Here is a 1153433-nt window from a genome sequence, read left to right on the forward strand (position 1 = left end):
GCCTGCCTGCCGGGAGCCCACCCCAGTGGTACTATCGTGTGAGGCAGCCTGAAAGCGCCTCTCTAACCTGTTGTGCCCGTGGAGCTGCACCTGGGGTCAGGTGAGTGCCCGCCGATGTGCGGTGATTCTGGAAGGAGTGCTCCTCGTGTAGTCTGTTCAAGGCCCTAGTCTCGGGAAGAGCGAGACTCTCGCGGCGGCCATTTTGAGGTCAGGCGCCTCGTCCAATCCCCTGTCAGGGATTATCGGTGGCCATCTTGGAGTCGGGCAATGTGCCGGAAAGCCACCAAGCATTGGTGAATGCAACTGTAAGAGTCAACAAACATTGGCGAACACAACTAGAAAAGTCAACAAGCCGTGGCGAGTTCAACTAGAAAAGTCAACAAGCATTGGCGTATGCATCTAGAAAAGTCAACAAGCCTTGGCGAATCCACCCGGAGAAGTCAACAAGCATTGGCAAATGCAACTGGAATAGTCAACAAGCCTTGGCGAATACAACTGAGCAAACCAACAAGCATTGGCGAATACCACTGGACAGCTCAACAAGACTTTACAAAGACAACTGGAAAATAGAGACTACCCTCGAGTGATCAATCGAAAAGGGTCTCACGATGTCAGGGTCGCCGTAGACGCGCAGCCGTCAGGCGAGCACCAAACCCGGTCCCATGGGTGTGCTAGGAGTGTCGTTTCTGCGCCCCCCAGAACCTCTCACTCTCGAGTCTGGTGGGGGTATGGGCCTCCGGTGGCAAGAATGGCTAGAGGACTTCACGGACTTCATGAAGGGGTCCTACGTGACCGATGCAGGACAGCAATTGATCTCTCTACGGAACCTAGTAGGCAAAGAAGTCGGCCAGATCATAAAAGAATTGTCAGCAGCGGCTGCGGCCTCGTATGCTGATGTCTGTGAGGCACTCAATTGCAAGTTTCTACACAAAAAGAATGTTGGCTATCAGCGATACACGTTCAACCTGGCATCACAGGAGAAAGAAGAACCGATGAGTGTATTCATTACACGTCTGAGACGCTTAGCACGATACTGTGACTTTGATTCTTTCTCCACAGAGGATGCGCTCAGACTGAGAATTATTGAAGGCTGCCTATCAGAATAATTGCGACGCAAGCTGCTAAAAAAGAGTTATTCACTAGATGAAATTGAAGAAATGACGCGAGTGAACGATCAGGCTGATGAGCATGCGAAGAAAATGGAGGCCGGGCGAAGTGAGAAACGTGAGCAAGCTTTCAGACTTCAGTCTCGACAGACACATAGACACTCCCCACTACATGCTCGCTCCTCCAGAACCAAAAAGCAGCACCACCTTAGATGCCCAGCTTCGGGGCTTTGTCTGGTCTGAGACCCTTTTCGACAGGATTGCCTTATATGCGGACGACGTCCTCTTCTTCCTCACGGATTTGCGTCGCTCAGGGCCCCGAGTGTTAGAAATCATGCGCATATTTGGAGAGGTCTCGGGTCTCTACTTGAATTTAGGCAAGTCCACCCTTTGGGTACTGGGAGGTACGGCGGAGATAGACCCCTGGGCGAGGGAATTGCAACATGCAACTGACGGTTTGAAATATTTAGGGGTGTTCCTTTCTGAATCCACCCGTGTTACATGGGAGCGCAATATTGTGCCCGTATGGGATAAAGTTCAGGAGGATATCAAGACTTGGTCCCGAATGCCCCTCACCATCTTTGGTAGGTCAGCGATATTTAAGATGGTAGCTCTTCCACGCCTTTTGTACCAGCTACAGAATTACCCTCATCCTATTCCTCCCCAGTGGTTTCGGCAGGTTAATTCTGCCTTGAGTCGCTTTCTGTGGGTGGGAGGCGCGGCTCGAGTGGCGCTAAAGACATGTTTCCTTTCCACGTATTGTGGGGGCTTGGCCACCCCGGATCTGTTATCTTATTATCAGGCCTCGCAGCTGCTCGTACTCAATGAGTGGTGGTATGGCGACAGAGGGGACCCGACATATGCCCTGGAGCGCTCCTTGATGGGTGATCATACATTACACACGATTCTCTACTCGGCCCGGCTGCGGCGGCAGTTGCCGTGCGTTACGAAAGTGGTCTTTGCGGTGTGGCGACAGGCATTACGTCGTATGGGTTGGTGGGGTAGACTAACAGCTGAGACACCACTATGGCATAATGGTCAACTTCCCGGACTGATGACGCTCACCGGGTTTGATGGCTGGGAAGCCATTGGTATAGCAATGTTGGGACATGTCATGTCCGGTACTACTCTTAAGTCCTTTCAGGAACTCAGTACTGAGTTCAATATGCCCCAAACCCAGTTCTTTCGCTACTTACAATTCCGACACGCGCTTACACCAAACATTGCGGACCTGGACTCACTCCCGGAATTTAGCCCCATTGAAGCGAAGGTGTTCATGGGAGACCTTGGTACTAAGAAGATCTCTCGCATCTACCAGTCGATGGTGACCCACTGCTCTTCCACCCTGCTCCCTCTGAAAGCGGCCTGGGAGGTTGACGTCGGTCCTCTGGATGAGGATGACTGGAGGGAAGCCCTAGAGTCCCCGCGCGGAACTGCAATAGCGATGCGGCTTCGCCTGATACAATTTAAATATCTCCATAGGTCTTATTATACCCAAGAGCGACTCTGGAGGGCGGGACTGATTAGCTCCTCGGAATGTCTGCGGTGTGGTGCGGCTGTGGGTACGCTGATACATACTGTGTGGTCATGCCCTCGACTGATTGGATTCTGGAGGGGCGTATGGAATTGTTTGCCTGAGGTTTTGGGTTGGGACCTCCCACGCACTCACCGTCTGGGCTTACTCCACATACTCGAAGGAGTCGGTGGGAACATATACAAGCGCCACCTGTTGCTACTGGGTCTGGTGGTGGCCAAGAGAGACCTAGCCAGAGCATGGAAAGGAGTCCGAGCCCCCCCACTGTGTGCATGGAAGGCTGCCCTGGATTATTATATGGGACTGGAGCGGCCTGTTTTTGAAGCGAGAGGCTGCCCCCGTAAGCATTTTAAGATCTGGAAGAGGTGGGCGGAATATAGGGGGTTGCCACTTGATCCCCCTGAAGCGAATGAGGAGGAATTATAGACGGAGGTTCTGAGAGGGCCTCATTCCTGTGTCATGCCTCACGACAGCTGACGACTGTGTTTTCTTTCTACACGTGCATAGGGTTAGGGAGGGATAAGGGGTGGGTAGTGGGGTAGTTGGGCCTTTTGGGATGTTGGGAGGGATGGGGTGAAGGGAAGGGTAGCCTGCTTTGCTTTATTCTTATTTTACTTAGCATCGCAACGACGAATATACAATGTGTTACAATGCTTGGTGGCACTCTCCTGATTGTGGGGAACCACATTTGTTGCTCTGCATCCCTTCAAATAAATAATAAAATTGTGTTGTGGAAAAAGCAGCACCACCCCTCAAGTCGTCGGCGCAGAGGTTCAAGTTGCACCAAGAAAAGATCGGAGAGCCAACTCAAGTGCTACAGATGTGGCTATGATTTCCCACACGCAGACACATGCCCGGCTCTAGGTCAAAGGTGCCGGAACTGTGGAAGGGACAACCATTTTGAAAGTGTGTGTGGAACCCCCCATAATGAGGAGCAACGAGAACACACCAGGCAGTTTTGTCCCTCAAGTAGTCGCCAACATGCCAGAGCGGTGCAACATCGACAAGACTCGTCTACTGGGTCATCACATTCCAGCTGTCACTCCCGCCGGACATACCGATCTCGCCGGTCCTCATCAAGAGAGTCCAGATCGCTGTCACCCATCTCACAAGACAGTGACGAATATATATGTTTTGTAGCGGATCCTGACCGCCTAAAGGAATATCCACGGCTTGACATCAAAATTGGCTCTCACCACGCTAAGTTTGTGCTGGATAGCGGAGCCTCCCTCAATTATATACCTGTGGCTGAATACCAAAGAATGAGGACACCACCCAACTTGATCAATGCCCATGTGCGAGTATACACGTGGATGTCCAAGAAGCAACTTCCCTGTTTTGGGAAGTTTACGACGGATCTGACGTATCAAGATCGCACCATCCAAGCCTACATCCATGTAATTGATGGGCCTCAAGCTGACTGCCTCTTAAGTCTGCCTACAGCGGAGCGACTGAGACTTGTCGACATACTCTACAAAATCGATGAGAAACTCAACATCACTCAAAAATTTCCCAAGCTTTTCCAAGGTCTTGGAAAAATGACAAATTGTCAAATTCGGCTTCATATCAATGAATGAATCACGCCGGTGGCCCAACATCACAGGAAGATCCCGTTCCATTTGCAACGAGCTGTGGAAAAAGAGCTCCGGGACCTACTCGAAGCTGATATCATCGAGAGAACAGATGGACCGACGCCGTGGGTCTCTCCATCGTAGTAGTCCCTAAGAAAGGAGAGACTGACAGAGTCCATCTGTGCGTCGACATGAGAGCGCCTAACACCGCCATAGAGAGGGAGAGGCACCCAGGCCCCCACATTAGTGACATGATCGCGTCACTCAACGGAGCGAAAATATTCTCAAAATTGGACCTTAACAAAGGATACCATCAACTGGAGTTGCATGAGCGATCCCGATATATCATGATATTTTCAACCCATCTGGGGCTCTTCAGGTACAAAAGACTCAGTTTTGGTGTGTCCTCGGCCGCTGAAATCTTTCAGGAAGCAATTCGGGAAACAATCCATCATATTCCCAATGTCCTGAGCTATAGTGACGACATCTTGGTGTATGGGGCCACCACTCAAGAGCACGACACAGCGCTGGACCGGGTCTGCCATGCCTTGATGGAAGCCAACCTCACACTCAACCAGGACAAATGTGAATTTCATAAACCAACGCTGAAATTCTTCGGCCATGTCTTTTCTGGAATGGGCATGAGACCTGATCCCGACAAAGTAGCTGCCCTGAATGATACCCCAAGCCGGTGTGATGTGGGGGACGTGAGCTCTTTTCTGGGCATGGCCAGTTATTGTGCAAGATACATGCAGGACTATGCCACGATAAGCTACCCCCAGAGAACTCTCACCAAACAGGGGCAGCCATTTCAGTGCTCATCACAGTGTGAACACGCATTCAGAGACATCAAGAAGGCAGTGGAGTCTGCCGAAAACATGGCATACTTTAACCCAAAGAGAAAGACAGAAATAACAGTGGACGCCAGCCCTGTGGGACTAGGAGCCATACTGGCGCAATATGACGGAAACGATAACCAACGCCACATCATAGCGTATGCTAGTCGGAGCTTAACAGACACGGAGAGAGCGTACTCGCAACCCAAAAAAGAAAGTCTGGCCGTAGTCTGGGCCTGCGAACATTTCCACATTTTCATATTTGGGAAGCATTTTACTCTGGTCACGGATCATCAAGCCTTGACTACCATCTTTGGAAACCCCCGGGCTAAGATGCCACTCCGGATAGAGAGGTGGGGCCTTCCATTACAGGAGTACACTTACACCATTGTGCATAAGCCGGGGAAGGCGGCAAACGCTGCCGACTACATGTCAAGACACCCAAACCTGACCAGTAAGTCCAAACAGTCGATTGCGGTCGAGTACATACATTTCGTGGTGGCTCAGGCCAGACCCCCTGCTGTCCCGCTTGAAGCGATTTGCGAAGCCACTCGCTCAGATGATACTCTGCAAGAAGTCAAACGCCGCATACAAACCAGTAGTTGGCGACACATAGAAGTCAAGGGACTAGGGGCTCAGATCGACACCCAAGAGATGTCTGCATTCAAGCACGTCCACGATGAACTATCAATAGCGGCCAATGGTCTAGTCCTAAGAGACAGTCGAATAGTAATTCCGAAACAACTAAGGCAAGGGGTCATCAACCTAGCGCATGAGGGTCACCGGGGCATTGTAGCCACAAAAAGAGCACTGCGAGAGCGGGTCTGGTTTCTGACGTTGGATCTAATGGTTGAGCTAACACTGAAGGACTGCCCACAATGCCAACTTGTGAGCCATCCAGATCCTCCTGTACCACTGCAAATGTCTCCACTGACGGATGGCGTTTGGCAACAAGTTGCGGTTGATTTCTTTGGGCCGTTCAAGTCGGGACAATACGTCCTTGTTATTATGGACGAATACTCTCGATTCCCGATTGCACAACTCATCACGTCCACCAAGGCATCCAGCACCATACCAGTCCTTGATGAAGTCTTCGCCGCTTGGGGCATCCCACAGGTGGTAAAATCTGACAACGGACCCCCATTTAACAGCCAGGACTTTGCCGATTTTGCTCGCCACCTAAATTTCAAACATCGCAAAATCACGCCACTCTGGCCGCAGGCCAACGGAATGGTGGAACGGTTTATGGCCACAGTCAAAAAAAACATTCAACAAGCGGAGCTTACTCAAAAGAATACACAAACATCGCTCAATGAAGTATTAAGGGCGTATCGAAACATGCCTCACTCCACCACAGGCAAGTGTCCGGCCACTCTCATGCTGGGTAGGCCGGTACGCACCAGACTGCCCATGATGAACTCACCTGAGGGTGCCGTGTATCCTGACTCCGATCATGAAGAAATTGCTGCCGTGGACAGAATAAAGAAAGAGAAGATGAAGGGCTATGCAGATGAGCGCAGGAAAGCCTCCCCTGTTGCGATTCATGAAGGGGACTGGGTGCTGGTACGGCAAGAGCAACAGAGAAAGACTGACTGCAGGTACCATGAGACTCCACTGAAGGTCATGAAACAGAAAGGAACCATGATCACCGCCGAAACAGATGGTAGAAGAGTCACCAGGAACGTGACGCACTTCAGGAAGTGCAGTCCCAGTGTAAGAGGACTATTGACTGAACCGGTCTCTGAGGATAACGGAGCTGAGACACCTTCCAGTAGTAATCAAGTGTCGGTGCTGACCCCTGATGGGCGAGAACCTGGTAATCCTGACCTTCAGTTGCGCCCCAGGCGGACCATTAGAAAACCATCATGCCTTATTGAACAACTGTAAGTGAGATATTCAGCGACGCGAAAGAAAAGGAGCTGATGTAACGTTGTGTATTTGTTTTTTCTTTACAGAGGGGGAAGATGTAATGATGCAAAATGCATGGGGCACTAGGACCTGCCCGGGGACAGGACAGAGGTGGGCGGAAAGGGAGGAGTCGGGGAACAAGTTAGTTAGTTAGTTAGCCCATGCAGTGGGAGGAGGGCAGGCGCAAGATAAAGGACGTTCCACAGTTCCCGCCGAGTCTGTGTCGTATGTGCCCACCAAGACACTACAGCGATCAAGCGCAGCGAGCGATGCGCTTAATGAGCATGGTGAGGAAAGCCATATGGCGCCTCTGCTCATAAGCGCGCGACCGCGCACATGCACTCAAGCTCTAGGCCGGCCATGGCAGCATTTTTTTAAGCCCTCACTAAAAGTCTCGCCAAACCAGCGCATGCGCTGGGTCAGGTGAGACCTAAAAACACAGATGGCAGCTGTGCACGTTCACAAGCTCGTGAACGCAAGCAGTAGGCCAGCAAAAGCCTCTGGTGGCACTTTTAAAAGCCACTTACTAAATGTCTTGAAGAGACAATGCATGCACTGTCTCAAGTGAGACCTAAAAAGGGCCCCCATTGGTTTTGGTGTCACTGGGGTTTGAAGCTTCTCCACTAGCCAATGAAATACTTTGCTCCAAAAAGCAAACAGTACTGGGCAAGTAAAGGTTATATGAAGCTAATCCCCCATGTCTGCCTCACATCAAAAACATGTTCCAGATAAAGTTGGGAACATGCTTTGGAGTTTGGCTGGTGTACAATATAGTACCAATTTCGCATAGAAAGCCATCCTCTTGAAATTCCTCCCCCCCCGGCCTTCTAGGCCCATAGATTATAAGTATTCCAAGTTGAGGGTTCTATCCTGCAACCAATAAAAGACGCAATGTTCTCTAAGGCAGCTTGCTCCACCTTGGGATTCAGTTGTTTCAACAGAGCACCATACCATTTACCAAATCCAACTTGCCAAGAAAATGTTTCTTCACTTCAATGGAGTGAATCACAGATGGATCTCGGAGCTTCTGAGAGGGCAACCTCATTGGTGCCATTTTGAATGAGTGGCTCAGACTAGGTTTGTAGATGGTGAACAATTAAATGCTGAAAAAAGAGTGAGTTTTGGTTGGGTTCTGCCAAGACTGGGCCAAGTACATTATCCAATCATGGGCACAGGATATACATGGCACCTCACCACCACAGTTCCTCTGAACATTTCTGAGACTAGAAGAGAAAACTCTGTCTCATTTGTTTTTAATAATTTTTGGTCAATTGTGTGTATTACATTTTTCTTGAATTTTCTCAATTGTTTTGGATATTTTATTGTATTTATTGTATTGTACTGTAGTGTTAACATTCACGTTTTTCATACAGTTTGAACTTAAACCTGGTCAATTGCCTACTACTTGCATAATAGCTAGCAGTTGTTCAGCAGAGTTTCTCATTGAACTGTTTTGCGACTTACGAGATTGTGTTTATTAAGTTGTTGGGGGTATCCTAAAAATCCAGTTTCTGGTAGTCAGGGCCGATGTGAGCTTAGAGTGTTGGTGCTTGTAAGCTATCCAGCCCCTTAACCCTTTTGTACTGGCTCCTCGAAGTTGCTCAGTTTTCACTCAATTACCCTGAGCCAACTGCTAAGAGGTCGCTTGGGCACCCTCACAGACCTTTGTCCGGCCCATAAATGACCCCCAACGAACCCCCGGAGATAATAAGATTATCCAAACTTAAGGTAGTGCTCGGCCATACTTTGTCGGTTCTGAGACATCCTCAGCCAGCTGTCAGATAGTTCTCAAGGACAAACAGCCGACCATCAGAAACTCAGCTGGTACAAGGAATTCCCACTCACCATCATTTGACCATCAGTCCTGCTCTGCTAGTACTAATGGTCTCCTAAATCCCCTCTTCTAAGCCTCTGACTTTCCATAGGCACCCCCTCAACCTACTCTCAGCCACCATTATCCCTCTTCTGGTGGTCGTGACCCCAGAGCTTCTTAGCTGGCATGGTGAGACCTTTATCTAACCATTAGAAGCTCTTAACTAGCTTAGGGCACAGAAACACAATGAGGACCTGGTTTCAGAAGAGTTGGCTTCTGGAATTCTTGATAGGTCATTCAATGATCCCCGGACTTATTGGTTATGGTATTGCTAACTTCAAGGCGTGGCTTATCATTTAAAATATGGTAGTCCAGCAATGGGTAGTGAGTGCCCAGCCTTCCAGCTTATGCACCTTAACACTTAATCCGATTCTACCACTGCGCTTCCACATGGCCTTTTCTTTTTGTCCCTCATTTCCCATTCGGACCCCTTTTCCATTTGCAAGGGGTTACTCCAGTCCCTTCCTCTTGGCCCTCTCTTATGGCTCGATTCACCATGTCAACATAGCTGCCAAGTTCACTTCACAGTTGAAAGGGTTCTGAGAACTTCGTTTGTGTCTTTACCTGATTAAGCCTTCCATTGACTCTTTCCACCTCCACTTCCGGGAGGTGGAGCCTCGCGTTGCTTCTATGAGATATCTTCATGCTTTCTCTAGTACTAGTCTTCCTGCCCCGGTTCCACAAACCGACGGTGACGACTCCTTTTGAGGGTATGTACTCCCTTCCTTGAGGCTCTCGTTCGGCGCATTGCCCAGTTCCCATTGGCCGGGGAGGGGGGGCGCTCTTCCCTCTGCCGTGTTCCCCTGCTGCTCCCCTTCTTCTCCCAAGGGGTTCCTCTACTTTCCTCCGCCCCAGTTTATGGCGCTGTTTACATGCCAGTTCCGGGAAGGGTTAGCTTACGGCAGCCCGGCCGTAATCATTTTAGGCTGCACTCCTTGTTTTCCATGCCGGGTGTTCATTTACCTGCCGTGTGCACAGCCCATGCCCGGCTGGGACCTCCAGGTACCCCACCCACTAGGTTCTGATAACCGACATATGCTCCTACCGACCTAGCACCACCTCCTAGGTCTCCCCACAATATGCTGTACGCCCCACCGTGTGCAGCACTGCAGGGGTAGCTCCTTGTCCCCATCCTTTTTTGGGTTACGGCGCTCCGCCTAGCCATTTTCTCTCCTCATTGCTACTGTCACTGGACACTCCCTTCTGCCAGGCGTAGGAGAGACTCCATGGGTCCACTGCTGCTTAGTCCTCACTTCAATGTTAATAATGGAACCATTTAAACAGATGCTGAATCCTTCTCATCATGCTTCACCTGGGGAAAAGTGTGACATCCCTGACACTGTCTAAATTATTTTAAATGTTTCTTTGCCCATCATCTGAGACATTGCAAGGTAAAAGGACACTGTTAGAAATGGGAATTTCTGGCTGGCTGAGGCTTGCGCCAAAGCCAGGCAAAAACCACCACTCTAGTCAGGGCAAGGAAGTTACCCGCCAAGATAACCTCTGCTCACCCCCTTGGTAGCTTGGCACGAGCAGTCAGGCTTATTTCAGAGGCGATGTGTAAAGCGTTTGCGTGCGCACCCAGCAACAACACCCAAGGCCCACCACAAAGGAAAACTCCACACAAGGGTATATATAAAAAATAGTCTTTGTATTATACCACAAACATTAGATAATAAACATGTACTTGACAATGTACCAACAGGCACGGGCAGAATTTTAAAGGGGATATGTACAGGACAGGACCACATGGACCACTGTCAGGAATAAACACTTTTAGAATTAGCACGTAGAACATATAATAACTGTAGTACCAAATTTGCACATATAGCACACAACCAGTACTCACTGGTAACAGGTAAACACCACCTACGCAATCCTAGAACACTAGGTAAATATCACGCAGGGCACCATGACCTCACTAGCATCACTCTTCTAGGGCAAACAACCTCCTAGGCATAAAAACACATATTTAGAGGCATGGGCAAAAGCATTGCATCAATCACATTAGGCAGGAAATCACATCTGCGCAAAACACATAGGGCCAAACATGTACCCCCCGCAAGGGCACAACACAAGAACTGTCCCCCAGGCCAACTGGCCTCCCTGGGGCTGAAACGCCCTGTGTCCCAAATGTCAGGGCAGGCTGCGCAGGCAGCCAAAGAGAAATGCGCAAAGCCTAATCGTAGCAGCTGCCCACTAAGTGCTGGGCAGCTGAAATCACCAATGGGGCCAAAAACATGTGGGAGCCGCGTGGGCTCGAGAAACAACAACTGGGGCCTCAGGAGCCTCTCGAGCTATAAATAACAAATTTGCCCCAATGACATGTCCCTCCTAGGCTCGAAGAAGGAATGCCCTTGGTCGTTGGAGTCCCTCTCGGGGGACTCGAAGGAAAAATAGGCCACCACGAGCCTCTCAGGACTCTTCACAATGGGGCCTCGCAATCGGTGGGGTCCCGCTCGGAGGACTCAAAAACACTTTCAATGCCTGTGATCCTGGTGGGGTCTAAATAAAACAAATATGCCGCCTTTGGAGCCTCTCGGGGCTCGTCACACAAATATGCCCCCTGAGCCCCTCTGGGCTCGTGGAAGCAACCTGGCTGGAGCCCCTCCTCTGGGGGACTCAAGAACAAAAGTGCTCCGGAGCCTCTGCGGCTCCCAAGCACCAAGTGTCGCACCAGTAATGTGCCCCGACGCCCCCCTCACCTGGAAATGGTGCCCGGAGCCCTCGGGGGCTTTGCTTCTCTCCGTGCTCCCTCCTGCCCTGTCACTCACCAGCTTCTCCGCTCCTAGAGGCAGCGACGGCGGGGGCGGCAGGTCCTCCTCGGAGCTGTGGCGGGGGCAGGCACGGCCCTGTGCTTCGCGCCCCTCCTTCTTTTTTAGTAGGCTGCCGACTCCTCTGCGAGACACAGCTCGGTCTCAATGGGGAGCGTCCTTCGTTGATGACGCGGCGGGAGGCTCGGCCGGCTGGACCAATCCCAGCGCGGCCTTCTGGTGACGTTGGTGGCTGCTTCCTCTCGGCCCGGTGCTGTGGCGGTGATCTCTGGGCAACACGAGGGGTAGGCTCCCTCTATTAATTATCGATAAATGCCGGCAGGGTCCCTGGCGAGGGGGGCACTGGTCAGGGGTCAATCAAGGGTGGTAAACACGACAACATGCGGCGTGGGCAGGCGCGAAAGTGCAATAAAAGCGCTACCAAGTGCTTAGGGGCAAAATCAAGCGCTCCCAGGCGCTAGTGTAAAATAAAGTGTTCTCAAGCGCTAGGGGACAAAATAAAGCGCTCCCAGGAGCTAGTGGCCCAAAAGTCAACAAAAGTCTTTTCAGGAGGTGGGGGGCAAGGCTGGGCCTGCCAGGGGCCAGGTCACATGGTCCTCCTAGTCAGGGAGGCAATCCCCAGTGGCGGTCCTCCTGGCGCCCAGCAGCAGCCCCCCTCAGGAAAAGGATCCAGGAAGAGAACAACTTGTAAGGGGACACAGCCCCTTTTTACACAGTGAAAACCTTTGTCTGGGTGCAGGGTGGGAGAGAAACCAGTCGCAGCTGGTTTTGGAGCAGTCTTGATGTGCTCAGCCACCCTTCCTATTCACCAGTTAGGCTAGGGTCATCAGTCGCACCACAGGGGGTGGAGCCAGCATTGTGTGGGGAAAGCCCAGCCCTATTCAGGTTCCAGGTGCACCCCTCCCTCACATCAGCATGCTAATCTCTCCACTCACCACCGGGGCAGACCCATCCAGACTCTAGCGGCCACATGCATCAATCTAGGATTTTGCATTTCCTAAATAGCGAAAATTAAGGAATCGCTATTTAGGAAATGCAAAATCCTATGCATCAAGAAATCCTAAAAGTTTTTAGGATTTCTTGATTTTCGGAAATTGCGATTCCTTAATTGCGAATCGCAATTAAGGAATGGCATTACATTGATTCCTATGGGCCTAGAGGCCCATAGGAATCAATGCCGTTTTGCATTTTTTTTTTTTTGCACTCGCAATTTGTTGATGCATTGCAAGGGTGCAGAGGGGGGTCCAAAGGACCCCCCCCCCTGCACCCCTGAAATGTATTTTAAAGTGCATGTTTCACACACACATGTCCTAAGGACATGTGTGTCTGTAACATGCAAGTTTAAAAAATGAATTTTTTGCTTTTTTAACAATTTTCGCAAATTAACACGAGGGTCAACCTCGTGTTAATTTGCACTTCCTATTTCAAAATTCGCAATTTTAAAAAAAATGATGCATTGCATTTAAGGAATCGCACAAATGCGATTCCTTAATTGCATTCGCATTTTTAAGAAATGCAAAAAATAGCGAATTTTGACAATCTGTTTCATGCATCCCAAAAACGTATTTAGGAAGTGCAAATGGCCGAATTTACCGATTCGCACCGTTTGCACTTCCTAAATAGGTTGATGCATGTGGGGGCTAGAGCCTGGCTCACCAGCCAGCTCCAGCCAATCACACGCCAGCACACTCACTGCACACGCACACCCATGTCTAGAAGTGGCACTTCCACACTAGACACATTCACGCCGCACACATCATTGCGCAGCATTCAATCTCACGAGTTCGCACATACCAAACTCGAGCCTGCACTCTCCACGCATCAGGAACTAACACGGTCACATACATTCCCCATGCATTCCTATGGGAGGGCAGGCCAGCCTCACTACACGCACGCACTTTACCCTGGGACACAGGGAAAAAGTGCGCCAAGCCAGAAATCACGAACGCCAGGTCGCCTTCAAAAGCAAAAAGTTCAGGGGTGAACCAGCCAAAAAGGCCCGGGTCCAACAGACACTATACAACTATCTGTCCTTGGGTAGTCCCATACTTTGAATACATATGCCCAAAAATACTGCTATTCTCCATGGTCAACTACACAGACTTGACTTTGTGGATCTGCACATTATGCACATTAGCCTTCTACTCCCACCATTTCTGAGCTGAAAACTGTACACCACAGGAACGGATATCAGCAGTCCACCCTGAACATTCCATGTCAACTGTTTGATAAGTGTTCATATGACAGTACATCTTAGCCAACTCCCCCCTTCTCTGTCCTCCTTTTCACTTAGGTTTTGAGCGCCACCTTGAGTGCGTGCGTCGAGGGTGAGTCAGCCATTTGTGCTCCAGACAATATGCAAAAGCACCTAAATGATTTTTGTTTTGTCAATCCATATAGCCATACCAGAGTATTAAAATATTACAACCACATGTGGCACTAATTCAAAGGAGTGCATGTGGACACATATACTAAATCTTTTCTTATAACACTTGTCTCTTCACAGGGACGACGCTGAACAGCAGAATTCTTCAATGGATGCATCAACCTATTAGTTGGTTATATCCTGTCCTCCACCGCCACACTTGGTATGGTAGTATAATTCACACACCCACACCATCTCACATTTCATTTGGTCCTGAAGAAAGCCACAGCACCTCTACGGAGGGCATCTAGGCTGAAACATGTTTACCTATTGACCACTTTTGAGACCATGTTAGGTTGAATTTTCCAGCCATGGCCCACATATATAGTTTTTAATCCTGACCCCTGGGTGTGCCATTAAAACTAATCTTTAACACACCAGGTAGTCAGTTTTATTTTCTCTGTCACTTTCATCACATACTCCCTACTCACCCAGCTCATCTGAAGGTTTTAGGATACCTCCCTACCATCACAAACAAAACATCTCTGAGCTCTTCCCTCACAATGAAGGGGTTGTAGCCCGTACTGCCACCATTGGAGAATCCCAACGATGAAGCATGCCACCTATGGTGGGTGAGGGAATTTGTCCTTTAAAAAGGGCCCTCCTTGCACTCCACTGTCACTAGTCCGACCCAGGGTGGCTTTGTTGTGTTGCCATCCTACTCTCCCTGCCATCTGCCACTTTCTTTCTAACTGCCTGTTCTGAAATGAAGAAGATGTTATCCATGAATTTAAAATACCCACAGCGGGGGCATGGCCATGCAAGATGGCCGATCGGACGTGACCCGCATCGGCTCCGTCCTCTCAAGGTTCGCGTGGGCATTTCTACAGCCCTAATGTAGCCTAAACACAAATCAACAGGTGTTCCTAACAGCGGGGGCAAAAATGATTCAAGTTGAATCTGCAAAAATCGGCCCCGGACGGAGCTGACAACAGCCTGTGGAGACGAGGGGCGAAGCACAACATGGCGGTGTGCTGCCGCATAGACTGAATCAGAGTCGCAGATCGGGAGTAAGGACAGCTTCGCGGGCACCACACTGCTACCCGACCCCCTGCATTGCTGCCTGCTCGAGTGGAGAGGACGCTGAAAGGAAGATGCCCACGGCTCCACTTATCGTCGAGAGGCTCAGCGCGGAGGGCAGCGGCAGTGAGTCTTGCAACGATCCAGTGCAGATATGAGGCTTCTGACTCACTGGAGGTAGGCAGGGGCCCCTGCCTCCTATTCTATGCCCAACTTACCCGCAGGAGGTGGCTGAATGACATGGGGGGCCAGTGAGGCAGCACAAGTGTAGCAGGGAGCCCTCCCTTAATATTGCCTGACTTCAACATGGCGGACTCAGGCCTACAAATCAGTTTTGATATGCCCACGCCACTGACACACGCCTAATTTTTACTTGCCACCCAGCGCAAGCACAGATGTAAAAAGATATTGGAGGTCATGGGGCAGTTCGCCTCCACCTGGACACCAGGGAGTGTCTGACCCTAAGATGTCCGCCACAGATGGGTCTTCCTCACAAGCACTCTCTCCCCCTGTGGGGAAGTGGGATCTAGCAGTTGTCTACGGGGCCGCAGGGTCCTTTTAGAGAGTGATTACAGCGGCACGAGAGACACATTCAGAAGAAGGCAGGGAGTCTCTGGATGCGCCGTTCCTTTTAGAGACTGCATATATGCCAACCCCAAGCTGTATAATTATTTTACGCCTGCGCAGAAGACTCAAGCCCAGGAGAAAGAGTCCTCCAATTCAGTCATGGCCCTAACCAAAGAAGACCTGCTCATCTCTTTGAGGGACTTTAAAGCAGAACTCCGCACTGAACTTAAAGGAGACCTGCAGGCCTCCATGGGTCAATTGAAATCCGCACTCTCCAAAACAATGACCTCTCTGCAACAAGACGTGGACTCCATCGGTATGCGACTGTTACATACGGAGTCCCAAACCCAGGAGCTCGATAAACAAACGACGACCTCGGAAGAGAAGGTACAATTTATACATTCGCAAGTCCAACTGGGCATGTGGAACAATGAGGACCTGGAAAACAGGTCCAGATGCAAAAATATTCGCATCAGGGACCTAGAAGAGGGGGCGGAAGGTACGGATTAAGAGGCATTCTGGGAAGGCCTTTTTGCGGAAATACCTGGCCCTAAAAGTTTGAAAATCAAAATTGAAAGGGTGCAAAGGGTGGGTCTGGCTCTACCGGGCGAGCGACGTCACACTCAAGATGTCCTTGTCAAACTTCACTCCTACAAGGTCAAAGAAGCTATCCTACAAGAATCCAGAAAGAAGGAATCTATCACCTTTCAAGGATTTCGATGTGTCCTATTCCAAGATTTGGCACCGGCAATCCTGCAGAGACGGAAATCTTGCAGGCCTCTCACGGGGAAGCTCCGACAAGTCCAAATAAGGTATCGATGGACTCATCCCTTTGGGCTACCGTTTGAATATAAAAACAGACAAGGTTGCGTTACAGAGCTCAAAGAAGGTATGGAGCTCCTCAAGATTCCAATACCAGACAAGGAGGCGTCTAGCTCGCAGTCAGGCAGAAATGCCCCCTCTCGGTCCCATTCCACAAAATGGGAAACAATCACTAAAGTAGGTTCATCCAGGTCCTGATTTACGGACAGCTGAGGGAAAGAAAGGTTTGCCTGGAAATAGACACTCACAAGGAGGCCAGATACTTGTGGATGTGCAGGAAAGGACCCACGCCACGTGCGAAGATCAAAGGACAGGAGGATAACGATATGAGCAAACTTTAACCTACATCAGCCCACAGGCCACCTTTACGACACTGTACTCAGAACTGCATGGAACTTTAAGGTCGCTTGACAAGAGGCGACGCATAGCCTACGGCTAACAGGAGAGTAAAGGAACCGGGAAAGGGTATGATGTACCCCACATTTCCCAGCATGGGTCGTGAAACGCACAGCATAGACTCCCAACCCGACTGAATGAGGTTACGTTGGATATAGCTACTGAGACAGCAAGGGGACGGGCAAGGGCCGGAACCCGGCTTGCCGCTCTTCACGAGAACTGGTGTAACAGCAGGACATGTAAGGGTCCTGCGGACACACACTGTTAATTGTTTTCGTTATGTTTTAAATTCCAAGGGAGGGGAGGCTTGGTGGAGAAGCAGAGGGAGAGGGGGGGTTGAGACACTAAAACGCCACAGGGAGATCCATGATGCCAGAGGAGCACACCCATTGGTAGTGGTAATGGGCAGGGAGGGAAGCTATGTACTATAGAGAGGGGGGCATATGGCGGAGGGGCGGACATACCCCATAGAATGATATCCATCACTACGTGGAATGTGAAGGCCCGGAACTCCCCAAACAAGTGGCAGAAAATTTGGAAGTAGCTGGAGGATCACCAATTCGAAGTGGTGGCGCTCCAAGAGATAATCTTAAAAGGTCGGAAGAGTTGAGGCTTAGACACAAAAACGAATTACTTATATACAGGTCATCCGTCAAAACAAAGCATAATGGGGTAGCATTAATGTTTCACAACAACATTAAATTCCAGACTGAAGGCATCCAGATGGACAAAGACAGACGGGTTGTAATGGTAAAAAGGAAGCTCAGGGGCAGATCTGTGGCATTTGTTTCGGCCTATGTCCCTAATTCAGGACATGCACATTTGTGAATTCACTCCTGAACATGGTGAGCAGATTTGCTGAGGGTCACATAATTGTAATGGGGGACTTTATCCTCACTTGGCACCCTACAGATGATAGTTCTGAGCTCCACCAAAGATTACACGTACTACTCACATGCTCATCAAACTTACTCCAGACTCGACTACATCTTTCTGTCCCAGGACTTACAGGGCACCCTCCAGGAAGCTCAGGTCCTTCCTATCTCTCTTTTGGACCATAGTTCAGTGACGGCGGGCTTGAACTGGGGTGGAAGGATGCAGGGATTCACAAAATGGTATTTTCCAGCCTCACTGACGCGGGACAAGTTGCGCCGTGACAAACTACAACTTGCAATTAAAGACTTCTTCCATACTAACGACTCGTGTAACACATCTCCCCAGAACAATTGAGATGCCTTTAAGGCTGTCATTCCGGGGAAGTGTATAGTAATGGTATCAGCGCTGAATAAGGAAAGAACAAAGGAGCGGGAAGACCTGGATGAGGCATTGTCCCAAGTGGAAAGGGAATACAAACAGAACCCCCTTCATAGCCTTAAGCGGCAGCTGAGTTCCCTCAAAGGGAAACTGGGGGAACCTACACGAACAGAGCTGAATTCACCCTTCTCATCTCCGCCGGAGTGCTTATGCACAGGGGATTAAGGTGGACATGAATCTGGCGAGACAGCTTAGGGAAAAAAGGACAATGGAGTTCATTGGAGGAATTCACAAAGAGGGGGGGTTAGAATTAGATGACAGGGGGAAAGCCTCTCTGTTTGATGCTTTTTACCAAGATCTCTATAGAGCGATGCCCTCTGACAGTACTGCACAGATCGACTACTTAGACACCCCAATCTCTGAGGAGGAAGTGTGACTCGCAATTGCAGTGCTTAAACCCCATAAGTCCCCGGGGATGGATGGACTGCAGCCCTCTTTTACAAGACGTACACACCCAAATTACTGCCTCATCGGACAACCCTATTTAACGGCATAGCAACGAGACAGGTGGTCACTCCCACCATGGCAGAGGCTCTCATCACGGTAATTCCAAAGCTGGGGAAGAACCCACAACATTGCGCCTCATATAGGCCGATAGCTCTCCTAAACGGCCATTTTAGCTACCCGGTTAGAAACTTTACTCCCCGACATTATCCACCAGGACCAGTCCAGTTTTATAAAAGGGAGACAGACGCATGTTAAAATCCGCAGGACGCTCCATCTTGTCGTAAAACCAACAAGTTTAAGATTCCAGCGATAGTGTTAGGGTTGGACGCGGAGAAGACCTTCAACAGGGTGGATAGGCATTTTCTGTTTCTCATCCTGGAGAGGTTTGGCTTTGGGGATACGTTTTTATGAATGGTACGAGCCAATCACTTAAGCCTGCACTCTAGAGTTCAGGTTAATGGGGTAAGCTTGGCATTCTTTGAGCTGGGATGGGGATCGAGGCAGAGGTGCCCTCTGTCCCCATTGCTGTTCGCTCTGAGTATCGAGCCGCTGGTGGCCAAACTTAGAGCAAATCTAGACATTCCAGGGATTAGGTTTGGGGGTGCTGAGCATAAGGTGTCACTATTTATGGATGACATCCTGTTCACCTTCATGGCTCCTCGAACATCCCTCCAAGCACTACAACCAGAGTTAAAACATTTGAGGGAGTGGCAGGTTTCCGGGTCAACTTCTCTAAATCTTCGATCCTTAACCTAACATAATCAGAGGGGAAGAGGCTCCTACTACAGAAGGAATCTTCATTCGCATGGGCTAAGGACAGCTTGTTTTACTTGGGATTTCTGATTACCCCATGTATAGCTGGACTATTCTGGGGGAACTTCCCTCCCCTACTTAGACAGGTAAAACAGTACTTACAGCGATGGAAACCCCTGTTCATTTCGTGGCTGGGCAGAATTCATGCAGTCAAAATGACCCTCCTCCCTAAACTGCTCTATCTGTTCCAGGCACACCCAATAGAAATAGATAAAGTTTATTTAAAAGGGATATGGTCTCTGATACTCTGCTACATATGGCAGGGTGGTAGGGCGCGGTTACCCTTCCACGTGTTAAGGAGGCCGAGAGAGGAGGGAGGGGTGGCTCTACCAGACATCGAGCTTTATTATAAGGCAGCACAGTTGAGGGTTATCACCAAATGATCCATGCGGGAATCGGATAAGCACTGGCTTCACATGGATCGGGCTATTGTGGGCAGGACAATTTAAGATGTGTTGTGGAAAGCCAAAAAGGAAAGGCCGGCTAATGCATACCTTAGCACTCCTACCAGAACCACGCTTAGGACTTAGGACGAGGTAAATAGGAGCAGGGGCTGGACCTCTTTTCCATCTCCATATACACCTATACACTTTAACCCGGACTTTCCCCCAGCACTAACGGAAGGGCCATTCGATGCTTGGCGAAAGGGAGGATGTAGGATGCTTTCCGATTTATTCCACAACTATGCCAGTCAACAGGATTTTGGGGTACCGCCCTCAGAGCACTTTCACTACCTGCAACTTAAACATTGGACACTACACCCACAGGTTAGAGATGCGGCAACTAGAGACCTGACCCCGATATAAAAATTAGTGCAGAAAGCTAGTTCGACCAAGGGCACAATCACTTTTTAATGCAAGCTACTGGTTTCTACTACGATCGCACCACAGCCTCAAATCAAATCTATATGGGAACAGACCCTAGGATGGGAGACTACCGACAGGGAATGGAAACACCTATGGTCAGACATAGCTAAATTCAACCATTCCCTCGACTTGAGAGAGGCACATTACAAAATCTTTTTCGACTGGTACCTAGTACCAGCCAAACTTAGGAAAATGTTCCCCCTCACCTCAGATCTGGGCTGGAGGGGGTGCGGGGTGCAGGGTCCTCTGGGATTTTCACCACATTTGGTGGGACTGCCCAACAATCAGACCATACTGGAAAGAAATCCTGGCCCAAATGAAAACATTACTCCAAATGAAAGATATGTTAGGCTACCCTGTCCCGAACTCCATAGAGGCTTTCTTACTGGGCCTTAGAGATACCACAATAGAATACCAAATGAAGGCGGACAAGGTAATTATGTGGGCATGTTTGGGAGTGGCTAAAAATGCGATATTGGCTAATTGGAAGAAAACAGAAGCACCCATACTGGCCCAATGGCATTCTCGCCTATGGAAAATACTCACAATGACTTACGTTGTAGCAGGGGAGGGGAGGGGCTGCTTCTCCACCACAGGGAGGGGGGAGGAGAGAGGGGAGGAGGGGTTGGGAGTTGGGATTCTTAGATAGTTGTATTTTCTTTTTTTTTTCTCTTGATGATTGACTCGGCTTCAAGGGCTTTTGATGAGCCGCACTGGTCGCTCATTCCAAAACGGTAAAAACACTGTGTCAGAATTAGAAATGCATAGCTATCAGAATGTCGAGATGGCTACTAGCCCAGAATGTTTGCAACTGTGTTTATATATAAATGCTAATAAACAGACATTTGACAAAAAAACAGAAATACCCACAGCATCTTTATAGTTAACAGCCAAACAGAGGAGAGATGTGCACCAGAGACAACTGTTGTAACCAGATCAGGGCTTTTTCACCTATCTTCCCCATAGGCCAAATCTATGTGATCGGGCATATTACTTTATCTCCCATTGCCACTGATACCATTGTCTGCCAACTTTGAGAGCAGCCTGAGACAAGGTGAATTCCTTTATTACCTACCACATAAACTAACTGCACCGGTTCTTTAAGTGGACTGACCATTCTAGTGGGAGATTACCAGTACTCTCTCATTAGAAATATCAAACTGGACCATATTGCTGCTGGGAGGCCCTTTTTCATGATTCTTTAAGTCACAGAGACCACTTCGTTAATTGAAGGTAAGAGAGCATGTGTCCCATATTGATCAGGATATTCAATACTTGTTTCTATGCTGATAGTTGTGACTTCAGTGCTTCCTTGACTCTCGTAGGTTTGTTGCTGTAGCAATCAAGGCCTAGCTCATGGGGGTATTATGAACATTGAGCCAAATACAGAATAAATATATCATTACTCACAATAATGATGACTTCAAGCCAAGGTTACCACTTAAATAGCTCTTTAAAAATATCTTAGAAACATCATGTGGTATGAACAATGGAAGTAGCAGCAAGTCTCTTGCCCTAGATGGTCCACAAATGTTGTGGGCAATACCTTTAGGGTTGAGGTCCAGTCCTCTGGTTCACAGATTGGTTCTGTCCTGCGCGCGTTGACACAAAGACACCTTCTTTGGGTTCAAAACTCTACAGCTTTCGGGATTATGAAGCACTGACCAGATAATGTTATGTAAATGGGATCAACAGTCCTGGATGCAGGGTGAGTCCTTCTTGGGTGTGTTAATTTGAATAACTCCACTTCAAACAATAAACTTCTAATTCCTGCCCTGTTGGGCAGTGTTCGTAGCATGGGCCTCTGTGATCCAGTGAGTGAGTTCTAAATCCCGAGATGAAGAGAAAAGAATTGTGGTGGACTTCTGCACGGGGGCAACCACAATCACAATGCAGGCATTACAACGCAGTGACTTTACAACAACACCATTACAACGTATGTACCTTTACAATGCACGACTTTACAACGCATGATTGATTAAGGTGTGTGTTCTGGTGAGTTTAGAAATATTACATTTTTAACATTTTATGATTTTTTTTAACTTATGGTTTTTTGGTATTGATAAAATATTTCTTTTAAATGGAAAAACTTAAGCCACTGGGTATGAGATGTAAGGGATTTAGGGGTATTGGGTGGGGAAGTGTATTAATACTCAGGTATTAACTTTAATATCTGAGGACTCATTTATAAAAAATAAATAATGTACAGAATGGGTTGTAACAACCCTATAGGCACGGGATGTGAGGGTTTTAGGGGTATTGGGTGGGGAAGTGTATTAATACTCGGGTATTATTTTTATATAATATACATGTGTATCAATTTTTGCCAGGTAAGTAATTTGTTTTTAGTATTTAAAATTAATCATTTAAAAAAACAGGGTTGTAACATAACCCTTCAGCTACAGGATGTGAGGGATTTAGGGGTATTTGGTGGGGAAGTGTATTAATACTTAGGTACTAATTTTAATAGCAAATGAATAATTTATAACGAATAAATACAAAAATTATGTAAGTATTGAAAACTAATAATTTGTTAAAAATAGGTTGCAACCACTGATCCCTGTAAGGTGCGCTCGCACCTCTGCCCTCCCAAGCAAATAGTGCTGTGTGTAAAGTGCGCACACACAGCACATCCTGGGAGAGCATTTATGCGTTGAAAGGAAGAAAATGCTCCTGCACTTGCTGCCTTTCTTTTCTAACTAGAGCGCGGGTGCGGGCTTATTATGGGCCTTTTGAAACTATTTCTGTTAACCACAGCGCCCGTCAAGGGCTGCATTTAACATAAATACTTTCAAAAGGCAAACAATCAGCCCCACAGCCACGCTCTATTTAGAAAACAAATGCAGCAAGTCTACAAACACCAGGTGTGCTTTCATAATCATCTGAAAGCACACGTTTGTGCTTTAAACTTGATGCATTTGTTTTCTAAATAGAGCGCAGCTGTGGGGTTGATTGTTTACCTTTTGAAAGTATTTATGGCAAATGCAGCCCTTGACGGGCGCTGTGATTAACATAAGTACTTTCAAAAGGCACACAATCAGCCCCACAGCCACGCTGTAAGAAAATAAATGCATCAAGCTTAGAAGCACAATGTGTGCTTTCAGATGATCCTGAAAGCACACATTGAGTTTGTAGACTAGCTGCATTTCTTTTCTTAATGCAGCATTGCTGTGGGGCTGATTGTGGGCCTTTTGAAATAATTTATGTTAATCACAGCATTTGTCGTGGCTGCATTTAACATAAATTCTTTCGAAAGGCAAACCATCAGCCCTGCATTTAAAAAAGAAATGCAGCAAGTTTTATATAGTGCTAACTCAACCCAAAAGTATTGGAGCACTTTAAATGGCTTATTATTATTATTATTTTTTGGTATGCATGAGGAGATTAAATGATTTGCCCAGAATCACAAGATGTGAAGCTGACCCGAGACTCAAAACTCATCTCCTAAGTCGACAGCTCGAGCATTAAGCCACAACCTCTACCTCAAGAGTGGAAGCATTTTCAATATTATATACAACTTTATGCAACACTCAACCATTGGTATATTGTTGATGTGAGGAGTTTCCCTGAGTCTCGTAGACGTGAGGAATTTCCCGTAGCTCCGTGAAAAGTGACGCTGTAAGTGTCCATAAGGAAAAGGGAGTTCTAAAGTTTACTAGCTCTCAAGATTTTAACAAGAACAGGCCGGCAATATAAAAGTAACATACAGATTTTAAACAGCATAAAAAATTAGAAAGATCATTATAGAAGATTTTGAAAAGGAAATACATCTAATAGAGGATTCTCTGAGTGAGCGGGGAATCTCCCGATTCTAGCAGATGTGGGGGACTGTGAGTTGATACTATGCTATGCAGACCGATAGAACAGGCACACAAAAAATTCAAATGAAATAAGGAGTTGACTTATGGTAACCATACAGTGCCAGTAAGAGAGAGCTAAATGTTGTCTTGAAAAAGATGGAAAAATAATAGAACCATCGTTGTTGCATAATCTGTGGAACAAGCTCATCCTGCAGACAAAAGATAATACAGTGTATCCTGGAGTAGCTAGAGAAGTGTTCTGATTGGATATGCTTTTTATGACAAAGTGTATTGTCTTTGTGTTTCTCTCTAATATCTGAATTTGTGTTGGTGCAATGAATGTTATATGTATATGAATTTTATACCTGTACTATTGTGATGTTTATGGGGTTTTTATGATATTGTGATTCATGTGATGTTTTAAACAAAATACAATATTTTTATTTTTGACCTATTAATGTTGTTCATGTAATTGTTAGGTTCTACCATATGGGCTACATTAGTTGTGGCGAGATGGTGTAATGCAGGGGTGACATAAAAAAAATGTATTTTGTGCGTGCCCAAGCATTGCACTGAGTGATCTGATATAATTCTCCACCAAGGGATAATTCTTTCTACCTAACAATCAACCATTGACAAAGCTGATAGCTTTGGATTCTTGTAGGTGTAATGTTACTTGTATTATATATCTGGATGCAATGATAGCAGAAGCAAAATATCAGTCGATTGGCACACTTTGCTAAGCACAGATTTTTAGCTTAATTGCTTTTAAGTCACACCCTTACTTGCATCGGCCATTGAGAGACCCCCTAGTTTTTTCATCCTACTTGAAGCCCTGGTGAACACACGCGTTCGGGATTTTGGCACACATAGCCTTGGCTGCAGTGCACAGACACCTTACTCTGCCACGCACAGAGGAAACAAATTAGAGGGAACATTGGTTGCAACACAATCCTTTAGGCACTGGTTGTGAGGGATTTAGGGGTATTGGGTGGAGACACGTATTAATACTGAGGTATTCATTTTAATACCGGAGTATTAATTTATACAGATTAATACTTACATTTGTAAAATATTTAGAAAAAAACAAACCTATGTACATATTAGATCAAAATGCAAATAATTAAAAGTTAACAAAGGAAGAAAAAAAAACCTAAAAGTTTATTTAAAATTGTAAAAATATGTTACTAACAGTTACATATAAACAAGAGATATAATAAACAATAATACATATTAAAAACACTTTTACAAAATATGTAAAAATAAAATAAAATAAAGAAATATATGAATTTAAAAAAAAATGTTTGATAAATTTTGTATGGTACAAGTATTTTTTTATATTTAGAATACATTTTTCCCACATTTTCCCATTGTATTCAATTGAAAAAATTTTCCTTTTTTAATTTTTACTGTGTGCCTTGATGTATGCAATTGTGTGTCTTTCTACAGTCGGTGGAGCATTGCGGTCAAGATCGGATGCAAGGGAGTGCTGCGGTCCGGTTAGCACTTTTAATTTCTCAATTTAGAGTTGTTGGTGGCCAACTTTTTTGTGAAGGGAGAGGAGGGAGGTAGTTGTAAGGTAGTTAGTATAAAAGTCGATGTTATGTATGATTTAACCCACTTTTCAAACTATGCATGCAGGTTAACTATTAAAGGTAAGTCATCATTGGCTCATGAATGCATTATTATGTGAAAGAACATTGTTAAACACAGATCTCGTTGATTAGTACATTGTTGTGTCCCGTTTTTTTTTTTTTTTTAGCTCAGTCACTGTTGATTTGTTGTGCATTGTGATGTCAAGGTGCATTATTAAAGCTCTGCCATTGGTTCGTGCTTTGTGATGTCAAGACTTGTTTTTAAAGTTGGGTCATCAGGTCGTGGATTTTGATGTAATAGCTCATCATTCAAACTTACCACGATTGGTCATTGTATTGTGATATTATAGCTTGGTATTAAAGAAGTGCTATCATTGTTTAGTTCATTGTGATGTTCGACTTCATTAATAAAACTCTGACAACATTAATCAATGCATTGTGATATACTAGCCTATATTGAAAGCTATGCCATCAGTGGTTGTCGCACTGTGAGGTCCTCGGTAAACTCAGATCTCGCCAGAAATCTTCATTGCTAATGTTATGTTAATGTATTAGTAGAGTGCAGAATTGCAATGTAAGTGCATGTTCGGTGAGTTTCTTGTTACTGACTAAAACACTACTAAAGTTAGCACACAGATGAAAGTTGAAACCTGGCAAGGCAAACCAAAGACAAGTGTAGAGGAAAGATGAATGAAACAAGGATTGGCATAGCCAATAGGTCTCGCCTTTGGGACCTTATAAGTGTTTAGCCATGCAACAGTTAATGTTGTTGCAGTAAGGATATTGTGCTGCATAACTAAATACTTATAAGGTCCCAAAGTCAAGACCGATTGGGTATATCAATGCTTGTTTCATTTGATACTGTAGTTCACTGTCTGATATGTAATCTTCAACTAAGGATGTTTTTTGTATTTTTTGCCAATATGCCTGTGAAAAGCGGAAAAAACATCCTTGAATTTAGGTTTTCGGATATAATTTAATAATGGTATTAATCATACATAATTCAAAATCAATAATCACTTTTCTAGGACTTTTATTTAGAGTTTCAGTTTTTGTCACTGACATAAAGTCTGTGTAAGTTGAAGCTTGCTTATCAGGCAGCAAACTGTACACTAAAGGAAGAGTGGTGTTATTAATGTTGACATGAATAGTGTATATTTGGCTGAAGGAATTGGGGGTAGACTTAAGGGTACTATCCATCATCCAAATATCACTATTCTCCAGTTTAACAAGGTTATGGGGGTGTTAAAAACTAGTATTAATTTTTGAGGATTTTTGTTATCATGCAAAAAGAAAGATTCATTAGTAAAGGTTACTGTTAATTCTTCAGGGATGTTAATTTTTGAGTAGTTTTGAGGTGTTACACGTTGTGGGTTACTTGCCTGTTTTTGTCTCTGTATAATACAACATAGATTAGGAACTGTAGGCATACAACTTGTTACATACATAGGTATGTTTTGGGAAACCTCCCTCAAAAATGAACCACAACGTTCATTGGAGGTAAAGGGTTTTCATTTGTTCAATATTCTGTCGAACTTCATCCTCCATTGCAGAGGCAGAGTGGTTATGCTCTGTAGTGTTTTTTTTGCAGTGTCACCAAGAGTAACTGCTCTGCCTGTGCAATGGGATGCAAAATACTGCACACACCTCCAATGACTTCTGGGCTCAGTTAATCTCTCCATACAATGAAGGTAGCCACTGTAACTCAGTAGGCTGTTTCTCCTGCTGGATTTGATATAGCTTGCCTTATTTCTTGATGCCATTCTTTATCTGTATGTACAAAGAAGAAAAAGATTAAAAAATGTGTTATTGATTTGGTATATAAATGTATTTTAAATATTATCCTGCAAGGGAAAATGTTTAAAAATTACTTATTTGACAGTGTACAATTCTTTTTGATAACAAAGGTCATATTTCATAGGCATTGTTGTTTGCACTCAAATGTATTTTAACTTGACACCTGTGAAAAGAAGGTTACTATTGGTAATCATTGAGTTTTTGTCAAATGTTACCTTAAATGGGTTTCCTGTGGTGTGAACAGCAGCTTCTGAAGGTGAAGGATTGTTTTTCTGACTTTTTTGAGGATGTGTGCCTCTATTTAGGTGGTGTGCTATGGGTTTATCTTTAGAGACAGAAAAAGATGCAAACATGTGTTACTGATTTTGTATATAAATGTGTTTTTTAAATTACCCTACAAGGGAACATGTTTTCAAATTAGTTATTTACAGTCTACAATTCTTTTTGATAACAAAGGTTACACTCATTAGGCAATGCTACCTTTGCATTCAAAAGTATTTTAAAAGGACTCCTGTAAAACAATTTTTTTTATTATTGGTGCTAATTGAGGTTTTTTCCCGAATTTTACTTTAAATGGGTTTTCCTGCTGTGTGAACAGCAACTTCTGAAGGTGATGGATTGGTTGTCTGTTTTTTGGGGGGATGTGTTCCACCAGACATGTCGTGTGTTATGGGTTGATCTGTGGAGATGCTAAGAAGACATGGATGTATACTTTTATTTCCACTTTTTTTTACGGATGTGTGATTTGCATTACACCTGTAAAATAGGCAATGTCTTTGTTATGGTTAGTTTTTACTCACTTCATTTACTGTGACACATGCTTTTATTCTGTTTAGGTTAGATGTGCGTAGGAGAGATCTTACATTTCCCTTTATATATTGCTGCAGATTTTTATGTCATTTTTATCTGTTGAGCTCTTACAATATTCCTAAACATGTGGGAATGTTGGATTTCTGTTCTGCTGTGGTATTGGAACCTTTTAATTCAAAGTTCGCGCTATATAAAACTTTATAAATAAAATAAATAAATAAAAGTAGAAATTCAAAGTTCTGTTAAAGAAAGGGTAAGGTGAGTATTATTTATTGTTCATACTTTTGTTTTTATATTTAAGTACAGTTGTACACATTCTTTGAGAACAGCACCCAGAGGAGTACTAATACGTTTCTGAGAAAAACACCTGTCAGAAAAGGCATAGTAATTTAGCTCCCCCACCACTATCCAGCACCTTCCCTGAGGCAAACACCTGTCAGAGTAGGAATAATAATTGTACCCCCACCAATATCCAGCACCTTCCCTGAGAAAATCACCTGTCAAAGTTTAAATAGTTATTTTGCCCCCATCATGATCTAATACCTTTTTGCATTACGTTCCGGATGAGATGAGACATGACACGGAGCGAATGAGGTGACGAGACGCTGCAGCATCCACAGAGGCAGTTGCGGGGCGGAGTCCGGTGTTCGCCCGGTAACCCAGAACTGCTGTGTGCCGCTCTAACAGCCGGAGCTCAGGCAAGTGAGGGAGTGGGGATGTGGTCAGTTCTGTCGCTCTTCCTGCCGTTTACTCGGAGGCGGCCGGCGTTAGGCCAGTGCGGCATGAGCATCGGCAAGGAACGCCATTCCCCTCTCCTGTGCTCTCCTGTGCTCCTAAACTCCTCACTGCTGTCCACTTCGTTCTTCCCTGCCCTCTCACCCCACGTACCCCTATTCCTTTAGAATTCCCCACTCTGGGGGGGGGGGGTCACTTTCGTATGTCTGCTCACACAGCAGGGTGAGCCGGGAAGCAGCAGCACCAACTAGTATAACCAGTATACAAATACAGTAACAAAACAGTGATAACCCCAGCAGGAGGCTGGGGTAACCACAAATCACCAATTAAACAAAAAGGAATATTAAACGAAAGTAAAGGGAGTCAAAAGGAGGAATTAAAAGGTTCGAATCAAGTGTGAAGGACCACGGAGGACTGGGTTGGGCTATGTGAACTGGTTCTACATCCCTCCTCCTTTCTCAGCCCCAACTGGACCTAGCTAGCCCAGCCCAAAACCCCTGGGAAGCAGCAGTTTAATCCTGCACCACCTGATCTCAAGAGTGTGGCAACTTCTACTCGGCGGCCGTGGAGAGCTGCACCAGGTAGACTGCGGAGGAGGCCTGGAAGTAGTTCAGGCACAGCCTGCGGCACACTTAGTGGTCCCACTCACCAATGTTTCCACCTAGCCTGGCAGCTCGTCACATCAGGATTTAACTGGTCTAATCACAAAGTGGCACAGCAGGCCTTCAGAAGGTGATCAAAAGACTCTTTTCATAAGCCTTAGGGCTCCCCAAGCCGGGATAGCCCAGGACTTCAGCAGAGCAGGCGCTGAGGGTTGTAGCCCGCAGTACAAACCTACGGGAATTCTAGCTACCAACCATATTATGCATTCCAGGAAACAGAAGGGTCCGGCAGCCCCACTCAAGAAAAGGAAGCAGAGGGCTGACTGCGTGAAACCCACAGCAGTATCTGACCAGATACTCGATTTGACATTGAATACACCATCGAGCAGCATGGGAACTAACTCCAACCCTCGCATCTTGGAAGCCAGCTCCACGGGCCACAAGATCACCCATTTTCAACCAGAAATCATGTCCAAATTTGCTTATCTGAAAAACGCAGGCTCCGCCATCTTTTCCAGCAATATGAACATCAAGGGACTACCTATCACCCTGAGCCCAACAGTGATTGTCAGTAAGGAGGGCTCCAATGTTAAATCCCCATCCCATAATTTGGCAACTTACCCAGGCACAAGTGACCTTTTAGAACCTGCTGAGTAAGATAGGGTCCTGTTTCACAAAGACACAGGGGTGGCTCCCTCCCCCCTGGGCAGTTCAGAGGCTCCAATTCCGGATGCACACCCCAAAACTTGGAGCACAGTAGGATTACCACAAGAGCCGACCACACTTCCAAATAAATTTACAATCAGTTCAGATAGTGAGGCTACTCTCACCAATTTGCTGATAGGGAACTGCACGCAGCCCTTATTCAATTCATCTATGGGCGGAGAAGATACCCACCACTGCTCTGTCAGCTTGGAAAAAGAGGCAGAGGCAAAGAAGTGGGATTCCTATTGCAAGAAAGATAGCTCTGATACAACAATTAAGCCATCAAAGGATCTAACAGTGCATTCACTACTACCCAGGGACAGCTGTGGTGGTAGTAACAATCCGCAAGGGCTCATAGCAGCCGACAACCTTGAGTCTATCCCCAAACTCTTACCAGACCAGAAAATGGAGGATGCCAACCGTAAGGGGAAATGAGCAAAAAAGAGAAAAGGTTGAAATAAGATCCGACCTACAAGACAAGAATTGGTGCACTATCCACTTTTTAACACCCAAACTCGTGTAGACTCGATTGGACACAAGGACCTGAATCAGCCCAGCGAGTCAGCAAAGGAAATGGACGACTCAACTCTTACTCCTAATCAGGTTAAAAAGCAACTGAGTGCAATCTCACCACCTATTGAGGCAAAGGCATAGATCCTGCCGCTACAACAATAAGGATCCCCCCTGAGGCCCCCGCAAATACCCAATGGCAAGTTTTGGATTCCATACCTCTGCGCCAAGCGGTGGGGCGAAATAGCACCTGGACAACAGACCCACTTGCCATGAATATCAGATCGGTTAGACATGAAACAACCCACCTCGAAGAACCTGCACAAGCCAGTGTGTCCCACACTACGCCTGTCACAGCTTTAAGGAGCGCAAAAGAACCCTGTGTCGCATTTCCTCCACCCCCTCCAACTGTAAATCCTGTTCTAGACTCCAATATGCCTGTGGGAAGCACATCTATGCAATCGGGCGGTGGCAACTCTGGGCCTACCTAGAGCAACCTTTGTGTGGGCAGATCCTCCCTTGGAATGCAGTCTAATAAACCACACTTTCCCTGAGCCAGGGAACAGCCTATCTGCAAATACACCCTTATACAAAGTCAGTACAGGCATCCATCATCTGTATATATATTATTCTATCCAGAGTACAAGTCTAAAGGCAGTTTCGAAATCCTAAATTGAGGGAACATTCTGAAGTTAATACAAGCAACAGGCCTGATGGAAGAAGTCACATCCCATGGGATGCTCTCCATTGAGTTCATCGCACCAGGGTTAGGACAGTCCAATGAATCCACTAAAGTTACCTGGTGATCAGCGGAGTTAGCAAATAAGATACTGAGACACACGGACATCTTTAACCAGTGGGGCATTTCCCTCATCCCCGTGAAGGAACCAGGCTAACCTCACATCCTTGTTACCACACTAGACATGGCGAGTTCAAGAGCGCTGCCAACGCCAGTCAATTTGGTCTTGAGGAGCGCCCTAAGCAAAAACCCCTGTCTCCAGCCTAAGGAACCTAAGTGGTGGCCGCAACATTCAATCTGTGGAGTTGACACCTGGTCATGGTTGCCGGGGACTTTGAACTCAACTCGACTGCTACGGTGCCAAAGCAACGGCAACTATGACCTCGCAGGAAGCCCACTTAAGATATGTTCCTGGAATATCAACAGCCTAGCAAATGAACTGAGTGACCAGGGTACTGTATCCTACTTACGTTCCTTTGAAATAATTCTACTGCGGGATGAGGAGGGGCAAGATGGCCGCTGCAACGTTGTGCTGAGAGGTCGCATCCTCTCCCTCTCCCGCAGTATACGAATGGATTGATGAATAAGATGCTGTGCTACCCACGAAAATACCTCTGATGGAGATCGGACGATGGTGGTATAGAGGGATACATGAATTTGTGCATATAAAGAAGCAAGCACTTCGGATTGGGTTGGTCTGGATCTGGGTGAAGAGAGAAGCTGCAAGATTCCTTGACAGACAACTCATGGCGCCTAAAGGACCCACCCGTGCTGCAAATCAAGATAAGGCGGGCGAGAAAGGTAAAAAGGTACCGGACCCTCCAGCAGCGAAGATAGGAGCAGCTGTTATCCCAAAAATAGATACTCCCGCAGGGAAGAACCTCGGGGCGATTAAGAAAACATTTCCCCCCCCTCCGCCGGAGAAAGGGAAGAAGGGAGACACACGGAAACCGAGCGCGGTTGCTAAAAATGGCAATGGACATACAGCGGAGCCACGCAGTGTGCATAAGGCTAATCCCGGGAAAGGAGATGAAAACAGGAGTCGGGATGCAGGAATGGGGCAACCTACCATGACAGAGATTTTATCGGCGAAGATCCCCGAGCAGCCTGATCCACCTCTCGAAACTGACGTCGCTGCCACAGTGGCCTCGGGAAACGTCCTCGAGGACGCAACGGACGGCGAAGGCACAGAGAGTCTGGTTGCTAAGCAACGATCTGATCCGGCGCTGAAGGAGAATCAGAAGAGCACTGCAGAAGCGCTGGTACATGCAGCAGGCGAAGTTCACGCTAGAGATGAGCGACTGAACGGGACTAGAGCTGGAGGTAACGGGGGGCTCGGAGGGTCCCTACTCACTGACATGGGGAATATGGGAGATACTACCGCTGACATGCTGGGAGCTCTAATGCTTGTTGAGGAAGAGATGAATGCTTCTAGGAAAGTGGCCGGCACCTGGGGCAGCAGGGACAGCCTAGCAATTCAGGACTACTCAGTGGAAGCAGTCACCAGCAAGCACCCCCTGGGAGGAGGGGACTGTACCTCTATAGAAGGAGAAGGAGAGTTTTATTCAGTAAATGAGGACTCGGGATCAGCGCTCTCATCAGAGTCTAACTCAGAGGAGGATGACCAGGAAGGAACTGAGTCAGGCATTAGTACATCGGGGAAAGAATCCACCACGAAGAAAAGGCACGCAAAATCAAGGAGACAGAACCCTGATTCACCCAGACATCCTGAGAAGCGACTACTGTGGGATTACTCTGCGACCTCGCAAATATACCAGGAGGATGACAATGCCCGTACTAGTGCTGGGGGCACGGCAGCTGGGCCTCCCCCTCTTCAACGGGATCCTTTTCATACCTTGTTTACCACCCTTAAACAGATGCAAAGCGAAGCAAGGGCAGAAAGCCGCAGAGCGAGGCAGGCCTCAAAGAAAATTCAGAGCAGTTTGAGGAAGGTTAATAAACTATACGATGAACAAGTGGACCGAGTAACGGAGGTTGAGGAGCGCACCGGCAAACTGGAAGATGATGTCGGGAGCTGGCAATCATTTAAATCGGAGCAGGAGAAGATGGCTGAGGATATGCGCTGCAAGATGGAGGATTTTGAAAATAGGCAGAGGAGGAACAACGTTAGACTGTTGGGTGTGGCTGAAGGGTCAGAAGGGCAGGATGCTAGACAGTTTGTGATAAATCTCTTGAAGGGGGCCTTCCTAGAATCCCAGTGGCAGTGGGAAAAAGAAATACAAAGGGCGCATAGGTTCCCATTTACAATGAAGAAAGCCCGGGGCACAGGAGGAGCAGGGAGTGAAGGCCAGGGAAACCATCCGAGGGCGATATTAGTGAATGTTGGGAACTTCTTGCTCAGAGAAGAGATTATGAGTAAGGCAAGGCCAGACAACAGGAGGACATTCGAAGGCACCACTTTCTTTGCCAGACCTGACTTCTGTCATGTCACCGTAGAGAGGAGATGGAAGTTAAGGCAGATGATTGCTCCTTTCCAGGCACTGGGCTTGGAAGCATATTTGTTGTACCCTGCTAGGCTTAAAGTAGTTGTGAGGGGGAAAACCTGGATGTTTACTTCTGAAATCAAAGCCGAGTTATTCTTGGAAGAAATGAGGAAGCAGAAGGGGGGATAAGAGTCATGGGTACTTGCACACATAATATTGCCACCTGAATACGGAGAAAGGGGATAGGGGTAAAGGGCGGCACAGCTTAGTTACTGCACTTAGCGGGAGAGGGATGCGGCTAGCGCAACCTAAGGCGGGCACACATAGGTCTGCTGACCTATTTGCCTGTAAAGGGGAGGGGGGAGGGGGGCAGGGCAGGGGAGGAGGGGGGTGGGTTCAGGGGTGGGGGGAGATAAACAGCAACAATTTTTCTTCTATAAGATTTGGCACATTGTTAATCACTTAGAACATAAGGGATGTACTCAAACTGGTTTGATGATACTAAATAATGTTTATCTCTGGTTATATCTACCAATGCTAGCGATATGGCGTGCAGGATAGCATCAATTAATGTGTGTGGTCTCAATGAGATGAGTAAGAGGATGAGAGTTGCAGCGTATTTAAAAACTATGCGTCTAGATTTGATATGTCTTCAAGAGACCCATATAGAACTGAGTAAGACATATCTCCTGGAGCAATTAGGGCTCAACGTGTTAGCAAGCACTAAACAGGGGACTAGGACTAGAGGGGTAGCAGTCTTGGGCAGACGAAGGGATGTGACTGTAGGGAAGAAGAAGGAAGATCAATGGGGTAGGTGGGTCATTCTGGAATTATATTTTAGGGGTCAGAAATTAACCCTTGTTACAATCTATGGGTCCACGGAAGACGATCCAGATGTATTTCAGTTCCTTGATACAGAGCTAGCTCAGTGGCCTGAGCCCATAGTGTGCTGTGGGGATTTTAACATACATGATCTAGAGAGCTCATTTGCACATCCAGGTGGGTTATACCGGGGTAGGAAGAGGAAAGTATACAGGGCATTAGCTGCTATGGTTTCACACAATGCCCTGGTGGATCCATGGGTAAAACGACATCCCCATTTAGATGGAAGCACTTTCTTCTCCGCCCCACATAAAGTAATGGTTAGACTTGATTACTTTTTGATCTCTAATTCTTTACTTCCTGGGTCTCAAGTGGAGAAGCTTCCTAGGGTGATATCAGATCACAGCCCGGTGATTCTCACTCTTAAAATTAACCAAACACCAAGAATACCCTCACAATGGACTTTCGAGAGAGGCTTGCTAAAGGATCCTGAATACAGGGAGCATATGACACCCTGGATCAAATGTTTCTGGGACATCAATAGGGGGACAGCAGCTCCAGGAGTGGTTTGGGACACTTTCAAGGCCGGAGTACGGGGAGAAACAATGAGTTTTGTTTTGGGAAGGCAAAAGAGAGAAAGAGATAAGAGAGAGCTGGCTGGGCAGAGACTATTAAGAGAGGAAGGAAATCTAAGCAGGGCCATAGCACGAAATTTACCTCTAGAAGAGCATTTGCTTAAAATCATAGCTTTGAAAGTCGAAGCGGTGGAAGGACTGGCTAGGCAAGCCGCAGATAACTTCCTAACAAAGAAGGAAAAGACGTATGAACTCAGCGAGAGAGTAGGGCGAGTTCTGGCAATTAGAACCAGGCAGAGAGCGGCCGCAGCTGGAATAAAAGAAATTAGGGATGCACAGGGGAATCTGGTTGTGGATCCTAATTTAATAAGGGAAGTTTTTAGAAAGTTCTACTCAGATTTGTATACCCCAGAGGATCCAGTGAGCTTGCTAGAGGTCGAAAAATATCTAAGGAATGTCTCTCCACCGACAATGTCCGAAGAAGATAGGGAGATATTAGACAGACCCTTACAGTTGGAAGAACTTATTGGGGCCCTCGGTAGCTTACCAGTAGGTAAAGCAGCAGGGCCAGACCAAATCCCGCTTGAATTTTATCAAGTATTTAAAAATGTACTTTTGGCAGATATGTTCTTAATAATGCATCAAGCGCAAACAGGAGAATCCAGCCCGGATTCTTGGGGAGGGGCTGATATAATTGTAATCTTAAAAAAGGGGAAGCCGCCAGAAGTACCAGGGTCTTATAGACCAATTACATTGATGAATTCTGATGTCAAAATATACTCAAAAATTTTAGCAAAGAGACTTGCAGGGATCATCGAGCAGTTGGTAACCCCTATACAGCATGGATTCATACCTGGTAAAGGGACAACACAGCATGTTAGGACCGTTGTTACTATGTTCGACACTGCAGGGGTCCTAGGGGATCCTGTCGCAGCACTCTTCTTAGACGCTGAGAAGGCTTTCGACAGGGTCTCCTGGGACTACCTCTGGCAGGTTATGAGGTGGTGTGGGATGGGGGAGACATTTATAAAAGCTATACAGACTCTTTACATCACCCCAACTGCTAGAATTAGAGTGAATGGAGGGCTGTCAGCTGCAGTAAAAATTGCTAGGGGGACCAGGCAGGGATGCCCCTCTTCACCCCTCCTTTTTGCGTTATATCTTGAACCGCTACTGCGGCGATTCGAAGCTAATTCGGAGATCCCACCAATGAGGGTAAACAGCTGCATGGTGAAGACCCTAGCTTATGCAGACGATGTAGCTATACTAACCCCGAACCCCACTCTAGCTATAAAGGAGGTAGAAGCAGAGGCCCAGGTGTTTGGACAGATATCGGGGTACAGTCTAAATAGATCTAAAACGCAGATCATAAAAAATATATATGCTATTTGCGATGATAATAGGGTGGTTAACTCTGCAGTGTATTTAGGGGTCTTACTAACGGCGGACCTGGATACGGTCGTAGAAAGGAACTTGACTCCACTGATCGCCAAGGTTAAGGGAGACCTGGAGAGGATGAACAATCTCCATCTTTCAGGTGTACTAACGTGATTAAAATGTTGATTTTGCCCAAATTCCAATATTTTTTTCGTTCTATCCCCTTGGTTTTTGAAGCTAAATGGTTTAATTTGTTAGAGAATGTACTGAACAGGTTTATATGGGCACATGGGAAGACCAGGCGGGCCTACAGATATATGTCTCTCCCGAGAGAGAGAGGGGGATGGGGGGCCCCTGATTTTAGGCTGTATCAAATGGCTGCAGCATTACAGTATAAGCAGGGGTTAATTGGGGGTAGGGGACTTGACACAAGGGTAACGACCATGTCCACGGAAGTCTACTCTGTAGTAATGGGGGTAGAGGCAGAAAACAACTTCTTAAATAGAGTTGAGTTTGGATATCACAAAAGGACCAGATTCAAGACTGTAGTGGCAGCACTCAGGATCTGAAATGCCTTCCTAAAAAAGGCGGGGTTGGGAAGATATAATAGGTACGTCAGGCTTTATAAGAATAAATCCTTCCCTGCGGAAGTATTTGCTGACTTGACAATGGCGGGATGGGCACAAAAAGGCATAATACAGATTGGGGATTTAATGGATGAGGAGGGGATAGTCCAGTTTGTAGATCTCACCCTCAAGTATGGTATTGAAAGAAAGGATTTTTTTAAATACCTACAGGTAAGGAGCTTTCTTTGTCGTAAGCAGGGTGGTAGTATGGGGTTTAACAGTAATGAAATTTTGGAGAAGGTAAAACTAGGAGGGGACTGTACAATTAGATTCTTTTATGCATGTCTTACAAAAGGGAAGATCGACGATATGAATAAAGTAAGTAATAAGTGGGTTGAAAAACTGGGGGGGAGCCTGGAAGCTTCCAGGAATCCTTGGACATGGGTCGTACCATCTTGTGCTCGGGTCCCCTGCAATCTCAGCACTACAAGACTTTATTCTCACTGTACTACACCCCCGCTAGAATAGCTAAGTGGGGAGGCTCCACTGGTATCACTTGCCCCCGATGTAATGCAGTGGATGCAGATATTATTCATATGTTTGCTACCTGCCCCCAGGTTTACACTTTGATTAAAAACGTAGAAGATTTTCTTGGGGGCACACTTGGAATACGAATACAACTGACACCTATGAGGATTTTGTTCGGGAGAGATAAGCAGGATGGACCTGCTCACAAGGAATTTGTGTTTATGGCCACTGCAGTGCTGAGGTTGACAATAGCAAGAGCATGGCTAGATAAGATTCCCCCAGGAATGCAAACTTGGCTGGCAAATTTATTAGCTAGCTACAACCTTGAGAAAGCAATTTATGCATGCAAGGGGAAAAGAGGAAGAATGCTAGGCTTAAGAATCTGGGAATCAATAGCGAAGTGGAAAGAGAACATGGCACTGCAGGACAACGTAATATAACATGTAGTATAGGTTCTATCAAATCTTAAGCTATATATATGTTGTGAAAATGTATCTCAATCTTACTTTTTTATTTCTTTTCCCCTTTTCTTCTTTTTCTCTTTCTCTTCGCTATTTAACTTATACTTTATTCTCGTTTATTGTTTAATCTCAAACCAGATAAGGTAAATTATGAATGTAAAGATGTTTGGGCAATGTACAATGTATAAATATCTAATACAATGTGTATACTGCGAAAAAAGTAAAAAATAAAATATATTAAAAAAATTTTTTTAAAAATGAAATAATTCTACTGCAAGAGACATGGCTTCAGAAGCTACACCACCTAGAAGGGTTCAAAATCCATCACACTCCTGCAACCAAATTAAAGACCCTTGGCCATAGCAGCGGCGGTCTACCAATCTACATATCGGCCACCAGTACAATCTACTCTAGGGCTCACGCAAGTGATACCCCAGGGCTTCAGGTAGTAGGCACCTCACTTAGAACCCCCAACGGCCAGTCAAGGAGTCTAACCTTGATGAATGTTTATATCTGCCCAAACTCAGTTCTAGGTTAGCACTAACTGAGGAGCTGACTTCAATGGTACTAAATGTGAGATCTGGAAGTCCCAATATAGACATTCTCAGGAGACTTGAACATGTGGCTGATGTCCGATCTTTATCCCAATGAATAACGCAGCCGCAGGAAGGCAACTGGGCCATACCACCGCAGAATCACCCCAGGTGGGGCTAAGTGGACACAAGGGGACAAGCCCTTCAAGGCAATTTGGAACATCTCGGTCTAAGAGCCCTTAAAGGCCGTTTTCATCCTGACAAGCCACCTGGTCTCTTAAACTTAACCAAAAATGGGGCCTCCCTGATTAATTACTTGTTTACCAGCCTCCCTTTACTGAATCAAATCTCCACATTTGGATTTGGCAACAAAATGGACAGTGATCACCGTCCCTAAGAGCTCTCCCACAACAAAAGGCTGCTGCAACATGATACGGCAGCGGACCAAGACTTTGAAATTCATACCATTAACTTAAAACGTATTAAGTGCACCGCCAAAAATCTCCTGACCTTGGCGATAGAAACCAACCACTTACTTGTTAACATCTGGGGGACAGAGGGAGGCCCACTTGCCAACTCGTCAACATTCTCAGAAAATTTGGCAGCCCAGTTGGCAAGACCAATACAGAGCACGCAAGTGAATGGGCCCTCACAAGTGAACTTCTCTGCTCCTGCAATACAATCCACAAAACAAAGTATAAACTGATTGTGGTGAAAACTCAAAATAACACCAATGGATTAAAAAATAATAAGCAAATTAAGAGAGGATCGTAGACAATTGAAAGTGGCAAAATGTGAACATAGAAGGAACACCTGGAACTCATTCTGGGCCAAACTACTATACGATATAAGGACCAGCAACTCTGCTATGTGCTGGCGCACTATAAACAGCTTAGGGGGCGTGCCTCCCAAGGTAGCTTCCTCCAGTGCCTTTGAGTCAGAGAGGTACCTCTTTCTACATGACCATTTCAATGACCTTCCATTGTCAGACTGGAACTGTGTGCAGATTAATGACCCTGCGGGTAGCACGGTCTGGGAGGTTCAAATCACTACTCACGACAAATCATCCCTTAGGTTCTCTTTTACAGAGCCATCAATCTAAAAGCAAATTGCAATGGGACGCAAGGACGGGGCCCCCGGCCCAGGTGGAATACCATCAGCCCTTTACTCAACTAGCCCTGCTTTACTTATCTATCTTAGAAAAGAGCTCCATCCTGGACTCATGGCGGGGATCGACTCTCGCTCCGATTTTCAAAGGCGGCGACAAAAGATCTCCAGGGAACTATCGCTTGATCGCCTTAATTGACAATGAAGCAAAGTATTTTGCAGGCGTACATCTGGACTCCCTACAATCATGGGCTGAGTCAAATTCAATCATTCCACCAAACCAGACAGGATTCACAAACAACACCGGTACATCGGTAAATCTTATCACACTTTCTTTCTTAATCGACCAGGCCGAATCCAATATTAGTCCCGTATACATGGGCTTCATAGATTACAAATCTGCCTTTGACAGGGTCAACAGAAGGAATCTGTGGCAAAAACTCTCCCTGCTCAACATTCCAAACAGCCTACTCAGGGCCTTGCAGCTTTTGCATCATGACACATGGGTCAGGATCAAGAATGGGGACGGTTCACGTCTGTCACAACCCATAGTAACAACACAAGGCCTTAAGCACGGCTGTGTCCTTGCTCCTATGCTTTTCAACCTACTTTTGTCTGACCTCTCTGCAGTTCTTGACTCAGTCAATTCACATCCACCCAATCTGAGCGGCCTCCATTTATCCAACCTACTTTCTGCCGACGACCTGGTTCTTCTCAGCCATACAAAGATTGGTTTACAACGTCACCTGGACTCAACCACCACATACTCCAATAGAAATGGCTTACGGATAAATAAAAAGAAAAACAAAATCCTTGCGGTCCGCACAACTGGGACCAAAAAGCTGGTATGGTCCCTACATTAGGAAAGAATAGAAGCAACCAGATGCCACAAGTATCTAGGCGTCCTCTTCAACAACAACGGTAGGTACGCGAACCAGCTGGCAGAACAAAAAACGAAAGGTATTGCACTGTCTTTTGCACGTAGATCCATCTACAAAAGACTAAATGGCCCTACATGTGCTCCAATCCTCCAGGTGGCCCAGGCAAAGGTTATCCCAACCCTAACATATGGCTGTGAGGCTCTGAAACAGCATGCAACTAGACAAAGTAGTCGCAAAAATTTACAGGACGATCTTCCAGCTTCCCTCTGACACGTCACCAGCACAAATTAGACTGGAATTTGGCATCTGTAGACAGGCACTGGCCATATAGTGGCCTTCCTAATAAGCTGCCACAAGCTCAGGGCATCTAACGAAGGCACTCTGGCCCACAATTTATAGATCCACTTGAATACAAGCCGCAGGTCGGTGGTTATTATTACCGGTCCCGAACCCCCAGTTCTGTCATCTTGAGGCACCTTTGGGACCTACATGCCAGCCAACACGAATTCAAGAGGTTAGCAAAAATCTGTGCAAATCGACTTTCCTCATTAGAAGACAGTGCCAGCCTCTCTATAGGGAACCACGGTTGGATGACTACGCACCTATTCACAACTGAAACGTCAACGCTACCTAATGATCACTTTTAACAAACGTGTTAAGCTTCAGTTTTTAATGTTGAGAATGGGGGTGATCCCTCCTATCGTGTCACTTCCGAAAATGGAAAAGAGACTGTGACTAGGAAATGTGTCGGCTCTGCAGCCAACACAAGGAGGACATAACACATGTGATATGCCTGTGTCCTAATCTCTTAGAAGATAGAAGGGCCCTGCTATGTAGGGGTTGGATTGCAAAAGACATAAAATCTTGCAGAGGAGTGGTTCTTGCTTGTTTGACTCCTTGAATACTACCCTGAACCATGCCTTGGTCAGATTTATGGATCGCTTCACTAAGAACCTAGAGGAGGCGAGATGAGTGCACGATGGACAGACAGGCAACCTGTCTCCTCACCTTCACTGAGTCTATCGCCTCTGGTCATTGACCAACAGACATGCTCTAGACTTACTATTAATGCATGGCACAAGAAGAGTTTATTTGTCTATACTTTTTTTTTACATAACCTCTCCCCATTACTCTCTTCTTTAATTGAATATCATCTACAGACTATCATGGACTGTAAATCAGGCAATAGAGGCTTCTTTGTCATAATGATTATTTTTTAATTCCCAACTGTTTAAGCTCAAACTTAATGATGTTCTTAACTTCACGTCAAAGTCAGTACCTAATGACATAATGAGGTTTTTAACTTTATTGTCAAAGTTAAGCACTTACAAATGAATCTCTGTCATCGTATACTGTTGCAAAGATTTTTAACAAATCACATCATAAAGTAACCTTTCTATCTAGCACCTTCCCTGAGGCAAACATCTGTCAGAGTAGGAATAGTAATTTTACCCTCAACTCCTATCCAGCACCTTCCCTGAGGCAAACACCTGCTGGAGTTTAAATAGTAATTTGCCCCCCCACCACTATCGAGCGGTATGTTACCTTTATAACGCAACTTTTACAACGCACTACCATTACAACGAAACTTTTACAACGCATAAACTATTACAATGCATGTATTTACAACGCATGTTTTTACAACGTAGGTACCTTTACAACGCATACCATTACAACGTAAGTATTGGTAAGTATATAATTATAATTAAAATGTTATATGTTTGGGTTTTTTTAAGGGGTATTTTTAGGGTTCAGGGTCAGTTTTGGGTTTTTGAGTAAAAGGGTATTTTTAGGGTTCAGGGTAAGTTTTGGGTTTTTGAGTAAAGGGGTATTTTTAGGGTTCAGGGTCAGTTTTGGGTTTTTGGGTAAAGGGGTATTTTTAGGGTTCAGGGTCAGTTTTAGGTTTTTGAGTAAAGGGGTATTTTTAGGGTTCAGGGTCAGTTTTGGGTTTTTGGGTAAAGGGGTATTTTTAGGGTTCAGGGTCAGTTTTGGGTTTTTGGGTAAAGGGGTATTTTTAGGGTTCAGGGTCAGTTTTAGGTTTTTGGGTAAAGGGGTATTTTTAGGGTTCAGGGTCAGTTTTGGGTTTTTGGGTAAAGGGGTATTTTTAGGGTTCAGGGTCAGTTTTGGGTTTTTGGGTAAAGGGGTATTTTTAGGGTTCAGGGTCAGTTTTGGGTTTTTGGGTAAAGGGGTACAGGGTAAAAATAAAGTAAAATTAAATTTAAATTAAATTAATTTAATTAAATTAAATTACATTACATTAAATTACATTACATTAAATTATATTAATTTAAATTAATTTACAATTAAAAAATTAATATATACTTACCAATACTTACGTTGTAATGGTATGCGTTGTAAAGGTACCTGCGTTGTAAAAACATGCGTTGTAAATACATGCGTTGTAATAGTATTTGCGTTGTAAAAATTTTGTTGTAAAGGTATGCGTTGTAAAAGTATGCGTTATAACGTCATACATCCCTATCGAGCACCTTCCCTGAGGCAAACACCTGTCAGAGTAAGAACAGTAATTTTACCCCGACCACTATCCAGCACCTTCCCCGAGGCAAACACCTGTGAAGTTGGATTGGTAATTTTGACCCCTCCCAACACTATCCAGCACCTCCCTTGAGACAAACACCTGTAGGAGTAGGAATAGCAATTTTGTCTCTCTTTACTATCCAAAGCAAACACAAGGAGATGATGGACAGAGCAATGAAACTTTTCAGACACCCATCCCCTGAAACCATTCCCAGGATGCTTGTTTCTGGTCCAGGGAAGACCTGGCCTGGCAGTTCGGGCTAGATTGTTCCCATGGGAAACAGGGTCAAGACTGATTTGCATATGGCTGGGTCTAAACTGGAATGGCATGGCGTACAAAAAAGACAATTGATTTAACCCAGGTCTGTGACTGGGGGCGAATGCTTGATTAATTCAGCATCAATGGCTGCTGGTGACATTTGAGAGTGGTGAGGCGTAAAAGAATTGTTGTACAGCACTGTAGCGCACGAGCGTAGCAAGCAAGCCTGAACCACCTACAAGGGTTTGGGGGGGGTTCTTACCCCAAGAAAATGTTGAAAAAAGAATGGGCAAATGGTGCATTTTCAAGCACATTTGAGAAAACAGGTTAATAAAACAATTGTGAATCTGTTTTAACAAAGACAGTGACTGGCAAAACTGTCTATTTCTTGTTCTGCTGACATCCTAATTACATGACCCACGCCCCTTTGGGAGACCCCCCAGATTTTTCATCCCATCTAAAGCCCTGGACACAGGTTCCCAGTTCATGAAAGATTCAGGGGCATCGTTTCTATTATTGCAGTGGTGCCAGGGGCCCAAAGCTGTGAGGGATCACTGCTCTTCAAATATAGAACTTATACACTACTGAACAGCTGACCGTTGTTCCATTTCCAATGCTTGGATTCAAGCGGATGTCACTGGTGCAACATCACGGAGCAGGGGCATGCCAGCGAAATCTATGGTTTCTGTAGAGTTCTATACAAATGCTGAGCCCTTGTAACCTTACTCCTATGGATTTTCCTCCTTAAAGGAAATTCGCTCTTATGCATTAGCACATCTATGAAAAGAGGAATCTACATAGGTTGTGGCAACTAGTGTTTAAAAATGTTCTTCATAACAATTTTTTCAAGTGAAGAAAACCATAACCACACAACTTCTCAAAAATGCAGGTGCTCCGGGCTCTTTCCTAGCAAGGGCTGAATGCCGATGTTTCCATGGTTGCAAGCGAAGTTGGGTGCCAAACTCAATGTAAAATGTTTTAAAAAATAAAAGAAAAAAATATTGAAGGAACTAATTGTATGGTTTGCCTGTGAGGCCGTTTGCTGACAGCAGCCCAATTCCATGGCTTAGGCACACCACTAACATCGATTTATTTGAGGTGCACATTTATCAGTGCAAATAATTGTGGTAAATTAATTGTGCATCTTTTTCATTATCCTCATGGGGTGTCCAACGCATTTGTAGTTCTCACTCGCAAACGTCATACTTCAGAACATCCGCGAAAATCATTTCCCCATCCATTGGTCACACTAACATTCGGGGATAAATACGCTCAGTTTGCATATTTTTCACAGTCATAAGTATATTTTTCAGATGGAAATACCTGCACAGCAGATGCACAACATGTCTGCCACATGCTTTGGGAATTGGGTGACTATAAGCCAATTTCTCATCTGAGTGCCCACCTTTTAATACAATCAGTGGCTTGCACTTTCTCTAAAAATGACCACATGCCTAACAATATATTTTTTAAGCTGATGGGTGAAAAATAGACCTTTTTCCTAACTCTAAATCAATATGGGTCTCCTTTAAAAGCATTTGAAACATATATTAAGAGCGCATGCTTATTGATGTTTTTAGAGCCGACCCTGCTATGCAAATGTAAGCGCTTGCAGAACCAACTGTACACTGTGAGATGCAATATAAAACAATGCAATTCAAATGCATAACCAAGACATAATATATTTAGGGGTCATTATTTGTTTCTGCATGTCAGGCATTTTGTTTTAGTGTGTGTCTGTGTGTGCGTATGGCTAGCCCTTTTCATTTATGTCAGAGTCTGTGTGTTGTGTATACGTCTGAATATCTTGTTTGTGTGTGGGCATCTTTTAAATTGTTTCTCTATAGGGCTTCTGTGTGTAGATTTGTGTGCCTGCATGCCTCTCATTGGGTAAGTTTGTGTGTGTGTGTGTGAGACTGTCTGCATGTCTGAGTTTTCGTCTTTGTGTGTGCATCTGTGTGTGTCTATATCCGCATATGTATGTCTGCCTGCTGTCGCATGTATAAAGACTTGGCCATATTATGGAAAACTGGCAGCTGTAATGTTACATATTTCGTTAGAAACACAATGCAGACTCAGTGTTAGCTTTAGGAAGCTTATTTCTTTATTTATCGCTATCGCAGAAAGAGCGGCGGGTGTCTTACAAGTATCACGCTCCGATCCGCTCTACACATGCGCATTGCGCCGCTCGGGCATGCGCACCACTACCCGCGGTCCCGTCCTTGCGTGTCGCGTCATCACGCGCTCGCCAAGGACTAGACCACAACACTACATATCTCCCTCTTTTTAATACAAACAGCAAATATGCTAAGAGTCCACAGTTTCAACAACCCCCCAATTCAATGTCTCTGAAACGAGCAGGTAAGACCACCGCTCTCCCAGCACGTGTACGCCTTACCGGGGTAGAAGCTTCTCGGCCACCATTTCTCACCGGGCTCAGCATTCCGTTCCTCATCTGACTCAGTTCATTTTCCTGGGGTGTCAAGTCCTTTCCAACCCTCTCTTCCTCTACCCTCGGAGCTTCCAGATCTTCTCCTTCTGCATACACATGTCCTTCCTCTTGGCTTTCCCTTTCTTCCATCTTTATCTCTTCTGTGCCTCTCAATCCTTGATCTTGTTGATTTTTTTCTTTTTCCTCAGGCCACTGTAGAATCTTATTGATTTTAGCCATGCGGTCTTGGGACCACACATTTCCATCGCTAAGCAACGCAGCTCTGTCATACACTTCCTCCACTCGCATGGGTGGGCTGTACTTGCTTTCTCCTTTCCTTTTTAGCACCGCCAACTTGACTCTCACCCATTCCCCTTCTTCCAAAGCTGCTTCCTTCACATTTCTTCTCCAGTTATAGTGTTCAGTATATACTTTTTGGGCTCTCTCGAGATTGTGCTGGACTACAGCAGGTGACCACTTGCTGGTGACAGTCTTCTCTCTCCAGACCACATTGTCCTTCGTGAACGAGTGCCTGCCCCTTAGGATCTGGAAAGGACTGTAGCCTGTAGAGGTGGGGGTAATCCTATACGCCCACAACATGCTTTGGACTTCCTTCTCCCAATCCGTCAGGTTGCTTCTTCCTTAGGGTCTGGAGTGATGACATAAAGGGCCCACCTCTCAATACCTCCAACTCTGATTGTAATGATTACACAGAGTATTGAAGTGATTAAGCGGGGGGGAAGGGAATTAGGAAGGGAACAGCTGGGAAGGAGATCTGAAAAGGAAAAGTTACTCACAAACAAAAATACACGCACTTTCCTTTGCACAAAGATGTAAACTAGGACATCAGATTCTGTCCTTCTATCAGGAACTAGCTTAAGAGCTTCGTGGCTTGCGTTTATTCAGACAATCAGACTCTTAGTTGACCTTTCTTAGATCCGCTATATAGTGGCGATAATACTTCACTTCAGTATCAACTGCTCAAAGGCATAAGCGGCAGAATTTGGTTTAGGACTTTCTATGACTAGGTTTTCAATCACCTAAATAATCATGGAACTACTTATAGAACAAGAATCACACTCGCGAATATGAAAATGAGCTGGAGAAAACATGCATAGAATTTCTACTCAACAAGATTCACACTTGTGAATAAGGTAATGATCTTGAGAATCAAAACGAATGTTCTTAATAATTCACTGAAATGTTTTTAACAAGATTCGCAATCTTACCTGTAGAGTAGGACCTACTCTACTTCTGAATCTGGGTTAGTGACAGGTAATCCCCAAAAGCTAGCCTCACCGGGAGCCGATCAAGAAAAGAAGCCTCAGCAGATTCTAAACTCCTCCTGCAGCTCAGCGAGCGTTGTAGCAGTCTTCAGGCACCCAGCACTCTCCACCGATCAAAAGAAGAAGGCTGGCCTCACCGACAAACGGAGCCCCAAGATCCTCTTCCTCCTTCACCAAAAGATGCTGAATAGTGAACACGGGGAACAGGGCGCAGCCGCTGACGTCATCGTAGGCACGCCCATGCCAAATCTCACGCATCTCGCGTGACATGCCAAATCTCATGCATCTCGTGTGAGATGCCAATTCCCACTCATCTCGCGTGCGATGCCAAATCTCACATATCCTGAGTAGGAAAAAGGTTAGTAAAGAGAACAAACATACTAGGACAAAAGAACATGCATCTTTAAACATTTTCGCCGCCACAATCCTCCAGGGGCTACTCTATGACTTTTACCACATAAAGGTTGATCGCACAGTAACAGGCGTATGTGCCTACAGGATGGGGCGGGCCCTAGACCGCAAGCCGCCCGAGTCCTGACAGTACTTCCCCCTCCCCGAAGCGGTCTAGGACGCGGCTTCAAAGGATTTTGAAGATGGAAGAGTCGTATCAAACGAGAAGCATGCACATTTTCAGCTGGTTCCCAAGAATCATTTTCAGGCCCATATCCCTTCCAGGAAATGAGATACCATAATTTAGCACCTCTGCGTTTGGAATCCAAAATTCTTTGTACTTCATACTCCCAGTTCCCATGAACCAGTAGAGGTGCTGGTCTTTTAGACGTAGTTTGCCCAGCAGGTTTTAAAAGAGAGGTATGAAATACAGGGTGAATTCGCAAAGTCGTGGGTAAAAGTAGTTTGTACGTTACTGGATTAACCTGACGAATCACTGAATATGGTCCTATGAACTTTGGATGGAACATGTTTCTTTGTTTAAAGACAAAGTTTTTTGTGGATAGCCACACTTTGTCTCCAGGAACATACTGGGGACCAGATCGATGATGCTTATCAAATTGTTCTTTGTATTTTTCTTTACTTTGCAAAAGTCGTTTGTGGATCTGTTGATGAACGTTCTGCATGAATTGAACAGTGTCCTGAACAGCTGGTGTATTACACTGTATATTGGGTAGAGTTAAAGGAATGGTGTTAGGCACGTAACCATACAACCCTTCAAAGGGAGTGGACCCAGTAGACGAATGAGGTCATGTGTTGTAAACCACTTCTGCCATCCATAACAAATCCAGCCAAGACCTCTTGGTGTCAGAGACATAACATCTTAGATATTGTTTCAAAGTTTGATTTATACGTTCAGTTTGACCGTCAGTTTGTGGATGGTAACTAGTTGACATGTTTGATGAAATTTTTTAACTGCGACACCATTGTTGCCAGAACTTAGATGAAAACTGAGATTCACGATCAAACAGCAGTACAGATGGTAAACCATGCAAACGGACAATGTTTTGTAAGAATATCTGTGCTAAGTGTCCTGCAGTTGGCAATTGTTTGCATGCGATAAAATGAGCATATTTTGTTAAACTGTCTATGACTACCAAAATAACTGAATGTTGATTTACTTGTGGCAGTCCAACAATAAAATCCAACGAAATATGATCCCATGGTTTAGTGGGCGTAGGTAGAACTTGTAACAAACCTTTTGGTTTGCTATGATCGGTTTTAAACCGTGCACAGGTTTCACAGTCTCGAGCCATATCGTAGACATCTTGTTTAATTGTTGGCCACCAAAATAATTTTTTAAGTTTTTCCATAGTCTTCTTTGGTCCAGGATGTCCTGCCAACGGGAGGGAGTGTAACCAACTGAACGCTGTTTCTTGTAATTTCTTAGTGGGTAGATACACTTGTTTTCCATGGAATGGTATTCCTTCCTTGATGGATTGGGTTGTATCTTGTGTTAACCATTGTGCCCATAACGAAGGAGGAACATTTTCATGGAGATCATCAAGGAACTGATCTGCTGTCAAAACACAGATTACTTTGTCGGAATTGATTATAGCTTGAGGAATCCCTTCACATCTGTGTAATGAGGAATCTTTTCTGGAAAGCGCATCAGCTTTTTTGTTATCTTGTCCTGGATGATAGGTCACAATAAAGTCATATTCAACGAAGAACATCATCCACCGTAATTGACGTGGAGTTAATATTCTTGCAGAACTCATAAATTGTAAGGTTCTGTGGTCTGTGTAAACAGTCACTGTGAATCGTGCCCCCAAAAGATAATGCCTCCATTCTTTGAAAGCGTCATGTATGGCAAGCAGTTCCTTTTCAGCTATAGTATAATTCTGCTCAGCTGGATTTAGCTTTCTTGACATGTAAGCCACAGGATGCATTTGACCAGTGTTTTGTTTCTTTGAGAGAGGATGGCACCAATAGCTACATCCAAGGCATCGTCTTCGATAATAAAGGGTTCACGAACATCTGGATGCATCAAAATCGGAGCTGCTGTAAAGGCTTGCTTCAATGTGTGAAATGCGTTATTGGCTTCAGGAGTCCACTCAAATTTTACCTTCTTTCGTAGCAACCGAGTGATTGGTGCCACTACAGCAGAGAAATGGTCTATGAAGCGACGATAAAAATGTGCAAATCCTAAAAAACATTGTACATCACGAACTGAGTTTGGAATAGGCCATTCTGCAACTGCTTCTATCTTTCTGTCAGTCATTTTCATGCCAGTAGGTGTAAGAAGAACTCCCAAAAATTCAACTTCAAAACCATGAAAATCGCATTTAGACAATTTGAAATAAAGGTTGTATGTTTGTAATGTACCCAACACCTTCTTAACGTGACCTTCATGACTAGCTATGGAGTCAGAATAGATCAAAATGTCATCTATATAAACGATGACGAAAAGGTCTAGATATTCCCGTAATACATTGATTTAAAAAAAACTGGAACGCACCTGGAGCGTTACAAAGCCCGAAAGGCATGACCAAATACTCAAACAGGCCATATCTGGTTTTAAACGCCGTTTTCCATTCGTCACCATTACGAATGCGCACCAAATGATACGTACCTCGAAGATCTAATTTGGTGTAGATCACAGCGGTCTTCACCTGGTCCAAAAGAACTGGGATCAATGGAAGGGGGTACTTGTTCTTTATTGTGATCTTATTCAATGCTCTATAATCAATACATGTTCTTAATTCCCCATGTGCCTTAGGAATAAAAAACAACAGAGAGGCCGCAGGTGACTTAGATGGGCGTATAAATCCGTTTTCCAAGTACTGATCAAGATATTGTCTCAAATGTTGGTTTTCTTTTTCTGATAATGCATATATCCGACAGTTAGGCACACATGAACCAGGCACAAGATCAATTTGACAGTCGTATGACCGATGAGGAGGGAGGGTCGCTGCTTTTGCTTCACTGAAGACTTCTTTAAATTCCTCATAGGAAGTTGGTAGCACGGTTTCTTTCTCTTCCGCGGTTGCAATTTGTCCCATCGTAGATTCTTTGGTCTTTAAACATGTGGAGTGACAATATTGAGAAAGAAAAACAAGTTCCCTTTTTTGCCAATCTATTAAAGGGTTATGCAAGCAAAGCCAAGGCATTCCCAAAATAAAGCCATATTGTGGGGCTTGGATTACATCGAAATAAACTTCCTCTTTATGCTGTTGGTTATTTGCATCTTTGCAGAACATATGAATTGTAGAGGTTTGCATGGTAACAGGGCCTCCAGACAACATTTTGCCATCTACTGCTTGCACAATTTCTGGAGTGACCTTTTTCTCACAAGCAATTTGTAACCGTTGAGTTGTTTCAAAATCTACGAAATTCCCTGTTGCGCCTGAGTCTATTAGGACTTCCATTTGGTATTATTTTGACGTCAACTGAATTTGTACTGCCAAACGGAAGTGAGCTTTGTAGTTGGATACACAGGAATTTATTGAGGGGAAGGCGATGGTTCCCAAGAGATCCCCTTCTAAACATCTTGGGCACAATAGTTTTCCCGACGTTTGCTCAGTTGCAGTCACAGCCACAGACTTGTTAGCACTCACAGTCTTACCTTTAGGTTTTTATTGTGCAATCTTTCACGAAATATCCCTTTCGACCACAATATGTAGTGTAGTTCCTATTATCCCAATAGGCTCTGCGCATTGGAATAATATCTTCAATAGTATAGACGTAGGACTGTGGTTAACTAGGTCTTCTACTGACGATATTAGACTTAAAGTTATGTGTGCCAGCTAGCTCAGAGTTCACTAGAAACTTTCTCGAATAGGCAAGGAGGAGTTTAACCTCCCTGGATAGACAAGAAGGGATTTAGTTTCTGACAACCATAGAACATGACAACTTTGCTCTCCCCTAATCAAGAGTATATCTCTAGAGTTGTGTGAAAACAAAAGACAACTATTTTACTTAGTCAGTACGTGCATTCTTAGTTTCACCAGTTTGTAGAGAAATAAGAGATGGGCGTGGTTCAATAAAAAGATGTTATTTATTGATCAGTCTCTTTTCTCATACAAGAGAAATGAATCGCTAATATTGCAATACTTATAGTTAAGTAAAGTGCATACAGTAAAAACAGAATTATAAAATAATACTGTAAAAGCATTTATATGGTTTCTTAGCCATATGATACTTAAAATGGATAAAAGATATACATACATATATACATTGACTAATCGTTCTCAACTGGTGCTTCTAACTACGCCTACCCCGGTGTACCTGACCTAAGCCTAATACTTGGGCGGGAGTAAATAAGTAGCAGTTTAAGTTAAGTTCGTTTTGCCAAGAATCTGACTCAAGAATTCTCTGTAAGGGGTTAGTCAGTTCAGTACCTGGGATTTAGAAGGCTGGAGGGTTGGTATCTCTGTCTCAGGACTCGATATCCCAGTTACCCGCGAGGGCGGCTGGAAACGCCGGAGGCTGGATTTCTCGGCAGGAGAAAAGGCAGCGTCTCTCTCAGCGTGTCAAAAGGGAGGGGCAGCGTCCGTGGGCTTTTCTGCATCAGCTGGGCTCTCCGGCAAGTAGCGCTGCTCCAAGCTCGTCACCACCGTGTCTTAGCTTAGGGCAGCGTCGGTATATTTATACCTGAAAGGTGCGGTGTTTGACGTAAGGATGGACATAAGACGTCAGCAAGAATGTCATAAGGACTGGTCGTTCTTACATTCTTTGCAGGAGTTCTCGAGCGAAATCAAAACAATGGCTGCGGGGATTTCCCAGGTCTGCTGGAGGTTTGATTTGTTTTGAGAACTCGGTGTGCTTTCTAGGGGGCTGGAGGGATAGTGCTTGCTTAATGTGACAGCATGCGCTATGACCTAATCTGAAAACGGGTTTCTGTGCCGGTGTATGGACATTAGGGAATTAATAACCGGACAAGGGTCAGAAATAGGAGTATCAATATAGGTACCTAGATAAACACACTACAAATAAAGACATTGGCCATTTTTACATCTATTATCTTTTTCATCTTTTGACAATGGTTGCCTAAGAGTCCCGATTTCCATTGGTTCTGTAGTTGTTTCTGAATTATTAAGTTGATTTCTGAGTTTACTGTCAAACTTCCAACTTGACTTATCATATTTTTTCTTGTCAGTTCTTCTTTCGGACAATCTATGATCCAGACGTAAAGTTAGATTGACTAACTCAGAACAAGTAGTTGGTTGAGGATCGATTTGCGCAAGAACGTCTTTCAGATCATCTTTTAACCCTTGATACAAGAGTGCTGCCCTCTTTTCTTCAGGCCACGAGGTTTCTGCAATTAACCTATTGAAATATGACAAATAGGATATAAGGTCTCTATTCCCTTGTCGTAGCTTTAATAGTTCGCGATCTGCGGACAGAGTCACTGTTCGCCTGTCAAAGATTTTTTCAAACTCTTCAACAAATCGCCGCCAATTGTACAACAGAGGACTGTCTTGTCGAACCAACGGAACCGCCCAATTGGCAGCATCCCCCGAAAGATAAGAGATTAAGAAGGCTATCCTGGATTGGGGGTCAGGAAAGGCAGCTGGTCTACAAGTAAAATGCAACTCGATTTGAGTTAAAAAAAATTGCACTTTGGAGGGGTCTCCGGAAAAGCGTTCAGGTGGTGCTAAAGGGATTTGAGGTGGAACAGTTACAGAAATATTCGTGGAAGACGTTGTTTCTATATTCTGAGTATCAGGAGGAAGCGGAGTACTTAATTGCTGTATCCTATCTACTTTATCAGTGAGCATTGCAGTGGCATTCCTAGCTTCAGTTAAATCTGTTTGCATCTGAACAATAACCCTCATTAAATCATCCATGGTGGCCATTATGTCAAAACTCTCAGACCGGGAGGAATATTATTTGTGGGCTCACTATTCTGTCAGGTTGCTTCTTCCTCAGGGTCTGGAGTGATGACATAAAGGGCCCACCTCTCAATACCTCCAACTCTGATTGTAATGATTACACAGAGTATTGAAGTGATTAAGCGGGGGGAAAGGGAATTAGGAAGGGAACAGCTGGGAAGGAGATCTGAAAAGGAAAAGTTACTCACAAACAAAAATACATGCACTTTCCTTTGCACAAAGATGTAAACTAGGACATCAGATTCTGTCCTTCTATCAGGAACTAGCTTAAGAGCTTCGTGGCTTGCGTTTATTCAGACAATCAGACTCTTAGTTGACCTTTCTTAGATCCGCTATATAGTGGCGATAATACTTCACTTCAGTATCAACTGCTCAAAGGCATAAGCGGCAGAATTTGGTTTAGGACTTTCTATGACTAAGTTTTCAATCACCTAAACAATCATGGAACTACTTATAGAACAAGAATCACACTCGCGAATATGAAAATGAGCTAGAGAAAACATGCATAGAATTTCTACTCAACAAGATTCACACTTGTGAATAAGGTAATGATCTTGAGAATCAAAACGAATGTTCTTAATAATTCACTGAAATGTTTTTAACAAGATTCGCAATCTTACCTGTAGAGTAGGACCTACTCCACTTCTGAATCTGGGTTAGTGACAGGTAATCCCCCAGAAGCTAGCCTCACCGGGAGCCGATCAAGAAGAGAAGCCTCAGCAGATTCTAAACTCCTCCTGCAGCTCAGCGAGCGTTGTAGCAGTCTTCAGGCACCCAGCACTCTCCACCGATCAAAAGAAGAAGGCTGGCCTCACCGAGAAACGGAGCCCCAAGATCCTCTTCCTCCTTCACCAAAAGATGCTGAATAGTGAGCACGGGGAACTGGGCGCGGCCGCTGACGTCATCGTAGGAACGCCCATGCCAAATCTCACGCATCTCGCGTGACATGCCAAATCTCACGCATCTCGCGTGAGATGCCAATTCCCACTCATCTCGCGTGAGATGCCAAATCTCACACATCCTGAGTAGGAAAAAGGTTAGTAAAGAGAACAAACATACAAGGACAAAAGAACATGCATCTTTAAACATTTTCGCCACCACAATCCTCCAGGGTCTACTCTATGACTTTTACCACATAAAGGTTGATCGCACAGGAACAGGCGTATGTGCTTACAGGATGGGGCGGGCCCTAGCCCGCAAGCCGCCCTAGTCCTGACACAATCCTTTCCTTTCATGATGGCAGCTTGTATGGATCCCATGAGGACTCTATTAAATCTCTCCACCTGTCCATTGCTCGCCGGGTGGTACACTGATGTGTGTTTCACTTTGATTCCATTCCTTTCCGCATACTTGGTCCATTTCTCCGATGTGAACTGTGGACCATTGTCACTGAGGATCGTCCTCGGGATTCCTTCTCTCAGGAACACTGAGGTGAGAAACTTGATGATTGTGTCAGTGTCCATCTCTTCCTGCACGTGTATTTCTCGCCACTTGGAATACTTGTCCACCAAAACACACAAGTATTTTGGCATACCTTGGTTATCCAACACCGGTCCCAGAATGTCAACCGATACATCCTCCCACGGGTTGCGCGGTTGGTCAAATCTTCCCAGCGCAGGTCTCAATGGCTTCAATATCTTGTCTGCTCCTTGGCACTGGTCACAGTCCCTCACGTGCCTTTCCACTTGACTGTCCAGTCCCGGCCACCAATACATTTGCTTCACACGCAATTTTGTTTTTACGATGCCAAGATGTCCGTCATGTAGCTGGCACAGCAGGAGCGGGATCAGTTTCTTGGGAGGCACCACTTTGACGCCTCTATATAAGAAGATTCCAGAATCCCTCAATAACAGTTCATCCCTTACTTCGTAGAATTTCCGGAGAACTCCCTTCATCCTCCTTTTCTCTGGCCAACCACCAAGGACGCATTCTTTGACCTCCTTCATGTCTTTATCCTCCTCATACGTCTGCACCCATTCTTGCTTGCTGATTACTCTTTCAGAATCTTCCATCACAGCTATCATCTCTTCATTCTCCAATGACAAACTGGGCGCCTCTTCTATGGCCGAGGCTCGACTAAGGTAGTCAGCCACCTTGTTGCGTGTCCCCGGTATGTACTCCACGTCAAACCTATATTCCAGTAGCTTCAGCGTCATTTTGGCTATGCGTGGGGTGGCAGTTGCATGCCCACTCGAGGTGAGTACTTTGACCAACGGTTTGTGGTCCGTTTGCAGCTGAAATCTCGTGCCCCACAGGAACTGTCTAAACTTCCCCATGGCCCATACCACCGCCCGCATTTCCTTCTCAATCACACTGAACTTTTGTTCTGTAGGGGATAACGCTCTGGATGCGAAGCTAAGAGTCTCCACGGAGCCATCTTCTCTCTCTTGTGCAAGAACTGCTCCTAGTCCCTTTTCACAGGCATCAGTGGTCAGTATGGTCTGTCCAAGGGGATCATGTCCATGCAACGGCACCGCCTGGCTTATGTCCTTCTTTAACACTTCGAATTCCTTCTGTGCTTCTTCATCCCAGTGGAATGTCGTCTTGTTTCTTATGAGCTGTCTCAATTGATGTGTTTTAGTAGCAAAGTGCTGAATGAATTTACTATAGTATTCGGCCATCCCTAGGAAGGATCTCACTTCCTCCTTGCTGACGGGGGCTCTGGCATCACAGATCGCCTTCACATTTTCTCTTTTAGGGGTGATTCCATGCCCTCCAATTTTGTGACCTAGGTAGGTGATGGATGTCATTCCTAGTCGACATTTGTTCCATTCGGCTGTCAAGCTCTTCTCCTGTAGCATGCTCAGTACTTTGTTCAGTTTCCGGTCGTGGTCTTCATGGTCCAGTCCCATCACCAATATGTCGTCCTGGAAATATTGGATGCCGTCCACGTCCTTGAACACACGGTGCATCAGCTTTTGGAACACCGCCGCAGCCGATGCCAGCCCAAAGGGCATTCTGCAAAATTGATAGCATCCAAACGGTGTTATGAAGGACGTGAATTTTCGGCTAGATGGATGCAAGTCTATCTGATGATAAGCGGAGGCTAGGTCAATGGTGGAGAACCGCTTCACTCCCCTTGTTCTGGCTAGCATTTCTTCAATCCTGGGCAACGGGAATTTCTCCACAATCAGGCATTTATTTAACTCTCGCAGGTCCACACACAAACGCACCTTGCCGTTGGGTTTTCGTACTACGACTAAGGGAGATAGCCATTCCGAGCTGTCTATGGGCTCAATTATCCCTTGTTCTTCCAACCTGCATAGTTCTTGTTGCACCGCTTCCCTTGCAGCTATGGGCACGTTCCGGACCTTGTGGGACACTGGGCGAGAGTTTTCCTTGAGCAGGATTTTGTGCGTGAATTTCTCCAGTTTCCCGACTTTACCTCCAAAGACCTTTGGAAATTCTCTCCTCATTTTCTCCAGATTCGGCCAGCACTCACAGTCTGTTAGCAGTATTTGTCCTCTGCCTCCTGGGTCTAGCTTAATCCCTAGGTCTCCTTGATCTCTCCATCCCAACACGGATGGGCCCTTCTCCGCCACATACAGTTTGCAGTCCGCCGTTCTTCCCCTGAATTCAAACTTCAGGATCCGGTAACCCACCATGGGGATCGGGGTGTCGGTATATGATTCCGGCGGAATGTCTGGTGGTACCAAATTGGGACCCAGGCTGGGTCTGAACTCTTCCTCCCATACAGATCTTTGGACTAGAGTGTATGGGGAGCCTGAGTCTATTGCAACCCTAATCTTCACTCCTCCAATCAGCATGTCAGCCGTGGTTTACTTGAGCGTCTGTTGTCTATTCCTAGCACTTGTTCCTCGATGCACAGCACTAGGTCGTCTTCTTCCAGTTCTTCTTCTTCTCCTTCCGGCCGGTCTTGTGTCACATATTTCACGACCGTCTTCTTGCCCTTCCTGCGCCATACCTTCTCATAGTGACCTATTAGGCCACAGAACATGCATTTCGCCCGGAATGCTGGGCAACGTTTATCTTGGGCCGCGTGGTTCATACTTCCGCACCTGTAACACGTGGATTTGTTCTCCGGGGACAGTTTCCATGTTTGACCTGACTTTCCTGACCATCTGTTGGTTCCTTTATTATCTCCGGCCGTCATTCTGTTTCGTCCTGTATACTCTGCATCGTCCACCTTGTTCACCATGGGCCTGCGTGCGTTCTCCCTTTTAGCTGCGTCGGCACATCGCTTCGACAGTTCCACTTTCTTTACCATCGCTATTACCTCCTTCAGCGTCGCCTCTCCATGCGCCCACAACTTGTCCTGCAACGTCCTATTGGTGGTGTGCATCACGATTTGGTCCTTTATGAAGCCGTCTTGTAGTGCCCCATACTTGCATGTAATCGCCAACCTTCTTAACGCCGCAACGTAGTCGTCAATTGATTCTCCCACTTCTTGCTTCTTCTGCTGGAAGTTAAAACGATCAATGGAGACGCACACTGCAGGTCGGTAGTGATTATCGAGATCTTCTAGGGCATGCCGGAAAACTTCATCATCCGCCGCTGGTCTAGTCGTGGGCACTAGGTTCGTGAAAATTCTTATCCCTTCCGGACCCAGATTATGTAAGAGTATCCTTCTTCTCCTCACGCTGGGAAAGGGTTCTCCATTTTCATCCTCTAAAGCTTCTAGATAGTTCTTAAAGTATTCCCTCCAGTCTTCCCATTTCATCTGGGGTTCCCCTGGTTTGGGCAGAAACGGAATCGGCGCCGTAAGGGAAGATGCTTGTGTACTCATCTTGGCCTGTTCCTCCGTTTCCCCTCCTTGATTTCTAGGGCTCCCTGGCGCGCTTTCGTCCCCGCCTTGTGCCGTGTTGGTTCGGGGTTTTCTTTCTCCCCCTTCTCTTCTCTCTCCCCATTCCGCCAGGGCCTCAGTAGGGTGTATCTACCCTCTTACCGTGCTTCCTTTCCTTGTTCACCTCAGTTCCTGCCCTGGTGCACGTGGTGGGGGGGCGTCTCACGTCCTTGCGCCTCTGCCGCACTCTTCCTGTGACTCTCTGCCTGTGTGCTTCTTTGCCTTTTTCCTTTCCTGGTGCACTGCAGTCTTCTTCCAATGTCTGCTGCTCCTCTGTGTGCTTTTTCAGTCTTCGTGAAGCAGCTTGTGCTTCTTGTGGGAATATCCGGAACTCCTCACCACTGTAATGTTACTTATTTCGTTAGAAACACAATGCAGACTCAGTGTTAGCTTTATTTATCGCTATCGCAGAAAGAGCGCCGGGCGTCTTACAAGTATTGCGCTCCGATGCGCTCTACACATGCGCATTGCGCCACTCGCGCATGCGCACCACTACCCGCGGTCCCGTCCTTGCATGTCGCGTCATCACGCGCTCGCCAAGGACTAGACCGCAACACTACAGCAGCCATAACCTTATAAACTTTTTTCGTCTTGCATGGCCTTGATCACGGCTCACTTCACATATGTTTATGTGACTGTGCATGTTTTATGCCGGTGTATCTGCATGTGCCGGGTACCAGTGGCTGGGAACAGCATAGGGCTGTGGTGAAAAGAGGATTCACAAACAACAGCTGCCAGGCTCACCACACCACGCTGTACATCTGTTGTGACTGGCCATTTACACATAATCTGAGACTGTGCAGTTGTTTCCTGAACATTAATGCGGTAAAATGCGAGTCTTAGAAGGCGGGCTTTTTTCTGGGGAGTTGTTAATGCAGGCAAATTCAAGGCACGCTTTAAATTAAAAACATGGAGTGTGTGCTACATGTAAGTAGCATGCGCAGGAGCACTTGCATTCTGCTGATCTTTGTTTTTTATAAGATTTGCACATTTGCTGTTTCCTACTAAACACTTTTAAATTTAAGTGTGCAAGTTCCAGGGACAAAAATGTAAATGCTTGCAATAATCCATGCATAACCTCGCCCGACAAAGACCATGAACATCGTAGGGTTTGAAGGGAGGAGGTAAGGCATAAAAGGAATTAGACATGCCCGATCATACACTCAAACTTGGCATCTAATTACACGAGTACAGACGACTGATGGCGTGCCAGAGAGAGCTGCTGCTCCAAGCTGTGTGACGTGAGAGTACCGGGCCTAGCTGTGCTAGCAAGTGAGTTATCTTCCTTCTCTCTCTGTACAGAAGCTGCTGTCTGAACCGATTCAAAGAGGACTCTCCGGAAGCCAAGAGTGACCAGCCCTCTAAAGCGTAAATCTTGTGACAAGCGAGCCCCAGAGATGAACAGGCAGATTAAGGTTGAGGCCGGCAAGACGGGGGTGGGGGGAACAGGGGGGGTTGCTGGGGCATGCTTTCACGCGGGTGTGGGTGGGAGCGGAACAGAAATCAAAATAACATTTAAAACTTACCTTCCTTAGTCCTGCTGCTTCCTCCGGGTCACGCGCCATCTCCTCAGCTCCTACTGCTCCCGGCAGTCCTGCACCTAGGTAGCCTCCCTCCCGCTTCCCTAAACTCACTGTGATTGGAGGCGGGCGGCGCCCAGCCGGGTGCCTGCAGGCCAGGGTGCCATTTTCTCTATGCCGGCTGCAGCCTCATAGAGAAAAAGAGAGAGCGTGCAACTGAGCATGACTGGTTTAGCCAGCCCTGGGGCCGAACAAACAGTCAGGACGAATGACAGTGGACTAGCCACACCCCCCTGCACTCAAGCAGGAACGCACACCCTCCCGCCCCCAACCAGGCACTCCAGGGACTTCTGCTTTCTCGCTGTGCGAGAGCTAGCTGAAACGTGAAATGGTAGTTTTACCATTTCAGGTTTCTGCTTCTCGCACGGCGAGAAAGTAGTGGGGCGATGCCCCACGCCCCAATGGAGGAGCCGCCACTGTTCAGCATTCCGTCCATCATCTGTTCTTTTTGGATTTGTTGCCCTAAGTGGGAAGGGTATGTCCAGACTCGTTGCTCGTTGCTATGCTGCAAAAACAGCCCTGTAACAAAAACGGCCCCCAGGGGCCCAAAACTGGCCCCCACCCATGCGGCCCACCGGGGGATTGCCCGGTGCCCACTATGGCCAGTCCGGTCCTGTAGCCTGCTAATGAGGGGTGTTACCCTGAAACCGGTCCCAGAATGCTTGTTTTTGGCCCAGGGAAGACCTGGCCTGCCAGTTCAGGCTGGATTGTTCCCATGGGGAACAGGGTCAAGACTGATTTGCAGATGTCTGGGTCTAAACTGGAATGGCGTCACGTGGAAAAAAAATAGATGGATTCAACCCACATTTGTGACTGGAGGTGAATGTATGTTTAATTCAGCATTCCTTCATCATCTGTTCCTTTTGCATCTCTTAACTATCCTGCACCTTCACTGAGGCAAACACCTGTCGGAGATGGAACCGTAATTTTGCCCCCCCCCCCCTTAACTATCCAGCACCTTTCCTGAGGTAAACAGTGAGCAGTAACTTTCTAAATGACAGCCCCTGGCATAGTACTATTGGTCATTTTTAATACCACCTCAGTAATTTAGTTCATCTAATTTTTTCAAAAAGAAAAAATGAAAATAACTTTTATAATGCTAATCAATTTTCATAGCATAGACTTACTTTTGCTATGAGTCTTTGCCATTGCTCACACCTTTACCAGCCCCTAAACCATTCATCACCAGCTGAACAGACATGGAATACTTGAAGCGATCTGACACAAAGTCGGCCTCTTGGAGAAATGCACTCTAGTTCAGCACTGCAGGTCCCAATTAGCTACATTCTATGTGTGCTTCTTTACATCTCACAATGGCACTCAGATAAGGGATGCTAGTATTAAAGTCCATCCCAGCAGATCTCCCAACCACTTCTCTTATCTGCTCAGAACCATGAACTGTAAACAAAATATCAGCTTGGACAACCCAGTGCAGTATCCATATAAATGTTACATGAGCATATGAAATACCACAAAAAGACAAGCCCAGTTGCTCAAAGCTGCAAGCATACCAAAAAGCTGTGAGGTGCACGATGGCCTCTTAACATAATATCCACACCTCAGTGGTCATCACACACAACATGGAATAACTTCTCATATAGGATCAAAAACAAAGATGGCATGCTGTTAGCTGACAAACTCTTCCAATCACTGCCAGCCCTTTTAGACTGATAGGCTTGTATAGAAGCCCTTCTATTCCACTCTGGGTAGAATGTGTGCACGTGATGGGGCAGTTGTAGGAGGGCCAGTCCAGTAAGTGAGAGGAAAGTTAGCACCTGATATGCTTTATTTTCTTCATTGAATACAATATGCATCTATATCTCAAGTTTGTTGGGTATTTTACAGAGTTCTGTCAGAAAAAAAATACAATGTCTGATTATGAGTCAGGTGACGGTGCTGCAGAGGCAACATTCACATCGGAATTTGAGGCATATTTGGATGCAACATCTACGTCACAGGCAGACTCCTTGCCAGAGCCACCTATTAAAAAAGCAACTTTAAGGACAGGGTAGAAAATCAGTTATTTTGTTTTTTGAGTGCCCAATTATTTATTGTCCCATGATTCAGAGTTAAGTGCAAGCATGATTTCTTGACATTTTTGGAGTGCTCCTTAAAGTATTTAGAAAAATAGTTTGCTGTTTTAGAGAGCCATTACTTGTCGGCATTAGAACCATGCTGCTTAAGAGAAACTCTCACGTTTCAGCAGCTCTGCAAAGTTTCTGATGCAGTTCATTTGACCCGTCATCTGGAACTGTAATACTTATTTAACAAATACAGTATAATTGCTCCTGCTTTGGAAGCTGTGACAGGCACCAACTTGCCATGTGCGCAGAAATTGCTGAATGTTTTGTCAAAGTTGCCTTGCAATGGTCCCAACATAAAAACAACCATGTCATTTATTCTTAGCTTGCCAGGCAGCAATGCACCTACTGAGAAGACTTGTTCTCAATTGAAGTTCACCTGGACTGACACACGAAATAGGTGTGATGTTGAGCTTGTTATGGCGGAATTGCAGATCCAGGTGAACATGAAACATTTGTGCGCAGACTTTTATCAGTTTTCTCTTAGGAACAGACAACTTCTGAAGTGTTAGTTCAGATAAAAAGTACAACTTCAAAAACCAGCACTAAAACTAATATTGCTACTGCTTGTGAGTCCATGTACTAGCAATCATATTAAGAGGGCAAAATCCTCTAACTGTCACGTACATCAGTGGTCAGATTTTGTTTTGTGTGCTGTACTACAATTTAACCTATTACAAACTTATTTTGACTTGTACTTATGTTGGTTGTCTAAGTATTTATATACTATTGCACAGCCTCCTCTGATGTGTCTGTAATGTTTACCTTCTGTCCTGAATTTTTGTCCCTAATTTTGACACTTTGTCTTGATTTATTACACTCACCGTCCTGAATTTCCACCCAAGCCAGTTGGTAACCCTACTCTATGCCACTGCTCTCCACCGTGCACCACTATACTCTATCCTGCACCACTCCACCCTACTCTTAAATAATCTACTCTACACCACTACACTCTATAACACTGCCCCAGTCCACTCTATGCCACTTCACGCTATGCACTCTATTCCACTCTGCACCATTCTACTCCACTCTGTGGCACTCCACTCTACGCCACTGCAATCTACTCTGCATCGCTCTACTCTATCCCACTGCACTCTACGCTACTCTGTCACTACAGTCTACACCAGTGCACTCTACACAACTCTACTCTGCACCACTGTACTTTATGCCTCTTCACTCTAGGCCACTCTACCCCATTCTACTACACTACACTAAATGACACTTCATGCCTCGAATCTCCACTCTATGATGCTCTACTCCATTAAACTCTGCTCCACTGACACTCTACTCCACTCTATGCCACGCCACTCTACAGCACTCTACTCCACTGTCGTTTTACGGCACTACTCCACTCTATGCAACTCCCTCTATGCTACTTCATGGCACTTTACTCCACTCTATTCTATGACACACTTCTGCACTCCACTCCACTCTACACCACCCCACTATATGGTGCTCTATGCCACTCTACTCAGTGTCACTCAACTCTGCAATACTGTACTCCACTCTATGACATCTACTCTGCTCTACACCACTCTACTCTGCAACACTCTAATCTGCAACACTCTATGACCCTGCACTATACAACTCTGCACTTTGTGACCCTGCTCTCTGACACTCTATTCTGCATGACTGCACTCTATGCACGCTACTCTGCGCCACTCAACTCTACGCCACTCTACTGTACTACACCACTGCACTCTACACCGGTGCACTCTACTCCACTGCAATCTACTCTATTGTACACCTCTACACTCTACCCTGCAACAGTCCACTCTATGCCTCTTCACTCTATGCAATCTCTCCACTCTGCACCATTCTACTCCACTACACAAAGTAGTGCATTGCCATTCATTGCGTTACTTTTGATTACAATGCAACTCAAATCATGATTTACATTATATTGTAAATCCAAAGACAACACACTGCAACGCAAGTCCGATGCAGAGTGTTTGTAAACCTGGCCTGTGTGTGTGTTGCTTGAATGAGAGAAGCTCTGTGGAAGACAGTGGCGCAGCATCTTGTGTGTGTTTCTACCAGGAGAGGTTCTCAATAGGATATCTGTCCATTGATTTATGTAGTGCCTCGTACCTCTTGCAAGACGCTGCAGTGCAATGTCAGACTGGAAGCAAGCTAGCCGTGCAGCAGTTCTTGGTTGGACGCGGGTTGAGTTGCAGTGTTGGTGTACGGAAGCTGTTTGGTGTAGTGCATGAGTGATCACAGTAGTGTCAGGACCCATGTTTTACCATCTTTTCTCTTGACGTGTTTTGCGCACACTTGTTGGTTTCATAATGACAGTTGTGTACATTTTGCTTCTCATAAATGCAGGTGGTGCTTCCCCAGGCAAATATGAGACGCGTGGAAGGAGTATGTGCATAGTCATTTCCACACAAGTTCATGAGTTAGAGCTGCCAGTAAGCTTCTAATTCTTGTACTCTGACCCTGCAGTCCATTTGTGTAAATTAGTCATAATATCATGGTTTGCTAAAATGAAGCTGCTTCCGTGGCAGCAAGAGGAAGTTAAACTTGTCTGCTGTGATGTCAACGCAAATGTAAGTACTAGTGATCTCCCTTTCAGGGGTTCCAGCACGTTCTCTTCTAAGTAAGATGCTCACTTCTTTCTCCTGTTTCTAACTCATTTAAAAACAGTTGAAGTGGGACTCTGCTGCGACTGCTCAGCAGTGTATTCACTCCTATGTCTGACTGGAGTCATGCAAATATCAGGCTGCACAGAAGTAGGCCGCCCACCCAGTGTACTGAAATCAAGCTTCTCCCTACTTTATACGGTTCTTTAGGTCTTCCTAACCCAGAGGAGGGTTAGGGCATCGTTTACAGACAGCAAATACAAACTAGAGGTATTAAACGATAAAATGTTAAAAGCTGAGGCGAGACATATAGCAGCGGCGCAGAAACAAATATGTTACTGAGAAAGCCAATGAGAAGCAAGGAATAGGTTGTCTTTGAAGATAGGTAACTGGGGCCGATGAGGGCCAAACAGACAAGGTTCGAGGCTGAGAGGGATATGAGTCCATCCAGTGTCCAGTAGATGTTTCTTCAATTCCGTTTTAAACAGTGCCAAGGAGGTGGCAGTGCCTAGGTCCAACAGGAGGCATTCTAGGGTTTAGGCAAAGTACTGCATGTCGCCCTGTTCATGGTGGATGATTTTTTAATTTTCTAAATTTGAGGTGAAGGATCGCTGGTCTTGTCAGATTTCTTGTAGTTGCTGAACGAGCCAGTTTGGAGTCTAAACAGGAAGGGTATTCTGACTGCAAACCCTTGTATGTTGTGCAGGCAGTGTTGATTGTGCTGTGGGCCTCCATCGGTAGCAAATTGAGAGGCTTGAGAATGGGACCTTTTTCCAACAAGGAGGCTGTCTGCAGTGTGAAGGATCGCTTTCAAAGGAAAGTCTTAGAGGATCAGGAAAAAGCGCTGCAATATTTAACTCTAGATATGATCAGTGCTTGAACCAAGTGTTGTGGGACGGATCTAGGAGGGACATGCCTGATGTTTCTTATGGGGTATAAGAAAGAGGGAGCTACATTTAGCAGTAGCTTTGATGTGGGTATGATGGCTTTGGGGGTAACACGGAGGGGTATATTTTCTAAAATGTCCCGCATTGCAGCTCAACAACCAAAGTTGTTGCATTGTGTTAAAAAGAGAGGACATACCTACAGAGATATGGCGCTGTCCTGCTCTCTCCTTGTGTTGGCACACAATAATATAAACCAACTAATAAGGCTGTCAGCGCCATGTAAAACTTTTGCACCTTAGTGCAAAAGGGTTTGTGTGTGATATCTTGCTTAGGTTTTTATTTTATTGGAAGGATACAATTTCAGTGTAAAATACTATTATTAAACTGACTTTTAAATTTTGTATATTTGCTGTACAGTGCAGTACACATGCGAAGCCAGAAAAGATTGGAGAAATAAAAACATTTCTCCTCAATAACGCCAATGTCAAAACCACATTATTTTTTAGAGGCAAAACCAAGTCTACTTTTTTTAAGAGATTGTTTTTTGTGTCAGAAATCATGGGTAGTTGCATGGGAATCCCAATGTATCCTCCATGCCCCTTGATGCTAAGTAGTAATAACAAAAAAACAGTTGTAGGCACTGCTTTGTATTACTTTGGGCAACTTTCCAGCACAAAACAAGTTTTGAACTGGAAAGTAAATTTCAAATAAACATGTTGTGCCCACTTGCATCACTTTTGTGATGCAAAGCCAGGGTAAAAGTTTAGTAAATATACCCTCTAGAGTCCCTCGTTTTTCAAGCTATAGTGGTGGTACTCCACTGTTAGAGAATGAGGAATTCCATTTTTTTTGCATTAAGTTTCAGTTTCATGAGACACATCCAGTTTAGTATATCGCCATTGACAGTGTATTTTGGCCTGAAGATTTAGGGTCTTCAGTCTTGAGGTAGAGCTTTGTGTCGTCCACTTACTGGTGGAAGGCAGCGCCTAGTATCTGATGAAATTCCCCAGTGGTTCCACATGTAGGTTATAGAGGACTGGAGCTCGAACGGAGCCTGGGACACTAAAGGACAATGGGAGCGGGAAGGGAGCAGAGTCTGCAATCCACACTTGTTGGGAACAATTTCAGAGGTATGAGTGGAACAAGCTTCGTGTAGAGCTTTTGCATCCAATGCATTTTTCAAGGAGAGATATAAGGATGTCAGGGTGAAGGGTTTTAAAAGCATATGCCACATTCTTAGACTAGTGGGTAGGATTTGTCATTGCCAAGAGTTGGAAGAGAGTCATCCACATTCCTAAACGTCAGTCTTAATTAGATCAATATCCAAATTTGTAAATGGACAAAAACTCAAACCCTTTTTAAGCACTTATCCATCTCTACATCAACATCTATCATTGTTTCTTCCTGGTCCATGACCTCGTTCTTATCCTTGCCCTGTCTCCTGATTGATCCCTTTGATTTTTTCCCTCTTCTGGTCTTTCTCCTCGACCTGCACGTGCATTTGTCCTCATATTGCCTATCCTGATGCAACTTATTTCTTCTAAAAAAACTATTTCTACCTTGTTCAAATGTACCTCCACCTGGGTCCTAATTACTTTTGCTGTCACTCGAGGGTACACTGGATGAGCCAGTGCTGACTGTATCAGATGGTTGCCCTATGTTTCTGTTTTTTTATTGTTATTTACTAAGTTATCAAATGTCCTTGCAAAAGTGAATACCCTACCACCTACATAGTCATTGTCATCTCGTTTTAACTTTTGTGTCTTGCGTATTTTTATATAATCCTAAAGTCGAGTCAGGATCACTTGAAGGATTTCGTAGTTCTTCTTTGTAGGGTCTGGTAGGTTCATGTCTGATTTCTTTCTCAACTTCCTTAATCTCTTTCTGTAGTTTGCTAACCTTTCTGTGTTAATGATCAGTATTTCCATTAAGTTCATAGAATTGTTGATTAACTCTTTCTCCCACCTTATTAAAAGATCTTCCCCGAGAACGTCGTAGGTGGGGAAGATTTGGGCACGGAGCCCCCTCGGGATCCTGTTGAGTTTCATGTATTGTTTAAGAGTGACTGCATCCCACCATTTTGATTGTTCACTCATTTTAAGTAATTCTAACTTCTTAAACTTATCTTTAAGTCCCTCATTTCTCGTAGACCTATTTGAAATTGGAGTTCCAGTACTTTAATTCTAAAAAAGGTCCACCACTATCTTCTCTCTATCTTGTAATTCAGACATTGCTAAGTTTCTTTGACCTAATCCTAATTTTTATCCTTGGTGGTGCTGCCTAGCCATACAACATCAAAATAAAAAGAAGGCTATGGATAGGTTTAACAGGCACACTCTACCACATTGGTTATTAGAAAGGTTAAAGGTATTTAATTATTCGGAGTCCATATATCTCTGGTGCTTCAGGAGGAGAAGGAGCCATCCATTCCTTCTCAGATGGACAGAGTCCAGAAAACCAGAATCACAATGTCCCCAAGCACACAGAAACTCCAAACTGGGGTCGTGGTTTCAGAAGTCTTTTTTTATTCAATCATCTTAGACACACCCCGTCACCAACACATGTTTCGTCTTGTGCTGTATGAATCACAACAGACTTCTTCAGGGCAAAGCATCTAGAACAAAAGTTGATTTTATTTAGGAGGAGTCTCATCTATCATTTTATATAACCATCACCTGGGTCAGCTGACCCTAAAGTTTCACCAAGTTAAGGTTGGAAGAGCTAAATATCTATTTCCAGTGAGAAGTTATTGTGCATCGGGTGCCTTATTTTTGTGAAATGTGATTTTACCATGCTGAAAAATGTGCACTATTACATGAGGGATGATGGCATGCATCTCTATTCCCTATTCATGCCAAGTATAGGTTTGTGGATAGTGAGTTGGTGGTGGGAAGAGAATTTGCCTCATACTCACTCAGTCAAAGTATGACCAAGCAATGATAGGATCTAATATAAGAGCTGCTATTGTGAAATGAGTAATTCTGTATGGAGTAATAAATGCTTGAGTATGTGAGCATATTAACAAAATATAGGCCGCTCATGATAAGAAGTGAGTAACCGACTTCTTACCATACGAATGTAAATCCTTATCGTAAATCCAGGGAAGTAAGGCTATCTGCAAGGAAAACCATTAGATCGATATGAATATCAATGCACTGTGGCGCCACGTGGGTACGCAGATATAAGAAATGAATTGCGTTAAATGTGGGTGTTGTGACAAATAAGAGGCACTTAAGGCTCTGAATACCAGATAGTGCGTTATTGGAGTGCCGAAATAGGCACTAACATTGAGATTTCATGAGGATGTCCTGCCAGCAGAACACAGGTAAATATGCCGATACAGCGCATCCACAATGTTTGGGATGCCATGTATATGGGGGGGCCGGGGGGGGGGGTTGCCGCTCTATATGAGAAACATAACACCCCTGGTGTGGGCGTTGTGACAAATAAGGCCATATGTGGCTCTAAATAACAAGTAATTGGTGGGCGCAACCTATGAGATTACATAAGGTAGCCTTGCAAGCAGAACACATGTGAAACCGCCGATACAGGGCAACCATAACGCTTTACCTGCCATGTATCAGGGTGTGTGCTGCTCTATAAAGAGATAATTGATGTGCAGACGTATTTGCAAAAAGTAAAATTCTCGGCAAGTGCCGCTACACACAGATAAACTATGCTTGGGTGCAGGTAGGAACTGTACTGGAATCAGACGTGAAAGTATATCACAACCTGCCCATGCAATCTGATGAAATGCTCGTAGTGTGTACTTACTTATTGGAGAGTTTAACCATGGATGTCATCCATTCGGGTGGGTCCACAGAGTACGCAAGACCGGCGGGTGTGTGCCCACCATTGCTCTCCAAAATAAATGGTGTGGAAATAGATGACTCCCTCCACAATATGAAGTACTATCCTATAATACGGCAGCAGCCATCTTAGAGTTCCAAGCAAACCTGGGGGCATATTAGCAAGAACCTCGTTAAAATGATCGCCGTTTTAGCGGCAGGAAACTGCCGCTAAAACGGCGATAATGGGCTTGCTAATATGCGTTATAGAATACCAATAGAAGCCCAGGTTAGATGTGCAGGAGATCTAACCTGGGCTTCTATTGGAATTCTATGACACATATTAGCAAGCCCATTATCGCCATTTTAGCGGCAGTTTCCTGTTGCTAAAATGGCGATAATTTTAATGAGGTTCTTGCTAATATGCCCCTAAGTGTGTTGCTCAATAAGAAAGTATGCCCTCAGGACAGTGTTGGAAAATTAGGTTAAGGGATATGGTGGATACTCTAAATTAGAGTTCCGCCCAATGGCAACCTCCTGCTTCTTGAAATAATAAATATTAACTTTTAATAAGAGCGACCTATAACAAGAATGGACCTCCATACAATAAATATGAAGAGCTTAGTTCGGCTTAAATTTGGATGGCGGGTCCAAAAGTGTCTAGATTATCAAAAATACAAGTTAGAATGTAGTGTGCCTGTTTTCTCAATGGTACATGATCTCCAGCGGCGAGTAGTGCCTGTCTGAAGTCATGTAGCTTCTAGCGACATTCCTAGAAGGCCTCTCTTTTAATTGAATCAGAATTACTTGGCAAGATGGGTTGACAGCGGTTGGCTAAACAAGAGATCAACATTCTTAGAAAATAGTGGTGCAATTAATCTGTTTGCTTTAGAAAATATATGTATTTTTGAATTTAAAGGATGCATGGCATGCATTAAAAGAAATGAGGGGGGCAGAGGGGGGGGACAGGCTAAGTGAATCTAACAATCAAATTATTTGGGTCATCCATTCCCTGTGTGAATAAGAGAGATGAAGGGTGTCTAGTCATCCAATAGTACAAATATTACATTACATTTCTGCATTATCTAGAAGGTGGATGTCAACATTGTGTTAATATCAGTTCCATTAACCGTGATCAAAATGAGAAGGCATTTCTTCATTTTTTGGTACATATGTAAGGACAAAACACCAAGAGTTACATGAGATGATGTCAAATACAGCACAAATGGAAAAGCAAATTCATATTCAAATTCATACATTGCAAAGCTCGTCAGAGCCTGCTTGATTCTACTACAGGCATTGAAAAGGTTCTACATGGTTAGTTCACAGCAGTTTTATAAATAAAGGGACACAATAGTATTCGGTTACCTAATGTGTTGATATGTTATATGGTCCTTCCTTCTGTTCATTCTGGGCAGGGTGTTATTAATCACCTAAGAAGTAGTGTAATTCTCGGTTGATGTTCAATCCCTGATCTACTGCTTTGAGGTGCAATATCCATATTGCTTCCTGTCGTCTCAACTGCAGTTCTTGATTCCCACCCCTTTCATTATGGGGAACTATTTCAAGACCATGAAATTGAAATGTCCTGTACTGTGTCTGTTTATCACATATGAGCGTATGAGAAGCAAAAGGGGAACTTGGGATCTTCCTGTTTCACTGCTCTCAGGTGTTCATTATCCTATTCTTCATCATTCTGATCATACTGCCCACATATATCTTACCACATTTACATATTAAAACATATACAACAAAGCGTGTATTGCAATTGATGTTTTGGGTGATGTGGAATATGCGACTGTTGTTGTAATTGAAACACGTAGTAACTTTAGCAAATCTACAGATTGAGAATTGTCCACAATTGAAAAAACCTGCGTTGTGTTAGCCAATTATGTTTAGTCGTTGTACCTGAATAGCTCAGACTGATAAGCCCCTTAAGTGTTTGTCCTCTTGGAAATGTGATGTTAGCATTCCTATTGGTATATTGTGCAAGAATCTTATCTTTCCTCAATAGGTGCCAATGTCTATTCAATATCTTACTGATATTGCCAGTGTTACTATCATAAAGGAGTATTGGTCTTATCATCTCCTTTTTTTTGTTGTCTGTCTCAGGTTTCGTGTGAGCCAATGTCTTAACTCTCTCCAGTTTGACAGCCCTAATGCTAGTTTTCTTGATTGTTTTTTTGTCATATTCTCTGATCAGGAATCTCTGTTTGATGTCTGCCAGATTCTTAGAGAACTCATTGTCTGCACTGCAATTTCTCCTGGCCCTCACCATTTCACCGTAGGGTATTTGTTGTAGTTGGTGTATTGGGTGGGCACTACTTGCATGTAGTATTGCGTTGCAGGATGTGTCTTCTCTAAACATCCTACTTAGCATTTTTGATTCATAGGAATCCGAACCCAAGCTCAAAGGTGCATAAGTATCTGTTTTTGTTGCAGTGATTGTTCAGTTGCAGTGATACATGTAAATTAAGCATTTTGGTGGGAAGTAAAAGTTTGGTGACAGATCTAAAATGTTCTGATTTCAATAAGCCTGTACCTGTCTTTTTATGAGAATTTGAATATGGCCATTTGAAGGAGCTCTGGTACTTTTCCTGTTTGGAACAAGGCATTGATATATTGAATCCAGTGGGTGCAAGCTTTGGATACTGGAATAATATTGTCTACTGTGTAGGACGATTTGGTATCAGATACAACTTTATTTCCGTCCTGAAAGGTGACAATACAAAGGAGTTCCATTCACAAAGTAGTTTTCTGTAATGTTGGGCTCAGATAATTTCCGGTGCCAGTAAAGTTCTTTACTCAGTGTGACAATCTTGTTGCCAACGTATTTAGCAAATTACGCACCCCTGAAATTTGGTATGCTAGAGTACAGGATTGTTTTATTAAAACCTGGACCAATTCCTTGAGAAGACTTCTGGTAGACTTAAATATGTTTTAGGTGGTTCTCTTAGATCTATAGAGGATTGTTTTGTAGGTGAGCCTTGAGGCTCAGAGCAGACCAAGCGTGGACTGGAGGAAATATCCTAAGTTTATGTACTCCTTCTACGCTCAGCCACTATTCACACCTGACTTTGTGCATTAAGTTGGTTAAAGTACCAGTGAGAGGGTTTTCTTGAAGGTTTAACCTTGAGTGCTGAGAGGGCTAAGATATTTAGGATATTACTAAGATTCTTATTGTAATGATGAACTATAGATGCGTGGTCTCTAAATGTCACCGTAGTAACCGTAAGAGATACCAAAAAAGCATTGACATCGTGACCTTCCAAGAGATGCTAACAGCATCAGCCAGTGAGGGTGTCAACCATTTTTCCACCCAGGCCACTATACAAGTAAGGGCTGGCTCTGGTGAAGAATAGTGTAGCCTGTAGGAAGATGGGTGAAAATGACAGGTTGAAAAGCTGGTTTAAACAGGCTTAAGTGACTGCCAGAAGATCTAAATCTTGCTGCTAAAGAATAGTAAATAAGGCAGAAATGTTGTTAGTGGCAGATCTGCACTTTAGAAGGGCACAGTTTATTGATTTGAGTGGTAGTATGTTAAACAGGGGGAGATGCATGTAGTGGGGAGGTTGTTTATATTTGCTGGTGTATGGTAACTCTGTTTTCTATTCCTGATACTGTGTAGAATTTGTTGAGCTGTGAGTGGTGGAGATGTGGGGAGGATGGCAGCGCTATCAGAGAACTTAATTACCCCATATTTCAAACCGTGATATTTGTGCCAATGAGGGTCTCTGGGTATTTGGTTGCTGTGTTTCTTATGAGGTGTTTGGATGCACTTTTAAAGAGACCAAGAAGGTCATTTATTTCAAATGTACTGTTGCCATAATTCTTTTTTTTCAGTGAGTATTCAAATCTTTATCTTTGGGAAGGAGACATGATGATATGATGTCATATGATGACTGCTCAGCCAGGAGTGGGGTGACACGTCACTAGGTCTGAGTGTGGAGATTCCGGTAACGTCTTCCGGGTGGTGGGAAGTATAAAAGGTAAATGTGGCAGGGCATCACAATTTCTGAAGGATAAGACAATGTTAGTAAAGAAACAAATCGGAAAAAGTGATGCTGTGGGTGTGGCCTGCCAAAAGGCGAGGATGGTGCCTTGGTGTTGACCTCCTGTCGTTGCCCCTGTCCCAGCCCCTGCACAGCCAAAAGAGCACCTATGTTGGTTAATATAAGGGGGAAGGGGAGGTTATATACTGTGTCGCAGAACGAATTGCATCCTCATTGTTAGATTCGCCACTCACAGAAAACAGTGGACATTTTGCTGTACCCAAACAGGAGCTCTCTCACCAAATTATAGACTGACTGATTCCCACAGAATTCCTACATTTAATATAGAGCTCACCTGAATCCATACAAAGGTTAGGCCAACATTGATGACTTTGGCTTGATATACTATAAGCAATAGCCAACATGAATGATACAAGTATCCTGGCAACACCACTCTTAGCTTTGCAGGAACACATGAAAGACATTCCAGTAAATATCAGGAAATTCCCCACAATTACATTACTGTTGCAAAGAAAAGGGTGGCAATCTATTTGTGACAGAGAACTACAAAATGGCTGCGTGATGCAGCATTTTGTAAGGAACAATTGAATGCCTACTGGAAGCTGATACCAATCAAATCTAGGCCCAATCATATTTGGGAGCCACTAAGAGCTTATCTTCTACAGCAGTCAGCTGAGGAACCCCTTGCGACAACTGACCAAGCATCATTAGAATAGTTATAATGCATCCATTGGATGAATTGTGAATGTCTGCCCATTTCTTGACTGATTTCCATAGGGGCTAAATGGGTCTGATAACAGGGATCCAACTGGACCGCAGTTTACCTGTGTGGTACACATAACCAGGGCGAATTTACAACGTGCAATAGAGTTTGTTACTGTGTTGGCACCCTGTTCTCAAGTGCATATGTGTAGTGACTGTTCCTGACACGTTAATTTCAACTCGCTGTTACAATTTCCCTGGATCAAAAAGTTGATTAAAAGAAAAAAAGGACAGCTTGGTTAGAACCTGGTATCAGATGGGGTACATGTGTCTGAGATTGGATGGACTACTTTTCGGCTTAATATTCAGGAAGCCATGGAGGAAGAGCTATACTGTTTTGTCCCTGTAAAGCGCTCTGATACCCTAAGGGGTCAAGTTTGTGCTCTATAAAACACTAAAATGGCTAAAACAGGTGTGGGGGAGGGAGGCTAAGGTCTTGTGAGATGCCATCCCCAAAACATGTTGGAGATACAGGGAGATCCTAAAACTTTACAGAATGATAAGTATCTCCAGATAGTGGAGTTTGGCGCCAAAAAGAAATTCCATAGATCACTGGGAGTCAGTATGCCCTTAGTCGTGCTCTGACTTGTCAGGAGAATGATGCTAAGAAAAGACCAGGGTGGCAACCCAAGATAAGTGAATGAGCTGTAAAGAACTGAAATGCATTAGTGTTGATACCATCAATAGGACAGCGCCAATTTCTCAGGATGGGTGTCTGCTGTCTGTGAACTCACTGCTGACACCTGGATCACCCGAAAGCGAGCCCAACCTGTGTAATCAATAAGCCTGTGACAATTTTATTCACGAAAGTCTTGTTGTATGCATGGTATTCATAAGATCACCTTTGATCTAACATCCTCCAAGGGTTTAGTGTAGCAACGCTATGCAGCTGGCTGTGTCGCCTGCAGGGCAACATTAGAGGGGACAGATCTTATTGTTGCTTCTCTGCTAGATAGTAAGGGCAGTGTGTCCCAAAAGGATTTTCCCAGGTACAGAGGGCTCCCACCTCACCAATGCAATTTAATTATTGAAAACAGAAAAAAATTGTTTTGAAAGTTTTCTTACACCGCTGTAAGGCGCAGTCACAGGGCAATCCTAAATATTTATACAACAAAAATAGTCTCCATGTATTAGAACTTGGAGACAAAAGGGAATTCCTATGTTCAGTGGGAGTCATTACAGCAGGGCCTCAGATGACATGACAGTGCTCTTTAATTCCTTTAAGGGACTGATGGAGTCCTGAAAAACTGAGGAGCCTGGCCTCGGTCTCACTCATGACACAAAAGAAAGAGGTGGCAACCCACGTTAACTGAATGAGCTGTAAATAAGTGAATTATATTGGTGTTGATACCACCAACAGGACAGCTCCAGCTTTGTTAGGATGGATGCACCTGTTTGTGAACCCACCACTGCCACCGGGATGGCCCGTTAGAAAACCCAACAAGTGTAATCAATAAACTTGTGACACAATTTTATCCAGAACAGAGAAGTCTGTGGCATTTGTTGTGACACTTTCATGGTATTTTTAAGATCACACAAGCTTTCACATTCTCCAGAGCTAGGGATAGCAATTCTATAATTTTTCGTAGGAGCAGGCATATTGACAGCGAGTGCAAAAAGCGCATAGTCCCACATAATCACACGATTATAGAATAGTATATGGAAATAAGAAGCAACTCCTCAGAGACAAAGGAAGCTCTCTAATTAGAGTGGGAGGAGACATTTACACACGTTTTAAAAAAGGTCGCAAAACTGGATGCCCTCCCTAGCCCTGCTAGAAGCTGTAGTGTCACGCTCCAGTTGTTACGCGTTAGCGTGATGACGTGGAGCGCGGCTGCCATTTTGTGGGCGCATAGAGCGCCGATTTCGAAGCGACCCGGACGCGTTTCCCGGCGCTCTTCTCTGCATAGAGAATAAATGCACTCTTTGACCCCATTCAGTGTGTGCCTCTATATTGGGACATGCCTTCCCCATTACAGTGGCGACGAGGCTGGGAGCTGAGCAGGAAGCAACACCAGGACCCGCTGAAGAGCAGAGAAGGAGGCCACGAGGAACAGTGATAAGGTGGACAGAGCACAACAGGAGAGCGCAGCAGAGGACTCGCAACAACAGGCAAGCAACCGCATGAGAAGCAGTCAAGAGCAGGGGGGAGCTTGCACACCTTTTAAGAAAGAAGGGAGACACCCAATTCCAAACTAAGGGCAGAAGTGGGACCCCAGGGAACAAATATACCCAGCACACCATAGAAATAAAGGATTGTGCCGAAGAGGGAAGTAAGCCACAGAGATGCACCATCCACGACGGAGGGAACCGACGTCCCACCAGGCGCAGCGTCACCCAACTGAAGCACCTACTAGGTAGCCAGGGCCCTGGCGGAACAAGCGCAGCACGGACAGGAGGGTGCTTCGGAGCCCCAACAAGATCAACCGCACCACAGGAGCACAAGCGCACCAGGCAGTCCACGGGGGAGAAGAGACAGCACCAGATAGATGGGCAGAAATGTGTGCGCAGGCGTCTTCGCTTACAACTCCAATCTCGTTCCTACCCAAACCGGGCGAGCCCCTGATGAAGTGGTAGGACTGGAGAGAATACTTTATGAACTACTTGGAAGCTCTAGAGGATGAGAGTGGAGAAGCATTTCCCAGCCAGAGGAGGAAGAGAATCTTGCTCCACAACTTAGGCCCGGAAGGAATCAGGGTCTTCCAGATCTGGTACCCGCGCAACGGCAGGCCGCTGACGACGATGTGTTTCGGCACGCGATAGAAAACCTAAACAACCATTACAGACAGGCAGTGTGCACGTCTATAGACAGATACAATTTCCAGCAGAGGAAACAAGCGACGGGGGAGTCCATCGATGACTACGTGGAGTCATTGAGGAAACTAGCGATCACGTGCAAATTTGGGGCCTTGCATGACGAGTTTATCAAAGACCAGATAGTTATGCACACGACTAACACAGCGATCCAGGACAAGCTATGGGTGAATGGGGATGCTACCCTGAAGGAGGTCATAGCTATGGTGAAAAAGGCCGAGCTATCCAAAAGATGTGCGGATGCCACAAAGAGAGAGAACACCGCGAGGCCCATGGTCAACAGAGTTGTTGAAGCGGAACTACCGGAAAGGGGCAAAAAGACGGTGACAGAAGGGAAAGTGCAAGGAAAATGGACTCCACATCCCACCCAGGCGAAGATACCAAACAAGGACGGCACCAACACGTCCTACAGATGCGGGAGCCCATCCCATCTGGCATATGATAAACGTTGCCCCGCCTTCCGGGCGAAATGCATGTATTGCGGAATTGTAGGACACTTTGAAAAGGTGTGTCGTTGCAAAATGAAAAAGCCGACAGTTAAGTACATAGCGCAAGATGTGGGAGCTGACGAAGATAGGAAAGATGAAGACGACAATGTACTGTGCGTCGAAGAACAAGTGCTGGGCATTGACTGCAGGCGCTCCAGGAAACCACAATGTGACATGGTCATAGGAGGGTTACGGTCAAGATGGTAGGGGACTCTGGTTCTCCGTACACTATTGTACAACAGACAGTGTGGAGTGAAAGTTTTGAACCCAGCCTGGGATCACACCTTGAGCCTCCAGACATACGTCCCGTCACGTTTACGGGCGAACCCATTCCGATGGGCGGATATCGAGTCATAAAGTTTGTGTTTAAAGAACGCAGTGCCGAGTGCAAACTATATGTGGCTGAGAAGGGTCCCTCGGTGCTAGGATGGATCAACCAAGGCGACTTGGGCATACAATTGAACCCAGGAGGGGACAGGCAAGTCCTGATGACCAGCACTGAGCATCAACCAAACTTCACAAAAATGAAAAGCGAGTTCCCAAAGGTGTTTGGAGGAAAGGTCGGGAGACTAACGAAATTCACGCACAGAATTGATCTTAAGGAGAACGTCACACCAGTGGCTCACAAGGTGAGGAATATACCCATAGCGATCAGAGAAGCGGTGCAACAAGAGCTGCAGAGATTTGAAGACAACGGGATCATTGTACCGATAAACTGCTCAGAATGGTTGGCCCCGTCGGTGGTGGCGACGAAACCCAACGGCAAGGTTTGCCTGTGCGTGGACTTACGGGAGCTGAACAAATGCATAATCGTGGAGAAGTTCCTGTTACAGAGGAGTGAGGAAATGCTAGCAAAAACAAAGGGGATAAAGTGGTTCTCCACCATTGATCTCACGTCTGCATACCACCAGATAGCACTGCATCACACGAGCTGAAAACTGACATCTTTTATCATGCCATTCGGATGTTACCAGTTCCACCGGATGCCATTCGGCCTGGAGGCAGCAGCGGCGGTGTTCCAAATACTGATGCACAAATTATTTAGAGACATCGAGGGAGTACAATATTTCCAAGACGACATCTTGGTGATGGGCAAGGATAAAACTGACCACGATAGGAAGCTAGCGAGAGTGCTGCAAGTACTGGAAAGAAATGGCCTGACAGCGGAATGGGATAAGTGCCGGTTCGGAATGGAGTCAGTGACCTACTTAGGACACGAGATAGGCGAGCAACGCATCACGCCCAAACACGCTAATGTCAAGGCGATATGTGAAGCACCCGCACCGAAGAACAAGGAGAAAGTAAGATCATTCTTAGGGATGGCCGAATATTACAGTAAGTTCGTACAGCACTTCGCCACCAAGACACACCACCTGAGGCTGCTCATACGAGACAAAACAGCCTTTGAATGGACAGGAGAGGCACAAAGAGAATTTGAGAGAATTAAGGAAGACATCAGCAAAGCAGCCCCTCTACAAGGGTATGATCCACAAGGACAATCCATATTGACCACAGACGCGAGCGAACAAGGACTAGGGGCAGTCCTCATGTAAGAAAGGAAGAATGGAGAGATGGCGACCGTCAGCTTTGTGTCCAGGTCATTGTCACCAACAGAACTGAAATTCAGCATAATAGAAAAAGAGATGCTGGTGGCAGTGTGGGCCATGGGGAAATTCTGCCAATTTTGTATGGGGCACGAGGTTCCTACTCAAGACAGACCACAAACCCCTGGTCAAAGTACTCACGTCCCATGGCCATGCAAGCGCTACACCCCGGATCGCCAAGATGACGCTGAAGTTGCTAGATTACAGATACGATGTCGAGTACATCCCGGGAACTGAAAACAAGGTGGCAGACTATCTCAGCCGAGCTTCAGCGATGGAGGAAGCACCCACTGGCACTGACGAGGACGAAGTCAGAGTAGCTTTTGCAGAAGACCCGGAGAGAGTGATAAGCGGTCAGAAATGGAAACAGGCGTATGACAACGACACAGATATCAAAGAAATCAAAAGCTTCCTACTGCAAGGATGGCCGGAGAAAAGACACCTGAAGGCGGAACTCAGAAAATTCTTTGAGGTGCGGGTTGGAATTGTCCATTGGAGACCAGGGGACATTCCTGTTCAGAGGGGACAAAGTAGTCCCTCCAGCGTCACTAATACCACATTTGCTAGCGGTGTTGCATGAAGGGCACTTAGGCATCGTGAAGACGAAGTTGAGAACCAAGCAAGCATACTGGTGGCCAGCAATGGACATCCAGATCGAGAGACAAGTACGCGAATGTGACCAGTGCCAAAGAGCGGATAAATCTCAGACCTTACTACGGCTGTCGCTGGGGAAGTGCGCCAACCCTACCAACCCTTGGGAGGATTTGTCTATAGACATTCTCGGGCCAGTACTGGATGCACAGGGAACCCCGAAGTATGTGTGTGTTCTCATTGATCGATTTTCAAAATTGCCAGAGATAGATATGCAGGAGGAGATGGACACAGAAACAGTTCTTAGATTCCTGACTGCCACTTTCCTTAGGGAAGGTATCCCCCGCTCCATTCTGAGCGATAATGGGCCTCAATTTACATCGGAAAAGTGGTATCAGCACATGGCACGGAATGGCATCAAGGTGAAACACATGTCGGTCTACCACCCAGCAGGCAATGGACTATCCGAAAGGTTTTACCGTGTCATAATGGGTTCCATACAGGCAGCCATAGCGATGGGCAAAGACTGGGAAAAGGAAGTATGGAGTATGCTGTGGGCCTACCCCATTACGCCTGTTAGTACTGGATACAGTCCATTCCAAATTCTGAGGGGACGTGATCCTTTCACCAAAGATAATCTGGCGTGGAAGGAGAAGACGGTCACAAGCAAATGGTCGCCGGCAGTGGTTCAACACAATCTAGAGAGAGCACAGAGAATATACACTGAGCACTACAATAAGAGGCGAAATGTGAAGGATACCAGGTTGGAAAAAGGAGAGTGGGTACGAGTCAAACTGGCCCAGTTGAGAAGAAAAGGAGAGAGCAAATATAGCTTGCCCATGTAAGTACAGGAGGTGTATGACAGAGCGGCATTGCTGAGCGACGGAAATGTGTGGTCAGAGGATCGCATGGCAAAGTGCAACAAGATACTACAGTGGTCCCGAGAGGATGGATCCCAGACACCAGAGAACCAAAGTTCACCCACTGACAGTCAATCACCGTGCGAAGGGGGGAAAGAGATGGGTGCAGAAAGAAGTGGAGTCGATAAGGAAGAGGAAGACAACCCCATTGCAGAGGAACATCCGGAGAAGACAGACAGGACTCCTGAGGTGGGGAGTACCATGGGAACAGGAAGGAGACAGGCGAACACGGCAGAGGACAGTGAGAAGGGCCTCATCTCTACTCCGGTAAGGCGTACACGTGCAGGAAGAAACATAGTGAGACCTGCCAAATACCGAGACTATGAGATGGGTGAAGTGAAGTAACTTTTGCCATGGAGACCTAGAGACTAATTGTATGTTTGTTGTTGTTATAAAGAAGGGAGATATGTATTGTCGCGCTCCAGTTGTTACGCGTGAGCGTGATGACGTGGAGCACGGCAGCCATTTTGTGAGCGCATATAGTGCCGATTTCAGAGCGATCTGGACTCGTTTCCCGGCGCTCTTCTGTGCATAGAGAATAAATACACTCTTTGACCCCATACAGTGTGTGTTTCTATATTGGGATATACCTTCCCCATTACAGAAGCAGACTCAATTGTGATGATCACCAGTCAACTGCACACCCCGCGTCACCTAAAAGTGGAAGATGGCTGTGGAAATGGCATGAGCCGCACTACAGTTATTTGAATTAGGGTATTTTATACAGTGTCATGCAGTAACTTCACAACGCTATGTACTGAGCAAGAGATATGGCAGTTAGATTCTAATAAGATGCGAGGTTGAACCACTAACTGATGTTCTTAAGAAGCTTCACAGTGATAGTCTGAATTTCAATAAATTAACTGATAAGTTCTGTTTTGAGGCGTTTCGTGAAGCTCAGGTGGTATCGTTCTGCTTGAGTAAGATTCCTGGCATTCCAAAGACTAGGGTCTAGATTTACAGCGATGTGATGCTGCACAATGCAGCGAGACAACTTGCTGCTCTACGCCACATGAAGAGGGTAAGAATGCGCCATACCTGCTAAGATATGTGGCTTTTTTGCTCTCTCCCTGCTCTGGGTCACATAGGGCAACCTAGCATCCGCACATTCACTCTTGCATTACGCTGTTCATATCCTATTGGCCTGCCTTCAGGGAGTGATATTTTTATCTATATAAATACAGAAACCATAACGCCTGATGCACAATATTGCTTCCAGAACACTTGAAGCCGGTTAAGCCATTCTATGTGCTGTATTTCTATGTTTGCACATTCACTCAAAACAAAATAGGGAAATATTGAATTTCTCAATTTGAACAATAGCTGTGAAAAATATTGCAGGATGCCTTCCATCCTAATTACTATAGAATAATGCCATTTTCCTAACCCAAGAATACTGTATGTCTGAAAATGTTGTTCGTTCTGTGATTTATACATATATATATATATATATATATATATATATATATATATATATATATATATATATACACTAAAAAACCATAGGTTTCATGGACTTTATAGTTAGTTGGACATTTGACTCATATAAAACCAGATAAATTTGCCTGTTATAGTTAGTTGAGCTAACTATAACTTGTGGGCCGCGATGCACTGCTGATGATGTCACATATTACATCACTCATGACATGGTCAGTGACATCACTGAGGACATCACTGATGACATCTCAAATGACATCACTCATGACATCATCCAGTGAATGTGTGTTTCTGTAAAGTTTAAATATTTTTCATATATATCTATACCAAGGTGTATTGAAGAATGAATGCATTTACACGTGCCTGAAGGGATTATTTAGTAGGTCTGTGACTGACTGTATAAGTGAGTGATTGAACGTGTCTTACTGAATGCATGATTTAGTGACTAAACTGTGTGAAAATCTCTATTAGTCTCTCAGTTGCTTTGTAAGCAACTGCATGGGTTGCTGAATAGCTACATGAGTGTCTATATGGGTTATTGATTTGTTGTCTGAGTATCTGTATGGGTCCCTGAGTGTCTGTGTGGCTGGGTGGTTGGGTGTATGAGCCTGTAAACAGATGTCAGAGTGGGTGATTCACTGGTTGTATGGATTCAAAAGTGCATCTGGGAAGGGCTGTATGGGTGAGTTACTGTGTGTATGGGTGTGTTGATGAGTGAATGAATGTCTCAGTGGTATATCTACATACGTTTTAAGGCACTATATGTGAGTGTTGGAGTATATAAATGACTATATGTGAGAGTAAGTTATGAAGAGTGGCTGTATAAATAAGTGTCTGCTTCTATAAGTGATTGTATAAGACAGTAAATATGTGTTAGTATCTGTATAAATAAGTGATGTGGTATGTCTATAAATAACGGAGTTAGTGTGAATAACTGTATACATGAGTAAATGGGTATGTGATTGATTCTTTGCATTACTGACTAGGTGTGTGAGTAACTCTGTGGATGAATGGCGGAGTGTGACTGCATGTATGGATGTATGAGTGCATATTATAGTTCTGTATTGATGAGTAACTACGTGTATAAGTGACTGGATGTGTGTGTAGACCTAGGAAATAGTGAGTGGTATGTAGTATATGGCATTCTTGTGTGTATGGTTTCAAAAATAGTAGACTACATTTTAAAATGGGTGTATCAAAGTTTATATTAGGGCATCAGTATGTGTATCAGATTATCACATGGTAGATGTCATGAGTGATGTCATCAGTGATGTCATTTGAGATGTCATCAGTGATGTCACTGACCATGTCATGAGTGATGTAATATGTGATATCATCAGCAGTGCGGGTGCGTGAGTTATAGTTAGCTCAACTAACTATAACAGGCAAATTTCTCTGGTTTTATATGAGTCAAATGTCCAATTAACTATAACGTCTCTGAAACCTATGTTTTTTTAGTGAATTTCAAAGGTTTTTTAAATGCTAATTCCTAACTATAACGTCAGTAAAACCTATGTTTTTTTCAGTGAATTTCAATGGTTTTTTAAATGTTAATTTCATATTTTAATGTTATAAAACTTATATTTTTTCTATTTTTTTGTAATGTTTTGGAACTCTATTATCCTTCTTTTTTTTTACTTAAAAATTATGTAATGTTTTATGTCTTCCCCCAAAAAGTATGAATATCTATTTTTTTTTTTGTTGAGAAAACTGCAGTTCCATTCCGGTAGTGTACCAAGTTCCACCACCACGCGAATCCTATCCGCCATATTACTAAACTCATAAATGATGTGCATTTCGTATCCAACGGATTCGTGGCATTGCGTCCTGTGTATCATCATATACATATGAGGTCGCGCCAGCATCTACTTTGGTATACGACGGGTACGCAGTACCAAGCCACGCGTTACGTCATGTACATATGGGGTCGCGCCCGCTGCGCGTTGCGTATGCAACGAGTGCACGCTGCTAGGCCTGGTGTTACATCATAGACATATGGTATTGCGCCGGGTACTCCATTCCCTCATTTTTTTTTTAGGTCTCAAAACAATATCTAAATATTTTTAAAGTGTATATGAGAGCAAGCGATAGTCTAAAATATTATAAACATTTATATATTTCTAACTGTAATAAACTTATACTATGATGAATATATTTTCTCAAAATCACGTCGGGTGCGGCCTCCTTCCGCCCTCGATGAGCACTTGCCATGTGACAAAAAAAAAGCATTTGATTACGTCATAACATTTCCCATTGTAACAGTTGGAGGACCCCACCCATTTTAGTCATTCTCTCTACAGCGTTTGATGAGACACACCCCTTCTGCTTAGAGAGCTTTTTTGAAAGCTTTTTTTGCTATGTACACATATCTTATACTAAACACAACATGCAACAATCATCTTGATCAATATTCATGGTCTGTACATTACCCTTCCACGTGTGCACATTATTGTGCTGCCTTTCGGTCTGGGTATTGGTGGCTCGAAGGGGTATCAGAGTAATGTGTACATTTGTGTTGCTGTATGCTCTGTTGTCATGCTTTACCAGTGTAGTAGTGTGTCATATGTGAGGCTTTCAGATTCACGTTTGACATTCATTGCTTGACTGTAATGAGCGTTATCACTATTTATGACGTAGCCTCACTGCTGATCCTCCATCCGAGCACATTCACATGTGTGCGCTTCGCAATAGCAACACTTTCAATAATACCGCACACCATTTCCATGCGTGTCTGCGCATATCCACAAGCTTGACAACGACATGTGATGTTGTCCATTCAATGTTTTTGAACAGCATCTCATTAGCGATAGTTGCCGCCCTCCCGGTACATGCTAAATTAATGTAAATTGTGCATTCTGCGACGTCAAAACTGCAACAGAAACACACATAACTACACTTCCGGGCCAGGCAAGGACTGAACAACGCCCAGGTCCCCGGAACAATTATTCACACCCCTACGCTGGCCTGGCATGCGCAAGCCCAGCCCACTTTGGGTACATATAAATAGGATAACAATGACGCCACATGTCCCAGTTCTTCTACACTGCCTCAGGTGATATGGCTGCATCCACCTCTCATATCACAATGCGCAATAAAAATAAGGGATCCATGAGGTGTACACCATCCTGGCAATCAACACTGGACATGAGTTGTGAACCCTACTGGACGTTGTGTTTCGAAAGGGATCCATGAGGTGTACACCATCCTGCAATCAACACTGCACATGAATTGTGAACACTGCTGGCCGTCATGTTTGTACACACAACAATGACAACAGGTGAGCAGTGGGGACTGGGTGCACAGGGGCTACAATTGAGCGCGGTACTGTGGGAGGGGTGGGGTGCATCAGCCTGGGTGCGCTGGTGTGAACAAGCGATGTTGCCATGCGTAATGATGTGATCTCTGACTTCATTCAGTCACATCTCTGTCTCATTTTAAGGACCTGCTGGACCGTACTGTAGGCCTGAGCCAGCGGGCAGCGCTGCCATACAGAGACGTGGTGCTGGCTTTTGGGGCACTGTAGTGAGCTGATTACTAAGTGTACATGCACACAGGCTTGCGCCACTGCATTACACATGCACATTATGCTTCTAGCATGTGCTCTGTTCCTTTTTATGTGAACGTTGGAATAACATATTATTTTTTAATCTTGTGTATTCTCGTGCATTCCAACTCCTCTTTGAACCACGATTACCACTAACAGTTGGTAGATCGTACTTCAAAAAGGAAGGATGCACTCAACTGGTGTTCTCTATTAAGCTTGAAATAAACCTTCATTTACCTCCAGACGTTTCCACCATTATATTATTTCTCCCTTTTCAGACACTGAATGGTTGCGCCAAAATGGGGGGAGCGGTTTGCTCACCCCGTGATGATGCCCTGGGCATTCTGACGCCTTCCATCGAGGTATCAAGATACCGTCCCTGGCTGGAGACCTACTGTGCCACCCTAGAGAGGCACCCCGGAGTCGGAGCTTGCACCGGCACGTCGTTGGACACACCGGTGGTGGCAGGTGAGCAGTGAAACCTCGGTGCGTAGCAGCTACAATTGAGTACAGTGCGAGGGAAGGGGCTGGGGGGCAGCAGCCTGGGTGCACAGGTGCAGGCAAGCGATGTTGCCATAGATAATAATGTAATCGCTGGCCTCATTTATATCTGTTTCATTTTAAGGACTTGCTGCACCGCACTTTCTACGGACCCCAGCGTCCTAGAAGCCCAAAATCAAAAAATATAAATCCTACCAGAGTTTGGATGACAGTTCAATGAGCCGACGACCCTGGGATGAGTAGAAACAGTTTCACGAAGAAACCGGCTCTTCCTAAGTATAGGTGAGTGCTGCCTTCTTTTTACCTTCTTCTGCTCGTCGTCAACTTTATGTACTGAAGAGGCAGACAGCTGTGGATCCTATAACTAGATTTATTGCAGGAAAACAAGCCAGCTTAAACAGCCACCAAAAGGAGCAGACAGCAAGGCAACCGTCTTTTCCAGCACCGTGTACAAACTCCCCAAGATTCCCCTCATGACAGCCCTACATTCCTACATTACATGTTTACATTCTACTAGCATTACATGCTAACATTCAACTATGACTTATATTAGAATACTACACCGAGCACATGACTTTACAGCAATGAGCTCATGGCTTTATCCATGAGTCTTGAGACCGGTTGGGTTGAGTAGTTTGCTTCCGACTCCCTATATTGTATAAACGCAAACTAACACTACTTCCACAGGTATGCTACAGCACCCAGAGCCCATCACTTTACAGCAATCAGCTTGGTTTGATCCCCGAGTCTTTACACCGGTAGGCGTGAGTACTTCACTTCTGGTATGGTATAAACTCACGGTAGCGGTCAGTAGTTCGCTTCCCACTCCCTGTATGGTATAAACGCCGACTAACACTACTTGTGCACGTATGCTACAAAGACCAGAGCACATCACTTTACAGCAACAAGCTCACGATTTAGGCTCTCAGTTTTATACCTGAGTGTAGCAGCACCTCATCACCATTTCACTCTGAGCAACACCGCAATTTCAGACCGGTAGGAGTGACTACTTCGCTTTGCACTCCCCCACAGAGGTTACAGTGCTCCTATCATCCTCTTTCCTCCTCTCTTAGCCCTTTGTTCCAATGAAATTACAAAATGGCGGCAAACACTTCCTAGTTGCAAACGCTTGCAGCGCTCGCAACCAATAAGAAGCAAGCTCTTGCTTGGCAGAATTCCCAAACATCGATATCTGTAAATTTCGATATTTCTCCAAAACAACTGAACGGATTTACACCAAATAAATAAAAGCGTGCTTTCTAGACCGAGACCCTTCTCCCTGCCAAGTGTGGGATAATTCCGTTCACCCGTTCGACCTGCAGCCTTGTCTAAAGTTTCTATGGGAATTGCATGGAGAAAACACGTTTTGGGGCCCCCCTTTTTTCTCAGCCTCCCCTTAACGAATCACCCCCAAACTTTCAACATAGGAGCTGACATGAACACGGAATTAGTTTGGAACATTTCATGAAGATTCATCAAACGACACCAAAGTTATAAGCAAAACAAGAAATGCTCTTCCTATGGAAACTTGGTCCTAACTATATATATATTCACTGAAAAAACCATAGGTTATAGACCATATATAGTTAGGAATTAGCATTTAAAAAACCTTATTTTACTCACACAAAACCATTGAAATTCCATATATAGTTAGTTGCACTAACTATATATCGCGCACCTGCAATCCACTGCTGATGATGTCACATATTACATCATTCATGACATGGTCAGTGACATCACTGATGACATCACTGATGACATCTCAAATGACATCACTGATGACATCACTGATGACATCTCATTTGACATCAATGACCACATCACTGATGATATCATTCATGTGACAATACAATGCATCTCCTCACATTTTAATATAACCTCTGTTTCACCCAGTGTTAAATACAGAATATAATTTTTGAAACCATTGACACACCAATACTAGTTACTACATACGCACTCACTGATTCCTACGTCTACACACACCTTCACTCATTCACCCATACTATCATTCATACATACAATCACTCATCTTTACAACACTATCATATGCACTCATACACCTATACAGACACTCACAGTCTGCCACTCATCCATGGAGTTACTCACACACCTAGTCAGTCCTGTAAAGAATCAATGACACTTCCATTTTCTTGTCTATACAGTTAAACATAGAGCACCTTACATTTTCAAACATATACTAACACATACTTACCTTGTTATACAATCATTGATACAAGTACACATTGATCTGCACAGAGTCACACACCTCCCAGCCAGCCACACACACACTCAGTCTCCCATACAAATACTTGGACAATCAATCAGTAACCCATATAGTTAATCATATAGCTACTGATCAAAACATGCAGCAGTTTACAGAACAACAGACATAATGATGCACAAATTAAGACACTTTAGTCACTAACCCATGCACTCAGTGAGACACATTTAATCACTCACTCATGCATTCAGTCATGCACCTACTAAATCCTTTGTCCAGACACTTATACTTCCACTCATTCTTCAATATGTAAGACACATTTTAACTTTACAGAAACATACAGTCACTGGATGTTGTCATCAGTGATGTCATCAGTGATGTCATTTGAGATGTCATCAGTGATGTCATCAGTGATGTCACTGACCATGTCATGAATGATGTAATATGTGACATCATCAGCAGTGGATTGCAGGTGCGCGATATATAGTTAGTGCAACTAACTATATATGGAATTTCAATGGTTTTGTGTGAGTAAAATAAGGTTTTTTAAATGCTAATTCCTAACTATATATGGTCTATAACCTATGGTTTTTTCAGTGAATTTTCAAGGTTTTGTAAATGCTAATTCCTAACTATATATGGTCTATAACCTATGGTTTTTTCAGTGAATTTCAATGGTTTTTTAATAGCAAATATCATAAGCTGTCGAATGTCAAGTACGTGGTAAGTGAAAACATTTTCGTGTTTATGCACACTGATCTGCTTTGAATGGTGCCCCCCCCCCTCATTTCTATTAGGAGTACTCTCTCTTTGCAGATAGTGAAAGGTAGTTAACGCAGGTCTTTGCCCCCATTGTAATCCGTCGTGCCTGCTTCTCTCTCCATTTGATTCATTGTTATCCAAGTATTTACTGTTTTAGAATTAGTTCTCTTTGGTTCATTCTCTATTTACAAACAAACACAGAGTCGCAATACTCTGTTTAGTCTTTGCAGATAACGAAAAATCGTGTAAAAAAAAAGAAAAAGAATCGAGCAAAATCAGTAGGCCACTAATGGGATCTCTTTTTGACCTCGCAAAAATAGAAACATTAGGAACAACCCCTCATGACAAATACAAAACTAGTGAGATGAACTGAACTCCACACAATGATGGCTGCAAAACAGCTCGGCTCCGCCACCCACCCCGCCCAAAATAACGATAAAGAACGGCTGCCATGATTGGTTGCGGAATGACCACGACGGAGCTACGAAATGGTGCTGCTCTCATGCTAACCCCAGCTTCAGTCTGAAACATCCAGAAACACTGTAGACTACCAATTCGATCAGTTCCGGTAGCGCCCCAATGTAACCCGGTAGAGAAGAACTAGCCCTCCCCTCTTTGACTGATGGTTCTTGTTGCCTGTCCCTTCTGTTGTCATTTAACAGAACTATTTAGCCTGCTGAAAGGGGTTGTGTTCCGACCGCTGGTTGGTGGAGACATTTTGACTATATTCTGTACCTGCGTTGTCGCGTAATGCGTCATATGACGCGCCGCGTTAGCGCATCCGGAAGTCATCCGGGGCGCGCAGCGCGTAACGTAAGCATAACAAGTCATGTGACTTGTTAATAAAACTTTTCATTGGTTCATTTTACTTTTCTTATTGTAATGATGAAAGGCTTGATCATATGACCTAAAAATTACGCTTTTCATTACTTCCGAACATTATTTTTTCTTAAATATATGTTATAATGTTCCAGGCTAATGTACTTTCCCGGAAATTTTACAACTGTCCTGCAAGTAAAATATATTCTTTTTTCGAGAAAAAGAGCGTTTCTTCGTCCCATGACGGAGCCGTTGAGCAAAAGAGGGTCGACCTGCTGTCTTAGTCGCCGATACGCCTGAATATGAGATTCTTATCGATCACTTTATGTTGCAGGAATAGAAAACACAACAGCCCTTGACCATTTATCTTTACTGCGTTCCTTCGTATTATACCTTTTACCCTTCATGTAATTGGTCTGCTTTATTTCACTTGCCTTTTAATGATTCTAAAACAGTGACTATTATTAAAAACTTTACCAATGTATATACTACTACCATGTTTTCTTTTAAAAACCTTTATTGTGAAAATTTCATTATACAAATACGAGCCTATAACCACGTGGGCCGGCCACGGAGCAAACTGTAATCGTATATGATGAATAGACATTTACACTGTAGAGGAACGTAACGGGCGGGCCATTAGGTTGCAAGAACTAAGGTGTCTAACAGTTACGGAATCGGTGGACGTACATTTTATAATTAAAATACGACAGGGCCAGTTACAATAAAATTATCTAGATATACATTTGCGGGCAAGTACCATGGGTGACGTTAATTCGAACTTTCAACAGTACAGTAATCAATAACACATCAGAACTTAATATCAATAGGGATGTCGAAATATTCAATCAATTCTCGTCCCCGCCCGCCATGTGCTTCAAAACTGCATACGTATCTCGTGATTTCAAGGTTCTGCAACCAGTACACAACAAGGAGTTACGAGTCCCATTTATTCTGGCGCCATTTTGGGCGAGGACGGGCAGGTCCAGGATATAGTCAAAATGTCTCTACCAACCATCGACTATGATGATGTTCATATGCTGTATTTATTAGAGTAACACTCAGATGTCCACATGAAATAAATTTGCCACAATCTAAACATGTCATTTTAATCTTTCCAAAGTTCTTCTAAATATTTGGGACCGTTTCCCTTGCCTCTGAAGCTCTCAGTGCCACTTCTTTGATGAATGTACTAGCAGGTCAGGGGTTCTCCTCCAAATCTCTCTTTTATGCAGCACTATAATTAATTGTTGCCACCTCTCCATATGACGATGCATGGTATAGTTACCACAACTATATTTTTTTTCGGTTCCTCTAGAGAGTTCATCGTGGCAGATGAAGCGTGTAACGTACCGGGCATTTACCTTTTTTTGCATGTACAGGAAAGGAAAAAAAAATCGAGCGTCCGAGTTCTAAGGTGTCCCAGGGCCATTTTAGTGGACCAGGCCCAAATCCAAAGAACAGGCCGCCATTTTGAGAGTCCTGTTGCAGCCGCCTGTCGCTGTAGCATCAAGAGCAGCCGAAACTCAGCTGAATGGCAACTGAAACGGTAAAGGGGCGCCCCACTACAGCAGACGAGCCAGGCCCAAATCCAAAGAACTGCTATCTCACAGGCTAATGGGGCGACCCACGCCGAGTTTCAGCATTGTAGGATGACCACACAAGTACAGCAACTTGCTAGACATCACCTCGGTGCCATCCGGATCTCGGCGCCCCACTGCAGATGAAGTGCCTCTCAACTATGAAACCACCACGGTGACATCCGGATCTTGGCGCGTTGTGCTGCCTTCGGCCTATTCGCACATCGGTCCGCTACTGACGCCATCTCACAGGCTAATGGGGTGACCCACGCCGAGTTTCAGCATTGTAGGATGACCACAGCAACTTGCTAGACATCACCTCAGTGCCATCCGAATCTTGGCATCTCAACGCCTAGTGGTATCTTCCATACAAAAAATATTGTTACGCTGCCTTTGGCCCCATTCGCACACCAGTCCGCAACTTAGACATCACCTCGGTGCCATCCGGATCTTGGCATCTCAGCGCCTTGTGGTGTCAGTCAGAAAATATTGTTGTGCTGCCTTCGGCCTATTCGCAAATCCAAAGAACTGCTATCTCACAGGCTAATGGGGCGACCCACGCCGAGTTTCAGCATTGTAGGATGACCACACAAGTACAGCAACTTGCTAGACATCACCTCGGTGCCATCCGGATCTCGGCGCCCCACTGCAGATGAAGTGCCTCTCAACTATGAAACCACCACGGTGACATCCGGATCTTGGCGCGTTGTGCTGCCTTCGGCCTATTCGCACATCGGTCCGCTACTGACGCCATCTCACAGGCTAATGGGGTGACCCACGCCGAGTTTCAGCATTGTAGGATGACCACACCAACTTGCTAGACATCACCTCAGTGCCATCCGAATCTTGGCATCTCAACGCCTAGTGGTATCTTCCATACAAAAAATATTGTTACGCTGCCTTTGGCCCCATTCGCACACCAGTCCGCAACTTAGACATCACCTCGGTGCCATCCGGATCTTGGCATCTCAGCGCCTTGTGGTGTCAGTCAGAAAATATTGTTGTGCTGCCTTCGGCCTATTCGCACATCGGTCCGCTACTGACGCCATCTCACAGGCCAACGGGGCGCCCCACGCCGACTTTCAGCATTGTAGGATGGCCACACCAGTACCACAACTTGCAAGACACCACCTCGGTGCCATCCGGATCTTGGCATCTCAGCGCCTTGTGGTCTCTTCTACACCGGAAATATAGTAGAAAATATTGTTGCGCTGCCTTTAGCCCCATTCACACATCAGTCCGCTACTGACACCATCTCACAGGCCAACGGGGCGCCCCACGCCGACTTTCAACATTGTAGGATGGCCACAGAAGTGCGACAACTTACTAGACACCACCTCGGTGCCATCCGGATCTTGGCGCGTTGTGCTGCCTTCGGCCTATTCGCACATCGGTCCGCTACTGACGCAAACTCACAGGCCAACGGGGCGCCCCACGCCGACTTTCAGCATTGTAGGATGGCCACACCAGTGCGGCAACTTCCTACACACCACCTCGGTGCCATCCGGATCTTCGCGCGTAGTGAAGCTGCAGCAGCTGCAAATAAGCTTCAGACAGTGTTACAACCGCTGCTCAGAACTCTCAACTATGACACCACCTCGATGCCATCCGGATCTTGGCGCGTTGTGTTGCCTTCGGCCTATTCGCACATCGGTCCGCTACTGACACCGCCTCACGTGCCAACGTATTTTCTCCACATTTTATACCCTATGCCGCATAACAGGTCATGTGACTTCTTTATTAAACTTTTCATTGGTTCATTTTACTTTTGGTTTCCTAATGATGGAAGGCTTGATCATATGACCTAAAAACAACACTTTTCATTGGATGAAAACTTTTTTTTCCCCCCAAACGATGAAAGCCCCACCTTGTTTCTGGATGTTTCAGACTGAAGCTGGCGTCACCATGAGAGCACCACCATCTCGTAGCTCCGTCGTGGTCATTCCGCGAGCAATCATGGCAGCCGCTCCCCACCAGAAGCCTGCAGGAGTCGGGGCCCCCAAAACTTTTGATGAATTCTCAAGGCGGAGGGGACGCTTTCGAGAATGGGGTCCAAGACCTAGCAGACAAGCGTCCGATTTCCAAGGTGTCCCAGGGCCATTTCAGTGGACCAGGCCCAAAAAGGAAACAGCCTGCCGCCATTTTGAGAGTCCTGTGGCAGCCGCCTATCGCTGCACCGCAAGAGTGGGCGCAACTCAGCTGAATGGCGGATTTTGACACAGTGGACCAAAAGCGGACGGAATGGCAACTGAAACGGTAAAGGGGCGCCCCACTACAACAGATGACACTCCACCTGGAGAGGCCCGTTCACGCCGCCTCCCCCGGGGCGCCCCACGCCGTTATTCGGAGCAGCATTGTAGGATACCAAAACCAGTGCGGCAACTTACTGGACATCACCTTGGTGCCATCGTTCTGCTGCCTTGGAACTATTCGCACAACAGTTTGCTACTGATGACCCACCCCCCGCGACGCCCCACGCCGTTATTTGCTGGGTGGCAACTTACTAGACATCACTTTTGTGTCATCTAGATTTCGGCGCGTTCTGCTGCCTTGGAACTATTCGCACAACAGTTTGCTACTGATCACCCACCCCCCGCGACGCCCCACGCCGGAAATCTGGACGTTGTGCTGCGTTGGGACTATTCGCACAGCCGACCGCTACTTCGTTGTTTTTCTCTAAAAATGTTTATATGTTATTACTATTTTTGTTTTCTTGTATATATTTATAAATTATTAAAGTTTTATAATCTTACTACTTTGTCGGAGTGCTATATATTTTTAATGTGACACATAATTGTAAAAACTTTGATGTACAAAGAGTCATCCCTGGAATCTTCCGCTTCACGCTCGGTCCCCTCCCCAATCACAATACAGGATGGTTTTCAGATAATAGCAACGCTTCTGCTGTGACGGATCTCATCGAGTGTGGGCCTTGATCTACTATAACTCCTTTGAAGACGGGTGATTCTTTACAGCTGTGGCCATAAACTACATCTGCAGGGCTAGCTGATAGCCTAGGACCGGCCTGGACAATCGGACACAGAGGAAAAGGAGTGTCAGAGGGTGCGGTAGTGAATAGGGCGAAAGGGAGGTGTCGGGCGGGCACAGGGTGTGATTCTCAGGGAAGAACAGCGCAGATGGGGGGAGGTTTATTACCCATGCATAAAACAGAGAGCGGGGGTGACCACTGCCTGGGGGAGATGCTTGCGAGGGTGGGGAGCCCTGGTAAGGATCGACAGCGTTCACAGAGTGGATCTGGTCAAGGCATCTAAAATGGCTGCCGTGCACGACAAAAGTGTGGCATTTGAAAAAAGACAAGATGGCGCACACAATGTTTTTCAACAATTCCTGATTTCCTTCGAATCGAACGTTAACAGACGTTGGGACATATTACCAAAGTTAAGCGATATTTATCCCTAACGATGCATTGCAAAGATTTTTTTACCGTCAGAAATTATCGCAGATAAACCTTGCTATTATCAAGGTTTATCGCAAATACGATAAAAAACGAGCGCAATGCATTAATGTCGCTGAAAACTCCGCGATATTCATGCATTACCGAGCTAATGCTCTTAGCCATGTTATCCACCTCCCATTGGATAACATGGCTAAGAACTGCTCAGGGCAGCTGTTACTTTTTGGAGATATTCGCGCTTATCTCGAATATTTCCAAAAGTTGATAATAGGAGATAGCGATGTTAGCGACTGTTTCCAGTCGCTAACATCTTGGCATGCCCACTTTGCATGTCATTAGTGATAAATATCACTCACATGCAAAGTGGGACCCAAGATGGTCGCTATCTCCTACTAGCCGTCGCTAACTGGTGTTAGCAACAGCTAGGTAATACAGATATAATTTTATCTCCGCGAAGCGGAGCGCTGTTACAGATATATATCTTGTTTTTGAACGTTAATTTCTCAAAATGCACTGAAGCACATATATTGAGACATAGCAAAGGCACATCGGGCTACCAGTCCCTAATATTTTACCAAGTTTCGTGCAAATCCATTCAGCCGTTCGATTATTATTATTATTTTTTTTTTTTGCCCCGCGGGGCCCTTTTAAAACCTCCACATCAAACCTAGGGGGTCAGCGAGGATCTACTATGCCCCCTTATGGTCATCAGCCGTTCGATTATTATTATTATTTTTTTTTTTGCCCCGCGGGGCCCTTTTAAAACCTCCACATCAAACCTAGGGGGTCAGCGAGGATCTACTATGCCCCCTTATGGTCATTTGCCCCTTCGCTTTGGCCTCCTCTTGTCTCTCGATCCTACCGAGAGACAAGATGGCGGCCGCTACGTACTGTTTGGAATGTTTACAGACACCGGAGAGCCAATCAGCTTCGCTTCGCAAAGCTCCGTAACGCGAAAAGTACGCGAAGCGGTGCGCTGTTACAGATATATATCTTTTTTTGAACGTTAATTTCTCAAAATCCACTGAAGCACATATATTGAGACCTAGCAAAGGCACATCGGGCTACCAGTCCCTACAATTTTGCCAAGTTTCGTGCAAATCCATTCAGCCGTTCGATTATTATTATTATTATTTTTTTTTGCCCCGCGGGGCCCTTTTAAAACCTCCACATCAAACCTAGGGGGTCAGCGAGGATCTACTATGCCCCCTTATAGTTATTTCCCCCTTTGTTTTGACCTCCTCTTGTCTCTCGATCCTACCGAGAGACAAGATGGCGGCCGCTACGGACTGTTTGGAATGTTGACAGACGCCGGAGAACCAATCAGCTTCGCTTCACAAAGCTCCGTTGCGCGAAAAGTACGCGTCCTGGGCCGCTGCCCAGTCCGCTGTTACAGATATATATCTTTTTTTAAACGTTAATTTCTCAAAATCCACTGGAGCACATATATTGAGACCTACAAAAGGCACATCGGGCTACCAGTCCCTACAATTTTGCCAAGTTTCGTGCAAATCCATTCAGCCGTTCGGGCTAAAAGTGAGGCCAACCGCCCTATGGAAAACTCAATGTTAAAAACACGTTTTGGGACCCCCCTTTTTTCTCGACCCCCCCTGGACGAAACCCCCCCCAATTTTCAGGGGCTGCTCAGAAACAAAATGTGCCATTTTCCTGAAAATTTCAGCCAATTCCGTCCACAAACGCCAAAGTTATTAGACATAGAATTTTCAAAAAACCCATAGAGAAAAAATCCTAACTATATATACCTACTGGCGACCGCCAGTAGGTAATATACACACACACACGCACATATATATATATATATATATATATAAATATATATATACACACACACACGCACATATATATATATATATAAATATATATATATATATATATATATATATATATATATATATATATATATATATATATATATATATATATATATAAAAATATATATATATTTTTAGTCCAAGGACGCGGCACTCCAGACGGGTATTTATTCAAAGCTTAGATTATTAACACTTCAGCTCGACCAATGCGTTTCAGCCTACCTCGGCTTTGTTCACGGTAAGTGAGCCAACCTTTGTGTTTACTTTATATCTCATGTCTGCCATAATGGGGCATTATGGGATATGTAGTGTTCTTATAATCATATATTGTATTTACAATTTATCAGACGTTTATCACTTTTTCGCTTTTTAACTTGTAAACATTGCAACTAAGCTTTGAATAAATACCTAGTCTGGAGTGCTGCGTCCTTGGACTAAAATTGTTGTTTGGGCCATGATCCGGCCCCTACGCTGAGCACCGGTAGTTGAGCGCATTGCGGTCCTAGGGTCACATTGTTGGAGAAATTAGAAGAGACTTGAATGCGTCCGCTCCATTGCGAGGAGAGTTGCAGCAAAAAGAAAATCACCGAAAGGTTGAGCGCCGAATGACGGAGTCGGAGGATGCCGCCAAAGTCGGGAGTCTCCCGGGAGGTGAGTGGCAACGGCAGCGATAAACAGCGATAAACAGTAGCAGTGGAGCGATACAGTTTGAAAGAGCTTACAAGTACAACCGATCCGTATACACTACGGCGGTTCACAAGCTCTACAAACAGTGACTGGGAGAAATTTAATTTCGTAACACTCTGAGGCTCGAAGGAGTGAGATAATCAGACATCACATTGACAAAAGTTAACGAGGCAATTCTAAACACAGCATGGAGGCGCGGGCAGCCAAAAGTGCTGGAAAGGCAGCTAATCTCTTGAAACCACCAGGAGACACAGCGAATGAGACATTGAGTGGAAGTAATGCAGCAGCTCCACAACCAAATACCCTGAAGCAACTATTTAATCAGGCAGAAAGAATGTATAAAAAAGAAATAAATAAAAGCTGGGAAATTATCGCTCTGGAAAAGTATATAGAAATCAGACGTATACCAGGAGGATTAAGGATTTTTACAATGCCCACGCACCCCGATACTAAAAAAGACCTAATTGATGAATGGGTGGAAAACAATGTGGAATGTTCATTGAACATGATGCGCATATTAATAAAGCATGCAAAAAAAGACATTGGAGAAATCACTATTAAAATCAATGAAATAGAAGACATGATTAAACACCAGACAAACAAGGAGGAAATAACCAAGCTTTAAAAGGAAATGGATGCAGGACTAGACAAATATGAAACAGAGTTGAAGGAGCGCAAACAAAGAAAATATATAAGAGATGAAAGGGATTGTGCCCAAGGCAGAATCCTGACGTTTGCCAAACGTTTTCACAATTTGAAAAAGAATTTTCCGTACCAACAACCAACAGGTACACCAGCAAGTACAAGTTAATCTGAAGTCAGCGAAAATTAAATGACGGACAGAACAAATGCACCATGCGATTTTTTAGAAGAAGTGCGGCTTATGAATCTGGACAAAACAATGTCCCGAGGAAGAGGCCGCGCAATGAACTCCAATCAAAACCGAGGAAGAGGAAAACAAACAACGGCACAGAAAAACCAGAAGAGCAAAAAGAAAGAAGATATTACCCTCTAAGAAGCCGCAAATAGAAAATCTCATCATAAACCTGTCTGGACATGTGCTAACAAAGGAAGAAACATCCCTCCTCAACAAAGGTCTCTCATTTTGTCCGGAAAAGCACTTTGACCAAACACAGGTCAGGATTGATCTGTACAAATACATACGAAAGTTGAAACTAGCAAAAACCCATGCTTGTCAAGCAACAAAAACACCAGAAACAATGAGCGATACCCAAATGAGTCAGAATGTCAATTGGACAATAGAGGAAATACCAGATCTTCAAAACATCTTTGGGCTTATGAAAGACTCAAATACAGAGGACATAACAGAAACACAATTGATAGAACAGTTAGATGTAAGAACTGACAAAAGAGTAGGAAGTGGCCTAAAACAGAAATCAAGATTCTGTCCAATACTTTCCCCAGGTAAAAAATTTGATTTATTCTCTGAAGCAATCCTGGAAGATATTGAAAAAATCTCTAACATACGGAATGTATCCAGAAGAGAAAATCTGACAAAAAAAGAAAGAGAAGCCATCAAATCTTTAAAAGAAGATGCACAATTAAACCTGCTGATAAGGGGGGCAACATAGTCCTGATGGACACCCAGGACTATGTCAATGAAGCCTTGCGCCAATTAAATGATGAAAAAAAACTACTGTAAATTGGACAGCAATCCCCTCAACAAAATGACACTGCAATTAAATGGGTTTTTACAGGAATGGCACGAAAAGGGATTACTAAATGACGATGAACTCAAAGTTTTTATCAAAAGATTTCACAGTAATCCCTACAATTTATTTCCTACCCAAAATCCATAAAACATTGATTGATCCACCGGGTAGACCCACTGTTTCTTCATGTGACAGTCTCTACGAAAATGTCTCACAATACGCTGACATCTATTTAGCCCCAACTGCTAAAAATATGAGCTTGTATATTAAAGGCACGGGAGACTTTCTCAGAATTTTGAATAACATCATATGAAATTTTTGTTGGTAACGATTGACGTAGTGTCTTTGTACACATCTATGAGACATGAAATCGGCCTGAACGCTTGTAACCACTTCCTCAAATAACGTAACATCAGTGAACTCCAACATACATACATGCTTCTTGAGATGATCAAATTGTGTCTCACCAATAATGTGTTCCTGTTCAATCGCCAACTGTACAAACAAGAATGTGGCACAGCAATGGGCATCTCTTTTTCACCGAATTACGCGAATATAGCAATGGGCTGGTGGGAGAAGACAATCGCCTGGGATCCAGCTAACCAAACGGACCTAGACAAAATAATTCTATGGGTCCGGTACATAGATGACTTGTTTTTAATCTGGAACGGAACACTGCAGGATTATAATCTCTATTTTCTCAAACTCTGTCAGAATAAAGTGGGTTTGGATTTCACGTATGCCACAAGCAAAAAAGAAATAGACTTTTGGGACTTGAAAGTTTATATTGAGAATAAAAGAATTCATTCGATGCTATTTCGAAAGAAAACATCAACGAACAGCATATTACATGGCACGAGCTTCCATCCAGAACCACTGATTGCTAGTATACCTTACGGCAAATTTATTCGCATGAAGCGAAATTGCTCACAGGAAAATGATGCTGAAGACAAAATAGAGGAAACCATGACCAGATTGAAGACAAGAGGCTATAATGAAAGAAGCCTAAAGAAAAGCAAAAGGCGAGCTGCACAAAAATCGAGAACTGAACTATTCAATCCAAAGACTAAAAAACAGAAAGAAGTACAAGACCCCCCACGGTTCATAACAACATACAACAAAGAAAGCGGCCTCATTGCTACAAAAATCAGAAAGTATTGGCATCTCATATCGAATGATCCAGACATCATAAAAATGCTGGGAGATGCTCCAATGATCAGCTACAGAAAAACGGACTCATTACAAGACCAACTAGTGAAAAGTCATTTCAAGGGAAAAGACACAAAAGAAAGAAGCAATTGGTTGACTGATCAACAAAAAGGCTTTAAAAAATGCAACATGTGCAAGGCCTGCAAGATCGGACAGAACAAAAACAGCATCAAAGAACCTAATGGCAAAATGATGACAAAACAAGAAAGAATAACATGCACATCCACATATGTGGTGTGCATCATTGAATGTGAGCGCAAAATGCAGTACATCGGGAGCGTCACATGTATGCTGAAAAAGAGAATATTGGAACATATAAGGGCAGTGAAAAATAAAGATATGTCATATGCCACAGCCAAACATATGGCATCCTGTAAAAACAGCAATTAGAAAGCTATGACATACTACGGAATCTTCATCGTAACACCGGATGAAAGAGGAGGAGACAGACGGAAAAAACGGAGACAAACAGAATCACGTCTAATCATCAGACTCAAAACCAAGGCGCCAAGGGGGATGCACAACAACGAGGAGCTCTATGTACATCTTGAGTGATAATGGCACGGCAACACTGGGAAAGACCTGAAGTACAACATCAAACATTCTGTCCTTAATAAAATATAACCAACTTAACCTGGTCTCTCATATTAGGGTACTATACCCCAAAAAGACTGTTAAATCTAGAACTGGTAGAAGAATCGAAAAGGAAAAGATATCCATCTGAATGATGTTATGATCCAACGCAATACGTCTCACTAATTGAGAGTAATATTAGAAGTGTAAATCACCAGCAACAAATTAGAAATAGCAAAAAAATAAAATACAATAAGAAAGAGAGATGGCCTATAAGAAAATGACTAAACCTTTGGTATGGTCACATTAATATAATGCCAAAAAATTACAATGATACCGGGACTAGAGACTTAATGACTGGCTTGGTAATTGGTTAGTCCAGCATGCAACATGAGAGCTGACATAATGTTGTTTTTCAATTGAAGCTGCCAAACGTGTGTATATATAAAAATGGGTACTATACCCTCAAGTAAGCGCGTAAACTTGCTGCCAAGTATCTTTGCAATGTTTACAAGTTAAAAAGCGAAAAAGTGCTACAGGTTTGATAAATTGTAAATACAATGTATGATTATAAGAACACTACATATCCCATAATGCCCCATTACGGCAGACATGATATATAAAGTAAAAACAAAGGATGGCTCATTTACCGTGACCAAAGCAGAGGTAGGCGTTTCAGCCTACCTCAGCTTTCCGCGTCCTTCTGAAGCCGCCATTACTTTTCCACACGGGGACCTGCTAATATGTAGCCCCCCGTGGGGAAAAGCAATCTGCTTTGCATTTTGAAAGAGTGAGCAGGTTTCCCTGTTCTCTCTTTCAAAATCCAAACCAAGGGGCATATTAGCAACAACCTCGTTAAAATTATCGCCATTTTACCGGCAGGAAACTGCCGCTAAAACGCCGATAATGGGCTTGCTAATATGCATTATAGAATTCCAATAGAAGCCCAGGTTAGATGTCCTGCACATCTAACCTGGGCTTCTATTGGAATTCTATAACGCATATTATCAAGCCCATTATCGCCGTTTTAGCGGCAGTCTGTGCCGCTAAAGGAGCGATAATTTTAACACCGTCCTTGTAAATATGCCCCTAAATTTTGGAATGTCGACAATCCCGTCTTCCATTTAAGTAGCCACAAAGTATTTAGTGAAGTGCACACTGTGAAACATGTAGTAGCTGTGTGTGATTGGGATCGATAAAGAATTGCGCATTGTTGAGTACAGAGTAGGCAAATTGTACATGGGGTTTTGTAACACCAGTGGCTATTGCTCGCGCCCTTTCTTGAGGTTAATTCGAAGAGTTGTGTACTTCTTTTGCTCCTAATGTACACAGTGTTCTGTTTTCTCTGTTTGCTTTCTCCTCTGTCACGTAGAGTACTTTTGGTAAATATGACGGTTTCTGTACAGCCAACACCTTTGAACTCTACCCCCAACCTGCTTACTGCCTGTTACCATAGTAACAGTTCATGGAACACGTAATTGAGCACACAGGTCACAAGTTCAGTACACAATTTTGCTAATCCAAACAGCAAGTGTGCTTGACTTTTAAAAAATTTCTATAGAAACGGTTAATTGCAGCTACAGCCTCTGGTAAAGAGCTGGTAAAGAGTTAGCCCAGGTATTACACTTCTAGTTATAAACATCATTCTTTTCTTAGTAAAACTTTGAGCCCCGTCAGTTACTCTTTTACAAATTAAGGGGTATAATTTTAACTGCTTCCTTGTAAATATGGTATTGTGTTAAAGTCACATGTGAATTGGGCGAGGAAGTGTACAGAGACGTTTTGTAGTCTAGGAGATGGCCACCTTCCCGAGAATTATTTACTAATTGTTCGAGGCAACTTAAGTCCGGGAATTGTTATGCTCAGGATCTTTATTTTAATATGCAGGGTGTGCCTCGGCAGTCTCTGAAGCCTCGGTGGTGCTAGGCAGTGCCTTATTTGTTTTGTAATCACACGGACAGTACTTATGTTGTTATAAAGTGAAACACTCATAGAACTCTTGTAGTTGTATAATTACTCAGGATTTATGTGCCTAAGAGTTTCTTACATTATTTTTTGTAGGTGCACTGTAATTTTAAATAGTTTTTATTTTTAAATCTTCTCTAAGCAGATGATTATCACACTAAATAATAGTCAAATGTTGTCAGAAGAAGAAGACATATACACTCAGTTTATTTTTTATTATCCTTTATTAAAACAGAAATAAATAAATAGAAATGTAACATTAATAGAACAATATTATAAACAAAACGTGAGATGGACTCCAGTGGCAAAGGTCAATCAAACAAGGGCCACCTCGCAATGGGTGGGTGTATACCAGGATATTATTGGAATACACCTTCTTTGTTAAAATACCCCTCACACACCAAAAGGGCCCTTGGTGTCATGCTTCATCATCGGGGTCTTCCCGTCCCGCTGCGGGGCGGGGCAGTGCTGCGACAAGCGGATACGCCGGAGCACCTTTAGATGGAAGTGCTATGTGTATGGAGTGAGTGTCAGTGGGGTCAGGAGTGAAATATAGGTGAAACGTTAAAAAATACCTGGCCTAGTGGAAAAAAGATATTTATTAAACACTGGCTGGTATTGTTAAAAGAAAAGTGAAGCGGAGAGGTGGAGCTGATTAATGGGCTCTCTCTCCTATGTGGGTCAACATGTTTCGAGGCGCTCGGCCTCTTCGTCAGGACCTTAGGGGAGATCCCCCTGTCACTCACTAGTGTTTCCTCCACAAAGGTAGAAAAGGTGTATATACAAAAAAAGTGAAAAAGGAACTATGTGTGTAAATACAATTAATAATTACAACACTACTATGCTACCACACTGATAATGTAGTATGCCTGCAAGATAAGAAAACCAGTTTAATAATAGCGCCGATCCCAGTATGCGCTTAACTCTATATCACCTGTAAGGGAAAAGAGACATACACACACAGATATACCGGTATGCAAAAGAGGGATCTAGCATGAATGGTGAAGAAAAACATCATCAGACACACATAGTCACACACACAGAATAAGTAATGGGGGATGTGAATAGCCAGGGAATCAAATACATACTTTTCACTGGAGGAAGTAATGCCTCATGAGTCAGCTTTAGACTGAAGGGTATAGTGGGGTCCCAACTGCAGGAGGGAAAAGATGGGGGTATTGTAAGTTCTATCCCATTAGTAGTATCTCTAAGTACAGGCATTGCTGGGATATACAGGTCTATCCTCTTAGAACCGGCTACGCCGTACTTACTGAGCCCCTTGCACGCTTGTGCTTCCTCCTTCGTCAGCTGCTTCCGTGGTTGTGAGGGAGGAAGGGAGCGGCGAGTATTTATATGCTTAGATAATTGGATAATTAATCAATTACATCAGGCAAAACCCGCCGAAACTTTAAGTGCCAAACAGGTTGGTAAAGAGCTGTTAGTTTAGTCGAGCTGATAAAGGCTTCAGACTATTATTATAAGGAAAATACAGTCATGTATAAGACTGTCATTTTTCTAAAAGCGGGTCATTTGTTCTTGTAAAAAACAAACAAAAGGAGGGGACAGGTGGTAAACCCTATGGGGTGAAGAGGAAAAACAATAGGGCCATACACCTATTTGCAAAGAAATTATTCATGTTGGGTTGGCTGTCAGTGGCTGTCTCACAAGCAGCAGAATCTAGGTATTCAAATGAGCCCAAGGAATATCGTCATTCAAGCCTGTGCGATGTGTCCCCAGACGGTACACCCAACGTTGCTCTTTCGATAGAAGGTCTCTATCATTGGGAAAGGCTTCTATGACGGTCCATTTAAGGTCATGGACACTGTGTCCAACAGTAGCAAAATGTGTAGACATTTTCGTGGTAGTCTTATTGCAACGGACGTTGCTACGGTGTTCGCCCATTCGGATCTTCACGGGTCTGCTGGTCATTCCCACATATTCCATGTGGCACGGACATGTGATTAGGTACACCACATTCCGAGTGTTACAGTTAGTGAAGGCTCGCTGTACCCATGTAGATTTGTTAGAAAAAGTGATGTTTCTACTCTTCTGCGTGTATTGGCAAGATACACACGAACCACAGGGGTGGTGCCCGCTTACACCCGCTATCCTGGGGGGTTCACTCTCTCTTGTAGCTTTTGGTCTGGTATGAACTAGAAGATCTTTCAGGTTCATTCCTCTCCTATGCGCAAACATAGGTTTAGGAAAATTCAATTTACCACATGATAACACTCTCCAATGTTTGTTCACGATCTTTGTGATCTGGTTGGAGTTAGTGTTATAAGTTGTCACGCAAATTGGGCGAGGATCGGGTTCTTTCCTATCGGTATCCTCCAAAAGCGCTTCCCTGTTGTTATTCCGTGCACGTTTGAGGCCTTTCCGAACTATGTTCTTGGGGTATTGCCTGTTCAAGAGTTTGACCTCCAAATCTGCCGCCTGTGTTTTGAATTCCTCAATGTTGCTACAGTTCCGACGTAGTCGGAGGAATTGCCCGTATGGGAGATTCTCCCGCAGGTGGCGTGGATGGAAGCTGCTGTACAGGAGCAGACTGTTCTTTGCTGTAGGCTTAAAGTGAGTGCTCGTTACAAGTTTACCGTCTTTCGGGTAGATGTTTAAATCCAAAAACACCAAATTTTCATTGGAAACCGTGTGTGTAAATTTCAGGAACTGGTCTTGTTGGTTCAGCCAGGTCATGAACTGGACAACAGAGTCTTGGTTACCCCTCCAGATGACGAAAATGTCATCTATATACCTCTTCCATGTTAATACCTGGTGTCTATAGGGATTGCTCTGTCCCAGGATTTTTGTCGATTCCAGGTGGTGGACATAGAGGCCAGCAAGGCTCGGCGCACAGGTGCTGCCCATGCTGGTTCCATGTCTTTGGAGGTAGTAGGTGTCCTCGTATTGGAAGAAGTTCTTTGTGAGGGACAAAGAGATACACTCCAAGACCACTTGTCTAGGGGTTTGGTAATCCCATGTTGTAGAGAAAAGTACTTCCTCTATTATCTCTAACGTTTCTTTGTGTGGGAGGCTTGTATAAAGGCTCTCCACGTCGAGTCCCAATAAGAGATCATGTTCTGGGTCAAAAGGAACGTCTTTTATCAATTGGAGGACTGCCTTAGTGTCTCTGAGATAGGTGTCGGTTTTTTGGACAATTGGCCGAAGGAATGCGTCTGCAAACTTCGATAGTGGTTCCAAGAGTGAGTTAATACCGGACACTATCGGGCGCCCAGGTGGATAGGGGGCGTCTTTGTGAATCTTGGGGATAGTGTAAAAGTATGGTATTTTCGGTTTATCTTGGACCAGAAACTCACTCTCTTTCCTAGTGAGCCAGTCATTAGCTCTGGCTTCTTCGATCATGATTTGGATCGCTATCCTTACTTCCTCAGATGGATCATCTCTTAGTTCTTGATAGTTACGTTCATCTTCCAGCAGTTTCCTGCACTCCCTGTCATAGTTGCAGTGAGATTGTACAACCGTGGCCCCACCCTTATCGGCTGGTTTGATCACTATAGTCAGGTTATTTGCAAGTTCTTGTAGTGCTGTTTGTTCTAGCCTGGAAGTATTCCAAAAGGAGATCTTATCACCCGTGGGTAACTTGTCAAGATCTTCCATTACTGCTTTCTCGAAGGTTAGCAGTTCGACAGGGATAGTTGAGTCTAGTGGGGTGAAAGTCGACTTTTTCTTTAACCCTGTATCCGACTGCTCGGTGCTCTCTTTGGTGGAATCTTGAAAAAAAGCTCGGAGTTTAAGTTTTCGCATGAACTTCTTCATCTCCAGGCAGATTTTAAATTTGTCCATTCTGTTTGTAGGGACAAAACCTAGACCTTTTGATAAAACATTCGTCTGGGCCTCTGTTAAAGCCTGATCTGATAGGTTCACTACTAAGTTCCCCGACTGGTGGAGGCTGTTTGGCTCCGGGTCGATACACCGGGTGTGGTCTCCGGTGGTTGGTTCCAATGAACTTGGGTTCCTTTTCGATTTCTTCCCCTTCTGGGGCCTCGGCGCTGGCCTAAAAAAGGCTGCTGTCCATAGTAATTGAATTGGGGAGTTTGTGGGTCCCAAGGTTGGAAGGGATGGCCCATGAAGGGTGGTACTGGTTGGTATTGCATGTAACCTGGGGGGGCCTGGTATGGCATCCAACCTCTTCCACCCCTTGGGAATTGTCCTCTAAAGGAGGGCTTCCCTCTGTTGGAACCTTGATTACTACTTCTACTGGAGTTAGAGCTATTTGAGCTAGTATCAGAAAAGGTAGTGTCTTGATCAGTGTTTTGATTCTTTGACACATAGTCTTTCTTGATGTATGGGTAGATCCGCTCATGTGTGAACTCCTCTGTGTCTTTCTTATGTTTTTTAGATTTGCTTTTTTTCAGAGTGAGTTCGAACTCAGTCATTTCTTGATTAAGTTCCTCCAGTCGTTTTTTCAGGGCAGTAGGGGATAGGTAGCTCTTGATTTTAACTTCCAATTTAGAAATTTCAATTTTGAGTTCCTGGGTCAGCTTGGTTGCTGTCTTTACAATAAGGACTAACCAATCCCTGGTGCAACGCCAGCTGATCAGGGACCAGTCTCTTTTAAATTCGAGGTCATGGGTGAAGATGAAAGGTTCGTTCTTGACTATCAACCCCGCTGGGGCTGTCTTGGATTTCAGATATTCTGACATGAACAGACCGTGTAGGGCCGTCTTGATCTGGGTCCTCCTGAGCACTGCCAGTTCATCCCAGTCACTGTCATTTCCGCAAGGTTCTGTGTTGCTTAGTCCCTCAAACGGGCGGAGCGTGGCTAGAATCCTATCGACTTCCTCATCGTCAAAGGTAAGGCCTCCCGCATCCTCCATGGTGGATGGCTACTTAGAACGAGTGTGTGGTGACTATGTGTGAGTCTTAGCTGTGATGTGCGTGCAAATAAAGAAAATGAAAATAAACACAAGGCAGCCTACTACGGTGCTATGTGTAGGTCCAGAACTACTGGTGTCTCGATGGATTCGAGAGAAAAAAAAAAAGGGACTCCCACAGCTGCACGCTGTCTGAAGAACAGGGAAATCAAAAGGGGGGAGTGAAGAGGTGGTGCCGATGGGCACCGAGGTGGGCACGTCCTCCTCTTAACAGGGATAAAGGTCAATCAAACAAGGGCCACCTCGCAATGGGTGGGTGTATACCAGGATATTATTGGAATACACCTTCTTTGTTAAAATACCCCTCACACACCAAAAGGGCTCCAGTGGCAGCAGCATAGGTAAACTGCAAAACAAAAATGAAATATAAGTATGTGTGCTATGTCGAAGAGGTAAAAAAAGCTAGTTCGAATTAAAGGATCATTGTGAAAATGGAAGGGAGGGTGGTGGGTGCAAGTGAGAAGGGGAGGGAGAGTTAAAAGTAGAGAGGCAGGAGGAGATAAAGCATCGGCTTATTGCACTCTGTCTTTAGTGTTCGCTGTTCGTCATTCGTTTGTCTAGGACGCAGGGATCTGCGAGATAGTGTGGTTTAAGAAGCCCTTACAATTAAATACATGAAGCCAGAGATCGCCGTTGTTTGATAATATGCTCCTACATTATTACTTACTGGAAAATCGCTTGTATGCACCTCTGCACCCAGAGTGCTGCACCCCAGTCCCTACCCCGCAATGTGCTCAATTGTAGGTCTTGCACACTGAGGCTTCACAGCTCACCAGCTACCACTGGTGTGTCCCACAACGTGTTGCTGCAAGCTCCGAGTCCGGGATACATTTGTATGGAAGAGCAGGTGTCCACAATGGAACGGTGTCTTGATACTGCCATGAAAGGTGTTAGAATGCTCAGGGTATCATTGCAGGTGAGAATTCCCACTCAGCACCTCTCAGCCAATTAATTAATTTCTGTAAAGAGAGAAGTAATTTAATGGTGGAAACGTTTGCAGGTAAATTAATGTTTATTTTATACTTGGTAGAAAATAGGTAGTATAGATGCAAAGCTGAATTCAAGTTGTGAACCCTGCTGTCCACAGTGTAGATCGAAGGCAGTAGTCAGCACAGACATTGAGGAATGCTTTTTGTAAGATCCTTTAACAAAATCTGAAGACATAGTACAGTTGTCTCTGCATTAAATAAACCAAGGCTGAATTTCATGCTGTCTGTAGTGTAGATCCGAAGCTGATTTCAAGTTGTCAACCCTGCTGTCCGCAGTGTAGATCGAAGGCAGTAGTCAGCACAGATATGGACGAATGCTTTTTGTCACTTATTTTAACAAAATTTGAAGACATACAGTACAATTCTATGTTAGGACCGGAGGCTCCGATTATGCTTCTCATTTTCTTTACTGAAAATTTCTCAGCAGCCAATCATAAAAAGTAAAACAAAATACACACTACAATACACATAAACACTAGAGGGTGTCACATGACAACCATAGACTAGACCCCTATTTAAGGCACATTAGAGATTACTACAGCCTCTTTCTTTGCTGCTCCACAGCCAGTTAAGTGCATTACTTTATTCATATTGCTTTGTATTTCATTGCGCTTTCTTTACAGTTTGTACTTATATGCTTTGGCTTTAAATCGCCTTTCTCACCTGTTTATGCAATGTTTGCTGTTCTGTATCAGCTGTTCGTGCTCTGGCAATTGCTCCTGCTGTGAGCCTCTAGCACTGTTAGCGCGCTTGACTGCTTTTTTCCCGTTGCGCTGCTGTCACTCTGCTTGGCATGGTTTGATTGATTTGTCTTGCAGCTCTGATTTCCGTTATGCCGCCTGTTCCCTTTGTGACCCCTAGTGCTGTTAGTGCGCTCGGTTATTTCTACTGTCACACTGCTGCCGCAATTGTCGGCATTTTGTCTTCTTTCTTTCGCGCTGATCGCGCGCTTTTGTTGTTTTTCTGCCAGTTTTGGGATATCTGTGGGAGCCCTGTTCGCCTCCCTGACCGGGCGCAGTGTGCCCGTGTTGTTGCGGTGGAGCGGGAAACGAGGGTGAGGACGCGCGTCGTTCCAACGCTTAGTCTTCTTTTTGGCATTACTACCTGGTCATTCCGCGCCATTTTGTTTACCCGATTTCTTCAGTTTTCGAGTTTAAATGAGCGCAGGGGCCGCTCTGAACATTGCTCTTCACCCATTAGTGTATGCCAACCCTCAATTGACGCTCAGGTCTACATTTTAGAGACTTTGGCTGTATACTACTGCATAGGCATTGCCTAGAGTGGTGTTATTAGGCAAGCCCTCCCCCCACATTCAATTATTACTGCACACAGTTGGTCTTGCATCCTTGTGTTGCTGTGGCTTGCCTGGAGTTCGCCACTCCCCCTTGTTGTATCACTGTCAGTCCACAATGTTTACAATGTCTTTTTTTTCGGCGCAGACAGTGCATATTTGCTCCCATTTTTCTCCTCTGGTGAGTTTATCAGTCACTTATACGTGGCATTATGTCTGACTATTACTTTGATGAGGAATACTTTGAGGAGGGCCCCTCTGGGTCTTTGGAGCATGAACTACTTGAGGCTCTTAATGTGGGAGTCCAGCACTCTGTAAATAAGGCCATGGTCAGGGCTACTGAACCCTTAAAACGGCATTTGTGTAACTATGTCCTGCAACAGAGCTGGCTTCCCGGGTCTTCGTCCCGTTCTACATCTGGCGGAAAAGGTTCCACTGTCTCCGGACTTTGGCTCTTCCACCAGTGATACTTTTTCTAGCTCGCCTCACATAGATGATGGTAATACTTTCTCTGATACGACATCTGAGCCGGAGGCTTCCCCTCCCCCAGCTAAGAAGCAACACAAGGAACGTTTTGTTGATGCTCCTTCCCATCCAAATCTGCTTGATTTTGATCCCAGTGCCATTGTCCACCCTAACTCCTCCTAATGGCTTCCCCCTACTGAGGTTGCAGAGTATGTGCAGTCGCATCTGCGTCAAGCCTTTGATAAGGATGTCAGAGCACGGTTGTGCTCGGAATGCCCAATACCAGATTTGGGGGACAAAGTGGCGGACACCCCAGAGGTGGATCCATCCATGCTTACCTATTTAAAGAAATACAAAAAGGATCCTAACACAAGGAATCGATCGTGCATAGAAGTCCTGTCAAGATATGCTACTTGATTTAACCGGTCCCCTTACAAAATGTTGGACTTGAGGTTCAAATCTAAAACCTCTGGGCAAATCATCAATCCTGATGATCTAATCGGATGGGCCCAGCGCGCCATCTGTCAATTGGGCAATGTTAATTGTGCCATGTCCTGCGAGCGTCGCCGCTCTATTCTTTTGAAACTCGACCCTAAGTTGGCAGAGTTATCTACCTCGGAGTCAGGCCCCTTAGCACAAGGTCTTCTCTTCGTGCAGCCTTTTCTGAAGGAACTGACTAAATTTGTTGCTACTTTCAGTGGCCCTTACAAGGCGCAGGATTCCCTAAAGCATTTTTATTTTGCCGGGCCGAACTACAATGGGGGCGATTGTTCGGCCGCGGTTACCAGCAAGGCGCCCAGCGGGGTTATAACTCCCACGGTGGAAAGTGTCAGGACTCCAACTCCTTCTCCTCCTTCTATCCAACCCGTAGATCCCGCAATAATAACAGGAAAAGACGCTATGGTGGTAATCAGGGAGGTCAACGTGATGCCGCAACTTCAGGTGAGTCTGATTCCTTTTTCAGACGTTGAATTGGGGGCCGAATCCAGTATTTTCTCAACAATTGGCAAAAGATCTCGCAGGATGCGTGGATCCTGAATTCGGTGCAGCGTTACAAAATAGAGTTTTTTAATTCCCCCTCTCAGCCTCTCCGTCCGCTTCAGATGCTTTTTTCCCTTCAAGATCAAATGTTCATTTCCAGCGAGATCGAGTCTCTGCTTTAGAAAAGGGCCATAGTGCAGACGTCTCGTCATCCTCAGGGTTTTGTCAGCAACGTCTTCCTGGTTCAGAAGAAGTGGGGTGGATCCAGGTTTGTTTTAAATCTCAAGGAGTTCAATGGATGGGTTGTATAGCGTCACTTCAAGATTGAAGGGATCCATCTTCTGCGCGATCTTCTTCAGGAGGGGAACTGGATGGTTCACCTGGATCTGAAAGATGCGTATCTGTCAGTGCCCATTTACAAACCTCATCGTCGTTTTCTTCAATTCCAGTGGCAGGGAGTTTGGTATGAGTACAAAGTCCTTCCTTTCGGCCTCTCGTCAGCACCTTGCTGCTTCACGAAACTTCTGAGGCCTGTGGTCGAACTTCTTCGAGCCCGGGGCGTCCGCCTCAAAATTTATGTGGATGACATTCTCATCATGGGTCAATGTCCTTGTCTTGTGTTGCAACATCTTACTTGGACCATGGATCTCTTGCAGACTCTGGGTTTCCTGGTCAATCCACAGACGTCTGTGTTGGTTCTGTCTCAGTCTGTCGAGTTCCTGGGCTTTCTTGTCAATTCCCTCACTTGTCAACTCCTCTTGCCCACTCAGAAGATCAGATCTATCAAGAGAGAGTTGAGGTTGATTTTGCACAAGCAGATTGTGTCCTTGAGGTCTGTAGCCCAGATCGCCGGCTTCTTAGCTTCATCTATCTAAGCGATCTTCCAGGGTCCCCTTTATCACCGAGCACTTCAGCGGCTCCAGCTACGCCATCTCCAGAAAGGCCTCAAGTATTCCGATCAGATTCCCCTCACAGAGGAGGTGAGGTGGGAGATGTTGTGGTGGCTAGAACATATGGAGTCATGGAACGGTTGAGCCCTATTCGGTACCACTCCAGAGGTGGTGATCGAATCCGATGCCAGTCGGTGGGGTTGGGGAGCCCGTTGCGGCCAAGTGTCCACGGGCGGCCGTGGGTCTCAGGAGGAATTGAATCTCCACATCAATTGCCTGGATCTTCTGGCGGGTTCTTTTGCGATTCGCTGCCTCTCGCCCAGTCAGACGAATTGTTGCATTCTTCTCCGCATGGACAATGTGTCAGCACTTCGTTATGTGATCAAATTGGGCGGGACACGGTCTCAACTTTTAGCGGAGATTGCCATGGATGTTTGGTATTTTTCCCTTCAGAACAAACTGTTTGTAGTGGCGGAGTATCTTCCGGGGTGCAACAACCAGGTTGCCGATTGGCATTCCCGTCATCTTCGGGACTTCAGCGATTTGAAGGCTTCACCCTCGAGTGTTCCGGTTGTGGAACCAGACATGGGGCCGTTGTCGGATCGATCTTTTTGCCTCCCGTCTCAACAAATAGATCCCAGTCTTTTTCAGTAGGCGTCTGGATCCGGAGTCTCTAGCCACGGATGCGTTTCTTCAGGTGTGGCCTCCATCTCCAACTCTGTGTTATGCGTTTCCTCCATTTGTAATGATTCCCAGGGTCTTGGCCTGGACCAAATGTTATCAGTCGGCATTGATTCTGATCACTCCTCTCTGGAGGGCTCAATCATGGTTCCTAGTACTTCTGGAAATGTTATGCGCGGTTCCGATCCTTCTTCCCCAGTGGTGGAATATGTTGCTGGATCGTCTCAAATCCCCTCATCCATTGGTGACATCAGGCCAACTCATGCTGGTCGCTTGGCGAATTTCGGGGATCGCTGGAAAATCCCAGGCTTTTCGCGAGACGCTACCAAATTTATCAGTGAAGCTTGGTCGCCCAACATACACAAGCGTTATTCTACAGCCTGGAAACAATGGTGTGATTGGTGCTTTCAACGGGAGGTGGATCCCACTAGAGCGGATGTCTCCTTGTTAGTGAACTTTCTTGTGTCCTTGGCTGCTTCGGGTCTTGCCTATCTCACTGTCAATGATTTCCGGTCACCCATCTCAGCGGGCCATGTGGCAGTTGATGGCAAACCAATTGGGGGAACATCCTTTACTATGTAAATTACTCAGAGGTATCCAGCTGGTAAAACCACCTTGTTCTAAGTATTCTGAGCTTTAGGATGTCTCTTCTGTCTTACGTTTCTTGGACGCCTGGCCGGCTAATCAATTTCTGTCTCGTAAACAACTTTCGGCCAAGCTAGCTATGTTGCTTTGTCTCGTATCCTGCAAGCGAGTTTACGATATCCGCGCTCTGGATCTAGCGGGTCGTAGATTTTCTCCAGAGAGTGTTACCTTTTTAATCACCAGACGCACTAAATGTAACACCTCTTCTGTCATTTATCCTGTGTTTCCTGATAATCCTAAACTGTGTGTGGTACAATGTATCCGGAATTATGAGGTAAGTACTGCAGGCTTTTGCCAGGATATGGGGGGTCAATTACTGATCGCTCTGCAGAAAAAATTTTGCCCAGTCACCCCAGCTACCTTAGCAAGATGGGTGCGTTGGCTCATGGGTGAAGCTGGTATTGATGTTTCCAGATTTGGTGCTCATTCTGCTCGTAGTGCTATGGAATCCAAGGACTTTTCTGTAGGAGTCAGTTTATTGGACTTTATGAATGCAGCTGACTGGTCCTCTGACTCTACATTTAAAACTTTTTATTATTAACCTATTGTAAATATTGCATCAGTTGTGGTGGCGCAGCTTTAAACTAGCATAAGCGGAGACTCCGGTCCTGACATAGAATTCAAAATTTGCAAACATATGTGACAAGAATTTTCAATTCTATTAAGGACACAGAGGCGAGGATTATCCCACCCATAATTCAGTATTGTAATTTCTGATTTGCATTTTTTGTATACTGCAATGTATGCTTATGCTTTTTTTGCCCTTCCCTTATCTTATATCTCTTCCTGGGAGTGTGGTATTACGGCTTTGTCTTTCAATTTCAGGTTCTGATTGCAAGTAAAGTTTGCTGAATTTTCCACCTTTGAAGTAGTTCTTCGAGGTCTCTCCATGAGGAAGCTGTTCCGTTGAAGCTGACTTCAAGTCTATTGTTTGCTGCCCGTTGGCCTGTGGATTTCATTACGAAGAATTGGTTCTTCTTTCATGCTGTTGCCAGATATCAAAGCGATACAAAAGGGGATGATGGACGGAGCGTTTGAGCAAACCAAACACTCACCCCCAGATAACTGATCTGGGTTTAATCCATCACCATTCTTTAGCTCACTCCTCCACCCCAGTTCAGACATGGCCATATGCAAATCAGTCTGACCCTGTGCCTCATGGGAACAGTCCAGCCCGAACTGCCAAAGCCATGTCTTCCCTGGACCGGAAACAAGCATCCTGGGACTGGTTTCTGGCATTTCAGCCGTCATCAGCCAGGCTAGCTTGAATCCAGTGGCAAAGTGAGCAAGGGACTCACGTCTGAGCATACCCTGCCAACTTAGGGCAAACAAAGCGATACAAAAGGGGGTGATGGACGGAGCGTTTGAGCAAATCAAACACTCACCCCGAGTCAACTGATCTGGGTTTAATCCATCACTATTCTTTAGCTCACTCCCCCACCCCAGTTCAGACATGGCCATATGCAAATCAGTCTGACCCTGTGCCTCATGGGAACAGTCCAGCCCGAACTGCCATGTCTTCCCTGGACCGGAAACAAGCATCCTGGGACCGGTTTCTGGCATGTCAGCCGTCATCAGCCAGGCTAGCTTGAATCCAGTGGCAAAGTGAGCAAGGGACTCACGTCTGAGCATATCCTGCCAACTTAGGGCGAACAAAGCCCTAAAAATGTCTTAATGTAATTATATCTTACTTTACTTTTTTAAATTTAGAAATTCACTGAAAGAAAAAAAGCCACCAAAACCACGGAAATTCACCAGTTATAGTTATCTCAGGTGACTATAACTTGTGCCCTAAAGTAACTATTACTCGTGCCCTCGCCATGCACTGCTGATTATCTAATGTAATACATCAATCATGACATGTTCTATGACATTATTGATAACATCACTGCAACATTAAAAATGACATCCTTGATGACACTGTGCATGGCAGGGGGCGAGAGTTATAGTTAGTTTAGGGCACAAGTATGGATACTTTTCAGATGTAAAATAGTCCATAGTGTATTTCAATGAAAGCAGGAAGATTTACTGAAAGCACTGGCGTAGCTAGAGGGGGGCGGTCCGCCCCAGGCGGCACTGTTTTGGGAGCGGCGGCCGCGCGGCACTGGTGGCCGTTGCGGCTGTCTTTATAATTTATTTGGGGATACGCACTGACACTACTGTCAGTCATTACAGTAGTGTCAGTGTCCCCAAATAAATTATGAAGGCCGCCGCAACGGGCCACCAGTGCTTGCGAGCGTTGTACTAAATGGGGAATGAAAGGTTCTTTTCCGGCACTGAATTCATTATAATAAAACTGGAGAACCGATGGTGTGTTCTGAGGCTCCGTGTTCGTTTCAGCACGCGCAGGCCTTAGGGTGAATGGTGACTCATGGGAATGTGTATAGGCATGTACCAAGATAAAGGGAGAGTGGGGGTATACTGCGGGGGTAAAAAGAAGTGCGTCCTAGACAGGGACAAATGCAACACGATTATCAAAGCATGATTATTTTACACATGGCCGTTTTCCCTTTGGAAATAAAGAAACGTCAAATACACATTGTGTCCTGCGCACATCGAAGCCACTGTGGCGAGGCTATTTTATCACAAATATGCATGCAATGAAAGACTAGTCTCTAACTCCACAATCTTTACACAGACCGTGCAATGCTATGATGTACAGCTCTGTAGTACATCGTTCTGGTGGAAATACTCGTCTTGCAGAGTAGGGACTCATCAGGTATTTAATTGCCCAGTTATATTTTATTTTTACTTAATTATTACAAATGTAAGTAGGAGGCGCACTACATTTCCTAATATTTTGGATTGTGCGTGAAGAGGAATTGAGGTCCAAGTTTGTAAAAACAGGAATGTTTGTTTAGTTACATCATGCTAAATAACGTTTTAATTGTGGACATTTATCATACACACTAGAAACTGAATTGTCACCAAATACTGGTTATAATTTTGGAGCATATCTCACGTAGTTAAGTGAATAAGTATTTAATACCAATCGCTTTATGATACCTAATCAGGCAGTGGCCAGTCCTGGCACTACACGCGCGGTCATGGAGTGGATCGGATAGATTTGGCACTGCGTGATTTGGCATCAAGGGAGAGCAAGGAAGGATGTGTGGATTGGAACTGCAGGCACCAGAGTGAAGGGAAATGTAGGGGCGTGTTGTGTCACTGCCTTACAGTAGGGTGAGGTGGACATGCCAGGCAATGCGGCTTAAGGGGGACAAGGGAGATGTGTTCCATAAACTGCTGCATGCCCTGGATGTAGGGAGAGCAAGATTGGTGTGTTCTGACACCCCCTAAAGTGAAGGGTGGGGAGATGTGCTCTCGTGCTGACACGGAATGGATTGGTGTCAAGGGTGTTAAGGGAGATGTGCTCTGCCCGCATCGTGTCATGGAAACATGGGGGCATGTTCTTATTTGGCATACACCGCTTTATTTTCCATTTCTGTGTTTGATTTCCGGTGCCTTTCCGCTGCGGCTCTGCATCCCGATGGGTGGGGTGGGTTGGGGCACCACACCTCATGCACAGTATGCTGGCCGATAGCACCTGCAGTGGTCCGTGTTTGAAGTGGGCCTCATTTGTGCGCCCATTAAACATCATGTTGCAGGTCCTCTCACATTTTGTCCCCTACTCTATCAGGGTGTCAAACATAGACCCAGGAGAGCAGGATGCATGTCAGATGACCCCTGGCTAGGCAAATATTTTATTTTAGATTACTTGTGGCTAAACGTGTATTATGGGAACTTCCAGAAAAACGGGCAAGGATCCAACCGTCCTGGACACATTTTGGACACCTCTAAATCCATCGCGCCAGAGTGGCTGTTTTCGAAAATGCCCTTTTCGTGCTCATTGAGCCGAGGGGCCTAGCTTCCGGTAGTGCCTGGGGCCCAGAGACCTGAGGAGCCCTCTACATCATGGTTAATCCTGTATTTTTTCATTCAAACATTTTGGGAAGGGGGTCATTCCCTTTCTTGCCCCAGGCCCCATGACACACTGACTACGAGGCTGATTCAGCCCTTTATTTCTTAAGGGAAATCCTGCATTCCTCACTCCCACCTCCTCCTGAGGCACTCTGGGCAGCATCCTTGGCACAGCGACAACGAGAGCCATATGTCATTATTACACATACGACCACTAGCCGGCCTCAACACTTTGTATAGGTGCAGCGCCGAGGATGGGACTACACAGAGCCTGACGTGCACAATTCAAAACCTTTTTGAAGAGGTTGGCACCTGAGTGTCCGTCATACTTTGGCTGTGTCATGGTGAGCCTGCTGCAAATAATGCTGCCCTGCCAGGTTACTGCAATTTCTCAATACATGGAAAACAAAGGAATTAAAACAAACACTGGGTCCCTAAGTGATGGTAGCAGGATTTTCAGAATGCTGACGTGGAGCACCTAAATGAGAATGGCGTGAGAACTTGCACATTCACTCACTCATCCTCCTATACTCCTCTGAGTGAGTTAAGCACTCCATACCTGCCAACTTGCAGACCAATCTCACTGTGTGAATAGGGGGCAGGGCCTTGAAGGGGGCTCCTGCCAAGAAATACCTACAAGGCAATTTTTAACCCACTCTGCACCCAAGCCTTCCCCCCCCCCCAAAAAAAAAGGTTGTTGACATTGGCGCTGATGGCCTGGGGTGTTTTCACACTCCTTAATTGATGTCTGCAGTTCAAAGCCTCCGAAAACGAGCTGAAAGACACTATTTCCAGTGGTTTTCAGCTAGTTTTCCCAGCCAACGTGTGATATTGGCTCCTCACCAGGAGACAGTTTGATGCTAGCCAATGTTGTGTGTCATACGGTGGCACCTTGTGAGTTGGCAGGTATGGCACTCGTTCTAGAGATCTGTCTTTAAGCTACATACCACTCACACCTTAAGTGTACATGTTCTGTGGGCGATGAAAGCTTGTACAACTCTGCCCTGCTGGATCTGTTCTACAGGAAATGGAAGACTGCACTTTCTGCCTTCTGTGAAAGAGAGACGCTTGTTTTGCAACTGCCATCCTTTCCTTGTTATGTGAGGCAGTGAAGCTTGCACTGCAGTTGCTTTATTTGTGTTGTCCTGTGATGGGAAAAGCTGGTGCTGATGCTAGTGAGCACATCACATTTGTGCAGGTCCCTACTGCTTTAATGGAGGGACTATGATTTTTGGTCATTTAATGTCAGCTGTAAATGATGGATCTCCGAACAGTGTCATGTATGTGCATTATTGCATTGTGCTGAGGGGATTACTAGGTAATTGTTCACGCAGCTCTCCGATGGATGTCACATGCGGTTTTTATGAGTCCCCAGATAGATCATGCAGTCTGTGTGTTCTCCTTTGTACTGCCGGTCACCGGTGTATTCAACTGTGTAGCCTTGGACAGTGTCATGTAGGTGCATGTAACTTGCATGATCGAGGTAACTATTAGCGGCAATACTACGTGTCTCTCTGACCTCTTTCAAGTGCTCGCCATCCTTTTTCCCTAGCACCCCCCACCCCCTAACAGGGGCGGCAACCTGAGGGATAGCCCCGGGCGCCACAAGCTCTAGCTACGCCTCTGACTGAAAGTAAGAATTATATGAGAGTGAACCATACAGGGTGACAGAGAAATGATTTTGTGGGCAGTCAGACCCAAAGCCAATTCTATATATATCTTGTGAAGAATTTGTTTGTACAATAGATATCCATATAGCTACGCTGTCAGTCCTGGCCTAAAAAACCACTATCATTGTATTTCAATAGAAAGGTTAATATCGAAAGGTTTGGTTGACTACAAGTTCACCAGAGGAGGGCCGTGTGCACATAGAGCATCCAGCAAAAATATGTTTATTGAGAAAACATAAGTTGTGTTGGCAATTTGTGCCAGACGAGTATAAAGGAGAGTAAGTACATTAGCAGTAGGAGGTGGCCTGTGCCAGCCCGTGCTGAGAGGCTCTGCAGACCCCCAGCTGCACACCAGGAATCGCAGCTGCCGCTGATTGGAGTTCATTTAAAAAAGTTTGCCGACGTTAGCGTAACGTGCCTTTTGACACGCGAAAAGGCGCACTGAGAGAGCTCTCTAGAACCCTTCCCCCCCCCCCCCCTCCACCCCCTCTGAGGAGTGTTTTCAACGCCCACCCCTTCCTTCAAACAGTTCGGAGACTTTCTACCCGATTTGCCAAAGGAAAGAAAATTACCTCAACAAATGGGATGCTTGGATGTGCTTGGCAAGAAATTACGTACCTCCTGCAAATAAAGGTAGAATTTTAGTTAGCCTAAAGTACAAGAGAGGCCTTTCGAGAACCCTTTCAGTATAGACTCCGTTTTGAAAAGAAGTGTGAAGTTTTGAGTTTGTGTCAAGTATGGGATGCTTATAAAAAAATGCATCACAGGTATTTTGGGGTTTATTTTGGGCACTGAAGTGCCAAAATGAGTAATTTTTTATTGTTTATTGAAGTTAAAGTTCGGTTTGTAAGAGTTACTCAGCTTAAGGCAACATTTTTATGGAAATTGTAACTTACATTAGAATGGACAATTTTCTGTTATCACTTTGCACGTGTGTAGACACTTTGTGTGCGCTGTGACTCATCATTTGTTGATGAGCAGGATTATGAGCTACTTTTTGAGGTCTATTTCTATAACCCCACATCTGAATTATGCCCTTTTTAGGTCTCAGCTCTAGACAGTTCATATGCATCGTGGGCTTACAGGCTGCCCATAGGCTTCCCATTACCTCCTCGTCCGTCTTCCCGGCCCATTCCTGTCTGCTCCCCAGAAACCCTATACCCAGCAGAGTTTTAACACTTCCCCAAATATGGCGCCACCTATCAGTTGATTATAAAGGGGGAAGTGCTTCACATAACATCCTGTTCGTATTTTTCTTTGACTCCGTCAGATTTCTTTGCCTAGCAGAGCGGTTGGTTGGGTGAGTATTTTCCCCCTTATTTATTATTATTTTTTACTTGCAACCTGCTGTAGCAGCCGCTTTTATGCATTTATTCCATTGTGAAGCCTGCTCTAGCGGCAGTTTGTTAACTCTGTTTTGCTGTGCTCGCTTCGGCGGCACGTCTTCTTGTTTGGGACTTTGCTGTGTTTGCGCTTACACGCACCCAGCTTCAGCGGGTGTTCCCGCTTCTTTACTCACTTTGTGCTCAGCCTGCCCTGGCGGTTGCTTCTCATTGCTGGTGCCTTCGCACCCTGCTTTAGTGGGTGCGGGCCCTCTGCTGCTGGGTTGCGGCGCTGAGCGTCCTCTGTTCCTGTTTGGTGCCTCCCCTAGGGTGTTTCCCGTCTGTCTGGCTCGTATTTGAGCTGCCACACACTTCTGGGTTACGCAAGAGGTCGGGTGTCTCTGGACTTTGTTTCTTTTTAAACGGGTCCTGTTCAGTTGCAGTCCAGACCACTGCGTGATTGCATGACTGCTCCTGACCTGGATTGTTCTCTGTTCTTTTGCTGCCATCGAGCAAGGTGCTTCTTGCTATGCTGCCCCTAGTATGGAAGCCCTGCGCCTCGTTATTAATGAGGCTGTTGCTGCTGCTTTCCGGTCTCGGGAGGCGAATGGCCCTCCTGCTAAGGCGCCTCGTGGTGGTCTGAGTCAGCCTGGTCCCTTGGCTGATGATGTGAGCCCGGAGAGGAGGATTGTGTGCGTGGTCGATTTGTCCAGGGGGCGGATCTCTCTGAATGGTTTGGCCAGGTCAGGGGCAATCTGGGTTTCACTTCTCCTGTTCTGGATGTCCTGGAGGATGACTTTTTTTACTCCGTATCACCAGCCTGATCCTGAGTCTTTGCTCTTACAAGGCGCAGTGAGCAAGGTACTTACCCATGAGTGGAAGGATGCTGATAAGTCCTTTTTTTCGCCCGCATTTTGAGTAAGCGGTATCCGTTGGAGTTGTTTTCTGCTGAATTCCCTCAGTCCGTCAAGGTTGACAATTTAATGGCTCTTCTTTCAACGCAGTGCTTGGTTCTGTCGGATGATGCCCTTCCTTCTGACGCTGTTGCTAAGCGGGTGGAAGAGGCCGTTAAGCGTTCTTACACCGCTTCCAAATTTGCTGCCCAGGCTACAACCTACTCAAACTGTACGGTCCAGTCACTGCTAAAGGATTTCCAGGCCCTGGCTCTTCTGTTGCAGTAGGGGGAAGATGCCTCCTCTTTGTTGGCTCTTATGGAACTGCAGGTGCGATATCTCTCTGACATTTCCTTTGATAATTTGTGTGCGGGGGCGGCAGCTTCTGGGGCTTCCATTGGTGCTCGTCGTCATATCTGGATGCGGTCTTAGAAGGCAGAGTCTTCTCAGAAGTCGGTCCTGCTTAAATTACCTTTTGTGGGTTCCAAGGTGTTTGGACACCAGCTGGAGGACTAATTCAAGTAATCGGCTGAGAATTGTACGCCTGTGGCTCCTGTTTGCCCTTCTTCTCGGGGGCGTGGGTTTCGATATTGCTGTGCTTTTTGCTTTCCTTCTGCCAGGGGTGCTCCACAGCCCTTTCTTGGCAGGTTTCGTGGCCAGGGGGCCCCTGGTGGTGCCAAGTCCCAAGCCCAGTCCAGTGTTTCTGCCTCCGCTCTTTCTCCAAAGCAATAACTGTCTGCCTGGAGGTTCCCTTCACTTCTTTGTACATCAATGGTTGAGTCATCTGGATGCCTGGGCGGTGCAGACGGTGTTCTGAGGTTACCTGATCGAGTATTTCTCTCCACCCCCTCCAATCTTCCGGGAGACTTCTCTACCTCGTCATCCTCTGAGGTGGGCACCCTTGCTGGAGGGCATGCGGCTTCTCTTGGAGAAGGCGGCTATTGTGAAGGTTCCTCCTCTGGAACGCGGCCTGGGTTGTTATTCCATCCTCTTTCTGGTTTCCAAAAGGATACAGCAGACCTGCGGCCTGGTTTGGATGTGAAGAGGGTCCATTTCTACATACCTCATCGTCCTTTTAAAATGGTGACTTTGCTGTTTATCCTGCATCTGGTGCTGCCGGGGTGCTTTCTTTCCTCCCTGGACTTTATGGATGCCTATCTGCATGTGCCTATCTATCCTGCAGATCAGCGGTTTCTCCATTTTGTGGTCAACTCCTGACACTTTCAGTTCAGGGTGCTTTTGTACTGTCTTTCATCGGTGCCAAGGGTTTTCCCGAAGCTCTTGGCCCCTCTGGTGGGTACTCTCCATTCCAGGGGTCTTCAAGTTTTTCTCTACCTTGATAATTAGTTGATTGTTTCTCCTTCTTTCTCTCAGGATCAGTCGGATGTGGACCAGGTCTGTCGTCTTCTGGAGTCCTATGGGTTCCTCATCAATCACAGGTAGTTCTCCCTGATGCCCTCCCAGACTCTAAAGTTTCTGGGGGCTCTCTTCCGGATGGACCTGGGGCTAGTGTTCCTATCCCAGGAGAGGCAGTTGACTTTGTTCAGGCACCTTTCCTGGGTTCTGTCTCAGTCCCGGGTGTCTGCCTGGCTCTGTTTACGGAGATAGGGGAAGATGGCTTCCACTCTGCATCTCCTCCCTTGGGCTCGTCTCCATTTGTATCCCCTCCTGCATCATGTTCTGGACAACTGGGATATGGCCTCTCAGGACTACGACACTCTTATTCCTGTTACACGAGGGATTCGGGCTGCTCTCCAATGGTGGATGTCCCCTCAGTCTCTTTCCCGGGGTTTCAACCTTCTTCCTTCTCAGGCTGTGGTAGTGTTGTCAACCGATGCCAGTGCTGTGGGTTGGGGTGCGGTTCTTGGTGTCTCCAAGACTCAGGGTCGGTGGTCCTGGTTTGAGGCTCTCCAGTCATCGAACTGGAAGGAATTTAGGACGGTTTGGTTGGCCCTCACGTGGTTTGCTCCTCTGCTTCCGGGCCGGGCTGTCTCTTTTTAGACCGACAACCAGGTTGTTCCTGCTTATGTGAATCAGCAGGGGGCATGTGCCTGGAGGATAGGTCTTTGGGCCAAGCAGAATCTCCTTTCTCTGATGGCGGTCTATTTTCCAGGGAAGGAGAATGGGCCTGCGGACTCTCTGAGCATGGTGTTTCCTTCCGCGGTGACCGTGTGTCTTTCCCCTCTTGTGTTCGAACAGATTCTCCTCCGGTTTGGCCTTCCTTGGCTGGATCTCTTTGCCTTGGACGATCCGGCCCTTCTTCCTCATTTTTGCAGCCTCTTTCCTTCTCAGCTGGCCTAGGTGATCGGTCCCTGGGGCTCCTGTTTGCCTTCCCACCCTTTGCCCTGATCTCCTGGGTCCGCCGAAAGATTCGGTTGGATCAGGCGGAGGTTCTTCTGGTGGTGCCGGAGTAGTCCCGGCGACCTTGCTTTCCCCTTCTTCTAGCCTTGTCAGTGTGCCCCCATGGCAGTTTCCCCTGTGTCCCTCCCCTCTGCAGGCTCCTCTTCTCCGCATTTCCTCTCTGCGCCACCTTCGGCTGGGGTTTGGCACTTGAGAGGTTAGGTTTGTTGGACCAGGGTTGTTCTCTCGAAGTGGCCCAATGCATCCAATTGTCTCGTAGGCCTTCCACCCAGAAGTCTTATGACCGACATTGGAAGCACTTTTCCTACTGGTGCTTGGGTAAGGGTATTTCTTCTCCTCCTGTGCTGCTGTATGGGTCCTGGACTTTTTGCGTAATGGGTTTGTCCTGGGGCTGACTGTCTCCACTCTCCGTGCTCAGTAGGCTGCCATTCTTGCCTTTAGGGGTTCTTCTATGACTTCTGTTCCCTCTTTGGTGGCTCGGCTTTTGCAGAGTTTTTTGATTCAGCATCCTATTTTACGCTCTCCTGTCCCGGCCTGGGATCTTCCACTGGTTCTGCAGTCCTTGACTGGGCCGCCTTTTAAGCCTTTGCTCTCTGTGGACCGTACGTTCCTTTAGGCTAAAGTTCTCTTTTTGGTGGCTGTTTCCTCTAGGCGGCGGGTTGGTGAGCTTGGTGCTTTGATGGCTTCCCCCCTTTTTTGCGCTTTTGCTCTGACAAGATGATTCTTCGTCCTAGTCACTTTTTTCTGCCAAAGATTTTTTCTTCTTTCCATTGTCAGGAGGATATTGTCCTTCCTGTTTTTTTCCGGACCCCTCCTCCTGGAAGAGGTAGTTCTGCATTCTTTGGATGTGTTGAGGGCTCTCTGCATCTATCTGGATTGGACCAGTGCTTTTTGGTAGGTTGATTCCCTGTTTGTTACCTAAGGGCTCTCTGGGAAGGGCTTCGTCCACCCTGACTCGTTGGGTGAAGTGTGCTGTTATTTTGACTTATGAGTCTGCTCACTGTCCTCTCCCTTCTTCTGTCCAGGGTAGGTCCACCCGGGGTGTCTCCTCCTCCTCGGCAATGTTTAAAGGTGCCTCCTTGCGTGACATTTGTAATGCTGCCTCGTGGGCCTCTCCCCATATCTTTGTTTACCATTACTGTCTTCAGTTGGGGATGGCGGCCTTGGCGCTCATGTTTTGTCTGCTGTACATGGTTTGTGATTTGTACTGCTTTCGTTGTGATTAAATGGACCTGTTTACTGCCTTTCCTGGTCTTTTTTCTTACAATCACAGTGCGCTTGGGTATGGGCTCACTGTTAAGGAATGGGACGGGATGCCAGATGAGGAGGTAATGCCCGGATACTCACCGGTAATCTTCATTATTTTAAGTCCTGGTCTTTCCATTCCATTCCTGAGCCCTTCCCTCCCTCCCTGTTTTTTCATTTTAGGTGACTGTTTTGATTTCTGGGTTTCTTTGGTATTCTCAGGATGTTATTTGACCCACTTTCTCCTTTATGCTCACCAGCTAGGTGGCGCCATATTGGGGGAAGTGTTAAAACTCTGCTGGGTATAGGGTTTCCTGGGGAGCTGACAAGCTGCTCACTGTTAAGGGATGGAACGGGAAGACCAGGATTCGGAGAAATGAAGATTACCGGTGAGAAACCGGGCATTTGCTGGCACCATTGTCACTCCATTTTGCGTACTCCTCCTTTGTCAAGGGCTTGCATACCTCATGCCTCTTCCGTTGTTTAGACCTACCTGTGCGCACTGCCCAACTACAGTTCAACATACACAGCAGACCTTTTAGGGCACTGTTATGGGACACATATTTCATTTTTGGGAAATGGGTGACCGGTCGTGTGGTTAGGAGCAAACTATCCTTCATCCTTGAGGGTCAGCAGCGTGCGCCTCTTGTTGAACTCTGTATTTGGTAGCTACAAAGCAGTCCAAATAGTTTTATAGGGAATCATGCATGACTAGACATAATATTCCATTGCACAGATGTCACTGTTGGCCTTTGTAACAGCCTTGGCACATATTGTTAAGATGACTTACCAGTCATATTTTGTGTGTGTGCGCACAAGCACATATCAAATAAAATGCCAGCAATTTTATTAATGTCCTTCAATAAACCTCCCTATCCTGGTGTCTTTCTTGGCATGTAAATATGAAAATAAGCCGGTGAGGAGTAGTGACTCTGCATTCGTTGTATGTGTGCCTGGGAAGAGTACAGTACAAGGAGGGAGTAGTACTGTGGAGTGCAATTTTGGTTAGGACATGTACTGGGTATGTATGCCTGAGATCAATAAATTACATGAGAGATGTAGTGTTGTATGTCTTTGCGCATGCGCAGGGAAAGCATGTGATGGGTGTATGTGTGCTTCCATGAAGTAAAATACTTTAAAGGTGAAGTGTTGTGCAGCGCGCATAGTGAGGGTGTGTTCTGTCACTGTGTGTGTTTGTAAAGAGCACACCCTGATTAAATATAGAAAAGCTTCAGTGCTGAACAACGTGTAGAAAGAGTGTTTGTGTGGAATGTATGTGTAAGGGTACAATATTTTAAGGAACAGTGCTGAAAAGAGAGTGTGCTGTGGAGATGCACTGAATAAATGTGCCTGCAATGGTACATTACATGGAGGAGCCTGGGTTCCATTTTGAGAAGCCCAGGCCTGCCTAGTGAAGACATGAGGAGATGAATCCCCCAGCAAGATTTGTGTATTGTCGCATTCCTGTGAGCTGTGTAGCGACACGCTGGAGGGAAAATGAAGAGAGACCCTTAACAGTGCAAAAGACTGCTCTTTCATTTAGTGATAGATCACAAGGAAGGGGCCTAAACACATCTCCAGAAGAGAGATGGGGCAGATAAGGGAATCAAAGAGTAGGGCTGGGTGCCTGGAATTAACCTTTTGAGGCACATTTGACTGTGGCTGACATCCAGTTATATACTCTGGTCACTCTCATGAATTGTGTTGTAGACAATCGGCTTTGGGGTCATGCCTGCTGTGACAGATGTCTTTCAAGAAGAAAAAAGAAAAGGAGACAGGCTCACTGCAAAAGAAACAGAATCCCAACATAAACTTCAAAGACCCAGACCCTAAATCACATTTGGTGTCCGGAAAAGTACTAAAAGAAGGGGATGTTGAGCCCCAAAAAATATATTATCAGCCAAGCAGCCAGACGGGCAATGTAAGAAGGGGAAGCTCTGCAAGACTTCTGCCTCTGATCGGAACTGGGGACCAAAGGCTTCTACTTTCCACCCATGTACCATCCATGGTATGCCCCATTTTCTTTACTCACAAAGTAAAGATATTCACATATAGGCTTTCTTAAACATGTAATTTAAACACTGGTCCTTTGTCAAACATATATATAGTGTAGTATTTTATTGGTCATTGATTGGAAGTGCACCACTTATGAGAAAATTAAAAAAAGTTACTTACCTTTGGAACAATGTTTCTACTGGATGCTATGTGTTCCGTCAAATTTCTAACCCTATGAATATCTTTAGGCACCAGACAAGGTCTCATAATATTTTCCTCAGCAACTACTTTCCAACACTGATAGATGGCATCATGCCGCTTTGCCCATCCAGGAAGTGAGAACACCATCCTATAAACAACATTGGTGGCATTGGTTCCTTACATTTTTGTCAATATTCAAGCGAGGCATGCACTGAGGAACAGAAAGACATTAGACCCTAGTGCTACAACATTAACAGTGGAATCTTCTAAGGAACATCACTAACTAAGATGGGGAAAAGTGAGGGTGGTAATAAATCTGCCGAAGGATGCAGTTTTCACCAGAAATAAAGTTACCAAAAGCAAGTATTTTTTTTTCCTGATAGATACTTCTTTCCACAAGTTCCTCACTTTATGAATAAGTCCCATAGCAGCTGTTCAAGGAAATCCTTAACACTATCCTTTGTTAGGTAACCATCACTCCATGCCTCAGCAGTCAGGCATTAATGTGAACCAAGTGGATGTCCAGCAAATACCAGCCAATGGACATTCCTGATGAGACCAGAAGTTGGCATGTGTGCATAAATGCCAGTGGAGGGATCTTTTTTGGACAAATTATTGCAGATCATAAGACAAAGAGTGATCTACATCAAACAGTCCGGTTGGTCTGTTCTTTGCCTTTTCTGGTTCCAGTGGTACAGAAGAAAAGCTGCCACATGATCTGACTTTGTTCGATAAACAGCTCGCCTGGGGTCTTGCCTCTGTAGACTGTCCTCTTCCTTGAAAGAATGAGGAATTGGGAAGAACGATGGTAGAGTTATAGAATGGTCCCATGTAGAAAGCAGAAAACACTTTCGGTAGAAAGGATGGACAAGTGCAAAGAACCAGTTTGGGTTATATCAGTAAATGGTACCTGAATCGACAGGGCCTGCAACTTCCTGCCCCTGCTAGCAGAAGTACTCAATACTAGGAAGACTATTTTTAGTCTTAAGGATTAAGACCCACTGTGAAACAACTAGAGGTTTGTGCTAAAACAAATATACTAAACCTTTTAAAAAAATTGAACTACTTGAGGGGATCTGAACAAAGAAGGCTGATATGGAAGACACAAAAATGCTGCCAAATAACCTTTGACTGTGGAAAGTGCTAACGAATGTCAAGCAAGGGAAGGGGCAAAGCACAGTGTGTCAGAGGAAAAAGTCAAAATGGTTTAGATATGCAGCCTTGAATCAAGAATCAGCTTTATTCTGGCGAACTGCATGGACAGACTTGGTAGTTGGCTTTCGAGCAGCTAAAATGAAATTCACTACCTATGGTGGTAATCAAAAGGCTTCAGATAAATCTCCATGCATAAAGACAAAGTGTTTTAATTTTTTGGGTGCATGGCATGCCCACTCTGCTGTGAAAGTAGATCTGTTCTGCTTAGAAAGGGAAAAGGAGGCCAAATACTTAGATCTACCAGACCAGTGAATCAAACGCCCCTCTGGCAGTCTGGGTAATCAGCTAATTGTGATCCTAACACACTTTTTGTACAATCCTTGAGTTAGAAATGGGATTATTAGTTGGAGGGGTGATGATCCACATCAAAGAATAATCACAATCCTTTTGGGATGAACCACAAAATTCACTAAATAAACCTGAGCTTAAACCTTTGGTAGCTTGGAACAAAAGCAGTCAGGCTTAACTTAGAAGTAATGAGTAATGTATTTATGCAGTATTGAAACAATAACACAAGAAGAATCCCAAACCAATTTAGAAAAATAGAAGATATTTTAATAAATAAAATTACACCAAAACGACAAAAATTGAATTAGTAGAACTGGAGTTATGAGTTAAGAAGCTAGTCACACGGGATTGGGACAAAATAACAAGTTGAGGCTGACTACAATGGAGTGCAGGCCAGACAGGTCCAGGTCCGTCTCACTGGAAGTTAGACCATCTGACTTTGATGGGAAGACAGTAGAGCGTTGCTCTGTATTATTCTGCGTCACACTGTGCTGGATACAGCAAGACTTTCAACTGGCAGCAGCTATGCGGTTCTGCTGCAGGCCTGATGAAGCTGCCAATCAGTAGATGCCCAGTGCTGTGATGCAAGGCTCTGCGTTGATTCCTGTGAAATCTCCAAACAGGAGCTGTGTAGTGTTGTGATGTGAGGCCCTGCGTCACTCTGCACTGGAACTGGTGAAGCCGTCGCTAAGGAGCTGGGTGGTGCTTTGATGCAAAGTCCTGCTGCACTCTGCACCGTTCTCATCAGATCTGGGGAAACCATCAGTTAAGCAGAGTGAAATTCCCTCTGCCTCCAGCCAAAGGTCCAAGACCTTGAGGACAGTACTCTGGCTTAGGACGCACAAGCACAGAGACCAGCAGGGAGGACCAGGTGAGGTCAAGTGAGATCTGGTCAGCTCGAAAGCAGGAAAGGCCTCTGGAAGCTTGTGTCCCTGTAGCCCAAAAAGCAGGTCAGGCAACTGAGGCTTGCAGTCAGCTCTGGTATCCTTGGTTCAAGGAAAGCAGTTCCAGTCTTCCATCTTCAGACATCAGGGCCATCCTTCTCATGAATCTGCTCAGATCCAAGAGTGGTCTAATGAGAGGTTCTGGGTTGCCAGTTTTATGCCCAGTGCCGGCCTGTAGGTGGGGAACACCCCCTTTGTCTAACCCTAAACTGATTCTGGTCAGTCTTTCCCTATCCTCTGGTTTTGGCTCCTCCCTGGTTAGTTAAACCAAGGGCAGGCAAGCCCAGGTTTGAGCCGCATTTGCCAGTGACAGGGTAGGTATCTTTTTAAGTCAGGAGGGGCTGGGTACAGTCCTCAGTCTACCCTTCGAAGCTCAGAAAGGGCTGGGTGCAACCCCTCCAGGCCATCCTGCTCAGGAGAGGAACACCCTTTGCATACCCAAAGCCCTTTTGCCACAGTGTTGGAGCAATACACACAACAGCAAAGGAGAGTCATTAATAGTCATGTGAACCTGGACACTGGCACGCAGGGACATTTGGCTTAGAAAGTTGGCCTTTTTCTGCCTAAATGTGGCAATTCCAAAATAGTAATTTAAAGTCCAAATTTACCACTAAAGAAGATTTAAAATTATGCTTTAAATGAGTGGGAAAAGTAACTCTCTAGCTGTTCCTAAACTTGAGTTAACACTTATTAAATGTAATAAGGTAAAACAGTGTTAGGCAATGAGAGTGCTAGCCTTGCTGCAGTAAAAACAACTTTGGAGGTTTTTCACTGCCAGGACATGTAAAACATTGTGGGAGGGATGGGTGGAATACGAAGCTAGGAGGCTTAAGTAGTTTGTCAATGATGAGATTTGTATTATAGTAGGTGGTCACTATATATGAGAGAGTCCGGTATATGTTGGTGGGATGTTAATGGGAAGTAGCGTTTTCTGGTCTTCTTCTTCTCTGGGGTGTAGGTATGGTTGAGCTGAAGTGTCTGTCGGCCCCCAGGAGCTCAAGAGAAAACAAAGAGGATGGTAAGTATGATGCCTTATAGGGTAGGGCAGAGGAAAGTAGAAGGCCGTCACCACACCCGGGTGTAAGGAACTAAAAGATATTTGGCACGAATGGCCGACAGGTCCTCAGTATTTGGTCTCACTCCGCAGTTAGGTGGAATAGTACGCTTGTCTCTTAGGACTAATTGCGGGACAACAATGCAGGGTAATAGCGCGTGATAGGGACGTTGCAAAGTAAAGGAGGTCTCTGAAGGGGAAAAGGGTGCTGGTGCTTATGGGAAGTCTATGTACAGTGCCCTGTGGTTCCCGTTCCTACCAACCCACTCTCCCTCCTCCATCAATGTCCGTCCCGCTTCCCGTATTCGCTAAGCGGTGCCCCGTGTATGGGTTCACTCACCGTCCCAGCCGTAACTCTCCTGAGTTACGGCGGCGTTTGCGTCCTCCTGGGGGAAAGATGTCCACCACTCCTCCCACCATTCTTTGGCGTCTTCTGCTTCTTCGGTGGAATTCCCGATCTCCCCGGCTTCTCACGGCGTCTTCTGTAGTTCTGACCTCTCGAATCCTCATGGTCTCTCCTCCTCTCTTCCGGACTCCGTGACGTCACCACGTTCTCCATCTGGTTCCTCCTTTTCTTCTTGCCCATTCGATCAGGATTGGTCAGTGCCTCTTGGACCTCCCCCGATTTCCTGCAATAGAGAGGACCCATACCAAGAGTTACCCGGGTAGCCGGCTGGCCGGTCCCTAACCCAGGTGATTTCCTCCGTAATCCTACATAGGGTTTCCTCGCTTGTGGCATCCCTATCAGGTCCTTTCCGACAAAAATAAAAATATACTTTTCATATTATTTAAATGTCATTCCCTCTGAACTGTAATGGCCTACCTCAGTGGTAACTTATCGGTATTATAAAAGAAGATTTAGGCCTGGCAACATTTTTTGCCAGGTCGAAATTTCAGTTTGAAATTCCACACAGAGGCTGTAGGGGCAGGCCTGTACACGTGGTTTGCAGTGCTATGTTAGTCAGTGCCACAGCCCACACTAGTAGCTTTAAATTTACATATCCTGGGTACATGTAGTACCATATATTAGGGATCTATAAGTAAATTAAAGTTACCAGTCAGTTGTGTACCATTTTTACAATGTTTTGGAAGAGAGAAATCAAACACTTTACCTCTGGTTAGCAGGATTAAAGTGCACAGTCCTAAAGCCAAGAAAAATGAGTTGAGCAAAAATTGGGTAGCGTCTGCAAAAATCTGGATGAATACCACACAAAAGATGGTCATTTCCAACAGGTGCCTCTCAATCCCAACATAAATCAGTGAGAACTACTGCACCTCATGGGAGTTCAACTCTCTAAGACAGAAACACCTAAAAAGACCATCAGCATTGGCATGGCCAGTCCCAGGGTGATGTTCCACCGTAACGTTTAGTCCATGTAATGAGATGGACCCCCTCAACAGTTTTGCATTCTTATGCACATCTGCATCAACCACCTGAGGGGTCTGCGTTCTGCCTGAACTCAGAAGCGAGTACCAGACAAGTACAGTGTCAACTTCTTCAGAGCCCAGACCACTGCAAAGGCTTCCCTTTCAGTTGCACTCTACCTCTGTTCCCTGGGAAGTTGCATCCTCCTGATGTAGGCTACATGTTGGTGCATGACCTCATTTTTTAGCTGTGACAGCACAGCCCCAAAGATATGCTCTGAAGCATCTGTCTACACCACATATTCTTTGGAGAAGCCGGGTGATTTTGAGCACTAATGCTGTGCACTTGGCTTCCTTCAGGGAGTCAATCGCTTTCTGGCACACCTCTGTCCAGAACACCTTTTTGGGCTGCTTCTTTAAAGTCAGCAAAGTTAAGGGAGCAACAATGGTACCATACCCCTTAACAAATCACCTGTAGTAACCAGTGAGGCCTAAGAAGACTGTTATCTCCATCTGGGGCTTGGGTGGCTCGCAAGCCAGGATGGTCTGTATCGTGGGCTGGAGCTGCCGCACCTTTCCTCTACTGACTTGGTAGCCCAAGTGCACAACTGATCCCTACCCTATCTGACACTTACTACCCTTGATAGGCCTGCCCTTTGCAGGGCTTGAAGCAGTGGCGTAGCTAGAGCTTTTGCCGCCTGGGGAGATCCTTGAGTTTGCCGCCCAGTGACGGCCATGCAGGTAAGAGCGGCGGTGGTGACCGACAATGACGAGGGGAGGGAGAAGACATACCTTGCGCTCACTGCCGCCCCCAAAAAAGAGGCACCAGGGGCGGACCTCCCCCTCCTAGCTACACGACTGGCCTGAAGCACTTCCTGGAGGTGGTTCAGGTGGCCATACCAGCTGGAGCTGAAGACAGTAGTATCATCTACTAAAGCACCACTGAAGTCCTCCAGGCCAGCATAGACCAGGTTGACAAACCTCTGGAAGGTGGGGGTTATTCCTTAATCCAAAAGGCATCACTCTAAATTGAAAGTGGCCCTCTGGGGTGGAGAATGACTACCTCTCATTGTCCCCCTCAGATAAAGGAATCTACTAGTACCCTGATGGCAGATCAAAGGTTCTCAAGAACTTGGAAGTTTCCATTTCACCTCTGGGGATGGAGTGAGCGTAAGTCATGGTGACTGAATTGAAACCCCTGTAATCCACACACAACCTCGTTTCTGGAGTGGTGCCAGTGGGGCAACTTTGGGTAATAATTCTAGCGGACTGGACTAGGGACCACAGGAGAGCTCAATCACCTCAAATCTAGCATCTTGGAAGCATCATCCTTGATGCCAACTCTTACCTTGTCAGACAGCCGGCGGTCATGACGTCCACCAGGTAGGTGACCTCCTCTTTCCATTACTTCACCTCATAGGGCCTAGCCCACCGGTCCCTTAAGGCCCGATGGTTGACATACTCCAGCACCCACACCTTTTGGCCAGGCAGAAACTCCACCAGAGTGGCTTTCTGGTTGTAACAGTGTTTCATATATTCCTGGCTTGCCTCCAGGGTCTTAATGACCAGTTTCCAGAGGCGCTTCATTTGAGACAGGAAAGCCAAGATGTAGCTCACCACATCATGGGAGCTTTCTTGGGAATTCGTTCTCAGCCCTTTTTTACACTGCGGAGAGGTCTGCACATAGGGTGTCCTAACGGAGGTTGAAAGGAACTGAATATAACTTTTTTTGGTGGTACCTCCCCATAAGCAAAAAGAAGGCATGGCAGGAGGATGTCCAACTTCTGCCTACCAGGTTCGGTCAGGCCCATAAACACACATTGAAGGGTTTTATTGAATATTTCAACAAACCCATTGATCTAGAGGTGTTAGAGTGTGGAGACCCTATACTTATGGACTTCATTTAGGCAGACAAGAAGTTAGTTCCCCTGTCAGAAACATCCTTCTTGGGGAAACCAACCTGGGTAAACATCCCCATCAGTGCCCTGGCCATTGCAGGTGCAGTCCCTGACCTCAGGGTTATAGCATGGTGTATCAAGACCAGAATGAACTCAGGGAAGTAACATTTGATTAAAAAATCTACTTGTCCATGGAACGGGACATTTCATATATCAACTTGTCCTGTAAAAAAAAAAAATCCACTTGTCCCTTTGGTGCCATGCAGTGAGGTGACAAATTATGGAAGCGTTTCTCCTTATATCAGATCTCTGAACATAGCCTTTCCGATTATGACAAGAGATATATTATATTACAGTTTAGGTTTTAGCAATGCCATATTTTTTCCACTTTCTGCAAATCTGCATGCAGGGAGCTGGAAGTAGCAGGAGGCTGTAGTTCTAGGATTGGGATGCTCTTTGAGTCTGCACACACCTACAAACGTACATGTTTAAGGGTTTTCAGCAACTATTCTCAAATCTCTTAGCAAACTCTTTTCTTCCAATATATTCACACACTAAGAAAGGTATGAAACTTACTCTTGACAAGGACAGAGTGGAACTTTATTCAGGGTGGGGAAAAGGGTTGTAGGGAAAGTGAATTTGCACAGGCATGTGAAAATGCACTTCACACTTTTTTACAGGAGTACTCTTTCCAGACCTATTTCTGTAATTTCTTGTGAAAGTCATAAATCTGCAGTAATCAAAAGACATATAATACTGGTGCATTTTTGTAAGGTTCTTTTAACGATTGGGCCGCTAATTCAGTCTGGTGTTAATCAAGACCTTTTGATTTTATTCATCCACAGGACTGTTTTTCTTCTGCCCACTACAGCCAAGGGCAGTGGGTCGGCCTGCTTTAGCCATTGGCTAAATTTGCTGTGAGTGACACCATTCTGCTCTTTCACAAGGAGCACACCCACACACAAAGTAGTTTCTTACAGTGCCAAGGACTACTGTGGCACGGTGTACTTTTTGAGAACAAAAAGTATTTTTGCTTTTTGTCCATGTTTTTGTTATATTAGTGAGGCTCTGGCAGCTTCCCCAACCATGCAGTTTTGTAAAAACTGTCAAAACAAAACACACATTGACAAGCCACAAGGCTGGCAACCATTACCAGACATTGGTTAGGACAATGCTTGTTTATTTTCATGTTTCCCGTAATCTTGTAAAAATTTGTTTTACACTGGTTCACCATTATTTAGCTTTTTTGGAAATACTGGCATGTAGCAAACACTTTTTACTAAGTGATACTTCAAAGAAATGGTACTTAAAATTGCACAATAGTTTTGCAAAACGATTTCTTTCAAGTTGCATATTTTTACATGTACATTTTATTTAGAAAGCAATCATCAATCTTTCTTTCAAGCTTCTGGAAGTATTTGCATCTAATCGGAGAGTTTTCTGGCAGCATTATAAGCAGCTTCAAATTGTTACATTTTGCAAATGTGTATACACATTTTATACTGGAATTAATACAAGCTGAGCTTAAAACATTTCCTCAGAGCGCTCACCCTACTAATAAAAGTTATGCATTAACGAACCATATATAGCCGTTTGACATGCACATAAAGATCTTAATCTAACCTTAGCTGTAGGCAATTCTCTTTCGCATGTCCATCATGTGGTACTCTCAATTGGCAACCAAAGGTTTTGTGCTGCTGGGGTTTGGGCTTACTTGTCCAAAGGACAAGATAAGCTTAAAAACATGTTGCCCTTGACACCAAACAATATGTCCTGGAAGATCGGGCAAATGGAATTCCACACCCCTGTGAACCTGTTGCCTAGGGGTTCTTGGTGTTTAGAGGCCCAACAATGTCGATGTCCAGCCCCTCACAGGATGTTCCCACCAAAGGGAATAGAAGTATCTGGGACTTTGTGCTTTACCCCAGACTTCCCACTTGCCTGGCAGGTCATGCAAGATATACTTACTGCAGTAGACTGCCTCTTCATCCGGAGTCAATAAAAGGGGTGACAGGTGCATCAAAGCTTTTGGCCTGCCCCAGATGTCCTACAAGGGGGATATCATGAGCTAACTCCAGTATGAAGGCCCTGTAGTGCTGGGCGACCACCAACATACAGGTTGCTCTAGACTCGGTGGCTCTAGGCTCTCTATACAGTAGACTATTCTCACAGTAGATAAGGTAATCACCAGAGGTGCCTCCATTTTCCAGGGCCTTGGCCTGTCGCCATAGGCCCTCAAGAGTAGGGAACTCCCTATGTGCAAACCTAGGCTTGGGATGGCCAACCTTTAGTCTGCCACCCGACCAACTCATGTAGGTCCCCCAAGGCAGCAATGTATTCCCCTGTTGGTTCTGGGTATCACTCTCAGGATCAGCCTCTTCCCTCAACTTGGAAATATCTGGAGGTAATTTCACACACACCCTGCCCTTCCTCTTCTTGGCAGGTACCTGGGCCTGACGGACTGCCATGAACGATGTGGTCAGGCAATCGCAGCATCTGCAGTTGAGACCTGAACCTCAGCTCCTTCCAGATGGTATGCTCTAGGCCATTCCCTAACAGACAGTCAACAGGCATGGTTGGATTCACAGCTACCTTTAAGGAACCGTTTTCTTCATTTGGTTATGGGGCAGTTTTCTTCTGTAAGTCACCACAGAAATGATCTAGATGTACGTCATGTTGAGAATGTGACGACCAGATGTCCATCAAAGACCATCATATTATCTATATTTGGTGTCTTGGATCCGACCATCGCGTCGTCACCTGTGACTCCTGTCAGAAAATGCATCTCAAGGTACTGAAAGAGCACAAGGCCAAGATACTTCTATGTAATACACTTAACCAACCCCGTTAGGATCGCTATGTTTCATTAGTCAAACCTTCAGCTCAATGCACCAATGTATCAAAATAATAGTTATAGAATTTACATTGCGTAGTAAATCAAAGCATTTCACTCAACCGCAAACATGAATTGGCAAATTCATTTTTTTTTTAAACGTTTTATTCAAGTTGCATTATAACAATAAAGATCTACATATGCTTTACACAATCATGATGTCGTTATTGTACAGTCACTTATTATACAATTCTACTTTCATACATAGGATCTACTTACCATTACATGTCTTCATCCGCATCACTATCTACTTCTGGGGGCAAACAGATGTTTCCTCTATGTTCATTCCACCCTCCCCACACCCTAGCCCATGTGCGGGGCATTTCCTATTTATGAACGCAGTCTTTTTCGCCACCATGGCCATATCCATGTCCCTATACCACTGCATTATTGTCGGCACCGTTCCTACACCCCATTTCTGTGCTATATTTAGTTTAGCTATTATTTTGCCAGTTGTGGCCCAAAGGTGTTCAGCATGGGTGAGATCTGTCGGGCCCCAGACATTAAGAATGCAGCACTGAGGTTCAAGAGAGACCCTTTTCTTGGTGACGTCCGCTATTATGTCTACCACTCCCTCCCAGTATGGTATCAGCGCGGGACATTCCCATAAGGTGTGATAATAAGTAACTATTTCCCCACAGAGACACAGACAGCTCGAGTCAGGGGCCCTTCCCATCTTGTGTAGTACCGTCCTAGTGTAATAGGTCCTGTGTAATATTTTAAACTGTATCAAACGCAGTCTGGAGGAGATTGCTACTTCTTTGGGGGATGCTTGGACCTTGCGCCAGTCACGGTCGTCCATGTGTGGGGAGGGCCGTTTCTATCGCATGTTTGACTTGTAAATATCTAAACCTTTCGCTAGGAGCCATTGAGTACTGTTCTTGCAGGTGGGTGAAGCTGACAACCTTCCCGTTCTGCCAGAGATCTCCCAGCCCGGAGATATGAATTGGCAAATTCAACAAATTGATAGTTAGAAACTTTTTCCAGCAAGGCACTCCGAAACTGTTCCCTCCACAGAAGACGCAGCCTTCAAGCTGTTCCAGGTGCTTTATCCTGAGTCCCTATAAAGTGTTCATGATGCTGAGGATACAGGATGCTGAAGTAGGCTCAACGAGTCAAGGATGCTTTGATGTGATGTGGTCGACAGGGGTCTTCTTGCACCTGTGCTCCTCAGTCCACGAAGGTGATGAGAGAGTTCTGTGCACAGGTTTCAATGCCCCACGAGGTCCTCACCGGTCTGGTTGAAGTCAAGTTGCTACTGGTCTGCCAGTCGTCCGGTGTTGCAGTCACAGCCAAATTCTTCTCCTGACTGTAGCTTGCCTTTTGGGCGACCATGCTGCACTCAGATGACTCTCCTGGATCCAGCAGACTCTGGTTCAAAGTCTGAAATTGGGTCCTGGTGCTGCACAATGGCTGGGAGTGGTGATCTGGGAATCTGGGGTGCCCCTCGCCCTTAGCAGGCTTCTTCAGCTGTTGTGTCCTTATGCTGTGAACAAGAGACCAGTTGGCTGGCCCTCGAGGCTCTTTCTTTTGGCTAGTATCTGAAGACAACTTCTCCTTGAGCAGGACACTGGAGGTACAGTCCTCTTTCTTTGCTAGCCACCAGATGCTGCCTGTCTTCTCCGGGAACTTGAGGAGCAGGGTGGTCCTTTTTCCAGTCCAGTTAAGATCTAAGTTCTGGGTGACAGTGGTGCCCTATTTATGCCCAGAAAATTCCTTCAGTGTAGGATGTGGTTAGTAGCCAATGGGATACCAGGTTCCCTCCCACCTGGTCACCACTTCCTGCAAAGTGTGGCATCTGGACATTCCATCCAAGGATGTGTAATTCTGCCCAATGCAATGTGGAATGACCTCTCTCTTGGCACATGGAGCTCCCCAGCCCAATCTAAATGTGTGGCTACCAAGGGGGCTACATGGCCATGGAAAACCAGGTTTACAACTGGCTTCCCTGTCCCTAGTGCCAGGTTGACAACTAAAGTGGCAACTTCTAAAGTTGCACTTTGCCCACCAGTGACATTAAATTCGATATAGCCAGCACTGATTCTTTTGATCCCTTACAGTACCAATTTTAGTAGTCCCGTTCAGAAGTTAACAGGGCTGAGGTGGCAGCCTGTAATTCTGTACTTGCCTATAGGGCTCCTGGACTTTACACAGTAAAATTGACGATTTAGGGTTTTTACTACTGAAACATGTAAAAAAAACAGATTCCGCTTTTTAACTTACAGCACCCTGACTTAGGGTTCGTTCAGCCTACCTAAGGTGGTCATTTACATAAATAAAAATTGGATGTTTAGGCTTTGGCCTTAGCTTAAATGGCAAAGTCGGATTAGCAGTTTAAAACTGCCCTTCCAGTCTGCAGTGGCAGACTCAGAGCCATGTTTTACCTTATCCTACTCATGGTGGCACAACAAGTGCTGCAGTCCCTGGGGGACACTCTTAGCTTACAGGCTCTGGGTACTGCTAGTACCATATTTAGGGACTCAGAAGTAAGTTAAGCGTTGCCAATTGGGGACAAGCCACCGCATGCACCATTTTAAGGGTCAGGGCACATGCACTGTGTCCGGTTTAACAGGGCTCATGGCATTTCAGAACCATTGCCCCAGTACCTAGTAGCCAGAATGGCGCACATGGTTTAGGTAAACCTTCAAAAGCTTGTTTCCTTACGCGACGACTGACTTATCAAGGCCAGTCAGCTGCAGATGGTGTCTTGCCACTTGCAGACAACAACCCAGTAGTTGTTCAACCTGGGCTTTTTGATCAACAAGCCAAAGTCTCACCCTGTGCCCTCGTAACGCATCATGTTGCTATGGTCAGTACTGGACACCACATTGAGTCAAGCCTATCCTCTTCCTAAGAGGATTCATGACATCCAGTCTATGACTCTGATGTTTGCAGGATGAAGAGATCAACATCCTAAAACGTTATTTTCAATCACAAAGATTTTATAAAGTACATCTCAGTACATGCATACACATATAACAACATAAAAGTGTAATTTAAAATATCAGAGTTTCCTTCTTGGTAATGGTAAGAGTAAGGTAAGTTTATTATGCATAGTTAATTAAAACCAATACAAACATTTTGCATTAAAAAATTTAAAAAGTATAATAGAAAAGTTTGATCATTTATGGTCAACATCATTCTTTTTTTTTTTTTTAAACACTCAGTAGAGGACCCAAAGTGAATATTTAGCAGTCTTTTCCCGGGGTCAGGTCAGCATGCACCCTTGGCAACCTAGGGGCCGTTAGCTTGTTGGTTGTATTGATGATCGTCAATTTTTGGATTTTGTGCAGTCTTTGCTCTATTATTGCCAGGAACTTAACGTATGTGCAGTTCAGTTTAGTATTTGCAGGATTCAAGCAGGCGAGCACCGCTTGCCTTCGTGTGCTAGTCCCTAACTGCTTGAACTGGTCCTTTAAGAGCTGTTGGCGGGCTTGTCGAAGCTCTTCGCAAAGGCAGGTCATGTGGAGTATGTCTTCCTTTTCTAGGTTGCAGAGCGGACAGGCTTCGTGGCTGTTGCTCCTGAGCCATGGTGGAAGGTGCTCTCTGCTGGGCAGCACCCCTAGTCTGTGTTTCAAGAACTTCAGTTTTATGGTTTTTGAGTAGCCTGGCTGAAGTATGCTTGTGGTGTCAGTGTTTTATACGTGTTTAATGTCATCCATGCATGGTTTCTTTTTGCAAAGGCCGCCTTGTCCTCTAGTAAGGAAAGATTTTTAATGTTTTTCCAGACTAGTTTTTTTAACGGGTTATGCCCAAGTTGCATGTCCCAGAGTGCAAATGCTTTGACGGTCCCCAATGCTGCCTTCAGGTAGGAGCGTGCCTGAGATGCGTCCCTGCTTTGTATGTCATGCCACAACAGTGAGTTTAGTGTGTCGGTTGTGGCAGAGCGGAGTTTGTGGCAGCAAATGATGTAAGCTCCCTGTCTAGCTAGGCTCTGTTTTAACAAGCCAAACTCCAGCCTTAGTTGCGCGGGCGAGGTGTATGGCAGGAGCGAGAACATTGTTCTATAAGCTTTTGCCTGGATAGTGTCTAGGTTCCTGGAATCTCTTCCTCGTAGTGCCTCGCTGCCGTAGGAATGGGTGGGCAAGTAACAGTTGACAAGCGTGTACAGCTTTACTTTATAGGGTAATGTCTGATTAAATACACATAATCACATATATACTTAGAGGTACCAAAGATAAACTGTTTATTTCATTACAAGTAGATAAATAATTAAAAAGAAGGAGCAAGGCAATACTAAAAGGACATGCATCCATTAAAAAAAGCAAAACAAGGATATCACACAATACACTTCGATCGTCTAATCCATAGGGCCATCAGACATTTGGCTTTACCAAATACCATGATTCTCCTTGTATCTGTGCTAACTATTCTGAGCACTTCCAGATAGTGTCTACGACCAATGCACCTCCATAGCGAGATAATCCACTTGGTCCTCAAGTTTTTGTAATGGGGGCATGTAGGAGGCTGGCTTAGTATATGGTGCACACTTATTTAAATGATGCACCTTACACTAATCCAGACATCTCATATGGTGATTTCAGTGATCTTAGATAACCATGGTAGTTGTGGAGAGCAGCCTTCAGGTTTATCTTGAAGGAGTGTTAAGCAGCTTGTTTCAACAGTTTAATCATGTAGTGTAGGTCAATGAAAATGAAAAACACAGTGTTTATGTACAAATACTTCTATTTATTACACAACTCTCACTAACACATTGTTATATCTCCTACCAGGATATTACAATACTTAAATTGCAATAAGTTAAGTAGCACAAAATACAGTGGTCTCCATGGGGTAGACTAAACCATATAATAGGAAAGTGGAATGCAACTGCAAAGGAGGATGGGACTTGGACCAGAAGACCCAGAGGTGCCGGGGATACAAGGAAGCACCCAAGATAAGTACCCAATAACCCCACGGAGGCTGTGTGCAGAATGGGAACACAGCAGCGTGCCCAATGGAAGTAAATGGAGAAGTCATGGTTGCAGTTTTGCAGAAGACCCCTACCCAGAGGACCCTGAAGAAATCTCTTGAGGACAGAAGGTTGGAGAGCCACTCCACCCAAGAATGCCCCAGAGACCAGATTTACCTACACCAGGTGAGCCAGCTGCATAGGGGTGAAGAGATGTCGGAAACTTCCATAGGAGACAATGGAAGACTGGAAGAAAAGTGCCTCTAGAGAAGAAGGTAAAGAAGTCCAGTGGAATCAAAGGGTGGATTCTGGAAGTGATGAACCTGCAAGCAGAGAGGACAGAGTCTGTGCCACTTAAAGATGACTAGGAGGCACGGAAGAGCATTGCCCACCGATGTCGGGTGGTTCAGACAAGTTGATGGTGACCATGTCACTGCAGCTTTGAGGACCAGGCGGCGCTGAGGTAGACCAGGAGCCGTGCACAAGCTGCCCCACATCTGGTGTTGGTGACCCTGGAGGGTTGGTGTCTGGCAGGAGCACCAACAAGCCTTGGTAGCCGCAACTTGCATGGAGAATGAAGAAAAAGCAACGTTGTGACCAGAGAGGTCCAAGGGACTCACCACAAGCAAGGAGAGTCAGAGCAGGCTCCGAGCAAGCAGGGGAGCACAATGAAGCGGGAGAAGACTTTCCAGAGAACCCAAAGGCCAAAGGCAAAGAAGTCACAAGAGAACCTTGAGCAGCACGCCAAAAAGGAAGGCCCATTGTGCAGAGGATGCGGTGAGGATGTTGTACTTGACAGGAAGAGATGCTGGAGCTTCTTGCACAGGGGTCCACTCCCAGAGGTTCCGATGAGGGATATTGGCCTCAAAACTGCAGAGAGGACAGGTCAGGCCTTGAGGGAGTTGCAGAACCACCACCTGTGTTGCTTAGCCTCCGGCAGTTCGTGGATGTCAGGAGAAGCAGACCGGTCAGTTTCATTGCGGAGCCTCCAGATGCAGGGGAGTGACTCCTTCACTCCAAGGGACATTGCTTCGGGTGTCCTTGATGCCCACAGGTCTGTTGAAGATCCTGGAAGAAGCACAGACACAGGCGACCAAAAAGACGTCTAGAACAGCGAGACCAGGTGCAGCAGTAGTCTTCCTTGGCGCAGTCTCGGTTCCAGGCGAAGTCCAAGTGTCCAGACGTTCAGAAAGTGACGTTACAAGCTTGAGTCTTGTCCCATGATGAATCTGAAGAGCCACCCACAGGCAAGCCCTTATGTACCCTAGGGAAAGGGTTGGAGTTAGAACAACTCAGGGGTCCCTCCCAGAGGAAGGGCTGGACAGAGGGGAGGATACTCACATGTCCTTTGTCCAGATTCACACCAGAGCGGGAGCCAAGGGCTCCCTGAACTGGCTCAAACTGGAGTATGAAAGCAGGGCACCAAATATGCCCTTCAAAGCAGTCTGGTGGCACTGGCAAGCGCCCCCACCCAAGCCCAATACACTAAGTCCAGCTTGGGAGAGGGTCACACCTCCCTGTGTCAGAAAACCAATTGTTTTACCTTCCCCTGCATGAGCTTGGCTCAGCAACAGGAGGGAAGAATCGTGTCTGTGGTCAGCAGCAGTACTATCTTGCTGTCAGACCCTGAAAGGATGTTACCGAGTACAAGGGGTTACCCCAAGGGAGCCACCCAGTACATGGGATCAAACTTCCAACACTGGAATCGGTGTTTAGGTATGGTTCAAACATGTTTGATACCAAATATGACAGGTTTCGGTGAGCCACTATATAATTAGACATCTAGTATTGACTGATGTCAACTATATGCATTTAAATGGCTAACTGCACTAACAACGCCTGGAGAATCGACGTTGGGGTTTGTAGAGGTGCCCTGCTCATGCAGGGGCACCCTCACACTTATAACTAAGGACCCTGCCCTCAGGACTGAAGAACCAGCCATAGGGGCAACATATGTTTTAAGTTCAGAGACCTAAGATATAAGGAAAGATATCAAGCACCAACTCACACAGGCTGCAATGGCAGGCCTGTAGTCACAGTTTAAGTGGACTCTCATGGGTGGCACAATACATGCCCATAAGAAACCCTTGGTGTACCTATGCCCTGGGTACCCCAGTACCATATACTAGGGACTTTCAAGGGTACGACAGTAGCCAATTTTGAATGTACAAAAGTACTTACCATGGTCAATTTAGGGAGAAAGGACAGTGACAGGGGTCCTGATTAGTAGGATCCCAGTCAGACTAGGTCAAAATCACATTGACACCAGGCAAAAAGTGGGGGTAACCATGCTAGAAGGAGCCTACTTACAGGGCAAAAAAAGAATAAATGGACCAGGGATTTAGGACCTCCTATGCATGCTGGACACATATCTTCAAGGGGAGCTTGGCTTTGCCATCTACTCTGGAACACCTTGGTGGGGAATGGCCTATCTAAATTGAAGGAACAAGGGGTGACAGGAGCTGCGCTTGGCTGGATTAAGTCCTTCCTCACGGAGAGGTGTTTCCAGGTCAGATTGGGTGATTACTACTCCAGGGAGATTGAGTTGGGCCAGGGCGTACCGCAGGGTTCGTCCCTGAGCCCAACTCTATTTAACATCTATGTCTCCCCCCTGGCAGCCATCGTGGAGGGGTATGGTCTCCGCCTGGTGTCCTACGCCGACGACACGCAGCTGGTCATCTCCCTATCGCGCGCGCCCGGACTTGCGGCAGACATCTTCAGGAACTGCATGAATGACCTTGCTGCCTGGATGTCTGCCAACTGTTTAAAGTTAAACGGGAGCAAGACCGAGGTGCTCGTGGTGGGGGGAGTGCCGTCTGCGTGGTCGTCGGCGTGGTGGCCACCGTGTCTGGGGGAGGTTCCTGCTCCCGGCCGCGAGGCCAGAAACCTTGGCGTATGGTTGGATAAGGACCTCACCTTTGGCCCACATGTCGGTCGAGTGGCAGGGATCTGTTTCGGTGTTCTGAGAGCTCTCAGGAAAGTATTAGATCTGCTTCCCACTCCTGCTCGTCAGACACTGGTGCATGCCCTGGTTACCTCCCGACTCGATTATGGGAATCTGCTCTACCTGGGGGCCTCAGGCAGGGTCCTCGGCCGCCTGCAGGTTCTACAAAACGCAGCGGCGCGGCTGGTCCTCAGACTCCCCAGGAGGTCATCCGCCAAACTGGCCTTGCGGGCGCTTCATTGGCTCCCCATAGAGAGGAGAGTGGAGTTTAAGGCTCTTGCCACTTGCCATCGTATCCTGAGTGGCAAAGCACCTCTCCCGCTCCAGAGCCTTATAGCCCATTATGAGCCTGCACGCAGTCTCCGGTCTTCGCAGACCGGGCTGTTAAAAGTCCCAAGAATATTTAAAGCTCGCATGGGAGGCAGATCTTTCAGATACCTTGCTCCCAAGCGCTGGAACAATCTGCCACTGGAACTTCGGTTGGAACCCTGCGAAGTCCAGTTTAGAAAAAAACTTAAAACGCACCTGTTTCAGTAGATAGCCTGGTTGGGAGGAGGGGGGGACAGCCACACCACTTGCCATAGCGCGGAGACACGCCAGTGGCGTAATCAGGCGCTTAATAAATGTCCAATAATAATAATAATAATAATAATTTGTGGGACAATGTCATTCTTAACCATCCCAGTTACCTGGCAGCATTTGTTAGCGCTGTAGCGCGACTTTTAGCGCTAGTGCGCTCGTATTTTAAAAATTGCACAAAAATTGTTATTCTGTTTATTTTAACTTGCACTCACTGTCTGGACATTATTTTCTGCTGTTACCCGCCCTGGTCCATCGCGGCTGGTGCCGTTTGTGTGGAGGGTGAGGCGAGCCGCCATCTTGGGTGGAGCTGGACCGGATTCAGCGGTCTAGTTCTCCCGGGAGGCAGGCCTTAAAACACTTCCTTGCCCTGGGCTACTCGAGTACGCTCGGCTGGTGGCAGAAGCCCGGCCCTCGAGGAACCTCGGACTTGCTTTCTTAACCATCCCAGTTACCTGGCAGCATTTGTTAGCGCTGTAGCGCGACTTTTAGCGCTAGTGCGCTCGTATTTTAAAAATTGCACAAAAATTGTTATTCAGTTTATTTTAACTTGCACTCACTGTCTGGACATTATTTTCTGCTGTTACCCGCCCTGGTCCATCGCGGCTGGTGCCGTTTGTGTGGAGGGTGAGGCGAGCCGCCATCTTGGGTGGAGCTGGACCGGATTCAGCGGTCTAGTTCTCCCGGGAGGCAGGCCTTATAAACCATGTGCATACAGGAGCGCAGCGGACGAGCGCAGCGGGCGCGACGAATGCGCGCCGAAGTCGCGCACAAGTCAAGCCCGTCTGCGCCCGTCCGCGGCAGTCCGGGGCCTGGGGCCACAACCCCTGGACCAAACATCTTTTACTCCTCCTCTACCTTGCTGTCACTTAGACCCCCAGACAGCGCTGGCTTCGCCCCGCCCGCCCATACCTTAAAACGTGCGGCCACCTATGGCATTCTGAAGCCCGAATATATCCATTCCAAAATTCCAAATTACTGCCCTACTCTGCCCGCTGTTACTACTCATAACTCTGCGACAACGCTTAAATGCCTATACTTAAATACTAGGTCTATGGTCAAACACCATCTTGACATTTTCCTCCTGCTTCAGACCGACCAGCCAGACTTCTTATTTCTTTCTGAAACCTGGCTCAACGAAGGTTCCCTGCCTGACATCCTAGCCGCTGTCCCCTCAAATTATTACATCCTGCACGCTGACAGACCCGCCGGCAAAAGAGGCGGAGGTGTCGCTGCGATTATTCGCAGCTCTTATCAAGTCTCCTCCTTACCATCTTTAGACTTGACAGGATGTGATAACCTGCTTTTTAAATTGAACACTGATCTAGGTTCTTTACTTTTGATCCTTCTATACCGTCCCCCTCAAACTGCGCCTACGTTTATTACATCCTTTTCTGAACAGCTTGCATCCCTGATCATCTCTCACGGTAAAATTGCATTATTAGGAGACTTCAATCTATGGCTGGACTCCACTGAGTCTGATCCTCAGGCAGCCAGTCTTAAAGAAATGTTATTGGATATGAACCTTATTCAACACATTCATCTTCCTACCCACAATAAAGGGCACAGCTTAGACCAAATCTGGTCCCAAAACATTCCTCTTGCTATCAACTCCATCATGCCCTGCATCTGGTCGGACCATTATCTGATCAACTTCACCATCATCATAGTAAGCAGCAGAAAGCCCCAGCCTCAGTCAGGAGGTAAAACTAGATTGTGGAAGAATGTCAACATTCCCACCTTTATTGAATCCTTATCTTCCTCCCCTCCCTCATCCGACCAGGACATTGATAAAATGGAAGAAGCTTTCTCAGGCTGGTTACTTCAGGCAGCTGACGATCATGCCCCCTGCACTAACTTTTCTCGCTCCCGCCCCAATGACGCACATAAGTGGTTTACACATGCTCTGAAAAACTCTAAGCTTAAGGTCCGTCAACTGGAGCGTAAATGGCGTACCGCCTATGCAGAGCAAGACAAGGATAATTACCGTAAAGCTCGCAGGGACTACCGCAAGCTCATCCTAAAACACAAAACTGAATATTTCTCTGAAAAAATACTCAAAGCGAACAATAAATCTAGAGAACTATTCAATATAGTGGAAAATCTTACTACAAGTGATAGAACCTCCCTTTTGATAACCCCCACCCAGGAACTTTGCAACTCTCTCAATTCTTTCTTTTCTGATAAAATCTGCACCATCAAACAGAGCATCTCCACTACTCTGCCATCCCCTCTGTTTTCCGATGTCTTTCACAATCCTGCTACCTTGGTTTCATACCCTCCTATTGATAATGATATTCTATCCAAGCTTTTTACCAAAGTTAAATCAGGATCCCCTGACGACATCTGCCCCCCCTTCATTCTGAAAGAAGTGGGCACCCTCATCCCTGAGGGTATACTTCCCTTGCTGAATGGATCACTCACCCAAGGGAAAGTTCCAAGTAATTTTAAAAAAGCCCTACTCATTCCCCTTTTAAAAAAGATAGGAGCCAACCCATCAGATCCACTTAACTATAGGCCCATCTCTCTGTTGCCTTACTGCGCCAAACTTCTGGAATCCCATGTCTGTGACTGCATCTCCGCTTTCCTGGAGAAATCTGAGTATCTTGCACCCAACCAGGCCGGCTTCCGCCCTTGCCACTCAACCGAAGCAGTCATTCTTTCGGTGCAAAATTCTTTGAGACGGAACGCGGACGAGGGGATCCACCAGGCTTTGGTGTTACTGGATCTTTCCGCTGCGTTCGACACGGTCGACTACACCATCTTGGTCGACCGTGTCGAGCAGGCTGGCCTCAGAGGCCTGGCTCTGAGTTGGGTCCGCTCGTTTATCTCCGGCCGAACTCAATCGGTCAGACTGGGTACCTTTGCGGCCCCTACCATATCCACCAACTGCGGAGTGCCTCAAGGCTCATCGCTGTCCCCTTTACTTTTTAATTTATACTTGCGCCCTCTTCTGTTCTCTCTTAGAAATGCCAATGTAACCATCTTCAACTATGCTGATGATTTGCAGCTCATCTTCCCCCTTAACACCAAGGACTCAGTGGTAGAATTTCAGAACACCATGTCCCACATTCTGAGTTGGATGAGCTGCAATCATCTAAAACTCAACCCAGGAAAGACCGAATTGGTCTTGCCGGGACAGAGTATACATAGTTGGAACCCTAGCTTTTGGCCCTCCTGTATGGGTGCCCCTCCGATTAAATCATCATCGGTAAAAAGTTTGGGCATCCATATTAGTGAAGATCTTTCCTTGAAGAAACAGGTGGGGTCAGTTGTTTCTGCCAGTTTTTTTCAGCTGAAAAAAATTAACAAAATTGCACGCTTTTTTTCCTTTTCCGCCCTTACTCAGATTGTCATCGCTTTGGTTTTATCCAGACTGGATTTTTCCAACAGTCTTTACCTTGGGCTCCCAAAGGGAGAGCTCAAACGCCTCCAGCTGGTTCAGAACCAGGCAGCCAGACTTCTTCTGAACATCCCCAGAAGGCAATCAGTTAGATCTGGCCTGAAACAATTACACTGGCTGCCGGTGGAACAACGTGTGGCCTTCAAGACGGGCTGCATTTTATTTAAATCCCTGCAAGATACTGGCCCCCAATTCGTCAGGAACCTATTCCATAAATACAATCCTTCCCGACACCTCCGGTCCACCCATAAATCTCTGCTGACTGTGCCGTCATACAAGAGGAAACGTCTCGGAGGCAGCTGCTTTGACCATCTTGCAGCTGCCTTCTGGAACTCCCTCCCCCTTCATCTTAAACTAAGTGACAACCTCCTCAGTTTTAGACATCTTTTGAAGACCTGGCTCTTCTCTCAGGCACACCCTTGAGCTGGCCTGCTCTATCAAATTGCTGACGCGTCCTGTTCCCTTCTATAGCGCCATGAAGCCTTCGGGCGTACGAGCGCTCAACAAATACCTGTTAACATTAACATTAACATTAACAATAGTATCTTCAAATTGGGGGACGACTTTAAAGACTATGAAATGCTGAGTAGGCAATCCTATTGCATTGGAAACATTCTTCATCATAATGAATTCCCAGTAAACTTCTTTGACCCTGTCTCTTGTGATATGGGACACTTTCTCTGGGTCAGTACAATAGGTTTCCAACCCCAATTTCCTCAGGAGTACCCTGAGGAAAGAAAATGAAGAGCTTTAGCTAACCCTGGGAGATATCATGAGGTTCATAAGTCCCGCTCGGTATGGGGCAAGCTCTTCAGTAGACCACAATTGATGCCAAACATTAGGAGCCTACACTTCATTTTGAACACAGGGAGATGCTGGACAGTCCGCGCTGAAACTTTTCAGACAGTCACAGATCTGGGTTGAATCCATCATCGTTCTTTATCTCACTTCGCCACCCCAGTTCAGACACAGCTATATGCACATCAGTCTTGACCCTGAGCCTCATGGGAACAGTCCAGCCCAAACTGCCAAGCCATGTCTTCCCTGGACCGGAAACCAGCAACCTGGGACCGTTTCAGGCTAACAGCCCTCATCAGCCAGGCTAACTTGAATCAAATGGCAAAGTGAGCAGGGTACCCTCGTCTGGGCATACCCTGCCAACTTAGGGCGAACAAAGCAAACATAAGGAGATGATAGACGGAGCACTAAAACTTTTCAGACACTCACCCCCCAGTCACAGATTTGGGTTGAATCCATCATTGTTCTTTAGCTCACTTCGCCACCCCAGTTCAGACACATCTATATGCAAATCAGTCTTGACCCTGTGCCTCATGGGAACACTCCAGCCCGAACTGCCAAGCCATGTCTTCCCTGGACTGGAAACAAACATCCTGAAACCGGTTTCAGGCTAACAGCCCTCATCAGCCAGGCTAGCTTGAATCCAGTGGCAAAGTGAGCAAGGGACCCATGTCTGGGCATACCCTGCCAACTTAGGGCGAACAAAGCAAACACAAGGATATGATGGACGGAGCGCTGAAACTTTTCAGACACTCACCCCCAATCACAGATCTGGGTTGAATCCATCATTGTTTTTTTAGCTCACTTCGCCACCCCAGTTCAGACACAGCTATATGCAAATCAGTCTTGACCCTGTGCCTGACGGGAACAAAGCAAACACAAGGAGATGATGGATGGATGGAGCGCTGAAACTTTCCAGACACTCACCCCCAGTCACAGATCTGGGTTGAATCCATCATCATTATTTAGCTCACTTCGCCACCTCAGTTCAGACCCAGCGATATATCAAATCAGTCTTGACCCTGTGCCTCATGGGAGCAGTCCAGCCCAAACTGCCAAGCCAGGTTTTTCCTGAACCGAAAACGAGCATCCTGGGCCCGGTTTCGGGCTAACAGACCTCATCAGCCAGGCTAGCTTGAATCTAGTGGAAAAGTGAGCAGGGACCCATGTCTGGGCATACCCTTCCAACTTAGGGCGAACAAAGCAAACACAAGGAGATTGTGGACGGAGCGCTGAAACTTATTAGACACTCTCCCAGGCCCAGATCTCTGTACTGGGGTGAATGTATGACATTGTTCTGCATCCTGTCCATCAATTGTTATTTTTGCATTTGTCACCCCGAGTGGGACGGGTATGCCCAGACATGGGTTCTGTGCTCACCATGCCACTGGAGTCAAGCTATCCTAGCTGATGAGGGCTGAAAGCCCAAAATTGGTCCTAGGATGCTTGTTTTCAGTCCAGGGAGGACCTGGCCTGGCAGTTCGGGCTGGACTGTTCCCATTGGGTGCAGGGGCAAAACTTATTTGCATATGGCTGGGTCCAAACTGGAATGGCATGGCATGGTGAGCAAAAAAACGATGGACTTAGGACCAGATCTCTGTACTGGGGTGAATGTATGACATTGTTCTGCATTCTGTCGATCAATTGTTATTTTTGCATTTGTCACCCCAAGTGGGACTGGTATGCCCAGACGTGGGTCCCACTCTCTCCATGCCACTGGAGTCAAGCTATCCTGGCTGATGAGGGCTGAAAGCCTGAAACCAGTCCTAGGATGCCTGTTTCCAGTCCAGTAAGGACCTGGCCCGGCAGTTCGGGCTGGACTGTTCCCATTCGGCGCAGGGTCAAGGCTGATATGCATATGGCTGGGTCCAAACTGGAATGGCATGGTGAACATAAGAACGACAATTTAGGCCCAGATCACCATACTGGGGTGAATGTACGACATTGTTCTGCATTCTGTCCATCAATTGGTATTTTTGCATTTGTCACCCCAAGTGGGACTGGTATGCCCAGACGTGGGTCCCACTCTCTCCATGCCACTGGAGTCAAGCTATCCTGGCTGATGAGGGCTGAAAGCCTGAAACCAGTCCTAGGATGCCTGTTTCCAGTCCAGGGAGGACCTGGCCTGGCAGTTCGGTCTGGACTGTTCCCACTGGGTGCAGGGTCAAGACTGATATGCATATGGCTGGGTCCAAACTGGAATGGCATGGTGAACAAAAAAACGATGATTTAGGCCCAGATCTCTGTACTGGGGTGAATGTATGACATTATTCTGTCCATCAATTGTTATTTTTGCATTTGTCACCCGAGTGGGACGGGTATGCCTAGACGTGGGTCCCGTTCTCTCCATGCCACTGGAGTCAAGCTATCCTGGCTGATGAGGGCTGAAAGCCCGGAACTGGTCCAAGGATGCTTGTTTCCAGTCCAGGGAGGACCTGGCCGGGCAGTTCGGGCTGGACTGTTCCTACTGGGCGCAGGGTCAAGACTGATATGCATATGGCTGGGTCCAAACTGGAATGGCATGGTGAACAATAAAACGATGACTTAGGCCCAGATCTCTGTACTGGGGTGAATGTATGACATTGTTCTGCATTCTGTCCATCAATTGTTATTTTTTCATTTGTCACCCCGAGTGGGACGGGTATGCCCAGACGTGGGTCCCGTTCTCTCCATGCCACTGGAGTCAAGCTATCCTGGCTGATGAGGGCTGAAAGCCTGAAACGGATCCTAGGATGCTTGTTTCCAGTCTAGGGAGGACCTGGCCTGGCAGTTCGGGCTGGACTGTTACCACTGGGCGCAGGGTCAAGACTGATATGCATATGACTGGGTCCAAACTGGAATGGCATGGTGAGCAATAAAACGATGACTTAGGCCCAGATCTCTGTACTGGGGTGAATGTATGACATTGTTCTGCATTCTGTCCATCAATTGTTATTTTTTCATTTGTCACCCCGAGTGGGACGGGTATGCCCAGACGTGGGTCCCGTTCTCTCCATGCCACTGGAGTCAAGCTATCCTGGCTGATGAGGGCTGAAAGCCTGAAACGGATCCTAGGATGCTTGTTTCCAGTCTAGGGAGACTGTTACCACTGGGCGCAGGGTCAAAACTGATATGCATATGGCTGGGTCCAAACTGGTATGGCATGGTGAGCAAAAAACAATGGATTTAAGCCCAAATCTCTGTACAGGGGTGAATGTATGACATTGTTCGGCATTCTGTCCATCAGTTGTTCTTTTTGCACTCCATTTTGGGTAATCTTTCTTTGGGCCAGGTCAAGGAAAATTGGAATCAGAGGGGAGCTTGCCGGCAGATTAAGAAAGGATCCTACAAAGCATTGTTCAGTCACAGAAAGGCAATTAATATTCCCACTACCTCACAATTCTGCTCCATAGATGACTGAGCTTGGAGCTTTGGTATTATACAATTCTATTACTGGAGACACTTTTCCTGTCACAGTTCTTTTGTGGATCTTGGTTATGAGGGAGATTTGCTGAATAAGTGAGAGATGTGCTGACTGTGAGCAAAAGAATGATGCATTTAACCCAGATCTTTTGACTGGGGGGGTATGTTTTGATTTGTTCAACATTCCGTCCATCAATTGTGTGTCTTTTGCTTTCTCAAGGGACCTAGCACAAGTTTGGAGTGAAGTGTATCCCTAAATAATCAAATGTGGAAACTAATTCAATAGGCAGATCCCCAACAGACGTACATCTCTTGGGTGCCTTCAGGGTACCATTGAAGAAGACCATGGGCCTCATTTATGAGAAATTACGCATCGCTGCGTGAAAGCAGCGATGCGTCACTTCTCAGTGCGCACTCCTTGCGACATTCCTGATGTGTCATATTTAATGTATGATGCATCATGTCGCAAGGAGTTGCAGATACGTCAGTATTTCCGAAGTATCTGTGAGCGCAAAAGTGACGCATTGCTGAAGTGTGTCACAAAAGTGACGCAACTCCAGCAATGCGCCCTTTCACATGGGGCAAGCCCCATGTGAAAGGGCCTGCGTCAGTCTTACGCCTGCTGTGAGGCAGGTGCAAGATTTTGACTGTTAACCTGGCTCTCTCTGCAGTGTTCAATGTTCACAGTGTTTTTTTCATTTGTGCCGGACTGCCCGGCAACACACACACTGACGTCACACACACAGACCTCTGTTGTTGACTTACAGTACAGTCAGGTTACAGGAGGGAGCACTAGGGTTAGTGTCCTTCCATTGCTGGTGCTCTGCAGCAGTTTCAAGAAGTTCTTGGAGTTTCTTGTTGCGCAAATGGCTGAAATTTCTGATATTTATATCTTTCCCTCGTCTGCATTGCATGATTTTTGCTCGCGAGAAAGTGTCACTCGTCGTTGAAATGTCACTCATAATTTCACTGAAATTATAAAAATGTCACTCATGGCAATCTGAAACCTTGGCAGCTATGTATTCCTCCCAGCCAGTATCACAATAGAGGGTCTTGGTGTTGGCAGAATGGGTCATCCTGGCTAAAGGGGCGAAGCGGTCATCTACCACACTTGCACTTCAAAGGCACTGGCCCAGCTCACATACAAAGGACTTCACACTAGACTATTGTGCCCCAGACAGACTGGGCCCAGGCCAGGGAGGCTGGAAATTACTGACACTGATGGAGCGAGGTGGTAAAAACAAAATTTTGTGTACCCCTCTCAAAATCAATGTTCCATAACGTTAACATTTACTAATGGAATGTTTTGTGAACTAATCAACCATAGTATAAGATGCATACATTTATTACACACGGGAGTACTAATTTTGCCTGCATGTTGCAATAAAATTAACTAATATGTATTGGTATCGGGTTGTGAATTAATGCACAGCCTGGATATAAACAAACGCAGCTTAAATGTGCTTATTGTACACGTTTTGTGCTAAGAAGTGGTCGGAAATGTAAGTATAAAACGCATATGTGTGGCTTATTTCATAGGTAACAACTAATGGGGAAACATTAGTATGGTGGGAGGTAAACAGAAGGGTTTTATTTCCATATTTAACATGAATTTGTGTTTGTTTCTATGATAGTTCCAAAAGTGGCCTCTGAGGCCCGTATGAAAGATGGCTGCCCGGGTAAACTGTGAGCAAAAGCTGGACAGCGCAGGCGCGCCAAAAGCCTGCAAGTCAGAGTCAACTGCCTGTGCTTGAGGAGGTTCAAGGCTACCTTGCCCGGAACTTAGGATGGGGGCCAAACATGGACGCTTGAATGTTGTGATCATGGGAAAAGGTCCTGATGTTGCCACTCAAGGAAATGGCTAGGCCAAAGACTGTCCTAAAACAAAGCCCCTTTATTTTTCTGCTGAATCGTTGAGAAAATGATGTTGTAATGGTGAGGAGATGCTCACCCACCCCGAATTTGTCCAATCAGAATCCAAATAAGTAATAGAAGATACAATTTAGATAGATTAAGTTAGGAAATTAGTGTATAAAAACCCCAGGTTTCGTCTAAAGGGGGTCGCTCTTTCGATTTCTACACAAAGTGCTGCCAGACTGAAGATTGACTCCTGGATGTAAGAACTTTTACAATTATTTTGTTTGCTTTACAGGACTGAAGGATAAGATGAGGGTGTTAGTTAGGGATGTTAGGAGAGAATGAATTTGGAACTATCTGTTCTTTGCTAAACTTTTAACTGATTTCTAAAATAAGCGATTTTTCCTGAGCTCTAAATAAAATGATCATTTTTGAAATAAAGTTTAAGATTTACTGAATAAAGAATTGAAATAATGCATAAATGTCAACATAATAACGTTTTGCTTTTAATAAAATTGGGAAAATGGAATTTTAAAAGCTGGTCTTGTGATTTTCTTACGCCTAATTTTCTTTCTAGCAGATCCATTGCCACTATGGTGGTGCGTCTGAATAATTAAATGTTTGAATAAAACCATAGTAAAGTGTAATAATCTGTAGGTGTAAATAATAACTGACTTAGATAAGTTTTAGACACTCCACCAAATGTTACAGCATTTCTCCATTGCGATTCATCAAAAGCCTTGAAGCCAAGTGTAAGTGAACATAGTAAATGTGCAGTGTTATGGGCCCCACTGACCAATGATTGTGTGTTCAAAGGGTTTCAGGGAAATGGTGAGTACTGATTAGAAATGATTTTTGGAGCCGTGCTATAGCAGTTATATCTTGGTAGCAGAGTAGTGGTTGCTAAGGAAATTAGATAGGGTTATGTATAAAGTATTATATACAATTTGATGTATAAGATTAATGACTAACATCTGTTGAGTTCGTATTACGTTATATGTAGTTCTGAAAAAGCTTCCAAGTATTGTGTGAAGCTAGTGCCTCTGTCTGCAGGCAGAGGAAGTGTGGCAAGTAAAGTCGCACAGTGCATTTGGTCTGTTTCAAAAGAGGAGTATCGTCGAATACTGCGGTGATATCGTCGTATATCATTGTCTAGGGACCTTAGGTGTGAGAGGATAAATGTATAGTGAGGACAGTCTATGAAATCTTAGCCTTCAAGCACAGGGATCATTGCGTATTCTGATTAAAACTTATTGCTGAGAGAGTAATAGAACTTAACCCGAGCTTGATTGAAGGGTAAAGGGAGTGGCGTCTCTCTTTTGCTAACAATAGAGGAATTCTGTGGTGGGTTAGATAGAAGCGCTGCCTACTGGTAAAACAGAATTCATGTATATATGAATAGGGTTTTCCGTATGAACGTGTGTAAATAAAATTGCAATACGCGTTCTGGTGAAACTCTGGGATTGTCTCTAAGGAGGTGGAAAGAATCTCTGTATGTGCTTTCCTGGAGAAACGAGTTCGTTATTGCCTGATAGAAGGGTAAAATAGGGTAGTGCTATTTTATTAACGAGTCTAAAAATTCTGAGGAGATAAGCGTTGTCTACTCCGGTTACAGAATATTTGTGTGATTGAAAAATCTATCACTTTATTAGCGAAACAGGCAAATGGTATTGTTTTGTGTAAGTTACTAACGGATTTTGTAAAATACCTTGTAAATACGGCTTCTTGAAAAAAAAACTGTATAGGAGGGGGTCAGTCGGCGCTGCAGAAGCCGGAGCGCTGGTGACATCAAAAGTGTCGCGCTGGGATTGGTCCACATGACCGAGACAGAGTAGGAGCTGATTGGTTCATCACAAAAAGCAGCAAAAGCTATTGGTTAAGCATTATAGTGACGTATCGTGTTCTAATTGGTACATTAGTGCGAACCGCGCTGTGATAGGTTGGTGTTACGGAAACAGCAATAGAGTAGTGCGCGATCTTTTGAAAGCAGGGCATTTATTGAAAATGTCATATTACTATTATGATGATGACAAGAAGAAACCTTCATGGTTTAAAAGGCTGAAGAACATGTTTGTAAAAGACAAAGAGGTAGTTACGAGAGAGGGAAAAATACTTCCTTCACCGAAAACACCTGCTTCTTATATGATAACGAAATATGGTTCCCATACGTGTGTTTGGTTGGAGAATTGGGTACAGTATACCAAGGATGATGGTGTGTTAGCCTTTCCAGAAGGAGGTTCATTTGATTTGGCAATTTTGCGAAATTTAAGAGACAAAATGATGAAACTTGAACCGAGACCTAGACCAACTCAGTTTGAAGCATTGGTTGAATGGGAAGATGAGATGCATCACATGGAGAGTGAGAGGTTGAGCAGGCATATCAGACCAAGATGTAGAGGTCGAGATTTATGGGGAGAAACACATGAGGCTAGAATGCGGAGATGGAGGAATGGAAGTATGTGTGATGGCATGTATCCAGTTAGATTGGTAGAAGAATATGAGGGACGGAAATGCACAGAAAAGAAAAAGAATGTTGAGTCAAGGAATCAAGGTTATGGTGAAAGCGAATCAGAGGATGCTGTATTACAAGAAATATTAAATAGGAGACCGCCACCATATCAACCAAGTTCTTTATGGACTACCCCGAATGCTCCAATAGCAGAAGAAAGAGTTAATGAGACGCCAAGACAACCATCAAATTTCCGAGATTTCCCTGAGAGAGTAGAAACAAGATATGTCCCGAGTACACCGATAGGAGAAGCTAGGATTACAGGTACTCCTGTACAGAGTAATGACTCACATAAAATTGTGCTAAGTGCTGAAAGACGAAATGATGTTCAGACAAATATGTCTGATTATGAACGTTCTGCACATGAACTGATTCAAAACCTTACTAAAAATATGGAAGCTGTAACTGTCCCAGTAACAATAGGACCTGTAATACCAGTGTTTGAGAATTAAAGAATAAAAGAGCTGAGTTTACCAATTCCATTACAACAAGGTTTGCAGAAAGCAAAAGGGAGCATTTATCCTGATTTGTCAGAAATAAGGCGGAATACAAATGTAAATCCACCAGGAATTGACCTTTAATCAAAGTTTGTCATGCAGATATCCAACAGGAGCAGAATCTGACTCTGCAACCCCAGAGAGTACTGTAGACAAAATAGATCTAACGCAAACACCTGTAGGATCATCAGATAAAGAATTGAGTGAATGGATTACAAATTTAAAATTAAAAGAGCAGGAATCAAACGTGCTGGATGTGGCAAAATTAAAAGTAGATATGGAAGAATTAATAATTGGACGATTGGGACAGACAGATTAAAAACATACCAGGATGATGAGCTCATGTTTTTATGTAAAAGCATAACATGGAGAGCTAAGACAATGCATGATCAGCTAGAAGAGGTGGCAAGTGAATGTGGAATAGAATTTTTTCAAAAATAAAATCATTGCAGAAGACTTATAGATTAGATTTTGTAGAAAGAGACATTGAAAACATGAATACTGCTGGAAGACTAGTTCAGATAAAAGATCTGATTGTGCTGTAGCGCAAATGGGGTGATGTAGGTAAATGGAGAGTCAAGTGGGCAAAGAAGAAAGAAGAAATTAGTGACAAATCCACCTTAGCTTTTCCGATCAGAGAAAAAGAAACTGTGGCAACTGAATTCCCTATGAGAGAAATTCCTGGAGGAGGATATGTACATGTTCCTTGGAGTAGGCAAGATATATTGTCATTTACAAATGAATTCCCCAGATTGAGAGAAAAACCAGTAGAGTGGTATCGACAAGTAGACAGATTTGTAAAAGTGTCAAAAGTACTATGGATCGATTTGGATGGGTTGTTCGACATAGTGGTGCCAACAGATTTATGGACAGAATGTAAAATATCTGTGGATTGGCCTAGAGAGGAGTATCCTAGAGACAAGATAACAGGAGCTCCATCACCAGATGTGATGAGAAAGTATGAACAGGTGATAGTGTGGTTGAAAAACAAAATACCTCCAAAAGAAACTGATTGGATAAAATAGACAGGACTACACAAGAGCCGAAAGAAACTGTGCATTCATTTTATGAAAGATTGTTGTTAGTTTTCAAACAGTATAGTGGTTATGAGGAACTAAATGAAAAGGATATGAGCCACTTTGTGTATAGGTTTCTGTATGGATTAAGACAGATATGATTAGACACAGTATGATGGATTGGCAGTCATGCTCAGTAGATAAGGTACTGAGACAGGCAAAATATTGCAGTGCAGAAATTGATGCAAAACAGAAAAAGTTGAAAGAGAAAGCCATGTGGGCACAAGTAAAAGTAGCAGAACAACAGGTAGGACAAATGGAGAGTAAAAATGTAGGGGATCAAAGTAGTTTTAAAGGCAAACCTAAATTAGTAGGGAATATTGATGAATTGAAAAAGAAAATGCCATGTTTCAATTGCGGCAAGGTAGGGCATTGGAAACGAGAGTGTAAATGTCCGCCTAGACTTAATGGGGAACATACGTCATTGAATCCGCAGGTGCAGTTTGAGGTAAATCAGCAGCAACTGCAACAGCAGCAGATAGCAAATCAGCAAAGTCAGGTGCCGCAACCGCCACTGCCATACAGTGAGAATCATCAGAGATACAGTGCAGAGACAGGATTCAGCGGAGGTGAGCAGGTAAAAAGACCGCAAAGAGTAAATGTGTGTCCACAATATTGGTTGCAAGAGGAGAATGGCAGTGAGCCGGATGAAAGTTTCTGACGGTGCCTGAGGGAGGAAGAAGAGTGTATGCTTGGAGCCACTCTTGAGGTAGATCAGTCAGGTCCATTTGTGATCGGAAAAGTGAATGATGTGGAAATAACTTTCCTAGTGGACACTGGTGCTACCCGTTCTACTGTTAGATCAGTGGAAATTCAAAATCTTCCTCTCTTGGGTAAGACAATCCAGGTTATAGGTGTAGCTAATAGGCAAATAAATACTCCTTTGACAAAACCAGTTGAAATAGAGATTGGGACATACAAAGATATGCATCGATTTGTGGTGTGCGATAGCAGTCCAGTTCATTTGCTAGGCAGAGATACACTGTGCAAGATGAACTGTGCCATATACTGTTCACCAGATGGCATAGAATTGCAAACTCCAGATGAAGATACTTTGTATAAACTAACAATGCTCATGATTGAAGCAGAGCAGGATAAACTGTTTCCTGTTTTTGACAAAGTGAAAACTCCTGCTGAATTGAAAGAGGCAGTGAAAGAGAAAGTGTGGGATTTCACTGGTAAAGATATAGGGTTGATGAAAGGGGTTGATCCTGTGAAAGTTACAGTAAAAGAAGGTGCAAGTTACCCAAATATACCTCAGTATAAAATGACTGCAGAAGTAATTTAAGGAATAACTCCAGTAATTGACAAAATGATTGAGCAGGGAATTTTAAGAGAAATAGATAGCAGTCCTTGCAATTCACTATGGGATGGAAAAAGCCAAACGGAACATTTAGAATTGTGCAGGACCTGAGAAAGGTTAACAAAATTGTTGTCCCATGTTGTCAATTTGTTCCGAATCCAGCAGTGATTTTGTACCAAATACCTCATGATGCAGAATGGTACACTGTGATTTATCTGTGCAATGCGTTCTTTCCTGTTCCGTTGCATCCAGAAAGCCAACCAATGTTTGCGTTCCGTTTCCAAAATCATATCCTGGCATGGTGTAGAATTCCGCAAGGGTACACTGAAAGTCCATCGATTTTTAATCAGTTGCTAATGAAATCACTAGAAAATTTGAGCATACCTGGAGAGTCTGTGTTAGTACAGTACATTGATGATCTTTTACTTGCACCGAAAACAAAGGATGCATGTGTAACTGATACAGTGGCATTGTTAAATCATTTGGCTGAGGAGGGACATAAAGTGTCTCCATCAAAATTACAGTTTTGTCAAAAAGAAGTACAATACTTAGGTCCCAAGATTGCTAAGGGAATCAGACAGGTCACAATTGAGAGAATTAAAATGATACAAGGAATGCAGCCACCTAAAACCCAAAGACAGGTAAGAATGTTCCTGGGAATGGTAGGCTATTGTAGACAGTGGATAAGTGGATTTTCATTGATTGCAAAACCATTGCAGAGATTGACAAAAGCAGATATCAGAGACCACATTGTTCTGACCAAAACAGAGATGGAAGCATTTGAGCAGCTGAAAACTAAATTGTGTGAAGCACCAGCTTTGGGAATGCCTGATTACGAGAAATAATTTGAACCGTACTGTAGTGAGCGAGAAGGATGCGCTTTGTCAGTATTGATCCAAAGACATGGAAGAATGAGAAAACCAATTGCGTATTTCTCAGCTGTTTTGGACCCTGTTGCAAAGGCTTTGCCAGGTTGTTTGAAAGCAGTAGCAGCAACCAGTGTAAGTCTGGAGCAAAGTGAAGGAATTGTGATGGGATTTCCTGTGAGGGTGTATGTACCTCATTCTGTGGAGATTCTCCTCACTAGAGCAAAGACACAGTACATGACTAACAGCAGAATGACCCGTTATGAGAAAATAATTTTGGGAGCTGAGAATGTGACTGTTGCCAGATGTGTGAATGTCAACCCATCGACGTTGCTACCTGATACCATTGAGGCAGAAGTGAAAGGTTAGCTTGATCACAAGTGTTTGGATGTTTTGGAGTATTGTACAAAGCCTCGTCCAGACATTAAAGATGAACCTTTACTTGAATCAGATTTTGTAATGTTTGTGGATGGATCATGCTTGAGAATAGAGAGTGGTGTTCTAAGTGCTGCATATGCTGTCTGTACAGTAGCAGAAGTGTTGGAAGCATCTTGTCTGAAAGGAATTCATTCTGCTCAAATAGCGGAATTGATTGCTTTGATACGAGCATGTGAATTGGGAAAAGAGGTGAAAGTAACCATAGTGACTGATAGTCAATATGGTTATGGAGTTGTTCATGATTATGGACAGCTCTGGTCCCAAAGAGGCCATTTGACCTCTGCAGGAACACCTATTCGGAACGCTGAATTTGTGAAAACTCTGATAGATGTGATTCAGTTACCTGAAAAATTGGCTGTGGTAAAATGTTCTGCACATAAAAAGGGTGAAGATTATATCACTTGTGGAAATGGTTATGCGGATGCAATTGCGAAACACTGTGCAAAGAATGAAATTTCAATCAATCGAGAAATAATTGAAGAACATGTTCCGAGTCCTTTAATGCTAACCACTGTAGTTGAGACTTGGCAGGAAGTGAAACAGATGCAGGAAGAGGCAGAAGCAGAGGAAAAAGATATCTGGTTAAAATCAGGATGCAGACAAAGGGAGGAAGATGAAATGTGGGTTTACAAAGATGAAAGACCAGTAATGCCCGATAGCATGATCTCAGATATGGCCCGAATGTACCATAGTCAGGCCCACATTGGAAGAGATTCTATGATTCGTCTCTTTAGACAGACTTGGTATAATCCTAAATTTAGAATGATTGCTGAAAGCCTGTGTCAAAGATGCTTAGTCTGCCAACAATTTAATCCAAACAGAAGAACTGTTGTAAGTTTGGGAACCATAGGACGGGAGGGTGGTCCATTTACAAGAGTTCAGATGGATTTCGTTGAGCTCCCTCCATGCAACAGACTCAGATATGTTCTTGTGATAATCTGTTTGTTCTCTCGATGGGTGGAAGCTTTCCCCTCGCGAAAAAACGATGGATTAACTGTTGCTAAACTGTTCTTGCGTGAGATAATACCACGATTCGGGTTTCCGGTGACGATTGAGTCGGACCGAGGCCCACATTTTCAAAATGAACTTATGCAGATGATCTGTGAAGCTCTGGACATTCGCCAGAAGCTGCATTGTGCTTACAGACCTGAGGCTTCAGGAGTGATAGAGCAGGTGAATGGAACAATTAAAAACAGAATTGCAAAAATGTGTTTAGCAACAGGACTAAAGTGGCCTGATGCCTTGCCACTTGTCTTAATGACACTGAGAAGTATACCTGACAGAAAAACTGGATTAAGTCCACATGAGATTTTGATGGGCAGGGTGATGAGACAGGCCTACGTACCAGTTGATAAGTTGTTGACAATTAATGATGACATCATACTGGATTACTGCAAAAATCTGTCTGATGTGGTAACTTCTGTGCTCCACCATGTGGGAACTGAATCAAATTCCAAAGAGAAAAATCCAGCTCATGATCTAGTCCCTGGGGACTGGGTATGAGTGAAAGTCCACCGCAGAAGGAATTGCTTGGTACCAAGGTGGCAAAGACCACGTCAAGTTATCTTGGTCAGTACTACTGCAGTTAAGTGTGCTGGACTGAAAAGGTGGGTTCATGCTAGTCACAGCATCCATGTGCCTGTACCTGAATACCCATACTACTGTGAAAGTACAACTGACTCTGATTTTGAAGCTGAACCCAAAAAGAATCCAGATACTGAAGATCGACAGGAACGTCGACATCTGGAAGAATCAGAAGCCAGTTCCTCGTCTGAAGGTGAAGGTGAAAGGGAGATTGTGGAAATACCAGATTCAGAAGATTAACCTGAAGATCGAGAATCGGTAAAGACAGACACCAGAAAAGACGCAAAAGAAAGTGAAGAGAAAGCTGTTGAAAAAGAGAATACTGAAAAGCAAACTGAGAACTCTGAAAGCAGGAACAGAAATCCTGAGACTGGGGAAGAGGAAGTAACTAATGATAAGGATGAGATTCCAAGTACCAGTAATGAAGGTGTTCCTAACAGAGTGACAGAAAAGAAAGCTGAATCTGATGAAGACAAAGACATTGTGAAAATCATAATCAATGATACAGTTGAAGATACTGAAAGTGAAACTGATGAGAGTGCAGATGAAACTCCATTAAGAAAAAGCCCAACAAAAAGAGCTTGGAGAGTGGAGCATAACACAGTAGAGCCAAAGACAAAGAAAGTCTGCAAATGAGATAATTGGCCTAAAGGAGCTGGTGAATTGAGATTCAAAATGGTAAACAAAACAAAAGAACAAGAAGAGCAAGTAAACAAAATTACTAGCCAGAACGAAACACTGGGAAAGAAAATAGAGACTATACAAAGGCCAAAAAGAGTAAGACGTCCAAATCAGAGGTACAAATCACCTGAGTGGACATATATTGTCCTACCACCAATTATTGAGGTTAATAGCAGTCAAGAAAATTTGTACAACCCAAAACCACTTGGAAAAAGTGAGTAAAGAAGTCAACTAAGAAATAGAAGATAGGTGCTCAAAGATATGATATTATAGTAAAAGTCTGAAGTCCTGTGAGACGGATATTGTAAATATAGAAGAGGTCGGAGTTGACAAAAGGTCGAAGAGAACTTGTTAGAAAACTCTAATTATAGTATAATCTAGAATAGAATTGACACAAGGTCGAAGAAAACTTGTTAGTGTACTGAGTGATGTGCAACCTGTAAGTGACATAAGATCGAAGAAACAGTGTTAGAGAAAAATGACGATGAACAACCATAAAACGAACTGTTCTATTTTTAGAAAATGGTGTAGATGTTTTACAATATGTATGGCATTGTTGATAGTATTGTGGGTAATTTTAGCTATTGTAATTCCTTTTCAAAGCAATTTAACAAAATTAAAACCGAATGTGAGTTCAAAAAAGCCAAGTGAGAAAGGGAAAATTCATGAGACTCATGTGTACAACCCAGAGTTGCATCAAGACAGATCTATCAGTGACTTTACTAAAAATACCTTTTCAAAGTTGTTGCTTGAGTACATTAAAACTATGAATGTTGATGACTGTTGTGTTTGTGTAAAATTGCCAGCATCAGTGTCAGAAGGGGTGACATATCACCACCTTCCTCTTACATATGGAGTAACTTGTAGTGTAATTGCAAGTTTGTTTTATAAGACTGGGAAATTGGAATATCATTATTCCAATGTAGATGAAATATTTGCAAAATTAAAAATTGATGGTACGTTGAATAAAAGAAAACCTGCAAAAGAAATGGGAGAGTATTTTTTAGAATTAGATGAATTGACACATGAATATGCTTTTAATAATAACTTGACATGTAAAATGAGAATTGAGGAGAAGGTTTTTCTAAATATGGTTGAGGAAAGAAGAATTGCTTACAAACTAAATGAGAAAATGAAAAATGCAAAATCAAAATATTTTACATTTGATGATGAGGATATTGTGGATAAGAATGTGAATGTAGCTATTAATATAGATTCTCCAATGTTAGGAACATTTTGTATTAGAAGAGACAATTCAATGTATGACAATTATTTTGTGGGTGCAAGTCAATGTCAAGACACCTATAGAATTATAGGGGGTTGGGGATTTAAAGAAGGAGATGATCCTGTTTTTCCTGGTATTTATTTTATTTGTGGGAATAGAGCTTATTATAGGTTACCAGACCATTGGTACGGGACACGTTATGTGGGTTTGGTCTTTCCGAAAATTTTTCATGTAGATAGAAGCACTAATGGAAAGCATGAGATAGGTAAAGTTCAAAGTCGGAAAAGAAGAGAGAGTGTGTTAGAAATAATAGGTGATGTATTTGGAGCACTGATACCAGCAGTGGGAATTTCGTTTAATGCAAATAGAATAAGAAAATTGTCCACAATAGTTGATCGATTATCAACAGACACAGCAGGAGGATTCCTGATGGTAAATACTGAAATGGTTGCTATGAGAGCTATGGTTATGCAAAATTGACTTGCCCTTGATATAATTTTAGCAAAAGAGGGAGGAGTCTGTGGGATTTTGAAGGTGCAACATTGTTGTACTTATATCCCAGATAAAAGTCAGAATATTGAAAAGTATATTATAAATATTACAGATTTGCATAAAGAAATTGAACCACTGGAGGTTGAAGGTGTCCTTGAAAGGCTGGGTAAAAGTTTCTCAGCAATTAAGCACTGGTTCCAAGAAATAGGTAGTTCAATTATAGGTAAAATACTAATACAGATAACAATCTTAGTGATAATAATTTTTGTGATAAGATTATGCTGTATATACAAAGGTAGAAGAGATTTTAGAAAGTCAATAAGAAAAAGGAATGAAGAACAGCAGGCAAGAATGAGAGAAAAGAATGAAATAGAAATGGAAGAAATAAGAGAAAAGATTTTCAAAGACTCAAAGGAGAAAGAAACTAAAGTGTAGATGACATTAAACAGAAGAATTCGTAACATGTTCTGCTAAATTTTCCAAATTTTTTAGAGATATTTGGTGATAAAATCACCAGATGAGGGAATTGATGGAGCGAGGGGGTAAAAACAAAATTTTGTGTACCCCTCGCAAAGTCAATGTTCCATAACGTTAACATTTACTGATGGAATGTTTTGTGAACTAATCAACCATAGTATAAGATGCATACATTTATTACACACAGGAGTACTAATTTTGCCTGCATGTTGCAATAAAATGAACTAATATGTATTGTTATCGGGTTGTGAATTAATGCACAGCCTGGATATAAACAAACGCAGCTTAAATGTGCTTATTGAACACGTTTTGTGCTAAGAAGTGGTCGGAAATGTAAGTATAAAACGCATACGTGTGGCTTATTTGCTAGGTAACAACTAATGGGGAAACATTAGTATGGTGGGAGGTAAACAGAAGGGTTTTATTTCCATATTTAACATGAATTTGTGTTTCTTTCTATGATAGTTCCAAAAGTGGCCTCTGAGACCTGTATGAAAGATGGCTGCCCGGTAAACTGTGAGCAAAAGCTGGACAGCGCAGGCGCGCCAAAAGCCTGCAAGTCAGAGTGAACTGCCTGTGCTCGAGGAGGTTCAAGGCTACCTTGCCCGGAACTTAGGATGGGTGCCAAACATGGACGCTTGAATGTTGTGATCATGGGAAAAGGTCCTGATGTTGCCACTCAAGGAAATGGCTAGGCCAAAGACTGTCCTAAAACAAAGCCCCTTTATTTTTCTGCTGAATCGTTGAGAAAATGATGTTGTAATGGTGAGGAGATGCTCACCCACCCCGAATTTGTCCAATCAGAATCCATATAAGTAATAGAAGATACAATTTAGATAGATTAAGTTAGGAAATTAGTGTATAAAAACCCCAGGTTTCGTCTAAAGGGGGTCGCTCTTTCGATTTCTACACAAAGTGCTGCCAGACTGAAGATTGACTCCTGGATGTAAGAACTTTTACAATTATTTTGTTTGCTTTACAGGACTGAAGGATAAGATGAGGGTGTTAGTTAGGGATGTTAGGAGAGAATGAATTTGGAACTATCTGTTCTTTGCTAAACTTTTAACTGATTTCTAAAATAAGCGATTTTTCCTGAGCTCTAAATAAAATGATAATTTTTTTAATAAAGTTTAAGATTTACTGAATAAAGAATTGAAATAATGCATAAATGTCAGACATAATAAAGTTTTGCTTTTAATAAAATTGGGAAAATGGAATTTTAAAAGCTGGTCTTGTGATTTTCCTACGCCTAATTTTCTTTCTAGCAGATCCATTGCCACTATGGTGGTGCGTCTGAATAATTAAATGTTTGAATAAAACCATGGTAAAGTGTAATAATCTGTAGGTGTAAATAATAACTGACTTAGATAAGTTTTAGACACTCCACCAAATGTTACAGCATTTCTCCATTGCGATTCACCAAAATCCTTGAAGCCAAGTGTAAGTGAACAGAGTAAATGTGCAGTGTTATGGGCCCCACTGACCAATGATTGTGTGTTCAAAGGGTTTCAGGGAAATGGTGAGTACTGATTAGAAATTATTTTTGGAGCCGCGCTGTAGCAACACCACTCTAGGGGGAAACTCTAGTAGCTTCTCCAACTGCAAAGTGGGCACCAGATATAACAAGCATTTACAATGCAACGGTTTCGCTTTTGCCAAAGTTAGAGCTATTGGCATTGTAAATGACAACATTTTTATTCATGTGTTGGTTTTGAAAACAGATAAATAAATGGCATTGTCATTTACAATGCCAATAGCTTAATCTCTCACAAAAGCGAGACCTATTGCATTTGCACCCACACACACAGACTCACACACACATAGACTCACACACAGAGACTCACACACAGAGAGCCCCCCACACAGAGCCACACACACACAGTGCCCCCACACACACACAGCGCCCCCCCACACACACACAGAGCCCCCCACACACACAGAGCCCCCCCACACACACAGAGCCGCCCACACACACGCACAGAGAGCCCCCCACACACATGCACAGAGAGCCCCCCCCCACACACACACACACAGAGAGCCCCCCACACACATGCACAGAGAGCCCCCCCACACACACACACAGAGAGCCACACACACACACACACACACGCAGAGAGAGCCACACAAACACACACAGAGAGCCCCACACACACACAGAGCCCCACACACAGAGAGAGCCCCCCACACACACAGAGAGCCCCCCACACAGAGAGCCCCCCACACACACAGAGCCCCCCACACACACAGAGCCCCACACACACACACTGAGACTACTCCACCACACCAATAAATTTCAATTCAAAGCATTATGCATTCACACTATCTACACTGCTGTTTTGCAGTATAAGGCGTTTCAACATGGTAATGCTCTTCATTCCTCTGTAGGAAACAACAATCACAGGATGTAAACAATGCCCATGTTCAAACAAACCCATTTCAGGTTCCTGTGTCCTATAAAATATGGTTTTGCAAAGTTCCTTTCCAGGAACTTGGATGCGAGAGATCTCCACAGCAAGACATTAGTATTTAAGAGATCTGTCAATCTTCCTTTCATGTTCTCAAGCCCCTCCAACCATGTGGTCTCCACAACTCCTCTGCATGGACCTCCGTACTCTTGATCTACAAAGTTCTGGTCCGGTCGTCGAGCAGAACACTGGCCAACACAATTCAACTCCAGGCTGCAATGCTTCAAAATCCCCAGCACTAACTAGTTCCTGCACAGCACTGCTGCACTCACCACAGAAGTCCCTGTGCTCTGCCGACGCTCTGATGCGGCAACTCCTCTCTGTTGGCGACCTCCCGCCACTCCGGCCCAGAGGCCCGCACAGCCGCCGGAGGAGCTGCATGACCCCCCCTTCCCCTCCGGCGGACACCAGCCCAAATACAGCCGTGGGCTGCCGGTAGGAGAGGGGGGGTGGGCAGAGGATCGGGTGCAAGCGAGCTCCGCACTGCTGCACTCACCACAGAAGTCCCCGGTCACCGCCGTGCTCAGCCGACGCTCTGATGCGGCAACTCCTCTCTGTTGGCGACCTCCGGCCCAGAGGCCCGCACAGCCGCCGGAGGAGCTGCATGACCCCCCTTCCCCTCCGGCGGACACCAGCCCAAATACGGCCGTGGGGTGCCGGTAGGAGGGGGGGAGGGGGCAGAGGATCGGGTGCAAGCGAGCTCCGCACTGCTGCACTCACCACATAAGTCCTCGGTCACCGCCGTGCTCAGTCGATGCTCTGATGCGGCAACTCCTTTCTGTTGGCGACCTCCCGTCACTCCGGCCCAGAGGCCCGCACAGCCGCCGGAGGAGCTGCATGACCCCCCTTCCCCTCCGGCGGACACCAGCCCAAATACGGCCGTGGGGTGCCGGTAGGAGAGGGGGGGTGCAGACTCACCGCGATAGCAGCTCCGGCCAGCAATGTCCTGACGGCCGATTTTGATGCTGTGGAGACTCTGGTGTTCCGCGGCTGTGTGGTTTGTGCCTCTCAGAAGGAAGAAGGGAGCCATAAGGATGCCGCCGAAGACAGTTTCCTGGGGAGAATGGAACATCTCGAGCATCGGCTCAGCCCCAGCTCCATTAAAAAATGGCGTCCGCAAACATGAGGCAAAAAAAAAAAAAGTAAACACCCACAATGGGCCCACCTCTTCGTGACGGCAAAAAAAGGGGCGGGATGAGTAAAAATGGCAGGAACGCCCACGAATCTGCTCCGGCAATGACGGACAGATCTCTCTTCCAATGGCTAGCCTCCATTTATGGAGCTAGCCAATGGAAGAGAAGGCGGGACAAAGGGCCATACTAGTAAAAACATAAGATTTCGCCTGCTTGAACGCTGCTGCGCAGCGGACGCCAGGCGAAACCTAAAAATGGGACTCTCAGATCCACTCTTCAGTACACTCCTGGACCTGTGGATACTACAGAAGAAGGACAACCTGCTGCTTAAAGCCTGCCCCGCTTGCAGAAAAGGAAGACTGCACCTTCACCTTTAATCCCAAGCTAAAATGACTCCAAGGGTCAGCTGACTGACCTCCTTTTCTGAACTACAGGGATACAACAACCTCCAGAGACTCCTCTGCAACTGCCCAGCTGGCCTGCTGCAACTGGACCTGCAACCTAGCCTGCCTGAGTCCTGCTGATCCCCTGCTGGAGTGACATTTCCGAACCCCAAAAGGTGCCTCCCAGGTCCTGGACTCTTGGCATGGAAGCAGTTGAGCTCTTCCTTGAACAAAGGAAGAAATCATGAGGTTTTGGGCTCTTTGCGACTGTAAAAAGGCCAATTCGCGCCAAGATGTTGCTGCCAAACAGGCCACGAACACGAAGCTCCAGTGAACCCAATTAACTCAAGCCAATCAATCAAAATTCCTTTTTTTTGGTCACTGGTGTGGCCATAAAAGTACACTGAATAGATCACAGCAAAACATATCAGATTAAAAAGTACATCACAGATAAAAACAAGCAAATGTGTAGACAAAGCCAAAGATACAGCAACTGATATTAAAAGTTAAACAGACAAAAACCTGCCAAAACTACATAGTTTCTCCTTTTAACTGTGCATTTTAAGAAGGAGCAGATATTGAACAGTTAAAGTGGCAATTCAATAGCTGCAGGTATTCAAGGGCAGCCATAGAAGTCCTCAGGCCCCAATTTATGACAATGGGAAGCAGGATTAGCTCACTAAAGTCCTGGTAAAATGTGCAAAAAAAGACAAAGTGTAACAGGTTTTGAGGTGACACTTCGTCACACGGACAAGTTGTAATACTGGCTATCTCGATTTGGCCCAAGGGAAAACACAAAAGCCATCTCATGAAACCTAAATGGAAATGCGAGAGAAGCATTTTCCTCCAAGAAGAGTCAATCCAGCCCAGGTAAGGAGCATTCCCAGGGATACATGAAGGGTGGCATGCTCTCTAACTGTAATTTTAAGGAGTTTGTTCATCTCTCTGGTGATTTGCCTATTTTTTTTAAATAATGACTTGACTCTGGCCAGATCTTGCAATGCGAGATCTGCACTTTGACCCGACATGACCACCAAAGCTAATCTCCAGCAACAACCATCCTCAAATGCCCGACAGAGTCATTGCTCTACAGCAACGACTGTCTGTGACGACCCGCGGCTACAGCAAAGGCCATCCATGACATTTTACCTGCTCTTTGCCGGCTTGTCCACCGCAAACAGAACTCTTCGAGTAGATTTTAGGAGGTACCTTTTCAGTGGGACTAACCTGGTCTGTTTATCCGGCCCATGCTGCATCATGATCGGCCTGTACTTATTACTTTCACCCGGTCTAGCACGACTAGATAACTAAAAGTGGTACTTTGTGCTTATAGGCACTATACTTACCTTCAATCTTTGAAATTTCAAGTCGCAGATTCAACTGATTAATACAATTTACTCTTTTTATAAATTGGTGTGTGGTTTTTCTTCTGTTGTGTTTTCACTTTTTGAATGCTTTGGGAAAAAAAACTTTATTTAACCTTTTTTTTGATTTGTAATACAGAATAAACGAGAGGGGTGAGATGGGATTAAAGGCATTGAAGCATTTGGCTATACATACCCAACAACAAATACAAAATCATGAGTGCAGTTTAGTAATATGGGGGAGGGGAACCAGAAAAAACCATAGTGTGGAGCTAAGTAGGAGAAGAAAAGAAAAAAAGATTTTATTAATGCTTTTGTGCCAAGCACAGTTTAAATTTGGGACTGTTGTGGTTCACCCGGAACATGGATTGTGGCTGACTTGAGAAGCGTTCACACCAGTCTCAATCAATAACTCACATTTTCACATCACCCATGCACGCTGGCACATGAGGGCACACCACTACAATGGAGATCAGCAAGCCTGCATCAAGAATTTAGGGGGGGCTGCAGCAGATTTACAATGGTGGTGTGTGGACAGCAAGCGTTCTCAAGAACAGCTGGAATGCTCATCTGGAAGAGCTGGAGATAAGAGGGATCCAGAAGAACAAATGTTACACAACAATCTGTTGGAATTGTGGGCAATGTGTCGGTCTCTCAGGGTCTTCCTCCCGTCCCTTCCCACTCAGCCAGTCCAGATCTTCACAAACAATGCAACCATGATGACGTACATCAACAAACAGTGAGGAGTGCAGCCATCTCCTCTCTGGTTCTGGGCTCAGGACAATCAGATTTGTGTGGTAGCAAATCATACGGCAATAGTATTCAGTGTGAAATACAACAGCCTCAGCAGGCCTCATCTTACCGATCGTAAGTTACTTCTCCATCAAGAACTAATCCAGGACATTTTCCAGTTGTAGGGGACTCCTCAGATGGACCGCTTTGCCTCTCTTGAGCATGCTCACTGCTCGAAATTCCAATGCAGGGATCAATGGGGGACTTGTTTCACTTTAAAATGGAGCGTGCCATTTCACTACACGTTTGCTCCCATACCTTTGATTCCACGCATGTTAAGGAAGATTCGCCTCAACCAGGCCTAAGTAATTATTGATTGCCATGGACTGGCCATGCAGCTTGTGGTATCCAGACCTCATTCACCTCTCCTTGAGACCTCTGCTCATTCTCCCTCACAAGGTAGATCTTCTCTTGAAGTCGCAAAGAAAGGTTCTATAACCCATCCTTTGGAGCCTCCACTTGCATGCCTGGAGATTGAGTGGGGCAACTGGAGTATTTTTATTTTACCCCCTGAAGTGATAGACTTCGCTTTGTTTTCACAATAACACTCCACCAAAACGGATTCTGGCAGATGTACCCAATATGTTAAATGGTGTGCAGACAACTTCATAGATCTTCTTCAGGCTCACTTATCAGGCATCCTCCATTTCGCCCTTTGAACAGCCCGGCTAGGCAGCGTGGGTGTTAAAGGTTGTCAGTCTTATCAGAGTTTTTAAGCCTACCCCATCAACCACCAATCAATCAGGGAATTGTAAGCATGCTACTCACCCGTGAGGGTCTCAAGGTGCTGGGGGGATGGTATGCAGCTTCACTCAGCCGAAGAGCCAGATCCTGAGTGTCTTCCTGAAGATGTTCAGAGAGGAGGGGCGTCTGAAGTTGATTGGGAGTTCGTTCCAGGTCTTGGCCGTGATGTAGGAGAAAGCCCTTCCGTCTGTTCTGGCTCTGCAGATGTGCGGGGTTTCAGCGAGGTCGGTAGATCTGAGGTTACTTTTGGGTACGTGGAAGGAGATTCTATCTTTGAGGTATTGGAGTCAATCAATCAATTATTCAATCAATCATTTGTAAAGCGCACTACATACCTGCAAGGGTCTCAAGGTGCTGGGGAGGGGGGGCGGCGCTACTGACCAAACAGCCAGGTCTTGGGTCTGTTGTAGGCTCAGTGGGAGGGTGTTCCATGTCTTGGCGACGAGGTGGGAGAAGGATCTCCTGCCGGTGTTTGTTCTTCGGATGCGTGGTCCGGTGGCGATTGAGAGGTCGGCGGAGCGTAGCTGGCGGTTGGGAATGTAGAAGGAGAGCTGTCGGTTGAGGTAGGCTGGGCCGGTCTTGTGGAGTGCTTTGTGTTCATGGATGAGGAGCTTGATGGATATCCTCTTGTTGACGGGGAGCCAGTGCATGTTTCTCAAGTGGGGGGGTGATGTGGCCATGCCGTGGTATGTCGAGGATCAGTCGTGCCGTGGCGTTTTGGATACGTTGTAGTTTGATAAGCTTGGTCGGGGCTCCCGCATAGAGGGCGTTTCCGTAGTCGAGTCTGCTGCTGACAAGGGCCTGGGTGACTGTCTTTCCTGTATCTGTCGGGATCCATCTGCAGATATTGCGGAGCATGCGGAGGGTGTTGAAGCAGGAGGAGGAGATGGCATTGAGTTGCTTGGTCATTGAGAGCGTTGAGTTGAGGATGATTCCCAGGTTGCGTGCATGGTCGGTGGGTGTCGGGGTTGCCCCCAGTGCCGTCGGCCACCAGGAGTCGTCCCAGGCTGAAGGGTTGGAGCCGAGGATGAGCACCTCCGTCTTGTCCGAGTTCAGCTTCAAGAGGTGTGGCGCCGCCGCCAGGGCGACTGACGCTGGAATCTGGGGACCACGGTTCGATCCCCGGCTCCGGCGGCAGGCTAGCCCAGCACCATGTGACTCTGGGCAATAGCTTGCTTAATCTTCCCGACGGCCCCCAGCGCCTAGAGACCCTTACGGGTGATTGTGCGCTTTACAAATGTGGACTTTACTTTACGGCTGATCTTCTTCCCGTCGACGACGGCCTTCATTCCTTCGTGGAGGTTGGCTTTGGCGGTGATGGGGTCCTTGGTGAGGGAGAGGATCAGTTGAGTGTCGTCGGCGTAGGAGAGTATGTTGAAGTTGTGCTGTCAGGCGACGTAGGCGAGCGGGGCCATGTAAATGTTGAACAGTGTCGGGCTGAGGGAGGATCCCTGGGGTACACCGCAGATGATCTCGGAGGCTTTGGAACAGAATGGGGGAGGCGGACGCTCTGGGTTCTGCCGGAAAGGGAGGAGGTGGTCCATTCCAGAGCCTTGTCTCGGATCCCTGCGGCGTGGAGGCGTGCGCAATGAGTGAGGTGGCAGACGGTGTCGAAGGCGGTGGAGAGGTCTAGGAGGATGAGTGCTGTGGTCTCACCGTTGTCAAGCAGGGTCCTGATGTCGTCGGTGGCGGCGATGAGGGCAGTCTCGGTGCTGTGGTTGATGCGGAATCCTGACTGGGAAGGGTCCAGGATTCTGTTTTCTTCGAGGTATCGGGTTAGCTGTCTGTTGACGAATTTCTTGATGACCTTGGCCGGGAAGGGGAGCAGAGAGATGGGCCGGAAGTTCTTGAGGTCTCTTGGGTCTGCCTTAGGTTTTTTGAGTAGGGCGTTGATCTCGGCGTGTTTCCAGCACTCTGGGAAGGTCACGGTCTCGAGGGAGAGATTGATGACGTTGTGCAGGTGGGGTGTGATGGAGCTGCTTGCTTTGTTGGAGACGTGGTGCGGGAATGGGTATGATGGAGAGCCGGAGTGGTCTTGATGGTGTCATCGATGCTCACGCTGGCCCAGGCTAGGAGGGGGTCGTGGTCGATGGTGTGCAGAGGGTCTGTTGTGTACTTGTCTGTTGGGGCTGTCTGGGTGTTGAAGCTGTCGTGGATGTCTGCTATCTTGCGGTGGAAGAAGATGGCGAGGGAGTCGTACAGGGCTTGCGATGGCGGGATGTCGTTGGTCTTGGAGCTGGGGTTGGAGAGTTCCTTCACGATGTTGAAGAGCTCCTTGCTATTGTGTGAGTTGTTGAGGCGGTCTTTGAAGGAGGTCCTCTTGGCTTCCCTGATGAGGTGGTGGTGGTTGCGGATGGCGTCCTTGTGTGCTGCGTGGCTGTCCGGAGTTTGTTCACTGTGCCATTCCATGTCTAGTTTCCGGCAGGCTTGCTTGGAGGCAAGGAGTTCTGGGGTGAACCAGCTGGCCCTCTTGCTGGTGTCTCTGTGGGGGGGTTTCTTCAGCGGGGCAAGGGTGTTGGCACAGTCCTCGATCCAGCGTCAGAGGCTGTGGGCAGCGTCGTCGGTGTTGGAGGGTTCGGTGGGTGGCCTGAGAGCGAGGTTTGCATGTAGTTGGTCTTCGGTGATTTTGCACCAGAAGCGGCGGGTGATCTGTTGGGTGCGGTGGTGTGTGGTGGGTTTTTGGAAGGCGAAGTGGATGCAGCGGTGGTCGGTCCAGAGGAGTTCGGTGGTGTGCCTGACGAAGACGTGCAGGCGTGAGGAGCAGACGGGATCGAGCGTGGGCGTTGTGACGAGTTGCTTCAGTCCGAGGTTGGCGAGGTTATCGATCCGAGTTGTGGAGTTGTTGTCATTGTTGTTCTCAAGGTGAAAGTTCAGGTCTCTGAGGAGGATGTAGTTGGTGGAGGTCAGGTCGTGCGTGCTGATGAAGTCGGCGATTGAGTCGCTGAACTGGGGAGGGGGTCGGGGGTCGGTAGACAAGGGTGCCTCTGAGGGTGGGGTTAGGGTCTGTGTGGATCTGGAAGTGCATGTGTTCAGCAGGCTGAGAGACACTGGGACAGCAAGGGGTACAGAAGGAAAAACCGGGCAGAGACACGGGGCAGCGAGGGGTAGAGAAGGAAAAACTGGTACAGAAGGAAAAACTGGGCTGAGAGACATGTGGACAGCGAGGGGAAAAGAGGGAGGAAAACGGGCACAGACCACGAACAGGCAGCGGGGGAAGACAGAACAACAGCAGTCACAGACACAACAGTGAAATACAGGCAATACAATAAAACAATAAAGCGGAAGATGAAGAAACCTAGGGTTGTGGAGGTATTTGGAGGCATTTGAAGGCGTAGGTAAGTATCTTGAAGGTTATTCTCTTCTTGAATGGGAACCAGTGGAGGTCTCGCAGGTGTTGGGTGATATGGTCTTGTCGAGAGATGCCGAGGATGAGTCCAACTGCGGTGTTCTATATGGTCTGCAGTTTGTGGATCAGAGACTTGTTGGTTCCCGCATAGAGAGCGTTTCCGTAGTCTAGTCTGTTGGTTATGACTGCGTGGGTGACTTTTTTATTCAGAGGGGATCCATTTGAAGGTCTTGCGAAGGATGAGGAGGGTGTTGAAGCAGGTGGAGGCGAAGACGTTGACCTGCCGGGTCATGGAGAGGTAGGAGTCGAGTACGATGCTGAGGTTCCAGGCATGGCCAGTGGGGGTGGTTGGGCTGCTGAGGGTGCTGTCCCACCAGGTGCTGTCCCAGGTGGTGTGGGAGGGTCAACGGACGAGGACCTCCGTCTTCTCCAAGTTGAGCTTCAGGCAGCTGCTGCACATCCAGGATGCAACGTCCTTCATACCTTCCTGGAAGCCCATCACGTCACATTGTTTTAGTATTCCTCAAGGTTATCACAAACTATAACCCTCCAATGCCCTTTATTATGGCACAATGGATCTCAATTTGGTTCTTCCCTAACAAATGTTTTCCCTGTTTGAACCATTACAAAGTTGTCCTTCACGATTGTTAATGTTCAAGATTACCTTCTTAATTGCAATCCCGTCAGCTAGACAGGTAAGTGTAAAACTTTATTCTGACAGCCAAGTCTTCTGCCTTAACGAAGTCATGAAGAGTACCTCAGATAAATATTTGCAAGGTAGAACTTGGTCGTCCATTCATACTTTTGGGAAACACTATTGCATAGATTCCAAAGTGAGGAGGGATAGCAACTTTGCACATTCTGTTCTTCGAGTTTCGAGAAAAAGAGTTAGCAACTGTAACTTGTTCATCTTACAGCAGCTGTCAACACCACAGAGTTCGTGCTTACATGCAAATCTTTGGGCTCTAAGAAGATAGTTGGCAAGAGTCTAGTCCTCGAAATAAGCATTTACCTTCTGTCTAGCCACCTAAATAATTTCCAGAGTTTGAAGGCTGAGACAGCGCTGAAGGCACTCTAAAAGTAGAGCTGGGGAGACATCTAAATCGGCGTAAAAGATAACTGGGCAGAAGTCTTAGGTAGTAGTGACTTCAGTTGAACCGGCACAAAGACTAGAGCCTGTGGAGTCAGCTGAGAGCTGCTAGAATCACAGAAACTGGAGGATCTAGCCTGCCACTGAGAGCGAGAAGGAACCTGGGGAGAGGAGGGATGTTGTCAGCCCTGAAGACATGTAGCCCACAGCCTGTCAAAAGTCCTCTCTGGTGACTTGTTGGCCCATGGAGTCAGAAGCTACAGTTTAAGTTTGTTAAGTAGCAGAGGCTTAAAAGAGAATGAGAAGAAGACTGGTGTTTGGGACAGTATTGTTGACTCTGAACTGTCCCAGGAACTTGACACTTTCCTTGAGAAAGAGGAGTAATTCTACTTTCTGTGGTTACTGCTTATGTTTCTTGTGGGAGGACCACTTTTGAACCCTCTTAGGGTCAGCCAGAAATAGAATGGCTTCCAAGCACCCTGATGACCTTTGGGTGCATAGGAGTGCAGGTGTCGCAGACCTTGGTGAGCTTCAGGACACATTCGTATGTCGGGAAATGTGACATGTACATCTTTTTTGGATATCGTCAACTGAGTTTGTACTTCAATTACTTAGGAGTATCAATCAGATCTTCTGACTCTTTTTTATAACATTATTTCTTGAGAGTACAGCTTAACTATGTTAATGCAATCCATTTAGCAAAGAGTCCCTACTCCCAGTACTGATGCCTCCCAAGATGTCACCATGTGATTGGATTTATTTTCTAGGACAGCATGGCATTCAACAAGTACCAAATACTTTGATGAACAAAACGCCAGGCGTGTTGTCATTTCTAAATATTGTTGGTTTGGGAATAAAGTTTCAAATGTATTTTGGCAATAAAACTCAACTGATGAGCCCCATGGCCCCTGCTGCATCTAACTTCATCTGTGATAAGAGTGCTTTTGTGATAAGTGGGTAGGCAAATCAGGTGAATGTGACCCCCTGGTGACCAGATTTAGTGGATAAAGCCAGTGAATCCTGTCAATGAATCCCAGGGAAGGGCAAACCACATAAGGGTAAGAACCTATGAATCAACCTGGATGAGCCTAGGGCCAGATCCCATCATCCCTCTTGGGAAGACCTCCTAATACCACTCCAACTTTCAGACATTAAATCTAGTATTACCTCCCACACTCAAGAACCTACATTAACAAGGCCTCTTTGAATTCTCTCACCAGGCCCTACTCCATTGTTGTGAAGAAAAGGTGCATCTAAACAATCCCAGAGGGGAAGCCCCAGCATTCAATATCTGTAGGACAGAAGACTTAGGCTTCTTAGCGCAAAGATGGACACTGTTCCTTTTTTCATGTTATCTTTAGGAGCTGGCTGCCAGCATGCAGGGAAGCACCCTACATCATTCTGTCCTCATTAAAACAATCAGTTGTAATTAAACAAAATAATACACAGAAGTATGCTTACGAAATGCATGCTGTCACCTGGGGGGATGGGGTAGAACACTGGCACAGAAGAAGACACTTAAATGTGTACTGGAAACACAGGCATGAAGCTGGAGCAGAAACAAGCAGCTATTGTAACTGGAATATGTGTATTCAGGGATTGGAGACACTGGATCCAGATGAAAGATAACAGGGCAAGAGACAGACGCAGACTCACACATTTACTAAGTCAGAACACACTGTTGTGTAGTCAGTAAGAACTGCATGTTTGTGGACGACAAACTTATGGATGGTGCAAGACTGATTCTGTGCACCCCCGCAGGATATGTAGTCCTTTAGACCAGCTAGCTCACAGTGCAATCATAAGCACCCCCCTAAACCTAGACAGCGAGAGAACAGTTCCGGCAAGCACTCAAAATTACAACCCTGTTCACTCAGGAACCGTGGTGACAGACCTAGAACCTTTTGCTCATACACTTGTGCTCTCTTTTGCTCAAATAAATATACAAAGAATACACAAAGGAACGTTTTCAATGTTTATTGAACCTAAGTGATTCTAGTATAGAATATAGGTGCTGCTATGATCAATAGCCATTATCAAAAATGGGGTGACCCAAAATGGTCCTGGACCTGGGTACAATTCGTTATCAAAGACAGTGGTCCTAGACCTTGATTTAAAATAGAATTAACCAAGCTTACAATCCTAATTTACCTCATTCTTTGAGCTCCTGCTTTGATCGCTCATGATACTTAAGTATAAACATGAATTTTAGAGAATGCAACAACCAAGAACAAAAACCGATTTAGAAAACAATGGGTTTAATTTCCACAGTCTCAGAGCAGTAAATTGTAATTCATTTACTTATAGACACATGTGGTACATAGGGAAGGTTACCCCAGAGGGCGTGCAAGAAAGTGGTGATCAAGTGATGACAGAAAGCAGTGGGAAAGGTGAGGGTAGGTGTTTTCTTAGAAGACTGGTCAACCGATCTCAGTACAATTTCAAACTTGGCCACATTTCAATTTTCAAACAATATTTTACATTTTCCTGGGCAATAGAATTACAACATCAATTTTTGACAGGTATTCGCAATAGGGGAGATTGTGGTCCAAGTGTAGAGTTAAGGGGCGTCGATGTTTCGACCCGACTTAATGCTCTAGGGTTAGTGGGACCTCAGCTGGCAGGTCTTCTTCAGGACGGGAGGGCAACCCAGTACCATGGTTGAGTCAGATTCATGTGCCTAGATATAAACAGTAGTATGTCAAGGTTGTGCAAAGGGTGAACACGCAATCAACAAGACTAATTGGTTCACCGCAGTGTAGGACTTACCCATTTGTAGATTAGGATAAGGGAAGAAATCAATTTGGCTCCAGTGGTCAGTGGCCTTATTGCAATTGATGCGTCAAAATCTGTAGATAGAGAAGCTGACATTAATGTTTTGGTTGCTTTTGTTATTTTTGCATTAGTCACTCAAAGTGGGACTGGTATGCCCAGATGTGGGTCCCATTCTCTCCATGGCACTGGAGTCAAGCTATCCTGGCTGATGAGGGCTGAAAGCCTGAAACCGGTCCTAGGATGCCTGTTTCTAGTCCAGGGAGGACCTGGCCTGGCAGTTCGGTCTGGACTGTTCCCACTGGGCGCAGGGTCAAGACTGATATGCATATGGCTGGGTCCAAACTGGAATGGCATGGTGAACAAAAAAACAATGATTTAGGCCCAGATCTCTGTACTGGGGCACCCGCTAACTGCGGGATACACTACTCTCTGCACACATTTGTATGCATGAAAGATCAAGTAACATTGGGCCATGAAAATGTACGCATTTGGTAATGGAAGATAGGACACTTTATTCATTCTGAATTTTGTTAAGTACAATCATGTCGCATTTGTCTTAGTATATGCCGCCGTTCTAGATATATATGATATACTATGGGATCATCAAGTGGCCGTTACTAATGATTATTTATGTTGCCACACATGTATAGGCAAGTATACATGTATAATAAGTGATGTACGTTGTTACCCATTTTGCATTATTTGGACCGCATCACACTGCACTATGATGTATATGCAGCAGTTTTGTGATATGCGTAATGCTGAGAATTGGATTATCAAGTGGCCGCCCATTATAATGATTACTACTCGTACTAACTAGTATCATATACTTGTATTATAAGTATTGACAATGCAAGATGTCACCTTCATGTAACTGACTAAATACACTGTTGTAATTGGAATGATAAACACATAGTTTTTTAATATAAGGTGCCATTTTGAAGACTTCCATATACATAGAATGGCCGTGTGACTTATATAAGTATTGACAATAGTACATGTATAATAAGTATTGACATTATTTGACCTATCAAATACACTGTTGAATCTGTTGCACATAATTATAACCACACCACACTTCACTATAATTGACGCGGAGTGCCCTTTGTGATACGCGCAACACCAATATGGTCTGTAACTATAACGGTTCTTCCTCACGCATAAATTGCTCAAGCGAGATAACTCTTCCCATTACGGTGAAGTCTTTCTTCACACGTTTTGACCGGAGTGCTGTGCACGCAAGCGGGGCGCTTTTTAAACGTCCTCGCTACCGGGCGCTTTTACTGCCGGTTTCTGATCACGTACATAAGACGTCAGAATGCGGGATAAGCCCGCACACAGCAGCTTTCTTTTTGATTAATGACAGATGCTCGTTCTGAGACACCCTTCTTACTTGGGCCTCTCTCTTTTTCAGCAGTGGCTACGGAAGCACAATAAGAAGCTACAGTTCACTATAGGGTAAGTCCATACCCCCTAGGCACTCTTGTAATTATATCAGTATGCTCCCTAACTACCTACTTTTAACCACAGTCCCTCTCATCTTAGATGAGGACATTGTCCATGTAATCACTTAAGAGAGACCTTGAAGCCACATAGAAGCCCCTACATGCCTATGAGGGGGTAAGTGCACACCACCTTGTCTGCACTATTATAGAATTGACCGTAACAACCAAAACATTAATGTCAGCTCCTCTATCTACAGATGAGGACGCATCTATTGCAATAAGGCCACTGACCACTGGAGCCAAATTGATTTCTTCCCTTATCCTAATCTACAAATGGGTAAATCCTACACTGCGGTGAACCAATTAGTCTTGTTGATTGCGTGTTCACCCTGTGCACAACCTTGATATAGTACCATTTATATCTAGGCACATGAATCTGACTCAACCTCGGTACTGGGTTGCCCTCCCGTCCTGAAGGAGACCCGCCAGCTGAGGTCCCACTAACCCTAGAGCATTAAGTCGGGTCGAAACGTCGACGCCCCCTAACTCTACACTTGGACCACGATCTCCCCTATTGCGAATATGTGGCAAAAATTGATGTAATTCTATTGCCCAGGAAAATTTAAAATATTGTTTGAAAATTTAAATGTGGCCAAGTTTGAAATTGTACTGAGATCGGATGACCAGTCTTTTAAGAAAACACCTACCCTCACCTTTCCCACTGCTTTTTGTCATCACTTGATCACCACTTTCTTGCACGCCCTCTGGTGTAATCTCCCCTATGTACCACATGTGTCTATAAGTAAATGAATTACAATTTACTGCTCTGAGACTGGGGAAATTAAACCCATTGTTTTCTAAATCCGTTTTTGTTCTTGGTTGTGCCATGATCAATAGGCAGAAGAAGACAAAAGTTATAATTAGTGTCAGGTTAGTGAACTGAACGAACAGTTCTACTATCTTGCTGAGACAACGTATATATGCAAGCATATGTGATAATATAACAATCTAGCATACTCCTACTGCCTGTCTAGGGTGTAAGTGTATGTTCTGCCAAGAAACCCCCTACTGGATGATCCAATCACTTTACCTGGTGGGTAAGAATGTAGGACCCTGTCTTGGTCACTGTAGGAAAGTCACATCTGCTTTCATGATTACCCCCAGTTATTTTGCTTGGTGTCAGTGCATTCTTGACCTAGTCTGCTGGGATCATGCAAATTAGGACCCCGGCAACTGTGCTTTCTCTCCTAAATTCAGCAAACCTCCCACATAACTAAGATCCACAAAAGAACTGTGTCAGGAAAAGTGTCTCCAGCACTAGAAATTTATAATACCAAATCCCTAGGCTCAGTCATCTATGGAGCAGAATTGTGGGGTAATGGGAATATTGATTGCCTTTCAGTGACTGAACAACAGTTTGTAGGTTCTTTTCTTAATCTGCTGGCAAGCTCCCCTCTGATTCCAATTTTTCTCGACCTGGCCTAAAGAAAGATTGCCCAAAATGGAGTGTAGGCTCCTAATTTTTGGGCATCAATTGTGGTCTACTAAAGCGCTTGCCCTATACAGAGTAGGACTTATGAACCTCATGGTATCTCCAAGGGTTAACAAAAGCTCTTGATTTAGTTCCCTCAGGGTAGTCCTGAGGAAATTTGGGTTGGCAACCAATTGGACTGACCCGGAGAAGATGTCCCAGATCACAAGAGACCAGGTCAAAGAAGTTTACTGGGGTTTAATTTTGGGGAATATTGTTTCCATTGCTAAGGGATTGCCTACTCTGCAGTTCATAGTCTTTAAAGGCCTCCCCCAATTTGAAAACACTATCAATGAGATTGTCCCGGATATTGTTCCTTCAATTTAGATACGTCACTCCTCAACAAGGTGTTCTGGAGTAGATGGCAAGGCCAAGCTCCCTTTGACGATATGTGCCCAGCATGCAAAGAAGATCCTGAATACCTGGCCCATTTAGTCTTTTTTTTGCCCTGTAGGAAGGTAGGATCCTTCTAACATCGTTACCCTCCACTTTTTGTCTGGTGTCAATGTGATTTTGACCTAGTCTGATTGGGATCCTACTAGTCAGGACCCCGGACACTGTGTTTTCTCCCTAAAGTGACCATGGTAAGTACTTTTGAACTTTCACAATTGGCTACTGGTGTACCCTAGTAAGTCCCTAGTATATGGTACAAAGGTACCCAGGGCATAGGTACACCAGTGGTCTCCCAAGGGCTGCAGCATTTTTTTTGCCACCCATGGGAGTCCACGTAAACTGTGATTATAGGCTTGCCGTTGCAGCCTGTGTGTGTTGGCGCTTGCACCTCTCACAACTGATGTTTCCTTATATCTGAGGTTACTGCACTTAAAACCTAGAAGTCACCCCTATGGCAGGCTCTTCAGTCATGATGGCAGGGTGCTTGGTTACAAGTGTGAGGGTGCCCCTCCATGAGCAGGACATGCCTACATACTCCAGAGACATTTCTCCAGGCATTGCAAGTGCAGTCAGCCATTTTTAGATATATAGTGGACATCAGTCTTTACAAGATGTCTAACTATATAGTGGCTGCACCAAACCCGGTCATGTTTGGTATCAAAGATGTTGGAATAATACCCCAACAGAGATTCCAGTGTTGGAAATATGATCTCTTGCACTGGGTGGCTCCTTAGGGGACCCCCTGTACCCCCGGTAACAGCCTTTCAGGGTCTGCAAGCAAGCTAGTGCTGCTGCCAACCACAGGCACAATTTTGCCCTCCTGCTGCTGAGCCAGGATCGAGCAGGGAAAGATAGGAAAATAGGTTTTCTGTCACATGGAGGTGAGATCACCTCCCAGACAGGACTTAGTGTATTGGGCTAGGGTGGGGGCCCTTGCCAGCGCCACCAGACTGCTTTAAAGGCACATTTGGTGCCCTCCTTGCATCCTCCAGTTTGAGCCTCTCCAGGGAGCCCTTTGCTCCCACTCTGGCATGAAACAAGACAAAGGACATGTGAGTATCCTCCCCTCCATCCAGCCCCTTCTCCGGAAGGGACCCCTGAGTTGTTCCAACCCTTTTCTTAGGATACTTCAGGGCTTACTTGTCGGTGGTTCCTTAGATTCGTCATGGGACAAGACTTAAGCCTGAAACTACGTTGTTCTTCATCCGTCTGGACACTTGGACTTCGACTGGAAACTAGACTGCACCAAGGAAGACTCCATGATACTCTGGCCTTCCTGTTCTTCAAGCCTTCTTTGCCGTCTGTGTTTCTACCTATTCCAGGTTCTTTTAAAGACCGACGGGCATCAAGGATACCCAAAGAAATCTCCCTTGGAGTGAAGAAGTCACATCTGCAGGTACTGGAACAAAGCTGATGGGTCTGCTGCTCCTGTTGTCCTACGGACTTCCTGAGGCTCAGCAACACAGGTGGTGGTTCTGAATCTCCCTTGAGATCTGACCTGTCCTCTCTGCAATTTTGAGGCCAGTATCCCTCGTTGGAACCACTGGAACCAAACCGCTGTGTACCGTGTTAACGTGCTGTTGCCCAGGCCTGTTGGCTCTGCAATCCAGAGATCTTCAGGCTATAAGAAGCTCCAACCTCCAGCACCTCTTCCCTCCAAGATCAGGGTCCTCGCCACATGCTCTGCACCCTGGGCCTTCATACTAGGTGAGCTGCTCAAGGTCCTCTTGCGACTCCTGTGCCTTCGGCCTGTGAGTCCTCCTGAGGGTCTTCTCTTGCTTCAGTGGGTTCCCCTGCTGCTCGGGCCTGCTCTGATTCTTCTATTGTTGACGAGTCCCTTGGACCTTGCTGGTCACAACGTTGCTTCTCTTTCATCTTCCACACCAGTTGTGGCTACCAAGGCTTGTTGGTGCTCCCGACAGACACCAACCTAGTCACCGTCATCTGAAATGGGACAGCTCGTACACGGCTCCTGGTCTTCCTCCACATCGACTGGTCCTCACAGCTGCAGCGACAAGGTCCCCATTGACTCTTCAGAACCTCCAGACATCATTGGGCTTTGTGTATCAGTGCCTCCTGGTCACCTCAGCGTGCCATAGACTCTGTCCTCTCTACTTGCAAGTTCTTCACTTCCAGAATCCACCCTTTTCATTTCAACCCGCTCCTTCATAGTCTGCTCCATTGGCATCTTCGTCAAAATCGTCAATTGTTGTCTACAGCAGGTGTCAACGACACTTTACCCCATGCACCTGGCTTCCCTGTGTAGGTAACCTGGTTCCCATGGCATCCAAGGATAGGGTGGCTCTCCAACCTTCTGCCTTCCAAAGGGATTCTTCAAGATCCTTTGGGAAGGGTCCTTCTTCAAAACTGCAACTGCGACTTCTCCATTGACTTCAATTGGCCATGTGGCTGTGTTTCCACTCTGTACACAGCCTTCGTAGGGTTCCTGGGTACTTACCTTTGGTGGTTGCTTGTGTCCTGGCTCTTCTGGGATTTCTGGTCTAAGTCCTATTCTCCTTTGTAATTAGCATTTCACTTTCTTATTATATAGTTTGGTCTCCCCCTGGAGAGCACTGTATTTTGTGCTACTTACTGGATTGCTTTTGAAGAATTCTTTGGTATTGTGTTAATATCTCCGGGTAGGAGACATTACTAATGTGATAGTGATATTGTGTTGTAATAAATGGACTTACTTTTGCTAATCACTTTGTGGTTTCTTTCCATCTAACTTACACTACAGATTAAACTGGTAAAACAATCTGCTTACCACTCCTTCAAAATAAGCCTGAAGGCTTCTCTCCATGGCTACCACAAACATGACACCCCTCAGGGCGATATCAGTCAGCTACTGGGCGAAAGCTTCAGCAGTAGGAACCTCTCGAAGACCGAAAAAGTGCCTAATCGGAAGCAAATATTTATATATAGAAAAAGGCAACCTTGACTAAGGCTGAGATTGTGATCAGGCTGCCATAGTTTGTATTTTACAGATAGCTGTGTCGCCATATGGACATAAATACCAAACACCTTTGCACATTGCACTTGAAGGCCTTATACACAATGCCAAGGCAATAAGATAGTGTTCTTGTGAAGTTTATTCATGTTAACAAGGTTGGTGTTTCCAAGAAAGTAACGAGAGTCACAAATGCAAATGTGTGTAGTGACAAAGTGAATGCAACTCTAGGAAAGATCTGTTTACTTGTAAAAATGACAACACTTCCTACTAGGTCTAACTGGGACACATGACACCCACTACTGGTACATAAGTCGGCATAGAAGCTATCTGATGCAAACAAATTATATCACTAAAAATGCAACAGCATATTAAAGAAAATGCAAAAAATGATGTCAAAAGAATGATAAAATAGCTTAAAATCAGGTACACCTGATGTTTGGAGGCCAAAAGCATAAAGAAAGCCAATATGTCTTACAAATTAAAACAATAAAATTTGGGATAATTGAAAAGGAATTTAGCAGGTGAAAACAGGACGAATTAAACAAATTTCCGCCACACGGAAGAGACAGATGTTTACATGTTCCGAGTAGTAGTCGAAAGAGTTCTGTTCCCAGTGTCTGCAGACAATGATCCCAGAGGCACATATCGGAGCAAGCTGATATAGCAAATATGTTCCAATCCACCCCCACAGCAACTGCCGCAGGAGTGAAAACAGCCAATTAGTGTCCATCAAGACAGAGCCAAGATCCAATCCACCAGGTGCGGAGGCAACCCAGGGAGGCTCATTGAACACGGCCAGGGGAAATGGAATTCTCAAGGGACAGCTGCGCAAATGGGCCTTCAGCTAGTGCAAGTATGTCCGTAGGGTCAACCAGTTGCGACCCCAAACTCAAGTCACACTCGTAAGTGCACAAGAACCAGCGGAACACAGGCAGCAGGCAATGTAGCCATACAGGCTGGAATGACAGTAACCAATGCTCATCCAGTTCTCAAAGCAAAGGTGCACCAAAGCAATGCACCATGCAGTCATGGCACAACAAGATGTGAGGCAGTGCCAGCTCCATTTGTTCTCAACCTGGAACATCCATGGCAGAGCAAAAATATTAGAAGCAATAAGGCCACATCTTTTTGAAATAATAAGGCTTTCAACTCAGGGCGTCAAAACGAACATTGGTAAGATTAATTGAAGGCCATGGATCGGAGGGGAGCTGAATGATCAGATCAAAGTGCCATCACACACCTGGTAGGGTGTTGTTAGAAATGGGTTTTCTGTTTGGCTAGGGTATGCACCTCAGCTAGGCAGAATCCACCACTCTAGTCAGGATAAGGGGATTAAACGTCAAAAATAAGCCCTGCTCACCCACTTGGCACGAGCAGTCAGGCTTATCTCAGTGTGTAAAGCATTTGCACATAACCAGCAGTAATACAATGAAAAAACTACAAAATGACCACACCAGTTTTAGAAAAATATCCAATATTTATGTGTTACACAAAACCAATACGATAAAAATCCAACATACAGTGATCAAAGTACAAATAATGCAAAATCAGGCTATATATAATATTCATTGAAGTCCATAGCTTAGTTCCAGGCTATCATGGCGTCGTGACAAACAAATCCAACAGTTCGGGATGGTCACGGCGTCGTAGGCCAGCTATGGTGTTGGGGAGACCTGTAAAACAATACCTTTGGAAATTCAGGGTGTCGGAGAGCAGGGCTGCGGGATAAGCAGGGCAGTGTTTGTTGCAGTGCTAACAGGTCAAGGTGCAAACAGCGATGTCGACCTTGCTGAAGCGCTGTTGTCGGTAGACCCAAGGCTCGGCGTGAGATGGTGTGCGGGGCCCACAGGTCGCTGTGCAAGCAGGGGCGTCGGTTGACAATCTGGAGTTGATGGCGCTGGCATCGGTGGGCAAAAAGCTGGGGTTGTAAGAGAGGGCGGTACGTCAAGTAACCTACAAGCAGTGCCCCCAAACCATGGTGCAGGCAGCGATGGTGATGTCAGCTTGGAGCATAGTCATCGGTGAGATCAGGGGTGCGTTGCAAAGTGGGACGGTGCTCCATAACCGGTTTCCACAGATCACAGTGCAGGCAGCAGTGTCGGTGATGGCATAGCGGATACCAAGACGGCGGTGTGGAGCGAGGCAGTGTGGAGCCCACAGGTCACGGTGCAAGCAGCGGCTCGGTGGCAGCATTGGAAGGTGTAGTCAGTGAGATTAGGGTTCCAGTGCGAAGTGTGGCGGTGCCTTGAGGTCATGGAGCCGGCAGCGGCGTCATTAACAGTGTTGGGTTACCTTTTCTCTTCTGTGGCAGCTGAAACATCCAGTTACAGAAGCTGGTACCCATAAGATGTTGAAGTCTTTGATTTCCCTGAAATTTCCAACAGGAGGCAGGCTCTACTTCAAGCCCTTGGAGATTTGGTATGCTTACTGGGCATATACAAGATCCGACTGACTCGCAGACGTAAACTAAACTTCTAGAGGTGGCACTACTACTGGCCAAAAGACGCATAGCCCTGCGATGGGGGAGCAGACGCACACCACAGTGCAAAGACTGGATTACAGACATGGCATACTGCAAGGAGAGACTGGAAACGTACCCGGAGGAACTACCACAAGCCTCCAGACCTAGTGACTTCTGGGATCCATTTTTACAATACCTCAGATCCACACAAACGGATGACTGAATATGCACAATAGTATGCACACGTAATTCACAATGTATGGGCTTCTATATTCAAATATGTTGTGGAGGACAGAGCTGAAAAGGCTGGGTGTGGCAGAATGTAAATACTGAGGACTATGTTTACTAAGGTTGTATCAAGGCAAATTACTGAGATGTAGTGGTGTACAAAAGATTACTTACATGTGAAATAGTGCTGTTTAAACATGTGAACAAGAGATTGTTATGCACGGATGTTGCAAATTACTTGTATATAGGCTGTGGAACGCTGTGTTCCTTAACTGACCAGAATAAATAAAAATAAAAAAGAAGCAGCAACTGCAGGCCAACCCAGCAAAGCGGAAGTACCTCCCTCCTGGCAGGTTCCTTAGTCCAGCAGTAATATAAAGTTATGGGATCAGGGCCCCACTATTTATAGCACATTTTCCTTTGAAGTTGGTACAAACAAGGGGGCATATTACCAAGGGCCATTATCGCCACTTTAGCAGGACTTTTTCCCGCTAAAGCGGCGATAATTTTATCGCCCTATTACCAAGCTGTCGCTAACACCAGTTAGCGACAGCTTGTAGGCGATGGCGGGCATTTTGGGGCCCGCTTTGCATGTCAGCGATGATTATCGCTAATGACATGCAAAGTGGGCGTGCCAAAATGTCAGCGACTGAAAACAGTCGCTGCAATCGCTATCGCCTATGATCAACACAGGCGTTGTTTTGGAAATATTCGCGCTAAGCGCGAATTTATCCAAAAGCTAACGCCTGCCCTGACCAGTTCTTAGCCATGTTATCCAATGAGAGGTGGATAACATGGCTAAGAGCATTGTCACGGTAATGCCTGAATATCGCTGTATTGACAGCGATATTCACACATTACGCCTGTTTTTTATCGCTCCTGAGATAAACCTTGCTAATAGCAAAGTATCTCAGCGATAAAAACAGGTGAAGGGCGGCGATAGAAATATTCCCGCTAAGCCAACACAGCGATAATTATCGCTAGTTGTTGGTAATATGCCCCAAAGTTCCTCTGGTACACAAACCAGTTCATCCTGGCTCAGGCCAGGTTCACCACAGGAGGCGGAGACAGCTTTGTGAGAGGCAGCCACAACCCATTCAGGTTGTAGCCACAACTCCTCCCACTACTCTAAATGCAGCCAGGTCTATTCAGACTAGCTATGAGTCACCCAGGAACCTCCCCCTGTTGTGTCTGTCTAGGTTGAATGCACATCCCCCTGCTCCCATCACTCTAAACCCAGACAGGGAATACACAAAAGGCAGAGGCACACATGGTTAGACAAGAAAATGCCCACTTTCTAAACGTGGTATTTTCAAACACATAATATAAAAATCATCATTACTAAAAGATATATTTACAAATCCTGAGTTCAGGCATACTAAACTCAATTTTTATATCAGCTCCCACTGGCAAGCTACCTTGGTAAAGTGTTACCAAGCAACGTCCATGTTAACCTAAGGGAGAGAGCCTTTCAACAGTGAATACAAAATACAGAGTAGTTCACTCTTACGACATACAGAAATACACCACTACATGCCCTACCTTTTAAATACACTGCACCCTGCCCATGGGGCTACCTTGGATCTACCTTAGGGGGGACTTAGTTGTACGAACAGGAAATAGAGGGGCCTGGCAAGTAGGGGCACTTGCCAGGTCGACATGGCAGTTAAACACTGCACGCAGACACTGCAGTGGCAGGTCTGGGAACCCCTTTCAGTCTCTGTATGGGGTACTCTGCTGCTTTCCGGCTCCATACAGTAAGGCACTTCATCTCACTTTATTTACTTTGATTTAACATGGTCTTAGTGACAGTCTTCACCAGAATCTGGCTGGCCGAGGGAGCAGATGAGTTAACGCGCACCTCCCTTACGTTCCGCTCAGCCATCCTGAAATTTCTCTGCGGTTTTGGATACATTTTAGGCTTGACACATCACTTCCATTGGCCCTCTCAGCCATCCTGAACACATTCAGATGCTGTGGGTGCCATTAATTAACCACACCGGACCCACATTGAACATGAAACTTTATAAAGCACGATGGCCTCATTCCTTACCTACAGGTGACAGAAGAGGGTAGGTCCCAGGCGAATATACCACAAGGTCCACGTGAGTTAACATTTTTGTTGTAAGGTGCTTTTATATTTCATGATTTAGGACCTGTTCTCCATACTCACTGGTACTTTTTGGTTTGTACCAGTTTTCTTTGTCCACGGCTAGACACGGTCATCTGCCTCACCTAAAGGGTGTTTCTCTCTTGATTATTGAGTAAGTCTACCCTTTAAAAAAAAATATATATATACTTATTGCCACGGATGCATGAGAACTCTGTTGGTATTATAGGCATGATTAACTATATCCAATTGTTTTACAGCACTGTAGTGAGAAATGATCATGGTTCCTACTGTTATGTCTGTTACGAAGGGAGTGTTTTTAACTACAATTGTTTTGCATTTGATTTTTTGGGATAAGAATTACTCTCAATGTTTCTAGTTGCTCCAATTGGGCAGTACTATGTACCCTTAGGACTAAATGTGAGACAGACTTTTGAGCAGTTGACTGAAGATTCCTCATGGTCACTTTTAGGTGGAATCAGCTTCTTTGCACCGCAGCAGGTGCAGTATTAACCGTTTAAGTGGGTACCCTACATTCACCTTTTTGGGCCCCATGCTCTTATTTTATAGGGTAAGTACCAGCATGGTCCTGATGAAATGCCACTGACCCTCCTGGCATACTAGGCATGAAACATGTCAACCTTATTCTACACACCCCATAGCAATTAAGGTACATCATCACCTTAGATAGCTCTGCAATTTAAATGTGTCAAGGGGCTGTCACTCCATTAAAATATCTTGATTCCCTTGGACTCTTTTAAATCACCTTATCACCACCCTACATCACCCCCTCTCTTGGATTCATCATCCAGCCTTATGTTATCCAACAACCTACCCTGACATTTGTTTTTGTCTAATGCCCAAACTAACCCTCCCTTCCAACTGGGATCTGATGAGTTATGCTTATTTTTGCACAGGATACAGTCTATTGTATCCTCATTGTTTGGTATTAACTTCTGCCAGTTCTCAAATACTGTAAGAGTAGGAACCTGTGGTGGGTCCAAATCTTTTATCTTGGTCAGGTGAAAGCACATTGTCTCTTGCACAGTCTAGTTCAGGAAAACCATTTGCTGTGTTATTAAACAGTTCGGGCTGGACTGTTCCCATGAGTCACAGGGTCAAGACTGATTTGTATATGGCCAGGTCTAAACTGGGGTGGCATGGTGAGCAAAAGAATGATGGATTTAACCCAGATCTCTTGACAGGGCGGGGTGAATGTTTTGATTTGTTCTGCATTCCGTCCATCAATTGTGTATTTTGTGTTATTAAACAGGCCATAAAGAAAAACGCTGTTCCCTGAACTTGCCAATTTTTAATCCCCCAGATAGATTTTACATCTACTGTATTGTTCCAAAAGTTGAAACCCTGTACATAGATCTGGGAAATGAAAGAAGCAGAGTGAATCAGCTTGGTGTCAGTTAACATATTTTTTTTTGCAGGTGACGGTGCAAACCTATAATAACAAGCTTTTGATTGGTCAGGTGTGCGATTCCACTGAAAAGAGTGTTTAGGTCACACGCTTTGCGTCATGGGAATGCTCAATACAGTAGATCTGAGATGGTTATAGTGACAAGGCAGTGATCAAGGCTAATCATATTATGAAATGTACTTATGTACTCTGAGATATATGTTAAAGGCAATAGGCCTTCATGTGTATTCTTACTACACTGTTCTAATGACTACATGCAGATATTAAATCAGACGTTATTGCAAGAATATGCCTGCCTCATTCAGGCGGCAATATGTATTGCTTTTTTGTACTTTAAATCATTTAATTTATTTTGCACATGTGTTGAGTGTCTATGCGTGCGTGTGTTTTGCTGTGGGTGGATTTGTGTGGAAATGCAAGAATGAATGTGTGGTGAGTGCATAGATGAAAAAGTACACGAATAAGTGCATGCATCAGTAATTTAGTGCCTAGACTCACTTTCAGGAATGACCCCGATTGACGGGCATTCACAATGCTTGTTACCAACAACTTATTCACTCACAGTCTTCATTTAAAACATACTCGGGGATGGGGGATACACCGATAAGGCTTCAGGAAACACAGTGACTCTGGGACAAAGAACTCTACAGACACCCTTCAGTGCACATTTCTAATGTCAGGTGACTGCCCACGTGTACATTTTTTGCCTAAAGACTGGAAGCTACAGACATGAACACCAATGCTAATTCAAAAGACAATAACTTACATACTGGGACAGGAATACCCAAATCCTTGGAGAAAAAGACATCAAATAAGGGCCAATCCAGAATTTGTGAGCTGTTCGGAGCCTTGTACAGACACTACACTAAGTAGAATAGCTTATAGCACAGTCTGAGTCATTTTTTTTAAGTAGGCAGATGTTTTCAGGGTTTGTTAGTTTAATGGTAAGGCTGAATCAAGCTCGGTGATATGTTTTGAGTGGCAGGTGGCAGCGACCAGCTGGGGCACCACATGATGTACCCTTTAAGGTGGACAGCGTGCTTTCAGGAGGCCAGTCAACAGCAAGCTCTGGTTTATTCCGTGCTGTGCTATGACCTGCAGCTACTGCCGGAGTCCAAGCAAGGGTGTATTTATTTTTTAATTTCAACCTCCTCAATCGTCGCATCATCTTTTTCAATTGGGTACGCTACAGTGTGTCTGGAATCTGAAACTCAGATCCCATCAGAGTCGCCGTGAAAGGTACTCCAGGGGCACCATCCTGCTTCACAACCAGCTAGCCCTGAGTCTGAAGTCCAGGAGAAAACGCACAACCGCGACTCCTCCTGTCCCCTCTCCCGCCCCCATCATTGCACCTCGCTGTTCCACCCCTAATGTCCAAAGCCCATGTGTTTGGAAGACAGGATCCGCCAAATTCAACCTCATCTGGGCAGGACTAAACTGGGAACCAAAAGTAGCCTAAAAATGTGCAGTACACAGCCCCCGTCGCACCCAAAGAGCAGCGAATGTGGCATCACTGCCTTCTGGAAAATGGTGATACCAAAGGGGATGATGGAAGGAGCGTTGGAGCAAATCAAACACTCACCCCCAGTCAACTGAGCTGGGTTTAATCCATCATCATTCTTTAGCTCACTCCACCACCCCAGTTCAAACATAGCCATATGCAAATCAGTCTGACCCTGTGCCTCATGGGAACAGTCCAGCCCGAACTGCCAAGCCATGTCTTCCCTGGACCGGAAACAAGCATCCTGGGACCGGTTTCTGGCTAATCAGCTGTCATCAGCCAGGCTATCTTGAATCCAGTGGTAAAGTGAGCAAGGGACCCATGTCTGGTCATACCATGCTTAGGGCGAACAAAGCGATACCAAAGGGGATGATGGACGGAGCGTTGGAGCAAATCAAACACTCAACCCCAGTCAACTGATCTGGGTTTAATCCATCATCAATCTTTAGGTCACTCCACCACCCCAGTTCAGACATGGCCATATGCAAATCAGTCTGACCCTGTGTCTCATGGGAACAGTCCAGCCCGAACTGCCAAGCCATGTCTTCCCTGGGCCGGAAACAAGCATCCTGGGACCGGTTTCTGGCTAATCAGCCTTCATCAGTCAGGCTAGCTTGAATCCAGTGGTAAAGTGAGCGTGGTGAGCAAAAGAACGATGGATTAAACCCAGATCTGAGACTGGGGGTGAATGTTTTGCCAATGTGCAACATTCCGTCCATCATCTTGTGCGTTTTGCTGTTCGCCCTATGTGGGAAGGGTATGCCCAGACGTGGGTCCCGTGCTCACTATGTCACTAGAGTCAAGCTATCCTGGCTGATGACGGCTGCTAGCCCATCATGGCCATGTCTGAACTGGGGTAGCGTGGTGAGCAAAATAACAATGGATTAAACCCAGATCTGGACTGTTATGTTATGTTATGTTATAACAGATTTCTAGAGCGCACTGTCACCAAAGGTTTCCTGGCGCTGATTGGACTGGAGAAGAGGGGAAGATCAGGGAGGGAGGGAAATTTAGTGGGGAAAGAGTAAAGTTTTTAGGGATTTCCTGAAAGAAAGAAGGGAACAAGATGACTTAAGTGCAAGAGGGAGAGAGTTCCATAGCTTGGGGGCTAGACAGGAAAAACTGCGGCCGCCCGATCTCGAGAGTTTAAAACGAGGGATGACAAGGAGCGAAAGATGAGTGGATCTCAAGGTGCGAGGGGGACAGTAAGGAGTGATGAGAGACTTGAGGAACGCGGGGGCAGGACCAGTGAGAGCCTTAAACACCAGACAGTGAACCTTGAAGGTGATTCTTTCGCTCACTGGAAGCCAGTGAAGGTGACGTAGAAGAAGTTGAGCAGACTGCCATTTAGGAGTTTTGAAGATCAGCCGGGCTGCTTGATTTTGGACGATCTGCAACCTTGACAATAAAGTTTTAGGGAGACCGTAGTAGATGGAATTTGAGAAGTCCAGCCTGGACAGCACCAGGGCTATCAGCACTTGCAGCAAGGCTTCAGATGAAAGGAGGTGAGCGACTTCGCCGATTCCTGTAGAGTTGGAACATACAGGAGGATGTTACTGCGCTCACCTGTGCCTTGAGAGTGAGCCCGGAGTCAATCAAGACTCCGAGACTCTTCACACATCCAGCAGGGGAAGGTGGTGTTCCCAGCTCAATCGGCCAGTACTGAGGGCCCCAGAGCAGGGCGCTTCTCCCCGGAAGGAGGAGCTCAGTCTTGCTCGGATTGAGCTTAAGTTGGTTTTGATTCATCCAGAGCTGGATATGTGTCATGACAGCCTGGAAATTAATGGCAGCATCAGGGGAAGAGAGGGGAAAAATAATCTGCAAATCATCCGCATAATTGAATACGGTGATGTCCCATTTACCCAGGGAGTGAAGGAGGGGTTGGAGATACAAATTAAAAAGGAGAGGGGACAAAGAGGATCCTTGGGGGACTCCGCAAGAAGAAGGAACGCTGGTGGCGCAGAAAGGGCCCAAGCTGACTGCCTGGGACCTTTCCTCGAGGAAGGATTTGACCCAGGATAGGGCGGGCCCACAGATTCCGGCGGATTCGACACGGTGGATTAAGATGTTATGGTCCACCGTGTCGAAAGCCGCCGAAAGATCGAGTAGCACCAATGCCTGGGGTTGTCCTCTGTCCTCGCTGCATCTGAGATTGTCCAATACAGCGAGAATCACGGCCTCGGTCGAGTGAGCTGGTCTAAACCCGGCCTGATTGGATGCCAGGTACCCGGACTCCTCGATGAAGTTTGAGAGGCAAGTCGTGACATGAGCCTCAAGGATTTTGGATAGGAAGGGTAAGAGGGAAATGGGACGGTAATTAGCTAGGACTGCTGGATCGGCGCCAGGCTTTTTTTAGAAGAGGCACCAGTGTGGCCTCTTTGAATGACCTGGGGACGGTGCCCGAGTTGAGAGAGGAGTTGAGTAAAGGAAGGATGCAGTGGGGAAGGGTATGGCAGATATCACGAAGCACGGAGGGAGGGCAGCAGTCCCTGGGAGATCCGGATTTCACACGGACAGCCAGTCTGGCGAGAGATTCAGGATTGAGCGCCGGGAGATGAGAGAAAGTAAGTGTGTTGACACGGGGGGGTTCGGATGTGACGAGAAGGGGCGAGTGAGGGATAGAGTTCTTGATGGAGGTAATTTTATCAATAAAGAAAAGATTATGGGCAGTGCAGGATTCCAAGGAAGGGGGTGGAGTCGGGAGTGTCCTGGCGTCTGATGTCGATTCGCCGAGGACTTTAAAGATCTCCTTGGATCTGTTAGGAGCTGTTAGGATCCTGTTGGAAATAAAAGTAGTTTTGGTGGTAATGATAGCGGTTTTGTAGGCTTTGCGTGCGGACACGTAAGCTTCTCTGTCGGGGGCATGGTAGTGGCGCCGCCATCTGCGCTCCAATCGGCGCAGCTCCAGATGCTGTTGCTTTAGAATGGAGTTATACCATTTGTGGGATTTATTGAGATGGGTGCGAGAATAGCAAATGGTGGGTGCACAAATGTCGCTGGCCATCGTTAACCAGTGAGAGATATTGGCGTCCAAGATGTTGATGTCGATGTCTGAGGACTCGGGGGGTAGGGGCTGGGATTTAGCAAGTAGGGAGAGGAAGGCAGGCGAGTCAAGAGACTTCCAGTTCCGTGCAGACCCTCCAGGCCGGGAGGGAGGCCTGACCAGGCCCGTTATAAGGATGGAGGACTCAATCAGTAGGTGGTCAGACCAGACACAGGGGGAAATAGTCAGGTCAAGGAGTGATATGCCCTGAGTCCAGATGTGGTCTAGGATGTTGCCCCCGATGTGAGTGGGAGAGGCGACATGCTGCGTCAGGTTGAGGCTGGAAAGTGCCTCAAACAATTCGGTGGCATGAGAGCCGGCATCAGCATGGTTGAACCAATAATTGAAGTCGCCGAATATGGCCACACGGGCTGAAGAGGTCATGAGGGCAGTGAGCTGCTCACAAAAGGTGACAGGAAACAGAGGCATCGGGGTAGGGGGGCGATATAAGACAATAAGGGTCAGGGCCCCAGCTACGGTTGGCAGGCTAATTACCAAGTTTTCAGCATCAGGGAGACAAAAGGATGAAGACTTGATGAAAGGAAGGTCTTTCCGAATGATTGCTGCAACCCCACCGCCACGGCGGCCATGCGGTCGGTTGGCATTCAACAGGTAATAATTGGGGGGTAAGGCAGCCAAAATATCGGGAAGGGAAAGGTCGGACAGCCAGGTTTCGGTGAGCAACAGGATGTCTGGGTTTTCCGCGGTCAGTAGGAGAAAGATATCAGTGTGATGTTGGGGAAGAGATCGGGTATTGAGGTAAAATATACGAATACGAGTTTCTGGTGGCGCAGGAAGTGGCTCAGGTACACGAATGAGTCTAGGAGTGACAGTGTCGGCCGCGATGCCAAGGGAAGTCAGGCGGTCCCAGGTTGTAGATGGAAGGGCACTGGGAGGCTGCTGATGATTTTTAAGTGCGGCGGATGAATATGCCAATGGTTGGGCAGCATTCCAGGGCCCTGGGCCCGTCTGGGCGCGGACGGGCGCAGACGGGCTTGCCTTAGGCGCGCCTTCGGCGCGCAAACGGCGCGCCCGCTGCGCCCGTCCGCTGCGCGTACGGTAGAAGCACATGCTTTAGGCAAAGGTAGGAGGCGTGGCCAGTTGCAGTGGGCGTGGCCGGGGGGAGCGGCCGCTGGAGGCGGCGAGCAGGAGCTCCTATGGCCGCTGCAGCGTCACCTTGGGCTGCGCGGCGCTGACAGAGCAGGGAGAGTCCCTGAGGACAGGTAGGCAGAGGTTAAAATGAGCGCGAGCGAGCGCTGTAAAAATGATAGTTAAATTTAACAATGGGGGATAGCTCAGGTCTAGGACTCCCGCGGAAGGCAGGGGAGTTGTCCGATCCAATAACAGTGAGCTAGCAATCAGCTCCTTAAAAGACTCTGGTGGGCGTAGCCTGTTGCGATGGGCGTGGCCAGGGAGGCGCGAGCGAGCGCTGTGAGAAAAAAGATGTAGTATTTTAAAAGAAATGAGGGCTTACTCAAGTCTGTCTGTTACTCCCGCGGAAGGCAGGGGAGTTAGTCCAATCCAATTGTGCTTGAGCTACCAGTCAGCTCCTAAAAAAAGCTTAGGTGGGCGTGGCCTGTTGCGGTGGGCGTGGCCAGGGAAGCGCGAGCGAGCGCAATAGAAGAGAAAGTGTAATTTTTAAAAAAAGAGGGTTTGCTCAGGTCTATTACTCCCGCGGAAGGCAGGGGAGTTTGTCCAGTCTAAATGTGTTTGAGCTACCAGTCAGCTCCTTATGAGGCTCAGATGGGCGTGGCCAGTTGCAGTGGGCGTGGCCGGGGGGAGCGGCCGCTGGAGGCGGCGAGCAGGAGCTCCTATGGCCGCTGCAGCGTCACCTTGGGCTGCGCGGCGCTGACAGAGCAGGGAGAGTCCCTGAGGACAGGTAGGCAGAGGTTAAAATGAGCGCGAGCGAGTGCTGTAAAAATGATAGTTAAATTTAACAATGGGGGATAGCTCAGGTCTAGGACTCCCGCGGAAGGCAGGGGAGTTGTCCGATCCAATGGGGGTGAATGTTTTTTTTTGTCCTCATTCACCTTAGAAAGGAAGATAAAGCAGGGAGTCCATTATTTCTTCCCTTATTTTTGAGATGGGATACTGACCATTAAAGGGCATACTGAAATAGACACCCACCCTTCTGCAGCTTTCTCTCTCACAGGGTGTGAACACCGGAACTGCCTTAACCCCTTCCATGCTGATGACGGCCCCCGGCCCTTGTGTGGATTCCAACCATGTCTGTAATAAATTCCAGAATGCTTTCTTTTTTGACTTTTTACCGGATAGATCCATCCTGGACATATACATGAGAGTCTCCAACCATTCTGCATGTTGAGGTGGCACATTGCTCACCCACTTTCGGCATATCTCTCTCCTGGCTAGGAGAATTGCATAAAACATATCTCTAATACTGCTCGTGTATTCCTCCATAAGTCCAAAAAGGAAGAGGCTTACCTTTGTATGGCGACAAAATACCTGATATTGTCGTTTCCACTCTACTCCAGAATTCACCAATCGCGGGACATTGATAAAATATATGTACATCCGAGGCATCTTTAAGCCCGCATTTTGCACAACTGGATAAACTTCCCTTACCCATTTTTGATAACTTCTCCGGTGATATGTACGCCCTGTGGAGTGAAAACAGGTGGTTCCTTCTTAAAAACGCAGGTTTTACTATTTGGTAAAGTGTGCACATAGATACTTGCAGGTGTTTTGCAGCTTCTCTCGCGGCAAGTGATCTCCCCACAGATCTTCGGCTACGGTGAATTCTCCGTCCATAATGTCCTGTATATGTCAGTACCATAGTGCTACTTCCTTTTTTCCTGGTGATTTAGTTACCAGTTGGTATTATATGGAATTTCCCATTCCTAATGGCAAATTTTTACTTTGCTACCAACTTTTTAATTCCTGGTATTTAAATTTGGAGAGAGTCCCCGCCATCATCCCATTTAAGACGTGCCAAGATAATAGTTTACCTTCTAATGTCAAGTCGTCCCAGATTTCAATACCAGCGGTATTGATTGGTGTTGCCATTTTGTCCTTGAGACATTCTGGGGTACCTGGTGATTCCCAGATGGGGGCAAAGAATGAGTAATAATCCAATTTCATAAGGCGTCTAATCTGATACCATATTCTTGCTATTGGCTGTAGCACTTTCAGTTTAACTTTTTTTTTTATTTGGGGTCACCGAACTTAAAAAGAAAACCTTCTAAACCTATTTGGCACTCCTTTAGCATGGCTGTATACCTTTGACCTAACATGGACATATCCAGAATTTTTATAAGCATTCTAGAATTCTTTAATTGGAAAGCCCAAGTACAGTATTGCATGTCAGGCAGGGCTAAGCCTCCCTTTTCCCTTCTCAGATGCAGTTTTTCCCAAGAGATTCTAACACCTTTATTAGCCCAGATAAACAAATTTATATCTTTTTGTATTTTTTGTATGGTTGTTTTTTTGAAATGGAGAGGAATGGAATTAAACAAAAAAGGTGAATTTTGGTAGAATAGACATATTAACTAAACTAACTCTACCTAAGATGGTTAATGGCAGATGTGTCCAACTCTTCATTAATTTAGCAGCTTCCTTAACCACTCTTTTTAAATTGTTCTCTGCAATGGATTTGATTTTATCTTGAGATATCTGATACCTAGATATCTTATCTCTTTTTTATCGAGGAATTATTTCCTGCAAGGTTCCATACCATTACCTCTGTCTTGCTTTCGTTCACGGAGTACCCCGACATTTCTCCAAATGTTGTTGCTATATTTAAAATTACTGGTAAGGCTCTATCCAGATCAGAAAAGTAGACCCCAAGGTCATCCGCATATAGCGCAACTTTCCTGACCCAGTCTCCCTGTTGAAATGGTGGAATGGCAATTGTATGTCTAATTTTAGAAGCAAAAGGCTCCATGTAAAAATTATACAATAGGGGGGAGAGCGGGCAGCCCTGTCTCGTACCTCTAAAATTTTTAAATGGCGCGGATAATCTTTCGTTTACTAGGACCCTTGCTACTGGTTCTTCGTAGATTAACTTGATTGCTCTGCAAAAAATATCTCCCAAATTATATCTCTCTAGTACTGCGAATATATAAGACCATCTCACCTTATCAAATGCTTTAGATGCATCTAATGTGATTATAGCTAAAGGGGCCTTGAAGGATATTGCAAAATCGATTGCGCCTATAAGCTCATACGTGAGTTTGTGTAGGTATCTTTCCCTTACAAAACCTCTCTGATCTTCCTGGATGACACTACTTGCAAATTTTGATAGTCTATTTGCTAAGATTTTTGTGAACATTTTTTAATCCGAGTTTAAAAGAGAGATTGGTCTATACGACTCACATATTGTTGGATCTTTTTCCGGTTTTAAAATAAGGGACACTGTAGCCTCACTCCATGAGCTGCTCACAAAAGGTGACAGGAAACAGAGGCATCGGGGTAGGGGGGCGATATAAGACAATAAGGGTCAGGGCCCCAGCTACGGTTGGCAGGCTAATTACCAAGTTTTCAGCATCAGGGAGACAAAAGGATGAAGACTTGATGAAAGGAAGGTCTTTCCGAATGATTGCTGCAACCCCACCGCCACGGCGGCCATGCGGTCGGTTGGCATTCAACAGGTAATAATTGGGGGGTAAGGCAGCCAAAATATCGGGAAGGGAAAGGTCGGACAGCCAGGTTTCGGTGAGCAACAGGATGTCTGGGTTTTCCGCGGTCAGTAGGAGAAAGATATCAGTGTGATGTTGGGGAAGAGATCGGGTATTGAGGTAAAATATACGAATACGAGTTTCTGGTGGCGCAGGAAGTGGCTCAGGTACACGAATGAGTCTAGGAGTGACAGTGTCGGCCGCGATGCCAAGGGAAGTCAGGCGGTCCCAGGTTGTAGATGGAAGGGCACTGGGAGGCTGCTGATGATTTTTAAGTGCGGCGGATGAATATGCCAATGGTTGGGCAGCATTCCAGGGCCCTGGGCCCGTCTGGGCGCGGACGGGCGCAGACGGGCTTGCCTTAGGCGCGCCTTCGGCGCGCAAACGGCGCGCCCGCTGCGCCCGTCCGCTGCGCGTACGGTAGAAGCACATGCTTTAGGCAAAGGTAGAAGGCGTGGTCAGTTGCAGTGGGCGTGGCCGGGGGGAGCGGCCGCTGGAGGCGGCGAGCAGGAGCTCCTATGGCCGCTGCAGCGTCACCTTGGGCTGCGCGGCGCTGACAGAGCAGGGAGAGTCCCTGAGGACAGGTAGGCAGAGGTTAAAATGAGCGCGAGCGAGCGCTGTAAAAATGATAGTTAAATTTAACAATGGGGGATAGCTCAGGTCTAGGACTCCCGCGGAAGGCAGGGGAGTTGTCCGATCCAATAACAGTGAGCTAGCAATCAGCTCCTTAAAAGACTCTGGTGGGCGTAGCCTGTTGCGATGGGCGTGGCCAGGGAGGCGCGAGCGAGCGCTGTGAGAAAAAAGATGTAGTATTTTAAAAGAAATGAGGGCTTACTCAAGTCTGTCTGTTACTCCCGCGGAAGGCAGGGGAGTTAGTCCAATCCAATTGTGCTTGAGCTACCAGTCAGCTCCTAAAAAAAGCTTAGGTGGGCGTGGCCTGTTGCGGTGGGCGTGGCCAGGGAAGCGCGAGCGAGCGCAATAGAAGAGAAAGTGTAATTTTTAAAAAAAGAGGGTTTGCTCAGGTCTATTACTCCCGCGGAAGGCAGGGGAGTTTGTCCAGTCTAAATGTGTTTGAGCTACCAGTCAGCTCCTTATGAGGCTCAGATGGGCGTGGCCAGTTGCAGTGGGCGTGGCCGGGGGGAGCGGCCGCTGGAGGCGGCGAGCAGGAGCTCCTATGGCCGCTGCAGCGTCACCTTGGGCTGCGCGGCGCTGACAGAGCAGGGAGAGTCCCTGAGGACAGGTAGGCAGAGGTTAAAATGAGCGCGAGCGAGTGCTGTAAAAATGATAGTTAAATTTAACAATGGGGGATAGCTCAGGTCTAGGACTCCCGCGGAAGGCAGGGGAGTTGTCCGATCCAATGGGGGTGAATGTTTTTTTTTGTCCTCATTCACCTTAGAAAGGAAGATAAAGCAGGGAGTCCATTATTTCTTCCCTTATTTTTGAGATGGGATACTGACCATTAAAGGGCATACTGAAATAGACACCCACCCTTCTGCAGCTTTCTCTCTCACAGGGTGTGAACACCGGAACTGCCTTAACCCCTTCCATGCTGATGACGGCCCCCGGCCCTTGTGTGGATTCCAACCATGTCTGTAATAAATTCCAGAATGCTTTCTTTTTTGACTTTTTACCGGATAGATCCATCCTGGACATATACATGAGAGTCTCCAACCATTCTGCATGTTGAGGTGGCACATTGCTCACCCACTTTCGGCATATCTCTCTCCTGGCTAGGAGAATTGCATAAAACATATCTCTAATACTGCTCGTGTATTCCTCCATAAGTCCAAAAAGGAAGAGGCTTACCTTTGTATGGCGACAAAATACCTGATATTGTCGTTTCCACTCTACTCCAGAATTCACCAATCGCGGGACATTGATAAAATATATGTACATCCGAGGCATCTTTAAGCCCGCATTTTGCACAACTGGATAAACTTCCCTTACCCATTTTTGATAACTTCTCCGGTGATATGTACGCCCTGTGGAGTGAAAACAGGTGGTTCCTTCTTAAAAACGCAGGTTTTACTATTTGGTAAAGTGTGCACATAGATACTTGCAGGTGTTTTGCAGCTTCTCTCGCGGCAAGTGATCTCCCCACAGATCTTCGGCTACGGTGAATTCTCCGTCCATAATGTCCTGTATATGTCAGTACCATAGTGCTACTTCCTTTTTTCCTGGTGATTTAGTTACCAGTTGGTATTATATGGAATTTCCCATTCCTAATGGCAAATTTTTACTTTGCTACCAACTTTTTAATTGCTGGTATTTAAATTTGGAGAGAGTCCCCGCCATCATCCCATTTAAGACGTGCCAAGATAATAGTTTACCTTCTAATGTCAAGTCGTCCCAGATTTCAATACCAGCGGTATTGATTGGTGTTGCCATTTTGTCCTTGAGACATTCTGGGGTACCTGGTGATTCCCAGATGGGGGCAAAGAATGAGTAATAATCCAATTTCATAAGGCGTCTAATCTGATACCATATTCTTGCTATTGGCTGTAGCACTTTCAGTTTAACTTTTTTTTTTATATGGGGTCACCGAACTTAAAAAGAAAACCTTCTAAACCTATTTGGCACTCCTTTAGCATGGCTGTATACCTTTGACCTAACATGGACATATCCAGAATTTTTATAAGCATTCTAGAATTCTTTAATTGGAAAGCCCAAGTACAGTATTGCATGTCAGGCAGGGCTAAGCCTCCCTTTTCCCTTCTCAGACGCAGTTTTTCCCAAGAGATTCTAACACCTTTATTAGCCCAGATAAACAAATTTATATCTTTTTGTATGGTTGTTTTTTTGAAATGGAGAGGAATGGAATGAAACAAAAAAGGTGAATTTTGGTAGAATAGACATATTAACTAAACTAACTCTACCTAAGATGGTTAATGGCAGATGTGTCCAACTCTTCATTAATTTAGCAGCTTCCTTAACCACTCTTTTTAAATTGTTCTCTGCAATGGATTTGATTTTATCTTGAGATATCCTGATACCTAGATATCTTATCTCTTTTTTATCGAGGAATTATTTCCTGCAAGGTTCCATACCATTACCTCTGTCTTGCTTTCGTTCACGGAGTACCCCGACATTTCTCCAAATGTTGTTGCTATATTTAAAATTACTGGTAAGGCTCTATCCAGATCAGAAAAGTAGACCCCAAGGTCATCCGCATATAGCGCAACTTTCCTGACCCAGTCTCCCTGTTGAAATGGTGGAATGGCAATTGTATGTCTAATTTTAGAAGCAAAAGGCTCCATGTAAAAATTATACAATAGGGGGGAGAGCGGGCAGCCCTGTCTCGTACCTCTAAAATTTTTAAATGGCGCGGATAATCTTTCGTTTACTAGGACCCTTGCTACTGGTTCTTCGTAGATTAACTTGATTGCTCTGCAAAAAATATCTCCCAAATTATATCTCTCTAGTACTGCGAATATATAAGACCATCTCACCTTATCAAATGCTTTAGATGCATCTAATGTGATTATAGCTAAAGGGGCCTTGAAGGATATTGCAAAATCGATTGCGCCTATAAGCTCATACGTGAGTTTGTGTAGGTATCTTTCCCTTACAAAACCTCTCTGATCTTCCTGGATGACACTACTTGCAAATTTTGATAGTCTATTTGCTAAGATTTTTGTGAACATTTTTTAATCCGAGTTTAAAAGAGAGATTGGTCTATACGACTCACATATTGTTGGATCTTTTTCCGGTTTTAAAATAAGGGACACTGTAGCCTCACTCCATGACTTTGGTAGTTTTTTACCCTGGCCTAATATTTCATTCATTACCTCTGTCAACAAGGGAGACACTGCCTCTATTAAGATTTTATATAGCTGGTTAAGATGGCATTAGCAACTTCCTCCTGTGTAATTTCTTGATTGAGGCTATTTTGTTGATTGACATCTATGGGCTTTGCGCATTCATTTACTTAATCTTTTCCCTCCTTATATAGATTCCCCAAAAATTCTTTAAAGGCTTCATTAATCTCCGCTTCACTACTCAATAAATTGCCGGATTGCGCTCTGACTTTAATTCTATTCTTTGTTCGCTCTGTCTTAGCTTTCCAGGCAAGGAGTTTGCCAGCTCCCTCCCCGTATTCAAAATGAGTTAGTTTGCTAGCATCCCACCTTTTTTTTATCCGTACTTTGAGGGTCTCTGATAGTTGGTTCTTCATTAGTACCTGCTCTTTTTCTAACTCTGTTTTTCTCTTCTAAGTCTGTACTTTTAATTTCCTTATCTATTCTCTTCAACTCCTCCTCTAGTTGTGATACTTCTTTTTTATATATTTCTATAATGTAATCGATGTAATCTTGCCCCTTATAAAAGCTTTTAAAGTATCCCACACTATTCCATTCGAGACTGTATCTCTATTGATCTTGATGAATTGTATGACATCTTCTTTAAGATTTTCCATTATTTCGCTATTGGTTCTAATCGTGCGATCTAATGTCCACCTTCTCTCTGTGCCTTTACTACTATCTTTCAATGTTAGCAGAACTGCTGAATGGTCAGATAGGTGAGCTGCTTTATATTCTATATTCAAAATATGTTCTCTAAAACACCAATCTACCAGAAAATAATCAATTCTGGACCTGCTCCCATATTTCTTATTCTGAAAAGACATGCCGTGAGTAGTACCTGCCCTTTCCCTCCAAAGGTCGCACAATGTATATTGGGCCATCATCTCTTTTAACAAGTTACGAGATTTAGGGGTTGGAGTTCTTCTAGATTTATCTAAATTAGGGTTTAGTACGACATTAAAGTCCCCTCCCATAATTATGGGATCGGGGAAATCCAAAAGGTTAGCAAAAAGATTTGTTAGGGGCTCGCAATCATCGTAATTTGGGCCATAGTAACCAACAAGTGTCAATGGCCTGTCGTTTACCTTAATTTTTGCTATAATCCATCTTCCCCCTTTATCTACTCTAGTTTCTGTTATCCATGTTTTTGCATGTTTTTTCACTATTACTGCAACTCCTCTTATATTACAACTCTGGTTTGTACAGAAAACTTGTTCTACCCAACTTTGTTTTTCAAAAAGGACTACACATTCTTTTTTTAACAAATGAGTCTTCTGCAGAAATAAGATGTGTGCCGGGGAGTCTTAAGTATTGGATAAATGTATCTCTTCGCCCCTTTACTCATAGACCATTAACATTCCAGGTTAAGATCTGAATAGCCATATCTTTCTTACGCTTACTAAAACTGAGGATCTTGAGGATTTTTATTTTATTTTTTCCTGAATGCTCCCCACCCTGTGCCCCCTCATTCCACCTCCCCCCACCCTTCTTACCCAGGGGAACCCACCCCTGCTTCTTCTCCTTGGACACGGTGTTAGTCCAAGTTAGGCTTGGCTCTGGATACTCTCCGCCCTATTTCTAACATCTTTACATAATCTATATGTTGTCAAATGAAAGTCAAATGAATGTCCACCTATCCTTCTATTCGAAAAAGGGCTTTCTTTAGCTTCCCCCACCACCTTTTATGCTTTCCAAAAGATCGTCTGCTTCCTTTATACTCCTGACCATTTGCATCTTGTTATTATGCTTAATGCGTAGTGACACCGGAAACTTTAATTGTACATTGGCCCGACTTTCTTAACACTTTAGCCGCGGCCGTTTTTTCGCGGCGGTTCCGCGGAGTGGCGGTGCCGCGTTGGCCGTTCGCAACACCAGCAAGGTAGTGCTCGCGACGGCCAACGGCAGCAGTTAAAGGGTTAAAATCGTCAATGCGCTTCCCAAGCTCACATTGTCTATCTAACGTTGCTCTCCATAGATCAGACCGTATTTCAAAAGAGAAATCCGGGCCTTTGAAAGACTTAAATTTCAGTGCAGATAAAAAAAATTCTTTAATTGAGTATGTCTGAAAGTTTATGAGGATTTTTCTTGGTTTCGTTCTTCCCAGATTTTTCCTGAAGGGGTCTCTGTGTATTCTCTGTATGCTTTAATGATGACTTCCTCACTTTCCTCTATATCAAGGACCGATTTTATAAGGGCTACCACAAATGTTTATAGATCCTCCTTTTCTTTACCTTCAGGCACATTTAATAGTCTCAGATTATTTTTCCTAGAGTTATTCTCAAGTTGTTCAACTTTTTCCTGCAAACCTTGTTCATCCTTACGGAGCACCTGGATTTCCGCTCTGCTTCTGGCGAGATCTTTTTTTAGATCCTCCACTGTACTTTCAAGGGCTTCTGTCCTGTTTGATAACAAATCTAATTTATTTTCCAGATTTTCGCAGAACCCCCGAATTTCCCACTGATTAGCCTCCGATACTTAGAAACCCCACCGAATTTCAGTGTCAAGTTCCCCATCATTGTCTCCAGAGATATAGCAATTGGGCCAACTGTGTCCCTAACTCCGGGGGTGATTGTGATTGTATCTGATATGTTGGCAGCTTGGGTATTATCCACAATGTTTCCCCCACATCCTTCATTCTCCACCTCGCCCTTATCCTGTATGCCCTGGGAGTCTCAAATACGACCCTCTGTACCTCCATTAAGCCCACTAAGCCCATTAGGCTCATTAACTTGACCTCCACTCTCCATACTGGGGGGGTCTGGAATCTACTGCGTCCTCAATGACACCCTCCCCCTGTTGTTTTCTTCTTCTTTAGTTAAGGGGGCCTTTTTAGACTAAGAATAGGCGGCTGTACCTTGAAAAATGAGCGTAGAGAGGGAGTAACTTTAAGCTTGGGGTCTAGAGGCACAGCTTTCTTTTTCTGTTTTCTACCTCTTTTTTTTTAAAATTCCAGCCTTATTCTCTTCCTAGGGGGGGGGGGTATCCTCTTCGTTGTTTCTTGCACTGCTTCTTCAAAAGTTAGAGTGCTAATGGGGGACCACGATTTATTACTTGTATTTTTATTTTCACTTTCACCTCCTCCAAGTAACACCCCTCGCTTCCCTCGTTGGGCTCATCTACTATTCCCCGAATAGCAGCTCTTAAATCTCCCGGACTTGCGGTGCATGTACTGCCCCTGCCTCCGTTCACCCGGAGGTAACCTCTTGCTGCTGCCCTGTGGCTCTTCCTGAGCTCCAGGGCGACTATGGTGCAGCGCGGGCCGGTGGAAACAGGCAGGTAGGCAGGAGTTAGGAGCTGCTGGGCAGGCTTATTTTCATCCACCTGACATATCGAAGAAGCGGCCTCCGGGGTGGGGGCGTCCATTTTTTAGCATTTAGAATTAAATCTGATTAGAATTTGGTAGACATAGATCCCTCGGCGTCCTTACGCATAGCAGGCGGCAGAGCACTTCACAGAGCCGTGGACGACGCGTTCACTCGGACGTCATGTTCTCCCACCTGACATTCATCTGGGCAGGACTGAACTGGGAACCAAAAGTAGCCTAAAAAAGTGCAGTACACAGCCCCCGTCGCACCCAAAGAGCAGCGAATGTGGCATCACTGCCTTCTGGAAAATGGTGATACCAAAGGGGATGATGGACGGAGCGTGGGAACCAATCAAACACTCACCCCCAGTGAATGTTTTGCCAATGTGCAACATTCTGTCCATCATCTTGTCTGTTTCGGGAAAATGGTGGCACACATCTTTTTACCAACCCTGGTCATTCTACAGTCCTCGTTAATCATTTAAAGTGCACTATAATAAGAACTTTGGGGTTATTTACAAGCCCCTTGCGCTGCCGGTACGTCTCTAAATTCCCATATTAAAAGTGACGCACTGGCGGCGCGAGGGGCTTGTAAATAAATAAGCCCCTTTGTTTTAACGTGTCCATTTTTATATGCATTAGAAGAAAATATTCGAGGCCTCTTTTCGAAAAAAATATATATTCAAGATAGGAAAGCAGCATTTTAAGTTTTGTGGTTCAACTAGAAGCCCGTGCGGCGCTCGCAATTTTTTTCTAAGAAAGCTGTAACCCTTGTAGTGGGCACTTTGAGCTTGGCACCTCTGGTGATGGCGACCCGGCTCCCGGAATTGAGCACAACAGCTCTCTTTACCAACATTTCTAACACTTTCGTATTGAATCAAAGCCTGATTTTTTTTTTGCCCACCCCCCTTTATAAAAATAGTTACACATATTTACTGAGCACAATAACCGTCATTTACCTTTAAATCTTTTCTCTTTGTCGTGGGCCAGTTTGGCAGCGATGGCCAGGCCAATGCCCGACGAGCAGCCCGTCACCAGCATCGCTTTCTGCACCATCTTCCCTCTCCAGACAGTTAGGTGTTTAGCCAAAGAACCCTGTCCAGGTCCAATCCTCCTTAGCATATGTGCCTGCCTTACACAGTAAGGGTTTTAGCCGCCGCTTTGCTGAGTCTGCGCATCTAAAACCTCCCAGCTCGAGATATGATGCGATTAAAGGCAGATAATCTCTTCAGACAGGGAGGTCGAGTATGTAAGAGCAGTGATATTATCAGGAGCGGGGTCGCACTACAGCCCCCGGTAATTCCCATGCAGTTGAATGTTTAATGAACAAGCGGCACTGAAAGCGATCGTGAAAGCGATCTCTATTGTAAAAAAACCAAAAAAAACACACCCACGAGTGGTGCGCGCAAGCGCGCCACAGCATAACATGTGTTTTCAATTATCGCACCCGTGTCTGGGCATGATAATTGAAACCACATGACCGTTGGTGCGAGTAATAGACACCAATAGGCCTGGGGCGGAGCAACGCGCCTGCCTCTGGCCTATAGCGTGCAGTCTTTTATAAAAAGACGCACGCAAAGGCCAATTGCATTGCACAAAAGGAAAAGCACAAGCATGTGGATTTCTAGGTCAGTGCTGAAACCCCATTTTTCAGGTACTAAATGACTTTTCCTATAAGTCAGAAAAGTCATCAAAGTTGATGAAATAGCCAGAATCTGTCCAGTCTATCCTTGGCAGCTCAGCAGGTTGTTTTGGAATTGATAAAGACTCCATCTGTGGTACAGTGACATAGACCTCAGGGTTTCAAATTGAAATCTGTGTTTCTGTACTTGTTGACTGTACAGCTGTTGTTTTCACAACAGGCACAAGACATACTTTGTTGTTGTTTACTGTTGTCTCTTGTTGAAGGGAGTACTGCCTCCCCTCGCACTTTAAATTCATTGCTGCGACGGACGCGCAGCAGATTAGACGCTGGTAGTGTTTCTTTGTTAATGCTCTGTGCCTGACACAAATTAATTTGGGCGCTCACTCGGATGCTTTTAGTGTGAGAATTCTGTTGCTTTCGCTTTTTAACTTTTAATAAATACCTGACCCTTAGCGCTCTCTTTAGCTATCTTGGTTTTGTACTGTGAATATTGCTGAATTATTGCCTGCCTTTTGAAACGACTGTGTCCTACTACCCTAGTTCTGTTATTTGTTACTTTACACCTACCGCTGCTGCTCCGCTAATCTGTCCCTCGTTGAGCCGCTTTCCTGTCCACCACAGCTTGTGCTGATTGCGTGGAGAAAGCGTAGGCTCACTTCCGCTTCCGTTCTGTTACGGTTAGCGGTCTAGTTTCTGCCTCCCCTCGCACTTTAAATTCAATGCTGCGATGGACGCGCAGCGGATGCGCGCAACGGGCGCGCCAAAGGCAAGCTAGTCTGAGCCCGTCCGTGGCCAGGAGCCAGGACCCCTGGTGCAAAAGTACGCTACACCAAGGAAGACCTGGTCAACTTGAAATGTTTGTCCCTTGGAACTGCCCTACCAGTCTCTGTTGGTAAGCAGCTGTTAGCTGAAAATATTCTCTCTACAGATTCTGCACAGACCTGCTTGGAGACCCCTTTGGGTTAGAATGTTGCTCTACTAAATACTAGATCTCTCACCAAGCATAGTCTAGAAAACTTTACACTCCTGCATGAGACAGAGCTGGACTTTTTAGCTCTGTCAGAGACCTGGCTAGATGATATGTCTGGACCTGATCTAGTTGCCTCTCTCCCTCCTGTGTTTACTGCCTGGACCTACAATCGCCAAGGGAACACAAGAGGTGGAGGGGTCGCCCTTCTCTGTCGCAGGACATTGATTTCTGAGAGAATAGTGGAAGAAAGCCCAGATGGGGCAGAGGTCCAAGGGATTAGACTTGGTCTCACTGCCTCATGCCTGATAGTGTTAGTGGTCTATGGCCCCCCCCCCGTCCCTCCCCCCTATTTAACGATCTGTTTTTTGAAATAATGAGCGATCTTCTCTCACGATATCAACATATCCTGGTTCTTGGCGACTTCAATTATCATTGGGAGCTGACCCCAAGAGAGGGTGTGGCCGCTATGTTTGACGAAGCCATGACCACGTTAGGGTTACTCCACATCGTGGAGTCCACTACACATGAGAAGGGTCATACCCTGGATCTCATTTGGACTACTTCCACGACTAACCTCCAGGCCAACTGTACGCCATGTAGCTGGTCCGATCATTCATTGATCACAGTCTCCTCCTCCCGATCGACAGTCACATCACACAGGTGGCGGAGGGGTGGAAAGCACTTCGGAATTGGCGCAAATTAGAGGCTACCAATTTGATGGAAGCTTTGAGTAGGACATCCATTCCCAGTCCTGTGTCTGAGGACCTAGATTCAGACGTTGAAGCTTTTTTACATCGTCTTAGGATAGCGATTGATGAAGCTACCCTCCTTCGGAGGGTCAGGATCATGCATGGCTCTTCTGGGGCCCCATGGTATACACCTGGGCTGAGAGGGGAGAAGCAAGTTCTCCGTCAAGCCGAGCAACTATGGTGGAAAACTTCTAACCTAGAAGCCAAGGAGAGTTTCAAAGCCAAACTGGCTCATTATAAAGCCTCCCTTATTAGAACTAAGGCTGCCTATTATGAAGCGAGTATCAGTGAGGCAAGTGACATTCAAAAAGAGACCTTCACTGTACTCAGAGTGCTGAGTAGGCCAACGGTGCAAAAACCAGCCTTCAAACAAGCTGACTGTGATAATATACGGAGCTTCTTCCTAACCAAAGTCAAAGACATAGTTAAGGCTATCAATAATACGCACATCTCCCATTGCCTATCCCCGCCCTGTCTATACTTGGCGGAAGAGGAGCCGTCTGACTGTTTGGGCTTCTCTCTATCTCAACTTCCTGTGCTTGAATCACATGACCTGGCCCGCTTAGTGGCTAAAGTGAAATCTGGGTCACCTGAGGACTTGTGTCCTCCTAAGGTGTTCAAGATGATCATTCCCCTGGTCGAGGCTGAAGTGTTGTCGGTCTTGAATTCATCTCTGACGTCTGGAACAGTGCCCCAGAAATTTAATGAAGCGATAGTTTTCCCACTGCTGAAAAAAGTGGGGGCAGATACTAGGAACCTGAAAAACTATCGCCCCATTTCCCAACTACCGTTTCTGGCTAAGGTACTTGAACAGCATGTCCTGAGAGCCCTCTGACTATACACCGAACAACATAACCTGCTGCACTAGCGGCAAGCTGGGTTCAGGGACACAACAGCACAGAGTTAGTTATGCTCTCAGTCTTGGATGATCTTCGACTGGCAGCTGACAAGAAGACCAACTCAGCCTTAATCCTACTTGATCTCTCAGCCGCCTTTGATACGGTGAACCACGGGCAGCTATTAGCTCGCCTGCGGCGGCTTGGAGTCACTGGGATGGCCCTCCAGTGGTTCACCTCTTTTTTGGAGGATCGTCAGCAGAAGGTCCAATTAGGAGATTTTATGTCTAAACAGAGCAGCCTTCGTGGGGGTTCCGCAGGGCTCTGCACTGTCACCTCTGCTCTTTAACATTCCAACCCTTGATTGAGGCCCTAGCAAAGGCAGACTGCCAGGTGTTTAACTACGCCGATGATACTCAGCTAATTGTCCGTGTTGACAACTCCGGTGACTCACAGAAGAACATCCAGAATATCCTTCGGTTCACCATGAATTGGATGACTTCCAACTCCTTAAAGGTGAACCCTGATAAGACAGAAGTTCTGGTACTCTCTCCAGCCTCCTCTTCCTGGTCCAGTCTTTTCTGGCCCCAAGAGCTTGGCACTACTCCAACGCCAGTGCTGAAAAGCTTGGGCATTAAATTGGACTTGACTATGAAGACCCAGGAGTCAGCTGATGTGGGAAGCTGCATCAGGTTGATGCGCCAGCTCCGGAAACAATCGATTTTATTGTCCTCCACCACTATGCAGTCGGTGGTGACTGCTCCAATACTATCTCGGCTGGATTATGGCAATGCAGTCTACATTGGTCTGCCTGGCACTCTTCTGAGGAAGCTCCAGGTGGTGATGAATGACGCTGCCAGGCTGATATTGAAACTGCCCCGCAGAGCACATGCCACTCCCTTGCTGCGTCAACTGCATTGGCTGTCTATTAAACAAAGGATCACTTTTAAGGGTTTGTGTATTGCACACAAATCCCTGTTTGGTGCAGCCCCTAAATACATCAAGGACCGTTTGAAGCCTTATGTACCGGCCCGTCAGCTTCGTTCATCACAGGCTAGTCTCCTTGCCTGTCCCCATGTCAGTATGGCAACTTTTGGTGGCAGAGCCTTTTCAGTCTGTGTCCCCCAGATGTGGAATAAGCTACCAGATGACATGCACAAGGAAGATAGACTGTTTCCATTTAGGAAAAGGCTTAAGACGATGCGGTTTTTAGAGGCATTTGATTAGGTCCATTAGGTTCATCGTCAGGCTTCAGAGGCACAACGGAACGCTGACGGCCGCTCTATGACACATCGCTTAGAGACCTTTTGGTGATTAGCGCTCTACAAATGTAATAAATAAATAAAATAAATTCATGTGTAATTAAAGCTTCCATCTGAATCTCCTGTATGGCAGTGAGAGGAGACTGGTAGCTACCCGGGTGTTCACACGGTTTACTGTTGAGAATCGGCCATAGTGCGGTTTGATCAGATGATTGGAGACAAACTGTCTCAATATCTGGCAAGGGGCGAAAGAAGTACAGTTTGTCTACCTTCAAAAGCCAGGACATGCACTCTATAAGATGGCCCAAATTCTTTCTTGTCCAGTCTTTTCTCTGACCAGATCCCCAATTTTTGGGATCCAGCCTGACCTTGCCAGAACTACCTACACATCTCCAGTGATGGTGCATTTTACTTGGACATTGCTTTGTTAGACCCCAAAGTCATTCAGTTCCTGTAAAACAGCCAAATGTTCACTGATGTCAAATGGTGTTTCCTCTGCCACTGTGCTGGCATTGGCATGGTCTGGGGCTTGCATCTTAACCCCTAACAGGATCTTATAAGGAGTCCGACCACCAAGGGATTTTGTTGGCATATTGTTTAAAGCTCTCTGGACCCCATATAGGTGAGGAACCCAACTGTGACCAGAGCCTAAGACCCTTGCTGTTTAGGTCTCCTGTTAGTCCCAGTTTTTCTTCTCCTCCTCCGTGTTTCCCTCTGGATGGTATGGCGATGAGAAATGCAGGGTTACACCCAAACTTCCTCTAGCCTTTATAAGCCTGAGAACTAAACGCCGGACCCAAATTTAGAGTGTAGTGTGCCAACTGCGTATGTCCTGATGACGACTCGCAAATCCTTTATAACAGCTCGGGCGTCAGCCGATTACTGTTGCCAGAATGAAAGGAATCGAGAACAAGAATCCACTGCTACCAAGATATACGTTTAACCCCCTTCTGAAGATAGGGGCCGAAATAGTCCAAATATAGACAAGCTAATGGCTTTCTTGAAATTAGTAGAGGAATCCGAGGTGAACGCACCACGGTGGAACCCCTCCTCTGCTTGCAGAAGTCGTACCTGAGCACAAAGTCCTTGGTTTGTTTTTAAAGACCTGGCCACCAATAGCATTGTTGCAGTAATGAAATTGTAGCAACTACCCCTTTGTGTGCAGAATCCAGACCGTTATGTGCAGCTAGAATTAGCCCTAGTCTGTCCTCCACTCCTGGAATCTGAGCATCTGGTGTATTTTGTGCATCTGATTTATAGTTCTTGAGTGGAAAGCCTTTCGGCAGGTTTTGTTGCACGCAGCATTGATGGCCACCATTAGGTCTCTGTCTATTCTCATACTTGAACAAGTGATTTTAACAACTGCATCAATGTGAACTGATGCCTTTGTGGCTTCATCAGCCAGTGAATTCCCTGCAAGGTGAACGCCAACACATTGAGCATTCAATGTATGAATGAAATGAGCCCATGGCAAACATTCTTTCAGCTCCACACCTGTTCCCAAAGCAACTTGTGCTTCACTCTGCAGACTTTTGAATCCCTGAATCCATTCTGGCTTTAAAAACTAAGGTAACTCACTATATGACTGCACATAATAATACGAATCACACACTGTAATCGTGAGAAATCTAGCATCCGTATTGTGTAATGCCAGTACCTGAGCCTTTAGTTCTGCCAGCTGTGCTGTTTAATCATTCACTGACTGCGTGTAGGTCTTCTCCGGATGGAAAGCTCCATCATGTATACGCCCTTTCACATATTTGCGATTTGTCTCTTCGGCAGGGTGAGTAGAACCATCAGTATAATTGAAGTAGTCATAGCTATCTAGAAGAGAATATTCCAGTTCGGACTGCATAAGTGCTGGTCTTTGCATTGCAGGGTCAAATCTGTAATCTATATCTGTTGCAATGAGGGAGTTTGCCCATTGTATCCATCATGTATGTAGAGCTTTAGCATTCAGAGTGCTTGCTCCGGTAGCCTCCTCTAAGGTACTGCTTTCACAACAATAATGCGCTTCCCTTGAGCCAGGGCACCCTTTCTCACTACAGTAGTCTGTACCGCTGTCGGTATTTTTTCCAGTAGTTGCAAAACGCGTTTCTGCATTGGTGTATAAATAGGGCTCCCGGTTTTATGGTATTTATTTTTTTAGCACTTCCGTCTGTATTTATCCATATTTATTTTTTGCCCACGTTAGCTGTATTTATCCATATTTATTTTGTGTTTTGCAGATACATGAAGTGGTAAAACTGTACATTTCCATATTTATTTAACTGATAGACACGCACACATACTTTGATGTCTGTCTGTTTTAGTTCTTTCAGCTGCCGCATATTATATAGCAAAACATCCACTGGTAAATATTAGCATTATACTACAAATGTATGTGGACACATGGCATTATTAATGAAATTGCATCTTTTTTTTAAATTTCCCGTGCTGTCCATCTGTTGGCATATAGTTCACGAAAGGCAGCACAAACTGACTTAAAAGAATCCCAATTTTCTGTATTTATCCACCTTTAAAAATAAATGGAGACAGAAAACACACTGTTTTCTGTCTGTATTTATCTGTAAAAATTCGTAAAAATTGCAAACTAGGAGCCTTATGTATAAATGCGATTTATATGTAATTGGTACTATATTACCTTAATTGAACGTGACATATTTATAATGTTTACACGTGTTACTAATTCCTATAACTAATGACACTGGATTTACCACTAACCTTTTGTTCCAGAGCAGCACGCTGCCTCGCTGAAAGTGCTTCAAATGTTGAGGGGTAGTAAGCGGTATAAAAATAAAGTTACAATTTTATTTATGAACAGGGAACTACTGGATTTTGTAGGGTATGCTTCAGAAACATAATTTGGAGAATGTCTAAGGAGGAATTTGTATTTTAGTTTATTATATATCATACCTGTTTAGTGTCCTTTTCATAATGTCACTTCCTATAGAGCAAAACAAGGCCTGCCTTGCTTCATTCTGCTTTTATATTATTAAAATAAGTTATGATATAGTGCCTCATTCCCCTGTTTTATTCCCAACACTGTAAATAACAAGAATTAACCTATTTAATGGTACTGTTTACCAGAATATTGGGTCGGTCTTGCTGAAATTCAAACTCGTAACAGTGGCTTTCGGAAGCAAGCTTTAATCTAATCGATGCATTACAAATTCAGCCATGGACTTCAAGTGAGAGTCTATATGTAAAGAGGGATCAAATGAGAGATCCAGCGATTTCGTCATAATTACTATTTTATGGGTGACCGTAATATCTGCCGAAAACACTTTTCCATGCATCGTATGCATTAGAAGTGTGTGTATATATTAACTGGGAAAAATAACCAAAGGTTAAAGGGGCATTATAGGTAGGTGAAATGTCAGTTAAAACATTCCATTTAAAATTAAGAAAACCACTGAAATTCACCGGTTATAGTTATTTCAAATAACTAGAACTTGTGCCCCCGCCATGCTGTCAACAATGTACTTCAGATGTTGCAGTGTTATCAATATCATAGAACGTCATGAGTGACGTAACATGTGAGGTAATTAGCAGAGCATTATATATATATATATATATATATTTTTTAGTTTTTTTTTTAGTGGGTTTATTTAACTTTCACACATTTACCATGCGTGGGTTAAGGTATGCTTGGTTAAAGAATCTGCTTGGTAAAGGATGTGTGGAAAAGGCATGTATGATAAAGGCATGTCATGTAATGTCATACATTCATAACTGAAAGCGAGGTGCATAAATCAGTTTCAAGTATACATTTCATGTCAATTTCTGAGCGTTTAATGAGTTTATTTGTGCCTATTGGAGAGTGAAATTTGTGTAGCCCATTTTGAGGGAATTGATGCAAACGTCAAATGCATCTAAGAGCAGTTTCTGCACTGCATTGATTACCAATCAAACTGAGGTAATTCAGACTTCGCCCTGGGGTTTAACATATACTTTGAAGACTTGAGCGCAAGATGAATCATGGGGTACTTTGTATGGCATGGGGGGACAGCTACATCTGTGCATTCCTGATGGAAGGCCATAAACTGGGGGCTCAAGGGAAACTGTAGACCTCTGACTCTGAGGGGCCTTCCTGGGGTGGATATGAGAGGGTGGAATTGGCACCTGCAATCCAAGAGGCAGGGTCTTGGCCACACTAAAGATATTGATGAAGCTATCCAGAATAGGATGGCAGACAGGACAACATTTAGAGAGGGCCTGTGTATTTAAAAGGTGGCATTTTAAACTGACCTCATCTTTATAGGCCATTGTGGGTATACCTACTGGGGCTCTGCCTTCAGGAGTTAAGACACTTTTGGGATTGGAACCATACTATGCTGGTTCGACACTCTGACATCGACAAGAGGAACCATTAGGGCACAATTGACTGCAACTGGATTATCTGCAGACTTGTGGCGGCCTGGGGCTTCTCGTGCTCCAGGAAGGAGATATCAATTGGTGGATTTTGGCAGGATGTTGCTGGCTTACAGCTGATTGCCAACTATCATGGCCCGGGTCCCTATGCACTCTGCAAGGGACGGTTGGCTGGCCTCCTGTACATGAGATCCTAGGGACAGAAAGGATCTCCCCGTTTCCACAAGATCGTAAGGACCGTGCAGGGTACGGCAGTAATGGGTAGACATGATCGCAGCTCGGACAAGGACCGCCCTGACCTACGCCATAATCACACTGTGCAGAGGAGAGAACTTGAAAACATCAGCAGCCCACCTGGGGTGCTAGAGCATGAGAAGTGCTAGGGAAGTTTGCCGAGTCCAAGGAACCTGTGCTTGCAACCGGAAATCTGTGCTAGCTGACACTCTTTAGCATGTGGTGTCCGAAGGGTGTTGGGGGAATTTGCAGAATCTGCAGGACCCAAGCTGGAAGCCTAGAGTCTCTCCAACCTCCAGATCAGGAGGACAACAGTGCCTGACATTGCGGCCTCTGTCCGAGGACGCCAGCTCTCTCCCTGGACCCACACCACAAGGTACTTTACTGTTAAGAATATCATGACTGGACCTGAGGAGTCTCTTGTGCCTTGTGTGCACCCACAGCTGGCTGGCTGCCTGGAGCAACTGCAGCTCACACCCCCACTGGAAGGGAGGCATTTCTTAAATTTGGAAACACAACAGCTTCCGGTGTCACAGTCTTTTGCCTATGGGGTGGGGGTATGGGGAATAGTGATTCCCCCACTCCTGAAGGTGTCGCTGGGTTCCTGAAGGCCTAATCTGGAGAGACGAAACCAAGTAACTGTATCCTTCCGCTTTAGGTGGTACTGACAATCAAACCAAAGTGTCACCATTAGGAGCAAAGTGTATCATTGGCTGGTGTGGCTTGGGTAGCTGGGTCATGAGGCAAAGTCAAAACCATTGATTTCCTGCCCATTACAACTGTATGGGTTATGCAATGTTGGGAATGTCATGTTCTATGCCAATGTGTTAGCGGGAAAGTGCAATACCTCTGAACAGTCTGCATATGTTTCTGTCGCTTCTGATGTGGATCATGATCACCTCAGTGAAGTACACACATAGGTTTATGTTGCTTATGAGGCTGAGGGGATATATGGGCAGTTGAATACCTATGACTAGTACATATATATTCCTGCCGTTCTGCTGCTAAAGGGAGAGTTTGACAATACCCTCTTGGTGACCTACGGTACCTTGATCCAATGTCTTGTTAATTTTTCTTGATATTTTTCTGTTTTGTTGTCGATTCTTCCCTACAAAACTTGGAGCACCTTCCGTATCAATTCAGACCCAACGACAGAAGAAAAAAAAAAAGAATCTGAAGATGGCAACCACAGGTGGGAGTTTCCAGAGGAAGCACAGCGACGTCACAAGGGGACACCAAATGGTGGTACGTTGACATCCACCAACAGAAGAAAACCAAGCATTGGCATAACCAATAGGTCTCGCTTTTGCAACCTTAAGTGTTTATTTTGAAGTTTTGGCTATATTGTAGAGTATTGTGGCTGATGTGTTTTATGTTGCGTGCATGCGTTGCCATTGAAAGCAAAGCAACGCATGAACATTTTTGGCAGAAAAACTGAACCGATTTCAAGAGGTCTCATCCTATGAAGCGCATGTGCCCAGCGTAGGTGAGACCTAAAAAATGGTACAATACTATAATTCCTGACCCAACCACTAGATGGCAGAATAATACACAACATGTGAATCCAGAAAAGATTCATGCTGTAAAACTGTAAAGCATATATCCAATGTGTATGTCGTTTTGATGTCAATGTGTGTGTAATACAAAGACCAGTGTTTTAAACATACAGTATGGAGTCTTTTGTAGTGACTCAAGTGTGTTGTGAGGGTAGTGTTGTGCTAATAATTTACACTTTGACCCTGAGGATAAGCTTGACTGCTCTGTGCCAAGCTACCCAAGGGTGAGCACAGGTTATCGGACCAGTGTATTGGACTCATCCCATCTAGGACGGGGGATTATGTCTGGCTTCGACACATCCAAAACAGCAAGAAACCGCTAGGTAGAACACATATGCTGTCAGTGGCAGGCTCCTTAAAAATAATTTGCCCTTAGCTTTTAGGTTAATTGGTTGGGAAAGAATCATTCTCTATATCTGTTCAGAAATCTCTAACAACTATTTAATTTAAGTGGATGTCAAATCAACGCAGACTTCTTTATCGATGCAGGTTTCTTTAGAGGGTAATGTGTGTTTGCTAGGGCCTTGTACTAGATAACAAACTTTTAAAGCTAGCGTGATAACATCCTATTATGCAAAATATATGTTAGAAATCAATACAATCTAACCATTATTCACAGTCGAACATAAAAGATCGTCACTGTGTGGTAGCAAGGGCCGAGCTCTTCTTACTATTACTTTGGTCAGCGCCCTGTTTTGTTGAGTCTTGTTTGACTACCCATGCAAGTGTCTAAAGTGGACTGATGCACTAAAAGGTGGCGAGAAGTAAAGTAACTTATGCAGTTTAATACTGTTTTGGAACAGCACATAGTGACTGAAATAAAACCCCAAGTGCGATATTTCTTTTCTTGGCAGCTGGAGGAAGCTGGTCAAAGGAGGGGCTGGATTAAGAGAGGGCTTTTTTGGGTAGCATGCCTTCCCTTGGGAAGGAGTTAAAGAACGTATTGGCACCCAACCTGAAAACAAGTTTCTACAGACCTGGCTTTGTACCTTGCAGTCAGTTCAAGCAACACGTAGCCACTCATCTTCATGAACCATAATTCTCTTTTCATATCATCCCACTAAGGTCTGTAGCCCAAGAGGGAAGATTACTTGTAAAAATGAAAGGCAGTGCACACAAGTAGTTAATTAGGACGCCAGACACTGAAGGCTTGGAGATGGGATAAAGACTTATTTCAGTAGTCGTAGGTAACAAAAATGCCAACAGATGGAGGAAATAGAATACGGACTCCTCAAGAAGCCTTGGAGCGAAAGGAAAATAGTAAAATAGTAGAGATAATTCAGATGGAGGAGCAGAAAATTGGGACAAAATAGGAACGTACAACAAGAAGTATTACCCACAACTGGTAAAATCGAATGATTTATTGATGTACATGCCATCTTTTAGAACAAGTACAATGCCCACGAGATAAACATATTGACTGAATATCTAGCTTGTATTCTGCTGAGGCATGGAGACGACTGGGGGGCACATACATTTTTCGGTAGCCTACGAACAATACTTGTTGCAACATGTTACACTCAACTTTATGAATCTGAGCCAAGTCTACACTCTGAGGCTTTGTCTTGTGCTACCTATTTTTGTGACCCGTCTTGGTTTTCTGATCCCATTGAATTAACGTGGGAAAATGTTACATCATTTTATTTGCACAGCTCTGAAAAATAAAATACGCCTAGTACCCTGGTTAAATGTCACGTCTGTTCTTGAATAGCTTCAGTGTCTTAAAGCCAAAGCCATGAATGCAACGTGGTCAGTTTACAGTTCGCATATTTTGCAGCAAGAGGAAAAAAAAACGTTCAAAGTTTTTGAGAACATATATACAACACATCTACTGTTGTACAGTTTGAAACAGTGGAATTATTATGTAGCTTCCACACCTTTGTGCTGTTAAACGAAGAACACTTTAGTAAAAGGTGCACTGGCTTTGCCTGTTATTCGTCCACGATCCACTTTACCCTTAAATGCATAAAGCATGTGTCGTGAAAATTTTACTTCGATTAAATAAGGAGAAAACAATTAAGTAGACTAACAGAGTAGCAAAAGGTAAATGTAACATGCATTGGTTGCATACAAACGTGGCTTAATCCAATAGAAAACGCTTACAAGGACTAAAAGGCGGAATATCGTTTGACTGAACTATCCAACTGCTTCCCGGGATGCAATGCTTAGCCGTTCGTCTTGCGCACATGTGCCAAAAATGCCGTAGACAAACTAGTTTCTAATAATCTGATTTGCTTTCTATTGGCAAATGATAAACGTCTAGAAAAGTACTGTAAAAAAGCAGGTTTTCCTTATTTGAATAACTGACGACCAACGCTTCACCATCAAACATAAAAAATAAGGCTCATCACATCCTTGTTTCCAATTAAACTTTAACCCTTGCACAATTGAACTTCCCCTTCTGCATTGTAAAACACGTTCGGGAATCCCACTTCCTGGGCAGCATTTCTTTAATTGTCAATCTAAAAAAATTTCTAAATCCAAAAATGGAGGAAAGAGACGGTTTCATAGAGGAACTTTAAAACTATGCTGAAAAAACAGAAAACTAACAATTTAAGGGCTCTGTTCACCAAAATATATCTCAGGGGAATATTGATTCTAACCCCTCCAGATAAATACTGGGTGGGGCTTCAGCATCCCACTAAACTGCAGCTTACTATACGAGTCCGCCTCCATTTAGAAAGCGTCAAATAAGAGGTGTCATCTTTGAATTGCATTGTCCGAAAAGAAAAATGTTTAAGTGGCAAAAAAAAAAAATGTAGCAAAAATAATTAGAAGGCGGGGTTAAACGAGTATTATTCTGGAAACACCCAAGAGCTATCTTAGTTGCCATTTACTACGTTCCACGGCATCTTGGTAAGGGCCCAACTATACTACAGCATTCTGAAGTCGCACGCCCTGCTTCACATGGTTTGAGCCCATCTAATAACATTTGAGTCTTGACTAAACCTCTTTTGCGATTCAGAAAGGGCTTACCCAATCTCAAAGGTTTCTTGGTTTCATTCCAAATTGCAATCAAGAAAGAACATGAAAGTGGTGTTGCCGTCTAATTGCGATTAGTTATTAGATGTGTTGTTCACTAACCTTTAAAACGTTAGCAACTTCTCCAAGGAGGTAGTATCAAATTCACAAAGAGGAATCTGTCCCTGTTGTACCACTTCTGCTTTGGGAATCCTGTCAGGTGGTCTTGAGGGGAGCAGGCAACAGTCAATGGGCCCCCTGCCTGCCTGCCCCACCGATGTCTTCTCCAATGGGAATATTTTCTTCTTTGCAATGCAAACACGGTATGTTCCTTGAAGGCAGCGTCCCCAGCCAATCAGCAGGGATTACATATAGCGACCAGTCTAATACTCATTAGGCAGGTCATTCAGCAAATATCCTTTAGAACATAAGCCCTCTCTAACAGAAAGCAGTAAACCTCCAGGCAATTCGATGCTCCTGGATATTCAAACAGGCTGATCCAGTTTCCAAGTATTTGAGTATTTCTTGTATAGACATCAGTGCTTTGCTTCCACAGCGCAGCCCATGGGCTTTTCATAAAGGAATATTGCGGAATACATAACTGGAATGATTGGAGATGTGAGAGGGAGAGAAACATGCTTACAATTGATAGCTCCTTCACATATCAAAATCTCACAGGAATCAGTAGATTCCTAAACTAGAACAATCTGTGCCAGAAAACCGCAGGGAGAAACTGCAACAAAAGCCACAACAGCTCCCATATTTCTTCAATACTTAAGCAACTTTTTCTCTGTGTGTCTCGTGAAAGCACGGATAAAAATCAAAAGGTGACACTGCGATAAACCAAACTGCATAGGCCTTAATCTCAGTCAGGCACTGATAAAAATAAACACGTTAACAACCAAACCTCCATTACACAAACAAGATTTAACAGGATTCCTTGGTGGAGAAAGAGCATCTAGTTTTTAACATTACAGAGATGTTAAAATCCTTGAATAGAAAAATATCAAATACCGAAAAGTAACTGACACTGATAGCACACTGTCATTGACAAAAAACATACATTCTTAAATTCAGATGAAGGCAATAGGACAGTGCAAATAGCCCAAAGCTCATCAAATTGTGATAATCTAACAATTCTCCGACATTTAAGTACATAAACAATGTCAGCACACAAAGTAAGAGACAAAATCGAATCTTAACACCAGCACAAAAGTGGCACTCTAGTCTCTCCCCCTAACTCCCCGCCACCCATCCCATCCCTTCCCATTCTGGCACAAACATCTAACACCAGAGCCCAATCAAAACGACAAATATAAGCTAAAGGGACACACATTCCACTCCCTACTCAATGCCGTTATGCCCCACCACCTCGGATAATCCTACCTTGGCAAAATTAAATAAAACCTACGAGGACACGCCAAAAATCATATGCCCAAAATCAGTCAAGCAGGCAGGATCAACATCAGATTAGTTGTGAAGTACTTTACTAATTTCAATAATACCTCTGCCTACTCCAAACAAACATTTAATCCAGGTACAGAAAATAGCTGAAGAGCTGGGCTATGGTTGATTCATTAAGAAGATAAACTCTCCTAAGAGTTTGGTTAATAACAAAATAGTGTGGGAGGAAAAGTAGCTGTCATTCACTCAGAAGACCTTCCTATTATTTACTACTGTACCAACTCTGGATATATTATCTCTTAACACGTTTCCTCTCAATCTGGCTTTCGTATGCACATACTTAATACAAATAGGTGTCTGGCATTCCGTCAGAGGACACCTTCAACTGCACAATGGGTGAAGGTTTCTTGAGCTCATTCCCCTACATCATGACCCATAGAACATTCAGAACCCTAAAGTCAGCATAAAAATCAAAACAGGATGCTCTGACTAGATTAGAAACTGGCCCTTTCAGAAATATTAAACTGGATTTGCCAAACTATTCACTTCCACCTCCTCACAAATCAAAAAGCTATTTCCACTTATAACCAGCGTACACTTGAGTCACGAACTAAGAGCTTAACAAAGTAGTCCGGCACAAACTGTAAAAACCAATAAAACAATATATGGTACTCCCTTGAATCACCGAAATTAGAAACCAAGATGGTAAAACAATGGTTGTAAGGAACAGGATCAAATCATAGATGGTATAAGATAAACTGGCATGTACTCTTTTCAATAGAAGATACCACACAGCATTTGAAGTGCAAATTCCAACTCCTCAAAATAATTTTCGATCAGAACTGAGACCGGAAAGAGGTCATTGACTGGGCCTATATTACAGAGAAGGTCACAAAAGGTCTGTTAGCATTCTTGATGGAAAAGAAAGGATTAACAAATATAAAAACACTACAAAACTAAGACCCCAGGCAACGTCTTTAAAAGACTTTGTTGAATTAAGTAGGGTTGGGTCTATAACTGTAACAGGAATCAAAGCACTGTCCTTTACAGGACTCTCAGAGTATCTTTATGTCAAAAGAGGATCCAAGCCCTTTGACAAACTACCACTGACATCGCAAATGGATGCTTCTTTAAAAGAAAAAAAATTCTTACATCAGCAAAAGAACAGTGTTGTGTAAGCAAATTTACTCCTCATCCACAACAGCAAACCAAAAGGGTGCACAGAGTAGGTCAAAAGGGGGTCACTCTCTCAGATGGCTTGAGTGCAACTAGTGTCCATGAAAACAGGGCAGTAGCAAAAGAGAGAAGAGCTAATTTCTCAATTTCTATGTCTTGAGTATATGGAGAGAGCAGAGATATGCCCCATTCTCACCTCAACGGCGATAAAGTTGCTTAAGACAAGGACATTTAAAAAAAAAAGGAACCAAGTAGCCGTCATCTGGGCAGCACCCGGTCTTGTTTGTGAAGGACGTTTGCACTACACAACAAATCCTACTGTTGTGTAAGGTGTATTGGAACTCTAACGATATGTTCTGACTTCTCTGACGCTATGATTTAAAGATCACAATTTCTTTCCAAATAGGGAGACGGAAAGAATAAAAACCAGACCCGAGCCACAAGAGGAGTAAGGAAAATGAACCCTGTAGCTCCTCCAGCCCTGAAGATTTGCTTGTCCTGCAAAACTACACCTATGTGTGCTCCACCTTTTCATAGCTAGTCCTGTTCCTACTCGAGGCCATGTCTCAATCCTGATATATATATATATATTCCTACACAATGACTAACACTCAGTCAGGTTAGTCCAGCCACACTTTCCCTCACATCAGAAAAAAAACAACAGCGTGGCACCAGGTCCAAGTGCTAAGTAAATTTAATTGTTGCATGTTACAAAGGTCTCAGCAACACCCCACAAGGAAAAGCCGATGTGTATATATAGTGACTTAACAGAGCATCACTCTACATCTGGGTGCATTACTGTAATTTCTAGAGAACTATACTCCCAAATCACCACCAAACAGTTCTGTGAGAACATGCCCTGTGAAATTAAAATGCTAATTTCAACATGCCAGAGTAAAAAAGGTTTACCTTTATACGCTCTGTTGCCGTACTATTTTCATTGTCCTCTTATTCCACAGCAGTCTGATGGCTACTCATGATATTTTTCAATATTCAATAGCTCAGTTTTCCAACTATTGGACCTATTTGGTAACTTGCAAACACAACAAGATGATGGGCGGAGTGCTGAAACGTTTCAACCACTCACCCCCAGTCAAGAGATATGGGTTTAATCCATCGTTCTTTTGTGCACTATGACATCCCAGTTTGTGCTGCCGATTTTGACGGACTCTCTGGGTGTGTTCTCTTGTCCTCTGCGTTCAATAGTTAATCAAAGCTATAAAATAGTGAAATGGGGTCTCAAATTCATGTAGGGTAACAATCATGAACTCTACTGTGACCCTGCAACATGGAGCACAGAAGTCATCTAGGTCACCAACTTTATTATTGTCATCTCGGACCTTTTAACATAATTATACAAGGAGACACTTTGCAGGCTCGAACCCTGAAACTTATAGTATCTAAACATTATTGAGGAAACAGATTGCATCAGCAGAAGTTTGCACGAAAATACATTGATTAGCAAACTTGGACAGACTGAAGCCAGAATATAACAACCATAACTCTGGAGATGATTTCTCTTAATAGCTTAGTTTGTCAACTACCAAAGCTAGCTGCAGAGATTTTGCCCAGTTGGTGCAATCACCCAAGGGGATACCTTATGTCAAGATGGTTTACACAAGACAGCCTTTTGGTTAGCCAGGATCATTCTCGGGGACCACTCTAGTTAGGACATTGAAATGCTCTACCAGATGAGACAAACAGATGCTTTTAGTACAATTCTATATTTTGTATCTGCCTGTTCCATAAATTCACACAGCAGACCCCACTGGTCAAGGATTTTGGATATGATGACTAACGATTAACGAGACACCTGAATGGACTCCCAAATGATTTCATGATATCAGTTGTTACACTCTTGCTGATGAGATTGACACCTTTTGTCTTAAAAGAAGAAATGTGCTGTCATGAAGGCCTTACAGTATTGGATTATGGCATAGCAATGGTTCCAGTTAGGCATACTACCCATTGCCGTAATAGTAATCCACCAGTGCATATACACTTCAAAGGAAATCGGTGCATTCCTACAATTTGCAAATGAGGACTTTATCAGGGTAAAGACCAGGTTCTCAACAAAATATTTGTGTAAAACTACAAGACCCCCCATGTCCCTAGAGATATGGGAAGAACCCCACTAATATCCCTCCATCCCACCCACACAGTGCTCCAGTATGTGGCACAGCTAATGGTTTATTCATTGCAGCTGTTCTCCAGCAGCTGACCTCAAGCAGCTAGCCTGGGATACAGAATGAATCATGACGGTCATATCAAAGCTGGATAGAAAGTACTGTTCTTGTCTTGAACCTGACTGTAACAAAGCAAAGTAGATGACCACAATCAGCAAAACAAAAATGCATGCATGGCTACATCAGACAATGGAACAATATGCTTTGGCCTAAAATATATTTTTTCATATTGAGGAGAAGTAAAATACTGTCCAAACCATCCTTTTAAAAATGGATACCTGATTCGTGTCCACTTTTAAAAACAATTTGACATCTCAAATATACTCTTTTCCACTTAATTGGATGCTTATACCAGTACTATTTTGTGATATTCCCTCTCATCTTGTTTTTTTTCTTCTTCCAATCTTTTCATGCTCACATTCCGAATCCTTCTTTCCTAAATACATCCCCACTTCTACGCTTAGGCCAACGTTTCTAATTACATTTTCCTTCTAAATACTCAACACTTCCAACACCGTTGCCCAAGCTCCAAATTTGACTCTTCCAAAATAGTCTATTCTGCTTTATGGTGCAACATACATTTTGTAACAGAGGTGCAAGACTATACTTCCCTACCTTTTATCAGAGTGGGTGATTGAAGGCCATCAATGGGTGCTTAAACAAAGTTTAGGTGCTCAGAAAGAAGGTGCTTGGTTATTGTTTTCTCAGACTGCTTGAGGTGCTGATAAACAAACAGTCAGGAGGCTGAACAACAACCTCCCTCTTTACTTCTGAGAAATGGTTCCCATCCCACTTATGTCTTTGTTACCAGGAAATAGTGACTTCTTAATGCCCCCTCCCCTTATGCAAACGATTACAAGTGTGATTACAAGTGTGAAGTAACATAACATTCTTAATTTAGGTGCATTCAGATTTCCGAATAATTCCTGTGGCTAAAATATGCCATTTGAGTTCTTGCAGGTACAATATGCAGGCGTGTTAATTCACAGCTATGAATGAGGTAATGTATGTACACAAATGTTCAGAAAAGTGACTGCACCAATGAGTTTCAAAAACACGTATTTCCACTCCAGTACACCGTTAGTATTTTAAGTTCATGAGTTATTCTAAGGTATGCTTCATGCACTGATTGTTAAAGTTGTAAAATAGATAAACTGCGTGTATATTTGCAAAAGTTTAAATAAAGTGTAATGAAAAAAAACCAAAAATAAATATTGCTAAAGAAGTTAAAAAAAATATAGGTGCGCAGCAACTGCTTGAGCTTTTACTTTCAGCAAACGGCAATGCGCAATTCTCTCATATCCCTAAAAGCACTCATGCCGGAGGGAGTCCCGCCGCCAGGCCTCCACCCTTCAATGAAGGAGGGCGCTGCAGAGAACATCAACAACTACTTCTCTTGCTGCAGGAAGTCCTCACTCAAAATAGATGCTTGGTGGTAGTGGCATGAGTCCTCTAGAAAAGGTTGAGCTAAACTGGAAAAAAAAACACGCAAAACAGAACTTGCCTATGTGTGTACGCATGTAAAACAAAATGTACAAGGCCTCTGCTCAGGTCAACTGACTGTTGATCTCGAGCCCTACTGCACCAGGAAAGTGTTTATGCAAAACTCATGATTCAAGGTGCAGCTCTTCTCAGACTCTACCCGGTGATTTCCAAATCTTTCCTAATGGGAACAGTAAATTTACATGCATGCGAGTTATGGGTTACATTCCATTTCTTTTGTTTCTCTTTAACTCTTGGAACATCAGGCGCAGTGTGTCACTTCTGTATGCAAACTGTTAACATAGCCTTGGAAAACTATCGCCTTTAGGGGAAGCTTGAGGAACTCAAGTGAAACTTTCTCCAGGGCGAACACAGGAATGTAAACCCTACATGCATTCTGAGATGGCATCGTAAAAAAACACTCAAATTAGCCACTTTTGCAACCATAGAAAATATATCAGTTCAGCATTAGCAATCTTCAGTAGTAACAGAGGAAGAGAATACATCCACATGATCTAATCGGTCTACCATTTTCAAGACTTACAGCGGAGGCAGTGACTTAGTAGATACAGAGAAGAGACGTATGAACATTAGGAAACCGTCCTGGAATCGATGGTAGAACCAAAAGCTGCAAGGAAGGTCTGCAGGTTTGATTAGGGTGATAGACAGTCATTTTGCTGCTGGAAATAGCGAAAACCCCGAATGTTCATCAACACATTTTACTGGAGCCACCATGTTTCAGAAATTACAGAGACCAGTGCATGATATTGGGTTGAAAATGTCCAGGAACTGAAAGAGAAGCACATCAATTATGCTAGCCCTAAAGTTACCAACAGGCAAAGAAACAAGGGAGGATGTGTGTATCTTTATGCTGATCTGAAAACAAACACCTGCAATTCAGCCTCATTCAAAATCTATGCGGCGAGTATGTTCTGAAAAGTGTTGGAACGGCACTGCAGTTCCTACGGTCTTCTGTCAAGGGGACAACAAACACAAAACAACACGCCTGACTAATTGAACAGGTCTTAATCCAGATTACAAGGCCCAAAACACATAAACGAACCCTTCTTCAAGTATAGGTTAGATGACACCACGAGTTAATGCACAGGTAAACATGTATTCACTGATAAATTCTTTTGAAACTAAAGCAGGAAAACAATTTATTAAGAACTAGTTTTGCATAATTCTACGTAGAAAGAGTGCAATCCCTGATCCTGGACATCTTGCGATTTGTTTTCTGAGGAGGCTCCAAAAATCTTCATAAAAGACTCTTGGTATAACCATTGTCCACAGACACGATCAACTTCAACACAAAGTAAACCCTGTGAAAGAGAAGAGCGCTTTGAGCAGAGGTGTAGTGAAACCAGTCCAATCTCGTGCATTTAGCATGATGCATAACATTTCTCCAAGGCAGTGACGAGGGTACAATTGCTGTAACCAATGGTATCCTTGATACAATACAAACTTCTGATCCAAGTTCAAGGCCACCTTGTAAAGGTGAAACCAGGCAGAATTATTTCGCAGTGCACAGGACTTATGACCTTCAGGCAATATTGTCCATTTGAGGGGCATTTGGTGCGGAGAATTCAGGGATATGCAGTAGTAACTCCTCGTTATGCTCACAGTACTTTCTTGTGCGCTCCAGTCGTAACAATGTAATTTCCTATGGCAGTGCCTATTCAGAGTCAACAAAATAGAAAACAGCCTCATCCAAAAGCACTGGCTGTGACACGTGGATGAGGGAGCATAGAAAATGTAAATGAAAGGCCATCTCCACCACTGTAAAATTTCCTTTTATCAGATAAATAGAACGTTGCCCTGACCTCAGGTGAATGTAAAAGTAAGAAATAATCCCAATCTTGTTGTCAGGAATGATTTTTTTTAATGAAAAAAAATAAACACCGTTCTTGGTGAAAATGGAACACGACCCCCGCGCGCGCCAAGAATCCCCTTTCACGAAATAATGACGATTTAGCCCCTCTACAGTAATCTCAAGGTTTCTCAGCAACTAAACGTGACTGGCCGAGACCGGATGTGCAGTCTAAAAACACGCAATCCGAAACTCCTTTTTTTGAGCTCCCAAACATGCCTTTACAACTGCATAGGAATTCCAACTCCAGTCCTATAGATTTACCTGTACTGAAACTCTGTAAATGCAGGACAGGTTGTTGATCCTATATTTCACCATAAAAGGGTCTAAGTAGGAATGGACAGGTGCTTGGAATCGGGATCCATTTTCACCAGGAACAACTTTTCTGCTTAAAAGCACAACCCGAAAACGAGTTTGGGGCGTTTCTGCTATATTCATAATAGAGGGCCCCCAGGTTCCTACACTTTGCGTGGCTGCAGGCACAACCGGGAGAAGCTATCTTTTAAAACTCATAAAAATGACGTCAGTATTGATGTGAAGAAAAACTGAGATCATCTCGCTGCAGGCATTCTAAAAGGTCGGGGTATGGTTAGGCGAGGCTGTACTTCTTTGTGCAATGTAACATCCGTTCCTCAGTCGCCATTTTGGGACCAGGCACCAGACAGATCCGAGGTGCTGTCTTTGGAACAAGTGGAGCTCCGGTCCATTAAGTAAGAGTGACGAAGAGCTTCGAAAGCCGATATCCGTTTGTGAGGGTTAAAGGTCAGCATGTCCTGCAAAACAGAGAAACACGTGTCAGATTATTCATCTCTTAAATATATTTCCTGTAGCAGGTATCATTAAAAACGCCTCATACCAGTTTACGGCAGAACAAGATCATCAATGGGTTAAATACTCCCACTTGGAGTCACACGTTTTAATGACAGCATGAGAGTGAAGCCTGACTAACTCCGAGTGACTTTCGTCTTCCCATCCACCCACTGAGCCACCTATCCTTTTAGCCATGCTCATCCACTCATCAATCCCTTAATTCAGTCTTTCACCCATCTCTCCATTCATTCATTCATTCATTTCACCCTTCTATCCACCCACCCACATCCTTACACTCATTAAACCATCTGTTCACCCTCCATTACAACCTTACTTCCATTCATCCTTTCGGCCTTATATCAACCACCCATAATACACCCATTTATCCACCCAGCCAGCATACAATCAGTCCAGGCCCACACTTCCATCAATGTATCCATCCATCCATTAATCGACATATTTAATATATCCACCTTTCAATCCATTCATTCATCCATCCATCCATCCATCCATCCTCTCATCCATCCGTCGATCCATCAACTTCCATCAAACCAAGCATTTATTAACCTTCCACCCATCTATTCGCCCAAATGCTCTTTCTTCCAACTTCCTTCTACCGAGTCATCATTTTACCCTCCAATCTATTCCCTCAATCCATCCTTTCATCCAAAACCTATCCATCCTTTCTCCCAAACCGTCCTTTGAGCATTTGTCCGCCCTTTTCTTCCTTTCTTTCTTCTTACCCTTAATTTTTTTTACCCTTTGTGGATTTCAAACTCTATTCCTTCCTTGTTTCTTTATTCCTCCATGATTCCGTTTCACCACTCCTTATATTATTTTATCCTTCACTACCGTATCAACTCTTTATTTGCCTCTCTTCAAAGGCAACCCATCTTTAGATGCTAGAGTGGCGAGTTCATGATGACAGAGGAAACCCTTCACATATCTGTTAAGGAAAGCCAAACATCCCAGGTATGGAAGGCGTGTTGAACATAATTCGACAGGCAGTGGGCAGCCTCTCGTAAATAATTCTGGGATACAGGTAAACCTGCTTGTATCCCAGAACTATAATCCTTGCGAGAGATGGGAAAAGTCTCTTGAGAAAAGCAAACTAAACATGGAAGGGAGGCACACGTTTCCTGGGCCTCACAAATTTCTATGTTTATATCTATTCTCCCCATCTATTTCGACGGCATGGAACCATCTAGCTTCATTAACAATGGTCAACCTTATTGGATTATAAACTTTGGAGAGTGAAAACAAATTACTAGTCTAATAACATTTAGAAGTCCAAATACAAATACATGAAATTTCCAACACTACTACCCACTTTTTCTTGTTTAGTTCCTCCTTCCACACACATGTATGCTGGATAGGCCATCTTTGTTAAAATTTTGGCCTATGGACTGCTCGCGCCACTTACCATCCACCATCTCGGTGGAAATTCCAACCAATTTATTCTGTAACAATTTTGTAGCGCATGAGGCGGCAAAAGCTCACTAGATTAATACGGTTGTCCATTTTGTGGTTTTGATTTATCAATTATTGTCCATTTCCTTGCTTCTTCATTGTTTGTTTTTTCCCTTTATGTATTTTATTTATTTGGTATTGATAACCTATTAAACAACTGGCTAGCGATCGGAATTTCCCAGTTTTATTTATGTCATATTCAAACTATTAGCTATTATATTACTACATACCCTCACGTATTGCTAGTATATGTACTTTAAAGCTTGAGAATGTTGTATTACAACAAGTGATTCTATGATGGGATGCATTATGTTTTTATCAGATTATACGTCTTTGGCCGAAGTACACGCATCAACATACAGCATCAGTGATAAACGTATGAGCTTCTTACCAGAAGTAACTGAGCACCCGTCTTGTCAATTTCTGGCACAAACTTTTCTACAGGTTGAAATGCTCGTGGCATAAAGGCACATCGTGGTAAATTCACATCTGCTGGCCAATCCTCCTCTGGCGGCAATCCAATCATACTGCAGGGAAGGGGGTGGGGAGAAAGACATCAAGGTGTCATTGTCTGCTCAGATACTACTTTACAAGAGAAAATGGGACTATAGATGAAAAAGTACAGACCCTTCTGCAGTACCGCCTCACCGCTCTTACCTGCACAGGCCGCTGAGGAGTACTGGTGGACAGCAGAGTGTGCAATCATGGAGGGCGTATGCCAGGATACCAATAACGTACTACACCTTCAGCCCACCACATCCATGCTCCAGGTCCTCAGTCCTTGAGCTGGACCCATGGACCCATATTGAACACCTTGTTCAAAACTGGAGCAAGCAACATCCAGCAAAGGTCTTTAATAACAATAACTTCAGCTCCAGACCGGAATTTAATCCAAATCCCTTCTAGCCCAATCTCCCCAAAGTGGGCTCTGGGTAAACTAGACTCCATTTGGTTTTGGAACACACAATCTGTCACCAGACTAGGGCTGAGAAAGAGCTTCACAGATGCCTTTGCAAATCAGTGCATATCCAGAAAACACAGGGTGGCATGCTGATAGTAAGGCTGGCACATTGTTCCATGGGTTGTGTACCTACTTACTCCTTTGGAATGCATTGTCACTTCGATTCATCAGATTAAAAATATGGAGGAAATGATGTGCAGTATGGCCTTGCATTATTAAACATTAAGACTGCAGCTTGCGATACATTTTTTGGTCAGCAAAACCGTATAAACATGGTTTAAGGATCAGATTTGAGGATACTTCGTAACTTCACTAGAACATGGATGTCAACTGCAATTGTTTTTTGTACTTTGATAGAGAATTACTAAATGTCAAAAGTGAACGTCCCCCCTACAAAGTCTGCATACTTGTAGCTCCTGATTTTTTTGGGGTTGAAATATTTTTGGTATGGGGTGTGTAATGTGTACCTATCATTGGGGAATATTAGCTTTGTACATGACAGAAAGAATGGACAAAATGTAAACGGCAATTAAATAATAATACTAGTATAAACCAGATATACATATAAATAGTTATAAAACACCTACGTACAGACTTGTCAATGACATTTATGTAAGTAATTAATGCGGACACTACGGCAGAATTCATTTTTTCTTGGTTAAATATCGTGGTCCCTTCTCACAGAATTTAGCAGTCCCCTGAAAAATGTTGACACAATCAGCATCTCTTTTCTTGAGTTGTATTTAGATTTTCACTGCCCAAAAACTGGCAAGTGTTGGGACGCTTTTAATGTTGAGCGTGGGGAGATGGAGTGGAGAGGAAATGTGTAAACCACAAAGTGTAAAAATTCAGGAATGAAAGCGAACTGATTTCACATTCTTCTATACAAATGGATCTCCAATTACAATGCATGAAGTAAGGATAATAAATACAGGTAAACATTCACAATCTAACTCCTGAATGGAGTATTATTTACACTGCAGCTAGCAAAAACAAACTATTTGTCTGTGCATACATTTTTAATATAATGCTGCTAAGACCTGCTTCCAGAAGATGTGTTCCACTACAAATTCGTTTTTGTGGAGTTTTAAATGAATGAGATCCAGACTTCCTTTTACGCGGAAAAAAACCTAGTCGAAAATCCAACAATCAAAAAGTTACCAAAAAATAAATAGTCCCAGGGCAGTTTATTCCTGTCGGAAAAATCAAAAGATTTGGAGTGTTTTCTCACCTGGATGCTGCAGCTTTTTTTTTGCATAACTCACTGTATTGCGGCCATTTCCCTTAAACAGGATAATTATTCAGGAGAGAGAAGTAATGAAGTTGAGCAAAAAATGTCAACAGGTCTATATCAGCTGCCTCGCTGTCGCTTCAAGGGTGCCTGAGAAGCCGTGTTTGCAGAGCCGTGAGTAATGTGAACACTCTCCCGTTCTGTGGCCCGAAGGTGTGGGTGTGTGCCTTGAAGAGGGGGCCGAGGTGGGGTACATAGAGCCTTCTTTTGTTTAAGTTAAATAAACATCTATTTATATGCATATAAGTACACATTTCAATTTCATGGAATGGTTTGCCAAATATCTATTTCTATAAGAATTGTCATCGTTGAATCTTGGCTCACCCGATAAACTAATCAAGGTGATTATGGCATTTATATATGAAAGCTATCTTGCAGGGGGAAATATTGAAGAGAGTTACTACTTTGATACAATCCAATTCTTTTTTTAATGCCCATTCTGTTCCCTGGAGAATGCCTCGCGGCCTAACAGTTCTTTCTCCTCCCATCTTCATGCGCTGTTATCCTACTAGGAGGGCAGCCAATAAACACATGGTAAAATAAGTAAAAATAAATAAATAAAAAGATGAAAAGGAAATCTTCAGATGCTCGTAACACTCGGTTTGCAGCTTCTGATGTTGTACATGATGTGCTCAGTACTGCTATCCAGAGTTTGGTTTGGAGCATTACAAGTTGTTTCTTTTCAGAGTCCAAGATTGATGTGTGACGTATTACTCATGACAAGAAACCAATACAGCACAAGGACTTAGCCTCCACCTCAAGAGGCTTTGGTGTTTTCCTCCCTCATATCTGCGACCTGGCGATGTGCTCCGAAACCGCTCTGCTGCACCTCAAATAAAGTCTACGGACAGCCAAATCCTGTAGTGGGGGTTGATTCCCGACAACGTGTGCTGCATGTGGCCAGAAACTGATAAACACAAGCTACAAAATGGCGTCTGCCCAACAATGAGCCACTGAAGAAACATATGGTTAGGTGGCATAGCTTTTCATCATAATCGGTTTCCATCAACTAAAAAGTCCCCACAAAAGAGAAGGCCAGAATGCAGCTCACCAGCTGTCTAAAATCAAAATGGCAGCCACCATACCCAATGAGTAAAACCATAGGAGTATTTCTGTAATCCCTCAAAACTTGACATAAGGCCTGATTCAGTGTTACCTGCGTTAGGCTTGGCTCTCTGAATTATTATTATTTTTTTTTTTTAAGTACTTCTAAATCTCTCCACCATCCTATCCTTTTAGCAAGAACTGTGATATCGGTGGCAGCAGATACAGACACCATGATACACCGGAACAATACAGGAGCTTTTATTTACTTAACCTTACAGCGATAAGGGTCTACACAACTACAATTATCACTTGTAAATAAGAGCTTCTATGACACAGTTCTCTAAGTCGCAACACACTAAATCTACGCTAACTCGTCACAGAGAAGAGTGAGAGACACCTGCCTGTTCTCATTTTCTCCAAAGCAGGGTCGATAAGCACATACACCCTTGGCAATAAGGAAATCTATCAGGGTGTGCCTCACCTTTAGGAGACTCACAACAACTTGCATTTAGTCCAATATGTCAGATACCAAACTATAACTGTGTGCGGATAACACTTCTCTTGGAGCTTACTAATTTGACACTGGTGTCTTGACTGTTGTACTGAGTCTGAGAACCAAGAGTGGTGAGGACCCATGCAGGCTAATAGGATCATAGTCATGTTGGATGCTCTGAATGTCTCCAAAACTGTTGGAATCAACAGCATTAGGCGGATTGCATAAGCAAATATCCTGTAACAGCTTATCAACAGGGCATTTCCCAGGGACTGATGTTGGTAATGGCTTGATGTGGATGACAGGCATTTCAAGAAGATATGAAAAGATGTATTTGTGGTATACCCTAGAGATGGAAGATTGTGCCTTTCAGCCACGAGTGCAGTATTGTCTGCTCATCTAAATATGTATTTCTACTCCTTAGACATGTTCTGCAGGTTTCCAGATATTTTTGTGTGTATGACACAGTTCCTCCCTGTTTGTTGAGGCAAAACATTCCTGTTGTATTGTCAGTTAGTATCTGGATTATCGTGTTTTGCATTGGGCTCTACGCCGCTTTCAATGCTGGGAAAAAGTTTTCAGTTCATATAGTTGATGTGCATGGTTGCCTCTTGTGCGAATAACCAACCCCTTCTTATGAGGGAACTCCATGGTGCTCACCATCCTAGGAGTGATGCATCGGTTATAATGGCTTGAGGAAGGGATGCTCCTAAACATGTTGTCTGCATCCAACATCTAATTTCCCTGCTTGCCCCACTAGATCCTCAAACTTTCCTGCAGCTTGTGACCACTGGTTATTGGAACAGTCCCTGAACCGGCCTCATGTGTATTCTTGTGTTTGGAAATGAGGTGAACATAAGGTGCCATCATCCCCAATTTCATTCTTTCCACTGTGTCCGAGATCATCAATGAAACCTACAACAGAAGCAGAATGTTGTTCAATACAATCATGCACTGCATGAACCATATGCTGGTCCTATATTGTTCTTACTCCAGAGAAAATTGCTATCCACCTCTTCTTTCAGTCTCTCCCTCACAGTCAGTCTCTCTGTCAGTCAGTCAGTCTCTCTCTGTCAGTCAGTCTCTCTCTGTCAGTCAGTCTCTCTCGGTCAGTCAGTCAGTCTCTCTCGGTCAGTCTTTTATTTAAATGTTGTCTCTCTCTCAGTCAGTTTCTCTCTTTCTGTTAGTCATTCATTCTCTTTCCTTGTCAGTCAGTCTCTCTCTCTGGCAGAGTTTGTGGCTCTGAGACATTTTTCGGCTCCGAAGATTTTTTCAGTTCCGAATGTTTGTCCTTGGTATGTTTCAACATTGAGAGTTTTGGCATCGCGGCTGTCTTTGGTGTCGACGAAGGGCGTGACACATCTTTGGTCTTGTGCTTCGGTGCCGAAGGTGACTTTTCGTCACCGCAATGGGGCTGGCTCGAACCGGAGCCGGAAGGCTTGTCTTTATGTTTCATAGCCGGGCCCGAGGGCGGGGCGTCTGAGGCATGTTGCTGGTGTCGACCCAAGGACCAGGGTGTTACCGGAGCCTTAGGTTTGTGTTCGAGGTTTCGGTACTCACGGACCGCTGAGCCGGGGTGATTGTCTCCTCTTCGACGTCGGAGACGGAGATGCCTTCTTCATAACATTTTTTGCTCCGGCTGGACATTGGGATCTGCTCCGAAGATGTCTGGAATCGAGCTGCTTCCGCAAGACATTTCGTGACGTCAAGCCCGACAGTCACGGAGGGTTTTCTTCTACCTGAACGATGCACAGGCCTTGCAGTTGTTGTCTTCGTACTCTGGGGAGAGGCAGAGATTACAAACCTTGTGCAAGTCCGTGTGTGGGAACCTAGCACCCTACCCGGGGCATTTTATGAAAGGAGTCCTTTCCATTGACTGCAGGTGTGGTCAGAGCGGATAGGCCCAACAACCCGCGGCAAAGCTCGAGGTCGAGGAGTTTGTTTTTAAAGATGTGAGTCGAAAGGGAAACGCGATCAAGACAATACCGTAGAGTAGAGAGGGATTGCGCATCGAAGCGGGGTTTGAAACAGACACCGACCCGGAGCGCAGCAAATCACATCAGAACCCGATGGCGAAAAAAAAATAAATCAATCTAGAGATGGAGTTGATGTCCATGCGCACTATCGTCCTAAGTGACTCCAAAGACTTCTTCCAAGACAAAAACAAAGTGCAAACATCCGAGCCCAACACCAGATGGCGATCTATGCACAAGTATACGATCTACAGCTCATATGCCTCGAACAACTTCTTCCCAAATGAGTCCAGCCTCTTTGATTCCCTATCCGGGGGAACAGTAGCGAAAGCGCCTTGGGAGGGGGAGGCTTGGACCACCAAGCTCTCAGGGGTAGGGTGCTGGGACAATAGCAGCGGGCCATCATCCTTTTCAAGGAGCCCCTGTGTGGGGTTTGGACCAGGTACCTAAACGGACATCAGTGAGGGCGTCATTGAATGGGAGCAAGGGTTCTGACATGGAGAATCCTGCTTGCAGCACCTCCGTCAAGAGATTAGTCTTCAATGCCAAAGTGGGCAATTTAAGGCCAAGGACCTCAGCCGCCTTAAGTACCACCATTGCATAGAAAGCTCCCTCCTTCTTAGCCACAGTAGGGGGAGAAGCAGGGCAGCATCTGGATAAGTATCCAGGCTGCTGGCCTCACCCGGGTCCTCATACCAGTCCACATACTGTTCATCATAGCGCTGGTATTCTAAAGGGTCCAGCTACCCCTCCCAGTCTCCCCTGCAGGGCTCCCATTAGCGTTGGAGTTGGCATCGGGCAATGCCCCTATAGCTCCTTGACATCTCGGCGATGACAATAGTGGCATCGGATTCTGGGAAGGCCGAGATAGCTCAACCGCCGATGGTCCGAATCCAGAGATGGATCAGTGGGGCCCCATCAGAGCCTCCGGAGTGGAACCAGAAGGGGCACCCTGACTCTGCGGGGCCAGCAGGTACGTTGTCGTACCACCCAAAAATGCTCTGATCTGGGAGGCAGGGCTCCCATCAGCGTTGGAGTCGGCATCAGGCATTGCCCCTATAGCTCCTTGTCAACTCGGCTCTGACAATAGTGGCACAGGGAGCATCTGCTTCTGGGAAGGCAGAGATAGCTCAACCGTCGACGGTCTGAATCCAGAGATGGATCAGTGGGGCCTCATCGGAGCATCCGGAGTGAAACCAGAAAGGGGCCCCCCTGACCCTGCGTGGCCAGCAGGTGCGTTGTCGGACCACCCAAAAATGAGGCGCAAGGCCTAATAGAATGCTCTTAAGTGGGCGGGGGCCGCACCAGCCTTCCAAAACTCGGGAAGGCACAGAGTCAGCCCAGGTGCCCGTTTTGGAGAACAAAGCCTAGAGCACCAAGGCTCCCTCGTCTCCTCAGCGGACAGAACAGTAGTAGGAGAAAGCTTCACTTCTTACTCTTCTTCCTATGCTTCTTACCTGAATGTTCCAATGACTTTGAACGGGACGAAGATGACTCCGGGCTCCGCAAATGATCCCGGGACCTTTCCCTTGACCGGAATCTCGACTTCCATGGAGTCATATGTCGGGTCGCTAGCAGCTTCAGGGACCACTCCCTCAAAGCCTTCAGAGCCATGTCCTGGCAATTGGAGCACACCTTGGTGTCATGGTTGCGCTCTAAACATCAAAGGCACACGAGGTGTGGGTCCATCACAGACATCAGCCTGTGACAGGCGCCACAGGGCTTAAAACCCAACTTGCGCAAACACATCTCGACAAACCAGGAGGTAAACCTAAAAAAAAGTCAACTAAATGTAAAAAAAAAAGACCTGTCAAAAAGTGAAAGGGGGTGGCTATCATCTGGATCAGCGCTGGCTGGCATGAAAAGAAAATAACTGATGTTGCGATCAGCGCCACCTATGGGCACACAGGGGTAAATGCATTTTTAATTACATGTTCCAAAATCTTTGCCTACTCCTTTCCTCTGATCCCTCTTCTCCCAAATGTCCTCAGGAAGATGAAGCCCGAACCCATCAAGATAATACTCATAGCCCCAACCTAGCGCACCAGCATTGGTTCACGGAACTTCTCATCCTCTCACAGGAGCATCACATTCAACTCAAGCCGATCCCATCTCTACTCATGATGAGCCAGGGACAAGTACTGTACACAGTCCCCAAGTCTCTTCTGTTATCAGCATGACTCCTGAGTTCAACGAATTTGGACATCTGAACATTCCATCCGATTGCAGGGACATAATAGCAGAGCAAGGGACCACAGCACTAACAAGACATATATCGCCTAAAGTATTAAAGGTTTTGCATTCGGTGCCACAGAGCTAATGTACATCCCATCTCCTCTTCACCAGAAGAGATGTTACCTTACCTTCTACACCTTGCTCGACAAGGCAGTCGCCTCAGACACACACAATGGCAAAGAGGTTACCCAGCCACAGGGACTGTAAAACCTGACCCGGCCACAATCTCATTGGAGCGCCAAGCGGTTCTGGCGTCACTGGCCAGAGACCAGCCAAATAAGGACAATGCATGATCCCACTGGGCATAGCATCTGTTGGTAACTGAGGAGCTGGCCTGGCGGGGTTGGGGGAAACTGGGGCCACAATATGCACCCTCTACTCCCATTGGCTGGGAACCTGTGGACTTGTTCTACCTCAGACTTGACCTTGTTAGTTCTATGTTTTCGCATTTAGTTAGTTTTGTTTCTGTGGGGGAGCAGTACTCCGCTTTGATGTTGGAGGGAGAAAATGTAGATATACTCTTGCAGGCCTCGAGAGAGGGGGGAAGCAGGCGGGGAACCTCAGTCTCCACAACAGATGAGAACAGCAGAGCACTGCCCTTCTAGATAGAAGACATGAATTGCCAACCAGGTTAAGGTCCTTCCACTGAACATGAAGGGCCTCAACAATCTAATCAAACGCCGAGCAATACTGTCTTATCTCGAACACTCTGGGGCCGACATATGCTTACTCCGGGAGAACCTCCTTCTGGCTAGGGATTGGCATAGAATTTGTTCCAGTTTCTTCCCTCATCAGTTTTTTTCTTCCACATCCACCAAAACTGCGGGGGTAGCTATACTAAAAGCCAAGTCTTTCAGAGGCAGGGTAGGTCCCAGGGGGGCGGAATTGAAGGGTAAACAGTGTTTATAGGAGACCTATCTTTTGTGCTGGGTTCCATATACACTCCCAATACAGGACAAGAACAATTCATCCACTCAGCGGTGTAGAAGGTAATGGCGTCTCAGGAACAGCGGATACTCCTTGGTGCGGATCTCAAGCTGGTATTGGATATTGATAAAGATTGAACTGCACATCGATACGGCCAAATGGGGGCTCTGTCCAAGGGAGAGGTCAAGTGGCTTAGAGAGATCGGGTTGCTTCATCTTTGGAGGAAATTCCATCCGCACGTACTTGAGTATACCCGTTTCTCTCATGCACACAAAATTAATGCACAACTCAACTATTTTTTATGGACCAGGGACTGACAATCTCACGGTGGCCACCGACATAGAGCCGGCGGCTTTGGCGGATCATGATGCAGTTACCCTTACTATGGATTTCCCTCCGATGGAGAGATCCACTAGAACATGACGGCTTCGGGAGACCCTGGTACAATTGCCTGAGGTCATATTACACGTTGCAAGAGAAATACAAACAATCCTAAACTTCAATGACACCTCGGAGACCTCCATTCCTCCAGACACTCTGGGAGGCCCTAAAGGCCGTAGCGAGGGGCAAGCTCATAGCTATTTCGGCAGCAGATAACAAGGCCCCCCGAAAAAAGGAAGGTCAGTAGATAAGCCGGGTCAAAGAGCTACACAGTTGAACTGGGGCTTAGAGAGTATGGCACCAACTACACGCTGTGTGCATGAAACTTGTAGGATTAGATTTAAAAAGGGCTGAATACGCTGCCCTCCGGCTAAAATATTTCTTTGACATATAGGGGGATAAATCTGGACATCTATTAGCTAACACGCCAACCGCCCAATGGCAGCAAGCAGGAGTCAATTCCCTGCAGAGGGTAAGGAAGTGCTAGATGATAAATCTATTGCCTCAACATTGAGATTTTGATGCAGACTTTTACTCAGGACAAGACCTAGGGCCACAATGCACCGCTTCATATGTGCAATTAGTGAATACGACCAGACTCACTCTACTACAGGCTGCTTCACTAGACTCCACTATTAAATTGGAAGAGGTAATTTAGGCGATAAACCATCAGAAGCCTTTAAAATCCCCAGGGGCCTGATGAATTTTTGGCTACCTTTTACAAAACCTTTTACCAGCTCTTAGCCCCTATTCTATTCTCACTAGGTTGCTCAACTCATTCTCAGGCCTGGGATCCATCCAGTCTTCCAACCTGACGGCATCCATCGTGATCATTCTGAAACCTGTAAAGGAAAGACAGCACTGCAGCTCTTAGCAACCAATATCTCTTTTGAAAGTGGATTTTAAGCTCTTTACAGGCATACTTGCGGCAAGGCTGGGTCGCCAGATGCTGTGTATTATCGACCCAGACCAGGCTGATACACCAATTCAATGTGATAATACAAATTCATACTGCACTTAATAGATAAAGCTAATTATTCAGACGATAAGACCCTGCTGCTTACGGTTGACGCCCTGAAGGCATTTGATTGCATGCACTGGCAGTACCTGGAAGAGACTATTTCCCGATTTGGATTTGGCAATAGTTTTCGAGCTGTATAGCTCACCTACAGCAACAGTAAGGTTCAATGGCGTAACATCATCGTCCTTCCCCAGCAACAGAGGCACCAGGTAGGGGTGTCCCTTGTTGTTCCTGTTTGCCCTTTACATGGAGCCCATGGCTCAGCGGATTAGAGACAACCCTAAAATTACTGGAATTATCTTTTTGGGGGTGGGCGGGGAGGGTGGTGGAGAATTACACTATTAGTCGATGACGTCTTAGTTTCCCTGGTTAACCCCAGCACTGCTCTCCCTGCCTTTTAAGATGAATTGTTCACTTTTATCTCTGCATCGGGATTCCGAGTCAATGTCAATAATTCAGAGGCCTCACCCTATCAATACCCTGTACTTACTTGGCCCGCCTTAAGACCCAATTTCCTATACAGTGGGCCCACACATCAATTTCGTACCTGGGGATCCAACTCACCCCCACAATTCGCCAAACCGCTACCCTAAACTTCAATTCCTTACTTCGCCGGATCAGGGAGACTTAAATATCTGGGAACGCCACCGCCTCTCTTGGCTTGGGCGAGTCGCTGCTCTCAAAATGATTGTTTTAAAAAGAGTTCTGTACCACCTCCAGACGATACCAGTCACGCTCGAATGGGATGAACTCTCTGCTACACCTCAAATGCGCAGGGAGTCGAGTTACCTACCTCCGGACGGAGGGGTTTGAGGGTGTCCAGTCTTCACTACTATTTTCACTACTATTTTCAATCGGCACAGCTGCGCTACCTACTGGGGTTGAGCAGAGACCAATTGTAAAGACACTGGTTGTTCCAAGACAGGGCGATAGCAGGACTTCCCTTGTGGAAGTTACCCTTCCTCAAGAAAGCTCGTTAGCCAAAGAGTTTGCAAGTGTCCCCCATTACTAAAACGATCATGGAGGATTGGGATCAGGTAGCGACTGGATGGGTCCTCACTTCATTCCCCTACCCCGAAACACCCTTATTCGACATTGCTGATTTATCCCCGGGGTTGCAGCAAGGGGCATTCGAAGTCTGGCGACAGACCCAATGCAGCGCTGCAGGCCACTTCTTTGATATAGAAGGGATAATCCCATTTCCCCAATTGCAACAACAATATAACTTGCAAGGTACCAAAAGAATGCATTATTTACAGCTAAGACACTGGCTCTTATACTCTTCTAATCTCCCTGCGGTGGGCAGAGAGTTAACACCTAATGAAAAATGGTTGGTGACCAAAGTACCGATAAAAGGTTCATTTCCAAGTTGTATGCCTTTCCACGCCAGCCTACCTAATCACTGAGCATCCCCAGCCAGAGAAGGTGTGAGAGGGAGCTGGGGAGAATGTTAACCCCAAAGAAATGAGGAGAGATCAATTACAGCGTGAGGCACACAACTTGTAACATGGCAAGTATAGAGACCGTCACCCGCAGCCACTTACTGGGGCAATCTAGAGCAAAGCCCAAACTGCTGGGCACCTTGCTTCATTTGTTGTGGGACTGCCCCCGATTAACAGACAATTGTACTAAACTCCTAGACAACACAGATCTACATTTCGACGCACAAATACCCAAATTCTCCACATAAATACCCAAATTCTGATGAAGAGAGTGATTCTACAGATGATTCTGATTCCGAAATAGAAGGTGAAAGGAATCCAGATTCTGAAGATCGACAGAGAGGTCGACATCTGGAAGATCTGCAAGTGAATAAAGACTTGAATAAAGAAGATTTGGGAATCATTGAAATAGACTCTGAAAGTGATGAAGATCTGATTAAAAGAAATTCAGCAGAAGAGTCTGTCAAGAAAGTGAATGGAGTAGAGAATATTGAAAATTTTGAAGACAGAGAAGCTGAATCAATTGAAATTTCTGACCAGGAGAATATCGAAAAGCAGAGGATAAGCTCTGGAAGAAGGAACAAGAAATCAGAAACTGGGAAGTTGAAGGTAATTGAAGAAGAGGAGGAGAACGAATTGCCAAGTACCAGTGATGGAAGACAGAGTAAAGTTCCTAACGGAGTGAAATTGCTGAGTAGAAAAAGTCCTGTGTCAAGGATCGAAATTTCTGACAGTGATTCTGGAGAAAGTGATGTGAATGATGAAGATGGAAAGGTAAAGAAAATATCTTGGAAGTCAGAAACAAATGTTTCAGAACCAAAAAGAAAGATTTTGAGAAAAAGTGATTTGTGGCCAAGTGGAAGTGGAAAATTGAGAGTCAGGATAATTAAAAATTCTAAGGAGCAGGTGGATGAAATCACTAGTCAAAAAGAGCCTGAAAAGAAAGCTGAAAAAGGGAGGAAAATAGGAGCAGTGTCTAGAAAATCTAAGAGAGTTGTGAAGCCAAATCAGAAATATAGGTCTCCTGAATGGACTTATCTGATAATTCCTCCTGTTATTGAGATTAATAGTAGCAGTCAGGAAGATGAAATTGAAGAAATTAGTGACAATGATTGAAGTACTGATTCATTAAATTGGGTTTTTTCTTTTTATTATTTGGCAAAAGGCCGAAGAAATTATGTTAGGTGACACAAGGTCGAAGAAAACTTGTTTAGCTGTGTAATTGTTTGTGACATAAGGTCGAAGATACATTGTTAGGGTTAAGTTTAAAAAAAAAAAAAAAAAAATCTTTTAAAAGGGGGGTGTACATTTTTACATTTTAGAAATTAATATTTTAAAATAATTTTTGTTTCTTTTTATCTTCTACGACAAAGTTTGAAAAAAAAAATGCCTTACGTTATGGAACAGAGTACTTCGAAATGTTCTATATTCAAGAGATGCTGTAAGATGACTCTGGTGTGTGTGTTCGTGTTAATTCTGCTCTGGTTAGTTTTAGCTGTTGTTATTCCTTTTGAAATCAACAAAAATTTACACAGTCAATATGACAAGCAAAGCTTCAAATAGTCAAAACAAACATAGTGCAACAAGCAAAGTTATTGATCACAACCCTGAAATTCATCAGGACAAATCTATTAGTGATTTTTCAAGCAATACATTCGCAAGGCTTTTAGGAGAATATGTTAAAGTAATGGACGCTAAAGACTGCTATGTTTGTGTAAAGTTACCTGCTTCTGTTTCTGAGGGAGTAACATATAATATGCTTCCTCTTACATATGGGATAACATGTAGTGTGTTAGCTAGTTTGTTCTATCAGACTGGACGTTTAGAATACTATTATTCAAATTTTGATGAAATTTTTGCGAACTTAAAAATTGAGAGTGTTTTGAATAAACATAAGAAAGCCAAACAGATGAGGGAATTTTTCTTAGTAACTAACGAACTCACATATGAGTATGCTTATAAGAATAATCTAACTTGTAAACTAAGTACTGAAGGAAAGAATTTCCTGAACCTAGTTGAGGAGAGGAGAGCAATTTATAAAAGGAACGAATTAGTCAAGCAGACTAAGGGGTCGATTAGGATGGCGGTTTTTCCGCATCCTCCGGGCCGGCGGAAGTGTCCGCCGGCCTGGAGGATGCGGAAAAACCGCGGCGGAGACTCCAAAGACCCACCGCCAAATTAGGATGGCTGGTGGGTCTGATAATCTGTCCGCCGCTTTTCCGCCGCGGTCGGAAGGCGACCGCGGCGGAAAAGCACTAACATGTCTGGCGATGTCTATCAGACACCGCCAGGCATATTAGGATGTCTGAAAATATATGCTTTTCCGCGGCGACTTTACCGCCGTGGAAAAGCATACGGACCTTCACTTCGGGGGCCCGTTGCGGGCCCCCTGGGTGAAGGTGGGGTGGGGGGTGCACATGGGGGGTACCTATGGTACCCCCCTGCATTTGCGTGCACAATGCAGCAGGCACCGCGCGGTGCCTGCCGCTTTGTGCACGCAAATGCTGTGCATGGATTTTTTACATTGCGGCGGATGCAGCTTGAAGCTGCACCCGCCGCAATGTTAGAGATGGAGGATGTGACCGCCACACTGGCGGTCACATCCTAATTTGATCGGAGGGAACGCCGCAGCCCATGCGGACGTTCCCTCCTCCTCAGGGGTCGCGGACGGACTCAAGTCCGTCCGCGATCCTAATCGACCCCTAAATCTAGATTCTGGCAAAAAGAAGATGAGAAGCTTAATGGCAAAACTTTTGATAATGTTGCAATTCACATAGATAAACCAGTTAGTGGTAAGCTTTGTATTAGAAGAGATAATACACTTTTTGATAATTATTTCGTGGGTGCTAGTAATTGTGAAGACACTTATCAGATTATGGGAGGTTGGGGATTCAAAGGTGGCAAGGATCCAATTTTTCCTGGGATCTATTTTATTTGTGGTGACAAGGCTTATTATAATCTCCCAGATCACTGGTATGGGACTTGTTTTGTTGGAATTGTTTTTCCAAAGATATTTCATGTTGACAGAAATACAGAAGGACTGTTCAAAATTAATAATCATGTAAATAGATATAAAAGAGAAAGTTTCACAGAAATTTTAGGAGATATTTTTGAAGCAGTAATACCCATAGTAGGTATAACCTTGAATGCAGGGAAAATTAGAAAATTATCCACTATTGTTGATAGATTGTCCACTGATACAGCAGATGGTTTCCAATTAGTGAATGTTGAAGTCTTTGCGATAAGAACTATGGAGATGCAGGATCGCCTTGCTTTAGATATACTTCTAGCAAAAGAGGGAGGAGTTTGTGGCATTTTACATGTACAACATTGTTGTACCTACATACCTGACGAAAGTAAGAATATTGATATGTACATTAAGAATATTACAGAAATGCATTCAGAGATAGTTCCATTAGAAGAGGAAGATTTCTAAGAGCGACTTTCAAAAAGGTTTCAAGCTATAAAAACCTGGTTTCAAGAAATAGGTGGTTCAGTTCTTGGCAAGATTTTAACACCTTTGATTGTGATCATATTTATAATAGTTCTAACAAAAATTGGTTGTTTATTACACAAGAGAAAGAAACAAATGAAAGAAAAGAAGAGAATTTATAAATTAAAAAAGGAAGAAGAAAATGAAATAGAATTACAAGAATTACATAGGGCTCGATATGATAATTGCAGAGATTTTGCAGAAACGAATTTTTAGAATACTAACTCAAGTGAATTTGAATCATTTTCTATTTAGTTTAAATTTTCTAAAATTTGGGTGTGGTGTGGTGATTTGTTAATCACCAGATGAGGGAGTTGATGGAGCGAGATAGAGAATAACTTTTTATTCCAACTCGTGAAGTCATACTTCCATAAAATAAAATAATCTTATTAATGATTTGTGATGTATTCGTACTAAATCAACTTAGATTAAACTTTTACACGTGGGAAAACTAACACATGTGCTCATAAATGTGCATTACTGTTGCATCTTTTTGTTCGTGCAAAAATAATAAATTAATTTTGTCGTTTTGTCATGTCATAACTAACTGCAGCTGAATTTTAAAAGTGGCATGTGCTTATTTTGCCCTCCTTGTCTATGTGATGTCATTCTACTCTCTATAGGTGCATAAGGATTTCGTGGAATAATGAAGACTGGTAGATATAAAATGCTGCTTTATGCTAGGTAACATTAGACTAATGGGTGGGTTAAATAATTAGCAAACAAAGGGTGGAAACAGAATGAATAATATTTCTTTCATTAATTATTTTCTTGTGTTTGTTTATACATTAGAGAAATTAAGTTGACTGCTTTGGGCCTAGTTCACTCGAGTTGACTAAAAAGATGAATTTATTTTCTGAACGAAGCCTGAGATGTCCTTTCTAAAGTTTTCCATCGAAGTAACATTTGTTGAACTGCGATGAGGCTCTGACATTATTCTGGTCGGACGTGGCCAAGGTCAGGAACCGGCAGAAGGAACATTTGATAACTTGGCATCCGAGGAAGTGAAATGAAACCAGTGAAAAACTATGGCAAAATTGTTGCAAGCAAAGGAAGCCTCGGAGCACGTACAGTAGAGACAATGGAGTCTAAGAAAGTGACGGAACTGATGTTTTGAAATTATGGGGTGACATGTCACTTGTCACTCATGAGCCAATGGGACATCGACTTTTGCAGAAAGTTTTACTTTTACTTAGATTAGCTTAGCGCAGAAAGGTATAAAGACCCATGCCCCGTGGATGGGTCATGCTGCTGCTTTCTAACCTTTGGGTGAGGGTGTCGTGCTGTCGGACTTTACTTGGAGCACGTAAGATACTCTAAAGACTTTATTTCATTTCCATTTATTTTAGCTAATTTAGGGACTTCGGTTTTGAGAAAATGCTAAACTTATAATTCTTTGCAAATAAACAAATCTATATGATGCTTTTGAATATGCTTACAATGATTCTAATAAAAATGCATAAATAAAATCATATACTTATAATTCAAATAAATAGCTAATAAAATCTTACTTTTGAAAACAAGCTGGTCTTGTCATTTCGGGAGTGCAGGTTATCATTAGCTAGATGCCATCGCCATGGTGGCCAATTAAATAGTTAGGTTTTGTTTGAGTAATGTTCTTATTTTCCGCGGATGAATATAAATGTATATAAGTAGTATATAAAGTTTAATTAGGCCACATGATTCAGTTGGTCAAAATATGTCAGGTTTTATTAATGGGTCCATGTTTTTAAGTAGTGATTTTTAGTGTGAGTGGTGAAGTTAGGTAGCGTAGTTTATGACATATTTCCTATAGACCGCTGGATCACCTCCTACATGATTTTGGGTCTTCCCAATCTCCAACTGTCCCGCTCAAATCCTGTAAGGGGAGGCAAATGGGACTAGCACTGTGGGCGGCACTCCAGAACCTTTTTGCCCATTGGGGTTCCGGACACATACCCACCTATCAGGGGTGGCCTCATAGAATATGGTATATCTTAGGGATGGAGAGGATTGCTTCCTCCCTAGCCGCTTGCAGAGTTTCATTTGGGGAGATATGGTGCCCATTTTTCACACTCCTATCCACAGAATTTTGAGAGCTCACTTGTCCCAAATATCTGCGCATTCTCAGATTACCCCCCCTGGCAATGAGAGACATTTAAACACCTAATGCTTAACTCCATGTGCTGCCAACACACTTTGTCCTTGGTTAGTGAGTACTGGAGGGGGTGGTGGTGGGGGGGCGGGTTGGGTATATGTTAGGGGGATTGTTTACCGTTACTGATTTTAATATTCGAAACAAGTTCACATACACAGCGCTGCAACGCTCCTTTTCTGGTCTTCCTGCTACGCACAAGTGAGTACAAAGTTTTAAACCATAAGTATTTGAGGTCAGTATGTGCAGCCTTGTTGTTCCCCACTTGAGGTAAAGCATTGTGGTTTTGTCTGTATTTGAACCATTCTTCCCCTCGGCTTGTCTGGAAGGCCTTTAGGGCCAAAAGGACGGTCTTCAGATGCAACACAGATATGTCTTTTACCGCTCCTTCGGCGCTCCATAAGACCCCAATGTTAAATTTTCCTATGTGCGTGCACCACCCTGTTTGGGATGGGTTTGTTTTGACGGTTACTGAGGGAATTGGTTGTTAGAAACTTCTGTCCACTGTGATGTTCTTTGTGTTTCACTACTCCCTTTGCACCTTTTCTGTGACAACCACCAGAACCTTCCAACTCCAGGTTTCCTTTAACCATTGACATCGTAGCCATTCCATGAAATGTCCTCAAGTGTTATCTGCCATGGTGTATTTGGGTTAACTAAGGAGCATGATGGCATTTTTTTGTACCGTGTGTCCTTACTGTCAGAGGCTGTGCCTTCTGGTAAAAGTGAGATTGCTCTCTCAGTGCCAGAATTCTCTTGGTAACTGAGAGTGCCTTTACCTTCCTGGAAGTTAGCCTTGATCCCAAAGAGATTTTCTTTTTCTAGGATACTGGGAATGATTTCTTCAGGTTCAGGGGAAAACCCCAATCTGTGCAGTGTATCTGTGATTGTGTTTATGTTCTCATGGCACTGCCTGAACGATTTTGGCTTTACCAGCCAATCCTCTAGGTAAGGTTGTACATAGATCCCCTGCCTCCTCAATAAGACTGACTGTTGTCAAACTTTCCTCAAGAGTCCTGGTCCGCTGACGTACCTAGCTTTTATGTCGCCGTCCTGCATGTTTGACAACTGAGTTGGTCCTCCATTGCTCCCTAGTGGGCAAATATTTACCTTTACAGGTGCAATCCTTCGGGCCCCTAAATATAGGAATGAATGTATGTGTGCATAAGTGTATTCAGGTTAGTAACATCACAAATAGTGAATCACAACTGGATTCTAACTGCATGGCTACGCATCTCCTTGGTCTGGACGACGGCCAACTGACCTTTTACCGGACAGGTATACCCCAGGTAATTTTATTTTTCTTATCAGATCGCTAGCAATATCTAGAGCACCCTAAAGCAGGCGGAGGCCATCCAGATGTACCATCATTTTGGATGAGAGACTTGATGACGAAACAGATCACAAAACATGGATGAGAATCCCTATAAAACTAAGTGATTTAATTTTGGAGCACACTGGGACAGAATAGGGTTATCTCTTTATCCCTCTGAAAATCAGAGCTCCTCATTTGCTAAGTTTCATTGATTATTATCTGGGAGAAAATCTTCCCTTCAAACTCTCCCATTCCTACGTATTGCTTAGTTTTGTTGTGTGCCATATGCTTACGAATAGGAGTGTTTGTTTAACATCAAATGCGTGTACATCAATTCAACGGTGTGGTTGACATTAAATGGTAAGACCAACTTTCGGACAAATCTCACATTTGTCTGTAGTAAAACCACTCTTTATGATCCTTGGAAATACCAGTCCGCTACTGATTAAGGCTGCAACTGACTGACCCTATTTAAGGATGCAATTGCCACTAAAAAGACTGCTTTCTGTGTACGGTACTTCTCTGCATATCAGTGTAAAGACTTAAAATGGTGACCCGTGAAATGCATAAAGACAATGTTTAAATCCCACACAGTAGCTTGATACTAGAAAGAAAAATTTTAAGTTCTTCCATACACACTTTAAAAAACTTTAAAAAGTGATAAGCTCCAACTGTTTTGAAGGTAAGCTGCAACAGAGCCAAATGTACCATTATGGACGCACAAGCGAAGCCCGAGCGTTGTCACGTTGATACGTATTTAATATGTTTTGAACAGATGCCTGAATATGGTCGTCATGTTAATAAATACAGCAGTTAACCAATTGTTTCCACTGTGCAATGTAACAGGCTCTGCTGGTTTGAATGTGCACTATGCATGTGTTAAGCAGTACCATGCGAGAAGACCACAAGTGCAAAAATCACTAGATTCCGAAATATGGATTTTATTGAGGCTGACTGGCAGTTTGTGACGTGAATGCAGTGATATTTTCAATATTCCACTTTTGGTGTGGTTAATTACTGTAAATTACACAAAATAACAAGTCAAAATTAAGTGGTTTGTGTGAAAAAGTGCACACTTACTGCTTGCAAATCAGTCAAGATGTTAATTAGAATCAAATACGGCTGATTATCAGATGAGCCAGCAGCTATTTAGGAAATCTGAAACTAGATCAATTTGGTCTGGAGGACTGAGGTTCATAATAATATATTATGCCTAGGTGAAGAGATATTTGTGACAGGCTTTGAGAATGAATTGTTGCTGCTTCTCAGTCTGCAAAGGATCATAAAGCCAAGTCAATCATTCACCAGCAATACTTGTGTATAAATGAGCACAATTCAAGACATTTGCCAATCTATCATGAAGTGGTCGTTCCAGGTAAATCCACCCCACAGGGATGCTCTCAGAGGTCTTCAAGAAACCAAAAGCTGCACCCAGAGATCTGGGAACCTTTCTCACTGTGGTACACCAAGGTCACGATTCGGTCTAGAAAAAGACAGACCACGTTCATATTTTGTGGAAGGGTAGCCAGGAGAAAATCCGCCCTCTCTAAATGAGCACTGCTCCATTGCTTACATTTGCAAAATAGCACCAAAAATAAACCACAAAACTTCGAGAACAACGTTCTCTTAACCCCTTCCGCGCTCATGACGAGCTCAGCTCGTCATGAGTGACGACGCTCGTACGCTCATGACGAGCTGAGCTCGTCATGTAACGCGTTTTTTTTAATAACGCAGCGCACAGCGGGAAAACCGCTAGTGCGCATGCGGTTAAAAGACAAGACCAAGTGGGGTAGCTCTGTTCTAATGCACAGTATGTATGGCGAAAAAAGAAACTCTGTATCACTATAAGAATCGTGGGTACCAGCTATCAAGCATCATGGTGGAGAGGTGAAACGGGCCTGCTTTTCAGCCGCAGGACCTGGACGCCTTACAAACATTGACTTCTTCCGCACATTCTAGATGAAAACATAAGATTATCTATCCAACTGCTAAGGCTTAGCTGAAAGTAGTCCATGCACCAGTGCAATGATCAAATACATGTGGATAAAATACATTAATGAATGGTTGCTAAAGATTTTGCAACGGTCAAGTAAAAGTCCAGGCCTCGCCCTTGTAAGATGGCACAGTAGGACCTAAGCAGCGCATTTATGAATACATCACCAAGATACTGCAGTTTTGTATGGAAAAGTGTGTTAGACCATGTTAACTTTGTGTTCACTATTTATTACACGAGGTTAGCCGTATCTACTTCTAGAAATTAGGGAGGTATGACACGTGAAACCACAGACTCAAGAGAGTGTACTCTCACTGCAAGTGCATGGTAATTTCCAAATGAACGATTGGTGAACCCCACTGTGCACTTACTACACTGTAACATTTTCCAAACATTATTCAGAGTGACTTACTCAAAAATCTTGCCCAACTGGTCCACCTCGGAGTTCCCGCAGAATAGAGGTCTGAAAAGGCGAAGGGAAAAATCACTTTAGATAATCAATACATTAAGCTCGTTCCACAAACCTCCAAAAACTGATTCACATCAAAATACAAAAATACACTAAAGCCGCAATTGAGGAATAGGATCCATCAATTGCGCCTTGAATGTAAATGCGCATGTAGGTGCCTGGCAGTTTCCCTAGTACAGTCATCATCTCATGGTAGTTCCCCCCCAAACATTTGTATGGTTAACAGCAGACCACATTTCCAACATCCAATATCTGGTGGGAATTATTTATTCAGAGGCGGTATAAGAAATAAGCAAAATGAGGATACACAATAAAACAAATGCATTTTTTAGGGAATACAACGAGTAGTGGAGGAGGACTTAGTGGGTTTATGTGTTAAAGATGGACCAGGTTACTCAATGCATTTGCTTCGGAATGGGCTTGGCACATGGCCTGTCTATCTCCTTGATGTGCTTGGCTCAGCACAAAAATGAGGCTTAAACAGTTGAGGATTTGACTGCGTATGGTAATGCGGCCTGGCCCAGTGTCACCAGGTGGAGCACAGCAGATAGTATGCTACAGTGGTTTGTTTTTACCCCTACATCCTCTTAGTTTCCTGCTTATCAAGTACACCAGTTACCATGCAACAAGTAGCCAAGGAGGTTGAAGGCGTGTGGAGGCTGGTAGGGGATCGAGGCCCCAATCAAAACAACTCCAACCTAAGGTTAAAGAACAGCCCTGTAAAACTGCATCAGATTCACAGGAGGTGCCCAGAGCTATGTTTACTTTACACATGAGAAAAGGCTCACGTGGTTGCCTTGCCGGCAACCTCGAGCAAGAAATCAACTCTCAAAACCCACAGGTGTTTCTAAAGCATTAATTGCATGCATGGCTAAGCTTAAAAGGAGTGCAGAAAGGTGTAGCAGCCAGCACACCGGCATGGAGGCAACAAGTGACGTTTCATGAATTAAGGCCGTTGTTTTTAACAAAATGAGTCCCTTTTAAGTAATGTTGACGTATCCACTAAAGAGCAATCATTATCGAACATAATAAACACATCTCTGTGAAGTCAGCTAAAGCAATACATACTTATATGTGCAGAAAATGCTTGTAAAAATATCTGTTTTTAATCTTCAACCATAAAATCTCCTTTAAAAAAATGTTCAGGCACCAAAACAGCCGAAATGTTATGCTTTCCCAAATCAGCTGGAGCTCGAAAACTGGGTAACACTGAAACAAAATAAAAATATCTGAAACGGCTAGTGATATGTGACTTAAAATACCCCCGTGCACTCTGCTTAAGCACCAAATGATTTAAAAATGAATAACTATCTCTCCTGCCTGACACCTATTTGGTATCTTAAAAAAAACAAACGTTCATTTCAAAGACCCAGAATAAACAATCCTTTACGGACATCAATCATGCAAACGCAGAATGAGTTATTAAAAGAGGAATGTGTCCTATGAGGAAGTACCAAGAGCCCCCCTGATCTAGGTTCACTAGGTCAATTAAGCAAAATCACTGAAGTCAAGCTGGACTCCCTGGTATCGTTCTGCAGGGTGCACTACTTTTGAATTTGTTTAGAACTTCCAATAACAAGGCAAAATAAAGTTCTCTCTCCCAGGGAACCGCAAAGGTTTTGTCCATCATAAAGCAGACACTGAGTTGTCTGAGAGTCAAAGATATCTATTGAAGGGCAACCTCGTCTGAGGCATATCACTTTAAACATGTTTATGTGTTGAGATGCCTCACTCGCAATAAGCATTACGTAATCTGCTGTACATGTACCGCCATGTTTTGCGCTCCTTGGACGTGCATACCAGAGACCACCACAATTCGGTGCCAAGGTTTACACTACCACAGTTCGATGATAAGCTGGTCCTTGTTAAAGTACAATCTTGAGAAAGTGTTACGTACATGTACACAGACACTTTCCTTAAATGGCCTGAAGTTAGGCCTTGCCAATGACCAAGGGAACCAGCAAAATGCATGATGCAAGGAGACCTTGCTTCATTGACTGAGAATCCCACAGAGGGCAACAGGGAGACTTGTATGAAGATGGTCCAGAACTGACCGCAGTGATATTACTTTAATCAGCCAAATCTCAAGATAAGGAATATGGTTTCCCTGACCCGCAAAGGTGGGTCACAGCCACCACTTTTGTAAACACCCAAGGGGGCAACATGAGGCCAAACTGCAGGGCAGCAAACCGGAAGTGCTTCTATTCTACTGGGAACCAAAGAACAGTCGGTGGGACAGCAGGATGGTACCTGAAAGCATGCTTCCTGCCAGTCCAGGGCAGAGGATCAGGGCCATAGTCCAAAGGAAAGTGTTCCATAACCAAAGATCTTGAATCGGTCTGAGCCAACAAAGTTTCTTTGGTAACAAGTAGAAGGAATGGCATCCTGTGCCCTTCTCGGGGACTTTCCAGGACCCTTTGCTTAACAGTGACTGTATTTCCTGTGCAAGCATTAAAGACATGCTGGTCTGAAGTCTGAGTAAAATTCGAAGGACATGAGCATGTGTGGGGGACGAGGTACAATAGGACTGGGTGCTCATAACTATAGTGAACAACTTGCAGAACCCTTTGTTTCGAGGTAACTGCAAACCAGACAGGCAGAAAAAAAGTATACTGTGATTAGCTGCAGTTGCAGAGACGAGGAAGAAGATGAATGCTATCCCTGATGCTGGCTACAGTCTCTGATACTGCTATGTCTTCTGGGACCCGAAAGGGCTGTCTGAGGCGCTGCACAGGCTGCCCTAGTTGAGAAACATTGCCTCGTGAGGATTTTCTGAAATTACAATATTGTTGGTGGGATGCATGCCCTGGCGACAACAAGCCCAATGAATGGGCCGTGAAACCAGGACAAAGTGCTTTATCGCCAAAAAGCCCTCGAGCCGTCAAAAACCACCTCCATAAAGAATGCCTGCTTGTACCCAGAAAATCCTGTAGCAAGTTCATGCGCAATGTCGATCACATGCATGTGCCCTGGGTATGACCCATGCAACAGGTTGCATCCAGAATGGCTCACAATATATACTTCGCTGCATCCGGACCATCTCTGTGAATGTATTTCTGAACTCTTCTGGAATTATCAGTAAGATTTTGCGGTCCATATCCCACAGGTCGTGCTCATACGAGTGCTAGCACACAAACCGCATTCAGGGACATCAATGCCAAACTAGGAGAGGTCAAAATTCTTACCAAATGGGGCATTCAGCTTCAATTCCCTTTCCTGTGATATACACAATGGTTGACCTTGCTGGTGGCAGCCTGACCCACCAATCTTTTAGGTGTTCGAAGATGGGTCCCCAAGAGCAGTTCTAGGATGCCTCGCTACAGGGTGACTCATCATCAGGCTAAGCACTGCTTGGACCAGGTCTTCATTAAGGTTTCATTCAGCGCATCATTAACTGCTTCAGCGCTACCGCGTTTACCTGCTGTGCGCTGAGAAAGGAGTAAATGGCTTGTTTGTGACAAAGCCAGCTCGTCATGAGCGCAGGGCAGGTAACGCCCATGACGAGCTGGCTTTGTCATTAGCGTCGAAGTGGTTAAGAGGAGTAGGGGCTCTCAAGATGCATGATTTCATGGAGTAAATTCGCATTTGTTTCAACCATGGGCGACTAAAGACCAAGCACTTCTGCAGTTCTTCGGACAACCACTGCAAAAGAGGTACTCCCCTCTACAGAGGCGCTAGCGGGGAGTCCACTCTATCTCAGGGGATGTATACGAACATAAGCATTTTGTAACTCAAGATACAAGCCATCATTGGTATAATGAGGAGGGAGTACATTTTATGAAGCAAAGCTTCGCATATTTTGCGGCTTGCCGAAATCAAGAACCTCGTTTATGTGTAATAAGGTAACAAAAATGTGTGTTTTACTAACCTTTATTTTGTTTAGGCAAAGTTCCCGAAGCTTGCCTATGTGTATTTCTAATGAATTAATCCGTGTCCCTAAAAAAAATGGCCGCCGCTTGTATTTTAGTTACTGCGCATGCGTCAGCCACACTCACGTGTCCTGACGCGTCTGCAGAAGTGGAGGGAAAGTTATGCGCATGCGTAATTCATAGCTGTGCTTATCATGTGGTACTGCTCGTGCCACTGCTCTTGTGTCCGTGTCAATGTAGCTAACATTTAAATGAAATAAGTTTATTTCTTGATGATGAGTTAAAAGTACAAACCCTGTGATGTGTTTTCATAATGACATTATTATGTATTAATTTGTTTTCGCTTACTTTTCATGTACCGCGGGAAATGGGGGTCTGAGTGAGAGGAGAGCCATATTGGAGGTCCCTTCTGCGCCTGTGCGACATTCGGCAGCACGAGGGACCTTGACTGATGGAACATAGCCAGTTGGCAGTGATGGGCGAGATGCTCCTGAGAAAGTCACCTCTGCCCTGCAAGAACAGCGAATGTGGCTCCTTATATGATACATTGTAATATTGCGCTACTGTTTGCCGTGTAACTTCTCATGGGAACCCCAAACCTGCTAGGCGGTACCCAAATATGTTAATGAAGGCTTCAAATCGTGTAATGTGATTGGTGTGTTACCCAAACCCTACCTTAGGACCAATCGAAATCGAGGGATTCTGACACTTTGCAACATTGGGGGGTGGTACACTGTCCCCAAACTGTATATCTACCCTGGGTTCACCTAGTGAACCGTCCGACTTGTCTGGTTTAGCTGACCTGTCACTGACCCAACGCACTCAATAGGTGACTGAAGATACAGAGCGCTGCGGAGCACTCTGTCCGAATTTGACCATAGACTAAGGTTCTACTGAACCTTAAAGTGCTGGCAAGGCACTTAGCTGGGAGTTCGCTAACCCAATCGGGGTCTTGATCGATAGCTGCAGAGCGGGTGGAGCGCAGGCGTTGCTTCCGAACTGTGGGTTCCGGTCGTGTCCTGAAGAGGGTCCTGTCCTGAGGGTTTGCTGTCCTGTCCTGAGGGTCCTGTCCTGATTCGTTTTTCCGAGGGTATCCTGTCCTGTCCTGGGTGTCCATTCTGCACCTGCTGTCCTTTGAGGGGTATCCTTCCTTGAGAGTTTCCTGTCCTTAACTGACCCGTGGCCAGGGTTTGGTTTCCACACCTTTCTAGGTAAATATTGCTCTGAACCTCTTGAAATTCTTGCACCTTCTGAATTTCTAACTTTTGCTTTAATAAAGTTCAACATTGCATATGTGATATTTTCCATGCCTTTCCGCAACTATTGAAAGTCATTTATATTTTCCCTAAAGTTTATTCCTATGTCTTCTCATTTGTTAGAAATTATATTTTGCATAGCAGTGTGTCATTTCCTGATATGGTCTAGAACTTCGTTGCCTAGATTGTTCAAAGGCCCCCTCACCTTAAGTGAAGCGTGTTATTCATTATAAACTCTCCTATAGTCACTCACACTTAGGTATCCCTGTTTAGATAATACTGACTTGCATAGTATCTTTTCTCATTACATTTTATTAGTACTTTGATGATTACTCTGTCATTATTTCTTTACGCTTATGTGATTTACGTTATCTTGGTTATTGATTGCCTTGTTTTATTGTACCTCATGCAAGAAAATATTGAACTTTAGATAAACATTTTAAAACTTCCAGTTGTCCGTGGTCATTTAAACAGTATTTGAATGTTATTGGTTGGGTTTGTATTTTGCTGCCTTTCTTTTACAGCTAGCTCCCTGATTCATTGTGGTCATTAGGCACCCGCATCGGTGGATGGTAAGTCGGGTGCACCGAAAATTGGTAGCAGGGAACACACACATAGCTCAACCTGGTAGAGCTCGTGAAGTCACCCGATCGATGTATATGGTGATTTGGAAAGTATATGGGCCCTGAAGCCGGAAACGGCGAAAACTATTGGCCGGGTGGCCTCGCGCGCTCTATCAGTTTTCTGGTAGCTAGAGGATGGTTAGGGACTAGTTGAGAGTAAGGCAGGATTAGTTGGACTAGTTAAGTCGGAAGCTGCTTTTATATTAATGCTGCTATAAGAGTAGCTGTTCTAAGAGACCTGATCAATCTCTTGTGAATACGCACGAATAATATCTTGTAAAAATAATTCATGAATTACTGTATTGCCATTATTCTTGTTCTTATATTGTTATATGTACTAATCCATGCAATTGTCAATCGTTTAGTTAAGTGTTGTCCGAACTCCCCGGGGAATTGAAAGGGCAAGTGGTGAATAGAATCCATTGTCCTGAGGTCACAGGTTCGAGGAAAGTTAGGTGCAGGTTAGGATAACCGGGAAGCACTAACTAGGGTTTTCTGAATACATGTGTGAATAAATGACAGTAACGGGGTTCATTGGCAAAATTCCCATAGTGGCATAACCTAGTAAGGGGGCAGGTTCCTCGGAGCTAGCGTGAAAGCAGAGGGGTCCGCTGAGAAACCTTAAACTCGGAATATATCCCGGAAAGAAGTGGATGAGTTTAGGGGAATAACAGGTTCACCGATGCTAGAGTGAAGGGTAGGCGGAAGAGATCTGCCCGCAGCGAGTGAAAAGTAAATGGAAGTAGTTTACTTGCAGTAAAAGAATTCTTTCTCTGTCTAGACACTTGAGCACTGTGGCGAATGTGTATTTGTTGTAAAATAACCAAGCACTGAGCACTTTAAAAGAAAGAAAGTTTCCGTTACCTTGTGAAGGGAGGGAGTCAGTCGCGAAGCGCCTCTGACGTCACTCTGTGCCGCGCTGGGATTGGTAGAAGCAGCGGGCGGGTAGCGGAGCTGAAATTGTAAAGGAGGGGTGAGCGCCGGAGCGTGGGAACTGTCTCACGAAGGGGCCGCGCACCCATTGGCGGAGCTTATTTTGTGTCGCGCACCCATTGGTTGCACGAATTTTCTGAAGCGCGTTCTGATTGGAGGTAGTTTGTAAACAAAGTTAGCGCAGAAGTCGTATGTGGCACTCGCGGACTACAGAGACTCGACCTGATCCAAGGCATTTAGGGTTTGAAAGGGATCAGTGGAAGGCTAACAGATACGATATTATGTACGGAACCAAGAGAAAAATGTCCCTTGTAAGTAAGGTGAAAAATTATTTTAAAACGGACAAACCGATTAAATCTAGAGAAGGTGTTCTTGTCCCAGCACCCAATACTCCCGCCTCATTCATGATGTTTGACCGAGGGTACAATACCTGTGTGTGGCTGGAGAATTGGGTGAAATACACAAAAGATGACGGAGTATTGGCTTTTCCGTTAGATGGTACTTTCAATGGTAGGATCTTATTTAATTTAAGAACCCGAATGAATGAACTGCATCCCAGACCAAGACTAACGCAGTATGAGGCATTAGAGGAATGGGAGATTGAGGCTTTTGAAAGAGAAAGACCCCGAATGGACAAGGGTTTGACCAAGTGGTACCCCAGGCAGAAACAGGAGTCCAGGGATAAAAGGATGAAACAGTGGAGACAGAGCATGATTGTTGAGGGTCTGTTTCCCATGATGCCGGCATGTCATAACATTGGAGCGGGTGAGAAAAGTACTGAAAAATGTAAGCATTGGGGGGCCCTGGGGGATTCAGATGATGAATTAATAGATGACATCTGTACCAGAAGTCCGCCACCTTACAATGAGGGAACCCGACCTTCCAGTGTAGGAGATGTTCCCCGACGCCACTTCCTAAAGGAAGAAGACAGGTCCCTGGGACTGGGAGGGGGTGGTCAAGTATTGCCCTATCCTGAAAAACCCGAGCCAACGGAAACAAGGGATATATATCCCAAAATGCCCGCAAGCCAGGAAGAAAAATATTCACGTACGAAAACCTTTTTTCCCAGACCCTTGTATGAAAACGAAGAGAAACCATCGAATTCAGGACTGCCTTTTGTTCAACCTCCATATGGGGAAGAGCGCAGGTCCTTTAATACTGGAACTTTATTCCCGAAACCTAATTATGGGGGAGGACCAAGTGAAACGCATCCTACTGCCCCGAGTTTTACTCCTCCATTGACCCCACAGATATTACATGACACAACTTTAAGAAGGGTACTAGTGGAAAAGGAGCAAGAGGCTCTAGCTAGAAAAAGAACAGAAATAATTCAGAAAATTTCCCAGTTAAATACCAGTCCTGAGGCATTGACTATTCCAGTAACTATTGGACCGGTGGTCCCGTTATACGGAAATGGTCAGGGAAATCCGATTACTCCAGTTATGACCCCAGTCATGGCAACCCCGAGACAGGAACCGATCATCATAGATGATCAGTCCAGTGAGTGCGAGTCTGAAGTTGCGTTTTTGGAATTACCAAACAAACAGACTGGAAAGGGAATACAGCAGAGGTATAACCCTTTTAATACAAAGGAAATTAAATTAGAGACAGCAACAGGTACTAGGAATGTCTCTCTGGTAACTCCGGATGAAATTGAGAGTTGGAGTCGTGAATTAGAGAAGCAGACTCCGCAAACAAAACCTTTAGACCTCTACAAGCTGAGGGTCGAAATAGAAGAATTAATGGCAGGAAATGTGGGGTTGGATCGATTGAATACCTACTCTGAGGAAGAATTGTCGTTCATATGTAAAAGCTTTACAAGGAACACCAGAGTGCTCCATGAAAAACTAACCGAAACAGCAGTTAGCATGGGGGTAGATATCTCAAAATCCAAGCCCTTACAGAAACCGTACAGAGCAGACTTCTCAGACAAAGATATAGAACACCTGAATGTGGCAGGGAAGAAGTTGCAGATTAAAGAATTAATGGGGGTACTGCAGAAATGGGGAGATGTGGAAAAATGGAGAAGCAGGTGGGCGAAAAAGAGGGAAGAGGTTCGCTCCCGACAAGTGACTCCCGAGTTTGCTTTAAGAGAGGTAGAAAAACCTGAGCAGTTATGCCCCATGCGCGAAGTTCCAGGAGGGAAATATGTGCATGTCCCCTGGTCTAGGCAGGATATTGTGTCCTTCACGAACGATTTTCCAAAATTACGAGAGAAACCAGTTGACTGGTACAGGCAGGTGGAGAGGTTCGTGAAGGTACAGAAATGTCTGTGGAAAGACCTGGATGGGTTTTTCGACATTGTGGTTCCAGTAGATTTATGGACCCAGTGTAAAATAAACATAGACTGGCCGAGTGAGGAGTACCCCAGAAACAAGGAAACTGGAGAGCCATCGAAGGATGTCATGCGAAAATATGAGCAGGTAATTCAGCACTTGAAAGAAAAGGTGCCCGCAAAAGAAACTGATTGGACAAAAATAGATAGAACAACACAAGAAAGGGACGAGACAGTGCACTCCTTCTATGAGAGGTTATTGCAGGTATTTAAAACATACAGTGGTATTGATAACATCGACCTGAAGGATATGACGCACTTTATTTACAGGTTTGTAAATGGTTTAAGACCTGAAATTTGTCAGTGGATAAAAGACAATAAAATCTGTTGGCATACTAAGAAAATGGATGAGGTCCTGCGGTACGCTAAGTACTGCGAGGACGAGATGGCAGAAAAGAAAAAGGCCCTTAAGGAGAAGGTTATGTGGGCTCAGGTGAAGCTCGCAGAACAACAGGAAAAACAATTGAGTAACATGGTTAAAAATGCTGAGAACAAAGGTCCTGGGGGAGGGGGTGGAGGAAAGCCCCGGCCCAAATTTAGCAGGGAAGAGGCTATGAAAAAATTTCCCTGCCATCAGTGCGGCGAAATTGGACACTGGCGAAACGAGTGTCCCCAATTAGTCGATGTTAATGAGAAAACTCCTGATTTAACTCCACAGACGCAGAAAGAAAGACCAAGAAAGACTCAACCCCAGGTAAAAACAGTTCAGGTGCCTCGAGCACCCAAGCAGGTATACAGGGGAAGACAGGCAGAAAATGAAGAGATAGAGGTTTGGGAAAGCGGGGAGAACAGAAATACAGCAACTTCGCAGTATCTGCTAAATGATACCTTCCTTTGTAACGATCAGGACTGACGGGGCCTGAGAGGGGAGGACGAGGAGTGCGTACTTGGCGCTTCCTTGCCGGTAGACCAGTCTGGACCATATATTGAAGGAAAGGTTGACGGAAATGATGTCACCTTCCTGTTGGACACTGGCGCTACCCGTTCTACTGTAAGAACAGTGGACGTTCCAAACCTACCCCTCTCGGGAGAAAATATCCAAGTAGTAGGTGTATCTAATCAATTGATTAGTACTCCTGTTACCGAACCAATGGAGATTTCAATTGGAAATTTTAAACAGATGCATAGATTTGTCGTCTGTGACACCAGTCCAGTGAATCTACTGGGACGTGATTTGCTGTGCAAAATGAACTGTACCATCTTTTGCACACCAAAAGGTGTTGAAATACAGACCCCAGATGAAGACGGCATTTATAAATTATTGTTGCTTAGACCTGACTCAGAAATTAAAAGATTGACTCTGCAGGACTTGCCCCAAGAACTCCAGGAAGCCGTAAAGCCAGAAGTGTGGGATTTCACTGGAAAAGATGTGGGTTTGATGAAAGATGTGGACCCCATACAAATAGCCATCAAGGACAATGCAGTATATCCTAACACTAGGCCCTACCGAATGAATGCTGAAGTGAAAGCAGGTGTCACTCTGGAAATACAAAAATTATTGGAAGGAAACATCATACAGGAAGTGATGAGCAGCCCATGCAACTCACCGATTATGGGCATCAAAAAGCCTAGTGGCAAGTATAGGGTAGTGCAGGACCTAAGAAAGGTTAACAAAATTGTAGTTCCTTGCTGCCCTATTGTCCCAAACCCTGCAGTGATATTGTACCAGATTCCTTGGGATGCTGAATGGTTCACTGTGATTGATTTGTGTCATGCATTCTTTTCGATACCCCTGCACCCCGACAGCAAATTTCTTTTCTCATTTGCTTTCGAGGGTCACGTGTATTGTTGGAACAGGGTCCCTCAGGGGTATACAGAGAGCCCCTCTATCTTTAATCAGATCTTGAAAAAATGTCTAGAGACTTTGACCTTACCTGGGAACTCTGTGTTAGTGCAGTAGATAGACGACCTTCTACTGGCGTCTAAAAGTCACCGGGACTGTGTAGTTGACACCATTGCCCTCCTAAATCATCTGTGTGAGAAAGGGCATAAAGTAGCCCCTGACAAACTACAGTTTTGTGCGAAATCTGTAAAATATCTGGGACACCAAATAGAAAAGGGTGTCAGAAAAGTCACATCAGAAAGAGTGAGAATAATTCAAAAAATGCAGTTGCCCCGTACTCAAAAAGAGGTCAGAATGTTCCTGGGTGTATTAGGGTACTGCAGGCAGTGGATTCTGGGATTTGCAGCCTTAGCCAGGCCCTTGATAAAAATGACCACGAGAGGAATGCCAGATGTTGTACAGTGGGACGATGAAAGTCTAATGGCTTTCACAAGACTGAAAAACTGTCTGTGTACAGCCCCTGCGTTGGGAATGCCAGATTATTCCAAAGAGTTTGCCCTTTTCTGTGACACTCGCGATAATTGCGCATTGTCTGTCCTGACTCAAGAACATGGCACGACCAGAAGGCCTGTGGCTTATTTCTCTGCCACACTGGACCCAGTAGCTGCTGGGTTACCAGGCTGTCTGAAAGCAGTAGCTGCTACCTGTGCAAGTTTGGAACAGAGTGAGTCCATTGTCATGGGACATCCTGTGACCGTGTATGTTTCACATAGAGTGGTAATTCTATTGACCAGAACTAAAACACAGTATCTCACCCCTAGTCGGCTGACTAAATACGAGAGGATTCTTGTGGGTGCAGCAAATGTAAGCATTGTTAGGTGCGGTATTCTGAACCCTGCCACCTTACTCCCCGACCCCTTGGAAATGGAAGGTGGGGATGATGATGAACATGATTGTATTGACCTGACAGAGTTCAGTACTAAGCCACGCCCAGACATAAAAGAAGTACCATTGCCTGAGCATGATAAAGAACTATTTGTGGATGGTTCCTGTCTAAGACATGAATTAGGAGGCTTGAGTGCTGCTTATGCAGTAGTGTCTTTCACAAAAATTGAACAAGCAGGTTACCTATATAACATCAAGTCTGCACAAGTAGCCGAATTGATAGCCATGATAATGGCTTGCAAAATTGGGAAGGACTTACGCATAACAGTGTATACTGACAGTCAGTACTGTTATGGCGTTGTGCATGACTTTGGCCAATTATGGCTACAGAGGGAATTCATGACTTCCTCAGGTACTCCCATTCGGAATGCAAAAGTTGTTCATGACCTTTTAGAGGCCATCCAGTTGCCCAAAGAACTGGCAGTGGTAAAATGTACCGCTCATCAAAGGAGCATGGACAGAGTATCACTGGGAAACGATTATGCTGATCGAGTGGCTCAATGGTGTGCCAAAGATCGGTATATTGTAAATCCAAAACGAGGGGGGCCAGGAACCAGCTGCCAGCTTCAGGTGTTTGAGGAAGTGCCTACATGGGATGAGGTGAGAGAGTGGCAGGAGTCGGCTCCTTGGCAAGAAAGAGAGAAATGGAAGGAGGATGGATGTAGACCGAGACGTGTGGATGGTGTCATCTTGGGCCCAACTGGTATGCCTGTGTTACCCCGACACTTGCTTGGCACAATGGCAAGATTAATACATGAAGGATCACACATTGGTAGGGATGCCATGATTCTGGTATTTCAACAGACTTGGTACAGTAAAAAGTTCAGGAAGGTAGCAGAGTCCCTTTGCCAGAGGTGCCTGTCCTGTCAACAGATGAACCCAGGCAAGAGGACAATGGTTGAACTGAGCAAGATTGGGAGATCAGGGGGTCCCTTTATAAAAATACAGATTGATTTCATCACCATGCCCCGTTGTGAAGGGAAACGATATGTCCTTGTCATTGTTTGCGTATTTTCAAAATGGGTAGAAGCTTACCCTACTCCTCAAAGTGACGCACTGACAGTAGCGAAGTGTTTACTAAAAGAACTGATACCTAGGTTCGGAATACCATGCATTATTGAATCAGATAAGGGTGGACATTTCCAGAATGACATACTGGCTGAACTCTGTAAGGCCTTTGGAATAAGGCAGAAACTCCATTGTGCATACCACCCAGAGGCTTCTGGAATAGTGGAACTGATGAAGCAAAGCTTCGCATATTTTGCGGCTTGCCGAAATCAAGAACCTCGTTTATGTGTAATAAGGTAACAAAAATGTGTGTTTTACTAACCTTTATTTTGTTTAGGCAAAGTTCCCGAAGCTTGCCTATGTGTATTTCTAATGAATTAATCCGTGTCCCTAAAAAAAATGGCCGCCGCTTGTATTTTAGTTACTGCGCATGCGTCAGCCACACTCACGTGTCCTGACGCGTCTGCAGAAGTGGAGGGAAAGTTATGCGCATGCGTAATTCATAGCTGTGCTTATCATGTGGTACTGCTCGTGCCACTGCTCTTGTGTCCGTGTCAATGTAGCTAACATTTAAATGCAATAAGTGTATTTCTTGATGATGAGTTAAAAGTACAAACCCTGTGATGTGTTTTCATAATGACATTATTATGTATTAATTTGTTTTCGCTTACTTTTCATGTACCGCGGGAAATGGGGGTCTGAGTGAGAGGAGAGCCATATTGGAGGTCCCTTCTGCGCCTGTGCGACATTCGGCAGCACGAGGGACCTTGACTGATGGAACATAGCCAGTTGGCAGTGATGGGCGAGATGCTCCTGAGAAAGTCACCTCTGCCCTGCAAGAACAGCGAATGTGGCTCCTTATATGATACATTGTAATATTGCGCTACTGTTTGCCGTGTAACTTCTCATGGGAACCCCAAACCTGCTAGGCGGTACCCAAATATGTTAATGAAGGCTTCAAATCGTGTAATGTGATTGGTGTGTTACCCAAACCCTACCTTAGGACCAATCGAAATCGAGGGATTCTGACACTTTGCAACATTGGGGGGTGGTACACTGTCCCCAAACTGTATATCTACCCTGGGTTCACCTAGTGAACCGTCCGACTTGTCTGGTTTAGCTGACCTGTCACTGACCCAACGCACTCAATAGGTGACTGAAGATACAGAGCGCTGCGGAGCACTCTGTCCGAATTTGACCATAGACTAAGGTTCTACTGAACCTTAAAGTGCTGGCAAGGCACTTAGCTGGGAGTTCGCTAACCCAATCGGGGTCTTGATCGATAGCTGCAGAGCGGGTGGAGCGCAGGCGTTGCTTCCGAACTGTGGGTTTCGGTCGTGTCCTGAAGAGGGTCCTGTCCTGAGGGTTTGCTGTCCTGTCCTGAGGGTCCTGTCCTGATTCGTTTTTCCGAGGGTATCCTGTCCTGTCCTGGGTGTCCATTCTGCACCTGCTGTCCTTTGAGGGGTATCCTTCCTTGAGGGTTTCTTGTCCTTAACTGACCCGTGGCCAGGGTTTGGTTTCCACACCTTTCTAGGTAAATATTGCTCTGAACCTCTTGAAATTCTTGCACCTTCTGAATTTCTAACTTTTGCTTTAATAAAGTTCAACATTGCATATGTGATATTTTCCATGCCTTTCCGCAACTATTGAAAGTCATTTATATTTTCCCTGAAGTTTATTCCTATGTCTTCTCATTTGTTAGAAATTATATTTTGCATAGCAGTGTGTCATTTCCTGATATGGTCTAGAACTTCGTTGCCTAGATTGTTCAAAGGCCCCCTCACCTTAAGTGAAGCGTGTTATTCATTATAAACTCTCCTATAGTCACTCACACTTAGGTATCCCTGTTTAGATAATACTGACTTGCATAGTATCTTTTCTCATTACATTTTATTAGTACTTTGATGATTACTCTGTCATTATTTCTTTACGCTTATGTGATTTACGTTATCTTGGTTATTGATTGCCTTGTTTTATTGTACCTCATGCAAGAAAATATTGAACTTTAGATAAACATTTTAAAACTTCCAGTTGTCCGTGGTCATTTAAACAGTATTTGAATGTTATTGGTTGGGTTTGTATTTTGCTGCCTTTCTTTTACAGCTAGCTCCCTGATTCATTGTGGTCATTAGGCACCCGCATCGGTGGATGGTAAGTCGGGTGCACCGAAAATTGGTAGCAGGGAACACACACATAGCTCAACCTGGTAGAGCTCGTGAAGTCACCCGATCGATGTATATGGTGATTTGGAAAGTATATGGGCCCTGAAGCCGGAAACGGCGAAAACTATTGGCCGGGTGGCCTCGCGCGCTCTATCAGTTTTCTGGTAGCTAGAGGATGGTTAGGGACTAGTTGAGAGTAAGGCAGGATTAGTTGGACTAGTTAAGTCGGAAGCTGCTATTATATTAATGCTGCTATAAGAGTAGCTGTTCTAAGAGACCTGATCAATCTCTTGTGAATACGCACGAATAATATCTTGTAAAAATAATTCATGAATTACTGTATTGCCATTATTCTTGTTCTTATATTGTTATATGTACTAATCCATGCAATTGTCAATCGTTTAGTTAAGTGTTGTCCGAACTCCCCGGGGAATTGAAAGGGCAAGTGGTGAATAGAATCCATTGTCCTGAGGTCACAGGTTCGAGGAAAGTTAGGTGCAGGTTAGGATAACCGGGAAGCACTAACTAGGGTTTTCTGAATACATGTGTGAATAAATGACAGTAACGGGGTTCATTGGCAAAATTCCCATAGTGGCATAACCTAGTAAGGGTCACATCGGAAGAGTAGCAGGTTCCTCGGAGCTAGCGTGAAAGCAGAGGGGTCCGCTGAGAAACCTTAAACTCGGAATATATCCCGGAAAGAAGTGGATGAGTTTAGGGGAATAACAGGTTCACCGATGCTAGAGTGAAGGGTAGGCGGAAGAGATCTGCCCGCAGCGAGTGAAAAGTAAATGGAAGTAGTTTACTTGCAGTAAAAGAATTCTTTCTCTGTCTAGACACTTGAGCACTGTGGCGAATGTGTATTTGTTGTAAAATAACCAAGCACTGAGCACTTTAAAAGAAAGAAAGTTTCCGTTACCTTGTGAAGGGAGGGAGTCAGTCGCGAAGCGCCTCTGACGTCACTCTGTGCCGCGCTGGGATTGGTAGAAGCAGCGGGCGGGTAGCGGAGCTGAAATTGTAAAGGAGGGGTGAGCGCCGGAGCGTGGGAACTGTCTCACGAAGGGGCCGCGCACCCATTGGCGGAGCTTATTTTGTGTCGCGCACCCATTGGTTGCACGAATTTTCTGAAGCGCGTTCTGATTGGAGGTAGTTTGTAAACAAAGTTAGTGCAGAAGTCGTATGTGGCACTCGCGGACTACAGAGACTCGACCTGATCCAAGGCATTTAGGGTTTGAAAGGGATCAGTGGAAGGCTAACAGATACGATATTATGTACGGAACCAAGAGAAAAATGTCCCTTGTAAGTAAGGTGAAAAATTATTTTAAAACGGACAAACCGATTAAATCTAGAGAAGGTGTTCTTGTCCCAGCACCCAATACTCCCGCCTCATTCATGATGTTTGACCGAGGGTACAATACCTGTGTGTGGCTGGAGAATTGGGTGAAATACACAAAAGATGACGGAGTATTGGCTTTTCCGTTAGATGGTACTTTCAATGGTAGGATCTTATTTAATTTAAGAACCCGAATGAATGAACTGCATCCCAGACCAAGACTAACGCAGTATGAGGCATTAGAGGAATGGGAGATTGAGGCTTTTGAAAGAGAAAGACCCCGAATGGACAAGGGTTTGACCAAGTGGTACCCCAGGCAGAAACAGGAGTCCAGGGATAAAAGGATGAAACAGTGGAGACAGAGCATGATTGTTGAGGGTCTGTTTCCCATGATGCCGGCATGTCATAACATTGGAGCGGGTGAGAAAAGTACTGAAAAATGTAAGCATTGGGGGGCCCTGGGGGATTCAGATGATGAATTAATAGATGACATCTGTACCAGAAGTCCGCCACCTTACAATGAGGGAACCCGACCTTCCAGTGTAGGAGATGTTCCCCGACGCCACTTCCTAAAGGAAGAAGACAGGTCCCTGGGACTGGGAGGGGGTGGTCAAGTATTGCCCTATCCTGAAAAACCCGAGCCAACGGAAACAAGGGATATATATCCCAAAATGCCCGCAAGCCAGGAAGAAAAATATTCACGTACGAAAACCTTTTTTCCCAGACCCTTGTATGAAAACGAAGAGAAACCATCGAATTCAGGACTGCCTTTTGTTCAACCTCCATATGGGGAAGAGCGCAGGTCCTTTAATACTGGAACTTTATTCCCGAAACCTAATTATGGGGGAGGACCAAGTGAAACGCATCCTACTGCCCCGAGTTTTACTCCTCCATTGACCCCACAGATATTACATGACACAACTTTAAGAAGGGTACTAGTGGAAAAGGAGCAAGAGGCTCTAGCTAGACAAAGAACAGAAATAATTCAGAAAATTTCCCAGTTAAATACCAGTCCTGAGGCATTGACTATTCCAGTAACTATTGGACCGGTGGTCCCGTTATACGGAAATGGTCAGGGAAATCCGATTACTCCAGTTATGACCCCAGTCATGGCAACCCCGAGACAGGAACCGATCATCATAGATGATCAGTCCAGTGAGTGCGAGTCTGAAGTTGCGTTTTTGGAATTACCAAACAAACAGACTGGAAAGGGAATACAGCAGAGGTATAACCCTTTTAATACAAAGGAAATTAAATTAGAGACAGCAACAGGTACTAGGAATGTCTCTCTGGTAACTCCGGATGAAATTGAGAGTTGGAGTCGTGAATTAGAGAAGCAGACTCCGCAAACAAAACCTTTAGACCTCTACAAGCTGAGGGTCGAAATAGAAGAATTAATGGCAGGAAATGTGGGGTTGGATCGATTGAATACCTACTCTGAGGAAGAATTGTCGTTCATATGTAAAAGCTTTACAAGGAACACCAGAGTGCTCCATGAAAAACTAACCGAAACAGCAGTTAGCATGGGGGTAGATATCTCAAAATCCAAGCCCTTACAGAAACCGTACAGAGCAGACTTCTCAGACAAAGATATAGAACACCTGAATGTGGCAGGGAAGAAGTTGCAGATTAAAGAATTAATGGGGGTACTGCAGAAATGGGGAGATGTGGAAAAATGGAGAAGCAGGTGGGCGAAAAAGAGGGAAGAGGTTCGCTCCCGACAAGTGACTCCCGAGTTTGCTTTAAGAGAGGTAGAAAAACCTGAGCAGTTATGCCCCATGCGCGAAGTTCCAGGAGGGAAATATGTGCATGTCCCCTGGTCTAGGCAGGATATTGTGTCCTTCACGAACGATTTTCCAAAATTACGAGAGAAACCAGTTGACTGGTACAGGCAGGTGGAGAGGTTCGTGAAGGTACAGAAATGTCTGTGGAAAGACCTGGATGGGTTTTTCGACATTGTGGTTCCAGTAGATTTATGGACCCAGTGTAAAATAAACATAGACTGGCCGAGTGAGGAGTACCCCAGAAACAAGGAAACTGGAGAGCCATCGAAGGATGTCATGCGAAAATATGAGCAGGTAATTCAGCACTTGAAAGAAAAGGTGCCCGCAAAAGAAACTGATTGGACAAAAATAGATAGAACAACACAAGAAAGGGACGAGACAGTGCACTCCTTCTATGAGAGGTTATTGCAGGTATTTAAAACATACAGTGGTATTGATAACATCGACCTGAAGGATATGACGCACTTTATTTACAGGTTTGTAAATGGTTTAAGACCTGAAATTTGTCAGTGGATAAAAGACAATAAAATCTGTTGGCATACTAAGAAAATGGATGAGGTCCTGCGGTACGCTAAGTACTGCGAGGACGAGATGGCAGAAAAGAAAAAGGCCCTTAAGGAGAAGGTTATGTGGGCTCAGGTGAAGCTCGCAGAACAACAGGAAAAACAATTGAGTAACATGGTTAAAAATGCTGAGAACAAAGGTCCTGGGGGAGGGGGTGGAGGAAAGCCCCGGCCCAAATTTAGCAGGGAAGAGGCTATGAAAAAATTTCCCTGCCATCAGTGCGGCGAAATTGGACACTGGCGAAACGAGTGTCCCCAATTAGTCGATGTTAATGAGAAAACTCCTGATTTAACTCCACAGACGCAGAAAGAAAGACCAAGAAAGACTCAACCCCAGGTAAAAACAGTTCAGGTGCCTCGAGCACCCAAGCAGGTATACAGGGGAAGACAGGCAGAAAATGAAGAGATAGAGGTTTGGGAAAGCGGGGAGAACAGAAATACAGCAACTTCGCAGTATCTGCTAAATGATACCTTCCTTTGTAACGATCAGGACTGACGGGGCCTGAGAGGGGAGGACGAGGAGTGCGTACTTGGCGCTTCCTTGCCGGTAGACCAGTCTGGACCATATATTGAAGGAAAGGTTGACGGAAATGATGTCACCTTCCTGTTGGACACTGGCGCTACCCGTTCTACTGTAAGAACAGTGGACGTTCCAAACCTACCCCTCTCGGGAGAAAATATCCAAGTAGTAGGTGTATCTAATCAATTGATTAGTACTCCTGTTACCGAACCAATGGAGATTTCAATTGGAAATTTTAAACAGATGCATAGATTTGTCGTCTGTGACACCAGTCCAGTGAATCTACTGGGACGTGATTTGCTGTGCAAAATGAACTGTACCATCTTTTGCACACCAAAAGGTGTTGAAATACAGACCCCAGATGAAGACGGCATTTATAAATTATTGTTGCTTAGACCTGACTCAGAAATTAAAAGATTGACTCTGCAGGACTTGCCCCAAGAACTCCAGGAAGCCGTAAAGCCAGAAGTGTGGGATTTCACTGGAAAAGATGCGGGTTTGATGAAAGATGTGGACCCCATACAAATAGCTATCAAGGACAATGCAGTATATCCTAACACTAGGCCCTACCGAATGAATGCTGAAGTGAAAGCAGGTGTCACTCTGGAAATACAAAAATTATTGGAAGGAAACATCATACAGGAAGTGATGAGCAGCCCATGCAACTCACCGATTATGGGCATCAAAAAGCCTAGTGGCAAGTATAGGGTAGTGCAGGACCTAAGAAAGGTTAACAAAATTGTAGTTCCTTGCTGCCCTATTGTCCCAAACCCTGCAGTGATATTGTACCAGATTCCTTGGGATGCTGAATGGTTCACTGTGATTGATTTGTGTCATGCATTCTTTTCGATACCCCTGCACCCCGACAGCAAATTTCTTTTCTCATTTGCTTTCGAGGGTCACGTGTATTGTTGGAACAGGGTCCCTCAGGGGTATACAGAGAGCCCCTCTATCTTTAATCAGATCTTGAAAAAATGTCTAGAGACTTTGACCTTACCTGGGAACTCTGTGTTAGTGCAGTACATAGACGACCTTCTACTGGCGTCTAAAAGTCACCGGGACTGTGTAGTTGACACCATTGCCCTCCTAAATCATCTGTGTGAGAAAGGGCATAAAGTAGCCCCTGACAAACTACAGTTTTGTGCGAAATCTGTAAAATATCTGGGACACCAAATAGAAAAGGGTGTCAGAAAAGTCACATCAGAAAGAGTGAGAATAATTCAAAAAATGCAGTTGCCCCGTACTCAAAAAGAGGTCAGAATGTTCCTGGGTGTATTAGGGTACTGCAGGCAGTGGATTCTGGGATTTGCAGCCTTAGCCAGGCCCTTGATAAAAATGACCACGAGAGGAATGCCAGATGTTGTACAGTGGGACGATGAAAGTCTAATGGCTTTCACAAGACTGAAAAACTGTCTGTGTACAGCCCCTGCGTTGGGAATGCCAGATTATTCCAAAGAGTTTGCCCTTTTCTGTGACACTCGCGATAATTGCGCATTGTCTGTCCTGACTCAAGAACATGGCACGACCAGAAGGCCTGTGGCTTATTTCTCTGCCACACTGGACCCAGTAGCTGCTGGGTTACCAGGCTGTCTGAAAGCAGTAGCTGCTACCTGTGCAAGTTTGGAACAGAGTGAGTCCATTGTCATGGGACATCCTGTGACCGTGTATGTTTCACATGGAGTGGTAATTCTATTGACCAGAACTAAAACACAGTATCTCACCCCTAGTCGGCTGACTAAATACGAGAGGATTCTTGTGGGTGCAGCAAATGTAAGCATTGTTAGGTGCGGTATTCTGAACCCTGCCACCTTACTCCCCGACCCCTTGGAAATGGAAGGTGGGGATGATGATGAACATGATTGTATTGACCTGACAGAGTTCAGTACTAAGCCACGCCCAGACATAAAAGAAGTACCATTGCCTGAGCATGATAAAGAACTATTTGTGGATGGTTCCTGTCTAAGACATGAATTAGGAGGCTTGAGTGCTGCTTATGCAGTAGTGTCTTTCACAAAAATTGAACAAGCAGGTTACCTATATAACATCAAGTCTGCACAAGTAGCCGAATTGATAGCCATGATAATGGCTTGCAAAATTGGGAAGGACTTACGCATAACAGTGTATACTGACAGTCAGTACTGTTATGGCGTTGTGCATGACTTTGGCCAATTATGGCTACAGAGGGAATTCATGACTTCCTCAGGTACTCCCATTCGGAATGCAAAAGTTGTTCATGACCTTTTAGAGGCCATCCAGTTGCACAAAGAACTGGCAGTGGTAAAATGTACCGCTCATCAAAGGAGCATGGACAGAGTATCACTGGGAAACGATTATGCTGATCGAGTGGCTCAATGGTGTGCCAAAGATCGGTATATTGTAAATCCAAAACGAGGGGGGCCAGGAACCAGCTGCCAGCTTCAGGTGTTTGAGGAAGTGCCTACATGGGATGAGGTGAGAGAGTGGCAGGAGTCGGCTCCTTGGCAAGAAAGAGAGAAATGGAAGGAGGATGGATGTAGACCGAGACGTGTGGATGGTGTCATCTTGGGCCCAACTGGTATGCCTGTGTTACCCCGACACTTGCTTGGCACAATGGCTAGATTAATACATGAAGGATCACACATTGGTAGGGATGCCATGATTCTGGTATTTCAACAGACTTGGTACAGTAAAAAGTTCAGGAAGGTAGCAGAGTCCCTTTGCCAGAGGTGCCTGTCCTGTCAACAGATGAACCCAGGCAAGAGGACAATGGTTGAACTGAGCAAGATTGGGAGATCAGGGGGTCCCTTTATAAAAATACAGATTGATTTCATCACCATGCCCCGTTGTGAAGGGAAACGATATGTCCTTGTCATTGTTTGCGTATTTTCAAAATGGGTAGAAGCTTACCCTACTCCTCAAAGTGACGCACTGACAGTAGCGAAGTGTTTACTAAAAGAACTGATACCTAGGTTCGGAATACCATGCATTATTGAATCAGATAAGGGTGGACATTTCCAGAATGACATACTGGCTGAACTCTGTAAGGCCTTTGGAATAAGGCAGAAACTCCATTGTGCATACCACCCAGAGGCTTCTGGAATAGTGGAACAAGTAAATGGAACTATCAAAAACAGACTAGCAAAGCTGACAGATGCTACTGGCATGACCTGGGTGAAGGCCCTGCCCCTGGTCCTGATGGGACTGAGAAGTGTTCCAGACCGCAAGACAGGCCTAAGTCCCCATGAAATCATTATGGGAAGAGTGATGAGACAAGCATGGGTGCCAGGAAGCAAACTGTTGAGTATTACTGATGATTTGGTGCTTGAATACTGCAGAAGATTGGGTGACCAAGTGCGTTCTATCTCTCGCCAGATTGGAGACGACGGCATCCTCAATCCAACGACTCCTCTCCACAGCTTGGTTCCAGGAGATTGGGTCAAAATAAAGAAGCACACTCGATCAAGCTGTCTGGCACCAAGGTGGGGAAAGAAACGCCAAGTAATCCTGGTGACAACCACTGCAGTGAAGGTCGCAGGTGTTCCTCAGTGGATCCACGCTGGACACACCCAGAAGGTATTGCCAGACAGAGGATTTGAAGAAGAAGGGCAACCAGCAGAGGACCCTGAAGGAGCCAGACCGGAAGCAACTGACAACGAGCAGCCCAGCACCAGTCAGGTTGCAGGAACAGCAGACGTTGGCCCAGGAGTAGTTGACTACGAACTGCCAAGAATCCAGCCTGCTGAAGAGGTCCAGGAAACTGAGCCAGGAGTAGCTGAAGACGAGCTGCCAAGCATATGGCCAGAAGAATGGATACCGATGATTGATCTGACTGAAGATCCTATCAGAACAAGAGAACGACTTAGTGAAGGTAGAGAGTGGACTAGTCAGGAAAAGCAAGGCACAGGCGAAGAACCTCAGCCGCTTGAGATTCAAATCAAAACTGAGGAAGGAGAAGGTCAGACAGGGACAGAGCAGGTATTTGATACACCACCGCGCACACCTGATGCAGATAAGGGAGAGACTAGAAAAAGAGTGATAGTTCGAGCAGAAGAAAATCAAGAGATCGAAGTGCTTGAACAGGATCAGAGAGGGTTAGAAGAACGGGTTCAGGAAACAGAAACAGAAATAAAGACAATCGAAAGCCAAAAACAAAATATTCCTGAACAAGACCAGATTAGCAACCAGGCAGAAGAATTTGATGCTAGCCCTGGAACTAGCCAGATAGAGGAAATAGAAGAAGAAAGTGGAGGAGAATTGCCACAAGATAAAGAGAACAAGAGAATAAGAAAAGAAAGTGAAGTCCAAGTACCGACTAAGAGACTAAAGAAAAGAAACAACCTTGAGCCTAGGTTTGTAAAAAGATTGAGACTAAGGATAAAGACAGTGGAAGAAAAACGTGCAGAAGCAAGAAGAAGTGCTCGAATAGCAGAGCAAGAAGAAGACTCTTCCAAAAGAAGGAGTGAGCGAATAAAAAGACAAAACAAAAAGTACAAATCTCCTGAATGGACACTGGTTTTGGAAGAACTTGAAGATCTTGATATAACTGACGTGAGCGACGGAGAACCTGTCCCAGAGTACTCAGCTGAAGAGGAAGACGAACCACCGTGAATTTGCACAAAGTAAGCTAGTTGTGTAAAAAGCCAAAAAGAGGGGTTTGAGAACACTCCTTCTGAGCTAAAATGTCTGATTCAACAGTGAATGGTAGACCTAGTTGCAGCCGTTTTAAGACGTGTTGCAAGGTGTGTATAAGTAGTGTAGTAGTACTGATAGTTATCTGGATAGGATTAACAATTTTCATTCCCTTTGCTGTAAGTAAAGATACTAACATTGTCCCTACTGAAGTTGTAAATACTGACAATGAGGAGCTAACAACACAGAGTGTAGAAAGACATGAAAGAGCATTGAGACAAACTAAACGAGACTTAGAAGCATCAGATGAGGGAGGACTACATTATCATGGAATGAAGAACAGGACACATTTAAATGTTTTCGCAAATTTGTTAATACACTATGTAGAGACTATGGAAATTGAAGATTGCTATGTCTGCATGAAGCTACCTACTTCTGTGGCTGAAGGCGTGACATACCATCATCTGCCATTGACATATGGAATTTCCTGTAGCATTTTAGCTAGTTTATTTTACAAAAGGGGACCGTTACAGTATTATTACTCTAACAATGACGTGATTTTTTCTGAACTTCCAATACGTGGGAACTTGAATCCTGTACATACCAAAACTGACACCATAAGATATATGGGAGACTACTTTCTGACTATAGGGAACATTGACATAGCAGACGCACACAGAGATAACTTGACTTGTTCTTTGCGTGAGCAGGAAAAGATGTTCCTGAACATGGCAGAGAAAAGGAGAATTAAAATTCAGAAGAAGGCTAATGACGAAAGTCAGAAAAAGCCAAAGTGGGCAGAAAACATGGAAGGCACCTCATCTGGTGGAGCGGGTCCTGCTCTGTTGCTGGATTTTGAAAAGAAAGGCAAGCTATGTCTTCACCGCGAGAAGACTAGCTATTATAATAATGTTTTCATTGGTTCCAGTGAATGCGAACATAATTACAAGGTAATTGGAGGTTGGGGTTTCAAAAATGGGTCAGAGCCTGTGTTTCCTGGAATTTATTACATTTGTGGGGACAAGGCTTATTTCAAATTGCCGGATCACTGGTATGGGAGCTGCTACTTTGGCATTGTTTTCCCGAAAATATACCATGTGAATGGAAAAGCTGGAAGCAATGAAGATACTAATGGCTTAGTGCGTAGTAAAAGAGAAAGTATAGGTGAAATTATGGGTAGTATTTTCAGTGCACTGATACCTGGAGTGGGAGTGGTTCTGAATACTCACAGAATTTGCAAATTGTCTACTATAGTAGATGTGCTGTCTACTGAAACAGCTCATGGATTTCTGCTGGTCAATACCGAAATGGTTGCGATCAGATCAATGGTTTTACAAAATCGACTTGCTCTTGACACCTTATTAGCGAAAGAGGGCGGAGTCTGCCGGATGTTGAAGGCGCAACATTGTTGCACTTATATTCCGGATAAAAGTGTACAGATCAAAAGATATGTGAAAAACATTACTAATTTGGCAAAGGAACTCAAACCACTCGAGGTTGATAGTGCCTGGAAGAGACTGGTAGATGGTCTCTCAAATGTAGGTCATTGGCTTGCTAGCATAGGTAAAAGCTTATTATTCAAAATTCTGATGCCAATTGGTATTATAGGTCTTATTATACTTTCCATTTTCTTATGCTGTAAATACCGCAAGCGCACCAAAAGGCACGAGGTAAATGCAAGAGGAGTGAAACGAAGTGTGGATGAGATGGAATTAGAGGAAGTGAATGATCAGATATACAAAAAGGTGAAGACTTCTCACCCTGCTAAAACTGAAAGAGAAAAGTTAGAACGGTTGCTGGAAGAAATAGAACTTTATAAAGTGTGAAAGAAAGTTGGCATCTGGTTCCATTATAATTTGTGATGATAGTAGATATCATCAAAGAGGGGATTGATGAAGCAAAGCTTCGCATATTTTGCGGCTTGCCGAAATCAAGAACCTCGTTTATGTGTAATAAGGTAACAAAAATGTGTGTTTTACTAACCTTTATTTTGTTTAGGCAAAGTTCCCGAAGCTTGCCTATGTGTATTTCTAATGAATTAATCCGTGTCCCTAAAAAAAATGGCCGCCGCTTGTATTTTAGTTACTGCGCATGCGTCAGCCACACTCACGTGTCCTGACGCGTCTGCAGAAGTGGAGGGAAAGTTATGCGCATGCGTAATTCATAGCTGTGCTTATCATGTGGTACTGCTCGTGCCACTGCTCTTGTGTCCGTGTCAATGTAGCTAACATTTAAATGCAATAAGTTTATTTCTTGATGATGAGTTAAAAGTACAAACCCTGTGATGTGTTTTCATAATGACATTATTATGTATTAATTTGTTTTCGCTTACTTTTCATGTACCGCGGGAAATGGGGGTCTGAGTGAGAGGAGAGCCATATTGGAGGTCCCTTCTGCGCCTGTGCGACATTCGGCAGCACGAGGGACCTTGACTGATGGAACATAGCCAGTTGGCAGTGATGGGCGAGATGCTCCTGAGAAAGTCACCTCTGCCCTGCAAGAACAGCGAATGTGGCTCCTTATATGATACATTGTAATATTGCGCTACTGTTTGCCGTGTAACTTCTCATGGGAACCCCAAACCTGCTAGGCGGTACCCAAATATGTTAATGAAGGCTTCAAATCGTGTAATGTGATTGGTGTGTTACCCAAACCCTACCTTAGGACCAATCGAAATCGAGGGATTCTGACACTTTGCAACATTGGGGGGTGGTACACTGTCCCCAAACTGTATATCTACCCTGGGTTCACCTAGTGAACCGTCCGACTTGTCTGGTTTAGCTGACCTGTCACTGACCCAACGCACTCAATAGGTGACTGAAGATACAGAGCGCTGCGGAGCACTCTGTCCGAATTTGACCATAGACTAAGGTTCTACTGAACCTTAAAGTGCTGGCAAGGCACTTAGCTGGGAGTTCGCTAACCCAATCGGGGTCTTGATCGATAGCTGCAGAGCGGGTGGAGCGCAGGCGTTGCTTCCGAACTGTGGGTTCCGGTCGTGTCCTGAAGAGGGTCCTGTCCTGAGGGTTTGCTGTCCTGTCCTGAGGGTCCTGTCCTGATTCGTTTTTCCGAGGGTATCCTGTCCTGTCCTGGGTGTCCATTCTGCACCTGCTGTCCTTTGAGGGGTATCCTTCCTTGAGGGTTTCCTGTCCTTAACTGACCCGTGGCCAGGGTTTGGTTTCCACACCTTTCTAGGTAAATATTGCTCTGAACCTCTTGAAATTCTTGCACCTTCTGAATTTCTAACTTTTGCTTTAATAAAGTTCAACATTGCATATGTGATATTTTCCATGCCTTTCCGCAACTATTGAAAGTCATTTATATTTTCCCTAAAGTTTATTCCTATGTCTTCTCATTTGTTAGAAATTATATTTTGCATAGCAGTGTGTCATTTCCTGATATGGTCTAGAACTTCGTTGCCTAGATTGTTCAAAGGCCCCCTCACCTTAAGTGAAGCGTGTTATTCATTATAAACTCTCCTATAGTCACTCACACTTAGGTATCCCTGTTTAGATAATACTGACTTGCATAGTATCTTTTCTCATTACATTTTATTAGTACTTTGATGATTACTCTGTCATTATTTCTTTACGCTTATGTGATTTACGTTATCTTGGTTATTGATTGCCTTGTTTTATTGTACCTCATGCAAGAAAATATTGAACTTTAGATAAACATTTTAAAACTTCCAGTTGTCCGTGGTCATTTAAACAGTATTTGAATGTTATTGGTTGGGTTTGTATTTTGCTGCCTTTCTTTTACAGCTAGCTCCCTGATTCATTGTGGTCATTAGGCACCCGCATCGGTGGATGGTAAGTCGGGTGCACCGAAAATTGGTAGCAGGGAACACACACATAGCTCAACCTGGTAGAGCTCGTGAAGTCACCCGATCGATGTATATGGTGATTTGGAAAGTATATGGGCCCTGAAGCCGGAAACGGCGAAAACTATTGGCCGGGTGGCCTCGCGCGCTCTATCACATTATCCACCACCTCTTCCTCATTATCATTATCATGCAAAATCTTTTGAAGACCCTACACAGCATCTGAATCGGATTCAAAAGAGGAATGGAGCCTTCGGTACCACTGGTGTCAATGTAGCAGTACTGCCTTGGTTTCCTCCCACAAAAAAGTTAGCACTTTTGCTAATTCGTAACTAGACATCAGCCAGGATTGGGCTCACGATGGGTGCAGATACTGAACTGGCGCCTGTGGAGCCAATAACATCAGTGGGACTTGTTTGGCCTTCAGTGCAGGTGGTCAAGTTATGACTGGCACCAGCTGGGTGAGCATGCATAGGCCCAACAGGGGCAAGCCACACTGCTGGAAGTCTGACTGTGGGCACCCGTGGATTCATGTGACCCAAAATCGTTCAAAACTGTTGCAGCATGGCCTCTTTAAAGGTTTAAACGTGCGGTAAGGCTCACGATAGCCCATGAAACTCTGGGCGCATCGGTACCAGTGGAGGAAAAAGCTCCGAGCTGGGTCATTAGGGCAAAGTTGGGTCCCTCGAGAGCAGGCTGTGTAACGTCCCCAAAGAGTGGGTGCGGCAGAAAGGAGAAGAATACAGTTTAGACTTCTTTCGTTTGTGACAATACTTGTCTTTTGACTTTGTCTTTAAACTATCAAAGGGAAAGTGACTTGAAGAGGGGCCTAGAGTGGGACCCCATCCGGGACTAAAAGTGGAAGCTGCCCACAGAACTTGCACGCAACCTTGTCTTGTTTAGTCTGCTCAGCAATGTGGGGGGTTGAATTACATGATACACTGTTGAAAAATAAATATTTTGGGGTTGGAAAACTCAGAACAAAGGTGGAGAGCACAGCTCCAGATCCCTGTTGAAAGCTACAGAAGAAGCCAGCACTCAGAGGTGGCGCCAGTATATAGATCAGTGAAATCATTTTAAGATGGGGGACTGATGTCACAGTGTCCGGTGCTGCTATCTGTCATCGCGCAAGAGTAATTGTTTGAAATGTTCCTGATCCAGTCTACCACCTGGTGGAATACAAAAGGTGAGGAATTGCAGATAGAAGTATCCATCAGAATACTTAAAGCAGGGTTTCTATCTGGGAGGCAATCTTCCAGGATCTCCGTAAAGGAAGTGTCTTATTTGGAGTATTCATGTTTTAGTCGGTCTATAACCTGACCTGCACAGTCATTTAAATTAAATCTAGTCCTCTTGAGTGCATAGCTGCTTGACCAACTCAAATAGTTAATTAATTGCGTAAAGGATCAAGATAGCCTGGTTGATGAGGGTTATGAACCCGAAACCGGTCCCAGGACGTTTATTTCCGGTCCAGGGAAGATATGGCTTGGCAGTTCGGGCTGGACTGTTCCCATGAGGCACATTGTCAGACTGATTTGCATATGGCCATGTCTGAACTGGGGTGGCGGAGTGAGCTAAAGAATGATGATGGATTAAACCCAGATCAGTTGACTGGGGGTGAGTGCTTGCAATGTTAAACACTCCTTTGAACATCCCCTTTGGTTTTGCTTTGTTTGCCTGAAGTTGGCAGGGTATGCCCAGACATGGGTCCCTTGCTCACTTTGCCACTGGATTCAAGGTAGCCTGGCTGATGAGGGTTATGAACCTGAAACCGGTCCCAGGATGCTAGTTTCCAGTACAGGGAAGATATGGCTTGGCAGTTCGGGCTGGACTGTTTCCATGAGGCACAGGGTCAGACTGATCTGCATATGGCAATGTCTGAACTGGGGTGGCGGAGTGAGCTAAAGAATGATGATGGATTAAACCCAGATAAGTTGACTGGGGGTGAGTGCTTGCAATGTTCAACACACCGTCCATCATCCCCTGTGGTTTTGTAGATGATCTACCACCATGAAGCCTAAACTTTTCTGGAGGAATCTTGATCTAACAACAGTTTCCTTGAGAAATTAGAGGTTTCAATCTGTGGGTTGACAGACCACATCAAAACATGCAAAGTCTAGGCTTCCAAGAGGAATTGGATGACCTTAAGAACCATGTCAGCCGTACCTTGAATCTTCTTTTCGCCCAAAATCTTGAATCGGCAAACCTAGTAGTGAAACCCTAAATAGTCAGCTGACTATTTCTTTACCATCCACTTGGCTAAACTAACATATAAACTCAAAACTAATCTCAGCAACAACATACCCCATCCCAACCAGACTCTTCAGATATTGAATCACCGAGGAGCTTGAACCAACTCATAGCACAAGCAAAACCCCTAGAATATATAGCATTTCACACCACAGAAGTTAAAAATCAAGGTTTACAGGAACAAGCTTTAGGGGGAAACAATACCACAAATCATCAAAAATAATAATAAAAAAGGACAGAGATACAAACTGCATCCTTAAAGCAATTAGTCTAAGGAAATATTCATAAGTGTGTTATTTAAAAGCTCCGAAAAGCAACCTTTGTGCAACTTCACATCACTATGAAGATCTCCTCAATTTCATTCACATAAAATCACCAAGAGGCTATTTCAAACTCACCAAATCAGTCCCTCTATCGTCCCATTCCGCCACTGATGCTCCATACTGCTTTCACTTTATTACTACCTCTAGAGTCTGCCAATTTTAGCTTAGTCAACAAGAAAAGGATTCCAATGCATGGACGAACCTCTGCTCAAGCTCAGGTCTCAAACAACTCCCTCTCTCTAGTGTGTTGGTCACATCAAACATTAAAAAACACCTTTCCATAATCTAGCATCATACCAGGATCCCTGACATGTACTATCCTCACGCTGCTCTTGAAATAAAATATCCTTTACTTCATACTCCTACTCTGTCCCATCTGTAAGCGCCCCTTCCCCTGTCCTCTCCAAGTTCACGGAGACGGAAGTGACAAGAGAACAAAATGGTTACTTACCAGTAGAAGTAGTTTTGCAGGTGAAATAATTGTTTTTGTGATGTTCGCCAAGTTGACCTTTTAGTTCCTTACCTCTCATTGAATGTTGTCCTACACATAGGCATAGCAACTCTCTACTTTTATGTTTTTTCTACTGCCCTCTTGCTTATGAGACTGTAGAATACTTTTCATAGTGCAACTTGTCTTCCTTATTCCGAACCTTTATTTTATTGTTGATTGTTTGTTTAGTAGTTCTATGGATTAACCAGGTTGGATTAGATTTAGTATCCATCTGTTGGAGAAGATTTTCTTGCCTTTTCGGAGGAATCCTCCCTCCTACTGGTGATTTATGTAGGAGGGATTCTGCTCCAAAGTCCTTTGCTGGACTATCCACCCCCAACTGGAGAGGTTCCCTTGCCTCATGGCCTCTCTCAAAATGCGCGCTGCGAGGGTGAGACATACTGCTACTGCAGTGGTGTAGTTGATTGACCACTTTGCAACATGAAGGATGCTTACGATGTTAAAGGTTGCATCCCTCCTTTCTGGGTTTTCTCTTCCGGAGGGCCATTCACCGCAAAAGGCACTTTGTATTGTAAAGACCCCTTTGCCGTCTCATCATTCTTTTTGATGCACTGCAATGCTTCATCCACTGTGTTTCCGAAGAGACTGTCCCCAGAGAAGGGCATGTTGATTACTGAGGCCTGTACCTTTTGTTTAAATCCTGGCACCCTCAGACAGGCGTGTCTCCTTAGTGTTACGGCTGCACACAGATGTCTTCTGACAGTATTTGCCACATCAAGTGTGGACTTGAGTCCAGTATTGCCAATATTTTTGCCCTCTTGGACCACTTGCCCTTATTTTGTATTCTTCTGCTAGAGGCTTTATGAGGCCTTCGATCTTGTCCCATTGTTTCGAAGTGCAATGGATTTTGTAATACAGCACTGCTCCGCCTCTGACCTATTCATCTTTGGTCCCACAATGTCCATCTGCTTTCTCTCCTGGTCATAAGGGGGCCTGTTCAGATGAGGGTATATGTATTCTTGCCCACAGTAACGATGGATTAAACCCAGATCTGTGACTTGGGGTGAGTGTTTTGCCAATGTGCAACATTCCGTCCATCATCTTGTGTGTTTTGCTGTCGCCCTATGTGGGAAGGGTATGCTCAGACGTGGGCCCCGTGCTCACTACGCTACTGGAGTCAAGCTATCCTGGCGGATGATGGCTGATAGCCAGAAACCGGTCCTAGGATGCTTGATTCCGGTCCAGGGAAGACATGGCCTGGCAGTTCGGGCTGGACTGTTCCCATGGGGCACAGGGTCAAGACTGATTTGCATGTGGCCATGTCTGAACTGGGGTGGCATGGTGAGCAAAATAACGATGGATTAAACCCAGATCTGTGACTGGGGGTGAATGTTTTGCCAATGTGCAACATTCCGTCCATCATCTTGTCTGTTTTGCTGTTCATCCTATGTGGGAAGGGTATGCCCAGATGTGGGTCCCGTGCTCACTACGCCACTGGAGTCAAGCTATCCTGGCTGATGATGGCTGATAGCCAGAAACCGGTCCTAGGATGCTTGATTCCGGTCCAGGGAAGACATGGCCTGGCAGTTCGGGCTAGACTGTTCCCATGAACATCATTGGCATCAAGACCTCCTTGACAGAAGGCGCTGTATCCCTCCTGTGCTCCTGATCGCCTTTTGGCATCGCGGCTAGTTCAGACGGTTTGCCTCCTACAGTGTCTTTTTGCTTGGACCTGTGGGGCTCGTTTGACTTTGCCTCCCTTTGATCATCAAACGTTTCAATGTTGAATGCTTTGAGTCCAAGGACAGTGGCTTAGTCGCTTAGCGCTCATGGTGGGCTACCAGCGTTTCTTTGTTTCGGTGTTCTCTCTGCCTCAATTACTTCAACGTTGAGACTTTCTCCTTGGGCCACCTTGGCATCCTCCTGTGTTTTGGTGTTGCTTAATAACCCCAAGTCCTTGACCAATTTCTGCATTCTCTATGACAAGGCTGTGGCATAGCGTGGCCACCTGTGGTTTTCTATTGCCTTAAGAGTGTTCAGCTAAAGCTCAGCACATGCGGTGCACCCTTCTGACCTGTGACCCTTTCTGAGGCAAAAATTTCAGACATCGCGGGTGTCCTTTTGTGCATATTTTTGGGAGCATTTGGCGAAGAATCTAATTCTAATTCCTTGATGTCTTTTCAGTTTTCTTCGGTGCTTTGCCTTCCTTCAACATCTGACTTTAATCCAGCTACAAGCCCTCTGGTCTTTGTTTTCTTCTTCGAAGTCTTGATTGTTTTGGCAAAACCTTTTGCTCTTCAGCTCTCAGCTGAACTTGCAGACCCAAAGGTGGAAAAAGGTATCCGATATATGGGGACTACGTCAAGGTGCTTCTGGGTCATACATCTGACGTACTTCAAGGAGGCATGTAAACAGACAAACATGCACAGCATGGGAAAAGGTTTGTGCTGTAAAACTACAAGGCCACGTGTAAGTCAACAAGTTTCTTGTGGAGTATCACACTGGATTCAGATTTTTGAGGTTCAGCAAATCAGTGCTTTCCTGCAGCATGGAGGAGAGACCTCTTTCCAGGAACAACCAGACCATATATACTTCGATCTAGCTGTTTTTGATAGAGACTAGCATATTATTCTAATGGAAAGTTGGAAAAATTGACAACATGGCTAGGCCAACTCTCTTGTGAATCCAATAGCTGCTGACCAACTTCAATCAAACAAAGAATTGTGTCAGGTCATTTGTCCACACAGCATGTATCCTTTGACAAGCACCAAGGTTAATCAAACAAGCGACTTTTTTTTTTATAAATCTCTAGGTTGTGTGCAATTACTAGACATAATTCAATGGACTTCCAAATGTATGTGGATGGGACACAAATCTACCTCTAGCTAGATGAACTTGACAACCAATTCACGAACTAGAAATGTTAAATCAAGTGCTTTATTGAATTAAAGAGACATTTCACTGCACGAACGGGGTCAAATGTATATACTGTAGCAAGGAGCATATTTGAAGTAAGGAACCTGTAGATACTCAGACTCTGAACATTTGCTTGCTCCACAAAACAATTTAGTAGTTAAAACGTATTAACTTTAACCTTCCTTACTCTAAAACAATTCTACTGGTACAACAGGACTAATGCAACATCATTTACATTAGAGTCCCCAGAAAACTCAATGCCAGTTACAAATACTACAGAAACAGGCAGCTAAAATGTGCAGAAACTTCTGCAAGTGCAACAGCAAATATGTCCTGACACCAATTCCCCTGGTTTCCAGCTATTTCTAGGATCAAATTCAAGGCACTCTAAAAGGGCCTCAAAGCGTACTTGGGGAAATGCTGTAAATACTTACAGGAGGTAGAACCTCACCACACAAGTACCAGGAACCTCAACTCAGCACCTGCCCATCTGATCAAACAAAAGTATCAGAAACATAAGAGGTTAGAACCTAAGTGCTCAAGGACATGGACGGTGTATTGCCCAAAGGTTTGGGTATTGCTTAAATAATTTCACAACATTTCACAGTATATTAAGCCAGGATTTGTTTCCTCACACGCTTCTATAAGAGACTGTAGAGTAACTGGGGTCAACCCTGTCACTGCTCTCTTTCTGTATACGCTCCTGTTAAGACGGGAATGTCCCCAGAGTTGTAAATGAGTGAGTACTCATCAAGAGTGCATGTGAAACTGGTATCCTGACTATTTGACACGCTAACCAGGCTTACCTAGCATGGGCACAGGGGTCTCGGACAGTCCATGGTGAGGCCCAGGACCTGTTCTGTGACCTAGAGCTGCCATCGTAACAAGTTTTTGTGAATCATTATTTGACAAGAGGCTTTTTCAGTGTCAGAGTAGATTGAGGTCTACGGATACCACTCATTTAAATTTCTTCTTTAGTGTGCTAGTGCCGAAGAAGCCCACCTGCTGAAGATTCAGCCCAGAGACAGCAACTCTTGTAACTAAGCACACAAACTGCATTCTAACTAAAAGGCCACAGGGGACGAAGACTAACACTGGTTCACAGGCCTGCTGTGCTGATCCCAGCCAGTTTCCCATGACTGGAGTGAGGCTCTGTTGGCAGCATCTCCCTACTGAAGTTGCAGCTACAGGATTGGGTTCACCAAGCATACTACCAGCACCACCAGAGCGATCTCTCCAATGAGCACGTAAAGAAGGTCATGTGAAACTGAAAGACTGCATGCTGGGGAGATCACTACCCTGAAAGAGTATCTATACTGAGAGTATGGTATCTATTTTTTTGCTCCAAGATAAAGGTACTTTTTTTAAACTAAAAAATAGTACTGGGCTAGGAATTACCTTTTTTGGGCATTCGGTTGACTATCGAGTTCTGAGCACCTGGTCCGCACACTACCTACCTGAGAGGCCCAATTGCTCACCCTCCCTACATTGAGAATCAAGTACAGAAAGTCTGTACTTTTCCCAGTTTGCAAAGCCATGGCAAGAAGAACCCCAGGACATCAGAGTCCAACTACCTCAACCACCTCTATTGTGGACCAGAAGGTCAGACCCTTCCCTTTGTCTCATAGTGGTGTAATAGTGAGGTTCTCACCTGTAAAATATATGTGGACAACACTCGGATGCTAACTGACCTTAGTAGTACCACATAAGACAGTGCTAGAATGTAGGAAGCTGGCTATGTCGATACTATACCAAAGTAAAGTATATGGGAACACAGAGTCCAGTGGATTCACAAAGGTAGGCAGAGGTAAAAGTAGATAATACCTTACCATCCTGTTGTGGTAGTGTGGGCATGTAGTAATGCTTTATCAGAGGGTAGAATTAAGCATTTATTGAACACACTCCAACAAGAAAGGATTTCACACACCCAAAGACTGAACTCAGACCAATTGTTTTGTATAAAAATATTTATTTGTTGTATTTTATTTTTAGAACCAAGCCAGACTTGTTGCAGTTAAGTAAAATAGTACTTTTCCGATATAATACAGTTGAATGCGATTACAGGTAGGTCAAATGTTCAGAAACAGTTGAAATTACTTTTCAGTTACTTTGTATTTACTTTGTGATTATTTTAGATCATTTTTCAGATTCTTTTTTCTACTCAGTGTGATATGCCTAGTTCTGTAGTAGGGGATCTCTGTGTATAGTCATAATCTAGTGAATAGTCCCGCCCATATGCGTGGACCCCGGAGCAATCAAAAATAATCTCTTACAGTGTCAAAAAATGCAGAAATGCATAGACACTTAAGAGAGAATTTAAAGACAGATAATGCAGCCAAAAAGGCTACACTGTCCAGTACTTCAACTAGAAATTCCACCACAAAATCCACAAAACAGCAAAGCCTGTACAGATTTCCCTTGCTTAACAGCAAAATCCCTCAGGAATGATAGAGAGAAGAACCTGGACAGACAAGCCCCATAGGCTGCCATTATGTGGCTTAAATAGGATACAGTGCCTTTAAGGAACCTTCCAGAACCTTCTCCCAGTATCCCAGAATGCATAGCAGGTCCAACTTAGTTTCAGTTCTTTTTTCCGGCTCCTGCAAGCAGGACCCTGGAGCATTGAGCTCTCCCTTTTCAAGGGTTTTGTTGGTGTTTTTACACTAAATTCGATTTTTGGTGCTTTCAAAGTGCTTTAGTGACTTTCTTCTTGGGTTCCTGCACTCTTTTATTGTCCATAATGCCAGCATTATTTGACAAATCCCCGGAGTGCTCAACGAAGAAGGCCAAGTCAGACCCCCATGAGGTCTGTATCCTCTGCCTTCCCTCTTCCCACATCCCTGAGGAGTCTGTGATCTGTAGAGGCTTCTCTGGAAGGACCCTGAAGGACAGGCGTAAAATCAGACTTCAGGGACTTGAAGAAAGAAGATTGAAGGCACGAGGTGGGTCAGGAGGGGCTCCTTCTGCCCATGCTGAGGCCTCTGGGGGGCTCCCCAGGGGCAGGAAGTCCAGCCCGCGCCCAAGATCTCCGTCTGGGTCAGTTGCGCTGACCACGACGTCGAGGGGAAGGTCCACGGCCAGTTCCCGGTCTCCCCAGGGCTCTGGGTTGAGAAAACGTCGCCCGTCGACGTCGAGGGACGTGTTCCGGCCGCCGTCGAAGCCGGTGTCGATCTCCTCGTCGTCGCCGTCGGCGTCGAGTGGTCGACATCGGAGGACCCGGCGTCGGCGCTCGCCGTCGAGGCGACACCGTCGTTCGCCGTCGAGGACATCGTCGTCGAGGCCGCCGTCGAGACGGAAGAAGTCTCCGGCGCGGAAGACATCGAGACATTCAAAGAGATCGACGTCGAAACGTTCCAAGAGGTCGACGTCGAGACGATCCAGGTCGACGTCGAGACGTCCGAAGAGGTCGAGGTCGCCGTCGAGGCACCATCGCCCGTCGTCGAGATTCCGTGGCTCGTCCATCTGGTCGGGGTCGACGTCGAGACGTCGACATCGTTCGACGTCGAGGAGTGAGAGGCGGTCGACGCCGAAGGGCCGTTCGACGTCTAGGGACCCAGGCTCGCCGTCTGGGCACCGATCTTCGGCGTCAGGAGGTCGAAAAGACAGGCCCAGGACTGTGGGGGGCTCCCCACATTCCGGACAGGATGATGGCTCACCGGGAACGGCGTATTCCGAGGTATATACCCCGAAGAAGCCTTCAGCGCCTCCTTCACTGCCTCCTTTGCCAAGGGGTCCGCCTCCGAAGGCTCCGACCCCCCCTGCATTGCCTGCTCGACCGGCTCCGCAGGCCCCGCTTCCAGTGACTCCCCCACCCCCGGTTCCACCGCGGGCGGTGTCGATGCCCAAGTTTCCGACGCCGCCGAAGAAGACTCCTAAGTCGAAGCCGAAGCCTCGGACTCCGGAACCGGGGAGGCCGGCGGACCGTCCCAGGCCCAAGAGATCGAGGTCTCGCTCGGGGAGACGGGACAAGTCCAGGAGTGGCCGCGGATCTTCATCGAGATCCAGGCATCGCCATAGGAGGCGTCGGTCCAGGTCACGCTCATCTGGGACCCGTTCTTACTCGCCCACGCTGTCTGATTCGCCGGAGACTAGGGTGTCCCCGATCGACGATATCGGCACATTCCAAGAGGTTCTCCTGCGCGGAGCGGCGAAGTTGGGGATCAAAGTTGAAGCACCTACGCCTTCGACTTCTGTCATCTTTGAGACGTTACACAAGAAACACCTGTCTCGCCCCCTACTGCCTCTGGTGCCGGGGCTCCTCGAGCCGGCTGAACAGCTTTTCCTGACGCCGGCGGTTGTGAAGTCTGCGCCTTCCAGGCTCCTCAAGAAATACAGAGCTCCGGACTCGGACCCAGCCTTCTTGAGAAAGGACCCGGCGCCGGATTCGGTCATTGTGACGGCGGCCCGGAAGCTTCATGCCACCTCCCCTGCGTCCACGGTGCCTCCGGACAAGGAGCCGCTGGATCGACTCTGCTGGGCGAAAAGCGTGTGGTACATCCTCCTCGTCAATGAAGGCTGCCAGTGACTCGGCTTTGTTGGGACGATACGACCGTGCACTGTGGGACTCAATGGAGCAGTTTGCGGACCTCGTTCCTCGAGACCGCAAAGAGGACTTCATGGAGATCGTCCAGGAGGGGATGCTGGTCTCTAACCAGGCCATTAGCGCCGCGGCGGATATTTCCTTGCTGTCTGCGCACGGATACTGCCACGGGATTAACCAGAGGCGCCATGCTTGGCTCCAGTTGACGTCTCTTAAGCCAGAAGCACAACAACGTGTGGCTAATCTCCCGTTTTCCGGAGATACCCTCTTCGGAAAACACGCGGATGACGAGATGGCCAGGATGAAGGCCGAGGCGGAGACCCTGACGGCGGTGGGCTTGGAGAAGCCCAAGGAGAAGAAACCCTACCGCCAGTTCCAACGGCGGTTCGGGTCGCAGGGTCGTGGAAGAGGGCAGTCTGCCGGACAACATCAGCAGCAGCAACAGCAGCAGCAGTACAGACGGCCCTTCCAGAAACGCCAGGGGGGGTAGAGGTAGACAGCAGTCCTCTACCGCTTCCAAGGGCCCGGCCGGGCCTCGACCCTGAGCTGTTACTTCCCCCTCGTCCGTTACCCGCTCCGGTGGGGGGAAGCGTTCAATTTTTTCTGGCAGAGTGGAGAAAAATTACTCAGGACAAGTGGGTGCTGAATATTGTTTGCAATGGATACAGTCTGCGTTTCACCAGCCCTCCTCCATCGATTCCTCCCGTCAGCTCGCAGTATCAACTGCGCGAGCTTCAGGCGGAGGCAGACATTCTGCTAAGGAAAAGGGCGATAGAAGACGTACCTCTGTCTCAAAGAGGAAGAGGTCTTTACTCTCGGTTCTTTCTTGTCCGCAAGAAGGACAAAAACGAGTTCAGGCCCATTCTGGATTTGCGACATGCAAACAAGTGGATTCGCAGAGAAAAGTTTTGCATGCTGTCGTTGCATCAAATCTACCCTCAGCTGCAACGAGGAGATTGGATGTGTGCCATAGATCTACAGGACGCATACTTCCACGTGCCCATTGCATGCAAACACAGGAAGTTTCTGCGTTTTCAAGTCGGCACCAATCACTATCAGTACACGGTGCTGCCCTTCGGACTGAAGTCTGCACCCAGGACATTCTCGAAATGCATGGCAGTGGTAGCGGCACACCTGCGGAAGAACAAGGTGTTTGTCTACCCGTACCTGGATGATTGGTTGATCAATGCCTCCTCCTTCTCGGAAGCTCAAGCACACTTCCAGAAGACGTGCGTTCTCTTGAACAAGCTGGGGTTGCACATCAACATGTCAAAGTCGGTCCCGATTCCGGTCCAGTGCATCCAGTACTTGGGAGCCTCCATCAATACACTGTCGGCAAGCGTGTCTCCTTCGGAAGAGCGACGTTTATCACTCCTTCGGAAGGCTCAGGCTCTCATGTCTACTCCGTCCACGACGGTGAGGACGGTGTCTTCTCTGCTGGGATCGATGGCCTCGTGTATCTTCCTGACGCCACATGCGCGGCTGCACATGAGACCGCTACAGGAGTGCTTGGAGGATCAATGGGACCAGAGGAGAGGATCTTGGGACGACAAGATACGACTGTCTCTGCATGCTCTTCAGTCTTTGAAGTGGTGGTACTCGAAGGAGAATCTCCTCAGAGGGGTTCCCTTCCACAAGGACATTCCCACACAGACTATCGTGACGGATGCTTCTCTCCAGGGTTGGGGAGCGCACTCCGGAGACCTACAAATTCAAGGGACGTGGTCCCAGATGGAGGCCACGTACCACATCAATTTCCTGGAACTCAGGGCTGTGCACTTGGCACTGAAGGCTTTTCACCCGTCCTTTCAGACCAACTCTCTGCTTGTTCAGACGGACAACACGACAACGATGTATCACCTCAACAAGCAGGGGGGCTCGAGATCGCGCACTCTGTCGCAGGAGGCGCAGGCGATCTGGCACTGGCTTCTGGCTCGAGGACTGTCTATAACGGCCACCCATCTGCCAGGTGTGCAGAATGTTCAGGCAGACGAACTGAGAAGACTCATTCAAGAAAACCACGAATGGGTCTTAAACGACGAAGTACTAGGAGAAGTCTTCGCAAGGTGGGGAACTCCAGACGTGGATCTGTTCGCCACCGCCGACAACAGCAAATGCCGAGGCTTCGCCTCCAGGTACTACCAGCAGGGGACGCTGGGGAACGCGTTATGGATCAACTGGTCGAACAGCTTTCTGTATGCTTTTCCACCAATTCCCCTGATTCCGGCGGTTCTCATCAAGCTGTCCCAGTCCAGGGCGCGGATGATCCTGGTTGCCCCGGAATGGCCCAGACAGTGGTGGTTCACGGACCTGCTTCACCGCTCTCTCCTTCCTCACATGAAGCCGCCGTGCAGGCCGGACCTTCTCACGAAGTTCGGGGGGCGGATGGTACACCCCAACCTCTCGTCTTTGAGTTTGGCGGCATGGCTCCTGAAATAGTGCAATATGGCCATCTGAATCTCCCAGAAGATTCTATGGACATACTGAAGGAGGCTAAGCGACCTTCCACTAGGACTTCTTATGCTTACAAGTGGAAGAGGTTTTGCATCTGGTGCAAGTCTAAGAACTATGACCCTACGACATGCAAGGAAGATGTCATCCTTCCGTATCTGCTGCATCTGGCGCAGTCGGGCCTTAATGTCCATTCCATTAAGGTTCATCTGGCTGCTTTGACTGCCTACAGGAAAGGCCCTTCACAGACTTCCTTCTTCCAGATCCCTGTGATCAAAGATTTTTTGGAAGGCTTGAAGAAAGTGTTCCCTCCTGTCAGGCTTCCTTCGCCTTCGTGGGACTTGAATGTGGTGCTGTCCAGATTGATGAAGGAGCCTTTTGAACCCATTCATAAGGCTTCGTTGCAGCACCTGTCCTGGAAGGCGGCGTTCCTCGTGGCCATTACATCGGCCCGCAGGGTGAGTGAGATTCAGGCATTGTGTTGCCAAGAACCTTATACTGTGTTTCATGCTGCTAAGGTTGTTATGCGTACTCACCCTAAATTTCTTCCCAAGGTTGTTACTGATTTTCATATCAATCAGACTATCACTTTGCCTACGTTCTTTCAGAATCCGCAGCGGAAAGGTCTTTACATTCCCTGGATGTGAGGAGGGTGCTGAAGTTTTATCTTGATAAGACTAAAGATATTCGTAGGTCAGACCAATTGTTCATTAATTATGGCTCAGTCAGGACAGGTCTTGCTACCTCTAAGCAGTCCATCTGGAGGTGGATTGTGTCCTGCATACAATTGTGTTACTGCAAAGCTAATAAGACCTTAGGGGGTAAGCCTAAGGCTCATTCCACCAGAGGCAAAGCTGCTACGACAGCTATGCTTCGTAATGTTCCCTTTGCAGAGATCTGCAAGGCGGCCACTTGGAAGTCGGTCCATACCTTTGCTAAGCATTACTGCCTGGACACTGATGCCAGGGCAGACGCTCAGGTTGGGCAGGCTTCGCTGCGGAATTTGTTCGCACAATAGTGGCGTGATTTTCATATTCTCCACCGTCGCTTGATGTGGGGATGGGCTTGCCATTCTATTCACTAGATTATGACTATACACAGAGATCCCCTACTACAGAAGGAGTAGTTTCTGTCCTGTAACTCCAGTTCTGTAGTAGGGGTATCTCTGTTATAGTCATAAGCGCCCTCCCTCCTCCCCGGTGGAGATTTGTTCAGGTACATAATGCTACAGGTCTGGCGTTGTTTACGCCTTCAAAAAGAACTGAAACTAAGTTGGACCTGCTATGCATTCTGGGATACTGGGAGAAGGTTCTGGAAGGTTCCTTAAAGGCACAGTATCCTATTTAAGCCACATAATGGCAGCCTATGGGGCGTGTCTGTCCAGGTTCTTCTCTCTATCATTCCTGAGGGATTTTGCTGTTAAGCAAGGGAAATCTGTACAGGCTTTGCTGTTTTGTGGATTTTGTGGTGGAATTTCTAGTTGAAGTACTGGACAGTGTAGCCTTTTTGGCTGCATTATCTGTCTTTAAATTCTCTCTTAAGTGTCTATGCATTTCTGCATTTTTTGACACTGTAAGAGATTATTTTTGAATGCTCCGGGGTCCACGTATATGGGCGGGACTATTCACTAGATTATGACTATAACAGAGATACCCCTACTACAGAACTGGAGTTACAGGACAGAAACTACTCCATATCACATTGGGGCATTTCCTAGATAAAAGGTAAGTAGATCAGTGTTAGTAAATACACGGTTTTTGAGGTTTTCATACAATCTCCAACTCCACACACCTTTTTTTCACACAAAACCAGTCAATGCAATCCTATGGGAGGAAATGAAGATATTGGTTTAAAGGGAAGTATTTGGTTATGGAAGTTGGGTTTCTGGGGTTAGAACCAGAGTTCCCCAGGGTCAAGGATGCACTCAAAGAACACCCTCAAAGGCACTAGGGTGGCTGGGTGCAGAGTGCTGAGGCCCAATGTTATCCAATGGGGGATAGGGAGCCTCCGTTTGGTGGCTGCTCACGGGCACACCACTTGCATTTGAGAGCACAGCACCTAGGATTTAAGCTCAGCGCAAAGGGGTATCCAAGATAGCATGAGAGGCATCCAAAGCTGAACTGGGGCGGCCGGGTGCAGGGTGTTGGATCGACGTCTGGAGCCATATTGGTTTCAATGGGGAAGCTCCGGTCAGAACAAACATTTAAAGCTCGTGAACGAAGATCTTCTGGAGGCAACCACCAGTTGGAGAGGTAAGTTGGGATGTCGCGGGATGCCGAGACACCGTCTATTGGGCCACCTAAGGCCATGGGGCATCGGATGCCAGGGTTTCTGTTTTTTGTGTCCGGTTTTCCTTACCGGCTTTGGTCGCGGTCAGGAGGGCCCTCCAGAAAGGGGCTGCAGGTGTCGTCAGGTAGACTCGAGGTAGGTCAGGGATCTCAGGTCAGCATCACCGTGGAGACCTTCTCGTGGTGTTGGGCCACTTGAACTCTGTCTTTTGGCGTCAGGTGCAGACTCGCGGATTTGGCCGGAGCCAGAGTCCGTTTGTGAGCAAATCTGGTGCTCACAGGAGACAAAGTCTTTTTCGTGAAGGCAGGGCAGGTCCTCTGGGTTCTGAGGAGCTGCTGGCTGCAGGATGTGCTGGGATTTGGCTAGAGCAGGTTGAGGTCAGGACAGGCCAGTAGGGCTGAGGCCAAGTCAGTTGGTGTCCTCCTCTTCTTCCTTTAGCACAGCTCTTCAGTCCTTCTTCTGCTTGTCTGAGGAGGTTAGGTTCAGGGTAGCCCCAAATACTACATTTAGGGGAGTTTCAGGTAGGTCCAGGTCGGGACCAATTAGTCCCTTCATTGGGGTAGGTACACCCCCCTATTAGGCCACCCTCCAGTGGGAGGGGGCATAAACTCACTTTGGTTGGCTGGCTCCTCCCATCTTCAAGATGGCGTGGACTGAGAGTTGTGCTTCGCCTCGCCTCCCCCACCTGAGGAGTGGGGTTGTCAAAGGTAGGCACACCTCTCCTCCTATTCGGGTTTTCCTGCTGATTCTCCCACCCAAAGTGGGGGTCGCCACCAGTGGTGGCCAGTTGCTGGGAGCAGCATGCCCATCCTGGAGGAGGAGGATTGGCAGAGACCCAGGATGTGGTTTGTTTCAGGACCCCGAGAGCTGCAGGATCTTAACCCTTGGGTCAAGAAACATGTCTGGTGATGGCAGCTGGTGAGAAGCCACTCAACCAGGACACTAGTGTTAGGTAGTTTATCAGGGGGCATCTGTAAGATGCCCTCAGAGCTTTTAGGTCAGAGTAAGCTACTGGCCCAATCCATAGTGAAAACTAGGCTCCAGCAATCCATGACAAAATACCCATGTTTCACTAAAAAAGACCTCCAGAAAATCAAGGAAGCACAAACAGGGCCAATCGTACAACGTATGATACAAGATTAAAAAAACAAGCGTCACTTAAAAGATGGGAATGACAGTGGCTACTTAACAAATGCAAGCACAGAGTCCTGAGCCTAACGGGCAAAGCACTAATTAGCAGAGCACAAAATACCCATTTGACCTTTTTTCATACTATCAATCAGTCGGATGTAGATGCTTCATTCAAGAGCAAAAACACTGGCCGTCCCAGAACTGCACCTAAAAAATAAAATTTTAAGAAAAATCCTTGAGAGTAGCAGAAGCCAAACTATGGAACCATCTGTGAATAACCTTCAAAAATAGACTTAAAGCAGCATCTGATGCAAATCTTAATCATGGGACAACAGTCCCAATGTCATTCATACCAGTCACTGATTCCATTGTCTTAGGAGGATGTATATGCTTATTTTTATACATCAGTTTTCCTGAATTATTAGTTGTGTGCTTTATTTTGGTGCTAAGTGAATATGCTTAACTTGTCAATATTTTTTGGTATTTTAAAGTTGTGGTGCCTTGAAGCAGGAAAGCGTACATTAGCGCGAATTATAGATATTAAACAATTGGCCTCTAGTCTTAGATCTGAATCGACCACATGTGGTTGAGGAAACCTCTGAAAAATGTACAATTCAGACATGCTTTTAACTTAACTTCCACTGGGTTGATTGAGAGGGGCAGGTAGATTTTGAATACGGATCCTAATATTTTTTTATCGGAATCTAATATTCCCCTCCTCCTTTCTTTATTTGCATTCTGAACAAGCTTCTGCCCTCTGAGTTTTTAGAGCAGCTATACTCAGTGCTTTACAAATTCAAAAACAATAAATTAATAGTGGTATTCCTGTTAAAAATGGGTTTCTGGTTGACTAAGGCATGCACCCAAGTCAGGCAGAACCTGCCACTCTAGTCAAGGTAAGGCAAATACACACCAAGATAACCCGTGCTCACCCCCCAGTAGCTTGCGCAGAGCAGGCAAGCTTATCTACAGAGGCAAATGTGTAAGGAAAGGTGCCTGCATGCGCGCTATGCTGGTCTCTATTTAAGCGTGCTGCGCTTAATACAATTTTAAAATTACCGCTTTTCTATTTTTGTTGTTTTCATTTCCCCTTGATTTTAATAACAGAATTGTTGTGCCCACATTCTTGCACTTTAAATCGTGCCCTCACCGCGTTTAGTGCGGAGTTTGCTGTCTTTTGTGCTGCCTTCTCGTGGCACTTGGCCGCCATCTTGGGGGTGGTCACTGCCTGAACGCGCCATTTGCCTGAGCGCTCTAGCGCTTTCCAGGAGCACAGGTGAGCTGGTACTTAAAGCTCACATTGCTCGCGCAGCGGTGACGCGCAGCGGTAGCGCCTGACTCGCGCCGGAGTCGAGCCAGAGTCTGCCCGTCTGCGCCCGTCCGCGCTAAGGACGCGCGGGGCGTCGCGGGTTTCTCCTGGCATTTCCCTCTGAGTGGTAGGATGATCGTCTACTCCAGTGCCTTGCTTCGGGCAATTGGGGATTCTCTCCCGCAGTGCTCCTTTGCACCGTGCCACCCAATGTGTGGCCCTTATCAGTGTGCCTGTAAGAGGTGGTCGTTGGACCTGCCAGTAGGTATTCGTGACTCGGACACCCCCATCGTTCCACGAGCACACTCTGGCGTGCCCTCGGCGACTAGAGGCTTGGTGCATGGTCTACGAATCCTAAATCTTAATACCAGATCTCTGGTAAAACACCACCTGTCCATCGCAGATCTGATCTTGGATGAGCTGCCAGATCTGTTTGCCATTACTGAAACCTGGCTTCAGGACACTGATGATGCCATAGTCAATCTAGCCTGTCCTCCTGGCTATTCATGTTTCACATGTAATCGCCGGTCTAGAGGTGGAGGCATCGCCTTAGTTATCAAATCTACTTTCGCATGCACCTGGACGACACTGCAGATTGCTGGATGCGAAAGCGCGCTGTTTAAGATTATCATCAATCCCCAGTTTTCGCTGTCAGGGATGGTCGTTTATCGCCCCCCAGGCAGCGATGTTGCCTTTAGGGGCGCCTTTCCGGAGGCGGTGAGCACGCTGGCTAGTGGCTGCGCTAACTTTTCGATCTTAGGGGACCTTAACCTCCATTTCGACAGGCTAGAGACCATGGCCATCAGTGGTTTTCTGGCCGACTTAGAGGCCCTGCAGTTGACCCTACTGGTCTCCCAACCTACTCACTCGGCTGGTCACACTTTGGATCCGTTTTTTACAAACCTAACGGATGTCCAAATTGCGGCAGTTTCTCCTGTGGCATGGACTGACCACTTTTTAGTGTCCGTCTGGCTACCCCTTCCTGTTACCCCTACTATTCCACCTTCTAAGTGGATTCCTCGGCGCCACTGGAACAAGCTTAGGCTAGAGTACCTTCATCACATCATGGCCGACGAGCCCTTAGGCCCCCTGCTTAATGCTACCTCGGGCTATGACCTGTTTTGTAGCTGGATTACTAAGGCGCTTGACACCCTGGTACCTATCATCTCCAGTAAATCCAGTTCCCGGCAGGCTAGCCCTTGGTATGACAGTGCTCTTAGCGCCTTGAAGGCCTCCTGTAGACGGGCAGAAAGGGAGTGGCGCAAGACGTATGACGCCGTCAAAAAAACTGCATATTTGGCTTCTGTTAAGCTCTACCACCGAGCCATATGCAGAACCCGGGCGGCGTTCTATGCGGCAGAATTCCGCAGCAGCCTCAATCCTTCCAAGACCATCTTTAAAACTATAAAAGATCTGATGGCAAAGAGAGCTGCCCTGCAGGTGGATAGTTCCATCTCCCACTGTGAAACCCTAGCCGCTTTCTTCTTGGACAAAGTTAAGAACATCTACCAGTCGTTTCCAAGTACGACGCTACCCGTGACCCCCTCGAGGGGCCCCAGTAGCTGTCCATCGCTGCACTCTCTCCCTATCCTTTCCGACGAGGAGTTTGCCAAGTGGGCACAGCGAGTCAAATCCGGCTCGCCGGCAGACCCGCTAAGATCTGCCCTTTTCAGGGATGTTGCTTTCCAGGGCCGCACGATAGTGTGGTCACTGATCAATCTTTCACTGACCTCGGGCCTTGTTCCCGCCAAGTGGAAGCAAGCGGTGGTTTCCCCGATCCTAAAAAAACATCTCTGGATCCTTTAAAACCAGAAAACTACCGCCCTATTTCTTTGCTTCCCTGGCCGGCCACAGTTATGGAGGCCCATGTAAATCTGGCCCTCGCGGAGCACATGACCCGAGCCAATGTCCTCGATCCCAAGCAGAATGGGTTCCGTGCTGGTCACAGCACGGAGACGGCCCTTCTGGCAATGGTTGAACACCTGCGGATTGTGTTGGATGCAGGTCAAACGGCAGCGCCTATTCTATTAGATCTTAGCGCTGCCTTCGACACCGTGTCCCATCGCATCCTTCTACACCGTTTAGAGGACATTGGCATCTGTGGTTCGGCTCTGCAATGGTTCCACTCCTTCCTCAGTGATCGCTCCTTCTGCGTTGCCACCCCTCCTTTTCAGTCCAAGTACCATCCTTTGGACCTGGGGGTTCCCCAGGGCTCCTCGCTGAGTCCCACGCTTTTCAACCTGTACGTGCAGCCGCTGGCTGAGGTCGCCAGGCAGTGGGGCCTAACCATGGTCTCTTATGCCGACGACACTCAGCTAGCGGTTACGATCAGCGGGGATGCCGAGCAGGATGCCCCCAGGTTCTGAAACGGGCTGAGAGAGGTGGCCAGCTGGATGAATAACAACTGTCTCCAGCTGAACGCGAAAAAAACGGAGGTGATGATCGTTGGAAGAGATGCGGACCGCTGGGGGGACACTTGGTGGCCACCTGAACTGGGGCCGGCCCCTACACCAGTCTTGGAACTTAGGAATCTGGGAGTGTGGCTTGACCACACATTAAGCTTTGTGACCCATAACAAGAAAGTGGCGGCAGGTTGCTTTGGGGTCCTCCGCGGGCTAAGACCGGTGCTTAAATTCTTTGACGCCCCGACAAGACAGCTGGTCATCCAAGCGATGATTAGCTCCCGGTTGGACTACGCTAGTTCACTCCTTTTAGGAGCAAACCAAGCTGAGATTCTTCATCTACAACGGGTACAGAATGCAGCGGCGAGGGCGGTGGTCGGTTTGCCTCGGACCTGTCCCACCTCTAATACTCTTCGGTCCTTGCACTGGCTTCCGATCAAAAATAGAATTCATTTTAAGGCTCTTAGCCTGGTCTTTAAAATTCTACAAAAGTCGGCACCAGAGATACTTAACAAACTGGTCTCTCCCTATGTTCCAACTCGCCCACTAAGATCTCTTGGTCAATCCCTAGTGGTTGTCCCACGTTTCAGACTCAGCCGGATGGGCGGACGCTCCTTTCGAGTGAGAGCCGCGACTCTCTGGAACGCGCTTCCCTCAGAAATCCGCCTCTTAGATGATCTACTAACTTTTCGTAGGGCTCTGAAAACTTTTTTGTTTTAATTTTTGGTTTCAATCACTCCTGTTTTTTCTTTGTTTCTGGTTTTTAGTGTTGTGTTGTGTCCACCTTTCCCTGCGCCAGGACGCTCCTTCGCTGGAGCATCTGTGCGCATTAAAAATGATCATAACATAACATAACATAAGGCGTTTGGCAACACACTCCCACAGAAACACAATGATTACACAACAAAAAAGAGACTCCAAAAGGGGTATATAAAATATATATTTCTATATTATAAACCCATTAAGGCCAAAACAATAGGAATCACATATGTAGAGCAATAAAAGAAAGGTTTATAGGTTACAAATTACGTGAGTCATACGCATACTTTTTGGAGGTATGTGAATATCACTTTTAAATAGATGGTACTTTCCAAGGTATGCCATTTTAACGTTTTCCATTAGGTTCAACCAATAAATATTACATAAGCATCCCTTAAAATGCATGTGCACCGGTACTAAGATAAATCACTGTGCTGAACAGCCCTTCCTATCCGAGGGTAGTAAAACAGCAGAAATCACAACAGCTACGAATGGGGCAGTACTTCCCCGCAGTTCTGTGGTCCCCAGGACAGTGTTCTAAAGGAGGGAGTGTTGGTGAAAGCACTCCCGCCTCCTGGGCTATGAGCAGCCTCTTTCAGTTGCGTTTCATAGCGTTCAGCCAACATATGGGGGCTGTGGCGGACTGACAAAGTGACAAGGGTTCCTCTCCGGCACTAGGGCAGGAAAAGCCTAGGGACTCTGGGACCTTTTTTACGGCAAGACAAGGTCGTAGCTGCTTCCACAGACTTCAAGAGCGGTGTCCTCTCCTTGGCGCTGCAGCTCTCAAGTGTGAGGGGGGAGGAGACCTTTGGAGAGGGCAGCAATGATGCCTATAGGGAGAGGGTACCTCAGCACTACACCTGTCTCAAAGATGTTGCATGTTGTGGTTTCCCTTGCTGGGGGGATGCCCCGGAGGAAAACACACCCTGCTGTCTATGCAGTAGAAAGTGATTGACACGTACTGTTTTTTGAGCCAAGATCTCAGTGGTTCCTCAGCGCTACGGTCAGCATAGGATGCGGAAACACATGCTGCTCTCTATGACATAAGAACTCAACACACGCAGTCTGTGAAGCATGGAGTAATCAATCCCAGCTCCTGGGTAGAACACACTACTTCCGTACTCACCTGTGACGGAGTCCCACGGCAGAGGTATTCCGGTGAAATCTTTTATGGCCCTGAGATTGCAAGAACATGGGGCAAGCCAACAAGCCCTTGGGGAACACTTGCGGGGGAGGCAGGGCAGGGGCACAAAGAGAGCAGCAAGCACCAGGCCAGCACCTTTAGGTCAGGTAGAAAAGTGGCAGTCCCCCCTGCAACCCAGCAAAGCAGTCAATAAAATGGTGGCCCTCCTGGCAGCATACCAGTCCTCTGTCAATGTAAACATGTAGAGCAAGCAGCATCTGGTTACATGTCCCACGCAGTATCTGAAGATACGGGGTTAGAGCACCAGTACATATGCTCAAAAAATGTCTGATGTAGGGTGTGACTTCAAAGGAACCCTTAGAAGTGCACACAGATCCCTTTCATACCAGCCCTGGCTCCAGACGATCAGTAGGGAGTAAATCAGTCCTTTGTGTGAGGCCAGGACACAGCCTATTCAAAGTTAAATCAGAACCACCTTTCCCTCTCCCAGTCCAGGAAGACTATCAGTATACAGATGAATGCAGATGTATCCCCTGTCACACCCAGCCCGTCCTGTGGCTGTCTAGAAAGTATGCACAAAGTGTAGCTTTCACCCAGCCCAGACGTGTACTGGAGACAGGCTGCAATGCACACAGAGTTATAAGCACAGAGAAATACCTACTTCTAAAAGTGGTATTTCTAAAATATTAATGTGAAATCCAACTACAAGACAAAGTAGGATTTATCACTACTGCTCTATACATACCAAACATGGCAGCGCCACTTATTTTCTGATCGGGAATTATCACTTAAACTATATAAGGGAATGCTAGCTTATGAGAGGAGTAGGTTTCACAGCAATGAAAAGCTATATAGGCTGTTTGTCACTAACAGAACATGCCAAACATAAAGGTACATGTCCTTCCTTTTACTCGCACAGCACCCTGCCTATAGGGCTACCTATGGCCTACCTTAGGGGTGACCTATCTGTAATAAAAGGGGAGTTTAAGGCTTGGCAAGTAGATTTAAATGGCAAAACACACAAGATGATGGACGGAATGTTGCACAATGGCAAAACATTCACCCCCAGTCACAGATCTGGTTTTAATCCATCGTTATTTTGCTCACCAAGCCACCCCAGTTCAGACATGCCATATGCAAATCAGCCTTGACCCTGTGCCTCATGGGAACAGTCCAGCCCGAACTGCCAACCCATGTCTTTCCTGGACCGGAATCAAGCATCCTAGGACCGGTTTCTGGCTATCAGCCGTCTTCAGCCAGGATAGCTTGACTCCAGTGGCCTAGTGAGCAAGGGACCCACGTCTCGGCATACCCTTCCCACATAGGGTGAACAGCAAAAAAAACATGATGGACAGAATATTGCACAATGGCAAAACATGAACCCCCCCCCCCAGTCACAGATCTGGGTTTAATCCATCGTTATTTTGCTCACCAAGCCACCCCAGTTCAGACATGGCCATATGCAAATCAGTCTTGACCCTGTGCCTCATGGGAACAGTCCAGCCCGAACTGCCTGGCCATGTCTTTCCTGGACCGGAATCAAGCATCAAGATTTAAATGTCATGTCAAAGTAGCAGTAAACTTTGCAAACAGGCCCTGCAGTGGCAGGCCTGAGACAGGTTTAAAGGCTACTTCAGTAGGTGGCACATGCAGTGCTGGAGGCCCACTAATAGGATTTAATTAACTGGCCCTGGGTATATGATATTCCACTTTACAAGGGACTTACAAGTAAACCAAATACGCCAAGCAGTAGTGCCCCGAGTCCTACCATCAACAGAAAGAAAGTCCGAAAAATAGGAGGAGGAAGTCAAGACGTTTAGGGACAACCCTGTAGAATGAGCCAGGTCCAACAATTACACACCCATGGAAGCCTCTGCAGTAGGGCTTTTCATGGGGCCAATGTCCGTGAAAAGGACTGAATCACGGGAGTTAAGGGTATTTGCTGGATGCTTTTGCCGAGCATGCAGCAACATGCTTGCAGTCCTCACAGCCTACGTCTTCATTACTTTGGGTTTCAGTATCAGGGTATTGTTGTTGTGTCAGTACAGACCCTTATTTTAGCACTCAGGATCAAACAGAAGGCAGTTACTCATAAATCACCAGCACTTGCATCATAAAAGTGAAGCTCTTGGAAACAAACAAGCAAATGAGGGTAGAATTCCTCTAAAACAATGTACTTTGCATCCAAGACACTATTAGCCAGGGTAGATAAAAAGCGTCTTCATGGTTGAATGCAGTGTGACGTAGGAGTGTAAAGACTGGTGGGTATAAGACTTGGATTCATATGTACCCCAGCATCCTTTTGCGCTTTGGGCTTGGAGTATGATATCTAAAGGCAGAGTAAGCTGTGCTTGGATTCAAGTCTGTGAGCTCCACGCTGCATGCATATATTTAGGCAAAGCAACAGGGCACAAGTCGGGGCTACACGCAAGTGGATGGCATCCACGTTGGGCCCCACTGAAAAATATGCTTCATTCGTCCCGGTGTAATTTGCAAACACAGAGACACATTCAGCAGCGCCTTCACCTTGTGGTCTGCTTTCAATCCACAACAACATGCTGGGGGGAAGGGGGCTTTCTTGTTTCGGAGTTCTGACTCCTGCTGGGCCCATAACAAAGGCCGAATTTGAGGGGTCATCAGGTCTCCTTTTGTTCAAGTCTCCTGGCTGGCAGCAGTCAGGAGCCTCTCACCTAGAAGCAAATGCAGCAGAGGGGAAACAAAAGCTCCCACCGTGTTAGCACTTCACACATACTTTAAAGAGGCAGCTTTTCACTTTGTTCAGACTCTGTTTAGGAGATATGCATGCACTGTAAGAAGTCAGATGTGTTGGTCTTTCCCAGTATTTACACAAAATAAATAGCATCTATATAGTGCTTTACTACCCTGAGGAGGAGCTGTAATAATTTAAACATCAATATTTTTTCTTGTAAAGCACTATGGGTAGAGGAAGTTTGCACTGGCAAAAGCCAGCATTGTTTTATGTGTAGCTTACAAAAGTGTGAATCTTCTGCCTAAATCAGGAGGGTTTGCATGTATACTTGAATTGTGCTCCAATGTACTCTTGACAGACATGTTAAACATATATGTGAGGACTTAAGATCTGATGTCACTTCTTGTGATGCCACTTCCTGTGATATCACGCATTGTGATGTCACACGCCGTGATGTCACACGCCGTGATCTTCCGTGCCGTGATCACACTTACATACTGATTAACTAGGTTAGTCCCCCACTTCTGGTTTTTAGGACCTGTGCCCTGCAAAGCAGGATAATGTATGTTTTTAGGACCTGTGCCCTGCAAAGCAGGATAATGTATCTGTTGTTGTAAAGTACAAAGACCGCTTTTACCAGCTTACTCAATTTTTCCACAAGGCCATCTCGGGGAGATTCGTGCTGTTAGACTTCTGTGGTCTTCCCCACTACTCTCTGCCATAAAGCACTTCTCAAGTTTAAAACCAGAGTCGATAATTTAAGACACCTAAAAGAGGGATCATTTCATGAGGAACTAATAGTGTTTAAAAAATGCAATTTAAGCATAAAACGAACGCTAACAAATAACATTAAAAGACGAGATGGAAATGGCTTCGCTGCTTCAAAATCTACCCTGTGCGGAATGCAGAACAAGCAGATAAGAACACGAGGCTGAGACCAGTAACCTTGGGCTGCTGTCAGAGAGCGGATAACAGAGCCTAGAGATCAGTCCCTGCACAGAGAGGTGTGGGTCTCCCTCATTCTTTCCAGTTAGCGCCCTGCTTTTATTCACTGCACAGAAGGAGGAATATCTGTGTGCCACCACCTGCTAAAACGCCCTTCGCCGAAAGAGTCAAAAATGCTAATTTGGTCTCCCCCTCAATTGTGGGGAGAAAAAACCGCCTTATGGCTGTCGTAGAAGCTCAAATCTTCTCAAAGAAACACAAAGCTGCGCGGCCAATCAAGTCTGACAAACTCCTTCTACACCATGCATGGATTTCCTCCTTTTATTCCAAGTACTCCTGTTCCTTCTGTGACAGGTCCTCAATTCTTTAGACAATTAGTTTTGTCTCTGCCTCTTCTGCTGGGAGGTACTGGCATACATCCACTAATTGTATTCATAAATATTTTCTTAAACCCTACCAGAGAAAAATCTTCTGTTAGTCGCCACTCCTATGATGACATGCTCGATTCGGACCTCTTTATTCTCTTTAAGAACATCACGTTTCAATCATGTTTTTTTTGGGGTTCTCGGTTCAGATTTTCCAACTCTTTTTTTAGGCTTTGAGCTTTAAAGCACTTACGTTGTTGGTTTTCTACTTGAGAATTGTTTGCAATCGTTCTCTCTCTTTTTGGAAAATTGCGGCGATTTTCGAACGCACGTTGTTCGGTGGCAGTGCTGGGGTGGCCAAAAGACCTAGAAAATATACTTGTGGCTGGTGTTGCCGTTGTGATTGTCTAGTGATTCAGGACAATGCAACCACGGGTTACTTTACAGTAATTAAATTGAGCAATATATAGGTTTATATTTGCCATTGCGACCAAAAATGTTGTAGAGTTTTGTATGAGGAAAGCTTTGCAACTGCTGGATGTCCTCACACACTTTCCAATATTTAGCTCGCTAGTATCAACCAGACAGTAAAGTAGGTGATATGTCAGAAAGTATTCATTTCAAAACTAAAAGAAAAGGTCACGCCCTCAGCAATGACTGTCGGGGGTAAAAAGAGGCAGAGGCCACAGAAAAGTGAAGTCCCAGGTATCCTCAGTCTGGACAATGCATGATACTAACCGACTGAGTGTCAGGCTGTCAGTTGTACTCGGTGCACACTGGGGGATACCCAGAGACAAACCCTTTCCTAGGCCTCTTGCAGTAGACATAAATAACCTGAAAAATAGCAAACATTTGACAAAGTTTTGCTTTTAGGGAAACAATACTCGATAACTTTAATTTGCCTTGTGGAAATCACTTGTTAAAGCCACCCTGACTTCTCTGCCACCCCACCGCAAAAACTGCCCCCAAAAGGCGCTGGAAGGAAGGTATGAGTCAGGGGAAATTCCCCAGGACCGGCAGTGATTGTGTGAACAATGGAATTCTTGCTCAGAAATGCGATCAAGGCCCTGTGCTGGGGCCAAGTGCACCGCGCGGCCCTGCTGGCAGCGCACTGGGATTTAAATAGCCTGTTGGGGGCACCCAAGGTGATCGGGCGGAGAGGCAGCTGTACTGGCGGGGGCGCCGTCGGTCTGTCCGAGAGACAGCTCCAGTACTTTGGAGTCTATTCAGCAACAGCGTTCGCCCAACAGGCCTTTCTGTGCAGCTGGGGTTCTGCGAAGAAACCCCCTCCACCCATGGCTGTACAAAATATCACTGCACGGCCTTCTCGTTCTTTCTATGGATGATAACCATACCATTTCTACTACGTTGAAACGTCACAGCTAGGATGCACAGCTCTGTAGGCCTTGGTTACAGGTGAGTCGCGGAAATCTCTTATAAAAGGATAAAGATTAAAGATGTACTTTTATGACATTACACCTGAACGCTGTATAATACTATTAGCCTGTCAGATATGTCTACAGTGAGGCTTTTGACCCAGGCATGCCATACGAAGTGCCGGTTGGAAGCAAAGGGGAGGGCTCGCTATAAAGTTGAGAGGTGAGTGGAAGGTGGTGTGGAGATCAAGGGTGAATGAAGGTCAAGCCCTGGATGAATGGGGAAAATTCAGCAACACATCCTTTTTACGCTGAATTCCCAGAATAAAAAAAAACAACCTAAAATCAAGTCCTTTTTCCCACCAATGTAACTGTTACCTTTAAAAAGTAAATAAAACACAATTCTTAAAAGCTGGCCGGCTGGCGCAATCTTTTTCCTTCTTTGCTAACCACCCTCCATACGCTTAAAGTGGAAGACACGCCCATGTTATTTTGTTACTTTACTTTAATGCACTGGCATGAAGGCCCAACACGAGTGTTGTGGGCCCCCTTCCGGCTCACTTTACAAATGGGTCATCCACTGTTGTGTAATTGTATGGTGAGGAGAATTATATAAATAACTAGCTGTGCACGATGAGACCAAACGCTTCATAAAAGTTGAGCGCCTTACCGAGGAATATTGTCATGCTTAACAGGATCTTGTCACAGCACCAACATATAGAATACTATAATAACGTGTATAGAGCGTCGGGGTGGGGGGGGGTACTCCCCTGGCAACCACCAAGTGGAGGAGAGGTCTACCTTCACTTAACGAATCAATGAATGAGACACCAAATTGATTTGCCACATTTTTTTCCAGAGTTGGGGTTACTTTTCTACTTTGACATGGAACCATAACGTGCACCATAGTAGACACTGTGCGCAGTGTACACCCCCCCCCCACTGCCCATAATTCAGATCCAATGCAGAATACAAACCCCATGGACACATTTGTGCACATATATTGTATAGATAGATTCCGAGGATTATGATCAACCTGGTCCAACATTCTTTAACAGGAGGTTCAAGTTTCCATGTGTAAGTACCATTGTACACAATTTTGCAAAACAATTAACAAAATCTTCACTTTCCCGTTAAAATAGAGGCTCTTCGAGCAATAGTAGGCTATGGCTGTGCCACAAAGAACGATATATAGTTTCCCACCCATCCTCCAAATTAACATAGTGACAAAATATACTAACATAACAGAGTGAAATCTGATTCCCAAAGGGTACCCCCCCCCCACTTACTTCAAGAGCTGGGCTGTCATTTAACAAAATAATGCATTCTGTGTATTGTAGATTTGGTTGCATCATGTGAACTAATTAGAAATAACACACGCGTTGCCAACGATTTGTAACTGTAAAGTCCAGAACTGGAAACACTGATGAGATGCTGTGAGGTGGCTACTATAGATTTAAGGGCTACAGAAACCAGTAAACAACGAATCAAGAACTCCAAAAGCCAATGCCAGACAAATCAATTGCAGGAGCCATCAGATTCACTTCAAAATAATGTTTCAGCAACAGGTACTCACTTCCGCCGGAACATCTCTGCAAATATACAGCCCACACTCCACATGTCCACTGGGGTTGCATATGTTGCCTGGAGCAGTACTTCAGGTGCTCTGTACCACAGAGTGACCACCTGCAAAGTAATATTGACAGTAAATCACAGGTAGGAAGCACACCAGTCAACATTACAAAGCAACATTTCCTCTCCTCAAACATCCTGATGTTGAAAGGCTAACAAGCCTCTGTTTCTCCAACTGCCCGGTAGATGTGTCCAGAATCCACTTACTTCATGACAATTAAAACCTCTTTGAGGGTTAGCTACTGTCGAAGTGAATGGTCACCTGTTGTGGGAGGCTACTTAGTTACAGTAAACAAAACAAAAAACACACAGCTTTTAAATTGTTGACAATAAATGCTATGGTATCAAAAAGAGTATGGAAGCATTAGCAAAAGTGAAACCTTTATAATCGCTTAAGAAAATAAATCTCGGGAAATATATCAGAATAAGAAAAAGAAGACTAGCTGGGTCCCTTGTGTAGGAAGCTGGCTCTGTATATACTATAGCAAAGTAAGGTAGTGTGCACAGAGTCCAGTGGCTCCCCAAAGGTAGGCAGAGGCTAACGTAGGTAATACCTTAGTCTCTATTTGTGGTAGTGTGGGCGAGCAGTAAGGCTTTATCACAGAGTAGTGTTAAGCATTTATTTTACACACTCAGGCAAGAAATTATGTCACACATTCAAACACTGAACTCAGACCAATTTGTTTGTATACAAATATTATTTAGTTGTATTTTATTTTCTAGAACCAATCCAGGCATGGTACAGGTAAGTATAATAGTACTTTGCAAGAATAATGCAGTTAAATGCAGTTGAATGCAATTGGATTGGTTACAGGTAAGTCATTTGTTCATAAAACTGTTGGAATTACTTTTTATTTACTATTGAGTAAGAAAGGGGCTGCAGGCATCGGTGGAGACTTGAGGTAGGTCAGGGGTCACCAGATACCTGGTCAGGATCGCCGGGGAGACCTCCTCGTGGTGTTGGGCCACTCAAACTCAGGCGGTGGGCATTGGGTGCAGACTTGCGGATTCGGTCGGAGCCAGAGTCAGTGGGTAAGCAAATCCGGTGCTCACGGAAGACAAAGTCTGGTTGGAGAAGGCAGGACAGGTCCTCTGGGTTCTTGGGGGCTGCTGGCTGTAGGACACACCTGGATTTCGCTGTAGCAGGTTGTGGTCGGGACAGGCCGGTAGGGCTGGGGCCAAGTCAGTTGGTGTCCTCCTCTTCTTCCTTCAGCACAGCTCTTTGGTCCTTATTCTTGATTCTTCGTCTCTGAGGAGGCAAGGTTCAGGGTTGCCCCTAGACAACTAAATTTAGGAGAGTTACAGGTAGGTACAGTTTGGGATCAATGTGTCCCTTTCTTGGGGTGGGTACAACCCCCCTTCTCCACCCTCCAGTGGTAGGGGGGCATAAGCCTTGCTCTGGTTGGCCGGGTCCCCCCATCTTCAAGATGGAAGGGACTGAGAGTTGTGCTTCACCTCGCCTTCTACACCTGAGGGGTGGGGTTGGCAAAGGTAGGCACACCTCTCCTCCTAACTTGGTTTTCCCGCCGATTCTCCTGGCCAAAGTGGGGGTCAGAACCGGTGGGGGCCAGTTGCTGGGAGCAGTAAATGGCTGGGGTAGCACACAAAGGTGGCAGGCCTTTGAAGCTACCCCTTTGTGGACCCAGCCCATCCTGGGGTAGGAGGCTTGGCACCTTGTCCCAGGATGTGCTTTGTTTCAGGACCCCGAGAGTAGCAGGCTCTCGGCCCAGGGGTCTAGAAGCATGTCTGGTGGTGGCAGCTGGCGAGCAGCCACCCAGCCAGGACACTAGAGATAGGTCGTTTTTCAGGGGGCATCTCTGAGTTGCCCTCTGACTTCATTTATCATTAAATCCCACACTGGCATCAGTGCGGCTTTAATGTACTGAGAAGTTTGATATCAAACTTTCCAGTTTTCAGAAAAGTAAGGTGCTGTGGAATTCGTACTGACAAACTCCCATACCATATACTCTTTATGGCTTTACTGCACTTGCAATGTCTAAGAATAGACTTAGACACTCTAGGGGTACAGGGTGCATGCACCTGTACCCTCACCACTGATATAGTGCACCCAGCTAGAGGGATGGCTTACCTATGCCAGGGCAGGGCAAATATGTCACTGAGCAGCTGGAAAGCAGTAGTATAAAATGGGGGATGGACAGAAGTAGTGGGATAGGTTCATGATCGTTTTAACTGAAAATATTCCATGCAAATTTGAAGATAGCTCTCATCCCACGATCCTTCCGAAAATAGTCAATTTGCTTATACGTGCATATCCTTGGAGGGTGATGTCATGTCTTGCCCTCTTATATGTTCTTGGTCACACCTGCTTTTCTTCTAGATGTCTTGGAATGATGTGTACAGAATGTTATCCATGTCACAAGGTGGGAGACTAGAACTGGACAAAAGGATTGGGAGGTCGAGTAGGAAGTGGTCCTGCTCTTGGTGGATCAACTCTTCTGTAGTTGCATAAACTGAGTCTCTGACTCCGCTCTACAAGGTTTGTTTTCACACCCACAGGTGACACGAATCAACTTAGTTCAATGCACCAATGCCTGAATGTGAAAGACCTGTTTTTGTAGCCCCGCAAAAAATTCACCCAATACAGAGTTGAAGTGACATCAATGCTTTTGGGTTACTAACAGCCCCTAAACAGGTATCCAGGGACACCGTGGTGATTGGAAACACAATATACACAGTGTACTTCTCAATACCACACACAAAACTGCACTAAGAAAAAAAGGCACTTTAACTAAAAGGTACATTTATTTCAGCAGTTGCACCCTGTTACTTAGCACAGCAAAAACACACACAGAATATATATAATTAAAACAGCAAACAGGAAGTTACAAATAAAAAGATTTCAATTAAAAGTTCTATGTTGGTTAAAATGTTATCTAAAGAACTCAACACCCTAAACCCTACTTCACTGCACAATGCTTGAAGATCATAGAGTAGAATAACTTGTATGTAGATTTTCAGAACATTGCATACTTGTCTATAGCCAAGCGCTATGATATTAATAGACAGGAAGGCTGTGTTGCCTGCGTAAGGCAAACGCATCACATCAGCATCATTTCCTCAAGGACTCGGGCTCGATATCAGCTTTCACTAGAAAGTGCGATACAGCAGCATCTCTGTTAGGCAAGATCTTCTCTGGCATTAACTTGCATGATAATCTGGGGTGAAGGACCTCTCCTGACAAGTGGTCAAGTGGCAGTCCTTTTAAACTATTCCCTATCTAAGATGGAATTTCCCATATCACCGTAGGAATGGCTGGTATAACCAATGAGCTTCAAGATGCATTTTGTAAACAAATAAGTTAAAAATACGACAATTCAGACTACATTGTGTTAGCTATTCTTCTTGTCTGATTTGAAATAGAGATAACAAGGCACTTGTTCCGGACTGATGTCACATCAAGTGTCTTGTTCATGCCTATGTATTAGTGACTTGGCATTTTCACAGGTTCTTGGAAAGATAAGGACAGACGACATCTGCGTCAAACACGACATGTTGATGATTCTGCAAAAATAGTCGTAGTCTACTTCCAATGGAGTCAGGCCTTAAAGTATTTAAGTCATCTCTCTTCCCTTTGATGGGAACAGGCTACGTCTTAGATGAAGCTTTTTCTTGGGAGCTGCAGGTTAGTAAACTCACACCAAATTGCATTCTATTGCTCAAAACTTTATACAAGGTGCTTCCTATCATGCCATTAGGATCTCAAACTCATTCAATAAAACAATAAAACTCTTGCAAATCTACTACTTAACTCTTTGTACTTGGTATTTTCCAAGTACCTTCTATCAAATTTCATTTGATCTGAACAAATGCCAATCTGCTCATCTTTTAGCCTGGCACCGGCACATTTTCTGAAAGTTCTCTGTAACCTGCATGCTTGCTGGATAATTTGTGAAGGGGGGCTGATCCTCCTGTTCTCGCCAAACTGACCCCAAAAACCTCAACCGTCTACTTTCCAACTTGAAAACCGAATCCTGTTTTCTCTTATTCTGAAGGGCCTTCATGTACACAAGGATGTGACTCAGATTGTAACACCTTTCTAGGGACTGGTAATCATTTTTTATATTAGTTTTGACATAAAATATTAACCCTGCTTAGAAGTGTGTACCTGGATATAAACTGGGTTTCTGTTTTTTGTGTGTTGGAAAAGTCACATTGGGGCGGGAGCTTTCCCATAGTTGAAGCCTGGTGATCAGCGACATGATGTACACTATGGAGATATCCTCTTCTAGCAACTGTGCTTGCTCGGGTGTTAGGACTGGTATTCATCGGTGTCAGAGGGGAGTAGAGCTTCAGCTGTGTAGAGAGCCACATAAAAATTGTGGCTTGTCATGCCATATCACAAGAATTGAAATGTGTTGTTTGCGAGATAAATTTCTTCCGGATAACCACATTCAGTGTGTCCCACAACATCTGGACAGTCGTGTCTGGAGTATCATTGAGACTGAGGAAATCTGCTAGGCAGCGGTTAAACTTGTCGGCTACCATGTGGTGTTTCAGTAAGTTATTGGTAAGCCTCTACAACGCATGAGAGTGTCTGTATGGGGCATTTGCAGCGCTATTATAATGGGCGAGTGATCAGAAAGGGGCAACGCTTCAATGTTGATGCATATAGTCTTTGCGTGCTTGTGCGTAGAACCCCCCAAAAAGTGCAGCCTAGCATACGTCTGCCTGAGGTGAAATAAATAGTGTAGTAGCATTTTGTGGGGTGAAAGTCTCACTATATATCCACCAGCCCTATGTCCTTCATCTATTTGAGGATCCTCTTCTTTAGTGCCCCAGTAAGCCCCATCCTGAGTGCGAATCTATCCAGGTCAGTTTCCATAACTATGTTAAAGGTCCCATCCAATCAGTACGTCCCTATCAGGGGAAGGCATAACTTATGTGAGAGCAGATTTAAGGAACATCTCCTAATTCTTGGTTGAAGCTAATATGGTGGCCAGGGTTTGGGTGGTGGGTCCAATCAGGACGCAAGGTGCCAATAGTCATTCTGGTATGTCCAAGAGTGCGTCTAGAAGTTTGCTGTTGAATTTATTAGCCAGTATGATTGCTACATTCCCGACTTTGGGAACCCTGAGGAGAAAAACGGCCTGGAGAACCAGAGAGATTGCAGTCTCGACCAGTCTCATTTGATGTGTTTCCTGAAGCAAACATTTGTCACAATCTGTGTCACGCAAAAAGAAGAGCACAGTCACATGCTTGGCTGGAGCTTTGAGGCCTCTCACATTAAAACTTATGTTTTTCACCACTGCAAGATTGGAGAGGTATGTTGGCACCCCCAGACTGACCTAAGAAGCAGTGTGTTCCCGTGTGCAGGTTTAGGCGTGGAAATGGTAACTCTTGTTGACAGTCCTTAATCAACATTTCCCCCCCCCCCCCCCCCCCACCCAACATCAACAACAATGAACTTCATTCATTCGGAAGGGAAGTTCACCCTGCCTATATTGGCACCACCTAGGCACGCTGACAACAGTTACTTTTCGCGACTTTCTATGCCAGAACCACAGTCAAGAAGTACACTGACCACTAGTTGGAAAACTTGGGCCCTAAAATGTGAAAGCTGTGTGCCTAGAAATCCGTTCGCAGAGCAGGGAGGATAGGTGGGTCAGTAAGGAATCTGCAGCTAGATAGAGTTTTTACTTGATGAGGCGTTACCAAAGGTAAGTAACTTGTTCATTTGATAGAGACCTTTAGCTGCAGATTCCTTACCTTAGAATAGAAACACAAGCAATACCTCCCAGGACGTGGGTCTGCAGACCAATTTCACACGAGGAAGTCCTGCAGGACCTAATGGGCAAAGCCCATCCCTATGGACCGGACAGTCCAGACAGTAGTGTTTGATAAACATGTGCAGAGAAGCCCACGTTGCTGCCTGGAAGATGTCCACGTCTGGAACAGCGCGAGCTACCGCAGTTTTCGCAGCTTTAGCTCTGGCGGAATGAGCATACAAACCCTCAGGGGGGTTGCATTTTAGCCAATGTGCAGCAGATTTTGTTTCAGAGTACGATCCATCATGAGATGGTCCTTTTCTGTATGAACTGTCCCTTCTTCAATCAAACATACCCCACGAAGAGGTGGTCATCCACCCAGAAAGGGAATACATTTCTGTACAACATGCCACAAATGTTGTTCAACTACAGGCATAAATCGTCTTGGAGGAGGCACGCCTGGCTGCCAAGATAATGTCACAGACTTCGGGAGGAAGGTTGAAAGCTGTTAACTGTCACTGCTCAATCTACACGCAAGAAGGTGGAGCGTTGACAGGTTCGGGTGGAGAACCCACCCCTACTGATGTGACAGGAGACAGTCCTGAAGGGGCAGCAGTATCCGAGGATCGATGGCCATGCTCAACAGCCCAGGTAACCAGACTCTTCATGCCCAATCCAGAACCACAAGGATGACTTGGCTGCAGTTGTTCCTGATCTTCTTGAGAACACTGGGCAGGAGTGTTGTAGGCGGAAGGGAGGCCTGAGCTCAACTCTAGACAAAAAGCGTCTCGGAGAGCCACTGTGAAAACTCCAGCGCGAAGAACTGCTGACATTGCACTTTGTCATCATGGATGACCAGATATAACCTTGGCTCTCCTCACTGCTGAAAGAGACCTAGCTCCACTTCCATATGGAGACGCCATTCGTTATCTGCGAGGAATCTTTGGATGATTTCATCCGCTCTGGCGTTTGAAGAACCCACCAAATGTTGAACCACCAGGGATATGCCCTGATGTTCCAGCAATGTGCAAAGATGCAGGGCCTCTTGACCAAGGGTCTACGACCCCATGACGCTGCAGAATCAAGTGGTGGGGGTGTTGTCCGTGAACACCTTCACCCCCCTTCCCTGGATGGAAGTTAAAAAGCTTTCAATGTCAATCGGATCGCTCGTAGCTCCAACAGGTTGATGTGGGGGTCCAGATTCCAGAGTCCTCTGATCTCCACCTCTCCCAGATGGCCACCCCATCCCAGGAGTGGATCATCTGTCCCTAATGTGAGATCTTGTTGGGGAATGGAGAGGGGTCTGCTGCTGACCCAAACGTGGTTCGCTAACCACCACTACAGATCTTTCGCAGTGCCCTCCGGGATCTGGACCATGCTGGAGAAATTTCCCCATATGTTGCACCCACTGGAACTTCAGGCCCCAATGCAGAGCCCGCATATGCCAGCAGGCATGTGTCACCAGCAGGATGCAAGAGGCCATGAGGCCCAGCAGCCTCCGAGTGTCTCACAGAAATCCAGGATAGCGGCTGAAACATCGGCAGGATAGCCTGAATATTCGGGACTAGCGGTGTGGCATGAGAGGCACAAACTTCATTGAGTCTAGAACAGCTCAAATGAAAGGGAGCAACTGAGAGGGAGTCAGGTGTGACTTCGGCACACTGACAGTGAACCCCAGAGAATGCAGGAGGTCCGCCATAGTCTGGAGGTGGGACACAGTCTAGGGCGAGCCCGCCTTCATCAGCCAGTTGTTGAGAAAGGGGAAGACTGGCACCCCCGATCTCTGCAGATGAGCTGCAACCACTGCCATCACCTTGGTGAACACCCGAGGGGCGCTAGTGAGGTCAAAGGGGAGCACAGCAAACTGAAAGTGCCCATGGCCCATTGTGAACCACTGGTAAATAGGACGGGAACATGAAAATATGCTTCCTGCAAGTCCAACGCTCCCATCCAGTCTCCTGGGTCCAGCGCAGATAGGACCTGAGAAAGAGTGAGCATTTTGGAAGATGTTGAGGGAGTGCAGGTCTAGGATAGGAATATGGCCTCCATCCTTCTTGGGCACCAGAAAGTAGCGGGAATAACAAGCACAACCCACCTCTGGGGTCTGCACTCTTTATATGGCTCCTTTAGACAAAAGAGCCATCACTTCCCAGCGGAGAAGAGATGGGTGGTCCTTTGTCAGCATGTCGTATGTAGGTGGCATTGAAGGAGTGGCAGTCTCGAAGGGGAAGGCGCAGCCTTTTCGGACAATATACAAATCCCACCTGTCTGATGTTATGGACTGCCAGTGGGGCAATTGTTAGCAAATCCTGTCACCCACTGGGTCTCATGATGGTAAACGTACAGACTAGGAGTGTTTGGAGCCTGTAGCTGCAGGGGGGTGGGGGGACTGAACCGACTGCTGGCCACCCGACCAACAGGGCCGGTAGGTACCATGGCCACACAGACTGGAAAGCTTTCGCACCGTGATGGCTGGGTGGATAAGGGCACAGTAGTACGCCCCTTATGTGGATGCATTGAGGGGGGTGAGGGGCCATGGAAAGGCCCAAACACCTGGTTGTGGCCCTCCTGTCCTTACAGCACTCCAGGGCCGAATCCGCCTTGTCTCCAAAAAGACCGGAGTCATCAAAGGCCATATCCATGAGTGAAGTCTGGACGTCTCCAAAAACCCAGTAGTTCTCAACCAGGTGTGGCATCGCAGCGCCACTGTCGACAAAACCGCTCTGCCTAGTGAGTCAGGGGTGTCTAGTCTATATCTAATGGTGAACTTAGCTGCATCCGTCCTGTCGGCAACAGCTTGGAAGAGCACTGCCTGGGGCTCCTCTGGGACCGTTGGCAGCAACTGCAATACCGTATCCCACAGAGCATGGCAATAGTGGCCCAAAAGTCATGCAGTGATCACCGATCGCAATACCAGGCTGGAGGAAGAAAACATTTTCTTGCCTAAATTGTTAAGCCTCTTGGATTTCAGTTTTGGCAGGGTAGTTGGGAATGCGCCTGGATTTACATGTGAAGTGGAGAGTTGGACTACCAAGCTCTCCGCAGTAGGATATTCCATGAGGAATTTAGGGTCCCCTGGAGCAGGACATCAGTAAGTGTTTTGTTGAATAGGAGAAGTAGTTCGGAAGGGGATACTCCCGGGCTGAAGTACTTCAGTCAAGATATCAGCCTTGACTGCCACCATGGGCAAACTAAGGTTCAGATCTCAGGCTGCCCTCCACACCACCTTAGCGAATGAAACTCCCTCCTCTGTAGTCTCAGTAGGGGAAGAAAACATGCCAGTATCTGGAGAAGTGTCCAGTCCACTAGCTTCACTATGATCCAGGACAACAATGTGCAATCATCCGGACCCAACACTAGGCGGCGATCTATGCACAGATATGAATATCAGCAGCCCTACATGCCAAGAACAGATGCATACTGCTAAGTAGCATATTCCTTACATCCCCTGCCACAGAGCCGGAGGGGTGTCCTCAGGTACCGACTTGGGCTAAGACTCATGGAAGAATGGGAGAGGACCTCTGGGCTCTGAAGAATCCCAGCCTTATGGATCCTTGGACTGGTGTTGGGATCATCTGTTCTTGGCATGTAGGGCTGCTGATATTCATATCGCCCACCCGCCTCCCCGGTGCCTGTCGCAGCTGCAGCATTCACTCTTTGCATGGACATCTCTTACTGTACTATACTCCATCTCTGCCACAATGGCGAAAAACAATCTGGGGATGGAGAGAATGCCCATGCGCACTGTAGTCCAAGGGAGGAGCCACCTATCTCGTGATACTTCGAAGACTCTTCCAGGACAACAATGTGCAATCATCCGGACCCAACACTAGGCGGCGATCTATGCACAGATATGAATTCAGCAGCCCACATGCCTCGAACATGAGGATGGTGGTGCCAGGAGCGTCAGTCCACATGGCACGACTGGGGTGGATCCCTGAGGCCCACCTGGCTCCGATGGTGTGGATCCAGTAGGGGCCCCTCCCAAACCCGTGGGGCCTTAAGGCGTGCCAGAGGGACCGGGCCACTCAAATACGAGTCCCATGGCCTCATAAAAGTCTCGAAGTTGAGCGGAGGGGCGCTCCACCTACTGGAAACATCGGGAGGCCCAGAGACTGCCCAGGCACTGGCACACCTCTGGACAGAGGCCTTTAGTGATGCTCCATCATCAGCCGACGGACAAGATGAAGTTGGAGCATGCCGAGACTTACCGGAATGGCTAAACGACTTGGAGTGCGAAGACTACCTCGGACTCTGCAAACGCTCTCAGGATCTTCCTCTCGATGGGGACCTCGAGCATCGCACGTCGAGCTGTCAGGAGTTTGGGGGATCGCTTCCTCAAGGCCTTCGCATTAATGCTGTGTCAGTCGGGACAGACCTTCGGGTCATGGTCTCGTCGAAGCACTAGAGGCAAACAATGTGTAGGTCCGTCACAGACATCTGTCGGTGACCGGCACAGCAAGGCTGAGAGCCAGCCTTCTTTGATGATATTTCGGCCACAACAGGAGGTAAGACTTCAAAAAAGACTGACAAAACGTCGAAAAAAGCTTAGCCAAAAGTGACTAAGGGGTAACTCTTCCTGGATCTGCGCTGACTGGCGCGGAAAGAAAAGAATGGATGTCTGCGTGCGTAGGTGGCACCTATAAAGGCACCCCGAACATCACTTCCAAAGCGGCCGCCGCTAAGTGGCGCCAAACGACGCCACCTACCAGCACGGAGGTACTGCTCACGAAAAAAAGTCAGGATCCAGCCTGACAGCTCGGGGATACATCTATGGTAAGGAATCTGCTGTTAGGGGACTATCAGATTATTTCTTCTTGCAGTGCTTCTCTCTAGTTTTTACTAAAGAGAAGACCTGTGCTCCAAGAGTTCTGTTTTCCTTATGTCAGTGTGCCATAAGATGCCCTACTCTCTGCACTTGGTGGCATATTTCCTTTTGAGAGATAATTCAAATCTAATGACTTCACTTGCCCAATTCTAGCTTTGCAAGGAGTTGACAGCACTGAGATTGTGGTTACAAAGTAATATCTGCTTGGAACACAGTGCACGTATTCCCTGAGCAGTGGCCCTCACTTCATAGCTAATACTACATAAGAGCGGGCATGGTTTCTTGCAGAGTTGCTAGTTTAAATCGACCATAGTGCTTCAATATCTGTTTCTAATGCCCTGTGACATCTCAAATTCAACGCGTTTGAAATAAACACCATCTTCCACCTTAAAACGCACCCTTTCATGGTCTATGTAAGAATGCAGCATACCACTCAGAAAGTTCACATTTAAACGGAAGAAAGGAGAAAAGAGGAGGCTGGCCTTACAATTTAAGTACCTCACCTGATTATTAGATTAAAGGAAAGCATGACTTCTACATCCGACTCCCTCTCTCAGGGTGAATCTAGGTCATTGCTGGCCAATGACTTCTATTCCCTCCACTTTGGTTCCTAATGGGAGCAATTGAGCCCAACTTCCTCCTTCCCCGACAAATAACTTCACTGTGGTTGCTGTGCCTCTCACCTTACTTTGTATCTTCTTTTCAGATTTAGATTTCTTTCCCTGACTAATCTCTCCGCTCTGTTTCTGTGGCTCTCACAAGTTACAGCTCTCAAACATTCTCATCTACGGCTATATGTTTATTTAGGTTTGGTGTCTACCTGACAAGTTGCCTTTGTTTCTATACAGCCTATTACAAGGGAACTCGGAAACAGCTTCTGAAACCGCTTACATTCAACACCAACTGACTTCCTTTGTGTGCTGTGAGTGAAAGCACGCTTATTTTATGTAATGTGCCAGCACAGTAGTTTTGCCTCCTACAGGCTGCCTGGCTACGCTGAAGGGGGACAGATGCACAAGTTACTTACCTTCGGTAACAATATATCTGTAAGAAACAGTAGTTAGTGTTAGATTCCTTACCTTTGAATATCCCCAGGCATCAGACTGGATCCGGAAAGTTTTGCGTAGCAGTACCCTTGGGCGTCGGTAGGCGTCGTCTGCGGCTCTGCGTCCGTCTTCGTCGTGATCGCCGGGATGACGTCGGAGTACTTAGACGCCGTCCTCGTGCGCTGACGTCAGTTCTTGTACATAGCTTTCCGCGCCAGGAACGCAGAGCCATGCCAGATACCGACACTGGTGCCAAAAAATCTAGGGCCCTGAAAGGGAGATACCTTAACCCTAGATATTGGTTAACAGAACGGGGAGGATGGGTGGGGCAGTAAGGAATCTAACACTAACTACTGTTTCTTACAGATATATCGTTACCTAAGGTAAGTAACTTGTGCATCTGAAAGAAACAGGTTAGTGTTAGATTCCTTACCATAGAATAGATACCCCAGCAATACCAACCCCGGTGGTGGGTCTGCAAACAAAGATCACACCAGAAAGTCCTGGAGAACGGAACGGCCGAAAAAGCCATCTCTCCGGACTTGGCTGTCCAGGCAGTAGTGTCTAGCAAATGTGTGCAGCGAGGCCCACGTAACTGCCTGACAGATGTCCTGCAAGGGGGCTCCCCGACCCAGGGCAGTAGTAGCCGCCGTGGCCCGAGTGGAATGGGCCCTGTTATGTTATGTTATGTTAATATGATTTTTAAAGCACACGAATACCCGAAGGTGTCTTGGCGCTGGACCCAAGTAGCCATGACAGAAGGAGAAGAAAAGAGCATAGATTCAATGGATTTAATTAAACAACCAGGTTTTCAGACTTTTTCTGAAGGTAATGAGGGAGTTGGCTGCTCGAATATCAACTGGGAGAGTGTTCCAGAGTTTAGCTGTACTGTAGCTTATACTTCGGCCTCCCCAGTTTGTCGTACGAATTTTAGGTACCAGCATCAACCTGGCGTTAGTAGACCTTAAACATCTACCTTGGTGGTACCATGCGAACAAACTTTTTAGTGGCTCAGGCCCAATATTGTTCAAAGCCTTTAAACTTGATACGCTGAGTTACTGGTAACCAGTGGAGTTTCCTTATGTCATCTGAAACAGATTGATATTTTGGTACATCCAGCAAAAGCCTAACAGCGGCATTCTGTACCATTTGTAGTTTTTTCAAATGTTGCTTCTGTAACCCAGGATAAAGGCCATTGCAATAATCTAATTTCGATAGCACTAACATTGTTACCATCATCCTCCTAAGGTCTGAAGGGATGAAGGGTATAATCTTCCTCCATTTACTTATCGGGTAAAAAGCAGCTGACACTGTGGCGTTATTTTGATGAGAAAAGGTAAGTTTGTTATCGATCAACACTCCGAGATTCTTTGCCTTTTCTACCGGCTTCAGGAGTTCACTGATATCCACCGGCCACCATAAGTCATCCCATGTGGCTCGGAGGTTGCCAAAGATAACTACCTCAGTTTTATCCGAGTTCAGTTTAAGGCAATGCCTACCCATCCAATGACTGACTTCCCTCATTGTAATTGTGAAGCCGGTGGAGCTTGATCTTTATGCACCTCTATGACAATCTGAGTGTCATCTGCATATGATGTCAGATTGAAGCAGAATTTTTTAACCAAAGGGGCCAATTCAGACACATACCTGTTTAACAACGATGGGCTGAACGATTACCCCTGAGGGACCCCACATGGGAGTACGTAAGGGGCAGCTTGAAACTGATCTAGGGTCACAGTCTGTTTCCTATTTTTTTTAAATGATGCTATTAAAGAGAGAGCGGACTTCTCTACTCCTATTTTTCCCAGACGCTGTATCAGTGTGTCATGATGCACAGTATCAAAGGCAGCCGACAAATCGAGGAGAATCAGAACAGCCATACCTCCATGGTCCATTGCTGCTCTGATCTCCTTGGTAGCCTTGATTAGTGCCGTTTCCGTACAGTGCCCTGAACGGAACCCAAATTGAGAAGAGTCAAGTAGTTCCTTTTCTTGAATGAACTGTGTAAGCTGGTTGTTCATTATTTTTTCAGCTATTTTCCCCGGGAAAGGTAGCCTAGCAATTGGCCGATAATTGTTTGTTACATTTATATCCAGGTTCGCCTTCTTTATCAAAGGGAGAATATGGCTGTGTCCTTCCAAATGGCCGGGAATGAGCCTGATAGGAACATATTATTGAAAATATTAGTCAGTAGGAGACTCCTTTGCTATACTTTTTAATACTACAGGGGGGCAGGGATCCAAAGGGGAGCACGATTTTATTTTTTGAATACGTTTTTCCACAAGCTCACTATGCACCTGTGTGAATTTAAAAACATAATTCTCTTCACTTTTGGAGGTAGGTAAAAATATGATTGGTAGTTTGGGGATGGTGGAAAAATTATTATAAATGTCATAAACTTTATTCCTGAAAGTAGTTGCAATGTTATCACAAAGAACTTGACTGCTTCCCACTATTGATTTATTTGATATGACCGTTAGTTTTTCTACCACCCCAAATAATTCTTTAGTTGAATTTTTGGCTTGTTCAATTTGTTGGGTAAAGTAAGTCGTTTTTTTCTTAATCATAAGGGATTTGTAATTGGCTAGTGCATATTTGTAAAACAATCAAGACCCACTCCCTCGGCGTACGACCAAATCAGTGACTAGAGGGGGGGTGTTCCAAACGTCCTACTCCCTACCACTCTCTTACCAATATTGTAAGAGACAATATGCACTGTTCTCCGCCAATGTATAAAAACCTGTTCTCCAGGGCAACACACCAGAACCAACACATAAGGTGTACCCGAATCCCGGGATTTACCACTGTATCCACACCCAACGTTGGACACTGCTCTTGTTAGAGCAAAAAATGTGAAAGACGCAAGTGACACCTCACGGAAACACCACCGTCGGGGTAACTGGTATCAAATTTCCAGACAGGCCCCTGTCTCATCATCGGTTGTCACATGCGTCTTAAAGAAAAATAAGATGAAAGGAAAGAAGTGTCCAAAACAACACACATATATAGTGACAAACTAGTGAAGGTGCAGAAATATCTGCTAGTGACCAACACATATAAACAAAGTGAAAATAAAGTAACAAAGTGCATAAAAACACACACCCAATCAACCGTCCCTTACCCAACTTTATTCATAGGGCGGAGATGGTGTGCTTGTATAAAAAAGGGGGCTGGTAGTTAATCATATCTACCACAACCTCCTGCCAGTGCCGACATGTTTCACTGCTATGTTATATTAAAGCAGTTTCTTCAGGGCTGCACTCTGGGAATGTCACTTCACTGTCTTGGACACTAGTTCTATAGTGTGCAAAGGAAGGCCGAGGAAAGGCGCCTTCCGAGCACGGCACGATTTGATAATGGAGCAATAAGGCACAGACTTACGTGAGAAGTGCTGATTGCCCTTATAGATACAGGAGCGGCCGGTATGAATGGCCTGGCTGCCCTTTGCACACTATAGAACTAGTGTCCAAGACAGTGAAGTGACATTCCCAGAGTGCAGCCCTGAAGAAACTGCTTTAATATAACATAGCAGTGAAACATGTCGGCACTGGCAGGAGGTTGTGGTAGATATGATTAACTACCAGCCCCCTTTTTTATACAAGCACACCATCTCCGCCCTATGAATAAAGTTGGGTAAGGGACGGTTGATTGGGTGTGTGTTTTTATGCACTTTGTTACTTTATTTTCACTTTGTTTATATGTGTTGGTCACTAGCAGATATTTCTGCACCTTCACTAGTTTGTCACTATATATGTGTGTTGTTTTGGACACTTCTTTCCTTTCATCTTATTTTTCTTTAAGACGCATGTGACAACCGATGATGAGACAGGGGCCTGTCTGGAAATTTGATACCAGTTACCCCGACGGTGGTGTTTCCGTGAGGTGTCACTTGCGTCTTTCACATTTTTTGCTCTAACAAGAGCAGTGTCCAACGTTGAGTGTGGATACAGTGGTAAATCCCGGGATTCGGGTACACCTTATGTGTTGGTTCTGGTGTGTTGCCCTGGAGAACAGGTTTTTATACATTGGCGGAGAACAGTGCATATTGTCTCTTACAATATTGGTAAGAGAGTGGTAGGGAGTAGGACGTTTGGAACACCCCCCCTCTAGTCACTGATTTGGTCGTACGCCGAGGGAGTGGGTCTTGATTGTTTTGTTGACTTTGAGTGGAGGGCGACCCGCTCCAGCATCCCTCTGTGCTCCTTTAATTGTTTTAGTGCATATTTGTAACCATGTTTATCTTCAGCCTCATATTTTATTCTCCAGTGCCTTTCTAACTTGCGACAATTTTGTTTTTCTAGTGTCAGAGCTTCAGTAAACCATGGGGCTCACGGTCGAGTGTGATTCCTGTTATTCTTTTTCCGTTGGTACTATAGCCTTGAAGGCATCATTAAACCAATTGGTATATTCCTCTGCAGCCTGATTTACTTGAATATTCATGATTGGCCGCGTGTGCTCCAATTGAAATTTTAATGTGCTGTTGTTTATCTTATTCCATGCTTTGTACGTGCTTTGCTGCATTTTATCAACCCGAGCTTCAGGGACAGTTTTAGCTGGGTAGTTAAATGTGATTAAGAAATGGTCTGACCAAACGATAGGTAAAATTTCCTTCACTGTTAAACCTGGTACTATAGAAAATACCCCATCGAGAGTATGGCCCGCCTCATGAGTGGGCCTTTTTACTATCTGTGTCAAACCCAACATACTCTAGGTTTCTATTAGAGTAGTTGTGTCCTTATCTGACATCTCAAGATGTAAATTAAAATCACCCAAGATGGTGAATGTCTTTGTAGTGAAACATGATTCTAAAAGTAAATCTAATTTTGCAGTAAAACTAGCTCTTGACCCGGTAGGGCAGTATACCAACGTGCCCTTAAAGGTATTTCGGGGATTCAGTTCTATTTGAAAATTGATCCCCTCATATTGAGTGTCTGATGCTTGGGAAAAAGTACCTTTAAAGTGATCACGGTAAATTACTGCTAGTCCTCCACCTCTCTTAATATGTCTATCCAATCTAGATAAGACAAATCACAGAGGGACAGCCACCACGAAATCTGGGTGTGATGTTGGATCTGCCCATGTTTCCGTGAGAAGTAGCACATCCAATTTATGTTGTAAAATAATGTCTGCTATTTCATATTTATGTTTCCCTTGAGACCTAACATTAATCAGGCCCCAGTGTGTTTCTGTGCTTTTTTTTCTCGTACTGATCTGCTTAGCTTTTAGGCCAACCCAACAGGAGGTTCCTTTTTCGCCAAGGAGTAACAGATCTTGATGCACAACATGACCCACCGAGAGATGGTCTGTTTGTGCACCGCCCGTCCCTTCTTCGCGCTCTTGTAACCAACAAAGAGCTGGTCGTCCACCCGGAACTGGCGTGTGCGGTTAAGATAAAAAGAGAGCGCACGTTTTGGGTCCAGACGGTGGAGCCTCTCTTCCTCTTTCGAGGGATGCGGAGGCGGAAAGAAGGTGGGCAAGGTGATGGACTGCCCAATATCAAAGGCCGTAACCACCTTGGCAGGAAAGAAGGACGAGTTCTCAAGACAACTTTGTCCGGATGGACAGAGAGGAAAGGAGGCTTAGAAGATAGAGCCTGGAGCTCACTCACTCTCCTGGCAGAGGTGATGGCAACCAGGAATGTAGTCTTAAGAGACAGAAGACGTAGAGGGCAATTGTGAAGGGGCTTGAAAGGAGCGCACATCAAATAGGTAAGAACAAGGTTAAAGTCCCACTAAGACATCACGAAAGGAACAGGAGGAAACATGTGCATGATGCCTTTCAAGAATCTATTTACAATCCGGGACTTGAAAAGAGAAGGCTGATCAGGAAGCCTCAAGAAAGCAGAAATGGCAGAGAGGTAGCCTTTGATATTGCCCAGAGCAGAGCCCTGAGCCCAGAGAGAAAGAAGAAAGAGGAGAACCTCTGAAAGTGGGGCAGAAAGTGGATCCACAGCCTTTGCTGTGCACCATGCCACACATTTGTTCCACCTGTAGGTGTATACCGATTTTGTGGAGGGACGTCTGGCTGCCAGAATCACATCACAGACTTCAGGAGGCAAGTCAAATGGCCTCAACTGCCACGGCTCAATCTCCACGCATGTAGGTGGAGACTGGACAGGTTCGGGTGGAGGACCGTCTCCTGCTGCTGCGACAGAAGGTCCTCCTGAAGAGGCAGATGAATCGGGGGATCGACTGACATGCTGAGTAGCTCGGGATACCAGTATCTTCGTGCCCAGTCCGGAGCCACAAGGATGACTTGGGCCCGGTCTCACCTGATCTTCTTCAGCACTCTGGGCAGAAGTGGTATAGGCGGAAAGGCGTACAACAGACCGCAGCTCCACTCGCGACGAAAAGCGTCTCCGAGCGAGTGCCGTCTTGGAAATTCCAACGCGCAGAACTGATGACATTGCGCGTTCTCTTGGCGGTGGCGAATAGATCTAACCAAGGCTCTCCCCACTGCTGAAAGAGGCCTTGCGCCACGTCCGAGTTCAGACGCCATTCGTGATCCATCATGGACCGACGGCTGAGTTTGTCCGCCCTGGCATTCAGGGATCCTGCCAGGTGTTGAACCACCAGGGTAATGCCCTGACGTTCCAGCCACTGCCAGAGGCGAAAGCCCCTGAAAAATGGTCCACAACCCCACCCCGCCCTGTTTGTTGCAGTACCACATGGCGGTGGTGTTGTCCTGCACTACACTGCCCCGGACAGAGGGGAGGAATGCTTTCAGTGCAAGTCGGATCGCCCGCAGCTCCAGAAGGTTGATATGGAGCCGGGACTCCGCCGGAGACCAGAGGCCTCTGATCTCCGCCTCTCCCATGTGGCCACCCCATCCCAGGAGGGACGCATCCGTCACTACTAGGTGCTCCGGTTGGGGTAGGGAGAGGGATCTGCCGCTGACCCAATCGCGGTTCGAGAGCCACCACTGCAATTGTCTCACAGTGCCCTCCGAGATCTGAACGTGGTCAGACAGATTGCCCTGATGCTGGGCCCACTGAAACTTTAGGTCCCACTGCAGAGCTCGCATCCGCTACCTGGCCTGATGCACCAGAAGTATGCAGGAGGTCATCAGCCCCAGAAGCCGCAGCATCAACCTGACCGAGACTCGGGATAAAGGCTGAAAGATCGGAATCAGAGCCTGAATATCCCGAACCCGCTGTTCGGGAGGATAAACCCGAAACTGCGCCGAATCCAGAACCGGTCCACTGAAGAGGAGCTTCTGAGAAGGGCACAGGTGCGACTTCGGCACATTGATGGAGAACCCCAGCAGGTGCAGGAGGTTGGCCATAGTCTGGAGGTGGCGGACGACTGTCTGGGGCGAGCCCGCCTTCGACAACCAGTCGTCGAGATAGGGGGAAGACTGAGACCCCTGATCTGCGCAGATGAGCTGCGACCACCACCATCACATTCGTGAACACCCGAGAGGCGCTGGTAAGGCCAAAGGGGAGCACGGTAAACTGAAAGTGCTTGTGGCCTCCCGTGAACCGCAGGTAACGCCGGTGGGACGGCAGGACGGGGATATGGCAATAAGCGTCCTACAAGTCCAACGCTACCATCCAGTCTCCAGGGTCTAGGGCAGCTAAGACCGGAGCTAAAGTCAGCATCTTGAACTTCTCCTTCCGGAGGAAGCCATTGACGCCCCGGAGGTCCAAGATAGGGGGTAGGCCTCCTTTGCCCTTCTTGGGTACCAGAAAGTAGTGGGAGTAGCAACCACGTCCTACTTCTGGCCCAGGAACGCGCTCAATGGCCCCCTTGGCCAAAGGGGCCATAACTTCCTCCTGCAGAAGTTGCAAGTGATCCCCCGACATGCGGTGGTACTGCGGTGGCATGGCTGGAGGGGTCGCCTCGAAGGGGAGGGAGTAGCCCCTTCGGATGATTTGCAGCACCCACTTGTCAGACGTGATGGCACGCCAATGGAGGTGATGGTGGACCCTGCCCCCTACTGGCGTCGTATGGGCCTGAAAGCTCGGACTAGGAAGGCTTTGAGGCAGATGCTGTGGGAGCGGTGTGGACTGACCTGGCTGCTGTCCCCCGGCACCGCCACGGCAGTTACTACGTCCGCGTTGAGGTTGGTTCTGCAGCCTGTGGCTGGCTGGACCTGTGGGGGGAACCCCTCCCGTGGCCACGAAAGGGGCGAAAAGCAGAAGTTTGCTGACGCTGGCCCGACAGGCCCAAGGACTTGGCCGTGGCCCTGGAGTCCTTGAAACGCTCTAGCACCGTCTGCTTTCTCGCCAAAAAGGCGACGGCCATCAAAGGGCATGTCCATGAGCGTGGCCTGGACATCCCCCGAAAAGTTGGCAGACCTCAGCCAGGCGTGATGGCGAACCACCACCGTCGTCGTAATCGCCCTACCCAGCGAGTCTGTGGTATCGAGTCCACACCGAATGGAATGGCGTGCTGCATCCCGTCCCTCTGCTAGGGCCTGGGTAAGCTTTGCCTGGACCTCCACCGGGCACTGCGGCAGCACTTCCGCAACCGTATCTCACAAAGAGTGGGTGTAACGGCCCAAAAGGCAGGCGGTGTTGACAGAACCCAACCCCAAACTCAGTGAGGAGAACAGTTTCTTCCCAAACTGATCGTACCTTTTGGATTCCCGATCCGGAGGAGCGGTCGGAAATGCGGTCTGGGATGTAGAGGCCTGGATCACCAGACTCTCGGGGGTGGGGTGGGTGGACAGAAAGCAGGGGTCGCCCGGAGCCGGGCGGTGGCGTCGGGCCATGTTCCGATCTACAGGGAGGCCTGTAGAGGGCTTGGACCAAGTGCCCAACAGAACGTCAGTGAGTGCTTCATTGAACGGCAGCAGAGGCTCCGAGGAGCTTGCCTGCGATTTGAGCACCTCAGTGAGGAGATTAGCCCTGACGGCCGCAACAGGGAGCTCAAGAGCCAAGGCCTTGGCCGCCCTGGTCAACACCATGCTGTAAGCAGCACCCTCCTCCAAAGCCACGGAGGGAGGAGAGATGAATCCAGTGTCAGGCGAAGTGTCTAGACCACTGGCCTCCCCCAGCTCATCTGCCCAGTCCTGGCTCAACTGGCACTGCTGTGCCAGAGGGTCCTAAGACCCCTCCCAGTTCTTCCCTTCATCCGTGTCCTGAAATTCAGGCAAAAATGACGGAGCCAGGTCATAGATGAATTGCTCACCCATCGACGGCGCCGAGTGACGCCGCACCAGCGTCGGACCCGGAAGGGGGCTGAACCCGGGGCCGGCGTTCGACCCGGAATGGGGCTGAACCTGGGGCCGGCGTCGTCTGAAGACGGCGCCGGGAGCGACACCATGGGGGTCGTCACCAGCAGAGGGGTCGTGAGGTCGACCGGTGACGGCCCGGATCCAGGCCTGGATCCTGTGGGGCCCTGCGGCGTCAGGACCAAAGTCGACGACGGCGCCGGGGCCGGAGACCCCCAACGTCACCGGGGCCGGAGCCTCCGGCCCGCAAGGGGCCCCAGTCGAGATTGCCGGGCCTGAAGGCGACCCGGTAACCCTCGATGGAGGAAAGTGAGTTCTCATGGCAATGAGGAAATCACGAATCTCCTCTGGCGTCGCTTGCAGGCCATGGTCCGGAGGGTATGAGGCTGGAGGCGGCGTCTGCGGCTCTGGCGGAGCCGCGCGGGCGGTGTCACCTGAGACCTCAGTCGCGTCGTGCGAGCGGGGAGGGGAGTCCGAAGAGCGATGTCGTCTCTTGGACTTTTTCTTAGAGTGCCTCGACTTACTGGAGGACTTGGAGCCCGACTAGTGATGGCGATGACTCGACGAGCGATGACTGCGGCTCCCCGACCGGTCCCTCTACCTCCTCTTCGACCGGGTCCTCGAGCAGCGCAGAGCCGACTGCCGGATCTCGAGCAGCTTGCGGGACTGCTACCGCCTAGCCTTCGAGGTTAAGGCCCGGCAGTCGGGGCACGACTTGTCGTCGTGGTCGGCCCGAGGCAGTAAAGGCACAGACGGTGGTGGTCGGTCACCGACATCATGCGGTGACAGGCCTCACAGGGTTTGAAGCCCGGCATCCCTATCGGCACCAGGAGTCAATGTCGACTCGAAAAAGATGATCAAAAGAGATCAAAAAGTTGGTCAAAAAGGAACCAGAGTACTGCTCTTTCCGGATCTGCGCTTGCTGGCGTGGAAAAAAGAAGAACGGACGTCAGCGCACGAGGGCGGCGTCTAAGTACTCCGACGACGTCATCCCGGCGATCACGACGCCGACGACTGACGCGGAGCCGCAGACAACGCCTACCGACGCGCAAGGGTACTGCTAAGCAAAACTTTCCAGATCCAGTCTCACTCCTGGGAATATTCTAAGGTAAGGAATCTAACACTAACCGGTTTCTTTCAGATTCAGAGAATCAATAATAGAATCAGAAATCAAATAAGGTAGCAGTAGAGTGAAGTTGGTGAGGGGCAGAGTGAAGAATATGGGCCTAATGAAGCTAGAATAGTTTCAGTGTGAAGGCATACCGGGTGCAAACCAGAGAGATCACCTCTCTCTACCCCAGTTTCTACAGTCTGGCATTTCAGCCTTCACCTGGTTAATCAACATCTTTACCTGCAAATCAAGGCACGAAGAGCGGTGCAGCAGGAAGGAATGTCCTAGGATATTAGACACGGCCCTAAATATAGCTAAGTATGCCACCATCAAGAAGGGCGAGGGATCAGTGTTTGAGGAGGGGCCCTCCACCGCTCTAAGATGGCTGCCCCCTGTTTATGTGCTAATGTAAGCTGGATCTTTGTACTCCAATCAGACAGCCACATCAGCTGAAGAGAGCTAGGGAAGGGTGTAATCTCAATATTACCATATACGTTTGGTTATTACACACCTTTGGTAAGTCAACTGCCTCATGCACCACTGCCTGAGTAGTCAGCACTCTTATCGGGGCTCTGAAGATAGGAGTGCCTGCGAGTGTCTGCTTTCCCTCTACCAGGCCACCACTATAGCATTGAGCATGGGAAATCCCTTACCCCCTGTTCTACAGTTTTTTTCCACAGATCCCATGCAGCGCCTCTTTCTAAGATTTATACTTATCCTTGGCCCACTCCCATTCTCCTCTCCTGCAATAACTGGTTTTGAAGAGCAGTAACTGCAGGCCACCTGCTCGCTCTTCTTGTGCGTCCGCTTTCTTTCACCACTTACCATGGACTCCCCTGCATCTCTGCCAGCCACCTCAATGATCCTTTTACTCCCTCTTAGCTGACCCACCACCCACATATATTTTGCTTCAAGCCCAAGCATCTCTGGATATCACTCTACCCTAGCCGTATATTTCTGGATCTGTTTATACCAAAACCTAACCCAACAGAATCCATCGTACAGGTTTCCTATGTTTTGGTGACTTTTCCAACTGCAATGTCTGCTGTTTTCTAATTCCAAAAACAGCTATCGAGTTACAGTAACGGTGAACTTGCAGCCATCTTGGCCTCATAGATCTCTCTTCTTCCATGGCTTTAAACTCTACTGCTGTTGTTTCTAGACCTGTACAGGATAACGGAAAAAATGCTTCAGATGATGCAGTGACTCAGAGCATTGTTGGATCCACTGGAGGGTCTTGTTAGAGACACGCCAAAAATTTGCAGCCAGTGGTGGATCACTGTATTAAGCCCCTCACTCTAAGCTCGGAGTAATACTAGGATCAGTATCCAAGATTTATTTTAATGGTGCTCTTCTGAAATTTCTCAGCATGCACGTTTCACCAGCTAAGACCTGGTAAAAAGTGCACTAGAAAGAGGTAGGAAACAGAGTAATTGTGAGGAAATTAGGTGAAGTAACACCTATTCCACCCATTACCACACATTCCGAACTTGGAATTTGGAACACTGCAGTAAATTACGGGTATCGGTACTTTCCAAGGCGATATTACTACATGGTTAATTCCAGGAGATATGGAATGAAAACTAAAATGACCTCAAAAGTCTGAAAAATTGAATTCTTCAGCACTTAAAAAGTCAGACTTTGAAGGTTAATGAATGATAGAGTTGTTTCGATTGGCTATCATTCCAGGTCTTGCTTAACTGGCAGAGCCAGCTAGAATACCTAGGTGTGATGCAAATCTAGAAGAGTCCCGTGCTGGCAGTCGCATGCAACAAACAGGACAAGGACAGTACTGACCATCTGCACACAGTTTTCCAAACAAATAGCATTGATAATTGTGACTAAAGCTTACTTACCACAGGAGTGAGAGCCATCTGACAGCTGTAGATTCGAGCCAGCCCAAAGTCCGCCAGCTTCACTTGCCCGCTGCTGGTAACCAGGATATTCTCTGGCTTCAGATCACGATGCACAATGCAGTTTGAGTGCAGAAAATCCAGACCGCTGAGGAACTGCCTCATTAGATCCTGGCCAATAAGAAATCAGATTCAGGTGGTTACATTTGTGCATGTTGGGAGGCTGGTGTAGGGGTTAATACAGTACACGTGTAAGACAGTCTGTGGTACTTCTATGTAGACAGACAGGAAGCATCTTGACCATATGTTTAACATAGGTGAAGTTAGGAACATGGCACAGGAGATTTCATGATTTGTAACAGGCATAGCATCAGGAGACAATGCAAAGTACAATACAAGAATAAGTGCAGTGAGCAAAAGCTGCGAAGCACCACTAGTTTACAAATGTCACCTTTGGGAAGGGTAGGCTGGTTTTCATATCAGGCCTATGATGAAGGTCCAAAGGAGTGTGCCAATAAGGGAGGGCGTGTAAAGCAGGTGTCTGCACTGGACTGTTTGCAGCTCACTGGCAACTGATTGTTTGGAGAAAGCCCGTCTCTATGGACCTCAATGCTATTAGGTTTTCAAAGATTTCCATTCATCCCTTGTCAACTTGGAATAGCCAAGTAGTACAGTTATGTTTTTCCACTGAATTCTCATAATGTTACACTTACATTGAAAGTAGAAAAAAATGGAGAAGTACTAGAATACAAAGATTAAATTGGGACTGCCTGACCCATTTACAGCCGACTAGGGACTTCGTAACATATCTGTGTCGTCCAAAAAAGTACCCTAAAAAAAACTCGGAATCCTACACTGCTCAAAAGCGGTCTGATTCAATTTAAAGCTAAAGGGTTCGATTGGCTGATATGTGAAGATCGCCAACATGGACACCAGCTCAGCATCAAACCATTTTTGTTCCGTCGATTAGAAGTCTGGGGCACTCTGTTGCTTGCCTCGAAACCCTGCTCCAGTTCTAGCAATCTAGGGGTATTTTGTGCCCACTCCCAAACGTGTGTGTGGAGCACTAGCACCATGGGAATTAGTATGGCAGCTGTCTAGCTCCCACATGCACAGGAGGGAGCCAATCGGGGTACACGTGATAAATAGTCAAAAGACATCTAGAAGAAAATCAAGTAATGATAATATATTTTCGAGTAATCTGTGCCCATCAAAATAGAGGCTGCACCAAAAGCACTATTTGGTCTTCTCCAAGTTGAGATTCAATGCATGCACTTTTACTGGAATCGTACCAGTATACTACCTCCAAGAGTCAGGCGGGTTCCAATATTTACTGCTGCCTGCAGATGTGCCTGAGCCACCAAAGCATTGTAGGGCGAGAGGAGGGTCTACAGGAAGATTCTACAGCAAGCAAATTAGTTGGCCCATTCAGAGTCTGTAGCCTACTCCTTGGGAGGCACAAGCCCACGTCCACACACAGCAGCCAGCTTAGTCATAATCTCCACTTGCTTTCTTAATGGCAGGAGCCTTCCCATCAGGCCCCCGGCAACCCTCTTTGATTTACTGGCAACCTACTAATGGAAGCGTTACTTAAGGCAGATTACATTTGCCACACCTCCCCCTAGAGGTGGGGTCAGGTGAGACTCATGCGTGTGCATTGGGTTGTTGAAGTAACGCTTTAGGTATGTGGAAAGCAACCCAATGTCTACCCCTCAGCTTGGCTGCAGAGCTCGCCCGTTCAACCTTTCCGAGGCTGCAGACCAAGCAACTCTTTCTGCTGCACACTGAGAGAATGAGGTGTTCCCCAGCACCACCTATTATGTTGAGAAAAGACAGAGTTTATCTCTTGTGATTCTACAGGAGGTGCACCACATGTGAGAGAACTTCTGGTTACTAAACCACAAGCCCAGGGTCTGATGTTTTGGAGGAGAAACCACAGAAAAAGGGATAATATAGCCAAAAGCAAAAGCAGCCCCACATGGACCGCGCATCAGAAAAGTAGACTTCGGGTGATAAATTATAGGGTAAGCTATTTTGCCTATAAAGGTATATATATTTTTTTCCTCTTCAAGCTTTACTTGTGCCATTCTTTTCACCTAGTCTTCTAAGGGTTTTTCAGCGGTCAGCAAAGGACTACCTCAGTAAAAGAAAATGCAGCAAAGTGCAATGCGGAGCTCAGGAAGTCTGTGGTCAGAGAGAAACGGTTCAGATCCGCTGTATTTGAGCAGGGCTTCCTTTTTTGGGGGCGAGACATTTTAGCAGCTTCCTGTAGAGCATCCCTCGAGGGTGCTATTTAAAGATGCCATACAAGACATAAGAGGATCCTTGAGAACAGGCATTCTGTATCCCAAAAGCAGGTTTGAGGGGAGGATAGGATAACTGAATGAGGAATAAGTTGAGATAAGGGAGCAGCAATAGTGAGAAAGGTTAAAACTGAGAGAAATAGAAAGCAAGGAAGTGGATTTGCAGATATAAGGGGGGGTTCCGGTTGGATCCTAGGTGAAATGGACTGAAAAAAAGGTGAGGTGACATCCGGATAGAGTAAAAATGCTTTGAGCTTTCATATTCATTGCACGGCACATTGTAATGCCAAACATTTTTTGTAACCGAAGAATTGTGCGGCACGCACAGCGGCACATCTGTGATCACCACTGCAGAGAAATCTCCCCAACCCCACACAGAATAAATTAGTTAGTTCGCAAGAACAGTTCTGCAGCTTGAAACGCTTTTAGCTTCATAAGCTGTGAATTCATCATCCTAACCATTGGAAACATAGGTCTAGCTCTAAAAATAAAAGTTTTACTTTGGGACGTTGCGCATAGGTGGGCCTGCATGATCCCTCAATGACAACCATAGCACGCAATGCCCCAGTACACGACCACCCTATTAAGAATATTTTTCCATAGGTCTGCAAGATAGATGTAGTGTTCGAACTATTGAATGTTACTTCTGTAATACATGACTCCACTACACATGGGTTATATGCAATTCAAGAGGATTGTTCAGCTGTAGGACTATTGTTGCAGATAACTAACCAGTTTGATTTGTGAATAAACGTATGACGTGCCTTGCTTAAAACAGCAGTATCTACCCATATAGTGGAGTGTGTGCAGACCGAGTAGTGGCGAACAAATGATTTACCACTGTTTGTCATACAACCTTTTCTCTCCACGAAAGAACACCCACGTAGCAGTGTTTTCAGAAAGTATGTGTTGATGACCTAATGGCAGACGCATACATGTAATTCAGGGAAGCATCCCCAACATAAGTTATAAGAGATCCTCTCTTTTTTGTAGAATAAATGCTTGGACGTAATTCTATGTTTTTGGTGCCAAAGGGGAGCAAAGCGCTGTCACACCATTGCATTTGTTTACTTTGACTGCAATTTCCGCAGACAGACAGACAAAACTGTTGAGCAATTGAGTAGTTGGGTCTAGAAAAAAGCTCCGTAGATGAATAGTCTAATTTATGTGGAAACTAGAAACCACTTTGGGAATTAACTCTATCCTTGGGTACCTGTAAATAATGATAGAGAACCCTAAACACTTTTACAACACAACTTTAAATAATGTGATCACTAATGTATCCTTAACGTAATGTACTTTAATGTTACCTGAGCACTGTTTCAAACAAGGGCATCGCAAAACTATAGCAAAACAAAATAACATTCCAGGTTAGAGCAAAAGATGGATCTTTAATGGTGGCACATACCCACTTGGCTCACTTTAACAAAGTGGTATTCTGAACAATGATCCATTTTTAGCACCCCTTGTGTACACCGATACAGCTAACATGCGCTTCGCATGAACCATAATTAAGACAGTTGTCCATAAACGAACAAGCTAATTATAACTATCGTCAGGAGGGTGGGGTTGATAACCATCATTCATACAACTTGAAACTAAATGTTTCCATTTCACTGTGAAACACATTTGTACTGCATGCCTTTTAACTTGTTTGAATATTGTCAGACTTGCCTGGTAAATTAAGGTCCAGACTCAAACTTCAGAAACCAAGCTGCGATGTTGACTCTTGGGTTCTTTGTGCCAAATTTGGACTTCATGCATGGAAACGAGGTGTAGAAGTAATGATGATATTGCATTCTAGTGCCGATGCCAGATCATGGTACTCAAGTCCATTGTGGCACTCCTAGAATCATTATTGAGCACGAGTACCTGCACTAGTTGATTTCCAAGGATGTAGCTATTATTGAGAGGAAGCAGAGGCAAACGTCCTGCTCCATCTCGCAAAATTTTGCATACTCAAGGGTCTGGGGATGAATGTACCTGGTTGTGAAGTCTCAGCATTCAGCATTTACGCTGCACTCCAATAGGCCTCTGTATGTTGTCCTCCACTGTGTACAGATGTATTCTATGACTATGTGATCTAACTCCTAATTGATAGAAACGCTCTACATTCTTCTCAAGATATCTGCTATCAAATGCTGTTCAGCTTATTTAACAAGAGCCACTAAGAAATATGGTTGTGATGTGCCCAAAGTCAAACCTTTATGACAACCTTGATGGAAAGTATGACTTGGTGGCAACCTGTTTGTTTAGACAAAACATCATAGTTGTTTGGTATGTTTGAATCTGAACCACCAGGCCTAATTTTTGAAAAAGGAAAGTCTTCACTGCCAAGAAATTAATACATTTGACGGCCTTTTCTGAAATCCAATGATTCCGCACTCTGTTCTCCTAAGGATTGCCCCCAATCCCATGTGAAGCATCCGCCATTATCTACATAATTGGAACAGTACGTTTGAATAGTTTCTTTTCATGATCTCCTGTATCCATCACTTTAGAGCTTTTTAGATTGATGTAACCAAAGACCTTTGTAATTTACTAAAATTATTTGTATGCTATAAAGGCTGCGAGCCAGCCCTCCTGTTTCCCAGGTCGCTGTGGTCACTTACATTTTTCTGCCAATCACCACAGCCTACAGCATATGTCAATAGGTGAGCCCACTTTAGATACTGGCTCCTTCACAAGTATGATGAAGGTCCAGTAGCTCCAAAACAAAGCTTTGCAAAAACCATGACAAAACGAAACCACTGACAGCTAAAACGCTGGCAGCCAACACTAGACGTATTAGCTTTTCCAATGCTTGTTCCAACAGGAGGTTGACAACCAGGTGATGCTCTTAGTTCCACGAAGATCATGCCAGTTGGTATTGACTTGCAAGTCATTCCTGCATAGGGCACAAGTTAATCAAGCATGAGATGTTAGATGACGGTCTGATGACATCATAACTAACAATTTCATAACTACTCAATGTCCGAGACAGTGACATCAAGAATGCTTGAATATGCAATGGTTGGATTCTCAGCAGGGAACATATGGCCTTTGCTAGGACAGCATTGAGGTCTGCCCTTAGAAAACTCTTAGCTGATATGGTCTAAGCCTTTATTTTCTTCAGCTTGGCCGTGAACCCCCAATTGTATATCAATATTATCAACTAGTTTATTCCATGTTGGCATTATTATAACAAGTTTCCTTTTACCATCAAGTAATCCAATTGCGGGTACACATGTATGGATTTTCTCCTTTCTACTACACCACAACCTATTTTTATCTTTACTTGGGGCTGGCTTTATCCCAAAAAAACCTTGAACTGGGAATGATACAATACGCCACAAAGCGGAGATACTTCTGGTGCATGTGATGCCTGGGAAGTTGAAATGGGTGTTTTCTGTGACCCATTAGTGTTAAGAAAGCCTCCTGTTCCAACCTTTACTTCCTGCATCATTGTCCTCTTGAATTTCTGTGTCTTGATTTGAAGTCTGAACAACAAGTCTTGGCTTTAATGTTAAGCCCACTTTTTGAATGAGGAAGTGCACATCATATACTCAAAGGCGGCTTTTCTTGTATGGAGCTTTGTTCACAAGCCCTTTAAGTGGTAATGACTGTATCAAAAGGTCCACAGTGGACACAGTCAATATTTAAAGTTTTTAGTTCTCACAATACAGTAATACCTTATTAAGAGGGGGAATCTCTGGCAACATTAACAACGGAATGTTGTTGTAGTTACTTCTACAACCCTCTGATACCACAGCGATTACACATTTTACATACTAATACCACACCTGTCCCATCTACAGTAGTTTAAGACAACATAACATTACACTTTCACAACAATGTTATAGACCTATTTAGTAAAATTCCATAGAGAAATACAATTTATACTACAGGAAGTATCAGAAGTCCTAATGTCAAGTTAGGTGAGTAAAGTCTTGTATCCACACGGATAACCTTCTTTGTCCAGTCCTTTTTCTGGACTTATACATTTTTTTTGGGTAGAATTGCTTCTGTTCCCCAATAAATGCTCCATCGCCATTCACTGCAATCTTTTCAGCCCCAAAAACATATTTTGGCACTAGCATCACCTTACCTTTGCTCTACACATTACCCATCATTCAACTCGACTCTGTATTTTTCCCATTCGCTCTATTACCAACGGTCTAGAAAATCTTACCAACCACGTGATCAAACTTTTACTAAATTTCTCCACCCCTTGAAGATTCAAACCACGACACTTTCCGTTCTTCCACTTATTAAATATTTCCTTGTTGATCAGCAAAAGTGGATTTAAATCAGCTTAAGCTTTTCTTTTCATCTTTATCTCACAGTGGTGTGATACACATTTAAACAAATCATCAGCTTTCTTTCAACCCCAACAGCAACTACAAACCCTACTTTAAAACCCTGCTCCATCTTACCATTTACCCATTATTAGAAAGAGGCTATACTGACGTGAATATTTTCTAAACTGTGATTTCAACGAAATTCCCCTATCTCGCTGGAAACAAACAGCATTCCATTATCAGTAACATTTCTTTGGCAAACCTCTCGCAACTACTTCTCTTTGAAACATCATGACTCATGGTATTTACTTGGTTAATGAACTGGACTTCCTGCCCGGTCAAACAATCAAATGCCACAGTTTCCTTCTGCAGACCTCTGATATCACAGGGACAAAAGAATTGCACATACTAATAGTACAATGTACATAACGTAACATGAAGAGACTCGTCGTAGATCTTTTACCGTTGTGAAATACACTGGTCTGAGGTAGTTTGTTCCTGTATTTGTGGGAATTCCTCAGTTTCACCAATACTTGTGTGGTGATTTGAAGGCTACAGGTATTGATGCTTACAAATTCTCTTGAATCATGTTTTCTGCTCATTTCCCTTCCACGAAAGAGCGACTTTGCTGGGTTGACTGTTGCCAGGGTGTTGTTGGCGGAATAGCCCATTTCTTGGTGCAGTGAATATAACTGTTGTTGACAGGGTTGGCAGCAGTTCACCTCTTAGGAAAGAAACTCTACAGTGCTCTGGCTGCCCAGTTTACCCTTTTAATTTTTTTAATATTTATAAACTTGCTGTCCCACAAATCCAGTGGAATGTGAATGTTGGACTGTAATTTTTTTTTTTTATCCAGATACCTTAATGCTTGTGCAGGAAAGATCTTGTACTCTACTATCACGGTCCTCAACTTCCAGATAAGATTTCAGCATGTCCTTGACACTGCTGTACATTCTTGGTCAATTTATTTGGCTCCCTTTTTATACTCCTCTGGAAGGTTTTGCAGCACCTCCTCTATTTACTCCCTTTGTTGGTGCTCATAACTGCTTCCGATTGCAGAGGAATTAGAAATGCATCTTTCATTAGGGTGCTACAAGTAGACTTATTTTTTTGCCCACCACATCCAGTTGTTTCATTTCTGTATCCGGAGGTGGTTCCTTAGTTAAAGAATCATTAGATATATTTTCTTTCAGTTGTCACTGTGAAAGAATATTGCTCAACAGGACTCATAATATATATAGCATTGGCAGCTGCTGTCAATTGAAACCGGTAGGGCGGCGGGGGTAGGGTTTGGGAAATTAAAAAAATAGTAACATTCACTAACCTGCAGCTCTATTCCACTCCAGCTGCCGGCCGCCTTGTTTCTCCTGCTCTTCTCGTCCAGAAGTGGATGGGCCTGAAAGCACAGGTTCCCCACCCAATCCAGATGCTGCTCTCTAGCATGAGAGCGCCAGGATTGGTCTGAGTGGCCTGGTTTGCTGCTCAGACTGTGCCTGGGAGCCTGTGGCGTTTCTACAACCCGGCTGTTCAACACAGCTAGTATGGAGAAACATACGTTTGTATGTCTATTTGGCCAGTCGAAGACGGCCGGTCAAACTGACATGCACACTTAGAAGTCCACAGTGCTCCTCTCTGCCATGGCCAGGACCTGCCCCTACCACTCTATCTGTGACGGACGTAAGCAGCTTAGACAGAGATAAATAAAACGATAATAACAATGTTTTATTATCGTTTTATTTATCATCTGCTGGCAGTGAAGCGATGCTCCTCCTAGACTAGTCAATTTGTTGCGGAACCTTGAACTAATTGCAATACAATTTCTGTGAGTGGATTCTTATTGAAATTGAAAATTAAAAAATTTTCCGTAGAAAACGATAAGGAAAAGTCTACCACTCTATCATGATGTGTTAATCCAATATGGCGGATTTTTCAAAATGGCTGCCCATTATTTGAGATATAGGGTATAACTGTTTATATGCCCATGTGTGGTATCATTTTATATGATTTTAGGGACGGGAAAGTGAAAAATAACATCAAAATTGTTTCTGATGACCATAAAATCAAATAATCGCGGAATATGTCAGATAGACAAAGTTTGTATAATTTTTTCGTTGACTTATATAAAAGTGTGAAGGAACGTAAATATTACAGTTAACTTTTGAAATAAAAAGTTTGCTATTGTTTGTGTTTTGTAACTTTGTTGTTATTTGTTTTTTTGTTAATCAAAAATGTTGTATTTATGTGTTACAGGTTCTTGCGAGTTGCTGTGAAATACAGTGAAAATGGACGTAGAAAAGTGTTTCATTTGTGATGTGGTGTTTCAAAAAGATGACGATGTATCTGTACTCACTGAAAGGGGAGTGACTGGAATTCAAAAAACATGCAAGGAGAGAAAAATATCTAAGTTTTATGTTTGTGTTGGGCAGAAAGTTCACAAGAAATGTAGAGCGCGTTTTGTTAACTTGAAAACTCCGTTCCATGAGAAAGAATCAGATCCCACAACTCCTCGTGTTCTACGGTCGTGTGAAACCCCGTCTTAATGACCGTTGAAAATGTTCCAGTTGGAGTCACAGTGGCGATAATGCCCATCTTCTGTTACCTTACGAAAAGAGATCCTGTTCTTCTTCATGTGTGCCTTGAACCTCATCGGGCAATAGGAATCTCACAAGTGGATGTTGTTAATCAGTGTGGTTTATATTGCAGCACTTTCTTCTATTGGTCTTTCTATTGCCTGTGCTCTCCCCTCAAATTATACCATCCTAAGGAAAGACCGAGTCGGGGGCAGAGGTGGAAGAGTGGCCCTAATAGTGGATAAGGCTGTGGGGTGCTCTTCCTTCCCTGTGGAGAATATCGCAGGATGTGAAGCTTTAGGTTTTGCACTTAGTCTTTCTGCTTCCCAGTCATGTACTGGGCTTCTCGTTTACAGACCACCGGGGCCTATTGGTTCCTTTTTCGAAGATTTGCAGGCGGCCCTTTCTGTACCTTGTATGCGATCAGCGCACTGTATGTTGTTGGGCGATTTAAACTTACATATGGACTCGATATCGGACGCTGACGCATCCAAACTGCGGGATATTACCGCTCTGTTGGGGCTTGCCCCTTTTATTGATAGTCCTACCCACGTTAAAGGCCACACGCTAGATCTTATTTTTTCTACGGTGCCGATAGTGGTGTCTTTGCCGCTCCCAGTCCTTTGGTCCGATCATTTTTTAATAACTTTGCCATTTCATACGAGGTTAGCACCAGCTATAGAACACAGAAGGATGTGGTTCATCAGTCTAGAGCGTTTCATCTAGTGACAGCAGACATGCTATCGGACGCTCTTTGCCAACATCCGTGTAAACTTACTGGGAACCTAGAGGTAGATCTGATGTTGTTCCAGAAATGGTTGCAAACTAGACTCGAGGAACTAGCTCCTGGGAAGTCAACCAGAAGAGCCCCGCACCATGATTCTGCCCCTTGGTTTTCCTCTTCACTGCGGGAACTGCGCCAAGGCTGCAAAAAAGCGGAAAGACTCTGGCGTCGTAATTACGACCCAGTGGAGAAACTAAAATATCGTGATGCCATAAAACAATACCACAAACACATCTCCATAGCTAAAAAGGAATATCTTGAGCACAGAATAGACCGGGCGGACAACACGAGTAGGGAATTGTTCAGGATTGTGAAGGAGTTTGTTGATCCGGCTGCAGGTGCCCTCTCACACTCTCATACAGAAGAGTGGATAGGGCAGCTGGCTGATTTCTTTGTCACAAAGATCAAAACCATCCAGGATTCGTTCCTGCCCGTGGATTCTGCTACGGATGTGGACGATTTAGGTCGTAGATGGAACCCGGAAGCTTCTTTAGAAACAGAGCCCAGACCTACACTATCGGTCTTTCCGCCGATGTCCTGTGCAACATCGCTGGAGCTACTGTCCCGGCTCCAATTTGGCTCACCCTTGGACGCTTGTCCTGCGAGGTGTCTGGGCAGGGTGGCATCGGCAGTAAACAGCTTGCTGAACCCCCTGCTGAATTTATCGTTGAGCTCAGGAGTGGTGCCCAGGGAATGGAAACACGCACTGATTCTGCCGCTGATCAAAAAACCTCTGTTCGATCCTTTGCTGCCGGCCAACTATAGACCGATCTCCCTTCTCCCTGCTCTGGCGAAGGTGGTTGAGAAGCATGTTCAGCATATACTTACCACCTTTATCGAGAATAACAACGCTCTCCATGATTCTCTTTTTTTATTTTTTTTTTATTTTTATTGAGCATGATCTGTAGTAGTCAAGCAAGAACATATTTTATACAAAAGAGAATACATTCTTAATAATACAATACCTCCGTAGAATTTTAACAAACAAAATACAAAAAAGAAAAAAGAAAGAAAAAGAAAAACAGAAAGAAAAATAAAAAGAGAGAAGGAAACAGAAGAGACAGAGAGAAAAAAAAGAAAGAAAAAAAAAAAAAGGGGCCAATTATAAATTATACATTTTTTCCCCATTTTCTTAGCATGTAGGCCCTTGTCAACCCTTATCGTATCAGGGGGAGGATCTTACATTGTAGTACCAGTTCGAAATTGGGGCCCAGATCTGAGTACCCCGAGCTCTTGTTTTCCTACCCCTTGTGCGATATATAGCCATCTCCTGCTTGTAGATGGCAAGAAATCGACCGAGCCACATCTGAAAGGTGGGAACATTAGAATCTTTCCAGCATGCCGCCAGAAGAATGTGGAAAACGGCAGTACCCAAAAATACAATTCTCTGTTCCTCTACGCTATGACCTAAGGATTCATCGTGACCCAGAAGATATAATGTGGCGGAGGATCTGAGGTTCCGTCCAAAAACTTGAGTCCAGAATCCTTCGATCGTTGTCTGTAAGTTATTTAGTTTCGAACATTCAGAAAACATATGAATCAAATTAGCTTGTCCCTGTCTACATCTGGGGCATCTGTCATCTACTCGCATACCCCAGGTGAACAGTTTAGCCGGAGTAAAATAAAGGTTATAGATGGTTTTAAAGTATTGTGCTTTAAGGTTAGGTGCTAAAAATAAAGTTGTGTAAAGAGTTATACTGTTATTAATATCTACATTAGAATTACCAAGTTTTTGTGCCCAGGACCTCTCAACACTTTCTAGATCATCCTTAGAGGATTGAGAAAATAAATCATATAGAGTACCTATTTTGGTATCTAGTTTCCCTATAACAGAAAAAAAGTTAAAACTATCTAAATTAACAATGGCTTTAGAGTTACGAATGTTGGTATAAACTTGAAAGTATTTTAAGTGATCTGTGGTTGGTATATCAAATCTCTGCTGTAGTCTCTCAAAGGATGGAGCAACGTTCTGTCCAAAAAAATGACCAAGTGTATATATACCTGAATTTTCCCATCTCCTAGAGACAGTGTCTTTTAGAGATGATGATATAATCTCACTATGCCAGAGAGAGATATACCTTGTTATTTTAGGTATGCCTAACTGTTTGGAAGCAAGTTTCCACACTTTCCATACATCTTCAATTACTTTAAACTTTGTTTTCTTATAATAAGATGCTTCAAGCTGTTTCAACAGTAATCCTCGGCATTTATCTCCTAGTCCAAGTTCAAAAATAGAGGGGATGTAGGCGTCTGTGATAGGTGAATTGAGAGGTTTTAATTTGAAAAGCAAGCCCATTTGTTGAAGTAGTGTAGCCCAAAGATAGAATGTCAGATTCGGGATTGCTAGGCCACCTCTATTCGGGGGAAGAGTTAAAGCTGGTAATGCTCTCCTTATCTTACCGTAATTCCAAATGAATTTAGATATTGTTGAATCCAGGATTTTTATAATGGTGTAGTCAGCCATCAATGGGATAGCTCGGAATAGATAAAGTATTCGAGGAAATATACTCATTTTAATATAGTTAGCCCTACCTATTATTGTGAGGTGTAGGTTATCTACCCTCTTCAAATCTGTTTTTATTGAATTGATCAAGGGATCGTAGTTGAGCTGATTAATTTCTTTTATTTCCGGAGAGATATTTACCCCTAGATATATTGCATTTTTCACTTTATAGGGACTGTCATATGTGATATTATTTGTACATATTACCATGGTTTTATCTCTATTAAGTGAATAACCAGAATGGAGTCCAAAATTTTGAGTTAATTGTTCTATTTCAGCTACTGCATCTGCTGGTTTGGTTGTGATGACAGCGATATCGTCGGCATAAGCCAATATTTTAGTAGAGTATGGACCCACATTTACTGGTTGGATTTGGGGAGAATTAAGAAGCTTTAAGATTAAGGGATTGATTACTAAGGCAAATAGTATCGGGGAACAAGGGCAACCCTGCCTAGTACCTATTTGTACCTCGACATACTCTGACTCAAAACCCTCAATTGATAATTTAGCCTTAGGATTAATATATAAGGCTTTCAAGGCTTTAATAAAGCCGGGACCAAAGTTATTAAATTTCATAATTTCCCATAAAAAACGCCAAGACAGTCGGTCAAACGCTTTTTCAGCATCTAATAGGACCATCGACATCTCTCCCCCTGTGGCGCCCATGATGTCGAATAGGGCAATGACTCTACGAGTATGATCAGTTGTTCCCCTCCCTGGGATAAAGCCGTGTTGCCACGGGGATACGAGATGTTTGATGACTCCCCTTAGACGGTTTGCAAGTATCTTTGAGTAAAGCTTTGAGTCTGAGTTTATGAGTGATATTGGTCTATATGAAGAGGGAAGATGAGAGGGTTTGCCTTTTTTCGGAAATATCACTATGTTTGTGTATTTCCATGAATCAGGTGTATCTGAATGATATTGTACCCCTAGAAACAGATCTAGTAGGTAAGGTAGTATCTGTTTGCCCAACAGTTTATACAGCTCTAATGGAATCTTGTCGGGCCCAGCCGCCTTCCCGTTAGCTAGATCTGATAATGCGTTTTCTAATTCCTCCATTGTAATCTCTTTCTCCAGTTCTTCTCTATCAACTCTGTCAAGTATTCTAGGTATTTCTGATTCCGGTACCCACTCTCTAAGGAAAGTGTTCATATCTCTTGTAGATAGATGTTCATTCTCTTTTTGGTATAGTTTTTGATAATATCTCCTAAACACTTCTGCGATGTCTTGAGGGGTAGTGTATTGTTGACCATCATATTCGATATTTTTTATTCTATTATAGGTTTGTTTTTGTCTGGTTTTAAGAGCTAATTGTTTCCCTACTTTTTCTCCTGCCTCATAAATTCTAGCTCTATTCGCTTGATAAATTTCTGCCACTTTTTGGGTTAATGAACTATTAATTTCTGTTTTTAGAATCAGTAATTTTTGTAATATATCGAAGGTTGATTTTCCTTGCTGAATTTGTTTGGCATGTTCTATTTCCAAATTGATTAGTTCTGTATTTAGTTGCTCATTAGTACGATCCTGAGTTTTCTTATAATTTGCCACGTATGCAATCGTCTCTCCCCTGATTGCTGCCTTAAAACAGTCCCATACACTAAATCTGGGTGCACTGTATTGATTATTATCAAAGAAGGATTGAGCAAATAATATGATATGATTAATGTAGTCTGGGTTGGTAAGAAGCTTTCGGTCAAATGACCATTGAGTGTTGGGTCTATTAAAACTACCCAGCTCAAAGGTTAGTGTTAATGCATTGTGATCAGAGATGGTTTTGGGGGATTTAGTTATATTTATTAAAGCTGTCTTGTGTAATGATGTCATAATATAATCTAACCGGGCATATTTGTTATGAGGGTACGAGTAATAAGTATAGCCGTTTGCGTTATGCTTAAGCATATCCCAGACATCCAATAAATCATGACTGTCCATCAGATGAGAAACTGCCTTATATACTTTGGGTTTACGGCCACTATAATTCTGCGGGAGTCGGTTATTTACTAATTTTTCGATATTTATATTGAAGTCTCCACACAGAATTAGTGGGCCGGCCCAAGAGGCCAGTTCTAGTTCTAGCTCAGTGAAGATCTGTGGATCGTCCAGGTTTGAACCATAAAGTGAGCAAATGGTTATATCCGACTCCATTTGAACCACAGCCCACCTGCCTTGTTTGTCAACTAATCGGCGTCTGGGATTCCCTAATCCTGGTCTAGCCAAGATTGCGACCCCTCGTGTTTTAGTTGTTTGTGTTGTTGCTGCTAGCAAATTAAACCCGGGAATTTTTAACAGATTTTTATCGCAGCCAGCTATGTGAGTTTCCTGAATACACAGGATGTCTACAGGATCTTGGCGCAGTAATTGAAAAAGTTGGGCCCTTTTACTCCCATCATTAAGACCTGCTATATTCCAGCATCGCAATTTTACTCTCCCCATTTAAAATATAAACCAATTAAACCCGTGCCATCTCTATAATTTATTTTAGCCCAACACCATGAATTGACATTCCTCTCCCAATTTAGGTTAATCATAATATAACATAAATTACTTCGGTTGCTCACAAACACAGAAAATTCTTCACAATTTCTGATACTACAAATCACTCTACAGATCACACTCTTTTTTTCATTTTTTTCCCCTTCCCTTTTACCCTCCCCCTCCCCCTCCCACTCCCTCCAACTCCCTACAACCCACCCCCCCTCCCCCCACAATGTGAGGCAATTAGACTCTATAAGAGTCTTTTGGTGATGGAGAGACACTCCCAAGCCAGGTTCAGATTCAAAATAGACACATTAAAGACAAGAGAAAAAGAAAGAGAGATAATAATGAAAGAAAGATGAGAATAAGAGAAATTACATATATATAGTTTCGAAATAGACCCATACACTTTCTATATTCCACTAGATTAGCCACCAATGAATATCAGACTTCTCTATTTCCTCTTCCCCCCCCCCCCTTAATATCTACTCAGAGAGTCATCTATTCTCATATTTTCACTAGCATGTCATTAAGTGAGGCTATCTAGGAATTCTTTGGCTTTGATGTCAGAGGTAAAGTATTTAGTCTGGCCATTGTAAATAACTTTCAGTGTAGCTGGGTTATTTAAGTAGACTTGTGCTCTTTTCTCCATGAAGGGTTTGATGAGTTGTCGCAGACGCCACCTCCTTTCCACCGTCGTGTGGCAAAAATCAGGTCTTACAAAATAAGAAATGGTGTCTCTGGTCCTGCGGGCTTCTGGCCTGGCTTTTTCTGAGATGGCCTGTCGGAGGAGGAAATTTCCAAAAAATACAAGGACAGCTCGTGGATAACTCCCCTGCTTGCTAGTGGGTTTCAGGGTAAATGGAGTCCTATATCTCACAAAAAAGAGAGTTTCCCAAGGACCAGAAAGGACTGGGTCAATAGGTTATATCAAAGAAAAGATTCCTTTCTGGGTACTTATTTCACAAGGTGACCATGAGGCCTATCCGTAGCAATTGGCTGTATTTGGCATTTACAATTGACAAATTCAAGAGGTCAAAATTTAAGTCTCCACACTAGGTTATTTGTACTTTTTACTCAAAGTTTATTTTATAGAAATTCATATTTAGGCATTCATTTTAAATACACTTTATAATTTAACACTGTGGTCCTCTGGTACAAATATATATCTAATGGCTAACAATTCCGTATTACGGTTATCTAACACAGAGTCACCACTTTGTAGTATGCATTCAAAATTTAAAATACAATAATACAACAAATTAATAAAAAAACATTTTATCACAGTTTAAAATGGTCCAAAGAGTCGACGCGTTTCGGTGCGTTTATTTATACTGAATGCACCTTCATCAGGACAGAATGAGTTAAAAACAGGTTTACATCTTCTTTTTTAAATTTAAGAAAAAGATCGTCCTTCAAGTAATTTTCTGGGGCGTATTGTTCTTTGGTTGGTCTGGTAGCACGTGTTTATCAATTCACGGCCGTCAGTGATTTATATTTGATTATTAAGAACATGTGATCACTAAAACGGGATAAATGGTGTCTTCTCCAGGTGGCGTATTTTTCTTAAGGTATATACTCCCCTCTTATGTGGTCTCCCGACAATACTCGATTATATGAATCCTGTCAGTTTTAAAGGCTTTTTTGCTCATTAAGTTGGTGGTCTTGACGGTTCTAGAGATTGTTGTCGCTGCCCTCGCTTGCCAACCTCGCTCCTTTTATTTGATTCTTAAGAGCTTTAATCTGGCTAGTGCTTCCTTCGTGTGGCTGGCGTCCGCTTCACTGGAGATGACCTTGTGAAATAAGTACCCAGAAAGGAATCTTTTCTTTGATATAAATGGAGTCCTATGCACTCGTTGTACTTCGAGCTCCCAGTCCCATGAAGAGAGTTCTGGAAGAGTGTCTTTAAAGAGTTGAATGATGAAAGCTCGGATATCGGAACCTTCAATATTTTCTGGTATCCCAAGTACGCGCAGGTTGTTACGCCGTAAACGATTTTCCATGTCCTCGAGCTTCCATCTGACATCACTTAGTTCTGCCTCATGAGAATCGACTTTCTCTTGTGTGACTGTGGCCTCTGCCTCATTAAGAACTATTCGTTCTTCCATCTCCGTCATTCTAGTATGGTCCTCATCAGAAAAAAATGGGACGGCAACAATAACCAATCAGTAGAGGGTTTTCAATATCCAATCCCGAACTGACCAATCAGAGAATGACTTGTATATGAACGCTATGGAGCGGTGCTACTGAGATTCCCAAACAACCTTGCAGCTGTTAAATAGTGTTGCAACGTTAGCTATTTTAAGTGAGTTAAATTGAACAATTTTCGGTGAAAGTCACACATACCAGTTTTGAGAAGGAAGCAGTTGCTGCTCTTTTAGATTCTCGCAACGCAGGACATGTTGGCTTCGTGGTACACCCTGTCGTTCCTATGCTCTTGTTTAATTAAATTGTTTAATGGGTGAGGTACTTGTCTCGGTGTATGATCGTCTAGAAGAGAGACCCCAGCAGCAGCCACGAAATAACTACAACCCTTGGGTACTTAGCTGTGTAGGAATGTATGCCACCCTCCCAGCGGTGCCTATTTATAAAGAAAACTACATTTCACGAGGCCGTCACCTTTAATGAGGGTAAGCTTCTTCTTGGAACCAAAATTAGTCTTTATTCGCGTGTTTACGTTTTATGTGTCATACAAGTCTGTTCTGCTGCATGCTTTTCCTGAGTGCGCCGCGCGTGCCCCTCTTTTGGTCTGTTGCTGCCAGCTGGAAGGGAACAGATTAATTATTGATGTGTTAGGCACACCTGCGAACAATTTAAAGTGCACAGGGGATTAAGGCTCTAAATCTGTTTGTCATCATTTTAGCACCCTCTACCCCCTGCAAACTTTCTCTCAGGCATGTTTTCATTTAAATGTTTTTGAGGCCATTGAAAAGAGAGCTTTAAGATTTCACTGTGGTGAGAATTTGTGAACAGAATGTGCAGCAGGCAGCCTTCCAGGGCGCCTGTAAAGTAAGAAAAGTGGTCGATTGGTCCTAAGAAATAGACCGAAGTATCATAGGGAATATCTTGCTTCAAAAAACAATTAAAACTCATGGTGCTGTTTAAAACGCGCAATAGACTATTCGGAAAGTCTTACAGGATGTTGTATGGGTGTGGTAACTTCAGTAGAAAAGGTAGTCAGGATTCCTCTAAAGCAAGTGGGGTGTACATGGCCATTAAGTTCTACTGACATACAGAATACACTTTAATTGGGCATGACGTGTAGTGACACTTCTATCATTCATGCTGAACATATATTCTATACATACTCCCTATGGCTTTGGTTCAGCCTCCTTCTGCTTGTGGCTTCTTTGGTTCAAGAACCTTCAGACATTGGCTTGAAATATTATCAGACACATCTTGGATCAGCCACAGGAGTATTTTTGTTTCATCTTCTGTATGAGGGACTATTTTACACCTGATACATATATTATGTTACAAAAAACCTCACAGGTGTAAGGTGGCGCTCTTGAGCACTCCTATATGCAGAATAATTTTGCAGACAATTCAATCAAAGTAATCCAATGGAAAGAAACAAAGTTTTATTCATGAAAGATTAAGCTATTGACATTGTAAATGACAATGCCATTTATTTATCTGTTTTCAAAACCAACACATAAATAAACAATTTGTCATTTACAATGCTAATAGCTCTAACTTTGGCAAAGGCGAAACCGTTGCATTGTAAATGCTTGTTACCAATAGTCTTGCCGTTGACGAGGGCATGACCGGCGGAAATAGCAGATCTAAAACAATTACTAGATCTGTAACTGAGTCCCCTTTCAAATTGTTCAACAAGGAAGTTGGTTATGTCAACAATAGGGGCCTCCAAGGGATCCAGGTCCCTCTCCAAGCACTAACGTACCCAAAGTTTCCAGATCCTTTTGTATCTGTAATGTGTCCCTGGTGCCCAAGATTCTTCGAGGAGAGTTGCAGCTGTTGCAGTGGAGAAGTGTGGCTCAATGGTTAGAGTGGCAGACCCTGATGCAGAGGTCTAGCCCGGGACCAGGGTTCAATTCCCCGCCTCGGCGGGTCTTGGGCTAAAAAATTCCACGGACCTGATAATTCTCGCCTCGGTGCCTATTCCAATCATGGAGTCCCACTCTGCAACTCTGGGCAATAGCTTGCTTAATCTCCACAACGGCCCCCACAACGCTAAGGATGCCTGGCCTCCACCTTGGGGGGTGCCCAGGAGTGGACACCTCACAGGGAAAGCCAGGATGGGTTCCACAGCGGTATTCGTACAAGCGCCTTGAGACCCTTGCGGGTGAGTAGTGCGCTATACAAGTATCAATTTACATTTACATTTACAGCTGTCTCCGAAAGGCCTGAGATTTCGTTAGATCCCCTGACACTTTCCAGGCAAGAAGGGATAAACTCCTGTTCTGAATTAGGGGATGAATTAGACCGCCTATGTCTGGAAGAGGTCCCCTAGGGAAGAAATCAAAAAAGAAAGACTCCAAGTCAGTTCTAGGACGGTCGGGAACCAGGCCTGGGAAGGCCAAAAGGGGGGTTATCAATAGAAGGAAACACTGTTCCTGTGTCACTTTCTGAAGGACCCTCTGAATCCTGGTGCTAGGGGGAAAAGCATACCCTCGGATTCCTTTCCAAGATTGAAGGAAGACGTTGACTGCCAGAGCACCCGGGTCGGGCATCCAGCTGAAGTAATTCTCGAGTTAGGAGGTCAGTCTGCTCGCGAATAAGTCTATCTCCAAGGGCCCCCAGATCTTGTTCAGGGTATTGAAAACTGAAAGATCCAGTTTCCAATCGCTGTAATCTAGGAGGAATCTCGAGTTCCAATCCGCAGAGATGTTTGCCTCTCCTGGAAGGTATTCCGCTCTGAAAAAGAGCTTCTGCTTCTTGGCTAGATCTGAGAGGTCCGCAGATTTCGTGACGCCCAAGCGGTTGATATAAGCCAATGCTGACATGTTGTCCATTTTTAAGATGAAAGATCTCCCTTGAAGGGAATATCTGAAACTCATAAGGGCGTAGAGACCGGCGGTTCATTCCAGGTAGTTTATGTGGTGGAGAGATTCTTCCCGAGACCACAGACCCCCAGTGTTTTGTTTCAGTAGACCGGCACCCCACCCATCTGATTCCAAAGTAAATTCTGGAACTGAGCCAAAGATAGCCTTCCCATTCCAAGTGTCTAGGTTGTTCAGCCACCAGTTTAATTCCGAACGAGCCTCTTGGTCTAGGCAGATCCGATCTCCGTACTAAAGTCCGGATCTTAGGGCTCTCGCTTTGGTCCTCTGAAGGGCTCGGTAATTGAGGGGTCCGGGAAAGATGGCTTGGATGGAAGACGAGAGAAGGCCTAGGAGTCTGGCCAAGTCTCTGAGGGACAGGTCCTGACGTTTGAGAATGTACCTTATTTCATTTTTGATTTTGGAAATATTCTTCGAGGGAAAAAGAAGAAGACAACGAACTGTGTCTACGGTGAAACCTAGAAATTCCAAAGACCTTGAGGGAATCAGGCACGACATCAATTTGTTTATGATAAAGCCTAGACTCTCTAGGAGGTTTATCGTAAAGGTCAGATCTTTGATTAGTTAAGAGGAATCTTGGGCCATAATAAGGATATCGTCCAGGTAAATGATTAGACTAATGCCTCTTGACCTCAGGTAAGAGACGACGGCCCTCATCACCTTGGTGAAGCACCCGACCCCCTACCTGGCAATGCTGTAAAAGACTTCATCCCCTTGCTCCTCCCTCTTTGGACCAAAATCATCAACAGCTCCCTTCAACAAGGTCTCATTCCAGACTCCCTCAAGGTGGGGCAAGTCACGCCTATACTCAAGAAACCTACAGCTGATCCGTCTGACCTAAACAATTACCGTCCCATCACCAATATCCCCACCCTGGCCAAACTGCTGGAGAAATGTGTCCAACTCCAACTAACAAAACACATTGACAAATTTGACCTCCTCAACCCTCATCAATCAGGCTTCCGAGCGAAAAATAGCACGGAAACAGCTATGACACACATAATTGAGGACGCCCTCCAAATCCTTGATCGCAATGAGTCTTGCCTCCTCATCTTTCTTGACCTCTCTTCAGCATTTGACACGGTCAAACATGAGAACTTGCTGGAGCTGCTAAGCACTAGAATGGGTCTATCGGGAACTGTTCTCAAATGGTTTTCGTCCTTCCTTCATAACCGGTCTCAGAAGTTCAAGATCGACAATGTGCTATCTACACCTGTGCCTGCAGATCTAGGTGTTCCACAAGGATCCTCCCTCTCCCCCACACTGTTAAACCTCGTCATGGAACCGCTCGCCACCTTGCTCCAAGCATCCAATGTTCAATTCCATATGTACGCCGACGACACACAACTTTACCTAAAGCTACAATCCCCGGAAGATATCAAACATCTGAATTCCACACTTATTAACACTCAATCTTGGCTGGCCGATAATCACCTCAAACTAAATGCTCTGAAAACTGAGTTCCTACTCATCTCACCCCCGGCGAAAATTTCCACCACCCAAACCTGGCTCAATAACCTAACAGCACTCAATGTCCAACCTACCATCGTGGATTCGGTGAAATCCCTTGGCATCACACTCGACGCCAAGCTCAACATGCAGCAGCACGTCAGCAAAGCCACAAAAGGAGCTAATTTCCAAATCAATACACTGAGGAAACTTAAACCCTTCCTCCCTGCCAAAGACTTCCAAACTGCTGTACAAACTTTAGTCATCCCTCGAATAGACTACGGAATTGTGGCCCTCAGCGGACTCCCGCTATCCACAACAGCACCCCTAAGAGCCTCCTTGAACGCTGCCGCAAGACTCATTACTGGCTCAAGAAAACATTCACATATATCCCCAGACTTAAAGTCTCTAAAATGGCTGCCTTTTGAAGCCAGAATACAGCTAAAAATTGCAGTTATGACACACGCGGCCGTGCACCACAATGCACCCAACTACCTCGCTCAAAAGTTGTCTATATCAGGAGGTTCGAGATCCAATAGAAGTACAAAAAATCTACTCCTGAAACCCCGTAGATTCCGGAAAGAGAAAACATACAAGCGCTCCTTCTCAGGAATGGCACCCAGGATCTGGAATGCGCTCCCTCCTGAAACCAGGCTTATCTCCTCCACTGCACTCTTCAAGAAAGAGGTGAAAACCATCCTTCTGGCCAAGATCTCCTGAACTTTATAGGTGCTGGATCAGAGACTCTGCATCGCTTTGTATCACTGTTCACCTGTCCTTTGGCACTATACTCCTACTTGATGGTGACACTACTACGATACTCTCTTACTACCGACAAATATATGATACACTTTGGTTGATTGAATCACCCTCCCGATGCCCCCACCCAGTGTTCTCTCTATCCTAAGAAATTGGTATAAGCCATCCACACATCCAAGGTTTACCTGAACCCTTCTGTAGTGGGATCAATGACTTGTGCCGTCTTATATTACTTGTTTACCTGATTGTATATTGATATGTTTTCTGTACGTTATTATTATCCTACTATGTTAGTGACTATTATATTGCTCCCATTATCTCTGTTCATTCCTGCTGCCCCTACACCTGTCTCTGTGAAGCGCTCTGATATCTGTAAGGATCTTGTTTGCGCTATATAAAACTTTGAATAAATAGTGTTGAAGGTGTTTACTGATCTTGAGAGTTTGCGTACAACACCCTGAACCTTATGTAGCGCTGATTGTGCTTTGCGCCCGTCTCTTGATGTCTCTTCTCGATGTGATGCAATGGCCTGAAGGACTGTATCCATTACCGTGGAGAGTGTGGCATCTGGTTGGTGTGTAGAGCTCCGTTGGGCTGCCCGAGTTACATTGATATGTTCTTGACCCCCCAGGGCGATCGACGTTGAATAGTCCCATGTAAGCCCCTGGGCTCTCTTCTTTCGGATGAACTAAGAACTATCATACGAAAGAAGAGAGCTCTCCATGATTCTCAATCGGGTTTCCGTGCTAATTATAGCACGGAGACAGCCCTCGTGGAAGTGACCGACGCCATCATGGAGACGCTCGATCGAGGGGGAAAGGCGATGTTGGTCATGTTGGACCTGTCGGCGGCTTTCGACACCGTCCCTCATGAGGGTCTCCTTTTAAGACTCAAGGAGATCGGACTACGGGGGACGGTGTTGGATTGGTTTCGATCCTTTCTATCGGGCCGCCGACAGGTGATCTGGGCTCCACCGTTATCCGCGGAAATGCCATCGCTAGAGGTTGGGGTTCCCCAAGGATCCATCTTGAGCCCCACCATTTTTAACATCTATATGGCTCCTCTGGCGATGGTAGCGGAGGCATACGGGGCCCGGGTCATCTCATACGCTGATGACACCCAGCTCTTATTTACGTGCAGCAAGGGTGAGGTCTTTGACAGCGGCAGGATCACAGACTGTCTGAGTTCAGTCTTTGCGTGGTTCCATCAGCACAGCCTGAAATGCAACTCGGACAAGTCCGAGTTGCTTTTCTTTGGCTGTGCTCCCGATCCGAGTTGGAAGTTGTGGTGGCCCCAGGACATGTTTCCTCCTGAAAGGCCATCCTCCCAAGTGAAAAATCTGGGAGTGGTAATTGATGATGACCTATCCTTCCGACCCCATATCGTAGGGCTTGCTGGGAAATGCTTCGGCATTCTTAAAATGCTGAGGAAATTTCTCCCTCTGCTCTCCCTGCAATACCGAAAGACTGTAGTTCAGGCGCTAATAGGGTCTCGGTTAGATTATGCAAACGCGCTTTTTGCAGGTCTGCCGAAATACCTTGTGGCCAGACTGCAGATCGTTCAAAACTCGGCGGCTAGGGCCATATTTGGCCTGCCAAGGAGAGCCAGTGCTTCTCTGCTGTTAAACAGGTTGCACTGGCTACCTATTTCCAAAAGAATTAGGTTTAAAATCCTCACGTTGGCGTTCAAAGCCCTCCACTCTGTTGGCCCTAACTACATCAGAAAGCGTATCGCTTTCTATGTACCACGGAGGATGCTGAGGTCAGCCGACCTGGCTAAAGTGGAGGTACCCACTGTCAGACGAGTTCAGATGGGAGGACGGTCATTCCGATTTATGGCTGCATGCCTTTGGAATGAACTCCCCCTTTCCCTCCGCAAAGCTAACAACCTCCTAGCTTTTAGGAAGGATCTGAAGACCATGCTCTTTTCTGTGTAACCACTGCGACGGTAGCGTTGTTGCCTCTGTGTTTTTTGGACTTCAGGCCCCTTTGCCAAAGCGCCGGGACACCCTCTGGGGTAGCCGTGCGCTCTAAAAATACGGCCTTAACATAACATAACAATCCATTATTATTACATACTGTAAGTGAAGCAAATGTTTTATTTTGCCCAAGGTGTGTTTTCTGCATTTTGGTGATGAAAGTCTTAGTCAGCTTTTCGACTTCAGTATAATATGCCTTTTGGTTTCAAATTTGTATGCTCCTTATTCCCCTTTCAATATAGACTGGTCATAATTCAAAGTCATTTAGTTTTGAGATCTGTGATAGCGGTGTATTTGTCTTTTACCCAGGAGGGCAGCTTTTGTTTTGAATTTATATAAACCTTTTCTTTTACATCATCATGTGTTCTAATGCAAAGATAGCACTGGAGGAGTTGTAATCTAAGTTGTTCTACTGCAAACATTGTTTAGATAGAGGCACTGTAGGTTTTGCTTTTTTAAATCATTTATACATTGTCCTTTAGTACATCTATTCTCAGGAAATGCCTCCTCTGCTCGTTTGGAAAAGAGTGCTTCGATAGAGTCAGAGTCAAAACCAATATCTTGCATAGTGGGCAGGATACATAATTTCAGAATGCACTGAACTTCAAAATGTTGATTTTTTGCTCATAAAAAAGCAAATGTTTGTTAGTCATCTCTGCTGGCTTAAAACTATGTAGATGTTGAAATAACGCAAGTAAAATTGCTTTATAAAACAACTAACCACCTAAATATGGTGAAGACAGGCAATTTTCCTCTGGTGAGTTCAAGAGTAACTTGTATCAGATTTGCTATTACGAGATTTCTCGTCACCTTTTGAGGAAGCAGACACCAACATTAGGACTTCAAGACAGAGTGGGCTGTCCACAAACAAGTTGAAGTGGAAAAGAAACAAGTGTTTCAAAAAAAGAAGACCCCACACCCTACAATAAAGCACTACTAGGCAAGAACATCCCTTTCTTAAAGCCCCAGATTTCAGGATTCAGAAAAAGGGAGTGGTTGGGAAGGTAAACTCATAAGAACAAGTTACATACCTTTGGTAATGCTCTTTTCAGTAGATACTCCGACCGCAGAATCCTCCATTTGAATATTCCCCGAGCATCACACTGAACCTGGAAAATCTACAGCAGTATCCATGCAGATCAGCAGGCGAAATCATGTGGCTCCGTACAGAAGTCACTCCAGTCTGGATGTGACGTGTGGAGTCCCATATAAGCCCCATCCATGCATACTGACATCTGTTACTTTTGAACTTTTTACATGGAAAAGAGTCCCGTTCAAAAAACGGGGGGATGGGAGGGTGGATGAAGAATCTGCGGTTAGAGTATCAACCAGAAAGTGTTACTAAAGTAACTTGTTCTTCCGCAGACTCCTCACGTTTTGAATAGATACCAAAGCAGTACCTCCCAGGTGGTTGGTTTGTGAATTGGCTCAAACCAAAAATTCCTACAGGGCTGAAAGGACAACATGCGACTGATGGGCCTTGTTGTCTAGGCAGTAGTGCTTCACGAGTGACGACTATGTAGCAGTCTGGCAAATATCCAGAGCAGGCACTCCATGAGACAACACAATGGTAGCATCGTTGGCTTTTGTATAATGAACCCATTAACCTTCTAAAGGATTCTTCTTGGACAACACACAGCATATTTGAATGCAAGAGATTGTCCGCTTATGCAGTGCTTCGCCCTTTTTTGCTCCAGCGAATGGCACAAAGAGTTGATTGTCCACACAATGTTCTCTGGTACGACCAATGTAAAATCTATCAGCTCTTATAGGATCCAGCCAATGGATTATTTCGTCCTTATTTAGAGGTGTGGGTGGTGCAAAGACTATCAGTAGAGTAAGATTTTGCCTTGCTCACTGTGCCACTGGATTCAACCTAGCCTGGCTGAAGAAGGGTGACATACCCTGAAACCGGTCCCAGGATGCTTGTTTCCGGTCCAGGGAGGACCTGGCCTCACAGTTCGGTCTGGACTGCTCCCATGAGGCACAGGGTCAAGACTGATTTGCATATGGCTGGGCCCACCTGGGGTGGCGTAGTGGGCAAATGAACGATGGACTTAACCCAGATCTTTTGACTGGGGGAGAATGCTTGCATTGTCAGCATTGCGTCCATCATTTGTTTGCTGTATACACAACGTGAAACAAGGTCACCGCTTTCGGGAGGAAGGAGGGCCTCCTTATCAGGACCGGTTTGGCTGAGTAAAACAAGGTGTATGGCAGGTTGATGGAAAAGGCTTGTAGCTCACCCACCCACAACAGCAATGATGTTATGGCCAAAAGGCATACTATACTGTCTTGAGGGTCAGGAACCTTAGGGGACAGCTATGCAGCAGTTCAAAAGGAGTGCGCATGAGGAAAGTACTGAGGCATAATGAATGGAGACGATGGAAACATATGTTGTAAACCTTTAGAGAATCGCATTACAACAGGGTACTCACTGAAACAAAGAAGGCTGATTTGGCATTCACAATAAAGACTAAAGAACTGACCAGAACCCTTTATATGTGCCCAATGTAAGGCATTGCTGGGTTAAAGATAATGCAAAGACCACCACTTCAGACAGTGTGAGTGAAGTGGGTGGATCTGGAGGATACCACTCAAACACAAGTTCATGCCAATGGTAGTCTCATACAGACTTTGTTGAGGGACCTGGTGCCACGATGACACTGACAATTTCAGTCGGATGCTCAAAAGCCTGAGGTGGAGACTTTGCCGGTGCACATGCAAGACCCTGTCCTCTAGCTGTGTCAGAAGATCTTCCTGAAGAGGCAGCCTGATAGGAGGGCAGATGCTCAAGCCCAGGAGTTCTGGTCAACACTCTGCTTGCCCAGTCAAGAGCCCTTAGGATGACTTTGCCTGCTAATCTTCTTCAGAACTCGGGTCAGGAGAGGTATAGGTGAAAGTCATACAGAATTCCAGAGTACCCCACTAGAAGGAAAATATCCCAGAGACACTACTTGGAAACTCCAGACCAGTGGAGTAGCACCAGCCACTCCTGGTATTCCAGCCACTTCCAGAGGCATAAAGCCTCCAGGCACCTCCTCCACCCCCCTGGTCCTTGTTGTAGTAGTACCACATGGCAGTGGTGTTGCCGTGAGCACTTGGACCAGTTTCGTCATATGGATGATAGGAAAGCTTCAATACCAAGAGGATGGCCTGCAGCTCCAGAATATTCATGTGGAGTCTGGCCTGTACTGGAGACAAGATGTCTACGAACTCCACCTCTCCTAGATGCCCTTGCTAACTCACAAGTGATGCACTAGTCACAAGTGTGAACTCTGGGTGGGTAGAGAGAGGAATCTGCTGCATACTCAATTGCGGTTCCGCAACCACCACTACAGATAGTTTGCACATAATCTGGAGGCAATCGGAGAGAGCCCCCTGATGTTTATGCCACCGAGACGTCAGATCCTACTAAAGAGATTGCTTATGCCACCTGGTGTGCCTATTTTAACCTCGATTGTAAAGCTAAGATCTCTAGGAGGCGTCATGCAAAAGTGGGGGTAGCAATTCTCCTTACCAACAGGCTGGTAGAAGTATGTATATCACAGAGACACCTCTGACCTTTATCTGGCAGTCATCCTATTTCATTCCAGCGGGGATTTAGGTTCTTCTCCCCTTTTATTGGTAAACGCCTATATTCCATACATCCTATGATCCACTTTTGAATAAGGTCTCCGCATTCACTAACAATACTTTAAAAAATGAGCACCCCCCCCCCATATTTTACTAGTAGGTGATAGATGATTTAATTACAAAATCTCCAATCTTGCTCGGTCTCAATTAGGTGACGTTGAAAAAGAGGCGGCTTTACACATCCCTCCAAGTTAAGATGGAAGCTTTTAGCTGACCAACTGAGAAACGACAATTGTTTAACTGCTAATAGATTACTCTCGAACTTCCAGTCACAGTATATCTTCACACCAGTCACTGTCTGTATATGGTTGGGCAATTGCATCCCCAGAATCATATGGGTCATTATCAGAATGTGTTCCGAATAATGCATTTAGTATGTACGCTCTTCCATGTGGCAATAGCAGTGTAATGGAATCTGATGGAAAACCCAAAAGCTGCCGCCCAGATGGATCAGGGAGGGAATCAGATGTGTTTGTAGCAGCGATGACTTGGAATGCCCAATTGGTTGCACTCATCATCCAGTGTTGATTCTCCATAGTCCAGCGTAGGCTGCAGCACGAAAGTCGCAGTCAACATCGAAGCCAAAACGGAGCTGTAGTAGGTCAAGAGGGTCCAACTGTCATTGTGATTAGACCCCTCCACACTGAAGTGGATTGGCTTCCAGAGCGAGACAAAGAACGTTGTTGCCCTTGCACCTTCTCTGGAGTTTGAGAATGGCATGAAGGGTCCAGAGTCCCGCTTCAACTTTTTAGGTTTGTTCTCAGACTTACCCAGAGACTTCAATTGTGATGAAAATCGGTCACAGGGACAACTTCGGGAGCAGCACTTTCCCTTCAACCTAGTGTGGCCCCGGCACAGAGTTTTCTGGTGCTTGGCGATGTAGAGTTTGTCTTTGAGTTACCGGATGGCCTTGGGACTCATCAAGGCGCAGTCGTTGAAGGTCTTGGAGTCATGTTATAACCCCAGACACCACAGGCAAGCCTGATTGGGATCGGTCACATACATTTGCTTGCAACTGACCCTACAAGGTTTGAACCCTGTAGTTTTAGGGGGTGACATTTTCTCAGAATAAGATTTAAAAAGTGAATAATCTACGGTTAGAAGTATCTATCAGAAAATAAGATACATAAAGTGCAGATAGAAAAGGAAGCCTTACCAGGAAAGCAGAGAGAGAAGAGCCAGAGAGATGCATTAATGATTATAACTTGACTGCCATTCTAAAGAACATCTAGGAGGTAACAAAGGCGCAGACATAAGAGTAAATACATAGAACAGAGATACAGGCCCCCTGTAAACTCTAACTACCAGGGTAACTTAACACTTTGCAAACTGAATGGTATGCAATGTTTAGTTGATGGGTGTCATAACATACAAAAGAGCTATATACATAAATTATTGGATTCTACATTTTCCAGTATATGAACTGCCAGATGTACAATTTCTTTTTTAATTAATAGGGCATTTTGTAATGAAGGCGGTGAGTAGTGCAAGATTCAAATCGTGTTCATTTTCCAGAACAGCAGCAGAAATGGATTGTTGGTTGTCAGCCTGATTAAGCCGTAAGATCACTTAGGCCACAAAGAAAGTGAAAGCATGAATGATTCATAAACCTTATTAAGAATGTGAACTGACAATTTACGCCTCAAAAATTCTTGTTCAGTACTTCTATGGGTGCACATAAAAAAAACACATTGATTTACCGTGGAGCAAATGTAATTCAGCCTGCAATTCTAGGTCCAAAACATCTAGAATTTTAGACTAACAGGAAGGCTCATCTTGTGTGAAATGATCTTCAGTTGTTGATCCAAATAGTGATTCTTTTCTTCCTGTGGCTAGGTTACACAACCCTATAGTTGCATAGAATTATCTTACTAAGTTTCCTGCAGCAAGGAATAAATCCTGTCCACTTTCGCCATATGAGACATTCTCAAAGCATATGCAAGTGCATAAAGATGCTTTGCTTGCTTTCCTTTTTGCTCTCTTTAAGGTTTTGAATCCTGATCTTACTTGCCTTAACAGCAGGACAAAGACCATAGGAAAGAATTGTTACGGCATCACTTCCACATGCTAGGGTTCAAAGTTTTTTTAAGAATTGTTGGCCCTCGCCGGTTCCAGTAGCTTTGATATTTTTCCAGATAACACATACAAAACAGCTTGTTCCGAGACTGAAGAACAGCAGGTGTGGTCGCACCATGCAGAATCATCTGCTTCCATCTTTTTTCAGGAAATCTTTTTTAGAAACATATCAATGTTTATTTACACATTTTATTATTAAGGACGTTGTGGTACAAGTACTGTTATCCCTTTTGCTGTTCTCACTCGCAGTAAGTAGCATACGAAGCCCCTCAGATTCTCATTTCCAATGGTTGTGTTTTTACAACTCAGTTTAAGCTCCTTGCTCTCATACTGAACAGTATTACCAACCCCCGAAGGTCTTCTGCAAGAATATTCAGATGGTGCAATGTGCGGGTACTTTCAAACCACGGTGAGACTGATGGCCACCTCACATCCTCTGGTATTAGCAGCCTTCACTGGGTCGCAGCAACAAGTTCCACTAGCATTGTTGCCTCTGTTGGTGCAATTAGCTATGAGATTTGGTTATTGAGATTACTCCTATCCTTTCTTTGCTCATTACTATCCCATCCTCCTAGTATGTGACAAGTTCCCATGTGCTCCCCCTAATTCAATAGTATGCATTCCTTAAGGGTTGGTCCACCACAATCCTACAGTTGAAGCCACTGCAAACATTAAAGGGAGGGAGGGCCGAACAACGACTTATGTGTGATGCGGGCAAGCAGAGGTCTTCAAACTGGGGGGCGGGCCCCCCTAGGGGGGCCTCGAGTGATCCCAGGGGGGGGGGGGGGGCGCCAGGCTGTGCCCAAAAGAAGCATTATGCTCACAGCAGTGCTTTGTTTTAAGCATGGAAGAAAACGAGCAGCTGTAGCCTCTCTGTAATGTGCCAGCACTAACAGTTTTTTTCATGTATATCAGGCTGGGAGAAGGTGTCAAAAGGGAAGGGACTCCAAGTATTCTTCTACACCCCCACCCCCATTTCTATTAATCAGACTGTAGGTATTTGTACACATAGTAAGGCTTGCCTGACCACAATAGTATGTTTGGCAATCATGTATTTGGTTGCATTTTTTAAAACACTAAGAGGATTTAACTGGAATGTTTAAATAGATCTCCTGTTTAAATAAATTGAGACATATTTAAACAGTACCAATTTAATGGAATTATTGTGAAACATTCTGAGGCAGGGGGGGCCGATCAATTAGATTTGTTCACTGGGGGGGGCGTGGCGTTAAAAAGTTTGAAGACCACTGAGGGCAAGTAACATAGGGGGCAAGACCAGATGTGAAGTGAGTACATGACCTGGCAAGCAGGAGATGTGGCACAAAGGACCCGCCGACGTCCGCTGACAAAGGGACTCTCAGCAGCGAGGATTCAAGCCAAGACAAACAGGTGCAGGAAACCAATTAAGGAGAATCAAGCCCCAGAATTAGAACATGGAAAGATTGCTGCATGGGGATGGAGCGGCATGCTGCTCCTTGCCTATGCTACATGCGCTTTACTACTCTGGACAGTTGTCAGTGGTGACTGGATTTACAATAAATGTATTTACACAGTAATACTTAACACGGTTATGTTGCTCTAAAATGCTTTTTCAAAAAGTTCATACTTGTAGTACAATTGAATTGCATGGTGATACATATTAGAGCAATGCCAGTGCTAAATAAGTAATAGCAATGAAGCATATCCTCACAGTATACGGGTAAAGCACACTCTACGGGAAAACAGTCTTTCTTCCCCAACACATACATACACACATTACTGCATTTTGCAAGCGTCCTTTCAACACAAACAGGAGCAGCATGGTGGTTGGGCACAAACACTGACACAGTGGAAGCCTCCCTCGCACATAATATACAGAAATGGCAACAGTAGTGCAGGTCTACCCCCGGGCAGAATAGGTGCACTATAAGAAACCGCACTACAATTAAAAAGTCCAATCAGGAATACCTGGAATCTGGGCAATACCTGTGCAGAGTAGCTCAGAGCAGTTAGTTACCCCAGGAGATCAATCACAGTGGCCAGCTCCACCATGAACAGAATGCAACACTTGGAGGCTTTCACACCCAGTGCTGCAAATCACATCGAATGAGAAAAACACACCAAAACTGCAGAGCCTTAGGTTTTGTTATGAGATAAAGTTTGAAAACGTGTAGATATTTTGATGGTTTTGCCCAAGCTTGAAATAGCATTCTTTAAAAAATAAACTTTTTGTACAATAAACATTTGCAACGTAAATCTATGTGTAGCAGGGATGGCCAATCAAAGAGGTTGGTCAATTGGCGATGGTTGTCACAATGCTGTATGATTTTGATGAATATTACTAAATTGTTACCTTAATAGTATCCTGAGGCAACCCTGGAGCTGGTGCTTTATCCAGGTAGGTCTTCAGGTCCTGATCCACATGCTCAAACACCAACGTCACCTTGGTTTCTCGGTCTGTTCGGGCTGTGGCACAAACATCCATTAACCTACGAGAGTTAAAGGGAGAAGTCACTAACAGCATCCGGCAGGTAGCAACAAGTGGTAATTTAAGAGCGCTAATATACTTTTGAAGTTTGAAACCGATAGATTTACTTATTTGGCTCAAGCAGGGACATTCCAAGCTGAAATGTCATACAAAAGGGCAGAGTTGGCACATAGCATAATAGCAGTTTCAAGGAAAAACAGAAATCAGAGCATTTGGTTGAGGCATTGTACTTAGATGCTTGTTTGTGATGAGTGATCAGCTAAACAAATAAAACATATAGACAGGTTACTAAGTATAGTTTCACTTTACAGTCTAAAAATAATGTTAGTCTTTCAGCATGCTTTCACAGTGTTCTCATGATGTGATGCTTCAAGCTGGTTTTAAACTCCAAGTGTGGATCAGGCACGTTCTTATTGGTTCTTATTGGTGTTAAAAGTGCATTCTGGCACGCAGATCAAAAATTCATGGTGGCTGTGTAGCAGGTCATAATGTTGGCAAGATACTGCTAAAAAATGCCATGAACAACTTTGAAAAACTTTTCTAGAGCATGTAAATGGCCGTGTTTTTAGCTAAGTCACCCAACTTCAGGGCAAAAGGGAATGCTAGGGGCTAGTCTGGGCAAGTTGAACAAGATCCTGGTAGCAAATGTTACCACATTATCCGGTATGAAGAAATAATACTGATCAAGAACTTTAGAAGGCTGTTGCAATAACGAATTTGTTATGTGTTAGAAAATTAATTATTGCCCTAGTGCTGTGAAATGGGAAATATGGTTGTATTTTCTATATGTTGGCTAACTGTTACCGGGCTGCAGTGGTATTAATGCATTCCTCCTTATGAATTTAAAGGGTGAAAGTATTCCTGTATTTCTAGTGAAGGAGACAAAGGTCAGAATGTCATGTGGGAAGTGAATAGAGGTAGGTTAGTAGGTGGAAGCAGAGGAGAAATAAAAGTAGAGGAACTTTTTAGAAGAAGTCAGTATGAAGGCCCTGAGACCCATCTATAGGCAAATTGCAGCGAACTTTATCCAGCCCCCAGCCTACCCAAAATCACCAGATAAGAAGGCCAAAGTAGTACAAAATGGAAAAAAGGCCTACTGTGAACAATACGAATACACAATGTTTTTTGGGCAAGCACATTGCATTCCATGGTTAGCTTTCTTGTCAGTCTCATTTCCTTGTTTCTTATTGTTCGATTTCCTTCCTCTTCTTGTGTTAATCCCTTCCTTGGAGCATAGCTCCTTTACCATCCTTTTGACTGGATGACTAGTGTCCTTTCATTTTTTACAATCAGGAAACCCGTTTTTCACGAGAGTGTAGGTGTTCAATCCTTACCCCCAAGAAATATTGGGAATCTGAGTGCCTAACCATTTTATTTATTTTTTAAATATAAATGGCACTCAGGGCTCTGTACTTTAGAATCCTAGAAATCCAAGGGGAAATGGGGTACATTATGCAGAGCTCTCACTTTCACCAGTAAATTTCACTTTAAATATTACAGTTGGTGTCAGGCTCTCTTGAATCTTCCTCTGCCTCTCCCTTCAACCCATCCTCACTCTTAATCACTCGACTTGTATTGAGTTTTAATTACGCTTGTGGCTCCACTTGCTGAAAGACCAAAAATGTATGTGGTGCACTATGCATGCAACTCTGGTATACGGGCCCTCGTGTAATAAACAGGATTTAGATTGCATAGAAATAATTTACAGTGTTGAATGACCATAGTAGCTTTATAAAGTAACTTATCTAATAGTAGGATAGTTAAATTGTGCTGCAAACAAGTTACTACTCTTGTACGTTTTAAGATTCTTATTAATAGATCGAGACTGCGGGACTAAATAGCCTTCTGGTTGCAAAAGTCCTACTCTCAGCTTACCAGATCTCACAGTGACCTTAAAGCCCGTTCATTGTGGACGTCTGGTTGCTTACTTCTTATTCGATAGCTTGCCTGGCCCATTTAGTTGGCCCATCTAGTCAACCCACTGCATGGCTCTTAATATCTATGATACCCATGCTTTGCGAGTAATTTCAAGGCCCGGTTCTTGAGTAGAAAAAAACTTCATACTTTTTCAAAACAGAAGGCTTACTCCCTCATCTTTCCTCATTGGGGCATAAGATATTCAATCCATGTTCTCGCTTCTCAGTCACACTGACATGATAGTGCAGGGAAAGTGCCATGCCAGATTTCCCTGCCCATCAAAAGATAACTAAAGTACCTCCATAATATATCATTTTACCAGGCAAGAACACCTCACCATGGGACTCAAACTGGTGACCTTGGAATAATGATCGACAGCTAACTGGACATGATGACAGCACAAGCAAACACCATCACTGCATTCTGCTTCCACACTCTAAAGATATTGAAGAAGATCTTCAAATGACTCCCAAATGACACTAGAAAAACTGTCCTGCGCACTCTAGTTACCAGCAAGTTGGGCTATGGTAACCCCCCCTGGGCCAGGATCACCTAGCAACTCACTAGAAGTCTACAGACCATCCAGAACTCGGCAGCCAGACACATCCTGAACCTCCCACACAGAACTCACATCACACCACACCGGAGGGAACAACACTGGCTCCTTATGCACAAACACACTAAATTCACACTCCTCACACACATTCAAGGCACTACACAACTCCGGCCCGACGTTCCTGAACAGTCTCATCTCCTTCCACCTACCATCCAGACACCTCAGTGCCGCAGGACTGCAACTCACATACATCTTACACAAAACCGGATTGGGAGGACGGGTATTCTTACATCGCCCATAAAACATACAACAACCTCCCACTCCACATCAGAGCAGCCTCCTCTCTTCTTAAATTCATCAAGTAGCTGAAGACCTGGCTTTTCAATTAACCAACCTACCATAGGCAGAGCTAAGCACACACATTTGCTCAGTGCCAGTATACTCTTGCAGGAGATAGGGCACTTTATAAATGCACCTAACATATGTCATTGTGCTTAGGTTTTCTAGAACGCTCATACACCTCAGGTTTCCTGACTCAGACTAAAGCTAGCATAACAAGAGGAGGAGTATAGATAGTTATGCTTTAATAACTATCTATACCCCAGTGCACCCTCCTGGGTGAGTTGTGCCTATACAAATACACGTAACATAATGTAACAAAAGAAAACAGGTCTTGAATCTGTTTTAGTTGGAAGTGAGCTGCAGTCAAGAAACATGCAAGTAGCAAAAACAGAAGATCAAGCACCCTTTTGCTACTTACAGATGTAAAGGGTACTGAGCTTATCAATGAAAGCAGTACCTAAAACTCACACGGGACGCAAGGGCCCGCTGGTCTTTGAGTAATTGATGTGCTGTACTGTAAACGGATAGGAAGTCGAAAAGTCAAAGTGTACATTGAAATAGGGCAGGTATCCAATGGAGGACAGCAAGCACATGAGATGCACGGACAAAGTGATAGGCAACATGCATTAACCAGGCAGCAGCATTTTGAACCATCTCCAGCTGGTTCATGAGATAATTTGGAAGCCCGTGCAAAGAGCATTCCTCTAGGTAAACTGAAATTCAACCATCGAGTACACAGCCAAATCATTCGGTGCCTTTGCCCCCTCCAAGGACTAAGGATCAGAAGGATCATGCACAAAACGAGGAGTTAATAAACATCTCGTTGCAGTATTTTACTTTGAGGACGAAACAATTTTGAAACCTAAATTGGCAAAGGACAGAGAAAAACACAGAGAAAAAACAAGCATTAGAAATGCAATAGGTCTCGCAGCATTAGAGTTAGTGCTTTTAGAATTGTTAATGGGTTTAGCATGAGGGTGAGGGTGAGTGAGGGTGAGGGTGAGTGAGTGTGAGTGTGGGTGAGTGGGGGTGAGTGTGAGTGGGGGTGAGTGTGGGTGAGTGTGGGTGAGGGTGAGGGATTGAGGGTGAGGGGTTGAGGGTGAGTGAGGGTGAGGGGTTGAGGGTGAGTGAGGGTGAGGGGTTGAGGGTGAATGAGGGTGAGGGAGGGTGAGGGGTTGAGGGGTTGAGGGTGAGTGGGGGTGAGTGAGGGTGAGGGGTTGAAGGTGAGTGAGGGTGAAGGTGAGTGAGGGTGAGTGAGGGTGAGTGTGGGTGAGTGTGGGTGAGTGTGGGTGAGTGTGGGTGAGTGTGGGTGAGGGGTTGAGGGTGAGGGGTTGAGGGTGAGGGGTTGAGGGTGGGTGAGGGGTTGAGGGTGAGTGAGGGGTTGAGGGTGAGTGAGGGTGAGGGTGAGTGAGGGTGAGGGGTTGAGGGTGAGGGGTTGAGGGTGAGTGGGGGTGAGTGAGGGTGAGGGGTTGAGGGTGAGTGAGGGTGAGGGGTTGAGGGTGAGTGAGGGTGAAGGTGAGTGTGGGTGAGTGTGGGTGAGTGTGGGTGAGTGTGGGTGAGGGATTGAGGGTGAGGGGTTGAGGGTGAGGGGTTGAGGGTGGGTGAGGGGTTGAGGGTGAGTGAGGGTGAGGGTGAGTGAGGGTGAGGGGTTGAGGGTGAGTGGGGGTGAGTGAGGGTGAGGGGTTGAGGGTGAGTGAGGGTGAGGGGTTGAGGGTGAGTGAGGATGAGGGGTTGAGGGTGGGTGAGGGTGAGTGTGAGTGAGGGTGAGTGAGGGTGAGTGAAGGTGAGTGAAGGTGGGTGAGGGTGAGGGGTTGAGGGTCTTGAATATTAATATAGATATACCTGTTTGTGTGTATATTTTGCACTACTGCTGTACTTGAAATCAATCGTTTTATGTATTGATCAATTGACAAATGTATTACAAAATCTGCAGAATGTAAGGGGTTGAGGCAACACACTGGGTTATAAGGGGTGACTATTATTTACACTTCGCTGTGTTGAAAGTATATAAATAAGATACTAGGACAAACATTTTATTTTTATGTGTTTATATTTGGTATAATTCAGATTTTTTAAATTCATTCTGGGTAAACTCGAGGCATATTCGAGTATTTGCGTGTTATAAACTTGGATATATTACTTTACTTAGAGCACTGCCATGATGAGTGAGTTTAGAGGTATTCGCGGCGCTAGTCCTTTTTTAGTTTCCGCTCTAAAGTTGGGATTGTGTGCCCCGGTTTAAGTCTAGTTGGTCCGCCCTCTATTTCTAAGCCCTGATATGGCGCGAGAGACAAACGCCTAAACGCAAACTTTTACTCTGGATTGTTGACGGGAGGGAATCCTCTTACCGTGTGATCCTTCCCCGTTGGATTTAATCTTCTACCCAGCAGTGACTTGAGTTGCGCTGACTGTGTAGAGCCCATTGAAAAAATGTGATCGACTCGGGACGCTTTAAATCAGACGGTCCCATTATTCGGTAAGGATTGGTAATATACGAATGACACGCTGTGTGTTATTCTTACGGGTTAATTTAGCTTTGATAGACGTGTAAGTTCCTTGTTTGGTTTAATGAGTATACTTCAATTATTCTTTACAGAAGATCGAGGAGGCGGAGAGTTGAGGCAGGCAGGCAGGCATGGGAGGAGAGGAGGAGGGGGGAGGAGAGTAGGGGAGGCACGGCCTAGCGGCCGTGCAATCAAGTAGTGAGGGGGCGGAGTTGTGGGAAGGCTGAGAGAGAGAGTAGGCGGCTGGGGGCATGTGCACGCGCATTTAAGCTCAATGCGCATGCGCATTGAGCTTAAATTTATCGTGCACTGCAAGGAATCGCCACGATTCCTTGGAGTGTGGATAAAGAGTAGATGAGCCCCTATAGTCTCGCTTGCTCGATGCGCATGCGCATCGACAGGCGAGACCTAAAAAGCACAGGGGTCTGTGGAGATTAATGCACAGGAGGCAGCTGACAAAGACCCTATAGTTGATGGGATCAAGACCCACTGGCAAGTCATGTAGTATAAGAGTGATGATACCACTGACGCCAGAGGCCATTTAAGGCTGCCCAAAACCGACTCCAAGGCTGACTGAGAAGAAGACGGGCCAAAGCACACCAATCTCAGACTAACAGAACTGCAGTGCAAATACGTCTGCCTTAGTGCAAAGACAGCGGGCAGAAAGGGCATGGGTGACTATTTCATAGCTCAACCAGACCAACAAATGGCTTAGCCGCAGGTGGGAATTAGGAATCTGTTGACCAAAAGTAGGCATCTGTGCAAGTGGCCATAGTCTGCTTTAATATGTGGGTGATGTAAAAGGACTGTTGTGTGGCAAGAAATGTCAAAATACGCATAGAGTGAGGGTCAATCGGGGAGGGGGGTTTAAGAACGGAAGAGCCGAAGCAGAACGTTTTGAAAAATTTGAAAAAAAAACAGAAAATTAGAGGGCAACCACAGGAGGAAAGACAGCAGGCAGTGGTACAAAAAGGTGATTTAATTTGCCGACGAGTTTCAGACCTAAACTTTAAAACCTTCTGAAATATTCGTCCATAGTTATCAAATGATGGAGTCAATGCTGTGGCAAAGGGCAGTTGCATTAAAGAGTTTGCTAAATAACTGGATAGAGTCCTTCTATTTGTGTGGAAACTTTAATCATATTATTTTCTTCGACTGATATTTAATGTTGTCTATCGCAGGGATCCCAATACCGATGTAATGGTGAAAACGTCTTAGCTCTGTGCCACCCATGTCACAGGGGCACACATTAAGAAAAATCGCATTCTGTGAGCATGACATAAGAGATCAAGCTCTCACGAGACACAGGAAATGAGACAAAAGCCCTCTCTCACATGGCAAACAGTTCGAACTCATTTCTCACGCATGCCATGCATCATTCACATACCAGAGCTGCAGCATTCATGGGCTGGCTTACTCCTCACTCCTGGGCTCAACTCACAGCGACTGCCCGACCGCCTCGCTCTGTGCCTTGATGTGGTTTAAAGATCCGAAAAGCCATGGGAGACATCCCTGCCTTTTGCGCTCTGCTTCGGGAAGTCGTCCACTTGCATTTATACACACACAGACCTTTGGACTTTCTTTCTAGTGCTCGTCAGTGTCCCATTTGTTATGCAGAAACTACACTCTCCGTGCAGCCTTTCCCTTTGGTTGCCGCTGGCAAGGGCGCCCTGTAAGCTCTCGATCGGAAACATACATAAATGGAAAATAAATGGGCTGTCACACCGCACTCCAGAAGAGGAGGAATCACACCGCACATCCAAACACCAGCAAAAGTGTTACCCACTGCCCCTATAGCAGCCGCACTTTTGATAACGAAGGCACCTGATCTCTTGGCACTGATGGAGAATGGTGTCCTGTCCTGATAACGAAGGCACCTGATCTCTTGGCACTGATGGAGAATGGTGTCCTGTCCTGATAACGAAGGCACCTGATCTATTGGCACTGATGGAGAATGGTGTCCTAAATTCACAAATGTTGGTGGTTTTTTCACAATTTTTGTAACGCTCCGCACTAGATCCAGAATAGAATGCTTCAGATTCTAGAGGTTCCAATGGCTCAAAGATCTGACCCTAAGGTACACAAAAAGAGCTGCTAAACCCCTCAGTCATTCTGAAAAGCCCCAAGCACAATCCAATTCAGGCAGAAGTACAAGCACTAAATGGAGAGGGCCATGTCCTTTCGCCTCAACCCACCGTGGCAGCTAGTCTGATCACGTGTAAATGGAATTCCTCATCCTATGGCGTAGCCTTCTTATGGATGTCTAGGTTAGTTCCAGCAACGCAGAAGATATCTTGATGCCTATGCATCCAGACTATAATGAGTTCTCGAAGGAGATGCCCTACTGCAGCCAACATTCCCCCTCCAGGTTTCGTTGAGTGAAAGTTCTCCAGCCATAATCTTACCCATCCAGCTTTGACGCGCTCTCGCTTCAACTATGCCAACTCTGCCCCAATCCCACCAGTGCACATCTGCCAGATGGCATATCCTGACCATAGTTGAGATCCTACAATATCATCCAATCTGAGGAATGAGACTCGGAGTTCAGTTTCTGTAATGCCCCAGCTCCAACTGCCTCCTGTTAAAGCATCGCCTCAAGGCATATCACACAGTGGCACAACTCCAACATCACCATCTTCTTTGGCAGCCTTGAGAGGGTGAAGAAAACTGCTCTCCTTCACGCATCCGTACTCCCATAGGAGGAAGGATTCCGAAGCTTCATCACACCAGTGTCTCCAAGGTCCTGCTTCATGAGCTAACTTTTTTTCACTAAGATTAATCTACTTTGTTTCACCACTGCGACTATGTACGGTGCTGGTACTATACCATACTGAGATTAAGAGAACGGTTCAGATAGAGATTATATTTCAATGTTTATAAAACAGGTATTTTCCAAAAGGCCAACTTATCCGTTATAGGCTTATGGAGGTAGGCTCAAGATGCCACAAAATAATGCTTATTTAACAGCCAAAATTAATATTCACAATCTTAACATTAAAATAATGAAAGCATGGAGTATAAAGGCCCATTAGACCAGTTAATGCAGGGCAAATGTATAGAACCCAACTTAACATGTGGGTCTGTGCAATTACAACCTTCACCATGATGCAAGATGGAATTAAGTTACAAAGGCAACACTTTCCAAAAATCCTGTTCACATCCATGATTGACCACAAACATTTGAAAAACAGCACACACAAACAACTAATTCTTGGTTTATCCTAAAGTATGATCTGCTAGTAAACATGCTCTTCATAAAGACGATCTCATTTTCAATTGTACTTCACATTATCGCTTCCTGGAGCTGAGGCTGACAATAGGTCCCCACTCTGACCTTTCACGCCGTATGCCGTTTGGAGCAGCAGAGCACAGGTAGCTGCTTAGCCGTAATCTTTTTCAGCCTCTCCATACTCCGCATATTGACACTCCCAGTTACGCTCCATTCAAGCTTGACCACTTATCTCCAGTTAAAGGGCATCGCTAGTATCTTAATTGTCACCATCTAATATCTTCGCAGCTAAAATTTAGTAAATTTGATCACATTACAGAACGAATTCTGTTTGTTTATTGACTACAAAAAAATTCTCCCGGCAAGTGATTTCCACATCTTGATAAATGTCTTTTTTAATACTGTAGCCTACTGATTTTTCGATTCCAGTTCTTCTGGCAGTCCTTCCAATCTCATCATACACCCTGGCCTATGCCCTCTTTTTCTACCATTCAGGATTTAATACTACTTTAGGTCCTAGGGATTTTTAGAGTGGTACGTTTGCCATAAAATGCCCGCTTAGCACTTATTAGAGAGAAATCTTTCAAATCACCACGCAACCACAAGATCCATAATTTGGGGAAGGGAAAGAAGGGTCTCAAATGTGATTTTGCATGTGGAGACCTTTTTCTTATAAGGAATTGGAATAAAATTTCAAAGTTGTGTCATCAGCACAACAATCCCATACGTATTAGTATATTAAGCTGACTAGAGAATCCTATCACCTATTGCAATGTATTGTACTGTATTGAATTGCCTTTATATAGCGCTTACTACCCCTGACAAGGCGTCAAAGTGCTTTTTCAGCAAGTAGCACTCTACTCCGGAACCCATAAAGGATTAGTGGTGAATTAGTATAGTGAAAATATGAAAGTAATTTGAGTGGAGGATATGTTAGTCAGTTATTTGGATTGAGAAGGATAGTGGAGGGATAGAGAAGGGAAAAAGGTTTGCATTTATATAGCACTTGTTACCCCTGATGGGGTTTTGAAGCACTTTTTTTGGCAAGTAGCATGCTACTCAGGAACCAATAAAGGATTAGTGTTGAAAATTAGTATAGCAACAAAATTAAGTAATTTGACTGGTGGATATGTATGGAAAGCAGGCGGATATGTATACGATACCCCAATAGGCGGCACTTGATCTCTACCACCTTCATCCCTACCTTCTCCTGGATGGAGCATGAACACAGTACTGCTACACCCGATTTCTTCTGTATCATAGAGAAGAAGAACTTTTGAGGGAAGGCTCTAGACTTAAGTCTACTCCAATCCCTGCGTAATAGGTGAGTTTCCTGTAAAAGACATATGTCTGCCTGTGTGGGTTCGAGGTAGGACAATAGCGCTTTCCTCTTGACCAGATTATTCAGGCCCTTAAAATTGAGGGTTAGTACCCTCAAGTTCTTAGTGAATATGGTCATAACGAGGAACAGGGAGATTCCTTGATAGGCCAGTAAGCCCCCCCCCGAACCCCTGCGTAGCAAAGCACAGACTAAGGATGGTAAAATGTGACAATATGTTCAATGGCACCCGTGAACAATCCCCAGACCCAAACAACAAGAAAAACAAAGTCCCTGATGTGGAGATGCAGAACAGCCTGTCATCTCGTTACCAATGGTAAAGTTCCTACATGGCAAATCCCTGCAAAGCTGTGCTATCTCGTGGACTTGTCTGGGTGCTTAGCGGTTATGTGAGACCCCCGAGCTTCAGTCAGGGTGAACAACAGGAATTCTGAGAGTTTTCCAATATGTTGCGGTACGCAACAGGGCTGACCCTGCTCTCTCCTCTTATTCGCTTTATATTGAGCAGTTTGTGCAGAAACTGTGGGACTCATCAGAGGTGGGGGGGTAAACTTTGGAGGCGAGGAACACCTGATCAGCCTGTACGCTGATGACATCTTAGTTTCCTTGGAAGACCCATGGTCTGCTCTCCCGAGCTTCTTTCAGGGGGTCGAGGGATTTGGAGCGGTGTCCGGCCTTTAGATTAATATTTCTAAATCACAAGCACTGAGCCTGACGGTGCACAGAACTATGCAGGAACAATTCACGGGGCTGTTCTTGAGCCGCTGGAGGTCAAGCATCTGTTACGTGGGCATTCAGCTCTCACCAATCCAAGAGACTGTGGCGCTTAATTACAAAGAATTGGTTGATAGAGTGAAATCGGACATGCTTCGCTGGCAGCCTTATTTGCTATCTTGGCTAGGTCGGGTGGCAGCCCTAAAAAGGACAGCTCCACTATATATATATATATTCCTGCCCCTTTGGCCTCCACCTGGGGCAATTCAATCTCTGCAGAAGGCCTTTCAGGCCTTCGTCTGGGCGAATCGGCGTCCCTGGATGAAACAGATCTATTCATTTGCAAGCTAAAGTCTTGTCATCACCTCACACAGACAGCCCAGTCTATTTCTCTATTCTGCATCCTAAGCCTCTCCCAGCCTGATCCCAGACTCAACAAAAACAGCATTCAACATACCCAAGTCAGGAAATCAACGCTCGATTTTAAGTCAAGACAAATTTTGGCTTGCATCTGTTCTACAATGCCTTATGAAGTTCTAAGCTGCAACCTGTTCTGGATACCAGCCTCATACTAGATCCTATTGTAGTCTGTGTTTTGTGCCTACATTGAACTAAGACAGCTATGGTCGGAGTGGATAAGCGTTGTATGTCTTATAGATGCTAGTCTTTCAGCTCCTGTGATCCTACTCTATATACTGATGGCACTTGACACCATATAACATAATTCTCCTTAACCACTGTCGTTCAGTTGAAGGAGTCAGATGAAACTGTACCATGGTATGAGTCTTATCTACTGACTTTGACAATGAAAGTCAATGCGCTGGCCCATTAAAGTCCAACCACCCCAATCCTTTTAACCTACAGAGCTGTGCAAGGATCTACTCTACTTGCATCAAAGTCTGCTTGTGCTTGCTTTCTGGGCATGCAGAGAGCTTCAGGTCTGAAGTTTCACAAACACACCATTTTTGATTAATGTCCATTTTCTGACGTGCCTATCTAAATTTAGCGATAAACTGAACTCTATCCAAACTTGGGTTAATTCAAATATGCTCTGCTTCAACAGTCTAAAAACAGGTGTTCTTCAAAATTAGATTCTCCAGAGCAATTTCTCCCTTACAGCCTTCCTGAAAAACTTTGTTACGGACACCGTCAACTCTGACAAGATGGAAGTACTGGTCTTTGCCAACAAGACCTCCCCATTGGTTTCCACCAGGTGGCCATCAGAGCTAGGGCTAAAACCCACACCCACTCAAGAAATCTATGGAGCATCGTAGATGACACGCTCAACAGGACGCCTCAAGTCAACGCAGTATGCATCTCCTGCATCCACACCTTACGCATGCTCCGAAGATCTTCAAATGGTTGCCTCAGAACACCAGACGGACCGTCACACAAGCACTCCTCACCAGCAGGCTGGACTACGGCAATACTCTATGCCAGAATTAATCTTCAAACAACTCCTACACAGACTCCAGACCATCCAGAACGCATCACAAGACTCATCTTCGACCTCCCACGACTCACCCACATCACACCACACCTCCGGAAGCTTCACTGGCTCCCTATTCACAAGCGTAGATAATTCAAATTTCTCACACACACATACAAAGCCCTACACAACACAGGACCAAAATACCTGAAAAGCTGCACACACTTTCACCAACCCACCAGACATGTATGCTCAGCCTTAGTTTTACACACACCCTGCATCTGCAAAAGCAAAACTGGAGGTCACTCATTCTCCTACATGGCACCCTAGACATGGAACGACTTCCTTCAACACATCAGAGTCTCCTCCTCAGTTATTTAGTTTCACAAGCAGCTTAAGACCGGGCTCTTCATATAAGCACCTTGGGACCACACATCTACACACCTTGCCCAAGCACCGGGATATCACGTCAGGTGATTAGTGAGCTATACAAATCAACCAGCATAACATATCCCTCAGATTCTCCATTCTGATTTTTTTCTAAGTAGAATACCATATCCAGAAATGTTTTCAACCTATTCATCTTAAGACTCTAGGAAGGGTGGTGCACCAATTTACTGAGTGACATCATTTTTATTATTCTGAACAACACAGATGGAACCCTGAACGTGACATTCCTTTGATTCATAATTTCATTCAAAATTTGTGAATATTTTTTCACCTTTTCCCTGCCCAGAGTGGAGAAGGCAGATGTCGGTTTCTGACTCGCATTCAGAGTGTCCATGGAGTTGGGGCCGGCTCTAGGGCGGTGCGATCGCACCGGGCGCTGACTTGGGGTGAGGGCGTAGTGTTCATCGTTTTAAAGGACCTGATGCCGTGTACATTGTCCCAGCAATATTCAGCCATTAATAAAAATGACAACTCCGGTGACTAATTTCATCCTGGAGAGAGACCGGAGCTTTGTCTAGTGAACGTTTTGACTCATCATAGCACAGAGGGTTAATATGCCTGCTGCAAATAACGTGTCCCTGGCCTTTCACATCACAAAGTGCATATATAATATAAATATGTCAGTGGGTTACTGCTTTCATCAGAGATCCTTTTGTTACTTGCATTTTTTTAAGTTAAAATCCTGATATAGAGCAGTGAGCTATTAACTTCCATCAAAGAGCTGCATGCAGACTGCAAGGAACATATTAGAGCTGTATATTTTTTGCCCAATCTTTCGTTATCCTAATATTGCAAAAGGGGTACTTTCGGGTAGAAATCAATTCTTATTATTAGAGACAACCCCTAACAATGGAGCTACATTTTAAATTCTAAAGTTGTGCTTTTCCAGACCAAAGACTCTTAAATTATACGACCTACCAGTATGGATGAAATGTGACTCCTACTCCTTGTAGGCCTCTGTCTTATGTAACATGTCCTATACACTGATTTACACATGTAAGATTGTCTCTGTGCAATGCATGTGTGATGTAAAGTGTTCTAACCTCTTATACTGGTATGAGTGGTGCCATAAAACTAATTAATCTAAGAGAAAGTGGTTATAGAGAATTGAGGGGCACTGTCAAATGGTGGTACTGAGGGAATCCGTGGCGGAGGAGGTCATTGGGAGGAGGAAGGGGGGGCAACCAACAAACACTGCTGCACAGGGGGCCACCAGTGCTAAAGCTGGCCCTGCATGAAGTCTAGGAGTCAAGAAGGAGACCGGTTCTGTCAGCCCATAGGAAACCAAAGGTCACCAGGGAGACGAAGGCTATGCATTCCATGTTGTTGCATAAGCAGAAACCATACAGATCACTGACTTGCTCCACGAGTCTGCCCCATAGCATAGATGAATAACAGTGTCAACAACGCTTAGACATAAGGCATTCAAACAGTCAATCCTCCTGCTATTGGCCAATGCACAGCGGCAAGTGACACCTACATGAAACTGAAGCAAGAGCTGGTAATCTACATTTTTCTTCTAACATGGTACCAAAGCTTGAAAAAATTAATGTTAAACATTTACTTTTCCACCTGTACTGTAGAGGATATAGACTCTGGCCACGAGTTTAGTACTTCCATTGCTGCTACGTCGCCTTCAGGATGCCATCATGTGCCCGTCTATGACTTTGTCAAGAGGGCGGTGGCCGATGAGGTTGGTACAGGGCAGAAACATCTAGTTCAGTGTCAGCAGATTCGGGGTCAGTGATTCCACCCATACTCTTCAAGGAGTTAGGCTCCGTTTGGCATAGGGGTTCTGTGACTATTCTGGTATAAATATGGTAACTCAAGAACGCCTGCTTTTATGGGTGCTGTTTTGAGAGTCTTCGAAGAGGAGGAAGCTGTGGGAAGAAGAATCCTCCTCTCTGTAAAAGTTTTCTGATCGAAACAATATCGTCCTACAGATTCCTCATCACCCTCATGCCTCTAAACTGTTATGTGGGCATATTTATCCTTTGATATTGGCTTTTTCCGGTTCTTTCAGTTGTTGGCTCGGTCTTTTGTCCTGGAAAGCTAAGTGGAACAGAGGCGTTTCTTTATTATCCTGGGGCAATCAGTGGTTTGTGCTGTATCCATGGTGAGTACCGTTATTCACCATTAATGTCCCTGGGCCACATGGGCTTAGGCACTCCAGTTGGATTAGCAATTGCTCACTTTAGGCACTTCACTCCACAGTAGCAGATACGCTGAAAAGTCAGGCCATACACTAGTCACAGCAATTTAAGAATTCCGGTTCAGCCATAATGTAGCACTTCACAGCACACTAACTTAAATGTCCAGTTAGGGCTGTTCCTTTAAAATAAATTAATATTTATTTACACTTCACTAAATCAGGGTAGAAGAAATAGGGTTATACACAAAAGTAAAAAAAGAAAAGAAAACTAAAAAAATTAAAATTTAAAAACACACACAGTTGTATCACGGTTCCAGGATGCACCATCACAACCCACAGCTTTTGTACTATTTATACCATAGATTTCCCAGAACCGTTGGCCTTATTGCTGGCGTTACCTACCGGGGGTAGCACGGCAGCCTTCGCAATTCAACTAACTACCACAATGCCACTATGAAAAAAGGCATGAGTATCTACTACCCTTCTAATTAGGACCCCGGAAAAATGTTGAACATATAGGGACAAGGGGAACCCTGGTGTCCTCCTTTTTGCCCTATTTGTTGTTTTTAATATTACCCCAGATTGACATAATGACATTTTCATATGTCGATTGAGAAGTAATTTTAACTCACTCTCCCTTTCATTGCAAATTCTCCCACTAAGTGCTCCATACTGAGAGCCCCTTCACACCGGCGTAGCTAGGGGGGGGCGAGGGGGGCGGACCGCCCCAGGCGGCACTGTTTTGGAGGCGGCACTTGTGGCCCGTTGCGCCGGGTTTTATAATTTATTTGGGGGCATTCACTGTCTGACACTTTGTCAGTCAGTGTCCCCAGCCCCCAAATAAATTATAATTGTGGCGGCAAACTCACCTTCTTTCAACTGCTGCCTGCAGTGTACGCACGTAGCACGCATGATTGGGAGCTGCAGTGTCACCGCGATGTGCGCAGCTTCCGGCAGGCAGGCTTGAGGGACGGGTATGATGTTAATGTGCGCGTTAGTGAGGTGTGATGAAAACACCCAAAACAGCGGCTGGCCTGGCATAAGAGTTACGCCACTTTCAATGCCCGATCTCTATGGGATACTTATTAGGGCAGTGCAGCAAAAGGGCGCCATTTCAAGATTAGTTGCAGTGCACTCACTGCTTGCAATACCACGGGCAGTACATACCGCGGGTGAGACGGGCCTCTCAGGCTCACCCGACCCTCACCAGCACAGTGACCGGCTAACTTAGACTCGCCATGGGCAGCCTGTAGCGGAGGAAGCTGCTCGCCGCTGGCTTTCAGCTGCTGCTTATCTAGTTAATCCTCCCAGCGGCGCGGATCTACTCGTGAATCAATGCTGGTGTGATTTGAGATGGGCGGGCACGGATCATAGAGGTGAGTGCTGGCATTTTTCCAGCTTCACATAAGCCCAGATCAAAACTTGTTGTAATCAATCAAGCCCACTGTCGGGCCTTCCCACAGGCTTTCTTCAATTGAGAAAGAACAACATGACAATTCATATTATTATCCGAACAGCAGCCCCCACACACAGATCTGGTGGTACCTCGCCTTCCTTTTTAGGTCTCGTGACCTATCAATGCGCATGCGCATGGAGAGAAGCGAGACTATAGGGCTTTAAACAAAGTTTAACTAACTGTGGCGATTTGGTGCTGTGCCCGTGCGCTTTTAGGTCAATGCGCAAGCGCATTGACCTAAAATGCGCGTGCACATCACCAAATCGCCATCTGTTCCCAAAGCCACACTCCTCCCACACCTTTGAAGTGAAGCTTAGCTTCACTTCAAAGGCCCCGGCTGCTTCACACCCTCATGCCGCTCTCCCCGCTCCGCCCCCTCCCCTGCCTGTGTGTCTCCCCTTCGGTCTCTTAAGTTGTTGTGTGCAATCTCAACAATGACCTGGACCTATTGTCTGTTTTAGTTATGTTTTTGTGGGTAACAAAGTTGCTGTTTCATAGATGAGTCTGTAAACATATAGTCTGTTCATTAGACCAGTTTTCATTCTTGTGAGAATCAGTACCGCTTCATATGCATCTCCAGTCTGGTTGCAAAGAGCACTGCCAGGAACCAATCATAGCAGCGTTAGTGTGATTTTAGTGCATCAAACTACTATAGCACTTAATTGCGTAAAAATGTTTATTTCTAAAGGTTTTTTTTGTTAACAGTTTTACATCCTAATATTGCACGTCATCTAATAACCCTCTTCACACTATTATGAATCCAGAGCAGGAGAGTCTGGCCTGGATTCCCTCTTGCCTTAACTTCTTTCCCTGCATGCCTCCTCTCTCTGGCTATAGCCTACTCTGTTTAACGTAATCATTTAATGTATTTATCCAAATTGCCAACGCGTAATTTCATGAGCCTCATCCTTGCCGCCTTTGAACCCCTATCCGTATGATCATTATTCTTGTTTGTCGTCCTGCCCTTTGCTTAGTCACTATACCTGTCTTCTGTTTCATGCTCCCCCTCTGCCCTTTCTGTCCTGAGAGCAGTTTACTTGGCAGTGGAAGACGGTACTTGAAGGTAATCAGCAGAAGTCCTTCCCAAGCTGCCCTCGTGTCCTTGTCATTCCTCTCTCTACCTGTACTGGAGCTCGAAGCCATCTCCTCTGCGTTCGGCTCCGTTCTGATTACCTCTGAGTCCTCCACATCACCTGTTCTTTCACTTTCGCTTTCTCGTTATATGCCCATATACATCTCCCCTCACACTCACCCTCACTCACCCTCACCCTCACTCACCCTCACCCTCGCTCACCCTCACCCTCGCTCACCCTCACCCTCACCCTCACTCACCCTCAACCCCTCACCCTCACTCACCCTCACTCACCCTCAACCCCTCACCCTCACTCACCCTCACCCTCACTCACCCTCACCCTCACTCACCCTCAACCCCTCACTCACCCTCATTCACCCTCACCCTCACCCTCAACCCCTCACCCTCACTCACCCTCAACCCCTCACCCTCACTCACCCTCACCCTCACTCACCCTCACCCTCACTCACCCTCACTCACCCTCACCCTCACTCTCACCCTCACTCACCCTCAACCCCTCACCCTCACTCACCCTCACCCTCACTCACCCTCACCCTCAACCCCTCACCCTCACTCACCCTCAACCCCTCACCCTCACTCACCCTCAACCCCTCACTCACCCTCAACCCCTCACTCACCCTCACTCTCACTCACCCTCAACCCCTCACCCTCACTCACCCTCACTCACCCTCACTCACCCTTAACCCCTCACCCTCACTCACCCTCACCCTCACTCACCCTCAACCCCTCACCCTCTCCCTCACCCTCACTCACCCTCACCCTCACTCACCCTCACCCTCACTCACCCTCAACCCCTCACCCTCACTCACCCTCAACCCCTCACCCTCAACCCCTCACTCACCCTCAACCCCTCACCCTCACCCTCACTCACCCTCACTCACCCTCACTCACCCTCACCCTCACTCCCCCTCAACCCCTCACCCTCACTCCCCCTCACCCTCACTCACCCTCAACCCCTCACCCTCTCCCTCACTCACCCTCACCCTCACCCTCACTCACCCTCACCCTCACTCACCCTCAACCCCTCACCCTCACTCACCCTCAACCCCTCACCCTCAACCCCTCACTCACCCTCACCCTCACTCACCCTCACCCTCACTCACCCTCACTCACCCTCAACCCCTCACCCTCACTCACCCTCACCCTCACTCACCCTCACTCTCACTCACTCACCCTCACCCTCACTCACCCTCACTCACCCTCAACCCCTCACCCTACCTCACCCTCAACCCCTCACCCTCAACCTCTCACTCACCCTCACTCACCCTCAACCCCTCACCCTCACCCACCCTCACCCACCCTCACCCTCACTCACCCTCAACCCCTCACCCTCACTCACCCTCACCCTCCCTCAACCCCTCACCCTCACTCACCCTCAACCCCTCACCCTCACCCTCACTCACCCTCACCCTCAACCCCCTCACCCTCACTCACCCTCAACCCCTCACCCTCACTCACGCTCAACCCCTCACCCTCAACCCCTCACCCTCACTCACCCTCACAACACATATTGTGTTACAATAGGTGTCACATTTGCGAAAGATAAAACTATTGGCATTGTAAATAACAAAGCTATTAATTTCGCTATTTTCAAAACAAGCACATAAATAAAAAATGTGTCCTTTACAATACCAATAGCTCAAACTTTCCTAATGCGAGACCTATTGCATTGCTGTGCTTCTCTCCCCTGCTGCACTCTCCTGCTCTCTAGAGATGTGGCCTAACGACCAGAGCTGCCATCTAAGTCACGTAAATACAAAGCATGTTGCATTCCAAATGCTATAGGTGTCACATTCGCGAAAGTTATAACTATTGGCATTGTAAATGACAAAGCCATCAATTTAGCAATTTTAAAAACCAACAAATAAATAAAATATGTCATTTACAAGACCAATAACGCCAACTTTTCTATTGCGAGACCTATTGCATTTCCAATGCTTGTTTTAAATGTTGGCATCCAATGCACCCCAGACAGTTATTGTTATGCACTAGTGGTGCACAAATTCCAGACGGAAACGGGTAGTTTAGTTCTTTTTACCGAGCTGCCCTAGGCTATCCCAGTCTCTAATCTTAAATGATGTTGGCAGGATGTTTCCCCCCCTGTGTCGCAATTACCTAAATGCTGATTCCGCCCTACCCCCATAACATCATTTCGGTCCCAGGCAGCTGGTCTGACTCAGAGCAGATCGTTATCTCTGAGGCCAGTCCACTCTGCAGGAAAAGAGTGAGAAGCTGCAGTGGACAGTATAAGTGGCAAAATGTGATGGATTCAGGCACTCTGAAGACTGTGTTGTATTTTTAGCTATAGTAATGGAAAACTCACAGGCACGCAAATCATAGTCCCTGCTTTGATTTACTCACGAGGAAGTGCCACTCGAAGTGTCACACAATGAAAACATATAAATATCACACATAAGCAATTATAAATATTGGCAGCTATGTAAAGTTGTATGTAAGAATCGTGTCTAGGCCCTTTGCAAAATGTTACAATGAGAACAGAAGGCTGGTATTTTTCTCGGAGGTGGGAGACAGATGCAGGAAGGTAAGGGTTAGGGTTGTGAGGGTAGTTTCAATAACAAGCTGACCCATGCTATAAAATGTGCTTTTTAGGCTAGCGTGTGGTCATGAACAGATCATTCTGAGCAGCAGCAGTGCCTGCCAGCCTGCAGTTACACAGTGTGTCTCTGGTTTGTACACTTATATTTCTGGTGCCGTGCAGCAGTTCTAAGATGTTCTTAGAGTTTCTCATTGCTCAAATGGGTAGGATCTCTGATATTTAATATGTGCCTCTCATCTTGATTGCTTGATTTTTGCCCGCAAGATAGTGTCACTCATGGATGTTGGAATGTCACTCATAATTACTTTGGAATTATGAAAAATGTCACATTGCAATCTGAAACCATGGCAGCTATGGTTGTGTGGTGCGCTGCGCGAGTCAGGCAGTCTCTCCTGGGCAATGTCAACCTCCCGCGCAATGTCAACCTCCCGGGCAAAGACACTGGCTAATGCTGGGACGAGCCACATGGCCCTGAGTCCTGCTGAGCTCAGCTGCCGCCCGCGGTGCGCATCGAGCGGGTGGCATTTCAAAGGTTTCTGAACTACGCGACATCCTGGGACTCGGAGCCAGCCTCTAACTATTCGACCCTGTCCCGGTGCTCGTGGGGATCTTGAGGAATGGATTGATTCAAGATTCCCACCACCGACGCACCACAGTCATACAAATCCATGTTAGCAAAGATGTGTTGTCTTATAGTGAACGTTAAGTCGTCAGTTTGTTCTTCACGCTACAATATTTGATTTAAGAATTGCACTGCATATGTGGCGGTGCAGGTGCTGGAGAGAGCCGCAATTAAATGTCACAAATGTAAGTGTTAGTATGGTGGCAGTCTGTGTGTTCTCCTTTGTACTGCCGTTCACCGGTGTATTTAACTGTGTAGCCTTGGACCGTGTCATGTATGTGCATGCAACTTGCATGATCGAGGTAATTATTAGCGGCGATACTACGTGTCTCTTGGTCCTTTTTCCCCAGCCCCCTGCCCCCCTCCCCAGGGGCGGCAATCTGAAGGGTAGCCCCGGGCGCCACAAGCTCTAGCTACGCCCCTGCGCCCTTCATCCTTCAAATTAAGGAATGGTGAAGGAGACGCAGCCTGATGCTGAAGTAAGCCATCTAAGTTGGTGGGTGAGGGCTTGCATCCATTAGTTATTTATTTTTTAATTGAAATTCCATAGTATTAGGGCTTTCGAGAGGGTGGTCGGAAAATATCTTGCAACCAAACTGAGTAGCTCCATTGTCCTAACTGGACGGGCAGTAGTTACTCCTACCTATATCCACAGTGTCTTTGTAGCAGTTAGCTCAGACTATGGAGAGTAAACTGTGTCTCATCTTCACCTCCAAGTTTTTGTATTCAGTCTTCTCAATTTCTCAGGTTTACTGATCCCTTTACTCCCAGCCAGACAAGTGGCCAGAGGCTCAGGGCTGAATGTGTCTATGTATCTAAATAAGTCCTGGTCTGGTTCAACCTGCCTCATATTGCTCTGCTTTACTTACTACTGTACTGGGTGCCTTGCGGATTTTCTGCAAATGCAAAACCATCCAAGGCCCACTAGTAGGCATCCATACCCACTGCACGGACAAACATGACGCCTTTCAAATTCAACAAACACAACATCCTCCTGAACCTCAAGCAACAAGCTTGAATCCCCCACTAGCAGCTGTAAATAACTAAAATAACTGTTTGCTTTGCATCTGTGAACCAATATGTTTGGTGGTGGTTAGGTATGCCTAGGGAAGGACTGTTTAAGTATGTTGTACACAGGGGTTTCAACATGTTCAAGATTTGAATCTGTATTAGGCAATATGGTTGATTTATTGGATGCTGCTTCTTGCTGCACCCTGCCTAGGCATTTTTAGCAGAGCTGTACAGACTGCTTGCGATCCAAACAATACACGCTAGAAAATTTAAACCAAGAATTACAATGATTGTTTCAGAGTAGAGTCAATTAGAGTGGAGGGGTGCAGTGTAGTGTAGAGAGTAGTGGTACAGTACAGTGGCATAGGGTAGAATGGTGCTGCATGGAGTGCAGTGGCATAAAGTGCAGTGGTACAGTACAAAGTACAGTGTAAAAGAGTGCAGTGGTGTATAGCAGAGTGGCTTAGAGTGCAGAGGCGCACAGTAGACTGGTGCAGAGCAAAGTAACAGAGCAGTGGTGCAGAGTGGCGTAGAGAGCAGTGGTGTAAAGGGCAGTAGTGTAGAGTACAGTGGTGCAGAGCAGAAGAGTGGCATATAGTGCACGGCTTAGAGTGCAGTGGTGTACACTGCAGAATTGTAGAGTAGATTATTTCAGAGTAGAACGAAGTGGTGTGGAGTGGTGCAGGGTAGAGTATAGTGGCATAGATTATGGTGGCGTAGAGTGCATTGGCATAGAGTGAATTTTGGAGAGACGAAGAAGTGTAGAGTTGTCTAGACGAGTAGGATATAGTGCCAAAGAGTGCACTGTCATAGAATACAGTGGAGCAGAGTAGATTTGAGAGGTGTACAGTGGGGTGGGCAGAGTGTACCAGAGAAAGGTGGAGTGGCATAAAGTGGAGTATGCAAGGTGTGGTAGCACACTGCCATTACAGACAACACATCTTAATTGAAATGATCACTACATTTGCACAGACATATAGTTTTACTGATAAAAGCATACAGCGCACAAACAATGTGTGAAAATGTCATCACCTAGTGTATTGATTTGTTTTGATCTTTTCAAATATTTCTTTCCACCACACTTCAGAGTTACCAATACATTTCTGTCTTTTGTGCTTTAATTCAGATATATTCTGAAATATCTCCACACTTTATTTACAGACATTTACATTTTGGAGAGTGCCAGAAAAAATAACATCCTACAGCCTTCCTACAGGACACCTCCAGTAGCCGGCATGATTGCTACATAAATCCTCTCACTTAGAAACCACAAAAAGAAAGTTAAACACCAAGCTCACTCAGAAGGCAGAGCCTTACATTTGACCTCGGTGTTTGAATGCATAGAAATGTGACAAGATTAGAACAAGATTTAAAGGCCTGTTCACCAGTGGAAGGATACAGTAAACAAGATGTGCTCTACGGGAGGGACTAAATCAAGCAGGACAGCCTAAAACAAATAAAACCAGCAAATAGAAACGAAGCAAATGTGACTTACAAACCACAAAGCCAATTGTAAGCAATGGGCGGAATACATTACCAGGAAGCTTAACAGATTTCCCCAAGTTGTCTTTAGCAAATCAGACAGATACGCTGGCTGGTAGGCTTCAACCTAAAAACAGCACAGAAGGAATGGAACTCCCACAAACTCCCAACTGGGACAGCACATACTTGCTCCCTTTTTCTAAAAGGCACAAATGCATGAATCAGCAGAGTAAGGGAGGCCCCATCACGCATCTAACACTTTTTATACATAACTTTCTATCTGATTCAATTCTCATTTAAGCCTTTTATTAGCCCCAGCATGTTCACACTATAGTACTTCTCTGCCTGCTTGCTTTTGATTCTATTAAGAAAAAGAAGGGGTTCGGCCCATCAGTTGCAACCTAGACTAGGCCCCTTACATTTTATAAACAAAAACAATGTCTAGGCGCCAAATTCTATATCCACAATCTAACATAAAGGACCAAACATTTCCTTTTAAATGACCCTTCTGATTTATTTCACTTTTATTCAGTAATAATCTCAAATTTTCTTAGAATATTTCTTCACATGTCTTTTTGAAGGGCAAACTTTTTTTGCAGTTAGACTGTACATTTCAAAACACATTTAGACAGCAAAATCCATATGACCACATATAATACCAAACAAAAACAACATTTTTTACAACTTGAGAACAGAATGAAAAATGAACCAGTCCTACATATAAACAGAATGCCACCTGGTGGAAATGTCATTTGGTTGGTAATGCAATATTCCTGCCGGTGTAAGCTACTGGGGATCACTAACCATAAATGTATTATGCTAATGAAGCAAGCACCCTGCCATATCTCCCTGCTAGTGCCTGTTAACTGCAAATATTTATCCCTCAGATGCTGGGTCAACGCGTTTCAAACCCTCGGTAATTATTGGTGTCCTCCTCAGGACCGGGACCTGGTCAGTTATTCAAATCTCCTCAGGAGTCTGTGGAAATTCCTCGTTGAAAACCACATGTATTCAATCCCCAAGTTTCAATGGTATGGTACAGTTTTTCTGTTTCAATTAATGGGACAACAAAGCTTGGCTGAGCACGAGACAACTGAATCGCGCTGATGCCGGAGACATACAGGCACAGGGTATATAACCAACATGCCCAGAGTTTAAAGAAAAGTGAAAGCTTCAGTCACATTAATTGAAACAGAAAAACGGTATCATACCATTGAAATTTGGGGATTGAATGCACGTGGTTTCTTATGCACGTGCCTTGACAACAGACTACAGTACACATGTGATCTGGGTAAGGTCATGGTGTATCAGCTAGTGTATACGCTGCCACAATACTCTCCTGTTTTTTCTGTCGTGCTTTTGGCACACTTGGTACCTCAGTGTGGTCCTAAGTTGTTGATGGCTCACTTAACGGCTGGTGTTAAAAAATATTACCCAACACTTCCCCTGTTCCCTCACTGTACCCCCACCTCCCTCACTCTACCCATCTCCCTTCTGTGCCCTCAACTGAGAGTTTCGTTTAAGTCACCTGTATTATTATGATAGGCATTATTACTATAGCCTTTTTATTGCTTTTACATAACATTGCTACTTATGCCTTGATTTTTAGGTCGAGTCTACTAGACAGCAGTTGTGCGGTCTGTTGCGTAGCATATTGTGGCTTACCAAGTACACAGAAGGGCTTGGAGCCCGCCCATGCTTATTAGTTGTTGGCTTTCCTTCTTATTCATGCTCCTTCTTTTCAAATTTGTTTGCCCCTCCCACAGAACTTTGCCTCTTTACAATCTCTTTGACTGGCTGACACTGGTGCTTAAACTTGATTTTCAAGCACTACTTTCTTTTGTGTGAAGCACTTCATTACAGTGCGTTTGTTTTGAGCCGTCTCTCCCACTGTACTGTGTTGCTTTGTTACCCAACTGCTTCCATCCACCCTCTTGGGATCATTTATGTGCTTCTCCTCATTGACCCCCCCACCTGTACCCTTAGAGTTGCTTTATTACCAACCCCGGTGTTGCTTTCGCTCTTGTCCCTCTCTCTGTTGTGTTTGCATCCCTAAGTCAACAGCAGTCGCAATCTCACTGGTGAAGTACTTGCATAGGAGTCTAACGGAGAGGATGAGGCAGTTGATGATGAAGAAACAGCGGACAGTGCCTACTCCAAGGCTAACATAGTTTGTGCAACAGGCGCTGTGGCCTTATGGATGAACTACGATGAGAGATATGTGAAGAGCAATTAAGAGGGGACGGAAATTGTGAAAACTACCACAAGTTGTTCTGTCCAAGCTGGGGGGGTAAAGGGAATTTGTCCTTCAAGGGGTAAATCAATGCAATCACCTCCGCATGTTTCTACATGATAAAAACTATCAGGAAAATTCTTCCCTTCATCCCTCACATCCACTAACCGGCAGAAGAACTCCTAGCCTTAGCCCATGGTTCTGCCTCCATAAATAACAATGTAGCAGACATCCTCAGAGCAGAAGACTTGCTAAGGATCTCAACTGCAGTAGGAACTGTAGGTACCCCACTGCACCGCCCTAGACAGGCCAAGCTTGCTAGCACACAGGGATTCCGGGTAGCTATCCTAAATACCTGCTCCCTGCAGAAGCACAACTTGGAAGTCTTCTCACTCCTCCAGGATAACTCAATAGATATCCTGGGGGTCACGGAAACCTGGCTCGAGGATTCCTCCACACCAGACATAGTAGCAGCCCTGCCCCTGGACTACGCGGCCTTATGGCACAATAGACAGGGAAATACGAGAGGTGGGTTGGTAGCAATTTTGTACAACCGACAATTGGGGATAGAAACGATTGCCACCGAAAACATCGAGGGTGCAGATATTTTGGGAGCCAAGATCTCTCTCAAGACAACTTGTCTTGCCCTAGCTGTGGTCTACCGCCCCTATACCTCCCACAAATTCATTGAACTCTTTACCGAATTAGTGGCTGATCTTCACTCCCGATATCAATGCATCACGGTGATACGGGATTTCAACCTACACTGGGACCGGGTTCCCAGAGACATGTATGCAAAACAACTGAAGATGCATTAGCTATCCTGGAATTTACCCAACTTGTTAATGCACCCACCCATGACAAGGGTCACACTCTTGACCTAGTCTAGACCACCCACCCCTCAGCTAGTCTGGTAGGCATCAGCCATTGCGCCTGGTCTGATCAGCCCGGGCGCCCCCACCCCCAGAATGGAAAGTTCTGCGAGGGCGGAAGAAAATAAAGGAATGTGACCTTGTGGGGACCCTACATAATTGAGCCACAGGAAGGCCAGTACAAGGTAATCTCGACCAGGAAAATGAATCTCTCTCGATTAGGTTGAGGAATGCCATTGATAAAGTCGTCCCGCCACGCAGGAAAAGAGTAACGTACAAAGGCAAAGGGGCCCCCTGGTTCAATGAGACCTTGCAAAGGTTGAAACAATCACTGGGCCAATTGGAGAGAGCCGGGCGCAAAGCTTACGATCCAGGTGCTCTCTCTGAATACAAAGCCATGTTCGCTACCTACAAAAAGCCATCATAGACAGGAAGGCAGACTACTATGAATCAAGGATTCTGGCTGCCGACAAACAGAAGGAGACTGTTTGGATCCTAATGGAGCCGAGACAGTCACAAGAACAGAAACATCCAGCTCGCCCCGAAGACAGTAACAAGTTTCAGTCTTATTTATTACAAAGAGTCACTGACCTCCTGTTGGTCATTCACCATATGCCCGCTGTTCATATCCCTCCAGTGGGTGCTCCCAAACTGCTCGTCTATGACAAACCCCTCTCCGCCATTCCAAAATTAAACCATGACTCTCCGAGCCTTCTACTGGCCTGCACCAAATCAGGGTCGCCAGCGGACCCCTGACCACCTAGGGTATTCCGCAGGGCACTCCCCAGGTTGGAGAGCGAGGTCCTGAACCTACTAAATCAGTCCCTCGACACAGGGGGTAGCATTTCAATGGCTGGCGTCCTTCCTTTCAGATCGATCTCAAAGGATCCAACTTGCTGCTAAGATATATGATGCGGGTGAGCTATCGTGCAGTGTCCCACAGGATCAGCACTGTCCCCTCTTGTTTTTAAAACTTACCTCCAGCCCTTGGTGACCGCACTGTCTTGTATGGAGTGCCAGATCTTAAACTACGCGGATGACACTCAAATTCTCATCTAGATTGACAACTCCACTACGGCACATGCTCAGTTGCAGAATGTCCTAAAATTCACAGTCAACTGGATGACAGCCAACTACCTCAAAATCAACACCGATAAAACAGAGGTCCTGGCCATCACCATGAATGCTAATCCTTGGAGTGACCTCTTTTGGCCACAAGAACTTGTCCTACTCCTGAGTCCGCACCAGCTGTGAAGAGTTTGGGTATAAAAATAGATGTGAAACTCTCTATGTCCCACCAGGTCTCGACCGTGGTGGGGACATGCGTGGGCCTGCTGAGATTGCTGCGGAAACTGGTCCCCCTCCTCTCATTCACGGCACTCCGTGTGGCAGTATCAGCTCTGATTATCTCCCGCCTAGACTACGGGAACTCTCTATATGTGGGCCTCCCGGAAAAACTGCTGACTGAACTCCAGGTAGTCATGAAGGACCCTGCCAGACTGGTTTTCAGGCTCCCAAGGCGAGCCTATGCCACCCCTCTATTGCAGCAGTAGGCAGAGAACCAGATTCAAGGGGCTATGTATAGCCCACAAAGCCATCCATGGTCTGGCCCCAGCATATATTAAGGAACGCCTGGTAAATTATATTCCGGGACGGTTCCTCCGGTCCACTGGTGCTAGCTTGCTGGCCTGCCCCGCTTCTCAACCTCCTCCATAGGGGACAAAGCCTTCTCTACTATGATCTCCCAACTCTGGAATGAGCTGCTGGCAGGGCTTCGTAAAGAGCCCACTCTCCTCCGATTTAGGAAAAGATTAAAAACCCTCCTTTTTACCGAAGCCTGGGGCACAATCTAGGCCAAATCGGGTGCACACTCTCAAAGGTGCCAAGGTTGGGCTCTCTCTCCAAGCGCTTAGAGACCAGTAGGTGATAATGCGCTATAGAAATCCCAATTAACATTAACATCCCACGAGAACTCCAGAAAATAGTGGTAACAGCCCTGATCCTGTCTAGAATAGATTAATGTAGTGGGCTGTTCCTTAACATACAGTCACGCCTCCTCAACAAAATGCAGGTCCTCCAAAGTGCAGCAGCTCGCCTAGTGCTTGCCATCCCAAAACATAAATCAGTGGCTCATGCCCTCCCAATATTACACTGGCTACCAGTTAAAAGAAGGATATAATTCAAGGCCCTCTGAATCGCCTTTAAAGCACTACATGGCCTTGGCCCCGACTACCTAGCGCAAACAAGTTCAAGTGGTATATTCCATAGAGGCAGCTCAGCTCTGCAACCTCCGCAAATCTGATAATCCCCATGGCCAAAACGGCCTCTTGGGGAAGGGGAGGGGGGAATGGGTTAATGCAGGCACATCCAGATTGTGGAACTCCCTCCCACTGGCACTTAAAGGCAGAACACAACTTTCTGGCATTTCGTAAACTTTTAAAAACTCAGCTCTTTAACAACTAGCTCCATTACAATATCCTAAATACCCTCTCTGGCTAGCCTATCAATGGGAGCTGCCACGCCGAGACACCTCTGGGTATCAGCGCGTTACAAATCTACATTTCATATCGAATTTTATAGGAGAGTGAGGGGCAAAGATCAGATCAAGGGTATGTCCGCCCATGTGCATGAGGCAGGTTATTAGTTGGTTAAGTTTAATATCCTTTAGGGAATAGATTAGTGTTCTAGTCATTGTTTCTTCAGGCCTGCCATACAAATAATGAACTCACCCAAAACAATTAAGTGGGAACATCTCAACCATAGAGGAGCAAGAAAATTGGCAATACAAAATATCTACAGGTGGGAGGGGAGTTATATCAGAAAATACCTGTAATGGCAAGAAAACTAGACATTTTAATAGAAAAGCAAAGTTGCATAGCTAAAAGGATCTAGGGCCAGATCCAGTATGTTAATCGATCTTCAAACAATAATGACCAGTCTGCCACCCAGCCAATTACAGGTGGGCACGTGAAAGGCTATATAGACTGCTTGGCAGGCCACAAACAAAAGTCGGGGCTGAAAACCTCAACTATCGAAGTCTCTGCGATGAATGTTTATAGGTAAAAAGATTGAAAATTTTAGCAGCATGTTCAACAAACAATCATTCATTTTTTGAGGCAGAGTGAAAATAGGCAAGACCTGGTAGTGTTTGCATCAACTGGCTGGTGTGACAAAGAATTATGAGTAAAACAGGTAGGTAAGATGGGGAGACTACAAGTATAGTGTGCATGCCCCGAATTATTATAACAAGCTTTTTAGTTTGGACATAGAGGATAGAGACAACATGGCAAGAGGTGGTCGCCGACAGGATGCAGCCAGGCTTACCTTTGGTGTGCCAGCTGCACTTGTCAGGGTGCCCAGCAGCTTTACAAGGCTGGTGCATGGAATGGAGGGGAAGTTGGCATGATCAAGAGTTTCTAGCAAAGCACTGCAGAAAGAGGATGATAGCCAACCAAATACAAACGTGGCCCACTAGCTCCTCTTGTCGGTGCCGAGCTCCTTAACCACAGCACTGAACCTACACTATAGGAGCCAAGAATAATAAAATAATTAAGTCAGCAGCAAGACTTTCTTCATTAACATGTTCTACCACTACAAACATATGCAGGTAATGGGTAATCTGGGAGTTTCCAGAGGTGCTTCATTCTTCAGGGTCGCATTATCGATAGAAATTCTTCAGCCCGCCACGCAAAAATCTCCTACATCATATGTACCTCAACAAATGAGCAAGATATCCATTTGCATCCTAAGACTACAATGGCCATCACAATGAGCACCAACTTGCATCACTTGCAGTGGGACTCCAGCTGTTTACCAGACAAGGAGGTGGGCTCGGACAGGTGGACTCTCGACTGCGCTGCTTGAGCTTTGGCTGGAGCAGCGCAGTGAGACAGCAGGGTCAGAGACTGCACACTTCCCACAACTCCATCGATTGCCCAGTGCTGGCACAGGACTGTTAGTTTCAAAACTGTGCAAGGCAGGTAGCCGGTCTGCCTCAAGCAGACGTGCTGAATGATTCTTGGAGGCGTCCAACAGAGACGAGGGCGGATTTTGGTGTATATATGGGATTCTAAGGCTTCTTCTGGCAGCCCTAACCAGAGTCAGCTCAGATGAAAGTCTTCTCAGGTATTTTCTTTCTTCCAATAGGGTTAGAGAAAACCAAGGAGCAAAGGGTGTTGGTCATTTCGTCTTGCAATTCAGAGCACTGCACTCCTAAAAAAAAAATTCCTTCCTGCAGCCGTAATTAACTGTGGATACACGGATGTTTAGTCAGTGCTTAATTTGTAAAAGAACGAGTGCCTAGTTCAAAGCTTTTCTCTAAAAAACGTGGCTGGTGCAATTAAATGTGCATGCGCAGAATAAGAAGGCTGCGTAGTCCTAAATCTACCTCATGCCTCTTTAATCCTCTACCAGAGACTCCCTGCCTCTTTATCTCACTCTCACAGGTTCCTGCTTTCTACCTTTGTGACTGTTTTCCCTTCTTTCTCTTCCCCCGTTTTTCCTTTTCATATGTTTTCCCTCTCTTGCTCTCGGTAAATGTTTGATACAGAAAAATGAGTGACAGCCCCTTAAAACTATGTGCTGGTGCCCTCCACCTGCAACCACCGGCTCAAATTAAGCATCGTTTAGTTCCAACATGGGGTAGATTTGTTCGGGTTCGACTTGCAAGACCAATATCGTTGGAGTTTTGAAATCATTTTAAACATACAATTCTCCGTGCTGAGCTGGGGTCATCAACGGTCAACGAGGCACCAGAGTTCTTATGAATGACTTGCACTCAAGGCTCTGTTTCCCTCCATGGTCATAAAAGAGAACTGAGAAACGTGGAGGAATGAGGAGGTCAAGAACGTTATGTGGAGTGTCTTAGAGCCAGGTTTCTGTGAGAACGAATATATCTATATCAGTGTTAACAATGTGTGTGATTTCTCCATGCACTGCATTAACTGGAAATTGGTAAATTTTTAGAAGGCCACGTAAAGAGTGTATATATAGTATTAGAAAAGGAAATGGCTAGCTGTTGAATGCGTACCTGAACCAGGATATGTTGTTCCACCACATTTGGTAATAGAAAGCACAAATTACACCTGGTGATCTGTAGGAGTTTATCATTGTTAGTCAATTTCTGAATCACAGACCTGGTTAGGCAAACTGAACAAAAGTGATTGGGTTCACCAGGTTAGAGTTTGTGCTAGAATCAGTCTACAAAACTGCCTCAAATCACTCAAATTCAAAACATCCCCAACCTTTATGATCCTAAGCTGAGAATGTTCTTATGTACCTTTTGAGGAATGTACAGCACTTCTGTTAGAAGCGGACAAGCCTTTAATAAACACAAAACACAAACATGATGCAGATGGACAAAAAGCCCTCTGTGACAGCAAAGAGACCATCACCCACTAATGACGTCTGCCACATTGCAGGTGCGTGTATGTTACAAAGAAAAGGTAAGAAATAATGAATAATTAGCAACATTTTTACATCCTACAGTTAACGCATCAAATGTTATTCTATTTTGCTTCTACACTCGGTGTCCATTTGGACTCCCTTCCCCAGGGTCGCATTGGTACAGAAAATAGACCTGGGCACAAAAATAAAAGTGCCCCCCATCAGTGAAAGTGATTGGTAATAAAAGTGGCCCAAATTTAATAGGGGCAGTTTTAAACTTGTAAAGAGGAGCTAGGGGTGTTTTGCAAGGTACGGTTGGTAATATCAGGGAAATCAATAGCAAACCCCAGCCCTCTAGATCATAAACCAGGCCAATAAACTGAACAGCCCAAAAAAACAAAATCCGCCCACGCACTGCCCTTTCCTACAAGCCCTTCGGGCACTGCCAGATTGTCCTATTAGCAGCTAAATCCGGCACTTTCCTGAATAGTGTAAATTGTATATTCTTTTTTATACACACTACAAAGTAATTACATCAACCATTTCGTGAATCTTGGGAATTCTAGAGATGTTTTTTTCTTTTGCATTATATATCTTCCGGAGGCCCACCCCAAAAAGTGAGATGCAGTTCCTTCTTCCGTGCTCCAGAAGCATTTAAGGTTGTTGTTTAGCCACGAAACATTGACCACAGAATAAAGTAAGTCAAACTAATCATGTATGACAGCTTTGTTGGCCTGTGCAGTTATCCTACTTAGTAAGTTTAAATTACGACAAGTAAATGCAATCAAGTTTCCCTCTTTTATTTATGATAGATTTGTACCGTTGTCCAACTGGATGCAAAATTTAAAGAAAAGACTTTTGAAATTGAAGGCAGTGAAATGATTTCTGTTTGGAATGATTGACCCCACTATTTTATAATATGTATGTATGTAATCGTAAATACAGCCCATTTTCCGAAAAGGAAAACGGGATGCGTTTAGGAAAACATTATATGTATTAAAAACCACACTAGGTGGAAGGGGTCCCTTGGGAAGCCCCTCCCATATGCGAGTGGTTGCCACCTCCTTTGACTTAGTGGTAAAATATTTATGTTTTGTGATCGGATTTTGGTTACAAAACATTTATATGTAAGTTAACGAATCCGCACTTGGAAGAGACGCCCTTTACACCCCTCATTCAAATACTAATTATTTACTCGCAATTTGTGTTTTGTACATTTAAAAATGCCTTTCTAATGTAGCAAAGGCTCCGAATTGCCCTTTGCAAACGCAAAAATTGCTTGGTACATGAGGGCCTCGGTTTCTTGGTGAGCTCGGACAGTGAGCTCTCTGCTGTTGGTTTCAGTTCTGAGGCCTTGTCAACTTTCTGCACTCGCATTGCAAAGTATAAACCGATGTGAGCACTTTCTCCTGGACACTGTGAATCCTACCCCCCCCCCCCCCCCCCCGCAATAACAAATAAACAATATTTCCCTCTACTAATTTGATGGAGGAAAAAGTTTTCAACATTGTGCTAAATATCATGAAAAATCAAGAGCACAGTGTATATACAGTCTACAGGGGTTTCAAACAGGAGTCCGGTAAGGCCAGTTCCGCGCCACATTTGTGGGATAAACATTATCTAAAGGGTTCTATTTATATTCATTTGATTTACTGTCACCTCACGTGGACATCCTAATAACCTGGCATGGACAAGTGGGCCTTTCCTTGAGACAGCTTGCTCATCATATGTTCGTTCTTTCATCTGGAATACAACGAGGAAAAATGGGAGATCTGGTGGAGAAATTGCTGGCCAAGGATCTAGGAGACAAGTCCTCCTCTTGGCCAAATCGCTACAACTGAATTGTATTTGCCAAATTTGGGCGCACATAGAAATAACGACTCAATACAGAACAATATGCTTGAATTATACTTACCCATCGAGCTAAATCTCAGTCTCCCACCACCACATCCCACCACGCCGCCGCCCATATACACATAGGGTTTTGTTTCATTGAAATTAAATGTAAAAAAAAAAAACACTACCTCCTGCTAACTACGAACATATTTACAGCTGCTGTCGGCGGTGGCCATATTGGTCGTAAAACAGTTCCCTGACTGATGTTCTTTTCGGCAAGCTTTGGTCTCTTGGACAAGTAATCTTGGGTACACTGTTTCAGAGATGGACTGTGCTACACCTCCTCGTGTGCGTTCCCGGGAACGCGGGAATGCATCTTTCACAGATAAAATGCTGAGGAAACTTTCCTCTCAGCCCTTCATTCACACTATGCTTTTCACCCATCGGCGACCACTTCCTCATACATAGTGCTCAACTTGGCGAATGTGTAAACAAACGGGGACCCTAAACCGACATTCAAACACAGCAAAAGACAAATATAATTCACTCGCACCTACGCTTTCTGCGTGATACTTGTTAACATGCAGGAATGTATCCATTCGTGCTAGCAAGCAGAGCCACAGCAGGCAGTTTAATTTCCGATAGGGTTTCAGCTAAAAAAAACAAGCATTTGCAATGCAATAGGTGTCGCATTAGGAAAGTTTGAGCTATTGGTATTGTAAATGACACATTTTTTATTTCTTTTTATTTTTGAAAATAGAGAAATTAATAGCTTTGTCATTTACAATGCCAATAGTTATAAATTTTGCAAATGTGACACCTACAGCATTTGTAATGCAATATGAGTTGTATTTACGTGACTTACATGTATTGATATTACAAATAACAATGGGTTTTAATAATTAATACTTAAATAAAAGTTATTGTAATTTATAATGGCAATAGCTTAAACTATTGTAAATAACTTTTGTGAAGATTATGTTCAGTGTATTTTATTGGGACGAAAATCCAAGAACAGAAGTGAAATATTAACATCTTTTTGTTACATTTGTAATAAAGCTTGAATCATTGAGAGGACATAATTGAACCAGTTGTTGTTGAATGGTTGCACAGATTGATGCTGTGGTGTCGCTGATCGATGTTGTGATGGCGAACAAGTGATGCTGTGGCGTTCAGTGATGCTGTGGTAGCGCATAGTGATGTTGTGGTGCCCCCTGAGTGATGCTGTGGTGGAGCTGAGTGATGCTGTATGCTATGCTATGTTTTGCTATCCTATGTGTTGTTTTGTTATGCTATGCTTTGCTATCCTATGCTTTGATTTGTTATGCTATGCTTTGTTTTGTTATGCTATGTTTTGTTATGCATGCTATGTTTTGCTTTGCTATGCTTAGTTATACAATGCTGTGTTTTGTTATGATATGCTATGTTTTGTTGTGTTTTATTATGCTATGCTTTGTTTTGCTATGCTATGTTTTGTTGTGTTTGGTATGCTGTTTTGCTGTGCTATTATATGTTTTGTTTTGCTATGCTGTTTTTTGTTAAGCTATGCTATGTTTTGTTGTGTTTTGCTATGTTTTGTAGTGTTTTGTTATGCTCTGTTTTGCTATGTTTTGTTATGCTATGCTATGGTTTGTTTTGCTATCCTATGCTTTGTTTTGTTATGCTATGCGATGTTTTGTTGTGTTGTGTTGTGTTTTGCTATGCTATGCTTTGTTATGCTATGCTATGTTTTGTTATGCTATGCTATGTTTTGTTGTGTTTTATTATGCTATGCTTTGTTTTGCTATGCTTTGTTACGCTATGCTTTGTTACGCTATGTTTTGTTATGCTATGTTTTGTTATGCTGTTTTGCTATGCTATGCTATGTTGTGTTTTGTTATGCTATGCTATGTTTTGTTGTGTTTTGTTATGCTATGTTATGTTGTTTTCTATGCTTTGCTATGCTATGTTTTGTTATGCTATGTTTTGTTATGCTGTTTTGTTATACCATGCTTTGTTGTGTTTTGCTATGTTTTGTTATGCTATGCTTTGTTTTGTTATGCTATGTTTTATCTTATGCTATGTTTTGTTGTGTTTTGTTATGCTATGCTATGTTTTGTGTTGCTATGCTTTGGTATGTTTTGTTATGCTATGTTTTGTTGTGTTTTGCTAAGCTATGTCTTGTTTTGTTATGCTAGGTTTTGTTTTGCTATCCTATGCTTTGTTTTGTTATGCTATGCTATGTTTTGCTATCCTATGCTTTTTTTGTTATGCAATGCTATGCTGTGTTTTGTTATCATATGCTATGTTTTGTTATGATATGCTGGTGAGGGTGTGTGAGGATGAGTGAGGGTGTGTAAGGGTGTGAGGGTGAGGGTGAGAGGGTTGTGAGGGTTGTGAGGGTGAGGGCTTGATGGTGAGTGAAGGTGTGTGAGGGTCAGGGTGTGAGGGTGAGGGGGTGTGAGGGTGAGTGAGAATGTGTGAGGGTGAGTGAGGGGGTGAGGGGGTGTGAGGGTGAGGGTGAGGGTGTGAGGGTGTGTGAGGGTGAGGGGGTGAGGGTAAGGGTGTGTGAGGATGAGAGGGTGAGGGTGTGTGAGGCTGAGGGTGTGTGAGGGTGAGGGTGTGTGAGGGTGAGGGGGTAAGGGAGGGTGAGGGGGTAAGGGAGGGTGAGGGGGTAAGGGAGGGTGAGGGGGTAAGGGAGGGTGAGGGGGTAAGGGAGGGTGAGGGGATGTGAGGGTGAGGGGATGTGAGGGTGAGGGGATGTGAGGGTGAGGGGATGTGAGGGTGAGGGGATGTGAGGGTGAGGGGATGTGAGGGTGAGGAAGTGTGAGGAAGTGTGAGGGAGTGTGAGGGTGGGGGTGGGTGGGGGTGGGTGGGGGTGTGAGGGTGAGGGTTGTGAGGGTGAGGGGATGAGGGTGTGAGGATGAGTGAGGGTGTGAGGATGAGTGAGGGTGTGTCAGGATGAGGTGGTGAGGGTGGGTGAGGGTGTGTGAGGGAGGGTGAGGGAGGGTGTGTGAGGGTGAGGGTGTGTGAGGGTGAGGAGGTGTGAGGGTAAAGGTGTGTGAGGGTGAGGGGGTGAGGGGGTGTGAAGGTGAGGGGGGTGTGAGGGTGAGGGGGTGTGTGAGGGTGAGGGGGTGTGGGGGTGAGTGAGGGTGTGAGGGTGAGTGAGGGTGTGTGAGGGTGTGTGAGGGTGATGGGATGTGAGGGTGAGTGGGTGTGAGGGTGAGGGGGTGTGAGGGTGAGGGGGTGTGAGGGTGAGTGAGGATGAGGGGGTGAGGAGGGTGAGGGGGTGAGGAGGGTGAGGGTGAGTGAGGGGGTGTGAGGGTGAGTGAGGGTGTGTGAGGATGAGGGTGGGTGAGGGTGAGGGGTTAGAGAGTGTGAGGGTGTGAGGGTGGGTGAGGGTGTGAGGGTGGGTGAGGGTGAGTGAGGGCGTGTGAGAGGATGTGAGGGTGTGTGATGGTGAGGGGGTGAGGGTGAGTGAAGGTGGGTGAGGGTGTGAGGGTGAGTGAGGGTGTGTGAGGGTGAGAGGGTGTGTGAGGGTGAGGGGGTGTGAGGGTGAGTGTGTGATGGTGGGTGAGGGTGTGAGGGTGGGTGAGGGTGTGAGGGAGGGTGTGAGGGAGGGTGTGAGGGTGAGGAGGTGTGAGGGTGTATGGGGATGAGGAGGAGTGAGGGTGAGGGTGTGTGAGGGTACAAAGTAAATGGTGGCAGGGCAAACATCATAAGAGAGAGAAACACAAATGTTAAGATAACAGTGCTCGAAGGGGTTGTGAGAAGGTGGAAATGGGATTAAAGAGTTTCAGAGGGGCTGGGGCCATGCAGTGGTGGTAAAGAGGTGGTAAAGAGAGCTCCGGTGGGGCAGGGCGATACATGTGAGGAGCGTAGAACTGGGGTGCGATGTCGAGCACTGGTTGAAGCTGAGCAGCAAAAGAGACGATGCATGTGCCACGAGCGCTGGGAGGGGGGCTGGGCAAGCATGCCAGCATTCCGATTCCCGAGCAGATGGTCCTCTTTATGACCCGCGGAGCCATGAAGTGGCTGGTGGCAAATGGAAGCAAAGCGGCCGGTCGCTTTGATGTTCTTGGCTTGTCTTGCTTGGTGGGAGGGGGAGCGGATTCCTGTGCACGCGCTTTTCTCACATGAACTGCATGGGCTCATTGGTTAAACGTGACCTAATAAAGCTGAAAATGCTGTCATGCGCTTAGCTATCATTGGTGCAGCAGGTACAGTTGAACCAGGGCCCTGGGAGGGTGGGAGCACAGCACTCCAATTACAGCTATTTTTCTACAAAACCAGTGGGTAGGAAGCCACTGAATTATAGGCATACATTGCTGTCTATTTAACTTCCAGAGGCTGAACGCGGTGATAACAGAAATGATTGTTGATTGTGCATTGTATGTGCCATACAATAATATTGCATAGCAGATAACCTTTTCAATAGGTGTATGATGAAGGGTTGTCAAAAAGCATAGCTTAACATTTGTAGTCGATTGAAAAATACAGTCTTTTTGTTAGCAGCCTGTTGAGAGCTCTCAATGCCCTGGAGAAGGGGCTAGGATCTCATTGGCCAAAAGGAGGCGGGTAGCAACATTTTTATACAGCATTTTGGCAGGAAGCCCACTATGGACTGTGTTGTATTACTTTTGCCGGGACAGGACTAATGTGTGCGTGCGTGCATGCGTGTGTGATGTCAGTGCGTGAAAATAAATGTTCCCTCACACTTGACTCCGCCAGGCAGTGAAAGTCTCTGGCGGCTGAGAAAATAAACACTTGCTACAGGTAAAGCGTACACCTATAATTTACAGGTCATGAAAATGGGGGAGAGGGGGCAGACCACTCTTGGGGTGCCGGAATTGGTCTCAGATGGTGCGCCAGGCTCTGGCTATGAGGAACATTTATTTACTCCTCCCCTGGCACCACGGAAAATATGCTGAAAAGAGTGCTGCGTTTTTTTAAATAAAAGAAAACGGAGAGTCAGTTAGCTGTCCTGTGATGGGCCATCAGCAGCAGTGTTTATGTCATTCATGCCCCGTGTAGGTGTCAGAGTGAGGGGTGGGAAGATCCGAAGACTCCTCAAAGTCACTCACATCGTGTGTACTTTTACACGTTTTGAGAGACTTGATCCCGGGCAGCCCGTGATCTCTCAGCCTGGCTCGCTCACTTCCTGTATTCTACTAGTTCAGCCCGAACAGCAGCGCTGCTGTCAGTAGCGATTATATAACGGCAAGGATGCTTTTACTAGTCAGCGTGTAGGAGCTCAGAAAGAATATGAGCATGACACATTTTTCTCACGGCACTTGACACAATTTTCTACACATGAAGTCTGTTCTGTTTTCAGGCTCTGTGCCCATATCTAGAACAAGTTGAACCGATCTTAATTTTCAATACCGCACTTATGACAGTCCGCCACCTGGTGGCCCTGCCTGTCTAATTTTGAGTTGAGCACAACAACGGAGGGTTCACAAATGTAATATATACTAAAATGTGTAATATCTGCTGTCGAGATCATGCTTGTAGCTTTGGGTGGCCTGGAAATAATTAGAAATGGCACACTTATGGTATTGGCATTAGCAGTACAGGGCTGGCAGGGGAAATGAATGGTGTGCGGTGTTTCCTATGAAGGGCCCTGGCACTTACTTCAAAAAACAAAATAACATTGAAGACCTGTAATGCGTCCCTCCTTTCCCCGAGGTTGAGACTGCCCTACTCTATCCCCACACTGCTGCTGTGCGGGAGAGTAACTCCCTTTTAGTTTAATCTGGTGCCGGATGTAGGTGAGGGGTTCCGAAGGTACTTCGTTCCATGAAGCACAGTGACGTGCTGTACCAGGGAAGATGGGGGGGGGGGGCTGTAGGGTCGGCACAACTGATGCAAGTAGACACAGTTAGCGGCCTTAACCTCACTCTCGAATGAGGCAGCAACTCTAGGGGTAAGTGGCCCTGTGGGCAGGCTGGGCACCGTTACGTTCTGGGCCCTAGGCCCACATGACATACGAAGGATGACACGGACACGGTAATATGAACCTAACAATATCCCTGCGGGATATTAATAGGCAAGCCCTAATAAAGGAGGAGGTGGACAAAGTTAAAGGATGTACGGAGAGAGAGGGACAGAGAGGAGGAAAGGTGGGAGGGAACACGGCCTGGGGGAAGCTGGCTGGGGAGGGGGAGGAGAAATCCGAGTAAGGCTGTGTGCGGGGAGAGAGAGGGGAGGTGCTGGAGCTGGGGAACAGATGGCCGTGAAGCAGGGGGCGGGGCAGCAGAACCCTTTGAAGTGGCCTGGCGGCCGTGAAGAAATGCTGCTGCCAGGGGGAAGGCTCGTGCATGAGAGCAGGTCACGTTATTGTGATTCACGTGAACTGTCCAAAATCCTCTGGAGGAGAGCCCTTGGCCAGAAGTTTGGTTTAACTGCATTAGGGCTCTTTTCCTATTCCTGCGGAATAGGAAAGGGGCGAGCCCTAACAAGCAGAGGCAATAGCAATCCCTCTGCCTTTGTGAGCTTGCATTTTGACTTAAAAAAACACACACACATAGTTTTAAATAAAATAAAATAAAATGAAAAAAGTACATGGTGCAATGGTGCCTGTGTTGTAAGGAGGATTATTTTTGAGCAGGAAGGGGCACCTTCCAGCGCAAAAATAATCCCCTGAGGCATTTTCCTTTCTTTGTGTCCTGCTGAATGATGTATTTCTGATCCATATAATGATGATCTTTCTCTATTTCACGGGTCTCAGCATGCTTTAACACTTGCTCGATCTTATTCTACTAATAATTTTTTGATCTCACCTATATCATTTCCTTTTTGGTGCACGATGATCTAACCAGTGTGATTGATGACCAAGTGAAATGATCGTGACTCCCCAATTAATGTTCGCCTTGAAGATTATCCCTGGAGTCTATGACAAAATTGGGACAATACACATAATTCGATAGATTTGGTATGCTCATAGCGAGTGCTGAATAAAGTTTTTCGATATTTATTACAAAGACACGCTGTTTTGGGCGCCATGTTTGAACGTCCCAAGTCGGGGACTAATTGGTCCTTTTTAACTTTGTAGACTGTTTATTTCCATACATCATAAGATGTTGTAGGGGCAATATGCCATGTAATACATAGAACGCTAAATATTTGTTATGGTTCACTGCGATTGCCAAATAGGTTTTAATATGTCATGTAAAGACGCGTAATTCTGGGCGCCATTTTGCAATGGTCTCGAAGGCTGAGGAACATTTGGTCCATCCTTAGTTTTTGAGTTTGCTTATTTATACATACCGAAAGATGGCGCGGGTGCTAGACGCCGTACTCGCGCTGCCACCACTGTTGAAAACTTGCAATCTTACTTGGTAAGTGCCGTTCAAGTCGGTAGCTTTTCAAACCCTCGTAACTGCTAATCGTAGTTCTTAAATACGTCACTTTTTGATATGTGACCCTCTTTTTTACTTAACGGTTTCCGTTTATTTTAGAGTGTTTTTGAAGTAAAAGATACCTCTTTGTAGAGGCTTCCCTTAAATAACTGAAATATGTTCTGACTTTGTTATGTATAAATAGGTTGAGCAGGGTTATTAAATTATTAATACTGTCGGATATTAGGTACTACAATTGTTTTTAATGCAGAGGTTCTAATATTAATGCTCTGTTCTAGATGTTGCGACCAGACTTTGCCCTGACGAAAGTTTTGTCTATTCCATAAACAAAGGTGCTACTTCTTCGCTGAGTTGACTGATAACTTCATATCTAGTGAGTATTGGAGTTATGTTTTTGTTTGTCTTTACACTAGTGGGATGAGGCAGATAATCTGAAATATTATGTTACCTCCTGGTTAAACTGGATTTCTTATGGTAAATAATTTCTTCAACTTATGTTGTTATACAGCCATTTCATTGCGCCACTTGGAACTGAGAGTCAGTGGCGTCGCCAGTTTCAAAACTATAATTGCTGGTGAGCTTCATTTCTGACTAATATCTTCTTTTACTTGCTGTTCTTCATTGAGGGTTTTCAAGGGACTTGGCTTGATAGGCCACGCTTGCGATATTGCTCCTTGACTTATTTTCGTTTTATTTTATTTTGTTTTTTTCGTGGTTTTGATGAATCTATTTTTGCACTTCTTTTCGCTTTTCTAACATTTTACAACACAATTTTCGGTGATTCTTTGGTTACTCAAAGAGGTTGCATTTAATTAGGTGTGTTGATTGAATCTTTAGCTTTGACAAATAGGTGTTTTTGTCAATGGGATGCTCCTGTCACTTATGGTGATATGATTATTATTTTGAGAATAACCTTGTTCTCTCTGAATCACTCTTTGAATATGTCTAATTTTGAAATATTCAGTTTGTAATTGTTGCTTTTGTTGTATATTCTAGCCCTGATGAAGTCTAAATGGATAAACTGCTAATATTAGACGAAACACGTGTTGGCTAGCAATCAAAGAAATGCTGCAATGAATATTAAAGGAGAAGACTGACACCTACTTTTGGAATTTGATACTTTATTTGACACTGTTCTGTATACAATTTGATTTTGCTCGGGATACATTGTATTTATTCTGTTGATGTGGTTTTACTGCATTATTTATGCTAGACGTCAGTTTTATCCCTGGTAGCAGCCCTAATAAGTTCCACCTGTTACTGTTGACAATTGAGCGCGAGCATATAACCTTCTATCTATTGGCTTCCACTGTAGTTTTTTCTTTGCTTTGTGTTGCGTTACTCTGGGTTTATCAAAACACTCAGGGGGGCCCTGCCTCGCTTGAAACATCGCATCTTACTCATTACATCAGTTTTGTACCACATTGTGGAGAGCAAAAGCGACGCAACACCTTGATAAATATGGCCCTTGGTCTCTGAATTTCACAGAGTGAAACCAAAAACATGGGATTAATCCTGGCTTCTCAACTAAACCAAATTGTGTGATCCTAGGCAATTGTTTTATTTCACTTCCCCTCCTTTTTCATTATCACATATAAAGGATCTCAGAATACTTGGCATCAGGATGTGTGCTGCACAAAACCTTCTCCTGTGCTTGATTAAATAAACTATAATGTTGTTCATGTATAATAGAAACTCGGGCACCCCAAAGAGTGCACAGAACATCAGTTTTGCCTCTGGCATGGTTGTCACGGTGGGGAAAGGATGAATGTTTCTTTATTAATGTTTGACAACTATCACTTAAAAAAAAAATGCAATCCACAGATATGATCTGATGTACTAAGGTGAAACTGCTCCACATATTAATGAAATACACTATTTGAAATGTGAACAAAGTTTATCATACTTTTAGACTTTTCCTGGAAGAGTTCTTTAAAAATGAAGGTGTTTCAGAAGTGAAGAGGTGCAGTTTACCCTAGTAATATTAGTCCTGAGTCAAGTAAACAGCAGCCCAGTGCTGCTCTTTACTAGGGGCCTGCATGTAAAGGTCAGGAGGGCCGCATGTGGCCCGGGGCACACTTTGAGTATCACTGCTGTACACTGTGGTGGGAAGAAAAAATGCAAATGTGACTTCAACACACCAATGGATTCTGAAGGTTGACCAAAAGCCCTGTATTTATATACATGTATGTACTTTGATTTAAAACAAGGAATACAAAAATTAAAGTTATCTGTGGGCCAGACCTAAATGGACAAATAAAGCTCAACCTCAACCTGAAAACAGTTTTTAATTTAATGAACCCATAATTTGTCCTTTTGCAGCCACTTTTAATCAACAAAGCGCGGCACCTGAACAGGAGCAGTCACTTTTCTGGACTACATAAGATTACAAGGAATGAATTAAATGAGGAAGCAGCGAGGACTAGAAAGGGTGACAAGCTAGAAAATATCTGCTGGAGAGGCACAAAAGCAGGCAGGCAGCGATAACGGGTCCATGGCCGAAAGGGGGACAGGCACAGAAGGGGTGCAGGCAAGATAGCGCAGTGCCAGAAACCAGGAGAGAAGGAACAGGCGGGACAAGGTCAAGAAGCGGATTGCCATTTATCAATGGCTGCTTCTTTGAGAGGAGAATAAGCGTGGAAAGGGCTAGAAGGACAAAAAGTGAACAACCAGCAAAATAAAAAGATGTCAATATTCAGGATGAGGAGAATGGCCACAGATAGAGGCATTCAGGAACAGGAAGAATGCCGCTGTGTTTGTGGTCATAGGAGGCCACCATCTCCAGTTAAAAAGGAAAACACAAGAAAAAAAAACACTTTAATTATGGAAAAAATACGATTTAATATTACAATTTCGAATGTATTTATATTCCGATATTAAAAATGAATTCAATTTCAAGCTACTGGTTATAAATTGTTATTTCAATATAGCTCAAGAAAGTTCTCAAATCTACACATAAATCCAGTGTCGCACCTCTTGCGATGTAGAAGGCTGAAAATATCCTTTTCCACCCCACATCTGCCAACTGAGCCCTATCTCTCACTGAACTGGACTACTGCAACTTGCTGGGCTTGGACCTTAAAACATTTTACTTGTACATGCTGGCTGGTGATAGTATCTACCCCCAGCTCTGTGAACTTACTTTTAAATCCTTGTGTATGACACACAAATAGCTTCAGAGAGAGAGAGTTAGAGAGAAACTTTGTTTATTTAGACCAGAGTCTTTAAACAGTACAACACACAATCGGGATCCAGATAGTGTAGACAATCTAAATTATATATATAAAAAAATAATCAAAATACTATTCAAGTCAAAAGAAGGAAAGGAAACCAGTTTACCAAGGTGACAAACACCTGCTTTAATTTAACACAGCCTAAATGGATAAAACCTAATCTTAATGCTGACAATCCTAAACAAAACAGTAGGTCTGGCATTGGCTGCCAGCATTCAGACTTTTTCAATGCCTTTTGCTAAATATTTTGTAAAGCTTTAAATACTGAGAGAGGTTCTCTGCCTGCAACAACATATAAAAAATTATCAATAAAGCAAAAACATTTCTCTAGTCTCAAAAAGAATACATTGGCATAGCAGCGTATAGGACTGATCAGAACTACAAATGTGTGAATGTGTTCCTTATGAAGGAGTAAAAAGTAATCACTCGCAGTTAACTTACTAGTGGCAGAAGGGGGCTGAACCATTGCCCAATACTGTAGTGGACAGAAGAAAAATGTAAATAGCAACAGACCAAGAGAAGAGCGTGACTGGCCGAAAGCCCCTCCAAGTATGTGTAAATGTATATCATATACACAAGTTTCGTAAAATAAAAAGGTCTTGGCTACCAGAAGACTTTAAAAAAACATAAGTTCACCACATCAGGAGGCCAGTTATTCAGAGTACCTAGCAGACTCTGGTTCAGTTTCCATTCTGAACAGTACGTTAAATGTGCAGGGCATGTCAGGCCCGTAGAAGCATCCTTCGGGCTGTGAGACATATCTGCCTCGATCTAACGGAGAGAGGAGCTGTGAGCCTACTGTGCACATTGAGTGAAGGACCGGCTGGACGTGCTGGTGGGGTGGCGGCGATACCTTGGTTTGCCTTCACCTGCTCCATCAGCGAGGCGGCCATGGACGGCATAGACCGTGACTGGTGGACATTGCTTGAGGGCCAAGCCCCCCCCCCCCCACACCTAGAAGTGAATGTGAGGCAGTCCACACTATAGTGCAGCCTTGATGGCATGAAGCAGATCAGCATCCCTTCAAACTGACCCTCTTTGGGCGGTCACACGGAGTACAAATATGGAGGGTACTGATGCCCGCCCACACAAGCTCCGCAGAGTCATAGACAGGGGCCTGGGATGGTGAGGGGTCCCTTCTTGAACTCATACTGTGCAACAGGTGTGTGTGCAGGTCTAGATTGAAGACCGCACACACCAGCCCACCCGAATTAAAAGCATGGGCCTGGAGTGGTGAAGGGTCCCTGCTTCACCTCTTCTTCCTGCTCGGCATTCACAGTGCCTGAAATATGGCAATAGACAAAGATCCCAAACCCTCCAAACATAGGAAATTGGACCGTTACACAAGAGTGTTGACCTCCCAGGGCCGGTCTGAGGAGGGAGCATGGTCTATGCCAGACAATGCAGCACTCCTTATGGCAGTCAAACCTCCAGAGAGGCACAGGAATGGAGAAATGGAGAACAGGGTTCTGAGTCTTCCTGCTTCAGCAAGACCTCAGGAATGTCTCAGAGTTTCGCGGCGACAGAAAACAGAATCTATGGGGTGGAGGATATGGCCCAGGGCCTTCGCTAAGAAGTAATGGAGCTCAGTGCCACAATGAAGGAAATGGTCTGGGGAGTGGATGATGCAGATAACCACACACGGAGGGACAAGCTGCGTTTTGTGGGATTCCCGGAGGGGGTCAAGAGGTCCAACTTGGGTGCCTTTCCGGAAAAGTGGCAGAGAGCCTCCCCCCATCCAAAATAATTCTCATCCGTCTTTAGCACAGAGTGGCCCCACAGAACTGTGAGAGCAAATCCCCCTCCAGGGGCATCTCCGCGACCTGGGATTGCCTGTTTTTTTTTAAATTTTCAGGACAGACACTCGATACTGAGGGAGGTGCATCAGCTGGGAGAGATCAGTCATGAAAATTCCAGAATTATGGTGTTCCCAGACTATACTCATGAGGTACAGAGAGGCACCTTTGACTCAGTCAAAATGAAGCTACGGCCCTCCAACTACAATATATGATGGGAAACGATAAGCTGAAAGGTTTTACTGCATGAGACCACTTTGGTATCCCCAAAGTAGGTGATCTCCTAGAACAAGGGGCCTCAATGCCCTTTCCATCCCTACAAAGAGAGTCCCAGCTGCATGATATGCAAAACTATAAATAGCTACAACTTAAGCATGCATGGGGAGCAGAGAAAATTCCCACAGACCTCTTAGAATATGCACCCATGGAAGCAAGACTTCGACAGGAGATTCCCTTCGAGAAGACGTGTCTGCCACCTATAAAACTATCAATAATAACATGCCCGACACCCACCAGAACCTTAGGTGCAAATAGGAGAGTGAATTGGGAGAGACCTAATATATTATGATCAAGTACGGCTGCACAAAATGGGGAGAGCAGTGTCACCAGGGTGTTTGCAGTGTAGGGAAGAGAGGAGAGACTTTCCACACGCTCTGGACATGCAAGAGTATACACTCCTACTGGCAAAAAGTACTCCTTGAGTTAGGCACAGTCCTGGAGATAATGTTGCCTACAGTCCCCAAGCATGTATTATTGGGTATACGTACTGATGTAGACCTCCCACACAAAGTTACTATTTTGCAACCTGGGACTTCGATTGGCAAAGAGGGATCTAGCGAAACATTCGGGGACCCTAGAGGTACCAACTATACAAGAATGGAAAATAGCTATGGACCTTTACATGACAGCAGAGAGGGTCACATACAAAGCCCGGGAAAGCCCACGCACATTTCGCAAAAAAATGGGGGAGTTGGATCAATTATTCTGAGCTGGACATCCATGATGAAATCCAATTAGAGCAATCAGTTGAAACTACTCGATCCACGTTATCGGATGTCCCCTGCCTGTCGATCTGATGTGAAATTACTAAAATTTCCTACCAATATATCATTGAACTATGCAGAAATGCCTGCGGTACGGATGTCCTTTCGCTGTGCATCAACTTCTGTACGGAGTGCCCGCTGGTACTCCATTTGTTACACTCCGAAGTACCTCTCCAAGAAACTCCTCATTGCTGGCACCACTCGTACCTTGAGAAGCACCAACACCCTCCTCCTAATCCCACCTCTGCAAAAAAGAAAGCCACACAATCTCGCTCCTTCTCTGGCAATGCCCCTACTATCAGGACTGCCCTCCCAAAAAACCTGCGCTGTAACCCCTTCTATTACAGTTTCAAAAAATACTTCAAAACCCACCTCCTCATTACTATTGGGGATCCTAGCCTGTGCCTTACTCCTGTGCCTTACTCCAGATCTCTTATCACCATACTCTTATTTGTTCCGTATTATCTGCCCTTCTTCTTGTACACCATTCTACCCAACTACTGGTAGTTGTATTACCTGAAGTGTATTGCTCCAGTTCCTGTTTATCTATCTTGATTTTTATAATGTACTTTGTATATTCTCACATTGTTGTTTCCTTACCTCTTATATGCTTTCATACCAAGTTTGCCTTATACTATCCTAATCATGTAAAGCGCTCTGATACCTCTGGGTCTTGCCAGCGCTATATAAAACTTTAAAAATAAATTAAAAAATAAAATGATCATTATGAATATGCAGCACATTATTCACAGTTTTTCTGCAACATTGCTAATGCAATGCTACTGCCGGGAGACAGCCTTTACCAAGCAAGTAAGTATTTGTGCCTTTATCATGCATGGTAAGCATTCGTAGATTAAGTGTATTTAGGGGTGGATAGTGGTAAAAGGTGCTAAGGGTAATTTTAGAGCTTGGGTGGTTAGTGATAAAGGGTGGTATGGGAAAATTTAGGATTTGGGGGTGGGCAGTGGTAAGGGTAATTTTAGAGTTTAAGTGTGGGTATTAAGGTTAGGAGTAAAAAAAAAGGGGGGGGTAATAAATTAAAATCCACTTCACTTTCACTAATCATAATCATATCATACTTACTTACATACTTACCAGGCATGAATAAAGCCATGTGTGGTAAAGACATCTACCTGGTATTCGCATGCGTAGTAAAGGGCTGCGTGGAGCAGGCATGCGTGATAGAGCATGCTTTGTATCGTCATACATCCCTCCTGCTAAGGAGCGTCCGTCGCTACTTTGCGGGCACAGAGTTTCTCTACTTTGCCGGCAGAGCCAGGCCTGGTCTTTCTCCCTGAGCTGCTTGTTTTCCTGAGTGCTGCTCGTCCGTGTTGGTGGGTCCTCGACTGCCTTTAATGAGCAATCTTCTTCGTGCAGAGACATCAGGCATCCATGTGCAGCAACTAGCAGAGCCTTCACCAAAGGGAGTGGCCGCAAGGAGGCCGAGACCGGGGGTGCCGCGCCTCCACCCTGCAGCGGCAGGCGATTCCCGCCACAGCATGCATGCTCAACACTGGGAGAATATAAAAGGCATTTCCTCACCCGCAACCCAGCCCTACACCATAAAACTGCTGCATACCGTTTAGGCAAGCCAGTTTATTCAGAGTATATTCTGCCTCTCAATGCTGCGAGCATGTCATCTTGCAGAGAGGGGCCGCCCCTTACTGGGACTTCCCTGAACAACTTCCAAATCCAGTTATGCATTCAGAGCTCTCGCGTTTTTAAAGTTCTTAAGAGTGAGACAACTTAGTATATTTGATGACATCACAGAACGTGATCACATAAATAAAATAAAATAAATAAATCTTCGACATCACTTACAACGCTGGAAGCGATGCAAGTGAAAGGACAAAACAAAACGAAATAAATGTAAAGTAAAAGAAATAGCACTCACTAAACTAATCTAATGGGTTACAGACCTAGGGAAGCAGTACTCGGCGGTGGCCAGTCACAGCCTTGTGCATGAAACGACTTCTCCCATCAAAAGAAGGGTGAGCTTACTGTGCGTGGGTGGCTTCCGGGTGCGCCTGCAGTTCTCAAAAGCAGTTTCTCACCCAGCAGAGCTCTGGACCCAGTCACATGTTGAGTTCAGGTACTTCCCCGTCTCACCATGTGTCACATTTAGCCTCCTGCGAGTCAAAGTTCAATATGACCACCAGCTTTTCAAGTCTTCCTCGAAATGAGTGACACTTGAGGCCGCTGCACATTTGACTTGGGGACAGTGGCGTCACTAGGGTTGGTGTCACCCGGTGCGGGTACCTCATGGTGTCACCCCCTCACAACTTACCGGATGGACCATCTCTCCCTCTGTCTGCACCATGTCCCCTCCTCCTGCACCATCTCACCCCCTGCCTGCACCATCTCTCCCTCAGCCTGCACCATCTCTCCCTCAGTCTGCATCATATCTCCCTCAGCCTGCGCCATCTCTCCCTCAGCCTGCGCCATCTCACCCCCTGCCTGCGCCATCTCACCCCCTGCCTGCGCCATCTCTCCCTCAGCCTGCACATCTCACCCTCTGCCTGCACCATCTCCCCTCTGCCTGCATCATATCTCCCTCAGCCTGCATCATATCTCCCTCAGCCTGCACCACCTCTCCCTCAGCCTGCACCATCTCTCACCCTTTGCCTGCACCATCTCCCCCTCTGCCTGCACCATCTCCCCTCCGCCTGCACCATCTCCCCCTCCGCCTGCACCATCTGCCCTCCGCCTGCACCATCTCCCCTCCGCCTGCACCCTCTCCCCCTCTGCCTGCACCCTCTCCCCCTCCGCCTGCACCATCTCCCCTCCGCCTGCACCATCTCCCCTCCGCCTGCACCATCTCCCCCTCTGCCTGCACCATTTCCCCTCCGCCTGCACCATCTCTCCCCCGCCTGCTGCTCTTTTAACCCTTTCCTCGTCGCCTTTTCCACCCCCCCGGCCCCATGGTTTCTCCCTCACAGTTCTCGGCTCTTCTTAAAGTGACTGAAATAAACTCATGAAATGCGCTTTGAATTTGTGCGCGCGTCACTGAGGATAAGTTTAAATAGACACAGAAGACACACTCGCCCTCACGAGTGCAGCAGGGAGGGGAGGGTGTGGGGGGGCCTGGATGGGGGCAGATCATTGCCTTTTGAATGTAATATATTTTGGACCGATGTCATACTTAACCTCTGCTAAAGAAGGACTCAATTTTCTAGCCAACTATAAAGTAACCTCTTTGGTAAGAACCCCTTAAATTATGTTTAAATACTTCTGCTCAATAGGATTTACTTTTAAGATGTATTCCCCATAATGTCTGCCTTTAGAGCTCTGACTCATTACATACATCTGTTTTAGACCAGTCCTTCAAATGCCGATCTGTCTACTTGACCTTTCATCCTTTTGAGGTCGATAAAATGAGTGCTAGTGAGTTGGGTAACAAGAAGTCTGTTTTTCAGCGCCACGATACCCACAGATAAGTGTTCCCTTTACAAACACACTTTGCTAAAGTTATACACTGAAACCGAAAAATATATAGATAGTATACTTTCCTGTAAAGAAAAGTTAAGATGCTCTTTCTAATGTTCCCCAATATATCTATATAATTATTTCTTATTAAATTATGAATATCCTGTTATAAATGTGTACGTAATCATTTCCTAGCCTCATTTAAAATTCCACTTATTCTTCAGAGTCAACCATTTGATTCCATAAAAGCCCGTCTTTTATCCAGTATTAATTTCATATGCTAAAAAGCTGTTAAACACCTCATTAATTTCAAAGAAGTTGAACGATTCAAAAGATTGTCCGTTAAAACTGACAGCGAGTCCAAGTGAAAACATTATTTAACTGCTCACATCAGCCTCTGCTTGTCAGAGAGAGAGGCACAATGTTTTATTAGGCTCAGGGTTCCTACTGATAAGCAAAGCAGAGCAGAGGCGAGGCTGCAGAGCTGTGTTACATACACAGCATACCCAGATGGTGTCACCCCATGGAAGGGTGTCACCCGGTGCGATCTGCACCCCCCGCACCCCCCTAGTGACGCCACTGCTTGGGGACTCGCCTTGCTTTTGATATAGTTGTTTTCTAAGCTGTTACCAACGGTAAATTAGAGTCCCTACACATCCTGTTGCCAGGGCCCTTTTCATTTCAGGTAAAACGTACTCCATGCAATCATTGCTTTACATTTCCACATAAAGTCTTCAGGGATTGTTTTTCCTGGATACCTTCTGGTTTGCTGCTTCCCTCACTTTTAACACACCTCGCCTTGCTTCAGTCGTCGCTGTGCGACAGAACTCTTGGCACCCACCCGCCAATAGGCTTTTCCCCGGTCTACAGAATCTTCCTCTGAGGGGACCAGATTGAATTCTGGTGATTATCCAGAGTTGAATCCAAGGCTTCAGGGTGGCAGAAGCAAACAGTAGTCCCTATCTAAGAGCACAGAAAGAATGGATTCAGGGCCAAGTCACTTCCAACCTTATTGTTTTCTGGATGGTACTACCCTTTCACCTCTTCGACAGACAAGCCTCAAAACCATAAGAGCATCAAAGGATACTAAAAAAGGTTATTAACCCAAAGACTTGTCCTCAAAATGATTAAACACCAACCACCACTCCTTCACATCACTTCTGCTTCCCCCCAACATCCATGTTTAATTATGTGCTTTCAAAATACCAGTGACCTGCATATACTACTTAACTAAATGGTCCTATCAACGCACCACTTCTTCCAATTCTATATCAGTGGAGGCAGCCCCTGCCCAACTACACATGGTACTACAGAATACATTTCAAACCCTGATACCTGCAAGTAGGACGAGTGGCAAAGCCCCCAAAAGCCAAGTCTGATGACTCAAGTGCTTAATGCAGACACTTCAAGAATCTATATTTGACCCTGTGCTTAATCTGAGTTTGTGGGAGCCGGTGAGGCCCACCGGCATTCTTGTTTTGAGGGACCGGAACTTCATCAGACTTTGATCTAGAACAAGAGGGAGAGAGGCAGCTAAGGCGACGACGGGGAGGAAGAGAATAAACAGAAATACAGTGACAAAGAGGGGATGAAAAAAGCTGCAAGAGTGAGATAAAGCGGAAGGGAGAATATACTGGTGGAAGAAACAGGCATGAGACGAAATCAAGTCTATACAACATACATATGCAGACACCCTGACATTTGTCAGCAGGCTTTTGAGAAAAAATTGGGCCCAGCACTTATTCTTTTACAAACTAAGTACTTGTTTGACCCTGCAGTCACGTGATGGAATCCTGGCAGGGCCACCCAGCCTTTCTTCCTCCAGAGGTCTATAAAATTATAACTAATGAGTTAGACAACAAGTTCTGTTATTCAGGAACAAGACCTCCATGTGTGGGAATGTGTTATTTTATGCGATATTCTTCATGTGCAGTAAAGTGCTGTTTACACATCAAAGGCTGCAACATTGTCAGGGAGGGGTCACAACTCTGTAGCATTACTGATTCCTTTGTGTGGATCTGAATTGCATTTAAGGGGGTACTACACTCTAGTACAGGAGAGCCCTAGTTTTTTAGGTCGTACCTGAGACAGCACATGCACAGGTCTTGCCACGCATATGCTGTTGCTTACGACTATCTGTTGCTTCTTTTAAAAAGAAAAACGAGCATTTGCAATGCAATAGGTCTAGCGTTTACACGAGTTTAAGCTATCGGCATTGTAAATGACAATGCCTTTTAATTACATTTTAAAAACAAAAACATAAATAAAAGTCATTGTCATTTACAATGCCAATTTCTAAAACTTAAGTAAATGCGAAACCTATTGCATTGCAAAAGCGTGGGGCCTTTGCTAGCTACCAGCTGGGGCGGCCCCAGAAGCGGGAGGCATCCCCTGAGCAAGCCGTAGTTGCGGCAGCTTTTGACAAGGGTCAAAGGGACTTCATTTCAGTGCGTCATTCACCAGAAGTGCAAACCGATTTGCTACAACCTAGCAGGTGAAGAAAAATGCAATGATACCTGAAATTCAATAGTAGGGAAAATCGCATAACATAGTAAAAGGGAACCCTTTTTAATTGTAACATGGATGAACATCTTGAAAACAATGTAATTTGGTGGTATGTATAATATTGACACACCTTGATGTCCTCTTGATTGTGCGCACAGGCCCTGCAGGCATCCTGTCACCTGGTTTATGGCCACGTTCATCGCCACGGACTATAGAACACTGGTGAGCAGTGACTTTAGCGGAAAACCAGCTTGCTTAATGAAAAATACGAATGTCACCTGAACAAAGCATGTTTGGGAAGCTGCATCAGCAGGCAGAGTGATAGCCTTTGTTGTGTTAGTGCTCTTAATATGTGCTCGGCACACAGGGGCTCTCTGCACCAATTAATCTGGCACACGACATCCCTTGCAGGTGTGGACGAAAGAATTGGCACATAGCTGTGCGCTTATCACGGTGTCAAACAGACCACGCGTCAGAATCATGGACAGGCATACATGAAAAATTACTAGAAATTCCCTTTTCAGTACTTTAAGCAGCTAATATTTAGACACACATTTGTAACTGAGCAGCATACTGCCTGAAAATTGTGAGACATGCGGCTAAATTACAGCCGCTGATCCAGAGAATATTGCGCATGCGTAGAATTGCAGTAAGTAGAAGCAGGGAGTAAAGAAAGTGAAAGCACGCCATGCGCGTGTTCTGCATAAACGCTGCCAGGAGCCGTACAGGTGCACATCCCCTGTCCAACACGTGCACATCTCCTGTCCCACTTCCAAACAAAAATCGACGACAATAGAACTTGCCAAGGCGTGCAGCACATGCGCTGCGTTGCTATGCAAGACCTAAAAAAAAAAAGTCTAAAAAGGAGCTTTTAGCCCACCCATTTAATTATCATTTGTTGGCCTCATCGTCACTCAAATCTTTATTTTCATTGGTGCGTGTCAGCATCACTTGGGCTTCACTTTGTCTCCAAGTGTTTGTTTTCTTACCAGAGGCATGGAGCACGTATTCACTGATTTCTTTATCAGTGTTCTTTCACGCTGCTTGCACTCAGACTGTGGTACTTTTTGTTTGCAAGACAACTTGAAACCATCAAAGTTAAAGCTCACCTCCCCTTTATTTTCCAAATCTGAAAGCGAACAACTAGCAATAACAAAACTTTGTGGCATGTTAATGTGCGAAACATACATTCTGGCCACCTGCTGCTTTAATTGATGATGAAGCTGTAAACATACACCCTTTATTTAAGACTGTTGTTGTACAGCATGTTTTTCTGAATGAACGTTTCCCACTGTCTCCTAATTACTTATTTGTTGGTTACGTCTATTATAATTTAGAGGATGTTTTACTCCGCATCGAACTGGCAGGGTTTTCAAAAGGGTTATGTATCACCCGTACCTTCCTTAACTTCTACCCACCCCTGAATCCTCACTTCACTTTTTTTTTTAGATAACATAAAAAAAATGTTATTTAAAAAGAAATACTTACCTGTGTGGTAAAGTACTGCATGGTAAAGGTACAAATACTTATCTCCATGGTATTTACCTGCGTGGCAGTAGCCCTGTGTGGTATGGCTGTTTTCCCATATGCGGGACACATTCTTGCCGCTTTAAAACACACTCCTTCACCCTTGCACCCCTCAATGCTTGGGGGTCATTGTTGGTTGTTTTATACCCTTCGGTATGTTTGGTGGGCCCCTTCACGCTTTTAATAGTTTGGCCCCTCCACCTGCACTATACCTTTGGTCTCACTTGAGGCAGCACATACGCGGTCTCTGAAATAAATGTTGTTTACTTACAGGGGGGCTTAGAGCCTGCCCATTGCTTATCACTGGTCAGCTTCATCGTCGCTCATTTCTTTGGCGAGCGAGTGATACCTTCACTTCCTCTTCGAGTTCAGAGGTGCTTCTTTCCCTTTAACTTGCACCCCCTTCCTCTCTCCCCCTCCGGCATTGCTGCTTGTCTGGTCCGCCCATTCTTGCTTGCCCTGGCCACCCCCAAACCCACCTCCTCCCCCTTTCTTGCTTGCCACCTCTCATCTAGCCAGAAAAAAAGTGTCCAACAGTCATACCATGCGGTTTCAAGATACTAGAAAAATGCATATGGAGGAGAGCTTCCTGCTTTGCATGGCCTTTTTTGGTGCTCTCTTTATGCGGGAGACAACATGGCGAACTTCAGCTCGGAGGTAAGATAATTAAACACGCGTATTTTTTTCCCTGAATACTTTTTATGTATTTGGGGGTTTCAGACAATGCAGCCATGCCATTATTATTATCTTGTTCTTGACAACTTCCGTCCACTTTAAGTATATTGCAGGCCTTGTACCTATTTATGAAGGTGGGCTATCATTTATTTTTATTATTGCTTAATTTGTGTTTTGCCTGGCAGCCTCAGTCTTTGGCTCACATTTTCTGCCCCCCTGAAAAAAGATTGAGGCAAAAAGGTGTATTTTTTTCTTGCTGATTTACGTTTGCTGACAAGGTGTTGTTGTCATTTGTTCCTGAAAACATTTTTGTTTGTGAAGGTAAAGAATTATCCTATACTAGGAAAAAGTATCACTGCCCCTTGTGGTTGGCGCTGGCTGAATCATAGAGCATTATTTTTTTTATTAAACGTTAAGCCATGTGGTCTGTTAATACAGGAAGGGAAGAATTGGGTTAGTAGGGTAAACGGACTAACATTGACTGTTGGAGAAGTGCGGGGAGGGTATCCATGTACTCTTGCTTGAACAAGGGACGTAATGAATAAATATACAACCATGTGCAGGAAGTGGGATACCCATTATGGAACGCAAATAAGTGAAATGTGTGCCTGCGTGCTGGGAAGAATGTGCAACAGTTGAGCTACAGTAATTGGCAATGTGATATCTTCTGGTTGTTTTATGCTACATGCTGTACCCATTGTTAATAGCTGATGTACAACATAAGTAAAATAAATTGTCATAGCCAACAGCTCTTGCATAGGTGCGACATATTGGCTTGTCAAAGCTTGTTTCTACTGTGCTCTTCGTGCTGCAAAAAACAACTCAATGACCTTATATCTTTGGATGCCCGATGTTGCATCAAGTCCTGGGAAAAAATTCAGTTTGTAACAAAACATGAAGCCTATGTAAAATATGTAATAAGATAAAAAGAAGCCATGCAATAGCGCTCCATGTGTGAGCGTCTCCCCACATGACATCAACATGAATCTACCTTAGGGAGATAAGGAGAATAAAAAGATAATTTGTACGCATTGAGTTGGTGGTTTTCTGTCATGTGGTGCAAAACAATATCAGAATGTCTGTGAATTTTACACTATGGATCAGACAAATGGATCCGATCATTTCCGGTCCTATACTAGAAACCTACAACCACTCTTCTTTGGAAGGTTCTGGAATTGCGTTCACCGAGGTCCCACATTCAACCACACAGGCCTGCCATTGTCCTTCTATTGTGAAGTGCGCGTCGACAACACTTAATTTATAGATCCAAATAAACGTATGCTGCCAATATTTCCTTGTTAGGCGCGAGTATTTTTGTGAATGATACACCAAGGCCCGCCCGGGCAGACGCCACCGCTCTTTAGGCCAGAATTCATCTTGAGAAGCGGCCAATCCAGAAACCCCTCCCTTGTTCGATAATGAACTCGCCCAGCTTCCTGCAGCAGCGCGAGGGCCACCGTCTCGTTCCTTCCGGCGGACGCATGCCACACATTCCTAACTCTCGAAGCAGCGAAACCAGCCCTGCAGTTACAACAAAGAGTCGACATGGAATAAGAAACCAGTCCAATGCGCTCCAAACCCGGGTCAGATGCCCCTGCGCGGATGCCAAATGTAACACGAGTTTGACAAAACGAAGCCCTTTGTAGGTTTTAGCCGTTTGTGATGGTGTTCGCGCCGCACCAGAGCAGAGTCGGTTTGTGGGGCAGTAATGGGCAGAAATGAAGTATTCTACCTCTGCCCCTTCTGTGAGAATCGTGGACGCTTTAGAAAATCTTTCCGCATCCCTAAAAAAAACGTGCATCCTCTACTACAACCAATGCTTTAAACGTGCAGATATTACAAGGAACTCCTCTCGGAAGGAACCGTGCCGTCAAGTCTCAGCACTGCTGCAGTGCTATTAATGGGAGAGTACCGGTTCTTGTCCCAGGGTAATTGTTTGCTGCAGAGGAGTTACCGGAACTTCTATAGGGCCTCGTACCTCTTAAGACTCCAGAGTTTTCAGGGACGCCCCATAAATTTATTTATGTTTTCTTTTTTTTTTTGTCAATCTTCCCTGTTGTCCCACTCTGTGAGCCTAATGGCTGCAACCAAGTCCCCAAAAATAACTATTTCGTCATGTTGCAGAAGCACAGCAGCGACAAATGCTGCCATTTTTAACAGTAAGCTGGTTTGTGTACACAATGCATCTATGAGCTAAAGTATGTAATATGCGATGAGCCGGTGAGATAACAGTCTCTAGTTCGCTGCAATGCAACCAATCCATAGAAGGTGGAGTAATATAACCAACAGCCAATAGCACGGGGGTGATGAGTAATACTCCAGAGGCTCCAAGGCCCGCACTGAAAGAACTGGTAACAGTACCTCTAGCTGCGGGGTGGGCACAGAATATCCAAGAGATGCATCGACCACGATTACTGTGAGCCCTTTTGGTGATTTAAGCGGTCAAGGCATCAACTTGTGGGACTGTTTTAAAGAAACCAATGCCACTACAGCGTTACTTCTCATGCTGTAAATAAGTTTGTTCCAATCACTGTTTTATCAATCAATTAGATTTTATTAGTATTCTTTTGGGTGCAAAGAATGGAAACTAAATCAATGCATGGACTTTCCATTTGACCTTTTGAAGCTCTGAGTGTTTGAATTAGGTGCTACGCCATCAGGAATACAAAGCACAGACAGAGAGCTAGAATACAAAGATTTAATGTTTTGTTAGTACCATTATAAGGGACAGTTTACAGCCTGCCCTGTGAAAACAAGCGTAACATTCCCTTGTGAGAGCTCTATTACTTAAATATTTTCGACAACATCGCATTTGCGGTTGTGGATATTTGTTACAGTTATTAACCTAATGCAAACTTAAATATGCTTGGGTATGACTGTGTAGAGAGTGGGCTTCTGGTTATTTATGTATACTTCTTTAAAATAATGTATTATTTTATGGTATTCTATATTCTGAAATGTTTAAAGTGCATCATTCATTTTCTATCTGGTGACTGACTGGATTAGTCGTGGGTCCTGTGTAAGAAATTAAATCTTTTCATACCAGCAAACTTTGGATCTGCTTTTATCTTCATTTAAGAAAAGAACTTCTTACATTTAATGGCGACGAGGATGGGATACGAACCCACGAGTGCAAAGCACAATGGATTGCAGAACATGCTTTCCTTATGTTGTATGCTACTTGTATGCCACTTGGCATACAAGCTGCATGGAACTTAAAATGTTCCATCTCTGTTCTGATTGTGGGGTTCTGTGAGAGTCAGTTGGAGCTTGACTGTGCTTGATGCCAGTCTTTCAACACCTTAATACGATGTTTCCTTTCATGGCAAAGTGTTCCCATAGCGATACTTCGATGGTCCGGGACAGGCTTCACAGAGGATTAGAGCCCTCATCTGGTGGCTGGCTTTGTGGCCTCCCTCGAGGTTCTTCACCCGTGGATGCGGCCCTACTCGACTAGGTCTAGATTAGAGGCAACTGGAATCACCACCAGTTGTAAGCATGTAGTTAGTCACTTATTGGGTGTTTTATTTCCACCTTCGCATAGAGGGGTCTATTACAGAAACTATCACTTGTTATTTATCGCTTGTCGGTAGTCACTGCAGAAATACATTCATTCACTAGTGTTGGACTTTTCAGAGCAGAAGCCTCTCCCGACCGACCAGTTTTAAGTCACTGTGGGGAGGCTTTTTTCGAACTATTTTTATTAAGTTTTGCAAAACAATAGTCAGAAAACTCGCAATGGAAGCACAACAGAAGAGGGTTACAGCACCAAAAGTAAAATCGGTGTAGTCTGTGAAGGCAACGGAGGAAGGGGGGGTGTTGATGCCCGGAATTCTTTCTCCCAGTGATGGAAGCAGGCACAGTATTAACCCACTCAGGTCTCTTCACCGTGGTCAAACCAAAGTTAAACGCCTTGGGGAGGGGAGGGGACTGGAGCAAGTGTGATGCCTACAATCCCCTTCAGCCGCTGACAACATACATTTTGCAGATACATTCGGGGCTTCAGATTTCACTGGTCAGACGCAAATAATTTACAAATACACCAGACTCGCACACAGTTCAGAAGCCAGTCAGTCAAAACTCTTTATTTCGATTAATTAAAATCATAAAAGCCACACTAAAAACACATATTACACAAAATTAAAAAGAAATAGCAATAAATATATATGTTAAAATTGTGACCAGTTCAGAAGCAAAAAACAAACTGTCTACAACTTTCTGCTTCGCAGCCTATGGAAGGAACTCTCAACCAGTCGCAGCAGAAACTTCCCAAGAGGAGATCTTCCATGAACTCCGTGAGCTCTTAGCTGGTGCCGTGTGAGGCCACCGTGAGAGGGCACTGGTGCCACATTCCTAGACCCCCCCCCTTAAATAGCTAGAGAGCCCGTTTATGTGTGGGTGTTCCTTCCAACAGGAACAGTGCAACTCCTTAAAGGCAGTACACATACTCTCCTGGGCCAAGGCCAGGTGTAGTCCGAGCCAAGAAACAGGCAGGCGGCTTGGAGCCCGGGCTCCCAGGACACGACCTGCCGACATGAAGCGAATTCTGAGCCACACGCTTCCTTTGTCTAAGGGGAGGTATCCCAGCACCACCAATTCATCTGCTAAATGTAGCAGTCCTAGAAGTAAATCAGATTGGTTATTATCAGGGTCGTCGGGGCTCTAAGCGACACACACAGTCCATGCATTTCACTGTATATTAGGTTAAGTCAGCGTTGGACTGGCAGGGCGGGCAATCGGCCATTGATCGAGGGGCCTGAAACAAAGGCTGCCTGGTGGGACGCTTTTTTCAGCTGTAGATAAAATCACATTTTCCTGAGCCGACGTAGCCGCTGGCACTTGACTTTACAGGCTTCTAAAGGGTTGGATTGGGATTAAAAATCGCCCTGGGCACGCAAAAAAAAGTGTCCCACATTTGCATATTGCCTTTCCGCAAAACACTGCTTCGGCGAAATTTTATTTTAAAGGGGGGTGTTTAAAAAAGCCACTCGGGCACCAACTGGGCTGCTGACGGCATCCGAGCAACGCAGAAACCACCCAAAGCGGCCCCCCTGACTGCTCAAAAAAGCACCCCGCAGCTGGAACTGGACACTGGCCCCACAGGCATTGCCAGAGTGACCACATTACCAATCCGACCCTGCTGGTGTACCCTTAGAATGAAGATCGGAACTCATTATAACCAAATTCCGCAAATGGCTGTCACATTGTCTTGCGCAGTAGAACAATGGCGCAAACTGAGCAGGCACAGCATGTGGTGGGTTTCCTCCTGTCCCTAGTCTCTCAGCCTGACAGTGAGGCCCTGGAAGTGTAGAAATAATGTTACTTGGGGTTGGGGTGAAAGGGGGCTGTGCCTGGAGACAGATTACGTCCATTTAGCACACTTTCTGTCATACAAGCCTCAGGCATGTCCGCAAGCGCTGGGACGCCCGTTGCTGGGGTAGCCATGCGCTATACAAGATTCCATAACATAACATATGTGAGGTGGCCATCTAGAAGGCTCTATCTTGGTCTCCAGCAGCAGGCAGACGAGGCACCACTACCACCGTGTCATCTTAAAAACTGGGAGGGGTGCTCCAGTTCAACACTGAATGAAAAGTAAAAAAAAATAACGCAAACAACTGACAACATAAAACATATATATATATTTTTTAAACATTACCATGAAAAACGTTCATTATGAGCCAAAATGAGAGCAATGTGGACAGAGACAAACGGGGAAGTGAAACAGCAGACTAGAGAAGAATGACAAAAATATGGAAACAGGAAAAGAAAATCAAGTGAGGAAGAAAGGAAAGGTAGAGGAGAAAGGATACGCGTGCAAGTGATGCACACAGATTGAGGGAGACAGGAGGAAGAGATTAGGGAGAAGAATTAATGGAAGACAGTGGAGAGAAGGACAGAAATTGTTAAAGATACAGAGAAAGCTAGAAAGCGAAAGTGGAGATGAGGGAGACCGGAAAGTGGTAGAAGGTGTGGTGTAATGACCAGAGCTGCCAACTATGGCATTTGGGAACCAGGTTTGAGTCTCAGTGTTGGTTCAACATCCTGCTATTCTAGGCAAGGAGGTAGAGCTAAACATGGATTACAATCCAGCAGTGGAGTTCTCTTCATCAGAGGGATGGAATGGTAAAGGAAATTCCACCTGTGGATTCTCCTTTGGTTTAAACTGATTTTCCATTAATGTCTGCAGCAAAGCAATAATTGGGACACATAAGAATATAACATTAGGTATAGTACAGAGATATTCAAGGGGCAGAGGGACGTGAAAGAGGCTGACAGGAGAAAAAGGGAACGTTTGCAAGACAGAAATTAAATTAAACTTCAAGGAGAGATATACAAATAACTGAAGAAATAGCCCAACTGGGGAGACAGGAGTGGGAGTGACAGGGGGATTTGTAGACAGAGAGAAAGATAGGAAAAGAGAGAAGGGAAATGTGAGATACTGAGTCAAGCACATAGGTAGAATGTGAGACAGCAAGGAGAGGAAAATAAGTAGAGTATAAGAGAGAAAAAAGAACAAGAGTGAGGGGCAAAAAGTGATCGGGAAAACGAGAGGTGTACACATTAAGTAAGAAGGAGGTATAGAGACAGCGAAAGAAAGGCATTGAGTGAATTCCTGCATCTTTTCCAGATCAAATTTAATCTATACCCTCAATACAAAACACATAAAGTACGACGTTGTATGCAATTTCCAAAGATATCACTTGCAGAGAGGCTCCTGAGTGACAACCTAAAGAGGAAGACCTCTGGTTCATTAAGGATGAACAGAAGCCTCCAGACAAGAAGGATGCACATGGTTCTCGGACTCATAGCCTTTTTAGGTGAGGAGACCTGTGAGAGAGTTGCAGTGGAATATTGGTGTGTCTAGTCTTAGCCAAAGCTACTGACCCCACAAGTTTAGAAAGCTATATTTATCAGGGATTTATCCTAAAATTACTCCGGGTACTAAGCAGCGTTTCATGAAACGTCATTATCCACAAATATCACTTTTTCTTTAGGTGCCCGTGCCTAATTTTGTTCCGAATCAGACCCTGGGCCAGGGCTTCCTACCTTAAACAAGTGCACTGCATGCCTATACCATGTTCGGTAATATTGGCTATAACCTGCTTCTCTCAAACTCATCAATTCAGCTGTCCCACAGGACTTTTGCCATGCAATGGATTTTCTAGCTTTTTCCTCCTTAAGCTCGTGGTTTCCAGCCAGTCACTTAGTGTTGCAGTCACCGACACTCAAGTCAAATGTCTCTCCCCATCTCTGGTACAACAATATGATTCATGCCTGGCCTCTTTGGGGGTCCAGCCAACTTTTTGAAAAGTAGAGTAAAAAAGGTGAGCCATTCTCAAAAACGACATCTGACTATTTGTAAGACAAGGTGGTTCCGAGGTAAGAATGGGTGCCCGAAAACCAGGCACGGCTGAAGTAGTGATAGAAGACCTCCTCTGGACTTCTACAACAGTTTGAGATTTTACACCTCAACCACACCCCGGCATGCAACGGTCTAACTCCTCCTCACCAACAGTCACAGGTGAGTTCATACAGCCACAATGCTACATGTAAGAATGAAGAATGTACATCTTTTAAAAAATATAAATGTATATCAGTATTTCAAGTGCTTGTTTGTAAAATATGAGGCATGGAACATGATCGGAATTAACCCTTCTGGGTGATGGTTTCCAGAATACTGTGTGCCCCATCTTAGATTTTTTCCCTGATTTTCTCCGCTCCAGCTGAGAAACTAACATACGTTGCTTAGATTCATTTAAGCGATTATCTCTGACCCAAACAACTTTTACGAATCCCTTCTGATTTTTACAACCCTGTCACTCTGCAACTTTACTGCAGATCATGGCGACTTTTGACCCGAGGCACGCCACCCGGTCTTTGCCACTGTGCCATGTTATTGATAAAAGCTCTACAGATCGCTGATGTTTGGTGTGACCCACTGCTCAGTACCTTCTCTGGGGATGAAGTCTGGTTCAACAACAAACAGGCTGGAGGGATACCGCGCAGAGGGGAGAGAACTCTTGCCTGCTATGTTCATAAATGGATAATAAGTAAACTGAGAAGGCTCGCAGGGGTGGAGCAGATTCAGGAGTTTGCCTTCACTGCAGCAGATCTGCCTGTGAAATCGAGTTGTACAAGATCAGTATCCATCTCCGTAACGCCTCCAGTGATACAATCTTCACTCCAAGATAAAGAAGAAAAGGCGAATTGTTCATTGGAGTCACCGGCCTTTGTTTGCCAGACTTGGCAGTGTTAATGCGGTATTCACCGGCACCAACTTTCCACCAGTGGTCCAACCTGTTCTGTCAGCAAAGACTAGAAGTATGCCTGGCCCCACTCCTCATCAAACTGGTACACACAAAATAATCCTCCACTTCATAGATCAGTCCTACATGAAAGATTACTGCCGCTCCCAATCCCTCATGACCACTGTCCCTCCCTGCATCCTCAGAGCCGCCACCTCAGTCATCTCTGATTTCGCAGGGCGAAGTGAATTGCTCTTGGGAGGCTCGGGTTTACAGGAGGAAAAACGGCACGTGGAAGATGCTGATGGAACCACCTGTTTGAACTGCAACATGAACACCAGGCCAAAAGTTATCCATAGCATACAAGAAAAATTTGTATCATTACATTTTTCCCATTCTATCATTTATAAGATCAATATTACAATTTATGGAACTGAACTAAAATACATCATGCAATGGATTTCTAAAGTGTGAGTAAAAAATCGAGTACAAATCATGGGCCACGTCAATAAAGCAATTCATGGGACAGGACTAACATAGATATATACAGTAGATTTCTAAAGTGCCAGAGCAAAAATTAAGTACAAAACATTGGCAACAAGAGTCCATTGCACATTCTGACACTTAACAAGTTCTTACATCTTAAACGCCAGGTATGTACCAGGTATTTAGATAGTGCAAAGATTAGCAATTCTGTACAGACACTTTTTAGGATTATAATGGTAATCTTCAAGTGTCTCATGGAAAGAATACGACAAATCGGAATAAGCCAAATTCTCGTAATAGCAGTGTATCTAGGGCAAAAAAAAATCTTCTGTTTCACTGTTAGCCCCACACAATAGACATTTTGGGGAGATACTGCAACCATTCCATCTAAGCAAAAACCATTTACTGGCAATATACTATATCTGAATTTCAGATACACAGACTTTGCTTGAGGGGATTCGATTTGGTTCAGATATTTCTCACAGTACATTTAGTCTTTGAAATCCAAGAATCTCCCTGTTCGCTCCCCAGCAGTACTGTGATTCGTCCAAAGACCATTAATATAAAGTCAGTATCTAATTTTGAGGTACTTCAACGTATTCCTTGGTATACAGCCAGGGTTAGACCAAAGGTCGGTCAAGCCCAATCTGAATAACCATGGTTTAACATATTTGAACCAAGGTATATTTCCATTAGTATCAAGTGCAAGCACCTCAGAAACGTAGGCCTAAAAGGGAGCAGTGAGTTATTAGACCAAACTCTGATCCAGTAGGCTAGCGGTCTAAATGCTACCACAGGCACTATGGACCATATGTAGGTAGCCCAATACCGGTCGGTAACGGCCGAGATTACCGAATACAAGTTGGTGGTAAATATCGAAAACCTTTAAAAAAGCAATTATGTGCTTTTTTTAAAGTGCATGTGGCAGACATACATGCCCTTAGGGCATGTATGTGTGCCAGATGTGCACACATGCATGATTCAGGGGTGCAACAGGGAGTCAATATGACACCCTGCCACCCTTGAATATGTGCCCCCTATTAACGATTCGGTATTTACCGAATCGGTAATAGTGAATGGCTTCCCATTCATTCCTATGGGCCTCCAGGCCCATAGGAATAAATACTGATTCTTAAATACCGAATCGTACCGATTCGGTAATATTTACCGAATTGTTTCCTACATACCATTTACCGATTCTGAAATACCGAATCTGTAAAATTCGGTATTTTAGAAACTTTAAATGTAGATTACCTACATATGGCCCTATGTTTCTAAGACCAAGGTCCAAGCAGATAGGGATTACTGTACTATGTGAAATTCAAGTTTGCAGGGGCTATTTTATACTGGAACGAGTTCCTAGCATACAGCTTCTTAATGCTGGCTGGCAAAAACTAAATCATTACATTTGCAAGCATTTTCAATTTCAGGTAGAATACACTGCATTAGCATCCTATATACATTTGCAAGTTAACAAATTGCTCATCATTAATATGGACAGCAGAATTTCCTGTGCCATACATTAGTATCCTAACCCAAACCACAAGTGTTTGAAACATACTCTCTTTGCTGGTTAAATAGAGCAATCAGAAAAATCCTAACTCATTACAATTAGTAGATCATTGATCACTACACCATGAAACTCCGTACATAAATGTGACTTCTAAAGCAATATGTGAGCAATCTTTGAGTCACAATTCACATATCAGTGGGTAAACAGAGTCTTTGATCCTGAGCTCAATTGAGAAATACTCTTTAGTAAACGATAGGCAACATGCTATGGTAGCCAGCCAAGTGTGGGGTCGTACTGTTATGTTGGTGTGAAGGATGGGTGCAAAATAAACCTGGGAGGCTGAATGTGTTTCTCAATTTAGGCAGTTTATTGCGGAACATTACACGGCAAAAGAATAATATATTAATAAAAATATTTGTCTTGGGTCTGGGTTGGTGGTTTCAGTCCTCTAAGTTGCCTTCTTTCACGGTGGACCTTCTTTCTTTCTTCTTTTCTTTAACTCCAGGTCCAGACTCCAGTGGTGCGTTGTCCCCGGGTTGTTCAGAAAGAAGACAAGGAGAGCAAGGTAAGTAAAACGGCCCGTCGAATAGGTTAAAAGCGACAGAGACCATCACCACACCCAGCTGTGCAAAAAATAGCATCCCTTTTACTTACGGGTTATTGGATTTCTGCCCCTTTGATATAAGAAAAAGGAGGGTGAATAAAGAAAGAAAAAAAATTTGCAATTCGCTCTTTGGTTTCACTCAAACTAATTATATGCTTTTAAACTCCCCATAAGTCATTATCTGAAAGAGACACGTTAGTGATAAGATTCCTTACCTTAGAATATCCCCAGGCGTCAGACTGGATCCGGAAAGTTTTGCTTAGCAGTACCCCTGTGCGTCAGTAGGTGGCGTCCTGCTGCTCCACGTCCATCACTGGCGTCGTCAGCGCCGAGATGACGTCACGGAGGGTACTTAGGCGCCACCCATGCGCACTGACGTCAGTTCTTTCTTTCTCCGCGCCGAAAGCACAGATCCGGATTGAGCACGTACGTACCTGTCATTTTTTGACTACTTTTTGAGACTTTTGTCTCCTTCTCTTGTCTCCTGGTCCGCGTAGGGATGCCCAGCTTGAAGTCTTGTGGGTCGTGCCGCCGTAACATGTCGGGGCCTGACCCCCACAATGTGTGCCTCTACTGCCTGGAAACCAACCATGACTCCCGGGACTGTCGTGGCATTGGCCCGAAGGCCTTGCGGGAGCGGTGCCGGAAGTTGCTGGAGGTCCGGCACTCCTCTCACCGCCGCTCCGGGTCTAGGGGCCATTCGCGGGACCGGAGCCGTCGCTCGTCGGGCTCCAACTCTTCGCCCTCAGATTCCGGTAAGCGACGCCATAAAAAGAAGTCAAAGAAGCGTGTTCGCTCTCTGACATTTCCCCCCCCCCCCCCCCCCCCGTCGCTCTCTGGAGGCGGTCGAGGAGGACAGGGGCTCCGCCCCTGCGGTTTCTCTTGAGCCGGGGAGTCCGCTATACCCGGGTCCGTTGGCGACTCCCGAACAGATGCAAGAGTTTCTTGCTGCCATGGCCCGCTTTTTTAGGCCTCGGGCTCCCGCCGGTGCGCTAGCGGGCCCTGCGGTCTCGTATCGAGATTCTGTTGGCACCGGCACCACAGGATCCAGCGCCACCGGCCCCAGCGCCGCTGGCTCCTGCCCCGGCGACGCCCCAGGCTCAGCCACAGGCGCCGCACTGGGTGCCGTTTATCCCACCCCTGCCCCGGTTCTCGGACCATTTTGTCCCAACCTGGGATCCGCATTGGTATACGGCTCCGGCTCGGCCGGCGCCGTTCCTGACGCCGCTTGTCCCCTCTCCGGCTCCGGCCCTGCCGCCGCAGCTGGCTTCCTCTACTCCAGAGCTGGACAAGGACTGGGACGGCTCCGAGCATCCCCATGCACGGCAGTGTGACTCCGAGCAGAATTGGGTGGACTACCTTCAAGATGCGGGCGAGCTTGATGTGTCTTCTGACCCGGGGTTTGCTTCCCCTCCACCTACTATGGAGGAGGGCGCTTCCTACACCGTGGTGCTGCGTCAGGCTGCGGAGGCTCTCCATCTCGACCTCCCTACGGTCGCCCTTAAGACCAACCTCCTTACGGAGGTGCTCCAGGCGGCGTCTATGTCGTCGGAGCCGCTGCTCCCTTTCAATGAGGCTCTCACCGAAGTCCTCTTGGGCATTTGGTTGCGGCTGGCCTCGGGGGCACCGGTGGATAAAAACGTCGCTAGGCGCCATCGCCCGGCGCCTGGTGATCCTGCCTTCTTGACCACTCACCCCACGCCTGAGAGCCTCGTTATTCAGGCCTCGACGTCGCAGAGTGCCTTTCCCACGGCTCTGCGGATAAGGACTCTAAAAGGCTAGACCAATTTGGCAAGAGGTTGTTCTCGTCAGCCAGCTTTGGGTTGCGGTCAGTTAACACCGCCTGCTTATGGGGCCGTTACTCCCACGCAGTGTGGGATCCGGTAGCTGAGGTCTTGCCTCAGGCTGTCCTTTCCCAAGCGATTGCGGAAGGCAAGGATGTAGCAACGTTTGCCATCAGGTGTGGTTTGGATACCGCCGATTCGTTGTGCAGGGCAATTTCCACTACTGTGGCGTTGCGGTGCCATGCCTCGTTGCGGTCAACTGGGTTCTCGCTAGATGTCCAGTGCTTGCTTATGGACATGCCCTTTGATGGCTGACAATGCCCTGGAGCGCTTTAAAGACTCTCGGGCTCAGGCCAAGTCTTTGGGTCTTTCCACAAAGAACATTGCCATGCCTGGGGTTCGTTACTTTTGTGGCCAGGGAAAAGGCACCCAAGCACGCTCCTTCAACAAGCCTTTGCAGAACCAGCCTCAGCGCTGCCGCGGATTCCGCAGGGGCGGGTCTGGTAACCAGCGCGCAGGTCAGTCCACCTCCACCCCCGCTGCTTCCGCCTCTCAGCCTTCCTAATCCGAGCTTCGGGGAGCACCCCACGCCGGTGGGTGGCAGGGTCCATCACCACTGGCACGAAATTACATCGGACAAATGGGTGCTGCAGATAATCTGCCATGGTTACTCGCTCCCCTTTCTGTCCTCCCCTCCAGCCATGCCACCTCGGTACCACGGCATGTCGGGGGATCATTTGGCTCTTCTCCGTCAGGAAGTCACAGCCCTCCTGGCCAAGGGGACCATCAAGTGCGTCCCCGGTCAGGAAGTACTGAGTGGTTGTTATTCCCACTACTTTCTGGTCCCCAAGAAGGACAAGGGGGCCTGCGCCCCATCTTGGACCTCTGGGATGTTAAACGCTTCCTTCGAAAGGAGAAGTTCAAGATGCTGACTCTGGATCAGGTCCTGGCTGCCCTGGACCCTGGATGGTAGCGTTGGACTTGCAGGACGCTTATTTTCACCTTCCCATCCTGCCGGCCCACCGACGTTACCTGCGGTTCATGGTGGGCCGGGAGCATTTTCAGTTTGCCGTGCTCCCCTTCGGCCTTACCAGTGCCCCTCGGGTGTTCACAAAGGTGATGGCGGTGGTCGCAGCTCATCTGCGCAGCTCAGGGGTGTCAGTCTTCCCCTACCTCGACAACTGGCTGTTGAAGGCGGGCTCTTCCCAGGCAGTTGTCACCCAGCTCCAGGCTACGGCTGACCTCCTGCATTTGCTGGGGTTCTCCATCAATGTGCCAAAGTCGCACCCGAGTCCCTCTCAGAAGCTCCCCTTCATCGGAGCGGTTCTGGATTATACACGGTTTCGGGTTTATCCTCCAGAGTCCGGGATATTCAGGCTATGATTCCGCTCTTTCAGCCTCTATCCCGGGTTTCAGTCAGGATGACCCTCCGGCTTCTGGGCCTGCTGGCCTCCTGCATCCTTCTGGTGACGCATGCCAGATGGCACATGTGGGCTCTGCAATGGGACCTGAAGTTCCAGTGGGCGCAGCATCAGGGCAACCTGTCCGATCACGTCTAGATCTCGGAGGGCGCTGCACGACAGTTGCAGTGGTGGCTCACGAATCGCGATTGGGTTAGTGGCAGATCCCTCTCCCTTCCCCAACCAGCGCACACAGTGGTGGCGACGTGCCCCTCCTGGAATGGGGAGGCCACTTGGGAGAGGCAGAGATCAGAGGCCTCTGGTCTCCGGCGGAGTCCCGGCTCCATGTCAACCTTCTGGAGCTTCGGGCGATCCAGCTTGCACTGAAGGCCTTCCTTCCCTCTGTCAGGCGAAGTGTAGTGCAGATCTTCACGGACAACACCACCGCCATGTGATATTGCAACAAACAGGGCGGGGTAGGGGCCTGGACCCTATGTCAAGAGGCTCTGTGCCTCTGGAAATGGCTGGAACGTCAAGGCATTACCTTGGTGGTTCAACACCTGGCAGATTCTCTGAACGGCAGGGCGGATGAACTCAGCCACCAGTGCATGGTGGATCACGAATGGCATCTGAACTCGGAAGTGGCGCAAGGTCTCTTTCTGCAGTGGGGAGAGCCTTGGTTAGATCTATTCGCCACCTAAGAGAACGCACAATGTCATCAGTTCTGCGCGTTGGAGTTTCTAAGCAGACCCTCCAGGATTTCGCGATTTGCCGCGAAATCGGCACTTTTGTAAAAATGCCGCTATTTTTACAAAAGTACCCGCGAAATCGGCACGTTTGTAAAAATCGCGGCACTTTTCATAAGTGCCCGCGAAAATGAAGCTATGCAGGGAAAAGCTGAAGAAAACAGTGCACATGTGGAGTTCCTGGAAAGATCAGAAGGCATACATTATGCATTAAACACATCTTTTTTATTTGATGAGCAGTAGAAATAAACTGAAGCAAAATGCTCTGTTAATCAAGAAGTAAGGACCAGGAATAAAGAGTGCACAGAGCCCTTTCGCATCATACTCCTGTCTGCCAAGTGATCTCTTCTACTCCCTAACGGCTCCTTGACCACGATAGGCGATGGGTTTCCTGTGACCACGCCTGCTAGTGTGTTGAAAGTTCTGTTTTTTCATTTCTATTACAAGAGGGGCGAGGACGTTCACTAAATCAGAGTTTCGATTTTACTACTTTTTCATTTTTCAGATTAGTTGTTAGGGCAGAATATTTTTGGGTAATTATTTAGGGCTTATTCGTTAGAAATAAAAGTTGAATGTATTTATCTAATGTATTTTAAGGGGGGCTTTTTCTTGGTTTTCCAGATTACGTAGGTTGGAGGAGTACTGTGCACAGAACACCATAAAAGGGGAGCAAGGGCTGTTCTGGTGGCTGACGGGAGGCCGTGCACACGCGTGCTACTCGAAAATAGAAACCAGTGAAGTTACTGATCAGGGTCTATACTGTATTACAGAAAAACAAGATAAGCCCTAGGTATCCAAGGGACCTGGTGTAAGCACTATTAAATAACAGCAGTGGTCCCTACGGAGGTGAGAATAACAACGAGAGACAATACAATTAAATCAAAACAATATTTTTAATATGTAGTGATCCATTAATAAATAAAAGTGCAAAAAAAAGTACTGTAGTGGGATGTGAGTTTTTAAAGGTGGTATCATCACAAAAAGTTTAATGTAAGCCCCCACTGTAGTCTGGAATGGTTCTCGAGAGGCGGAGATATAAACCGCGCAGAATATTGTTAAATACTGGAAGGGTTATAAGTAAAAGTACGCCTGTCTGATAAAATCCAAAAGCCCGGGACAATGTCAGGCGTGCTGGGGCTACCACACTGGCCAATCTGAAACATCTCTGTATTGATTACCTATACAGATGAGACCCGGATCTCGAATGTACTCAACTGTAGCCTGCAAATTTACAATTTAGAGACCGGGTGTGAAGGCAGGTGGTATCAGAAGAGTAAATCACACCTTAAATATACCGAATTATTAGCAGATTTGTTTCCTTGCTTTCACTAAAGTGTCTAGACAATGCCCTGATCAGTGACCGTATACTGTGGAAGGTGGTCAATGTATTAGCAGTGATTCGCTATTAAAAAAGATGAAAATAGATGATTATGAGTAAAATAAAGTGCTGCAAAAATGCCGCTAAATTTCCATATTTGTGCTGCTAAATGTACTAATCCATGCCGCTATATCCTGGGGGGGTCTGTCTAAGGTGGCACTTGCTAGGAGACGCTTTTCGGCGAGAGTGGAGCTGCGGTTTATTGTACCACTTCTGCCCAGAGGTCTGAAGAAGATCAGGCGCGACCGGGCCCAAGTCCTTCTTAAGGCTCCGGACTGGGCTCGAAGAGTATGGTATCCAGAGCTACTCAGTATGAGCGTCGATCCCCCGATCCATCTGCCTCTTCATGAGGATCTTCTGTCGCAGCAGCAGGGGACGGTCCTCCATCCGAACCTGTCCAGCCTCCACCTCCATGCTTGGAGATTGAGCAGCGACAGTTGACACCTTTCGATCTTCCTCCCGAAGTCTGATGTAATTCTGGCAGCCAGGTGTCCCTCCACCAAAACGGTATACGCCTGCAGGTGGAACAGATTTGTGGCATGGTGCACAGCAAAGCCTGTGGATCCCCCTTCGGCCCCTCTTTCTGAGGTTCTTCTGTTCCTTCTCTCTTTGGCCAAGCAAGGCTATGCTCTGGGCACTATCAAAGGTTATCTTTCGCCCATCTCCGCCTTTCTACGGCTTCCAGATCAGCCTTCTCTTTTTAAGTCCCTGGCTGTTAACCGTTTCCTTAAAGGCATTACGCATACGCTCCCACCTGTGCCATCATAATGCCTCAGTGGGACTTGAATCTTGTCTTGACTTTTCTGATGTGGGCTCCCTTTGAGCCCCTTCATAACTGTCCTTTACGTCTTCTCACCTTGAAAACGGCATTCCTGGTAGCTATCACCTCTGCCAGAAGAGTGAGTGAGCTCCAGGCTCTTTCTTCTAAACCTCCTTTCCTTTCTATTCATCCGGACAAGGTGGTTTTAAGGACACGTCCTTCTTTTCTGCCAAAGGTTTTCACGCCCTTCCACATCGGGCAGACCATCACTTTGCCCACCTTTTTTCCGCCTTCACACCCTTCAAGGGAAGAGGAGAGGCTCCGCCGTCTGCACCCAGAACGTGCGCTTGCATTCTATCTGCAGCATACACAGCAGTTCCGGGTGGATGATCAGCTTTTTGTTGGTTACATGGGCACCAAAAAGGTCGGGCTGTGCACAAGCGGACCATCTCCCGGTGGGTCGTTCTGTGCATCAATGCAGGTTACTCCTTGGCCAAGAAAGAGCCTCCTATGGGGCTGTGTGCCCATTCAACCAGGGAAACTACAGCCACTACTGCCCTGGGACGCGGCGTTCCCTTGCAGGACATTTGTGAGGCAGCTACGTGGGCCTCGCTGCACACATTTACTAAGCACTACTGCCTTGACAGTCCAGTCCGGAGAGACGGCTTCTTTGGCCGTTCTTTGCTCTGTGACTTTCTGGTGTAATCTTGTTCGCAGACCCACCACCGGGGTTGGTATTGCTGGAGTATCTATTCTAAGGTAAGGAATCTATCACCAACATGTTTCTTTCAGATGCACAAGTTACTATTTGTTTAACGATATATCTGTAAGAGACATTAGTTAGTGATAGATCCCTTACCGCCCCACCCATCCTCCCCGTTCTGTGAACGGATTACTAGGTTTACAGTCATCCCCTTTTAGGGCCCTAGTGTTATGCACCGATGGTCAGTATCTTGCATGGCTCTGCGTTTCAGCGCAGAAAGTCATGTACAGAACTGAAGTCAGTGCGCATGGGTGGCACCTAAGTAACCTCCATGACATCATCTCGGCGCAGACGATGCCAGTGAAGGACGCAGAGCCGCAGGACACCACCTACTGACGCGCAGGGGTACAGCTAAGCAAAACTTTGCGGATCCAGTCGGACGCCTGGGGATATTCTAAGGTAAGCAATCTATTACTAACATGTCTCTTACAGACATATCGTTACACAAGTAGTAACTTGTGCTTCATTGTCTCTCAACTACCACCTCAGTCCTCTCATTCTCGGACTCTCAGTATGAAGGTTTGTTTATTTTCTCCCCCCCCAAAAGCCACCGATTTCTTTTTTTCTGGAAGTTTCCACTAGCCTTCTTAGTAGGATACTCTTCAGTCCCTATATTTCACTCGTCCCGGGCCCCTCCTGTAATCCTCCATCCTCCTCCCTGTACTGCGCTACTGTGTTTTGACGTTCCCTACGTTCCCCTCCCATCCCTGTTCAGCCCCTCAACCTTCCCTTCTTTCTTTGCCCACGTACCGGGAAAAGCAGCAACTCTCCTGAGTTGCGGGAGGAAGTTAAGCCTCCCAGGACAACCACCACTCTTCACTCCACGTCTCTGGAGCATCGTTGTCTTCTCACTTCTGCTCCCCGGTGACTGGGCGTTTCTCTCCGATTTCAGAGTTGAAGTCTCTCCCTCTCTCTTCTGTTCTGCCGGTCCTTTTCTCCTCCCCTTTTTCTGGCGGCCGCCCTCTTCCTTTCACCTTTGACCCAAGCTTTTCTGCTTCCTGGTCCTTCAGCGTTGCTCTATGGATCCGCCTTCCTCTTTTGGCCACGATTCTTCGTCGTCAAAGTTAACCCTTTCCTTCTCTTTGTTGCAGCAAGCGGGCTGTCGGAGGAGCACACCGAGCTGAGGATGAAGAGGTAAGTGAGGGGGTGTCACGGGTATTTGGTTGGGATTCTTTGGGTACGATGGGTCATTTTCGGGGTACAAGATTGTTCCTTCCTCTGAGTTGGATATCTGGAAAATCCACATTGAATAGTATAGTGCCTAGTTGCAGACCCAGTTGTAGACCCTGTGTGGGCAAACACATCTTTTTTTAAGAGTCTCTGCTTTTGACTGCCTTATAAGAGATGGTGGCTTTCACATTACTTCATGCCCCAGAAATGATGAGCTACACATTGAGCACAGCTAGTTTCCACAGGTTTGCTTGAAAGTTTTTATTTACTTATTGGTAATCTCAATACTTTGATTCTTTCTACTTATCCAGTCTTAAAATGTTGGATTATTATTTGGGTGAAGTCAAAACTGAAAACAACAAAATTCCTAAACCAAATTAGAAAATAAAGTAACATTTAATAAACAGAATGAGACCAAAATGACAAAAATCTAATGAAGAGAACCAGAGATGTGAATTTTAAGAAGAACTAGTGCCACAAAGCATAATGCACCAATGACAGTCAATGGTCGCGGTAGACTGGGACCCAAGCGGAAAGCGTGCGTCAGGTACATCTACCAAGTTTGTCCTGGTCAAATGTTTTACCTTCTGACTTAGTCCTTTCAGTCCCAATCCACTACAGGAGTACGCCTCTAAAACCCAATAGAACCTTAGGGGAAGCATTTAAATACTCATAGGGTGTCAGGCAGAGGCCAACAGCAGGATCCAGTTGGCAATGGTCAGCTGGGAAGTTGCAAAAGAGGCCTCTTGTAGTTTGTTTTGTCCCTGTAGATTTAACAGGAGTTCAGCCTTATGACCTTTCGAGTCCACTTATTTGATCTGGGTTCAAGAGGGACCAGATCCAGTCTTTCCCTGCTTCTCCCAGGTCATAGACATCAGGTTCAATTGTTCCTCATGTCCAAGTAACTGAAGGGGGTGTCTAGAGGTGTCATATTTATGGCTGAAATTAGCCAGTGGGTGAAAAGGACTCCTCGGCATGCCCTAATCAATCAGCTAAAAGGTCCCAGGGCCAACCATACCCAATTTGGACATTTTCAAGATAGCTAAGGTCTTCAGCCATGGGCTCAGAGGGCTGGGTGTGTATGATTGTGAGGAGAGTATTATGGTAATCCTTGAGACCTACCAACACTAAAATCCAGTTTGAAGCAGCCACTGTATACCCATAAAATCTAGAGACGTACATCTGGTAAGACAATAGCAAGTTTTCCAGACAGTAGATACACAAGAATTATCTTGGCATTCTGTTTCCTTCCTTTCAAGTGTGTCTCAGTGATGTATGTAAAAACCTAGCAGATCTGTCATATAGTACTGGACAGTGCATTGTCAAAGTGGATGCCCACAGCCCAACCCTGAATATTCTGTGAGGTTCAGAGGAGTCATCTCTGCCTAATAAGGAAAGCCTATTGTTTGCTCCGGGGAGGCATTTCACACCCTTTTTCACAGCTATTCAAATGGCTGGGATAAGATTGAGCGCAAAAGCAAATTAGCCTACAGGAAATTCAGGCATGGAAAACATAATTCTTTTTAAAAGTTATATTTCCTTAATAATAATTCAAAATCAAACTTCCTTATTGAATTGAATTTTTAACAACTATTAAAAATTATTGTTTATTTTTCTACCTAGCCTCATCCACGAGATACAATATTAGGATTTTAATCTGTACTCTGGTGCGCTACACAGGACAGCTAGGCCGGGCACAGTGAAAAATAGCTTGTGTGTGCTAGTCACTGTAAGTACATGTTAACCTCATCACTGTGGCGCGAATTCCGCCTCAGTGCTGAACATTCCAATCGCGGGCGTGGTCATGACAGCTCCCGGCCGTCATCAGCACACGCCCACCGTGACTCATGACGGCCGAGAGCCGTCATGGACATCGAAGAGTTTAACATTAGATTTTGATATTTCCTACTTTTTAATGTCATGCACCCTTGTGGACTAAAAGCATGCATTGGAGTTGCTTGATAATCAACTGATCTGGGTTTAATCCATCATTATTCTTTAGCTCACTCCGTCACCCCAGGTCAGACATGGCCATATGCAAATCAGTCTGACCCTGTGCCTCATTGGAACAGACCAGCCGAACTACCAAACCATGTCTTCCCTGGACCGGAAACAAGCATCCTGGGACCGGTTTCTGGCTAATCAGCCATCATCAGCCAGGCTAGCTTGAATCCAATGGCAAAGCGAGCAAGGGACCCATGTCTGGGCATGTCCTGCATATGGCTATGTCTCAACTGGGGTGGCGTGGTGGGCAAAATAACGATGGATTACACCCAGATCTGTGACTGGGGGTGAATGTTTGACAATGTTCAACATTCCGTTCATTATCTTTTTGTGACTCTCCATGCTGTCAGTCTTGAATTCTAGGCCAACAGACGAGCAGATAGAAAGTATGGAGAGTTAAAAAAAAATATCAGGATGAGATTTCCTTAAATACAGCGGTTAATTAACATATATTTGTATATAATGCTAATATTACATGTGGGTGTAGTGTTTTGTTATATCTGGCTGTTTAATTTGCTAAAACTCCAATAGGCAAAGTAGGAGTGTATGTTTATCAGTTAAATATATGTGGAAATATACCAATTTATGACATAGTTCATTCTCAAAACACCAAATAAAGATGAATAAATACCAAAAAGATAGCCTAAAAATACATATGGATAAATATAGACGGAAATGTTAGAAAATAAATACTATAAAACCAGGAGCCCTAAATACGGTGTTTTTACAATTTACCCTTAAAGGAGCACTGGCTTTCATATATGCTTTTCCCAATAAGTATGTGAGGCCTTAGGCTTTTATCATAACTTTTCATAACAAACACATCAGACCCATGGCATCTGTCAAAAACGACTTTCCGATAAATCAATCAGAATTTAGTTTCTATTCACTGGGAAACCAAAGTACAAATATTACAGTTGGCAAGGAAAAAGTTACTTGCCTTTGGTAATGATATTTCTGGTGGATGCATAAAGTTCCACAGATTGCTCACCATATGAATTAGCCTTCCAGACTTCACACTGGTTTGGAAAAGATTTTAATAGCTCGAGTGGCAAAAAGCGGGAACATGCACCTCTAGCCCCAACTCCACCTCTAAACCGGACACAGGAGTATTGTGGATGCCAATAGGTATGCTGACATCATTTTGAGATACCCTTTCTGCACCCCATGGAGGCTTGCCACAACAATCCGAGACCGCAATGACAAATCCCACATATAGCATGATAGTGCCCTTCGAGAGCTTATTGGCCACATCAATTAATCATTAAGGGAGGAGGGAACTAGGTGAGGTAGCTTATGTATACCAGGAGTATGTTACTTACCCTGTAAGCATCTATTCTTAGCGTGTAGTGCTGTGGATTCACATGCTATGTACACGCCTGCCTGCCTTCTAGTGTTGGGCCTGGACTTTGTAAGTTGTTGTTCTCGAGGTGTTCTTATATGGTCGAGGTTGTGCGTCATATATCCTCAAGGCATTGCGCATGTACAACGGCTCCTTTGTTAGGTTGTAATATTTTTTCACACTGCCATACGGAAGTGAGGATACAGTCTGCTAAATTAGCTTTGTGCTGTTCCACATGCTGAATATTTTTGTGCATATGTGCCACCATCACCTAATACCTGCCGGGGAGGAGGGAGAGTTCATGTGAATCTGCAGCACTACACGCCACGAATAGATGCTTACAGGTAATTAACATACTCCATTGGTAGCATGTATTGGCTGAAGATACACATGCCATCCATAGACTGTAAACCATTACTCCTCTCGCGGTGGCTTTAGGCATCAGATGGTGCATTTGCCTGAAATAACGTACGCAGAACTGTTTGTCCCACTATAACTTGTTGTCTGGCTTGTATATCCACACAATAGTGCTTGGTAAAAGTGTGTAGGTTTGTTCACGTTGCCACTTTACAAATGTCTGTTAGGGGGATTATGATGCTGCTTACTACCTTGTAGAATGAGCTCTTGGCTTCTAGGTAGTGTTTTGCTTTGGTGTAGAACTTTTTTTTACACATTTTACTATCCATCTAGCGATTCCTGCTTTTGAGATGGAATTACCTTTCCTTAGGTTTGAAAAGCCACAATAACTGTTGCAGTTCCCCCAATGTTTTAGTTCTTTCCACATAGTAAATTAGGGCACGTTTGACATCTAGCTTATGAAACGCCCTGTCTGCAACAGTTTCTGGATTTGGAAAAAGAACTGGTAAGTCTGATTTAAATGGAAAGGTGACATAACTTTTGGCAGAAACTTTGGGTTCGTGTGCAGTCAAATTTTGTCTTGGAACACCTGGAAATAAGATTCCTCTATTATAAGAGCATGTATTTTGCTGACTCTTCGTAGCAATGTAATAGGAACAAGGAATGGCACTTTACATGCTAGAAACTGTATTTGACATTTAAGCTTAGGTGCAAATGGCGTGGACATTAACCTTGTTAGCACACTGTTTAGATTCCACAATGGTACAGGAGGCGTATGTGTTGGTATGACCCTTTTAAGTCCCTCCATAAAAGCCATCATGACAGGTATGCAAAATAGAGATTGATGTTTCCTGTTTTGTAAATAGGCAGCGATTGCAGCAAAATGCAGTCTTCTAATTGTGTATGCTAAAAGTGCTTTTTGCAGATGTAACAAAACATACTAGCTGTTTTTCAGATGGTGAGGAAGGGTTTGTGTTGCTTGTAGCGCAGTAGTGGACAAAGTGTTTCTATTTTGCTGCATAACACGCCCCTGGTGCTTGGCCCTCTGGCTTCCTTGAGGATGTCCATACCTTCTGAAGGCAGTTGTAGATACCCAAATTCTATGACTTCAGGAGCCATATTGCAAGATAAAGTTGTTGTACACTGTGGTGTTCGACTGTGTGTGAGAAGATCTGGAATGTTGAGAAGCTTTTTGTGATGTACTTGGGAGAACTCTAGGAGGGTTATATACCATGGTTGACGTGTCCATGTTGAAGCTAGTAGTATAACGGTTTGTGATGTCTATCTGAGTTTCCCCTGACCACATACAGTGCGAAGTAGAGGTATTAGACCATGTTAAAAACATAATTTTTACATGATCATGTTCTTAAGTTGCCTATTTTCCCTAAAACGGTGACATTTGACACTCATTGGTTTGCGTGCACACATGGGATACCATTCTTCAAACTTAGTTTTGCTTACAAAACCCCTTCGTAGGCACTCTATCAGCACACTTCGAACATTCTGTACCCGTACAAGGGCTAAGTTCAGCACACACAGCATTATTTATTTTTGGCTGCTCAGCGACAGAGCTATCACAATATAATAAACAATAGCGGCCTGAATGCGGCTTCGAGATGGCAATGGAGGACGTGATAACTTAACTGATATCTCCTCAAGTGATCCCATCCCTGTTACCTGGTCTGATCACTTTGTGATCCCTTTTGCCATCTCCTTCTGAAACCAGGTTCGAGCCAGACCCCCACTTAACTCAGTGGGCCGCAACTGGAGCATGATTTCCCCTGACAACCTAGCCATCCATCTCACCTCGCTCGCCCCGGAGGAGGATACAGACCTAGACAACAGATTGTCCAAACTCAATCACTGGATCACCTCCGCTATTGATAATCCAGCCCCTATCAAGCCTATTAAATCTTCCCGAGCCACCCCTTCCGCTCCCTGGTACTCGGACGAACTACGCAAACGTAAATCGGCCTGTAAACAACTAGAGAGACGTTGGAGACGATCCTATTCTCCAGACAGCAAACTCAAATATAAATCTGCCCTCAAGGAATATAGGAAGGAAATTATAGACCATAAAAGGACCCATTTAGAGGAGAAAATCACCCGGGACATGGCTCGTCAAGAGAGATCTTTAACACCGTTAGAACCTTCACTGACCCACTGGCCCTTAAGCATCAATCCCCGGTATCCCAGACCCTTTGTGATCGCCTCTCCAACTATTTTGAAGACAAGATTGCCACTATTCAGCACTCCTTTCCCAGCAAATCTACCCCTGTCAGCCACGAACCTTACGTAGCCAGCGCTAACCCTCCCCATGTCTTCTCTAATTTTGAGGTGATTACTCGGGAACATTCACTGGCAGAACTACTCAAATGCAAATCCGGCTCCCCCTTGGACCCCTGGCCAGCAAAACAGTACAAATCCTTAGCCCCCCCATCTCAACCCCATCTTAAATGATATATGGAATGACTCCCTGCAGACTGGCATTTACCCCGATTCTTGGAAGCACGCCAGACTAGTGCCCATACTCAAAAAGGCGAATGCTGACCCCTCCGAACCTGCGAACTATCGACCCATCTCCCTGCTCCCTGCCCCCGCCAAAGTACTTGAGAAACTCGTACAACGGCAACTGGCAGGCTTTTTGGAAAGCCATGGTGCCTTCCATAATTCACAACACGGATTCAGACCCGGTCATAGCACCGAATCCGCCCTCATTGAGATGGCGGATGCCATCCGATGGAAGCTGGATGAGGGGTCAAGAGCGGTGTTGGTGCTGCTTGATTTGTCGGCAGCATTCGACACCGTCTCCCACCCCCTCCTCCTTGAGCGTCTGCAGGCAAAAGGCATTCAGGGCAAGGCCCTAGAATGGTTTGCTTCCTTTCTATCCAATCGGACCCAGGCAGTATTCACACCTCCATTTACCTCGGATAGCCGCCCGCTCAGGTGGGGAGTCCCTCAGGGCTCCTCACTCAGCCCCCTTCTGTTCAATGTTTAATTCTCCCCCCTGACCGAGATCATTGCTGAATCTGGGATCAAGGCTACTTCCTACGCAGACGACATACAGTTACTGTTTTCATATGACTCCCCATCCCAATCCACCTTCGACCCGTTGAAAAACTGCCTCCGAAACATCGCAAGTTGGATGGACAATAACTCCCTCCGGCTTAACGCCGGTAAAACCGAGGTCATATTTTTCCACCAGCCCGCCCCTCTGGACTCCAACCTGTGGTGGCCCCTTGAACTGAGCGGATCCCCTGCACCAGACTCAGTTAAAAACCTCGGGGTAATCTGGGATACCAACCTTTCTTTTCAAAAACAAATTCAGACGGTATCCGGGCCTGCTTTTCCAAGATGAGGATGATAAAAAAGTTCATCAATTACCTTCCTAGTCACACCAGGAAAACAATCGTGCAGGCTTTAGTCACCTCCCACTTGGATTACGCCAACGGACTGTACCTTGGTCTTTCCCTTGGCCTCCAACGTCGTCTCCAGACAGTCCAGAACGCTGCTGTTCGCTTGGTCTGCGGCCTCCCCCTTTGTGAACATATCACCCCCCATCGGAAAAAGTTACACTGGCTTCCCATTCACAAAAGGGCGGAATTCAAGGCGCTCACCCTAGCCCACCGGGCTGTCAAGGGAAAAGGTTCTGCATACCTATCCTCCTGCCTCCGTCCCTACAGCAACATCAGACTTCTACATTCCAGCTCTAAACACCTCCTTACCACCCCCAGATTCAAAAAAGTTCGTTCTGGGGGAAAAACATTCCAAGTCAGTGCCGCCACCCACTGGAACAATCTACCCTTGTCCATTCGGACTATCCAGGAGGAACTCCCCTTCCGGAGAGCTCTAAAGACTTATCTTTTCTGTTAGCCCCTTCTGAGTCAGACACAGCCTCATCATCCACAGGAGCGCCGGGACACCCCGTTGGGGTATCTGTGCGCTATATAAAATGCTTCAAATAAATATATGACATCAAGCCTTTGTTTACACAGAGGAGCATTTCACTGGCACTGTGAGGTCGATCCATGTCGGAAATCCAGCTCAGCTGATTCCTCGTGAGGGATGCGGTCCACCTCTACACCAAGATGGACAGTTTGATGACACTAACCCACAGGTAACAGGAGTTAGATCCCCTACAAGAATTAGACAGATTCACTCAACCTAGACATGATAGGCTAGGATGTGCAAGTTTGGAGTACAATATATTACAGTACTTGTTTGCAAGCATATATTCACTGTAATAAACAAGATGGTTGAACTGTTAATCTTTTTCACCATGTTCGTAATACTAATCACATTATTCTGTTTCCTTCTATGGATTATTGAAGCGCACGTATTTTACTCAAGAAGTACAATGCTTCAATAAATATTGAAACACTTTACTGTGTATCTCTTTGGGTATACATAAGTAACTAAGCAATAAGGTTATAGATCTGTTACCACGATTACCTTGGGGCGTCAGGGTTGTCCTATTGAAAGGTTGCACAATCTATTTGTTACCCTGTCAGTTTAGGGGGGTACAGATGGTGCACCATGAGCTAGCAGGAAGTCGACCAACATATCCAGAAGGTATGTAGGGAATCAGTCTTGCACAGTTCTGATGTTTATGTTTTTTAACAAACGCACAGATTTATTTGAGAAAGTATAAGCTGTGCGACAATGGAATTAGTGGGAGCGGTGGAATAGCATACACAAATATCCCTGACCAGTTCATTCATAGTGTAATGCACTTGGATTGTGGGTGCCTGGGTGAGATATGTTGGTATTTTGCATTTTGTGCCGTGGCAAAGAGATCTATTGTTAGAGTTCCACACCGTTGGAAATATCCTTGCAGGACTTGTTCAGACTTCCCACTAGTGGACTTGTTGTTGCGTCCTGCTTAGTAGGTCTGCTAGCAAGTTTTCTACCTCTGGTATGTATTAGGCCAGAAGGTGGATTTGTGTTTGACTGCCCATTCCCAAAGGACATGTGATAGGTGAGACAGTCATAACAAATGGGTCCCTCCTCTTTCTGTATGTAGTACATCACAGTTCTATCGTCTGGGTGTAGCTGAACATTTTCCACCTGTTGTGTTGGGTTAGGAATGCTTTGAAAGCCATCTGTAGGGCAAGTAGCTCTACAACATTGATGCACATTGCTTGTTGTTGGGCAGACCAATGAGCCTGTACTGTGATGTCCTCCAAGTAGGCACCCCAACCCATGAGTGATTAATCTGTTGTAATTGTCACCTGCGGTATTGGGTCCTCGAAGGCACTTCCCTTTTGTGCGTTTTGTGAGATCCACCATTGTAGTGCCTGATGGACCTTGGGTGAAACCAACACTAGATCCTCAATGTTGCCACACGCCTGTGACCATTGTGAGGCTAAGCACTCTTGTAGGGGTGGCATATGCAGTGTGACATGTGATACTATTGCCATGCAAGGAGCCATCATAACTAGAAGGTGCATCAACATTTCACTGTTAGGCAACGATGTGGCTGAAAAATTATATTTAGAACCCTCTGAGGATTGGGATAAGCCTTCACAGTATTGAATGGAGTATGGCTCCAAGGTATGGTTGTATCTGGAGTGCCTGCACATGGGATTTTGTTGACTATTGTAAATCCCAACCTTTGTAGAGGTTGATAGTGTTTTGGGTGTCCTGTAGACCCGTTTGTTTGCTGGCACTCTTGATCAGTCAATCTTCTAGATAAGGGAAGACATGTCCGTTCTCCCTCATTAGCTACGCAGCTACTACTGCTAGGCATTGGTGAATATATGTGGGCCTGTTACCCCGAATTGTAGGACTTTGAACTGACATGGAGGTTCACTTACCACGAACCATAGATGTCGGCAGTGTGCCGGATGGATTGTTTTATGAAAGTATGAATCCTTCAAATCTAGAGCAGTCATACGTCACCTTTCCTGCAGTAGTGGTATCACACCCTGTAGTGTCATCATGTGAAAGTGTTTGGATAGGATGTATTGAGTTGGCCAAAGTCTAGTATAGGAGGGAGCGTCCCATCTTTTTGGGGTATTAGGAAGTTTAGGAGTACACTCCTTTACCCGGATGATTGAATGGGGCAGGTTCTATTGCCCCTTTTTGTAATAATGCTTTTACTTATTCCTTCAGCAGTTATAGGTACGGAGGATTGAGGATGTCTACTTGGTGGAATATTGGGTGGTCGTGGTTTGAGCTCAAGGCAATATACTTGGCTGATGATGTCCAAGACCTACTGGTCCAATACTACTTCTGGCAACAACTGGTGGAATTGATGTAGCCTTCCCCTGACAGGGGAAGTGTGGTCAAGGGAATGGTTGGGAAGTCACTGTTTGCTGGTTGAGGCTGCCTTTGTGAACATTCCTCTACTTTAACCTATTGATCTATAACCATTGCAGTAATACCCTCTTTCTGATTGTTGGTGGTATTGCTGCTGATGGTTTTTGTAAACTGGGAATGCCCTCTCCCTTGGTAGAACCGAAAAGGCTGTTTCTTTTATGTAGAGGACGGCAAGGCTACTATTGACATGGCTGTTTCCGTGTTGTTTTTGATTTTGTTTTGTTGTCTATCAACCTCAGGACCAAATAGATGTTCGCTGTCAAAGGGTATGTTTAGAATTGGCTGTTGCACTTTGGGAATGGACCCAGATATGTAGCCATGCATACCTAATTAGCATTACCGATGAGTTGATTCCTCTAGCTGCTGTGTCAATACTATCCAGAGCACACCGGATTGTTGCGTCGGATATTTGTCTTCCTTGAACAACTAGGTATTAACCTTTTTACGGATTTGTTCTGGGAAATGTTGTAATAACTCTTCCCTTTCATCCCAGGTTGGCCTATCATGAAAGAGGCCTGCTGAATTAACGATTAGACAATGATTGTCATTCTGATCTCCTTCCTTTTTCCCGCGACATCAATTCACTTACTCTCTTTGTCAGGAGGTGGAGCTTCCTCTGTGCCCTGTGATGCTGATCTTTTACGAGCTTCTGTGACTAATAGGGAGTCCGCAGTAGGATGTCCTCTAATATATATTGGGTCTGATGAAGAAGGCCTGTATTTTCTTTTTGAACCTTGGGGTAAGTACCCTTGATTTGACGTGATCTTTAAAAATATCTTTGGATACCTTTACCATTGATCCCATCATAGGCAAGTATTTTACTGTCAGTGCTGTTTTGGAAAGTGTTTCAACTAAGAAAGCGGTCTCCTCCTTTGTCGTGTACATTGGTAGCTTATGGTTTTCAGCTGCTCTTTGTATAATTCTGTGGTATGAAGAGGTATTATCTGGTGGGGAAGCCTTAGTTGGTTACTTTGGTTTATGTGCGTGTCTGGAAGGACCACATCATATTCTCAAAGGCCTGGGCTGTTTTGCGTATCCCTTTGCGAGTCTGAGTAGTTATCTACATGTTCATGCTGAGGGCTATCATCACCTCCATCATATTCCTGAGGCAATGATGGAGACAGCGTATGAGGGGACAGAGGATTACTGATTGGCATGGGGCTTGTGGTCCTATGCTCAGTAGCTACCTGTTTGGGTAGTGACTGTGACACATCCAACTCTTGACCCAGCCTTTTGGAAGGTTCTTTTGTTGTTTCTTTTGCATTATTTTGTGTAGACCCGCAAAAACCGTGCCTTTTGTGTTGTCTTTGCCTGCTTCTCTGGGAATTTTATTACTGTTGGCGAGGAAGGCGTATTTGTTTTGGGTATACATGGCAGCAAGGTTTTCTCCAGATTTGAAGAGTTACTGTGCTCCTTTGTTGTTTTTGGAGTCAATGTGTTTTTCATTTCCGGATGAGTCGACGCCAAGTTTTTTTTCGGTTTAGATTCTTTGTCCGGTACTGAAGCCACTTGCGTGTGTTTTGTCGACTTCAACATGTGTCTAGGTCGATGGATGTCTTGGCACTGATGGCATGAATGCTGGCCTTATGTCAGTTCCAGCCCTCTCTGTAGGCCTTGTCGCCCGACTGGTATTGAGAATTTTCCCGTCCCTTCTTGGCTCTGGGACTCACTCTCAGTGTCAACCAGAGCTTGACAGATGTGGCGCGCCGATACGTGGAGGAGGAGGCCTATGTAAAACTTTATCTGCGGTGGGTCAAGCGTACTCCCGGCCCTTGGTGTGGTCTTCGCTACTAGGGTCGGGGCACACAATGGAGAAGGTTGCGTATCATTTCAGACCTGCATGTCCTACTCAGCTCCCCCACTGGATTCATTGGAGACATAGTAGGGGTTGGCAATGACAGACCCTCCCTCCGTCTGGTATATCAGCGTCTAGCTCACCCTCGTAATGGAATTATTCCTGGGAGAAGTCCGCCTCCGCTGCCATCTCCATATTATGACGCCAGGCGTCTACTTCGTCTGCTTCACAACGTCTTATTGTTTTTAAAGAGGTTGCACACTGCAAAGTGCTGCTCCTTGTGCTCTGGCCAAAGGCACAAGTCACACACTTTGTGGGTGTCTGAATGGGTGTATTTGACCCTGCACCGAGTATGCTTTCGGAATAAACCTTGTTTTAGCCTCCACTACCCAGATAAGTACATTCTCAATGGCTGTGTATTGCGACGATGAGGAAGGGGGCACTTTCACTGGTCTGAATCGGCCTGTCAACTCTATCACTTCAAGTGAACAAGAAAAGGATTGAGTCCTGCTACTAACAAAAACATTTACAGAAACTGAACTTTCGAACCATGTAGTAGGTATAGAGAAGGAGCACGCAAACATCGAGAAGCAAGAGGAAGAAAGGAGCAATGATAGGGCCGCTACACAAAACACAAACAGCAGCCTAACCTGTCCTCAGACCAAAGTGCCAAGCGCAGATGAAGTGCAAAGGAATGGAGCCGTAATAAGTGCCTGCAGTCTACGGATTACTACGGATTAAACCTAGAAACTCAGATAACCGATTAGAAGATATAAAAAGAGTAATCCTGAAAGGTTGCGGAAATGGGCCCCCAGGACCAAATGATACCCCCCTCAATAAGCTTCAAATCGGCTTCAGATTTTAGGAGGGAGAGCTAAAAAATCTATTTGAAGAAGTGAAGAATAAAAGGCAAATTCCGCCAAGCTGGTAAGGATATGTAATTACACCGATCTTTAAAGGAGGAGGCAGAACGTCCCCGTCCAATTACAGGTTAATAGCGCTTCTGGACGTAGACGCAAAATACTACGCCTCACTGATATTGGAAGAACGGATTGCCTGGTCTGACAAGTCAAAATTGATACCACTCAATCAAACAGGATTCAGAAAAGGGACCAGGACAATTACAAACATTCTATCGCTGTCGCTAATTGCTGACAAATACATACGGAGGAAACAACCACTGTACCTCTGTTTTGTTGACTTAAAAGGCGGCTTTCGATACCGTGGACTGCCACATACTATGGGAAAAACTGCATGAGTGGAACATCCCAGATAATACACTCAGAGGAATACTGCTTCTTTACTCCAATACATGGATGAGAGTAAAGCTGGGAGACGGCTAAAGAATATCAAGGAAGGTCATAACCACCAAGGGGCTGAAACAAGGGTGCGTCTGGCCCCACATCTGGGTGCTCTGTCACTATCTCACCTATCATACGTGGACGATGTAGTCCCGATTAGCTTAACTAAGATCGGCCTATGTAGGTCGCTCGCTGTGATGCTGGAATATATAGCTGTTAACAAGTTAGAGATTAACACAGCCAAAAGTAAAACAGTGCTGATCAGTAGACACGGGACGGCTAAACAGCATTTCCAAATAAAGGGCAAAAAGCTACAGGCAGTCTCTAATTACAAGTACCTGGGTTTTTACAGCGACAGCAGGCACAACCATTGGGAACAAAATGTGCATATGGTTCAGAGGACAACTGCTTTATCGTTTGCCTTCAGGTCCTTAGCAAAAAACTGATGGGGACATCATTCAAACCCTTATTAGCAGTAATATCAGCTAAAATGTTAGTGACGTTGTCATACGGCAGTACGGCATAGCACGGGAAAGACGCGTACCTGTTAAATAAATTACAAGTCTCAACATACAAAAGAGTATTTCAAATCCATCAGTCGGCATCCCCAGCGCAGGTGAGATTAGAATTTGGGGTAAGCAACGAAATGCTGGGGAAAATGTATGCAACCATTAAGCAATGGTACAGACTGAAGCAAAATGCAGCAGAATCGGAACTGAACAAGGCTCTGTGGGAGGAACTAGAGAAGGATGAAAAGTCTCCCTACAACCAAAAATAGCTTTATCAGCAACCTGCACAGGTGAGCTTTGGAAAACTAGCCTGTCCTACTCATCCATCAAACAAGCTATAAATAAATCAGCAAAATGTCATTCTTTGCTAGTAGACAAAAACATCTTCAGCAAGAGAAAACACGCCTGGATGGTAATCACCAACTATAAAACACTCACCCCAGCACCATATTTAAATATTACATTCTCAGCCTATCGAAAGTTACAACTAATGGCCCTACGTTTAGGCAAACTGCCATCCATTGCGGACCAGCCATCATGGGTCCATAAAGGCCTGAAAGAATGTAGATTATGTGGAAGCAGTAAAGAGAATTTTATTCATCTAGTCTGCACATGTCCTAAATTGTTAAATGCATGAGTCACTTTATTAAAAAACGCTATGAACATCAGGAGAATAAGGACGTGCAGATCTGCAATCATAGCTGGCTTGGATCCAACGGACACCTTATTGAACTGTCAACTAATAAAGTTCCTTACTGTACACAAGCAAGCTCTAAAAATTGAATCTCGAACTATTGCCCGGTAATAATGAACAAGACTGATTGGCCTTGGAGAGTAATACTGTATATTGGAAAGCATGTCAAGAAAAATGAAAAAAGTAATTTCTTTAGTATAGTGGTCTATGTGCCAAGTAACGCTTCTGATCTACTAACTGTTAATCATGTTACAAAACCCTCCAACAACGCTAGTTCATCCCCCCCCTCGATACCCTGCCCGCTTTCCAGCTCACTACTCAACCATTCACCAATGGCTCTCATCACCAACCCCATCCCCAATGCACCTCCTGACCTGACTTTATCCACCCTCCAACAAGTCAAAGAGGATATTCTACAAATCAAAAAAGATGTCCACGCAATCAAAGACCTTCTCTCCTCACAGCCCAGTCTACCTCCCACCATCCCTCTACCCCACAAACGACGCACCCTCCCTACATACCCTCGCCTCCAACGACACCCGCGCTGGCCGACTATCCCCGTTCGCAATAACTCCCACCGCCCCCGTCGTGTCCTCAACGCATTGTCGGACCGCGACCTATGCTCTCTCCTACGCTCTTATGGCCCAGGTCCGGTAAAACGCTTATCTAACACACACATCCCCATACCCACAATTCTTACTAACCCTCTGAGGCTCCCAACACTTAACAACAGAGGTTCCGTCCCTAACAACCTCAGAAAAGTTCCCCTCACACTAGAAAGCTCGACCACCCTTCTCTCTCCCAAACTCAAATGCATCCTACTCAACTGCAGATCGGCCCAGAGACACTCCTCTGACATTGCTGATCTCGTCTCAGCTATGGATCTGGACCTAGCCATTCTAACGGAAACGTGGCTTACTGAAGCCTCTACCCCAATTATGGACATACTAGTCCCCCCCAATTATCACATCATTAGGCTGGACAGGTCTCCTGGCAAGACGGGCGGGGGAATTGCATGCATTTCTAGGAGCAACCTCTCCGTTACTAAAGTCACCTCCCCCTCCCTTTCCTCCTGTGAACTCCTCTGCCTCGACATCACCAGCGAGGGCAAACAAGTTTGTGCTTTACATCTCATCTATCACCCGCCTGGTGACAATCTCATATTCACCCAACAACTCATGGATTTGATCACTTCCAATGCCGGTCAGCAGACCACCCAAGTCTACCTGAGTGACTTCAATCTCCACTGGAGCGATCAGAAAGACACAGTGGTGAATAGTCTCAAAACTTTCCTTAATGCGCTTGACCTCACCCAAATATGTGATAGGCCAACACACGACAAAGGCGCGATACTCGATCTCATCATTGCCAAAGAGAACTCTACTCAACTGGAGGCGATTCTACCCTGCGACTGGTCAGATCACCACATTATCACCTTCTTTATCAATGTAAAAGTTAAACCTAACCCGGCTCAACCAATCAAATCCAAAACATGGAAAAGAGACTTGAAGAATCTTAACCCCTCTACCCTGCCTCCCCACATCGGCAATCTCCCCCTTCCCCCTTCAGGTGCCTCGGATGTTCATTCACTGACCGATCACTACCTTGACTCTATGAATACAATAGTCAATGAAGTCGCCCCACTGCAACTGAAGAGAGTCTCCACCAAAATCTCTAACCCCTGGTATGATGATAGACTCAATGACGACAGGCGTACTATGCGAATGGCAGAGCGCACCTGGAGATCGGACCCTTCAGCACTGCACCTCAAAAGGCTTAAGAACAAGAGAAATGCCTACTTCAGGAAAATAAAGCGCACAAAGTCAGACTTCTTTAGCCGCCAGTTGGACCAAGCAAAAAACAGGCCAAGAAAGCTGTTCGAACTAATCAAGACCCAAACAAAGACACAACCCTTACAACCAAACAGCACAACAAGCGACACCCCACACTGTGAAGCCTTCTCTGCTTTCTTTAAGCAAAAGACTGACAACATAAGAAATGACCTCATCATGGATGTAAGCCGATTCCCCAACCACACCAGAATGGCTAACACTCAACCTAAAAACAAGGCATCTTGGCTGTACTTCGATACCTACTCGGAAGAAGCAATACACAAACTGCTCTGCACCTTGAAGCCCTCTAATCACCTCACAGACCCTCTACCTGCTAATGCTGTAAAAGACTTCATCCCCTTGCTCCTCCCTCTCTGGACCAAAATCATCAACAGCTCCCTGCAACAAGGCCTCATTCCAGACTCCCTCAAGGTGGGGCAAGTCACGCCTATACTCAAGAAACCTACAGCTGATCCGTCTGACCTAAACAATTACCGGCCCATCACCAATATCCCCACCCTGGCCAAACTGCTGGAGAACTGTGTCCAACTCCAACTAACAAAACACATTGACCAATTTGACCTCCTCAACCCTCATCAATCAGGCTTCCGAGCGAAACACAGCACGGAAACAGCTATGACACACATATTTGATGACGCCCTCCAAATTCTTGATCGCAATGAGTCCTGCCTCCTCATCCTTCTTGACCTCTCATCAGCATTCGACACGGTCAAACATGAGAACTTGCTGGAGCTGCTAAGCACTAGAATGGGTCTTTCGGAAACTGTTCTCAAATGGTTCTCGTCCTTCCTTCACAACAGGTCTCAGAAGTTCAAGATCGACAATGTGCTATCTACACCTGTGCCTGCAGATCTAGGTGTTCCACAAGGATCCTCCCTCTCCCCCACACTGTTCAACCTCGTCATGGAACCGCTCGCCACCTTGCTCCAAGCTTCCAATGTCCAATTCCATATGTACGCCGACGACACACAACTTTACCTAAAACTACAATCCCCGGAAGATATCAAACATCTGAATTCCACGCTTATTAACACTCAATCTTGGCTGGCCGATAATCACCTCAAACTAAATGCTCTGAAAACTGAGTTCCTACTCATCTCACCCCCGGCGAAAATTTCCACCACCCAAACGTGGCTCAATAACCTAACAGCACTCAATGTCCAACCTACCATCGTAGATGCGGCGAAATCCCTAGGCATCACACTCGACGCCAAGCTCAACATGCAGCAGCACGTTAGCAAAGCCACAAAAGCAGCTAATTTCCAAATCAACACTCTGAGGAAAATTAAACCCTTCCTCCCTGCCGAAGACTTCCAAACTGCTGTACAAGCTTTAGTCATCCCTCGAATAGACTACGGAATTGTGGCCCTCAGCGGACTCCCGCTATCCACAACAGCACCCCTAAGAGCCTCTCTGAACGCTGCCGCGAGACTCATTACTGGCTCAAGAAAACATTCGCATATATCCCCAGACTTAAAGTCTCTAAAATGGCTGCCTTTTGAAGCCAGAATACAGCTAAAAATTGCAGTTATGACTCACGCGGCCGTGCACCACAATGCACCCAACTACCTCGCTCAAAAGTTGTCTATATCAGGAGGTTCGAGATCCAATAGAAGTACAAAAAATCTACTCCTGAAACCTCGTAGATTCCGGAAAGAGAAAACATACAAGCGCTCCTTCTCAGGAATGGCACCCAGGATCTGGAATGCGCTCCCTCCTGAAACAAGGCTTATCTCCTCCACGGCACTCTTCAAGAAAGAGGTGAAAACCATCCTTCTGGCCAAGATCTCCTGATCCTTATAGGTGCTGAATCTGAGACTCTGCATTGCTTTGTATCACTGTTCACCTTGTCCTTTGGCACTATACTTCTACTTGATGGGGACACTACTACGCTACTCTCTTACTACCGACCAATATAGGATACACGTTGGTCTACTGATTCACTCTCCCGATGCCCCCACTTAGTACTCTCTCTATACTAAATCATTGGTATAAGCCATCGACACACCCAAGGTGTACCTGAACACCTCTTTAGTGGGATTAATGACTTGTGCCGCCTTATATTACTTGTTTACCTGATTGTATATTGATATGTCTTATGTATGTTATTATTATCCTACCATGTTAGTGACTATTATACTGCTCCCATTATCTCTGTTCATTCCTACTGCCCATACCCTGTCTTTGTGAAGCGCTCTGATATCTGTAAGGATCTTGTTCACGCTATATAAAACTTTGAATAAATAAATAAATGTATTTTGTTAACATCTTATTATTAAGGGATCAATTAATTGCTTAATGGGCATTTTGTATATATCTGAGTGTTAATAACTGTTGAGAAAAGATTTTTAAATCATAAGAAATTTACAAAAATCTTTTTTTACTGTCCTTTACTGTTTTTTAGAATTGATATTGTTATAGTTTTAATTAACTGAAACTATAAAACATTGAACTTGGGTGCTTTCGCTCGATTAATAAATGGTGTGTGAGCTTGCCAGAGCTGCGTGTCCATCTTCGTCATCGTTCTTCAATTCGCCGGATCTTCTAATCATCTGTAGGGGCATAGAGAACTGCAGAGCTCCGATGCAAGTCCTTCCAAGCCCGATGGTGGAACAGTATAACTTAACAAAGGGGCAGTTTAACATGCGATATGCCTTAAAGAGGATGAGATACAACACACGGTGTCGCCCATAAAAGACTTTCTTGAAAACAGCAACTTACTAAGTCCAGGCCCAACACCAGGAGGCAGGAGTGTGCATGGCATGTGTATCTGCAGCCACTAGATGCTGCAAATACATTGTTTCCAAAGGTAAAATTTTCTTTAGATAGATACATCTTCCTCCAAATTGCTAACCTTATGAAGGAGTCCGAACGCAGTATCTTCCTGGGACGTGAACTGTGGCTAACCAAAAAAATCATGCAAAACAGGTCACATAAAGTTTCATAACTGCATGCCTCATATGAGGCAGCAGTGCTTTTCAAAAATATGCCAAGATGACGAGGAAAGAGCCAAGGCACGAATACCTTGTGTAAGGTCTTTCCTGGCCAGGACATAGCAAGTCTTGATAGAAAAGATGACCTAATATTAAGCGATGCATTTGACCACTGCTTTGCCCTTCTTAGCTCCAAAGAAATCTGCAAAGAGCTGATTGCAGACACTATACCAACGAAGGTGGTCGATTTAGAGGGTCGTCTTTGCAGTGGTTACTCTTCCTTAATTGAGATTTGAAGGAATGCAAAAAGATGAAAGTGTAATGGAGTGGTCCTTATGGAATGCAGGAACAAATTGGTGTAAGAAGGATGGGCGGGTATGAAGACCCAACTATTCTGGGAGGCTTCCAATTTTTCAAATCTTTTTGATAGGAGTACCTCCCTTAAGATTGTTTGCAATGATAAGGCCTAGGTATTTGATGGAGGTTGCTTCTTTCATTTCTTCTGCCACTGACCGAAAATATTTTAGTTTCTGTCAGACTTGTTTTTCATTTTTTGTGTGTAGATCTTCTGGCCATAATCTTTGCAATACTTGCCCACTGCTGTGGGTCGAGCTTGCAGTCCCTTTGGTGTGTGGCCAATCAGACTAGAGTCATCTGTGTATGGAAGGGCAGGTATCTGAAAGCCTTCGACAGCTGGAGTACGTTGTGTAGCTTTCAATACTTCTATGAATAGACTGTTACTATGTAGACAAAACAATAGTAGAGCAAGTAGGCATCCCTCTTCAACTCCACTGATATTCAGAATTTTTAACTACTATGATAATTTTGATTGAGCCTCACTTGAGGTGTTGTACCTGCCTAAGGCATTTCTTGTAGTGACAATAATTCTGGATCTAATTACGTCAGTTTTTTTTCAATTGTTTGTGTTTTGACTCCAGTCAAAAGCTGCAGTGTAATCTAAAAAGGCCAGAGAGTGACATCTTTTTAGCAGTTCTTTATTCTCTGAAACCCCCTTAGAGTGGATATAAAATGTTGCCTTTTGTCGGGGCCTGCCTTGCAATGGCGGCCAAAAGTACTATTTTTGGTCTGGCATTCTTGGGCAATTTATGTTCAATATGCAATGTCTTGTATTGCCTTTATACTGCATACTCTGCAATCGTACCAAACATCGAAGTTGTATGGTTAAAAACACAATAAAAACGTTTTCCAAAACAAAAAATGTATAAAATATAAGATGTTGCCTCTTGTGATTCATTTTTTATGGGCTACGAAGACTGTCTCAATTCTGCAGTCAAGTTATTGCGGCTGATGGATTTATAAGATTTTGGATCGGTTTGGGGATTTTGTTTTGTATAGAGGGATAATTATACTGTTTAGCCACGATAGAGAGAACAAGATTTGACATGGCAATTTCTATGAGGATTATAGAATATATCACACAATCCTCTATGGCAGTGTTTTAACACCCCAGGAGCGTGAAGGGGTCATGTTTGGGTACGTGCTTCCCCCTTTCTAGTTTCTGGCCTAGTCCTTTAACTGGTTATCCTTGAAGAGTTCTCCTGGTTGTTTTTTTCCTTGTGTTTAATTCAGATTTACGCAGCTGAGTAGTGGTCCCTAGTACCGCAGTAAAATGGGTTGTCCAGGTGTCTTCTGAGATGTTTGATTCTAAGAAATGTCTTTTATTCCGCCAGGCGGTAAGTAGATCTTTCTCAAGTGCATCTTTTTCTAGGTATACCCACTTGATACTCAAAGCGTTTTCTTGTTTTTTAAATTAATGATTTTTAACAGTTTTGTTGTTTTTCTTATTAATTCTGGGGCTTAGTCTGTATGGACTAGATCCATTAGTTCTTTGATAGTTTTACAATCTTTGTCAAATCACCCCAACTTTTAGTATTTTCTCTTGATTGGGTGGTCACTTTTGCCATGCATCAGTTTTAGATTCTAGTACAAGGTTCCATCTGACCTTGGTTTGCCGATTTCCTGTGTACTGTTCAATTCTTGGGTTTCTCTGAGCTCATGCGATAGTTTACCTTAGACAGCTACTAAAAGGGCATTATGATCACTTTCTATTCTCCATTGTACCCTTTCATTGTCAACTTTGAACCAGTCTTCTCCTCCAAGGAGAGTATAATAAGTTACAGACTGAGCTCTGCGTGCATTAGATGTAGGAATTTCAGCATGTTTGTTAACATACAAGTTGTAGACTGAAATTAGGCCCTCGCAAAGCAGAGATGTTGTAGATGAATTCTGGTTGCATCAATATTTGGGAAATAATTTTGTAATGTGGGGATTCCTAGGCTGGAGTTAAACTCAGCAGTTTGTTCAGTCATTTCCCCTATTTTCTTTTTTTGCAGTTGCAACTCTCCACATAAGAGGATGTAAGGGTTTTCACTGGTTAGTTTGAGCATGGCATCACTGATGTAGCCGGTAAGGTTTAAGAAACCTAGTTTGTTATTTGTTGGGCATGACATTTATTATTCAACATAATGATATATAGTAAAGTAACGTCACATATCAGAAGATTTTCATGTATGAAGTCCATACATTTGTATACTTACAATTTTCTGCTGCAAAGGCTATCTGCAGACCCAACTATTTCTTGTACGGAGCTGTTACTGTGGCGCTTTTTGTAAGGTTGATGTAGCCTGTAATTATCCCTGAGGTTGAAGCCCAAGTTTCATGTAAGAAATGTACTTTGTATTCAGTCAAAACATTCCTAAATTTAATATCACCAGTGTTTTATGAAATGCCAGCCCTGTTCCATGAGAATAGTGTAGTTTTCCTTCCCCATCCAGTGCAAATTCCTATTGTCTTTTTGTGAATGGTAACTGGCCTTGATATTTCGCTTTCTTTTGCTATGTGCTGTGTATACGAGCAGTGTTGTGCTGGTAAAATATTGCCACGTTGGTTCTTGCATACTACGAACCTTTTCTTTCTCTTAGGGTATGTTGATTTGTTTAGAAGGCAAGTACGGGTTTAACCAATACAGGATTTCCTCCCACATGAATGTTAAGCTGTTTATTACTTTGGAGGCAATTTGACTTTCAAATGTCATGATGTTTGGAGTAATGGTGGACCAAAGACCTTTATTCTTCTATTTGTTTTCTGGTCTATTTCACGTATGGTTTCCCCATGGCCCCTGCTTGAATTTGTACAGATTATTAGTCTGCTCTCTGAGAATGGATGGGGATTGGATCAGTTTTCTGATTGTCAAATGTAAATTTCCTGTGCCAGCCAGATTACAGAGGTTTTATTTGTCCAAGCTTTTCCCTTAGCGCTTAACCTGTTGGATATCATTGATATCGGTCATTTTACCTCTGCCATCCCCAATTTAACCTCTAAACATTTATATACTTTATTTTTTTAGTGTAACCCGTCCCTTGATGTTGGCATAGTAGAAACGTGCATCGTTAAGGCATGGTCAAGTGAGGCTAAGTTAGAATTGTTTGTTATTCTTGTATGTACATGCATTTCTGCTTTTATAGAGTTCAGGTTTTTTTGTCTGCACGATATGTTCGAGTTGTCATTCCCAATGGCTGTATGCCAGGTTGAGGGAGCGTAATCATGGCCTACTTCGGAGAACCCTTTGATGGTTTTCCTAGTCTTACTTTTTGACTGTCTCCTTACCCCTACCCTCGTCTTTGTGTGCGCTATGACAGCTGCATTGTTGTTGTAATACTTTATTCGAAAAATATTCCATAAAAGTACAAACATACAAGCGTACAAAAATACATAAAACAATATTGCAAGTATTAAAATTCCATAACATATGTGTTGTCATTTACTAAAATCAAAATAAGAAAAATAAAAAGGGGAACAATGATAAAAGGATCTTTTTCTAATAGTACTGATCAAGCATTGGGTAGCAGTTTGGACCTGGTAAACCAAGCACTTGCCAAGTATTTGGCGACCCCACAAACAATATACATGGAGGAAGTATTGGTTAAAATAATACGCATGGCTGATCTGTGGTCCCTAACTCCTAGCTCCCTACAAACAGGTTTCAACCATTTTACTCTAGCCTGTTTATATGATACACATGCAAACAAAAAATGGCCAAGAGATTCTTTCGGGCAAGAACAAACTGGGCATTTTAGGTCAGACTCCCTCCTGTCTTTCCACCCTTCCATAAATGAATTGAGGGGGAGGGTACCGTATCTTAATTTCAGAAACAAAGTTCTATCACGGGGGTCTGAATAAAGTCCAAAAATGGCTCTAGCTTCGTGAGGGGCTTGTGTTCAAGGAAGCTATTCATCAGGGGACCCCAATTTGGGTTCTTTAATTCCTTTGCCTCAACCCAATCCCAGTAAAGTTTTTTAACGATTTGTTTCGAAGGGGGGGTTTGGGAGGTCCAAGATTCACCCAGACCTATAGATACCACCAACTTCTTTAAATTATTGAGCCATTTTATTTTATTGGCTACATTCAGAGTAATTAGCTCGTCCAACACTAAAGCATAATTAGCTAATTCGGGGGTCCTTCTAAGACGCACCCAAAATAACAAGGGGCGAATTTGGACTATGTCAGAGATCGTTCTTTTGCCCAAATCTAAGAATAATGGTTTCAAGGGGGTCGATGAGGGTAGCGAGACTGTCTCTTATAAACTTGTTTTCAGCCACTGCCAGTGCTTTGGTGTTCTCTGCACCCCAAAGTTCAGAGCCATATACTGCCGATGCTAGCGCTTTCCCCTCATAGACTGCCAGGGCAGGAGCTATAGGTCTACTAATAGAGAGCCGCTAGTTCTTTAATATCGCTCCAGAAGCCCTTTTAAGATTTAAAACCATTTTAGAGACATGGGAATTCCATCTCATATTATTACAAAGCCTCACTCCGAGGTAATCGAATTCATCCACCACCTCAAGAGGGGTGCCACTCAAAGAGAGGTTAACCTTCCTGTGTTTTTTATTAGCGGACAATACCATCAACTTTGTTTTGGTGGTATTAACCGTCAACCCACGATCTTTACAGAAAATACTAAAACGATCAAGCAGTTTCTGCAAACCCATGGGGGTTTTGGACATCAGGAGGGTATCGTCTGCGAAGAGGAGTGTAGGTGTTTTCTCGCCGCAAGGACTGGGGCATCCACGGGGTCCTCCCTCAAATGGTCCACCACCCCATTTATAAAGAGGGAGAACAGGGTCGGAGCCATTACGCATCCCTGCCTCACTCCCCTGTTGACCGGTACCCTCTCTGGCAATTGGCCCTGACTTCCCCAGCGAATCCTTGCATAATTTCCTTCGTGAAGTTTTATAATAAGCTGCAACAGATGGCTGGGGAAACCCATATCAAATAGGACTGACCAGAGTTTGGCGCGTGGAATAACATTGAATGCTGTTTTCAAGTCTATGAAAGCCAGATATAAACTACCCTTGGCGATTGATACTGACTTCCAATAGACTGCACAGAATCGAAAGACCTGGTCCATTGCACCGACATTGTGCCTAAACCCAGCCTGGAAGTGGGACAGAATGTCCTTGTCCGCAAGCCAGGTTTCGGTACGATTTATGATGACCCTGTCAACTACCTTTTGGATGGTATCTATTAAGCTTATTGGTCTGTAGTTGGCAGGGTCATTTCTGTCGCCTTTCTTGTATATGGTGATGACCTCTGCACCCTTCCAGGATTCTGGGACAGGGTGACCATGCTGGATCAAATTCATTAAACATGCTATGAACTCTGCCCATAGTTTAGAATCATGCAGTAGCAGATCCCCCGGGAGGCCATCTGGCCCGGCCGCCTTCCCTGGTAATATTTTTGAGATGGCATCCTGAACTTCTCGCTGGGAAAATGGGTCTACCTTGGAGCCTAGCTTCATACAGAGCTTACTTTGAGGTTCAATGGCTGGGGATATTGTTAAGCCTTCCAGATTATCCTCACAATATAAATAAAAAAATGGGAATACCAATCCTGTTCGGTTAGATGATTTAAAATTGGCTCTACCCCCCTTCTGTCAAGAGCATTAATCAATTTCCCAAAAATCGTGGAGTTTTCCCACGGGCAGCAGCCTTAAGCTGTTGCCAGTGCTCCTCCTCCCAATCTCTCTTAGCTAATGTTATACTGCTAGAGTACTCCTTTCTAGCCATTCGGACAGCCGCTGGGTCCTTGCTTTTTATCGCTAAAGTGATAGTTTTTCTTTTTTTTCTACAATTTGCCGTATACCAGGGGTTGCTCTTATGAGATTCAAGGTTTAACCTTGAATTCACCTGAGGCCTCTTGCAGAACAAATCTCCTAATTTAGTTATTAGATTTTTATAGGAGGCTAGCAGGCTAGGTCCTGGAGGGTTAGATGTTGCTAAAACCATTGCTGTGAGGCTACAGGTTTCTACTGAGACTAACTCTTTGATACTTTTCAGTTTCTCCTCATCACACTTGACCACATTCCATTTTAGTTTCCGATTACCATTTGTGGGAAAAACTTCTTTGGTAATCATCCATGGTTTATCACTTGTATCAGTCCCTTTTACCCATTGGATTTCCATACATAATGGATTGTGGTCACTATCTGAAGACTGCCTAACCTCCATGTCAATTAGGGCAGACCATGATTGTGTATCTAGGAGGACGTAGTCCATTCGAGATGGGCAACCTAACCTATTATAGGTCATTGCCCCGTCGCGATCCGACGCGGTCTGACCATTGAGGGCCCATAAGTTATGTTCTAATACCAGAGCATTCAGCTGGATTGCTCTGGCTGTCCATTTCTTAATGGGTGCGAGGGCTAAGGGAGGTATAGTCTGTCTCCAAATCTCTGAGATGGTTCCCAGTACCTCTTCATCTTCAAGAGGTTCAAAAGTACAATTAAAATCCCCCCCTACTAGTATTTTGGATCTGGGTGGAAGGTCTGATAGCCTCCCATCTAGCAGCTCAATTGTTGGGGAGGGAAGCCCGCCCTGAATGCCTCTAGCATAGATACAAAAAAGTTCAAAGTTAAAACCCCCAGACTGACTCTTAAGAGTAATGGCTAATTTAGATTGTTCCCCAGGAGTAACTAACACTTCCCTCTTGCCAGATCGTCCAGAAGACTGGAGTGAGAGTCAATCAACTCCCTCCAGACCACTGAAGCGATTATAACAAGGGATTGGATAATTAAACTGTGGACCCAACCATTCCTCATTAAGCTGATTACCCCCAGTGATGGGCCTCCCTGCCCCTTTTCGTATTACGTTCCAACCTCCGTTACCATCCCCGCCCCAATTACAAGGATACTGCCCCCCAGGGGCTCGGGTCTCATCCTACCTCGATCATGGTTGGGGGCCCTCAACCAACTCCACCTATTATCATGATGTACCGGGACATGTAGAAATATGACAGGGGTTTAACCATGATCGTAGAATCGTTGTTACATCGTGGCCCAGAGCAAATATACTCCACTAATTGCGGGTCTTCAAATGTTATCACAACACAGTCTCCCTGTAAGCTTTTCTTGTTCTCTCCTACCCATGGGGCTCTCCACCATAAGCATTTTGTTGTTAATATTAGGAGGAGGAGGAAAGTTTCTATCTAGCCAATGGCAAACTTTGTTTTTAAGTGCCCAAAAGGGTTCAGAAGTGGCAGGTGCAAGCTCCGGGACGCCTGTTAAAACTAGCACATAGGGACAAGCGTCAGGTGGTAAACTAATATTCCGCCGTACCCTGGGTTTCTCTAAATGAGAAGATGGAGGGTTAGGGGCTGAAATGAAGGAGCCAGCTGCTTTCTGTGGTATTGTAGGAACGATGGGAGCTGGCTGGATAGAACAATCTTTATTACCCTTTTGGATGGGGGTTTTAGGAGGGCGTTTCTTGGGGGAAGAGTTAACCCCTACAGATTGAATCTTAGCCAAGGACGATGGTTTACCCGTTGGGGCTGGAGTATCGGGAGCCCCTTGAGTGATATTTGCCCCCTTGGGTTTTAGTTCCTGACAGAGGGCCTGAAGCTGATGTTCTATACCTTGGAGTCTGGTCTCCAGGGGCAAAAGTAAAGACCTAATGAGGACAGTTAGAGAATTGAAGAGTGGAACATTCTGGTCCTCTAAGTCTTCTAAGGATTCATCAGGACTACTATTGTCAAGGATGCCGACCAGACTAATGTTTGAAACTGTATCGTCTGGAATACCCATTGATAGGGGGTGGGATACGTGTTGTACCTTTTCTCTCCCTGCTGGGGCTCCCAAAGAAACCCTCCCCTCCTCAGTGCTGCCACTGGCGCAAGCCACATTTCCCAAAGAACCCAGCATGTCTTGGTTAGTTGTAATTACGCCATTCACCTGAGGTGATGTTTGGTTAGAATCGAGAATTGCACCTTCCAATGTACCCCCTTTGGTTTCGATGTTCGCTCTGTGAACAGTAGCGGATGTAACTATTAAGTTATTAACAAGAGAGGTCGATGTTAGAGATGTTAATAAGGGCGCGGGAGATGGGTCTAAAAGGGATGAGTGGGGCCCAATAGTATTGAGAATCACAGGATCAGTCTGCGTCGGGAGTGGATCAGAGTTACTCATGGCTTTAGTTGGGGTGCGTGCAGAGGCTATACTCCCTAATGACGACCTTTTGGCATGTGCAAGGTCTTGTGAAACCCTCCTTTCCATGAGGACAATACCCTCGTCAATTAGTGTGTTTGTACGTAAAATAAAATTATCTAGTGTGCTAGTCAGTTTTTTGGTTTTGTTTTTTGCTCCTGCCGCAGCCTGGCTGCGTGTTTCACGGGAGGACATAACTTATTTTAAAAAGAAACAATAGTAACTGTCGACAAGAGACACAATCAGGTTAAAACCACATAGGGAGCAAAAAGGCCTCAATGTTGCTAGGAGCTAGATGGGTAACAACCACACAGCAAAATATAAAGAGGGGCCATAAACGGGCCTGTACAAAATAATGGCAATATACTTGCTGATTAACGAGCTTAAAATAATAAGACCTGCAAGGGGCCAGGCCCAGTCCAGTCCAGTCTCTTCGGTCATCGGAGGGCCTCAGAGGGCCCGCTCTTTGCCCGGGCTTCGCCCGGCGCCCACCCGCGCGCGTCCCGCGTGAGTGAGGTCAGATTTATCCTTCCAGGCAGGGGCGTGGACACTGAGGGAAGAGGCAGCAGCTGCCGCGGATAGAGTGGCCTGCTGGTCCTCGCAGTCCCTCAGTGTTTTCCTCCAGTCAGCAGCAGTCAATCACCCCCAAGCGTCACCCGAGGAGCAGGGGCCTCGCAAAGTTAAAATGTTAAAATAAAATTCCTCCGGACACCTCCACGATCAGGCTTGTCAGGACAGGATTTGATGGCAGACTCCACTGTGAGCGGCACCCCATCCAGTGCAAATTCCTATTGTCTTTTTGTGAATGGTAACTAGTCAGTCCTGGGTAACTGGCCTTGATATTTCGCTTTCTTTTGCTATGTGTTGTGTATACGAGCAGTGTTGTGCTGGTAAAATATTGGCCCCGTTGGTTCTTGTATACTACAAACCTTTTCTTTCTCTTAGGGTATGTTGATTTGTTTAGAAGGCAAGGACGGGTTTAACCAATACAGGATTTCCTCTCACATGAATTTGCAAAGAGAAAAAGGATTTGATTCACAGGGAATACTTGCGCTCCGCTAAGTTGCTGACTACCTGTATGGTTAAGACCATTATTTGGTGGTGCTATAGGAAAAGGGGAACCCTTTCAACCCTTCTACAGGTGTTGTATCACAACACCTAATAACCATAAAAAACGCACTCCTATGCACACACAATATTATTTATACTGTATAGTATTGTAAAAAGTCATTCATTAAATCTAAACAAGAAATTAGTTTCCACTTCTTGTATGAGCAATTTTTCTTTTTATTGCTCAAGCACAATCACGCCAGCTGACACGTGTTTCGTCAGAGTGCAGATTGCTCTGACTCTTCAGGGCTTAATGCTAATGTTGGCGTGTGTTGCAATTCCACTTAACCGGTGATAATTCCAACCCAGTAAGGGTATCTTGTGTAGTCACTTGTAACTTGGATCATCACTCATTGCATACTTGATGTGCAAAAATAGCCGTGGCGGAGTGTACAGGAAACAGGATAAGGAGGATAAGCTGCCAGTGTACTATAAAGATAGCCGTATTGACACGCACAAGCGGAACAGGATCAGTCTTTGTGATTCAAACGTTAATTCTAGTTATATGTAGTCCACACTCATCGAGATAGATCTCGTGTAAGTTTAATACGTAGCAGAAACAACTTGGTAAGTCCGAAAGTCCCTGGACCTCCTATTCCGCAAAGCCGCGAATCCGGCGTTCCACTATCAATGGCGTGGTTAGAGTGCGCTCCCACATGAATGTTAAGCTGTTTATTACTTTGGAGGCAATTTGACTTTCAAATGTCATGATGTTTGGAGTAATGGTGGACCAAAGACCATTATTCTTCTATTTGTTTTCTGGTCTATTTCACGTATGGTCTCCCCATGGCCCCTGCTTGAATTTGTAGAGATTATTAGTCTGCTCTCTGAGAATGGATGGGGATTGGATCAGTTTTCTGATTGTCAAATGTAAATTTCCTGTGCCAGCCAGATTACAGAGGTTTTATTTGTCCAAGCTTTTCCCTTAGCGCTTAACCTGTTGGATATCATTGATATCGGTCATTTTACCTCTGCCATCCCCAATTTAACCTCTAAACATTTATATACTTTATTTTCCTAGTGTAACCCTTCCCTTGATTTTGGCATAGTAGAAACGTGCATCGTTAAGGCATGGTCTAGTGAGGCTAAGTTAGAATTGTTTGTTATTCTTGTATGTACATGCATCTCTGCTTTTATAGAGTTCAGGTTTTTTTGTCTGCACGATATGTTCGAGTTGTCATTCCCAATGGCTGTATGCCAGGTTGAGGGAGCGTAATCATGGCCTACTTCGGAGAACCCTTTGATGGTTTTCCTATTCTTACTTTTTGACTGTCTCCTTACCCCTACCCTCGTCTTTGTGTTCGCTATGACAGCTGCATTGTACACTCCATGCATCTCCCAGCCACTTGAACTCTTCGAGAACCCTTGCAGCCTAATAATTCCGAGTTTCTTCACTCAATGCTTTGTAACTTGGTCTACATCAATTGGCGATTTAATTGAAATTCTCTCAATTGTTAATGTTTATTTATTTATTTATTTATTTATTTACAGCCAAACTCCAAGGGTCATGTCCACAACATCCAAGAACTTATTCTACTCCTTAGCTTGTATAAGGTTAATGTACTGCTTATATACTGCATAAGTAACACTTGATTGGAGCTTAGTTATAATGCCTTTATATTATTTCAAACCTAGTGGCCTCCTTTCTGTTTTCCTTGTCTCCTGTGACCGCTTCATTTTCCTTAGCCTCGCCTCTCCCTCTTTCGTTGAACAGTAAATGAATGATTTCTAGTTGCATTAAGGCTTACTCGTGATAAAACATCAAGTGACAACAGCTACCCCTATAGCCAATCCCTGTGGCCATAGATCAAAAGACAGGAACCAACGTGCCCCTTCGGACGTCTTATAGGGCTAGCTTGACCTTTAATCATTGTAAGATCTCTTGCAGGTGGAAAATGCAGCAAGTTGTGCATGGTACATTAAGCAAGGTGTATGCCGCACTCCATAATTCCCTCCCTGCCCACCTCCTCTATCAAGATACTCCTAAGGGCAAGCTCTCCTGCCCGTGCCACACACACACAATGTGAACTATGGGGCGTCCAAATGTAAAAGAGTGCACATGCATAAATGCAGAGCCGGACTCCACTTCTAGGAAACTGTTCTCCAGGGGAAATGCTAATGCCACTTAACACTGGCCGACGAGGAGTTCTCAGATCTAGCTTTTCAATCGGTGATTCTTTGCCTGTGGCTATGGCTCTCCACCTCTCAACATCAATCAACCTCATTGTAGGAAACCTTGAGCCTGGGTGTGATGCAGTAAGTTAGTCCCTACTGGTTCAGCACAGGATACATGATATCAAGTGAGATTTAAATCTCACTAAGAAACAAGAAATGGAGTGGGACGAAGCAGGTAAAGCTAACCTATTAGAAACATGCCACTAGCAATGATGTAACCTGGGAAGGTTGGTCAGCTAGATACACAGGCAAACAGTACAGACAGACAGATAAGGCTTAACTGTAGTCACTGCCTGATTCTGCTAGACAATGGCCAATGCAAGATGTAGGAATGGTGAGATTTGAAGGAGTTGATGCCTTCTGACAATCACCACGGAATAAAACCTGAATAAATGGATTTGGTAGCAGTCTTCCAGCCCACCTAGATGATGTCTGCAACCAAATTGTGAAGGCATAAAGACTAACTACATCACTCATTCTCTATGCGTGAAGCCATAGCATTTTGGAATTGGGGTGGAAGGAAGTCATTCCAGTATCCGCGATCCTCTAAGGTAAAAAAAGAAAAGGCTTCATGTGGTTAATCTTCATTACCCCCCTATAAATGGTCAGCTTTTGCATGAGTGGGGACTTTTGAGCATTGGTGGTAGAGCCCAAGTCATGGCGGAGATTCATTGTCTACTGAAGGAATTTCTGACCAGTGCCAGGAACCCCGATTTACTAGCCAGTCGTTTAAAGATGGAAATACGTGGACTCCTCATGACAAGGTGAAGCAGCCATATCGGCAGTTCTCTTAAAGAACCATGCAGTGGAAGTCTATCCGAATCGTAGACCAGTGAACTGATGGTACTGAGATAGATCACATAACAAACCCTAGGTTGTATCTTTTCGTTGGGAAAAAGTAGAGGATGGATATGCATGTCCTGAAGATAGAGGGATGCCAACAAGTCGCCTTTAGAGCCAATGAGATGTGGCTCAGGGACAGCATCTTGAACATGTCCTGTTGAATTAACTAGCTTAGAGAGCAAAGATCAAAAATGCATCATAGACCTCCATTGTTGTTGGGGACCAAGAAGTAAAAGGAATAGAACCTCATGCCCCACTCTTCCAAACGCAAAACGTCTATGCCTCCTTGTACAGCAAAGTAAAGACTTGTGCCTCAAAAATTGAGGTGTTGAGGAGAGAACATGTCTTGGTAGAGCAGGGTGGTCCGGTTTAGGGGTGCGTGGAAATAAAAAGATTATGATGTTTGGGGGCATGAGGTAAATACATTTGATGCCAGCAGAGCTGCAGAAGATTGAGATACTGCATCTGCTGTTGACTTCCCCTAATTCCACCCAAGTTATGAAAGGAGCAGTAAAACTGCTGAGGTGTTTGGATGGTGGAAAAGGCCGTCTCTACCAGGACTGTACTGCCCTAGCGACAAAACCTTTTACATTGTTGGTGGAACTGACAAGCTGCAGAGGCTAAGCCTAATGCACGACCTGAACCTCTACTGTTTTGGCTTAAGGGAGGAGTCTGGTTTATGTCCAAAATGCTGACTACCATCGGAAAGCATGCCCATCAGTGAATCTTGGACATCTCTGGAGTATACCAGGAATTCCTCCATGCATACCAAAGCAGTGTGACAGTAGTAACCATAGAGAGCAAGTGTGTCCACGGAGCCAGGCCAAGTTCTGTTTGGATGCAGCCAATTCACCACTAACCTAACCTGTAAATTACTTTATTATGTGGTCTGGCAAGCTGATCGCAGTCATTGAAAATTATAACTGATTTTCATGGTCCTATTTTTCTCTTATTTGTTATACATTTATTAATGGGATGATATATTATCCAAAATATTTGAATATGTATGCTTTTCTTCTGGAATTATACCTTATTGGACACAGTTTATAATTACATAAAGCATGAATATATCGACCTAGGACACATGTGGCATCATATGTATGGACGGCAAAGATGTCAAAATCGAAGACTTTTCAGTGCACAGAATCAATTTTCTCAACTGTCTAGCAGAAGGCACTGTAGGTAAGGCATTCAGGTTCCGCTTCAAGGACAACAGTTTTACAACTAGACTTTCTAGGGACGGTGAGAGGACAAAAAAGTGGAGCTCACACGTGGGTGAACATTGAACTCTGCAATCCATTGGTAGACTGACAGGCAAAACAATGGTTTCCACCATGCAACCGTGGTGAGATCCAAGCAGGCTTCACTGAATGAAAACAAAGGTCCTGCTACTAAAGAGGATGTTTGAGAGATCACTGACATTTAGTCTTCACAGAAAACAATGCCAACTCCAAGGCTTTCGCTTCTTTACAGATTATAGAAGTAAAAGAGGAATCATCCTTAATGGCAGAGCCAGATGGTAAGGGATGTCCACTTCTGGTAAAGTACCCAGACCACTCACATCTTGTAAATCGAGATATGAGCCTGTATCAGTATTATAACTGGGAAGATTATCACCTCAGAATCATAATCCTCTGTACGGCCATAATCTTTATTAGTTACAACAATGGCATCATGGTGGGAGTGGAAAATCTTTCCATCCACGCAAACCAGAGCCCTACGGAGGGCTCTTCTAAGAGAACATCATTAAAGTTCACCGTAACTTTTTCCCTACACCATAGAGATACTTTCTTCTGACTTCACTGGCTTCAAGATCATCGCTGTAGTCTGGTCCATGGAGGCATCAGCATTGATGTCATGGGAGGCCATGACCAAATGTGGATGGAGTTTTGGCAGGCTTAAGGGCATTTTTAGAAGCCAGGGCTGAAGCCTGTGGAGAAAAGCCACCAGAGTTGTGAAGCATAACGTGTTTTAGCAGTAGGTAATGGAGATCACTTAGGTCTCTCCTTGTAGGCCTTAGCCAGAACCAGCAGTCCAATGCAGAGGAATTTCCTCTGTGATCCAATTAGAAAGAGCTCTGGAGCTGCACGACTGAGGCATGAAAAACAGGAATTGACACCAAGGCCAGCTGGTGCCTAATATACTCTAGTATTTAAAAAGAAAGTGATGGATGGTATGCCTCAATCTCAGCCACTGGCAATTACTTTGGTTACATCCCAGTCCATCGTTATTTTGTACACGTCACCTCAGTTTGGACCCAGCCATACGTAAATAAGTCTTGACCTTGCTCAAATAGGACAGTGCAGCCCGAAAGGCCGAGTCAGGTCCTCCCTGAACAGGAACACAAGCAACCCAAGAGTTGTTTCCCCCTGACTATGGCTCAGCTGTCAGCTAAAACCACTCTTGTGTTTGTGTTCCGGTTCAAAGAGGACCTGGGTTGGCAGTTTGGGCAGGACTGTTACTTTTGACCGGATAGGGACTGATTTGCATACGGCTGGGTCTAATCTGAGGTGGCACGGTGAGCAAAAGAACAATGATTTGGAATGCTACCCAGGGCGATTGCCAGTGGTTTGAATTATTGCAAGCATACCGCTCGACACCTTTTGCGTGTTTAATGAGCTTGTCCAGATGCAGAGTCGTGACTGGAGCTGCAAGGTACTGCCCTAGAGAGGGCAAATCTTTCCGATTTAGTCTGAATCCTGGAAGTATAATTACTAAGGTGAGGAATATCCGAGAATATGTATGTATTGGAAACAAAATACAAATCCTCCTAAAACAAAAACAGCCATGCAAGGTTTCTTAAATTGTAAATCTTCTTTTCACAGGGTTTGTCAAAAGACCTAATCAACAACAAAAACATGGCTAAAATAGGTTAATTAGAGAGAATCCACGTTAAGAAATACCTGTAGCAATCTTTAAAAGACGTTTACAATATATACTTTTCCCAATAAAGAATCACAGCCTTATGCCTTTGTAATAAAGTTTCATAATAAACAGGCCACACCTAAGGCAAAAAACACCTTTTACAGATGAACCAATCAGCCTTTATTGCACGATTGTCGCCATTAACCCTGGGCGTAGTGTGCGTAGCGGGGGCTATGCTTTGTCGAAGTGCTAAATAAATAATAAAATATATATTATTTTTTAAACAGCATCAAAGTGATAACAAAAAAAAGCTGCATGGCAGCAAAAGGCAGACCATCCCAAAAGACACGGAGAGCAACACAGGAGCGCTTAGAAGGAAAGAGAAAAGAGGAGCAATGGTGAGTTGGAAGCAGAGCAACAGATAGAGTTTGGGGTTAGGAATGTAGAAAAAGAAATTATAAAAAATATAAAAATCAAGGGAAAATAGAATCATGGATGGGTTGAGTGAAGCAATGTACGAGCTTGTATGGAGGGAGGAGCAATACATGGTTTACAGGGAGAGGTCAAGTATTTGAGTGGAAAGCAGCAGGTGACGGACAGAGCAAGAAAACAAATTCACTCCCTGAAAGAATAAGAATAAAAGAAGCACCCTGAATGTAAAACATTGGAAGGATACAAGTCATCCAATTAAAAGGACACTTATGAAGCTAAGTTGCAGGGGAGGAACAAGGAATACGAGGAAGAAAAGCCGTTCAATTAGTGGCAAGCAAATGATACTGACAAGAATGCCAAAGGTAAACTATAGTCTGTCCCAAATCCCACTGCAAGTTTTGACACTGTCCGCAATAAGTCTTTTGAAACAAACCGCTAAAAACTATCAGTAGGCAAGACCTATTAACCTCCTTCAATTTTGATGTAGCCATAAAGAAATGTAATTGTTCAATAAAATGGTAGCTGCCCTATATACATCATCTTATCAGCAAGTGTTTAGATCAAGAAGGACAAGGACCTTGTATATGAGTTTGATTGGCTTCTGCTTTCTAGGACACCTCGGAATTATCTCATTGCCTGCCATAAACAACAAACCAGGCTACACCAACATGACTTTCATTTTTGCATTATTTGTCCTGATTGAACGAGCCAAGAAGCTCCACGGATTGACACCAGAAACACCTTGCCACATTTGTGCCTGCAGCAAGAGTCCCAAGACACTGGCAGGTGCCCAGGCCTTTTATAGTTGCCGCTTCAATAAAGAGCGTACAGATAAGCATAATCAAGCGGCCTTAACAACTCCACGATTGCAGGGCTGTGAAAAAGATGAAAGCAGTGGCCCTGGAAGCTGGAGTAGCGTTGCCAGCAAACGCAGGGTTGATTGATAATGCCGAACTTCCGACTGATCCAAGTCCAGATGAGGGCAAGAGTTAGACTTCTTTGCACTTGAGCGGACATGGAAGAAGGCTTGCTACAGATTAAAAAGACTCAATATACACAAATGCACAGAGTGGAAAAAAGTTATTCCTTTCACCTGCACCTAGTATCGGGAGTTTCTGGGGATGGAAGCTTGCACACTGCTCCCCTTCTAGGCAGGTGGTGCAGTCTGTCATGACATGGGTGGGTGGCGAAGGGGAGGTAGAAGTCTTGGATGGTCACCAGAATTGGGGGTTTATATCCCTAAGTTTATTGAACATTGGCTTTTTAGCCTGTCCACCTCAACAATGGGTAGGGGTAATTTGGTGTTTGTTGTTGTTCCCCTCCGCTTATATTTGTATTTTTCAGTTAAGGAGTTGTTAATTTCTAGAACTGGCATGCATTTTCTGGGTGTTTAAAAAAGAAAATGGTACAGATATTTAAAAGGAGGGGTTGCTCTTACTACGTGATCACTGGTGGAGCATTGTTTTTGCATTTAAGCACAGATGGGGACTCTGCTGAAGTCTTGTTCCCGCCTCCCAGTGGCGCCCCCTCCACTGACCTCTACTCAATGAAGGCCGCTGCATGCTGAGTCAAGCTAAACCCCTTGGGTTCCTGCTCTTCAAGCATGCAGCTCCGTAGCTCAGCCAGTTCTCTGCCTCTCCGGTCGGCCATTCACAGACCACGGTTCTCACCTCTGGTCTGGACTGATTGCTTGCCCATTATTTTCTTTTCTTTTTACTTTTCTTTACATTTGGTCTTTAAATTAAATTGCTCAGTTTCCCCTTTCCCTTTGCTGATTGAGTTAGCCTCATTATCTCTCCCCCCCTTTCTGTCACCTCCCGCTGCCCGCATGGCCCCTCCGATGTTTTTCCCCTCCCCGTTCCCGCCTACCAGCTGTCACGCCCTCTACGAACGCTACAAACCCATCTGCGACCCGACCGAGAACAGCGCCACGAACCCTGGTCCTTCGACCTACCAACGCTACAGCTCAGCGACTCTCCACACACTCAACGATGTCAAGAACAACAACTGCAAGCTCTCCTCCCCTCTCGACACCCACGGTCCGTTCACCTGACGTATTTGCCGCCACTCCTTCAGCATCGCCAAAACCCAAGACTCACCTCCGCCAACCACCAACACTCCGGCTGCAGCCCAAACCCTACAATGCATCCTTCTCAACGTCCGCTCCCTCCACAAACACACCATGGAAATCTGGGAGCTTCTCGACAGCACCTCTCCAGACGTCGCTTTTCTCACCAAAACCTGGACAAGCGTCACCTCGGGACCTGACATTCGGATCGCCATCCCAGAAGGATACAAAATCACCCAGAAGGACCACCCAAACCACCCGAGGTGGCATCGCCATCAAGGCCAACCTCAGCCTGAGCACGTACAACAGGCCTAAGGACCTCATGGAACACCTCCACTTCAAGTTACCGGTCAACCCGACCACCACCCTAAGTGGCACCCTCATCTACCGACCTCCCAGACCCTGCGCACCTTTCTCCGACTCCATTGCCAACATAATCACCCCGCATGCCATCACCTCAGACTACATTTTGCTGGGTGACCTCAACTTCCAACTCGACAGCTGCCAAGACCCCAACTCCATCTCCATCTCACTCATGGAAAACCTCCACATCTTCAGACTCACTCAGGTTGTACAAGGACCTACGCACTCAGCAGGAGACACCCTCGACCCTATCTTCACAGCAGGAAATTCCATCTCCTTCAGCCACACCTCCGAACTCCCATGGACAAACCACCACAGCATCCACTTCACCTACAGAGCGAATACCCCCCACAGACGCATATCACAGCTCTAACGCAGGAACTGGAACAAGATCTCTGACGAGCAACTCACCGCCACCCTTAGTGGCTCCGCTCCCACCGCCTCAGACAATGACCCCACCACCGCCACCCGCACCCTACACAAATGGATCACCGACTGCACAGACACCATCACCCCTCTAAAGAAATCTTCCAACCCTCGTGCCAAGAAGGCGAGCTGGTTCTCCGCCGAGCTCCAGGAATCCAGACGAACAGGCAGACGTCTCGAGAAAGCATGGAGGAACTCCAAAACCACAGTGAACATTGACAAATACAAAACAGCCACCACTGCCCACCACAAACTCAGGCACTCAGGGAAGAAAGCACTCCAGGACAGAATCTACACCCATGCACACAACAGCAAGGAACTCTTTGGGCTCGTCAAAGAGTTCGCCCAACCCAACAGCGAGTCCACCAACATCCCACTCTCCCAGGACCGCTGAGACAAACTCAGCGCCTTCTTCCATCACAAAATCAAGACCATCTAGGACTACTTCGACAACAACATCCTCCACGAGACACCATTACCCTCCGCCTCCTGCATCACACAGCCAACACTGGACAGCTGGACTGCCATCAGCTTCGCAGACACCCTAAAGACGATGAGGACCACCCACTCCGGGGCCCCCACGGACCCCTGCCCCCACCACATCTACCACAGAGCCGCAGACATCATGGCCCAAACAACAAAGAAACATCAACCGATCATTCAAGATTGCCTCCTTACCCTATGACTGGAAACACGCGGAGATCAACCCGATTTGATCAGCTGTTTCACAGCTGATTTACAATTGAGTAGCATTGATTTGATGTGCAGTTTGGAAGTGAACATTTCTTGAAAAGAGATGGTTATGTGAAGTAGGTTTTCTTTGTTCACCGTGTGAACAGCTAGTCACTGAAATCTGGAATAAAGGAAAGAAGATCTGTGTGCTGCACTCTATCAACCTCCTGTTGACAATCTGGTCTTCATAGAGCAAATAATAGAAGTCATAAGCTCAAGTTAGGATCAAATCTGCCACATATTCGTTGGAGACTTTAACCTGCATTGGAATGACACAAATGATCCTATTGTATGTTAATTTAAGACTTTACTCTCGGACCTTAACCTCTCACAGCTTTGAAAGGTCCTACACACAATAAGGGCGCCACTCTCGACCATATCATTGCCAAAGACATTATCATACAAATAGGAGACATCTTACCCTGCAACTGGTCTGATCATTTTCACATTTTTTTCCTCAACCTAGATAAGGGCTTGGGTAGACAGGGTCAACCCCTTAATGAGAAACAAATGCCTCGCAATATGAGAGACCTCAACAACAATATGCTAACTTCAATCACCAAAAATAAACTACAGCCCCCCCCCCCTTTAATATGACCAACCTTGATGATCTCTCGGATCATTACATTAACACGTTGTCTAACATTCTTGATTCTATTGCACCGAAGCAGCTCAAAAGGATTCCCATCAAAATTTCCAAACCGTGGTTAATGGTTCCCTAAATGATGAACGGCGCAACCTTAGACTATTTGAAAGACTCTGGCGAAACTCGCCCTCCACCACAAATCACACTCAACTTAGAAAAATGAGAAGCTCCTACAACAAACAAATCCGCCTGGCTAAAAGAGACCACGTCAGAACTCAATTGGATGGAGCCAAAAATAGGACCAAAAAACTCTTTGAAATCATTAAGGAACAATCTAACCAGTCTTGCCACCAGATCTCTACTCAGTTACCCCTGCTCCCTAGTGGTGATGATTTCACAGCTCACTTCTCGGAAAAAAACAAGGAAAATAGAGTTGGAGCTACTACAAGTCACCCAAAATCTGTTACCTAATAAATTTCCCGCAGGATCAGAGGAGTTTGCAGAAGCCTCGACAGTATCCTCGTCCTTGGGCTGGGCGTTCAAGAACACCTCGTGGAACTCTTTTCTCCTCCAAGATCACACGGAGCTCCTTCACAACATGGCATCCCTTAAACCCTCCAACCATTTTAGTGATCCTTTACCCACTAACCTATATAAGGATTTATACTGAGCCTTTCTCCCTCTTTGGTCGAGGATCATTCATGAATCCCTTGTACAGGGAAGGATTCCAGACTGCCTAAAGGTTGGGCAAGTTACTCCCATTCCTAAGAAGCCCAGTGTGGACCTTTCAGACCCAAACAACTTCCGACCTATGACCAACATTATGACCCTAGCTATATTGCTTGAAAAATGCGTCCATTCACAGCTATGCAACCACATTGAGAAATATCAACTCCTTGGCCCCCATCAGTCAGGTTTCAGATCAGGGCACAGTACTGAAACGGCACTAACGCACATTGTTGATGGCGCCTTGAGGGCCCTTGACCAAAATGTTCAGTGTCTCCTGATCCTTCTGGACCTGTCCTCAGCCTTCGATACAATCAAACATGGAAACCGAATTGATCTTCATCAACACAGGATTGGTCTCTCGGGCCCAGTCCTAAATTGGTTTGCCTCCTTCCTGCATAACCGCAAGTAAAGGATCAAAGTTAAATCACTGATTATCTCTAGATTGGAATATGGGCTGGTGACCCTTGCTGGGCTTCCTAAAGCTAGCATGGCTCCACTCAGAGCTACTCTGAAAGCATCGGCTAGACTCATAACGGGTTCGAGAAAGGTTGATCACATTTCCCCAGACCTTCTGCAACTAAATTGACTATTTATTAAAGACAGAATCAGACTCAAGATAGCTTGCCTGACTCATAAAGCCAGACACTTTAACACCCCGTACTACCTTGCAAATAAGCTTGAAATATCGGGCTCCAGCCGGAACCTTAGAGGTACGTCCGCCCTTCTTTTCAAACCTCAGAGTTTCAAAAAGAAAAGATCTTACAACCATGCTTTCACTGGTCTTGCTCTGAGAATTTGGAACTCCCTGCCATCCAAGATCAGATCCAATCCTTCCACGACATCCTTTAAAAGACTGCTCAACAGGCTACTCCTGAATGAATGCTAACACCTTCATGCTGTGATCTTGCTCTTGCTTTTATTAAAACCCAATTTGGTTGTACTACACTGATGCGTTTTATTGTATGCTTCTACGTTATTTTGATCTAGTCCTCTATGGCTCCTTAATAGCATTAACTTGTGATCTCGCTCTTACTTTTGTTAAAATGTCCTTGATAGGTATTGCGCTTCTCTGGTGCATGTTATTTTATGATGTTTTGCTCTTCGTGTTCTAGGGCACTGTTTATACCCCCACCTCGTAACCTGAACGTTTCCCATTATGTTGTAACTTCACCTGCTTTCATATTGCATTTGTACCCTTGTATGAGCCAACTCTGCACAGCGCTCTGATACCCCTTTGGGTCTTGTTCGCGCTTTAGAAAACTATTAAAATAAATAAATAACCCACTCCTAAAGAAACCCTCGGCAGACCCCACGGACCTCAAGAACTTCAGATCGATCTCCCTACTTCCCTTCCCGGTGAAAGTTATTGAAAAAATGTCAACAGCCAACTCGCCTCCTTCATCATCAAGAACAACATCCTTAACTCCTCCCAATCAGGCTTCTGGAAGAACCACAGCACAGAGACCGCCCTCATCGCCGCAAGAGATGACATCCGCTCCCTCCTCGACCGAGAAGAGACAGTGGCCCTCATCCTCTTAGACCTCTCCACAGCCTTCGACAGTCTCACACCGCACCCTAGCCAGCAGACTCCACAATGCAAGAATCCAGAACACAGCCCTCGGACTGGATCCGCTCATTCCTCTCCAGCAGAACGCAGCAGGTCAGACTTCCTTCCTTCATTTTGGAGCCCACGCCAACAACCTGCGGAGTCCAGAAAAGTATCCTCCATCAGTCCCACCCTGTTCAACATCTACATGCCCCCCCCCTCGCTTCTATTGTCAGATCACACGGACTCAACATCGTATCGTACGCAGACAACACACAACCCACCCTCTCACTATCCAACAAACCCAATAACTCAAAACTCAAACTTTCAAGAAGGAATGGAAGCAGTCGCCAGGTGGATGAAGAACAGCTGCCTACAACTGAACACAGACAAAACCGAAGTACTCATCTTAGGCCCACATCATGAGCCTAAGATGAGCCTCGGAATCATCCTGGACTCCGAACTCAAAATGGACCCCAGATCAACGCTGTCACCTCTTCCTGTTTTCACACCCTCCGTCTCCTACGTAAAACTCAACTGGATCCCCCTCTAACACAGGAAAACCGTCACCCACACCCTCATCAGCAGCAGACTGGATTACAGCAACGCACTCTATGCTGGGATCAACAAGAAACTCACCGGCAAACTCCAGAAAATCCAAAACGCCGCCGCCCAACTGGTCCTCAACCTACTGCACCATTGCCACATCACCCAACACCTGCTAGCACTACACTGGCTCCCCGTCGAAAAGAGAATCACCTTCATACTTCACACCCACGCCAACCAAGCCCTCCACAACACCAGCCCAGCCTATATAAACCACTGCCTCTCTTTCCACGCACCCCTAAGATCCCTCCGATCAGCCCAGCTCTGCTGCGCCACGGTACCACACATCAAGAAAACCTGAGCAGGAGGTCGCACCTTCTCCTTCCTGGCGGCCAAAGCATAGAACACCATCCCGCTCCACCTGTGCAAGACACCAACTCTCTCCAAGTTCCTGAAGGGCCTCAAGACCTGGCTCTTTGACGAATCACCAGGAGCGTCCAGCACCTAATGCACCCTGACGGGCTATGGTATCTGTTGATTCTCCAAGAGGGCTTACAATGATTTAATGCTGTTTTTGTTAGGTCCTCACACCTCAAATCAAACGGGTGTCCTTGGCGGCACGAAAGATACAGGTGTCCTAAGCGGCACACATAACAAAAATACTCTTTATAACACAGAACATGATGATTCAGGCGATTCTGAATTCTTAGATGAATATATCCTCGATCTAAATGAGGAGGATCAAGACTCTGAGGATGCATTTGAGGACGCACCATCGTCCTCTAAGGACGTGATCCTTAATCCATTGGGTGAAGAAATAATTTGAAACATCCTCGGAGCTCAGAATGGGTTCCGCAGGAACAGGTTGCGAGGTTTGTCAAAAAATGGATAAGGAACCCTTTAGAAAGGGAAACACGCAACATACTGAGGACAGAGTGCCCAAGAACCTCTGTTGGTGACAAAGCCTGTTATATCCCTAATCTCGACCCTGATTTGATCAAATTCCTTTTTAAATTAGGTGTGACCCTAGGAAAGGGATGGAAAAATCCTTTAAAGGCTGTCAGGATCATCTCCTCAACATCCTTGGTCCTCTAACAAGGATTCTGGATTCGGCCGAAGAAAGCCACACTCAAGGCATTCATCTCGACACCGAGATGATTAGGGTATGGAGCCAGAGGGCTATCATCCTTCTGGGTAATACCAATGCGAGCATTAATGCCGAAATGCATAGAATTGTCCTTACTAAGATGAACCCAAAGCTAAGCGACCTTGCCGATAAGGGACCCTCTAAGAGCCCTAAAGGTCTACTTTCTGGAGAAGAGCTCATAAAATCATTGGGCAAATATGTTTCTACTTTTACGGCTCTTGACAAGGCGCAGCACAACATGCGTAAAGTCTTCAATACTGGAAATAACCTTTTTGGAAGGGCCGGAAGAAGGGGCCTTTCTTCCGGCCGGTATAATCAAAGGCCCTATTTCAGAGGGCGTGGATTTGGTAGAGGCTACAAACAATTCAACGTCCCACAGTTCTACCCTCAAAGAGGTAGAGGACAACGAGGCAGGGAATTTAGATCATGCAGATCGAATAATCCAAATACATCCTTAGGTGAGGGTTGCCCCTCCTCATTCTCCTTCTTCCCCCTTAAAGGTGGGCGGGAGACTCAGACATTTTTTAGACAATTGGAAGTTAATTACTCAAGATTCTTGGGTCCTAAATACTGTAAAAGGCTTAACAACAGATTTCTCATACCCCCTCCCCAAACATCCTTCCCAAAAGAAATTCCCCTGTCACCGGAACAACAAAGGATTACAGAAGAGGAGATTCCTCAATGATTCATAAGGGTGCAATTTTGGAGGTCCCTATCGAACAACTGGGCTTTATAAGCAACCTTTTTCTGGTAAAGAAAAAGGACAAAGGTTGGAGACCCGTCATAAACCTGAGAGAGCTGAACAGGTTTCTGACGTACAGACAATTCAAGATGGAGGGCATCCATCTTCCCAGAGACTTACTTCTAGAAGGGGACTGGCTAGTCAAGCTGGATCTGAAGGATGCCTATTTTACCATCCCTATCGCAGAGATCCATCAACCCTTTCTTCAGTTCCTTTGGAAGGATCGCTTATACCAATTTCAGGCGCTCCCCTTTGGTCTTTCTTCCGCCCCTTGGTGTTACACCAAGGTGATGAGGGCCGTCGTCTCTTACCTGAGGTCAAGAGGCATTCGTCTAATCATTTACCTGGACGATATCCTTATTATGGCCCAAGATTCCTCTTAACTAATCAAAGATCTGACCTTTACGATAAACCTCCTAGAGAGTCTAGGCTTTATCATAAACAAATTGATGTCATGCCTGATTCCCTCAAGGTCTTTGGAATTTCTAGGTTTCACCGTAGACACAGTTCGTTGTCTTCTTCTTTTTCCCTCAAAGAATATTTCCAAAATCAAAAACGAAATAAGGTACGTTCTCAAACGTCAAGACCTGTCCCTCAGAGACTTGGCCAGACTCCTAGGCCTTCTCTCGTCTTCCATCCAAGCCATCTTTCCCGGACCCCTCAATTACCGGGCCCTTCAGAGGACCAAAGCGAGAGCCCTAAGATCCGGACTTTATTACGGAGATCGGATCTGCCTAGACCAAGAGGCTCGTTCGGAATTAAACTGGTGGCTGAACAACCTAGACACTTGGAATGGGAAGGCTATCTTTGGCTCAGTTCCAGAATTTACTCTGGAATCAGATGGGTGGGGTGCCGGGCTACTGAAACAAAACACTGGGGGTCTGTGGTCTCGGGAAGAATCTCTCCACCACATAAACTACCTGGAATGAACCGCCGTTCTCTACGCCCTTATGAGTTTCAGATATTCCCTTCAAGGGAGATCTTTCATCTTAAAAATGGACAACATGTCAGCATTGGCTTATATCAACCGCTTGGGCGTCACGAAATCTGCGGACCTCTCAGATCTAGCCAAGAAGCAGAAGCTCTCTCTCAGAGCGGAATACCTTCCAGGAGTGGCAAACATCTCTGCGGATTGGAACTAGAGATTCCTCCTAGATTACAGCGATTGGAAACTGGATCTTTCAGTTTTCAATACCCTGAACAAGATCTGGGGGCCCTTGGAGATAGACTTATTCGCGAGCAGATTGACCTCCTAACTCGAGAATTACTTCAGCTGGATGCCCGACCCGGGTGCTCTGGCAGTCAACGTCTTCCTTCAATCTTGGAAAGGAATCTGTGGGTATGCTTTTCCCCCCTAGCACCAGGATTCAGAGGGTCCTTCAGAAAGTGACACAGGAACAGTGTTTCCTTCTATTGATAACCCCCTTTTGGCCTTCCCAGGCCTGGTTCCCGACCGTCCTAGAACTGACTTGGAGTCTTTCTTTTTTGATTCCTTCCCTAGGGGACCTCCTTCCAGACATAGGGGTCTAATTCATCCCCTAATTCAGAACAGGAGTGTATCCCTTCTTGCCTGGAAAGTGTCAGGGGATCTAACGAAATCTCAGGCCTTTCGGAGACAGCTGTAAATGTAAATGTAAATTGATACTTGTATAGCGCACTACTCACCCGCAAGGGTCTCAAGGCGCTTGTACGAATACCGCTGTGGAACCCATCCTGGCTTTCCCTGTGAGGTGTCCACTCCTGGGCACCCCCAAGGTGGAGGCCAGGCATCCTTAGCGTTGTGGGGGCCGTTGTGGAGATTAAGCAAGCTATTGCCCAGAGTTGCAGAGTGGGACTCCATGATTGGAATAGGCACCGAGGCGAGAATTATCAGGTCCGTGGAATTTTTGAGCCCAAGACCCGCCGAGGCGGGGAATTGAACCCTGGTCCCGGGCTAGACCTCTGCATCAGGGTCTGCCACTCTAACCATTGAGCCACACTTCTCCACTGCAACAGCTGCAACTCTCCTCGAAGAATCTTGGGCACCAGGGACACATTACAGATACAATAGGATCTGGAAACGTTGGGTACGTTAGTGCTTGGAGAGGGACCTGGATCCCTTGGAGGCCCCTATTGTTGACATAACCAACTTCCTTGTTGAACAATTTGAAAGAGGACTCAGTTACAGATCTAGTAATTGTTTTAGATCTGCTATTTCCGCCGGTCATGCCCTCGTCAACGGCAAGACTATTGGTAAAAATGTCATCATCTGTAGAGTTATGAAAAGTATCCGCTTAAGGAGGCCTCCTAAAGCCAGATATGAAACACTTTGGGATGTTAATTTGATTCTCGATCTCTTCAATAATTGGCCTTCCAATTCTTTCCTTAACAGGAAGAATCTTTCTATTAAATTGGCTACACTTTTATGCCTTATTTCTTGTAGGAGAGCTTCTGATATTAGAGCTCTAGATATTACCAACCATTCTTATAATGTGTTTGGTGTCAAATTCGACAGCCATAGAAGAACTAAGACGATGTCTGATTCTATATTTTTTCCTCGCTTTGATTTTTGTCCCAATCTCTGCGTTGTTGAATGCATGAAAGAATACGAACGCAGAAACTTCAATTCCGTCCTCAGGGTGTTAATCAATTACTTATTTCCTTTGTTAAACCCCACAAAGGAATTAGCTCCTCTCCGATTGCTAGGTGGATCAAGACTGCAATGAGTTTAGCTGGTATTTTTGTTTTAAACAAATTTCAAGCTCAGTCCCTTAGGGGTGCTATGGCCAGTAAATCCTTTTGGTGTGGAGGTAAGTTGGACGACATCCTGAAAGCTACTGACTGGTCTAATGCCAGTACCTTCGCATGTCACTATTGTAAACCTATTGAACATGCCTGACGTTGTTTTAGAGAGCTACCAACATGCATAATGTAGCCTCCGGTCTTGTAATGAAATTGCTATTCTCATATAACATGACTAGAGAATCTGGATTTCATTAAAAACTCGGATGCTGACATTATCCCTCCCTCCCACCTCTGGTGGCATTTCAATTGACAATGTTATCTATTACATTTTATTGTAATGTTCTTTTTATTAATGTATTACCAAGGTGCATTTTTTAATGAATATTTTTCCATTTTACTTTTTATTCTTGGACTAATTTCCTTCTCTTTTCAGGTAATCCCTAATTGCCGGTTTTACCACCTTATCTTCGTTGGATTTTACTTTATGGAATCCTTCCTCCTCATTCTTCTGTTCTACTTCTGAAGACTGTCCCCGAGTTTGACGTCTCAAGTTTTTATGGACTTATCTCTTAAACATTTAAAAGAGGCTGATTGTTGTTGCCTCATGGCCTTTATCTGTTGTCTTTGTTCTAATTGGAACCTTTTCTATTGTGATGTATGCGGCTGCTTGGGTCTGCATTAAAGGAAAATGCACAATGTAGCCTCCCGGTCTTGTAATGAAATTTGTAAGGAAGGTTAAAACAAGGGAAATGAAAGGTGTAATGGTTGGGAGAATGGTTAGGTGTCAGCAAAGGGAATTTTAAAAGTTCAGATTGGGATAGGAGCTATATGGTGGTTTATGGGGTGGCAACATTTTTTACTGTTTCCTTGACAGTCAGGATGTTCTTTAGTGTGTGAAGTTTTGCCTGGAAATTTTGCTGATTATGTAGTACAAACGACAAACCGTTCTCATTAACCGCATGCGTGCTTCTTGCACAGTTAATCAATCTATAGATTACCGCTGACTAGCTAATTAACTTACACCATCTCCAGTCCTTGTCAAATGTCAGGAGAATAGTACCAGATTCATTTTGTTTTTGAGCCATACTGTTGACAGTTTTGTGAAGAAAGTTCCAGACATTGAAGAATCAATTTATGGCTTGCAGAAATTGGGAGGGCTGTCCTCGAGGTCATGGCGTGCCTGGCTTTCAAACCCCAACAGAAGAGTATGTATGGAACTTAAAGCAGGACAGAACTTTGCATGGGTTGCTGCACAAGAGAGATGGGGGGGAGGGGCAAACACCACCCACATCAGAAAATTCTTATTCTCTCATCTCAGCGCAACTCGACCAGACTCAGACCAAAAAGGCACCAAAAATATCAGATAGGAAAAGCAGAAGTGGAAACTATAAGGATTACACCAAAAATAGATATGATAAACAATGGGAATCTGTTCAGACACGTAAAGTGTCCAGCTAAGCCTCACCTAAATACCACACCCTTGAAAGGCGCGAGTAGCGACGTTTACCTGACAATATTGGGGTGGTCAAAATGCTCCAGGCGCTTCAGCAGAGCCACCTCCCGTACTGTTGAAAGGGGAAGTCCATTTTCATTAGTCTGAACGCGAACATTTTTCAGTGCAACAAACTTCCCACTCTGCAGGTCTCTGGCCTTGTACACCACACCATAGGCGCCAACTCCAATTTCCGCCACAGGTTCATACTTTGCTTGGACTTCCTTCGCCATGCTGACCCTTGTGAACGCGAGACCTCCACAGCTGGACCCCTTTAGCTGGTCAGTAGGTAATCTTCCCTGCACATGCGCCCAAAAGGAAACAGTACATCATTAAAAATCTAAACACACACTGAAAGCCATACAGAGTTCTCAATTATAGGAACTTTATTAATAATATATTTTTTAAAACACTCAATACTGATTAACACTGAATATCTGCGTACACAAGAGGGTCCATGCATCACATTCAAAACAGACAAAAGAAATTGCTTACATAAGCATACAGTCTTAAGAGAAAAACTGCACAGTGGATTAAAACAAGCAAAATCCTTCACAATCTCATCATGCAACCCCAAATACAGAGGGTCTTTCCCAGTCACCTAGGTGTGTGTATATATATATATATATATATATATATATATATATATATATATATATATATATATATATATGACTAAAATTTCTTAGAGCTTTGCGGTGCATTTACATCATTTCCTGGCAGAGTTATGTGGAAATCTAACTTTGTTTACCCAGCTTCGTTTCCATCTGTGGAGACCCAGCCCTCCCCCAAACAAAATGGGTCTTACTGGAAAGTGTATAGGCTTTTTCGCAAATTTCTAATATTGCTTATATTTTTGGAGGTGAACTAATAGTTTCTCGCCAATCAGGTGTGCGTCCTGAGGGGGAACATATTACATCCCATGCAAACATGAAGCGCTGGAGCGAGACACCTCAACATGATCACGTAGCTTTGAGCATGTTTAATATATGCACATAACTGTGTGACTGGATTCAGATAGCATTGCACACACTTGACCAAAAGCACGCGCGCAGGCATTGCCAAACTGAACATCTAGCCACCAAAAGGTCAACACCAGTATAGGATGACCACACCAGAGAGCAATCACTTCAAAGGAACTTCTTGGCTAGCTCACAAGAAATTGACCATTCTAAAGTGGTCTATGCCCTACGAACTTAACCCACAGAACCCTCCTGGCAAAACGGGTAAACTGGACAAGCTCATTATGCCTGAAACTGAATCGGACAAAAACAGGATCTCTCTCGGAAGTTATATATACGCACCTTATGTTATTAGGAAGAAATCACGCAAGTACAATTGTACACGTCTAACAGAGAAGATCCTTGCAAGAGACTATTATATTACGAAGTCCTCCTGTGTGACTCCACCTACTTTTTACAAGGTTTGCATTTTTTTTTTTTAAAGGTACAGCCGGACCATCCAACTACTATTCCCCTTGGTGGTAATGAAGACCAACCGCTGGATAAATGCCTTCCTGGAGCAGTAAGAAGTGCATGTTATCATAAGTTCAGCACAGCACCCCGAGGGGTGCGATTTCTTGATTTACTATGGAGCGGTTTTGGAGATTACTTACAAGAACTTCTCCCCATGTAGTCCTCTAAGTGGTAACCATTCCAGGGCTTCTCCCAGCGATGTGCATGGGCTCCCACAGAACAGTGCACTCACAATTGTTTTATCTTCTTTGCTAAAACCCTATGTATTCAGATGCATTCTGGCAGGGCTGGTGGTGAATGACCGGTTACTCACCAGTAATATTCATTACTCCGAGTCCAGGTCTTCCCGTCCCTTTCCTTAATAGTGAGCAGCTCGTCTGGCACCACCTAGTCGGTGTGCATAAAGGGGGAAATGCATCACAAAGAAATCCCAAGAATACCAAAAAACCCAGAGAAAAACACAAAACAATCACCTGCAAACAAAAACAGGGAAGGGGGCGGGGGCTCAGGAATGGGACATGAAGACCAGGACCTTGTCCGTCTTCCCGACCCCTTCCTTAGCAGTGAGCCCATACCCGAGCGCACGTTGATTGAAAGACAAAGACCTGTAATAGCAGAAAACGACAGGACCATTTAATAACAAGGAAAGCAGTACAAATCACAAACCATGTGTAGCAGACAAAATATGTATGTGAAAGGCAGCCAAGGCCGCCATCCCCAACTGAAGACGCTAATAGGAAACAAAGGTAAGGGGAGAGTCCCACGTAGCGGCATTACAAATGTCACGCAAGGAGGCACCCTTAAACATGGCCCAGGAGGAGACACCAAGGATGGGCCTACCCTGGGCGGAAGTAGGGAGAGGACAGTGAGCAGAGTTATAAATCAAAAGAACAGCAGACTTCACCCAACAAGTCAAATTGGACAAGGAAGGACAAAGACCCTTCCCAGAGAGACCGTATGTACCAAATAAGAAATCCACCGTCCAAAAAGCACAGGTCCGATTCAGATGGATGCGGAGAGCCCTCAACACATCCAAAGAATGCAGAACCTCTTCTTCAGGGGAGGAGGGAGGTCAGGAAAAAAAAACTGGAAGGACAATAACCTCCTGACAGTGGACCGAAGACAAGACCTTGGGCCGAAAAAACTGACTAGGAGGCAAAATCACCTTGTCAGAGCGAAAGTGCAAAGAGGGGGGAAGCCAGCAAAGCACCAAGCTCACCAACCCGCCGCCCAGAAGAAATGGCCACCAAAAAAATAACCTTTGCCGAAAGAAACTTAAGGTCAACAGAGAGCAAAGGCTCAAAAGGAGGACCAGTCAAAGCTTGCAGGACCAAGGGAAGATCCCAGGCCGGAACAGGACAGCGCGAAACAGGATGATGAAGCAAGAAGCTCTGCAAAAGGCGAGCCACCAAGTGGGAGACAGAGGCCACAGCAGACCCCAGGAAGACAAGAATGGCAGCCCACTGAGCACGGAGACAGCCATCCTCATCACAAAGCCATCACACAAGAAGTCCAATGCCCGCACAACAGCACAGGAGGAGGAAGACAGACCCTTCCCCAGGCACCAGGAGGTAAAGTGCTTCCAATGACAGCCATAAGACTTCAGAGTCGAGGGCCTGCAAGACAATTGGATATTCTGGACCACCTCGAGGGAACAACCATGGCCCAACAAACATAACCTCTCAAGTGCCAAACCCCCGGCCGGAGGCGAAGCAGAGAGGACGGGCTGAGAAGAGGAGCACGCAGTGGAGAGGTACCCAGGGGAAAACGCCAATGGGGACACACTGACAAATCCAGAAGAAGGGGAAACCAAGGCCGTCTGGACCACTCCGGCACAACCAGAAGAACCTCCGCCAGATCCACCCGAATTTTCCAGAGGACCCTGGGAATCAAGGCAAAGGGCGGGAAGGCAAACAGGAGCCCCCGGGACCACAGAACGGAGAAAGCATTGATCGCCCAGGCCAGCTGAGATGGAACGAGGCTGCAAACATGAAGAAGAAGGGCAGAGTCCTCCGAGACAAAGAGATCCAGCCAAAGAAGGCCGAACCGAGAGAGAATTTGACTGAACAGAAGCGGAGACAGACACATGGTCACCGAGGAAGGAAACACCCGGCTCAATGAGTCCGCAGGCCCATTCTTCCCCCCCCCGAAGTTAGACAGCAGACGGAGAATGCCCACAGACCGATCCTCCTGGAAAGGAGAAAAAGAGACCGGCACATACCCCCCTGCCAATTCACATAAGTGCAAATAACCTGACTTTCGGTCTGAACAGAAACAGCAAAGCCCAGAAGGAGGGGAGCAAACCACAGAAGGGCAACCAAGATGCCCACAACTTCCACCAGTTCGACTACTGGAGAGCCTCGATCCGGGACCACCGGCCCTGAGCCTTGGAATCCCACAGAACTGCACCCCATCCCACGGCACTGGCATTGGTCGACGACAACACCACCACAGCCGGAGGAGGAAGAGTGTTGAATCTCCAGGAGAGATTCTGAGGAGATAACCATCATTGAAGAGCAGCCCGAATCACTGGAGACACGGGACTAAGGGCATCGTAGACCTGAGAGGCAGGATCTTAGTGGCTCAGAACATGATGCAGGAGCGGATACAAATGGAGACGGGCCCAAAGAAGGAGGTGCAAAGTGGAAGCCGTCTCCCCTTGACTCCTCAACCAGAGCTGGGCAGACACCTGGGGATGAGACCGAACCCACGAAAGATGCGTGAACGAAGTCAACGGTCTCTCCCAGGAGAGGAACGCCATCCCCATATCCACCCAGAAAGAGCCCCAGGAACTGCAGAGTGTGGGAGGGCGGCAGGGAGGACTTCCTGTGATTGATGGGGAACCCAGAAGACTCCAGAAGATGACAGACCAGACCTGGTCCACATCCTTCTGTGCCTGAGAGAAAGAAGGAGAAACAAAATCAACCAACCATCAAGGTAGGGAAAACACTTAATTCCCCTGGAATAGAGAATACCCACCAGAGGGGCTAAGAGATTTGTCAAAACCCTTGGTGCCAATGAAAGGCCGAAGGAAACACCTGGAAGTGAAAGTGCCGGAGTCCACTGCAAAGCAGAGAAACTGCTGATCCACAGGATGGATGGGTATATGCAGATAGGCGTCCATTAGGTTGAGGGAGGCAAGGAAGTACCGTGGCAGTACCAGCTGCAGGATAGACAGCAAAATCACCATCTTGAAATGACAACGAGGAATGTAGAGATTGACCCTTTTGAGATCCAACACAGGGCGCAAGTCCATCGTATCCTTTTTGGAGACCAGAAAGAGGATTTGAACAACCCAGCCCCCTCTCCAGAGGAGGGATCTCCACAATAGCAGCCTTCTCCAAGAGAAGACAAACGCTTTCCAGCAAGGTCGCCCGACTCAGAGAATGACGCTGCAGAGATGTCTCCTGGAACATCAAAGGGGGATGAGAGGAAAACTCGATCTGGTAACCAGTGGACACCATCCGGACCGCCCAGGCATTGGGAAGACTCAGCCAGCGATGACAAAAGAAGCGATGGCTACCTCCACCTGGAAAAGGTAGACAGTCATTGCTTTGGAGAAGGAGTGGTGGCAGAACCACAGGACTGGGACCGGGACTAGTCGCCCCCAGGGGTCCCCAGGCCATGACCCCTGACCGAAAAGGGCAGCTGAACACCCCTGGTGGAAGGAAAGCTAAAAGCACGGCGATAACCAAATCCACACCCCGAGAAGGAGGCAGAACGGGAGCCACAAGCTTAAGATTCTCAGCCGACTGCTTCACCAAGTCCTCCAGCTGGGGCCAAAACACCTTGGAACCGACAAACTGAAAAACTTAAGCAGGAAAGACTGCTGAGAGCCTGGAAATCCTTCAACAGGGACTGGACCATATAGTTGGAATAGGCCATAGCCCGGACAGCAAAGTTTGAAGCGGTGTAAGAACACTTCACAGCCCCCCTCGACCTTCTTATCAAAGGGGTCAGAAGGAAGGGCATCATCTGACAAAACCATGCCCTGCAAGGAAAGGCCTAGCACCAAATGATCAATCTTGACCGACTGAGGGAGCTCTTCAGAAATGCAAAAAGAACAATTGATGGACAGAATGCAGAACAATGTCATATATTCACCCCAGAAGCAGAGATCTGGGATAGGGGTGGGCGGAATTTGCGTAATCGCGCTACGGAAATCTCGGCGAAATGGTAGAAAATCTCCGCGAACAAGCAGAAATTCCACAAATGTGCGAAATTGCTTGTTCGTGGTTCTTTTTTACTGTTCGCGATCGCTGTTTGCTTGCTCGGGGAGAAATATCTCGCAAACACGCATTTTGAGAACGCGAACAAGGAAACAATTTCGCGAAGTCACGGAACGCAGAATTTTGAGCAATTTCACGTTCTCCGCGGAATGCGAAATTACCCAAAATTTGCCGCCCAGGCCTAATCCCATCATTTTTTTGCTTACCTTGCCATTCCAGTTTGGACCCAGCCATATGCAAATCAGTCTCGACCCTGCGCCCAATGGAAACAGTCCAGCCCGAACTGCCAGGCCAAGTCATCCCTGGACTGGAAACAAGCATCCTAGGACCGGTTTCTGACTTTCAGCCCTCATCAGCCAGGATAGCTTGACTTCAGTGGCATGGAGAGCACGGGACCCACGTCTGGGCATACCTGTCCCACTCTGGGTGACAAATGCAAAAAGAACAATTGATGGACAGAATGCAGAACAATGTCATACATTCACCCCAGTACAGAGATCTGTGCCTAAACTCTTCAGAAATACCCTCCAACGGATAACCCTTACTCCTTGCGCACGGCGCCGTGCCGGGGCAGAGAGTCTGGATCAGGCTGATGATACTGCATGAAAAAGTCATCCTCCATAAAATCAATCACAGGAGGAGTAAAACCCAGATTGCCCCCGACATGGGCAAATAAATCGGAGAGCTCTACTCCCTGGACAAAACGACCACGCACACAAGCCTCCTCCTCGGGGTCCACAACATCAGGCAAGGGAACAGGGCAAGCCACCTTAACAAGAGGACCGTCCGCATCCGTAGCCTTGAAAGCAATCACAACAGCCTCATTGATAAGGAGGCGCAGGGCATCCACAGTAGGGATCGTAGAGCAAGAAGCACCTTGCTCCATGGCAGCTGAATGTAGAAGACGGGCGCTTCCTGCAACAGACTCGTTATGAGGAAACGAAGTCCCGAGGCCCCCCAACATCTTGCGGGAGACTCCGCAAACAGGAAGCACATGGTCTCCACAAATAGGAGCCAGCCGGGCGGGGAACACCCATAGAGGAGATTGACTTAAATATACATTAATTCGACTTTGGATGACAGTTTTTTACTAGCAGCAAAAGACAAACCTGGTTATGCAGGGAGTGAGATATCCAAAACGGACGATGAATTCCAATGTCTCATCCATCAGTTGGTTATTGGTCTTCTTGGGTTGACCTTGGGCGCATCCAGAGAATTAGGTTCAATTGTTTTCCTTTAAACTGTAATTCCTCACAGGTCTGGTCTTCCTCTGCTCTCCCATTTACAGGTCAACTTGTAGCAGACAACACACCATTTTAATTGGTTTCCAAGAAAGTCCCCGTACTCCCACTAGTGGGACCAGCTCGATTAAGGTCAGAGCCTCATACCTTTCAAGTTTTCAGGTGTCTCAACCATTACCTGGCACTGTGGCTTCTTAAAGTTCTCCAGATGAAAGAAAAGCTCCAATAAACAAAAGTAGCAATTCTAAAATGGTACCTACAGATTTGTTATCCAAAGCTGGTCCATTATAGGGACGTTTTCAACCACTAGATCTAATAACTCATTTCCCACTGTTGAATGAAGCAATATTTCAATCTGGTCAGATTTCTTGCAGAAAAAATGACACCCAGTTCTACCACTGTCAAAGTGGACTACCATACTTTATTTTCCCAGGATACGGTTATGCACTGGCTCGATTTCCAAATAACGCTACGCGAAGAGTTTCTTGGACAGTACGGCCTCTATGTCTCCATTCCAAACTAGCAGCTTCTTTCTAGAATTTTAATAGCAGTCAGTACAGCCTTCTCGGCTCTTGCTCCCACTCCAGGTTCGAACAGCTGCACTGCTATGAAAATCTATGTTTTAAGGAAACCAAAAATATGCCTATATTTGCTAAACTTGTGTATTCAATTATGAAGTGTTAAAAAACGACAGGGTTAGTTTAGGTTTTTTCATTTCAGTGTTATATCATTTTTTAGGGCAAACTGTCGCTTCTTATTGGTCTCCCTTAACTCCTTTACCGCAGCGCAAATTCCGCCACGTTGCGGGAGTTCTATTAAGTGGGCGGGTGCGTCGGCCAACGGACGTGCGCAGCACTACCGAGGTAGCGCTCGCGACGGCCGTTGGCCGACGCGTGCACAAAAGGGTTAATCTGGCCTTCCAGTGAAACAATGTGCTTGTTTTCTCAGTCTACAGACTCACTATTTTCACTACTGGAATATTTCTGTTTGGTTAGAAGTATTGCTTATATTTAGAAATAGGCATTGGCTAAGCCAATATGTTTCCCTATGCGAGAGCTATTGGCTTTGCCAATGTGTTTTAGCCCTTATGTACACCAGTGTATGTGCTGTTCAGCAAGTCTAAAAGTTAGTGGTGTAGAGTGGGGTAGATTGGCGTGGGGTAGAGTGCAATGGGGTAAACTGGAGTGGGGGTAGAGTGGATTGGGGTAGACAGGAGTAGGGTAGACTAGGTGGAGTGGATTGGGATAGAATGGAATGTGGTATAGTAGGGTAGATCGGGGTGGAGTGGGACATATAGGGGTAGATTGAGTTAGGTGGATTGGGGTAGATTGAGTGGAGTGTGGCGGGGTGGATTGGGTAGACTGGAGTCGAGTGCAGTAGACTGGAGTGGATTCGGATAGCTTGGAGTGGGGTAGATTGGGTGAATAATAGTAGGGTAGAATAGAATCAGTGGGGGAGACTGGGGAAGAGTGGAGTAGATAGGAGTGGTGTGGGGTAGAGTGGAGTACAGTGGATTGGAGAGGGTTAGATTAGAGTGGAGTGGGGTAGAATAGGTGGATTGTGGTAGGGTAGATTGGGGTGAAGCTGAATAGTGATGTGAGGTAGACTGGAGTGGTGTGGGGTAGATTGGGATGGGGTAGAGCAGGGCAGATTGAAGTGGGGTAGACTGGGGAAGAGTGGTGTGAGCTAGATTGGAGTGGGGTGGATGGCTTATGGTAGGGTAGACTGGTGTGAAGTGGGGTAGATTGGAGTAGAGTAGGGGAGACCACTCCAAAATCCACTGCAATCTATCCAACTCCTCTCCACTCTAATCTACCACACTGCACTCTAATCCATTCCACTCCACTCTACCACGCTCCACTCAAGTCTGCCCCCTCTCCACTCCAGTCTGCCCCCCCTCCACTCTACCCTACTCCACTCCAGTTTACCCCTATCGACTCCACTCTACCCTTATCCACCCTACCCAACTCCAATCCAACCCACTCCAAACTACTGTACTTCAATCACCTCTCTTCAATCTACCCCACTCGAAACAACCCTAATCGACCCCACTCTGATCCACCCTAATCTACACAACTCTGATCAACCCTAATCTACCCCACTCCACCCCACTCCTCCAATCCCCCCAATCTACCACACTCCATTCCAATCTATCACATACCACTCAAATCTATTCTGGGCTAGGCCAACAAACATGACAGACGTGCTCGGGTAGAGCTCCGCTGGAAGCTCCCTGTTTGAGGCCGCTATTATCCGCTTAAGCTGACCTGCAGCGGCTGCTGACGGACGTAGACATCCCTCGACACTTGTAGCAGACCCGGGGACAGTTTTGACCGTGACCAGGGGCCCCGCACCGGACCACGCCGCCCGGGCCTTTTGCCACGCCAGGTGAGCTCTCTCTGCAATCGGAGCCGCTGATCACGTGAGTCTAAGGCTAGGCCCCGCCCACAGGGCCCCATCAAATGCGCAGTTGTCCCTGAGCCATCGTCGTGAGGAGTTTCTAGTGACATTTTTCACAGATGGACGCATCGGCGGCGTCTTTAGAGTCTGCACCATTGGGCTGAACTGCTGATGCGCCACGGAACTTGAAGAGCATTCTGATTATCGCGCCCCCGGAGCAGGGCCCGGTCATTGCATTGCACGGACTGCTTGCCCTATGCACCGGAACCTGTACTCTCCCTGTGGCCGAGGACCGGGGGAGCTGTGTTGACAGCCTAGGATTTCTTGCCGGAGTCGTGCTGAGGGGAGACGTTGGCGGGCTGGAGCACCTACGGCCGGCTTGCTTATGAGGTACGTACCGGGTGCGGGGGAGGTGGCGTACTGTGATGATCGGACACATCCAATGGTCACGGTACACTTGTGGGCCCCAAGATGCTCCCTCTCCCTGCCCTCACTCACCTGGACCACTCACCTGGCCTCTCCTGGTGCCGACCCCCGGGTCTGGGTTTGGGACTCATGGCATGACGGATTGGCAGGCGGCATGATGTGAAGACTGGAGTGTCCACACAGCCCTATCTGCTACTGGGGTGTTACACCGCCTGCTTCCCCTCGGCTATAGAGCGCCACTTCCTAGCGAACTCCATTGTGCCTCCCTTGTCCTGGGATTCTGGCAATTGCACTGATGGACTAGGCTCCTTCGTCCCTAATCACGTTCATTTGCTGGGCATTCTAACTCTCAACCACAATGGCACATTAGTGTGGTCCTTGAGCGCCAGAACCAGCCATGCACTAAATTGTGGCGCCTCACTCTACCATTGTACCCTAATTGCAGTCCTACGACGCAAGTCCCCTACATAAGGTGATGGTTGCCTAGTGCTCTGTGTCTCAATCATTGTTTCCTGACACGTGGAGGTGCCCACCAGCAGTCGTCTTGACGAGACACTCGGCTCAGCTGCAGCCCTGGCCGGCCCAGGAGAGGTCAAGTGCTTGTGCTCATAGACACATGTCACAGGGCACCCGAGCCAAAGTGGGCGCAGGAGGCGTCTTAACTTCATCTTTGTCTTTCAGGGGCAAGGCGGGCAAAATGGCGGCACAAACCCATGCAGACTCAACTTCTAGTAAACTCGACGCAGTGCTAGCAGCAGTTGAAAAACTAGGAGAGACCCTAAACCAAACGCTTACTTTGTTGGAGAACAAAATTGACAAAGTGGCTATCGACCTTACCCATCTACGCGCTGATCACCGCAAGCTGGCAGACAGTACTGCGGTCATAGAAACGGACATTGCATACATTGCCCCACAGGTCGCAGCTAACGATCAGCAAGTTCAGAGCCTACTAAACTGTGTTGAGTTCCTGGAAAACAGGGTTGAAGATGCCGAAGGACGGACACGTCTCAATAATGTTCGCATAGTAGGCCTGCCGGAGGGACAGGAGGGTCGGAGATGCCGAAGGACGGACACGTCGCAATAACGTTCACATAGTAGGCCTGCTGGAGGGACAGGAGGGAAGGTACCCCACCACTTATACTGAGGCCTGGCTTCGTTCCCTGCTGCCTGGTGAGACCCTCTCGTCCGGTTTTGTGGTGAAGCGTGCACACAGGGTGCCCAGGAGACCGCCGGCAACAGGCTCTAATCCACCCCCGTTCTTAATTCGACTTCTTAATTATAGAGACAGAGACACCATACTGCACGAAACGAGAAAGTTACAAGATATCCAGGTCGATAACCAGAAAGTCATGTTTTTCCCAGATTACACATTGCAAGTTCAAAAGCAAAGGTTTTCTTTCATGGCAGTCAAAAAACGCAATCGAAAATGCAATCTCCAATACTCCCTTCTGTTTCCAGCCCGACTACGTGTGATCGCCAACGGCAAAACTCACTTCTATCAGAACCTAACGGATGCTGAAGAATGGATGGACTCTTATGTTTCTGCGCACCCTGAAACAGTAGTCGCCCATTCACAGACACAGGCGCGTACTGCACCCTCCCGCCGCCGTCGTGCAGACAATAGGTGGAAATGACTCCTGGCATCGCCAGCTGCTGGGCCAGATCTGAGCCAAACACTCAATGAGCGACGTGAAGCCCTTCAGGCAGCTGCGGAAATCACAGGTTCCCTAGTGGATGATCTTGCCTCCGTCTCAAGCCGACACAAACAGTCCAGTGATAACGAACTTTCGGGTGACCTTCAGGAATCGCAAGGCTCGTGTGAACTGCTAGATGTTACTCCACAAACGTCTGCCGATCTTAGTTAATAAGTGGCGCCTGGGCACTGCTCCTTTGTCGCGTGCATGTCAGTCGCTCAAGCCAATGCGCTCGACCTGCTCTGCTGTACTCTTTCTTGTGCAGCAACCCCTGGTAGCCTCGCCGCAACCTGAGTATATATACGGCACAATATCTGGTCACTCCACAGATGGAGGGTCCTCTCGGCGCCATGGTGTAAGTATACATGTACTCCTCAGTTGTCGGCGGGACTCGCTGTGTCAGGATGTCATGAAACACGGCAGCCGCCCATTAATACCTGGCCGACAGCCAGGGAGCACCCGAGAACTGAACTGATCAAGTTATCTGCATATTCCTGGTCCTTCACGTTGTGCATAGTACACCCCCCCAACTATTACGTAAACGTTGTCCTGGTAAAAGGTTTGGATGATTGCATGTTGCAACTTCGCCCTTTTGGAATTTTTTATATATTTTATTTTATTGTTTCAATCGCCACTCAGCATGTGTATAAGTCTAAGTCATGGATATTATGGTGGTGTGGGACCAATGGTACATTGCTTTGTGTTGGTGAAGACCAACTTCCTTGCATAATGTTTGTGCACTCTCGTGTTGTTGATATTTTTATTACATGATGGCCTCAGTTAAAATAGGTATCTGGAACGTGCAGGGCATCCACACTCCCTCACGCAGATCTCAAAGGTATTCTTATTTAAAACGCCACCGCATACAGATAGCGCTCTTGCAAGAAACTCATTTAACCAAGACAGAACTCCCGCACTTCCACCACCGCTGGCATTGGCAGTTGTTCGCCACGGGTTACTCAGCATTTGCGCGGGGGTCTTCGTGCGGGTGAGACCAGGGATCCCTTTTAAAGTTGCGGACACCAAAATAGACGTAGAGGGCAGGTAAGTGGCAATCAGGGGCAAGCTCGATGGCAGGCCACTAGTGATTACCTCCCTGTATACACACAACGCAGACCAAGGAGCATTCGTCGATCACATTTCGCAGGTATTAGCACCCTGGCATGAAGTCCCTCTGTTGATAGGGGGAGACTACAACAGCGTGCTAGACACGACGCTAGATCGTTCGCCCCCCCCCCCCCTTACCGGGCACAATCACAATTCATGCCATGAAAGCATTGAATGACTGGGTGGAGCAATGGATCCTGACTGATGCGTGGAGACACCAGCACCCGACAGATAAAATATATTCTTATTATTCAGGGGCCCACCGACTATATGTGCAACTGGACTGCTTCATGATTTCCACTACTTTGCTACCCCATGTAATATCAACACATTATCTGGGGCAAACACACTCTGACCATAACCCCCCACACCTTGGATTTACAATGGGACAACATTAGACCCCCGATCCCGACCTGGCGACTGCAGGCTGACACCTTATTAGACGCGCCTTTTCGTAATTCGCTGGCTACAGCTGTTTGCAATATTTTGAGGACAACGTCGGAACAGCTTCTACGCCCCAAATTGAATGGGACGCTTTTAAAGTGGTGGTGCGAGGCCATAGTATGCACACGCAGGCAAGTATGCGTAAGCAATTGGAGCGGGATCTGCTGCGAGTGGAGCGACTGTTAGCTGAGGTTGAGCGGGAGGGGGCCGGGGAGGCCGCGGGCGCCTTGTCTAGTGCACGGGTAGACCATTCCCGTCTGCTGGATAGATTACATTGTTTGAATTATGCGGCACACTCTGAAAGGACCCATCGCCAGGGCGACAAGGCAGGCAACCTCCTCTCATGGCTGATCCGGCAGGAACATTTGGCTCCTCCGGTCACATCTTTATGTACAATACAGGGGGCTATGGTATACACCCAGAAAGCCATTCACGAAGAATTAACATCCCATTATGATGCATTGTAGAAGTCACGCACGCAGGTCACGCTTACTGAGGTCCAGACTTTCTGGCGGACCTCGCTTTGCCGCAAACAACTCCCGCACAACAAGAAGACTTAAACGCTCCCCTTTTGCAAGAGGAAATCAAAGACAGCATTTTCTCATTATCTAACGGCAAGTCACCAGGCCCCGACGGCTTGCCGGCAGAATTTTATAAAGCTTACTCCGATATCTTGTTACAGCCGTTATTACATTTATATGCAACACCATAGAAGACTCCTCGCTCACGCCCACACAAAACGAGGCGACCCTGATCTCTCTGCTTAAGCCAGGTCGCGATCCACAACTCCTTGGCTCTTACTGCTGTCTAGCACTCCTTAACATAGATTACAAAACATTCGCATCAGTACTGGCCAGGCGCTTGGCCCATTAGTGAAGACGTTAATTCATCCTGACCAGAATGGTTTTGTCCCTGCTAGGAGCATAGCCCTTAAAATACGTAGGATGTTTCGCATACACGCTTATGCCCCGAGTGACTGACCATGCTCTGGATTTCTGGTGGTTGATCTGGAGAAGGCATTTGACTCCTTGGAGTAGTCTTATCTCGCCACGGTATTTCGCAAGTACGATTTAGGGGAAGGTTATAATAATATGGTGAGTCTTCTCTATCAGTGCCCCACAGTACGGGTTAAGACAGGAAAATTGATTTCTGGCACCTTGAGAGTGAGACGTGGGACACGGCAGGGCTGCCCGCTGTCTCCCCTGCTCTTCTCCCTGGCGATGGAGTCCTTGGCTGTATTACTTTGAGCCAGCGGAGATGATTGGGGCATACCGCTAGGCAATGGCACCAATGCGGTATCGCTCTACGCGGATGATCTACTTCTGTACATCAGAGACCTACAGGCGCAGAGACCTGTATGCGCAGGGCACTCTCCTTACGTTTGATGCACTGTCAAAAGAAAATGATCTTCCAGCAGGCCAGTTCCTTTTACATGCCGCAATGATACAAACCTTGATTGCAGCCTGGGGAGACATAACAACCGAGCCCTGCACACATACGCTTATCCAGTACTTACATGTGATGGGAAGGGGTCGCGCATGGTGCATTGGTTAGTGAAGGCCCTGCTGACAACGCTAACGAGACTTCGCGAGAGGTGGGCTGCGGATAGAGGACGGCCGTGGACTGATAAAGAGTGGGATTCATTGATAGCTGGGTCCACATATATACCACTCAACTCACGATTTAAACTTATCCAAACATACATTATTCATAGGGCGTACCTTTCACCAGACAAAATCAATGACTATTTTCATCTCAACACCTCCGCCTGTCCCCGATGCCATCGAATTGGCGCAGATCTACTACACATGCTATGGTCTTGCACCTCATTACAGCTCTATTGGCATACAGTTGTAGACACACTAGCAAAATGCACTAAGACGCCACTTCAGTTCAACTGGGAGACCTGGTGTGTTGGGATTATACCCGCGGACAAAGGAAAATAAAGTGATATCCAGATTCAGAGATCTGGGCTTGATCACGGCGAAGCGCCTCATTACAAAGCGTTGGAAGCACGCTGACCCTCCAGCGTCGATCCATTGGGAGAAATCCCTCATAATCTGGGCACAGGCTGAGAGTGCTACACTACACAAGGAAGAAACTGCGGGCCTGCGCAAATATCAGATTGAGCAAACCTGGGAAACTTTCCTTAAAGTGCTCATGCAGCCAGACACCGCAGCTCAACACTCGTAGCTTTCCGACGATGTACCAAGGGTCCCGATACAATCAAATCCTCCCCTCTCCCTTTTCTTTTCTCCCTACTCCATGGTATCACTGATTGTCGCTGGGTATATCTCGGCTGTGTGTAGTGAGTTCAAAACCGCGAAGCCCCCCTCCCTCTCACGCCATAATATTATCATGGAACTTCACTATTGATTCTTCTGATTTTAATATGCATTGGTCAACATACACCATCTTACCGGTCATATCACTTGATCTCTGTAGGCTGCAAATGGCCATAAATACCTGGGGCCGTAATACAGAAGGTGCCCCGGGGGCACAACAGGTGTTTACGCCTGCTTTGAGCGCCCCCAGGACACCTTGGTATGCGTGTGCGTCCCCTATAATACTGATAGCGCTGGCGCACTTAAAGCGATAGCGCTACCTTCAGAGGGCGTTCCCTCATTTGCATAGGGGGTGCCCTATGCAAATGAGGGGATTCCTTGGACTCTGCGCCCGCGCCATATCACAGATGCCGGCGCAGAGTCAAAGAAGCCCTCAGAACGCGCACTGACAGTGCGCCATTTAAAAGGCGCACTCTTAGTGCGCCCCCTGAGAGCAGCCCTCTGCAGGGGATAAAGGGTGTCCCATGGACCCCTAGACATCCCCTTGACTGCACCCGCCTGCAAGGGGATCTCTAATCCCCTTTGAAAGTCCAGGCGGGTGAAGTCTGCACAGTGAATACACAGAGCAGCTGCTCAGTGATCTCACATGAATGCGCTGCCACCAGGGCAGAGCACACATGATAATAGGGTGCAAACAATGATAATGTGTAATACGGCTCCTGATGCGCTCTGGAACCCGGGTCAGTGGATGTTGCTGGCGAGAGGCTAGCGCGCTGTAGCTGGCATTTATTTGTATCCAACTAGCGTATCGACCCGGAACTACTATTCAGAATGTGTTCATTAGTGTCAACCCGGATGTGCTAAGGCTCATGGGACTTGTAGTCCTTATCATGAGAAGAACTAGGTTATGTACAAAACAATACAAGAAGAGTATGACAAATAATAATGTGAGGAACGTCTTTGAAGGGGACCGCCGATATTACTGGCCATTGTCTTGCGAACCATTTTTTTCAATTTGTCCGGATGATGGAATAAACATCAAGCGTCAAATGTGTCTTGCTATCTATTCCAATCTATCGCAAGGCATCCCTTTTCATAAACTGCTTCTTTGATTATGCTCAGTTACAACGTGCTAAATGCACAGAAAAAAGGATCAAACGAATGTAACTCAAAGTTATTCATTGTTATATTTTTTTGTATTTGTATAGTTTAATTAAATATCCTAATCACGGACTATTCTTCACGTACGATAATGTCTGGTTTAGAGGGTGTAATAAGATGTGTGTATCTATATGTATCCCCGTAGTATATTTTCTCACCTAGATCTCTTTTTGGACTCCTATATTTCAGGTGATTAATACTACGTGTTCTAAAGTGACCTTTCTATTTGGTCGTTTTCAATATATCATAGGTTGCATGAACACCAGAGGGATGGCCAAGGTATATCATCATTTAACCCTTTCAAATGGCTTTTAAGTCTGAAAATCCAAAGTTGTTCTCTACGAAAAAGTAGTGCGCCCAGCTCACCCATTTGTGTAGTGTAGTAAGGTTTATCTAGCACTATCCATATGATGTCATTTTCCGTATGGTCTTTTTGTAGAAAAAGTTTAGTCAATTTCGGGTTGCTTTTCTTACACTTAATAGTGCTTTTATGTTCCACTATTCTAGTCCTTACTTTTCAGGTGGTCATCCCTACATGTCGTAGTCCAAATGGGCATGTAATTATGAAATTCAGACCTGATGAGTTACAATCTGTGTGTTTATGTATCACCCATGGGGTCTTGAGTCCTATGTCAATTTGTGCCATAGGTTGAGTTGAGACATAGACCAAACACCTTCCACATGGGAATTGACCTGTGTGTATTTGTCCATCGTTCTTGTTGAGTTTCATGCGGACCGTTTACTAGTATGTGCTCTAGTGAGGACTAACATATCTCTGATGTTACTGCTACGCTTTACGGCAAAACTAGGCTTCTCTCTTTGTTTGTATCCGATATTCAAGATATGCCAATTCTTGTTGATTGCTTTCTTGACTGCATCTGTAAGGTGGTTGTATGTGTTAACACAAGTCTCTTTGTCTTAGGTCTTGAATAGGTTTCCAGAAGAGCCTCCCTGATATTGGAGCATCCATGGGCAGTACAAATAGTGTGCAAGACTGTCATTTTGGGAGTAGTACCTTCTTGGTAGGGTAAAACGCTCCTTCAGAGACCCTTTATGTGCTAATATATGCATATTCAACGTCTTCCAATTTCCGACAGCTGAAGAGCAGTCTTGAAGCTGGTTAAAAAATGTAGGGTTACTCCCAGTAAGCTGAATTAAAAGTTGTGCCGGCAGCAAATTTAATGATCATAAAACCCAAAGAATGAATCAGCATTGCTAATGGAATAATGCAAACGTAAAATAATGGGTGTTCAGGAAAGATCGCTGGGCAACTGCAGAGGTTAGGAGGAGAGCCCAAAGCTAGAAAGGCAGCAGCATGATGACTTGTTGCTTGTCCTGGAGAAAAGATTAGCCTTGGCTCTGATTCAAAGTGAAAAAAGCCTGCCTGCATTAAGGTAAGCAACAAGTTTTTCTGCTTGGCAACCATCCACCAGTTTTACCTGCCAGAGGGCCTCAATTCTGCTACAAAAGGAGCTCCAACTAGCAGCTGGGGAAGGGGCAACTACACTGCTCTGCCAATTAGTCTGATTCGGGCTATTAGAGCATCACCAATTGGCAGATTTGCAAGACTGCACCAGATTGTGTACGCTCCTTAAAAAGCAGGAATGGGGCTAGTTGGCTTTACAGACACCTGGGTAAGATTCCCTCAAAGACCACCCAAGTTCTAGAACAAATGGAGGAACAACCAGCAGCAGTGAACGATTCCACCACGTCTGTATGTTATGTTATGTTAAAAGTGATTTGTTAACCGCTCGTACACCAGGCGGTTTCTTGGCGCTGAAGAGAGGACGTTGCAGTCGCAAAATAGTGAGTTCAGTTATATGCCTGGGAGAAGAGCCAAGTCTTGAGTAATTTCCTGAATTGGGTGCAAGAGCTTTCCATAAACAATTCGTGGGTAAGAGGGTTCCAGAACTGAGGAGCCAAGATCGTAAATCTAAGGCCCCCATGTTTCTTTCGTTTGAAGGGATTGGGGGATAGCAAGTTCTTGTTAGAAGAGCGTAGGTGACGCAAAGGAATATACCGCTGTAACTTTGAGGCAATGAAGGCAGGACCACATCCTGAAAGAGCTTTATAGATGGTACAGCCTAGCTTGAATAGACCGCGTTGGGACAAAGGAAGCCAATGAAGGCTTCTCAGCAATGATCTCAAGTGTTGGTGTTTCGGCTGACCAAAAATTAGCCTAGCCGCTTGGTTCTGAATCAGTTGCAGCCAATGCAATTGGTATGCTGGTATACCCACATACAGAGAATTGGCGTAATCAATACGCTAAATTACCAGGGCAAGAACAACTTGAGTCAGGGCCTCTGTGGACAAGAATCTACTGATTTTCCGAATTCGTCGGAGATGGAAAAACATGCAGAGACCACTGAGCAGATCTGAGCCTTCATTGTTAGATCATTACTGATCACGATTCCCAGGCTTTTTACAGAACTAGCTGGGAGTGGGAGACTCCCCAGTGACGGAGGCCAGAAGATCGAATTCCAAGGGTTAGCCGACCCGCCAGTGAGGATCAGCTCAGTTTTCTCAGGGTTTAATTTGAGCTGATTTATATTCATCCAGTCACTGATTAAATTCATTGTGGATTGGAAACTCACAGCAGATGATGCGGATGAATCAATGTTAAACACCAGCTGAAGATCGTCGGCATAGTTAAAAACTATAACCTCTCTTTTACGTAAAGCCAGAATCAAAGGTAACATGTACAAATTAAACAGAAGGGGGAAAGGGAAGACCCTGTGGGGCCCCGCAAGTCAATTTTCTTTGTTCTGCACAAAGATTTGCGAGGCGGACTGATTGAATGCGATTGTCGAGAAAGGAAGTGAACCACTTTAACAGCGGACCTTGGATCCCGGTGCTGCCGACAAGGTCAATCAAAGGGTGGTGATCGACCGTGTCAAACGCGGCCGACAAATCCAGGAGCACCAGGGCCTGAATACTACCCTGATCAGCCCCCCCCTCTCAGTTTGTCCAGGACTGCCAAGATGACAGATTCAGTTAAGTGTTCAGGTCTAAACCCTACGTGATGAGATTCCAGATAATAAGATTGCTCTACAAAAGAACTGAGACAATTAGCGACGTGGGCTTCCAAAATCTTACTTAAATAAGGCAACAAAGAAATAGGGCAGTAATTACCAGGAACCAGATGATCTAAACTGGGTTTCTTAAGGATGGGAACAACTTCTGCTTTTTTGAAAATATCTGGAACAATCCCTTGAGCGAGGGAGTTGTTAAGAAGCAGTAGGGGGGGGCAACTATCCACACAAAAGCACCCCCACTACCTTAAAGCATTTTTTGTAACTGACAGGTGGGGGAGCAGAAGCAACATGGGGGGGCGGTGTTGGGAACAGGAAAGCAACGTGGTGGAGAGTGGGGGTGGGGATGCAAAAGCAATGGGGGGATTGGAGGGAACGTAAAAGCACCAGGGTGGGAGTGAATGCGACAGATGCAGGTGGTAGCAAGCAAAGGGAAGAAGCACACAGGTGATACAAAATTTAAGTGGTGAGGAGAATCAGACAGGCAACAGAAAGCAGCGTGGGGTGCAGGGGGAACAAAATACATGAGAGAGTTGTCTCAAAAATACACACACTCTAAGGGAGTATGTCACACAAAAGAAAAAAGTAGTGCATGAAAGCAAGCAATGGAAGCAGCAATGCAAAGAGGCAATGGGCCAAGGGAGGGACAAACACATGACTGGCAAGCTGGGACACAAAGAAAAAGCAGGTAAATGGTAGTGACAAGAAAATCAAAAATGGTATTGGGCGGGCTCCAAGGCCCTCTGTGTTCTTGGTAAATCCAATATATGCCTCGCAACAGACAGTGCATGCATAGAATTATAGGCTCAACCTAATAAAAGTAAAACAAGCCTCTTGATAGAGAACTTCCCTTAAAATCATGATGCCACAGGTACCAACCCACACCCGCCCCAAAGACTGGTCCCAGTTGAGTACAGATCGAGACCACCGAATCTGGACCAAATGATCCACAAAAAAACTTGGCTTCTGTATGCACTGCTTCACTACTCAGGAAGGAGTCTGAGCAGCATTTTTCATGTCAAGTTATCACTTCACAAAACAAACGCATAAATATAGCCTAGTTTAGAATTATTCGAATGTTACTCTGAACTGCTGGACTAGGTAGCTATCCAGTCGGTTTGGGATAGGCCTGCACATGGCCCAGAGTCCAGAAGACAGGGAGGGTGGGGAAATGCAACCTGTCAAATTTCGACAGATGGGTGGAGGGTGGGTTAGGGATGGGTCTTCTGGATTTCTGTTTATTGGTTTGTTATACCTTTTCGGCTAACTCTCACCTCTTTTCTCTCTTTCACCACTGAAATATCTCTCCTTCTCCCCGGACTTCCATTCCTCAATCCACTTCCCCATGCCCCCCTGGCTACTCAGGTGGCCCCTCAAAGCGTCTAGTATCATGACCTATGTACATCCCCACACACTGACAAGGGTCTTCACACACATCGCCTCTCAGACACTCAACCCAATTCTCACTTTCACAGGTACAACACCCAAAGTGTCTACAGCACTCCAAAAAGACTTTTCCTTTAAATGTTCTATCTTTAAACACAACAGGGCATAACCAACCAGTAAAACAGAGTGATGACGGACTACTGCAATAAACTCAAAGGAGACGTCCTCCTACAGGAGACCCACCTACAATCCCTACATGATGCTAAATTCAACAGCACCTGGGTCGCAGACATTGGCTTCTCACCTGTCCCACAAAAAAAGAATGGAGTCATCACCCTCTTATAAAAAATGACAGACATTTCAGTAATATCACACATGCACAATAAAGAGGGCAAGTGGCTCATTTCTAAAGTAAAGAAAAAGGATCTACAATTCTTTATAGATATAGCTCCTATGATAAAGCCATCAAGTTCTACAACGACCTAGACAAGCATCTCTCAGAACTCCCAGAACACCTGGGCATGATTCTGGGTGGAGATTTTAACCTCCCAATGGATGGGAACTTTGACAGGCTCTCTGTACATAAATGTATTCGCAATAATTTGCACTAACAGGTGAAACTCTGCTGCAACAATAATCTAATAGACTTATGGTGCCTATACAACCCCACAGGAGCAGACACATTTTTTTCAAAGGATAGACCAGATTACAGTGAGCAAGCCCCTACTATAACTAGTCCACATGCAAAAAATAAAACAGATTGTGGTCTCTGACCATGCTTGCATGTTCGCGCAAGTGTACCATAGTGATCCAACCCCCCCCTTCTAGACATTGCAGATTGAATGATGAACTACTAGATTACCTTAACTCCAGAATAGAAATTGCAACTGCCAGTGAACATTTCCTGACAGAAGCCCCCCACCCAGCGAAACATCCCGTCACCACAAGATGGGTCACTCTCAAAGCCACCCTGAGAGGCACTCTGATACAGCTCAATTTGGCTAAAAAGAAAGATTTAGCTAACCGTCTCAAGGTACTGGAGTCCGAGATCCGCTCTCCAAACTCATAGCTAAGACACACCAAAGGATCAACAGTCCTACTTTGCTCTACGCAGTACGAGTACTACCAAAGCCAGAGTCAGAGGGCGTGTAAATGCATTTACGAAGTGAAGGCAGGGAAACTCTGAAATAGTAACAGAGCAGGGAAAACCATGGCCATCTATCTAAAATATACTAAAAACAAAAGTCTCTTAGCCGCTATAAAAGACGCCAATGGTGTGATCACTTTGTCAACCCAAGGTATCCTTGACAATTTCAAATCCTTTTACGCCAACCTCTACAACGCTAACACACCAGCTTTGTCCGCACCAATTAATAAGCACCTGGAATCCTGCCATCTTTCCAGGTTGTCAAAACAAGCCTGCCTCATTATCAATCAACCTATTTCCGAAGAGGAGATCAGAGCCGCTATTCAGACTCTTAAAAGCGGGAAAGCCCCAGGCCTGGACAGCTACTCAGCCAAATTTTATAAGACTTTTACCTGCAAGATCTAGGGCCCTCTCTATGCGCTCCTTCATCATGAAGCCTCCTCAGGGCACATCACTGGCTTTGCAACCGAAGCCTCCATTGTCGTAATCCGTGGCGCCGCGGCCAGGGCGACTGACGCTGGAATCTGGGGACCACGGTTCGATCCCCGGCTCCGGCGGCAGGTTAGCCCAGCACCATGTGACTCTGGGCAATAGCTCGCTTTATCTTCCCGACGGCCCCCAACGCCTAGAGACCCTTACGGGTGATTGTGCGCTTTACAAATGTGGACTTTACTTCTAAAGAAGGGAAGAATCCACTAAATGTTAAAAATTACAGGCCAAACGTGCTCATTAACATCGACTGTAAAAACTATGTGCAGAGTGGAATCAGTTATTCAAAACCTGATTGCGAACTCACAAACTGGTTTCTTCAAAGGGAGACTAGCCGCTGGTAACATTAGAACATTGTGCAGTGTCCTAGCGAAGGCCAAATTGTCCCACTCCCCTACTGCGGCCCTCGCATTAGACGCACAGAAGGCTTCTGACAAAGTTTCCTGGTCTTTCCTGCAAGCCATTCTCCATAAATACAATCTTGGAGATGAGCTTATTCGCATGATTATGGCCCTTTACTAAAACCCAAAAGCTAGAGTCAGAATCAATGGCCACCTTTCCTATCCCTTCAGCCTTTCCCAAGGCACTTGCCAGAGCTGCCCCTTCTATACTTTTCTTATTAGCCATAAAACCCTTAATAACAATGTTTAGAGACAACCCAAGTATTCCAGGCATCAGCTTCCACTCTGGCTGACAAGTGGTGGCGGTTTACGTGGACGATGTCCTCTTCTTCACCGAAGATGCCCCACATGCTACCCCAATTATCATGCAAGAAAAAGAGAGATATCCATTAGCGGCGGGATACTCTCTAAACAAAGATAAAACCAAAGTTTTCCCCCTAAACAATCAATGTACATCTTTGGTAATTGGCGATCTCAGTGGACATTGGAAACCGAATGCTATCAAGTACCTTGGCGTTTGGTACGGATCTCAAACACTCTGTTGATGTTAATGAGCAGAAAATACTCACCAAAATCAAAGAACTACTACTCGCCCCCCCCTCCCCAATTTGGCTCCTCCATAGCTTCCCTTTGGTACAACAACAATTAAACTAGAAAACAAAACAAAATACTTGGAATCATGGGTTAGGAAAGGTCTTAACTCGATAACTGACCTAGGATCATGTGTAAGCACCATCCCATTCTGATCTTTGCAGGAGAGTTTCGATCTTCCAAACATAGACTTCTATAGATTCCTGAGACTGAAATGCGCATTGGGTAGGCTGAAGCTGCCACACCACCCAGACCTACCAGGAGTACTTAGAAAACGTAAGAAATGAGGGCCTCACCGACTCACGAGTATACAAACTCCTGGATACACCCGACACGGAGACTCTTTGCCCATAAATGGGGATACTTTCTGCATCCATCACACCAAGCAGATTTTACAGTCAAGAGGTGGGGTTGTATCTGGCAATCTCCTTTTTCGGCAAAAATCACACCAGCCCTTGCACAATCAAGGTTCTGGTCAATCCTCTAAACTTACTGGACCCCCTCCAGACTGTATAAACCGAGTCTAAGAGATTCAGATCTATGCTGGAGATGTGAGGAAAGCACAGGTCACCCGCAATGCATGTTTCTTACCTGCAAAATGCCTCTTCCGCTGTGATCAAGAATACAATCATTGATACACAAAAAATATCAGGGCTAACAATAGAAATTGACTTCTTGAGGACAGCACTGGGCATCTACGCTAATCCCTGTTCCTCTGAAATTACTGGAAACACTGCTCTACTAGTGGATCTCCTCATATCATTGTGGACTAAAAATATACTCACAGACTGGAAAATGACATCCCCAAGTTCCTTTGACAAATGGTGAAAATTACGTTGCTCGATCTGGGGCACTGACAATGAACTAAATTCTAAACTACCCTCCTCCGCTGGACCCAGATGTCTGTGAGGTGCTTTTAACAAATACCTACAGGAAAACAAACCACCCTAAACTTTCCTTAAGTCCCTAACCTACTCTAAGGACAACGCTTAGGAACACACAGTCTTGGCTGGCAGAGAATCCTCTCAAACCTAACGCTCTAAAAACGGGATTCCTCCTAATAGCACCTCCCACCAAAGTCCCCATCACTCAGGCCAGGCTTAATCCTCTCACTGCACTCAACGTTCAACCTACTATTGTGGACTCAGCTAAATCTTTAGGCATAACCCTCGATTGCAATCTCAATATGCATCATCATATCAGCAATGCAACGAAGGGAGCTACTTTCTAAATCAACACATTGCGGAAGCTGAAACCTTTACTCCCCGCCAATGACTTCAGAACTGCAGTCCAAGCCCTAGTTATCCCTCGAGTGGATTATGAAAGTGTTGCCCTCTGTGGCCTCCCCATATCGACAACGGCACCATTAAAAGCCTCTATTAATGCTGCAGCCAGACTAATCACGGGCTCAAAAAAACTCTCACACATCTCTAACTTAAAATCCTTGAAGTGGCTGCCATACGAAGCTAGAATACACCTGAAAATCGCATGCATGACACACAAGGCTATACACCACAACTCCACCAGTTACTTCGCTCAGAAACTGACAATCTCGGTGGCTCAAGAGCCACAAGAAGCGCAGAAAATCTTCTTTTGAAACCTCAAAGATTCCACAAGAAAAAAAACATATAAACGCTCCTTCTCAGGGATGGCACCCAGGCTCTGGAATGCCCTTCCTCCAGAAATCAGACTTATCTCATCCACGGCATCCTTCAAAAAAGAAGTAAAATCTCTCCTCTTAGCTAAATTCACATGAATTTAGACTAAACAAATCGCGTAACTCATTATTTTTCCTCCAATGACTATGTAAAGCGGACCACCTATGCACCGTTGCTACCTTACCTTGTTTCTATTGTTTAACCATTTGCTCATCTTTTCACAAAATGACTTGTTTAATTATTACTCCTTTGTCTTTTTATCCTATTTGTGTGTAAAGTGCTCTGATATCCGTAAGGATCTTGTTTGCGCTCTATACAACTTTCAAATAACTAAAAATAAATAAATAACGTCTCTATCTCCTCTACTTGGACACACGCACCTGAACAAATGCACAGTTGATGCTAAGTGCGATCCCAGCCTAGTGTAGCCTCCCCTGCCATCCATCCCCCTCTCTTGCCTGTTTCTTTTTCTTGCTCTTTTTGCTCACCTTTCCTATATTTTTATTTCTCTCTATTCCTTTTTGAAACACTTTATTTGCCAGGTTACACTCCTATTGATCCATTCCCATTGCACAACATCCTATCACCCTCTATTTCACTCGCTGAGTACGGTCCTTGCAATGTTGTCTCTCTCTCCAGATCTACTTTAATAGGAGTTTGTGGTATACTGGTGTAATTTAATTTGCTTTTTATATGAAAATCCAAAAAAAATTACAAAAGTAAAGCTGATATTTTTTAAGGCAATTAGAGATAGTAATATAATTTAAGTCTTAAATCAATAGTAAGACAAGAATGTTCTTAGACTGTATACAGTTTGAAAACTTTGTCAGGTTTATGTATTTGTCAACTAAAAAACACTGCTCCGTATAGGATCAACAGAGCTAACTTGGTTATGGCAATGGTGCTTGTCGGTCCGACTGTCACATTCCATATTTCCTGGAATAGTGTTTGCTTGGGCATGAAACATAAGAAACTCATCTTTGATAGGTTTGTAATGTGTATAGTCTTTTTCGACCCTAAGATATGTATGTGTCAAATGATAGATACTTTTGTTTTCCAGTACCCAGTTAACCCTTGGTCCAGTACATCCAAATCACACAGTTTTGTTTTCCTGTGATCTACCTTTAATCCGTTCAAAAATTTTATTTTCCTGAAGTAGATATCATCTTAGCTGAAGGTCGATTTTTGTGGTGGACAAAAATCGCAACATCATCTGCACAAACTGATTAGTTTGCATACAACAGAATCTAAGAAAATCATAGTGCCAGTAGAGTTGAGGGTCTCTGGTAAATCTGCAATCCAAAGAAAGTATAGAAGAGAGGCCAAAATAAATTCTTGCTTTAACCCATTTGTAGTATGGTAATAGTAGTAATCTTTGGTGTTGTCATTCCTATCTCACAATTAAACTTGAACATGTATTTCATTATGGAGTTCCATATGGAGTTCAAATAAAGCAATGTATATTTGGTTTCCCTTGAGTGTAATTTGCCCAAAGCCTTTCCTGTCAACCCTGCTGACTGACAACCGTTGAGTAGTCTATATACCAAAAAAGTCTCTTATCTTTCGTAGATAGCACATTAACAACTAGAATAGATACTGTCAAAATGTTGTCAATTGTTAAATACTTGTGTTTAAATCCAGTTGGGTATAACTTTATGAAATTATTCTCCGAGACCTCTTTTGTTCTAGAAAATAATTGGCAAAGATTGCCCCTTTTGACTCAAGTAGGGCAATTAGCTACATCTACTTGTATCTGTTCTAGGCTCACACTTGTAAATTAGTTCCACAACTGAGCCTTTCCAAGAAGGATTCGCCCTTTACTGAAAGCGTTATTGAAAAGGAGGTACAGTAAATTGAATGTCCACAAGTTTCAGGATATTTCCTTTCTTAGTGACTTCGATCATGGTATGCAATCTCTGAGACCATGTTAACATTTTATAATTACTGTTAGGATCAGGCTGCAATAGTCATCAAATACCAGTTACAAATGTTCAACTGGCTACCGATACGAGGTTCCAGATTTCAGGTTTCCAATATGAGAGTGAAAGAGCGAAGCTCTATGTAATCAACTGTTTGACTGAAGTGTGTATAATGATTTTCTAACGGGCTGTGTCATTCATGGGAAAAAAGAAAGACATATGTGAATTCTAGTCCAATTGGATGTATCTGAATTGAAACTTAAATTGTGTTGAGTTAAAAGGATCACTGGTCAGAGTACAACTTTGGAGCTGCTTTAATTGGGTGTGATTATAATGTTGAAACTGTTTATTGTAATGCCTGTTAAACCCAGAGTCAACCCTAACATCCGTTCCTTCTTCATCACAACAGTTAGCTCTGCTTTAACTTCCTATGTGTCACACAGCTTGTGACGTAGATCTAGCTGGCCAGCTTAACTTAGCTCTGACTCAACCAGGTACAGAGTCAGACATGGCCTCAGTCCTCCATACTCTCTGCCCAACTGCACCATGCACATAACCAGTGTCTGTCACTCCAGGCTTCACCAGACCCCCACATCTGCATCACAGCAGGAGTGAAGGTTCAGTCAAGGGACCTATGTAGTAGTAGGATTGGCCTAACATGATTCAAGGTGCACTTGGAGGCAGACAGAGCAGCATGAGCACTGCCGACCGCTTCCGCGGATGCAATAAGCTGCATAGTCATGCAGTTTAATGTCATGAAGAGTGCAGTGAAGACCGTGGAGCAGCACTGTTCATAGTATAACTCCACCAGAAGCGATGTAGAGGCATGGGTGTCACTACTGCCTTTAATAGGACAACGTTATAGGTACCCTCAGATCAGTGCTTACCTGGGAGAGACCTAAATGACCGTAAATTAGTGTCCAAGGAGATGCCAGTATGTTCAGTTGTTTTGCCGAGAGGTCCCTCATAGAACGCTGCCCCTAGAACAGGAGATGTTGTTGAGACCAGCTGGAGTCACTGTGAATCATTGGACAGTCTTGCTGAGCCATGGTTCACCACAAATGATAGAGAAATAAAGATATTTAGTAAATAATGAAACCATTCCAGAAGGAAAAATCCCATATAAAATGTCTCCTTCTAATCAAGGAAGCAAAGGCGCAATTCTTCAATATTGCCTGCATTCACCAGCTCAACTCTGCTGCTTAGACAGCCAGAAGGTCAGAAAGGTGAATGGCCAGCTAGTGAAGACAGATAACTAATTGGCCAGTTTAGGATATCCTCATACCCACACAAACAAAGGATAAGTAGCTCATTTATTCTTATAGCAAATGGCACATTACCATAAAATGTAGGTAACAGATTCTCTTAAACATTTTGATACAGGAGGATTTAAGTGAACAAATCTTTTAATGGTGGCCCCTAAGACCAAAGTTCTAGAGACAGTGTTGGCAGGGTCACATAAGGCGTTGGGAAGCCCTAGGGCAACAAGACTGCATTCAGCCAAAAAAACACCTCTTCTACCTCCAAAATCAGTCACGCAAACCATTTACAAAAGATGTGTGCCTCTAGTACACTTTGAGGTTATATGGTTATATCAAGGCAGAAGACAGCTGAAGAACGCAAACACCTTAACACGTACTTTTTGATACAGTAATATTATAGCTTCATGAAATATATTACATAAGCTTTACTTCCTACTTGGACGGACACTAAAGCCAGAAGGAGAGGGGATCAAGACAGGAAATGACTACTCTGCACAGGCAACTGGTATAATGGTCCAGTTGAAGACACCAGACATTTTCTCCTTGCACTTGCAATGGACAGCAGCACCTCCAGATCACTCCTAGTGTTAGGCTATTGGGTAAGCTTGAGGTGCCCAATACTGGGCTACAAGCATGTGTTGGGCTGGGATTACGGCTCTATCGCCACAAAAAGTAATTCACAGTTCAGATGACATTACAACACTCAACTCAGTTGAAGTTGTGAATGAAGGCACTGGAACAAGGAGTGAGAGGAGGGGTGAACATGTACTGAACGGCCTATTTACAGGTTGCTGCCATGTGATTTTATCCCTATATTCAAAAGAGTGACTCCAGACAAGCCTCCCATACTGAGAGCTGCTTTCACAGTCCTAACTTAGAAAAATAGACCTAAATACTTTGTGACTGGATGGACAGGGCCGGGCATTAAAAGCCTGTATTTTGTATGCCCCAAAACTGCATTTTATTAAATCTGACTGAGGAGAAGCTGTTGAGTAGGCGGTGTCATAACATCTATCCGAGGGCGAATGGACAAGCAGAGCTACTGGATTCAACCATGGGGGTTGCTGCCTTTTACTGCTAATATCTTGGGGCCCGACCTAGTATGGGTCCTGAATTAGTAGGCCAAACGCTACCCCTTCAGCACTCTCAGTGGTAGCGCAGGTCGTGCAGTACAAGGCTTCTCGGTGAGTATACAGATGCAAGGTGAACACAAGCACCCCCACTAAATGAATGTCCCGCCAGATACTTGCTTTTATGAAACATTTAATATTTATAGACAAACACAAAGTGAAAAACAGCATACAAAACCACACAATCTTCGTAAGGCCAGCACTCTAGCACTTACCGGGTAAGTCCCCAAGTCCTTCCCCATTATCTACCCAAGGATGATGGTTATTCCCAATTCACATAAGGGAAGCCATTCTGGTTAGGCTCAACTAAAACGTACAAGTTTAGTCAAAGTTCCCTGACCAGTAGTGCTTGTAGTCAGCGCAAGCTCCCCCAGGGCTCGATGGCCCAGCACTCAGTCTTACCCGCTCTCACATGGAGCTGCGGTTTGGCAGACCTGGGAGCGCATCAGCAGGCTAGAGGTGAGCAGAAGCCTGGATGCTGTGAAGAGGCGGCAGGCGAGCACAGAACTCGAGTACTCATGTGCCAAGTCTTCCTGAGGCCAGTTTTGGGTGCACCTGGGTTTTGGGGTTGGATTTGGTGCTCTTATCATGCACATCACATTCCAATTCACAAATCTAGCATACACTGCTACAGGTAGGCAGCCCCTTCACCACGGTGCCCCTTTCTGGCAACAGGAGTTTTGAAAAGCACACTCTGGGCAATGGCCACTTCGTGCCCAAATGTGTGAGGGGGTGACAGCCATTCTCGTTACCCCACTGTATCAAGGAGACTGCCTTTATGTTTACCTCAACCCCCACCAGACATATGCAGGTTACAAACAGTGCATTCCAGGAGGCAGCCCCTTCAGGTCACAACACTGTACTGGCAGCGGCCAGCATCTTCCCAGAGGTGCTCTACCTGGGCAATGGCCCTTACCTCCACTACGGCCCCCACCTGGCAAAAGGGGTTCTTAACAAAAGCACTCAGGCGGGCAGCCCAATCAGTGAAAACAGTCCTCAACGCAGACCCAGCATCTCACCCTCTCCTTCAGGGATCCACTCTGAACCTCGTTCCCTCCTGGCACTCTCCTCCTCCTCACAGGGTCCACTGTTCTTGGCAGGCAGATGCTGGTGCTCCAGGCTCCAGGGCCAGTAGTCTTGATTCTCCTAGGTGGTGTGCCCTCACCCAGCTGGGAGATTAGCAGTCCTCAATACCCAGCCATGGTTACAACAGACATAAGTTGTGCTGAGCTTCTCCACACTGATGTACAGCTCCAGTTTGAAAATGTTCAGAGGCTTAAGCTCCCCTTTTTTCATAATCTATTTCCATACACAGACGGAGATTTAGGCCCCCATTAGGATGGCGGCGGACTTTGCCCGCCCGCCATCCCTGTGGAAAACGGGACCGCCCGCGACGTGAGCGGCGGTCCCGCCATGCCTATTAAGATGCGCCCGCCACACTGACAGGCACATCATCCATTTTTAACATTGCGGCGGGCGGTGTTTTCAGCACCGCCCGCCGCAATGCTAAAAATGTAAGCATTAATTTGCATACACATACCGCGCGGTGCCTGCCGCTTTGTGTATGCAAATGCAGGGGGGTACCACAGGTACCCCCCATGTGCACCCCCCTCGCCTGCGGGCCCCCAAAGTTAAGACCGCATGCCTTTCCGTGGCGGCATTGCCGCCACGGAAAGGAATCTAAATGAGGCCATCCTAATATGGCTGGCGGTGTCTGATAGACACCGCCAGCCATATGAACCCTTTTCCGCACCGGCCGCAAGGCGACCGGGGCGGAAAAGCGGCGGACGGTGTTTCCGTCCACCGCGGTCCCCTGGCCATTGTAATATGGCGGGGGGAATTAGGTGGCGGACGGTAACGGATGTCAGGCAGATCGCCACCACCTGCATGGCGGTGGCGATCCGCCCGACATCCTAATGGGCCCCTTAGTGTTGAGATTTTTAGGTTTGTATTGTGGGGGTTGCCTTTTGAACTGCCACTCCTCTGTCCTGTCCTTTGTCCAGGAAGTAGTCTGTCACAAAAGGAGCGACTGCAAACTCGATAGCCCACACACAGACAAAAGGAGTGACTAGAGGATCACACCTCAATGTCCGTCTCACTGATCTACGTCCATCAAAAGCTTACCAAGGCTTCAAGACCTATTATTTGTGATTCCTTATCAGTCTACCTGAAATGTGCCCAGGCCGCATTGACCAGTGACCTTTACAAACTCATAGGACCCTTTTGCAGTGCACAAGAGAGCACCACTCTTCCTTCTTCCAGTGCGTCCCAATCACTTCTCAGAAATTCACAAATCTGCTTGGGCTGGCTCATCCACCCCCACATGCGTCTAAGGCCTAGGGCTTCCAACATGGAACCCACAGGCCTCCATACTGTGCCATATGCAGGCACACATACAACATGTACATGCACTCATGCTGACCAGCACAACATACTAATTTGGGAGAGTTAGGTGCACAGCAGTGGAACTTTACATGAGGGGAACAGTAGGCCCCACTTCAGTGCCACAAGTAAAAAGGCCAGTTCACTTGTCACAACAAGCATTGGCAATGCAAATAGTTCTGGCTGAATGCTGTATAGTGATGTGAAGCATTACAAATAGACAGCATTGTAATGGATATGTATTTGTGCTGAAACAAAGAACTGTAGGGTAATATTGGTGTAGGTTAAATGGTCAGATAGATGACAGTTGCACTGTCAGGGAAGACCTAAAAATTAATTTAGGTTAATGATGGCCCTCCTTGCATCTCTGCTGCTGCCAGAGAGCAACATGTAAATGATCTAGGGCCAGATGTAGGTAGGCTATTACCGGTCGGTAACGGCCGAAATCAGCCGTTACCTACCGGTAATAGACTTTTGAGATATAGGTGGTATATTTACGGATTCGTTAAATAACGAATCGGTATTTACCGATTCGGTATTTACTGAATCATCATTTACCGATTCGGTATTTACCGAATCGGTAAATGAGATGCAGGAAGCACTGAAAACAGTGCTTCTGGGCTTTAAGGATTCGTTATTTACCACCAACTATTATATTAGTTGGTGGTAAATAACGAATTCCTATGTAAATGCAAATATGTGCATTTACACCTGTGCCATGTGACAGACATACATGCCCTTAGGGCATGTATGTGTGCCACATGTGCACACAAGCACTAATCAGGGGTGCAACAGGGTGTCAAAGTGACACCCTGCCACTCTTGACTTTTTACCAATTTTACCGAATTGGTATTTACCGATTCGGTAATTGACATTCATTCCTATGGGCCTCAAGACCCATAGGAATGAAGGGCAAATACCGAATTAGTAATTACCAATTCGGTAAATACCTAATCTTAACGATTCGGTATTTTTTACCGACTTTTTACCTAGATTGCATTTACTGATTCGAAAATCCCGAATCGGTAAAATTCGGTATTTTCGAATCGGTAAAATACAATTACCTACATCTAGCCCCTTGTTATCTAAACCACTTAACTATCTCGACAGTGTCACGTATGTACTTCTGAAAGTTCAAGCTCGGGCAGCTGGATAAATAAAATGCTCACAGCTGGGTGGAGGGCAAGCACTTTTTGGTGGAAGCCCACAACCTCTACCCAATCAAAACATGTACTCCTGGCTCCCAACATGTGGGCAGAGCCAAATCACCTCTCTTTTGGTGCTCATATAATTGCCTGGTGACATCAGTGCTAACAAGCGACACCATAAAAATGGTATATATTGCCACCACTGCACTCATGTTACTTAACTCTGGGCAAGGGTAGCAACCCTTTACCACTAGCAGGCTATCACTCTGAACAAACTCCTAGTCTAACAAAACCACAGTGTGTGAGACAGACTTAAGTTATGGTGCACAAGAATGATCCATGTTCGCCCTTAACCAAAAACCGGTACCAAGTTTTCAGATATCACTGCAGCTGGGACACTTATGGCAGGGGTGCAGAGGTCCATTACCTTGCAGAGTCCCAACAGAAGAGTACTTCACTACAATGTCCTCTCTAATCCGCTCCTCAAACACCATCCCACTGCACAAGGCCACATTACACACTGAAAGGAAAGGTGCCCAAGGATTGCAAACAACATCTGTACCTCAGTGCAGATACCAATGGGCAGAGAAGGTGTAAAGTACTCTTACACGTCATCGCAAATCTCAATGCATAACTAGATGCCAATATGAAATATCTTTTCCATTAGCAGCCAAAGATGTAGTATTCTTGCGGGTTGTGCCAGTAGAAGCCCAGAACATCAGGATTCGACAAATAAGTGAAATACTCTAGAGCTAGCGTTCAAAAATTCCTAATTACATTTTCAATCACAGTTCCACTTGAAGAGGCAAATTTGACAGCTTACGGTATTGGCCTTTTTCAACAATCCCATCAAAAGTGTCAAAAGAATTGGGTGGGCAACTGAATATTTTTACCAAAATGAATGAAAGGAATGGTACGACAAACAAATCAAGCGTTCAACAAAAGGCATTTTCCAATCAAACATAAATCCTGCTTGGCTTGGAACACAATGTAAAAGCGCCTAACAAACAGTTTAGTGGAGATGTCACATAAAATAGCCACACTCATGGCTACAATCGCTATATTTGTGCATTATAGTGTGTAGATGATAAATCTAATCAAGATTTACATTTGAGTACACAAGTGGCAATTCACATGCATACACAAAAAAATGGCAAACTGTTTACACACACACACTAAACGTATACACATGTACACAATCCTGGCAACACATCGTGCCCTGACCACAATCAACGTACTTTATGGTTCTTGGCTTGTCTTGCTGCCTGGTTATTTAGCCGCAGCAGGGTTGATGTCACCGTCTCCCTGCTGCTGTGTACACAGGGTGAACAGATGGCCCCCTTTCTTCTCAAACCAGGCCACCCATCACCAGCAATTTGCCCAGAAGCGAGAGGCAGAGGGAACTTGTTTGTGGGGAGGGGGCAGGGGAAACCCTCAGCTCGGTCTGACTCAGACCAGAGAAAGAAAGGGTGGGGTCAGACCAGTGCTGAATCAGCTGCAAACAAAGATATGTGAAAATGCAAGAAAAAAAAAGCAGCCGCCTAGTCACTTCCAAAGGCCACATGGCTCAGCAGTGCACACACGCAACCGAACACGTGCTGGAAGCTCTTTGTGCACTTAAAACAGAGCAACATGCCAGATATATAACCATGGTTTGGGTTTGTGAATATTTCAAAACACTTCACGTCTTCAGCTATTATCCTTTCCTTTTTAAGTAAGTTGTGCGCTAAACAGGGGCTGTGGTTTCGCGAACTGCAAACTTTAAATATACACTAGCTGGAGTTACAGAAGTTGCACACGCGCTGCCAATCGCCCCATGTGAACCCTTCCTTCGCCGTGAATGCAGGAGCAATCCAACAGCCCTGAGTCAGCAGGCAAGAATTTGCTAACTTTCCTCCCTCGCTTTTGCACAGTAAATTCAGACAAGAGGACAAAAAAAGCAGGAGTCGAGAAAACCTGCACCGTGTCTGCTGCAAGCCACGGTCTCCACGGCCTGCCCATGCGACTGTGTCTGCAAGACAATGTGCGTGCTTCAGTTCGACTCTGTCAGTGCCAGCTGCTACAATTTAAACTCCGCCATGTGATTCTTAAGTCACGAGGGCACTCATTTTTCATCAGCAGGTTTTTATTTACAACGTCAGTGAATTCTGGGATTTTTAGTGTTCCTTCAGCTAGTTACATATACTGTCACACCTGAGGGGGAAAAAACGGCTTGCGCAAGTCATGGAGCGGAAAAGGTGTGCCCTCGTAACATGGAGTAATTTGGTAACCTCGCCCCACATACCTCTCTGAACGTTCCTGCGCTTTATTGACCTTAAGGCCTGTCTACTTATTCCCTTTGCTTTTTAAACGTCGCAGCCACTTGCTGTTCTGACCTCATACTGTGCCAGATTCTCTTTAAGCGTGTCCCCTCAAGGGCTGGAATTGGGATTTGTGTATATGCTGGAGTACAACTGTGACTTTCCTCCAGGTGCTTGCATGTGTCTTGTGCTCCCTGTCCGAGATTGCATCTCTGCTGCATCCCCCGACTAAGTGCCTCGGGCAACATTATGGTGACGTAAAGCGCTATAAAATAATAAGCCATACAATGTTAACATTTCTACTTGCACCGGTGTGTGAGTCGGCACGAGGAGGTGGTGCCTGTTGCCCCATGCCCATATCTGCCTGTGCCTGAATGCGGTGGGGTCTGTTCCTCAATGTGCCTGCAGGTGACTGAATTCATTCCTTGATCTGGTTCTGCCCACTCCGCACGTGTGCAAGTGACGGTATTCATTCCAACCCAAGTGCCTGCGTGTAATGGTGCCCACTCCTCCACGTGGTTGTGTCCATGTGCCTTTCTCTATCATTCCTTTATGTGCCTGCTCGTTCACTTACCCGTCTATAAACGACTGTGTCCAGTCCAGGTACTTTCTGGAGCACGTGCTGTCTCTGTGCCTTCCCATTACCGGCCAGTGTGTCCCACAAAGGCGGGGGCTGGGAGGGGCAGGCATGCATGCTCCGATCACACAGGCATTCAGTGCAACCTTTGGAAACCCAAATACGAAGCGTGGCTAGATTCGCGCAAAATAAAAATGTTCGCTTCTGCTACAGTAGTTACTCAGGGATCGATCACCAACTGCACGAGGAAACGTGCTTTGACGTAATACTCCCCCCATACCCACGCTAAAGGGAAGCGCATGGCTTTTTTTTTCAGAGAGATCCTGTTTGCCCCTTTGTTTTGTTGAAGTGAGCAGTTCCTAAACAAACAAAAAAAAAAGCACTCAACTGTCTGGCTAGGCACACGATTGCACCCTGCCTCTGAAAAAAGTTACCTAAGATTTGCACCCTCCCCCTCCAGAAATGGAGACCTTTTGGAAAGTGAACTGTAATCGATGTGTTTTTTTTCTATGGCCAGATCATCTCAAAAAGCCTCGGTATCTCCACCCTGCGTTTATAATATGAGTCGAGAAGGAATCATTTTGGCAAAAAGGATCACTTACTTTTATTAAGAGGAGAGGCTGCTCGCAGCCATTTCCATCGCATGGCTGGTTCCCCTCTGTCTCTCCTCTTCTCCCCTCTCTCGCTGTCTGCTCCTCCCCCCGTTTGCAGTTCGCTGCACTGTTACTGAGTTTGCCAGCTCTCTCCGTGAAAAGGAGCAGTGCACTTCCTGGCTCGAAAGAGCAAGTCTGCAAGAAGAGGAGGAGGAGCGTCTGGCTCAGCCCCGCCCCCCGATTGCTGTCATTCATGAAACAAATTCTGTGCCTCCTTACTCCTCGCTAAAATGCCTCGGAAGCTCTGCAAGGCAACGATGCATCTACAAATGCACGCCTGAAATATATAGTTTATTTGGACTGTGTCGTTTAAATTTAGCCAGAAAGCAGCAAGGCCGTCCCCCTATTATGCTCACAGACACCGAAGTAGTACTGGTCCTACAGGTGAATAGCTCGTTCGCTCCTATTTTTCATCTTTGTTATTTAGAAATTTCACGTTCGTGTTGCCATTATCAGTTCTGAGATGTAGTGCCCAGTAAGCGAGGACAGGAAAACCAGGACTGAATTAGGGTGACCATATAAACCCATGCTATCGGCCCTATGTATATAGAGATAACTCTAATCACTAGTATATGCAGTAGACCTTTGTCCTATCTACCATTCCTATGTGACTCTTAGAGTATATCCATTTGTATCCCTTCCTTGAATGCTCCTCCTTGTGTGACTATAACTTTTACATTTGCAATTTTTTTCCGTTTGTATCTTTTATGCAACGCACGTAATCCCGAGTCCTTATGTATCGCAACTGGTTCTTATGTGAAGCGTTCTGACACCTTCGGGTAATGTTCGCGCTATATAAAATCGTATTAAATAAAAAAATGGTTTCTATTTAGGGTTGCAATTGGGTGGGCGTGCGCTGAATAATGAAGTCCAAAGATTCACCAGGTAGTTTTACTTTAGTTCCTTTATTTTATATTCATTATCAAAACAGAGCTTTAAATGCCAGCTGGAATGTAAAGCTCTGTTTTGATAATGAATATAAAATAAAGCAACTTAAGTAAAACTACCTTGTGAATCTTTGGACTTCATTATTACGCGCACGCCCACCCAATTGCAACTTGAAGGATCTGGAGCACAGTGGCGCCAATAGACGGTTGATGCCAGGGCTGGTTACATCGGATCATTGGGTTTCAGAACTGGCATGAGGTGCCGAATTGTATAGTCAACCATCTTTTCATTCTGTAAATATTTGCTGTAGTCCTGATTAATTTCCAAATCATGGAGATTTTTAAAGAAAAGACCAGTACTGGAAAGGTTTAGCCCAAGTGTCATGAGAAGACAGAGGCGTAAAGTAAGGTGCATGGTTCATGCATCAAATATGGTCATTTCAAGCCCTTGTTGCATTGCTGCCAACAACATGCCCCAAGTCATGATGGGGTAAGCGCTTTTCTTTGTAACCATTTTGGGCCCACAAAGCGCTATCTGATGAATACAAGTTCACAACTGAGGCTGATCAACAAATCAATGCACTTAAATGACGAAGCACACCAGGCTCCACACAGAAGACAGGCAGTGGTTAAGTTCTCCTATAAGGAGAGGATCCTAAATCCCCTACTCTGCACTAGCAAAATTCAAACATTTGCTACTCCTACACATAGTTCTTATAAAACAAATTAATCAAGTTAGAGTGAAAAGATACAGTCTTGAATTAATTCGTTTCTGATGATCCTCCACAATACAGCTTCTCTCAGCATCCTTCAAATTTGCATTTTTTTCCAACAAGATACATTGGATTAGCCTCTACTCTGCACATGCTTTTTTATATTCAATACCAATCAAAGTATTCTGCAATGATTACAACAAAGGAAAACATGAGAAAGTAAGAAAACAGAACACTGTGATGTCAGCATTGAAATTCAGCTTGCCTAGAAGGAAAAGTTCATGCCATGAAATTAGATAGCAACCGTTAGCCATTTTAAACACAGGTTCTACATTAGCTATTGTCGATCTAAACATGAATAGTACACATTTACTAAAATTTGAATGTTCATATGATAATGTCAATATAATGCAAAAAACATTTAATATGAAAAAAAAACTTTAATGGTGGCTGAAACCAGTCATGGTATTTTAGCTAACAATGCCAGGTACCTAGTAGGCCCACACTTTGCAGTCCAAGTAAGAGGCATAACACATTTCAGCCAGACTCATCTATGGATTGAAAGGCTCAGACCACATCACACTGACCTTTAAAATCACTCCACTAGTCACCCATCAAAGAAATAATTGATTTCAAAATTGCCTGCTGGGACTGAACTACATTTCAACTGGGATAGGATTGTCTTGTGCAACATGAGGAAGCACGTATCTCTGTCCTGATTACCTGATTGTATATGAAACTAGTACCCTGACTTTTATTTTGGTCTTGGCGTCATGCTAATATAGAGAGTGTGCATCCATCCCTGATAATACAAGGTGCAGGACCTGTCCATTGACGTCTGTGTCAGGAAGAACATAGTCTATGGGCCCCTCTCATTTAAAGTTCTGCTGATATGTGAAACCCATAACCTTGCACTCAATATTTCATTTGTACGTTAAATGTGTGTGCATAGTGCATGTGTAGCACATGTATGGTAGTAGGACTCCTTGTATTCCATGAGTCTTGGTACTGGAGCCAATGGGATCAATTTTGGATACCCCTGTGTTCAGCATGGCACAAGACGTAGGGTTAGGATAGCTTCCCCAGATAATGTGAGTGTAATTCCTGTATTGCTGTGGCTGAAGGATGGAGATCCGTACACTGAAGTGACAAGGAGGGAGACAGGTTCAGCTTTCTAAAATCCACACATTTTCATTCCTGTTAGCAAATTTTGCTATTTACTTCTACTTGAGCACTGACGTTTAGTAGCTGGTAGAGGTAAGGGGTGAGAGAGAAGTTTCTGTTGTTCGAGGGGAGGACTTATCTAGGTGGAGCCTATCCCTTTGTCTATCTCAGATAACTGCTTCAGGAATGTGATGGAAGCCAGGTGTACGAAACTCATTCTTCGTTGTGTCCTAGTTTTGGATATTTATGTTGGATCCAGTACTGTTGCACTAGCTGTGAAAATCATCACTTTGCAAAAAGGCTATGTCTCCTGAGCAGTTTGGAAATTACATATAAAAGAGAACCAACTCAAACTGTGTCTAAAGCGGGAAGGTGGACGCTCTCCAGAAAGTCGAGAATAGTTTTTTGAGATATTTACTTGCTCTCCCACAGAGCTCCTCGAACTATTGCTGCCATTTAGAATTTAGAATTTAGAATTGGGAATGGTACATATATCAGATACTATTAGACTTCAACCAATTCTTTTATGGCACCGTGTCTGGACATCCCCAAAAAGCGAACTATCCCGAAACCTTCTCCGTGACTGCCTTTTGCTTGAAAATAGGTATAAGATCACCTGGATTGTCTATGTAAAAAACTTTCTTTATGACCTGGAGAAATATTACCTGTCTCCATTAACTATATCAGAAGTATCAAGAAGGTCTCTAAAAAAGATCTGTATGACACATTTGGAAGAGCTAAGACTAAATACAGAGGTTGGAAAAAGCACAGAGCAGCATATTTTAACTATTCAAACTACTTTATCTATGCAGCCTTACCTAACATATAAGCTGAGCAACTATGAGAAATTTTTACTGACCCGTTTTAGGTTCAATATTTTCCATCGATTGGTGACGTTTCCACAGGTTAACGACTGGTCCAAGAACCTCTCGGTATGTACTTGCGATGATGCTTCCTCCCAATCTTTGATACATATTGTTTTATTTTGTAAATTTTATAACGAGCCCAGGATAACTTGGATAATACCAATTTTAAAAATGTCGGTCCTGCGTAGATGCCGCCCTGCTTTTCTTGCCCTTCAAATTCTGGAAGAGGAATTATATGCAAAAAACATTGCCTGCTTCCTTAAGTTCTGTGTTAAGCATAGAGCAAATCTTGGTTAAAGTCACTTCTGACCCATACCACCCAAAGTACTTGGTGTCACCTCATAAATTGATCCATCGACAATTTTACTGTATTTTAAACTGTTTTTTTTATACTGTTTTATTGTGTACTGTGACGTTTTTATATATGTTGACACTCTTGTATTTTTATAAGAACTTTTATGGTTTTCTATGAAATTTAGAAACCGAATAAAGGAATTTTAATTGAATTGAGTGTCTAAATGCTGAGGAAGTGGCTTTGCATCCCCTGTATAGAAAATGTATATAAAAGTAGGACCCAACCCCCCCCCTTTTGTTCCCACTCTAAGACCTTCATGACCAAGGAAGGGATTGCTCCCCAAAGTACTCGGACAGCTGCTTTGTGACCAAAACTAGTGTCTGCATGAAATCCAATCTCCCAGAGGTGAGGGGACGTCAGCTAATGTCTGCACCTTGTGGGATAATTCAAAGGTCTACCTGAGAACACAAAAGCCTGACTGCCTGCTGAGAAAGGGAAGCACAGTACCTAGTACTGCAGGAGGAGAGACAGTCCAAGAGGTGAATCTCATCATGTTCCCAGGGTTGCAGAACATTAGAAATAGCTGACTGCTGAGATGGAGTGAAACCAGTTCTGACCCAAAGCCTACAGGGTCCACCAGTCTCCCACTGCAGCTCACAACAAAGTATTCATTAAGTTGACACCATGCAGCCCAGCATTCCTACAATCCTAGGCCAAGTGCATAATGGTTCTGCTGCCATCCAAGTAACCCACCCAAGAAGAACCACTTCATCGGCTACCAGGGCCACACCTGTTAAAGATAAGCATCCACCTGCACTGGCTTCAATGGCAATACCTCCCAAAATCAAACACCCGCATGTGTTGGCCCAAAGGCAACGACCACCTACAAGTCTACCAAGGGCAATGCTCAATGGCTACGATCCCGCTCTATGTGGTTGGCCATGCTGGTGTCAAGCTCCTTAGTGTGAAGACCTAAATCTTGCAGCCACATGCCTGGGACTCACCAGTGTCATTGAAAAGGTAACACAATACTGTATCTGCACAAACTGAAAGACTGTACCTGAATGCAAGCAGAGGAAAATTGCTGCTGATAACTCTGACCTTATTTGGACTACTACACAGGCTTGTTGGGCTAAAATCAATCTCTACTGAATACTGATGGAAGCTGCACACACATTCTATTTGAAGGTTTAGATACAATCAGGCCAATGAAATGTAATAATTGTGGTTTTAATTTAAACCACAGCCTACCCATACAACATATGCATTGGAATAATGGGCCACTTAGGAGCAATAACCCTAAGTACAAACAAATACCCCGAGGCGCATTTTTAAATGTCAGATCAGTTCATAAACATAAATTTGACATTACCAAGCTAATTGATGTTCAGTGCCTGGATATGCTCTTTATCACTGACACATGGGCTGATCAGGCATCAGGGCCAGACTTTTGCTCGGCGGTGCCTCCAGGCTATTCCGTCTTCAGACATGACAGGAAGCATAAAAAGGGTGGTGGTCGTGCTGTTATATATCAAGACACCTAGTGGCATTTGAGACTATTCCCTCGACAAACTGTGAACTATTGACTTTTAGTTTTAAAATTGCAATTGTATGTCTTTTAAAGGAATACTAATCAATCGTCCTCCAAGGGAAAAGAAAAACGTTTTCCTTACCTTTTTTAATACACTGCTGGAAACCTACGCAATGGAAAATAACTTCACTATACTTGGGATTTTAATTATCATCTTGAAGCACATACAGATGTAAATACCAGTGCACTAATTGATACTATGATACTTGCTGGACTAAATCAAAGAGTCAAAGGCCTTACTCACCAGGCTGGCCATATGCTGAATGGGATTTTTTCTAACCATAATGCCCCAGAGATTAAGCAAATTCAACCACAGTGCTGGACTGATCATAGTGCTATCATATTTGAGCTTGAGAACCCAGTCAAAGACCAACCCAGGCAACCTAACAAACCAACAGGATCATATCCGAACTGGAAGCAGGTTGATGGCAACCAGCTTAACGATCAGCTTACCCAAACATCTACAAAGGGTCCACAAGAACATGAACTAGCCTCCGTTCATTTTAATGGATGGCTCACAGATATGGCCAATCTGTTAGCTCCCCTCAAAAAGTCCAAAGGTAATAGGAATACTCCATCCGCTCCCTGGTTTACCGACACTCTTAGACAAAAAAAAACAGATGTGTCGAAGACAGGAGCGTTGTTGGAGAAGTAATTATAGTGAACAAGGATTGGGGAAATACAAACTACTAATAGCAGGCTATAAAAAATGGATCCTATCGGAAAAAGCTATTTACTTCTCAAAGAAAATTAAGGAGGCAAAAAACTCCTCCAAAGAACTTTTTCGAGTGGTGACCAATCTGTCTATGCCCCCAGTTAGAGAAAGGAGCAACCACTTGCAGACCATCTAGCCCAGCATTTTCAAAATAAAGTTGAGCAAATTTTCACCACCTTCGATAATGGGCACATTCAAATTTGAATAAACATAATACGTCAAAGGTATCATGTCCTAATGACCCAATTTTTGCTGAATTTAGAGAAGTAACAGTAGCTGAGAAAATGATTCTTATCTCTAAAATAAGAGCAGGCTCCTCTTACGATCCGCTTCCACCCTTGTTATTAAAAAAAGTCCCGGAGGTACTTGGGTTAAGGTTAACTTCCATTTTCAACTCCATGTTTATAGAAGGCACTTTCCCTTCGATATGAAAGAGAGCCTCAATTCTGCCTCTTCTAGAAAAAGCTAACCTTGATGCTCTGGATCCAAGGAATTACAAAACCATCTTGCGTCTCCCAGTGCCAGCTAAACTGGTCCAATAAGTAATGAATAACCAACTGACCACGTATCTGCTAGAGCATGACCTACTGGATGAGGCACAGTTTCGGAACAGATCAGAGCTCAGCACCGAAACGGCGCTGATTAAGGCCTCTGACGAAATTAGGACAGTCATGGACACAGGGGGTGCTGCCGCCCTGGTGCTGCTTGGCTTGGCGACGGCCTTCGATACAGTGGATTATGAAGCCCTGCTAAAAACTTTGAATTCGCTGGACATCTCCGGAAAGGCATTGACATTGTTATCTTCCTTTCTTAAGGATAGGATACAATTGGTGGCCCTGTGGAAATTGACCTGTTCATCGTTCACACTTCCTTGTGGAGTTCGTCAGGGTTCCTCCTTAAGTCCCACTCTTTATAATGTTTATGTCTTGGAACTGGCATCCCTTATTAGATCTTTTGGGATGGCACTAACGTCATACACAGATGATACCCAAATTGTGGTTACCATTACTAAAAACACTTCACCACCAGTAAGCAGGTTTAGGGACTGTATGACAGCAGTTAGCTCCTGCATGAGCTCCCGCTGTCTTAAACTAAACCCCGGGAAAACGGATGTGATTCTATTTGGTAAATTCTCCCACTCATGGTCACAAATCTGGTGGCCAAATGATTTAGGGTCAGCACCTACCCCGGTTCCCAAAGTGAAAAATCTGGGTGTGATTATAGATCAGAAACTTGACTTTGAAGCTCAAGTCAAATCCGTGTCATCTTCCAGTTTTTTCATCGTAAAGCCATAAAAAAAATCCTACCACTGATTCCCACAGAAAGCAGGACTACTGTGGTCACATCTCTAATCCTCTCTAGACTAGATTACTGTAACAGGCTATATCTCAGCATACCTATTAAACAACTTCAAAGGCTCCAAATGATCCAAAATGCGGCCGCCAGACTTTTTTGGGGGATTCCCAAATTCCAGTCTGTGGGTACTCATCTCCAAAGATTGCATTGTCTGCTAATAATAAAACGGATCAAGTAAAACACCCTCTGCATTACGTACAAGGCACTTTAAGGCGCCTGCCCTCAGTTCCTAAGACGTTCACTGCACTGGTACTCCCCAAATAGATGCTTGAGATTACAAGGAGCAAAAGTGATACTTCCCAGAGAGTTTTTAAGTCCTACTCGGGCGGCAGAAAATTCATGGTGGGAGCTACCACGCTTTGGAACTCCCTCCCGTTTAGCATCAGAAATCTTCCCTCTCTGACACTGTTCAGGAAAGCCACTAAAACCTGGCTGTTCACTGATTAATCCCTTATGCCTGCTTCCCGGTTTGCTAGCGCCAAGACACCTTTTGGTAATTGTGCGCTGCATACATTTATAGCATAACATAACACAAAATTCAATCTTTGGGGTAATCAGTAGTTATCTGCACCTGTGCCCAGTCTATGTCTGTACCCATATCTGTGCCTGAGTTACATGAGAAACAGAAGGCGGGAGAAAGCAGGCGCCATAGGTATATCTGCGTTTTATCAGATCCTTTAAGGGGTTAGAGGATATATTACCCTGTAACTGGACTACCTTTGGAATGTATAGTTTTTAGTACCACTGATTGATTAAACTACTTTACTTTACTTAAAGACTAGCACTGGGCTGGACAATACTTTAATGTGTCTGTTGAATCTGAGCTCTTGATACCCACACTACCTCCCCGAGTGGCCTGTGACTGCTCGCCCTCACTACCCTGACAGTTGACTTGAGATTTAGGTGCAGAAAGGCTTCTACGTGGACTAGTTTGCAGAGTTATAGTGGTGTGGACCACAGGACACTGGTGGCAAACAACTTCAACCAGCTCATCAGAAGACTTATTGGACTTACTTTAGTGGAGGCCCATGTGTACAGATGCAGCAGCAGCAGACATGGTCTTGGTGCAGTTTCAGCAACCACAGCAGGAGAAGGACGCAAGCAGGCCAGGTGTGCAGTGGCAGGAGCAGCAGCAGGAGAAACTGGAGCGCTGCTTGTTACTCACAGCCTTCGGTTTCTGGTTAGCATGGCCCAGCTCCGCCTGCCCGCCATTGCCACCCCCTCCCACTTGTGTGCCCCCTGACTGTGCTCTTTGCTGATGACTGGTTCCTTTGCCACGGACGCTGTTGTTGCAGGCAATTGGCAGCCCAATCGAGGTGACTGTCGGGGCTCTAGGGGGTGGGATCCCTACCCTGCAATCACGACTAAGCCCTCGGTGATTGAGGACGTCGGGAGCAGTCCGACAACGCTGGAAAGACGGAAAACAACGTTCTCTCTACACTGCACTGCCCCTTCAGGAAAAGTTGAATATAATTACGCTGACTTCACATTCTTTTGGGCCCTCATTTCTGAACTTATAGCACAAAGACTGATGCATTTTGCAGCCGATCTCTGCAGCAGCACTTCATTTCCAATGGGACTCATGATGCAACTTGTGCTTGTTACACTTTAATCGACCCTCGAGACGACATAGTTCTCCTCGCAAAGGTACAGTTGGCTTTATTTTTTGCCTCTCTTTATTTTGTTTGTCTCCTTCTCTCATAACTAATCATTTTCCAGGAGAACCATGGCTCAAAATGGCTGGGGTCATAAATTACAATTAGCAAATCGCCTCCCCCATCCACAGACCATCACTAAGTCCGGGTAACAACATTGTCTTACTGGGTTCATCAAAACCGATATAGTATTTGACTGCCCACCCTCATGACCTAATCAGCATTATGGAAACAGGACTTATCTCCTCAGCCCCATGAGAGAAAGTGAAACAGGACAACTTCCCCTCTCACAATTCATGGAAACAGACAGAGGACTATATAGCCATTCTCTATCTTTCCTAAGGAGTCGGCCATCTTAGACTAGTCCCCCTTCAGTCACCCAAATCACATTCTCTTCAGCTTCCAACTTCCCCTCCCACACTCATCAGACCAGCACCTCAGTGCATTTCCCCCCTACTTTTGGCTTGTTCCATCCCTGCCTATATTTAAGAATGCCCGTATTTTAGATTGACTCACCCACTTCCAATTTGCAAATACAGTAACCCTTAATCAACACGGTCCTCAGCCAGCAGGGCATCCTAGACTACAGTACAACACACTCCCCTCACCTACACCACAATTCACAACATAGAACTCACAGGCACCCACACCTACAAAATCAGTTACCCCCAAACGCACTAAAAAGTCGGCCAAACGTTTCAAACACAACTTTTTGAAATCTCACCCAGAAACCCCCTTTGCAGACCCTTATTTTTCACTACACAATGGGGTCATGACCACTGATATCATTTTCTACACTAAACGCAGAGCACAATGGAGGAAAGCCTTCCTAACCTTACTCGCGGTTTCCTCCACGAGGAAGTCCGCACATGGTCTAGTGATTTCCATTGCACCATCACAACTCTTCCAAGCGACAGCAACCATCACTATTTACAACAACGGTACTATTCTCACTCAGTCCACAGACCATAGTCTTAATCTATTCGATAACATATTTCCCATTATTAAAGAGCATGTCTCCAATCCACCTACTCCTTCCCAACTGACCCCCACTCCTAGCACCCAAGACACTACAATGCCAACCCATTATCCCACCCTCCCACCCCTACCCCCTTGCTATCTAGATGCTCAGAGCCCCACGCCTCCCTCAACCCTTCTACCCCTCCCTACAACACACGTCTCCTCTCTTCACCTAATCCTTACTTACTTCCTACTTAAACTAATGTAACAACAATCTCACCCCTTATTCAATCTGTTAGATCCCCCGGAACCACCATATCCCCTCCCACCCCTAGTCCCCACTCCTCCCTCACCATCCCTCCCCCTCCCACCCCTAGCCCCCCCTCCTCCATCACCATCCTTCCCCCTACCTTGGCACTGCCTCATAACGACACATCCTTCCCCCTCACCCCAGTATTGTAGTCACTCATGTACCCACTATAGACACACCTATCACACCTCCTCTTCCACCACCACCACTCCAACTACCTATACATCCATGCCTAATACATACCCAACACTCTACTCATCACCTCTCCTTACTCTTCCCACGCCTTCATCAGATCTCACACCGAACCGAGCCAAATCTCCCCAACTTATACCACGGTCTATCACCCCCACCACTACCGTTCCAAACACCACTTTGGACAAGATTATGTCCACCCTTCTACAAATCAAAGAGGATCTACATACTTTCATAGAGTTATTTTCGAATCAACCCAGGAACCCCTCACCCCTCAGTACCCTCTCATCCTGCAAGCCCCCACCCATCCTACACTCTCACACAAACACAACCCTCCTTACTGGACCTCAATTACCGCCCGTAATTCTGCCACCCGCCCTCTGCGAAGCATCAATCCACTTTCGGGGTACGACATACGCTCCCTCCTACACTCTTATGATCCCGCTCCCACAACCACATAGCCACCACACACCTTCCCATCCCTACTATCCACCCCAACCCGCACAGGTCCCCCACACAACACAATAGAGGTACCGTCTCCAATAATCTTGAAAAAGTCACCCTCACTCTGGACCCCTCCTCCCTCGTCACTCCGCGGCTCAAATGCACACTACTAAACTGTAGATCTGCCCCTAGACACACATCTGACATAGCCGACCTCATTATCGCACTTGAACTTGACCTGACCCTACTCAACGAAACCTGGTTAACAGAATCTTCCTCCCCACTCATTGACATTCTAGTACCCCTTAACTATCACATCATCAGATTGGATAGGACTGGCAAGACAGGGGGTGGAATCGCATGTATTCACCGGAGAAACCTCTCAGTAACTAGAGCCATCTCCCCTATATTCTCCTCCTGTGAACACATCTGCCTCGATGTCAACAGTGAGGCCAATCCAGTATGCTCTCTGCATATTATCTACCACCCACCAGGGGAAAACCTCACCTTCACTGAACACCTCATGGACATGATCACAACGAACTCTGGTCGACAAAACACACAAATATTCCTTGGTGATTTCCACCTCCATTGGAATGATCACAACGACTCTGCGGTCAATAGTCTCAAAAACTTCTTCAGGCTCTAGACCTCACCCAAATCTGCAACAGCCCTACTCACGACAAAGGCTCTATCCTGGATCTAATCATCTCCAAAGGTGACTCCACCCAACTCGACTCAATCAAACCCTGTGACTGGTCTGACCACCACATTATCACATTCTTCATCAATAAAACTGTGAAACTCAGCCCAGTTCAATCCACCAAACTCAAGGTCTGGAAAAGAGACCTGAAGAAACTCAATCCCAACTCTTTACCTTCTCCCAGTTACAATCTTCTCCTACCCCCTACCGGCGCCTCCAACGTTCAGGTTCTCACCGACCACTACCTCAAGTCGATGACCACGATAGTCAACGAAGTTGCCCCCTTCAGTTAAAGAGGGTCTCCTCTAAAAACTCAAAACCATGGTACGACGGGCTGCTTAACGAAGATAGACGAGCTATGAGACTTTCGGAATGCAATTGGAGATCAGCCCCTTCGGCTATGCACCTTAAAACACTAAAGAAAAAGAGAAACGCTTACTTTAGAAAAATCAAATACTCGAAAGCAGATTTCTTTTGCCATCAATTAGACCAAGCAAAAAAACGACCAAAAAAACTGTTCGAGTTAATCAAAACTCAATCCAAAGAAGAACCTCAACGACTACATAACACAACTAGCACTCTGCCGTCCTGTGAAGAATTCTCTACTTTCTGTAACCTAAAGACAGATAACATCAGGAAAGATCTCCTCACTGATCTAAGCCTATAATCCAGTCCCCTCAGCAAAACACCCATTGAACTAAAAAACAAGGCTACATGGTCGTCCTTTGATACTCACACGGAAGAAACTATAAGCAAGATTCTCAGTACCCTGAAGCCCTCCAATCACCTCACTGACCCTCTACCTGCAAACGCTGTAAAGGACTTTATCCCATTGCTTCTCCCGCTCTGTACCAAAATCATTAACAGTTCACTTCAACAAGGATGCATCCCGGACTCCCTCAAAGTGGGACAAGTATCGCCCATAATTAAGGAAACCCACAGCAGACCCTACCGACCTAAACAACTATTGCCCTATCTCCAATATCCCTACCATGGCCAAATTGTTAGAAAAATGTGTTCACCTCCAACTGACAAAACACATCGAGCACTTTGACCTCCTCAACTCACACTAATCAGGCTTCCGAGCAGGCCACAGCACGGATTCAGCTATGACACACATAATTGATGACGCGCTTCAAATTCTTGATCAGAACGGTACTTGCCTCCTCATCCTACTCGACCTCTCATCAGCCTTCGACAGGGTCAAACACGAGAACTTACTCGATCTGTTGAATATCCGAATGGGTCTTTCAGGGACAGTACCCAAGTGGTTTACCTCCTTTCTTCATAACCGGACTCAGAAATTCAATATTAAAAACACTATGTCCGGGGGCGTGGCTTGGCGGGCGATCATGGCGGACGTGGCTTGTTAGAGCTCCCGCCGGCCCGATGATTATCCTTTGAATTCTCCTGGCCCCCGGACCCGAATTGTGCACCACGTCTGGGGTGACGGTAGCGGACGACGCCGGGAGCCATCCGGTGCCAGGAATGACGCGCTGAGACCTTTCTCGGCGGTGAGGCGAGTCGGAGCGGTGGGCGGCCTAGTGCCAGTTGGACAAGCCGGGGCCTCAATTTTGGCACGCACGGACCGGAGGACTTGATCCGGGGCCTGCGGCGCCACTCTTTGGCCACGATCCGGGGCTGCCTGCTGCCGGCGACCCGTTACGGGATCCCCTGCCTTTCCTCACCATACCAGCGGTGGGGGCTTGTACCTGGAGGGGGCCTCGGAGGACCTGCGGCCTACCTGGCCTTGGTGGAGCCGGGACCTCGAGTTTGGTGGTCCCCGCCCGGAGTCACCAGCCCTGATCCTTGGACCGGGTGTGCGGACACATCGGAGCCCCCGGGGGCTGAGGGGTCAGTCGGGCGCCTGGCCCGGACTATTGCCTTTCCCTACTCCTGTGGTCGCCGAGGCAGCGGCCGGAGGGCCTGTGGACTGGACTAGAGTGGCCCATATCCGCGCCGAGCTAGGAGTGCCGGTGGGCCCGGTGTGGGCCTGGCGCCGACCCTCGGGGGGGTCCATCGAACCGTGAGTGTTGCCCCCTCCCACCCACCTCGTGCTGCGGAGCCTGCTGTGAGACGCTGTGCCCGGGGAGATCATTGTGGGCCCTTGAACAGACTGTCGGGCCGGAGGTGTCCCCTGGCTGTAATTGGGGCTTGTAGGGTGCACTGGAGCAGGCGGAGGAGGTGGACATTTAGGGAGAGGTGCCCCGGGCGGCGCTTACATGCGCTGGGACCTGGCCTGCGGGGGTCTGCGGAGACGACCTACTGCACCTTGGTGAGGCGGCGCTACCTGGGGGCCTACCTGATCTGCGGGCTGGTGGCGAGGGGATACCGAGTGGCTTGGTGTGCTCTGGACGCCCCGGCCGGGGCCTGAGTAGTGGACTATCGCGAGGTGCGACCCCAATACAGGTGCGTGCTGCTGATCTGCTGTCTCTGCGGCCGCCATGACTAGGGGCACGGCCGCCACTAAGACTGGACCCATTGATAAATTCACCGGCCCTGGTGGAGGAGCTGGAGCGGCTGGTGGGGGCCAAAATGCTGGACCGGACAACGCGGCGTTGCTGACAGCCATTACACAGTCCCGCGACATGCTGGATGCGAAGATTGGCGCGGTGGGTGCCGACGTAATGCTGCTGCGTCAGGATCTTCGTAATGCGGTCGCCCGCATTACTGAAACGGAGACCAGGGTCACGGCAATGGAAGGAGATGTTGGTGCCCTCAAGAAGAAGGTTGCCGACATGGAACAGACTCAACGAGGCCTAGCGCTTCGTGTGGAAGATGCCGAAGGGCGGGCACGGCGAAACAACCTGCGCTTTGTTGGCTTTCCGGAGGACTGTGAGAATGGGCCCATGGACGCTTTCCTGTCCCGGTGGCTGGAGGGCTGGCTATAAGCATGGGCGGATTTTGCGAATTGGCAATCTGCGAAATTGCGTATTTACGGATTCGCAATCCGCAAAATCCGCGAACTCTCGCGAATTTGCGGATTTTTTTTTGTGTTTGCAAGGATTTCTGCCAGTTTGCGAGGATTTTGTACCAGTTCGCAAACGCGAACTTACTTTTCGGGTAGCAACGGTCGCGAACATGTTGTTTCTACATCTGGTTCATTACAGCACCCTCTGTTTCACCACTGCCACCCTCTGTTTCACCACTGCCACCCTCTGGCTCACCCATGCCACCCTCTGGCTCACCCATGCCACCCTCTAGTTCATCACTCTAGATTATGGGTGGAAAAGCACACCTGCCCTGCCTCAACTGACATAAATGAATTAGGGGCTGATTAATGTGTTACTGAATTTGAACTTCCTGGCTGGAACCTGCTTCCTTATCTGTAATTGCTTTCTCTGAGCCTGCTGTGAGGGTCAGAGCAGGGTCATAGAATAGTTGCAAGTAGGCAACTGAACTCTGAAGGGGCCCCTCAGGAAGCACTACAGGGAATGGTTACTAATGATAAGATTGAACTTTTGCACCTGCTGAGAGCCTTCAGTTTTGCAAAAATCCAAATATCCAGCAGCATCCACAAAAAGTAATCCTTCCAGGCACTACAGGGAATGGTTACTAATGATAAGATTGAACTTTTGCACCTGCTGAGTGCTTCCAGGTCAAGATCCAAATCAAAGTGACCAGCACATGAAGAAAGCACTGAGAGGAGCCTGCTGGACAGGAACAGGAAGTTGGAGACTGTGGGGCACTTCCTTCCTAACACCACCCCCCCCAAAATGGACTCCTTGCAAAAAAAAAGTGCAGGCAAATGTCAACCTGAGGAGTTATTCTGATAAAAATCATAATTTTCAAGGTTTATGCTGCCTGCTGGTGGATTTCTTGTGCGAAATTGCAAATTTTGCAATCTTGCAATTGCGAGATTGTCGCTGCCCGCCGCATCTACGTTTTCGCAAGTGTTTACTCCCGCGAAATTGTATAGTATTCTAGTTGGCAAGTGCGACCAAGCAAAAAAATCCGCTTCGCACGGATTTACGAATTTTCGGTAAGTTTGCGAGAGTTCGCGGATTGCGAACTTACCGAAAATCCGCAAAATCCGCGAGCGGAACGGATTTTACGCCCATGCTTAGCTGGCTACCCCCGGACTCCCTGTCGCGCTGCTTCGTGGTGGAGCGTGCACACCGCGCCTTGACGCAGAAGCCGCCGGCCGGGGAGCGGCCTCGCCCGATCATCGCCAGGCTCCTCAACTTCCACGACAGGGACGTTATTCTCCGGGAAGCGCGGCTTAAGGACACTCTGCTCTATGACAATCATAAAATTATGATATTCCCGGACTATACCAGACTGGTCCACCAGCAGAGGCACTCCTTCCTGGCAGCCAAGGCCAAGCTGCGTGGCCTGAAAATCCAATACTCGCTGCTCTACCCGGCTCGCCTCCGGGTGATCTTCAACTCCAAGACCCTTTTTTTCGATACGCCGGAGGCCGTCTTCAATTGGACCGATGAGGCGGTCAGACTTCGACCACACGTCCAACCGGGGTTGCACTCCGGGTCGTCGCGTGGCTCGTCTCAGGACCGGAGCAACCCGTCAGGCAAAGGGAAACGACACCGCAAGTCCCGCTCCCGGCGGAGGTCCTTGTCCCGGGACCCCCTTTTGGGGGACACACAGCCCGATACGGATCAATCTGGCAAAGACTCCTGATCACCGTCCGCTAGGACTGTCTGCTGGTTGCCTTTCATCTGTGACTGTACACTGCGGATGCTGAGCTTTGGTCGGTGGGACAGACATTGGCTGGTGCAGTATTGACTTCTTCTTTGGCGAATGCTTGGGCCCTTGTGGTCTGGTACCTTCCTGTGGTGCTTTGCTTATGACTTTGCTATATGTTTGATAGGGTTCGGGGCACGTACTATGGGCTGCCTCCTCCTGTTGGGACTGGGGGGTGGTTCTGGGAGTGTGTCTGGTTGGTTCGGGGGGGACTAGTTGGGATCCATTGGTATGGCTGGCTTTAGGCGCTGTGTTTTGGGCCTGAAGTACCGTATACCGCGACAGATACTTCATCGTTCATTGAGGTATGGGGGTGGGGGAGGGGGGAACTGGGGTGTTTGGTTGCTTGTGGGTTGGGCCGGGTTTAGAGGGGTAGTGGGGTTCAGGGTTGTGTTCTGGGGGGTGCACGTGCTTCCTATGATGTTGGCACCTGGAGTGTGGGGGGCCTGGGTCGGGTACCGGGGATGGCAGGAACTGGCTCATCGTGACAATGGCTGATGCTCCACGGCTTGTGTCTCCGGGCACTTCCATGCGTATACTGAGCTGGAATGTTCGGGGGCTCCTGGACAAGATCAAACGGGGGGCTGTGCTTCGCTGGGCGAAAAGGGACTTGGCAGATGTGCTCTTTCTTCAGGAAACACACATGTTGGGCACTAAGGCACTGAGTCTGCAGAGGTTTGGCTTTCACCAGGTGTTTCATGCCGGGTTCACTAGGGGGTCGAGGGGCGTGGCCATTCTTGTCCACAGACGGTTGGCTTATACTCATGAGCGTCAATGGCTCGATCCTCAGGGCCGGTTTGTGTTTGTGCAGGGTAAGATTGGTGTGGAGCCTGTGGTGTTCGGTAGTGTGTATGCCCCTCCCCCGCTGCAGTGGACCCTTGTGGAGCGGCTGTTTGCCTTGTGGGCCGAGCTTCCCCGTTCCCTGGCTGTGATTGGAGGCGACTGGAATGATGTGGTGGACATGACTTTAGACAGACAGAGGGGACGAGGGGTCGCGGCTGTAGCCTCCCCTACACGGCTGAGTGCCATGATTGATGGTCTTGGATGGGTGGATGTATGGAGACATCTGCATGCGGAGAGGCGGGAATACACGTATGTTTCTGCTGTGCATGGCTCTCTCTCGCGCCTAGATTGTGTGTTTGTGCCGGGGGTCTTCCTTGACAGGGTGCAGGGGGCGGCGATCCGGCCTCGCGGGCTGTCTGACCACTCCCCTGTGGCGGTTCAAATTGATCTCTGTAAGGCGCGCCAGCCGTTCCGGTGGCGGATGTCTACGTGGCACCTGCAGCGACCGGATTACTCCCAGCATCTGCGCGGTGCAATTGCCCACTACTGGCAGGACAACCTTACGGTGGGGATGGATGCAGTGACGGTATGGGAGGCTATGAAGCCCGCCTTGAGGAGTGTGGATAAAGCCTGGTGCGCTTCTGCTCGCCGGACTCGACAGGAAAGTATTGTTACCGCTGCGGTGCAGGTGGAGGTGCTGGAGGCGCGACACAGGGAGGCGGCCGATGATGTGACACTGCGGCTGCTTTTACAGGCGCAACAGTCTTACGCCTCGGTCTTATTGGATGAGGCTCGCCAGGCGTGGCTGGCTACACGTAGTAGGGTGTATCAGTGGGGTGACAAGTCTTGCACCATGCTCCACAGGCTTTGTCAGCAGACTCTGCAACCGATCACCTTGCCAGGGCTTGTTGACGACGCGGGGGTGGCAATTACGGACCCCACGATCCTTGCGGCGAGCTTTGCACGCTATTATGAGCATCAGTATGCCCCTCGGGAGAGCCTCTCCTCTGATGGCATTGAGGAATACCTCGCGGCGGTCCACCCACATGCGGTCTCCGATGACGTGCGTGACGCTTTGGAGCTCCCCCTGACGGCGGAGGAACTGGGCGACGCACTGGGCCAACTAAATGTGGGTAAAGCACCGGGGCCGGGCGGGTTCCCCAGCGAATTCTATCGGAAATTTCACCTGCAGCTCGGGCCACATTACAGGCGGGCGTTGGAACTGGCGCGGGAGCGTGGCAGCCTCCCCCCGGACTGGCGTCATGCCGAAATCGTGGTCTTTCAAAAGCCGGGTAGACCCCCTGAACGCCATGAGTCGTACCGTCCCATATCCCTTATTAATTTTGAAGCCAAGCTCCTGGCCAAGGCGCTCGCGAACCGCCTGCTTCCGCATATCTCAGCCCTTGTCCACCCGGATCAGGCGGGCTTTATGCCGCACCGGGCGACGATCTGGCACAACATTCGGCGGGCTCAGGCCGCCCTGGACGCGATCGGGACAACCGGGGATCAAGCGGCACTGTTGTTGGCAGACATCGATAGTGCTTTTGACTCGGTCAGCTGGACCTATCTCTTTGCTCTTCTGCCGCTATTGAACTTGGGTCCAGTTTTCGTCTCCTATGTAAAATTGCTCTATACGGATGTCACCGCATCGGTGCGTGTTTCTGGGGCGGTCTCCGCGCGGTTTCCTGTGGCCAGGGGCACTCGGCAGGGATGTCCCCTCTCCCCGTACCTCTTCGCGCTGGCTATGGAACCTATGGCCGCCCGGGTGCGCCAGGACGCGCTTTATCGGGGCTTTGTGTGGGGGGCGGACCACTCGGACCGCATAGCCTTATATGCAGATGACGTGCTCTTCTTTATGACTGATCTGCATCGTACGGGCCCTCGCGTTCTTGAGATAATGCATGAGTTTGGTCAGGCGTCGGGGCTCTTTCTTAACCCACGCAAGTCGACCCTGTGGGTGTTGGGGAGTGACTCGGTGCGCTGCCCGTGGGCTGCGTCCCTTCAGGTGGCGGTTGATGGCATGAAATACTTGGGCGTCTTCCTCTCGGCCTCGGCCACGGTGGCATGGGATCGGAACATTCGGCCAGTGTGGGACAGGGTCCAGATGGACGTTAAGGCCTGGACGCGTATGCCCCTTAATATCTATGGTCGGTCGGCCATTTTCAAAATGGTAGCCCTACCTCGGCTCCTCTACCAACTGCAGAATCATCCACATAGAATCGACCCGCAATGGTTCCGTAGTGTCAACTCGGTGCTGGGTAGGTTTTTGTGGGCCGGGGGTGCCTCTAGGGTTGCGCTACGTACCTGCTTTCTCTCTACATACTGTGGCGGCTTGGCGTCCACGGATCTGTTGTCTTATTACCAGGCCTCCCACCTCCTAGTGCTCAACGAGTGGTGGTATGGGGACCGTAGTGATCCGGCCTATGCTCTGGAGCACTCGTTGATGGGTGGTGCCACGCTCCACACGTTGCTGTACTCGGCCAGACGGAGTAGGATGTTGCCGAGGGTCACTCAGGTGGTCTTTGCGGTCTGGCGGCAAGCTTTGCACCGTATGGGGTCGTGGGGCAGACTGACGGCCGAGACGCCGTTGTGGCGTAATGGCTTGCTTCCGGCGCTGGCTTCCCTGTCCGGGTTTGACAGCTGGGACGCGATCGGGATTTCGTCCCTCGGTCACGTTCTCACTGGAACTACACTTAAGTCCTTTCAGGACCTTAGTTCTGAATTTAATATGCCTAAGTCCCAATTCTTTCAGTACCTCCAGTTCCGCCATGCCCTCGGCCCTAGCCTGGTGGACTTGGAGCAACTCCCCGACTTCAGTCCCATCGAGGCAAAGCTGTTCATGGGCGACCTAAGCGACAAGAAGGTCTCTCAGATATATCGCTCCTTGGTTACACACTGCTCCCCCTCTCTCTCGACATTGAAGGCCTCCTGGGAGAATGATGTTGGCCCCTTGGATGATGATGACTGGCGCGAGGCCCTTGAATCCCCCCGGGGAGCTGCTATAGCCGTCCGTCTTAGATTCATTCAATTCAAATACCTTCACAGGGCCTATTATACTTGGGAACGGCTGTGGCGAGCGGGCCTTATAGCCGCTCCGGAGTGTCTGAGGTGCGGTGATGAGAGAGGGACGCTATTCCATACCGTGTGGTCCTGTGGGAGGCTGACCAGATTCTGGGCGGGGGTTTGGAACTGCCTTTCGGAGGTGTTGGGGTGGGACCTGCCCCGTACCCCTAGGCTGGGTCTCCTTCATGTCCTGGAGAATGTTGGGGGTAACACTTACAAACGTCACTTGCTGCTGTTGGGACTGGTGGTGGCCAAGCTAGATCTGGCCCAGGCCTGGAAGAGCGAACGTGCCCCCCCACTTAGTGCATGGAAAGCGGGACTGGACTTTCTTATGGGCCTAGAACTACCTGTTTTTGAAGCCAGAGGGTGTCCCCGGAAACATTACAAAATTTGGAAAAGATGGGCGGACTACAGGGGTCTGGCCCTTGATCCCCCGGCTGATATTGATGATGTGTTGCCCCCTGATGTGGACCCCGTACCTTAGACTGTTGGCTGACACCGCCTTTGCTTTCCGTCTCATGTTGCTACACTGTGAACACGTGCACTGGGTTAGGGTGGGATAAGGGGTGGGTAGCTGGGGGGGGTCTTGAAGGGCGTTTTTGGGGATGGGTGGGATGGGAGGGGATTAGGGTATGTTTTTCTACAACTCTGGGTTCACTGCTATGCCTTTTACATGTCTGTTGTTGACAGTCTCCTCCTGACTGTGGAGGGCTGTACCGAATCTTGCTTAAACTCTCAATAAATACGGTTTTGAAAAAAAAAAAAAAAAACACTATGTCCACACCCGTTCCAGTAACACTAGGTGTCCCACAAGGATCCTCCCTATCCCCAACATTGTTCAATCTAGTCATGGAACCACTCACCGCACTGCTTCAACCATCTAATGTGCAATTTCACATGTATGCAGACGATACCCAACTCTACCTTAAAATACAAACCCCTGAAGATATCAAACTACTCAACTCAACGCTTAGGAACACACAGACATGGTGGCCAATAATCATCTCAAACTTAACGCTCTAAAAACGGAATTCCTCATAATTGCACCTCCCGCCAAAGTCCCCATGGCTCAGGTTTGGCTTAAACATCTCACTGCACTCAATGTTCAACCTATCAACGTGGATTCTGCAAAATCTTTAGGCATAACCCTAGACTGCAATCTCAATATGCAACATCATATCAGCAATGCAACGAAAGGAGCTAATTTCCAAATCAATACCTCGAGGAAGCTGAAACCCTTCCTCCTAGCCAATGACTTCAGGACCGCAGTCCAAGCCCTTGTTATCCCTCGAGTAGATTATGGAAGTGTCGCCCTCTGCGGCCTCCCCATCTCGACAACCACATCCCTAAGAGCCTCTATTAATGCTGCAGCGAGACTCATCACTGGATCAAAAAAATGCTCACACATCTCTCATGACTGAAAATCCTTGAATTGGCTGCCATACGAAGCAAGAATACACCTGAAAATTGCGTGCATTACACATAAGGCTTTACACCACAATTCGCCCAGTTACCTCGCTCAGAAATTGACAATTTCGGGTGGCTCAAGAGCCACAAGAGGCGCAGAATATCTCCTTTTGAAACCACAAAGATTCCACAAGAAAAAAACATATAAACGCTCCTTCTCACCACCCCTTGTTGTAAATATTTTTGTCCACCCTAAGCGTGGAAGGGTATACTCAGACATGAGTCCCTTGCTCATTGCACCATCAGGATTCAAGCAAGCCGGGCCGAAGACGGCTGTAATGCCAGAAACCGGTCCCCGGAAGCTTGTTTCCTTCCCAGTGTAAGAATTGGCTTTTGTAGTCTGGTCTGCCCTGTTCCCATGATGCACTGGGCCAGGGACAGACTAATTTGCATACAGCCAGGTTCTGAAACTGGGATGGTGCAATGAGCTAAAAAACGGTGTTGGATCTAGCCCTGATCTCTTGACTGGGTGAGAGTATTCTGCTTAATTCAGAGACTCTGTCCCTCACCACCCCTTGTTGTAAATATCCTTCTCAGGGATGGCACCCAGGATCTGGAATGCCCTCCCTCCAGAAACCAGACTTATCTCATCCACGGCATCCTTCAAAACAGAAGTAAAATCGAACCTCTTGGCTAAATTCACATGAATATAGGCTGAGGAAATCTTGAGACTCGTTATTTCTCCTTTTACTACAATGACTGGCCTGACCACCTATGCACCTTTGTTACCTTGCATTGTTCTCTATTGATAACAAAAGGCCTTGTTAAGTATTCTTTGTCTTTATATCCCATATTTATGTAAAGCGCTCTGATATCTGTAAGGATCTTGTTTTCGCTATATAAAACTTTGAAAATAAAAAATAAAATAAATAAGTGGGCAGGGCCAGTTACAGTCCCCCTTGTTGCTGCCCTGCTTTGCCATTCCTTGCCATCCCTTAGCCCTTAAACATGCCCCCATACCCTCTACCCTCTGCCTTTCATTGGAACCTGAGGCAGTGAGGCCTCAGCAGTGACAGGTAGAGGGCAAGGCAAAGCATACATCCACCAGTGGAAGTAGAAGCAGCAGTAAGGCGCACCAGGAGAAGCCAGCAAAGGAAACCACACCAAGGCCAAGCTAGAGCTGTGGTCCTAGGTCCCGCCACACCAGGCGTATCCCAGGCTCATGGAAGTGGCCCGACTAGGATCGGTGCGACTTGCTGACTGGGCATTCTCTATTCCCACAGCATGCCTGTATGTGCTAGCTGCACATTCCTCCTCCAGAGACTGTCTGTGCCTCCCGCCCTAGTTGCTTCCCAGATCAGCCTTGTCCTGTCAGCCAATCAATCAAACGCCCTTACACTCTCAAATTGGGCCTTTTATACATTGGAAAAGGCCTTTATTCGGTCACAAGCAGCCCGTTTCTGCGAATTGGGTCTTTTGTGAATAAAAAAAACCTTTGCATATCTGGCCCTAAGTCTCTGGTCTGGTGTTTCCACCTGGACAAACTCACTAGTGGCTGTTGCCGCCAGACATGCTTGAAGATTCTGGCAAGCTATTGTGACTTCTGCTGCACTGTCTAACAGAGTCAGCGCTCACTCCCAGTTCAGAAGCAAAGTCCTCAAGATGTGTGGCATGTTTGAGTGACATCACAGCCACTTTATTATTTTTAAATTGAGACTTTTGCTGAGGAAGTATTTCTTCCTTTTATATTATGATTTTCAGAAGAGGGCTGTGAGTCCTTCTTCGGTGTCACATACTCCTACGATCTGTGCTCTGATCCTCCTCCTTTCTCAGAGAATATTTCGGATGACTCCTGAAAGGAACGAGAAGGACGTGTATCAATGCACTGATACTTATCAGCCTGTTTAATTGTTTCAGCGTTACACAAATTATAGCGTTTTCGGAAGACTTCTGTGGATGAGATCCTTCTTGTGGTTTCCCTTTTTCAGTTTTATTATTATTATCCCAGCGTTTTTAGACTTAGATGCTGCTTTGAGTTATTCTTTTTAGAATTACCCATTAGTTGTGGTTTATTTGGTCTAGCTCACAAATTATAACGACCAATGATGTATAGGTGTCAGCAAAAAATGTTGGTGGTTTTCGCACCTGATCCACTAATGGAACTTGTGCAAGACGCTGACATGCCACCAATGCTGCTGCTTCTCCCTTAACCCCTTCGATGCTGGTGACGGAACCGTTCCGTCATCAGTCACGGCTGAGCTGTGCTGATGACGGAACGGTTCCGTCACGACCGCGCCCTGTTCTGGAATGTCCAGCACAGGGCGCGGCTACGGCGCCGCACGGAAGCGGTTAATATTACTTAAAATAATTGAGACAACCATGCCGTAATTGCCAAGAGGTTTCATAACCCAATCCAGGGCTGGGACTGCCCTGTATTTATTTTGGGTCTGTTTTAGCACCTCTGGCAAAAAAGAAATATATGGTGTACCATGTGTTTTGGTATAGACCGCAGCAAATACTGTGCAATGAGGAACGATCCCTAACACTAGGCACATTGTGAGAATTTTAGGTTTATCTTGAGGGCCCATATGGGGAAATACTGCTTCAAGCTGGTTTGTTTTATGTGCAATTCAGAATTGAATTTCCTCCTGTCTGGTGGGACCTTTTCTGGTAATTGAATTAATAGTCAGTGGACTAATTGCCGCCATTGGTAAATGCGGTTATGCAGCTTGAGCATTCCTAGGTGGGTTTATTGTCATTGTTCGCATAATGTATTGTGTCATGCATCTGAATAAACTAACTAGAATTGTACACAGCTCTGGCGTTGTAAGGTTTGCTATGCCTGGGTACGGTGTGTAACCAAATAACACTGACCATGTTGCCCCCTCATTGTTAAGGGGACTCAGTCTAACTTCGTCTCTTGCATGTGGTAGGGCGCCTTGAAACCAATTTATGTATTTCTGGAATGTTGATGGTATTTCTAGTTCTTCACAAAATGTATAGTTGTTGGAAACTACAGCTATAGTATAATTGTGAAAATGCCTTGATTGAGCGGTTGTGCAGGAAATGTTCCGCATGAATAGAATACCTCTGCTCTGTATGCTTCGTGTGCCTCTACCATGAAGATAACAGCCCCACCTGTAAGGGCGAGCCCATGTTGTTGTAGCATTTGTGTAACTACATGCCTGCAGTTTAGTGGTATGTCTGCTGGTGCTATGCTATTAATTTAAATTATGAATTTTAGAGAAGGTAACTATAGTGGGGCGTTCCTTTAAAAAGTTCAAACGTGAACAAGCTGGAGACAAAAATAGGGGTTCCCTATTTAGTAGAGGAATATTTATCCCTAAGACCACGGATGTCTCCAGTTAATTGGTGAGTAGGGTCTGTGGGCACAATTAAGAAAAATACTCGGGAGACCCATTAAATAAGTACCCAAACTAGAACGTTGGTGGCGGCATGTCATACGGTTCCCACTTTCTCAGTAAGACTGTGCGTTTAGGCAACATAAGCCTCAAAACTATGTAGGACTGAGTCAACTCATACCATCAGAATATGTTGACTTAATTGCTGGCTAGCTCACAGTGTGCCATCTGGGCCCTAATCTGAAAGGGCACCGGATGGAGTCTACAACCTCAGAACATGACAACCCTAATTCCCCAAGGAAATTGTAGAAACATGTCTTATTCTTTCGTTAGCAACTCAGTCATTCCCAAAGGGAAGCAAAAGAAGTACACAAATTGGCATTTCAAACATTTATTGAAGCAATTGTACTCTTGAGTAAAATAAGTGTGCAACTATGATTATTAGAAAGGGGCAAAACAATGTTACCAGTGTTAAAAGAATGGTGACCAGAATGAATAATTCAACCATTGTTGTAGGAAAGTAGGATCTGCTTTCATGGTTACCCCCACTTTTTGCTGGAGGTCATTATGTTTTACTGACTAGTCTGACTGGGATCCTGTTATTCAGAACCCCAGTCTCTGTGCTTCTTCCCTAAATTGGACATGGTGAGTACTTAGGTACACTCCAGATTTGCTACTGGTGTACCCTTGTAAGTCTTTAGTATATGGTACTAAGGTACCGGGGGCATAGGTACACCAGGGGTCTCCGATGGGCAGACACATGTATTATGCCTCCCAAGAGGGCCCACTCAAATTGTGACTACAGGACTGACATTGCAGCCTGTGTAAGCTGGTGCTAGCACCACTTACAACAGATATACGTTTCCTTATATGTGAGGTAACTGCATTTTAAAAAGTGTAAGTCACACATAAGGCAGGCTTTTTAAATCTGAAGGCAGAATGCTCAGTTATAAGTGTGAGGGTGCCCCTGCATGAGCAGGACACCCCATAAACCCTCAGAGTCCATTCTCCTGGGGTATAAGTCAGCCATTGCTATACATAGAGTGGCCATGCATCATTACGTGATGGCTACCTCTAAACTGGTTGTAACAAACCCTGTTGTGTTTGGTATCAAACAATTTGTAATAATACCTTCACACCATAAATGGTGTAAGAAGTATGATTCCATTCACTGTAAAGCTCCTCCGGGAGGCCCTCAGTGATCCCTGTACCAGTCTTCTTGACCGGATAGTAAACTATGACTGTTGCCGACCAAAGACATGATTCTGCCCTCATGCTGCTGAGCCAAGCTCTAGGAGGGGAAGGCAGGACAATAGGTTTTCTGTCACAGGGAAATTTGACCGCATCCCAAACAGGACTTAGTGTATTGGGACAGGGTAGGGGCACTCTCCCTCGTCACTAGACTGCTTTGAAGGGCACATTTGGTGCCTTACTTGCATACTCCAGTTGAAACCAGTTTAAGGAGCTGTTGGCTCCCACACTGACTCGATACTGGACAAAGGACATAGAAATATCCTCCCCACTGTCCAGCCCCTTCTCTGGTACGGACCCCTGAATCATCCCAACCCTTTCCATAGGGTACTTAAGGGCTTACCTGTGGGTGGGTCCTTAGATTCATCATGGGACAAGCTTCAGATCCGAAACCATTTCAACTTCAACCATCTGGGCTTTGCTGGACTTCGCTTTGGGAACCGAGTCTGCACATGGGAAGACTCCTGCTGCTCCTGGTCTTGTAGTCCTGCCAGTCTACTATAACGTCTGTGCCTGTGCTCCATACAGGTTCTTCACAAGGCATGTGGACATCCAAGACACCCAAAGGAATCTCCCGTGGAGTTAAGGAGTCACTCCCCTGAATCTGCAGGCACCGCAACAAAGCTGACCGGTCCGCTGTTCCTGTGCTCCTACGGACTCTGAAAGGTTAAGCAACACAGGTGGTGGTTCTGCAACTCCCTCGAAGCCTGCACTGTCTTCACAGAAAGTTTGAAGCCAGTAGCTGGAGCACTACCCATGTGCACCACGTCGACTTGCCATTGCCAAAGCTTGTTGACTCTCTCCTACAGAGATCTTCGGGCTCCAAGAAGCTCCAGCCTCAAGCATCTCCTGCAGCCAAGATCTTTGACTGAACCGAAACCTTTACACTGTGGGCATTCATCCTTTGGTGAGCTGCTCAACGTCCTCTTGCGACTCCTGTGCCTTCGGCCCATGGGTCCTCTTGAGAGTCTTCTTTGGCTCCATTGGGCTCCCCTGCTTGCTCGGGACTGCTCTGACTTTCCTGCTTATGGTGAGTCACTTGGACCTTGCTGGTCCCGACACTGCACCTTCTTCGATGACTAGGTTGGTTGCCGCTGCCATGGCTTGTTGGTACCCCTGCCGGACACTGACCCCTTGGCTTTTGACATCTGATGTTAGACAGCTCATGAATGGCTCTTGGTCTTCTGCTGCATCGCCTGGTCCACACAGCTGCAATGTCAAAGGCACTCTCAACTCTCCTGTATCTCCGACATCGGTCGGCATTCGTCTTCTGTGCTGCATGGTCACTCCTGAGCGGCATAGACTCTGTCCCCTCTGCTTGCAGGTACCTCTCAACTTAAATGTATCTTTGGGTTCCACTGGGCTCTTTTGTCTTCTTCGCCAGAGACATCTTTCCTGAAGTCCTCCATTGTGGTCTTCAGCGGTTTCTGACGTTACTTCGCACTTATGCACCCGGCTTCCCTGGTGTAGGTATCCTGGTTCCTGGGGTATCCACGGTTGGAGTGACTCTCCAACTCTCCATCTTCCACGGGGTGTCTTCAGGGTGCGCTGGGAAGGGTAATTTTTCTTTAACACTGCACCGGTGACGGTACCCATTGACTTTCATTGAGCACGCGTTCGTGTTCGCAGTCTGTACACAACCTCCGTGGGGTTCCTAGACACTCACCTCGGGTGGTTCCTTAGGTACCCAGCTTTTCCAAGTCTTCCGGGTTCATTCTCGCCTTAGGTCATGGTTCGTATTCCACTATTTTAGTATATGGTTTGGTCTCCCTCTGGAGACAACTGTGTATTTGTGCTACTTACTTGTTCTATTTTCAAAGTATTTGTGTGTATTGTGTTTATATCTCAGGGTAGGAGATATTGCAAAGTGTTAGTGAGTGTTTATAATAAATACATATTTTTATAACTACACTGTGTGGTTCTTTTTCACTTAACCTATATCATAAAATGAAGTCTTGGTAAAACAAGTTGCTTTACACTCCTTCTGGACTAAGCATGAAGGCTGCTCTCCACAGCTACCACTTGGAGAGTTCTCTAAGGTTGTCTAACCCCACTAAAATCACCATAAGGGTTGTCTGGATTAGTGCAGGGTGCTACACTTACATAAGTGAGCACCATATACTAAGCCAGCCTCCTACAACTGTGCATTTACATTGGATTATATGAATTCATATAATTTCACTCCTACCTAGAGCTGCCTATCCTATAAACATAGTGTGTGCGGGTCTACCAGAATACCTTACAGTGGTCACACTCACCATTTTCCTCCAGGCATGTGTCATCTGGCAACCAGCCACGGTGTAGAACAGACCATCGTCCTCTTCAGGATGGTGTTGGAATTCAGCTGGGCTAGAATTCAGGCATGGAGCGACTTTCGACAATCTATCAAGATGCTCCTCTTTCTAAACAGAGGCGTAGTGCCATTAATATAATTAACTGGATCCATTCTTACCGTGCCTGGGACTTGTCATTGCTGCTTCTATCCACTCAGAGCTGTCGCCAAATGGACAACCGCAAACAACCACATTTTGCGCAGTGAACTAAGTCAGGGGAGAGGATGTGACTTAACAGCTAGAGTGGTAAACCTGTAAGCTGGGAAACCAGGTTAGATTCTCAGCAGGGTTACTCAACATCCTGTGATCTTGGGCAAATCATGTAACCTCCCTCTGCCTAACAAAATGAATGTGTCGGTCTGTAACGCAACTGGTACTCGTGTAAAGAGCTCTGATACCTTCAGGTCGAGTTTGCGCTATATACAACTCCCCCAAAAAGTCATTGGACAGAATGTTCTAAGGCTAGATAATACGTCTACAAATAAATGTAACTGTAAGCAAACAATTTCTGAGAACATTATCTCATGAGGCCTCGCAAGCAAATACATGGTAAAAGTAATTGTCTAAAAAGATGTACATTTTAAATGTGAACCTGTAAAATAGATGTGTTTGTGCCTGGTGCCTATGCAACCTCACAACACATGCTGGACTGTTCCCACGTGGCGCAGGGTCAAGGCTGATTTGCATACGGCCATGTCGAAACTGGGGTGGTGTGGAGTGAAAAAAAAGATGGATTTAGGCCCAGATCTCTGTACTGGGGTGAATGTATGACATTGTTCTGCATTCTGTCCATCAACTGTTGGTTTTGCATTTGTCACCCCGAGTGGGATGGGTATGCTCAGACGTGAGTCCCATGCTCTCCACACCACTAGAGTCAAGCTATCCTGGCTGAAGACGGCTGATAGCCAGAAACCGGTCCTAGGATGCTTGATTCCGGTCCAGGAAAGACATGGCTTGGCAGTTCGGGCTGGACTGTTCCCACGTGGCACAGGGTCAAGGCTGATTTGCATATGGCCATGTCTGAACTGGGGTGGTGTGGAGTGCAAAAAAACGATGGATTTAGGCCCAGATCTCTGTACTGGGGTGAATGTATGACATTGTTCTGCATTCTGTCCATCAACTGTTGGTTTTGCATATGTCACCCCGAGTGGGATGGGTATGCACAGACGTGAGTCCCATGCTCTCCACACCACTGGAGTCAAGCTATCCTGGCTGAAGATGGCTGATAGCCAGAAACTGGTCCTAGGATGCTTGATTCCGGTCCAGGAAAGACATGGCTTGGCAGTTCGGGCTGGACTGTTCCCACGTGGCACAGGGTCAAGGCTGATTTGCATATGGCCATGTCTGAACTGGGGTGGTGTGGAGTGCAACAAAACAATGGAGTTAGGCCCAGATCTCTGTACTGGCGTGAATGTATGACATTGTTCTGCATTCTGTCCATCAACTGTTGGTTTTGCAGATGATTATGATGGGGCAGTGGATAGATTGGAAACATAGTTTGTAACCAAATCTAGTCCTGACCATGAGAGTTTCATTCTGAGGCTGGTGAAGCAAGTTGTGAAAGGGCCAAGTGATGTCTTTATCATACAACTGCTTAAGATGCTTAGTATCCTTGAGTTTATGACTCGCGAAGCGGAAATTCACACTCATACTATACAAGGCTACCCTTCAGCAAAATTGAGAAAACTGTTCAATAACTCTGATATCCATGCCAAACATGCTCACCCTGTTGGTTGCCTGAGTGTTCTGCACGGATGCAAGTAATCTTTAAATTAAGTTAATTTGTTATAATTAGTTAAAATGCATATTACATTACATTTATTTTGTTAAAAATAATATTAATATTTAATATATTTGCTATATATTATTTTATTTTATATATATTTTTAAATCAATATTTTTGATTATATATTATATATAAGTATTGGAGTCGATATTTTTGCAGTCTATTTTTTTCCGATATTTAGAACATCGATGTTTGTTACATCGATATTCTATCAGTGAACCGCGTGCTAAGCCATCAGAGCAGTTGATATGAATGGTAATTCTTTGTATGGACAAAGGACCACAAACCACTAACTATTCTCTTTCAGCGGTCATCCTCCTTGACTAAAATGTGGACTTTTAGTTTCAGAAATGAACACCAACATTGGTCCGCAAGCCATGAGTTGGCAACCTAGATGACTAACTGCCACAACATCCAAAACAGGTCGTATTGAAGAGGCAGTCAAGGAGACAATCAGGAGCAGCCGGTGCAGGTAAGAGCAGTGGGGCCAGGTTGGGAGGAACTCGACAGATGACCACAAGGGGAAATTAAATAAGTCATTTTCCCCCGTCGTCGTCTGTCGAAATCCCGCCCCGCCCCCCAACCGGGCCCCACCGCACTATGGCTCTTACCTGCACAGGCTGCTGCTGGAGACAATGAGTTAAAATCTATGCGCCTCAGGTTGAATGTCCACAGACCCCACCAATCCTCCATGTCATTGTAAAATGATGGAAAAGTTGCCATTCTTCTTTGTTATTCTGAAAGAAACACACAATATGAGACTTAGGTCAACAAAACAAAAAAGCAAACTCCCCCCCCCCTTGCATGAACTTTTGTCCATGCTCCTTATGGGATTTTTTTCTCCACACTTGCCTTCCGGGGAATGCCATGCTTTGCTCAAAGTCCATGGTCATAGTCTCGCAGCAAAACTGTTGAACTATGATTCTGTGGCCACACTGCATCAGGCTTCTGCAGTCGCGGACGGCATTAATTGGGGTGGGTCATGCGGGGAGGGTGGGGGATATTAAATAAAAAAAAACTACCTTCCTGCGTTTTCCTGCTCTCCTGCAGGAACAGGAAGTAGGCAGCCTCCCTCCTTCCCCTAAGCCAATCACAACGCTGCAATGGCAGCGTTGTAATTGGTCGGGACGCTGACCAGCCAGGCGCCTCAGGGGAGGCCATTTTTTCTATGTAGGCTGCATGCAGCCTACAGGGAGAAAAGGCAGAGTGTGTGTTGGACCTGGCCCTTTTGGCAGGTTCACCCCGAAACTTTTTGCTTTTCCCTAGCCTGTTTCTGTTGTTGGTGATTTTAGGCCTCTGCGCACTTTTTCACTGTGGTACAGTATAAAGTGCGTGAGCTCTCTGTGTATGTGTGGTGAGTGACCTGCCCTCCCATAGGAATGCATGGGGAATATGTGTGACCATGGTAGTTCCTGATGTGAGGGGAGTGCAGGGTCGAGTTTGGTATGTGCGAACTTGTGAGATTGAATGCTGCGTAATGATGTATGCGGCATGAATGTGTCTAGTGTGGAAGTGCCACTTCTAGACATGGGTGTGCATGTGTAGTGAGTGTGCTGGCACGTGATTGGCTGGAGCCTGGCTCCAGGAGTCTGGATGGGTCTGCTCAGTGGTGAGTGTTGAGATTAGCATGCTGATGTGAGGGGAGGGGTGCACCTGGGACCTGAATAGGGCTGGGCTTTCCCCACACAATGCTGGCTCTGCCCCCTGTGGTGCGACTGATGACCCTAGCCTGACTAGTGAATCGGAGGGGTGGCTGAGCTCATCAAGGGTGCTCCCAAACCAGCTGCGCCTGGTTTTGCCCCCACCCTGCACCTTTAGACAAAGGTTTGGACTGTATAAAAAGGGGCTGTGTCCCCTTACAAAATGTTCTTGTTTGCCAACTTGAATCCTGCCAGGGGCGTGCTGCTGCTTGGGCCCAGGGGAAGGCTTGCCTCCCTGGCCCCTGCCCAGCCCCTGGATACCTGATGGACTTTGTTGCTAGGAACCTGCTGCCTAGATTCTACTCTGGGACCTTGTAGAGACTTTGGCGTCATTTCTTTACCCTTGGAGGCTTCATGCTGAACTGAGTGCCCCTGGAAGCGCTGTAATTTGTGCTCTAGCGCTGGGAGCGCTTTACTTTCACCCCTCAAGCGCCTGTGAGCGCTTTATATGTGTCCTAGCGCCTAGGGGCGCTTTATGGTCTACAGCGCTTTGGAGCGCTTTAATTGTCTCACCCAGTGCCCACCTGGCATTTGCCCCATTAATTTGCCAATCATTAAGTTCCCTGGCAGGTGCCCAGGAGAAGCCGAGGGAGCAGCCGCTGACGTCACCCGGGAGCCGCACTGCCATTGGTTGAGGCTGCTGGAGGCTCGCCGGGCGACCTGCGCGGTGATTGGCTGCCCAAGGAAGAAACGAAGCAGGAAGCGGCGGGAGCTCTCCAGGCCGCCGCACCGCAGAGACCGCCGCCGCCTGCAAAGAGCCCCGCCGGGACACAAGACCAGCCCCAGCGCGACCGGAGCAGAGCCGGAGACCAGACCCGGTGAGTGCTTCCTAGAGAAGGGAGGGGGGCGCCGGGGCACATTGCCGATGCCCGCCCCGCCCCTCCAGTGTTAGGGCCTCCCAGCATTTAGGGTAGAGCGGCCCCGGCCGACAGCGGGCCGCTCCCCTATCCAGGCGGCATCCGTTGTTCTTGGAGCCCCGAGAGGCTCCAGGCAGGCATTTTGTTATTTAGAGCCCACGAGAGGCTCCAGGTGGGCATTTTGTTATTTAGAGCCCACGAGAGGCTCAGGGGGCCATGTCCGTGATCTCGAGCCCCAGAGGGGGGCTCCAACGACCCCGCATTTATCTGTCGAGCCTGCGGGCTCCACAGCTGATTTCAGGGCATTTTGTGTTATTTAGAGCCCACGAGGCTCCCAGCCCACAGAGTTTCTTGAGCCCAGCGAGGCTCACGGGGACAGTCCGTTGGTTTGTTCAGAGCCTGTGAGGCTCCCAAGTTGGCCCCATCATTTTCTCCAGCTGCCCAGCACTTAGTGGGCAGCTGCTACGTTTAGGCCCCTGACATTGGGACACAGGGCGTCCTAGCCCCAACCAGGCCAGTTGGCCTAGGGACTGCCACAGGTGATGGCTTATGTGAGTTTGGCGCAATTGTGTTTTCCTGCACGTCTGAATGTGTTTTTATGCGTCATGTGCCTTGTTCGTACACCTCTGAATGTGTTGGTTATACATCATGTGTTCTCCTGTGCTGCACCTCTGAATGTGTTTTGATGCGTCATGTGCCTTGTTCTTACACCGCTGAATGTATGTTCATGCATCATGCGTTTTCCTTCCCTACACCTCTGAATGTGTTGTGTTGCATCATGTGTAATATGTTCATGCTTATACCACTACAGGTATTGTGATACTTAGGTGGTTGTTCTTGCTAGTACAGGTGGTGCTAGTACGGTACTGGTTCCCTGCGTAATATTTTCCTATGGTGGTTAGGGTTGCGTAGGTGGTACTTATTTGTTACCAGTGATTACTGGTTGTGTGCTACATGTGCTAATTTGTGCTACAGTGATTTTACATTCTATGTGCTAGGTTCTAGAAGTGTGATTTCTGCTAAGTGTTGATTCTGACAGTGGCCCATGTGGCCCTGTCCTGGTGTAAATAATCCCTTGTGAATATTGCCCGTGCCAGTTGGCACAATGTATATTGTGTGATTACTATCTGATGTGTTTTGACAATACAAAAGTTATTTTTATATAACCTTCTGTGGAGTTCCTTTTGTGGTGTACCTAGGATGTTGTTGCAGTTGTGTGCTTGCGCAAATGCTTTACACATTGCCTCCGGGATAAGCCTGTCTGCTCGTGCCAAGCTACCAAGGGGGTGAGCAGGGGTTATCTTGGCATGTAACTTCCTTGCCCTGACTAGAATGGTGGTTTCTGCCTGGCTTTGGCGTAAGCCTTAGCCAACCAGAAATCCCAGTTCTAACAGTGTGCATGACTAGTTTGGTCGGCCCTTGAGGGCCGACCAAACAGTCAGCGCCCTCAACAGTGGGCAAGCCACTCCTCCCCTGCCCTAGACCAGACCCCCCCACCCCAACCAAACCCTTCTGCTTTCTCGCAGTGCGAGAAGCAGAAACATAAAATGGTAGTTTTACCATTTTATGTTTCTGTTTCTGACACTGCGAGAAAGCAGTGGGCCGCGCTCTCCCGCCCTAATGGAGGAGTAGCCCCAGGGCTTCTGAGCTGGCAGGACAAATTACAGCTTCCCAAGGTCTAAATAAGTCCCTCTATTTTCAGGTTACATAAATTTAAAGCCAACAGTGCCTTTTCTTTGTGCCAATTCATAATTCCCTTTGATGTGTTTTAAAAATAAAAGAAAAGGGGTTCTGTGTCTCTTCTGCAAAAACACTGCCTTTTAGGGAGCACCTGTAATGTTCTTCTAAACTTCATGGCAAAATACAATTTATATTTTACATTTTTGTTGCAAGCATTTGGCAGCCAGGGGCGTAACACAGGCTCTAGCGGCACAGGTGGCCCCCATCCCTTTAAGGGGCCCCATCCCCTCAGGGCAGACCCATTGAGCCCAAGACTAATAAATACAATTGAGATATGGGAGAGTCGAGCCCCCTCACCACATTCTGCAGGGAGGCCCCATCATTTTGCTTTACCTCACTGGTTACAACGACCTTTAGGTGACAGCATGTTTTTTTCTTCTTTTATTTGTATGGAATGTGCTTGCAATTTAAAAAAAAAACAGCTTCCTAATACCAGTCTTATTCTCGTTCTGCCAATTCTTGTTAAGTAAATCTATGGAGTGCTTTTATTATAGGGTATATTAATTGCATGTGTTCGCCATTTCATAATCATAGGGGCCCATTATGATGTCGGGCGGATTGCCCTCACCAGGCTGGCGGTAGCCACCGCCAGCCTGGTGGGGGCAATCCGGCCGACATCCACACTCGTTTTCCCCCTCGCCATATTAGTATGGCGGGGGGGGGGGGACCTCGGCGGACGGAAAGACCGTCTGCCGCTTTTCCGCCCCGATCGCATAGCAGCCGGGGCGGAAAAGGAATAATATGGTGGCAGTTTCTATCAGACACCGCCAGCCAAATTATGATGGGCATTTTTCAATGCCAGGCATGCGGAGTCCCCCTGCGGGGGCCCGTTGCGGGTCCCCAGGGACTCCAGAGGGGTGGGGGGTGCACATGGGGGGTACCTATGGTACCCCCCTGCATTTCAATGCACAACATGACAGGCACCTCGCTTTCAGCACCGCCCGCCGCAATGCTAAAAATGTGGGAAGCGCCCGCCACTGTGGCGGGCGCATCCTAATCTGTAGGACGGGACCCCGCCCTTATGGCGGGTGGTCCCATGCACCGGAAGGATGACGGGCGGACAAAGTCCTAATGGACCCCATAGTGTCTAACGTTGTGTCCCAGTACCATCAAAAAGTGTTTTAAACAATTTATTTCATCTAAATGAATGTTAAGCTTTGTTCTTAAATCAATACTATCATTCTTTAGAGATCCTACACGATCAAAGGCTTGGTTTCTGTGACTGTTTATTTAGGACTTGGCACCATGGGTTGGTAAGTAGCAGACGTTGTTAGGGTTGCATTAGCTATGCGTGCTTTGGAATTTGAGCTGGTGATTAGTGAGATGTTTGGGACAAAATTTTCAGTCAAATTGTTAGAATATTGATGGGTCCTGCAGGGGCAGCTCCTCCTCTAAGGAGAAGGAGCGTCACCCCAAAGGACAAATAAAATGATAAAAACACCATATTATTAACATTTTCTTTTTCTGTACTGGCTCTGTAGGTGCGGTGCGCTGGGTTGCCTACAGAGCAGAGGGAGGAGTGATGGATACTTACTAAGTGCGCATGACAGTTTGGCCGGGCGTCTTGGGCCAGCCAAACAGTAATTCGCACTTAGCATGTTCTCCTCCCGGCCGTATCGCACAGCCAGGTGGAGAACATGCACAGCCTCCCACTGCCTGTCTGAGCGCTGAACCACGGTGCTCAGACCAATCACAACGCTGCGGTTATACTGATGACAGCAGCATCTTAATTGACTAGAGGAGTCTGGAAGCCTGTGTGCCTCCTGTATCCTGCGTCTGACAAAAGAGAGACAGCGGTTGATGGGTAAGTGGATTTTTGTTTTATTTTTATTTTTTTAACTCTCGCCACACCAGTAGCATCTGCTACTGGGGTCCTGTGTTATAAACAGCCACAGGAAGAGGTGGATTTCTTTCCACTGATCCCTTCAGTAATTTGGGTAATTAAGTATCAAGGGTTGGTAGAGAAATACTACGTTGGGTTGCCTTAAATAGAGGTAAATGTTAAAGCTTATTGTTTAGTGCAAATATATGTGATGCTTTTATCACAGACCTAAAGCAGACAAAGGTTACTGGGCAGTGTCTCAATATTTCAATTCTTCCGCTTTATTTTGCATTATTTCAATGCATAAAAAGTGCAAACACAAAAACAAGTTAAAACCATACATAAGTAAAAACATCTAAAACCATGGATCATCTAATATCATTCCAATTCTTAATTGCCAGACAATTACAGTCTATTAAAATATCTGTAAAGATAGATGTCTACGTCTGGCCACTGCCCATAAATAAGAGGCGAGGGTATAACATATATATGGATCTGAGAGCTGTTGTATAAAGAGCATTGCAGAGCATTGTATTTCCTTAACATTGGAACTAAAAAAGCTTTCCTTTAGGTACCATAAAAGGTACAGAAAAACAGAATATACAACGTTGTTTGAGCTGCTCTCCCATTACACGGACAAAATGGTAAATCGTTCACCGAATGAGTGTTAGCCTGTAACCAAACATTACAGGAATATAATTCAGCCTAAATCTAATCAAGATGTATCTATGCTGAAGGTTCCGTACAAGTGAGAGCTATGAATGTAATATATCTTTGAAAGGAGGGAGGAAACTGTATGTAATTATTGTAGTTTTGTCTTTGTTTCTTTTCAATCTATCATTTGCAGCTTTTTCTAGGAAAATCTTTTTTAATTTCGTCTTTGAGAATAAGGCACAGCGCAATGGCGACTCAAATAGGTCTTGGAGTCCTATCTCAGACAGAGTGTTCTTTACATCTTTTAGCCAGAGGATCCTATCGGCATAATCCAGTTTTAAACAATCCCTCAGGATCCCCTGGTTTAGTTGTACACATTGTCTTTTTCATATGGAAAGTCATAACAACAATGGGGCTTCCTTGGCTAGAGTATAATTAGAAATAACATAGTCAGGTTTAGGCACTGGTCAATTGTGCCCTTTCCTTTTCTGAAGCCATACTGAGTCTCTGCTAATATGTTTTTATCTTGAGCCCAATCCTCTATCCTACTTAAAAGCACTCTCTGGGGGGCGTGTCCAAGATGGCGACAGATAAGGACATGACTCTCTGATCTCTGGCGGACGCCTAGGCTGCATACCAGTCTAACCGCAGAGGAGGGGATTTATTAAAGCATCGACCTCCATCCGCATGCAGGGTACGGGCGGCTACCCGACTGGGACACCAGGTGACAGCCAAAACACAGATGGAAGGTGGAATACACCTGCAGCAGCACGTACAGGGCCACGAAGAGACTGGCGTGGTGGATCGGTCGACATCGACCGGGGATTAGGGGCTGCCCTGGGCCGTTGCCCCCTGCAGCACGCCCGGCAGTGAATGGTGGCCCATCCCCCCTGCCTGGACACGGTGCAGGTGAGTCTTGATGTCCTCATGCCCCGTGGGAGTGGAGGGGGCAGTTAGCCACCCCGCTACTGACTGTTCCCGGCAGGAGGTATCCCGCGGAGTGTTTGGGTGGGGAGCCAGTGTTGCGTTCTCGGATCCCCCTGAGCCAACATTGAAGAGGGGTATTTGGGACACCTATAGGAACCCCCTCAGTGGCAGGACTGAGGTACAGAGGATTGCAGCTGAAGGATGAGGGGCCAGTGGGGCAGTGAACCTGCCCACGTGAAAGGGGCTCTGCTCTAATTCTGGCTGGTGGGTGAGGACGCAGGACGAGGATTGGCAAATGCAATCTTCTGTGGCCTGTTTTTCAGTAAGCTGGCCCGTCCCAGTGGCCTCCCTACTTTCTATCTTCAACAAGATCTGAATTTCAGACCTTAAGGTATGTAACAGACACCTGACATCGTCATTGATGTGACTGGGCAAGACTTTCGGAGGGCACTGTGGCAGCTCGTTTTTAGAAGACATGCAGATTGAGGCCTTTGAATAGTGACTGTACAGGGCCCTGGAAGGAAGCTTGGGAGGGCGACTGTGAGCAGGGGGGAATAAAGGCTGGGCTTAATAGACCCCTGCTCCCATCAATAAGCTCCGGGGCTAATACATGACGCGGGCTAACAATTATTGCCTTCTACGGCACACTGGTGGTGGTCTGGTCCATCCCGGAGGGACCCCTCCCCCTCTCTTTCTTCCCTCGGCAGAGAACAGTGGAGGTGGCATCCTTGCAGAACACATGCAAAATTAATGGTGGTGGCCTGGTAATTTATCTTGTTGGCCGGGCAACCTATCCGTACTCAGGGGAGATCTGGCAGTGTTAAATATTGCAGGGATTTGTTAGCATGAGCTGAAAGACATTTTGTATTTCTGGCAGCCATCTTGTTTGCCATGTGCTGCCACGTGCTTGCCATGTGCTCTGTCCTCCCTCAGTGTCGACTGCTCTGTAATCTGCCTGGAAACGAACTATATTTAGCATCTTCCACCTTCGCACATGCTCAGAAGGGCCTAGCTAGTAGACTGCACCTGCTCATCTTGTAGAACTGTCAGGCTATTTTTGCTGCTGTATGGAGAAGTAACTCTCCTCCCACTTTGTTGAGCAAGCAGATCTTGCAGGCCCATATTAGGCATTTTGCATGCTTACATGAGCCAGGACTGCCCCTTGGTCTTATGCTGACTATGTAACCCTAAGCATATATAAGGCCTCTGTTTTCTGTACTCCTCAGACTGCCTCATTCATTTGCTAAGGCTTCTGTGTGATGTAGTCTCCCTCATTTGAGGTTAATAAAGATGTTAATTTTATATTTCAGCTTCTGTGCCAATTCTTCTTTGTTGGTTTAAAAGGACCAAATATCAGTGGGACCCCTGAGAAGGTTTCTATTTTCTACAGCAGGGCGGAGTGAGACCTAGAGGCTGTACCTAGCCAAATTGACATATCTCAGCGACCTGGGAGTAGCAATACCACCCTGTGCATACAGTACCTAACCGCGCCAAAATACTTTATTGCCATAGAGGTTCATGGTGGTACACTGCTTTTGGCGCCTACAGGACCCCGGTGGACGCAGTCATGTCCTCCCTTTGGGTGACGAAGAAGGACCTATCTGTGAAGGACATGTTCACCAAAACCAACACCAAGAAGGTGGACACACCATCAGAGGTAGGTTGACCCAAAGCGCCCATGAGATGTAGATACCACCAGAGACGAAACTCCTATCACCAAGGCATTCCTGGACCACCTATTTGAATGCCTTTGCAACGGTTTTGCGGGACTTAAGCGTGACATAACCACTGATATCAAAGGAATCCACAGGATGTCGAAGCGATGGACCAAAGGATGACATCTTTGGAACAGAATCAGGAGGAACTGGAGAGTCATCGTCGGGATATGCTAGTACTACGTGACCAGACATCAGAGATCAGATATCAGATAGAAGACCTGGAGAATAGGTCCAGACGCTCCAATATTCAACTCAAAAGCATTCAAATGCAGGTTATCACCGGCAGCCTGGAGGACCTTGTTATTCGACTCTTCAAACATGTGGCACCCTCCTTGTGAGACCAGGAGATCGTCCTCGACCACCAGCACCGAGCCGAGAGACCAGTTATGACACTTGGCCAGCCTCAAGATACACTCACCTGCTTACACTATTATTGGCAGAAGGAGATAATTATGACAGCAGCACAGAAGTTGAAAGATGTTGAATTTGAGGGGTACCAGTTATGGCTACACCACTCTCTAGTTCATGCTACAGTTCACAGACTTTCTGAAAACCCAAAAGGTCTGCTGTAGGAAGGTGGAATCTGACTATATGGTTACCCCCACTTTTTTTCTGGTGTTTTGCTGGTTTTCGACTTAGTTGGACTGGGATCCTGCTATTCAGGGCCCCAGTCTATCTACTTTCTCTCTAAAAATGGATTCCCTGTACATTAGGTACACTCCAGATTGGTTACTGGGTTACCCTTGTGAGTCCCTAGTATATGGTACCTTAGGTACCAAGAGCATAGGTACCCCAGAGGCCTACCAGGGGCTGAAGCATGTATTATGCCACCCCTGGGAAGCCTTCCAAAATGGCACCACAGGTCTGCACTTGCAGCCTGGCTAAGGTGGTGTAAGCACCCCTTACTGAGATATAGTATACCTATATCTACCATTTAAAACAGACACATATTAACCTATAAGTCACTCCTATGGCAGGCTGTGACAATCCTGAAGGCAGAGTGCTTGGTTTTGTGTGAGAGGGTGCCCTTGCCTGAACTGAGCCCCTCTGCAGCTTTCAGAATTCCTTCCGTATAGCTGTTCTGTGATATGGCCATACCATATACTCTTAAGTGCATTATAATCCTCACGGTTAATGCTAACTTTGTTTTGGCTTTATCAAAACATGTCGTGTTTGGTGTCAAACATTTTGGAATACTACAGCCCCCCACCAGTTCTGGCGGCAGGGGTAGCATTCCACTCTTCTAGAGGGAGAAGACATGTACACACTTACTTTCCCGGTAATAGTTTAAAAGAGCCTCAGCTTCACAAAATGGATGCTGCTGCCACAGACACGAGTCTGACCTCCTGCTGCTGGATGAAACTCTGGCAGGGGAGGCCTGGACAATAGGTTTTCCTGTCCAGGGAAGTGCCAGCACCTCCCTGGACCGGCTTTAATGTATTGGGGCAGGGTGGGTTGCATTCAGTGAATGCTTTTCAGACAGTGCCTGGGGCACACAAGGTGTCCCCATGCATTTCGCAGTTCAAACCTTTTGCTGGGGCATTCAGCCCCAGCTCTGACCCGAAACTTGACTAAGGGGTATAACCACCCCCTCCCCAGGTCGTCCCATAGGTGGGACCCTAGAGTTAGTCCAACCCCTAAAGTATAAGTATAAGTATAGGAACCCAGTCCCTAGGACTTTAGATTAACCTGGATGAAACTCTTAAGAAGAAATCTTGGACCTTCGACATTCCTTATCGACTGGAAGGCGGAAGATCTCCCTTGGGGTCAAGAAGTGACTCCCCTGTTCAAACATGCACCAAAGAAGCATCTTGCCGGTCTGCATTTTCGAGGCTCCCGCCGGATCCCAAAGAATCTGCTACACAGGACATGGACTTCCAGACATCTCTGAGGCTGACATGAGATCCCAGCAAAGCTGAGACCCACAGCCAACACGAGAGATGTGGGACCGGAACTCCTGGACATCCTGCTATTTTTCAAGTGCACCTACTTCCTAAAGCTTCCCGAAGTTGTGCATTGGGCTATTTGTTGCCCTCACTCTGGGCACATTTTGCACCAAAGCTTAGTGGCCTACACTCCACGAGTGTTCCGTGGTTCCCGCTTTTTGCATCACAGCTCGAGGCTCCTTTGCATTCCCTCAGACCTTGCTGGTCTGCACCGAAGCCAATCTTGTCATCTTGCGTGGGTTGCTGTTGCCAAGGCTTGTTGGGTCCAATACGGATACTGACACTGCAGCACTCGACATCCGACATGGGGCAGCTTGAATCCAGCTCCTGGTTGTCGTTGACGCCTCCTGGACCTCGTGGCTGAAGATTCAAGCTTCACCTACTTCACCTTAAAGCACCTGACATCGGCTGGCATCTTCCTATCGCCATCCTGGTCACTGGCTAGTGACCCAGACTCTGTCCCCTCTGCTTTCAGGTTCTTCTGATCTCCGATCCACCCTTGGATCCATCCGGACACTTTGCTCCTGGTTGCCTGCAGCACTTCTTTGCAGCTCTCCATAGGAATCGACGAGGAAACCCGACACGAAAATACACCTATGCACCCGGCTTCCCTGGGAGAGGTCACACAAGTACTTCGGTGCTCCCGTGGGTCTTTACTCTTGAAGTGTCCAGTACTGAAGTGGTTCACTCACATTCCATTACTAAGTGTCCTAAATCTATATCTTTGTAACTTTAACTTTCTCCATAGAAGTCAATGGTGATTTGCGGCTATGTTTAGACACTGCACGCGTCCCCCGTGGGTCTTCTGCGTCCCTTCCTTGGGTGATTCCAGTTGCCCCAGCGGTTCTACAGGCCCTAGGCTTCACTTCTAACCCTCACGTGGTTCTTATACCACTTTCTTAGTATATGGTTTGTGAGGCCTCTAGGGCAAAACGTATACTGTGCTAGTTTACTGTGTGCTATTTAAGTTCTTGTATTGTACTTTTGCCTCTAGCCTCATAAAGAGACTAGAGGGGTTGTGTTTAGAATACATACATATATGTTATATATTTACCTTGTGTGGTGTACTTTCATCTGATCATTCAAGAGATTGTAGACTGGTAAAGTTAGCTGCTTTAAATTCCTCCAAGACTTTTCCGAAGGCTGCTCTCCACAGCTACCACTAGGATAGCTTTGTTTAAAGGTTGTTTTAAACCTACCATCAATAAGGGTCATTTGTACTGGTGCAAGGTGCCCACTAGAATAGTGGACAGCATATGCCAGGCCAGCTTCTCACATCTGCTATTAATGGGGACACCCCTTCCATCTCGAGTTTGTGTGGTGAAGGGATGTCCGGATGGTGTGCACCCTAGAGGGAGGCTGGGAGCTGCCAGACATTCAGACCTTCGAAAGGTGGTGTATTCAGGATCGCCGAACCGAGAGCTCGGGAATGCAAGCTTTGGCTTGCTCCGCTTATCTCAGCAGAAGAAGAAAATACTGAGCAAACCCACTGAGGTCGACAGCTGTAAGGAACGTTCACGGCTACTTCAACAATTGCAACAGGAAGACGATCTAATGGATACAACCAGTGACCATTGATGAATGAAGGAGCAGATATTGACCCTTGCTGGCCCACTAGTATTTCCAGATTGACCAGACGGCGACAGTTATAAGCAGCTTGATCACACACCTCCTCAGCCCCAAGCAGATGGCACATCTGGTGGAGCTCCACCTCGATGGTGTTGACCTACAGTGGTACTAACCGGTGACATGGACCCTCTTCTTGTTTTTTGAGTGTTCTCCGGACAGGAAAGGTTTTTGATATATCACATTTCTCTTATACTATCACTCTTTTCCTCCCTATTTCTTCTTTTCCTCCTACGTATTTCCCCCAACCTGCATCCCCCTCCTGGAAGAATGGGTAGGCTTGTGTTGCAGTTGTTTGACAGGTGTCATCCCGTAGGGGTACCAATGGTAGTGTCTTTGCTTAGCCTCAATATCCGAGGCCTTAACACTCCTGCTAAGAGACTGGCAGTTCTTTCATTCAGCAAAGATTCAAAGTGTGATATCTGGATATTGCCAGAAACTCACCAGCTCCAAGGTCACTGGCGGAGACTTTGCTTCCACTGGTTTGATCATCAAAATTTCTCCTCTGGGGCTACTAAAAAAGGTGGGGTGGCAATTTTGTTCGCTATGCACTTCGCTGTTAAGGTGCAGCGGGTGTTTGTGGAGAACCCAGCTAAATTATTAGCATTGCAGGTTTCAATACAGAGAACTAGGTATGTGATAGCCACAGTATATGCTCCGAATGAGAGACAGGACACATTTCTCAAAGACACACTGGGACTACTGCTAACCTCTCCAGACAAGGAAATAGTAGTGGGGGGAGACTTCAACATTACAATGGACGTGGGGAAGGACAGATCAGCTACATGGGTAGGACAGGATGGGGGACTCACACCAGGCACCAGACAATGGATAAGTGAAGCAGGATTGACTGGCATATGGAGGCATACAAACCCCACAGAGGTGGACTACATGTTCTTTTCGGCTACTCACCAGACGTACGCATGTATTGGCTACTTCCTCACAATCCCACGGGTCACTCGAAGGTATACTCTCAGTTGAAATTGGGGTGGCGGCTCTTTCCAATCAACCCCCCATCTTATATTCAACTCCGGCGGGCAATCATCAGCTCCCTCCTCTAAATGACAACTTAATACAAAACTTCTCACATTTGAGAAAGTGCGGTCAGACACACAGACAGCATTAAATTCTTTCCTGGAACTTAATGATACCTCTGAAACTAACATAAATACATTGTGGGTGTGAGAAAGTGGCTCTATATTTACCGGACGAAAGTAAGTTACAGTGTGTATAGAGACCACCAACCCCAGAGGTATAACAGAGGTTAAAGTCAGGGCTGACCTTACTCTCACAAGTGGTAGCTTGGTTGAGCAGTAAGGCAGTACCAGAGGACAGTGTAAAGCATTTGTTGTACACACTCAGTCAGCAAAAGGTTTCACACACTCAAGGACTGAACTCCAGGCCAATTGTTTTTATATCAAGAGATATAGTTGTTTTATTGTTAGATCCGACAGGTATCAAAAATATACTTTTCTCAATTGTGAGTGATCTCAAGTAATGACTTTGCAGAGAGAAAATAACCTTGTAAACACAACAGGTACAGGGGTTGCAGTAGGCAACACATTGCTAAATACAATCTAACATTGAGCTCAATTGGTTTTTCTACAAAAAAATGCAGTTGATTACTTTGTAAGTTACTTTTGTAATTCCAGGGCTGGACCCTAGATTCAGTCTTGGGGTCTTAGCTGAAAACAGTTTAGTAAAAACATTTTGGTTATTGCAATGATTTTTGAGGAATATAAAGGTATTTTAAAAGTTCACACTTAGAAACTTTTCAGTGAAAATCTAGCGATGTTATTAAACGGGAGAAAATTCAGGTTACAGGTAAAGTACGTTCTCGTTACTTTTGTAATCCAGTACTGGGCTCCTAGGTCCAGCACTGGGATCTCTACTTAAGACAGGTAAGTAATTACGTTTCAGTAGTAGGTAAAGTAATTACGTTTTAGTAGTAGGTACGATTTTTAAGGAATATTTAAAGTTTTCAAAAGTAGACACTTAGAAGAAATTTCATAGAAAAGCAGACAATGGATTCCTATGGAGAAAATACAGGTTATTAGTAAACCCGGTTAGGATTATATTTGCGGTTCAGTACTGGGCTTCAATGTACAGTTCTGGCTTCTCTCCTGATCACAGTTGAGTACTTCGGAATTCGGTATTCGGCTGATTTTATAGGAATATTTTAGAGTTTCAAATCTTCACACTTAGAAGATTTTTTTAGTCAAACCAGTCAATGTTATCCTATGGCAGAAAAGTGAGTTATCGGTTTCCAGGTGAGTACTCGACTGGTGAAGTTAAGGTTCTGGGCATAGACTCAGAGGTCCCCCAGGATCAGGTAGGTGCAGTTGGTACACCCTCAGTGGCACAGGGGCAGCCGGGTGCAGAGGTAGGTAGGCCCAATGTTATCCAATGGAGGGGAGGGGGCCTTCGGTTGGTGGCTGCAAGCAAGCAGGCCATGCGGCTGTGGGAGCTGAGCTCCTGGTCACTTACTCAGGGCAAGTGGGAAAGTGGAGTAGGGTAGTAGTTGCGCTTCCAGCGGCACTCGGGCGCCCAATGTTATTCAATGGAAAAGGTAAAAAGGGAACAAAGGCTGCAGACTTGGGGACGGTGATCCTTCAGGTGCGACCACCACTTTCGAGAGGTAAGTTGGGATCTTGGAGAAGAGGTAGGTACCCCAAAGGAAGGCACAGGGGGCTGCAAGGAGCCGGATGCAGGGGTGTGTTTTGGTGTCGGGAAATCTTACCCTCGGCTGGTCGCGGTTGGGGGGTCTCTGGTTCTGAGGCTGCAGACGTTGTCTCGTTAATCGAGGAGGGTCTCTGGGCACTGGGGGGACGTCCTCGTGGTCTTGGTTCATTCGGGCACGGGCTGGACTCGGCAGGTGCAGAGTGGGCTGGATTTGCAATTCCTGGCTGGCACCAGGGGGGTTGCTGTTGGAGCAGAGCCTCTGCTCATGGGAGTCCCAGTCTCTAAGAGGGTCAAGGCAGGCAGTTCCTCCGGGGTTCTCAAGGTTGCTGCCCGCAGGAGATGCCGGGGTTAAGCAGGAGCAGGTTCAAGGATCAACAGCCCGGTAGGGCTGGGGCCAAGTCAGTTGTCGCCGTCCTTTTGTTAGCAGCTGCATGGCAGGTCGTCCTTCTTCTTGTTCTTTTTCTTGTTTTTCAAAACAGGATCTAAGGAAGGAAGGTTCAGGGAGCCCCTAAATACTGAATTTAGGGGCGTTACAGGTAGGGCAAGGGCAGGGACAAATAGGTCCCTGTCCTTGGGTGGGTACACCCCCTAGTCTGCTCCTCTCCATCGGGAGGGGGGCAGGGACCTAGCTGTGATTGGGCAGGGCTTCCCATCTTCAATATGGCCGGAGCCCGGGGTCGTGCTTCACCTCGCCTCTCCCACCTGAGGGGTGGGTTTGGCACAGGCTGGCACCCCCCCTTCCTAACGTAGGGTTTCCCGCCAGTCTTCCGCCAGAGTGGGGGTCAGAACTGGTGGGGGCCAGTTGCTGGGTACAGCAAATGGTCTGGAGGAGGTCACAGAGGCGGCAGGCCTTTGAAGCTTCCCCATGCCCATCCTGGGGGAGGAGACCTACCACCTCGCCCAGGATGTGCATTGTTGAAGGCCCAGGAGAGCGGGGGGCTCTCCACCCAGGGGTCCAGCAACATGTCTGCTGTGTGGCAGCCTAGGCAGCCTCTCAGTCCAGACGTGGATTGTAGGTTAGGTTCCAGGGGGCATCTCTAAGATGCCCTCCGGTGCATCTTACATTAAACCTCACACTGGCATCTAAAATACACCGTGAGCGCTAGATGGAACAAATCTGAATAACATCAAATATCATAAATATGAAGTAAAAACGAGCGTGAACCAATTGCTAAAAGCTCCATACTCTGCAAGAACAGTGATAAAACAGATAAAAATATCCTTGTAAATACTGGTAAATATTGAGTAGTGGGGCTGTGCAAAAGGTGCTAACAGTACTATAGAAACACACCCGAAGGTTGTGATCAAAAATGCTAATGCTTAATCAATAAAGTGTCCGGGCCTGAGAAAAACAGTATGAATAATATCAGTCAAATACATTTAAAGAATGCAATACAAATTCATAAATGCTGTTTTAAAAAAACAGGAAAAATTTTAACATTTGGATAGATCACATGTGAACAATGTATAGAACAACGGAAGAGACAGTGAGTCAGAGCCCATAAGAAGATCAAATCGCCAAATGTACGTAGGGAGGCAATGCTACTAATAAATATTACTATAAATAGTTGTGCAAGTCCTCGCTGGTATTTAGCCCGTTAGGCATCTTCGTATCGAGGGTCAAAATGAAAGTGGACTCTGACTGTCAAAGCTTTCTTTCTCTGTTACCCCCTCGCACGGGGGACAGCCCCAATCACAGACTATTTAAGATCACTGACTTTGTTTTGATGGATAGCTTTAAATGCCGGGCAACCAGATAGTTGGGGTCTGAGTTAATTATAGCTCGCAAGTGCTACAATACCCTATTGAACACCGGGAGCTTGTTGCTGCCGATGTACTTAAGGTGACATGTGCATTCAAGCAAATACACAGCGTATTCAGTATGACGTGTAGTGTTCTTTTATCTGTACTGGAGTGTCACTGAAAGCTCAGTACTCAGACATATTGACCCCAAACTTGCATTCCCGGCAAGAAGAACATTTAAAAAAGCCAGATTTAGAAAGTCAGGTGGATTTGGATGTTAGTTCAGGACTGATTTAACCAAGGCATCCCTCATAGAGGGTGCTCTCCTGAAAGTGATAGCAGGGAGAGTAGGCAACAGTGATTTCAATGTTAAGTCCGTAAGCACAATGGGCCAATGTTTGTAAACAATTTTTCAAATTCGATTTTCCTACTTACTATATGTGGTGATTAGTCTAATGGGTTGTGTTTCACTGTTCACTTCAACAGGTAAAGACTGAATCATCAATTCAGCATTGCGTTCTTTCTTTGTTTTGAAGTAGAGCTCAAGAGGTAGGGAATTGTCCAAAACCAACAATAAGTCTGAAAGCTTGTACCCGTGAACCAGGAAACGGTCAAGAACCTCAGTTTGACACTGTTTTAAATCGGACTCAAGACTGCAAATACGGCATAGGCGAAGACATTCGCCATATGTTATGCTGCGGATAAGGTGTGGGGGATGTGAGCTGGTAGCGTGTAGCGTGGAATCACCCACAGTACTTTTTCTGTTGTATTTGGTTTGAATGTGATAGTCACAGATATATACTTCCACATCTAGAAACTCTACCCTCTGTTCACTTATACTGGCGGTGAAATGAATATTCATTAGGTTGTCATTAATAGATGTTACAAATTGTGAAGCTGCCTGCTCGGTGCTCTCCCATATAATAAATACATCATCGATGTATGTGCAAGTGTCCCAAGTGTCCTTGTGAGACACTTTGAGGACATGCTCCTCCCACCATCCCACCAGCAAACAGGCGTATGTAGGAGAAAAGCACGCCCCCATTGCAACCCCTCTCAACTGTTTATACAAAATGTTGCTAAACAGGAACAGATTGTATTTAAGGCAAAGATCAATAATTTTAAGCAGCATACAGTTGTGGTCATGTAGACAAATAGCGCGATCATTGAGAAATGTTTTGACTGCTTCCAGACCGTGGGTGTGGTGTGTATATATATATATATATATATATATATATCCATCACATAGGAGCCCAAAGTGAAGAGACGCCACACGAAGATGAAAATCAGCTCACTTTATTTTGGTGACAGCCTGCCAGCAGTGACTCTTCGAGAACAGCATTCACAAGTGTCCGCCAATGCCACCAGACGCGTTTCAGGAGTAACCCTTTCTTCAGTGGAGTGCAAATGGCAAAGAGTTCCGAGCACTGCATCAGGTGCACAGCTTAAATTCCAGCATCCACCCATGTGGGCGTGACCTCCTCCGAGGCCTTATGGATGTTGTAGTGCACTTGCAGTGAAACCCAAGTGGGTGCAGTGTTCAGAGTCTTAAAATCAATGTCCATAATTCTTGCTAAGTCCAAGAAGGCTCCTGCCCTGCTTTATGACTGCCACACGTAGCTCATGAACTGGCTCTTTCCCTGTTAAAGCGCCAGTTCGACTTCGTTCCTTAAGCAGCAGCTCCGTAGTGGTTCCGCTGCAGACCCGCCTTCAACGGCGGTGGGCTCTCTTCGCGACCGGGTTGGGGCCGCTATAAATCCATCACACAGGAGCCCAAAGTGAAGAGACGCCACACGAAGATGAAAATCAGCTCACTTTATTTTGGTGACAGCCTGCCAGCAGTGACTCTTCGAGAACAGCATTCACAAGTGTCCGCCAATGCCACCAGACGCGTTTCAGGAGTAACCCTTTCTTCAGTGGAGTGCAAATGGCAAAGAGTTCCGAGCACTGCATCAGGTGCACAGCTTAAATTCCAGCATCCGCCCATGTGGGCGTGACCTCCTCCGAGGCCTTATGGATGTTGTAGTGCACTTGCAGTGAAACCCAAGTGGGTGCAGTGTTCAGAGTCTTAAAATCAATGTCCATAATTCTTGCTAAGTCCAAGAAGGCTCCTGCCCTGCTTTATGACTGCCACACGTAGCTCATGAACTGGCTCTTTCCCTGTTAAAGCAGGGCAGGAGCCTTCTTGGACTTAGCAAGAACTCCTCGGAGGAGGTCACGCCCACATGGGCGGATGCTGGAATTTAAGCTGTGCACCTGATGCAGTGCTCGGAACTCTTTGCCATTTGCACTCCACTGAAGAAAGGGTTACTCCTGAAACGCGTCTGGTGGCATTGGCGGACACTTGTGAATGCTGTTCTCGAAGAGTCACTGCTGGCAGGCTGTCACCAAAATAAAGTGAGCTGATTTTCATCTTCGTGTGGCGTCTCTTCACTTTGGGCTCCTGTGTGATGGATTTATAGCGGCCCCAACCCGGTCGCGAAGAGAGCCCACCGCCGTTGAAGGCGGGTCTGCAGCGGAACCACTACGGAGCTGCTGCTTAAGGAACGAAGTCGAACTGGCGCTTTAACAGGGAAAGAGCCAGTTCATGAGCTACGTGTGGCAGTCATAAAGCAGGGCAGGAGCCTTCTTGGACTTAGCAAGAATTATGGACATTGATTTTAAGACTCTGAACACTGCACCCACTTGGGTTTCACTGCAAGTGCACTACAACATCCATAAGGCCTCGGAGGAGGTCACGCCCACATGGGCGGATGCTGGAATTTAAGCTGTGCACCTGATGCAGTGCTCGGAACTCTTTGCCATTTGCACTCCACTGAAGAAAGGGTTACTCCTGAAACGCGTCTGGTGGCATTGGCGGACACTTGTGAATGCTGTTCTCGAAGAGTCACTGCTGGCAGGCTGTCACCAAAATAAAGTGAGCTGATTTTCATCTTCGTGTGGCGTCTCTTCACTTTGGGCTCCTGTGTGATGGATTTATAGCGGCCCCAACCTGGTCGCGAAGAGAGCCCACCGCCGTTGAAGGCGGGTCTGCAGCGGAACCACTACGGAGCTGCTGCTTAAGGAACGAAGTCGAACTGGCGCTTTAACAGGGAAAGAGCCAGTTCATGAGCTACGTGTGGCAGTCATAAAGCAGGGCAGGAGCCTTCTTGGACTTAGCAAGAATTATGGACATTGATTTTAAGACTCTGAACACTGCACCCACTTGGGTTTCACTGCAAGTGCACTACAACATCCATAAGGCCTCGGAGGAGGTCACGCCCACATGGGCGGATGCTGGAATTTAAGCTGTGCACCTGATGCAGTGCTCGGAACTCTTTGCCATTTGCACTCCACTGAAGAAAGGGTTACTCCTGAAACGCGTCTGGTGGCATTGGCGGACACTTGTGAATGCTGTTCTCGAAGAGTCACTGCTGGCAGGCTGTCACCAAAATAAAGTGAGCTGATTTTCATCTTCGTGTGGCGTCTCTTCACTTTGGGCTCCTGTGTGATGGATATATATATATATATATATATATATTACCTACTGGCGGTCGCCAGTAGGTATATATAGTTAGGATTTTTTCTCTATGGGTTTTTTGAAAATTCTATGTCTAATAACTTTGGCGTTTGTGGACGGAATCGGCTGAAATTTTCAGGAAAATGGCACATTTTGTTTCTGAGCAGCCCTTGAAAATTTGGGGGGGGTTCGTCCAGTGGGGGCCGAGAAAAAAGGGGGGTCCCAAAACGTGTTTTTAACATTGAGTTTTCCATAGGGCGGTTGGCCTCACTTTTAGCCCGAACGGCTGAATGGATTTGCACGAAACTTGGCAAAATTGTAGGGACTGGTAGCCCGATGTGCCTTTTGTAGGTCTCAATATATGTGCTCCAGTGGATTTTGAGAAATTAACGTTTAAAAAAAGATATATATCTGTAACAGCGGACCGGTTAGCGCTCTGGTTCGCGGACTTTTCGCGCAACGGAGCTTTGTGAAGCGAAGCTGATTGGCTCTCCGGCGTCTGTCAACATTCCAAACAGTCCGTAGCGGCCGCCATCTTGTCTCTCGGTAGGATCGAGAGACAAGAGGAGGTCAAAACAAAGGGGGAAATAACTATAAGGGGGCATAGTAGATCCTCGCTGACCCCCTAGGTTTGATGTGGAGGTTTTAAAAGGGCCCCGCGGGGCAAAAAAAAATAATAATAATAATAATCGAACGGCTGAATGGATTTGCACGAAACTTGGCAAAATTGTAGGGACTGGTAGCCCGATGTGCCTTTGCTAGGTCTCAATATATGTGCTTCAGTGGATTTTGAGAAATTAACGTTCAAAAAAAGATATATATCTGTAACAGCGCACCGCTTCGCGTACTTTTCGCGTTACGGAGCTTTGCGAAGCGAAGCTGATTGGCTCTCCGGTGTCTGTAAACATTCCAAACAGTACGTAGCGGCCGCCATCTTGTCTCTCGGTAGGATCGAGAGACAAGAGGAGGCCAAAGCGAAGGGGCAAATGACCATAAGGGGGCATAGTAGATCCTCGCTGACCCCCTAGGTTTGATGTGGAGGTTTTAAAAGGGCCCCGCGGGGCAAAAAAAAAAATAATAATAATAATCGAACGGCTGATGACCATAAGGGGGCATAGTAGATCCTCGCTGACCCCCTAGGTTTGATGTGGAGGTTTTAAAAGGGCCCCGCGGGGCAAAAAAAAATAATAATAATAATAATCGAACGGCTGAATGGATTTGCACGAAACTTGGTAAAATATTAGGGACTGGTAGCCCGATGTGCCTTTGCTATGTCTCAATATATGTGCTTCAGTGCATTTTGAGAAATTAACGTTCAAAAACAAGATATATATCTGTAACAGCGCTCCGCTTCGCGGAGATAAAATTATATGTGTATTACCTAGCTGTTGCTAACACCAGTTAGCGACGGCTAGTAGGAGATAGCGACCATCTTGGGTCCCACTTTGCATGTGAGTGATATTTATCACTAATGACATGCAAAGTGGGCATGCCAAGATGTTAGCGACTGGAAACAGTCGCTAACATCGCTATCTCCTATTATCAACTTTTGGAAATATTCGAGATAAGCGCGAATATCTCCAAAAAGTAACAGCTGCCCTGAGCAGTTCTTAGCCATGTTATCCAATGGGAGGTGGATAACATGGCTAAGAGCATTAGCTCGGTAATGCATGAATATCGCGGAGTTTTCAGCGACATTAATGCATTGCGCTCGTTTTTTATCGTATTTGCGATAAACCTTGATAATAGCAAGGTTTATCTGCGATTATTTCTGACGGTAAAAAAATCTTTGCAATGCATCGTTAGGGATAAATATCGCTTAACTTTGGTAATATGCCCCAACGTCTGTTAACGTTCGATTCGAAGGAAATCAGGAATTGTTGAAAAACATTGTGTGCGCCATCTTGTCTTTTTTCAAATGCCACACTTTTGTCGTGCACGGCAGCCATTTTAGATGCCTTGACCAGATCCACTCTGTGAACGCTGTCGATCCTTAGCATGGCTCCCCACCCTCGCAAGCATCTCCCCCAGGCAGTGGTCACCCCCGCTCTCTGTTTTATGCATGGGTAATAAACCTCCCCCCATCTGCGCTGTTCTTCCCTGAGAATCACACCCTGTGCCCGCCCGACACCTCCCTTTCGCCCTATTCACTACCGCACCCTCTGACACTCCTTTTCCTCTGTGTCCGATTGTCCAGGCCGGTCCTAGGCTATCAGCTAGCCCTGCAGATGTAGTTTATGGCCACAGCTGTAAAGAATCACCCGTCTTCAAAGGAGTTATAGTAGATCAAGGCCCACACTCGATGAGATCCGTCACAGCAGAAGCGTTGCTATTATCTGAAAACCATTCTGTATTGTGATTGGGGAGGGGACCGAGCGTGAAGCGGAAGATTCCAGGGATGACTCTTTGTACATCAAAGTTTTTACAATTATGTGTCACATTAAAAATATATAGCACTCCGACAAAGTAGTAAGATTATAAAACTTTAATAATTTATAAATATATACAAGAAAACAAAAATAGTAATAACATATAAACATTTTTAGAGAAAAACAACGAAGTAGCGGTCGGCTGTGCGAATAGTCCCAACGCAGCACAACGTCCAGATTTCCGGCGTGGGGCGTCGCGGGGGGTGGGTGATCAGTAGCAAACTGTTGTGCGAATAGTTCCAAGGCAGCAGAACGCGCCGAAATCTAGATGACACAAAAGTGATGTCTAGTAAGTTGCCACCCAGCAAATAACGGCGTGGGGCGTCGCGGGGGGTGGGTCATCAGTAGCAAACTGTTGTGCGAATAGTTCCAAGGCAGCAGAACGATGGCACCAAGGTGATGTCCAGTAAGTTGCCGCACTGGTTTTGGTATCCTACAATGCTGCTCCGAATAACGGCGTGGAGCGCCCCGGGGGAGGCGGCGTGAACGGGCCTCTCCAGGTGGAGTCTCGTCTGTTGTAGTGGGGCGCCCCTTTACCGTTTCAGTTGCCATTCCGTCCGCTTTTGGTCCACTGTGTCAAAATCCGCCATTCAGCTGAGTTGCGCCCACTCTTGCGGTGCAGCGATAGGCGGCTGTCACAGGACTCTCAAAATGGCGGCAGGCTGTTTCCTTTTTGGGCCTGGTCCACTGAAATGGCCCTGGGACACCTTGGAAATCGGACGCTTGTCTGCTAGGTCTTGGACCCCATTCTCGAAAGCGTCCCCTCCGCCTTGAGAATTCATCAAAAGTTTTGGGGGCCCCGACTCCTGCAGGCTTCTGGTGGGGAGCGGCTGCCATGATTGCTCGCGGAATGACCACGACGGAGCTACGAGATGGTGGTGCTCTCATGGTGACGCCAGCTTCAGTCTGAAACATCCAGAAACAAGGTGGGGCTTTCATCGTTTGGGGGAAAAAAAAAGTTTGCATCCAATGAAAAGTGTTGTTTTTAGGTCATATGATCAAGCCTTCCATCATTAGGAAACCAAAAGTAAAATGAACCAATGAAAAGTTTTATAAACAAGTCACATGACCTGTTATGCGGCATAGGGTATAAAATGCGGAGAAAATACGTTGGCACGTGAGGCGGCGTCAGTAGCGGACCGATGTGCGAATAGGCCGAAGGCAATACAACGCGCCAAGATCCGGATGGCATCGAGGTGGTGTCATAGTTGAGAGTTCTGAGCAGCGGTTGTAACACTGTCTGAAGCTTATTTGCAGCTGCTGCAGCTTCACTACGCGCCAAGATCCGGATGGCACCGAGGTGGTGTGTAGGAAGTTGCCGCACTGGTGTGGCCATCCTACAATGCTGAAAGTCGGCGTGGGGCGCCCCGTTGGCCTGTGAGTTTGCGTCAGTAGCGGACCGATGTGCGAATAGGCCGAAGGCAGCACAACGCGCCAAGATCCGGATGGCACCGAGGTGGTGTCTAGTAAGTTGTCGCACTTCTGTGGCCATCCTACAATGTTGAAAGTCGGCGTGGGGCGCCCCGTTGGCCTGTGAGATGGTGTCAGTAGCGGACTGATGTGTGAATGGGGCCAAAGGCAGCGCAACAATATTTTCTACTATATTTCCGGTGTAGAAGAGACCACAAGGCGCTGAGATGCCAAGATCCGGATGGCACCGAGGTGGTGTGTAGCAAGTTGCCGCACTGGTGTGGCCATCCTACAATGCTGAAAGTCGGCGTGGGGCGCCCCGTTGGCCTGTGAGATGGCGTCAGTAGCGGACCGATGTGCGAATAGGCCGAAGGCAGCACAACAATATTTTCTGACTGACACCACAAGGCGCTGAGATGCCAAGATCCGGATGGCACCGAGGTGATGTCTAAGTTGCGGACTGATGTGCGAATGGGGCCAAAGGCAGCGTAACAATATTTTTTGTATGGAAGATACCACTAGGCGTTGAGATGCCAAGATTCGGATGGCACTGAGGTGATGTCTAGCAAGTTGGTGTGGTCATCCTACAATGCTGAAACTCGGCGTGGGTCACCCCATTAGCCTGTGAGATGGCGTCAGTAGCGGACCGATGTGCGAATAGGCCGAAGGCAGCACAACGCGCCAAGATCCGGATGTCACCGTGGTGGTTTCATAGTTGAGAGGCACTTCATCTGCAGTGGGGCGCCGAGATCCGGATGGCACCGAGGTGATGTCTAGCAAGTTGCTGTACTGGTGTGGTCATCCTACAATGCTGAAACTCGGCGTGGGTCGCCCCATTAGCCTGTGAGATGGCGTCAGTAGCGGACCGATGTGCGAATAGGCCGAAGGCAGCACAACGCGCCAAGATCCGGATGTCACCGTGGTGGTTTCATAGTTGAGAGGCACTTCATCTGCAGTGGGGCGCCGAGATCCGGATGGCACCGAGGTGATGTCTAGCAAGTTGCTGTACTGGTGTGGTCATCCTACAATGCTGAAACTCGGCGTGGGTCGCCCCATTAGCCTGTGAGATGGCGTCAGTAGCGGACCGATGTGCGAATAGGCCGAAGGCAGCACAACGCGCCAAGATCCGGATGTCACCGTGGTGGTTTCATAGTTGAGAGGCACTTCATCTGCAGTGGGGCGCCGAGATCCGGATGGCACTGAGGTGATGTCTAGCAAGTTGCTGTACTTGTGTGGTCATCCTACAATGCTGAAACTCGGCGTGGGTCGCCCCATTAGCCTGTGAGATAGCAGTTCTTTGGATTTGGGCCTGGCTCGTCTGCTGTAGTGGGGCGCCCCTTTACCGTTTCAGTTGCCATTCAGCTGAGTTTCGGCTGCTCTTGATGCTACAGCGACAGGCGGCTGCAACAGGACTCTCAAAATGGCGGCCTGTTCTTTGGATTTGGGCCTGGTCCACTAAAATGGCCCTGGGACACCTTAGAACTCGGACGCTCGATTTTTTTTTCCTTTCCTGTACATGCAAAAAAAGGTAAATGCCCGGTACGTTACACGCTTCATCTGCCACGATGAACTCTCTAGAGGAACCGAAAAAAAATATAGTTGTGGTAACTATACCATGCATCGTCATATGGAGAGGTGGCACCAATTAATTATAGTGCTGCATAAAAGAGAGATTTGGAGGAGAACCCCTGACCTGCTAGTACATTCATCAAAGAAGTGGCACTGAGAGCTTCAGAGGCAAGGGAAACGGTCCCAAATATTTAGAAGAACTTTGGAAAGATTAAAATGACATGTTTAGATTGTGGCAAATTTATTTCATGTGGACATCTGAGTGTTACTCTAATAAATACAGCATATGAACATCATCATAGTCGATGGTTGGTAGAGACATTTTGACTATATCCTGGACCTGCCCGTCCTCGCCCAAAATGGCGCCAGAATAAATGGGACTCGTAACTCCTTGTTGTGTACTGGTTGCAGAACCTTGAAATCACGAGATACGTATGCAGTTTTGAAGCACATGGCGGGCGGGGACGAGAATTGATTGAATATTTCGACATCCCTATTGATATTAAGTTCTGATGTGTTATTGATTACTGTACTGTTGAAAGTTCGAATTAACGTCACCCATGGTACTTGCCCGCAAATGTATATCTAGATAATTTTATTGTAACTGGCCCTGTCGTATTTTAATTATGAAATGTACGTCCACCGATTCCGTAACTGTTAGACACCTTAGTTCTTGCAACCTAATGGCCCGCCCGTTACGTTCCTCTACAGTGTAAATGTCTATTCATCATATACGATTACAGTTTGCTCCGTGGCCGGCCCACGTGGTTATAGGCTCGTATTTGTATAATGAAATTTTCACAATAAAGGTTTTTAAAAGAAAACATGGTAGTAGTATATACATTGGTAAAGTTTTTAATAATAGTCACTGTTTTAGAATCATTAAAAGGCAAGTGAAATAAAGCAGACCAATTACATGAAGGGTAAAAGGTATAATACGAAGGAACGCAGTAAAGATAAATGGTCAAGGGCTGTTGTGTTTTCTATTCCTGCAACATAAAGTGATCGATAAGAATCTCATATTCAGGCGTATCGGCGACTAAGACAGCAGGTCGACCCTCTTTTGCTCAACGGCTCCGTCATGGGACGAAGAAACGCTCTTTTTCTCGAAAAAAGAATATATTTTACTTGCAGGACAGTTGTAAAATTTCCGGGAAAGTACATTAGCCTGGAACATTATAACATATATTTAAGAAAAAATAATGTTCGGAAGTAATGAAAAGCGTAATTTTTAGGTCATATGACCAAGCCTTTCATCATTACAATAAGAAAAGTAAAATGAACCAATGAAAAGTTTTATTAACAAGTCACATGACTTGTTATGCTTACGTTACGCGCTGCGCGCCCCGGATGACTTCCGGATGCGCTAACGCGGCGCGTCATATGACGCATTACGCGACAACGCAGGTACAGAATATAGTCAAAATGTCTCCACCAACCAGCGGTCGGAACACAACCCCTTTCAGCAGGCTAAATAGTTCTGTTAAATGACAACAGAAGGGACAGGCAACAAGAACCATCAGTCAAAGAGGGGAGGGCTAGTTCTTCTCTACCGGGTTACATTGGGGCGCTACCGGAACTGATCGAATTGGTAGTCTACAGTGTTTCTGGATGTTTCAGACTGAAGCTGGGGTTAGCATGAGAGCAGCACCATTTCGTAGCTCCGTCGTGGTCATTCCGCAACCAATCATGGCAGCCGTTCTTTATCGTTATTTTGGGCGGGGTGGGTGGCGGAGCAGAGCTGTTTTGCAGCCATCATTGTGTGGAGTTCAGTTCATCTCACTAGTTTTGTATTTGTCATGAGGGGTTGTTCCTAATGTTTCTATTTTAGCGAGGTCAAAAAGAGATCCCATTAGTGGCCTACTGATTTTGCTCGATTCCTTTTCTTTTTTTTTACACGATTTTTCGTTATCTGCAAAGACTAAACAGAGTATTGCGACTCTGTGTTTGTTTGTAAATAGAGAATGAACCAAAGAGAACTAATTCTAAAACAGTAAATACTTGGATAACAATGAATCAAATGGAGAGAGAAGCAGGCACGACGGATTACAATGGGGGCAAAGACCTGCGTTAACTACCTTTCACTATCTGCAAAGAGAGAGTACTCCTAATAGAAATGAGGGGGGGGGGGCACCATTCAAAGCAGATCAGTGTGCATAAACACGAAAATGTTTTCACTTACCACGTACTTGACATTCGACAGCTTATGATATTTGCTATTAAAAAACCATTGAAATTCACTGAAAAAACCATAGGTTATAGACCATATATAGTTAGGAATTAGCATTTACAAAACCTTGAAAATTCACTGAAAAAACCATAGGTTATAGACCATATATAGTTAGGAATTAGCATTTAAAAAACCTTATTTTACTCACACAAAACCATTGAAATTCCATATATAGTTAGTTGCACTAACTATATATCGCGCACCTGCAATCCACTGCTGATGATGTCACATATTACATCATTCATGACATGGTCAGTGACATCACTGATGACATCACTGATGACATCTCAAATGACATCACTGATGACATCACTGATGACAACATCCAGTGACTGTATGTTTCTGTAAAGTTAAAATGTGTCTTACATATTGAAGAATGAGTGGAAGTATAAGTGTCTGGACAAAGGATTTAGTAGGTGCATGACTGAATGCATGAGTGAGTGATTAAATGTGTCTCACTGAGTGCATGGGTTAGTGACTAAAGTGTCTTAATTTGTGCATCATTATGTCTGTTGTTCTGTAAACTGCTGCATGTTTTGATCAGTAGCTATATGATTAACTATATGGGTTACTGATTGATTGTCCAAGTATTTGTATGGGAGACTGAGTGTGTGTGTGGCTGGCTGGGAGGTGTGTGACTCTGTGCAGATCAATGTGTACTTGTATCAATGATTGTATAACAAGGTAAGTATGTGTTAGTATATGTTTGAAAATGTAAGGTGCTCTATGTTTAACTGTATAGACAAGAAAATGGAAGTGTCATTGATTCTTTACAGGACTGACTAGGTGTGTGAGTAACTCCATGGATGAGTGGCAGACTGTGAGTGTCTGTATAGGTGTATGAGTGCATATGATAGTGTTGTAAAGATGAGTGATTGTATGTATGAATGATAGTATGGGTGAATGAGTGAAGGTGTGTGTAGACGTAGGAATCAGTGAGTGCGTATGTAGTAACTAGTATTGGTGTGTCAATGGTTTCAAAAATTATATTCTGTATTTAACACTGGGTGAAACAGAGGTTATATTAAAATGTGAGGAGATGCATTGTATTGTCACATGAATGATATCATCAGTGATGTGGTCATTGATGTCAAATGAGATGTCATCAGTGATGTCATCAGTGATGTCATTTGAGATGTCATCAGTGATGTCATCAGTGATGTCACTGACCATGTCATGAATGATGTAATATGTGACATCATCAGCAGTGGATTGCAGGTGCGCGATATATAGTTAGTGCAACTAACTATATATGGAATTTCAATGGTTTTGTGTGAGTAAAATAAGGTTTTTTAAATGCTAATTCCTAACTATATATGGTCTATAACCTATGGTTTTTTCAGTGAATTTTCAAGGTTTTGTAAATGCTAATTCCTAACTATATATGGTCTATAACCTATGGTTTTTTCAGTGAATATATATATATATATATATATATATATATATATATATATATTCATTGAAAAAACCATAGGTTTCACACACGTTATAGTTAGGAATTAGCATTTAAAAAACTATGCAAATTCATTGAAAAAACCCTAGTTGTCACACGTTATAGTTAGCTGAACATTTCTCTCATACAAAACCTTTGAAATTCCTCCGTTATAGTTAGCTCAGCAATGCACTGCTGATGACGTCACATATAACATCACTCATGACATGGTCAGTGACATCACTCATGACATCACAACCAATCAAATCTCTACTTTTAAAGTCACATGGCTTTGCGTAAGCTTATGATGCGCTTGCGCAGCTCTTTCAATACGAGTACGCATGATGTTCTACCGCGATTTGTGTAATTCTTTTTAAAAGTAATATAGGATTATTAAAAGTATTTAAAAAAATCATAGTTATCCCAAATGTCTGCCCTTAGTATCTACATTAAATACATACATGTTTTAAACCAAGTAGAAACATTGCCCCCTTTCGCGTACAGAACGCCGTACATGACGTCACACCGAAGCTTTAATGCGACGCGTAACGTCAAAGCATATTCGTACCGTAAGCGCGGGTACACGCTGAGTATGATAAGCAGTACAAACTATGGTGCGATCACCCTCTCAGGGACAAATAAGAGCTCAGGGCGCGCTAAGGAGAATGATTAGAAGTGCTGACTCATTGCAGATCCGATTCTGGGCCTGCCTCTGCGTACATTATAAGACCGCCCCATCTCTCTCTGTTGTTAATTGTTGGTGCACACACTCATACTTGCACATGCGCGGTGCACGCCCGCCCACACTACCCACATGCCACCACCTAGCATGCTTGCTATCATTTAGCCTGGAAACCAATACATTACCCAATGGCATGTCCCCCAGGGCCATCATTCTTGCAGACCGCGAAAACCCTACCAATGACGGCCCTGGCCTTGGTGTGATCAGCCCCGCGGTTCCCATATAATGCGGGCACTGACGTGAGCACGCTCTCTTTTGCCTGCCTCTGCTGCGGTGACAAACAGACTGTCGATTACACCCCAAACTCAGCAAAACCGCAGCCTTTCAAGACACGACAAAAGATGACAGAAGCAAATTTAAGAGAAGACGTCACAACATTAGCCTCCACTGTAAATTGTATATACATAATGCTATTTTTTTATCCTTCATATGGCTTTCCTACCCCTCAATGGTTTTAAATTGTACTTACATAATTGAAATATTTCTTCATAAGTCACGAGGTCCTATCCACCTCTAATCTTAAAAATTGTGTGTGCATGAATTTATGTGTCGTATTTCTGTACTACGCCACGTGCTTAGGCCTCTATTATTATTAATTGTTCGTTCATGATACTATTTTCTTTTCTGCATCACGAGGCCGTCCCAGGCCTCTATTATCTTCCTTTGTTTGCTGGAGCAGCAACAGTCTTAACTACAGAATATTAAGAACCCACATTAAAATTCACTTTTGATAGTAGTTACGCAACTCAGTTTACGATGACTAATCAAAATGTCCTTTTGTTTCCTTCACCAAACATCCTTCAGAAGCAACCACAGCCTATCGAGCAACAGCAATGGAATTCTCTGCAACTTATTGAATATACTTTGACGTATAGAGGCAGAGTTCAAGTCGAATGGTGAACTCCGGTGGCCGCACTCTTTATACAAGGTAAGCACACCACCCTAGATCTACAAAGCCTTCATAGCAATGCATTAGAAATAATTCGGCATAACGGGCGTCAGTAACGCAGTAGGCACTTCCATATAAACACCACTTGAACGCGGCACTATAACAACTGAAATGTACCAGGTACACTGCACTCGTAAAACTGTACTGTTAGCGTTATTTGTGAAACGAGAGAGGGCCATATCATCAACCCGTGGCGACATAATTATCGCCACTTTATCGGCAGCAAACTGCCGCTAAAGTGGCCATAATAGCTTTGATAATATGCTCTATGGAATTCCAATCGAAGCTCATGTTAGATGTTATGGACATCTGACATGAGCTTTGATTGGAATTCCATAGAGCATATTATCAAACCCATTATCGCCACTTTAGCGACATTTTCCTGCTGATAAAGTGGCAATAATTTTGTCGCCCAGGCTTGATATTATCGCCCAGAATGTGTAGTGTACAGCAGCTTCTCTGTAAAATCTATAATTACCTCCGAGCAGTGACAACGGATAGGTTACAACAGTCTGACAAACAGATCCACAACCTTATTACGCAACTTTTGAGTCACTTTTAACATGGGTAAAGTGATGCAAGGAGCTAGTAAATCTACGTCTGGTTCAACAAAAAATCTCAACTCCAGACTCTGCGACACAGTTTTAATGTTGTTTTCTCTCTCTCTCACTCTCTGTGACATCATTTCTCTTTCCCTCTTAAACTTAGACACTGCTGTCTGCTTAGATGTGTAGAAGATCAGCCCAACTTAAGTTGTGAACTCCACTCCCTAATGTGTTTGAGCGCAAAGTTTACACAACGGTAAGCACAGAGGCCTAGATCCACAAATCCTTCATGGGAATGCATTAGAAATAATTCGGCATAACGGGCGTCAGTAACGCAGTAGGCACTTCCATATAGACACCACTTGAACGCGACACTATAACAAATAAAATGTACAAGGTACACTGCACTCGTAAAACTGTAGTGTTAGCTTTATTTGTGAAACGAGAGAGGGCCATATTATCAACCCTTGGCGACAAAATTATCGCCACTTTATCAGCAGCAAACTGCCGCTAAAGAGGCCATAATCGGTTTGATAATATGCTCTATAGAATTCCAATCGAAACTCATGTTACATGTGAAGGACATCTGACATGACCTTCGATTGAAATTCAATAGAGCATATTGTCAAACTCATTATCGCCACTTTAGCGACACTTTCCTGCCGATAAAGTGGCAATAATTTTGTCGCCCAGGCTAGATATTATCTCCCAGAATGCGTAGTGTACAGCAGCTTCTCTGTTAAATCTATAATTACCTCCGAGCAGTGACAACAGATAGGTTACAACAGTCTGACAAACAGATCCACAACCTTATTACGCAACTTTTGAGTCAGGAGCTAGTAAATCTACGTCTGGTTCAACAAAACATCTCAACTCCAGACTCTATGACACAGTTTTAATGTTGTTTTCACTCTCTCTCACTCTCTGTGACATCATTTCTCTTTCTCTCTTAAACTTAGACACTGCTGTCTGCTTGGACGTGTAGAAGAATTGTTGAAATGAAGTTGTCAATCCAACTGGCTGAAGTGTTTGGCCGCAAGGTTTATACAACGGTAAGCATAGAGGCCTAGATCTACAAATCCTTCATAGCAATGCATTAGAAATAATTCGGCATAACGGGCGTTAGTAACGCAGTATGCACTTCCATATAGACACCACTTGAATGCGGCACTATAACAAGTAAAATGTTCCAGGTACACTGCACTCGTAATACTGTAGTGTAACTTTTATTTATGAAAGGAGAGAGGGCCATATTATCAACCCTTGGCGACAAAATTATCGCCACTTTATCGGCAGCAAACTGCCGCTAAAGTGGCCATAATAGGTTTGATAATATGCTCTATGGAAATCCAATCAAAGCTCATGTTAGATGTGAAGGGCATCTGACATGAGCTTTGATTGGAATTCCATAGAGCATATTATCAAACTCATTATCGCCACTTTAGCGACACTTTCCTGCCGATAAAGTGCCGATAATTTTGTCACCCAGGCTTGATATTATAGCCCAGAGTGCGTAGTGTACAGCAGCTTCTCTGTAAAATCTATAATTACCTCCGACCAGTGACAACAGATAGGTTACAACAGTCTGACAAACAGATCATCAACCTTATTACGCCACTTTTGAGTCACTTTTAACATGGGTAAAGTGATGCAAGGAGCTAGTAAATCTACCCCTAGTTCAACAAAAAATCTCAACTTCAGACTCTGCGACACAGTTTTAATGTTTTCTCTCTCTCTCACTCTCTGTGACATCATTTCTCTATCTCTCTTAAACTTAGACACTGCTGTCTACTTGGACGTGTAGAAGATCAGCCCACCTGAAGTTGTGCATCCAAGTGCCTGAGTGTTTGGCCGCAAGGTTTATACAACGGTAAGCACAGAGGCCTAGATCTACAAATCCTTCATAGGAATGCATTAGAAATAAGTCGCCATAAAGGGCGTCAGTAACGCAATAGGCACTTCCATATAGACACCACTTGAACGCGGCACTATAACAGAACAGGAATATACGAGTCACACTGCACACGTAAAACTGTAGAGTTACCACAACATCTAATGCTTCAGCTCATTTACTCACATCTACATAATTCTAAACTCTAATTTTCTTTTTTCTTTTGCAGATTACCAATCGGACACCTTTTGGAATCCATTTCACAATTTCTTTATAACATTGTTTAAGTTATTTTGCCAGTTCTAATATAGTTATAATTGAGTTTCGTTTATATTTATTGTTTAATAAAAGTTAATTAAAAAAAACTACATCTTTTATTTTGTGGGGGAGGGGTATGACGGTCCACAATAAAAATAATGTTGAAATACTATAGTAAGATATTCAAGACTAGGATTGAAAACTACTTAATTCTAACTAACTGATATAATAAATACAGCGGTGAGAAACTACTAAAATGGCGGTGGACGGAGTACGTAATCAACGTTTGGCACCTCGGCACTACCTTTCAAATAAATATATAAAAAATATCACTATTAATACTGTACAAAAGTACAGCACCGGATGAATCACACGTACCGGGAAAAGAAAGCGACAGATTTACTAACTGATATAAAGAAAGGTTTGCTTGTTGAACTTGAAGAAAAAGAAAACGTGAACTTCGAAATGACGCTGAGCATGCGAAGAGAGTACAACTGCTACACCAAAAAAAAGGAAAGCTTTACATACAAAAGGCGATACATTATGGTCGCTTTTATCGGCAGGAAACTGCCGATAAAGCGGCGATAATATGCTTGATAATAGGCCCTTGTAACTTCCCATAGCAGCCCAGGTTCTGGTGTTAACCTGGGCTGCTATGGTTATTCACAAGGGCATATTATCAAGCCCATTATCACCGCTTTATCGGCAGTTTCCTGCCGATAAAAGCGACAATAATGTATCGCCTTTTGTTGATAATATGGCCCATTGCTCGTTTTTTGACCAATAAACTTAGGTGCATATCATCAAGGACCAGTGTTAAAATTATTGCCATTTTATTGCCAGGAAACTGCCGATACAACGACGATAATGTGCTTGATAATACGGCCTTCTTATTTCCCATAGAAGCCCATGTTAACACCAAAACATAGCCTTCTATGGAAATTTACAAGGATGTATTATCAAGCCCACCCTCCCAACATTAATAAAAAAACTCCAGACAATGCAGATACCCGGAGCTAGAAGGTCATTTTATATATCACTGCCCCAGAAAGGTGGCATTCCCCGTGACGTGTACGAGGAAAGAGAGAGAGAGAGAGAGAGCTCAAAACATATATTTTTTTAAAAAGACCCGAGGGGTGCCGCTCACCGAGACTGCGGGGAGTAGGACCGTAACCCCCCCCCGCATACTTCAAAATAAAACCAGAGGAGTGCCGTTCCCCAGTGCTCGGGCACCTTCCAAGCCCCCATTATGCAGTAAAATTGCCCCCGTAATTTACCCCCCCGGGACCTAATGAATAAAACGGACTTCTACTTTTTTTTTCACCTTTTCCACCGCTACTTTTTTTTAACCTTTTCCACCGCGTACAAGTACTGCACGAATACCCCGCCATTTTTTATTTTTTTTTAAAATAAAAATTGAGCCTAAAGATACATGTACCACCCCCTGACCAAGACTATAGGCTCAGAATGTTTCTACCCTGCCCCCTTTACTTATTTCTCAACTTTGTTTTACTGTTTTCTTGTGACTCTGCTCTCCCGACAAACAACATGGCTGCCAACACTTCCTGGTTTGGAGTATTGACAGCCAATCAGCATGCAGCTCCTGCTCGTAATTGTAGGTATTTCCATACGAGTACGCCGCAATTTTTCTTTAAAAAAAAAAATAGAGCCTAAACATCCATGTACGACCCCCTGACCAAGCCTAGAGGGTCAGAATATCTCGACCCTACCCCCTTCCCTTATTTCTCAACTTAGTTTTACTGTTTTCTTGTGACTCGGTTCTAGCGAGGCACAAGATGGCCGCCAACACTTCCTGGTTTCGAGTGTTGACAGACAGTTCACAGCCAATCAGCATGCAGCTCGTGCTCCTAATTGAACAGATTTCACTACGCGTACTGAACTCCGACTCTAGATATCGCTATTATTTTACTTCCAATTTTCTCAGAAACTACTGAACGGATTTACACCATTTAACAAAAAGCACAATCTACGAACCAAACTCTACCTCTCTGCCAAATTTTGTGTAATTCCATTCAGCCGTTCGGGCTGTAGCCCTGGCTAAAGGTCCCTATGGAAAATTGCATGGGGGAAACACGTTTTGGGACCCCCTTTTTTCTCGGCCCCCACTTGACGAATTACCCCCAAACTTTTAGGGAAGGAGAGGAACCGAGCAAGCCATTTTCTTGGAGAAATTCAGGAAGATTCGTCCACTGGCGCCAACGTTATTCCAAATAGAATGTTGTGAATTTCCTATGGAAACTAGGTCCTAACTATAACTACCTACTGGCGACCGGTGGCTCTACTGAAATAAATCCATATGCCGAATTTCACGTTGGAGTTGCGTGGTCTATTTCATTCGCGAGAGCGGAGGTGTTGAAGACTACACTTGGTTGCATATATATATATATATATACAACTAAGTAATTATAGTTCGGTCAGCTGTTCCATAGGAAAAATGTTTTTTGTGTTGCTGATAGCTTTGGCTCCGTTTGACGAATCTCCACTAACATTTTCAAAAATGTGCTACTTTTTGACTAGTTTGCTCATGGAAAGTTTCGGGGTGATCTGTCAAGCAGGGGCCTAGGAATAAAGGGGGTCCCAAAACGCAAATCCACATGCATTTTCCATAGACTTCTTTAAGACAGGCTACAGCAAAAACTACAGAGTGGAATTGCACAAACTTTGGTAGGAAGCTAGATGTTGGTCTTGGTTGTGCTTTTGTGATTTGGTGTAAATCCATTCAGTCGTTTTTGAGAAATTAAGGTTGAAAAATAATTATTTATCTGGACGGTTGGGTCAACGAGAGTTCCAAGAGAATCTTGCAGGAGTGCCAATTTACAGTGCCAATTTACAAATATGTGTTCTGATTGGTCCATGGAGCTTTGTTTCCCTTGGGCCATTTCTCTGATTGGCTGCCAGCAACTTGAGAAAAATGTTGCTGGCAGTCATTACCGGACTCAAGAACAAGTTCCCTGTCCTAAAGTAAAAAAAATATTATAACGGCTCACGGTAGGGATACCCTGATGCTCTAGACCCTAAAGGGATCCCCTGGGACCAAAAATAATTTTTTTGTGCAAAAATGCCGTGATCATGGGGGTACTGGGAACCTAATCCCCTGGATGGGGAGGGAGCTGTGGCTAAAGTAATGTTAATGGGTGCAATAAAAAGATCTTTCTAAAAAAAAAAATCTTTACTGAAAAAAAACAAAGGTAGAAGTAACGTTAATAATAGGTGAATTTGTCAGTGACAACATTAACGTTTTGAACAAAAAAACACAGAAATTCACCAGTTATAGATAGCAGAGCACTTGCTTATGACCTTACATAGCCCATCACTCCTGACATGTGCTATGACATCATTTATGACATCACTGATGACATCTTAAAGGATTTTTAGTGAATGCATATAAATGTGTGTATTATATATATATATATATATATATATGTATATATATATATATTCACTGAAAAAACCATAGGTTATAGACCATATATAGTTAGGAATTAGCATTTAAAAAACCTTATTTTACTCACACAAAACCATTGAAATTCCATATATAGTTAGTTGCACTAACTATATATCGCGCACCCGCAATCCACTGCTGATCATGTCACATATTACATCATTCATGACATGGTCAGTGACATCACTGATGACATCACTGATGACATCTCAAATGACATCACTGATGACATCACTGATGACATCTCATTTGACATCATTCTTGTGCTAATACGATAAACCTCTTCAGACTCTAATATAACCTTAGATACACTCAGTGTATACAGACACTCACACACTGTCACTCATCCATGGAGTTACTCACACACCTAGTCAGTCATGCAAAGAAACAATCTCACCTCCATTTCCTTAACTATACAGTTATACACACCTTACTTATTCAAGCATATACTAACACATATTTACTCTCTTACACAATCCCTGATACAAGTTCACAATGATCCATACAGCCACTCACACATTCAGTGGCTCTCATGCACAGTTAATTATATATGCCAACTCTCACATGTACTGTGTTTTACATATGTACTTACTATGACATGTAGCATTGAGATATCCATTCACTCATCAATACACTCATGCACACAGTCAAATGCCCATGTAGCTGTTTCCACATGCACTCTTGAACTCATACACCTAGTGAATCAACTGCTGACACATCTATGCACAGAGTCACACACCTCCCAGCCACCCCCACACAAACTCAATCTCCCATACAAATACTTGGGCAACCAATCAATAACACATATAGCCTCTCGTATAGCTAATGATCAACACATGCAGCAGTTTACATCACAACAGACATACTGATGCACACATTCAGACTGTTTAGTCACTAACCCATGCATTTAGTACGACACATTTATTCACTCACTCACAGTCAGTCACGCACCTACTAAATCCTTCATCCAGACACTTATACATCCACTCATTCTTCAATATATCAAACATATTTAAACTTTACAGAAACACACAGTCACTGGATGATGTCATCAGTGATGTCATCAGTGATGTCATTTGAGATGTCATCAGTGATGTCATCAGTGATGTCATTTGAGATGTCATCAGTGATGTCATCAGTGATGTCATTTGAGATGTCATCAGTGATGTCATCAGTGATGTCACTGACCATGTCATGAATGATGTAATATGTGACATGATCAGCAGTGGATTGCGGGTGCGCGATATATAGTTAGTGCAACTAACTATATATGGAATTTCAATGGTTTTGTGTGAGTAAAATAAGGTTTTTTAAATGCTAATTCCTAACTATATATGGTCTATAACCTATGGTTTTTTCAGTGAATTTTCAAGGTTTTGTAAATGCTAATTCCTAACTATATATGGTCTATAACCTATGGTTTTTTCAGTGAATTTCAATGGTTTTTTAATAGCAAATATCATAAGCTGTCGAATGTCAAGTACGTGGTAAGTGAAAACATTTTCGTGTTTATGCACACTGATCTGCTTTGAATGGTGCCCCCCCCCCTCATTTCTATTAGGAGTACTCTCTCTTTGCAGATAGTGAAAGGTAGTTAACGCAGGCCTTTGCCCCCATTGTAATCCGTCGTGCCTGCTTCTCTCTCCATTTGATTGATTGTTATCCAAGTATTTACTGTTTTAGAATTAGTTCTCTTTGGTTCATTCTCTATTTACAAACAAACACAGAGTCGCAATACTCTGTTTAGTCTTTGCAGATAACGAAAAATCGTGTAAAAAAAAAGAAAAGGAATCGAGCAAAATCAGTAGGCCACTAATGGGATTTCTTTTTGACCTCGCTAAAATAGAAACATTAGGAACAACCCCTCATGACAAATACAAAACTAGTGAGATGAACTGAACTCCACACAATGATGGCTGCAAAACAGCTCGGCTCCGCCACCCACCCCGCCCAAAATAACGATAAAGAACGGCTGCCATGATTGGTTGCGGAATGACCACGACGGAGCTACGAAATGGTGCTGCTCTCATGCTAACCCCAGCTTCAGTCTGAAACATCCAGAAACACTGTAGACTACCAATTCGATCAGTTCCGGTAGCGCCCCAATGTAACCCGGTAGAGAAGAACTAGCCCTCCCCTCTTTGACTGATGGTTCTTGTTGCCTGTCCCTTCTGTTGTCATTTAACAGAACTATTTAGCCTGCTGAAAGGGGTTGTGTTCCGACCGCTGGTTGGTGGAGACATTTTGACTATATTCTGTACCTGCGTTGTCGCGTAATGCGTCATATGACGCGCCGCGTTAGCGCATCCGGAAGTCATCCGGGGCGCGCAGCGCGTAACGTAAGCATAACAAGTCATGTGACTTGTTAATAAAACTTTTCATTGGTTCATTTTACTTTTCTTATTGTAATGATGAAAGGCTTGGTCATATGACCTAAAAATTACGCTTTTCATTACTTCCGAACATTATTTTTTCTTAAATATATGTTATAATGTTCCAGGCTAATGTACTTTCCCGGAAATTTTACAACTGTCCTGCAAGTAAAATATATTCTTTTTTCGAGAAAAAGAGCGTTTCTTCGTCCCATGACGGAGCCGTTGAGCAAAAGAGGGTCGACCTGCTGTCTTAGTCGCCGATAAGCCTGAATATGAGATTCTTATCGATCACTTTATGTTGCAGGAATAGAAAACACAACAGCCCTTGACCATTTATCTTTACTGCGTTCCTTCGTATTATACCTTTTACCCTTCATGTAATTGGTCTGCTTTATTTCACTTGCCTTTTAATGATTCTAAAACAGTCACTATTATTAAAAACTTTACCAATGTATATACTACTACCATGTTTTCTTTTAAAAACCTTTATTGTGAAAATTTCATTATACAAATACGAGCCTATAACCACGTGGGCCTGCCACAGAGCAAACTGTAATCGTATATGATGAATAGACATTTACACTGTAGAGGAACGTAACGGGCGAGCCATTAGGTTGCAAGAACTAAGGTGTCTAACAGTTACGGAATCGGTGGACGTACATTTTATAATTAAAATACGACAGGGCCAGTTACAATAAAATTATCTAGATATACATTTGCGGGCAAGTACCATGGGTGACGTTAATTCGAACTTTCAACAGTACAGTAATCAATAACACATCAGAACTTAATATCAATAGGGATGTCGAAATATTCAATCAATTCTCGTCCCCGCCCGCCATGTGCTTCAAAACTGCATACGTATCTCGTGATTTCAAGGTTCTGCAACCAGTACACAACAAGGAGTTACGAGTCCCATTTATTCCGGCGCCATTTTGGGCGAGGACGGGCAGGTCCAGGATATAGTCAAAATGTCTCTACCAACCATCGACTATGATGATGTTCATATGCTGTATTTATTAGAGTAACACTCATCTGTCCACATGAAATTAATTTGCCACAATCTAAACATGTCATTTTAATCTTTCCAAAGTTCTTCTAAATATTTGGGACCGTTTCCCTTGCCTCTGAAGCTCTCAGTGCCACTTCTTTGATGAATGTACTAGCAGGTCAGGGGTTCTCCTCCAAATCTCTCTTTTATGCAGCACTATAATTAATTGGTGCCACCTCTCCATATGACGATGCATGGTATAGTTACCACAACTATATATTTTTTCGGTTCCTCTGGAGAGTTCATCGTGGCAGATGAAGCGTGTAACGTACCGGGCATTTACCTTTTTTTGCATGTACAGGAAAGGAAAAAAAAATCGAGCGTCCGAGTTCTAAGGTGTCCCAGGGCCATTTTAGTGGACCAGGCCCAAATCCAAAGAACAGGCCGCCATTTTGAGAGTCCTCTTGCAGCCGCCTGTCGCTGTAGCATCAAGAGCAGCCGAAACTCAGCTGAATGGCAACTGAAACGGTAAAGGGGCGCCCCACTACAGCAGACGAGCCTCCACCTAGGAAGGCCCATTCACGCCGGCTCCCCCCCCCTTCGGGCACCCCACGCCGTTATTCGGAGCAGTATTGTAGGATGGCCACACCAGTGCGGCAACTTGCTAGACATCACCTCGGTGGTAACCGAATCTCAACGCCTTGTGGTGTCTCCTATTCAGAAAACATTGTTATGCTGCCTTCGACCTATTCGCCGCAAGTGCGCACACAACTCAACTGCATAGCTTGCTAGACACCACCTCGGTGCCATCCGGATCTTGGAATGTCAGCACCTTTTGGTGTCTTCTCTTCAGAAAATATTATTGCGCTGCCTTTGGCCCCATTCGCACATCAGTCCGCTACTGACGCCATCTCACAGGCTAATGGGGCGCCCCACGCCGACTTTCAGCATTGTAGAATAACCACACCAGTACAGCAACTTGCTAGACATCACCTCGGTGCCATCCGGATCTCGGCGCCCCACTGCAGATGAAGTGCCTCTCAACTATGAAACCACCACGGTGACATCCGGATCTTGGCGCGTTGTGCTGCCTTCGGCCTATTCGCACATCGGTCCGCTACTGACGCCATCTCACAGGCTAATGGGGCGACCCACGCCGAGTTTCAGCATTGTAGGATGACCACACCAGTACAGCAACTTGCTAGACATCACCTCGGTGCCATCCGGATCTCGGCGCCCCACTGCAGATGAAGTGCCTCTCAACTATGAAACCACCACGGTGACATCCGGATCTTGGCGCGTTGTGCTGCCTTCGGCCTATTCGCACATCGGTCCGCTACTGACGCCATCTCACAGGCTAATGGGGCGACCCACGCCGAGTTTCAGCATTGTAGGATGACCACACCAGTACAGCAACTTGCTAGACATCACCTCAGTGCCATCCGAATCTTGGCATCTCAACGCCTAGTGGTATCTTCCATACAAAAAATATTGTTACGCTGCCTTTGGCCCCATTCGCACATCAGTCCGCAACTTAGACACCACCTCGGTGCCATCCGGATCTTGGAATGTCAGCACCTTTTGGTGTCTTCTCTTCAGAAAATATTATTGCGCTGCCTTTGGCCCCATTCGCACATCAGTCCGCTACTGACGCCATCTCACAGGCTAATGGGGCGCCCCACGCCGACTTTCAGCATTGTAGAATAACCACACCAGTACAGCAACTTGCTAGACATCACCTCGGTGCCATCCGGATCTCGGCGCCCCACTGCAGATGAAGTGCCTCTCAACTATGAAACCACCACGGTGACATCCAGATCTTGGCGCGTTGTGCTGCCTTCAGCCTATTCGCACATCGGTCCGCTACTGACGCCATCTCACAGGCTAATGGGGCGACCCACGCCGAGTTTCAGCATTGTAGGATGACCACACCAGTACAGCAACTTGCTAGACATCACCTCGGTGCCATCCGGATCTCGGCGCCCCACTGCAGATGAAGTGCCTCTCAACTATGAAACCACCACGGTGACATCCGGATCTTGGCGCGTTGTGCTGCCTTCGGCCTATTCGCACATCGGTCCGCTACTGACGCCATCTCACAGGCTAATGGGGCGACCCACGCCGAGTTTCAGCATTGTAGGATGACCACACCAGTACAGCAACTTGCTAGACATCACCTCAGTGCCATCCGAATCTTGGCATCTCAACGTCTAGTGGTATCTTCCATACAAAAAATATTGTTACGCTGCCTTTGGCCCCATTCGCACATCAGTCCGCAACTTAGACATCACCTCGGTGCCATCCGGATCTTGGCATCTCAGCGCCTTGTGGTGTCAGTCAGAAAATATTGTTGCGCTGCCTTTGGCCCCATTCGCACATCGGTCCGCTACTGACGCCATCTCACAGGCCAACGGGGCGCCCCACGCCGACTTTCAACATTGTAGGATGGCCACAGAAGTGCGACAACTTACTAGACACCACCTCGGTGCCATCCGGATCTTGGCGCGTTGTGCTGCCTTCGGCCTATTCGCACATCGGTCCACTACTGACGCAAACTCACAGGCCAACGGGGCGCCCCACGCCGACTTTCAGCATTGTAGGATGGCCACACCAGTGCTGCAACTTGCTGGACACCACCTCGGTGCCATCCGGATCTTGGCGCGTTGTATTGCCTTCGGCCTATTCGCACATCAGTCCGCTACTGACGCCGCCTCACGTGCCAACGTATTTTCTCCGCATTTTATACCCTATGCCGCATAACAGGTCATGTGACTTGTTTATAAAACTTTTCATTGGTTCATTTTACTTTTGGTTTCCTAATGATGGAAGGCTTGATCATATGACCTAAAAACAACACTTTTCATTGGATGAAAACTTTTTTTTTCCCCCAAACGATGAAAGCCCCACCTTGTTTCTGGATGTTTCAGACTAAACTGGCGTCAGCATGAGAGCACCACCATCTCGTAGCTCCGTCGTGGTCATTCCGCGAGCAATCATGGCAGCCGCTCCCCACCAGAAGCCTGCAGGAGTCGGAGCCCCCAAAACTTTTGATGAATTCTCAAGGCGGAGGGGACGCTTTCGAGAATGGGGTCCAAGACCTAGCAGACAAGCGTCCGATTTCCAAGGTGTCCCAGGGCCATTTCAGTGGACCACGCCCAAAAAGGAAAGAGCCTGCCGCCATTTTGAGAGTCCTGTGGCAGCCGCCTATCGCTGCACCGCAAGAGTGGGCGCAACTCAGCTGAATGGCGGATTTTGACACAGTGGACCAAAAGCGGACGGAATGGCAACTGAAACGGTAAAGGGGCGCCCCACTAAAACAGATGAGACTCCACCTGGAGAGGCCCGTTCACGCCGCCTCCCCCGGGGCGCCCCACGCCGTTATTCGGAGCAGCATTGTAGGATACCAAAACCAGTGCGGCAACTTACTGGACATCACCTTGGTGCCATCGTTCTGCTGCCTTGGAACTATTCGCACAACAGTTTGCTACTGATGACCCACCCCCCGCGACGCCCCACGCCGTTATTTGCTGGGTGGCAACTTACTAGACATCACTTTCGTGTCATCTAGATTTCGGCGCGTTCTGCTGCCTTGGAACTATTCGCACAACAGTTTGCTACTGATGACCCACCCCCCGCCGGAAATCTGGACGTTGTGCTGCGTTGGGACTATTCGCACAGCCGACCGCTACTTCGTTGTTTTTCCCTAAAAATGTTTATATGTTATTACTATTTTTGTTTTCTTGTATATATTTATAAATTATTAAAGTTTTATAATCTTACTACTTTGTCGGAGTGCTATATATTTTTAATGTGACACATAATTGTAAAAACTTTGATGTACAAAGAGTCATCCCTGGAATCTTCCGCTTCACGCTCGGTCCCCTCCCCAATCACAATACAGGATGGTTTTCAGATAATAGCAACGCTTCTGCTGTGACGGATCTCATCGAGTGTGGGCCTTGATCTACTATAACTCCTTTGAAGAGGGGTGATTCTTTACAGCTGTGGCCATAAACTACATCTGCAGGGCTAGCTGATAGCCTAGGACCGGCCTGGACAATCGGACACAGAGGAAAAGGAGTGTCAGAGGGTGCGGTAGTGAATAGGGCGAAAGGGAGGTGTCGGGCGGGCACAGGGTGTGATTCTCAGGGAAGAGCAGCGCAGATGGGGGGAGGTTTATTACCCATGCATAAGACAGAGAGCGGGGGTGACCACTGCCTGGGTGAGATGCTTGCGAGGGTGGGGAGCCATGCTAAGGATCGACAGCGTGCACAGAGTGGGTCTGGTCAAGGCATCTAAAATGGCTGCCGTGCACGACAAAAGTGTGGCATTTGAAAAAAGACAAGATGGCGCAGACAATGTTTTTCAACACTTCCTGATTTCCTTCGAATCGAACGTTAACAGACGTTGGGGCATATTACCAAAGTTAAGCGATATTTATCCCTAACGATGCATTGCAAAGATTTTTTTACCGTCAGAAATTATCGCAGATAAACCTTGCTATTATCAAGGTTTATCGCAAATACGATAAAAAACGACCGCAATGCATTAATATCGCTGAAAACTCAGCGATATTCATGCATTACCGAGCTAATGCTCTTAGCCATGTTATCCACCTCCCATTGGATAACATGGCTAAGAACTGCTCAGGGCAGCTGTTACTTTTTGGAGATATTCGCGCTTATCTCGAATATTTCCAAAAGTTGATAATAGGAGATAGCGATGTTAGCGACTGTTTCCAGTCGCTAACATCTTGGCATGCCCACTTTGCATGTCATTAGTGATAAATATCACTCACATGCAAAGTGGGACCCAAGATGGTCGCTATCTCCTACTAGCCGTCGCTAACTGGTGTTAGCAACAGCTAGGTAATACAGATATAATTTTATCTCCGCGAAGCGGAGCGCTGTTACAGATATATATCTTGTTTTTGAACGTTAATTTCTCAAAATGCACTGAAGCACATATATTGAGACATAGCAAAGGCACATCGGGCTACCAGTCCCTAATATTTTACCAAGTTTCGTGCAAATCCATTCAGCCGTTCGATTATTATTATTATTATTTTTTTTTGCCCCGCGGGGCCCTTTTAAAACCTCCACATCAAACCTAGGGGGTCAGCGAGGATCTACTATGCCCCCTTATGGTCATTTGCCCCTTCGCTTTGGCCTCCTCTTGTCTCTCGATCCTACCGAGAGACAAGATGGCAGCCGCTACGTACTGTTTGGAATGTTTACAGACACCGGAGAGCCAATCAGCTTCGCTTCGCAAAGCTCCGTAACGCGAAAAGTACGCGAAGCGGTGCGCTGTTACAGATATATATCTTTTTTTTAACGTTAATTTCTCAAAATCCACTGGAGCACATATATTGAGACCTAGCAAAGGCACATCGGGCTACCAGTCCCTAATATTTTGCCAAGTTTCGTGCAAATCCATTCAGCCGTTCGATTATTATTATTTTGGATTTTTTTTGCCCCGCGGGGCCCTTTTAAAACCTCCACATCAAACGTAGGGGGTCAGCGAGGATCTACTATTCCCCCTTATGGTCATTTGCCCCTTCGCTTTGGCCTCCTCTTGTCTCTCGATCCTACCGAGAGACAAGATGGCGGCCGCTACGGACTTTTTGGAATGTTGACAGACGCCAGAGAACCTTCACAAAGCTCCGTTGCGCGAAAAGTACGCGTCCTGGGACGCTGCCCGGTCCGCTGTTACAGATATATATCTTTTTTTAAACGTTAATTTCTCAAAATCCACTGGAGCACATATATTGAGACCTACAAAAGGCACATCGGGCTACCAGTCCCTACAATTTTGCCAAGTTTCGTGCAAATCCATTCAGCCGTTCGGGCTAAAAGTGAGGCCAACCGCCCTATGGAAAACTCAATGTTAAAAACACGTTTTGGGACCCCCCTTTTTTCTCTGCCCCCCCTTGACGAACCCCCCCCAAATTTTCAAAGGCTGCTCAGAAACAAAATGTGCCATTTTCCTGAAAATTTCAGCCAATTCCGTCCACAAACGGCAAAGTTATTAGACATAGAATTTTCAAAAAACCCATAGAGAAAAAATCCTAACTATATATACCTACTGGCGACCGCCAGTAGGTAATATATATATATATATATATATATATATATATATATATACAAATATAAATACATATAGATATATAGATATACATTTAGGAAGTTGTGGTTCAACTGCACTTCCTAGTTATTTCACTACACATTTTGACCCCCAAAGGCCGTGCTCAGCATGAGTTGGCTGTCCATGGTGGGTTTAGCACTGTAGCCAGCCACTGCTGTGCACAGCATGCAAATTACTACGCCAAACACGGTGCTCTGTAGTGCACTTTTTTATTCTTCACTGTGCAAGCGTTAACTGATTTACAATATGTCACCAACTTTATTTAACCGCACTTAGACACATCCCAGGAGTGCTGTGTTCGTGTTACAGGACCCCAATAGTATGCCCTTCTTACTCAAGGAATGGCATATAAGCAGGGTTTATAAAATATAGGAAATTAGCTGTATGGTAGGCATTCAGTAGTGCCTTCTTTGAGGCAGGTATTCACAAGTAGCTTTAGCTTCGTCTCCTTGTGCCTTCGCAGCACTATATGAACCACTACAGTGTGACCTTCCTCTAACTGTGCTTTCTTAGTGTTGTTGGACATCAGTAGTGATACATCCATCCAGAAGTGTCTAGCCGGTGCTATCCCTCCTTCTCACAGGGGTAGCATTCAGGTAGAAGTTAAAACACTCTTTAGTAGGAGGGCAACATACTATAAATTAGTTTATTCACATGTCCATGCTTTTTAGTGGAGTAGGACATATGACAGCCATGAGTAAAGTAAGTAAATAAATAATGTTTTATTTATTTATTTACTTACTTTACTCATGGCCGTCATATGTCCGACTCCACTACCCCGCCCCACCTGACCCTCTCACTCCCCGCCCCGCAGCTCTCTCTCTGCGAGCCGCCATTGTCTTTGTGTTGGAAATTATTCTCCAAGCGCTGGAATTTTTTCAAAGAATTCTTTATTACAAGCCAGTTTCCAATCATTTTATGGCAGACTCAGCCAACGGTTTTCATCTCTGTTCGATTCGAACAAGAAGCAGGAGCGAGCTTTTGCGCGAGACGTGAACAACTTTGCATGTTTTTAATTTGTTGAAATTGATGAGAGTCGGATAGATGAAAACACAATAATGAGCTATTTATTGCCCTGATGAAGTCCCTATAAGGGATGAAACATTTTTGCTGGGTCTCCCAAAAAATGATTGATCACATGTAGTAGTCCCTTTAATAGGAGGATCAACTCATGCAAGAACATATCTCATACAGAGCTAATGCTGAGACCGCCAGCAACATTGTTAGCAAGTGTGGAGCGACCTCTATGATGAAGCATGCCAACAAGTGTGGGAGAGAGGTCAGCACCCTTTTAAGGAAAAATAGAGCAGTTGAGTCCAAACAGACTCAAGTCAGAGGCAAAGGGATTTCATTTATATTTACATCATATTGGATGCATGAATTTAAGTCTGCCTTCTGTTTTACAGGCACTACAACTAGTCACAACCATTTTATTCAAAATATTCCTTTCAAGAATGAGCAAAAGTGAAACTGAGATATTCCAGCACCAGGATCATCAGAAATCATATACTCACTCATATCACATCGTTTTTCAATATTACCAAAGGCAGAAATGAGACTGCACCTGTTATTGCTAATCAGAGGTCAGCTGGTTTTCTGGTCTCCTCCCCAAAATCTGTGTTCTATCTTCCTTCGACGTCAAATGACTCATGGGAAGTATTTTGGGCAGCTTCTCAGCCACCATTATCCCCCTGAACTACGTGAACATAAAGACATTTTGAAGGACCATGTTTTCACTTCAATTACGAGTCATCTGCGAATCTTGCCTCATAAGGTTTTTAGAACCTGGACCTGGTCACTTGGTTGAATGTTTGTCTGCAGGCCCCACACGCCTGATTATGTTGTTCTGCTTTTTTTCACTTTCTGTCTCAATCAGGTCAAGCGTTTTGGGAGCCCGGAAGCTGTGGCAATGAGTGGTGTCTGCCACCATGCAACCCAGCAGCAGGTTTGTCACTGCGAACACCTGCCTAGGAATGATAAATGGTGCTCCTCTCAAATAGCTTTGTGGCTTGTTCTATAATTATTCCGAGGTGGACCATAATAATTCCTTGTTTGAATCACTGGAGAACTCTTCGCCACACCCAGGAGGTGCTACCCATTCCTGAAATTGCATATGTCTGATCTGAGGCCACTTGGCTTAGAGCTGTGTTCTTTCGTGACCAGTGGTGCTGGCTGGTATCCTTGGACAGATGACTGATATGTCCATCATTAGGACTTCCACACCTTCGAACATGACTTTTCTTCCTAGTCTGGTCTTGGTTATCAATACCTCGGTTGCATGCTTGTCTGTATTAGGGATTTCATTATTGAAATCCAGCATCCTGTTAACAGGCAGTCAGAATGGAGATCTAAAGTTCTTGAAGAAAGTTCATGAAAGCCGGTAGATTGTTCTTAGTTTACACTGAATTATGTTTTTATATTAATACTTATTAAGTTCATGTACACATTTACAGAGCTCATGGCACTAAGGGGTAGCAATGTGTAATGAGTACAGCAAGTGCAAATAGCAGCCACAAATAACTGCCGATTTAGAGTTTGGCAAGTATCTCGCCCGTCCGCCATATTTAGAGATCACTGCCAGCCCAGAAGTGACCTGTGTGTGCGCCCTCAGAGGAACAGTCATCATGGCGGATCCTCTGAAAGCACTACAAATTTGGTGCATGGCCGCTGCCCAGCACCAAACCATTTGTTTTTCAAAAACAGACTTCCAAAGCAGGAGTTTGTTATTGAAAAACAAATAATGACCCCAAACACTGGGAGTTTTCTCCCAGATTGTAGGGTCATTTTATAAATGTTTCTGTTCGGTACTGCACGGGTTTTTCCAGGTAGTGATGAAAAAAACAAGAATGCATAGGTCCATCTGCTCTAAATAGGGTGGGTGGTCTCATGCTCCTACTCTGATGGTCCCTGCTCCTTTAGATGACTGGAGTAAGCTTTCTGAAGGTGAAGCCAGTGGGGGCACTGCTGTCGAAAAGATGACGGTTCACACAATTAATAATAGGGGGGCATATTATCAAGGACCGGTGTTAAAATTATCGCCGTTTTATCGGAAGGAAACTGCCGATAAAACGGCGATAATGGGCTTGATAATACGCCCTTGTTAATTCCCATAGAAGCCCATGTTAACATCAGAACATGGGCTTCTATGGGAATTAACAAGGGCGTATTATCAAGCCCATTATTGCCGTTTTATCGGCAGTTTCCTGCCGATAAAACAGCGATAATTTTAACACCGGTCCTTGATAATATGCCCCAGAGAGTTTGGACTGAGAGTTTGATGGAAAGAGCACACCTTTTTGTTTGTTGAATAAGACCCTGTCCTCCAAACTCTAACTCAGCTTCCAAGTTAACAAAGAATTCCAGAAATATGAAAGATGTGTCGAAGATTAAAGGCTCAATGTGACAGAGTTACAAGTTTAAGTTCAATCTATTTGATTTAGTTCTCTACTGAGAACAACAAATTTCATATAAAACAGTTTCTGTTACTATACACATAAAACAATCAATAGAAATTTAAAAAATGTAAACAAATTATGACATACAAATTCGTCTGAGGGAAGGTTTAAAAGCGTGATAAAATTTTGCACAAATGCGGTATCTAAATCGTATTGGTTTTAAATAGCGCCTTCTTGCCTCAACTATTAATGGGTTTGGGCAATCCGACAATACATGCTTCAGATTTTGCACATCACCATTGCATAGATCACAATTGCTGGAGACCAGTTCTTTATGGGACCATTTAAAAGTCAGGGGCATATTACCAACGATTAGCGATATTTATCTCTAACGATGCTTAGCAACGAATTTTTTTACGCTAAGCATCGCCGGAAATTATCGCAGAGATAACTTGCTATTAGCTAGGTTAAATGTAAATTGATACTTGTATAGCGCACTACTCACCCGCAAGGGTCTCAAGGCGCTTGTACGAATACCGCTGTGGAACCCATCCTGGCTTTCCCTGTGAGGTGTCCACTCCTGGGCACCCCCAAGGTGGAGGCCAGGCATCCTTAGCGTTGTGGGGGCCGTTGTGGAGATTAAGCAAGCTATTGCCCAGAATTGCAGAGTGGGACTCCATGATTGGAATAGGCACCGAGGCGAGATTTATCAGGTCCGTGGAATTTTGAGCCCAAGACCCGCCGAGGCGGGGAATTGAACCCTGGTCCCGGGCTAGACCTCTGCATCAGGGTCTGCCGTTCTAACCATTGAGCCACACTTATCCAAAGGTTTATCTCAGAAGTGATAAAAATCCTCGCGCTAACTGCCAAATGAGAGATCATCGCTGGAAAACCAACGATAATCTCTCCAAGTTTGGCGTTAGCTTGATGATAGGGACTCACAAACTTAGCCATGATATCCACCTTCCATAGGATATCATGGCTAAGTCAGGAAAATACCAGGTGTAAAAAAAGCAGTGCTAACCGCGGTTAGCGCTGCTTTTTTTTATCACTAACAGGGTTAGCGAAATCCTTGATAATAGGAGAAATGTCACTTAACAACATTTCTTCTATTATTTTTCTCTGGAATGGAACGCCCCCTTTGCATCTCATTAGAGATGCAAGGGAAGCGTAGAGAAAAAGGGTGCTAACATGCAAATTTGCGTGTTAGCACCCTGTTGCTGATAGGGAGATAATTTTATCTCCACTTTCTTGGCTTTCAAAGCCAAAAAAGCGGAGATAAATCCCTTGATAATATGCCCCTTAGTGATTTAAGAGGGAGTAACCCAAGCTGCAGTAAAATAATGCACCGCCGACAGAGTTACAAAGAACGGACCTGCCCTGATGAACTTTTTCATTTCAAGGTAGGGGTGGGCAGAATTGGCGGAGTTTCATTCGAAAGAAACACGTGTAATTACATTAAAATTCCACAAGATTCGCAGAATTCTGCTACGGGGTGGAGTGGGTATTAAGTACTATTTTAATAGTACTAAATTCACCCTCACGTCCCGAAAAGGATTCAAGGGTTCATTTTACGTGACGAAAATAGTGCAGCCAAACATACCGAGTGGCAAGCAATGGTTTCTAAACTGTAGAAAACACTGCATATTACTTTCCGCCCACCTCTTACATGCTGAATAAAAGTTCTAATCACTGCAGACTATAACATACGCAGGAGACTGGGATATGCAGTGGTTTTTAAAGTTTAGAAAGCACTGCATATATTCCTCAGTGCCCTTACAGTACTCTGCAGTGATTAAAAGTTAATTATTGCAGAGTATTCAAGGGCACCAAGAACAAAGCAGTGGTTTCTAAACTTTAGAAACAACTGCATACTTTATTTCCGCTGGCGGAGAGGTGGAATTTAATTAACCAAGTAATTCCGCGTTACAAGAGCACTAATTCATTCATTCATTCATAATAACTTTATTGCGACTATTACAGTCATAAAAGCACATATGGGTAAATAAAAAACAACAGTACTTTTCCCCTAAGAGTATACAGTGAAATCTCGTGATGACATTCGCAGATGGAAGGATGCATAAACTTCCCTAATTATTTGAAAACAAAAACAATTTGAAATAAGAGTTGATTTAAAAAAAAATAATGTAAGATAAAAACTTTAAGAACATTATTAAACACATCATATGATTCTTAAAAATGCTCCAAAATAGTTACTACTAATTAGGATAGTCACAGTTGACTAAATATCAATTTTCAACAAGTACCTTCGTTTTAACCACATAGCCTGGAGAAATTTAGAGGTTACAACCACATACACTGGGTCTATATCAGATTTTAAGATCCTATAGAATACAAAGTAATCCCTGATACCCAAGTTTCTACACAATTGTATAACCCATTTAGACCTAGCCTGTTTGTATGCCGGGCAGAAAAACAGTACGTGGATTTCTGTTTCCTCTGCCACTCGGCATCCTGGGCATAGATAACAGGCCTCGTCTGACCACTTATTCGTTGTTGCAAAAAGTGGAAGGGTCCCATTTCTAAATTGGAGAAACAACCTCCTTGTTAATACAGGCTGTATTGAGTCGAGGACCTGTTCAAATTGATAGTGTGACTTAAAGTCCAGGAACCCATGTGTTAAACTCGTAACTCTAGATGCATGGATTAAACTAGTCAAATTAAAATCTCTTAATTCTTTAGCTAGGATTTTTTTTGGGGTAGCTAAGCAGGATTCCTCCGGGGTAACCCATAGGCCCTCCCTACCAATAGCACGGAACGAATCCCTCACAAAAGACAGCCACGGAATGCTACCCACGGTGACAATAGTAGTACCTTGAGTTCCTCCCTATAGTGTCTCAGCTTGGCAGTACTCCATAGCCGGCGCCAATAGAGCAAGGGTCGGCTCGAGATTAAGTCCACCACTGGGAGGATTCCCAGATCCATCCTAAGGGGTACCAAGGGGGTGTTTGTTGGCAAAGCCATGATGCGTCTAATAAGCTTATTTTCAGTGAGGGTCGGTGCATTTGTTGAGCTATGACCCCAAAGTTCGGCCCCATACAGTAAAGCCGCGCGTGCTTGTACTTTGTAAATTTCTAGGGGTGGGCTTATCGCCTTCGAAGAACAGCCCTTCTGGACTTTCAATAATCCCCCTATTGCCTGGGTGAGCTTCAAGTTAGCCGTATCAATTTGAGGGCCCCAACCCATTTTGTCATTCAGGGTTAGGCCCAGATATTCAAAAATATGGACTCGCTCAAGCACGATATCGTCCATTATTGGGTGTGGGTAGGTAGTCGGTTTGGCATTGAAGACCATGTATTTTGTTTTGTTTATGTTAACTAAAAGTTTCCTCCTTTTACAAAACTGGCTGAATTCCCTTAAAACTCGCTGCATCCCCATGGGTGACTTCGAGAGGAGTAGGTTATCATCCGCAAACATCAATGCAGGAAATTTGCGAGATGATATTTTCGGGGGATCCAAATCCTTCACGACAAGTAGATCTTCGATTAAGCCGTTTAGGAAGAGTGAAAAGAGGGTCGGCGTGAGCACATAGTCCTGCCTCACCCCCTTGTCAACAGGGAAGGGGGCTGTCAATCGAGCATCTTTGCTGTATCTTACTCTGGCATACGTACCCTCGTGGAGGCGTTTGAGTTGAAAACAAAGATTGGGTGGTACCCCCATGGCCAGTAGGATGCTCCATAACTGGTCACGATAAACCATATCAAACGCAGATTTCAAATCCACGAAGGTAAGATAAAGACTCCCACCTTCCAAAACCACATGCTTCCAGTACATCAACTGCAACCTAAACAGCTGGTCAACAGTTGAGATCTTTGCTCTAAAGCCAGCTTGTAACGGGGTTAATATATCACGGTCTTCCATCCACTCCTGTAGTCTCCCTAATAATACCCTCCCATACAGTTTTGGGGAAACATCAATGAGGCTAATGGGCCTATAATTCGATGGTTCCATCGGAGATCCTTTTTTATAAATTGGAACAATTTCGGCGCCAGCCCACGTAGGCGGTGCTGGAATGCCATACAGGATTGCATTGAAGAATAATAATAAATATGGAGCCCAGACTACCTGTTCACTTTTAAACAAATCACCCGGGATTCTATCCAATCCTGGGGCTTTGTTGGATTGCAATTTAGCTAAAGCCGATGTCACCTCTCCCATGGTACATGGGGGCACTTCGCGTAAAATTTCAAAATTAAAATTGCACTCTGGGGTTTTGTTGGAACTTATGTTGGTGTGCAAACTAGAATATAATTCCTTGAAATATAATTGCAAAGCATCCTCATCGATGTTTGGATCAAGAGTGGTTATGCCTTCCGTTTTCCTGGAGTAGACCAAGTTCCAAAAGCTTCTACTGTCTTTTTGATCCAAAGCCTTCTTGATCTCCTGTCATCTGTCTATATCCCACTCAGAATTCACATTTGCAATTATTTTCTTATAGGCTGCCCTAGCTTCCCTAATAAAAAGGCTATCGGCCCCTTTTAGTGCAGTCAACAAAACTAGTTTTGCTTCCTTACAAGCTTTCGAATACCAAGATCTTTTATCACCACCAGATTTGTGTTTGAGAGGACCACTATTAAAAAAGAAGTCAGTCACAACCAAAGCCATTTCTTGGTGTATTTTACCTAGGTCACTATCAAAACCAGGGTTAATTACATTTGCCGCAGCAACACTAGTTCTCTCTAGCAGAGGTATAATGCCAGCATACAATTTTGACATTGTTTCCACCGATTGATTAATCTTGGACCATCTGATCCGTCTCCCTCCCTCTACAACAACCAGGCTGTTTTGGTACGGGTATGCTCAGATGTGAGTCCCTTGCTTACTTTGCCACTGGATTCAAGCAAGCCTGGCTTAAAACGGCTGAAATGCCAGAAACCAGTCCTAGGAAGCTTGTTTCCGGTCCAGGGACGACATGGCTTGGCAGTTCGGGCTGGACTGTTCCCATGAGGCACAGGGTCAGACTGATTTGCATATGGCCATGTCTGAACTGGGGTGGCAGAGTGGGCTAAAGAACGGTGATGGATTAAACCCAGATCTGTTGACTGGGTGTGAGTGTTTGATTGGTTCGGATACTCCGTCCATCACCACCCCCTTTTGTACCGCTTTGTTCGCCAAAAGTTGGCAGGGTATGCTCAGACGTTGAGTCCCTTGCTCACTTTGCCACTGGATTCAAGCAAGCCTGGCTGAAGATGGCTGGAATGACAGAAACCGGTCCTAGGAAGCTTGATTCCGGTCCAGGGAAGGCATGGCTTGGCAGTTCGGACTGGATTATTCCCATGAGGCACAGGGTCAGACTGATTTGCATATGGCCATGTCTGAACTGGGTTGGCAGAGTGGGCTAAAGAAAGGTGATGGATTAAACCCAGATCTGTTGACTGCGTGTGAGTGTTTGATTGGTTCGGATACTCCGTCCATCACCACCTCCTTTTGTACCGCTTTGATATCTCTACACTAGTCAGGATATAATCAATGACCGTGGCCTGTCCAAGCCTCTTAAAGGTCGGATGCCCAGGATTATCATCAGGAAACCGGCCATTACAGGCCCTTAAAGAAAAAGACACGGTTAAGGAGGTTAACTGCAGAACTAGAGGAGTCCATTGGCTAATGGAATACATATTAGGTGCTGGGATTGACCAAGTAAGATCCTCCTCACTAGTAATTGATTGCATGATTCCATTAAGCAGCTCAAAATGACAATTAAAATCTCCACAGATTAAAAAATATAGATTCCCTGCCATTAGTTTCAAGAGATTTAACAAGCTATCTATCGTTGGTGAAATCACACCATACTGAACTGGCCGAGAATAGATATTAATAATGGCGAGTTTCGGTAGCTTCTTATAGGAAAAGAGGATGCATGTAATGTCTGGGGAGTGTCTTTCAACTCGTTTATTCTTACATCCTAAGTGTGAGGCCACCCATATGCATAATTTCCCCGATGGTCTACCCTTTGGGCCTTTCACTGAGCCCTCACAGTATGCTACAAAACCTGTCCTATATTGTGGCTCTACTGCCCAAGTTTCCTGGAACAAGCATATCTCGTGAGAGTCAATATATTTCCCCCAGTCCACTTGGTCTAGTTTGGAGGCGAGACCTGCAATGTTCCAAGATAAAATTCTAGGGGGATCAGGGGATAGCTGTACACTCAGCCTGCCGATTCCCTCCAATAGGGGTATGTCGGCCATCCCAGAGCTGCAAATTCCAGTGGTGGTCGTCACAGATGCTATTGTGCAATGATCAACTTTACCGCTGGCGTGATTGCTTGTATTTGGGGAAGTAATATTCTCTGGTTCCTCCACTTTTTTTGCTAAACTAGACACAGAATCCCTGTTAAGCCCCACTCCATCAGATGCTCTTAGAAATTGATCTGGATCCCCACTCCCTATTGCCCTTACAATATCATATTCTTCCAGAGTTGTAACCTGATCAATATCCATAGGTATCAGTCAATCCACCAAATCCAGTACACTAAATCTGTTACTAAGAGGTACTACTGGCGGTTGCTCGCCGTTCTCCCCATTTGCCCTGGTGGTCATCATAACGCCCATCCACCCTTCGTGAGCTCATAGTTGCCCTGGTTAGGCATGGAATCTGAAGGGATGTAAAAATAGCTTAAGGCCCTGACCTGAATAGAAGATCATAGATTTATCAGGAAGCCCAAACAAACATGCTCCGCGGCCCTTGGGTCTTCAAAATTAACGACAATACAATCTCCGACTGTATTTTTTAATCTACGGCCTATCCAACTCTCGGGGGAGTGGTCTATTGTTATTTAACCAGTGTATTGTCTTATTTTTTAATTGCTCATAAGATTCCAATTGCCCATGTTCCAGTTCTGGGACACCAATCAGGACCGCAACATAGGGCGAGCACTCAGGGGGGAGATCTAAATGATGGTGTGCATTTTCACCTCACTACCCATCATATTCCTCCTCGGAGCTGGACCAGCTATCTGGGATCGGCCCCGTAATTCTCCGTGGGAGGTGACACAATCGCCATGTGTCTCTACGGACGCTATAATTCCTCCACTAGTTTTTTCAAACCTTGACTTATTGGAATCCTTTGGTCGGGCTACCACCCCCACCGTTGGTGTTACATTAGTACCTGAACATGCTGCAAACTTCCCTCCTCCCTCCCGCGCCAAATCTTTACCTGGGCCACAACCCACTATTTTATTCTTGGTACCTCTCACAGATGAAATTAATGAGGATTCAAGTTTCTCGAGCCTATTCTCAATTGACAAAAGTCTCGTTAATATGGGCTCCAAAGACAATGTCATAAGATCAGCTATTTTTTACCAGTATTCATCATCAGTCCATGGCAATCCATAAGCAATTTCCACCGTACTCCCGACATTTGCCACAGGCGATGTTTGGTGGGGGACCTCAGTTGTTGTAGGGCCCACCTTTGGGCTCTCTCCCGGTTTACTAAACTTGGAGACCTTGGGGTTTTTCCCCTTCTGTTGTGTTCCTCCTCGTTTCCTCTTTACAGTTGCCCCCTGTACGTGTTCCTTGGATTTAGTGGGCTCTTTACGAACCACTGCGACACAAGTGACTATGTTTTTAGGTGAGTTTTGCAGTGCATCGCTTGGAACTAACGTAGAATATAAAACGTCTCCATCGATAAGGGCTGGAGTTTCAACTTGCTGCAAACTTGGACTCAGCGTCTGGAAACCAATAGAAGGGAGGGGCTGAGGGTTTCTCTCAGGTGAACGAACATTCATTATCCCCCCAATGACGACTGTTTAGAAAATACGGGGTCCATAGAGAGTCTGCGCTCAGTGATGGCTAGCTCGTGGGCTAACACAGATGTAGCCCTCGTAATGAACTGGTCCAAAGTTCCCGCGACATAGCCAGCTCCGGCTACTTTCCTCCCTCGTCCCTCGCGGGTTAGCATTTCTTAAATTAGTTTAGTAAAAATCACAGTATATCGAATATTAATCAAATGTCCACTTACTAGGGGGAAGAGATGACCGTTGATGTAGGAGGTCTTAGAGAGAGGGCCCAGCCCAGCCTCTCTCGGGCTCTCTCGGGCTCAAACGGGCCCGCCCTTAGCCTGGGCTTTGCCCGTCATGCGCCCGCGCATCCCGCGTAGCGGGGGCCACGAGCAGTGTTGTAGGCGGCAGCACAGGTGTGGGCAATTACCGGGCTCCTGGTCCTTGGAGGTCCGTGGTAACAGCAGGGCAGTGAGACAAGAGTTCCGCTCCGAGTGGCCTCCGCAAAGCGGGGGCCGCGAGCAGTGATGTAGGCGGCAGCATAGTTGCGGGCAATTACGAGGCTCCTGGTCCTTGGAGTCCCGTGGTAACAGCAGGGTAGTGAGGCAAGAGTTCAGCTCCGAGCAGCACCCCAAGAGTACTAATTATTAAAAACATCTGCCGGGCCTAATCTGGGGTCTTTCTGGAGGAGAAGAGAGAATGATTTTAGGGAACTTGCTGGAATATTATAGCATACCATGTCCTGAAAAAGAGCAGAGGCACGGCCTTGGATGGATTTATGGACTATGCACAAGCCCATAAAATAATCCTGCTCTTAAAGGAAAAACCACGAAAACATAACACCAAGGGCTTGGAATTACTAAACCTAGGACCCAAGCAGATTCAGATGTCTTTTTGGTTAGAGTAAACTGTAATGGGATCTGGGGTAAATAGAGCAAATAACATTATCCAATTACTAGATAATAGTGGTGGACACTGCGATCTACTTGCTACTATTGGTGAGAAAGGCGTATTTTTTAAGTGGTGAAGGTGGTAAGTGCAGCTGGAGACCTCTGCAGGACTACGAGGCAAAGGAGAGTGGTATGAGTCAAACTGAATCGGCAGGATAAACCCCTTCTAATGAGGGCAGTAGGTGTCCGATCAAGGAACATCATGTTACGTATCATGAGACACTCAGGGGGATGTTCTCAAGAATGTGTGATAATCAGCGCAAAATAAGCATAACACAACATTGCACATCGCAGTCTATTAGGGGAAAACAACGCCGTGTTAACGGCTATTTCACAACACGGCGGTACCATGCGATAGGCTCACAATAACGCATCAAATGTCCGCATTAAAACCAACACGATGCTGAAAAAATGTGAAACACCAACGCCACAATAGTAGCGATGAGGCCAATCGTGATAAAAACATCAGCGATAACCAGCGACAGGCCTTCGATTCCCAAGCGTCATGAGGGAAAATGCTCCATAAAAGCAGAGTAAAAAATTCGGTGAGATGACAACGTACGAGCACAACCCCACAGCCGTGAGGTAGAACAAATGACCATTGTCCCGTATCAGATAGGCATCTCCTCACAAACAGTCACAATGTACATTGACATGCATTCTGTATGTAACCTGAGCCAATGCGGAAACATACATGGAACACACTGTGAAACCACATCTCCTCTTCACATTGCAGAGGGACAATCAACACACCCTGCACACAGACGTGCCATGTCCATGACCAAACAATAATGAAAGCATGGACTAATGTAGGGGCAGTGACTCCCCCTTACGTACATGTTGCCCAAGTCGTGGGACTTGAGTCACAGGGAGCATCCCTGCATCATGGCGGCACATATCAGAGCCCAAAAGAAGCCCTGTTGTCACTTGTAGGCCACAAATGATAGCCAAAATGAAATGAGTTGGGACACATGTGAAATGCCAAAGAGTGCGATACTGTTTCAACTGTGACACACAGAACTGGCAGTTCGAATACGTGACACCCTAAACAGTCTCACTGCACAGAGGTGACACACCCACCATCCATTAACAAATTCCAAAATTGCTAGCACTACATGTCGCACCCACACTTGTCTGAGTGATGTGCCTGTACAGATGAGTGACATGCATGCTGGGAATGTGTTGTGGAATGCATTTATTTACACATGTTGTGCCTGTGGTCATTCATCATACTATCCCATGATTGCCAAGGACTGTCACAATGTGACGTCAACATGAGTAGAAATTGTCAATGATGGTGTTCCTACGGGCAATTCCTGCTGCAGCTGCAGTGGGGTATGGTCCACCTGCCTCATCTTCATAATCATCGTCCGGTGCATCTGGCACTCGTATCCATGGGGCATTGCTGCGTACACATATGTTGTGCAACACACAACATGCAATGATTATCTTGCACGCGATGTCTGTGCTGTACAGGAGCCTTCCACCAGTGACATCGAGTCACCTGAAACATGACTTCAACAGGCCAAATGTGCGCTTCACGATGCCCCTGGTGCGTTTGTGGGCAAAATTGTACTGCCTCTGGGCCTGTGTGTTCGGGGCTCAGAGGCAAGTCCAAGGGCAGAGTGCATATCCTTGATCACCTGTGACAGTGCAGAGAGACATGAGTCAAGACTACGCACTGCATGATGTGTTAGCAGGCTCACTGGTTCACTGGTGTGAGATTTGTGTTACTTAGTGATTCCTGAATGACATGAACTGCCTGTTGCAAATGAGCGGCATCAATGTGTATTACGTAGCCTCACTGCTGCTCCTCCTTTCTCCTGAGCATAGTCACTAGTGTGCCCATTGCAGTTGCAACACTTGCACCCCTACGGCACACCATTGTCATGCCTGTCTGTGCATGTCCACAAGCCTGACTACGACGTGGTGATGATGTGCGCTGAAAGTGGCCAGCCACGTGTGTGTAGGCCCATTGTAAGGACAGGTCTGACACAGATGTAGAGCACATGTCTGGCTGAACTCGCCATGCGGTTGAGGGTAGACATTTGGTGCATGCTGCACTTATAGCGACACACACAACAGTTGGCATGTGTGATCCCTGACCCCGAGCGGCCATGCCCTCCCTCATGTACCCCTTCGGCCGAGCCCTCACTCCGGGGGCATGCAACATGGCAACAGAGACACACATATTAGTCACGTCCTTGGCAAGGCCTAAACTTAACCACACCCAGATCCATGCTTGGAAGAGCTATTGCAAGGATTTCTGCTCATACACAGAACTGTGCACAGAGACCTAGGACATTAGTGAATTAGAGCAGCTATGTGGGCAAGAGTTCTATTGAGAAAGAGGCAGTTGGGGCCGGGATTTCCCGACCAGTTGGTATGGGGAGTGTGAGCCTTGATAGGAGGTAGACTAACAGGAAGCGGTTACTTAGCAGCTGTGTGTGGCATTCGGACATCACATATATGGGTGTGATTTATCTTTTGCAAGAAAGTAGGTAAAGATGTGATGTATCTCATGATGGTATTTACTGTATGGTACTGGAGGCTGATACAGCTATTCAGTAGAACAGTGGCAGTTCTCTGTAAGATTTGAAATGGACAGTCATCGAGAAGGTACCACTTGGCAGGCACCAGGTGGATGACCAGAGAACTCTTCTGCTTCGTGAGCAAAAACGGGTCTACCGGCTGAGAAGCCACATAGTGGGGATGAATGATGACATCCCATGGCAATCACTGGGGAGACATTAGAGGGAAAAGACACCGATACAACTCATTGAAACAACATTGTGTTTCTAGATCTTCAATCTTGTACGACCATGCCGCCTTGAATGCCGATGGGGAATGTTTATCTCCTGATCATCCTTGTTATTATAAAATGTTTTATCTGCTGACCTTTTGAAGGGTCCAAGGAGTATCTAAGAGGCTGGGTACCATTCTAGAACACACTAGGGACACCTGCTAATTAAGACTCTAAATACATTACTGAGGTCAGGCTTCCTCTGTTATGGCATGCATAATTAGGGATCTGCCAACATTCACCCTATACTGTATTTGATGCCCAAATTACTGGATTACTTCAATCTTTATCTATTGCACCAGATAAGAACTTAGGTCTCTTCATTTGTGAAAATAAAAATCTGTAATAAAACAAAAACTAAATAGCAATAGCACCATTCACCGATTTTATTATCTTGGCGAGCCGTAATGGGCAAGATCCATATTTCGATAGCGCCACTGATTAACCCTGCTAATAATGATGATCACGCGAGTAGCTGGGACCTTAAACTACATCTCCCAGCACTCCGATACCTTCCTGCCACGCACGGCACGACGCCCCACGTCCGGCAGAGCGATCACGTGGGGCGTATGTGACGTCTACCGACGATGGCTTTTCCTTTAAAACACTAACTATACGGATCGCGTGTTGTCTTCACGGTGATCCAATACACAGGCAGAGGAGACAGGGCAAGCCTACGGAACAGTGAGGAGCCGGCAAAAAGGGTTGTGGGCTTGAGGGGGATGATGACTGTGACCCGAGGGGCTCCTTCCTTTAAAAACGACTTCGATCCGTCTGGAGAGAACGGGTCATTTGGAGGGGTACGCCCCAGACAGTGTCAGTGAGAGGAGAGTTTACCTTGTATTTCTTCCTCTCATTTTTACACAGGTTGTGCTCCTGGGATACCCTCCTGCCGGACATCATTTTGAGTTTATATATCATATAAACTCGGTGAGTACAGAGTGGGCATAAGTTAGCGTGCACTATTTATTGAGTTTACAACAACAACACTCCTCGCTACTATTACATTAACATAATGAGGGGTACTTGGCAATAACTATGGAGATTGAATGTGGTGATATGTGATACATCTGTATATATGCAGCACTGTTAAATACTCTATTTATGTTCGTTTCGTTTGGGATCACTACACCTGGGGGACAACTTTCCATACCAGGGATAGGATCCAAGAGGGTGAATATTAGATCTCTGACCACAGCGGGAACACAACCAGTGGTTTTGAAGACATGGTGATGGGACTAGAATTCACCATGACATGTAGTGTGACCATACCATTTTTGTTATGTTCCCATTTTTAGTTTATGTTCTCCTACAACATTGGGAGCACTCTCCATACGCGTGACTAAAGGGGCCAGGATCTAAATAGACCGGCTCGTGTTCTTTGTGGCATACCGACCGAATTATGGGGGGGCCTTAAGAGGTACTGGGAGCGACATCAGTCCTGAAGAAGACCGGGGTGACCTGTGCAGGCACAGTAAGTCGGTCGAAACATGTTGACACTAGCAGTACCAGGAGGGGTGTTTTGAGAAACCTCACTTTCTCTTCGAGACACTACCCATCCTTTTTCTTTTTAATCCTGGTGGGGGAACCTTGGAATAAAGTTTGGTTTGGTATCCTTTAACCAGTTTTAAATCACATCCTCATTCAACTGCACTTTATGTCGCATCACTAGTTCCAATCACTTGGTGATATGCACTGTTCTATCACTTTGTATGTTACGTGTTGAGCTCTGTGGTCTTAAATTTTGTTGTGTGTATTTTATTATTTTTACCCCTCCCTTATGCTCCGCCCTGAGTGTGGCTACACCAGGGTGTATTGTAGGCAGGCCCAATGATGAAGCATGTCACATACTTCGGTATGTGAGTGAGGGCAGTTTTTCCAAACAGATGAGTTTTTCTGTTTTGTTGTATGTGTTGTTTTGTGCTCTCCACCCCTCATAGTGTGTTTAACTACGTCTTTTGGGGGTTCGGGGTGGTAGAGTAGAGCTTTTGACCCTCTCCCCTTCTATGTGTAAAGTGAGTTCTCATGTAACATCATGGGTGTTGTCGTGATCCCAAGTGGAATGTATAGTCTGGACGGTTATGCCATGAGCCCACACAACTAGGTTGGTGGGTGAGGGCCTTCATAAAAACTAATATGATTTTCTGACAAACACTACATGAGCCTTACTAGCACAGCTAGCTCTTTTTAATTATCATTATAATCCTACTGGGAAGGGGGCATGGCTAAGAGGCTGATGGCGCAGGATGTGTGAGCTGCGAGCTCCGCGCCGAGCCCGGTCATTACCCTGTACTAGGAGCAGCTGGGATTGACTCGAGGGCCAGGGACCCTGCCTCTTAGCCTTGGGAACAATGGGTGAGGGCGCTGACGGAAGTAGGGCCTACACAATCGCCCGGGGCCGCGTCCGAAGAGGAGCCCGACCGCACATGTACAATGGCGCCGGTGGCAGACTCGAGATCGCGACTGGAACGGAGCTGAAACCTCGGCAGTGGGAGGAGAGCTACGGGCTGCGGGAGGTTGATCCCCTATCGCACTACCCTACATTTTGGAAAAATAAACCCTGGGACCAAGGCGAAGCAGGGCACAGGTGTGCCTGCCTACTTATGGGAGTGCTGCATTGAGGAGCGGACAGGGGCGCGATGAGCAGTGGATGGCCACACGGCGAGGGTGCGCTACACCGCGAATGGCCTTGCGACGGATCTGATCCGGCTGTGCACCTGTGATAGGACATAACAAGAAAAGTGGCTGGGAGAGACCTGCCATTTTGGAGGCACCGGAAACTGTGTCACTATGGCCTGCCGGCGGGGTGCATATGGAGAGACCTGCTTACTGGACCCTGAGACATCGGGTCCTGTTGGAGCTGGTGCAACCGCTCCTGGGACTACAGCAGGGTAAGGAGAGTGGGGGCCCCTGAACTACATTAGCAGCATGCAATGGCCTGAATGCAGTGAGGCTTGTGAGTCTAAGAGGGTCTGACGGAGATTCAAGGAGTGCAGAGCCCATGGAGGGCCGCGCTGAGAGGCCCAGATGGGCCGGTAACCCTGTGGAGTCTCTCTTCCCCCGGCATGTCTTTCATAGACTACCTGGAAGGCTAGAGTTTAGCCTAGACTTTCATTTTGGGCTGCAACGTGATTGGAGGACATTGCATCAGGGGCTCGGAGCAGGAATGTATCTCAAGGGGAGGTCCCCTCGAGTCAGAAAAAATGGGTGAACTACCCCAGTGAAGTGCGTGGACCTGGAGAAGAGCTGTGATATTACTGTCCCTCCTGGATGCCCGTGACTTGGTGGGAACCGTGGCAGGAGTGACACCGGGATATGAGACCATGACGAGGCAGAGGTCCAGGCAGAGGTGTGGGACTGGACAGCGATACGGGGATTCCACGGAAAAGCACCTGGCGGTGAGACCATGACGAGGCGGAGGTCCAGGCAGAGGTGTGGGACTGGACAGCGATACGGGGATTCCACGGAAAAGCACCTGGCGGAGATCTCCTGTGAGCTGCGCACACGCCGGAGGCCCCGATTGGTGGCTGAGAATGGAAAGACCATAGGGGCGGTAAGTGTTTTGGAGAAGGCAAAGAGAACTGCCCCCGAATGCACGGAGGACTGGGGCCCTTCCCGGAGGTCTACTGAGGAGGTGCGCTGCCGAATCTAACTCACCTGGTGCCTCGGAGTCGCCGGTATTGGGTGCCTTCAATTTGACACTCTCTTAAATCGGAGGCCTGGGGCACAGTGGGGAATGGGAAAACCATGGTGAAAACAGGGAGGTCCCTCACCAGCTCACGAAGACGTGGCGATGGATCAGGGGAACCAGGATACAACGGGTCCACACCCTGAGAACTTACTGCAACAAAAAGTGGAACAAATACTGCAAGCCATCGCCGACACAAGGACAGCCCTCCAACAGGACATTGCACAAGTGACATAGGGCTTAGGTCTTCTCTGGGCAGAGCATGCTAAATTGTCCGATAGAGTGAAACAGACAGAAGTGAAACTTGAAGTTGTGGAACCAGTGCAGAGGACGTTAGAGCCCAAGATGGGGGACGCCATGGACCGGATTCAGGCTCTAGAAAGGAGAGCAGAGGACACTGATGACCGAAATTGTCGGAACAATATAAGGGTGGTGGGGCTGCCGGAAGGAGTGGAAGGGACTAACATGGTGGATTATTTGGAGCATTGGTTGAGAGCGGAGGTAGCACCGGAGGGCCTCTCCCAATTCTACACTTTGGAGAGCGCTCATAGAGTGCTGGCATGCCCGCTAGCCCCTGGGAGGCCCCCTAGGCCGGTAGTAGCACGCCTGCTTTATTATAAAAACAGGGATCTATGGTTGCAAAGAGCCCGCTCATCGGGCCCTACAAGGTAGAAAATGGAAATGTCACCATATTCCCGGATTATACATTTGAAGTACAGCGACGCCGCGCCTCCTTCCTGGCGGTCAAGAAAGCACTGCGGACGGAAGGCCTGCAATACTCCTTTCTGTTTCCTGCATGCTTGAGAATAATCCTAGACGGGATGACACACTTCAACGACAGCTCAGATGAGGCGTGGGCCTGGTTGGAATCCTATAAGGCGGGCATAGGTGTGGTGGGGAGCAATGCAAAACTATCTGAGGAAGGATCGCGCCCGCGCAGATCGCAGAGAGTTCGGCGATGCCAGCAAGGTGTAAGAGGACCCACTATGACTCAAACAGAGACGGAGAGATCGGCGGCACTGAAAGCAGTATATGAAATATCCCAGGAAAGACTCTCTCAGTCGGTGGGGGATATGGAGTCAGAGAAAGGCTCTGGAGGAACAGACTCGGAAGGCTCTGGGACAGGAAGCACTACCCTGCCTCAGGTGACACCTGGAACTGCAGATGAGCTGGTAGATGCACCGTGAGTGTGTCTGGGCATTCTTTGGGGCTATGTTCTACCGATGTCTTTCTTCTCAATGGAACATTTTAATCAGGAGATGTAGGAGTAACGCAGGTTTGTGGGCCCTCGGGACACTAGATCCTCCAGGACATGGTGACTCCCACAGTACAGCGAGACCCCTCCATATTTGGGGTTATGATGTAGCTGGGGGCTCGTCACTGAATGGAGTTATAGCACGAAGTTGGGTCTTCTTGCGGTTGGCTACCCCCCCACCCCTTGCGGGTTAGTCAGTCCTCAGTAGCTACTAGAGGGCGAAAGTTGGGTTTGTAGTTTGGATGGGAACTAGAGTTTCAGAGCCTGTTCTGGGGAGGGAGGGACTGAGAGGATGGGAGGGGGAGACTGTGGGCTGATGGATTCTTGGTTGGGGATTTGGGAAACACCGGTGTGTCCAGAGGGTGTAAGCTAACTATGATAAGGCCTCAACAGAGATATGGGGAGTTACCTGAGATGAAATGTATAACCTGGAATGTGAGGGGGTTGCACACAATGCAGCGGCGGCACAAGGTGCATGCTTACTTAGTGCGCAGAGGAGCTCAGATAGCGTTTCTCCAAGAAACCCATATCACCCGCGCCGAAGGAATAGTGTTACAACGTAGATGGAGAGGGCAACTCTTTAATACCACATATTCTGCTTTGGCTAGTGGGGCGTTGATACGGATTCTGTTAGGGGTCCCCTTTCAACTGACAAGTCAATTAGTGGGCCCAGAGGGTAGGTTTGTGGTAGTGGCGGGACGCCTTAATGGGAAAGATGTGACTTTATGTAGTATATATGCTTCCAATGTGGACCAGGTGACTTTTTTTGCCCACATGTCGGGGAAGCTGGCAGCATATCTGACTGGCTCAGTCATCATGGGAGGGGATTTCAACACTATAGTGGATATTGACATGGACAGATCCCACCACCCACTACACGACGCGCCCACGTATAGACTGTCTAAGATCAGACAGGACTGGCAGGACAAATGGGGATTCATAGATGTGTCGCGTGTGCAGCATCCGCGGGAGCGGGACTACTCCTTCGTTTCAGCGCTACACGAGTTGCATGTCCGGCTGGATGTGATCTTATGCTCACCAGACATATACCCCATGGTTGGCAGCAGTGAATATCTGAGGACTATTTCAGATCATAACCCATTATTGTTGCGAATACAATGGGCTCAAGAGAGACCTACAATCCTGGCACGGCGACTACGGCCATAGGCCTTGGAGGACACTGTTTTCCGAGCCGAGGTCGGGACAGGAATTGATCAGTATTTTGCTGAGAATGGGGGTACTGCGTCAACTTTGGCAATGGAGTGGGATGCTTTCAAAGTTGTGGTGCGGGGTATATGCATAACTAAAATGGTAGGAGTGTGAAAGACATTATTGCAAGATGTACAGGGGGCAAAACAGCGGTTGCGGACGGCTGAGAGGGCCCGCCCTGAGAACCCAGATGAACAAGAGAAGGTTTCAGGTGCTAAAGAGGATGTGGCCGTACAGATTGACTGCTGCTTTGACCATAAGAATAATCTAGCACGCGCCCACGCGGAACGCGATAAAGCAGGCACATTGCTTGCCTGGCTGGCTAATCCGGCTCAGAGAGGGACTCCCATACTACACTTAGCCGCCTCAACCGGGACACTGGTATATACACATTGCGGGATTAATGAGCTGTTCCTCGATATTACCAGGGGCTATACAGGATAAAATCATGGGTCACTAGAGAGGATATAAGGGAGTTCCTGACTACTATTGCCTTGCCGCAGCTTGACGACGAACAGGCGGACCTGCTTGGCCAAGAGAATACATTGGGGGAGGTTAGGAGCGCGGTTAAACATATGGCATGCAATAAGACACCGGGTTCCGACGGACTGCCCATAGAGTTTTATTCGGCCTATATACATGTCTTGGTGCCTGGGTTGCTAGAGGACTTCAGAGAAGCGAGGGAGACTGGAATACTGCCGGCCTCCACCCGAAAGGTGGTTATAGTTCCCTTGCTCAAACCCCGGAAGGACGTGGCGGATTTAAAGGCTTATCGTCCCCTATCTATGCTGACGTCCGATTATAAAATTCTGAGTAGAATACTTGCGGCCCGACTATGGTACACTTAATCTACCGAGATCAAGCGGGGTTTATACCAACCTGGAATATGGCCATTAGTATTCGACGGTTGCTCTGTATATTAGGGGAATAGCATGGCGTGGATACTTCCTCGGTTGTTCTCTCAGTAGACATCGAAAAAGCATTCGATAGACTTGAATGGCCTTATTTGTTTCACGTAATGCGGACCTTTAGACTTGGGGAGGCCTTTGTGAAGAGGACTGAAATTCTTTATAAGTCAGCGACGGCTAATGCGGAAGATGCGGTGGAGGGGGCAAACACGTTGCTCAATGAATCTGGTAAGGTGTTAGGACTCGGGGTGAAATGGGCTAAGACCTGCTTGTTCCCGGTAACTCCGCTGCGGGCTCATCCCACCCAGGTCAAGGGCCTTCGGTGGGAGCCCAGTTGTCTACCCTATTTGGGAACCAATGTTTATCATGCACAGGAGGATTTGTTGGAAGGGAATATTAACAGAGCAGTGAGGGGACTCAAGGGCAGCATGGCATTTTGGAGTACCGTGCCACTAACGGTGGCCGGCTGGGTTGCCCTACTAAAGATGGTGGCACTTCCCCGACTATTGTATTACTTACGGACGCTGCCGATCTGGATACCAGGCCCCACCTTTAGATTACTACGCTCTATGATTGGGGGGTTCTTGAGGGGGACTGTCAGGTGGCTTTGGAAACGATGATGCGCCCAAGAACCGAGGGAGGGCTGGCGGTACCGGAACTGGAGCTGTATTAACTAGCCGCACAGTTGCAGTGGCGTAGACAGGCGATTGTGTTGGAGTTTCGGGACCCCGATGGCCCGGAGGGCCGTTGCATCCCATGCCACGTGTTGTCCTTTACAGTGCTCCAGCAGAAGTTACACTTGCGGACGCTTTCTAACGAAGAATGGACATTGAGGCTGTGCTGGAACCGGAGTCAACGCAGAGCTGGCATTGCACGTCCTTACGCACCGGAGATCCCACTGGATATGTGTACAGCTCTCCCGCACTGGGAGACTGGACTGCATTGACAGAATGGGAGACACGGGGAGTCCAGGTACTTGGGAACCTATACGAGGATGGAGCACTGCTACCCTGTCAGACCCTAATGGACAGATTTGGGCTTTCCCGCGGAGATTATTTATTGCATTCGGCCCTGATCTCAGCAGTGCAGCGGCATTGGCGTGAGGGCCTTTTGGTATCACGGACGGCCATGGCCTGTCAATACGTAGTGATGGCGGCAGGGACCTTTAAGGCAGTCACGTGTTTATATAGGTGCTTACTAGGAGAGGGAATGAAACCTCTGAGGGCATTACAGCAGAGGTGGGAGGCAGATTTAGGCACAGAGATCCCTGAGAAGGCGTGGGCACAAATCATTCAGAAAGCTTGGAAAAGTACGAGAAATGCCAGGTTCCAACTGGTTCATTTTTTCATTTTGCATAGAGCCTACCTCACTCCAGTGAAGATGAAAAAATACTTTGCAATGGAGACTGCTCAATATCCGCGGAATAATACAGAGGGAGCAGAGTTTATTCACATGATGTGGGATTGCCCGCAAATAGGCACATATTGGGAGGAGGTAGTAGATCTGTTCTGTGATACCACGGAGCGGCTAATTGAGGCTAACAAAGGTACCTGTTTGTTGCACTGGTTTCCATACACCCCAAAAACAAAAGTGACAAGTACATTTCTGGACCTAGGACTGCTACTAGCAAAATGAGAGATCACAGTGTGCTGGAAGGCAAAGGGTGGACCTAACATAGTGAGATGGAAAGCGGATCTAGTCAAATGGGCAACAAGTGAAAGTAAGGTTCGATTACAGCAGGCGGTGCGGCTTATCAATGATAAGGCATTAGAGAGCGCGAGAGCATGGGAAGCGTTAGTAGCGGCGCTGCGGGGACCAGAGGAAGAAGCAGAGGTAGACTCAGTCGGAACTGAGCAGGTGGGGCCCACTTGAAGAACATGGGCTATGGTGCATCCATTGATGCTTTCAAGACGTGCATCCCCACAGAAGGTTGATCCATGATCAGGCTTTATGATGATACCATACATCCGACGGGAGCTGTGGTGGAACTAGTGATGTTGGAAAGGGTAGATGGTAGGAAGCAGGGACACACCGATGGTAGTGGGTGGGGAGGGAGGGGGGCAACAGGGAGTTTAGTGGATTTAGTATTATTGATTGGGCACTATGGACTGGTATTACCTTCATGACTAACAAAGATGTGCTCCCATATAGCCCTAGCGCACGAGACTCGGGATTCATAGCCGCCAAAGACTTACGGCCTACGAGTCTACGAACACTGCATGAAGCTGATAGGGAGCATTATATTTATTCCTGAATAAAGAGCTGGAGCTCAAGCTGGGAATGGGGTATAGCACTGTTACATAACTTGTATGTGGTAAGATTGAAAACTCAATAACAACATGTTTAAAAAAACTAAATCATAATCCTACTGGGAAGTGAACTAGCCATTTCTGTTGCTCACTCTCCTTTTGATACTTATCATATTCCATAACTTGCCATGGCTGACACAATCAAAAGGAGATGAGAGGTCTACAAAAGCCAAATATATGCTCTCCTTCATAATCTTGGTGTATTTGCCAATTTGAAGGCTTAGGTCAAGACCCTGTTCAATAGTCCTTATCCCAGGGCAAAAACCATACTGTAAATCCAAAAGGATTTTATTTGATTCAGCCCAGTCCTGGAGTCTATTTAAAATGATATGACCGACTATTTTTACTAGTTAATCAAGCAAAGAAATCAGCAGATAACACACAGGATTAAGGCGGTTGCCTTTTTTTTTTATAAATAGGAACTATGATTAACTCTGCCCATGTAGGTAGGAAGCCTATACTTCAGCATGAGCCTAATACTAGTATGGGTCCCCACAATTAAATATTAACTGTGAACAAATCCACCAGAATACAATTGGAGCAGGTCACTTTCCCCGCTTTACTATCATTTATTGCCCTGAAGACTTCTTCCAAACTAAAGGGAAGCTTAGCATTACCATAAAGTCAGCGATCTGCTGTGGTGTTCACAGTAATCTGTTTATACCTAAAGAAGGAGGGAGAGAGAAGCAGAGATTCATTCAGCTTCCATTATTGGTAGATTCATAATCAAAAACAATGAATCACTTGTGTCAGTTTTGCCCGAGTCTCTATGTATCTTTCCGAGACCCTCATTCACACTAACAAAGATCACAGTATATGTTGATTCTCCACTCCCACGGTTAGGGTCACAGCATCATCATTGGGTCTATACCACCCGAGTGTTCAGTTGAGCAGGTGGTTTACTGTCCTCCACCAAGAGGGAGACTATCAGGTTTGTGACAGTCTTGAGTGGTAGGTGGATCGTGAAGAAGGGATGAGACATAAAATTACTTCTGTTCCTGTAAATAATTTTTGATAGTCAGGAAAGGGATAATATTAAAAAACATTCAAGAGTGGTGCTGTTGTGGATGTGTTATTGATCCTCAGCACCTCGTGGTTGGTTGTGGTAGGTCACCATGTTTCAGCCCTACGTTGCCCTGGTGGTTCGTGGGGCCTTCATCAGGACCGGTGTAAGAGCGATTGGGATATGGGGTCGAACAACATGAGTAAGTAGATTCACTTACCACTCTTCCTCAGAGAGTTCAATTACTCAATCCCTGGTGTTGCTTTATAGGCGCAGACTCTGCCTATCACTATAACAAAATAAACAAACAGAAAAAGACAATGCATACTGATGACATACAGTGGTAACTTCTGTCTTGGAGGAGCAGGAATGGGATTAGCCAACTACTGCACATTCAGACTCTACTGATCTCAAAATTAATATGTACAACTGTTCATGATGTGTCGATTTGTGAATTGAAATGAAGTAATTGTATATTTTATGGAAGAATATTAGACAAGACAATGCAGAGCGGTAGTGCTCATTAAATTGTACTACCATGTTAGCCAAAAGTTGATGTTTTTAATGGTGCAGAGACAGAATATCAACGTTGAAATATCGTAATGCATGAATATCGAGTCAAGAATATCAATGGTGGAAAATTGCGAGGTAAGTTTTTTCGTTTTTAAAAATATCGATTTTTGTGTAATGTAGAAATGTTGATTTTATAAATATTGATGGCAAATATATTGTAAATATTATCGACTGTGTTTTTTTGTTTTATGTTGTTTTTTTAAATTCATTTGGTAGTAGTTATTTTCTATGTTTTAATTTATGTTTGTTATTATTGTATTTTAATTTATTTTTAGGAGCGGGATGTTGGGTTTATAGGGGATAAGGGTGGGGAGTAATTGAAAAATATTTATTTTATATATATATTTTTTTATTTAATGTAAACATTTGGGAGTGGGATGTTTGGTTTATAGGGGATAAGGGTGGGTAGCAATTTAAGAATGTTGGTTAAAAAATGTTTTTCATAAAAAAATTATTGAAAGATATAAATATTTTTAAAAAAATCAATTTAAATGTTTATAACACTTTGAAGTTTTTCTTGGCTGCTAATATTTTGATGTAAATTACGTAAAACATTTATAAATATTTTTTATAATGAAAAAATAATTAAATACATCTATGATTGGTTTATTATTTGAAAATGCATTTTTACATACATTTTTATTGTTTCTTTAATTTTTGGTGTAGTTTTAATAAACATTTTTTTATTTGGATACTTCAGAATTTTTTAATTTAAAAAATGATAATTGTAATTTAGAATTCAATATTTCTATTTTTATTTTTGTGAGAAGGGGCATCTCAAATGTTTTATAATATTTATTTTTTAATATTGCATTTGATATAAATTTTGTGTTACATTTTTGATAAAAAAGGTAAATTTTTATAAATGTTTTGTTTCATAGTTTTGAATTGTTTTATACCTTTACATATTTATAATTTTTAAATTCTTTGACATTTTCCTTTAGTTTTTTTGTTTTGGAGTTAGGATTAGTCAATTTTTGGGGGGTTATTATCCAGAACTTTCCCTGAGTTTAGTTAGTTTTGGAGTTGGAATAGTATTTTTGGGGGGTTTATTATCCAGCACTTTTCCTGAGTTTAGTTGGTTTTGGAGTTGGAATAGTAATTTTTTGGGGTTTATTGTCCAGCACTTTCCCTGAGTTTAGTTGGTGTTGGAGGTGGAATAGTAATTATTTATGGTTTATTATCCAGCATGTTCCCTGAGTTTAGTAGGGTTTGGAGTTGGAATAGTAATTTATTATGGTATATTATCCAACACTTTCCTCGAATTTCTTTGATTTTGGAGTTGGAATAGTAGTTTTTTGGGGTTTATTATCCTGCACTTTCCCTGAATTTAGTTGGTTTTGGAGTTGGAATTGTAATTTTTTGGGGTTTATTATCCAGGCTTATGTCGTTTTTTGGGGGTTTTATATGTACATTCAAATAAAAGAGGAGACGTATGTTAGCTTTTATTGTTAACGTTTTTATGTGCAAACAGATGTATTTTTTGTTGTTCATAATTAAATTGTTTTTATTTGGTTTTGTTATCCAATTTTTGAAAATATTACAAGCATGACTCAGAAATATTGATGTTGTTCAGAATTTAGTATAACGTAAAATTTATTTTTAACATGCATTTTTCCTGTTCATTTGCAAAATTAATAATATATTTTAAATACTTTTTTTAACAGTTTAGAATAATATTAAATTTTTCTGAAGTGTAGCTATGTATTAGTAAAGTAAATATATTTCCAGTTCTTTAAATACATACATTTAGATTTTTCATTATTTATCACTTTTCATGGAAAAAGTAAACATTTTAGCACATTTCTTTTTACATTTAAAAAAATACATTTTATATAATTGTATTTTTGTTTTAAAATGATATTATATGTATTTTAATATATTACATTTTTTGTTTTTGATAATATAATATTTAATATAGATTTCATAAATTGTTGAATATTTTTTTCACTTTTTTTTTACAATAAACAATATACATTTAGAGCCTCGTTACGTTGGTGGACGGATACGGATTTGGGACTGGCCACCTATGAGGCGGCTTCCCCACACTCCTAATCACAATGTGAGCGCCACCATTGTGGTCAGATCACCTATATTTTGCATCCACTCCGGATCTCCGTCAGATCCACGCCCAGACCACATCTTCAACAAAGCCAGCACATCCATCGCACCCCATCTCCGGAAAGTCATCAACACCTCCTTCGAGACAGCAACCTTCCCGGAGAGCTGGAAGCACACCGAGATCAACGCCTTACTCAAGAAACCCAAGGCGGACCCCAAGGACCTCAAGAACTTCCGGCACATCTCCCTGCTCCGTTCCCGGCAAAGGTCATCGAGAAGACCGTCACCGAACAACTGACCCGCTACCTCGAGGAGAACAACATCCTGGACTCTTCCAAGTCTGGGTTCCGCAGCAACCACAGCACCGAGACTGCCCTCATCGCCGTTACCGTGTACATCAAGTCCCTGCTGGACAACGGAGAAACGGCGGCCCTCATCCTCCTGGACCTGTCAGCCGCTTTCAACACGGTCTGTCACCACACACTACGAACACGCCTCCACAACGCTGGGATCCAAGAGAAGGCCCTGGACTGGACCACCTCCTTCCTCTCTGGCAGAACACAGAGTGTCCGCCTTCCCCCCTTCCGCTCCGAAGCCACCAAGATCATCTGCGGCGTACCCCAGGGCTCATCCCAACTCTGTTTAACATCTACATGGCACCGCTCGCCCACGTCGCCCATCGGCACGTCCTCAACATCCTCTCCTACGCCGATGACACCCCGCTGATACTCTCCCGTACCAAGGACCCCCACACCGCCAAAACCAACCTTCGCGAAGGAATGAAGGCCGTTGCTGAATGGATGAGGAACAGCCGACGGAAGCTGAACTCGGACATGACGGAGGTCCTCATCCTCGGATCCAACCCTTTGGCCTGGAACAACTCCTGGCGGCCGACCGCACTGGGAACCGCTCCAACACCCACCAACCACGCACGCAACCTAGGGGTCATCCTCGACTCCACCCTCTCCATGACTAAACAGGTCAACGCCGTCTTCTCCTCCTGCTTCAACACCCTCTGCATGCTCCGTAGAATCTGCCAGTGGATCCCCACTGAAACGAGAAGAACAGTCACCTAGGCCCTTGTCAGCAGCAGGTTGGACTATGGAAACGCCCTCTACGCAAGAGCCTCGGCCAAACTCCTGAGACGGCTTCAACGCATCCAGAACTCCTCTGCACGCCTGATCCTCGCCATCTCTCGCCGCAGCCACTTCACACCCCACCTGAGAGACCTACACTGGCTCCCGGTCAACAAGAGGATAACCTTCAAACTCCTCACCCACACACACAAGGTACTCCACAACACCGGACCAACGTACCTCAACAGATGACTCAGCTGCTATACCCCACCCGCCAGCTCCGCTCCGCCTACCTCGCCCTCGCTACAGTCCCCCGCTTCCGAAGAGCGACCTCAGGCAGCAGATCGTTCTCTCACCTAGCCTCCAAGATCTGTAACACCCTCCCCATCCACCTACAGCAGACCCAAGACCTGCTGACCTTCAGAAAACTCCTCAAGACCTGGCTTTTCGAGCAGTAGCAGCATTCACGAGTGAGTAGTGCGCTTTACAAATGATATGATTAATTGATTCATTGATTGTGGCTGTAATGTGGTCAGCATCCCCCACCACAAAGAAAAATAGAGGGTGGAAACACATCCCTGCACTACGTGGGAGGCACCCTGCGGTGCCTGCCACATGGAGCAGGGATATGTAGGGAGTACATGTCCCTGCACCTGGGATTGAGGGGGGCCCGCTACGGGCCTCCAAATCTGTTTCTACCATTCGTTTTGCGGTGGGTTGTCGCCGCAAAAAGAACAGAGGAAAGGGATATCAGCAATGTGGGCCAATGTATTTGTCCCGACAGGCGGTCGGAAAAGGACCACCTGTCGAAACCATGGCAGGCAGTCTTTATGACCGCCACGCTTCACCAACGATTCCCCCCGCCATCATAATATGGCTGGGGGAAAAACAGCAGTTTGATGGTGGAGGGCTCACCACCGACCGGCTGGAGGTGGTGGACACTCTGCCATCGTAATGAGGCCCTTCATTTTTGGGATTTTTAAATTATTTTTCCATTCTTGTCTATGGGGAGTCAGTCTTTTTATTAATTTTTATTTTGCTACAATTTTTTCCCTTTTTCTCACTTTTCTATCTGTTTTGTTTTTAGACATTTTGCAAGACGGGACCTCGTGGTTGGGGTTTTGTCGGTTAAGGTAAGTTTGATTTAAATTACTTTTCAGGTAGTTTTAGGATAGGGGCGAGGTAGTAGTAGTGTAGTTAGATTTGTTAGGGCATTCATTGTTCATTTTTGGTGTATTTAGGTTTTGTTTTGGTAGTTTAGTGTTTTATGTGTTTACGTAGTGTTGAAGAGAAGTAGAGTGTTATGTAGTGTTAGTTATGTGTTGTTTAATTATGTTATGTTGTATTTAATGTTGAGATCAATGTGGGTGGATTTGTACTTGTGGGAGGCTATTCTTTATTTTTTTTCTCCACAGGTCTCCCATTTTGTGAATAGGCGTTTATTTAAAAAAAAAGGAATATTTATTTTGTTTCTTTGAAACAAGTTACTTTTTTACATTTCCTTTTATTTTTCAGGTTTGTTGGAGCATTTTTTTTTTCAAGCTCATTTTCGGGTTTTTGATGGTTTTGTTATTGAGAGGTTTGCGTCATTGGAATCTTTTTTCTACAGTTGTATTTTTGCATTTTTTCTGGGCTTTCTTTTCAGATGGATTCATCTTTCCATTTATCTACTATGAATTTATTCATTTTCGAGGACCGTCTACTGCGACATAACTGTAAGGTATTTTTTAATATTATGGCTGGGAAATATTTTTTGTTACATTTTGTTTGTTTCTTTTTTATTTCAATAATTATAATATGTCATGTATTTATATGTACTTTTTAATTTTTAAATGACATATTATAATTATTAATTTAAAAAAAGTAGAATTATATTGCTTAAATGTTTTGTGATTTTAAAATACTTATGATATTTAGCATTGTTTTTTGTTTAAAGTATAGATTTAGCAATCATCTCTAGATATTCTAGGACTTTGGTGTTTGGAAATAGTTGAGTTTTGCGTTGTAGTTATTTATACATTGTTTTTGTTTGCTTACTGAGCTTAGGGCCTATTTAAGGGCCTCATTAGGATGACGGGCGGACTTTGTCCGCCCGCCACCCTATCGGTATTCTGGACCGCCCGCCATAAGGGCGGGGGTCCCGTTGGGGGAATTAGGATGTGCCCGCCACAGTGGCGGGCACATCCTTCATTTTCAGCATTGTGGCGGGCGGTGCACTCTGCACCGCCCACCACAATGCTAAAAATGCATTTACGCATTTGCATATACAAAGCAGCAGGCACCATGCGGTGCCTTCCGCTTTGTACATGCAAATGAAGGGGGGTACCATAGGTACCCCCCTGTGCACCCCACCTCGGCCTTCACCAGAGGGGCCCGCAGGGGCCCCAAAGCAAAGACCGCCTGCCTTTCCGTGGCGGCATCGCCGCCGCGGAAAGGCACCTATTTGCACTCATCATAATATGGCAGGCGGTGTCCATTGGACACCGCCACCATATTATGCCCTTTCCAAAAGCGGCGGACGGTCTTTCCGTCCGCCGCGGTCCCCCCGCCATACTAATATGGCGGGGGGAATTTGGGAAACAGTGTCGGGCGGATTGCCTCCGCCAGGCCGGTTGGTGGCTACCGCCAGCCTGGCGGAGGCAATCAGCCCGACATCGTAATGGGCCCCTTAGTTAGGGATTGCTCTAGCCTTAGTTTTTGATAGCTCTGTTCTTTTTTTATGGTTTCTATTAGTTTGTTTAAAGTTGGTTGTCCTCTTCCTATTGTGGCTTGGAAGGCATTATACCATCCTTCCACCGAGTTATTAGTTTTAGCTTTTTGAGCTAGAGTGCTATTATAGACGATTCACCAGGGGTATTAATTTTTTGATTTGATAGGAAAAGTTGCTATTGGTGGCATAATCTATACTTAGGGCCCGTTTCTGATCTCGTTTGGAAGGGCTCCGAATCATATGCAGAATTGCCTAAACTGATCCGGAGCCCTTTTTCCCGACCGCATCGTTCACAGTTCGAACAACCAAGTACAATGCCTTGAAAGCCTTAGCACTGACCGAATCGATTCTGCAAGGCATTCCGACAGATAGAGCCTTCCGGAGCCCAATTGTAAAGCTCTATGGACTAGGTTTTCCAAGCGAGCAAGTACGATGAACGACTCAGACAGCCTTCACAAGTCGCTTTTCACGGATCGAAAACGCTGCTGAAATCGGTCTTTGGGGCCCGTAGCAGGCCAGTGGCAGGCCCACCTTCACCATTGGCCCTCTGCATTGGGCCCATGGGGGTTCCCATGGGTTCCCTCTTCCCAACTTTTTGTGGAAAGTAGTTGGTGTGTTGTTTTATTATTGTAAGGAGCTCCATGTAAGTGGTGTTTTGCTTATTGGGGTGTAGTGCGTATGTGAAGGGGATGTTAGTGTCTTCATATTTGCTGTGGATGGTTTATAGTTGGTAAAAAGGCTTGGGGCAAACTTTGAATGTGTAATCCATCATCCACATTTTGCGATTTTTTAATATTTGTATGTTGTTGTTGGTGGCAAAGATAATAATTCGTTTTTCATGACTGTTATTATCATGAAGAATGAATTTCTCATTTTTGTGGGTGGCAGTGTATTCCGGTAAGATTTCTATTTCTGAACTGATGTCTTAGGTCTGAATGTATGTTTATTATAAATTTGTAAATGAAGACATGTAACTTGTACTATGCTGCAATGTAACATAAGTGAACTGCTGAATAATGAGCATGCTAATAAAAAACATTAAAAAAAGATTTCTATCTCTGCAAAAGTTTGGGGCGAGGGTGATGTTTGAGCAGTAGCTCTTTTAGTTCTGGCTATTAATCTTTTTAGAGTGGGGATGGATGGCAATTGTACTCTGACATATTCAGGAACCCTGGTTAATATGTTTTTTAGTATTTGGGTACTAGTCTGTTGGGAGCCTGTGCTTGCTTCTCTGATGGTTTCTAGAGCATCTCTGACCTTGATTTCTGACACATTGGGGGGATGGTTGTGTTCCCTGACATTAACTACATTTGTTTCTACTGTTGTGGCTCTCCCATAGCAAGAATTGGAGTAGTATTTACAACATTTCCAATGGGTCTTGTTTCCTGTTATTTTTTCTTGCGTATAAGTGAGGCCCATGTAGCACAGAAGTACTTTTCCCTTTTGTGATGTGATAAATTTTGCTCCTTCTGCCATTTGTTCAGTAAACATGTTTGTATAATTATTATATTTGAAAATAAACTTACATTTGTCTTGCTTGAATTTTCTGGCTGGATATTTTATCAATGGTCGGGGTTGATTCACTGGTTTCTAAATGTTATTTTTATTAAAGTGTTACATTTAATTTGATTATTTTGTTTATTTGGTGTCTGTTTTTTAGTTGAGAAAAAAATACTTACTATTTTCAGTTGATGAAGTTTATTTCGTTGATGTTGTTTTATTGAAGTTTGTAGAAGCTATGAAGAGAAAAGTATTTGTTAGTTATATATTGCTTTATATTTAATTTATTGTTTTTTATCAGTTTGCTCGTTTTGTTGGTTCATTTATATACTTACTTTGCTTTATATTTTTTCTTTAATATTGATTTTGTCCTTTTTTCGAAGTTAATAGTTGTTTTGAGATTTTTAGGTGGAGTTTTAGTGAAGTATAATCTCCGAAACATAAAGGAGAATGTTATAGTTTTAGTTAATTTGATTATTTCACTCATTTAGTCTCTATTTTTATTTAGTTGTAATAAAAATATCCTTACTATTTTTAGTTGATGAAGTTTCTTTCGTTGATGTTGTTTTATTGACTTCTGAAGAAGCTGTTAAAAGAAAAGTATTTCCTAGCTATGTTTTGCTTTTTTATTAAATTAATTAATTAGTTTTAAATTCTTTACTTTATTTGATGTTTAAGTCATATACTTACTTTATTTGATACTTTTTTGTAATGTTGATGTTAATGTTGTTTTGGATGTAAATCTTTGTTTTGAATTTTCTAGATTTTTTTTAGTGAAGTTTAATCTGTGACATGAAGAAAAATACGTTATAGTTTGAGTTAATTTTTTTTATTTAAGTACATTTTATTTATTTAGTTACAAAGTTTTGTTCTTATCTTTAATGAGAAGTTTTCTTAATAGTTGATTCTGTAGTTCTTTTTCGTTCTGTTTTCTGTCTCGCAAAGGTTCATGCTTCCTTCGTGTTTGTCCGTTATACAGTACATTTTGTGTCAATTACTTGATTGCTTTTATAGTGTTTATTTAATGAGTTTTCTATTGATTTGTGTGGGTGTAGTTTAAATGTATTGGTCAAGTTAGTTTTTTGAATTTTTTAGCAGTTACCGTTTAATTTGTTTAATGTTTATTTAATGTTTGTTTTTACTTTGTTTATTATTGTTATATAATGTATATGTAGATAAACGTTATATATATATTTTTATATATGGTATATATTTATGTTTATTTATTTTTGGTAGTTATGATGTTTTTTATGTTGTATTGTTTGTTTGTTTATTTATGTTTTTGAATTTTCAGTGTATTTGTTTTGTTTAATTGTATTACTTTTATTCATTTTTTGCGTGTTTGTTTATAATGTTTGGAATATGTTATTTCATGGGGGCGCTAGAGAGCGGGCAAACAAGATGGCTACCCTCTTGTGAGGTTCTGTTAGCCCGGGACATGCCCAACGTGGACTACTGAGGAGCTGATGAGGCAAGCACAGCCTAGCTGACAACGGTTTAGGCAGCCTAACGCCGCGTTCACCTGGTTGCGGCCTGCAAATGAGATAAAATGGCGGTGATGGAGGCGAGCTACCTGGATTTCAAACGCCTGGTGCTGCCATCTGGAATCGATGTGAGGGGATCCCTGCCACTGCTGGGGGCTGGGAACTGCCCAACGCGGAGCCCGACTGTGGGGGGAAGCTCAATCTCTGAAGCTGGAAACTGCCGGTGAAGATGCGACCGGCAGAGGTAAGCCCGTACTGGCGCCGTTGCGGAGTCGGGCGGTGCCTGTGCTGTGTCCTCTGAGTGACCACTGGCTTCTACTGACGAGACGGGCAGCTCCGACATGAGGCGCGAGACCGTGGGGATGGCTGGCTCCCTTACCCCGCCTTCATGCCTAACAGGGGCCTGAAGAAGCCGTGACGGAGTCCCGGCTGGAGCACGCTGGGAGGCGGACACAGTGAGATCCATGCGGCCTGAAATAGGCAAGACTGGGAGAAGGCGGGTCGACGTGGGGAGGCCGCAATCCTGGGGCTCGGTGCTGCAACGCCAGAGGACCAGAAAAGGCACCGCTGCTTTTAAACGCCCAACTGCTGTGGTTGTTTGTGGGCCCAGGCCTCCATCAGTGACACCAGAGTGGGGAGGAAGGTAGAGGCCTGAGCCAAAGAAAGGCCGGTCCTGACTAGATAGCCACACAGGGACATAAACTGGCACCTGGAGGCTGAGGAGAGCCTACACACCCTGAAAGGCAGGCAGAACCATCCACTACACAGCAGCCATCCCAAGGGGCACATCACAACCGCCCGTAATACACAGAGGGGCGCACCATGGACCACACGGAAGGCAAACATGCCAAATTACAATTCTCAGCCCGGAAAAATACTACTAATGCTGCTGAGGACACAGACTCATGCCAAAAAGAGGAGGACCCTCCCTTACCTGCCCCACAGGACGCAGAATTTAAAACACTACTCCTTATGATGTGCCAAAGGCTCACTTACATTGAGACCAAAATGGAGGCCATGAATATGCGCATGGGCTTCATTACACAAAGGTTGGAAAAGCATGATGGCCGCATAACCGAAATAACCGAAATGGAGCAGCGCATATCCACTCTTGAAGACTCATCCGCTGATAGCCGTGAACGACTCCAAGATATGCAAAAACTGTTAAAAAATATTGCTGCCAAGAATGAGGACCTGGAGGGATGCTTACGCAGAAACAAAGTGCGTATAGTGGTAGGTTCTGGAGTCTACCGCAACAGGCCACAAGGAGGAATACGTGGGACAACTGCTGCTGGGGCTCTTTGGTTTGGAGGCTTTCTCCAAAGTTCTAGTGGTGCAGAGGGCTCACTGTTTGCTTGCAGCCAGGCAGCGACCGGGTGCACCCCCTCGCTCTATACTGGAGTGACTAAACAATTACAAGGACCGCAACACAGTGCTGTGACTAGCAAGGGAAAAATAAGAATTGGTATATGAAGGGAAAAACTCTCGATATACCCGGACTTTACCATGGCAGTACAAGAAATGGGCAAGAAGTTCCTTCTGGTCAAGCGGAAGATCCAGCAAGCCAACATATAATATTTGATGCTCTACCCTGCCAGACTGCGAATCCCATACTGAGGGGAGACACACACCTTCAATACTCCGCACCAAACTCAAGACTTCCTAATAACCATTGGGACAGGGTCGCTCACAACTCGAGAAGGAAATCCTGGCTCCAGACAAACATCACCTGCTCCTGAAGAGGATTAAAGACAAGCATTTTCATGGTAACGGTTGCCTAAACAACTGGTAAGACTATGCATTTTATTTTACTGCACGTCAGTTGAGAATATGTGCGGGCCAATACGGAAATGGCCAATTACAGAGCCCGAAGGAGCCTGTGCAGGCGGCACTACTGGGACTAATGGACTCACCATGCAATAATAATTTCCCGGTCACCCTCGCTTATGCGAGGTGTGCTGATGGCCTCTCTAGTACATATTACCAGCGGGAATTTCCTGAATAATGTACTATGTTGATGTCATTTTATTTTTTGGTTTTCTTTCTTGTATAGTGTTTTTACTCGTCCTATCCTTTCATAAGACACACCTATTTCTTATTTTTCTATTGTCGCTGAGTGTATCTATCTGGAGGTGCCAACATCTATATTTGAATTGCATGCTAGACTTGATAAATAGTGGGATGTTTGGGGGGGACACTATCCACCCATGGGATTGTGCCGTAGGCATGGGTGGGGGGGTGGGTTGGGTTCATTATGGTTATACACAGCAGCATTGCATGGACAAACCCTGAACCTCTACAGCTACGAACGCACATAAAACGCTCCACACAGACTCAACATTTCACAGACACCTTCAGCCCCAGAGACAACAAGATGGATATGGCAGTGGTGAGATCAGATAAAAAACCCTGACAGGGAATGTGCGGGGACTCCGGGACCCTCGCAAGCGCAGGCAGATCCTTGGATATCTAGATAGACATCAAATACAGGTGGCTATGTTACAAGAAACGCATCTAGATCCTAAAACAACACCCATTTTTGGGAAAAGATGGGCAGCTTATAGTTGCTTCTCCTCCTACTCGACATATGGTAGAGGCACAGGAATCCTTATCAAGGCCTGGTTAAATACTGTCCGCTGGGGCGCTACAAGATCCACAGGGCAGATTTAGCATGATGTGTGGCAGCCTGGCAGGTCACACGGTATCCTTGGTGTGCTTCTACGCCCCCAACATCAATGATGCCAGTTACTTCCCCAAGCTATGGGGTTGCATTTTGGAAATAGGCTCCACCTTCATTATACGTGGAGGGGATTTCAATATAGCACTAGACCCACTTGCTGACCGCTCGCAGGGTATCTCATCCTCACATCCGCAAGCAGCCAAGCATCTCACAGGCATCATGACAGATCACCAGCTCTTTGACACTTGGAGGTCTCTATATCCAACACGGAGAGAGGGCACCTTCTATTCTAGCGTACATTACAGCTGGTCCCGAATAGACCTATGGCTGCTTTCGAAAGGACTGGACAAGTAGCTCCGGAGTTGTCACATCTGGCGTGAACCTTCTCAGAACCTTCCCCATCCTAATGAGGCTGTCCCCATCAGGTAACGAATCCCCATATCGTTCCTGGAGACTCCAACCCACAACCTTACTAGACAGTGCCTTCTGTGAAGAGATACACCAGAAAATTCTTGAATTTTTCCCTCGCATTAAAGACAGTGTCTCAACACTTGCTTGTGTATGGGAAAGTTTCAAAGTTACTATACGGGGGCTGTGTATGGCCAAAAGCGGAGGATCCTACGTTCCATCAAGGGAACTCTACATAGACTAGAAAGAGATATCAAACAAGCTGTGGAACTCCTGGCTTCCACCCCTACCCGCAGCAGAGGGCTCAGGTTAAAGAACTGCTAATTGAATACTCTAACGAGGCGAAACGTAAATCTAAGTTCCGCTCTAAATACCATGTGGCCAGATCTTATGGCGAGGGTGAGCACCCCGGTAGGGCCTTGACCGAGGTAACCAGACCCCCCAGATTCGCTAATCAGATTTTAAAAATACTAGATGAGGAAGGTACTAGGCATATTGAATCGCGGGAGATCCTTAATGTTTTCACTAACTACTATGCATAACTTTATCATACGCACAGAAGAGCCCCACCTGACATAGCTTCCTACTAGGAGGACACAGCCTTCGGGTGGATCAACGACTCTCGCAGGGAGTTTCTCGCTGCTGATAGTGAAGAGGACGAAATCCGAGCCGCAATAATAGGCTTGCGCTCCGGCAAGGCCCCGGGGCCAGATGAGCTCCCTGTGGATTTCTATAAGTGCTACATAGATTAAATAGCTCCCTTCCTTAGACAGGTCTTTGAAGAAGCCAGGGAGATTGTACTCTTCCCATGGCCATGCCGCAAGCCATGATCATATCCCTGCTCAAGCTGGGCAAAGATGCCAACAGCTGCGATGCATACAGACCCCTGTCACTGATTAATTGTGACACCCCGACCCCCATTATGTGAGGCACACGTCTGGGTTGCCCTTTATCCCTGCTACTTTTTACCCTGGCCACGAGCCCTCCTCGCCAAAATACGGCAACACCACAGAGAATATGCTATAAAATACCCCTCGTGACAGATATTAATATCATTGTATGCCGATGATATTACCCTTTTTTACATGAACCGCATATTGGTCTCAACCTGTTCCTACAATATTTGGAACCTTCTCTGGGATAGGGATCAACAGGAGTAAATTGCAGATATTTCTGCTCACGCCTAACGCTGCTCAGTTTACTATAGGATTTTTCATTTAGATAGTGTGTAACAGAAGTAAAATATCTAGGCGTGATAATAACGAGAGACAAAGAGGAAACACTCCGCGCAAACTATGGCACTGCCGTTGAAACATTTACTAACTGGGTGGATCGCTGGATCACGCTGCCACTTTCATTGGCTGGCAGAGTGGCATTGATGAAAATGATCATATTACCCAAACTATTATATTTATTTGCCAACATACCCTATAACCCAGAACGTCCCTTCTTTGACACCCTCCAATCGTTACTCATCAGACTAGGATGGGGTGGGAAACAGCACCAAGTGGGATAGTGGATCATGACACAACCATTCTCCAGTGGAGGTTTTCAGGCCCAAGACATGAAACTATATTTCCTTAGTGCCCAAGCCCACTACGTAATATACTGGTTCCATACGACACCTTTTATGCCACATCTGGCCATCGAGCAGGGGTATATGGCGACTACGCCCATGACCTCCTTTCTGGGAACGCGGGTCCCCGGAGAGGGAGTAGCCCACCACAAGGTAACCTGCACCAACCACGCTTGGGAGCGCCTTCTAGCTAGAATAGTGAGCAAGCCAGTACTATACTCTCCGCTTGTGCCTCTTCCGTACCTCCCGTGCGCACCAGTCACCCATGAGGCTGTGTGCCGTGAGATGCTCCATCGAAGAAACCTACACATTTGGGGTGACCTTTACCAGGGGGGTGTGTTCAAGGAGCGGCAGGAGCTTTTGACCAGGGATAATGGGGCATATTATCAAGGGTGTTTATCTCCGCTTTTTTGGCTTTAAAAGCCAAGAAAGCGGAGATAAAATTATCTCCCTATTACACCAGTTAGCGACAGCTAGTAGGAGATAGCGACCATCTTGGGCCCCGCTTTGCATGTAAGTGATATTTATCACTAATGATATGCAAAGTGGGTGTGCCAAAATGTTAGCGACTGGAAACAGTCGCTAACATCGCTATCTCCTATTACCAACTTTTGGAGATATTCACGCTAAGCGCGAATATCGCCAAAAGCTAACACCTGCCCTGAGCAGTTCTTAGCCATGTTATCCAATGGTAGGTGGATAACATGGCTAAGAGCATTAGCTCGGTAATGCATGAATATCGCTGACTTTTCAGCGATATTCATGCATTTCGGCCGATTTTTATCGCTTAGGAGATAAACCTTGATAATATCAAGGCTCCTAAGCGAAAAAAATCGCCGCAGCTCGGCGATAAAAATATCGCCGCTAAACCAACATAGCGATAATTATCGCTAGTTGTTGGTAATATGCCCCAATGTCCCTTGCGCTGGATGTATTTCTATATATAAGATTGAAACACGAACTTGGGACCAATGTCCCAGGATTCCCTCAGGAACCCTCCACTCTAGGTACACTGCACACCTTATTAACAAGCATTGGCACCGCCAATAGGTCTCGCCTTTAGGACCTTATAAGTGTTTAGCCATGTAGCACATTTTCCTGGGTGTTGTGCAGTCAGGAATTGAAGAGCTATACAACTGCTACACACTAGTTCAAGTAGTCTGATTTAGAAATATATATATATAAGATAGTTACGTGCCACTTGTACATGGTACAGGCTATGTGTGGTAACAGCTGCTTTGTAATGGCCGTTTCCCCAACCAGTATGCAGTAGCTTTTCCACACCGTTTCAAATGTTTTTCCTGCAAAACAGCTTTCCACTTGCTCGAAACTCGCCCCTTATTTCAACTTGAAGGTTCAAAAAGTTTCCTCCTGCATAATCAATTGTCTCCAGCCGCCCGGCAGGCTTCAAAGCTTACTCCCGTCAGTCCCCACATCACGTACATGATACCGATTTGCTGTGACAGGATTCACAACAAGCAGCGGTAATGTTTTTTATGAGTTTATTAGTAGTGCCCATGTCTGTATGTGAATGCTTTGCCCCTGTATCTCCAGCACACATCAATGATAGGCTCTGTCACCATCTCCAAGCCCAACCAAAGTGTTGCTCAAAAGGATGGGGTTCTCTCCTTCCCAGAAGCCCCGTCCCCCAGAAGGTTGATCTTCAGCTGGGGGTCCTGGCTCTCCTCCTCAGAATCGAACATGACTGAGGCTCCTGGTAGCTGTCGCTGTCACAAGGGGTAGAGGTGACGGCCTTTGTACACATGGATAGGATCTACAGGGCCAGCGCTAAGCAACCGGATGCCATCTTTCAGCTTCTTTCACTCAGACAGGGCGATACCATTTCTTGTTATAGCAGGTAAGAGGTGGTAGGACGAACGTTTCCTACCATCATATTACAGAGATACACCATGATCTATGAATTAGAAATATAGAAAAGCAAAACTGTATGTACTCTACGCTGTAATTTCGTCTCGGGCTATGAAAGGTACCCAGAACTTGCCAAATAATTTCAGGCAACCCCCTTCTTTCAAATGGTTCGGTCTAATCGTGACGCCCTTTGATAATTACAAATGAGGTTAGAGGTCACCTGAAGTAGAAGTTATGAGAGCAGGAAGCAGTTACAGTTCTCGATAGGAGAGGTGCAGAAATTGCTCGGGAAGACAATAAGGGGAAAAATGCCAGAGTTGCCAGGGGAGCGGGTGAAAACACTGCAGGAGAGAGAGGGAGGTGAGGTAGGGTGGGGGAGAGTAATCTCTTTTCAAGCACTTGTGATTGCAGGGGCGAGGAGCGGCACGTGCGGCCACGCTAATTAAAAACAGATGGCCTGCGCGCCGCTGCTTGCTCCCGCAAGGTGGTTGCCAGCACAAGCACGAGTGCTTAAAAAGAGCTGACCAATTTCTAAAGGTCATCTCCTAGAGCAGCGCATGTGCGCTACTGAGGCGAGACCTAAAAATGTCAGGGCCAGCACAGGCAGTGTCCAGCATATACCGAGCCGCGCTGCTGGAGAAGACACAGCCAAAACATGGGGCTAAGGAGGCATGGGATCATGATCTGGAGCTGCCTTTGACAGACGGGCAGTGGACATACTGTTGCACACAGACAAAAGCTATCACAGGGAGCAGTTGCTTATGGATTATACACTTTAAGTTCCTACACCAAATTTATTATACACCTATGCGGCTTTACAAGTACAAACTGAGAAATGATGATCTATGTGAGAGGCGTTGGCATGGTAATGTTACAAAGGTCAAGGTTACTGGCGGGAAGTGATCACTGCACTGCCGAAGATGATAGGCTTTCCTCTTCCTCCGTCCCCCCTGCTGGTACTTTTGGGCTACACGGCTGAAATACAAAAAACATATAGAAAATATGCAGCAACAGGCCTATTATTGGCTAAATGGATGGTGGCGTGCAGATGGGGCATAGGACAGGCCCCTAAATTCAAGGACTGGCTAACAGATTTGATTATTGTAAGGACCAGTTAGCGACCTATGCGGAACTCCTACTTGCCTCGTCACGCCCCAGAGACATCTGGGAGCCCCTGGTGGAATATTTGCGGGAACATTCGCTCTGAACCTGTGTGTGTTGGCTCAGATGGATGGGCTGGACATTTGGGTAGTGGCCCCTGTAGACGGGGAGGAACTTGCAAAATGTGTATTTTATTGTCAACCTATGTCACCACATGAGCAAGCTGGAGGTGCGGAATTAATCACCATGATGTACCCGCATTTCAGAGGAGCTCTGTGTTTATCTAACAAGCTCCTGTCAATATGTTGCTGTGACCTGCTGTAGATACTACATTGTAGCATGACACCTAGATGTATATATGCTCAATGTCCATACTGTGCATTCATGTGTCTGATTGATTTATGTTTTGCCTGTATGCATGTTGAAAAACCTTAATAAAACATTTTTTAAAAATTGTTATGTTACTTCATTATATTAATGAAAATAGTTTATTTTTATGTTTAAATGTTATTTTTGGTATAGTTTATTTGTATTTTATCGATGTTTGTGTTGTCGATATTATTTATATCGATGTTTTTGTTGTGTTCTATTTTATTATAATTTTAACAATATTTATTTTAGATGTCGATATTTTTGTCATTGAAATATTTTTGGATGATTTTTTTTATCAATGTTTGTGTTATTTCTGTTTTGTGTACTGGGTGTCGATATTTTTGAATACGATATTGTTGACTCAATATTTTTGTAGTTTGATGTTGTAGGAGTCGATGTTGTATCAGTGATCTGTTTTTAATATTTAAATCAATGCACATGGTTGGTATTAAAAGAAGATTAAAAACTGGTTAAAACAATTAACGTAGTAAACAAAAAATGTCTGACTTTTACCTTAAGAAGGAGACCAATGGTTCTCCTTCGGGCTACGCAGAGAAATTAGCCCAATTCTCTGAGTGAAGAACGAAGAAAAGAGAAGGAATTCCTTCCGTTAAGTAGAGAAGTGACTAAACATGCACGGAACGGAGCTGTGGCGTGTCTTTCTTACCTATGTTGGAGCTCCTGTACGTCAGTATTGCTGCCATCCTATGAGCTCTGGATATAGTTTGGGAGGTGAGAGACTCAGTATTTTAACTCCTCGCTTGACCTTAATTGGAGTCAATGAGTGCCGGTGGCTTTGTGTGGAGGTCCTGCCACGTCACATCTTTGTCTTAAAGGGGAAGCATTTTATTTTGAAAGATTACATGAATCTATCATTCCAACTCAGTACTGGTAGACGAGATTCTCTGTTGTTATTGCATGCTTCATGAAATACATTTGTAAATCTTGAAGTGCATATTATAGTGTCATCCATGCAAGTCTTATTTTAGAGCATCCTGTTTTAAGTATGTTTGCTTTTAATATGTTACCAATTTTTTTGTGTGCTACTATCCCCGCATTTATGTAAAAGAATCTTCTATTCATAAAAGCCTGTATGAAGACTTTCGTTCAAGTATTTTACTGGGGAGTGACGTCCTCAGTTGGTGATAGTAGGACTATAATGATATTATAACCCATGTGGACAAAGGTGTTATACTCATATAGGAATGGGAGCTCTTGTGCTTATTTGTGGTCGAATGTGGGAACTAGAGGGAAGTTTGCATTAGGGTATGTGGAAAGGTGCCATTCTCATGTATTTCTTCATGTTACCATTATCTGGTGTCCAGCTCATTTTGTGGTAGCAAGGCGATCAGTATCTGACATTTTGGTCATCGTTCTCTCAGGAGGGGCAGTATGTTGGAGGGCTTCATTACTTGAAAGAGAGCCATGGTATATTATCCTTTAACCCATGATCATATGTCTTGAGGCAGTACACCCACCTTTGTTCCTTTTCAAACAAGATGTGTTCTGCATTGTTGACAGTTGTCTCCAAGGTTTCCAAAATGACCCAGTTGAGGTCATTGGTAGTGTGTGGTTTGGTCAGGAAGTGATTACTCCGAATAATAGATTTTTTGCACCTGATGTTGATGTGCTGTTCTCCAATCCGTTGTTTCACTTTGCGACATGTCATAGCAATGTATTTTAAATTACACGGGCAAGTGATCATGTAGATCACAATGGGTAGTATTAAAATTTGTGGGACGTCTGACGGTCCACTCCAGGCCCTCAGTTAATTTGGGTAACATGGGTGATACCCAACGGCCGGCATTCTGCCCCAGTTTGTTGGTACTGTATTAGTTGAGCTTTGGTTTTGTGCCAGTCTAGTGTGTACTAACAGGTCACAGATGTTCTTGCTTCTTCTGTTTGCAAATCTAGGTTTGGACCAGTCTAATGTTCCTGAGGTAAGGGTGCGCCACTGTTTATTGATGGATTTTTTCACCATGTTGGTAGCTGTGCTATATGTTATTTCACAGGTCAGGACGTCCGTGTTCTTTGAGATGGTTTCTAGAGGGCTTTCAAGGTTTGCATTTCTTGCTCTTTTTTTAAATCTCTGATTTATATTGGTTTGGTAATTCCTTTCTTAAGGTAAAAGTCCAAATCTGGACATTTTTTGTTTGCCATGTTACTTGTTTTAACCAGTTTTTAATCTTCCTTCAAAACCAACTGTGTGCATTGATTTAATTATTAAAAACATAAACTTTTGGCTAACACGGTAGTAAAAGTTAGTGAGTACTACTGCTCCGCATAGTGGTGTCTCACATTTTTCCATAAAATATACAATGACTTCATTTCAATTTATGAATCAACACATCATGAACTGTTGTACATATTCCTTATGAGATCAGTAGTGTCTGAATGTACAGTAGTTGGATAATCCCACTCCTGCTTCTCCACCTTTTTAAATTATAGCACCTCACTGGGCAAAACAGACGTTACCATTGTATGTTATCAGTATGCATTGTCTTTTTCTGTTTGTTTATCTCATTATAGTTATGGGCAGAGTCTGTGCCTATAAGACAACACAGGGATTGAGCGACTGAGCTCTCTCACAAAGATTGGGTCTCTTTAACAGTAATCTGGCCTGGTCTCACCAACTCAGTAGATGGAATTTAATAAATTCCAGAAAAATGGTCAATCCATTCTTCTATGATCGCTATCTCTAGCCTAGGGCACTCCTCCTCCATTAATGAAGAAGAGTTAACCGCGCACCAACACGCAGTATTGTCATTATTAAGGCTTGCTTCATACAATGATTTCCAAGCTTTGTCTCGCAGAGCTTTTTTTTGTCTGTTTCACTGCCCTCTTATATTCCACTCTGCAAATAAGCACCTCAGACTTTCACCTGTGGAATTTGTGTAATGCCTCCTTTAATCTTTTATGAGCTTTTTAGCGCATGGTATCAAACAACTCATTTCACGGGTTCGCAGGTCGCCCTTTAGAAGCAGATGGGCCCTCCTCACCCCTTGACTAGAAGCAACAGCAGGTACATGGTATGTTCTATAACCATTAATATGTATTGGATCCAGTAGCCAAGTCTCCTGCAGGCATAATATATGGAACCTTGCAATGAAATCCCACCATTCTGCATTGTTAATTTTGCTACGTAGGCCTGCCACGTTCCGAAATAAAAATACTATCATAGTGGCAACAGGTCTATAATTTAGTCTATTTCATTGTTCATCCGATACAGGGTTAGTTCTTAAAGAGACTGCAGATTCATTAAGTGGTGTCTCCAACTCGTCGTTGGGCTGCAAGTTGGTGTCCACCTCCTCAAGTCTAACCTTTACTCCTGGGTCTCCCATACAATTTCTCATTGAGTCCATCCAGGCCATCTAGAGTTGATAGATTGTCATAACGGTAGAATGTTGGGATGGAATAATGAAAATCAGTTAATACGCTAGGAATGAGGTATGCCCAAGGTCTAGATATTTCGGGTTTGTACACCCGTTGGTAGAAATATCCTGGAGGAAAAGCTGTAATGTTATGAGGTGACAAATTTGTAGGCCTAATTCTATTCAGTATGGTTTCAACTAAGCATAGAATTTAAAAGACAATACCTCACATTGACATGGTAAGGATTTATGGCCACTTCCAATCCATTTAACCCTTCTGACCATTTTTTATGTCACCAAAAACAGCCCTTTTCAAATCTGTTCCAGTGCCTACCCAATTTACGGCCTTGCTCCTCAATGAGATCCAGGTGTTATTCTCTTGTGGTGATAAAGTGGGAACATTGGCCATTATTACTACGTATGGTGTGGCGGCAGGAGGGAGGTCCAAATATTGAATGGACCTCGTTGGAGGACCAATAGGTGGATCAATATGGACAGGAGTATCAGTAACTGAGCAAGGAACACTCTCACTGTTAGATGTACCTACTCTTATGGAGGATCTATGTGTCTGTATAGATAGATGGTTTGATAACCCCAGAGAAAATATTGGGTCTGTTACATTACCCAATATCTTGACCAAGGTCTCATGGGCAAGTAAAACACTAGGGTAAGGTTGTGTCTCATTAATATGTTAAGTGGATGGCCAAGTAAATTGCAGACATGTTTCACAACTGGGTGTTATAGTAGACTCAGCAGGTTTAATCTTTAGTAAATCCAGGCAGGAAGTAGTAAGATTTTCACTTGCTTTAGCCTATTAGCCATACTTTCTAGTGTAGATCTAACAAATGACTCCAGTGATTTACCCACATCACATAGGTCCTTATGGTTATCACTCGAGGATTTGGGAGCAGCCATTTTGGTAACAAGCCTACAGATAACTGTTTTAGTATTTAATGCATTCAAGCGCTGGGCATTCTCTACGTTTGAGGCAAGGTTTACAATATGAGGCCTAGGCGTTCTAGAGCATTTAGGTGGTGGTTGGGAATCGGTGGAGAGGAGTGGAATGAGGAGATGGAATATGACACATTTTGTAGACACCCATTACAACTATTGTCAGTTAAAAAGAGCTCATCACTATTAGGTACAATAACAGGAGCTGAGTTGTCGAGTTGAGACTGGATTTGTGTGTCAGAGACCAATATCCCCTACCCACAAGTTAATGGACTTTCTTCCACACTTACTATTTGTTTATCGATTGCCCCCATAGCACCAGGTATGTGTTTCAGTACAGATGTATGATTGTTAGTTGAAACCTAGCTGTATCAATTGTGACAGAATGCTTTCTTTTTCTCATCCCGAGTGCCTAAACAATTTGCAATCAATGTTATGAAAAAAGATTATCTATGGCAATCTCGTTTCCTACAACCTCCTTATTCGCAATACCATATACACAAATACACATAAATATAAAAACACAGCATTTAAAAATTATTACTATGCAAAACCCCCCCGTTTAGCAACATGAAAAATAGCTAATTCAATGGGGGTGACCCAGCACTGTCTCTTTCTGTCTTTGACTGTCGTGCACGGGACAATAAATGTCTTAAATAGGGCTTATTAGATGCAGATGAAAAGAACTATATGGGATTATGGGAACCGAAGTCCCCAGCAGCTGTGACGTACAGTGGTGCACCCCACGTACTGCAGGTGATATCTTGGGAAATGTAAAAGTCAGTTCCCCCAGCAGAGCCAGATTGCAATAGTGCCAGATGTTCCCAAACACTGATTTACAGTCTCTGACAAAGTCTCGGCGTAGCATAGCAGGGCAGCAGAACTAACGATGGTCTTTGCAGAAAGTGTTTGGGCAGAAAAACAATGTGCTGGCTCGGGGATAAGAAGTGGCACTCACTGCCCTAATTTATCATACAAGGCATACCTTCAAAGCATCATGGTGGGCCAAACGAAAGAGTGGTTACCCAGTCCAGCCTTGTCCAGCTGTGCATGGGCGCAGATGGGCCCGCCATGGCCTGGGCTTTGCCCCTGTGCGTCTCTCGGCCCAAACAGCAGCAGCTATCGTGTCCCGCGCAATGGGATGAATGAATGCGCTTTGTAGTGCTGGAGGCGGCCATGGGGTATGATGGTGGTAGCTATAGTGTGCCAGGTTCAGGTTAATTAAGTGACTTTGAGGGTTCAACCTTCAATGGTTGTGATTATTTCTTCAGGTGGGTAGTCGCACACCTCAAATAATAATCCAGTTACTTACAGTGGCCTAGTTGCAATTTCCTGCTGCCAGGCCCTTTGGAAAAAAATAGAATACAATTGGCCAGGGAAAGATGGTGGCACAATGGAAGAGCAACATGGGGGGAATGGGCGGGTTGGTGTGGGGGTGCAGCACATGAACTCGACTGAGCAGAGTGAAGTATTATTAACTAAGGAGAACTGGTGAGCAGTTAAGAAGTAGTAAATGAAAAAAAGCAGAGCCATACATGGAGGAATGGTGGATACAATGTACACACTTAGGTCTGTTGTGTTGTTGGCCCTGAGCTCACATGCTATTAAATGATTGACACGGACACAATCGTAATGATTAATCAATTGGCCTCGAGCACGTGCACCTGGCCTCTTTTATTGGCAGGGATAAATCACTCATGATGCCTGTGATGGATGGGTGTGGAGTGCAAGTGTGTCCAGCCCTTGAGGGAGTGGCTGGCAATACAAGTGCCTGCTGAGACACTAGAATGTGTCCAGCACAACACTACATTCCTCCCAAATTTGATTAAAACAAAACAAAGGCCAATTCATGGAAATTAACTATACCCATACAACACCACTCAATCTCTTGGTCTTGAGAATAAGTCTGCAGGACAAAAGTGGGCAAGTGCAACTGGAAGCACCCAGGCGTCTCGGCACATGTCCATAATGTAACTAGCTACTGCTGGGCACGAACGATGCGTCAATGGAGTCCGGATTCCATGGCAGCCTGTCCGTCAGATCAATGTCCACTTACACACTGTTGAATGGACCTGTGTGCTCTGGTGTTGAGGGGGTTGGTGTCAGACAACTTAAACATGGTGCATCAGAAGCAATGGTGGAGTCCTGCTACAGAGTCTTCTCTTAGGGGCACCTGGGCACTAAGATGACCAACCTGCCAGGACTGGAATGGCGTCGATGATGCTTAGGATTTCATCCTCCAAAGCCTCAGCGCCTCCCCGTACATTTTCAGTGGAGCCGCTTCCAGACCATCTCTCGTGCCAGGATCCCTGAGTGCAGGAATGTCCTTGATGCGGGGCTGCCACAATCCCACATGAACTGTGCACAGCTGCTTCGGGGCCACCTGAGGACTGCTGCAGGATCACTGTCAGGATCTTATGACCTTGTGTGTGCAACCGCCAGGGTAGGTTGCCCCCGGACACTTGGTTTCTCACTTCGATGGGGGTGCCTCAGTCTCTTGGTGCTTTGCAGGTGCAAAGCTCCACCCTGGTGATGATTTGCTCCTTTGCTGGATTGGGTGATGCACATGACAATGATGTTGTAGTTGCAATTGGACCTGGATGACAGGTGGTGATGATTCGCCTGGAATGAAGATGACTGGAGAGACTTCATAGCCACGTAACTCAGTGACTTTGCTGAGGCTGTTCTTCACCCGTGGCATCTGCAGTCGCGTGCAGGGATGCCATCTGACTTAGACTGCCGACGCTCGGGAGTTGACGGTCGCACTGGAAAGTGTTGGGGAGGGATGCGATTCGCGCTTGCTGTGACTTACTTTTGATTCTCCCGTTGAGGTGTCTCCAGGGACGTTGCTTCGCATTGGTGGCTTCTTGTGTCTGCGGAGGCACTCTTGGCTCGTCGTGGTATGAGTCCTCGTTCTTTTCCTCTCGTTGGTCTTTCCAGTGCACCTATGTTCATCCAGTTCTTCATGGCGATGGGATTGTCACTCTTCTTCTCCATTCTTCCTCTGGGTGCAGTGGTGTGCACCATCTTCCAAACAGGCCAACAGGACCTATCAACATTCCATGGTCTCTGGACTATGCGGGCAAGAATTCCTTCGCTCTTCTTCTTCTTCCTAGGTGCTGGCTGGGGTCCAGCCACATGTCTCATGCGTTCCCTTTTCATGGAGCTTCTTGAAGCTCCTATTCCAGGTGTTTCTTCTTATAGGAATGGCTTCAACATGCAGTAGGGAGCTGTGGTTGTGGTATGCCACTTGGAGTGTGCAACTCTCCTCTCGCCTGTATTGGGCTACTTATGACTTCATCTTGAGGCAGTGTGGGGAGGACACTCTTCTCTTCGTTCATGATGTGGTGCCACGCCACATTCTCTTCTCTGTGTTGAGGTGATGGCAGCTTACCACTTGGGGACTTGCGGCTCTCTTCATGCTTGTAATGGGCCGATGTACAACGTAGTCTTACAGCAGTGTTGGGGCACTCCCTTGATTGTCTCTGGCCCACTGGGGGCGGCGCTGGTGCAGTGGAGATGTTGAGGCTCTCTTGCTGTATTTAGGCCACGCTAGGCCTTTACTCCCCTCTCTTCTCTGAGGGAGCGCTGGGTGCCTGGCCGGCAACCATGCTCTCTGTAAAACTTGCTTAGCGCCTGTGAGTATCCCTGCTCTTCTCACTTGCTGTGGTGGCAGAGGGCCCCTCTCTCGGGCATTTATCTCTGAGGGTGCACCTCGCTCGGCCTTTGTGTCTCCTGCGAGCGCAGTCGGGATTGCGCAAGCAGTCTTTATTCTAGGGGCACACCGCACTCTTGGACCTGGTGACTGTTGTATTATGCTGTTCTTGACTTTCAATATTGTATAACTGTAGTTTTTGTGTAGATATCTTGTCTGAGCCAAGGCAGCTGCAATCAGTCATGGCAGACTTAGTCATGTATTTCAGCAAACACAGTCGCCATCTCTAACATTCATTATTGGACATTTGAAACTGACTCTAAATATTGTTAATTAGTGGCTTGGCCATTCTCCAGAGTTTCTCGAGTTTTGGGCAGTCCCATGATACATGTACAATGGTACTATTTAAACCACATCCTCTTCTTCAACATTTATGCAAAAACGAGACAAGTGGACTCTTCATCAACCAGTTCCACAGGTAGTGCTATTATTCAATTGCCCATCCACCTTTACAGGAAGTGATATTAAGGCACTTCCCCACATAGACCACTTCAAGAAGTGACATAACTGGTTGACTCCAAAACTATCTTTAAAAGAAGGTGGATATCCTAAATTCATTATCCATCACCCATCTCCACAGGAAGGACAACAATGCATTCTCCAGTATCCACCTGTTCATGAAGTGACATAAGTTCCTGCCTTCTGTACACTTCAATTAGCTCCTCTTTGTGTCCCAATGCCCGGAGGACCTCATAAAAGAATGACACAGAGAAGGCATTGCCTGTTTAGGCCTGTTAGGGTCAGGAAGGGCTGTGGGCCAGAAGCACTGTTCCTCTGCAACATACATGGTAAAGAAAGACTCATGTTGCTCATCCAGCACCCCACACTGCTTCTCCTCACAATCACACCAGACCTGGACCACACAAACACATAGGGCATCATTACGATGGCGGGCGGACACCGCAACGTCAAACGGTACCGCATTTTTTACATTGCAGCGGGTGGTGCTGTAAGCAGCACCTGCCGTAATGTAAAAAATGCATGTTGTGCACATGCCCAACGTGACAGGCACCGCGCGGTGCCTGCCACCTTGTACATGTAAATGTAGGGGGGTACCATCATGTGCACCCCCCACCCCCCAACACCCTGGGGCCCACAACAGGCCACCATTACCAAAGAATGCATTCCTTACCATGGCAGGATCGCCGCCATGGAATGGCACAAATCCGCACATATAATATGGCTGGTGGTGCCTGCTAGGCACCGCCACCATGTTATGGGCCAGGACTGCACGGCAGGCAATCGTAAAGAATGCCTGCCTGTGGTAAAGGGGCGGACGGTCTTTCCGTTCGCTGCTGTGACCCCCGCCTTTCTAGTAGGGCGGGGGGTTAATGGATGGCAGTCGGGGAAAGATGTCGAGCGGATTCGCCACTGCCTGTCGGGCGGTGGCGATCCGCCTGGCATCATAATGGCCCCCATAGTATCTCCCCAACACATAAATCCAACCTCATACACATCTGAATAACTACCCCGCACTCTCAAACTAGTGTACCCACATTCCAACCCATGTTTATTAAAGCACGTTCTGCAATACTCGATAGTCAGGACATTGCAGACCTCATCGCCTATCACAAGCTGAATGCGCTTTTCATCACAGGAACATAGTCCGCTCCCACATCTTTGACCATCCTAGACGTCACATAGTACAAAATGAAAACTTGCAGCCAGTGCACTGCACCCTTCAAAAGTATCACCCTGTGCATTGTAGTTGTGCCCACCCCCAAGAGCTGGTTCTCCTCAGCCCGACTTTCAGAGTAATATACCAAGGAGGACCACTTTAAGTATTTCATGAAAGTGCATGTAATTATACAAAAGACTCTAGACTCTGGTTCTGACCATATCAGGCCTATGGGACATTACCAATGTTAACAGATATGCATGCATATTGTCACATAAAATGACACCTGTTGAGCAAATGACATATGATGTGCTCCCTTTGGACCCTATAGGAATGCTATCAATATAACAGAAGCATCCTACAATAAAATTTAGCTCTGAAGAAGTTGTTCTTGGAAACAGCGAGATGTGTTATCTGTAATTTGTTGCTTGCTCACGCTTGTAGTATGCAAATAAAGAACATTTTTCATAAGGAGTCACCAAGAGGCTATTGTGGAATTACCTGAACTTACATGAAATACTTTAAGTGAACTTTATAGTTGCCAGTTAATGTAGCTTTTTCTATATTATCCTAGATGTCCAAGTTCTCAATGGCTACAGCATCCACAGGCATAAGAAGGGAGGAGGCCTTGCCGTGATCCATAAGTGCACCTGGTCACGAACCCATGTCCACTTCCTACTCTCCGCAACTCACCATCCATCTCATCTACAGGCCTCCTAGGCAGAACACGAACTTCACTGATGAATTCTTAGCTTTCTTCACCACCTCATCCATCCTACATGCACACACTATCCTTTTCGGGGACTTCAACCTCTTGGACAATGATGGTTCATAAAAAATACAAGAGATACCCTTCTCAACCTCATAGACTTACTCAACGTAGTACAGCACATCAGCCAACCAACAGTTTTTGAAGGCCACATCTTTAACCTCGCCTTCTCAATATCACCAAAAATCCAGTGCAAACCACCTATACCTCTGGACTAGGCAGACTGCATTGCCATTCCTATTTCCCTGCTTAGCAGCCAGTCAACAAACTGAAGTCAACCCTGAACAGACCACAACATATTCAGATCTTTCAAAGACTTCTCCATTGACAACCGAAAGCCAGGGCACATTTCGTCCTCCCAATTCCATTCAAAACACACTACCTTCCAAAGGTCTTCAACACTTTTCTTGAAAACCAAGTGAACACTCATGCTCCAACTAAAACATGCAAGTGCAAACCGCAGTCTTCAGCACCCTTGCACTCCAGGGACTCTTCAGACAACAAACTGCTCTATCTGATGCCAAGAAAGAAAATGGAATTAAAACAGAGCTCCGCCAGGCTATTTTTTTTAAGGCTAGGCCAACGGCTCCTGTTTAAGTAGATGCTGTTTCGATTTTTGTCAGGTCTGATCTTTGTAAGTCTTCAATGGACAAGAGATGGCAACTACGTCAACTTATGGATTCATTTAAGTCTGTTTGTTCTCAGATTTTTTTGCAGGAGCCTGCCCAGCTTAAAATTGTTAAGGATGGTCGTTCCTATTTTTTTTTAATGAGCAGGAGGCAAAAAAGGCTTTGGCAAATTGGCAAACCTGTCGTGACTAGGGTTTAGTTTAAGGTCCTGGCTAACTTTTTGGTTATTTTTTCTGGGGGGGTTTGAAGTAATTGGTTTGGGAAGCACTGGTATAAGGTTATAATTTGCTAATCAGTTAAAGGTTTATCTTGCTAGTCTTTAATTATAGCTGGTAGATGATAAATGTATCTCAGTTGCTGGGTGGCAGACGGGGGGGTGATGTGTGGGTATGTATAGGGGCTCTTGGGGAGGAGTGGTCGTGCTGTCTTTCATTTGCTGTCATCCAAACAGCAGGAAGGGGGGTGATTCCTTTTCCAAGAAATGGGGTGGGGGGTCGTGGGGTGGTTTTGGAGGGGTTGGGTCCAAGGGGGGGTTAAACAGTCACAATTTGCATAAAATAGCACAGGTAAAACTTGGAAATAAAAATAAATGTTTGTCATGTAGGAAAATGTATAATTGGGTTTTGTTAGATTACTATATGGTCAAAATGATTCTTTATAATGGCTAGAGTCAAGATTATGAGTTGGAATGAATGTGGGCTTAATACACCCGGCAAAAGGCGATTGGTGGCGGAAGAACTTAAAGGATTTAAGCCACAAATAGTGGGATTGGCTGAAACCCACCTCGCATATAAGGATAGGAAGTTATATAAACAATAAGGTTATGATTTGGTCATTTGTACTTCACAGACAGTATCTCTAAGGGGTGTTGCGCTTTTTAAGGATATATATTCAAAAATGTCTGTACTTAGAACACTTGCAGATAATCGGGGGAGATGGGCAATTGCGCAGTTCTTGATCTTGGGAAAAAAGATTACAGTTTGTATGCTATATGGGCCTAATGTCGATTGCTCTGAGGTTATTGCTTATTTGAATTCCGAACTTTTAGATTGGGAGGGTGACCTTGTTGTAATGGGCGACTTGAACTGTATTATGGATAGAAAAATTGAAACTACTAATTCACGCCTAAGGGCCAGAATGGTCCATGTAAAGGCCAGTATGCTTGATTTAATGTATATTCATCAATTAGACAATGCCTGGCGAACGTTATATCCTTTGATACCGGGGTTTACATTCTATTCCCATCCCCATAAGCAATATTCCAGGATTGATATGATCTTCATGAGTTATGGGTTGTTGGTCGATGCAAAAATTATCGTTTGTCCAAAGATAACCTCTGACCATAATCCTATTATGATTGATATAGCTCTTGTAGGGTCTAGATCACAACAAGTGAAGGAGTTTTCATTTCCAAGACATTTGCTAAGCAACCCGGATTATGTTGCCCATATAAGATCTTAGAGGAATTCATTTTGATTAATTTACATACTTCATCTATGGCTATGGTATGGGACTGTTTAAAAGCTGGTGTTAGAGGGGCAACTCTTCAGTATATAGTAAAACAGAATAGACAAAATAATACCCAACTGGCTAATGAACATAAGCAATATATCCAACTAGAGCAACAGCATGCCTCTGCATTAGCAGCTAAAGACAGTGATGAACAAGAGATGTATGCCCAGATCATTGAGATCAAAGCTAAACTGCAGAGAAGACTGAAAGATAAAGTGGCTAATAACTTCCTTAAATACAGAATAAAACAATACGAATATGGAGAGAGGGTGGGAAGAGTATTGGCGTACCAACTTTCAGACCAGCGGGCAAATTCTCATATTAAGTCTATTAAGGGAGGGGATTCTAATATCTACACAAAATCAGAAGATATAGCCGAGGAATTTAGGAAATTCTATGGTACTTTATACCAGGAAACTAGACTATATAACCAACAAGATGTAGGGTGATATTTACAAGACAGTGCTGTTCCTACTTTGGATATATCCCAATCGCAGAGCCTAGAGACCGCGGTTGATCTGGAAGAACTGAATCTGGCTTTAGGGGCTCTTCCTAGTGGTAAGGCGGTTGGACAGGACACAATACCACTAGAGTTTTATAAAATCTTTAAGGTAGTGTTGTCACCGGTTCTCCTTGTGCTGTTTAACGTCATATTGGAGGGAGGAGATGTTCCCCCCTCCTGGAGCAAAACAAACATTGTGGTTTTTCCCAAAAAGGGTAAAACAGGTGGGGGAGTTAGGCTCCTACAGACCTATTTCACTTTTTAATGCTGATGCAAAAATAATTTCGAAACTGCTCGCTTCGTGTCTAGCTCCAAGTATGTACCTGTTGGTCTCGGAAGAGCAACATGGCTTCGTCCCAGGCAGGGATACAGTGGCGCATATAAATACAGCCTATGCTGCTTTTGATGTGGCAGGTCAACAAGGGGAGCGGATTGGGATGGTAATGCTGGACGCCGAGAAGGCCTTCGACCAAGTCGCTAGGGGGTTTTTATGGAGTACCATGCAATCACTAGGCCTTGGTTGGAGGTTTATCTCGGCGGTCCAGCAACTTTATCGCAGCCCGACGGCAGTTATTAAGTTGAATGGATGTACATCTGGGGTGGTTAACATTCAGCGGGGCACCCATCAGGGTTGCCCACTCTCCCCATTATTATTTGCCCTTTATATTGAGCCATTTATTAGGCACCTCCTTTATAATGACTCTATCTCTCCTATCTGTTATAATGGTATAACTTTAAAAATTACGGCTTATGCAGACGAGCTTGGTGTTACTACTACAGCCACTTACCTTGGTATTTGTCTTAGTGGATGTATAAATGACTATATGTTATTGAACTATGAACGTCTACTAAAACAAATTACCATAGATTTGCGTAGATGGCATAGGTTGCCTTTGACTATTATTGGGAGATGCAATATAGTAAAAATTAATGTTTTGCCTAAATTTCTTTATTTGTTTTGCTCTATTCCTTTCCGGGTTCCAAATTCTTTTTTTAAACGAATTGACTCTGTGATTGGTAGTTTTATATGGGGTTATCGTAAAGCTGGGAGAGCACTTAGATATATTAAGTTGACTTATGAACAAGGTGGTTTTCAGCTCCCTGATTTTAAAACTTATTTCTGGGCTGCCTTCCTCAACCGCATCCAGAGTGTACTTTTTGGACCTACGGTGGGTAAAATTTGGCTAACGTATCAGCTTACATTTGGTCCTAACAGTGGGTTCCTTCTTTACTACATGTCGGACCCAAATTACTTTAAGAGAGTTTGTTTCAAGGTAGTCAGGCATGTTCATAACATATGGTAAGATATTTGTAAAACTTACTCCCTGCCTCACCTACATGAATATACTTATTTATGGGCTGATCCTAGGTTTCCGGGAATATTCTCAGATGCTGTCTGTAGAAAATGGCAACAGGCTGGAATAATACGACTGGGGCAGATCTACGATGAAGGGAGTTTTAGGTCATTTGCTGCTTTAAAAAATGAGTTTGGGACATCACAGAATTCATTTTTTAAATATTTACAAATCAGAAATTATTTCCTACAAGGGAAGGGATTGTTTGCTCTTCCCCATTCCTCTGCCGTACTTCGGGCTATTTTCTCACCGCCGTTCGGCGTCAGATCGGTAAAGCCTATCAGTGTTTCTTGCAAGAAACACTGGATGATGGCTTGATAAGGGTAGCCAAGATTAACCATATGTTAGGAACTGGAATTAATATGGAAGAATTTCATGAATCCCTGGATACAATCAATTCTGCTGTCTCTTCAATCAATCTGAAGCTTCATCAGCATCGTATTATGTTTATGCTGTTTTATACTCCACAGTTAATTTCAAAATGGGCAAATTCCCAGGGTTCTCCAAAATCATTCTGTCCGAAGTGTAAGTTGTACTATGCTGATCTTAGACATATGTTTATTTTATGCCCATGTCTAAACACATTCTGGTTTGAGATTGACTCGGTGCTGAGTAGGTTATCAGGTACACTAATTCATATAACGGAAAGAGACATAATTTTGGGCTTGGTTAGCGAGTCAGGTAGGATATCTAAATTGTTGGTTTCAATTATTATGATTACGGCACGGCTCTGCATTGCCAGGGCCTGGATTGAGGCAGCTAGTCCTAAAATCAGTGACTTCTGGTCGTTACTTAGGGGAGTTTTTGAAATGGAACTGGCGTTAGCAAAAGCACAGGGCCTACGTTCAAGGGTTAAATTTGGGAAGGTGTGGTCTAGTCTGCAATGGGATTAATTGTTGCTGCTCGCTCTAAATCTTTTGTAATATTTCCTAGACTTTGGGGGTGTTAATTTATGATTGGTCTTGTGTATTATTTTAAGTAATTTGTATGATTTCTTCCCTTAATATTCTAACTGGCCTTGACTCAGACTACTATCTATTTAAATGCTATATTCGAGATATGTGAATATTTTTGAGTAAGTATTTTGAGATGCATTGGTTATTTCCATTTATACTTGTGCTATATTCACTTGGTTGTTTTTTTTCTGTTATCTTTGTGACAATAAAATGTATTTTACACATTTTTAAAAAAAGGAATTAAAACAGAACTCCTGGTGATCCTCTGCCTAACACGCAGACAACTCATAACATCAGCCAAAGCGTTTAACTATACCAGCACCATCAAAGAAGCTGCTAACGGAACCCCAAAGCCCTTCAGGACAAACAAGCACTGATTCAGCCCCCTGCTTGACACTCATATCCCACATGCCAGAGATAAGTGTAATGGCATCAACCTCTTTTCCAAAGCTATCATCTTGGAAGACATTCTAAAGGCGATCAAACAAGATGGCTATAGAGAACAGTCTTGGCCTTTCAGGACATCAGGTGGAAGATATTCTTAATACGGGCTCAGTCCAAAAAGGTGTCCAGTCCCGATAAGCAGTTCTCCCTCTGGAGAGAGTGACATGAGCTAAGTGTCACAGAGGATTGTCTGGTATTAGGACATTACATCATTGTGGTTCCTGCCATACTGAAGAGCAAAGTGGCTCTGTGAATCAAGGCCAACAAGGAATAGAAAATACAAAGGCTTACCTTTGAAACAATGTATGATTCACAGAGATGAATGCCATGGCCGAGGACACTGTCAATACCTGATATATGTGTCAAGCCACCGAGAAGACAACTGCAACATTTCACAGGATTGAACATAGATTACGGCAGTCTACTGGAAGGGCAATACCTGTTAGTTTTGGTGCATCGGCATACACAATTCCTTGTAGTGGAGACTGTCATCAACATTATCTGACAACGTGAAGCCTAAGCTTGAGAAGATCCTGGCTGCTTATGGCCTGCTGCAGGCTTTGAAAATAGTCAATGCCCCCTCACATCAGGGAGGTATGCAAGTGCATCCAGCTCCAGAGATCTGTCTCTAACTTACTTGTCAATCATACCTTAACTGAAACATGTTCCTTGACCTATGAAAGCTTGCACTGATCTGCCCTGCTGATTCTATTCTGCTCGGAATGGATGACTGTAATTGTTAGCTTCTGTGAGAGTGGAAAGCTTGCTTTGCCACTGCTATCCTGTACGGATCACTGAAATATTATCGACGGTCACATTATCGACTAGCAATAATATCGTTGAATAATTATCGACTACAAAAATATCGACTTTGTATACTTATTACACAAAATACAAAAATATCGACTACAAAATATCGAGTACTTAGAATATCGAGTACATAAATATCGTCTTATTAAATATCGACTACTAATATATCGTTGTTCATGAAATTACACCTAACACTACCAAAATATCGACTACTAAAATATAGAGTACAAAAATATCGTTTCTAAACAAATATCGAGTTATTTTTTGTACCCTTTCATGTCTAAAATACCATATTACTCATCTATAAAAGTCATTGCTCTATACAAAAAACATTTTACATATAAAACCTGTTACTTTTATAACATTACTATTTATCATCATTTCCTATACATTATATTAAATTGGTTATATCATTTGAAAAAGAATCTTTACATGTAACTAAAATTTTCATAATATTTTTATACTTACACATCTATTTTATTTAACAACTAACCTGCTTTAATGCGGAAACCACCGCATACCACCATTCTCACATCAACAAACACACCAATTAACTTAAAAAAAATTCAAACTAGCCTATACAATTCTTCCTTTCATCCTACAACCAATCAAATCCAAGCACACAAAATACACATACTATAAAAAGGATAAATCCATTATACCATTTGCTGCTGCTAACTCTATAGAAAGAAGATGCCAACACTATGAAGATTTTGTTCCTGAACAAACATCTTTAAAGATCCAGCTCACTAGCTAATCATTCAAGTAAGTTACATTGCATTATTTAAAAATCTAAATTAGTAGTCTACTATTTTACTTATATCTCCTAACTCTTCCACTTATGTAATTTTTATCTCCTCCTACTTTTCTGATAGAAACTACTACAAACAAAATCCTAATACCTGCTCCTATTTCTTCCCCTGCAAAATAAGATATTAAGTATATATTAATGCTCTGTTCTACAACAACAGCTGTTTTTAAACACTATTTCACAAGATTCATACTTTACTTAAAACATTTTATTCACAGATATTCAGCGATTTTCCGATTTCAACACTACAAATGTATAGAACTACACTAAATAAACATGTAAGTATATATGTTTTTGTTATTAAACAACCAAAATTTAAAATGCTAGTTTCTAAACAACATATCTTGCATATTACATCTTCCCTACAGATCAAATAAATACATCCTACATCAACTATACCAAAAGACAAGACTACCCTTGTAAAAAATGTAAGTATACATCAATTAGTGTAAAACTTCAGAAATAAACAAGAACTATGTTCTTAACACCATGTTATGTATTTTATATTTCCTCTACAGATATTGTGAATACATCATACATCTATTCTACCTACAGCAAAGAAAAGTACATATTTAGAAGTTAGTATACTTTTAAATATTTCCAATTTCCCAACGTTAAAAATAATTTTTATAATATGTGACATGTATTTATTCTATCTTCTCTACAGATCTAAACTTGACTACCTTGATGTACTCCACCAAATACTACAACTCAACTATTTAAACAAGTAAGTATATGTAATGTTCACATCAAATGTAGTACTAAGCAAATTAAAAAACTGCTTTCTCCTAGGAAAAACGTGTGTTATGTATATACATTAACTTAGCATTTCTATATTTTCATACCAACAGTAAATAAAGAAATACATACAAGAAAGTCCTTCAAAATACAGTTCTGCATTTGTGATTACTACTTTTAGTAAACGTAAGTATAAATACAACATTAATTATGTTTGCACCACTAAGTGAAATAAATGTAATTTGATTTGGTTTCTTTCTACTCTTTCCTAGAACAAGTAAAACAAAATGACAGAAGGTGCAGAATTTGTAATGTCACAGAAAAATAAATTACTGTTATGTTATATGGGTTATGTTTATAGTCAGGAAAGACAAAGTGGTAGAAAAGTTTTCTGGAAATGTACAAAATATTACTCAAACAAATGTTATGGAAGGGCTACTACAGAGGAAACTAATGTGCTATTTACCAGGGAACACAATCATCCTCCCAATGTCACAGAAATTGAAAAAAGAGATGCTTTAGAAAGTATAAAGACTGCTAGCACACAAAGTGATAGACCAACAACACAAATCCTTAAAGAGGAACTGTTAAAAGTCCCAGCCCATGCTTCAGGTCAACTACCCTCTATTGACTCACTAAAATGCACAATTGCATACACTAAAAGACGCACTTCCACAACTCCACCCAACCCTACTACATTTGAGGAAATTATTATTTCACCAGAGATGTCCATCACACACAATAAAGACAAATTTATCCTTTTTGACAATGAAAGCAGTACAAACAGAATCATAATGTTTGCAACTGCAAGTAATTTAAGAAAAATCCAACAGTGTCCCCAATGGATGATGGATGGAACATTTAAACCATGCCCAAAACCTTTTTATCAACTATATTCCATCCACGGGTTATACCATAACTATAACATCCCTTTCATTTACTGTTTGCTACCAAACAAACAGCAAAACACTTACACAGAAATATTAAATGTTCTCAAAAATGAAATCAATAATTATTTTCCAGAAAAAATAATTATTGATTTCGAATTAGCTATGATTAATAGCATTTTGAAAATATTTCCCCACACAGCAATCCAGGGTTGTTACTATCATTTCAATCAGAGCATATGGAGACATCTCCAAAAATCAACTTTAAGTATTTTGTACTCAACAGATAGCACCTTTGCCTATCAAATTAAAAAATTGATAGCACTGGCCTACGTTCCTGTTACCGATGTAGCGGAACACTATAATTTATTAATTGACAGCACATATTACAAGAGAAATGAAGATAAACTAACCCCATTACTGGATTATTTCGAAGATACTTGGGTGGGAAGGTTGCACAGATCTGGACATCGACGCCAACCCAAATTCCAAATCCCTTGGTGGAATGTCTATCTTAGTACTTTAAACAAAGAGGCAAAAACCAACAACAGTGTAGAAGGGTGGCATAATGCTTTCCAAGCTACCACAAGCAGAACAAGACCCACATTCCATAACCTACTAGAAGCTTTGATAAAAGAACAAAGCTATCAAGAACTAAGAATGGAACAATCAGGAACCCAAATTGGTCCAAAACTAAGTAAACAAACTAAACAAATGTTCCGACAACTGCAAAGTCAAGTCACACTATACCCTACAACTAGAGGATTAGAATATCTGTCAATAATAGCTAAAACCCTACTTTAAAAATGTCTACAAAATATACTAATATCTTCTTACAATAATGGTACATATAACAATCATAAACATTTCTAAACAATTATAAATAATACATATTTCTTTTACAAACTTATCAAAATTTTGGACATTATTTCAGAACAAATATGCAATATTTATAATTACCTCACACATACACATTACATAAAGATCGACATTTCCCACCCAATAAATAGAAATATAAAATTACGTACTATTTTTGTAGATGACAGAGACGTAATGAAGCAAAATACAATCCATACAATCCATTACAAAGTAAGAGAAATCCAATATGGGAAACGATCAAAAACCCGAAAATAATGTTAAAATAAAATAAACGCTCCAGGAAATCCCGAAAACTGTAGTGTGGACACTTTATTATTTAAAGTGATATACACACAACTTTAAAAAAAAACGTTGACGCATACCAATGTATCAATCCAATACGAAACCCTCAAAAAACCCGAAATAAAGGTAAAAATTATTAAAATCCGCTCCTGGCAAACACGAAAAATAGGAGATACACGTTAAAATATAACCATAATAAGTCATACATTAGTATCTCCAAAAAAAAAACACGCTTCCTTCCATGTAGTTTTCATGCGAGGAACCGGAACCTGTAAAAAAACATACATAACGAAACCCACCCACAAATAGCCTTTAAAATTTCTAAATACACTCACAATTAACATTAACCATGTAAGAAAACATTTCCTAACAATTCAAATAACACTAGAACTAAAACATACACGACGCATCTATAACGACGACATTACACCTAAACGCTACATAAACAATTCATACATACACTCAAAAACACTACACAGTTCGAATATACCCTCACACATTACCACTCAGTAATAAATAGTATATAAAATTTACCTTACCTCTCTCCACACGAAGCAACACCCAACATCGAGCTTCTCCAGTCCTGAATGAAGCGCAATAACCTTACGCGGTAAAAAAGTAGTCCCCTTAAACCAATTTTGAGAAGGTATCATAGAAAATACAATGTTATAGTCTAAAAATATAATACATACACATTGTTATTGTAACAAATTAATACAGTAGACTCATTATAATTTAAACTGTTTAAAAAATATATATATTTTAAATATTAATTATTATATAGTAATTAATATATATTAATAATATTAAATAATTATGTAACACTTGAAATAATATATGTAAAAAATTTAATTTTGTGTACATTAATAGGAAAAAATGTGTGTTTCTTTATAACTAAACATGATTAATTTTTTTGTTAATAATTAATAATAATAAATATTATAACTTATTTATTATTATTAATATAACATTTATAACCATTTACTATATAAATAATTGCCTTAAATAATGTATTTTTATTTCTCTGAATGTATGTATTTCTGAAAAGAAAAGATAAATGTTTAAGTTGATTAATTAATAATAATAATAATTATATTTGTTATTATTTTTATTAATTAATTATACATTTTAAATAATAATGTCTAAGTATTATAAAAGTATATCATTGCATAAATAATCTTTTACCAATACCAGATATTATTATTATACATATTATTCCCCTTTACAGTTATAAAGTTAACAACATTATATATTTATATGTATAATTTAAAAACAACATTGTCAGAAATATGTGTAAAAAAATGTCTTAATTAGTATTTCCATATCTTGAGCAAATATAATAATTGTCATGTTACTTTATACAAATGTAAATATTCAAAATAAATATTTAATAATATTAATATCTAATATTAACATTATTAAATATAAATGGAAGAAACAGAAAAAAACTGGTATTTTATTTATTTAAATATAAATACTTGTAACAGAAAGTGATTGATAATAAGATTTTGTTTTGACATAAAAAATGTTGTGAAAAATGTTTGTGTCACAAATTAAAACATGTACATAAATGATAATGTGTTATTCTGCAAATACAACCTTTCCAAAAATCTTTATGTTATATTTGATAGTGATTGTATTGTATTACACATGAAAAAATAAAACAATTGTAATAAAGTTTTGTGAAAACATCCATTTTGCATTTTCTTGTAATATAATAACACACTAAATAAATTGATATGCAAATGTGCTGGACACTGACCAATTAATAATTGCTATTCCTACTCCAGTCAAAGTATTATCAGAGAAGTTGCTGGACACTGACCAATTATTATTTACTATTCCTACTCAAGAGAAAAGAATATCTTGAAAGGTGCTGAATACTGACCATGTATAAATTAGAATAGCTACGTTAGTATAATGTTATTGAGTAAAAATTGTCAAATATGTATATATATTGTATAAATATTATAAACATATTTTTTAGTATATTTTTTGCTGAATAGTTCCAAAAATTATTATTAGCATTTAAAATAGCAAGTATTTGTCACTCAAAAATTTCTAATATTTGTAATATTTATAATAATTTTTCTCACACTTTATATACCCAAACAGACCCTGAACCCTAAAAATACCCCTTTAACCTAAAACTAAAAAGTGTCCATGAACTCAAAAATATACTCCTTTACCCAAGAACTGGAAACTGACCCTGAACCCTAAAAATACCCCTTTAGCCAAAAACTAAAAACTGACCCTGAACTCAAAAAATTCTCCTTTATCCAAAAACTGAAAACTGACCCTGAACCCTAAAAAATACACCTTTACCCAAAAACAGAAAACTGACCCTGAACCCTAAAAATTCCCCTTTAGCCAAAAAGTAAAAACTGACCCTGAACCCAAAATATACCCCTTTACCCAAGAACTGAAAACTGACCCTGAACCCACAAATATACCCCTTTACCCAAAAACTGAAAACTGACCCTGACCCATTAAATATACCCCTTTACCCAAAAACTGAAAACTGACCCTAAACCTAAAAATATACCCTTTTACTCACAAACTTAAAACTGACCCTGAAGCTTCAATAAACCCATTTACCCAAAAACTGAAAACTAACCCTGAACCTTAAATATACCCCTTTATCCAAAAACTGCAAACTGACCCAGAACCTTAAATATACCCCTTTACCCACAAACTGAAAACTGACCCTGAACATTAATTATACCCCTTCCCCCAAAAACTGAAAACTGACCCTGAACATTACATATACCCCTTTACCCACAAACTTAAAACTAACCCTGAACCCTTAAAATACCCTTTTACCCAAAAACTGAAAACTGACCCTGACCCTTAAATATACCACTTTACCCACAAACTGAAAACTGACCCTGAACTCTTAAAATACCCCTTTACCATAAAACTGAAAACTGACCCTGAAACATAAAAATACCCCTTTACCCACAAACTGAAAACTTACCCTGAACACTAAAAATACCCCTTTACCCAAAAACTGAAAACTGACCCTGAACATTAATTATACCCCTTCCCCCAAAAACTGAAAACTGACCCTGAACTTTACATATACCCCTTTACCCACAAACTTAAAACTAACACTGAACCCTTAAAATACCCTTTTACCAAAAAACTGAAAACTGACCCTGACCCTTAAATATACCACTTTACCTACAAACTGAAAACGGACCCTGAACTCTTAAAATACCCCTTTACCATAAAACTGAAAACTGACCCTGAAACATAAAAATACCCCTTTACCTAAAGATGGGAAAACTGACCCTGAAAACAAAAATTCCTCCTGTACCCAAATGTAAATAATATTATGTAATTAACTATTAATATATTAATAACAAACAATAACAAGTTAATATATTAGCAAAGTATCTGTAATTAATTGAATGTAATTATTTATAATATTTATTCCCAAACAAATATTTAATAATAACAAATTATAAAAAAACATATTTGTATAAATAATAATTAAATTAACTAATTATTATTAATTAATTACTAATTATTTACTAATGATAAATATGTATCAAATTATATGATTTTATTAAAAATATAATATTTATTGATAACCAAATAATTGATAATTTAAATTTATCAGAAACATATCATAATTAATTTTTATTTTTAAATTACTCCCCACCCTTATCCCCTATTAACCCAACATCCCGCTCCTAAACATTAAGTACAATTTATACCAATAACAAGGATAAAAATATTTTAGCACATTAACTGTAATTTTTTTTATTTAATTATTAATGAATTTCCCCCCAATTATGTAACTAACTATAACAACTTTTATATATATAACTATTACTCTAAATAATTTAATTAACTAATTGATATTAATTATTTATCAATTTATTAGTAATACAAAATTTAAACAAAATTATAATAATTAATTAACTATTTAAGAATATTTATTTTCCAATTAACTAATTAATAATAAATAATTACCAATTAATTACTACTTAAAATTGTATTACCAATTATATAAATTCAATAACTAAATAATATTATTCAATTTCCAATTAACTAATTAATAATAATTAATTACCAATTAATGACTACTTACAATTTTATTACCAATTATATTAATTCATTAACAATATTCTATTTCCAATTAACTAATTAATAATAATTACTTACCAATTAATTACTACTTGAAATTTTATTTCCAATTATATGAATTAATTAAATACTTAATATTATTTATTTTCCAATTAACTAATTAATATTATATTACCAATTATATTAATTAATTAACAATATTCTATTTCCAATTAACTAATTAATAATAATTACTTACTAATTAATTACTACTTGATATTTAATTTCCAATTATATGATTTAATTAACTAATTAATATTATGTATTTTCCAATTAACTAATTAATATTATTTAATTACCAATTAATTACTATTTTAAAATGTATAGATATTTATATTAATTAATTAACTAATTATTATTAAATATTTCCCAATTAATTAAAATATAAAAATATTTACAAACATATATAAATTAATTATTTATTTTAAATTACTCCCCACCCTTATCCCCTATTAACCCAACATCCCGCTCCTAAACATTAACTACAATTTATATTACTATTAAAATTTATTTATATTTTCTACCTTTTTTCAACATAATATCGATATTTTTTCCTTTGACTATTAATCGATATTTTGTCATGTCGATATTTTTGAGTCGATATTTTTGTACTCGATATTTTATTATCATTATTGTACTCAATATTTTTCACAACGATATTTTTGTTATCGATATTTTATCATATTCGATATTTTTAACTCGATATTTTGTCCATTCGATATTGGGGAGTCGATATTATGTCTGTGCACCATCCTGTACCAATACTCTGTGGAAGCGGTACTTCTGCTGCTGCTGCCTGATTTGTATATGTAGTGTGAGGGCGAATGTTAGACCTGGCATCCTTGGGGTGGTTTCCCATGTGTCGAACTTCATGTGTGCTGGTTTAAGTACTTTGGGCACTTTACCACTGCTGATCATTCCTAAAGTGCAAGTGCTCTCGGTCTAAATTGTGATTCTGATAGATTATCTATGATTGGCATATTTGATTTACTGGTAAGTCCTACAAAAGTGCACTATGGGTGCCCAGGGTCTGTAAATCAAATGCAACTATTGGGCCTGCAGCACTGGTTGTGCCACCCACAGGAGTAGCCCTATAAACTTATCTCAGGCCTGCCATTGCAGTGTCTGTGAGTACAGTTTTAAACTGCCATATTGACCTTCCCTTTTACTACATGTAAGGCACCCCTCAGGTAGGCCTAAGGTACTCACAGGGTGCAGTCTGTGTGAAAGGTAGGACAAATTCTGATGTGCTTTGCATGTCCTGATAGTGAAATACTGCCAATTTCGTATTTCACTATTGCAAGGACTAACTCTCCCATAGGTTATCATTGGAGCAGCCTTGAAAATGTTGACACGTGTAACTTTGAAATGGGAACAACTAGAGATTTGAAGTTGGGCTTTCTGAGCTCAGAATTTAAAAATACATCTTTTAGTAAAGTTGTTTTTTAAATTGGGTGTTTGAGAATACCACTTTTAGAACATGGGCATTTTCTTCTATAACCACCCTGTGCCTCTACCTGCCTCTGGAATCAACGTCTGGTTTAAACTGACAGGGGCCTGTTTGTGCATTCAATCTAGACAGTTACACAAAGGGAGTTGACATGCGCTCTGCATATGCTGATAGCCCATCACAGGACTGATAAGTCTTCCTGAGCTAGAATGGCGGGAAGAGCTGTCAGCTGCACCTGCACCTGAATAGGGCTGTGTCTGTCCCTATGTTGTCTCAACTCCCCTGGAGTGTGTCTGGAGCCAAGGCTAGGCAAGGCAGGAACGTATAAACTACAAAGACCTCAAAGACCAAAAGGGGTATAAGTATTGGACCTAAAATCCAAAACTGGTAGAACACTTCTGGATCAAGAGGAACCTCTGAAAAGAATAAGAGCTGAAGATCTGTGAGGAGCAGTACTGCCCCTTTGCTGTGTGTTGCTTTGCTTGGTTGGCCTGTAGTTGCTACTTCTGCTTTGGCGAGGAGATGGACTGGAATTTAGCTCTGTATCCTGCTTGTGAAGTTTCTTCAAGGGATTGTGTATCCTTGCCTCTTGTTGGAAGTCGCAAGGCCACTAAATACTTAACCTGTAGCATCCCTGAACTCCACAGCTTGGCGTTCTGACCTGCACTGTGGTGCCATTTCTAGTTCTGGGCCACTGGAGGTGTTTGCTGGGCTGTAAACTTCAAGAAAAGTATTACCAATACCACTGCCAACGCCGCTGCCTGCACCAACGCCATGGTCACCGCTCACTGGGTAAGCACAGCACCGACCGTGATGACAATGCAGCCTTGACGCCCGCCCCGTATTGACTCCAATGTCATCACTGAGGGTGCTGCTGATATCCGGACCAAGCGCACTGCTCGTGGAGAGCACAAAGCACTGCCCCAATGCCTGTCAATGCCAGCGCCTCCCTCGCACCTTTGCAGAGTCGATAACCGACGTGGGTGACTTTCAGAACTCATGAACACCGTACCATCGTACAGAACCGAGGCCTCACCACCGATGCCGCCTCACCTTCCCTGCACAGCCAGGACACAACGCCTCACCTCTCCTGTAAGCACTTGATGCCTTGCCTCCCCTGTGGCAGTGAGGGACCGACCCTGCCTTTGGCCATCAACGCCTCTCCTCCGTCATGTTGTGCAACGTCTTTTCACTCCATAATTTTCCAAGGTACTGCTTTGGGAGGTCGTGTGACTCTATGGCTGGCCCGCACACCTCGTGGTCCATGCCATACTGTGGATTTGTACCTGTCACAACATTGAGATAGCCCCAGTTGGATCTATTGTCTTCTAAGACTTTTTTTACCATAAACTTTTTTTAAGTGATCTCTTGAGTTATGTTTGTTGGATTTTTGTCGTTTTGATCTTGTTTAGTTTACATAAAGATACCTTCTTTTTCTAAACTGGTGTGGTGTTTAATTGTAGTGTTTTCACTATGTTACTGTATGTGTTATGTACAAATGCTTTAAACATTACCTCTGAGATAGGCCTGCCTGCTCGTGCCAAGTTACCAAGGGGGAGAGCAGGGGTCATCTTGGGTGTGCAGCAAAACACACAAGGTGATGGACGGAATGTTGCACATTGGCAAAACATTCACCCCCCGTCACAGATCTGGGTTTAATCCATCGTTATTTTGCTCACCACACACCCCAGTGCATTTGCATCTTGGGTGTGTAACCCCCTTATCCTGACTAGAAGGAAGGTTCCCTATTGGACAGGGTGCAAGCCACATCCAACTAGAGTTTCTAACAGGGAAAGTGTGGACTGCTGCTTCCCTACCTATCCTTGTCCTTTGAAGAAGGGACGTATGCACTATTTCTGCTCAATGTAAACCCATTCTATGAAGAAGGGGTGTTTCTTCTGCTGAATGAAGGTGTCCTCACTGCTTATGAAGAAAAAAAGGATATATAGGATGTACTCGCATAGTATAGCATGTTCTATGGACAGGGAAGTTTCCACAGTATTTGATGGAGATGCCTGTAGTCCTAAGGAAGTTCTTATCCTCAAAGGGGCAATATATGAGAGCCAAAACATTTTAAGAGAAAAGAGTAACAGCCCATTGCTCTACCCTCTATTTTTAATCTTGTGGCATGGAGACACAAATAAAACATGTTCAGCTCACCCACACACAATGTTTATATAGGTCTGAGAGTTTAACAAAGTAAGAACATAAATGTTACAACAAACCGATAAAGGAGGGCCATAAGGAAACAAAGTTTAAAGACCTGCTACTGGTTCACTTCCCCAACTACACAATATGAAGAACACAAAGAACCCAGGAAGTCTATAAGCCAATCATACTGGCCTAACTGACATTGATTGCACTATGTCAGTGAGTGCTACAGTCACCATTTAGGAAATATAGAAGGAGCTAGAGAAAGGAGAAACACATGTGTAATAGACTCAGAACACTGAGTGTAAAACTACTTGAAAAACTGATCGACAAGATCCAGATCTTCTCATGGTGGATAACCATCAAACAGACCAGGTAATCAGTCATATAATTTGGCCGTCCAACTTGTGAACTGGCGGGTCCTTTGATTATCGAGATCACATGCCACACAGTAAGTTATTGATACTGGATCTGGTCCACAGTTAACTATGAACCAGCAACTGATAGCCAATTTTTGATGGTAGAAAAGAAATTGTGAAAACACAGTGCAACTAACCAGAAGTGGTGAAATAAAATAGGGTGATATGTCTTAAACAGACTATTTTAATGAAAAACAAAGCACATCCCCTAATTATAAAAACAGGAACAGCGCAAACGACAGTATGAACCAAATATCTGTCACCTTTCTCTAGCTCCTTCTATATTTCCTAAACAGTGACTGTAGCACTCACTGACATAGTGCAATCAATGTCAGTTAGGCCAGAATGATTGGCTTATAGACTTCCTGGGTTCTTTGTGTTGTTCAGAACATAAATGTTGACATAAGGGATGCAACATTATTAAAAATATGAAACCCATAATTAGAAGGCTGTACACCAGGTGAACAGTAGTACTCTCAGATGATTACAGTGTCAGTTATGGAACTCACTGATGAACCATACCATGCTAAGTAGGTGGGTCATTCTCTTAGAGATCTGTCTCTTCCTTCCAAGTGTATTGTACTTCTTGTATGTGTTTGTAAGTTTAGTGAGAATGTAAAACAGTCCCTTAACTACTCTCACTCCCTCTTTAATGTCTTAAATACCTGTGTTGTACCCATCCGGTATCAGTGACATAATCCTGTGATGTTCCTCCTACCATGCCCACCTGCCCGTCGCATAATATTTGTATTAGGGAAAGCTGCACTGCTGCTGTCCATGTTGTACCTTTGTTGTGCTGTGAAGCGTGTCATAAAACATTCTACTACGGCAAAAGACAAAACAATTTGTATAGTCAATGCTCATTTTAATGCATAACTTGATTAAAAGAGTGAAACCTCACAAAATATGTGAGCAGAGTTTACTTTTGGGTTTATGTGTGAAACAAGCAGATTTTGAAATGGACCAGATTACTTTGTAAAATGTAAAGAAAAAAACACCTGAGAAGTGGTGCCAAGTCCGGTATAACATCTTTGCCCACATATGGCAATTTAGCCACCATCACAGCATTCTAAGTCTTTGAACCCATAAAGAAAGTGTTACAACAAAAATACACGCCCCCACAATGCAGTATGCTGTTGGTTGGAAAAACAAGGAATGGATCCTAGGTCATAGTGCACTTGACAGAGCAGTGAAATGAAAAATAAAATGTAATGCCTGTTGTCTTCAGGGTTAAATAGCCCAGTGGATCAGAGGGCAGAGGTAGCCTTTTGAGTGCAAATAGGAACACCTCACAGCTAATGGGCTAACATTAACACTCCTTGTGGAAACACAGCATGCTAAATATACATTGTTTCCCCGAACAATGCGAGCAGCAGATCCACTATAGAAGGAAAACCAATGTCTTGGCACCCCCTTCCCAGGCACCTTCCTCGAAGTGGTGCGGGCAGCACGTGCTGCAGGTGCCGCCCCATGAGGGCTGTCAGTGCTGCATCACTTTCCTCAGTACACAGTACGCTCAGCTACCTGTTTGTGGAAACTACCCACCTAGACCAGCTGCAAAGAAAACAACACAGTAAGATTCAATTGTTCTTGCGCAGACCATAACAAGGAAATGGCAAAAAAAGCTCTCTGCTGATGCCTAGCAGGAGTAAGTGCACATATGCGGTCTGCCAGACTCCATGGAACCCAAAATATATAACCTCTTACTGAGCTACTCACATTTGATTTTGCTCCCTTAGGCTGCGCCTCGTTCCCTAGGTATACTTTATATGCTATTGTGTATTTGCTTGCCTGATGTGTGTACAGGGCTTCAACATGAAAGGTAAGTATTTTAGTCTCGCTCTTGTTGAGGATTTCATTTTGAATTCTAGATTTCTAACTGTACTAAATTGTGTGATCGTGGGCAAATTTGTTTTTCCCACTGCAAACAGGCAATTTGGTCCGCTCTATGCTTTTTTTTAAAGTATAGATTCATTGAGTACAATTCAGAAAAAAAACTGAACTGTACACTGGTCCTCATTTAACTATTTTTAACATGTTCAACAGTACTCGTCGACCTCCTACTCAGGCTGACAGAGGTCGTAGAATGATATCTTTGAGAGTGCATTCGCCTATTCACTGTTCTGTTTCGATCATCAGATGAGATACCTTGCAGCTAGTCTGTGTTCACCTGTTGCCTCGGTTGAAAACCCGTGAGCCTGGATCTTGAGTGTTTAGGAGAATTTGGTAGTCTGTCACCCTGTAGTATTTACAGATTCATAGGTTTGAGTAAGGGTATTTGCATTTTAGGAACCAGTACGTATAGTGATTTATACTCCTTCTTACGCCATCATCATCGCCTGTGCCCATGTACAGTTAGATTGCTTCTACGGAAACCATGTAAATATACTATACTGTATACAGAATCAATTGACGGAGAAAAGAAGTGCATATTGTGAGGTATCTGACAGACTACGGAAAGCGCCTTGTTACCTTCACTCACCCTGCGCTCTAGCTATGACAAGCATCAGGTGGGTCTGTCGCCTGTGATCACTTGCAGATGTCGTTTGCTGCCGCAAATTGTCTGCCCGTCTTTAACTTTGAAGCTGAGTCACACACACACGCATGTTGTAAATTGATTTGGTTGAATAAAATGATTTGGGTGAAAAAACAAACACACACTAACTGCGTCTTACCTGCAGGGGTGGAAAAATGAAATCAGGCATCCCGTGACGGAAAGCAGCCTTGTTATGAACAGCCCTGCTGATTCCTGTCAGTAAACACTTCTTTTTCGCTTTCTATTTTTCATACCAGACCCGTCTGAAATAAATCCCTGGCTCCCTGCGTGAGGCCCTTGTTTGCCTCTATTTCATCGCAGAGGCAAGCTGCGCTTCCCAGCTACGTCTGCGGAGGGCAGCCTCTTACGCGTACAAAAACATCATTAATGAACTCGTACGTAAGAGAAACTTTGGTACCATACTAGTTATGTAGATTACAATTTAGCCACAAGAGGGAGCCAGAGGAGCATGGAAAGAACGTGGAGCAGTCATATTACATAGTAGAAACTGTTTAGCGAAGTATGTAGGTTGTAAGGGGTAGGAGCAATCGTTTTACAGTTCAGAAGGCGAACTAACCACATATTCCAGTACCCCGGCATGTTAGGTATTAAAGAAAGTTCAGTATTGCACACGCAGTCATGCCATTTTCTACAGTGCTCGCTATAAAATGCCAGCCAGTAGGCCATTAGGCGTAGTTCCCAAACTAGCTTCCAAAGGTTAGCATCTTATTTAAGTGTATTTATTTAAAGAGTTTTATATAGCGCCAGACGGTAGGTATCAGAGCGTTTTACATGAGAATCAACAATGCAACAGAAAAAGTTCAACAATTACACAATAAATTCAAAACAAAACAAAAAAATGGGCAGTACAATTAGGAGAGGAGAGAAAGGATGGAGAAAAGTAGTGGAGGGGGCAGGGGTGGAGAGAAAGAGAGGAAAAGGGAAGAGACAGTACGGAGAGACAAAAAGAAGTCTGTCTAAGGACCGACTGGGTAGGTGATGACCAAGGAGGGATTCCACGGCCCATCTCCCCTATAGCTAAACCAGGTAGCTCCATCGGGCGTCAGGCAGGAAAGTTTGGTCTCAATACACTGAGAGAGGGAGGAAGGAGAGATATAAATAGAGGGAGGATGTGGGAGGAGACAACAGGCGGGAGGAAAGGAAGTGTAACAATGTGGTTCAACAATATAAAAGAAAAAGATCAACAAATTACACATTACATCAAACAATCAGCAATACATTAGGAGAGGAGGGAAAGGAGAGAGAAAGAAGTGGGGGGTAGGGGAGGTGAGAAAGAGAGGATAAGGGAAGAGACAACCATAAAGACGAAAGGAAGTCTGACTAAAGACCGACTGGGTAGGTGACGACCAGGAGGGAATCCACGGCCAATCTCCCCTATAGCTAAACCAGGTAGCTCCATCGGGCATCAGACAAAGTTGTTTGGTCTCTAGTGTCGAGGGAGGAGGTTCACAGATAAAAACAGGGAGGGAAGGAGATAAGGCAGAGAGATGAACGAAGGTCTGCCCAAAATCCAGCTGGGTAGGTGACGATCGAGGGGGAAGTCCCAAAACCGGATGTATGACATTACAACGCATGCTTTTACATCGCATGCCTTTACAACGCAAGTATTACAACGCAGTCCATTACAACGCATAGTGCTTTGGGGTGCTGGATAGTGAATAGTTTAATTTTCTATTCCAACTCCAGTCCCCGTGGACACTAGGGAAGGTTATTGGATAGTAAATTAACCTATTCCCTATCCTAGAGCGGCCCCCCAGAGCAATGCGTTGTAATAGTTTGCGTTGTAATGGTTGCGTTGTAAAGTCTCTGCGATGTAAAAGTTGTGTTGTAAAGGTTGTTTACCCCCAAAACCCATCTCTTCTATAGCTATCAGGTAGCTCATCGGGCCTTGGCCAAATAGCTAAGTCTCAATGGGAAACAGTTAAATAACATGGAGGGCAAAATAAAAGGAGTGTAGAGGGAGGGGGACAGGGAAGGTGAGAAAGGGAGGGTAGGGGAAGAGACAACAAGGAGAGACGAAATGAAATCTGTCTAAAGGCCGGCTGGGTAGGTGACGAACAAGGAGGGAATCCACGGCCCATCACCCCTATAGCTAAACCAGGTAGCTCGATCGGGCATCAGACAGTAAAGTTCAGTCTCAATACATTGAGAGGGAAGATAAGGAGAGACATGAAAAGAGGGAGGATGCGGGAAGAGACAACAGGAGAGACGAAAGGAAGTCTGGCTAAAGACCGACTGGATAGGTGACGTCTAAGGAGGGAATCTCAGACCTATCTCCGCTATAGCTAAGCCAGGTAGCTCCATCGGGCTTCAGACAAAGTAGCTAGCTTCTCAAATGACGCAGGACATTTGCAGGTAAACAGGGAGAGGACTAGGGCAAGGACAGGAGAGGGCGGAGGTCAGTAGCAGGAAAGAGGAGAGGAGTAGAGCGCGGAGGGTAGGGGGTAGGTAGTTAGGTAAAAAACGTAGACAAAGTCTTTCCATTCCCATTTGATGTCATTTAGTGTAGGGAGTAGATCCATCTTAGAGACCATCTCAGTTAACCAAAATGTCCGGGGCAGTCAATAAAACTGCTGTATAACTGTCCTGTACATTTAAACAAACTGCTACTGTTTCTGATGTTCAGCGCTAATCTCGGTAGGGCTCTCTCCTTAGTAGTGCCGATGTCAAACTTGCCTAGTTCACCAAGTTAGTGCAAATCGGTAGTGAGAATATATCATTCCTCGAGCGCTGCAGGTGCTGTGACAAATAATTAATAGCAGTCTTGAATTATCGCTATCGGTAAAACTATCGCACTGTTATTGTGCCTCCGCCATATTAAAGTCAGGCAGTATAACGTAACCATCTTATCTTCATGTCGCTGCCATTTTAGTGTCAGGCGTTATTCATCATGCAGGTTGCTGTTATTGAGCTCTTTTATAGGTGGGTGCTAAGTTAACACCATGCTTAATTAATTGCAATCGATATTATGTAGTCATTAAGACCTGAGCATTAACACTGAGCCCCTTATTGCTTATGGAGCCGCCATCTTGAGTCATTGCTCCTGTTAGTAAAGCATGATCCTTAGGCTAGTATCTGCAGCGCCCTACTAACCAATGCACCATCTACAGACCAGTATCATGCAAGTTAACAAAGCCATACGTACGCAAAACACCCTTCTGGAGCCTGGATTTGCAGAACACCAGCCTCACGCCAAGTGCCTCATTAGGTGAAGGGCTATAGATTAATGTGCAGGATTCACAATGTTCCGGCATGGTCAGTACAACTTATTCTGCAGGCCAGTAAATAAAGCCCTATCTACATTCAGGTCAGTAATCACAAACATGACTCATTGATACGCTCTACTGCAATTGGACTCGCCAGTACTCTTAAAGTATTTCAGCTGATACTCTAACCCAATGCGCTTCTTTAATGGAATTAAAGTTTGTGACCTGCCTGGCAGACATAGATCTGTACAGTAGGTACATGTACGCACAGTTTCTGACCAGAAGGCTACACAGAACTCTGATGCTGAGATTTTGTTTCAAATCTGTTAATTGAGAACACGATTCAAATAAGAACAATATAGCCATCAAGATCATTAGAAAGCTGAAAGGAGGAGAGAAGGAAAAAGAGGAGAGAGAGAGAGAGGAAGTCAAAGAGACAGAGGAGGAGGAGGGTGACATTCAGCGTCCCCCAAGGTCGGTGAACAAGCAACCTCTGTGCGCGGGTAGGTTGTTCCACTCGGGGTAGGTGTATTCTGTTTGTCTGCTTAGTCGACTCAACATTCAATATGCAAGTGGTGGATGTACGTTGTTACAACGCATGTTGTAACAACGCATGCCTTTACCACGCAAGTCAACGCAAGTCGTTACAACGACTTGCGCTGGAGGGCGTGGATTTAGGAATCTTATAAATTTATATTCCAACACCAGTCCCCGTAACAGTAGGGAAGGTGTTGGAATATACATTTACAAGATTCCTTATCCCACAGCGCCATCCAGCGCAAGTCGTAGTAACGACTTGCGTTGTAATAGCTGCGGGGTAAAGGCACTGCGGTGTAAAAACCGCGTTGAAAACGATGTTCCCCACCAGGGATGTACGTTGTTACAACGCATGTTGTAACAACGCATGCCTTTACCACGCAAGTATTACAACGCAAGTCGTTACAACGACTTGCGCTGGAGGGCGTGGATTTAGGAATCTTATAAATTTATATTCCAACACCAGTCCCCGTAACAGTAGGGAAGGTGTTGGAATATACACTTACAAGATTCCTTATCCCACAGCGCCATCCAGCGCAAGTCGTAGTAACGACTTGCGTTGTAATAGCTGCGGGGTAAAGGCACTGCGGTGTAAAAACCGCGTTGAAAACGATGTTCCCCACCAGAATGCAATTAAAAACAAGGACTAGTTCAGCTACTCACCTGTTATGACATGAAGTATGTTTGGTGTTGTTTGTGCACACACATAAACTACCAGTTGGCACAGGGTCACGACACTGCAGAGCAACAGCATGAAGATTTCCAATAGGTCAGCCTGAAAACTCCAGAAATGTATTACTGACAAGTTATATACATCATGGTGGTTTATTCATCCATTCAGTCTTTCTCAGGCACATAACTAGGGATACTTCTCAGCTATGCCTTTTCGCACAGCAAGGTAAGCGCTATAAGACTTTGCTAATATAGAAACATCAGTAGATGACAACATTAAGACAGAAGTGCAAAGGGAGGCATGCTTGACACTAACATTCATCAGAGGGGCCATTTGCTCCTCAGACAGCTGTGCATTGTATTTAGGTATGGTGCTGTCTTGCCAGCCTCATGTAATCATAAAAATAAAAAAAATGCATTCATGCGGGGGTCCCTTGAGGCTCCAGAGACAGGGACAGCTGTATTGGTGGATAATTGAGGTTTGTATAAGAAAAGAAATGATGTCTCTTGTGATAATTTGGATCTAATTTTTCGTATAACCTCTAAGTGTGTGAAGCGCTCTGATATCCGCAAGGATCTTGTTCGTGCTCTATAAAACTTTCAAAATAAATAAAAAAATATATATATATACAGAGCGACTTTGGCTAAACCCTCTTCTTTCATTGGTTTCTCCAACTGTACTTCCCTTTTAGTCTCTACACACTGCAGCAAGGAGCAATGTACCATTTAAACTGTTAGGGGTTTCTATACCTGCTCTAAGTACATCTGTCTGCTAGGCAGCACCTGGTTGAATTAACATTAAAAGCAATTAAACTTCATAAAAATGTATCGTAAGCCTAGGGCTGCAACGTGTAGGTCAGATTTTTTTCTTTTCGTGACATACTCGTCTAACAGAAAAAATAAACTTTAACAGCCACACCAGCTTGCCAAGGTCAGCCATTTTAGTTTTGCCAATGCTTGTTCAATGTGTATTCCACATAACACTTAAGCTGTTCAAGATGTGTTTATAGTGGGTTGGCAGGTCCCTTTCAGAAATTTCCGTTGACCTTACAGTACCACACAAAATATTAACTCACCGTAAGAGACCTTGGGAATGTCAACATAAGAAGCCTTTTACGAAAACAATGTCAGCATGAAATGTCGAAGTGCCTAATATTATTTGCAAAGACATAGATGTAAAAAATATCGAAGTGTTTGATGTCATTCGCAGAAATATAGATGTTAAAAATATCGATTTTGTATTAATGTAATTATGTTTGTATTTATTTTGTATGTGTGTGATGCATGTATTTTTGGTGTAAGATTTGTTTATATTATCTGTGTAAAGATGTTGGTCGTTATTACTTTTTTTTGTTCTAATTTTGCATTTTTGGTTCCATGCATTTTTGGTTCCATAGTGGGATGTGGGTTTATAGGGGAATAGGGTGAAAAGTTATTTAATTGCCTCAAATTGTAAAGCGCTCTGATATCCTTCGGGAACAAGTGCGCGCTATATCAAACTTTATAAATAAATAAATAAATAAATAAATAAAGCCAATGTGTACCAAGGGTCCCACTCAAGGAGAAGGCTCGGTTCTCAAGCTGTAGAAGGGAGTGGGGTAGTGGAGGGTTCCAACTGAGGGAGGGGGCTGTGTGTAGTGGGGACGTTGTGGATAAGGTTATGTTATGTTATGTTGTTATGTTACTGTTTGTTTTGTAGAGCGCTCAGCTGCTCCAAAGAGCGTCCCGGCGCTTAAGATCATCACACCAAATACCAGCAGCAAACAAACAGCCATAACAGAAAATATAACCAGAATTAACCATAACAGCATTACAAAGCAAACAGGTGAGTTTTAAGTCCTTTCCTAAACACCGAGAGATTGGTGCATGCCCGCAGCGTCAGGGGCAGTGTGTTCCAGAGGCGGGGTGCAAGGTAACTAAAGGAGCGACCTCCACAGCGAGCACGCTTCACTGTTGGAACGATAGCCTTGGCCTGGGCAGCAGATCTCAGAGGTCTAGATGGAAGATAAAAATTGACCCTTCTCTGCAGATATTCAGCGCCGAAATTGTGAAGCGCCCTAAACGCTGTAGTTAGGGTCTTGAAGAAGATACGCTTACGAATCGGCAACCAGTGTAGAGAGACAAGGAGACTGCTGGCCCTAGATCTTCTAGTTAGACCGAAGATTGCTCTGGCTGCAGAATTTTGAACTATCTGTAGACGAGTCAGCAGATATTCAGGAAGACCTAAGTAAAGGATGTTGGCGTAGTCTAGGCGCGAGCCAATTAATGCTTGCACCGTGATTTTCTTATGCTCCAAAGATAAATAGGGCAGAAACTTACGCAACATCCTTAAGATGGCAAAGCACTTCCCAGTCAAGCCAGCAACCTGGGTTTTGAAGGAAAGAGTGTTGTCGACCATCATACCCAGGTTCTTAGCTGTGACCGAATCGCTGGCAGGGGGAGACATGGCCGAAGGCCACCATTGCTTCCATCGTGGGTCTGCAGGACAGCCAAAAACAATATCTCGGATTTGTCGGAGTTGCATTTGAGGCCGTTTTTCCCAAACCAGTCAAACACAAACTCCAAACACTTCCGAATGGCTGCTCCATCGAAGTCACAGCCCCTGTCACAAGTGAACAGGAGCTGTGTGTCATCCGCATAGGATATGATCTGGGCCCCTAGCTCCTCCACCCGTGCCGCAAGAGGTGTAAGGAAGATATTAAAGAGGGAAGGACTCAGTATGGAGCCCTGCGGGACCCCTACCTCAAGCTGCGGCATCCGGGCGGAGAAAGGGGGAGCCCAGATCGTTTGTCTCCGATCGGCCAAAAAAGACTGAAACCATGCGAACACCGTACCCCGCAGCCCAATCTCCCAGAGTCTAATTAGGAGGAGGTCATGGGGGACGGTGTCGAAGGCCGCCGACAAATCAAGCATGATGAGCAGGGCCTTTCCACCCCTATCGAGGGTCTCCTTCACAATCTCAGTTACCTCAAGTAGAGCGGTCTCGGTGCTCAGGTTAGATCTAAATCCAGACTGTGACTGGTGTAAAAGGGAGTTGCCCTCTACAAAGTTGGTAAGGGTGGTATGAACATACTTTTCAGTGATCTTGGCCAGGGCAGGAAGCAGCGAGATTGGCCTATAGTTGGAATGCAGTTTGGCATCTGCATTCGGTTTTTTAATGAGGGGAAGAACTAAGGCCTGTTTCCAGGAGGAGGGGACTTTGCCCGACTTCAAAGATGCATTAATGAGAGGGTTGATGATCGGGTTAAGGGCAGGTGCCATGGTCGCAAGACACTTGGCGGGACAAGGGTCCAGAGGAGAGCCAGATTTCAGGCTAGACAAAAGGTCAAGCGAGACCTGAGGCTCTAAAGAGGGAAAACAGTGCAGGGTAGGGCCCACGGAATCCATATGCATAGCTGGTGGGCATAACCCGGGGTTGGAAAGGCCGTCGACCGCTGAACCCGTACTAAAGCTGATCTGGGTTCCTTGCAAAGCTGACTGGATAGTACGTATTTTATTAGTAAAAAATACTGCAAGCTCCATGACCCAAGGTTCCGAGAAAGCAGACGCAGGAGTGCAGCAGGAGGGAGAGGTGAATTCTTTAACAATCTTAAAGATCTCTTTGCAGGAGCTGTCTGCTTCCTCGATCCTTTTGGCCAAAAAGGATTTTTTCTCTGCAACGATCTCCCTGTGATATTCTTTCACTGCTACTCTGTAAGACTGCTTAGCCAATGTATCATAGTGCCTCCTCCAAATTCTCTCCAGCCTCTTGCAGTGCCTTCTCTTGGCCGCCAAGGCAGCAGAGAACCACGGGGCTGATGCTCGTGCCAGTTCAGATCTAACCTGGCGAGATGGTGCCAAGGCTTCCAGACGTGCAGTGAGCCAATTCTGAAAACACACCACATCATCCTCCAGACTGCCCGTAAGAACACAAGGATGGGTTTCTAAAGCCTGGGTGATCATGACCGGGGTGACTTTGTGGAAGGCTCTAGAACTACGAGCAGCGAGCCGCTGGGAAATGCGGGCGGCCACAGGCTGATGTACTAACGTGAAATCCGCTAGGAAATGGTCCGACTAGAGAACTGGGGCAAGGGAGGAAAGGACCACCGGAACGGTCGAAAAAATTTGGTCTAAAATATGCCCCTTCTCATGTGTAGGAGACTGTAGGTACATATGAAGTCCCACCGACGATGTCATATCCAAAAATTTTTGCACTTCAGGATCCTCGCCCATATCCATGTGGATGTTAAAGTCCCCGAGTATAAGGCAGTGTTTTGCTCTAAGACTCAGTGTAGAAATGATCGATAGCAAATCCTCAGTAAAGGAGCCCAAAGGGCCAGGTGGTCTATAAAGCAAAAGCCCCAGGCAGGATTGATGGGGGGATAGGGCCAGGGAGAAGGCGAGGGTTTCACAGCCAGGTAAGTCATCCGTCGACAAGATGGTACAAGGAATGTGCCTTTTAATGATAAGTGCAACTCCGCCTCCCCTTCCCTTGCATCTGTCTCGACGGAAAATAGCATAAGAGGGAGGGATGGCAATAGCCAAATCAGGTTCCGAGCCCTCACCGAGCCATGTTTCTGTGAGAAAGAGACAATCTATGTCATCTTGTGTTAAGAGATTATATATGTCGAGAGCGTGCTGAGGAAGAGACCTGGTATTTAACAAAGCGCATTTACTACCTAAAGGAGGGAGCTTGCCAGAACAGGAAATTGTGGGGACCGGCATCCACCCACACGTGGTGCACTCAGTAATATCCTCAACAGAGTAGGGGATAGCTCGCTGACATGGAGCAGTGTGTACATTGTAAGACAGAAGATCATCTCTAGTGTACATCAAGCCAAGAGCTAAGAGGAACCCACCAGAAACGCTTCCCGAGCGCTTCCGGGACGATGATGGGCGCAGACGGGCTGACTCAGGCGAGACTCCGGCGCAGCGACGGCGCCCCCGCAAACGCGACCGCTAGCGCGGTAGAACACTGTTTCCTTATATGTGGTAGACTAGAGCGCTCCCACCAGGTGTCCTACATCTAGATACTGCCTCCCAGCTGGTGGGAAGGGGTAAGGATGAGGAGGGGCGTGATAGCTTGCAGGGGTAACCCTACCTAATGAGGGGATCAAACGGTATCTCTAATGGGCCCCAGAGACTATCCGCATCAGAGGGGGATAAGCTATCTTCAAATAGGCGTAGAGCCCGGAGCTTTGGAGGCTGAAGACGGGTATGTTCCAACTTGCAAAAATAGTCTATCAACGGTTGCCAGAGCTTGGTGAAGTTGGTGTCTCGGAGTTGCAAATGCGCCGTGAGCAACTCCATTGCCATAGTATGCTACATGCGAGTGAACCAGCCATTCACTGGAGGCGTTTCAGCCTTCTTCCAGTGGAGAGCTATGATTTGCTTGGCGGCACCAAGCATATGGAGGCTTAGGTGCCAATCTCTGCAGGTCATGGCAAGCAGGTTCACGGGCTTGATGCCTGAAATGACTGTGGACGGAGTTTCGGGCAACAGGTAGCCAATTACCAGTTTGATGTGGCTAAAGACCTCTTTCCAGTAGGTGGTCAAGAGCGCGCAAGTCCACCAGATGTGAAGAAAGTCCCCAGGGGCCCTTGTGCAATGACAGCAGAGAGGTGAGGAAGTAGGAATCATTTTGTGCAACCTATGGGGGGTATCATACCATTGTATCATAACCTTGTATGCGATTTCCCTCAGGGATATGCTGCGGAAAACCTCCGGAATGTCACGCCACGAGTGGTCCCATTGTGTGGGCGTGATGTCAGTAGATGTGTCGGACTGCCACCTGGACTGGTAAGCATATGGGACAACCCGGGGAGAGTGTTGAAGGACTTGATATGTGCGCAAGATCAGACCCCTGGAGTTGTCAAAGGAGCGCACCAACCGTTCAAAAGGCGTAAAGGGGTGGGTGGCTCCCTGTGCAGAGGATGATTCCTGGACCCAATGCCGGATTTCAAGATATTGTAACCTAGCCCCCTCGGAAATCTGAAAGTCCTGTTTGCATTGGTTGAAGGATTTGAAGGAGTCTCACTGAAAGAGGTCCCGGAGTGGTGAACACCCAAAATATCGAATCCAAAATATAGACAGGCCAGAATATCGACTCCAAAATATAGATAGGACAGAATATGGAATCACTAAAATATAGTTAGTCAGAATATCGAAACTGGGGTAGGAAATATCGATTTCCATAATATCGAATCTAAAATATCGATTTCCATAATATCAATTTTTTTTACTGTTATGTATGGTAGTATATGGGTTAAAATTATGTTTTATTTTTGTAATGTATGCTTCATTTTTTTAAAGTAATGAATGTTATGTAATTTAATTTTTGCGTAATTTAATTCCGTAGCGGGTTGTGGGTTTATAGGGGAATAGGGTGGGAAGTAATTTAATTATAGTAAACTAAATATTAATTTTTATTTATATGTATTGATAATTAATTGATTGATAATTAATTATTAATTGGTAATTCATTTTTTATTAATTGGCAATTCATTTTTATTAATTGGTTAATTGATAATTATGTTAATTGTATTTTTTATTATTTGGAGTGGGTTGTGGGTTTATAGGGGAATATGGTGGGAAGTTATTTAATTGTAATAAAGTAAATATTTATTTTTATTTAAATGTATTGATAATTAATTATTAATTGGTAATCATGTTTTTTAATTGGTAATTAATTTTTATTAATTGGTCATTATTTGTAATTCATTTTTTATTGGTATTGATAATTAATTTAATCTTATTTTAATATTAAATCATTACTTTCCCTACTGTTGCACTCTCAGGAGTGGGAATAGTAATTTTTACCCCTATGCTATCCAACGCTTTCCCAACTGTTGCACTCTCTGGAGTGGGAATAATCATTTTTACCCTCCCACTATCCAACGCTTTCCCTACTGTTGCACTCTCTGGAGTGGGAATAGTAATTTTTACCCTCCCGCTATCCAATGCTTTCCCTACTGTTGCACTCTTTGGAGTGGAAATAGTAATTTGCACCCCTACGCTATCCAACGTTTTCCCTACTGTTGCACTCACTGGAGTGGGAATAATAATTTTTACCCCTACGCTATCCAACGCATTCCCTACTGTTGCACTCACTGGAGTGGGAATAGTAATTTTACCCTCCCGCTATTCAACGCTTTCCCTACTGTTGCACTCTTTGGGGTGGGAATAGTAATTTTTACCCCTAGGCTATCCAACGTTTTCCCTACTGTTGCACTCACTGGAGTGGGAATAGTAATTTTTACCCCTACGCTATCCAACGCTTTCCCTACTGTTGCACTCACTGGATTGGGAATAGTAATTTTTACCCCTATGCTATCCAACGCTTTCCCTACTGTTGCACTCACTGGAGTGGGAATAGTAATTTTTACCCTCCCGCTATCCAACGCTTTCCCTACTGTTGCACTCTCTGGAGTGGGAATAGTAATTTTTACTCTCCCGCTATCCAATGCTTTCCCTACTGTTGCACTCTTTGGAGTGGGAATAGTAATTTTTACCCCTACGCTATCCAACGTTTTCCCTACTGTTGCACTAACTGGAGTGGGAATAGTAATTTTTACCCTCTCACTATCCAACAAAATCTCTACTTAATTTTTACATTACATTTATTATTTTTACATTTAAAGCTTTTTTACAATATTTTAAGTATGTTTTATTGAATTGTTTTTAATGTTTAATTACTTTTATATATTTTTTAATACATTTAAAAAAATCGATATTTTAGTTAACTATATTTTAACAATCTATATTTTGGATTCGATATTTTAGTACTTACCTGTTTGTAGATAGGGATCCTATATTCTGTACTTCGATATTTTAGAGTCGATATTTTGGGCATTCTATATAATGTCCCTCGATATTTAGTCACTGAACCCTCGGAGTGTCCGACATCCCCCATCCGACCAGGCCGAAAAAGAATGTGGGTGCAAGGCAGGCGGGAAATGCGTGCGATAGGAGTGTGAGAGGACGGAAAAGAGGTTAGACCCCTAGACAATGCTAATTTATCCCAGATATCGAGCACAGTCTTTGTGGGGATGGCTATATAGGCGCTGCATGAGCAAGCCTCTCGCGGGAGCCATGCAAAATCTCATATGGGTCCACAGGTCACCACCATATCCATATGGAACCAGAACTTCTCACTCTACCCCGCCATCCATTCCGAAATGAAACGAAGGTGAGAGGCCCAGTAATACTCCATCACATTGGGTCAAGCCAATCCCCCCCTGTCTTGCGGTAGCAAAAGTATTTTATAGGAGAAGCGAGGCCGATGCCCTCCCCAAATGAAATTAGTGAGTTCACGCTGGAGATACTGAATCTGGTGTTGTGGGAAAGGTGTGGGTAGAGTCTGAAATAGGTATAATATTTTCGGTAGCACCGACATTTTGACTGTATTCAAGCGACCCAGCCAGGAAAGAGGGAGAGACTTCCACCTTTGCAGTTGAACGGCCTTCTTACATTCCTGCAATTGGTTTGTGACCATGTGTTGAGATTGGGAATCAAATTGAGCCCTAAGTACCGGATGGCCTGAGAAGCCCATTGATATGGGATGAGAGACTGGAGCACAGGAATCTCGGACTCAGGGATTGTGAGATTCAGGGCCCATAATTTGCATGTGGAACAGTGTGAGGAGGAGATTGTCCGCAAACAAGGCTATTTTATGGTCCAAATCTTCGAGGGTGATGCCATGGATGTCAGGAGACTGGCGCATCATGATGGCGAGGGGCTCTACAACAAGTGCAATTAATTGGGGGGAATCGAGGGCAACCCTGGCGGGTGCCTCTATAGACAGAGATGGGGCTCGTGAGTTGGCCGTTAACCCGCACCTGGGCTAAAGGAGAAATGTTGGGAGCCATGATCCTAGCAATCATCTCAGGACCGAGTCCTATTTTATACAGGACAGCCCAAAGAAAGACCCAATCCACCTGGTCAAATGCTTTTTCAGCATTGAGTGACAACAAGCACGCAGGTATTTTCCAGTGGTGAGCCTTCCCGACTAAATGTGCGATGCGCTGCTGCACATTGTCCGCTCCGTGCCCGGTGACGGATGTAGCCAACCTGATCCGGCTCGATAAGCCCGGGTAGAAGCGGGTCGAGTCATTTGGCCAGTATTTTGGTATAGAGTTTAAGATCCGTGTTTAAAAGCACGATGGGGGGATAAGAGGAACAAAGCGTGGGATCCTTCCCTGGTTTGGGAAGTAGTGCGATTTCTGCCATGCCATAGAGGTGAAGGGCCCCCCAGCTTCCGAAAAAGAGTTAAATAAAACAAAGTAATTGAGCCTTAAGCTGTGGTAGAAAAGGGTGATAGAAAGAGACCAGGAGGCCGTCTGGTCCCGGAGATTTACCAAGAGGAAGGTCTTTCAGGGCGCCTGTAAGTTCCTCCTGAGTGAGTGGGTCCTCAAGAAGCTGTGCATGGTGTTGGCTAATCGGAGAGCAGGTGCATTCCCCCAGTACAGCCTGTATCTGTTCCGGAATGGGCGGATCCCATGCATAAAGGGATGAATAGTATTTGTGGAAGGCTGTCAGTTTAGCGGCTTTAGTGGTGGCCCACGTGCCATCATCCAATTTTATCTTAGCAATGTGCGCCTTAGAAGCCTGTGTTAGGATGCAACGGACCAAGACCGTCCCCCCTTCATAATATTGTTACTTCAATGCCAGGAGAGCATATTCTGCTTTGTTGGTTCTATGGGCCCGTAGCTGGCCTCGGAGCATAGCCAGGCGTTGCTTGTGGAGGGCAAGAGGATGTGCCTGATCCAATCTTTCAAGTGTTTTTATGTCGCGAGAGAGATTGTCTTCAAAGAGGCAGGCTTCCCGAGCCCCAGCTATAGCGATGGACGTGATACGCCCCCGAATCTTTGCTTTAAAAGTGTCCCAAACCACAGGGAAGACAGTTGCGGGGAGATCATTGGACACAAAGTAGGATTTGATAGCTTACCGGAGCTCTGCGACATTCACGGTGTCACGAAGAACCTGGGGAGGGAGTCGCCAACGGGGAGGGTGGCGTGGATGCGATGAGTGGTCCTGAGGCAGAAGCGCCACATGAGCATGATCTGAGATGGAAATGTCGGACATAGATGCAGAGAGAGTTTTGCTGATCAGGGAGTGCAAAACTAATACGTAATCGATGCGGGAGTAAGAACGATGGACATAGGAATAGTAAGAGTAGTTGCGCGCGGCTGGGGAGTGGTAGCGCCAAATGTCTATTAAGCCAAGATCAGTTAGATGCTTTTTCAAGAAAGAGGACATGGCCCCCGCCCCATTGAAACAAGCCATTGCTGCGGTCCAGGCCCACATCTCAGACCAGGTTGAAATCACCCCCCAGGATGAAATGAGGGTCATCATGTGTTACCTGTTCCTGCAGGAGTTCCCTAATGTTGAGGTCCTGTGCTTGATTACGAGCACAAATGTTGCAAAGAGTGAATGCCCGTTGCCCGATCTTGACCACCAATTTAATGAATCTACCAGCTTTGCCACGTATCACCCTGGGGTCCCCCTTGTTGGATAACTGCCCTGCAAAACAATAGCCACCCCAGCCGTTTTGGTATGTGCATATGCCCAGAATTGAAGGGGGTATCGAGGGTGGGCCATGCAGGAAACATCTACCTTCAACAGATGGGTCTCTAGTAGAAAGACAATGTCTGGGTTCTGTTATAGTGAATATCGCCATATCTGGCGGCGCTTGTTGGGGGAGTTGAGACCTTTTATATTAAGGGAAAGGAGTTTCAAACAGGGTACAGAAGTCATGTCAAAGGTAGACCGCGCGCAGGCACCATCGCAGGCAGGGGGAGTAGAGTACAACGCAGCGCCACCCAGCCTTTCCTGGCGTGCCCCCATTTAAAGCAAGTACAGCAGTAGTAATTCACAACGTTCAGCGTGAGGTGGGGGGGTTGATACAGCAAATAACAGCCCTTGCTCGAGAAATGGCTCACCTATAGTAGCTAGGTCCACTCTCCCTCCGAATAGAGAAGAAGAGAGAAGGAGAAAAGATAAAGGGGAGAAAGGGAATAGAAGTAGAATATCCAAGTTGAACAGCAGCCAACATGGCCAACATGATCTATTCCAGTCCAGGAGCAAGCTAGGCTCAATGGCACAAGCCATCCTAGAGATGTCACTCCCTGAGGAATAGGAATGGGAGCGGGTCTTAGGATATCAGCACCGCCGTCAGGAAGCACACCCCGCCACCGCTGCCACGATATGTTCAAGGCAAGGGGTGAACAAACCAGGAGAATGAAGGTCCAGCCCCGTCTCCGCGGGTGGCCACTGAAGATGATGAAGATCAGTAGCGTGCTAAGAGATGTTGAGTCCTTCAGTTCTCTTTAGGCCACTAGCAGGAGGGAGATCGCCCACCGTCCAAGGAACAAAGGTGTTGAATAATTCCCTGTTTGGCTTGAGAAGAAGCATGCTCCCCCTGGTTAGACAGACGCTGGGATCAAGGCACTCTGGCCCATTGTGGCTCCGCAGGCTCGTGGCCCAGAGATGGTAGTCTTGAAGGGCTGGATGATGGAGTGATCGAGAGGCGCAGCAGTTGCACGGCCTCTTGAAAGGATCGCTGCACCCGGCGTTTGGTTTCCCATTGGAAGATGAGTGTGAAAGGATGGCCCGATTGGTACTGGACGCCCAGCTCCCTTAACTTATCGGTAACAGATTTGAAGTCCCTGCGGCGAGGAAGCGTGGTAGGAGTGAGGTCCTAGAAAAACTGTATGGGAGAGCCCCTGTAGTTTAGTTCCTACTTAGAATGTGCTGCCTTGAGGATGGCCTCTTTTTCCGTAAAAAAGTGGACCCTGGCCAGTATGTCGGGAACAAGAGCAGGGCGACCAGGAGGACCAGACACGCGGTGGGCTCGATCGAGCGCAGGCGGAGAGGCATCGTCATCCCCTCTGATTTTGTGTAACAGATCTACAACGAAGGTCATGATGGCAGAGCCCTATGCCCCAGCCAGGACCCCTTTCAGGCGCAGGTTGTTACGGCGGCCCTGATTTTCTAAGTCCTCCTGTTTGATTTGGAGCTCAATATGCTGTTCCTCCAAGAGGGCCAGGCGCTGCCAAAGTTTTTCTTGATCCTCTGTGCGGGCGTCAACCATTTTCTCGAGGCCATATACTCTCCCTCCAATTTCCGCAATGTCTCTCCTGAGCTGCTTAACACAGGATTGTACCTTCGTTCGGAGAGAGACAATTTCGGATTTAAGTTCTTGCAGAAAATTGGCGATGAAGGATTGGGTTACAGGGTCAGAGGGCCCCCCGTCAATGAAGTCATATCCGCAGCAGGAGTAGAGCCCGGCTTGTTCCACAAGGCTGTCACAGGGTTGTCCTTTGGGGGAGCAGCTGTGTCCTTCCCAGCTTTAGAGCGTGTCATGACCCCTCAGGCTTCCACGTGGCGGACAGTGGGCCAGGGCAAGAGAGTGCTGCAGTAGGCCGGATGTCTCCCAGTGCAGATAGTAGAGATCACCACAGTAGGCAGGAGCGGGGTGCTCAGCAAACAAGGAGCGAGAAGTGGAGGCCCGACCCTTCAGAGTCCAAGGCCCCCGAGGATCTCCCCCAGCTGCGTGAAAGAGTCCGAGTCAGAAGCTGGATGAAGGAAGTAGTCCGATGAGCCCCCCGCGTATCCCCATGCCCCACAAAGACCAAGGCCAGGTATGTGGCAGGGGCAGGGGGTCACCCACAAGAGCGCACCGGAATGGGTATCACAGAAGAGTTCGAGTGGGGCCCATGCTGGGCCAGGCCCAAACTGCAAATCGCCAGGCCACCCAGATGTGTCCCAGCAGCAGAGATCAAGGAAATTGTATCGGAGGAACCCACAGTTAGCGCACCCCTTACAGAGTATAAGGGCGCAGTATAAGTCCAGGGACACAGAGGCTTGTGGAAACTGAGGGTTGCCCCTCTCGTGCCGTCAAGGGGCCGAAGCCAGGAAAATGGAATGACCAATCCAGGGCCCAGTTGCACCGCGAACCGTGAGCATAGGGAGAAGGAATTCAGTGTGTGTCGCCACTCACCTCAGCTCGGAAGGCAGCCTCTCAGGACCCCCAGAGGGCAGGCGCTATGATGGACGGTCTGCCCAGTGTTCAGTATCTTGTTCTCCTGTGCCGCGCCGGCAGGCCAAAGGTATCAGGAGACTCAGCAGCGGTGGGACGGCACACCCGTCATAGGTTAGAGCTGCGTGCCCAGGCCGCCAAAACCCGCCCCAATGCCCAGGGAGTCGAACAAGGCTCACCAGTGTGCAGCAGAGTGTCAGTGGCAGGCCCCCGTCTGCAGAAGCTCTCCGGGGCCTGGGAATATCTAAAATGGCCGCCGCAGGCACTCGCTGCAGACCCCTTCTCCAGGCCTACCAAGCACACCGCCACTAGTGGCCAGGAGGGTGCACAAGGCAGGCAAGCAATGTCCGGCTGGCACTGTACGGCAAGCGATGTCCGGGTACCTCCGGTGTCCATTCGCACAGGCGCCACCACCAGGGGATGGCGAAGGGCCGGGCCAAGCAACCGCAGCCCTCTACCACGGACCGCGTCAGAGAGCCCAAGATGATGGCAATGACAGCCGCTGCGGAGCAGCACACCCTCCATGTGCCGGAACAGGGGGGTCTGGGCCTCCGTGCCCCGCCCCAGACCCCAGAAAGTCAGGTATGGCCCCCAGGTGCGGCAATAAGGGGATGGTGCAGGCCCTCGCAGGTCAAAGACACTTCTGAGCCCAGGGAGGCTGCCTGCGTACACTCGGGCCGGGACCCGACCATGGGCCGCGAAGAACACCGCTGCCAGCAGTCCGAGGTGGCAAGCAATGTCTGGAGACCTTCGGCATCTAGTCGCACAGGCGGCGTCACCAGGGGATGGTGGATGGCTGGACCAGGACTCCGCGGCCCGCCCCCACGGACCGTGTTAGAGGTCCCAAGATGGTGGCCGTAGTAGCCGCTGTGAAGTAGCACACCCTCCGTGTGCAAAAACAGGGGGGTCCGGGCCTCCGGACCTCCGCCACGGGCCCAGGAAATCAGGTAGGGCCACTGGGTGTGGTAGTAAGAGGATGGTGCGAGCCCTCGCTGGCCAAAGACACCTCTGAACCCGGGAGGTGCAAAATGGTGGCTGCGTGTACTCGGGCCGGGACCCGACTTTGAGCTGCTAGGAACACCGCAGCCAGCAGCCCGAGGTGTGCATCGAACGGGCAGAGGGTGTCCAAAACCTTCTGATTTCCAGGTGCTCCAAGCAGCGTCACCAGGGAAACTCCAATGCCTCTTTCAAATCTTATTAAGGCAGCTGTTGGCCGGAGCTCCCTCGGCATGCGTCTCACTCCATGCGTAGCGATACCACGCCCCCCCGATGTTAATGTTTTAACCCACTGTACCATTTCTCAAGGATTGAAAAATGTGACTTGCAAGGATGGTCAGGAGTCACATTAATCTTGTGAGCTTGATCACTTATATTTGAATTTGCAACATATAGATCCTGGCGATATATATGTTAATTTGCTTTCAATTTTCATTCTCTCCTCCATCTATCTTCTCAAGCTCTGCTTTCTTTTTCTCCGCAGTCTCTCCTTTTATCTCATTCAGCACTTTTTTCCATTTTTGCTCATTTGCCAATTTTCATTCTATTCATGTACTGTATTGTTTTCTGTTCCAGTTGTCCAGCCTGACCCGTGTCTGCATCCTCTATCGCCTTTCATCTTTTCACCCTGTGTGTCTGCTGCTGTTTTCATCTGTGTGTTGTTTTACATTTTCTCTTCTTTTCTGTCACAATTTACCACCCTCTTTGTCACATATTTGTCTGTTGCCTTTCACCGTCATTTCTCTCCTTTCCTCTTTCTCCTCCCCCACTTTACTTTCTTTCTCCTTGACTGCATGTACAGAAGAAATGACAAGTGAAGCAGGCTGATCTTCACATAGGATCTGATTTTGAGCCTATACAGATCATTGTGCAAGGCTGACAGGTCCCATTGGTGCAAGAGAGGCCATAGGAGCAAGGCTATAAGGGCAGCCTTGTACAGTGGGATTTTGGCCTATTTTCATGTCCTTCTTACCAGTTCATTGGTATCTGAACTCCAGTTGTGGGAGGGGTCATCCTCCATGGCTGCAACACCTATGCTCTAGAAGAGTGTGGGCTGAAGATGGGCATGCAAGCAGCTCCTCTATCCTCCCCAGCCCCCAGTACACCAGGAAATCCTGCTGTATCCAGGAGGCCCAGTCCACTATTATGAGTTGCATCACAATATCTGTAGCTATTGCCTCTGATGTTTATGTTGATCCTCTCAGCCTCTGGCTTGATTCTGGGTGAGACAGCTGAATACAAGACTGCAGAAGTGTATTCCAGTCTTTGTGGATTGCAATGCCCTGGCAGGATAGCCATGGGGGCCAATTAAAACAAGCATAATAGGCCCCCGCCTGGGCTGATGCATCCAATGCAGTGCTTAATCGATAAAATAAATAAATAAAATATAAGTATATGGCCCCAAAGTTTATTTTGAGATTTCACTTCTTTAAGTTTAAAGAAAATGTTATTATATGTTAAATTCAAAAACAGCATTAATTTAAGAGCAAGAACATTAGAAAAACGTGTTGATAATTACATAATATTCATAAAAGAAACAGAAAGTAGAGAGGGGGAAAGAAGAGAGAGGGAAAGGGGGAGATAAGGTCAAAAAGAGTAAGAAACTTAGCAATCAAATACAATAACAATTATCGAAGCAATCTTCCAATAGGAATTTGTATTATGAATACAGAAAATAAAATAGAACAGCAAATCAAACAAAGAAATATGCATATCAAGGCGGTTTGGAAACTTCTTCAATACGTGGAGAATGTAAAGGGAGGGATTGAGCGGAGAGCTCAAAAAAATTAGTAATCGGTAGCCATAACAGATCTGTTTTAATAGCAATAGTAATAGGATAAACATAAGCTCTGTCTAATCTGTGATTATAACAAACGCCATACCACCAAGCCTGGAAGGAGACATTTGATGCATCTTTCCAGGATTTAGTGATCTGTTGAAATGCAACACCTATAAGCAAGTCAACAATGGTTGTATTAGCAGTAGAATGAGACCATATGTCAGAAAGACTACCTAGAAATATGTGTGACAAGGTAAAGGGAAAATGTGTAGAGAAAATCTTATTAATCTGATGCATAAACTTTGAACTAGAATGTATGAATGAGAGGGCAAGTGAATAACATATGCTTGAGGTCTGCATCAGCGGTTGAACAGGACCAACACGTGGAAGGAATAGAGGAGTCTATTGCATGTAGTTTAGTAGGAGTAATCAAAAGTCTATTATAAATAAAAAATAATGTCTGAGTAGTATTGGCCGCTCTAGAAGATTTCCTTATTTTAGACCAAATTTTGTGCCAAGTCAAGATGGAAAAAGAGTCATTTAAGTCCGATTCCCACTCAAGTTCAGTCTTAGATTTATCTCTAATGATAGAAAACTCTTGTATTGTTTTGTAAATTTGAGAAGCAGACGAAGAAGAATGTAAAAAAGAGAGAGTAAGAGGAGAGGATTCTATACGAGGAGCGGATGACGAAAGGGCATTATAACTATTCTGAGCAGCTGAGCATAAAAGTAAATATTTGAGGTGGAAGGAAGCTGGAAGGGAAAAGTGAGACTGGAGTGAATAAAACGGGATACATTTACCATCTTGAAAGAGTTGATGAGTCCAAGAAAGACCAAGATCCAGCCAGTCTTTCCAAAAAAGAGTCTTGTTCTTGATCTTAATAAGAGGATTATACCAGATGGGGGATTGTAAGAAACGGGAGCGATCATCAAAGCCACCTAGAAAAAGAGGAAGGAAAGATTTCCTAGAATTTTTAAGAATAGGGAGAGACATTCTGTTTGGAATATGCGATAATTATATAAATTGGTCAAACGAGAAAGGATAGAAGAAAGAGGATTCAATCTCGACCCATAAAGGCTAAGAATTGCTGTCAAGTGAGCGTTCTGAAAAAAGAGAAGTGGAATGAATAAGAAAAAACGAAGTATGATAAGAAGAGAAGTCCTGAAAATTAACACCACCCATTTGCTTAGGACATTTAAGTTTGGAGAAAGACATCCTAGCTCTCTTGTTTTGCCATAAAAAGCGTGATAAAATGGAGTAGATCGTTTTATAACAGGACTTGGGAATATTGACCGGAAGATTAGAGAGAAAAAATAGAATAATTGGAACTAACATCATTTTAATAGAGTCCAGTCTACCCCACCAAGATAAGAACAAGGGGTGCCACCGTGATGTAGAGTCTTTCAAAGTCGTATGAAGATTTTTAATGTTTAATGCTACAGTATGTTTGATCACTGGGGTAAACCATAAGCCTAAGTATTTAATTTTAGTAGGGCTCCAATGAAAAGAGAAAGTCAGGGAGTCAGAGTGAAAACAGAAAGCATTGAGAGGTACGATCTCACATTTATCAACATTAAGTTTATACCCAGAAACCAACGCAAACTCTGAAACTTCCGATAAAAAAGGTGGAATGGATGTTTGGGGGTTAGAAATAAAAAGGAGGATATCATCCGCATAAGCAGAGAGTTTCAGTTGTTTATCTCTATATGGGAAGCCCGAAATTTCTTTATTCAGTCTAATTCTTGTCAGAAAAGGTTCCAAAGCTAAAATAAAAAGAAGAGGAGAAAGGGGACAACCTTGGCGGACACCTCTAAAAAGAGGAAATGAAGAGGAAATGAGATCATTAGCTAAAATGAAAGATCTAGGAAAAGAATACAATAACGAAATATAAGAAAGGAACTTTGGGCCAAAACCAAACCAAGTGAGAGTTGAGAGCATAAACTGCCAGTTAACCCTATCAAAAGCTTTCTCAGCTACGGCTGCTAAAGAGTGTTTATAAGAATGAGATTTGCTAAGAACGTGGAAAAATAGGCGTGTATTATCAGAAAGATGGCAACCTTTAATGAAACCGCACTGTTCTTTACCAATTAATTGTGGTAGAATGCTATCCAGACGAAGAGCAAGAATTTTCGCGAAAATTTTATAGTCTAAATTAATTCATGAAATAGGTCTATAATTCGTGCATAAGGTGTGATCCTTATTGTCTTTGGGGATAAGACAAATCAAAGCTTCTTGGAAGGAACCCTCAGACTTCTTAGATTCAATAAAAAAGGAAAATAATTGGTGAAGTTTAGGAACTAATAGCTTAGAGAAGTGTGAATAAAATAATATGGGGAAACCGTCTGGTCCCGGGGCTTTGCCGTTCTTAAGTACATTAATGGAATCCAAAATATCCTTGGTAAGAATATCTTTTTCTAGGGAAGCAAAATCAACATCTGGTAATGAAGGAGAAGGGAGCGAAGACAGGTAACGAGCAATATCGGTAGATAGAGGGGGAATTCCGGGGTATGCACACACGCACACACACACACACACACACAATGTGCAAAATATTTCTAAGCAATCATAAAAAAGCTGATCACACCCAATTGGACAGTATTAGCAAGCCAAGCATCCTAATGCACATTGTATATATAATCACCAAATTCCATCAAAAGGAAACCAATATAATAGTAAAGAAAAGGAATAAGAGTAGCAAAAGAGTAAAGAAGATCCATATTTAGATTTAATCTTGTGAAGGCTTGTAGTTCTTTGAATGTCCCTTGATCCTACAAAGAAAAATATACATAATTGTTAAAATTCCTTTATCAAAAGAAAAAACTTAGAGAAAAAACAGAATCAAAGTTTTCAACAATCATGTACATGTTTGTACAGACTCACAAAGGCACCCAAGAAACACACCGATCAGCTATTTTTGTGTACCAAGGTGGGCTTTAGTTCTTCCTCATTATTTAGCCCACTAGGTGCCTTGGTTTGTCACGGAATGATAAATCTGTACTAAAAGACGTCTCCGTAAGAAGTCTCTATCATCACCCCCTAAACTTAGGAGATCTACAGTCAATCCAAAAACGTCAAGAGGTCTCCATCAGTGTAATGTTTTTCTGAAAAATGCTTTCCTATTAGATAGTGTGAATCTACATTCTTTATATGACACACATGTTCCAATATCCTCTTCTTAAAACGATGCATCATGCTACCAACATATCTCTTAATACAATGGCATTGCAATACATAACCCACGTAATTGGTGTTAAATGTAATCCTTTTATATATTCTCAAACATTCTTCTATTGCCCTCGAATGGGACTATATATTCAGAAATATTAGAATTTGTTTGATATGCTTTTTATTTTCTGAAGTTGAAGAAACCCACTATATGAACGTTCATCACTTGTAATCAGATTAGGGCTGAGTTTATCTTTCAGAGTACTACTCTTTCTAAAGGTTACTCATGGTTGGTCCGTGATAATACTCTGAAGAATATGACCTGCCTTGAGGAGTGTCCAGTGCTTGTGTATGATCTGTTTAACTTTACCTGATTTGTTGCTAAATCTCCCTTTATTATTCTCCTGATCTGTTAAAAGCTTTCTACGGTAAGTAGTAGGTGAAAGATCATCCATTTTTTATCATACTCACTCGTGTCATTGCAGTATTGAGTGTAACTTCAGAGTAACTACATTTTCTGAACCTTTCAGACTTTCATAGTCTGTTGTCCTGAAGAAATACCCCTTTGGTGCTACAGTTTCTTCTAGCCCTCAAAATTCCCTATAGAGCATACTGTGAAATAAACTTTGAGGGTGACTACTCTTTGCACGTAGTAAGGTGTTACCAGCCGTAGACTTCCTAAAATGGTTGCTAGCTAATTTATCGCTATCTACAAAGCAGGCAGTTTCTAAAAATGTAATCTTGGTGCTATTTGTGGCACTTGTAAAGTCCTCTCATTTTGTTACATTTTTCAATAAAGATTTTAGCATCACATTCAGATTCATTCCATATGAGGAATCCGTCATCTATGAATCTTATCTACCAATATAGCATTCACAACAAAGCATTGGAGGTGAAATAGCAGAAACCACTGAGTGCTAGAAAGAAAAAGATAATGCAAAAAATCATACATCAATTAGAAAGAGAACTGGGCCCAAATATATTTAAACCAGTGGTGGCCCTTGATGCCAAGCTTTAGCGATGTGTAGGCGGGCAGTGACAATCACTATTGCAATCAGCTCAGAGTCTCTTGGGTTGACATTGCATTTATGAGATATCATAATGTCTTTAGCAGACAAACATGTATTATATCCCAAATGTAAGGAGAAATGCTTTGCGATACCTAACCAGATTACTTTTAACATAACGCATCCAGTCAACATATTGACAATGTCTGCAGAGTACAGGCGACACTTAGGACAACAGGTCTTAGTAATGGTATGTGTCAAGGCCCATTTACAGATTTTATTGGGAGTATAGTAGAGCCTGCATAAAGTTTTAAAATGTTGTAGTTTAAGACTAACTGAGAGAACCGGGCAATTAATGATACCAATTACACAGGAAATCTCATCTGCTGAGATAGTCTCTCGTAAACTATTGATCCACTTGGCCCCAAGCAAGAGTCGATAGTCTTCCTTATAAGCAGCCATAAGCTTATAAAATAATCTAATTAAATGGGGTATCATCAGTGGTATAGAAGTACTTCAAAACATTAGAGTTTTCCCCACCTGCAGACCATAGCTGATTCTGAGTAACATAGTCCAGAATCTGTAAGCTTTAAAGAAAGAGTGTCAGTGGAGACCAAAGCATGTTTGAAGAGTAGAGAAGTTACGGAGCCCGGCCACATCAAAAAGCTGACCCATGGATTTTAAACCTTGTTTATGCCAAAGTTTAGCTTCTGCATCATGAAATATAGGGGGGAAATAAGGGTTGGCGTTCAGGAACGTGAATGAATGTACAAATGGAATAGCAAATTTAACCCGAATATCTCCTCAGATTCGAAAAATATATTTGGTGATCTTAAACTGGACCCACTAAAGTAATTTGGATCGGATCGTCTACTGAAAAACAACCTAAATTCAGATCCTAGAGTCATTTGATACCCCACTACCGAAGAATCTGGATCATGGTCCATTAGCAAATGAACAATACAATGGCAAAAGGCAGCCCAGAAATACATCCTAAAATCAGGGAGTTGAGATATACCTTGATTACGCATGCGTTTCAGTTAGTGAATTGCCCCCCTAACTCGCTTCTATTCCCAAATAAAACTGGCAATACTCCCCTTTAGGTGGCTAAAAAATGAGTCAGGCACTAGAAGCCGGATTGCCCGGAACAGACAGAAAAATCCAGGGAGAATGTTCATCTTGACTATGTTACTTTGGACTAATAGGCTAATAGGAATATGATTCCAGGATCCCAACTGTACATTAACTGACTGTAAGAGGGACTCGTAATTCAGATCAATGATACGATCCAATTTAGCATAGATCTTAACCCTAAGATAGGTAGCAACTGAGGTGGTTTCAGAAATGGGAATCTCTGCATGATGACTAAGCAGAACCTGCGTTTTAGAGAGATTTTCTGAAAGGGACATCATCTCGTGGCTAAAACCATTCCTGACTAACCAAGCTAACTTCTGTTCCTTCCATTATTTACATCAGACAAAGTCCATATTCACTGAGGAGTTCCATGGGGCTTCTCCTTATTTCTCATGGTTTTTAATACCTATGTGTGTCCTTTGTCATTGTTTAGCAGGTCTTTTATATGTATAGCCATGTTGTATGCAGTAACGACACCGATTATAAATAAGCAAGCAGTCATCTGCTCTCATAGTAAAAGACTGTCTGATTACGGTACCATACAGAATGAGTCAAAACGTTTTTAAATGCAGAAAACAGAATTCATGCTCTTGGTACATAACCAAACGCTTTTGGATGGCAAGTTGTGTCCAATATACCCATGTTCTCTGCCTATCACCCCTGCTAAAGTCAAACAACCATATTTAGAGCTTGTCAAGTGTAGGACATCTACCAAATAGTGTTGTATGTCCTGTCCACCATATTAAAAAGCATTGATGTCAATGGCCCTCTAAACGTGGCAGATAGGACATTCACCACCTTTTAGCGAATTTCCCTCTCCACCCACTCTAAGTAATTCTAGAGTGCCAAAATTGATCATGTGGGCATGCAGGGTCCTAGGAAATCTGCATTACAATGGTGTGTCCATACATTGGGTGGATCGGGACGGTGTCAACCTTCAAGTCTATGAGGCAATGTCTCCCTAGAGATACGTTTCAAAACCAAATTTAAAAATGATATCCAATACGTTAAGGCAGACTCAAAAAGGGAGATCAAGATTAGAATTTAGAAAACCATGAAGATTACAAACAAAATTAAAAGTTTACTACATAAAATAGTAAAATCCAAAGCAGCTGTAATCTCTTCGAATTACATAAAGACATTTGCAATGAAGGGCATCACATGGAAAATAAAAAAATATAATAACAGGTAAAAATCAGGACAATACTAAGGGCTCTATTAGGATGGCGGGTGGATCGCCACCGCCCTTATGGCGGTGGCAATCCGCCCGCCATTTCCGTCCGCCCACCTAACATTTCCTCCCCGCCATATTACGATGGCAGGAGGGACCCAGGCAGACGGAAAGTCCGTCCGCCAGTTTTCCGCCGGTAGGCAATCTGCCCGATTGCCTACTGGGTGGAAAAGACCTGCAATATGGTGGCGGTGCCTTCCAGGCACCCCTATCCATATTATGATGATGACAGTGACTCTGCCATGGAAAGGCATGCAGAGAATGCCTTTGGGGGCCAGCTGCGGGTGGCTGCACTTGGGGGGTACCCATGGTACCCCGACATTTGCATGCACAAGGTGGCAGGCACCACGCGGTGCCTGTCATGTTGTGCATGCAAATGCACAACATGCCCTTTTAACATTGTGGCGGGTGCTGAATACAGCACATCCCGCCACAATGTTAAATATACAGGATGCAACCGCCATGGTGGAGGTCGAATCCTAATGGGCATAGCGGGACCACCGCACCACTGGCGTCGGGTACCAGCACCGCTAGGGTGGCGGGCGGACTCAAGTCCGCCCACCATTCTAATAGACCCCTTAGTCTTAAATGTGGAGCTAATCAGTAAGAAATTGAACAGCATCCCTAGAGGTTCAGAAAAGGTCTCAAAAAGAGTTCTGGCTCACCCCCAATTTCAAGAGTTTATATATCATTTTCTTTTATAGAAATTACTTAGAACTGCAATGTAAAAATGGTATGATCATGGCTCCAAAAAAAAATCACATTTTCATAATTTTAAATTTCACATAACCCTATCACATTAGCACTAGCCCACTACATGAATACAGATTCACCCATTCAGACCTAATGTTATCAGAGGTGTTAGAACAAACTAGTTACATATACAACAGTGTTAATGAATGTAATACAGCATTCAAGCAGAAGGACCTTGAACTATGTTGCAAAAAGTGTTTCTTCTAGTGGATTCTTTGAGAACAGAGTCACTCAGAAATAAAAAAAAGTCCATGTCTTGCAGCACAGTGTCAACCGAGATACATAAAGACAGAATGAACATCATGATATTGCATCCACTTTATATAAGATGGCACTGAGGACTAATAGAGGCCTAGTTAACCTAAGCCAGCAATCCACACTTTATTACATCGTAATAATTTTGTTTCAATTGCGTTACCACCATGTCAATATGCACTTGTAAATTGGGGTGCAGAATGACCAATATTAATGCACATTTTAGTTTAAACATACAATAGCTCCCTCAATCACAAATTCACACAGTGTGTTTTCCCTGTTTCTTTGGCTTGCATAACTTAAGAAAGGTGTACCATCTCCTTCTTCAAATATCCCCCCAATATGGCTTCAGCTGCAAAACTTTTAAGCACCTGGGCCCATATTTGTCATAGTGTTGTGTGGCCTTTGTGCCCGACAAGGGGGAGCAAGGTCTATACAATATTTTCTTTCTTTCTTTCTTTTTTAACTCGTTTTATTTGCAAAAACTCAGGCAAACATCAGTGTCACTTACAGGGTATGCAGGCAATACATAAGTACAACATTGATTTACCGGTACTGATCTATCAAGCCATGCAAGGCCACCCTGGGTGCATGGCTTGATAAATCTGGGGTAATGCAAGTCAGTGCAAATCGCTTTGACGTTTGCTGTAACAATGTATCTGTCTTAAAACATTGAAACATCTAGAAATGTTATGAATCACATGCTAACACTACCTTCTGAACACTTCCCCACTTCCCATTCCAGGCAATTCACTCCACAGAACCTGCCTTTACTCATGAGCTGAATGTTATCACCTCACCAGAGCGCACCACAATCATCTGTCAAAGCCGTCTATTATAATTCGACATGACCTCTCATTGATATTTGGTTCTTGTCTTATCTTTCCAGCTATTTCATATGTTTCTTTTTGTGCGTCTCAAACTTGCCAGGAACCTGTGGGCATATTACCAAGGGGGGCGATAGACAATTATCACCGATTTAGCTGCCGTTTTCGGCCTCTAAGCGGCGATAATTCCATTGCCCCGTTAGCAAGCTGTCGCTAACTGATGTTTGCGACAGCTTTTAGGCAATAGCGAGCGGTTTGGGGCCCGCTTTGCATGTCAGCAATGTTTATCGCTAATGACATGCAAAGTGGGCGTACCCAACCCGTTAGCGACTGAAAGCAGTCGATAACGTCGCTATCGCCTATTAACAAGGCAGGCGTAGCGTTGGAAATATTCACGCTAAGCGCGAATATCTCCAAAAACTAACGCCTGCTCAGACCAGTTCTTAGCCATGTTATCCAATTGGAGGTGGATAACATGGCTAAGAACATTTTGTCGCTAATGCGTGAATATCGCTGTGTTCTCAGCGATATTCACGCTATCACCGGAAAATTTATCGCTTTGGAGATAAACCTTGCTAATAGCAAGTTATCTCAGCGATAATTTCCGGCGATGCTTAGCGATAAAAAATTCGTTGCTAAGCCTAGTTATCGATAAATATCGCTAATCGTTGGTAATATGCCCCCTGATTACTTGTTGATCTTCATGCTCGAGATTGGTAGTTTACAACCAAAGTACTGCTTTCAGCGATAGGCATAAAGCATTTTGCGAGTCGGTAATTTTTTTATTGACTCCTCAAACGGGATTAGAAATGGGTAAGGAATCACTATTTAGGGGTGTGTTGTACACCCTTCCAAATAAGGATTTTTATCTAAATTTATAAACGGTTTAGGAAGAAAATAATCGTTGTAAACCATTGAAAAGTTAGTGACCCCCAAGTGGGGTGTTAACCTATTTGCAAAATGGGAGGGGTCCCTTAGGGACCCCTTCTTCTTTGTGAATGTCTAATAAAGTTTGTTTGGTAGTAGGTTGTGGTTCATGGGACCATGGCAAACTCTCAAACAAAGTAGCCTGATTTCTTTTGAGGAAAATGGACTACATAAAAAAGACTTTATTTTAATACGATCAGAGACATTATTTGAATGGGATTCCGAGCTGAAAATTACCCAAGCATGCATTTAACTTTGATCTGTGTGCCTAACTCTTCATTCCCGTACCCATTGCCTCTGGCAATATGAGCATTTCAAACAGAATGTACGAGCGATGCTCGTAGAATAGTTTAGACGCAACTGAAATCAATGCTCTACTGGAAAATAGTAGACCTGCTATTTCCTGAAATCCACAGACAGCATCCTTGTACTATCACTCCTGGATTTACTCGACAGTACAGTCCCTAGTGCCCTCAAAAACTGTTAAGCCCTGTTTCTCAGAGGAATTTAGGCTTTCAAAAAGGCAATGCTGCTGGCAAGAAAGACAGTGGAGACAAAATTATGCCACCACGAGAAAGAAATTATAGAGAGATGATCGCAAAATGAAAAGAATTGATTCACAAGTCAAAAACCATCTATTTTTCTGATAAATAAAATCTACAAATAACAGTACTAAAGAATTATTTGCCACAGTTCATAAATTAAGTAGAGCGCCAGAGACCAGAAATTGGGCCATTGACCAGATCTTTTGTAACACTCTTGCTTCTTTTTTTGTGAAACAGTACGTAGCACCTACAAAGCATGGTCCTTGAGTCACTTTCTGGAAATTTACAGTCCATTGGGGACTTTGTTAATCAAACAGATCAAAATGGCCCATCAGTAGCTAATTCAGCTTGACTATCTAATTTCTCGCCCGTCTCCTTTGATCAGGTTCTCACACTTTTTCGCACAGCTAGAGCTGGCTTCGCAGCGATCCTTGTCCTCCTAGAATAGCTCACTTAGCTCTGAATCTTATTGCACAGCAACTCACTGAAATTTTTAATCTTGTTCTCAAAACAGGAATTTTTCGTAAAATTTAGAAAAAGGCTTCCATTCTGCCTCTGTTAAAAGCCTGGATTCTCTAAACCCCGGGAAATAACCATCCAATCTCCAGGTCACCCTTGCCGGCAAAATCTTGAAAAAATTCATAAATCAAGAGGTGACTACTTTTATCAACAATAATCATATCTTGGATTCTACCCAGTACCTACCCAGTACGGGGCCAGGAGTGAGCACAGCACGGAGCTCGCCTTCATTACCACTATGGAAGAGGTAATATGCGCGGTCAACAATGGAGGAAATGCAGCTTTGATCTTGTTGGACCTCTTGGTTGACTTCCAATAGGGTGGACCACGGCTCACTGATAAGTCGTCTCCAAATGATTGGCATAGGCAGTGTAGCTCTTTCTCTTTTTAAATCTTTTTTATCTGAGCGTGACCAGTTTGTGGAAATCAACAGCTATGCATCACATACCTTTCAACTCCCATGCGGGGTTCCACCAGGTGCTTCGCTTAGCCCTTCTTTTTTTATTTCATATGTCATCCCTCTGGCCAGGCTTATTAAATAATTTGGCTTTACCATGGTGTTGTACGCTGAAGACATACAGATTATTGTTTCTGTCACATACAATATTCAGGACACTGCTTCTAAGTTCCAAAGCTGTATGCAACAGGCTAGTAAGTGGATGTTGGAGAATTGCCTGAAGTTAAATTCAGGCAAAACCGAAGTACTACTCTTCGGAAGTAACACCTCCTTTTGGTCCCCTGATTAGTGGCCTCAGGAACTTAGCTCGCTCCCTATTCCAGTGATAAAGGCAAAAAACATGGGAGTTATATGCAACACATTCTTATCTTTTACACATTAGGTAAATGCCATTATCTCGTCTACTTTCGTTACATAAAAAATTCTAAGGAAAATGTTTCCTTTTATAGCTCTTGATCTTTAAAAAACTGTTGTCTCTGCGCTCATCTTATCTAAGCTAGTCTACTGTAATGCTCACGTTGTTAGTCTACAGAAGGGTCTTCTTAACAAATTAAAGGTTCTTCAGAATGTGGCGGCTTGACTACTACTGGGAAAGCCCTGTGTATAGCTTTTAAACCCTCCACAATCATGGACCAGAATACCTAAAGCACCAGTTCCAATGGTATGTACCGCAGAGAAATTTCCGGTCATCGTCTCTAAAGCTGGAGGAGAGTCCTAGATTTCAGCTTGTAAACTGGGGGGGGGGGCAAATGTTTTGTTACTAACCCTTCTAGATAATGGAACTGTCTTCCAACCAATTAAAAAAAAAACTCACCTGACTTACTTTCTTTTAGGAAGAGCCTTAAAACCTGGCTTTTCTCCCATTAGTCAATTTTCTATAACGCGAGGATTAAGAGCCAGCCTTGTTTTTTCAGCACCTAGACGCCTTTGGGTGTTAGTTCACGCTTTATAAATAAATAAATAGAGAGATCCACACATTCACTGAAGGGTTTGGTAAACTATAAATATCTTTGACTGATTTAGCAACATTCTACCCAGTTCAGGCGATATGTCTAGTATGAATGCCCAGCCTTGCATATGTGAAATTCAGAATTTTCATATCGTTCCTAGTTACTCTTATATGCTCTGGTGAGACCTAGGGCGTGATTTTTGATGTGCTCCCATTTAATGTATTAAGTGTCTGTGGAGGAAGGGTAGAGAGGAATGCCTTCTGATCGGGGGAAGGGAGGAAGTTATTCAGAAAGTGGACGTTGAATTAACTTTATGGGCAATGAAGATTCTTTGAATCTTGTGTTTTGTGATCAAGAAAGACAGCACCTGATAAGTGACTGACCTTTCCAGTGAGACCTACAAACCTTCATGACAAACTCTAGCAATAAAGGCGGAAGAGCCATACGGAGAAAAGCAAGAATGTTGAACGGAGGGAAGACAGGAGTTAAAATTTGGAAAGTAACACCAGGCCCGCACCTTTCACACCCCTAGAAATGGCAGAACCTATTAGTGGATGAGCGCTGCCATTCCTTTACTTCCTGGATTCCAATCGTACCATCCTTGCATCTCCTGCAAACCCAGCATCTGACTAGTAAAAGCACTTAATCACCACTTACCCCTTCGTGTTGTGCTAGTACCTTGCCTTCCATCAAAGACACCTCTACCAAGAGTCCACCACCTAATCAGAAGTTGTACTTCATCTGAATTCTGCAGAAACGCAGTGAACGAATGGACAGAGATGCTTGCCTTGGATTTTAGACGTCCTAGATCCAGGACTGGCTGATGACTCTGGAACAAACCCCATGGAGGGAAAACTTGTACTGGACGATATTTGGAGAGCGTGCAGCTCTCCCACCATCAGCCTCGTATGGGGAACACGAAAGAATGGCTTTGAGGTGGGCTCCAGTATATTATTGAAAACACTCTTTGCCAATGTAAGGAAGTGATCACGATGTTGGCTAGGATATGAAATACTTTATTTGATCCCACAAACAGCCAACTCTTAGCCTGACCAATGTTTGAACTCCCTAAGGAACCAAGAAAACACAGCCCGCATAACACCATCCTCCCGAGCTCGATACATGTACCTAAGATGATGAGCAATACATATATTAATCTACTGTAGATGCTTTTCAGGACTTGATGCAGAGATCTACGATATGCTTAGTCGCAGTTTTGAGTTTGACTCATTATATACCAGCACAGGTCTAAGATTCCTGCTGTAAAGCACAACGTGTGACATGCAGATCACAGATCAGTAATTTAATAGGTTATTGCTTTTGTCAAAGAGATCCTACTTGTTACTTGGAGTTAATAAGTAATAATCCTTCTAATATAGCAAATTGAGCTATGAAGTGGCATCAAAGCGGTATATGCAAATTGAAAGGCCTAGATTTAGAACCTTATTGTTTTTCTCCTTCATATTTAGTTATTCTAAGATTGTTAAAAAAGGTTCCTTTGGCAGCAATACAAAATTTTTCTTATGACACCCCAATCACTGTGTTACGTGCATGGGGAATGTTTACTGATACTTTGTGCCTGGTTTTGCATCACAATGTGTTGTTTTGGGGCTTATTTTTCAGTGCAAATCCTCAATTGTATTGGGCAGTAGCCCTACAAAATACCACTATGGGCTGCTTTATGTCAAGAAAGTATACCATGGGCGGTACATGGAAGTTTTCATGCATTCACTCATGGATTTTGACGCTAATCCCTATCTACTAACTTTGATAGAAAGAGATTGACATCATAAAATGATATCTCTCTGAGGCAGGCATAAAGTTGGAGAAAAGATTTATTTTCTCCAAACCTTTGCAACTTTGCATGTGCGCTGAACTGTACAACACACATAGAAAGTGGTTAAGTCTTAACCTCTTCGCTGCAAGGCTCCCCCCCCCCCCTGTGCTAAGCCTTTTTTTTGGCTATTTGGGGTAGTTTGTCCTTAGGCCCCTGTAACTTTTTGACCACATAAGGTATCCACGACAAATGTGCATCCTTTTCTTCCAACATCATGGGGATTCTAAAGGTACCCAGGGTTTGTGGATTCCCTGGATGGGACCCAGCAATGAGCCAAAATACAGCAGCATTTTGTTTTTTTGGGAACAAATTGGAAAAAAGTGCTGCAAATGAAAGCGTAGTTTTTTTCCCTGCAAATAGTATCAACAGAGCGTTAATAGGGCTGAAATCAACATTTTACCGTCTTTTAGGGACAAGCAGACTGTTGTCAGAAAATTAACATTTTTTACACAGTTTTGGCATTTTACTGGGACATAGCCTATTTTTGCAATATGTTGTGCTTTCAACCTTCTTCAAGTTAATGGCAGAAATGGGTATGAGAGCAATAGTGGATCCTGGAAAGCTATACATTTTAGAAAAGTAGGCACAATTTTTAATTCAGCAAGGGGTCATTTGTGTAGATCCTCCAAGGTTTCTTTATAGAAACTAACAATTGAATATAGGAAAAATTGAAAATTAGTTGAAAAAAACAGCCATTTGTACCTACGTTTTTACCTGTAACTTCTTCTAATTATGACAACTGTTTGAAAACAATATGCTGTTACATCTGCTGGACTTTTATGGTTGTGAGGATATATAGGACTTGCAGGTTCACCAAGAACCCGACGAACCCAGAGCCAATAACTGAGCAGCGTCTTGCAATGGTTTTTTATTATGTACCGGGTATATAGCAATTCATTTGGGAAAATATATACATGAAAAAATCTGTATGAAAGACACCTATATATTTCTGAAATTGGAACAAAATATAGAGTTTAGAAACAGTAGATATTTGCAAATTTCCAAAATTGTGGGTACCCATACTAGCATGAGAATTATAGGACATTTTTCGAAGTGACTTCTTTTTTACACATTGTCTTTCATTTGGAAGGCAGAAATGCATAAAAAGTCAATAGGTAATAACAGTTGCTCTACAATTCTGTATTACCCTCAGTCTCCCGATAAAAATGGTATCTCACTTGTGTGGGTAGACCTAGTGTCCGCGACAGGAAACGGCTCAAAATGCAACTTGGACACGCTTTATTTTTACTGTGAAAACTGACCCTTTTTTGCAAAGTGCCTAGCTGTAGATTTTGAACCCTAGCTCTGCAGGCACCTATGGTAATCTAGCAAACCTATACATTTTTTAAAACTAGACACGCAGGGAAATCCAGGATTTTTTGACTTGTCTGGCTCGCATCAGGTTCTGTTACCCAGAATCCCTTGCAAGCCGCAAAATTTGTCCAAAAAAACAAATTTGCCTCCCATTTCTATGGTGGAAAGTCCTGGAATCTGTGTGAATCCACAAAATTCCATCCCCCTCGCGTTCTCCAAAGTCTTCAGAGAAAAATGATACCTTACTTGTGTGGGTAGGCTTAGTGCCCATGACAGGAAAAGACCCAAAACGCAACGCCGACACGCCACATTTTCACAGTGAAAACTGAGCCTTTTTTTGCAAAGTGCCTAGTTGTAGATTTTGAACCCTAACTCTTCCAGCAAGTAGGGAAAACTAGCAAACCTATACATTTGTGAAAACTAGACACCCAGGGAAATCCAGGATGTGGTGACATGATTGGCTTTCACCAGGTTCTGTTACCCAGAGTCCCTTGTAAATCTCAAAATGTATTGAAAAAAACACATTTTCCTCACTTTTCTGTGATGGAAAGTTCTGGAATGTGCGTCGATCCCCAAAATTCCACTCACCCTGCATTCCCCAAAGTCTTTCAAAACAATGGTACCTCACTTGTGTGGGTAGGCCTAGTGCCCACGACAGGAAACAGCACAAAACGCAACATTAACACACCACATTTTCACAGTGAAAACTGACCCTTTTTTTGCAAAGTGCCCAGCTGTATATTTTGAACCCAAACTCTGCCAGCACCTAGGAAAACCTAGCAAACCTATACATTTTTGAAAACTAGACACCTTGGGGAATCCAGGATGGGGTGTCTTGACTGGCTCTCACCAGGTTCTGTTACCCAGAATCCCTTGCAACCCTCAAAATGTGTCAATAAAAAACAAATTTTCCTCAAATTTCTGTGGTGGAAAGCTCTGGAATCTGTGTGGATCCACAAATTCCACCCACCCCGCATTCCCCAAAGTCTTCAGAGAAAAATGGTACCTCACTTGTGTGGGTAGGCCTACTGCCCAGGAAAGGAAATGGCCCAAAACGCAATGTGGGCACACCACATTTTACAGTAAAAACTGACACTATTTTGCAAAGTGCCTAACTGCAGACTTTGAACCCCAGCTCTGCTGGCACCTAGGGAAACTTCACAAACCTATAAATCTTTTTAAACTAGACACCCAGGGGAATCCAGGATGGGATGACTTGTCTGGCTCTCACCAGGTTCTGTTACCCAGAATCCCTTGCAACCCTCAAAATTCGTCCCCCCAAAAAATTTTCCTTTACATTTCTGTGGTGGAAAGTTCTGTAATCTGTGTGGATCTAGAAAGTTCTGGAATCTGTGTGGATCCACAAAATTCTGCTCACCCCACATTCCCCAAAGTCTTCCAAGAAAATTGGTACCTCACTTGTGTGGGTAGGCCTTGTGCCCGCGACAAGAAACAGCCCAAAACGCAACGTGGACACACCACATTTTCACAGTGAAAACTGACCCTTTTTTTGCAAAGTGCCTAACTGTAGATTTTGAACCCTAGCTCTGCCTGCTCCTACGGAAACCTAGTAAACCTATACTTTTTGACAACTAGACACCCATGGGGAATCCAGGATGGGGGGGACTTGTCTAGCTCCCACCAGGTTCTGTTACCCAGAATCCATTGCAAACCTCAAAAATTGTTTTAAAAAATAATAATTTTCCTCACATTTCTGCGGTGGAAAGTTCTGGAATCTGTGTAGATTCACAAAATTCTACCCACCCGCATTCCCCAAAGTCTTTCGAGAAAAATGGTACCTCACTTGTGTGGATGGGTCAAGTACCTGTGACAGGCAATGGCCAAAAACCTATTGAGGCAACATCAAAATGACCTATCACAAAACAACCTGGTTTTGCACAGGGGGTCCCATGAGTTTTTGGCCCCGGGCTCGGCGGCCATCAAGGGAAACCTACCAAACCCACACATTTCTGAAAACCAGGTGGGCAGAAAGACTGTATTTTCTGGGGGGGGGGGGCACCCTAATTCCAATTGCCCAAAATAAATGCCTGGCGTCTAGTGGGCTTTTTGCCCCGGGGGGCAGATTGGGGGCTGCTGCCCTCATCTCCCCCCAGGGGGCAGAAAGGTTATAATTCTGGTAGGGGGGGATGGGGGCATTGGCATGCCCATTTTGGGAAGCCCCCTCCCTAAGTAATATTGCCCTGGAAAAATTGCTGGTGTCTGGTGGGCTTTCTGCTCCCCCGGGGGGTCACATTGGGGCCTATTGCCCCATCTGCCCTGCTGGGGGGGCAAAAAGACTGTACTTTTTAGGGGGGTGGGGGCACTGGCATGCCCATTTTGGACACCCCACCCTAATTACAATTGTCCAAAATGAATCTCTGGTGTCTAATGGGCTTTTTGCCCCCCTGGGGAGGCAGAAAGGCTGTTATTTTGGCAGTGGGGTGTCACCCTAGGTAAAATTACGGAAAAAAAACCAGGCATTTAAAGGGCTTTCTGCAGATTGGGGGCTACTGTCCCCATCTGCCCCCAGGGGAGCAGTAAGACTAAGCTTTGGCAATTATTATGGGGGGATCAAAGGCCCTTGCCCAGGAGGGTCACATTGGGGCCTATTGCCCCACCTGCCCTGCGGGGGGGGGGTGCAGAAAGACTGTAATTTCTTGTGGGGGTGGGGGCAATGGCATGCCCGTTTTGGGCAGCCCCCACCCTTATTCCAATTCCCCAAAATAAAATCCCTGGCGTCCAGCGGGCTTATTGTCCCCACGGGGGGCAGAAAGGCTGTAATTTTGGCAGGGGGGTGTCACCCTAGGTAAAATTACGGAAAAGATCCTTGGCATTTAAAGGGCTTTCTGCAGATTGGGGGCTACTGTCCCCATCTGCCCCCCCAAGGCAGCAGAAAGACTAAACTTTCGCAATTATTATGGGGGATCAAAGGCCCTTGCCTAAGGGGCCGCTCCCCCCTCCCTGGTGTGTAGTGGGTGGGTCCCCAAGCAGGGATCCACTGGGGAGGGGTACCATTGACCTCTCCGTCTTTCTACGTGCTCAGGGGGCTGATATAGCCACCTGAGCACGTAGAGAGCAAAACTGAAATGAGCCTATTGGCTCATTTCAGTTTTGCTTTTACTGAAATGACGTCAGCGCGACGTGCACCATGATCGTCAATTCAGGGAAACCAGGGTGGGGGAACTTTGGGAGCTGGGGAAGCTCTTCCCCAGCGCCAGAGGCTGTTGGGGGGGGGGGTTAAGTGAATCCCTCGGGTGTCCACACCAGAGGGATTTCCTGTACCATGGCGTCAGACGCACTGGAGCCGTCTGAACCACACGAGCACTTATGCGTCAGACGGCTCCAGCGCGTCGGACGCATGTAAGGGGTTAAACTTTGTTGAAGCATAGAATTTCATAGAATTTTATACTGGAATGTTACCCTTCCAGTTTGAATCCTTAGATTGACATCACACAAACACTCTTGCACTATGGGGCAAGGGTGTGTGCATTGGTGCAAGACAGCCTTTGGTACTCCAGCGCTAGAGGATAGAGCAACAGGACCATGTCTTACTAGATATGGTGCTGCTGTGCTCTCTCATTTTCACACAAAGCAGCAACTTTGGTTACTGTGCATCGTAAGAACTAAGTTTATCTGCCTCTTGATTTCTCCAGGAACAAAAACTTTTTTCATACAATGCCTACCAGTACGGATGACATGTGACATCTACACCTTGTAGTCCTCATTGTCTTAAGTAACATTTCCTAAACATTGATTTTTTACACAGTTGTATGACTCGCTGTCTATGTATAATATGTTTCTGATGAAAAGTGCTCTGACTGACTATATTGCAATGAGTAGAGCTATAAGAAAATACATTTGAGGGAGGGACTAGGGAAAGATGAGGGACACCATTGGAAGGTGGTTGTGATCGAATCCGTAAAGAGGGAGGTCATATGGAGACTCAACAAAGACTGTTGCACTGGGCTCCACCAATGCCATAGCTGGCTCTACTTGGGTATTCTGCATTTAGGATATGGTGTTAGGATATCAAGAGTTGCTTGTATGTTTTGGTAACGGTTGGCTAGTGAGGCAGGTTGGGCTTCTAATGTTTCTGAAGTTGATGAGGAGATGCAACCCTAGTTGCGGGCCGTGGGTTTACTACATCAGCCAAGTTAATGGAGAAGAATGAGAGGTGAGATCATACCTGCAGGAGCACCGCCAGATTATAAATTTCAAGGTTATCAGTGAATATAAGATGCAAAGTGTGACTCAATGTTCTGAAGCAACTTGGCTTTGTGTTTTGCATCTGTCCTGTCTACCAACTGATTTTAACTCACCCACAATCAGGTTTCTGTTGACAGTAAGCATAGTGTCAGTTCAATGAATTCCACCATCAAGGTAGGGCTGTGGTTAAGAGAGTGATAAATCACAGCAGGAATAAAGGATCTATTTGGATTGATATCGACATAAGCAGTTAACCACTCAACTGAAGATTAAGTCAAGTAAGCGCTATCCATGAAGGTTTGGTTAGTAGTTTAAGCTAAGGCAATCCCTCTCACACCATATTTTTCATGCTTTTTTGTTGGCCTCTGTGAAGGAAGTGTTTGAGAGACAGAATTATATTGTCACCAATTATTGCTGTGTATCATTTGGAATCAGAAAATTGATTGTGGAGGACCAGGGTGTGCTTCAGGGAGTGTTTTATGTAATGGCTTGTTAGCTTTGTTGGATGCATTTCAAGGTCAACACAATGATTTGGCTGTAAGACATTGTGAATGATGAGAGGTTTATTAGGGGTCTTTGGTGGTTCTGGAAAGTTGTGAAGTTGGTAACATGAGATCAAGGGGTGGACCAATGGTGGTTTGGGGGTTGGCTGAATGGATGGTGTGGATGGGACAGGAGGCTGAATGTTGGTGTTTGGAAATGTGGCCAAGGTGTGAAGGGTTAAAGGACAGGTGAGTGTCTTAGGTGTTGTAATACAGTATATTGTGGCAACACGCTCCTTTAGCACTCCAGCACTTGTCCTGTACTAGGTGCATGTTAACCTCCACACACTTTCTGGTCTCTTAGCCTTAACACTGTTGTGTCGTACCCAACCTGGGTACCAGCAAAATGACTATGCCACATTCCGAGCTTAATATTACACATCTTTATTCATCTGCATGTAACTGCTAACCGAAAATCCTAAAACAAGCTTTCATTGTGTTCACTCGGACACCCATGTCACACCTCTATGGAGTCTGTTAGGAGCCAAATGGGTTCGGTCATAAAACGAGCAAGACACTACACCCCCCCCCTCTGTTAAATAAAATAATTAATTCTGTTTTACAAATCTGATGTGATCAAGGCTTTGTGCCGAAACGTTATGGCGACAGCTGAATAAATCTAACCAGCATCTGAAACATTGGTCCGTGTCTGTGTCCACAGCGTGATCGTAGTGAGAGCGATTGCGGGAGGAGACGGTGGTTGTAATATATATATATATATATATATATATATATATATATATATATATATATATATATATATATATATATATATATATATATATATATATATATATATATATATATGTATATATATATATATATGTATATATATTTATATATTTATATATATATATATATATATATATATATATATATATATATATATATATATATATATATATAACCTACTGGCGATAGTCAGTAGGTATATATAGTTAGGATTGTTTTCCATAGGGAAATCGCAACATTCTATTGGGATTAACTTTGGCGCCGGTTGAGGAATCTTCCTGAAATTTTCGTTAACTTTGCCTCGTGGCGCACCGGTCCTTCCCTGAAAGTTTGGGGGGGGATTCGTCAAGTGGGGGCCGAGATAAAAGGGGGGTCCCAAAACATGTTTTCCCCATGTTAATTTCCATAGGGCGGTTGGACTCACTTTTAGCCTGAACGGCTGAATGGTTTTCCACCAAACTTGGCAAAATTGTAGGGACTGGTAGCCCGATGTGCCTTTGCTATGTCTCAAGATATGTGCTCCAGTGGTTTTTACGAAAATTACCTTTGAAAAAATATATATTGGGCAACATTGGGCTATATATATGTTAGAGCCCAAATGTAGCCCAATGTAGCCCAAAGATGGCCACCAGAGACAAAAAAAACAAATGTAGCCCAAATATCAGCCAGATGTAGCCCAACTATAGCCCAATGACAGAATGTCCCAGAATGCTCTAAAGAACAACTAGAGCGCTAACAGTCTTACTTATGACAAAAGTATGGCACACCTGAAGTCATCTTGATTGGAATAAAGTGTTAACACTTAAAACATTTAATTTGCAAAGGAACAAAATGAGGGGGTTCATTTTGCCATAGAAATTATGATTAGTGCTGAAGAAAGAAAAATTAGGGCACATTTTGAGTGACTTCTCAAATCCTCTTATATTTCATTAAAAAAATTCTGATATGCAGTCTCCCAAGATGGCCACCAGAGACAAAAGAGCCTGTGCTTAAAAACTCTGTTAGCAAAGCAGGCATTTGAGATTAAAAAAATAGTTAGGAATGTTTTCCATAGGGAAATCGCAACATTCTATTGGGAATAACTTTGGTGCCGGTTGAGGAACCTTCCTGAAATTTTCCTTAACTTTGCCTCGCGGCGCTCCGGTCCTTCCCTGAAAGTTTGGGGGGGATTCGTCAAGGGGGGGGCAGAGATAAAAGGGGGGGTCCCAAAACATGTTTTTCCATGTTAATTTCCATAGGGCGGTTGGACTCACTTTTAGCCCGAACGGCTGAATGGTTTTCCACAAAACTTGGCAAAATTGTAGGGACAGGTAGCCCGATGTGCCTTTGCTATGTCTCAAAATATGTGCTCCAGTGGTTTTTACGAAAATTAACTTTGAAAAAATATATATTGGGCTACATTGGGCTATATATATGTTAGAGCCCAAATGTAGCCCAATGTAGCCCAATGTAGCCCAAAGATGGCCACCAGAGACAAAAAAAAACAAATGTAGCCCAAATATCAGCCAGATGTAGCCCAACTATAGCCCAATGACAGAATGTCCCAGAGTGTTCTAAAGAACAACTAGAGCGCTAACAGTCTTACTTATGACAAAAGTATGGCACACCTGAAGTCATCTTGATTGGAATAAAGTGTTAACACTTAAAACATGTAATTTGCAAAGGAACAAAGTGAGGGGGTTCATTTTGCCATAGAAATTATGATTAGTGCTGAAGAAAGAAAAATTAGGGCACATTTTGAGTGACTTCTCAAATCCTCTTATATTTCATTAAAAAAATTCTGATATGCAATCTCCCAAGATGGCCACCAGAGACAAAAGAGCCTGTGCTTAAAAACTCTGTTAGCAAAGCAGGCATTTGAGATTTAAAAAACGTTTTAATATATAAAAACGTTATCCGCTAATAGAATTAGCATTTAAAAAACCTTGCGAATTCAATGAAAAATCCATAGGTTTCAGGCCTTATATAGTTAGGAATTAGCATTTAAAAATCCTTGCGAATTCACTGAAAAAACCATAGGTTTCAGGCCTTATATAGTTAGGAATTAGCATTTAAAAAACCTTTGAAATTCACTGAAAAAACCATAGGTTTCAGGCCTTATATAGTAAGGAATTAGCATTTAAAAAAACCTTGCAAATTCACTGAAAAAACCATAGGTTTCAGGCTTTATATAGTTAGGAATTAGCATTTAAAAAACCTTTGAAATTCACTGAAAAAACCATAGGTTTCAGGCCTTATATAGTTAGGAATTAGCATTTAAAAAACCTTGCAAATTTACTGAAAAAACCATAGGTTTCAGGCCTTATATAGTTAGGAATTAGCATTTAAAAAACCTTTGAAATTCACTGAAAAAACTATAAGTTTTAGTGGTGTTATAGTTAGCTGGACATTTTACTCATGCAAAACCATTGAAATTGCTCCTATATAGTTACTTGTACTTGCTCATTGCACCATCAGGATTCAAGCAAGCCGGGCCGAAGAAGGCTGTGATGCCAGAAACCGGTCCCCGGAAGCTTGTTTCCTTCCCAGTATAAGAATTGGCTTGGTAGTTTGGTTTGCCCTGTTCCCATCATGCACTGGGACAGGAACAGACTAATTTGCATATAGCCAAGTTCCGAGCTGGGATGGTGCAGTGAGCTAAAAAAACGGTGATGGATTAAAACCATGATCTCTTGACTTGGTAAGGGTATTCTGCATCATTCAGAAGCTCTGTCCATCACCACCCCCCTTTTCCAAAATCGGTTTTATCCACACTATGTGTGGGAGGTATACTCAGACGTGAGTCCCTTGCTCATTGCACCATCAGGATTCAAGCAAGCCGGGCCGAAGAAGGCTGTGATGCCAGAAACCGGTCCCCGGAAGCTTGTTTCCTTCCCAGTATAAGAATTGGCTTGGTAGTTTGGTTTGCCCTGTTCCCATCATGCACTGGGACAGACTAATTTGCATATAGCCAAGTTCTGAGCTGGGATGGTGCAGTGAGCTAAAAAAACGGTGATGGATTAAAACCATGATCTCTTGACTTGGTAAGGGTATTCTGCATCATTCAGAAGCTCTGTCCATCACCACCCCCCTTTTCCAAAATCGTTTTTATCCACACTATGTGTGGGAGGGTATACTCAGACGTGAGTCCCTTGCTCATTGCACCATCAGGATTCAAGCAAGCCGGGCCGAAGAAGGCTGTGATGCCAGAAACCGGTCCCCGGAAGCTTGTTTCCTTCCCAGTATAAGAATTGGCTTGGTAGTTTGGTTTGCCCTGTTCCCATCATGCACAGGGACAGGAACAGACTAATTTGCATATAGCCAAGTTTTGAGCTGGGATGGTGCAGTGAGCTAAAAAAACGGTGATGGATTAAAACCATGATCTCTTGACTTGGTAAGGGTATTCTGCATCATTCAGAAGCTCTGTCCATCACCACCCCCCTTTTCCAAAATCAGTGACATCACTGATGACATCTCAAATGACATCACTGATGACATCACTGATGACATCATCCACGTGACAATCACATACACCTTTTCATGTACTATTACAATTTTTCATCACTCTTTGTAAAATACAGAGTATCATATTTAAATCCATTGTCACAGCAATACAAGTATCTAAAAATCCACTCAGTGATTCATAGATGTATACACACATCTAATCACTTACCTATGGATTCACTCATACATGCTGTCATGAACAATAGAACACTATCAAAAATACTTATACATCTATATCGACATTAAACAACAGCATGCATCCTATTCACATATGAAGTCATCCTACTCACTTATGCAAACAATGGATCATACTTACATATTTACTTAGCAAAACACTTATACAAACACCACTTCTTCTATTCATTTAGATAGTAAGTCATACTTAGTGAATTATAAAATCATTATTACAAGTATACAGTTATCCATACAGTCACTCACACAATCATTGTGTCTTATGTATACTTATCTATATACAACAACTGACACATACACTGCCTTTTATTTTTCTAGTTTGTTGGACCTGTACCATTGAGAAATATATTTGCTCATCACCACACCCATAAAGATATTCACTCACCCAAACAACTGTTAGAACATGTAGTTTTAACTTCATATATCTACTGAATCAACTATTCACACATCTTTGGACAGTCACACCCCCCCACCGAACCACACACACTTTCACACTCCCATACAAATACTCAGTTAACTAATCAATAACTAATATAGACTTTCACATAGCTAGTAACCAACTGTAGAATCAGTTTACACAACAACTGACAAAGTGATACAGATATTCACACAGTTTAGTCACTATCCACTATATTTAGTGAGACATTATAAATTGGTCAAGTAAACAGTCAATTACACTGCTACTAAATCCTCCATCTAAATATTTATTTATATATATCCACTTATTCTTCAATGCAAATTGCTATATATATAATGCATATTTAAATAACGAAGCAAACCACATTCACTGGATGATGTCATCAGTGATGTCATCAGTGATGTCATTTGAGATGTCATCAGTGATGTCACTGACCATGTCATGAATGATCTAATATGTGACATCATCAGCAGTGGATTGCGGGTGCGCGAAATATAGTTAGTACAACTAACTATATAGGAGCAATTTCAATGGTTTTGTATGAGTAAAATGTCCAGCTAACTATAACACCACTAAAACTTATAGTTTTTTGAGCGAATTTCAAAGGTTTTTTAAAAGCTAATTCCTAACTATATAACTCCTCAAACCTATGCTTTTTTCAGTGAATATATATATATATATATATATATATATATATATATATATATATATATATATATTCAATGAAAAAACCATAGGTTTGAGACCATATATAGTTAGGTGAATATTTTAATCATACAAAACCAATTGCACTAACTATATATTTCGCGCACCCGCAATCCACTGCTGATGATGTCACATATTGCATCATTCATGACATGGTCAGTGACATCACTGATGACATCACTGATGACATCTCAAATGACATCACTGATGACATCACTGATGACATCTCAAATGACATCACTGATGACATCGATGACACCTCAACTGACATCACTGATGACATCACTGATGACATCTCATTTGACATCATTGATCACATCACTGATGACATCATTCATGTGCTAATACGATGAACCTCTTCAGACTCTAATATAACCTTAGATACACTCAGTGTATACAGACACTCACACACTCTCACTCATCCATGGAGTTACTCACACACCTAGTCAGTCATGCAAAGAATCAATCTCACCTCCATTTCCTCAACTATACAGTTATACACACCTTACTTATTCAAACATATACTAACACATATTTACTCTCTTATACAATCCCTGATACAAGTTCACAATGATCCATACAGCCACTCACACATTCACTGGCTCTCATGCACAGTTATTTATATATGCCAACTCTCACATGTACTGTGTTTTACATATGTACTTACTATGACATGTAGCATTGAGATATCCATTCACTCATCAATACACTCATGCACACAGTCAACCGCCCATGTAGCTGTTTCCACATGCACTCTTGAACTCATACTAGTGAATCAACTGCTCACACATCTATGCACAGAGTCACACACCTCCCAGCCACCCCCACACACACTCAATCTCCCATACAAATACTTGGGCAACCAATCAATAACACATATAGCCTCTCGTATAGCTAATGATCAACACATGCAGCAGTTTACACCACAACAGACATACTGATGCACACATTCAGACAGTTTAGTCACTAACCCATGCATTTAGTACGACACATTTATTCACTCACTCATACAGTCAGTCACGCACCTACTAAATCCTTCATCCAGACACTTATACATCCACTCATTCTTCAATATGTAAAACATATTTAAACTTTACAGAAACACACAGTCACTGGATGATGTCATCAGTGATGTCATCAGTGATGTCATTTGAGATGTCATCAGTGATGTCATCAGTGATGTCATTTGAGATGTCATCAGTGATGTCATCAGGGATGTCACTGACCATGTCATGAATGATGTAATATGTGACATCATCAGCAGTGGATTGCGGGTGCGCGAAATATATAGTTAGTGCAATTAACTATATATGGGAATTTCATTGGTTTTGTATGATTAAAATATTCACCTAACTATATATGGTCTCAAACCTATGGTTTTTTCTGTGAATATATATATATATATATATATATATATATATATATATATATATATATATATATATATATATATATATATATATATATATATATATATATATATAAAATTTCTATGACAAAATGAAACCCCTCATTTTGTTCCTTTTCAAAATAAATGTATTAAGTGGTAACACTTTATTCCAATCAAGATGACTTCAGGTGTGCCATACTTTTGTCATAAGTAAGACTGTTAGCGCTCTAGTTGTTCTTTAGAACACTCTGGGACATTCTGTCATTGGGCTATAGTTGGGCTACATCTGGCTGATATTTGGGCTACATTTGTTTTTTTTTGTCTCTGGTGGCCATCTTTGGGCTACATTGGGCTACATTGGGCTACATTGGGCTACATTTGGGCTCTAACATATATATAGCCCAATGTAGCCCAATATACATTTTTTCAAAGTTAATTTTCGTAAAAACCACTGTAGCACATATCTTGAGACATAGCAAAGGCACATTGGGCTACCAGTCCCTACAATTTTGCCAAGTTTGGTGAAAATCCATTCAGCCGTTCGGGCTAAAAGTGAGTCCAACCGCCCTATGGAAATTAACATGGGGAAAACACGTTTTGGGACCCCCCTTTTTTCTCGGCCCCCGCTTGACGAATCCCCCCCAAACTTTCAGGGAAGGACCGGAGAGTAAATGTGCCATTTTCAGGAAAATTTCAGCCAATGCCGTCCATCAACGCCAAAGTTATTCAACATAGAATTTTGAAAAATCCCATAGGAAAAAATCCTAACTATATATACCTACTGGCGACCGCCAGTAGGTAATATATATATATATATATATATATATATATATATATATATATATATGTGTGTGTGTGTGTGTATTTACAACGACATCTCTTTAATCAACCTTAATTATGCATCCTGATCTGGTTACTGGAAGCTGGGAACTGTCATCTTCAGTGTCAGAGATTTTTGAAGATGGTGAATAGGTAACAGAAGTCTCTGAGTTTTCAGGTTCAGTCTTTCCTCCACCATCTCGATCAGAAGACCAATGAATCAAATGCTGAAATTGAGAAGAGTCTCTGGTTACAGACTTTCAAGGACACTGGAGAGTCACCATGTGTCCCTTGGTGTAAACTCTATGGAAAGGTTCAGCATCATTTGGAACATAAGATTTCCTTCTTTGCATTGATCACTAGATCTCCTCTCTTAAACTTGATGTTCTGTGCATGTTGCCTGATGTCTGCATGGGCTTTCAATTTTTTGCTTGTTAACCAAGTCCTTTGTACGAGCTGTGTTCTCACTTCCTTTTCTCTTTGTGGTCCAGTGAGATTGGTCTCCAGACAATGAAAGTTTCAGGACTTTCACCTGTGGTCGAGTGAGGTTTTGAACGATAGGCTTGTAGAGTAGAATTCAATACAGTTTTTAAACTGAGCCTTTCAAGATTTGCATGCTGCACTGCTTTCTTTAGGGTACTCATAAAACACTCCACAAGTTAATTGGCCTGTGACTATAAAGTTGGACTTTTCTGATGCTTTATGTTCAGATACTCCAGGAAATTCTTGAATTCTTGACTGTTAAAAGACAGGCCATTATCCGCCTTAAAAATGGCTGGAAGGCTGCAGGTTACAAAGATGCAATCGAGTCTGTCAATGATGCTTATTAGTTGTGGATGAGAGATCATCTACTAATGGAAAACATGAGTTCTCATTCAGAATTACCAGCAGATGCTGTCCATTATCGAGTGGACCAAAGACGTCAATGACTAGTCTCTCCCATGCATGCTTAATGAGTTCTGACATGTTAAGAGTATGTTGAGTAACATTTGTAGAAAGGCAGTTGCATAGATGATAGGCCTCGAGTCCCTTTTGAACCCTCTCATCTAAATATGGAAACCAAACTTGGTCTCAGCGATCTCTTTTGCTGGCACCAATACAACAATGTCCTTTGTGAGCCACTTCAATACTTTGTGTCGCAGACTCTCCTGAATCACAATTCTAGACCCTCACAATATAACTCCTTCTTGAAATATGGACAGTTCATCTTTAACCTTTTTTGTATTTTTGATATTCACCATCACTGGTGAGATGTCGCATGTGTCGGTTCCATGACTGATGTGTGAATATATCTTTCAATTTCTGCATGTAAATATCTTTGCTCGTGACTGTGATGATCTGGGCTGATGATATAGCAGCTGGTATATTTAAATTTACAATGTAATCATTGTAGCCTTCAGCCATTTTGGATGGAGTACCTAGACCTTGTACAGGCTGTCTGGAAAAGTAGTCAGCAGGGTTTTGATCCTTCCCTGGATGATGCACAGTGTTATAATTGTACCCTTGTAATCATTGTCCCCATTGTTCAATGTGAGAAGGCATCTTTGCTTTTGGATTGCCAAAGATAGTCAGTAAAGCTTGATGATCAGTTACCAGTGTAAAAGGCTTTCCCTACAAGAATACATGGGAATGTTCACAAGCCCATTCCACGGCTAAACTTTCTTACTCAGGTTGTTAGTAAGCACGTTCTGCCTGGGACAAACGTCTACTGGCATATGCAACAATATATACACACACACATACAACGCTGGGGGAAGAGAGGTACTACACTTCCCTTCATCGTCCCCAATGCTAACACTTAACCACACAAAAGAAAGGAAGGGGAAAAAATGATATCTTTCCAGGAGCTACTTGGTTCTCTCCCTGGAAATCCCGTTCATGTTTTAATGCTACCCTCACACACTAAATTGTGTCTTGCTTCATCACAGAGCGCGTATCAACACTCTGACACAGACCAACGCACAGGATGGAGTGAAAATACACAGAAAACATTTCTAAAACTATCTTGGGGCTAGTCCACCTAATATAGATTCCAGACTCCACCTTGCAGGATTAAACGTTGTCTGATCAGGGTATTTTGGGATCATTAGTATCTGTTACCCTTTATGCTTGTGTTCTTTAAATCTACATGTTGTTTTGACCTCCAGCATGTCCTGTTCAGTCAATGGCCTTCGTCAGGATGAGGATCCCTCTTACATGTGTATACTTCGCACCCCCCTGCAATCAGTACCTTGTATCCTCAGGTATGTGTGGGGGCATTTACTCACACCATCGCCCTACTTGATCATAAAGCAACTCTCCTCTGGAGCAATCTGAAAGAAAGAAATCTCTCATAAATGTGATTTTTATACATGTTAGTAACTCCCTCATCTGTGATTCTTTGTATCTTCCTCAGCACATCCTATTAGATTAAACACTCCCTTCACATGCCATAACCCATCGTGGTGTAACCACCCCATGGTGTATATGCACACATGTATCTAATATCTTTTGTGCTATTCTCAACAGACATTCCTCTTACCTGAGGTTGATCTTATTTTCTCCGAAACTAGGATAGTGATGGCAAAGTGTCCCTTTAGTAACACATAATTCAATTGTTCATAATATTCACAAGGGACTGTTTTTACATATATCACTTTCTTTTTTTTGTTTTGTGCATTCCTCCTGTGTTCTCATCTAGGGACCTGCATCCCTTTTTTCCCCTCTTATTTTATGTGTTTGGACAGTCTGTTCCCATTTTATTTCTATATCTACATGCCTCCTTTTCCCTCAAATTTTAAAGAGGTACTGGGATTTGCATCTTAGCGATCCAGATGCCCCCAGACTACTCATTACTCTTGTGTAAGTTTGCGCGTATCGCAAACCTTCGGTGAGTTCTATGCTTGTCTCTTTATCCTCTTATATTTATTAGTGCTTTACCCTCTGCCAATAGTAATTCTACTTGGCGGAGCATATTCTCTGATTGCAAACTCCGTCCTTCCAGTCATATACCACACTCATGGTTTACGTCTCACAGTAGCATTCAATACTTTCTTGACCTTCTCCTTTCCCATTGGTGATCTTCATATGGGGGATCCTTCTATTTTAGGCATTCAATCATCCCCGTCATTTTCGGTTTTGTTTTGCTAGGGGCAACTCACGTGTGCAGATGGGGCAGAGGGGTTACCTCTAGCTTCCCAACATATGACAATAACAAAAAAAAATTCTTTACTCCACCCTGCACGTTGGTCTGCGTCAGAGTGTTGATGCGTGCACTATGATGAAGCATGACATGATTTAGTGTGTGAGGGCAGTATTAAAATACAAAAGGGTTTTCCAGGGAGAGAACTAAGTAGCTCCTAGAAAGGTATATTTTTCCCCCTTCCTTTCTTTTCTGTGGTTAAATTATATGCCACAATATGCTTTCGAACCTTTGGGTGACTGTTGTGCTGTGTAAGGATAGTGGCTAACCCAACTGGGCTAGCATTGACAACAACCTCTGTATGAAGCTTTGGATTAAAGTAGGCCATTTCAGCAGCAGTTTAAATAGCTTGTTTGATTTTCTTGAAACTTTTCTCACATTCTTGTGACCACTTAAATTAAACATTTTTCTTAGTTAACTCTTGTAATGGAGCAAACTCTCCTATGTATCCTGAACAGTAACTGATAATGCCAAGCAATGAATGAATCATAGAAACATCTTGTGGGGGATCATCATTTAATCGTGTTCGTACTTTTGAGGGATCAGATGGCATACCAACACATCAAATGATATGGCCAAAGAACTTTTACTTTGGCTTGTGGAATTCACACTTGTCTGCATTCAAAGTCGAACCTTTACCAATAAGTAAACAACATAATTGTGTGCGAGCTTAATATGCTTTGTCTGTGTAGCTACGAAGATCAATATGTCACCTCTATAATTGAATGCATTCACAACAGGCTGTATTACATGCCGATTGACGTCTTAGAAAAGTTCTGGAGCCGATGACACACCAAAACTGAGTCTCTTGTATCGAAACAGACCAACATGTGTAGAAAAGGTTGTAATGTACCTGCAATCTTCTTTGAGTTCCAACTGATGATAACCTTTATTTAAATCAAGGCGAGAGAAGACCTTTGCACCATTTAATTGTGTTATCATGTCAGCAATTTATTTGTTTATTTTATTTATTTATTTATAGTGTTTTATATAGCGCGGACAAGACCCGTGGGTATCAGAGCGCTTAACATATGAGATTACAGATTGGCATTATAGAAGCAAATTATAGCAGCAAAACATATATGGAGGTAGAAGGCGATATACTATCTAGGGTGATTACAAACTGACATAGAAGGTTAATAAATTGACATTATAGTAGCAATTAAAACAGCAAAAACAAATATGGAAGGTAGGAGGCAATATGCTATCTAGGGTGATTAGATAAATATATTCCTAACGCCTGTGCACTTAGCGATAAGTGGTGCATATAGTTTAGGTTGTGTCATAGTCATACAGTCAAGTTCGATGAGGTAGGGTTGTAAATTATTATCAGAACAATGTCAGAGTAATTAGCAAAAGTCGAATGGGTATAGCTAGTTGTCCTGTGTGTCATGTTGTTGCAATGTGTGGACCTGGATGTCGTTCTCGTTCAATTGCCTTGTTTGCTTGATGCCTGTCAATGCATAGGTGCACAGCTTCTACACTGTCCTTTTGGGCACTAAGGAGAAGGGGGATGTCCTCATAAGGAGAGGATATGGCATAACAGCCAGAGCTGCCGACTTCCGAACTGGTGATCCAGGTTCGAGTCTCTGTATCGGCTTAACATCCTGTGATTCTGGGCAAATTACTTAATCTCCCAGTGTCTATGGATAGTGCCTGGATACTCTCATGGGTAATAAGCCATACTCTACAAATCAGAGTTTTTATTTATTTACTACTATGGGAGAAACCCATAGCGTTGGATCTGTTGAATGCTCAAAAATGTCAAGTTTAAGTTACGATTCAAGTTCTTTTGCAATACCTTCTTGGAAATCAAAAACAATTCATCTCTGTCTCTGAGCAACAGGATGGACAGCTTAATTAATATGCAACTTTACTTTCATAGACTTAAGCTTTCCTAAACCATGAAACAACAAAGGGAATTGACTTAATATTTTGTGATGAACATTCATGTTGTAATTCACAGACATCAGTCCATTATCAGCAGCTGTACTGAAACTGAGCAGACAGGACTTGTTGCTATACTTTGCCTCAATCTATGTCACCGCTTGGCCTTGGGGTTGTGTGTCAAACATTGCTTCAGGAATGTTCTGGTGACCATTTTGTCTTCGCGCTGTGTCGCACTTACTTGTTTCTCCACTTTACAAACTGCATGTCTGTCCAATGACGGGACATTTACCTTTGTGTGGAAATGAAAATCCACATCTAAAACATAACATCTTTTTGTGTGTGGAGATCACTTTGTGTCCTTCAGTCTTTTGCTCTGGCTTACTTTTTATATTTATGACTGATTCACTCTGGGCGGCTCTGGTCTCCATGTCAGCAGCTCGTCTTTCAGCACACTCCACACCTCTGGAAGCCATCAACACTCGCTCTAGACTATGAGTTTCTCTCAGCATTTGTCATCTGAATGATTCTTACAAGCATTCATCAATAACTCTAAGATGTATAGCTTTTTTATCAATAATTTATTTGAACTTACAGGGTTTGAGTGTATTGAGTCTCTCCAAAAATTCATCAATGGTTTTACCAGATTTTTGACGTTCTGGACTGAAAATGTATCTTTCATAATCAACGTTTAGTACTGGATTGAACTTGAGATTTAATTGAGTTTCTTTAATCTCACGACATGTGATTAGTTTGTCAGTTCGCTGCATTTTCTTTATGGCTTCTTTCACACCATCAACAGCAAGATTTTTGAGATAATTGATAATCTTTTTGTTATCAGTCTCTTCAGGCGCATCAAGGAAATGGTCAAATGTCTATAGCCAAGCAGGCCATCTATCGCCAATATTCTGGTTTTTGGAGGTATTAAAAGGTGTTGTTGGTTTCAGGAAGGGGGAGCATGGTAACTAGTTATGGGAATGGCTGCCATTGAAGGATGAGCTCTTTCTGCTACCTTTGGCTGTCCATTTAAGCCTGCATCATTTGCTCTGTTTCTGCAGTCTTGCAATGGATCGGCCTCAGAGTTGTTGTGGACAATCGGGGGAACTGTGACCTTCTCTTTGGCTTACATCAGAGCTCTTCCACTTGTTGGAGACATCTGGAGTTGTTCTGAGCTGTCACCTGGCAGCTTAGGTGGTGTGCCACTTCAGGTATTGGAAAGCTCAGTAAGCACAATCCTCCTGCTTCTTCTTGGCTCTCCTCACCTGGTACTGAGGTCGTAAAGTTTTGCTTATCGAGGCTCTGGTAAGTGCAATGATAAAATACTTCTTCTGTCAGCCAGAGCTTTTGTTTGCAGCGATATTTTGCAAGTTATGATTATCTGCAGCTGCACTTCATAAACCTTGTTGAGTCTACCTTCAGCGTAAACACACCGTATAATGTACAACTTTATCTTGCGAGGCAGCGCAGTGCCTTTAAGTATCTAAGGAAGTGAGGTGCTGACAAGAGCTCTAATATCTCTTTACTTTAAAAACAACATATTGTGGCAGCACTCTTTTTTTTCTTTTTAAACATATTTGAATGACATTTTCCTTGAGAAGTAACAGGTAATGGTACAGTTGCATATTTTACATTTCAACCACAGTATACGAATATTTACACCGTTTATATCAGCCAATTAAGTCTCTGCTCACTGCGGTCAGGCGAGCTAAGGAACTGTACATTGTACATGTCTAAGTGACCCTAGCTCATTGAGGACTAATGGCCTGATTACTAGTTTGGTGGACAGGGTTAATCTGTCACAAATGTGATGGGTATTCCGTCCGCCGAAATATAAATCTCATGATATCCTATGGGATTTATATTTCAGCAGACAGGATATCCATTACGTTTGTGGCAGAGTATCACAGTAAGTCCTTCTAATTATTCCAACTCCCCCCATCTTATACCTTGGTTCAAAGATGGCACTAGTGACAGACATGCATCATGCACAAACACTGTGGGGGGCATCCGCACAGGAGCAGAGAGGCTGGCAAAACGAAGGGGAAGAGGAAGGGAAAGGAATGTGGGGAGGGGTAGCCTCAATGGATTGTCGCTGAACGGGTAGGGAAATAAGACCTTTAGGAGGTAAAGGAAGAGAGGGTCCTAGTAAACAAGCATGCCAAAGGTGAACGCAAACACGGCACAACTCCTTAGGAGAGAGGTGGGAAGCGGCTTCTGCATAGGTCCTCTCAGAATACAACTTCTCCAACATAGTGTCCAAGGCACCTGCCACTACCAAGGTGCTTTACCCCTGTGAAGCCTCCAGAAGTAAAGTCGTCCTGAAAAGGATTTTGAAGCTTTGTATGGGTCACTCTGTGCCTACCTGCACCCCAAATGAGATCAGTAAGGAAGGTGTTCATCTCTCGAAATTTACACCTGGGGATTACCATGGGGAGGGTGGTGAAATAGTACTGCAGCCTGGGAAAGGCTATCATTTTGGCAATTCCCACCCACTGATCTGAGAAAAGTTTTGCAGAAATGAATTAAAAGCTCTGCCCAGGTTACCCTCCAGGAAATAAGCCTCCTTCCTATACAGTCGGACCCCTAACTATCTAAAAGTGGTAATCTCCCATTGAACCCCACATGGGGAGGTGGCCTCCCAGGCCCCGGACGCAGAGGGAACATACTAGTTTTATGCCACTGGTCTTACACGCAGGCCTGATAAAGTCCCAAGTCCTCCAAAAGACGAGAGGCAACAGGGACATCAACCTGATGGTCATGAAGGAAGAACAACATGCCTTCCGCATATAGTGCAATGTGGTGCACAACCCCCCCGGAGTTTAATACCTCCATAAATGGTGCCTTCCCGTGCCCTGCATGCCATGGGCTCCATTGTAATAACAAAAAACAGCGAAGAAAAAGAACAGCCCTGACAAGTGCCCCGCTCTACCGCATAGGCCTCTGATATCACCCTGCAGTTTTAACTCTCACAGTAGGGTCTGCTTATAATCGCCTGGTCCAAGCAATGAAACACTTCCCCAAGGCCCATGTGGTGCATCACTTCCTACAGATATGTCCAGTCTTAACCATTGAATCAAAATCAACGGACATCATTGCTGCCTCTTCATTTATAAGGGACGCAGCAAGCAACAGCGCTATCACCCACCCTATTTTCATTGCTGTGGTCCTCTCAGGTATAAAGCTCGTCTGATCAGTATGCATGAGATGGCGCATATGTGGCAGAAACCATATGGCCATCACTCTACCCAGATTCTTAATATTGACAGCAGCCAGTAGGACACCAACTCTAGAGGGGGTCGGCCTCGTTTAAGGACAGTATTACCAATGCCTCCTTCTTAGTATGTGGCTGGACCCTGTCTACTCACACCTTCCAGTAGAACTCAATGAGGCGGGGTGCCCTTTGAGTAACATAAATGACATAAAAAAACTCCAAGAGGAGCCTGTCCGTCCCCGGCACCTTACCCAAGGTCATGGCCTTGATCGCACCAGTGATCTCCACCGACCAAATTTGCACGTACCCTGCTTCCAGAATGTCTGGCAGCAGGGTCGGCAAAGGCAAATGGTCCAAGAAAAGATGTGTAGACAAGGGGTCGTAGGTGGTTGGCGAGCATATAAGGCAGTGCAATGTGTTTGGAACAGCCCATTAATATTGACCAGATTTTTTTAATAAACGACGGACGCCACACTCATTAGCTCCGAGGCCTGCTTAGTTTGGTTTGTCAGCCATTTCAGCAATGCGCCAGCTTTGCCCCATTCTGCATGGGCCCTAATTATATATTCCCTATGTACAACACATCCGAGTTTCTCAATGAGAGCCGCCAGTTTCTCCTTGTCTAGCAGCAAGGAGGGGTGCACTTCATTAATGGAGGCCCCTACTCCTATTAGCACAGGAGAACAGCTAGAATATTTAATAAGAAGAGAATTAAATCAACGTCTTCATGCATCTACACGTATTCAGTACCATAAAGTGAAAAGGATCACAAGGGGATTGCGGCAATCAATAAAACCTATGTCGTACAGGTTCCAGTACAACAAAGAGTTCATGGATAAATGGTATTGCATTTTGAACATGTGTCCATTGGATCTTATTTTATTGCTAGTGGAGAATGATCTCGTACGATCAAATAACTGGACGAAGAGATCCACATGATAAAATCGGAGTTAGAAAGCAGAATAGAGGATAATGTGTGGCAGAACACTTTGGATTACATCAATAGGAAACTTGATGTTTATTCAAAAGAGGTCCAAGAGGGAAAATCCCGGAAGTTCAAAAGAGACACGATTGATTACAAACTTATTGAAACAAACACATAGGTGGAGATTTATGCTCAACGGAGGAACATCAAAAGAACAACCAACACATAATCGGAGGAGAGTATAGTATTTGATAAAGATACAGATCCATCTAGAGCTCCGTTAACTATTATTCAGCAGCACAAGACAACAACTACAGCACAGAACATTGAGATGGCATTGTCCTCAGTTCAATCGTCTTTTTTATCCACAGGATATGATTCAGGCCAACCACCAAGCATGACTACATCAACAACAACAACAACAACAACAAAAGGAAAACACGTAACGGAAAAGGAAAAACAAAGAAATAACTTAAGAAGTCAGGACAAAGTTTAGTCATCAACATTTCATCAGTGACTTTAACTTCAGAACAATTGAATGGTTGAGGTAGCTCTCTTCAGATTTATGAGAACAATAAGGTTAAGGCATTTCTTCACAAACATATTACCACCTCAGGGTACCTTAAAGAAGAGAGAGTTTGGGGAATTTAAACCAAGAAGCACATACCAAGCACCTGTATCGTGCAAACTATTGGACACATTTGAATTATTGGTTAAAACGGATTTAAACAAACTGGAATACAGACCTAGATGTAAACACAACCTAACCAATAAAGAAAAGAAAATACTGAAGACATTGGCGGGCAATAAGGATCTAATGTTCCAACCGGCAGACAAAGGTGGGGGATTGGTAATGATGGACCAGTTTTTTTACACATCTAAAGTGAAGGAACATATTGGAGACAAGCAGACATACATGATACTAGATAAAGATCCCACACCAGAAATATCAGAGGTTTTGATAGTTATTCTACAGAAAGCAGAGGATTTGGGATGGATTTCCACTTCAACCACATTGTTTTTGACCACATTTCCAATGCTTCTCCGATTCCAGGCGTTGCTACTCCACTAGGTACCAATACTGAGCTGCGTGAACGTATAACTGAAGGTCTGGTACCACCACCCCTCCCCTTTCTGGCGGGAAGACTGCAACCTGATGTCGGAATCGCGGCTTACAGCCATGCCAGATGAAGGGCGATAGGTCCGCTTGGGTCCGTTGGATCCAACCCTGAGGAGGCCGGAGGGGAAGTGTCTGGAAGATGTATAAAATTTGAGGAAGTATAGTCATTTTCACAGCTGCGATCCTGCCTAGCCAGGACATTGCGCAGTGTTTCCACCTGTTAATCTCCCTCTGAATGCGAGCACGAAGATCAGAATAGTTAATGTCAGAGGTAGCCTGGGTGGTGGGGGTGAGCTGAACGCCTAGGTATGGGATCGCGGCCGTCGCCCACTGCATCGGGTGCTCCTCCTGGAGGTGAGTGAGAGTGTGCGAAGAGAAGGAAATATTAAGGGCCACAGATTTGTCCATGTTAATTTTAAAGCCCGATCCCTTAGCAAAGCTATCCAATTTGATAAAAAGGAGCGCAGAGCTGTGATTGGCTCCGACAAAGACAGCAGGATGTTGTCTGCATAAAGGCTTATGGTGTGAGTATCCCCCCAAACTTGATCCCAGTTATAAGAGGATGTCGTCGGACTCTAAGTGCTAAGGGCTCCATATAGAGCGCAAGTAGGAGGGGCGACAGGGGGCATCCCTGTCTAGTGCCCCTCCCAATGGGGAAACAAGAAGAGGAGTGGCCGTTGACACAGACCGTCGCCATAGGCAATCGGTAGCAGTTCAGGATCCGAGTACGAAGTTTCTCGCCAAAGCCAGCGGCCAGTAGGACCATCTACAGGTCAGGCCAGTGCACCCTGTCGAAGGACTTCTCTTCATCGATGGCCAGAAGCATATATTCACCTTGAGTGCAAGATGCTTTTTCTATCAAGTGTAAGATGCTCTTAGTGTTGTCACGGTCTGTCTCTGCGGGATAAAACCGGCCTGATCAAGCTCAACCAATTGGGCCATGTAGGGCGCCAGACGGGCACCTAAAATGCTAGTGTATAATTTCAAATCTATGTTGAGCAGGTATATATGCCTATACGCGCTGCATGAAGCCTTGTTCTTTCCTGGTTTCTGAATAATGACCACTGCCGCCTCCAACATCTCTCCCGGAATCGCTCCTGTTTGCCTAAAGGTGTTAAACAGTCCTGCCAAAATAAGGGGCAATTGACTGCAGAAGGTCTTATAAAATGCAGCCATATAGCCGTCTGGGCCAGGTGATTTGCCTACCTTAAAACAGGAGATTGCGGCGATAACTTCCTCCAACTGTATAGCCCTATCTAGGTAGTCAGCCTGCGTTTGGGACAATGAGGACATACCAGCAGCAGCTATATACTCAGCACTATGTTGGGAATCTAGAGGGTCTCCTGTAAAAAGGTAAATGTAAATTGATACTTGTATAGCGCACTACTCACCCGCAAGGGTCTCAAGGCGCTTGTACGAATACCGCTGTGGAACCCATCCTGGCTTTCCCTGTGAGGTGTCCACTCCTGGGCACCCCCAAGGTGGAGGCCAGGCATCCTTAGCATTGTGGGGGCCGTTGTGGAGATTAAGCAAGCTATTGCTCAGAGTTGCAGAGTGGGACTCCATGATTGGAATAGGCACTGAGGCGAGAATTATCAGGTCCATGGAATTTTGAGCCCAAGACCCGCCGAGGCGGGGAATTGAACCCTGGTCCCGGGCTAGACCTCTGCATCAGGGTCTGCCGCTCTAACCATTGAGCCACACTTCTCTAAAGGTCCGCGTAGAAGTCTTGAAAGGCTTCAGCTATGCCTGCGTCGTCAGATACAAGCTCACCACCCAAAGTCTGGATGGACGGGACTCCGTCTCTCTGTCTGGCCTCGCGCAGCTTATTAGCTAGGAGACGGTTGCATCTGTCCCCCCGTGTAATAGGATTGGCAGAGCCTAAGGGCCGCATGCTCGGCCCTGTCCTGGTCTAGGGCAGCAAGTTGCTTCCGTTCCACACAGAGTTGACGCCATGCACGAGAAGCGCCTGTTCTTTGGTGTAGCTATTCAAGCTCCGAAACCATCTGAGTGAGTTCCGCTCTCTTGCGGTCTCCCTCCTGGTTGTGGGCTGATGAGATTGCTATGAATTCCCCTCTGAGGACAGCCTTTTGGGCTGCCCATTGAGTTGCCAGAGAAGTGTTGGAGTTGGCGTTAAGGGCGACATAGTCCGTAATGGCTTTCTGAATTTGAGTAACCACTAGTGGGAGGTGTAGCATCGTATTGCGCAGGTGCCAGTATCTGCGAGGGCCCGGTGAGCATGGGAGCTGAAAGGTAGCTAGGACCGGGGAATGATCCGAAAGGGAGGCCGTCAAAATATCAGTGTCTAGCGCATGGGTCTGGAAAGGTGTGGAGCAAAGAAAATAACCCAATCGCACTTAGGTCTTGTGAGCCCCTGAATAGAAAGTGTAACTGCGGGTGGGTGGGTGGAAGTGGCACCAGAGATCAGAAAGCCCTAGTAGTGCTTGCCCCGCGGGCGTGAGAACACCTGCCTGGGTCGACCTTTGACAGGAGCAGTCCTGCTCATTATCAAAAACAATATGTAGTGTAGTTCCTATATTCCCAATAGGCTCTGCGCATTGGAATAATATAAACTATAGTTTAGACGTAGGACTGAGGTCGACTAGGTCTCTATTGAATATGTTAGACTTAATTGTGAATGCCAGCTAGCTCAGAGGTCACTAGAAACTTTCTCGAGTAAACAGGAAGGTGTTAACTTTCCTGAATAGACAAGAAGGGATTCGTTTCTGACAACCGCATAAACATGACACCTTTGCTCCCCCCAGAATAAGGAGTATATCTCCAGAGTTGCGGAAACAATAGATAACTATTTCACTCAGTCAATCGTGCATACTTAGTTTCACCAGAAGCGCAGAGAAATAGAGAGACGGCGTTTTCAATAAAAGTGGTTATTTATTGAACAGTCTTCTTTCTCATGCAAGAGAAGTGAGTTGCCACAATTGCAATACTTGTCATAAAGTAAAGTGCGTACAGTAAAAGGAGTATTATGAAATAATACTGTAAAAGCATGGTACGGTTTCTAAGCCATACCGTATTTAAAATAGATAAAATATATACATATATAAAATCATGACTAAACAAACTCAACTGGTGCTTCTAAGATACGCCTACCCCGGTGTACCTAACCTAAGCCTAGTACGTGGGAAGGAGTAAGTGAACTGCAGTTTAAGTTAAGATAGTTTTTGCCAAGAATCTGAATCAAGAATTCTCTAAGGGTCTAATCAGCTCCGTACCTTGTTTATAGAATGAAGGAGGTCTCGTATCTCTTTCTCAGGACTTGATCTCCCAGCAACCCGCAAGGGTGACTGGAAACACTGGAGCTGGATTTCTCGGCAGGAGAAAAGACAGCGTCTCTCTCAGTGCGTCAATGGGAGGGTCGGTTTCCTTCGGCGCTTGCCACAGCAGGACGTCGGGCAAGTAGATAGCTGATCTGCTCCAAACCACCGTGTGTTTGCTAGGGCAGCTGTTGGTATATTTATGCCTGGAAGGTGCCGAGTTTGGACATAAGATGTCACTAAGAACTCGCAGTTCTTTTTAGGATTCCAGGAGTTCTAGGACAAATCAATACAGAAGCAGGGGGAATTCCCGGGCTGCTGGAGGCTTGGTTTGTTTAAGAACGCGTTGTGCTTTCTAGGAGTCTATGGGAGTAGCCTTGCCGTATTTGGACTGCATTGGCTATGGGGATTTGTTATAACCACATAAGGGCATAAATCGGGAATATTTAAATAGGGTCCTAGATACGTTCACAACACCCACTCCACGTATAATGTCCATCATTACTAAATACTAAGCAATATTAAACATATAACTATGCATGTGTTTTCCAGCCCACCCCAAACTACATAAAATGCATTTGAAATGGTATGTACACGAAAAATTAGTATTATACTGTACGTTTTCAAGCAGTGGTATAATTCAGATAATGCATATAGTACATTGAAATAAGGACTGAATGAAGCATGACATTTTACATTTATGAAACGGCTCTTAATACAGAAGAGAAGGTCGAGACCATTTCATCACATATTTATACAAGATTGTACATGTGCTAGAGGCTAAGTCAAAATATTGTCTCTAGAGTTTCAAAAATAGAAATCTTATTCTCTAAGAATAGTTCTACTTTAAGCAGAGTGTCATGTGCCAAAAATAAATGTAAATATTTTAGGAACGGGGAAAAATAGTTTCGCTTTCAGGAAAAAATTAGTTCCACATTTTTTTAGAAGTTTTTGTTTTTCAAAATTAAAGGATGAATTCAGAGTTCAGGGAACGCTATGTGCTCAAAAGTTATTCTCGCTGTTAGGAGAGAACAATAACTCAGGCTGGCAAAGAATTTGTCTACAACAGTAGGTGAAAGTTGGACCAAGTCCGAAAAAGTAGAAATAGTGCATATATGAGAAGCATTGCCATCATCGGTGTCTAGATCAGCAATGGTCACAGAAGGTTGTACCTGTGTGCCGCTTTCATCTCGTACCTCACCGTCACCTAATCGTAATGGTGAGGTCTCAACGAATGCCGTCATCAGAATAGGTAGCCGCTGGGGACAACACGTTGCATGAGCCGTTACCGAACCAAGCAAAGTATCGATATCCATAGGTACTGCTGATGGTAGTGTGAGACAGATCTCCAACACGCATTCTTCTCTGCATAGCAGGCATCGTAGAACAGGTAGGATGCAATCTTGCCAGATTGGTCTGAATGAAAGAAACCATGTGGTATTCAGATCTCTTAGCCGAGCTAAGCCGAGTACTTTAGTTATTCTTTCTCGGTATCTCATCGCTAGGATTGTTTCTTCTATGGTTGCCTCAGTTTTGTTTGTGGCTGGATTTGCCATATCGGAGCAGAAGGAACAAAAATAAAATTCCTGCTACGAGTCCCAAGATGAGAGGCAGGCCGCCAAACACAGAGTGCACGAAATTCAGGAAGATGCTCAGGACTGCTTCAAAGGGTGCTAATAGTCCCGAAAAAATTGTCTTAAATGCATATGCGATGCCACTGGTATCAGACATGTTTAAAATGTGACCTAACATTTCTACGAAATGCACGGAGCAATTTGTTGATAATAATGCATGTATCTCTGCTGCTGTCCTTGCAACTTGCAGATCATACCTTTCTCTAGACGAGGTTAAAGGCACAGTTGTCTGTAAAAGAATAGACTTCATTCTGCTTAAAGTATCAATTCGAATAGAAGACATATTCAGAGAAGGCCATATTGCTGCCTCCTTGTCTGGTTTGCTGTTTGGATACAATACTTGCATACAGCAAATGACCCTGGAAGTAACTCTCACGAGATAGGCCGTTCCTGGCACCATGCCACAACAGCTGTGGTCACTTATTATAACGTAGCTGCCGTTGGAAAGTTGTCTGAAAAAAGGCTCTATCTGTGTAGCAGGGGTGCCGTGCAGGTGGCATGAAAGGTTATTTGATGAACCTTCGCAGGCTCCATGCAAGTTAATACCTTGACACAGAAGTGTACCGCTTAGTGAATTTTTACAATTGTTACCACTAAGAAATACCTCTTTTTTCCCTTCACTGTAACATCTATGTGTATAAGGTAGATTCCAGGTCCACTTGATGTAACCTTTACCAAACCTTTCATACAGGCCTGCTGGTATATGCTTTTGGCAATATTGAAACTGAAAAGTCGTTATCGGAATTGTAATTGTACCATGTATTATCCATTCAATGACAGATCGTTCTGACATTGTTAATGGTAATTTTTCTAGTTTTTTAATGCTCAGCACCGTATAGTCTGCTCCTTTTTGTGCAAAAGAGATTTGTTTATCTGTAAGGTTAAAGATAGAGAGTAATGATGTTGTGTTGATTAGACGCCATGGCACGTAGCCTGAACGCAGATTTTGTAACGTCCAGCCTAACTGTACAATAGAACGTAATTGGTACTGGCCATGTTGTAACATTAGCATATCCTGTTCTATTATATCAATAGAAGATGATACAATGCTGTCCAGTGAATAAATTCTGGAGGACAGAGTCGTTAACCCATTGTCCACTACAGATAGTGATTTTTCCAAATTAATACGATCAATTTCTCGTATTTTTTCAGCAGTTTCAATTTGCATTACTTTCCAAGCTTCGTTGTATGCAGCGTATATACCGGCGTATATGAAACGTTTTTGATGCTGTTTGCAAGGTCCCAATATGAAATCTTGCAAGTCAGCACCTTCTTTAAGTAAAGTCAAGTGTTGCTTAATTTCAGGCAGTGTGGATTTCTGTAGCCATTCGAGGCATAGATTTCCTACACTGTATGTTGTAACTATCCCTGGATGTTGTCTCTGGGAATATCTTGGGTCTGGCCTGTTCTGTTTGAACCCCTGTCTTTTATTCAGGAATCTATCTTGACAGTTATTAGTGTCTGTGGGCCAGATCAACCATTTTCTCCAATCAGGATTAGTTCTGTTTTGGTGTAAAATATGGGATACGTCTATTTCCACATCTGTAGTGCTATCACTATCAGGTATGGGGTTTGGAATAGACGGTTTGTTTAAGTCTTTTATCTTGGCTAGGCCAAGACAGGTTGTTTGTTGAATGGTGTCATTCAGGAATATTATCTGTTCTGGGATCATGCAGGCTCTAAATAATGATTCTAGACCTTGTACCTGCCAATCTTTTGTACCCCAGATAGTTTTTGTTTCAATGTTGTTTTTCCAAAATTCAAAACCAAATGTAGACATTGTTTCATAACATTTTGTGGAATATATCAATTTAGTGTTTGTCAACATGTTTTTCATTCCTGTCTTATTTAACATTTTATTAAACCCTGAGAAGTATGGGAATTTCTCATAAAATGTTTTTGAGCTGCCTTTTGGCGGCGTTGGACAAAGTTCCCATTGATTATAGGTAAAAACATTTCTAGGATTAGCAGATTTATGCAAATAGTGATGCCCATAATGATTAAAGCAATACATTTCTTCATAGTTTGATGAGCCTTCTAAATAATCATGTTCTGTAAATTTTGCTGACATTTCTAAGTCTGACATCATATTATTAATATGTTCAAAGTCCCAATCATTAGAGAAAGTACTAGGTGATAAAAAGTCACTTAATGAAACCTTCAACTGATATAGATATTTCAAGAGTTCAACCGGGCCATAAATTTCGTAATCAGTATCGTCCCATGCTACACCACCAGGAATAGTAATGGCTGTGATGTTCACTGATGATAGTTCTCTTTTTTCAATGTGAGAAGATCTGTGAGGCTTTAGGACCAAGTTGATGTTCTGACTTGCTGTGTCCATTGTACTATATTTTCCATCAATGAATTTTCCCAAGCTTAAAACCAAAATGGGCCAGAGTAGGAGGAAAAGTACACCTAACACAATCCATATTTCAATCCATGGTGAAATCAGATATGTTTATTTGAGTTGATGAAAGAGTTCAGTCATTTTTTCTTTGAAAGTTTTAGTTGCTGGTGTTTCTTCATGTTCACTTGGATCATCAGAAAAGTCATACAAATTGATTAAGTAGCCAGATGTAGTTCTGTCAATTGTTGGAATTGCTTCCGGATTTTCATTAATCTTTGTACGTGTGTAGTCAGAGGCTACATCATTGTAGATTGGTGTTTCTTGATGAACTGTTGCAATTTGGGTGTCAAGAGGCATAAGTTCCATGGCTTTGTTGCATAGTCCTTTTTTATTCACTGCAGGTTTATCAAATGTGATTAGTCTCTCAGTTTGAACCTCTTGAATTGTAGCGAGGTTTGGTCTTCTGCTACTTCTTGGGAGTCCACTGGGCCTACTATTTATTATTGGCCACATGATTGTGGTTTTACCAGGTCGATTGATACAACTCTGTTCTCCTTTTTACCAGCAAGGGGCGGTAGTACTACTAATCTTGTTCCGCTGACAGCTAAGACAGGTACTGCTTTCCTGTAAGAAGGCCCAAATTCCTTCTTCACCACGATGTTTTCTCTGACCAGATCCCCAATCTTTGGATTCCAGACAGTTCTTGCTGGGACAGGTGGTTTTTCTTCAGTGGACGTTGGCTTTAGCTTTGTGTTACTTAGACTTCTTCTTGTTTCATTTAAGTCCTGTAAAACAGCCAAACCATCTTTGATATCAAAGGTTTTTTGTTCCACCACTGAAGTCTGACAATCGAGGTCACTGATGATCATTCTAGTACCAAACAAAAGTTCATACGGAGTGATCCCCCCAGAGAATTTCTTGGCAGATTATTAAGACTACGCTGGACACTTGTTAGATGTTTGACCCATCCGTCACCCGAACCTAATACCCTCGCTGTTATAGATTGCTTTATGTCACATTTTTTTCTCTCCACTACCGCATTTCCCTCGGGATGGAATGGACTAGAGTACCGCAATGCAATGCCCAAGCTGGCCATGGCCTCCTTGTAAGCTCGAGAGCTAAACGCAGGACCCTGGTCAGAATGTAGCATGCCAATTGCGTATGTGCCGATAAAGACTCGCAAATCTTTTATAACAGTTCTGGCGTCAGCCGAGGGCTGGGGCCACATCCAAATGAATCTCGTGCAGGAATCCACTGCGACCATGATATATTTATAGTTGCCATTCCTTTGTAAGGGACCACAGTGGTCCAGGTAAACACATGCTAATGGTTTTAGAAGGGGCGTCTGTGCCAGTCGTTTCACTGTTGATACTTTAATGTTTTGGCATATTTCACATTCTAGAACATAGTTTCTAGTCTGTTTTCTCATGCGTAGCCACCAATATCTCTTTTTTAATAATGATACTGTGGCGGAAACACCAGCATGTGCAGAGGCGAGTCCTTCATGTGCCACTAAAATTAGTTCTAACCTGTGTTCCATGTTTGGAATTGCTCTATCCCCCACTCCAGGGATTACAGCAAAAGGAACATTATTTGCATCAGTTTTGTATGAGTACTTTACTGGAAAGCCTTTCGGGAGTGTCTTACCACTGTCTTTTACTGAAGCACTGACAGCTTGCATTATCTCGCTGTCTATTTTTGTTTTTGTCCGGGTAATGGCAGTAACGGAAGCTGTTTGCACAGCTGCCTTCGCGGCCTCATCAGCCAATGAATTCCCTCCAACATGAACGCCATCACGTTGATGACTCAGTGTATGTATCACGTGAGTCTTTTGTAGTTCTTTCTGTAAAAGAACTACTTGTTCCCAAAGCAACATATGCTTGATTGTGCCACCTTTTGCATCTTTGAAACCGTTTTGAATCCAGTTCTGCAAGTATTCATTGTATGACTGGACGCAATAATACGAGTCGCACACTATTAGTGTGGGGAATTCGCGATCGGTATTTTCAAGCGCCATCTTGAAAGCCTGTAGTTCAGCTCGCTGAGCTGTACAGTCTCCGAGTGATTGCGTTTTAGTGACCAGGGGTCTAAACCTTCCTTCGTGCCACTGACCTTTAACGATCGCGCACGCAGCACTATATGCTTGTTTACCCCCAACTGCGGGCTGTGCTGATCCGTCTGTATATATTATACAGCCGTAATGTTCAAGAGGCAGGATTTCTGTCGGCAGAGGACATTCCTATTCGTATTGGAGAAATTCTTGTGTTTTAAGTTAGGATCAAATTCGTATACTACGTCTGATGCAGCAAGAGAATTAACCCATTGTATCCATCTAGGATGTAAAGCTTTGGCATTCAGAATGCTGGCTTTTGTTACAGCCTCTAGGGCAGGTATCGGTGTAATGATTATTATACATTTACCTTGTGCGAGGGCTCTTTCTTTTGCTACAGCAGTTTGAACCGCAGTCAGAATTTTTTCAGTAGAACTGAATTTCATTTCAGCTTGTGTGTACAAGTGTGATTTATAAGCTATTGGTACCGTTTCTCCCTCACTAGAAGTTAGGTACGTAAATCCGCATCTTCCTGGGATGACTCGGATTACAAGGTTGCGTTCATTTGCGCGTGTTTGCAGTTTTGTTTTAGTTAACATATCTGTTTGTATTGATCTTAAAATTTTTGTGTATTTCTGAGCCCAATTGAATGGTTTGAAATCAGGTTTTATTAATTCGTAGAGAGGTTTAACCCTCTCTGCATAGTTTAGAATGTAAGTTCTTCCGAAATTCAGGAAACCTAGAATTGATTGTAAGTTTTTCAACGTCTTTGGAGCTTGGAGTACTGCACACTTCTCTAAGAAGTTGTCTGCTAGGCTTTTGCCTTCACTTGATAACTCTATCCCAAAAATAGGACAGTGAGGTGGGCAATTCGTGACTTCTTAAAGTTGAATTTGTACCCTTCAGCTGCGAACCCAAGTATAATGGTGTTCACTGTTTTCAAGTGTGTCTCCAGGTCATCGTCTGTAAGATAGATGTCATCGACATAAGATAATGCCTCATCATCATACATTTGTAGTAATTCTGTTACCCTGGCTGAAAATAATCCTGGGCTGTTCTTGAATCCCCGTGGGAGACGACAAAATTGCTTTTGGGACCCCATACAGGAGAAAGCGGTCAAATACCTGCTTTCTGGTGCAATGTTTTGACAGAAGAAACCATTCGAAATATCTAATGTTGTTTTATATTTTTTGCGCACAATGTTATTCATTAGTGCTGCACTGTGTGAGTTTTGTACTGCAAATGTTTTGCAACAAGAGTTTAGGCGTCTGTAGTCCAAAACTAGACGATATGGATCGTCTGGCTTGGAGACAGGAAACAAAGGATTGTTCATTTGTGTGGTGCATGTTTCAATTATATTCGAGTTGATCTAAGATCTCCCTGACTTGTTGTTTTTTAGCTTCTTGCTTAACAGGATATTACCTCTGTGCAGTCGGTTGATTTTTTAACTGAATTTTATGGTGAGGAGAATCCTCATCCCATCCTACATGATTTTTATATAATGCAGGTGCTTGGGCCACTGCCCATTTTCTAGCATATGTGTATTTTTTATGAATTGGAATGTGATTTGAGAAGGCAAGCATAATCATTTCTTCGCCATGTGGGCACTCCCTGACAAACTCTGGTGGCCAGTCTTTCTCTGCTAGAAGGATATCATAGCCTTTAGATAGGTTCTCCCAAAAGAGACCTCTTATTTTCCGAGTTTTTTCCCCTTCTATACGTAATGTTATTTCATATTATTTATGGGGTACACTAGTTCTGGTGTCTGCAGTTTCCACTTGAATGTATTCATTCGTGTCCACTGTCTCCAGAAGATTCATCAGGATCTTGCGAGCTACGGTCACTTCTGCTGCGCTGTCTAGCATTTTCTGGGCCCATTCTCCGTTCTTCAGTTGTGTCCTCAGAATCTTCGGCATGTTTTATTTTAATACTGGCTACCTTCTTTTTTGGAAATTGTAATTTTTTACTTTGATGAGCAGGTTCCTTGTCTTTGGACTTGACGTGCTCTTCTTTGTGTTCTGACCGTCCTCTTCTTTCCGATTTCTGTGAGGAAGTCTGAAAATATCGAGAGGGACGTGTATCAATATCTTGAGAACTGTCAGGTTTTCTTAATTTATCCTATCTCTAAGGTTGTATCGTTTTTCAGAGGGCCCCCGTTGTGGATACCTGCCCCCCCCCATTCTAGAGATCTCTTTCTCCGTTGGGGAGACCTTCCTCTGGACTGGAACTGTTTTTCTCTGGGAGTGGTTTGTTTATTACCCTCCCACTTCTTATTTGGTATAATGAGATTATTTTTAATAAACCTCTTTTCAGGATTTTCAGTTAGTTGTGGTTTTAGTGGTTTCCCACCCAAACTATCTCTACCTAATTCTTCATAGGATTTTTCAATTATTCTGGCAAGTTCAAAAGGTTGTTCTGCTATATCTGTTTCTTTCAATTTTTGGCGGATCGCCACAGATGCTCCTTCTCCTTTTATGTTGGCTAATAGTATAGCCGAGACTTGTTTGAAATCTTTCAGTAATTTCATGCCTAGATTTAATGCTGGCTCTGGACCGTATTAATTTTTAATCTGTCTTAATACGTCTGGTATAACCGCCATAGACGGAACACCATGTGTTTTTGCGTATATTGAAGCAAAGACTGTTCCCCAAGTGTCACAGTCCTCCACATGTGGTGCAATCCCCATTGGAAGACAGATTGTCAGAATTCTGTGTTTCTCATTAGGTGTAGTATCAGGAAATACTGCCTCTATTTGAGTGATTTTTTGAGCTAACCAGAACGGAATTTGTTCCCGTTTTGCGGGTAATTTGCCAATGACTGATTGTATAGTCTGTGGTGTAATTTTATTTGTGTTCCCCTGGTGAGGGGTGTGTTGTGGAATTTTTATTGCTGGTTGGATTGTTGAAGTCCGCATGACATATTGTACCAATTGTCTATGTATTTTAATTAGTTGTTTTAGCTGAACTAAAAGTTCTCCGCTTGACATTTTTTCAATGTCAGGATGTGGTGTATAGCTGGCTAGAACCGGCCATGTGGCTCCTGGTCTACCAGGTGGACCGAGCCTGGTGATGTGATTTTGATGTTTTAGGGCGCCCAATAAATCAGAGCTGGTGCTCTTGGTATGTTAGTGGAATTTCAACGTCCTCGAAGGGAACGTATTCCGTTGGAGATTCCCCTACTTTGTAGTAGTGGAAATTGTGTGTTACAGCATGTGCTGCTGGAAAATGTATCCAGGAATAGAATACCTCTGTCTGCCGATATTCATGGGCCTCCACCACAAATATGACTGTACCACCTCTTGGTGATACTCCATTATTTATTAGTTTGTAAGTTACACTCTTCCTTACATTGACTGGGATGATTATAGCATCCGGGTCATCTTGCCGGAGACTTGTGTCTTCCGCTAAAAGTTGAGCTGCTAACGCTTCTCTTTCTCTTTCTTCTTCACCTTCCGACACTTTGTTGACAGAAAGTTTGCAGAGCAAGTTTCAAGGAAACAAAGATTAGGTGCACAATATTTTGGAACACTGTATCCTTCAACATTGATTAAACCAAGAACTAATACATAGGATTCCAATCCTGCTAAGTTTTGGTGGATATTAACCTTTCACCCACTCCAGACGTCTATTGGAATATTTACGAGAAAAAGGGGTCTGTGTGAAAAGCACGACTGAGTTACTCTAGTATCTAGCGTTAAATTATCGCCTTACCAAACGCTGGGCGCCATGTAGTGTAGTTCCTATATTCCCAATAGGCTCTGCGCATTGGAATAACATAAACGATAGTTTAGACGTAGGACTGAGGTCGACTAGATCTCTATTGAATATGTTAGACTTAATTGTGAATGCCAGCTAGCTCAGAGGTCACTAGAAACTTTCTCGAGTAAACAGGAAGGTGTTAACTTTCCTGACTAGACAAGAAGGGATTAGTTTCTGACAACCGCATAAACATGACAACTTTGCTCCCCCCAGAATAAGGAGTAAATCTACAGAGTCGCGGAAACAATAGATAACTATTTCACTCAGTCAATCGTGCATAATTAGTTTCACCAGAAGCGCAGAGAAATAGAGAGACGGGTGTTTTCATTAAAAGTGGTTATTTATTGAACAGTCTTCTTTCTGATGCAAGAGAAGTGAGTTGCCACAATTGCAATACTTGTCATAAAGTAAAGTGCGTACAGTAAAAGGAGTATTATGAAATAATACTGTAATAGCATGGTACGGTTTCTAAGCCATACCGTGTTTAAAATAGATAAAATATATACATATATAAAATCATGACTAAACGAACTCAACTGGTGCTTCTAAGATACGTCTACCGCGGTGTACCTAACTTAAGCCTAGTACGTGGGAAGGAGTAAGTGAGCTGCAGTTTAAGTTAAGATAGTTTTTGCCAAAAATCTGAATCAAGAATTCTCTACGGGTCTAATCAGCTCCGTACCTTGTTTATAGAATGAAGGAGGCCTTGTATCTCTTTCTCAGGACTCGATCTCCCAGAAACCCGCAAGGGTGACTGGAAACACTGGAGCTGGATTTCTCGGCAGGAAAAAAGACAGCGTCTCTCTCAGTGCGTCAATGGGAGGGTCGGTTTCCTTCGGCGCTTGCCACAGCAGGGCGTCGGGCAAGTAGATAGCTGATCTGCTCCAAACCACCGTTTGTTTGCTAGGGCAGCTGTTGGTATATTTATACCTGGAAGGTGCCGAGTTTGACGTAAGGTTGGACATAAGACGTCACTAAGAACTCGCAGTTCTTTTTAGGACTTCAGGAGTTCTAGGACAAATCAATACAGAAGCAGGGGGAATTCCTGGGCTGCTGGAGGCTTGGTTTGTTTAAGAACGCGTTGTGCTTTCTAGGAGTCTATGGGAGTAGCCTTGCCGTATTTGGACTGCATTGGCTATAACTAAATATGGATATGATTCTTATGCCTTTATAAGGATATGATTTGTTATAACCACATGAGGGCATGAATCGGGAATATTTAAATAGGGTCCTAGATACGTTCACAACAAATGTTGAGGTCCCCCCAGTAGTAGATGTATATCCGAGGCTGTGGCCGCCTACCGAAATGCCTTGAGGAGGAACTTAGTCTGCCCTTCATTGGGTGCGTATATAGAACCTATGACAAAGGTCATCCCCCCTAGCATGAACTGATATGTGAGTAAGCGACCCCTAATTTCCGCTTCCTTCTGTATAACCCTCCCGGAAAAGGAACGGGATACCAAGATAGCCACCCCTGCCGATTTTGAGGTATTTGAGGAGAATAGCTGTGTGGGAAATGCCCTGGACCTCAATCTGTGGTGATCCTAGGAACGAAAATGGGTCTCCTGGAGTAAGCATATGTCAGCTTTTGTGTGTTCTAGGTAGTGAATGACAGCTATACGTTTAATTGGGTGGTTCAAGCCCCTCATGTTAAGGGTGAGAATTTTAAGAGATTTGTGTGTCATCGGAGGACTAGGAGCACGACAGTGTGCAGTGTATGCTGCCGGGTATAATAAACATCTGAGAACCCATGAGCTTTTGAGTATACATGAGTCAACCAGTAAATCAGGAGGTGAGTACTCAGATGCGGTGCGCGTTGCTGACCGTAGTGAGCGACGGGGAACATAGAAGCAACTAAAGAAACATGGCTGACCCACAAGTCCGGAGATAAGAGGTTTTCAAAGGGACAGCCTAGAAAGGCGGACAAGGGAACACATACCCCCCCCCCAAAAAAATGCCATAAAGAGAAAAGTCTTTACTAGAAGTGAATAGGCCAAAACAGTTGGAAGAACCAAGTTCAAAGAGAAGAGTCCGCCATCCTGGAATAGCCGGGAGGTCGTCAAATGGGGGCTCGTAGTGTGACCAAGGGGAGGAGTCCGGTTCCCCCCGCCGCCCACCGGGATACAGAGAGCCGGAGTCAGAGGCATACAGGTGTCAACTTCTCACTCGGCTATGGAGCTCATTCTGGCTAAAGCATCTGATGTGGAGGCCAGGGTGTCCCACTGGCCTTTTGCTATGTCCATTTTGGTAGGTTTCCGAACCCGTCGTCTTCTGTTTTGGCGCTGCCACCCCGTGGGCGTAGTCTCAGGCCCTGAGCTAGCGCTCTGTCGGTCATCTTCCTCCCTGGGCACTGCAAGGCCTAACAGTCTGCAAGACTCAATAATGGAGCGCATCTGGTGAAGCTTGCCATTAAAGCGAAAGATGAGGCGGAATGGGTGTCCCCAGGAGTTTGAGATATTTTGCTGCCTGAGATGCTCTGTCACTGGTCGGAACTGACGTTGACGCTGTATAGTGATCAGGGCCAAGTCCTGGTAGAGCACTGGAGAGTGTCCTTGATAGGAAATAGGATGGAGGGTTCTTGCTTTTGCAAGAATGGCTTCTTTGGTCTTGAAGTCCTGCAGACATACAAGGATATCCGCTGGAGGGGCGTTGGGTGCACGTGGCGGGCCAACCCTGTGCGCTCTGTCCAGGAAGATTTCAGCATCAGGAGGAGCGGCCAAAATGTGGCGGAAAAGACCCGCTGTAAAAAGCAAAGAGATCCTTGGTGTTGTCTGTCGCTTTCACCCCTCGGATCTGGATGTTATGCCGGCGTGATCTGTTTTCCAGGTCTTCCAGGTGCGTTTGAACATTCAGCTGTTGATCCTGTAGGCGAATGATCTCTTGCTGGAGCATGGCCACCTCCGACGCTGCCGCATAACTTTTGTCCTCCAGAGTTGAGACAAGCTCCCCCACGTCATCCACATCTCGGTGGATCTCCCGCATTTCAGCTGTTAATTCAGTCTTTACTGTGTGGATATCAGCTCTGAGGGTGTTGAAGAGCGATTCCAAGAATGCTTTAGTGATAGGCTCATCACCTGTGTTCGGGGCTGGTTGCGTAGTCGCCATTTGGGATGTTGCAGTTGTTATGTCTGGATTGGACTGGGCTCTCCCAAAGATATCCTTCAGAGACTTCTGTTTCGTCGCCATTGCCGAGGACATAGTCTTGTGGGGCTCAGTTAAAGGGTTAAGCTGAGGTACTATGCGAAGGTATCAACCCAGGCCAAATTACAAGACAAACACTGGCTATTTCAGGACAAAAATTATGTAAAGAAATATATGAACTATAACACAGAAAAATATACTGTTATAAAAAGGTTTTTTAATTATATTGATAAAAATAGATTAAGCACATAGATCACGTATACACGATAAATTGATACAATAAAAAGATATTTGTTAATGATAAAAATAAAACATTTGTTTTAAAAAAGGCTCGAGGGACAATATTGTAGTTCTATATGTTATTGACGTGGCTGTAGTCTGTCAACGCGTTTCGACACGTCGTGGTGTCTTCCTCAGGACAATATTTTTTGCAGCCAAATTTTCTAGAGAGAATAAAACATCTTTAGCTTTTCTCAACATATAATATATTGTGTTATAATACATAGATTCTATTATGAAAAATGAACTTTTTCTTTAATTGTAGGTATTCTTTTTTTAGCCAGGTACAAGAGTCTGATCAATGATTTTTCCACTGAGGATAGCCAAAAGTGCAGTCCTGACAAGAGTCTAAGAACACAATTCCTATAGTGAATATTGGCATCAGAAAGAAATATTCTAGAATTATTCAATACATCTGATAAAAGCAGTTAAACACATGTATAGTTAGTAAATAGTGTATAGATGCAGATAGTAACTTATTGATGCAGATAGTAACTTAATAAGGCTTTCCATCAAATTAGGGCTTTCTATCATCTTTAAATGCAAATAGTCAAATCTTTGGATTTTACATCATACTTAGAAAAATAGGGCAGAGAGAAAAAAATATTAGAAAAAGGTAAAGTTGTTAGAGGTATAAAGCTATATTTCTGTTCTTGTAACTGGTGTATCTCCTAAGGATAGTCTACTTACGGGTTTACATATTTCCTAATATCTTTTATCAAGTTGTTCCACATTCATTAATTTGTGAGTCTTATTAATAAAGACAACCTATTTTGTATTTGCTTCCAGTAAATACTTTTTCTGTTTAGTCTGAATTTACAAAATAACTCACCATTGTATGTAAGAAGAACTCGAAATCACTTAGATAGCTGTAATTTCTATGATACCAGGTTAAAAAACAGTTGATATTCATCAGGCCTGAAAGGTTGTAGTGAAAGAAACAGTTGGATATTATTTGTTTACTCATGGTTATTCTTTTTTTCAATCACTTAGTAATACATATTAGTACCATAATACTAACTTTCATTGACTGATTTATTTCCATATTCTTTTTTTGTGTTATAACCAGTTATCCTTTATTCTATTCTTTTTTGTTTTATCACCTAATTAAATTGGACTTTTAAAGACAACAAGGGTCCTCAGGGAACAAAAATGAACAGAAAAATTATTTTACAGACCACAATCGGTACTATAATCAAGTTTCCAGACCCAGCCGGGTAAGGAAATATTTAATTCAGAGATAAAAGGAGTTTGGTTGACCTAGAGGTGGCCAAATATAAACATTTTAGATAGGGCACAGTCCTGTACCTATCCTTCAAGAGAGAGAATTATAGTAGAAAAGATAAGTAAGAAAGGAAAGTTTTTCAGGCAAGAAGTTTGGAGCCAAATGTCGCTTGTGAATTAGTAATCAATACAAAACAAGTTTCGACATACAGTATTTACAGAATGGCATACAATTGATTTTTCCGTAATACTGTTCAAGCGTCAACGTTTCGATCCCCTGGCTCCTAATGAACCGGGATCATCATCAGGACTATTTAAATCATTTGCCTGTTTTTAAGAATGCCTGCCGGGCAATTTGTTAGATCCTGGTCAGGCACTTGAGTGGGTGGTCAGAATACCGTGATTGTGCCGGTACCTGGTTTCAGGGCGAGGTTAATTAACCTCAACGTCGAGCGATCCTTGCGGTTTCACTCGCAGAAATGGATTGTGTCCTTCGGTAAGGGCCGAATGTGATTCCAACACCCGGTAGGCTATTATGGCCGTGAATGCCGAGGCGGGGTGGCGGCGAGACTCGATGGTCTCTCTCCGCGTCTTTTGCAGCAATGATACGCTGTCCCAGATTACAAGGGCATGTAATTAAATAGACAATATTCTGCGTATTGCATGTCCATAATTCTTTAGCTTTGATTTTGATGTTATTGATTGTCATGACTTCTCCAGTAAGAATACTGTTGCATGACTTGCAAGAGCCGCAGCGGGAGGTACCTTTTACTGCATTTGTACTTTCAAATGACCTCTGTAGAAACGGTGGGTTCTCTGTTTTTTTGGGAAAACGGGAGCGGACAATTTGGTCCTTCAAATTTTTATTTCGCCTATGTGCATACATCGGTTTAGCTATCTTTTTTTTACGCAGAATATTGTCTATTTAATTACATGCCCTTGTAATCTGGGATATGTAGGGGAGACAGCAAGAGCCATAAAAATCCGACTAACTGAACACAGATCAGCAATTAAAACTAGGAAACTGACAGCGCCACTAGTAAACCATTTTGTGGAACACAGACACACCCCCGAGGAACTGAAGTGGCGTATTCTAGAAAAGATTCATACACCTAACGATAAAGGAGGTGAAAAATTAAGGAAAAAGAGGGAGGTTTTTTGGATCTTTACCCTTGGCACATTTGAACATGGTTTGAACCAAGAATTGCCCTGGGAAAATGCCATAACTTAAAAAATAAATAACTGTTTAGCAAATCAGCAAATCTAAAGTTTAACAGCTGTGCAGCAAGTCTAAATCATAGACAGTAGTATATAAGCAAGATAAAAGAACATATAGAGAATAAGGTTAGATAGAACATACTCTACAGGAATATAATATAGACTAAAGAAGAAAATTCTATATATGTCTGAATCAATAAGGTTAGATATAATATATTCTATATGAATATAAGGCAGATTAAAGACAAAAATTTAATATGTGTCTGAATCAATATTCTTGTTTGGAAACCATGAGTATGAGTAATCCATGTATTGGTTTGTAAACAACAAGTATAAGCACACTATATATCCTAACACGAGGTGAGGGAATAGGTCAACCATTCAAACGCTTTACCTTTAAATAGGGGCAGGACTCTGAAATTATGACATCACAACACTTCTGTATAAATACCAATGGAGAAGTGGCTTGCAAATCCCTCCATTTTTCAAACCAGCCAGCAGACGTCAGAAGTACTTCAGCAGGAGAACCCTTAGAGGTAAGCGCTGCAAGACCAGGGAAACGCTTTATAAATGACAAACAGGAAGAGAGAATAACTCTTTTTACCTTTCCCTAAAACTTAAAAATACTAAAATAATGTCTATTGGTGGTTATCTTACTCTCATAGATCTCTCAAACCCCACGCTTTGGGAAGGTCCCCACATCTTAACGTCTTCGCATCTTGACGCTTAGGAATTGTGTCCACTGCCAGCCATACGCCAAAAGAAAGACTCGGCTAATCTGCTGTAGTCTTACATTTTAAAATCAACAATAGAAGATCATCTTTCATATATTTATAGCGTAATACCAAAAGGTAAGAAAATCGCCTGCTATTTACTCGCAAAATTATTTAAAGAACTATTTTCAAACTAAAAAGACTATTTAACATCGGTTCTTATGGTCTAGGTGGAAGGGGTAACATCCATCCTTATCATGGCATCCTGAGCGTTTTCTCCTGTATCAGCATTTTACACGACCTCACTTCTAAAATATCGTCCGTGGCGGTAAGAAACCACGAATTTATTCTTCAAAACTTGACTTGAAAACGCTTTTCTAGATTTTGATTCCATGTCCCAATATTTCTTCCATCATAGAACATTGGTTTTAAAGAAAAAAGTGTTTTTGTATCCCCTACACGAAGAATGAGAAGTGAGCAGTGAAATCTTCAGAAAGAGGTAACGCGTGAATATGCAAATATTATAACGCGTTTATGCAAATTAAGTATTCCTCTTTAGAATAGTATATAGCAATATGATGGAATAGCTACAGATATAATTTTGTCATTGTAGATTTCACATACCGAAATAAAGAGTTTTTAGAGGTGCCTCATTCTTCGTGGTTACTGTTGAAGACTGAATGGCATATAAGAAGCCACTCCAGGTAAAAAATGCTTCCAATTTAATTAGGTGATAAAACAAAAAAGAATAGAATAAAGGATAACTGGTTATAACACAAAAAAAGAATATGGAAATAAATCAGTCAATGAAAGTTAGTATTATGGTACTAATATGTATTACTAAGTGATTGAAAAAAAGAATAACCATGAGTAAACAAATAATATCCAACTGTTTCTTTCACTACAACCTTTCAGGCCTGATGAATATTGACTGTTTTTTAACCTGGTATCATAGAAATTACAGCTATCTAAGTGATTTCGAGTTCTTCTTACATACAATGGTGAGTTATTTTGTAAATTCAGACTAAACTGAAAAAGTATTTACCGGAAGCAAATACAAAATAGGTCGTCTTTATTAATAAGATTTCACAAATTAATGAATGTGGAACAACTTGATAATAGATATTAGGAAATATGTAAACCCGTAAGTAGACTATCCTTAGGAGATACACCAGTTACAAGAACAGAAATATAGCTTTATACCTCTAACAACTTTACCTTTTTCTACTATTTTTTTCTCTCTGCCCTATTTTTCTAAGTATGATGTAAAATCCAAAGATTTGACTATTTGCATTTAGAGATGATAGAAAGCCCTAATTTGATGGAAAGCCTTAATAAGTTACTATCTGCATCAATAAGTTACTATCTGCATCTATACGCTATTTACTAACTATACATGTGTTTAACTGCTTTTATCAGATGAATTGAATAATTCTAGAATATTTCTTTCTGAAGCCAATATTCACTATAGGAATTGTGTTCTTAGACTCTTGTCAGGACTGCACTTTTGGCTATCCTCAGTGGAAAAATCATTGATCAGACTCTTGTACCTGGCTAAAAAAAGAATACCTAAAATTAAAGAAAAAGTTCATTTTTCATAATAGAATCTATGTACTATAACACAATATATTATATGTTGAGAAAAGCTAAAGATGTTTTGTTCTCTCTAGAAAATTTGGCTACAAAAAATATTGTCCTGAGGAAGACACCACGACGTGTCGAAACGCGTTGACAGACTACAGCCACGTCAATAACATATAGAACTACAATATTGTCCCTCGAGCCTTTTTTAAAACAAATGTTTTATTTTTATCATTAACAAATATCTTTTTATTGTATCAATTTATCGTGTATACGTGATCTATGTGCTTAATCTATTTTTATCTATATAATTAAAAAACCTTTTTATAACAGTATATTTTCCTGTGTTATAGTTCATATATTTGTTTACATAATGTTTGTCCTGAAATAGCCATTGTTTGTCTTGTAATTTGGCCTGGGTTGATACCTTCGCATTGAACTAATTTCCCTGACCCAGGAACTTTATCCTTACCAGGGGGTCCTTGATATAGCACATAAATTAAGCTGAGGTACTGCCGTCTCCACCCTCAGCTAAGAAAAGCTCCAAGCCCCACCCTAGGCCAAAGTTTGGGGGAAGTCTCGTGTCTCTATCCCACAGGCAGCTACTCGCACCCTGGCAGAAAATGCTCTGTTCAGCTTGAGGGTGAGACCCCGGCCACAGCGAAGGCTGCCGCAGCCCACGTGGGGTCCTCCGGATAGTCGAGAGGAAGACCAGCCGGGTGCAGTGCCTCTCCAGCAGTCAGGAAGTATGGTGGACTAGGGACAGCCCCAGCAGCAAGCGCGCTCCCCACCTGTTACGATTGGCGAATTTCCTCAGCTGCTCACAGCTCAGGTGTCTCCTCAGCATCACCCACCACCACTGGAATGACAGTAGGCCCCGGCACGAGGACTAGTCTGGATGTGTGTGGGGTTGCATGTGTCAGGCCGCAGGGCCACTGCGGAGAGCAGCTAGCAAAGGAGGTTGGCGTGCAAGATCAAGGCCCAACGTCTCTTGAGTCGCAATCAGAGTCACAGTCTCTGTAGACTCCCAGGGGCCCCTCACGCCGGGCGCCGTGCTCGATAGTCCTCCCCAAGCGCTCTGGGGGTAGAGGCCGCTTTCAGTCTATGCAGCAGGGGCCTACCTTCGTCGCCGGTCTCCAGATCCCCAGTGGCGCTGCACTGCACTGTGTGTGGCAAGTCCTTGCACCTCAAGCGCAGCGCTGATGTGGCAGCCGGGTGGGGGGGTCACAGTCGTATGGCACCCCCGTATCCCTCCTCTTGTCCCAGCCTATGCTGCCCTTATCAAGAGGGCGGAGCTGGATCCGATGTGTGAAGGCTCGAGGGTGCTGCGGTGATGGGGGGACAATCCTGGGAGGCACTGTGGTAGAGCATGGCTCTGGTGGTGTCCCGGTGGACCGGCCGATGCCCGCAGCAAAACTCAGGCCTAAAGCCAGCTAGGCATCTACCCAGGCCTACTTCTCAATGGCGGGTTCAGCGCGGCAGCGTCGACCCCCGTCGTGTGCAGCCGCTGTACCTTGAGTGATGGGGTGCCGCGGGCGAGGTGGGAGAGAGGGAAGCTGCACTCCGAAGCCCGCTCGCCGCAGCCGATCAGCGGCAGGTCTCGCAGGGTGCCTGGCATATTCCGGCCTCCCTGCAATCCACCACGACAGCTCCCCTCCGAATTACCGGCCCCCAGAGACCCCGGGGTTGGGGGTGCAGACTCCAGGCCGCGACGGAGGAAGTCTCCCGTATCCATCCTTACTTTGGGCAGGGACTGGTGAAGTTGATGCTTGCCTCAGCGGACCCCGTCTCTGGCGGCCCCTGAATTGAGGTCCCTGCTTCGCCCTGGTCGTCCCAGACCGGGCCACACCGTACTGCGCCGGGATGAGATGTCTGCGGCCGACTGCCACGGCCACAGAGGGCAGGAACAGGTCGGTGAGACACTCCGTCGCCGAATTTCTCTGCCTCCGTCCCTCCAGAGAGCTTTTAGAAGCTAATTGTGGCAGACGGCGGTTAGGAGCTCCAGAGTTCGCGTCCTACCTCGCCGCCATCTTTGCCACGCCCCCCCCCCACAACACATTTTTTAACCAAACTTGAAAATGTATCATCGGAAGGCTGGCAAGATTGGATACTCTGCATGATCGACATGACTTACTGTATGCCTCAATTCCTCCTCAGGAAGGTATAGAGGCTGCTGAATGGACTTTGTTGAAGCAATCAGACATAAAGGCACACAGAGTCTTTTTACAGGAATTACTACACTTCTGTTTGTATCACAGCTATTTTCAGTGGAATGGTAATTTTTATTTACAACTTAGAGATACTTCAATGGGATTCGCCGGGGCCTGAGCGTACGCCAATATTTTTATGGCCAAATTTGAAGCGGAAAATATACTTGATCATCGCACATGACATGAGAATCTGGTGATGTGTTGTCGTTGATAGATGACATATTCCTAATTTGGAAGGGGCTGTACGAGATTTTAAGCCCCAAGAATGTGAAGCTAAATCAAATTGACAGCAGAATACAATTCACAACCAGTATGAGTCACACAGAGATATTGTTTTTGGATGTCTGCATTGAGAAAAAGGAAACAGGATTGAGGACCAGTGTACACACCAAACCCACGGACAGGAACAACACATTACTCTATCAGAGTTTCCATACAAGGAATCTGTTAAAGAACTTACCATTTTCTCAATATATAAGAATAAGAAGAATATGTTCTGAACAAGATACGGGTTTGGAAACTATCAGAGAACATAAAGAGAAGTACCTGCAAAGGAAAAATCCTCCCAAACTTCTGGAAGATAGAGAACAGAAAGTGATGTCGATGGACAGACAGGAACTGTAAAAGAAGAGTCCGAAAAAAGAATTGAAGCAATTGGTATTTGTGTCAAAATATTCCACACAGTCAAGAAGCATTAAAAGAATCATTAACAGTAATGGGATTTTATTCATTATGAACCAGATTTTAAGGGACTATTTGCAAACAGACCAATATTTACCTATACCAGAACCAAGAATTTGAGAGAAAAACAAAAAAATTACAAAGTAAGATCAAGACAGAACATGACAGGCACACAACTGTGTTACAATTGCATACATTGCAATAATGTGATTGCAGGGCACAGTATCACACACCCAAGATCAGGGGAGGTCATTAAGGCCCAGATGTAGGTAAAATAGATTTACCGATTTTAAATTACCGAATCATACCGAATCGGTAATTAAAAATCGGTAAATCTAAGGGGTTGAGATGTAGGAACATCCAGATGTTCCTGCTACCGAATCGGTAAAAATCGGTATTTACCGATTCGGTAAATACCGACCGGTAATGGCCCATTCATTCCTATGGGCTTTGAAGCCCATAGGAATGAATGGGCCATTACCGGTCGGTATTTACCGAATCGGTAAATACCGATTGACACAAGGGTGCAGGGGGTGTCACTTTGACACCCTCTAGCACCCCCAAAAAAGATTCGGGGGCCATGTGGCAGGCATACCTGCCCTAAGGGCAGGTCTGCCTGTCATATGGCACAGGTGTGCATGCACACATGTGCATGCACACCGGAATCGGTTTTTTACCATGAAGTTGGATTTCATGGTAAAATACCGATTCTGTAAGGCTTGTGGGACTCAGAAGAGTCCCACCTACATATCAATAATACCGAATAGGTATAAATACCGAATCGGTATTTTACAGATTCGGTAAATTTACCGATCGGTAAATTTACCGAATCTGTAAAATAATGTGTCCCTACATACCGATTACTGAATACCGGTCGGGAACGGCCGAAAATACCGATTTTCGGCCGTTACCGACCGACCTACATCGGGCCCTTGGTTACGACATTCCACCACTTGCAATACACAAAATGTAATATACAGCATAAAGTGCCCATGCGGGTTTTTGTATATTGGAAAGACAGAGCATAAAGTAAAAATCCGTATCACAGAACACAATAGCGGTGCAGAGACATAATATTGAGTAAAAAATATCGAATTGCACAAATACCGTGGCAAAAATATCGTAGGTCAGGAATATCGACAGACAAATTCTCGTGGTCAAGATGATCGATTTTAGGTAGGTAATATCGATTTGAAAAATATCATAGTGTTTAATATCATTTGCAAAAATATAGTCGTTAAAAATATTGATTTTTTATTAATGTTATGTATTTTAGTACATATTTTATATGTGTGTGATTTTTTTTGTATAAGAATTGTTTGTATTTTTATTATATGTGTTAAAATTGTTGTAGTTATAAAAAACATTTTTTATTATGCGTTTTTAGTTCCGTAGCAGGGTGTGGGTTTATAGGGGAATATCTATAGGGTGGGATGTAATTTAATTATATAAAATGTATTGATTATTTTTAGTAGTTATTCATTTTTTTTGTTGAAATTTGCGTTTTTAGTTCTGTAGCGTGTTGTGGGTTTATAGAGGAATAGGGTAGCAAGTAATTTAATTATATAAAATGTATTGAATATTTTTAGTTGTTATATAATAAAATGTTTGAAATTTCCTTTTTTTAGTTCCGTACTGGGTTGTGGGTTTATAGGGAAATAGGGTGGCAAGTAATTTAATTATATAAAATGTATTGAATAATTTTTATTTATTAATATTTGTTACGTTGTGATGTTATAGTGTTACATGTGTAAATTAATTTATTATTATTATTTAGTAATTAGTTGTTATTTAATTTAAATAACTTAGAGGCCTATTAGGATGGCGGACGGAAACGTGTTCCGTCCGCCATGGTCGCGGCAAAAATACTCCCGACCGCACCGCGAATAATCCGCAGTTGCGATTATGATATTTCTGTCAACAAACACGGACCACGGCGGACGGATCACATTAAACACCGTCCGCGGAATTGACCACGGAAAAAGGCCCAACTGCCGCAATACCTGCGGAGGGTCCGGCAGCACGATTAGGATAACCCCGCCATCCCAACGGAACTCACCACCTTCCTCGACCGCCGCGGAAAAAATGCTTTGACAAACGGAGCATGACTGCGGAAGGACCAACCGAACATCATCCCTGCCGTCAAACCGATTCAAAAATGGTGGACGGAAGTAAATAGAAAACACACTAAACAGGACACACACCCACCTGAAACACCCACCCCCAACAACTACACGCTCCAATGACACCCCCCCAGCACAAACAAAAGCACCCAAGTCACCACACCCACAGAACACCTGACTGACAACAACCATTGGGACACAACAACCACACAGAGTATAAAATGAATCCCTCCCATTACCACAATCCTTTGCATCACAGCATAGCTGCAAGAAAGAGGCAGAATAGCACCAACAGCAGACACACACAAACACACATACAACCTGCACACCAACACACCCACCACACAAATCCCCACAACGCCATCCCTACACACCACACACCTGCACACCCCACCACACCAACACCTTGCACATCACACACCATGGCACCCAAAAAAAAAAACAAGTTCACAGACCGTGAGTTGAAGGTCATGGTGGATGAAATCATCCGTTTCGAACCACATCTGTTCGGTACCCTAGTCCAGCAGACCACCTTGGCAACCAAAACCAACATGTGGGACCAGAGTAAATGCGTCAGGGACCGTGCCACGCACCAAACACGAGATCCAGAGGCGGTGGCACGACCTCAAGACACTACAACTCCCAACAGGCCCTCATGTCTCATCCCAGAGCAAGATGGAGTCCGCCCACCATTTGCTGATCAGTGCATCTCCTCCCTCAAACCTACAGGGAGGTATTCATCTTCACAGGGGCACCATCCAATAGCAGGACCAGACAACACATATCCAAGTATTGTCTCCCCACCTCCACACCACCATAAAGCCCAGTACTGTCTACCACACCAACATGATGACACCAACAACCAAGTCCTGATTCCATAGTAATTTTTAATGTAACAACAACAAACCTGTCATGTCCACAGCATTGATTCTGAAATTCTTGACCCTCAGGTGATTGCAACTTGACAGGCGAAACCAACAACCGCCAGCGCCAGTTGCCCCCCTCACAGCCAGGACTCTCTGGTGAAGATCCCATGGACACCTCGGGTGCAGAGGACGATGCTGGCCCAAGCACACTCCCAGGGCCATCAGGCTCCCAGGACATCCCTGCCTCCACCACCTTGGCCAGTGTCACAACACCAACACCTGCCATTGTGAGCTGTGCAGCTACCACCACTACCACCACCACCACCACTCCTGCCTGTGACACAGGTGAGGCCACAGCTCACAAACAGGAGTGCAGGTGCTAGGCGAGGTCGGGAACAAGACCCACCCCATCCTGGGGACCGAGACCCTGGATGCCATCGCCAGAGTCCATGCCTCCTATGAGCGGTCGCAGGCACAGGCGGATCGGGCACACCAAGACACGCTACAGAACTGCCAGCTGTTGCGGTACATGGACACCCGCATGGGCCAAATTGTTGACCTCATGGGGCAGCAAACAGCTCTTTGGAGGGAGTGGTTATCCCGCGCCACACCACCTCCCCCTCCCCCAAGTGCCCAGCGGGACAGGGCACCAAAACCACCGCCACCATCACCTGAGGACACTGACAGGGAGGTCATCCCTGAACAACCTGCCCCCACCGCTGGCTCCGCTCCGGCTCCAAGACGGAGGGGCCGTCCGAGGCTGGATCCAGCTGAGAGCAGTGTCAATGCACCATCCACCCGCTCGAAGAGAGGCCGCCACTGACTTCACCCTTCCTTGAGCCTGCCATTCACTCTGCAAACTATCTTGCCCCACAATGCCAAGCATTGGCACACATCTGTTAGACTAGGTGTACTTCACACAATGTGGTGTCCCCATGGTGTTTTCATCTGCCATGACCTTCAACTCTCACTTCCCCCCAACACCTATTTGTAAATATGCACTAACAGTAAACCACACCCTGTAAATAAACACCACGTAAACACTCAATGCTGTGTGACCTCCATGTTTTAAACACAGGTTTGTCTTAGTAGTTGTCATTACCAGGTGCAGGGATCAATGTTCTTGAGAATCATGCCTCTGTGGGAGTGACCTAGGGATAATGAGAGAACAACAAGCACAGGTCAGGAAACAGAATCACACCCATCCCACCACACCGTACTGCAACATCCCACAAACCACACTCATCACTAATTAAGTGGATCACAGGAAACACATCAGGGAGCATTGCATGTACACCATCTCACACACCCATTTGCGAACAGAACATACCAGAACAGGCAGCATTCACACACCACATCCACACATCACTAGCAAACATACATCACGCATTGACCAGCAGCACAAGAGGTAGTTACTCACATTCAAGGAAAGTAGCGAGCAATGAGCTGACGCCTCTGGTCCACACCTTCTTCCTCCCCACTATCCTCATCACTGGACATGGGTGGGATGGGAGGCGGAGCAACCTGTTGGTCTGCAGGGTCCATGATCAGTTCAATATTATTGCCTAAGGCCAGGTTGTGGAGCATGCAGCAGGCAATCACTATTTTGCAAACTTTGCTGGGTGAGTATGGCAGGGCCCCTCCGGTTTTATCCAGGCAGCGAAACCTAGACTTCAGCAGTCCAAATGTACGTACCACCACCCGACGTGTCCTCCCATGGGCCTCATTATAATGCATTTCACCAGGGGTAGTAGGATTCCGTAGGGGGCTTAGCAGCCATGGGCGGTTTGGGTACGCAGAGTCGCCTAGGTGGGGGGATGACAGACACATACATCATTACCAGGATTGGTGGGAACAGCATGGCACACATACAACACAGTAGTGATCACAGCACACTCACCTACAAGCCACGCACGTTCTTGACGCAGATTAGCCATCAGTTGGGGGACAATGTTGCTCCGCAGGATGTGGGAGTCATGTGCGGACCCGGGAAATCTGGCACACACATGGGAGATGATGTTGTCAGTCAGGCACACCACTTGCACGTTGATAGAATGTTAGTGCTTCCGATTGCGATAGACGGGTTCACGTGCCTGGGGTGGAATCAGACCAATATATGTGCCATCAATGGCACCCATTACGTGTGGGATCTGGCCCAGGGCATAGAAGTCACCTTTCACTGCAGCCAGCTCTGCCGGATGTGGGAAATGGATGTAATCATCCTTGTAATGCATCATGCTGTGGGTGTAATAGCTCCTGCATATGGCCTGCGTGGCTGCAGATGAGATGCCAATTGAGCTACAAGGTCCTGCAATCTCCGTCGGTCAAGCCGGAATTTGCAGATTACCTCCTCTTCAACCATGTCCTCCAGCACAGTGTATGGTCGATGCACATTTGGAGCCCTCCTGTGTGGGAGTAGATGGGAGCAGATGTCAATTGACCAACACCGCACAGCTGTGCCACACTATCACATCTTGACCAACACAATACAAATAATACATGTTGCAGACACTGATTGTATGTGTGACGTGACCGAAATATAAGGCACTACAGCTAACTACACACACAATGTTCACCCACAAACAACATCCTGTGTGCAAACATGTCCAATGTTACGTGCACACATGTTGAAAGAACAGCCAACATCACATGAGTGAGGGCCCAAGTGTGGACAAGCGTCCCCACAGACACACATGGACGTGCACACACAACACGAACATGGAACACACCCTCCTTGTCTTCATGGACCCATGACCCCACCTACAATGCTGGGCATCCTCACATGACAGGCATGGGCATACAACAGGCGGCACACATACGCATACACAGAATGTATGTATACCCCCATCATTGCTACTTGCACACACAAACCACACACTCACAACAGCTTCTGAATGTGGGTACACAGCCTTGATGTACTGTGAAGATGTGTACAAATAGAAACGTGTGAACTCAAAACCAAGACGTCAACACATAGCCATGCACATCTGACGCAACTTGGGTTCACATCACTGGCCTTTGTTAACCACTGCCAAGGTCAAAAGTATGACCACACATGCAACTAATGGACATAAATGACACACGTGGACACGGGCCATTGACATGACATAATGATTCTTACTGCATTACGGACATGTCCTGACACACATGTACAACTATGAACATTACATGTGTGTGGAGACATGCAGTGTGTGTACACACGCCATCCGGGTACGCCTTCCCCCAACACAGAAGATGATCCTTGGTACTGCAATTGTGCATAACATTTGCTGCATGGTCAAGGACCATCACGGTCACACCCCGCCAAACGCATGTGCGCACTACCACGACGGTGCATCTTTTGGAAATCATCACTCACTGGCACTCACTGGCACTCACGCACCCGGCGGTGGGTGACCGCCCGCACCCGGCGATGGGTGACTAGCCTGGGCCATCCATGCCAGGGTGACATCAATACACAGGGCGGTCACCCACTGCCCGCACCCGGCGGTGGGTGACCGGCCAGGGCCATCCATGCCAGGGTGACATCAATACAGAGGGCGGTCACCCACCGCCAGCACCCGGCGGTGGGTGACCGCCCGCACCCGGCGGTGGGTGACTGGCCAGGGCCATCCATGCCAGGGTGACATCAATACACAGGGCGGTCACCCACCGCCAGCACCGGGCGGTAGGTGACCACCCGCACCTCGCGGTGGGTGACCAGCCAGGGCCATCCATGCCAGGGTGACATCAATACACAGGGCGGTCACCCACTGCCCGCACCCGGCGGTGGGTGACCGGCCAGGGCCATCCATGGCAGGGTGACATCATGAGGTACTGGGTTTTTCAGAACCGGTACCGAACCGGTAACCCAGCGGTGTCAGGGTACACCCTAAGACCTCGAGTACTTTCCTGATTCAGACACAGAAACTCAGAGTCTTCTAGGTGAAGTCAAGGATCGAATTTATTGGCTGCAACCAAGTAACAGGCGTCCTAGAAGTACAACAACACGGGGTGTATATTCTCAGGAGACTGCTCAATCTTACAAAGTCAGGCTTCTCTTTTTATTCGAAATATTGTGCTTTAGGCAAACATTCTTCACATTTTAGTATACCATTCACATGTTTTCACTACAAAGGAAAAGCACAGTCATGATGACAAGCCCACATTTCAGTTCGTCCAGCCCACAACAAATTATCCGGCAAGGCCCAACATTTTCATCAGATATCGGTGTACCCCCCAATAAAAACGGGCACCTCCTCCTCGTAAAGCAAGTAAGAGAGAAAAGAGCAGGGACAGGTGTGAGCAAGATTAGGCAGGGTGTGTGTGCGATGAAAAGGGTTCATGGCATGTTGTGCCTTGATGCTATCTCGTTCGGCCACTGGGAGAGGAACTGACCAAACAGGTTCGGCCTGGGGCAATGGTTTCAGCTTGCCCAGGTCAGAGAGAAGTCAATTAAGGTGTACGTGTCCTTTGGAATCGAATTTAGCTGTATTATAAGCCTATGTGAGGGCAACCCACAAAATGGCTGCCGTACACAAAATGGAAGCCAAGGGTTCAGGACGAAAATGACGATTTCGAGGTGAAATCGTTACTGGAATATGACGAAAATGCTTGTACATAGTGTACTAGCCATTCTCGGTCTTTCGATATATAAATCGTCATGCTACGACGAAGTTTTATTCACGAGTCCAGAATTTTCAGAACTACAAACCCTCCTTTTGCCCTTACATAGGCAATTAACCTATCCTCATGCTAATCTGAGTCCAGGTCTATATTCCTAAAGTCATTGAGATGTTGCTGTAACATCATCCTAGTACTTAGCTCGTCTCTTGATACAGGTTTCCCTACACATGATGTAGCACAGAGGCCACATTTTGCAGGAGCACACTGCACGCACAGACAGAACAGGAAAAGAATGGCTAAGACCATCCCAATGACCATCAGAATTTTCCAGCCCCAGGCGGATATCAGTTCCCAGAACCATCCCATTAACGACCAATCTCCTTTATCCACATGAATAGATTCGGAAATCTTATGTAGTTTGGAGATGGCCTGGTACACTGTTGGAGCGTTATCTGGAATGAAAACACAGCAACTCGATTGGATCAATTTACATACCCCACCTAGGTCTGCAAGTATGACGTCTAATGCGACCCTGTTCTGAAGGGTCATAAGACGATCCGACTGGAGCTCAGCAGTCAAGTTACTAAGGGCACCAGCAGTTTCAATTACGGTGGACTCAACCACCCTTGTCAATTGTCTTATGTTCCTGCTGTTAACCATGGGTCCCCAGAACGGCAGAAAACCCTTTGCGAAGTCCCCAAATTCTTGTCCTGCAGTGTCTTCTTTACTCAAGACACCTCTAACTATCCTTGTCTTGTGGTAATCTGCCCCTGCTGTGTAGGTGGGAGGCAACAGGAACGAAACAAAACATGAGCCCGAAAAGTCAGGGGGCAACCATGTATAGGCTCTATCATGGCAGATGAAATATGTACCCTTAGCTGCTAAGAACGCTGGGGAAGTCTGAGACCCAAAAACATACTTTTCAGTACAGATACTCTTCCCTAACTGAGCTCTGGGATTCTTGCCAGTACCTTGCAGACACAGGTGACCCTGATGGGGTACAATCCAAATCTGGGACGATCTCTTAGCTTGCTGTTTCTCACTCAGAGTAGCTCCATATCCAGTTACGTTCCATCCTATATATGCAAGTGTCTCATCTTCCGGGGTAGTTTCATTAGAAATCTCTTTCTTAATCATGTCGACTATACCCTTAACTAGAGCACTATTCTTAGGATTGTCTTTTGCAGAACGTAGGGGGTGGACTTCACGTGCATATATGAACATTGTTCTGTATGCCCACACAAAACCATTGTGGCTGAATAGCAGGACCAGATAGGGAATACCTTTATCCGTTGTGTGAGGCATAAGACCACACACCCAACAGTTAGTCGTGTTCATTACAAGTTGGTGTTGGTGCAAGAGCTGAACAAAGGAGTTATTAATAAACTCTAATCTCCTAGCTGATTCGTGTTCAGGAAGGGGTTGAAAAGAATGTGAGGAAACAGTGGAAGGAGGAGGTAAAGGCGATGTAGTGGGTGCAAATGTTACTTGAAAAGAGAATACAACATAACCTATTAAAAATATCATCACACTGAATAACATGAAAATGCACAATATCAAAAAGTTTTTCTTTGTCATCATTTTACATATTGTAGCTTTAAAGTTCGTTTCCTTGGCAGGTCTCTCCATCTCGAAAAACTCCATCCTCTATACAATACTGCCGCGATGGGAGGTTGTTTCTGCTAAGGAATGCTTCTGTCAGTCTAGGGCAACTCCCTTAGACCAACCAGAACTGTCGACCTAACGTCGTCAGCTGCACCCCAAAGACTTTGGACAATCGCGGCCCTAGCAGCGGAACCCGGATGGCGGTTCGAATAATAAAAATAACTAAGTTTTCCAGATGGGAGAGCTGCGCTTTTCAAAAATAGTACTGAAAAAGAAAGTTTGTTTTTATTAGTCCATAGTTCTCGACCTCAAATTGTATCTTTGCTTTCCAGGTATGGTGTGATCTCGGAAAAGGAGTTCAGGTTCTGTAGTGTCCAATGGAACTGACGGTTATACAGCTGGTTGCAAAATGTTGTCACTCTCTTTTTCAGTAAGTGTTCCTTTTACACGTGCATCACTGAAAGGCAGAAAACGTGGCACGGTTTCAGTCTCTGAGTCAGCGACACCCTCCTGGACCTACCGGTCGTACGGCAGAGGTAAAGGTACCCTCTTACAATGTACGCCGTGGATCCAGTGCTTTTTCCCTTCCACTCGAACAGCTGATCTTGTGGAAAGAAGGACGAGGTGCGGTCCAGTCCACCTGGGCTGGTCGTTCTTGGTTCGCTGGAAGTTCTTCACGAGAACCCAGGATCCAGGGTCGATCGGATGACCTGGAGTTTCAGAGACCGGAGGCAGGGTGTCATGGACCTGTTGGTGTAAAACACGCAATTTAGCCGTCAATTCGTACAAATAGTCACGCAAAAACAGGGTGCTCGATTTCACTGAACTTTGTGGGCCTTGACACTCCCCATATGTTGGCCGGGCGGCCGAAAACTGTCTCATATGGACTAAGTCCCACTCGCGAATGCACAGTCATTCTGGTGGATAGGAGTGCTAAGGGTAGAGCATCAGGCCATTTAAGACCAGTGCTCGCTTGAATTTTGGCCAATTTTAACTTTAGTGTGCCATTGTAACATTCCACTAGTCCAGCTGATTGGGGGTGATTTGCAGCGTGAAACTTCTGTTGAATGCCTAGCCCTTCACATACTTTCTTCATCACACGACCCACAAATTCACTCCCATTGTCACTCCAGACCATTCTAGGCATTCCGAATCTAGGGAAGAACTCTTTCACAAGGGCTTTAGGTGTGGATAAGGCAGTATTGTCTTTTAGGGGATATGCTTCTACCCATCTTGAGAAGGCACAAACAACAACGAGTACGTATTTTAAATTGTTGCACCTTTCCATGTGAATGAAATCTAGCTGCAAAACCTCGAACGGATACGTAGGAGGTGCAAAATGACCAGCTGGAGTTGGGGTTCCCCTACCAGGATTGTGTTTCAGACACACCATGCAATTCTTGACCACATTCTCTGCACACTTAGGAATTCCTGAATTTTGCCATACTGGAGCCAACAACTTGCAAATCCCTTTCACGCTGATATGAGCCATTCCATGAGCCATTGTAACCACTGCAAGCACATACGCATCGGGTAGCAACCATCTCTGATGCTCTGACAATTCAATCCAGCAACCATTTGCATCCATTCTACCCGTACTTTCTCTCCACATGTTCAACTCTTTCTCTGTAGCCTCAGCTTGAATAGACTTCACACTCTCTATCGTGTCTTCACACATTCCAACATCACCAACCCATCTTGCAGGGCCTGCAACATACATTCGGCTCATCACATTCCTTGCTGTTTCTTTTGCTATTTCGTCAGCAAATGCATTACCACGACCAACATCATCAGTCACTTTCTTGTGCGCACTACATTTCACAATCGCAACTTGCAGGGGCAAAGTCAGTGACTCAAGAAGCTCATTCACCACTGACCATGCTGAATCTTAGCTCCATGCGAAGTCAGGAACCCACGTTCTTTCCACAATCGTCCAAAACTGTGAGCCACTCCAAATGCATACTGGCTGTCGGTGTAGATGGTCACTTTCATTCTTTTTGACAACAAACACGCTCTCGTAAGTGCAATCAATTCTGCTGCTTGAGCTGAATTATGTGGGATACGTGCAGCTTCAACAATTGTATGCAAAGTCGTGACAGCATATGCTGCAGTCGTGTCACCATTCGGAAGCTTGAAGCATGAACCATCCCCCCATAATGTACCATCACACTTCACAAGAGGAGTGTCCCTAAGATCTATTCTCCCTTTCGTTTCTTCTTCTGTCCTGAGAAAACAATCATGCTGTTCTGAAGCATTTAATTCCTCTACACTCGGCAACAACGTAGCTGGGTTAAGTGTGTTACATCTTTTTATGTGCATATGACTCGCTAACAATGTCAACTCGTAACCTGACAATCGAGCACTAGTTAAGTGCTGTGTCTTGGTTCTGTTTAACAACGTGTCCACTGCATGTGGAACCATTACAATTAACGTGTTATTCATCACTAAACCAGCAGACTGTCAAATAGAAACAGCTGCTGCCGCTGTTGCTCTTAAACAACTCGGCAATGCTTTAGCTACCGGATCCAAAGTCGACGAAAAATATGCACATGGACGCTGCTTGTCTCCGAACAACTGTGTCAACACAGACAATGCACAACCTTCTTTCTCGTGGACATACAATGTAAAGGGCTTACTGTAGTTGGGGGTACCTAACACAGGAGCCGAACATAATGCATCACGCAATTCAGAAAAACTTTTCTGACACTCTTCAGACCATGGAACGGGATTCGGTGTATCTTTACAGGTTAATGCCACCAAAGGTTTGGCCAATAACGAAAAATTTGGTATCCATTGCCTGCAATATGATGTAATGCCCAAGAAAGCACGCACTTCTCTCTGTGTTCTTGGCACACTCAATTTCGCTATTGCTTGAATTCTTTCTGGGGTCAGTTTCCTTCCCTCCTTCGATAAGAGATGACCTAAGTAGGTCACTTCTTGTCGACAATATTGCAATTTTGAGAGAGACACTTTGTGATGCAAATCACACAAATGACGCAACAATGACAACGTGGCTTCTTTACAGATTTCCTCAGTATCTGCAGCAACAAGCAAATCATCAACATACTGAATGAGGGTAGCGCAATCAGGTTAAACAATCGTATCAAGCTGTGTTTTTAAAGCTTGACTATATATTGATGGACTTTCACAGTAGCCCTGGGGAGCGCGTTTAAAGCGGAAGCTTCGTCCTCCTAAACTGAAGCCCAAAATATCCCTGCTCTCCTCAGCAATCGGGATGCTGAAGAAAGCATTCTTCAAGTCAATCACCGAAAACCAGGTAGCAGAAGCTGGAATCATAGTCAATAGGGCAGTAATGTCAGGGACAACTGGAAATTGTGGCACAACTATTTTATTCACCTCTCTAAGATCAATCACAAATCTCTAAACAGGTGGCTGGGAAGGGTCAGTTCGCTTCAAAACAGGCAGAACAGGACTATTGCAAACGTTGCCTCTTGTCTCTTCAATGACATCTTTTTCAATCAGATCGTAAATGATCGCTAGTAAAGCTTTTTCACCTTCACTAGAAATTTTGTATTGGGGAATGCGTGGCATTTTAACATTGGCTTTCAATGTTACGACATATGGTGGTATTTCCAAAAGACCTACATCATTAGGACCAGTAGCCCAAAGAATTTTAGGGAGAAACAGCAATTCTATCGGAAGTTTATCCCTTGACAAATACATTGGAGAAACCACTTTCTTACCCAGTGTAAGTTGTACTCCAGAAGGAGAACAGTACAAAGTCGCATACAATATTTTCAGCAAATCTAATCCTAGCAAGTTTTCACCACAACCTGTTGTCAGAATAAGGGGTGCTTCGAATTCACAAGGTCCAACAGAAAGGGACAAAGGGTCAGAAATTGGATTTCTAACTGGGGCACCAGAAAAACCTACTGATACATTCGTTTCGCCAGACAAAGGTGCGCCAGGGAGTTTTGAGTGCATAATAGAACTCTTTGTAGCACCAGTATCCAACAGAAAAGGTTCTGACACACCTGATGTAATCACCTCAACGTAAGGTCCACTCTGATCTACTGGAACTGAAACAACTCCCTCTCTTTGTCTATGGCTGTCCTAGCAATCATTACCCTCCACATGCTCATCTTCTGCATAGTAATCATCAGCGTAGTACTGAGCTGTCCTACCAGACGCGTTATTCTGCTGATCAAACCTATTCATTGAATTTCTGAGGCGGAAAGGAACGAGCGTTCTGGGAGAAATTTCCACGTCCTCTACCCTAGGTGCTTGCTGAACACCTCGACCTCTTGAGCCAGAAACACCATTTGCGCGCTGTAACAAAACAGGGCAACTATACTTAAAATGACCCTCTTCCTTACAATATGAACATTGATTGGGCCCTACAGGGACACGTGGTTGAGTATACTCGACTCTTTGCGAGTTCCTCTGAAACTGTTGAGGCTGCTGATAGTTATTCTGATAGTTACTCTGAGCACCACTATTCTGACCACCACCACGTGGTGGATACGCTTGCTGTAACAAAACCTTCGTTTTTAACTCTTTAGTTTTCTTCTCTGCTCTATCTTTCTCATCTTTGTCCCTATTTTCGTAGTACTGCGCAGTAGCCGATATCTGTGCTGAAGAGGAAACTGCCCAAGAACTCTCTGAATCTTTTAACTTTTTACACAACTCGGGAAGCAGATTGTGTACAAATTTATCGACGAACAACCGTTGACCACCTTCTGTACTCATATCTTGACCACTGTGGTCGACAAATGTTTCTTCAAACCTGGTGAAGAAATCTGACACCGTTTCATCTTTCTTCTGCTTACACGCAGACAATTTATCCCAATTCACACACATCACAGGCATTAAAGTTTTCATGTAATTAATAATCCTACCAGGGAGATCTGCTACTAAAGGCTCGGGTTTAGCACCACCAACTTGTCGGTCATCTGCAGCCGCAATATTAGCCCATGAGTCACCTAACTCCTGATCATGATCTGCATGATGAATCTTACCCCATAAAGGCTGTGGGACAACATTCCCAAACAACATATCTAAATCCGCTAAATTCATGATGCATGAGCCTGCAGTCTGTGACAGTTCTTTGTAATACCCTGCAGGATTTTTACGGGGATCAGGCAATGTCTGCTTAAGGGCCAAAACTTCAGCTTGCTTCCATGGAACATGTACCCATACACGCTGAAAATGTGCTGGTATAGGTGGTGGAACATTACACGGACCAGCTGCTACTGCTTCCTTCCATACTGGAGGAACTTCTCTCATAGGATATTGTCTTACCTTAACAGAGGAACCAGACTCAAACAACGACCTAGAAACACCTTCAGTCCTAAACGACAACAACGTCGCAACTGCTTTCTCAACATCTGAACCCACAATTGCGCCTTTTGAAAACTCGAACCGTACATGGCTCAACTCGGGCGGATTAGATTCCAAATCATTGTCCTCTAAATCTTCACGCAAAAAACCACACATTTTATCAAAAACTTATCTCTGTTTCGATGCTTCCCACTGATGGAAGAGATCCATAACAGATTTTAGGTCATATTTAGTCGGTTCGGTCATCCATCTATGTGCCAAATAATTCAACGTTTCCTTCTCCCTAGAATCAGGCAGTTGGCTACGCACCTGCTTACGCTGTGTGTCAGGAGTTACACTTGTTGCACCAAAGAAAGGATATAGAAAACTAGTAACAGTATTAGCCACTCTCTGACGAACAGAAGGAGAAGTCGATGAAAAGACAAGCGGAAAAGCAGGGTGAGGCGAGGCAGATGCAGAGGCAGTGTCAGGAGGAGTACCAGGAGTGGTAGTCGTTATAGTAGTTAAAGTTGTAGGAAGTAAAGGCAGAGCAGATGTCAAAGACAGTGGCCCTTGAGGAGGCTGCACCGGAGGAATAGGAGCCAACTGAAGAACAGCTGGTGGGTGCTGTGGAGGAGCAGGAGGCAATGCAACCACGGGTTGCGCAGCTAAAGGTTGCGGAGGTGCTGTAGCATTCTGCGCATAAGGGGGTGGCGAACTTAACAGATGCGACATTAGAGGATCTTTTTCAAGCTCTTTTGCTGCATCTTGCTGAAGAGGCGGCAAAACTGGATAGCATTTATCTATTACCATTTTACGTTGCCTGTGCAACTGCTCACTAATCTGTTCTTCTTTGTTATCTTTAAACTGCATAGCAGCTTGCATTATCGAAATACCCCTTTCTCTCTTATTTTTCTTCGCTAATTTAATTTCCTTCTGTTTGGCTTCCTTACGCCATAGTCGGAAAGAGTCAAACATCGCCGGCCGGGCTTTCTTCTTAAAAAGTTTAACTTATGTTATGTTATGTGCCCACTCTTTTATAGCGCACGGCTACCCAAACGGGTGTCCCGGCGCTTTAGCAAAGAGATCAGAGACCAGTCAATCCAGCCCGCAGCTCAGAAAGTCGTGATGATCATGCAGAAAAGAGCCACGTCTTTAGTTCTTTTCTAAACATCAGGAGACTGTTGGCTTTCCGCAAAGAGATCGGAAGCCCATTCCAATGGAGGGCCGCTAGATAGCGGAAGGACCGACCACCCATCCGAGCGCGTTTAAAGGAAGGGACCACAATCGTGGCAGATGAAGCTGAACGCAGCACCCTCTTTGGGACATAAAAAGCCAGTCTCTTCCTAATGTACAAAGGGCCTACAGAATGCAGGGCTTTAAATGCCAGAGTCAAAGTTTTAAAAATGACTCTTTTGGAAATCGGTAGCCAATGTAACTCTTTAAGTAAACCAGAGGCTCTAGCTCTGCGTGGAAGGCCAAAAATTGCCCTTGCAGCAGAATTTTGGACTATCTGCAATCTTGCCACCAAATACTTCGGCAGGCCCGCATAGAGTGCATTAGCATAGTCGAAACGTGATCCAACTAATGCCTGCACCACAATTTTCTTATATTGCAGTGACAGCAGCGGCAAAAATTTCCTGAGCATCCGCAGGATGCTAAAACATTTCCCTGATAATACATTGATCTGGGATCTAAATGACAGATCAACGTCACAGATCACACCCAGATTTTTGGCCTGCGTTGACACCGCGTCTGGAGGAAACATGTCTCGAGGCCACCAAGATTTCCAACATGGATCCGGAGCACAGCCAAAAAAAAGCAACTCAGACTTGTCTGAGTTGCATTTAAGGCTGTGTTGTTGAAACCATGAAAAAACGGAGTCAAGGCAGTCCCTGATTCTAGCCCCATCAAATGCCTCTCCCTTCCTGCAAGTAAACAGGAGCTGGGTGTCATCAGCGTAGGATATGACCTGGGCACCATAAGCCTCCGCCACCGCCGCCAGAGGGGCCATGTAGATATTAAAAAGGATGGGGCTCAGAATGGATCCTTGAGGAACCCCCACCCCTAGCGACGGCATTTCAGCGGAGAACGGTGGTGCCCAGATCACCTGTCGGCGGTCAGATAAAAAAGATCTAAACCAGTCCAACACCGTCCCGCGAAACCCGATCTCCTGGAGTCTTAAAAGGAGACCGTCATGCGGGACGGTGTCGAAAGCCGCCGACAGATCCAGCATGACTAGTACAGCCTTACCTCCAAGATCGAGCGTCTCCCTGATAGCTTCAGTGACCTCCAGAAGGGCTGTCTCTGTACTGTAATTAGCACGAAACCCCGACTGTGTGTCATGAAGAAGGTTGTTGCTCTCGATATAGTTGGTAATCGAGAGCTGCACGTGTTTTTCAACAACCTTAGCTAGAGCAGGGAGAAGGGATATCGGTCTGTAATTAGCATGCGTCAAGGGATCTAAATTTGGCTTTTTGATTAGGGGCAAAATCAGTGCATGCTTCCATGCTAAGGGAACCACTCCCGTAGACAAAGACATGTTCATCAGAGGGTTCAACAAACTAGTTACAGCTGCAGCTACTCTGCCCAAGAATTTAGCCGGGCAGGGGTCCATAGGCGAACCTGACTGCAGTCGAGATAAAAGATCAAACGAGGTCAAACAGGACATTTGAGGGAATGTCGAAAGGAAGGGCATAGTATCCTCACTCAAGGAGGTAAAGGTAGAGCTATATACTGGCAATGTGGGGTCTACAGCCGGAAAAGACTCCTGAATAGTCTTAATTTTTTTAGCAAAAAAGACTGCAAGCTGTTTTATCCACTCTTCGGAATGTGAGTGGGCAGAAGAGCAGGCAGCCGGTGAGGTGAACTCCCTAACTATTTTAAAAAGCTCCTTACTAGTATTAGTGGCTTCATCTATTCTATGCTCCAGATAGCTTTGCTTGCTCTCGGCAATCTGTTTATGATACGTTTTAATCATATCTTTATATCTTTGTTTATCCTCAGGGTCATATTTTCTTCGCCAGAGCCTTTCAGTTTTTTTACACTCTTGGCGTATTAATCTTAATGAGGAGGTAAACCATGGAGCAGAGGCCAAGTGACGGGCTGAATTAACAGTCTTCATAGGGGCCAAATCATCAAGTCTATCCGTTAGCCACTTTTGCACCATCTCCAGGTCTAACTTCGAGGTTATCTAAGATTTCCGTGTCAAAGCTACAATATTGGGGCCATTTTAGAACACCATCTTTTCTGGTGTATTTGATCCACACTTCATTATATGTGATGGGGCCTACTCCATGTTTCACATATAATTCATAAGTTGGAGTTCCAATCGGAGGAACCGGACACGAGTCCTCCAATCGGGAATCCCTATTATTACCACAATAAAACAAGTTTCCAAGTCTGCTAAGACCAGGCATCTTCGCTCTCTAGTCTAGCTTCAAACTTCAAAGGATTATCGATTACGATATTCTCGTGAATACACGAGTCCTTCGGCTTTGGTACTTGCAAGTTCCAAATCAAAGATCCCGAAGGGATACCCAAACGAAGAACCAACTAAGGACTGGGAGACGCTCCACTTATACTTAACTGAGATATAGATGACGTCACCAGAAGACTTGTCTATCGTTTCGCTCTACCAAACATCAAGGGTCCAAATCAGGGCAATAGCCAGGGCAGCAGTCCTTCGTAGCCGTCGGGAAGCGGGGAACCTCGCAGCAAAGACTTTCGGACCACATCGACATGCAGGGGTCGATGAAGTGGCGGCCTTCCTCCAGAATTTTCACACGAAGCTCCTCGCGAACCTCTGGCTTGGACCGGTACCGTTGGTATCGCCCCACGTTGGGCGCCAGCTGAGGTACTGGGTTTTTCAGAACCGGTACCGAACCGGTAACCCAGCGGTGTCAGGGTACACCCTAAGACCTCGAGTACTTTCCTGATTCAGACACAGAAACTCAGAGTCTTCTAGGTGAAGTCAAAGATCGAATTTATTGGCTGCAACCAAGTAACAGGCGTCCTAGAAGTACAACAACACGGGGTGTATATTCTCAGGAGACTGCTCAATCTTACAAAGTCAGGCTTCTCTTTTTATACGAAATATTGTGCTTTAGGCAAACATTCTTCACATTTTAGTATACCATTCACATGTTTTCACTACAAAGGAAAAGCACAGTCATGATGACAAGCCCACATTTCAGTTCGTCCAGCCCACAACAAATTACCCGGCAAGGCCCAACATTTTCATCAGATATCGGTGTACCCCCAATAAAAACGGGCACCTCCTCCTCGTAAAGCAAGTAAGAGAGAAAAGAGCAGGGACAGGTGTGAGCAAGATTAGGCAGGGTGTGTGTGCGATGAAAAGGGTTTATGGCATGTTGTGCCTTTATGCTATCTCGTTCGGCCACTGGGAGAGGAACTGACCAAACAGGTTCAGCCTGGGGCAATGGTTTCAGCTTGCCCAGGTCAGAGAGAAGTCAATTAAGGTGTACGTGTCCTTTGAAATCGAATTTAGCTGTATTATAAGCCTATGTGAGGGCAACCCACAAAATGGCTGCCGTACACAAAATGGAAGCCAAGGGTTCAGGACGAAAATGACGATTTCGAGGTGAAATCGTTACTGGAATATGACGAAAATGCTTGTACATAGTGTACTAGCCATTCTCGGTCTTTCGATATAAAAATCGTCATGCTACGATGAAGTTTTATTCACGAGTCCAGAATTTTCAGAACTACGATCAATACACAGGGCGGTCACCCACCAACTGCACTCGGCGGTGGGTATCCTGCCAGGGCCATCCATGCCAGGGTGAGATCAATACACAGGGCGGTCACCCACTGCCCGCACCCAGCGGTGGATGACAGGCCAGGGCCATCCATGCCAGGGTGACATCAATACACAGGGCGGTCACCCACCGCCAGTACCCGGCGGTGGGTGACCGCCCGCACCCGCAAGGTGGGTGACCGGCCAGGGCCTTCCATGCCAGGGTGACATCAATACACAGGGCGGTCACCCACCACCCGCACCCGGCGGTGGGTAACCAGCCAGGGCCATCCATGCCAGGGTGACATCAATACACAGGGCGGTCACCCCCCTCCCGCACCCAGAGGTGGATGACCGGCCAGGGCCATCCATGCCAGGGCTACATCAATACACAGGGCGGTCACCCACCGCCAGCACCTGGCGGTGGGTGACCTCCCGCACCCGGCAGTCTGCGGTTGGTGCTGCAATGTGACTGTAAGGGGGGGTACCAACTGCCATTTCCACTTGCACATTCAAATTTATATGTTAGCCTGCCCCGCCCCCGCGTAATGCGTGCTCCGCCATTGCAACGCCAGTGAGTGATTAATTTCAAATGATGCACCATCGCGGTAGCGCGCACATGCAGTTGCCGGTGTGTGACCGTGATGGTCATTGCACATGTAGCCAATGGAAACAGGTAACGCGGGGCGCGTAAGCGATTTCAAAAATAGCGGAAGCCGTGCACCGCCACAGCAGGGCCAGTCATTGGCTCATTTTGAATGAGGCAGCCCGGGAAAACCAATGACTGTGCCACTGATATCAGCTCAGGGCCCTATAAATGTGTGAATTTCAGCAGCACACATCCACTGCTTCCAGCCACTTCTGCCTGCACCCATCACCTTGACCTGCTGCTGCTGAGCAATCCAACAACTGCTGCCTGCACCCATCACCTCTACCTGCTGCTGCTGAGCTATCCAACAACTGCTGCCTGCACCCATCACCTCTACCTGCTGCTGCTGAGCTATCCAAAAACTGCTGCTGTTGTGCCACAGTCCTGGACCTTGCCATGCCGGAAGTGCGAGAGACCCGGTCTCATCCCTTCACCGCATCGGAGCTGGATGGCCTTGTGGATGGTGTGCTCCACCACTATGAACGGCTCTACGGTGCCCCCGGACAGGTGGTAAGTGCAGTGGGGGCATGTTGGTGTGCATGAGGTGGTCACTGACTCCTGGCTTCTGCTATCTTGGCGGTGTGCTGTGGGACCTTCACATGTGTTGTACTGTGCATGGCTGCTGAAAGATACGTGTTGCACCTATGTTTGTGAATGGCCAACTGTCCACTGACATTTCCCTCTTGTCTCCCATCATGGTAGGTCAAGCTGCACCTTCGCAAGGCCGTGTGGAGGACCATAGCACGTGATGTACGGGCAGTGGGGGTGTGCAATAGACGACACACACACTGCCACAAGCGCTGGGACGACATCTCCAGGCTCAGCAAGAATGTGGCGGCGATGACACTGGGGCAGATTCCAAGATCATCCCAATTTGCACAACGCACCATGAGCCCTCTAATGCACCGTATCATAGCTGTGACGCATCCTGACCTGTCCGCCCGGTTGAGAGGGGAACAGCAGAAAACTAGCGGTAAGCACACTGAATGTGTTCGTGACTTGTGAGTGCATGCATGTATTGCTGCTCAGACACAATAGTGACATCCGTGGTGTGTATGTTGTGCTGCAATTGCATGTTGGTGCCATTAGCGGAGTGAGCGTTAGTATCCATGTCAGCCAGGTGGACATACTTATTTATTTATAGCTGTTTTATAACGCGCTCTGTTACTACCAGAGTATCCTGGCGCGAGTTGCATTGTAGTGCAGGGGCCCAGGACATGCCGTTGAGGTCTGTGGTCCCATGGCATCACATGTGTGGTGGTCTGCATGCACTTGCCCTGTTTGTTTGATGTACATGTTTCACAGGCACCCCCGGTTCTTTGACATGAGGATGTCTGGTAGGGGTGGTTCGTGTGCAGGATGGGTGCTACATGTTGGTCAACAGTCAAGGAAGTTGTAATTTTGTAACCTTCAGTATGTGAGTGTGGCACTTAGGTAAACCTCTTTTCTCTCTCTTTCAGCTTTGGCAGAGGGTACTGACCCACAGACGACGGAGATGAGTGGTGGCAATGCATCCGGATCCGAGATCACACACACGCAGACTGAGACTGAAGAGAGCAGCCCCGGTGAGGGGGACAGAACTGTCCCTGAGGACTCACATGTGGAGACACCATCGTCCTCATCTTCAGACAGTGGTGGTGAGTCTGCACTGTTGGTAGACACAGGGAGTGGGCATTCAACACTTTCAGTCGGTACACAGCACACAGGGCCCACACTGCCACCAACTGCAACAAGTACTGCTTGTGCTCGCCAGAGTAGGGGGAGCAGAGTGGCCTTCGGTGCAGGCACCGCTGCCCCTGCCCCTGTGACACAAAGTGCCCTTTGTGCTGAGGCGGTTGATCTGCTGCGACAGCTGTGTGTAGGGCAGACCAACATGATCAATGCATTCCTAGACCACGACAGGAAGTTGGGGCAGGTGGTAGCATTCATGGGGGGGATGCATGGCGATGTTGCTGGTCTCCACAGAACAGTTCAGTCATTATCCAACACAGTGTCTGCAGCCATTCAACAGTCACATGGACAAGGTTCTACTTCAGTTCCCCCATCCACACCCCTTTATGTCTCAGGGGAGAGTGACATTTCAGACCAGGCCTCATTTTCTGGGTATTGCACTAGAAGCAGCCACTGGCAGCAAGGCAGGGCACGGAGAGCACAGACACCATCCCCTAGGACAAGGAAATCTTTCACAGAACATGGCATCAGCTACCCTGGAGTTGACACACAGGATCCTCAAGGGGTACTGGGGACAGGGATTCACATGTAACACAGGCATCCCCCTCAAAAGATACTCCCAGGGCCAGGGACACTCCCAAGGACAAGGAAACTACAAAGGAAAGGGCACCTTCCAAGGCCAGGGACACTCCCAAGGACAAAGACACTGCAGAGGAAAGGGCACCTCCCAAGGCCAGGGACACTCCCAAGGACAAGGACACTTCAAAGGAAAGGGCACCTCCCAAGGCCAGGGACAGTCCCAAGGACAAGTACACTTCAAAGGAAAGAGCACCTCCCAAGGGCAGGGACAATACCAAGGACAAGGACACCTCAAAGGAAAGGGCACCTCCCAAGGGCAGGGACACTCCCATGGACAAGGACACTTCAAAGGAAAGGGCACCGCCCAAGGCCAGGGACACTCCCAAGGACAAGGACACTTCAAAGGAAAGGGCACCTCCCAAGGGCAGGGGCACTCCCAAGGACAAGGACACCTCAGAGGAAAGGGCACCTCCCAAAGGCAGGGACACTCCCAAGGACAAGGACACCTCAAAAGGACAGGGCACCTCCCAAGGCCAGGGACACTCCCAAGGACAAGGACACTTCAAAGGACAGGGACACTACAATGGACAGGGACACTACAAAGGGCAAGCCAACTCCCAGGGACAGAGCACCGCCCACGGATAAGGCACATTCCATAGACAGGACACCTCCTACGGCAAAGGCACCTCCCAGGGCCAAGGGTTCTCCCATGGACACGAGCTCCACCAAGGCCAGGCATACATCACCCCTGCGTCCCCTGAGGCTGGTGTTGGTGAAGGAACGTAAAACACATATGTCAGTGGTGGAGTCCCCCATACCTCTACTCCAATCCACACCCCGCTGAAGCAGAGGAAGGAGTACACTGTTGTTGCATCCCCCATTACCCATGATGCAGAGGGCAGAAGGCAGGGCCACAGCAAACGTCAAGCAGGGTCCAGCACGTCCCCAGAGAGCAGACCCCCACCAGCACATGATCCACATTTGATGGGTGATGTTTCAGATGAGCCCGCACCACTTACCAATCCAGTCATGTCCAGGGTGCCCTTACATATCCCTAAGAAACGTAGACACACACCATCGACACCTAACCACCCCAATGTCGCTCCAGTACAGCTGTCCCCAGCTCCCAAAGCCACCCTGCCTCCTGGCCCATGCAGCCCTGTGGCTCATCATTTCGGTGGTCCTAGTGGGTCAGCTGCAGTTCACTCTCATGTGTCAGATAGTGGCACTGTGTCTGTTGTTCGCTGTCATGACTCATGCAGTAGCACTGTGTCAGTTGTGCCCTCTCCTGTTTCAGGTACTGCCACTGTGTGTGTCCCACACTCTCATGTCTCAGATGCTGGCATGGTATTTGTTGGTCACTGTACAGGGACATGTCCTGGCAGTCTGTCTGGGTCTATGACTCATGTGTCAGTCACTAGAGCTGTGGCTGTGTCTCACACTCCTGTATCTGGGTCTATGGCTCATGTGTCAGTCACTACATCAGTGGCTGTGTCTCACACTCCTGTTTCTGGTGCTGGCAGTGTGTCTAGGTCTATGGCTCATGTGTCAGTCACTAGAGCTGTGGCTGTGTCTCACACTCCTGTTTCTGGTGCTGGCAGTGTGTCTGGGTCTATGGCTCATGTGTCAGTCACTACATCTGTGGCTGTGTTTCACACTCCTGTTTCTGGTGCTGGCAGTGTGTCTGGGCCTATGGCTCATATGTCAGTCACTAGAGCTGTGGCTGTGTCTCACACTCCTGTTTCTGGTTCTGGCAGTGTGTCCGAGCCGACTAGGTCAAGCAGTCCACCAGATTCTGTGCTGTGAGGTGTAGCTCCCATCACTCACATGTGATTGTACTTGGTGTCTACATTGTCCATTGTAACCACCGTTGCATTATTAATGTCCATGGGACGGGGTGCTTGACCCACGTACTTGTGGTGCCTCAGATGTACTTGTTCTGTTATGAACACTGCCCTGTTGCTGTTATGATACTGCATTGTGCTCTCTCGTGTGTTGCCTCAGATGTACCTGCTCTCCTATGAACACTGCCCTGTTGCTGTTATGATACTGCATTGTGCCCTCTCATGTGCTGCCTCTGATGTACCTGCTCTGTGCCTTGCCATGGACTGTTGATGCACTTAGCCCCTCTCATGTGCTGCCTCAGATGTACCTGCTCTGTTATGAACACTGCCCTGTTGCTGTTATGATACTGCATTGTGCCCTCTCATGTGCTGCCTCTGGTGTACCTGCTCTGTTATGAACACTGCCCTGTTGCTGTTATGATACTGCATTGTGCCCTCTCATGTGCTGCCTCAGATGTACCTGCTCTGTGCCTTGCCATGGACTGTTGATGCACTTAGCCCCACTCATGTGCTGCCTCTGATGTACCTGCTCTGTGCCATGGACTGTTGATGCACTTAGCCCCACTCATGTGCTGCCTCAGATGTACCTGCTCTGTTATGAACACTGCCCTGTTGCTCTTATGATACTGCATTGTGCCCTCTCATGTGCTGCCTCTGATGTACCTGCTCTGAGCCATGGACTGTTGATGCACTTAGCCCTTCTCATGTGCTGCCTCTGATGTACCTGCTCTGTGCCATGGACTGTTGATGCACTTAGCCCCTCTCATGTGCTGCCTCTGCTGTACCTGCTCTGTTCCTTGCCATGGACTGTTGATGCACTTAGCCCCTCTCATGTGCTGCCTCAGATGTACCTGTTCTGTGCCTTGCCATGAACTGTTGATACACTTAGCCTCTCTCATGTGCTGCCTCTGATGTACCTGCTCTGTTATGAATACTGCCCTGTTGCTGTTATGATACTGCATTGTGCCCTCTCATGTGCTGCCTCAGATGTACCTGCTCTGTGCCTTGCCATTGGCTGGTGATGCACTTAGCCCCTCTCATGTGCTGCCTCTGATGTACCTGCTCTGTGCCTTGCCATGGACTGTTGATGCACTTAGCCCCTCTCATGTGCTGCCTAATGTACCTGTTCTGTGCCTTGCCATGAACTGTTGATACACTTAGCCTCTCTCATGTGCTGCCTCTGATGTACCTGCTCTGTTATGAATACTGCCCTGTTGCTGTTATGATACTGCATTGTGCCCTCTCATGTGCTGCCTCAGATGTACCTGCTCTGTGCCTTGCCATTGGCTGGTGATGCACTTAGCCCCTCTCATGTGCTGCCTCTGATGTACCTGCTCTGTGCCATGGACTGTTGATGCACTTAGCCCCTCTCATGTGCTGCCTCAGATGTACCTGCTCTGTGCCATGGACTTTTGATGCACTGAGCTCCACTCATGTGCTGCCTCTGCTGTACCTGCTCTGCTCCTTGTCATGGACTGTTGATGCACTTAGCCCCTCTCATGTGCTGCCTTAGATGTACCTGCTCGGTTATGAACACTGCCCTGTTACTGTTATGATACTGCATTGTGCCCTCTCGTGTGCTCCCTCTGATGCACCTGCTCTCTGCCTTGCCATGGACTGTTGATGCACTTAGCCCCTCTCATGTGCTGCCTCATATGTACCTGCTCTGTTATGAACACTGCCCTGTTGCTGTTATGATACTGCATTGTGCCCTCTCATGTGCTGCCTCTGATGTACCTGCTCTGTGCCTTGCCATGGACTGTTGATGCACTTAGCCACTCTCATGTGCTGCCTCTGATGTACCTTCTCTGTGCCATGGACTGTTGATGCACTTAGCCCCTCTCATGTGCTGCCTCTGCTGTAGCTGCTCTGTTCCTTGCCATGGACTGTTGATGCACTTAGCCCCTCTCATGTGCTGCCTCAGATGTACCTGTTCTGTGCCTTGCCATGGACTGTTGATGCACTTAGCCCCTCTCATGTGCTGCCTCTGATATACCTGCTCTGTTATGAACACTGCCCTGTTGCTGTTATGATACTGCATTGTGCCCTCTCATGTGCTGCCTCAGATGTACCTGCTCTGTGCCTTGCCATTGGCTGGTGATGCACTTAGCCCCTCTCATGTGCTGCCTCTGATGTACCTGCTCTGTGCCATGGACTGTTGATGCACTTAGCCCCTCTCATGTGCTGCCTCTGCTGTACCTGCTCTGTTTCTTGCCATGGACTGTTAATGCACTTAGCCCCTCTCATGTGCTGCCTCAGATGTACCTGCTCTGTGCTATGGACTGTTGATGCACTTAGCCCCTCTCATGTGCTGCCTCAGAGGTACCTGCTCTGTGCCTTGCCATGGACTGTTGATGCACTTAGCCCCTCTCATGTGCTGCCTCAGATGCACCTGCTCTGTGCCTTGCCATGGACTGTTGATGCACATAGCCCCTCTCATGTGCTGCCTCAGATGTACCTGCTCTGTTATGAACACTGCCCTGTTGCTGTTATGATACTGCAGTGTGCCCTCTCATGTGCTACCTCTGATGTTCCTGCTCTGTTATGAACACAGCCCTGTTGCTGTTATGATACTGCAATGTGCCCTCTCATGTGCTGCCTCTGATGTACCTGCTCTGTGCCTTGCCATGGACTGTTGATGCACTTAGCCCCTCTCATGTGCTTCCTCTGATGTACCTGCTCTGTGCCATGGACTGTTGATGAACTTAGCCCCTCTCATGTGCTGCCTCTGCTGTACCTGCTCTGTTCCTTGCCATGGACTGTTGATGCACTTAGCCCCTCTCATGTGCTGCCTCTGATGTACCTGCTCTGTTATGAACACTGCCCTGTTGCTGTTATGATACTGCATTGTGCCCACTCGTGTGCTGCCTCTGATGTACCTGCTCTCTGCCTTGCCATGGACTGTTGATGCACTTAGCCCCTCTCATGTGCTGCCTCATATGTACCTGCTCTGTTATGAACACTGCCCTGTTGCTGTTATGATACTGCATTGTGCCCTCTCATGTGCTGCCTCTGATGTACCTGCTCTGTGCCTTGCCATGGACTGTTGATGCACTTAGCCACTCTCGTGTGCTGCCTCTGATGTACCTGCTCTGTGCCATGGACTGTTGATGCACTTAGCCCCTCTCATGTGCTGCCTCTGCTGTACCTGCTCTGTTCCTTGCCATGGACTGTTGATGCACTTAGCCCGTCTCTTGTGCTGCCTCAGATGTACCTGTTCTGTGCCTTGCCATGGACTGTTGATGCACTTAGCCCCTCTCTTGTGCTGCCTCTGATGTACCTGCTCTGTTATGAACACTGCCCTGTTGCTGTTATGATACTGCATTGTGCCATCTCATGTGCTGCCTCAGATGTACCTGCTCTGTGCCTTGCCATTGGCTGGTGATGCACTTAGCCCCTCTCATGTGCTGCCTCTGATGTACCTGCTCTGTGCCATGGACTGTTGATGCACTTAGCCCCTCTCATGTGCTGCCTCTGCTGTACCTGCTCTGTTCCTTGCCATGGACTGTTAATGCACTTAGCCACTCTCATGTGCTGCCTCAGAAATACCTGCTCTGTGCTATGGACTGTTGATGCACTTAGCCCCTCTCATGTGCTGCCTCTGCTGTACCTGCTCTGTTCCTTGCCATGGACTGTTGAGGCACTTAGCCCCCCTCATGTGCTGCCTAATGTACCTGCTCTGTGCCTTGCCATGGACTGTTGATGCACTTAGCCCCTCTCATGTGCTGCCTCAGATGTACCTGCTCTGTTATGAACACTGCCCTGTTGCTGTTATGATACGGCAGTGTGCCCTATCATGTGCTGCCTCTGATGTACCTGCTCTGTTATGAACACGGCTCTGTTGCTGTTATGATACTGCATTGTGCCCTCTCATGTGCTGCCTCAGATGTACCTGCTCTGTGCCTTGCCATGGACTGTTGATGCACTTAGCCCCTCTCATGTGCTGCCTCAGATGTACCTGCTCTGTTCCTTGCCATGGACTGTTGATGCACTTAGCCCCTCTCATGTGCTGCCTCAGATGTACCTGCTCTGTGCCCTGCCATGGACTGTTGATGCACTTAGCCACTCTCATTGTCATGTATTCCTATAGGTTCTGAATCGATCCCCCTACTCCTGACCCTATTCTTGTTAAACAAACCAACAAGTTAACTAGCAGTCAGCCCATGAGGCAGAAAACCCCCATGATGCAGATACCGTTATCTGACGCAGTCACACTACGGCACAGGAACGTGTTATCTGATTAGGTCATAACGCTTGCGATCTAATTAGACAAGCGATATTCCTCCAGCCCCTGATAAGGCATACGGAGTTCTCATGACAAATCAAACCTATGACAACCTGGGCAAAACCCTGCGGCCATTGTTTTGATTTCACCGAGAACTTCAGTAAAAGAATGTGCTAACGAGCAAGTCGTATTGACGTATCTATGTCCATCAATACGTCAATCTCGGCACCTTAAAGGTATAAATATTACCGATCTTGCCCTATGCAAACACACGCGTGGTGACGAGACGGAGCAGCCATACTTGCCGAAGCCAAGAGCAGAGCACACCCCGCTGGCAGCAGCCCCGCCTTCCTGACGCGCTGAGAGAAGCTGCTTTCTCCTGCCGAGAATTCCAGCACCGGCGTTTCCGGGTAGCCCTCGCAGGCAGCCTGGAATATCGAGACCAGAGAGAGAGATACCATTCCTCATTCATCCTAACTTCCAGGTACAGAACTGAATAACCCCTCACAGAGAATTCTTTAGTTATTCACTTGGCAAAAACAAACTTAACTTAAACTGTAACTTTCTATTCCCGCCCACGTATTAGGCTTAGGTCAGGTACACGGGGTAGGCGTATCTAGAAACACCAGTTGAGCACGTTTAGTCAAATGTATATGTGTATGTAATATATTTTATTCATTTTAAAACATCTTATGGCTTAGAAACCATATCAATGTTTTTACAGTATTATTTTATACTATTGCTTTTAATGTATGCACTTTACTTAACTATAAGTATTGCAATAATATCGATCCATTTCTCTTGTATGAGAAAAGAGACTGATCAATAAATAACACCTTTTTATTGAACACGCCCGTCTCTTCCTTTTCTCTACATTCTGATGAGACTAAGAATGCACGTACTGACTGAGTAAAATAAATTGCCTTTTGTTCACACGACTCTCGAGATTTACTCTTGATTAGGGGAGAGCAAAGTTGTCATGTTCTATGGTTGTCAGAAACTAAATCCCTTCTTGTCTAATCAGGGAAGTTAAGTCCTCCTTGAACATTCGAGAAAGTTTCTAGTGAACTCTGAGCTAAGCTGGCAAACCCAAAACTTTAAGTCTAGTATCGACAGTAGTAGACCTAGTTAACGTCTGGCCTAGGCCTTTACTGCTGTAGGTATTATTCCAATGCGCAGAGCCTATTGGGATGATAGGAACTACACTACATGGCGCCCAACGCGTTTGGAAAGGGCGATAAAACTAACGTAAGACATTTAGAGTAATTCAGTCGTGCTTTCTCACTCAGACCCCTTTTCCCAAATACTCCAAAGACGTCTGGAGTGGGTGAAAGGTTATATCCGCCAGACCTCGCAGGAGGGAACTCCTATGTATGGTTCTTGGTATAGTCAACGTTGAAGGATACACTGTTCCAAAATATTGTGCATCTAATCTTTGTTTCCATAAGAAACCTGATCTGCAAACAAAAGAAATAACCTTCAGGACAGTAAAATGTCAGACAATGAAGAAGAAAGAGAGGCAGTTAGATTAGCAGCTGAACTCGCAGCGGCTGATGCTGCAGCACTAGATGCGGACGGGATATAATACTCATCCCGGTCATCAAAAGGAGATCTATAACCCTGAAACTTATAGAAAATGGACTGACACCTAGAGGTGGCACAGTCATATTCGTAATTGAGGCACACGAATATCGGCAGACAGAGGTATACTATTCATGGATACATTTTCCAGCAGCAAATGCTGTAACAAAGTACTTCCACTATTACAAAATAGAGGAACCTCCTAATGAGTACACTCCTTTCGAGGAGGTGGAAGTACCACTCAAATTTCAAGAGCATTTGCTCTTATTTGATGGCGCCCTAAAACATAACAATCACATCACCAGGCTCGGTCCTTTAGGTAGACCAGGAGCAACGTGGCCGGTCCTAGCCGGATACACACCACATCCAGACATCAATGGGATGTCTGCAGCAGAGCTGTTAACACAGCTAAAACAATTAATAAAAATTCATAGACAATTAGTTCAGTATGTGATGCGGACATCAACAATTCAGCCAGCGATTAAACTTCCACAGCTGACCCCTCACCAGGGGAACACAAATAAAATTACACCACAGAACATCCAATCCTGCCTAGGTAAAGTACCGGCTAAACGGGAACAAATACCATTCTGGCTAGCGCAAAAAATCACCCAAATAGAGGCGGTGTTTCCTGACACCACCCCGCTAGAAAAGCACAGGATTCTGACTATCTGCCTTCCAATGGGAATCGCACCACACATTGAGGACTGTGACACTTGGGGTACAGTCTTTGCTTCCATCTACACAAAAACGCACGGTGTTCCATCCATTTCGGTAATACCAGATGTGCTAAAACAAATTCAAGATGAATATGGACCTGAACCCGCTTTAACTCTTGGTATGAAATTACTAAAAGACTTCAAGCAGGTCTCGGCTATATTATTAGCCAACATAAAGGGAGAAGCAGCAAACGTGGCGATCCGCCAGAGGTTAAAAGAGACAGATATAGCAGACCAACCAGCTGAAATTGCCAGAATCATAGAAAAATCCTATGAGGAACTAGGTAGAGATAGTTTAGGTGGAATACCAGTAAAACCACAACTGACTGAAAGTCCAGAAAAAATATTTTTTAATAACAATTCACCAAAAAAGAACTGGGATGGAAACAAACAATCCAATCCTAAAGAAAAGAAATTCCAGTCCAGAGGAAGGTCTCCTAGGCGAAGAGAGAAATCTCCGAACCAAAGACACAGGTCACCTCAGAGTGACCCCTCTGGGAAAAGATATAACCTTAGAAATAGGGATAATATAAAAAAGCCTGATAGATATCAAGACATTGATACACGTCCCTCTCAATCTTTTCAGACTTCCTCGCAGAAATCGGAAAGAAGAGGACGATCAGAACAAAGAGAAGAGCACACCAAGTCCAAAGACAAGGAACCTGCTCAACTAAAAAAGAAATTACAATTTCCAAAAAAGAAGGTAGCCAGTATCAAGGTAGTTAACAATGCCGAGAATACTGAGGACACAACTGAAAAACGGAGAGTGGGCTCAGACAATGCTAGACAGCGCAGCAGAAGTGAGCATAGCTCGCAAAGTCCTTATGAATCATCTGGAGACAGTGGACACGAATAAATATCTTCAAGTGGAAACTGCGGACACCAGAGTTAGCAAACCTCACAAGATATACGAGATAACATTACGTATAGAGGGAGATAAGACTAGGAAAATAAGGGGACTATTTTGGGATAACCTATCCGAGGGCTATGACATCCTTTTAGCTGAAAAAGACTGGCCACCAGAGTTTGTTAGGGAGTGCCCTCATGGCGAAGAAGTAATTATGCCTGCCTTCTCGAATCATATCCCGATTCATAAAAAATACACACTTGCCAGAAAATGGGCAGTGGCTTTAGCTCCTGCCTTATATAAAAATCATGTAGGATGGGATGAGGACTCTCCTCCTCACAAAATCCAGTTAAAATCACAACCAACTGCGCAAAGGCAGTACCCAATTAAGCAAGAAGCTAAAAAACAGGTAAATGAAATACTAGATCAGCTAGAATACCAGGGGGTGATTGAAACTTGCACCTCACAAATGAACAACCCTTTGTTTCCGGTCTCCAAACCAGACAATTCATATCGTCTAGTTTTGGATTACCGACACCTTAACACATGTTGCAAAACTTTTGCAGTGCAAAACTCACACAGTGCTGCACTAATGAATAACATAGTGCGCAAAAAATACAAAACAACCTTAGACATCTCTAATGGATTCTTTTGTCAAAACATAGCACCAGAGAGCAGATATTTAACTGCGTTCTCAATAAATGGCACTCAAAAACAATTCTGTCGGTTAGCCCAGGGATACAAGAACAGCCCGGGGGTATTCTCAGCGAGAGTAACAGAATTACTACAACTATATGATGATGAAGCATTATCTTATGTCGATGACATTTACTTAACAGAAGATGACTTGGAGACTCACTTGAAGAGAGTGAACACCATAATACTTGGGTTCGCAGCACAGGGTTACAAATTCAACTTTAAAAAATCCAGAATTGCCCATCTGAAAGTCCTGTTCTTAGGATATGAATTATCAAGTGAAGGCAAAAGCCTGGCTGACAATTTCCTAGAGAAATGTGCCGTAATCCAAGCACCTAGAACACTAAAAAACCTACAGTCGATTCTACGCTTCCTAAATTTCGGAAGAACATACATTGCAAATTGCGCAGAAAGGGTCAAACCCCTTTATGATCTGATAAAACCAGATTTTAAAAGATCCAATTGGACTCAAATACACACAGAAATTTTGAGATCCCTACAAACAGACATGCTAATTAAAACAAAATTAGAAACACGTGATAACACACGCAATCTTGTGATTCGAGTCATCCCAGGAAGATGCGGATTCACATACCTGACCTCTAATGAGGGAGAAAAGGTACCAATTGCATTCAAATCACACTTGTACACAGAAGCTGAACAGAAATTCAGCAACAAAGAAAAAATTGTTCATGCAGTTCAAACCGCAATAGCTAGAGAAAAAGATCAAGCTGACGGTAGACATGTCACAGTCAGAACAGCAGAATCAGCCTTTGAGGCACTAACAACACCGTGTAATTTACCAACAACAACATTGAATCCAAAGTGGATACAATGGGTGAATTCAATCACAACGGACAAAGTATACTATTACCTTGATCCAGAACTAGAAGAATTAAAAAATCTAGAATATGAAGAAACATATCCTCTGCCAATCGACATTCTGCCTCTACGACATTACGCCTGTGTAATTTATACAGACGGACATGCTCAACCTCCCGTTTGGGGAGAACAAGCATACAATCCCACATGTGGGATTACAAAAGAAGTGTGGCGCGGAGGTAAACTAAAACCTCTATTAACAAAAACACACTCAATAGAAACTAATTCTGAACAACAAACAGAAATAATAGCATTGAAAATGGCGCTAGATAATGCGGATCGCGAATTCCCGACACTTATAGTGTCAGATTCATATTACTGCGTCAAATCATATAACAAGGATTTGCAGACATGGATTCAAAACGGTTACAAAGATGACACAGATGCACCAATAAAGCAGAAACTGCTCTGGGAACAAATAGCTCTTTTACAAAAAGAACTACCAAAGACTCACGTGACACACTCACTGAGTCATCAGCGTGATGGCGTTCACGTTGCAGGGAATTCATTGGCTGAAACAGCCACAGCGGCAGCAACTAAAACGGCTCCCGTAGATCGAAAAAAGCGTACATTAAAATACATTGACGGTGAAACAGTGCTGGCAGTAAAAACGTCATCAAAAGGCGACTGCTCAGCGTTACCGATCAACTATCCACTCAATTATACATACATAATCGATGCAAACTCCGTCCCTTTTGCTCGAATCCCTGGAGTGGGGGATAGAGTGATTCCAAACATGGACAGGAGAAACTTGTTAATCGCAGACGCACATATGGGCGAGGGTCTCAGACACCTCAAACTAAAAGATTCTCTGGAAGAATTACAATCGCGGTACTGGTGGCCAGGCATGAGCCTGCGTCACACCATGTTTGTAAAAAACTGCCCAAACTGCAACAGAGATCGCAGTGGGGAGAGAAACAGTTTAATACCTCGTCGGTTTACTCCAGGAAAAATCAGGAGTAAAAAGGAAGGGTTGCGATTAACTTATACAGGCTAGTTCCACTTATAATGTAGATCACCAGCACTCGGCTGACGTCCGGACTGTTATACAAAGATTTGCGAGTCTAAATGGCATATACGCTAAGAGCATGCTATGTTTGACCATTGTCTCCACTCTAGCCCTCCAGCCTGAGGGGAAACATGGCCAAATGAGCATAGCCCAGCGGGAATCTTCTCACTTCCTTCCTGAGGGTACGGGATGGTGTAAAGAAAAAACCAAGGCATAAAGCAATCTATAACGGAAAGGATATTAGGTACGGGAGCTGGGTGGGTCAAACATCTAATAAGTGTCCAACGTAGTCTAAATAACTTGCCAAGAAATTCTCTGAAGGGATTCAGTCCGTACGAATTATTATTCGGAACTAGGATGATTATCTCTGACCTTGACAGTCAGACTTCAGTGGTGAAAGAAAAAAGCTTTGATATCAAAGACCGTTTGGCTATTTTGCAGGACTTAAACAAAACAAGAAAAGACCTGAGCAACATAAAGTTGAAACAACAGCCAACAACCACTGAAGAACCACCACCTGTCCCAGCAAGACCTGTCTGGATTCCTAAAGTCGGGGATCTAGTCAGGGAGAAGATCGCGGTAAAGAAGGAATTTGGGCCTTCTTACAGAAAAGCAGTTCCTGTCTTGTCTGTCAACGGGACAAGATCAGTTGTACTACCGCCACTTGCTGGTAAAAAGGAGAACCGAGTTGTATCCATCGACCTGGTAAAACCACAACATGTGGCCGATAACAAACAGTAGGCCAAGTGGACTCCCAATAAGTAGCAGAACACCAAGGTTTGCTACCAGTACAAAGGTCCTAATGAAGAGGCTCATCACATTCGAAACGCCTACAGAAGAACAACAAGGACTATGCAACAATGCAATAGAACTCAGACCTCTGAAAACCCAAATAAAAACATTTAGCAGAGACACACCAATCTATAATGAAGTACCAAGTGAAAATGCAAGAAACAGTAATCCTGAAGCAATTGGAACAATTGACAGAACAGCATCTGGATACTTCATAAACTTCGATGATTCCTCTGAAGGCTTCAGTGAATCAAAGACACAGCCATCATCAAAAACCTTTAAAGATAAAGCTAAGGAACTTTTGAAACAACTGAAAGAAACATATCTGATTTCTCCATGGATTGAATTTTGGGTGGGTTTTGGTGCATTTATCCTCATACTTTGGCTCATCATGATACTAACATTGGGACGCTTTATTGAGGGAAAATATGCAAAAATGGACACAGCAAGTCAGAAAATCAACTTGATCCTCAAACCACACACATCTTCACACGTCGAGAAAAGAGAACTTTCTTCAGCCAACTTCACAGCCAATCCGATACCTGGTGGGGTAGCCTGGGACAACACTGACTATGAAATTTATGGTCCGGTCGAGATCCTGAAATATCCACACCAAATTAAGATCTCCTTGAGTGACTTTGTAAAACCAAACTCATTTGCTGATGATTGGGACTTCGAAAGCATTAATAATATGATGTCTGATTTAGTAATGTCTGCTAAATTTACCAAACATGATTATTTGCAGGGTTCTTCAAATTATGATAGTATGTACTGTTATAACCACTATGGTAACCATTTTTTACATAGATCTGCACAACCTAGAAATGTTTTAAACTATAATCAATGGGAACATTGTGCAACACCTCCAAAAGGGAGCTCAAGAACCGTTTACGACAAATACTCATATTTTTCAGGTTTTAACACAAGTAATGCTGAAGCATTTTATTTTAAATTGTCAAATAAGACAGGGACCAAGACCATGATAACCAACACAAAATTGTTATATTCAGACTCATTCTTTGGAAAAATGAATACCTTTGGATTTGATTATTGGGACAAAAATGTTGAATTGAAAAGTGTTTGGGGTACAAAAGATTGGCAAGTACAGGGTATAGAAGCTTTGTTTAGAGCCTGCATGATCCCAGAACAAATGATATTTTTAAATGACACTGTTCAACAGACCACCTGTCTTGGCTTAGCCAAAATCAAAGATTTAAATAAACCGTCTATTCCAAAGCCAACAATGTTTAGCAATAACTCTGACACAGATGAAGAGATAGACGTAAACCATATATTAAACCAAAACAGAACACATCCTGATTGGAAACAGTGGTTGATCTGGCCCACAGATACTAATAACTGTCAAGACAGATTCCTGAACAAAACTCAGGGGTTCAAAATGACCAGGCCAGACCCTAGATATCCTCAAAGACATCACCCAGGGATAATAACCACCTACAGTGTGGGCAAATTATGCCTTCAATGGCTACAAACTTCCACACTGGCAGAAATTAAGCAACACCTAACTTTACTTACTGATGGTGCTGACTTGCGTGATTTCACTATGGGACCACGCAAACAGCGTCAAAAGTGTTTCATAGCAGCCTCTGTATATGCAGCATACAATGAGGCCTGGAAGGTTACTCAAATTGAAACAGCAGAGAGAATACGGGAAATTGACCGTATTAATTTGGAAAAATCACTTTCTGTAGTGGACAATGGGTTAATGACTCTGTCCTCCAGAATTTTTTCTTTGGACAGCATTGTGTCTTCAGCAATCGATATATTATCGCAAGACTTACTGTTATTACAACACGGTCAGTCACAATTGCGTTCTATTGTACAGCTTGGCTGGACGTTACAAAATCTGCGTTCAGGCTATGTGCCTTGGCGTCTAATCAACACAACGTCATTATTCCAAATCTTTAACCTTACTGATAGACAAATCAGTATGGCACAAAAGGGTGCTGATTATACAATCTTGAGCATTGAAAAACTCGAAAGATTACCAGTGACAATGTCAGAACGACCTGTCAGTGAATGGATAATACATGGGATAATAAATATTCCAATCTCAACCTTCAGGTTTCAATACTGCCAAAAATATATACAGGCTGGCATGTACGAGAAATTGGGAAAGGGGTACCTTAAAACAACATGGAACCTGCCCTATTCACATGCATGTGTCAGTAATAAAGGACAGAAAGTGTTTCTTAGTGGCAACAATTGTGCGATGTCACTAAGTGGCACACTTCTGTGTAACGGAATTAGTTTGCATGGAGCCTGTGAAGGGAATTCATACAACCTTTCATGTCACCAGCAAGGCGCACCTGCAACAGAAATAGATTCATTCTTTCAAAGACTCTATAATGGGAGTTACATTCTAATTGTAGACCGCAGATGTTGTAGTCTTATGCCCGGGACTCCTTATCTAGTAGCTACTACTGCGAAGGTCAAGTGCTGTGGACGCTCGTTGTTCCCCAGCTCCTTCCCAGACAGGGAGGCAAGGGCATGGCCCGATTTGAAAATTACTTCTATTCGAATAGATACTTTAAGCAGAATGAAAACAGTGCTTCTTCAGACGCCTACCAGGCTCTCGTCATCAAAAGAGACGTATGATCTACAAGTCGCAAGGACGACTGCAGAGATACATACATTTTTATCAACTAATTCCCCCGTACATTTCGCGGAAATCCTGAATGAAATCTTAAATATTTCTGATACCAATGGGGTCTCAAAGGTATTTAAGACAGTATTTTCGATGGCATTAACACCATTCAAAGCCATACTGGGTATTTTTCCAGATTTCGTCCATTTGACTTTTGGCGGACTTCCCCTGATCCTGGGACTAATTGCAGGAATCCTATTCTTAGTCCTTATTTTTCGTTATGGCAACCCATGTCACAGACAAAACTCTGGCGACAAGAGAAGAAACAATCCTAGCCATTGGATACCGGGACCGGATATCAAAAATCCTGGGACTCTCCCGGCTTAGAGACCTGAACATGACTTGGTTTCTATCATTTCGACCAATGTGGCAAAGATGTGTTTTACCTGTATTAAGGTGTCTGCTATGCGGAGAAGAATGCGTGTTAGACACATGTCTGACGCTACAATCGGAGGCGCCGATGGATGCAGAAACATTGTTGAGCCCGATCAAGGTTCATGCTTTGTGCTGCCCTCAAAGGCTACCAATCCTGATGACGGCATTCGTGGAAGCTTCACCACTGCGATTGATGGGTAGTGAAGTTCAAGATGAAAGCAGCATCGAACAGGTACGACCTTCTGTCAGCAATGCGAATCAGAATGTCAATGGAGACAATCATGCACAAGAATGCATGATTACACCTATTTCCGAGTTAGTGGAACTTTCCCAGGAAGCTGTTGACAGTTTTTTCGAAAGCCTAAATGATATGATGTTCTCACCCGAACAGAAATAGAGACTTTTGAGCAAGCTCGCACACGGCGTTCCCTGAATTCGGCCTTCAAATTTAAATAATAAAGTCACATGAACTATTTTTCACTCCAGTTCACGGACAGCAACTCTTTCAGAAGCCCCAATTCATTTTTTCGGTTTTTCGGGACACTTATCTTCTGCTTAAAGTAAGAAACTATTCCTAAAGAACTAAGATTTCTATTTTTAGATACTTTATAGACTTTAGCTGCCCGCTGGTATGTTCACAAATATTTTATTCTGTGATGGAATGGTCTCGAAACTTTTTTCTGTATTTAAGAAACCATTTCATGTGTAATTCTCATATACCAAATAAGCAATAATGTATACAAATGCGTGATTACTTTAGCATTATTATACAGCTTGAGTGCATACAATATATATGTCTGCAAATTTTCCGTATATTTGAAGAATTTCAAAATGCATTTATGTATTTTGAGGTGGTAAGGTATACACACTACTCTATAGTATGTTGTACTATGTTATACTATGCCTAGATTAGTAAATATGTCCATAGTTAGCGTGGAGTGGGTGTCATGTATTCCTATAGGTTCTGAATCGATCCCCCTATTCCTGACCCTATTCTAGTTAAACAAACCAACAAGTTAACTAGCAGTCAGCCCATGAGGCAGAAAACCCCCATGATGCAGATACCGTTATCTGACGCAGTCACACTACGGCACAGGAACGTGTTATCTGATTAGGTCATAACGCTTGCGATCTAATTAGACAAGCGATATTCCTCCAGCCCCTGATAAGGCATACGGAGTTCTCATAACAAATCAAACCTATGACAACCTGGGCAAAACCCTGCGGCCATTGTTTTGATTTCACCGAGAACTTCAGTAAAAGAATGTGCTAACGAGCAAGTCGTATGACATCCTTATTGACGTATCTATGTCCATCCTTACGTCAATCTCGGCACCTTAAAGGTATAAATATTACCGATCTTGCCCTATGCAAACACAGGCGTGGTGACGAGACGGAGCAGCCATACTTGCCCAAGCCAAGAGCAGAGCAGACCCCGCTGGCAGCAGCCCCGCCTTCCTGACGCGCTGAGAGAAGCTGCTTTCTCCTGCCGAGAATTCCAGCACCGGCATTTCCGGGTAGCCCTCGCAGGCAGCCTGGAATATCGAGACCAGAGAGAGAGATACCATTCCTCATTCATCCTAACTTCCAGGTACAGAACTGAATAACCCCTCACAGAGAATTCTTTAGTTATTCACTTGGCAAAAACAAACTTAACTTAAACTGTAACTTTCTATTCCCGCCCACGTATTAGGCTTAGGTCAGGTACACGGGGTAGGCGTATCTAGAAACACCAGTTGAGCACGTTTAGTCAAATGTATATGTGTATGTAATATATTTTATTCATTTTAAACATCCTATGGCTTAGAAACCATATCAATGTTTTTACAGTATTATTTTATACTATTGCTTTTAATGTATGCACTTTACTTAACTATAAGTATTGCAATAATATCGATCCATTTCTCTTGTATGAGAAAAGAGACTGATCAATAAATAACACCTTTTTATTGAACACGCCCGTCTCTTCCTTTTCTCTACATTCTGATGAGACTAAGAATGCACGTACTGACTGAGTAAAATAAATTGCCTTTTGTTCACACGACTCTCGAGATTTACTCTTGATTAGGGGAGAGCAAAGTTGTCATGTTCTATGGTTGTCAGAAACTAAATCCCTTCTTGTCTAATCAGGGAAGTTAAGTCCTCCTTGAACATTCGAGAAAGTTTCTAGTGAACTCTGAGCTAAGCTGGCAAACCCAAAACTTTAAGTCTAGTATCGACAGTAGTAGACCTAGTTAACGTCTGGCCTAGGCCTTTACTGCTGTAGGTATTATTCCAATGCGCAGAGCCTATTGGGATGATAGGAACTACACTACATCATGTGCTGCCTCTGATGTACCTGCTCTGTGCCATGGACTGTTGATTCACTTAGCCCCTCTCATGTGCTGCCTCTGCTGTACCTGCTCTGTTCCTTGCCATGGACTGTTGATGCACTTAGCCCCTCTCATGTGCTGCCTCAGATGTACCTGCTCTGAGCCATGGACTGTTGATGCACTTAGCCCTTCTCATGTGCTGCCTCTGATGTACCTGCTCTGTGCCATGGACTGTTGATGCACTTAGCCCCTCTCATATGCTGCCTCTGCTGTACCTGCTCTGTTCCTTGCCATGGACTGTTGATGCACTTAGCCCCTCTCATGTGCTGCCTCAGATGTACCTGCTCTGTGCCTTGCCATGGACTGTTGATGCACTTAGCCCCTCTCATGTGCTGCCTCATATGTACCTGCTCTGTTATGAACACTGCCCTGTTGCTGTTATGATACTGCATTGTGCCCTCTCATGTGCTGCCTCAGATGTACCTGCTCTGTTCTATCCAGTGCCCATGCTCCTGGCTACTCTAGGATTGAACCAATATTATGTGCAATAAAGCAAGTTACTCGTGTGTAGTGGTTTGTCTTTGTCATTACTGGTTGTCTCCTTGCATTGTTGATATATTGGTGCTATCGTAAATGCTGTTTCCCCAACATGCCCCTTCCCCTCCCCACGTCACGGCCCCGGCAGGTACTCCCCTTCCGACAGCAATTGGTGTGTTTGCGTACCTGCGTCGTCGTCGGCGACGGTCCATGACTTGCTGGTGGTGAAGCACGAAGAGTATAGGAAATGCGTGTAGCGCTGGGTCCATGACGGCGATCTGCCTGTGGTGGGTATCTCTACAATGTTTTGTCTCTACGCTGTGGTGAATCCGCCGTGTTCAGGCAAGTTGTTTTTCCGCTGCGATTTGCTGTGTCTTTTCCGCCATCGTGATTTAGAGGACGGCCGGAGACGTCATTCCGTACGGCGGTGTCTCTGGATGGGATACGTCCGCCGCGAGCGGGTGTATTTCCGCGGCGGTGCGTGTTCTTCCGCGGCGTACGGTCATTTGAAAGTGCTTCCCATCCTAATATGGCGGACGGACAGGCTGCGGCTGGCGGACTGTCAAAAGGCATTTTCCGCCTACCCCAGGACAGCGGTTGTCCTTCCGTCCGCCATCGTAATCGACCCCTTAATTAGTAATTAATGATGGTAATTGTGTAAATAATTTTAGGTGTGTGTTGTAGTGCTTATAGGAGTAAATGGTGAGTATCAATTTAATTCCATTGATGAATTATTAATTAGTTGTTAATTAATGAATTTTTTTTAATTAGCAATACAATATGATAATTATGTAATTAATTTGAGGTGTTTGTTGTGGTGTTTATAGGTGTAAAAGGTGGGAAGTAATGTATTTTTTATTGATGAATTATTAATTCATTGTTAATTAATTTTAATGAATTAAGTAGTAATTAACTATGGTAATAGTATAAATAATTTTTGGTGTGTGTTGTGGATATTATAGTTTTAAAGAATGTGTACTCAATTAATGTTTATTATCTTTTTTATTAGTAATATTTTTTTCATTAATTATAAATTGTTAATTATGGAAACACATGTAAATAAAATAATTGAAGTCTTTTTTTATTGGTGTGGTGTTACAGGGTAGGAAATAAAATAAATACATTTATGTTTTAAATAATTTATGTATTTGTTATTATTTGCTCCTTTTAAATAAATATCATTTATAAAGGTATTTAATAATTGAGTTTATATAATATTTGTAAATTTTTGTTATATGTAATTAACATTATAATATGTGTTCTTTTTATATGTTAAATATATTTAATCGTATATTTTTTCAATATTGTTTTATTAATCCTAAGATTATTATTTTTTTTAAATTGTTTATATGTTATTAGTAATTTTTGCTTCTCTGCTATCCAACACTTTCCCTACTGTTGCACTCACTGGGTTGGGAATAGTAATTTTTACCCCTCCGCTATCCAGCATTTTGCCTACTGTTGCACTCATTGGAGTAGGAATAGTAATTTTTACCCCTCCGTTACCCAGCACTTTTCCTACTGTTGCACTCATTGGAGTCGGAACAATAATTTTAACCACACCACTATCCAGCATTTTCCCTACTGTTGCACTCATTGGATTAGGATAGTAATTTTTTCTCATCCGCTATCCAGCACTTTCCCTACTGTTTCACTCATTGGAATGGGAATAATCATTTTTACCTCTCCGCTATCCAGAACTTCCCGTACTGTTGCACTCACTGGAGTGGGAATAGTAAGTTTTACCCCTCCTCTATCAGCACTTTCTGTACTGTTGCACTCACTGGAGTTGGAATAATAATTTTTACCTCTCCGCTACCCAGCACTTTCCCTACTGTTGCACTCACTGGAGTGGGAATAGCAATTTTTACCCCTGCGCTATGCAGCACTTTCCCTACTGTCGCACTCTTTGGCGCGGGAATAGTAATTTTGGCACCTCTGCTATCCAGCACTTTCCCTCCTGTTGCACTCACTTGAGTGGGAATAGTGATTTTTACCCCTCCGCTATCCAACATTTTCTCTCACTGGAGTTGGAATAGTAAATGTAATTCTTCCGCTATACAACATTTACCCTACTTTTCACTCACTGGCGTTTAAATAGTAAATTGTACCCCTCCGCTATCCAGCACTTTCTCTACTGTTGCACTCTTTGGAGTGGGAAAAGTAATTTTTACCCCTCCGCTATCCAACACTTTCCCTACTGTTGCACTCACTGGAGTTGGAATAGTAAATTTAATTATTTCGCTATCCAACCTTTTCCCTACAGTTGTATTTATTGTATTGTGAAATGTACTTTTTAATTTTGTTTTAATAGTTTAATGTTTCAATTAATTATAGAATGTTTTTTAATTTTAAATTATTGATATAGCTATATATTTTATTTGTATATAATTATAATTTAAAAGTTTAAAAATTAAATAAAGATAATAGTTAATAAATAATTTTAAAGTAAATATATGTATATGTATTTTTACCCTTCATTTATTTCAACATCTCTTTTCATTTGGGATGATCTTAATATAGCAGCTTTTATGTTTGTGTATAGGCACAGGGACACAAGAGGTTCATATATACAGTGCTAGCTGTTATCAGGTTGCATATCAAGAGGACACTAGAAATTCATTGCGGTCCAGAAATTAACTAGAGTATTTTGTAAGATATCTTTAGAGGAAATGTGCGAGTAGCTTTTAACAATAAAGTTTTTATGTTGCAGATTTTTTGTTGCAACATGGTATAGTTTTTACTTATGGAACACAGGTGTTTAAGAGGATAGACTATCCTTGTGTACTTGAGCAATGGACGTAGCATGTCCTTTTTTGTCACAATCCCAAAAGTTTTAAGTTGTTATGGAGTTTTTAGAGATTAAGCATGGGCGGATATAGCGGATCTCGCGTACGCGAAATTGCGGATTTACGGATTCGCAATCCGCGAAGATACGCGAACTCTCGCGGATTTGCGGATTTTCCCGTTTTTTGTGTTGGCGAGCGTTCGCGCCGATTTTGGTACAATTTCGCAATTGCGAACTTACTTTTCGGCACGCAACGGCCGCGACTATGTTGTTTCTACGTCTGGTTTATCATCACAGGTTCACAGCACCCTCTGTTTCACCACTGCCACCCTCTGGGACACCCATGCCACCCTCTGGTACATCCTCACTGCCACCCATTAGGTTTGTTTATCACTGTAGTTTATGGGGGGTGAAAAAAGCAAGCACACCTCCCCTACTTCAACTGCCATGAATTAATTGGGGGTTGATTAATGTGTCAGTTATTTAGAAAGTTCCAGTCTGGCTGGCACCTGCTTCCTTCCTTATCTGTAATTTGCTTTCTGTTGCAGTGAAATTTTTTTTCACAGGACCTTTATGGTCTACTTGTAGCTATTCTATGAGCCTGCTGTTTGGGTCATAGCAGGGTCATAGAATAGTTGCAAACTCTGGAGGGGCCCCTCAGGAAGCACTACAGTGAATGTTACAAATGTTAAGTTTGAACTTTTGCACCTGCTCATTGCTTTCAGTTTAGCAAAAATCGTTTTTTCTGCAATTTCGCGCGTTTTTTGGGGCGCGAATCCGTGCGAGATCGATTTCGGGAGCCGCGAATGCTTGCGAATACACGTATTTTTTTTTTGCGACGTGTATGTTCGCGTGCTTTTGCGCGTGTTCGCGAGGCGCTTGTAGCTATACGTTTGCCAAGTTACCCTAGCGGTCGTACACGGGCGCGGCCATCTTGTTTGCGTGACGTAATTCCGTTTCCGGCCGCTATGTGTAATCTCGCAAACTGTGCTGCTCGCTAGTACAATTTCGCGCGTGCTCGCGAGGAAAATCTCACGCGAACTTACCCACGCGGTCGTGAACGGGCGCGGCCATCTTGTTTCTCATTCATTGCTATGGTTCTGGGCATGCTTTCTGTATCCTCTCTGAATCTCTGCCATCCTTTGCTTGTTTGAAGTTTATTTAATCTATTTTACTTATTATCTATCCCTCTATTTTTCTAGCTGTATATTTTTGTGTTTTCTGCTTCATTTAGTTACTTTTAAACTACTTTTTTAAACTCTTTTCTTTTCTTCTTCACTATTCTATTTCTTCTTTATCATTTAAGTTTATTTCTGCCCAGACCATGGTAAAGGGAGCCGGGAAGCACCCTGAGAAGGGGAAGGGTCCCGCACCCCGTGCCCGGCTCCCGTGCGGGCGTTTGAGGGGGGAGCAAGTGGTGCCGCGGGAGATCTTCAGCGCGGAGGAAGTGGCGGCACTCATCTTCCACGTCCAGCGCCGCCTCCCCAAGACGATCCTGGGAGGCGGCAAGATCGCAACTGGCTATGGCATCCGGGAGCGCCGGAAGCGGTGGGAGAAGGTGTGCCGGGCCATGTATAAGCTCTCTGGGGTCCGGCGCATATATAACCAGGCCACCCACCGCTGGACCGATGTCATGGACCGGGAACGGGACTTGCTGGACGCGCTCGGCGTAGAGGTCCCCGGGCTTGGTGAGTAGTAGTAGCTATTCATCACTACTCTGTTTTATCCGGCTCTGTTATTTGCAAATCTTTGTTCTTTACCAAGAGCAATAATGCTGCCGATTACATTGTAGGTAAATTATATTTGAAAATCTTCTATGCATTTCAGGTGCACTGCTCTCCTTCTCAGTAGCCTTGCTTGCTACTATGCTTATTTGTTTTGTACATTGTGTTCATTTCATTGGCCTGAGAAATTATGTATGAGTGTAGTGTAAAGATAAGAACTGCGTAATGCTAGACACTAAGGGTCATATTTTCAATTACCGGCGCATCCCTGCAAAGTAGCAGGGATGCGGCAGTAATTGTGTGCCATGCCACCACCACCCATTGGCCCAAAACGTCACAGAAGCCTTACGCATCTGTGCCGTAAAGGCGGCGCATTGCTGGAGTTGCGTGCCAACGATGGCGCAGCTCCAGCAATGCTCTGGGGTACCCTATCTCCCCAATGCTGCATCAAGCCGTACGTCGGCTTCAAGCGCGCAGGGTTTGACTCATGCATCATTGTCTTAAAAGTGACTGATTGACATCTTGTAGATTTCCCTCAGCCACTTTTAGGATTCGTCCCTGCGCAGGTACGCCCTCCCTTGCGCCGGAACGCCCCCTGATGGCGCAGGGCTTTACAACGTGATGCATCGCCCATAATTTCTTTTTTTTTAATATATACGCCGCACCAACACCATGGCGAGTCTTTTGTTCTGCCGCTGCGTCACAAAAGTCACGCAACAATGGAGGAAAATGAGCCGCAAGGGACTTCTAAATCAGCCCCAACAGACTGAAGTCCACTCCTTCCTTTAGACACATGGCTATAAGAAGAAATAGTGGTGGTGGTGGGTGGATTGATAGTTTGAGTATTCACTGATCTGCAAGCAGGATGGACTTTGTCTGTCACTTCGCGTGCTGCGGACTGCTGCCTGCAGTGCCAGGCCTAGGCAAACCTCTTTAGTAGTCTGTTTATTGAGTTACATAGGAACTTTCTAAGTCAAAGGTCCGCAAATCAGGCAATACGAATAACGTAGTATACCACATGAGATAGATCCCGTGGAATAGTTGTCTATCTATTTGCTATTTCTCCAAAAAATGTTGTTATTGTTCTTTTGAAATGGTTGATTTGGTTGACAAATCTCATCCATGTTTTCTGGTCTTTCTTTCTTTCATGTTGTACATCAGCTCCCCCCAAGGGCAAGAGGACACAGGAGGAGGAGGGTGCTGTTCAGGATGCAGGCCAGGATCGGGCAGGCGAGGGCTCCTTTGCTGGCCCCAGTAAGTTTTAATTGTAATAAAGAGTACCTATTTTTTCCTAGCGTTCCTCATTCGATTTTTTCTAAATCGTCTTTGATCTTCTTGTAGACTGGATATAAATTCTTATCCTGGCTCTAATATGACTCCCTGTGGTATTACTAGATTATTCTTATTAGTCTGTCTGTGTAGCTAACTAAGATTGGACATTTGGCAATTCCATTGGACTCCCATTCTATTCAGCAATAGCTCTATGCACTGTCTCCTTACTGACTAGATAGTGTGGCAGAGTCATTCAGCTCCCGAAGTCACCGATTATTGATCCCCAATGATCTCTAGATTATCGTACGCAGGACAAGAGAGTACGGAGTCACAGCACAGTCAAGAAGTGTCAGAGGCACTACTCATGCTTGCAAAAATTCCAAAACCTTTAGCTCATCCACTCTAGTCTGGAGGACCAAAAACCACAGAGTCTATTTAAGTTTAAAAGCTTTATTAAAAGTAAACACATTTATTAAAATCTACTTTGTCATAAAACTATTTAACTGAAAACGGAAAAGTGATTAGTGCTGACGATTAATTGGACACATTTCTTGTGGTCGAGCCGAGCTCTCACCTGGTTTGAACTTGATCCTGGTCGTGTTCTTAGGAGTCAAGCTTCTGTCTGTTAGGAGAAAAAGTGGTGCGTGTTAAAAATAAAAAGCAGGCATTCATCAGTTGTGCATAAAAGTGCAGCAAGACAACAGCCTTCCCTGGAAAAAGGGACATTTTTACTTTAGAGTAGACAGTCACAAATTATTACATTGTATTCTGTTTTTTAACATTTCTCCTAGACCAAATATTATATGGTAGTGAGTGGTGTATTCTAACATTCTTAAATGTACTTTGTAGGTGTAACATCTGGTGACGGGGCCAGCGCGGAGGTGGCGGTGTTGGGCGAGGACTCGGAGGACTCTGGGGAGGAGGCGGTGCAAGAGCCGGCGGACGGTCCTGTGGGGGTTCAAACGGTGGTGGCGGAAACAGGTAAGCTATATATTCCTTACTTATTGAGATTGAAGACTGCATAGTGTGCTTTCTGCACGGGTGTATTACAAATCAACCAGGTAGTAGCCTCCTCGAAATGTACTTCGACTTAGCTGTGAAGTTTTTGGTGAGAAGAATCCCAATAAGTTCTTAGACGAACGTGATGGATGGGATGAACGAAAAGCGAAAGAAGGGTGTAAGTAAGTGGGACGCGAAATTGTATGATGGCTGGCAAAGAAGAACGATATGTGTTTGCTTGGCCCCCGAGGTGGCTGGGAAGGAAAGAATATGGTATGGTGCATGGCTGGGTCAATGATGAAGCAAGGATGGGTGGAAGGACAGCAGCCTGGGTGGGTGAAACAGAAACTGTATGTGTGCGTATACTTTGAATGAATGGATGCCTGGAGCATGGTATTCTCTGACTCTTAGATAGCACATGTGTATCTAGAGAGAGTAGATGGTCGCTGGATGAACTAAGTGTTACCTTGAAGAGCATGTACCACCGCACCCACACGTCCGTTCCAGTGCAGGGAAGGCAAGGAAAAGAAATTGTAAATGTGTCCAATACTACCATGAATAGTAGCAGTACTTTGTATTGCGACTGCAATCACAGCATATATCTGGTTATTACGGTGGACACTCCGTACCTCTCTTAATAACTTTAGTTTACTTGTAGTACGTCATTCATGTGTGGGTGTATCACTGTTCACTCAATATTAAGCAAAGCACCTAAAGTCATCCCATATGTCATCAAATACGTCCCATGTGAAGTGATAGATAATCAAATTAGTTAGCTTCTTCATTTTCCTTTTCTAGTACTCATTTGCACTGTAGGGTGAAAGGTAAATTAATTAAGCAGTAGCCCTTGTAACAGAGTATTCTCAGTGCCACCCGTAATAGAAAAGTAATAGCTTCACCACCTGCATGTACTGGACCGGTACAGTAACGCAAGTCTGTCTCACTCATCATGGTGTGCAACTGTTTTTCTCGGGTGCAAGTTCACTGTGCTGTCAATGTCATTCTGCCGGCTTGCATAAGATAACGTACCAATTTTCCTAAACAAGAGAGAAGAAGAAGAATAAGACTGGTGTACTGTCATAGTCGACTGTAATGGAAGTCCATAGTGGTCGTAGAATTTGTTCATTAAACTACCACTAATGTTAGAGCAAGGATGCAGAAGTGGGAGGTTACATAGATACTGTCCTCAATAGTTATGTACTGTGCTTTCAATTTGCTACTTGTACTGTGACCCAACTTTCGGCTCAATCACTTTGTGTTATTAATGCTAAGGAGCATTGGTTACAGACTATGTCTTTCTTTCTTCATATAGTTGCTCCTTCCAAATCAACATCACGGAGGGAGCAGGCTAGAATGGCCCAGCAACGGAGGCTGGATGCCACTGTCGCCGAATATCGGCGGCTGGTGGCCCTGGAGGAGGAGGAGGACACGCAGTCGACCGGTGCAACAACAACATCCTCGACTGGGACCGCTGCATCCTCCTCCGTGACCCCACGGGACGCCAGCATGCGCAGTGCTCCAGCGGGACCGAGCCGGGCTAACAAAGCCAACCGCCACCGCCAAGCAACAGAAACACCAGCTGCCCCCCACAGGAGCTGCAAGGCACGCCAACGCTGCCTAGGAGTCCGAATGTCCTACCTGGAGCAGGAGGTCCAGAACTATAAGAACTTGGTGAAGGGCCTCCGCTCCGAGCTTGCCACCCTCCGCAAGGAGTATGATGCCCATGCCGCAAAATGCACCAGCACCCTCCAGTAGTGGAGTGTCCCTTGCCCTTTTTTTATAGACTTTTGGGGGGTGGGATTTGGGAGTTGGGATCGTTTTGGGACGTTTCAAAGACAATCGTTGGGGTTAGGGTGGGTCTTGAGGGAGATTATTTTGTTAGGGATACATAAATATACATTTTTAAACTTTATCTGACCATACCTGTTTTTTACTGCTTTTCAGTCTGGTGGGTGGGGGACGGGGGTGTAACAGTAACTTTGTTTTCCTGAACAGTCGTAGGACTTTAGTAGTACAACCGTCAATCTCTCGTCTACTCCTAAATAATACTCCATTATACTACCTCCCACCAAACGCTTATCTTACCTGTAATTTGTGTTAGAAATTAGGGCTAGGCCCAGGGCTGGCTCCACGTGAAATGGGGATTAACGTTGGCAATCCCGGGCGGGTGAAATTTCCTCATTGCGGTGGTACTAGTGGTGTGACACAGTGGCAGTTGCATGCCTATGGAAAAAAAGAAAACGAAACCTGGTTTGTCCTTACTGTAGCATTACAACGGTTACGGTACGATCGAGAATATAGCAGGTGACAGTACACTAGAACAGTGCCATAATGTAGCCTAACAAATGGTAAAGTATTTGCTTGCAAGTATAACTAGTACTTGCGTTGAATTTATTTGACATTGGCTCCTACTACTAGAAGATATAGTACTGAAGCTGAGTAAGTCTAGAAAATATCCTCGTATTCCTTCACCAGCCTGTTGCTATGACCTTATCCTCCCCAGCAAGTGTGTGGAATTATTGATGTCATTTTAGTCAGACATCAAGCAAAACAACACAGCCCGGGGGAAGAGGGTTAGGGTTTGGAAAATGGATGGGAATGGGGGTTTCTTTTTGGGTAGGTTTTGTTGAGAAAAAAAGAAAAGAAAAGCACAGCATGGACAAACAATAATTGAAGATAAAGAGAATTTTTGGGTACAAACTAAGGCTAAGCACATGCAGTCACACTCATAGAATAAAACAATGGATACTGTATCTGTATTGCGTATGTTGTTGGAGTTGTCCTGTTGAATTTGGTAAGTAAGTTGCATGCAGCAAACAATTCCTCTTATTGGCGGCACTCCTCCATTCCAGCTGACGCTTCGTCCATCAATGTTGGTGACCACTGACAGAAGACACCCTGTCCACTGCCTGCCTGGCGGATGTTGACTGAAACCCGGCCTGTAATTATTGAACGGAAAACAGGAAGTGCTATTACTAACCCTGGGCGTAGTTCGCGGAGTCGCACTCCGCGGAGCTACGCGAAGACGCAGTTGCACTCCGCGACCTTCGCGTAGCTCCGTGGACATGCGTAGTAGCTTGCTAGACCCGTTCGTGCGCCGTTTTTCGTCTTCGGGAGCGCGGTGCACGTGTTCGGGGCGCTGTCTGCATGCTCGAGATAGCTAGCGCGCTAAGTTACTCAAGAGGTTTGTCCCGCCCGCTTGCTTTCCCTTATTTCCAAAGTACGTGATCGCGTCAAATATCACGCGAACTTACCCCGGCGCACGCGATAATGTTATTCAGCGCGCGAGAACTACGCTACGCACCGGATCGCGGAGTAATCGACAGCTTCGCGTTCTCCGTAGAACGCGGAGTTGCCAAAACTCCGCAAGCTCCGCGAACGGAGCGTAGTTCTTCGCCCAGGGTTAGCTATTACAATACCACTGATAAATAAATAAAAGGTATGTACGCTGTGTGGTTCAAAAAGTGACACTTTGATTTCCCTAATAGACTGTACAATATTTTTGAAATTGCGTGCTCTGTCTGAGTCACCTTTTTAAGGATAAATAAGTATGGCCAAAATATTATAGCGGATCTTTCCCCTCAAGGTAGGTGTACTGTAAACTGTGTTTTAGGACAAAATTTGACCTTCCCAGCAATGCTCCCACCAAGACCCTTACTAAAGCCAGTCGCAAAAATTTAGAAGAACCCCAATCAGATCTCCAAAAACGATGCCTAGCACAAAAATGGTGACAAAACGTACTTTGAAAGTAACAGTAGGCCCAAATACAGACCGTGGATTGTATTCAAACCACTTGCAAGCAAGCAAAAGTATCCATAGCCAGCATCGCTCCAACAGTGCTCTAAAACACCAGAACTGCGTTGCAATAGAACCCCCCGAAACACATGCAATCCTGCTGCTAGGGCTAACCCTAACGAACCCTAACTTACAAAAAGTGCCAAAACTGGTGTTTCCTTATGGATTTTGTCCAAAACACTTCTATCCGGTATTAGACCTTCCCAGGAATGCCCCAGGCAAGACCCGCCAACCCACCCGGAAAAAACCACCCGACAACACCCCCAAACAGCGAAAAAGCTAAATCTCATACTTACAATATCTCTCGGCCTTCGGTCCAAACGCGGCGCTGTGCAGCTAGGTCATCATTCATCATCAATCATCATAACTCCTGTTTTCTAGCACGGATTTCCTGAAAAGCAAATGCAATCAAGATTAGATTGTCGCAGCAGTGCTTCGACAGAGACCCCGGCCGCAACCCACCCACGAACAGCAGGAAGCCCCCCAAAACGATACATTGAGCAAGATGACAGAAGAAATAGCAAAAAAAAGGCTGTTCCTTAAGGATTTTGTCCAAAACACTTCTATCCGGTATTAGACCTTCCCAGGAATGCCCCAGGCAAGACCCGCCAACCCACCCGGAAAAAAACCACCCGACAACACCCCCAAACAGCGAAAAAGCTAAATCTCATACTTACAATATCTCTCGGCCTTCGGTCCAAACGCGGCGCTGTGCAGCTAGGTCATCATCATCAATCATCATAACTCCTGTTTTCCACCACGGATTTCCTGAAAAGCAAATGCAATCAAGATTAGACTGTCGCAGCAGTGCTCCCAGACACCAAAAATCACCCACAAACACCCGGAACCCCGCCAAAGAGCACCCCAAAGGCAAGCAAGTCAGCAAAAACGGCAAGAAATTTCCACCTCATATTTGGTCCAAAACACTTTTGTCCATTATTAGAGCTTCACAGCAATGGGCCCAAATCCGTCAACTCACCCGCAAAGAAGTACAACACCCCCACAAGTGCTGAGTCTTTCTTCATTGGACGTAATCCAGCACTCTGCTTTGAGGGAAATCGCAGTCTGGAGGAGGAGGATAGAGGAGCATGTTCTTCAGAACTTGTGAACCTGAGGAATGTAGACTGCGGCACCTTCAAATCAATAAGCAAACAAGTGAAGACAGTTCTGCTGATGGTCTTGTTTTTGGGATTAGGTGATTAAAGTTTGAATTAAATTAACTGTGCAAAACAAAGAAAGAGAGACAAACCGGAATAAAAGTGAATAAGGACGAAAAATAAAGTTATTGATTCATTGTCTCATTTTCAGGCCTCAGTGTCAGGGAATAAGAAGAAGATTTCGTCATCATACTCTGCGAATTCAGGCAGGATGAGGTCAGTGCCACCAAACAGAGAACAAATCCCCTCATCTACGTTGCCGTCCTCCTCGTCTTCATGCGGCGTGCTTTCTCGTACTTTGTAATCTGGTGGTATGAGGTGCTGATTCATCTTGATCATTGTCAGCCGCTCCACATTTTTGGGCGAGAGGCGGCTCCGTTTGGGAGTTACAATGCCACCAGCAGCACTGAAAACACGTTCTGAAGACACACTTGCGAGTGGGCAAGACAAATAGTTTATAGCCAGGTTGGAGAGCTGTGGCCACAATTGTTTTTTGCCATGCCAATACTGCAATGGCTCATCATTAAGAAAGACCTCTGTTGAGTCATTCAGATAGTCCTGCACCATCGACTCAAGGTCATCAACGGTTCCTCCACTTTGCTTACTTTTTGCTGTGCCTGTGACATTTTTTCGAGAACCATACCCAAGCAAACTTAGCCAATCCTCCACAGCAGCCACTGTTAGTGTTGTGTGTGGTGCAGATGATCCACTTGCCGGTGTCTTTAACGGCTGAGAGGTCATTTGTGCCCCAGCCACAGGTGCAGAAGTGGATTCTTGTGACTGGGGATGGCCTGCTGATGCTGATGCTGATGTACTGCCTTCTCCTTCAATAACCTGCCGTTCTTTTTCAAACCTCTTGGCTGACCAGGCTAGCCAATGTTTGTAATTTTGAACATCTTCATCAGCAAAAGGAAAGAATGCTTCGCCTGCCAGCGCCTTTTTGTAGCGTGGATCCAGAATAGTAGCACAAATGTAATGCTGTTCTGACTTGATCTTTTGAAGACGTTCATCACCACGTAGGCGCTCTAATAATTTCTCAGACAAAATAAAATGGTCTTTTTTTTGTACATCTTTTTCAAACTCAGAAGACACCGCCATCAGTTGGTGCTCCAGCATGCACAACAATGGGATAGCTTTTCCCAAATTACAGTCCTCCTGGCTGACTGCACGCGTGAAGAACTCAAAAGGACGAAGCATGTCTGTCAGGCTTTTAACTATGTCCCATTGCGCCACACTCATCCGCAGGTCCTCCTTCTGAGATGTACCTTCTGTGAAGAAATAGTGATCGAGTACCGTATACTGCTCATACAGACGCTCAAGCATGTAGAAGGTTGAGTTCCAACGTGTTGCCACCTCCTGGATGAGTGCTTTCACTGGTATTCGACTTTGAAGTAGCAGCCTCCTCAGATGCTTCCGGGCCTTAAAAGAATGGTTGAAATGGTTGCACATTTTGCGGCAGGTGGCCATTACCGCGAACGCTGCACTGTCTCTATCACTCAAGAATTTTTGAACTACCAGGTTGATACAGTGCGCCAAACATGGCACTCTGAAATAGCCACCCTGCGACATGGCCTTAACTACATTGGCGCCATTATCCGTGGAAACATAACCAATCTTGCGTTTTTTGGGGGATAGCATTTTCAAGACCTTTTTGTCAAACTCTTCCAAAATGTTTTCTGCTGTGTGACTTTTCTCCAAGCCAAACATGGCTAGTGTTGCATGTTTCTGAGCAGCTTTGAAAACTTTGTCCGGGTCAACACCTGCGTTTAGCTTTGCTTTAACACCTGAAAAAGAGACCCAGTGTGCAGTGATGCACATGTAATCAGCGCCTGCGCCACTGGTCCACATGTCTGTTGTCAGATGTATTGTGTGAACAGCACTCTTCTGCAAAGCTGCCCCAATCGCCTCCAGCACATCTTCATGTAGTGCTGGAACCGCAACTCTGGCAAAATAGAACCGGCTAGGAACCTTCCATTTAGGGCAGAGCTTTGCCACTAATTCTAGAAAACCTACCGCTTCTACAAAAGAAAAAGGGAGAAGGTCCACAGCTAGCATTTTAGCCAGCTTAGTGTTATACAGACGCGTTAGTGGGTGGTTGCGTTCATATGGCACGTCTGAAGTAAGCATTGTTCTAATGTTGCCCTGGACCAAGCATTTACGGGCTGATAATGACTTAGTTGACCCAATTTTGCTCGCTGGTGAACTTTTGTGCGTTGGTGTCTCACTCGCTCCAACACTCTTAGTGTGCCTCACATTGGGTGTGCTGCTGACAGGGGTACTGGGTGTAAGGGAAGTGTTTGACACGTCTTCTTCCTCCTCGTCATCATCAGATGAAACATCAACGTTTCCTTGAATTCGGCCTTTCTTGATCGCATCTAGGTGCGCAAACCATTTGACAGTGTGCTGTCTCCTAAGATGACCTCTCTGGCCTCCGGTACCATAGTTGGTACCTGGCTTACCACGACTAACTGCAACCTTACAAAGGGTACAAATGGCAAACTTTGGATTTTTTTGACAAACAGTAAAGAAGTCCCAAACTGGGGACTTCAAGTGTCTGTGGGACCTGGAGGAGGCGGCAATACTGGTGGTGGTGGTCATGAAGCTAATGCCAGATGAAGTGGAGGATCTGGATTGCCCAACTTTTGTACGTTGTGCACTTTCACCGCCACTAATTAAGGTCGAGGTGGATGGAGGTCTCTTCTTGCCAGAAAGAAATATGGAAGCGGGACAAGTTGGTGCCTCCTCATCGACAACATCATCATCATCATCACGCTCAGCAGCTCTTCGGGCTAGGGTCAAAATGTCTGTTTGCTGCATGCCCGCTGGGGCTGCAGTGACCTTTATGATGACTGGGTCGTCGTTGGCAGAGTCTTCATCAGCAGCAGTATCCGCCACTTCTTGTTGAGCCTCATCACACTCCATAACTCTGAGACTTTGGACGAGCTTCCTTTTACGCTTAACTACCTTTGTCGGATCATGGTGTGCCTCACTCTCAGACGGCTGTGGTGCTGGTTCCCAAGTTTGATCCGTATCATCAGAAGGAGGTGTGCTTGAAGAAGATGTAGACACCACCCTTGATCTCTTCCTTGCTAGGGGTGTGGAAGACAATGAAGGATCATCAGGAGGAGTGGCTTCCTCAAATGATACCTCGCCTTGATTGTCGATTTCCTGATGTGCCCCTACTTCGGGAGGAACAACTATTGTGGGCACTTGTGACCCTCCATGCACCTCTGCTTGCGCATCTCCTTGCGCTGCCTCTCCTTCCACATGTACTTGGGCTTGTACTTGCACATGTGATTGTTGTTGCGGCTGTGGTTGTTCAACACTCGTCAGATGAGCTACAACAACCTGTGTTGATTGAGGGACATTGCTGCTGCTTTCTTGCGATGAGCCAACATCACTGGTCGATGGTGATTGAAGAACTATACTGGCTACCTCTGCAGCACTCAAGGCCTTGGACTTAAGTTGGCCTGGTGGTGGTGGTGGCACTGAGCCCAATGGAGCGGGGGTGCTGCTGCCAGCTTGGTCCCCAGCAGATCCCGCTGCTGCTGCAGGCATACTTTTTTTTTTACTCCCCAAAAAAGGGGCGGGCGTCACACCAGTGTCCTTGGTAACTTGCTTCTTCTGCTCCTTACTGGCACCTTTCTTGCTAGAGGAGCTACGGGTTACTTTTTTTGGGGCCATCTTCTTCAGAGCAGGTCAGCAGGCAGCAGTTGCACGAGTTGCAGAGGGTTCTGTGTCCAGACGTGACGTCGCGTGACGTTATGCTGCACACACACACCGCTGCAGGACTTCTTCCTGGCACTGGTGGTTCTCTTGAGTCTTCTTGTGCACCTAAAAGCAATGGAAGACAGAGGAACATCAGTTCAATTATACACCCCAAAAAATCGACAAAACACAGAAAAATGAGCACAATCCCATGCCATCCATGATATTTACATTGAAGACACCCCACAGAAAGACTAGGGACATGCAAGTATGCAACACTCACTACCCCTGGGCATAATGGATGAAAAGTAGGCAAAATAAGTGCATGCCTCAGACACTGCCTCTCTTCAAAATGGCCCCTTACTCCCCAAGCACATGTTGCCTGTACCAGCCAGCACTCAAGATGGCCACCACCACCACCCACATGGCCAGTCCACATCAACAGTACACCCCCAAAAACAGAAAAACAGCCAGAAATCACCACAATCCAATGCCATCCATGATGTTTACATTAAAGAGAGTGAGACCACACCACAGGCACACTCAGTCCATGCACCACCACCCCTGGGCAAAAGGCCACACCAGCAGCCCCCAAAAAACGACAAAAAACAATAGAATAAGCACAATCCCAGCCCATCCATGGCCTCAATTATGTTTAAATTCAAGAAGACACCCCACAGAAAGACTAGGCCCATGCAACACTCACCACCCCTGGGCAAAGGGCCCCACCAGCAGGCCCAAAAAAACGACCAAAAACAATAAAATCAGCACAAGCCCAGCCCATCCATGGCCTCAATGGTGTTTAAATTCAAGAAGACACCCCTCAGAAAGACTAGGCCCATGCAGCACTCACCACCCCTGGGCAAAGGGCCCCACCAGCAGGCCCAAAAAAAAGACAAAAAACAATAAAAACAGCACAATCCCAGCCCATCCATGGCCTCAATGGTGTTTAAATTCAAGAAGACACCCCTCAGAAACACTAGGCCCATGCAACACTCACTACCCCTGGGCATAATGGATGAAAAGTAGGCAAAATAAGTGCATGCCTCAGACACTGCCTCTCTTCAAAATGGCCCCTTACACCCCAAGCACATGTTGCCTGTACCAGCCAGCACTCAAGATGGCCAAAACCACCACCCACATGGCCAGTCCACATCAACAGTACACCCCCAAAAAACAGAAAAACAGCCAGAAATCACCACAATCCAATGCCATCCATGATGTTTACATTAAAGAGAGTGAGACCACACCACAGGCACACTCAGTCCATGCACCACCACCCCTGGGCAAAAGGCCACACCAGCAGCCCCCAAAAACGACAAAAAACAATAAAATAAGCACAATCCCAGCCCATCCATGGCCTCAATTATGTTTAAATTCAAGAAGACACCCCACAGAAAGACTAGGCCCATGCAACACTCACCACCCCTGGGCAAAGGGCCCCACTAGCAGGCCCAAAAAAACGACAAAAAACAATAAAATCAGCACAATCCCAGCCCATCCATGGCCTCAATGGTGTTTAAATTCAAGAAGACACCCCTCAGAAACACTAGGCCCATGCAACACTCACTACCCCTGGGCATAATGGATGAAAAGTAGGCAAAATAAGTGCAGGCCTCAGACACTGCCTCTCCTCAAAATGGCCCCTTACACCCCAAGCACATGTTGCTGCCTGTACCAGCCAGCACTCAAGATGGCCACCACCACCACCCACATGGCCAGTCCACATCAACAGTACACCCCCAAAAAACAGAAAAACAGCCAGAAATCACCACAATCCAATGCCATCCATGATGTTTACATTAAAGAGAGTGAGACCACACCACAGGCACACTCAGTCCATGCACCACCACCCCTGGGCAAAAGGCCACACCAGCAGCCCCCAAAAAACGTCAAAAACACAATAAAATAAGCACAATCCCAGCCCATCCATGGCCTCAATTATGTTTAAATTCAAGAAGACACCCCACAGAAAGACTAGGCCCATGCAACACTCACCACCCCTGGGCAAAGGGCCCCACCAGCAGGCCCAAAAAAACGACCAAAAACAATAAAATCAGCACAAGCCCAGCCCATCCATGGCCTCAATGGTGTTTAAATTCAAGAAGACACCCCTCAGAAAGACTAGGCCCATGCAACACTCACCTCACCACCACCCCTGGGCAAAGGGCCCCACCAGCAGGCCCAAAAAAACGACAGAAAACAATAAAATCAGCACAATCCCAGCCCATCCATGGCCTCAATGGTGTTTAAATTCAAGAAGACACCCCTCAGAAACACTAGGCCCATGCAACACTCACTACCCCTGGGCATAATGGATGAAAAGTAGGCAAAATAAGTGCAGGCCTCAGACACTGCCTCTCCTCAAAATGGCCCCTTACACCCCAAGCACATGTTGCCTGTACCAGCCAGCACTCAAGATGGCCACCACCACCACCCACATGGCCAGTCCACATCAACAGTACACCCCCCAAAAAACAGAAAAACAGCCAGAAATCACCACAATCCAATGCCATCCATGATGTTTACATTAAAGAGAGTGAGACCACACTACAGGCACACTCAGTCCATGCACCACTACCCCTGGGCAAAGGGCCCCACCAGCAGCCCCAAAAAAACGACAAATAACAATAAAATAAGCACAATCCCAGCCCATCCATGGCCTCAATTATGTTTAAATTCAAGAAGACACCCCACAGAAAGACTAGGCCCATGCAACACTCACCACCCCTGGGCAAAGGGCCACACCAGCAGGCCCAAAAAAACGACAAAAATCAGCACAATCCCAGCCCATCCATGGCCTCAATGGTGTTTAAATTCAACAAAACAGTTGTATCATGCACCCCTAACCAACCCTGGTCCTACTGGATACTGTGGCTACCCACAATATAATTTATTTAATGTTCTGAAAAAGTTCCAAAATTGTACTTGCAGCAACTGTAATGCCCCAAACAAACTTACTTGTGAAAGTTGATTTCTAATCCAAAAGTGATCCAAAGACAGTCAAAAAGGCCTCAAATCCAAATATCCAGCAGCACCCACAAAAAGTAATCCTTCCAGCTCCAGATCCAAATGAAAGTGACCAGGAGATGGACAAAGCACTGGGAGGAGCCTGCTGGACAGGAACAGGAAGTTGGAGACTGTGGGGCACTTCCTTCCCCCCCCCCCCAAAAATGGACTCCTTGCAAAAAAAAAGGCCATGCAAATGTCAACCTGAGGAGTGATTCTGATAAAAATCATAATTTTCTGAAGGTTTATCCTGTTTGCTGGTGATTTTCTTGTGCAGAATTGCAAAAGCTCTATTTCGCGAGTGCGAGATTGTTCCTTTCCGCCGCAACTACGTGTTTGCAATTGCGAACTCTCGCGAGGTGTGCTGTGCAAGGTGGCAAGCCGCGATTACGTATTCGCGGGCGCCAAACTCCCGCGGGATCACGCAGCAAGATCCAAAATGGCGCGGCACTCGAAAAGAAAAACAACTCGGCAAACGCTAAATGACGGAAAGTGAACGCCGTGCACCACGCCGCGCGCCGCAACCAAGCAAAAAATCCGCCGCGAGCGGATTCACGGATTTTCGACTAATTCGCGAGAGTTCGCGGATTGCGAATTTGCCGAAAATCCGAAAAATCCGCGAGCGGAGCAGATTTTACGCCCATGCCTTAAAGACCATCCATATGGAGCATTACGAACGTTGAAATGATGATAGACAATGGGTATAATTTGTTCATTATGTAGTTTGAATAGTTTTACATGTTTTTGTAAGCTATTATTTGGGTATTGATAGGTTTCATTTTCCGATGCCCCGCCCACTTACACTTGTCTAACTAATGATATATTCATTTATGCATTTACGTGTGCTGTGCAAGGTGGCAAGCCGCGATTACGTATTCGCGGGCGCCAAACTCCCGCGGGATCACGCAGCAAGATCCAAAATGGCGCGGCACTCGAAAAGAAAAACAACTCGGCAAACGCTAAATGACGGAAAGTGAACGCCGTGCACCACGCCGCGCGCCGCAACCAAGCAAAAAATCCGCCGCGAGCGGATTCACGGATTTTCGACTAATTCGCGAGAGTTCGCGGATTGCGAATTTGCCGAAAATCCGAAAAATCCGCGAGCGGAGCGGATTTTACGCCCATGCCTTAAAGACCATCCATATGGAGCATTACGAACGTTGAAATGATGATAGACAATGGGTATAATTTGTTCATTATGTATTTTGAATAGTTTTACATGTTTTTGTAAGCTATTATTTGGGTATTGATAGGTTTCATTTTCCGATGCCCCGCCCACTTACACTTGTCTAACTAATGATATATTCATTTATGCATTTACGTTTATATTCTCCACCTCGTTATTCATTTATGCGTGTGATATTATTCAGTTCTCTTAGCTTAGCTTGTGTGCCAACATTTTGGAATGCTTCTCTCTGCGTGCGAGTCGCACTTGCTCACCCCCTCTTGTAGGAATAGGAAAAACCCTGAACGCAGCAGTTTTCGTTTCTTGGCTAACTGTGATCGAAACTAATAGCAAAACTCCTAATCAGTACTGTTCTCATGAGCTGGAGATGCTGAGGCCCGGCTCCGTGGCCTTGGGCAGAGATAACCAAATGTTGCTATTGCAGGTGCAGATGCCTCTTGTGTGAGGCCATTGTTCACCCTCTCCGGGGTCCAGTATTTTTCCAGTATGGGCGTGTTTTACTCTGCTGTACCATGTTATAATGTATTGCTGTGATGAGATGAGTCAGTCCTCTCGGCGCACTCTTAGGGGTGAGGTCCGACAGGGCCCTCTCATACGGGAGTTTGTGGCCTAATAAAATACTTTGTTTATTCTTCTCCACTGTCCGGCAGACTTATTATTTGGTAATTATAGGTGAGTGCGGTAAGTCACTCGGGTGGATTTGAGCCACGCTTATCAGATGGTGCCCGAACAGGAACCCCGCGATAAGGATCTTTCTCACTTGTAAGTGGGTAGCAGAAGACCGGCGACCCTCTGGTCGGCACGGTGGGTCTGGGTACCCACTTTGATGCCGAGCTTGGTTCTCGCAGCGCTGCCCCACCCTGCTGATCGGGAGAGGTCCCGGTTCATGATCCTGCGTGGGGTCCGGAAGGCGGAACTTTGGAGCTGACCGTGTTGGTCCCAGCAGCCGGCGGTGGAGAACGGTAGAGGTCGGTACTGCGTATAGAAGGTGAGTGGTCCGACTGTTGATTGAGGGAGCTGGGATGCTCCAAGAGACCGGTGTGTCTCCGAGACCGGTGAGTCTCTAGTGGTTGGAGGAGCCTGTGTGCTCCTGGGGCTAGTGTGCTCCGGGAACTCAGAGTGCGAGTGGTGCTCTGACAGACTTGGCGGAGATTGGGTGGACATTTGTTTATGGTCATCCGACCGGGTGGTACTGCGGTCGAGGCGTGGCTCATTGCGGGTGGATTCTGGGACTCACCCGAACCCCTAGTGTGTGTGGTTCGTTGGGAGCGGGTCCCGGGTCTCCCGTGGTAAAGTGTGCAGCGGTCTGTAGTGCCGCTAGGGAGGCGGATGTGTTCCCCAATCTCGGAACAGTGTGTGTACTGTTCGGTCTGCGGTAGGGTCCAGGTTCCCCAGGACTTGGTCGACGGGCCTTGTCCCATTTTGGTAACACGTGTTTGGCAGGGATTTGACGCATAGGAAGCGTGAATATGGGAAACATCCTTTACCACGCAATCGTTACAACGCGGTATGTTACAAAGTGGATTTAACAATGCAAGTCATTATGTCGACTTGCAGTGGAGGGCGCTCTAGACTAAGGAATAGTGTGAATTACTATTCCAACACCTTCCCTACTGTACGTAGGCTGGAGTTGGAATAGTAATTTAAACTAATCCTAAATCCAGCACCCTCCAGTGCAAGTTGACATAATGACTTGCGTTGTTAAAACCCCGTTGTTACATTCCGCGTTGTATCGGTATGCGTGGTATCGACATACATCCGTGAATATATGTGTGTGTGCGGTCTGGGTGTCGGCGAGGTGGTGAGTGTGAACTTTGTGTTGGGGTGATATTGAGTGAGTGAAAATGCCGTGTTTCAGTAAGCTGCGGTCAAAGGTTGTTGTTATCTCTGTGCACACCTTTTTGAATTGAGTTAATATCGACGGTTCAATTTGGCGCAGACCTTGTCGCACTGTGCCTGGCAGTGCCTTACATTGATAAGAGAAAATGTGATGAACAGATCACGAAGGTTGCGCTCATTCAACATGAAACTACGAGGTTTCTTCACTTGTTAAAGTATGCTCAAAATAGGAATCCAAACGTAAGTTTACATCATCCAATCATTTTATTCATTTTGATTTTTGATGTCATGGTAAACTCTTATATACAAGTTCATTGAAGTCATGAACAATCTATTTACATTACTTCATGCCCAATGCATTTCGGGTCAAGCGGAATGACCCTTCGTCAGGGGCCTGTGAATAGAAACATACAGGACCTTAACATTCAGCAAAGCAAAACAAGTTATGTTATGTTATGTTATGTTATATGGATTTGTATAGCGCGCGGCTGCCCCAGCCAAGGGGCGTCCCGGCGCTGCGAACTGACCAGAGTGCGAAATGAGGGTGCACAAAAGAACGGATTATTGGAAAAGATGAGTTTTAATGGCTTTCCTAAAGGCTAAAAGATCATGCATCCCCCGTATGGTAACAGGCAGGCTGTTCCATAGTTTGGCAACAAGGAGGCTGAAAGAACGTCCCCCAACTCTAGCAAGTCTGGTGCGTGGGATGATCACTAGATGTTGTCCCTCTGAGCGGAGAGATCTGCTGGGTGTATACTCAGACAGGAGGGGGCTCAGCAGTGGGGGGGAGGCGGTTTTAAGGATCTTGAAGGCCAAACACAGAGCCTTAAACTGGATCCTTCTTCCCACCGGGAGCCAATAATCACAAACTTGAAATAATCACAAAATAACGCATCACAAACTGCATCACGAGGTCAAAACGAACAGCATGAAAACAATATCATATGACAGCAGAGTCAAATGTAAAACGAGCATAACACTCAAAAAATATCACTGTGGTTTGTGAACGGATGGAAAGGTAACAGGTGAAGGGGTGAGGTGCACAACTAAACAACTCAGTTAAATGAACAATCTCGGGTGGACTCGTGAATGTGGGACAACCCGGGGGGCAGAAAGAGCTAGTGCAAATGGGAGTAGAACAGAGATAAGCGACAAAAAACAGTCGGGGTCAGGGAGGGGGATTAATAACTTACTTGAAGAAGTAACGTGAGTTACTCACGGCGTACCAAGATCGGCACCGATCGAGTACAATGGGAGCCAATCGCGAGGCTTCTTATTGGGATGATGTCCGGTCACGTGATACCGGAGGTGTATTCGGACAGTAGTGAAAATGAGGATACGTTCATTCGAAAGGATAAGGGTTGGTAAACAATCTCGTGGAGTGGATTAACAAAAATAAAAAAATAATGCATGACAACATAGGTAATGGACTGTCGGTACTGAAACCGTACACACTATAAACAGATGTAAACTCAATGCTCATTGGATAGTAACAGGTCACGTGGGTGGAAAACCAAGAGGTAAACAATGCAGTGTTGTGTGAGATCAAATAACAGGGTACGCCCGCTAGAAAGATGCGGGTACAAATAGTTACAACAGTGGCATGACAGAATAAAATGAGGACGAGGGAACCATATGGAAAAATCTGCAAAAAAAAGAAGGAAGGGATGGATAGTCCGAGTGCAAGACAAAATGTGTATCGAACATAATGTGGTAAAATACAAGTATATAAAACTAATTACAAGGGGGGTCTAAGGGAATATTTATCGACCTAGCATTGTTATCATCCCTTAACAATATGAATATCAACAAATCAGATAACAATGGGTCAAACAAAAAAGGACTATCTAAGAACTAACTGTATGGCTAAAGGATACAACTGCACAATCCACTCCAAGTGCAACGTAGTGAAATAATTGTTCCCATCAGATCACCGACCTGTACCGCCCAACATCATTTGGGATCCTTCAACCAGAAGGATAGTGGTTTCACCCACAGTGGATTAGGCAGGTGGTAGCCTAATCTAGTCACAGTATCTCAAATGTGATTTCGGTGTATTCTGGCATCAGGAGGTGAAATGACTAGCAGTGCAAAAAGTGTAAAAATAAATCAAAATGTGCTAAATGTCAAAAGTGTTTTAAAATTGAGTAATGGGAGAGGAAACCTAATTTTATTATATCCTATCCATAAGCCAAGGTGATATTGTTTATAATTTCATTCATATCACAGATTGCACATAGCAGTAGCAACAATTAAGGTCCTGAGGAAGCAGAATTCACTGCAGAAACATGTCGACCGTATATTAATTGAAGTAGTTATTTGTTTGCACTACTTAGCACTGTTTTTTAATATCTGAGAATGGATAGGATATAATAAAATTAGGTTTCCTCTCCCATTACTCAATTTTAAAACACTTTTGACATTTAGCACATTTTGATTTATTTTTACACTTTTTGCACTGCTAGTCATTTCACCTCCTGATGCCAGAATACACCGAAATCACATTTGAGATACTGTGACTAGATTAGGCTACCACCTGCCTAATCCACTGTGGGTGAAACCACTATCCTTCTGGTTGAAGGATCCCAAATGATGTTGGGCGGTACAGGACGGTGATCTGATGGGAACAATTATTTCACTACGTTGCACTTGGAGTGGATTGTGCAGTTGTATCCTTTAGCCATACAGTTAGTTCTTAGATAGTCCTTTTTTGTTTGACCCATTGTTATCTGATTTGTTGATATTCGTAAAATACAAGTAGACAACATGTAATAAAAAGTCCTCAACAATAATAACGATACATGAAAAAATGCGGGTCAGCAATCAAGGCAACATGGGGACACATTTTGTCTTGCACTCGGACTATTCATCCCTTCCTTCTTTTTTTTGCAGATTTTTCCATATGGTTCCCTCATCCTCATTTTATTCTGTCATGCCACTGTTGTAACTATTTGTACCCGCATCTGTCTAGCGGGTGTACCCTGTTATTTGATCTCACACAACACGGCATTGTTTACCTCTTGGTTTTCCACCCACGTGACCTGTTACTATCCAATGAGCATTGAGTTTACATTTGTTTATAGTGTGTACGGTTTCAGTACCGACAGTCCATTACCTATGTTGTCATGCATTATTTTTTTATTTTTGTTAATCCGCTCCACGAGATTGTTTACCAACCCTTATCCTTTCGAATGAACGTATCCTCATGTTCACTACAGTCCGAATACACCTCCGGTATCACGTGACCGGACATCATCCCAATAAGAACCCTCACGATTGGCTCCCATTGTACTCGATCGGTGCCGATCTTGGTACGCCGTGAGTAACTCACGTTACTTCTTCAAGTAAGTTATTAATCCCCCTCCCTGACCCCGACTGTTTTTTGTCGCTTATCTCTGTTCTACTCCCATTTGCACCAGCTCTTTCTGCAGGTGGGCTCGCCACAAAGAGGGAGATCAAGAGCGTAGTCAAGGAAGAGGTGACAGAAGATAATGCTTGTTCAACATCTCTCAACAAAGTTGGGGCCGAAACAGAGGAAGTGGGGGTGCCGGACAAGGGAGGAGCAACCGTTTGTGGAACTGAAACCACCGCAGGGGAAGCAGAACCTGTCAACACGGGGTACAATGATTGCGGAGCATACGGAGGAGGGGGCCGAGCATTCAAAATGTCCTCCATATCATCTTGCTCTTCCTCTCTTACGACATAGCTTTTATCCATCTGTAACCTATGAAGTCTATCTGCGCGCTCAATCTGTTTCTCATTCTCTTTCTTAGTATATTCTCTCACTTTTTGTGCCATCGTCTGCGCTGCTCTCTTCTGAGACACCTTCTCCTCTCTTATCTGTCGTTCCCTTACTTCTTTCTGCCACATACATAAAATATATGCACTCTCTTATTCCTCCAAAGAAGGTGGATTGGGATAAGTTGACTGCATGTAGGCAGAAAAAGGATGAAGCGGTTTCAGATTTCTTCACTCGTTTCGAGGTAGCCTTTATGGATTTTAGTGGTCAGGATCTCTCTCAGGATGGGGGCTTACGACTTTTCGTTAATAGGTTCGTAACGAATTTGTTACCAGAAATATCGGCTAGATTACAGGCATCGGAGAGTACGTGGACGACGTCCACCCCCTCTGGTATTCTGAGTATGGCTCAGTATTATGAACATAGAGAGAACGAGAACAAAGACAGACAGGAAGAGAAAGCCAAAGATTTGAAGACAAGGGTGCTGCTGCAGCAGGTGTCGAAGGGTCGGGGACGTGGAACCCCACCTATGGTAGAGGGTCGAGGTGGAAGTAGTTACGGAAGGGGAGAGAAGATAGAGCATCTGGGGCCGAATCAGTGTGCGAACTGCAAAAATGAGGGGCACTGGTGGAAAGATTGTCCGGAGCTTCGGGCCAATGCTGGACCAGGCAGAGGTAGAGGTCGTGGTGAATTTCGCAGGGATGACCGACAGTTTGATGAAGGAAGGCGACCGGGAAGAAATTGCTTTGACGAAGAGAGGGACTGACAACATTTTCAAACTGAGGGTGACCATGGCAGAGCCAGACAGTACTACAACGACGCATACGCTTTGGACGACTTGACTGGCTTCTCCCATAACTAGGACAGCGTAGGACAGAGCATGGGACCAGTTTCTGTGGATGTTGATCAACGAGGACCCTATGTGACTGCTGATTTGTTGGGGTCTCCTCAGAAATGTTTGGTGGACACGGGTGCTATGAAAAGCTCTGTAGCACGTTCTCAGGTCCCAGGGGCGGCTCTGTCTGGCAGGAATAATGTTTCCGTAGGGATCTCAGGTACTCCGGTAATTAGCACAATTTCTAAGCCTCTTACACTTACGATTGGTCCTTTCACAGTTGACTCTCCTTTCCTTTTGACTTCGCATTGTGGCGAGAACTTGCTGGGTTTGGATTTGTTGAAGAGATTGAATGCCACCATTTACTGTTCTCCGGACGGTGTGTACGTCACTTTGGGTCCTACTGTCGCGCACACGCAACAGTTTTTCTCAAAAGACAAGCCTCTTCCGGCTGAGTTTGTGGGGATTCCAGAGACTTTGTGGGCCAGTGGTGATACTGATGTGGGAAAGATGGATATTGCCCCCGTGTCCATCAAGGTTAAGGTGGGAGCCCGATTGCCGGGAATACCGCAGTACAAGATATCTAGGGATGGTGAGAAGGTTTTGCTACAAATAATACAGGATTTGATACGGTCAGGTGTAGTGGAGGAGACAGACTCTAACATTTGTAATAGCCCCATTCTCCCGATCCTTAAGAGGCCCTCTGCTGATGCAAGTGATGGTGCACCTGATGTCTATCGATTTGTGATTGATTTACGCCACATTAATAAGGTGGTTGAGCCCCAATATCCGGTGGTCTCTGACATTACCATGATTTTGACAATGATCCCTCCCACAGCCAGATATTTCTCTGTTCTAGATTTAAAAAACACTTTCTTTAGTATCCCTATACACCCTGACAGCCGTTACCTTTTCGGATTCTCATTGGCTGGCCGCAGCTTCAGATTTTGTAGAATTCCTCAAGGCTATACAGAGAGCCCCAGCATTTATAGTCAGGCTTTGAAGGCTCAATTGAATGATTTGGAACTCCCCAAGGCAATGTTTTATTGCAATATGTAGATGATATTCTCATAGCATCTGACACCGAAGATGGGTGTCGAGAAGCCACAGTTAAATTGTTGCACCATTTGGCTCGTAAGGGACACAAAGTGTCCCTTCCTAAATTTCAATACTGTCGACAGGAGGTTACCTACTTAGGTCATCTCCTATCGAAGGAGGAGAGGAGGTTGACACCGGAGCGCATCAAGGTGATAACTAACATGGCTGTACCTAACACGCAGCGGGAGGTGCGCGCGTTTCTCGGCATAACATCGTATTGTCGCCAGTGGATACCTAACTATGCCTTACTAACAAAACCCCTTCTGTATCTGACTACTAAGGAGGTGCGCGAACCCCTACCCTGGACTCCAGCATGTCAGGAAGCTTTTGAGTTACTAAAAATTTCTTTGTGTTCTGCACCTGTTTTGGGAACTCCTGATTACCAGAAGCCTTTTGTGCTTTATGTACATGAGGCGGAAGGTTGCGCGTTGTCTGTCCTAACTCAATGTTTTGGAGGGAAACAGAGACCTTGCGCTTATTTTTCTGCTATGCTTGACAATGTGGCGAGAGCGTTGCCGAGCTGTCTAAGGGCTACAGCGGCTGCTGCGGTCTCAATTAGACAATCGGCGGGGCTCGTGCTGGGTTCAGATCTCACAGTAATGGTACCGCATGCTGTGGATTTTTTACTGAACAGGACGCAGACGCAGCATTTAACTAGTGCTCGTCTTACTGGTTATGAGATGACATTATTTGCACCCCATGTTACGATTAAAAGATGTGCCACTTTGAATCTGGCCACGTTGCTACCCATCCCTTCAGATGAAAAGGACGATGAAGTCCATGATTGTTTGTTTCGGACAGAGGAGGAGACGAAGGGAAGGATAGATTTAACGGACACCCCCTCGATGATCCCGACGGGGAGCTGTATGTTGACGGTTCCTTTTTTAAACTTGCGGATGGTACCTCAACTGCAGCATATGCAGTCACAACACTGAAAACAGTGGTGGAGACTTCTAGGGTCCCGTACCACTCGGCCCAAGCTGCAGAAATAATAGCATTGATGCGAGCGTGTGAATTGAGTGAAGGACTGGACGTGAATATTTACACTGCGAGCCAATATACCTTCGGCGTGGCTCATAGTTACGGGCGACTGTGGGCAGAAAGGGGGTTTTTGACATCACACGGACAAAGGATCCAGAATGGTCCGTTGATATTACGACTATTGACATCATTGACGCTTCCCAGACGACTGGCTGTGATCAAATATAGTGCACACAAAGCGGTGGTGGATGATGTAGGACGGGGCAACGCACTGACAGATCAGACAGCTAAGGAGACAGCTAGGACAAAACTCCCACGAATGTTTGTGACAGGGCCAGCTAGGTGGGTACCAGACGTTGACTTGTTTATGAATACTATACAAAGTGTGCGGAACATACAAGAAAAAGCGACTGAGGACAAGTTGAGGGCATGGAAGGATGGTGGGGGGCGGTTGGACAAGGATGAGTGTTGGACGGATGTGTCACACAAAAGACGATGGTTTCTCCCGGACGCATATGTTCTCCCAGTGGTGACAATGGCTCATGGGCCAGCTCATATTAGTGCGAAAGGAATATGTAAATTACTAGACCCAGTGTGGAGTAATAAGAACATTTCCAAGGTGGCAACCCATTTAGTGCAGCAGTGCATGGTTTGTTTAAGACATAATCCTGGAAAGGGAACACCTCTACCGGTTGGCAATTTTGCTCCTCCTTCTTTTCCTTTTGAAGTGATCCAAATGGATTATATTGAAATGGAGAGAGTAAACAACCTTAAATATGTCCTGGTGGTGGTATGCTCCTTTAGTAGGTGGGTGGAGGCTTTCCCAACCAAGGACTGCACGGCTATCTCAACAGCTAAGATGTTGATAAAGGAGTATTTCTCCCACTACAGATTGCCTCGGGTGATCTGGAGCGATAACAGCACATCTTTTAATGCTGAACTGATGAAAAACATATGTAAGGGACTACAAATAACACAGAAATTCCATGCAGCACGACATCCCCAGGCTGAGGGTTTAGTAGAGAGGTTCAATGGGACATTGAAGCTATAAATGGCCAAGATACAAGAGAGTACAGGGTTGCGTTGGCCAGACGCACTTCCCCTGGCTTTGCTTTCCACTAGAATGACAGTCAATTCCAAAACAGGTGTCTCACCCCACGAGGTCATTTTCGGCCATCCGGCCAACCTGTGGGGTGTCCCTAGACCTAAATGTTTCTCGGAAATAGAATAGCCTTTGTTGATAGATTACCTGTATGCTTTGACTAAAGATCTCCGTTCTGTTCATCAACAGGTAGCAGACACCCTGAAGCCGCGGCCGGAGGGGCCAGGACACACCATACAGCCCGGGGATTGGGTTGTCGTGAAGAAGTACAAGCGGAAGTCCTGTTTGGATCCAAGGTGGTCGGAGACGAGGCAAGTCCTCCTTACGACCCGCACCGCACTCCAGATACAGGGGCGCAAGGCGTGGACACATGCATCCCACATGAAGCGCGTCCCACTGCCACTGCCATATGACGAATGGGTGAGAAACGGCGTCGCTGATCATGAATGTGAAGTGGTTCCTCGGTACATACCCTTCTCACATGCTTTGTTGAGGGGTGAGGAGCCGGATCAAAGAGAGGAGAGGTCAACTCTGATTGCAAGTGGTGAGGCTTCTCCTGATCACAGTGAGCAAACATCAGCGGATAAGTCCCCTGCCATTGAGCCCCCCATTCTGTTCACAGATCCAGAGGTGCGAGGGAGCACTCGTTATAATCTGCGTCCCAGAAAGGAGAAGAAGGAGAACTGAGCACTGGAAGAAGGGCTGAGATAGGGAATAGAAGAGAACAGTGCTGAAGAATAGTTAAGTGTTAGGGATGGACTGCTGGTAAGAGCCCTGGTGCACAGTCAAGACATTGTCAAATGGGACACTAGGATTGCGCCTGGGCCCGGATTAAGTGCTCCTGAGTTACAAAAGCTGTGCGACTCTGTCGTGGGTTTAGGGAACGAACAATAGAAGCCTGCCTGTGAGGCTTTAACGGACAAAGGGAGAAGATCCCTTTTGAGGGTGAAGAACCCCCCTGGCCGGCTTCAGTGTGACTGGGACTGTTTGATTACCTTTTTAGTTTAGTTTTGGACTTTTAGTTAGGGAACATGTATCCCTTTGGCCGTCCCATTCCCGAGGAGGAGCAGCCTTTTGCAGCTCCTCGTAGACCAGAACCCGACTCTCCATGGTTCGCTCTGCCCCGAAAAGGAAAAATTGTGGTCATTGTGATATTCATCATTGCGTTTCTAATAATTCTTGGAATACTGTTTTTCCTGGATGAAGCCTATCCTGTTCATGCGTTTATCCCTACTCCTTCTGCCCTTCCCGAGCACAATATGGTTACTCTTGATGTTGGCGAACAATGTTTGCGAAAAGGCTACCGTGATAATGTTTTTATCAAGACTCTACATCATGCACATGCCGTGTATAATGTGACAGATTGTTGGGTTTGTGGGTTGCTCCCTTCTGCTGCATATAAAAAGGATAGATTGCTGGCACTTCCTTTAACACCTGTAAATAGTTGTGTGGGTTGGTACACCTTAATTGGCAAGGTGAAATTCTTTCAACAACCTGATTTTCTGGAACCTCGATTACCTAGCAAAGGATCGACTTTGACGATGCGAGTATGCCCTATGCCCACCTCTTCCCTTGGACAGTTGTTTACTGATGGACGTTTCGATCAGACATTTCTGGAAACATGCTTGAGGAAAGTAGGACGATTTGTGACCCCTAAGGACACTGACAAAGTTAGGGAGAGTTTTTTACAGTTGAACTCTTCTCTAGCTTATAGACACCCCCCTTCGACAAATAGTAGTGGTCATTCTTTGGTACCCCTGGCAGTTGTTGGGCCCTCACCATTTTTCTGTATCCTGGGGAGGGGTCCTATAAAGGTTGGGAACAGCTCCTGCAATGTGACTGCTTCGATTCGTCTGCCCCTTAGTCCTTCTTTAGTCACTCCCCCGAATATTTACTTTGTTTGTGGAGAAAATGGATACCTGTGGTTGCCCGAGGGTTGGGGTGGGGTCTGCTATCTGGCTTATTTGCTTCCTCCTGTCTATGTAGCACCCTCAGACTATCATAAGACCCATCGTCGGTTTGCTATAATGCCTAGACAGTGTGAAAGGAGGGCACTCCAAGTTGAGGATGTAGATCAGACTGATACTTCTTTGAAGCAATGGATGGATTTTTCTAAGGGTTTACTGCTGTTCTGGGGTCCCATATTTAACAGTAGGGCTATTAGGAGACTGTCAAGGGTGATGGAAAAAGTGGTGAATACTGAGGCAGACATTGCAGCTAATATGTCTGTTGAGATGCAGGCTATGGAGATTATTTACGATCCAGAATAGGATGGTGCTTGACGTCATCCTTGCTGATAGGGGTGGAGTTTGTCACATCATCGGGACGTCTTGCTGTGTGTATATTCCTGACTCGGCCCCCACTGTTAACTTAGCTGTACAGAAACTCCATAGATTGGTGACTGAACTTCATCAGGACACTGGTACTTGGTCACTACAGACAATGTTGTGGAGTGTTTTCTCCTCTTGGGGGTGGAAGATTTTGATGGGTGTTGTAGGAGTTGTGGGTATATTGCTGACCTGTTGCCTATGTGTTTATTGCCTTCCCCCTTGTTGCTCCATGTGTGCCAGTAATTTGCGAGCTCCTAAAAGACCAACACGCCAGTATCCTGTTTCTAATGACGTAGAGCTCCATGATGTTCACTGGTTAATGCTCATTGATGATGATATTTTTGATTGATATGTTGCCCCGTCCCTAGTATGTTGTGTAAAGACCCTACCTTTTGGCTAATAAAGGCTGCGCCCATGTTAGCCACATAATGCTAAAAGGAGGGCCTGATAGGTTTCATTTTCGGATGCCCCGCCCACTTACACTTACGCTTATGTGTTAGTATAATGTGTCTAATTAATGATATATTCATTTATGCATTTACGTTTATATTCTCCACCTCATTATTCATTTATGCATGTGATATTATTCAATTCTCATAGCTTAGCTTGTGTGCCACCATTTTGGAGTGCTTCTCTCTGCGTGCGAGTCGCACTTGCTCACCCCCTCCCGTAGGAATAGGAAAAACCCTGAACGCAGCAGTTTTCGTTTCTTGGCTAACTGTGATCGAAACTAATAGCAAAACTCCTAATCAGTACTGTTCTCATGCGCTGGAGATGCGGAGGCCCGGCTCCGTGGCCTTGGGCAGAGATAACCAAATGTTGCTATTGCAGGTGCAGATGCCTCTTGTGTGAGGCCATTGTTCACCCTCTCCGGGGTCCAGTACTTTTCCAGTATGGGCGTGTTTTACTCTGCTGTACCATGTTATAATGTATTGCTGTGATAAGATGAGTCAGTCCTCTCGGCGCACTCTTAGGGGTGAGGTTGGACAGGGCCCTCTCATATGGAAGTTTGTGGCCTAATAAAATACTTTGTTTATTCTTCTCCACTGTCCGGCTGACTTATTATTTGGTAATTATAGGTGAGTGCGGTAAGTCACTCGGGTGGATTTGAGCCACGCTTATCAGGTATAATAGGTATAGATCTCTTATCTGTTTGTCATTCAGAGGTATCTGCATATTCAAAGGTATGGCGGCAAAACAGATTATGTAGGTCCTATGTCGATGTTTTACGGTACGTACAATAATTTGAGCGTCCAGAAGAACACGGTCTGAATCCGTTGTACTGAAACACTGGCTTGACGTGAGAAGATAGTGTCACTGGAGGTATGCACTAAATGGAATTTTTGCTCCAAGATTAATAAAAAGCAGGAATCTTATGTTTAGGGAGCCATAGTTTCACTGAGGCCATGGTTTTGGTTATTTACTTTACAGGTGGAGTAGCATTGACAGAGGTGGGCGTGCACCGGGCAGCTTATCGAGAAGGTATCGGGCTTTGATCTTTGTGGATCTTAATTAAGACTACCTGTTTTCCGTTTTTACGTAATTTTTTCTGTATTTTTACAGATAAATACAGACAGAAAACAATGGGTGTTCTGTCTGCATTTATTTCTAAAAGTGGATAAATACAGAAAATTGTGCTGCTTCTAAGTGACTCTTTGTGATGTCTTTCATGAATTATAGGCCAAGAGATTAACAGATGGACAGCATGGGAAATTAAAAAACTGAATACAATTTCTTTAAATAACACCATAAGCCAATATACATTTGTGGTATAATGCTAGTATTTACATGAGGATGCATTGTTATCTAATATTTGGCTGTTTAAATAGCTAAAACATAACAGACACACACTCATACTTTGATCTCTATTAATTAAATACATCTGGAAATGTACAGTTTTACAACTTCATTTATATACAAAACACTCAATAAATAGGGATAAATACAGTTAAACAGGCAAAAAATAAATATGGATAAATACAGACAGAAATGTGAAAAAATAAATACCATAAAACCGGGAGCCCTAATCGTAATTAACGGGTAGGCAAAAACATATAAATACAGCTTGTGAAGCCATTGCAAGTGTGGCAAGAGGTTGTGGTTTCCTCAAGAGGTAGATTCTTGTCATTGTTTACATAGTTATCTTCAGGACTGCAGAGAAAACTCGTACAAAGGAGTCAGTAAGTTTGCGACACAGTGAGTACTTTCTCAAAATAATCACCGGGTGTAATATTGGCACTGCTGCTTGCCTACTTTATAACTTTATTATTCCATAGTGTAAGCATCGGGGCTTTATTGAAATTAAACCTTTCAACTATTTTGGTTAGAAGCTTCATTATTTCACTGAGTTTGAATTTAATACATTTTTTTTTTTTTTTTTAGTGTGGTTGTTCGTTTGTTTACAGGGACTTTCATGCATGATGCACCAGATTCTCCATTCCAGCACAACAACTCATATATTCTTGTCAACTTAGCACCATGGGAGATGCATGTAATCAGAATATTTTAATTTGACGTGTTGCGGAGGCAATGTACTAACATGACTTTTATGATAGTTTATGTTTGTTTTCATTGTAGTTGCAAACATCATCCCCTGAAGAAGGGAGAGCATCCCTAAATGCATTGGGCAACATAATTTTGCAGTGATTGTATTTTCAGAAACTGACGCTTTATAATGTGTATGAATGTGTCATTCATATTTAGTTAATGTAAAATAAGGAAGACAACAGGAGTGGTCTATGTATTAGCAAACAGAAGAGTTTTCATCTCAAGGTTGCAGATTGAAAACAATATAAGTATACACTTTTGTGTCAAAGTTTATGAAAGTGTTTGAGCATTATTTATGATATATTCTTTTCGCAGTGCCTTTGGTGTCCAAAGACCCATTATCTTTGGGAAGATTGGGAGCAAGGAGAACAGCCATGAGGTGCAGAGGGAGCCAGGAAAGCTCCCCTAAGGAGGAGCACCCCAACCTGGCACTTGTTGAGGGGTCCAGGTGACTGCTGCCGTTGCTTCTTGTGTCCTCACTGGGCCCACACTTCACTTGCCAGGGCCCCCTCACCGGATGCAGGCGAGGCCGGCATCGGCCCCGCCGCAAGTATGGCGGGTGCACCGGCCCCAACCGCTCTCGGTGGTGGGGCGCGCCCCCATCGCGTCACCAGGACGCGGCGGGCACGCCTCCACATCAATTGGGCCCCGGGTCTTCTGGTGACCCAGAAGTGATTGAATCACTTCCGGGTCACTGGGGAACGAAGGCCAGGCCGGTTAGATCCGGCCTGGCCAGTGAGGGGTTAAAAGGCCGGGGAGCGCGGGAGTCTGCCTCTTTGACTCCGCGCCCCACGGCATGCCCCTCCAGCCTCTAGGAGGATGTAAATATTTTTCAGTTTTTTCTCTTCTTACCGGTGCAGAGAGGAATCGACGTCAAGGGGCCAACGCAATGGGAGGAGCAGCCCGGAAAGGAGGGGCGCCGCCGAGAAACGCCTCTGGGAGAATCTCTGTTGTTTCTATCCTTGGCAGGGTATTCGCCATCGAGAGCTTTAAGCGAGGAGGGGCACAGCGAAATACAAAGACCGGCGACCACTTCGGAAGTCGCCAGCTGCGGGGTTGCTGAAGCGATCGGCGTGCGTTTCACAAAGTCAGGGGAGTGCAGAGTGAGCCAACGGACTGCACCGCTAGGAGCAGCAGGGGAATTGACCTAGGTAAAGAGATATCCTCCTGCTCGTCTTGCTTAACAGCTTCATGGTGCCAATTTGGTGTGCTCTTGGAAGCCTTTGTGTTTTAGCTTTGCACGCTCAAAGTACCGCGCTGAAGCAGCGGCTCATGTTCCAAGGGATTTCCTTTGTAACAGGTTCATTTGTCACGAGACTCAGGTTAGCGTGGTAACCCCTGGTACATATATTCTCACCGAGGGTTACATGTAATTGGTGTTGTTTTTCTTTGCTAAGCAACAATACCTGTATAGGCCCACAGCCACTGTTTTCTGTTAAAGTTGCCCCCCTGCATGTGCTGGGTTGTGTAGGGGATTTGGAGCGAGCCTACTGCGCCATAGGTATGAATTTTCGTCCAAACGCTGCCTAAATAGTTACTGACCATGCTTTATCATGTATCGGACAAAAGCTGGCAAGTGTATAAGGACAGTGCTGCAGGTCCCCTAACCAGGGTATCCTTCAGGAGGTAGCTCCTTGTGCTCTAGGTTTCGATCGGTCGACCTCAGTGCTGGAGAACCGGGTTTGGTTCTCGGGAGGGACGCTCAACATCTTGTAAATCTGGACAAATCACCGATTCTCCCTCTGCCTGTGGTACTGAAAATTCTGAACCCGTGTCATAAAAGTCGGCGAATCATGACGATTTTGGTAACATCAGACCGAAAATGACGAGAGTAAGGTGTGCGTGTATTTTTGTCACGTTTGAGTGGCGAGATCACCATTAAATCAGGGATTTCGTCCTGAACCCTCGGGTTCCATTTTGTGCATGGCAGCCATTTTAGAATTGCCCTCACATGGGCCGATGACTAAGGCCGAAATGAGTCTTTTGGACACGTACACCTTTAGCTGACTTCTGTGCGACCTGGGCAAACTGACTCCACTGCCCGAGGCCAAACCTGTTCGGTCAGTTCCTTTCTCAGTGGCCGATCGAGATTAGATCAAGGCACAGCATACCATAAACCCTTCACCGCATACAAACCACGCCTAATCTTACACACACCTGTCTCTGTTGCCTTTTTTACGACCTGCTTTACGAGGAGGAGGTGCCCAATTTTATTAGGGGTCCGTCCGATATCTGATGAAAATGTTGGGCCTTGAAGGGAAATTGATTGTGGGCTGGACAAACTGAAAATAAGCTTGTCATCATGATTCTGCTTTTTCTTTGTAGTGAAAATATGTGAATGGTCAACTGTAAAAAAAGGAATGTTTGCCTAAAGCATAATATTTTGTATAAAAAGGGATGGCTGGCTTTGTAAGTTGAGCAGTCTCCTGAGAAGATACACCGTGTTGTACTTCTAGGATACCTGTTACTGGCTGCAGCCAATAAATTCGATCTTTGACTTCACCAAGAAGACTCTGTGTTTCTGTAGTCTGGGACAGGAAGGACTCGAAGTCTTAGGGTGTGTTCCCTGGCACCACTGGGTTCTTAAAAACCCAGTACTTCAGTTGGCGCCCAATGTGGGGCGATTTCAGCAGTACCGGTCCAAGCCAGACGTTCGTGAGGAGCTTCGTGTGAAATTCTGGAGGAAGGCCAACCACTTCATCGACCCCTGCATGTCGTTCGTGGTCCGAAAGTCTTTGCTGCGAGGTTCCCCGCTTCCCGACGGCTACAAAGGACTGCTGCCCTGACTATCGCCCTGTCTTGGACCCTTTGATGATTTGTAGAGCGAAACGATAGACGAGTCTTCTGGTGACGTAATCGATACCTCAGTTAAGTATAAGTGGAGCGTCTCCCAGTCCTTAGTTTGGTTCTTAGTTTGGGTATCCCCTTGGGATCTTTGATTTGGAACTTGCAAGTACCAAAGCCGAGGGACTCGTGTATTCACGAGACTATCGTATTCGATAATCCTTTGAAGTTTGAAGCTAGACTAGAGAGCGAAGATGCCTGATTTTAGCAGACTTGGAAATTTGTTTTGTCTTGGTTGTAATAAGGATTCCCGATTGGAGGACTCGTGTCCTGTTCCTCCGATTGGAACTCCAACCTATGAACTATATGTGAAACATGGCGTAGGCCCCATCACATATAATGAAGTATGGATCCGATACACCAGGAAAGAAGGTGTTCTAAAATGGCCCCAATATGGTAGCTTTGACACAGAGATTTTAGATAATCTAGAGGTTAGACTTTTTAAGAAGAAAGCCCGGCCGGCGATGTTTGACTCTTTCCGCCTATGGCGTAAGGAAGCCAAACAGAAGGAAATTAAATTAGCAAAGAGAAATAAGAGAGAAAGGGGTATCTCGATAATGCAAGCTGCTACGCAGTTTAAAGATACCGAAGAAGAACAGGCAAGTGAGCAGTTGCATAGGCAACGTAAAATGGCGATTGATAAATGTTATCCAGTTTTATCACCTCTCCAGCAAGATGCGGTGAAGGAACTTGAAAAAGATCCTCTGATGTCACATTTATTAAGTTCGCCACCCCCCTATGCACAGAGTGCTACAGCACCTCCGCAACCTTTAGTCGTGCAACCCCCGATTGTTGTGCCTCAGGTTCTTCCACAGCCGCCAGCTCCTCTTCAGTTGGCTCATACTCCTATGGCGCAGCCTCCTCAAGGGCTGCCGACTTTGCTACCTGCTCTACCTGTACTTCTTACGACTTTACCTACTGCATCGACTACCTCTTCTGGTATTCTTCCTGATACTGCCTCTGCGTCTGCATCTGCATCTACCTTGCCTCACTCTGTTTTTCCTCCTGTTCTCTCGTCGACTTCTCCTTCTGTTCAACAGAGAATGACTGATACTGTTGCTAGTCTTCTATATCCTCTCTTTGGGGCAACAAGTATGACCCCTGTTTCAGCGCGTAAACAGCTGCGTAGTCAACTGCCTGACTCTAGAGAGCAGGAAACATTGGATTATTTGGCACATAAATGGGTTACCGACCCCACAAAATATGAGCTAGAGTCTGTTATGGATGTCTTCCATCAGTGGGAAGCACCAAAACAGAGATATGTTTTTGAGAAAATCTGTGTTTTCCTTTGTGAGGATTTAGAGGAAAATTATTTGGAGCCCAATCCGCCTGATTTGTGCCGTGTACGGTTCGAGTTTGCAAAAGGCACGATTGTGGGTTCCGATGTTAAGAAAGCAGTTGCAATATTGTTGTCGTTTAGGAGTGGAACTATTTCTCAAAAGTTGTTTGAGCCTGATCTTTCTGTGAAGAGGAAAGTGAAGCAATATCCAATGAGAGAGGTTCCTCTGGTATGGAAGGAAGAAATACCTGCTGGTGTAGGTAACAACCCCCCAGCTGTACCAGCACATTTCCAGCGTGTTTGGGTACATGTTCCTTGGAAACGAGCTGAAGTTTTGGCCCTTAAGCAGACTTTGCCTGACCCCCGTAAAAACCCTGCAGGGTATTATAAGGAATTATCACAGACTGCAGACTCATGTGTCATGAATCTAGCTGATATAGACATGTTGTTTGGAAATGTTGTTCCGCAGCCTTTATGGGGATTGATCCGTCATACAGATCATGTGCAAGAGTTAGGTGATTCATGGGTCAATATCGCTGCTGCAGATGGCCGACAAGTTGGTGGTGCTAAACCCGAGCCTTTAGTAGCAGATCTCCCCGCTAAGATTGTTACGTACATGAAAACTTTAATGCCTGCTATGCGAGTGAACTGGGATAAATTGTCTGCATGTAAGCAGAAGAAAGATGAGACAGTGTCTGATTTTTTCACCAGGTTTGAAGAGACGTTTATTGACCACAGTGGTCAAGATATGAGTACGGAAGGTGGTCAACGGTTGTTCGTTGACAAGTTTGTGCACAATTTACTTCCTGAGCTGTGTAAGAAATTGAAAGATTCAGAAAGTTCTTGGGCCGTTTCCTCTCCAGCACAGATATTGGCTACTGCACAGTACTACGAAAATAGGGATAAATATGAGAAGGATAGAGCAGACAAGAAAACGAAAGAGTTAAAGACGAAGGTTCTTTTACAGCAGGCGTATCCGCCTCGTGGTGGTCAGCGTGATTATCAGCAACCTCAACAGTTTCAGAGGAACTCGCAAAGGTTCGAGTATCCTCAACAACGTTGTCCAGTAGGCTCCAATCAGTGTTCATATTGTAAGGAAGAGGGTCATTTCAAGTATAGTTGCCCTATTTTGCTACAGCGCATGAATGGTACTTCTGGTGCAAGAGGTCGAGGTGTTCAACAAGCACCTAGAGGTAGAGGACGTGGAAATTTCCCCCAGAACGCGCGTTTCTTTTCGCCTCATAATTCAATGAATAGATTTGATCAGCAGAATAACTCGTCTGGTAGGACGACTCAGTACTATGCTGATGACTATGCAGAAGTTGAGAATATGGAAGGTAATGATTGCTAGGACAGCCATAGACAAAGAGAGGGAGTTGTTTCAGTTCCAGTAGATCAGAGTGGACCTTACGTTGAGGTGATTACATCAGGTGTGTCAGAGCCTTTTCTGTTGGATACTGGTGCTACAGAGTTCTATTATGCACTCTAAACTCCCTGGCGCACCTTTGTCTGGCAAGACGAATGTTTCAGTAGGTTTTTCTGGCGCCCCGGTTAGGAACCCGATTTCTAGTCCTATGTCCCTTTCTGTTGGACCTTGTGAATTCGAAGCACCCCTTATTCTGACGACAGGTTGTGGTGAGAACTTGTTAGGATTGGATTTGTTGAAAAGATTGTATGCGACTTTGTATAGTTCTCCTTCGGGAGTACAACTTACACTGGGTAAGAAAGTGGTCTCCCCAATGTATTTGTCGAAGGATAAACTCCCGAAAGAATTGTCGTTTCTTCCTGATGTTCTTTGGGCCACTGGTCCTAATGATGTGGGTCTTTTGGAAATACCGCCATATGTTGTGACATTGAAAGCCAATGTTAAAATGCCACGAATTCCCCAATACAAGATCTCTAGTGAAGGTGAAAAAGCGTTGCTAGCGATCATTTATGATTTGATTGAAAAAGATGTAATTGAAGAGACAAGAGGCAACGTTTGTAATAGTCCTGTTCTGCCTGTTTTGAAGCGTACTGACCCTTCTCAGCCACCTGTTTACAGGTTTGTCATTGATCTTAGAGAGGTGAACAAAATAGTTGTGCCACAATTTCCAGTTGTTCCTGATATCACTGCCCTATTGACTATGATTCCAGCTTCCGCGACTTGGTTCTCGGTGATCGACTTGAAGAATGCTTTCTTCAGCATCCCGATTGCCAAGGAGAGTAGGGATATTTTCGGCTTCAGTTTAGGAGGCCGAAGCTTCCGGTTCAAACGCGCTCCCCAGGGCTACTGTGAAAGCCCATCGATATATAGTCAGGCTTTAAAAACACAGCTTGATACGATTGTTTTACCTGATGGCGCTACCCTTATTCAGTACGTCGACGATTTGCTTGTTGCTGCAGATACTGAGGAAATCTGTAAAGAAGCCACGTTGTCGTTGTTGCGTCATTTGTCTGATTTGCACCACAAAGTGTCCCTTTCGAAATTGCAATATTGTCGACAAGAAGTGACCTACTTAGGTCATCTCTTATCGAAGGAGGGAAGGAAACTGACCCCAGAAAGAATTCAGGCAATTGCAAAATTGAGTGTGCCAATGACACAGAGAGAAGAGCGTGCTTTCTTGGGTATTACATCCTATTGCAGAAAATGGATACCGAATTTTTCTTTTCTGGCCAAACCTTTGGTAGCATTGACTTGTAAAGATACACCGAATCCCCTTCCATGGTCTGAAGATTGTCAGAAAAGTTTTTCCGAATTGCGTAATGCATTGTGTTCGGCTCCTGTGTTGGGTACCCCCGACTACAGTAAGCCCTTTACACGGTAAACGACCTTTACAACGAAACTTTTACAACGACCTACCATTACAACGCAACTTTTACAACGCAAACTATTACAACGCATTGCTGTGAGGGGCGCTCTAGGATAGGGAATAGGTTAATTTACTATCCAATAACCTTCCCTACTATCCACGGGGACTGGAGTTGGAATAGTAAATTAAACTATTCACTATCCAGCGCCTAAAAGCATTATGCGTTGTAATGGTATGCGTTGTAAAAACCACGTTGTAAAGGTAGGCGTTGTAAAAGTATGCGTTGTAACGTCATACATCCCCTTTACACTGTATGTCCATGAGAAAGAAGGATGTGCATTGTCAGTGTTGACACAGTCTTTTGGAGAAAAGCAGCGTCCATGCGCGTATTTTTCATCGACTTTGGATCCGGTAGCTAAAGCATTGCCGAGTTGATTAAGAGCCACAGCGGCAGCAGCTGTTTCTATTCGGCAGTATGCTGGTTTGGTATCCGTTCAAGGCTTTGCAGCTAGATTTCATCCACATGGAGAGGTGCAACAATTTGAAATACGTACTCGTTGTTGTTTGTGCCTTTTCAAGATGGGTAGAAGCATATCCCCTGAAAGATAACACTGCCTTATCCACAGCTAAAGCCCTTGTCAAAGAATTTTTCCCTAGGTTTGGCTTGCCGAGAATGGTCTGGAGTGATAATGGGAGTGAATTTGTGGGTCGAGTGATGAAGAAAGTATGTGAAGGGCTAGGTATCCAGCAAAAATTTCACGCTGCAAATCACCCCCAATCAGCTGGACTAGTGGAATGCTACAATGGCACCCTAAAACTTAAACTAGCCAAGATACAAGCAAGCTCTGGCCTAAAATGGCCCGATGCATTACCATTAGCACTTCTATCGACAAGAATGACTGTGCATTCACGAATGGGACTTAGTCCATACGAAATCGTGTTCGGCCGCCCGGCCAACATATGGGGAGTGCCAAGGCCGACAAAATTCAGTGAGATCGAACACCCTGTACTGCTTGATTATTTGTATGATTTGACGGCTAAATTGCGTGTTTTACACCAACAGGTTCATGGTACTCTGCCTCAGGTCTCTGAAGCTCCAGGACATACTATCGATCCTTGTTCGTGGGTGCTGGTCAAGAACTTCCAGCGGACAAAAAATGATCAGCCCCGTTGGACCGGCCCCCACCTAGTCCTTCTGTCAACGAGATCAGCCGTTCGAGTGGAAGGAAAGAAGAACTGGATCCACGGCGTACATTGCAAGAGGGTCCCTTTGCCTCTGCCGTACGACCGGTGGGTCCAGGAGGGTGTTGCTGACTCTGAGACTGAGACTGTGCCTCGTTTTCTGCCTTTCAGCGATGCACGTGTAAAAGGAACAATTTCTGAACGTGAAAGTGACAATCTTTTGCAAGAAGCTGTGCCACCGTCAATTCGATTGGACACTACCGAGCCTGAGCTCCTGTTCCAAGACCAGACATTACCTGGAAAAAGCCGCTATAATCTGAGGCCGAGAACTATGGACAAATAAAAAAAAATTCCTTTTCTTTGCTATGTTTGAAAGTGCAGCTCTCTCATCTGAGAAACTTTTTTTATTTTTGATTTTCGAACCACCATCCGGGTTCAGCTGTAGGGTCGCGGGCGACAAGTCTTTGGAGTGCAAGCCGAAGACACAAGGTCGACGGTTCTGGTTGGTCCTTGGGAGTTCCCTGGACTGACAGGCGCATTCCTTAGCACGGAACACCCTACCTCCGCGAGCAGCAAGGTTAGAGGATGGAGTTTTTCGAGATGGAGAGACCTGCCAAAGAGATGAACTTTAAAGCTAAATTATGTATAATGATGTCCAGAAAACGCTTTCTGATATTATGCATTTTCATATTGTTCAGTGTAATGATGTTTTTAATAGGATATGTTTTATTCTCTTTTCGAGTGACATTTGCACCCACTACACAGCCCATGCCTCCTTCTACTGTTTCCTCACATTCTTTTCACCCTTTACCTGAACATGAGTCCATTAGGAGATTAGAGTTCGTTAATAACTCCTTCATTCAGCTTTTGCACCAACACCAATTAGTAGTGAACACGACTAACTGATGGGTGTGTGGTCTTATGCCTCATACTACTGATAAAGGTATCCCTTACCTGGTCTGCCTTTCAGCCATAATGGTTCTGTGTGGGCATACAGAACGATGTTCATCTATGCACATGAAGTCCACCCCCTACGTTCTGCAAAAGATAATCCAAAGAATAGTGCTCTAGTTAAGGGTATAGTAGATATGATTAGGGAAGATACTTCCTAGGAGACTATCCCGAGAGATGTGACACTAGCATATATTGGATGGAACGTGACCGGATATGGAGTTACTCTGGGTGAGAAACAGCGAGCTAAGAGATCCTCCCTGATTTGGATTGTACCCCATCAGGGTCACCTATGACTGCAAGGTAATGGCAAGAATCCCAGAGCTCAGTTAGGGAAGAGTATCTGCACTGAGACATATGTTTTTGCGTCTCAGACTTCCCCTTCGTTCCTAGCAGCTAAGGGTACCTATTTCATCTGCCATGATAGAGCCTACACATGGTTGCCCCCTGACTTCTCGGGCACATGTTTTGTTTCGTTCCTGTTGCCTCCCACCTACACAGCTGCGGCAGATTACCATAAAACAAGGATAGTTAGAGGTGTCTTCAGTAAAGAAGACACTGCAGGACAAGAATTTGGAGACTTCTTTAAGGGTTTTCTGCCGTTTTGGGGACCTATGGTTAACAGCAGGAACATAAGGCAATTGACGAGGGTGGTTGAATCCACCGTAGTTGAAACTGCCGGTGCCCTTAGTAACTTGACTGCTGAGCTCCAGTCGGATCGCCTTATGACCCTTCAGAACAGGGTCGCGTTAGACGTCATACTTGCAGACCGAGGTGGGGTATGTAAAGTGATCCAATCGAGTTGCTGTGCTTTCATTCCAGATAACGCTCCAACAGTGTACCAGGCCATCTCCAAACTACATAAGATCTCTGAATCTATTCATATGGATAAAGGAGATTGGTCGTTGATGGGGTGGTTCTGGGAACTGATATCCGCCTGGGGATGGAAGATTCTGATGGTCATTGGGATGATCTTAGCCATCCTTTTCCTGTTCTGTCTGTGCGTACAGTGTGCTCCTGCTATATGTAAATGTGTAAATGTAAATGTATAGGCATTTATATAGCGCACTACTTACCCGTAGGGTCCCAAGGCGCTTCGACCGCTGCGAAACCCTTCCTGGCTTCCCTGAGAGATGGTCCCTTAATGGGTATCTCCAGGGTGAGACCAGGCATCCCCGGCGGTCTGGTGGGGCCATTAGTGAAGATGAGGCAAGCTAATGCCCAGAGTTGCCGAGTGTGAACGCTGATCAGAGTGGGCACCGAGGCGAGAGAATTATCGAGTCCGCTGACCCTGGTCCAGAAACCTGCCGCGCCGGGAATCGAACCCTGGTCCCGGGCCGTCCTCTGCTCTCGGGTCTGCCGCCTCTAACCAGTGAGCCACACTACCACACATGTGGCCTCTGTGCTACTCCATGTGTAAGGAAACCTGTATCAAGGGACGAGCTAAGTAATAGGATGATGCTACAGCAACATCTCAATGACTTTATGAATATAAACCTGGACTCAGATTAGCGTGAGTATAGGTTATTGCCTATGTAAGGGCAAAAGGAGGGCCTGTGGTACTGATAATTCTGAACCCGTGTTATAAAAGTAGTCGAATCATGACGATTTTGGTAACATCAGACCGAAAATGACGAGAGTAAGGTGTGCGTGTATTTTTGTCACGTTTGAGTGGCAAGATCACCATTAAATCAGGGATTCCGTCCGGAACCCTCGGGTTCCATTTTGTGCATGGCAGCCATTTTAGAATTGCCCTCACATAGGCCGATGACTAAGGCCGAAATGAGTCTTTTGGACACGTACACCTGTAGCTGACTTCTGTGTGACCTGGGCAAGCAGACTCCACTGCCCGAGGCCAAACCTGTTTGGTCAGTTCCTTTCTCAGTGGCCGATCGAGATTAGATCAAGGCACAGCATACCATAAACCCTTCACCGCATACAAACCACGCCTAATCTTACACACACCTGTCTCTGTTGCCTTTTTTATGACCTGCTTTACGAGGAGGAGGTGCCCAATTTTATTAGGGGTCCGTCCGATATCTGATGAAAATGTTGGGCCTTGCCGGGAAATTGATTGTGGGCTGGACAAACTGAAAATAAGCTTGTCATCATGATTCTGCTTTTTCTTTGTAGTGAAAATATGTGAATGGTCAACTGTAAAAAAAGGAATGTTTGCCTAAAGCATAATATTTTGTATAAAAAGGGATGGCTGGCTTTGTAAGTTGAGCAGTCTCCTGAGAATATACACCGTGTTGTACTTCTAGGAAACCTGTTACTGGCTGCAGCCAATAAATTCGATCTTTGACTTCACCAAGAAGACTCTGTGTTTCTATAGTCTGGGACAGGAAGGACTCGAAGTCTTAGGGTGTGTTCCCTGGCACCACTGGGTTCTTAAAAACCCAGTACTTCATGCCTCACAAAACGAATGAGTATGTCTGTGAGGTAGCTGGGGCTCTTGAAAAGCGCACTGTTACCTTCGGGTCAAGTTTGTGCTATATAAAAGACAGGAGTGATGGGGTACTCTACTTCATTCTGTCTTTGGAACCATTTGAAATGCTTTTAAGGTAATCGCATAGCGGGTACGCCGCGTGTGAGGCAGCTTTCAGTTATGTGAGCGCTTCTGCAGGGCCCAAGTATCCGGATAGTAGGCACATGTTTATTTAAGGTCCTTAGAGCACATAATGTCACATGAGCATTTCGGGGCTGCAATGTTAATCACACGCTTACAAGCGGTCAAAGCAAGTCCCCTACAGCAAGTGCAATACGATCTCAGAAGCGGCTGTAGGTTGCGTTCGGTTAAGAGTTTAGGTATCCATAGGATAGCAAGCATCGTCAATCCAATTGATTGGAGTCACTCGCTTGAGTCATCCAGGTCAGCTTTCAGAGTAGTACTGCTGTGCGCCACGGTGCCTTGTGTTGGTTCTGGCAGCATTAGCTCTGTTCCCAGATTAATATCGGCATTTTTGAGATCTCTGCTGTGAGCCACTACTGTGTTTGTTTGCATTGCAAGAGCGCGAGCAACGCGCTCCAGAGGTCATGTTTTAAATCACTAAAAATCCTAGTAAAATGTAGAGGAAAAACATTTGAATAACACTGTGGGGTGGGAGTATTCCCCATGGTTTAGCACTGCATTATCTAGTCCACTGTTTTGACTTTTCTTAAAGCCCTGCGCAATGTGATCAAGTGTTTTTGTGTTTTTGGCAATATTGCGCGCAGCGCGCTCTTGCCAGGGTTTTAAGAGCTGAGGTTGTGCCTGCAGAAACGGTATAGTGTCCAGATCATGCTGGTCAACACACACACAATGATAAACATAGATCTTCCACATTCTTGTACGTCATCACTGGGTCTCTGCTTCTATAGTTAGGGGTGCTAATGTTTATTTTGTAGAAAGCCATAATGTTTAGGACTTGAACAAAGTCGATGTTGGCTTTTTAGTCACAGTTTAAGGACATTCTTGAGCTTCTGTGGGCAATGGGGACTGGTGTTGGGACATTGCAGGCTAGGTGGAAAATTAACAAAGTATTAGCAGACAGGATTGGAGATGACTAGCCATCCACCGGTCAATAACATTGCTCATTTGCAACCTGTTATCGGTGACATTTGCATATCCCAAGCTGTTTTTTGTGCTGGAATAACAGAAGGTGTTGTTCGACAACACGATTACACACATTTTATCGGCCTCAATATGAGGGGTCGCTAACTCAGGGCTGCCGAATGTGACCCTGGGACTTACGCCTTGTGCACATCTTCATAAAAGGCGTCAACTCACCAGCCATTCTTACTGGTGGGGGAGGGGCATCTGGATTTGTTTGTTTATTTGAAGACCTCTTACCCTTGGCCTAAGCATATCCTGGGGGAGAAGCTTATGTGGCCTCATGTGTGTGACCGAGGCGTTACTTACAGTGAGACTCCGTACAAACAGGAGGGAAGGATCGCGAGGCTTTGACACTTATGGAGGTTCTCCAACACAGCAGACAAGAGTACTTATTCAGGTCTTATGAAGTCTGGGTCATATCACTTGTTACAGGTTTCAGCTCAATCGGGAACAAATAAGGGTGGTACATGTAAGTGAGTACTCAGTGCCTTATTTCAGTACTCAGTGCCTTTTTTTGCAATGTGCCTACATTACAAGAACATTAAGAAACACTGGAGGAGGTGGTGTTAAGGGAAATTGAGGGCATCTACATTTACTATGAAAGAAAGGTATGCAGTGCTTGGCACAGTGTAGTAAGAGTTAGTCTTTGTTGCTGGCGTGTCAGGCAGAGCATCCCTACAGGGTGGAACAACCTGGTAATTGGTGCTATGCTAGGCTATCACCAAGGAAAGTCTGATGTAAAATGTTCCTCTTGCAGTACAACTGCTGCGCTGCTCTTATGGGTTGTTTATGTTAAGGGTCTTTTCAGATTTTCACGTGCCTACGTTTGAAAGTGGCAAATGTTTAAAGTGATGCTGGCTAGCCAGAAACAGAACCTAGGTGGGGATGCTTTTGAAGCGATTGCTTTTGACTCATAATTTTCTGACCAGGTTGCTGTTGGTTATTGGTTTTGGCCACTTCGCTGCAATTGATCAGTGGCATGTGTTACACTGGGGGACAAGAAGGCCCCAATGTGTTGCACGCATGAGGTAACCCAACAGGTGTGAATTCTGCCCTGATTGGGTCCAAGCTTTAGGAAATATCGTATGGGTTCAGGCGCATTGATTTTAAACTGCTTTTGGCAGGGAATGTGCAATTCGAGCCATGGCTTCAGCATTTCTTAAATAACCATGAGTGCGCTATTGCGCTTCATGCTGTACCCAGTGCCTTCCATAAGTAACCATGAACATGATATTATAATCCACTGTATACTTAAAGTAATGGACTACATTCCCCTCTAATAGGACACAGGGGGGCAGCCATGGGCATTTCACTTTGTAGGCAAACATTTCTCCAAAGGGGTTTAAGAGGGGCGATGGTACTTATCCGTTTCCCTGTCAGAGGCTTCATTTATCGGGTCATATCATCGGGGAAAGCATTTAATCCCTTGCGGTTACTTATGAAGAGGTCCCCACGTATACAACTGGGGCTATGGTAGGCACCCTCACTGTAAGCCTAATTTTCAAATGTTCCCCAGGTAATATAAATGATGTGGTGCTAAGCACGCTCAGTTGATATTCGGTTGGTAATGCAATTAGTGCTAGGTTGGACTCTCCCCTTGAATGTCGGATTCCAATGATCGTTATGCAATACAACTAATGCTATGCTAGCCTCTCACATTAACACGTTAGGGCAAGGACCATTCACGGTTAAATTGAGTTGGGACCGGGTCACAAGAAACACAAATTATATATTCAGTTTAATGCCGACTGGCGGGGTTACGCTTAGCATATTACAGCAATAGATTCCAAGATTTTGAGGTCAGTACTGCGAGGCACTGGCCCTGGTAAAGTCACTCAAGTACATTACCAACACTTATCATGTCAAACCAGTACATCCCAGGCCTGGTTGTCACACCTTCAAGAGTGCCTCTGCACGCATGTGCGGTGGTACACATGGATTAGGGGTATTTGTCAAAAGCATCTAGGCACCAATTATAGGTACACATATGTTTCGGAAGTGCGTTATGTCACGCAGTGCTATGACACTGGTCTGCTTATAGTGAGATACGCAGTATAACGGTGGTGTTGCATGGTCTCTTGACACCCTTATGCACATATACGTAGGTAAAATAGTGCATTGTGCCACACAGTACCTCTGCACCAATGTTTGGGCACCTGTGCAGTCAATGGCCATATGACATCACACAGTACCGTCCCCCCGACCCCCCCCCGTTTTGCTTGTGCAAAGAAGCATCATATGCCTGGGGTGGGTCACGCGTTATTTCTGCACCCTGTGCTAGAACACTTATATAGTGTGATGTTTGCGTGGGGACACGTACTACTGGCGTCCTGGGGCCTGTACGACTAAGCATCCTACCTCGTGTTGTGTTGCACGGTACCGATTCCCCGTGGGGCCTTGGGCAAATTGGTTGCCTATGTGGTCAAACAATACCTGCGAGCCATCGGGCACGCACAATTTGGCAAAGAGTACAGGTGTAGTATTACGCACTATCGATGCTGCCGTTGGCCGGCATATTAGATGTCTGGGTTGTGTCGCAACAGTACCTATGCACCCTAGGCTGGGGGTGTGAGTGAAAAAAGGGGGTCAGTCTCATGAAGTAGGGCTGGCATGTGAACAGTATCTTTCGTCTGTGAGCCAAAAAAACGAATCAGTTGTGTTTGTTTTGGTAAACAACCTTTACAACGCAACTTTTACCACGCAGTGCCTTTACAACGCAACTTTTACAACATAAACCATTACAACGCATTGCGCTGGGGGGCGCTCTAGGATAGGAAATGTGTTTAATGTACTATCCAACACCTTCCCTACTATCCACGGGGACTGGAGTTGGAATAGTAAATTAAACAATTCACTATCCAGCGCGTTGTAAAAGCATGCGATGTAAAAGCATGCGTTGTAATGTCATACATCCGTTTGTTTTCATTTATGTATGAACGGATCCATGGCGGATACCTGGGAAGTGCTCCACACCGGAACAACTGCAAGAGGTGGACAGCCAAGGAGACCGGTAGATCCGGAACGTGAGTGGCAAGCGACGACATCAAGTGTGATGGGCGATCAATCAAGGGCTCAAGAGGTGCCAGCACTGTATTGGTTGTTTATGGGCATGTTAACATTGGTTGTGACAGCCGCAGTAATATTGCAGTACGCTGTTTCATGGGCACCTCAACACCCCTTGTCGGGAAACAGTATTCTGCCGTTACGGCGCTTGTGCTCGCGGGTGCCATCGTAGCGGACACTGCGTAGTTAGGATATTCCGTAGTAGGGAGGTAGGCATACGCTGAACATTTCCCTGAGCATAGTGGACAGGTGTAGGTGGTTCACTGGTTTCATGATATGCTTATAGGTGATCTTGGGGCCTATGGTTCCCTTGGTAGCCTTCGAATTACACCAACAATAAGTGTCAGTGTCTGGGGTGATGTCTTAATGGGCACAACATGATGCCATCAATTGAGCCCATTTAGTGGCCCCATGGCGGTATTAGTGGCCACATGGCAGTATGTCAACTTTCCCTGAGTCCGACAGCCCTAGCATCTCTATCCCGCACTTGGAGGGGGGGGGGAAGGACTGATCCACAGCTTCCAATGGGAGGAAGCGAGTCCGTGAGGCCATGGGGCCACTGAAAACATCTACCTGGTAACAAACTACTGAGGCTAGCTGGGGCTTGACACTTACAGATTATAGCGCAGGGGTGCATCTGGGGGGAGTCGTGCTTCTTAAAAGATGGCATCCATTTGCCCACACCAGGGGAGGAAATCGTCGCAGAGACTGTTCTTGCCTAGTTAGTGGTGTATAGGGACAGGGCGGGACCTTTCAGTGAGTGGGCTAGGTTTGTGAATTTTAAGGACAGGGCATGACCTTTCAGTTTAGGAAGGTAGGGGGGCAGATAGTTGGTCAACTACGCTGGCCTGTGGCGGTAAGGTCATGATTGGTGAGCAGTAAATTTAAGGTCCTTAGTGGGCGGTGCCATTCTTGAATAGGGTCGCCCAAGGGGAGGGACAAGTGGTCTCTCCTAGAACTCCAGGGGCAGGTACAGCCTGTTGGCTACCTGGGTGCGGGGGAGGGGGGAGCCACACTTTCTCTAGGCTGGTTGGCCACCCCGCATGTGCACAATGACGCCAGTAAATGGCGCAGGGATGCAAGGGCCCCATTAAATGGAGTTAATGGAGCGAAAGGGTGTAACCGAGGGGGGTGAAGTATCCTCAAGGTAAAGGGGCCCTCTGTGCCTGCACACTTCGACGGAAGGGCGTAGTTAATAGGGCATACGGGGGTTACCGGGAGGGGGAAGTACCCTCTCAGTAAACGGGCCCTCTACGCATGCGCACTCCAACAGGAGGGCGTGGCTTAAGTGATAAGGATCTGACACCAGTTAGTGACCTTGCCGTAGGCCCAAATAGGATACGCAGAAAATTAAGTATTAAAAAATTGATATGCTAGATTCGGATAGGAAATACCTTGTACTAGAATTATGTTAAGGTTAGCCATCTGATATCTGTTTATATCAATTGTAATCGAATGTCATGGAACGTTTGCTGCGTAATTGTGTAAATATTGTTTATTTCAATTTTGATTTCTTTGTATGTTTTAATAAATACGGCTGGGGTCTGTCCGACCCCCGCCTCCAAAGAAATCTCTCTCATGTCCTTGTTAATAATGCTTGTTAACGAAAGAGGGGGGGGTCCTCTGGTAATCCCTGGTCATTGTGCCCTGCTGGTCGGCAACGCCGTAATCTATGCTGCTGGCCGCGCCTCTTCTGCCAAAGAGGGCTCTACTCCAGGTAGCACAGGATATCAGCCAGCAGGTGCAGTGGGCAACTGCCCCCAAAGCTCTCTTTAAGCGTGCCATTGCTTCGGCCAGAGCGGTGATTGCACGCTTGGCTTCTGCCGCCATCATGGTGTTGCACTCATGCGGCAATGCTTCAGCCAGGAAGCTGCTTCCAGCGGCTTGCAGGCAACGTAGATGGGACTCAATCTGCTCCGTGGACATTACAGAGGAGCCCCCTTTGCATCCTTGATGCCGGTGGGGTAGCAAGACTTCCTCAGGAGCCCACTGGCGTAGCAACTCACTCAATGAGCTCCAAGCCCCCCCCCCCCACCACCACATTGTGGCAGCACTCTTGTTGAGCACTCCAGCATTCATTATAAACTTGATGAACCTGTAAACCTCCCCAGATATTCTGGTCTCTTTAGGCTTAACATTTTTCATGATATATTGGTGTGCAGTGGTGGTGATTATGTGTTGGTGTCATAGCTTTTAAGAGTATGCTGTTTGTTTTCTTTTTTGAGGTGCTGAAGCATCTATTCAAAGGGTAGTTGGTTCTTACTTCTGGCCTAAACTACACCCTTACTGTATATGTTGGTAGTGAGCTTTTTCTAGCCTATGTTGGAGGTAATAACATCAAGATGATGGCCACCTAGGATATTCTTAAATATTTTTTATAGGAGTTTTGGCTGGAAAGCAGGTTGCTTTGTTTCTAGACTGTTAGTGACAAAAAGAAACTAGTCTTGGAGCATTTTGCCTTCGGGCTAGTGAAAATATTAGATGGAAGACCCTTATCTGATTTTTGGGATGCCCTCCACTAAAGACAAGTCTAGGTCCCACCGGTTTGTGCTGAGCTTAATGTTACAACTGTGTGTGCCTGTGGGGGGAGGCAGCTTAGCACAATCTCCAGTAAAGCATGAGTTGAATCATTTGGGGTCTTGTCAACTGTTTAATTAACTGATAAAAATAGAGATTGCTACACGTCAGAAATTGGGGTATGATTTAGAGTACTCTGTGTGCCGAACCCTGGGTCCGCCTGTTCTATTTCGAGTTAGGCAGGCTGTTACATTTCTGATCTGCCTCTGCTGGCTCCACTGTCAGAAAACGCACCGTGGGAGCTTGTTTCTGAAAAATAACCAAGTTTGGTCCGTGGCTGTCAGAAACACAGCAAATGTGAACCACAATGTGTGTGCCTTGACTCAATGCACAGTTGCATGAGTTTTGATTGAGGCACAGTGATCACAGCAGGGTTGGCGGTGACCTTCAGATATGGAGGGGCAGGAGTCCGGCTAGGTTGATGGAGGTAACGGCCTCCGCCACCCTTACAAATGGCGGCACTCCCACCATACCTTAAATTAGGTTCTTACTCAGCAGTTCTGTTTTTTCTGATGTTTGTTATCTCACACTTACTAAAGTCTTTATCATCTTTACAGCCCTTGCTCACTGTTTCTGGTGCCCATCAAAGGAGTCCCCCGTGGGCAGTGCTGCCAAATTGGATGCCGTTTTGCATGGCTGTATTGTTAGATGTGAGCTTCTGGTCATGTGTTCTGATTGATCCATGAAACTGTGTGACTTTAGCAAAAATTATGGAAACCTTTTTACTTGTTTTTTATTTTTATGATTTCCTGAAGCTTAGGGCAACCCTAGTGTGCAGCTTTAATAAGTGGTCCTGTTGGATGGACTGACAATTCAGCCTTTTAGCCGGTGTGCATTCATTGGCACCCTGCAGAATTGCAGTCCTACAGATGAATTGCACCTCTTTATCATAGTTTCCCTACTGAAGGATGTTTGTTACAACTATGGCATGACTGGGGCTTTCTCTTTGGGACACCTGGGGCCGCTCCTGTGACACTCCTTGCTATATCCCGGTTTGGGCTGTTTTGTTTACTAGGGACTTTGGAAAACCTAATTAATAAAGAGGGTAGTTGATGGATCTCGATGGGGAAACTCAGCCTCCTAACCTTGGAGCAAGAGGACTTGGATGATATTACCTGCCATCGTACTGCTGCACAGTAGATTTTGTCAAGGGTGAGGAAGCAGGAGGGACATAGGAAGAACTGAGGCATCAAAGTGCAAGTTCCCTTGCAGGGAAGGCAGGGGTGGGTGCTGGGGTAAGCAGAGACTCATTGGGCCTCATTTATGAAGGCCTTGCGCCACTAATGCGTCACTTTTTCCCATGTTAAAAGTGACGCACCGGCGGCGCAAGGCCTTCATAAATAAGGCCCATTGTGTATAAGTAATATGGCTGTCAGACTTTCCTTCAACAAGGTCTTTTGATTAACCTACATCAAGCTGTTTGTGAAGGCGAAGTAAAAGAATTGTTGCGGCTACTCTTCTCTTAACCAATTACATCACGCTGCCTTCCCCTGCGGTAGGAAGGTGCTATGCACTGGTACACTTGGTTTGCGTTGGTCTCTTTAAATTGTGTGCAACCATCTTCCCAAGAAGGGTGCCTGCCCATGAGAGTGTGGAGTGTTGGATGCCTGTCATGCAATGGGAAATATCTGCTTAAACAAGGTTTGTCTGTAATTTGGCAGAAGTGGACACTAGTCGAACAGTCTAACAATGATTAAGTTACAGCTCTCTAGTGCTTAAATTAAAGGAATCCGGTGCTCAGCAGCGGCACTTTTCAACACCGGCACTTATGATAGTCTGCCACATGGTGGCACTGTTTGTCTAATTTAGAGATGAGCACAAGAACAGCTGTTTGTTAATAACTGTCTCCCAAGCCATTCTTATAGCTATGAGGGCCTCAAATAGTCTGACATAACAAAGCTGGAGGAGTGTGATTCTTAAATAATAGTTGTGTTGGTAATGTAATGGGCAGCGTTGGCAGGGGCAATGAGTGGTGCAAATTGCAGTGGCCCCCTGACAAGAGCCCCAGCACTTATTGTTTCACAAATTAAGCACTGCCAGTGCCTAATTTGTGAAAAAATAAGTGCCAGGCCCTCATCAGAAGGCCACTGTTGCTTGCACCACTCTTTGCTCCTGCTAGCACAGCCAATACCAGTACCAGCATAACTATTAACCAGCACACTCCTGTAAGTGTGACAATTCAGAATATTCCTGGTCCCCAAAGCTAAAAGAATGGCTTGGGCAGCAGTTATTAGTCATCTTTAATTCGAGTTGAATTAATAAACAACTGATGGTGTGCTCCTCTCTTAAACAAACAGTGCCACCATGTGGCAGACTGTGATAAGTCCAGGTGTTGACAACTAACTGGTAGATTTATCAAAGACCCGTTTTGCGAGTCTTTAATAGCGATTCATAAGGAATCGCTATTAAGGACTTGCAAAACGGGATTCATGTAGGAATTGTAATAAATATTGCGATTCCTACATGTTCCTTATTTGCGATTAGCAATTTGCTAATCGCAAATAAGGATGCGATTTCAAGGGTGCCAGGGGTGTCCAAAGGACACCCTGTAACACCCCTGAAATGCAACATTACACAGGTGTTGCGCACACACATGTCCAAAGGACATGTGTGTGTGTAACATGCAACAGAGAATAATGCACTAAAGTGCTTTTTTCTATTTTTTTCGCTATTTACCACGAAGTCTGACTTCGTGGTAAATAGCGGCCAAATATTGCGAATTCGCAATTTCTAAATATTTCATGAATGGCAGTTAAGGAATCTCTAATAGAGATTCCTTAAATGCTAATCCTCGCAAATTTGCGAATTCTTTATTAGCGATTTTTGCATTTGGGATGATGAATCCCAAATGCAAAAATTGCACTCTCAAAGGGCCAGATTCTCAGAATCTGGCCCTTTTGCGAGCGCATTTCGCTTGATGAATCTGGCTGTTAGTGCTCATGCTGAGCACCAGAAACCACATGCTCAAATTAGGCACTGACCCGAGTCTCCATTTCGTGTAAGTGAGGTTCCAGAACTCTATTCCTATGATGTTGATACTGCATAGTGGGATCCTAAGGTCTAGGCATTCAAGCTATGCTTCAGGGAATTGAGGAGCCCATCTCTGAGATTAAAAATTACCCCGACAGTTCAGACCAAGAGCCCGTGAGCTCGAAACGCGTCGTTTATGCCCAAATAAACAACCTTCTGAAGTACCTGATGGTGTGGCTTGTCATCCTTGATCGAAAACGAGAGGATTCTTTGGATATATATATATATATATATATATATATATATATATATATATATATATATATATATTCACAGAAAAAACCATAGGTTTGAGACCATATATAGTTAGGTATTTGCATTTACAAAACCTTAAAAATTCAATGAAAAAACCATAGGTTTGAGACCATATATAGTTAGGTGAATATTTCAATCATAAAAAACCAATGAAATTCCATATATAGTTAGTTGCACTAACTATATATTTCGCGCACCCGCAATCCACTGCTGATGATGTCACATATTACATCATTCATGACATGGTCAGTGACATCACTGATGACATCACTGATGACATCTCAAATGACATCACTGATGACATCACTGATGACATCTCAAATGACATCACTGATGACATCACTGATGACATCTCAAATGACCTCACTGATGACATCACTGATCACATCTCATTTGACATCATTGATCACATCACTGATGACATCATTCATGTGCTAATACGATGAACCTCTTCAGACTCTAATATAACCTTAGATACACTCAGTGTATACAGACACTCACACACTGTCACTCATCCATGGAGTTACTCAGACACCTAGTCAGTCATGCAAAGAATCAATCTCACATCCATTTCTTCAACTATACAGTTATACACACCTTACTTATTCAAACATATACTAACACATATTTACTCTCTTATACAATCCCTGATACAAGTTCACAATGATCCATACAGCCACTCACACATTCACTGGGTCTCATGCACAGTTATTTATATATGCCAACTCTCACATGTACTGTGTTTTACATATGTACTTACTATGACATGTAGCATTGAGATATCCATTCACTCATCAATACACTCATGCACACAGTCAACCGCCCATGTAGCTGTTTCCACATGCACTCTTGAACTCATACACCTAGTGAATCAACTGCTCACACATCTATGCACAGAGTCACACACCTCCAAGCCACCCCCACACACACTCAATCTCCCATACAAATACTTGGGCAACCAATCAATAACACATATAGCCTCTCGTATAGCTAATGATCAACACATGCAGCAGTTTACACCACAACAGACATACTGATGCTCACATTCAGACAGTTTAGTCACTAACCCATGCATTTAGTACGACACATTTATTCACTCACTCATACAGTCAGTCACGCACCTACTAAATCCAGACACTTATACATCCACTCATTCTTCAATATGTAAAACATATTTAAACTTTACAGAAACACACAGTCACTGGATGATGTCATCAGTGATGTCATCAGTGAGGTCATTTGAGATGTCATCAGTGATGTCATCAGTGATGTCATTTGAGATGTCATCAGTGATGTCATCAGTGATGTCACTGACCATGTCATGAATGATGTAATATGTGACATCATCAGCAGTGGATTGCGGGTGCGCGAAATATATAGTTAGTGCAACTAACTATATATGGAATTTCATTGGTTTTTTATGATTAAAATATTCACCTAACTATATATGGTCTCAAACCTATGGTTTTTTCATTGAATATATATATATATATATATATATATATATATATATATATATATTCACTGAAAAAACCATAGGTTATAGACCATATATAGTTAGGAATTAGCATTTAAAAAACCTTATTTTACTCACACAAAACCATTGAAATTCCATATATAGTTAGTTGCACTAACTATATATCGCGCACCTGCAATCCACTGCTGATGATGTCACATATTACATCATTCATGACATGGTCAGTGACATCACTGATGACATCACTGATGACATCTCAAATGACATCACTGATGACATCACTGATGACATCTCATTTGACATCAATGACCACATCACTGATGATATCATTCATGTGACAATACAATGCATCTCCTCACATTTTAATATAACCTCTGTTTCACCCAGTGTTAAATACAGAATATAATTTTTGAAACCATTGACACACCAATACTAGTTACTACATACGCACTCACTGATTCCTACGTCTACACACACCTTCACTCATTCACCCATACTATCATTCATACATACAATCACTCATCTTTACAACACTATCATATGCACTCATACACCTATACAGACACTCACAGTCTGCCACTCATCCATGGAGTTACTCACACACCTAGTCAGTCCTGTAAAGAATCAATGACACTTCCATTTTCTTGTCTATACAGTTAAACATAGAGCACCTTACATTTTCAAACATATACTAACACATACTTACCTTGTTATACAATCATTGATACAAGTACACATTGATCTGCACAGAGTCACACACCTCCCAGCCAGCCACACACACACTCAGTCTCCCATACAAATACTTGGACAATCAATCAGTAACCCATATAGTTAATCATATAGCTACTGATCAAAACATGCAGCAGTTTACAGAACAACAGACATAATGATGCACAAATTAAGACACTTTAGTCACTAACCCATGCACTCAGTGAGACACATTTAATCACTCACTCATGCATTCAGTCATGCACCTACTAAATCCTTTGTCCAGACACTTATACTTCCACTCATTCTTCAATATGTAAGACACATTTTAACTTTACAGAAACATACAGTCACTGGATGTTGTCATCAGTGATGTCATCAGTGATGTCATTTGAGATGTCATCAGTGATGTCATCAGTGATGTCACTGACCATGTCATGAATGATGTAATATGTGACATCATCAGCAGTGGATTGCAGGTGCGCGATATATAGTTAGTGCAACTAACTATATATGGAATTTCAATGGTTTTGTGTGAGTAAAATAAGGTTTTTTAAATGCTAATTCCTAACTATATATGGTCTATAACCTATGGTTTTTTCAGTGAATTTTCAAGGTTTTGTAAATGCTAATTCCTAACTATATATGGTCTATAACCTATGGTTTTTTCAGTGAATTTCAATGGTTTTTTAATAGCAAATATCATAAGCTGTCGAATGTCAAGTACGTGGTAAGTGAAAACATTTTCGTGTTTATGCACACTGATCTGCTTTGAATGGTGCCCCCCCCCCTCATTTCTATTAGGAGTACTCTCTCTTTGCAGATAGTGAAAGGTAGTTAACGCAGGTCTTTGCCCCCATTGTAATCCGTCGTGCCTGCTTCTCTCTCCATTTGATTCATTGTTATCCAAGTATTTACTGTTTTAGAATTAGTTCTCTTTGGTTCATTCTCTATTTACAAACAAACACAGAGTCGCAATACTCTGTTTAGTCTTTGCAGATAACGAAAAATCGTGTAAAAAAAAAGAAAAGGAATCGAGCAAAATCAGTAGGCCACTAATGGGATCTCTTTTTGACCTCGCTAAAATAGAAACATTAGGAACAACCCCTCATGACAAATACAAAACTAGTGAGATGAACTGAACTCCACACAATGATGGCTGCAAAACAGCTCTGCTCCGCCACCCACCCCGCCCAAAATAACGATAAAGAACGGCTGCCATGATTGGTTGCGGAATGACCACGACGGAGCTACGAAATGGTGCTGCTCTCATGCTAACCCCAGCTTCAGTCTGAAACATCCAGAAACACTGTAGACTACCAATTCGATCAGTTCCGGTAGCGCCCCAATGTAACCCGGTAGAGAAGAACTAGCCCTCCCCTCTTTGACTGATGGTTCTTGTTGCCTGTCCCTTCTGTTGTCATTTAACAGAACTATTTAGCCTGCTGAAAGGGGTTGTGTTCCGACCGCTGGTTGGTGGAGACATTTTGACTATATTCTGTACCTGCGTTGTCGCGTAATGCGTCATATGACGCGCCGCGTTAGCGCATCCGGAAGTCATCCGGGGCGCGCAGCGCGTAACGTAAGCATAACAAGTCATGTGACTTGTTAATAAAACTTTTCATTGGTTCATTTTACTTTTCTTATTGTAATGATGAAAGGCTTGATCATATGACCTAAAAATTACGCTTTTCATTACTTCCGAACATTATTTTTTCTTAAATATATGTTATAATGTTCCAGGCTAATGTACTTTCCCGGAAATTTTACAACTGTCCTGCAAGTAAAATATATTCTTTTTTCGAGAAAAAGAGCGTTTCTTCGTCCCATGACGGAGCCGTTGAGCAAAAGAGGGTCGACCTGCTGTCTTAGTCGCCGATACGCCTGAATATGAGATTCTTATCGATCACTTTATGTTGCAGGAATAGAAAACACAACAGCCCTTGACCATTTATCTTTACTGCGTTCCTTCGTATTATACCTTTTACCCTTCATGTAATTGGTCTGCTTTATTTCACTTGCCTTTTAATGATTCTAAAACAGTGACTATTATTAAAAACTTTACCAATGTATATACTACTACCATGTTTTCTTTTAAAAACCTTTATTGTGAAAATTTCATTATACAAATACGAGCCTATAACCACGTGGGCCGGCCACGGAGCAAACTGTAATCGTATATGATAAATAGACATTTACACTGTAGAGGAACGTAACGGGCGGGCCATTAGGTTGCAAGAACTAAGGTGTCTAACAGTTACGGAATCGGTGGACGTACATTTTATAATTAAAATACGACAGGGCCAGTTACAATAAAATTATCTAGATATACATTTGCGGGCAAGTACCATGGGTGACGTTAATTCGAACTTTCAACAGTACAGTAATCAATAACACATCAGAACTTAATATCAATAGGGATGTCGAAATATTCAATCAATTCTCGTCCCCGCCCGCCATGTGCTTCAAAACTGCATACGTATCTCGTGATTTCAAGGTTCTGCAACCAGTACACAACAAGGAGTTACGAGTCCCATTTATTCTGGCGCCATTTTGGGCGAGGACGGGCAGGTCCAGGATATGGTCAAAATGTCTCTACCAACCATCGACTATGATGATGTTCATATGCTGTATTTATTAGAGTAACACTCAGATGTCCACATGAAATAAATTTGCCACAATCTAAACATGTCATTTTAATCTTTCCAAAGTTCTTCTAAATATTTGGGACCGTTTCCCTTGCCTCTGAAGCTCTCAGTGCCACTTCTTTGATGAATGTACTAGCAGGTCAGGGGTTCTCCTCCAAATCTCTCTTTTATGCAGCACTATAATTAATTGTTGCCACCTCTCCATATGACGATGCATGGTATAGTTACCACAACTATATTTTTTTTCGGTTCCTCTAGAGAGTTCATCGTGGCAGATGAAGCGTGTAACGTACCGGGCATTTACCTTTTTTTGCATGTACAGGAAAGGAAAAAAAAATCGAGCGTCCGAGTTCTAAGGTGTCCCAGGGCCATTTTAGTGGACCAGGCCCAAATCCAAAGAACAGGCCGCCATTTTGAGAGTCCTGTTGCAGCCGCCTGTCGCTGTAGCATCAAGAGCAGCCGAAACTCAGCTGAATGGCAACTGAAACGGTAAAGGGGCGCCCCACTACAGCAGACGAGCCAGGCCCAAATCCAAAGAACTGCTATCTCACAGGCTAATGGGGCGACCCACGCCGAGTTTCAGCATTGTAGGATGACCACACAAGTACAGCAACTTGCTAGACATCACCTCGGTGCCATCCGGATCTCGGCGCCCCACTGCAGATGAAGTGCCTCTCAACTATGAAACCACCACGGTGACATCCGGATCTTGGCGCGTTGTGCTGCCTTCGGCCTATTCGCACATCGGTCCGCTACTGACGCCATCTCACAGGCTAATGGGGTGACCCACGCCGAGTTTCAGCATTGTAGGATGACCACACCAACTTGCTAGACATCACCTCAGTGCCATCCGAATCTTGGCATCTCAACGCCTAGTGGTATCTTCCATACAAAAAATATTGTTACGCTGCCTTTGGCCCCATTCGCACACCAGTCCGCAACTTAGACATCACCTCGGTGCCATCCGGATCTTGGCATCTCAGCGCCTTGTGGTGTCAGTCAGAAAATATTGTTGTGCTGCCTTCGGCCTATTCGCACATCGGTCCGCTACTGACGCCATCTCACAGGCCAACGGGGCGCCCCACGCCGACTTTCAGCATTGTAGGATGGCCACACCAGTACCACAACTTGCAAGACACCACCTCGGTGCCATCCGGATCTTGGCATCTCAGCGCCTTGTGGTCTCTTCTACACCGGAAATATAGTAGAAAATATTGTTGCGCTGCCTTTGGCCCCATTCACACATCAGTCCGCTACTGACACCATCTCACAGGCCAACGGGGCGCCCCACGCCGACTTTCAACATTGTAGGATGGCCACAGAAGTGCGACAACTTACTAGACACCACCTCGGTGCCATCCGGATCTTGGCGCGTTGTGCTGCCTTCGGCCTATTCGCACATCGGTCCGCTACTGACGCAAACTCACAGGCCAACGGGGCGCCCCACGCCGACTTTCAGCATTGTAGGATGGCCACACCAGTGCGGCAACTTCCTACACACCACCTCGGTGCCATCCGGATCTTCGCGCGTAGTGAAGCTGCAGCAGCTGCAAATAAGCTTCAGACAGTGTTACAACCGCTGCTCAGAACTCTCAACTATGACACCACCTCGATGCCATCCGGATCTTGGCGCGTTGTATTGCCTTCGGCCTATTCGCACATCGGTCCGCTACTGACACCGCCTCACGTGCCAACGTATTTTCTCCGCATTTTATACCCTATGCCGCATAACAGGTCATGTGACTTGTTTATAAAACTTTTCATTGGTTCATTTTACTTTTGGTTTCCTAATGATGGAAGGCTTGATCATATGACCTAAAAACAACACTTTTCATTGGATGAAAACTTTTTTTTCCCCCCAAACGATGAAAGCCCCACCTTGTTTCTGGATGTTTCAGACTGAAGCTGGCGTCACCATGAGAGCACCACCATCTCGTAGCTCCGTCGTGGTCATTCCGCGAGCAATCATGGCAGCCGCTCCCCACCAGAAGCCTGCAGGAGTCGGGGCCCCCAAAACTTTTGATGAATTCTCAAGGCGGAGGGGACGCTTTCGAGAATGGGGTCCAAGACCTAGCAGACAAGCGTCCGATTTCCAAGGTGTCCCAGGGCCATTTCAGTGGACCAGGCCCAAAAAGGAAACAGCCTGCCGCCATTTTGAGAGTCCTGTGACAGCCGCCTATCGCTGCACCGCAAGAGTGGGCGCAACTCAGCTGAATGGCGGATTTTGACACAGTGGACCAAAAGCGGACGGAATGGCAACTGAAACGGTAAAGGGGCGCCCCACTACAACAGACGAGACTCCACCTGGAGAGGCCCGTTCACGCCGCCTCCCCCGGGGCGCTCCACGCCGTTATTCGGAGCAGCATTGTAGGATACCAAAACCAGTGCGGCAACTTACTGGACATCACCTTGGTGCCATCGTTCTGCTGCCTTGGAACTATTCGCACAACAGTTTGCTACTGATGACCCACCCCCCGCGACGCCCCACGCCGTTATTTGCTGGGTGGCAACTTACTAGACATCACTTTTGTGTCATCTAGATTTCGGCGCGTTCTGCTGCCTTGGAACTATTCGCACAACAGTTTGCTACTGATCACCCACCCCCCGCGACGCCCCACGCCGGAAATCTGGACGTTGTGCTGCGTTGGGACTATTCGCACAGCCGACCGCTACTTCGTTGTTTTTCTCTAAAAATGTTTATATGTTATTACTATTTTTGTTTTCTTGTATATATTTATAAATTATTAAAGTTTTATAATCTTACTACTTTGTCGGAGTGCTATATATTTTTAATGTGACACATAATTGTAAAAACTTTGATGTACAAAGAGTCATCCCTGGAATCTTCCGCTTCACGCTCGGTCCCCTCCCCAATCACAATACAGGATGGTTTTCAGATAATAGCAACGCTTCTGCTGTGACGGATCTCATCGAGTGTGGGCCTTGATCTACTATAACTCCTTTGAAGACGGGTGATTCTTTACAGCTGTGGCCATAAACTACATCTGCAGGGCTAGCTGATAGCCTAGGACCAGCCTGGACAATCGGACACAGAGGAAAAGGAGTGTCAGAGGGTGCGGTAGTGAATAGGGCGAAAGGGAGGTGTCGGGCGGGCACAGGGTGTGATTCTCAGGGAAGAACAGCGCAGATGGGGGGAGGTTTATTACCCATGCATAAAACAGAGAGCGGGGGTGACCACTGCCTGGGGGAGATGCTTGCGAGGGTGGGGAGCCATGGTAAGGATCGACAGCGTTCACAGAGTGGATCTGGTCAAGGCATCTAAAATGGCTGCCGTGCACGACAAAAGTGTGGCATTTGAAAAAAGACAAGATGGCGCACACAATGTTTTTCAACAATTCCTGATTTCCTTCGAATCGAACGTTAACAGACGTTGGGGCATATTACCAAAGTTAAGCGATATTTATCCCTAACGATGCATTGCAAAGATTTTTTTACCGTCAGAAATTATCGCAGATAAACCTTGCTATTATCAAGGTTTATCGCAAATACGATAAAAAACGAGCGCAATGCATTAATGTCGCTGAAAACTCCGCGATATTCATGCATTACCGAGCTAATGCTCTTAGCCATGTTATCCACCTCCCATTGGATAACATGGCTAAGAACTGCTCAGGGCAGCTGTTACTTTTTGGAGATATTCGCGCTTATCTCGAATATTTCCAAAAGTTGATAATAGGAGATAGCGATGTTAGCGACTGTTTCCAGTCGCTAACATCTTGGCATGCCCACTTTGCATGTCATTAGTGATAAATATCACTCACATGCAAAGTGGGACCCAAGATGGTCGCTATCTCCTACTAGCCGTCGCTAACTGGTGTTAGCAACAGCTAGGTAATACACATATAATTTTATCTCCGCGAAGCGGAGCGCTGTTACAGATATATATCTTGTTTTTGAACGTTAATTTCTCAAAATGCACTGAAGCACATATATTGAGACATAGCAAAGGCACATCGGGCTACCAGTCCCTAATATTTTACCAAGTTTCGTGCAAATCCATTCAGCCGTTCGATTATTATTATTATTATTTTTTTTTGCCCCGCGGGGCCCTTTTAAAACCTCCACATCAAACCTAGGGGGTCAGCGAGGATCTACTATGCCCCCTTATGGTCATCAGCCGTTCGATTATTATTATTATTTTTTTTTTTGCCCCGCGGGGCCCTTTTAAAACCTCCACATCAAGCCTAGGGGGTCAGCGAGGATCTACTATGCCCCCTTATGGTCATTTGCCCCTTCGCTTTGGCCTCCTCTTGTCTCTCGATCCTACCGAGAGACAAGATGGCGGCCGCTACGTACTGTTTGGAATGTTTACAGACACCGGAGAGCCAATCAGCTTCGCTTCGCAAAGCTCCGTAACGCGAAAAGTACGCGAAGCGGTGCGCTGTTACAGATATATATCTTTTTTTGAACGTTAATTTCTCAAAATCCACTGAAGCACATATATTGAGACCTAGCAAAGGCACATCGGGCTACCAGTCCCTACAATTTTGCCAAGTTTCGTGCAAATCCATTCAGCCGTTCGATTATTATTATTATTATTTTTTTTTGCCCCGCGGGGCCCTTTTAAAACCTCCACATCAAACCTAGGGGGTCAGCGAGGATCTACTATGCCCCCTTATAGTTATTTCCCCCTTTGTTTTGACCTCCTCTTGTCTCTCGATCCTACCGAGAGACAAGATGGCGGCCGCTACGGACTGTTTGGAATGTTGACAGACGCCGGAGAACCAATCAGCTTCGCTTCACAAAGCTCCGTTGCGCGAAAAGTACGCGTCCTGGGACGCTGCCCGGTCCGCTGTTACAGATATATATCTTTTTTTAAACGTTAATTTCTCAAAATCCACTGGAGCACATATATTGAGACCTACAAAAGGCACATCGGGCTACCAGTCCCTACAATTTTGCCAAGTTTCGTGCAAATCCATTCAGCCGTTCGGGCTAAAAGTGAGGCCAACCGCCCTATGGAAAACTCAATGTTAAAAACACGTTTTGGGACCCCCCTTTTTTCTCGACCCCCCCTGGACGAAACCCCCCCCAATTTTCAGGGGCTGCTCAGAAACAAAATGTGCCATTTTCCTGAAAATTTCAGCCAATTCCGTCCACAAACGCCAAAGTTATTAGACATAGAATTTTCAAAAATCCCATAGAGAAAAAATCCTAACTATATATACCTACTGGCGACCGCCAGTAGGTAATATATATATATATATGTATATATTACCTACTGGCGGTCGCCAGTAGGTATATATAGTTAGGATTTTTTCTCTATGGGATTTTTGAAAATTCTATGTCTAATAACTTTGGCGTTTGTGGACGGAATTGGCTGAAATTTTCAGGAAAATGGCACATTTTGTTTCCTGAGCAGCCCTTGAAAATTTGGGGGGGGCTCGTCAAGGGGGGGCCGAGAAAAAAGGGGGGTCCCAAAACGTGTTTTTAACATTGAGTTTTCCATAGGGCGGTTGGCCTCACTTTTAGCCCGAACGGCTGAATGGATTTGCACGAAACTTGGCAAAATTGTAGGGACTGGTAGCCCGATGTGCCTTTTGTAGGTTTCAATATATGTGCTCCAGTGGATTTTGAGAAATTAACGTTTAAAAAAAGATATATATCTGTAACAGCGGACCGGGCAGCGGCCCAGGACGCGTACTTTTCGCGCAACGGAGCTTTGTGAAGCGAAGCTGATTGGTTCTCTGGCGTCTGTCAACATTCCAAACAGTCCGTAGCGGCCGCCATCTTGTCTCTCGGTAGGATCGAGAGACAAGAGGAGGCCAAAGCGAAGGGGCAAATGACCATAAGGGGGCATAGTAGATCCTCGCTGACCCCCTAGGTTTGATGTGGAGGTTTTAAAAGGGCCCCGCGGGGCAAAAAAAAAAAATAATAATAATAATCGAACGGCTGAATGGATTTGCACGAAACTTGGTAAAATATTAGGGACTGGTAGCCCGATGTGCCTTTGCTAGGTCTCAATATATGTGCTCCAGTGGATTTTGAGAAATTAACGTTCAAAAAAAGATATATATCTGTAACAGCGCTCCGCTTCGCGTACTTTTCGCGTTACGGAGCTTTGCGAAGCTGATTGGTTCTCCGGCGTCTGTCAACATTCCAAACAGTCCGTAGCGGCCGCCATCTTGTCTCTCGGTAGGATTGAGAGACAAGAGGAGGTCAAAGCGAAGGGGGAAATGACCATAAGGGGGCATAGTAGATCCTTCCTGACCTCTTAGGTTTGATGTACCATTTTGCCAAGTTTGGTGTAATTCCGTTCAGCCATTCAGGCTGTAGACGTATGTAAATGTCCTATGGAAAATTGCATGGGGAAAACACATTTGAAAGTGTTGAAATTTAGAACCAATTAAAATGTTACTTTGGTTTGTATTTGTGTGTGATGAAAGTTAATTGGTTATGTATATATGTCAAATGAGAGGAAACCACAGCCATTTTGTGATACTACTGTCTGAGGTACATTTGTGAGGAATTTTTGGTGGTGAATTTCTGGTGTTTGATTTACACAGTACTAACACTTTTCCTACTTTTAAAAAGGTGAGTTGTTAATTTGTAAGGGGAACTATGTTGTACACTTGAAGATAATTTGAAAAATGTTTTCTGTTATTTATTTGCAGTCCTTCTGTTATACTAAATACTTGATAACGTTAGTTTTATATTATGTATTACTAAAAACGATAAATGAAAGTGATTATTTTTTTCTGCAATTTACAGCAAGCAATTTCAAAATAAAATGGCTCACAATGAAGAGACCGTGGCAATTTCTTTTGAATTGTCCACTACATTGATTGAAATTGAGAGCACCAATAATGAAATATTGTCACAAGGAGGACATGACTTGTATGATTCCATTAGATTGATTGAAATGGACAGCACCAAGAATGAAATATTGTCACAAGGAGATGACTTGAATGATTCCACTACGTTGATTGAAATTGAGAGCAGCAATAATGAAATATTGTCACAAGGAGGAGATGACTTGTATGATTCCATTAGATTGATTGAAATGGACAGCACCAATAATGAAATATTGTCACAAGGAGGAGATGACTTGAATGATTCCACTACATTGATTGAAATTGAGAGCACCAATAATGAAATATTGTCACGAGGAGATGACTTGAATGATTCCACTACATTGATTGAAATTGACAGCACCAATAATGAAATATTGTCAGAAGGAGGAGATGACTTGAATGATTTTTTTGATCAATCTCTTGATGGCGAATTTATCGAGTGTTTGGAGACCATAGAGTTACAAGAATCATTATTGGAGACTTTTCATGAGGACATTGCTGATGAGGACATGTTACTAGTTCTTTCAAATTTAGAAAATTCTGAAGAATAAATGTATATTTAGAAATCAAAAATTGTTTGAGACATTATTCATTTTTATTTTTAATTTATGAGGTTGTAGCGAAGTGATTGTAGTATAAAATGAGACTTATAGTATAGAGTGCAACATTTTTATGTTACATGGTAAGTTTACTCATATTTACTTCCCTTCTGCCACTATATTATCTCCAATGTGTATTTGACATCTCTTCTTCATCTCCGGCCTCCTTTCTCTCACTGTGTGTCTCCGATGCATCTTATCGCTGCTATTTTGTGTAATTACAGAAGAGAGTAAAATAAAATAGTTCGGAACGTGAAAAGGGGGCAAAGTAGAGTACTCCTCACCCCCTAGGCCTTTTTAGGCGGTCCCAAAAGGATCAGTTTCTGCTTTCCTGAGAGATTATGGTATGAGTTCCATATACCACAATAACTTGCATTACAACATGCAAGATATCTATCTCCTATTACCAACTTTTGGAGATATTCGCGCTAAGCGCGAATATCTCCAAAAAGTAACACCTGCCCTGAGCAGTTCTTAGCCATGTTATCCAATGGGAGGTGGATAACATGGCTAAGAGCATTAGCTCGGTAATGTATGAATATCGCTGAGTTTTTAGCGATATTCATGCATTGCGGCCGTTTATTATCGCATTTGTGATAAACCTTGATAATAGCAAGGTTTATCTTCGATAATTTCTGATGATGCTTAGCGGTAAAAAATTCGTTGGTAAGCATCGTTAGCGATAAATATTGCTTAACTTTGGTAATATGCCCCAACGTCTGTTAACGTTCGATTCGAAGGAAATGAGGAAGTGTTGAAAAACATTGTCTGCGCCATCTTGCCTTTTTTGAAATGCCACACTTTTGTCGTGCACGGCAGCCATTTTAGATGTCTTGACCAGACCCACTCTCTGCACGCTGTCGATTCGTAGCATGGCTCCTCACCCTCGCAAGCATCTTCCCCAGGCACTGGTCACCCCCGCTCTCTGTCTTATGCATGGGCAATAAACCTCCCCCCATCTGCGCTGCTCTTCCCTGAGAATCACACTGTGCCCGCCCGACACCTCCCTTTCGCCCTATTCACTACCGCACCCTCTGACACTCCTCTTCCTCTGTGTCCGATTGTCCAGGCTATCAGCTAGCCCTGCAGATGTAGTTTATGGCCCCAGCTGTAAAGAATCACCCCTCTTCAAAGGAGTTATAGTAGATCAAGGCCCACACCCGATGAGATCCGTCACACCACACGTGTTCCTACTATCTGAAAACTATCCTGTATTGTGATTGGGGAGGGGACAGAGCCTGAAGCGGAAGATTCCAGGAATGACTCTTTGTACATCAAAGTTTTTACAATTATGTGTCACATTAAAAATATATAGCACTCCAACAAAGTAGTAGGAATATAAAACTTTAATAACATATAAATATATACAACAAAACAAAAACAGTAAAAACATTTAAACAACGAAGAGACCGTGGCAATTTCTTTTGAATTATCCAATAGATTTATTGAAATTGACAGCACCAATAATGAAATATTGTTGTCAGTAGCGGTCTGTTGTGCGAATAGTTCCAAGGCAGCAGAACGCGCTGAAATCTAGATGGCACGAAAGTGATGTCTAGCAAGTTGCCGCCCAGCAAATAACGGCGTGGGGCGCCGCGGGGGTGAGTGAGTCCAGTAGGCACCACAGCTATTCTTAGCGGCATTGCAGAATTACTGCTGGGGACAATGCCTGTGCTGTAGCAGGGTCACAGCAGAAACAAAAAGGATTCTGTTGAAGATGTTGTTGGTTTTCAATTTGAAATCAGTTCTGGTGTCAACTGCTATGCTATTGTAGTGGTTAATGTTTTGTTTTCTCTAGAAAATGTAAAAGAGGGGGAGGCAGTCCAAAGTTCCGTTAAAAGGGCAAAGGAAAGGATCGGTGGTTTGAACTATCAGTCAAAAAGGGGAGGGGGTGCAACAATTTTTCCTACCGGGTCACACTGTGCTTTCACCGGAAGTGAGGTCTGCAGGATTCTAGTAATTCAAAGTGAGGCTGGCGCCGACGTCCCGCGGATACAGTTTCGTCACTCCACGGGTGATCATGGCAGTCATTCCCCATCGGGGGTCGGAGACTCCCGCGGCTCCTCTAGAATCTTCAAGGTCGTGGAGGACTACGGTGGTGGAGTCAACCAGTGACCGGGCCATTTCTTTATGCTGGGCCCGCTCTTGCCAGGTCGACCGCCATTTTGAGAGTTCGGTAGCTACTGGCGATCGCGGGGTCAAATGAGCGGACGGGCTCCACCCTGCCGGGCGAGACGTTGCAGCATAGCCACAGTGGAAGAACCCTTTTCCGGGCGCCTGGAGCTCTGGCCCCATTAACGGGTTTCTTGGTTTATTGGCTGCAGCCGGATCCCGTCGGCCTCGGCCCCCCGACCGTTGGTGGCCGGACCGGAAGAGCATGTGGCGGGACTACCTGCAACTCTCAAGGGCCACCGCGGCCGGACTGGGAGAGAGAGGGGAGGGTCGAGGAGACATTCCCCCCCCCCCCTGCAACTGTTCAGCGTTGTAAAGGCAATCCCCTGGCCGGGTCCCGCTGGTCTCGGCCTCTCCTCCGGCTACACCCTACGTTAGGATCTCCTGGCCGAGGCGTGGCAGCAGGACCTGCTTTATATGGGCTGCTCCCGGCTGGGCGTAGCCGGAACCCTGCCCCACCTTGGAAGTTTCCAGAGTGGGGGCGGATGTTCTACTGACTTGCATTTTCCCTAGTCTATCGATTTTTTGGGCGTGGCAGGCGGTGGGACAGCGAGGGGTGATTTGGTTTCTCTTACTGTTTTTCTGGTCTCTCACCACTGGCATATTTCTAACGTTTTCTTGTTTCTAGGACATTAATAGGTTTTATCATTACGTTATGTTATCGTTTCTTTGTTCGTTGTTTAATAAAAGTTCATGTTCATCAGTGGCCTACTGATTTTCGATTTCCTATTCTTTTCTTTCCAGGTTGTTTCATGCTAAAGTTTCTGTTAACAGGATACAGTGATCACTTCGTTATTATTGCATATGTCTTTTTCACTAGGGGTGCTCTCTGGTCGGGCCAGATGACGTATGTCTAGTAAATGGTCCGGGTGAAACAGGTGCATCAATCAGTGGGGAGTAGATAGGCATGACAGATTACAACGGGGGAGAAAGGTCCGCATTACGTACCCTTTCACTACTTGCAAAGATTTTCCTACGTTTATTTGCAAACAGGGAATACCTCCAAAAAGAACTAATTCCCAAACAGTCAATGTTCGGACAATCAATCAATCAATGAGGAATGAAATAGGTACGACGTGTTAAAGGCTTGCGTTACCTACCCTTCACTATCTGCAAAGGGAGAGAGAATATTCCTATTCTTCCTCGTTTGCAGGCAGAGAAGATCCTTAAGAGAACCAACTTCGAACAATTCAATGCTCGATTCAAACAATCAACAAGGGGTACTGTGAACACAAATGAACGCCGCTTATGTACATACGCATTGCTATTTTCAACAGGTTGTTCCTAATGTTTCTATTTTAGCGAGGTCAAAAAGAGATCCCATTAGTGGCCTACTGATTTTGCTCGATTCCTTTTGTTTTTTTACACGGTTTTTCGCTATCTGCAAAGACTAAACAGAGTATTTTGACTCTGTGCTTGTTTGTAAATAGAGAATGAACCAAAGAAAACAATCAATCAAATGGAGAGAGAAGCAGGCACGACAGATTACAAAGGGGGCAAAGGGCTGCGTTAACTACCCTTCACTATCTGCAAAGAGAGAGTACTCCTAATAGAAATGAGGGGTGGGGGGTAGCATTCAAAGCAGATCAGTGTGCATAAACACGAAAATGTTTTTACTTACCACGTACTTGACATTCGACAGCTTATGATATTTGCTATTAAAAAACCATTGAAATTCACTGAAAAAACCATAGGTTATAGACCATATATAGTTAGGAATTAGCATTTACAAAACCTTGAAAATTCACTGAAAAAACCATAGGTTATAGACCATATATAGTTAGGAATTAGCATTTAAAAAACCTTATTTTACTCACACAAAACCATTGAAATTCCATATATAGTTAGTTGCACTAACTATATATCGCGCACCCGCAATCCACTGCTGATGATGTCACATATTACATCATTCATGACATGGTCAGTGACATCACTGATGACATCACTGATGACATCTCAAATGACATCACTGATGATATCTCATTTGACATCAATGGTCACATCAATGATGATATCATTAATGTGACAATACAATGCATCTCCTCACACTTTAATATAACCTCTGTTACACCCAGTGTTAAATACAGAGTATAATTTTTGAAACCATTGACACACCAATACTAGTTACTACATACGCACTCACTGATTCCTACGTCTACACACACATTCACTCATTCACCCATACAATCATTCATACATACAATCACTCATCTTTACAACACTATCATATGCACTCATACACCTATACAGACACTCACACTCTGCCACTCATCCATGGAGTTACTCACACACCTAGTCAGTCCTGTAAAGAATCAATCACAGTTCCATTTTCTAATCTACACAGTTAAACATAGAGTACCTTACATTTTAAAACATATACTAACACATACTTACTCTCTTATAGAATCACTGATACAAGTACACATTGATCTGCACAGAGTCACACACCTCCCAGCCAGCCATACACACACTCAGTCTCCCATACAAATACTTGTGCAACCAATCAATAACCCATATAGCTACTTATATAGCTACTGATCAACACATGCAGCAGCTTGCACAACAACAGACATGCTGATGCACACTTTCAGACAGTTTAGTCACTAACCCGTGCATTTAGTAAGACGCATTTAATCACTCACTCATACAGTCAATCACGCACCTACTAAAACCTTCATTCAGACACTTATACATCCACTCATTCTTCAATATGTAAAACATATTTAAACTTTACAGAAACACATAATCACTGGATGTTGTCATCAGTGATGTCATTTGAGATGTCATCAGTGATGTCATCAGTGATGTCATTTGAGATGTCATCAGTGATGTCATCAGTGATGTCACTGACCATGTCATGAATGATGTAATATGTGACATCATCAGCAGTGGATTGCAGGTGCGCGATATATAGTTAGTGCAACTAACTATATATGGAATTTCAATGGTTTTGTGTGAGTAAAATAAGGTTTTTTAAATGCTAATTCCTAACTATATATGGTCTATAACCTATGGTTTTTTCAGTGAATATATATATATATATATACATATGTATATATATATGTATATATATATATATATATATACATATATATATATATATAAATTCACTGAAAAAACCATAGGTTATAGACCATATATAGTTAGGAATTAGCATTTACAAAACCTTGAAAATTCACTGAAAAAACCATAGGTTATAGACCATATATCGTTAGGAATTAGCATTTACAAAACCTTATTTTACTCACACAAAACCATTGAAATTCCATATATAGTTAGTTGCACTAACTATATATCGCGCACCCGCAATCCACTGCTGATGATGTCACATATTACATCATTCATGACATGGTCAGTGACATCACTGATGACATCACTGATGACATCTCAAATGACATCACTGATGACATCACTGATGACATCATCCAGTGTCTGTGTGTTTCTGTAAAGTTTAAATATGTTTTACATATTGAAGAATGAGTAGATGTATAAGTGTCTGGATGAAGCATTTAGTAGGTGGGTGACTGACTGTATGAGTGAGTGATTAAATGTGTCTCACTGAGTGCATGGGTTAGTGACTAAACTGTCTTAATTTGTGCATTATTATGTCTGTTGTTCTGTAAACTTCTGCATGTGTTGATCAGTAGCTATATGAGTAACTATATGGGTTATTAATTGATTGTCCAAGTATTTGTATGGGAGACTGAGTGTATGTGTGGCTGGCTGGGAGATGTGTGACTCTGTGCAGATCAATGTGTACTTGTATCAATGATTGTATAAGAGAGTAAGTATGTGTTAGTATATGTTTGAAAATGTAAGGTACTCTATGTTTAACTGTATAGATTAGAAAATGGAAGTGTGATTGATTCTTTACAGGACTGACTAGGTGTGTGAGTAACTCCATGGATGAGTGGCAGAGTGTGAGTGTCTGTATAGGTGTATGAGTGCATATGATAGTGTTGTAAAGATGAGTGATTGTATGTATGAATGATTGTATGGGTGAATGAGTGAATGTGTGTGTAGACGTAGGAATCAGTCAGTGCGTATGTAGTAACTAGTATTGGTGTGTCAATGGTTTCAAAAATTATACTCTGTATTTAACACTGGGTGTAACAGAGGTTATATCAAAGTGTGAGGAGATGCATTGTATTGTCACATTAATGATATCATCATTGATGTGACCATTGATGTCAAATGAGATATCATCAGTGATGTCATCAGTGATGTCATTTGAGATGTCATCAGTGATGTCATCAGTGATGTCACTGACCATGTCATGAATGATGTAATATGTGACATCATCAGCAGTGGATTGCGGGTGCGCGATATATAGTTAGTGCAACTAACTATATATGGAATTTCAATGGTTTTGTGTGAGTAAAATAAGGTTTTGTAAATGCTAATTCCTAACGATATATGGTCTATAACCTATGGTTTTTTCAGTGAATTTTCAAGGTTTTGTAAATGCTAATTCCTAACTATATATGGTCTATAACCTATGGTTTTTTCAGTGAATTTCAATGGTTTTTTAATAGCAAATATCATAAGCTGTCGAATGTCAAGTACGTGGTAAGTAAAAACATTTTCATGTTTATGCACACTGATCTGCTTTGAATGCTGCCCCCCACCCCTCATTTCTATTAGGAGTACTCTCTCTTTGCAGATAGTGAAGGGTAGTTAACGCAGGCCTTTGCCCCCGTTGTAATCCATCGTGCCTGCTTCTCTCTCCATTTGATTGATTGTTCTCTTTGGTTCATTCTCTATTTACAAACAAGCATAGAGTCGCAATACTCTGTTTAGTCTTTGCAGATAGCGAAAAATCGTGTAAAAAAACAAAAGGAATCGAGCAAAATCAGTAGGCCACTAATGGGATCTCTTTTTGACCTCGCTAAAATAGAAACATTAAGAACAACCTGTTGAAAATAGCAATGTGTATGTACATAAGCGGCGTCCATTTGTGTTCACAGTACCCCTTGTTGATTGTTTGAATCGAGCATTGAATTGTTCGAAGTTGGTTCTCTTAAGGATCTTCTCTGCCTGCAAACGAGGAAGAATAGGAATATTCTCTCTCCCTTTGCAGATAGTGAAGGGTAGGTAACGCAAACCTTTAACACGTCGTGCCTATTTCGTTCCTCATTGATTGATTGTTTGCCCAAACATTGACTGTTTGGGAATTGGTTCTTTTTGGAGGTATTCCCTGTTTGCAAATATACGTAGAAAATCTTTGCAAGTAGTGAAAGGGTAGGTAATGCGGACCTTTCTCCCCCGTTGTAATCTGTCATGCCTATCTACTCCCCACTGATTGATGCACCTGTTTCACCCGGACCATTTACTAGAGATACGTCATCTGGCCCGACCAGAGAGCACCCCTAGTGAAAAGGACATATGCAATAATAACGAAGTGATCACTGTATCCTGTTAACAGAAACTTTAGCATGAAACAACCTGGAAAGAAAAGAATAGGAAAACGAAAATCAGTAGGCCACTGATGAACTTTTTATTAAATAACAAACAAAGAAACGATAACAATACGTAATGATAAAACCTATTATTGTCCTAGAAACAAGAAACGTTAGAAGTAAGCCTGTAATAAGAAACCTGAAAACATCGCCCCTCACTGCCCCAAAACCTGTCTGTCCCACCGCCTGCCACGGCCAAATAACGGCAAACTGGGAAAGATAGAAGTCAGCAGACATCCGCCCCATTCTAGAAACTTCCAAAGGGCAACAGGTTTTCGGCTACGCCCAGCCGGAAGCAACACATATAAGACGGGTCCTGCTGCCACGCCTCGGCCAGGAGATCATCACGTAGGGTGTAGCCGGAGGAGAGGCCGAGGCCAGCGGGACCCGGCCAGGGGGATTGACAACGCTGGAGAGTTGCAGGGGGGGGAATGTCCGTGTCCTCGACCCTCCCCTCTCTCTCCCAGTCCGGCCGCGGTGGCCCTTCACAGTTGCAGGTAGTCCCGCCACATTCTCTACCGGTCCGGCCACCAACGGCCGGGGCCGATGGGATCCGGCTGCAGCCGATAAACCAAGGAACCCGTTCATGGGGCCAGAGCAAGGGGCGTCCGGCCGACATCCACCGGAAGCCCGGCCCGAAGACGGACGGGACATTTCTTCTTTCTTCAATAATGGCTTTGACACCACTGGGGGGGATGTCTTGCACATGCCTCCGACCCCCCCCCCTCGTCCTCATCGCCTGGTCCGGCCATAAGAAATCTCAAGCGAGACGCCGTGGGGTGCACTGGGAGGGAGAGACGGTGCGAACAGGCCTCTCCCGCCTCCCCAGTGGAGGCTTCCCACCTGCACCCTCAGCGCTCCAGGCGCCCGGAAAAGGGTTCTTCCACTGTGGCGATGCTGCAACGTCTCGCCCGGCAGGGTGGAGCCCGTCCGCTCATTTGACCCCGCGATTGCCAGTAGCTACCGAACTCTCAAAATGGCGGTCGACCTGGCAAGAGCGGGCCCAGCATAAAGAAATGGCCCGGTCACTGGTTGACTCCACCACCGTAGTCCTCCACGACCTTGAAGATTCTAGAGGAGCCGCGGGAGTCTCCGACCCCCGCAGACACCCCCGATGGGGAATGACTGCCATGATCGCCCGTGGAGTGACGAAACTGTATCCGCGGGACGTCGGCGCTCCCATGCTGGCGCCAGCCTCACTTTGAATGACTAGAATCCTGCAGACCTCAGTTCCGGTGAAAGCACACTGTGACCCGGTAGGAAAAATTGTTGCACCCCCTCCCCTTTTTGACTGATAGTTCAAACCACCGATCCTTTCCTTTGCCCTTTTACCAGAACTTTGGACTGCCTCCCCCTCTTTTACATTTTCTAGAGAAAACAAAACATTAACCACTACATTAGCATAGCAGTTGACACCAGAACTGTTTTCAAATTGAAAACCAACAACATCTTCAACAGAATCCTTTTTGTTTCTGCTGTGACCCTGCTACAGCACAGGCATTGTCCCCAGCAGTAATTCTGCAATGCCGGTAAGTATAGCTGTGGTGCCTACTGGACTCACTCACCCCCGCGGCGCCCCACGCCGTTATTTGCTGGGCGGCAACTTACTAGACATCACCTTCGTGACATCCAGATTTCAGCGCTTTCTGCTGCCTTGGAACTATTCGCACAACAGACCGCTACTGACAATCCACCCCCCGGGACGCCCCACGCCGGATACCCAAATCAGTGCGGCACCCAGGCAACATCTTCTGAATTTTCATAATTTGAAAGAACTAGTAACATGTCCTCATCAGGAATTTCCTCATGAAAAGTCTGCAATGATGATTCTTGTAACTCTATGGTCTCCAAACATTCGATAAATTCGCCATCAAGAGATTGATCAAAAAAATCATTCAAGTCATCTCCTCCTTGTGAGAATATTTCATTATTGGTGCTGTCAATTTCAATAAATGTATTGGATAATTCAAAAGAAATTGCCACGGTCTCTTCGTTGTTTAAATGTTTTTACTGTTTTTGTTTTGTTGTATATATTTATAAGTTATTAAAGTTTTATAATCCTACTACTTTGTTGGAGTGCTATATATTTTTAATGTGACACATAAATGTAAAAACTTTGATGTACAAAGAGTCATCCCTGGAATCTTCCGCTTCAGGCTCGGTCCCCTCCCCAATCACAATACAGGATGGTTTTCAGATAGTAGGAACACGTGTGGTGTGACGGATCTCATCGGGTGTGGGCCTTGATCTACTATAACTCCTTTGAAGAGGGGTGATTCTTTACAGCTGGGGCCATAAACTACATCTGCAGGGCTAGCTGATAGCCTGGACAATCGGACACAGAGGAAGAGGAGTGTCAGAGGGTGCGATAGTGAATAGGGCGAAAGGGAGGTGTCGGGCGGGCACAGAGTGTGATTCTCAGGGAAGAGCAGCGCAGATGGGGGGAGGTTTATTGCCCATGCATAAGACAGAGAGCGGGGGTGACCAGTGCCTGGGGAAGATGCTTGCGAGGGTGGGGAGCCATGCTACGAATCGACAGCGTGCAGAGAGTGGGTCTGGTCAAGGCATCTAAAATGGCTGCCGTGCACGACAAAAGTGTGGCATTTCAAAAAAGGCAAGATGGCGCAAACAATGTTTTTCAACACTTCCTCATTTCCTTCGAATCGAACGTTAACAGACGTTGGTGCATATTACCAAAGTTAAGCGATATTTATCGCTAACGATGCTTACCAACGAATTTTTTACCGCTAAGCATCGTCAGAAATTATCGAAGATAAACCTTGCTATTATCAAGGTTTATCGCAAATGCGATAAAAAACGGCCGCAATGCATGAATATCGCTAAAAAGTCAGCGATATTCATGCATTACCGAGCTAATGCTCTTAGCCATGTTATCCACCTCCCATTGGATAACATGGCTAAGAACTGCTCAGGGCAGGTGTTAGTTTTTGGAGATATTCGCGCCTAGCGCGAATATCTCCAAAAGTTGGTAATAGGAGATAGATATCTTGCATGTTGTAATGCAAGTTATTGTGGTATATGGAACTCATACCATAATCTCTCAGGAAAGCAGAAACTGATCCTTTTGGGACCGCCTGAGAAGGCCTAGGGGGTGAGGGGTACTCTACTTTGCCCCCTTTTCACGTTCCGAACTATTTTATTTTACTCTCTTCTGTAATTACACAAAATAGCAGCGATAAGATGCATCAGAGACACACAGTGAGAGAAAGGAGGCCGGAGATGAAGAAGAGATGTCAAATACACATTGGAGATAATATAGTGGGAGAAGGGAAGTAAATATGAGTAAACTTACCATGTAACATAAAAATGTTGCACTCTATACTATAAGTCTCATTTTATACTACAATCACTTCTCTACAACCTCATAAATTAAAAATAAAAATGAATAATGTCTCAAACAATTTTTGATTTCTAAATATAACTTTATTCTTCTGAATTTTCTAAATTTGAAAGAACTAGTAACATGTCCTCATCAGGAATTTCCTCTTCAATCATCTCATCTGGAATCTCCTCATTAAATGTCTGCAATGATGATTCTTGTAACTCTATGGTCTCCAAACATTCGATAAATTCGCCATCAACAGATTGATCAAAAAAATCATTCAAGTCATCTCCTCCTTGTGACAATATTTCATTATTGGTGCTGTCAATTTCAATCAATGTAGTGGATAATTCAAAAGAAATTGCCACGGTCTCTTCATTGTGAGCCATTTTATTTTGAAATTGCTTGCTGTAAATTGCAGAAAAAAAATAATCACTTTCATTTATCGTTTTTAGTAATACATAATATAAAACTAACTTTATCAAGTATTTAGTATAACAGAAGGACTGCAAATAAATAACAGAAAACATTTTTCAAATTATCTTCAAGTGTACAACATAGTTCCCCTTACAAATTAACAACTCACCTTTTTAAAAGTAGGAGAAGTGTTAGTACTGTGTAAATCAAACACCAGAAATTGACCACCAAAAATTCCTCACAAATGTACCTCAGACAGTAGTATCACAAAATGGCTGTGGTTTCCTCTCATTTGAGATATATACATAACCAATTAACTTTCATCACACACAAATACAAAACCAAAGTAACATTTTAATTGGTTCTAAATTTCAACACTTTCAAATGTGTTTTCCCCATGCAATTTTCCATAGGACATTTACATACGTCTACAGCCTGAATGGCTGAACGGAATTACACCAAACTTGGCAAAATGGTACATCAAACCTAAGAGGTCAGGGAGGATCTACTATGCCCCCTTATGGTCATTTGCCCCTTCGCTTTGGCCTCCTCTTGTCTCTCGATCCTACCGAGAGACAAGATGGCGGCCGCTACGGACTGTTTGGAATGTTTACAGACGCCGGAGAACCAATCAGCTTCGCAAAGCTCCGTAACGCGAAAAGTACGCGAAGCGGAGCGCTGTTACAGATATATATCTTTTTTTGAACGTTAATTTCTCAAAATCCACTGGAGCACATATATTGAGACCTAGCAAAGGCACATCGGGCTACCAGTCCCTAATATTTTGCCAAGTTTCGTGCAAATCCATTCAGCCGTTCGATTATTATTATTATTTTTTTTTTTTGCCCCGCGGGGCCCTTTTAAAACCTCCACATCAAACCTAGGGGGTCAGCGAGGATCTACTATGCCCCCTTATGGTCATTTGCCCCTTCGCTTTGGCCTCCTCTTGTCTCTCGATCCTACCGAGAGACAAGATGGCGGCCGCTACGGACTGTTTGGAATGTTCACAGACGCCGGAGAACCAATCAGCTTCGCTTCACAAAGCTCCGTACCGCGAAAAGTCCGCGAACCGGAGCGCTGCCCGGTCCGCTGTTACAGATATATATCTTTTTTTGAACGTTAATTTCTCAAAATCCACTGAAGCACATATATTGAGACCTAGCAAAGGCACATCGGGCTACCAGTCCCTACAATTTTGCCAAGTTTTGTGGAAATCCATTCAGCCGTTCGGGCTAAAAGTGAGGCCAACCGCCCTATGGAAAACTCAATGTTAAAAACACGTTTTGGGACCCCCCTTTTTTCTCGGCCCCCCCTTGACGACCCCCCCCCCCAAATTTCCAGGGGCTGCTCAGAAACAAAATGTTCCATTTTCCAGAAAATTTCAGCCAATTCCGTCCACAAACGCCAAAGTTATTAGACATAGAATTTTCAAAAATCCCATAGAGAAAAAATCCTAACTATATATACCTACTGGCGACCGCCAGTAGGTAATATATATTGGAGCTTTTATATATATATATTTTTTTTTTCCAGAGGCTGTCTCTCTTCAACAAGATAGACGAGGGGGCACGCTGGATTAAAACAAAATTCTTTATTGTTCAAGGTTTGGCATGACGCGTTTCAGCAATAAGCTTTCCTCAGATGCGCTTCCTTGTAAATTGCCACTGCCACTGCGGTCCAAAGTTTTAAATGTTCTGGCATCTAAAGTAGATTTGCTTGCACACCTGCTTGTCATTTGGGAGGAGCCGCTTCAGTAATCCACCACGTGAAACTACAACTCCCAGAGTGCAGTTTGCTTTCAACAACGTGCTGCGATGTGCGGTCCTTCAGCCAGATTCTTCATTCCCCACAGTTGAGGCTGGCTGCAAATGAGATCAGGTAGGGATGCGCAGTGTATTCCTGGGCGAAATTTTTTATCCGTTCTTGTCCAAACTTCCAGCCTTTACAACGCCGGCAATTGCAGGTCCGTGACATCTCTCAAGTAGTGGTGTCTATCCATGTATGTCATGGACTATCTGTTGATAGCGGAATTGTAATGCCTGGTGATGTAGGGCGATCCAGATGCTTCCTAGTCCACACCGAGACGTGACACACCGGATACTTCGGAAGGTGCCTCCCTCTCACGGTATTGCTTCGCGCTAGTATTTCCACAGGCTGTCTCTCTTCAACAAGATAGACGAGGGGGCACGCTATATATATATATATATATGGGGCTTTCAGTCAGTCATATTAATCCTTTGGTATATTGTTGTGTTAGTCACACATTTTTTTCTGCCCATTACAACATACACCATGTGTCAGTTTATTGCCAGGAACTACTGTAACAATGTGCGCTATTTGAGATCAAAATATAGTTTTGCTTTTAACTCAAGTTTTTTTTTATATTGGCGACAGCCCAGCAATTTTCACAACAATAAACTTTTACAAAAACAATGATAAGATGAAACAAGTGAGGCCAATCTCTTGCTAGCCAAATCCAGACCTAATGACTTTGTAAATCCTTGTTTAAGATTGACCAGTTCCAGAGCTAAATTTGTGAAAATAAATAAACTGATAAGTAAGTGCTGGTGGTCATGGTTTTCTCGGAGCCCACCTCCAGTGCTGCCAAATGCAGATTAGCTTAAGTTCAAGGCTTCCTAATGTTAATTTAACTACATGTCTCGTTTCTCCACCAGCCTACACTAGATATTTATTCCACTCTAGTAGGTTGTTTTCGCCGTGCTTTCTCAATCTTTCACTTCTTTCTCTCTTTTCTGTCTTTCTTTCTCTTACCCTGTTTCAGAGTCTGGCGACGGAAAATAAGTTCCAGTCACAAAAATGTGCACCGGTGCCCACTATCTACAAAACCTGAAGCAATGTAAGCAGAGTAGATAGATCCTGAGGTAACCTTTTACCAACACTCATTTCTGGTATATGAGGCCCGGCCTTCTTCAGAATACACTGTTGCCTCGGCAACGTCTTCGACGAGTGCCTGACAGTAGAGACAGATCGGCAGCGCCACCTCACTTGGGTACCAGATTATTATTTTTTATTTACATTTTTTGGGTCTGGCACTCGTCCCAGTGCCTTTTTTCTGCCAAGCTTTGGATTCCGCATTTGCAGAAACCACCCTCCTCCACACAACGCCCTCGCACTCGGCGCCTCCAGGTGGCACATGTCCCGCACGCGGCGCCAGCGTCATCCTCGCGCCTGCCAGGGACCAGCGCGAGCTGCTCAGGGGAGAAGCTCTGCTTGCGGCAGGGGCAGAGAATGGGCGGCTGCAGGAGCCGCTTGCTGTTTTGCCACTAGGGATGATGCATGACAATTTAAGACTGGTCTACTGGAATGCCAGCTTTGAGGACATTTTGATACCTAGATATGACGGGTACACACACGCGCACAAGATTCATAGGGTCTTCATGTTGAAATATGGTAAATTCAATAGTTTCTCCTCTGTTTTTTTTCTGTCAGCCACTTCCTTTTCTCCTTACCAAGCCTAATAATCCGAATGTGTTGGTATTTTGTAAAGTGCAAACGTAGCTAAGTAATTTAGGAGCGATGTACTTAGCATTTCTTATCTCTTCACCTTCAGGACAATCCTTAGGTCTCTCTTACTAATAATTACCGGTGCGGACATTGTACTAGTCACTTAGGGGCAGATTTACAAGCCCCTTGCGCCACTTTTGCATCACTTTTCCCATGTTAAAAGTGACGCAGAAAGTGGCGCAAGGGGCTTGTAAATCTGCCCCTTAGTTCTCCGCTGGAATAACTCTGTTTTGGTTTTAGGTGGTCGAGGGATGTAATGTATGGAATTCTGACCAGTATACCTGAGGTTGACTCCTGAAATAGCCACGCTGCTGTGCACTGTTAACTGCCAAATTGGACAAAGTAATAAACAAGTGACCTTCAGAACTTGGCACAGTGGCTCAACGAACCCCTCAAAAGAGGTTGCTATGAGATGCGGGTTGGAAGAATTTAGGGCCATATTATCAACAAAGGGCGATACATTATCACTGCTTTTATCGGCAGGAAACTGCCGCTAAAGCGGCGATAATGAGCTTGATAATATGCACTTGTGAGTTCCCATAGAAGCCCAGGTTAACACCAGAACCTGGGCTTCTATGGGAATTCACAAGGGCAAATTATCAATCCCATTATCGCCGCTTTAGCGGCAGTTTCCTGCTGATAAAAGTGGCGATAACGTATCGCCCTTGCTTGATAATATGGCCCATAATTGTAATTGAAATACAAGAATAACTGGAGAGTTTGCCAGCGAGTCACGTGCACACTGAACCGTTCCCGTCTGTTGTGGGCCTAGAGAATTCGTGGGTGGAGTTAGGGCCTCGCACAGACGTAGCTTTGCGACAATAAAGATGGGACACATACGGACTCAAGCACAATTAACAACCCCAGAATTTGGCGATTCTATTTATTGAATTTAGGACGTCACTCACGTCCCGAACATGCCAACAGGGACCCTCCTTCGGGGCGTACTATCATACATCCCTCGACTAGTGGGTGGTCTCAAACCCACCAGTAGGTAACGACATTACACCCCTCCCCACCTCATAGCAAAATCAAACATGACTCTCAGACTGCCACACAAATGGCTCTCTGACCCATACAGACGTGCATATTTAGATAATATCCTCAGACTGCAAAGTCATTCAATCTACAGGATGGTCTAGGATTGTTCCACAAGTTATAGTGGCGCCCTTGCCCCCTGGATATCTGATCATGTCTTGTCACGTTTTCCTGATTACCGGGTGGCACTGCATCATCAAACGTAGTCTGGCACGTAAAATGCGAAAAATACGCCACACATGGAGTTCTGTAACTGACGTATGTATTCCTTAGCATAGGATCACACACTACACTCTCATTACCCTCATTACTCTCATTTGCCCTGTTGCCACTGGGCAGCAGGGCAAATGTCCTCGTTAATATGGCGTTGCACTTTCATTTTCTTATGCCTTCCCAGGCCATGAAACAATGACGGGAACTGACTCACAATTTCAGATTGAGTATAGAGGTTATAGGTGAGGGATATCAGTCCCATGTCTGCAGTAGTGGCAAAACTGGGTAGGTATGCACTGGATGAAGTTCTTTGAAGAATGTGAATTGTTGCTTGCACTGACGTTTCATGTTGCATGGTTGTTATAAACGACCCTTGACTCCATAACAGTTTGGCGGCAACACAGGTGTATACCTTTGTGTTTGACAAGTTGAGACATGGCCAGGAGAGAGGCTGTTAAATTTTTCAACTGGCATGATGTTAATTGATGCACCACTGTCTATGATAAATGTTATGGATCAACTGTTGACCTTTAGTATAATCTCGGGACAGTGTCCAAAGGAATTCAGTTTCATTTGTTGGTTTGTCTTTTGTTCTTCTCTGCAATCAGCCAAACCTACATGTTCATGTCATTTTGTGGTCGATATCATCATCTCACATCCGTCTTCTGCACTGGCACTTGATTATGACTTTGAAGAGCCTTTGTAGGATGAGCTTGATAACGTTTGACTTTGTCTGGTTTCTGCTGGTCATAACTGATGTTACTTCTTGGCTTTTTGGGCTTGGTGAGATAGCTTCTGAACCCTTAGGCACCCATTTTCTCTTAACACTGTGACACAGTTGGATTCTGCTTTGCTTTGCAAACTGATATGAACTGGTTTTTTCCCACAACCTTTGCATGTCTGGACATTTACCTTCATGGGGAAATGAAAACCAAAATCGGAAGCATACCTTTTTCTTCTTTGGAGACAGCGACCTGCGGGCATCTACCTTGTACTGGTGCTTGCTTTTAATAACCAATACTGATTCACTTTTTTGCTGTTTCAGCTTCCATATAAGCCGTTTGTTGATTCACTCTTTCATCGGCCCGTGCATCCATTAATGCCCACTCCAAACCAAGGGTCTCTCTCAACATGCCTCTTCTTAATGAGTCTGAAAGACAGCCATCGATGACTCTGAGGCATATGGCATCTTCATCATTAAACTCATTGAACATAGGTTATTTGATAAGCACATCAAGTCTCTCAACAAACTCATCCATCAAATTGAAATGGGTTGCCAATGCTTCTTTGATCTGACATTACGACATTGCATCAGTCTGCAAAATTTTCTTCAGCACTTCTTTTACTCAGTCGCCGGCAATGTTCTTTGAGTATTTAATGATTTTCTTATCATCTACTTCTACCAGGGCATCTATGAAGTTTTCGAACATTTCAATCCATGCAGTCCGTCTGGCGCCAATATTCTCCTTCTTGACAGTGTCGAATGGTGGTAGTGGTTTCTGGAACTTGCCTGCCACATATTTCCCTCTTCCTTCTGCTGCCATTGAGAGCACGTGTTGTGTCGATGGCTTTTACTGTGCACCTGAATCTGCACCTTCTGTAACATTTGCCTTGTGATTGAACTTGGGTCATCATGTCTGCTTGGAGGTCATATAGTGTTTCTCTCTTTGATGGTGAGTGAGTGTTCCGTTTCTCACACCTGTTTGCCTTTGCTATCGCCTTTCTGTTTAGTTTGAGTCATTTCTCCATATTATGGTGCAGCTCAATATCACTCCTTTCAGCTTTACCAGTGGGTCTGGTGGGCTCTACAACTGTGCCCTTTTGCAAGGCCTTCACCTTCTTTGAAGGCTGTGTCTGGGCTGGAGCAGGTCACCGACTCAATGTATGCCAACTTTGAACTGCTTCTTATCAATGTGGGTACACGTGGCACACATGAGAAGCTTTCTGTACTGTTGCAAACTCATAGAGAGAGCAGTTGTGTTTATTCGGGGCACATATCCCACACTTGTCACCAGTTGTAGTGTCCTCCCCAGCCCGGCAGCATGCACATAAATACTCCTCACACAGAGTTATGCATCAGACATCTTTATTGCTCAGCATATGATCACACACTGCACTCTTATTATATCATAACTGTTAACAACCACACCTTAACACCTCCTAGCAAGTTACTCAATTCCACTGTTGAGTCCATCCAGAAGCACAAGAGTCCTAGCGCACATAGTCTCATGACTCTACAGCCTGGAACCTTTGGAGGTTGCGAGCCTGTGGGATTCATGTCACATGACAGTGGCATCATATCTTCAACTTCACCTTGTTCTTCTCCGTGGCTCTCTGCCACCCCCTTGGAATACTATTTCAAAAACAAGATATTCCTAGTGATCTCTTCACTTCTGCTTTTGGCAGTCATCATGGTACCTTTTCTCTGAACTCAGTTCATGATTCGGGCTCAAAAGTCAACCTAAAGTTACTGCCAAGCCACGTCTCTTACCATAAACTTATTGCCCACTTGGATAGCTGACTCCTGTGCTCCTCATTGGAGGCTGCACTCCCGTTGGATGCTCACCTCCTGCTGAGAGTTTGGCTGTCATCCATTGCCTTTGGCTCCCAGAGGAGATGATAAGGAATGCTGTCACACACCACTCTCATCATGCAGACATTACTCAGAATTACTCATGTAGTGGTGTGTGTAGTCAGGTGATATTCTCGCAGAAATGAGTCAATGGACAACTCTAAAGACGATCTCTCTTAGTGTACTATTGTGATTACTTTACATTACTGATTATATTGTCAACAGGTAACAGACTCTGAGGAATCAGAATTCTGTTACCGCACAACAGACACCCATTCTCGTCTTTGACCAACTTGTGTAGGACATTATAGAGGGCTTTGAGGGTCTTCCATGTCTACAGTGTTCTTTGTTCCCAGTGAGGTTTAAGTAGCTCCATTGCCCTGTCGTCAGCTCACTGATGGCTAATTGTAGGCAGTCATTGTGTAATATAGCTGCTTTGATTTTTTCCAATGTGATTGACCTTGGTTGGGACTGCTCCACTACATACTTGACATATTCCTCTGTTTTTTGTGCTTCACACTCTCCCAATGGCGTTGTCTCTGTAGGGTGCTGGGACAAATAATCTCCAGGATTATGGTAACCTGATTTACATTCCAATTTAAAAGAGTATTCGCTGGAGCATACGCTTCTTGATTTGGGACAGAGGTTTTGATGACTACCTTTGAAACAGCGGAATTAAAGGCTTATAGTCCATATGGGGAGCAATGGGATTACCTTAGACATAAACATGGCAATGATGGCAGCCCCAGTAAATTGCAATAGTCTATCCTTCAATTTGTGAGTATTGTTGCTCTGTTGGTGTCAGTACTCGGCTTGCATGCATAACTGAGGCCCATTCCCCACAATTTGTTCCTGGGCTACGACTGCCCTTAGTCCCATTGGCCTTGTATAAACTGACAGATGGTGGTTTGTTGGGGGTCAAAATAGGACAGTGCAGTGTCAGCTGAGAGAATCTTTTTTCTTTTGGAACACCTCGTCATGCTGTGGGCCACAAGTCCAGGAGGTGTTTGCCTTTGTGAGTTCTCTTCGAGGTTGTGTGAGCAACCTGAGGTCCTTGATGAACCACCCACAGCAATTCATCTTGCCAAGAAAACTTCAGACACATAGGACGGGCAGGCACTGATTTGACATCTCGCACCTTGTCTGGTGCGGGAACTACTCCCATTTGCTGAGAAGACATAACCAAAAAACCTGATTTTATTTGTGAAGAATTCACACTTTTCCTTGTGCAGTGTTAGCCCATTGTCTTGCTGCCTCTGCAGCACGTTCCCCAGCCTCTCATGTTGCTCTTTCTTGGAGGTGGTGTATATAAGTATAATGTCACTTCCATTGATGACTCCTGGAAGGCCTGCCAGCAGCTCTCTGATTGTGTTTTTGAAAAGTTTGTCAGCACTTGAAATGCCAAAATTCAGAGTTTTATACCACCTAAGCTCGACATGGGTTGAGAAAGTGGTTATATATTGACAGGGAGGATGGAGTAGTACCTAGTGATGGGAAACAGTTGGAACACCGTGGCCTAAGCCATGCCAGTTACAATTATGCAACCGCTACCACGCTTGCCTTAACAAGCATATACTTTAAACATGCATATGTGTGATTAAGGCACTGTGAGGTCTAGCTGCTGACTGGGAAAAGCAGGAAACAGCAGGAAGGATCGGGAGAGGATGCAGTGAGGTAAGAGGGGCTGGGGCTGGGTTTTGGGGGGTAGTGTGTATTGTTGGGGGTGGAGGGGGTTGGATTAGTTTTCAGGGATGGAGTCTCAGGGTAGTTTGATATTTGATATTTATTGGGATTTGTATAGCGCGACTATCGCTCCGGAAGGAGCATCTTGGCGCTGGGCAAACAGAAGAACCAGCATGGGGAGGCGTAGATCAGATGGCTGCGAGGACCGATGGATCAGGCTGAAGGAAAATCCAAGTCTTCAGGAGTTTCCTGAAAAGGCTTTCTGTGGGGGCGTGCCTAAGGTTGAAGGGGAGACCGTTCCATGCCTTGGACGCCAGGAATGAAAAAGTTTTTCCACCTTTTGTTTTTAGCTTTATTCTAGGTATAGTAACCAGGTTGGCTCCTGATGACCTCAAGCAGCGCGATGGAATATAGTGCCGAGAGCGCTTGGCCAGGTAAAGAGGGCCGGTGTTCCTGGTGGCTTTGAAGACCGTGACAAGGAGTTTGAAAAGAATTCTTTTGTGAAGGGGCAGCCAATGAAGAGTGTTAAGGGCTGCAGAGGCCGAGGACCTTCTTGGGAGTTTAAGAACGAGCCTGGCCGCTGCGTGTTGGACGCTTTGCAGTTTCTTGAGAGAAGACTTCTTTATTCCTGCCAGGAGGCCATTACAATAATCCAGCCGGGAAAGGATTAGAGCCACCGCGACTGATTTCCTGGCTGAGATGGGGAGGAAGTCAAAGAATTTCTTCAGCTGTCTGATAAGATTGAAGCAGCACCCTGCAGTAATGCGCACATGGTCATCAAAACTAAGAGACAAGTTAAATTGAACGCCTAGATTGCGGGCCGAGGAGGCCGCACACGGCAGTGCTTCAGAGTTTTGAGGCCACCAATCCTTTGGGGAGAAGAGGATGTCTTTGCCTAAGGGTATTATTTCAGTTTTGGCGCTGTTGCACTTAAGATGGTTAGAGTTAAGCCAAGAGAAGACTTGGGAAAGGCAATTCTGAAATCTGGGGGCGGCGTCAGGGTGGTTTTTATCAATGGTGACGACAAGCTGGGTGTCGTCAGCATAGGATGTTACGAGGATACCGTGGGATTCAATCAGTGAGAGAAGGGGGGCCATGTATATATTAAAAAAGAGGGGACTGAGTATAGACCCCTGGGGCACACCAGATGTAATGGATCTTTCGCCAGAGAGGAAAGGGCCTAGTGAAACTGTTTGTGATCTGTTGGATAAGAATGATGTTATCCATATTAATGCAGTACCCGACACACCAATCTCGCGCATTCTGTTAATGAGGATGGCATGTGAGATGGTATCGAATGCTGCGGTTAAGTCGAGCAGGATGAGTACAGCTTGTCTCCCCTCATCCTGCAGGAACTTAATGGTGTCCGATAGCTCAATCAATGCAGTTTCAGTTGAGTGGCCAGGGCGAAAACCTGATTGCTGTGGGTGCAGAACGTGATTGTTTTCCACGAAGGCTTTTAATTCCTCATGAACTAGCTGCTCAGTGATTTTGCCTAGTGCCGGGAGTAGAGAGATTGGGCGCATATTAGATAGATCTGTCGGGGATTTATTTTGTTTTTTCATTAGGGGCTTGACTATGGCCTTCTTCCATTCAGCGGGAACAATGCCTGAGCTGAGGGATTTGTTAACAATGGCATTGATTGAGGGGTTGACGGCCTCAATAAGATGGTGGAGAATGATCGGAGGGCAGGAGTCCGTGGGGGCTCCCGATCTACAGGTCATGATGGCCTTCTGTGTTTGTAATAGTGAAACTGTTGTGAAATTGCCCAGAGAGGGTGAAATAGTGACAGCATCTTGTATGTGGATTAAGGGAGGGGGAAAGTCCTTGTGAATGTTATTTATTTTGTCAGTGAAAAAATCAGCTATTTGATCGCAAAGGGTTTGAGATGGCGGGATTTCGAGTGCCAGTGCCTTGGGGTGGGTGAAAGACTTGACTATATTAAAAATAGTATGTTGTTTCTGTTTAGCTTCCACTATGGCTGTAGTAAAAAACTCCTTTTTGGCTTTTTTTATATTAGAGAGGTATTGTTTCCTCTGTAGGATGTAAAGGGATCTGGAAGTGTGATCGTAAGTTTTCCTCCACTCTCTTTCAAGGACCCTGCATTTAAGATGACATTCAGTAAGGGCCTGGGTATACCAGGGGGCATTGGGCTTTCTTTTGCGATGAACTGATTTTTGGTTGGTTGAGTTGGCGTTGGCCGAAACCACTCTGTCAATCCAGTAATGGAAGTTTTTAGAGTCTTGTGATACATCTCCGACGATAGTGGGGGGGGGGCAAGGGGCTGGGGGTTCGACTTAATGCGTTCAGCCACTTTCTTCCAGTTGATCGAGAAGGGGGTAGGGGAGCACGTAGTGTAGGGTCGCGCTAAGGGTTTTGCCATGATGGAAAAAGGAATAAAACAGTGGTCGGTCCATATTTGTGGAATAGGGGGGGAAACAGCTAGGGTAACTGAGTTTGTACAAATGCCATCTAGCGTGTGACCGGCCCGGTGCGTTGGGGGGGAGACCAGTTGAGAGAGGCCGAAAATATCAAGTGAGTGTTGGAAATTCGAAGTGTGGGGGTCTGAGCAGGATTCCAAATGAAGATTAAAATCACCGAGAAGGGTGAAGGTGGGATAGTGGGTCATAAGTGATCCAAGAGTCTCGTCCAGGGAATCCCGGAAAGGCGTAGCGTTCCCAGGGGGGCGATAGACGAGTCCTCCTGAAAAGGAAGTGGATGAGTTAATTTGAATCACAAAGCCTATGCCCTCACAGTCCTTGAGAGAGGCCAGATCAAATGTGTGGCACATGAAGGATTTCTTGATGATGATAGCTATCCCCCCTCCCCTACCGCAAGGTCTATCCCGCCTAAGGATGGTAAAATCGGGGGGGAGGGCGGTTGCTAAGTCAGGGTTAGATGCGGCGTTTAGCCAGGTTTCAGTGATAAAAAAGGCGTCAAGGTCGTAAGAAAGTATGAGGTCGTGAATATCCTGTCAATGACATGCTAAAGATCTGGCGTTGATAAGTCCGCAGTTAAAAGTGACAGGTTTCAGGGCTGAGGAGGGTTTGTGGTAGTTTTCAGGGCTGGGGGGTCAGAGTAGGTTTCAAGGACTGGGGGTCAGGGTCATTTTCAGTGCTGGGGGGTCGTTTTCAGGACTGAGGGGGTTGTTTTTTAGGAGGGATGGGGTAGTTTTAGGCATCAGGATTTGGAGGCCGTTTTGGGGCTCACGGAAGGAAGCAGGGATCATAATACTTTTTAGGGCTTAGGGGGGCACAGTAGTTTTTAGAGCTCGGGAAGGTCAGGTAGTTATTGGGGATTAGAGGTGGGCGGGTCGTTTTTAGGGCTTAGAGGGAGGTCAAGTAGTTTTTAGGGCATAAGGGAGGGAAAGGTCATTTTTAGGACTAGAGGCAGGGAAGTTTCTAAGGCTTAGAGGGAGGGGGTTAGTTTTCAGGAGGGAGGGGGTAGTTTAAGGACTCAGGATGGGGGCAGGGGTTGGGAGGTTAAGACTTACCTGTCAAGTCTTAACCACGGATATGTCTTTATCATACAGGCCTTAGCAATGCATAATTTGTTGTAAAGGCATGCGTGGTAAAGGCATATTCATGGTTAAGACCTGCGTTGTTGAGACTGTGAGGAACCAGCATGCATGATAAATGCATGCGTGGTTCCATCACACAACCCCTAGTAATAGCCAGAACGCAGATCAACTTTTGAAACCTACCCCTCTCTACTCAGGTCCCTTATGATGTTATCAACAGGCAGTATTAGGTGCTGTCCCTCTTTATGGGTATGTTGGGTAGCCACGAGTCCAGGCATTCACTGGCCTCACCTGGCTGGGTTTTCTTGCAACTACGATGGGTGACACCCATGGCGTGGGGACTTCAGTGCTTTCAATTATGTCCACCTTTTCCAAACTGTTCAGTTTGACTTCCACCTTAGGGCCGAAATGGAAGACTACTCTGTGACGGTGTAGCGCAACGAGTTGGATCGTGCTGTCAATGTGTATTAACATCATTTTATATTCATCAAATATCTTTGGGAAGTTCCAGAGCATGTCAGCCAATTGACTGGTGTGAAATTGGAGGGCAGAATGGGTGAAATTAAGTACTTCTGCGGTGCGACAACTCAGGAGTGTCCCATGACCTTCTTGAATGACATATATCAGTTTGAGATTGATCCTCTGTCATGTGTGATCTCAGTGGTGAATTGAACTTTTAGTGGTAGAGGCTCTGACTGGAAGTGCGCATAAATCTTAGCCCAAGTGGAGCATAGGGTTGGTGGGGGAATCAGCTTTTTATTGGAGTTCATGGCCATAACATTGACTTAGGTGACCATGTTGATCATGGCAGTGAGTTCCGGGGATCATGCATGGATTGTACATGTGGAGGGGGTTTTCATTCTGTGATTGACTTTCCCAATGGAGAGAACAAAGTGCATCAACACCACAATGTTGTCAACGTCTATATCATCTACCTCCTCCAGGCCAGCACCAGGCCCTTGGTCTGAAGTGGTGTTGACAGTTTTACTTTAATTGGTATCGGTCCTCCAGCTTGAACAACATATTTTAGTGAAATGGTTCCATTTCTTACATGCTCCACACATCTTTCCTCTCGCTGGGTATTCGGCAGGGTGGTGTATAGACCATCTACAGTACCCTCATAGCCCTCAAAGCTGTTGGTTTTGAAGGGGCCTTGTGGCAGGCTTCATGGATGTCACCAGGGTGATGGGTTCCGCTTTGTTGAGCACTGTTTCCATGTGAGTTACCCTCACTTTTGAAAGTTCTTTAGAGCGACCCATGTGAAGATGCTGTATGCTCGATACATTGTATCGTAGAGGCCGGGTGGCACGCTACATCCCTCCCAGCTTTTAATGGCATGAAAACAATAAGGGAAAAGTAATAAATCAATGGCTGTATCATGGAACTGAGACAAAGCATCCATAATCTCTGAATCTGGCTGGGTGCTTGATTGGGCCGGAGTCCATACCTCTGGCTGCAACCACTGGACTACTGGTTCTTGGGACCTCCATCACTCCAACTCTGTTGGGAAGCAGGCAGCGGGCTGTGGGCTGTAGTGGTGGCTCCTTCACCTGGTAGAAGCCTCGCTGGTGATGTATTCTGGCCTGGGTTGGGGTGAGTGTCTTCCAGGCTGTTGGCATCATTCATGAGATTGTGGTCTTCATTTGGTTCCTGCTGTGCTGATCTGGCTCTCTTGAACCATCAAATATTTCGGGAGACTACAGAGAACCCTCTCTGAACCGTGACCATTGTTTGTGGACTTCCCACACTTACTTCTCAAATGGTTCCATCCCGGTGGTGATCTTTAATTCTCTCTTTGTCCCCAACTACAATGTCAGATGCCACTGCCTTGCGTTCTTTGCTGGCCTGCTCATTGGTGGCTTGGTGCTTCATCTGCATATCCCGAACATTGATGATTGCTAGATTCCAGCTAGGCCCTGCCGGAATGATGTCTCGAGCACACCTCCTCATAAACAAGTTAATTGGAGCACACCCTGTGGTGCTGTGGGGTGTCTGACAATAGGCTCTATAAAACTGGTGCAAGCAGCACTCTGCTTTTTCTCCTCTCCCTACTCCAACTATCAGAGTTTTGTTCAAAGTGCGCATTAAGCGCTCAACCTCTCCATTGGCTTGGGGTCATGCGGTATCACATTCTGGTGTTTTACATAGATGCTGTGGAGCTATACTCAGTGGCGGCTCCTCTATTAGGGCAGAGGAGCGCCGCCCCACTGCTTTCTCGCAGGGTGAGAAGCAGGAAATAAAATGGTATTTTAAATGCCTATTTATTTTCTGCTTCTCGTGCTTGGAGAAGGCAGAGGTATGCCTGGTTGGGGGTGGGTGGGAGGATATGCCTGGTTGGGGGCCGGCGGGTGGGTGAGTCGGGGAGGAGTGGCTTTTACCACTCTATGTGCCCTGACTGCTTGGTCGGCACTGGGGCCGACCAAAGCAGTCATGCACACTCTGCATGCAGCCTACATAGATAAAATGGCCCCACTACTGGTGCCCAGCTGGGCGCTGCCCGCGACTCAGCACCAATCACAACGCTGCCATTGCAGCTTTGTGATTCGCTTACAGGAGGAGAAGGAGCATGACTGTTCAGGGGCAGAGGCGGCGTGGGACCAGGAGCAGAGGCGGCGCACGCGGGACCCAGCTGTAAAGTATGTTTAACATTTTTAATTATAACCCCCCCACCCCCTGCGAACAAATTACCTAATGCCTACAAAAAATGAATGTGTCCTTCGGTAATGTAACAGGTGTAAAGCGCTCCAATACCTTTGGGCCGAGTTTGCGCTATATATAAAACTGCACACAGAAAAAATACACACTGTTTTTCTCCATGCGGCAAAGTGCACTCAGCACAAACAAACATTACAGTCCAACTGGATGCGAAAAATGTGAAAACGCTTGTTTGAAGGCTATGATATTTACTAGAATTATCTTTTTTTCACTGTCTTGACAATATAATACTGGAAAAGTATGAGATGCTGCGCGTGCTCTTCCTGGGCACAATAAAAAAAAAAATGTAAGTGTGCATTTGTCTTAATGATTAAACAGAAATGCAGGTTTTCGTGACTAAAATGATGCAACCAAAAAAGAACTGGAAAATGAAATTCCTGGACAAGTTTTAGAGCTGTGCATTTAGCTTCATGACCTTTACCCTGTATTGCCTTGTAAAATAACCTGTGTTATTTATATGAAATAAATGCAAGATGCTTTCGTTCAAATAATATTTTATATAAATAAATGTAGCACCTTTCTAATTATTTTCTATTTAGAATAGTAAAAAAATATTATTTTGGATTGCCCAGTTACAAAGCACCACCATATACCAAAGGGTCTTGCAGCGTTTAAATATTCAGTGTCAACACTATTGTTGTTAAATACTGATCAGTGACGACAAGCAAGTTGGCAAAAGATTTCTGTACTGATCACTCAACCCCCTGTGCTATATTACTAAGATTCAAGCATTCGGAGTACAAGTTAGACACCATATCTGCCGCAAACACAGCAGCCCACTGAGCTTTCTAGCCGTAATGAAATCTGCAGCCTATTGCTTTTACGCGGGTCTGGGCAACACAGGCTTCTTTGACCTTCCTGAAAGCCTACCTCATCTTGCTGTCCCACTCCCAGGGGCAGTCACGTTTGGTCAACACCTGCTGGGGCTCCGACAAGGTGGCCAGGTTGGGGATAAAACATCCAAAGTAATTTACCATCCCCAGAAAACTTCATACTTCAGATGATTTTGTGTACCTGCTGCCGATCATATGGCTGGCTTCCACCTTCTTAGGATCAACCTGTACTCATTCGCTTGAGAAGGGGTTCCCAAAGAACTCAACAGCATTTGTGTAGAAGGAACACTTTTGGAGGTGTAATGTCAGCCCACAGTCTGCCAGATGCTTGAGGGTGGCTCTCAACCTCACGTGGTCCTCCTCCAATGTGTCTGAGAATATCAAGATGTCATCCCTCCCATTGATCACTCTGACCAGCCCCGACAGGGTCTCTCGAATAGCGTCTTAAAAGACTTTGGTAGCTGAAGAGATCCCAAAGTTGAGGCGCTGGTATCGACAGAGACCTATGTGGGTTGAGAAGGTTGTTATACAGCTTGCCTCATCTAGCACAAGCTGGTGATATCCAGCGTTTAGATCCAACTTGGAGAACCAGCGTGCACCATTTAGATCTGCCACAATGTCTTTGACTGTCTAGTGATGTGCCTTTACTGGTGAATGGCTTTGTTTGGTGATCTCATGTCTATACAGAGTCTTATGGCTCAAGGTTGTTTGGGCTTAGGAGGTATTACAAGAGGTGATACCCATGAGGACAGTCTGGTTACTTTTTCAAACACCCCTAGCCATTTAAGCTATTCTAGCCCTTTCTTGACTAGTGGATGTAGGTGGACTTTTCTGTGTCTCAGAGTTACCAGCTTTAAGGTCTCATCCATGTGTAGCTTTATCTTCGCCCTTTTTATGCAACCTAGGCCTTGCATAGTTCTGGGAAATCTTCCGGGATGGCCTCTGCATGTGACTGATGCACCTGTCGGGCAAAGAATACCAGGCCCAAGTCTTCTTTTGTGTGACATCCTAAGAGGGTACTAGTGTTTCCTTTCATCACTGGGAACCTGGCCTGAGTCTTTGTTCCTTCGTTTTCTACCATGACCTCCATGACTCCTTTCAGGGTTATCAGCTCCATTCTTCCATATGGGAACATCGCCTAAAGTATCTAAGAAAGAAAGAAACCTCATACTTACCATGAACTACAACCTGTCAACGAATGCCCAATTGGGCAAACTAGCAAGATCAAGCTTAGTTACCATTAAACCTCTGCAACACATCTTTCCCCACCTAGGATTTCCACACAAGGTCCAGGCTACTATCTCTCTTGTTCTGTCTAAAAATGATTACGCCAATAGACTATACCATGGATCATCTTTAACAACTATTAAAAGACTGCAACGGATTCAGAACTCTGCTGCCAGACTACTCTTACATGTAAAGCCACAAGCCCACATCTCCCCTGCCATGAAAGCCCTACATTGGTTACCAGTTGCCAGAAGATCCACATTCAAGATGCTTTGTATCACTCACAAAGTAATACAGGGAACAGGACCATTCTCCATTAAGAATAAAATCACCAAATACATTCAACAAAGGAACCTCTGCTCTAGATTGGCACCTTACCTCAAAATCCCAACATATAAGACAGATAACTTAGATGGCATGTCCTCCTCTGTTTAGGGAGCCAAATTATGGAACTCTTAACCCAAACATAAGATCAATGGATAATTACCTTATGTTCAGAAGTCTACTTAACAGTTGGGTCTTCCCCACATAACCACCATACTAGGCCCGGGCGGCAATTTCCATTCCGCTCGCCAAATTTGCGGAATTTAAGTAATTTCGTGTTCTGCAGAGAACTCGAAATTGCCAAAAATCCTGCGTTCCGCGACTTCGCAAAATTTTAGCTTGTTTGCGTTCTCAAAGTGCGTGTTCGCAAGATATTTCCCCCAGAGCACGCAAACAGCGTGTTCGCGGAATTTCTGCTTGTTCGCTGAGATTTGTTACCGTTTCGCGGAGATTGGCATAACGTGATTACGCAAATTCCACCCACCCCTACACCATACTTAAACATAACTATACAGAATATCCCGATGAATATAAGCATTTATTTGGACTATATATGTGTACCTAGATATGTGTATTCCTTTGTATAAACATGTAGAATAATTATGTTTATAAATATATATATATTCGTTAGTTCTGTTTAACAAGTGTACATACTACTTATGGTCATATTTTTCTATTTTTACCATGTATATAGGTCACTGCATAAATAAGTCATAACTATATATATATATATATATATATATAAATGGGCGGACTGGTGCTGGGTCTTTGAATAAAGAAATTCTACACTATCTATGGGTCTTGCTTCGTCTATCTATCCAGTTGCTGGCTATTTGGACGTCTACATACCGAATATATATATATATATATATACACATCCTACTGGCGGTCACCAGTAGATAGTTATAGTTAGGACCTAGTTACCATTGGAAAATTGCAACATTCTATTCCCAATTGATGAATCTTCGCAAAATTTTCAAAACTCGTAGGGCGCTCCGGTCCGCTCCTATCTTGAAAGTTTTGGAATGATTCGGCAAGCGGGGGCCGAGGAAAAAGGGGGTCCCAAAACGTATTTTCTCCATGTTATTTTCCATAGGAAACTTTAGACACGGCTACAGCCCGAAATGCTGAACAGAATTACACCAAATTTGGCAAAAAGGTAGCCCTTGGTTCAGAAAGAACTCTTTTTGTTAAATGGTGTAAATCCGTTCAGTAGTTCCTGAGAAATTTGAAAAATAAATATTTCGATATCTGGGCGGAGCCTAACCACACATGTCATCGTGAGATCTGATTGGCTGTCAGCACTTCATCCTGGAATTGCTGGTAGCCATCTTGGGACCAATATACATGATAGTACCTCATTGAAATGCATTGTAGTGAATCGAAGATTTTGAGGGTTACCAAAAGGAGAACTATAAAGGGTGATAACAGACTTTAGTTACATTAGAATTCATTTGTTGATGGTACCATACTAATTTCAGGAATTGTGGTGTGTTCTAAGGTGATTTTACCCTGTGAAAAACCTTCTACTGGGATATCATGAATCATGTTTGAGAGGAAACTATTTTCACATCCTCGTTCCATAGAGTTTTGGAAGGTGCTCCAGAAGCTAAAAGGAGAGCATATTTTCTGTAAATTCACATTATCTTTCTCAGTAAATGTGAGAATGAAGTCTGACATTCTCAGTAAAACATGTACATCCATCAAGGGCAGAAACTGTCAGTTGATGCCTTTGTGTTCTACTGCAGCTTCCCAGAGTGTTCTAAAGAAGAACTAGAGCGCTAACAGCCTTACTTATGACAAAAATATGGCACACCTGAAGCCATCTTGATTGGAATAAACTGGTAACACTTAAAACATTTAATTTAAAAAGGAACACAATGATAGGTTCATTTTGTCACAGAAATTATGGTTAGTGCTGTAGAAAGAAAAATTAGGACATGTTTCAAGTGTGATCCCAAATATCTTCCTGTTATATTTCAACAGGAGCAGCCTGTAAGTTGATGCCTTTGTGTTCTACTGCAGCCTCCCAGAGTGTTCTAAAGAACAACTAGAGCGCTAACAGTCTTACTTATGACAACATTTTGGCACACCTGAAGCCATCTTGATTGGAATAAACTGGTAACACTTTTAATTTAAAAAGGAACACAATGAGGGGGTTCATTTTGCCATAGAAATTATGGTTAGTGCTGCAGAAAGAAAATGTAGGGCATGTTTTAAGTGAGACCTCAAATCCTCTTCTACTTCATTTGAAAATTCTGACCATAGTTTAATATAATGATGTCATTAGTATTAGGTGAGATGGTAACCCCTAAGTACTTCGCATTTGCTACTTTATATTGGCCTGTGTATGGAGTGTTATCAGTACAGACTACCATCGTTTTGTCTTGATTTAATGAGTAGCCTGAATACAGACCGAATATTCGAGTGACTACTTCTATTTCATCTATGGCCTCGATAGGGTTGGTGGTTAGAATCGCTATGTCATCAGCGTAGGCGAGTATTTTGGTGTTATATATACTTGTTTTTACTGGAATTATTGCCGGTGATGTTAGAAGTTTAATAATTAGTGGGTTGATGTATAATGAAAATAAGAGTGGAGAACACGGACACCCTTGTCTTGTCCCTCTCTGGATATTTATAATTTCGGACTCACAGCCTCCGGTCAGGATTTTAGCTTTAGGTTCTGCGTATAGGGCTTTTACTGATTTTATAAACCCCGGGCCTATGTTGTTAAGGGCTAGGAGCTCCCATAAATACTGCCAGGAGACCCGGTCAAATGCCTTTTCGGCGTCTAATAGGACCAGGGACATTTGACCTTTCTCTATCTTCATTATGTCAAACAGTGTTAATACTCGGCGTATGTGATCGGTGGTGCTTTTGCCGGGTATGAACCCATGTTGCCAAGGAGACACTAGTTGTTCTATGTGTTTACCAAGTCGGTTGGCTAAAATCTTCGCGTAGGTTTTAGAATCTGAATTAATCAAAGAGATTGGTCTGTATGATGCTGTTAACTCAGGTGGTTTATCCTTTTTCCTGAAAACTGATATGTTTGTTTGTTTCCATGACTCTGGGGATTTTCCATGCCATTGGATACCTAAGAATAAGTCTTGAAGGAGTGGAATTATTATATTACCTAGTATCTTATATAGGTCTAGGGGTATCCTATCGGGCCCAGCAGCCTTCCCTGCGGCTAGTTCTGCTATTGCCAACTCCACCTCTGTTCTAGTGATCTCTTTCTCTAATTCATTCCTTACGTTATCGTCAACGGGTTGTAACATATTAGTTTCGCTATGCCAATTAGCTAAAAACTCCTTAATCTCATTGGCCGTGTGTTCATCTTCATTCTGGTATAACTTTTGATAATATTCCTTGAAGCAATTAGCGATTTCTTTCTGGGTGGTATATTTATGTCCACAATGTTCAATACTTTGTATTGTGTTATAGGATTGAGTCTGTCGTGTTTTTAAGGCTAGGTGTTTCCCGACATTTTCGCCTACCTCGTATGATTTATTTCGATAAGCTTGGACAGTTTCGGCGGCTTTAACAGCTAACTCATTATTTAATTCTGCCTTAAGCACTAAGATCTTTCTTAGGGTATCCTCTGCCTGTTCGCCACGTTGTGTTTGGATTGCATGTTTATATTCTAGTTGTGTCAAATCGTTTATCAGTTGGTTATGAATTTTCATCCGTTCTTTCTTGCGAGTGGCAACAAATGTGGCAGTTTCCCCCCTTAATGCGGCCTTATAGCTGTCCCAAACGATAAATCGTGAGGCACTATATCGGTTTGCGTCAAAAAATTCTTTCGTCCATTGGGTTATATGAGTTATGTACTCTTGGTTGGCTAGTAGTTTCCTATCGAATGACCACTGTGTGTGGACTCGATTGTACCCAGATATTTCCACTGTAATGAAAATCAAATTATGGTCAGAAATTGTCTTTGGATCTTTAAAGATCAGGGCATTCAGAGCAATATCAGGTGTTGCAAAGAAATAGTCTATGCGAACATACTTCCGATGTGGATAAGAGAAGAAGGTGTAACCTGGGTCTTTACCCTTTTTTAACAACCATAAATCCTGAAGATTATGGGTCTGAATTAGATTTAGAACTGCTCTGAACACCCTGGGCTTCCGTCCGGAGTATGTATAATGGTTCTGAAGGGCCTGGGTCTGGTTAAACGTTAAATTAAAATCGCCACACACGATCAAGGTACTTGGCCATGATGCCAGTTCTGATTCCAGTTCAACAAATAATGTGGGGTCGTCAAGATTAGGGCCATACACAGAGCATATTGTAATACCCACATCTAGTTGGACAATGGCCCATCGTCCATGGTCGTCAGCTTTTTTACGTAGCGGGCTACCAAATCTTGTTTTTGCAAGCAGAGTAACTCCCCTAGTTCTTGAAGTTTGACATCATTATATTAAACTATGACCCCTTAGTTGCTAAAATTAAAAAAGATCTCCTTAGAGTAAACAACCTTCATTTATCCATAATCGGTAGAACCAACTATATCAAAATGACAATTTTTCCAAAACTACTATATCTATTTCGAGCAATCCCTTTTTTAATCGACAATACCTATATAAAGAAGATAGATCAAACAATAACATCATTTATTTGGAACTATGGGAAGACAAGAAGGGCAATAATCAAATTGGTGTTGCCAACAGCCCGTGGCGGATTAGCAGTGCCAAATCTAACCTATTACATGTGGGCTGCCATCTTACAACAGATGGCCTTTTTAACCACATCTAAAAATCAGACCACAACAGATCTTTGCATAATATCCCTTCTATTTACGAACTCACATTAGGTGATACAGCACGAGGATTACTGTTAAGGCAAATCGAGCCGTCATACTATAAAAAGATTAAATTTAAGATAATCACAGACGCATATAAAATCTGGACCAGAGCTACAAAAATACTTTCAATACCCAAACACACCAATTATACACCCTTATGGCATAGTTTTATAGTCCCTCAGTATCTCAATGATAGCATTACTAAGCGATGGGAAAATTTAGGTATTGTCACTATTGGCGATTTCCTAAACTCAGATGGTAGTACAACATTTGACGAATTGCGTCTTAAATGTCAGATTCGCCCCGCAGACTACCTTAAATTTATTCAAATTTATACATCATTAAGACAATATATTACAAATACCGAGCTACAGTCGCCACCGCTACTAAACCTGATGCAAAAATTTTCAGTTAGAATTAGCGATATATATGGGATCCTTATAAATACCCATCCGGACGATCTCGATAGAATAGAAGATAGCTGGGCAAACAAATTAAACAATCCTAACGTGGACATAGATATGGTGCTACGACTATCCTCTAAGGTCATACTTGCGAGTAATCTAAAAGCCCAAATCTATAAAACGGTATGCAATTTATATTATACACCATTTAAATTATTTTCATGGGGTAAGGCTAGTCACGATAAATGCCCTAGATGTGCACTTGGCCCTGCAAATTTAATACACATGTTCTACGACTGTCCGAAACTAAAACAACTAAAAGAAAGTATAGGTAAATACTGGACCGAGATTTTTGGTCGGGAGATTCAAACTTCATCAACCCTGTTTATATTAGGCTTTGATAGTTCCCTGGAATTCAACAACTCAGAAATCTATACGATCTTTCTTTCTACCGCTATATATAGAATTATCTTAGCAGCCCGTTGGAAGGATACAGAGGCCCCCACATTTCAGGGATGGATAAATAGACTCCTGGCTATATACAAACAAGAAATGGCGATATACAAAACCAGAGGGAAAAAATCAAGAGCTAAAGGGGACTTGATCTGGGCCTCCGTAGCTAACTGGTATGAACAACAAAGGGTCTGACTACAAAGCTATTTAAACTAGCTAGAAATATCTTTCACCTCTATTAAGAGGCGTAGAGTTGGAAAATGAGGTTATATCAGATGTGTTTTGCTATTTTGTTTTAGGTTTACCTTTTATGTATCTGTCACATATCTACTACATCCAAAATTGTAATGCTCGTTAACAATTGTTTTTGTATTTAACGTTTTACGTTCAGCCTTGCCTCTCTTTATCATTGTTGTATATCTAAAGAATGCTCAATAAAAAATTTACACAAAAAAAAAAAAAAATGAACATTCTGACCTGCAGACTGAAACAATCACTTTCAGTACCAGCAGTAGACTTCCAGTTAACTCCCTGGCGAGCAGTAGCTTTGCTACAGTGATCTAATGAACAACTAGAGTGCTATTTCTGAATGTATGGCAAATGTGTGACACATCTGAATGCCTTCGTGATGGATTCCAAGTAAAAATCTGAGAGCATTTCCTACTGAGGAGACTGCAGTAAGTGAGGAAATTAGGAAACTTCATAAGAAATAAGTCTTCCAAGATGGCCACCAGAGAAAAAAGAGCCCAAATGTAGCACAAATATCACCCAGATGTAGCCCACATATAGCCCAATGACAGAAGTGTGCAAAACACTTTTTATTTTGAGTTTTTCTGCAGTTTTATATAGTGCAGACTGGTCAGGTATTGGAGCATTACATCACCCCTTATTGTGTATTTTGCACGAAGTATATGAGATTGATCTTGCGAAACATTGAACTTTACGATTCTGTTAACCTGAAGTTGCTCTGAACCGGGCTTTGTAACACCCGTTTTTACCTACTGGTTTTAATTAATTCTCACTGTATTGTATTAGGAAAGAGGATTTACTGTTTTCATGTACACTTTTATGATCTATGTTTCCAAATCAGATTGAATAAAGTTTAATGAATTCTATGGCAGGACATATGCGAGGATTATGCATATCCTTCCTCACTTTAGTTGAATAGCAGTTCAAAGAAAACGTAACACAACAATCATTATACAAAAGACTACACAACCCATGAACCATTAGGGGGTAGTCTCCAAGGCAACTATAGTCCACTCATATCACAGTCCATCGTATATAATATTGTGACGTCCCTTCCGCTTCCTCTTTCTTCTCTGCTCGTCAGTTAAGTGCATTCCTTACATTCTTGGCTTAATCTGATGTTGTTGCTGTTTGTATAGCAGTTTCTTGTGCACGTTATTAGCTTTATTGCCTTGGAATTGTTTAATATTCCCTGCACAGCAGACTCTTGCCCTAGCGTATTCTCCCCATCACAGTTTCTCCCACTCTGCGCGCGGTGAGATCCTGTCAGGCACGTCTGGTCCGAGCGAGGCTGCCGTCGAGCGCTCCTGCTGGTCTTTACGTGCGTTTGGGAATCTGGTCACTGCTTTACTGTCCGCTTGATTCCCGACCAACCCTCACCTAATTTTGATACCGCTATGCGGTGATTTTCCCACACGGCCACGTTAGTGACCACCGCCACCTGGTGGTGGTAATTGGTATTGCGCCTCAGTCTATTCTTATAACAGCTTCGGGGAAAGCCCAGCTGTTGGAGCACTGGCGAGGGGGCTGCCTTAAGGATGTTAAGGGAATTTGTTCTGTCCTCACATCCTCTGCTATCATGTCTTCTCCAGAAGACAATTTGTACTCCTCCTACCTGGTAGTGGAGGAGGAATGGCCCCACAACTTCTCCCTCCAGCAGTGGACCAAGCCCCCTCTCTAGCTATTTCTAGGGCGCTGGCTCCTCTTAGGGATCAGGTTGATAAGCTGGCGAAAAGCATTTCTGGGGTGATCAGTGACCCAGATCTGGTGGTGGCGGGTCCCAGTAGCTCCAAGATGGGGAATAAAAGGGCCGTAAAGCATAACGTGTGGCACTTGGAAGAATTTGATAAACTTCCTCACGAGTGCGCGAACGCTTAAAATGCACCCTGCCGGGAGGAGGAGATCCCCCTGGAGAAAATTGCGATGCTGTCACCACTTTGTAGACCCCACCGGCGGGTTTCCCTTTCAGGGAGAGGGTGTATCGAGGACGATTTCTCCTCCGATGAGGATAAGGACTCGGGGCGTCCCTGGCGTCCAGGGTCCCACTCCTCTCAGTCCCCGGTTGGGGATGGGGTCCACTTGGACATGTTCGAGCCTACCCTAATTTATCATCCTAGGTCGGGGGAGTGGACCCCTGATGCCAAAGTGTCAGAGCATGTGGTGGGGAAAATCCATCAACCCCTTGAAAGGGAGGTCAGGAATAGGATGAGGGGAGATTGCCCCGGGCCCTCACTGAAGGGGAAGGTGGCACACATGCCTGAAATTGATCAGAAACTATGTACCTTTTTCTCCAAGTATATGTGGGATCCCAAGAAAGGAATTGATAGGTCTTGGATGTGGTAGGGACCTTGTCCCAATTTATTCAATTGGCGGAGCGTTCAAAAGAGCCTTCGTCCACGGATATTGTGGCTGGTTGGGCGCACTACCGTAAACCCTAAAACACTACCCCTTCCACTACCCAAACACCACTGCAGTACCCTAAACCCTAAAACACTACGCCCAGCACGACCCCCTACACTACCCAAACATAACTGCGCTACCCTAAACCCTAAAACACTACCATCAGCACAACTCCCTACACTACCCAAACACCACTGCACTAACATAAACCCAAAACACTACTACAGCACTACCCCCTACACTACCCAAACACCGCTGCACTACCGTAAACCCTAAAACACTAACCCCAGCATGACCCCCTACACTACACAAACACCACTGCACTACCTTAAACCCTCAAACACTATGCCCAGCACGACCACCTACACTACCCAAACACCACTGCACTACCCTAAACCCTAAAACACTACCCCCAGCATGACCCCCTACACTACACAAACACCACTGGACTACCCTAAACCCTAAAACACTATCCCCCAGAACGACTCCCTTCACTACCCAAACAGCACTGCACTACACTAAACCCTAAATCTACCCCCAGCATGACCTTCCACACTACACAAACACCACGGCACTACCCTAAACCCTAAAACGATAACCCCAGCATGACCCCCACACTACCATTCACCACTGCACTATCCTATACCCTAAAACCCAACTCCCTACACTACATAAACACAACTGCACTAACCTAACCCCTAAACACTACCCACAGCATGACCCCCTACACTACACAAACACCAATGCACTACCCTAAACCCTAAAACACTACCCCCTACACTACGCAAACAGCACTGCACTACCCTAAACCCTAAAATACTACCCCCAACATGACCCCCTACACTACACAAACACCATTGCACTACCCTAAACCCCCTACACTATACAAACACCACTGCACTACTCTAAATCCTAAAACACTACCCCCAGCGTGACCCCCTCACAACACATACACCACTGCACTACCCTAACCCCTAAATCTACCCCAGCACAACCCCCTACACTACCCAAACACCACTGCACTACCCTAAAACACTACCCCCAGCACTACCTCTACACTACACAAACACCACTGCACTACCCTAAACCCTAAAACACTACCCCAGCACTACCCCCTACACTACACAAACACCACTGCACTACCCTAAACCCTAGAACACTACACCCAGCATGACCCCCTACACTACCCAAACACCACTGGACTACCCTAAACCCTAAAATACTATCCCCAGAACAACTCCCTACACTACCCAAACCCCACTGCACTACACTAAACCCTAAATCTACCCCCAGCATGACCTTCCACACTACACAAACACCACTGCACTACCCTAAATCCTAAACCACTATCACCAGCATACCCCCCTACACTACCCAAACACCACTGCACTACCCTAAACCCAAAAACACTAACCCCAGCATGACCCACTACACTACCATACACCACTGCACTATCCTATACCCTAAAACACGACCCCATACACTACATAAACATGACTGCACTACGCTAAACCCTAAAACACTACCCGCAGCATGACCCCCTACACTACACAAACACCACTGTGCTACCCATAACCATAAAACACTACCACCAGCACGACCCCGACACTACACAAACACCACTGCACTATCCTAAACCCTAAAACACTACCACCAGCATGACCCCCCTACACTACTCAAAAACCACTGCACTACCCTAAACCCTAAAAAACTACCCCAGCATGACCCCCTACACTACCCATACACCACTGCACTACCCTGAACCCCAAAACACTACCCCAGCACGATCCCCTACACTACTGCACTACCCTAAGCCCTAAAGCACTATCCCAGCACGACCCACTACACTACCCAAACAGCACTGCACTACCCTAAACCCTAACATACTACCCCCAGCATGAACCCCTCACAACCAAACACAATTGCACTACCCTAAACCCCCTACACTATATAAACACCATTGCACTACCCTAAACCACCTACACTATACAAACACCACTGCACTACTCTAAACCCTAAAACACTACCCCCAGCACGAACCCCTCACAACACAAACACCACTGCACTACCCTAAACTCTAAATCTACCCCCAGCACGACCCCCTACACAACTCAAACAACACTGCCATACCCTAAACCCTAAAACACTACCCCCAGCATGAACCCCTACACTACCGAAATACCACTGCACTACCCTAAACCCTAGAAAAGCTACCCCCATCCCATGCCCTATCCCCCTTACCTCTCACTCCTCTTGGTTCCTTCTCCTCATGGTTCCTGCTTCACATCATCTCTGAGGGGCGGGGCACATCATTGTGAGGAAAAAGAACAGCCTCAGTTTCTTTACAACAACGTGGATCGTCTACATGTTTTTTTAGAACTCATGGTAATTTACCATACATACCTTTACAACAAAATTTGTTGTAAAGGCATGCGTGGTAAATGACCATGCATTCTAAAAAAATGCGTAGTAATGACTTTGAGATGTACAACACATGTGTGGCAATGCATTCGTTGTAATGGTATTGTGAAGTAAAAAAGTTGTTGTTACGGACTTTACCGATCGAAGCTGGCCCCTGTTCTTCAGTGAGATGTTTATTTGATTAATTAGGAGGAAGGAATGTGTTTTTTTTTTACCGAAAAGTGCATTCCCGGCTGTTGTATTGTGAAAGTGTCCGCGTGGCCTGGTTTCACTTCCAGTGAGAGAGTAGAAGAGTCTGTTTATATCTAAAGGAGTTCTGTTGTCGGACGGGGCCGGCGCGACATGTCATCATAAAACATAGCTAATGGAAAGCGTCCTCCCTGAAGTGTGGAGCAGTGCCATAACAGGTCAACGAGTGTGCGTCCCACCACATTATGACCGTACCGCATGACCCATGTGCCGACTCCAGGGTACGGGTGGCAGAAGCGGCATTGCAGGTCCTCTTGAAGACTGTTGTAGCACTAATTCTACATTTTGGTAATAGGGCATTTTAACTTTGTTGTTCCTGCCAGATACAAAGAGAAGATCCTGTGTTATTCAGTGCCCTTGTTACCTTTTTTGTGGGTTGTGGTGCTTGTCACTTCGCTGCCCCACCGGTGCACACAACTGGGCATTCCGCCTCGTGTGCCATCTGCAGGGCCTCTGCCCTCGGATCACTGGTTTCGGGTTCTGGAGTGGCAACATAAACAGTTGCTCCCAAAGGACTAGCCTGCACACTTAGGTGAATATCCCCTGCACCAGCATTCCATGGAAATTCTTTCCTAGCTCTCCCACGTGAACAAGGACATCATAATAGCACGGCTGCGTACGCGACACTGTATGACATCATCAGAGCCAAAAGAGCACCTCGTCGGCGTGCTGACGACAGTTCCACCCATTTTTTCCGTGCCACCGAGGCAAACAGGCTGACGGATGATTATGAATGTGTGTGGGTACTGCACACTGTTTCGCCCTTTTTGTATGTTTGTTCGGTAAGTGTGCTGCGTTAGATTAGTGCCTGCTCACTATTTTAAATGAAAATGTGTGGCCAGGTCCCAAAAGGTCACCAGGGCTCTAACGCGCACAACAATAAGTTCAAATTCTCCAGTTATACGTTTCAAATACAATTTTATCAGAAGTTGCAAAGAACGTCAAAGTTTCACATTATTGGCGTATACATTGAAAATTATTCACAAAGTAATCAATTATATTTCCATCATATCAGTACATGTTCAAATCATAATTCAAATCAGTGTGTTAAAAAAAACCAATGCATTTCGGGGCTGGGGCCCCTTCGTCAGGGGTCTGTTAAGGAAAAAGAAAAAGAAGGAAACTCAGTTACTAATGGTGCCATTGAGGCTTATCGACTCTTTTATGGCTTGTGATCTTGCCGTATCTTACCGCGAGTGTAGAGTAAACTCGATAAATCCTTTATCAAGAAGTTTAATTCGTGGCAGCGGTCAATCTAAAAGAAATGGATTGTTTAAATATCTTATTTTATGGACTTTGTATACAGTTCTTTAAGAGGTTTTATGAATTGGTTTACCTGAGCCTTGCTTCTATATTATGTGTCTGCAAAAGAAGCATTATGATTGTGGTCACTTCCAAGGAGTGTCAGAATTCATATCATCATCAACGTGAAGCGTTGTTTTAAAATAACAAATTTATTTGCTCACCTTCAAGTCTGTTTTGGACCGAAAATGAAAGTGCCCTATAGGAATGAAAAGAAATGTATATATTGCAATAAGCATCGTGATGTTTAAGAGGTCTGCATCTCGAACTCTATTAAATTGAAAAAGAGGTTTTTTTTTACCTGCGAGCCTCCAAGGTGGTTTAAATGGTCTCGCTGATTCGTTAAGACAGTCTAGGCTGTGAATAACAAAATAGACGCATTCAGTGGCCTGCTCATAATTTTGAACCGGTGAAACGCACTTTAGTGCTTATTTAAAGTCTTACCGATAGCGCAAATCGTCCCGCGCGGTGTGGCGTTTTCAATCGGGAAAGCCGACCGGAACTAGTCCTCTAATTTGTTAGTCCTTTTTTATTGTTTACCCGCTATTGCTTAACACGTAGCAACAGATAAAGGACTTGTTCATTGGTATTATGCGGCCGCCATTAGTAAGAGGACTGACGGAGGCATTTTCACATGTATACATAGTATAATAAATATATATATATATATATATATATATATTCACTGAAAAAAACATGGGTTTCAGGCACGTTATAGTTAGAAATTCGCATTTAAAAAACCTTAGAAATTCACTGAAAAAAACATAGGTTTCAGGCACGTTATAGTTAGAAATTAGCATTTAAAAAACCTTAGAAATTCAGTGAAAAAACCATAGGTTTCAGGGGCGTTATAGTTAGTTGGACATTTCAATTGTACAAAACCATAGAAATTCCCCTGTTATAGTTAGTTTGGCTAACTATAACTCGCACGCCCGCAATGCACTGCTGATGACGTCACATATTACATCACTAATGACATGGTCAGCGGCATCACTCATGACTTCACTGATGACATCTTAAATGACATCATTGATGGCATCACTAATGACTTCATCCAGTGAATGAGTGTTTTTCTGAAAATTAAATACGTTTTATATATGTATATCCAAGGTCGATGGAAGAATAAATGGGTATATAAGTGCCTAAAATGGATGTTTTTTTTTTGTAATACTGATTGTATAACTGACTGATTAAGTTTATCTTAGTGAATACATGGGTTAGTGAGTAATGTTTAAGTATGTAAATATCTGTATCAGTCTCTCACTTTGTGTATCAGTGGCTGCATGGGTTGGTAAGTAGCTACACGAGTGTCTATATGGGTTATTTAGTTGTTTTTTGAGTATCAGTACGTGTCTGAGTATCTGTATGGTTCGGTGGGGGTATTACTTTATGCATGAATGAGTAACTCACTGTTTGTATTTTTTGAAGACAGCATGTGTGCAGGACTGTATAGGTGGATGTGTGTGTGTATGGGTGTGTTAGTGAGTGAATGACTGTCTCAATAGTGTGTTTATGAGTAACTACATATGTCTTAAACTAGTATATGTGAGTATTGGTGTATATAAGTGACTATATTTGAGAGTGAGAGATTGGAAGAGTTCCTGTACAAATAAGTAGGTGTTTCTTTAAGTGATTGTTTAAGAGAGTAAGTATGTGTACGTTTCTGTAGAAGTAAGTGTGGTAGTGTGTGTATAACTGTATATGCAAGTAAATGGATGTTTGATAGTTTGTTGGCATGTGTGACTATGTGTGTGAGTAACTCTATGGATGAGTGGCGGTGTGTAATAGGATGTATAGGTGTATGAGTATATATGATGAGTGAGTACATGTACGAGTGACTGTATAGGACTGTTGGGGAATGGGTGGATGTCTGTGTAGATCTTGGAATTACTGAATAGGTGTGTTGTAAATGGTATTGGTATGTACATTGTTTTGAAAATGTTAGTTTGTATTTTTGAGTGTGTGTATCAAAGGTTATATTATAGTGAGAGGAGGTCTGCCACTCTATCACAAGGAGGATGTCATGAGTGATGTCATCAGTGATGTCATGAGTGATGTCACTGACCATGTCATGAATGATGTAATATGTGACATCATCAGCAGTGCATTGCGGGCGCGTGAGTTATAGTTAGGTGAACTAACTATAACGAGGGAATTTCTATGGTTTTGTATGAGTGAAATGTCAAACTAACTATAACGCCCCTGAAACCTATGTTTTTTTCAGTGAATATATATATATATATATATATATATATATATATATATATACATATATATATATATATATATATATATATATATATCGGCCATTTACTTATGTATCTGTATGTTTATTACTTTTCTTCTAATTCAGCAACTCCAATGCACTATCCTTATTTCACCCTATGCCTCTCTCAATATATCTTCTACCTCCAATCTCTGACTCATCCCAAACCCATTCTACTACTATGATCCCCAAAATAACCCTTTCTAGAGTTGTCTCTGCTCTACCCCTCCTTGTATCATATCAAACCTCTTTTACTATTTAGAGCTCTCATTCTATTACTATGATTCCCGAAATAACCATTGCTAGGCTCTTCCCTCCTCTACCCCTCCTTGCAGCTTCTCAAACCCCTTTTACTATTTAGATCTCCCAATCAAGCCTTTCCAAAGCCTTCCCTCTGATTCTTCACCCCTCCACCCCCTTTACTCATCCCAAACCTCATTCTACTGCTATGATCTCCAGAAAAGAAAACACTTTCTGGACCTTTCCCTCTTCTATCCCTCCACTATCCTTTTCAATCCAATAGACTCACATGTCCACCGGCCAAATTAATTTCATATTTCCCTATACTAATTCCTCACTAATCCTGTTTGCGTTCCAGAGAAGCTGGCTACTCACTGAAAAGTACTTTGACGCCTCGTCAGGGGCAGTAACTGCTATGTAAATACAATTACATTTGTAGGATGCACCTCAGGGTAGGCTGGCCTGTGCAATTGGTTATTTGCATACTGATTAGATCTAAGGGCAGGAGCCACCACTGCCCATCCGTGTCTGTGGGGAAGAAGTAATCGTGTCAGCAGCAGGCTCCAATCTACGTGCCTCAAACAATATCTGTGTATGCAAAAGCCACTGGGACTGTTGTTCCAGTCAACCTCAGCCCTAATAAATTGCGACTTTGGGCTTGTCAACCGTTAGGTGTTCTGCATTTCCGCAATAGAAAATATATATATTTTTTTTCATTCTGTGAAAAAAGCAAATTAACTGTGGAGAAAGGGAGGTCTTTTCATTCGCTGGGAGTTTTGCTCTTAAAGCAGTTTTGACTCTCCGTGGACAAAATGCTCCTGGAACCCATACATTGGGAGTGAAAGTATGGCAGCAGTGCTATAAATGCGCCAGTACTCACCGGACATTTTTATCGGACAGGACAGTACCGGTACTCATAGGGGCGAGGCCTTAATGCAGATAGTGCTGCACTCATCAGCTCTACCCGGCAGCACATCCTTCACAGCATGTGTTACAGTGGCACTTTCATAACTTGGGAAGTTAATGCACTTGATGGAAAGTTCTGTGTGCACTGTAATGAAAGGTTCAACTTAGCATACATTTGCATGGAGGGTATAAGTGCCTGTTGGAAGGCACAGCATGAAATATGCAGATCACAGATTTGTGTTTTATGTAGATAACTTAGTTGGTCTTTGTTTTTGTTGCAGAGATCCTTGTGTTACCCGCATGTCACACGTTATCATTCTAGTCATATAGCTTATGAATTATGATCCTTCATCAGGGAAATGCACTCAAACTACAAGGCATATTTGCCGTTTTTCCTTGATATTTTGTTATCCTAACGTTGCTGAAAAAGAATTACTTTAGTTAATAATAAACACTTATTAGTATTAAGTGCAATATAAATGGCTAATAGTGTAATAACTCATGGACAGATACATCAGTCAATCTTAAAATGCATGCAGATTTCTTGCATACAAAGTTTAGAAAGGTGAAAAACGTAGTCTTGCCATGCCTTCAGCAGCACCCTTAAGCCCACCCCAACCTTCACCTCCAGTCCATTGCTCCTTTTTGTGAGTATCTGCACTTTTTTTTTCCTTTTAACGCACTGTGTGGCAGAGCATAGGGGGTGGAGTTCTGAGAGGCAGAGTCATGAAAATCAGAATATGACTGCAAACTTATAAAAAAAAATTAATCTGCCACAGAGAAATTGGCAACAAAGACAAATGTGACAGCAAATCATCTGTTGTGCCTAATTAATTGGTCACAAAGAGGCTGCATTTTGAAATATCTTGTGGATTAAAGCATCTGCTGTAGAGATGTTTGTGTGCTCATCAAATTTCATTGGAAGAATAATAATAGTAAGATAACTTTGGTTGTTGGTGCGCTTCCTGGAGAGATCTGTGTTTTGTTTAGTCACAGTTTTGACTTGTACATTAGCATAGAGGCAGTGGTGGCTGGCATGTACGGAGGTTGGTGAGGGTGGTGGGAGAAAAATTAAAGTTAAAAAAAGTTTAAAACACTTACACTTACCTTATTGGCGTGACGTCCTTCTTGCTCAGGTCTTCTATAGGCAGGCAGGCTCCAGCGCTGCTCTCATGCAGCATGAAAGAAGCGCAAGGATTGGAGGGAGCAGCCTCCTTCGGCATTTCCGAGGACACTGGAGCGCTGTGCTGTCTCTACCCCAGCTGTGTTAGACAGATGGGTTAGAGAGGTATAAAATGCGCATGTCTGGTTGGCCATAGCGAAACGGACACCAAGAGACATGCGCATTCTAAACTTAAAGTGCCCTGCGCATCACTGCTGCTGCCTGAGTAGCAGCAGCAGAAAGCCCCATTCCCGTCCTTACGCTACGCTCAGGACTGGGTTTTGAATAATAAAATGGTAATGAATGAACTTTATTATCATTTTATTTTTCCATCTCTGGTGGGTAATATAGTTAGAGGGGCGATGCTTCTCCGCTTTAACACAGGAGCCACCACTGCATAAAGGGCAGAGCACATCATGCAATATGCAGATCATTGATTTGTATTTTTTGTAGATAGGTAGGGGGGTGACAGTTTTTGGCACAGAGATTATTTTGTTCGTCTCAGTTCCTAAATATCAATCTTTCTAATATATGACCGTGAGCAACTGAGTTGTAATACCGAGTTGCAAATCCTGAGTGTAGATCCTTATTGTTTTTTCTCATTCTGTTATCATTCTAAGTTTACAAAGTAGGGCTCCATTTTGTAGTAGTAAAGACTTGTTAGTACAGACAACCACAATTATTGCATTACAGGTGTCAGACTGGATCTGGACATTTTTCATGAGCAGTACCCCTGCATGCCAGTAGGTGGCATTGTTTGGCTCTGCATGATTTCGGCAGCATCAGTTCCGGAAGTGACATGTGCGTTGCCTATATAGGTGCCACCCCAGCCAGCAGCGTCAGTTCTTTTCTTTCCATGCCAGGCAGTGCAGATCCAAGGACGAGCTACCCCAGTCACTTTTTGACTGACCTTTTTATTAACCCCTTCGCCGATGGCCGATAAAAGCAGCTGCACACAATTCTTTTGGCCGATGCAGCCCTACCCACTTAATTTAACCGCCGCACTGCAGCGAAATTTGCTCCGCGGTTAAGCGGTTAATTATTATTATTATTAATTAATTTTGTAAGGCGCACCGCTACCCAGAGGTTTCCCGGCGCCATCAGACATAAACAGAGTAGAAGGAGCCTATTGTTTGACACGTTTTTAGGCATTTGTAGAAATTTGTACAGATGGTTTCATTCCGGAGTGACATAGGGAGCGAGTTCCACAGAGAAGGGCCCAAGCTGGAGAAAGAGCGGCCACCCATTCGCAACAGTCTGGTCGTGGGAATCAAAAATTAGGCCTGAGTGGAAGAGCGAAGGAGGCGCGGCGGGAGGTAGGGATGGACTAAGGTGTTTAGATACTGTGGTGCTATACCAGATTTGGTTTTGTGCATATTGCTCAGGGCCGTGAATTTAAAACTGTGAAGATCGCGGAGCGAGCCTGAGATGGAGGCCCAACTAGGAACCTGGCAGAGTAATCTGGCCGTCGAGTTCTGCACCACCTTCAGTTTGCAAATCACCTCCTTATTGGCTCACAAATAAAGGTTGCTGCCATAGTCCAGCCTGGAAGTAATAAGAGCCTGAACCACAGTTCTTTGCGTGGGACCAGGCAGCATCCAAAGGATTTTTTTTAGCCACTTTAGGATGGTGAAGCAGATTGAGGCGACCTTGAGAGCTTGCTGCTTCATAGTCAGCAGGTCGTCAATTACACCTAGATTACAGACCTGTTGCGAAGGTTGGGGAAGAACGCCCATTTGAGGAGGCCAGTTCTGGGGGCCCCAAAGATCTTTATTTTTCCCAAAAATTAATACTTCTGTTTTTTTGCCACAGTTTCACCCATATCGAGACGGTGGTGCAGTGTTTCCGTGACTCCCAAAAGAGTGGTTTCTGTGGAGAAATCAGCTCTGAAACCAGACTGAGATGGATGTAAGATTTTTTGGGAGTCCACAAAATGCGTCAATTGCTGGTTGATATGTTTTTCTAGTAATTTAGAAAAAGCTGGGAGCAGAGAGATTGGGGGGAAATTGGATGGTTCAGCCCAATCAGCATTAGCTTTTTTCGGGAGTTGGAGAACATGGCATGCTTCCATTCGGATGGGACAACTGCTTCCTGCAGGGATGCATTAAGCAGCTCCATGATTAACTTTAATGACGATGGCTCAAGCTTCTGAAGTATGGAGATGGGGAGAGGATCTCTGGGAGAGCCGGATTAAAGGCTGCCTAAGATGCGCTTAAAAGAGCTGGTATCCAGAGGCGGCAAATTTTCTAAAGTGTTGGAGGGTACGATGGTCTGATTAACTGGTGGAGCAGAGCTACCTGACATAGGGGGGAAGTTCTGAGATTGCTGCACCACATTGTTTGGGCCTACGTTCAGTGCTGAGTAAATTGTCTCCGCTTTATTGGTGAGGAAATTGGCTAGGTCCTCACATTGAGCTTCGGTGACCACATGGGGGATAGATTGGCATGCTGCGCCCGAAAGGTCTTTGACTTGTTTAAACAGGGTCTTGGAGTTGTTTTGTGCCAACATGATGGTGTTGCTCACATAATCAGCTCGGGCAGCGTTGCAGAGGGAGTGGTAATCCCTTTTTGCTGATTTGTATGCAAGTTTAAGTTCTGGCGCATAATCCTTCCTCCAGCATCTTTCTATTGCTTTACATTTGGATTTCTCTATTTTTAGTCTTTCAGGGAACCATGGGGCAGGCGGTCACTGATTGTTCACTTTTTGAATGGATGATGGAAGACACGTATCAATGGATGATAAAATCCAGGTGTGAATAGTGTCCAAGTGTGCTAGATTAACTGGAGTAATGGCAGGAATGGTGTTGGAGAGGTGTTTGTTAAAAGTATCAATGTCTAGTTTCTAGATCTGGACTTAATGGCTGAGGTGGGCATGATGGCATACTGTGGATCCTGCCTAACTCCGAAACCAACCAACAAATTATCAGACCAAAGTACTGGGAGAGCTTCCTGGCATGAAATAATTAGATAGGTTTGAGATAATGGGGTCCAGTAGATGGCCCGCCAAATGGGTGGGGCCTCAGTTGCTGAGTAGGACATTGATTGCAGCCAGATCTGCCGTCAAAGACGTGCTAGTTGTGCATGCTGGGTCATATAAAGGAATATTCATGTCTCCCTAGATGGTAAACTTGGCAGCGTCTAACTGGAGAGGGGCAAAAAGATCAGGAAAGGCCGCAGCCCATGGCCCAGCTGGCCCAGGTGGGCGATAAATCAAGATCCCAGAAACTGTAAATTTGGGTGTGAGGGAGAGTCTGAATAAGCTGGCCTCACAGCCCTTAAAGGGCAAGTACTCCCATTTACAGGTGTATGAGGTTTTAAAAATTAACAATGCTGCCTCCTATTTTGGCGCCACGGTCCTTCCTAATTATCGTATAAGTGAAGGGCAAAGCTTCAGCAACATGTGGGCGAGAGCTCTCGTGTAACCACGTTCCCGTAAGGAAAATAACATTGGGTTGTTTATTCCACAAGAGGTCAAAGATGTCATTCTTATGTTTAGCAAGCGACCTGCAATTGATGTAAAAAAACGTGAATTCTTTGGGAGACGTGACCTTACTGGTAGCGGGGAATAGCTTCTGTGTGATATTGTTGGTAGTGCCGGTAGCAATTGTGGTATATGGTCTACTCGGTATATCAAATACATAGCCCCATCAGGAGCAGTTAGAATCTGGAGTTTCCAGATTCAGTAAATTACAGTCATTGTGTCTGATTGGTTGGAGCTCGTATAGCTGGCTGTTTAAGTGAGTAGCTCATGTTGTCCCTTGTGGATGGGGCAGGGGTCATGGCCTCTTGCCCCGTCCAGATGCGGACGGGCGCAGATGGGCTTGCCTGAGGCGGGCCAGCGGCACGCCCGCCGCACACGTTCGCTGGTCGTCTGTGCTGCCATGCGACTGAAATAGTCAGTGGCTCCACCTTCTGACCTTTGCCCTGTGCCCCGCCTCTTAATACCATTTACCTCCACAGCAATCAGAACACTCCGAGGTGGGCAGGGGATAAGGCCATTTAGCAGGAGAGCGGGAGTGCGGCGCAATTGCAGCTTGGTGAGTGTTTTTGCCTTTTAAAAATACTTTAAAAACACCCCTCCTTCCAAGTCAAATAAAAGAGTGTGATTAATACAAAAACAACTCGCTGATTTAAAAAAACACTGCCTTTTAGAAAGTGCTTAGTTCTTCATTTCAACCCTTTTGTCGAAGATTTTTTAGACATCTCCTTGTGTGGCAGTAATGTTCGCCAAGAAGTCTGGTTTTTATCCCCTTGGCTCCTGTCACTGTCAAATGTCGGAGACAAACTCACAACCGAGTCTGTATCTGGTGCCTTGAGCATGACCACGATGCTAAGACCTGTGTTGATTGTCACCTCATGCACCCAAGGCCTTGAAGTAGCTGTTCCTGAAGCTCTCTGCCACTCGACGGGCAATGCTGCAACGGTCTTGATTACAGTCGAGAGGAAGATCCTGGGATGGGTTGCAGAGCCACTCCAAGTGCTCATCGCCGCACTTGAAGTTGTCCGGGTAAATCCCACAAGCGCAAAGAAGTCGAAGAGGTTTTCAACTTTGCCCCTTCCGACGAAGTCATCCAATGAGATAAAGGATTGTCAGCATTTGAGGCCTGGCTCTGAAGTTGAGCCTGCCCCTGGCCCTTCTCCGCACCTCCTCGTGTTCCGAGGATCCATATTGACCTCTTCCCAACTCTCTGAATTTTATGTGACCATGCACCTCATATTTGGGCAGCCCACTCCTACTAGAGTGCCTTTGGGCCGCTTCCGCTGGCGGGCTAGCCAACCTCGACTTTTCCCGGCTCCACTGCCGATGTCCCCAGTGCTGCCGGCACCCACAGGTGTCACCGCCCCATATTAATACTCACATTTTACACACAGCTGGATGGGCATCGTACGACTCTGATGCCAACTGATGGCATTCCATCCAGACCCAAGCCTGTACCCTATTCCTATGAGCTAGGGCTTGGGGATGACTGGGAGGGGCCACTGACCCAGAAGAATTCCAGTCCCTAGATGTCACTGAGCACATCTGGTGTAAGGATTTTGCCAGTGCCAGTAGACAGGACACTGCCCGAGAAACAGGCTTTGCCTTTCCTCTGACATTCAGCTGCCCTCCGTGACTGTCAAGACGGCCCCAGGGGACCCCAACTCCCTCACCCAGCACCCCACCTAGGAGAGCTTGGTGGTCCAAGACTCCACTTCCAGAGTAAATCCTGGCGCATTCCCTACCACTTCACTGGACAGGGAATCCAAGAGGCTGGATACCTTGGGAAAGAAGATATTTTCTTCAAACAAGCCTGTCTCTGTGATCGGTGAACAGTGTGTGCCTTTTGGGCTGATACTCTCATTCGCTTTGTAACTCGGTTTTCAGTCCCACCCTTTCGTGACTACCTCTCCACCCATGCCACCCACTTGAGACAGGCTGATGGAGGACCACACCTCTTTACTCCGCCAGGAAGTGGCAGCTCTTTTGGCCAAGGGAGCCATAGATAGGGTGCCAACCTCAGGAATAGGTTGTCTTTGTCATTTCTGCTACTTTCTGGTGCCCAAGAAGGCCTTCGTCCAATCCTAGACCTGTGCCCTCTTGAATTCTTCCTGAAAAAGGAGAAATTCAAAATGCTCACGCTCACTCAAGTCCTGTCAACCTTGGACACAGGAGACTGGATGGTAGTGCTGGAATTGCAGGACGCATACTTCTACATTTCTGTCCTGCCTCCCCACAGACATTACCTGCAATTCAAGGTATGACAAGAACACTTTAAGTTTGCCACGTTGCACTTTGGCCATACCAGCACCCCTCTGTTGTTCACCAAGGTGATGGCGGTAGTTGCAGCTCATCTACAGATATCAGGGGTACCAGTCGTCCCTTATTCCGACTACTGATTGTTGAAGATGGGCTTGCACCTGGGCCATATTACAGATACTGTGCATAATCCTGCAATGCAGTGGGCACACCTATCAAAATATGCTGTACTTCTTTGCACTCCCAGATAATAGGGAATACCACTCTCCCACAGGGAGGCTCAAGCATGATGAAGCAATAAACACAAAACACAACACAGCACCACCTGGAAAGGGATTTAACTTTAGAAAATGAAGCACATCAAAGACTGTTTTCGGAATAAAGCATGGGATTTCATTTGAAATGTCATCAGTGATGTCATGAGTGATGTCACTGACCATGTCATGAGTGATGTAATATGTGACATCTTATGTAAGTATCAGGGACCCCCTGTTAAGGATCGACTCCTGGGTCAGGGAAACAAAAGTTTTTTGAAAAAGTATACGCCCAGGCAGACTTTAGCTACAAGAAACTGGCCAATTCGCAACACATATTGTGAACAACATAAGATAAATAAACAAAGAATAAAACAACAAATAGTGCAATAGAGTAATATGATATCAAAAAATTATTTTTTAATCTTGATTTTTTTAAAAAAGGGTTAGTAAATATCACTTTGTGTATTGGATGTATACAATTGAAAATTTGATACATTAATTATGAGTGACAATTCCTTGATACATTATTAATTAATGTATCATGGAATTGTCACTCATAATCAAGATCAAGATTAAAAAATAATTTTTTGATATCGGACGAAGGCCTTCTTGGGCAAAGTAATATGTGACATCATCAGCAGTGCATTGCGGGCGCACAAGTTATAGTTAGCTGAACTAACTATAATGGGGGAATTTCTGTGGTTTTGTACGAGTGAAATGTCCAACTAACTATAACGCCCCTGAAACCTATGGTTTGTTCAGTGAATTTCAAACGTTTTTTAAATGCTAAATTCTAACTATAACGTGACTGAAACCTATGGTTTTTTAAGTGAATTTCAAAGGTTTTTTAAATGCTAGTTTCTAATTATGCCTACAGAGGTAGGACATGTGAAGAAAGAAGAAAAAAACGCACAGAGCGAAAAAAAAAGAAATGCAGAAAGAAGTAACAGAAGTCCTCAAAGACGAAGAAAAGTGCAGAAAGAAGGAAGACGTGCAAAAAGCACAAACAGAGGAGCAGAAAGAGGCCTTATTGCAAAATCATCCTGTACCCTCAACTTTTTCAGATGGGTACTGGTGGTAACTGACTGACTAACCAGTCCTAGAGCCAATGCTATGCAACAAGACACTTAGAATACAGAAAAAAACCCTACATACACAAGGGAACACTATGTGTTGAGGTACCCCTGTATTAGCATGATCTCCTCTGTAAGTCCCTAGTACATAATAGGGCAGGGGGATTAAAACTACCTCTTAAAATGTGCCACAGGGTGCGTTTGCACAATAGTGAATGGAGGGGGGCCTGAGGTGACATGTGTGCAAACACGCCCTGTGGCCGTTTTAATTTAGGGGATAAAGTCCCCTTGAATCCTGAGTGTCCCTTGGGTCCAACTAGCCAGTAGATTAGCGCCACAGAGTTGCGTTGTAGAGAGGTGTAAAAAGGGGCACGGCACTTACTGGAAGCACCTGGGGCCCTCAGGATTGAAGGGGAATTATTTCCCCAACTTAAAACATGCCACAGGGCGTGTTTGCACACGTCACCTCAGGCCCCATCCCCTCCCTTCACCACTGTGTAAACACGCCCTGTGGCCGTTTTAATTTGGGAGATTAAATCCCCTTGAATGCTGAGGGTCCCTAGGGTCCAACTAGCCCACTAGGTACCTCCAGTAAGTGCCACAGAGCTGCGTTGCAGAGAGGTGTAAAAAGAGGCGTGGACTCAGGACACCTCTCTGCAACGCGCTCCTAGGCACAGGTCAAGACTGATTTGCATATGGCTGAGATCAAACTGGAATGGCACAAAAAACAAAGGATTTAGGCCCAGATCTCTCTACTGGGGTGAATGTATTACATTGTTCTGCATTCTGGCTATACATTGTTCTTTTAGCAGACCTCTCCGCACTCTGCATAAAAGTGTGGTAGCACAAAAGTGAGATACGCTTAGTATGTATGCATCTGCACTGCATTGGAGCTAATTCTCTTTCTACAGTTTTTTAATTAACAGCATTCCGAAATGTATTTCAAAACAGAGACAGGAATGCTCACTGTTCACAATTATGTAATGGTGCTATAGTATGTAGGTCCAGTCAGTTGTCAATATACTGGGAACCACTATACTCCACATTTTGAGGTAGTAAAATAATATCACTAGGGGTTCATTCACCACCACGATTGAGCTCTAACAAGAGGTGCTTCTTGTCAAAAGAACTTTACACCATGGTCCCTGTTATTGTGAGTTTCAATAAGTTCCTAGCTGTCTGATCAGTGTACCTCCATCCAGTAGTTCAAGCGCAATGTGATATACATCTCAGTTGTACTACCCTCTTTATTCAATTCGATACAGTCATTCAGGCCCACTTGGTCCACCTTCTCTGAAAAGATCGATCTTTCTTTTATCGTTTGTCAATCACCATAGACTAAGCTTGAAGTACCAGTGAGGTGAAGACTGGTCCCCGTGCCCTGATAAAATTGCCGCATGATATTGGCAATGAAACATGTTGGCCTTTCCTAATTGAAATGGTCTAAAACACACCGGTTTGTTTTAATCTGAGTGTGCTCACAGCATCCAATAAAGTATGCATATTTGCAAGTAAGTAACAACTTATTGTAGCTTGGAGAAGCAACTTTCTTTATCTCACTACGGGGTCCAGTTGGCATAGAATGACACAAGCACTTTCTGTGGATTCTTGCACATGTCACTTCTGTCTCTTTCTCTCTCATCACCTCTAAACATAATTTTGACACCATTTTGCTTTCTTCATGGTCATGAAAGTCACCAATGATGAAAGCGTGAGCAAACTGGTGAGTACCAACCAGCGGCTCCCTTGGTGATGCTTACATGAGGTAATTTCTGACGTTTCTCACATTCTTTCTTCTTGATCACATTTACAAGAGGATCTGCAGTTTGGTGGATTGACAAACAGTAAAAATTGAACCCCTGGATCCGGATGTGATAGGCATACTTTATGAAGCCAGACTTTGGGGAGATATTATTAAGCTGCCCCTGGTATCCTTGAAAAATATTGGTGTTCAAGTACAATCAGGTTGTTTATACACTGTATCCTCTTATCCCGTGGCCCAGTGTGTGCGAGTCTATCTCTCAAGTTGACACTTCTTTTGAATGCAAATAAAGTGATTTCAACTGAGGGATTGTCTGTATGCAGAATTTTCCAGTTCTTACTGATCGTTTTTTTATCTGTTTAGAGAATGTACACACAGGTAAATCTGGACTTCGATTCTTTGTGTGGGGAAATTTCTAATAGTGCATCTCTATTATTTTTCGGTGACCTCTTAGCAGATCTGCATACCAAACGTGTTGGATAGTCTCTCTATTGTAGTTGTAGAGTCAAAGTCTCGGCATGTTCTTTGAATTTTTCTATAGAAGTACAGTTCCTCCTGAGGCGTATAAACTGCCCAAATGGGAGGTTATCTCGTAGACAGCTGCGGTCCGTCCATTGGGGCGTGGGGGCGTAGCCCCCCCGCCCGCTGCTCCCTCGGCGTCTTTGAACTTAAGTAAATTCAGTTTACTTAAGTTCAAATACGCCGAGGGAGAACTGACAATCATGTCAGTCAGCATGACGTCGGACCGCCCACCCCTTCAGTGGGCGGTCCGACGTCATGTTGACTGACATGATTGTCAGACAGTGGGGGCAACAGGCAGCAGCACAACACAAGTGCGCATGAGTGGGGACGGAGGGCGAATTTTTGCACCGTGCCCACTCATGCACACTTGTGTTTTGAGTTGTTTGCGTAAGTCCATAGGAGCCCTGGGCTCCTAAAGGGCGTGCTCTGGGCGAAGAATAGCCATGACCTGGCGCTGCAGGCAGCGCCAGGATTGGCTGAGAGCGAGGGGCTGTAGTGGTGCCAACGGACCCGGGGCGGCGCGGACCTGCTCAGGACCTCATGTAGGATTCTTTCATCTTTAAATGTATTTTAATACCCCCCTCCCGCGCGTCCCCCCCCCCCCCGGTGCGACACCCCCCCCCCCTCCCGGCACGACCCACCCCCGCCCCGGCGCGACCGAGTCACCGCTGTTTATTTAAAAATGAAATGCACGTATACAAGTGTGAATCTTGCTGCTGGGATTTCATAGACTAAAGGACATTCCAAATAAATACAGTTTTTCACCGATATCTATGTAATTGCAAATGTCAAATGTCAAGCTGCGTTATTCCATCTGGCTAAATTGAACCAAGACAACTACAACTACAGCTCCCAGAATGCACTCGCATTTAAAAGAAGAAAACAGGACTGAAAACATGATGCCAGTTCTGTCACTTAACAAACTCATTAAAAGGGTGGGCTGGAACAGGGGCAAATGAATAATCGCCCCACCTCCACCGCCCCGCACACATGCTCACAGCCTAAGCTGCAGTCAGCTGGTGCGCGTGTTCATAAGTGCTGCCTTTGTGCCCGTGTTTAGCCTTCTGCCTCGCGAGCTTGAGTGTAACTTTCTTAGCCCTTTAAGGAGGCAGCTTGCTGAAGCCGGGCTCAGTCCAGTTATTAAGTCATATTAATAAGTCCTCATAAATCCTTTTGACCTAATTGGGAGCTGTTTGATGTTCGTAACAATGGGAGATAGCGCCCCGCATTGTGTTTACTGCCCTGGTGGAGTGCTTCCTCATACCTGCGATAGCAGAGATTATCCCTGAGAAGAAATAGGGATATATGATGAATAATGTAACCTAATAAAGGCATCACAATCAATGCTACTTACTCTTATGTGCGGCAAACATTATTTACCTTAGAATATAGGGAGACATTTTGTAGACGGTGTTGTGAAAGTGAAATTTATGTTGCCTTTATAAGCCAGTGGTTCAGCAGGGAAGTAGTAGGGCAGGATCATTGTTGCAGGAAATGTTAAAGATGCTAATCCCGTAGCAACCAGCATTGATAAAGTCAGTCGTTCTGGTGTTTGGAAAGTTGTATGATTTGATCAATCTTTCTTAGTAAACTACACAGGAACAATATTGGCAAAAGCAACCAAAGTTTCTGTTGCACAAATGTATGTGAATATATAGAGATATATGTACATTTGAACCTAGGTCGCAAACAAATGAGGGCGGAACAAGAGCCAAGTATTACAAAGCCAATGAATCTTGCCTTTGGGACCTCTGCGCTTTGACAAAGCCTAGTGCATCTTTGTTCACCTTTTTCCACAACAATTTTTTTTTGTAAGCATCGTGCCACAGCGCGGTATTGAGTGCAGAGAAGCTCATGGTCTTTTAGCGTCTTTTTTTGTATTTTTTCATGCACACAGATTGCAGATTTGTTTTTTGGTAACCCATGCTTGGGTTACCAAAAAATATGCGATGTGCCTGTGTGAGTCCAGGGTGAGCGATGTGCCTGTGTGAGTCCAGGGTGAGTGATGTCTGTGTGAGTCCAGGGTGAGTGATGTGCCTGTGTGAGTCCAGGGTGAGTGATGTGCCTGTGTGAGTCCAGGGTGAGTGATGTCTGTGTGACTGCAGGTTGATCAGTGTGCCTGTGTGAGTCAAGGGTGAGAGATGTGCCTGTGCCTGTGTGAGTCCAGGGTGAGTGATGTGGATGGGTGAATGCTGGCTTAGTGATCTGTCAGAGAAGGGTGAGTAATGGGTCTATGAGTGCAGGGTGACTGTCCCTATGTCAATGCAGGGAGAGTGATGTATCTGTGCAAGTGCAAAGAGACTTGTCTGGCTACTTCCAGAGATGTGTTCGCCAAACCACCTATTTTCTTACTCAAATTTGCTTGAGAATGCAACATTTGCCCACTCTTCTTTTCAAAATGTTCTCGGGGGAGACACCCGGTACCCCCCCATAAGTGGTTTGGGCTCGTTCTCTCGCCACAGTGCAGTATTTATGACTCACCACGTTCAAATGTCACCAGCCGCCCCTGCTCGTAGAGACATCGGATGGTAACTGTTGTAAGGTAACAGAGCATTCTGAGTCATTGGTTTTTCTATATAAGTCTCTAGGCCTCCTCCTGATGCAAAAATGAGTATGTCTAAGCAGGGTAGACTAGTTTACTGTATTCCAAAGTGAACCTGGGAAAATTGTTCTGGTTATTCAGCCACCAATTAAAATTACTGAAGGTCTCGGGTCTCTTCACGCCAGATGACCAAAATATCCTCAATATATTTCCACGTGATTATGTAGGACCTGAAAGGATTGGTCGGTGAAAACACCTGTCCGTCTTCAAAGGAATGCATATACAGGTTCGCCAGGCTCTGTGTAAAGATGCTACCCATCGATGTACCTGATATTTGGAGGTACAAGGTGTCCTCAAAGTGAAAAAAGTTTTCTTTTATCGCTATGTGTGGACAGTCGAAAATAAATTGGGCTGGGGTGGTGGTATTCAGGTCTCTCTCTCACAGTGGGGTCTCGATGGTTGGCAACATCTCATCTTGTGGAATGCATGTGTATAGAGACTCTACATCTAATGAGACCATGAAGTCTGTTTCAATTACAAAGGACAACTCGGTCAGCTGTCTAAGAACATCCTTATTGTTTTGCAGATACGCGGGCATCTTGCTGACAAGTGCTTTGAGGAAGTAATCCATGAATTGGGATAATGGCTTGAGTAGGGAGCCTATTCCAGTGATGACAGGTCTTCCTGGAGGAGGTCTCTTTGCTTTGTATATTTTTGGAAGTGTATAAAAGTATTGAATCACTGGATCTGAAGTAACAAGAAAGTCTGTTTCCTTTGGGGTGATCTAGCCACTCTCTTTCTCTGTGTTCACCAGTGTGGTGATTTCCAACATGAGGTTTTTTGTAGGATGAAGCTTCAAAGGGCGACAGGAACATCTCTTATGAAGTTGTTTTAGGAATTCTGCTCTGTATGTACTTGTGTTCATAATGACTGTTGCCCCTCCTTTATCTGACGACTTTATGGTGATATACTCGTCATTACTCAAAGTTTCCAATGCTTGGACTTCGTTCTTCGATAGATTGAGAAAGTCTTTCTTGGTGTTCCTAAAGATACCTTCCACCTACTTCAGAACAGCTTTCTCAAAGGTGAGTACTTGGGCTGGTACCACGTGGGTAGGTAGATTGAATGAAGATCGTCAACATAAGTTGGTGTTGGAAATATTTTTCAAGTCAGTGGGTGTTGGTTTGTCTGCAAAGAGAAAGTGAAGTCGAATTTTATGAAAAAACTGTGGCAGTTCTTGATGAATCTGGAATTCATTACCTTTGAATGTGGGTATGAAACAAAGTCTTCTGTTGAGTTCTTATATTTCATCTGTAAACAAGGCCTTAACGCTAAATTGATGACTAAACTGTGTTGTTGCTTGTCTCTGGTTGGGGGTTGGTTTTCTACTTGCTCCAAGTATGACGAGGGGATAGCGGAGGGCTCTAATGTACCTGTGTCTGCTGTTGTTGTCTCTTTCTTCCTCGCAATCGTCCGCGACCATGTCCTAAACAAGACTGGCTGAAGTAAGGTTGAGGCTGTGATTGAAAGGGTAACAAAGGTGGCTGGAAATGTGATGTTGGGTATCCCCATGATGACGGGTCCACCAGTGTTGATGCGGTGGTCCTAAAAAAATTGGCCTCTCCATCTTCCTTTACCTCTTCTTGGCATTCCTTTCTTCTCTGTCTCACCTTTATTGCCAGAATCTGAGTCGCTGGACCATTCTTCACTGCCAGATGATGAATAGTTGGACCCAATTTCCTTCCTTTTTGATTGAACTGTGGTGGTATGGAATCATCTCTGGTGTAGGGATAGGCCCTCTCTAAAAAAAAACAGGCTAGGTCTTTCTTGAATTTGTTTATCTTGGCCGTGAGTAGGGACTCTTCGCATTCCTTGTTGGTCTTGATGGCCTCATCTACATTTTTCTTTTGTAGAGAAACCGGGACAATGGTTTTCAAATGTGTTTCGAGAGTCTGGATCTCAACCAAGATCGCATCTGCGATTCACTTTGCTGTGCTTATTATAAGGATTAGCCCATCCCTAGTCCATCGCCTGGCGATCAGGGACCAGTCCTTCTTGAAAGTGTTATCCTCTAAGAACATGGGAGGTGGAGGGCTTCAGACGCTGAGTGGGGGTGGGGGGCAATAGGGTCAGACGCTAGGATCTGCTCACATTCTACACGGAGTGTATAAATCCTATCATATACACAATTTTCCCCAGCAGTTTTCCGGATGCTCCTAGATTTCCGGGTTTTGGCAGCCCCTACACCCCGTCCTTGACTTTCCTTCTGTTTTACATTATTAAATCAGATGGAAATGCAGTATCTTTAAAAAATTTATAGACACCTAAGTAACAATCAAACACACTGTTCGGATGACCATCAATTGTGAGGTATCAAATTGTACAGTCGGCTGTTAAGCTGGAGTGTGAGCGTGTGGCTGAGGTAAAGACAACAGTTACCTTGATAAGGAAAATGTTAGGGAGGTGGCCCAGCCTCCTCCGGGCTCTGTCACGGGCCCACCCTTGGCCCTGACTTCGCCCGGGCAAGGCCCACGCATTATGCTTAAATGGTACCCGCGGTAATTAAGTTCAGGTGGGGAGGGAGGGAGTTATGGGACATGTAGTTGGTCCCGTACGGTGATGGTGGAAACACTCAGTGGCTCTCCGCCGGAGGAGTCAAGAAGCAGGAATCTGCCTTGGGGCAAAGCACGGTGATTAGGCTTTGGCGCTCCAGTGGGCAAGCAAGGTTAGGAAAGTTGATTCGCGGGCAAAAGTGTCGATAAGTACGGCCCCCCACCCACATTCCGCAGTTACTTTTGTATATTGTCAATGGTTCGGAAAACTGCATCTTCACTTATAAATTCCCCAAATAAAATAACACACATCTTAAAATATTTAGCACCAGATTACTATTTTGTGCTAGATGAAGAGCTACATGATTATAATCCCGCCCAGATCGTCCGATTCTTGCCGCCTTGTTGTGTGAGCATCAGATCGTGTTCTCCAGATTAGAGAATGCGCCATCACTGGGGTTATAGGTTCTGATTTGGTATCCGTGACACCTGTATGCTGGGCTGTCTGAATACAGTGGCATCAAAGCCTGGTTATGCTAAAATAGGGGCATTGGTTACTATTAATCCAGTGTGGGCACAATTGCCCCATAGATATTCTGTCAGGATGGCTCATGTGTGTGGGTGGGAGTGTAGGATCTTTTCAAAGTTACTAGTTTAGTTCAGTCATCTGTTTGAACTGCTGGACCACTGCGTGTAATGTCAATTATGCTTGGTGTAGTCGGTATTGTCTGGACCATAGCCTCATCAAAGGCTAGTCCTTGAAATACTGACATGAAGCTTCTAGACAGGCGTGTAGGTTATACAAATAGTGTTTTCTCACTGAAGGGCTCTGACTAACCTTCATTGAGGCGGATGGATCCCTCAAGGAGAGTGAAGAGTGATTATCATAAAACAGGACCCGGAGCCGTAGCTTGGTTCACAAAGGGATGGGGCATCGGAAAAAATGTTAAAGACCTGCGAGGGTTGACTCCCCAATTCAAAACTAGTCACAAAAATTAGAACCCTCGGGTCTAAAAGTTTTCCCAGTATGAGGAGAATCCCAATGATGAAGCATGCCACCTTTGGTGGGTGAGGGATTTTGTCCTAAAAAAGGAATATCCCAGGGGATGCTGTGATAATTTTTGGGATAATCTCTCTTGCTGTTGTTCAACTTTCAGACCCCACACGCCGCACGGCTCCCCCTGTGCCTCCGTGACCCCTCCTGCTGCCTGGAGCCCGCCGCTGGTGTGCCACTGCCCCTGGGACAGGTATTGTTGGTATTGTATTGTGCTGCTGTTCCTGTCGCTGGATTTTGTTTTTTGGTATTTGTATTTTGTGGCTTCCCCTCATGCCCCTTGACCCCCCGCCCCACTCTCCCCACCGACGCTCCCCCGCCCGTGTTTCCTTCTGTTATCCCTTCCCTTGCCCATTGGCCACCCCGCTCCCGCCTCCCAGCTGCTCCTCCCTCCCACTTGTCCTCTTATGGAGGAAGCCGCGCAGCAGTGGCTGTGACCTGACCTCTGGTCATCCCACATGCTGCACGGCTCCCCCTGTACCTCCGAGACCCCTCCTGCTGCCTGGAGCCCGCCGCTGGTGTGCCCCTGCCCCTGGGACTGGTATTGTTGGTATTGTATTGTGCTGCTGTTCCTGTCGCTGGATTTTGTTTTTTGGTATTTGTATTTTGTGGCTTCCCTTCGCGCCCCTTGACCCCCCCGCCCCACGTCGCCTTCCTCACAGACACCTGGATGAATGCCTCCTCAGCCCCCGACATCGCCATATCCATCCCGGATGGCTACAAGATCACCCGGAGGGACCGCGTCAACCAAACCGGAGGAGGCATCGCCATCATCCACAGAAAGACCATCCGAATCACGACCAACTACGACGACACCCTCACCGCCGCCAAGCACCTCCACTTCCAGATACACACCGACCCCAAGACCACCCACAGAGGCATTCTCATCTACAGACCCCCGGGACCACGCACACAATTCAGCGAAGCCATCGCAGACTTCATCAGCCCGCACGCCCTAACCTCCTCAGACTACATCCTCCTAGGGGACCTCAACTTCCACCTGGAGAACAACAATGACAGCAACACCGCCGCCCTGCTGGACAACCTCGCCAACCTCGGACTCAAGCAACTGGTGAACACCCCCACCCACTACGCCGGCCACACACTGGACCCCATCTTCTCCTCCAGCAAGCACATCTCCTTCAGCCACTCCACCGGACTACACTGGACAGATCACAGCTGCGTCCATGTAAACCTTATTTGCCCTCAGGATTGGATGGTGACGCAGCGCTACTAGTCTTGCCACAGCAGAAAGAACACAGACACAGTCTAAGATGGGTTGAGTTCTGTTTATACTCTCTCACAGAACAGTACAACATATGCAGGGTAACTGAGTTTCACCACTCATGGACAATGATTTTGTGTCGGTACCGTCCTCCGCATGAGTGTCGTCCTGACACTCCCCAACGGAGGGCACTGTGCTAAGTGGTGGCCGATAATGCCACTCGACCCCTCGAACAAAGCCTTAATTGCTCAAGAACCGTCCCCCGCAGTGATGCTGGTCCCAGCACCTTCCAACGTGGGGTACAGTATGTCCTGGTTAATTAGCACCAAGGACTGTATAATGTTCAGGTTTAAGGAGTGTTCTTAATCCCCTTAGTCTTTGTATGTTCGTTTTCCTAGCCAATGCTTGTTTGGTGTTGGAAGACCTAGGAGCAATATCACAAGCTAGTCTCACCCTCTCTGGGGTTGTAGTGTCCTGGGGTGCACCGCGGTATAGAGCCTCTGCTCTGAAGTCTCTGATGTGTGTATCTCGGCAGGAGATTCAGCGCGCTAGTGACAGAGTTCCTGCGCGAGCCTTACGCTAGTCCAAATCTTCCCCGGGCTGTACCAAGCGCTGACACACTACGAGGATCATGGTCTCACTACGGTTCCGCTATCGGCTGACACGGAGAACACGGAATGGGAGCCCCTTACCTCCACGGCGTCTCTTCTCCGGTCGTCAATATCCGATGGGTTTTCCCGGCGCCGCCACTGTTTTATTCGTCACGGATGTTCGCGCATGCGCGGCGCCTGGGCTCACGGGATTTGTAGTTCCTTTGGTGGCCGTTATTGTAGTTCTTTGGTTCTTTTATCATCTGTATGCCGCGACCTATCTCCTGTCTGATGATTAACGTTGAGGAGGATGCGGAACTTGACAGTACAACCCCCTTCACACCTGTCTCCCAGAAGGGCCGGGTTTGCCCAGATGTTTTCTGTGAAACGCCTTCAGCATCCTTGAAGCCGATATGCCTGCCACCGGCTCCCACGACTGTTCCTCAGGGCCATACCCTTTCCACGCTACCAGATACCACAGTTTGCCCCGTCTCCATTTGGAATCACGGATTCCCTCGATTTCGTACTCGCGTTCAGCCTCAACGTGCACATCAACCAGGGATGTGGGCGTCCTGGCTCTGGAGGGCTTCAGCAGAGAAATGTGGAATACAGGATGGATCCGCATGTTGGAGGGTAACGCGAGCTTCATGGTAACCGGGCTGATGCATTTCTTGATGCGAAACGGGCCGATGTACCTAGGGTGGAACAGGCTGCGTTTTCTGAAACGCATGTTGCGGGATGACACCCACACAAAATCCCCGACCTTGTACAGCGGCCCTGGTCTCCGGTGCTTGTCGGCTTGGGTCTTGTACCTGGCCTTTGCCTCCACCAGGCACCTTTGAGTACGCACTAGCAGATCCCTGATGTGAGTTGTTCTCCTTGTCGTTTCGGGCAAAGTCTTTATTCCAGCTGGGTGCCCCAAAGGCAGGAATCTTGGATGGTGCCCGAAGTTGGCATAGAACGGTGACACCTTGGTTGAACTGTGTGAGGCATTGTTGTACGCTATCTCCGCAAGCCAGAGGTGCTCCACCCATTCCTCCTTACCCTGGTCAATGAAACAACACAGATACTGTTTCAAGGTTTTTTTGAGCCTCTCGGTTTGGCCGTCCGTTTGCGGGTGGTAGCTCGTGGGCAGGGCAGTCTTGACGTGCAAAGAAGAGCACCAGGTTCTCCAGAATTGGACCGTGAACTGTAAACCCCTGTCGGACACTATCACGTTGGGCAGGCCGTGAAGACGCACGACCTCTCGCAGCAACACCGAAGCCATCTTCCCTGCCGACGGTAGTCCTTTGCAGGCTATAAAGTGCCCCATCTTGGTGAGGTAGTCGACCACCACTAGAATCACCGTGTTCCCTTGGTCAGAGGGCAACCCAACCACGAAATCCAAGGAGATGTTTTCCCATGGTCGTGATGGCGTGGGAAGGGGTTGTAGCATTCCCTGTGGTTTGCGGTGACCCATTCCGCCACATCTCTTCACATGCTTGGCCACCAGAACTGCCTCGCTACGTATTCCCTTGTCTTTTCCGTCCCCAAGTGTCCCGCACTGGGCGACTCGTGACACCATCGAAACGCCTGTTTCCTCAATAGCAGAGCTGGCAACAACATGGCCGTCCCCTTGACGGGAATGCCCTCCTTAACGCGCCACTCCGGGTGGTGGCGAAGCCAGGTTTTCCATTCATAGGTCCGTACCCCCTCTTGCACCCGCTTCATGAAGCTGCCAGGTTGTATAGCCCCAATCACGTTCTCCGGTTGAATGATAGAGGCCACCGGTGCATGGGGAACTGTATCTCCAGAGGTTTGCCTAGAGAGAGCATCCGCTTTGCGATTCTCGGCTCCGGGTCTTTAGGTTATAATGAAATCAAACCCTGAAAAGAACAGCATCCACCTCATTTGCCTGGGTGAGAGGTGTCTCGCCGCGGTCATCAGGAGATGCCTCCACTCTAAGAAGGCGTCCTTGATCGCCAGCAGCTCCTTTTCGGCTATGTGGTAGTTCCTCTCTACCTCCGTCAGCTTCCTGGACATAAAAGCCATTGGATGCAGCACTCCAGTACTCTCGTCCCTCTGCGACAGAATGGCCCCAATCGCCACGTCTGAGGCGTCCGCTGCGACCACGAAAGGCAAGTCCGGATTCGGGTGAGCCAGCGCCGGAGCGGAGCCGAACGCTCTTTTCAAGGCAGAGAAGGCCTCCTCCGCCTCTTCGGTCCAAGCAAACGGCTGTGATTTCCACAGCAGATGTGTTATAGGGGCCACCAATCCTGAAAACCCTTCAATAAAGCGGCGGTAGAAATTGGCAAAGCCGATGAAGCTCTGCACCTCCTTGATGTTTCAAGGGGGCTGCCACTCCTGTATAGCGTTGACTTTTCTGTCGGCCATTGTCTGGCCGTCCGGGCTCAACATGACTCCTAAAAACTCCACAGATGTAACGTGGAAGTCGCACTTGCTGAGCTTGCAATAGAGCCTGTTTTCCCTGAGAATACGCAAGACGGTGGACACATGGCTTACGTGTTCTGTTTCGCTGTCCGAATACACCAAGATGTCGTCAATGTATACCACGACAAAGACGTCCAGGAGCTCGTGCAACACGTCGTTCAAGAAGAGCTGGAACGCCGCAGGGGCGTTGCAGAGCCCAAAGGGCATCACTGTATATTCGTATAACGCGAACCGCGTCTTAAACGCGGTCTTCCACTTGTCCCCCGACCTCATACGCACCAGGTGGTACGCTCCTTTTAGGTCCAGCTTGGTGTATATCTTAGCTGTTTTTACCTGCTCTAACAAAACGTTGATGAGGGGCAGTGGGTATCTGTTCTTTACAGTGATGGCGTTGAGGGCTCTGAAGTCCACACAAGCGCGGAGTTCCCCATTGGCCTTAGGGATGAAAAACAGGGGAGAAGCTGCAGGGGACTTGGACGGGCGAATGAAACCTAAATGCAGCATGTTGTCCAGATAAGAGCGCAGATGTACGTTCTCGGGCTCCGATAGCGCATACAGCCTTCCACTTGGCACGCTCGCCCCCGGGACCAGGTCGATTTGACAATCGTACACCCGATGAGGGGGCAGCACTTCGGCCTGTGAGTCATCGAACACATCGGCATAAGACTGGTACACTTCAGGGAGGGTTACCTCTTTTTCTGCTGCAGTGGCTACTGTGTATGGTCCGCTCCATGAATTGACAGCCTGCTTGATGGTCACACCACAATGAGCGATGCAATAGGCTGAATTCATGTTGATCTCTTGTTTTGTCCAGTCTATTGTAGGGTTGTGTTTCTGTAGCCACGGTAGCCCTAGGATTATCCCATACTGAGGTGCCTGTATAATGTTGAAGTCGATTGTTTCAACGTGTTCCGTTCCGTACCGTGCCAGTACCCCTCCGGTGTGTTGTCGGATGGGTCCTGAGGCCAAGATGCGCCCGTCCACAGCGTACACGTTCTCAGGATTTTCTTTCTCGGTGAGGACCATGGGCAGATCCCTGGCCTTCGTAATATCCATGAAGAGCCCTGTGGCCCCAGAGTCCACCATAGCATCCACCGAGACCCAAGTTTCCTTCACCTTGAGGCGGATGGGAATGAAGAAATGTTTCTGTTTTAGAGGCATCCTCATGTGCATGGAAGGGACAAAACAACGACTCCTAGAATCCCCTTCTTTCTTCCTGGAGTCCTCTAGTTTCCCGCCTCTCCGTCAACGGCGGCGGTTGTCACCCGTGTCGACCGAAACCGACTGGTTTTTGGTTTGGCCGGACATTCCCTCACGAAATGTCCTTTCTTTCCGCAATAAAGGCAAAGCCCTTGTTTGCGTCTTGATTCCTTTTCTACTGATGTCAGGCTGGCTCGAATAGCACCTACATCCATGGGCTCTGTGCGTGAAGCTGTCGTTACATCGGAGGCCCCAGCCGGGCCATGGACCGGTGTGGGTTTGTCTTTTTTCTTGTGGTCTCCCTTACGTTCTCCCAGTCTATGGTCTAGGCGAAGGACCAAGCCTATGAGGTCTTCACAGGTGGCTGGTTGCGGGTCGATCTGTGCCACCACATCTTTTAATTCCTCACTAAGCCCTCTTCTCGGTAGGCCACTTTGTTTCCGATACCAGCTGTCTGAAGGCGTTCATGTAGTGAACCAGCCCAGAGCTGCCTTGTCTTAGTTCAAGCAGTTCTCGGTCCGCTGTGTAGGAATCGGCCCTCCGGTCGAATACCTTTATGAACTCTTCTTGGAAGGTATCCCAGTCATGTATAAGCGGGTCGTCTCTGCTTACCAATGGAACGGCCCACTGGGCTGCGTTTCCCGCTAGATAGGATATCAGAAAGGCGACTCTCGCCTGGTTGGTGGGGAAGGAGCGGGGTTTGCACGTAAAGTGTAGGGCTACTTGAGTCAAGAATACTTGAACAGTGCTTGGATCTCCGCTATACCTCTCCGGCGTGGCAAGCGGTATGGATACCGGCATCTCCACCGTTACTGCGGTTTGTTGAGTAACCGGGGGTTGTCCGGCATTGAATGGATTCCTCTGGAGATGCCATTCTGGCTCTTATATCGGCTGTTTCCAGCCTGGATGCTGCCAACTCGTTCTGAACAGCCTGCAAAGCGGCTAACACGTCGTCCATGTCGGCCATGAGTCACAACCCAACCGGGAGGCAGGTTATGGAATAAGATCGGATATTTTGTAAACCTTATTTGCCCTCAGGATTGGATGGTGACGCAGCGCTACTAGTCTTGCCACAGCAGAAAGAACACAGACACAGTCTAAGATGGGTTGAGTTCTGTTTATACTCTCTCACAGAACAGTACAACATATGCAGGGTAACTGAGTTTCACCACTCATGGACAATGATTTTGTGTCGGTACCGTCCTCTGCATGAGTGTTGTTCTGACACTCCCCAACGGAGGGCACTGTGCTAAGTGGTGGCCGACAATGCCACTCGACCCTTCGAACAAAGCCTTAATTGCTCAAGAACCGTCCCCCGCAGTGATGCTGGTCCCAGCACCTTCCAACGTGGGGTACAGTATGTCCTGGTTAATTAGCACCAAGGACTGTATAATGTTCAGGTTTAAGGAGTGTTCTTAATCCCCTTAGTCTTTGTATGTTCGTTTTCCTAGCCAATGCTTGTTTGGTGTTGGAAGACCTAGGAGCAATATCACAAGCTAGTCTCACCCTCTCTGGGGTTGTAGTGTCCTGGGGTGCACTGCGGTATAGAGCCTCTGCTCTGAAGTCTCTGATGCGTGTATCTCGGCAGGAGATTCAGCGCGCTAGTGACAGAGTTCCTGCGCGAGCCTTACACTAGTCCAAATCTTCCCCGGGCTGTACCAAGCGCTGACGCACTACGAGGATCAAGGTCTCACTACGGTTCCGCTATCGGCTGAGACGGAGAACACGGAATGGGAGCCCCTTACCTCCACGGCGTCTCTTCTCCGGAGTTCGTCAATATCCGATGGGTTTTCCCGGCGCCGCCACTGTTTTATTCGTCACGGATGTTCGCGCATGCGCGGCGCCTGGGCTCACGGGATTTGTAGTTCCCTTGGCGGCCGTTATTGTAGTTCTTTGGTTCTTTTATCGTCTGTATGCCGCGACCTATCTCCTGTCTGATGATTAACGTTGAGGAGGATGCGGAACTTGACAGTCCACTTCAACTTCAGGAGAACCACGACCCACCACCGCCCGCAACAGGTTCCCCTAAGATGCTGGAGCAAGATCACCGCTGACCAGCTCACCACCTCCCTCAGCCAGAACCCTCCCACCAACGCGACGTACCCCAACGAAGCAGCCCGCAACCTCACACAGTGGCTCACCAACTGCGCCGATGACCTCGCACCACTGAAGGACCCTCCCAGCAGATCCGGCAGCAAGAAAGCCTCATGGTTCACAAATGACCTCAAAAACTCCAAGAAAACCTGCCGCACCCTCGAGAAAGCCTGGCACCAGGACCAGACAACAGAAAACATGACAGCCCTCAAGAACGCCACCCGCAAACACCACCAGCTGATCCACACCACCAAAAGGACAACATTCAAAGAACGATTGAACAACAACACCCACAACAGCAAGAAACTCTTCAGCATCGTTAAAGAGCTCTCCAACCCCAGCGCCTGCAACAACGACATCACACCCTCGCAAGACCTCTGCGACTCACTCGCCTCATTCTTTCACCGCAAGATAGCCGACATACACAACAGCTTCGGCGCACAGACCACGCACCCAACCACCAAACCAATGCCCCCCACCACCACCCTCCGCGCCTGGACCTCGGTCAGCCCCGAAGACACAACCCGCACAATGAACACCATCCACTCCGTCTCCCCAACCGACAACTGTCCACACCACATCTTCAACAAAGCCGACTCCATCATCGCACCCCAACTCCGGGATATCATCAACAGCTCCTTCACATCCGCCACCTTCCCGGAGAGCTGGAAACATGCCGAGCTCAGCGCCCTCCTGAAGAAACCCACCGCGGACCCCACGGACCTCAAGAACTTCGGACCCATCTCGCTCCTCCCTTTTCCTGCCAAAGTCATTGAGAAGATCGTCAATAAACAACTCTCCACCTTCCTCAAGACAAACGGATCCCTCGACCCCTCTCAGTCCGGTTTCCGAGCAAACCACAGCACCGAGACCGCCCTCATCGCAGCTACCGACGACATCAGGTCCCTGCTCGACAACGGGGAAACAGCGGCCCTCATCCTCCTGGACCTCTCAGCAGCCTTCGACACCGTATGCCACCGCACCCTGATACAATGCCTCAGCAACACCGGAATCCAAGGAAAGGCCCTGGAGTGGATCATCTCGTTCCTCGCCAGACGAACCCAGAGAGTCCGCCTCCCCCGTTCCGATCCGCGGCCACCGAAGTCATCTGCGGCATACCGCAAGGATCCTCGCTCAGCCCCACCCTCTTCAAAGTCTACATGAGCCCCCACGCAGCCATCGCATGCCAACACAACCTAAACATCATCTTCTACGCAGACGACACCCAGCTGATCCTCTCCCTCACCAACGACCCTGCCACCGCCAGAGCCAGCCTCCAGGAAGGAATGAAAGACGTCGCGGAATGGATGAACCTCAGCAGTCTAAAACTCAACACAGACAAGACGGGAGTCCTCATCCTGGGACCATCCCCCTCCACCTGGGACGACTCCTGGTGGCCCCCTGCCCTGGGCACCGCCCCCAAGCCAACGGACCACGCAAGCAACCTGGGCTTCATCCTGGACTCCTCGCTCACGATGACCAAGCAAATCAACGCCGTCTCATCATCCTGTTTCAACACCCTGCGCATGCTCCGAAAGATCTTCCGGTGGATCCCCACCGAAACAAGGAAGACGGTCACCCAGGTCCTCGTCACCAGCCGATTGGACTACGGGAACACCCTCTACGCTGGAACCACAGCCAAACTCCAGAAGAGACTCCAGCGCATACAGAACGCCTCTGCACGACTCATCCTGCACATCCCCCATCACTGCCACATCTCTGCCCATCTGAAAGACCTGCACTGGCTCCCCATCAACAAGAGGATCACGTTCAGACTCCTCACCCACGCACACAAGGCTCTCCACGACATGAGCCCCATATACCTCAACAGTCGCCTCACATTCTACACACCCATCCGCCAGCTCCGATCCGCCAGCCTCGCCCTCGCCACCGTCCCACGTATTCGCAAAGCCACCGCCGGAGGAAGATCCTTCTCCTACCTGGCGGCCAAGACATGGAACTCCCTCCCCACCCACCTACGGCTGACCCAGGACCATCTCTCCTTCAGGAAACAACTCAAGACCTGTCTGTTCGAGCAGTAGTGACTCCCCCTCCCCCCAGCACCTTGAGACCCTAGCGGGTGAGTAGCGCGCTATACAAATTGGTTTGATTGATTGATTGATTGATTGAGGGTTCTATTTTTTGTGACCAATAATGGAATTGGCCAAGTCTTGCCTTCATTGCAGGACATGTAGGCCCCATCAATGTCAAGCGGTTTGAAAGAGGACTTAAAATAGCCCGCTATTATTATATTTTGTTTGGAAAGAAATTGATTGAGTACACCTTCCAATATGTGAATCATACGAAATTGAACCCCAGCTCTGGTCCCTCTTACATACATGTTAATGAAAATACCCTTAGGCTTGTTTTTACAACTTAATTCAATAGCTAAAATACCAGGGGACTCAGAATAGAGTTTGCGTATGGCACAGTTGAGGGAGGTTCTAACCCATGGAGTTAGGCTTCCCGAAGGTCTATCCCGTTTGCTAGGAATGACGGGGATGAAAGAATTGAGAAAACTGGTTATGTCATCTGATGTACCGTTGTACCAGGGATCAAAGCGACTGCTACAGGGAAAACATCGGAATGTGAATGAATAATTGGAGTGTCAGTGGGGGATGGAGAAACTGAAATGGCAGTTGGTGAGGTGGGATGTGGTAGGCTCTGAGCAACAGTAGACCGTTTGTGTCCCTGCTACAAAGGCAGTGAGAATTTAGTTGGTATTCTGCAATGATTTTCTGTTGCATGTGAGGTAGAGGGCTTCAGACGCTGAGTGGATCTGCTCACATTCTACACGGAGTGTATTAATCCTATCATATACACAATTTTCCCTAGCAGTTTTGCGGATGCTCCTAGTTTTTCGGGTTTTGGCAGCCCCTACACTTGACCTTCCTTCCGTTTCACATTATTAAATCAGACGGAAATGCAGTATGCCAAAAAAAAATGCATAGACGCCTAACACTGTTCGGATGACCATCAATTGTGAGGTATCAAATTGTACAGTCGGCAGTTAGGCTGGAGTGCGGCGTGTGACTGAGGTAAAGACAAGTTACATTGATAAGGAAAACGTTAGGGAGGTGGCCCAGCCTCCTCCGGGCTCTGTCACGGGCCCACCCTTGGCTCTGACTTTGCCCGGGCAAGGCCCACGCATTATGCTTAAATGGTACCCGCGGTAATTAAGTTCAGGTGGGGAGGAGCAGGGAGTTATGTGACATGTAGTTGGTGCCATGTGGTGATGGTGGAGACACTCAGTGGCTCTCCTCAGGGGGAATCTGCCGTGGGGCAAAGCACGGTGATTAGGCGTTGGCGTTCCAGTGGGCAAGCAAGGTTAGGAAAGGTGATTCCCGGGCAAATGTGTCGATAAGTACGACCCCCCACCCACATTCCGCAGTTACTTTTGTATATTGTCAATGGTTTCTTTGCAGCATTTCACCGCTCGGAAAACTGCATCTTCACTTATAAATCCACCAAATAAAATAACACACATCTTAAAATACTTAGCAACAGATTACTATTTTGTGCTAGATGAAGAGCTACATGATTATAATCCCGCCCCGATCGTCCGATACTTGCCGCCATGTTGTGCGAGCATCAGATCGTGTTCTCCAGATTAGAGAATTCGCCATCACTGGGGTTATAGGATCTGATTTGGTATCCGTGACACCTGTCTGCTGGGCTGTGTGAATACAGTGGCATCACAGCCTGGGTAAATAGCGTCTATGATTGCTGCAGTGATGCTATCGGGGACCTGACAGCCCACACGTTATTGCTTTGTTGTATTTCCATGCTTGTGACAGAAAGTGCACCGTCGAGTTCGGTGGGAAGGCTGAGAGGCGTGCTAGACAAGACTGGACAAAGAAGAGGGAGGGACGTGAAAAGTAACAGAAAGATGGGGCAGATGGATGGGGTGAGTGAGGGTAAGTATAGCTCGCACTAGCCGTGGTGTAGTCTGTACACCGCACATATAAAGGTCTCAACTATGAGACAAAAAAATAGAAAGTGTAAGTGCTGATAAAAAGAAATAATGCTTTGGAAAGTGGGGGAAGGAGAAGGTTAGCAGAGAACCTAAAGTGCATAAATCACTATCAAAGATGAGAGTCTGTCTCAAAAGTACAGGTGCAACTGGAAGGGCGGGATTTTGATCGATACCTTATCACTATTGATCTAAACCCCGATCTGGTCGACTGAACCTTTGTTGCCTGTCTTTGAGGAAGAAAGTGCCTCTCTCCCCAAGTTAGTTCACCCAATAAAGGACCCCGCTCCAAAAGATCACAAACAACTTCTAGCTTTCAAAAGTTTATTGTAAAGATATGATAAGCTGCAAATACAGGCATCTCAGAATGAGATTCACGAGATACACAGGTCCAACTACATACATGTGCTCTCTGAAAGCCCTCAGACGAGCAACGGAAATTACTAACACAAGTTCTAAGAATAATAAAGCTATCAGCATTGACGCATATCTCTCCTTCATTTAAGTTGGAGGAAAACACACAGGTTAGGCTGTCCCTACCCTGCTCTAGATGGTATCCCTACTTAACCAAATCCCAACCTAACAAAGGTGTCAGCAGTGAATGACCCCCAAGGGAAGTCACTCACTCTAAGTCTCTTGGTGAAAACCTATAGTTCTCCAGTCATGACCCCTCTCTGCCTACCCATCCGCTCTCTAAAGGGTCCTCAGGTATCTGCTCTAACTCCACCCAGGGGTGCTGTCCCTAATACAAAACAGTCAACAACATTTGAGACGCCCCTCATGAGACGCCCCTCACGTGGTGTAGCTTCTGGCTTTTTCCATGCTGCTTTGTATTGGGCCTCATACGTTGGAGTTGACCTTGCTTCTCAGACTCTTCTCCGGCCCGCTGATACCCCTTAAAACATTCCGGAACCCTCCTCCATGTCTGGGCCGTCTACTGAACAGACCTCTATTCATATTATTTATAATCGGATCCTCCCTTTCTCTTGCAGACAGACATCTGCAGCCAAGAACCCAACTCTCATAGACTTCCAAAAAGGTTTGCAACATTTCTCGGCCCAGACATGTACGTGTAAATCAATGTTAAAACATTTCAGGCCTATAGCATTTCTCATAATAATTATAGCATTCAACTTCTTCATTAATTAAAGCATGTTAATACTCTTATTCTATTATTCAGTAAACACATCTATAAATCATGGCCCATTAATGCAATAGCCAAAACATTATTTCAATCTATGTCGTGAAAAGAAACACCTTCCCCTTCCCTTCTAGCTCTGGCCCTGAGGCCTACCACATTCTGCGTTTAACCACATGCCATCTTACATTTTAGCAGCTACACGACATGGATTCAGGAATAATCACATCTAATAAAATCATATAGTGTCACACATTTCTGTATTAGTTCCACTTCTACTTAAATCTCTACATTAGCTATACATTCAGAATATAATTGCAGATACTACTAGCACTCATGGCATTTCTCCTCATGATTTGTGCTTACTACAGGTAAGTGTGATGCACTCATACATTTAGGTCAGTTTGCGCTCTCTCAGTTCCCCCCTTTGATGACCTCTCGGGGTCATCACTAACATTTAAACTGCAGTTATTGCTGGCATAACTTGTCTCTGCGCTTCCAGAGCCCTCAGACTCCTGTACTGATTATCTTGTATGGCAGCCAATCTCTGCAGCTGCTCTCTTTGGGCCCTTTCTGACCTTCTTGCTCTGTACCATTTGAATACCCTCACCAATCCCCACAATATAATCCCACAGATCAATATTATGATGATAGGTTTTAGTATATACCACACAAAGCTTTTGCCTAAGGTGGAGATCCACCCTCCAACTTCACTCATTCCGTGGCCCACCTTTTCCCAGACATTTTCTCTACTCAAGTCTTCGATCTCCTTGTGAATATCAGTTATGTTCCTAATAACTTTCTCAAGGGGCTTCGAATTGTCTGGAATGTAAGTACAACATTCCTGGACCTTCAAAGCCTTACAGACTCCGCCCTCTTTTGCTAGTAGGACATCTAACGCAAGACGGTTCTGAAGAACCATAGCCCTTATCGATTGCATCTCTCCTTCTACCAGCATTAAGGACTGAGCAGTGCTGGCAGACAACCTGTCGACGACTGTTGCCAGTCGTCTAATTTTAACATCATTAAGGATTACTCCCAAAAGAGGGAACATAGCTCCAAAGACATCTCCAACCATTTCTGCATCTCCTATATCTCTCCTTCCCCTCGATGATGTCTTGCCCTCGATGATCACTAAGTCTTGTGCATGATATATTTTGGGGAAGACAATTGCTAGGTAACATGATCCATACCAGTTGTCAGGTAGTCTCACGTAGGCATTTCTTCCACATACAAAATACACATTTGGAATCACTTGCATTCCCTTCAGGAAATCCTTAGTATAGTACTCTATATTGAAAGCATGTTCACAGTCGACTTCTCCCACGTATACATTTTCATAATACGTTTTGGCTCGGTGAAGACATAGCTTTCCTCTCTGCGTCTTATCTAAAGCTATTGGACCACTACTACCCTTTCTCTTGTGTGCCTTCTCTTCCTCGGTCCAATCTGTTTTCCATTGTCCTGATTTTTTCAAAATCTTTTGTCTCCTGTAACGATCATCCACCTGCCCTATGAACTTCTTCTCGACTTCTGACACTTTGCATGTCAGGTTATTTCTACGGGCATGTGAAGTATCTAAGGTAATCCAAGGAATGAAGAACTTAGCCAGTCTGTCTTCACTCTTCCAGTAGTCCCATTTGTTCATCTGCTTATAATTTGGGACTTCTGGCAACACTGAATCATAGTTGGAGAAATAGTATTCAAAACTATCTCTCTCATAAAATATACTAAGCAATAAGCTACATGTAATGCCATATGTCAGCGGGAGGTGATGATATCTAATGCCTTCATCTACAGACGCCGGCAACTGCATGCAGACGTAACAGTCCTTAACCTCCATGGCATCCACGTATTCATATAAGAGTTTAGCATAAGCATTTGACCTAAAGTCTCCTTGGGACTCATCTACGTGTAACCTGCGGGCTTCTGCAGCTAATAACGCTTTCTTTTGAGTGTTTTCCCTTTTCTCACCAGCAACAGTGGGTGTAAGCGTTTCTACAGATTTCACATCAGTTACCTTCGCCTCTTCCTCATGTCCCTGTACATAAGAAATTGTTACCACTAAAGCTATTAATATTATCACTCCTACTATTAGTGTACCTATTATACATTTAGCTCTGCGGTTCTGGGTGCCGGCTTCCATTTCGTCAGACAATATGGCTCTCTCTTATCTTGGCACAAAGTTCCTTTCTTCTCGTTCCTTTACAGTCTCTTTTTACTCCTTTTGTCTTTAGAATCACACAACTGGAAGCTGACAACCTTTTTCGCAAAAGTCCTTTAACAGTTCAATAAAGACAACCCTAGCCCTTCTCCATCAACTCAAGGGAAGGTCCCTAATATTCTCTGCTTCCTGGGCGCTAGGTAATCTTCTTTTTCTGCTCGCTTTATTTACAAAGTCCTTTAAGCATCTACTATCAGGTTTGTGCCTGCAGCTTCGATAGCAAAGTTCAGTATTTCCAAACGAAGATTGTGCTCTTCATGGGCTGTTATCGTTGTACCAAAGTCGGGGAATTGCAATTCTGAAAGAAACATGTGTTTTAACTTGCTGAGGCGGGGAGGTCTGGGGAGCATGAATGTTAGTGACCCTTCTTGTTCGACTCCGGGTACCAACAGTCGTATTTCCACGGTGACGATGGGCTCAGAACTGGACACCACCACCGCTCGGATCCTCCCTGTCTCCTGTTTCACAGACATTTGTCGCCAGATATGTCCACTCAGGGGTGGAGTATCTTCTGCTAGGCACACGCACTCTTCTTGACCTTCTTCGGTCCGGTGCTTCAGCGCCCTGAACACCTTCTTCCGGGTCTGAGTCTTCTGATATCGGAGGAAGGGTTATCTCTGGAGTTGACCTCAGGCTAGAGCTCCTTCTTTGCGGCCAATTAGCTTCTCCACGTACCCTTCTACTCCTTCTCCTTCTTGTCTGCTCTCGCTCTCTGTCAGACCTGTCAGTGTCTGACTCGTACTCCCAGCTACTTTCTCCTTCTGTAGCGTCGTCTGTTTCGCTGTTGTACTGACCGTCCTCAGCTTGGTCAGACTCGTTCCCTGCTTCCGCTGGCACCTCTACAGCTTGGCTAGCCCCCTCTATGGCTTCTCGGTCCTCTGCTGGACGTCTATCCGAGAGAGGAGCTGTTTCTTCCCGAGGTGCTGGAACCCTTCGCGTATGTGATGCGTGGATCCAATTGGGCAGGCCTCCCACCTTCACAGCCGTATTCGCGATCAGGATGATCTGGAAGGGCCCACGCCAACGAACATCCAAGCAGCTTCTTCTCACATGTTTTTTCACCAGGACCCAGTCCCCAGGGTACAGGTCATGGCACGGGCCCTGGCACGATGGAACCTCGGCAGCCTGCACCTGAAGGGACACAGAACGAATGGCGTCAGACAGCCCCTTACAATAGTCCAGGATCATATCATCTGTGATATTTAACAGTGCAGTAGTTGGGACAGATGGCAGCCTCATTGCTCTCCCCATTAACACCTCATGTGGTGACAACCCCGTTCTTCTGTCTGGGGTACTACGAAGGCTCATGAGGACCAATGGCAGAGCGTCAGGCCAACTCAGGGTCGTTGAGGAGCACACCTTTGCAATTCGGGCTTTGATCGTGCCATTGATCTGCTCCACAATTCCTGAGGCTTCTGGTCGGTAACTACAATGCAACTTCTGATCGATATTCAGAGCTGCACAAATCATCTTCACAAGCTCGCTGTTGAAATGCGTTCCCCTATCTGATTCCAAAGAGGCCGGCACCCCGAAGCGCGGAATGAGTTCCCTAAGCAGTAACTTGGCCACTGTGAGGGTGTCGCACCTACGTGTAGGGTATGCCTCAACCCATCTGGAGAACACACAAACAACCACCAGGACATAGCGGAGGCGGTTGTACCTCGGCATTTCAATGAAATCTATCTGCATTCGATTGAATGGACCTCCAGACCTTCCTATGTGACTCAGTGCAACTGGTGTTCTTTTCCCTACGTTCAGCTGCTGACAGGTCACACAACGCTGGCACACTGCTTCTGCTGCTATTCTAAACTTAGGATTGTACCAAGTCTGTCTAAACACTCTCAGCATAGCGTCTCTCCCTAGGTGTACGGGACCATGTATGTGTCTGGCCATTGGGCTCACCATCTCATTGGGCAACACTGCTCTGCCGTCTGCTGAGACCCAAAAATGGGACTCACCCATTACACATCCTGCCTTTTCCCATGTTTCTTTTTCAAAATCAGGAGCATTTTCTTGCATGTTTGCCAGTTCATCCCAAGTATCAACAGTTTCCAATATCATGGCTAATTCAGTCCTTACATTTATTCCACCCACTTCCACCTCTGTGAAAGAGTACCCTTGTTCTGCGCAATACCGCGCGACTTCGTCGGCATATCTATTGCCTTTCGAGACGAAGTCCTCATTTCTGGTATGTGCGGTGCACTTTACAACTGCGATACCTGCTGGACATTGCAACGCCTCTAACAACAGGCGCACAAACTCTCCATTGCGAATGGGAGAGCCTGAAGAGGTCATGAACCCTCTTTGAGACCATAACTGCCCGTAATCATGAACCACCCCATAACCATATTGGCTGTCGGTGTATATGGTGACTCGAATTTGATTGCTTGCCAAGCAAGCACGTGTCAAGGCAATAATCTCGGCTACCTGAGCGGAGTGTACTCCTTCCAGGCACCCAGCTTCCACAACTCCAGTAATTGTACAAACAGCGTAAGCTGCTCTCAACTGCCCAACTTCGTCTCTTACACATGAGCCATCGACAAAGAAAATTTCATCTGGGTCAGTCAGTGGCTCATCTACGATGTCGGGTCTGGGTTTGGTGCATAGTTCAGTCACATCGAGGCAGTCATGGTCTGTACATTCATCATCATCCTCGATATCATTTGGGAGTGGCATCAAGGTGGCAGGGTTCAAAACAGAGCATCTCTTGAGGGTCACATTCTCTGCAGCAAGAATAACTTGCTCATAGCGCGTGAGCCTGCTGTTGGTCAGATGCTGTGTTTTGGTCCTGGTCATCAACAGTTCAACAGAATGGGGCACGCACACCTCTAACGGGTGCCCCATGACGATATTTTCACATCTCTCAATGCTGACACCCGTTGCAGCAACGGATTTGAGACATCCGGGCAACGCTGCGGCTACTGGGTCTAAAGTAGCCGAGAAATAAGCAACTGGTCTACGGGCATTCCCATGGATTTGGACTAACACAGACAACGCGCAACCTTCTCTCTCACAACAGTAAAGAAAAAATGGTTTATTGTAATCAGGCATTCCCAATGCCGGAGCACGACACAGGTCCTCTCGCAGCTGTAGGAATGCCATCAAACAGTCTTTGTCCCATGGTACCGGATCGCTCACCTCCTTGTGCGTCAGTTTTTGCAAGGGCTTTGCTTTCAGTGAAAAGTTCGCGATCCACTGTCGGCAATAACCCACCATCCCTAGGAACATCCTGACCTCTCTCTGTGTCTTAGGCGCATTCATTTTCATGATCGCCTCTATCCTGTCTGGTGACACCTTTCGTTTGCCTTTCTCTATTCTGTGTCCCAAGTACTGCACTTCTGTCAGGCAGTACTGCAACTTTCCCGGGGACACCTTGTGCCCATTGGCAGCTAGGTGATTTAACAAAGCAATGGAGTCCTCCCTGCAAGCTTCTTCTGTTTCTGACGCCACGAGGAGGTCGTCTATGTACTGGACCAGAACTGACTTCTGGGGCAGCACTAGACTTTCAAGATTTTTCTTCAAAAGCTGGTTAAAGATCGATGGGCTCTCTGTATACCCCTGAGGAATACGACACCATGTTAGGACGCGATTTTCCAGCTTAAATGCGAAAAGAAAATGGCTTTCTTCGTCCAGAGGGATCGAAAAGAAAGCCTGACAAAGATCAATCACAGTGAACCACTCAGCTTGGAATGGAATCTGAAACAGTATCACTGATGGATTCGGTACCACTGGACAACACGAAACGACTATGTTATTAATCTTTCGAAGGTCCTGTACTATCCGGAATTTCCCATTTGGTTTCTGCAGACCCATAATCGGGGAGTTGCATGGACTACCCACGATTTCTTTCAGTATTCCCTGTTTAATCATGGACTCGATCACGGGTTTTATGCCTGCAATCGTTTCTGGAGTCAATTTATATTGGGGTGTTCTTGGGAACTCAGCATGCGGTTTCACTACAATTTTCACTGGGTCCACCCCTTTGACCAATCCAATCTCTTCCCCAGTGAAGTCCCATACTTCTGGTGCCACTGTCTCTCTCAAGTCCCAGGGGAGCTCATCTACTGTCAAAGTAGGGTACAGCTCCACGCATATTCTTGAGTTTGCAACTTTGAAGTCTGCGTCATCATCATTGGTCAATACCTCCACTCCCTGAGGTGTACAGTATATTGTACAATTCAATTTACACAACAGGTCTCTACCTAGCAGACACACAGGACTTGAATCGCAAACCACAAACTGGTGCTCATCGCTGTACTTCCCTATTTTCACCTGTACTGGTTCTGTCAATTGGCTGGTTATTCTCCTGTTTGCGACCCCCACCACTTGTATGGTCTCTCCAGACATGGGCAGGTCTGGAACTGCAGCTGATCTGATCGTGGACCTAGTGGCTCCTGTGTCCACCAGAAAGGTCGTGGGGCACCCTGCTACTTCTGCTTCGACATAGGGTCCCCTCTGGTCCACCTCCAAGGCTGCCCCGAGGGTGCAGTCTTCTCTTTCCACTCTCTGTCCGGTTAATGGGTCCACATAATAGCACTCTTCTCCTTCTACAAACAGGGGCATCTGTCTATAGGTCTTACCCATAGTCCCTACCCGGGGAGGTTGCGGGAACTGGGCTCGGGGAGGAGCCCCCCCCCCTTTGAGCACCTTTCCCTGGTATGGCGTCACCCCTCTTGTAGGCGCGCTCTGGACCTCTTCCTCCTCTATCTCTTGCTCTCCTATCTCTACATTGTAGGGACACTCGCGTTTCCAATGCCCCACCTCGTTACACTGGTGGCACCTAGTCGTTTTCTTCAAGGCAGCTATGTCTAATCTGGGTCTAAAGGTGGAACTCTCCTCATTGCCCTTGTTCTGACTGTACTGCTTCTTTCCTCCTGTACCTATTCCTTGCTGCTGTTGCTGCTGTCCCCCCTTTCCTGCTGCCTGCATCTGTACCACCATCAACTTTTCTTTTAGTTTCTTAGCCTTGGAGTCTATCTCATCACAGCAGTACCTGGCATACCTCAGTATTTCGTCTAGGGGTTTACTTTGCCAACAAATCGAGTGTTGCTGAATCATTAAACTAATATCCGGTCTCAGTCCCAGGACGAACTTGGACACGAATTGCCCTATGTCTTTTGGATCCATTACATCCAGGCCGCTATACTGTTTAAACGCCTTCAGCAATCTCTCGTAATATTCGTGGACGGTCTCTTTGGGTTCCTGTCTGGTTCGGTCTATTCTGACCCAATCTATGTCTTGCATTGGCACTTTCTCTTTCAGCCAAGTCATCACTCTCTCGAATTTTGCCATCACAATCTCGGACGGCCCATTAGTCTTAGCATCTCTCTCCGGCTCCGTTGTGGGCCACTCAGCGCTAACCTTGCATGCTGTCCACAGATCTCCTGGTACTACAATGTCGAACAGCGTGTTCAGATCTATCCATAGGACCTTTGAGATTTTTACAAATCTCTCGACTTGCTTGTACCACTCCACTGGGTTTTCCCGCAATTTGGGGAAGGAGGTGGTAAAAGCAGCTAAATCTCCCCTACTCCAAGGGACATGCACATAGTTCCCATTGGCGACTTCACGCAAAGGGTATGCTTCTATTTCCTGCAGCCTTCCTGGTGTCGTCCCAAGCGTGCTTCTCCTGGCGGTCCCTTTCTTGGACCACCTCTCTTCCCACTTATCTAGTGCCCTCCATGTCCTTATTCCAGTGATCAGTTCCCTTATGTGCGTTTTCAGCCCAATCGTTCTCCTCTCATCTAGGTCTCGATCTGTGTAATGTAGCCTGTGGTTACCCTGTAATGCTTTGGTTCTTGACAGGTCCACCATATATTTGCCTGCTAGTTCGACTAACTTCTCATGGATTGCTCTCGCTTTTCGAGTGATGTCCTTTGCCATATACAGTATTTCATCCTGCTCATACATTTCCATTCTTTCTAAAGGCAGGGTACCATCTACCATGTCATCCAGGTCTGACCTTAAGCTGGCGACATCGAGTCTCTTAGCTTTTATCTCAGCTCGCAATATGTCTTTCGAAGGGGGCTCACTGGTCTCCCTACCATCCCAACTCCGAGCTCTACGTTTGGGCTCGGGAGAGTTAATGAGTGCTCTCCCTTGCTCCCATCTCTCCAGGTCCCATGCTCGGCCATCCGATCTTGGAAGGTGATGGAACACGGGCCTGTTACCCCCACTCTTGCTCTGCCCACTCTCTTCTTCTTCTCTCCTTTCACCGTACGCCTCTCTGTTATTTTCCCTCTGGTCGCTACTCTCCCTTTGCCTAGTATCGCTCAGTATCCGATACGATCCTTCCTGGTTCCCCATATTCCCTGGGCTGCGCTTATTTCCGTCATCACAGGGACTATGGTGCGACCTCTCACAACTCCCATTCTGTTCTCGGGTGCCGGGCACACAGTGTGGACACTTAAAGCTGTTTCTGTACTCTTGCGCTCTCCTCTCCCCTTCACTGAGTATTGGGCGCGCCACCCCTCCACTCCCGGGGCCCCCGTTTTCCAGGTCTGTTCTATCTCCACTCCGGGCCCAATGGGTGACTCCCCTACTATCTCTCTCTCTACAGTCCCACTCCGGGCTGCTCTCCCCAGCCCCGCAGTGAGTCCGAGCTCTGCTGTCCTGACTTTCCCTTTCAGCTTCTGCAGCTATGATGCTCTTGTGAGCCTCCACTGCCTCATCCCACTTCTTCATGTACTCATTTAGCTCTTGAAAGGATTTTCGTCCGGTTCCCCTCAGATCCGCTGGCCATCTAGGGCCCCCAGGGTCCCCTCCTGGATCCCCTGCTGTGTGCATCGGGGTGCTCCACTCTCTGGGTATCGGCATCTGACTTGGGGAATTAATCGTATCGTTCCTCCTTGCCGTCCCTGCTCTTTCTCTGTCCTTCCGTACCCGTTCTTCCCCTCTTGCTCTCTCTTGGTCATATATCGATATTATAGGACCTATGGTAACAGGTACCTGTAGTGCATCTGGTAATCCGTAGGATGTGGCGCACTCCGTTTCCGGCGCTCTTTGTACCACAAACCTCCCGACTACCTGTTGCACCTGACTAGGCTGGGACAGCTCTTTCTTTGCCTCCGGATCCCACTCTGAACTGGGAAGCGGTCTATGCTCTCCTGCATTGCCCCCCTTTTCTCCTTCACTATGCTCGACCTCCCCCCCTGCTCTATTATACGGGGGTGGCCTGTCTGTCAATAATCTGTTTATCAGGCTGTCCTCTGTTTCGCTCTCATCATCTTCTTCTAGGGGGCTTTTATTACCGGGCACCTCTAACACTGGGTACAGTTTATTTACTTCCATGTTATGCACTCTCCATCTTTTAGCATCCGCATCCCACCTGGCATCCTGCACTGCCCTTACCGATCGTTTCACCCTTTCTTGTCGTCTGTTCATATTCTTTTCATGCGCTGCCCTAATCCATGCATCAAGGGCTTCAAACTGGGTCGGTCTAGGCAAGGGTCTCATTGAGGTCATGACTGATTTTAATCGATGTAACACCTCTAATCTGAACGTCCCGTACTTCGGGAACGTCAGTTCCTCATTTCCTTCCGTAATCTTACTCCACTCTGATATCCAAAGGATCGTATGCAACCCAACATTCACTGCCATGTAACGAGCTGGCGTACCCTCCGGCGGGGCTTCTTCCCCTTCATACGATCCCCGCTTCTCTTTTTTAAACACCGCTCTCAGCCATTTAAAACATTTCATAATTATGCGCACAATATCCAGCCTCGCTACTCTGTTTACTTCCTGATGACAATCCACCAATCCTGTCGCGGCTTTGCTAACTTGGCCTATCGCAGCGCGGTCTTTCTCCGGTCGGCCAATCACAGAGCGACACTTTCTGACGTCTTTGCTAGCTGGCCTATCACAGCGCGGTCTTTCTCCGGTCAGCCAATCACTGCGCGACACTTCCTGACGTCACTTTTCTCCGCTTCGCAGCAGCACCCCTCCTTTCTCAACTCGTCTCCCGGTCATGCATGCGTCCCATTCATACACCGAAAAATGACTACTTCCGACCAAGCGGTCACTTCCCTCGACTGTACGTCCACAGTCTATATGTAATTGTCAACACAACTGACGAAATGTCTATCGTCTCTCTGATAGGTTGCTTACACACACAGTAACCTCCGACCGGCGTCCGTTACTCACGCACTCACTCTTACGTTCCCCCTATCTCGGTCTTTCGGGTGATCAATGGTACCTCATGACCCCCTTCACACTATTTGACAATTACTCTGGGTGTCCGATACACCCGAACCACTTAAGCTCTCCTTGAACTTAAGATTTCCACCGGTTGCGCGCGCTCACAACCTGTTCCACAGTCACTCTACAGACATTCAACTCCGCCAGACATTACAACATAGATACAATACAAAAACACCGCAATCTAACACGCATGACCCTTTATACTCACTCTCGACCGATACTGCTGCTTTTTCTGTCTCACGTCATCCGGATCTTCTTCAGCGGGCGGTTCTTCCGATCATCGATTTCTAGGGGCCTTGGGGTAAGCTAACCTGGCCTAGGTCACCGTCCTCAAGAAGGCAACCATCCTCTATAGCTACCAACTGGAAGGGCGGGATTTTGATCGATACCTTATCACTATTGATCTAAACCCCGATCTGGTCGACTGAACCTTTGTTGCCTGTCTTTGAGGAAGAAAGTGCCTCTCTCCCCAAGTTAGTTCACCCAATAAAGGACCCCGCTCCAAAAGATCACAAACAACTTCTAGCTTTCAAAAGTTTATTGTAAAGATATGATAAGCTGCAAATACAGGCATCTCAGAATGAGATTCACGAGATACACAGGTCCAACTACATACATGTGCTCTCTGAAAGCCCTCAGACGAGCAACGGAAATTACTAACACAAGTTCTAAGAATAATAAAGCTATCAGCATTGACGCATATCTCTCCTTCATTTAAGTTGGAGGAAAACACACAGGTTAGGCTGTCCCTACCCTGCTCTAGATGGTATCCCTACTTAACCAAATCCCAACCTAACAAAGGTGTCAGCAGTGAATGACCCCCAAGGGAAGTCACTCACTCTAAGTCTCTTGGTGAAAACCTATAGTTCTCCAGTCATGACCCCTCTCTGCCTACCCATCCGCTCTCTAAAGGGTCCTCAGGTATCTGCTCTAACTCCACCCAGGGGTGCTGTCCCTAATACAAAACAGTCAACAACATTTGAGACGCCCCTCATGAGACGCCCCTCACGTGGTGTAGCTTCTGGCTTTTTCCATGCTGCTTTGTATTGGGCCTCATACGTTGGAGTTGACCTTGCTTCTCAGACTCTTCTCCGGCCCGCTGATACCCCTTAAAACATTCCGGAACCCTCCTCCATGTCTGGGCCGTCTACTGAACAGACCTCTATTCATATTATTTATAATCGGATCCTCCCTTTCTCTTGCAGACAGACATCTGCAGCCAAGAACCCAACTCTCATAGACTTCCAAAAAGGTTTGCAACATTTCTCGGCCCAGACATGTACGTGTAAATCAATGTTAAAACATTTCAGGCCTATAGCATTTCTCATAATAATTATAGCATTCAACTTCTTCATTAATTAAAGCATGTTAATACTCTTATTCTATTATTCAGTAAACACATCTATAAATCATGGCCCATTAATGCAATAGCCAAAACATTATTTCAATCTATGTCGTGAAAAGAAACACCTTCCCCTTCCCTTCTAGCTCTGGCCCTGAGGCCTACCACATTCTGCGTTTAACCACATGCCATCTTACATTTTAGCAGCTACACGACATGGATTCAGGAATAATCACATCTAATAAAATCATATAGTGTCACACATTTCTGTATTAGTTCCACTTCTACTTAAATCTCTACATTAGCTATACATTCAGAATATAATTGCAGATACTACTAGCACTCATGGCATTTCTCCTCATGATTTGTGCTTACTACAGGTAAGTGTGATGCACTCATACATTTAGGTCAGTTTGCGCTCTCTCACAATAAAAGTACACACTAGGAACAGAAAGGAGTGTGACACATTCTGAAATCAGAAATTAGGACTTCTTGAAGACTTCCCTTGTTAGGAGCAAACCGTATTCTAAGTATTATTTTTATGCTAGGTCAAAAAGTATGCTGAGATTTCTAGAGTGACTCACGTTTTGTCTTGAGCAAGGATTCTGGGTAAGCGCAGAACACATGGAAAGCAGGTCCTGGGGCTCTGTTGACATATGTGGAGCTTGAATCAGGCACCACGTGCCCAGCTTATGTATCTCATTAGCAGCGCTGCCATCTGGGTGCATTGGAGAAAGCAGTCACAGCATATGGGACAGGACAGCTGAGCTACGTTTCTTATTCAAAGGAAAGGGTCTCCTAAACGGGAGCTGTGCACATTCCTGATAAATCACAGGGCGCATCCTTGAGCTGCTGCAAAGGACATACAGTCTTCATAAGTGCTCTCACCGTTTGGTCTAGAATTGTTTTTATTTACACATTCTGTGCTCCGAAATGAATACGCTTAGATTGCCCAGACGTGGGTCCTGTGCTCTCCATGCCACTGGAGTCAAGCTATCCTGGCTGATGAGGGGTGAAACGCCGAAACCGGTCCTAAGATGCTTGTTTCCAGTCCAGGGATGACCTGGCCTGGCAGTGGGGGCTGGACTGTTCCTATTGGGCGCAGGGTCAAGATTGATTTGCATATGGCTGGGTTCAAACAGGAATGGCACGGGGAACAAAAAAAACATGGATTAAGGCCCTGTACTGGGGTTAATGTATGACATTGTTCTGCATTCTGTCCATCAATTGTTCTTTTTGCATTTGTCATCCTGAGTGAGACGGGTATGCCGAAATGTGGGTCCTGTGCTCTCCATGCCACTGGAGTCAAGCTTTCCTGGCTGATGAGGGGTGAAAATCTGAAACCGGTACTAGGATGCTTGTTTCCAGTCCAGGGAGGACCTGGCCTGGCTATTCGGGCTGGACTGTTCCTATTGGGCGCAGGGTCCAGACTGTTTTGCATATGGCTGGGTTCAAACTAGAATGGCATGGAGAGCTGAAAAACAATGGATTTATGCCCAGATCTCTGTACTGGGGTGATTGTATGACATTGTTCGGTATTCTGTTCATCAATTGTTCTTTTCGTGTACTATGTTACCAGTGCTGGTGTGGCAGTGATCTGGGCGTCTACTCAAAGAGCAGAGGAATTGTTGCCTTGATTACTCAGAGTAATCCTGTGACTTCGATTCTATGTCATTGACCCTGTATTTATATCACAGTGTATGCCACACTCTAGTGATACCCCCACCTGCTCAACCAAAAGAAAAAAGTAAACTCTTCCCCTCCTGGTGTACCTATATATGGGACCACCTCTACCCAGAAACTTCCTCAGATGATTAGCAAAGCAGCGTGCCTGAGTACGATCAGATCTGAGTGCACAGCAGCGAGCGTAGTAAGGACTCGGCCGAGGAAGTAGAATCTTAGTAATGGGATTACTGGTAAGTAATCAAGCATTTCTTCCTTATCACTTAAATCAAATAAAGTTACTGAGCTGAGCTCAAAAAATAGTTTTCCCAAAAGAAATGAAAAAGACTGAAAACTTTTTTATTGAAGATTTCTCTTCTTGGTGGCGCCGCATTTCTATGCTGCAGCAGAGTGCCCTCTGCCCAAGACAGAATTAGAATAAACTAGAGAAATTACTGAATACCCTCTTGTATGTATGTAGACCCACTGAGATGATGTTCAAGAATTATCAACGTACTCTTGTGGGTTTGTTTCCTCCACTAGTGCGCAGTAAATCTACATACCAGAGGGTATGCAGCAATTTCTCTAGCTTTCTTAACACTTCGACATCCTCCTACTTATGTCATCAGGATATACTAAAGCAGGCAGGACCGGCATCTATTGCTCACCAAGGTAGCCAAGCAGAAAAGCCAAAGTCCAGACACAAACGGGAAAGGACCAAACTCATAAGGTCAACAAAGCCCTTAGTTTCAGTGACAGGCGACAACAACAAATGCTAGAAGCCCAAAATAGAGAGGGTCAACCAGTGCATCTAGAGGAGCAGGGCCCAAAAATAGGGCAAAAACTAGACAGTGACTTAAAGATTCAACAAGAGAGTTATGGAAGCCTAAGGCAGCAGAAGTAACTCACAGCCAGTTATGTTGGGAAAGAGTCAGACGGGATCATAAGACATCAATATGAAGACCGTCCATCAAACAGACATTCCCCATTTCAAGCACAAATGAGAGCCCACAAAAGAAAATGTCACCATACCCCACCACCATGGGAGAAATATGAACACTAATGCCAAACAATAAGGTCCAGAGCCGAGATAGGAGATAAAGGCTCCCTAAACAATGCCAACCTCTGACACAATGCAACACCCAAAAGAGGGGACATCAACCCAAACATGCTACCAAGGGCAAACCAATGGGGAAGCCAGAAGCAGGGTGAACTGTCACTAATAAGCTACCAGATCCTTATACATCACACATGAGGGTAAGACCCCATGTATCAGGGTTAAAAAATTTAAATAACCAAGACCACAGGAGAAGTACACTGACACAAAGGCCAGGGCTGAGAATGGCACCTAAGAAAACAAGCCTAGAAGACAAACTACATGCTCACCATGCATCAAGGCACACCTACCCACACCACAGCACAGGCTACGCCAGTCAAGTGCAGGACCTCCAGCACGTAAGGCGACTTGGCTGAGAAACTTTGTAGAACTGAAGCAAGCAGGGCATCTGGGTCAGGCCAACAACCCATATACCACACAAGTGGGAAAGGACTGGAAGGGCAGCAGGATTTAATATAGAGGCAGGGTCCTACTTGTAGGAACCTGCCCTTTTTGACATGGTCACCCCAACTTTTTGCCTGGTACTTGATGTGATTTCAACTGGAAGTGCACTGGATTCCTGCTAACCAGGTCCCCAGTATCAGATATTTTTCCCAAAACTGTGTAATTGTTTACCACAATTGGGGATACCTTTAGTAAGTCCCTAGTAAATAGTACCCCTGGTACCTGGGGCCTGAGGTACCAAAGAGGGTCCCCAAGGGCTGCAGCATTAATTGTGCCACCCTAAGGGACCCCCACCAAGCTCAATCAAACTGCCACTGCAGGCTGCGTGTCTACGTGCAGATGATGGAGCAAGGTGGAGAAACACATTTTTGTGTACCCCTTGCTAAATCACACTTCCATAATCATAACTTGAACTAATTGAGTGATGTGTGAAATTAACCAACCTAGAATAAAAAGTTGCACCTACACAGACATACATGGCAACTAATTTTGCTTATGTTGCAATCATAATTAACTAATTATGTGATTCTGTCATGTCCTGAACTAATAAGCAGCTTTGAGATAATAAAATGCGGCATTAATGTGCTTTTTGTTTAGGTATTTTGTGGCAAAACATGAAGACAGGTGAGCATATTATGCATAAATGTTGCGTATTTCGCTAGATAACTACTAATAGGGAAAACCTTAGTAAGGGGGAGGTAAACAGAAGGGTTAGATTTCCAAATTTAACGTTTGTTTCTATGATAGTTCCCATTCTGGCCTGTGAGGCCTAGTGAAAACATGGCTGTTTTATTAAACTGCAAATAGAAGATGAACTGAGCATGCGCAGCCCAAGTCCGAGTTCGAATGCGAGCAGCTTTTGCCTGAAGTGAAGGTAGTTCAAGGACGGTGTGGCCTGGAAGTCCAGATGGCTGCCAAAAAGGATGAGTGCAATAGTTCTGAACCTGAGAAGATTCCATGAAGTTGCTAATTGAGAAAGTGACTAGGCCGGACATTGCTTAAACAAAGAACCCTTTAAAATTTATCTGATGGAAAAAAAAATTATTATTTTAATGATGAGGTGATGCTCATCCACCCCAAATTGTCCAATCAGAACTTGAATTTAGGCTGAAAGTTACTCTTTTAGATAGATAGAGCTAGTGAAAAAAGGTATATAAAAGTGCTGGTTTTACTGAGGAAAAAACTTCTTTTCGATTTCCACCCGAGATGCTGTTGGTATGCTGATTTTCCTGAGATGTAAGACTCTGAATAATTTTCTATTTTCCTTGAATGAGAGATGCACTTTAGTTGAGGGTTTTAGTTAGGGAATTTAGGAGGAAAAAAATGAATATTGAGAACTATCTGTCTTTTGCTAATACTTGCATTTCTGAAACCTAAATAAAATGTCTATTTCTGAATTTTCTAAAAATAAATGAAAATAACTGTTTGAGATAAAACTTATGTTAGAACTGGGGGTCTCTAGTTGGCAGAGGTAGGTATCACTGCCCAAATAGGGAGCCCTGCTTCTAGCCAGGGTAAGGAGGAAACCCTCTGAGATAACCCCTGCTCATCCTCTAGGTAGCTTGGCACGAGCAGTCAAGGCTAATCAAAAGGCAATGTGTAAAGTATTTGTACCAATACTCACAGTAACACAGTGAAAACACCACAAACTGACTCCACAACAGTTTAGAAAAATAAAAGTATTTAATCTAACCTACACAAGACCAAAACAATAAAAATCCAACATGCACAGTTCAAGAATATGGTTGCAAAAGAGTTCTTAAGGTTGCGATAAAAAATAATCTGTAGATGCATGAAAAGTTCACAGTTGCGTCACGTTTAGCCAACAGTAACTTTAGATGCGACAAAGTTCCAAAAGCGAAAGCTGATGCAGTGGAAAACAAGCGATGCGTTGCTCCTGAGACCATGGGGAGGCGATGCGACAACCTCGCTGCAGCAGCGGGCGTGTTGCGACGAATCCGATCTGTATGGGGAGGAAGGCCACTTGTCTGGATTCCGGTGTGTGGGTTCCGTAGGAAGTTTGTTCTCGCAAAAGCATGATGCGACGATCTTTGGAGTTGCGACGATCTCCGGGGCGACGATGCGCAGACCAGCGGTGATCTCTCTCTCGCAGCTCCTCGATGCGATGGCTTCGGCGATGATACTCGCAACAACAGTATGCGGTCTGCAAGCAAGCGGTGCGGCGATCGCACCCAGCGACGACAGGCTCTGCGACGACACTCGCATCGATGTTAGACTTCCCGCACCGGTCTGGTGCGTCCCGCAAAAGAAAAAAGGATGCGACGACTCTGGCAGCGGCAACAGGCGCTGCGACGATCTCGGCCTTCGTAACGGCGGGAATTTCCTTGCTCTGTCAGGGATGCGCTCCGCAGCGAGCGATGCGGCAACTTTTCTATAGCAAAGTCCTTAAAGCTTAGTGTCCAGCTTCCCAGCACAGGTACAACTTCCAGAGGCACCACACATGGGCCACACACTCCAGGAAGAACAGAACTCTCTCAGTAGAGCTCAGGGGAAGCTGGGGGTGAAGTCCTTTTGTTCCTGGGACTTCAGAACAGGGAGCCAGCTCTTCTCAGGCCCTTGGAGATTCCTTCCAGTAAGGGGACACAGCACACAGCAAAGTCCTTCCCCTCTCCTTGGCAGCAAAGCAACAGCAGGGCAATCCAGCAAGGCAACAGCTGGACAATATTCCTTCTTCAGTTTCAGCTTTCTCCTTGGCAGAGGTTCCTTCTTGATTCCAGGATGATCTAATTTTCTGTTGTCAGGGGTCCTGTACTTATACCCCTAAAAGTCTTTGTTCTCTTTGTGCAAGTGGGCCCTGAGCCTGGTCTGAATCAGTTCTGGGTGTTCCTTGAGCACTTTGTTTTCCTGGCTTCTCCTTTCCTTTCAGAGTGAGGGGCAGGGTCATCAGCCGCCCAGCAGGAGGTGGAGCCAGTATTGTGGAAGGCAGGCACAGCCCTATTCAGGCCCAGGTGCTATCTCCTCCCACCACTCAAGTTGCAACTGCAGTCATTCAGCCTAGGGCTGACTCAGCCAGCCTCCTGGAGAATCCCCAGCCCCTGTCACTTTCAAACCAGACAGTCAAAACACAAACAGGCCAAGGCACACAGGAAGGTCAGACAAGAGAACAGCAACTTTCTAAAAGTGCTGTTCTCAAACACAGGATTCAAAAACAACCTTTCCTAAAAGATGTGTTATTAAATTCTGAGTTCAGGGATACTAGACTCTTATGTCCCATCTTGTTCCTAAGGGAATATATGCTGGTAGCCACTGTAGCCAACATCCCCCATGATAGCCTATGGAGCAAGATAGCCTTGCAGCAGTGAAAAACGAAAATAGCTGTAAGTCACTAACAGAGCATGTCACCTGCACCAGTACATGCTCTACCTTTCACATACACTGCACCCTGCCCAAGGGGGTACCTTGGGCCTTCCATAGGGGTGACCAATATGCACAAAAAGGGAAGGGTTAGGCCCGGTCTGTGGGGACACTGACCAGGAGGACATGGCAGTTCACAGACTGCACACAGGCACTGCGGTGGCAGGCCTGAGACACCATTTTACGGCTACTCATGTGGGTGGCACAATTAGTGCTGCAGGCCCACTAGTAGCATTTGTCATCACCAGCCCTGGCACACCCAGTGCACTTTACTAGGGACTTCATGGTGATACAAATATGCCAATCATGTATATCCAATCACAATATCAATTTACACAGAGAGCATATGCACTTTAGCACTGATCAGCATTGGTAAAGTGCGCAGAGTACTATTGCCAACAGACACAGGTCAGGAAAAATAAGGGAGGAAGAAGCAAAAAGTTTGGGGATAACCCTGCATAAAGGGCCAGTTCCAACAGAACCCCCTTCCAGCCTAAAGCCAGGGTAGACCAAATGATACCTTGATGGGATTCCCTGCTTAAGGCGATAGAACACGGAAACTGGCCCAAACAGCAGGGCACAATTCCTGTTCTACGCCAACCTGAACCTAGTTGGATCACTCTACCCATACTCTGAGGGTCCACCATGCCAATCCATGTGGGACCCTTCTCCTCACCTGTGGATAGCACCTGTGCAGCACCCAACTGTAACTTGCTCACAGGTGTGTCCCAACAGACAAACAGCAAGCCACAGTGACCACCGCCAGTGATCAGGGATGAGACCCAGGCCTTATGCCTCTCAGGGCTCTCAAACCCCTGTGGCGTCAGAGGGTGGGGGCAGTAGCCCGAGGTGCTTGGCACCCTTTGTCCACTCCCTTTCTTGTCAGGTCAGGTCTGACACTCTGGCACTGACCCACCAGTCCCGGACCTGTATCCGGCGGCTGGACAGGAGGCTGGGGTGGGCTTCCCCACACCCGGCCCTCCTCTTCATTGGGGCTATGTCCCCTCCAACCTGGAGCGGTACCCCCTTCTAGAATAGTCAGGGAACCTGTGGCAGGTGTCCTGCACCATTCACCCACCAGTTCAGGGGTTCTATCCTGCAACTGGTATTCCAGGTCAGGGGGGACACCCCGGACCGGGCCCTCAAACCTAGGCTCCAAAGCCTCCAGGTCAGACAACACCTGAACCTGGCTTCCCCACCCAGGGACCAACCCCTGCGGTGGAACACTTGTCTGGCAAACCAGGACTTCACTCACGGATGTGCCCACACTGGTAGACAGTATCCACCTGGCCAAGACAATGGTGTGGCCCAGTCCACTCCTAGGGTGTGACTCCTGCCCCCCTTCCAGGGGCAACCCTGTCCACCAGGACAACCAAGAACACAACTCTCTTACCAGTTCAGGACCTCCCTCCAGCAACTGGTCTCCCAACCTAGGGTTTAAACCTTCAGGTTGCATCGGGGTCAGAGGTGAGGACTCCCTCCATCTGCACCCCCTGACAGAGCGCTTCACCCTCCCTACTGGAGGGGTACCCCTGGGAACCATATTGGGCAGGACACTGATTACAGATGTCCTTCCTTCCAGGTCAGGCAGATCCTGAACCTGGTCTCCCAACCCAGGGACTAGAACCTGTGGTTGTGCACTTGCCTGGCACGCCAGGACTTCTGGGGACTCACACAGTACCCCCTTGAGGGTGACACATGAATCATGTGTCGCGTGACAGTCTGCCTGGTGCAGATCTCCCGACGCCTGTCCACCTGACAGTGTGCAAAGATCCCCCAGGACAGAAGTGGTGTCACCATGGTCACTCCAGGGAGACTCAGCCCTTCTGGCTGGCCCCTGACCCACTGATTCTCCCACTGGGGACTCCTTCCCCCTCTCAACCCACAGTCTGGACTTCTGCACCCTCCCAACTGGAGTGGCACAGCCAGACACCAGAACTGATGGAGGTCTGTTTACAGGCACTCCCCGTTCAACAAACACTAGGAGATCCTTCTCAAATGGCCTACTAGCACCTTTCAGGCCCCCAACCTGGTGTTCCCTTGAGGAACCCTCCAGGCCCTGAGACTGGGTTTCAGGCACCGTGAGACACACCGTCCCATACTCACTCCTTCTCCACTGAGACCGGACATGAGCCCCTACACCCTTCCCACTACATTGGGACCTAACTGGGCTACACTGAACCTCTTCCACCTCACAGGTCTGGAAGATATCTGTGCCACTCCTTTTGGGATCACCCCCCAATGCCTCCTCAGACTCTCTGGAATCCACCAAGAGGTCTGCCTCCAATGCAAGCTCCCTGGGATCAGAGAACTTACACTCCACCGGGTGTTAGCATAGCTCTGGAAAACAGGGACTTAAAATATGCTCTCCGACAAATGAATCACTTAACCCCCCACAGTTATTAACCAAGTTACCCTTTGTCTCACGCTCCAGTGCCTCACACAAGTAACCCACACCACTTTCCTGAGACTGGCAAGACAGTATCTGACTGTCTCTGTCACACAACCCACACTCTTCTGGCTGGTCTTCATACACACACACACCAAGGTTTCTACCATAGGGGAACCCCTCTCCCTGTACATCTCATCTAGAGTCAGTAGAGTGTCCCTCCCACCACTAGGAATATGGTCCCCTGTGCCAGTCCCCCAACCTACTTCAGGGACACTGCACTCCACTGGAACTACATCATAAACCTGAACCCCCTGGTGTATGTCAACCCCTTCCCTCAAGTCAGGCGCCGCATCTCTGGGTGTTTGTACCTTTCTCTCAGCACTGGAAACAATAATCATGCTGCCACCATCTGAGCTGGACTCCACCTCCAACTCAGCAAAGCTCATCTCTTGAGCTACCCATGTTTCTTCTTCAGCTGAGACCCTCATGGCCTCACGCCTCTTGAGCTCCAAAGCAAGCTTCCTCATTCTTAATTCATGGGCCAAGGTCAATTTCAATTCCTCCAGGGCACGGGCATGTTTTCTCTCCTCCGCCTCCCTTTCTCTCTCCATTTGCTTCAGCTCTATTTCAAGCCTCAACATTTCTAACTTATGATCTCTAGCCGTTTGGTTTTCCTCCAACTCCTCTGGGGAAAAACTCTCAGCTGAATGGTCGCTGCTAGCCCTTGAGGCTGCTCTGGACACAGGCAGATCCTGTGGCCTGAAACCATCCCTTTTGCATCCTCATCCACTTCTGCACCACCTGTCTCCCCAGCCTCTTTGGTCTCCCACCAGGCCCATAAGGCCTCCTGTAGCTCCTCCTGCTTGGGGCAGCGCTTTATGGGGCATCCAAAGTTCCTGCAGAACTGTCTGAGTTGACCTATTTTGTAATCACTTAACATTTCAATATCAAACTCCAGTTCTGCAACATCACTTGCTGGTTTACCATTCAGAGACATGATTCTTGGATTCTTTCAGGGTTACGATCAAAAATAGAACAAAAAATACAAAACTCAACCGTAGTATGTGATGGCGTAGTGGTCTGCACTAACTAGTGATGTACACCAATCACTGTGGGTCTAGTACAAATACAAGTTCAAATCCCCACCGCTGACCAACAATGTTAGAACTGGGGGTCTCTAGTTGGCAGAGGTAGGTACCACTGTCCAAATAGGGACCCCTGCTCCTAGCCAGGTTAAGGAGGAAACCCTCTGAGATAACCCCTGCTCACCCTCTAGGTAGCTTGGCACGAGCAGTCAAGGCTAATCAGAAGGCAATGTGTAAAGTATTTGTACCAATACTCACAGTAACACAGTGAAAACACCACAAACTGACTCCACAACAGTTTAGAAAAATAAAAGTATTTAATCTAAACTACACAAGACCAAAACAATAAAAATCCAACATGCACAGTTCAAGAATATGGCTGCAAAAGAGTTCTTAAGGTTGCGATAAAAAATAATCTGTAGATGCGTGAAAAGTTCACCGTTGCGTCACGTTTAGCCAAAAGTAACTTTAGATGCGGCAAAGTTCTAAAAGCGAAAGCTGATGCAGTGGAAAACAAGCGATGCGTTGCTCCTGAGACCTTGGAGAGGCGATGCGACAACCCCGCTGCAGCAGCGGGCGTGTTGCGATGAATCCGATCTGTATGGGGAGGAAGGCCACTTGTCTGGATTCCGGTGCGTGGGTTCTGTAGGAAGTTTGTTCTCGCAAAGGCACGATGTGACGATCTTTGGAGTTGCGACGATCTCCGGGGTGAAGATGCGTGGACCAGCGGTGATCTCTCTCTCGCAGCTCCTCGATGCGATGGCTTCGGCGATGATACTCGCAGCAATAGGATGCGGTCCGCAAGCAAGCGTTGCGGCGATCTTACCCAGAGACGATAGGCTCTGCGCCGACACTCGCAGCGATGTTAGACTGCCCGCACCGGTCTGGTGCGTCCCGCAAACGAAGGATGCGACGACTCTGGAGCAGCAACAGGCGCTGCGACGATCTCGGCCTTCGTAGCAGGGGGAATTTCCTTGCTCTGTCGGGGATGCGCTCCGCAGGGAGCGATGCAGCAACTTTTCTATAGCAAAGTCCTTAAAGCTTAGTTTCCAGCTTCCCAGCACAGGTACAACTTCCAGAGGCACTACACATGGGCCACGCACTCCAGGAAGGACAGAACTCTCTCAGTAGAGCTCAGGGGAAGCTGGGGGGTGAAGTCCTTTTGTTCCTGGGTCTTCAGAACAGGGAGCCAGCTCTTCTCAGTCCCTTGGAGATTCCTTCAAGCAAGGGGACACAGCACACAGCAAAGTCATTCCCCTCTCCTTGGCAGCAAAGTAACAGTAGGGCAATCCAGCAGGGCAACAGCTGGACAATCTTCCTTCTTCAGTTTCAGCTTTCTCCTTGGCAGAAGTTCCTTCTTGATTCCAAAGTTTGGGGATAACCCTGCAAAAAGGGCCAGTTCCAACAACTCATATTCCTTTAAATGTCATTTTTGAATAAAGAAATACATAAAGTGAATAAACTTTTAGACATTGCTAAATTTGCTTTTAATAATCAAATGATTTTGTACTTCAGGGAAAGGTGACATGGTTTTAGAAATTAATTCCGGAGTAGCGCTGCATCACAGACATAAGTGAAAACACGACATGGCAGGCAGCCTGTGTGCCCTGCTGTTGGACCTGATACTTGTCAGGCAGCGTTTCCCTAAACGTTTTGCTTTTTCCCTTTACATTTTGTTAATTCTCGAGTGGAGCCCTAAGGTTCTGGGCCCTTTTCCACTGTATTTCAGCAAACAAATGATGGACAGAATGCTGACAATGCAAACATTCTCCCCCAGTCAACAAATCTGGGTTAAATCCATCGATCTTTTGCTCACTACGCCACCCCAGTTTGGACCCAGCCATATGCAAATCAGTCTTGACCATGTGCCTCATGGGAACAGTCCAGACTGAACTGCCAGGCCAGGTCCTCCCTGGACTGGAAACAAGCATCCTGGGACCGGTTTCAGGGTATGTCACCCTTCTTCAGCCAGGCTAGCTTGAATCCAGTGGCACAGTGAGCAAGGGACCCACGTCTGGGCATACCCATCCCATTTAGGGCGAAAAGTGTTACAGCAAACAAATTGTGTGTCTTTTGCTTTCTCGCCCTAAGTGCGCCGGGTATGCCCAGACGTGGGTCCTGGGCTCACTGTGCCACTGGAATCAAGCTATCCTGGCTGAAGAGGGATGAAGCCCCGAAAACGGTCTTAGGATGTTTGTTTCCGGTCCAGGGAGGACCTGGCTTGGCAGTTCGGGCTGGACTGTTCCCATGAGACACAGGGTCAAGACTGATTTGCATATGGCCAGGTCTGAACTGGAGTGGCATGGTGAGCAAAAGAATGATGGATTTAACCCAGATCTCTTGACTAGGGGTGAGTGTTTTGATTTGTTCTGCATTCCGTCCATCAATTGTGTGTCTTTTGCTTTCTCGCCCTAAGTGCGGCAGGTGTGCCCAGACGTGGGTCCTTGGCTCACTGTGCCACTGGAATCAAGCAATCCTGGATGAAGAGGGGTGAAACCCTGAAAACGGTCCTAGAATGCTTGTTTCCGGTCCAGGGAAGACCTGGCTTGGCAGTTCGACTTGGACTGTTCCCATGAGGCACAGGGTCAAGACTGATTTGCATATAGCCAGTTCTAAACTGGGGTGGCATGGTGAGCAAAAGAATGATGGATTTAACCCAAATCTCTTTTCCTGGGTGTGAATGTTTTGATTTGTTCCGCATTCCGTCCAACAATTGTGTGTTATTTGCTTTTCCACTGTATGGTAGTGGGAAAGTGCACCCACCCTTCTGACACGTTTGGAAGTGGTGTGAACATGATGTTTGTAAATGTAGGACAGACCTGCCATTGCAGTCTGGGTTCACACTTAGACCGCTGGTGTGATTTACCTACATGTACGACCTGCTGTTGCAGACCGGTGTGCACACTCACACGGACTTTGCATTTAAACAAATGTCCAACCTGCCACAGCTGGTCTGTGAGAGTGCCCTTGTGCGCTTAATCCGGCTGGCCCGTAGCCACACTGTCCAACTGGAGAAGGTATTTTTCCTCCACTAGGATGGAAGGTGAAGGGCTGGACAGGCACTCACGGGTGTTCGCTGCCTAGGTAGTAAGGAAAACTCAGAACAAGGAGGTTGGCTCTTCCATTAAGTTATGCCTGTATTTCAAGCTGCAATAATGGATTGCAGTGGCACACCTTCATGATGTTTCCTATCAATGGATTTTTAAAGCCAAACCTTTTCCAATGGCAATGGTGGGCTTGGCATATCTTGTGTGAAAAGGTCACTTACTGAAAGTGGACATTTATATGCATCAAACTCTTTGTGTGCCATGGTTTTTGGCACTGGTCAGCACCAGAGTCCGGGGGAAGACATCTGGGCATTCTCCAGTGATAGCCATAAACGATTGGGCATGCAATTGAGATTGCTGATCTCTGCCATTTGCTGATCTGGTGGAATATATGAGTGGCAGAGACACTGACACCTGGCCTCTGGGGCCAGATCATGACTCCCACAAAGATAGAGATCTGCATTCCACGGTCTCATGGCAGACAGGACGGAAATTTAGGGACACATCTGTGGTTCAAAGGAATACCCTTTGAACCTTCCCCCAACTTCAAAGGCCCAATGGGGTATAACTAACTACCCTGTGCCACTTCACTAACAGGAGACCCCACTTGTAAGGACACAGAACCGGAGAACCTGGTCTGCGTGATGCACATTGCCAGAGTTGTGCATGTGGAGTATAACTGCCCGGGTAATGGACTGTATGCCTTCCTGAATAGTGTCTGGCTTGGACCAATGACCTGCTGACATGTGGCACTCTGAAGTGTGCTCCCAAGGACCAGAGGGCTGGTCTCCAGTTCTTTTGGAGGTCTCAGAGATGTCAAAGATCTCCTACGAGGGCCCACGCATCTACCGGTGAAATCTGGAGAGAACTGCCCTCTAAGTGCCTTATCACCTGCTGAAAGCTGTACAGTGTGATGTGAGCTTGGAACTACAGAACTGTTTCTGGAGACTGGAGTGCCTAGTGCCGAACTCAAGAAGTTGCCCGCATCTGGGGTGAAGTGGTTCCTGTACTGCAGGGACCTTGGCACGCGTAAGCGTCTTGTCAATGGCGAGTTCATGTACCAATAGAGGGATCCAAAGTGGCCTGCTTTGTCGACTGTGCTGCATTTCTCTTCTGTGCCATGCTGACAGCATGCTTATTCCGTGCGGTGTACGATTCACAGGTTGCGACCCTCGGAGTTAGGAGATGCATCCATTGCAGAGTGTCATTCTACCTCGTGAGGCTTTGCTGAACTTGTGCCTGTGTGTGTGACTGGAATCGTCTGGTGCACCCGACATCAAGGTGTGCCAGACATTGTGCATCATTTCCAGGGAGGTAAAGAATTGAAACTTTATTTTGTGTAACCTGAGGAAATCTGGTGTGACTCATCTTGTCGTGTGCCAGACCCTGTACCCAGATTGCCGGGGCACAGCCAGATCAACGTGTAACCGACGGGGTGCCTCCTCAAGCTGAGAGGCTCCCATGTGTGTTGTTTACCATTCTCTACTTGCTCCCTCACTGGACACCATCACCATGGCCAACTGCCTTCCCCAATATGCCCCTTCTGAGGACTTTGTGGCACTAGGTAGGGTTAAGAGGAATTGTCAAGGCCAAAGGGACGCTTCCAAGAAGGCTTGGGAGCAGGTCAAGCAACTGTGTGAACCCCCTGAGCTTCGCAGAACTGGGCTGGTGCCAGAAGGCCCTGGTGGATCCCTGTTTGTAACAATTTGTTGCTCTTATCCTGTTTCTGCTTCACAACTTGTTTGTAAACTTCCTGAGTGGAGCCAAGACCCCCTTTGTTTATGTCTACCTATTGTTTATGCTTACCGTCTATCCCCACCTGCTTTCCGGGGACCCAGACGAGGTGTGACCTCAGCCATGAGTGGCCGTGTCTGGAGGGAGGGGCTGGTGAACTTCCATCAGGGGTGTCTGGAACAGTGGTGGTGAACTGGAGAGTGGCGGGAGGCTTGGAGCCATGGGGTCTGCACAGTATTATCTATTGACCTGCTTGGTATCAGTGATAAAGCATTAGGATGTTGGGTACATCTGTGTGTGAAAGTACCCATATGGACTGGGCTAGTACCTCTTGCATTGCGCGGCTGTGCAAAATGAGTGTGAGTGTGCAGAAGTGACCATCTGTGGACCACCTGTGCTTCATGAGACTGGTCGGTGGTGTTGGTTTATACATTGTTCTTGTGCCAAAATTCTTTACCTCTCAACAGTGGGTTTACCCGCAGGCCTCGTCCCACAGTGCTGCTAAATGTGTTAGAATTCTGTGTATGATGATAGCCCAGAGTGCATCCCATAACTATGTGAAATTGCATTATTAGGATTGTGAGGGTGGGCCAGGAGCTGACAACGTGTCGCACCACATAGGGGTGCTGTGTGGGGATTAGAATAGGACTTTTCCCATGTGTGCATATTTTCCAGTTCTGTTCAACACAAACTGGGCCCAGTACTACTAGTAGTATTGCCAAGTTTTATTTATGCCCCAGATTCATGATATTCATGTTGTATTGTTTCATGTTTGTGGAATATAAACAGCATTTCTAGAAGCCAAGTGTGAAGTCTCTCTTTTGTGTCGTGAGGAACATTTATTGGGTGTGCGTTCTGTGCTCTTGCTTTACACCTTGCATCCGAAGGATGCCCGACTGCTCAGTGCAAAGCTACCCAAGAGTGAGAATTGTTTGTGCAGTGTGTATAATCACCTGCCATTGACGGGAGCGGTGCCTTCGGCCTGGCTGGGACATCCCATCAGCCATCCAGACAGTGCCAGTTCCAACTCCTGCTTGCTGATACTGCATGCAGTATCAGTAAATCACCTCTACAGCAGGCCTTACCGCCCTAAGGAAGGGGACACTATACTATATGTAAGGGCATAACTGCATGAGCAGGTATGCCTCCGTACTGGTCAGTACTATTACTGCCAGTACAAGTGATCAGGAAAGCCAATTTTAAAAGCATGTGCTGGACACTGGTGAAAAATTCGTTTCACAGCTACATGATGGCTTGACTGAAAATATTGATGTTCGGTATCAAACGTCTTGTATTAATAAACCAACACTGATGCCAGTGTCAGATGTATTAATACATGCACCCAGAGGGCACCATAGAGGTGTCCCCTGAAAACCTACCAGTTACTGATGTGCTGACTGACTAGTTTTCACCATACTGTCACCAGAGACTGGTTTCTAACCCCCAAGGGTGAGGGCCTTTGCTCTCGGGCCATAAACCAAGCCTGCTCGGCTGAGGGTGCAATGCACCCCTGCCTATTGAATGACCTGCGCATTAGCTTCCAGAGCTGTGGAGCTTCAAAGAGGCTCCCCACCTTTAGTATGCAAATCTGGCTTCTCTCACAGGAGATGAAACTGACCCCCTTTGTCCAGAGCCCATGGGCACCTTGACAGGTGGGACAACTAGCTAGGCACGACAGGCATGTTTACCCTCAGGTGAGTACCACCCCTAAACTGGGCTACCTAAAGTGAATGTAACTTTTCAGAAGTGACCATCTTGGTGATGGCAAATTTAGGATTTCTGGGACAGGTTTCTCTAGGAAGTGGTCAATTAGGGATCATAGTGACCCAGGGGTAAGTAGCCCATTGACTACTGACGTACACTCTATTAACACCCCTAAATTCATTATTTAGAGGAGCCCTGGCACTAGGAAAAGAGATTCCTGCCAACCTACAAAGATGAAGGACACTGAAGAGCCACAAACCCACAGACTGTAGAAGAAGCAATTGACCCAGCACCAGACCAGCCACCTGTCTGCTGTTCTTGTAGAAGTGAGCCAAAAGTTGTTTCTTTCTGCAGCTGCTGTGCCTCCAAAGCCTTGGTGTCCTGCCTTTCTTCAACAAAGAACCAGGGACTCCTGTGGAGCAGTGGGGATGCTTGCCTGCATCCTGCAGGCACCCCCAAAGTAGGCTGTAAGACTCCTAACTACAAAAACCTGATGCCGCAAAGCACCACTGCGCTCATTCCTCCTAACCCAAGCTGAAGTGGGCCAACGAAACTAGTGTGATCCTCCCGTCCTCCAGAGACAAGACCACCTTGGAATTATCCACTGTGGTTTGTTGATGCCACCTACAGCCTCTGTTTGCAGCCTCTGTTTGCAGGCCCCCTCTACCGTGAGAGCAACGGGTAATGAGAATCTGATGTCTAAAGACACCTCTGCATTCCTCGCACCTGGAGAAGAGGACCAAAGGTGTTCCCACGGCCCCAAGCATAGTGAGGCCTGAGACCCTTGTTGGTTCAGATCAAATGGCGCCCAAGTCCGAGCCTGATGCCTCTTTTCCGATGGACCAATCTCAATAGACTTATATGGGACACCTGACGCTATAAGGAACCTCTGCATCTGGCTGCCCCAGTGCTGTCTTAAGTGAACTGTTGGTGGAGCCTCAGACCTTGCCCATGTTGACCTTCAGTTCCACAAGATTGGGCCCATAAGTTGCTGTTCAGTGCCCGAATGCAAAACATGTTTTTCCTCCACAGGTTAACAGTACCACAAAGTGTTATAAAGAAGATTGGTGGTAGTGTTTCCCTAACAAAGGAGAAAACGTCCGCACATAATGTTAATACATATCTCAACAAGATTGTTCTACGTGAAGTAAGTAAGTAAGTAAAAGATTTTATTGCACAATTATTTAAAATCATTGCAATATGCACATACAAAAAAATGACTGTTTCAGTAAAAAAGAATTCAAATCTGTAAAAATAGGCTGTCGGATTGGAGGGTAGGGAAAAAAGAAGGGAAAACAGGAAAACCAAAGAAATATCACTTAACAGGGCTTAAAATTCAAGCTTAATCAAATGGTTGAGTCCAGGAATTAATTTCTATACAAGAATGACTGTTTAAATAAGGAGAAAGTTCCAAACTATTAAAAAAAGCTATAGGATAAATGGGTAGGGAAAAAGGAAGGGAGGGCAGAGAGGCCACAGGAATGTCATTTAGGGAGGATTAAAATTCAAGCTTGATCAGATGGTAGAGTCAAGGAGTTGATTTCTGTGATGAATTTTACAAAGCGAAGTATGTTAAACAAAGTTATGTCAGTGTAATCCAACGAGGTGCTATTATGGCCTGATATACACCCACCACCTGGGGTGTCAAACAGCACAAAGTGCCAATGTCAAAGAAAAAAAACAGGACCCTACAGCACTCACAAGGACTACTGAGTTAGATCTATTAATATAGAATGTCCTGGACTAGTATCGTGGATCTGTCAATCAAAAATCATATATTCTGGATTAGTTCTCACTCATCGATATGAAATGTTCAATTATTAGCAGCAGACTCCAAATTATGGATCCAGACCAAGTATTAGACTTCCAATTCTTTATTTTCATAGACATAAAAAACTTTCCAGCTCACACCGCCGACACGTGTTTCGTCTCATAGAGACTTTTTCAAGGCAAGAACATTGGCTGTGGAGACGTGGTCTTAGGTATTCCGGTCCGACGACCCGTGTCTCTCAAAGATAGGTAAATTGGTTCCCTTAGTCACATCAACCACCTAGGTAAATTTCCGCAATTATAGGAAGATAACGTAGTCAAATCTGGCTACCACAAGTCACCTACTTGATATCAGCTTCACGTTAGATAAAAGAGTTCAGTATTCTCTGTTTTTGTAAGTAAAAGAGTATTTCTGAGTGGAGGTTGTTCTTCTGTGTTACGAAAACATTCCAAGACCCTGATAAGTCTCTCCTTATAAGCCGACCGTCACGGACCTCCACTGCCAGTACCACAAAGTGCTTCAATCAAGATTCAAAGTATCAAAATAACACAACTCTGAAAAACACACCTGTGCACCCAGACGTCCTAGTGCCTCCTGAGGTGCCCAGTTGGTGCTGCCTTGGACCTTGCCCCCTACTCACCTTAAGTCCTGGGGAAGGGTCCTGTGAGTCGTTGTTCAATGACGGTGTGCAGTGTATGTGCAGTGTATGTTTCCTTCCTAGGTTAACCTTGCGGCAAAGTGCTTCAATTATGATTTAAAGTATCAAAAACCTGCTTTCTTCAAACATACTATTTTAAAAAGTACTTATCTGATTTTAATGATCTTGGTGTCTAAAGTTATATGAAGATAAACGTTATTTTTATACATTGGTGTGGATCAGCTTATTGAGTCGTGTGCATCATTTATTGGCTGCGTGCGTGCAACAGATGTCTAACACTCTTCTCTGATAAGCCTAAGGCTGCTCAACCACACTATCTCCTAGAAGAGCACATTGGGATTGCTAGAGCAAGCCCCTGACCACTAGTAAGGGAATACCTGGACTCTTTGCACACTTCTACGCTCCTATTGTCACTAGGCAGAGTATCTTTGTCAGTTACCAACATAGTACTAGCACTATCCATTCTGGGATTCTTCTGGGTTGCACTCTCTTCTCCTCCACCCTCTTCCCTTTGCAGTACTGGTTGGGTCAAAACTTTGGAGAAGGATTTGAGGGAGGGAGTCACCTTGACCCGAGGGGTTGAGATTCTTTTGCCCCTTCCCTGCGGACTCTTCCCCAGCTGTTTTACGGGCTTCCCAGATTTCCCCAACTTAGGGTAGTTTCTGCACCAACTACCTTAGCAATACCCTTATCTCTAGGGGCCACAAAGACTGAGAGTAATTCTGACCCAGAACTTACTCCTGAGAATGTAGTGATTGCGTAAAGTGAACCTGGAGACATTGTCTCTGAAATTATCCGCCTTCTCCTCTACATAGGTGTGGGTGTTTGTGCACACTGTCCTTCTCTCCCTGCTTCCCAGTTCTCCCCCAAACTCTGCAGTCATCTGAGTGGCTGATTAGCGGTGGGAGCATCTTGTGGAAGGTTCTTACTATCTTCCAAGCAGCTTGCGCTGATTCTGACCCTGTGAATGCGCGCTCGAGCGCAGGCTGCCCTGCACCGCTGCAACTGCACTGCAGCCCTCTCCAAGCATGGAATTGTCCTCACCGCCTCGGGATGAAAACCAGTCACAGGCGCTCCTGCCTACCACCGCCGTGACAGCACAATGCAGCGCGTCTTCTCATTGGTAAGTGTCAAGGGGAGGGAGTGTCACCTGTCAGAAACGCTCTCCTCATCTGGAGCCTGTGACCGCTTAGCTCATGGCCACCATATTCCTGCCCTACCAACAATACCAACCACTGTGTAAAATAGGAAATGAAGAAAGTGTGGCTTTATCAAACTGAAAGTAAATCTATTGGTAATCTGAAAGGAAAAGACAATCAATACAAAGCACACAAAGACCGAAATGTTTAAAAGCAATACCACTCACTTGCCAGAGACAGCTAGAGTCAACATCACCTATTCTGCACAGACCCAGCAAGCACCAATGATATCCCACTAGAAATGAAGAACAAAAGAAAATTCCACACAAGTCAACACAATACACATTGTGCACAAATTCAAGGACAATTCTACACATAGTAAAACAGAAGTTAATTTGGTGCGATTATTAAAAGTATTTACAAAAATCACATTCATGCAGGGAAATTATACTCATTTACAGTAAAGAGTACAAAAATGTTTTCTTACCAAACACATGCAACTACAGATCTACCAGTGCCGAAACGGCAAGCAGGAGTCACAGCAAAGGAAATCAAAAGCTTTGCACTGGAATAAAAAGAATAATTAAAACATTACATTCACAAAGTCCAACGATGACAAGAAATAAAACAGTTAACATTATAAAACCCTCTGTCTGCCCATCACCAACCAAATGCCAGCCACACACGTCGCCAGCAAGAAGCCAGTCGGCATCCACAGCCTGCAAAATCTGTAATTGAAAGACACCATCAGCCAAACACCAGTGCACAAACACCGACAGCCCAGTGCAGGTCTACACACCCCCAACCACACACACCAACGGCCAAGCGCCAGTCCATGCACACAGTTAGGCAAGCACCAGTCCACACACACTACCAGCTTACACCAACCCCTGCACTCCACCAGCCAAGCGACAGTCCATGCACACCACCAGCCAGGCGCCAATCCATGCACTCCACCAGGCAAGCACCAGTCCACACACACCACCAACCTACGCCAGCCCATGCACACCACAAGCCAAGCGACAGTCCGCACATTCCGCCAGCCAAGTGCCAGTGCAAGCACACCGCCAGTCCATACATACCAACAGCCAAGCACCATTCTACACACACCGCCAGCCAAGCGCTAGCCAACACACACCAAGTATACGTAGACTGTCAGCTGATCTCCAGTTCACACACAGAAACTTTCTGTGGTGTCTATAGGCTTTTTGCCCCCCTCTGGGTAGTTGGGCCTAAATATGTCAGATCAGCAGAAAGGCCAAAATACATGCCCCAAAAAAGGGGAGCAACGCTTGCCAAAGGAGCCGCTTCTTGACATATACATTAATAAAATCCCTGGTGTCTAGTGGCTTTCTGCCTTTGTGGGGGCAGGTGGGCCTAAATATTTTGCCGATCTGCTCCCATGGGGATCAGAAAACGGCCAAAACATTGCCCAATAAAAGGGAGCAACCCTTGCCTAAGGGGCTGCTCGCCTACATGTAACTGTACAAATCTGTGGTGCCAAGTGGCTGCCCTATGGGGGCAGATGGGCCTAAAAATATGGCCAATCTGCCCATAGGTGGGGCAGGAAACAGCCAAAACATTTCCCCAGTAAAAAGGAGTGACCACTCCACAACATATAGAACATGCAATCCCTTGTGTTTAGCGGGCTTCTGCTCCTCCCCCAAAATTGGTTGAACTGCCTTCATGACGGGAGGGGGGGGGGAATTACTAAGAAAATAGCGCCAAGACACCCACGGGTATTTGTGCACTTTACAAATCCCATTAACATTAACATAACAAATATGTCCCACAAGGGGAGCAACCTTGGGTGTTTCTCCCTGTGATTCCTTGGCTTCTAGTGGGTTTTGGACCCACGGGGCTGATCTGCATATAAAACAGGTGAACCAACCCCCAGGAAGAGCTGATACAAGGACCAAACATGCCCCTGGGGAGCGACCCTTGCCTGGTGGGTCGCTCCCCAGCAATGCCAAATAAAATCAGTGGTGGTCTAATTGGTGGATTCCTGCTCCACGATCGCGGCCCTACCTGCGATTGTAGAGCAGCGATCTACTCTAAACAGAGATAGGGAGAAAGGAAAAACACACCCCAGAAAAGGAGGTATCTTTCTTGTGTCCGTTCTCAGGACACACTGGAAGCAATTTGGCTTCCAGCGTGTCCTCAGCAGCATCTGAGGATGAAGGCATGCTGTGACATCATCAGAGTGCCGATGGGGGTCTTTGGGGTTGCAGCCAAAGCACTTCTGCTGCCATCCCTGGTGGGGGAGTTGAATTGGGCGACCCACAGGGGGAGCCCAATTCAACTCTGAAACCGGAGACCCAGCCTGTAGCAGTAATAAAAGACTATTCACCAGAGATCACCAGAGATCTGTTTAACCTCAGGTCTGCTTCCCAATCTCAACAAATAATATATTTACACTCTAGCCTGGATATGAATACCAAGATAATTAATTTGATTCTGCTCCCTGTCCATCACACACCTTTGACTAGTCATCTCTACATGATACATTGCTTGCAACCTACTTTGGAGGCAACACCTTTTCCTCTTCTACCACTCATAGATTAATTTAGGTGTTAATTCATTTTGCACTGCACTGAGATCCTGTACCATTTTATTTTTGTTTTTTGTAAATATGCCTTCTGCTTTGTAAAAAGATAGTCTGCCCTAGGGGGCCTGGATTGTGAAATAAAAAACAAATAAATATATAATATAAACATAATAATAGATAATAATAATAACAATAATAATAATAGATAAACTAACTATTCAGATTAAACAATCCAGCTTTCCCCCGCTCGATTTTATAGACACAGTATCATCTTTTCAGAACTGGTGGAAATAAAGAGATATTTATAATTTTTACTACCCATTGCACACTGTCCTGCAGTTCTTGAAGAATGGCTTTGATTTGAGGCTATCAGTGTATTCAATAAAGGCCCAGCAACAGCCATTATGGCATTTAGGAGCCCAACAGGAGATTACAATGGGAGAGGACCTGGTGTTAGGGTCGCCAATTTATGTTTGCTGGACACAGAGTGATCCATATAGAACAAGTTGGCAAGTGGTTACAGCTTCCCAGATGCCGGAAGCATGTTGCTTGCATTCCCCAGGCTACATGGTGGAGACCAAAACACTGAAGTGAGAGAGGATGGAGAGAGTGTTATCCGTAGAAATTCTTTTAGGACCTTTTAGCAAAAGCTTGCAGATTCATTTTTCCTCAGCACTACCATTTGGTGAAAGGTGATGGAGAAGTGATGAGCCCGCAGAATCTCTTAAAGACAGGGAAGTTTCTATTCAGGGCCTGCCCTTTTGCCTCTCCCTGATTGCTACTCCAGGAAGGTTCATGACAACCAGTTACAGTAACTTCACCCTTAATTGTCATGGATACTCCTGCTTGGATCATCACCATCTATGGATAGAGGCACCACTTTACACAAAGATTGTGTCTCTAGTACAACCAGAAAAAGACATTTGAAGGGGAAGCAAGGCAAACCGGTTCCAGAATCTTAGACAGTGGATCCACCTGCCCCAGTTGGCAAATGCATCTTAAAGTGGGACTTGTGTCACTGCACTTTGTTCCAGTTTCAAGTTCTTCTTAACCAAGGAAGGCAGTGCTCTGCAGATTACTGAAGTCCAGATGTGTTCCCAGCATGTAGAGCACCCAGAAGAAGCTGACTGTCAAGTAAGGGCGTCTTTTGACTGAAGTGATTTGTGTCCGGCTCACTGATCACTCAGAGCATAATTTATGTAGCAAACTGAACAAGGAAACTTTGAACCAAACAGTAGCATCTTGTCCAGCACTCATGCAGAGTGAGGACGGTTTTTGCCACTGCTAATGTGTGGTGCATTCTCTTCGGGAGCCCTTGTTGCTGCCACAGGGTAAGACATTAACCCAACCTGAAGCTTGCAACTGCAGAAAACGAGCATGTATAGATCTAGTCTCTTGTTGTTTGATATATGGATTTATGAGGGGCATGAGAGTGTTTCTTCTGACCCTTACTCTCTTGTTGATGGAGTTAGATCTAGTCTGCCACCTTGATCCACTCAGCGACCTGTCAGAAGCTAGGCCACTGCTGCCTTTAAGTGGCACCGAAGTATATGCCAACGATGCGACCTGACAAGTATGCCATTCACTTCCACCCAAGCTGCGTCTCTGCAGAGCTCGTCTTCAAAAGACTGAAAGATTGTGGCACTAATTCACAAATATTCAAGCCTTGTGAAGGTACCTTTACCAGTGAGAGTTCTTTGGGCTAAGTAACTACTCTAATTTCTCTGTTGGTTGCCTGCCAGTGTGGTGAGGGCTTAGTATACTTGCACCGGTGCCTAATCTTGCCTGAGACCGAATCATGTGGAAGACATCATAGACATTGGTGGACACAGCTGAGCTGGGAGAAGGGTACGCTAGATGTTGTAGTGCTGAACTAAAAGCCTGTGAGTGAGATTGTTAGCCTTGTAGTTGTAACCCAATCTAATGGTGGAGTACTCCCTTTTGCTGTGATATTAAATGACTTTTTTTTAAAAGCAAATACAGGCGCTGGGCTCCATAATTAATTGGTCTGTTACTTGACTGTGAGCGTTCCTTGTTTCTGAACCCCACACTATCTCCCTGTGAAGCCTTTGAATGCTCGTACTCGCTACCCCGAGAGCCAAGTGTGGAAGGGGTGTCCTTTGCAGAGCCAAGTAGGATGGACCCCACTGCACGAGAGGAAAACTACCACAACCACCACAGCTATGGCCCAGTAGCCCCTGCCTAGTACTGTGGTGCCTTGAACAGGATCTGACAGCTAGTGATGCTAATTATGGACCGACCCTAGTCAAGGGTCTCCACTTAACCCTTCCCTTTCCTTGCCAAGGCAGGCTACCCACAACCTCAGATCTCCCAACTGTATTAGTCCATGCATGAGTCACTCATCCAATCAAGCTTCACCCCATTATAAAATCGCGATGAAAAGAACTAGAATGCAAAGCCCAAACCCAGACTAGATTAGCTACTCATGCATGAGCCTGGGAAACTTAAGGAGCCCTGCACCAGGGTCAAGTGTTTTACCCGCAGCCAGTTCATACCAGAGTGCTCATAAGGTGATTGTATTCTGTGAGGACACCTAACGTGTGCAATGAGACATGGTGGATGTATTTTCGACTGTGAAAGCAAGAGACATGACTTTCATACTCTCCATAGTGCCAATATCGGCAACACTCCTCAGTTTTCATACGGCAACATACATAAATAAACCACAAGACACCTTGTTAGTGGAGAATATTGCTGTAGGTTTATTTGCATAACAAATATGCCAACATGGTGGGTTATCTTACGGGCCATCCAAGGGCAGGCCAGCCCCTATGCTGCCTGCCCGCCTGATGAGCCAAATTACACTGTGGCCGTCGCCAATCGGTGGTTACCAATTTTGGGAGGGGCCACCCCTCCCATCAGTGGACCGCCAGCTCACGTACTTACTCACGCCTCCCAAAAGGGGGCGGAGCGTTCCAGGCAGCCCCCGGTTGTTCAGGTCCACAACCGCCCGTTGGACAAACGGGGCGCCGTTGTACTTCCAGGGGACAAGCTAAGACATCCCTGGGTATCCTTATCTTAGCACCCTTAATGTGCTGCTGCATGTAGTACCCTTCTGTACCTTGCAGACCCTGGATCGCCCTGTAACTCCTCCTGCAACACAAAACAATAGGTTAGATACTTCCCCTCCCCTTAAGACCCTCTGGCCGTCTGCAGGGTAAGAAGTAGGGTGGGAAACAGCGAGATGGGCAGCAGGCAAGAGGCTGCACCGTGGGCGGGGGAGGGTATTTGTACCCTTGTCCTCCCCCACTACGGCCGGAAGTGTCACGGCAGACTGACCCCCTGGTCCCTAGACTGGGGGCACTAGTGTGCTGGCTAGTGTGGCACTAAGGCGGCTGCCCTGTTGGAGGGTTCCCTACGTGGCCCCCCGGGCAGCCTTTGCATTCCGTCCTGAGTCTTGACCCAATTACAGCTGCAAGAGGCCCCACGTAATGTGTGCCATCTTCAGGGAAGAATATCTTCTTACCCAAAAGTACTGTGAATGCTTCCATTTTGAGACGATGATTACAAAGTAAAAGGTTAAACTACAAATCCCAAAATGCACCGCGCAGTTATCTAAAAGCCTGAATTGGTTGCAATTGTCACGCAGGTACGGGCCTCTTGGCGTCTCTTGTGCAGTTCTTTGCTGCCCACTTAATTTTCCTATGCGTCAGTGCCTTAATGTGGCAATCGCGCACTTAGAAACAGACATAGGGGCAGATTTATGATGGGAATGCGCCACGTTTGCGTCACGCAACTGCGGCGTAAACGTGGCGCATCCCTACGACCCATTTACAACGTGACGCATCTAGGCAGATGCGTCACGTTGTAAAGCCCTGCGCCACTTGTGGGCGTTCCGGCGCAGGGTGGGCGTTCCGGGGCAGGTGCGCCTCGCAAAAGTGGCTGAGTGAAATCTATAAGATTTCACTCAGTCACTTTCAGGCCAATGCTGCGTCAAAACCCTGCGCCTGCTTGAAGCAGGCGTAGGTCTTGATGCAGCATTGTATAGATGGGGCACCCCCGAGCCTTGCTGGAGCTGCGTCGCGCTTGCGTCGCAACTCCAGCAATGCGCCACCTTTACGGCACAGATGCGTCACGCATCTGTGCCGTTTTTGCCCCATGGTGCGCCGCATTGTAAATGCGGCGCACCATGGGTGGCGGAGCAGCGGCGCAAAATAACTGGCGCATCCCTGGGGATGCGCCAGTTATCATAAATCTGCCCCAAAGTACTATGGAGGGAGACTGGACATTGACGGAAGCGTGGACGGGCGGCCCTCGCAGGCGGACGAGGTCGCCGGCTCCGCCTCCCCTTCCTAATGCGCAGATTGCCGCGGGCTCGCGCTGAGTGCTGCCGCCGCGGCCTATAATTTGCCTCTCTAATAAAAATAATTACCTCTCGCCTGCCCGCGCTGTTGCCGCGCTCCTTGCAACAGCCACTTTTACACAGTCTGCTGCCTTTCCGCTTAAACAGCCTGATATGAAAACGGGCTTCTGGCTGCAGACGGCTGATAAAGTTTTGTCAGACCCACGTACCACAGAAACCATTAAGGAATTCTGTTGTCGCTCGGCAGATCGAGGACATCGTTCGCATTTTTTTGAACTATGACTATTTCACATGCGTTTGTCCCCAATAATTACCCGAGTGCGCACGCTATGGGCGAGTGAGAAAACATTTCCTTTCATTGACAGTTTCTGCTTAAAATAGGCCATGCAATTCAAAGACGGATCCATATACAACATTATGTACAAAAATGTACTCCTGTAAAAAAATAGTCGAATCGTTCAAATGTCAGAAAGGCATAATAATGGTTATGAATATTTTCATTGACTCATTTGGAAAACTCAGAATGGTGAGTGGAAATTATGCAGCTTTGAGCGACGGATGGCCCCGACGCTGCTTAGCACGACAGCAGGGGTTCAACAATGTGCAGAAGAGGTAAACGTGCTTGTTGATAATATGTGGAAAAAAAGCTAGATCCTCTACCGCCACTTACCTACTTATACGATGGTCATATATGTGTATATATATGTTATATACAATGAGCAATCGTGTGTAAAGGTCCAATTTCTGTAGGAATTGTCAGGGACTCGTCACAAATAGCTTCAATTGGCTTCAATCCCAGCATTGCATTTTCTTTTACATTGCAGTATATTGTGGAAAAGGTAAGGGAGAGTCTAATGGATAAATAACTATCAGACACCTTGGACACTGTCAGCCTGTTTCTAGGGGCCCAGCTAGATCCGAACTCTGAAGTAAAAGAGCATCTCACCTTGAAGCTGTTCATAATAGACGAGTGAGTGAGCTACATCTGAGCAGGAGCAACAACTGGCAGAACAAAGGCAGTTGCCTTGAAATAACTTTACAACGAATGGTGTTCTAGTTTACAAAGAAGATAAATAAGAATTCCTTCAAACTGTAGAACCCATAAAATGTGAATCTGATGGGCAGTGTCCTTTAAAGAAGCCACGCCAACAGAACCATAAATAATTCCCCTTAATAGCAAATATTGTAACAATAAAAATACACTTTCAATTCTGTTCTGAAGTCCTCGGCATATAAAGTGTCAAATCCACTAAAATATCAATGTTGTTATTAAATACTGCAGAAGCTTTATAAAATGCAACCTTTTTTTCACAAATGTCTCCAAAATTCCTTTGAGAAGAATGAGCATATTGACTATAATGGTTGTTCCTAAATGTCTATACTAATTACAGCAATTAGGCAGGCCTGTGTAGCGAAGGGGACACCCGTGAACGAGGCACAAGAGAGACATCAGGCAGACAACATAGTTACCAGTTTGTCATTGTGACACTGGAACAAGTATTGCACACATTTGTGCTTTCATTGTGTAATCATTTTGCACTGGAAATCAATTATACACAATGTCAGAGTTATGCAGCTTTTTACAGACCAATACTTAGCTTTACAGCACAATAGGGTTTTTCAAGCATTTTGCTGCCAAATTGCAGTCATTTAAAGAGGCAGGATACAGTGATGCCATACCTACACAAGGGAGTGCTGGTATATATTTGCTCTACATAAGCCTTATCTTGGAGGAAAAATTCACAAGCCATATGCTAAGCAAATTCAACATATTTACAATGCCCTCCCAGAAACTGATCATAGAGGCATTTCGTTTACCCACAAATAGTATGACTCTGGTTAGACCTAAATTATATTTTTTGCTTCGCATAGCTGAACTCTCTCCCAGTCTACACAGGTCAAGTGCCTGACACCTGAGCTATCCCTCAAGCCAGTGCTTAATTTGTATTAGAACATTGGAATGTTGGGTGCTCCATTGCCCACAATGGAGTGCTCCCTGCTTCTACGGGCCGGTAAAGGCCCGCAGAGCAACATTCCAATGTTCTACAAAGGCTTCTCGAAGTTCGAGGGGATTTATATCCCCTCGAGCTTCGAGAACCCTTTGATTAATTTGTTAGAACATTCTGCCCTCTAGTGGCAGAATGTTCTAATAGCCTTATAGCCCTTCGTAGCAGGGCTATACCGGCTATTAAAGTCCCGCTGTTTCGTTAACCGCATGCGCGCTAGCGGTTTTCCCGCTGTGCGCTGCGATTTGAAAAAAGCCGCGTTACATGACGAGCTCAGCTCGTCTCGTCATCAGCGTGCGAGCGGCACAACTCATGACGAGCTCAGCTCGTCATGAGCGTCGAAGCGGTTAAAGTCCCTCGCCTTCGGCTCGGGCCTTTAACGATTCAGCGTGCCTTTAATAGCCGGTATAGCGCGCTACGGCGGGCTATAAGGCTATAATAAAAAAATAAGTGCCATGTGTAGGAGGCTGGTTTAGTATATGATGCACCTTGCACTAATAAAGACAAACCTTATGGTGATTTTAGTGGTCTTAGACAATTTTAGAAAGCTCTCTAAGTGGTAGCTGTGGAGAGCAGCAGTCAGGCACATTTTGAAGGAGTGTAAAGCTGCTTGTTTTACCAGTTTAATCTGTTGTGTAAGTTAGGTGAAAAGAAACCACACAGTGTTTAGCAATAATAGTCTATTTTATACACACACACAATCACTAACACATTGGTATATCTTCTACCCGAAGATATCAACACAATACACAGGAATACTTCAAAAGCAATCAGGTAAGTAGCACAAACTAAGTGGTCTCCAGGGGGAGACCAAACCATATATTAAGAAAGTGGAATGCGAACTGCAAAAGAGAATGGGACTTGGACAGAATACTTAGAGGAACCGGGGACACAAGGAAGCACCCAAGGTAAGTACCCATGACCCCCATGGAGGCTGTGTGTAGAGTGGAAACACAGCCCCGTACCCAATGGAGGTCAATGGAGAATTTGTGGTTGCAGTTTTAAAGAAGAAGGGCTCTTGCTGGCGGACCCCGAAGAAACCCTTTGGAAGCCAGCTGGATGCCGAGCCACCTACCCATGGATCCCCCAGGAACTAGGTTACCTGCACCAGGGAAGCTGGTTGAATAGGGGTGAAGTGACATCGGAAGTTGCTGTAGACAGCAATCGGAGACTTTGAAGAAGATGTCTCTGGAGAAGATTGCAAAGGAGTACAGTGGAATCCAAGAGTGGATTCATGAAGTGAAGAACCTGCAAGCAGAGGGGACAGAGTTTATGCGTCACAGAAGTGACCTGGAGGCACGGAGACACAATGCCCATTAATGTCGAGATGTTCAGAAGAGTCAATGGTGACCTTGTCGCTGCAGCTGTGAGGACCAGGCAATGCTGAGGAAGACCAGGAGCTGTGCACAAGCTGTCCCATGTAGGATGTTAGTGACCATGTGGTCTGTGTCCGACGGGAGCACCAACAAGCCTTAGTAGCTGCAACTGGCATGGAAGATGAAAAAGGAGCATTATTGGGACCAGCAAGGGTCAAGGGACTCACCAACAACAGGAGATTCAGAACAGGCCCTGAATAAATGGCGTACACCACTGAAGCAAGAAAAGACCCTCAGGAGGACCCACAGTGGAAGGCACAGGAGTCGCAAGAAAACCTTGAACAGCCTACCAAAGATGAAGGGCGCACGGTGCAGAGGATGCATTGAGGATGCTGATCTTGGAGAGAAGAGATGCTGGAGACTGGAATTCTTGTAACTTGAAGATATCTGGAGTGCAGAGCCAACAAGCCTTGGCAACAGCAAGTCAACGCGTTGCACAGGGGTTTGGTCCCAGCGGTTCCGGCAAGGGATACTGGCCTCAAAATTGCAGAGAAGGCAGGTCAGTCCTCAAGGGAGTTGCTGAATCATCACAAGTATTGCAGAGCCTTGGAAAGTCCTTAGGATGACAGGAGCAGCAGACGGTTCAGCTTTGTTCTAGTTCCTGCAGATGCTGGGGAGTGACTCCATCACACCAATGGAGATTTCTTCATGTGTCCTTGACACCCACATGTCTGTTGAAGAACCTGGATGAAGCACAAAGACAGACAACAAAGAAGACCTGAAGACTAGAGAGACCAAGGGGCAAATTACAAGCCCCTTGCGCCTCTTTTACGCCGCCGTTGCGTCACAGCGGCGGCGCAAAAATGCGCCATGGTGCGGGGTATTTACAACATGACGCATCTCCCAGATGTGTCATGTTGTAAAGACCTGCGCCAGAAGGAGGCGTTCCTGCGCAGGGGGGGGGGGCGTTCCGGTGCAGGAACGCCTCCTAAAAAGTGGCTGAGTGAAATCTACAAGATTTCACTCTGTCACATTTGGGCCCATGCTGCGTCAAAACCCTGCGCCTGCTTGAAGCAGGCGTAAGGATTGACGCAGCATTGTGGAGATAGGGCCCTCCCAGGGCATTGCTGGAGCTGCGTCGTGCTTGCGATGCAACTCCAGCAATGCGCCGCTTTTACGGCACAGATGCGTGACGCATCTGTGCCGTTTTCGCCCATGGTGCGCCGCATTGTAAATGCGGCGCATCCAGGGTGGCATAGTTGCGGCACACAAAAACTGGTGCATCCCTGCTGATATGCAGGAATGCGCCAGTTATTGTAAATCTGCCCCCAGGAGTCTTCTTTGGTGTAGTCTTGGTTCCAGTCAAAGTCCAATGAAGTCTAAGACCAGACGATTGAAGAGGGACATAGCTTCAGGATTGAGTCTTGTCCCACTACGAATTTCAGGACCCACCCACAGTGGAGCCCTTAAGTACCCTAAGGAAAGGGTTGGAACGACTCAGGGGTCCCTCCCACAGGTGGGGCTTGACAGAGGGGATGATACTCCCATACCCTTTGTTCAGTTGTGTACCAAAACGGGAGCCAAGGGTTCCTGAACTGGTTCAGGCTAGAGAATGCAAGGAGGGCATGAAATGTGCCTTTAAAGTAGTCTGGTGGTGCTGGAACGCACCCCACCCCATGCCAATTCACTAAGTCCTGTCTGGGAGGGGGGGAGGGGTCACACCTCCCTGTGACAGGAAACATTTCCCTGCTCAAGCTTGGCTAAACAGCAGGAGGGTAGAATCGTGTCTGTGGTTGACAGCAGCACTAGGTTGCTTGCAGACCCTGAAAGGGTCTGCTAACAATATAGTGCTGTTCCCTGTACCAGGAGTACAGGAGGGTTCTTTAGGGAGCCCTCCAGTACATGGGATCATACTTCCAACACTGGAATCAGTGGTGGCGTATGATTCCAACACAGTTGATACCAAACAAGACCAGGTTCAGTGCAGCCACTATATAGTTAGAGATCTTGTAATGACTGATGTCCACTATGTGTCTAATAATGGCTGACCGCACTTACAAAACCTGGAGAATCGACTCCAGGGTTTGTAGGGTGTCCTGTTCATGCAGGGGCGCCCTCACACTTGTAACCAAGTACCCTGCCATCAGGACTGAAGAGACTGCCATAGGGGTGACTTATAGGTTTTAAGTGCAGTGACCTCAGATATAAGGAAACGCAATATCTGTTGTGAGAGGTGCAAGCACCAACTCAAGCAGGCTGCACGGACAGGCTTGTAGTCACAGTTTGAGTGGACTCCCATGGGACAAACAATACATACTGCAGCCCATGGGAGAACCCTGGTATACCTATGCCCTGGATACCTTTACCATATACTAGAGACTTACAGGGGTGCACCAGGAGCCAATTTTGAAGGTACGAAAGTACTTACCATGACAATTTAGGGGAGAAAGCACAGTTGCTACGGTCCTGATAAGCAGGATCCCAGCAGACTAAATAAAAAACACACTGACACCAGGCAAAAAGTCAGAGTAATCATGTTAGAAGGATCCTACATCCCTACATAATGCATTAAGTTTAATTAAGAAGCCCGAGGCCTGAGTTATTCAAGGTCAGGATACCAAGGCTGAAAGATCTGGATTTCACCTATTTCCTCTTTAATCCACTATCAGTCAATTCCTCCCTCTTTATCTCACTCTTGCAGGGTTTTTGTCACCTGTGTTTTCTACTTTTATCTTTGTTTATCCTACCTTCTATTAGTTCTTCTATTCCCACTTTTGTGTTTTTTATCTCTCTTGCTCTGGATCAAAGTTTGTTGAGGAAGAATAGGTGCTGGTCCCCAAAAATGAGTGTCAGTGGGCCCCACCTGCTACCACCGGCTCAAATTAAACACTACAGGTAACACTTGTCCGGCACCAAAAGGACAGAGTCATAACATATTATTTCTGTTCAATTTCGTCATCTAAAATTGATGAATTTAGTGCATAAAGGCACCTGTGTTTAGTGCAGGAAGGCACCCATTAATTATATTGAAAAGCTATATATATGACGAAATGCGGGTTATTACAAGGTATTGTTGTGCGACCTCACCATGTAATAAACTGACAAACCCATCTTGGGTCCATTCATGCTCATTTGTAAAACATTAGCCCAACCCGGGATAGCAATGGCTTCAAGTAGTCAGGCTTAAACGAAGGAACAAGTGTGAAGAATTTAGGAGTACAAAAAGAAGGGAACAAGAAAGAAATGCTACGCAAAAAAATCTGACACCAACATATAAAATCAATCTTATTTTTTATGAATTTTTAGACACCAAAATGAACAGAATCCACCAGAGAGTTCTGGAGGCACAAATTATTAAGCAAATAGTAAATCACTGCTTTTCACTCCAATCGTAAACAGCATTGGCAACTACTGCAGTCAGTGGTTACTTTGAAAACTTTAGAAAACTTTTGTAAAGTTGTGTTCACTTACTTCGGCCCACTTTGGTCAACCAACTCCGGCAAGGAGCAAGTCACAAGGGCCAGTGGAGCATAGCAGGACAGTTACTTTGCAGTTAAAGCAGTCTCCAGTTTCACTCTCTGTGGGCAAACAACCATAGACATCAGTGGAGTGGTCCTGATGAAAGGGACACAGGATGTTCTGGATGCTGATCCGGTTGACTGGGGTCTTTCTGGGGCCAGCCTTCAGGCCACGTACATGTTGGGGGGACTTTGGCTATGGAGGTTGATGTCCTCGAAGTCAAGGTGGAGTCTAGCCAAAACCCAGTTGCCACTGGTCTTCTGGGCACAGCAAAAGCAGCGGATGTCTTTAACTGTGGCTAGTGTCAGTCTTGGGGGCCCAAAATGTACTCCGTTGACTCTCCTGTGTACAACAGACTGGAGAGCAACTTTTGAATGCCTGGACTCGATCTTCCAGGCTGCGCTTCAGAAGTTTGTTGTGATCAGGCAGTTGTGGCTACCAACTTGCCAAGGCACCTTCTTCAGCCTTTGTGACTCTGGAACTGTAACAGGAAGTCAGACTTGGAGTTCAACTCTTTTTTCTGGGGCTCAGGGACAACTTCCCTTGAACAAAGCACCACAGGCATGGTCCTCTCTTTGCTATCCCACGGAGCAGCAGGCACAGTCCAGTCTTTGGAGCAGCCTCTCTTTGCTGGGTCCAGGTAACAGAAAGGCAGTTTTTCTTTCAGTCCTCTCTCAAGTGCAAAAGTAATTTGAGGTCTGGGTGCCACTTTTATACCTACAACTTGCTCTCGAGGATGCGGTGACTACTAGCCATTGGGCTACCAGGTCCCATCCCGTCTGATGACGACTTTCTGCAATGTGTGGCATCTAGCTATCCCAGAGTCCAATATTTTGTCTGCTTTAAAAATGGCAGAACTTTTCTCTCGATGTGTGGAATTTTGTAGCCCACCCTGGTGGTGTGGTTACCTAAGGGCTGTACGCCCACTGGAAAACTGGCTTGGCAATGGTTTCCCCCTCTCTGTCTCCAATGCCTATCTGTCTACCAGAACAGAAGAGTAGCCCCTCTCATGTGGGTCTTCCATTTGCCCATCAAAGTCGGCTTCCCCTTTGTAGCTAGTATTTTGGGCTTCTACCCTGTTTGACTTTCTGCCAGGGAGAGGTAACACCTCTTCCAGCACCAGGCCTCTATATTATCCTTTCCTGGGAGTCATTCACATGCCTCCTCAGAAGGGCAGTAGAGTACCTTGTGGCCAGTACCATAAACGGCAACTAGAAAACTTGGGCAACAGAGTGCCAACTTTCTAAAGTTGCCTTTTACTTAAAAGTCACATTAAGTTCAACTTGGGCATTGAGTCCAATTTAATGCAATGATTCTTTTGATATCTTGAAGTACCACTTTAGTAGTCCCTTTCAGATGTTAGCATAGCTGAGTGGTCAGCGTGTAACTCTGTACTTGCCAATGGGGATACTAGCTTTACATGGCAAAAACAAAAATTTGTTTTTTTTACAGTTAGGATATATAGAAACACATGTCCTAATTTTAATATACAGAACTCTGTTCTAGAGCTCAACAGCCCCACCTTACGGGTGACTTATCTATATTAAAAAGGGAGGTCTGGACTTTGTCATGAGTTTAAATGGCAAAGTTGGGTTAGGACTTTAAAAATGCTCTATCAGTCCGCAATGGCAGGTTGGGAGACATGTTTTATTTTGTAATACTCATGGTGGCTCAATAAGTGCTGCAGTCCATGAGGGACACTTTAACTTAAAGGCCTTGGGTGCCCCATGCACCATAGACTAGGGGCTTATATAAGTAAGTTAATTCATGCCAATTGGGTATAAGAAGTGGTGGCGGGCATGTATTTAGAGTGGTGAGGCAGGCAAAATACAGGTGGTATTAACATAATAAAAAAAAATGTTACTTACCTTTCTGACTTGCCGCAAGACATCCTCCTCACTCAGATGCCTTCTATCTTTGAAGGCCTGGACTCAGAGAACTTCACTACCCAATCCTGGCACTCCTCTGTTGCTGGCACACTTTAGGCTATCTTGCGCCATTCAATCATCCTTGCACCACTGTGCAACAGAGTGTGTAGTGTCAAGCATAGGTTTTATACTGGTTGGGGACCCTTCCAGGACAAAATCTATGCCTCGATACTTTCCACACTTTGTATGTGTTCAGTACACTGAAGTACACATGCATATTGGAAAAATACAACAACTTTTTAAAGTTACTCCACTGCTACGCCTGCCTCAAGGAGGCATATACGTTTTTGGTGCAAATCTCTGTCTACCAGTGTTAGTAGATGGAGATTTGCGTCAAAACTCTTCGGTGTTTGAGAAGCTGGCTTGGTATATAATGTCCACTAATGTAAGTGGACACCTTGCACCAGTCCAGACAACCCTTACCGTGATTTAGGAGGTTTTAGACAACCTTAGAAGCTCTCTAAGTGGTAGCTGTGGAGAGCAGCCTTCAGGCTTATCCAAGAGGAGTGTAAAGCAGCTTGTTTGACCAGAATGCAAACTTATAGTATAGATTAAATGAAAAAGAACCACACAAGGTATTTATAAAAATATGTATTTATCATATAATACTCTCTGACATGTTTAGATATCTCCTACCCGGAGATAAACACAATACATACAATACTTTGCAAATAAACACAGTAAATATCACAGAATACACAGTGGGCCCTAGTGGGGACCAAACCATATACTAAGAAAGTGGTATAAGAACCACGACTCGGGTCAAGACAAAGTCGAGAGGACATAGAAGTCATCACATCGATGTAGAAGTAAGTACATGTTTGCTTCACCAGATACCGTTTAGGCTTCTCGCCGTTAATATTCTGTGTTCACGAAATACTTCATTCTTTATATCCCATGCTATAGCACTTTTTACCTATGTTATTGATGCACCACGCAGCTTTGTTTACCGGCATTTTTCAAAGATGGATTACATCGTCTTTTCTTTAATTCTTGCCATACACGCTTGGACCGGCCAGTGGTAACCTCACGACAATTGAGGATGTGTAGCAGTTTAAGCCTCATTTGTTTTTCACAACCTTTTGACACTCACAAGAGTTTGTTTGATCTCGTCACTGTTCATAACCCTCGGTTTTTTAGTTTTCTCAGGTTGCACATTGCACTGTTGTATCTTTCATATCAGCATGACAGCTTTTTATATTTTGCACTAGTATATTTACACATTTTTTTTAACAAGTTGCACAATCTGATGACTATTCATCTCTACTCACATGTGGTTCTACTCATGTTAATCTTGTTCATTTATCCTTCTGACACTCTTCCCTGATGAAGGGCACTATGATGCCCAAAATGCATTGGGAGACATGCTGATATTGATGTACATTGATGGATTTATCTTGACATTCACAGGATCAATATGAAACATACAATATTGAAACTAAAATAAACAAGTCCTTGGATATATCTACAAACTTTATTTATATGTTTCATTATACAAAGACAACAAGCATTTAGATCCACACCAGTGTGGTCGTGGGTTCCTGCGGTGCTCAGAAGGATGCCCCCAGATTGGGTGACACTTCCATTGAGTTAAGGAATCACCCAAGGTGAGTAGATAGGGACCCCACAGAGAGTGTGTGCAGTGTGGGAACACGACTGCGTGCTCGGTACAATTCTATGTGAAAGCTGCGGTTGGATTTTTAAAGATTAAGGACCCTTCCCTGTGGACCCTGAAGAAATCCTGTGGTAGACAGAAGGTTGGGGAGACACCCCTCCCATGGATACCCTAGTACCCATGATACCTACACCAGTGAAGACGGATGCATAGGTGTGAAGTGGGGTTGGAAACCGCTGTCGAACAAAATGGAGGACTTCAGGAAAGTGCCGCAGCTGGAAGAGGAGAAAGTGTCCGGTGGAATCCAAAGGTGGATTCAAGTTGAGAGGTACCTGCATGCAGAGGGGTCAGAGTCTATGTAACTCAGGAGTGACCAGAAGACTTGGAAGGCAAATGCCCTCTGATGTTGGGTGTTGCAGGATGGATGACGATGACCTTGACTCTTCAGCTGTGTGGACCAGGCAATGCTGAGGAACACCAGGAGACGTGCACGAGCTGTCCCACATCGGATGTCTATTGCTGAGGGGTTGTTGTCCGGCAGGAGCACCAACCAGCCTTGGCACTGCAACCCACGCAGAAGTCGAAGAAGGTGCAATGTTGGAACCAGCAAGGTCCTGGGGACCCACGAAAAGCAGGGGAGTCAGGGCAGGCTCCAAGAAATCAGGAGAGCCCAAAAGAAGCAAAGGTGACCCTCAAATGGACTCACGGACCAGAGGCACTGGAGTCACGAGAGGACCTCAAGCAGCTCACCAAAAGATGCAGGCCACAATGCACAACGATGCTGTGGGGCTCAAGTTTCTGATCACTGGAGGTGCTCGAGGTTGGGGCTACTTGGAGCCTGAAGATCATCTTGGAAGGAAGTCAACAAGCCTTTGCAACTTCAAGTTGATGCTGTGCACAGGGGTTCGGTTTTTGCAACCCCCATGAGGGATACTGGCCACAAACTTGGTGAGAGGGCAGGGCAGGCCTCTGAAGCTGTTGAAAACTACCACCTGTGTTGCAGAACCTTACAGAGTCCAGAAGAGGTCAGTATCAGCAGACTGGTTGACTTAGTTGTGGTGCCTGCAAATGCAGGGAAGTGATTCCTTCACTCCAAGGGAGATTCCTACAGGTGTCTTTGATATTCACAGGTCTTGGAAGGTTCCTGTATGGTACGCAGGCACAGACAATGCAGCAGAGTGGAAGGGAGATGAAGTCGAGCCCAAACAAAGTCCAGCGAAGTCCAAAGTGCCCAGACAGTAGAAGAAGAAGTGGTGTCTGATCTGAATTTTGTCCCATGACGAATCTAGGGACCCATCCACAGGTAAACCCTTAAGAACCCTAAGGAAATAATTGGGACAATTCGGGTCTGGACAGTGGGGAGGTTACTCCCATTCCCTTTGTCCAGTTTCATGCCAGAGCGGGAGTCAACGGCTCCCAGAACTGGACTATGCATGGGGACACCAAATGTGCCCCTGATGCAGACCTACCCTGCCCCAATACACTAAATCCTCCCTGGGAGGTGGTACAACTCCCTGTGACAGGATGCCTATTGTTCTGCCTTCTCTTCCTCAAGCTTGGCTCAGCAGCAGGAGGGCAGAATCGTGTCTCTGATCGGCAGCAACCATTTTGTGCTGTTCGGGGCAAGAAACCTGATACCGGGAGCACAGAGAGCCTAACGGAGGGCTCTTCCAGTACGTGGAATCATACCTCCCATACCGTTTACGGTGTGGGGTTATGATTCCAACATGTTTGATACCAAACATGATAGGATTCGTTGCAGCCGCTTTCGAGAGGGTCATCTCTTAATTATTCGGTGCCCCTGTACAACCTGGGAGAATGGACTCTGTAGGCTGTAGGGGTGTTCTGCTCATGCAGGGGCACCCTCACACTTAGAACTAAGCACCCTGCCTTCAGGATTGAAATGGCCTGCTATCAATCAATCAATACATTTGTAGAGCGCGCTACTCACCCGTGAGGGTCTCAAGGCGCTGTAGGGAGGGGGGGTGCCGCTATTGCTCGAATAGCCAGGTCTTGAGGTGTTTCCTGAAGGTGAGATGGTCCTGGGTCAGTCTTGGCTGCCAAGTAGGAGAACGATCTTCCTTCGGTGGTGGTTCTGTGAATCCGTGGGACAGTGCAGAGTGTGAGGCTGGTGGACTCAAGCTGGCGGGTGAGGGTGTAGAACGAGAGCCAGTTGTTGAGGTATTCGGGGCCCATGTTGTGGAGCGCTTGTGGAGCGCTTTGTGTGTGTGGGGGAGCAGCCTGAATGTGATCCTCTTGCTGACGGGGAGCCAGTGCAGATTTCTCAGGTGGGTGGATATGTGGCTGTGGCAAGGGATGTCGAGGATGAGTCGTGCGGAGGCGTTCTGTATGCACTGAAGGCATTTCTGCAGTTTGGCTGTGGTTCCTGCGTATAGGGCGTTCCCGTAGTCCAGTCGGCTGGTGACGAGGGCATGGGTGACCGTCTTTCTGGTTTCGGTGGGGAATCCACCGGAAGATCTTTCGGAGCATGCGCAGGGTGTTGAAGCAAGAGGACAAGACTGCGTTGACTTGCTTGGTCATCGTGAGGGAGGAGTCCAGGATGAATCCCAGGTTGCGTGCGTGGTCCGTGGGTGTTGGTGTGGTGCCCAGCATCGTGGGCCACCAGGAGTCGTCCCAGGCAGATGGGGATTGTCCGAGGATGAGGACCTCCGTCTTGTCCAAGTTGAGCTTCAGACGGCTGTGCTTCATCCATTCTGCGACATCTTTCATTCCATCCAGGAAGTTGGCTTTGGCGGTGAATGGGTCTTTGGTGAGGGAGAGTATCAGTTGGGTGTTGTCGGCGTAGGAGATGATGTTGATGTTGTGTTTGCGTGCGATGGTGGCGAGGGGGGTCATGTAGATATTGAAGAGGGTTGGGCTGAGTGAGGAGCCTTGGGGTACGCCGCAGATGATCTTGGTGGCCTCGGAGCGGAAGGGAGGGAGGCAGACTCTCTGGGTTCTGTCGGAGAGGAATGATGTGATCCAGTCCAGGGCCTTTCCTTGGATCCCACTGTTCTAGAGGCGGGTTATTAGGGTACGGTGGCAGACGGTATCAAAGGCTGCCGAGAGGTCCAGGAGGATGAGAGCGGCTGTCTCTCCGTTGTCCATCAGGGTCCTCCTGATGTCATCGGTGGTTGCGATGAGGGCGGTCTCGGTGCTGTGGTTGGCTCGAAATCCGGACTGGGATGGGTCGAGTGAGTTGTTTGCTTCGAGGAATGCAGTCAGCTGTTTATTGACGGTCTTCTTGATGACTTTAGCTGGGAAGGGGAGAAGAGAGATGGGGCGGAAGTTCTTGAGGTCTTTAGGGTCCGCTGTTGGTTTCTTCAGAAGGGCGTTGATTTCTGTGTGTTTCCAGCTTTCAGGGAATGTGGCTGACGTGAAGGAGCTGTTGATGATGTTCCGGAGGTGGGGTGCGATGATGATATTGGCTTTGTGAAAGATATGATGAGGGCATGGGTCAGAAGGGGAGCCAGAGTGGATGGTGTTCATGAAGTGGGTGGTGTCTTCATTGCTGATGGGGGTCCATGCGCTAAGGCTGGTGGTGGGGGTCGTTGGTTTGGTGGCTGGAGGCGAAGTCTGGGGCCTGAAGCTGTTGTGTATATCTGCAATCTTGCGGTGGAAGAAAGTGGCGAGGGAGTTGCAGAGGTCTTGTGACGGTGTGAAGTCGTTGTTGCTGGCGTTGGGGTTGGAGAGCTCTTTGACGATGCTGAAGAGTTCCTTGCTGTTGTGGGTGTTGTTGTCCAGCCGCTCTTTGAACAATGTCCTTTTGGTGGTGCAGATCATCTGGTGGTATTCGCGGGTGGCGCTCTTGAGGGCTCTCATGTTTTCTGATGTCCGTTTGTGGCGCCAAGCTTTTTCGAGGGTTCGGCATGATTTCTTTGCAATTTTGAGGGCATCTGTGAACCATGAGGTTTTTCTGTTGTTAGTCTTGGCTGGGGGTTTCCTCAGTGGAGCGAGGTCAGCGGCGCAGTTGGTGATCCACTGTGTGAGATTGTGTGCTACATTGTTGGTGTCAGGGGTGTTAACAGGAGGGTTCTGGCTCAGCGATGTTGTCAGCTGGTCTGTGGTGACTTTGCTCCAGCATCTGCGGGGGATCTGTATCGTGTGGTGGTGGGATGTGGTTTTCTTGAAGGTGAAGTGGATGCAGCTGTGGTCGGTCCAGTGTAGTCCGGTGGAGTGGTTGAAGGAGACGTGGTTGCTCGCGGAGAAGATGGGGTCGAGCGTGTGGCCAGCGAGGTGGGTGGGCGTGTCCACCAGTTGCTTGACTCCGAGGTTGGCGAGGTTGTTGAGCAGGGTGGAGGTGTTGATGTCGCTGTTTTTCTCCAGGTGGAAGTTCAGGTCCCCTAGGAGGATGTACTCTGGTGAGGCTAGGGCGTGCGGGCTGATGAAGTCGGCGATGGTTTCGCTGAATTGTGTCCGTGGGCCCGGGGGTCTGTAGATGAGCGTTCCTCTGAGGGTTGTTTGGGGGTCGGTGTGAATCTGGAAGTGTAGGTGTTCGGCGGCGGTGAGTGTGTCTTCGGCGTTGCTCGTGACGCTGATGGTGTTCCTGTAGACGATGGCGATTCCTCCTCCAGTTTTGTTGACGCGGTCCTTCCGGGTGATTTTGTAGCCGTCCGGGATGGCTATGGCGATGTCGGGGGCCGAGGAGGCGTTCATCCAGGTTTCCGTGAGGACTGTTGTATCAAGGAGTTCCCAAAGTTCGACGGCGTGTTTGTGGACGGAGTGGGTGTTGAGGAGGATGCAATTGAGGTGGTTGTTGTTATCGTTGCTGTGTTCGGTGGGCGGGGTGCAGGTTTGGAGGCAGGTGAATTTGCATGCTTGGCAGGTGAATGGTCCATGGGTGCGCATCTGGGTGGCTCGGTGGCAGGCGGCAGGTCGTCCGGTGTTGAGTGCGATGAGGGTGGCGGTGTTGTATCTCAGTCGGGTGCCCAGGCCTTTGCTGGGGCCAGGGGTTCAGGCGTGGGCGCGGTTCAGGCGCTGGGCGTGGTCCAGGCACGGACGGGCGCAGACAGGCTTGCCATTGGCGCGCCGAGGCACGCCCGCTGCGCGCGTCCACTGCGTGGCCTCCATAAGAGGCGAAGTGGGAGGGTGGGGCAGATGGGAGGCGGGGGCGGGGCGGCCAATGGGCGGGCAGGGGTACAGAAGGAAATAGGGGCCAGGGCCGCGGGGGAGCAGCGGCGGGAAGCGGGGAGCGGGGGGCCAAAGAGGGGCAGGGGTGCACAGGGAGCGCCAAGAAACCAAAAAGTAGGAAAAACAGTAAAAAATATAGACAATACAAGAGCAACAACAATTTACCCAACGGAATGCAAAGACCCGGGGCACACCAGCGGTGAACCCTCGTCAGCCCTCGGTTCCCAGAGGGTCGAGCGGAGTGGGGAGTGACCTGGGGTCAGGTCACGCTCACCTGTGCTGCACGACCTCCTTAAGAGGCCAAGTGGGAGGGAGTGGCAGCTGGGAGGCGGGAGCGGGCGGCCAATAGGGGGGCAGGGGTACAGAAGGAAAAAGGGGTCAGGGCCACGGGGGAGCAGCGGCAGGAAGCGGGGAATGGGGGGCAAAGAGGGGCAGGGGCGCACAAGGAGTGCCAAGAAACCAAAAAATAGGAAAAACAGTAAAAAATATAGACAGTACAGGAGCAACAACAATTTACCCAACGGAATGCAAAGACCCGGGGCACACCAGGGGCGAACCCTCGTCAGCCCTCGGGTCCCAGAGGGTCGATCGGCGTGGGGAGTGACCTGGGGTCAGTGCAGGTATAGGGGTGACTTATAGGTTTTATGTGCAGTGACCCTAGATATAGGAAACCTATATCTTTTAGTAAGTGGTGCTAGCACCAACTTACACGGCTGCAATGGCAAGACTGTAGTTCCATTTTGAATGGTCCCCCATGGGTGGCATAATGCATGCTTCAGCCCATGGGGGACATCTGGGGTACCTATGCCCTGGGTACCTTAGTACCATATACTAGGGAATGAAAAGGGTACCCCCGTTTCCAATCTGGGATGTACCTAAGAACGGAACATACCAATTTTAGGGAAAAAGCAGATCGTCTGGGGTCCTGATTAGCAGGATTCCAGTAAGACTTGTCAATAACAGCTTAGCACCAGGCCAAAAAGTGGGGGTAACCATGCAGAAGAATCCTACCATCCTGCAGGTAGTTCCATGGGCATGCCCATGTACCACAAATAGTGTGCTGCCTTGGTGTAAAGTAGCACAAAATAGTACACAGCACTACTTTGACTTACTTCAGGCAACACTGCAACACAAATCATGATTTGCTTTGAAAAGTAAATCCCATCACAACCCTTTGTGCTGGGTTTGCATCACTTTTGTGATGCAAATCAGGAGAAAAGAGTTAGTAAATCTGGGCCTAAATCTCTTGGTATATTTTGTATTAGCCATAGTGTATGTAGTACAATTTCCAGTCCTTTCAGTCCCAGGATGGGGGACTCTTAGCACTACAAATACTCACCACTCTTCCCAAGTTCCTAAACCAGAATTCAGTTATGTGAATTCTTACATTCATAGACATCTGCAGTGATCTTATGTTCCAACTTTCATAACATACAAGAATGTATTTCCCATGGATTACTTTGAACACATCTCCCAAGCACGTTTGTGCACTTCAACCTGTGGATGAACTGCACATTTCTTTGTACGAGGCTGTCACTGAGACCCCATCTCCAACGAGTTGCCGTTTGTCAGTTGAAGAATTATGTGTGCCTTTGAAGGCGGAATCCCCAAAGCCCAATGGATGTTGAGCGCCTGGCTAGTTTTAAGATGCAACCAAATTAATTATTCTCCATAGTAGTTCCATCTCCTCTCCAGACCTATATTGTGCAACTAGAGTCTGCAGAAATCATTCGTAGATGGTCACCTAAAATGTTTACAAGGTGAAGGTAATGGGGGGTAAGAGGTTCTGGTTGCCTGATGAGGTGGCAAAGATGAGAAGGATGCTGGCAGAGGGTATAGGGTCAGTACAGGGACACCACGAACCCCTTACTTTAGCAGCTTGATCGGGTGAGTGGTTGGCAGTGGGCAGTATGTATAACATAAGCCTTTCAACGTGTGAGCTGTAGCTCGTTTGACTAGAGGCATGTGTCTCAAAACAATAGCACGGTGGAACCGCAGGGTGGGGGAAACATGCAACAGGACCACAGAAGAGGAATAAAAGAAAGAGGGAGTGGGGAAGGGATGGTGAGAATGCAGAGAAGGATGGATTTATGAAGAGAAGGCAGGAAGTCTGGACATTGAAAGGACTGATGGAGAAGGAAAGGATGGGTGAATGAAGAGAAGGAGAGATACATGAAGAGAAGGAAGTACAGAGAAAGGATGGACAGAGTGATGGGCACCGTTTGGCCACATTGTTTTCAGAACTACCTCTTCAAACAACCTAACGAGTGATAGGAGCGCTCGCCTCAGTTACCTATTCTATGCCATTCGGGATGTGGTTTAAATTCGAGGTTATTTAATTTTTTTGTCTACTCCATTGAATATGTTATGACTCTAAGCAGGTACCGAAGAGGCAAAGATGGAATTTCTGGTCCAGCGACAGAGGAGTAAGGGAACAGCTACGAGGATGAATGAATATGGTTTTATGAGTCTTCAGCATGTACTACAATTTCCTAAACGTCTTGTGCAAGAATTGTGGCATTGCCTGGAATCCAATGATTGTTTATTGCGATTGGAAAGCTGATCCTTGGCCAGCATGAGTTAGGGTCTCTATTTATTGGTGGTAGGGACTGAGGGCGTAAACCAGGGAGCGTACTGGTGTTGCACCTCTCATAGGTTTACAAAATACCTCAGCGGGTAATGCAAATGCTTGAATGAACTGTGCACACCTTGAGTGACACAAGCCTGTCACCACCCATCCTAGGCCTTCCCAACGTAGATGTAATGAAGGTCAGCGCTGTTGGATAATAGCATCGTTTTTAAAAGCTTTGAAAGGGCCTAGACCTTCCGGACGCAGAATAATGAGCTCAACATTCAGCTGCTGATGTTGCTGAGTGAAACTCCCCACCGAATCGCATTAATTGTCACTTCCAGCCGATGTGGCGCACTTACTGATTTTTCTATCTTTTTTTGTCACACCTTTACTTGATCTGCACTCTCATTTTCTCATTGTCTTTTGTGAAGCTCTGACCCCAGCATGGTATATCTGGAGTTGACTGAATGACCACTCCGCATGTCACTAGGTTGGTTTTACAAGTAGTCTAAATAGCCGTGCGCAAACAGCCACGCTTCAGTTGTTTGCAGAATAAATGGCTGGAAATTTGGTGAAGGGGTGCAGGAAAGTCATTCCATGCTGCAGGGCTCAAGACAGAGAAAGAAAAGTTCTAACTGTTTTCCTCTGTGTTTTGCAGCGTGGTACTCCCAATACCTAATCACCGTCACTCCTCGTTTCAGCCTCACAGCCTTCCTTTCCCGTGCCCTCGCACTTCCAGTAATTCATAAGGTAGTCTTTCTCTTTTTGACTACCATAAAGTCTCTGTCTGCCCCAGGCACTTACTGTTTGCTCGAAGGTCGGCGCCCTGAGTGAAAGAGATGTCTTAATGAGCGCCTTCCGGTAGGGTAAGAGACACGACAGGAATTATATTAAGGTTGTTTGGATGAAAAATGTTGTGACTTTTAGTTAACACAGCCAGCGGGGCTGGAGGCTCTTCCCCAGCAGCACAGTGACCGTGCACGGCAGGGTGGGGAACGGTGACAAGTCTAGATCTGTGGCAGTGTGTGAGCCGCACGTGTTGGTTCCCAGGCCTGGGGGCAAGTGCAGGCACACATTTAAAGTCATGCAGGAGCTGGCGGGGCAATAATTACGCAAAACAGCACGAGAACGCTGTGAAAAGATAAAAAAAAGACAATTGGGACATGTCAAAAATTAATATTACCATGTCCTTATAGTGACATGGCCATAAAAGTTATTTTCACTGTGACAGGCGTAGCTGTCTTATGTAGAAAATCAGTGTACAGATGAAAACACTAATAATGTATCTCAGGAACAGGACCATTAAGAAAAAGAATCATATAATTAATTTTAATAGATATTAATTATCCGGAACAATAGTACATTCAGATTTTAAAAAAATATTACGGCAAAGTAATTTTATAGATAACTGCTGAACTCCACAAATATGCAGGATTGGGGCTGTCGGCATTCATTTTGACACTGCTTGACAGTTCTGGTGTGCTACATGTAACACTTGGGACATGTTTGAAAGGGGGAGAACCAGATGCCAAGACAATGCTTGTGGATCTTCTATTTGTTTGCTGAAGTACCTTGTTTTTGTCCGTCCAGATGTCTCTCTCTGTGTTTGTTGTGGGTATGGTGCCTATCTCAAACTGTAGTTTACTGTTAGATATGGGAAGATACTAGGATTGACATAGTACACTCCCACTCCACAACCCCAACCCTCAGAGCCCATGGTTATTGTGGATGAAAACGTTCAACATCTTGGGATATGCCCTGATGCATTGCATTTTAAGCATGTTTGCAGTAAGGAAAAAGGAACTACTGAAAAAGTGGGAAGAACTGGCCCCATGAACCCATACCTATTGGTAGTGTGTGCCCAATAGTCACCCCACCAACTAGCTTGTGCTAGGCATATAGTGACTTGTCCGGAAACCCATTTCAGAACACATTCTGGACTTTCGGAAGATTAGAAAACCTGAGAGTAGCACCGGAGGCCTGGACCTACTCCCTCTTGTACGCAGGGCAAAGTAGTGGACTCCAAGAGTCAGTTGGCTAATGTTCTGTGTGGCCACAGGGAGACTACAATCTGCAAGAGGCCTCTTCCTGGAAGTACCTAGCTGACCAGTGGCAACCAGACCTGGACTGGACCCGGCTGTTGGTCTCGGCCTGACACCCTGTGAATCTCTCAGTGCATCCCCTGATTTCCTTGGGTGGTTTATAAGTGTACTCTTGAGGTAAACTGGAACATAAAAGAATAGGGGCTAAATGTACAAACCTTCTGAATTGCCATTACCAAATCATGATTTTTTGGCAAATCGCAATTTGGTAATTGCAAATCAGAATGTATGTACTTTGGCCGGCGGCGTTAGCGACTTGCAAATTAGTCTCTTCCTTATTTTAGAAACCTCATTTCGTGATTTCCGAAATTGCATATAAAGTCGCAATTAGCGAACATACTCACAAACATGCAAAATTGTTTCCAGATTCAGGGAGATGACCCCCACATCCAGGAATTGGGGCACACTGAAGCCAGGAAAGCATCCAGTCTGAGGTTGGAGATTAGCTGTATTGGTAAAGTGATCTAGGGACCACCAAATAACAACTGTGCACATCAGGAATGGCCAGCCACGACCCAGAAAAGGTGGCTGGGGGAAGAAAGTGCAAATTGAAGTTGTCAGAAAAGAACTTGAAATTCTAACAAAGGAGTGCTGCATCATGAATAATCTGTAGGATTTCCCACTTTCCTTTTCCTCTTTTCTTCCTGATCTTGGCAGGAACAGTACCTCATTTTTATATAAACCTCAGTGTCATATCACATGAACAGCGAGACTTTTCACTTGACAGTGAGGGAGTTCTTGGTTGAACCTCTTTGTTTGTCCGAGCAATGCCCTTCTACTCATTTTTGCATAGAGACGTGGCTTCAGAGTGTGTGGATAGAAGATGCAATGTAATTTCAGTTGCCAACAGGGATTCTGTTTTTGTTTGAACAAATACCTCTCCTTTTGAGGGTATTGCAGAAGGTTCAGAGCGAGCAGGAACTGGTGATTCAGATGGCTCAGTTTTGGTTGAGATCGCCTTGGTTTCTGCTGCTGAACTGGTTAGCATGGGGCAATGTCGCCAAGTCCCTCTTCAATCCTCACCTCTTCTGTCTCCATCACTGTCACTATCACAGATGAAGACTTTAGGTCTCATTACTTAGAGGTTGAAGTGCAAGTCCTACATGACTGAGGGTGTTCAATGGAGCTAACTATTGATAGCCAAGTCTGTAGGAAACCTTCAGCTCTTGCTTGGTATGCAAGGCGCTGGAAAAGTATTTTGAATTGATGCCAAAAAGAAGTGGATAGATGCAAATCCTTGTTGTAAATTCCTCATTTTGGATTTTTACGTGATATTTTTGCGTGAAATTTATTCAGCTTGATGCTGTCAGCAGTTGGAGGTTGTAGAGAGACACCTGGTAATAATGATAAGATTATTCCTATGGCTTTCAAGCTTTTGAAAAGCGTTAAGTTGAACATACCAGTATTCCTTGGTCCTACAGCCACATGGGATTTATCTACTACGACGAAAAAGTAGTTTCAATCATGAGAGACTGCAAATGTTGCTTCGGTCTTGCCAGAGGTTGCTTTTACACTGGTGTTTACAACAGCCTAAAGATTGGAAGAGCTAGGTAGTTATTAATTACCCATACCTGAAATTCCTCACAGCTAGGACAGTGTTGAAACACAATCCTAAAAGCGGATTCACTGTGTGCAGAAATTGTCCTTATAGTGGTAGCTGATGGCGGACTCACGGGTTCCTGAGTCGCTGGAGCTTTGGTGGTCTATTTAGCCAAAACAAAGGAGTTTCGTTGTAGGTCATGGGACAGCAAATGAAGGTAAGAAAGTGGTAACTGCGACGTTGAACGATGGGTAAAACAAGCCATAATTAGGCATATGTTTCAGCAGGGTGTGAGTTCCCAAAAGGGTTGCATGGGAGACCTATCAGGGCAGTATCCAAATCCTGGGCAGAGTCAGATGATTTGTCGCTACAGGAGATATGTAGGGTAGCCACTTGGTACACTTCTAATAATTTCATAGCACATTATCGATTGGAAGTGAAGGAAGATGATTGTAAATGTATTTGAGCTTGTAAAGCGCACTACTACCCGTCCATAGGTCTCCTGGCGCTGTATAACTCTGGGGAACCCGTCCTGGCTTTCCCTGTGGGATGGTCCCTGCAGGAAGTCCCCAAGGTGGAGCCAGGCATCCCGGAATTGATGGGCCGTTGTGGAGATTAGGCAAGCTAATGCCCAGAGTTGCCAAGTGGAACCCCTGATTAGAGTAAGCACCGAAGCGAGAATTATCAAGTCCGCTGACCAAGGTCCACGACCCTGCTGCGTAGGGAATTGAACCCTGGTCTCGGGCTGACTTCTGCTCTCGGGTCTGCCGCCTCTAACCAGTGAGCCACACTACTCCAATGATTCTGTGAAGTTTGCTACTGGGGGTTTAAAAGCCGCAATGAAGTAATTGTGGTACATTTCTATGATATGTTGGACCAGATATATTTGACTAAATAAAGTCTATACGAAAGTTTATCAATGCATAAGAGGCTTGTTTATAAACTCAATATTTAAGTCTGGGATGAGGTGTGATGAAAAGGAGATAATGAACCTATTACTTGCTGGTCATCTTCATTTCTCCTAATCAGGAGCTTCTTGTTACAATCAAGTTACCAATCCTCCCTCCTGAAGTGGCACAGATAGAACTGTTTGTTAAGATGGGAAGTGCCGTGGGGCAGGGAGGGGCTTCACAGTAGTGAAATAGAGAAGAAGGCTACCCTATGATTTAGATGGATCTCAAGGATGCTGGCCAGGGTGACTAAGCTTCAATCATTAGGACTCGGATAAGGAGCTCCTAATTCGAAGTAATGAAGATTATCGGTAAGTAATATGTTCACAGGCACCTGACAGGGCCGGCTCTAAGGCGGTGCGATCGGTGCCACCACACCGGGTGCTGACTTGGGGTGGGAGCGTAAATTTTGCACGTTTATTATCATTTAAAAAGCACCTGTAGCTGCGTTCCTGGCCTCCAGCAATTTTCAGGCATCAATTAAAATGTAAAGATAACTCAGGTGTTTAATGGTCTTCCTGGAAAGAGACAGAGGGTTTGTCTAGTGGAAGTTTTGACTCATTCAAAGGTAGTGCAGAGGGTTAAAATGCCTGCTGCTAAGAGCCTGTACAATGAAGATGACAAAGTGCATATATTGTAAATAGGTCAGTTGGCTACTGCTTCTGTAAGAGAGCTCCTTTTGTTACCTGTCATTTGTAAGTCAAAATTCTAACATAAAACACTGAGCTATTACCTGTCATCAAAGAGCAGCATGTAAACGGCAAGGTATATTTTAGAGTCATATGTGTTTTTGCCCTGTCTTTCATAATCCTAATCTTGCCAAATGGGTTCATTTGGGTAGAAAAAAATCTTATTATTAAAGAAAACCCCTAACAATGGTGTTACATTTTTAATATCGGAAGTTGTGCTTTTCCAGACTAAGGACTCTTAAACTATATTGCCTTCCAGTATCGATGACATGTTACTCCTACACTACACCTTGTAGTCCTGTAACATTTCCTATCCGCTTAACCGCGGTGACAATTCCGCCGCACCGCGGCGGTTTAGCGCAGTTGGTGGGACCGCGTCGGCCAACGGACGTGCGCAGCACTACGAAGGTAGTGTGCGCGATGGCCGTTTGCCGACGCAAGCAGCGAAGAGGCTATGCACTGATTTACACACATATGATTGTCTTTGTGCAATGTATGTGTGATGTAAAGTGCTCTGACACCTTACACTGGTATGAGTGGTACTATAAAACTAAATGAATCCGAGAGACACTGGTTATGGAGACTTGAGGGGCATTGGTAAAGGGCGGTAGTGAAGCAATCCGTGGCCGAGGTGGTCATTGGGGGTCGCCAACAAACATTGTCGCACAGGGCGCCACCAGTGTTAAAGCCTGCCCTGGCACCTGGTCACAATACCACAGAATGTGACTGCCGAGTGTTTGGGGGGAAGATTTGGCCTAAAAACTTTGGATTTAGCCAATTAACTCCGAGATGTTTCAAACAAATAGTTTGAATGAAATTAATGTATGGATTTTAGAGCACTTGCATCCTCGACCATCAATATTTAAGGAGTCTCAGATGCGAGCAACAAATTTAATTGAGACAAACCCGAACCAGGGCCATTAAGAACATCCCTCAAGTCCTGAACAGGAAAGTATTTTTCATAACATTTGCGGAAGAAATTAAAATGAAGATGGGATGGGTAAAATTTATGAACTGAATTAAGTTAAGCATACAAATTTTAATCAAAGCTTTTACTACTTTCACTAATTTTGGGTGATCTCCAAAGTCTGACAGCGACTGTTGCCATTCACAGAGGGGTGGTAACAGGGATCAGGGACGGGTGTCTGCAGACTGGCTCTTCTCTTTAAGCCATTTCATCACTTTTCCCTTGAGCAATGCCAGAGGCTATTTTTGGTAAATGAGGCAAGGGTGTAAGGTGGCAATTGCCCCTCCTCCTAGGACAGAGCAGGGGTTGTTATACAGCCCCGGTAATTGGGCAGTGTCGGGGTGGTGTGGTATCCTCCTTTTTCTCTTTTGCAAGGCTAGGGTGTTATACCCCCCACCCTGGGAAAGTCTAGTGGTGATTTTGTGCAATCCCCCTCACCTTTGCAAACGCGAGAAATGGCCATACTGTTGTAGCTACCACTGTCATAGTCCACCTTTAGACTGCCCTCTTGCCCTTGGACAAGACTGGAGGGCATTGGTGGTCTTCACCTCTTCCCAGTCCTAATGCATTGCCGGGAAGAGAATTAATTAACTCCCCCAACCCCTGAGCAAGACCTTGTGTTTTTTTATCTTCCCCTTTTTCTCAAGCATGCTGGGGAGAGATAAAATAAACGAGTTCAATTTTAGCTCTCCCTTCGTGCTGTTTCTTTTATTGATAATTTTCTTTTGTTTTTCTCCTACTGTTAAAAAAACTTTAGGCAGAAAATTCGCTGTGTGTATCCACTGCGTTGTAGTGCGTTGTGCGTGTGCACTGTATTCTTATAGTTCGCGATCTAAAAAAATCCAGACAGTACATAGACTATGACATGTGGACTAGACAATCACATTTCCTCTCATCTCCAAAATGGCTGGACGAATTTCCACCACACCACAGAAAGCACAGAATGGCGGAAAGGCCACAGTGTAATACATATTTGGTCTCACAAAGCAGGAGCGACCATGACACCACTAGGAACCCTCAGTAATTTAGATATCAAGCAACAAACAGTAGCTCCCTGTGGTATCATCAAATAAGAATCATTTGGTATTCGAAAAACACTTTTTGGGCCACTGAGCATACAGAGCCATTCAGTGTAACATAATGTATGCTAAAACTACCTGAAGCATAAACGTATACACTTAGATGTAATGAAATAGTCATAAATAGGTGCTCATGGCATGTGTGATCCCACAGTGAGGAATGTATGCAGTGCCAGAACATGTGTATGTACATTGATGAGGCATTGGACCAGTCAAAATACAACATGATGAGAGTCAAATTAATTGTGCCACTTCAAGACTAAACTTCCGCAGGGGATTTTGTAGTCTAAATGCCAACAGCGACAATGGCATTTTCACCCTGGTGTGAGCGGAGATGCAATATCTGAACAGGGGATGATTCAAAACAAAATGCACGGCACATATTAAGCCAGCGAACAAACCGCAGTCTCAAGAACCCCAACAATGTACACGTTTGTTTTGTGGCTGTAGCTTGAAATGGTGGCGTTTCAAACAGGGACATATTTATTGACTATCCTAAGTGAAGTCGTGGAGTTTACTGTTTGGTAATTTTAGAAAAAACAATTTTTTTATGTTGTTAAAAACATTCTGTCTATAGAGTGTAAACATTGTTGTGGTGTTCTCTTTAAAGTGCAGTTAACAATTGGCAGTGAGTGGAATTAGAATGTTTACGTTTTGTTTATCTTTCATGCATAGACTGATTATAAAACAATAGACAATGGCAAGAGCCAGGGGTATGCGACTTTGTGTTTGCAGCGGTTACAACATATTTATGGATTTACCATGCTTGCGACGTAATTTGTGGATTTCAACGTAACATGGTCCTGCTAGCTTTAATGATCAAAATATTACTGCCATAGAACGTGCAGCACAATGCCTCATGATTGAGCTTTTCTAGGCACATAATCTGGCCCTCCATTAATGCATAATTCTAGCAGTTTAGACAATAAAGCTCTGCAAAGTTGTTTGGGGGACAGATTTATCATAATGCTTACATTTCTACGGGACCTTTGAAATATTTTCCATATTTCATAAGTCTCTGTTAAATATAAATGGATTTTCAGCAAACCAAGGAAAGACACTAAATGACTGAAAGCTGCTTTGCCATAAAAATCTGGTGACCATCCCTTTAGCAGTATTACAGTGTACACACATTTGATATGGGAAATGTCATAATTTAGAACCCTTTGCCTGATGAAAATGAATGAATGAAAAAAAGGTTTATAAGGTGCTATCAATTGCCCAAATGGGCGTCCTGGCGTTAAGCCAACAATCAGGGTCCACAATTCATTCAATATCACAGCTATTGAGATAAAAAACAATCATGTTTTTAGGCTACTCCTAAATTGAAATTCATCCCCCATCTCTCGCAATGATAAGGTAAGGTTATTCCATAATTTGGCTGCCAGATAGGAAAAAGTTTTGCCTACCATTCTACTAAATCTGAAGGTGGGGAGCAGAAACAGTCTTTCTTTACTGGATCTTAGATTTCTAATTGGTTTATAAGGCTGAAATCTGTCTGTCAAGTATTTAGGGTCAATCTCATGATATATGCGGTGTACCAAGATCAAGGATTTTAATTGAATCTGTTTGTACACGGGCAGCCAATGTAGCTGTTTAAGATGACTTGATATTGGTGAACACCTGGGCGACTTTAAAATCACACATGTTGCTGCGTGCTGCACTGCCTGCAGTTTATTGGTAAGAGGTTTAGGGAGACCAAGATAGAGACTATTGGCGTAATCAATAAGTAAAGTGATTAAGATAGTATACCTGTTTTTCCGACATCCAGAGTTAGGAGATCTAAAAAATAAAATCTGAGCCCATAATAGAGCAAAACAGGTACCAGTGGTGTTAAGAATTTTCTGGCTTAAAGACAACTTGTTATAAAATTTTATGCTGGCCACCAATCATCGGAGGTAAAGTTGTTTGCTTTCCCTAAGACTAGTATTTCTGGCTTCTCTGACTTAGATTTCAAATGATTATGTTGCATCCATTGGATTGCCTGTGTTTGGCAGGTTTTAAATATAAAGTTTCTTCTGACATCCAAGATGAAGCTCTATCTGAAGATAGGATGAGCTGGGCATCATTTGCATAAGATACTGGTTTAACCCCCTGGCTGCGGCCGGAATTCTGCGCCTGTGCGGCACATTCCGATCGCGGGCGTGGTCATGACCAGTGTTCCCAGGAACATGCGCAGCAGCGCGCGCGCGCACGTCTGATCCCCCGAGCGCGCAGTGCTGCGTGGGGAGCGTGCATCCACAGAACATCTCAGAAAGAGCATTCGCGCCGCCGCTTTTAGAACAGCAGCGGCGCAAAAAAATTTTATTTCCGGCTTGCGGTGGCTCCTGCACTTGATGCTAAAGGAGCGCAGATGGGGGCTGTTTGAGGACCATTGTGAAAATATTCCTGTTAATTGTAGCACCGTATTGCGCTGCAATTAACATAAATATTTTCACAATGGCCCTTAATCAGCTCTCAGCCGTGCTGCTTTAAGAGAAGAAATGCAAAAGTCCAAAAGCACGACATGTGCTTTACACGCCGTTCTTTTGGGCTTGATGCATGTCTTCTCTTAATGGAGCACGGCTGAGAGCTCATTGAGGGCCATTGTAAAAATATTTATGTTAAATGCAGCGCACGACGGTGCTACAATTAACAGGAATATTTTCACAATGGCCCGCAATCAGCTCGCAGCCGTGCTCTATTAAGAGAAGACATGCAACCAGCACAAAAGAACGATGTGTAAAGCACACATGGTGCTTTTAGGCTGGCTGCACACATTTTGTTAATAGAGCGTGGCAGATTGTGTGCCTTTTTAAAAGTTTTCATGCTAGATGCAGCCCCGTGCATTAGTATGTCGGGCTCTGCAAATAACATGAAAACGTTCCAAAAGGCACGTAATCTGCCGCCCTCTATTAATAAAAGGCATGCAGCAAGCCTAAAAACATAACGTGTGCTTTTACAATCAAACTGAAAACTTTGGCATGGGCTGGAAGTTGAGATGCATATTTGTTTTTGAGAAAAAACGATATGCAGTTCTCCAGTGAAACCCTGTCCCAAGCGCCATGCTGCACTTTCTATCTTTGGATACATAAGTGCCTCCTCTCTCCAGATTTTCTTTAAAAAAAAGTTAACGTTCCTTTTCCCTGTTGATCATCTCGTTCACAGCATAGAGGCCAAGGATTGAATGGGTGGATATTATTTCTTCTGTTCCACTGTAGCCTGCTTGATACCCATATCTGTCAGATTTTCCACACCTTTTAATGTGTCATGGACTGAGAGAGATCACAGAATTGGTGGAGTCCAAGTTAATCATATGTGTGTGTGTTACATCACCTTTAAAAAGACTCGCTCCCATAAAATATGCTATATCCTGTTGATAAATGTGAGAAAGAAAGACGAAACAAAGACAGAACTTTAATCATTTTTCCTCCAAAATGAGGATGTCCCTCATAAATGTGCCTCTTTCTGAGGCTCGGGTCCGACGGCCAGGAGACCTCATAGATGTTCTTCTTTTAATTTATTTTATTTCCCAATTGCACAATTATGATGTTTTAATCCAGTGCAGTAGCCCAGTCACACGAGCACTGCAATGGTCTGGTGGCATAGTGGATTAATGAACCCACCACCGACTCTTTCATCCTTTGGAGTTTGATAACATGAAATCCATTTTAGGATGTGTAACAATACGCGTCTGTTATTAGTGCCAAGAAACCCCTACAATGGGGAAGGAACAGTTTAAACAGGAATGTCCTCGAGGGTTTAATGCACTTGTTTTGGGATATCTGCATGTGATACCTTTAGACACAACCAAGGTGAAGGGAATTGTTGACATGGTCAATGTTTATCCTGAAAATCTGACATAGATCTAGCCCTTGTGAACCAACACTGGGCACCCCAGCTTTGCAAAATTGACCCTTTGACTAATTTATTATTCATTCCTTCATATGCCGAACATTTTTTCAAAAGATATTGGGTTCTTATAGATAATTAATACATTTCCTTCAAAGATTCGTCCACAAGCAGAATTCCTGGTCTGATATCAAGTTTGAAGTCAGCACTCCTATTGATATTATCTCATCATTTCTCCAAGCAGGGATCAGACTATATTTCCAGGGTTGGGAATTAGCAGTCTTACATTGGCAAAAGATATTGGAGAAACATTGTAGATAATCCTGCTTTAGTGGCTTGGCTATCTGCTTTAGTGAATGCAATCCTGGTATCAGAGTCCTATCTTTTTTTTTAATAGAGTTTTATATAGTGCGAACTAGACCCAAAGATATTGGGTATCAGAGCGCTTTAAAGTAGCACCTGTTTTGTTACAGATGGACACATTAATTTTTGGTAGGCACAGGGAGATTAGGGGCCCGATGTAGGTAGAATAGAGTTACCGATTCTTAATTACCGAAAATTACCGAATTTTACCGAATCGGTAATTAAAAATCGGTAAATCTAAGGGGTGGATATGTAGGTATTCCAGATGTGCTGGAATACCGATTCGGTAAATTCGGTATCGTGTTTCGAGACTTACCGATTCGGTATTGACCGAATCGGTAGATACCGATTCGGTAATGGCAATACAACCGTATGGTCCTAAAGTCCCATAGGAATGCATTGGCAAAACCGAATCGGTATTTACCGATTCGGTAGTTCCCGATTCGGTATAAATACTGATTCGGTAAATACCGAATCGGCAAACACGGAATCGGCAAGCAAGAAAGTGAAACTAATGAAAGCAGCCAATGAGGTGAAAGAACCCTCCCCCACCCTAGCAGGGAGTGGCAACCCAGGCAGGTGCAACTCATCAGAACTTTCTGGAGAGGCAGCCAGAGCTGAGCAGTGAGAGTGAGCAGCAGAGAGAGTGTTTGGAGATCTGTGAACACAGTGGAAATGGCAAGCAGCTCTGAGAGCCAGAAGGCTGACAGAAAGCGCAAGGTCAAGTTCAGCAGCATGGAGCTGCAAGTATTGGTGGAGGAGGTGGTGAGGGTCCACAGGCAGCTGTATGGGAGGCTGTCCCTCACAGTCCCTGAGTCAACAAAGAGGAAACTGTGGAGTGCCATCAGTGAGAGGGTCAATGCTGTTGGTGTGACCCCCAGGAGCATGGATGACCTCAAGAAGAGGTTTTATGATATCCGGAGCCTCACCAAGAGGAAATTGGCAGAGCTGCACAAGCAGGCAGGACTGACCGGTGGAGGCAGGAACCCCGCGCCCCCCCTCACTGAACTGGAGGAACTGGTGTCCACAATGATTGAGACTGCGAGTGTGGTTGGAGTTGGGGACATGGACAGCTCAGCCAGAGCCAAAGCTAAAGGTAAGAAGCATGCACAGGATGACACACCCTACCAGACACCTCCCCATTTGCCCCAATGTACAGCCAAACCCCAGTCCAGTACTGCTAGCAAAATACATGAGCAATGCATGATGGAAAATGTAGACAGCTAATGTAGGAACAATTTATAGTGCACATTAAACTGCAATGCACTTTAAGAAAGAAGCAGAGTAATGAAAATGACATGTGCAATGCATTTATTATAGTGACAGTAAGACATTTCCGCTCAGTTGACAAATGCTACTTTATTCCTAGGGGCGCCATCAGGTAGTGGAGCAGCAGCTGCACAAGTCTCAGCTCCAGCAACAGCAGACAGTGCGATGGCAGGGCCAAGCAGCATGGATTCCTCGCAGGAGGTGGAGGACAGCAGTGCCATGGCCAATGAGGATGACTCAGGACATGCCCTCTTATCTCCCCACTCCCCCCAATTGTCACAATCCCCACCATTGCAGTTCTCACCAGAGAACTCACCCACACGGTCCCAGCCAGCACCTGCCACTGCTCCAGCCAGGAGGAGTATTGTGGCCCCATTGTCCATCATGGAGGGAGCTGCGGGTCAGGCACCAGCACCCACACCTGTGACACCTGTGGCACAGCCGGACACCCAGCAGACCAGCACCAATCGGCGCCACCCACGCACTTCCAGCAGTGCTAATCCATCACGGGAGGGCACCGTCTTCCAAGGGCTTGAGGGGAGCATGGTCCGAATACATCGGATGCAGGCCAAGTCCATCCTCGCTTGCCACCGGCAATTGCGTGTGCATAACCTGCAGATGGTGGAAATGACAAAGGGATTTGCAGACTTTGTGGCAAGTAACCGGGAGATAGCAACAGGAATGGGGCGCATTACAACTGCCATAACACAGCTGTGTGCCAAGATGGACCAGCATGAGCATATAAGGCGCAGGGATGCCCGTGTACAGAACCGGGCAATTAACCGGCTTGCCGCAGCAACAGCCCTGCTATGCCGCCGAGGCGCAAATATGGAAGAGTGCCTCACTCAAAACACTGTGGAGGTGACCAGGGGCATGGCTCGCATCACCAGTGCCATGGAGACACTCATTATTTCCAACGCAGTGGTTAATCCTGCCCTGGACGTGGCCGAGGCTGGGGACAGCAGCAGCCGCAGCAGTCCGGCCAGCGCAGTGTCCGAGCCGCGCCGGAGCTCCAGGCGCTCCGCAGAGGCAGCCGGACATGCAGAGGGGGGGGGGGAGCCGCATCCCAGTGGGTCTGCAAAGCGCAGCAGGGAATGACACTGCCAGTGTGGGTGAGGCAACCCGGCCCATTTCCTGTCCCCACATTGTAGTTAAACATTTCAATTGTTGCACATCAGTGTACCACAATTAAAACAGTTTCATTTCTTCACATCCATAACGTGTCTGTGCATCTGTACTCACTCAGAAATAGTTGTCTGTTATCTCCTCACGTCTGACCCTGCCATCACTTGGTGTAGACACTCCAGCAGGTTGTGTTTGTGGCACAGCAATGTCATCGTCAGGGTCCTCGTAGTCAGACAACTCTACCTCTGTGCCCTTCTTGACCGCAAGGTTGTGCAACATTGCACAGACAGCAATTATCTTGCAGCAGGTGATGGGGGTATATTGCCTTGCACCTCCGCTCTTGTGCAAGCATCTGAACCTGCTTTTCCAGATGCCGAAGGTCCGTTCTATTACATTCCTTGTGCTTTTGTGCGCACGGTTATACCTCCTTTGGCTGGGTGTTGAGGGGTTGAGGTAGGAGGTGAGAATGAATGAGCGGAGGGCATATGCACTGTCGCCTAGAAGGAAAAGGGGTAACATTACTCACATGTACTTCACACTGCTATTTAGGTTATGGGGGTCTGACACTGTGTCTTACCTAGGAGGTATCCTTCACCGAATTCCCCTGCCGTCAGCCGTGCATAAATTCCGCTATTTTGGAAAATGTAGGAGTCGTGGGTACTCCCTGGAAATTTTGCTACCACGTCAGTGATGACACACTTCGCATTACAAATCACCTGCACATTTATGGTGTGCCGTGACTTCCGATTGCGGTATACGTATTCCGTGTCAGCAGGGGGGCAAATCGGAATGTGTGTGCCATCTATGCAGCCAATGATGTGGGGGAATCCTGCCATCTGGTAGAAGTCTGCTTTTGTCTGTACCAGTTCTGCTTGGGTTGCAGGGAAGGAAATGTATTGGTCCATCCTTTGTATCATGTCGTCAAGGAACTTGTGGAAGAACCTTGACAGGCTGCTCTAGGTCACCCCTCCTGCCACAGCAACTACACTTTGATAGCTGCCAGACGCAAGCAGGTGTAGGCTGCATAGCACCTGCACGTGCACTGGGATTGCGTGTGCCCTTGGGGTGGTGTGCTGCAACAGGGGTTGGAGGTCCCTAATGAGCTCTAAGATGGTTTTTGGGTCCAGCCTGTACCTCTGTAGGATCTCTGCATCTGTCAGCATGGACAGGCTGATCCGCTCTCTGTACACCTGCTCCTGTCTCAGCCATTCCCTCTCTCCTTCCTGCTGTAGCCGTAGCCGTCTTGCTATGACATAAAATGCTGCCATGGTGCAAGAAGAAATGCATTTTGGGTCAATTTTTATAGGTTGCACCTGGTTACCACCTGATTCCAATCTATGGTAAATACCGACTCTTAAATATCGAATTTGAAGCTAATTCGGTATTTCAGAGCTTTCCTACATCTCAATCTTCAGTTTTACCGAATCGGTATTTTTAACGAATCGGTTTTTTAACGATTCGGTATTTTTATCCGATTCGGTGATTTTTCCGATTCGGTATTCTACCGATTCGGTGATTTTTCCGAATCCCTATTTTTACCGAATCGGTTAGTTAACGATTCGGTATACTTACCGAATCTGTGTTTTTTCCGATTCGGTATTCTACCGAATCGGTAACTTTTCCGATTCGGTATTATCACCGATTTGGGCGGTTTTCGGACTGCTACATCCCGATGGCTCGATACCGATCGGTAACGGCTGAAAATACCGATTTTCGGCCGATACCGACCGACCTACATCGGGCCCTAAGTGATTTGCCCAGAATCACAGGATGTTGAGCGTCGTTGCAGATACTTGAACCCGGTTTCTCAGCTTTGAGGTCGAACGCTCTAGCCATAAGGCTACATCCTCTCCCCAATCTTGCCTAGAAAACAATGTACATCTGGTGTTGGGCTCCTATCTTGTGTAGAAAACAATGTACCTCTGGTGTAAGGCTCCTATCATGTCTAGAAAATGTACCTCTGGTGTTAGGCTCCTATCGTGTCTAGAAAACAGTGTAACTCTGGTGTTAGGCTCCTATCTTGCCCCTCCCCCCGGCGAATCCAAGAAACCATCTTCAGAGCGGATAAGTGAACTCATGATTATCCGTTTTAAAGAGTGGAGTAGCCCCCGCCTTGATAGAGCCAGCTCTGCTCTGCAGAGTCTTGCCCTGATGACCTTGAATAATTCTTAAACATATTATTGCAAATAGCAATCTCCTTTCATTTATTTTTAATCTAGGTAATGTGTGAGATTGTATTATAGACATTTTCTGACAAATGTGTTTTTGTTTCATGCAACATCCATACACAATGTTTATTTTAGATCCAAACAGGATCTCAGCTATGAGAAATGGTAGGATGTCACAGTGATTATTTGCAGTAGTATTAGTGGGTGTCTACTGTGTTACAATATTGGAAAAATGCATCACTATCCCGGAATATTAACTATAAACACATTTGGAATGTGAACCAGTGTGCCTGTGCACTGTTTGTCATTTGGCCAAAAGGACACGAGAAAGCTGAAACTGGATCATAAATTCAAAACTGATCCGCACAGAGGCCTGCAAAATACGTTTGGCCAAGGGCGCTCAAAGTCCTTAAGATGTCCCTGAGCTGCCAGTGTGTAGATAGTTAGGAAAGAAAAGGTTCACTGGCACTGTGGAAGGAGGCCGGTTGCCCCGTTTTCCTAATATATATATGAGTGGTTAGTTGTGGTTGCAGAAGCTCTGCACTGCACTTTCTCATTTCAAACATGACACAACAATTGTACGCCAGTCACCAATATGAAGGCCACCCCCCCCCCCCCTGGCTGGACTGGCCTTAGCAGGCATCAGGAGTTTGCCTGGAAGGCTGGGGGTCAGTTTTGGAGCAGTGCGGTCAGTTGTGTTACTGGGGGCAGTTTTGCAGTGATGCTGCAATGTGGGCACTCAGTAACAAAAGCACAAGTGCTGGGGACTGGGTTTAAGCAGTAGTGCTTGACACTTGACCCCCTCCACCCCACCTCGGGTGGGTGGGAGCCAGTTCGGCAAAATTGCCAGCGCTACTTTGGATTCCCAGTCCAGCCCTGCCTGCCTCATCAAACAGGCCTCCTCTGTTCCAATACATAGGTCATTTATCTGCACAATCAAGCAGGAACTCCAGTGTCAGAACCCCTGTTGCTGCACCCAGACACGCGGTTGAGTTCTTGGCGCACATTGCTGTGGCTAATGCGCACAGAGACCTCACACTGCCGCACACAGAGGAAATACATTAGAGGGAACATTCGTCATGACGGCTCCCGGCCGTCATCAGCACACGCCCACCGTAACTGATGACGACCGGGAGCCGGTTAACCACAATTGATTCAATCAACTCAGCTAGAGGTTCCACATACACATGAAAAAGCAGCAGACTTAGAGAGGAGCCCTGTTCTCTGAGGAATTCTGTAACATCACAACCAATTGATATCTATCCGATAGTAAAGATTGCAACCAGTTTAACGCTAGACCACATACTCTCACCTCTGCCAGCCTATAAAGCAAAAGGGAGTTGCAAACAGTATCAAATGCTGCCGAAAGATATAAAAGAATGAGGGTAGCATTTGCGCCACTATCCAAGGTGACCTTTAAATACTCTGAGAATTCTAATTAAGCTGACTCTTTTTCTAAATTTCAGTCTAAAGCCTGACTGATAATGATGTAGAAGCCCTATTGTTTCTAGATATTCAGATAGCTGTTAATTCATCAATTTTCCCAACATCTTGGAAAAAGTTGAAAGTAGGGAAATTGTTTGGAATTTGACAATACCTCTGAATTAGGTGTGGGCTTTTTCGGTAATGGTTTCATCTAAGCCTGCTTCCAGGGTGATGGCACTGTTACTAGTCAGCTAGTTGTTAAACAACACATTTATCACTAGGTAAGGACTTAAGTGGCCTTACCCAACACCCTAATAGAACAGTGATCTGATAGCAAGCCGGCCTTGCATTCTCTAATTGCTTTTTCAGATTGGGTTAGGCTGACAGTCTTAAAACTGGAACATGTAGTATTTTTTGACACAAACAGTTATAAGGGTTGCCACCCCCGATGTTCTTTGATAATCACATCAAAACCAAATTGCAGTTTCCTAATTTTGTCCTAAAAAAGTTAGACAAATCATTACAAAGATGAAGTGAAGATTTGATCTTTGTGTTACTTGCTTTATGTTGTAAAAAGAGATTCCCACACAAAAAAATCTCCCGTTGGTCATTCTTGGAATTATTAATCTCCTGGGAGAAGAAGTCTTACTGGGCAGCTTTAATTCCCTTCCAGTTTGATTTGACAGCAGCTCTCTAGGTAAATTTGTCTTCTACTATGTTGCACTCTCTTCTCCATTTCCGTTCCAAATATTTACATTCTATTTTCTCCAGGCTTAACTGCTCCAAAAGAAGTAGCTTTTCTTTTCCAAGAAACTGGTGCACAGGAGTAGCTAGCATAGACAAAGAACTATCCAACCCTGGAAAAATGCATACTGCATTAACCTCTATATTGCACATAAAGCTAGGAAGGGAGCTTTATAGAGTAGGAATTAAATGTACATCATTAATTTGATTCCACGTCCTTGTAACATATCCCACCTTAGGCCTGATTCCCCTTATGTGCAAAATCATGAACCATATCAGTGTGAGTGGATCGCTACCTAGCTCGTGGGATATGACAAACATTGTCTTCTTTTTAAAAAAGAACAAACCGAAGGAAGAGTTTGGATCATATCACCCAATCTCACTCATAAACGCTGATTCAAAATATTTTGCAAAAATACTGGCAATGCACCTTGCATCCTATATGGCACAATTAGTTTCTGATCAACAACATGGCTTTATACGTGTAGGGATACGACTGCACATGTGAACACTACTGTACTTGCTTTTGATGCTGCCTCTAAGCTAAACCTGGATATGGGGATGGTCATGCTTGACGCTGAAAAAGCATTTGACTGTGTAACATGGGACTGTCGTTGGGCCATACTTATTGTGTATAACGTCCATGGTCGTTTTTTAATAGTGGATTAGAGCCTTACATAAATGCACAAGTGCCAAACGAATTTACTTACATTATCAGTCTGCCTCTTTTATGATACTTAGGGGCACTCGGCAATGTTGTCCCCTCTCCCCATTACTTTTTCCCTTATACATAGAACCTTTTATGAGATTACTGCTTGCCAACTCATCCATTTTGCCAGTCTTTTTAGGTTTTGGTGAACTGAAAATAACAGCCTATGCTGACGATGTAGCTGTTTTTTCTACAGATCCAGTCAACGCTATAGAGGCAATTCAAATTGAGGCTAGGACATCAGGACATTTTTCAGGTTACAAATTGAATGTAAATAAGACACAGACTATACTCAATTACCAAACCAATAGGGAAGTAGCTCAGTAGCAATTTACTTAGGTGTACAGATTACCTCGGATCTGGGATAGATTATGAAGTTGGATTATGATTTTTTGCTAAAATTTATGATCTCCAAAATGAAAAAGTGGCATAAATTGCCTATTAGTAGCTTGGGCGCTGTAACATTATTACAAATTATTGTTTTACCAAACTTTCTTTATGTATTTAGAGCAATACCAATGAGAGTCCCAAATTACTTTTATTTAAACTTGAGGGGGCTATTAGCAGTTTCATATGGGGCTATAAACAACCACGACGCGTCTTAAGATACTTAAAGATTCCCTATAAATACGGAGGACTTCAATGACCTGACTTTAAACTTTACTTTTGGGCCTCTTTCGCAGGTTGCTTACGGGATCTTCTCTCCCCTAGCATACAAAATTGCTGCTATAGCCTTGCTTTTGGTAGTATTAGTAGTATGTTTTTATATAGGATCAATGATCCAAATTACTTCAAAAGAGTACGGTGTAAGACTCTTAAGGACATAGTATATATATCTGGCGTGAGATCACAGCTAAATGCTCTTTGCCATTGATGCATCTTAGTTTACCATTGTGGAGCAATCCCATGCTTCCGGAAATATTTCATGACACTCAATCTAAATTGTGGGATAGATATGGTATTAGCCAACGTAGGCATTTGTATGATAACAATAGGTTTCATATGTTTTAAGATTTACGGATGCTATCCGGTGTCCCCAAGAATATGTTTTACAAATACCTACAAATTAAAGACTGCTTATGGGGGTGCAAGGATATAAGAAAACCCAGGTGATCGGATATATTGACTTATTTGCACTCAAATGCAAAATTCACTATTAGCAAGACCTATAAGTTATTCTCTCTATTTTGGGAGAATGATGGTTCAAAGTTGGCATCTACTTGAGTCAGCAATTGGGTCAAGATATTAGTTCTGGAGATATTGAAGATGCGCTAGAGACTCTTGATGAGGCGGTACTCTCCACTAATCTAAAGTTGCAATAGTTTGAAACCACATGCATGCTTTATTACACTCCAGAACGGATTGCTAGGTGGGCATCTATTAAGGGTACTATTATGAGCGATAAAGGCAAATGTGCTAAATGTGGATTGATTGCAGCAGACAGCTTACATATGTTTGGTACTTGCTTAGATTTGACAGCTTTTTGGAAAGATGTTATGCATATAATAGGTGATTGCTTGAAGATTGTCATACAATTTACGGAAAAAGAGTGTATGTATGGCTATAAAATAAAGCTGGACTCTAGATTAAGATCTCTTATTTCGGTCATCATAGTAACAGCGCGACTATGCATTGCCCGGGCTTGAGTCTCCAAAACACCACCTAGGGCTCTGAAATGGTGGGCAATGCTAAGGGAAATATATGAAAGAGAAATGGCCATAGCTAAGAGTATGGACATTCATTCTGGGAGGAAATTTCACCGAATTTGGGGGCCCATGTTGAATATAGGATTGTAAAAATGTTAGGTATTAATGTGATACTTTATTATTATATGGATCTTTTCATCTATTTTATTTATACACATTTTGAATATTACTTTTATTGATGTATTGTTTTTATGTTTTCTCCAGGAGATAAATAAAATATAAAAAAATTTAAAAACATATCCCACCTCAGGAATTTCTCCTAGTTTCACCCTAATACTCCCAGCTAAAGTGTATCAGTTGGTGGTCTGTTCAAGATAATTCCGTTAATTCTTATACTCTCAGAGGCTGGTAATTGGTGGAAATTAGGTCTAATATGTTTCCGGCTACATGTGTCGGTGAGTAGATTAACAAACTCAAGTGTAAAGCTGAGATAGTCTCTAAGAGGAACTGAGCATGAACATCATCAACATTATCTAGGTCACTGTTAAAATTACCCAACACTGTAAAAGTTAAATACTGAACGGAGTGATGGGCAATAAATTCACCAAATGACTCAATGAAATTAAAAGATGGACCACTAGGTCAATAGATTAGCGCTCCTGAAAACGAGCTTTGATGTGAAGTTTTAAGACTAAATGCAACACCTTCTGCACCGAACAGTTTTACCAGTGTGAACATGGAGCACTGAAAACTATCTCAATAACTAATAGCTACTCTTCCTCCCCTTTTTCCCAATTCGCAATAGCAATATCTGGATTGGATCCATCATTAAGCCAGGTTTCCGCAATAAGCTCGATTTCTGGTTTAAAATCAGTAATCAAATCGCTGATTGCACAAGTATGTTTCACCATAGAGCGTGAATTCAGGAGACGCACTCGAAGTGTCACTCTTTCCACTTTCACACAATCAACACCTAAAGGTTTCTTTGCGTGACCTGAGCTTTCCTTCCCCTCCCCCCAAATAAGTCTCTGACAAAACCCTTAAGCAAACAGGCCCTAAGATAGTATGCGCTTGTATCTGCATTCTGCACCTGACCATTTATCCCATTTCCTTGAGGGTATTGGAGCAGTAAGTTATCCTCCGACATTCTGAGTCCAAATGTAGCATGGCTAGATTTGGCTGTAGAATGGACCCAGACATTTCCCCCAATTCCGATTCAATTGAGCCGGATATCTCAGAAAAAATCATAAGTAAAAACATTAATAAAATTCGATCAATAAACTTCCCATTTAAAACAGCACAAGGACGCTTAAAAAACATCTGAAACAGCGTAACCCAGTATATACAAAATCAGGTAATTTAGTAAAGAATAAACATGAGAATGGTGAACAAATTTGGACCCACACTCATAGGTCTCCAACTTATGATCTCCTCCAAAACTGTTTGTTCTTTATGCTTGGTAGAGATTGGTCATCGAGGGAAAACCTATTAGGGGTAATACATAAGTATAACCAAACAACCCATATAAACATTAAATCAGCCTACAAAATTATTTTGTTGTGTGTTGAAGAAACGTCATTAAAATAGAGGTTTTCATTCAAACAATAGAACCTTATAGCTTATATAGGTATTGGAATAAAAAAGCAGAAAAATCTAATTCTCACTAAAGCAATTCAAATTAGCGGGGAGAGCCACCACAATTTAATTAATTAATTTCTGGTCAGCTTAATAATATAAATGGTCTGTACGGCCATAACAACAGCATTGTGTAAGTGAAACGTTAGGAACATAAAGAAACTATCATGATCCCTCTTATGTTAAGACAGTGGAAGGATTTGAGGTCGATCCTGTAACCATATCAAACTTAAACCTTGCACTGCTATAAACACTTTCTCTAGCTCTACAACAGAGGATGTCCTAATGCACAATGCCTTGATATAAATAAAATGTCAATGCAAAAAAGAGGATCAAACTCCTCCCTGTATCATTCTAATTTAGGAAACAAACACGCCATGGTTTAGGAAATAGTTGTCACTCAGTAGTATCTTAAACAGTCCAGACCAATAGAGTAACATCTTTATGTGAGTTCAGTGCCCGTTCCATACATATGAAATCATGCACTTTCCTCACTGAAAGACACTTAAAAAATTAAAGTTGGAGAATAAAATATTTGCCTTCATCATGACTTTGCATTCCATGAAACTATAACAGCCTGAACTCTTCCCTCATTTGTACCAAAGCACACCCACATTTGTGTAACAATGGTGCATTTTAACATTCTCCTTGCACATCCACATTTGTTTCCAAGTTGTGACCTCACATTGTTTCAGTATAGGCTTGCCTTTAACCATGACTGTCTCAAGTGTGAGTAGAAAGGGTATGTGTTTCATGTAAGACAGACTTACATAATCAACCAGATGGACGATTTCCTCCTACCGAAGTAAAAAAAATATCTTAAAAGCGAAATGCTTACCCTTTAACATGAACTTGACATGTGGAAGTTTTGTGAGACCTAAAGAAGAAAATCTTCTGTGCTTGGGAAAACTTGAATAGGATATAAATTGTAATACCACAGAGCCGTCTTGCATGGATTTAATTTAATTTGAAAGAAGGGGACGCCTACATATATGTTAGACTCGCTATACATAGGGAAAAGAACATTATAGGTAAAGGTATATAGCTGAGTCAGTCATGCTATTGACAAAAGCAGATGCAGGTCAAAAGATTTGTAGAGAAATTTGTAAATATGCCACCCCTCTTAATATTCACAACTCATTACATGAAACCAGAAGTATACAATAAATATATTCAAAAAGCTTATATTCTTTTATTTGATAATTATACTGTCAATATTTTTTATATTTTTTTAATTTCTGTGTAGCTTACATGGTATATATCATGATTCACATACGTTTTTTACCTAGTATTCATATTCATTTAAACATTCTTTATACAAAACATAAATAGAGAGCAGTACAACCAAAACTCAGGGAAGTTGATAGAGGCAAGGCGGTAGATAAGACTATGCGCGTTTCGGCGTTATTGCCTTCATCAGGTCACCGTCTTATTGCACTGAAAACTAAATAAGACAAAATATAATTATTATTACACACAAACATATGGGGGGCATATGTTATTCCATAAATGCAGACCTGAAACAGCTTATTAATCGACCACATATATACAAAGAAAACTAATTTTGTGTATAATACATTACGACTCCAGTAAAACACCCTTTCATATATATATACAGTGCAAGATAAAAGTAAATATCAGAGATTTTGGTGCAGGAGCACAGGTACCAAAAACAGAATGTATTGTTCATATATACATTGATTGTAAAGCAGGCATGTTGTAATTCAAACGCATGAGTAGCAAAAAACAGAATATATTGTTCATATACACATTGATTGTAACACATGCATGTCCTAATTCAAACGCATGAGTAGCAACAAATAGAGTAAAACATAGAATGTATATTACTATATAAGTGCGACTCCTACAAGTTTTAGGTTAAGTACTTGTACCCGGCTTGTGATTCTAGTATTAAATCTCCATATGCTTTTGTACCAAGAATTGATGCCATATCTTCAATCAATAGGGATTCATTGGAATTGAGCAGAGCAGGCCGACATCGAAGGATAAGGAGCCTAAGTTACAAACATACACTAACCAATTTGCAAAAGTAAAACACCTATGGAGTAGGACAACATATGAGCATAACACTAATTCTGTAAATATTAAAAAGATAGAGAAAAATAATACGATATGTTACCTACTCATGGTTGTGGGTAATCAGATGGCAAATACCGATGAACTGATAATCCACGGCTCATAAAGGAGTGTCAGTCTACCACGATTTAGGTGAGAATTCTGGAAGTATACACATATACATGTGAGCTTAATGTCATGGGCACGGGTTAGAGTACAGCATATCTGATAGTTAAGTCATGCAGCATCTTTCAATCTCAACTATACATGGCTCATTTATATGTCATCTCCACCCACAGCTTCGACTCCCAGGCTGGTTTACCCTGGGGGGGATGACTTGTAAAGGGTGGTGATGAGGTCACATGACCCTTTCTTAAACTCTTAGGCTCAGTTGCAGGCCTAGTTAAGTTGCTGCCCAGCAACCACCAAATCATTGCACCTGGAGGAGGGATGTGATCAGCTTTCTAATCCACATGCTTTGTCTAGGAGAGCCGATAGGATGACAGAAATAGAGGGGAGAGGAGGAAAACGGCGTCTGGCAGTAGTAAACCTTGATTATTGGCAGGCAGGACTGCACAAATTCACAAATATTTACAATGAGCACAAGCATAGGTTGTAACCAACATTGCTGCTATATAGCTCTAAAAACTCACTTTGATTATAGGCTAAGGACCTGATTACGATGCAGGCTGAAACGACTCTGACCGTCGTGGCCCTTCAGCCCTCATCGTAATCTGCTCATCAGATTCCTTTACGACCGACCCATTTTGATAGCGTCAGTCGGAAGAGAATCTGAACTGGATTTCCATATGGCATCCGACAGGTCTGGAGAGCCCGTCCGCCATTTGGAAAGACTTTTGTCATCCCTCAGCCGGCTCTAACGATGGCAGATTCCCACAGCCTTTCTGTGCTGACCTTTTTCGACACTGAAAGGCTTTGGTAATCTGTCTTTGGGGTCCCTAGCAGGGCCCCCATGGGTGCAAGGCCACCGAATAGCTGCCTAATGGCACCTACGGTCCTTCCCTGTGTATCCCTGCACCTGGTGCCAGGCACCTTGAGGTGCCTGCCACGGGGTGCAGGGATGAACAGCACCTCTGCTCTTCACAATGAGAGCATGCATTCCATTTGGAATGCATGATACCATTGTAAAGTGTAGGATTGTGACCGAACAGGGTTTGGTCGCATTCTACTTGCTGGGTTGGAACCAACGACAGGAGGTCGTTCGGTTCCAGTTCCCAACCAATGTCGGACGGACTCCGGTCTGTCTGACATCGGAATCGGCCCCTAAGAGTACACAGCTACTGGGCTGATAAGTACAAAATAGTAGTCAGCGGGGTGGTCTATGAGTAGAAAAATCAAGGGGGCAGAAAGAGTGGGCGGGACATACAGAGGGAAACAGGCTATTAAAAGAGGGAGAGCACAGCAAAGAAGGAGAGCAGAGTCACTAAATGGAGTACATGATGGGGGATGATCAGGGGCAGTTCGAGGTCACCCAAAGGAATAGTGCAGCGCTAGAGAAAAAGGAGAGAAATAAACTGGTTGCAGAGCGGATGATAAAGAGATAGAAACAGAGGCTGTAAAGGGAGAAAGCTCAGTAAAATAAGGTGAAGGGATCCAGTACATATAGTATATGGTCAGAATGGGGCAGTTCGGGATCACACTGGGGAAGCATGCAGAGGGCGAGAAAAAAGGGGAGAATTTGTTTTTCAAAATATGTATTGTGAAAGGAAGTTAGTTCATAAAGATGAGATGTGCAAGTACAGCCCCACATTTCTGCGGAGAAGGGTGGGCGCATGTGAATTTACAGCACAACACACTGTGACCAGATGCTTACACAGAAAGTAACATTTCTGTTTGTAGCAAGTGTAGCTGTAGATGCACATGCTTTTCATAGAATGTTAGCTCGTACCCCCTGCAAGTGGCATCTAGAATGTAGATAATGCAGATGTCTGAAATAAAGTACTTAGGACTGTCTGGCAACCATTGCCTGCTGTCGATCTAAGACATCCACACAGTAGCGCTTGGTAAAAGTGTATGGGGTTGATCAAGTAGCTGCCTTACATATGTCAGATAGCTGCTAATTGCCTAGAAAAGCCATGGTTGCTGCTTTTTTGCATGTTGACTTGTAGAGAGTGCCCTGGTGGTAACAGGGGGGGCTTGGTTGTCTTTGTGATAGCAGAACTTGATACAAATGACTATCCACTTGGTGATACCAGCTTTGGAAAAAGGCTGGCCATTGGGGGTTTTGGCAAAGTCTACGAAAAGCTGGGCAACCTTGCAGAATGGCTTGGCTTGCTCCTGTCAATGTAGTACACGAGAGCCCATTTGACAGGGTTCTCTCTGCTATCAAGTTTGGTTGAGGGGAAAGACCTAGAGCTCTATGTTTTAGTTGAATAAAACAGAGGGATAGAAAACTGGGGAGGAACTTTGGGTCGGTTCTGAGCATGACACTTTCTTTGTGGACTGGACTGAAGGGCTCTTATAATGTAAAAGCCTCAAAATCACAGATGTGTCTGAGAGATATTATAGCTGCAAGGAAGGCTAATTTTCAGGAGAGGAACTGGAGCTAGCAAGAGTGGAGGGACTCAAAGGGGGTTGGGGCATGAGTCTCATAAGGACCACATTTAGGTTCCATGCTGGGGAACAGGGAACTCTGGGATGGATGGTCCTCTGGAGGCCCTTCATGAAGGCCTTAAATACAGGGATGCAGAAAAAGTAGAAATGTTCCCTATTTTGCATGTGAGCAGCTAAAGCTGCTTAATGGAGCCATATTGAAGTGTAAGCGAGGCCTGATTTTTGCAGATGGAGCACGATTCAAATAGTGTCCTGGACTGTAGATTTAAGGGGTCTGGGTGTTTGGGGATACCATAGTGGACACATCTCTTCTATTTTGCCATGTAGAATGTGTGGTTATCAGTTGCCAGACTGCTAGATTGAGGTCTCTGTGGGTCTGATTAGCTTCCCCATAAGACGGTCCAGCCTACTGGAAAGCTTCTCGCTGGGGCTGATTGACATCTTGATGAGTGTTGAATACCAGGGTTGTCTGGAACGTGGGGTACTAGTATTAGGGCTTGAGATGTTTGCCTCATCTTCCACACCACATGTTTAAGAATTGGGAGAGGTGAAAACTGTTAGCAAAGATCTCAGAGCAACTTATCTGTAGAGCATTGCTATTGGACTGTGGGTTTGTGAACCTGGATGTGAAGTTTGGTGTTTTGCATTTTTTAAGGTAGCAAACAGATGAATTTGTAGAGTGCCACAACATGGAAGTACTAGTGTACACGGTGTGGGTGGAGTTCCCACTCGAGGACTTGTTGATGTGTCCTGCTGAGCAGGTCTGCCAAGTTGGTCTTTATCCCCAAAGATACTCCTCCGGGAGGTTATCTGGTGACAGAGTACAGTGAGTGCTGCCCTGTTTTGGAGATATTACATTGCAGTCGCATTGCCTATCTTGATGAGGACTACTTTTTCCTAAATTACTGTAAGGAAGGCATTGAGAGCACAACGTATAGCAATGAAGTTGAGGTAACTGATGTGGTGCCCCAAGTGTTGGGGGCCCACACTTCCTGTATGTTCATAGGTTGCGATGTCGCCCAACCTGCGAGGGAGTCATCCGTGATGATGGTGACTTGTGCAATGGGGTCTAGAAAATGGCAGCTGGTTGCTTTTCCACAAATGCAGAAAGCAATGGGAACTGACCGTTCACCATCCCTTGATTGTCCCACTGACCCTCTACTTGTGATCATTGAGCAGAAGGGCATTCTTGTAATGGACACATATGGAGCCCAATGTGGGGAGCTATAGTGAGGCAGGAAGCCTTCATTCCTTAGAGACACATGAAAGTTCTGACTGAGTTGGTTGGGCTGAAAAGAGGCAGTGCCCTTGAATACCATTTGAGAAACTCCTTCAGGTGTACACAACGTATAAGGTGTTTCTTTACCCCTTCGCCAAAAGTGTTTCCAGCGCAGCTGATAATTCACCTTCCTCTAAGTTTAAGTTTTACACAGAGACCACTTGTATGTACTTCTGAAAATGAGACTACTTTTTATAGTGTGTGATGGTCAGGAGCTCTTCGGAATGCATTGCTTTCCAAGGCCGACTTTGGTCCCTGGCTCACACTCTCCCCGGCAGCTCAGCGGTGCTGTGTGACGCCTACCAGCCCCTACGTGCAGAGTTCAATTCCACCCGATTCTGGTCTCAGCCTCACTGTTCTTTTGTCTGTTGCATTAATCTCCACTGACCTCCCCCTGACCACCCCGCTCCCGCCTCCCAGCTACTCGTCCCTCCCCCCTCCCCTACATAATGGTGGACGCTGCAGTCGCGCAGCGGACACACGGAGCGGGGGCGCCTAAGGCAAGTCCGTCTGTGCCAGTCCATGACCCGACCGTGGCCAGCGCCAGGACCCCTGGTTTGCAGAGGCGTCACCACTGCAACCCTACCACCCTCCACGCACTCAACCTTGGAAGTCACGCCAACTGTGCGACAGCTTCGCCTATCAAGCAGTTCTCTTGCAGACCCTGCTGCAAATCCTTCACCATCGGCAGAGCCCCCTTGACCGCTGTAGAAATGCACGTTGCACACACCACCAAAACCCTGACCTGCATCCTGCTCAACGTACGCTCCCTGCACCAACATGCCATTGACATCTGGGAACTACTCGACACCCTCTCTCCCGACATCACCTTCTTCACGTAAACCTGGACCAACGACTCCCCTGGTCCCGACCTCACCACCGCCAACCCTGACGGCTACAAGATCCAGAGAAAGGACCGCCCACACCACCCAGGAGGAGAACTCGCCATCGCACACGAGACCCCCCATCCGCCTCTCCACATCCAGCACGACTGACCCTCACTTCGACACTGAACACCTTCACTTCCAGATCCAGACGAGCCCCAGGACCATGCTACACGGCACCCTTATCTACAGACCACCAGGCCCTCGCACCCACCACGCCATCACCTCCACATCCTACTCGGTTACCTAAACTTCCACCTCGACAACGGCAACAACCCCGACTCCACTGCTCTCCTCAACAAGGATTGAAGCAGCTCGTCAACACACCCACCCACAGAGCGGGCCACACCCTCAACCCCATCTTCGCGGGAGGAACCAACATCCACTTCTGCCACACCTCCCAACCCCCCTGGACCGACCACCACTGTGTCCACTTCATGTTCAACACCGCCACCACACCCAAGCCCGCTGTACGCCCACCACAGTGGCACTGGAGTAAAGTCACAGAGGAACTCCTAAACACCACCCTACTTCAGGACCCCCACAGCGCCACAACCGACACCAACTCCGGAGCCAAGGAACTCCAACGCCTGTTGAAAGCCGCCTGTTTCTCCAGAGAACTTCAAGAAGCCAGGTGCTCCTGCAGACGCCTAGAGAAAACCTGACGAAACCTGAAAACTACGGAATCACAGTACGACCACAAGAGCGCCCTGAAGGAATACCACCAGCGCACAAGAGACACCAAACTGACCTTCATAAGAGACAAAGTCCAGACCAACGCGACAAACACCAAGGAATTGTTCAGCGTCGTCCAGCAGCTCGCTAATCCCTCCTGCGAAGCCGCGGACGTCACACCTTCCCAAGAACTCTGCGATAAACTCAGCTCCTACTTCCACCTGAAGATAAAAGCCCTCTACGACAACTTTAACAAACCAACGACGAACACCACCCCCTTCCGACCACCGGCGATAAGCCTACCATCACGTCCTTGGAACCTGCAACCGTTGAATGCATCACAGCTACCATGAAGAGAACCCACTCCAGAGCCCCTACGGACCCCTGCCTACCACACATCTTCCACAGGGCCGCCACCACCATCGCACCCAAACTGGGACACACCATCAACGCCTCCCTCAGATCCGGCATCTGCCAAGATGACTGGAAAGGGGCGGAAGTAAAACCCCTCCTCAAGAAACCATCAGCCGACCCTACGGACCTGAAAAACTACCGGCCCATCTCTCTCCTCCTCTTTGCGGCCAAAGTCATTGAGAGACTCGTAAACACCCAGATGACCACCTTCATAGAAGAGAACTCCATCATGGACGCCTCCCAGTCGGGATTCCACAGCAACCACAGCACCGAGACCGCTCCCCCCGCCAACACCGACGACATCCGCATGTTAATCGACCAGGGGCATACCTCGGCCCTCATCCTTCTAGAGCTCTCCGTAGCCTTCGACACCGTTTCACATCACACTCTAGCATCCAGACTACATGACGCAGGAATTCAAGGAGCCGCACTAAGCTGGATCCAATCCTTCCTCTCCGGCAGAACCCAGAGAATCCGACACTCCCACTTTCTTCTCCGAACCAACGAGAATCAACTGTGGAGTACCCCAGGGACCTTCACTCAGCCCTACGCTCTTCAGCATCTACATGCCCCCCCTCTCCGCCATCGTCAGACAGCTTGGGCTCAGTATTGTATCCTACGCTGATGACACCCAGCTCATCCTCTCACTCACGAAGAATCCCGAAGACACCAGACTCTGTTTCCAAGAAAGCACGAAGAATGTGGCAGCCTGAATAAAGGACTGCTACCAGAAGCTAAACTCAGAGAAGACTGAGGTCCTCATCCTCGGGCCTTGCACCTCCGCCTGGGACAACACCTGGTGGCCCTCCGCCCTCGGGAGCCCACCCACCCCTACAGACCACGCAAGGAACCTCGGCATCATCCTCGACTCCTCCCTCTCCATGAACCGCCAGATCAACGTCGTCACCTCCACCAGCTTCAACTGCCTTCACATCCTGCGTAAGACTCTGACGTGGATCCCCTCTGACTGCAGAAGGACTGTCACCCATGCACTCATCACCAGCAGACTGGACTACGGCAACGCCCTCTACGCCGGAATCAACAAAACCCTCCTGCGTAGACTCCAGACCATCCAGAACGACGAAGCCAGACTTGTCCTCAGGACACCGCGCCATGAGCGCATGACCCAACACCTACGAGGCCTCCACTGGCTCCCCATTGAGAAGAGGATCACCTTCAAACTCCTCACCCACACCTACAAATCTCTACACCACATCGGACCCAAATACCTCAACGAGAGACTATCCTTCCACGTACCGAAGAGGAGGCTTCGTTCTGCCAACCTCGCCATGGCAGAGGCCCCCCGCATCTGCAGACACAGAACAGGCGGGAGAACTTTCTCCTACATCGCAGCCAAGACGTGGAACGAGCTCCCTGTGAACATCAGATGCTCCCCGACCCTGCACACGTTCAGGAAAGACCTCAAGACCTGGCTCTTCAACTGATTCCGGATCCGCACCCCTCCACAGTCCCTTGAGACCCTCATGGGTGAGTAGCACGCTATGCAAGCCCCCTGATTGATTGATTGATTGATTAATACCTGACATTTTCCTTTCATCGGGCTTTAATTTGTTTTATAAGTAGTATGGATTCAAAAGGCAAGATCAGCATAGGAAATGCAATCTCAGTCGTAGAAAGCAGTAATCTGTCATGTGTGTATAGTGGGCATGGGCATGCTTCCCCATTAATATTAAAACATCATTAGCGCAGTATTTTATGTAGTCATCTGAAATATTACAGTACCTTAAGAAGAGTAGGAGCCAGTGTGCATCTTCCTTCATGCCCTTGTTACATCTTAATATCTAGCGCATTTGCTTTGCATCCTGCACCAAAGTACGACTGTATTGTCAGAGTATAGAATAAACTTGACATCAATCTGTTTTTGACTGATACACATACTACTTTCTAAGGTAGGTCTTAGTAGAGCTCTGTCTCATTGTACGGTCAACAATTAGTTACTAAAAAGCAGGGGGCTCTTTTCATCCTTGAGATAACAAAAATGCATTGCATACAGATGTGACATCACACAACACATGCCCCCATCTTAAGAATAGGCCATTGTTACACTCTATTTTACAAATTTGAGACTACAGTGTGTTAATAAATACTGACGCACCACAGTCACACACACTCAGCCATTAAACTAGCAAACTCTAAAAACATATTTGTGAGAAAGTGAAAAATAATTTGGGGTGGCTTGCTGTTTACTACAAGAAATAAAGTCACTATCCAGTTAGGTCAAGTCAAAGGTTTCAATAATTTAAGCCACTGCTAGCTATGGTCCAGCGAAGACAGGCATAACTTAAAGAATATGTGTAAAGCATTTAGAAGTACTAAAACAGTCAAGGAAGTGAAAATGACAACACAATAAAAAACCTGTGCAATTTATAAAAAGAGAGAGGAATGTAATAAGAAAAATTATATCAGAATGATAAAAATCAAATAGAAGAACCAGAGATATGAATTTTTATAGATTTAAGTGGCAAAGTGCCAAGAAGCACAAAGCACCAAAGGCAGTAAATGGCTATAGTAGACTGGGGCCTAGACACAATTTGAGGCCGATTGACATGAAGGGTTGGTCTGATACGTCAAGTGGATTGGCCCCACTAAGGCCTGGAGCAGGGAAGTCAGGAAGTTTCTAAGTCCCATTCTGAAAGGGTACTTAGTCGCTTTTTCTGAAGGGAAATACTTTTTTGCACAAGAGACAAACCTGAAGTTTAATCTGGCACCATATACCAGCTCATCGGATACTTATTGCAGTCAGTAACCTTGAAGCTCAGGAACAAAATTTCAGAAAAAGTTCCCAAACCTCTTTTGGAACCCAAATGACCATAGGAGTACTCTTCCAGGGCTGCTAGGACGTCAGAGATAGCACTTCGAGACACCTAGGATACTAAACTGAGAGCAACAATAAAGTCCAGTCCAGGCCCATTTTTCACTGTCAGCTGGGATTCTCCACACAAATGGAGCTTAGATATGTTCTTGTGTCCACACATGGGATCAGCCTGATGATCCTTGGAGATCTTTCTATCCTTGGGTTCAAGGCCATTGAGCATCCAGCCTCACAAGATCCTTCTCCAAAGTCACAGATGCCAAGTGCAGCAGGTTCAGCCCACCTAGTATCCTTTTGCAAGTGCAGTTCTTATGGGGAACTTTGGGTTGCCATATTTATGCCTCACTCTAGCTAGTGGGTGGGGATGATTCCTGGGTACTCCCTAATCAATGGAGTTAAAGCTCCTCAGGGAGCCTTACCCACTTATTTAGTTGTTCATGTATTCCTTATTTACAAACAGGCCCTAAATGCCACATAGCAGGGTATTTTCAGGATGGTGAAAAACGTTGGCCAAACTAAACTTGGGTTCTGTAGGCTGGGCTTGTGTGTGGGAGTGTCATGAGGAAATCACTAGTGTCATCCCACATCTAACACTAAAATCCAGTCTGAAGCACGCACTGTACCCATAACAATCCCTAACAATGAAGTCTATTAGGACAAAAGCAGGGTCCTTCAGGAGTCAAACAGAACACTAAATTGTCTTGGCATCCTCTTTCTCCCTTTTAATTGCACCTTAAATGTTACATGGGCTCAACAGACCTGTCAAGCAGTATTTGGACAGTGTAGTGTAAACAGGATGCCCATAGCCCCCACTCAGAAGGCTCTGTGGAGCTCAGAATTGTCTTTATCCATTGAGGTCATACTATTGATTGCTTCTGGGAGGCATCTCGCACCTACTCCCGGACTTGATCACAGACTGGTACTGGCAGTGGCTTATGCTGTTTAGCCTTTCGACAGGTTAGACAGGTAAAAGCTAACTTTCTAAAATATATGTTTCCTTAATATTTATTAAAAATGTAAGCTCCATTAAATTTGATGTTTAATAACTATTTAAGATAGTGGTATAATTATTTTTTTAGCTGGCCCTATGCTCAAGATAATAGTATTACTATTAGGTCAGTTTTTCTACACAGGACTGCCAGGCCTGCCATAGTGAACATAGCTTTTAAGGCATTGAGACTGTAGGGACATGGTAGCATTAATTCTCTACATGTACCACATTTAAATACCATGCAGCCTACCTTGCGGCCTACAAGGCTAACATAAAGATGACTTACTCCTATTTAAAAAAGGAGTTTGGCCTGTTAAAAAAGATTATTTCAACAGGTTGGACTGCAGGTTATATACTGCAGCAGTCAGGCGACAATGGTAGACATGAAGCAATGCGTTCCTTAGTCACACTAGTGGATGTCACAATAAGTGCTGCATTCCACAGGGGACCTTTAACTTTTCATATATTAAAAAAAAAGAAGGAAAGAGAGGGGGCCAACGGCGGTCCAGTACCTGGGCTCCTAAATCATAATTTAAACAAAAATGAGGTACTGTCCCGGTCAAGGTCAGGAAGGAAAGAGGAAAAGGAAGGTGGATGGAGAGGTGGGAAATCCTACAGATTATTTGTGATGCCCTCACACACCCCTAAGGATGTCAGGCTTTATCATCGGGCTTTCTCCCCATTGGGCCGGCGCTGTAATGCCCAACAGGTCCCCTGAACGGTCACTTTGTCAGAGATATTTTCATGGTTCTAGCCGTATGATGTGTGTGAGAGGGCTCCTAAAATCAGTAGGATAAATGAGATTGGGGTGTGATTGTGAGTGGAAAAAATCTAAAACTGAATAAAAGATGCCTACTTCGAAGGTTTTATTCTGGAGGCTCTACAGTCAGGGTTAAAAGACCAGTGGCTAGATGTAGGTAATTCTCATTTACAGACTCTTAAATACCGAATTTTACCGATTCGGTATTTAAGAGTCTGTAAATGGGAAGGGGGCAGATGTAGGTAATTCCGAATTCAGGAATATCGAATCTGTAAGATTCAGTATTTACGGATTCGGTAAATACCGAATCGGTATTGCCCATTGATTCCAATGGGCCTTGAAGCCAATAGGAATCAATGGGCAATACTGATTCGGTATTTACCGAATCGGTAAATACCGAATCCTGCAAGGGTGCAGGTGGTGTCACTTTGACACCCTCCAGCACCCCAAGTACAGGCTTTGTGACATGTGGCACACATACATGCTAAAATACCGACTCTGAAGGGCCTGTTGCACTGTAAACTGTGCCACCTACATTTGGAATTACAGAATCGGTATATTTACCGATTCGGTAATTTACAGATTCAGTAATTTTACCGAATCTGTAAATATACCGGTTCTGTAATTTTCAGCCCCCTACATCTGAAAACCCTAATATCGGTCGGAAACGGCCCAAATCGTCCGTTTCCGACCGGTATTAGGGCTCCTACATCTGGCCCCAAATGTAGATTCGATCTACTGTTGACAGATGATGTGTCCCCGTAGTGTGTTCATATGTAATCGTAGATCAACATATTTTGCACCTTGTGGCCCAAAGACACCGGGTCCGTGATGCTGCTTCAGGAACAAGAATGGGTTATTCCATACTCTACTCCACACCTACTAAATGTAATCGTAGGCATTCCCTAAAAAATACCTGTTTATAAAGAATTGAATGACCTAACTGACTAACCCATAGGATCGGTAAGTATTGGCCCCATAGGTCGCAAAGCAGAAGTCAGAGCTCCGCTATGATTGGTTCAGGCGCTGCAAAACCGAACAACCTACCCTCCTCTGCTCGCCCCGGGCATTATGGCTAATCTGTTGGATTTCCCATGTCATCGTCTGCCTTCCTTTTTTCTCTTTTCTTCCTGATTTTGACAGGAACAGTACCTAATTTTTGTTTAAATGTTTTTTCATGCCATGGGTGTATTTCCGTATATACTATGGCCTTAGAGGAAAATTAAATAAGTCAATCAGGGATTAACCATTTTCAAAATTTTTTAGGGATCAGAACACATACACTAGGCCCTAGAGAGCAGTACCCCAGTTTACAGAGTGTACACATTAGTAATAAAATGTTGCAAAAAAAGATAAGGGTGACCATGCAAAAAAGGAGATTTTCTCACAATGCTTACTTTTAAAAGATCCAGAAAAGGGGGTGGCGATGAACAGAGTGTCTGAATTAAGCAGACCACTCTTACCCAGTCCAAAGATCAGGGCTTGATCCATCACCGTTATTTATCTCACTGCCCCATCCCAGCTCAGAACCTTGCTCATTGCACCATCAGGATTCAAGCAAGCCGGGCCGAAGACGCCTGAAATGGCAGAAACCGGTCCCCGGAAGCTTGTTTCCTTCCCAGTGTAAGAATTGGCTTTTGTAGTCTGGTCTGCCCTGTTCCCATGATGCACTGGGCCAGGGACAGACTAATTTGCATACAGCCAGGTTCTGAAACTGGGATGGTGCAATGAGCTAAAAAACGGTGTTGGATCTAGCCCTGATCTCTTGACTGGGTGAGAGTACTCTGCTTAATTCAGAGACTCTGTCCATCACCACCCCTTGTTGTAAATTATTTTGTCCACCCTAAGCGTGGAAGGGTATACTCAGATGTGAGTCCCTTGCTCATTGCACCATCAGGATTCAAGCAAGCCGGGCCGAAGACGCCTGAAATGGCAGAAACCGGTCCCCGGAAGCTTGTTTCCTTCCCAGTGTAAGAATTGGCTTTTGTAGTCTGGTCTGCCCTGTTCCCATGATGCACTGGGCCAGGGACAGACTCATTTGCATACAGCCAGGTTCTGAAACTGGGATGGTGCAATGAGCTAAAAAACGGTGTTGGATCTAGCCCTGATCTCTTGACTGGGTGAGAGTACTCTGCTTAATTCAGAGACTCTGTCCATCACCACCCCTTGTTGTAAATTACTTTTAAAAGATCAGCAGTCAGACTGTTTAAATCCCAAGGTTTGTGAATAAGTCCAACGGGGATGCACGCAGCAACACAATACTAGCAGTTGCAGTGCCTGACCTCCCATGAATGACACTCCTGAAACAAGCCCATGTGGGGATGTTGGTAAAGTAGGAATAATATCACCCTTCCTGCACCACATACTTAAATTATAACGTTGCCTGTAATGGTTCTCACACAAAAGGTTTTTTCCAGGGACTTCAAAGCACTTAGGGCCATATGTATCAAGCTGTTTTTGAATCGCAAAGGCCGAAATTCGCAGAATTTCGTCCTTTGCGACTCGCAAACGGCCGTTTTGCATGTTTTGGAATGTATGAAACATTCCCAAAATAAGGAATTGCAAAGTTGTGCGATTCCTTATTTTTCCATAGCATTTAGGGAATCGCAATTTTGCGATTCCTTAAATGCTATGTATGTAGCATTTTTGGCTTGCGAATTTTGGTTAAGAATTCGCAAATTACCACCAACTTGTAGTTGATGGTAACTTGCAAATTCTTCCAAAAATGCACAATTTGGCATTTTTAAAGGTGGCATGTGATGCACACACATGCCCATAGGGCATGTATGTGCGCCATATGCACACACATGTTCTTTTCAGGGGTGCAGCAGGGTGTCTTTGAGACACCCCAGCACCCTTGCAATAATTCTCAAATTACGATTAGCAAATTGCGAATTCGCAATTTGAGAATTATTTTGCATTCATTCCTATGGGCCTCCTGGCCCATAGGAATGCATTGGAAATTATTCCTTAATTGCGAATTCGCAAAATGCGAATTCGCAAATAAGGAAGCTTAAGGAATCGCAAATAAAAAGCGATTTTTTTCATACATACCATTTTGCAATTCCTAAATAGCGATTCCTTAAAATTCGCTATTTAGGAAATGCAAAATAGTTTGGTGATACATATGGCCCTTAGTGTAATGAGTCAGCTTCTGCAACCTTAGACTAGATTTCTATAACCTTACGAGACCCTGTCATTCCGCAGCGGACTGCTATTAGAGTAAATGCCATTTATTTAATAGTGACGGTGGAGGAGGTGCAGGGGGAGCAGTTTGTACTCCACTCCAACACGTCTGTAGACTTTAGTATACAAATGTAGGCTGTAATGAGTAAAGGACAGTAGAGTGGTGTTGTGACGCAGTGCTGAAATGCTCTGAAAAGGCCCACTGCAATGTTTATCCAAAAAAGGTATTTTTTAGGCACATGATTGCTATGAGCTGATATTGTCCTAGGTGTTGATGTAGCCAACTCACTGTTTCAGACCTGTACACCGCTTTCCTTGTATGTAGCATCTGTACATCACAAACATAGCCCAAAGTCAGTGGAGCATTATACATGGTCAATGGTAAAGATACAGTCAACAAGTGATTGGAGGGGTGGCTGAGTGCTGAGGGCGGAAGTGGAATTTGACTGCGTTGTGATGTAGTGTTCTTTAAAGATAGGTGTCTTCAGGTCTTTTCTAAACTGGAGCAAATTTGGATTGATCCTACAGGATACAAAATCCAAAATCTGCCTGTAAAGATGGAAAAGGCATATTACCTTAATTTTCATTTTTGCACTTCTTTGTCTTCAGTCTGACTGATTCCTGGCTGCAGGTGTGCCAAGTGCCACTGAAAATGTTACTCTACCTGCCATTTAGGAGGTGGTCTGGTCTTAATGGCTTTGCAGATGATGCAGCTAGATTTCAATATGATGCAGACCAGCAAGGGGAGGGAATGGAATCCACCATAGTGGGGATGATGTGGTCATATTTTTTCAGGCTCTTGATGAGGTGTGCTGTAGCATGTAGGATGCAATCCTGGGGGAACAATATGGAGTTGCGGAGGCTGTGTAGCAAGATGTTACAACCACCCAGATGCAAGAATATGAGTTCTTGAACCGTAGTTCTGAAGTTGCGTACTGGGAGTAATGATTTCACTCTTTTTTAACAGAGACTTTGTACAAAGACGTCTTGGTTTTCTTGACAGTGAGTTCCTTCAGGTAAAGTCAGCATCGAGGGTGAATCTGAGTGACCTGGTTTTGGGTGAAATTAATGGTCAAATCCGTCCAGGTTCATATTGTTGTATCAGGTTTTTCCTAGTTGTTGCTTCTTGTTCTTGAAGTATAGTAGGAATTTTGGTTTCGTGGCTTTGAGCTTCAGGAATGTGCTGGACATTCTTATCTGGATGATGTGCAGGCATGGTTTGAGGACCTGGATGTTTGGAGCAGTGGGGACGTTCTACTAGAGTTATGTGGTGTCAGCATATTGTTGCATTTTGATGCAGGTATAGTTTAGTAGAATTGCAAATAGCTCTAAGTAGAAGTTGAAGATAATGAGGGACAATGTGGAACCTTGACGGACTCTGGAGGTGATATCCATCTTCTTGGATCTAGAGATGCTGCCAGGTTCCAAAAGTGCAGACCCGCCGAAAGCCCTACCTCAAGTGAACAAGATGGAATTGCTGCCAACAATAGCAGATTGGGGAAACAGGGAAGGAATGTGAGAGAGAGTGAAAGGCGACAGACTGTCTCTCACTCTTTAGAAAGGGAGTTGTCGCAATTGAGGTACAGTACAACTCTATCTCGATATTGCCGAGACATTTCTTACTGATCCAACTGTATGGAAGGTGGAGGATAACAGGTAAAAAATACCAGTCAGTTTGAACATTTATATCACTGCATGAGAATCTTACCAGGTTGTGCAGTGGGTGTTGCTTTCACAAACCTGAAGCAGACCAGGAATAAAGCTGAGGGTTCCAGGACATCACTGCAAATTCACTGCTCATTAGTTAGGAGGCAAGCAAGAGAGAAAGAGAGAGCACACAAACGGATGACATATTGGGGAATATACAGAGAGGAACCGAGAGGGAGAGGAACAACAATCTTCATAACGGAGGAGCTTCCCCTGGGCACTAGACTCAGACACACAAATGGGTAGCAATTGTACTGGGACAAGTCAGGGAAAGAAGGTTGTTAGGATCTTTATGGATTCATGTGGATCTCGGAAGTTTATGACAGAAATGCAAAGAAAATACACAATTTTAGGCAAAGTTTGAGGCTTGCAGAGCATTATGGGTAGGAAAATATTGTGGGATCCTGGTGAGGTACACGCCCCTAGACTCCCATGGGTGTCTAGTTTTCAGGGATGCCTGGGTTTGGTAGGTTTCCCCGGTTGGCCGCCGAGCCTGGGCCCAAATACTGCAGCCACTCTCATTGTACAATCAGGTAATTTTTCAATAGGAATTGTGGATGTCTCCTCATTTCATTTGGACCCTTTCATGCCACAGGCTCACATAAATGAGCTACCGTTTTTATTGGGGGAACATGTGGGAACGACAATTGTGGCTCTTTCCAGATTTTAATACTTTCACTCAAACAAATGTGAGGAACATATGTGCTTTTACTTTTTAGCCAATGCGTGAGGTTTGCAAGGGCTTCTGGGTAAGAAAACCTTGTGGGTTCCATGCAAAGCACACCACCCTGGAGTTTCTTGGTGTCTACTTTACAAAAATATATGCATTTGGTAGGTTTTCCCTGGAGACAATGTGCGCCCTGGCAGTGAAGGTCAGAAAAAAAATATATTGCTCACCTATCCACTACTCAAGTACACACACATAGAGGATGAATTTAGCACCTACCTCTGAGGCATTGACCTAGCAATATTGCTAGAAATCCACCTAACTAACTGGAAATGGCAGATCCTCTTCATGAGCTACTCTACATATGTTGTGGTGGTCCTCATCTGGATTAACTCTGGGATGGCATACAGTGTGAAGAGTCATCATATTGATCATTCGTGTTGGTTTGTTTGCATACCTGGTCATCTTGATGGCATAGCCCTTCATTGGATAGAAGCGTATTCTTCTAATTCTGGACAGACCACTCAAAGAGATCATATCGTGCGGTTATTAGCCAAACACCCACAAAAGCTGTATATATGAGGAGGGGAATTAATGTGTGTGATTGATGTTGACTTACAACGGTCTCATCCACCTCTATCCCATGCCCCAGCCAGAAGACTCTAAGCTATGCTGGAAGCTTGTTTAGAGGGATGGAACCCGACCAATGCCTGGAGGGCGGCTCACCCTCTTAGTAGGGACTACTCCTACTTCTCACCATTAAATGATCTTCCCATTAGGATTGACATATTTTTTATTACATCACAGTTTAGGGCAGTGACACGGAATGCCTTGAAAAGACGTCATCAGACTTCAACCCGCTTCACTTGACTCTACAGTGGAGTCACCTACCCACCCTGATTCTGACAAGGCATCTCCAAAAAAGGATGTTTGGTGATACTGATTTGCAACAACATTGTTGGATAAGCTATTCATTTTTTTAAAGCCAATCAAGAGCTTAGTGAAAAAGTCGCACTGGTGTGGAATACTTTTAAAGTCTACATGCATGGCATATGTATTAAAACAATACTAAACAAGGCACTTAAAACCACCTTACGTGGAACAAATTCAATTTAGAACACCTAGAAACACAACTAACATCCAGTACAGCTCTAGACACAATTCATTCTGTTACAAAACTATATGAGTGGCTATAGGACGCTTTTAATATACTGATAACACTAAAAACCATGCAGCAGAACAAAAGCAAACAAGCCCCTTGGAGAAATACAGAGATAACAGAGATAACACAACAAATTAGAAAGCTGCAACATGCCTGGTTCAAAACAATTAGCAATCAAGACAAACTTCACCTACAGAAAATTAACAGATTATTTAAATCATCTATCAAACAACTAAGAAAATAAACTATTCAGATAGAATTCAAAAGGCTAAAAGTGCAAATAAAGAATTCTATAAACTTCTCAATACATTTCATAAACCAGAATGCCTCGAAGGAGCTCATCCCATTAATCAAGATTTCACAGACAAACTGGCAAATCATTACACGGCCAACTCCGACATGTTGGGCTCATACTTAAAAAACAAAGACGAAGCACCAGCACTGACCCTTTTACAAAACACAATCCAAGAATACTCTAATCCAGCCTCTCCATTCCTTTCAACACATTTCACATGATGAACTTATGGACCTGGTCAAAGCAAGCAGGCCTGCCGGCAGCTCTTCTGACCCGTGTCCACCGCAAACCTTCAAGACAATTCTTCTAACAACCTCTGCTGCCACTCCAGTAAGCAGAATCATCAACAACTCTTTAACTCCTGGAATATTTCAAGAAAAACTCAAAGTCATACATATGCCCATTACTGAAGAAAACAAACTTGGACCCGCTGAACCCTGACAACTACAAACCGATTACAAATTGACCTTTCCTGGGCAAACTGATAAAAAGAGCAGAGTTTGCACAGATGTCACAATTCATTGAAGATAATGCAATACTTTCAGACTTCCAAACAGGATTCCGTCCAGGAAGAGGCACAGAATCTGCCCTCCTTGCCATCTGAGATGACCTGAGGAACACAGTTGACCGCAATGGGGTTCCTGCGCTACCTCTCTTGGACCTCTTGGCAGCCTTGGACACGATTGACCATGACACTCTGATACAAAGACTCTACGAAGCTGCATAGAGGGGTCTATTCTAGACTGGATCACATCCTACCTTCGCAACGGAACTAATGTCAGACATACCCCACCTTTCTTATGCAAACCGTACTTCACAAAAGTAGGGGTCCCTCAAGGCTCTATCATCTTGCCCATGCTTTTCAGCATCTACATGAAGTCGGCACTGATCAATCAATTTCACCTAATGTACTATAACTATGTAGATGACACACAAATACTCCTTCAACTGGAATGTCCCAAAGACATTGGAAACATGCCAATTTTCAGTTGTCTCAGAGCTGTGGATCAATTGATGACATGAAGCCATCTCAAATTGAATGCTTCCAAAAAGGAAATACTCATGTTTGGCGATTGGAAACCTTATGACCTGCTCGCCGTGTGGTCTGATGATCTGGGAACACCACCTAAAGTATTGAAGGAAGTAAGAAATCTCAGCATGACCATGGACTACAAGCAATCCATGAATGCCCAAGTGGACAAACTAGCAAGATCAACCTTTGTTACTATAAAAACTCTGCGACCAATCGTACCCCATTTGGGATTTCCACACAATTCCAGGCTACCATCTCCCTTGTTCTGTCCAAACTCGATTACGCCAATAGCCTCTACCACGGATCATTTTCACCTAATGTACTATAACTATGCAGATGACACGCAAATACTCCTTCAACTGGAATGTCCAAAAGACATTGGAAATATGCCAATTTTCAGTTGTCTCAGAGCTGTGGATCAATTGATGACATGAAGCCATCTCAAGTTGAATGCTTCCAAAAAGGAAATACTCATGTTTGGCGATTGGAAACATTATGACCTGCTCGCCGTGGGGCCTGATGATCTGGGAACACCACCTAAAGTGTTGAAGGAAGTAATAAATCTCGGAATGACCATGGACTACAAGCAATCCATGAATGCCTAAGTGGACAAACTAGCAAGATCAACCTTTGTTACTATAAAAACTCTGCGACGATTCTTACCACATTTGGGATTTCCACACAAGTCCAGGCTACCATCTCCCTTGTTCTATCCAAGCTCAATTACGCCAATAGCCTCTACCACAGATCACCTTTAACAACCATGAAACCGCTACAACGGATTCAGAACTCGGCTGCCAGACCACATCTCCCCTGCCTTGAAACCCCATCATTGGTTACCAGTTGCCAGAAGATCCATTGTCAAGCTGCTTTGTATCACCCACAAATCGATACATGGAACAGGACCACTCTTCATCAGGAATAAAATCACCAAACACATTCAACAAAGGAACATCTGCTCTAGGGTGACACCTCGCCTCAAAATCCCAACGTACAAGAAAAAAACCATGGGTGACACATCCTTCTCTGTTCAAACAGCCACACTTTGAAATCCTTTACCCCTCAACATAAGATCCAAAGATAACCACCTTATCTTCAGAAAAATACTCTAGAGTTGGCCCTTCCCCATACAGCCTCCATATGCAAAAAGGAATATACAGCATATATGTATAAAAGCATTTAATTGTACTATAGATATGAACCTATATACCTATATACCTATATATGCGTATTACTTTGTTTAAACATGTAGAATAATTCTTTTTTTTTAATAGATATTCCATAGTTCTGCTTAACAAATGTACATATTACTGATAGTTACATTATTCTGTTTTTAACTGTATATAAGTTACTGCATAAATAAGTACATCTTTTATCATAACTATTTACATATAATTATTTCAATATTGAATTACAATATCTGTCTATCTAACTATATATATATATATGTGTGTATCATGCGATCAAGGGCGGGAGCGCCCAAAACGCGTTATGGCAGAGGTGGCTAAATAAAGTAATTAATGCACAGTAATCTGGGACCACGCTCGTTTTTTCTGCAAAGAATCGGAACTGTAAACTCGAGCAAGAAGATATATATATTATTGTACGTAAGCCTCATTGTGGGCTTGTTTATACTAAGGAAAATGGTACATACTTTAACATAGGTATGAACTGCAGGGCGACGCATTTAATTCGCCCGGTTTTTCTTCCTCTGGGTTTGTTTAAATATTCTCGTGTACAGATTTAATTTTAAATTGTATCGTGACATTTGAATGATTTATATGAATACTTTTTTGCACTTACATCATGTAGATGCAATATGTGTTTTAAATAGTATGTCTTCTATGTCTAGTTGTACTGCCGGGAAAACCTACCAATCATGTAACTAAATCATTTGCACTTGCACTTTAAAATGAATTGCCCCTCCTATGGCGTCATGTGATCAAGGCCTCTGGGCAGTCCGAAACGTTATGCTGGTGGCGATAAAAAATTAAAATAATATTATTCACCTCAAGCTTGGGTCAGCTTTTGTTTCCATTACTGGTGAAATCCTGGTGGAGGAAGGATTGCTGGTGTTGTCGGTGCGAGTGGTTGCTGCATATATATATATATATATATATATATATATATATATACACACAACACCTTTTCTCCACGATCCCTTCACTCGGGAATCAAGAAAGGAACGGACTCCACTTTAGTTTGTGCAAGTAATTTTTTCTTCTTTACTTGTGCATTGCCGCCATGATGCGTTTCAGCCCCTAGAGGCCTTGATCACATGTATATATATATATTTGGACTTACCTGCCAGTCACACATTTGTATGGGATGTCATCCCTAACCTGCAGACCCCTTCGCTGAAACATGGCATTCTGGGACATGCAGTCCGGTCACCTGGTGGCCACTGTACGTTGGGCAGCCCACTCCGGCTGGAGTGTGAGGAATAGGGAGAACAGCCAATCAAGACTGGGCAGGACATTTAAATTAATCCAAGGGGAGGAGGCGTGTTCATTTTTGCAACTGAGGGCATTGAGAAAGGCCTCACGGCCGAAATGCATTTGCCTGTTGTTACTGAGAATAAAGCTGCTCCTTCGGATTTCCCCATGGTGGCTTCTGTTTTCTTTTTCACAAAAGAAGCGTGCTGATATTCATTACCGTGTGAGCCAGTGACACGGTCCAGAAGCAACCCGCAGCGCAAGTTCCACCGGAACCATTGGCATCGGCAGCTTCGGCTGGTGTGGGAGTGTTTCTGCGGTAGCAGTTTTTCCGGTGGACACCTGGTGACCCCAGAAGGCGGGGATGGAGCCTCGTAAAGAACGCAACCTGGGCGTTTAAGGTAGCTGCGGCTTGGGGACTCGAGGGAGCCTGCTTAACTCTACAAGTTTAATGGAATGGAGGCACGCTCTTTCTTTGGACTTACCTGCCAGTCACACATTTGTATGGGATGTCATCCCTAACCTGCAGACCCCTTCGCTGGAACATGGCATTCTGGGACATGCAGTCCGGTCACCTGGTGGCCACTGCACGTTGGGCAGCCCACTCCGGCTGGAGTGGGAGGAATAGGGAGAACAGCCAATCAAGACTGGGCAGGACATTTAAATTAATCCAAGGGGAGGAGGCGTGTTCATTTCTGCAACTGAGGGCATTGAGAAAGGCCTCACGGCCGAAATGCATTTGCCTGTTGTTACTGAGAATAAAGCTGCTCCTTCGGATTTCCCCATGGTGGCTTCTGTTTTCTTTTTCACAAAAGAAGCGTGCTGATATTCATTACCGTGTGAGCCAGTGACACGGTCCAGAAGCAACCCGCAGCGCAAGTTCCACCGGAACCATTGGCATCGGCAGCTTCGGCTGGTGTGGGAGTGTTTCTGCGGTAGCAGTTTTTCCGGTGGACACCTGGTGACCCCAGAAGGCGGGGATGGAGCCTCGTAAAGAACGCAACCTGGGCGTTTAAGGTAGCTGCGGCTTGGGGACTCGAGGGAGCCTGCTTAACTCTACAAGTTTAATGGAATGGAGGCACGCTCTTTCTTTGGACTTACCTGCCAGTCACACATTTGTATGGGATGTCATCCCTAACCTGCAGACCCCTTCGCTGGAACATGGCATTCTGGGACATGCAGTCCGGTCACCTGGTGGCCACTGCACGTTGGGCAGCCCACTCCGGCTGGAGTGGGAGGAATAGGGAGAACAGCCAATCAAGACTGGGCAGGACATTTAAATTAATCCAAGGGGAGGAGGCGTGTTCATTTCTGCAACTGAGGGCATTGAGAAAGGCCTCACGGCCGAAATGCATTTGCCTGTTGTTACTGAGAATAAAGCTGCTCCTTCGGATTTCCCCATGGTGGCTTCTGTTTTCTTTTTCACAAAAGAAGCGTGCTGATATTCATTACCGTGTGAGCCAGTGACACGGTCCAGAAGCAACCCGCAGCGCAAATTCCACCGGAACCATTGGCATCGGCAGCTTCGGCTGGTGTGGGAGTGTTTCTGCGGTAGCAGTTTTTCCGGTGGACACCTGGTGACCCCAGAAGGCGGGGATGGAGCCTCGTAAAGAACGCAACCTGGGCGTTTAAGGTAGCTGCGGCTTGGGGACTCGAGGGAGCCTGCTTAACTCTACAAGTTTAATGGAATGGAGGCACGCTCTTTCTTTGGACTTACCTGCCAGTCACACATTTGTATGGGATGTCATCCCTAACCTGCAGACCCCTTCGCTGGAACATGGCATTCTGGGACATGCAGTCCGGTCACCTGGTGGCCACTGCACGTTGGGCAGCCCACTCCGGCTGGAGTGGGAGGAATAGGGAGAACAGCCAATCAAGACTGGGCAGGACATTTAAATTAATCCAAGGGGAGGAGGCGTGTTCATTTCTGCAACTGAGGGCATTGAGAAAGGCCTCACGGCCGAAATGCATTTGCCTGTTGTTACTGAGAATAAAGCTGCTCCTTCGGATTTCCCCATGGTGGCTTCTGTTTTCTTTTTCACAAAAGAAGCGTGCTGATATTCATTACCGTGTGAGCCAGTGACACGGTCCAGAAGCAACCCGCAGCGCAAGTTCCACCGGAACCATTGGCATCGGCAGCTTCGGCTGGTGTGGGAGTGTTTCTGCGGTAGCAGTTTTTCCGGTGGACACCTGGTGACCCCAGAAGGCGGGGATGGAGCCTCGTAAAGAACGCAACCTGGGCGTTTAAGGTAGCTGCGGCTTGGGGACTCGAGGGAGCCTGCTTAACTCTACAAGTTTAATAGAATGGAGGCACGCTCTTTCTTTGGACTTACCTGCCAGTCACACATTTGTATGGGATGTCATCCCTAACCTGCAGACCCCTTCGCTGGAACATGGCATTCTGGGACATGCAGTCCGGTCACCTGGTGGCCACTGCACGTTGGGCAGCCCACTCCGGCTGGAGTGGGAGGAATAGGGAGAACAGCCAATCAAGACTGGGCAGGACATTTAAATTAATCCAAGGGGAGGAGGCGTGTTCATTTCTGCAACTGAGGGCATTGAGAAAGGCCTCACGGCCGAAATGCATTTGCCTGTTGTTACTGAGAATAAAGCTGCTCCTTCGGATTTCCCCATGGTGGCTTCTGTTTTCTTTTTCACAAAAGAAGCGTGCTGATATTCATTACCGTGTGAGCCAGTGACACGGTCCAGAAGCAACCCGCAGCGCAAGTTCCACCGGAACCATTGGCATCGGCAGCTTCGGCTGGTGTGGGAGTGTTTCTGCGGTAGCAGTTTTTCCGGTGGACACCTGGTGACCCCAGAAGGCGGGGATGGAGCCTCGTAAAGAACGCAACCTGGGCGTTTAAGGTAGCTGCGGCTTGGGGACTCGAGGGAGCCTGCTTAACTCTACAAGTTTAATGGAATGGAGGCACGCTCTTTCTTTGGACTTACCTGCCAGTCACACATTTGTATGGGATGTCATCCCTAACCTGCAGACCCCTTCGCTGGAACATGGCATTCTGGGACATGCAGTCCGGTCACCTGGTGGCCACTGCACGTTGGGCAGCCCACTCCGGCTGGAGTGGGAGGAATAGGGAGAACAGCCAATCAAGACTGGGCAGGACATTTAAATTAATCCAAGGGGAGGAGGCGTGTTCATTTCTGCAACTGAGGGCATTGAGAAAGGCCTCACGGCTGAAATGCATTTGCCTGTTGTTACTGAGAATAAAGCTGCTCCTTCGGATTTCCCCATGGTGGCTTCTGTTTTCTTTTTCACAAAAGAAGCGTGCTGATATATATATATATATATATATATATATATATATATATATATATATATATATATATATATATATATATATATATATATATATATATATATATATATAATGAGTTAATTTAAAGTACAACAACACTTAAAAGCCAGAATTTATTTAATACATCTTTAATCTACATGTACTACCTCCCTTTATGCATCTATATACCTTCCATGTACTCATGGATCTATATATTTATTACTTTTCTTCTAATTCAGTATATCCTATTCAGCATATCCTATGTATTACTATACTGCTCTCAATATATCCTCTACCTCAACTCTCTGATTCATCTCAAACCTCTTTCTACTACTCTTTCCAATGCACTACCCTATTTCTTACCCTATACCTCTACATTTTTATCCTCTACCTCCACTCTCTCATTCATCCCAAACCCCATACCACTACTATGATCCCCAAAAAAACCTTTTCTACACTCTTCCCTACTCTACCCCTCGTTGCATCATCTCATACCTCTTTTACTATTCCAAACCCCAAAACAAGCCCTTCTAAACCATTCCCTCTGACGCTTTCCCCCTCTATCTACCTTTTAATCATCACAAGCCTTCTACTACTGCTATGAGCTTCAAAACAAACAAAAAAGAAACGCTAAATTCTTCCCTTTTCTATCCTTCCACTACCCTTTTAATCCAAATAGCAGACTAGCATGTCCACCACTCAAATTAATTCCATAATTCACTATACAAATTCACCATTAATCTTTTATGGGTTCCGGGAGTAGTGTGATACTCACCGAAAAAGCACTTCACCACCTCATTAAGAGTAGCAAGTGCTATATAAATGTAAACCATTTTCCATCTTCTATCCCTCCACAATCCTTCTTAATCCAAATAACTGACTTACCTATCCACCACTCAAATTACTTTCATATTTCACTATACTAATTCACCACCAATCCCTTATAGGTTCCGAAATAGCGCTTCAACACCTCATTAGGGGTAGTAAGCGCTATATAAATGCATTTACTATTACAATACAGGGACATAAAAGGTATTGCGACACCAGCTCCTTCATCTGGAAGCAGATTTATGTGAAAGGCCCAGCCTATATGGACCACTGGTAGTTCAAATCAACCAGTCATACTGGTGGGGTTCAAGGGGCCACCTCCTGACCGGGCTAGCCCATCCTGGCCACCCATGCTTCACAGTAACAGTCTTGAGATGCTCAGAAGGGCGAATAGTGACCAAATAATCAGACTTCAACAAATACTTAGCAACATTCTACTGATCGTTGTTCAGAGGCAAGCACTCCTTAGGAGGGATGAGCCATTGAACTTCTTCAAAAGTGCCGCACTGCAAAGACTGACACCAGAACAAGTGACAGATCTTGATGTACTGATCAAATATGAAGTAGAGAGCGCCATTTTCCAATTAGCATCCAGCAAGACACCCAGCAGCGATGGATTGCCCTTAGAGTTCTACAAAACATTTAAGGATCCCATCACTAGACATTTAACTAACGTTCAACTGATTCTGGGGGCAGCTCTATCTCACATGGCTAGAGAGTGGTACTACTGAAGGAGGACCAAGACCCACTTGCCATGCTGAAACTGGATTGTAGAATTCTACACAATTTGTTTGAGACTAGAGCGTTTAAGGTTCTTCCACACATACCAAAGCGGGTTTATACTGAGAAGAATACTATCCCATGTCTGGCTGCTCTTTCATGTCATTATTGATGTCCCTGAACAGTCGCCTAATGCAAAATTGGGCATTACCTTGACAGTTTCAGCGTCTGCCTGTTTGGGTCGATGCCTAGACCTAAGTTGGGGAAATTGACAAGTAAATACATTCACTTGGCCTAGCCAACAGGACGAAGCCTTTGTAGCCGCCCCTTAGCCCCAGACCTGATCTGTTGGAATGGCGACCTATGTAAATATGTGCAAGCTGAAATGTGCGACGGTTGTCACTTTATGTCATCTGCTAACAGGCAGCTCATGATGCTAGACTGGGATCCCCTAATGCAGGCTATGACACCTAAATGGAATCATAAGCCACCGTAACCGCCAATGTCTTGCTATTGCTACATTTTTATAACTGTCGCTGCTCTCAAAAACCCATCTAACGTTCTTCATAGATTGCTTGTCCCCAACACATAATTAATTCAGGAAATGACTTTGGGTGTCTTCCTCAATTGTTTTGTTATGATGTGTGTATTGTCTTCACATATTGTCTTGATGGCTTGACTTACCTAACTTGTAGGACCACAGTATAAATTTAACAAACTACATTAAACTACTTACTTGCTGAGTTTTCCTATTATGTTGATTCTGATACATCTGTCACGTGTCATCATATATATGCTGCTGTTTGTGATATGAACAACAAAAAATTGCAAGAATGATCAATTAAAAAATATTTACATACTCCTACTGAGTAGATAATGTGGTCATATACCCTCATAGATGAGAGCATAACCAAATCATATGTATGTAGTTATATAATGGGATGCGACTCCACTTCTCTCGGTGCTTGAAGATGTTTTTCTCAATCTTCACCCTATAGGTCTCTAAAGTTTAGTATCCCTCACTCCTGTGATTATTTTTGAGAATATGTATACGTTTTAAACACTATTGTGGTGTTGCGTATCCTTCCAGGCACTGGCCACGTCCCTCTTAGCCAAAGTAAGGCCCAACAATAGTAAATGTCTCTTATAGATATTTCCCCCTACCCCATCTAGCACATGGAGGAGGCCCAGCTGCGGCGTACGGCGGAGTTCCCACCCCAGGACCTCAGACATACAGTCCCACATCCCTTTCCAAAACCTGGCCAATAAAGTACAACTCCACACTGTATGTAGAAATGTCCCAATTTCGAGCCCACATCGTAGAAAGACTGGAGATGCAATCAGACCCGCCCGCCACAAATGTTGTCTAGTGAAGTACACCCTATGGAGGTATTTAAACTGTATAAGCCGGAGGCGTATCAAAATGGCGGCACCCCGGGGCCCTGCCAATGCCTCCCTCCAATCCTCCTCTTCTAACACACCAACATCCGCCTCCCAGGACTCTCGTAGCTTCTGTAATGAGGGGGAACAATGTGTAACCAGGGACTGGTATCTTTTTGGTCCCCAGGTCTCCCATGAACACTTTAGCTTCCAGGGGGCTAAACTCGGGGAGTGATTCCAATCCCTCCAGATACGGGGGGAAACATCCTTTACAACGCAACTTTTACCACGCAGTGCTTTTACATCGCAACTTTTACAACGCAAACCATTACAACGCATTGCGCTGGGGGGCGCTCTAGGATAGGGAATAGATTTTTTTTACTATCCAACACCTTCCCTAGTGTCCACGGGGACTGGAGTTGGAATAGTAAATTAAACTATTCACTATACAGCAACCCAAAGCGCTATGCGTTGTAATGGTATGCGTTGTAAAAACCGCGATGTAAAAGCATGCGTGGTAAAAGCATGCGTTGTAATGTCATACATCCGACACGGGGCGAGGGCATGGCGGAATTGGAGATACCTAAAGAACTGAGATCGGGGCATGCCAAACTCCTGGCTCAGTTCCTGAAAAGACTTAAGGGTCACCCCTGACAGTACATTCAGTAGTGTGGATATTCCAATGCTGTCCCACCCCCCAAACCCCTGTAGAGCAGCCAGACCGGGGAATCGACCATTGCGCCATAGGGGAGTTTCACCTGTCAGTGTGTTCCACCAACCCATACGCCGCAAGGCCTACCTCAAAATCTGAAACACTAGCTGCGTAACCGATGGTGGTGTCTTCCGAATCTGCGATGCATATAATATAGTGTGAAGCGTATGAGCCCCCATCAGGAAGCGCTCCAGGGCGTACGCCGGGTCTCCCCTATCCCCATACCACCAATCATTTAAGATGAGGAGATGGGATGCCTGATAGTAGGAAAGGATATCAGAGGTCGCCAAGCCACCACAGTAGGAGGACAGAAAGCAGGTGCGCACCGCAACCCGTACTGCTCCCCCCGCCCAGAGGAATTGTCCTAACACAGCATCCACTTGTCGAAACCAGAGAGAGGGAATTGGATAGGGGTGATTCTGCAGTTGGTACAGCAGCCTGGGGAGAGCCACCATTTTAAACATGGCCGATCTGCCATAAATGGTCAGCGGCATGCGGGTCCATGTTTTAATATATGCCCGAGCCCGCTCCCACACTGGTACCACATTCCGCTCTCAGGAGACCGCTGGGACCTCGGAGATGAACTACCCCAAGTATTTAATGCCCCCTACCTCTACCTGTAACGCTGAAGCCCAATCCCCCACTTGCGAGTACCCCCCCAGCACCCAGAGGGTGGATTTGCGGTGGTTCATGTAGAGCCCCGACGTCTCGCCAAAAATCTGCATGATTTCCATTATGCACGGCCCTGACCTGTTGTTATTCGTTAGGAAAAATAGGACATCATCCGCATACAGCGCAATTCTGTCTGACAGGCCCTGATCCCATTTGAACCCCCGTAGCTGCGCATCCATGCGCACCCATACAGCCAGCGGCTCCATGGCCAGGGCAAATAGATAGGCCTAGAGGGGACAGCCCTGCCTGGTGCCCCGCCCGATGGTGAATCTGGAGGAGGTAGCCCCTGCCACCCTGACCGAGGCCGTCAGGTCTGTATACAGCAGCCATAGATACGACAGGAAGTGGGGACCAACGTTAAGCCGTGGCAAAAGGGCGAACAGGTAGACCCAGCTCAGCGAGTCGAACGCCCTGTCCATATCGGCCAACAGGATCGCCGCCGGCACCCCGGTATTCCAAACAGCCGCTACTGCCACATGCGCTCTTCAAATGTTATGCCTGGTCGCCCTCTGGGGCATGAAGCCGGCCTGGTCTGGGTGAATAAGGTCTGCTACATAGGGTAGGAGCCGATTGGCCAGCGCCTTGGCCAAGATCTTCGCTTCTACATTTAGTAGGGAAATCAGGCGGTATGATGCGTGTTACTCTGGGGGTCAGCCCGGCTTGTGAAAGACAACCAACTCTGCATGTCTCCAGTCAGGGGGGAGACTACCTCGCTCCCCGGCCTCCTCCACGGCCGCTCTATAATGGGCCCCGAGCTGTACGTGGTACTTCCGGTAGAATTCACTGGGGAACCCGTTGGGCCCGGGCACCTTACCTGTGTTAAGTTCGCCCAGTGCTGTGCCAAGTTCCTCCTCTGTCAGTGGGAGCGCCAGACGCTCCCGTACCTTGTCCGAAACCACGTGTGGTGGCAGATCGGCTAGGAATTTGTCCACCACGTCGGCGGGAAGGCATTCGTTCGGGGCATATAGACTTGCGTAATAAGCGGCAAATCCCTCTGCCAATTCTGTGGGATCTGTGACCGGGGACCCCTCGTCATCTAGTATCCGAGGCAGGGTCTGGGCCTGGAACGTGCCCTGACAGAGCCGGTGGAGCATCGTTCCCGATTTATCCCCCATTGGTAAATCTGGCTGCTTGTCACAATCCATCAGCATGGACGCATACGACTGCTGCGCCAATAGAAGCTGCCCCGCCACGTGCGCCATACCCTCTGTACTTTCTTGGAGCTCTAATACCTCAATTTTGGCCTCAGCCCGAACCAGGTTCTTCCTGCGTTTCTTCCGAGCAGCTGAGCACCAGGCTATGTCCACCCCTCTAAGTGTTGGCTTCATGGACTCCCATACCGTACCGACTTCCGCCACAGACCCCACATTCTCAGCCAGGAAGTGGGCGATGGCCTCGCCTATATGTTTCTGATAGTCTGGCTGCTGTAGGTGCCACACAGAGAGGCGCCACCTGAATGGCCGCCGCCCTTTATCCAAGCAAACATCAATAGTGGTGAGGGAATGGTCCGAAAGCCCGTGTGGCAGGATGTCTGCTGCCTCCACCATAGTAATCGCTGCCCCGGGGACAAATATGTAATCCAGCCTAGAGAAGGATCTATGAACTGCAGATAGGTATGTGTATCCCCGCATGTTACCATGCAGGTGCCGCCAAGTGTCCACCCAATTAAGCCCCGAGCCATGTCATTAAGTTTAGTGGGGGGACCCACCACCCCACCGCCCCCAGGTCGAAACCTATCCGTAAGGCTGTCCATAACATCATTCCAATCACCCCCAATAACTGGCAGCGCTTCAGGGATGTCCGCCCACACCTCAAACAGCTTTTCGACCGGAGACCACTGCTGGGGAGGCGGAGCATAGACACTCCAGAGGACCAGCGACTCCTCCCCACCATACCTTTAATAATGATATAGCGACCCTGCATATCAACCCAGTGAGCTGAGTGGACATATGGGATCCTGCGGTGTACGAGGATGGCTACTCCCCTAGAACCCCTCGCAAAGCCTGCATGAAACACATGTTGGTAGCCATAGCGCTGTAGGCACAGCGTTTTCGTGCCCAGTAGGTGGGTTTCTTGGAGCATCAACACATCTGCACCAGCCCTCTTCGCCTGCCGCAGAACTGCCCCTCTCTTAACCTTGTCCAGAACTCTCTGTACATTCCACCTGAGGACCCTAAGAGAGCCCCTGGACCCACGCGCCCTATACTCGAGACCTACCATTAGGGGAACATCTAGGGCGAACGCCCAGACATTGGGCCCAGCCGGTGCACACAAACCAACATTCCAGACCCCCATGGGACCATGCGACCCCCCCCAACTGACCCTGCCCCCGAACTCTAACAACCCCCCTTCCCCCTACCCCAACCCCCCACCCCATACCTCAAAAACGTTGAAGTACCTGTCGCGGTATAGCGGACACCCAGCCCCCAACATGAGCATTGAACTCTCCCAAACCCCTCAACTGCCTGCAACCAACCCGCACGTTGGGGAACAGCCCGCCCAGAACATCCCCCCCACCCCTCCGCGCCCCATTTTTCTCAGAGCTATATGTGAATCAGCTCCGCAAGAGCCACACACCCATATGGTAAATTAAAAAACATCAACACGCTAATGTATAGTACTGTGCCCAGACATATTATATACTTCGCTCCCAAGGTTTGTCCACCATAGATATCAAGTTCCCTCCGCTCGGCTGCCATGGGCCCCTTTCCCTTTCTCTGATGCACTGCCCGACGTAGAGCTCTGCCGGGACCTGGACCCCCAATTACCCTTCCGCCGAGCCCCTCGGGAGGCCCGTGACTGCGTCCCACTCTGAGAGGAGTCCGACTCCAGCCCTGGAGGTGTATGCACTCTGACCGACACGGTCTTGTGTGTCCATTTGAACACCTCCTCAGGGGTGTCAAAGAAGTGAGTGCGCAGGCGGGCCGGGTAGAGCAAGGCATAGGGAAGTTTTAGTTCTTGCAGGCGAACCTTGGCCGCTGTAAACGATTGCCGCTGCTGTTGCACCATACGAGTATAGTCCCGGAAAATCAGGATTCGGTGGTTTTCATAGAACAACGGCTCCTTCGCTCTGGCGAGTTTCAGGATAGTGTCGCGGTCATGATAGTTCAGCAGTTTAGCTATCACCGGCCGTGGCCGTGCTCCTACCAGCGGTTTTTGCATGAGGGCCCGATGCGCCCGCTCAATCACGAAACATCGGGAGATTGAATCAGGGGGGAGCCAGCCCTCCAGCCACTGTGTCAAGAAGCCCTCCATGTTGCCTTTCTCACATCCTTCGGGCAGCTTCTGCTATCATGGGTGCCACGTGCGCGTGTCTGGCCCCTATCCGGTCAAGACCCACACTCTGGTCTGATGCCACCGGTCTCCTCCGCCAGGCCTTCTGCCAGGGGGGCAGCGATTTCTCCCTGTAGGTGAGCCCTCTGCACCGCCCGGTCCACCGCCGCGGCCCAGTCTGACCCCCGAAGGGGTATGCGGTTGGCTCCTTGTTGACCTATATGCCAGTAAGGGCCCCAGATCACGTCCCCTGGGATAGGGGCAGCGCCCTCCTCGCCACCTCCTGGGTACCGCACTGCTAGGGGGCCTCCTGCCAGGCAATTTGCTCCCCCATGGCCCTTGGACACCGGTAGGGTGGACCCAGCGTCAGCCGGTCCTTCTTCAGTCCAGCCCCCCCTTGGCCGTGGGCTTCAGGACCAAGGCGCGCCCCGAGTGGGCCACCGCACGACCCTCTCCACCAATGCGGCCCGATCTGACCGCAGCAACAGCTTTCAGCCGCGCAGCTCCGCGGGGCCCCCCAGCGCACCCCCCAGTGAGCACCGCACACCTCCTTACTGTTTGCCCCTCTGGATATTTTGGGGGATATGTGTCAGGCGGGACGGAGCTTCGTTAAGCTGCATCTGCCATGATGGCTCTCTTGGCCACGCCAAAACCCACTGTGTATACTTCGACGTCCTTGTTTGTCCGGATTCTTTGTATTTTGAAAGAATCCTTCTTTAAGTCTTCGTTTTATGGTTACCTCTACGTGATCATCTCCTTATCTTCACTGTGGTTTCAAGGAATTAAGGTACTGTAATTAATATTACATACTGGCGGTGGCTGAGAGGCGTTGCTCGTGCATTGTTTGAATGTACGCTCGAGCGGATCTCTCATGCGATGCAAGATTCTCTGATGAAGCTTTGCTGTGATGTTTCAGCGCTCACGCTTGTACGTCTTGTCATCAGCTAGTCAGCTACGTTCTACGCACGCAAGTCACGTCCTGTCGGGCATATTGGATTTCTCAGAGAAAGCTATACCGGAGCTATTCAAAGCAGATTTCTTCATCATTTTGGGCCACACGTTTATTCGAGTGCATTTCAATGATGTGCTCACTGTTTAAAGTGCTCATACAGCGTTTGGTGCATTTCAGTGATGTGCACACTTTGAATTTGTTTTCTACGCTTGCTTTTAAAATGAATTCTAATCTGTTTCAGTGATGTGCACACTTTATTATCAGCATTTGTTTTGAGAAAGTGCACAATTTTGGCAGTATATACATATTTTACAGTGACGTGCACACTATTTATTATACTTTAATTAAAAAAATAAAAATAAAAAAGTTTTAGTTTATTATGGCAGCACCACAATTGTGTAATCCACCTGCAATTTTTCTACAAGCTCCTGGAAAACCCAAATTAATATGGAAGAAGTGGTTTGATACCTTTGAAAACTATCTTTTGGGTATTGATGGTGTCAAGTTATCACCTGAAAGGAAAAAAGCTATTTTATTTAGTTTTTTAGGTACAGCGGCAATTGATATTTTTAAAAACTTAACTCCCATAGCTGGTCAAGGTGAAGGATGGGACGTCTACAAAGAAGCAACAGCGAGATTACAAAAACAGTTTGTGGATGAACCTAATGTAATGATAGAACGTCATGCGTTTAACAAGAGGAAGCAACATCTGGATGAGTCCATAAAAGACTATGTTGCTGCTCTTAGAGTCTTAGCAGCAAACTGCGATTTTGGGGCTACTATTGATTACTGCATTAGAGACCAATTTGTTTTTAATTGTCAATTCAAGAAAGTGCAAGAAAGGTTATTGGCTTGTCGAAATCCGACGTTAGAAGAAGTTTCAGATATCGCTAAAGGTATAGAGAGATCTATTCAATCAGCAAAAGCTATTTCAAATGAAGAGTTCAACACTTATTCTGATGTATGTGCTATTCAATAGGGCAAAGATCGTTTAAACCAGGAGTTATTAAAAGTGGTAAACTAAGTTGCTTTAGATGTGGCTCGAAAATAAATCTCGCTAACTTTCCTGATTGTCCTGCTTTAAAAAGAAAATGTTTAAAATGCAATAAGTTTGGTCATTTTCAAAGTTTGTGCAAAACCATGAAGTCATCCACTAAGGTTTCTGTAAATGCAGTTTCTAATGTTCAAGAGGATTTGAATAACCTACTTCTGACATTGTATGATCCTAGTTCTGAATGGTCTGTTAATAATGTTAATTTACCTTTTAAAGCACCTTTGGGTATTGTTCACATTGGGAAAGTAAGGGGCCTATTACGATGGAGGATTTTCCGCATCCTCCGGGCCGGCGGAAGCCACCGCCGGCCCGGAGGATGCGGAAAATCCTCTGCGGACCCACCAAAGACCCACCGCCACATTAGGATGGCTGGTGGGTCCTGGTTTCCGTCCGCAGCTTTTCCGCCGCGGTTGGCTTACAACCGCGGCAGAAAAGCTCTAATATGGTGACGGTGTCTCTCAGACACCGTCAGCCATATTAGGATGGGCTGCGCAAAATGCTTTTCCACGGCGGGTTTTCCGCCGTGGAAAAGCATGTGTAACTTCACTGCGGGGGCCCGTTGCGGGCCCCCTGGGTGAAGGGGGGGTGGGGGGTGCACATGGGGGGTACCTATGGTACCCCCCTGCATTTGTATGCAGAAATCGGCAGGCACCGCACAGTGCCTGCCGCTTTCTGCATACGAATGCAATGTATGCATTTTTACCATTGCGGCGGATGCAGCTTGAAGCCGCACCCGCCGCAATGGTAAAAATAGAGGATGTGACCGCCAGGGTGGCGGTCACATCCTAATTGCACAGGAGGGAACTCCGCAGGCCATGCGGAGGTTCCCTCCTACTCTATGGTGGCGGACAGACTCAGGTCCGTCCGCCATCATAATCGGCCCCTAAGTTTGGATGTGATGGCAGATTCGGGGTCACCTATTAACATTTTATCTGACATTTTTATTTAGGAAGATTGGACTGATATTGAGCTCAAACATACTGATATCAATCCAAAAGCTTTTGGTAACTGTGCTATTAAGATGCAAGGGTGCTTTGAAGATAGTCTAGAATTTGAGGGAAGGAATTTTTTTACGGAAATATATGTTGCTATTGATGGAAAAAATATTGTAGGGTGGTATGATCTAGGAAGATTGGGAATCATGTTATGTCCTGGTACAGATACTCCTATTTGATTGAGGGACATTTCTGTTAACTCAGTCAAATTTGAAAATTCAAATGTTGAATGTTTCCTTGCTAAACATAATGCTGTATTTCAAAATAAGGTCGGTCTAGTAAAAGGTTTTTCTCACAAGATCAAGCTTAAAGAAGGAGCTATCCCGGTTCAACATTAATTTCGAATGGTTCCATTGAGTGTGTGAGAGAATTTGAAATCACACTTAGATAATTTAGTGACTGAAGGTATAATAGGATTTCAGCTATTGTGATCACTCTTAAAAAAAATAATGAGCTAAGATTGTGTGTGGATCACAGATCCTTAAACAAGAATATTGTTGTTGAAATCTATCCACTTCCCAGAATTCAGGAATTATTAGCCACTGTCAATGATGCTAAATATTTTTCTGTCATTGACATAAAGTCGGCTTATCATCAGGTGCTACTTGTTTTGTTACACCTTTTGGTGTTTATAGATTTCTAAGACTCCCGTTTGGCCTGGCATCAGCTGACAGTGTTTTCCAAAAACTTGTAGAGACTATTTTTAAAGGTATTAAAGGTGTACAGTCATTTCAAGACGACATTTTAATTTTTGCAAAGACCTGTGAAGAACATGACAGTATTTTAGAGTCTGTGTTAAACATCCTTGAAACCAAAGGCATGACGGTTAGCAAAGACAAATGCAAATTTCTTGTTGAGGAAATTGATTATTTAGGTCACAGAATTTCAAGTCAAGGTATTTTTCCCAAAGATGATTTAGTGAGTGCCTTGGATAAGGCAAGTAAACCCTATGATAAAGACTCTTTGCGTTCCTTCTTGGGACTAGGGGAATACTATGCTAGATTTGTCAAAGAATATGCCTTGGTAGTAGAACCTTTAAGACAATCGCTTAAAAAAGGTACAAAATTTGTTTGGACACAAATACATGATGAAGCATTTAATCAAGTAAAAAAACTTATTGCGGAAGCACCAGGTCTCAACGCTTTTGATCCTAAGGGCAAGTCATTTGTCACAGTTGATGCAAGTGCTATAGGTCTAGGTGCAGTGTTTACCCAGTTGGTTAATGGCAAGGAGAGAGTTATTTCTTTCATTTCTAGGGGGATAAGAGGAGCAGAAGAATTTTACAGTACTATTGAAAAGGAGGCCCTTGCATGTGTATGGGATGTAGAACAATTTAGGAATTTTTTATGGGGCCGTCCTTTTGTTCTTGTTACTGATCATAAACCGTTAGTGTATATGATGGATGGAGTAAGATCTGGTAATGCATCATCAAGGTTAGTGAGACTCATGGCACGGCTGCAGGAATTCAATTTTGAAATATGGCATATTGCAGGGGGGAAAAACGTAACAGCTGATTGTCTGTCTAGACTTCCTCCTGTGGGTTTGGTGGATGAGGAGATGATTGATTTTCATGAATGTGTGGTAGCTGTGGTTGATGCCATAGGAAATTGTGGTATGGAGATTTCTGAGAAAGAATGGTGTGAGTTTCTAGAACAAGATCAAATGTTAACTAAAGTTAAAGAATATGTTGTCAATGGGTGGCCATCGTGTAAAAATTTGGATTCTAGCTTTCAAAGTTTTGCTCAGATTGCAAGTGAATTTACTATTGTAAATAATATGTTAATGAGACATGATTTGTTTGTTCCACCTATGGGTATTAGGAACAAACTTGTACTTTTGGCACATGCTGGACATCCTGGTGTATCCAGTACTAAAAGATGACTTAAATTGCACTATTGGTGGCCAGGAATGGATGCTGCTGTTGAACGTTTTGCGGATAATTGTAAAGTGTGTATTTGTTCGGATAAACATTGGAAAGTGTCTAAAGAACCTACGGGTTTTAGAGAGATTCCTCAACAACCTTGGGAGAAAGTTTCCATAGACTTTGCTGGTCCTTATGATTGCTTGGGTAGAGAAAAAAGGTTTTTGATTGTTGTTATTGACAACTTTTCCAAGTGGTTGTACTACAAATTTGTTGAGCATTCCAATACTGATATGGTCATTTGTTTTTTTGATAAGATTTTTCAACGAGAGGAAGCACCAACAATTATCATGTCTGATAATGGTGTTCAGTTTGTTTCTGCTAAAATGCAGACTTTTCTTTAAAAGTTTGGAGTTGTCCTGAAAGGGCACCGCTATTTTGGCACAAGGCCAATGGTCAAGTAGAACGTGCTAACAGGTTTTTCAAAGAGGGCATTCAATCTGCTTTAGACAATGATTAGGATGTTTTTGAGTTTCTAAAGGAAAACATTTGGAGTTATCATACCACTCCTCATTCAAGTACAGGTGTATCTCCTTATGTGTTGATGAGGGGTAGACAGAGCAGAACTTTTCTCACACCTGATTTTGTCAAAAATGGTACTAATCAATCCTTTGAGGGTTGTGTCACTAAAGCCAGACACAATTTAGGTGTATCTCGTGATCTGAATAAGACTTATCATGATGTTTATGCAGAAAGCTAAATGCAAGTCTGTTGAAGTGGGAAATTGGGTGCGAGTCATCAAACCTGTTTCACAACAAACTAAAGGTTCTTCAAAATTTTCTTTACCTTATTTGGTGGAAAGGGTTAGTGATTCTGCTGTTTTGTTGAAAGACAAAGGATGGTGGAATAAAAGTGCCATTGTTGTGCTTAAACCTGGACAGGAGGATTTCTTTAAAAAGGAGGAGTTGGAAAGTCATGGTACTTTCTTTTGGGAGAATGGTGGTAAATGTGAGGTCACTTCTTCCAGGAGAGTGGTTCCTAAGTGTTCTGCTGGTATGAGCATGAGTTATGAGTCTGATGAGCAAATGGGAGATCATTTGGTTGTGTGTGACAAAGACAGTAGTCATCTTGGAAAAGATTTGTCTTTACAAAAAAGAATTGTTAAAGTACCTAAGAAATTTGAAGATTATCTCATGGAATAGATTTCTTTTGTTAATAAAAAAAGGGACAATTGGTGTGTTCTTACCTTCATGTCTAATGTGTTCTTATCTTCATGTCTAATAAAGTTTCTTTCTTATGTTCTGTTACTATAGTTTTGTAGAATGTGTTAGGTCATTTCAGAATGTTGTTATGTCATCTTGCAAGGGGAGGCAGAAGCAGTTGGAGTTGGTGGTTATAGGACGTCTTACTGCTATGCACCAGTGGGTCTTTAATTTATTTGATAAATAAACCTATTTTGCTAAAGTTACCGACTCCATCGCCTCTTTACAACTATCATTTTAAAAATCGCTGCCTGTCTCAGGACTGACATTGGCAGTGATCTCCAGTGCCTGACATATTCTTCAAATTTTAGTTGGTTAATCTGGTTGCGGTTAAACAATTTGTCCGACGTGTGATGTATATAGTTATTCCTAATTATTGAATACAGTTGCTGGACATCGGTGCCAATTTAGTAGTGAGTATTTAGTCAAGGGATACAGCGGTGATTTTTACTAGTTTTATATAGTTACAATGATCTGCACAATGCTACCTACTGCTGTTTCTGGCTCAGCAACGTAAAAGAGGATATTGTCAGCCTATACTGATATTCTCTCATCCCTTTTGTTCTCCCACATCAGGCCCCTTATGAGCAGTGTCCCGCTGACCTAACTTGCTGAGGGTTCTAAAGCCAATGCAAAGAACTTGAGTAACATATCTTCTCTAGTCGGAAGGGGTCTGACCTTTACCTGGTTCCTTATATAGTATATAGTAATCTCAGCCTTGTCATGTACTTGGATCTAAACCCCATCAAAGCCTCATGGGGGACCCAGAGGGTCCTACCATGGGGCCAAAACAAAACAAATTGTCAACTTTATTCTTCAATTAAAGGGAAAGGGAGGGCACGTGGCCCTCCTCCAGGAGCAATTATAGGCCCCCAGAAGCCAAAAACCAGCGCTGAAATATCCAAAAAAGGGGAAGGAGTCTGCACTCCCTGGGCTTTATTGGCCCCAAGGACCCCTTCCCCAGTGCTGGCTCACTTCTTGTGTTACTGGGAGCTCACCCCTGGGATACAGTAGTTTTCCTGTATGCACTACTTCGGGCAGAAAAACATGTGTTTGCTCCGGTCTGGCTGGAGAATTTTTGAATCTCCCACCAAACGAGAGCAAACACAAAGTCAGCTTTAAAAATGCTCCTGAAAGCTGGGAGTAGACTTGAGATCTGTTTTTTCTGCCTGAACTAATGCAGGCAGGGAAACAGATCAACATATTGCTCCATCACCATGCAGGGAGCTGGATGGTGCCGCGGGGTCCTGGGGCTCTCCCCGTGGCCCTCAACATGTGTATGATGGATGCACTGGGTTGCGATTCCTTAATTTTGCAATGCGATTTTCATCATACATCGCATTTGCCGATTTTTGGGTCGCAAACGCTGCTTTTTTGCGAATCGCAGCATTTGCGACAAAAAATATACATCTGCCCCCTAATCTTTAATTTTCAAAATTTTAAGCATCACACTATTGACACAATACAATTGCTATTGTTTTTTTCACAAATAACATTTTAAAGTTGTTATTGACTGCATCAGTACTGCAATGCAGATGACCTTGGTTTTGCCTTTTGCCAAATAAAAGTTCTTATTGATGGCATCAGTAAGTAACACAATACAACTATGATTAGTTTTGCCTGTTCCCAACACATGTTTACTACGTCTTTGTGGCCTGATGGCTGTCGATGATCTCCATCTCGATTGTCACCTGTTTTTCTTCAGTAGTGCTCCTTCCTTGTGAGGAGGAGGCTGAAATTCCACCTTTTCCTCCTCTCTTTACTTGGGTATTTTGTATTTTAATCCACACGCGGTTTTCTGTGCTATTTTGCAGGTTTCTTCTGTTCAGACTGTGCCCCTCCGGACTTTTGTAAGAACATGATTGATGCAGAGTTCATTAAAAGGCAGTGTTTATTCAATACACCCAATGCATTTCGGGCTGCAGGCACCCTTCGTCAGGGGTCACTACAAATAACAACACTCTTTCTCATTCTCCAACTCATTCTTAAAACCCACTAATCCGTCCCGTTAGAGTTAATCATTTCCCAAAGATGTCTCTTTTGCAGACTAGGATTTTTGTGTCCAAATTATTGTGTTTTCATATTTCTTTTGCGCCGTTGTTATGGGCTGCTTGTGAAAAGGATACCGGTTCACCCACCTGTTGGCTAGGTTCCGATCCATGGCATGATAATCAGATGTCATCCGGGACCACCTCCCATGCTCCAACAAATCACAGGCGTTTGGTGCATCAGTCCAGTTAGTCAATGGAAGTGAACTAAAACTACAGCTGACCTCCCAGCATTCACAGCGTTAAAAAGAAGTTGTGTACTAGAACACGTAAGATTGAATTTTTGGGGGTGATCGGCAGACACATTTAAGGAACATGAGAGGATTACAAGAAGACTGCAGCAAACACTATTACGCAGATGTGTTGTTGCAAATTAGTGCAATGACCCCGCCTCATTCATCTGCTTTTATGTAACCTCCATAGTGATGTTGTGACTTGTATAATCTTCAGTTGATTCCATTTGCATTTGGAAACTGGGTTTTTAAGTCATTAGTTGTTTGCTTCAAATATATCAGCGAAGTATCCCTAATTGTATCTTATCAGGCCACAGAAAAGAGGCATAATTAAAATAGAAACACCCGCCTGACCTATATTTTTTTGCCTTTAAGGTCAGGATAGGGACAAATAATTTGCAATATTATGTTCAATTAATTTTTCATTTTATTCATACAATAGTCAGAAATGCATGTACATCTTATAAAGGTCTCCGGATTCAGTCATATTTCGTAAGTATCAGTTCTTGCAAGCTTTTTTGTAAAGTAACTCTAAATCCTGCTAACAGAGCCTGCACTCACTGCCAATTCAGTACATCAATCATGCTACATACATAAAAAAATATTAAAATTCACCCACTTAGTGGAGACGAGAAGTGCTCAAATTCCTACTCCTCAGTTTTGGTAGTACTCCCTTACTTGACTATACATTTAAATAGAGCTCCATACAAATATTTTCTACTTATTCCTCCTGCACTACTATACAGTCTCATGGTCTTTCTCCTTCCTTTGGGACCAAACTGAGTGTTGACGTGTGTTGTCGGTGAAAAAATGCCATCACTTCATCCGGACATAAAACATGTCTTGTGGTGAAGATGTGGGTACAGGACACCTTTATGTTAGTATTTCCATCATAGGTCACATTTCTTTAAAAGTATCCAAATCAAAAAAAGGTAAAATCTTGATGCTGTGGCATCATGGGGTCTGGTGACTAAAAAATCTTGTTAACCATCGCTTTGTTGCAATCCTCTGAGGTAATGGTGCAAATATGTGTATTTTGTCACTTTATTTTATTATCAACTTGTATTCATCCATACCATGTAAGAGGGAGATTCTTCTACGGTGACTGTAAATCCCATGCACCTACTAGAAGTTAAGGCCGGCTGGAGAAAAATGTAATATTCACAACCAAAGTGATTATGATGCTGATTGGTTTGGGTTGGTATGTTTAATTGACACACTTAGGGCATATCCTTCTCTGTTCAAGCAGCCAAACTAAAATGCATGATGCGGAAGGCCTGTCTTCAGGTTGTCATTCTTGCAGTTTCTGGTCCTTAGCCTTGCTAAGACTGCATGTGCTGTGCTTGCTATATGTAAATTTGTCTGTGAGGTAGAGTGGCATCTATCGTGCCGTTTGATAAATGCTGTTATCTTCCTTATAGTGGTGATGAATGGGTGTGTGTGGGAATGCTCAGATCTGCTAAAGAAGGGTCTTCAGCTTCGATGACACTCCCAAAGATGGTAAATCTGTCAAAGTATCTGATCTGTTCTGAAGGGATGTTATGTACTGAGATGAAATTTTGACCTCTTCCACTCTGAACCACACCCTCACAACCTCCGCCAGAATAGGCGAGACTCGTTTGCTACCATTGTTCTTTGTGTGATTCTTGAATTTTTCACAATCCCATGACTTCAGTGATGTAACACTGATGGCATGATTGTTTTTTCATGCTTTCTGGCCTGTGTGCCATATGTGACATTTTCATGCTTTCTGGCTTCCTGGGTGCTTATGTTTTACGTTTCCGTGCTTTCTGGCCTGGGTGTTTATGTATGACATTTCCATGCTTTCTGGCTGCCTAGGTGCTTCTGTGTGACGTTTCCATGCTTTCTGGCCTGGGTGCTAATGTGTGATATTTCCATAGTTTCTGGCCTCAGTGGCCTGGGTTTTATGTGTGACTTTTTCATGCTTACTGACTTGGGTGCCTATGTGTGACGTTTCCATGCTTTCTGGCCTGGTGTGGCATTTCCATAGTTTCTGGCCTCAGGGCCTGGGTGCGTATGTGTGACATTTCCACAGTTTCTGGCCTCAATGGCTTGGGTGCTTATTTGTGACATTTCCACAGTTTCTGGCCTCAGTGGCCTGGGTGCTTATGTGTGACATTTCCATGCTTACTGGCCTGGGTGCTCGTGATATTTCAGTGCTTAAGGTGTGACAATGTGAGTGACAATTTATTGAAAACATAAAAAACAATATCAGAAAGTAGTTATTGCTGTAAAGTTATGGCATTGAGACAGTCTTAAAAAAAGTCTAAAACGCTTAGTACTTTTGACTGAAAAGACAAGAGTGGCCCGAAGGGTGTTTGTCTTGTATATTTTTTCCTCTAAACCTTTGTCGTTTGAGATTAAGTGCGTTTTAAATCTTTTTATACTATTTTATATTAAGAATAAATCTGTTATATTTAAATTCATATTTCTAGCTCGACATTGAATTTGTTTGGTGTTCTCTAAAGGAATGTCTGTGGTTTATGACTGTGTATCCTGGTGCCCCAAAAGGTCATCATTTACCATACTTTATAAGTTAATGCAATTAAATATGTAATGAAATATGTAATGAAAATTTGTGTTGAACAATGTGTTGAAAAATGCATTGTTTTGACCTTTCTGTATCGCAAGTTTTCTTAGGGGAGAACCCCCAAACCTCCCCAGTAGTGGTCAGGCTCGCTCACTGCGCTTGCTCGCTACAAACCGTATGACTGGTGGTCTCACTTATACTTTGTGCTCTCTGATTCACTAATCTTGTGTAGATTTAATTATTTATCTCAATATTGTACTCGGCGCTTGGTGGTATCTGCCTGCTTGCACTATACTGATCTCCTGCTGCGCACTACTGCTAATTAATCAGGGGAAGAGTCGATTGTGTGGAGTGCATTTTACTGTGTTTAGAAACGTGTTGGCCACTCCGGCTGTGACCCAGTTTCGATTCAGGGTCCGGGCCCCATTGTAGCTCTGTTTACCCTCGGCAGCCCGTGGCTCCTCCCAGATCCCGCCTCCCAGTTGCCCCTCCCACGCTCCGCCCCCCCACCACTCATTTATGGCTGATGCCTCAACGCGCAGCGTCCACGCGCAGCGTCCACGCGCTGCGGCCGCGCCGAAGGTGCGCCAAAGGTAAGCCCGTCTACGCCCGTCCGCGCCTGGACCGCGCCCAGCGCCAGACCCCCTGTTCCACGCAATGCCCAGCCCACCCGCATTACATACGACTCAGCCACCCTCCTAGCACTTAATCCTGGCCGACTCCCTAACTGAGCCCAAGCAGCACCAGGACACACCCATGGACCCTTCGCCTGCCACTCCTGCAAATTCGACGGCACCAAGTCCAACTCCACATCCACTAAAACCAAACTGAGACCTGACACCAACCACCTAAAATGCATCCTGCTCAACACCCGCTCGGTCCACAGACATGCCATCGACCTTTGGAATCTACTAGACACCACCTCCCCGGACGTCGCCTTCCTAACAGAAACATGGATGAACGCCTCCTCAGCCCCAGACATCACCATTGCCATCCCAGAAGGCTACAAGATCATCCGGAAAGACCGCGCCAAGCAAACAGGAGGAGGCATCGCTATCGTCCATAAGAATTCCATCCGCATCTCAACCACCTCAGACGTCAACCTCGCTAGCGCCGAACACCTTCACTTCCAGATCCACATTGACCCCAAGACTACACTCAGAGGCACCCTCCTCTACAGGCCACCAGGACCCCGTGCTCAATTCAGTGAAGACATCACTGACTTTATCACCCCTCACGCCCTCCCCTCCGAGGACTACATTCTATTGGGAGACCTCAATTTTCACCTGGAAAAAAACAACGACAGCAACACCACCACCCTTCTGGACAATCTCGCCAACCTCGGACTCAAACAACTTGTTAATACCCCCACTCACGACGCAGGTCACACACTCGACCCTATCTTCACCTCCAGCAAACATATCTCCTTCAGTCACACCACAACCCTCCATTGGACGGACCACAGCTGCGTTCACTTTTTCTACAAAAAGCCCACAACCCACAACCATCCTCAACCTACTATGCGAAGAAACTGGAACAAAATCACCATCGACCAGATCTCCTCATCGCTTCTTCAAAACCCCCCTGCCCACTCTTCGAACCCCAACCAAGCAGCCATTAACCTCACTCAATGGCTAACCAACAGCGCCGACAACCTAGCACCCCTGAGAAAAGGTCAAATCAAACTAGGCAACAAAAACGCCCCCTGGTTCAACGATGATCTTAAGAAATCCAAGAAACTCTGCCGCTCCCTTGAGAGGGCATGGAAAAAAGACCCAAACACCAGTACCAGGGACGCCTTCAAAAACGCCACTCGCATACACCACCAACTGATACGGACTGCCAAGAAAGCCGCCTTCAAAGACCGACTCGACAATAACGCCCACAACAGCAAGGAATTATTCAACATCGTCAAAGAGTTTACCAACCCCGCCGCCAACTCTAACGACATCACTCCCTCCCAAGCCCTCTGCGACTCCCTAGCTTCGTTCTTCCACGACAAAATCGCAGACATCCACAACAGCTTCGTCAACCAACCCGGAGAACAACCCACCCAACCTTCCGCCGTACCTTCACCCCCCTTGAACATCCTTACTGAATGGAACACAATCTCCACTGAGGACACCATCCGCCTGATGAACTCCATCCACTCAGGATCCCCCACAGACCCATGCCCTCACCACATCTTCAACAAAGCTGATTCCATCATAGCACCACACCTCCGAGACGTCATCAGTTGCTCCCTCAACTCCGCCACCTTCCCGGAAAGCTGGAAACACGCCGAACTCAGCGCCCTTCTGAAAAAATCCACAGCTGACCCCTCTGAACTCAAAAACTACCGCCCCATCTCGCTACTTCCATTCCCGGCCAAAGTCATCGAGAAAGCTGTCAACAACCAACTCGCCGCCTTCCTCGAAACCAACAAATCCCTCGACGCCTCACAGTCTGGCTTCCGAGCAAAACACAGCACGGAGACCGCACTTATCGCAGCAACAGACGACATTCGAACTCTACTGGACAATGGAGACACAGTCGCCCTCATCCTCCTTGACCTCTCCGCAGCCTTCGACACAGTCTGCCATATAACCCTGTTACAACGCCTCAGAAACATCGGAATCCAAGGAAAAGCACTGGAATGGATCACCTCGTTCCTTGCCGGAAGAACTCAGAGAGTCCGCCTCCCACCATTCAAGTCAGAGGCCACTGAAGTCAGCTGTGGCGTGCCACAAGGATCTTCACTCAGTCCCACCCTCTTCAACGTATACATGAGCCCCCTCGCGGCCATCGCACGCCAACACAACCTCAACATCATCTCCTACGCTGATGACACTCAACTGATGCTCTCACTCACCAAAGACCCTAACACCGCCAAAACAAACCTACAGGAAGGAATGAAAGAAGTAGCCGATTGGATGAAGCACAGCCGTCTGAAACTGAATCCCGACAAAACAGAAGTCCTTATCCTAGGAACTTCCCCCTCGGCCTGGGACGACTCTTGGTGGCCAGAAGCCCTTGGAAAAGCACCCATCCCAACGGATCACGCACGGAACCTAGGCGTCATCCTGGATTCCTCACTCTCGATGACCAGACAAGTCAACGCCGTCTCCTCATCTTGCTTCAACATTCTTCGCATGCCCAAAAAAACATTTCACTGGATCCCCACCGAAACTAGAAAAACGGTCACCCACGCACTGGTTACAAGCCGCCTTGACTACGGAAACACCCTTTACGCCGGTACCACCGCAAAACTTCAGAAAAAACTCCAACGCATCCAGAACGCATCAGCCAGACTCATATTAGACATCCCGCGTAAAGAACACATTTCTGGTCACCTGAAAAACCTACACTGGCTCCCCGTCAATAAGAGAATAACTTTCCGCCTCCTCACCCACGCACACAAAGCTCTCTACGAACTTGGACCCGAATGCCTCAATTCACGTCTTTCCTTCTACACCCCCTCACGCCAGCTGCGCTCTTCCAACCAAGCCCTCGCTACTGTTCCCCGCGTCAACAAAACCACCATGGGAGGAAGATCATTCTCCTACCTAGCGGCCAAAACCTGGAACTCATTTTCCACGCACCTTCGCCTCACTCAAAACCACCTAGCATTCAGAAAGCAGCTTAAAACCTGGATATTCGAGAAGTAATTCCCCACCCCTCCTCAAGCGCCTTGAGACCCTCTGGGTATGTAGCGCGCTATATAAATTTATTGACTTATTGACTTATTATTGACTTATTTTTGGTGCTCTCTGTAAGAATGTCTATGGGTACATATGACTGGGTAACCTGGTGCTCTTTAAGGTCAATCGTCTACTATTTACTGTGCTTTGAAAGTTAATACAAATAAATATGTAATGATAAATGTGCTGTAAAATGCACCGTTGTGGTCTCACTTTTTCCAAAATTTTGTGGGGGCGAACGCCACCACCCCCCCGAAATAGTGGTCCGGCTCGCTTGCTAAGCTCGATCGCTGCGCGCCAGACAGGGGCTGGTCTGGCTAAATCTGCCAGGGCTGCTTTCAGTTCCCAGTCCGGCCCTGCAAGTGTGGAATAACTCAGTCTTGAAAGAGCACCAGCATGCATCTCCTGGCTGAATAGATGGTTTCCTCTATTAGTACGCAAAAGATGGCTTTGCTGTCATAAGCTGGACTGCACAGTGTCTGTGTAACTTGAGGAAAATCCTTCATGACAGATGCCGCTACTTTAAGGTATATGTAACCAAAAGTATAGATTTCCTGTCGGATGCCTAAGCATTTTTGATCTGAGTAGGCTAATTCATCTGTTTCACTGTAACCTTGTAACCTGTAAAACGAATAAGGCTTGCTGTAAGAAGCCTGAGAGAAATATTTTTTTTATAAATTAGCTGGCATGATTTATGTAACCCAAGGCATACTTTACATGACTGAAGTGTGAATTTTGGATAACTTTGCTGTCAGAGGCCCAAACCGTTAACATCTGGTTAACGTGAAGGATAGTTTTGCTTTTAGATGCTTGAGCATGTAAAGTTAATTTAAGCTAGGATAGCTGTTTTTTTAGGCCGTAGCCTATAAGGTGGTTGTAAATTGAGTCATAAAGCGGTTGCCAGATGTCTAAGCAGGAAAGACAGATGAACCTTAAGAGATGGGGTTGCTGTCCTAGTACCAAGTCTGTGAGATGTGTCTAACTTGTAGAATAGGTCTGAGCTTTTCAATCTGTGGAATCTGAGCTCTGAGACTTTGGTTTAGGAGATCTTTATAACCTGAAGGGTTGGTACCCCAGTCCGTAAAATATGTTTGGTGCTTGAGCGTTCACTGGGATATGTGCAGCATAACACATGGTTTTGATGTCAAAGGCTTGACTATGTATGGTTTGTGTCACATGAGTGGAAGTTTAGTTTTTTAGGGTCTGAGCCTGTAACATCTGTTTTGACCTAAATAGCCCAAATGTTTATGAAATGTGTAGAGTTAGTTTAAAACGTTCCTGAAGAGGCTGAAATGCAACCCACATCACTGTTAAATCAATTGGACCTTCATGAAATATAAGTAATTAATATCTTTCTTCTTTTTAAGTTCACTCAAGTACATGTATGTCTTCTAGGTTTGATGGAGTACATTTTCAGCCTATGTAAGTCTATAGCCATTTGCAAATGGTAGTCCCTCTTCCCTGCCCATGAATCAACATCCAGAATGACATCATAGAAACGTTTATTTATTACCATTTCTTAAGTCTCTTTTGTCCAAATTGGGTGCCCAAAATATGTTGTACGTCGTGGCACAAAATCCTTAAGAAGGCACTGTCTCACACACTACGGAGGCTGGCAATGAAAAGCTGAGCTTGGAATAATGAAGATTGCTGTCAAGGTGGAGGGACAAAAAGGGCTTTAGAGGTCCAGCATACAGGCCCTGCTCTAAATATCAAACAAAAAGAGTATGCAGTTCCTAAGGGGATTGAAGGTGGATAGTAATGGGGCGGGATCCAATGTTGGCTAACGAGAGGAGGAGTGGTGAATCCTTCCTTTTGGACTTTTGGAATGAGGGCCCTCACACACCCAGCCTGCTGGGTGTCATGCTTCACCATCGGGCATGCTCCTCGTTGGGTCGGCGCTGCACTACCCAACGGGCACCCTATATAGGGGCTCTTTGGTGGAGATCTTTTATTCCTTGCCGTATGGTGCAGTGTGTGGGAGAGGCCCTAGAAGTGTAGACGTGCAGCGGTGTAAGTTATAATAGACCATGTGAATTAAAACAGGGAAATGAGAGGATCAGGGAGACTAATTTTAATGATCCTTCCTCCCACCCTGATTATAATCAGTGTGGCGACTATCTACAGCGATGTTGCAGAGAGTTAAGCTCAGATTACTTTGGTCAAGTATTGCACCGCCGACCCGACAAGGAGCATGCCCGATGATGAAGCATGACACCCAGCGGGCTGGGTGTGGGGGGGCCCTCATTCCAAAAGGAAGTATTCCCCACTTCTCCTCTTGTTAGCCAACATTGGATACCGCCCAGTTCCTGTCCACCTTCAATCCCCTTAGGAACTGCATACTCTTATTGTTTAGTAATGAGGATTGCTCATCATAGATGCCATGCCCCTGGCATAGCTGCAGTGGGCATTCTTTGGGAAGCACGCCGTGGCTAGACCAGTATCAATGCCATGTAATTTAGGTTTCAATGAACACAAATAGACTACAGTTTTAGTAAAAGGTTTTAAATTAAAATACAAAAAAACTACAGAGAGTGCTAGAAGTGGTGAGTGACTGATTCATTCTTTTTTCCATCTCAGATCAAAGAACTTTCTGATCTTTTCACGTGAATGTGGGCAGTAACATGCCCGGCATCATTGCGTCCGTACCCAGAGATGCGTCAGATTCAGGTATAGCCAGAACTTATTTACGAAATTGTGTCGCCCTTGTAGCATTAAACACAAGTTTTGTGTTTTTCAAAATGAGTTTTTTTAAAGTCCATAAAATGGTTGATGTTATTCAAGGAGAGAGTGAGCATGCTGGTTTATTTCATATGTTGAGCGCCCAGATGCCCCTAGGGGAGACCGTGCTGCGCTCTTTTAACGTTGTTTGTTCGATTGATTTATATACCGTGGCACCCATGTTTAGGCTTTTGCGCTTCCGGTCCAGGAAAGACATGGCTTGGCAGTTCGGGCTGGACGGTTACCTTGAGGCACAGGGTCAAGGCTGATTTGCATATGGCCATGTCTGAACTGGGGTGGTGTCGAGTGCAAAAAACACGATGGATTTAGGCCCAGATCTCTGTACTGGGGTGAATGTATGACATTTTTCTGCATTCTGTCCATCAACTGTTGTTTTGCATTTGTCACCCCGAGTGGGACGGGTATGCTCAGACGGGAGTCCCGGCTTCTCCACACCACTGGAGTCTAGCTATCCTGGCTGAAGACGGCTGATAGCCAGAAACCAGTCCTAGGATGCTTGATTCCGGTCCAGGAAAGACATGGCTTGGCAATTCGGACTGGACTTTTCCCATGAGGCACAGGGTCAAGGCTGATTTGCATATGGCCATGTCTGAACTGGGGTGGTGTGGAGTGCAAAAAAACTATGGATTTAGGCCCAGATCTCTGTACTGGGGTGAATGTATGACATTGCTCTGCATTCTGTCCATCAACTGTTGGTTTTCCATTTGTCACCCCGAGTGGGCTGGTATGCTCAGACGTGAGTCCCATGCTCTCCACACCACTGGAGTCAAGCTATCCTGGCTGAAGACGGCTGATAGCCAGAAACCGGTCCTAGGATGCTTGATTCCAGTCCAGGAAAGACATGGCTTGGCAGTTTGGGTTGGACTGTTCCCATGAGGCACAGAGTCAAGGCTGATTTGCATATGGCCATGTCTGAACTGGGATGGTGTGGAGTGCAAAAAAACGATGGATTTAGGCCCAGATCTCTGTACTGGGGTGAATGTATGACATTGTTCTGCATTCTGTCCATCAACTGTTGTTTTGCACTCCTTAGCACAGTGTCACCAGAAGTTGGATACTTGCCATTGGTCAGTGAAAATAATTGTCGGGGCCAAGTAGGTGAGACACGCAGCCCAAGTCAGGGATCCCGCATGTAGCCGCAACTTTTTCTCGTCTTTATTGAGCCTCTGGCAGCAAATCTTAGGTCATCCTCAGAAATGGTCCTGTTGGCTCTGGGTACTACAATTCTGAAACTCTGTACCGAGAACACAGTTTTGTTTTTTTGGGCCGATCATGCTAATACATTTTACATTAAAAGCTACTATATTACATTTAGGGGAAAGGCGATGAACAAATCCAAAACGTTATTTAGGGGTGAGTTACTGAGAAGATATGGTGAGCTATTTCAGCTGGAAAAGAAAATTTAAAATTCCTTCCCTGCCCTGGCCAGCGCTGCCACTTATAACCTTGGGTCTACTTGTTTTGATACATTTGCTGGTGCAACAAGTATTTTTGTTTTAACTTTCTGTAATTGTTTGTTTTCTGTTATCTGCAACTTTTAGAAGAATTGATGGCACATTTTCAAGACTTTCAAAAGAATGCAAAATGTCAGACTATCTCAGGGGGAACGATTTACTTCTGTACTATTTTTCCTTACTTGCAGTTCAGGGTCTGGGATTGGCCTTCAGGTCCTATGATTTTGATGATCCTTATATATTTTTTACTGTTTAACCACGTACAATTAATGGAAATGGCAGGTTTGTTGACGCATACATTTAAGACGCTGACATACCGTTTTCAGAAAACGTATAGCATTTTATTTCTTTTAACCCCCACAAGTCAATGCACCAGTGTATTTACTGGTGTGTCCCCACTTCTTTCTTCTTCTCAAGTAGGGCCTTTTATACTGGATATAATGAGGTGGAACCCGTAGGCTCCAAAAGGCCAGGTTAAAGAGCTTGCTGTCTTCTTGATGGATATTCGGAACGATAATGCTTGGTTTCTTTTTCATTGTTTTCAGCTTTGGAGCGCATTTTGGCTCTCATTATCACACACGCTCATTTACATTCATTCACTCATATTCATTATCACTCACTTTCATTCATTCATTCTCATTCACTTTCAATCCCTCTTCATTTTCACACACTCTTTTGCACTCAGTCTCTCAGTCACTCATTCTCAATCACTCACTCTTTCTCTGACCCCTTTTTCTCACTCAGTCTCACTTATTCTCACTAACTCTGACTCCCTAATTCTCACTCATTCCTTCACATTCACTCAACCTTACTCCCACTAATTCATGCTTTATCACTTCCTGACTCACTTGCACTCATTCCTACTCTCACTCAATCATTTACACTTATTCTCACTTACTCTGAGTCACTCGGATTCATTGTTACAATCATTCACTGTCACACACTTCTTTTCACTTCCACGAATTCTTGCTTACACTTCCACAGACTTATTCTTACTCATTATTCTCACACACTTACTCATGCTCATTTGTATATATGTGTGTGTGTGTCTATTTTGTGTCTGTGAGCTTGTGTGTGAAAGTTAGTGAGTGGGAATGAGTGAGATGCAGCATCAATGAGTATGAGTGAATCAGAGTGAGGGAAATTGAGTGAGAGCTAGAGTGGTTACAAAAGAGGAAGAGGAAGTGTGTGAGAATGATGAGTAAGACTAATTGTGTGGGAGTGTAAGCAAAAATGAGTGGAAGTGAGAAGAGGTGTGTGCGTATATATGTATATATATATTGCCACTAAACCTTACCCATCAAAGAAAGAGACAGCACTCTAGGACAGAATGGATTCACCACTGTTTATTCCATCGGGTCATGAACAGTGGAGGATCCATTCTATCCCAGAGTACCGTCTCTTTCTTTGATGGGGAAGGTTTTGTGGCAATTTATAATAGCTCTAGCGGTAGTGCTTCAACGCGCACCCCCAGCATTCGGGATATAAGCCGAACTAACCGCACTTTTGGATATATATATATAATTAGTATTTTAATTACAACCCCTTCACCCTAACAGACGCGTTTCGCTTACAAGAAGCTTCGTCAGTGTCAATTTGCGTGTTTAAACTCGCACCATTTAAAGACATTTTTTTACATTGTTGTTCATCAACATAAAAGACGGTACGATATACTTACATTTCATATGGTGGCCATCTTGTAATATGTTTCTTTACATACATTTTATTATATCCTTTTGTCTATGGCGTTTCTTACATAAAAGTGCTCAAGTGCAAACCCTCTTTAAAACATGTAAAAGCAAACTGATAGTTCTTCATAATCATTGTTCACCTTGAACCTACATCAATAAGCAAAGTGCCATTATTCCATCAATATTAAATTTTTTCCTGAATGGACTGTAGCACTCTTTTTTTCGCCCAAAATGGGCCTATCTTTACTGTTTATACGGTTGTGTGGATGTCTTTTGCATTGTGGAGTTTATTATTGCTTCCTGTTCTTAGTTTATTTTTTTTAAATGTTTTTTCTAAGTCTCTTTCCCTGTAAAATTATTCATATCGATCTCAGATCTTAAAGAACACTATAAGTGGACCCACATCTCTTCATCATTGTTGAGCCCCCAAGGTGTCATCGTTTTAAGGTCGATTATGTATTTTGACTCTAGGGTACCTAGTGCTTTAACTCTGTCCCCCCCCTCTCTCTGAGCGCTCGACTTGAAATGCAAAAAGGTTTTCACCAATGGAATCAATTGGTGACATCTTAATCCTCTGTGGCCAATCCAGTTGATTTCCACATTTTGTAAATTGAGGTTGTGTAAATTTCTGTTATCAGCATACCTTTGAGCCCAGTGGATGTAACTATGTCCAACAATCCAGACAGAAAACATGGTGAGAGGAGGTTCTGCTGCAGTCAGATGAAGTGTGGGAATGAAATGGCAGTTGAAACAGTAGGAGTTTGTAATGAAAAAAACTGTGGAGTTTCTGTGCTAATGATTCAGTAGCAGTGATTGGTGGATTTTGATTGCTGAAAACAGAAAGTTAGGGTGCATGGATGAGTTCTTTGAAAGATGTAATTTGAATGGTCAAGAAAAAATCATTTTATGAAAGATTGCACTGGATACGCAGGTGTACTGAGAGTTCAGAGTTCAATTGAAACATTGTTGTGTGAACTTGTAAACATGACAGGTCTTTCAGGAGGTGGTTGCTATGGAAAAAAGGCAGAAAGGGCAGAGGGGGGAAGGGTGTTGATTTGAAAAAAGTGAGGGAAGAGTTTTGATTGGGTGACATGAGAGATATGTGTGATGAATTACAGCATTTCTGTGCCTTTGTTGGTTGCAGCCTCTGGAGTGCATACCCTTTGCTCTGCTAAAGAAAAATTGGTGTGTGTCTGAGACTGTTTTGAAACTCAAAAAGTATTTGCTAAGGTGAGAAAAGATTCATTTAATTTAGATAGAGAATAGTATGCTTTAGGGAGAAAATTATGAAGAAAGTTGTGTATTTAAAATGTTGCTTTGTGTCAAGTGCTTTACAAATAGATTTAGTTTCTTTGAGTTTCATAGCCATGTTAAAAGTGACGCAAAAGTGGTGCAAGGGCCTTAAAAAACGCTTTCATGTGTGTTAGGGCATTTTAAGTCACTTCCCCATGAATCTGGGTGAATAATTTGCTTACTTGATGTGTTTAAAAACGTTTCTAGAAGTCAATTAGGTTTCTTGATATGTGCTGCTAGAGTTTCATAGCCAGCATGGGGCATATTTAGAAGGACTTTGAGCCATTTTTACGTTATTTTCCCCATGTTAAAGGTGACGCTAAAGTGATGAAAGGGCCTTCTAAATACACTCTCATGTTTGAGCCACGTTCATGTTATTTTCCCTATGTTCAAAGTGACGCAAAAGTGGTGCAAGGGCTTTGTAAAATATGCCCTCATGTGTGTTAGGGCATTTAAAGTCACTTCACCATGAATCTGGGTGAATAATTTCTTTACTTGATGTGTTTAAGAACGTTTCTTGAAATCATTTAGGTTACTTGATATGTACTGATAGAGTTTCATAGTCAGCATGGACCATATTTACAAGGCCTTTGAGCCACGTTCACGTTCTTTTCCCCACGTTAAAAGTGACTTTAAAGGTGGTGCAAGGTCCTTGTAAATACGCCCTCATGAGTGCTTTGCAAATTTAAGTCATTTCCCGGTGGTGCAAGGTCCTTGTAAATACGCCCCCATGTGTGCTTGGCAAATTTAAGTACTGACAGGGTGTGCTTGTACTTAGGAGCTGTGTTGTGTTTTCAAATTATGACCAGAAAATCGTTTTTAAAAAAAAAAATGCTTTTTACATTTATGAGAAGGTCAAAATGGTGTCTGCTTCTTTAAATAAATATTTCACTTTCCACCATGAATATGGGAGAATAATTTCCTTGTTTGCCGGTTTAAAAACACGTTTCTTGAAGTCATTAAGGTTTCACAATATGTTCTGCAAGAGTTTCATAGTCAACATGGGGGCAAATTTACAAAGCTTATGAGCCACATTCACGTCATTTTCCCCACGTTAAAAGTGACTTTAAAGGTGGTGCAAGGTCCTTGTAAATAAGCCCTCATGAGTGCTTGGTAAATTTAAGTCATTTCTCCGTGGTGCAAGGCTCTTGTAAATACGCCCGCATGTGTGCTTGGCAAATTTAAGTACTGACAGGGTGTACTTGTACATAGGAGTTGTGCTGTGTTTTCAAATTATTGCAAAAAACACAGTTGATGGACAGAATGTAGAACAATGTCACACATTATTATTATTATTATTATTATTATTATTAGATCGGTTTTGTACAGCGCACAGTTACCCTAGAGCATCCCGGCGCTTTGCCAACAGAAAACAAGCAAAAGTAGCAAAGACAGAACAGGTTAGCAGAAGAGGAGAGTTTTGAGTTGTTTTCGAAAGCGCAGAAGACAGGGTTCGGCGCGAAGACCTAGAGGGAGGGCATTCCAGAGGGTGGCGACATTGACGGAAAATCTCCTTCTGCCTGATCGGGCCTTTTTCACCCTGGGGACAGCAGTCAGGTGTTGATGGTCTGAGCGTAAGGTTCTACTGGCTTTATACTGGATCACCATCTTTTGAAGGACGGGGTGGCCTTTGCCTTGCAAGATTTTATGTGCCAGGCAAAGGGATTTAAATTTAACTCTTTCCCGTATTGGCAGCCAGTGTAACGCCCTCAGTGCTGGTTTTGCTGAACGAGACATCGGGATGTTGTAAAGCATTTGTGCTGCAGCATTCTGAACTTGTTGGAGTCTGTTCAGAGTGCTCTCAGGGGCACCGAGGTAGATCGCATTACTAAAGTCTAATCTAGACATAATCAGGCCCTGGATTAAAAGTTTCCTGGATGAAAACGGAATGAGGGGTAGTATCTTACGTACCGATCGGAGAAGACCAAAACAAACACCCGCTAATTTGGAGGCTTGAGTTCTGGGAGAAAGATCTTGCTCAAACCAAATGCCCAGGCTCTTGATCTCAGCCTTTGGTTCAGGAGGAGAACCTAGGCAACTGGGCCAGGCCAGGCAAGGGAGAGAGATGTTTTTTGGTCCCATAAGCATAATCTCCGTTTTGGACCCATTCAGTTTAAGTGCCGAGTCCCCCATCCAGGCGTGGACCTTTGAAAGGCAGTCGTGGAGTGTCTGGGAGTTTTCTGTGGATTGGGAGAGGGCGAACACCAGTTGGGTGTCGTCGGCATAGCTCACGATCTTGATGTTAAATGGAGCAACCACTTCCTCCAAGGGGGCCATATACACATTAAATAGTGTAGGGCTCAGAGAAGAGCCCTGAGGCACGCCACAATGGAGGTGAGTGGATGCCGATCGTGCGCCCCCTTCCCAGACCTGGAAAGATCTTTCGCTGAGGAATGACCTAAGCCACTTCAGCGCAGTCCCCCTCACTCCGGCATCCGACAGTCTCTGGAGTAACACTCGGTGGTTAACAGTGTCGAACGCTGCACTCAGGTCCAGGAGGATCACTGCCACTGATCCCCCTGAATCCAAGATGCAGCGTGTCTCCTCCATGACTGCCAGCAAGGCGGTGTCAGTGCCTTGACCCGGGCGAAAACCTGTTTGAGAGCTTCTTAAGACACCATTGGACTCAACAAAATTAGATAACTGAAAGTTAACTAATTTTTCCGTAATTTTGCAAAGTCCTGGGAGGAGCGAGATGGGCCTGTAATTGGCCATATCTAGGGGGTCTAGGGAGGTTTTTTTTAAGAGGGCGTTCACTATTGCGCTCTTCCAATTAGGTGGGACCGTCCCCGTCCCTAATGAGGCGTTGATAACTTCGGTGATGGGCTCCACGATGGACGGGGCAACCTGTTTGAGGATCCTCATGGGGGCAACATCCCGGGGGGATCCACTCTTGATTGAACATAGAACTTTAAGGACTTCGTCCTTAGAGACTGGCCCAAAAGAATCCAAGGTTGTCTGAGGATGGCCTTCCTCCTCCAGTATGTTAGGTCCCATCTTGGTCAGGGGTAGAGAAGTGAGGATTTTTTCAATTTTTGTGTGGAAGTGTTGTGCTAAATTGTTGCATTTAGCTTCCAAGTTCTCAGTGGGGGCAGAAGGTGTAGGAACCTTCAGAAGTTCTTTGACCACCAAGAAAGTTTCTCTTGCGGAGTTGGAGGCATTACTAATTCTTTCCTCGAAAAACTGAGTTTTGGCCAGCCGGATGGCGATCTTATAACTCCTCATTGCCGCTCGGTATTCCATCTTACTAGCTGCCTCCCAGTTTTTCCTCCAGGCACGCTCTAATTTTTTGCACGCCCTCCGCATAACCCTCAGCTCAGGTGTATACCAGGGAACGGTAAGTAGTCTTTCCCCTTTATTCCTGTCGATCTAATAGGAAGGACGGCGTCTAAGGTATTCGACATCCACCTACAGAAGTCTGCTTCGGCAGCGACAGGCTCTTGTGACAGTAGTGGTCGTGAGGCTTCCAGACTACAAGTGAGGTCTTCCACTGATAGCCTGGCCCAGGGTCTGTCAGGAGTACCAACATTAGAGAGGGGGGTGCTCTCAGACTTAGTTTCCCATGTAAAAGGGATCAAGAAGTGATCCGTCCATGGCAGAGGGATAGGGGGGGAAGCTTTCAGGGTGGGAATATTGGCAAAGATGGGATCTAACAAATGGCCTTTGTTATGTGTGGGCTCCAGGTTAATAAGGTCCATCCCATAAGTTTTAAGGTCATGTACGAGGGCAGACGCCAGCCGTTCTTCCTGGACGTCAAAATGGAGATTAAGGTCTCCCAGGGCAATGAAATTTGTGGCAGAGGCAGCACAGACCATTACCATTTCTGTAAGTGAACTGGCGAAATTACCATTATTTCCTGGGGTCGATAGACTAGCAGCCCTGACATGGTGACAGTAGGTGAGATTTGGAAAGAGAACTTGCAGCTCTCGCAATCTTCCACCTCGCCTTTCTGAATTCTGCAGGTAAGTGAGTTTTTATACATAATGGCAACGCCTCCTCCTCGACCCAACGGTCTATCCTGTGCAAGAATATGAAAACCAGGAGGAAGGGCGTTAACCATGTCTGCATCTGAACCCTGCGTCAGCCATGTTTCTGTTAGAAACAGGATATCTAACTCCTGTTCCAGAATGAGGAGATTCACCTCAAGCGAATGCTTAGGGAGAGATCTGCAATTCAAGAGACCGAGCCGTAGAGTGTGTATTCCCACTGTTTGATTAAGGGGGTGACATAAAGCACAATAAGTATAAGGTAGAGGGTCCGTATTGCACAGGGTGCAATATAAAAGTGGCAGGGAGCGCATACGAAGTAATGCATCTCTGGAATAAGTGCGGGGGGTACCTGGTGAAATCGGCAGAGTGGCTGGCCCTAGGCTCGTCTGGGCTCGGACGGGCGCAGACGGGCATGACTCTGGCACGACTCCGGCACAGGTCCGGCCCGTCCGCTGAGCGCGTCCGCTGCGCGGAGTCATGGCCGTTCTTTATGACCGCTGCTAGAGCGCGTCACTCACGCACCCCCACCCAATATGGCCACCAAAGTTAGAGACAACCAGCCCTCGGCGTCTACACTCGGCCGAGAGCTGACCGGGGGCAGAGGGAGGGGGGAGAGGTACAGAAGCGCTATGAACAGGACTGAAAGTCTCTACACGCCTTTTAAATCAAGCGTGATAGGAACCAACAATGCGCAAAAACAAAAATAAACTCAGAGCAGTTTTAAAATTATTCAATGAAATGCTAAAAGCGCTAAAAGCGCACTGTGCAAAGAAAAGTACAGAGACCTCCCGGCTTCCGCCTCAGGAGGGAAATGAGCAGCTGTTTGGCAGTACGAACAAACACTCCCAGGGCCCTTTATGACCACTGCTAGAGCGCGTCACTCACGCAACCCCACCCAATATGGCCGCCAAAGTTAGAGACAACCAGCCCTCTGCGTCTACACTCGGCCGAGAGCTGACCGGGGCCAGAGGGAGGGGGGAGAGGTACAGAAGCGCTATGAACAGGACTGAAAGTCTCTACACGCCTTTTAAATCAAGAGTGATAGGAACCAACAATGCGCAAAAACTAAAATAAACTCAGAGCAGTTTTAAAATTATTCAATGAAATGCTAAAAGCGCTAAAAGCGCACTGTGCAAAGAAAAGTACAGAGACCTCCCGGCTTCCGCCTCAGGAGGGAAATGAGCAGCTGTTTGGCAGTACGAACAAACACTCCCAGGGCCCTTTATGACCGCTGCTAGAGCGCGTCACTCACGCACCCCCACCCAATATGGCCGCCAAAGTTAGAGACAACCAGCCCTCGGCGTCTACACTCGGCCGAGAGCTGACCGGGGGCAGAGGGAGGGGGGAGAGGTACAGAAGCGCTATGAACAGGACTGAAAGTCTCTACACGCCTTTTAAATCAAGCGTGATAGGAACCAACAATGCGCAAAAACAAAAATAAACTCAGAGCAGTTTTAAAATTATTCAATGAAATGCTAAAAGCGCTAAAAGCGCACTGTGCAAAGAAAAGTACAGAGACCTCCCGGCTTCCGCCTCAGGAGGGAAATGAGCAGCTGTTTGGCAGTACGAACAAACACTCCCAGGGCCCTTTATGACCGCTGCTAGAGCGCGTCACTCACGCACCCCCACCCAATATGGCCGCCAAAGTTAGAGACAACCAGCCCTCGGCGTCTACACTCGGCCGAGAGCTGACCGGGGGCAGAGGGAGAGGGGAGAGATACAGAAGCGCTATGAACAGGACTGAAAGTCTCTACACGCCTTTTAAATCAAGCGTGATAGGAACCAACAATGCGCAAAAACAAAAATAAACTCAGAGCAGTTTTAAAATTATTCAATGAAATGCTAAAAGCGCTAAAAGCGCACTGTGCAAAGAAAAGTACAGAGACCTCCCGGCTTCCGCCTCAGGAGGGAAATGAGCAGCTGTTTGGCAGTCATCCCAGTACAAGGATCTGGGCCTAAATCCATCGTTTTTTTGCACTCCACACCACCCTGGGTTAGACACTGGCTATATGCAACTCAGCTCTGACCCTGTGCCTCATGGGAACAGTCCAGTCCGAACTACCAAGCCATGCCTTTCCCAGACCGGAATCAAGCATCCAAGGACCGGTTTCTGGCTATCAGCCTTCATCAGCATGGATAGCTTGACTCCAGTGGTGTGGAGAGCCTGGGACTCACGTCTGAGCATACCCAGCCCACTCGGGGTGAAAATTGCAAAAAACACAGTTGATGTACAGAATGTAGAACAATGTCACACATTCACCCCAGTACAAGGATCTGGGCCTAAATCCATCGTTTTTTTGCACTCCACACCACCCTGGGTTAGACACTGGCTATATGCAAATCAGCTCTGACCCTGTGCCTCATGGGAACAGTCCAGTCCGAACTACCAAGCCATGCCTTTCCCAGACCGGAATCAAGCATCCAAGGACCGGTTTCTGGCTATCAGCCTTCATCAGCCTGGATAGCTTGACTCCAGTGGTGTGGAGAGCCTGGGGCTCACGTCTGAGCATACCCAGCCCACTCGGGGTGAAAATTGCAAAAAACACAGTTGATGGACAGAATGTAGAACAATGTCACACATTCACCCCAGTACAAGGATCTGGGCCTAAATCCATCGTTTTTTTGCACTCCACACCACCCTGGGTTAGACACTGGCTATATGCAAATCAGCTCTGACCCTGTGCCTCATGGGAACAGTCCAGTCCGAACTACCAAGCCATGCCTTTCTCAGACCGGAATCAAGCATCCAAGGACCGGTTTCTGGCTATCAGCCTTCATCAGCCTGGATAGCTTGACTCCAGTGGTGTGGAGAGCCTGGGACTCACGTCTGAGCATACCCAGCCCACTCGGGGTGAAAATTGCAAAAAACACAGTTGATGGACAGAATGTAGAACAATGTCACACATTCACCCCAGTACAAGGATCTGGGCCTAAATCCATCATTTATTTGCACTCCACACCACCCTGGGCTAGACACTGGCTATATGCAAATCAGCTCTGACCCTGTGCCTCATGGGAACAGTCCAGTCCGAACTACCAAGCCATGCCTTTCCCAGACCGGAATCAAGCATCCAAGGACCGGTTTCTGGCTATCAGCCTTCATCAGCCTGGATAGCTTGACTCCAGTGGTGTGGAGAGCCTGGGACTCACGTCTGAGCATACCCAAATTATGACATAAAAATGGTTCATAAAGAAAAGGAATGCTTTTTACATTTATGACAATGACAAAAAGGTGTCTGCTTCTTTAAATAAATATATCACTTCTCACCATCAATCTGGGAGAATAATTTACTTGTTTGTCGGTTAAAAAATCGTTACTTTAAGACATTTAGGTTTCACAATATGTACTGCTAGAGTTTCATAGTCACTATGATGATAATGATATACATTTAGAACTGTGTAGGAGGCATGGAGAAACTGAGGCTTCTGTAAGTGTCAAGGGAGGTGAGTAATGTACATTGCTCTGTTGCATACAGTACTCACCTTCTGCGTACTCTTTGATATGCTAGACTACATCTGCACAATGAGATACCTAAGCTGAGGAAATACAGGTGATGTGATTGTGAAATGAGCAAAAATATTTGCACGTTTTTCAATTATATCACCTGTGTTTCCTAACATTACGAATCACATTGTGCAGATGAGGTTTAGGCCTGTCCAGGGAGACAGAGGAGGTCTGGCCTTTGTTCAAGAGTGCAGTGGACATGACTCACTTCGTTGGTAGGCCTGCACATGTATTATCTCCTCTGTACTCTTCAACAAGCCTAAATTTCATCTGCAACCCTGAGTAGGCCTCACCTCAAACAAACCTCTGGATAGGCCACACCATATCGGCATCCTGAATCAATCATTTAAAATGTTAGGGGCAGATTTATGATGGCGGTGCGCCTATTTTGCGCCGCCGTTGCGTCACTTTTGTGACGCAGCAGCGGTGCAAAAGATGCACCATGTTGCAAGATAGGCCTCACTTCATCTGCAACAAGATACCGTCAGTTTAAAATGTATACATTTAGGACTGTGTAGGGGGCATGGAGAAGCTGAGGCTTCTGTAAGTGTCAAAGTTGTTGCATACAGTGCTCACCTTCTGCGTACTCTTTGATATGCTAGACTACATCTGCACAATGAGATACCTAAGCAAAGGAAACACAGGTGATGTGATTGTGAAATGAGCAAAAAAATGTGCACGTTTTTCAATTACATCACCTGTGTTTCCTAACATTACGAATCACATTGTGCAGATGAGGTTTAGGCCTGTCCAGGGAGACAGAGGAGGTCTGGCCTTTGTTCAAGAGTGCAGTGGACATGACTCACTTCATTGGTAGGCCTGCACATGTATTATCTCCTCTGTACTCTTCAACAAGCCTAAATTTCATCTGCAACCCTGAGTAGGCCTCACCTCAAACAAACCTCTGGATAGGCCACACCTTATCGGCATCCTGAACCAATCATTTAAAATGTTAGGGGCAGATTTATGATGGCCGTGCGCCTCTTTTGCGCCGCCGTTGCGTCACTTTTGTGACGCAGCGTCGGCGCAAAAGAAGCGCTATGTTGCGACATATTTACAACTTGATGCATCTAGGCAGATGTGTCACGCTGTAAAGTCCTGCGCCAAATGCAACCTGCGTCAGGTTTCATGTGGGCGTTTTGTTGCAGGGTGGGCGTTCACTTCCATGAAAGCCCTGTAAAACTAACACAGTGAAATTTACAAGATTTCACTGAGTCAGCTTTATGGCTTTGCTGAATCAAATCCTTACGCCTGTTTGAAACAGGCATAAGGAGTGACGCACCATGCTATGTGTGGCTTGCCCCTGTGCATTGCAGTAGTCATGTCGCGTTTGCGACGTAATTCCTGCAATGCGCCGCTTTTACGGCACAGATGCGTGACGCATCTGTGCTGTTTTTGCCCCATGGTGCTCTGCATTGTAAATGCAACACACCATGGGTGGCAGAGCAGCGGCGCACGTTAACTGGTGCATCCCTGGGGATGCGCCAGTTAACATGAATCTGCCCCTTTACATTTAAGTATGAGCAGGGGACACAGAGTCGGTGAGGCTTATCCAAGGTTAAGAAGAGATGAGTCCTGTTCACTGAAAACTTGGACATAGGCCTCACCTCCTCAGCATCGCTGGACATGGCTAAATAATATCTGAAAAATGTTACTCTTGTTAAACAATTTTACTATTATAGTCTCTGAGATTTGTCTCTTACTCTGCAACATCTCATTGTTGTTCTCTTTCTTTAAAGATAACGACAACATCAACCATGAGTGATAATGAGCAATCTGTTGATCTCGATCTTATCATTGAACTTGTCATTGAAACGCCAGTGGAAGTAGATCCCTTGGATGATTTATATCCTGTGGATGATGAAGAATATGATGAGGATGCTGATTTGTCAGATTTGTATGACATAGGGTGGGCAACTGACCTGCTCGAGCCTATTGAACTATAAAGACTTTTAAAAATAAATTTAAGTTACTGGAAATAAAAATTAACCATGTTAACCGTTTTATTTAAAATTAAATACAACTTCAAAAACAGGTTGTGTGAAGTGTCTTTACTAAAATAGTGAAATATGCTAATAAAATTAGTTCAGATTCACAAATAAAAGAGCACAGGTCAAATGTAGAAGCATTCCATTTCTTTGCTACTATTTGTGAGTTTTAAATTTGTCAATGCACTAAAAATTATTGTATGTAGAATTGACAACTAGTGTGTTAATTTTTTGACGACTGTTATTGATTTACTGTTTGGTAATAGTGGTTAATAACATTTTTTATTATATTTTACTACAGATTCAACTGCAGATCCTTTCAAAATTAAATCATGCCTTCGAGGCAACGGAGGAGAAAGGCTACAAAACGTCAAACACAGCAGCTTACTACATGCTTGCAGCAGTCCTCTACAATAAAAACTCGTCAAGTCACCAAAAAAGCTCCGGGTAAGACAACAAAATCTTTCCTAAGAAACATTTCCAGAAAAAAAAGTATCACTACAGAACATGTTTTACTCCAGAAGAAGAGAGTCAATTTAAACAGGAAGGAAAGGCCCCTCAATAAAGTTAGTGGTAGAGCAGGAGAAAACTCTGTGAGTGCCGGTAGAAGGCACAATCAATTTAGGGACATTCGTACACGAATGTTCCGCAACAGAATAATTGTAAATTTGATGAAAAATGTAAAGAAAGGTCAACAGAAACTGGCATTTTATAAGAAAAAGAAAATTGTTGAGAAAATTATTGATCAGGCTTTGGAAATGAAGCGAAAGTTATTTATTTTGGTAATCAATAGAATTAGGAAACTAAACAAGGCAATTTATGAATTCAAAACAAATAGTAGATGGAAGAGAATAGTTAATCGTACAAATTTTTGTGAAGTATTTTCAGGAGAATGGATGCATAGTTCAAGTTGTGAGGCATTTTTCAAAGAGGAGAGTTACTTCCAGGACAATGATTTGGTGCATGCAGTTGACACCAGTGGTCGAGGATATGAGGTGAAAGACGGTTGTCCAGTTGAAAAAGAAAAACTTGTGTCAACAGAGGCAGAAGAGGTGTTAGGTGATGAAGTTTTAGGGAGACGTCCTAAGGGTCCAGGGTACACCTGGAAGTGTAGTAGTATTTGCAGTGTGCGACAGGATTCCATCAATTTGCTTTGTGATTTTGTACGAATATTTAATAAGAAAAGTTTAAAACAGAAAATGAAGTTGTTGCAGGAATTAGATCCATGCAGAGTGAGAGAAGTGACAGGTTTACATGGTCATTCACTGGCTTGTCTTTCCAGGAGAGTATGCCAGAGTGTTTTTCATCATTTCAGGATGCTAGCAGTCCATCATAATAAAGTGAGGAAATTAGTGAGAATGTTGTATTTTGCTAAGAGTCCAGCAATTAAGCTTAAACAATTAAGCAGTGCTCTTTTGCATGGTTCTGAAGTAGATGTGAAGAATATTTGTGAAGAAATTGAGTTTTGTTACTTTGCAAGTAAAGAGCAGAATGTTGAAATTGACCCAGAAGAAGAAGGTAATGTGGAAGAGAGTGTACAGGTTTCCAGTACAGATAATTTTCAGAAGGAAATTGCCACGTTTCAGGTGAAATCAAGTGAGAGGCCTAATTTCACTTGTGTGTGTTGTCGACGCACTTATTATAAGAATCAGACTAAGTTAGTGGAATTATATGCAAAAAGTGAAAGGGAAAATAATAGTGAATGGAAGGATTTCGCAACATACTTGATGGTAGAAAATTGTTTTGATTTGGGATCGGATCAACGTGTGTGTACTTATTGTTGTAACAAATTAAATCAAAACCGGATGCCTGCTAGAGCAGTTCATAATAATCTGGAATTGGTTGACATGCCTTCTGAATTGAAGGATTTAAATACTTATGAATCTATTTTGATTCAAAGTGTCCATCCCTTTTAGGCTATTGTACGAATGGAGCCAAAGACAGGGAAATTGCCTCCATCAGATTTACAGAGAGGATTAAAGGGAAGAGTTCTTTATTTGCCTCTAGATTTGAAGAAAAACATTAATACAATTGGAGTAGAGAAAGTGGAAGAGGAACCTCTGGTTATCTTAGTTAATGGGGTTCCAACAAAGAGTAAGAAAATCTGGCAAGATTTAGTGGATGTTAGGAAAGTCAAAAAGGCAACATTGTATTTGATGAAAAACAATGAGTACTACAAGAATGTATGTGTTGCAGAAGAGGAAGTAAGTGAAGAAGAGGACAGCGATTTGTGTGCTGGACAAATTGAGAAAGTAGAAGCCTCTAAAAATGAAGAAATATATGAACATTATAGTGTTCATCCTTTGCATTCCAAGGAAGTCATGGGGAATGCTATTGAGTTGTTTCAAATGAAACAAGCCAAAGGGAGTCCCATTAGTGTTTGGGAGGAAAGTTTGGAAGCTCGGTGTTTCCCACAGCTTCCAACAGGTCAAGGAGGAAGATATGATGAGCGACCTGATCAAATACCTGCTTCTGAATACCGGACTTTACGATTGTATGCAGAAGATCCTAGGTTTCGTCAATGCATTCCCTATTTGTTTCATCTACTGTTTGAAAGTGATCTGTCTGGACTGTCATATGCAGTGAACCACATCTTGAAAAGTGGTGTACAGATGCAAAATATCTCAGCAAGGGACTTTATGGATAAAGTCAATGTGCAAGACAGTATTTTGGATTCTCACCTGATTAATCTCATGGCATGTCAGCGTGGTACTAATGAGTACTGGTACCGTCGTCATGGTGATTTAAAATATATGCTGAGGAACTTAGGAACTCCCACATGGTTCCTCACTCTCAGCTGTGCCGAGTATGGCTGGGAAGACTTACTTGAAATTCTAAGAGAGGCAAATGGAAACATTGAAAATATCGAATTCAAGACACCCGGAGAACTGTGCTCTTTGGATCCAGTGAATGTATGCAGGTACTTCAATCATAGATTTGAAGCTATGATGTCTTTCATCATGAACAAGAAAAATCCACCTCTTGGAGAGGTGTTGGATTTCTTCTGGAGAAAGGAGTATCAAGCAAGAGGTGCTCCTCCTATACATATGCTGCTATGGATCAAAGATGCACCCAAATTTGGAACAGATCCGGATTACTTAGTGATGAGTTTCATAGAACAGTATTCTACATGTGCTGTTCCAAAGACAAAGGAAGACAAAAGCCTAAGAGAACAAGTTTTACGCTTTCAAAGCCATCTTGTGGAAAGTACTGTCGTCGTAAATTCAGAAACAAGGACAAGTTCTACACAAAATGTCGTTTCGCCTTTCCACGACCGGTGATTTCTAAAGGAAGAGTGAACAGTTTGATGTCTTCGCTGCGACATAATGTGACGAGGAAATCACCCAAAAATACATACAATTTGAAAAGAAACGAAGAGTCCAAGTACATCAACGACTACAACCCAGTGATTTTGTCCATGTGGAATGCTAACATGGATATACAGTTTGTGGCTGATAACTGTATGGCTGTGGCTCGGTATGTGACATCTTACATAACAAAAAAAGAAAAGACAGAATTGAAGGATATGTGGGAGGACATTTCCCATGAAAAGAGCCTCAGTAAGAAGTTGTACAGTTTTAGTCTGAAGATGTTGTCGCATCGAGAAATCGGAGCTTACGAATGTTCTGACCGGTTATCTTCAGCAAGTCTCTATGCCAAATCTAGGAGTATCATTTGGGCGAGTCTTGGTCTTGCTGCAACGCGTAATCGAGTTCTGAAACCTGTACGGGAAATTGAGTATTTGGCGGAAAAGGAGCCAAACAGTACAGATATTTTGAAGACCAACATGTTGGATACATATTATCCAAATAGAAGCAGTCACCTCGAGAATGTTTGTCTGTATGAGGTTCTACAAAATTACATATTCAAGAGGAACATCAAAGAAGATATCGATAAAGGAGTGTATGCTGTAATTGAAAGTGAGGGATGTCTGGTCAAGCAAAGAAAATGCCAATTGGTAAATCATCGAAAATTGAGTGGCGAATCTCCTGAAAGAAAAGAGTTTTTCTATTTAGCTCTTTTGCAACTTTTCAAGCCTTGGCGTGCAGAAGAGGAACTGCTTGGAGATTTCCTCTGTTACGAAGACTCTTTCAATGCAGCCAAGGAGACCATAGAATGTCCTGTTTTTCCAAAAAATCTAGAAATGTTGAATGCGGAAATCGAGCAGGAAGCAACAATTGCAGCCGAGATTGCTAGAGACAGTTCTCAGGACAGTCAGAGTTCTGTTTCATTGAGTCAGGATCCACTAGGAGGACCAGTTATCGAAAATGAAGCTGCCACTGCCATGATTGCAGTGGAAAGAGCCATGGCACATGCTCAGGAGGATGCGGTTAACTTAGAAGATTTGGAAAGACAACTCAACGTTGAGCAGAGGAAAATATATGACGAAGTTACCAACCAAATTGTTCATGGATTAAGTCATGAGAAGAAAGAGTGCTCATGTACGTCGTTGAAGCCTGTCCGACTGTACGTGAGTGGAGAAGCAGGAACTGGAAAAAGTTTCCTCATTAAAGCAATTTCATGTTATTTGCAGAAAAGGACTGAGTCATTGCTGTCTTGTGTTGTCACCGCTCCAACTGGGCTAGCAGCACATAACATTAAAGGTATTACTTTGCATCGTCTACTGATGCTGCCAGTGGAGCATGATAACAAATTACAATACCACAAGTTATCTGGAGATGCTTTTTGTGAAGTTTCAAGAGTCTTGAGGAAAATGAAACTTCTTATCATTGACGAAGTAAGCATGGTTTCCAATGTCATGCTTGCCTTTGTGCATTTGAGAATGCAAGAAGTTCTTAAAACAGAGTATGATGTGTTATTTGGTGGCAAACACATAATTGTTTTCGGTGATCTTCTGCAGCTGACACCAGTGAAAGGACAACCAGTGTTTAAACTACTTACACATGAAGACACCAGGAAGTGCCTAGGGAGCATTGGCAACGTTAATATATGGTTAAACTTCAATTATGCTGAACTGCGTGAAAATATGCGTCAAGCGAAGGATGAAGATTATAAGAATATTCTACAAGAAGTTAGAATCGGAAAAGTGATCGAGCATGGGAAAGAAGCGTTACATGCACGATTACTGTCAAATTTGTATCCAGAAGAAGACGTTCTGCCAGAGAATATTTTTCGGAAAATTACTGTGAAGAAATCTGGAATATGTTTGATGCCAACTCTTGCAGAATGTGCCATCTTCAACAACAAAATGTTGAATTTAGAAAACCAAGAGATTGTGAAACTGGAAGCTATTGACAGAATAGAACATATGGGAGCAACAATTATTTTGTCTGAGAATTTGAAATCTAAATTGGATTAATTAGAGAAGACTATATCTAAAACTGCTGGTTTTGAAAAGACTCTGAATGTGTGCTTAAATTGCCGTATCATTTTGAGAAGGAATTTACATGTTGAAAGAGGTCTGGTAAATGGATCAATGGGTAATGTTGTTGATTTTGAGAAATACAGAAATAGAGATGGAATTGAATTTTTATAAATTACATTTGATGGCATTGAGGAAGTACAGCTAATTGGTCGTTGCTCTGCTAGGTTTTTGCTTGTAAAAGACTTATATGTTCGCCGTAAGCAGTTTCCTGTTTGCTTGGCATATGCGGTGACAATCCATAAATCGCAAGGTTTAAGTTTAGACAGTGCATTGGTGAACATTGGCAGTTCTGTGTTCAAGGAGGGTATGTCATATGTGGCATTGTCACGAGTCAGAACTTTATCGGGATTGTACTTGATTGAGTGTGATGTCACAAACATTTGTGCGGATCTAGATTGTGTTAAGGAATACAATAGGTTAAGAAGAGAGTATGCGCCACATTTGCCTCAATATCCTTTGTTTGAGAAACATGTGGTAGGCCAGAAACGAAGAAATGTGACCAGTAGTAGGGAGGTTGTAGCAAAAAGACGAAAAGTCGATGAACCCGAAATTATAAGCAGAAAGAAAATAGATTCTGTTGAAGATGTTGTTGGTTTTCAATTTGAAAATAGTTCTGGTGTCAACTGCTATGCTAATGTAGTGGTTAATGTTGTCTTTTCTCTAGAAACTTTAAAAGAAGAGATTGTGATCAATTCAGATCAAAGTTTTTGCTGTTTATTGAATTCTGTGTTAGAGAAATGTAGCACTGATAGAACAAAAATAGAAAGTGTGTCTGAAATTCGAAATCTGTTAGACAAATGTTCAGGTCAAACGCAATTCTCTCAAAATATTCAGCAAGATTGTCAGGAGTTTTTAATGTATATGCTTGATGTATTGCAAGATGAAGGTGTAGATGTAGATCATCTGTTTGGCCTTTCTTATAAATGGCAGAATGACTGCGAGAACTGTAGGGTATCAAGTACTACTAGTGTAGACTCAGAAAGATTTATATATTTAACTTTGCCAGACAGTAAATCAGTGTCCTTTAATAAGCTAGTAAAAGCAGCCGATCACAACATGGAGTGTAGCCAATGTAAGTCTGCAATGCTGTCCACATTATTTATACGTAGATATGGCCAGTATGTCATTTTAATGCTCCAACGATGTAGGCCTGATGGAACAAAATTGACAACTTTAATTAAAAATTTTGTGGCTTCGCAGTTGTCAATATCAGGAAGGACTTTTGTAACTGCAGCAAATATATATCATGACGGTCCTTCAACAACATCAGGACATTACACAGCTTATTTGAAGTCTAGAAACGGCTGGTCATTCTGCAATGATTCTGTTTTAACTTTCAAAAAAAAATTGCCTTTTGACCCTAAAAATTCTTACCTGGTGTTTTTACAACCAAAATTTTAGGGAAAGAATCTCGGGATTTGTTCTGAGGAATTTCAAGAGGTTCTAATGGCTCCTACACTATTTGGCCTTGAGGATAAGTGTAGTACAGACTGAAAAGTTATTTTTGAGTTTTAAGTAGTTCCTGAAAAAAAAGAAGGTTTTCTTACAGAAAGTGGTGGGCACAGATTAGTTAAAGGACAACAGAGTATTTCCCAAAGCAAACAGTGTTCTTACCATAACACTTGACGTCATGGAAAAATAACTGCACTTTGAATGAGTTCTGAAAAACTGTTTCTTTTAATAAGTTAATTCAAGCAGCCAATCAAAACATGGAGTAGAGGTAATGTAAGTCTGCAATGCTGTCCACGTTATTTGTACAAACTTTTGGTTATAATGTCATTTTAAAATTCCAACTATATAAACCTGATGAAAGTAAGTTTTCAACTTTAATTACAAATGTTGTGGCTACACAGTCGTTGATTTTAGGAAGAACATTTGTAACTGCAGCTATTATATGACCTGATGGTCCTTTGACAACATCCGCTTATTACACAGCTTATTTAAAATGTAAAAAAAGCTGGTGTTTCGAAATGATTCCCATTTGACTATGAAACAATGTTGCCTTTTGACTTAAAATATTCTTACTTTGTGTTTTCAGAAGAGAGAATTTAGGGTAGGTAACTGGCCTATAATGATTCTAGGAGTTGATATAATTGTATGTACTGTTTTAAATTGCTTTGTGATTAACAGTGATCAAGAGAATTAAATAATTGTAGTAGTCATAGAGGTAGTGTAATGTGCCTCATAGTAAGCAGTAGCAGTGTCATAGGAAATGTGGAACATGAGTGAGCAAGAAGGGTGAGATATTACTAGTACAGGATTGTGAAAGTGATCTTGAACGTTTTCTTTCTGAAAGTTGTGGAAAAAGAAAATGACGGGATTTGCTTAGAAGAATTCCAAGAGTTATAAATGGCTCTTACACTATTTGGCCTTGAGGAGAAGTGCGGTAGAGAGCGAGAAGTCATTTATTGTATGTAACATACTTGTCAAAACGATGGAGCTTTTCTTTCAGAAAGTGGCGGGCAGAAAATAATAACAGCACAACAGAGTATAAGCTGTTCATAGGACATCCTTCGACGTCATAGAAAGTAAGTTACTTTTGAGGAGTTCTGATTTCTGATTGGTTATGTTATATGGGTTTTTTAAACACAATCATTTTGATTTTGTTTTTTTTTCCCCGCTGTTATATGATGAATACCTTCAACTCACTGTTTTTAGTGACATTTGATATATTCTGAGAACAGCAAAAATAAACCATTTAACATGTATAATTAATTCTGTACTTTGTATAGTGAATTTTAATTTGTACTCGTCTTGTCTCATGCTCACTCGTCTTTTACTACCTTCTATCAATCCTCTTTACATACTCACATTGCCTTTTGTTTTATTCTCTTTCACCCTTGTTCTCTAACTCCACTTATCTTTCAACCTTTGTTTCCCTATTCCAACTCTGCTTTTTTCTTTTCTCCCTTGCACTATTTTCCAGCTTTTAGACCTTCTGCTTCGCTTGTCTTTTCCATCTTTCCTCCCTTTGTTTTCTAAATTAAATATTTTTGGGTTCTCCTTTTTTGGTGCAATCAGTTAGTATAACTCACCCTCACTCATTTATCTTTCTTTGTTGCCTCACTTAGTCTGTATCTGACACTCTTTCCTTCACTTCCTCTGTCTCCTCTCTCCCTCACTCTCTTTTCCTTATTCACCCTTTCCTTATATAGTTTACCTTACTCACTTTCTTTTAGTAGCTTACACAACTCCAATTTAGTTTTCTCTTCTATCCTTCTTTTCTGTCACTGAAAGTATCTTCCTTTTTTTCTCTTAGTAATTTACTCCATTACAATTTCTTTTTGTCTCTGACTGTCTATCACCGTTTCTTTCTCTTTTTTTCTGCATGTTTATCTCTAACTTTATTTCTTTGTAAAATTGGATGATTTTCAATCTTTTCCCTTGTGTTTTCTAATTTTTAAATACATGTTTTAATATTTTTCAAATTTTTGTTCTTTCTTTCACAGATTGAAAGTATAAAAATAACAAGTGACTAAGTTAACGACAATTATAAGGTAAGTGTTTTGTACTCTTTTCGTTACATTTCTATCACATTTAACTTCTATTAGTTCCACTGCTTCATTTCTTTAACCCTCAGTTTCCTGCCTTTGCTACTTCCCTCATTCCTTTTTCTATTACTTACTTACTCTACTCCTTCCACTCCTTTTCTCAGTCCCTCTGTTCTCATAGTTCCTCACTCCTGTTCACTCACTCCGTCTCTATTACTCTCACTGTCTCTGACTCATCACTCTTTCACTACTTGTTCATTATGCTTTCTCCCTGTAGTTCAAGCACACTATCGGGCACATGCATCAACCTATTTAGGAAGTGCAAACGGTGCGAATCGGTAAATTCGGCCGTTTGCACTTCCTAAATACGTTTTTGGGATGCATCAAACACTTTTTCAATATTTGCATTTTTTTGCATTTCTTAAAAATGCAAATGCATTTAGGGAATCGCATTTTTGCGATTCCTGAAATGCAATGCATCAATTTAAAAAAAAATGCGAATTTTGAAATTGGAAGTGCAAATTAACACGAGGTTGACCCTCGTGTTAATTTGCGAAAATCTTTCAAAATGCAAAATGCATTTTTTACACTGTCATGTTACAGACACACATGTCCTTAGGAAACATGCACTTTCAAATACATTTCAGGGGTGCAGGGGGGGTCCTTTGGACCCCCCCCTGCACCCTTGGAAAGCATCAACAAATTGCGAATTCGTAAATGCCTTCCCATTGACTCCTACGGGCCTTTCGGCCCATAGGAATCAATGGGATTTGCGAAAAAGCAGTTAGGAATTCGGTATTTATTTGCGATTCGGTAGAAATTGCAATTTTTACCGAATCACAAATAAATACCGAAAAAAATGATGCATAGCATTTTGCAATTCTTAATTTGCGATTCGGTAATTTTCGCAAATTAAGAAATGCAAAATGTATGAATGATGCATGTGCCCGTTAGTTATTTACATTTCTCTGCTGTTTCAATTATTCCTTTTCTGTCACTTCTTCTTTTCTGCTTTCTGTTTTTTCTCTCTGTTATTCCACATGTTTTAACCTTAGTCACTGTCATACATCTTGTTTTATTCCTATTTACTTTCGCTCACTGTTTTCTTAACACTTTCCCTCAGGGTTGTTCTTTTAGTCCGGTTCTATCCCTACCTCGCATTCCACATCCTTTATTGTTTTTCTTCTTAATTTGAACATTCACTCACATTCTCTAAGAAACTCTTGTTTATTATTCTTCTACTTTCCTTTTTTTCTTTCACTTCCTTATCTATTTTGTTTTTCTCAATTAAACCCTCTTACATCTTTTCTTTGGTAAATAGATCTATTAAACAGTATCTCTGTGTTACTCCCTCTAGCTGTCTTTCTTTTAACATTACTCTCTGTTTCCTTCCCTTATACTCACTCTTCCTTTTTAAAAAAAAAAAAAAAATTTGTTTCGCTTCCGGTTCGCGTACCGGCGCGGGAACCGGGAAGCGAATCAAAAGAAATAGAGGTTGCCAGAGTGCTAAACATTCTAGCAATTTTTTATAAATGGGAGGTAGTTCTGAAAATAACTTTTTTTTTATTGTTTTTGTTGTTTTATATATTTTTTTTATTTTTCTGAACACTTTTTTTACTTTTTCTGTATTTTTTGAACGGTTTTATATTTTTTTGGGTTTTTTTGGGGGGGGAAACGAAAACCATTCGTTATAAAGGGCTCAACAGGAGCAACAAAAAAAAAAGATAATTTAGTTTCTGGGGCGTTTTGGACATTTATGATTGTCAATAGCTCTGTTGATTAAGGTGATGCTACTCTCCCTATAGCAAATTAATTTGCCACAAAAAATACAGACTTGCTTCACGACCCCGAACTTCATCTGAATGTTTGGGACCGTCTCCCTCGCCTCTGGTCCCGTCACTGCCTCTTCTGTTGATGTACTGGCCACAGGAGGGGGGTTTTCCTGCAGGTCACGTACCTGCGCAGCACTATAATTTATAGGGTGCCACCTCTCCATGTGCCGATGCATCGTGTAATTACCAAAGCTGTATTTTTTATTAGTCCCTCTGGATAGGTTATACACCATATATAGTTAGGAATTAGCATTTACAAAACCTTATTTTACTCACACAAAACCATTGAAATTCGCATATATAGTTAGTTGCACTAACTATATATCGCGCACCCGCAATCCACTGCTGATCATGTCACATATTACATCATTCATGACATGGTCAGTGACATCACTGATGACATCACTGATGACATCTCAAATGACATCACTGATGACATCACTGATGACATCTCAAATGACATCACTGATGACATCACTGTTGACATCACTGATGACGTCTCAAATGACATCACTGATGACATCACTGATGACATCTCATTTGACATTACTGATCACATCACTGATGACATCATTCATGTGATAATACGATGAACCTCTTCAGACTCTAATATAACCTTAGATACACTCAGTGTAAACAGACACTCACAGACTGTCACTCATCCATGAAGTTACACACACACCTAGTCAGTCATGCAAAGAATCAATCACACCTCCATTTCCACAACTATACAGTTATACACACCTTACTTATTCAAACATATACTAACACTTATTTACTCTCTTATACAATCCCGGATACAAGTTCACAATGATCCATACAGCCACTCACACATTCACTGGCTCTTATGCACAGTTATTTATATATGTCAACTCTCACATGTACTGTGTTTTACATGTGGAGTAGTCTGGCTCACTGGTTAGAGGCGGCAGGCCTGAGAGCAGAAGTCAGCCTGGGACCAGGGTTCAATTCCCGACGCGGCAGGGTCATGGACCTTGGTCAGCGGACTCGATAATTCTCGCTTCGGTGCTTACTCTAATCAGGGGTTCCACTCGGCAACTCTGGGCATTAGCTTGCCTAATCTCCACAACGGCCCCACCAATTCCGGGGATGCCTGGCTCCACCTTGGGGACTCCCAGCAAGGTACCATCCCACAGGGAAAGCCAGGACGGGTTCCCCAGAGTTATACAGCGCCGGGACGCCCCGTTGCTGGGGCAGCTGTGCGCTTTACAAGTATACTACATTTACATTTACATATGTACTTACTTTGACATGTAGCACTGAGATATCCATTCACTCACCAATACACTCATGCACACAGTCAACCGCCCATACAGCTGTTTCCACATGCACTTTTGAACCCATACATCTAGTGAATCAACTGCTCACACATCTATGCACAGAGTCATACACCTCCCAGCCACCCACACACACACATTCAGTCTCCCATACAAATACTTGGGCAACCAATCAATAACCCATATAGTTACTCATATAGCTACTGATCAACACATGCAGCAGTTTACAGAACAACAGACATAATGATGCACAAATTAAGACAGTTTAGTCACTAACCCATGCACTCAGTGAGACACATTTAATCACTCACTCATACAGTCAGTCATGCACCTACTAAATCCTTCATCCAGACACTTATACATCCACTCATTCTTCAATATGTAAGACATATTTTAACTTTACAGAAACATACAGTCACTGGATGTTGTCATCAGTGATGTCATCAGTGATGTCATTTGAGATGTCATCAGTGATGTCATCAGTGATGTCATTTGAGATGTCATCAGTGATGTCACTGACCATGTCATGAATGATGTAATATGTGACATGATCAGCAGTGGATTGCGGGTGCGCGATATATAGTTAGTGCAACTAACTATATATGCGAATTTCAATGGTTTTGTGTGAGTAAAATAAGGTTTTGTAAATGCTAATTCCTAACTATATATGGTGTATAACCTATGGTTTTTTCAGTGAATATATATATATATATACATATATATATATTCAATCGTAAGTAAATGCTTTCCTCCATCATTGCAGCCCAGCTTTGGCGCCAAACGACGTCAGGGTAACTGGCCAGGAACTGCTGGTGGAGGTTGGTACCAACAGGACAAACTTCTACCTTGGATACTGCAAACCCACTTGGGATTTTATTTTGGTCTTATTCAGCGCTTTCTCGGCGACTTGCATGAGGATAACTAATGACACTACATGCTCCATGAGGCCACACGGGTGGCCACGCCCATCGGGGCGGGGAGAACTGTCAATATCAATCAAGCCGAGACTTCAGCTGTGTACCAATGCCCTAAGCCCCTGCAGAAATGCTGGTGCATGAAACGCGTCGGGAAGGACATTTAAAGAGTGCATGACAACGTAGCGGTTTGAAAATGCTTTCCTCCATCATTAAAGTGGCTGGATATATGTACCTGGGTGTGGTCCTCTCTTATTGTGGCAAACTTACGATTGAATACATTTCCGCCCGCAACAGCATTTTGGAAAATGTAAGCAGGTACATTGACTATTTTTTGCAGGACTATGTTAAAACACTGCCCTTGTTCATTTTGGACACGGGAGACCCGCTAAAGAAATTGTCCAAGTTCAAATGGGAACCAGGTTATTTACTGGTGTCACAAGATGTCACGTCCGTGTACACTAGTATCTTTCACAGGGACGGAATCAGGGCAGTCCAGCATTATTTGAACAAAAGACCTACCTGCCTACTTGAACATTCAAAGATGATTGTAGCAATGATTACCATGTGCTTAGAGAATAATGTGTTTTTATTCTTTAGTCAGTTGTTTTTGCAGACCAGGGGAGTGGCTATGGGGGCCTGCTTTTCTCCCAGTTATGCCTGTCTCAATATGGGCTACTGGGAGGAGCAGGTCCTCATACCCAACTTCAGTACCATTATGAACACCAAAGTAAAAACCTGGTTGAGGTACATTGATGACCTATTTTTTATCTGGGATGGTTCTGCAAACAATGCTGCTAAGTTTATAGATCAATTGAATATCAATAATCTCAATTTAAATTTTACTAGCAGCATTAGTACCAATTCCATTGTCTTTTTGGATGTAGAAATCTATGTTGACAAGGGTCAGTTGGAGACAAGGCTCTACCGGAAACCCACAGCAGGAAATACTGTGTTGCATGCTGCAAGCCACCATCCAGCGCACCTGATAAGGAGCATCCCCTACGGGGAGATGCTACGCATCAGGAGAATTTGCAGCAACAACACAGAATGCCTAGAGACACAACAACAGTGTAAAGTCAGGTTTTTAAGTAGAGGCTACACAGCTGAATCAATAGACAGTGCTATCATTAGAGCTAACAAATTTGATAGACTGCAAATGTTGGCACCTCAAGATGACAGTGTAAGTGACTCTAAAAAAACAGCGGCCAGTGAAACACGCCTGATAATTGGTTATAGCAACCAACATCAGGCAATCCACAATATTGTAAAAAATAATTGGTCTTTGATCACTAGTGATCCAGTTGTAGGCAAACTGTCTACTAAAGCACCGAGTATCACATATAGAAAAGCAAGATCTATGCAGGATAGCCTTGTCTCAAGTAGTCCTGAAGTAGTCACGGGCTCGTGGCTTGATGGAAGTAAGGGCTTCTTGAGATGTTCTACCTGCAAAGCTTGCAAAAATGGTGTAAGTAGATCAGGGTATATGACTCCTCTCTCTCCTATTCCCATTAAGATCAGAGAAAAACTCAATTGCAGGTCGGAGTACGCTGTCTATGTTTTAGAATGTCCCTGTGGTCTGAGGTATGTAGGGAGCACCAGACCACAGGTGTACAAACGGATCTTGCAACACTTAAGGGCTATCACCAATGCAGATCCATCCTACCCCGTAGCACAGCATTTTGAGAAAGTCCATGGGAAAAATGCCTCCGGGTTACTGTATTTTGTCATTGACACCGTACCTCCACAGAGAAGGGGTGGTGACAGAGAAGCCCTCCTGCGGAGATTAGAAACTAGACATATCATATTACTCGATACAAAAATGCCCAATGGATTAAACACCAGTGAAGATTGTCATACTTACCTGTAACTGGCAGCACCATCTTCTATATTATATTTTATTAATACATTGAAACTGAAACTATGTAACCTATAAACTTGAATGAACTAGTACCCCAGTCCCCCACACGAATACACAAACATGATAGTTGTCATCTGTTCATGATTTTAACTCACTGGTAGCACATATATATTTTATTACCGTTACAAAATATGCTTTTTTGCACAATGACTTAATATTGCACAAACAAATCTGTTAGCTCACTTGGGCGTCCTTGACCGTCATTCCCGAGACCTATGAAAAAGATAGTTCTGGGTATTGACTACATTATTAGGTACTCTGTGCCCCTGTTGCTGGTAATATGTATGGGGTGTTGCTGCTGCCTAGGGGGTCACCTTACCTGCGTGCCATAGCTGCTGGGGGTCTTGCTGTTTGCCCAGTCTCCCTCCCGCCGCCGCAGTTACCAACGCGGCCGCCGAGCGGAGGGAGACTCAATCTCCCAGGTGCCCCAGAACCGGAAGTGACGTCGGAGCGCCAGGAGGCGACTTGAAAACCACCAACGGCACCAGCGTCGCGGGAGCGCCCGGGGCTAAGCCCGGGCAAAGGGCGGGCCCTCTGTGGCCCTCTGAGGCCTGAGAAGGACGGGACGGGCCACCCCCCTTGGCTCCTCCTGAATAAGGTATAGTGAGACTTTGACCTACATTTCTGCATTCACTGCAGAGTCACCAGGACTTCCATTGACTTTACGCGGGGCTTTGTATGCTGCACTGTCGCCATGTCTCATAAGGGGGGTCTCAATCCTTGTACTCTCCCAAGTGATTCTAGTAGGGGGAGGTTAGACTGCTATGCAGAAAGGATAGGCAGGGCATTATTACCCGTTATTCATGATTTGGAAGACCTAGAAACTCGTTTGCCCTCTCACAGCGTAGCCTGCAAACATCCCGAGGCGCAGCTACTCGACACAGCATCAAGTTTGTCCTAGTTGGAGGAATTGAACGCCCTTTGTCACATTCAATATGCACCAGTTGAGACCATAGCAGACCCACCCCAAGCCCTATCCAGTCCAACACTTCCCGCACATCTGCTGTCTAACTCGTTATTGAACGCAAATGATAACATTCTGGTTGCCCCACTCTTATCCCCGTTAGTAAAAGTAAACATTAAACAACTAGGGCACCCCAAATCTCCCATGGTCAAAAGAAAGCGCCCCGGGGATAACAGCATGGGGAGGGAAGCTAAACTGCTTAAGCCTTGTACAAGTTCCTTACCGTCCTTCAGCACGTCACCTACAGTTCCCCAGGCCCGTGATAGTATTGAATCCTTTGCACCTCCCCAACAGGCAGCCCTTCTGGCCCTGATTGAGCGAGTGGTCACCTCTCTACTATCCCCCTTGACTACAAGAATCAACTCCTTAGGGGATAGGTTAAGCGATATCGAGACCTTATTTAGGGCACCGACTCAACCTAATAAGAACCTGACAGGATTGAGCCAACCACAGCCCTTATCCGCTACCGTGGTTTCCAAGTTAGCCCCTCAAAGAAGTAGCATCCCTCCTAACAGACCCACGGTCCCACAGAACCGCCCATGTATCTCCTCGTCATCCGTCACCGAGCCCATTACCACCAAGAGTATCATCGCTGATGTAGGGGTGCCAAATGTTCCCCCACCATATGAGGAGAAAACTAGTACCAACCTAGATTACACTAAACATATACATCTGCCCCCAATGGCCGCCCCCTTTGTTTGTGTCCTCACTGGCGTTTTACCAATTACAAAGGGAAAAACCGAGAGACCGGAGGATCTAAAACACAAGGTCATCTATTGGCTGTCTAGGAATCGACCCTTGCCAGCGAACATTGATGGTGCCATTCGAAGTGTTAGAAGGGTGGGATGGCTCGGCCCCCTTCCAAAGGCCCTCCCAGGCGACCTGGTGTTAGTTAGATTCTGGAGCGATCGGGTGGTGCCTTATTTACAAACTTGGTTTCCACAATTAGGGGATGGCCCGATCTCTGTCTGGGGACTCCATGATTTCTACCCTAGGTTCCGCAACCCTCGGCCCTTAAAGACAAGACCAGAGAGAAAACACTACTTTCCAGAAAGAACTAACTTAGAGAATAATTATCGGCCGGATCGGAGTGTGTATGTACAGAATGGCTCCAACATCCCCATCCCAAATTATTTCTCATGAAGTATCTTTTAGTAGTGATATCCTGTGTTTAGTAAATCATTTGAATTGATTTAATTATGTCTTAAACTCATCATCAACTATTGTAATGAAATGGTTTTTAATAACGTGTATATAATGAATGTTGCTTTTATGATTAATGATGTATTGTGTATTATGTAATTCATGTATTATGTTGGTTTCAATGTTATATCGTGTTTTATTCTGTGTGGTCTTTTATGGTTTATTAGCCAAAATAAAGACTTATGAAACTGAAACTGGTATTTTGTATACAGTTGGGCTAATAGTACACTTGATAAAATTGGCAAGATATTTTAGGTTGTTCATTTGCAATGAATGGGAATATTTATATTTTAAAACATTTTATGTATTTATATGTTTTATCATTATTCTGAATTGCTTATGTTCTGTCACCTAAATATGTGCAATATCACTTAGAGGCTGCTATATATTTATATACTTATATGAATGTAGGAAGACAGTAGAATTTACCTCTATCTGTAAGTCTTTTTTACGCATTATGTGTTAATAAGGATAGTAACTTTACTATGTTTATGATGTAACGACACCATGCACTTTAAAAACGGCATGCCAGCCCCCATGACGGTGTCATGTGATCAAGGCTACGTTAAGCCGAAACGCGTAATGGCAGTTTGGTGTTGGGCTAAATAATAAATAATCTGCACTATTCCTGGGTCTCGCCTCGTCTGTTCTGGCTGATTTGCTGACTTCCGGACATCCACATACCTCATATATATATATATATATATATATATATATATATATATATATATATTCACTGAAAAAACCATAGGTTATAGACCATATATAGTTAGGAATTAGCATTTAAAAAACCTTATTTTACTCACACAAAACCATTGAAATTCCATATATAGTTAGTTGCACTAACTATATATCGCGCACCCGCAATCCACTGCTGATCATGTCACATATTACATCATTCATGACATGGTCAGTGACATCACTGATGACATCACTGATGACATCTCAAATGACATCACTGATGACATCACTGATGACATCATCCAGTGACTGTGTGTTTCTGTAAAGTTTAAATATGTTTTACATATTGAAGAATGAGTAGATGTATAAGTGTCTGGACGAAGGATTTAGTAGGTGCATGACTGAATGTATGAGTGAGTGATTAAATGTGTCTCACTGAGTGCATGGGTTAGTGACTAAACTGTCTTAATTTGTGCATCATTATGTCTGTTGTTCTGTAAACTGCTGCATGTGTTGATCATTAGCTATACGAGAGGCTATATGTGTTATTAATTGTTTGCCAAGTATTTCTATGGCAGATTGAGTTTGTGTGGGGGTGGCTGGAAGGTGTGTGACTCTATGCATAGATGTGTGAGCAGTTTATTCACTAGGTGTATGAGTTCAAGAGTGCATGTGGAAACAGCTACATGGGCAGTTGACTGTGTGCATGAGTGTATTGATGAGTGAATGGATATCTCAATGCTACATGTCATAGTAAGTACATATGTAAAACACAGTACATGTGAGAGTTGGCATATATAAATAACTGTGCATGAGAGCCACTGAATGAGTGAGTGGTTGTATCGATCATTGTGAACTTGTATCAGGGATTGTATAAGAGAGTAAATATGTGTTAGTATATGTTTCAATAAGTAAGGTGTGTTTAACTGTATAGTTGAAGAAATGGAGGTGAGATTGTTTCTTTGCATGACTGACTGGGTGTGTGAGTAACTCCATGGATGAGTGGCAGTGTGTGAGTGTCTGTATACACTGAGTGTATCTAAGGTTATATTAGAGTCTGAAGAGGTTTATCGTATTAGCACAAGAATGATGTCAAATGAGATGTCATCAGTGATGTCATCAGTGATGTCATTTGAGATGTCATCAGTGATGTCATCAGTGATGTCACTGACCATGTCATGAATGATGTAATATGTGACATGATCAGCAGTGGATTGCGGGTGCGCGATATATAGTTAGTGCAACTAACTATATATGGAATTTCAATGGTTTTGTGTGAGTAAAATAAGGTTTTTTAAATGCTAATTCCTAACTATATATGGTCTATAACCTATGGTTTTTTCAGTGAATTTTCAAGGTTTTGTAAATGCTAATTCCTAACTATATATGGTCTATAACCTATGGTTTTTTCAGTGAATTTCAATGGTTTTTTAATAGCAAATATCATAAGCTGTCGAATGTCAAGTACGTGGTAAGTGAAAACATTTTCGTGTTTATGCACACTGATCTGCTTTGAATGGTGCCCCCCCCCCCTCATTTCTATTAGGAGTACTCTCTCTTTGCAGATAGTGAAAGGTAGTTAACGCAGGCCTTTGCCCCCGTTGTAATCCGTCGTGCCTGCTTCTCTCTCCATTTGATTGATTGTTATCCAAGTATTTACTGTTTTAGAATTAGTTCTCTTTGGTTCATTCTCTATTTACAAACAAACACAGAGTCGCAATACTCTGTTTAGTCTTTGCAGATAACGAAAAATCGTGTAAAAAAAAAGAAAAGGAATCGAGCAAAATCAGTAGGCCACTAATGGGATCTCTTTTTGACCTCGCTAAAATAGAAACATTAGGAACAACCCCTCATGACAAATACAAAACTAGTGAGATGAACTGAACTCCACACAATGATGGCTGCAAAACAGCTCGGCTCCGCCACCCACCCCGCCCAAAATAACGATAAAGAGCGGCTGCCATGATTGGTTGCGGAATGGCCACAACGGAGCTACGAAATGGTGGTGCTCTCATGCTAACCCCAGCTTCAGTCTGAAACATCCAGAAACACTGTAGACTACCAATTCGATCAGTTCCGGTAGCGCCCCAATGTAACCCGGTAGAGAAGAACTAGCCCTCCCCTCTTTGACTGATGGTTCTTGTTGCCTGTCCCTTCTGTTGTCATTTAACAGAACTATTTAGCCTGCTGAAAGGGGTTGTGTTTCGACCGCTGGTTGGTGGAGACATTTTGACTATATTCTGGACCTGCGTTGTCGCGTAATGCGTCATATGACGCGCCGCGTTAGCGCATCCGGAAGTCATCCGGGGCGCGCAGCGCGTAACGTAAGCATAACAAGTCATGTGACTTGTTAATAAAACTTTTCATTGGTTCATTTTACTTTTCTTATTCTAATGATGAAAGCCTTGGTCATATCACCTAAAAATTACGCTTTTAATTACTTCCGAACATTATTTTTTCTTAAATATATGTTATAATGTTCCAGGCTAATGTACTTTCCCGGAAATTTTACAACTGTCCTGCAAGTAAAATATATTCTTTTTTCGAGAAAAAGAGCGTTTCTTTGTCCCATGACGGAGCCGTTGAGCAAAAGAGGGTCGACCTGCTGTCTTAGTCGCCGATACGCCTGAATATGAGATTCTTATCGATCACTTTATGATGCAGGAATAGAAAACACAACAGCCCTTGACCATTTATCTTTACTGCGTTCCTTCGTATTATACCTTTTACCCTTCATGTAATTGGTCTGCTTTATTTCACTTGCCTTTTAATGATTCTAAAACAGTGACTATTATTAAAAACTTTACCAATGTATATACTACTACCATGTTTTCTTTTAAAAACCTTTATTGTGAAAATTTCATTATACAAATACGAGCCTATAACCACGTGGGCCTGCCACGGAGCAAACTGTAATCGTATATGATGAATAGACATTTACACTGTAGAGGAACGTAACGGGCGGGCCATTAGGTTGCAAGAACTAAGGTGTCTAACAGTTACGGAATCGGTGGACGTACATTTTATAATTAAAATACGACAGGGCCAGTTACATTAAAATTATCTAGATATACATTTGCGGGCAAGTACCATGGGTGACGTTAATTCGAATTTTCAACAGTACAGTAATCAATAACACATCAGAACTTAATATCAATAGGGATGTCGAAATATTCAATCAATTCTCGTCCCCGCCCGCCATGTGCTTCAAAACTGCATACGTATCTCGTGATTTCAAGGTTCTGCAACCAGTACACAACAAGGAGTTACGAGTCCCATTTATTCCGGCGCCATTTTGGGCGAGGACGGGCAGGTCCAGGATATAGTCAAAATGTCTCTACCAACCATCGACTATGATGATGTTCATATGCTGTATTTATTAGAGTAACACTCATCTGTCCACATGAAATTAATTTACCACAATCTAAACATGTCATTTTAATCTTTCCAAAGTTCTTCTAAATATTTGGGACCGTTTCCCTTGCCTCTGAAGCTCTCAGTGCCACTTCTTTGATGAATGTACTAGCAGGTCAGGGGTTCTCCTCCAAATCTCTCTTTTATGCAGCACTATAATTAATTGGTGCCACCTCTCCATATGACGATGCATGGTATAGTTACCACAACTATATTTTTTTTCGGTTCCTCTGGAGAGTTCATCGTGGCAGATGAAGCGTGTAACGTACAGGGCATTTACCTTTTTTTGCATGTACAGGAAAGGAAAAAAAAATCGAGCGTCCGAGTTCTAAGGTGTCCCAGGGCCATTTTAGTGGACCAGGCCCAAATCCAAAGAACAGGCCGCCATTTTGAGAGTCCTCTTGCAGCCGCCTGTCGCTGTAGCATCAAGAGCAGCCGAAACTCAGCTGAATGGCAACTGAAACGGTAAATGGGCGCCCCACTACATTTCAGCATTGTAGGATGACCACACCAGTACAGCAACTTGCTAGACATCACCTCGGTGCCATCCGGATCTCGGCGCCCCACTGCAGATGAAGTGCCTCTCAACTATGAAACCACCACGGTGACATCCGGATCTTGGCGCGTTGTGCTGCCTTCGGCCTATTCGCACATCGGTCCGCTACTGACGCCATCTCACAGGCTAATGGGGTGACCCACGCCGAGTTTCAGCATTGTAGGATGACCACACCAACTTGCTAGACATCACCTCGGTGCCATCCGAATCTTGGCATCTCAACGCCTAGTGGTATCTTCCATACAGAAAATATTGTTACGCTGCCTTTGGCCCCATTCGCACATCAGTCCGCAACTTAGACATCACCTCGGTGCCATCCGGATCTTGGCATCTCAGCGCCTTGTGGTGTCAGTCAGAAAATATTGTTGCGCTGCCTTTGGCCCCATTCGCACATCAGTCCGCTACTGACACCATCTCACAGGCCAATAGGGCGCCCCACGCCGACTTTTACCATTGTACGATGGCCACACCAGTGGCACAACTTGCTAGACATCACCTCGGTGCCATCCGAATCTTGGCATCTCAACGCCTAGTGGTATCTTCCATACAGAAAATCTTGTTATGCTACCTTTGGCCCCATTCGCACATCGGTCCGCAACTTAGACATCACCTCGGTGCCATCCGGATCTTGGCATCTCAGCGCCTTGTGGTGTATTCTCTTCAGAAAATATTGTTGAGCTGCCTTTGGCCCCATTCGCACATCGGTCCGCAACTTAGACATCACCTCGGTGCCATCCGGATCTTTGCATCTCAGCGCCTTGTGGTGTCTTCTACTCCGAAAATATTGTAGAAAATATTGTTGCGCTGCCTTTGGCCCCATTCACACATCAGTCCGCTACTGACACCATCTCACAGGCCAACAGGGCGCCCCACGCCGACTTTTACCATTGTACGATGGCCACACCAGTGCCACAACTTGCTAGACACCACCTCGGTGCCATCCGGATCTTGGCATCTCAGCGCCTTGTGGTGTCTTCAAATCAGAAAATATTGTTGCGCTGCCTTTGGCCCCATTCGCACATCGGTCCGCTACTGATGCCATCTCACAGGCCAACGGGGCGCCCCACGCCGACTTTCAACATTGTAGGATGGCCACAGAAGTGCGACAACTTACTAGACACCACCTCGGTGCCATCCGGATCTTGGCGCGTTGTGCTGCCTTCGGCCTATTCGCACATCGGTCCGCTACTGACGCAAACTCACAGGCCAACGGGGCGCCCCACGCCGACTTTCAGCATTGTAGGATGGCCACACCAGTGCGGCAACTTGCTACACACCACCTCGGTGCCATCCGGATCTTGGCATCTCAGCGCCTAGTGGTGTCTTCTATTCCGAAAATATTGTTGCGCTGCCTTCGGCCCCATTCACACATCGGTCCGCTACTGACGCCATCTCACAGTCCAACGGGGCGCCCCACGCCGACTTTCAGCATTGTAGGATGGCCACACCAGTGCGGCAACTTACTAGACACCACCTCGGTGCCATCCGGATCTTGGCGCGTTGTGCTGCCTTCGGCCTATTCGCACATCGGTCCGCTACTGACGTAAACTCACAGGCCAACGGGGCGCCCCACGCCGACTTTCAGCATTGTTGGATGGCCACACCAGTGCTGCAACTTGCTGGACACCACCTCGGTGCCATCCGGATCTTGGCGCGTTGTGTTGCCTTCGGCCTATTCGCACATCGGTCCGCTACTGACGCCGCCTCACGTGCCAACGTATTTTCTCCGCATTTTACACCCTATGCCGCATAACAGGTCATGTGACTTGTTTATAAAACTTTTCATTGGTTCATTTTACTTTTGGTTTCCTAATGATGGAAGGCTTGATCATGTGACCTAAAAACAACACTTTTCATTGGATGAAAACTTTTTTTTTTTCCCAAACGATGAAAGCCCCACCTTGTTTCTGGATGTTTCAGACTGAAGCTGGCGTCAGCATGAGAGCACCACCATCTCGTAGCTCAGTCGTGGTCATTCCGCGAGCAATCATGGCAGCCGCTCCCCACCAGAAGCCTGCAGGAGTCGGAGCCCCCAAAACTTTTGATGAATTCTCAAGGCGGAGGGGACGCTTTCGAGAATGGGGTCCAAGACCTAGCAGACAAGCGTCCGATTTCCAAGGTGTCCCAGGGCCATTTCAGTGGACCAGGCCCAAAAAGGAAACAGCCTGCCGCCATTTTGAGAGTCCTGTGACAGCCGCCTATCGCTGCACCGCAAGAGTGGGCGCAACTCAGCTGAATTGCGGCTTTTGACACAGTGGACCAAAAACGGACGGAATGGCAACTGAAACGTTAAAGGGGCGCCCCACTACAACAGATGACACTCCACCTGGAGAGGCCCGTTCACGCCGCCTCCCCCGGGGCGCCCCACGCCGTTATTCGGAGCAGCATTGTAGGATACCAAAACCAGTGCGGCAACTTACTGGACATCACCTTGGTGCCATCGTTCTGCTGCCTTGGAACTATTCGCGCAACAGTTTGCTACTGATGACCCACCCCCCGCGACGCCCCATGCCGTTATTTGCTGGGTGGCAACTTACTAGACATCACTTTCGTGTCATCTAGATTTCAGCGCGTTCTGCTGCCTTGGAACTATTCGCACAACAGTTTGCTACTGATGACCCACCCCCCGCGACGCCCCACGCCGGAAATCTGGACGTTGTGCTGCGTTGGGACTATTCGCACAGCCGACCGCTACTTCGTTGTTTTTCCCTAAAAATGTTTATATGTTATTACTATTTTTGTTTTCTTGTATATATTTATAAATTATTAAAGTTTTATAATCTTACTACTTTGTCGGAGTGCTATATATTTTTAATGTGACACATAATTGTAAAAACTTTGATGTACAAAGAGTCATCCCTGGAATCTTCCGCTTCAGGCTCGGTCCCCTCCCCAATCACAATACAGGATGGTTTTCAGATAATAGCAACGCTTCTGCTGTGACGGATCTCATCGAGTGTGGGCCTTGATCTACTATAACTCCTTTGAAGAGGGGTGATTCTTTACAGCTGTGGCCATAAACTACATCTGCAGGGCTAGCTGATACCCTAGGACCAGCCTGGACAATCGGACACAGAGGAAAAGGAGTGTCAGAGGGTGCGGTAGTGAATAGGGCGAAAGGGAGGTGTCGGGCGGGCACAGGGTGTGATTCTCAGGGAAGAGCAGCGCAGATGGGGGGAGGTTTATTACCCATGCATAAGACAGAGAGCGGGGGTGACCACTGCCTGGGGGAGATGCTTGCGAGGGTGGGGAGCCATGCTAAGGATCGACAGCGTGCACAGAGTGGGTCTGGTCAAGGCATCTAAAATGGCTGCCGTGCACGACAAAAGTGTGGCATTTGAAAAAAGACAAGATGGCGCAGACAATGTTTTTCAACACTTCCTGATTTCCTTCAAATCGAACGTTAACAGACGTTGGGGCATATTACCAAAGTTAAGCGATATTTATCCCTAACGATGCTTAGCAACGATTTTTTTACCGTCAGAAATTATCGCAGATAAACCTTGCTCTTATCAAGGTTTATCGGAAATACGATAAAAAACGACCGCAATGCATTAATATCGCTGAAAACTCAGCGATATTCATGCATTACCGAGCTAATGCTCTTAGCCATGTTATCCACCTCCCATTGGATAACATGGCTAAGAACTGCTCAGGGCAGGTGGTAGCTTTTGGAGATATTCGCGCTTATCTCGAATATTTCCAAAAGTTGATAATAGGAGATAGCGATGTTAGCGACTGTTTCCAGTCGCTAACATCTTGGCATGCCCACTTTGCATGTCATTAGTGATAAATATCACTCACATGCAAAGTGGGGCCCAAGATGGTCGCTATCTTCTACTAGCCGTCGCTAACTGGTGTTAGCAACAGCTAGGTAATACACATATAATTTTATCTCCGCGAAGCGGAGCGCTGTTACAGATATATATCTTGTTTCTGAACGTTAATTTCTCAAAATGCACTGAAGCACATATATTGAGACCTAGCAAAGGCACATCGGGCTACCAGTCCCTACAATTTTGCCAAGTTTCGTGCAAATCCATTCAGCTGTTCGATCCTACCGAGAGACAAGATGGCGGCCGCTACGGACTGTTTGGAATGTTTACAGACACCGGAGAGCCAATCAGCTTCGCTTCGCAAAGCTCCGTAACGCGAAAAGTACGCGAAGCGGTGCGCTGTTACAGATATATATCTTTTTATGAACGTTAATTTCTCAAAATCCACTGGAGCACATATATTGAGATCTAGCAAAGGCACATCGGGCTACCAGTCCCTACAATTTTGCCAAGTTTCGTGCAAATCCATTCAGCTGTTCGATTATTATTATTTTTATTTTTTTTTGCCCCGCGGGGCCCTTTTAAAACCTCCACATCAAACCTAGGGGGTGAGCGACAATGTACTATGCCCCCTTATGGTCATTTGCCCCTTCGCTTTGGCCTCCTCTTGTCTCTCGATCCTACCGAGAGACAAGATGGCGGCCGCTACGGACTGTTTGGAATGTTGACAGACGCCGGAGAACCAATCAGCTTTGCTTCACAAAGCTCCGTTGCGCGAAAAGTACACGTCCTGGGGCGCTGCCCGGTCCGCTGTTACAGATATATATCTTTTTTTAAACGTTAATTTCTCAAAATCCACTGGAGCACATATATTGAGACCTACAAAAGGCACATCGGGCTACCAGTCCCTACAATTTTGCCAAGTTTCGTGCAAATCCATTCAGCCGTTCGGGCTAAAAGTGAGGCCAACCGCCCTATGGAAATTAACATGGGAAAAACGCGTTTTGGGACCCCCCTTTTTTCTCGGCCCCCCCTTGACGAACCCCCCCAAAATTTTCAGGGGCTGCTCAGAAACAAAATGTGCCATTTTCCTGAAAATTTCAGCCAATTCCGTCCACAAACGCCAAAGTTATTAGACATAGAATTTTCAAAAATCCCATAGGGAAAAAATCCTAACTATATATACCTACTGGCGACCGCCAGTAGGTAATATATATATATATATATATATATATATATATATATATATATATATATATATATATATATATATATATATATATATATATCAGAGAAACTCCACGCCTTCCACAATCTTTCAAGACTAACGGAGCACGGATCACAATTTCCGCGGTTTAAAATTTTATTTTTATTACCAGCAAAGATTTGCAGCAGCCATAACACGTTTCAGCCCCGAAGGGCCTTGATCACATGACGTGCTCACAATAGACCACGTGATTTTTATACAGTTTTTTTACCCCTCATATAAAGTGACAGTGCCATTATTTTAGTGAGCCCAAATATAAACATGTGTTTTTCAATTCGCTTCTGTGAACGTGTACAGTATACATAAAATGTATATAACAATTCTTTTAGCAGTGGCCAAACATGCTTAGTTTGTATGTTTTTTGTGAAGCTCACATTGTGCAACACAGCATTGGTAACGCTCCTGTGTCATACTGGTATAAATACCTTCTGATCTAAATGTGCAAATTGTCAAATATTATAAACCCAATATTCCATTATGGTATAAATACCTGTTAAAATATAATTGAAAATCAGTTGAGCCAAAACAATGATAAATACCTGGGGCGCTATTTAAAATTGATTGTCAAAATGTGCAAAATAGAGCAGATCTAATTGTGCAAATTAGCAAATATAACGTCGTCAATATACTATCATGGTATACATACCTGTAAACCATAAAAGTGAAGAAAGGAAAATATGAAAAAGAATGCTAACTTTTCATTCCATTTAAAAGTCAGAAATAACTGAATACCAATTTCATACGCGTTCTTTATCCTCCGGCTCTAAGAGACAGTGAGTGAGAGAAAAGAGAAAACAAAAAAGAACTGTTTAAGGTAATAACCCTTAATATCTACGAATCACATCCCTGGACTTGGCAAAGAGCTACATTCACTCGGGGCATCAACAGAATTTTAAAGATCCGCTAGGGACTAAAATCTACCCCAACGGACCTTCATCTTTGCCCAGGTCTAACAACAACTCGTCGGCCGCCTGTATAGTTCTGACATTATACATTTTATTCTTGTGCATGATTTTTAGGGCAGCCGGAAACGTAAGTTGTGCAACAGTTCCCAGTTTCCTAAAATCCACCAGCCTCCTGCCCAACTGCCACTGCCTGTCCAAAGTTGCCCTGGACAAGTCTGATCTTATTTGAAATGGGAAGCCTTTAGCACTCAGGGTCTTCTGTTTCAGGGATTGATTGAGGATCTGTTCTGTCAGAGAATAAGTATGAAAATTGACCAGGATCTTGCTGGGTTTGGATCTCTGTGGATTCCTCCTAAAGGGGTCCCTGTGTATTCTTTGGATATCCATTCCCAGATCGTCCTCTGATTGCTCCAATTCCAGAGACTCCTTTAAGAGACCAATTACGCACAGCTTGATATCAGCCCCTTCACTCCCCTCAGGAACATTGAGAACACATAGATTATTTTGCCTTGCATTAGTTTCCAATACTTCTAGCCTTTCCGAGAGGGCTAGCTCTTCTTTTTTAAGAGAAGTAATGTATAATTTTGCTTTCCCAAGATGGATTGAGAGGTCGGCCACAGTGTCTTCCAAGGTCACAGTTCTAGTATTCAGCACATCGATTTTACTCTCCAGCGACTCACAGTAACTTCTAATCTCGGTTTGATTAACTGTAGAAACTTCAAATCTCCTTTCAATATCCAAGGAAAGTGCTGTAATCATGGCCTCCAAGGAGGCCACTGAGGGGCCTGCCCTGCCCTGGGAGTTCCCATTTCCTGAAGTTACAACTGGGCCCCCTGTGTCACCCTGTGATAGAGCTGTCAACCCTATTTGCTGTTCCAACACTGGAACCCCCTCGACCACCTCAACTGCATGACTCACTTCACCTGAGGTGGTGGCTAAAACCCCTCTGTTAGGGAGCAAAGTATCAGCAGCTAGGGAGGGCCCTGCCAACTCCTCCATATCTAGGGCTCCAGAGGGGGGGACCTTTATACAACCAGACACTGTTTTACAGGAATCCCCCTCTTTCGCCAAGTCTAGGACCTACGTCAGCACTTTAAAGTATGACCTTAATGAAGGCGTTACTTTTATACTGGAGATCGGGGGGGGGGGCATTTATAGATTTGCGTGCTTTTGCACATTTCGCCTTTACCTCTCCACACAAAAGAATAGAGGCTTTGCCCTCCCTACCGAGGCTAGAAGGGGCCCCTGAGTTTTCAATGAATTACTAGCCTCAGGTGAGAGTTGAACCACCCCACTTGTTGCCCCCTGAGGGGTCTGAGCTCTCACCCCACACTTCCTGCCCTTCTTTGGACCCCTAGAAACTGGAGGAGCTGATCTCACCTGAACCTGTATCTGTTTTCGGTTCCTCGAGCTTTTACTCTCACTTTCACCATGCAGGATTCTTTTTCATATTTTCTTTTTTTCACTTTTGGGAGCGTAGTTTAGCGGGAGTCCTTGGGGTGCCATTTTTGTCTGGATAATTGGGGCAAGGGTTCCCCAGGAGGGGGGGGGGAGGCAAGGGCATGGGGAACAGGGGTGGGTGTTGCAGGGATTTTTTTTTAAAAAAATCCTCATTCTCCTCTTAGCAATCTTCTCTTTTTCAGAATGACTTATGGTTTTAATTTATCTGGATTGAATAGGCTGATGTGGATTCTTAGCCAATATTCGGTACTATGGAGTGGAGGCTACTTTGGTTATGACTAAACTACAGCTTCTCTCCTGGAACGTCAATGGCCTGCGTACTAGACCTAGAAGAGATAAGATTTTACAATATTTGCGAGATTCTAGTGCGCAGGTTATTGTCCTCCAGGAGACCCATTTATTACAACGAGAGATGATCTCTCTTGCTGGGAAGAATAGATGGATTGATTTCATAGTTAGTACAAGTCAGACTGTGAATATTAGGGGGGTCGCGAACCTTTTTAAGAAAACAGCAAAGGCCCGGCTCCTATCACAATTGGTGGACCCAGGTGGCAGACGGGTCATTGTGAATGTCAACATTTTGGGGGCACAGACTACCATTGTTGAGCATTACGGTCCTTAAAACTATCTTTTCTCATCTTCTAGAGTTTCCAGAACCAACTATCCTCGCAGGGCACTTCAATAATGTCTTGGATCCATTTCTTGATAAATCACCTAACAGCCGTGCTTTGGTCCCATCTAAAACCCGGGTCTTTTTACTTGAAGCTATGAGGCAATATGCTTATTCTGATATTTGGAGGTTAAGATCAGGCCAACAATCGGGTTTTTCGTTTCGCCACTACTAATAACGGCATCAGTCTGGGATCGATTTTATATTGGTTAGTCACTCATTGAAAGGTATAGTTAAGAACATCTTGTATCTCCCTTCGCATTTATCTGATCATTCTGCAGTCTGGCTGGAAGTGGAGGGCACAGTTCCTAGTTTTCCTAGGTCATGGTCCTTTGATCGCTCACTACTTTTGGAGTACAAAGTGATCTCATCTTTGATTTTAGAGACAGAATGGTTCAAGAAATTGAACATAGCTTTTGCCTCAATAGCGTGTGTATGGGATACCTATAAAGCTTTTCTACGTGGCCAAATCACCAGCAGGGCTAGTTACAGGAAAAAAAGATATAGAGAGGAGGTTTCAACTATTGAGGCTGGAATAAAAGGGTTGCAATCGGAATTAGATCAATCCAGTGGTACCTTCCCTGAAACATCTCAAGAGCAACAAAAAACAAGTTGATGAGTTTTAAAGGACAGCTGGAAACAGTTTTAAATACACGGTTACTTCGTAGGTGGGAGGTGAGTAAAATTGCTAATTTTGAGTATGGCGAAGGAGCAGGCAAGTTCCTTGCCTGGAAAATAAAGTCCGATCAAGCTAGAAACAATATTGGGTCAATCACGCAAGGTAACCTAACGTTTACATCAGATGAAGATATACGTAGGGTTTTTCAGTCTTTCTTTCAAGACATCTATAATGAGGATAAATGTATCGACCATTCTAATATTGAGATCTGGCTGAATGAGGTCACATTGCCTTCCTTAACCATAGAACAACAAGGTTAACTGAACCAACCCATTACACAGGAAGAGGTTAATAAAACTATTGTGAGCTGTAAAAAGGGAAAGGCGTCAGGTCCTGACGGCCTTCCCTCGGAAATTTATAGAATCCTGGGCAAGGAAATTGTTCCTATCTTGACCGCTCTTTTCAATCAGATGCTTCAGGAGGGAGTAGCCCCTCCAGCCTCGTGGGACAATGCATATATAACTTTGATCTTAAAACCTGGCAAAGGTGCATCTAGTTGTGGGTCCTACTGGCCAATATCTATCTTGAATGCTGATTACAAAATCTTCGCTTCTGTTATCGCCACAAGACTGGGGCGAGTAGCTGGAGACATTTTGCATCAGGATCAGAGGGGCTTTGTTAGGGGTCGACAGCTTTCAGACTTAACGTACGACTTGATCGGTGCTATTGATATTGCATCTACTCAATCTCTCCCACTGGCAGTACTGACTCTTGATGTCACCAAGGCCTTTGACAGGGTAAATTGGTTATACTTGTTGGGGGTCCTGGGTAAGTTCAAGATTGGGGAAAAATGTTGCCGAGCTGTTGGGTTGATTTATCAGAATCCTTCCACAAGCCTTCTGGTGAACGGTACTCTTTCTGACCCCTTTAAGATTACATGGGGTACTCGTCAGGGCTGCCCTCTCTACCCTCTCCTATTCGATTAGTATATTGAGCCCTTTGCCCAACGGTTGAGGAATGATTTTAACATCAAGCCCTTTAGGTATGGGGAGTGGGAGAGGAAGGTAGCCCTGTATGCAGACAACATTCAATTTTTTTCTTGTGATCTGCATACAGCTCTTTCCTTGGTTGTCAAACTAGCCCAGGAATTCGGAGCGGTTTCCGTGTATGAAATAAATGCCTCCAAAACAGATATTATGGCTTGGCATATGGGTGAGTTTAAGCAAGGGCTGCAGCTCAGCTCTAAAATGAGATATCTTGGAATCAGCATCCTTCAGGATGTTACCAAGATTGTTGAAACCAATTTCTCAGAAGTGGCGAGGGAGTGCTGGAAACTTATGCGAATATGGGCTCTACTACCCCTGTCTATTTTGGGAAGGGTAAATTTAGTTAAAATGTCAATCTTGTCTAAAATTACATTTCTTTTTAATACCATTCCCCTTTACTTTGAGAACGCTTCTTTAGTTAAGCTGCAGAGTGACATTAATTCATTTATTTGGGCCTATCATTCGCCTAGGATTGCCTGGAAAAAACTAAGGCGGCGGAGGGAAAAGGGAGGCCTAGCTGCTCCGGATATCCAGATGTACGCCTGGGCTTTCCAATTCTCTCATTCTCGCTTGCTATTCAAAATGCCCACTAACAATAGTGCTGGTGGCATGCTCCTGGCTATGCTTTGAGGTGCTAGGTTACCAGAGGAGGGTTTTCTGTTTAAATTTGGCGATCCTAAATTTTACAAAAAAATCAAGCTATAGGTTTTACAGGGCTTAGCTAAAACATGGGCTAAGTTGAGATGCTCAGTAGCGCTAGGATATTTTTCTAGCATGGCCCCTTTGTGGGATACGCCGGATGGCCCGGGAGGGCTTAAAGATAGACTGGTCGTACCCTTGAGAGAAGCTGGGATTGAGGTCTGGGGAGATCTGTTTGTGGAAGGGACTTTAGTTTCATGGGAGTGTCTTAGAGTCAGAGTGGGTATAGGCCTTTCCAGGTTTAAATACTTACAGATGGACAGTTGGGCCCAGTCACAGAAATCTACCCAGAGTAAATACCAAATTGGAGGGGTAACTATTTGGAACATCAGCTTGTTAACAAGGTTCCAGGAAGGAAGGAAGTTTCTTTCTGGTATCAAGCTATATTGGAAGAGGTAGATGGCAAATTTCAACTGGCCAGCAATCTCTGGGGCAGTTCCCTTCCGGATCATGACAGTGAACATCTGTGGATAAACTCCTGTAAGACTCTGTGGGAGGTAGTTAAACCAGCATGGCTCCGAAGGAAACACCTGTTTACTTTTCACAGGGCCTATTATTCACCCCAGAGACTATCAAGAAACTCAAATGGCCCCCCGGTGTGTTGCATGAGGTGTGGGACGAAAGCTGCCTCTGACATTCACATGTTTTTTGAATGCCCTGCCCTCTTTTTCTTTTGGAACTCCATTGGTAAAACATTGACAATATCCCTTGGGTGTCCTGTCACTATCAATCTACCACTGGTTATTTTTGGCCAGGTGGAGGGCGTGATGGGCCCGGCTAAACAACTTCTTTTTTATGCCATCCTGCTGGCCAGAAGAGAAATATGTAAAAAATGGACGGAACCTTCACCTCCCTCCTTCTTGGATTGGCAGTCATCAGTGTTAAAAGTCTCCAGCTTAGATCTTATGAGAACAGGCAGCCAAAATAAGCGAGCCTTCTCGAATCTTTTGAAATGGGGGACTACCCAGAGTTAGTGGCGGCATGTTTTTTTTGTTGTTGTTTTTTTTTTAGTTGTCCTATGATTACGCTGCCCCGCTACTCTGTAGACACCCTGGGCGCTATTAGGATGCGTCCTTGTGGTAGTGTATTGTTGAGTGAGGCTAGGCTTGGTAAGCCCGGTAAAGAGGCTCCCCGGAATGCTCCACATAGGCCCTTGAGTATCCTTTTTACACTGGTAGGCAAGGGCCCCCACTTCCATATGCCTACATATTCAGTACGCTGAGTCAGTGTGAGAATGCCTTTAGGGTAGATTGGAGCAAGTTGGGTAGAGAATGAGGGCATAAAGAATAAAAAAAAATACCTGTAGACCATATGATTAAATAACAACATAAAATCAGCTGAGTTATAAAATGCCAACCCAATAAATACTCATTAAGCCTTTTCAAATTAATTATCTCAATGTGCAAATGGAGCAATGTTTGACTGGTCAAAAGCTTCCCTACAGCTATTTCTAAATACATTTTTCTTTTTTTTTCTTTTATGTATGGTTCCCATCTTGGTTTTTATTGAAACCATTGCAAGGACTGCTGTGTTATGTTGGGCTAAAAAAGTGCAGTGCTAATTTTGTATACCAGTGCCAGTGCTGGATCAACCTCCTAGTGCAAAGAAACAGTATAAAAAAGGTTAAAAACTGATCAATGTGAATAAGAACAATAATTGTTTTCATTGTGGTGATATCGGGGCTTTGCTGTTTGTGTCCTAGATTGTATGGCCATGCCTCAGTTGTCAAACCGGGTCAGAATACCCTTTTAAGGGACTGGATCATTGTACTTCTTGCCTCATATGTCTTAAAGACATGTATGGAGGTCCTCAGTGATGTTAAGCCCCCCAGGCTGCTTGGAATCTAGCTCCAGGATATACTTACTTTCCAGCCGGCGTAGCGCTTTTTCCCTGTCGCCGCCCCTTTTGAAATTGGGTACGGCATCAATCAGATAATATTTCAGATTTTTTAGATTTGACTGATGATTTTCCCTGAAATGGCGGGCCACTGGATATGTCTGATGCACATTTTTTATGGCCCGAATGTGCTGTAATATTCTTTTGTGCCCCTGTAGCTTGGTACTTCCCACATACCTCAATCCGCAGGGGCACTCAAGAACATACACCACATGGTTCGTCTTGAAGGTCATCGCTCTATCAATGATTTTTTCTTCTGTGCTAAAAGGAGTTGTGTATGATGTTTTACTGATACCCACTTGACATGCTTTACATGTCTTACAGTTGTAGAATTATTTTCTGTTTGAGAGCCAACTCCCCTGAATCTTATCCATAGGATTGTTTTGCACTAGCTCGTCTTTCATTGAAGGTGCTCTGCTGTATGTGATGGCTGGCTTTCTGGGCAACAAATGGCCTATAACCGGATCATTCATTAAAATTGGCCAGTTTCTCTTAACGATCTGAAATATTTCTTTTTCTTGCTTGCTGTACCCCATAATTGGCCTGAAAGCGCACCCTTCTTTGCTTGTGCTCTGTGTTTTGCTATCTTTATTAACAATGGGAGCTGATGTCTGTTTGGGTATTATTAATTCTGCCCTGGTAGCTTTCATGCTTCTTATGAATGCTGTCTAAATACACTTCTTAGCATAGCCCCGCTGTATGAACCTGTTTTTGCTGCCTTGCTGTGCTTTCAATAGGTCTTGAGGATTACTGCATATTCGGTTCAGCCTTATCATCTCCCCATAGGGAATGCTTTGGATAAGGTGTTGAGGGTGGGCACCTGAGGCGTGTAAAACTGAATTTCCCACTGTTGGTTTTCTGTGTGCCCTAGTTTCCACTTTCCCATTTTTAATATACACCTACCTCAACATCTAAGACTATAACTTTTTCAGGACTGATTTGTGCAGTAAATTCCAAGTTGAGATCGTTTGAATTAAGATCGTTCACAAAGTTCTTTGCCTCTTGCACAGTTCTCTGCCAGATTAAAAAGAGGTTGTCTATATATCTCAACCAGAGTTTTACATTCTTGTGAAGTACATTTCCGTGATCCTTTCTGTATGACCAGCGCTTCCCACCGGCCCATGTGCAGGCAAGCATAGCTGGTGAAGATGCTGGCCCCCATGGCAACTCCACGTAGTTGTTAATACAATGCACTCTGGAATAGGAAAATGTTGTTGTTTAAACAAAACTCAATCATGTGTTAACATTTTGCTATGTTGTTCTTGTTCTATGGGTGTCTTCTAAGGTAGTGGTGTACTGCTCTTACTCCATCTTTATGATTTATGGTGGTATATAGTGCTGTGATGTCCATTGTCATTAACAAAAAGTTCTCTTGCCAACCACAGTCCTTTATTTTTAAAAGGGAATCGCTGGTGTCTTTTAGATACGAAGGCAAACCTCAAACATGGTCTTGCAGAAAATAATCAATGTATTGTGAAGTTTTTTCTGTTAAGCTGTTGCAGGCAGATACTATAGGTCTCCCTGATGGTTTGAGGGGATCCTTGTGCAGCTTAGGAATAAAGTAGATAAACAGAGTTGTACGTGTGTAGTTTTTGAGAAATTTATATTCATTCATTGATAATAAGCCTGCACTTTTCCATGCCAGAAGTCGATTGTAGAATGTGTTGTAAGTAGCCTTTAGGGATAGACTGTCACTTCTGCCATAACAATTGCGGTCAGACAGCTGCCTTGAAGCTTCTTCAACATATTGTGACTTCTCCCAAATCACCAGGTTGACTCCTTTATCAGTGTTTCTTATGATGAGTTGTGGATTTTTCTTGAGTTTCTCCGTAAGTTGATGATACTAATTGTTCTGTTTACTGAATTTGTTCTTAACTGAGGTATTCATTTTGTAATTAAGCATCTTTATTCAGGCAGTTACCTGTTCATGAAAGATGTCCATATAGTCTCTGATTGCTATCGGGGTGAATGTTGATTTAAGTTTAAATATCGAGCTCTCTGTAGATTTTCTATTTGTGTTGGTATCAGTCTCACTAATTGCGAATCCGCAGGCCTGGTCATTCTCGCTATTTTCTTGAGCTAGTTCTTCAAGGTCTCTCAGTGTTGGAATGTCAGTTGCGGTAAGGTTAAATAGAGGAGATATAGCATGGATAGCTGTTAAGCCTTCCTCATGTGTTCTTTGATTAGCTTTATTGTTCAGCAAATGGAATTTTTTTAATTTTAGTTTGCATATTCCCTTAAAAATATCAGTTCTTGTTGATGCATAGTTGAATCTCTTTCTTGGGCAATACGATAAATCAAGGGAAAGTATCTTGTTTTCTGAGTCAGTCAACTTAATGTCAGATAAGTTGACGACTGTGTTATTAGTTTGAGTCAGTTTTTTTGATTGCCCTTCCATTTCCTTACATTTGGTCTCCTTTTTTCACCATTTGTTTGCACATCTTCTCTCCCTTCTTCTGATTGAGGTGTTCTTCTTTGTTGCTGTTGTGTTCTTGGACGGAGCGTTTGTTGACGTTCTTCGCATAAAAAACCTACTTCTTGTTCAAGTGACAATTTCGCTGGTACTTCTAGACCTCTGAAATTTCTATTCTCCATTTCAGGCTCGCTCTCCATGGGGGAACTCAAATCAGAGGTGGAGGAATCCACTTGTGCTCCCCTATAGGCTTTGGGGTTAGACTTTGTTCTTGCTGCTTGATTCCCGGAATCTCTGGACACTTTAAGGGAGTCATATTTCCGGACAAAGGTGAAAATATGGCCACGTTCGTAGTCGGCTTGGTTCCTATGATAGTTGAATGTTTTACGCTCCCTTATTTTTTCCTCTTCTTTCCGTAATCGTTTCATCATTTCCTCTCTTAATTTCGTTTCCTCTTGACTTAAGATTATTTATTTCCTCATTCATTTGTTCAATTTGTTCTTGTAATTTACAATTCCGCGTATTTGACCAGAATCGTGACTAATATTCTTGAGGAGTCTAGATTGGTCTCCGTCCACTCCTTCATCATTTGGGGGTCAGGAACCTCATAGCTGGAAGCTATTCAGATTCTTAGACCCCCTGGACTTCTTCCAACATCTAAGTATCTTTGGAGGGAGATTCCCTCCCACCACTTGCTCTGCTCGCTTTTCATTAGTTTTTCCAGATAGACCATTTTCTCTCTTAGGCTGTATATATATATATATATTCACTGAAAAAACCATAGGTTATAGACCATATATAGTTAGGAATTAGCATTTAAAAAACCTTATTTTACTCACACAAAACCATTGAAATTCCATATATAGTTAGTTGCACTAACTATATATCGCGCACCCGCAATCCACTGCTGATGATGTCACATATTACATCATTCATGACATGGTCAGTGACATCACTGATGACATCACTGATGACATCTCAAATGACATCACTGATGACATCACTGATGACATCATCCAGTGACTGTGTGTTTCTGTAAAGTTTAAATATGTTTTACATATTGAAGAATGAGTAGATGTATAAGTGTCTGGACGAAGGATTTAGTAGGTGCATGACTGAATGTATGAGTGAGTGATTAAATGTGTCTCACTGAGTGCATGGGTTAGTGACTAAACTGTCTTAATTTGTGCATCATTATGTCTGTTGTTCTGTAAACTGCTGCATGTGTTGATCAGTAGCTATATGATTAACTATATGGGTTATTGATTGATTGTCCAAGTATTTGTATGGGAGACTGAGTGTGTGTGTGGCTGGCTGGGAGGTGTGTGACTCTCTGCAGATCAATGTGTACTTGTATCAATGATTGTATAAGAAAGTAAGTATGTGTTAGTATATGTTTGAAAATGTAAGGTGCTCTATGTTTAACTGTATAGACAAGAAAATGGAAGTGTGATTGATTCTTTACAGGACTGACTAGGTGTGTGAGTAACTCCATGGATGAGTGGCAGAGTGTGAGTGTCTGTATAGGTGTATGAGTGCATATGATAGTGTTGTAAAGATGAGTGATTGTATGTATGAATGATTGTATGGGTGAATGAGTGAATGTGTGTGTAGACGTAGGAATCAGTGAGTGTGTATGTAGTAACTAGTATTGGTGTGTCAATGGTTTCAAAAATTATACTCTGTATTTAACACTGGGTGAAACAGAGGTTATATTAAAATGTGAGGAGATGCATTGTATTGTCACATGAATGATATCATCAGTGATGTGGTCATTGATGTCAAATGAGATGTCATCAGTGATGTCATCAGTGATGTCATTTGAGATGTCATCAGTGATGTCATCAGTGATGTCACTGACCATGTCATGAATGATGTAATATGTGACATCATCAGCAGTGGATTGCGGGTGCGCGATATATCGTTAGTGCAACTAACTATATATGGAATTTCAATGGTTTTGTGTGAGTAAAATAAGGTTTTTTAAATGCTAATTCCTAACTATATATGGTCTATAACCTATGGTTTTTTCAGTGAATTTTCAAGGTTTTGTAAATGCTAATTCCTAACTATATATGGTCTATAACCTATGGTTTTTTCAGTGAATTTCAATGTTTTTTTAATAGCAAATATCATAAGCTGTCGAATGTCAAGTGCGTGGTAAGTGAAAACATTTTCGTGTTTATGCACACTGATCTGCTTTGAATGGTGCCCCCCCCCCTCATTTCTATTAGGAGTACTCTCTCTTTGCAGATAGTGAAAGGTAGTTAACGCAGGCCTTTGCCCCCGTTGTAATACGCCGTGCCTGCTTCTCTCTCCATTTGATTGATTGTTATCCAAGCATTTACTGTTTTAGAATTGGTTCTCTTTGGTTCATTCTCTATTTACAAACAGACACAGAGTCGCAATACTCTGTTTAGTCTTTGCAGATAACGAAAAATCGTGTAAAAAAAAAGAAAAGGAATCGAGCAAAATCAGTAGGCCACTAATGGGATCTCTTTTTGACCTCGCTAAAATAGAAACATTAGGAACAACCCCTCATGACAAATACAAAACTAGTGAGATGAACTGAACTCCACACAATGATGGCTGCAAAACAGCTCGGCTCCGCCACCCACCCCGCCCAAAATAACGATAAAGAGCGGCTGCCATGATTGGTTGCGGAATGGCCACGACGGAGCTACGAAATGGTGGTGCTCTCATGCTAACCCCATTATTTACAACAAGGGGTGGTGATGGACAGAGTCTCTGAATTAAGCAGAGTACTCTCACCCAGTCAAGAGATCAGGGCTAGATCCAACACCGTTTTTTAGCTCATTGCACCATCCCAGTTTCAGAACCTGGCTGTATGCAAATTAGTCTGTCCCTGGCCCAGTGCATCATGGGAACAGGGCAGACCAGACTACAAAAGCCAATTCTTACACTGGGAAGGAAACAAGCTTCCGGGGACCGGTTTCTGCCATTTCAGGCGTCTTCGGCCCGGCTTGCTTGAATCCTGATGGTGCAATGAGCAAGGGACTCACATCTGAGTATACCCTTCCACGCTTAGGGTGGACAAAATTATTTACAACAAGGGGTGGTGATGGACAGAGTCTCTGAATTAAGCAGAGTACTCTCACCCAGTCAAGAGATCAGGGCTAGATCCAACACCGTTTTTTAGCTCATTGCACCATCCCAGTTTCAGAACCTGGCTGTATGCAAATTAGTCTGTCCCTGGCCCAGTGCATCATGGGAACAGGGCAGACCAGACTACAAAAGCCAATTCTTACACTGGGAAGGAAACAAGCTTCCGGGGACCGGTTTCTGCCATTTCAGGCGTCTTCGGCCCGGCTTGCTTGAATCCTGATGGTGCAATGAGCAAGGGACTCACATCTGAGTATACCCTTCCACGCTTAGGGTGGACAAAATTATTTACAACAAGGGGTGGTGATGGACAGAGTCTCTGAATTAAGCAGAGTACTCTCACCCAGTCAAGAGATCAGGGCTAGATCCAACACCGTTTTTTAGCTCATTGCACCATCCCAGTTTCAGAACCTGGCTGTATGCAAATTAGTCTGTCCCTGGCCCAGTGCATCATGGGAACAGGGCAGACCAGACTACAAAAGCCAATTCTTACACTGGGAAGGAAACAAGCTTCCGGGGACCGGTTTCTGCCATTTCAGGCGTCTTCGGCCCGGCTTGCTTGAATCCTGATGGTGCAATGAGCAAGGAACTCACATCTGAGTATACCCTTCCACGCTTAGGGTGGACAGAATTATTTACAACAAGGGGTGGTGATGGACAGAGTCTCTGAATTAAGCAGAGTACTCTCACCCAGTCAAGAGATCAGGGCTAGATCCAACACCGTTTTTTAGCTCATTGCACCATCCCAGTTTCAGAACCTGGCTGTATGCAAATTAGTCTGTTCCTGTCCCAGTGCAATTTTGTCCACCCTAAGCGTGGAAGGGTATACTCAGACATGAGTCCCTTGCTCATTGCACCATCAGGATTCGAGCAAGCCGGGCCGAAGACGGCTGAAATGCCAGAAACCGGTCCCCGGAAGCTTGTTTCCTTCCCAGTGTAAGAATTGGCTTTTGTAGTTTGGTTTGCCCTGTTCCCATGATGCACTGGGCCAGGGACAGACTAATTTGCATACAGCCAGGTTCTGAAACTGGGATGGTGCAGTGAGCTAAAAAACGGTGTTGGATCTAGCCCTGATCTCTTGACTGGGTGAGAGTATTCTGCTTAATTCAGAGACTCTGTCCCTCACCACCCCTTATTGTAAATATTTTTGTCCACCCTTAGCGTGGAAGGGTATACTCAGACATGAGTCCCTTGCTCATTGCACCATCAGGATTCAAGCAAGCCGGGCCGAAGACGGCTGAAATGCCAGAAACCGGTCCCCGGAAGCTTGTTTCCTTCCCAGTGTAAGAATTGGCTTTTGTAGTTTGGTTTGCCCTCTTCCCATCATGCACTGGGACAGGAACAGACTAATTTGCATACAGCCAGGTTCTGAAACTGGGATGGTGCAGTGAGCTAAAAAACGGTGTTGGATCTAGCCCTGATCTCTTGACTGGGTGAGAGTATTCTGCTTAATTCAGAGACTCTGTCCCTCACCACCCCTTATTGTAAATATTTTTGTCCACCCTTAGCGTGGAAGGGTATACTCAGACATGAGTCCCTTGCTCATTGCACCATCAGGATTCAAGCAAGCCGGGCCGAAGACGGCTGAAATGCCAGAAACCGGTCCCCGGAAGCTTGTTTCCTTCCCAGTGTAAGAATTGGCTTTTGTAGTTTGGTTTGCCCTCTTCCCATCATGCACTGGGACAGGAACAGACTAATTTGCATACAGCCAGGTTCTGAAACTGGGATGGTGCAGTGAGCTAAAAAACGGTGTTGGATCTAGCCCTGATCTCTTGACTGGGTGAGAGTATTCTGCTTAATTCAGAGACTCTGTCCCTCACCACCCCTTATTGTAAATATTTTTGTCCACCCTTAGCGTGGAAGGGTATACTCAGACATGAGTCCCTTGCTCATTGCACCATCAGGATTCAAGCAAGCCGGGCCGAAGACGGCTGAAATGCCAGAAACCGGTCCCCGGAAGCTTGTTTCCTTCCCAGTGTAAGAATTGGCTTTTGTAGTTTGGTTTGCCCTCTTCCCATCATGCACTGGGACAGGAACAGACTAATTTGCATACAGCCAGGTTCTGAAACTGGGATGGTGCAGTGAGCTAAAAAACGGTGTTGGATCTAGCCCTGATCTCTTGACTGGGTGAGAGTATTCTGCTTAATTCAGAGACTCTGTCCCTCACCACCCCTTATTGTAAATATTTTTGTCCACCCTTAGCGTGGAAGGGTATACTCAGACATGAGTCCCTTGCTCATTGCACCATCAGGATTCAAGCAAGCCGGGCCGAAGACGGCTGAAATGCCAGAAACCGGTCCCCGGAAGCTTGTTTCCTTCCCAGTGTAAGAATTGGCTTTTGTAGTTTGGTTTGCCCTCTTCCCATCATGCACTGGGACAGGAACAGACTAATTTGCATACAGCCAGGTTCTGAAACTGGGATGGTGCAGTGAGCTAAAAAACGGTGTTGGATCTAGCCCTGATCTCTTGACTGGGTGAGAGTATTCTGCTTAATTCAGAGACTCTGTCCCTCACCACCCCTTATTGTAAATACTCATGCTAACCCCAGCTTCAGTCTGAAACATCCAGAAACACTGTAGACTACCAATTCGATCAGTTCCGGTAGCGCCCCAATGTAACCCGGTAGAGAAGAACTAGCCCTCCCCTCTTTGACTGATGGTACTTGTTGCCTGTCCCTTCTGTTGTCATTTAACAGAACTATTTAGCCTGCTGAAAGGGGTTCTGTTCCGACCGCTGGTTGGTGGAGACATTTTGACTATATTCTGGACCTGCGTTGTCGCGTAATGCGTCATATGACGCGCCGCGTTAGCGCATCCGGAAGTCATCCGGGGCGCGACGCGCAGCGCGTAACGTAAGCATAACAAGTCATGTGACTTGTTAATAAAACTTTTCATTGGTTCATTTTACTTTTCTTATTCTAATGATGAAAGGCTTGGTCATATGACCTAAAAATTACGCTTTTTATTACTTCCGAACATTATTTTTTCTTAAATATATGTTATAATGTTCCAGGCTAATGTACTTTCCCGGAAAATTTACAACTGTCCTGCAAGTAAAATATATTCTTTTTTCGAGAAAAAGAGCGTTTCTTCGTCCCATGACGGAGCCGTTGAGCAAAAGAGGGTCGACCTGCTGTCTTAGTCGCCGATACGCCTGAATATGAGATTCTTATCGATCACTTTATGTTGCAGGAGTAGAAAACACAACAGCCCTTGACCATTTATCTTTACTGCGTTCCTGCGTATTATACCTTTTACCCTTCATGTAATTGGTCTGCTTTATTTCACTTGCCTTTTAACCCCTTTAGAGCTTGTAAATAAACCTCCCCAGTGCTGCGCTGTCCATTGGAACTAGTGCTGAATGGACGTCCAACGGTCGTGCGCAGCACTGGGGAGGTAGTGGCCGTGACGACCGTTGGCCGACGGCAGCAATTAAGGGGTTAATGATTCTAAAACAGTGACTATTATTAAAAACTTTACCAATGTATATACTACTACCATGTTTTCTTTTAAAAACCTTTATTGTGAAAATTTCATTATACAAATACGAGCCTATAACCACGTGGGCCGGCCACGGAGCAAACTGTAATCGTATATGATGAGTAGACATTTACACTGTAGAGGAACGTAACGGGCGGGCCATTAGGTTGTAAGAACTAAGGTGTCTAACAGTTGTGGAATCGGTGGACGTACATTTTATAATTAAAATACGACAGGGCCAGTTACAATAAAATTATCTAGATATACATTTGCGGGCAAGTACCATGGGTGACGTTAATTCGAACTTTCAATAGTACAGTAATCAATAACACATCAGAACTTAATATCAATAGGGATGTCGAAATATTCAATCAATTCTCGTCCCCGCCCGCCATATGCTTCAAAACTGCATACGTATCTCGTGATTTCAAGGTTCTGCAACCAGTACACAACAAGGAGTTACGAGTCCCATTTATTCCGGCGCCATTTTGGGCGAGGACGGGCAGGTCCAGGATATAGTCAAAATGTCTCTACCAACCATCGACTATGATGATGTTCATATGCTGTATTTATTAGAGTAACACTCATCTGTCCACATGAAATTAATTTGCCACAATCTAAACATGTCATTTTAATCTTTCCAAAGTTCTAAATATTTGGGACCATTTCCCTTGCCTCTGATGCTGTCAGTGCCACTTCTTTGATGAATGTACTGGCAGGTCGGGGGTTCTCCTCCAAATCTCTCTTTTATGCAGCACTATAATTAATTGGTGCCACCTCTCCATATGACGATGCATGGTATAGTTACCATAACTATATTTTTTTTCGGTTCCTCTGGAGAGTACATCGTGGCAGATGAAGCGTGTAACGTACCGGGCATTTACATTTTTTTGCATGTACAGGAAAGGAAAAAAATAAATCGAGCGTCCGAGTTCTAAAGTGTCCCAGGGCCATTTTAGTAGACCAGGCCCAAATCCAAAGAACAAGCCGCCATTTTGAGAGTCCTGTTGCAGCCGCCTGTCGCTGTAACATCAAGAGCAGCCGAAACTCAGCTGAATGGCAACTGAAACGGTAAAGGGGCGCCCCACTACAGCAGACGAGCCTCCACCTAGGAAGGCCCGTTCACGCCGCCTCCCCCCCCCTTCGGGCACCCCACGCCGTTATTCGGAGCAGTATTGTAGGATGGCCACACCAGTGCGGCAACTTGCTAGACATCACCTCGGTGGTAACCGAATCTCAGCGCCTTTTGGTGTCTTCTCTTCAGAAAATATTGTTGCGCTGCCTTTGGCCCCATTCGCACATCGGTCCGCTACTGACGCCATCTCACAGGCTAATGGGGCGCCCCACGCCGAGTTTCAGCATTGTAGGATGACCACACCAGTACAGCAACTTGCTAGACATCACCTCGGTGCCATCCGGATCTTCGCATCTCAACGCCTAGTGGTATCTTCCATACAGAAAATATTGTTGCGCTGCCTTTGGCCCCATTCGCACATCGGTCCGCTACTGACACCATCTCACAGGCCAACAGGGCGCCCCACGCCGACTTTTACCATTGTAGGATGGCCACACCAGTGCCACAACTTGCTAGACACCACCTCGGTGCCATCCGGATCTTGGCATCTCAGCGCCTTGTGGTGTCTTCTATTCAGAAAATATTGTTGCGCTGCCTTTGGCCCCATTCGCACATCGGTCCGCTACTGACGCCATCTCACAGGCCAACGGGGCGCCCCACGCCGACTTTCAACATTGTAGGATGGCCACACCAGTGCGGCAACTTGCTAGACACCACCTCGGTGCCATCCGGATCTTGGCATCTCAGCGCCTTGTGGTGTCTTCTAGTCAGAAAATATTGTTGCGCTGCCTTTGGCCCCATTCGCACATCGGTCCGCTACTGACGCCATCTCACAGGCCAACAGGGCGCCCCACGCCGACTTTTACCATTGTAGGATGGCCACACCAGTGCCACAACTTGCTAGACACCACCTCGGTGCCATCCGGATCTTGGCATCTCAGCGCCTTGTGGTGTCTTCTATTCAGAAAACATTGTTGCGCTGCCTTTGGCCCCATTCGCACATCGGTCCGCTACTGACGCCATCTCACAGGCCAACGGGGCGCCCCACGCCGACTTTCAACATTGTAGGATGGCCACACCAGTGCACCTTACTAGACACCACCTCGGTGCCATCCGGATCTTGGCGCGTTGTGCTGCCTTCGGCCTATTCGCACATCGGTCCGCTACTGACGCGAACTCACAGGCCAACAGGGCGCCCCACGCCGACTTTCAGCATTGTAGGATGGCCACACCAGTGCACCTTACTAGACACCACCTCGGTGCCATCCGGATCTTGGCGCGTTGTGCTGCCTTCGGCCTATTCGCACATCGGTCCGCTACTGACGCAAACTCACAGGCCAACAGGGCGCCCCACGCCGACTTTCAGCATTGTAGGATGGCCACACCAGTGCTGCAACTTGCTGGACACCACCTCGGTGCCATCCGGATCTTGGCGCGTTGTGTTGCCTTCGGTCTATTCGCACATCGGTCCGCTACTGACGCCGCCTCACGTGCCAACGTATTTTCTCCGCATTTTATACCCTATGCCGCATAACAGGTCATGTGACTTGTTTATAAAACTTTTCATTGGTTCATTTTACTTTTGGTTTCCTAATGATGGAAGGCTTGATCATATGACCTAAAAACAACACTTTTCATTGGATGAAAACTTTTTTTTTCCCCCAAACGATGAAAGCCCCACCTTGTTTCTGGATGTTTCAGACTGAAGCTGGCGTCACCATGAAAGCACCACCATCTCGTGGCTCCGTCGTAGTCATTCCGCGAGCAATCATGGCAGCCGCTCCCCACCAGAAGCCTGCAGGAGTCGGGGGCCCCCAAAACTTTTGATGAATCCTCAAGGCGGAGGGGACGCTTTCGAGAATGGGGTCCAAGACCTAGCAGACAAGCGTCCGATTTCCAAGGTGTCCCAGGGCCATTTCAGTGGACCAGGCCCAAAAAGGAAACAGCCTGCCGCCATTTTGAGAATCCTGTGACAGCCGCCTATCGCTGCACCGCAAGAGTGGGTGCAACTCAGCTGAATTGCGGCTTTTGACACAGTGGACCAAAAGCGGACGGAATGGCAACTGAAACGGTAAAGGGGCGCCCCACTACAACGGACGAGACTCCACCTGGAGAGGCCCGTTCACGCCGCCTCCCCCGGGGCGCCCCACGCCGTTATTCGGAGCAGCATTGTAGGATACCAAAACCAGTGCGGCAACTTACTGGACATCACCTTGGTGCCATCGTTCTGCTGCCTTGGAACTATTCGCACAACAGTTTGCTACTGATGACCCACCCCCCGCGACGCCCCACGCCGGATTCCGAAATCAGTGAAATCTGGACGTTGTGCTGCGTTGGGACTATTCGCACAGCCGACCGCTACTTCGTTGTTTTTCCCTAAAAATGTTTATATGTTATTACTGTTTTTGTTTTCTTGTATATATTTATAAGTTATTAAAGTTTTATAATCTTACTACTTTGTTGGAGTGCTATATATTTTTAATGTGACACATAATTGTAAAAACTTTGATGTACAAAGAGTCATCCCTGGAATCTTCCGCTTCAGGCTCGGTCCCCTCCCCAATCACAATACAGGATGGTTTTCAGATAATAGGAACGCGTCTGCTGTGACGGATCTCATCGAGTGTGGGCCTTGATCTACTATAACTCCTTTGAAGAGGGGTGATTCTTTACAGCTGGGGCCATAAACTACATCTGCAGGGCTAGCTGATACCCTAGGACCGGCCTGGACAATCGGACACAGAGGAAAAGGAGTGTCAGAGGGTGCGGTAGTGAATAGGGCGAAAGGGAGGTGTCGGGCGGGCACAGGGTGTGATTCTCAGGGAAGAGCAGCGCAGATGGGGGGTGGTTTATTACCCATGCATAAGACAGATGGCGGGGGTGACCACTGCCTGGGGGAGATGCTTGCGAGGGTGGGGAGCCATGCTAAGGATCGACAGTGTGCAGAGAGTGGGTCTGGTCAAGGCATCTAAAATGACTGCCGTGCACGACAAAAGTGTGGCATTTGAAAAAAGGCAAGATGACGCAGACAATGTTTTTCAACACTTCCTGATTTCCTTCGAATCGAACGTTAACAGACGTTGGGGCATATTACCAAAGTTAAGCGATATTTATCCCTAACGATGCTTAGCAACGAATTTTTTACCGCTAAGCATCTTCAGAAATTATCGCAGATAAACCTTGCTATTATCAAGGTTTATCGCAAATACGATAAAAAACGACCGCAATGCATTAATATCGCTGAAAACTCAGCGATATTCATGCATTACCGAGCTAATGCTCTTAGCCATGTTATCCACCTCCCATTGGATAACATGGCTAAGAACTGCTCAGGGCAGGTGGTAGCTTTTGGAGATATTCGCGCTTATCGCGAATATTTCCAAAAGTTGGTAATAGGAGATAGCGATGTTAGCGACTGTTTCCAGTCGCTAACATCTTGGCATGCCCACTTTGCATGTCATTAGTGATAAATATCACTCACATGCAAAGTGGGGCCCAAGATGGTCGCTATCTCCTACTAGCCGTCGCTAACTGGTGTTAGCAACAGCTAGGTAATACAGAGATAATTTTATCTCCGCGAAGCGGAGCGCTGTTACAGATATATATCTTGTTTTTGAACGTTAATTTCTCAAAATCCACTGAAGCACATATATTGAGACCTAGCAAAGGCACATCGAGCTACCAGTCCCTACAATTTTGCCAAGTTTCGTGCAAATCCATTCAGCCGTTCGATTATTATTATTATTATTTTTTTTGCCCCGCGGGGCCCTTTTAAAACCTCCACATCAAACCTAAGAGGTCAAGGAGGATCTACTATGCCCCCTTATGGTCATTTGCCCCTTCGCTTTGGCCTCCTCTTGTCTCTCGATCCTACCGAGAGACAAGATGGCGGCCGCTACGGACTGTTTGCAATGTTTACAGACGCCGGAGAACCAATCAGCTTCGCAAACCTCCGTTACGCGAAGCGGAGCGCTGTTACAGATATATATCTTTTTTTGAACGTTAATTTCTCAAAATCCACTGGAGCACATATATTGAGACCTAGCAAAGGCACATCGGGCTACCAGTCCCTAATATTTTACCAAGTTTCGTGCAAATCCATTCAGCCGTTCGATTATTAATATTATTTTTTTTTTTGCCCCGCGGGGCCCTTTTAAAACCTCCACATCAAACCTAGGGGGTCAGCGAGGATCTACTATGCCCCCTTATGGTCATTTGCCCCTTCGCTTTGGCCTCCTCTTGTCTCTCGATCCTACCGAGAGACAAGATGGCGGCCGCTACGGACTGTTTGGAATGTTCACAGACGCCGGAGAACCAATCAGCTTCGCTTCACAAAGCTCCGTACCGCGAAAAGTCCGCGAACCGGAGCGCTGCCCGGTCCGCTGTTACAGATATATATCTTTTTTTTAACGTTAATTTCTCAAAATCCACTGAAGCACATATATTGAGACCTAGCAAAGGCACATCGGGCTACCAGTCCCTACAATTTTGCCAAGTTTCGTGCAAATCCATTCAGCCGTTCGGGCTAAAAGTGAGGCCAACCGCCCTATGGAAAACTCAATGTTAAAAACACGTTTTGGGACCCCCCTTTTTTCTCGGCCCCCCCTTGACGAACCCCCCCCCCAAATTTTCAAGGGCTGCTCAGAAACAAAATGTGCTATTTTCCTGAAAATTTCAGCCAATTCCGTCCACAAACGCCAAAGTTATTAGACATAGAATTTTCAAAAATCCCATAGAGAAAAAATCCTAACTATATATACCTACTGGCGACCGCCAGTAGGTAATATATTTTACGATCTCCAAGCTTACATGCAGCAAGGACTTCACAGCACCATGAAGAAGAGTCTGACAGGTAATTTCCTCCTTTTTCAAATTTTTATTGAACCACCATTTGTGCAGAAAACATGGACGGCCTACCTGTTTCGGCGCTGTACCTTCAACTTGACCATAGAGTCTGGCTGTCTAGATCGCCATTTTAAAGTGACTAGTGCTCATTTAAGTCCCTCATTTATTTTTACCATTTGTGCAAATGCTAGACTGCTAACCCACTTGATTTTTTAAATCCTTTTTTTGTCCTCATAGCCCGGATAAGCAGAAAAAAAGAGTCTGCCCCAGATCACTTCTCCCCTGGGCGCCTCTAGTGATCTTACTGGAAGCCAGGTGTGGTACACTCTATACCTTGCATTCTTACTCAACCATTGGTGCCATTCCTGCCCTGAGACCGTCGGCTACCACCAGAGAATTTGGAAACCGATATAGAGGCCTAATCATTGGACTCATTTATACATGTCTGTATCCACATCTCATAGGGGAGCCAGAAAGCATTTCGCCTACATTTATGTGCTCTGTCTAAGGTGTTTATATACTTTATCGAGGCCAACCATTCCAATTTACTAGGGGGAGTAACCTTAACCCAATTCTTACATATACCCCTACGTGCAAGTAATATTAAATAGAAAAATAATTTTTTCACCTTTTTTGACATAGCTTCGTTATTATTTGTAAGCCCAAAGAAAATCAGCAGTTCGCTCACCTGGAGTGCTTCGCCCAAAATGGAAAAGATTCTGTTACTCACATCCAGCCAGAAGGATTGAAGTATCGGACAGGACATAAACATATGAGTATCATCACCTTTCTCCTTATTGCATTTAGGGCATTTGGGGACTACTAGACTCCCCATTTTAGATAGCTTGTATGGAGTCCAGTACACCTTGTGGAGACAAAAAAGGTGGTTCCACCTTAAATTTGCGGGTCGGACTGTGGAATAAAGAATGTCGCAGGATGCTTGCCATAAATCTTGTATCTGTTCTCCTGGCAAGCTCCTCTCCCACAGCTCCGTCGGAAGGTTGAAGTCTCCATCCGCCAATTCAATTAATGATCAATAATAATTCGCCACCTTCTTCTTATGAGTTGTTCCAGCTACTAAGCTTTCTTCCAGCTTATTTACCAGTCCCGCTCCAAGACCATCAATCCGGCTCCAACTTAGCATTTGTAAATACTTAAATCTGGAAAGTTGGCCTCCACACATGTTTTGGCACTCTTCCCATGATATTAGATTGCCTTCCGATATCAACTGTTTCCTGGAAGTAATTCCTACATCCATCAGTGGACCCACCAGACAGTCCTTCGACCATTCTGAGGATCCTGGAGAGTCAAAGATAGGTGCCATCCCACTAAAATAGTTAATTTTTAACTCTTTTCTAACTTTGTGCCAAGTTGTCCCGAGGCTGAGTAGGGTCTTTAGACATATATTTTTTTTAAATCTTGGGTCTCCAATATTGTAAATGAAACCATATTCTCCCCCTATTATGTCTTTTAACATTGCTATATACATCTTACCTGTCTCTGAGTCATCTGGTGCTTTAAATAACCCTTTCCCACCTTTTAACAGAAACACCCAGGCATAGGAGGATAAGTCTGGCAGCCTTAGCCCCCCCTTTCTCGTACCGTCGTCTAAGCTTTTTCCACGAGATTCGCACCACTTTGGAGGCCCAAATAAAACTAGATATTTTAGACTTTATTTTTTTTAGCCATTCATCCTTAAAAGTCAACGGAATATTCGGAAATAAGAACGTACGTTTTGGGAGGACTGTTATTTTAATGATGTTAACTCTCCCATAGATGGATAGGGGCAAGTGAGACCATCCTATCTATAGTTTCCCCATCTCCTTATATATCTTTTGATAATTGGTTTCAGGAATTTGTTCGATTTTCTGGGTAATTCTAATACCCAAATATCTCATTTCTGTTTTGACAGAGCTCTCTTGTGTCGTCATATTCCAGGCCATGTTTCATGTTTCATGTTTCCTGATTTTTTCTGCCACGGGTTCAATATAAAGGTTAAAGAGTAGTGGGGACAGTGGGCAGCCCTGTCTCGTGCCTCTAAGGATTTTTGTGGTAATTCCTGATCTAACCACTCTAGGACTTCCGACCTGGTTGTACATAAATCTTCGTTATAAACTTCTTCATAGTATTTTAACATGGTATCTTCAATGCTAGTCCCTGCTATAATAGGACTTCCAGCCATCCCAAAATTAAGTTCTTTTATGAAGTTCTTTGCCCGATCACTCTTTGCCTTCTAAGTAAGTAGTTTACCACAACCTTCCCCACAATTGAAATGGACCAATTTACTAGCTTGCCACCTTTCTTGCAGCCGCCTTTCTAATACTGACGACAGATCTGTTTTAGGGGTTTGAATCAAAGCCTTCCCAACACCCTCTCCCACTTCATTTTGCTGAACTTTATGTTCCAAACTCTGAATTTTATTCTCAATATTAAGAATTTCCGCCCGGCGCTGTTTATTTTTGTAGGACTGGATTGATGTAATCCTGCCCCTCAAAAAGGCTATGTACGAATCCCAAACAATTCCTATTGGAGCACTTCCCCGGTTATTGAGAAAAAACTCCTGGGACTCCAAACCAAGTATTTTTATTACCTCATCGTCAGTAAGTATGGACCTATCCATAGTCCACCTGCGTTGTTTTACTGCCGTTGAGGGAACCAGCGTCAATTATACTGCGGAGTGGTCAGACATATGCGCTCCTACGTGGTTTACAGTCCAAACCTGATCTTTTATATTATGTTCCACTAAAAACAATTCTATTCTGGACTGGTGTCCGTATTTTTTATTGTTGAAGGAAAAGCTTTTTAAGGCTCCCTTCTTTTCTCGCCATATATCGCACCATCCAAAATTCTTTATTGTGTTTTTTATCAGGGCCCTGGATTTATTATGCGTTATACTTCTACTTTTAGTCGAGCGATCAAGATTAGCATCTAAAACCATGTTAAAATCGACTGCCAAAATAATGGGTCGGGGAAATCCAGCAATTCAGATAGTAATTTACTAAAAGGCATATGATCGTCCATATTGGGCCCATAATAACTCACTACAGTATAAGTTTGCTCCCCGTATTGAACTTTTGCAATTGCCCATCTTCCATTTTTATCCACCCTACTTTCGAATACCACCAGCAGAGGGTTAATCTTAATCAGGATTGCCACCTCCCTTATAGAGAGTTGCTGCTCTGAACATATCCAGTTCTGGACCCATTTCCTACTTTTGAACAGCTCCCTCATCTCATCCCCCATTAGGTGTGTCTCCTGTAATAAAATGACTTGGGCTGAAGAATCTTTTAGATATTGTAGAATCCTCTCACGCCTGTGACATCCCCTTAATCCGTTTACATTCCACGATAGGAATTCTATTGATGGCTTCTGATTCACTGTCATTCCTTTTCTATTTTGTCTTTAATATCCATACTGATACCGGTGTTTCGATCTATTGCGAGGACATCTTTTTTTGTTTTTTTCTCCCCTTGCTCCCACACCCGTGCTCCAAAAACTACCAGTGAACACCTCCCTATCCCACCCCTAGAGAGGCCTGGTTTTTGGGGAAATCTATTAAAAAATCACATATCCATTTTACAGCAAACATAGTAGAAGCCTGCCGCTAAGGAGCCTATATCCTATCAGAAAAGAAAAGAAACCTGTGTGCATGTGTACCTTATCAAGCTCGATAATCACATCTATCAACCTCTATCCAACTCCAGGTCCTGCAATGGACCTTAGGAACCCTTCCGCCTCTTCAACCCTACGAAAGGTATGCATCTTATTATTATGCATTACCCGTAAACTAGCTGGAAATTTAAGCTGCGCTGTAGCACCTAAGCTCTTGAAGGACTCAATCAAATTCCCCATTTCCCATTGCTTATTTGCTGTCATTTGCAAGATGTCTGATCGGATCTCAAAATTGATACCATCAACTGTCAGGGATCTCTGTTTCAACGCTTTAAAAAGTATTTCTTCTTTAAAACTGTAGGTATGGAAATTCACCAACATTTTTCTTGGTTTAACTTTATTAAGATTCCTTCTGAAAGGGACTCTATGGACCCTCTGAATATCCATACTGAGTTCTTTCTCTGACCATTTGAGTTGTAACCCTTCCTTAAAACAGATGCATCATGATTTTTTGTATATCCTCTCCTTCTGCTTCTTCTGGTACCTTGAGGACCCGAAGATTACATCTTCGTTGGTTATTTTCCAGGGATTCTATCTTATCCTTCAATTGCTGATCATTCCCCCTTAGGTCACTAATATCCTTTGTATTTACCTCCACCTGTGACGCCAAGTCTTTCATTCCAATCTCCAGTTGTGCAGTTCTGTCAGCTACATCATCCAATTTTTGTCCTAGGCTCTCACAGACAGACCGGATTTCTCTCTGATTCAATTCAGAAGTTTCAAATCTATTTTTGACCTCTGCTGTCAATAAATGTATCAGCTCCGATACTGATTGCACCTGAGATTGAGGTTGGAGCTGTACGGATAGTAGAGGTGGTGGAGATAGCAGCTGAACCTGGACTGTTGACTGGGGATGTATTTGTACTTGAGCTTCATTCTGATTCTCTTCTTGAACAGTCTTAGTTGCACCCTTGTTCTCCCCCTTTTTAGCAGCTCCATCAAGGGGTGGACCAATAGAGATTCCGGGCAGAGTCGCCTGGGGGGCGGGGGCGCTAAGGTCGCCACTTGTAGCTGACCTTGGGATTGAGGTTGTGCAGATTGAAGTTGAGGTTGAAGATGAACTTCCATTTTGTCACTACTAGGATACTGAGGTTCCATAGAGTCCGTGAGTCCTGCCAGTACCTAAAACCTATTTCTACTCACTGGACTCACTGTTTTTACCCCAATCGTTGTAACTGTCTTCAAAGGACCCACAGTGGGATTTTTTAGCAGCAGTGTTTTAGGAGCAACCTTAAAGAAGATCCTCAAGGAAGGGGTAATTTTAGATTCAAAGCTTGTGGCTCACTATTCACTTTAGTTTTCCTCCTTCTCTTTGGCGTTGCTCACTCTCCTGAAGCTGTACTGCCTTGTTTTTGCAGAGGCAAGATTTTTATTTCTTTATTTGAGGTAGCAGAGCCCTGCCCTCCCTTCATACAGTTTTTACCTCTTCAGGAGATATCGTTTCTGTTCAGATTTTTCGCCGGGTTTACCCACTTTCCCTTCTGTTTTCTCAGGACCAGTTGTCCCTAAAGGCCCACCTCCACCTCTTCTTTCCCGGGGGTACCTGACACTTCAGGGGCTGCTCGGGAGCCAAAGTCAGCCTCCTCAGCACACCGTACAACAGACAGTGCTATATGACTGGCCACCCGTTTGCTCTTTAAATTGTCACCTCTACCACCTCTGCCCGCACTAACCTGCTTCAGGGGGTCACCCTTCACCTCTTCCTCAGTGTATGGGATGATATCTGCCCCGCTCGGGCTTATACTATGTATGGCATGTATGTCACCATTTTTGGTCCGCTGCATCAGCGCCCTGCGGCCCCTGCCGAGCTCCTGAGCAGCTCGTGCCCAGCAGGGGTCCAAGGCCAGAGAGGTAGCCGAGATGGTTGGGCACATGAGACCCAGGGGACCCAGGGCTCCCGCCCCAACCCGACACACTTCCACTCTCTCCCACGAAAACGTCCGGATGGTGACGACCCAGCCCCGCCTCCAACAGTGGCAATGGCAGCACAAGCTACTCCAAAAGATCCACCAAGCATTAGAAAATTGTTGGGAGATCACCGAAGCCGCAGAGAACGCCTAGAACGCTACATTACCGCACTGGCGCCGACACCGAACAGCACAGCAGCGTCTCTCCCCCGCATCCTCTCAGCACCATCAGGAGCAGACAGGATGACCGAGCTGACTAAGGTACAGCTACAGATTTTCCCTCACAAACTCACCCTGTTCCTCCGCATCTGCTTCGTTAGCGGTCCGATCATGAACAAAAGGTAGAAACTCTCATAATACCGGCATGTTCTTTCTCCGAAACCAGAAGCCTCCCGCAACTGTGAATCAAGCGGCCGCCATGTTTCCCCGCCCCCAGTGCCGCAGTTTTTTTGATTGCTCTTCCATTTCCTTACATTTGGTCTCCTTTTTTTTCACCATTTGTTTGCGCACCTTCTTTCCCTTCTTCTGATTGAGGTGTTCTTCCTTGTCTTTGTTGCTGTTGTGTTCTTGGACGGAGCATTTGTCGACATTCTTCGCATAAAAAACCTACTTCTTGTTCAAGTGACAATTTCGCTAGTACCTGTAGACCTCTGAAATTTCTATTTTCCATTTCAGTCTCGCTCTCCATGGCAGAACTCAAATCAGAGGTGGAGGAATCCACTTGTGCTCCCCTATAGGCTTTGGGGTTAGCTTTTGTTCTTACTGCTTGATTCCCGGAATCTCTGGACACATATTTCCGGGCAAAGGTGAAAATATAGCCACATTCGTAGTCGGCTTGGTTCCTATGAAACTTGAATGTTTTACGCTCCCTTATTTTTTCCTCTTCTTTTCATAATCGTTTCATCATTTCCACTCTTAATTTCGTTTCCTCTTGATTTAAGATTATTTATTTCCTCATTAATTTGTTCAATTTGTTCTTGTAATTTAAGGCGATCGGCTTCCGCGTATTTGACCAGAATCGTGACTAATATTCTTGAGGAGTCTAGATTAGTCTCCGCCCACTCCTTCATCATCTGGGGATCAGGGGCCTCATAGCTGGGAGCTATTAAGATTCTTAGACCCCTCGGAATTCTTCCAACATCTAAGTATCTTTGGAGGCACTTTCCCTCCCACCACTTGCTCTGCTCGCTTTTCATTAGTTTTTCCAGATAGACCATTTTCTCTCTTAGGCTGTATATATATATTTTTACGATCTCCAAGCTTGCATGCAGCAAGGACTTCACAGCACCATGAAGAAGAGTCTGAAAGGTAATTTCTTCATTTTTTTAATTTTTATTGAACCACCATTTATGCAGAAAACATGGACGGTCTACCCGTTTCGGCGCTGTACCTTCAACTGGATCGTAGAGTCTGGCTGTCTAGATCGCCATTTTAAAGTGACTAGTGCTCATTTAAGTCCCTCATTTATTTTTACTATTTGTGCAAATGCTAGACTGCTAACCCACTTGATGTTGTGGTAGCATTTTACATCCGCCATTTTATATATATTCCTTGAAAAAAACAAAGGTTCCAGAGACGTTATAGTTAGGCTCATGTTTCACTCATACAAAGTCAGAGAAATTTAGCAGTTATAGTTAGCTGAGCTAACTAGAACTTACGCCCCCTCAATGTACTGCTTATGACCTTGCATATTACATCACTCATGACATGGTCAGTGGCATCACCGATGACATCACTGATGATGTCTCAAATGACATCACTGATGACATCATACGGTGACTCTGAGTGCTTTTAAAGTTCTTATGAGTGTTAAATATATATACCAAGGTGCATTGGTTAATCAGTGGTGTATAAGTACCTGATTGGATGATTCAGTGGGTGTGTGAGTAACTTTATAAGTGAATATATAAGTGTCTCAGTGAATGTATGGGTGAGTGACATGTTGTGTGAATGTCTGTACCTGTCTGTCAGTTGGTGTCTAAGTAGTTGTATAGGTGTGTGATTCGGTACGTGAGTGTGTAACTGTCTGTATGGATGACTGCATAAGTGAGTCAGTGGCTCTATGGGTTAGGAGGCGATGCCTTTTTTCCCCACCAATCTGAAAACGCACCTCCTGGCGCACTGCTAGTAGGGGGATATAGTCCCCTTGGCTATTGAGGGTCTTTGGGGGGCAACTACCCCTCCTGTTAAGTCCAGTAAGTCCCACACAGACGGGATCTGGAATTTAAAAAAAATGTAAATGCTTTTTTTACCTCTGGGTGTTCCTGTGGGACCAATTGAAGAGGCCTATGGGGGCAGGGTGTTTCTACCCTGCCCTTTTCTTTATATTTTGTTTTTTCTTGTCACTCGGTTCAACCGAGTCACAAGATGACTGCCAACACTTCCTGGTTGAAGTATTGGCAGCCAATCAGAGCAGTGCATTTCCCTGCATGAGCTCGTCTTTATTTGCGAATACTTCGTAACCAGAGATAGCACTATAATTTACATTTCTCATAAACTACTGAATGGTATTATACCAAATAAGCAAAAGGTACTTCCTTGAACCAACATCTACCTCGCTGCCTAATTTGGTGTAAGTCCGTTAAGCGGTTCGGGTTGTAGGTGTGGGAATGTTCCTTTGGAAAATAACATTACAAACGTACCATTATTTTGCACCTCAAATTCTTGGGCATCCCAGGCACAGATAACCCCCATATTTTTCATGACAACCAGAACTTTTCAGGGAAAATTTCATGAAGATTGGTCAAACGACACTAAAGTTATAGTCAAGTCAAAAACTGCTTTTCCTATGGAAACTAGGTCCTAACTATAACTACCTACTGGTGACAGTAGGTAATAAATATATACCCCAAGCCACATTAAACAATTGAAGTGAATCCAAGCGTGTTGGGACCTGTTTATTTAATTAGAATGGGTATGCTGAGTCATATATATATATATATATATATATATATATATATATATATATATATATATATATATATATATATATATATATATATATACATATATATATATATATATATATAAACATATATATATATATGTGCGTGTGTGACAGATATATATATATGTGTGTGAGTGTGTATATATATATACATATATATATCAATCAATCAATCAATCAATCATAGCATTTGTAAAGCGCACTACTCACCCGTGAGCGTCTCAAGGCGCTGGGGGTGGGGGATGCTGCTACTGCTCGAAACACCAGGTCTTGAGGAGTCTTCTGAAGGTCAGCAGGTCTTGGGTCTGCCGTAGGTGGATGGGAAGGGTGTTCCAGGTCTTGGTGGCGAGGTGGGAGAATGATCTGCCACCGAAGGGCGCTCTTCAGATGCGGATGACTGTGGCGAGGGTGACGGAGCTGAGCTGGTGGGTGGGGGTGTAGAAATTGAGTCGGCTGTTGAGGTACGCTGGTCCGGTGTTGCAGAGTGCCTTGTGTGCGTGGGTGAGGAGCTTGAAGGTTATCCTCTTGTTGACGGGGAGCCAGTGCAGGTCTCTCAGGTGGGGTGTGATGTGACTGCGCCGAGGGATGTCAACGACCAGGCGAGCTGAGGCGTTCTGGATGCGTTGAAGTCGTTTCAGGAGTTTGGCCGAGGCTCCTGTGTAGAGAGCGTTTCCGTAGTCCAACCTGCTGCTGACGAGGGCCTAGGTGACCGTTGTTTCAGTGGGGATCCAGTTCTAGATCCTGTGAAGCATGCGGAGGGGTGTTGAAGCAGGAGGAAGAGATGGCGTTGACCTGCTTAGTCATGGAGAGGGTGGAGTCGAGGATGACCCCTAGGTTGCGTGAGTGGTTGGTGGGTGTTGGAGCTGTTCCATATATCTGTCTATCTATCTGTCTATCTGTCTATCTATCTATCTATCTATCTATCTATCTATCTATCTATCTATCTATCTATCTATCTATCTATCTATCTATCTATCTATCTATCTATCTATCTGTCCCAGTAGTGGTCACCACTGGGTAGTTATAGTTACGACCATGTTCCAATATGAAAAACATTTTGTAGTTTGCCAATAACTTTGGTAGGGTTTAATGCATTCTCACAAAACTTTCCAAAACCAAAGTTAATCCACCTAAGCATTTTTCAGGAACGTTTTGGGGTGATCTATCAAGCAAGGGCTAAGAAAACAATGGCATTCTGAAAACACATTTTACCCATTCATTTTTCAATTACAAAATTGAACAGGGATGCTGCAAAAACTGCTGAACGGGAATTCATCAAACTTAGCAGAAAGCTAGAGCGTGGTACAGTAAGCACGTTTTTAGTGATTTCATGGAAATCCATTTATTAGTTTTAGAAAAATTAAGCTTAATGTATTTTATATTTCTCAGACAGAGGATTGGTGGAGTTGACAGATCTATTGATAAGATCTGATTGGCTGCCTCTAGCAAAAATGTGATGGAAGCCATTTTAGGACTCGGGACTCAGTAGGGTATGGCTACCCTTCCCCCCATGTCCTGGGGTAGGGGTCCAAGAGGGAGCCCAAACCATATATATTTGAAAGATTTGTACTGGAAATCTGCAGATCTGCAGTAAAAAACTTTTTTAAGAAAGTGGGCACTGTCCTTTAAAAAAAAAAGTGGTGGACCAGCTCCCAAGGGGCTGCTCTAAATAAATATTTAGAGGAGGGGAGTATGCTGACTCCCTCCCCAAGTCTTTTGGAGGACCTGGGGATGCCATCCTCCGGGCCGCCTTTAGTTTTAGAGGAGGCGTGCATGGCCACAATCCAGAAACTTTGATAGGCCCTGGGGACCCCCTAAATCCGGGCAACAATACATATCTGAAGTGGTAGGAGGTGGCAGCTCCCCTCCCCAGGCCATCACGAAACCACCGGGACCCATCCCCCAGCCCAAACACTTTATTTAGCGAAAGGGGCATGTCCATCACGAAGACTCAAGGACCCCATCTCCCAAGGCCGAGCACTTTATTTATGGAAAATGGTGAATCATGAGGACCCCATGGACCTCATCCTCCAGGGCTGAAGCAACAGTTGCTATGGGTGCCTCAAGCCCACAGTGGATACCCACAGAAGTTGCTGGCCATGGGGTTGAGCTGGGGGAGGCCCATGGCCCCTCGGGCCCGCCTGGCTCCCAGCCTGCACCCTCTGTGGTGTGGTGGGAGCTGGCTATAGTGATTTGCTCACTTTACATTGTTTCCGCAGGGGGGAGCAAACCTGTAGTCCCTTTTTGAAGAGTGCAGTCAGGGAGTTTAAGTTCTCCCTGCCCGTGCTCTTGCAGGCAGGGGAATGCAGTGTCCTGGGGGTTGGGATCCTTGGGACACTGCTGTCATAGGCCGGACGCATGGGTTCGCCAGCCCAATGGATGGCAAGGGAAGGGTGCCCCCTCCTTACAGAAATGCTTAGGCACCGGGAGACTTGGGAGGGAGACGTCCATTCTTTTCTTTTAAACTATTGGGGAATGGGGCATGCAGCCCCCCTCCCGAGCCTTTACAGACTGTGGAGACCCCATCTCCCTGGGCATTATGTGGGGGCCCCAGTTCTCACCCAGAACCTTAGGCATGTGAACCAATCCCCAGGGACAAATTCCAATAAAAAAGGTGAGGGGGCCAAGTAGTCCCCCTCTCTGAGCCTTAATATGCTCCAGGACCCCAACCCCCAGGGCCGAAATCCATTCAAAAGCCATTGCCCCTCTCCATGGCCCTATTTTGGCCTCTGGGACCCCATATCCATGGGGGCTCTTTAATTTATAGGTGCTGCCCCAGTGCCCATTCAGGGCACCCACCAAGCACTTTATATTAAGTAGAGGGGTGTGTGCAGCCCTGTCCCCTTAAAATTAAGCTTCGAGACCCCATCCACTTGGGCCAAATTCAATTAAAAAAGGGAGGGGGCCACGAGGACCTATCCTGAGCCTTATTAGGCCCTGGGTACCCATTCCTAAGTCTGAATTGAACTAAAAAGAGGAGGGGGCCACAAGGCCCGAATCCCAGAGCCTTCATAGACCCTGGGGACCCCATCCCCCTGGTGCTGTATGTAATTTAAAAGAGTAGTGGGGCCGCATGACCCTCCTCCCTGAGCTTTCTTCGGCCCTGAGGACCCCATTCCCTGGGACCAGAAGTGGGTACCCCATTACACATCTGAAGCACCCACAAACCACATGTTAAGGGCCATGAGGGGATCCCCAGAAGCCCAGCCTGCACCCCAAATGCTGCAGGGGTTGCATTGATCCCACCCAGAGGGAGAAGCTGTTTTTTGCATTTTCCCTCTGGACAGGAGCAATACCTGTTCTTTTTCTGTGCCGGTATGAGTGCCGGCTGGGAAACATGACAGAAGTCTGCTCCCAGTCGGTGGGGGCATATTTAAATTCCTGATGGGTGGGAGCAGACTCACCTTCCCTGCCTGCACTCCTGCAGGCAGGGAAGGCATGCTTGCTCCAGTCTGGCGGGAGATGTAAAAATGCTCACTCCAGGTGGGAGAAAACATATGTTTCCTTACCCGCATTAGTGCAGGCATGGAAACTGCTGCGACCTGGGGTGGGCTCCATGAGAAACAGTTACAGAGCCTGCCTCGTGGATGGGGTCCCACCCTTTTAATAGTTGTTATGACCCCAGCAATGCGGTTGCAGGGCCCTATTCAAGGCTCATGGATGGGGCAACGGCCTCCTTACCTTTAATATACATGCTAGCCTGAGCGATTGGCTCCCCAGGGCCTATTTAGGCTCTGATCGGGGGAGCCTGGCTGAAGACGGCTGAAATGCCAGAAACCAGTCCTAGGAAGCTTGTTTCCGGTCCAGGGAAGGCATGGCTTGGCATTTCAGGCTGGACTGTTCCCATGAGGCACAGGGTCAGACTGATTTGCATATGGCCATGTCTGAACTGGGGTGGCAGAGTGGGCTAAAGAACGGTGATGGATTAAACCCAGATCTGTTGACTGGGTGTGAGTGTTTGATTGGTTCAGATGCTCCGTCCATCACCACCCCCTTTTGTACCACTTTGTTCACCATAAGTTGGCAGGTTATGCTAAGACGTGAGTCCCCTGCTCACTTTGCCACTGGATTCAAGCAAGCCTGGCTGAAGACGGCTGAAATGCCAGAAACCGGTCCTAGGAAGCTTGTTTCCGGTCCAGGGAAGGCATGGCTTGGCAGTTCGGGCTGGACTGTTCCCATGAGGCACAGGGTCAGACTGATTTGCATATGGCCATGTCTGAACTGGGGTGGCAGAGTGGGCTAAAGAACGGTGATGGATTAAACCCAGATCTGTTGACTGGGTGTGAGTGTTTGATTGGTTCAGATGCTCCGTCCATCACCACCCCCTTTTGTACCGCTTTGTTTGCCATAAGTTGGCAGGGTATGCTCAGACGTGAGTCCCTTGCTCACTTTGCCACTGGATTCAAGCAAACCTGGCTGAAGACGGCTGAAATTCCAGAAACCGGTCCTAGGAAGCTTGTTTCCGGTCCAGGGAAGGCATGGCTTGGCAGTTTGAGCTGGACTGTTCCCATGAGGCACAGGGTCAAACTGATTTGCATAGGGCCATGTATGAACTGGGGTGGCAGAGTGGGCTAAAGAACGGTGATGGATTAAACCCAGATCTGTTGACTGGGTGTGAGTGTTTGATTGGTTCAGATGCTCCGTCCATCACCACCCCCTTTTCTACCGCGTTGATCGGGGGAGCAGCATGCACATCTCCCTTCTTTTATTGCCGGGGCCTCAAGGGATGGGGTCCCCAGAGCCTCTCAGAAGTCTCAAGGAGGGAGGCCATGCGCCCCCTCCCCAAATTAAATACCTATCTGCGCCCTCAAGCCTTAGCCCACCCAGTGCTTTAAAAAAAAAAAAGAAGTGCAGGAGCCCTCGCTTTTAAAATGTGTTGCAGCAGATTCACTTTTTGTGATCCCAGGCAGGGCCTCTCTAGGACCCCACCACACCAGGTATCCCTCCCCTGCCCTCTATGTCTTCTTTTGACCTTTATTAGGACTCAGAACTGAGTCACGAATCCTAAGATGGCTGCCGCCACATCGTTGTTGATGTGGTGGCAGCCAATTAGATCTCGTAGGTCAGTGGAGCCTCTGATGCATGAAATATACGTTTTTGAGTATTAACTGCTCCAAAGTTACTAAATGGATTTTCATCAGATCACAAAAGGCACTCTTTCAGGACCAAGGTCTAGCTTTCTACCAAATGTGGTGTAAATCTGTTCAGTTGTTTGAGCTGTAGCTGTGTCTGGAGTTCCTATGGAAATATGAATGGGAAAATGTGTTTTGGGCCCCTGCCTTTTTCTCAGCTCCTGCTTGATGGATTCACCTGAAACTTTCCAGGCATAAACTAATCTAAAAATAGCACTTTTAAAAAATGGTTAGTGGAGATTCGTCATATATATAAAAAACTAGTCCACTCCTCAAAACACCAAACACCCACACTCAAGGTCCGTGTTCACTTGAATTTATTCTTGTCACCAGTAACATGTTTAGACTCCATAAATCCATAATTACATCGTGGGAGCCACCATTTTGAATACATTTTATACACCATTATCATTTGAGTGCGTCACATTGCATGCATTTCACAAAGTAAAAATACTAAAAATGCTGTCAGCAGCATATAAACCTCCGCACTAACACATATTCATTTTCATTTTTATTTAAAAAAATATGTATTGAGGGGAGGTGGAAGAGCGCAGCGGAGCTCCAAGGAGTTTTTACCCAACTCCATGGAGCTCAGCGTAGAGCAACTCCGCCTGCTCCACCCGGAGTTAGTAACTGCCGGAAACAGACATTTAACCATGCTGCCTCCGAGTCTTCTCTTCTTGTTGCGCACTCCTCCTTATGCAGTCTAACTTTTCTCCTTGACTCTTCAATACCATTTTTGCTTGTCAATCTACAGTCCCTGGACTTTACCCAGCACCATACTGGAAAAACATGTGACATACTCACACCTACCTTACCGAACCGCATCCGCCTGGCACCCAAGATTGACGGACCGTCCAAGAGGAATGCAGATACAATTCCCAATTAGGCAATACAGTATCTTTTTTCTATTTAATCATCATTACATTTTGTATGTTGTTTATGATTGTTTGTTAGTTGACTCCTACAGATATTTTAATTTTATTGGATATCATTCAAAGCTCAGTACAACAGTTACAGAACATAAGGTAACTTGGGTCCCTGTGGGTGCAGACGGACAATTTGATTTGGTTTTCCTGTACTCGTACTCATCATCCTGCACGCATTTCCTTTTCCTCCCATAACAGATTTAGGATGGTCGTCTGCCAAGATGAATGTGTTGTCCGTGTGTAGTGTTTGCCTTTGACAAATCTTTCCCTCGAATCCCCCTTCCCATGCATTTATTGAACCCCTAACCCTCTTCCCCCGTGCTGTGTGATTTATTAATGAGTGACTAAATTACATTTACACCGTTAATTAATCACACACTTGGTGGAGTAGATGTGGTGAAAGCAACACCAACTCAAGGCAGGGCGAGAATCTTCTTCTGTTTTAAGTATAGCCAACCCTGGCAATATTATTATATATTAGATTGCCTACCCATGCACAGTATTCAATATATTATTGATTTTTTTTTCCAGAGGAACATAATTGCCAGCATCATCATCCTTCCAGCACAAAAAGCTACACTTGTCCACTATATTTTTTTGTTTAAATTTGTTGTTTGACTTTTAAAACTTTTCATGTACTTAGACCATTGACAATATAATGTATGTTGACATTGATAAAAGAATTCACACAGCAGATGTTATCATATAAGCATTACATAGTCAGCATTTTTTTATGCAAAGCATTTGGAGTGCCAAATATAACAGGATATTAATATTATAAAATGAAACATAAGGGTAAAGTCTGATAGATTCAATGTAATGGGATAACAGCATATGCCAGCTGCAGTGTAATGCCACCCTCCTCGATGTACCCCACCCCCACAACTACACATTAATCACCTATTGAGATTGTATGACGCCAACCGTTGCTGTTTGAATGATCATATTTTAACCTGGATATGTACATGAGGTGCGCAGTGTTTTGGGGCCTTGCAGATTTCCTGGGCTGAAACCCCCCCTTTCATGATGTGTATTTTACTCTGGTTATTAGTTTGCTCTTGCGCCTCATCTATTCCTGAGGGGGTCTCCTGTGTTTCTGAATTACCCTGCCAGGAGCTTGATGAAGTCTGTTAGTATCACATCCAATGTTGCTATCAACTGCAATGTACGCAATCCTATAGTGTCTTCGCGACGGAGCGCTACGCTTTTCCGCCTTGGCCCAGCATATTAAGGATTGGAACCAGGCTTTTATAGCTGGGGATTTAGGGGACTTCCAGCACCTGTTAATTAGCTGCTTGGCTATGATGAGTCCTAGGTCTATGAAACAGGTTGTTACTTTATATTTTTTGACCCAAAAGGCATACCTCCCAGGTCCACTCAACTGTGCGACCAGAACACTGGGCAAAGAGCTTTATGAGTGTTTCCCAGTAAGTGACTATTGCAGTACAGGCCCATTACATATATAAGAGATCACTTCCCACCAGCCCACACCTGGGGAATTGGGCGTCATTATGGCTAAAGTATTGATTAATCTTGGCTGGTGTCATGTAAGCTCTGAGTGTTATGAAATATTGTATGAGATGGAATCTAACATTACGATGAATGTGTGTGGGTCCTTCTAGAATGGCCTCCCATTCACGCGTGTTGCTTGGCTGCTGTACATCTGTGTCCCAATGAGTCCTAAGTGATGATAGCGGGAGTGCTGCATGTGTCCGTAGTGATTCTGCTATCCATCTGGTGAGTTGTCGCCCGCGCCTAGTACATATAGATATTGAATTGTCAAGTGCATCGTTGGCTCTTGCGTTATCGTGCCCCACAATGTCTGCAGCCTCCGGGGCATGTCAAACTGTAGCAGCTGTTTATCGTGATATAGGTCCCCTAGGGTTTGGATTCCCACCTCTTTCCATGAGCGGAGCTCTGCCACAGCGAATTTGCTCGATGCTTTCTGGGGGTACCAAGCAGGGGCAGGGAGGGTGCTTATGGGGTAACAGTTTTTGTGAGTCTCAGGCTACGACGGAAGCAGGTATAGGCCACTCTTGTCAACAGCTGAGTAGGTGCAGCTCGTGTCCTTCCAGAGAAATAGAGTTATGATTTGGGGGTGGGTGTAGTCTTCAGGGTAGCAGTGTCTGCGAGGTGTAGATCACCGATCCACCGGGCCACCCACTGCAGCTGTGCCACCAAATATTAATGCTCCTTATTGGGCATGGCTGGTTGGTAGGTACAGTTTGGCCAGTGCTACCCTACTACGTGTGCCGCGCCATATGAACTGCCGCATATCATGTTCGAACATACGAAAAAGTGGTGACTTGACGTATAGGGGTAAATTGGTGATGTGGTATACTAGACTTGGGAGCACCACTATTTTCAGGAGAGCAATTCGGCCCATAACAGTTAATGGAAAGGTGCACCAGAATGTCATCTGAGACCTGACTGCTGACATAGCGCATATGAGGTTTCCCTCCAAGAGGTCCATTGGTTCTTGGTAGATTCAAATTCCGAGGTATCGGAATGCTGCCTGCTGCCAGTGTACCGGTGTGTTGTTGATCAACATCATTGGGTCAGGAGTTGTCTCAGCAAAGGATTACAGGCATGACTTCCCCCAGTTTACTCGAGGTCCTGATAGGTAGGCATACGCTGATTACACTCTTTCTATTGTTTCACATTGCTTCCTAATATCTCGGAGATATATTAACAGGTCATCCGTATAGAGGGAAATGGCATGTGTGCCGTCTCCCAGGGGGATACCCTAGTCTTCTTTTGTCTTGCGCAGAAACTCGGCGAGCAGCTCAATGGCCAATGAAAACAATAGTGGGGAGAGCCGGCAGCCCTGTTATGTGCAGCACTCATTTGGGATCAACTGAGAATATAAATGGGCACGTCTTGACTCTGGCAGTAGGCTGATTATATAGCAGTTTCACCAGACTTAGGAAGTTGGCACCCAGGGCATAGTTGCTTAATGCAGTGAATATGAAATCCCACTCTAGCGTGTCAAGCGCCTTCTCTAGGTCAAGCACTAGGTATCCTGAGAACGTTCAGCACTCCCTCGAGTAGTGAGCTACTCTAAAGAAGCATCTCAGGTTTAGCGACATACAATAGGCAGGTACAAACCAGTTTTGGTTTTCATGCACTAGGTGCAACACTATTGGGGCCAGCCGGTTTGCAAATATTTTGGCTAGTATCTTGTAGTCCATGTTTAATAATGCTAATGGGCGATACAAGCCTATCAGTTCTGTATTCCTGTCTGGCTTAGGCAGTGAGATGAGCAAGGATTCTCAAAGTGTCTCCAGTAATACGGATGCTTCCAGCAAGCTGCGGTATAATGAGAGTAGTTGGGGAGCTAAAGCTAACTGATACGCCTTATGGGATTCAGCTGGTAGCCCATCGGGCCAGGTGCTTTACCCCCGGCTAATGCCTGTATTGCCTGCTGCACCTCCACAAGTGTGGTTGGTTCATCAGGTTCAGCTCTTTGCTCTGGGGACACAGTGGGCTTTGTGAGTGGAGATAGGAAGGATTCTAGTGCTGTCGGTACTACTCGAATTGCTGATCTGTACACTCTAGCATAGTGGGGGTAAACTCACAATGGATGTCATGCTGATGAGTCAGTAGCTGCCCTGACATGGACTGCAGCTGTAGAACTGGGTATTGTGTGTGTTCTTGCCTGATTAGCCTCGCTAGCAGTCTGCCCA

At 45.1% G+C, this 1153433-nt stretch overlaps 1 protein-coding gene and 2 long non-coding RNA genes across 4 annotated transcripts; 2 read left to right on the forward strand and 1 right to left on the reverse strand.

Annotated features, from left to right (window-relative positions):
* Nucleotides 1–221836: 221836 nt before the first annotated feature.
* Nucleotides 221837–525982, reverse strand: CDK4 (cyclin dependent kinase 4). Of its 2 annotated transcripts, none has more exons than XM_078688767.1 (8): nt 525800–525982; nt 489329–489612; nt 367473–367608; nt 335307–335474; nt 311507–311616; nt 254968–255018; nt 234241–234376; nt 221837–232342 (listed from the first exon to the last, which is right to left on the reverse strand). In XM_078688767.1, exons 2-8 carry the CDS (start codon nt 489544–489546, stop codon nt 232202–232204), a joined length of 960 nt encoding a protein of 319 aa, XP_078544893.1. In that variant the 5' UTR covers nt 489547–489612; nt 525800–525982; the 3' UTR covers nt 221837–232201. The 2 variants fall into 2 exon arrangements, with proteins under 2 accessions (XP_078544893.1, XP_078544886.1); XM_078688760.1 differs by lacking the exon at nt 525800–525982 and adding an exon at nt 525195–525334.
* Nucleotides 427676–829658, forward strand: LOC144829538 (uncharacterized). Its single transcript, XR_013610699.1, has 4 exons — nt 427676–429856; nt 433085–433144; nt 441106–441148; nt 829436–829658. It is a non-coding gene; the product is annotated as an uncharacterized LOC144829538 (long non-coding RNA).
* LOC144773812 (uncharacterized) lies at nt 589311–590823 on the forward strand. The gene is made up of 3 exons (XR_013600067.1): nt 589311–589659; nt 590386–590477; nt 590728–590823. It is a non-coding gene; the product is annotated as an uncharacterized LOC144773812 (long non-coding RNA).
* Nucleotides 829659–1153433: the final 323775 nt, after the last annotated feature.

This window comes from Lissotriton helveticus, chromosome 1_1, assembly GCF_964261635.1.
Source record: "Lissotriton helveticus chromosome 1_1, aLisHel1.1, whole genome shotgun sequence".
In the NCBI taxonomy this organism is placed as follows: Eukaryota; Metazoa; Chordata; class Amphibia; order Caudata; family Salamandridae; genus Lissotriton; species Lissotriton helveticus.

Excerpts from the sequence above, each read along its gene's own strand:
- CDK4 (XM_078688760.1), bottom strand. The coding sequence starts at position 525,314 with ATGCATGCCTGCCCCTCCCAGCCCCCGCCTTTGTGGGACACACTGGCC. Across the intron at positions 367,609-489,328 it reads GACCACCCCAATATTGTCAG|GTTAATGGATGTTTGTGCCA; the intron begins GTAAACGTCGCT and ends TAACTCTCGTAG. Across the intron at positions 232,343-234,240 it reads CGGGTGCTCAGTTACTTCTG|GACATGCTGACCTTTAACCC; the intron begins GTAAGAAGCTCA and ends TCTGTTTTGCAG.